The sequence below is a fragment of the Monodelphis domestica genome, chromosome 7, assembly GCF_027887165.1.
Source record: "Monodelphis domestica isolate mMonDom1 chromosome 7, mMonDom1.pri, whole genome shotgun sequence".
Lineage (NCBI taxonomy): Eukaryota > Metazoa > Chordata > Mammalia > Didelphimorphia > Didelphidae > Monodelphis > Monodelphis domestica.
Window position 1 is genome coordinate 273,482,776 of NC_077233.1, and position 870,000 is coordinate 274,352,775.

General features: G+C 37.0%; 3 protein-coding genes, 1 long non-coding RNA gene and 3 other non-coding genes across 11 annotated transcripts; 2 read left to right on the forward strand and 5 right to left on the reverse strand.

Annotated features, from left to right (window-relative positions):
* Window positions 1-1,506: 1,506 nt before the first annotated feature.
* LOC107649486 (endogenous retrovirus group K member 6 Env polyprotein-like) lies at window positions 1,507-3,258 on the reverse strand. Its single transcript, XM_016423654.2, has one exon. It carries the CDS (start codon window positions 3,256-3,258, stop codon window positions 1,507-1,509), a length of 1,752 nt encoding a protein of 583 aa, XP_016279140.2.
* A 27,665-nt stretch (window positions 3,259-30,923) lies between these two features.
* Window positions 30,924-254,686, forward strand: FANCC (FA complementation group C). Of its 2 annotated transcripts, XM_007497923.3 has the most exons (15): window positions 30,924-31,058; window positions 87,886-88,050; window positions 89,800-89,884; window positions 104,356-104,450; window positions 160,852-160,965; window positions 162,395-162,459; window positions 172,048-172,212; window positions 184,307-184,463; window positions 206,755-206,807; window positions 208,323-208,422; window positions 220,451-220,526; window positions 228,478-228,559; window positions 230,515-230,689; window positions 241,596-241,796; window positions 252,672-254,686. In XM_007497923.3, exons 2-15 carry the CDS (start codon window positions 87,886-87,888, stop codon window positions 252,828-252,830), a joined length of 1,692 nt encoding a protein of 563 aa, XP_007497985.1. In that variant the 5' UTR covers window positions 30,924-31,058; the 3' UTR covers window positions 252,831-254,686. The 2 variants fall into 2 exon arrangements, with proteins under 2 accessions (XP_007497985.1, XP_007497987.1); XM_007497925.2 differs by lacking the exons at window positions 30,924-31,058; window positions 87,886-88,050; window positions 89,800-89,884 and adding an exon at window positions 103,960-104,227.
* Window positions 254,687-280,786: 26,100 nt separating this feature from the next.
* AOPEP (aminopeptidase O (putative)) lies at window positions 280,787-805,012 on the reverse strand. Of its 3 annotated transcripts, XM_007497916.2 has the most exons (17): window positions 804,917-805,012; window positions 768,309-769,230; window positions 748,237-748,403; window positions 701,818-701,971; window positions 682,884-683,132; window positions 536,860-537,049; window positions 526,338-526,444; window positions 495,813-495,915; window positions 493,941-494,048; window positions 474,532-474,575; window positions 437,415-437,475; window positions 400,989-401,051; window positions 400,278-400,352; window positions 326,405-326,521; window positions 289,781-289,867; window positions 287,482-287,626; window positions 280,787-284,386 (listed from the first exon to the last, which is right to left on the reverse strand). In XM_007497916.2, the coding sequence occupies exons 2-16, from the start codon at window positions 769,103-769,105 to the stop codon at window positions 287,486-287,488; spliced, it is 2,463 nt and encodes an 820-aa protein (XP_007497978.1). In that variant the 5' UTR covers window positions 769,106-769,230; window positions 804,917-805,012; the 3' UTR covers window positions 280,787-284,386; window positions 287,482-287,485. The 3 variants fall into 3 exon arrangements, 2 of the variants coding, with proteins under 2 accessions (XP_007497978.1, XP_007497984.1); XR_008913378.1 differs by lacking the exons at window positions 280,787-284,386; window positions 287,482-287,626; window positions 289,781-289,867 and adding an exon at window positions 391,053-391,144 and having other exon boundaries at window positions 326,409-326,521; XM_007497922.2 differs by lacking the exons at window positions 280,787-284,386; window positions 287,482-287,626; window positions 289,781-289,867; ... (5 more) ...; window positions 493,941-494,048; window positions 495,813-495,915 and adding an exon at window positions 518,369-525,345.
* Window positions 284,998-285,054, reverse strand: MIR24-1 (microRNA mir-24-1). Its single transcript, NR_032243.1, has one exon. It is a non-coding gene; the product is annotated as a microRNA mir-24-1 (primary transcript).
* Window positions 285,376-285,472, reverse strand: MIR27B (microRNA mir-27b). The gene has a single exon (NR_032242.1). It is a non-coding gene; the product is annotated as a microRNA mir-27b (primary transcript).
* On the reverse strand, window positions 285,588-285,661 carry MIR23B (microRNA mir-23b). The gene has a single exon (NR_032241.1). It is a non-coding gene; the product is annotated as a microRNA mir-23b (primary transcript).
* On the forward strand, window positions 287,626-352,123 carry LOC103092322 (uncharacterized). Of its 2 annotated transcripts, XR_469730.2 has the most exons (4): window positions 287,626-294,611; window positions 296,618-296,783; window positions 350,034-350,111; window positions 351,174-352,123. It is a non-coding gene; the product is annotated as an uncharacterized LOC103092322 (long non-coding RNA). The 2 variants fall into 2 exon arrangements; XR_008913379.1 differs by lacking the exons at window positions 350,034-350,111; window positions 351,174-352,123 and adding an exon at window positions 314,998-315,732.
* Window positions 805,013-870,000: the final 64,988 nt, after the last annotated feature.

An 870,000-nucleotide genomic window follows, 5' to 3' on the forward strand; every position in this document is an offset into this window, starting at 1 on the left:
GCCTGGACTAATGACCAGGCCTTAGTAAGGCAGGCCTGGTCTAAGGACTAGGCCTTAGTAAGAAAGATAGAGAAGAGGGACAGGGGAGAAGTTGCTACTTGCCAGACCCAGGAATCCTGAACCAGTGGGCGGAGCTTAGAGGAGCTGGTTTATTTATAGTCATGCCAGCTCAATACATATTGAACAGTTATATGATACCTCAATACATATGGATGAGTTATCTGGGGTACCCCTATTGGATAATACAACCTATGACAAGGTGAAGGTGGGGTTTTACTCCTCAGGTGAGTGGGACACAGGAAAGCAAGGTTTCGCGCCTAAACTTCAGCCATGCTGGCAATAAAGTTCATTGCCATGCACATAATGGCCATGTGCTCACTCACATTCCTTGCTTCCCCACAACGTCTAGGGCTGGGCTGCTACATCTCCCCCTTTTTGTTTGACACACAAATGAATAGAGTAATATCAAAATGTAACTCAACACACGCTAAATATAAACACACTGGTGCACAATCATAACAATTCACAGTGAGAAAATCAAACCCGATTATAAAACTCAAATATAAAAATCAAGTGTGAACCTTTTTTCTATCTATGTGCTTAACAAAATAATTATATAAAATATAAAATGTCAAAGAGAAAAATAATTTCCATAACACTGATCCTGGTTTCATGAGGTAGAAGTTCTCTGTCTGACAAGATAGGTGCTTCAGTTAACTACGTCACTCTTCACCAGTCAGAACCATGAGAAGCTGTCAGATCTCATCATGATTAGCAAAACTGACCTCCTCTGGACCTGAAGGATAAATGCTTTCCTTCTCTTAAACTGATTCTGCATCTTTGGGATCTATTCGCTCTCACTGCCAGATGCCTGCCACCTAAGAAACTGGTTGGAAGGACGATGCCAGGACCTCCAGTGACTGAGGGCGTCAGTGCACTATGTCTCTGCATTCCCCAACCTCAAGCATCCATTTCACATGGAAAATGCATCACCGTGGCTTAGGCTGTCTGGTATTTATCATGATTCCCGTTGCATGCAATCAGACATCACTCTCCAGAATGGTCAACTGAAAATTAACAATTTCTGTCATGTTCTCATGCTTACTGACCGTAAGGTGACTGTAATTCTAGAAATCTTGGCACCTTCATAATTCTGGATCAGAGCATTAACAGTACCTTCCTTATGCTTAAAGTTCTGTCCTTAATAGTGCAAAAGAAAAAATCAAGGTTGATCAATCAAGAGTGACTTTAAAAAGTGTCCTCTAAAATATAAATACTGATCTTAGAGCAAAATACTGATCTCTGTAAGATTTCTTAGAAATACTGATCTCTATGAGATTCCTCTCCCTTTTCCTTTTGATTGTGTGGCGGGAGAGATTCCTTTAAAGAAAAAACATCCTCTCTGAACAATTCAGGAGGGACAGACGTGTGACATAGCAAACATGCCTTCACCTTCTCAGTATATATCAAAGATTGGAATGTAAAATATCATGATACTCTGGTCTTTCATAAACCGGTTGTGTTCAATTCAACATTTTCAGGCACCAATTGCCTAGTGTGATAAGACCGTGCCAATTCTGGCAGTATGCCTCGAATGTAGGCTCTGTTTTTACAGCTTCTGCTGCAAAGTATAATCAAACCAATAGCCAATAATATGAATAAAATGATAGTACCAATGCTGGTTAAATTAGCTCTACCAAACCAATTTTGGGGATCTAGGGAAGATAAAGTTGCTTCCCAATTTGCAGCTATATTTGCAGCTTCATTCTCATATACAATTTGGTCTAATTTGTTGATCTGCTGTTGCAACTTAATAATGTCCAAGGTGCTGTTATGACTTCCCCAAGCACCCTTGATGTGCTGAACGACCAGTTGCCATTCATATGACACATTATCATATGGCAACGGAGTAATACAATAACCCGTTTGATTGTAATGACAGGGATAAGTAATTCTTGTGTGTAAAGCTTCAACCTCTTTACCTAACCAAAACACAGCATCTTTTAAACTGTCCAGCTCATCTCTGTAAGCTAAGTCAATACTCTGCTGAGTGTGCCATAATTTGGAAGAGTTAGACACCACTTCCTGTATGAACTCATGGTTCTGGATAGAGGAAGTTAATGCCAATGTTGCCGTGGTTAGTGATGTGATCATGGCAATTACTGAGACTACGGCTCCTACAAGTGCAAAGACCATTCTCTTGGACCTATGTATAACCATGTTAAATGCCTTTTGAACAATGTGCACCGTAGGCGTAGATGCCCACGTCTCTGTCAAGTTGACAGGTACCCACATTAAAGGTGGATGATACATGATAGCAACATATGAATCTTGGTGTTTAGGACTAAGGCATTGATGTAGTCGACATTTTGTGCAGTTGATCTCATATAGACCTTGGTCATTTTTAAAAATTCTAAGGTTGTTACCTACTAGCATTACATAAGGAGCAAAAACACATGCTGTGACATTAACGTGACTGTCATACTCAAGATCAAGTCCTGAGTTCTTCACCTTGACCTTAAACTTGTATATCGGCTGCGTGGCAGCCACTATCTTCCACTGCGTGTTCTGTATAGGACCTGCTTCAATAGCAAGTCTAGAACCAGCCATGTCTACTTCTAGCAAGTCCTCAATTTTCTGAAAATTCTGACATGGCATGTGCCATTTCTCATAGTCAGTGTATTTGTCTAACCGTGTCAGTTGTTCAGAGCGACCACAACGTAACCTGGGTGCCCAATTGTAAATGTTAAAGTCTGTGGTTGCCGGCATCTTAACCTTTCTGGGAACTCGGACAGAACAATCTGTCCATGGCAACTCCTTTTGTACCGTACCTATCTGATTTGGACATAGGTACTTGTTAGCAGGGTGTTTAGGTTGGAACGTCTTACGTGCTAACTCATCTCCCATTCCTATCACACCCATGCCAACTCCTATATAACTGTTGTCAGTGGCGTTTTTGACAATCCACGCTTGCTGTCTGCGTGGTACACAGAAAGAATTACCAATAAACGAATTTCTAAAAGACATACAAAATGGAGGATACACAGTAGATCCTGAATAATTGTACAGAGCCCCTTCAGACTCTAGAGGAACACGTTTGGCTAGAATAGGGTGTGGTAGCCAGTCCGTGTTGTTAACATATACCAGAGGGGGCTTGTCCATCCAAGTTAACATTCTCAAAATAGGAGGTTTGGGCACGATGGACCAGTAGACTTCAGCATGACAGATGTTCAGCAAAGTCAAAATAGTGAATGCCATCAGAGTAAATGTAATGTCAGTGTTCAGAGTGCGTGCATTCACCAGTGTTGCCTTCGATCCCGGTGCCCTGCGCTTGACCATCAGGTAGCTGACTGGAGACAGCAGCGATGCTCGTCTGCTTCTCGTCCTGGTCTCGGGCAGCCGGTGCGGTGCTAGACTGGTGAGCCTGTTCCTCTGCTCCCCTTGCATCTGGAAGCGATCCCTTCCACGGTTTGAGATGCTTACTGGGAGTCCAGATCTCTCCATTATCTGTGGAAACACAAGCATAGCCTCGACCCATCGTTATTAGCCTGTTCGGACCTCTGTAATCTTTGTCTCCTGGCAATCTCCAAAAAACCCAGGGCTGCTGCACCGTGTCCATTGGATCATGACACTCAAAATGCGTCTGCATAGGTGTAGCATTCAGCCCTTCTGGGATGGAGAAATGATTGAGAGTTAAAAGTACTATCCTTAACAGTTTGTTAGGGATAATAGGTTTGGGTTTAGAGATATCACCTTCATAAATTGTCAGGTACTCTCCTTTTTGTTTTTGTATCTGGTTCTTGAGAGTCCTGTTAGCTCTCTCCACTATTGCTTGACCAGTGGAGTTACCTGGAATTCCAGTTTTGTGGTTTATATTCCACAGTTTGCAAAATTCTGCAAACCTTTTGCTGGTGTATGCAGTACCATTGTCAGTTTTTATCTGACTTGGAATGCCCAAATGCGCAAATGCTTCCAGCAAGTGTGCAATGACATGAGAAACTTTTTCTCCCGTTTGTGCCGTGGCCCATATGACCCTTGAGTATATGTCAATTATCACATGCACATACTTCCACCTTCCAAAAGGAGCATATTGAGTCACGTCCATCTGCCAAAGCTGGTTAGCTTTGAGTCCTCGTGGATTAGCTCCTGGGGGAAGAGGTGTAGAGGAGAACTGGGCACACGAGCTGCATTGCTGGATTATCTCCTGTGCCTGTCTTTTAGTAATGTCAAATTGGCATTTGAGAGATTTTGCATTTTGGTGCAATAAAGAATGTGATCTAACTGCATCTTGAAAAGCAGATGCCACTAAGGTATCCACCTTAGCGTTTCCCTCCGAGAGAGGACCAGGGAGGTTAGTATGTGAACGAATATGTGTTATAAAAAATTTGTTCTGCCTCTGCCATATCACCATCTGGGTGGTACGGAACAAGAGATATAACTCCTCATCAGGTACAGGTTTAATCTTTGCTGTTTCCAGCGAATTAACCAAATTAACTACATATAATGAATCACAGATTATATTACAAGCTTGTACTACATCCCTTAGCACACTGCGAACTGCAGCTAATTCAGCTTTTTGTGGAGAGCCATAAGTAGTGTCTAATAACATTGTACTATCCTGGACTACAGCTCCTGCTCTCCCATGTTTTGATGCATCTGTAAAAACGTTCACAGCATCTACAAGGGGATGCATGGATGTCATTCTTGGAAAAATAATAGGAGTCAATTTTACAAACTGCAGTATCTTATTAGCAGGAATGTGATTATCTATCTGTCCTGTATAATCTGCAAAAGCAATTTGCCATGGCAAAGACTGTGCAAATAAATTCTGAACTTGCTCTCTAGTTATAGGCACATGAATTGTACTAGGATCTATGCCCGTTAACTGTCTTGCCCTCTTTCTGATCTGAGTTATCAGCAAAATGATAAGTTCTAGATAGCTAGTGAGGGATTTAGTTCGTTGATTGGCTAAGTGAATCCATTCTATGATATGTTGATCCTGATGTAAAGCACCTGTGGGAGTATACCTGGTCTGTAGAACAGACGCTATTAAAGGTAATGATGGATCAATTCTATACACTCTGGCTTTTGATACCGCTTCTTCCACTACCTTTAACTCCTCCTCCGCTTTGGGAGACAGTGTTCTAGGGGATGTTAAAGCAGCATCTCCCTTTAAAGTGGCATACAGGTGTTCTAACTGTCCTGTAGAGATTTTTAGAAAAGGTCTGAGCCAATTAATATCACCTAATAACTTCTGGAAATCATTCAACGTATTCAGGGAATCTCTACGAATCTCAATTTTCTGTGGACGGATCTCTTGATCATACACTAGTGTTCCTAGGTACTTGTAAGGGGGCGTGGTTTGAATCTTTTCCTTAGAGATCACCAGATTCGCCGCCGTTAAAGCTTTGGTGGCGTCTGCGAGCAATATCTCCACTTCGCCACTAGATGGCGCTGCTAACAGAATATCATCTACATATTGAATTATATGGTAATTCACGTGTTCAAGTCTAACCTTTTCTAATGCATGTGCTACATATTTCTGACATAAACAGCTGCTTACACGCATGCCTTGTGGAAGGCACAGCCATTCGAATCTTTTGAAAGGAGTACCATAATTTATTGAGGGTACAGAAAATGCAAATCTGTGACAATCTTGTGGGGACAGGCGGATATTGAAAAAACAATCCTTCAAATCTATAACTATCAGCTTCCAGTTTATAGGAATCGGCCCCGGGGAAGGTAATCCCGGTTGCCTTGTCCCCATGTCCATTAGCTGTTCATTGATCTTCCTAAGATCATGGACTAGCCTCCACTTCCCTGCCTTCTTTGGCACCAGAAAAATCGGGGTGTTCCAGGGACTGTTTGATTCTCGTATGTGACCTAATCTCAATTGTTCCTGTATTATGGCCTCTAAATGTACTAATTTCTCCTTAGATATAGGCCATTGGTTAATCCAAATGGGTTTGGAACTTAACCATGTGATAGGGTCAGCAAATAGTGGGGCGACGCTAGCCGCACCCACAAATTCCGTGTGCAGTCTGTCCGATGTGGTCAATGTTATGTTCATTGCGGACATCACCTCTCTGCCCCACAGAGATTGGGCAATATCTAGTACATAAGGTTTAAATGTACCTCTATGTCCTTCACTATCAGACCACGATAAAGAATTCGCTGAGTGGAGAATGTGCTCAGGAGTGCCTATGCCTACTAACTTCTGGTGAGGTTCAATGACTTCCCATGACTCTGGCCAATCCGTGGCAGAGATCACCGAGATGTCTGCTCCAGAGTCCAGGATGCCTGATATAACCCTGTCTTCTACAAACAAAGACATTACCATCCTATCCTGAGTCACTTTTTGAGACCAAAACAATCCATGGGCTGTGGAGTCAAGGCTGCTTTTTTGAAGCTTGCTCTTTAGAGAGAAATCAGCCTCAGGGAATATGGTCAGATAGGCTAGATTATTGTCCTTTGAAATGCAAAATGCTGGCTTTGCAGCAGCCAGGATGTGGAGCCCATTGGTCTCCTTATCCTGAAACAATGTGGGAAAGATTTCTAAACCCTTTGCAATGAGGTCAGGGTCGCCTAGTATTAACCCTTTAGCACCTTGAGGTACTGGGAAACGAAAGCTAGCTGGAATCCAAGTAGGTTCTGAGTTCTCTTTCAATACTATGCTTTCGGTTGCTATAATAGGGAAACGAAAAGAACACCTCATGGTCCTGCCCTGATTTGCTCCTGGGCTCAAGGCTGGCCCGAAGTCTAGTTTAACTGGGTGTTAGACCCTGTGTTGGGAAGACTTCGCTTATTGCTAGCTCTGCACGTGGAAGCCCAGTGTCTGCCCTTTCTGCATTTGGGGCAGATACCTGGAGTCTTTCCTGGTCTTCTATTGGGACATGCTTTACGATAGTGACCTTTCCTGCCGCATGCATGGCAATGCCCTGTGAGCATTCCCTGCTGCTCACTCACTGTTAAAACAGTTCGTGTCTCACCCATGCCTATGTCTTGGCAAGCTCTTAAAAAATCTGTCAGGGTCCCTGTAGCTTTAATGGGAGCTAAAGCTGTCCTGGCCTGTTCATTAGCATTTAAAAAAGCAAGGTCCCGAATGAGAACCTTGGCTGCATCGTCGTGAGGGATATGTCTGCGGACTTCTGTACTGAGCCTATCCACAAAGTCAGCAAAAGATTCGTTCTGCTTTTGGATAATCTCTGTATACAAGCTCTCTGAATCCTTCCCGGGTAGGGCTCTCCATGCCTTAGTAGCCGCGCTGGCTATCTGGTTAAAAATCTGCTCTGTGGCTGCGATTTGCCTAGCAATTGGTTCGAATTCTCCTTGCCCTACCAATTGTTCAAAGGGCACGTTGATTCCTGCCTGCCTGTTCTCGGAGGCCTGCAGGGAACATAGATCATGGAATTTCAGTTTCCAGGTCAGATAGTCACCTCCGCTGAGGGCGGACTCGGCTGCCAGGTACCAGTCAGCCGGCGTGAGTGTCTGTTGAGCCAGGTTACTGAGGAGCGCTAGTGTGAATGGCGCGGTTGCCCCGTTTTTCACTACGCTGCTTCTGAGCATTTTCAAGACCTTACAGTCTATGGGCTTATGCTGGGCAATGCGTCTGTTGGCATCCTCAGGGTCCTCTACATACCTGACTGGGAAAGCAGAAATGCCTTCCTTGCCTATTTGAGCAGGCGAGATCGGCTCATTCCTGGGTGAATAAAGCTTAGAAACTTCAGGTGAGCAAGGTGGGGGTGGGGAGGCCACGAGGGAGACTCGTGAAGCCAACCCGTAGTCTGGTGGAGGAGTGGGAGGGGGAGGGGTCAGAGTGTCTAAGGAAGGATACAGCTTTGGAGTTGCAAATGACCCTTTTGTTTTACTCCTCTTCCAGCTATAGCCTGGGGCCTCTGGCGGATCCCTAGACCACTCTGAACACTCTCCTTCCCTTCCCCCATCAGTCTCCTCAGGAGCAGTGCTTTTGAAATCCTGCTTTTTTAATTCCTGAGTCTGTGGAAATTCCTTCTCCCCTGCAGTATAGGTACTAGTAGCTAAATCCTCTAGGATGGTTCTGATAATTGACCAGGTGTTAAATACCGTCTTCCTGACTCTGTTACCTTCCTTTTGATAGTCCTTTAAAGACTGTCCGATTAGGTCCCATTGCGCAACTTCTAGCGTCCCCTTGGCTGGGAAGGCTGGGAAAGCCTTTTGAATCACCTGTAGCAAGGCTTTGATCTGCGCTTTGGAGACCTTCCTACCTCCCTGTTCCACTAACGACATGAGGAGTCGTATATAGCCTGCGTGGGAGGAAATATTCAAACCCATCTCTGAGACCAACTCACCTTCCTTTTTCCAGACCTGAAGGGAGTCGTCTTTTGGCTTCGTTCACGCGTGCCTGAAGAATTCCTTCACGTGTTGGGGCGCGCCCTCCCAAACCGCTGTGAGAAATAAAGGTAGAATGCCACGAGAAAATGCCAGGGGCAGGGCCTAGGCACGTCTGGGCGCCAGAATGCAACCTCCCGGCCTGCAAGAGGCTGCAATGGGGGGAAGAATTGAGAGGATAGAGATAGAGAAGAGATTTTTACCCGCGAAGGGCGTGAACGGGCCGACTTTAGAGATGTGAGTAACCGAGTCAGTAGGCGAATATTATTTGTATGAGCCACAGCTAAGCTCCGACCACTGGGTGTGAATATTCAGGCTGAAACCACCCAATGATCCTCTTTTAACACCGTACCGGTCAGAGGATAAAGCTAGTGCAGATGGAAAGGAGACTAGGAACTACAAGAGGTAGATAATGCTAGATAGCATTAGGAGAAAGAGAGGAAGTAAGGCAGGCCTGGACTAATGACCAGGCCTTAGTAAGGCAGGCCTGGTCTAAGGACTAGGCCTTAGTAAGAAAGATAGAGAAGAGGGACAGGGGAGAAGTTGCTACTTGCCAGACCCAGGAATCCTGAACCAGTGGGCGGAGCTTAGAGGAGCTGGTTTATTTATAGTCATGCCAGCTCAATACATATTGAACAGTTATATGATACCTCAATACATATGGATGAGTTATCTGGGGTACCCCTATTGGATAATACAACCTATGACAAGGTGAAGGTGGGGTTTTACTCCTCAGGTGAGTGGGACACAGGAAAGCAAGGTTTCGCGCCTAAACTTCAGCCATGCTGGCAATAAAGTTCATTGCCATGCACATAATGGCCATGTGCTCACTCACATTCCTTGCTTCCCCACAACGTCTAGGGCTGGGCTGCTACACTGCACAATATCACCCTTATAAATAGGTAAGTAGCAGGGCCAGGAGAAACAGAGTGCTTAGTTCTCCGCTTCCATCGTCATCATTTGCTCCAGTAGACAATGGGAAGACGCAGCATAGTTTAAAGCAAATTCATAAGTAAGAAAAAATATTTTGACAACAGTATTCGTTTTGATGGATTAGTAGGAGTGGCTAAAGTACAAGACAAGAGGGGAAGATTTACTACAACAGTCTAGATGGCTGGTCCGTGCCTGAAACATTGACAGGTTAAGTGAGAGACTCCCTTTACTTTACACACCTCTGGGAAAGAGATACTATTATAATCCCTGTTTTGTAGTTGAGAAAGCTGAGGCATGCACGGGTTAAATGACATCTCCAAAGTTACAGAGCAAGTAAATGTCTGAGGCTAGATTTGAATTCAGATCCTCTTGACCCTAGCCTCTGTTTTCTACCCATCTAGTTGCCTCCAATAAGGATAGCTAGCATCTATATGATAAATATCCCTTCCACACTGCAACTTTCCCCACCTCAGTTTTGATATATGGCTGTGGGCATAAGAAATTAAATGGGAATTGCAGGGGGAGGGAGGGAGAGAGTTTTTTGCTGAAGTGGCAGACAACACACAAAGGCTTCAGATAACACGTGAATTCAGGCCAGCAGATGACCTAGGAAAAGTTTAAAAATTAGAAATGCATAAAGCATGTGTATATAGTATTGTACAATTTCAACATATTTTATCTTTTAATGCCACAAATAGGCACTATTTCTTTTTTGGAATTAAAATAAATAAAAAGGTAAAATTTGCAAAAAGAATGCAAAAGGCACAGGTGACATATCTTAACATTGACCTAACCAAATTTTTTACAAAAAGAAAAAGAAATAAATTCACATTTCTTCTTTATTATGAAGGAAGTGTCTTTATGTGGATTTTCCAGATCACAGCGTTCCATTCCCTTAACCCCTAGAATGTCAGGGATACCTGTAATAATAATAACTACTATTTATATAGTGCTTACTATATGCCACACTTTATAGATATTATCGCATTTGATCCTTACAACCCTGGGAGGTAGGTGCTTTTATTACCCGTATTTTATAGATGAGGAAATTGAGGAAAACAGGTTAAGTGACTTGCCCAGGGTCACACTGCTAGTAAGTATCTGAGGTTGAATTTGAACTCAAGTTTTTCTAACTCCAGGCCTGATGTTCTATGCTTTATGGCACCTTAGAGGCAAACTTCAGCATTACTCTCCATGTAATTTATTAACAGTGACAAATAATAAAGTATATAGATAAATGTTTATACAATGCATTGGTCATGGGGAAAGTCACAGAGTCATCTCTCCTCCAAAACCCTGGAACTACAGCCCCATAATTCATTTCTCCCAGGGCTGACAGCTAAAGACTCTTTATAGCATGAGTTAAAACCCATCTCAAAGTCAGTCCATCAACAAGCATTTATGCAGTAATTATTACCATTGTACTAAGCATTGCAGATACCAAAAAAGAGGGTCCCTGCACTTAACAAGCTCACATTGTAATAGTAGAAAAATATGTAAATAATTAGTTCTGTATAAGATATAAACAGTGGAAGAGGAAGGTAATCACAGAGGGAAGGCACCAGCAGTAGAGAAGGAAGAAAGAACTCTTGAAAAAGATGTTTCTGGGACAGCGAGGTGGTTCAGTGGATAGAAAGCTAGACCTAGAGATGGGGAGGATCTGGGCTTAAATCTGACCTCAGACACTTCCTAGCTGTATGATCCTGGACAAATCACTTAACCCCAATTGCCCAGTCCTTACTGTTCTTCTGCCTTGGAACAGAATTCTAGTATCCATTCTTAAGACAGAAGGTAAGGGTTTAAAAAAGGAAAATATGTTTTTTATATGTGAATTCCATATTGTGTGGTACCCATGTGTTCTGCATATGTGGATGTTCATGCATAGTTATTATTTATTACCAAAGGATTGTTCTGAGCTTTTCTGAGTCTGAGCTGACTTTGGAAGAAAGCTGGGGACACCATAAGATGGAAGTAAGCAGGGAGAGCATTCTAGACATGGAGGACAGATGATGAAAAGGCACAAAGTTGAAAGAGTGTTAAAGAGAACAAAAAGGTCAATGTCATTGGATACTAAAGTAAAAGGAGGGAAGTGGAGATTAAGAAGGATGAAAATTTCATAAGGAACTAGGTTGATAAGGGCTTTAAAAGTCAAAGAATGGGTGAATGACTTGAATATAAAGAAGGAAACTATAAGTAAATTAGGTAAACACAGAATAGTATACATGTCAGATCTTTGGGGAAGGAAAGATTTTAAAACCAAGCAAGACTTAGAAAGAGTCACAAAATGTAAAATAAATAATTTTGATTACATCAAATTAAAAAGGTTTTATACAAACAAAACCAATGCATGCAAAATTAGAAGGGAAGCAACAAATTGGGAAACAATCTTCATAACAAAAACCTCTGACACAGGTCTAATTACTCACATTTATAAAGAGCTAAATCAATAGTACAAAAAATCAAGCCATTCTCCAATTGATAAATGGGCAAGGGACATGAATAGGCATTTTTTTAGTTAAAGAAATCAAAACTATTAATAAGCACATGGAAAAGTGCTCTAAATCTCTGATAATCAGAGAGATGCAAATCAAAACAACTCTGAGATATCACCTCACACCTAGCAGATTGGCTAACATGACAGCAAAGGAAAATAATGAATGCTGGAGGGGATGTGGCAAAGTCAGGACATTAATTCATTGCTGGTGGAGTTGTGAATGGATCCAACCATTCTGGAGGGCAATTTGGAACTATACCCAAAAGGCGATAAAAGACTGTCTTCTCTTTGATCCAGCCATAGCACTGCTGGGTTTGTACCCCAAAGAGATAATAAGGAAAAAGACTTGTACAAAAATACTCATAGCTGAGCTCTTTGTGGTGGCCAAAAATTGGAAAATGAGGGGATGCCCTTCAATTGGGGAATGGCTGAACAAATTGTGGTATATGTTGCTGATGGAATACTATTGTGCTCAAAGGAACAATGAACTGGAGGAATTCCATGGTAACTGGAACAACCTCCAGGAAGTGATGCAGAGAGAAAGGAGCAGAACCAGGAGAACATTGTACACAGAGACAAACACACTGTGGTACAATCGAAGGTAATGAACTTCTCCATTAGTGGCAATGCAGTGATCCTGAACAACCCAGAGGGATCTATGAGAAAGAACACTATCTACATTCCGAGGAAAAACTGTGGGAGTAAAAACACTGAATAAAAACAACTGCTTGAATACCTGGGTCAAGGGGATATGGTTGGGGATGGAGACTCTAAATGAACATCCTAATGCAAACACCAACATGGAAATAGGTTCTGGTCAAGGACACATGTAATACTCAGTGGAATTGTGCATTGGCTATGGGAGGGGTGGAGGTAGGGGAGGGAGGAAAAGAATATGATTCTTGTAACCAAGGAATAATGTTCTAAATTGACTAAATAAACTAATTCAAATGGGAAAAAAGGAAATAGTAGAAGAAAGATTTCTCCCAATAGTTCTTCAGATTCTCTCAAAGTTAACAGAAAACCCTCCATGTCCCACATACATTTATTCCCTTACTACAGAAACTATAATTACTCAGAGATTCTTTCTCGATGACAATTAACTCTTCATAATCTTCTCAGGAAAGAATTGTCTTAGTCCTCTCTCAACGTCTCAGCACAGACTCCTCTAGCTACATTAGCTGAAGATTGTTTGGGGGTTTTTTTGGGGGGTGACTATCTAAACTAAGATGATACATATACAGTTGCATAATTTATTTTCTCCTATTAACAAGTCTGAAAGATTTGTGTTCCAGAGGTAATTGGAACAAGCCTGAGGTGGTATTGCCAACTCTCCTAGACTACCTTAAAATACATGATTTACAATAGTAGCCAGATTCAGAAGAACATGACTTCACATTCACGGTACACCTTACTTATAATAGTTGCAAAACTAGATGAATAAATTCTACACTCTGATTTTTGGAAAGAGTATGACGATGAATGGGATTTTTTGTGGTAGGATCAGTCACCTGAGGAAGAATAAGAAATAAAGTTGAAGGAAAGATCTGTTTCCTAGTGTAACCTGGTTTTTCTATCTTCTTGGGGATGAATATAAATAAGTATGATCTCATGAAGCATAGAAGGGAGCAGTGATGCCTTCAAGCTTCAAAATTCCTATTCATGTCTATACTTCTACCTCCTTCTCCTGTAGGGTCAGATGGCAGTTGGATATGAAAGACAAGGGTAGGAATTCCTTCTAAGCTGACAGTGCTGTGAAATAGGACACAGTGATTCTAAGACTCAGTTGAACCTCTGGGTGCCCCATCTGACAAATGATTCCTTTCAGGAAACATTATTTGTATCTTCTGCCCCCATGATCTTGTTTATGAACTGATCTCTTGATCTTCCTTAAGCTAGAACCACAGCACCTGATTTGAACTTTAACTTGCCCCAAACCTCCTTTCCAGGACCCTTTAGACAGTTGCCATTCTTTGTTTATTTTCAAGGTTTTCATAATCTAGTTGAAAGGCAAGACCTACACAATTTTAACAGCTATAAAGTATCTCTAAGACAAGAAAAAACAGATTAAAGAGACAAGAAACATGGTGTTACTTTCACTAGTCTACAGCAAAACCAGTTCTGTGATTTGCAGGTGTGGTAGATATGTGGAAAGTATTTCAACCAATTTGTCTTGGTGGATTAAGTAGCATTGACTAAAAACAATGAGGACTTCTCAGAATGGTTTTTGAGGGTTAACCTTGATCATTAAGCAGGTGACAGTGATTTGAGCAAAAGGTCAAGTAAACATCTGTTCTTAGAAATAGGAGCATCTGGAAATATTAGGGAAATCCATCATTGAAGCATATAAGGAGAATCTTTAAAAGAAGAGATCATACAGCCCACCCTGGGAAATCTTGACAGCCACAGTCAACAAATTCAACTCAAAAATGCATATGAGTGCTAAAAGCTTCATTTGCAAATTCCTCTGCTGGGCCCTGGGGAAACAACAGAATCTCTGTTTCCAAGAAGCCTATAAAGTAATTTGGGGAAAAGACAGGCATACAAATAAATATGATTTAGAATGAACAGTGATCATGGGAGAGGAAGGGTCTAGATAAAATATTATAAGAAATATGAAGAGGGAGAGATCACTCACTTGGAATTAGTTGGAGAATTGGGAACTCTTTATGGAAGAAGTAGCACCTTAATTAGTCATTAAAGAATGTCATATGAGTGTAAATATGGAGGGAATGTATTCCTAGCATGAATGATGATGAATAAGACAACTGCACATCAGTGGAAGAAGACAAGATGAGAGGGAAATAGCTAGCAGTCCAATGTGAATAGGTACTATTAGTTTGAAATATTTAAAAAAAGGGGTAGTTGGGTGGTATAGTAGATAGAGTGGTGGGCTTGGAGTCAGAAAGATCTGAGTTCAGATTTGACTTCTGACACTTCCTAGCTATGTAACCCTCAGGAAGTCATTTAACTCTGTTTGCCTCAATTTCCTCAGTTATAAAATTAGCTGGAAAAATGGAAATTGAAGACCATTCCAGTATCTTTGCCAAGAAAATCCCCAAAAGAGTCACAAATAGTTGAAAATGACTGAATAGTAAAGTATGAAATAAGTCTAGAAAGTTAGATTTTACTCAGATTTTCCAGGATAAGGAAGTGTTTTTTTTTTCTTTAAATTTTGTACAATAGGCAGTAGTGAGCCATTGAAAAGTCTTGAGCAGGGAAGAAACGAGAGCAGATTTGTGTGTGAAGGACAGATTGGGGTTAGAGGCACAGAAATCAGTACAGAGAATATTATAATAGTTCAAGAAAGAAAAAGTAAAGCCCTGATCTAAGGTGGTGAAAACATCAGTGGACGGAATCATAGAATCATAATATCACAGATTCACAGAGCTGGAAGGAACCTTAGAGGACATAAGTGAAAATATTTTACTGATTAGGAAATTGAGGTTTGAGAGATTTAATGACTCATCCAAGATCACACAGGTAATAAGTGGCAGAGACATAATATGAATCAATATCCAATGTGACTTCAGATCCAGTATATTAATGACCTGGTTATACCACATTGCTTCTCTGAGAGATATTGTAGGAGGTAAGATCAACAGAATTTGACAACTGGATATACAGAATGAAGAAGAAGAGTCAGTGATGAATCTAAGGTTTCAAGACTATGTGCCTGGCAAAAACCATTTTCCATTAGAGAAGTAGCCAAAGCTATTGACAACTGTGTGGAACAATTCTTCAAATCACTACTAATAAGAAAAATATAAACCAGAACAACTCTGAATTGAAAGGAACTAATTTTTAGGCAAAGAGAGCTTTGCTTACTCCCAGCATCCTCTGCTCCCAACAGTCATTGCTGTCAATCATCCTTTTGTCACTGTTCCATCTTTACTCCATTTGCAACCTGCCCTTTCAACTTGTTTGATGAATGGTTAGATTTGCTGAAATGGGTTTTTTTTTCCTTCATTTAATTTGTTGGCATAAGAGATATCTGGGAGAGGAAGGCAGATACACTGGGAAATATAGCTAATGTAAAAAAAACCCAAATAGTAATGAAATGTATTTTTTTTTATTCTAGCTGACTGGATCATTGATAGTCTCAATAAATAAATTACAACTATATTGCAAAGCAATAACAATTTAAAATTATTTAGTAAGTATTGGTTAAAAAATAGAACTGGTGGAAGAGATTAGTTCCACAAAACCCAGAAGCAGAGGAACATTAATAGATTAGTGTTTGATAAGGTCAAGGCTATAAGTAATAGGGTAAGAACCAATTTTTCTGCAAAAGATATCTGGGAAAACTGGAAAGCATTCTAAAGGAAATTAAATCAAGAACAACGTCTCATAACATACACCATGAAAAACTCCAAATGGAAACATGATCTCGATGGAAAGGATTATATCATGCACACATTAGAGGAGTGATTTTTCACAACTTTGTGAAGAAGACTCCTATGGGGAAGAAGGGGATCTTTCTCCCATTGGCCATCGTGTCCAACTGCAATGTTCCTAAAGGTTGATAACTGTAGTAGATACGGCTATTAGGGGAATTATGGTGATAGGAAATGCTAGAGCCTTAACACCAGGAAGCAACTGGATGTTGGGCTCCTCCCCCTACACTACTTTCTGTTCCCCTTCAACTGTCTTGAATATTCTTCTCAAAAATGGTACCTTTGACGGTTTCCTCTAATAACTAACTCCCACAATCAAATCTTTCAACTAAGAGGTCTTTTATTCTTTTAAATAGAGGAGGTAAAGTGAGGGGAAGAGGTGAGAGGAAAATAGGTCTCCCTAATTTTATAAGTTATCCCCTTTGATTGATGATTCTAAGATGTATTCAAATTAAGGAAATAATGTTATCTTCCCTAAAGGGAGATGTTGACCCCAAAAGCTGATGGGTTTCTTCTGAGCTAAACCCAAAAGTCTTTTCAACACTCAGTCTTATAGATAATCATCGACCAAAGAGAGAGTTTGTCTTCCACCAGCCAGAGAAGGAAGTGAAGTTCAAGCAGCTGGGCTTTCCTAACTGCTCCCTTCAACATTCCATTGGAACTCTGTCTCCATCTCAGTTGATTTCTGTTTGACCAAATTCTAAGCTTCTTGCTTTTTCTGCAGATCCATTTTGTCACTTCTCAAAATCTTCGTTTCCATAACCCATCTCAAAGTTCAAGATTTGGATTCAAGGGGGTTTGAGGCACAACTTGGTGGATCAGAGAAACATACTTCCAAACAGAAATTGATGTGGAAAGGCACACTCTAGGGAAGAAGCATACTTTGAGGAGGAACAGAGAACAGGCTGTGGGGAAAGGCAGACCTTGGGAATACAAAGGAGCAACCCACTCAGAAGAAACTTTGGCCCCAATGGGGAGAGAGAGTGGGCAAGGCTAGAGGGGGAGAGAGAACTGCAGGATTCAGGTATCCTACATATGGGCCTCACTATCATTGTAAGTTTGAGCCTACCCTTCATACAGATGTCGTCTGCATTTAGGGAGAGTGTTCCCAGGTTTATAGGTGCAATTTTTAAAAAATAGATATTATATTGGCAAAGGATATTAGCAAATTCACAATCGGAGGGTCATTTTTGCTCCAAAATTGAAAATGAAAACTTCACATGCTGATTCCATCCCCCTTTTTTAACGATACCTGTTTATCAACTTGTTCAAATGTAAATGTTCCCCAATGCTTTTGGAATAAATTCATTTCATAATTTAAAAAATAAAATAAAATCTGCTAAGAGCTAATTGTGACTTCTAGCTGATTTTTTTTTCAACCCTTTCCTTCCATCTTGGAGTCAATGTATTGGCTCCAAGGCAGAAGAGTGGTAAGGGCTAGGCAATGGGGGTCAAGTGACTTGCCCAGGGTCACACAGCTGGGACGTGTTTGAGGCCAGTTTGAACCTAGGACCTCCCATCTCTAGGCCTGACTCTCAATCCACTGAGCTACCCAGCTGTCCCCTTCTAGCTGATTTTTGATGGGAAGCACATGAGGAGCTTGAGTCATCATGTTAGGAATAACCACCTACAGGATAGTCTCTATAACTAAAGCTGGCTACCCCTCTGGAAACCCAACCCCTGAATTATCCCAGGGTCTGCTCCACTTACAAAGAAAAAGGAAGGTGGAAAATGAAAAGAAATGGAACCAAGATTAGTGATCTATAATCAAAATGGTCTAATCCTACTCCATTCATCCAGCCCAGATCCCAATCACTAATTTCTATGCTTTCTTTTCCTTCTTCAAATCATGGTTATGATTCAGGCCCTGAAGCTGTTGTTCTTAGGATTACTCCTTCCTTGACTCTACCCTTTTTTATAACTCTCTTTGCCTTCTAATAATAATAAGCAGTTCTTATTTGTACTTAAGTGATTTGTGGGTGTTGTAAGTATTTTTTCTTTAACCAAGTTGCCTGGGTCAGAGCTGTTTCTTTCTCTTTCTGAAGAAACCTATTGAAAGCTAGCTTTGCCACTTGTAGAGGTCTGGGCCTAGATCCTGTTGGTTTTAGTCTCACCTAGCATGTTCCTACTCAGAGTATGTGTATGTTTCTGTTTTTCTTCTTGTAGAGACCTGAACTAGATGAAATTTACGGCTTCCTTTTACCAAAAAAAGAAGCCTTCCTTTAATTTTACTGATCATTGTTCCATCTAATGCCATTTTGGGTATTTGCTAGATTTTTGTAAGAGAAGTTGGGCTCAACTAGAACCTTTCACATTTCCACTTTAACTGGAAGTTTCCAATATATTTTTCACTATCCTCTTCTTTACCAACTTTTCCATTGAAAATGTTAATTTGGAGAATCTTCTTGAGTTCTTTGTAGGATTTACCTATCTCTTCATCATCTGCAATAGCTATTGGCACCTAAGTTGAAATTATTTTCACAGTGGTCCTTTAAAAATGCTTATGGGAGGTTTGCCATGGAAGAAACAGTTTTGATTACTTTTTTAATACAACCACATAAGATGAATTATTTACAAAAGTGAGGTTCAATCACTGGTTGACGTGCAAAACAAGTATAAATTATGAGATTTAAAAAATTTAACCATATAGTATAAAGTAAATTACATACTGATGTTAAAATATGTCATCTAAGAAATGCATGATCAAAAAAGATTAGCTAGGGGAAAGCTGGGTGGCTCAGTGGATTGAGAGTCAGGCCCAGAGATGGGAGGTCCTAGGTTCAAATCTGGCCCCAGACATTGCCTAGCTGTGTGACCCTGGGCAAGTCACTTAACTCCCATTGCCTAGGCTTTACTGCTCTTCTGCCTCAGAACCAATACCCAGTATTGATTATAAGATAGGAGGTAAGGGTTTAAAAAAATGATTAAATAGTCATACAACAAATTCAGGCCAAGAGAATGCCATCTCCTATCTCTGAGCCTTTGTATTGGCTATCACTCCCACTTAGGATGCTGTTGTTCCTCATTACCACCTGTGAGAATTTCTCTGACTCCCTTTAAAACTCGGCTTAGAAAAAACTTCTGCAAGAGGCCTTTCCTAGTTCTCCCTTTCCTCCCTGACCTCTTACCATTTAAGGCCACGTTCTTTCTCTCTCCTCTGTATTTATCTTATATGTTCTTATTTATGCCTGTGTTGTCTCCTCCATTAGGATATATGGTCCTTGGCCTAAGAATTCCACAGCCAGTTAAAAGCTTCTATCCAAGTGGAATGAAGCACTTATTTTTATAATAAGGGGTGAGGTTAGGTCAAATCAAAGGCAATTGTCCTACTCACATCCACGAGTAAATTTACGGAACTCATTATCTAAGAAAAGATACAGGCTAGACATAAAGTGATTCAAAAGATACCTAAATAAATTACAAGATGAAAAAGAATGCTACATTCTCTATTTTTGCTTTTTTCCTGGTACACTCAGGCCTTTTGCATAATGTCCAATACAAAGTAAGTTCTTAATAAATGCTTGTTGATTAGTTGATTACAGATTAGTTGATTACAGATTCGATGGAATGTTGGAGTAAGGTATTGCTATGTTATGTCCTAGTTTTTTCTTCAAAATACTATAAAATAGAAAAATAAGAATATAAATTTTTATGTTTAGTAGTTAAAAAATTTAAACCTTATGACCATATCTTCCATGTCTTTAAAAGTTCATCTTATAAAATTAATAAGCAAGAAAAAATTGTGGTTAACTAATCTCATTAAGAAGTGACAGTCATTTAAAGGATCAATTTAAAACAGACACAGGGAGAGGATGAACAATTTTTGCTCTTCTGCTATCTTATGGTTGCCAAAAATTTTCAAATAACAAATGCAGATGATTACTTTTTAATTAAAAAAACTGAAGATGCTTATTCTTAGAAGTTCTTTAAAATGAATTTCACACTAAAGTGATTCATTATGAATTACTTATGAGGAAAATTATTTTGAAGCTATGTGCTCACTTAAAAACCTAATTTATTACTTTGAGGGGGCAAAAGAATGTGCTATATTAGTTCTCACATGTCATATTTGATGAGACCATTCTTTAAATAAAAAAGCAGCTTTTACTGAATAAAGAAATGATTAGATAAGTATTTGCAGGATTTTTAACAAATCTATATTCACTTGAAATTGAGTTCACCATTCATTGATCAATGACCAATGGAACAGTTTGTTTGAAAAATTCTCAAATAACAAAGGTTATGCAATGATACAATCCTCCTTTCTCAATTGCATTTGATATAAGGAAGTATCCTTCCTTGAACTCTTCAGTTTGGTTTATAGTTTCCCATTTTTTAATGACACTAATGTAGCTGAAAATATAGTTATTGCACTATCAATTTCATGTTTGTTGTGAGGATCAAATGGGGTAATGTTTATAAAATAGCATTAAAAAGCAGTAAGTGCTAGACAGCTTTGAAGTGCTTTTAGTATTAATATGGTTTAATATATTTTAAATCCTTGAGAAAAAAAATTTGTAGTTGAAAAGCATTTGTGCTAGATGACTTCTAGTTGAATAAGTATAAGGGGTATTCCTTTCATGAAGAGTTGGCATAGATGGCTGCTGAAGTCCATTCCAATTCTCAAATTCTATGATTCTGTGAAATATGAAAGGATTACATTATTCATGGCATGAGACTTTTTAGGGACATTAGGGTTCCAAAGTTGTGCCAAAATATTTTGCTGAATTTTTTAAAATTCTAAGTTAAAACACATGCAGAAACTTCTTTCCCTGTGAACAAATGAGGGAAGCATTATTCATCATAATATTTAGTGGCTTAATTCACTATATAAATTTTGTAGTATATCATCAAGCTTTAGCTATTGGTATACCTGTTCACGATAGGGTATTTTTTTCCTGGATAAGGACTTAAAGCTTGAAATCACTTAAATAAAGCAACTTAAAATTCTGTACATAGTGTAGATTTACGACATGTGCTTATTTCTGTTCCTTTCCTGTGCTTCCAATGATTCTGAATGACTGAATGGCAGCTGAACATGGACCTTCTGAGACCTTTGACTGTGTTTACTTGAAATTTATCATGCAACTCTTGCCTAGGTCACAAATGGTAGTTATATGGTTTGGAAATTTTTCTTTCTGATTTTAATTCCGTGAAACTTGAATTAAAAAAAAAACAACAAAAATTCTAGAATAATAAGATGAACTTCCCCCTTTTGCAATTAAATACTTTACAAAATTAAAAGATAATTTTATTATAAGTTTAAAGAAATCATAAGTAGAACCCTTAAAAATAAACAGAACCTTTTAATGAGCACTCCTTTCCTAAAGATAAACAGACACATACAAATATGTATATAAATGTCCAGTCACTCACCTCCTTTAACATAGTCTCGTTTCCCTCTATCTGCTGCTTTCAGCAACCATTTTCCCCTCTAACTGTGCCTTAACTCTCTATCCTGGAATAGCCCTTCCAGGTCACTAAACCTCCCTTGGCATAACTCTCCTTCCACCCTAGCTGCTGCATCTTTTTTCTCAGTACTTGAAGGACACTCAGGGAGACAAGGTAGATGCCAGGAGATTAAAGAGGTAGCGGTGACACAAGACAATTTCCAAAGGGCTTTGAAATCAGCATTATGAATTATAATTTTATTTGTATTGTTTCCCCCCTCAGATTAAATCAGCATATATTCCATATACTTTCCCCCAAAAAAGCCAAATATTGCTTTCTAGCAGATCCTTTTAGCTACCGGGAGGTAATGTTAAATTTTGTTCTCTGCACCACTCCTCTTGCAATTCCCACCAGGTGATGTCAAGCGCCTCATCTGTAGTTCCCTGAAATAGGAGTGCAGATGTGCCTAGTGTGACAGTTTTTCAGCTGTTTCACTGTTTTCTTGGCAAGCAAAATAACATTCCTCTGCTGACCACAAAATGGAACAAAGAAAAAAAACTTTCTCCATCATTGCACATAGTCTTTACCACCATGGAAGGGAAGATCTCCAGAGTTTTCTTTACTTTGCAGATGAAGTTTTTGAAGCTGGAGGGCAACAAGAAGTTGATTTTTAGACAAAGTTTTATGGGACTAGAGGTTGAAAAGAGTGGAAACCAAGAGGGATAGCTTCAGTGAGAGGAAGTGCTGGTCTTTAATTGCATCACTGCTAGAAATGTGATGGAAGGTGAACCATCTTAGTCTCGAAAAGGATTGGCAACACGGATGTGACTCTACATGAATTGTTGGAGGGAATATGAATGAGATCAGGGATACATTGGCATATTGGCTTTTAGTGGCACCTAGTAAATTTTAAAGATTACAAATTAGAATAGTTGGGTTTGATGTTCTCTTTTTACATTTGATACCTAGATATGTTTTAACAAATGTGGGTAATTCCCATTAGAATGTAGGTCAAAGTATCATAAATCTAGATTTAACTACCACTATACTACCATATGTAGCATACATTATAAACCTTATCTGTTCCACTAATTGACTTCTCTATTTTAAAAGTAGTACAAGATTGTTTGATTAATGCTTCTTAATATAGTTGAATAGGCAACTCTAACTAGGCTCTTTTCTTGTCATATTTTTCATTATTTTCCTTGAGATTCTTAACCTTTTGTTCCTCCAGAAAATTTATTTTTTTCTAACCCCAAAAAATAATCCTTGGGAAGCATGATTGGTCTGGCGTCATTAAATAAATTTAGAGAGTAATGCCATTTTATGTGGCATATATAAAGCATGACATGGCATACTCACAAGTGATCAATATACCTTCAAATGATTAATTATGTATTTATGTAAATGATACCTTATAGTTATATTCATATAGTTTCTGAGTATATCTTGGTAGGTAGACTCCCAACTATTTCCGATAGTTATTTTGAATGAAATTTATCTCTCTCTTGCTGCCAGGTTTTATTTCCTTATATACCAAAAATGTGATGAAATATGTGTATTCATCTTAATCTTCTCATTTTGTTTATGATTATTTTAATTAGTTGATTTTTAGGTTCTCTGGATAGACCATCATTCAATCTGCAGAAAGTATGTTTTGTTCATCTATATTTATTCCCTCAATTTTTTTTCTTCTCATATTGCTGTATTTAGCATTCTTAGAACTGTATAGAAAATGGTGGAGGCAGTAGACATCCTTGCTTTATCACTGATCTTACTGGAAATGCCTCTAGTCTTTCTCTATTATATATCATTTTGGCTCTTGACTTAAAATAGATATTGCTTATCATATTAAGGAAAGGTCCATTTATTCCTTTTGTTAGAATTAAAATTATGAGACTGGTCTTAAATTTAATAAAGCTTATTAGAATTACTTGGATAAAACTTCTTTACTGAATTAGAAAAAACCATAACAAAGTTCATTTGGAAGAACAAAAGATCAAAGATATTAGGGAAATCATGAAAAAAAATGCAAAGGAAGGAGGACTTGCAGTCCCAGATCTCAAACTTTTTATAAAGCGGTGGTTATCAAAACAATTTGGTACTGGCTAAGAGACAGAAAGGAGGATCAGTGGAATAGACTTGGTGTAAATGATCTCAGCAAGACAGTTTATGACAAACCCAAAGACCCCAGCTTTTGGGACAAAAATCCATTATTTGATAAAAACTGCTGGGAAAACTGGAAGACAGTGTGGGAGAGATTAGGTTTGGATCAACACCTCACACCCTACACCAAGATAAATTCAGAATGGGTGAATGACTTGAACATAAAGAAGGAAACTATAAGTAAATTAGGTGAACACAGAATAGTATACATGTCAGACCTTTGGGAAGGGAAAGATTTTAAAACCAAGCAAGTCTTAGAAAGAGTCACAAAATGTAAAATAAATAATTTTGACTACATCAAATTAAAAAGTTTTTGTACAAACAAAACCAATATAACTAAAATCAGAAGGGAAGCAACAAATTGGGAAACAATCTTCATAAAAACCTCTGACAAAGGTTTAATTACTCAAATTTACAAAGAGCTAAATCAATTGTACAAAAAATCAAGCCATTCTCCAATTGATAAATGGGCAAGGGACATGGATAGGCAGTTTTCAGCCAAAGAAATCAAAACTATTAACAAGCACATGGAAAAGTGCTCTACATCTCTTATAATCAGAGAGATGCAAATCAAAACACCTCTGAGGTATCACCTCACACCTAGCAGATTGGCTAACATGACAGCAAAGAAAAGTAATGAATGCTAGAGGGGATGTGGCAAAGTGGGGACACTAATGCATTGCTGGTGGAGTTGTGAATTGATCCAACCATTCTGGAGGGCAATTTGGAACTATGCCCAAAGGGCACTAAAAGACTGTCTGCCCTTTGATCCAGCCATAGCACTGCTGGGTTTGTACCCCAAAGAGATAATAAGGAAAAAGACTTGTATAAGAATATTCATAGCAGCACTCTTTGTGGTGGCCAAAAATTGGAAAATGAGGGGATGCCCTTCAATTGGGGAATGGCTGAACAAACTGTGGTATATGTTGGTGATGGAATACTATTGTGCTCAAAGGAATAATAAAGTGGAGGAATTCCATGGAGACTGGAACAACCTCCAGGAAGTGATGCAGAGCAAAAGGAGCAGAACCAGGAAAACATTGTACACAGAGACTGATACATTGTGGTATAATCGAATGTAATGGACTTCTCCATTAGTGGCAGTGTAATGTCCCTGAACAATCTGCAGGGATCTAGGAGAAAAAACACTATCCACAAGCAGAGGATAAACTGTGGGAGTAAAAACACTGATTAAAAGCAACTGCTTGCCTACAGGTGTGGAGGGGATACGACTGAGGTGAGACTCTAAATGAACACTCTAATGCAAATACCAACAATATGGAAATTGGTTTTAATCAAGAACACATGTGATACCCAGTGGAATTACGGGTGGGCTATGGGAGAGGTGCTGGGAGGAGGGGAGGGAAGAAGAGAAAATGATCTTTGTTTCTAATGAATGTTTGGAAATGACCAAATAAAAATTAAAAAAAAAATTACTTGGATAGGTAAAAGATGAGAAATAGGTAGAAAATTAAAGAGATTTATAGCCTATTCTTATCACCCTGTGATTGATCCCAGTGGTCAGCTCTAGCAGCAAGCATCTTGGCCCAACACCAGAGACAGAATAAACACTTCCTCGATCCTCTTTTTTAACCTCTCCTTTCATATCTGGTTAAAATTCAGTCATGCCCAGGTCAGGTTCAGCCATGTAACCCATGATAGATTATATAATTAGGTGATCAGCCTAGGTGATTTAAGTGACATGGCTCCAGGAACACAGGGACACAGGCAGGACCCCATACATAATCCTAGGAAAGGATTCCCTTCACACATTTTGTTTCAAGTGTTTGTTTTTTTAACAGAAACATGTTGATATTTTTAAAAAACTTTTTTTAGTATCCATTGCTACAATCATGAAATTATTATTAATTTTTTGGTATTGGTATGGACCATTTTGTTTGTAGTTTTCTTTATATTGAATTAGCCTTGCATTCCTCCTAATATGTCTGACCTGGCCATAATGTCTTGTATCTTTAAAATGATACTGTAGACCTTTTGCTAATATATTAGGTACTATTTTTTATTTAAAATTCATTGGAGACACTATTTTATAGTTTCCTCCTCCTCTTTAATTTCTCCCTAGGTTGTATTAAGATCATATTTATATTAGAGAGTTTCAAAGGATCTCTTCTTTTTTCTATTTTTGCAAAGTTCGCATAATATTGGAATTTTTTTTGTCTTTGATAGAATTCACTTGTAAGTCCATTTAATACTGCATTTTTGTTTGGTGTTCATTCATGGATTGTTCAATATTGTTTTTCTAAGACTGAAATATAGTTAAATAATCTGTTTCTCATTCTGCTCACCTAAGCATTTTTATGTTTTTCAAAAAATTCATATATTTTATCCAAGTTATCAATTTTGTTAGCATATAATTGGGCAACACTTTCTGACAGCTCTCTTTTAGTCTTCAATCAATGTGAATACTTGTTTTTCATTTTTGCTACAATTGGCTTTCTACTCTTTTAAAAATTAGGTTACCTATTTTGTTCTTTTTTTAAAAGTTTAGTTTCAAAAATCAGTTTTCCCCAAAATTATATTAATCTCTTCCTTAGTTTTTAGAATTTGATGTTTAGTTGGGTTTTTAAATGCTACTTCTATGATTTTTTTAGTTCTTTCTTTTGTTGAAACAAATGTTTACACTAAAATTTTCCTTTAAAGACTGACTTAATTGTATCCTAAAAGTTTCTAGTATATTGTCTGATTCATCATTTTCTGTGCTGAGAATTTCTATGGTTTCAATGATTTGTTCTTTGGGATTAAACTGTTCTAGTTTATAATTATTAATCATCTTCAAAGGCCCTTTACTGAATATATATGTTATTGTATTATGGAAAGTGGGGATTGTATTTACTATCTCTTCTTTACGAAGCTTTTACTCACAAAAAATACAGGGTAAATTTTTGTAAATGTGCCATGCCCCACTGAAAAACATAAAAATCCTTTCTGGTCCATTTAGTAACTGCCAGAGTTCTATCATTTTCTAAGGTTCTATTAAGGTTCTTAATTTCTTTCTTATTTCTTTTTTATTATATTTGTCTAGGTCTATCAAGGTCTCCCATTATTATAATTTTATTTTCTCTCCCTGTAGTTCAATTAACTTTTCCTTTAAATATTTATATATGATGTGCTCTGGCACATATATATTGATCAGTAATATTGTTAGCTATGGTAACTTTAACAAAATCCATGGGTGTTTTTTTTTTACCCCTCTAAGCCTTTAATACCCTCTCCTCAGTTCAGATGTATTAAGAATGAACTACTCTATGTTCTCAAAATTGCGTCGTCTCTATTTCCATCTTTATTCCTATTTTCTTATGTAGCACATTAGGGACTATATATTAGAATCCAAATGTGGTGCATTCTCTATTATTCATGGAGAAAAAGTGCTGGCAGGTTTTTCTTTTTTGCATATGTTATCCTCTTTCCAGTTTCATCATTAAATTTTCTCATCTGGCTTAATGGGATTTTTTACAAGTTCCCTATAAACTTATTTATTTCTCTACCATTTCTCCATATGAGTTTACAAATCAGCTATATTTTATACCTTGTATTTCTTCACTTGATAAGGAGACAAGTTCTTTCCTCCCTAGGGCAATATCTAACATCTCATTTAGGATTTATGTCTATTAAATTTGCTTAGGGGGTCTTTGTGCCTGTAGTTTTATCCATTTCAAATTTTTTCAGCAATTATATATGATTTAAGTTAGGTCAAGTTGAAGATTTTTTCATGGCACTTTGTATTTTCTCATTTTTATTCATTTTGGCTTTAAAGTTGTAAGAGAAGAATTTGCAAAGGAGAGGAAGATGCAAAAGAAGGAAATCTGATCCAGTGAAGAAGCAGCCCACATGGGGGAGGGGAAGAAAGGAAGAGACCCAGGATTCCAGGATGAGAACAGAGGCTGAGTAGAACTCAAAACTGCCACTTGAACTCTGACTCCCTCAGCTGAGAGCCTGACAAGAGGATCTCTGAGGCTGGAGATCTCTCTCTGGACACCAACTGTTTCCTAGTGATCCCTGGAAGTCTTTTGCTCATCTCAAACATTGTAGATTGGACTATGAAAGAAGCCATCTACTGAGAAAATCCTCTCTATCCCCAATTTGTCCTGAACTCCAGGAATTTAATCAAATTAGCTCAAGAGTAGGAACAACTGGCAGACTGACCCCAATCCACTTGTCAGGCTCTCAGCTGAGGGAGTCAGAGTTGAAATAGCAGTTTTGAGTTCTACTCAGCCTCTGTTCTCACTCTGGAATCTTGGGTCTCTTCCTTTCTGTCCATCCCCCATGTGGGCTGCTTCTTGATTCACTGGATCAGATTTCCTTCTTTTGCATCTTCCTCTCATTTACAAATTCTTCTCTTACATACCTTTGCTATAAAATTGATGGTGTGCCTTTGCACAGATAATTGATTTAGGAAAACCTCCAACTAAATAAACAATTTTCCCAGGCTTGTGAAGGCCTTGAATGGTGGACTTAGCATCACATTCATATGCTCTGTCCTTAGCTCTTCCCAGAAGGGCAAGCATAGGTATATCACATCTAACCAATTATAAATTCCCTTTGGTCTAAATTATAATAAACTATAAATAAACTAATTCAGGATTGACCAAAACTACCAATTAGAGTAAGAGGATTTACCAACAAATCACTGGCTGATTGAAGACAAAAGGAACAATCTCCCCCTATTCTAGGTTCTACTTGAACCACCCAATGTAGAAGGCAGCTAATATGAAGCTAATATTGAATCCTTTTTAACATTTAAAGACTCCTTGGTGCCTTGACCTCCAAAATACTTTGGCAGAGCAGTCATTGCTTCAATTGGATGCATATTAAATCTGAAATGATAACATTAATGCCTTGGACTGTGATTGCATATTATAGGAACACTCCATCTATGTTCCTGTTGAATAAGACTAACAGAGAGAGCACAAAGACCATCCTAACTCTAAAGGAACTTAAATCCTAATAAAGACAATATACCTAGATGAGTAGAACCACAGGAATATGACCATGGCACAAATGATATGTTCATGGCTCTAAAACTGGAAGAGCAAGAGGAAAAAGTACTCCTAGAACCAACATAGTAAATTGGAAAGGTTGTAGAAAGGCTAGGCAAAGAGTAGAGAATGAACTGAAACATGGTGGCTGGGTTTCTTAAAAAGTGATGGGGATAGTCACCCATCAGGACATGAGGGTCCCGGCACAGAGATTTCTTCCAGATAGAGATGGCAAGAAATTTGGGAGCAAAGTACTATGCTGGGTTTATAAGTGGTAAGTGTTCCTTCAGGAGGATATCATGGTAGTATCAGTAGTTTTCCATGTTTAATACTTCACAATTCTCTTAAAGTATTCATGCTATGTAAGTATGAAGCATCATTACAGTATAAATCATATGTTGTAATATATTTCTTGTTTTTTTCCTCCTAGGGCTAACTTTTGCACTAAAGTTACTGAGTAGAAAAAACATGTTAAGGGTTTAAATTATCTGAAGAATTTTTTTGCCTGTAAATCCTCTGCACTTGGTTGCATATGCAGTTACATATTTAGCAGTTCTCTTTAGGTCTTAATTTAAAAAAATCTTTGTGTTTTCCTATCATTTTCATTTCCCAATATATTCTCTATTTCCTTTACCCTAATAGACATCTTATAACAATGGAGAAAAAATAAAGGGAAAAAAATGAAATAAATATGATGTCATATGAAATGGTCATGGTAGTCTTTTTACAAATGCTCATGATCACTAAGAGATGACCTTACTAGAGGCAGCTGGTAGTTCAATGGAACTAGAGCCTAGAGCCAGGAACATGGGAGTTCAAGTCTGATCTCAGATATTCATTAGCTGTAAGTCTTTCAACATATCAGTTAACTGCTGTCTATCTTGGTCTCCTCATCTATAAAATGAGGTTAATAATATTATCTCCCTCCCAGAGCTGTTGTGAAGATGAAGTGAGATATTTGTAAAATATTTTGCAAACCATAAAGCATTATATAAATACTATTACTATTGCTTTTCAAAAATATAGTAAATTCCAGTAGCATGTAAAAGCTAAACATTTATCAGTTGTAATGAAGTGGTTTATTTCTAAATGAAACCTATGTAACACCTAGGATCCATGGAAATGAGCACAAGCAAAAAGGGCTGCAAAGAGCTTGAGTCCTTTTTGCAGTTTTCTCTATTTCAGGGGCTACCAGTTGGCACTGAACCTGAGTTTAAGAGGTGGTTTTCTGAAAGTACACATGATGTCACATTGAATCCATTCTAGCGAAGTATAAAAGTGCCAGTTTATGTTCTTCTGTCAGCCTCAGGTAATCTCAGGTCTCTTTCACACCAAAATGTGGCATTCTTACAATTTTTCTGTAATCTCTCTAAACGTAACCCTTTAGAAACCACAAAGGATATAACAAGCCAATGTCAAACAGAAACGTATAGAAATACCGTTTCCCATTTATTTAAATGGTTTAAATACAACCGCGAATGGATTTGAACTTGAATATAGCACTATATGGAACAGATTTGAGGGCACAAATGTTTAAATGGACAAAGATGTGGGGCTGACTGGTTTCGCCATACTCAGACAATAACCAGGAGTATTCTTTCTTTTCTTTTTACCACGATTTTAAAGGATGAACTCCATCATGCCCTTATTCCGCTTACATTTTGAATATCCTACTCCAAAGGGGGAACAAAACAGGTACTCTCAAAATCTCCAATGATTCTTTCCTTTCTAATCTTTCCTACCATTTTCTTCCTTATTTCGCTTGCTCCTTGTAACTTAAAACGGACCTCCAAGACTGCTACATTCTCAGTTACAGGCTTTAACAAGTGTGTGGAGGGTGGTCGGTGAGTTTGGCGGCACTCTGGTTTTGAGCAGTCTCACGAGGTAAACTGAGACAGGAAATATCCTGTGTCCTATTCCTTTCCCAAGAGTGAGTGATTGCGAGCTCCTACTGGTTTAGGATGCCTTAGCGGCTTCTTGGTCACCCCTCATCCCGGCTCTCGAATACCCGGACGCGATCGTGAGTCGTTTCCCTCCTTCCTCCGCAACCCTTTTGGGGAGTACAGAGAAACGCCACCAAATTTGGTTACGTCACTTTCCCGCCATCACCGCTGCTACAGCCGTCCGGGTGCAAGCGCCGTGCGCGTACACGCAGCCTACTGGCCGATTCCCCCAGAATCCCCCGCGAGGGCACGAGAATGCGCACGTTAGCGCGGCGGGAAAATTCTAAAGTTAAGGAGGAGGCTCTAGGTGTCGGCTTCCTTTTGATCCCTTCCCCCAAACATCCGGAGCCTCCAGGTAGACGACCACCCGGTAAGCAAGGGAAAGAGGAGGGAAGAACCGGTCTAAAGAAGTGCTATTCTTCTTTCTATCTTCCCTTCCCCCACCACTGACCTTTGGGGAGGCGGGAAGGAAAGAGGTCACGCTCCCAACTTCGCATCCCTACCCTCACACTCCCAGCTACTTGTCCTTGGGAGGGAGAGAAACTAAGAGCCAACAGGAAACTCGCGTTTGGGGCGGGACCAGCCTGAAGAGGGCGTGACTGGCAGGGGAGGGAAGCACTCTCCGTTTTCTCATTGGATCCCAGGGGTGTGAAGGTGGAGCCTTCGTGGCTTTTCCTCTCTGTGGCTTGGACTTCTGTAAAGTGATCTATTTTTCTTTTTCTTGGGTCTTTTAAAAACCCTTCACCTTACAACTATGGCTTCATCCTGTCACCATTAATAACACAACAGTCATATCTCTAGGCTACTGGGGAAAAGATTCCTCCATAGAGCTACACATTAAACAATTATAAATTTAAAATTATTAACTACGTGCAATATTATGTAAATGCCAGTTAAGTGTATATTGTGAAAACCCAAAGGAATTGAAGACTTGAACCTAAGGATTGGCCTAGGAAATATAATTCTATTAAAACAAGCTTATTGAGTGCATGTTCTCCAGGGGTACAAAGATATTTGAAAGACGAAATTGGAACTCATTACTGCAGGGCACCAGCAGGAAGTTCTTTCTCCCTCACCCTCCAGAAAGAGCAGAATTAAGGGGAGTCTGCGGAAATTCACCAGTGATGATTCATCTCTCCAGGTCTCTGCCACAGCAAAATTCCTTGCCAGAACCCACACTGCTGCTGGAGAGCTTCACTAAAATCTTTCATGGTTTTAGCTTGACCTGTGTTAGATTTTAATCCATCTTAATTGTTGTGGCTTGCGGGCAATTTTTTTTGGCCACCCAGCTGCAGCTGATTTTAGTCTTCTAGTGATGTTTCTTTCTTTGAAAACTTTCTTAAAGAAGAAGGAAAGGAGGAGGGTCTAATAGAATATCTGATGTGTTGGGCTCAATTTTATAACTTTGTATGGAAAAATGTACCTTAAGACTATTCATGTAACCTAAACCAAATTGATGTTTCAAAGCATTGTCTCATAAACCTGAGAGGTGTTTATATATACCATAAAGGAAGGAAAGGAGGTCACAAATGTCCCATCTGAAAAATCTAAGCAAGCACTTGAGAACAGTTTTATAATTTGCACTTTTCACATTTGTTTCTCCAAGTTACTGTTAAGATAATTTCCTTGAAAGAAAATGCTGCCTATGTAGTATCTCCTTTGACAAATAAGGGGTCGATATTTTTTAGAGTTAATTATACTTAAATATTTTAAAATATTATGCACAATAGAATTTTCTGTTGCACATTATCGTACCCTACCTACTACCTTGAAAAATACCTTGGCTGTTGAAAAAATGGACCTGATGTTTTTTCCCTGCACTAATAAGTGTTAAACTTGATTCACTGATGGGACTTGTTGCTGTGTAGAACTACGCATACATGTTTTTGAAGAAAAGGAATTCTTAAGCAATTTCAAATTTCAACAAATTGTTCTCATGGGGGCAGCTGGGTACCTCAGTGGAACGAGAGCCAGGCCTAGAGATGAGAGGTCCTGGTTCAAATCTGGCCTCAGACACTTCCCAGCTGTGTGACTCTGGGCAAGTCACTTAACCCCCATTGCCTAGCCCTTACCACTCTTCTGCCTTGGAACCAATACACAGTATTGACTCCAAGATGGAAGGTAAGGGTTTAAAAAGAACAAAAACAAATAGTTCCCAGTACTGATTATACAAATTTAATATTTATGAAAACCAGCTACATGAAAGCAGCCTCGACTAGTACACAACTAGATAATGTAGGTTTCAAAAGGAGCTAGAAAAATATCTTGCATAAAATAGTTACAAATTAAAAGGGGTAAACTCAAGTTAGATTAGGAATCAGCAGAAAATACTCTTGTTAAGTGATTTTTTAGGCTACTATATGTGGATTCTGTATGCTTAGGGAAACTAAATTAATGACTTAGAATAAAGACAAGATAGGTAATTTTCAGTATTTATTGAAGACACTAAGTTGAGAAGAAAAGGTTTTTTTAACTGAGAAAGTTTAAATTAATATAACTGATTCATGAACAGTTTATTAAACATTTATAATTTTTTTATACTCCACAAAAAATTTTATTACTGTCATATCTTGGAAGTGTTCCTGAATTTCTGAAGTTTTTGCTAGTGGACCATAAAAATCTGAAAGTTCCTACCATACTAAAAAGCTTTGTATATAGGCCTGGTAAGTGACTGTCATTTCAGGACCAGCATAGCTAAGTTCATAGAACTCATTATTACAAGATTAGCCACAGTGATTCATGAAACTAGTAGTGGTTATAATATGTAATTTTTGTTAGTAGTTAGAATATTTGTACTGTTGAAATCATAGATATTTATAATTATTAATTTTTTTTACATGGATAAGGTGCAACACAAGCTACTTATCAGTAATTTTACTTTTTTGTTTGTGCCCTCACCGAGGATTTCCTCTGGGAACATCAGAATTTGACTCATGTTCAGTTCTCTACAATAACAAATGAGGACCTTTAATTCTCAGCAGTTACTGAAGCTGCTAACAAGATACTGAAGATAAGACAGACTTTATTTCAGCTGATAAAAACTGAAGAGATCTCAGAGCTAAACTGTCACAGTTAAGGCAACTTTCCTTTCTAACCTAAAGAGTTCCACTTTTCAGGAATTCATAAGCCTAGAAAATTTTCAAACTTCCCTTGAATCCCATTGTCTAGACTAGCAAGGGAAAAACCGTCAAAAATAGGTATTTTTTACTAAATGCCTGTTTTGTGCTTGGCACTGTGCTAAGTGATGGGGATGCAGAGATAAAAGTGAAATAGCTCCTGCTCTCAAGGAGAAAACATTTTAACAGGGGAACAAACGAGATACAGATCCATATTAAAAAAAAATACAAGATAGCATTAGAAGGAAGAGCATTAGTAGCTGTGTGTGGGCGGGATGGAAGAACCCACAAAGGATCTTGTATAAGGTAGTACAGTACTTAATAAGTTGAGGCTTAAAGGAAGTGAGGATTCCAAGAGACTGGAATGAGGAAAGAGTGCATCCCAATGTGAGGTACAGCCCATGCAAAGGTATGTGTAAGAACAGTAAAGACTAAAAAGGTGGGAAGGGACCAGGTTATGACAAGCTTTAATTGTCAAATAGAGTAGTTTATTTTTGGCTCAAGGGTTAATAGAGAGCCATTAGAATTTATTGAGTAGTGAGGTAACATGGTCAGACCTGTATTTTAAGAAAATCACTTTGGCAGCTGAGTGGACCTTAGAGTAGGGAGAGACTTGAGGTTGGGAAACCAAACAGGTTGTTATAGTAGCATGGGGGAAAAGGCTCTTAAGCTAGAATAGTGATGATGTCTATGAATGGAGAAATCACTGGGGAGAGATGTTAGAGACATGGAAATGACAGGATTTGGCCATTGATCGGATATGTGGTGTGACAAAGCACGAGAAGTTCAGAATGACAGGAAGATTTTGAAAAGCACTTAGGATCATTAGAGAGTCAAGTAACAACTCGCAGAGATCTATAAATTCTTCATAATAATACTATTATTCTGGGAATTACTCCCATCCCAGTGGAAAGCACTTGTGGTGCTAACTAGAGAGTTAGCCCCTTTCTCTTGACCCACAGAGTCCATACATGTCACAGTACTAGTGAAGGGCTAGATTGTCTCCTTAAAATCATGTGATTCTTTAAAAAAATGTTTTTCTTATCAATTACATGTAATAATAAATTTCCACATAAGTTTTCTTGAAGTTATATGATCTAAATTGGCTCCCTTCCCCCTCTCCTCCCAAAGCTGGCCAGCAATTCAGTCTGGGTTATATACATGAATTACGAACTTTTTTTCCATATTCATTTTTGTAAGTGAATAATCTTATAAAACTCAAACTCCCAAGCAACAACCCAAGTAAACAAGTGAAAAAGCGTAATCTTTCTCCTGCATTTCTATTCCAACAATTCTTTCTTTAGAGGCAGATAGCATTCTTTGCCATAAGTTCCTTAGAATTGTCCTGGATCGTTGTATTGCTGAGAATAGCTAAGTTTATTACAGTTGACCATTCCACAATACTGCTATTACTATATATAATGTTCTCCTGGTTCTGCTTATTTCACTCAAATTGTGTGATTCTTTTGCTCCTTGACTCTGACTCCTGCTTAGTCCAGGTATTCTTACACTGTTTCCAGGAGTCCATTCCCCATAGTCTTCCTCTGAATCAGGAAGTGCAGGAATTCAGAGCCAAAGAACAATTTGAGAGTTGGAAGGGATCTTATCAACAACTTATACTTACAAGTGGTCATCTAGACTCTTGCTTGAAGATTTTCAAGGAGTGGAAATATGTCACCTCTTGAGGGCAGCCTATTTAAATTTTTTTTGCAGCTAGGTGGTATTGTGCAGTGTCAGACTGGAATTAGGAAGACATCTTCACAAGTTCAGTTGTGTCTTATTTGCTTATTAGCTTATTTTCTGAGTGGCCCATGGCAAATCACTTAACCCTGTTTGCCTCGGTTTATTTATCTGTAAAATAAACTGGAAAAGGAAATGGCAAACCATTCTAGTATCTTTGCCAAGAAAATCCCAAATGGGGTCACTAAGAGTCAGACATGACTGAAAAATAACTGAACAAAACAAAAATTTCATTTTTGGACCTCTCTTTTGTTAATTTTTTTTCTTATGTCAGGCCTATATTTCCCCCTATTCAATTCTAATTGTTGTTCCTAGTACTGGCAAGCTGAACATGGATATTCCCTCTTCCATGTGATAACCCTTTACATTCTCAAATACAGTTTTATTTTCCCTGAGAAATCTTTTCTTCAGGCTTAATAGCCTCAGTTTTGTTAACCAATTCTTCTCTTTCACAGCCCCCCTCCCCCCCCCCCCAAACCAATTATATGATAGTGCACTCAGAATCCTTCATTATCTTGTTTGCCTTCCTCTGGACATTGTCCAATTTGCCATTGTTCTTCTCAACTATGGTGTCCAGATTTGAACATAATACTACAGATGAGCTCTGGTGAGGGAGTCCAAGATCAACTCACCTTTTTTTTTCTTTTTCCTTTTGATCTGCTACATCATATTGCTGATTTATTGTGACCTTGCAATCCACTAAAATCTCTATTTCCTTTTGCAAAATGCTGTGTCCAAACATGTCTTTTCCTTCATTTTAACTTTTGAAGATGACTTTTTTTGTATACCTATATGAATAGGTCCTTAGGGTTTTCCTTATTAAATTTCATTTAATTCGATTTCTAAACCCAGTGCTCTAGTTTGTCAAGATCCTTTTGGATACCACACTTTGTCATTCATTGGCTTAGTTATTTGTCTCCACTTTGTATCAGTTGCAAACTTTTTGGATGTTCCATGTTTATGCCTTTATTTAAATATTTGATAAAAGTTAAATATCTCTGAGCCAAACAGATTCCTGACTCACTGCATTGGAAACTTGCCATGTAGTCATCGAACCATTAAAGACTAGGTCATCTAACTAATATTGAATTGTTCTCATTGTGGCCCACAGCTATTCAACTTCTCCACAAGAATAATGGCATAATTTATGAAAAACTTTTGCAAAATCTGGGTTAACTATAACAGTAATGTTAAACTCATAGAAATGGATCCCTATTGCATATTGACTTAGAAAACCACAAATTAACATTATTTTAAAAAATATATTTACTTTGTTGAACATTTCCCATTTACATTTTAATCTGGTTTGAGCCATACTTGGGTTTGAGGTATCACCTCTGTGATCTATGTCTCTTCATTTGCTAGTTTAGTAAATAGGGTAATCTGCCATAAACTTCCTATTTTGGTAATGATTGCTTTTCTTTCTGGATTTTAGTTGTCTCTAAGGATCTCTTCTGGAATTTTTTACAAGAATTGAAGTCAGGCTCGTTGGCCACTAGTTTGTAGACTTTTTTCTTAAAAAATTGTGCCATTTTCCCCTTCTCTAGGCTTGTCATGCTTTGACTTCTATGAACTTTTAAGAATTCCTGACAGCTGTTCTGCAGCCCCTTATCAATTCTTTCATTGTCCAAGGATGTAGCTCATCTGGATCAGATGACTTACATTCATGAAGAGCAACTAGGTGCCACTTAAGGTGGACATTAACTTCCTCTTAGTCAGCCTTTTTTTTAAAAAAAAAAATCATGTCTAGTTATTTATTCTAGCATTGGCTATTTTCTTTGTCAGAGAAAACAAACCAAATAAGAATGGAGCAGCTGTACCTTCCCTATTCCCAGGTGTCATCACCCTGTTTGCCCCAGGCAGAGGATCTGTCCCTTCTGTGAGTCACCTTTTTTTCCTAGTAGTAATTTTTAAAAACCTGGTTGTCCTTAGTTTCCTTTACCAACCCTCAGCTTTTTCTGAATTTTTGTGGTTCTGATACTATTATTTTAGGACTTTCTCTTATATTCATTCTTTGTTTCCTAACTTTACCAGCAGGTTCTTTTTTTACTCCCTTTTTATACTCTATTTTGTATCTGTTTTGTCCCTATCTTTTGCCCCATGGACAGATCGTATATAACTCTTGTCTTGTGTCCCATGTTTCTCAGATTGGTGAGTCCCTCTCATGGTCCACCGAATGTGGTCTGGCAGCAGCTAAGCTTCACTCTACAATTTAGTCATCTTGTTACCATTACTTTTTGCTGCTCTGCGCCCCAGTTATTCCTACTTCTTGCCTCCTTTCCATCTCTGGAACCCTAATCAAATCAATACTGCTATTGCTGTTAGAATGAGTGTCAGTATACTTTCATATAGCCATTTGCCATCTCTGTGACTTTTCTAAACAAAGACTTCCATCCCTAGACACCACTCCCTTATATATGTTTTCTCCCCTCAATAGAATATCAACATACAGAAGGAAGAGACTATTTCATTTTTATATTTGTATCCTTCCTAAAATCTAAGTAGATTAATGAGTTCTTTGTATACCTAATTTTACTCTTGCAAATCCCATTTTTTTCCTCATTGGAATTGTTAACACTCTAATGTTTTTGTCATTGATCTCATTACTTCCCTATGTTCCCTTTGAACTCCTTGAAATCCACTTCTCTAAAATCTGTGTTGCATTTCATACGGTGCTTAGATTTCTCTGTTAAAATTCTAGGAAGGAGTGGTCACTTACTCCAGGATTTCTATCTTTCTACCTCAGTAACTAGTTCTTCCCTGTTAATGACATCAGATTCCTAATAGAATTTCCCCTTGCTGGGGAAAAGGCTTTCTCTCCCTTTAATGAATGAAATTGTCATTTAAGGCAATCGATCAATCAGTCAATAATCACTTGTTAAGTGCCTAGTAGATGGCAGACTCTTTGCTAAGAAATGAGGCAAAAAGAGGCTAAGGACAATTCCTGCCCCTAAGGAGTTTATAATCTAATGGGTCATCATTATTAGCTGGGACAAGGAGGTTTGATCCAGGAGCTCTACTGCTTAGATCTATTCATCTGCCATTTTTTCCTTGAATACAAACAAGGTTACTTGCTGTTCATAATGCCCTGGTGCAAATTGTTCCTGGGAAGAACTTTCTTCCTTCTAGGGAATAAGCTTCTGTGTGTTCCCGTATTCCAGAATGCTACCTTCTCCACTGTTCCTCCCGCCTTGCTTCCCTCTTTTCCTCTTCTCAGTTTCCTGTCTTTAGCCAAGCCTCAAGTATATAGCTGAGTTTGAATAAGTCATGAATCATCATGGGGTAATAAATTTTCATGTCCCCAAAGAGTTAACTTTATCTAGGGAATTTCACTTTATTAAGGCGATAATCTCAATTCTAGAACAAAGGCTTCATGATGAGGACAGTGAAAACTATACCTTATGTATGGAGACATCACTGGTGACTGAATAAAGGACTCCTGGGGCCCAGGACAACGTATAGTCAAACACCCTCTACATTTTGAGGTAACTTTTTTATAAAGTCATAGGTCTGGAAGGCCATTTCAAAGAATTTTAAACCAGTTGGAAAGGACCTGAACAAAACTTCCTTTCTATTTTCTATATTTAACAAGTTTTTTATCTAGCCTTTGCTTGAAAATCTAAGATAGCCTGTTCCATTTTTGGATAACTCTCATTTCTAGGAATTTTTTCCCCCTGGTCTAAATTTGTCTCATTGAAATTTATACTCTTCCTTTCCAGTTATATTATCTTGGGCCAAGTAGATCAAGTATAATCTCTGTTCAGCATGTGAGTCTTTTACATAGTTGAAGACATCTGGTCTTCCAAGTTTTCTCTGAGCTCATTTTCCCCAGTTGTTTCAGAAGATACTTATTCAGCTGATTCATATGATCTTGAGGCTTAAAAAGAAAAACAAAAAAAATTAGTTATTTTTCTTTGGACAACTGATAAGGTTTCCAATATGTCATCATCTTTCCTAAAATGTGAACAAAATTGAACATGTGTGTGGCTTTGATTAGGGCAGAGCATAGCAGTAGTATCAACTCTGTAATCCTAGGTATTTTGTCCATTCTCCTAGCTACAAACAAGTTACATGTAAAACTATTATATGCCAATGCATATGTATTGCATACAACACATACTAAAGTATTATTTGAGTTAGTAATCAATTTTAAGAATTCTTGGGCAGTCGAACTTCTTGTCCTTTCTTTATAGTACATTATAAGTAGCTTTATTATTGAAATCAGAAAATCAGTGTTTGAGTCCTTGTGCTGATGATTCCTAGCCATGTAACCTTAAGCAAGCCATTCAGTTTCCCTACACTTTGATTTTTTCATTAGTAAACTTGGGAGAATAGTTTCACTGCCTACCTCATAGTCTTTGAAATCGAAGTATCTTGTAAAACTTAAAATACTTTAATAGTTCACATTTAAGTGTGAGGTTTTTAATTAAAAGAAGCTAAAGTTCACACAGAATTTGTTTTTAAAATTTAGCATATTGTTCTTCAATATGTCATACGCATTTTCTATTTCCTTTAATGACTTTCATTTTGGTATATTTCTTTTTTAACATTCAATTTTATTTTCAGTTCCAAATTCCTATCCATTCCCCAACCCATTGAGAAGGCAGGAAATACAAAATCATTATACATATGAAGTCATGCAAACATTTTTGTGTTGACCATGTTCTGGGGGAAAAAGAAAGAAAAATACGCTCCACTCTGCATTATGAGTCCATCAGTTTTCTCTGTGGAAGTGGATATAATTTTATATTATGAAAGCTTTGGAGTAATGGTAGGGCATTATATTGATCAGAGTTAAGTTTTTCTCAGTTGATTGATCATCTTTATAATAGTGGTGTTACTATGTAGGTTATTTTCCTAGTTTTCATCACTTAACTTTGATCTTTCTGAAACCATCTTCTTCATCATTTCTTGTAGCATAGTTTTGTCCCATCACTTGTTCAGCCATTCCCCAATTGATGGACATCCCCTAATTTCAATTCTTTGCCACCACAAAAGAAGCTACTGTAAATATTTTTGTACATAATTGGCCCTTTTCCTCTTTCTTTGATCTCAGGGTCTACATTTCATAGCGATATGTCTGGTCAAAGTGTATACCCAGTTTTATAGCCCTTTTGGTTCTCCAAAATGTTCTCCGGAGTGCTTGAATTAGTTCATAGGTTCACCAATAGGGCATTAGTGTACATATTTTCCACATCCTCTCAAGTATTTTTCATTTCCCTTTTCTGTCATGTTATATTAAAATAGCATTAGTGTTATAATTAGGATTCTCTGGAGACAAGATAGTAATTTTATAGTTGTTAAATAGCAAAAGGCAGGACAGAGAAAGAGAAGCATGAGCCTCAGGCCAGTCACCTTTTCTGTGGGCAGACTGAATCAACCCCAAGCCAGATCTCGTACCCTCCTGAGCCCTGGGTTCCAGGGAACTTCTCATCTTCTCCTTTAATTTATGCTCTTCTTGATGTCCCTTTTCTGAAATTCCCTGATTGAAGGACTTAGACCACAATCGGGATAAGAGGTGGGTATTCTGGATGCCAGGAATAACCACATGGTGTTTAGAATGGCCACATAGTGCCCATGTGGTGTTTCTCTACATGGCTCTGCCTCAATCATTTAATTACTTTACCACTCGAGACTTTTTTATAGATAAACAAAGAACTTGTCTCCACCTGCCTTAGCCTGGGGGCGGGGCAGGGGAAACCAATTCATAGCATCATGTTTTAAGTTCCAAGTTTATTTGCTTTAAAATTAAAAGATTGTTTTTGGGGCCAAGAAGGGATAACAAATTAAGATGAACTGTCTACATTCCCCCTTCTGATTCATTGGGACACATATTAGTTTCCTTAATGATTCATTCTATATATGATATCTAGGTAGTACACATTTCACAGAGGGTCTATGCATGAATATTGCTTAACATATAGACACATTGACAAGGAGATATTTGGGTCATTTCCCTTTTTGGCACAGAGTTATAAAATCAAAATAAAATAGGAGCACATAGGAATGCCTGAAGGGGATGGGTAACCCAACCCCCACCGTTCAGTTCCTTGCACCCACTTAAAGTCTCCTAATGTAGTATCTGATTTCTGGAGACATCTTCTATTGCTGGCATCTTCTTAGGCTGTCTAGAATATGATTGTCCTTACAGCATTTTCAGCATATCTGCTTTTCTGGTCCAGGTCAATGGGAGGATCTTTCCCTAAAATTACTTTAAAAATAGATCTTAATGCAAGGAATGTTCTACCAATGGGGGGTGGGAGGGGGAACACCAGGAAAATCCTATCAATCGTTGCCAAACAGTTGCTTTCCTAACCTTTCCTTGAGACAGCTCTCCTCACCTTATCACTGACATATGTTACTGTCATGACGGCTGTTGGCATCCATGATCATCAGTTTATTAGTATTCCCTTATTATAGCTAGAATCAGACTCAAGCAGCATCAGTTATAGTCACATGAGGTTTAATCACAAACGGCAGGTTTAAGAGTCTAAACTTTGGGGTATACAGTGTTATCAAGGGCTCTTAAATATTGTAAGCTGATCCTTTAATACCAACTAGCAAATATAATTCTAAGAACTCAAATCAGAAAAATCATTCTTGAAACTAACAAAAGAAAAGAATTTTAAATAATTTCCCAAACTCTATTTAACAGTGTAACAGTCAAACATATTTCAGAGAAACAATGATTCCTGAAAAGTGAAATCTACTAGATATCTTTACATGGCCATGATTCTCAGTGCACATATACACATTTTTTTTCTCCAAGTAAAAGCTTGACATAGACTTTAGTACAACTAAAGCAAAATCTGAAAAGGATAGTGATCCCTAAAATTAAAAAGACCCAATTTGGCCATAGTTATTAACCAAGTGGTACCTTGTAGTCAAGAAAGATTCTACCATGCTCTATCAGATGTCACATGGGTCTCTTGTGATTTGCTAATTGTCATTCATAATTCTTTGGAACTCATGGACGTTTGTAACACTTTCTCCATATTAAAGAACAACCAAATGGATTAATAAGAACACAGGCATCTCCTGAAGCACCTATAAACATGTCCAGAGCTAAATGGTTTTATTGTTTTTACAAGGAGTCAGTCTTCAATAGCTTTAGAAATTTGGGAAATTACTTGGACCATATCCTGAAGCCAATTTCTCAACCCTACAGAGGTATTCTTAATAGAATGTAATACTGACATTATCCCAAAAGTGTATATAGCAGTTGAGAAAAATCTCTACTACAGAGAAGTAACCACTGATTTAGTCCTAGATCTCTTTCTCTGTGCATGACATCAAATACCCAGATTCCTAGCTGTTGACTTTTTCACCAGGCCAATAAAATAATAATTTATTGGCACTGGTAAGATAACATAGCCTAAACTACAAATCTCATACCACCCTCGGGGAAGGAAGAGTATGCTGAGTAGTTTCAGGCATAGAATTCTCCTATGGTCATCAAATCCAATGGGAAGTCTGCCCTTTTCTGTGATGAAGCAGTAACTGGTGTGAAGAATAAGTTTTTATACAACTCATTCTTTATCCTATTAAGGCACATTTTAATTAGAGATAAAAAAGGAATAGAATAGTCAAAGGTAGATAAATGGTTAGTGGGAGAGGGGAAATCCAATATCTGAAAATTACTTTGGAGAATATGTTAAAATCAACTGAGATTTGAGAGTCTCTGTGAGTCTCTCAGAGATAATGATAGCAGTTGTGATCAGGTAGATGGACTGCACCTATCACGACTGATGTGGAAGCAAAAGAGGCAAATGGCTTATTTGAGAATATATGACCCTCATAAGGTGAAAGTCATGGCAAAGTCTCATTCATATGTACTGAAATTATTGCCCATGATAAAACTGAGCTCCGATGGAGCTGGTGACAGACACAGCATCCTTGAGGCTCAATGGCCTTGCTTTGGTGTAAAATATAACCTATTTGGCTATTGGCCGTAATTATAGTATTATCCTTAGTTCAATCATTAGAGGAGGGAACAAAAGAGGAAAATATAGTATGGAATAATGCTGAGGAAAAAATAGCATCAATTAAAGCAGCATTTAAACTGAAAACTGAAATTAGGTTACCTATAAATCCCTAATCACAAAAGGATATGAATGAAAATAAAAATGCAACCTCCAAAATTTATGAGAATTTTAAGATAATACTGTGGTCGTTGACTTAAAAATATTATAGCTCAAGCCAAATGACTTTTAGTAATTTTACTTTTAGTAGTTTTATTTACTAAAAAGGTAGGAGTAAAAGTAGAGAAATATAAAAGAGGGTAGAGAAGATGTCTAGCATATCACCTTAAATGTTGTTCCGGTCCCCGGGTCAGCCCAGGGGGACTTGTTAATCCTCAGCTGGCGAACCCAGTGGTGAAATAAACAGGGGTTCCATTCACATGGCCTCCTCCAAGAGGGGTAGGCCTCTCTGGAACTAATCTCTCCAGAAGCCAGGAAAGGAGGGTCAGCTTTTCACTCACCTAAGCCAAAGTTCCAAAGGAGAAGATCCAGGAGTAGTCTTACCAGAAGCAGTCTAAGAGCCAGAGTCTCAGATTTAAGTTATAGCTCCAAGCCACAGTCGAGTCCAAGATCCTCCAATCCAAAAATTAAGGAAGAAGACCTCTTGAACAGGAAGCTCATTACCTTTTTAGTCCTTTTTTACGTCCCTTCCTGTCACTTCCTCCATTTTATGGGGACCAATTGCAGTCTTTAAATTTGTTTAGCACTGCCCAGGGGGTGGTTTCTGAGTTGACACCCACTTTAGCAAGTGGCTTACAAACCTTCCCTAAGTTAAGTAGGGATGTCTATGCTTTTGGTTGATTAAATTTAAAAGTAGGCAAAAGGAGAGTCAATCCCATCTTCACACCATGGTTCTAAGCATTGAACCTCTCAGAACTCAGTCTCCTGGGTCTATGTAGGAACCAGATAATTCAACACCATCCTAATCTCTTTGGACTTGAGGAGGCACAATTTCCATGAAAAAGGCCTAGCCTCTTGAGACATTACACCTGTGCTAGAAAATGACACAGTACTTTATAACTGGCATCTTGAATACCTCCAACCCCTTGTCACCCCAACTTCATCCAGTAATTCCTTTCTTTATGATCTCATACCAGATATATTCCCCTAAGAGCCCACTGCAGTGAAGATCCCCTTGTCTGCCCCTTGCAATTCCATGTACCTACTGCATGTGAGCAACACCTACTATCTATAGGTCTTGTACTATTAGTGTGTCCATCTCTCCTAGCCTTATCTATTAATTATACTGTAATGGGTGAAATTATGGTTGAGACTGAAAACATCTAAATTTAAATGGTCACCAAGGGAAATCCCAAATAATAAAATACCCAAGTCAGCTGCCAAATTTTTATGGTGATTTAATTACAACAGGAGGAAGAAAATATTAGAGGGAGAGAGAGAGAGAGGGAGAGAAGGAAAGGAGTTTAACTCAGAACCACTCTGGCTCAGGCTGAGCCAAAGCGGGCGTTAAGGCCTTGGAGAGCCAAGGCAGAGAAGGGAGTCAGTCCTTATCACTCATGTGACCAATCTGAAGAGAAGCTGTCTGCAGGGCTCCTCCAAACTCGAGCTCCAGGATAGGACTGAACTCTAGCCCTCTCCACAGGAAGTCATGAGAACTCCAGAGGCTGTTCTCTACCTCACTTCCTGCGTTTCACATGTGCCAATGGTGGCTCAAGCTTGACTTAGGACAGTCCAGAGGTCTGTCCTTTTTTTGCACATGTCTGTTGAAGGCCATTTTCGCAGATAATTAAATCTTGAGTTTGATGCAGACCTTCCTAATCTTGTTAAACTAAGAAGGGAGGAGAACTGTAATTTCCAAGACCTGATTCTGTTATTCCAAGTATCTCTATTGTTATTGATAGGGAAATAGCTAAATCAGATCTTCTAAAGAATGGTCTGATTAGGGTGGAATTGTTTTGAAATTCACAATACCAACTATATCACCTGAAATAGCTCTCATAGGGGAGACCACATGGAGGAAGTAACAAGGTACTTTAGAGAGAATCACTATTGAGAATGTGATGCCTGGTGGATTGTTTATGATTATTATATCATAATGCATTTGGGACCAGTTCAACTCCTCTTTGACATTTGCACATTTTCTGAATTCTGACACTCACTGACTCACATAAGTACTTTGTTTTGCTAAACTCATGTACACTGAACTTCATCCTATTTATAGTCCCAATAGCCTAATATCATTCATTCATTCATTCATTCAGTTGTGTCTGACTCTTTGTAACCCTTGGTCCATTTTTCTTGGCAAAGATACTGGAGTGGTTTGCCATTTTCTTCTCCAGTGAGTTAAGGCAAACAGAGGTAAAGTAGACTTGCTTAGGCTCATGCAGATAATTAGTGTCTGAGGCCCAATTTGAACTCAGGACTTCTTGACTCCAGACCCACTGGTTTATTGACTGAGCCATCTAGCTGCCTTTTAGCCTAATGAATCCAATTTTTTGTACATAGAGAGCAGAGATTTACATCATTCCCACTAGCTTCGTATAGGTCCTGTGAGATTGCCTACCTAATGCCCCCAGTTTTCATTTTCAATAACTGATGACTCACTAGACCATTCCTCAGTTTAGAATTTGGGTAGCTGCTGGCATTACCATAAGAATAACACTGTGTAAAAAAGCTTAGTCTAGGTAGAATTGCTTTTCAAAGTTGGACCAGTGAACAATCCATAAAAAACTTGTGGAGTTTGAAAAACTGTCCATTGCCAACTCCTTTGCCATCTCTAGCCTCCAAATTGAGTTTGGTCCCCTAGTACAGAGTATTCAACAAAATTGCATGGTACTAGACCTCATCATGGCCTCTGAGGGAGATCCATGTGCTATGATGAATAAATCTTCCTACTAAGTCCAGAGAAATACAAACTGCCCTATACACCTTATAGCAAGTAATTGAGGAATCCTACGTTAGCAACCAATGTTCCTCCCAACAGGATGCCACATCCTTATTGTCATGGTTACAATTAAGAGGTGTCAGGTAGAGTATTTTTGAGTTTTGCTTCTTTTGCTTGTGTTCTTTGTATGTGTGTAACTTGTTGCTTATACTTCTGATCAGATAGTTCTCTCACCCCACTCCTTTAATGCCTCTTAAAGTAGACTACCATTTTGTCCAGAAATCCCTAATAGATAAAGCTTTTAACTAACTGATCCTAGAATTTGACAACCTTAGGATCAAAGGGGAATAAGATCAGTAACTCCATTTTGCCCGTATCCACCATTTTGTGAAGTTCAGTTAAAGTTTTTTATAAGTCACCTGGTTTCAGGAAAATCATAAGACTTCTCCCACCTCCCAACTTGAAAAGTCCTGATCTTCTCCACCAATAAAAAAGGTAGACTGTATAATAACTTTAGAAACCAATATTTAGGATCTTCGTGCTGTCCTTGAGCCTTGGGACCCAATTTGTTTTTGTAGTTGCATGCCTTACTTAATAAATTGTTGTCTGGATTAGTTTTGGAAACTTTATTTCTCTGTAACACACATTAAGCTATTCTGATGGTTGTAAGGTTACTTTAATTCACATTTCTCTAATTATTAGCAAGTTAGCATATTTTGTCATTGACTTGATAGTGGGTTTTTTCTGAAAACTGCCTATTCATGTTCTTTGACTATTGCCTCAGTTCCCTATTTATTTAACCCATGAGACTTTATCAGAGAAATTTGCTGTAAAAACATTTTCCCAATTTCCTGTTTTTCTTAGCTGCCATTGATTTTTATTTTACAAAAACATTTTAATTTTATGTAATCAAAATGATTCATTTTACCTCCCGTGAACCTCTCTGTTCTTGTTTGGTCATGAACTATTCCCCTGTCCTGATAGGTAATTGCTTCCATGTTCCACTAATTTGCTTATTATATTAACTTGTCCAATTCATGTACCCATTTTGAACTTCTCTCAGTATATGGTATGACATGTTGGTCAGTGCTTAGTTTTTGCAAGACTATTTTCCTATTTTCCCAGAAATTTTTGTCAGATACTGTAAAAATGGTGGTTCCTGAGGTGAAAATAAAGGTTCTCCCCCTGATTATGATGATGTATCAGTGGAGTTTAGAGAGGGTTTCTGGAGCAGGATCAGTATAGGAGAGAGCCTGTATAGGAGAGAGAGAGCCCAAGCTTGCCTGGAGCTAGCTTCTGTCTTCCTTTCTCTTCCCTGAGGGAGGCAGTTGTCAGTTGCAGCACTGGATTCCCTGAGGAAATGGCTGTTGGGGAATTGAAGACAGGCTTCCCCTGTCAACTAAACCTAAGGATGTCCTCAGTTTTTCTCCCATAGAGAGAATCTAGAGGCAAACACCAGCAGGGGTGTTGCCTCACAGGGGGTTGGCTCAGATGAATATTGTTTTGAAGCATATACCTTTTCAAAATTATATCAAGAGACTTAGCAAAATCTGACTGCTTTATAAGGGTTTTAATGAAGGATCTTAGGTAAACTGGGTGAAGGAAGGTAGGGGTTGGTTACCCTAATATTTTCTACACGGTCCCTCACCTGGGGAGTGAGGATTTCATGACCTGTCCCATTCCCCAATTAAATAACCCCACTATTATTTTATGTAGTTATCTGGCCTAAGAAACTACAAAGAGATAGGTGCAAGAAGGCAAGAGAAGGCGAGGGAGCTGGACTCTCCTTTCCATGAGTTCCCTTTGGGGTTTTTGTTTGAGGTATTTTCTCAGTTAAGAGGTAGATGGAGATATCAGACGGATGGCAGATTTGTAGAAGAGTTTGAATGCTGGAACAAGATATTCTCTGGTGGCTTTGGTGAAATCCTCAACCCAGGAAAAGGTCTTGCCAGGTCAAAGACAGCTGAAAAGGCCAAGAAGACTCAATAGAACTTTCCCAGGTCAGTTTCCTTTCCCAGAATCCTCATCTCTCCAACCAATGCTGACTCTTCCTTAGCCCCGATGCCAAGGTTCCAAAAATCCCTTATGCACCCATCCTTACAATAGGAAGTTTTGCCCCATTAGCTGGGATCTTGGGGTTTATTAAAGTCTAGGTTATTGTGATCATTTGCTTCTGTATGTTGTAAACCTACTCTGTGTTTGGTCTTCTTTCTGTGTCAATTCATATAAGTCCTTCCTATTTAATACTTACTTCATCTTGTTGACATTTCTTTAAAAGATAACAAAATGTTATTTGGATTTAGCAAGTTCTTATTATTAAGCTTTAAGAAGGTAAAGGCTATGAGCTTGAATCCAAAGGATAAATTGAATCAGTAGATGATTGTGATAATTATAATACATTGGACATTTCTTCATTAACATGAGGCCATCAAGGAGAAAACTGAGACTATATGTTGAAAGTCTGACTGGCATCCTAAAGTCATAGCTTAATGGCAAGAACACATTTAGTGTTGATGTGAGAGGCAGTGTAGTATAGCTGATAGAGAGCCTCTTTATTATCTAGGAAGACTTGGGTTCAAGTTTGCCTCTACCACAAACTGGCCAAGTGACTAGTCAAGACACTTAACCTCTCAGGCAATTCCCTGAGAGTATAAGTTGCATCTGGTTTCTATTGATGGAAGGGATGAAATTTTCTTCCTCGTTGCTAGGGAAACCTGACAATTGTATCCATCAGCTTCCTTGCAAGGTCAGCTAAGGATACAGAGGTAATAGGTTTCTTTTCATTAATGTGATTTATAAGGAAACTGAACTTTTAAACAGAGAGGAAGACTTAATTTCTGAACTTATGGACTTTAGAACCTAACTCAGATAAGCATGACTTTAGGAGTTATATTAAATGTCTGTGGTTGGCATAGAATTGAATCATTTATGAAATATAATCAATTTGATTTTCTTTATTCTCCCCTTTGCTTAATGGGAAATAGGTGTCCCATAGATCACTTATATGTAAGCAAATTCTATTAAGATTTTTAGCACAATATTATCATTATCATCAGTGTTTAGTACCATAAGCTTTTCTTGGACTAGTCCAGAATAAGGCTTTAACACTAGAAAGTAAGGCAAAGTCTTAGTGCATTTACCAAGGATAGATAACAGACCATTTTCTTGTAGCCAAGTGAACCACAAGGAAGGATTTTTCCTGTGGAAAGCTGTGTTTCTTCTCTTAACTCATCAGAGCTTATGTAGGCTTGTCACAATTTCTCTTGACTTGTTAATGTAAGAACAAGATTGATTAATCATATCACATGTCCTTCCCTGAGTTTCAATATCTAAAACCATTTTTATCTAAGCTGAGCTACAGAATCTACCTCAGTCTAGAGGGAAGAGATGAGCCAACTTCTCAGTTTCAAGTGAAAGATCAAAATACTTAGAGAATTCAACAAGGTCATATTTGGAAGGAGAGATTTGCATGTCATCAAGGTTACCAAGAAAAGGCATCGAACAAACACCATGAAACAAAAAAAACAAAGTAATACAATAATGATCACCAATATTAACTAAGATCAATTTTCCTTGTATCCTAGTAACCCATTTTCAACAACAAACTTACTGATTTATGAACTTAGAGACAAAGTAACATGACTTAAGCAGTTATACAAAATGTCAGTGGTTGGTAAAGAGTGGAATCAATTATAAAAGGAGATCAATTTGATTTTCTCAGATCCAAGAGTTGAATAAAAAAGTGTTCCATAGGCAACAGTGATACGAACTTAATCAAGAGCATGTTGATAAAGAAACATTGAACAAATGATTCAGGCTTATGAATTTGTTTATCGAAATGTGTGAGTTCATGATAATAATTCAAGATCAGGCCGTCAAGAATGAAGATTATTCTTTTAAAATCTGGACTTTTTTGATCAATATAGAATGTGCAACGAAGTAGAACAAACTAATATATTTTTGTGGGTTACAAAGATCTGTTAGATACCAAAAAGAACTGATCGAGTTCCTAAAATTATATATTTTTCCCTTAATAAACTAACATGGCAAATCCTTGTGCTACAAATAAAATCTAAAAACATCCTAAATTGTAATTAAGAGCTTCCTTACCAACATACATGTTTACCCACAACTGCCCAGCTTTAACACTGATCCACAAAGTTTTAAGAGCAATGTAATCTCTAAACTACCCGGAATAAGAAACTTTCCAAATATAGAGACCTAGAAGAAGAAATTAAAACCATATGGGAACAGGATCCCGGTCATATTGTCTACTACTAGAATTATCTGGAAGATGCTTTCACTGGATGTCAATGGCAAAAGTAGGAATTTTATCCAATTACATAGTAATTCTTAAAGTATTTCATCATTTTTATTCAGCTTTATTTTATATTCAGTCCCACATTTCTCTCTTTTCTCCTTCCCCAAGCCATTGAAAAGGCAATAAATAAAATTCTGTTACAAATATGAAATCTTGAAAATCAAATTTCAACCAGCAATGTTCTTGGGGTGTAACATTTAAATTAGTTTCTTTGCTAAAAGTATTATATTTTATGAGGTTTATTAAGATTATTAGAAATCAAGGAAATAAGAAAATACAAAATAAGAAAAGCATGTGCCTAGGGCTGAATAGCCCATTCACAGCCACTTACTCTACATCTTGCATGCCAGGAAGAGAGCTGCGTGGGTTTAGAAGCGGAAGAAGAGAGGCTCTTGGGAGGCAGCCCTTTAAATAAAAATTGTGTTCTCGCACTCAGGTGAGATTATAGGGAATTCTGGGAAGTACCAAGGACTTCTGGGGATTGAAGTCTGGGGTTCAAATCTCCATTTTTACGGGGGGAAGGAGGGAATGGTGGTGGGAGGAAACAAGAAAAAAAGTACTTCAATCAGCACTATCCATAATTTCTCTATCTGGAGGTTTTTTCATCTTGAGTCCTTTAGAATTATGATTTGTTATTTTGCTGATTAGTGTTATTCAATCTTTCACAGTTGATTTTCTTTACACTATTGCTATCCCTGTGTATATTTTTCTTCTGGTTCTTCTCATTGTACTTTGTATCAGTTCATGCAAGTCTTCCAAGTTTTTTCTGAAACCATTTCCTTCATCATTTCTTACTGTACAATAGGGTGCCATCACATTCATATGTCATAACTTATTCAGTCATTCCAATGGATGCCCCCTTAGTTTCTAATTCTTTGCCATCAAAAAAGGAGTTGCTATAAATATTTTTGTATATATGTGGCCTTTCCCTCTTTGTTTGATCTCTTTGTGGTATAGACCTATTAGTGTTATTTGGGTATGCACAATTTAACAGCTTTTTGAAAATAATTCTAAATTGTTTTCCAGAACTTTTTTTTATTACAACTATTAACAGAGCAATACTGTACATATTGTACCACATCTCTAGCATTTATCATTTATCCTTTTCTGTCATGTTAGCAAATCTGATTGTTGTGAAATTCAGAGTTGTTTTTCCTCCCCATCCTCCCATTTACCTTGCCCCCTAGCATCATCTGATCTCATGTTATTTCCAAAAATGACTAAGTAAACAGGTTTCTAAAATTTAGTCTCTGAAAAAGTGTTAAACTTCAGGTTTCTAATCAAGACAAATGAATTTATTTGATTTAAGAACTTAATATATGTAAGGCACTGTACCAAATACACCCCTGCCTTCAAGGAACTTATATTCTTTTTTGGTTTTATTTTCATTTTTTACATGTCAATATAATGTTTAATAAATATTTTCTGACATTTCATCATTTGTGCTTTTTCCTTCCCATACCTCCCCAAGATAGTAGGTAATACAATATATGTTTTCCATATATTATCATACAGTACATATTTCCATGTTCACCATGTTGTGAAAGAAGACACCAGTTACTTAACACTAGAGAAAAATTCATGGAGGAAATGGAGTAAAGAATAGTATGTTTCAGTCTGTATTCAGATGCTGTTAGTTCATTCTATGGCAGTGGATAGCCTTTTTCTTCCTGAGTCCCTTGAGGTTGTCCTAGATCCTTGCATTGCTGATAATAGTTAATTCATTCACAATTATCATTCATCATTCATTCCTGTGCTTACCATGTACAATGTTCTCCTGGTTCTGCTTCACTTTGCAGCATTTCATATAAATCCAGGTGTTTTTGTGATTTCCTTGATCATCAGGAGCTTACATTCTAATGGCAGTAGCAATATGCAAATAAGGATAAATTAGATATAATCTCTGTGAGAAGGCTTTAGCTTGGGATGGGAGTAGGGACTTGAAATGACTTTTCTTAGAAGGTAGGAAGGAAACAAGAAAATGTTAATTCAGTGCCTGATTTCCATCAGGCACTGTGCTAAGTATTTTATAAATATTATTTCATTTAATTCTCACAAAAACCCTATGAGGTAGGTCCTGTTATTCTCATTTTACTATTGAATAAACTGAGTAATGATTACAGAGCTAGTCTGACTACCGCACTATCTACCAACCAAGGTAAGATGCAAGCTTATTCTTGAAGAGAAGGATGACAAGAACCGGAGACGAGAACAGAGAACGTCCTAAGCATGAGTGACAGTTGGTGAAAATTCATGAAGTTGGGAGATGGAGTGTCTTGTGCAAGGAACAAGCAAGAAAGTCTGTTACCAGATCACAGAGTACTGGAGAAAAGTAAGATGTAAGAAAATAGAAAGTGAGTGGAACCATTTATGAAGGCCTCCAAAACCAAAAGGAGGATTTCACTTTTTTGATCCTGTGAGTAGAAGGAATTATTGGAGCTTACTGAGAAAGGGAGTTAGAGCTACACTTTAGGAAGATCACATTGACAATTGAGTACAGTGAACTGCAAAGGGGAGAAACTTGTGGCAGGAAGACCAATCAGAAGGCTGTTGTAGTCCAGGGTTTTGTATGAGATGTTAATAAAGTAGATTGTTAGGGATTAAGAAGAGACAAGAAGATAACAAATGACATCATCTAAATAGTAAGTAGACTTTTTCAATTAAGAGGCTTCAGAGGGGTTGTTTATAAGGTTTGGATTAGGTGGAGGTGAGAGACATTTCCATATCATAAAAACCACTGCAGACAAAGTTGAATTGCCTCAGCCTAGTTACAAGTTGTGAAATGTTAAGACATTGATCACCATGTGAGTGACCTGTGGACTAGATCTCACCTACTCAGATCTATCTTTAGATGTCATGGATGTTAGACTCCAGATTTTGTGCTTGATTTTCTTATGTTCCCACTATATTCATCTATGAATCAAATTATAATTCATCTTGGTTTCATTATCATTGATCATTTTGCTTACTTTAAAGTACTTTTTCAGGAATCTTGATCCATTGTGAGAGACTGGTAGCATAATATAATAGAAAAAGCCTGAATTCAGAGGATCTTGGTTTACATCTGACACTTAATATCATCATGACTTTGTATAAATCCCTTGACTTTTCTGTGCCTCAGTTACTATCTTTATTAAAGGAGGAAGTTGGCCTCTATGGCTCCTTTTTGCTCCATATGCTCCAATTCCTGTTTTTTTTTTCCTCCAAGTACTTAAATCCTTCTTAAAATTTGATTTATTTTTAACCTTTCCTTTTCTTTTTTTCCCCCTAGCATGATTAATATTTAATTAAATATTTATTTTCCATTTAGGTCATTCTATGAATCTTAATCCCCCTGAAACTCTCATTATTGCTGTTTAGTGAAGTTTAATGTTTTAAAATATTTCTTAGTAAGGATATAAAGTTTCTTTATTCTTTATAAAAACCTTGTTAAAAATTCAATGAAACTTTTTAAAAGCCTTAAAATGAAGTAATTGAGGGGGCATGTGATATAAAGGAGCAGCATAAGTAAATTCTGTGCGTTTTCATCTGATCATTTTTCACCCATATTCACATAGACAAATGTGTTTTTGTCATCTGTAATATATTACATTTGTGGCATTAGGTCTTGATCTTTTCCATCCTTTAAATTACTGCTTTCTTGTTATTTTCCAGGTCACAGAGCCTCCTAATACATTAAGTCAGTGTGCCTAATTATGTCCCACAAATTAATCTAAATGACAGTGAGGTTTAAAAGACATAATTACTTAAATTTTATAAAACAATTTTGTTTCACTACATAAAGCCTCCTAACTAAACTAATCTAATGTGCTTTAAAGGATATATATATATATATTTTTTTTTTTTTAACTTTTAAACATTATTTTTATTTGGTCAATTTCAAACATTATTCATTGGATACAAAAATCATTTTCTTTTCCTCCCTCCCCTCCTGCCACACGTCCCATAGCTGACGCGTGATTCCACTGGCTATCACATGTGTCCTTGATTTGAACCCATTTCCATGTTGTTGGTAATTGCACTAGGTTGTTCATTTAGAGTCTATGTCCCCAACCATATCCCCTTGGCCCCTGTTGTCAAATAGTTGCTTTTCCTCAGTGTTTTTACTCCCACAGTTTGGCCTGTGCTTTTGGGTAGTGTTCTTTCTCAAAGATCCCCACCGGTTGTTCAAGATCACTGCACTGACACTAATGGAGAAGTCCATTACGTTTGATTGTACCACAGTGTATCAGTATCTGTTTATAATGTTTTCCTGGTTCTTCTCCTTTCGCTCTGCATCACTTCCTGGAGGTTGTTCCAGTCTCCATGGAATTCCTCCACTTTATTATTCCTTTTAGCACAATAGTATTCCATCACCAACATATACCACAATTGGTTCAGCCATTCCCCAAATGGGGAATGGCTCATTTTCCCCTCATTTTCCAATTTTTTGCCACCACAAAGAGTGCAGCTATGAATATTTTTGTATATGTCTTTTTCCTTATTAACTCTTTGGGGTACAAGCCCAGCAGTACTATGGCTGGATCAAAGGGCAGAGTCTTTTATCGCCCTTTGGGCATAGTTCCAAATTGCCCTCCAGAATGATTGGATCAATTCACAACTCCACCAGCAATGAATTAATATCCCATCTTTGCCACATCCCCTCCAGCATTCATTACTTTCCTTTGCTGTCATGTTAGCCAATCTGCTAGATGTGAGGTGATACCTTAGAGTTGTTTTGATTTGCATTTCTCTGATTATCAGAGATTTAGAACACTTTTTCCATGTGTTTATTAATGGTTTTGATTTCTTTGACTGAAAACTGCCTATTCTTGTCCCTTGTCCGTTTATCAATTGGAGAATGGCTTGATTTTTTGTATAATTGATTTAGCTCTTTGTAAATTTGAGTAATTAAACCTTTGTCAGAGGTTTTTAGGAAGATTGTTTCCCAATTTGTTGCTTCCCTTCTGATTTTAGTTATATTGGTTTTGTTTGTACAAAAACTTTTTAATTTGATGTAGTCAGAATTATTTATTTTACATTTTGTGACTCTTTCTAAGTCTTGCTTGGTTTTAAAATCTTTTCCTTCCCAAAGGTCTGACATGTATACTATTCCGTGTTCACATAATTTACTTATTCTTTCCTCCTTTATGTTCAAGTTGTTCATCCATTCTGAGTTTATCTTGGTGTAGGGTGTGAGGTGTTGATCCAAACCTAATCTCTCCCACACTGTCTTCCAATTTTCCCAGCAGTTTTTATCAAATAGTGGATGTTTGTCCCAAAAGCTGGGGTCTTTGGGTTTGTCATAGACTGTCTTGCTGAGGTCACTTACCCCAAGTCTATTCCACTGATCCTCCTTTCTGTCTCTTAGCCAGTACCAAATTGTTTTGATGACTATTGCTTTATAATATAGTTTGAGATCTGGGATTGCAAGGCCACCTTCCTTTGTATTTTTTTCATGATTTCCCTGGATATCCTTGATCTTTTGTTCTTCCAAATGAACTTTGTTATGGTTTTTTCTAATTCAGTAAAAAAGTTTTTTGGAAGTTCAATGGGTATGGCACTAAATAGATAGATAAGTTTGGGTAGGATGGTAATTTTTATTATATTAGCTCATCCTACCCATGAGCAGTTCATGTTTTTCCAGTTGCTCAAATCTAGTTTTAGTTGTGTGGAAAGTGTTTTGTATTTGTGCTCATATAGTTCCTGTGCTTATCTCGGCAGATAGATTCCCAAGTATTTTATATTGTCTAGGGTGATTTTGAATGGAATTTCTCTTTCTAATTCCTGCTGCTGAGATGTTTTGGAGATATATAGAAATGCTGATGACTTATGTGGGTTTATTTTTGTGTCCTGCAACTTTGTTAAAGTTTTTGATTATTTCCACTAGCTTTTTTGTTGATTCTCTCAGATTCTTTAAGTAGACCATCATGTCATCCACAAAGAGTGATAGCTTGGTCTCCTCATTGCCAATTTTAATACCCTCAATTTCTTTTTCTTCTCTAATTGCTACTGCCAGTGTTTCTAATACAATGTTGAATAATACAGGAGATAATGGGCATCCTTGTTTCACTCATGATCTTATTGGGAATGCATCTAGTTTATCCCCAGTGGAGATGATGTTGGCTGATGATTTTAGATAAATACTGTTTATTATTTTTAGGAAAGGCCCTTCTATTCCTATACTTTCTAGTGTTTTCAGTAGGAATGGGTGTTGTATTTTGTCAAAGGCTGTGTCTATTGATATATCATGTGATTTTTGTTGGTTTGCTTCTTGATATGGTCAGTTATGTGAATGGTTTTCCTGATATTGAACTATCCTTGCATTCCTGGTATAAACTCCACCTGATCATAGTGAATAACCCTCGTGATGACTTGCTAGAGTCTTTATGCTAGTATCCTGTTTAAGATTTTTGCATCTATGTTCATTAAGGAGATTGGTCTGCAGTTTTCTTTCTCCATTTTTGGCCTGCCTGGCTTTGGGATAAGTACCATATTTGTGTCGTAAAATGAATTTGGTAGAACTCCCTCTTTGCTTATTATGTCCAACAGTTTGTATAGCATTGGCATTAGCTGCTCTTTGAATGTTTGATAGAATTCACTTGTGAATCCATCAGGTGCTGGGGATTTTTTCTTGGGGAGTTCTTTGATGGTCTGTTCAGTTTCTTTTTCTGATATGGGATTATTTAAGAATTCTATTTCTTCTGTTAATCTAGGCAATTTATATTTTTGTAAATATTCATCCATATCACCTAGATTGGCATATTTATTGCCATATAATTGGGCAAAATAGTTCTTAATGATTGCCATAATTTCTTCTTCATTGGAGGTTAGTTCTCCCTTTCCATCCCTGATACTGTTAATTTGATTTTCTTCTTTCCTCTTTTTTATTAGATTGACCAATATTTTGTCTATTTTGTTTGTTTTTTCAAAATACAAGCTTCTAGTCTTTATTTATTAGTTCAATAGTTCTATCACTTTTAATTTTATTAATTTCTCCCTTAATTTTTAGGATCTCTAATTTGGTGTTCTTCTGGGGATTTTTAATTTGTTCGCTTTCAAGGTTTTTGATTTGCATGTCCAATTCATTGACCCCTGCCCTCCCTAACTTGTTAATATATGAACTCAAGGTTATAAATTTTCCCCTGAATACTGCTTTGGTTGCATCCCATAGAGTTTGAAAGGATGTCTCATCAATGTAATTTTCTTCAATGAAATTATTAATTGTTTCTATGATTTGTTCTCTGACTAGTCTATTTTGGAGAATCATATTATTTAATTTCCAGTTAATTTTTGATTTGGCTCTCCATGTCCCCTGACTGATCATTATTTTTATTGCCTTATGATCTGAAAAGTTTGCATTTATTATTTCTGCTTTTCTTCAGTTGTATGCCATGTTTTTATGACCTAGTATATAGTCAGTCTTTGTGAATGTATCATGTGCTGCTGAAAAGAAGGTCTATTCCTTTTTGTCCCTATTTATTTTTCTCCATATACCTACTAACTCTAATTTTTTCAAGATTTCATTCACCTCTTTTACCTCGTTCTTATTTATTTTTTATTTGATTTATCTAAATTTGATAGTGGTAGGTTCAGGTCTCCCACTAGTATAGTTTTATTATCTATTTCCTCCTTCAATTCTACCAGTTTTTCCATTAGAAATTTGGGTGCTATGCCATTTGGTGCATACATGTTGATTAGTGATATTTCCTCATTATCTAAACTCATTTTTATCAGGATGTATTTACCTTTCCTATCCCTTTTAATCAAGTCTATTTTTACTTTGGCTTTGTCAGATATTATGATTGCAACTCCTGCCTTCTTTCTGTCAGTTGAGTCCCAATAAGTCTTGCTCCATCCTTTAATTCTGACCTTGTGAGTATCTACTCGCCTCGTTTGTGTTTCTTTTAGATAGCATGTGGTAGGATTCTGGATTCTAATCCACTCTCCTATTCATCTACATTTTATGGGTGAGTTCATCCCATTCACATTCAAAGTTATGATTGTCACTTTTGAATTCCCTAGCATTTTGATATCCTCTCCTAGTTCTGACCTTTTTTCTTTTGCTATATCCTTTTAAACCAGTGGCTTACTTTTAGTCAATCCCCCTATTCCCTTCCCTTGATATGCTTCCTTTTCTTGCCCCTCCCTTTTTGTTCCCTTTTTTTTTAGGGTCTGTTAAGTTCCCTCCCCCCTCTCCTTCCCTCCCTTTTTTTGAACTTCCTCCCCCCATCCCCTTAGTTTTCCCTTCTTCCTTGCCCTGTAGGATAAGATAGACTTCAAGATCCCAATGGATCTAGATGCTCTTCCCTCTCAGAATTGATTTCTCTGAGAGTAATATTCTAGTATTATCTATTAGTACTCTCTTTCTCTCCCTCTTATAAGAGTATTCTTTTCCTCCCCTTTCCATGTGTATCTTTGTTTGACAAAGATTATTCTATTTATTTTATTTCTTCAAGTATCTCTTAGTACCATCATTGATTCCCTCACCCCTTTTTTTGCTTATCATTTTATAGCCTTTAATGCCCCAATCTTTTCCTGTGAATGATTCTTCTATTTACTATAATAATGAAAACATTTTTGAGAGTTACAAATAATATTTTCTCCATATATTAATATACATAATTTGATCTAATTGTAGAGTTTGAATAAAAAAATTTTTTTCTTCTTTTCCCTCTCTTTCATATTTGCCTTTTCATGTTTCTATTGCTCTTTGTGTTTGAATATTAAACTTTCTATTTAGTTCTGGTCTTTTCCTTACAAATACTTGGAAATCTTCTATTTTGTTGAATGCCCATAGTTTCCCCTTGAAGTATATAGTCAGTTTTGATGGAGAGGTGATTCTTGGTTGAAGACCCAGTTCTCTTGCCTTTCTGAATATCATGTTCCAGGCCTTGTGGTCCTTTAGTGTGGAAACTGCCAGGTCTTGTGTGATCCTGATTGGTGCTCCTTTGTATCTGAATTGTTTCTTTTTGGCTTCTTGTAGGATTTTCTCCTTAGCTTGAAAGCTCTGGAATTTGGTAATTACATTTCTGGGAGTTGTTTTTTTTTTGGTTTAGTGTAGAGGGTGTTCTATGAACTCTTTCAACGTCTATTTTGCCCTTTTGTTCAAGAACTTCAGGGCAGTTTTCTTGGATGATCTCTTATAGTATGTTATCAAGGTTTCTGTTTATTTCTGGCTTTTCAGGTAGACCAATGGTTTTCAAATTGTCTCTCCTTCCTCTGTTTTCCTGATCTGTCACCTTGTCAGTGAGATATTTTATGTTTTCTTCTATTTTGTCATTCTTTTGACTTTGCTTTATTAATTTTTGCTGTTTTGCAACACCACTGGTTTCCAATTGCTCAATTCTGGTCCTTAAGACCTGGTTTTCTGTTATAATCTTTTGGTTTTCTGCTTTAACCTTTTGGTATTCACCTATGATTTCTTCATTTTTTTCCCCAACCATTTCACACTTCTCTTTCCAGAAGGCTTCCATCTTTTTGGTAAGCTCCAATTGAGATTCTTCCAGGGCTTGTAGACAAATTCCTTTGTTTTTTTTTTTGTTTTGCCTTTGTTTGAGTTTCGTCCAGTATTTCCTCTGTAGCCTGGGTTTTTCCTCCGTAAAAATTTTCGAGGGTTGCAGCCTTCCTTTTTTTTTTTTGGAAGGATTTTGAGGGTCCTGTTTAGAATTAGACATTTTCCTAGATGTTTTCCCTTCCCTCTTTAGTCAGAAATCTGACTCAGCTCGGCAGGTTCTCTGTGTATGGAGCTAAGGAGCAAGGATTTTGCCTGAGGGAAGCTCTCAAATCTCCACAGTCCTTTGTAGCTCTTCTCAGTGCTACCTTCCCAGGGACGCTCATGGTCTGTACTCTCCTGGTCACCTGGGTTTCTGGTCCAGCTGCTTTCAGGGGTAGCTCTCCGATGGTCCTTGTCAGCTTCCAAGGACCCAGAAGTGCCCCCTTGTTCGTTCTAGAAATACTCCTCTGCAACTCCCTGATTCTGGCGGGTGCGCAGGCTCCAGGTACCCAAAGTCTGCACTCTCTCGTATGCTGGGGTTTCCCGCCTAGCTGTTCTCAGGGTTGGGTCCCCTGAGGTCCTAGTCTTCTCCCAAGGACCCAGAGGTGCCCCTTGCTCGCTCATCTTGGCATTCGCTGGCTCTGGCTCTTGCTCTGTAGGTGGGTTTATGGGAGGGTGGATTAGCTCGCAATTGGGTAGAAGCCCTTTCTCCCTCTTATAGACTGGAAAAGCCCCAATCCCATGCACCTTCAATGTTTCGTTCTACTGTACATCTCCTCCGCTCCTCTGAAAATGATTCTTAAGGTCTTTTGGGGTAGTCCTTTTCGGTGTGTGCTGGGGAGAGGAAGTGACCAGTGTTTAGACTGCTGCCATGCTTACCTGGAAGACCAAAGCATATATTTTTTAACAATGGATGTACATTGTACAATGAATGAAGAGCATTTATTTATACAGTGTACTAGCCTGTTCCTTCTTCTTTTCTCTGTACTCTGTCTTCATGGCCTAGTTAGCTGTCATGGGCTTCCTAATAATTTCTGTGTAGTTGTTTTCAAGATCTACATATCTAATCCCATTTGTTCTCTTTTGGTTCTTTATCACCACATCCCTGTTTGGAATTTTGAACTTACTGTCCGAAAGAAAACACATTAATTTTACTCACTGCTTCCACCTCTTTTCTAATCTTTTTATTGATTTCGTCACTATCATCATTCACTTCTTTTTATTCAGATAGCCTCTCAGGTTTAAGTCCTTCCTCTTGCTTGGACCATTTAATTAGCTTACTAATTGTCCTCCCTGCCTCAAATTATTCCTCTTTCTAGTGTAGCCACCACACTACAGCTGAATTGATATTATTAAAGCACAGGTTTGTGTATGCTATTTCTCTTTTGAGTATATTCCAGTGACTTTCTTTTTTCCTCTAAGATCAAATATAAATGCTTCTGGCCACAATTGGCTCCATCAAAACCTTTTACTTTTACTGTTTTTAGTCCTTTTCCTATACTTCTGGTTTAAATTAGCCACCTTGATGGAAGTCTCTCTGATTCCCATCTCTATGTTTTTTTTTCTTTCTCTGCTCTTGTAGTAGCTGTTTCCATCCCTGAAATGGCCTCTTTCCTTCCCCTATAGAATCCCTTTCTTCCTTTAAGATCGAGATCATGTCCCATATTTTGCTTAAGAAACATTTACCTGATGCCTCCTAGTCACTATTTTAATATTTCCCCTCCTCATTTATCTTCTTTTTTATTTTGTATATCTTTTGAATATATTTATTTATGTACATGTCAACTTCTGGAACAGAATATAAGCTCCCTAAGGGCAGGGATTGTTTCATTTTTGTTTTTATCCCCAGTGGCTATCTCAGAGCCCAGCACAAAGTAGGCACATAAGAAGTACTTATTCAGTGATCGATACCAAATTCACACAAACACAAAAAGATACAGAGCAAGATGGAGGCTGAATTATGGCAATGAAATATGTAGAGGCAGAAACATTGTCACTCAGCCTAGGCTTATCCCTAAAATGGAGAGCCACAAAAGGAATTCATCAGTGGGAGAAGGGAGCAAATTATACAAGGTGATAACATATAAACTATTGAAGAGAGAATTTAAAATAGTTACTGAAGAAACTTTAATTCCATAAATACAGAGACTAAAGAAGACATAAATAAGCATAAGGACCATAAATCAAACGATAAAAGTCTAGAAGAGAAGAAGAGGAAAGAGAATTAATGAGAAAAATGAGAGAAAGATATTCTTTTTATGAAAAAAAACAGCACAATGTTTTTTTAAAAATCAAGAGAAATTGAGGGGAATTAGAGGATAGTGGATTTTACTTAATTCCGTAACTGAGATAAAAAAGGAAAGAAAACAAATAAGATAAATAACACTTCAAGACTAGAAAAAGGAATAGTAGTGACAGTTTTTAATGACCATCTCTGTTTTGGGTCAATCTAACAGACAGCACAAAAGTGAAAACCATTTTGAACAGATTATTGGGGAAATTAGAGCTATAAGATATAGTGTCCTCCAAATATTGGCCATATAGGGTGGCATTATTGAAAACAAATGTAGTAATTTCAGGGAACACAAAAAATAAATCCCCAAAAGGAGACTTGACAGTATTATCCCCAGTAATGTGTGGATTAAACAACCAGTCACAGAAACAATAATTATATGGAGAAAAGTGATAATAATGAAATATGAAAATTATTAGAATACAAGTAAAGTAGTCTTATGAAAATCATATTCCTACAAAAACAGGTTAACAAAATAGAAAAGGAAAAGATTAGTGAGTTGAACATACATTGAAAAGAATTAGAAAGTCAAGAAATAAACTATAAAATACACATATAAACCTAATAATAAAATAAACTTAAAATTAATCTTTAAAAATAGAGGGATATAATGAAAACTGGAAGAAAAATAGGTAAATTAGAACCCCTGCACATCCTTATAAATTAAGAACTAAAAGCTGATTTTTTTAAAAGGCTAATGATATTGATAAGCTTTTAGCCAGTTTGATTTAAGAAAGCAGTGACAGCAATATTGTGGAATGATCAACTGTTAAAGATTTTCAGCAATCCAGTAATCCAGGACAGTTATGAGGGACTTTTGACAAGGAATGCTATCCATCTCCAGAGAAAAAATTATTAGAGTTGGAATACATATCAATGCATATGATTTTTCACTTTATTTGGGTTTTTATCTTATAAGATTATTTTTTACAATATGTAAATGTGTTTTGCATGATAATACACATTACCCAGATTAATTGCATGCTAGCTCCAAGACAGAGGAGGAATGAGAAGGAGACAATTTGGGTCATATAACTTTGGAAAACTTATGTGGAAATTTATTACATGTAATTGATAAAATATTAGCACAAAAGAACTATAAACCAGTGTCAGTAATAAATATTAATTAAAAATATTTAGAGAAAGTCCTATCAAACATACTATAACAATTCATCTAAGAAGTTATTAATTATAACCAAGTTAGATTTATATAAGAATGTAAGGATGCCTTGACTTAGGAAAATAACCATTATTGCTGATAATATTTTAAATAGAAGTATTAACCACAAGATCAACTCATTAGATAAAGAAAAAACCTTTGACAAAGTACACTGATTTATGCTAAAACACTATAAAATATAAAGTTTTTAAATTGTTCATTAAAAATATATATCTAAACCCATCAGAATAGAATCAACTCATACAGATTAACTGAGTATGTTTTTCATATTTAACTCCCTCAATATTCTTAAGAGAAATTAAAGTTATGAAAGAAACTTGTTTCTTCTCATACTATAGTGATATTACATACAATTTCCAGTTACTTAAGATAAATTTATCTGCTTAGCTCTTGTTGTTGTTTTTTGTTTTTGTTTTTTTTTTTTTTTTTTTTTGGCTTGGGTTTTCTTTTTCAACATGGCTAATATTGAATTTCAGGCAAATTGCTTGCCTTCTTGTAGACAATATCCGGTAGGATTTTGGTTTCTAATCCACTCTATTTGCTTTCGTTTTATGGGTGAGTTCATCCCATTCACTTTCAAAGTTATTGCCACTTGTGTATTCCCCAGCATTTTGAAACCCTCTCTTAGTTCTGCCCTTTCTTCTTTTGCTATATCCTTTTAAACCAGTGATTTGCTTTTAACCAGTTCCCCTAATCCCCACCCTTTTTATACTTCCCTTTCTGCCCCCTCCCTTTTTGTTCCCTTCTTTTTAAAAAAAATTTTTTAAAGGTCTGTTAAGTTCCCTCCCCACTCCCTTTCCCTCCCTTTTTGTACTCCCTGCCCCACTCCCCCACTTACTTTTTCCCTTCTCACTTTCCCTGTAGGGTAAGATAGAATTTGATACCCCAAGGGATTTAGATGCTCTTCCCTCTGAGAAAATAGTTATCTTCACCTCCCCCTCCTATGCATCTCTTTGTGTGATATAGATTGTCCTATTTATTTTATTCCTTCAAGTTTCTCTTGGTGCCATCTTCTATTACCCCCCCTTTTTTTTACATATCATCTTAGACAACTTTTTACCCCAATCTCTACCTATTGATGATTCTTCTAATTACTATAATAGTGAATATAATTTTTCAGAGTTACAAATAACATTTTTCCATATATTAATATAAGCAATTTGATCTTATTGAAGCCCTTAAAAAAGATAATTTAAATTAAAACAAAAAAGATTTTTTTCTTTCTCCCTCTTTGTTATTTACCTTTTCAAGTTTCTCTTGATTTTTGTGTTTGGATATCAAACTTATCACTTAGTTCTGGTTTTTTCTTTACAAATACTTGGAAATCTTCTATTTTGTTGAATGCCTATAATTTCTACTGGAAGTATATAGACAGTTTTGAAGGGTAGGCGATCCTTGGTTGAAGACCCAATTCTTTTGCCTTTCTAAATATCATATTCCAAACCTTGCAGTCCTTTAGTGTGGAAGCTGCCAGATCTTGTGTAATCCTGATCAGTGCTCCTTGATATCTGAATTGTCTCTTTTTGGCTTCTTATAAAATTTTCTCCTTAGCTTGGAAACTCTTAAATTTGGCAATTACATTCCTGGGGGTTGTCTTTTGAGGATTTAGTGTAGAGGGTATTCTATGAACTCTTTCAATGTTTATTTTGCCCTCTTGTTCAAGAACATCAGGGCAGCCTTCTTGGATAATTTCTTGTAGTATGATGTCAAGATTTCTGTTTATTTCTGGGTTTTCGGGTAGACCAATGATTCTCAAATTGTCTCTTCTAAATTGGTTTTCATGATCAGTCGTCTTCTCAGTGAGATAGTTCATGTTTCCTTCCATTTTTTCAGTCTTTTGACTTTGCTTTATTAATTCTTGCTATTTTGTGAGATCAATTGCCCAATTCTGGTCTTTAAAGACTGGCTTTTCCACTATAATCTTTTCATTTTCCTTTTTGGTTTGGTTTATCTTGCTTTTCATGGCTTCCAGCTGTTTAATTGTGTTCTCTAGTTTATTTATCATTTCATTTGATTTCTGGGCTTCTTTCTCCAATTGGGAGTTCCTGTATTTTAGAATGTTATTTTCTTTTGAACTATTTCCAACTGTTCTTGCCAAAACTCCTCCATTTTCCTCAAAATCTCAGATTTAAATTCTTCAAGAGTTTGGCCAATTTCTGTTTTTGTTTTTGTTTTGGAAGGTTTGAATACATTTAATTGTTTGTTGTCCTCTGCTGTCTGTATTTTTTTCTCCATAAAATTTATCCAGGGTCATATCCTTTTTCTTGATCTTCTTGGTGGTTGAAAATTGTATTTTCTGGACATTGTTTGCCATTGCTAAGCTGGTTTTCCCTTCCCTTTCCAGTGAGGAGTCTGAGTGAGGAGGGCAAGCTCTCTGTGTATGGAGCTAAAGAGAGTGTTTTTTGCCTGAGGCCACCTCTTATGTCTACATGGCTTCTACTAATGTGCTGTCTCTCTCTGGGCTATTTCTGTGCCCAAGTTCCAAGCTCTTCAGCTTGCTGGGGTCTTAGGTCTAGCTGCTTTCAAGGATAGGTTCCAGGTGATCTTAAGTCAGCTGCCAAGGATCTAGAGGTACTGTTTGCTTGCTCGCTGATTCTATCGCTCTGACTGTGGCTCCTTAGGTGGGGTGGGGGAGGGTTGATCAGCTCACATTTTGGTGGAAGCTATTTCTTTAGCATCCTTGTGCCTGGCCCTGAAGGGAAGTTCACATTTGAGCTTCACTTCATCACTGAAGATACTTTTGATGACCTCTATCAAAAGTATCCGAACAGTTTTGAACCTGTATTGAATAGTTTTTCCATCTAAATATTTTATTTTTATAACTCACCATTTATTTTTTACAGTTTGCACAAAGAACTTAATAATCTGATTTTTTTTTTGAAAATTTTATTTAGTCAATTTAGAACATTTTTCTTGGTTAAAAGAATCATATTCTTTCCTTCCCTCTCCTCCCCTCACCCCTTCCTGTAGCCGATGCACAATTCCACTGGGTTTTATATGTGTCCTTGATCAGAACCTATTTCCATCTAACAATCTGATTTTAAGGGTCCAACTGTCAACTTAGGAAGTTGGAGCCGTTGTCTCAGCAAGTGTGTGTGGGTCTGTGGAATCAGCTACAGCTGACAGTTTCACTCTGAGCTGTGGTAACAGTGAGCTGAACTCTAGGTGGCTACAAAATCCATCTCCCAGTCAACTTGATACAAAGAATCTGTACTCTCAGAAAATCTGGTGAATTAGGGATTTTCTCTATTAGATATGACTTCTCATTTTCAGTATTGTGCCAAAATATACAAAATGTATACAAAACGTACTTGCCTATTACTTTCTAATGCCTTTACTCTCATTGACAGTCCTACAAATAATCTCTTATGTCCCTGTGCAACTATTATTGTTTATCATGCGCCTTTACACGATGATCAAAACTTTGGCAGTTTTGTTTAAGCATTTAAAAGCAAGCATCAAGCAAGCTACTGCAAAGAGTGATCTAATGTTAAAAGTGAACTGTCTAGAGACTAAACTAGATAGAATGCAAACTCAATATGATGAATTACTCAATGCTAAAGGGACAATGGCAGAAACTTAAGAATATGATGCAACTAAATTATAGGGTACAACTAAATCAGATAATCTAACTAAATTAGAAATGGAAACTGAAGCTAATGAAAGCAAACCAGCTTATATGTTCCCTGTTAGGGTGGTACCCAAAGTGTCCTCAGAGCATAGTATAGTGAATCTCATGTGCCGCAAAAAGTTTACAAAGCTGATATAGACAGTTTTAAGAAAAATACTCCATCATATGAAGAACCCATGTTGTAAAGCAGTTTAAATATTTAGTTAAGCTTTACAATCCTTCTTATTCCTGTTTGAGAGGGGCTCCTATCTGCATCTATTACATCTCTTAGCTGTAATGGAAACCTTGACTAATGTTGAATTAGAGTGTGTACAAATATGACTGGAAATAAACACATTCCTTTTTCTGTAAGACTCATCTCTCATGAATATAGTGCCCTCACCAAACTAATAAAACATAACAAAGCTAAATGCCTCATCAGCATTAGGATTATGTGAATTGTTTAAGGGTGGATGTTTATGTCAGGATTTTTAGAATTGTTGATGTGAGGTATATAAGTAATATTAAAAGTCTGCAGAAATAACTATCATTTCATTCTATTAATTTATCTTTAAAGAGGCATATTAAAATGTGTATCAGAAACAAGCAGAAATATAAAAGCATAATGCTAGAAGATTATATCCAATACTTTTTTTTTGTGAAGAAATGGGGTGGTAAGTAGGAAAATTTCATTTGTATAGGAAAAACCTAGTGAGGAAACTTTTTGATATTCACATTAATTTTTAAATCAGAATTTATTGGAAAGAATCAACTTTATCTCAGCTATGGTTTCCCCATCACATTTTCTTCTTAATCATTTTCTGAAAGTCGATCAAGATGATAGGATTACAGACTTAGAGCTTGAGAAAGAAGGCTAAAATTTTTTTAAGGTAAATATAGGCTATAGACAGAATAAATAAATTGTGTCAGGGAATCCTCTTGAAAGAGGTGGCACTTGAGTAGAGCCCTGAAGGGAAATAAGAATTCTGAAGGATCTAAATAGCCTGAATGGATGATAACACATTTACATTGCTGGCCCTTTTTTTTTTCCCTTTTGGCAGTCTCATGAAGCCTATGGTCCTCTTTTCAGAATAAAGTTTTAATTAAAATATACAAAAAATTTCATAAAATTATATTATCAGTTGCATTGAAATGCATTAATTAAAATATTTTAAAACTGCAAGAAAACAAGGTCATAGACTTAAGAATTCTGAGGAAGATATGTCATTGATTTAGGCTTAAGTCCTATGAATAAATTTAATCTTGAGAATAATTTTATTGCTTTTTAGAGAAAAACTAACCTCCATTGCTAACTAGATAGTACTTCTATTATACCAGGTTAATGTTGGTCTTTTAATTGCCCAATAACCCCTATCTTTTTTTAGTTCTTATTCTTCTTGACCCCTCTTTACCTTTCAGCACTCTTATCAGCCTTTCTTCTTGAATTCTTTCTCCTTAATTGACTTCTATGACATTGTTTTCAGAAGCATCAGCAGTATGGTGTACCCAAATCCTCAGTCTCTTTTGCTGGTTTATCATCCTTCTTCCACTCCTTAAGTATGAGTATATCCCCTTCTCCCCCCTACCCTCTGCCCTGGGCTCTCTCTTCTTCTTTCCCTTAGTGATTATAGCAGTTCTTATTCATTTGCTTTCTCTACAGAGATGACCTTTTACTCCAGTCCTTTGTCATATCCTTTATGTGAGGCTTTGTTTCTTTTTTAAAATTTATTTAAAAAATTTCCCCCATGGCCACATGATTCATGTTCTTTCCCTCCCCTCCTCTCAACCCCCCTCCCATAACCAATGAGAGCAATTCCACTGGGTTTTACATATATCATTGCTCAAAACCTATTTTCATATCATTAATATTTGCAATAGGGTGATCATTAAAGTCAACATCCACAATCATATACCCATCAAATCATGTGATCAATCACATGTTTTTCTTCTGAGTTTCTACTCCCACAGTTCTTTCTCTGGATGTGGATAGTGTTTTTTCTCATATGTTTCTTGGTGTTGTCTTGGGTTATTGCATTGCTTCTAGTAGAGAAGTCCATTAAATTCTATTGTGTCACAGTGTATCAGTCTCTGTGTAGTTTCCTCCTGGATCTCCTCCTCTCACTCTGCATCAATTCCTGGAGGTCATTCCAGTTCACATGGAATTCCTCCAGTTCATTATTCCTTTTATCACAATAGTATTCCATCACCAACATATACCACAATTTGTTCAGCCATTCCTCAATTGATGGACAGCCCCTCATTTTCCAGTTTTTTTGCCACCTCAAAGAGCACATCCATAAATATTTTTGTACACGTATTTTTCCCTATTATCTCGTTAGGGTACAAGCCCAGCAGTGGTATGACTGGATCAAACATCAGGCATTCTTTTAAAGCCCTTTGGACATAATTCCAAATTGTGAGACTTTCTTTGTTTCTTGATATTCCCTTGGCATCTCAATCTCTACCTGTTTAAAATTGAACTGAACATCTATCCTCCTTAACTTTCTTCTTCCAAATTTCCTTTTTTTTCTGCTGGGCCTATTTTCATGTTTCTAATCATTTAGGTTCATAATCTTAGATTCATCATTGACTGTTTTTTGTCCCTTATCTCTCATATCTGAGCAGTTACCAGATTTGTTCTTTTTCACTTTTCATATCTCATTATTTGCCTTTACTAACATGTTGATCACCTTTTCCCAATAAGGAATTTGAGGGAAGTGACTATTTGTCTTCTTTCTATTCCCATTACTTAGCACAGTGCCTTACATACTAGGTGCATAAGTGTTTGTTGGAGTAAATTGAATAAGGAAGCACCAAATGCTTTTATTCATAATACAAATGTTTTGCTTTAGTGCTACACATAGGGCACTTTCCTTTCATCACACTGGACTCTTCATCACCTTTTTTGATCTCTACCTCTATTTGCCAGAATCCCTTCACGTATATTACATAGCTTTGTATATGTATTTCTTTTATATGATTCCACTCATCTCCAGTTTTAGTTCTTTGAAAGCAAAAACTATTATCTTTGTATCCTACCACCTAGCACAGTGCCAGGTACATAGCAGGCACTTAAATGATTATGGATTGATTAACTCTAGTTCTGCTTTGTTAAAGTATTTATAAATGTACTAAAATTCTTCAGTTATATAAGCATTCATCTGTTAGCTGCAGTGAAGAAATTACAACTCTGAGTAAAATGTAGTGATTGTTTTTTCAGACAGAATAGCTTATTCTTTTATGTTCCAGTCTGTGTCAGGAACTACATCTTGGGAGAGAGAAATGGAAACTTCTGTTTTTATGTTTGGGAGTATGCATTGCGAACACTTTCCTAAATATAAAGGGCATTAACTGAGAGGAGTAATTAATTATCCTCATATCTAGTTGCTGTATGTGCTAAATTTATTCCCCTTAATTCATTTGGGCTGTTTATAGACTATATATGCTTTTCTTTTGGATTGAAGTTCTGTGCTAGTAATGCCACAGATGTACAGATTTTATTTACTTTTGAAGTTTGTTTGAAATTATCTTCAGATTCTACTTCAATGTTTTTGATTAGACTGTTTCAGAAACAATTCACAGTTTTCTGACTATACAGAAGAAAAGCCAGCTCCTCCTAGTGGAACTTTTCATAAAGCCTCATATGGACTAAAAGGAAAGCAGTTGATTTTGGAGGAAGAAAATACAAGTTGCATGTATTTTTTCTTAACCACTTCACTTAAATAAGAAAAAGGAAATCTGCATAATTCAGAAACATTTTATCCAAGACCTAAAAATACATAAGTAAAAATATTTCTAAGTCACCTTTCAGTAGTTTAAGAATGTTCACTAAAAAGATTTTAGAGGGAGAGAGGGATACTTTCAAACTCATAGGTAGTTTAAACATGCAAGAATTTGCTTTTGCCTAGAAAATACTCCTTTTCAGCTCTAAATCAATGCCCTTTATTAAGGAGACCTGGCATTTTTTGTCTTACATGTGACTAGTTGATTAAATTGATTTTAAGGATAGGTAAGTATTTAGTTCTGACTATTTTTTAGTCTTCTCTTATTAGTGTATTTTGTAGTTTTTTTTGTCCATAAATCTGCACTTGGCTCTTTATTCTATGACCTAGCATGGGGTGAAGTGGTGGACTGGCTTGAATTGATTTATACCAAAGGAGAAGAGGGGGACACAGAAAAATTCTCTTTGCAAGATTGCTACTTCAAATGGATGAATGAACCATATTTGGTATGTCTAGGCTCAATTCTTGTGTTGTCTGACTTGGATATGTCAGAGACAAAAGGAAAGCAAACTTCAAATACAGTGTACCTGGCAGACTTCCAAATATGATTTATACTGGTATTTAAGGGAGATTGTAGTCTGCAGTTAATCTGTTGTGAAATGGTGACAGTCTTTAGACAGCCTTAAAAGTTCATACCTATGATGAGTTCATTTAGTGTTTCCAAATTTCTATGTCTCCTTTTCCATGGTTTGCCCTGACATTTAATATAATTATCTTGTTTTCATTATCTTATTGACCTTAGAAGTTTGAAGAATGGAAAGGACAATAGGCTTGGAGTCAGGAGAGACTTGTTTGAATCCTTCTTCTTAAACTTGTTAGCCATAAACAATGCTAGACAAATGACTACCTCTTTTTTTTTTTTGGAGTTTATGGTGGTTTAATCACAATGGGAGTAAGAAATGGGGAGAGGGAGAGAATGAGAGAGGAGAAAGGGGGAAGGGGTTAACTCAACCTTCTGGCCGAGCCGGAGGGAGATTAGAGGGAGATTAGGCCCAAAGGGCCAAGGTAGAGAAGAAAAATCAGTCCTTGACTCTCGTGGGTGATCTGAAGGGAAGCTGTCTGTGGGCCTCCTCCCTCCTCAAGCTCCTAGCACGAACTGGCGCCTCGCTCTCTCCACAGGAAGAGAGTGAATTCCAGAGGCTGTTCCCTACCTCACTTCCTGTACCTCACAAATGCCAGTGGTGGCTCAAGCTTGGTTTAGGACAGCCCAGGTGGGTAGTTAGTAAATTATGATTTGTCATTGACTAGCACATGCCCATGTAGTGTGGGTGTGCACAATTTTGGCTGCTAAATTTAAAAGTCTGTCTCAATTCTCAAGTCTCTCCAGGTTTTTCTGAATTATTCCTTCTCCTCATTAATGATAAAATAATAGGATTCCATTACAATCATATACCACCATTTGCTCAGCCATTTGCCAATGGATGAGTTTCCTCTTAATTTCCAATACCTTTCTCACCCCCAAATGAGCACCTTTAGGTGTTTTATATTTTTTTCTATATATAGGACTTTTTCCTTTTTGTTTTTAATGCCTTTTGGACACAGTTCCAAATTGCCTTCTCCAGAATGGTTGCATTAGTTCACAACAACCCCAAAAGTTTTCCTTTTTCAATCTTCTCATATCTAATCCTATTTTTCTCACTTTCTTTTTCTGTCATAATAACCAATCTAATAAATGTGGGCTGGTCCCTCAGACTTGTTATCATTTGCATTTCTTTAAATAAGAGTGATCACCCTCCTCCTGAGGAAAACACATCAACTTGAGTACAGTCATTAGGTTTTGTTGCACTATGAAACCTCTGACATGAAGTAAGCGATGATCTCTGGCTGAAAGTCTTCCTACAGGGATTCCATCTGGAAATGATCTGTTCAGAAGACATTTTCTCCTACTGAAAAAGCTCTGGATCCTCCATTTTCAGTGTCTCTCTTCATTCATGATTGGAATAAGATTTCTATCCAAAAGGAATTCTCGCTTGGGCATAAGAGATGATAGTTGCTTGAAGGCCTTACCGCATTGATCATATTCCTAAAGTTTCTCTCTAGTATGGATCCTCTTCCGTTAAAAAAGCTAAGAGTGGCAACTATAAGCTGAACCTCACTTATGAGGTTTCTCTCCAGGGGGGATTTTCTGACATGAAGCAACTGTGGCACATTAAGAGAAAGGCTATCTGAATTTATTACATTTATAAGGTTTCTCTCTAGTGTGGATTCTCTGATGTCTAACAAGATGACCCCTCTGTGTGAAAGCCTTTCCACATTGTTTACATTCATAAGGTTTCTCTCCAGTGTGGATTCTCTGATGCTTAGCAAGATCACTTCTCCCTGTGAATCCCTTTCCACACTGTGTACATTCATAAGGTTTCTCTCCAGGGTGGATTCTCTTATGTGCAGCAAGCTTGCCCCTCTCTGTGAATGCCTTTCCACACTGAGTACATTTATAAGGTTTCTCTTCAGTGTGGATTATTTGATAGGAACCAAACTCAGAGTTCTGACTGAAAGGTCTCCCACCTTTATTACTCACAGGAAGCATCTCTACATGATTTTGGACGTCTTGTGAGGTCTAAACTTGAGCCATAGGCTATTCTCCCTAGGATATCTTGATACACGGGCATTTCAGGAGGCCTCATATGTGACTGATTAAATCCTACTTTTTCAGGAAAGCATTTGGTGTTCTCACTATCCAGACAATAGTAATTTCCTGAAGTCAATTTCGTATATTGATTTAGGACTGAATGTTGGCTGAATTTCTCTGCAACTTTATCAAATTCACAGTCATTCTTTGGATTTTTATTTACCTTGATTTTAGAGTCACATATTTCTCTCAAAATGAAGTCACAGATACCCTTATTTATGCCTCTTGGAGTGTCAGATCCTTCCACAAAAAGGCTCATCTTTGTAGACATCTCTTTGACTTCAAAATTAGTCTCTGCCTCCATGAAGAGTAGATTCTGAACATTCTCCAACATGACCTCTTTGTACAGCTCTTTCTGAGAATGGTCCAACAGGCACCACTCCTCCTGGGTGAAGTCCACAGCCACATCCTTGAATGTTATTGACCCCTGGGAAGGGGGCCTCTGGCTCCAGGGTCTTTGCTTGGCCCAGACTGTGGTCCCTCAGGGGGTGGCAGCCCCAAGGTGGGGAGACTTCCTCTTGTGCACCATGGCTCCTGGGTCCAGACAGAGCCACCCTTGCCAGACACTTCTGTTTTTAACTGGTCTGCCTGGGTCTTCTCACTCAGAAAGTCTCCTCTGCCAAGAGGGAAGCCCAGGCTGTGACTTTTGCATTGACTCCCTCTCCCCCACCCCCCAACCCCCCAGGAGGAAAGACCCAAAAGGGACAAAAGTGAACACTCCAGGAGCCCAAATGACTACCTCTTAAATTGTAATAAACTCTTCAATGTGAATTTAAAAAATTCTTATCTTTAGTACTTCAATTTTAAATGTTGCAATCACTATATTAGGCAATGTGGAAGACAAAATTAGGAATAAGGTACAGCCCAGTTTCATGGGATCGTAGAGTTAGAGCTGGAAGGGACCTTGGAGGTCCTCAATTTTAATTCCTTCATTTTACAGATGAGGAAACTGAAGCCCAGAAAGGTATGTGATTTACCCCAGGATCACAAAGCTGGAAGTAGGATTCCAACTTAAATCTTCCCTATTCATGGTTCAGTGTTGTACCCACTACCCTTTGCTGCTTCTTAATAATGAAGATAAGACATATGAAAAGGTGAAAGAGAGGGTTCACCCTACCACAGTTAAACTTAGAAATCCAGACTTCTTATTTATTAATTAATCAATCAAAGATGTAAAGGTATTCAGTCATTTAGCCTTTATTAAGCAAGCAGCATTTATTAATCATCCACTTTGTGCCTAATACTGTGTTAAATACTGGGAATGCATAGGCAAAAGATAGTCCACTCCCTTTAGGACTTCACAATCTACTGGGAGAGACAGCATGCAAACTACCATGTACAAACAAGCTATATACAATATAAATAGGAAATAATCAGGGAAGGTAAGGTGCCAGAATTAAGAGAGATTTGGGAGGACTTCCTGTAGAAGGTGGGATTTTAACTGGGAAACAAAAAGGTAGAGATGAAGAGAGAACGTTCTAGGCAAGGGGGATAGCCAGTGAAAATTCCCAAAGTTGGAAGATACAGCATATTTTGTTCTAGGAATATCCAAAGAGTTTAGTGTCATTGGGTTGAAGAATACTATGGGGAAGGGAAAGGGATGAGGTAAAATGTAGGAAGAGTCAAAATGTATGTGTGTGGGGAAATAGGCTATGAAGGGCTTTGAACACCAAGCAGAATTTATATTTGTTTCTGGAGGTAATAGTGAGCCACTGGCTATTGAGTTGAAGAAGATTATAGTAAGACCTGCATTTTAGGAAAATCACTTTGATGGCTGAATGGAGGATGGACTTTGAATGGGGAGAGACCTGTGGCAGCCATACCAGCTAGAAGGCTACTGCAATAATCAGGTGTAAAGGGATGAGGGTGCTGCACAGGGTGGTAACAGTATCAGAAGGGAGAAGACTTATACTAGAGATCCTACAAAGCTAAAACCAACAGACCTTGACAACATAACATATAAGATATGGGGGTGGGGGGAGAGAGAGGAGTGAAGAATGACACCTAGGTTGCCAGTCTGAGGAACTGAGAGTGTGATGGTACCATCAGCAATAATATGAAAATTAGGAAGAAAGGAGTTGTTGGGAGAAATATAATGAGTTAAGTTTCAGACATGTTGAGTTCAAGATATTTATGAGATGGCCATTTCAAGATATCCAAAAAGCAGTTGTAGAGGTGAGCCTGGAGGGAAGTAGAAAGGTTGGAGCCGGATGCATAAAATTGAGAACATCTGCATTTGGGATGACAATTGAATCCAGCTCATAAGTTCATTAAGTGAAATCATATAGAGGTCAAGAGAAGAGCATCCAGAAAACCTAGAAAGAAGAGAGTAACAAGAAGGAAAATGTGATTGACAGTATTCAGGACTCCTGAGATCGAGGAAAATAAGGAAAGAGAAATGATCATTGGATTTTGAGAATTAAGAGATCATTTGGAGAGAGCAGTTTTGGTGGAATGGTAAGATCAGAGGCCATATTATAGAAAAGAGTGATAGGGGGGAAAGTGGAGACATATTATAGATTTTTTTTCAAGGTTAGCCACAAAGAGAGACAAAGAACAATAATTAGCTCGGATAGAAGAATCAGGTATTTTCAAAATAGGGGAGGCATGGGCATGTTTAAGCATTAGGGAAACAGACAGTAGACAGGAAGAGATTGAAGATAAGTGAAAAAGTGGGGATGACAGATGGGGCAATCTGTTGGAGGAGATGGGATGGAATGTATTCATTTGTGCAGACTTTGCTTGGTAAGGAGAATGATCATGTGGAACAGTGGTAAAGAAGGAGATAGTGGCAGAGGGCATTTTGGATAAGGAAGGGAGAAGAGAGACTTTTTGGTCTATGACATCAGTTTTCAGTAAAATAGGAGGCAAGGTTCTGGGAATTATGGGAAGTTTGAGAAAGGATGTTAAAAGGTTTGGAAAAGCCACCGTGATGAGTATAGGATAGTGAGTTAATTTGGGAGGTGTAGGATTGCCTGACAGCATTGAGGGGCCAATTGATGTTCACTCAGTCAGAATGTTTGCATGATTTTCTCCACTCCATTCAGGGGCACATGTGGAAGAGTTATCCAAAGCTAAGGCTTAGCATGGCACAATTGGCTATATGATAATGTGCCAAGGGTTTTGAGAAGAGATCAGTATATTGTTGAACTGGTTTACCAGGGGTCAGAGTGTGGAAAGGAGGGAATGTGGCTAGTGTAGGGGTGGCCTGAGAGAGAATCAAGAGATTTAGGGTCTGGAGGTTATGGAGTAAATAAAGGGGTAGGGTTTCATAAGGGAAGCTAGACAGAAAACTAATAGATTGTGATCAGCTAAGGTAATTTGAATTCATGGACATGGAGGTGGTAAATTTGTGGATAATTATCTGATGAAAAAGTATAGTTATTTTTGCATGTGGCTGAGATGGCATGGAGCAGTCAGTAGTTTAGAGCAAATAAATAGGTTGAGGAACTCTGAAGTTAGTGCATTTGAGGGAGAATCAGTATTCATGTTGAAATCCTCTAGTAAGAAATCAGAAATTGGAGCAAAGATAGAAAGATTGTGAACCAGATACCGAATGAACACTTTTAGGAGTTCTTCAAGAATCCTTGAGTCAGTCAATAAATATTTATTGGCTATTATGTGCCAGGAATGGCATTAAGTGTTGAAGATACAAAAAGAAGCAAAAGACAGCTCACCGTAGCTACCAGGAAATTAACTGGACAGTAGGCTTGGACTGCATGGATCTCAAAAATGGAGAGGTTACTGAGTGAAAGTGGGTAGAAGAGAAGTGATAGAATGAGGATAGCAGATATTCATTCAGGAGAGAACCTGGAAATTCTAGTAGAGAGCAAGGAAACAAGATGGGAGTAGAGAAGTAAAAGGTTAGATTGAAAGGAATGTGAATTAGAAATAATTGGGTTAGTGGGGGATGGGAAGTGGGGTTTGGGTGATGACCTGCCAAGAATTCAGAATCATTGTGATGTGAAGGGTATAATCAGGAGGAATATATTCATCATGAAGTGAAAATTTACAGAGATTTTCGAAGTATTTTAACTTAAAGGTAAAAATTCTCTCAGAGCCTTGAGCAGTTCAGGTACAATAAGGCAACTATGTGACAAGACAACTATGTTGGAAAAGACTTATCTTCCCATAGAAGATTGGAGATCAGGCAAGAGATCTCTTGAGTATAAAGAAGTCCTTCTGACCTTATTCCATTGACGTTGCTCTCTGCGACATTACTAGTAATCTCTTAGTTGCCAGATTCAGTGGTTTTTTCTCAATCTTCATTTCCCTTGGTACTTCTGCTGTCTTTTACACTGCTGACCATCCTCTCCTTGATAATCTTTTGGTTTTGTGTATGGGTTTTTGTGATACCACTTACTCCTGGTTCTCTGCCTGCTTATATGATTGCTCCTTCTCAGTCTCCTTTGCTGGATCTTTATTCATTCAGATCATGCCCTAAATGCCTTCCAGGGTTCTATTTTGGACCATCTCTTCTCCTTTTAAACTACAGTAGGGCCTTATCTGTGGTGGATACTTTCCAAGACCCATTTAGCTGCGTTCAGATATATAAACAAATACTTGCTGACTTCATATTTCAGATCTATAAACAAATACTTGCTGACTTCATATGTACGTATACACACACACACACACACACACACACACATGTTCCCACTCCTGTTCCTTGGCTTGGTGCTCAACAACTCCTCATCACCCCCTCAATAAAACACCTTTGAAAAGCAAAAGTAGAAGAGAATACCAGTGCTGCTGGATATCCAAGGCTGACCTATGAAAATGAATCTCCAGAAAGTGAAACCAGGGATGAGGGAACTCCACTGTACTTCATTTAGTAATCTCATTAGCACCCATGGATTTAATTACCATCTATTTATCTGCATTCTCAAATCTTCCTATTCTTCCCCAAATCTCTGCTGATCTTCAGTCTTACATCTCCTACTGCCTTTTCAGGCCTCTTAAACTGAATGTCCAGTAAACATTTTAAACCAAACATGTCCAAAACAACTCATCTTTCTCCCTAGATTTCCCTCTTTCCTTCTTTCCTTCTCACTAGAAAGAATAACAGCATCCTCCCTCAGCCTGGGAATCCAGGAATCTCCCTCAATGATCTTTCCCCTCTATATCTGTTGCTAAGACAACATCTCTTGAATAACTGTCACCACTCTGGAGCAAGCCCTTACCACCTCATGCCTGAACTATTGAAATACCTACTGGTAGGTCTTGAGCCACCTTGAATCTCTCCCCACTCAATCTTATCATTCTCCATTCAACCATTAAAGTGATTGTCCTAAAGTACAGTTCCAATCATGTCATCACCCTACTCAGTAAATTTCAGTGACTCTTATCACCTCCAAGATCATATATAAAATCTTTTGTTGCTTAAAGTCTTTCATGTCAGGGCTTTAAGGGGTCACCCTTACTACCTTTGCAGCTTTTGGATATCTGAATCCCTGCCAGGGACTCTAATCTAGTGACAATGCAGTGTTAGACAGTTTGCTAAGTACTGAGGATAAAAAGAAAATTAAAAAAAAACCATAAAAACAGGATGCACCTTTCTTTAGAAGCTTACATAATAATGGAAGAGAAAACTATGTAAATAAATCCATAAAAATACATACATTGTAGAAGGAAGGTAACTTTAAGGGGAAGAGAATGTTAAAGAAAATTTGAGGAGACACGGGATGATTTGAAACAGGACATGGTAATAGATTAGAGAAGTTCTCGGTCTATGACCTGAGGACCAAATCAGTCCTGCCACCTGTTTTTGTACATCCCACAACCAAAGAATAATTCCTACATTTAAAAATAGTGCACATTTTAAAATGTAAAAAAACATTTTTAGCTCTTAGGCTGCATAAAAGCAGAGCAGGAGAACCAAATTTGACACATGGGCCATAGCTTTCAAACCCTGAATAGAGAATCAATTTTGGAGGTATAAAAGGATTATTTGGATGTAGTGGGGACCCAGTTAGGATTACATAAGTTTCTCAGGGAACTAGTTAGCACAGTTTTGTGATTTTTCTCCATTCCTGTTCAGTGGTACTTGAATAGGGTACAAATTATTCCAAATCCAAATTCCAAATAGGGTACTGTAACCTTAAAATTTCTTAGACTTATGAATGTTGGAAATTTCCCCATTGGGAAATTTCATACTTGAAAAATTTCCTACTGATAGTAAGAACTCTATTGGAATGTAAAACCCTTGGCATGGGAGGGTCCTTCTCCTCCCTACTTAAGACTACTTTAGGACAGAAACCTTTTGCTAAACAATGGAAAGGGCTTTGACCTATGCTTAAGCATAGAACAGGAAGTCCTTTGAGTCATGATTGATTTTAGAATTGATACAATAGAGATACTTGGAATGACAAAACCAGGTCTTGGAACTTACAATCTCCACCCTACTCAGTCTAACAGGATTTAGGAAGGGCTGCAGCAAAGATCAAGATTTAATTATTTGAGAATATGACCTTCAACAGACATTTGCAAAGGAAATAAACCTCTGGGCGGGGTTAAGCTAGAGCCACCATTGGCACAGGGGAGACATTGACAGTGATTGGTAGATGTGAGAACTGAGGGGAGGGGACTTAGATGGTGTCCTTAAAGATAGCGGGGTCTGAGGAGGAGAGGAGGTTTGGGACTTCCGGTTAAGATGGCGGCTTAGAGAAAGCTGAAGCTCAGATCTCCGGAAAACCCTTCCCGACCGATCTCAAACTAGAAGCTCCTAAGGCGAAATTCAAAACGATCAACAGCACAGACCCTGGGAACCCTCCTCCTGGACCTGGACCCGGTTCAAAAGGTACGGCTCCCCTTAAAAGCCAGAACCCGAGATCCCTCGGACCTCAGGGGTAGGAGCGCAGAGTCCAAGGCTCCCGGAAGCGGCAGCCGCAGGGCTCAGAGAGCAGGGTCTGAGGAACAACAACCCTCAGGGTCTTCTACCCAAGTCCCAGTCCGGGTGAAAGTTACTGCCTGGGGCTTCCGCTGCAGAGAGCTGGTCGGTCCGGGGGAAAGTTACTGCCTGGGGCCTCCGCTGCAGAGAGCTGGTCAAAACAACAGCAACCCTCAGGGCGGGCAAGACAGCCTCACGGGCTGGATCCTGCTATCCAAGTCTCAGTGAAAGTCTGTGCTCTCGGAGCTTGGGGAAGCGGCAGCCCATCCCCCCGCAGGCCGACGAAACAGACTCACGGCCAGCGATTCTGAAGGCAACTTCCGGAAATCGAGCCAGGGGGAGAGTGTGGCCTCGTGGTCCGACCCTTCCATTCCAGTTCCAGTGAGGCATATTCAGTTTAACCCAGGGAACGCTCGTAGAACCAACATCTGCCCAGGACTAAAGCCTCGGATCACCAGACAAAGACAAGAAAAGCCAATCCTCCACGTTCAGAGATGACAAACTCCACAGAAGCACCGAAGCCCCAAAATACCAAGAAAAATAAGAAGAAAGGGGCGACTCTGGACACATTCTATGGAGCCAAAATACAAAATACAGAGCAGATAGAAGAAGATATACAAGAAAATTCTCCAAAATCCTCCAAAGGAAATAGAAACTCTCCACAAACCCATGAAGAATTTGAATCAGAAAGGACCAAAAAGATGGAAGCCCTCTGGGAGGAAAAGTGGGAAATGATGCAAAAGAAATTCACGCATCTACAAAACCAGTTTGACCAAACTGTAAAAGAAAACCAGGCTTTAAAGCAAGAACTAATAAAGCAAAGCCAAAACACCAAGAAATTAGAAGAGAACATAAAATATCTCACCGACAAGGTGATAGATCTGGAAAACAGGGGGAGAAGAGAAAATTTAAGAATAATTGGACTCCCAGAAAAGCCAGAAATAAACACCAAACTGGACATGGTGATACAAGATATAATCAAAGAAAATTGCCCAGAGATTCTAGAACAAGGAGAGGAGGTTTGGCTAGAAGGAGGTTTTTCTCTGGGAGGTTTTTCTCTGAGAGGTTTTTCTCTGAGAGGTTTTGCTCTGAAGGAGTCTGAGAGGAGAGAGGTCCTGGAGGGAGAGCTCCTGGAGAGGTCTGAGAGGAGGGCTTGCTCTGAAGGAGGCTGGAGGTGGAGCCCCCTGAGACTGTTTCTCCATTTTGGTCATGTGAGTGATAGGGACTGATCTCTTTTCTTTGCCTCAGCTATCTAAGGGCTTGGGCCTTTGGCCCAGCCTAAACAGAGGGTCTCTCCTCTCTCTCCCTCTCTCTCTCCCTCTCTCTCTCTCTCTCTCTCTCTCTCTCTCTCTCTCTCTCTCTCTCTCTCTCTCTCTCTCTCTCTCTCTCTCTCTCTCTCTCTCTCTCTCTCTCTCTCTCTCTCTCTCTCTCTCTCTCTCTCTCTCTCTCCCCCCCTCTCCCTCCCTCCCCCCCCCCCCCCGCCTGCCTCCCTCCCTCCTTTCTTCCTCCTGTTTGTAATTAAAAACTCCATAAAAGGATGACTGCTGACTTGAGTTTTCATTTAGGAATTACATAGCTGAATTCCTTGGCGACCTTAAATTAATATATATCAGTCTTTTAAAGTGATTTCCATATCACAGTACAAATATGGCAGCATAAGGGGAGAAAGAACATGTATGTAGTTGAACTATTTTCCTAATGGGGTCAAGACAGGGAAGGAAGGACAGTATAGACAGAGGTAATACCTTGGGAAAGAACTGAGTGGAAGAGGGATTAGAGTTCCTGTTAAGTATGCAAAACAGAGTTTAGGGTTGGAAGATCCAGATAAGTAGAGAACAAGAAGTATTATGATTAAGTAATGGCATTTAAAAATTCATAACCATGGAGATAGAACATTTATTGATGACCATTTCAAGTATATGACTATCTCAGGGTATCTGAGGTAGTTGATGATGAAAACTGATATATTAATGTAATGGGACGTTATACTCTTAAAAATAATGAATATTGAGAGAAACCTGGAAAGACTTAAGAAGTAATATATTATGAAGTAAGTAGAACCAAGAGAATATCTTATTTGTTGTCCAGTATGTATTTCCCTCATGACATTTGAAAACTTGCATCAAAATATAATCAACCATTCTGGAGGGCAAGGGCTTTAAATTGTGCATAACCTTTTATCTGTTAATACCACTCCTGGGTCTGTTTCCCAAAGAGAGACTAAAAAAAGAGGAAAGGACCTGCTTGTACAAAAATATTTATAGCAGCTCTTTTTGTGGTGGCAAAAAATTGGAAATTGAGGGGATACCCATCAATTAGGGAATGACTGAACATGTTGGTGATGGAATACTATTGTACGATAAGAAATGATAAGCAAGATGATTTTTTAAAAAAGCTGGAAAGATCTGTGGGAACTGATGCAGAGTGAAATAAGCAGAACCAGGAAAACATTGTACACAATAGCAGCAATATTGGAAGATACTTATCTGTGAAAACTTGGGTACTCTCAGCAATGCAATGGTCTGGGACAATCCTGAAGAACTTCTGACAAGGAATACTATACACCTCCAGAGAAAGAGCTATTGGAATTGTCTTTCACATGAGAGTATTTATGGCTTTCATTTGGGGTTTTGGTTATATATGAGTGTGCTCTTAAAACAATGGAAGTGTGTTTTGCATGATAATAAAATGGTACAAAATTATAATGAAACAATTTGTATAAGATAATGTTAATTATTTCCATTTCAGTAGTATTGATTCACCATAAGTATCATTTGACATTTCTTTAAAATGACAGGCTAAAGCAAATTAAATTACTATATCTAGAAAACACTTCTCTGTGGCCATAACCAAAAATTTGAAAATGCAAGTTGAACAGCTATGCTATTATACCTGTTTTGATTGACTTAAAACATGAATTTATTTTCAAGTTAAATGCATATAATTATTCATTGACACTATGTAGACCACTGTGAAATCCCACTTTAAATTTAGAATCTTTTTTTTAGGTGAGGGTGGGTTGGGTATGAGGAGGAGGTGAGGGTAAGCTAAGATTGGATTAATTCTTTCCAAAAACTTATTTATTTTTCTTACTTTTTCTTATTTTGATTTGAGAGCAAAGATTAGTATGGTAAAAGAAGGAAACCAGAATGTTAAAGGAAATAGTGATTTTGTCTTGGAGAAGAAAGGAATTTGGGAGGGATGAGATAATGGCTTCCAATATTAAAAAAGGCTGTCATGTGGAAGAAGGATTCAATTTTTGTGCTTGTTCCTCGAGGGAAGAAGTAAATTTGTAGAATTTCAAGATAGGCAGCTATAGACTTTTTTAGGTAAATATTTTCTAACTATTAGAGCTATCAGAAAACAGAATAGGAGATAATGGGTTATTATTTAATAGAAATATTTCAAACAGATGATTGGATAGAAGGATGAAGGTCTTCAAGTGAAGAAGGGATTTGATTAGACTTGACTAGACTAGACTTGATGATCTCTGAGGAGCTTCATTGAATTAAAAGCTATTTTGTACTACCCTAACTTTTTTAGTGAAGAACCAGCTCCCCAAAACTGTATACCCCTTCCCTGTTCCCTTTGCCCCTAGAGCCCCTGCAGGCAAGTTACAACACCCTGAAGTTACCATACCCTGAAATGATCCAGGAGCCCATAACGACCCCAACTGCAGAAGTTTCTGTTCACTCCAGTGTATAAAAGACTTTTGAGCTCCAGAGTTGGGGCTTGAGCCATTTTAGAGTGCCAAGCCCAAGCTGCAGTTTGTTTAATAAACTCCCTTTTGTGCTTTACATTGTTGGTCTTCGCCTCATCCTTGGGATCAATTCACCGGGCACTTCAGTAGTAGGGTTAACTTCAGTTCTACCTAAGACAGGAGAAGTCTTAATTTGCATTTCCATTACTAAGGGACTTTACTTTTTTTTTATTTTGGAAATTTTGGGCACTCTGTCAACAAGTAATCTTTTAAATTATTGCTTGGTGTTAACATCTCCCAACCTCTCTGTAATAAGGAAAGATAGTCTTAGCAGCTAGTTGGCTCAGTAGATAGAGCCCTGGGCCAGGAGACAGGAAGATCTAAATTCAAATTTGGTTTTAAACACTAGCAATGTGTCCTTGGGTAAATCACTTAATCTCTGTTTGCCTTAATCCATTGGAGAAGGAAATAGCAAACTACTTTGCCAGTATCTTTCCCAAGAAAACCCCACTGATAAAATCAAATATAGTGGACTTCTCTCCTACTACTAATTCAATGATCCAGAACTATTTGAAGGGACATATGAGAAAAAAAAACGCTATCCATATCCAGAGGAAGAACTGTGGGAAAAGAAACACAGAAGAAAAACAACTGCTTGATCACATGGGTCGTTGGAGGCTATGACTGGGAAAGTAGAGTCTAAAAGATCACCCTAGTGCAACTATTAATAATATGGAAATGGGTCTTGATCAATGACACATGTTAAACCCAGGTGGGGGGAAGGGAGGGAAAGAACATGAGTCTTATAACCATGGAAATATGTTCTAAATCATCTAATTAAATAAAATTAAAAAAAAAAGAAAAATGAACAAACAACAACAAAAAGAATGTTACTGTAAAAAGTTACTATAGTTACAGGAAAGATCAAGACAAACTCAGAAGAAAACTACAATGTCAAAACAGCTAAAAACAAAGCCTCAAATAAAAATGCAAATTTGACATAAGCCCAGCCTGGAAGAGCTAAAAAATTATTTAAAAAAAAAACAATCACTGTACAGGAAAAATTGGGAAAAGAAAAGCAAGAAAATTATGAAAAGACAATTAATAGCTTGGTAAAGGAGGCACAACAAAGAAAACAGCACCTTAAAAAATGGGAATTAGCCAAATTTTGGGGGGGGGCAGGGAAGGGATACAAAAACTCATTGAAGAAAATAATTCCTTGAAAATTAGAATTGGATAATTTAATGACTCCATGAGGCATGAAGAAATAGTGAAACATATTTGGACATATGATTGGGGTTTTGTTTTCATAAAATCATTCATTTACAAAAATGAGTATTATGGAAATACATTTTGCATGATAATACAAGTACAACCCAGGTTGAATTGTTTGTCAATTCTAGGAGGGAGAAGGGAAGAAAGGAGGAAGACAACATGAATCATAAAACTCTCGAAAACTTATGTGTAAATTTATAATTAAAAAAATAAAATAAAACTAGAACTAAAAAAAAAAGAAAACTCCATTGACAGCATTGGCGTGCTGTGGTTTCTAGGTCATGATTGAAGGTTTGAACAATAATAGTTTTAATTTTGGATGTTCTATTTCCAGGCTTAAATGGTTTCAGAGAGTTAGGGCAAATTTTAGGAGTTTTCATCATAGATATTTATTATTTTGTTTGAAATGAATAAACAAATATCAGTTGTGTTTAAATGGTTATGTAAATTCAGATTTCAAGGCCAAACAAATAAGAATTGTGTTACAATGAAAAGAGCATGGTTTCTTGAATCAAAGGATCTAGATTCAAATCCTACCTACCTCTCACCTAACTTATTACCACAACCTTAGATTGTTCTCCCTGCCTCAAATTTCTTTCCGTTCTAATCCACCCTACAAAGTGCTGCTGAAGTACTATTCTGTTTAGCACAGCTGTATCCATATGAGACGATTGCTTAACTGACTAATGGCATCCTATAAAATGTAAACTCTGTTTAGTATTTGTGGGTCCCAGGCTACATTTTCAGCCCCAGGGGACATTGCTTTCCTTCCCATAATCTTTAGTCCAGCCAAATTGACTTTATCTCCATGCCTTTGTACTTGCCCCTCTTTTCCTTTAAGATGCAGCTCAGGCACCATTAGTAGCTAGAAATCATAACATCACAGGCACACTTCACGTAAATACAACTGGAGTCCACAGGAAGAGAAGAGTACACATGGACTAAATATACGTTAGTGTTGAGGCCCACATTTAGGAGGCACGTGTGGCTAATGCCACTCCTGACTCCAGAACGCCAGGGTCTCAAATGGCTTCCCTTTTCAGAGGTGTCTCGCCAAACTCACCACACCTGGCTGTGTCTCCCCTCAACTTGCTCCTCCGAGGAGACAGTGTTTTTGCTGAATGGCCAGTTTGCCCATCTTTTACGTGAGACTTATGCTGATCCCCCCAGCTTCCCTCTTCCTCCTAAATTACCTTTATTTAACTCATCTGTATTAACTTTATTTTTACATTGTATATATATATATTTTTTTTAAGTGTACTTGTCTCCCCCATTAGAATATACCCTCATTATGAGTAGGGATTGTTTCATTCTTTGTACTTTTCCCCGTTAGTACATAGTAGATGCTACTTAAATACTTGTCCATTAATTTTGTCATTTTGGCAAAGTCACTTAACCTCAGTGGGCCTCAGTTCCATCATCTGTAAAATGAGGGGATTGGATGGCATCCCTTCTATTCCTATCTCTATGATTCTCTTTCTCTCTCATTTATTATTACTTATTGAAAATCCCTAAAGGTACTGGGGGTTTTCAGTAATTTTAGATGTATCGAACTTAGAACTCTATTAGAAGCCTTTGCTTCCTTCAAGCCATACACATAATTTATCTGACTTTATTTTCCCCAATTGTGTCCTATTCCAATGTAGATTAAGACTCTAAGGTGTAGGATATTTAACTTAATGAGGTAGATAGATATGAGATAAAACCTTTTTGTTATATCTTTCATGTCATATTAAGGAAAAAAGGGAAATAAAGAAATTCATCATATAATGATTAGTAAAGGAGTCCATTTTAAAATGCCTCCAAACCTCTAATGGTAGACATAAAAAACTCCAGAAAATATGGGTTTTTTTCCTTGTAGACTGTTTTAAGCTGCCATAATGAAAGTGAACACGATTGTGTTTTTTACTCATTTTTAAATTTAGACTACTTAAGAGTAAATAGCTCAGTTTTTAAATTAATGTATAAATATCAGCTATTACACTGGGGCATATTGCTTTATTGTTCTTACGATAGTATTGATGAAAACTTTGGATGGTAAAAATCAGATCTCTAGTTGGGAATCATATTCTGAAGCAATTTATTCATTAATACACCGCTCCCCCCCCTTTTTTTTTTACAAGCACAAAAAGGTTTAGTTTCTTATAATTTTGCCATTAGCCACACTGTGGTGTATGTACAAGGCAGGGAAGCAGAAGCATATTTTTGATGTGTTCTTGTCTTGCAAAGTAGACATTAGTCAATTGTCATTTTTTTCCTCCTGAATTGTAGGCAGAATGACGTGACTATTTGAAATTTTGCTTCCTTTTCTTCCACTTAAGATGGCTCAAGATAGACTAGACCTTCCTTTGAACTTTGAGTTTTGGCTGAATAAGGCTGTTGCGTGGGGCCAGACCACCACTTTGGAATCCCAGCAAGATGTCTGCCTTCACCTGCCTCAATTACAGAAGTTCCTGCAGCAGATTTATGAAACCTTGAAACATATGGTAAGTAGCTTACTGGAAGAATGAAATGTTTTGAAGACAGCTTCAGAAACAATCTGTACCCCAGATTTCAGCAAGTCAGAAAGCTAATGGTAGCAAAGAGGCTTGTGGTATTGACCTAATGTATTACTGGATCAGAGAGTCAAATTGGGGAAACAGCCACAGGTAATGCAAACAAGAATGTGTTTCCTGAGTTCTTGATTTATTGGTAAAGAAGTCTTTTTTTTTCTTGATTGGTTATATTGTCACATGAAACTTCCTGACCAATCAAGTAGGCTTAAAAAAACCTCCTCTCTTTAAAGTAAACAAGAATTTGATCCTAGTTGTAAGGTCATAAATTGGGTTATTTAAAGGTATTTCTATATTATATTGTAACTGATCCCCTAAATCTTGAAGAGCTTGCTGACATGCAAACTTTGTACTATAGTAACTTTAAGCAGAAAATCATCATGCTCAGATTACTGAGAAGTATTCTAATCATTGTTAAAGTGTTTATTATTATTTTCTTAGGTTAGTGCAAATTTTGAATTTTTACTTTTGATATGAAGTTTTTTTACTTGTGAAAATTATTTCATTATAAAATTATTTCACATAAATAAGGTATTTTTACATAAAGTATTTTTTACATCACACTAAGCAATGACACAATCTATTATGTCAGTAGAAATAGATTTTTCTAGTACACTTTCTAGCACTATGACTTAAATATCACAGAAACAATGTAATTTATATGTCTGCCTTTAAAGTTAAATTTTATAACCATAACTGAAAGCTTTAAATGTGAAATATTCTTGTAGGTTTATAAAAAACAGGCAAGTTAGATATTTTAATGTCTTAATTATGATAAGATGCATTTATATAGGTTTTAGAACTCACAATAAGGTATATTCTGCATGATTATATAATACATTCTGATTGTTTCATATCATTTTGGTATATCAAAGACATGAAACTTGGCCCAAATTGGACCTTTGTGCACAGACCCCAGAAGCCTTTTGGTCATCCTTGAATGTGAGACAAATGTTAGGAATTTATTGCAGCAGGAAATAATTATTGTTTCAGTTACTTGTATGTTATCTTAATTCTGGCCCATCTTAAAATTTCTCTATTTATATAACAGTAAACATATGGAAACGGGGAAACAGACCAATTACACAACAACTTATAGGACTTATTCTATTTTATTTAAAAAAAACCCCCAACAACTTTCTATTTCTATTTTCCCTCTCCTCTTTCTCTCCCTCTCTTCCTCAAGCTTAAGATTGTAGTTATAATGTAATTTGGCATGATATGAGCACAAGTAGTAATAGATTGGAATACTTATCTTGATGCCCTTGGGTGCTATTAGATCTTTCACAAATTCCAGGATAGTGGTTTACATTTCAGTAAAAAACCAAGGTATAGGATTATCTAATTATAAATCACCAAATATATTCTAGTATGTTACTGTTATGAAATTTTTGTTATCTTCAAATCATGTAACTTCTCATGATTTCTAAGAGTGAAGAAAATGAAATTAAAAATTTAACATTATTCAAGTATTACCTTAAGGAAATATGTGTCTTGGTTTAGATTATGTACAAAAAGGATCAAGTTAGAATAGTTGCCTGAAAACCTTGATTCAATTAACTACCCAAAGGACCTCAATTATTATTTTCTATTTTTCCAAAAGATATAAGTAAGGCTTAAAACTTAAAATGATTTCAACCTATCCAAAATGTGTCTTCTTATGAACCTATTTTCTTTTTACAGGATTTTTCTATGGCTATTGACAGATTTCCCTTAATTGGTCAGTTGCTAGGAAGGCTTTGCTGGAATCCTTTTGTCATAGGATATGGTAAGACTAGAATCATTCTTCTGGAACAAATTTCTGATGATTTATTTCTACCAAATAACACATTTCTGGAAATAATTTTGAATTTTTATATTATTAATCAAAATTCATTCAATCAAAATTCATTCAATCAAAATTCAGTGGCATTTCCCTTATTAAGTTACTTCATCTTTTTCAAAGTAGTGTGAGTTGTTCTGGCATAAGAATTTTCCATTATTGTTGTAATGTATTTTTTGGGAAGGGAAACAAAAACTTTTTCCTTGAGTGAGAAAGGTAAAATATATACTAGTCTAATTTGAGTGTCCAGTTTAAAGGTAAAGCATTGTTATTTCAAATGCTTCAGTCAATATTGACTAATATTACAATAGTGACTAATGATTGTACAGTTTTTTAAAACTTCTTTCTATTTTCTTTAGGGTCATGTAATCTTAGGTTTAGGTTTAGAAGAGAATACAGGAGAACTTGGCCAAGGTCCTCATTTTACAGAAAAGGAAACCATATCCCAAGACCTGAGTTGCAAGGTTCACATCCAGATTTGAATCTAGGTTTTCTGACTCTAAATCCAGTACTCATTCCATTCTACTTCATGTTTCATTAAATCATTATGTTTAAATTCTGAAATTCTTGCATACCATAGCATATAAACACTAGGTACCTCTTCTCCATTCTTGTTATAAAATAAACTACAGATATAGTAAGAGCTAGATTAAAATCCTGCCTCAGAAATTTTCTACCTGCATGACCCTGGTCCAGTCACTTAATCAGACCCTTAGTTTCCCTCATTTTCAAAATGATTATGATAATTTGCATCTATCTCACTTGATTTTTATGAAGATGAAATTATGTATATTATCCGGTATATGTATTATGTGATATTAGATTGTGAGCTCCGTGAAGACAGAGACAATCTTTTTACATTTTTTTTGTATCCCTACTGCTTAGTATAATGCCTAGTACATGATAGGCACTTAATCAGTATTTATTGATTCATTTCAAGTGCTTTACAAGCCAATTAAACATTATATGTCACTTATGTTATCGTTAGTTATTAGTTGTATCTAAAATAAAAAGGAATACTATTAAATGTAAATGTAACAAAACTATGTCAAGATTTTCCCCAAACTGATTCAGCGAGAAAATATGAATTTATTTGTAAAGGTTTTGGTAAATTTATGGACAGTAACTACATGATGAGATAGATTTCTCCTTATGAAATATACATTTCTTGATTCCTGTTGTTTTTAAATGGCAATCAGTTCTAGGGAAACCCTCACCTCTCTTGTGACAAAGTAAAATAAGTAAAAACATAACATGAATGATGATATTCTTGACAGTAATAGGAAAGTTAGGGAGAAGGGATAGGTTAGGGGCGATAAAATAATGAGTGGACCCATTGGATTTAAGAACTTTAGAGTTAAGACTTTAGACTTTTAGTTCAGTATGTCCAATGAGAGGCTGGAGATGAAGAGAGAGATTAGAGATAAGTAGACCTAAGAATTGAATAGAAATAATAATTGAATCTGTGGGAGCTGATGAGATCACCAAGGCTACCAGTATCGATGAAGAAAAGAAGAAAAGCCAGGAAAAGACCTTGGGAAAACCCATAGTGGTTGGATGTGATTTGGATGAAGATTGTGCAAAGGGCAACAGACAGGTAGGAGGAGAGCTAGGAGAAATTAGTGTCATGAAAAACCAGAAAGAGGAAAACATCAGAAGGTGATCAACTGTGCTCCAGGCTATAGAGAGGTCATGGGAGATAAGTTCTAGAAAAGGGCTATTAGATTTATTGATTAAGAGATCATTGTTATCTATGGAGAGAACAATTTCAATTGGATGATGCGGTCATATGCCAGATGCAGAGAGTTAAGAGGGTGAGAGAAAAGGAAATGCAGGCATCAGTTATAGAATGCCTTCTCAAAGAGTTCAGTCATATAAAAGAGATACAGGATGATGACACATAGGATAGGGGATCACAAGAGGGTTTTATGAGGATGGGGAAGACATTGAAATGCTTGTAGGCAGTGGAGAGGCAGCTATCACAGGAGGTATGATTGAAGATTACTGAGCAAGTAGGAATGACAGAAGGGGCAATCTGCCTGAGAAGTGATCCTTTATGTATAGAGAAGAGTTTGCTTTAGAGGGGAAACTACTACTTATTCATATCAGACAAGGGGAAAGAAGACAGTCTGAGTGATGTGAAATAAGGAGAGGAGCAAGAAGGAGCTCTCAGCAAATGGTTCCTTTTTTTTTTTTAATGAAATAGAGAAAGTTGTCAACTGAGAGTTGGAGGAAAGGGAATAGAAGGGGGAAAAAAGGAAAAAAGTTTGAAGAGGGATGAAGAAATTTAGAGAAAACCTGAGCTAAGTAGAATAGTAATTTGATTCCAGATATGTAAAATAATGATTTTGCACAATGAGACCCCAGTTGAGATTATGGAACATAAAAATTTGTAGTGGACTCTGTCAGTACTATTTAATGATTTTTCTTCAGTTTCAGTACCATCTGTATAGGAATAAAGGCAGTGGATAGTAGGCTTAATCCATAGCCAAGGCTCCTCAGGGCAAGATTAAAGCTAAGATAAGAGGGGAAAGGATCTCTATAAAAGAGGTCATTTTAGACCCCTGATTCTGAGTTGGTACTCCAATTGGTCTAGATAAGGAAGAGTAAAAAGTACCACTAATACAGAGATGATGACCTCTTAACTAATCACAATCATTCTCACTTTCCCTCTGTTTTGAACCCTGAAACTTCTTTGTCTTCACCAAGACTTTCAATCTCCCTACTCCCAGATGAATACAGAGATAATAGACAGCCCCTTTAGAGGGAAAGGCATGTCCTGTCATTGACTTTGATTTGCCCTTTTTTTCTTCTCTTTTGTCAAATTTTTCTTCACCTCACCTTCACCTTTTGTATTCTAAATTTGTTATTTTCTTCCTTGTTCTCTATGGAGATTTTCTGTAATCAGTTCTCTAATCTACTGTTCTTGTTTTTCATTCTATATTGAGATCAAAATTTTAATATAAGGTAATTTTAAATTCTTTTATAAACTATTTTTTAGGTACTTTTGGAATTTCTTGTTTTCCTATGTTCTCTCAGTGTTCGTAGTATTCTGTCAGCCAATACAGGTTCATTTTTCATCATATTATAATAATTATTTAATGCATTTTGGTTTCTTTTTGAACTATTATTTGTTTTTATTAGTATCCTCTCATTATTTGGTACTCAGTATTCAGTCCTATCGTTTTTACTTCTGGACTGCTACATAGATTCCCATGGCTATAGGCTGCCTCAACTTCCTGACTTTTGGTGAAATGGAGATTGCCTGTTTAAACTCCTTTCCTGAGTAACATAGAGGGAAAACTGGCTCCAGCTTTTCTAGTACCTTTTATTATAATATATGGATTCACAAACTTTCAGTGATCCTAACGAGATCTAATCCTGGGTGATGTCTTTGAATTTCTCTCCTATTCAGATTTTTCAAGTTATTGATCTGAATTTGTGTTTGAGTAATACAGCTATAGCCTTGCTTGTAGCTCTAATAGACTGCTAATAGATTCAGTCTCTCATCAGTCAGTTGGAAAGCTCTGCAGGATTTCATCTGGGTTCCATGCCCTTCTTATTCCACTATATGCTTCAGATTGCTGGATCTGAGACCCTACTTAGTTCGACTTTACCATTGCTACTTCCCACCACTTTGCTCCTCGCCTTTAATACCCAGAAGAGTGCGCATGATGACTCTTTGATTTAGGCACAGGTCCCTGTGACTGCTCTTTGCTATGATTCTCCCTGGATATAGTTCTCTTTTTTGTACACTATAGATCTGTGACCTAATTCGAGATTGTGGGAAATAATTGGGACCACTTCTTCCCTTGGTGCTCGGGACAAAATCAGACCCTACTCTGTTATTCTTTCTCAGTATCCATAAACCTAAAGTATGGCTATTCTGTACTTACTTGGATTGGGAAAATGATTCACTGATTTTTTTTCTTAGATTTTCCAATCAGGACTCAATCTATTGCATTTTCAAGATTTTTGAGTAGTAGTTTTGAGGGGAACTGGGTTGTACTATCCATCCTATTCCTATATAGTGGCTGCTTCCAATAATGTGTTGTTTTTAAGAAATATACTGAAAACTATGGATTCAGATAGAGTTATGATTCAGAGATTCAGAGGGTGAAACAGAATTTGTTATGCTTTAGCTAAATTTTTAAAAGCTGATGAATAGCAATCATGATTTCAAATAACCTTCCTGAAAAATTGACATGGTTAAAAGAGATTTTAGAGAAATTACCTTCTGCTTCAAGGAACTGTTGGTAATGAAATAATATCAATATCTAATATATATGAACCAACTGTCATAGCATCTAGATATTTAAAAAATTAATTGAGGGTCTGCTAGGTGACTCAGTGGGTAGAGTGCCAGACCTGGAGTTGGAAGGCCCTGGGTTCAAATATGGCCTCAGACACTTCCTAGCTATGTGACCCGAGGCAAATGACTTAACCCCAGCTGTCTAGCCCTTACCAAACTCTTCTGCCTTGGAATTTATACTCAGTGTGTATTCCAAAACAAATGGTACGGATCTTTAAAAAAAAAAGTAAATTGAATTATGAATAGAGATGGATAGCCTAATTATAATGGCTAAGGAACTTCAATGTGCCACTTTTACACCTGTAGGTATTTTGCACACAAAACAAAACAAGAAAGACATGAACTAGTTGAATGCTATTTTACAGAAGTTAGGTAACATAGCTCTCTGGTGATTACTGAATATAAGTAGAAGGAATATTTTTTAAAAGGAGTTAATTAGGAAATCTTAGCAGTTTTGTCCTTGTTAAAAGCAAGAAAAGTTGATAAATGAAATAGAACAAGATTGGACATAATTTTCTTTTCTTTTTTCTTTTTTTGTGATCTTCTGAGCACATCCATTTATTATTATTTATTTATTTATTTTTTGCTTTTAAACATTATTTTCATTTGGTCAGTTTCAAATATTATTCATTGGATACAAAAATCATTTTCTTTTCCACCCTCCCCTCATGACAACCCTCCCATAGCCAACCTGTGATTCCACTGGGTATCACATATGTCCTTGATCCGAACCCATTTCCATGTTGTTGGTATTTGCGCTAGGATGATCATTTAGAGTCTAAATCCCCAATCATATCCCCTCGGGCCACTGTTGTCAAGCAGTTGCCTTTCCTCGGTGTTTTTACTCCCACAGTTTGGCCTGTGCTTGTGGATAGTGTTTTTTCCCATAGATCTCTGTGAATTGTTCAGGATCACTGCATTGCCCCTAATGGAGAAGTCCATTACATTCGGTGTACCACAGTGTATCAGTCTCTGTGTACAATGTTTTCCTGGTTCTGCTCCTTTCTATCTGCATCGATTCCTGGAGGTCATTCCAGTCTCTGTAGAATTCCTCCACTTTATTATTCCTTTTAGCATAATAGTATTCCATCACCAGCATATACCACAATTTATTCAGCCATTCCCCAACTGAAGTCCATCCCCTCATTTTCCAGTTTTTTGCCACCACAAAGAGTGAAGCTATGAATATTCTTGTACAAGTCTTTTTCCTTATTATCTCTTTGGGGTACAAGCCCAGCAATGCTATGGCTGGGTCAAAAGGTAGGCAGTCTTTTAGCACCCTTTGGGAATAATTCCAAATTGCCCTCCAAAATGGTTGGATCAATCCACAACTCCACCAGCAAAGGATTAATATCCTGAATTTGCCATATCTCCTCCAGCATTTATTACTTTCCATAGCTGTGATGTTAGCCAGTCTGCTAGGTGTGAGGTGATACCTCAGAGTTGTTTTGATTTTCATCTCTCTGATTATAAGAGATTTAGAACACTTTTTCATGTGCTTGCTAATAGTTTTGATTTCTTTAACTGAAAATTGCCTATTCATGTCCCTTGCCCATTTATCAATTGGAGAATGGCTTGATTTTTTGTACAATTGATTTAGCTCTTTGTAAATTTGAGTAATTAAACCTTTGTCAGAAGTTTTTGTTATGAAGATTGTTTCCTAATTTGTTGCTTCCTTTCTGATTTTAGTTACATTGGTTTTTTTGGTATAAAAAATTATTAATTTGATGTAATCAAAATTATTTATTTTACAGTTTGTGACTCTTTCTAAGTCTTTCTTGGTTTTAAAATCTTTCCCTTCCCAAAGGTCTGACATGTATACTATTCTGTACACATAACTTACTTATTCTTTCCTCCTTTATGTTCAAGTTGTTCTTCCATTCTGAGTTTATCTTGGTGTAGGGTATGAGGTGTTGATCCAAACCTTATCTCTCCCACACTGTCTTCCAATTTTCCCAGCAGTTTTTATCAAATAGTGGATGTTTGTCCCAAAAGCTGGGGTCTTTGGGTTTGTCATAGACTGTCTTGCTCAGGTCACTTACCCCAAGTCTATTCCACTGAACCTCCTTTCTGTCTCTTAGCCAGTACCAAATTGTTTTGATGACCACTGCTTTATAATATAGTGTGAGATCTGGGACTGCAAGTCCTCCTTCCTTTGTATTTTTTTTCTCATAATTTCCCTGAATATCCTTGATTGTTTGTCCTTCCAAATGAACTTTGTTATATATTTTTTTCTAATTCAGTAAAAAAGTTTTTTGGAAGTTCAATGGGTATGGCACTAAATAGATAGATAAGTTTGGGTAGGATGATAATTTTTATTATATTAGCTCGTCCTACCCATGAGCAGTTAATGTTTTTCCAATTGCTCAAATCCAGTTTTAGTTGTGTGGAAAGTGTTTAGTAGTTGTGTTCATATAGTTCCTGTGCTTGTCTCGGCAGATAGATTCCTAAATATTATAAAGTCTAAGGTGATTTTGAATGGAATTTCTCCTTATAATTCCTGCTGCTGAGATGTTTTGGAGATATATAGAAATGCTGATGACTTATGTGGGCTTATTTTGTATCCTGCAACTTTGTTAAAGTTTTTGATTATTTCCACTAGCTTTTTTGTTGATTCTCTCAGATTCTTTAAGTAGACCATCATGTCATCCACAAAGAGTGATAGCTTGGTCTCCTCATTGCCAATTTTAATACCCTCAATTTCTTTTTCTTCTCTAATTGCTACTGCTAGTGTTTCTAGTACAATGTTAAATAATAAAGGTGATAATGGGCATCCTTGTTTCACTCATGATCTTATTGGGAATGCATCTAGTTTATCCCCAGTATGGATGATGTTGGTTGATGGTTTTAGATAGTTACTGTTTATTATTTTTAGGAAAGGCCCTTCTATTCCTATACTTTCTAATGTTTTCAATAGGAATGGGTGTTGTATTTTGTCAAAGTCTTTTTCTGCATCTATTGAGATAATCATGTGATTTTTTTGTTGGTTTGCTTGTTGATATGGTCAATTATGTGAATGGTTTTCCTGATATTGAACTATCCTTGCATTCCTGGTATAAACTCCACCTGATCATATTGAATAACCCTTGTGATGACTTGCTAGAGTCTTTATGCTAGTATCCTGTTTAAGATTTTTGCATCTATGTTCATTAAGGAGATTGGTCTGTAGTTTTCTTTTGCTGTTTTTGGCCTGCCTGGCTTTGGGATCAGGACCATATTTATGTCGTAAAATGAATTTGGTAGAACTCCCTCTTTGCTTATTATGTCCAATAGTTTGTATAGTATTGGGATTAGCTGTTCTTTGAATGTTTGAAAAGAATAGAATAGAATAGAAATTTGATAGAATTCATTTGTGAATCCATCAGGCCCTAGGGATTTTTTCTTGGGGAGTTCTTTGATGGCCTGTTCAATTTCTTTTTCTGATATGGGAATATTTAAGAATTCTATTTCTTCTGTTAATCTAGGCAATTTATATTTTTGTAAATATTCATCCATATCACCTAGATTGGCATATTTATTGCCATATAATTGGGCAAAATAGTTTTAAATGATTGCCTTAATTTCCTCATCATTGGAGATGAGTTCTCTCTTTCCATCCCTGATACTGTTAATTTGATTTTCTTCTTTCCTCTTTTTCATTAGATTGACCAATATTTTGTCTATTTTGTTTGTTTTTTCAAAATACCGGCTTCTAGTCTTATTTATTAGTTCAATAGTTCTATTACTTTCAATTTTATTAATTTCTCCCTTAATTTTTAGGATCTCTAATTTGGTTTTCTTCTGGGAATTTTTATTTTGTTTGCTTTCAAGTTTTTTGATTTGCATGTCCAATTCATTGAACACTGCCCTCCCTCATTTGTTAATATATGAACTCAAGGATATAAATTTTCCCCTGAGTACTGCTTTGGTTGCATCCCACAGAGTTTGAAAGGATGTCTCATCATTGTCATTTTCTTCAATGAAATTATTGTTTCTACGATTTGTTCTCTGACTAGTCTATTTTGGAGAATCATATTATTTAATTTCCAATTAATTTTTGATTTGGCTCTCCATGTCCCCTTACTGATAATTATTTTTATTGCCTTATGATCTGAAGAGTTTGCATTTATTATTTCTGCTTTTCTTCAGTTGTATGCCATGTTTTTATGACCTAGTATATGATCAATCTTTGTGAATCTACTATGTGCTGCTGCAAAGAAGGTCTATTCCTTTTTGTCCCTATTTATTTTTCTCCATATACCTACTAACTCTAATTTTTCTAAGATTTCATTCACCTCTTTTACCTCTTTCTTATTTATTTCTTGATTTGATTTATCTAAATTTGATAGTGGTAGGTTCAGGTCTCCCACTAGTATAGTTTTATTATCTATTTCCTCCTTCAATTCTACTAGTTTCTCCATTAGAAATTTGGGTGCTATGCCATTTGATGCATACATGTTGATTAGTGATATTTCCTCATTATTTATACTCCCTTTTATCAGGATGTATTTACCTTCCCTATCCCTTTTAATCAGGTCTATTTTTACTTTGGCTTTGTCAGATATAATGACTGCAACTCCTGCCTTCTTTCTGTCAGTTGAGTCCCAATAAGTCTTGCTCCTCCCTTTAATTCTGACCTTGTAGTGAGCATCTATCTGCCTCATGTGTATTTCTTGTAGACAACATATGGTAGGATTCTGGATTCCAATCCACTCTCTTATTTGTCTACATTTTATGGGTGAGTTCATTCCATTCACGTTCAAAGATATGATTGTCACTTTTGAATTTCCTAGCATTTTGATATCCTCTCCTAGTTCTGACCTTTCTTCTTTTGCTATATCCTTTTACAACAGTGGTTTACTTTTAGACAATCCCCCATTCCTCTCCTTTAATATGCTTCCCTTTGTGGCCCCTCCCTTTTTTCTCCTTATTGTTTTTTTAGGGTCTGTTAAGTTCCCTCCCCCCTCTCCTTCCCTCCCTTTTTTTTGAACTCCCTCCCCACTCCCGCTCCTTAGTTTTCCCTTTTTCCTTACCCTGTAGGATAAGATAGACTTCAAGATTCCAGTGGATCTAGATGCTCTTCCCTCTCAGAATTGATTTCACTGAGAGTAATATTCAAGTATTACCTATTAGCACTCTCTTCCTCTCCCTGTTATGAGTATTATTCCCCTCCCCTTCCCATGTGTATCTTTGTGTGACAAAGATTATTCTATTTATTTTATTTCTTCAAGTATCTCTTACTACCATCATCGATTCCCCCATCCCTTTTTTTGCATATAATTTTATAGCCTTTAATGCCCCAATCTTTTCCTATGAATGATTCTTCTATTTACTGTAAAAATCCCCAGGTCAAAATAGATTCACAAATGAATTGTATCAAACATTCAAAGAAAAATTAACCCCAATATTATTCAAACTATTTAACAGAAAAAGCAAAGAAGGAGTTTTACCAAATTTCTTTCATGACACAAATATGGTAATGATTGCAAAGCCAAGCAGGTCAAAAGCAGAGAAAGAAAACTATAGGCCAATCTCGTTAATGAATACAGATGCAAAAATCTGAAATAGAATATTAGCAAAAAGACTCTAGTAAGTGATCATTAGGGTTATTCACTATGACCAGGTAGGATTCATACCAAGAATGCAAGGATGATTCAATATTAGGAAAACCATCCACATAATTGACCAAATCTCTTATAATTAGAGAAATGCAAATCAAAATAACTGAGATATCACCTCACACCTAGCAGATTGGCTGAAATGATAGCAATGGGAAGTAATGAATGCTGGAGGGGATGTGGCAAAGTTGGGACAGTAATTAACCGTTAGGGTCAAAATTAACTGTGTCCCTTCTAAAGCTGCTAGCTTCTGTGTTGCATCTGCTTGTTCATTTCCTCTGGAAACAGGGTCAGTATTACCTGTGTGAGGAGGGTAGTAAACAACAGTTATGACTTCGGGGAGCTGGAGGGCAGAAAGAAGGTCAGTAATGAGGTCTGCATTGACAATACATTTTCCAGCTGATGTTAAGAATCTCCTCTGATGCCATTGCATGCCAACAGTGTGACGTATGCCAAATGTGTAAGAGGAGTCCATGTAAATTGTAACTCTTATCTTTGGCAATGGCATGTGTGTTTTAGAGCTATTAGTTCTGCACCTTGTGCACTTATATTTGAGGGTATGGAAGCTGATCAGAGATTGGCAAATTCGGTAACTATTGCTTCTTCTGTATAGAGAAAGCCATCCTTCATAAATGAAGAACCATCTGTAAATAATATTAATTCTGAATTATTCAAAGGAGTGTCCAATAATTCATTATGAGGTTTATCAGAAATGGACACTAAAGATGTACAATCATGTAATGGTTCTCTGGAAGTCGGTAAATCAGGGAGGAAGGTCGCACAATTAAGAACTCCACAGTGTTTTAAGAGGGTTTGTTTGTTATTCAATAGGATTATTTCCTATCTCATGATTCTTTGATCAGTGAATGCTTGTGTCCTATGTCTTAATAATCATGCCTTGAGTTTGTGCGGGCACATTATTGGTAGAGGACATCCTAATACTAAATTAGCAGATTTGGTTACTAATAGAGCTGTGGCATCTACTCCCCTAAGGCATAATGGTGCTCCTAAAGGTACTGGGTCCATTGTGGCAGAATAATAGGCTACCAGGCATTGAGCCGGTCCTAAAAGTTCAATTAGAACACCTGAAGCTTCTCCTCTCTGTTTATGGACATATAAGGTGAATGAGTTGTTGTAATTTGGGAATGCTTAGATCATGGGCAGATAGGATAGACTGTTTTAGATTTGAAAGATCTGTCTGATGTTCCTTTTCCAATATAAGTTGTTCAGGGACCGAATTATTTTTGGGAATGATACAAGGGAATTAGTGATTTCCCCATAGGAAGGGATTCACTGCCCATAACATTCCATTGCTCCAAGAATTGCCCTCAATTGCTTTTTAATGGTAGGAGCACTTAATTTTTGTATACTTTCAATATGTTTAGGAGAAATAATACAGGACCCAGAAGTTAAAATAAAACCTAAATATTGTAATTTGGGGCCACACCACTGAACTTTGTCATTAGAGATTTTGTGGCCTCTCTTATGTAGTCTAAAAGGAGGTGTTTTCTGTCCTCTTGGCATGTTTCAGCATTAGGTAAATCTTCCATATACTGTATTAAACAGCTGTATTTCAATTAATGGCATCAGTAAAGAATTGTGTAAACGTAGGGGTGTCCATGATACTTTGGGGTAAATGGGTCCAGGTTTATTTGGAACTGTTCCATGTGAAAGCAAAGACATGCCTGGAATTTTCATGTATTTGTATAGAAAAAAGTGGAGCACAAGTCTACTACTATAGTAAAATATGTAGCTGTGCTAGGAATAGAAGAAATAATAGTGTTTATTTGGAAACTTCAGGGAGTCTCTTTATAATGTGATTGTTAATCACTCTCAAATCCTGGACAAATCAATAGAGATGCTTGCCCTCCGTCCCCAATTTTGGTAGGGAGGATGGGAATATTGTATTCAAATTTACAGGGAATTATGCTGCCTTGGTTAAGTAAACTATTTATTACCAGTATAATGCCCTCAATTGCCTCCTTTGAGAGAGGGTACTGAGGAATAAGTAGGCTAACATCAGAAAATTTTGTGGCCCTGAGAGACTCAGGTTTATCATTTGGAATTTGAAAAGTAAGAGGTTCCTGTATGTCCTGAGTGTCTGAACGAAGGACTAGGAGCAAAGTTAAGGTTTCCTCTGGCAACTCTAATGAGATAGATCCATTAGGAGAGCAATTTATTGTTGCTCTCAGTTTACATAGTAAATCTGTCCCCAGAAGGTTTACAGGGGAGCCAGGTATCAAGAGAAAAAATGCTCCACTGACAATGGTCCCACAATCACTATCATAGGGGAAAGCTTTGGAACCTTTAGGGGTGTACCCAATACCCCCAGTACATTTATTGAGCTGATGGAATTTTAATCTGAAGCAGCTTAGGTTTGTCAGGGTCAGACATGTTTTTGGTGGTGTCAGTATTCACCAATTGATCCTGTAAGAAGCATTTTGAATTATCCAATTGGTTTTCCATGTTTTCCTGCATTTTAACTTCAAATTTTTTTAAGGTAGCATTTCTCATCACAGTATTTAGGAGTATAAAAATTAAATTACCTAATAACATAAGAAATTGGAGATATTCTGGAATCTTTAATGTCCCTAATTGTTCAAAAACCATACAAATGTCGTAGAACGTAGTATTCATTTATATATATATATATATATTTTTTTTTTCTAAATCATTTAAACTTTTGGTTTTAATCAGTTGACTAGGGGTTAAAATCAGGGAGTGAAAACAAAAGATATGGGTGTAGTGGCCTTTTTTTTAAGGAGCCTTTTAATCCAATCATATCCCTTGTACCACATGGAGACAGAAAAAAACAAAGCCTTTTGCCTGAGGCAAAGGCTGAGTTTTTGTTTGATTTGGGAGGAGTCACAAGCCTCCTATACTTCACATTCTGGGTAAAATAATTTCTTTCTTTGAGTAACACCAAGGCTTTTCCTATCGGGCCTCACAGATTTTTTTTTTTTACTCCTCACTTAACTTTAAAACTAGAGACGTGGGGAGCAGGACAAGGCCAAAACTTCCAGGTCCTTCTCACTGCTAGTTAAGAGTGATCTAGGCAGTATTGTCAGTGAGGATTGGCTAATTGGGTTGTTTGTTCCCTAAGGGAAAGGTTATTCATAAATATCTTCCCCAGCTAAGGCCACTTAAAGTCCTATAGCTTATAGGTTTAAAACAACAACAACAACAACAAAAGGCTGGGTTCAATTCAAATTAAGGAGAAAAGAGCAGAAAAAAATGTTTTATACTGACCTGTTCTTGCAGCTGTGTTTTGAACTGTTGAGTTAGATGCTTAAAACACTGACTTGAAGAGGTAATAGAGAGAGAAAGGAAAGAGGTTTCTCAGAAATTTGAGGGTCATGGTCACAATCCTTGTGGATTAATCAGACTGTAAGTTGTAAATTTAGGGGTTTTTGGCTAATACATTATCCTTATGGTTGCCAGGGATTAATACAAATCCCAATAAAAATACTCCAGTCAGTTTAGGAAATTTATGGTGGTTTAATTAATATAAAGGAAAGGAATTAAGAAGAGAGAAGGAAAGGTGTATAAGGTTTCTCTACCCTAGGCTGTGCCTGGGGGAGTTGAAAGACCTCTTCTAGGAGGCCTCCTCAGAAGATTAGGGGCTTCCTAGGAGGATAGTGTTTTGGGAAGGTAAAGGAAAAAGGAATCAGTCTACACTACTCACCTAGCATGCCCACACCAAGGCCCAAGACCCTAAACCCCACCCCCACCTCCTCCCCCAATTCCTGTTGCCAACAGAGAGCAATGTCTCCACTAGCAAGAGACAGAGTGAGAGCCATGTCTTGCCAAAGAACCAGAGCCACGTCTCCAAGACAGTGGATTGAGAGCCAAGCCTAGAGATGGGAGGTCCTGTGTTCAAATCTAGCCTCAGACACTTCCCAACTCTGTGACCCCGGGCAAGTCCATTTAACTCCCATTGCCTAGCTGTTACCATTCTTCTGCCTTGGAACCAATGCATGGTATTGATTCTAAGACGGAAGGTAGGGGTTTAAAGAAAAAATTAAACATTATTACTAACAATACACTGTTTATCATGGTCTCCCTCTAAACTCCATCTTCTGGCTCAGTTCTTATACAGTTTTAAATTGAATAGACCAGCTTACTTCTCCAGAGCTCTTTTTATATATTTACTATGGATTATTTAGAACTAGTCTTTTCTGACATATTTCATGGTATTATCTTAAGTCAGAATAATGGTTTACAAAACAATCATTAATATTTGTCAGATTAAACATTTAAATTGGAAATAGTGGTGAGGATGCATTTAGAATATTGATTATGATAGAAAGAGAAATAACTACCTAAAATCTCATAAGCATATGTACCATAGGAAAGAACAAAAATCAAGTCAAATGTTAGGTGTGATCTTGAATCTTCTTTTAATTTAGAATAAGTTGATTTTTCTTCTGTTAATTAAAAACAATTTAGCTCTAACTACTGTGAATGTACTTGTATGATAAAACCCACCTTTGTTTTTCTTTCTGCAGATGAAAACCAGAAAATTCTAATGTGGTGCTTATGTTGTCTCTACTGCAGTGAACCACAGAACTCTATAGAGGTGGAAGCCAACATCTGGATAAGGGTGAGAGAATGAATCCTTTTCTGAACCACTTTAAATTAAACTGGTCTTTTAAAGATTCTTGATTATATCATTACAGAAACTGCTCTAAACCCAGTTTATGCTAATGTCAGCTTTAAAAAATTAACTTCAATTTTTGCATAATGTGGAATTAATTCATAAAACTTTTGTCTATAATATTAAATGTTTCTGTATTACTCATAATCCAAAATTTAAGTACCTGTAAAAACTAATTACAGAATAACCTCTCATATTAATACAAGATAATGAATTTCTACTTTATTCCTGATAGGAAATAAACCATCTTTCCTTTCAGAGAAGGTGCTGGTTTCTCCCTTATCATAAATACTTCAGTACGAAAAAAAATTTTTTTAATATTGCACAGTGATAAGCAGTATCTTCTTCTTTTTTTTTTTTAAATTTAAACCCTTACCTTCCGTCTTGGAGTCAATACTGTGTATTGGCTCCAAGGCAGAAGAGTGGTAAGGGCTAGGCAATGGGGGTCAAGTGACTTGCCCAGGGTCACACAGCTAGGAAGTGTCTGAGGCCACATTTGAACCTAGGACCTCCTATCTCTAGGCCTGGCTCTCCATCCACTGAGCTACCCAGCTGCCCCCCAGCAGTATCTTCTTTACGAGTTAAAATTACTCCATTAACCATACAGACTTGTACCTAATTGTTGCTTAGCAACTATTATCTATACAATCGAGGAAGTATTATTCTTTCCCGAATGTTTTACCAACATCATAGACTCACTAATTGTCATCTTCACATATTTGGCATCCTATAAGTCTTCTACTTCTTCCCTTGATGGAAAGTCATACATTTGCAAAGGTACTGAAGACTGAGCTGAGGCTTCAACTGTCTTAGCAAATTGTCTTTTTTATCTGTTTTGGTCCATTTAGGTAGCATATTAGATAGAGCACTGGACCTGGATTAGAGAGACCCGAGTTAAATTGAGCCTCAGATACCTACTTACTAGCTATGTAAACTTGAGCAAGTCACTTAATCTCTGACTGTTTCAGTTTCCTTTTCTATAAAATGTGATAATAGCACTTACATCCTACGGTCATTGAGATCAAATGAGAAAGCATGTAATATGTTTAAAATAGTGCCTGGTACATAGTAGACATAAATGTAAATTAGATGCACAATTATTATTACTATTACTATGGCAAAGATGACAGTGGTGATTACTATTACTGTTGCTGCTACTATTACTTGTAAAGATTAAAATTTAGGGGAAGCTGAGGCAGGTAGAAATTAGTTTCTCTCTGCAAGAAGTATTATTTTTATGAGGTTTATTGAAGATTAAGGATTAAAGAAAATGCAATCAAGAGAAGCATGTACTAGGTGGGCTATAAGGCCCACCCAAATTTCACTCACATCATGAGACGCGTCTGTTTGCCAGCAGAGCCAAGAAGAGAAGAGTGCCGGCCGGGCGGAGACCCTTTAAATCATAACCTGCTGTAGGCCCAGGTGTGAGAATTTAGCGAGATTACAAAGCATTCTGGGGAAGTGGAGCAAGGAATTCTGGGGATTGAAGTCCTGGATTTGAGTCCATGTTTACATTCTGATCTACATAGTGTTCTTGTGTTTATCATATTTCAGTCAGGAGGTGGGTAGCAGGCTTCATTTTAGTCTGGAGACTTGTTTGGTCATTACATTAATAAAATTCTTAAGTCTTTCAAAGTTGTTTTTTGTTCTGTTGTTTCTTCCTCATAAATTATTTTTCTAGTTCTGTTGACTTCACTTTTTATCAGTTCATATTACTAAGGATTTTCCAAAATAGCTCTTCCATTTGTTACTGTGTAATAATAGTCCATTCAGTCAGTTTTCAATTTTCTGGGATGCAATCTAAGGCATCCCTTTAGATTCCAGTTATTTTGTCACAGCTGCTTTTATTCTCCCCTTCAGCATCATAGCGTTTGTTTTGCTTGAGACTTTTCCCTGCCTTGCATTTTCCACTTTCTTAATTCTTCACCACCACCCCTATTTTTTCCTTGTTGAACTTGATATATTTCTGGACCAAACTCTTTATGTATATAGTTGTAGTAAACCTCCTTTCTCCATTTCAGAAGTCAGATTCCTCCAATGCTCACTTTCCCTCACCCCTTCCTCCGTGTTTCTCACTTCTCTTTACTCTCTTCAAAATCTCAAAACAGAACTAATCCTCCTCCAGGTTCTCTATTTTTCCTGTGTAACTCTCTCAATATGCTTTGAAGATATTAAAGTTTGAAGGGATGCTTATTTCTTCTCCTATTAGAATGTTAGTACTGCATCATTATACAACTCCTTCCAGTTGCTCAGGTACCCTGTATTTGTATTTCAAAGTTCCTACTTATCTCTGATCTTTTTACCAGAAATATTTGAATGTTTCCTCTTCCATCAAAGATTCATTTTCCCCCCGTAGAATTATACTTGGTTTTAAATTGTTCTTAAAAGTTATTATTGGTTGTCAGTTTTATCCTTTGCTTTTTGGAACATTGTATTTTTTCTAAGATTTCTTTGTGTTTATAGGAGAAGCTGCCAGGGCTTCTTGGATCCTGATTATAGTCTTTGGTACTTGAATTGCTTCTTTCTTTATTCATGTAGTACTTTTTTCTTTTATATTGGAACTCTAGATTTTTACTGTCAAATTCCTAGAACTTTTTCTCTTGGGGTTTAGTCTTTCTATCTTTGCCTTCTGGTTCTAATTGTCTTAGACAGCTTTCATTTGTTATTTCTTGAAATATAATATCTACGCTTAAGAAAAAAATCAGTTTCCCAAGAGACCAATGCTTTTCAAATGTTCTCTTGGACTTATTTTCCAGGTCACTTAGTTGTTTTTATTCCTAACCTTTATCTTCTATCTTAGAATCCATACTATATATTTGACCTCAAGACAGAAGATTGGTACCAGCTAGGTAATGGTGTTAAGTGACTGGCCCAGGGTCATCATTTAGTTTTCATTCGAAATTATCTTACTTTTTCTTGTTTTTAGTCTGTGGGCTTTGTTCTATTATTTTTTGTGATCTGATGGAGTAATTGATTTCTAATTGGTCTATGCTAGTTTGGGGGGAGTCCTTTTCTTGAATAAGATTTACCATTTTCCTTCCATTTTTTATCCTTAAATGCTTTTGTTTCATTTTTTACCGTTTCATCAAGCTATTTTTGTAGTCCATGAAGAAAGTACATTTTTTACTTTTAAGTCCGTTATGGAGTTCCTCTTTTCTGGGAATTTTTAGACTTGAAATTTTCATATAAATTTTTTTTATTTACATATCTTTCCAACTTTAATTAGGACCCTTTGCCTAGGCCAGTCTTATTTCTCTTTCCTCTTTACACTTTTGGAAAAAGTGTTTGACCCTACTTAATTTTACCCTGAGTCTTCTGTCTACTTGCACAGATCTCTGCCTCTTTGAATTAGGCTCATCCTGGATTTTTGACAATCAGAGTGGCTTTTGAGTCGCTGGGCTAGGGTGTTCTAGTCTCAGTGCTGGTTCTTTTGCTCCTCAGAAGTGCTGTCAAATTCCCCTCTGCTAATTTCTCATCATTCTGGGAGCCAGCCAACAGATTTGCTGATGGGCCCCCATTCTATTGTTTGCTAGCTTCTGATTATTGTTTTTGGTGAAGTTTTGGTGCTCAAAAAAGGCACTTAGTAGTTCTTCTAATTGGATTTCTTTTTAAAAATGAATTTTACTGATATCTTTTGCTTTTATAGCTTGTTTCTTCTTTATCCCTCCCTATCCTTCCCAAAAGAGAGCCAAATCCACATAGCAAAAGAAAAATGTTTCAAAGACAAATCCAGTGAAGTTTCTCAATTCATTGAAAAAACCTGAAATATTTGCATTGTTGTATACTACCAGACCCACTCACCACTGCAAAGGAGTGGAAAATGAGGTATCTCCTCATATCTCTTCTTTAGGTTCAAGCATGTTCTTTATATTTTTCCAAGATTTATTTTTCCACCTTCAACAATTTGTTGAGTGTAATGTGAAACCTGAGTGGCTTTGATTTGCACTTCTTTTATTATTAGTGATTTCAAGTATTATTGCATATTTTTGTCAATATTTTACAATTCTTTTGAGGTTCTCTTCATATCCATTGACCTCTTTTCTAGTGAGGAATGGCTTTAGATATTTTTACTTGTCTACATATTTGGATAACTAACTTTTAAAAGAAAAATTTGATACAATTTTCTCTATTCAACGGCTTCATTTCCTATCCTAGATGTATTAGTTTTGTTTTTGTTTTTTTGTGCAGCAGCTCTAAAATTTCATGTAATTAAAAGGATTTTATTTCTTGTAAGTATTTCTGTATATTTTTTGAACTCACTAACCCATTGTTTACTAAATAAAATTACTTGCGAAAAAAATCCTTCTTTGATAAAACCCACTAAGAAAACTGGAAAATTCTGACAGAAGTTAGGTTTAGTCCAATATCTCATATTCCACAATAAATTAAATATTCATTCAGCTATTTAAGTTGTTCTTTATTTTGTTAAGGAGCACTTCATATCTGAACCTACTCAAGAATTTTGTTTGTATTAGTAGGTTAATTACCAAATACTTTCTCCATTTTGTAGTCATTTTGAGTGAGATTTCCTTTTGTATGATTGCCACTTGGATTTTGTTGTTCATATGTAGAAGTGCTGTTGATTTTGTGGTTCTGTTTTGTAAATTGCAACATCCCTAAAGCCATTATCTCGATTACTATTGCTTCTGATTTCTTAAGATCTAAAATAACTATCATGTTACCAGCAAAAAAGGATAGTTCTGTTTGCTTTCCCTGTCTTTAAACCTCTAAGGTTTTTTTCTTATTGTCATTGCTAGCTTTTCCTTTTCTACACCTATGTAATATAATAATAGAGGAGTAATCTTTTTTTTTACTCTTTTGTTAGGAGGGCAGCTGGTCTCATAAATGCTTAGAGTGCATTCTTTTTGAATTTTTGAGAATTATTTGTGTAATACTGTCACTAATTATCTTTTTTTTAAAATTTTTGTTAGATTTCATTTTGTAACCAGGAATTGTTTCCTCTGGTATTTCCTTTAAAGATATTTTTTGTTCCCTTGGATTAATTAAGACTTTTTTTGGGCAGTAGATTAAGATCTCTATTTGGTCTTCTGTTAGATTTTGTATTTAAAAATTTTCAAAAAAATTATTTTGTATTTCCAGTTTTGTTAGCACATAACTGCACAGTGGGATCTAATATTTATTTTTATTTTTTTCAGGTTTAGTTATTATTTTTCTTTGTTTGCTTGTTATTCTGTTAAGTTGATTTTTTGTCCTCTTTCTAATCAAGTTGGCTAAAGATTCATCAATTTTTAAAATATCAACATTTAATTTTACCTTTTTTATGTATATAAAGTATTGATCAAATCTAATATCTGCCAGGATGCTTTCTAGGTTTCTCAACATGTTTCTTGTGTAATTTGTTTTCTATTTTATCAAATACAAGTTATTGAGTTCGTTTTTTCTGATTTTATTTTTTAAATTAATTCCAGATGGTTTTCATGACTGCTGCTTTATTTTGAAGTTTGAGGTCTAGAACTGTGCATTCTACTATTATTCTCTTTTAATCATTTTCCATGATGTTCCAGAGCTTTTTCCCAAATGAATTATTTTATTATTTTATATAATAATATTTCATTTGTAATTTGGTTGGTAGGAGGCAGCTTTTGGAGGCAGGAAGACCTGAGTTCATATCTGGCCTCAGAGACTTAAAAGCTAAGTGACTCTAGGCAAGCCCTTTACCTCTGTATTCTTCAGTTTCCTGCACCTAACTCATGCAATGTTGTTGTGAGGATCAAAATGAGATAAGTTTCAAAAGGCTTAGTGCAGTGCCTGATACATAAGAGGCAATATATAGATTCTTATTTCTCTGGTATAGTATCAACTGTGTAAATTAACATTGATCATATTGTCAATTTTATTTTATTGAAAAATGACCATTGAATATTCCTCTAGCTATTTAAGTTATTTCCTTAAGGAGAACTTTATAATTGAATTGATAGTATTGTTTTCTGTGCTTTGGTAGTTGTATTCCCAAATATTTTGTGCATTTTTTACTTATTTAAAATGGGGTTTCCCTTTCTTTTTTGCTTTGTTATTTAGAAATTATATTCGTGCAGTGTTATTGAAGCTACTTTCTCAGTATATTTGCTGATTTATGGAGATTTTCTAGATATTATATCAGCAAAAAAAGTTTAACTCGTTACTTATTTTTATGCCTTTAATTTATTTATCTTGTCTTATTGTTTCTACCATTTCTATATAAAATAATAGTGGAGAGAGTGAGCATCTTTATTTTAATCCTATATTAATTAGAAAGCATCCTAGTATATTCCTGTTACATACAATGCTCACTTTTGGTCTTAAAATTCTTTTTACGGTATCATAGAAACAGTATGGCTATATTTTGTAGGGTTTTTTAATGTAACATGTTGCTATCTTTTTTTAAAGGCATTTTTTGTATCTTATTGAGATGAAAAAATATTTTTGAGTGTTTGGATTTTTGTTATTATCAATTATATTAACCATCTTCACATCCCACAAATTCAATAAATTCCACTTCTGCATAAAGAATGGTTTCTTAGATAAATTGCTATAGTCTGAGAGGATTTTGTTTAAAATTCTTGAGTCAATATTCATTAATTTAATGAATTATATTTTTCCCTCTCTGTTTTATCTTTCCTTAGTTTAGGTATCAGGACTATGTTTTTCTTATAAAAGAATTCTGGCCAGGTGTTTTATTTCTCAATTTTTGTATATAGTTCCTGAAGTATGCATACTAATTGTTCTTTAAAAGTTTGTTAGAATTCTCCACCAGGAGTATGATTTTTGATGTCTTTTGTAACTTCTTTATAGCTGGATCTATTTCCCTTTCTGAGGTTGGATTATTTAATAAGAGCTATATTTTTGAAGATATTCTCTATATCTTTTCTGTTCCAAGTTTTGTTATTCCGTAACCCTTTTTAACTTATTCTGATTATTATTTTTATTTTTGGTTTTGTTGTAATTTCACCTCATTCATTTGCTGTTTCATAGATCTGATTTTCTTCCCTTTTCTTCTTAAAAAGACTATTGATATTTATCAATTACCCATTTCAGAGATTCAGTTTTTAGTTTTATTTATTTCTATATTTCTCTGCTTCCAGTTTATCTATTTCTCCTCTAATTTTTAATATCTCATTTTAGCCTTATTTTTATTGGCTTTTTTAAAGGTTTATTTGTTGGTTTTCTCATTTTAAAAGATAAATATCAATTTAATTAATCTCTTTTTCTATTTCATTGGTGTATTTTTATAACAATACTGCACACTGCTTCAGCTTCATCCCAGAAATTTTGATATGTTGTTTCATCATTACAACTTCCTTTTGTGTAATTATTTATTGTTTCTATAATTTGTTCTTTGATTCATTATTTAGGATTTCATTTTAAAGTTTCCATTTGAGTATAGGTCTTTTGTTTTGTGGGACCTGAATCCATTACTGTTTTTTATTGTATTATGGCCCCAATTCTAATTTTAAGGAGTAATTTTTCCTCCTTGATCTTTTGTTTCCTTTTCCATTTCTACTTTTTAAGGAGTTTTTTTCTATAGTTTTTTTTGTCTCCTTTTCCATTTGTCTTATTCTATTCTTTAGAGACTGCTCTCTTCAGTATTTTTTGCCTCTTTTTCTATTTTGCCCATTGTAGTCTTTAGTTTTTTATTTTTTGCTCCCCATTTTCATTTGGCCCATTCTGGTTTTTAGGCAGATTTTTTGGTTTATTTGTTTGTTTTTAATTCAAGCTTGCAGTGTAACTTTCTCTAGTGCTTGTGTTAGGTCTTGTCTTTGTATGCAGTAGTGTCTATTTTGAGGTAGTGACTCAATTGACTTTTTGTAAGGAGTTTGTCCCTCTGGATTCTTCTCTCTGTCCTTCTGGTTCTCTTTTTTTGCTTTTTTTTTTTTAATTCAGAGCATGTTTTATTGAAATGTTATTACTTTTCTCTTTTTTTTTCTTTTTCTTCTCTTGACCTTCACTTTTGAATGCTTACTTTCCCAATCAGTGGTACTTTCATGTTGTTTTTTTAAGACTTGCCATCTCAATTATGGTTTTTTAAAAATTCTATTACTTATTTTTTCTGTATAATCTTTAAGTTCTGCTCTTGTAATTCTCATTTATCTTTTAATACACCCAGAAACAACATGTGGTTCTATAGTCTCCTTACATTTCACAGTTTTCTGCCTTGCCCAGTGTTGTAATTTTCCTTTATTTTGCAGTATTTATTCATAAATGCCTGAATTAGTTTACTAGATATGGAAGCCATGTTTCTTCGTATTTTTAAGGTCTTTTCATTTTTTTTCCTGCCTTGCTAAGATCTTCAGTAATGTTAGGGTCCCCCTTCTTTCTCCCTTAATTTCACCTATTGCTCCCTTTCTGTCTCCCTCCCTTGATATGTTGTTTTCCTTGGGGCCTGGATCTATAGACTTCACAGTCTTCTCTCACACTGAGCAATTCAGAGTTCACCAGCCTAGTCCCAAGTGCCTTTTGTAGAGGATAACCTGGCCACTGCTCTGGAATGTTACATAACCTGTTACAGCTTCTCACACATGCCCTCTGTTCTCTTACCCAGCTACATAGACTATTGCTACATTATTGTTATTGAAGCTGGAATGATTTCTCTGTTTTGAAGTTTGGATCTCCATGCTTCTTGGGGTGGGAGAAAGTCTAGGGGTGCAGTTGAGCTAGTTTTAAGCTTAAGTATATGTCCTGCCCCTTCTATTCCTTCACTCTCCTGCAGAAATCTTTTACAGCACAGAGTACTACAGGTACTGGCCACTGAGGCCCTGCATCCTTTCACAGCCTGCAGCCAGGATCTCCAGGAAACAGAGAGGGACCATCAGGGTGTAACCTTGTGTTTTATTGAAAACAGATGGGTGGCTATTGCACATTCCCTGCTGTGAATATGGTGGGCAGGGGAGAAGGGTTATGTTGAATGAGCTCAAGGTAGGGGTTACTGTGTGTGTGTGTGTGTGTGTGTGTGTGTGTGTGTGTGTGTGTGTGTGTGTGTGTGTGTGTGTGAAGTTTCATTTGGGTTCCTAGTGTCTCTAGACCATGGAGACAGCCGATGGGGATAATTTCTCTTTTGGAGAGTTTTCAGTTGTTGTGGGGATCAGACCTAGTCCTCCATATTATTAATCACGTGATACACAAAAACATCCAGTACTTTTCCATTCCTTTTTTGGCACATTGCTTCAGGCATTCTGGGGCAGAAAAAAATAGTAACAATTATAGAAGCTGAAGTGATTTTAGAGATTCCCTAATCCACTGGTCTCCAAAGTTGCATCGTGGCCAAACCTCAAATTGTCTTTGACTAACCAGAGAGTTCAGGGATGGACTGTAATCCATTATCTAGAGCTTGCCTCCAGTATGCATTCTTACTTCTTCTTATTCCCCTATTATCTTCCCATTTCTTCAGGTGTGGAAGCTCCCAACCCTCTCACTTCAAAACTAGATGTTGACCCCTAATGCAGTTATAACTCACCTACTAGTTGGAGATCTATGGCAGCAGTTATTTTGATGTTAGTGTGATGATATCCTTCCTCTCCAGTTTATGCCCTACTGCCTCCGAGACCAACATTATTATAGTTGTTGGAGTAATCACACAGATCTCATTTTGTTTTCTTTTTCCCAAAACCTTCCTGTCTTCCGAACTTTTTTATTATTATTCAGGGCTCTATTACTATTTTTCTAGTCATTCATTGTTCATCATCTCAGAATAATCTTTACTCTTTGATCTTCCTTCTCTCCTATAATCTAATTAATTTTCTCATCTTATTTGTTATTTCTCCACAATATCTCTGGAATCCTCTTCCGTTTTCTCATATGACTTAAGGTCCCTCATCTCCTTTTTTTCCTGAACTATCTTGATAATCTCCTATTTGTCTCACTGATTTAAGTCTCTTCCTTCTTTAATTTGCCCTTCATACTGTGAAGATGGGATTAACTCTACCCTGCCTATTTTTTAGATGTTAGCCACCATTTAATCCTTAAGTGAGGGGTGGGGGGGCTATGACCCATATGTGCTAATGAGTAACAAATCAAAAATGACTGACTGCCTCCTGGGCAGTCTGAAGCAAAGCAAAAGTTGCAATTGGTCTATGTAAAAGTGTAAGGAAGGCACAGGAAGTGACACAAAGCGGAACTGTCTTTTAAAATGGTGGTAACTTCCTTTGAGGTTTTTTTTCTCCTTTGAACTTGGCCTTGGAGGAGCTCTGGCTTGGGATTTCAGACTGCTCTTGGATCTTCCCTTAGAACTGCAATGTGGGTGAGTAAAAAGGCTGACTACCTTTCTTGGCTTTTGGGGGGCACTAGCCTCCAGAAAGGTCCCTTGTCTTAGAGGAGGCCTCATGGCTAGAACCCTTATTTAATTTATCTCTGGGCCCTCCTTTACTGGGGCCTCTGAAGCCCTGCCTGATGTGGACCAGACCAGAGTAATTCTCTCTCTCTCTCTTTTTCCCTACTTTCACTCTTTCTATTTTGTAAATAAAAAGTCATTCTGATTTAAGTTCTAATTTTGGCGACCACACTCTTATAAATTTAGTCCAACTGTTTAATTTTTAATCTTTACAATAAAACTGCAAAACTATTTTCCTAAAGTATAAGTAAGATCATGTGAATACACTCAATAAACTTGGGGGGCTTTATTGCCTCTTGGAGCAAATGCTATTTTACTTGATTTCATATTTTTTCAGAAGTTATTTCCGTGCAATTTTCATGGTAAGTATAATTATTAATGTAGTAGCATATATGTAGGGAGAAGAATAGGGACTTTGATTTCATTTTTAAAAGAGAACTCCTTTGCTAGTGTATGTCATGACATTTTCTGTAAATTATAAAGTTAGAATATTTAGAGCAATGTATCAAACTGATATGGAAACAGATCCCATGTGGGCCTAAATGAGTTTGATACCTCTGGTCTAGAGCACTGAGAAGATGTAACTTGTCCAGAGTCATAGAGACTGTATATGTTAGAGGAAGTACTTAAACCCAGGTTATTCTGGCTTTATCTCCACTATGTCAGCAGTTTTCAAGTGTGTTCTGGGGATCCTCAGAAGAGGCTCATCGAGGCTCTTTCAGTGTCAAACCATTTTCATAGGACTACAAGTATGTTTTAATTTCTACTACAGAAACTATAACCCATATAAAAAAAGCTCTTTGGTATCTTCAGTAATTTTTAAGAATGTAAAGTGCTCTTAAGACCAAAAAGTTTGAGAATCATTGTCTCTAATGTTCCACCTAATAATATATTCAGGGTTGTGGCAGGCCATTCTGGGGCAGAGACTTCCAGCCTAGGAGTTTCCTTAAATTATTTAAGTTACTAAGAGCTGCTCGAGGCAGAAAGAATTGATTCACTTCCCCCTTGCTATCCCTCCCACTCAATCTTATGTGACTGAGAAGAACCAATATCCATTTCTTGTTTCAAAGGATCTGCAGGAGAAGGGTATGGGTAGAATATGCACAGCAGATGCTTTGCTGCATAAGGGGAATTGGGTGTGTTCCAAACCATCATGAGTTGGTTTATTCCCTGCCCCACTAGAGCTTGGTTGCTAATAGAAGGTTGCTAAGTGAGAGTGATATATTAGCATTCTCCACTGTTCATTCATAAGGCTATTGTCTTGTTGGATTTTTTTGTCTTCTTTCTCCTATGAATACAGCTATAATTATTCTACTTTTGGAATATAATTCCTCCCCTAGCTCCCCTTTCATGGTTGGTGTTGATAGGAGAAAATGTCCAGTTCTTATAACCCATGATCATATTAGTGTCCTTAAATTTCTTTTTAATATATTTGTATTTGAAACCTGAACTTGAGTAAATGGGTCCAAGGTCATGGGTTCTAATCACATTCAAACTGCTTTAGCATGCTCTGTTTTAACATCACAGATTTAATTTCTGTCTTTGGCCACCTGCTTTGCAAATTCATGTGGAAAAAGGTCACAAAGGAAAACAAGGAACAGAATTTATGTTAGGAGTAATCCATTATTTTTGGAAAAATAATTGAAAATATCTTTTCTACTGTAATAAGTTTGTGTCACAAAAATATCATGTAGTTTCCTGGAAAACCCTGAAATAGTTTGGAATCCAGCCCCTATTCCACCCCAGCTTGTGCCCTCTTTGTATTAAAAACTTCCCAGAGAATGCTCTATCCGTCCTAGATCCATGTTCTTGGCTGTTATCTGTCACTCCAAGGACTTCCCAGTGACCCAGGTTTAGGGCCCTTTTGTGAAGCCTCTGTATAAATCCCAGGGTTATCTCTAGTGTGCTTCAGAAGCTGAATTGCCAGCTCGGACTCTCCCAGGCTGCTGTAAGATTGCTCTCCTAGGCCCCATAGCACTCAACATTTTTACTTGCTTAATGGTTACATACTAAGAAGAGTCTTGAACAGTCTGATCACTTGCTTTCCTTAACAGATCTTTCACTGGCCATTCATTAACTACTTATTTTTATTCTTCATTGGTTAGCAAAGTATTGCCTCCTCAGTATTCTCATCTCAGTGATTCTGAATCCTTGATTGTAATTTTATAAAGCCTATTTCTGATTCCCCAAATGTTCCCCCTTATTTTCATCTCCCTCAAACATTCCAACAAGATGTGCTGCTCCAGATCTTGCCACCCTTTCTTGCTATTTATTTTTCAACTTCCTGTTGTACAAAAGTTGTGGTTTGTTGTTTGTTTTGCAAAACCATACATCTTAATTCTTATACTAACATTTATAAATATTTATAAATTTATTCCTTCCTTAAAATTAGAATAAATTGGGGGGGGGGGCAACTGGGTGGCTCAGTGGTTTGAGGGCCAGGCCTAGAGAGGGGAGGTCCTATGTTCAAATCTGGCCTCAGACACTTTCTAGCTGTGTGACCCTGGGCAAGTCACTTAATCCCTATTGCCTAGCCCTTACTGCTTTTCTGCCTTAGAACCAATACACAGTATTGATTTTAAGATGGAAGGTAAGGGTTAAAAAAAATTAGGATAAATGTACTTTTCTGTATTCTTCTTTTTTTTTAAATTTTATTTTAAAATATTTTTCCATGGTTATATGATTCATTTTCTCTCCCTCCCCTCTTCTTTCCCTGCTCCTGGAGCTGACAAGCAATTCTACTAGTTTATACATGTTTTATCACTTCATACCAATTTCCATATTATTCATTTTTGTAATAGAGTATATCTTTTAAAAACCAAAACCCCAAATGCTATACCCTTATAAACAAGTGATAAATTATATGTTTTTCTTTTGCGTTTCTGTGTAAGGGAGAAAAGAGGTTCTTTTTTGAAGGGTTGGGCTAGATTGCTTAAGAGTGGTCGCCAGGAATTTAATTAATTTCAAAGAGATTTATTTACAATTTATTCACAAAATGTAGAAAGAGTGAAGTAAGAAATCAGAGAGAGAATAAGGTAAGATATCTAGCCTAAGCACTAAGTAATTTATCTCTGGTCCCCTGGCTCAACCCAGGCAGGGGAGTTTAGTTCTCAATTGGATAGGCCTTGGCCCTTGTAGCCCAGGACCTGGCGAAGTCTCTTCAGAAAAATCCAGCAATTAAGAGTCAGCTTTTCACTCCTCAGTCTAAGGAATAGGGTCTCAGGTCCAGTCAGCAGATTCTTCTGCCCTTCTTCACCAGCCTCAACTCGAAAGCATGAAGAATTTCAATTTCTTTTGGAAGTTGACACCCCCTTTTAAAGACATTTTCTCTTGTGTCACTTCCTGTGTCTTCCCCTCATTTTATGTCTACCAATCACAGTTGATGCTCTGCTCTAGGACTGCCCCAGAAGGCAGTCAGTCCATTCTGATTCATCACCCACAATCGCACACATGAGTCACAGACCTCCCACTCAATGATTAAGTGGTATGTTTACACTTTTGGTGATTAGATCTAAAAATGGGCATATCTTACCACTCAGCTTTAAGTAGGGTGTTCTGAAAATTGACGGGGGTTACAATTTAAATCTTTACAATCAAAGAGTGTTAATTATTTTCATTTTCACAATGGGGATATTTAAATTTAATCTTCACACCTGGAAAGAAGCTGTCGATTGTAATTTCTTTTTTCTTTTTCTGTTGTTTACTCATATTTCCCCCTTCTTGAACCCCTGTAGTTGCTTGTAGTCTTGTTCCTCTCATTTTGTGCTGGATCTGTGAATTTGGGCTGTTCTGTCCTGACAGGGCTTCTTCTCTGTTCTGCTGTTTGATCAGATCAGGTTAGTCAGATCTTTCCTAGCTGACATCAGAAGCTGAGAAGGAGCTGGGTTTCCTGCCCTGTGGTCAAGGTTGTTGCCTGTAGTTGATTGCAGCCTTGGCCCCTTGGAGCTCAGTCCTCAGGCTCTCAAATCACTTTGTGGGGGAGGGGTGTTGGAGCTTGAGCTTCTCTGCCCTCTGAAGGCTTCTTATCTGCCCTTATTGATGAAATTGAGCTAAGGAGGAGTTGATCTGCAAAGCTGGCTGTGCCCTAAGACCAAAATCTCCAGAAGGAGTTGGGGGGGGGGGGAAGATGGAGCATTTTGGCTGTGACTGGGCTGCCTGCTCTGGACTTCTAGCTGCCTGTGTTCTCAGCCCTGAACCTGGCACAGCTTTACCAGCAAGGTTCTCTCTCTGGACTAGCTCCCTTATGGGCTCAAAGGTTCCAGCCACTGCTGGAGGCTCAGAGCTGTAGGTGGGGGAGGGATCCTTGGACCTTCCTTCTTCCTTCCATTTAAACCCTCATGTTCTAGAGTTCAGGCGTTTTTGGGGGGCGTACATTTTAAGTTGGGTCCAGGAGGAGGGTTCCCTAGCTCTGCCCTGTTGTTAGATTTAGTTTTCAGTTCCCAGGAAGCGTTGTGTTTTTGATCAGTGAGGAAGGGTTTACAGAGGTCTGAATTTTTGCTGCCTCTAAGGCACCATCTTGACCAGATTGGCAAGAGTAGGAACTGGATCAAAGGACCAAAAGGTATGAAAGGGAAGGAGTAGGTTTAGTGTGCATTATAGTGGAAGAGGTAGAATACTCAGTAGGTCACTCACTGTAGGAGAGAAGTTCAAAGTTCCAGATCTTGGAAGTGGTACAATTCTAAGATGTAATAGAGACTGTGTCATTGGATGATTAAAGTGGGATGAAAAAGCTTATCATTGGAGCAGAAGCAGCATGGAATTTAAAGAAAACTGAATTTGGAATCAGAGAACCTGAATTTGAGCTCTAATTCTGTTAGTTATATTTTCATTGTCAGGTACTTACCATAACTGAGCTTCAGTTTCTTTGTCTCTAAAATGGATATAATAATTCAATTACCAAAAAAATTCAAAAAATTTAAAAAATTACATGGCTACTAAATACAAATATACTATGTACTAAGTGGAGGTAGAAAACTTAGGCTCCCTACCTCCCTAAAAACAACCCCCCCAAAACAATTCTTGCTCCCAAGAAGATAACATTTTATTTTTAAACCCTTACCTTCCATCTTGGAATCAATACTGTGCATTGGCTCCAAGGCAGAAGAGTGATAAGGTCTAGGCAATGGAGGTCAAGTGACTTGCCCAGGGTCACACAGCTAGGAAGCGTCTGAGGCCAGATTTGAACCTAGGACCTCCCATCTTTAGGCCTGACTCTCCATCCACTGAGCCACCCAGCTGCCCTCAAGAAGATAACATTTGTATGGGAAATAAAAGACATCTTTTTAAATTGTACTACCTTCAAATTCTGGAATTGTGAACTTACACTTTCTGACCGTAACTTCTTATTATCCCTTCATCTTTAAAAATCTCCACCATACTAGCTTCCTTGAACTGTAAACTGATTCTTTCACAGCTAAACTCATAGAAAAACTTGTTTATTCTAGTTGCTTCCATCTCTTCTCTTCATTCGTGCCTCTGCCCATTGTAGTAAAGCTTTTGACTTCATCCCTCACCCCCTCGCCTGAAATTAACTCTCAGTAAAATTATCATTGATCCCCTTAACTGGAAAATATGGTAGTGTTTTTCATTTCTCATTTTTTACCATTCTAAAAGCACTGAATACTTGTTGACTTCCTAGATATCATTTCCCTCATAGGTTTCCAATATACTGCTTTCTTGATTCTCCTCATTGTCTCACTATTTCTTCTTGTTTTCCTTTGCTAATTCTTTTTTCTTTCTTGAACTCTAACCCCACATTACCAAGTTCTTATCTTTCTAGTGAATCTTTCAGAATGTACATCCTCTACAGAAATCATGTCCTTTCCCTCCAAGGCTTACTCCTCTCTTTTGAAATCCCCTATTTTGTTAAGGGTACTACTGTCCTTCTAGGTATCCAACCATGAAGTCATACAGATCTCCTTACTTTCCCTCTCCCCATAAGCCTATGTCTTTTTGAATACACCTTCACAACATTTCTTACATCCATCTCTTTCTACTCAGATGATCATGACTCTAGTTTTAGGTTGTTTTGACTTCTTCCCTGGACCGTTGTAATAATGTCTCAGTTCATCTTCCTCCCTAAGGTTTCTCCAATCTATTCTCTATATATTGCAAAACTGATTTTTCTAAAGTACAAGTACCATGTTATTTTCTGTTCAATAGCCCTGTTAGCTTCCTATGTCCTGTAAGAATAAATGTAAACTAGTTTGTTCAGTATTTTTATTTTATTAATTTAATTTAACTTTTTTAATGAACGAAAAATCTATTTTCTTTCCCACCTACTTCTCCCAGCAATGGCAAAAAGAAAAAAAACAACCACAGAACTGTTGTTAGGCATATGCATAGTCAAACACAAAATTTCTCTTATTGAACATGTCCAAGAATGTTTCTTATTTTGTATCCTTAGTGTACCACCTCTGTTTTTTGGTAGTCAGAATGCTCCATCATTAATACTCGGGTATTGTGGTTAGTCTTTGTAATGTTTATTTTTATAACTGGCATTATTATAGAAACTGTTCTCTTGGTTCTACTCTCTTCACTCTAAATCAATTTGTACATGTCTTCCTAGGTTTCTTTTAAATCATGCTTTTTGTTATTTCTTAGAGCAAAACAATTTTTTATTATGTTAATATGCCATTATTTGTTCAGCCATTCCCCAGTTGATTGGAAAATTATAAATGTCCTATACTTATAACATTATAAAAAGAGCTGCTATAAATGTTTTTGTAAGCGTCCTTTTTCTCTTTCCTGGTCTCTTTGGGACATAAGCCTAGTAGTGATACTACTGAATTAAAGGGACAATTTAGTGACTTTTGGGGGATATTACCAAATTTCTTTCCAGAATGGCTGTCAGTTCACAGAGTCACTTATTGTGCATTAATGTCCCTATTTTCCCATAGTTCCTCCAATTTTAAAAATCAATTTTTCTAATATGTGGGTCTGAGGTGAAACTTTAGAGTTGTTTTAATTTGTCTTCTTTGTGATTTAGAGAATTTTTTCATATGGCTATTGATAATTTGGATTTCCTCCTTAGAAAATTGACTTCATATGCTTTGGTTATTTGTCATTTGGGCAATGTTTTTTTCTTATAAATTTAAATACATTTTTTATGTAATTTGGAAATTGAGATCTTTACCAGAGAAAAGCTCCAAATTATTATTATTTTTTTGTGGTTAACTACTTTTCTAATTTTAGCTGCATTGGTTTTACTTGTGCAAAAACCCCTTTAAATTGTATATAATCAAAACTGTCCTTTTTATTGTCTGTAAAATTGCATGAGATTTACAATAAATGATTTAGTTGTTTAGATGTAAGATAAGAGTAACATATTAATGATGTGTGTTGGTAACATATGTGTCCATTAAAACTCTTAAGAAATCCCAGAGATCACTGAAAGAATTGAATGCTTCCCTACTCCAGTCTGGACATTTGTTTAAAAAATAAAAGAGCTAAACAAAAACTCTAGGGTCAAAAACTTTGAGTTCTGTTCTTATAAATTTAAACTGTTATGTGTTAGTAAAAAAAAATTAAAACCAATATCATAAAGAGAGCTCTTAAAAATCTTAGAAAGTTTGATTAGAGCATATAACTTTGTGGTTTTACTTTTTTTTCCCCCCGTTCTTCCATGTGTTGGGAGCAAGTTGGCTTAAGTTAAATTTATGAACATAAATTGCTTTCTAGCCATGAGATAAGTCCAAACTGCTTTATATGACTCTTATCTTTGTATTATTTTCCCTCAGATTTGGGTACATGGATGAGAGACAGACAGACAGACAGACAGACAGACAGACAGACAGACAGAGAGACAGAGAAAGAGAGAGAGACAGAGACAGAGAGAGAGACAGAGAGACAGAGACAGAGACAGAGAGACAGAGACAGAGACAGAGAGAGAGAGAGAGAGAGAGAGAAAAACTGGGAAAAGAAAAGAGAAAAACATGGAGTTAGTTCCCCTTTCCCTGCTTCTTCATCACTCAGAAATAATGAAAACAATCAGGATTTTCCTGGGGATATACTTCCAAGAGCGAAATGGAAAATGTTGTCTCCTAAAGGCCAATGTTGTTCAAATTTGGTTATTCACTTTCTGAGACTTAGATTTGTGGTTTTAGTGATTTTTATGGGGAAGGTTTTGGTATGTTTGGGAACAAGTAGTTCTCTTTCTCCTATTAACCTATGCAAAAAAATCTTCAAGGACTTTAATTATTGTGATAAGATTATATATGGATGATTATTCTCTAGATGAAAGAACTTTCTTGCAAAATAGAAATATAAATGTATAATTCTTTTTGTTATTGTTGCTTTGGTTATATCTAAGCTAGAAAGTTGTGTTTGTTTGTTTGTTTTTTAACTCTTTGGTAGTTTTGTTTTCCTCTTTTTCTTCTTGATACTAGGAGTCCTAGGCAACTATGTTTAAGATCATTAACTCCAAATCAGCCTCAGGTCCCCACCTCTCTTAAAGTATTTCTTGAGATTTGACTTGGGCTGGATAGGAGATTGCACCTAAAATCTACCCATTCCTTTATGCTTTGCCTTCTTGTTCGTATCTGTGAAAACTTCACATCATCTGTACTAAGTATGAAAAGTAGTATTCCTGAGAAGAAAGCTAATTTGACCTGATATATTTGGAACATTCTCTTTTGTTCCACAAATGTCCAATAGTTCAGAAAATATTCTTTACCATTTTTTAACTCCATGCATTTTAAGTTCTACCAATTCAAACATATATAAAAGCAAAGTGACACTCTTAAAAGATGTGTCCACCTTTGTGAGCAAATTGAGATTTCCAGTTGAAGTCAAAAATCTTGACAGAAAACAACAGAGCGTAAAAAATTCCCTTCGAATTTATAAAACAGTTGTGTTCCTGGTATTTTTGTATTTAATTGCTGGAAATGTATTGGTTGATATTTGTGGTTCTCTTGTTGCATATTTTACATATCGTTAAGCTTCAGCAATTTATTAAGATTGAAGTTAGAATAGGTATGTGTGTGAGTGTTTTTGTACATTCACATATATAATTTTTAAGAGCATTGAAAGAAAATTTTGGGTGGCATAGCTTTTCATTGAAGTGTTGGCTATACTCTTAAGTTAAACCAGTTTTTAAAAAGTTGAAAGCACAATATTAAATGTATCCAGTTTTCTAGTTATTTGTGCAAGTTAAAAATAACTTGCTGTTCAGTGGTTTTCTTGTTAGACAATGTAGGGGACTTGCCACAACACATGCAACAGATTATAAAAAGACTGCAAATATAATAATTACAACATGGAGCAGACTGTGCTGGCAGATACAAGAATACAGAACTCTCTTTAATCATAGTGCTTCCCATAGTGTGGGTGGTCACAGGCTATACTGTAGACATTTCTGTCAATCTGTTCCCCATGCAGAAGTGATTGTAAAACAGAGCTCAAGTAAACAGCATTCCATAGGCTTTTCAGGATTTTTATTTTGAGAAAGTATAGCTATTCTTTTAAGTTGTTTTTACTTCTCTTTTTCCACCTACCCACAGTTCTTCCTGCCTTGGTTCTGCAGCCAGCATCAAAAGACCTCTCACCTGTGCTGTGTCTCGTGTCTCAAGCATAATGCTTGTCACTCTCTTACTTGTTGGGGGGGAGATGAAACATATCATATTTTTAAACTACTTTCTAATTTTTACCTCCAAAGTTGTACAAAATAATTTTAAATAATACATGAAAATTACTCTAAAACATTTTTAAATGAAGTGCTTTTTCGACATTGCTGTCACTTCTTAGTGGCCCCTGCTCCACAAGATTGCTTTTGATAATTAAGAATTCATTATTAATACTATGCCATTATTTAAATAAATGTTACTAATCTGCTTACTTTTTTTGCTGACCCTCATTAATTTCTCTTGGTGTTTAATCCTCATAACATCTATGAATAATTAATTATTCTTATCAAAACTATTTTCTAGTTCATTCAAAATATATTTGGTATGAGCAATAGTCTAATTCTTTGCCCCTTGCAGGGTAGGCCAGTTTTTCTTTAAAAGCCATTGAGACCATACTTGAATCTTGGTTGGCCCAGGGGACTAAAGGCTCAGATTGTTAATACCACTTCCTAGTGGCTTGAATACAAAACAACCACAAGGAGCTCCAGGCTGACTCTGATGCTTGGCTGGTGGTTCACAATGGGTAACTCGGGCTAAACCCACTCGAGGTATACTCAGTGCCTATCCTTGTTAAATACCTTTCTTGCTATGGCTAAGTAAACTTTTTGATTAACTGTTCAAAGTCTTATGAATGTCTCCTTTTGTTCCAGTATTGAACCCAAACTCTCAGCAGATTGGCCTGGGTCAACTCTATCTCAGAACACTGGATAGCTAGCTCTATGTGTTAACAATCTATTCTTTTAATTACAGATCCTTACTTTACCTAAATTTTCAGAACTATTTATGAATATTTAAACAAAAATAAGTACCAGTAATAAGTATTCAGTTCTGCTCTGGTAGACAGTTTTGATGATTTCAACAGCTCTCATTGGTTTAATTATAATTTCTGTGTATATTACTCTCTCTCTTAAGTTTCATTACTTCCCAGAGATTACCAGAACATAATTTACTACCTTTACTTAAAAGCCTGAACTTGGCTTTTTCTGTCCACCATTCTTCCTGTCTCCCAGGTTCATGATCTCAGCATTATTTTCATTTTCTCGCCTTATATATTGTAATCAGTTTTCAGATCTTTCCATTTTTATCTCAACAGCATCTCTTGTATGAAACTACTCTCAACCCTCATAGCCACCATCTTAGTTCAGGCCCTCGTTATCCCTTGCCTAGGCTGTAATCAATCTTCCTACCTTAAGTCTGTTTCCTAAAGATCTTTACAATCTGACCCAGCCCATCTTTTCAATTTCTTTCTGCATTACTTCCTTTCTCACATTCTACAGTAGAAATGTCAGACTTTCAGTCAGACCTCAACTGCCCCAGACCAGATTAAAATGTAATTGGGATATATTCAACAAAATAAATAAAATTACAATGCAACTTGGATAATGTCAATTCTCAGGTTTCTAAGTTAATATGCTGCCATAGGGATACATTTCTATTTAAGTTTGACCCTTCTGTTCTATTGTAAATCCCAAACTGATCTTCTTTCCATTCTTCTCTGGTTTTTGTCTTTATACTAGCCAACTCTTCCCCTTGCATCGAAATCACCCCACTTTTTTCATAGAGTGCCTTTCTTTCTCCAAGGTGTCACTAAGCACTACTCCTGTCTCCATGAAGCCTTTCCTTATACTTTCACCTGTTTGTGTCCTTTAATATCTTCTTGTTGTTTGTATTTATTTTCATTATGCCAGTTTTGTACATCCTTACAGGTGTACTTGATTCCATCAGTAGAATTTAGACTCCTTGAAAGGGAATTATTTCATTCTTTATATCCCTAACCTCTAGTATGGTGCCTCAATAGACTTTTAATAAATGATTGTTGTGTTCATTTTTTCAGTATATTTTTATTTATGTCATTAAATATTTTCCAATTACATGAAAATATTTTAACATTCACTTGAAAAAAACTATAAGCTCCACATCCTCTCCCTCAAACTCACTCTTCCCCCCTCCTTGAGAAGGCAAACAACTTTAAATCGGTTCTACATGTGAAGTCGTGCAAAACGTTTCCATATTAGCTATGTTGCAAAACAACACGCAGATAAAACAAGAAAACTAATGATAAAAAAATATGTGTTCATTTGGCACTCAGGTGTCATCACTTCTCTCTCAGGAAGTGGATAGCATTTTTCATCATCATGGGTTCTCTGAAATTTTCTTGGTCAGAATAGCTGTCTTTCACAATTGATCTTCCTTATAATAGTGCTATTGTATTTATTCTGATAACAATATTGGAATTAATTGAAGAACTCATTCATTTATTCTAGAAAGTATCATGTAACTGATAAAGTATCATAGGATCATACATTTAAAGCTGGAAGGGATATGAGAGGCCATTAATTCCGACCCCTCACATTTTATAGATGAATTTGAGAGAGGTCAAGTTACTTGTCCAGGGTCCTAAAGGTAATGTCTAAGTCAAAATTTGAACTCAAAGTTTTCCTGACTTCAAGTTTTGTTCTTTACTGTGCCACTTAGCTGGAAATTTACCTGTTTGGAACTTTTAAAAGAGTTCAAATGTATTATTGTCTTACTGCTGAGTGTAGTATGTAAGTTCCTTAAGAGCAAGAGACTTAAAAATTAACAGCATATCATTTGTCATTTAATTAAAATTGACATTTAGATCATAATGGTACCATTTTGCCTTTTTAGTGTAGATTGAGAAAAGGAGAATGAATGATCAAATTTTTTAATTGAAATAATAGTGCCAATAGCACATCCCTATAGAAAAGATTGAATGATTATGAATCTGTTCTGTTTTCCTCAGGGATTTAAAATCACTTTCACTTAAAATCACACTTGTATGAAACCTAAACCTACATTCACAATTTTTGAGAGTATTGTTGCCCTTGCTGAAGTAATTTAAAATGCTTATGTCCTTTTTTAATCATGGGAAAACATTAATCTAATTCTTTATTTAGCTACTACTTGCCAAGCTTCAGATCACAACCTAATTTAAGAGGGAGGGAATAGGGGGAGAGTGGTGGGGTGAGGGGACTGCAGACTAATCTCCTTTGGTATTTTGAAAGTATTTGAGGCACTCTTTAGTCTACAAAATGTTACAGTCTGTAGGAAACCACACAGAATGTTTGATGTGGGACTCCCTGACAGAATATTTGAAACTCAGAACTTGAGTGCAATACTGGGACAAGTTAAGGAGACTGAATCCAACCATCTTTCAAAACTGTCTTTCATCTATAAATTGAAGGACTGCTCGTAGTTTTATATGTAGCAGGCATAGATAAAAAGTGATTTAGTTTTAGAGGGGGGAGCATTTAAAGTAGTTCAGTGATCATATCAAAAGCAGAGATGTTGGCATGTGTAAATTTAACATTATTATTATTATTATTATTAATGCAGTTAAAAAAGCTAAGTAATTAGAATCTTTATTTCACTTTCTTTGTGGATTTTGCCTTAAGACACCAGGGTCAACTCTTGGGTTTAAAATATGTACTTTAGAGTTCTTAATGCTCCATTTTAGATTCATTTAAAGATTGCTGCCAAATAAACTATGAAATCCTTTGGTGATTCAGCTGATTTATATTTTCAGTGACTATTGTGAGAGAGAAAGACTTTGCAAAAGAAACAGCAATGCAAAGGTTTGCAAAGAGGGAACTTGCCACATGCGCAAAATTTTTTATGGACTCTATTCTAGAGCTTGGGGAAGGGATAAAACCAGACACAAGGAGACAGTTGGAGAGACTTTCCTTGTTCCTGTCTTTCAAGGGAATCAGAGAGGTTACTTCCTGTGGCTTGTTTTTTTTTTTTAAACCCTCACCTTTTGTCTTGGAATCAATACTGTGTATTGGCTCCAAGGCAGAAGAGTGGTAAGGGCTAGGAAATGGGGGTTAAGTGACTTGCCCAGGGTCACACAGCTGGGAAGTGTCTGAGGCTAGATTTGAACCTAGGACCTCCTGTCTCTAGGCCTGGCTCTCCATCCACTGAGCTACCCAGCTGCCCAATGTGGCTTGATTTTATCTGAGCCTAGTGGGAGTTTGCCTACCTGTCCCCTGAAGCTTCCAGTGTTCCTGCTTTCCTGTTTTCCTTGTTATCCTGAGATCCAGTCAACCTTTCATCTACCCGAATTCCTGTGAGATCCTGTGTCCTGAGGTTTTCCTGACTGCTGAAAGAGAACTACCAATACCTAGTAAAGTCTGTCTGTGTGTCAGGCCAGTAGCCATCTTGGGCTCAGGCCTAGGAGGGTGAACTCACCAAGAGTTCAAAGCTATCATAATTTTGATGAACTACACACTTGTCTACCCCTAATTTGGAGGACCAGTTAGGTCAGAAAGCTCGATAGTGTTGGGGTTATAGATAGAGAGAATAGTGAAAGGCAGCTGGGAGATCTTTGAAGATGATTTCTTGTGAAACCCATAGAGAGGGGGTAGAGTATCCAGAGTTTAGAACTAGGGACTCCTTGGTTCCTGGTCCTCCCTTCCTCTTCTATGGGAATATCAATGAAGTCTCATCTTTCATGTTTTTACCAGTTTTCATTTAGTCGGATAGCGTTTTGGCCTACACAGACCCTCTCGGGCCTACCCTCTGAGTGGTGTATTCAAACTTGATGCATCGCTTACACAAACCTTTACGTACATATTACCCTCCTATTTCACTCTATGTGTTTCTCTTAAGAGAAAACATGTCTCTTGAAGCTACTAAACCAAAAAGAAGTACTTGTTATGTTTTAATATAGGCTGCAACATGTTTGCCTTCCCTTGTATCCTCCAGAGTCTCTCTTCTCCTTCTATACCATTTCACTTATCTCTTCAGTTCCACCGGATTCAGTTATCATCTCTGGGCTGCTTATTCTTAGATCTACTTGCTTTTTGATTAGGTCCCCAACACCAAGTCTTTCTCCATTTCTGTCTATCCTACACTTGCCTGTCCAAGCTGATCTTCTTAAAGCCAGGTTTGAACCATGTCTTGCCCCATTCAGTAAACTCCAGGGGTTCCCTATCACCTTTGGGATCAAATATACCATCTCTTTGATACTCAGAGCCTTTCATCGCCTGACCCCCTACTCCTTTTGCAGGTTTCTTTTACCTCACATTTTCTACGCCATACTCTGCATTCCTTGAACAAGACATTCCATCTCCCAATTCCATGCATGTTGACTCGTGTCCCTTATGCCTGGGATTATCTTCTTGCTTCCGTTACTTCTTTTTGGTCCCAGCTAAAATTTCCTCTTTTGCAAATCTTTCCCTACCCCTTCGTCTAGTGCCCTCCCTCTGATGATTTTCTTGTTTGTGCATAGGTGTTTGTGTGTTTTCTTCATTAGACTGTGAGCTTCTGGAGATGAGGTTTCATATTATACCTTTCTTTGTATCCCACCCTATGAAATAGCGTCTGGCACACAAAGCACAATTAATAGATACATCTACCCTGATGTGGCTTAGCCGTGTGTCTTGCATATAGGCAGCACTTCATACACACACATTGACTTGACTTAATATTCAGTAATTTAATAGAATATTCTCTCCTTAGTTATGTGAGCGATATAAGGACGTCTTCCAAGTGATAGCCCTGAAGGCTCCATGTTCTAAAAACTGCTCAAGTAGTGAATATATTTTAGGATGAACTTAGATCCATTACCTGAGCAGTTTACTCTTCAATTGTTCTTCAAATTGAATATGACGCTAGCCTAGATTTTTCCTGTTTGCTATTTTCCCCTCTCACTAAGCTATTTATGTTATAGCTGTTTGATGTGTTGCTGTCTTTTACTCAGACCAAATGTTCATTTACTTCCTTGGGAGTTTTTGCCCATGTAAACACCGTAGAATGTGCAGTCAAATTTAACTCACAAGAACATGATATCAAATCTTTCTTCAGCTGCTTTTTATTTGCAGGAGCTTCTTCATGGTGCTCCCCTTTATTTACGAAGTGAAGTTGCTAATGCCCTCTTGTGAATTAAGGAGGAAAGCCATATGTTTTCATAGATGTATTCTCTCTATTCATATGCCATATGCTTCTCTGTAGATTGAAATGACCTAGACCCATTTGCTTTTTAGTATGGATAATTTATTCACCCGCATGGCTATTGATATAAATATAGTAGAACTGTATATCTCACATGAGTGCTTCTGATTAGCATCTCATTTGTTCCTTAATTTTTATAAGCATAGAATAAGATGTTTGAATTTGGTGGTTTTCCACTTCATTTGTCTAATTTAATTTTTTACTTAAATTACATGTATTCTCATAGCTAATTTCAGACCATTATCTTATCAAGAAAATGTATTTATAATGGAATAATTAAATTATATTTGCCTCAAATGTGGTTTAAATTTTTCTAATTGCAAATCTTCCTATAGCTAATTCCCAGCATCAAATCAATCGATAAGTGTTTAAGTACCTACTATGTGCTGATAAAGCAATATATATGCTCAAGAAACAAAGAAAAAAATGAAATAATCCCTACCTTTATATTCCATCAGTACAACATTTACACACACTAGTAAATACAGAATACATAAAAGTACATTACATAACTTAAATTTTTCTAGGAAGCCATTCCTGATTAAACTCATTTAAGTTAGAACTATTCTTCATCTGTCCTATAGACATTTATGTATAGTTTATTCTGCAGGTGTACTTTACACAATAAGTACACAGAGTTCCTGAAAAGTTTTGTGTGAGTCATATTTTTGATCTTCAATTAACAAGAACTACTAGGACCATTAGGCTTAGTTTTCTTATTGCCTTAACTTCTTCAGCTAATGATAGCTTGCGAATAATTTTTAAGGAATTCTCATGGCCTAAATGAACACTAAAACCTTTTATTTTCTATTGTGAATACCCACAACATAATGAATCTATTTTTGAAATTTGGATTTTTATTTATTAGGTTTTTATGAAATAAGTATTCGTGTATGTGTGTTGTGTGTGTTCTCTCCATTTATAATGTAAATAATTCAAGGATAAGGATGGGGCTGTTTTTAATTTTTTTATCTCCTATAGCACATTTAGTGGAGAGTTCAATAAATGTCAAAATCTTATCATTATCAGTGTTTGAGAAAGCATGTAGTAAATTATTAAACTATGTTCTACTGTCCTAATGCAGTCTTTTCACATGTTGATCATATGATTATAATTATATTTTCCTAGAGTAAAAACACAGAACCACTCCAGGGCCTAGAGGCGCTCCTTCTCAAGAGGCCTTAGCTCTGTACTGGCCTTGGCAAACCAGTATCAGCCCTGGAAAAATCTGACCTCTAAACAGAGAAATCAGGTCCTTTTTTTTAACTCTTTGTCTCTCTAACCTCCATAGTAGAACTCCGTTGAGAATCACTTAAAAGTTTACATTTGACTCATATCTAGAGTATCCTCTCTTTTCCTTGACGTTTTTTTCTCTTTAGATTTTCATAGCATTGCACTTTATTATTTCTCCTCCTACTTACATGATCTCATTTTCCTTTGCTGGATCTTCATCTAGAGTGCCCACTAACTATGGGTGACTTCAGGGCTCTGTCCTGAACTCTTTTCTTCCTCTATATTATTATCCTTGATGATTTCATTAACTTCCATGAATTTAATTATATCTCTGTACAGATGATTCTCATATCTATTTGTCTAGCTTTCATTCTTATATCTCTGAAACTGCCTGTTGGAAATTTTATGCTGGATGTCCCATAGATATCTTAAATGTGGCATGCCTAAAAATGGAACTCATTGTCTTTTCCCTCAACCTCTCCTTCCTAACTTCCTGAGTACTGGCAAGGACACCACCATTTGCCCAGTCATCCAGTCCTGCAACCTAAGCAATATTCTTGACTTTTTATTATTATGTACCTTATTCAATCTGTTGCCAAATCCTCTTGATTCTGTCTTCTTAACATCTCTTCTATAAGCACTTCTCTCTTCTGACACTGCCACTACCCTGGTTTAGACTCTCGTCACCCCACTCCTGTCTCAGAATCAACTTTCTGATTAATCTACATACTTAAAGTCTTTTCCTACTTTAGTTCATGCTACATTCAGCTATCAAATTGACCTTCCTAAAAAGAAAGTCTCACTATGTCATCCCCCTATTCAGTAAACCTTAGTGGCTCCCTATCATCTCAGGGATCAGACATAAAATCCTTTACTTGATTTTTAAGGCCCTTAACGTCATCTGGACCATCCTAGCTTTGAGTTTTTCCATTTTCTTCTCACTACCTCTTTGCCATTCCTCAAACAAAATACCCTGTCTCCTAACTTTATATATTTTCATTTGCTGACTCCATGCCTGCAATCCTCTTTTCCTTCATCTGTATCTCTTGGTTGCCTTGACTTCTGTCAGGTCTCAACTAAACTCCCACCTTTGGCAAACATCCTTTCCCAAACCTCTTTAAGCATAGTGTCTCCTTGTTGATTCTCTCCATTTTCACCTGCCTCTCCTCTCTGTTCATAGTTGTTTATATGTTGTCTCCACCTTTTGATTGTGAGCTCCTCAAGACTGTTTTGGTTTGTCTTCATTATTTCCAATGTTCAGGATAGTACTCAACCCATAATAAATGCTTAATAAATGCCTATTTACTCAGTTTGTTCATTTGTTACTTAGTGAGGCTGCCACCTAAACCTCAGCCCTGAAGGATCAAAATACTTCCCTCAAGTTTGCTGATTTTTTCCCACATTCAGGCACAAGGATTCTTTTAGCTAAGTGGCCAGTGATTCCACTCCTCTTCTGTTGGTGTTCATTTTCTCTTCTAAGAAGCAGTGTAGTAGCTGGAAGGAGGCACTTCTAGTGTATCAGCATAACTGAGGGAATCCAGGGTCTATCTCTCATGATCTCTGCTTAGTGTAACCTATTCTCAGAAACAGGAGAGGCATTCAAAGGCCCAGAGATCAGGCCCAGGAGCTGCCATATGTGAGCAGTTGCCATTTTTCTAGGAGAAAGGAAGAAGAGAAATGTTTCTTCCTCTCCCTTCTGCCAGGCTACAGAGAAAGAATATGTTCTATGCCACAAGTTCGTAGTAGAGGAAGAGAGAGTGACAAAAGCGTACCAGAGGATGAAGTCACTCCTTTTAAGGTCTACTGAATGGACAGTAATTCCTAGCTAAGAGACTATTTTTCATATAGCTTTGATACTGCTCCTTAATCCTTGTAGTAGGTAGAGGGACGGCAAAGGGGGCACAGGGAACTGTTGCAAAAATCTCTGTACAATTCTTTTGTTCATTTCAAAGTGTCCACTAGAAAGGTCCAGGGCAAATATGTTACCAGGAGGGGCCCAGGCATGCTCCACAATTTGAGAGCCATCCAGGGTTTATTTTCACTCCATTACACTTGTATTTTATATACTTTCTCACAAGGAGAGCTATTAACAAAGAGTAATAATAACTGGCAATAATAGTAATTAAGGTATAAGATTTGCCATGTTTTAAGCCTCTGAACCATAAATGTTTAACAGATGAAGTAATATCATGGTTTTTTTCTGCCCTGGAGCATTACAGAATCATAGAATCTTAAACTCGAAGACAGTTTCAGTTCTTGAGCTTTCAATACAAATCATTTCTTCATTCCAAGTAACATGATGTAGTGGATAATCTTAGAATCATGGAGTTACCATTTAGAGTTGTCCTGGACCTCACAGATCATTTCTTCTCTTTTTTTAATGTTTATTTTTTTTACATGTAGATACAATTTTTAATAATTTTTTTTGGCTTTTTGCTTTCCTTGTTGTCTTCCTTCTTCCCTCCCCTCTTTCCTCCATGAGATGGCAGGTAGTATGATATAAGTTCTACTTGCATTATGCAATACATATTTCCATGTTGGTCATGTTTTGAATGAAGGCACGTGTTGCTTTTACAAGATAAAAATTCAATGAAGGAAATAAAATGGTATGCTTCAATATGTATTCAGACTCCATCAATTCCTTCTTGGTTGGAGGCGATAGCTTTTTTTGACCCTTGGACTTGTCTTGAATCCTTGCATTGCTATAATAGAGTCATTAACAGTTGATCAAATAATATTGCTGTTACTGTATACATTTTCTTGTGTTAAGGGCAAATTTTAGGTGTGAGACTGAATATATTATTTAATGGCCACCAGGGATTTAAATTCGAAATCCCAATGAAATACTCAAGTCAGAATAGCATTGATGGTGGTTTATTTACAATAGAAGGAAGAAATTATGAATGAGGGAGAAAGAGGGAAAAGGGTAGAAGATCTACTCTGACCTGGCCTCAGCCAGTGGGAATTCAGAGGCCTCAGCCAAAAGGCTCCCTCCAAGATGAGGGGCCTCCTTGGAGGCTGCTGCCTTCAGAAAGCCAGGGAAAGAGGATTCAGCCTTAACACTCACCATGTGGTCACCTAAGGGAAGCAGTCTCAGGGCTCCATGCTCTAGCTCTCTAAGTCAAGAACCTCAGCCAAAAGTCCCTCTCATAGGAAGTCATACGAAATATAAAGGCAGTTCTTTACATCATTTCCTGCGTCTCACATGTACCAATAGTGGCTTAAACTTGGTTTAGGACAACTCAGGGGGTCAGTCAGTTGTTTCTAATTTGTCACTTGCTAGCACACAAGAGTAACTGACTATCCTCCCTCACACTTAATCCTTATGTGGGGGGTGTATACATTCCTGGTTGCTAAGCAAGGTAGAATAAATCTGAAATTCACAATCTCCCCCTGATGATAATTGGGAGACTGGTCTCCCCAGTTGATCAATAAACATAATCATCTTGTACCTCTAAATCTTCTAACTTCTGGTGCATGCAAAATTTCACCTTCTAAGAGGAAACTACAATAGTTAGAGATAAGAGGGGAACAGAAGAGAGGGACAGCAAAACCAATGTTTTGCTGGGCGCATTGACAAAAACCGATTAGGGAGCAGTCCCCTTTTGGCATAAGAGTGTACATTCAAATAAATGTTCAATCAACCACACCCAAAGTTCATTCTGGATCTTCTTGATGTAGTGTAGGTTTTTCAGCCATCTTTCTGCAAACAGTTCATTGTCTGGGTTTTAGGAGTCAGCAAGTTTCTTTCCTTGAAGATCTTTCTCAAAACAAAAAAAAATTTAAATCTTGGATTTTATGAAAATACAATCCTCCCCTGAAATGGGTGTTGAGAAACACCCAGTTCAGCTCAGGATTCATGGTTGAGTTATGGGGGTGTATGAGCCAATTATCAAAAGAAGAGAAAAAAAAACATAAAGCAAAAAATGGAAGAAAGTTAACTTTTGGGAGAAAGAAAAACATTCAAAATAAGAATCAAAATATCAAAATCTATGTATATAAAAATTTTGAGTAAACAAGAATGAATTCATAATAGGCCCTTGTATTACGGTCCAATTAAAGTAATTTCTATCCGACAAGTCTGTAGGACAGAATACAGCAATATTTCATGTACCCACTTGCAGCCAAGACTATAGGAAGTTGCCATACTATAAGGGAGAAAAAGGACTAGATTTTTGTGTGTGTGATAGGGAACTGTCATTCCCTGGTCTGATTTTTCATCATACTCAGGGATAGGGGGAGCCAGGATGATAGCCAAACTTTGGTACTTTTTTTGAGTATTTCACAAAAAGTGTGGCTACAAGGAAGTCCTAAGTCTTAACATATGTCAAGTGTCACAACCTCAAGTCTCACACTAGCTTTCACATTGGCTTAGAAGTTCATCAATCCTACCTGAATTGGTTTCTTCCTTTTGACCTGTGTGCCCTTTTTGGCACTATTCAGGTTAAGTCTGTGCTTCTATGGCACTGTATAGATGAAGTCTGAGCTCCGTTTTTGATCCCATTTCCTAGAATCAGACGCAAACATTAATCACAGTCCCATAACATTTATCAATAAATGGCCGGTTCCTACAGTTTAAAGCTATTGGGTATGCATTAATATTATAGCAAATATATAAATATATGTATATATATACATATATATATATAAACTTATATTATTGTAGAATAAAATTAATATTGATTGTATGTACCTTAAGTACAAGAAATGAGAAAAGGGAAAATTCAGATATTCTAATCAAAATAAAAGAAAAGCAATAATAAAAATGAGGAAAAAACAGGAATTCAGTGCCTTCCCAAAAAATAGTATCCATTTGTCTATGGATTATTATCTCCAATGCATGTGATAGGATACAGTCAATCAGTCTCAATAGAAGATGCTCTCTTTACATGTGAGCAATGAATCCAAGCGGCCTTCTCTCCAATTTTTATAGATGTTGGAGTAGTTAGCAATATTTGGAACAGCCCTTCCCAGGAAGGCTGAGTCTCTGGATGTTTTTTATATACACCTTGTCTCCTGGGTTCAGGTCATGAAGTGTGTTGAGTGAGAAAAAACACAGAATTATTAAATAGTCAAAATCACTCTTTAATCAAGGGCAAAAGTGGTTCAACACTAGTAGGCCTTGACACAGAGCTATGCACTACACAGGACTGCACAGAGTTCGAGGATTGAATTCTGACCGCTCTGGTCACTGACCCCTGGGAATGCCAAACGTAAGAGAATGACAATTCCAAAGAGCCATTAAAATTGGGGAGCTTAAATACCTTTCTAGGTAAAACATGGGGGCTGAGGATGAGAGGGACAGTTGATTGAATTTTAAATGATAAGAAAGGAGTTCCAGGCAGAAATAACAGTGAGGGGGCTGATGCTTTACAATGAGCACAAAAGGGAAAGACCCAGCCCAGGACTGGACCACCTTGCTAAAGGACTTTAACCTAGGGGGAGAAACCATCAGGACAAGAGATACTTAACGTCTGATGGGATTAACTATTTCCACCCAAACTACCAGGATGTCTATTGTTAACCTGAGACCAGTGAAGTAGGACCTTCCCTCAGGGAGAAAACTCTCCTGTGACAAGGTCAAAACCTGGCATTTCTACCTTCAAACTAAATAAACTAGGGACTTCTAGATTCCACATTGACAAGTGAAAAGTCTATTGGTCCTGCTTGTACTGCAGCTCCGGATTCATGGATTTCATGTAGTTTGTGCTGTAATTCCTGTATATAGGAAGCAGTAAAATTATCTTCACTCTAATAGTGATGTATATGTAGGGGAGAAAGACTTAGTCTGTATAGGTGGATGCCCAAAAAGCATCTCGAATGGTGAGATGTGTAGGTCTCCTCTAAGCCTGTTTCTAAGATAAAATAGGGCCAGAGGGAGAATTTCAGGCCATTTTAAATGTGTCTCAGTGCATAATTTTCCAATCATAGTTTTAAGTTCTTTGTTCATTCTTTCAACTTGACCTGAGCTCTGGGGATGATATGGTACATGGAATTTGGGAGTTATCCCCAAGCAAGAATATATCTATCTGATTTAGAACAGAATCAGTAAAATGACTTCCCCTATCTGTATCAATATGTGCTGGCAGGCCAAAGCAAGGAGTAATATCTTTTAAAAGCACCTTAGATCTATGAGAAAGAACACTATCCACATTCAGAGGAAAAACAATGGGAGTAGAAACACAGAAGAAAAACAACTGCTTGAATACATGGGTCGAGGGGATATGATTGGGGATGTAGACTCTAAATCAGCATCCTAATGCAAACACCAACAACATGGAAATGGGTTCTGATCAAGGACACGTGTAATACCCAGTGGAATTGTGTGTCTGCTATATGAGGGGTGGGAGGAGGGGAAGGAGGAATAGAATATGATTTTTATAACCAAGGAATGTTTGAAATTGACCAAATAAAAATTTTAAAAAATTAAAAAATTAAAGCACCTTAGCAACAAAAGCCACTGGCTGCTGTAGGATTGCTTCCAGCCATCTTGTCATTTGATCTACTATGACCAGACAAAATTGATATTTTATTATTAATTAATTAATGATTTAATTAATTAATCAATTAGCATTATTAATATATAATATATATTATATCCAGTCTTTGGCATTGTTCTGAAATCTATTTGTAGGTGCTCGAAAGTTGTGTAAGCCAGAGGACACCCACCAAAGGATTTTCCACAAAAGTCATGTTGGTTATATGTTTGGCAGGTAGAGCAGCCCTACACACTTTAGTAGTACTATAGTAGTTATACCAGGGGCTATCCATACTCCCTTAACAGAGTCCACGATGCTCTGGGTACCAAAGTGAACATTCTTATGAACAGATTGGCAAATTTGGTGATAGAAACTAGGGAGCAGGGGTTTCCCTCAGATGACACCCATACTCCATTAATCTGTTTTGCTTTAAATTTTTGCTTCCATTTTTCCACTTCCTTTTTTTTTTTAAACCCTTACCTTCTGTCTTGGAGTCAATACTGTGTATTGGCTCCAAGGCAGAAGAGTGGTAAGGGCTAGGCAATGGGGGTCAAGTGACTTGCCCAGGGTCACACAGCTGGGAAGTGTCTGAGGCTGGATTTGAACCTAGGACCTCCCATCTCTAGGCCTGGCTCTCAATCCACTTGAGGCGTGAGGGACTGGCCAGCAGCCCTCACACTAAAGGAAAGATAGATAGAGGTTTATCTCTGGGGGAACCAGGATCTAAAGCTGGGAGGGATGGCAAGAGAGAGACCAGACATTGAATCATATATAAATCGAGCTCCACAGACTTAAGCTCCGGCCTTCCACTTCATAGATACATGAAACAGTGAGAAGACCACAACATAACATCATGGGCATCAGAAATGAGCTTAGAGATCAGGAGAGACAAAGCCCAGTCCTCAAAGCCGAGCTTTGATCATGGACTGTTATGGCCTAATGATACGGGCTAGAGCAGTAGAGGTAAAGGAGTGAACATGTCCAAAGGCCTGCTCCCTGATAGAAAGAGAGAGATAGTAGTCAGGAAGAAAGATGAGTGGGTAAAGCTGGGCTGGGCCTGTGGGCTTCTCTATTTATTGATTATCATATGCAAAGATACATAATGCATAGTAATTAAAGACATAGGGGATTATCATTGGTAGAAAGGTAAATTGTCATAAGATAAGGGAGGATCCTTCTTCAGCCTGGGGAAAACAAAGAAACCTACTTTCGCACCCAAACTAGTTGGGATCAAAGTTCATTGACTTACTGGCCATGTGCAAGACAGAGAATGCGCTCTTCTCAGGCCTAACTTTATGGCTTAATTATCTGTCTTGAGTAAACACAGCTGTGGACTGCTACGCCACTAAACCACCCAGCTGCCCCCATCCACTTCCTTTTCATTGTAGGAAAGTGATAAATTTAAGTCATCAGTGGTTGTCAATGTTAAAATTAATTCAGGCCCTTCTATGGCTGCTAGCTTTGCAGCAGTATCTGCCCGGTCATTTCCCCTAGAGACAGGGTCAATGACACTTGTAAGGGCAGAGCAATGAACTATATCTAGGGCTTCAGACAGCTGGAGAGCAGAAAAAATGTCACTAATAATTTCTGCATTAGCTATAGATTTTCCAGCTGAAGTTAAAAGTCCTCTCTGGAGCCATAGCATCCTGACTGAGTGACAAATGCCAAAAGCATATACAGGCATGTTTTAGCACTATGAGTTCTGCACCTTGAGCACTAATATTTGAGGGCAGTGAAGCTTACCACTCAGTGGCAAATTCTGTGACTACAGCAGCTCCAATATAGCATATGCCATCCCTCATAAAAGGAGAACCATCCGTAAATAAGGCTAGATCTGGGTTGTCTAAGGGAGTGTCCAAGAGGCTTTTCTGCCATGGACACTAGTGTTTCACACCTGTGTAATGGTTCCCCTGAAGTTGGTAAATCTGGAAGCAAGGTGGCAGGATTAAGAATTGTACAGCATTTTAGAGTAATATTTTCATTTTTTAACAGGGTTATTTCATACCTTATAATTTGCTGAACAGAAAATGCCTGTGTTCTATGCCTTAGCAACAATGCTTCTACCTCATGTGGGCACATAATTGTTAATGGGCATCCCAATACAAGATCAACAGTTTTGTCTGTAGTAAAGCTATAGCAGTTACTCCTCTAAGACATGGTGGTGCTCCTGAAAGCTACTGGGTCCAGTTGGGCTGAATAATGAACAATTGTGTGCTGAGAAGGGCCCAAGTTTGAATTAAAACACCTGGCTACCCCTCTTCACTCATGTACATACAAAGTAAATGGCTTGTTGTAATCAGGGATGTGTAGAGTGGGGACAGACAGGATAGTCTGTTTTAGATTTGACAGTTGACAGAACCCCTAATTTAAGGGGTTCAGGAACTGAATCCCTTGTTAGTGCTATAAAGGGCTTAGTAATTTCCCCATAGCAAGGAATCCATTGTCTACAAAACCCTGTTGCTCCTAAAAATTGATCTTAACTGTATTTTAGTGGTAGGAGAGCTCAATTTTTGAATATTTTTAAGTTGCTTGGGAGAAATAGAATGGGCACCAGCAGTCAGGATGAGCCCCAGATATTCTACTTTGGGGAGACACCACTGAACCTTATCCTTCAAGGTCTTATGCCCTCTTTTGTGAAATTCCAAAAGAAGATGTTTACTATTTTCCTGACATGCTTCTGTGTCTGTTGAAGCCAAGAGTAGATCATTTACGTATTTGATTAATTTGCTGTTTCTAAATTTTATATTATCTGTGTCTTGGCTCAAAATTTGTGAGAATAAACTTGGGCTTTCCATGAACCCCTGGGAATCTACATATACTGAGAGCCCTTCCAGGTGAAAGTAAAGATATGCCTGGAATCCTCATGTATGGGTATGGAAAAGAAGACTATGCACAAGTCCACTACTGTAAAGTATGTAGCTGTGCTAGGAATAGAAGAAATAATAATATTTATGTTGGAAACCACAGAGTGTCTCTTTACAACGTGATTGTTCACAGCTCTCAAATCTTGTAAGAATCTATAGAGGTACTTGCTATTGGACCCCAATTTTGGTTTTTTAATAGACAGTGTGAACCTTAAAAATTCCCAGACCCTACTTCATAAGATTGGATTAAGACTATTCTCCATTTGGGCAGTGAACTCTACTTAGATCAGGAATGTGAGAACTCGACTTCACCTACTTAAGTCTGCCGTAGGGGAAGGTAAAGTTGTAAACTCTTTTCTGAACAATGAAAAGTACTTAAACCCATACTTATAATAAGGCAAAAAGTTCTTAAGATAACTACCTATAAAGGTCAAGCAACTTGTGAATTTATAAGGAACAAAGAGCTGAGAAACTTACTCAGAGCTTTCCTGGTGTGAATTACTAAAAAATTTACACCTTCTTAGGTGTGAACTAAGAATGGTCTGTCCTTTCAAAAACGTCTACTGTGATTGGTAGAGATAAGAGCTTAGGGGAGGTGGCATAGGAGAAAATGCCCTTTAAATAGGAGCTCAGATTCATTCAGAGACATTCAGATTGAGGATTGAGCTGGTGAAGTCAGCTAGCCTGGTGTCACTAGAATCCTTGCTTGGACAGTTCTTGTGGTGAGTGATTAAGGACTGACTGATCTTTTCTCTTAGGGCTAAGGCCTGGGTTGGCCAGGACTGGCCAGGGCCGGCTTATCCATTTCTCATTATTCCCTCTTTTTCTCTCTTTGTCTCTTTCTTTAATTCCTCATTTGTATTAATTAAAATCTCTATAAAACCCAGTTGACGGGTATATTTCATAATTGGGAATATTTCCCTGGTGACCACCTTATATCTACTACAATTTAAGTCTTCCACTATTTTAATCACTACAGTATATATGGCCTTCAACCATTTTAATTATTACAGTTTATGACTGACCACGAGGTTGGTGAGAAAACCCTCAAAAAGTTTCTGTGAAATCTCTTTCCTTTCTCTCTTTATTACTTGCTCTATCAGTCAGTTTTGTTTAAAAAAAAAAGTTGCTAATTTGGCTTAAAAAATTACAGCTGTAAGAACGGGTGAATAAAAAACCTTTTTGATTCTCCTTAAATCAAGCTGTTTTAGATCTTATCAACAGGGCCCTAAGGTCCTGGCTAGCAACTGCCTAAATTAGGACTAGAAAAACCTGGGAAAGCTTTTGACCTTGTTCTGCTTCCCACGTGTTTACTTTAGAAATAATGGAGTTACAGACAGTTCAGAACTTAGTTAACAACTGGCTTTTCAGTAAATACTTTGTTCCTTTCTTAGTACAAGCATTGGTCTACAACTTACTTAACAGCTGGCTCATCAGCTCCATGACCAATCTTATAAATACAGAATTCCTTGTCTCTCTGAAAGGCCTCATCCCATGGAACTTATGGCAAAATCTAATTGACCTACTACTTTCCCCTGAGTTTTTGATTATTGTAATTATAATATTGGATCTCCTTGAAGAACTCATTTCTCAGTCAAAACAACCAATTGTTCCTTCTGCTAGGAATAGAAGAAATAATAATATTTATGTTGGAAACCACAGAGTGTCTCTTTATAACGTGATTGTTCACAGCTCTCAAATCTTGTAAGAATCCATAGAGGTGCTTGCCATTGGGCCCCAATTTTGTTTTTTTAATAGACAGGATGGGCATATTGTATTCAGATTTACAGGAAATTATGATGCCCTGATCGATTAATGAGTTTATTATTGGGGTAATGCCCTCTATTACCTCCTTTGAGAGAGGGTACTGAGGGTATTACCTCGGTAATGTGTACATCACTTCATATATCTTTCTAGGTCTTTTTGTGATCCACCTGTTCATCAATTATTATGGCATAATAGCGTCTTGTTGCAGTCATATTCCACAACTTGTTTAGCCATTCCCTAATAGAGATATGCACCCAGCATCTGCCTCTGCAGGAGCTCCAGCTTCTCATCGATAGCCACTGAAGACCCAGAAAAATGATGTCAAATCACAACTCTTTCAAATAGTTCAATAGAAAAAGTCCATATGGTTCAATTAGTGGAAATAGCATTAAAGAAGATGTACTGTCATCTGCATGTAGTTGCACCCTGATGACCATTGAGCCACTTGTAAGCCATTTATCTTGGAACTGACATCTCTTGTGTGTGCTGTCTCCTCTTATTGAATGTGATTTCTGTGAAAGCAGAGGCCGCCTCTCCCCCTGTTCCCCCCCCACACCCGTAGCACTTAGTATAGTGACTTATACAGAATAAATATCCAATAATGTTAGGAAGGTTGGTGGCTTTTTTTTTGGATTTAGCATTAGAAAGAGATACCTGATGTAGCTGAATAGTTCAGTGGATAGAGCTCTGAGCCTGGAAGAAGATGAGAATTCAGACTGGGCCTCAGACTCTTAGCAGTTGTGTGACCCTGAGCAAGTCACAGAATCAATCTCACAGGGTTGTTGTGACCATTAAAAGGGATAATATTTATAAAGCACTTAGCACAGTGCCTGACACATAGTAGCCACTTAATAAATACTTATTCCCTTCTCTTTTCCATCTGAGTTAGATTTCTATACTAAATCCTTTGACTTTGCAAATCATGATACCTAAACCTCTCTCTACCTCAGTTTCCTATCTGTAAAATGGAGATAATAGTAGCCAGTACCTCACAGAATTGTGAGGATCAAATGAGATGATATACATAAAAGACTTTTAAACTTTAAACCACTAGATCAGTGCTATCTATTAATGCTATTGCTAGCCATTATTTTTATTTGTATATAGGATTGATATAAACTTTGATTTATTCACCCCTGATCTACAACTTAGGCTGGTTCTATACCTGGAGTCACAGAACTTAATGAGTTAGCTTCCTCAGGGTTTGCCTTTCTGTGATGGAGAGCAAGCAGAATATTTGGAAGTCTAAAGGACCTCTGCTCCTGGCCATGAGGGAAAGGGGCATGGCAGAGCTAATGGTAAGAGAGTAGAGAGACCTACCTAAGTCAATAGAACTGCTTGTCTACCTACCTACTTACCTACCTACTTACCTATCTATCTATCTATCTATCTATCTATCTATCTATCTATCTATCTATCTATCTACCTACCTACCTACCTACCTACCTACCTACCTGTCTGTCTGTCTGTCTGTCTGTCTGTCTGTCTGTCTGTCTGTCTGTCTCATTCTCTTACAGATTGGCTATTTACCCCATTTTGCTTATTACCATTTTTTTTCTATGATCAACACTGCCTCTAATATTATAACCTATTCTTCCGAACTCCCTATGATATCCAGAAGCATCTCTCAGCTTATCAGGTCTTGTAGGTATATAGATAGGGAATAAGCTTTTCTTCTTTTCAAAGAAATTCTGAACAAAATTAGTTCAAATTTTGATATATGAAATTTGCATGAAATTATGCTAATCATAGTTTGCTAAGGCTTGTCAAATTCCTAATAAATTATTTCAATCATATTCCCAGCTGTTTGCAGTTTAAAAAAAAACAAAACAAAACAAAACCTGGCCTTCCATTAATGGAATATGAGAGAAATTGTAAACTTACTGAGGGCAGGAACTTTCTTTTTGTCTTTTTCTTCTGGCTGCCTACGGTAATATATAAGTAAGCAATTGATATTTGTTGAATTAAATTGAACAAATATAAATTATTATAGTGTTTGCATAATGTGAGATCATCTTTTTTAATTGAAAATAATGAAATGTATCATTAATCTGAATTTTGCAATATAATGGAAGTTGATTGATATTTGCATATATTTTTATACTTAATAACTTTTTATTCTAGCTCAAAAAATGTAGACGAAACCATTTAAAAATATTCTCCTTCCTTCTTTATGTAGCTATTTTGGTGTGTAGTATTTGTTTCTTACTCAAAAACATTTAAATCACTGGGTACTAAACTAACACCTTTCAGAATTAACTAATTAAAAACTATTTAAATTCTGTTATAGATTAGCATAAATGTTTTTCTTTTAATTAAGAGAGACTGTCCTCCTTCATCTCCCTAACCTTCACTTTTCTTTTCTTTTTTCACTTAAAGAGAAATAGCAGTTTTGTTTATAGAACTCCTTTAAAGAAAATGAGCAAACTAGACTTGACTTGGGATTACTTTTCATGATTGTGGATAAGTATAGACTTCAAGGCTTGCCAGTTGCTGAGTTCTTTGGCTTTTTTTCTTAATGTTTCCAAAGGCTTTGTTAGTGTCTTGCAAATAAATGGAACTTCAAGCTTTGGAATTGGTCCATTAAAAAGCTGTGTGGTCTTAGCCACAGTAGCAGCACAGTATATTTTTCCGGTGCTAGTTGCACAAAGGTTAACTCATTTGGAATTCTGAGAAATCTGCCACATTGAGATGCATTTATGTTTTTATATTTGGGGTTTGTGTTTCTTTCTGGTTTTTTAAATTGATTTCTTCTTTACCTGGGGTTAAAGTATTTTTGTTGTTGGAATGTTCTTATGTTGATCATTCCTAAACTCTTAATTTAGGAAAGTTAGGTTATACTACATATTCTCCTTTTGGGGAATATTTTACAGATTATAGATATCTTACCATCATTTTACTATGCTGCTTTAAAATTACCCATTTTAATTATCTACATATGAAAGAAGTCTTTTGAATATATACCATGAACTGTTCCTAATCCAAACAGGGTGGTTACTGATGAAAATAAATAACTTGAAGTAAAAATAGATGCATATTATACATGGATTATTGTATTACTTTAAAGCAAACAGCATGAAGATCAGCTATTTGTATATGCTGAGCTCCTAATGAATTGCTACAATAGGATAGTGAAGAACTTTGAATCCATGTCATGAGGCTTTTTAGCCTGGATAAAAAGAAATTGAGGGGAAGGGGATTGGATATGGAGTGTGTCCTAATAACTATATTCAAGTATTTAAAGGGCTGTCATATGAAAGAGGGATTACATTTGTTCTGTTTGGTCCCAGAGGGCAGAACCAGGAGCAGTGGATGGAAACTATAGAGGCAAATTTCTGGTTGATGTCAGTAAAATCATCCTAAGAATTACAGCTGTTTGAATGAGTGAAACAAGGAAATAGATGTTATATGATAATATATGTATAGCCTATATCAAATTGCCTGCCTTCTTTGGGGGTGGAGGGAAAAATGAGATTTAGATTTTTGGACAAAGCTAATGTATTTGTTTCTCTTGGATAAACATATTTATTATAATTCATTACATATTTATGACACATCATATGTATTATATTATTGTTATGTTACATATGTTATAAATTTAAAAAATAATAATGGTAACTCACTAAAAAAAAGAATTAATGGGATATATGGGGAAGTAGTGGGCCCCCTTTACTGGAGGTCGTCAAGCAGTCTATGTGAACATTTGTCAGGAATAGTAAAGTCGTGATCCTTTTTTACCACATTGGCCTAGATTGGCCGCTGAGATCTTTCAGCCCCAGAATTCAATCATTCTGAGAATAAAAACTTTTGTGGTTGATTCCTTGTGTGGTGCTGTGCTCGATCTAGAATCCAGAATATATGGATTTAAATCTGGTCCTAAACTTACTGTGTGACCAAATGTTTTTTATGTTGATTATGATATTAAAGAAGAAAATAGTGCTTAATTAGTCACTGGATGGTTTCCTGGGAGAGAAAAGCACGTCCCTATCTGGGAAACAGGGAAAAGACATAGAAAGCCATTGAGCAAACTCTTGAAAGAAGCCAGAAATTTTAAGATTGAATTGGGAAAAGGAAAAAAAAAATCCAGGAATGGGAGGAAGCTACTAGTACAAAGGCTCTAGATGGGAGATGAAGAGCCATGTGTGAGCAGTGGTAAGGAAGTACAAGATTTGTCCAGATAGAATTTTTTTTTTAAATTTAAAACCTTTACCTTCTGCCTTAGAATTGTTGATTCTAAGGCAAAAGTGTGGTAAGATCTACGTAATGGGGGTTAAGTGACTTGTCCAGGGTCACACAGCTAGGAAGTGTCTGAGGCCAGATTTGAACCCAGATTTGAACTCCCTTCTCTAAGCCTGGCTCTCAATCCACTGCCCCCCAGATAGGATCTGTTGTAGAATATAAGACCTACTTAATGTTTTCCCGACATCAAGTCAAAATTTGAGTCTTTGTAATTTCCAGTCATTGTTCTTGGTTGTGGCCTCTACAGCTAAGCAGAATAAGTCTAATTTCTCTTGCATATGACAGACAACCCCAGCTTGAAGATGGCTATAATGTCTTCCTTAGGATCTTTTTTTACTCTGGGATTCCCCCAACCCTTCTCAGGGATTATGATAGATGAGTGAAGTATCTTCACCAGTTGGATACTTTTCTTTAAAATGCTGTCTACTTTACCATGTGATCCTCCTGACTATTCTCCCCCACCTGGCTGTCTTTGCTGATAAACCCAAGCACCTGGTATTTGCCTAGTCCTTTAGCTAGCAAACTCTATTTCCTGTTTCTGAATCTCTTTGATCCTGACTCCTGAGGTAAAAACCCCCTTAAACATTTATTAAACAGCCAATTAAAGGTAAATCTTTGTACTACAAGCTGGGGTAATGTGCCAAATGTCCTCCACAGTTCAAAGATCTCTAAAAGTAGAAGACAGAAGCAGCTGCTCTTCCTGGTGGAGATAATCTACACACAGACAGACAGAGAGAGAGAATCTTGTTTGAGGAAAATGAATTTTTTTCTTTTTATATTTCATGCTACAAGTTTGTTTTACAGAGTTATAGAAAACTATTTGTGCATTGCTTTAAGATAATTTTCTCAGAACCATAGTTCTGCAAGAGAACTAAAAAACTGTTTAATCCATAGATGATTAAATAAGCTGAGAAGATCATACTTTTTAATTTTATTATACTTATAATAAAAATCAGAAAATGTGATTCATTTGTTTTCTGTGAAGCACACTTATCGGTTTCCAGAATAGCTCTTTTGCATATCAGTACACATTATATAGTGTTAATTTTTATCATTATTTAGGATGTGATGCATGAACAGTAAAATTAAATTAAAAACCCTTATTAAGCACCTATTATATACAAGGCAGTGTGCTATGTACTGGAAACAAAGATATTTTTAAAATGATGTCTCCATCCTCAAATCACATGCAGACTTCAAGATTCTTCGATGTATATACAAAAGGCAGACGGATCAGTAGACAGAGCTTTATTTGGGAAGTCAGAAAATCTGAGTTCAAATCACAACTGTATTACTTATAACAATACCTAACATGTAGGGCTTTGAAATGTGCTTTACATATGTTTCTCATTTAAGCCTCAGAACAGCCCCCAGGGATTTACTGGTTATTATGTGATATGCACACGTGGAATTTGAGGGTCACAAAGATTAAGTGATTTCCCCACAGTCATGCTAGTAAGTACCAGCAGTAGGATTTGAACCCAGATCTCCCTGACTCCACATCTAGCACCCTCTCCACTTTTGGCAGACAAGTTACTTAACTTCTCTGGACGCCAGTTTCTATCTCTAAAATGCATAAGTTAAATTTAGTGTATGATATATTAAATTTTGATATTTATGATCCTGTGATAAATATTATAAAAAGTGGAATGTGAGAAGGGTACAGGGAAGAACCAGAAAAGAGCTCTAGGAAAAACTTCAGAAGATATCTCTACAAATGTCTTATGGTTCATTTTACTGTTTAGTTTATAGTCTTATTTTCTAAAGCCTTTTTATGTAGGTATGTCCAAAACCATCTATTATGTTTACGAGAGAGAAATATATAAAGTATAAATGTATTTTTTCTAGAACTGAGTGAGCCAGCCAGCAAGCAAGAGATCTTGTAAGCAAAATTAGAAATTGCAGGCTCTGTTATGATTGGACTAGAGTGTGGAAACTCTGTGAATTGTGTTATGTCAGCATCCTGCTCCAGAATAGGCTGTGTAAACAATGAAAGTTGGTACATTCTCTGAATGAGCAGCCTTCCTTCTCACTTACAGACCTAACCGCTGCAATTCTCCAGATTTCTGAGTGTTTATTTCATAGTAAAAAAAAAAAGAGACTAGAATACTATGTCAGTTAGGTTTTTATTATAGATCATTTCACTTACACTGGCATGGGACATATAAATAAAAAGAAGAAGAAAAAACCACTGCAGTCAGGATTTTAGAGGAAAAACTACTGAAATTCGTGTGTAATAATTTACTTTGGATAAGGATTTTGAAAGTCATAAAGGATACCTCATCTTTTAATTTTTAAAAGTTGTTACAATTAATTGTTAAAGAACCAGTAGGCTTGCACTTATATTCCGTGCTATCCCAAGGAAATTTATCTGTGGTAAGTTTTACATTCATAGAGACTCTCTAATTCAAATTAAAAATAAAAAAAAATTTAAAGCTGAGTTGAAGTTTCATTTCAAAATCAGTTTAGTTTAAAAGGTAGCATTAGTTTTTCTTTGAGTTCTCACTTATTCAGAATAATAATATAAGGAGTGTGGAGAGACTAGACCTATCATTGCAATAGGGATCTTCCTCCAACACTGCTGAGCAGTAACTGTTCCATAACTTGTAGCTGGGGTTACTGGGAGCTTACACGAGATACCACTGCCTACAACTTGGGGATATTCACCTTAGCAAGCATTTATTAAACACCTTCTAGATGCCAGGCACTGTGCTAAGGACCAAGGATAGTCCACACTTCCAAAAAGCTCACAGTCTAATGGAGCAGACAACATGCAAACAATGTACCAACACAGTAAAGAAAGGATTAGTTGGACATAATCACCCAGGTATTAAAGGGGATCAGACTTCTTAGAGAAGATGGGATTTTAGCTGGAACCTGAAGGAAGCCAAGAGGCGGAGATGAAGAAAGCACTCTGGACAACCAGTGGAAAGTTCCTGGAATAGGGATATGGAGTAGCCTATGCAAGGAACATCTAATGGGGGAGCCAACATACAAACAGCTATGCACAAACAAAATCGGAGATCACCTTAGAAAAAGCACAAGCATGAAGGGGTACCAAGAAAAGCTTCTTCTACAAAGCAGGATTTTAGCTGAAACTGGAAGAAATCTAAGGAAGCTAAGAAGCAGAGAACAAGCCAGTGAAAACATCAAAGTTATTACTATAAATTTATGTTACATAGTCTCAACTTGGGCCCTCACTGCTGCTAGGCAGTTTTTCTCTGCTTCCCCCCCTTCACTCCTGTCTCACCTGATAGTGGTCTTGTCCTTTAGTGTTAACTCTGCTTCTTAAAGCAATCCCATTCCATCCTATCTCCCTCAACAGATTGCCCCCTCTGTCATCTTACTCCATCATTTTTCTTCAGTCCCTCCCTGTCTACTGGTTTCTTCCTGACTGCCTATGAACATGCCTGTCTCCCCCATTCTCAGTAAACCATCCATCCCTGTTAACTGTTATTATTCATCTCTTCTTCCCTTTGTAACTAAACTCTTCAAAAAAGCATCTGCAGTAGGTGCCTCTGCTTTCCTTCTCTCTTCTTAATCCTTTACTCTCTGAAATTTTAACATTCGTTGTGGCTCAATAATATTCTAATACATTCATACCGTAGTTTCTTCAACCATTCCCAAATAATTCTAATAAAGAAATAATAAATAATCCCTTATTTTTTCCAATTTTTGGCTACCACAGAAAAAGCTGTTATAAATGTTTTTGTACATATAGATACTTTTCTTCTTTTGAACTCTTTGGGCTACAGATCTAGAAGTAATGTGACAGGTGCAGTATCCTAACCTTCTTCCCCCAATTCAGATTAGGCTAGGCACCTTCTTCCCCACCCCCAACCAACTTAATTGATTTATTGGCTAAGGCTATTAATATGATTTTCCTGTTGCCTGGATAAAAAGCAGGCAAAGAAAAACTAGAAACTCCCAAGTACTCAACTGGTGAATTGTAGTGGGACCTTTGCTCAGTTCAAGGATGGTCAACTTAAGGGATTTCTCAGTGCCTGTCCTTGTTTAATATCCTCCTGATATGGGTTTTCTGCTGAATGACTTTTTGTTCCAATTTTGACCTAACCTACCAGGGGATTGGTCTGAGTCAGGCCTAGCCCACAATAAATGGCATAGTTGAATCAAAGAGTATGCATAGTCTAGTGACTTTTTAGTCATAATTTCAAATTGTTTTCCGAAATGGCTGGAACAATTCATAGCTCCACCAATAGTGCACCAGTGTGCCTGCTTTCTCATTGCCCCTACAATGTGTTATTTTCCTCTTTTTGTCATATACATTTACCAGCATGTACATAATATAGACAACATAAATATTTTGGATGGGATTGCACTAGTGTTTAGGAAGATCAAGAACAACTTTTTGTATAAAGATCTGAAAGAGGCCTCCCATTTTTGAGGGTACTGGTGTACTCCACTACATCAATGGCAGGATGTAGACTGGGCCCCTGTGGCGGAGGATCTAAATCAGATGGTCATCCATATGAAAGAGAAGGACTGGGAAATGAACCTGAAGTCATTGTGCTCTGAGTTTTTCAAATATTACCATATTTGATCCTTATAACAGCCCTATAAAGTAGGTGTTAATATCATCCTCATTTTATATTTGAAAAACTGAAACAAGTAGAAGTTAAATAACTTACCCAAGGTCACGTAGCTATTAAGTTTTTGGTTCTGGAATTGACCTCAAGTCTTCCTGACTCCAGGTCTAGAGCTCTATCCACTGGGACAGCTAGCTGGCTATTATAGAGCCTGGCTTTAGATGGAACTTAAGCATTGTTTTCTTCATGGAGCTTTTCCTGATTCCCTCCCTTATTAGTTCTCTCCCTACTTAGAATATGTTTATATTTATTAACCTTGTTTGTATGCTATATTAATGCAGGTCATTATATATATTTTTGTCTCTCATGTAAGACTCTTTGTATTATTTCCAGTGTCTGGCACAGGCCTGATACATAGTAGGCACTTAATAAATATTTGTTGATTGGTTGAATTAATCCAAAGAAATAAGATTTAAACTACCGATTTAGCTTTCCCTATGACTTATGTAAAAGAAAAATATTGGAAAACAATCTGCTGAGTAAACTGACATTATGAAAGCTAAAAGGCACACATTTAGGATCTAGACATGCCCAGCACAGACTAAGACTCCGAACCCAGTTGCTGTTTTTTTCTTTTACTTTTTTACTTAAAAATTATATATATATATATATATATATATATGTGTGTGTGTGTGTGTGTGTGTGTGTGTGTGTGTGTGTGTGTGTGTGTGTGTGTGTGTGTATATACATATATACACACACACACACCCCCCAAAAGGTAGAATTGGTCATCTGAATATTTCTTTTCAAGGAGGCAACCAGAATTTCATCTTCTAGAAGGTCATTTTCAAGAAGGATGGATTTTTTTCCTTGTTATCTTATGGGGGCATATTATATAGCTACCCGTTCCATATATAGTATTATAAAAACAGCCAAGGTCATTCTTTAGCTGAGATGTCATAAATCCTCAGCATTAGGCATGTCTGGACACATTCCAGAATGGGAAAGACATACACAAACTCCCCTTGGCAAGAGTATTGTGCAAGGCACTGAAGGGGATTTTCCTTATTATTTTATTATTATTGATTATTGAATCTAAATTACATTTATTCAATCAATTAATACTTTGGATTATTTCTTAACATTTATCACTAAAATACTGGTTATCTAATAGGATTATATGCAGAAGATATACATCTATGAGGAAACATTAAACAATGAATATAAACTGGTTACTTAGTCAAATTATCCTTTACACTCAGTTCCCATATGACCTTTGACATGAAGTGTTTCTTGATCCCTAACTGGTTTTTCCCTTCCTTAAATATTAAATGTATTTATTTTATGTTTGTTCTTTATACTTTTTTGTGCATGCAGCCTTCTCTCAAAGAATATAAAACAATTTCATACAGAGAAGTAGGTCTTTGCCATTTATATTCTTTGATTTCATTTTGGCTTCTTATGTTCTTCAAACCCATGTTCTGAACTTTTTTATTAGTCTGGATATTTACTTTATATAAAAGGAAATATTATCATACCAAAATATTTGCTGTGTCTTGCTCCCTTAATTATGTAATTGGGCAAAGTGATGCTTTTTTTTTAAAGGCAAGGTTTCCCTTGGATAGTAAGCTTAGACGGCTTAAAGTGGAAGAAGGTATTATTAAGAGGAAGAGGGGAATAAGCTAATTAAATAATAGTAAAAAGAAGAGAAATTATAATCATTACATGTTCATTCCTTTTCCTTTGTTAAAGCTCTTAAGATGTGAGACAAGTTAATAGTCAATCTGAATCTCAAAATGTTTATTTTTCATTGTTTTATTTGTAATCTGTTATGTTTGAAAGAAGTGATGGGTAAGCCTTAAATTTAGTCTATTAATGCTCTTGACAAGCTCTGTTTTGTTTTCATCCTTCTATGCATAGTATTTAAAGTCTTTTTCTTCTATTGAAATTTGTCCACATTTTAGGCCTCATTACAATTATATCACAGTTATTTTTATTAGACCTTCTTGTACAGAAATACATTGTACCTGAGAATATTTAAGTACAAATTTTCAAATAGAATGATTTGAAAGCAAATCTCAGTTTCACTGTAATTTATATATTTTCTACTGTGTTACAGTTCATTTCATTCCAGAGTCATATACTGGCTATGAATATATCATATCTAGAACCTAAACTGCTTTTTTTCTTTTTAGGACTCTTTGTAATTAAAGTATTCTTTAATCTTCTTTTCATCATGTCTTTGATAATATGTCCAGAGCAATTAATTTATCTCACTACATGAAAGCAGATTCTGCTTTAAGTAGTAAACATATTGTAAGAATATAAAATTTAGGTTTTTATGCTAATATGAAAGTTCTAAAGTAATATTGTGGCTGCTGATTTTAAAATATTATAGCTTAAGTCAAAATGACTTTTAGTAGCTTATTAACAAAGAGGTGGGAAGAGTGAAAGTGGAAAAATGTAAGAAGAGGGTAGAGAAATGTCTAGCCTGCTACCCTAAGTGTTGCTCCAGTGTCCAGCTCAGCTCCAGCAGGGCTTTGTAAACTTCAACCAGAGGACCCAGTGGTGTCTTCAGCAAGGGTTCCACCAACACAGCCTCCTCCAGGAAAGGAAGGCCTCTCAAGAAGCCAGGAAAAGTAGACCAGCTACTCATCCAGCTCACCTACACAGAGTCTAAGAAGATGAATTCCCAAAAGGCGAAGTCCTCCAAAGAAGCAGTCCAAAGGAGAAGGTCCTTGGACAGGAAGTTCAAGACTTTTTATAGTTCTTATTCCATCTCTCACTTCCTGTCCCTTCCTCCACTTTATGGGAACCAATTGCAGACTTTCAATTTGCCTAGCTGAAGGGGGGGTGGTAGTGGCTGCCTTTGGAGATGTGAGCTTACTCTAGTAAGTGACTCGTGAATTTTCTTGCTTAGTATTAAGTAAGGGTGTTTAAGTTTTTGATTGATTAATTTAAAAGTTGCTGATTGTTAGAGAAAAAAGTTTGATTCACTCTTCACAATCACCCCCCATGAGTCTTTGGGAGACTAGTCTCTCCAGTGAATCATTTAAAATAGCCAGCTTATACCTCTAAAGATCTTCTAGCTACAGGTTCATACAGTATTGCACTTTTAAAAGAGGAAACTATAATAGTTGGAGACAAGAGGGAAATAAAATATAGAGAGAACAAAATCAGTATTTGCTAGGTGCATTGACAAAAAGCCAATTAGGTGGTAGTTCCCTTTTGGCATGAGTTTACATTCAGAATAAATGTGTTCAACCCCCTTCTGTTCAATCAATTACATCCCAAAATGTATTCTGGATCTTCTGATGCAGTGTAGGTTTCTTTATGGCACTTTCTCCAAACAGTTAACTTTCTTGATTCGAGGAGTTAGCAAGCTTCTTTTCCTGAAATTTCTCTCAAAAATTTTTTAAATCTTATATTTTGTGAAAATTATACAATATTATTATAATCTCAGGAGTTGTCATTGGAACTGGAAGACTTCAGTTTAATTGAAGAGAGAGAGACTAAATTATAAGTATAATAACTTCATCCTTCTCAGTTACTTTGCTGCTGTGTTTAACACCATTAAACACCTTTTCTTCATGGATACTCTCCTGTTACTAGATTTTTCTGACACTTCTGTCTCTGCCACCTTTGTTGCTTTGCCATTCATATCAGACTGTTCCATACGTAAGTCTTCCTTAAGGCTCAAAGCTTTATCTTAAGTAGGAAGGGGAACGAGGGAATAGATTGATAGTAATTGTCATAATAGCTAACATTTATGAAGTGCCTCCTATGTGCCAGGCACTGCTAAACACTTTTATAAATATAATCTCATTTGATACAACATTCTTGTGAAGCAGACTATTATTATTTTATTTTACATATACTTTATTTTATATTTTATATCATATAAAATATATATATATATAAATATATTATATTTTATGTTACATAAAATACTTTATTTTATAGTTAAGGAAAATGAGGCAAATAGAGGTTAGATAACTTCTCTGGGTTACACAGCTAGTATGTATCTGAAACTGGTTTTGAACTCAAATCTTCCTGACTTTGGGTCTAAAGCCTTATTCATTGTGCCATCAATTGCTTCTGGTGCTACTTATTTTTCTCCATATATACTCTCTCATTGTCTTCATCATGTCTCATTGGTTTATTTGTTTTCAACATTCCAATTATTTTCTTTTAGCATTTTTTCTTTTTAAATTTTGGATTCCAAATTCTCTTCTCTCTAGCCACCCCCCATATCCACTATGATAGGACAGCAATATTATATCAATGATACATGTGAAATCATGCAAAACTTTTTCCCATTAGCCATATTTTTTAAAGGGAAGAAAAAGTAAGGAAAATGAGAAAATTATACTTCAGTTTGCACTCAAGAGTTTGTCAGTTCTCTCTGGAGGTGCATAGCATTTTTTCATCATGAGTCCTTTGTGTTGATCAAAGTAACCTAGTCTTTCATAGTTGATCATCATTATAACATTGCTGTTATTACACATAATGATCTGGTTCTTCTCACTTCACTTTGCATCAGTTCATATACGTCTTGCCATTGTCTTTTTTTAAACACCATTTCTGTTTCTAATAGCACAGTAGTACACTACAATTAAATGCCATTTCTTGTTCAGTCAATTCTCAGTTGATGAGGATCCTCTCTATTTCCAATTCTTTGCTACCACAAAAAGACCTGCTATAAATATTTTTTTTTACATACAGATCTTTTTCCTTTTTTTAATCCCTTTGGGATACAAATCTAGTAGTGAATTGCTAGGGCATCTAGGTGACATAGTGGATAGAATACTAAGCAAGGAATCTAGAAGACTCATCTTCCCTAAGTCATATCTGGTCTCCGACAAGTATTGGCTGTGTGACCCTGGGCAAGCCACTTAACCATGTTTGCTTCAGTTTTCTCTCATCTGTAAAATGAGATCATGCTATTTGCTTCTGTTTTGTGGATGACCTCATCCCATTTACATTCACAGTGAAATTTTGAATAACTCACTTATACATAGCTTAATTTGAAAAATTTAAATAAGATGCTGTGTGGCATAGTATATAAATAAAAAGCTGGTCTCAGGAGCCAATTCAGTAATTCAGTTTCTCAGTGATGTTGGTATCTTTCCAAAACCATGGGGTGTGGAGAAGAGAACTCTGTGATAAAGAGAGTTTTCTCATTCAGGAGTTCCCCACACCAGTGAAACCACAGGTCTAATTTCAGTATTAATTTGACAAAGTAATATGCCCTAAGGAACCATACCATGGAAGAAGAGAATTATATTTCTAAAAATAACTTGATTAGTGTTCAAACCGTCTTCCTGTTCCTAGATTACAGAATGAATAGATGTTATATACAATAAAATAGTAACGTGGGTGTAAGAAAGCAAATATAAATAAACAATGCTTCAACCAAAGGGAAAAATGTTTTTGAGAAAGAATGATTGGAAAAAAGTGTATTTATAGTCTCTAAACTATTCCACTTTAACTAGCAAACAAGTCTATCTCATTTTGTTTGGGTTGTAAGATTTGTTAAAGTAAAGAAAAATATAGTTGTGCAGTCCAATTTCATTTAAGCATCCCCCAAAATATACTTTTTTTTTGGTGTAAAGATCCCTTGCAGCTGTTTCTCATACCCCCTTCTGGTTGCTTGAACAGTCTCTACTAAGACCTAACCTCAATGTAAATCCTTTGGATAATAAGTTAGACGATGGCTTGCAATTATTTTTCTCCAAGATCTGTTAGACAGAAATACCCAAACCTCAAATTCCTTTCAACACGTGAGTGTTGTTTTGTGGATTTATAAAGTTAGCAAAGAAAAATGTGAGAAATAACTTATTTTACCTGTGTGATTTTGGTTGTCATTTTGCCTTGGCCCGAGTCTTATTTGGTTCCAATAAAATGAAGGGGTTGGGCTAGATGGCCTCAGAAGTCCCTTCTAGCTCCATGTTATAGTAGAATGATTGGACCAAAGGGGCTTTCTTGTTGGAAGCCTTTCTTGATTTTCCCAGCCACTAGTTATCTGCCCCCATTTTTTCCTTTTATTTCAGCACATGCATATTACCAGGTACAGAGTAGGTGGTTAATACATGTTTATTGATTGATCCATTTGGGCAATATAATTTAAGAAGCATGTTTAGATTCTCAAGTTGGAACTTTTATTTCTGTATTCACTACTTTTTATGTCATTGTTAACTCTTCCATTTAATCATTTATTCTTATCAAAGATCCTGTCTCCAAAAAGACCTTCCATGTTTTCCAAATTCCACTAGGTGGCAGTAGAAAAATTACTATGGACAAGCTGAAGAATGATCCAGTGGGAAGGCAGCCCAGAAGGCAAGGAGCCTTCAGTGTATGTGATAGGAAGAGTATTTTGGATATGGTGGCTGTTTTCAGTAGTTGAAGGGCTGTCATCTGGGATTAGACTTGGGTTATTGGGCTCCAAAGAGCCAGATTTAAGATTGAAGTGATCACCACCTTATCATAAATAGAACTATCTAAAAGTAAAACAGGCCGCCTTGGCACGTGCCACATATTGTAGCAGAGTCCTTCTGGGTAGCAGTTGAACTAGCTTGCTTTGGTAGGCCCTCTCAGCCCCAAATTCCGGGGTATTGCAGAGCCTTCGACTTGTGAAAAGTTACCTTCACGCCATTAGCATTTTAAGTTCTCCTTCACAAAACAGAATTTCCTTAGTAAAATAGCTTTGAAATAATAGATCGATAAAAGTCATTGTAGAAAATGCGGCCCTCAGAGAGAATGGAGCAGCTGCTGTTTTTGCTATAATAGTTTAGTCGTGCCGTACACAAACGATTTTGGATGACTCGCTGTCCAGTGTCCAGACTCTGAGAAGCTTTACCAGGATTCATCCCTCTTTGTAGATCCTGGAGACGCCGTCTCTCCGTTTAACCACTTCTTCCCCAAGGGCCCTGACCCCCAACACCTTCTCTTCTCCATGTTTTTGGGCTCTGTGCCAGTCGGTGGCAGTAGAAAAGTCATTCTTGCTATGAATGGCTGAGGCGTGGGAATCTGAAAAGTGGATGCGTTGTTATAGATGTAAAGTGAGAACCCTAAAGGAGGAAACACAAAGCTGCGTGTGGGGTGCTGTTATTTGGTGATGAATGCCTAGGTGTCATCAAGGTGGACCTTGTGAAGGCACTAAGGAAAAGCCAGGCATTGCCTAGGGGCCTGGCCATGTAGCCCAGCCCCTTCAATTCATCGATGAGGCCGCTGAGGCCTAGGGAGCTTACGTGACTTTCCAGAGAGGCCACTTCAGAGCCAGGCTTCCAATCCAGGCCTGACTTCAGAGTGAGCGCTCATGCCAGGATCGCTCCCGTGTGTTAGCATCTTTGGAAAAGTTCAGTTTTATACCTTATAACTTTGGAAACCCAGATATTATTTGCCTTTGTGGTAGAGAGAAGAGAGGAAGAAATCTCGTTGTTTAATATTCAATTGAGTTATGAATCCCACAATTAATCCTGCTGGTGCTTAGAGCCCATTAAAGGAGGCCAGCCTTTCTGATGCCTATCCTAATTCTGGGATTTACCTGTATTGTGTGTGTGTGTGTGTGTGTGTGTGTGTGTGTGTGTGTGTGTGTGTTTAATTTCACTTTCCTCATCTCTAAAACAACAGCGGGGAAGATACTAACCAGATGATTTCTAAGGAAGGTCCCTTCTAGTTCTAGGTCTATGATTGTATGATCTGTAACCTCATGCCTGCTTTTTAGTCATCATTTCCTGACTCTACTTCTTTCCTCTTCATTTCTCTCCTCCAATCTGGTCTGCATGCTATCGCCACATTAATCTGCCTTAGGTACCATTTTCATCTTGATAGTCCTATCTTCAGATATTTAGAGAGACGCCTCATTCCATAAGCAACTCAAACTTCCTCTTTGTGTTTTCTTTTTTCATTTGTCCAGCCTTATTTCCCAAGTTTATTTCCTAACATAGAACTTGCATTCTAGTTAGTACAGCTACATTCTAGTTAGTAGTCTCACAGTCCTCTGAATTACACTTTGTAGGCTCAATTCTCTGTTAGCCTCTACTTTCTCCATGCCTTCCTATCTCCTCTTTACTGATCTAAATGATCATTTTCCATCTTTCATGAACTCTTCTACATTTATTCCAAACATACAGATTTTTCCCCCAAAACCCTTTTCTTGTTCTTAAAAGTACATATACTTTAGCAGCTAATTATTCTCTGATTTTTTTTATGTGTGTTAAGTTAGTTTTCTCTCCTTGGCTGCTTCATAATATTCCCTCCCAACCCAGGTGGACCACTTGCAGTTCTTTCTGTGTGCTCACTGCTTTTTAAGCCTCCATGCTTTCTGTTCATGCCATTGCCTGTGCTAGGGATGCCATCTCTTTTCCAGCTGCCCCTTTCCCAATCTCTGCCTTTTAAAATCCCACCCTCCCTTTCAAGGAATCTCATGGAATTAATGTGCTCTGGATATAGATTTGTATTTGTAATATCTGCTTTCCCAGAATTTACCCTTTAACAGTATAAGGGAATAACATTTTAAAGTAAGCAAAATGATTTCTCCTTGGCTATCCAGTGAGTTCTAGGTTCCAGTTTATGATTGAGAGAATAAAAGTTTACCCATAGGAACTAAAATCTGACATAAAAAAAGGAATTCCAGGAAGGAGGCAGGAAGGTCATAGACACATATACGTATATAATAATTTTCACCTGAACAAGCCAATTTGCAAATGACTTAGTTTTTTTCTGTGTTGGTAAATAGAATCTATGTGAATGTAATGAACAGATTAATGTAGTTTTAAAAAATATCTAAAATTAATGTTTTTAAATTTCCTGACTTTAAAAACAAAGCTAATAAAAATCTTGCCTCTAAATCAGCAGAGACTTATATTGTTTTAAATTATTGTTAAATCACACATTTTTTAAAAGTATAATTTTGTCAACTGAAAAAAATTTATTTAACACCATTATACAGGTTTGAATTATGACGTTTTCTGCTTGTAACTAGGTATCTACTAGATAGATTATATCAGACTTGTCAAACATGGGGCCCATAATACTCCCAAGTGTAACGTAAGCTAGACTAAAATATAATTGGGCAATATTTAACAAAATTAATAAAATATGATGAGACCTAGATAATGTTAATAGTAGTTTTCGAGGTCATTATGTAGCCCATAGAGCTCCTTATATACCATTTGGTGGCCCCTATTTCTATTTGCATTTGATACCACTGGACTAGACCAGATTCTATATATAAATTATAAAAAAACACATACTTTTTAAAGATCATTCTTTCTCTTTCCAATAATTCTTTTAGAGTTTATTATGCCATCTGCTTTCATCATCCAAACTTGGACTTAATGAAGTTGGAAGTGTTATTCAAGCTCTCGGGTATACATCTCCAGATTATTATCCTGAATTACTAAAAAACGTGAGTACTTTATTAGTATTAAAATTTCCATTGTCAAACACAGAATCAGTAGAAAGGTAAATGGAAATATTTCACTATTCCAGGAAGGATGTTTATCTGTGCTCAGTTTATATCTTCTTACCTTGAACATACATATCACCATTTAAGGAAGAAATTTGAAAGAGGTGTTTATGAAAAAGGAGAAGGATCTTTGGAAAGGTTATACTAAATCTTAAGTTTTTAAAAATTTAAACATAGTCCATTTGTTCATCCAAATGTTTTAGTACAAGCTTCCTTGACTCACATAAACAGTGCCTGGTACTATTAGACAAATCCTACATTTAGAATTCCTTTTTTTTTTTTTTTAAGATTTCATGTTATAGTAGAGAGTAAATAATAGTATAGATAGAATCATAGCACATCTTAGTGGTAGAGCTATGTTCTGTGCTCTTCCAGATTTCAATCATATTTTTAAATGGTCATTAAATAATTCCTAGCCCATGATTTTAAAAAGTACTGTAAGAATTCTTATTTGATGTAGTTCTAGAAATGCTAACAATAGAAATAACACAAGAAGTCTAAATTGAGAAAATAAGCATAGGACAAGAAGAAATAAAATTATAACTATTACAGATGGAATGACAGCTTACTTCAAAAGTGCAAAATAGCTCTTAAAAGTGATTTAAAACATTAATTGAAGCAATAACTTTTAGTAAAGTAGTTAGATATAAAATAAACATAAAATCATTAACTAGTGTTGGCACTCACTTTAAATTTAATATACACTTAATATTATATATAATCATGGAGTTATAGTTTCTTAAAAAAGCTTCTTTCTAGTAATACCCAGTGGAATTGCGCATTGGCAACGGGAAGGGCAGGGGGAGGGGAGGGAAGAATAGAATATGATTTTTGTAACCAAGGAATAATGTTTGAAATTGACCAAATTTTTTTTTTTCAAAAAGCTTCTTTTTAGTCTTTGTCTATGGAAGCTTAATTGTATTTGCTGATTTTATAAAATTCATAATAAAAGAAAATTTGAAAAATAAAAAAAAACTAAGTTGATTTTAATGTAATTGTTCATTAAACTAGTCCTCCTAAAGCTTAAAGCATTAAATAGTTAACAGATTTAATTTTTTTTTATTCTACCCATAGCATTACCCCCAAAGCCCACACTTGTCCTAGAGAATAATGTCTTGCTAGTTAGGAAAGCCAATCGAACTTTTGTTCATATGCCTAAACAGAAATATGATACCATGGACATTAAACAAAATCACAGTTAACCAAGTATGTCTTGGTGCAGTTTTCATATGGCTCTGATAAAATAAAACAAATGTAGAGGTTTGGGGGAGTGAAACCTCGCCGGAAATGTCACTCACACCAAGCAAAATAGAATTGATCTCATCCTGTTTGCAATGTGTATTAACCTGTCATTGATTTTGTTTTACAGATGGTCTTATCATTAGTGACTGAACTCCGAGTGAATCATCTTAATGGATTTAGCATTCAAAAAATGTGGGTATCTCCCAAGTTTTAGAATGAAACAATTATATTTTGAAATACATGTTTTAAAATTCTAGGAAAAAATAGAATTGTTTTCACTTGATGAATATGTGACAAGATTTCATTAGGCAATCTGCTAGAGAGTATTGGGGTAGGAGGATAGAAATGAGATCAAGGCAGAGAGGATTGACTTTGGCAAGACCATCTCATCATCTAAGACCTGAGTAATAAAAGAGATAGTGGGGGGTATTAAGAAAAGGGTCAATAGGTAGTAGATACACTGGATTTGGACACTCCTTAGCTTCCTGCCACCCCACTTCACAACCACTATAAAATTTCTATATATGTTGCTAATTATATGTTTATTTAACACTAGAATCTCCTTTTATCAAAAGTGAAGGCTTTGGAACCCTTCTTAATCTTTACCATTCCACTCACTTTTAACGTTTTTCTCTTTATCCAGAACACCTTCTAGATCATTTAGTGATTTGGTCAATAATAATAATAATAGCACTTATATAGTGCTTTGGGGTTTTGCAAAGCACTTTAAAAATGTTATTTCATTTTCTCTTCACAACAACTCTGGGGAGGAAGTGCTGTTATTTTCCTCACTTTACAAAGGAAGAGACTGAGACAGACAAATGGTTAAGTGACTTTCCCACATAACTAGTATCTTCTTTGACTGAAGCCAACTTTGAATTCAGGTCTTCCTGACTCTATACCCAGTGTTCCATCTACAGCATTATCAGCTATCTAGGTGATACTCTATATGAAGGTGCTTGCATTTCCCAGAATCTAGAATTTCAGAGTTGGAGGGGGCCTCAAAGACTGTCTAGTTTAAATTGATACTGAAGAATAATTCCTCTACAGCCTACCCACCCAGTGACCTAATTTAGCTTTTGCTTGAAGACTTTTTTGTGAAAAGGAAAATCACTGCCTCCTGGGGCAGCCCATTTCTCTTGGAAATAGTTCTAGTTCCTGCGTAATTTAATTTACAAAAAATATGTCAGTTCCCTTCTCACTTCTTCATCCAGGATGTCCTGGACGCACACGTAAATTATTCTGATAAAGATTTCGTTTAGAGATGGGAAAGTACTCCTTTGAGCTGCAAGTGATTGTCATTTTCTCAATTGCCTTTTTAGGAAAGGAATCCAAACATTTTAAAGAGCATTTGGTCTCTTTTCTTCTGTCAGATAACTAGAAATTGTCAGTATTTATTTCAATATTCAGAAAACTGTGTTGCCTCCAATTTGATTTCATATTTCTTTGTTACCATTCCATACTCCAGTAACACGAATAGCTGCTTTTTACCTAGCACCACATGGCCTGTAGAATGCTAACTAAAAATGCCTCACTTTATTCTCAAAACAGGCCTAATAAAAGAAGTACTACAAGTATCTTCTTTTTTTCAAAGGAGAAAACTCAGCCTGAGAGAGGTTTAGTGACTTGACCAAAGTCACATGCAAATAATTTATTATTTAAGGGAGCTCATGCCCTGATATAAGAGCATTGAGCCTGGGGGTCAAGAGAACCTGAGGTTAAATCCTGCCTCACACACTTAAGAACTAGGAAATCCTGGGCAAGTCTCTTTCATCCGGCTCAGGCTTTTTCAATGTCAAATGTAAATAACAAAAACAACTACTTTATGGAAGGTTGTTATGAGATAATAACAGGATTGTACTGAGCACAATGCCTGTAATATAGTAGGTGCTCTATAAATGCTTATTCCCTTTTCCTTGCCCCTTAATTTAGTAAGTGCTTCCTTTGTGCAAGATATTATTCCTATGACATTATTGACAAATACTGAGCTTGTGTGACACTAAAACTTCCATAACCTTTATTTTATTTTATTTTTATTCTGATGCAAAATACGCTTCTGTATTTGTCATTGATGTTTAGAACACACTCATACATGACAAAAACCTCAAAATAAAACCATACATACTCTGATGTGAAAGATGACTCCAACAGTTCTTTCTTTGGAGGTGGATTTAGCATTCCCTGACATAGGTCTTTCAGGATTGTCTCAGATCATTATGTTGCTGAGAGTAGTCAAATTTTCACAGATAATCATCATCTAGTATTGCTGTTATTGTGTACAATGTTCTCCCAGTTCTGCTTATTTTGCCCTGCATCAGTTCCCACAAATCTTTCTGGCTTTTTCTGAAATCATCTTGCTTACCATTTTTTATACAAGAGTATATCAAAATTACCAACATGTACTACAGTTTGTTGAGCCATTCCCTAATTGATGGCTATCTCCTCAATTTCCAGTTCTTTGCCTCCCAAAGAATACAGTTGTTATTCCCTCTCTGAGCCAGTTATTTTTTTTTAATTTTATTTAATTAGATAATTTAGAATATTTTTCCATGTTTACAAGACTCATGTTCTTTCCTTCCCCTCCTCCCACCCTCTCCTGTATCTGACACACAATTTCACTGGGTATAACATGTGTCATTGATCAAGACCTATTTCCACATTATTAATATTTGCATTAGGGTGATCATTTAGGGTCTATATCCCCAATCATATCCCCTTTAACCCATGTGATCAAGCAGTTGTTTTTCTTCTGTGTTTCTTTTTCCACGGTTCTTCCTCTGGATGTGGATAGCATTCTTTCTCATAAGTCCTTCCAAATAGTTCTGGATCATTGCACTGCTACTAGTAAAGAAGTCCATCACATTTGATTATACCACACTGTATCAGTCTCTGTGTACAATGTTCTCTTGTTTCTGCTCCTCTCACTCTGCATCATTTCCTGGAGGTCATTCCAGTTGACATAGAATTCTTCCACTTAATTATTTCTTTGAGCACAATAGTATTCCATCACCAGCATATGCCACAATTTGTTCAGCCATTCCCCAAATGGAGGGCATCCCCCCTTTTTCCTTATTTTCTCTTTGGGGTACAAACCCAGCAGTGGTATGGCTGGATCAAAGGGCAGACAGTCTTTTGGTGCCCTTTGGGCAGAGTTCTAAATTGCCCTCCAGAATGGTTGGATCAATTCATAACTCCACCAGCAATGCATTAATGTCCCAGTTTTGCCACATCGTCTCCAGCATTCAGTACTTTCCTTTGCTGTCATGTTAGCCAATCTGCTAGGTGTGAGGTGGTACCTCAGAGTTGTTTTGATTTGCATTTCTCTGATTATAAGAGATTTAGAACATTTTTTCATGTACTTATTAATAGTTTTGATTTCTTTATCTGAAAATTGCCTATTCATGTCCCTTGCCCATTTATCAATTGGAGAATGGCTTGAGTTTTTTGTACAATTGATTTAGCTCCTCATAAATTTGAGTGATTAGACCTTTGTCAGAGGTTTTTATTATAAAGATTGTTTCTCAATTTGTTACTTCCCTTCTAATTTTGTTTGCATTGGCTTTGTTTGTACAAAACCTTTTTAATTTAATATAATCAAAATTATTTATTTTGCATTTTTGTAATTTTTTTCTAATTCTTGCTTGGTCTTAAAATCTTTCCTAATTTACTTATAATTTCCTTCTTTATGTTCAAGTTGTTCACCCATTCTGAGTTTATCTTGGTGTAGGGTGTGAGATGTTGATCTAAACCTAATCTCTCCCATGCTGTCTTCCAATTGTCTGAGCAATTTTTCTCAAATAGTGTATTTTTGTCCACAAAGCTGAGATCTTTGGGTTTATCATAGACTGTCTTGCTGGGGTCCTCTGAGCTACTTATGATGAAAGTAAGGTTTAAGCATTGCCTGTCACTACTCTTCTCCTCCCCTCCACTGTAGTAGTTTTTTGTGTCTCTTTAGGTCAGATAATTTATCCCATTTCATCTTTCCCTTTCCTTTTCTCTAAGTGAAATCCTCTTTTTCACTCCCCAAAATATCATGTTATCCTAATTAGCTTTATTCCACATGTTCTGTCTCTATATATTTCTTTTAACTGCTCTATTACTGATAAAACATTTTAGAATTACAAATATCCTCTTTCCATGTAGGAATACATACAGTTTTACCTTATTGAGTCCCTTAAATTTTCTTTCTTGTTTACCTTTTTAGACTTCTCTTGGGTCTTTTGTTTGGACATCACATTTTTTGTTTAGGTCTGGCCTTTTTATCAGGAATTCTTAGAAATCTTCTATTTGGGGGGCAGCTGGGTAGCTCAGTGGATTAGGAGGCATGCCTAGAGACAGAAGGTCTTAGGTTCAAATGTGGCCTCAGACACTTCCTAGCTGTGTGACCCTGGGCAAGTTACTTAACCTCCATTGCCTAGCTGCCTTGGAACCAATATACAGTATTGATTCCAAGATGGAAGGTAAAGGTTTAAAAAAAAAAGAAATCTTCTGTTTTATTGAATGACCATTCCCCCCCCCCCCCCCCCCCACCACCAAAAGAATATACTCAGTTTTTCTGGATAGATGATTCTGGTTTGTAAACCTGGATCTTTTACCTTCCGAAATATCACATTCCATGCCTTCTTATCCTTTAATGTGGAGGCTTCTAAGTCCTATGTAATCCTGACTGTAGCTCCATGGTTTTTGAATTGTTTCTTTCTGTCTGTTTGCAGTATTTTCTCCATGGCTTAGGAGCTTTTGAATTTAGCTTTGATATGTCTGAGAGTTGTCATTTGGGGATTTCTTTCTGGAGGTGATCTGTGGATTCTTTCAATTTCTATTTTACTCTCTTGTTCAAGAATGGCAGGGAAGTTTTCTTTGATAATTTCTTGTATTATAATGTTCGGAATTTTTTTTTTCATCATGGCTTTCAGATATGCCAATAATTCTCAAATTGTCTCTACTGGATCTATTTTCCAGGTCAATTTTTTTCCATGAGATATTTCATGTTTTCTTCTATTTTTTTTCATTCTTTTGATTTTGTTTTATTATGTCTTGATGTCTCATGAAGTCATTAGCTTTTAGTTGCCCAGTTGTAATTTTTAAGAAATGAAAATTTTATTTAATTAGTCAATTTAGAACATTATTCCTTTGTTACAAGAATCATATTCTTTCCCTCCCCTTTCCCCACTCCTTCCTGTAGCCGACATGCAATTCCACTGGGTTTTACATGTGTCTTTGATCAAAACCTATTTCCATGTTGTTGATGTTTTCACTAGGATGATCATTTAGTGTCTATATCCCTAGTCATATCCTCCTTGACCCATGTAATCAAGCATTTGTATTTCTTCTGTGTTTCTACTCCTACAGTTTTTCCTCTGAATGTGGATAGTGTTCTTTCTTGTAAATCCCTCCGACTTGTTCAGGATCACTGTATTGCCACTAATGGATAAGTGCATTAAATTTCTTGTACCACAGTGTATCAGTCTCTGTGTATAATGTTTTCCTGTTTCTGCTCCTCTCATTCTGTATCAATTCCTGGAGGTCATTCCAGTTCACATGGAATTCCTCCAGTTCATTAAAGAATTACTTTTTTCCAAGAGCTTTTGAGCTTCTTTTTTCATTTGGTCCATTTCTTCTTGCATTGCTTTCATTTTTCTTCTCCATTTTTCCTCTCTCTCTCTCTCTCTTAATTTTTGAAATCCTTTTTGAAATTTTCCAGAATCAGAGTCCAGTTTATATTTTTCTTTAAAGTTTTGCAAGTATTTGCTTTCACTGTCCCCTTCTGTTGTCTGTGCCTAAATAAAATTTTTCTATAGTTAGGCTTGTTTGTTTGTTTGAATGTTTGCTCATTTCCCCAGCTTTTTCTTGACTTTCACTTTTATTTTAAAGATAGGCTCTGTTCTCAAGGAGGACAGAGCAGGCTCTTAAATTTTAGTTCTTCCTCGATGTTACCCTTAGCCTTATTTCTGGGTTTCTGCAAGTTTCAGTTCTTCCAAGGTGATATGATGGCCTGTGGGCAGGAACCTCTGAGAGCCACCTCCCACTGCTGATTTAATCATCACCACCCCCTACTCTGCTAGCCTGCTAATTGCTCAAATTCTAGCCTTGCCTTTGGGCAGAGGCTTTTGATCTCACTCTATGCTTGATCAGGTCAGGCAGGTTGTAGACTGTCTTGCCCTTGGGCTCTGCCTTAAGCTTTGGTAAGGGGTTCCCTGGGGATCTGGGGGTTTAACATGGGTTTACCCTGCAGCATAGACAGCCTCAAACTGGGATTCAGGTCCTCACTACAAGCTTGGGCTGGGGCTCATGGCCTCACTCTGGACTTATAGATCAGGTGTGTGCAGCACAGACTTCTCTGACTGGAGTTCTGGACCTCACTCTCTGTTTGCTTGGAACTGTACGGGGGTGTGTGTTGGGTTGCACCATTGTTGGCTTAGGCTAAGGGTCTGTATACCAGGTTAGGTTCAAGTTTAGATCTAGAATAGTAGATATGAGGTGGGGGGTGGCTGCTTCCTCCTAGTTGTAGCCTCCTGCTGTCTGTGCTCCTCTCTTACCCCAGTGACCCAGGCACTGTCTGCCTCCCTTTCAAGTTGTTTTCTACATGAAAGGGGCTTCATTCCATCTCTTTGTTGGTTCTTTCCTTCCCATATTCGTTTTGTGGTGCTATTTTAAGATTGGTTGGAGAGGGTTCTTAGGGTGGTTTCAAGCTTCTCCTGCCTCTACTCTTTCCATCTTGGCTCTGCCTCCATAACCTTTTAAAATATCTGGTTGTGTCTCTCTTTACTTATACAGGACAGTTTTTTTTTTTTGGTAGGATCTAAGATTTTACACTTATCCCTATTAAATCTCATAATATAATATTTGACCTAGCTTTTAGCATTTCAGGATTATTTGGGTTTCTTACTATACTTTTTCTCTTTCCTGTCTAGCAGTATTAGCAGTTCCTTCAAGCATCCTCTATAGAATTGATACAACATTTATTAATACAGAATTAATAATCATGCCACCTTTTGTCTAGGTCACTGATAAAAAAATGTCAAACTTAAGCATGAGGCCTGTCACCAATTCCTATACATTAGAGAATCATTAATGATTCCTTTATTTTGGTCCTGTGATTCAGCTGTTTTACATTTGTGAGTAGCTGCGTAGCACAGTAGATAGAGGAACAGTCCTGGAGTTAGAAAAACCCGAGTTCAAATATTTATTAACTTTGTGATCATGGACAAGTTATTTAATCTGCGCCTAAGTTACATCAAGGGTAAAATGGAGATAATAATAGCACTTACCTCGTAGGGTTGTTACAAGGATCAAATCAGGTAATATTTGTAAAGTGCTTTGCAAACCTTAAAGTGTAACATAAATACTCTCTTTTTAAAAAAATAATTTTATTCAAAGATATCTTATTTTCCCAATTACATGTAGCAACAGTCTTCAATATGTGTTTTCCAATATTTTAAGATCCAAACTGTCTCCATTCCGCCTTTCCCTTCCCCAGGCTGGTAATCAATTTGATCTGGGTAATACATGTATTATCATGCAAAAAAATACTTCATTTAACCATATTCTTGCCTAGCTCTTGTCTATCTTTTCCACAAGAAAAATCATATTAAAGATTAATGCAATCAATTAAAATTAAATTAAATTTTATACCTGGTTATCATTTAATAAATGAAATACTTCCTCTAAAATATCATAACTATTTCATTCTCTGTAAATCTTTTTGTCTTTTTAAATGTTTTATTGCTATTCTTTTTTGTATCTGTCACTTCTCACTGATTTACCACATCCCCTCCCTGACTCCCCTACCCCTTCTGACAAATTTGTCATCAAAGAATAAACATATACTCATTGTCTGTAAAAACCCGTGCCTTTTTCTAAACTTCTTGTCCATCCACTGTGTCTCTGCTGAGAGCCAGGAAATATGCTGCACCGTCATTCTTTTGAAACTGGTCATGATCAGTGCGAAGCTACGTTTCTTTGTAATCAGCATCATCTTAATCATTCATTAAATAATACGGTCTGGAATTTTGACAGACATCCATGCTCACTGCCCTGGTCTGTGGTTGGTAGATTCTGTTCTCTCCCATCTTTTTAAATAAGAGCAACACTTGCCCCTTTCCACTTCTTTGATCCCCTTCTGTTTTCTATGGATCACTGACAGTGAGTGACACAGCCCCCCACAAGCCACTCTGGTAAGCTCAGCAAGGGCAGCGCAGCATCCTCTTCCCCATGGATAAGGAAGGAGGGACCTGAGACCCTTTTCTCTAGCATTTCCAGTGCTTACTTCCTCTCTTTGGCAGAGAAAACCGATGCAGAGTAAGTGTTGAGTATCTCTGCCTTCTTTCCCTCCACTGGGGAATCAGGGATCACGGTCTCATTCACTCTCTTTGATCAGTTTATTTCCCCGACTGTTACTTTAAAATTCCCTGTTATTTGTAGCTTCTTTTACCCAGCTCAGCTCACACTGAACTTTATGACTGTGCACAGTTTTGGCAGACCTATGTGATGTTTTAGCTTTTACCCTCCAATTGTCTGCTCCTACTTGAATCTTCTATACAGATATTTTAAAATTTTAAGTTCGCCAACAAGTTTCCTGTGAATTCACATTAATCTTTAAAGAAATTCCTCCTTGTTCTTCAGAGATAGCAACATTGTTTGGTGGATAGAGTGCTAGGCCTGGAGATCCAAGTTCAAATCTAACCCTAGACATTTAGTAGCTGTATGTATGTAGGACAAGTAACAATATTGTCTGCCTGTTTCCTCAGCTGTGAAATGGGTATAATAATAGCACTTGCCATCCAGAGTTGTCATAAAGATAAAGAAGGTAATATTTATAGAACACTTTTAGTACAGTTCTTGGCACATAGCCAGTGCTTAAGAATTGCCTTTTCTCTTCATCAGAATTATTTTTTTAATAGATTCAAAACAGTTAAATTCTGCTAATATTTCATGCCCTGGCACAAATATTTTCTCCTTCTTGAAACAGTGTTTGATTCTCCAGCCAGATAGAAGTTTTTTCTCTGCTTATTCTCATAGCAATTTGGTTAATATTTCTGTTACAAATCCTGTCATTTCAACAGTGTATTATAAATATTTATGTACATATGGAATGATAGATTGGGTGTTGGACTTCAGTAGGGAAAATCCGAGTTCAGATTTTGCTTCGGATACTTCGTCTGTGATCACAGATACAATTACTTCTCTTTCAGCCTTAGTTTCCTCTTCTCTAAAATCATTTTTGCAGTTCAGTGAGATAATTTTAAAGATTTTGCAAAACTTTATGTGCATATTAAATAAATGCCAGCTCTTATCTCTTTTTTTCACTTTTTACTAAATTATAAGCTCCCCCAAGCAAGAAACTTTCTTAGTCATCTTTACATCCTCATCAGAACTGTTCCTCTCTTACATAGTAGGCATTCAATAAAAGTTTGTTTAATGAATTTTATGTCAAAAAGTTTTCTGCTGTCTCTCATATATTAGAAAATATATGTTTGAGAATAATGATGTTATTTATCTAATCATTATTATTTTTCCTATGAGGCTAAAACAAGGTAAAGATTGGACTCAGGACAATATTTTAAAAAATTGCAGTTATGAGAGTAATGGTTATGAAAGAAGGCTGTATATTTTCTTTTAAAAAGTAAGAAAGATTATCACAGTCTAGGGGTTATCCTACTTGAAGTTGGGAAAATGAAATAGATATCTTATCATAGTTTCTTTTAGTCTAAATATTTTATATTTCTTAGAGAATAGTCTTAAGGAATGGACATTTATTTATTATCTTATTTCTCTATTCAGAATTCCAGAGAGGCAAATAAAGGCCATATCCCTGCTTTGTGTCCCGCTTCTCACTCTGCCAGATATCTTACCTTTGCTGGAGGCTCTGCTCACCTACCATGGAGGTGAACCCAAGGAAATCCTCAGTTCTGAGTTTTTAGAAGGTGTAAATGAAGCCTTTTTGCAGTAAGTCACATAAAATGCATTTTCCCCACCCCCATTCAGTTAATTTTTCCGGTGGTTTTGTCTTTTTTATGGGCAAATATACAGAAATATGGAGCTATATTACCAAATTTACAGCACTTTTCTTTAGAGTATTTTGGAATATTGTTTTCTTTCTTCAAGATAAATACATACTGTTTTAGTAAGTACATATTTTACTCAGTCTCAGATGAGATTGAAAAAACTTCAGAATTTTTATAAAAGATGTCTATATGCTAATAATTACAATAACAAAATTTTCATGATTTAATAATGCTTTAAATTAGAATTTAGGGTTTCTTTACCTCCTTTAATTCTGAGTTACTTAAGTACTTTAGAGTCTTTGGAGGGAATTTATAGACATGCAAAGTTCCCCACAAAAAGTATTTCTTTTAAAATTAAAAATACTTCAGAAGTCATTACTTTCAATAACAAACCCAGAAAAATGATTAATTTGGAGGGGGGCAGATTTTTACATAATTCTTAAAAATCACAGAAATGTTTTCTTGGAAATAGCAATTTAGCCTCATTCTACCTGAAAGATTATGGGTCTGTATATTATTAAAACAGACTTATAACAAATCAATCCTTATTATATACCAGAAGTGACACTTAATTTAATGCTCAGAAATGGAATTTTTTTTTCTCTCCCAACAGCCTGAAATCTCTGTGAAAATTACTTATTAAATCTACATTTTCATTGATGTCTGTTTGGCTGTCTCTCTTTTTAACATGTCTCTTAAGTAGTAACTGAATCCAGGTAGTTGTTTAAGTCTGCTTTATGTACATCAATCAACAGAGTAAATAATTTGTATTGTCTCTTGTCTGCCTCCCTTTATCTATTTGTTGAAAAATTTCCAAAGGACTATTTCATTTAAATAAATTGCTCCCCTGTTTTTACCTTAGCCTCTATTTGTTGTTCTGTATTTTACTAAAGTACAGATCTGACTCCTCAATTTTCATCTCAGCAACTTTTCTTTTCCCTCATTTGCCAAACCCCTGAAATCGTACCAACCTCAAATCAGAGGAGAGTGCCGCTTCAGCATTCTTTGGGAAACCTAACAAAATTCTTTCAGGCTCGAGTGTAGGAAAGGAGCACTTTACCTACCAATGAACATAGGGAAAATTGAAAACATTGCCTCTACAAAGTAGCCACTAACCTCATTCCTTCTTATTTTTATATAGTATAGCAGGTTCTCCACCAACAGTGAACACAATTTATTTGGTTTGGAAAATTATCTCTACAAATACATAAGGAACAGACTGTTCAGAAATGCTGGGTGGTCTTTCACTTGTCCAATTCCTGTGGCTTCAGCTCAGCAAGTTCCACAAGCAGTGGTGTAAGATTCTGGAGGCTTTCCATGGATAACTGCCCTTAGAGCATCTGAACTGCGTGTTGATTCTCTGCTGCTGATTCAGTCACTCATTACAAGCCTTTTTTTCTCCATCTCCTACCATTGCTTTGAATGCTCTATGTGGTCATTTACAAACCACTCAATTTCTCTGATTCACGATTTGGCTTTATAGCCATTTGTTTACCATAATAAACGCGTGAATTTATTGTGTTAAAATGGACTGGCTTTCTTTGGTCTTGGTTTCCAAAGAACAGTCTCATTCTTCGTGTGACCAGAGTTAGACTGTCTTTTTTCATCAGGAGATACTTATTTTCCCACTGAGGTTTCGATAACTGTGAGGACCTTTTCAGTTCTCTAACCAGTCATTTCTGTGCTTGTGTTCATAGAGGTGTCTTTGTCCAAACTCTTAAAGTATCACTCCATCCTTTCTGGGTTTGGTACTGAGAGCTCTCCCTACATCTGTTGGAAGTGTTAGAAGCATCATGGTCTATCCTTTGATATATTTAAAACAAAACAAACATTTTAGTTTTTTGCAATCCTGGGGTAATATTTTTAAAAATAAAATTCAACTTGGCCTCAAATAGTTCTCACACCTTTTTGTCTTTTTCAGTACTTAGCTTTCAAATTCTTCTAAGTCACTTCAGTAGCTTCCTTCTGGAGACGTAGACAGATTTGGAATTCAGACCAACAAATATTTATCTAGCACTTGTTCTATGCAAGGGATTACTGTTTGAGCTGCTGGGAATACGGAAATAGCACTTTTCTCAGAGAGCTTATATTCTTGTTTTCCGGGATTGTCATGGAGAATGAAGGAAACTCTTAACACTGGAGCAGATTCAAGAGTTGAAGGGTCTTTCATAGAAAACTAAGTTGCTGTGAACACCAGAAAAGGGAAAGTATATGAGAGGAAGACATCTAAGAAGATGGAGAGTTGGGTTTTTTAAAAAATACCAATTGCAAGATTATTTTTTTAACAGGAAAGGTAAAGGCAAAGTTCAACAGGAAAGGGCAAAGTGGAAGTGAATGGTATCTTAAGAGGACAGCAGGGCAAAGTAGGGTTAAGGGTGGTAAAGAGCTGAGCATTTAAGTAAAAAACACCAAGAACCTGGAACCCCTTCCAAAGCAAGGAAACGAAAATGATTAAGGCACACCAAACCATGGCTCAGGAAGATAATCTAAGGGAAGTGGGGTACTGATTTTAGAGTAAAAACTTAGGGTGGGCATGTGTGACAAGGAAATCACTTTAAAAGACTGATATATATTAATTTAAGGTCACCAAGGAATCAGCTATGTAATTCCTAAATGAAAACTTAAGTCAGCAGTCAATCTTTTATGGAGTTTAATTACAATAGGAGGAAGTAATTAGAGAGAGAGAGAGAGAGAGAAAAGGGAGAGAAGGAAATAGGGCTTAAATACCCCTTCTGTTTAGGCTGGGCCAAAAGGCCCAAGCCCTTAGATAGCTGGGGCAAAGAAAAGAGATCAGTCCCTATTACTCACGTGACCAAAATGGAGAAACAGTCTCAGAGGCCCCCACTTTCAGCTTCCTTCAGAGCAAGCTCCTCAGAGCACACACCAACCACACCGACCAACTTCTCAACCCCCCTCCTCGAGTCTTCAGACTCCCCTATCTTTAAGGAAACCATCCAAGTTGCCTCCCCTCAGTCCTCACATCTACCAATCACCTGTCCATCAATTTCCCTGTGCCAATGGAGGTTCTAGCTTAAACCCAGGACCGCCCAGAGGTCTCTGGCTTTTGCACATGTCTGTTGAAGGTCATATTATCAAATAATTAAATCTTTGATCCTTTGCTACAGCCCTTTCTAAATCCTGTTAACCTGAGTAGGGTAGAGATTGGAATAATTAAATTTTGATCTAGGCTGCAGCCCTTACTCAATCCTGTTAGGACTGAATAGGGTGGAGATTGATTCCAAGTATCTCCATTGTATCAATTCTAAAATCAATCATGACTCAAAGAAATTCCTGTTCTATGCTTAAGCATAGGTCAAAGTCCTTTCCATTGTTCAGCAAAAGGTTTCTGTCCTAAAGTAATCTTAAGATGGGAGGAGGAGGAACCTCCCATGCCAATGGGGTTCACATTCCAATAGTCAAGACCCACTATCAATAGGAAATTTTTCAAGTATGAAATTTCCCAATGGTGAAATTTCCAACATTTATAAGTCTAAGACATGTCAGCCTCGAATATCAAATAAGACAAATATGGAAGAAGAATTTAGTGTGCTCTGCTCCCCAGGGGCAGAAGTTGGACCATTAAGTAAAAGTTATAGGGAGACAGAGTTCAGCTTAATCTAAATGAAAAGTAGAGGCACTGCTACACAATAGAGAGACAACTGGCCTCTGAGTAAGGAAGACCTAGGTTCCAGTCCCATTTCTGATATGTGCTAGCTATATGATAATTGACAAGTCATTTAAGTTCTTGATGCCTTAAGCAACTCTTTAAAACTACCAAGTGCTATATAATTCGTAAATGAGTTTATTTTTATCACCAGGAATTCCTTACCCAATGATATTACAGGTTTAGATATAAATTAATAGATAATAAATGAAAATGATATAAAAATTTTTAGTGACATTTACATAACTTCCTGTAACTTTAGCACTGAAAAAGATCTCAGAAGTCAAAAAGTCCAATCTACCCCAACAAACACACAAAATAATACGTTTCTGACAAAGAATGAAGAACCTAGTGAAGAATGTATTTTTCATATTATTATTTATTTTGTTAAATATTTCCCCAGTACATGTAAACAATTTTTTTACCTTTATTTTTAGAAATTCTGAGTTCCAAATTCTCTCCCTAACTCCCACCCTCTCCTTTCCTTAAGAAGGCAAGCAATGTGATATTGATTATACTTTAGGAAGCCACACAAAACATTTCCATATTAGCCATGTTGCAAAAGAAAACAAACAACAAAAAAGGAGTAAAAGAAAGTTTAAAAGGTATGCTTCAGTCTGCATTCAGACTTCATCACTTCTATCTCTGGAGTTGGATAGCATTTTTCATCATGAGTTCCTTGGAATTGTCTTAGATCATTGTCTTGAGTTAGAGTAGCAAAGTCCTTTTGCAGTTGGTCATCCTTACAATATTGCTTTTACTATATACAAAGTTTTCCTGCTTCTGCTCACCTCACTTTGCATGAATTTATTTAAGTATTCCAGAGTTTTTCAGAGAGCATCCTTGTCATTTCTTATAGCACAATAGTATTTCATTCTAACATAATCATATTCCATGATTTGTTAAGCTATTCCCAATTGATGAGCACTCCTTTAATTTCCAATTCTTTTCCACCACAAAAAGAGCTGCTTTAAATATTTTTGTTCATATTAGTCCTTTTCCTTTGATGTCTTTGGGGTACAGATCTAGTAGTGTTATTGCTTGGATAAAAGTATGCACAGTTTTATAGCCCTTTGGGCCTAGTTTCAAGCTGTTCTCCAGAATGGAGAACACTAACAACGAATGCATCTATTTCCCCCTTCAGCATTTGTTATTTTTCTTTTCTCTCCTGTTTGCCAATCTGATGAATGTGAGATGGTAATTCAGAATTGTCTTAATTTCTATTTTCCTATTTTTTAGTTAATAGAATATTTTTTCCACATAACTATTGACAACTTTGATTTCTTCCTGTGAAGACTGCTTGTTCATATCTTTTGATCGTTTATAAGTTGAAGAATGGCTCTTATTTTTATTCCTTTTATTGTTATCTATATAGTTGAGAAATTAGACTTTTATCAATGAAACTTGCTATAAATTTCCCCCTTGTTTCCCATGTTCTTGATAGTTTGGGCCGTGTTGGCTTTGTTTTTCCCAAAGCCTTAAATTTAGTTTAATCATAATTACTCATTTAATCTCCTATGATCTATTTAATCTCTTGTTTGGTCATGAATTCTTCCCTTATTTGATCAGACAATTTTTTTTCTGTTTTGTCTTAATTTGCTTATGATTATCCTGAATGTAGGATTTCTGAATCGTACAGCTTATGCATAAATCATTTGAGCTTATCTTAGTAGGTCCCTTAGTTTCTATTGTCCCCTCATCTTGGATAAAATTAGTTTTTTCTTTTTCTTATTCTACTTCTCTACCTTTCCCTGGGCTGGTTCCCAATTTTGTATTAAAACTAGGCTTGTTGGCAGTGCCTTTCCAACTTCTGATCACTTCCGTATTCCCAGACTGCCTGGTTGTACTTTGAGTAAGTAGTCTCACTCACACAGGAAGGAAGGAAAAAAAGAAAGGAAGACAGCTTGTTTATGAATCATATGTACTTTTTCCCTAAGATTATTAATTTACTTTTCCCTCCTTTATATCCTATTCACTATTGTCCATTTGGAACTCTGTAGTCTTGGAGAAATTCTTGGTCATAGTTTCTTAATTTGCCTTCTCTCCCATTTGTCTTACTGAATTTTTTTTTTATACTTCTGATTTCCATCTTGATTTCAGCCCTACTCCCTCTTACATCTTTGAACTTCATTTTTTTCTTTGCCTTTCAGTTAATATAAGATTTGAAATAACAATAATAACCTTTGCAGTTCTAGAATTATGAGATTATTGATTTAATTTTAAACTTTTTTCATACCTTGGACTTAGGTTTCATACATTTGAAGTGTTTGTATATCATCAGTTCCAATCTCCTTTTTTTGGAGACAACATATTCAAATACCGTCTTTTTTTTATTCATATACAAATAATAGTGTAGAGCTATTTGAACTGATTTTCCTAGATAACTAAAGAGCTTATTTTGTTTGTTTGCAATATTTGTTGTTGGACATTGAAATTCTGAAGTTTAAACATTTTATTTCTTTGGTTGAAGTTTGGGATTTCTTTCTTTTGGTAATCTGTGGGTTCTATCAATACCATATTGTCTTTTTAATGCTTTTAGGCAATTTTCTTGCATTATTTCTATCAATACTATCTTGTCAATTTTTAATGTTTCTAGGCAATTTTCTTGCATTATTTCCTATAACATAGTATTTAGGTTTTTTACTAAGGTCTTTTTCTGAGAGATTAATGATTAATGATTCTCAAGATTGGTCTTCTAAATTGTATTCAGATGATTTTTTTTCACTGCTTTAATTCTTTGAGTATTTGACTAGTTTTCTTTCCAGATCTGTATTTTTGAGTTCCACATTTGACATTCTCTTTCTCAGAGCCTCTTGGTATAGTTTCTTACTTGCCTTCTTTCTCATTTGTCTTGTTGAATTTTTCTTTGATGGTTTTATGCCATCCTAATTACAGTTCTATTTTTGTCTTTTCTCTTTTAATTTTCCTAATTCACATTCTATAAATTGCTGTTTATCTCTTATTTCTAGTGAACTCTCAAAATTTATCTTGCTTTCTTTTTTGCTAGAGATTTTTTCTCCTTCATTCTCTATTATAATTTTCTGTTACATGTGCCTTTCCCTATGCCCACCTCCACTTCTACTTATTTTTCCTTCTTTTTCTAGGAATCTCCTTCTCTGCTACTTTTTCCTATTTGGGAGTTTGGCTTATCCCCTAGGACTCTTTCATGTTCCTTTTGCTTTTTGCACCTTGCTTGCCTTCTCTTTTTCCAGGTAAAGTTGTGTTGAATCAGGCAGGCTTCTGCTCTGTCTTATCTCTTTTAAAATAGCTGAGAGCTCTGTGTTTTCCCATGGTTTCTGTTTCTCCTTCCCTTATCTTTACATAGAGTGTGTTATATCACCCCTTGACAAAAAAACGGATTCCCATTTTTCTTGTCTACACCACTAGGCTTAGATGATTTGGGGCCCTCTCCAAGTTTAGTGCTTGGCTGGCTGCCGGTCTCAAGAAAACTCCATGTGGTGGGCTGCTGCTATTGGGTGTATATTCTCCTCCACCTCTTCCTCACCTTTTGCCTTGGACAGATCTGTTCAGCACTCCTGGATCTCGTCTCCCTCTCTGTTGTTCACTCTCTCTAATAGGGCACTGCTCTCCCTTCCCCCATTAAGTGGCAGGCAAGACAGGACAGGGTGATTTGCTGCCAGGAGTACATGCTCCAACCAAGGATTAAAATCCACTTAAGTTCCCCAAGGAAGACCAGTGAGGTTGCTATATATGGAATGCAAGATGCAATAAGGTAGGGGACAGTTGATATCATAGATTTTTTTCTTTTCTTTTTTTTTTAATCCTTACCTCCCATCTAGTTTTGGTTCTGTGTATTGGTTCCAAGCTGGAAGAGTGGTAAGGACTAGGCATTGGAGGGTTGAGTGACTTGCCCAGGGTCACCCAGCTAGGATGTTTCTGAGTCCAGATTTGAACCCAGGACCTCCTCTCTTTGAGCCTGGCTCTCCATTCACTGAGCTTCCTAGTTGTCCAGAGATAGATTCTTAATTTAATTCCATTTTCTTAGTTCTATACACAGGTGGTATCATGGATAAAATGAGGGCCTTTCATTCAGCAAGATGTTGTTCAGTTGTTTCCATTGTGTCTACCCTTCATGACCCCATTTGGGATTTTCTTGGCAAAAGAATTGCCATTTCTTTCTTTCATTTTATATGTGAGAAAACGAAGGCAAAGAGGATTGAGTGACTTGGCCAGTTAAACAGCTAATAAGTGTCTGAGGCCAGACTTGAACTCTGGAAGATAAGCCTTCTTTATTATAGGCTTCTGCTTTGTCCACTGTAGATCTTGACTCAGACATGGACTAGCTGTGTGACCCATGGCAAGTCACTTAACCTCTCTGGGTCTAAGTTTCCTCATCTGTAAAATGAGGATAATAGGAGGACTAAGGATGACGGTCATTGTGAGGTTCAAATGAGTTAATATTTGGAAAAAGCTTTGCAAACTTAAAGCCTTATGATAAATGATAGGATAATAATGATGATGATAACAATGGTGGCATTATTTTAGATCAGAAGGTTTTACTAAAGGTATTTTTCTTTATATCTTACTGTAATTTTAGTAACCATTTATCTGGTGCATTACTTATTAATTTTAGGTACCATATTTGGGGAGTTATGCTGAGACCCTTGTAGTTATCTGCTGTTCTTTTCCTTTTTTTCCATTTTTGAGAGATTTGCTAAACTGATATTTCAGGGGAATCCTGTAGGCATACTTTACCTGGATTTTAGCACATTTATTTTTACAAAGTATCTCATATTATACATCAAATAAAGTGGGATATAGGTTAGATGATGGTATAACTAGATGTATTTTGAATTCATCGAAAGCCTGAATACAAAGAGTGGTTGTTAATCATTTGATTAGTTTGAAGGAGGTCTTTAATTGAGACCCTAGGAATCTTTGTTGTGTCTTGTACTATTTAACAGTTTTAATTAATGATTTGGATAAAGATGTAGATGACTTCCTTTTCAAATTTTCAGGTGACATTAATCTGGGAATGATAAATAATGCCATGGATGACAGGATCAGGATATAAAATTATCTTAACAATCTAGAAAATTGGGCCAGATTGTAAGGATAATTTTAGTGTTTTGACTTAAATCTAAATAATTGGTCACCAGGGATGATTCCCAAATAATAAAATACCCAAGTCAGCTGGGAATTATGGAGATTTTTAATTCATATAGAGAGAAGGAATTGAAAGGAGAGAGAGAATGGGAGAGAGGGAGAGAGAGAGGGAGAGGGAGAGAATTAATTTAAACTGCTCTGGCTCAGGCTGAGCCAGGCAGTAGTTAAAGGCCTTGGCCAAAGTGGCCTCCCTGAGCCTAAGGGAAAGGGGGTCAGTCTTATCCGTCTCCAAGCTGGGTTCCAGTCCTCCACTGAACTCAATCTCCTAAATTGAGTTCAGAATCCAATTCCACTCCGAACTGAATTTCCTGAACTGACTTTTTTACCCCTCCTTTTAAAGAACTTTTCTCTTATGTCACCTCCCCTAAATTTTCACACCTACCATCCAATCACAGTAGATGCTTTTTTCTAGGATTGCCCATTCTTAGTTCTCACCACTCTTTAGTTTTCACCTTTTCTGGTTAGATTATATCTTCTGAGGTACTTCACACTTCCTTGTTAAGCTTACCTTTTGTGAGTTACTTGACCTTTTTGTGATTAATTTAACCTTTACAGGTACTTAACACCTTTTTGTATTAGATCTAAAAATAGACTTAGCTTATAGTTCTAGCTTCACTATAAGGTATGTTAAGTACCTTAATTGTTCAATCAGGAGTTTACAACTTTATCTTCCCCTAAAGTATGTCTAAGTATGGGTGGAGTAATGTAAAGTTCCTAATGCATTCCTGATTCTGTTAGACCAAGTATCTCCATTGTTACAATAAGGAAATAGCTAAATCAAATCTTCTAAAGTAGAGTCTGAGTAGTTTTTAAGATTCACAAGATATACTAAAGAGAACTTTTATAGGGATTAAATAAAGTCTCAAATTTGGTTCCAGAAATCATGATTGCAAGTATAAAGAGGAAGAGATGAAGCTAAACAGAAGTTTGTGTCAAAAGATTATGGATTTTAGTGGACAGCAAGTTCAATCTGATAATATTGTTTGATAAGAAAGTGTGGTGATAATTGATATCACACTATGTTCTTGGCTATATTAAAAGAATTATTATTGCTTCTTGGAATAAAGAGTCTCAATGTACTCTGCCCTGGTCAGACTTTGATTTTGATTATTATATTGGACTCCAGACAACATATTTTATTTAGGGAATGAGGGCAGGATACAACATCCCAAAAAGAGCAGCCAAAAAAATTAAAGTCCTCATGTAGGTGCCATTGGAAGATCAGCTGATCCTATAAGTATGTGCCAAACCTGACCTCTTACCCCAGAAGTTCACTCTCTATGTCACTCTTCCTCAGATTGGTTGTTCTTCCCAGAACTTCTAATTTTAAGGGAAGCACCCAAGCCAACCATGGCCTTCTGGGCTCTATTCCTGGCTCTGGAGTTTCTCTTCCCATGCTTCTCCATTCCTCCCCCTGCCTCCTACTTTTCAGCTTCCTTGAGTTTTCTCATCCCCAATGAATACAAACTCCTTGAGAGAAAGAATTTTTTTTTCTGCTTATTCCCCCCCCCCCGCCCCCCCCCTTACTTATCCAGTTCCTTGGCACATAGTAAGTTTAATAAAAATTTGTTGACTGAAGAATATAGTGATGACTTAGGTGAGAAATGAAGGGGAGGCATATGTATACAGGATTATTATACAAAAGAGGGATAACATTTTTTTTTCTTTTTAAACCCAGAGGGAAGAGCTAAGAACAACAGACAGAAGTTGCAAAGAGGTAGATTTAAACTTAGCTTTACATAAAGAAAAAAACCGGTATCTTCTCTATCCCAAAGTCAAGCCATTGCCTCAGAAAGTAATGTATTCATCCTTATTGAAAGTCTTGGAACAAAAGGTGAATGATCACTTGTCCCATGTATTATAAAGTAGAATCCCTTTCTGGTATATGGCGATTGAATAAAGTCTTTCCAACTCTGAAAAATCCTAGTAATATCATAATTAAGTTCCTGAGTTTTCCTGTCAAAGAAAAATACTTCAAATGTACAGAAAAAAAGCAGTTCAAGTACCAAAGAATCCCAGTTTGGCAACTGTTAAAAATCATTCATGACATGGTAGTAGCTATAGTAAACAAAGGAGATTTTGGAATAAAGTATGCCAAAGTGCAAGAGATATAGATTTACAACCAAGAATAGCATCTTGCAAATGATCCTTCAAATGAAAAAAAAAAAGACCTGTAGTGAGTTTAAAGTATTTCCTTTGAAAAGACCTTGAATAGAAATTTGGGGGTTCACATACAAGAGTCAAGAGGAACATAGACAGTTCAATTTATTTAAACGCTTAGAAGGCACTGTATGATGATCTCATGCGAATATTCTAGTAATTAGAGGAGAAAAATTGTCTCTTTGGATCTTTAGTATTTTTTTTTGAGTATTTTATTTGTTTGTTTGTTGGTGTACATTAAAATTGCCAGATATCTGCCTTCCTCCTCCCCATCCCTCCACTAGAGAATGCATCATTTAACAAAAACAAAATGTATATATAAACTATGTCTTTCACATTTCTTGTTATCAGTTCTTTCTCTAGAGGTGGACATTGATAAGTTATTCTTCAAACATGAATTCTGTACCTATGTAGGTCTTTCCATGCTTTAAAAAATAATCTCATCATTTCTTATAGCCCAATAGTATTCCACCATAATCATATTCCAAAACTTGTTCAGCCATTTCCCAATTGATGGTTAACCCCTCAGTTTCCAGTTCTAGAACATTAATGTTGTCAAAGACTATTCAGGGAGTTTCAAAAGAAAAAATTAAAGTCCTAGATGTGGATTAATTCCGTTTTGAGGATTTGAAGAATTCGCTCCTGTAGAAAGGATGGAATTTATTATCATAATTGGGGTGTGTTGGAAGAAGAGCATGCAGATGTGGAGGAAGGGATTGGGAGAGTGGGTATCAAATGAACCTCTTGTTTGAGCTTCCCTTGATATTTGGAGGCATCAGTACATTTGCATTCCAAACTATTCTAGATCTGAGCACCAATGCAGATCCTGTCCTTTCATAAAGGCACATAAGTTTTGAATCAAGGTTGTCTGCCTACCTTAACAGCATATGTTTTTGCATGATGAACACTCATTTAATTAATGATAATTTTAAAATTCATTAGTGAGTAGAAAAATGTTTATTATTATAAATTATTGTATTTTTGAAAGTTTATCAACTTTTTTTGGACTCCATTTCTTTTAAAGCATACAAATATGCATAAAACAATGTGTATGTATAAATAAACATTTTTTTCTTCATTAAAGGAAGAAGATTGTCCTTTCTGAATCAGCTGTATTCTCCCTCTGGCTTCGTCACCTTCCCAGCCTGGAAAAAGCAACACTGCATCTTTTTGAAAAGTTAACCTCTAGGTACATAAATATTCCAGAGGAGTTAGAAGGCGTTATAAAAGACTCATTACTGGTATGTGCAGTCTTTTGACAATGACAGAATTTTAAAAATAGTATGCTTAATGTAATTTGCCTTAACTAAAGGGAAAAAAAACCACAAGCAAAAATTGTTGGAACCTTTTAAATTAATGTTATGCTTTCTGCTGTATACCCAATTTGAGCATCCTTAGTAGAGATTTGAGATACAATTTGTTCTATGGAATAACATAAACATTTATCCAACATCTATCTTTTAAAAATAATTGTATTGATATCTTATTTTAATATCCCCTGCCATTTCCCAATATATCCCTCCTTCCATCCTTTCCAGAATATCTGTCCTTTACAACAGAGTTTTTGTTACAAGAAAAGCTATCAAAAAATCTGACATTATTTACATCATTCCATAATCATCATCCCCTACTTTTTCAGAACAGATTTGGTCATTTTAATTTAATAGTGTTCAGTATCAGTTATTTTAAATTGTTTCCTTTTACATTGTGCCATCATCAGGTATAATGTTTTCCTGGTTCTGCTTACTTCAATTTGATCTGTTCATTCGTGTCTTTTCGTAGTTGAGTCTGTCTTACAATAATATTCCATTACATTCATGTACCTGTTTGTTGATTTTCTAATTCATTGGCTTATTTTTCTATGTCCAGTTCTTTTCTGCTGCTCTATTTTTGAGTATATGGGGCCTGTTCATCATGCTGTAGATATCTAATAATGGAATCTCTGGAACGTTTGCCCTTTAAGAATTTAATTCTAGCTTTAGTTTTTCACTAAATCCTCTGTGACGCTTCTCATGCACAAGTCTTAGTTGGTAATACATTGCCGCATTCTTGTTCCCAAAGTGTTTCTGGATTGCCATTTGAGTGATTTCTAACTGTAATCTTTCACAAGTTGGGGTATCTGATGACTCAAAGCTTTGCAGGTCACCTGAAAAACTTAGAGATATTGCTTTGATCAGGGTGTGGCTGAGAGTCAGTCAAGCACTGACCAAATTGCCAAAGATAGTTCAGTCTGATCTCCTTTTTTGTATTCAATTTTGACTTGAGCTTTCTGCTTATCGGCTGTCCAAAAACAGAACAGTGCAAAAACAAAAAAACCTGTTTCATGGGATATTTGGTCATCTCATACAATGTTCTCATGAGAAAAGCGTTTGCAAGAAGATTATGAAGAAGATAAATGACAACTTATCCACTAACATCTACTGCAGAAGATGAGAAAGCAAGGAAAGCCTATGAAGAACTCCATTTGAATAAATATATGCTTTCATTCTCATTGTGTAAAGGTATACTTAAGGTAGAGAAATGAAAATTCTATTGGAAAACATGGATCAGGAACATAAAATGAGAGATGCCAGAGATTTGCAGAACTAAACAAAATCCTTACCCTTTCAAGAAGAGAGAAAGATGTTCTGTGTAGATAAGACCAAGAAAGCCTAGGAACTATTTCACCTAGTCAACATTTGCTCTGTGCTAAGTGGAGAGAAGTATGTGGCTGAGGATAGCCTTTTTTTTTCATGGAATATTATGGTGGGAGATTATCAGTAATGCCACCTCAAAAACCAGTGAAAACCCATTTTAATTAGCAAGAGGCCCAGTGAAACCAGATCATTCTGAAGGGCAAATAAAGATGAATCTGGAAAGGAAGACAATAAAGTGATATAAGATGGAAAAAATCCAGAAAGATTTCTGTAGCTAATTATTTTCCTAATAACCGTAGAGCTATCATATTTAAACTCTAATATCAAGTGTAATACAATGCATGAGAGATAGGAATTGCACTGAATCAAATAACAGGAAGCACAGTTGCAATAAAGCAAGTATACAGCAAAGGGGACCATGCTGAAACAACACATTATAAGGACATTGAAGGATTTTCAACATATCTGATAAAGAAAAGGATGCCAAGCACTGTGGTGAAAATAATGTGCCTTATTACTACCCCCCACAACCCCCCCCCCAAAAAAAAAACCCAACCCACAACTTATCAAGCAAATTTCCCATCTATACAAAATCTTTACAAAACCATTTATTAAGGGCATTGATACTGAACATGTGAGAAGGGGATAGACACATTTTCACAAACTATGAGACCTCAAGACCTTTCTGAACTTGGTTTACTTTATAAAAAAATTTTACTTGATAGAATCAATTCAGCTTTAAAGATTCTCCTTCAACTAGGTATGCTCCATGTGTGGGTCACAAGATGTAACACAACTTTCTTCAGTAACTTTCTTATTATGAATAGAAAAACAACCAAAAAAAAATCTCAGAATCAACTTCTTTCTGCAATAAAGCTATTATTTATAAAGATTCTCCTTTCCCCTGTACCATGGGTTAAGCTAGTTTTTCTTTCAAAGAATCCAGGGCTGTGCTTGGGATTTAATTGGCTCAGGGGCCAAGGCACCTACCTGGAGCAGCTTCCTGGTAGTTTCTGGCTGCTTTGACTTGCCTTCTTAGTTGCTGGAGGACATGAAAAGGCTCACCCACTTGGAGTCAGGGCCCTTAAAACTTGGTGACTGTTCCAAGATCATACCCTTCCCTGCAGACCAGACTCCTGTAGGAGATGGGGGGAGTGTGGGAGAAAATGTCTTCCTAATTTAAGTATTGAGATACTTTTGTTTAATATCCTTTATCTGCTATGTCAAAGCAAAACTTGTTTTTTTAATTGTTTAATGACATATCAGTTTTCAATTTCATTCCATCCTCAATCCTGTAATAACAGGGTATCATCCTGAGTCAAGCCTACCTAGCCAAAAAAAGTTTGTTACTGTTATGGAAGATTTCTACCCCAGGGCTAAATGGAAGAGATATTCTCCACATTTGTTGAGGTTTTCCAGATTTGCACCTGTTGGCAGGCAGTATTGTGCTAATGGTATCAACACTTGGGATTTGGATATTGTTTTGTCTGTTTCGGTCACGTCTGGGTCTTCATGACACTGTTTGGAGTTTTCTTGGCAATGTGAATTTCAAAACTATTCCACCTTAATCAGACCATTCCTTAGAAGATCTGATTTAGCTATTTCCTGATCAATAACAATAGAGATACTTGGAATAACAGAATCAGGTCTTAGAAACTACATTTTTCCTCCCTTCTTAGTTTAACAAGATTAGGAAGGTCTGCATCAAACTCAAGATTTAATTATCTGAGAAAAATCACCATAAAATGTGGCAGCTGACTTGGGTATTTTATTATTTGGGATTTCCCTTGGCAACCACTTAAATTTAGATTTTTTTTAGTCTCAACCATAATTTCACCCTTTACAGCAAAGATACCAGAGTGGTTTGCTATTTCTTTCTCCAGCTCATTTTATGGATGAGGAAACTGAGGCAAACAGAGTTCAATGCCTTTCTCAGAGTTACTTAGCTAGTAAGTGTCTGAATCTGGATTTGAGCCTTCTTGACTCCAGGCCTATCTTTTTATCCACTGGACCACCTAGCCTCCTGTCAGCACTCAGAATGTCACCTCCTCAGTGACATCTGTAATCACCGAAAAGAGTTTCGTCTAACCATTCTCATAGGAAAAATTCAACTGAACAAATGATGACTATTGTTAAAGTTTTAGTATTGTGAGATTTAAAATGGTTGAGGTCTTAAACTGTAGTGATAAAAATAGTGGAAGATATAAATTGTGATAGATATAAGAGAGGGTGAGTTAATTTGACCGCAGAAATATGTTTCACTACAGTGTCTTGGGTTTAAAGTCAAATATAAGGTGGTCGCCAGGGAAATATTCCCAATTATTCAAATACCCAAGTCAATTGGGTTTTATAGAGATTTTTAATGAACAATACAATGAGTAATCAAAGAAAGAGAGAGAGGGAGTAAGAAAGGAATAAGTATGAAGGGCCTCAAGCCAATATGGCCTAGCCCTGAGTCTTAAAAAGAGAAATCAGTCCGTTTTTTAACACTCACCACAAGATCTAAGTAAGGATTTCTAATGACACCAGGCCAGCAGCATCTCAGCTGCTTTCACCAGCTCCCTCCTCCATCTGAATGTTTCAGAATCAGTCTCCTCAGAATGAGTCTCTCCAATCTGAATGTTTCAGAATGACTTCCCACTCTTCCCTGAGCTCTTATTTTTAAGGGCAAAATCTTCTCTGTCACCTCCCCAAGTCCTTACATCTACCAATCACTGTAGATGTTTCTAAAGGACCGCCCATTTTGAATTCACAGCTGAGTAGTTTTAATCTCTTTAGTAAGTCAGGAAAAAAATGCTGCTGTGTTGACAAATTTCATTAGAAAAAACCTCTGAATAAGTTATCACCCTTTTAGGTTTAAGTAATTTACAAGTTGTCCCACCTTTATCGGTACTTAGTATCCTATTGTATCAATTCTAAAACAGTCATGACTCAAAGAACTTCCTGTCCCTTCCATAAGCATGGGTCAAAGTACTTTTCATTGTTCTCAAGGAGCTCTCTGTCCTAAAGCAGTCCTAAGTAGGGTGGAGTAGGGATATTCCCAAGGCAAGGAGCCCCCACACTCAAGTAGAATTCTCACCATCTGCTAGGGAATTTTTTAAAGTAGAAGATTCCCCAATGGGGGAAACCCCTAACATTCATAAGTCTGAGAAATTTTGAGGTATCCACTTGGATGGATAGACAATACAAAGCTGGTCATTATTATATGTATGGTATTGGATAATGCCAGTGGGTAATGAGCTGGGCTCAGAATTAAATAGGAGAAGAACTGAATAACTGCACAGTGCTTTTAAAGAACCTCAGGCTTCTCCTTAAGCAAAGGCCTTCTTGAAAAAATCATCAATATTCTCTTGGACAGTAGTCTAAACTCTTCAGAGGTCACCTAAAGGTCCGTGAAAAGGTATATGTTGGACATGAGTAGGATAGACTATATGGCCAAGAATTGTTCAAGGGAAGCAGCAGCATCAGGGAGATGATAGTTTTGGTTTTTTGGGTTTTTTTTGCTGGAAAAGATAAGTTTTATTGGGGTCACTTACATATATGGAATGTTATGATTAAAATTATCTCAAAAGATTGATTTGGGGGTAAGAACCTTGTTGATAACATTCATTTATTGGTTGGGCCAACATCCTAACTGATGAGGTAACTTAGAGGTCAGTGGCCCTCTCAAATGACCGGTCCTGGTAAGGTAGCTTAATAAAGAGTTTGGGGAGCTCATTACCCAGCCTTAGGGAGACAATATTCTTGAAATAGGTGAGCCAGTGATGTAGCAAGAGCAAGGAATGAAAAAAGATAGGCCATACAAGGACTTCCCTGATCCTAACAAAATGTGAAGAGATCTAAAGGAAGGGCCCTAGCATATTGTGTGGGACTCCCCCCCTCAAACCTCCCCCCCCCCAAAAAAAGATTTCCAAAAATAGAAAACAGTTTTACATGATGTGAGGGATGGAAATTAGGTGCGGAGAAGACCTACTTTGAAAGTATGAATTTGAGGCAATTGATCAATTGGGACCTCGTTATCTGTCGAATTATAGAAAGTGCACTTTGTCTTATTGATGATGGGAACTCCAGACTGCCTGATAAAATGCTCTCCTTTAGACCCTTAACCATTACTTGTTGCCCCCTCTCAATTCTGAGCAACACATTTCATTATTTTGTTTATAAATAAAGCAAACAGAGCAGTTAGGTGTCTCAGAGGATAGAGTGCCAGGCTTGGAGTCAGGAGGACCTACTTTCAAATCTGGCCTCAGACACTTCCTAGCTCCATGACCCTGCACAAGTCACTTAATCCCAGTTTTCTAGCCCTTACTGCTTTTCTACCTTGAACTGACACTTTGTATCGCTTCTAAGAGAAAGGAGGGGTTTAAATGAATGGAGAAATAAAGTGAATATCTGTCCCCCTTTCGCACCTCTCAGCAAAGAAAAATGAAATCCCCACTCATGAGCAATTACTAGTTTCCAGTTGTTTAAATCTGACTTTACTTATATGAAAAGTATTTTGAAGTTCTGTTCACAGAGTTCTTGGACTTCTCTTAGCAGGTCAACTCCCAAGTATTTCATATTATCCATAGTTATTTTAAATGGAATTTCTCTTTCTGTCTCTTGATGCTGGACTTTGTTGGCAATATATAGAAATGTTGATGACTTATGTGGGTTATATTATATCCTGCAACTTTGCTGAAGTTGTAAATTATTTCAACAGCTTTTTAGTTGATTCCCTAGGATTTTCTCAGTATACTATTATATCAGCAACAGAGTTGCTTCATTGCCAATTTGAATTCCTTCAAGTTTTTTTTTTTGGAGTACAATATTGAATAATAGTGGTGATAATAAGCATCCCTGCTTTATCACTGATCTTACTGGGGAGGCTTTTAGCTTAATGCCATTAGAGATGATCCTTGCTTTTGGTTTTAGGTAGATTATTATTGTTTTAAGAAAGGTCTTGTTTATTTCTTTGCTTTCTGCTGCTTTTTTCATAGGAATGGGTATTATATTTTATCACAATGTTTTTCTGCATCTATTGATATAATTTTTGTTGTTACTTTATTGATATGGTCAATTATACTTATAGTTTTCCTAATATCAATCAACCCTGCATTCCTAGTTAAAATCTCAATTGATTTTAGAGTATAACCATTGTGATTTCTTGTTAGTATTTTAGAAAACTTTTTGAATCAATATTCATTAAGAAAAGTGGCCTACAGTTTTCTTTCCTCATTTTTCCCCTTCCTGATTTAGGTATCAAAACCATATTAATGTCACAGAAGGAATTTGATAGAACTTCTTTACCTTTTTTTTTTTCAAATAGTTTATATAGTATTGGAATTAATTGTTCTTTAAATGTTGGTGTAATTCCCTTGTGAATTCATCTTATCCTGGGAAATTTTTCTTGAGCTCACTTATGATTTGTTTAATTAATTTTCTATCAATTCTATTATAATATAATTCTATTAATAAAAATACTCTATTTCCTCTTCTGTTAACCTCTACATTTCTGCATTTGTTTATGCTCCATTTTCTATTTCCAGTTTTCTCTAGAGGATTATTATATCTAACTTTTATAAAACTTTATTCATTTCCTTAAGTATTTTATAATTAGATTTATTTAGTTCTATGACAGAGATTTGAGGTTCTCCACTTTCACTCTCTTTCTTCCCATAACTCTTTTTTTCCTTCAAGAATTTGGATGCTCTACTATTTGGTGCATATATATATATTATTGATATTACTTCATTATCTATGGTACCTTTTAGCAAGACTGAGTTTCCCCTATTATCTTTTAAAATTAGGTCTGCTTTTGCTTTTGCTTTGTCTCAGATCATGATTTCTACCCCTGTTTTATTTCAGCGAGTCATAATCAGTTCTGTTCCAGTTTTTTAATTTTAACTCTGAGTTTCTTTGTGTTTAAATTTGTTTCTTAGAGAGAACATCATTGGATTCTTATTTCTAATTTATTCTACTATCTGCTTCCCTTTTATAGATGAGTTCATCCCATTCATAGTGATGATTAACCTTTTATTTCCTTCCATCCTATTTTCTTCCATTTTTTCTCTCTCTTTCACTCCTTCTCCCTCTTCCTCCTCTCCTGTAAAAGTCTTTTTTGCTTCCTATCACTGCCTCCCATAATCTGCTCTCCCTCTTATCAGCCCCTTCCCTTTCTCTTAGCCGCTTTCTATTTTTCCCATTGGGTAAGATGGATTTCTTTCCCCAACTGAGTATGTGTGTATATGTACATTTAAAAAATATATATTATTATATGTGTATTTTGACAAAAGTATTAATATTAATATATAATTAATATAATATATAATATGTGTAAGTATATATTTACCTCTTTGAACCATTTTAGATGTGAATGAAGTTTATATTTTGCCCCCATCATTTTTTTCTTCACTATAAAAACACTTCCTTCTGTGCTTTTTTGAGGGTAAGATAATTTTTCCTTTTCTTCTCTCATCCTCCTTCTCCCAATGCATCCCTCTTTCTAACCCTTCCATTATTTCTTTGATATTATCCCAACATAATCATCTTACACTCATGCCTTCTGTCCATGTTGAGTCCTTCTAAGTGTCCTAATTATGATAAAATTCTTAGGAGTTCATGTAGCATCTTTCCCTATAGGAATGTAAATAGTTTTATCTTTTGGCATCCCTTATAATGTATTTCTCTTTTAGGTTTACCTTTTTTATGCTTTTCTTAAGTCTTGTGTTTGAATGTCATATTCTCTGTTCAACTCTGATTCTTTTCATCAAAATGCTTGAAAATCCTATCTTTCGTTAAATATCCTTTTTTTCTCCTGAAAGATTATACTCAGTTTTCATGGGTAGTTTATTCTTGGTTGAAATTCTAGCTCCTCTGCCTTCCTAAAAATGTCATTTTTCAAGTCCTTTGCTCCTTTAACATGGTAGCTGCCAGATGTTGTGTGATCTTGTCCTTGTTTCCATGGTATTTGAATGGTTTCTTTCTGGCTGCTTGAAGAATTTACTTTACTTGAGAGCTCTTGAATTTGTCTATACTATTCCTAGGAGTTTTCATTTTAGAATCTCACTAGGAAGTGACCAGTGAATTCTTTCAATTTCGATTTTACCCTCAGGATCTAATAAATTAAGGCAGTTTTCCTTAATAATTTCTTGAAATGTGATGTCCAGGCTCTTTTTGTTGGTCATTGCTTTCAGGTAGTGCAATACTTTTAAAATAATCTCTGCTGGATCTATCTTTTCTAGTTGTTATTTTTTCCCATATTTCACATTTTCTTCTATTTTTGAATTCTCTTGACTTTGTTTTATTGTTTCTTTTCTCCTGGAGTCATTAACTTCAACTTGCCCAATTCTAATTTTATGAAAATCATTTTCTTCAGTGAAATTTTATACCTCTTTTTCCATTTGGCCAATTCTGTTTTGTTTTTTTAAACCGGTACCTCTGTCTTGGAGTCAATACTGTGTATTGGCAAATACTGTGTATTTGAACCTAGGACCTCCTGTCTCTAGGCCCAACTCAATCCACTGAGCCTCCCAGCTGCTCCCCCCCCCTCCATTCTGTTTTTTAAGATATTATTTTCATCAGTATTTTTGTGCCTCTTTTTCCCAAGCTGTTAATTGTTTTTGTTTTTCATAATTTTCCTGAAGTGTTCTCATTTCTTTTCTCAATTTTTCATCTATCACTCCCATTTGATTGTGAAAATTCTCATTAAGGAGAGAGGAATTCTTATTAGATTTGTGTGCAATCTGTTTTTTTTTTTTTTTTGAGGTTTTGCTTAGAGTTGTTTTCAGCTTGGTATCTTCTGAGGTTGTCTTGAGCTTCTGTCACCAAAATACTTTTTATGCTCAAATTCTTTTTTATTGTTGTTAGTGACTCATTTTTCCAGGATTTAAAAAATGTTTAATTCTTTGGGCAGCAGAGTGGCTCAGTGGATTGAGAGTTGGGCCTAGAAATGGGAGATCCTAGGTTCAAATGAGATCTCGGACACTTCCTAGCTGTGCGACCCTGGGCAAGTCACTTAATCCCCACTGGTTAGCCCTTACTGCTCTTCTGCCTTGGAACTAATACACAGTATTGATTCTAAGATGAAAGGTAAGGGTTTAAATTTTTTTTTGAATCCTGTTGGAATTCAAGTTGGATTCTGCTCACCTCTGGGCGAGGAAGGTATTGGAGTAGGTCACTCTCCCAAGCTTCAAGGTTTTTCGCCCTGCTGTTTTCATAGTTAGTTCTATGATTCTGTAAGTTTTCAGTGCTTCCAAGGCAGTGTAGGCTGGGGAGAGGTATAGTTCCTGCTTTACTGGTTGGGGAAAAGTTCTGTGCTCCCTTGGGACCGCAAGTATTAACCCTTTCTGCCCTGGAAGTACTTCTAGTAACTAGAAACCTGCTCCCATGTTCCCACAAGTGCTCCCCGAGACCCTGGAACTGCACAATGGAGTTTCCAAACAGTCTCCAGGCCTGTACCCAGGGCCCTCACAGAGGTCCCCTATAATCCCTTTCTGACCAAGTATGCCAATCCCTTGTCTTCTCTGGGGCATAGGGGGTGGGGGAATGGGCTGAGAGCTTCTGGCACTGCTGTTGGTATTGCTGTCACTGCTGCTGCCTCCAAGGCCCATCGCCGATATTGCCACCACATTGTCCTCTAGGCCAGCTTCCATCCCAGGCTCACAGAGATCTCTTTCCTGGGCTAGAAAGATGACCAGCATAGTTATAGTGGGGAGCCTAGATGTACTATTTCTTCCAATTTTACCACCCTGTCTAGTCCCTCCTTATCATGACTTGCTCAGTAACTAATAGATATCTTTTTCTTTTGGGAATCAGAGTTGCCCTTTTTAGGAACTGTGTTAAAAATATATGTATGGACTGTGGGAAAAAATTTCAGAAGAATATGGCATATCTATGCTATATATTTCATTGGTGTTTAAGTATTTTCTCATTAAGTTTCATAACCAGAAGAAATTGCAGATACCAAAGACTGTTTAAAGTATTTTTTTTTTAATTTGGCAAATGAAGTATAGAGAAGAGCTTCATTTTTTCACATTTAAGTATTATTAACCAATGGGGAACCAGGTAGACTACATAGATTTCCATTTCCTCTTTAAGATTTAGGATATAGATTATGCTAACTTTTTCACATGGAATGTTCTGAGGTTTGCTGATATATAAATGGGACTGAATATTTCCCCAAAATCCCCTCTTATTTTGAATCTAGGCACTGGTTTTCTGATAGGTCATTCATTCTCTCCCACATTTGTCTTTCCTTTACATTATTTTTGGTAACTTATTTGTATCATGTCTCTATTTAAAACAATATTTTCTTTCATTTATCTTATTGCATATATAATTTCTACCATAATATTCTGTGCCTTATCCCTCATCCTGTATATCATTTCAGGATTAGAATTCTTAAATTAACTGAGATAAATTTGCAATAATTTCTTATTTTTCCTGCATTAGTCTATAGGTAGATCAAATTAGATCTAGTTTATTTGAGAGTTTGCCAGATGATCTGGCTTTGATGACAGTGCAAAAAAATGAAAGATTTTTAACTTTAATTTTTTAAAAGCCTTATTAAAAAATCTACTTCCATCTTCTGACAGCATTGTCATAGCAGAGAAGAATACATCTTGTGTTTTTAAACATGTCTTAAATGAAGGTTTAAGAACCTTTGATTTTGTGAACCCATTTGAGGCCATGACCTTGATAATATTTGTCAAAAACACCAGGTTTCGTAGTATATATGTTTAAAAGGCCTTCTTTTTTTAGAGGAAGGGGGCGATATTTGATTTGCTGTATTGTACAGTTGTCAGGATGTGGCTTTAGAGGTATAGTTCCTGCTTTACTGGTTGGTGATGGCTCAAGAAGGGAATTACAATACAGAAGGATGAGCCCAAAGCCCTGACTGATTTGGAAGGTTCTCGTTAGGACATTTTAAAGCTATAGTGCCAATAAACCAACTAGAAAAGGAGTGAGCTAGTGCTATAACTAAGTGATTATGAAGATAAGTTGAATAATCGGCTTCATAGCTGCATCATCTGACACACTTATCACAGTAATATCGGGGAATGGTGACATGGCTATGTAGAAATATCAGAGAGATCTGGGAGACCCAAAATAGCAGGCCGCCACGCATGTTTCTTCTTACAGGAGAAACCTGATAGCCATGACATTCTATTTGAATTCTGAGAATAATTAAAGTGTGATGGTCTAAGGAACTTGCATTTTATATAGCATATTGGTAGTTAAGTTTTTATCCCTTGGGAAAATGTAGATTAGACGAGAAATCCTACAGTTACCAAGACATAATGACGACAAAAGAGAAGAGTGTTAGACAGGTTGCACGTTGGGAAATGGCCTTCCTAAATGTTCTCTGGCCCCTCAGGACCTTGCAGGCCCTGCGTTTTCCTTGAAACTACAAAAAATAAAGAGAATTCCGTGACAAGCACCAGCCTTCTTAAATGGAGATAATTTTTCAGGAACCTCCTTTCCCTCTCGGCTCAGCTTGTGGCTTTCTCTCTCACAACGACGTGCCTACCCACAATATTTGGTTGCCCCTTAGTGAATAAGTGTTAACCCTAGTTTGTCATTTACTGTGTAAATGGTGTTAGAAACTCTTCAGAAGCAGATGTCCTTGTGTTTCGGTGACAGCCGGGGTGCAGGAAGACTGTAATCCGCAGATTCAGATTCTGACCTTAAAAACTGATGTCACCTCCAGCTCTGAAAGCCATTCACTAATTATGCAGCTTTCTTGGCACCGTCTGCTTTCCCAAGGCTGGCTCAGAATCAGAAGTATGTTATGTTTTCCAGTTAAGATGCAGGCTTGGGAGCCCAGAATGCTATTGTCTGGATTCGACAGGAGAGTGGAAAGTGCTGGGTGGGTGGCATGGCGACACTACGTTGTGCTACCATCCAGCACACCAGGCTTTAGGATTTTGCTCTGGTTCCCATGCCCTTCCATTACCCCACTCCTGTGGCCAGTCCACACTGCTGGCATTCCTGCTAGGTCCAGAAGAACTGCTTACTTACCTTTCACAACTAGATTTATTCATGAAAAAGAGGTAGGGAATATTGGAGAGAACTATACAAGTAAATGATGCAAATACATTAGTATTATTTTGCACATATCTTATTTTGAAATCACATTTTCCCTATTATTTCCCAGCTAAGAGTCTGCTGAGCTGAACTAATATTTTTAGAAAAAGTGTTCAAACCGGTGTTTTCCTTATTTGCCTATATAAGGGATAGGACAAATTAGGTGCTTTTTATGCTCTCAGTGAGACCTTAAAATGCCTTAAATGAAAATTCCTTATTTGCAGAGTTTTGAATCCATTATTTTATTTTCTAATAGCTGAAAAAATATTGTAAAAAATGAAGAGTTTCTTCTGTCTTGGAGAAAAAACTTCATTTGTTTGTGGTTGAATGACCTTTCAGTAATGCATTGGTTGTGAATAACTGTTATGTCTTCTCATTTATTAAGCCTTTAATCGATAGCTTATAACTTAACAATACAAAATAGATTTCTTTCACAACAACAAGGAAACATTTTGTCCTAACAACTTGTTGACAGACAGCAAGAATCCAAACTTGCCAAAATGGTTACACTAACCACTGTGAGCCTCTGGGGGGCACCAGATCCTTTGACACCATCTTTAAAAAAAAAAGTGTGTTTTATTGAGGCCTTTTGCCTTTACACAGTCATTTCAATTCCCATCCATCGCAGATGGAACCTACCTTAATAACAAAAACAATGAAGCAGAATTATCCTAGGAATATGGCTCTTGATCTGAAAGGAGATCACTGACCGCATCTGACAACGTCTACCATGCTGTGCTAGTAGTTCCTGCCTTTTCTGCCACGAGCAGGAGGGTCTGTTACATTACCTGTCCTGTCACTTTGGCTGTTTTTTCAGTTATTCCAAAGCTAGTGATCTTTTCATCTTCATTGTTATATTCATAGTGTAGATTGTTGCTTTGGTTTTTTCTTTTGTTCTTTACCATGTTATTTTTAAAGTCTTTCCATGTTGCCCTGAATTCTTCATATTTATTATTTCTTCCTACACATTAATAATCCATTAATTATAAATTTGAATTTTTTCAGCCATTCTCCATTTGACTGGCACCTACTTTGTTTTTTAATTTTTTTGCTCTTACATAAGATACCACCATGAATATTTTGGAATAAAATATATTGGACCTTAATTTTCCATCTTTTTTTACTTCCTTGAAGTATTTGTCCAGTCGTGTGACAGCTGGGTCAAAAATTACTGAGAGTTGCATTCCCTTTCCTGCATAATTTCAAATTGATATGCAGCAGAATGAGACAAATTCTCAGCTCTACCCACAACGTAGTAGTATGGCTGGCCCCATCCTTTTGCAAGGTAGGGAACATAATTTTGAAGTTTCTGTTTTTCTATTAAAGTTAGAGAATTGGAGTCTAATCAGAGAAGTTAAAGGAACTAGAGCAATGGTAGAACTGAGCACCTTTAGAAGTCAAGGACTAATATTTAAGGCAGCAGAATGTTGAGGCTCCTTTACTCAGACTAGTCTGCCAAACTCATCTGGATGTAAGAAATTGAATTTAAATTCTGGTAAGAGGAATGCTGCTTTGTTCAGACTTTTATTTAACAATCAAAACAAGACATACCTGTAATAATTGTCACTTTGTCTTCCTGAATTTTTCTCCCCAGTTTTTACCCCATAATATTAGAATAAACTTCTATGCTTAAAAAGCGTACGTACATTTGGTATTTGTTAAGTTAAACACAAAAGTACCAGAGTGACAGATTTATCATTAATTAAACAGTAATTGCATGTGCTGGGGAAAAAAATCTTCCGGTATAAACAACATCTGGTAGGGATTAAAAGAATATTTTTTCCAAACTAAAACTTGTTGAAAGCAGTTTGTATATTTTGAAACAAATAGATCCTGTAATGTAAAATGGATGTTTACATTCTTCTTATTTAGTGTTTTTTAGCACTGGCAGAAATAAAAGGATAATGGCACAAGGAGAAAAAATATATTTCTAGATATACCTCCCTTTAATGGTAGAGGCTCAACTTTGGCAAAATGAATCATTTTCATAAATTTTTTTCAATGAAGTCAAGCGAAGGACTTCATTATTATAAGAACCTGGTGTAGAATCTATGTTTAAATGTTAGCGTGTATTCCCAATATTTAAAAAGTAGAATCTTTATTCAAAATCCCTCCTATGATACAGTAAGTTTGGATTTTTTTAAAAAAAAGGTATTCCTAATTCAGAAAAATTATAATTTTAGATTGGAGAGAAGAGGTGAGCCAAGTACATGTGGCAGCCTGTGCTGTAAATTAATGGCGTCTGGATTTGTCTGATCAGTTCTTACACTGTTGCTTCTAAAGCCCTCAGAATCTGGCTTTCAACTCGACTACTTGACTAAAATTGAAATGTTACCATTTCTTAATTGCAAAATCTAATTGTCTCCTTTTCCTCTTCAATTTTTGACACTACTGAAAACCCCTCCTGCAAATGTCGCTGCTCTCTTCTGAATCTTTATCCGGGTCTCATCCCTAAGATCCTCTTTTCTTTTGTTCCCTGCAATCCCTCCCTTGTTACCTCATCAGCACCTTGAGTTCGGTTCTCCCAAGGCTGCATGGCGAGCCTTTAGCCTCTCTCTCCTGCCAGTCCTCCATCACTCACTGCCTGTTGGACGTCTCCACCTGAAGAGACGTCTCAAATCCAGCATGTCTAGGACGGAACTCACTGTTTGCCTCCCCAGTCCCTGACCCATCTCTCTTCCAACCTCTCACCTCGGCTCAACACTTTGTGGCCACTGAGTCTAGAATCAAGAAGACCTGAATTCAAATTCAGCTTCATACTGATGGTATGGTCTTATTCAAGTCACTTCAGCTCTGAACCTTAGTTTCCTTATCATTATAAAGTGGGGATAATAGTACCACCTACCTGCCAGGGTTGTAGTATTTCTGAACCCAGTGCTTGAGCCTTCGTAGGCACTTAGCAAATGCTTTTCTTGGTCCCCTCCCTCAGTCCTTCCTTGCCCCAGTATGGCTGTGGCTTGTTAATTCCACTTCCACAAAGCCTCCTCTCCTTCCCCTTAGCTCTGTCTGCCGGGGCCTCTTTGCTTTTGTCTACACCGGAGCGCCTCCTCTTGGCCCTTTGGCTTTACATTTCTCCTGTTCCGGAGGAACCTCGGCGCCGACCCCAGCACAGCCTCGTCAGGCACCGGCCTCGAGTTGTCATGCTCCGGACACAAATCTCACGTGACGCGCCGACTGCTCCTCTTGCCCATCAGCCCTGCCGTGAAGGCCCCGAGCCGTCTTTCTCCTCTTCCACCCCGTGGCGTGACTGTCCGGAGCCTGGCCTCCTTCCTGCCACACTGACCGTTCCTTGTGGCCAAAGCGCTCTGGAGTACTCCCCAGTGGCCGCAGAGCACCCTCTTCCTCTGCCTTTTGTTTTCTTATCTGTCTTCTGTCCCCCAGGAGAAGAGAACGTCCTGGAGGGAAGGGCTTCTTCCCTTGTTGTCCTCCGCACTCCAGTGCAGACTAACGATGCGCAGAGCTTGTGGGGTGGGCGCATTCTCGGGGACTTAGGTTAAAGGGTTGACTAGAGCCCTTAGAAACTAATGGACATCAGGACAGCTCGGTAGCCCAGTGGATTGGCCCGGACACAGGAGGACCTTGGACACTTCCTAGCTGTGTGACCCTAGGCAAGTCACTTCACCTCAGTCGCCTAACCCTTGTTGCTCTTCTGCTACAATCTGTACTTAGTCTCAAAAAGGAAGGTGGGGTTTTTTTTTAAGAAGTTAATTGACTTGCTCAGAGTCAAACAGTAATAAATATTTGTCAAAGGCAGAATTTGGTAGAAGATTGTTCGTCACATTATTAAAAATGATAGAAAAGATAGAAGTATTTTTCCTTAGATTTTGCCACTTCATCTACTGTTCTTTCCATCTGACCTAAGTTAATGGTTAGAGATGAACTACCCAAACTGAAAAGAGATGAAAAGTACCCAACTAAACAATTATAGTCTCCAAAGAGTACAAATCACTGTTACTGAAATACGAAAGAAATAACTGGCCCTCCTCCTCCACCTGTACACATAAAGGTGCAAATATAACATTATTACTCAGCACTGGGTAGAAGGTAGGTCATCCTTTTATATTCAATTTAACTCAGATGGGGATAGGCTATCTTTTTTTTCTTTTTATGAAGAAAAGGAAAAAAAAAACATAATCCTAAGAATGGAGAGAGTAAAGAATAATAAGACGATGGAAAGGAACTATACCAAGGAGAGGATCTAGGCTAATAAGTAGATATCCCAGCATATGAACTGAAAAGAAACTATTGAATGTCATTTGCAAAGTCAGTGATGTGTACTGGGGACAGAAGCCCTATTTCCGTATGTGTTGAGTGAATCAGTATTCTCTGTGCCTAGCAAATAAATATTAAATGTGCTCAATTGCCAGCTTTCTACATTTTTTCAGATACATGGTTATGAAGTAGGAAATGAAAATCAAGTCAACTTCTTTATTACATCCCTAGATGGATTTGAAATAGCTCACAAATGAAAATAGTTAAGCCATATGGAGAAGATAATATCAGCAGATTTTGTTGGGATGGAGAAAAACAGACTTGGACAGGAAACGAAGGGCTACTTTTTCTCTTCTTGTTTTTATAGGAAAGAGAATGGCCTAATTCTTAGAAATTCAGAATAGAATAGAGAAGATCTGTATGATTTGATAATCCTGAGAAAATATCTATTTATGTTTCCTTCTTTGAAAGTTTTTTTTTAATATAGAAAGGCTATATCTTCCATATATTTCTTAATGCTATTGTGAAAGATCCTGAGCGAATTTTGATAAATTAGCTTTGATCTCCACATAAAAACTACCCTTGTTTCAATGATGGTTTTAAGCAATTCTGCTGATATGAAAAGTATCCAGAATTTTGCTTTTGTGATTTGATGTCACTAAATTACTTCCCTGGCCCTGATGCATTTGAATGTTAATGAGGAGATTCATCTGATCATTAAATGATGTGCTTGAGGAATGTGAAGAGTTTCACTTTCAAAATGATCAATAAAGGTTGCAAATAAGTTCAAAGCTTCAAGGTGGCAGAAAGGAAGCTGTTTTTAAAATTTAAACTTCTACAATGACTATTTAAGTAAGTTTTCCCTGCCTCCTGGTGGCTTAACTATTTTAAAAAACTAACAGATCAACAGCGAAAAGTCAGAGGTTTCAGATAGAAGAACCTTTATTCCAGTTTTGTTTTGGTGAATTAAATGAATCATTTGAACATTATTTTTTATTTCCCTAATTATTGTAATTAATCCTTATTCTATACATTTGATAAACTTTATTTCTTCTATTTGGAAATTATAATAATATTCAATGAATTCCTTGCTGACACTCTCTATGTGGCTTTCTTAACATTGAAGGAGAAACCGGGATAACTAAAAGGGCAATTAGATTTGTCATCACTCTGTTCTTTTAGTTGTATCTGACTTTACAAATGTGGGAGCTCAGACCCAGACAGAGATAACCTGAGTCATACAGCAGGTTAGTGACAGAGGCTGCTTTGCTGTAACCAAGACTCTTGATCCTTAGTTGAATATTAAACTACATATTTTAATTTTAAGAAAAAAATTTGTAGTACTTATTTCCTCCCTAAATCTTCCCCATTCCCTACCTTCCTTATTACTCTAGAGGGCAACACTGGACTTGCAGGCTAAGATGACTTCCCAGTCAAAGGCATTTCGCAACTCTTCCTTCTCTCTCCCCTGATCACAACAAAGCATCTCAAAAGGACAAAAATCAAAATCAGACGAGGGAAGGGATTCTGCCAAGGGACATAGCCTTGAAGGTAGGCAGAGTTTGGGCATTTCCATGCTATAAGGGAGTAAAATTACACCCACCAAAGCACTAGCTGATCTCTCTCTCTCTCTCTCTCTCTCTCTCTCTCTCTCTCTCTCTCTCTCTCTCTCTCTCTCTCTCTCACACACACACACACACACACACACACACACCACCTACCTTACCAGAGTCTAAATTCTCGGGGGCTAGCTGAGGGCACCACAGTTTTGCCCCTGAGGACAGTGCAAGGCCTTGGCAGCCAGACTTGGGACCCAAAGCTGAGGAGCTTGGATTATGGGAGCAGAGATAACACAGAGATGGGTTGCCCACAGCAGACACTGCAGAAACTGTAAAAATAGTCTTAGGGCAAAAATCACTCTGTAGCTCGCTACACTGAGAACTGCCTGCCCTCCTCATTCAGACTTCTGGCTGAGAATGGAAGACAAAACTAACACAACAATGGCCACCAACACCTAGGAATTACAATCCATGAGTACCAAAAGAATAAGATACAACAGAGAAAGCCTCTGACACCAGATAACTTTTATGGAGAAAAGGAGCAGAGTGCAGAGATGACAGCAAAGAGTAACAAGCAAGCAAACACATCCAAACTTTCAAAAAAAAATGGAAATTGATCACAAGCTCTCAAGGTACTCAAATTGGGGTTCAAGAACCAAGTAAGAAAGATAGAAGAAAAATGGCAAGAAAAGTGGGAAAAAGAAATGCAAGTAATTCAAAAAGAAAAATAACCATTTAAAAAACAGAGTCTCTCACTTAGAAAAAGAAGCACAGAAGCCACATAAAGTAATAAAAACAAGCAAATTGGGGACCAGAATTGACCTGCTGGAAGCCATGAAAAGTGGGATAGACCAAACTGAAAAGGAAAATCAAAAGATCATAGCTGAAAACCAGTCTTTAAAGACTAGAATTGGTCAAGTAGAAGCTAATAATCTCACAAGACAGCAAGAATTAATAAAGCAAAATCAAAAGAATGAAAAAATAGAAGGAAACATGAAATATCTCATTGAAAAGACAACTGGCCTGGAAAACAGGTCCAGTAGAGACAATTTAAGAATTATTAGTCTACCTGAAAATCTACAAAAATACAGAATCCAGGACATCATATTACAAGAAATTATCCAAGAAAACTGCCCATATATTCTTGAACAAGAGGGCAAAATAGACATCAAAAGAGTCCATAGATCATCCTCTATATTAAATCCTCAAAAGACAACCCCCAGGAATCGAATAGAGGGCAACACCATATTCCTATATCTCAAACTCACAACCTGACTTGATCACTCTCTCATCCCCCATATCTAATCTGTTGCCAAAGCCCCTCTATTTCACCATTGTATCATCTTTCAAATATGTCATCTTCACTGCCACCGTGGCTGCCACTGTTCTAGCCCTCCCTGACTTCACACCTGGATTACTGAAATAGCCTGCAGGTGGGTCTGCCTGCTTCACCCTCTCCCTGTTAGCTCCACCCTCTGTTCAACCACTAACATGATTTTCTCCTAACATGCACATCTGAGCATGTCACTCCCCTACTTGATAAACTCCAGCAGCTTCCTGTTGGCTCCACGAACAGAAACAAATGCTGTCTGGCACTTGAAGCCCATTGTAATCTAGCCTCCTCCTGCCTTTCCAGCCTTCTTACACTTCACTGCCCAACATGCACTCTTCCAGTGACACTATTGTCCTGGCTGGCCCCTGTGCCTAGAATGCTTTCCCTTCTCCACTCTGAATGCTGACCTTCCCACCTTCCTGTAGGTCCCTGCTACAATCTTGCCTTCTCCAGGAAGCCTTCCCCAATCCCTCTTAACCCCACTGCCTTCCCTCTGTCAATTATTTCCTATTTACTCTGTATGTAGTTTGTTTGTATATATCTGTTCGCATGTTATCTTCCCCACTAGAGTGTAAGCAACTTGAGACAAATCATTTCTGTAGGAATATTTTGTCTGTAAACAGATCTCTGGAAAAACTTAGTAATCATACATGAAACTCGATATATGTTTTTTTCTATTCATGTTTGCTTTTCTGTATTGCATATATGTTCTTCGTTAAACTCCTGTACCAGAACTCAACATGGCATGGTGGTAACTCCGGGTTTTTGAAGGTTATACAACAATGAAAATCAAGCCATTTCAGGTCCTACCAAGGCGGGGAAGATTTTTAGTACAGGCCTGTCAACTGACAATGTCAACTGTCCAAGAACTAGCCTATATGAAATTCAGAAACATCATGGTGGCCAACATGGGATGACTCCTCGTGATCGTCAATGCAATAATCAATGCTTTAAATATTGGAATGAATATACTGTTAATATATTTCTTCAATTTTATTTTTATAGTCTTAGCATTTCTAGTTTAAACTATCCTGAGAAACTCTTCTGGCATTTTTCTGCAAAATATGTATTAAGGATTCAGTATTCTCAGAACACTTCATACGTATCAGTTAATGGCTGGAATCTCTGTTATTAAATATCAGGAAACTGAAAAGACAGCTAAATTACCTGCCTAAAGTTAGAGGAGAAAATAATCTGGTTCTCCTCATATTTCATAGACCTAACCTTTCTGCCAGGCTTTCCTTAAGTAGATAATTTAATTCTGAACATTGTAGTTATTTTGGATGTGGATGCCAAGTTCCATGGGGGTTAGAAAAAAGGAAAAAGATGACAAAAAAGTTTAATTTAGATGTTTTCACTTTAAAGTGGAGGATTATAACTTGAAGGTCACAAGGCCCTATCCTTAAAACAATCAAAGCTAAATCTTTTGCCAACACATCAATTCTGTTTCCTTTTTATTAATGATTACTTGGAGACTTCTGTTACTGAAAGCACTTTGCTTTATGCCTGGGCAGCCAGCTGTGAATACTCATGAACACTAGATGGCATACATTCAATGCAGCAAGTAAAAACATAATTTTATGACTGAATATAATGAGTTGGAAAGCTCATGGAAGTGAGGTGCATTCCTTTTTTAGAGTCTGGCCAAAAAATAAAAATAAAAACTTGAGAAACAATGTCTTAGTTTCTGGGAATTGAGGAAAAAATTTTTGTTTGTTTTTATTAGTTGGGTGTTTTTGTTGTTGTTGTTTTTTTAATATTGTTGAGTTGGGTTTTTTTAGCCACTTTAGAATACAGCTTCCTAGAGTCAGAAATGTAATTTACAACTCATTGGGACTTAAAAATATTTCTATCCTATATACCAGATACCAATAAAGTTTATGTCATGATGATTCATATAAACCTTCCAAAATTTGTCTTTTTAATGATGCAAATAGTCATTTCTTTTCAGAATCATCATGATGCTGCAATAAACTTAAGACTTGTTTTTATTCCCGCTTACAACAGAAATTACTTAGGAAAATTACTTTAACCCTTTAAGTGTCCGGTTCTTCATTTCTAGTCATCATATCACTAGTCAAGACCCTATTAGGGTAGATGTTACCCTCTAAAAGAACTTTGATCGTTTAGAAAGGGATCGTGCTAATCTAAGACTTTATACCATTATTATCAGGATCGGTTTATCAACAAGCATTAGGTGCTTACTATGTGTCAGGTATTATTATCCTGGGTTCGGGTGCTCTCAAAAGTGAAACAAGTCTGATGGAGGTGACAACATGCATAAAATATATTAATTAATATAAAGAATAAATACAAATAAGTAGGACTTTCATAATAAATTACTTTCATAGGAAGAATCACAGTTTTTATTACTAACATGATTGGTTGTTTCACTTCCACTGTGAGAAAATGTTTATAGAGCACATGCAATATGTGGAGAAGTCTTTGTGAGGCTTTTTTGATGCATCCAAAGAAATAGAGCACAGTCTGTGACTTTAAGGAGCTCCTTGTAGTCTATTTTTCAAGTGCCAGTAAGTGCTTCTTTCTTTATGAGTCACTGAATAATTAATTTACGCTTTTTTAGCCTAGGAAAGAATATGATTTTTGTCCTTTCTAGTCCAAAAGGCTATTCTTCTTACACTGGGAATAATAGTTTAATAATCCACATTCTTGGTAAAGTCTAACTGTTGATGTCATTTACACTCTCTTTTTTTTTCTCTCATAGCCTCAAGCAGCCTGTCATCCCAGCATATTCCGAATTGTTGATGAAATTTTTAGGCAAGTATCATTTAATGGTTTGGGGGCAGTTAATCTAATGCCGTCGGTTTTAAAACTAAATTTGAATGACAGACAAAAATATCTTTAGACTACTGACAATTAGAGTTTAAGTCAGTTGCAGATTTTTCTGTGCTACCTTTTTTCCTTCATCCAGGGAAGATATAGGAAATAATCAGATTCAGACAGATCATTTGAATTTAGTACTGTAAACTTAAGGCTCATGTAAGATATCTGCCTTATTTATTATTTGCCTTTTGTGATTCTGCTGATAATGTTAAAACAATGTTGGATTAATTCACTCTGGGAATTTTTCAACTCAGAATACTGGGAAGCAGCAATGTGTTCGGTTCACCACATGAGGGCCAACCATTCATTAGGAGCTGATTTAGTCTTAAGAGAAGCCTTTAGACCATAATTGTGCTGATTTTGTTACAGCATTCTTCTGAAAGCAAAACAAGCCAAGTGTATAACCTTAGAATCCATGAGCCGTATTTCTTCAGAATATCCTGCCACTGGGAAAATTAGTTTTAGTTGTCTTAGCTCTTTGGAAAATGAATTAGGTCTCCCAGTATAAACTGCAGAGCTCACTGGCATGGCTGGGTTATTACTGGCTATTTGTAGGGAGCCCTTAACATGACATTTTGAGACGGAACTGAAAATAGGAGCTTCCGATTATCTTTGGACATTTATAGACAATCCTTTGTGGATGGGCTGATTTTCTAGGATAAAATTAAGAAGTGAAATATTGCTTCTAAAGATTCTTCCTCCCCAACAAAGGAACTGTTACATCTGATGGTAATAAGACCCTATTTATAAAAATTAGATATTCTAAATTGGAAATTTTAAATAAGAAAGGAAAAAAACCTTTTTGAATATGATTGAGAATCAGATTGGTATTTTAGATAAAAACATGTAGAAATAATAATAATAAAATAATGTTTTTATTAATTAAAGGTAAACAGCTTACTTTGATTACAGATGTTTATGGAGGGATTTTTTTGTTTGTTTGTTTTTACAATGATTCATTTTTAAAGGAATTTTTAAAAGAAGAGTTGTATCAGACAGGGGAAAATAACTTGGCAATTCTAGACCTATTTGCTTCTCCTAGATCTTTTATTTACTTGTCTGTTGGTCACTTTGGCTATTTGGGTTTTGTTTCTTAGTTTACAAAGTTGGGGTGATTTACAGTTGCTTGTCTTTTTATCATTGTTCATTGAATGAAGGTTCCTGAAAAACCTGCCATGAAGCTTAGCCTGAATTACAGAAAAGCACGTAAAATTTTTGCTTACGGAATTTTTAGACAGTTTTTAGGAAATGTGATTAGTTGAGGGAATTCAAAGCCATAACATAAAAAGAATATTTTCACTATTTTTTCCTCCTAATGAATGTCAGTGGGACTTACATTTATTAATATCATTAATATTAATATCAATAATCTTGTTTAATCTTGTTGATATTATTAATTTTATTTTATTAATAATGAAAACTTTCATAATTTGATATTACAACGTTTAGGAATGCACTACTGGAAACCAATGGAACGTCAGAAGTATTGACTATTATACAAGTGTTTACGCAGTGCTTTGTTCAAGCCTTCCAGAAAGATAGCAAACAGGTGTGTGATATTTTATTGTTTTCCTACTTATCACAAAAGTCTTCTCTTTAGTGACCCTGGTAGACTGACGCATCGTAGAGTAGGCTCGTCAATGAGTGCAGTCAGTTAAAGCAAAGCCATTTGAATGAAGAGGCTTTTTGCTGATGCTGTACCTTCATGGCTAGAGACGCTTCTCCAAAATGGTGACAGAGCGGCGCGTTACAGAAGCTCTCACTTAAACAGGGGACGCGGTTTCCTGCCATGTCCGCTGTCTGCTGATCCGGAACGTGTTCCTGAAAGGTCCATCGGGACTCCCCTTCTCCAGGATTAGGCATTCGTTGATCTACCTGGGAGCTGTGACAGGAGAAGGTGCCACCTCTATGAGAATCGGCTCCTGGAAACTCGCCATTTGCTTGTGTGTCAGGATTCCGTGTGCATCCAAACCGACGTCAAGCCCGAGGGAGAGGTGGACGTGTAGAGCGGGAGGCCACCAGCACAAGTGAGCTTCACAGAGTCCCTGAGCCCCTCACATCACACTCGGAGAAGTAAAGGAGGCCAGACAGCATGAACCGCCTTCAGGGAGAATCCCCCCGAGACCCAAGGGAGACGGAACCCTAAAAAGCAGCGCGCTTCCCTACTGATGTGGGCTTTCCCGGAGTAGAACACTCATCCGGACGTGTGCACAAACGGAGATGCAGGCCCATGTGCGCAGCATGCCAAGAACTGTGGGGCTCTTTGCGGTGTTAAAAGGGGAAATGGATAGCGTGACGGGTGCGGCCTGCGTCCAGACCTGTGCTGCGTCTCCAGCTGGAGTGCGCAGCCGCCTCTCCCCAGAGTGCCGGCTCCCAGGCTCCATGTCGCACGTGGCATTTTCAGCGTTCTCTGGTCGCTGCCACGGTCTCTGGCGACCTCCGGTCATCCCCTGCTTCAGATCTCTTGATTTTGCCTAGGGAGGACCGGACAGCGCGTCAGCCCGGTTCAGCTCTGCCAGAAACACGAGCTCCTCTACCTGCAGAGACGTCTTCTGAGACTTTAGGAGGTTTTCCTCAGTGATTGGCGCTGTCCTATCTCACCTTACCTTCAGGTAGGAATGCTTAGCCGTGTCTGTGCGCACTGCAGCAGTCGGGTAAAACCTGTGGACTCGGTCGGAATAATATTTTTTGTTTTGTTTTTTAAAAACCTTCCATTTTAGAGTCAATAGTGCGTCTTGGTACTAAGACAGAGAGCATGAAGGGCCAGGGACTTTAGGAGTTAAGTAGCTTGCCCAGGGCCACACAGCTAGGAAGTGTCTGAAGTCGTATTTCAACGTAGGACCCCCTTCCTCCAGGCAGGACCTTAGGCCTGGCTCTCAATCCACTGAGCCACCAAACTGCTCCCCCCCATGCCCTCAGAATAATGTTTTTAAATGCGTAAAATGAAACCCATGTAATTTAAAAGGAAATCATTTGTCTTTTTTAAAAATAAAATGTATTAATAAACACTGGTTAAGAACCCCAGTTAAGAACTGGATTAGAGAAGAAGGTAACTAGTAGCAAAGTGTCCTCATTCTTAAAAAAATCAGAATTTAGGAGGGATCAAATGCCCCCCCCCCCTTTTTTTAAACCTTTACCTTCCATCTTGGAATCGATACTAAGTATTGGTTCCAATGCAAAAGAGCAGTAAGGACTAGGCAATGGGGGTTAAATGACTTGCAAAGGCCATACAGGCAGAGAGTGTCAGAAGCCAAATTTGAACCCAGGTCCTCCCATTTCTAGACCTGGGTCTCCATCTAATGAGCCACCCAGCTGTCTCTATTACACTTACTTTTAAGGAACTCTCTAACTTATTTTCATCTTTCCTTGTATATACTTTAAATTCTTTATTTAGGAAACAGTCCAGAAAATCTCTCCCTTTTGAGTTTTCTATAACAGCGAATGTATTAAGTACTAACCTTTTACATAGCATCATTTTAGACTTTGGAGAGACAAAAATGAAATAGGCCATGCCCATTTATTTAAATTATCTGGAAAGAGAGGCAACAATATATACATTGTTGAGTAAGTAACAGGTGATTTGAGTAAAAAAAAAAAAGTGGATTTAAAATCTTTCCTTTCCCAAAGATCTGACAAGTATACTATTCTATTTTCGCCTGATTTGCTTATAGTTTCCTTCTTTATATTCAGGTCATTCACCTATTCTGAGTTTATCTTGGTGTCAGGTGTGAGATGTTGATTCAAACCTAATCTCTCCCACACTGTCTTCCAGTTTTCCCAGCAGTTTTTATCAAATGTAGAATTTTGGTGCCAAAAGCTGGGATCTTTGGGCTTATCATAGACTATCTTGCTGAGGTCATTTACCCCAAGTCTGTTCCACTGATCCTCCTTTCTGTCTCTTAGCCAGTACCAAATTGTTTTGATGACCACTGCTTTATAATAGAGTTTGAGATCTGGGACTACAAGGCCACCTTCCTTTGTATTTTTTTCATGATTTCCCTGGATATCTTTGATCCTTTGTTCTTCCAAATAAATTGTTATGGTTTTTTCTAATTCAGTAAAAAAAAATTTTGGAAGTTCAATGGGTATGGCATTTGAATTACATTTTGAGTTCTTCCAAAGCCTGTGTCCAATTCGCTGGGTTTTCTGTTTTATTACTTGCCTCTTCCTGTATATTGTTTGTTCTTGGTTCGTTGCCTGTGCAGAAGCTGAATTGTAATTTCTTTCTTCTTTTTCTGTTGTTTACTCATATTTACCCCTTCTTTGCTCCCCGTAGTTGTCTGCGCTCTTGCTCCTCTCATTTTTTTGGTTTTGGGGTTTTCTGTCAGTCTCCCCTGTTGGAGTTTTAACAGAAGATCTCTTGGTGCAGTCTCTGGGGGAGGAGTGTTGGAGTTTGCCCTTCCCTGACCTCTGGAGGCTTTTGATTGGATTAAATTCCAGCAGTTAGCGAGGGAGGGGTTTTGCAGCCTAGGCTTCCCTAGGTTCTGAAGACTTTTAATGGGATTAAGTTCAACTGTGTTGGGCTAGGTGTGCTCGGAGGCCAAAAACCTCCTGGAAGGCTGGAGCAGTATGGAAGATCTCCCCTGCTCTGACCAGGTTGCCAGCTACTCTCCACCTCCTTCCCCCCCATCTGTGCTCGACGCTCAGAGCTTGGCTCTGCCCTGTCCACAAGGTACACCCTCCAGACCATCACCCAGAGGTTCCCACTGCTGCTGGAGTCTCAGTGCTCTAGGTTGGCAGGGGGAGGGGTCCTAGGACCTTCCCCTTAAACCCAAGTGTTCTTGGATTCTGGCTTTTGCAGGGGTGTACCTTTTGGATTGAGTCCAGCAGGAGGGTTCCTTGGCTCTGTCTTGTTGTTAAGTTTGATTTTCAGTCCCCTAGGAGCTTTCAGTTTGTGATCAGTAAGGAAGGGTATTCAGAGGTATGAACTTCTGCTCCTTCTATGTGGCCATCTTGACTCCGCCTCCTCTTCCTGAAATTCTTAAGCTATCAGTGGAGTACTCTGACTTTTTATCTGTCATTCCTTTCCCTCATCCTCAATTTCAATATACTCATGAGACCACATATTTTCTGTCATTCTTATAATTCTTTGGTGACATCTTTTATTCTTGTTCTTATGTTTGGCATTGGTTAGAAGTCGTATCCTAGGCACCACAAACATGATTCTTTTACCCCTCATGTGATATTAATTTTTAATCCCATGAAGATTATTATGTTCCACAAACATATAGTAGTATCAGCAGAATATTGGTTTTAAAAATTATGGACCTTTGCTTTTTCTCATGAAATGTTTGGGTCTATTAAAACCCCATGTATGTTCATATAGGCAGGCCAAGCCATTCTCCTACCTCTTCCTCCTTTCAATCTATTAGTCCAACTTAACAGTCCATCTGTATTGCCTGTACTCTGAGTGTGTGTACATGTACACATGCATGTGCTCTTTATAAATTATCCATCTTATAATCTGGCCAATAGACATTCTTCATCTACTTATTCTTTCCTATGTGGAAAAATATGCCAGATTCCGTTGAATTATTATAGATTTCTTCCAAGAGACTCTACCAAGTTTTGGGTGTTGGCACAAACAGCACAATATCATCAGAAAACCAGAGAACATATAGGGCCTTATCATCCATAGTAAACACTTCATCTCCTGGGACTCTGCATTGGACCTCCTCCATCCCTTTGCTGAATCCGTTTGGCTAGAATGCAGCTCTCTCTCTTATCCCTTCCTTAGTATTTATGATCAGAAGGCTGTTAAACAGAGTTATATCATCTTTCAAGGAATAGGAGACACCTTATTGTAAAAAGATTCTGTGACAATATTTTATTCTACCTCATTAAATGCTTTTAAAGCACGATGGAATTTTGTATTCGCTGTATCTTTTAGTTAATTGTGAAGTAGAATATGCGGTCCAGTGTTGGCTATCCTTTCTGAAAGGTTGCTTGTTCTTTACTAATTCCCTTATCAGATATGCCTTTCTCATAAAAATGATTCTTGTTGTTTTTGCATAGGCATGAAAGTAGTCATATAGGTTGGTAGTAATTTATATTTTCTTGGTTACCTTTATTTTTTTAAATTGGGCCTGAGACTTTTTACCCCATGTTTTGGTATCTTCCTCCTCCTTCAACCATGTGTGAGATTTTAAATGGCTGAGGTCTTAAACTGTAGTGATTAAAATAGTGGTAGATATAAATTGTGATAGATATAATAAGAGAGGCTGAGTAAATTTGACTGCAGAAATATGTTTCACTGCAGTGTCTTGGGTGTTAAAATCAAATATAAGGTGGTCGCCAGGGAAATATTCCCAATTATTCAAATATCCAAGTCAATTGGGTTTTATAGAGATTTTTAATTAACAATACAATGAGTAATCAAAGGAAGAGAGAGTAAGAAAGGAATAAGTATGAAGGGCCTCAAGCCAATATGGCCTAGACCTGAGTCTTAAAAGAGAAATCAGTCAGTTTTTTAACACTCACCACAAGATCTGATTAAACAAGGATACTAGTGACACCAGGCCAGCGTCCTTCCTCAAAGAGTCTTCCAGCCAGAGATTGTTTCAAAGGGCCTCTCTCAAGAGCCTCCAGAGCTCCTACCCCAGAGGGACAGAGCCCCTCAGAGGAGCTCCTCAAGGAGCTCTCCTTCAGAATGAGTCAGAAATCCAGATCCTGAATGAGATCCAAGCTCTTATTTTTAAGGGCAAAATTTCCTCTGTCACCTCCCCTAAGTCCTTACATCTACCACTCACTGTAGATGTTTCTAAAGGACCGCCCATTTTGAATTCACAGCTGAGTAGTTTTAATCTCTTTAGTAAGTCAGGAAAAAAGTGCTGCTGTGTCGACAAATTTCATTAAGAAAAAACCTGAATAAGTTATCACCCTTTTAGGTTTAAGTAGTTTACAAGTTGCCCCACCTATATGGGTACCTAGCATCCCATTGTATCAATTTTAAAAACAGGCATGACTCAAAGAACTTCCTGTCCTTTTCATAAGCATGGGTCAAAGCACTTTCATTGTTAAGCAAGGAGCCCTCTGTCCCAAAGCAGTCTTAAGTAGGGTGGAGTAGGGATACTCCCAAGGCAAGGAGCCTTCACATTTCAAGTAGAATTCTCACTATCTGCTAGGGAATTCTTCCAAGTAGAAGATTCCCCAATGGGGAAATTTCCAACATTCATAAGTCTGAGAAATTTTAAGGTTTACACATGTTAATTATGTCATCGTTAGCACAGTCTCCTTAACATATTCATGGTTCATTCAGGCTACTTTCATCATCTTTGATTTTGTTGGTGGCATTTCTGTCTCTCCTATTCACCTGTCCAAGGCTGTGGAATTAGGTTACATTAGTGACATTTGGGTGATGTTGGTCGTGGTGAAGAAAGTAGACTCCTTTTCCATAATGATCTTCTCTTGTCCATGATGGCTAAGGGACCTGGCCTGGAAACAGGACCAGGATTCCAGAGGGAACTACTGTTCCCAAGGCTCTCATATTCAGTTCTCAAATGTATCTGGGTCTCAAAAGAGGTAGTACAGGAGATAGTGTTGATGGGAATTTCCACAAATCTTCCATAGTTTCACCCAGCAGGCTAAGCGCCTTCCTTAGATTTCCTGACACTGCATGGATATGAATACCAGCATAGCCTTTCCATTAACTCTCTTAGTTTTCTCCACCAAGTAGCCTATCTTATTTTCCAGTTATACACATTTCTGATAACCCCTGCCATGCTGCTTCTCCTGCATTGTTTTTTTTTTACTGTAATTTGTATGGCCTACGATGAGGTTCTCCTCTGTTTTTTGGGTAACCCTCGAAGTTAAATCTTCAAAAACAGGTATTCTAGGACTCAGTCATGTTATATCGCTATAAAAATACAAGTATTCTAATAGATAAGCAGCCCATTCTGATCCTATTTAATTCTGGATACAGATCCTTGTGCTTTTGCAGTGCGTATCCAAATTTTAGGAAATTAAGAACAGCTCTTTAGTGGTTCGTCTATATTCTGAACAATTAGCATTTATCAGGAAATAGCTAGGCATTGCTGTGAATAGAGCACAAGGTCTGGACCTGGAAAGACCTGAGTTCAAATCTTACCCCAGGTACTCACTAGCTATGTGACTCTGAGCAAGTCATTTCACCTCTGCCTCAGTTACTGTCCTGCAAAGTGGGGATAATAATAGTTCCTATATCATTTGGTTTTTGTGAGGCTCAAATAAGCTAATATTTGTAAAGTGCTTAGCTACTGGCACAGAGTTGGTACTCAATACATATTTTCCTTCTCTTTCTTTCTTCTCCCTCCTTTCTAACTCCTCCTTTCACTTCTATCCTTCCTTCTTTCCTCTCATTCTCCCTCCCTCCCTCTACTTGATTTTTCCTGTAGGAATCATTGCATCTAATTCTTAAATAATTTTAGATATCATTTAGGAGGTTCTGCAACATTCCATGTCTTGATGCCATCAGCATCACCTTCCACAAACTGGACGTCATCACAAGTGTTTCATCTTCGTAGTTTAAAACACTGACATTCTTTTATCTTCTTATCATTCTATTTCTCTGCTTCGTCCTTTCTAAAGGCATTCTTTATCTTGATGGATTTCTTTTGCCCCATCACCATTCAGTACTTTCTCAGGGCATTAATATTCTGATTTTACTTCCCTCCCTTTTTAATCTTAACCCTATGAACCAGTTCAATTTTCTCATCTTACAATCAAGCCCTTTACTTCCCTGTATATTCCCTCACCCACAAAAGTTTTTCCAAACCTCGTTTCTCCCTCATTTCTCCAATACTTTTCCCATCTCTCTTAGCTGATGACTTTGCCTCTTATTTATTGGGGAGAGTGAGGCCTTCTGATATGAGCTTCCCCTCCTCCCACTCTCTTTATCTCTCCCCCTTCCAGTCCATCACCCATTCTTTTGCCAAAGTGATCCTCCTTTAAAGCAAACTTTACCCCAAACTGCCACGGATGTCTATATCAAATATACAGTCCTCTCCTTAGCTATTTAAACTTATATTTACTTATTTATCCACTCATTCATTCATTTTTCTTTGTTTATATTTATTCTTTATGTCCTTATTGTCTCCCCTATTAAAACAGAACTTCTTTCCAAGTAGAGATTGTTTCTGTAAAACTTGCACAGGGCTTGACATATAATATACATTTAATAAATATATGTTGATTCATTAATCTATAGAATCATTTCCCACAACAATGGCAGAATCTGTTGGCAAACAAGCATACATTATCTTATGCTGTCTTATAATTGATGAGAAACAGTTATCTGTGTTGTATCTTTTAATGAATTTTATTTAATTTTGGCATACACATGTTGGGAAGAAGCTTTGAAGGGAACATTTTGCTCTGCCACATCAAATGATTTTGTAGAGTCAACACAAAGTGGGATCTTGTTTTATCTTTTAGTCATTTGTTTAACTATAATTATGTGGTCACTGAGTATCATTTGTAAAAGCTGATTCCAGACTTGGGGCAAAAAGGCCGACCATGAGCAAGCAGGGATCTGGCAGTGCCTGAACCAGATCCTCCCAATTCTGTAACAGCCAAACTGGCCCTCTACTGTCTTCCCCTCACACCCTTACTATTCAAAGCATTTATGATTTCATGAAATTAAGATCCTCATCTAAAAACAGGAGATATGCATCCTAACTACAGAAGGCAGAGAGCTGTGGGAGTGGAAGGTTGTTGCTTTTGAATCAGCTGTGATAGAACACATCCAATACATGGAGTGGGATGGGGCCAGTTGCCTCAGCTGTTCTTTGGCCCTCCCTACTCTGAGTATATTTGCCAAGTTTGGGGGTTCAGATTTCTCTAAAGCCACACCTGCTCCTGACAGTCTGTCCTTATTTACCTTGTCCCATCAGTTTCCTACTGCTATTCTTCATCTAGCTCCTAGCTTAAGTCCATCATACTATTCTTATATCAGATTGCCAGCTTTGGCCATTCCCCTAGGTTTTTATTGGGATCCTCCACATGTTGAAAAGGAGAATGATTTGCCAAATTTCTAGCTTAAATTTATATCATCACAATTCATTTCATAGTAACTAACATATACATGCCATGTAAAATTTTATCTTTATTATTTTTTAACTCTAACTTCCCATCTCAAAATAAATACTTGTATTGGTTTGAAGGCTGAAGAGCAATAATGGCTAGTCAGTGGGGTGACTTGCCCATGGTCACATAGCTAGGAAGTGTCTGAGGCCATATTCAAACCCAGGATCTCCCATCTCTAGACCTAGTTCTCAATGCACTAAGCTACCTACCTGCCTCCAAGTTTTATCATTATTATTAATAATAATATTCCAAGTACATGGTCAATCTTTGTATATGTGCCATGTGCTGCTGAAAAGAAGGTGTATTCCTTTGTATGTATAACATGTATATAATAGTATATTAAAAATATTCCTTTTTTAAATATACCTTTTTTTCAACAGCACATGGCACATATACAAAGATTGACCATATACTAAGGCATGAAAACATGGCCAACAACTGTAGGAAAGCAGAAATAATAAATGCAATTTTTTCAGATCATGATGCAGTAAAAGTCATTATCAACAAAATTAGGAGCTGGTATTTTGATAAAAAAAAAACAAATAAAATATATAAAGTACTGGTTAATCTAATAAAAAATGAAAGAAGAAAATCAAATTAATAGTATCAAAGATGAAAAGGGCAACCTCCCCTCTAATGAAGAGGAAATTAAGGTAATTATTAAGAATTATTTTGCTCAATTTTATGGCAATAAATATGACGATCTAGGTGAAATGGGTGAATATTTTCAAAAATATAAATTGCCTAGATTAACAAAAGAGGAAATAGAATACTTAAACAATCCCATCTCAGAAAAAGAAATTGAACCAACCCATCAAGGAACTCCCTAAGAGAAAATCCCCAATGAATCCTATCAAACATTTAAAGAATAACTAATCCAAATACTTTACAAACTATTTGACAAAATAAGCAAAGAAGGAGTTTTACCAACTTCCTTTGATGACATATTGATTGATTTCAAAGACAGGAAGACCAAAACAGAGAAAGAAAACTATAGACCAATCTCCTTAATGAACATAGATGCAAAAATCTTAAATAGAATACTAGCAAAAAGACTCCAGCAAGTGATCACGAGGGTTATTCATTATGATTGGGTGGGATTTATACCAGGAATATGGCACAATTGAGTGTAACTAACAGCAATGTAATGATCTAGGACAATCCAGAAGAACTTATGAGAGAGAACGCTATCCACATCCAGAGAAAGAACTGTGGGAAAAGAAATGCAGAAGAAAAACATATAATTAATGACATAGTTTGATGGGGATGTGATTGTGGATGTTGACTTTAAATGATCATTCTATTGCAAATAATAATATGGAAATAGGTTTTGACCAATGATACGTTTAAAACCCAGTGGAATTGCTCATCAGCTCAGGGAGAGGGTTGGAAGTAAAGCAGGGAAAGAACATGAATCATGTAACCATGGAAAAATATTCTAAATAAATAAATTAATAGAAAAATTAAAAAATTAAAAACAATAATATTCCATTATTTCAACTTCATCATATGTTCATACAAAGGTACTGTTTCTATCAGTGTAAATCCTCCTTTTGACCTTACCAGTCATCTGAAACTGCTTTTTTCGAAGTTATGAATGGTCTTTTAATTGCTAAATCAGATATGTTTTTCAGTACTAATCCTTCTCTACTATCTGCTCCCTTTGACACATTCATTCCCCCATTTGGAACTATTATTTTCTACCATATTTTTCATTCTTCTGATGTATGCTATTGTTGAATTGAAGTCCCTGAATAACAAAGTACATATTGATTTAATATGGAGAATCTCATTCTTTACCTCTTCACCCTCTGAAACAGATGTTGACATCTGTGCTGCAATTAATTTAATGGTTATCTTTTGACAAATACTTATCATGAGCACTGCAATACTAAGTACTGAATTCCCCATGAAATGATGTTTCTTATTGTCTTTAGAGGCAGATAAAAATATCAACTCTGCTAATTATTTGTTTTACATATATATGTATATACACATTTATCTTTACTACATATTTTGTGTACTTGTTTAAGCATATGTTTGTCTTTCCTTATTGAAGGTAAGCTCCTTGAGGTCATGGACTTTCATTTTGTTTTTGTGTCCCCAGTACCTGGCATCTTGTAGTTGGCGTTTAATTAATACTCACTTACCTGATTGCCATATTTCCCCTAAGAAGCCACACTTCTGTTTAGTTGCATCTTCCTTTCTTTTTTTTAGCAACAATATAAAGAATGATTCAGTTTAGTATTTCCAGTAGTATGTGCAGTCATTGGACATTCTCACAGCTAAGTTAATATTTGTAAACAATCTTAAAAATATATACTTCAAGTAACTTCTGCCACTACATATTGGGAAAGGGCCACAAAAAGACTAAGGTTATTTTGTACTTTTCTTTATTTCATTGTTTGCAGTGGCTAAAGAATGTATCATCAAGTGGCCAACTTGGAAAATGGACATGGTCCAAATTAAAGCAATTCAGAGATTCTGTCTCATACCCATCAGATTTGCAAAGATGGCAGAAGAAAAGGAAATGAAAAATGTTGGAGAAGTTGTAGGAAAACAGGCCCATTAATGCATGAGTGTTGGAACTGTGAATAGGTATAGATGTTTTGGAAAGCATTTTGAGATTATATACAAAAAGCTTAACAGTGATCCAACAAAAAGACGGAGGAAAAAACCCTTTATATACAAAAAATATTTATTGCAGCTCTTTTTTGTGGTGGGAAAAAAAAAAGACTGGAAACTTAACAGGATGTTGATCAGTTGAGGAATGGCTGAATAAGTTGTGGTCAATCAATTCACTATTGTGCCTTAAATGATGAAATAAATAATTTCCCAAACATAGAAAGGTTTATATGAACTGATGCTGTATAAAGTAAGCAGAGTCAGAAAAACAATTTTTACTAACACCAATATTTGAAGAATAAATAATTTTGAGGACTTTGAAAATAAACAAATGAAGCTTAAAATGAACAGAACAGAGAAAATAGTTTATACCTTAACAACACTTTAAAAACAAACTTTGAAAGCGTAAGAACTCTGATCAATGCAGTGACCATTTATGATCCCAGAGAACTGACAATTAAATATGCCAACCATGAGAGGGGTGATATACTCAGGGGGAACCTAACATTCTGGACTATAAAGATCTTTTTGTATCCTGACTCTTCTACCCACTATGTTAGCTATCTCTCCTTGCTTAGTATTCTTTGCAGATCTAATAAGCTACTGTCTATATGCCTTTACCCTTGTTATTAGTAAATATGGTGAAAAACAGAGCAACTAGACTTCTCTACAACAGACCTTATTACAAGTTGATATTCAAATATTAGTGATCCTTTTTTGGTGTTGTCCACTTAACCAGTTTTTAGCCCATATTTCTTAAGTTAAAATGGAGGGAAATGTTTATCTTCTGTTTCCTAGTTGCTTTCCTCCTACTAGAATTCCCTAATTCCCTAATCTAGCTGACTTTAATATCTCTTTCAGCTTTAAAATGATATTTTTTTCTCTTGCAGCTGAAGTTTCCATTGAAGTCCTACTTCCCTTATGCCTCTCCATCTCTTGTCATGATATTACTCCAAGACCCAGAAGGTAAGTTGAACTAGATTTTAGAGTAATGAAATTACCTCTGGGAACATTGATATATGTTTTCTTAGCAGATTTGCCTATAAAGTGGAAAAAAGAAAAAAGAAAGCTGTCTAGTATTTGAAACACTCTCACAGATGGCTCCTATAAGATTTTACAAAATTTATCACCTGAACATAGAATATTTTTATATTCAGGATAGCTAGTAGAGGAGCAGAAGTGGGATTAGTACCTAAAGTCTTTCCCTCATAATGCCAAGTATTTATTTCACTATATTGTGCAGCCTCACTTTGAACATAGATTTTCCAGATTTAATTTTTGCCCTCTTTTGGACAATAAATATTTGATATGTGCTTAAACATGGCATTGTGAGACAAAGCTTTAAAAAGTGGGGAAGCATTGTTCTTCATCATCAAAAAGCTTGAAATCTAAAGAAAAGATAGTATTAACACAATTAGAAAGGGGTGTGCATTTTATCTGAACCTAGAAGAAAGGGAAAATTGAAAAAATTAACAAAACATTTTCCCTTCAAAAAAATTAATTTTACATTAAAAATGCTGTTGTGAAATAATTTCCCAAAGACTGGAAAGGTTTATATGAATTGATGCTGAATGAAATAAGCAGAACCAGAACAACAATTTTTACTGACACCAATATTTTAAAAATAAAAGATTTTGAGGACTTTAAAAATAAATAAATGAAGAATTAACGCAATTGTAGAAAACAGATCATTCTAAGCAACACAACATTTACTTAATTCTCTTTCTGCTAGATATGACCAGGAGTTGGAAGAATTCAGTAGATATAGATAGTAGATAGCTCTATTAGATTTGTTTGATTGGCTTGGGGAGTACCTTTGGATTCCCTGTGATGCTCCCATAATAACATGTTGCGAAAGCAATGGAAAAAGGAAAGGTTGGCTTTCCTTGGGTGTGACTGCCTGACAGAAGGATAGATCTATTTGCATATGTATTGGTTCATCTCATGCCAGCTAAGTCAAAATGATTATGTATTGGATACAAAATAATCTCTGAAGAAAGTGTTCCTGTAAGATCTGGTAGCTACAAACAAGGCAGCATGGATGTGTTAGTATTTTTAAGAAGCATCAGTTTCCTATATCACAAAATAAATGAGGAGAAAGGAAGTTGATGGGTATCAAAATTATTTTTAGTTCCCTTCAAATAATTAGCTAGGCTTATCAGAATTTTAAAGATTGTTGAAACAACTCTCAAATTCTCTTAGTCTCAGAATCTAATGTGTCTTTCTAGAGGATAGTAGGGATCGGTGACAGGTATTGGTCGTAATTTGCAGAAAACAGATTCATTGAGAAGTGTTGTCTAGTGATTGTTTTTTTAAGAAGTAACTTAAGAGAGGCTGAGTCAAGATGGTGGCATAGAGGCAGCGAAAGTTCAGACCCCTGAAAACCCTTCCTTAAAGATTACAAACTAAATTCCCCTAGGGGACTGAAAAGCAAACCTAACAAGACAGAGCCAAGGAACCCTCCTGCAGGACTCAACATAAAAGGTACACCCCCCAAAAGCCTGAATTTGAAAACACTCAAGTTTAAGGGGAAGGAAGGCCCTAGGGCCTCACCCCCCCCCCCCAAAGCACTAAGCCTTCAGGGCAGCTTGAACCTCTGGGCGGGCAAGTGTACTGGTCTGGAGGGAGTACCTTGTGGGCAAAGCTGTGCCAGGTTCAGAAGGTCGAGCACAGGCAGTGGGGAAGCAGTTGGAAAAGAAACCCAGAGTGCAGAGCAGGCAGGCAGCCTAGTTGTAGCAGCTCAGACACTCCATAATCCCCCATAACACCCCCTCCCCACCCCCCCAGGTTTTAGAATCAACCCAGTTGGACTTAATCCCATTAAAGCCTTCAGAGGGCAGGAAAGCTCAAGCTCCAACACCCCTCCCCCACAGACCAGGCAGAGATTGGCTACAGGCTTTGGAAGAACTCAAAATACAATTCAAAACACAATTAAGAGAGGCCGAAGACAGCTTTAAAAGATAAGTCATCTGGAAACAGAAAACTGTCTTGAAAGCCAAAATTAATCAGCTTGAAAATGAGGAAAAGGAGATGAAAGAGGAGACAAAGAAGATGAAAGATGACCTCCAAAGAAAAATCAGACCAGAAGGAGAAGGATAACCAAAAAGCCAGTGATGAAATCCAGTCTTTAAGAACCAGAATACAACATTTAGAAGCAAGTGACTTCACAACATAGCAGGACACTATAAAAACAAAATCAAAAGAATGAAAAAATTGAGGAAAATATGAAGCACCTTGTTCACAAAACAGAAGATTTAGAAATCATTCCATGAGAGACAACTTAAGAATCATTGGTCTACTGGAAGACCATGACAAAAGAAAAAGCCTGGGAGTCATACTACAGGAAATTATCCAAGAAAACTGCCCTGATATTCTAGAACAAGAGGGGAAAGTAGAAATTGAAAGAATCCACAGATCACCTCTTGTACTCAATCCCCAACTGACAACACCCAGGAATGCTATAGCCAAATTCAAGAACAAGATAAAAATATTACAAGCTGCTAAGAAGAAGTCATTCAGATACCATGGAACCACAGTGAGGATGACACAGGATCTGGCTGCATCTACACTGAAGGACCAAAAGGCAAGGGATATGATACTCTGGAAAGCAAGGGAACTAGGTCTAGAACCAAGAGTCAACTACCCAGCAAAACTTATTATATTCTTACAAGGGAAAGTATGGTGATTTAACAAAATAGAAGAATTCCAAGCATTTGTAAAGAAATGACCAGATCTGAACAGAAAATTTGATGTCCAAGCACAGAACTCAAGAGAATCATCAAAAGATAATTAAGAAAGAGTGGAAAAAACAAAACAAAAAACAAAACTTTTTTTTAAGAGCCCCAATAAGTTAAAATGTTATGTATCCATATAAGAAAAGAGGTCATTGATAACTCTTAAAAATTGTTATTATTACCTGGGCAGCTAGAAGAATTACACTTATAGGAAACAGTGACAAATTGTATAGGATAAAATGCCAAGACATAAATATATATATATATATATATATATGTGTGTGTGTGTGTGTATATATACACACACAACTAGAGATAAAAAAGAGGTTAATACTAAAAGAAATGGGAAAAGAAACAAAAGGAGGTTAGTTTATATGTCACAAAGAAACTCATGGTGGGGGGAGAACATCAATACACTGGAAGGCTAAAGAGGTTGGAGATGGGAAATACTCAACCATTATGTGCGTTGAAATTGACTAAAAGAGGGAAGAACAATCCAATCCATTGGGGCAGAGAAATGATTTGCGCCCTATAGGGAAGTAGAAGGATAACAAATGGATTGGTGGGGAGGGAAGCATTACAAGGGATGGTAGTTTAAAAAGATTGTAAGAAAATAAGGGGGGAATAAGAAGGGAGGGGGTAGAAAGGGAAGCAAAATAAGGTGGGAATTAGGGGGACTGATTAAACATTCGTGTAGAAGGAAATAGTGAAAGAAGAAAAGGCAGGACTAGGAGTAGACATCAAAATGCTGGGAAATACAGAGTTGGTAATCATAACTCTGTCTGTGAATGGAATAAACTCACCAATAAAATGCAAGCAAATTGCAGAGTGGATTAGAAACCAAAACCCTACCATATGCTGTCTACAAGAAACATACATGTGGAAGGCAGCTATGCATAGGGTGAAAGTAAGAAAATGGAGCCAAATCTATTGGGCATCAACTGATAATAAGGTGGCAGGAGTCGCAATCATATCTGACAAAGCCAAAGTAAAAATAGATCTAGTTAAAAGAGATAGAGTAGGTAATTACATCCTGATAAAAGGCAGTTAGACAATGAGAAAATATCCATACTCAACATGTATGCACCAAATGGCATAGCATCCAAATTTCTAAAGGAGAAATTAGTGGAGCTCAAGGATGAAATAGAGAGAAAAACTATACTAGTGGGAGACCTGAACCTTCCTCTATCAGAACTAGATAAATCAAACCAAAAAATGAATAAGAAAGAAGTGAATGAAATCTTAGAAAAATTAAAGTTAGTAGATATGTGGAGAAAAATAAATAGGGACAAAAAGGAATACACCTTCTTTTCAGCAGCACATGGTACATTCACAAAGACTGGCCATGTACTAGGGCATAAAAACATTGCAAACAAGTGCAAAAGAGCAGAAATAATAAACGCAACCTTCTCAGATCACAATGCAATGAAAATAATTAGTAAGGGTACATCAAAAATTAATTGCAAATTAAACAATACGATTCTCCAGAATCAGTTAAAGAACAAATCATAGAAACAATTAATAATTTCATTGAAGAAAATGACGATGAGACATCCTTTCAAAATGTATGGGATGCAGGCAAAGCAGTACTCAAGGTGAAATTCATATCCTTGAGTACATATATTAACAAATTAGAGAGGGCCATCAAAGAACTACCTAAGAATAAATTCCCAGGTCCATCTATTCTATCAAACATTCAAAGAACAAATAATCGCAAAACTATTTTACAGAATAAGCAAAGAAGGAGTTTTACCAGATTCCTTTTAAGACACAAATATGGTATTGATTCCAATGCCATGCAGGTCAAAAACAGAGAAAGAAAACTACAGACTAATCTCCTTAATGAATACAGATGCAAAAATCTTAAATATGATACTAGCAAAAAGACTCCAGGAAGTGGTCACAAGGGTTATTCAATATGACCTGGTAGGATTCATACCAGGAATGCAACCCATCCACATAATTGACCAAATTAACAAGCAAACTGACAAAAATCACATGATTATCTCAATAGATGCAGAAAAAACCTCTGATAAAATACACCTATTCCTATTGAAAACACTAGAAAGCATAGGACAAGGGCCTTTTCTAAAAATAATAAACAGTATATATTTAAAATCATCAGCAAACATCATCTGCAATGGGGATAAACTAGAAGCCTTCCCAATAAGATCAGGAGTGAAACAAGGATGCCCATTATTACCTCTATTATTTAACATTGTACTAGAAATACTAGCTATAGCAGTTAGAGAAGAAAAAGGAATTGAAGGTATTAAAAAAGCCAATAAGGAGACGAAGCCTGCAGATGATATGATGGCCTACTTAAAGGGTCCTAGAGAATCAACCAGAAAGCTAGTTGAAATAATCAATTTTAGCAAAGTTTCAGTATAAAAAATAAACCCACATGTCATCAGCATTTCTATATATCTCAAACACTTCTTAGCAGCAAGAATTAGAAAGAGAAATTCCATTTAAAAATCACCCTAAACAATATAAAATACTTAGGAATCTATCTGCCGAGACAAACACAGGAAGTATATGAACACAACTACAAAACACTCTCCACACAATTAAAACTAGATCTAAACAATTGGAAAAACATCAACTGTTCATGGGTAGGATGAGCTAACATAATAAAAATGACAATCCTACCCAAATTAATTTACTTATTAGTAGTGCAATACCCATTGAACTACCAAAAAAACTTTTTTACTGAATTAGAAAAACCATAACAAAGTTCATTTGGAAGAGCAAAAGATCAAGGATATCCAGGGAAATCATGAAAAAAAAAATGCCAAGGAAGGAGGACTTGCAATCCCAGAACTCAAACTATACTATAAGCAGTGGTCATCAAAACAATTTGGTACTGGCTAAGAGACAGAAAGGAGGATCAGTGGAATAGACTTGGGGTAAGTGACCTAAGCAAGACAATTTATTATAAGCCCAAAGATGACAACTCTTGGGACCAAAATCCACTTTTTGATATAAATTTCTGGGAAAATTGGAAGACAGTGTGGGAGAGATTAGGTTTAGATCAACATCTCACACCCTACACCTAGATAAACTCAGAATGGGTGAATGACTTGAATATAAAAGAAGGAAACTATAAGCAAATTATGCGAACACAGAATAGTATACATGTCAGATCTTTGGGAAAGGAAAGTCTTTAAAACCAAGCAAGGGCTAGAAAAAATCACAAATGTAAAATAAATAATTTTGTTTACATCAAATTAAAAAGTTTTTGTACAAACAAAACCAAAGCAACCAAAATTAGAAGGGAAGCAACAAATTGGGAAACAATCTTCATAAAAACAACTTCTGACAAAGGTCTAATTACTCAAATTTACAAAGTGTTAAATCAATTTTACAAAAAATCAAGCCATTCTTCAATTGATAAATGGGGAAGGGACATGAGCAGGCAATTTTCAGTCAAAGAAACCAAAAGTATTAACAAGCACATTAAAATGTGTTCTAAATCTCTTATAAATCAGAGAAATGCAAATCAAAACAATTCTGAGATATCACCTCACACCTAGCAGATTGGCTAACATGACAGCAAAGGAAAGTACTGAATGCTGGAGACGATGTGGCAAAGTCTGGACACTAATTCATTCCTGGTGGAGTTGTGAATTGATCCAACCATTTTGGAGGGCAATTTGGAACTATGTACAAAGGGCACTAAAAGACTGTCTGCCCTTTGATCCAGCCATAGCACTGCTGGGTTTGTACCCCAAAGAGATAATAAGGAAAAAGACTTGTACAAGAATATTCATAGCTGCACTCTTTGTGGTGGCCAAAAATTGGAAAATGAGGGGATGCCCTTCAATTGGAGAATGGCTGAACAAATAGTGGTATATGTTGGTGATGGAATACTATTGTGCTAAAAGGAGTAATAAAGTAGAGGAATTCCATGGGGACTGGAACAACCTCCAGGAAGTGATGCAGATCGAAAGGAGCAGAACCAGGAGAACATTGTACACAGAGACTGATACACTGTGGTACAATTGAATGTAATGGATTTCTCCATTAGTGGCAATGCAGTGACCCTGAACAAACTGCAGGTATCTACGAAAAAAAACCACTATCCACATCCAGTGGAAAAATTGTGGGAGTAAAAACACCAAAGAAAAACAACTGCTTGATCACATGGGTCGAGGGGGACATGGCTGGGGATGTAAACTCTAAATGATCATCCCAGTGCAAACACCAACAGCATGGAAATAGGTTCTGATCAAGGACACAAGTAATACCTAGTAAAATTGCTTGTCACCTATGGGAAGGGGGGAGGGGATGGAGGGAAATATTATGTTTCTTGTAACCAAGGAATAATGTTCTAAATTGACTCAGTAAATAAAGTTTTTAAAAAATTAAAAAGAAAAGTAGAAAAAGCAACTTAAATAAAGGTCCAACACCTTTAATTTCCTAAGTTGTAACATAATATAATGTTAATGATTTCAGTTTTGGGTTTTTGTTTATATTGTTCCTCTCATCTCTGTGATATATGCTAATAACTAAGAAATAATGATAAAACATATTTCATGCATTTGGCTCTATGCTTTATATAAATTTGAGGGATATTGCTTTGGGACTTTATGAAAATGCCTGAACTTTTTTTCGTATGTGATTTTAAACTGCAGGCATTCGAGTATTTGTACATGTGCAAAATCATAGCATAGTCATGAATGAATAAATGTAAACTTCAGAGAAGGAGGTTGTTTTTATATCAGTCTACCCATATACTGAGGTATTGTAGACTGAGTTAGATCATAATTATAAAAGAGTTAATTGGATAATTTGTTTCTTATCCCCAATTGAATGTTTTGGAAAGTCACCACATATTTTGATATAATTGGTCTTTTATGATCAGAGGAGGCGTAGAACTGGGAAAACAGGGACACAGTAACTCTGAATTCCAGGAAGCTTATATGATCTCTGCCCACACAGTGCCTGATTTGAAGAATCCTTTGAACTCAAGCCCTCTGTAATACAGATGAAACTTTGTTCCATGGGCTATATAATACGGATACATAATAGATATGAATGGGGCAAAAAAGTGTATGGATTTGAGGTGGGTTCCACAACTGAAAAATAGCATAAAGCTTACTATAGATAAGATCTCTAGATTTTAATTAGAGCATTTACCCACCAAATATTTTATTCCTCCTTTTTATTTTTCCTCCTAGATTTACCACGTGGACTTTGGTGTCAGCACTTGAATCACATTTCAAAAACACTCAAAAACATAGTTGAAGATCAAAGTACTCAGTGAGCCATCATACCTTTTGTTTTCTTTTAGGTTTTGCTTCTTTTGTGTTTTTATATTTTCCCTATATTTTTGGAAGTGGAGCTGGGGGTGGGGTTGTAGGAGCTAAGCACTTGGTGGTCATCATGAAGGATTTAGGAGTTTTATTCTTTGTATTATTCTTAGTATTATTAGAAGTTAGAAAATCAATAAGGGCATCAGGAAAATAGGAAAATAATCAATTAAGGTTGTGTTCATGGTGACTCTGAGGAAATCCAGGTAGAGGGAGATAGCAGAGACTAAAGTTGCCAGTGCAAATTTGGAAGGAAGGATGAGGTCAGGGTTAGAGGTAAAGAGTTTGGATTAGTCATACTCATTGTGATGATGGTTGAAACTGTAGGCCTGGACGAGATCACCAAGAGATTGAAATAGGGGGGAGGATCAGGAAGAGGACATGCATTTAGTGTAAGTGGAGCTAGAAGAACCAGCAAAGGAGGCAAATAAGGAATAAGCAGAATTAAAAAGGATTATCAGGGGAGTCTATGTCATAAAAGCCAAGGAAAGAGCATGAAAGGAAGGGCTGGCATTCAGCAGTGTCAGACTTGTCAGAAATGTCAAGGATCAGGAAATGCTTTTGCATTTATTGTTTAGTCAGGTATTCAAGTGTCACCTTTGACAGAAGTTTCAATATAGTGGTAGTGGTGGACTCCAGAGTACGAGTTGAAGAATGAATGTGTGCTGGGGCAGCTGGGTAGCTCTGGATTCAGAGCCAGGCCTAGAGATGAGAGGTCCTGGGTTCAAATCTGGTCTCAGACACTTCCCAGCTGTGTGACCCTGGGCAAGTCACTTAAACCCCATTACCTAGCCCTGACTGCTCTTCTGCCTTGGAACCAATATGTAGTATTGATTCTAAGACAGAAGGTAAGGGTTGAAAAAAAAAAAGAATGATTGTGTGTTAATAAAAATTAATTTCTGCTTTTCTTTTGAGAACTGTGGCAATGAAGAGGAGAGGACTTCATGATAGAGTATGCAAACCCTGTTTTAGACAGAAACAAAGTGAGGAGGGAAAGAAAGCCTAAAGAGAACATTGGTGCAGCAAGATTGTGGAGGAATTGTGAATATAAATGAAGGTGCTTAGATTTGAAAAAAGGGAAGAGCCATTTCCTCTTAGGAAGGATGAGAGATTTTTGAGGCAAAGGGGAGAAGATGAGGAGGCGGAAACTGGACCATGTCAGTCTTCATTGAGTAAGTTGTATTAAGAGGAAGAAGGACATGGTGTTATTGAGCAGAGTAGAAAAGGTTTGAACTGAGCTTTGTGAGGTTATAGGGAAAAAAATCTTCCTGGTAAGGAAGATAAGAGGCTTTCAGAGAAACTGATTTTTCTACCCCAGTTACAACATCAGTGTTGTCCTACCATGGCAGCTGTGCCTCCAGAACATTTGCCATTGTCACTGAGCGAGCAGGGCAGCCATTTTTCTAGACTCTATCCCGATTGTATGAAGCCTCTTTCTTATTTGTTAGCTGTTTAGCCAGCTGAAAGGCATGCATGTACCTCCAGTGAGGCCCATTCCCATCCGGTTGAACAGTTATATGGCCCGGAGGTGCTATCTACAGATTTAATTTTACAGCATTTCTGTTCATCATGACAAGAAAATTGTTTTTCAAAGTCTATGTACAATCAATCACAGAAGTCTCTGACGATTGGAAATTGGAAAATACTTAGTGGAAATCGTGTGTGGAGTTCCCAAGAAGAGAACTATCCTTCCAAATGCCTTTGGTTGGGAACAAGCTGGCGCTGTTAGTTGTTTACCCAAGACTAAGCTGGTATGCCCCTTGAGTGAGGCTCCTAAGTACTGCAGTGAGTGAGGAACATAAAGGACTTCCACAAATATTAAGTTAATTTTAAGAACTGGGGGGGGCGGGGGGGGAGTGAATTAGTGAATTTGCCAACCTACCATTTATCTTATTTCTGTTCCAGATCCTGTGGAAGTCCCTTTGAGCAGTGGTTTTTATTCATTCATTTTGGAGAATGGGCTGATATTGCTGCTGAGGAATTACTGATGTGGAGAGCCGAATCCCCTGAGGCCTTGCTGTGGCTCTTGGCTTTCTACTATAACCCACATGATCAAAATCAAGAGTGGATTCAGACAATGGTGGGTGGCAGAATTGCCTTAGTAGTATTCAGAAACCATCAGGGCAGTGATGGCGAACCCTTTAGAGCACACGGTGCTGGGTGCCATGCCCCACCCTGCTAACCCAGGCAGGGGAAGAAGAAAGCCTGGGGCATGGCCTGAGTGCTCTGTCCAGGGGAGGGAGTAAGGCAGAGGGGCGGGGAGTAAGGCAGAGGGGCGGGGAGGGGAAGGGGAGAGGGGGAGGAGAGTGGCTCCATCAGGGGACAGCACGCATACCCACGTCTCTACATGGTGTCTTTGACCATCATGGCATTAGGGCGTGGGAGGGTGGGAGGATGTTCTGTAGGAAGGAGCCAAAAGATGAGTGTTTACCTGAATGTCATGGTTTCATCCAAGGTCTGCCTAGGTTCTTGCTCTGGCCATTTTGGTGATATTTAGTATTGTGCCATTGATTTCTACCTATGTCTACCTTTTGTTTTATCCATAAAATTGGCGCAAGAAAGTAAGATTTCCTTAAAAGACAGTAGAGAAGACTTCCGGTTAAGATGGCGGCTTAGAGAAAGCTAAAGTTCAGATCTCCGGAAAACCCTTCCCGACCGATCTCAAACTATAAGTTCCTAAGGCGCCGAAATTCAAAACGATCAACAGCATAGACCCTGGGAACCCTCCTCCTGGACCTGGACCCGGATCAAAAGGTAAGGCCCCACTCAAAAGCCAGAACCCGAGATCACTCGGACCTAAGGGGTAGGAGCTCAGAGTCCAAGGCTCCGGGAAGCCGCAGCCCGGCCCGGCTCAGAGAGCAGGCTTGTCTGAACAACAACCCTCAGGGCCTTCTATCCAAGTCCCAGTGAAAGTCACTGCCCTCGGAGCTCCCCCCGCAGAGAGCAGGGTCCTCGGAACAACAACCCTCAGGGCCTTCTATCCGAGTCCCAGTGAAAGTCACTGCCCTCGGAGCTCCCCCGGCAGAGAGCAGGGTCGAAACAACAGCAACCCTCTGGGCGGGCAAGACAGCCTCACGGGCTGGATCCTGCTATCCAAGTCTCAGTGAAAGTCCCTGCCATCGGAGCTCCGGGAAGCCGCAGCCCATCCCCCCACAGGCCGACAAAACAGCCTCACGGCCAGCTATTCTGAAGGCAACTTCCGGAAAGCAACCCGACCCAGAGAGCCGGGGGAGAGTGTGGCCTCGTGGTCCGACCCTTCCATTCCAGTTCCAGTGAGGCATATTCAGTTTAACCCAGGGAAAGCTCATAGAACCGACAATCTGCCCAGGACTAAAGCCTCTGAACACCAGACAGAGATAAGAAAAGCTAATCCTCCACATTCAGAGATGGCAAACTCCACAGAAGCCCCAAAATACCAAGAAAAATAAGAAGAAAGGGGCGACTTTGGACACATTCTATGGAGCCAAAATACAAAATACAGAGCAGATAGAAGATAATATACAAGAAAATACTCCAAAACCTTCCAAAGGAAATGGAAACTCTCCACAAACCTATGAAGAATTTGAATCAGAAATGACCAAAAAGATGGAAGCCTTCTGGGAGGAAAAGTTGGAAATAATGCAAAAGAAATTCACGCATCTACAAAACCGGTATGATGAAACTGAAAAGGAAAACCAGGCTTTAAAGGCCAGAATCAGGCAGCTGGAAGACAACGATCGTGTAAAAGAGCAAGAATTAATAAAGCAAAGCTAAAATACCAAGAAATTAGAAGAGAACATAAAATATCTCACCGACAAGATGACAGATCTGGAAAATAGAGGGAGAAGAGATAATTTAAGAATAATTGGACTCCCAGAAAAGCCAGAAATAAACACCAAACTGGACATGGTGATACAAGAGATAATCAAAGAAAATTGCCCAGAGATTCTAGAACAAGGGGGCAATACAGCCACTGACAGAGCTCACAGAACACCTTCTACACTAAACCCCCAAAAGACAACTCCCAGGAATGTAATTGCCAAATTCCAAAGCTATCAAACAAAAGAAAAAATCCTACAGGAAGCCAGAAAAAGACAATTTAGATATAAAGGAATGCCAATCAGGGTCACCCAAGACCTTGCAAGTTCTACTCTGAATGATCGTAAGGCATGGAACATGATCTTCAGAAAGGCAAGAGAGCTGGGTCTCCAACCAAGAATCAGCTACCCAGCAAAACTGACTATATACTTCCAAGGGAAAGTATGGGCATTCAACAAAATAGAAGACTTCCAACTTTTTGCAAAGAAAAGACCAGAGCTCTGTGGAAAGTTTGATACCGAAAATCAAAGAGCAAGGAATACCTGAAAAGGTAAATATTAAGGAAAGGGGAAAATGTTATCTTCTTCTTTTACTCAAACTCTCTTCTATAAGGACTACATTTATATCAATCTATGTATACTAACATGTGGGGAAAATGTAATGTATAAATAGGGGGTAAAGAAAGACCAAATAGAATAATCATTCTCACACAAAGATTCACATGGGAAGGGGAGGGGAAGAAAACTCCTATAAGAAGGAGAGGAAGAGAGGGTTTTTTTTTTTTTTACTTAAACCTCAATCTCAGGGAAATCAACTCTGAGAGGGAAAAACATCCAGATCCATTGGGATCTTGAATTCTATCTTACCCAACAAGGGTAGGGAGAAGGGAAAACCAAGGGGGGAGGGGGAGAGGGAGAACAAAAAGGGAGGGAAAGAGAGGGGGGAGGGGACAAGGGGGACTGATTCAAAGTAAATCACTGGACTAAAAGGTAGAGCCGAAGAAGAAAAGGTTAGAATTAGGGAAGGCTACCAAAATGCCAGGGAGTCCACAAATGACAATCATAACTTTGAACGTGAATGGGATGAACTCACCCATAAAACGTAGACGAATAGCAGAATGAATTAGAATCCAAAACCCTACCATATGTTGTCTTCAAGAAACACACATGAGGCGGGTTGACACCCACAAGGTCAGAATTAAAGGATGGAGTAAGAGCTTCTGGGCCTCAACTGATAGAAGGCAGGAGTGGTAATCATGATATCTGATAAAGCCAATGCAAAAATAGACCTGATCAAAAGGGATAGGGAAGGTAATTATATTTTGTTAAAAGGGACTCTAGACAATGAGGAAATATCATTAATCAACATGTATGCACCAAATAATATAGCACCCAAATTTCTAATGGAGAAACTAGGAGAATTGAAGGAAGAAATAGACAATAAAACCATACTAATGGGAGACTTAAACCAACCATTATCAAATTTAGATAAATCAAATCAAAAAATAAATAAGAAAGAGGTAAAAGAAGTGAATGAAATCTTAGAAAAATTAGAATTAATAGACATATGGAGAAAAATAAATAGGGATAAAAAGGAATACACCTTCTTCTCAGCACCACATGGCACATTCACAAAAATTGTCCATACATTAGGTCACAGAAACATAGCACACAAATGCAGAAAAGCAGAAATAATGAATGCAGCCTTCTCAGATCACAAGGCAATAAAAATAATGATTAGTAATGGTACATGGAAAACCAAATCTAAAACCAATTGGAAATTAAACAATATGATACTCCAAAACCGTTTAATTAAAGAAGAAATCATAGAAACAATAATTTCATCGAGGAAAATGACAATGGCGAAACATCCTTTCAAACCTTTTGGGATGCAGCCAAAGCGGTAATCAGAGGTAAATTCATATCCCTGAATGCTTATATTAACAAACAAGGGAGAGCAGAGATCAATCAATTGGAAATGCAAATGAAAAAACTCGAAAGCGATCAAATTAAAACCCCCCAGCAGAAAACCAAACTAGAAATCCTAAAAATTAAGGGAGAAATTAATAAAATCGAAAGTGATAGAACTATTGATTTAATAAATAAGACAAGAAGCTGGTACTTTGAAAAAACAAACAAAATAGACAAAGTACTGGTCAATCTAATTAAAAAAAGGAAGGAAGAAAAGCAAATTCACAGCATTAAAGATGAAAAGGGGGACAGCACCTCCGATGAAGATGAAATTAAGGCAATCATTAGAAATTACTTTGCCCAATTATATGGCAATAAATACACCAATTTAGGAGAAATGGATGTATATATACAAAAATACAAACTGCCTAGCCTAACAGAAGAGGAAATAGAATTCTTAAATAATCCCATATCAGAAATTGAAATCCAACAAGCCATCAAAGAACTTCCTAAGAAAAAATCCCCAGGGCCTGATGGATTCACCTGTGAATTCTATCAAACATTCAGAGAACAGTTAATCCCAATACTATACAAAACTATTTGACATAATAAGCAAAGAGGGAGTTCTACCAAACTCCTTTTACGACACAAACATGGTACTGATTCCAAAACCAGGCAGGTCAAAAACAGAGAAAGAAAACTATAGGCCAATCTCCCTAATGAATATAGATGCAAAAATCTTAAATAGGATACTAGCAAAAAGACTCCAGCAAGTGATCAGAAGGATCATTCACCATGATCAAGTAGGATTCATACCAGGGATGCAGGGCTGGTTCAACATTAGGAAAACCATCCACATAATTGACCACATCAACAAGCAAACTAGCAAGAACCACATGATTATCTCAATAGACGCAGAAAAAGCCTTTGATAAAATACAACACCCATTCTTATTAAAAACACTAGAAAGCATAGGAATAGAAGGGTCATTCCTAAAAATAATAAACAGTATATATCTAAAACCAACAGCTAATATCATCTGCAATGGGGATAAACTAGATGCATTCCCAATAAGATCAGGTATGAAACAAGGATGCCCATTATCACCTCTACTATTTGACATTGTACTAGAAACACTAGCAATAGCAATTAGAGAAGATAAAGGAATTGAAGGCATCAAAATAGGCAAGGAGGAGACCAAGTTATCACTCTTTGCAGATGACATGATGGTCTACTTAAAGAATCCTAGAGATTCAAACAAAAAGCTAATTGAAATAATCAACAACTTTAGCAAAGTTGCAGGATACAAAATAAACCCACATAAATCATCAGCTTTTCTATATATCTCCAACACAGCTCAGCAGCAAGAACTAGAAAGAGAAATCCCATTCAAAATCACCGTAGACAAAATAAAATACCTAGGAATCTACCTCCCAAGACAAACACAGGAACTATATGAACACAACTACAAAACACTCGCCACACAACTAAAACTAGACTTGAGCAAATGGAAAAACATTAACTGCTCATGGATAGGACGAGCCAATATAATAAAAATGACCATCCTACCCAAACTTATTTATCTATTTAGTGCCATACCCATTGAACTACCAAAATACTTCTTCACTGATTTAGAAAAAACCATAACAAAGTTCATTTGGAAGAACAAAAGATCAAGGATATCCAGGGAAATAATGAAAAAAAACACATATGATGGGGGCCTTGCAGTCCCTGCCCTAAAACTATATTACAAAGCAGCAGTCATCAAAACAATTTGGTACTGGCTAAGAAACAGAAAGGAAGATCAGTGGAATAGACTGGGGGAAAGCGACCTCAGCAAGACAGTATACGATAAACCCAAAGATCCCAGCTTTTGGGACAAAAATCCACTATTCGATAAAAACTGTTGGGAAAATTGGAAGACAGTGTGGGAGAGACTAGGAATAGATCAACACCTCACACCCTACACCAAGATAAATTCAAAATGGGCGAGTGACTTAAACATAAAGAAGGAAACCATAAGTAAATTGGGTAAACACAGAATAGTATACATGTCAGACCTTTGGGAGGGGAAAGGCTTTAAAACCAAGCAAGATATAGAAAGAATCACAAAATGTAAAATAAATAATTTTGACTACATCAAACTAAAAAGCTTTTGTACAAACAAAACCAATGTAACTAAAATCAGAAGGGAAACAACAAATTGGGAAAAAATCTTCATAGAAACCTCTGACAAAGATTTAATTACTCATATTTATAATGAGCTAAATCAATTGTACAAAAAATCAAGGCATTCTCCAATTGATAAATGGGCAAGGGAAATGGATAGGCAGTTCTCAGATAAAGAAATCAAAACTATTAACAAGCACATGAAGAAGTGTTCTAAATCTCTTATAATCAGAGAGATGCAAATCAAAAACAACTCTGAGCTATCACCTCACACCTAGCAGATTGGCTAACATAACAGCAAAGGAAAGTAATGAATGCTGGAGGGGATGTGGCAAAGTGGGGAAATTAATGAACTTCTGGTGGAGTTGTGAATTGATCCAACCATTCTGGAGGGCAATTTGGAACTATTTCCAAAGGGCACTAAAAGACTGTCTGCCCTTTGATCCAGCCATAGCACTGCTGGGTTTGTACCCCAAAGAGATAATGGACAAAAAGACTTGTACAAAAATATTCATAGCTGCGCTCTTTGTGGTGGCCCAAAACTGGAAAACGAGGGGATGCCCATCAATTGGGGAATGGCTGAGCAAACTGTGGTGTCTGTTGGTGATGGAATACTATTGTGCTCAAAGGAATAATAAAGTGGAGGAATTCCATGTGAACTTAAACAACCTCCAGGAAGTGATGCAGAGCGAGAGGAGCAGAACCAGGAGAACATTGTACACAGAGACTAATACACTGTGGTATAATCGAACGTAATGGACTTCTCCATTAGTGGCGGTGTAATGTCCCTGAACAACTTGCAGGGATCCAGGAGAAAAAAACACTATTCATAAGCAAAGGATAAACTATGGGAGTGGAAACACCGAGGAAAAGCAACTGCCTGAATACAGAGGTTGAGGGGACATGACAGAGGATAGACTCTAAATGAACACTCTAATGCAAATACTATCAACAAAGCAATGGGTTCAAATCAAGAAAACATCTAATGCCCAGTGGACTTACGCGTCGGCTATGGGGGGTGGGGGGGTGGGAGGAAAAGAAAATGATCTATGTCTTTAACGAATAATGCTTGGAAATGATCAAATAAAATATATTTAAAAAAACAGTAGAAATTACTCAGGAACATCATGAAGATGAAGTATTATCTTTATGCCCTTATATATGCCTTTTAAAAATTTATCTTGATTACCTCATATTTATCATAACAATTTTCCTTCTTTTTGATGTTTAGTCAGAGTATTGGGGGGAGGGGAAAGGAGAGGGAGGGAGGGAGAGAGAGAGAGAGAGATTTTTTTTTTGACGAGCTTATACTTACTGTGGGCAGCAAGGTATTTCAATGGATTGAGAGCCTGACCCAGGTTCAGATTCAGCCAGGAGGTCCTGGGCTCAAATCTGGCCTCAGATTCTTCCCAGCTGTGTGACCCTGGGCAAGTCACTTAACCCCCATTTCCTAGCCCTCACCACTCTTCTGCCTTGGAACCAATACACAGAATTGATTCTAAGACAGAAGGTAAGGGTTTAAAAAAACCAACTTCTTATTTGCCAGGACTGTGCTAGGGTGCACTGGGAATGCAAAGGCAGCCCTAGCCCTGAATTAGTAAACAATGTCTCAAAAAAGAGGAATTGATTCCCTAAAGGTCACAGACTAACCTTAGTGGCAGAGCAAGGTCTGCAACCCAAGTCCTCCAGGTATGGCATCAGTCACCTTATGGCAGTACTTTCCATTCAGCCAGTGGTGCTCCTTCTCATTTGATGTTACTTTATAACGGGACACCCTAGTGCCAAAGCTTTGGCTTGAGGCTCTTCCACTCAGAATCCTTCCCAGATGGACTCAATATTCACTTTGATAGCTCAAGGGTGCCTGCAGAGATAGAAAGAAGGGGCCGCAAACAGATGCCAATCCCCAAATGCGTCTGAATTATGTCCATTTCTTCCTATGGCAATCATGATTCTTAAAACAATGTTCATTATTTTTAAAAAGAGATAAATTGGTGCCATATTTTCACTTTTTCTAAGTTAAAATTCTCCCAGAGAAACAAAAAAGACTCACAAATATTTACCTATATTGGTGTTGCCTTTTTTCAAGCAACAGAAAAACCAGAGCAAGCACATCCTTTGCCGAGCACTCAAGAAAAGTTTCTTCATTCTCTTAAAATTTGAATATGAAAAAGCATCTGCAGAAGAAAATTCTGACAGTTTCAGTTCGTTTTATAGCCCTGTCAATGCCTTTAATCAAAGCTTTTGTAGTCCAGGATGATATGAAGTAGCTTCGTATCTTTAGCACAGTTAATCAGTATTGTGCTTACTAATACATTGGGAAATAGCAGAGTTCCTTTTCAGAAACAAAGTCTTAGCTATCAGGTGATTATTTTCTAGTTCTAAAAAGGGTTTCTAAGCTGAGGATGGAAAAAGCCAATCCAGACCTGAAACAGAAACAGGCTGCTTGTTAGAGAGAAAAGGCAGGTGGGTGGCACTGCCCTTTATGCTAGACCTGACTAGAATTACAGGATCCCAAGTTTAGAGCTGGAAAGGACATTAGAGTTCATTTAATCCAGCTGCACCTTTTCATTTTAAAAAGTTGCCAACTTCACAAATATCCATAAATACAAATATTTCCTTATATAAACAAGAACTGAATAAAAAGAGCGTATGATATGGAATTTCTTTTATAGTTTGGAATTTTTAAAGGAAATATTCAATTTTAACATTATTAATTCCTTCACTGCCTTGCTTGCCTTTATGTGTCTCCTCAACTTCCTTCTGCTCTCTTCTGTTTAGTTTTTAAATATTTCATTGATGCTTTTTCTTCTTCACTCTGAGTAGCCTCCTTCTCGCTTGTAACTCTCCCTTCCCTCCCTGAAAAGATCTCCTTTGTAACAAATAAATATAATCTGGAAAAGAAATCCCCACAAATTGATCATGTCTGAAAGCATATCCATTATTCTGCACTTCTAGTCTATCTCTTCTTTCAGGAAGTAGAAATCCTGGTTCATTTGTTATCATTCTTTTGCAGTCATGATCAGCCATTGCACTGTTCTCATTAATTTCATAGTTGTTTTCCCTTGAGATGTTGTAGACCTTCTATAAGTTGCTTTTGTTCTCTCTTCATTCAACTTTAGCGCATACAAATCCTCCCAGGTTTTTCTAAATCCATCTCTTTCACCATTTCTCATGGTATAACAATATTTCATTATGTTCCAATGCTATTCTTGTTCAGTCATTCCTTCAGTTGATGGGCATCCTCTTTGGATCCCATCTTTTTACAGGAGATAAAGCTGAGGTAGAGGGAAATTAAGTGACACCCAAGATCACATAGGTGGCAAGTAGCAAAAACAGGCCAAGAATCTCTGGTTATATATTCAATAATCTTTCTATCTCTTTGAACTGCATATTTACCAATGAGAAAAAAATAGAAGATATGATAGCAATAAGGAAGTTTACTTAGTTTGTAATAGAAACATCTTTTTTTTTTTTAATCCAAGTGCTTAGCTTAAAAGTAAGGATCTTATGGGCATTTTCAAACTGTAAATCCTAAAGCTCTCGTGTTGTCTTTGTCAAGATGTGTTTCAGAGAGTTAAGGTCGAGAATCAGAGGAATTTGACATTCTTGGCACACTCATGGCATGATCTGTCCTCACCACCATTCCTTCCTGCAAAATCCCTTCTGCACCAGCTTTCCTCGTGGAAAGGTTCCCTCATTAAAACAGTAGCTCCCATTGGTGATTGTGAATCTAAGAAGAATCTTTAATTTCCACCTTTAACTGATTCATTCTCTTCTCTAGAAAAATGCAGTGTACAGCAATGCGGTGTGTTGAGGGCCAGGGGGCTGTGGGAATAGTGCCCAGGTAAGCTGCCAGGCATGGTAGTGAGCAAGCGGGTAGAGGGAATCCATCTGGGAGGGAAATGAAATTGTAGCAGGAGTCAGTAACAAAGTGGGATAAGAAAACAGACAATTTTTAAACTATGAAGTTGCCACAGATACTTTAGAGAGCCCAGAAAGTCTCTGGGTGCAAAAGTGAGATTTACAACAGGAAAGTTATGATAGAGAAAAGGCAGTGAGAATACAAGCAACGTGAGCTAATCGAAATCTTCTCTGCTTCTCTTGGGTCAGTGGAAGAAGGTTTCCCAGTTTCTCACAGTTTGGTGTGGTGTCAGGAGGGTTTCAGACAGCACCCCGAGTGTACTGGTGTTTGTGAAGGTCCTCATTGGGGGAAGTCTGTCTTTCAACAACAGTAGCGAAAATGGACTCTCAAATGACGTAAAATCAGTCACTGGAATTCTCGGCACAGAATGAAGTATTCTTTAGAACACAGGTTGAAGATAGTTCTCCCAGGATCCCTGTGGCATTTCCGAAACATGTTTTAAAATTTGTGTCTTGTTTTCTATCCACAACTTGATATGCTTTTTTAGCTGCAAGCATATATCCAAGCATGAAATTTGTATTTCCCTCCCTCTTGCAGTAACTGCTTGCAGTCTTGTAACAGTTTCCCATTATCATGCTGACTCTTGAGGCCCTTTTTGACCTCTTTTTATGCTGTAAAACATGGATGTACTTCAAAACCTACGTATTAGCTATTACAAAGTATGAACTAAAACTTCTGCATAGGGTCTAAACAAGCTGGAAAAATACAAAAAAAGAAAAAAGGAAAACTTGCCCTGTTACCAGAGTGTTTGCTCAGGAAAGGAGGAGGCAGATCACACAAGGCTTTAATTGACTTGCAGTTGTGATCCTGAAGGGAGCCCCCCGTTCTTTTTCCCACAATGTAAAAATCTTACTGCATTCTGCTTATGGACTTTCTTTGTTTCCTTTCATTACCAAAAAAAGGTCAAATCTTGGCACAATGCCCGACTGCTTAGCGTGCAAGACCAAAGAAGTCAAGAAATTTCCATTGCACCAATTTAGGGTTGTGTGGGGGAAGTAGCGTGTAAACGCAGACGTGCATTGCTTCCTCCTCTTGTCCTCCATATACTTTAGCTCTTTTGATTTTACAGTGAGGGGCTCTTCACATAACATTGGTGGTCTAGTACTGAACCGATCCCAGAAACAGAATTCTGGTGTGCTTGTCTTTGCATTCTCTAACCAGCTGCCCTTTGTTATTGCTCCCCCCAGGTAGACGTGAGAGCGGTACATGGGCACATCATGAAACTTTTCGACAGAACTCCCCTCTCAGTGAAGGATCTGCAGGCCGTGGCTGGCGAGAGCAGTGAGGATGGCACAAGACAGCCTTCTACTCAACGATTCATCAGGCACCTCCTTCTCAATTTCCTGCTGTTCTCTTCTGAAGGACATACGATTGCCCAAGAATTCATCGTAAGTGTTTACCTTGTTGTCTGGTGGTTCTTGTCAATCCAGGGAACAGCTCCATGGATTCAGAGACCAAACAAAAAGGCCACCATCCTGCGGGAAGAGGGGCACCAAACTGAAGACTGCTGTCCAAATGGCATCTCCAAGAAAGAGGGCTTTTACAGGGGCATTTATTTACAAAGCATTCATCTTGTCGTTTATTTCTTTGTGGTAACCAAGGGCTGGACCAGTACAATAATGTCTGAAACCTGGAATACAGCGATGGCAGCACCATGTAACTACAGGGTGACTGCAAAGAGCCCCAGACATTGAGGAAGCACATGCTTTCTTTCTGTCCTTATGTCCCACCTTTGTCATCTCTCTCTCGTTCCAGGCCTAGAGTGTCTATAGGAAGGCTTGTAGGAAACCCAAGAGCAGAAGTCACTTGTTTTCCTTCCTTCTGTAGCATTTCCTCCTGCTTCTGCCAAAACTGGGTTTCTGGAATCTATGAATCTCGAGGATGAGTCATTGGCTTCCAGAGTAATTAAAAGCAGGAGGACTCTTTTAGGTCAGAGTACAAACTATATAAAAAACCCGGCAGCTCTAACTATCTTACTAGCTGACGGCGAGTCCTAACCATTGCTCGAGACAGCGGGTGTCGCTGTCAGGTGTGGGCCTCTATCCGCACGCATATTCCTAACCATGCTGCTGGCAGCTGGGAAGACGGCCGGGCAGCAGCTAGCTGAGGAGGTAGAAGACTGGAAAGAGGAGAATGAGGGACGCTACGGGAAGAGGAAGAGCAGCAATGGAAGATGATGCTCCAGTGAGGGCTTTATACGGTTAGGAAACTCTCCAGAAAAGAAGAGGATGCTAAAATGCCAACAACAACCCTCTTTTTGGAATAGTCACTGTTGTTGAATTTGTTTAGCTGTTAAATGTCTGTTTCCAGTGGTCATCTACAGCTCTTTCAGCCATGAACCAAGTCAGCTGCTATTCCATTTGGGCACGTCTAGGTCTCTAGCCCTTGTCTCTGTTCTTGAGCTCTCACACTGCCTGTTGGCTTTGTCCAGCTGCGTCCCACGTGTACCTCATCCCAGTTTGTGAAAAATGGCGCTCATTCTCTTTCCCCCGAGGCCCAGCCTTGCTCCTAAACCTTGATGTTCTGTCTGGCCAGGCCGCACCGCCATTTCTCTCCCTCACCCTACATCCCCCTGACCTTGGGCTCTGGCCCCCTTTCACTTGGATATCGGAGTCCTTGGCTCATGGGCTTCCTCAATCCACTCCCTTCTGTCGGCTCAACAGACTCCCGAAGCTCCGATGTGGCCATCTTCACGAAGCTCCCCTAGGCTCGGGGTCGCCGCATCCTTCACCCCCTTCCACCTCTCCCAGCTCCGCGGCGCACTAGGTTCCCTTACCCGAGCTGCCCTGGGCCTCCTGGAGCCGGCGGGCCACTCCTCCCCTGGACGGGCTCCTGCTTCCTGCTTCTTCCCATTCTTATTCCCCGCTCCACGGCCTTGTCTCTAGCTCTGTGTCCTCCACGCACGTTCCTGCCGTAACATGCCTGCGGCTTCGCTGAGGCGGCGGCCTGCCTTCTGGTTTAAGTAGGACGTCCTTGACGGTAGGAGAAAGCTGTTTTCTGGTCACTCGCAGGGTCCGGCGCTGGCTGCCGCGGCCTCGCCCCGCGGGGCTTCAGGGGAGCGAGAGCGTCTGTGGGTGCTGCCGTACACGAGGCGCTCGACATAGAGCCGGGGAAGGCGGGGAGGGGCCTGCTGGCAGGCCGCCTCCTGTCCGGCTTTTAATCAGTTGGTTTAAATCCGATGAAGCAAAGCACGGTGAGCAGTTCTCAGTGTTGCCGTGCGGCGCCTCCCCCTCTGCCTAGCAACAGCTCTGCTACGCCTTGTCTAAGGGTGAGGACCAAGGCGTCCAGAGGCCGAGGACGCGGCACCACCTGAGGGACGAAACTGGGCCGGAGGGGCGGCTCTTCTGCGCCTGCCAGGCAGCCGGCTTCCTTCTTCCTGGGCCGTGGGAGGGGGGAAGCAGGAGGAGCAGGCGTTCCCCTTTCCCGCATGCCGAGGAACCCCCAGTCTGGGCACTCCCGCCTTCCCCAGGGGCAGGGCGCCCCTGCAGCACTCCAGGCAGGAACCTCCATCCCCCCCCAAGCCCAGCTCGTGTTCGTGTTCGCGCTCTCTAGGCTGTCCTTCCGGCCTCCCTCAGAGAGCTTCCCTTTCCCATCTGCTACATCCCCAGCCATTTAAATGGCATAAGAGGACATTGACATCTGCTGATCCCAGACCCTCGTGGGCTGCCTGGCTTTCAGTGACCCGCAGGCCTTCGGTGCAGATTCATGGCTGCTGCTTTTCATGGCTTCTTTCCCTTTTCTCATCAACAAAATCCATCCAGGTCATTTTTTTAGTAAATCAGCAACGAAGCACACGAGACGCCTTTGTCAGCATCTTCATTGTTTGCTCCTCTGACGTCCTTTTCCACGCCTGTCGGCATCTGTTAGAAGCAGCCTTGTTGCGTATGGAGAGAACATCAGCACAGGCACTTCCTCCCTTCTGCTCTGGCTGCCCCGCTCAGTCCTCCAGGGAATCGCACCTCCTGCACGCTGCTGCTTTGCCCTGCCCCCCTGGGAGAGGGAGAGCAGGGCACCGGGTGGCCGCAGTCTTCCTGCGGGCCAGCGAGAACTTGGGAGCTTTAGTGCCCGGATTGGGCGATCCCCTGGCCATGCACTGCTGTGGTAACCCTCAGTATGGGGTAGAGAGAGCAGACAGGAAAAATGCGCAGGAACTCTGCTTCAGTTACGTCCATCGTATTTATGCTGAGTGACGGGGGGGGGGGGGGGGGGGCGCTTTCTGGAAGTCTCCATGGCAAATTCAGCTTCCTTGGAAGTTCTTGTCAGAAAGTACCGCGAAGGGGGAGGCCTCCACTTTACTTACCGTCTCAGGTGGGCTACTTTCAATAAGCCGCTCATTCCCACAGCAGAGACTTCAGCTCTGGCTATAAAGCCCCGCTGCTAAGCTAACCCTGAGACTGATGGAAAGCAGTACCTCAACGGAAAATCCCAGTGTAGCCTCATCCAATTGAACGAATCAAGTCAGCGGGAGAGAATATATTCACGGAAGATAGTTGAGAAGTTCATTAAATGATAAAAAGCCAATATTTCTCCTCATGCCCCGGCTTCTGAAACCGACACCACAAATATGCACCCTCGACAGCTGGGCACCAGCTGGGCATCTTGTTGCTCATCGCAGGAGAGCGTGCCTTCTGGATACCCTCCATACAGATGTTCTAAAAGCCAACTTTACTGTTATCGGTATTTGAAATTAGGGGCCTTTGCATCAGGGTTAAACCTGCATTCAGATGCCCCTGAGTGATGCGACTAACTGTCATTGGCAGAGGACTTTCTAGAGACCCATTTCTGACGTCCCTGGGACCAGGCTTCCTGGTGACATTCTGAGGCATCAGGGGCTCTTCTTTTGCAAGGAGCTGCATTACTCTACAGGCAAGGCTAGGTTCTTGTGTGTGTGTCAGCCAGGGCTAAGACATCCTAAGATAGGCGAGGCAAGAACTTCGTGTTAGAGCTCTTTTACTAGGATTTCAATGTGAATCTGGGGCCATTCTGACAAGACTGAATGCTGTTCCTGTCCAATCCAGCCCTAACTTTGGGATTTAAATGAATGTGCAATCTTGGGGAATGTGGAAGGGAAGTGGGCACGAGGGACATGATTTGTGTGAGAAGAGCAGCCAGCAGGAGATCAAATACCTCCTTGTAGAACAGCCAGAAGTGGTTTTGGATCTCTCTATTTTGTCCTAATTCAGTTCCTTCCTCAGTTAGAACCCTGAAAAATCAACCATCTGAGCCTTCTTTTAGAGCTGGGGTCAGTAACAGGTCTACAGAATACCCCGATCTTGTAGGTAAATAATGACCTCTTCATGGATCCTTCTGTCTACTCTGTACAATCTTTACCATGTTTTAGAATTTAGTAAACCTTAAACAACTTGCCTCGGTTTTTTCTCTCTTCTGTACAAACTGCCAGCTCTCTCAGCCTCTTTCATATAGCTTTACTAGTTCAGTCAATCCAGGATTATATTATCCTTGCCCTAGTCTTTTTTAGTTCACCTTAAATTTGCCTTGCAGAGCTCCTTTCTCTTTTTCACCCTTACCTTCACTATCTCTGACTTTTCTCTCTCTCCTCTCACATCTTCTCCCCTCTTGGCTCTCTGGCTCTTTTGCCACAGCCTTGTCCTTTTTTATGTTCTATTATTTCTGCTTTCTGCCAGATGCTGGAGATAAAAGGAAAGGCAAAAGAGAGTTTCTGCTTTTAAGGATCTTATGGTCTAATGGGGGAGTGAACATGCAAACAATTAAGTACCAAGAAGCTATCTGCAAGATAAATAGGAAATAATTAACAGAGGGAAGGTACTAGAATTAAGGGCAATCAGGAAGGGCTTCCTGGAAGAGATCATTTTAGCTGGGAATTTAAGGAAACCTGGAGTAGAATTGAGAAGAGAGAATATTCCAGGCATGTGGGAAACCCAGAGAAAATGCCTGGAATTAGGAGATGAAGTGTCTTTTTCAAGGAACAGCAAAGAGGCTAGTGTCATTGGATTATAGGGAGTATGGGAGGGGTGAGGTATAAAATGACTCAGAAGGCAGGAAGAAACCAGCACATCTTATATTTGATTCTGGAAGTAAGAAGGAGCCCCTGGAGCTTGGTTTGTGGTGAATGGGCATATCTGAAACCATCAGCCAACATCATCTGCAATGGGGATAAACTAAAAACCTTCCCAATAAGATCAGGAGTGAAACAAGGATGCCATTATCACCTCTACTATTTGACATTGTACTAGAAACACTAGCTGTAGCGATTAGAGAAGAAAAAGAAATTGAAGGTATTAAAATTGGCAATGAGGAGACCAAGCTATCACTCTTTTCTGATGATATGATGGTCTACTTAAAGAATCCTGGAGAATCAACCAAAAAGCTAGTTGAAACAATCAATGACTTTAGCAAAGTTGCAGAATACAAAATATCTCCAACACATCTCAGCAGCAGGAATTAGAAAGAGAAATTCCAGTCAAAATCACTTCAGACAAAATAAAATATTTAGGAATCTATCTCCTGAGACAAACACAGGAACTATATGAACACAACTACAAAACACTCTCCACACAACTAAAACTAGACTTGAACAATTGGAAAAACATTAACTGCTCATGGGTAGGATGAGCATCCTGGGCGACTGAGCAGCCCTCTCTAGGACAGCACTGCTCACCCTAATCAAGGGAGGGGACTAGAAAAGGTGTCCCAAACATTGCCTGCCCTACAAACACCCAGTCAGCACACCGCAGCTGGCAGGTCATCCCTTTAAGCGGTCGAAATCAAAGAAAACAAAATACAAAGAAACTCCTACTAGGAGCATGGAACATTACTTGATAGAGAGAACACCCCAGGACCTGAGAGAAGAACAGCTTTAATCGGTAAAGAACTGGCGTGATATAACATCGACATCGCAGCCCTAAGTGAAACAGGCTTACCAGAAGAGGGATCACTCAGCGAACCCACCACTGGATACACCTTCTTCTGGAAAGATAGAGCCATAAGTGAAGAGAGAATCCATGGTGTTGGCCTGGCCATCAAAACCAAATTGCTCAAACAGCTGTCAGACTTGCCTGTGGGCATCAGCGAGAGGCTCATGAAGATCCATTTACCTCTCAGCAAAGACCAGTATGCCACAATCATCAGCACATATGCCCCAACACTGACCAGCACAGAGGAAACCATTGAGCAGTTCTACTCTGACCTGAGTGCTGTCCTGCACTCAGTGCCCACCAATGACAAGCTGATACTACTGGGAGACTTCAATGCCCGCATTGGCCAGGACCATGAAAGATGGAAAGGAGTGCTCGGCAAACACGGCGTGGGCAAAATGAACAATGGCGTACTGCTACTCAGCAAATGCTCAGAGTTCGAACTCACCATTATGAACACTGTGTTCAGAATGGCGAACAAATACAAAACAACGTGGATGCACCCACGATCAAAACAGTGGCATCTCATTGACTACATCATTGTACGCCAGCGAGACATCCAGGATGTACAGATTACCAGAGCCATGAGAGGAGCTGAATGCTGGACAGACCACCGATTGGTTAGAGCGACTCTTCAAATGAGCATTGCGCCATACCATCCAAAACACGCCCAGACAGTTCGCGCATCTTGAAATGTGAGTCGTCTCAGAGATCCATTTTATCTGCAAATATTCCAGTCCTGTCTGAACGACAAGCTGTCTGCCAAGGGACCACTCACTGGAAGCCCAACCGAGAAATGGAACCAGTTCAGAGACGCAGTGAAGGAAACCTCAAAGGCAGTCCTAGGCCCCAAACAACACAACCACCAGGACTGGTTCGACGAGAACAACACTGCTATTGAACAAAAAGAACAAAGCCTTTATGGAGTGGCAAAATAACCCAAACTCTGCTCCTAAAATGGACAGATTCAAGTCTCTCCAAGCCACGGCACAGTGTGAGATCAGGAAAATGCAAGACTGATGGTGGGGAAAAAAAGGCAGAAGAAATCCAGCGCTTTGCTGACACGAAAAACTATAAACAATTTTTCAATGCCCTCAAGACTGTCTATGGGCCATTAAAATCTGCCACTGCCCCCTTGCTATCCTCTGATGGTGACACTCTCATAAAAGACAAAAAAGGCATCAGCAACAGGTGGAAAGAACACTTCAGCCAGCTCTTCAACCGACCCTCCTCAGTCGACCAAAGGGCCCTTGACCCCCAAAACCGCACCATTGAACAACATGACGTCCCTCCTTCAATAGAGGAAGTCCAAAAAGCCATTAAACAAATGAGTGCAGGCAAGGCACCCGGTAAAGACGGGATCCCAACTGAGGTGTACAAGGTCTTAAATGGAAAGGCACTCTAGGCATTCCACATAGTGCTGACCAGCATATGGGAAGAGGAAGACATGCCCTCAGAACTCAGAGATGCCTCTATCATAGTCCTATACAAGAACAAAGACACACGAGCAGCCTGTGACAACTACAGAGGCATCTCACTACTCTCCACTGCTGGAAAGATCCTCACCCGTGTTATACTCAACAGACTCCTGTCATCTGTCTCAGAGCAGAACCTGACTGAATCACAATGCGGCTTCCGATCAGATCGCAGCACCATCGACATGGTCTTCATGGTGAGGCAAATGCAGGAAAAATGCTTTGAGCATAACCTGAGTCTACATTCTTCATAGACCTGACAAAGGCGTTTGACACAGTGAACAGGGACGCATTGTGGGTGATCCTCAGCAAGCTCGGTTGCCCAGCAAAATTCGTCAAACTGATCCAGCTCTTCCAATATCGACATGACAGGGGAAGTCCTATCTGGTGGAGAGACTTCCGATCGCTTCAACATCTCCAATGGCATGAAACAAGGCTGCGTCCTCATTCCGGTACTATTCAACCTATTTTTCACCCAAGTATTACGACATACTGTGATGAATCTAAATACTGACTGGATGGATCACTATTCGACCTTCGCCGCCTGACTGCAAAAACAGACTACAGAGAGACTCATCCTGGAAGCTCTCTTTGCAGATGACTTTGCTCTCATGGCCCACCAAGAAAATCATCTCCAAACCATTGTGGACAGGTTCTCCACCACAACAAAACTGTTTGGCCTGACTATCAGCCTCAGCAAAACAGAGGTGCTGTTCCAACCTGCACCAGGGAGGCCAATGAACCAGCCGTGCATTACAATCGACGGCACGCAGCTTTCTAACATCAACACTTTCAAGTACCTGGGCAGCACCATCACCAATGACGGGTCCCTAGACCATGAGATCAATGCCAGGATCCAAAAGGCCAGCCAGGCACTCGGGAGGCTGCACTCCAAAGTCCTCCAACACAGAGGTGTAAGCACTGCGACGAAGCTCAAAGTGTATAATGCAGTGGTTCTCAGCTCGCTCCTGTACAGTTGTGAGACATGGACACTGTACCAGAAGCACATGAAACAGCTAGAGCAATTCCACCAACGCTCCCTCCGGTCAATCATGAGGATCCGATGGCAGGACCGAATCACCAACCAGGAAGTCCTCGACAGACCCAACCACACTAGCATCGAAGTCCTGGTCCTCAAAACTCAGCTACGATGGTCTGGACACGTCATCCGCATGGACCCACTGCGAATACCAAGACAGGTATTCTATGGTGAACTGTCAGCTGGACTCAGGAAACAAGGCTGACCAAAGAAAAGATTCAAGGATCAGCTAAAGTCCAACTTGAAGTGGGCTGGCATGACACCAAAGCAACTAGAACTCACTGCCTCTGACAGAAGCAGCTGACGAACCCACATTAACCAGGCCACCACCACCTTTGAAGATGAGCGACATCTTGCTGCTGCGCGTGAACACCGACAGCAGGCCACAAACGCACCTCCCATAACAACTGGCGTCCCAGGCCCCATGTGCCACAAACTGTGCGCCTCAGCCTTTGGACTCCAAAGCCACATGAGGGTACATCAGTAGATGATAAGGCACAAAGACAATTGTCATTCTCAGCTCCCGAGAGACTACTACTACTGGTTTTATATCAATATTCTCTCACAGAAATGACCAATATGGAAACATGTTTTGCATGATCATACACATATAAGCCAGATTAAATTGCTTACCATCTCCAATTTGGATCTCATAATTTTGGAAAATACATGTTGAAATTTGTTATTACATGTAATTGGGAAAATAAAATATTTTTTAAAAGAAAGGTTAGGGCCAGATCCGTAGATATGAAAATATATAGATTATAATGGAATCCATGGAAGCTGATGAGATTTTATTTTCAGTTCCAAATTCTCGACCCCCTTCCTCGCCCCATTCTTGAAAAAATAAAGAAACACGATACTCTTCATACATATGAAGTCATGCAAAATGTATTTCCCCGTTAGCCTTTTTTTTTTTAAGGAAAGAAAAATAAGGAAAGGAAAAATATACTGCACTCTGAGTCTGTTGGTTTCCTTTCTGGACGTAGAAAACATTTTTCTCCTGACTCTGCCTCTTCACATGGCATCAATTCCTATAAGTCTAACTAGGTTGTTTTTTTCTGAATTCATCCCTTTCATCATTTCTTACAGCATAACAGATTCCATCATATTCATACACCATAGTTTGTTCAACTCAATGATGGACACTTCTCTGAGTTCCTGATTCTTTGCCATTACCAAAGGGGCTGCTATTGATGTTTTCTTAATTCTTCTTCCTTCTATATTAGTTCATCTAAATCGTCCCCTGTTTCTCTGGCCCTTCATATTCACCATTTTTTATGCTACAGTCATATTCCATTCATGTATCATGATTTATTCAGCCATTCTCCAATCAATGGGTACTTGCTTAGTTTCTAGTTCCTTCCTTTCTTCCATAAAGAGCTGGGCAGTGAATATGTTGGGCTGTGCAGGACGTTTCTTTGCATCTTCAGTCTCCTTGGGATACCTTGCCTAGGAGATGAATAGAAGTTCTCTGGAGCTCCGTCCTATACTGAACTGGGGCCCACGCTCTCAGAGGCAAAGCTAGTTCCAATCCAGCCCCCCCTTTTCCCTCGCAGTCAGACTGACAAGTGCAGAAGCTCCATTTCGGGACATAAACTTCTAGAGATTGGAGAACGTGTGGCGAGGACAGTGCCCTGAGAGGAGGCTGTGTGAGGTGATGAAGACCGTCTAATAGCATTGCCACATGCGCATGCACATAAGAAGACTGCGAGGTTCCAGATTCACTGGGAAATTGCTCTCTTCTAGTGCAACTTTACATTTAAGGATCCAGCTCATAGATTGAGAGCTGAAAAGATCACAGGTAGAGCTCGTGAGGACAGCAAGGGGCATCAAGGTCGGCTCTCATTTAAAAGATAAAACTGAATCCAAGAGATGCTAAGCGACTAGCCTGAAATCTCACAGGTGACAGAGATGGGATTTGAACTCAAGGCCTCTGACTGTAGATCCCAGGGTTATTTTCAACTGTCCTGTGCTTTTTCACATGAACTCACACCAGCAGAGGTGTTGCTTGCCGTGGACGCTTATTGTTGAAGGGCCAGAGGAAGGGGCAGCCCTGAGACCCAGAGTTGTGATAAGGATGTTACTGTCCCAGATTTCTGTGATTGAGAATTTAATTGCACAAAACATCACATACAGAAATCAGTCTTTTCCAAACCCAGGACTTCCTATTTTATTTCTGTGTCTGGAGATCATGTCCTCCCATTAATCTCCCCCACAGCTGAATTTAGATTTTCTTTCTTTTTTTTTATGTTTTTTTCCTCCCACTAATTGACATAGGAAAATGCTTTCAGGCACAAACAGAACCAGTTAGTCCTCTGGGCTCTATTATATAGAATAAACATGTCTGAGTTTCTTGCTTCCCAGATGGTTAGCGTGTTAGAAATCTTGGACATGTCCTAAGCCATGACCACAGGTGAGTCATTAGCCTAAAAATATCCTGTTTAAGGCTTGCATGGAAATAGGCAGAATTTTTCCTTCTACTTTCAACATCTTCCCCATCTCATCTAGGTTTGAACTTTCTGCAAGGTAAGAAGCCATTCCTCTGGCTTTCCAATGGCAGATAATCCGAAATGCCCACAAACGTTTTTCTCTCATTTGTATGTAGCCTTTTGTGAGTCCATCCCAGTCCAAAGCGACAGCTTTCCACAGGAGAGGGTGATGGTCAGAGAATGACTTGGCCGGTTTTGTACTGTTCCTGGGAGTCTTCATTTTAAAAACAAAATACGGAACAAGATCCTTTGCCATGTTGCTCTTTTTCAGAGATAGAAACAAATACTGCAACTAGTTAAAAGGCAGCTAGTTTGTCTAGGAAGTTTTTACATTTGGCTTTCTGTTTTGCTTCTATTTCAGATCACTCAAACTGATGAAATAATCGATGAGTTTCTGAATCTCATTGCCCGCGCTAAATCCAGATGGGAGCGTCTTGGCATGGAAACCCCCAGGACAGGAAAGCTGGCAAGAGACCTCCTGCAGGAACTGCAGTGTTACAGAACAAAGCACGTATTGTGATGATCGTTTGGGTAGGAAGGGGTTGCCTCCGAGTTTGTAGCCACAGTAAAATTAGTTAAACTTCACAGCTCGTGGTGACAAGACGAGAGAATCCGTCACTGCTGTGTGCCAGGCTGAGGAGCTGAGACTCTAAGGGGGAGACAGCAAGTACGTAGATGAATAAATATGTAACACAGACATGAAGGGAATAAATACAAATCTGCACAAAGTCGTTTGGGAGGGCAGACCCCAGAAGTTTGAGATTAGGGAAGGCTTCCTGTAGGAGGTGTGAACCCTGGCTTAAAGGAGGAGCAGGTGAGGTACTGGGGGGAGAGGTGGCCCAGGACAGAGACCGAGGGACAGAGAAGACCAGGCTGGCTAGAACACACAGTGCTGGGGGCCCACTGAGCCCAGAAATCTGGGTTCCAGCCAGCTTAGCAGGATCCTGAGAGACGATGCTGCAGAAGGAAAGATGATGAGATGAGAGATGCCACAATGTGGCATGAGGGAGAGAGAAGAGTCAGAGTCGGTGGTGGGAAATATGGTGGGGAGAGAACGCATCTGAGGCAGGGAGCCTGGGAGACCAAAGTCATCTGCCCAGAGGCCACAGGTAGGTCTGTGGGCACTGTGGAAGTTACGGAGAAAAAAAAGATTCCAGAGAAAGAAAAGACTATTTAGGAGAAAAGCTGAGAGAGGCCCGTTTGGGGAGGGAGCATGTAGCAACCCCCCTGAGGGGAGCCGAGAAAGGTACAGCATGAAGGGAGACTCCCAGACGTGGCCATCAGACCTCAGAAAAATACTTTGAAAAAAAATAAGAAGAGGAAGAGCTCCCGACCCGCTCCTTCCTTCCGGGATTCACATACAGCCCTGGTAGCTACGTTGGGGAGATCCAGAACAGAGAGAGCAACATCCCTGCACGTGTCGGGCCTGTACTTAGTGCCGGGATGCCCAGAGAGCGCACATCCCAAAGAGTGTCCGCTCAGAGCCATTTCTGCTGCACTGCATAGTCAGAGGACCACTATAGAACTAGGAAAAACAAGGATGCGAGTCATCAGGAGAGGCATCTCCAAGGAAGTGAGAAACAGGAAGTAAACAAGAAGGAGCCTCAGCCGTCTGCCAGCCAGACACCGAAAGGTCTCACAAGCCATCATCACACAGGCGAAGGCAGATACTTGGCTCCTCCCGACACACCCCACCTTCCACAGGAAGCTCCCCATAGCTTAGTAGGAGCCAATCAAGGTCCCTTTCAGACTTGTGGATGTCGGTGCTGTTCATACCCGAACGAGGGATGGGCGAGAGAGAAGAAAATAGACAGTTTTGACTACATAGAATTAAAGGACTTCTTTTCAAACCACCCCAAAATGGGTATAACTAAGACTAGTCAATAGAGTCACAGTCCCTGTGCCTCAAGAGCTTCAGAGCTACGGGAGCAAGCAGGACCATCCCAGTGAATCCCTCCCTCCGCCCTCCATTCTGAAGGCAATTTCTCGATTTCTCTAAATTCCAGTAACTTCCCTTTTTTGATTACTTGTTTGTCCTGCCTAAATTATTTGCGCACAGTTGTTTCCCCTTTGCTATCTTTTTGCCTTTCTTGCAATCCCTAGTGCTGAGTGCCTGGCCCCTGGGAGCTCTTTATAAAGCAGTGCTCATTGACCCACATGCAAAAATGTTTGTAGCAACTGTTCTTGTTAACCCATTAATTTGTTAGAATATGTGATTATAATGGAATATGATTGTGCCACAAGATTTTATGCTAATCTAATTCGTTAAATTACAAGCTCTTTGAGGACAAGGACTGTTTTCCTTTTTTTTGTATTTGTATCTCTAGTACGTAAATGTCTTGACTTATAATAAATTATTTTGATCAACTGACCATAAGACATGACAAAAGGGATCATTTCAGAGAAGTCTATGAAGCTCCACTTGATATAGCATAAAATGAAAAAAAGCCGGAAGAGCAATTTAACACGATGAAGACAAGCAATGCTCCGTCTGACCACAATGACAGAGGGATGATGAGACGGGACTTACCTCAGTGTGTGTGTGTGATTTTTATTTGCTTCACTGACTGCACGGTTTGGCTAAAGTTTCCTTTTTCTTTGCTCTCCAGTGGAGTTGGGGAGAGGTAGATGGGAAAGAAAATAGATTTTTAATCATTGAAAAAATATTTTCATTAAAAAATAATGCTGCTACATCTGAGGGAAGGAAAGTCACCGAAATCAATGAAGGGACCAGTTACAGAGCAGGTCAGTGGTTTCAGATAAAGAAATATCAGTCCTAAGGAATATGAACATCGTCAGTTGGCTTAATTCCAATTCAAAGCATGGCCAGAATACCTTAGAGGTCATCAATTCCAAATATTTCATTTTGTAATAAGTAGACTAATACATAGGAAGGTTAAGTACTGTCTGCTGGTAGACAGTGGCAGAGCCGGAATAGGATCTAGTGGTCTTTTTTGTAGGAAATTAAAAGCGTTAAAAAAACAACTGATGTCACTACTTAGTTATAATGTCATTCAGTAGTACTTTTTTCCCTCTTGGAAAGATGTAAGAAGAAATCTTTCACCAAACCCAGCCCATATCGCCTTCTCATTCTGATGGGAGCTCACAGGCTCATGTTTTCTTCCACTCTCGGACCTCCACCCATTTCTTAGAGTTGTGAAACATGGTGGACTGCCTACTCTGTCTTCCTGAGCATCCCCACAGCTGCCTGCTAACCTCAGCAAATCCTAGGTTGGACCAAGTCTGATTTTACTGCAGCCAAACAGCTTCAATGGGCTTTCAGAATACTCAGTCTGCCTCCGGATGGAGGCCACCGGGGGCCTCTCTGCACTCTTTCAAGCACATGGCAAAATGGACGCGGCGGTCGTCAGTGTCTACCAAAACCAGCTCGCCCTGACCTATGTCCCTCAGCTGGCTGCTCATTAGCAGCTCTGTTTCGGGGCCCCATTTTCTGAGAAAAGAAGATCTATCTGTTGCAGGGGAGCATGTTGGTCCTACCGTAGGCATTTGGGCAAGTGATAAAGCGCATTTTCTGTTGAAGAAGGGGGCCGTGAAAGGAGGCCGCCCCTGCTCATTACACTTGAGACAGGAGAAAAAAATCAAGCAGAAAAGACTGTGCTGTCCCCGCGTTACCCAGAGGGGGAGGAAAAACCCTGAAGAATTTGTCCAGTGGGAACAAATGTGAGGAATGTTCTTCCTCATGGAATCAGGAATCTCAAATGATTTTGCCTTCCAAGGGAAAAAAAAAAAGTTTTAGTAGCTTTACCCCAGCCTCCCTCGCTGGTTCTCTTCATGAAACTTTTCCTCTGACAATATTTTAGTGTTTATAAATTTAAGAAAAAAAGTTTCCTAATGGCATTAATCACTGAGTGCTGAGGCCTGCAGAGGTCAGAAAGATACAATTAGGGATAGAGAGCAGAGCTATAATGGCTTTGGTTTGGGTAGGGAAACTCCCTGCACCAGCTCAGCTTCTTCTCTGCCCCCAGGACAAAGCATCCAGGGCACAGCTAGGAGTCTGAGGTGGGATCTGAATGCGGGTCTTCCTGGCCCTCCACGTTCCCGTCGTTTTTCAAAACGATGATGACGAGATAAAAGAATACAGGCTCGACCAAGCGCTGTTATAAAGTGCTACTCCACAACCTTACTTCTGCCTTGGGTCAAAAACCTATGACTATGGATTGTATAACATACAGTCCATCCCTCTAACCGAAATGTATGTGGCTATTTTCCTTGGCCCTGATACTGGCGTGCTGGTGTTCCTGTTGTGTGAGATTTCCATTCATCATGGCCCCTCTGCAAGAGCCTCACTCAAACACGGGCAGTCAAATGGACCTTCTTTTGGACCCAGCCCTAAAGCAGGAGGGGGCCAGAAGACGAGAGAGAAGTTGCTTTTTAGACTCCTTTTTGTTGGCCCCTAAAGGAAACCGACTCACTTGCCTGTTCCAAAATAGGGTTACTGTGAAGAGATACTTTAAAGGAAACTCGGCCCTGAGTGCCATCTGTAACTTTAAAAGGAGACATCTGTGCTCACATTCCTTGAACTTGAGTCAGCGCCGTCCTTCTAAGTCTTGGGTGTTTTTATGGCTCATTCACGCTGCTCGTCTTATTACTAGCTTTAGAAATCAAGGTTTTCTCAGAAATGTTTCTGGCTGCAGTTAGATCCAGGTATCTCAAAGGACGGAGGGGGAGGGTGTCCGTGGTGGCTGGGCCACAAGAGTAAAGAGCTGTGACTCCACTTTTCCCTAACCTAAATTTGAAGCTTAGGGAGATTTCTGGGTTCATCCACCACCTGAGACAGTGATCTAGTCATCATGATCCCTTCCCTTCTCTGTCTAGCAACCTGCTCTCTAGGACCTAGTGGGGGGAAAAAGGATCTTGAGATTTCTTAAAAATCTTTCCCCAACTTGTTACCCTTTATTGCCAAATCCAAGCTTTTTCAACTAACCCAAACAACCGATTTTTCTCCCTTAAATTAGCATTTATCTTTTTTACATGGAAATCCCAGGTGCCGTCTGGTCCACCCAATCAGTTTTACTTATTCCAACTTATTTTTTAAAGTAAAAGGAAAATCTCGCAACGCTTCAACTTTTGAAGGTTAAAAAGACCTTAGAGGAGTTTGGGGTATAAAGAGTCCACGTGAGGCTCACAGAGTAAGGGGCCATTTTAGAGATGAGGATTTTATTGATTGATGAGCCCCAGAAGGACTTGCCCACAGGCAGGACATGGCAGAGCTGGGAATTCCACCCAGGTCTTCCTCACTCCAAATCTTGTCCGCTGTACCAACTGCCTTGTTGCTGAATCTAATCAAAATAGCCCTGGTTGGAGCTGCCAGGATTTTAACTGGAAATGGAACTCAATTGCCCTTTGCTTCAAAAATCATTCTCAAACCTCCGCTCACTTTCCTCTGCCTTCTGCCTCAAAGGCAAGAAGAGACTCGTGAATGTGAGAGAAAGAGCTCTCCGGAGCTCCGGCTGCGCTTGATGGGCTGGGTGGCCCAAGGATGATTATCGGACACATTCCACGTTTGCCCTCCTCTATCAAATTAAAACAACAGGAACAACAACCCTCCTCAATCCGCATTTTTAATGTGGCTGGAGAGTGTCTGAGTGGGCAGGAGGGCAGCGAAGACCCCATCTGTGCGAAACCAGGCAACTGTCAAAACCGCAAATATTGCCCTTTCCGTCATGCTGCTATGAAAACAGTCCATAGCTCATCCTTGGGCAGACTCTGGCCCTAAATACTCTCATACTCGGGTGATGATAAGGGCGCTCAGTCCCATGAAAATGCTGGGTGAGGGGGCGCCCTGCTCACCCCCTGACTGGCTTCACTGGGCAGTGAGGCGGCAGGTGAGTTAGGGAGACCCCTTTGAATGTGGCCTCAGATGCTTATCAGCTGTGTGGCCCTGGGCAAGTCTCTTGGCCCCGTTTGTTTCCGTTTCCTCATCTCTCCATAAGCTAGAGAAGGAAAAGGCAAACCACTGCAGTATCTTTGCCAGGAAAGTCCCAAATGGGCTCACGGAGTCCCCCGGGCCACTCGGGCGTCCTTGCGCTGAGCGTTCTGCTGCCCCTGCAGAGTCGCCAAAGTCGGGCTCTTCAGCATCTACTTCCATGTCTGCGTCTCCTGAAGCTGCATGACCTGAGCCCCCAGTCCCAGTGTATCCGCACATGGGCGGCTGCTCTTGGGTCACCCTTGTGTCCTCTGTTCCTTTGGCCCAAGGGAAGAGGTTGTCCATCCTTCAACAGCTGTGTTTTGTGCCCCCAAACCTGGGCCGTTTATGGGCTCTGCCGGTTTGCCTCTGTGGCCCGAACACGAGAAGATGTATTGAAAGTCAAAACTGAGTTGTTCTTAGCTGTGTTACTTGCTGTACCTTCAATTCGTGGTTCAAAAACTTTTCATTTTCCCAGCAATTGCCTAAACATCAAGAGTTAATGTTTCTTATTACAACCTTCGTTAAATAATTGTTTAGCTCAAGCCATCCTGACAGCCATCTGCCCAGCTGAGTCCTTCTCTGTCTTCTCTGGAACGGTCTCATTCCTCCTCCTAAATATCTCCATCTCAGGCAGTCCCACTTGCGGCAGACATTGGAGGGCGATTCGCTGCCGCATGATACTTGCAGAACTTCGAGAATGCCAGGTCAGCATGAAGGCCAGCCCGTAGAGCTCATCTCCATTTTGGCAAGCATCATGACGGGCGATTTCCATTTCTTCTGCCCTCACAGACTACACAAAGTTGAAAATAGGTCCTCGAATACTTTACAACAAACTATGCATTTTATCTACCTCAGATGTCTTCTAGCTTTTTAGCCGCTATTCTATGCCCAGTCCAAATCTTTACCCATTACACGGGTCTATCATTGAACCATCTGATCACTTCAAACAAAAATGGATCTGGATATCTTATGTCTCTAGATCTCTTAGAACTAGATGCCAACGTGAAGGTAGGAGAATCTATACGCCTTTTCTCAAAAGAAACCTAAAATGAAAAAATCTAGAAACATAATAGCCCAAATCCAGAATTTTCAGGTCAAAGAAGATATACTATGAGCCAGAAAGAATGAATTCAAGTACCAAAGAGCAGCAGATATAAAGGATGCAGAGAAGTTAGAAGACAGTATTCCCGAAGGCAATGGATATGTGTTTATAGTCAAGAATAAATTACCCAGCAAAATTGAGTATACTACTACAGGAGAAAAATAGGTTTCTAAAGAAATAGAAGGTTGCTAAATATTCATAATCAGATCAGAGCTATAGAAAAATTGTGAAATATAAATCCCAAAGCAAAAAGAAACAAAATGATGAACATGAATAAACACTGATAATGGATAAGGATAAAGTGCTTCAATAATGGGAAGATGATACATGTGTCCTTTCTGAGCCTTCTCATCAGAAAAGGTTGTAGAGGAAGTCTAACTTGACAAAGCTTAGGAGCAGTTCTGTTATCTCTCGATCTTGAGAAAAGAATGGAGAGAAAAGGAAAGAGGAATACACTGTGGAGAGGGAAAATGGAAGAAGTTAAGAGAAATTAATCAAGACAGGTTGGGATTAGACATATGTTTCACTCAACAGGAAAAGGAGAGTTGGGAGGAGGGTAGATGATGGGGGGGGATCAGCCCTAATCAAAATAAACTCAAAGTATGTACAAAAACTTTTATAGCTTTTTTTGACATGACAAAGAGTGGGAATCCGCCACATATTGGAGAATGGCTGGCTAAACAGGTTATGATGCATAAATATGATGATACTCTTGTCCTCCAACAAACATTTATTAATACTCTGTGCCAGGCACTGAACTGAATTTTGAGAAGATAAAAAGAAGCAAAACACAGCCACCACCCTTGCGTTCACAGTGTCACAGGGGAGGCAACAAGCAAACAAGTATGTACAAACAACCTTTATGCAAAATAAATAGTAAATTAAGAGAAGGAAGACACTAGACAGGGGATTGGGAAAGACTTCCAGTAGAAGATGAAAATTTTCATCGAGACTTAAAGGAAGTCAAGAAGATGGAGAAAAGGAAGGAGAATAAGCCAGACACTGAAGACAGACAGAAAGTGCTGCAGCTTGTTTGCGGGACAGTCACAGAGGGCTGGTGTCAGCAGATCGGGGCATGTGCCGGGGAGTAAGATGCAAGAAGGCTGGAAAGGTCAAAAAGGAGGAGGGTATGAAGGGCTTTGAAGGTCAGAGGATTCCATATCTGATCCTTGAGTCCGAGGAGGAGTGGCATGCTGGAATCTGTACTTCAGGAAAATTACTTTGGTGGCTGGATGGAGTGTAGAGCAGGGGGAGACTTCAGGCAAGCAGACCTACCAGCAGGCTATTATGGCAGTCCAGACTTGGGGTTGATGGGGGCTTGTACCAGGGTGGAGGCCATTTCAGAGGAGAGAAAGGGGCACATTTGAGAGATGTTGTAAAGGGTGACGCCGATTAATTTCTTTACATGAGAACTGCCTATTCATACCCTTTGACCTGCTGTCTAATCAATCAACCCCATATAATCATGCTCAATTTTATTTAAAAAGTTATTCTTTATTGTAAACCCACATTCTTTACCTTTTGGGAATACTGTATTCTAAGCTTTTTTCCTCTTTTGCAGTGGAGGCTGGTTCCTTATTCCAACAGGCAGTTCTCATATAAAGAAATTAAACCATCCATAGTTATATAAAAATGCTTCAGATCACTACTGATTAGAGAAATGCAAATTAAAACCATTCTGAGATACTTCCTCACATTCACCAAATTGACTAATAGGACCAAAAAAAATGTTGGGCAGGATGTTGAAAAATTGGGACACATACAGTGTTGGTGCAGCTGTGAGCTGATACAACCACTCGAGAACAATGTGGAGCCATGTTCAAAGGCACATACAAGTGTACATACCCTTTGGCCAGCCGTACCCCGACTAGTCTGTATCCCAAAGGTGTCAAAGAAATGGGCAAAGGACCTGTCTGTGCCAGAGTGTACAGCAGCCTCTCTTGTGGTGGCAAAGAAATGGAAACTGGGAGGATGTCCGTCAGCTGAGAAGGGCTGAACAAGCTGTGGTGTATGATTGTCGCTGTGGCAAATGGCAAACAGGACAATTTCAGAAAAACCAGGAAAACGGTGGGAAAAGAAACACAAGGAAAAAAACTGCTTGATCACATGGGTCGGTGGGGCTACGACTGGGAAAGTGGACTCTAAAAGATCACCCACACGAAATCTATTGGCTGGGGAGGAGAAAGGGAGAGGAAGGATAGGGGAAATCAGATCACCTAATCAGGGTGTATAATGCAAATGCTCATAATGAAATGGGTCTTGATTGATGGCACATGTTCAACCCAGTAATATTGCACATGAGATACAGGAGGGGGTCAGGGGAGGGAAGGGAAGGAACATGAATCTTGTAACCATGAAAAATTATTCTAAATCATCTAATTAAATAAAAATTTAAAAAGAAAAACCTGGAAAGACATATGAACTGGTGCAAAATGAAGCGAGCAGAGCCAGGAGAATATTGTACACAGTAACAACAATTTTGTATAATGATCAACTGAATGACTTAACGTTTATCAGCAATGCAAGGATCTAAGACCGCTCCAAGGGACCCATGATGCTTATCTTTTTATGTTTCTCTTCATTCCTACTTTTTTTTTTTTGCTCTCCATCACCATAGAAGGAACCAGTGGAGTCTGAATGCAGGGAAAAAAATAACAAACCATTTTCACTTTTATTTCCTTTATGAGCTTTTTCTTGTATATGCAACATGTGTTTTCCACAACATGACAAATATGTAAATATGTATTGTATGGATAACACTATATCAGATTATCTGCTGTCACGGGGAGGGAGGGAAAGGATGGAGGGAGAAACGAAGAGAATTTGGATCACAGAATATAAAAAAAAAATTGTTAAAAATTTTTTTCATGTAATTGGGGAAAAGTACAATAAAAAATTACTAGGGGGAAAATAAGCAATAATCATGGGGTGATAGACATGAGCCTTGAATGAAAAAGGACTTCCGAAAATTCCTTATAAAAAGTCCAGAGCTAAGTAGGAATTCTGAAATGCAAAAGTAGGAATAAAGAGAAACATAAAAAGGTAAACACAAATGAACAATAACAAGGAATTGCACAAGGATAAACTGCTTATATTGTAATATGGGGATATGATATTTGCTCCCTCTAAAATCTATTATCTTTGGGATAATAAAAGGAGTATAATTAGAAAACTAGTTATGTTCTGTTATGTCTTGATGACTGTAAAAGAAGAATGGAAGAGGAGGAAATATATTGGCTGGGGAGGAGAAAGGGAGAGGAAGGATAAGGGAAATTATATCACCTAATCAGGGTGTGTAAGTATTAGTCTACAAAAAAGTAGGAAGGGGTGGAAGCAATAGCTGACATTTGACTCTTGCTTACATAAACTAATCAAAGCACAGAGTAGGGCCACAGGAATACATTTCACTTAATTTCTCATTAAATGTTATTAAATAAGAGGGAAATTTGAGAAGGGAGAAAGGAGGCAGGGATTATAGAGATGCAATACTTAAGGGATGGATTTGTTCAAAATCAAAACTAATTAAGGATGCACAAACATATTTATAGCTCTTTTTATGGGAGCAAAGAATAGGAACCTGAAGATGCCCACTAGTCATGGAATGATTGAACAAGTTAATGATGAGAATACTGATGAAATACTATTGTGCTATTAAAAAAAAAAGTTCCAGGGAAATAACAATTGCATGAACTGATGAATGAAGTGAACTAGGAAATCAATTGATAGAAAACTACTGTAAAGTCAAACAATTTTCAAAGACTTACAAGCCAGTATTCCAGGGGACTAATGCTACCCATTTCCTGGTAGAGAGGTGAAATACTCACAGGGCTCATGAGACTTTTCATTTCTGAGATGGTCAATGCAGAAATGCTTGATTTTTCATATTTCTAACAGGGGTTTTGCTTTTCTTTCTCAAAGAAAGGGAAAGGATGTGTGTGTAAGAGAAGACTGGTTTTTAGTGAGTTAAAAATTTTTGAAGGGGGGCAGCTGGGTAGCTCAGTGGATTGAAAACCAGGCCTAGAGACGGGAGGTCCTAGGTTCAAATCTGACCTTACCCACTTCCTAGCTGTGTGACCCTGGGCAAGTCACTTAACCCCCATTGCCTAGCCCTTACCACTCTTCTGCCTTGGAGCCAATACACAGTATTGACTCCAAGATGGAAGGCAAGGGTTTTAATAAAAAAAAAAAAATTTTTTTGAAGAAAGAAAAGCTCAAAAAAAAAACTTTCCTAGAAAATAGCTCAAAAAGAGATAATTTAAGAATTGCTGGATTCTGTGGAAAACAAACAAACAAACAAACCTGGACACTACATTTCAAAAAGGTATAAATGAAAATTTTGTAGAAAGAGCAAAGTGAGAGTGAAAGAATCTAACATCAGCTCATGAAAATTATCCTATAAGGAAAAGTTCCAGGAATGTCAAAGACAAAATCTAAAATTATTTTTACCAAATTAACAAATAAATAAGAAAGATACTGCAAGTATTCAGAAAGATGTTCAAGTAGCAACTAACTAGCTCACACAAGACTTTGCAGTTTCTTATATAAATCAGAAAATATCTAGGAATACAATATTTCAAAAAAGCAGAAGCTATAGGCTTTCAAGTCAACTGAATAAGTATCTACTATATTTTAGGCATTGTGCCAAGCAAGAATAACTTCTTGAAAAGCTAAGTATAATCCCAGAAGAAAAAGATGAATGTTTAATGAAACAGAGCACTTTTAAGCATTCTTGAAGAAAACACCAGAACTGAATAAGAGCTTGGAAAGGCAAACACAAGAGTTAAGAGAATCCTATAATGGAAAATTCATTTGAGTAATTGAAAGGAGCTGTCTGATAATATGGTGTTAATACTCTAATAGGGAGGGAAGAAATTCCTCTCAGAAAATCAATCTAATAAATAAATAAAGGACCTAGAGGTGGGTTGGTCCTGTTCTGAAGGTTTCAAGAGGAAAAACAAAATGAGGAAGGGCAAAAGGGGGGAAACAGGATAGAAAGGAAGAAGAAAGGTGGGATGTGGTATTTGTTATATTTCAGGTGAATGGGAAGAAGAGATTTCAAATGAACTCACTTTTATCTGAAATGGACAAGGGAGAATTGAACACATACAAATAGTTTGGTGTAGAAATACATAAAATTAAACAGAAACAAATAGGGAGGGGAGGCTGCTAAGAATGGAAAGGGAAAAGGTAAAATTGTCAAGTTATGGTATAGGCATGTAATGAAATATTAGTGTTAGCAGAGATGAGAAAAATTATTTTAGAGAATCATGATAATATGAACTGATAAAAATTGAAATGAACATAATTAAGATTACAAATTATATAACAACATCTTGACAATGAACAATTTTGAAAGATTTAATTTTGATCAGTGCAATGACCAACTAGGTCATCATTCCAGAGAAATGATAAGACATGCTACTCACTTCCTGATGGCCAGGTGATGGGCGCAGGGTACAGAAAGAGATACACATTTTTTGGACATGGCCACTTTGTGAATTTCTTTTAATTGGCTATGCTTATGTGTTCAAAGGTGTTTTTTTTTTTCCCTATTGGGAGGCAGGCTTAGGGAGAATAGAGTAATAATAACCTGAAAAGAAAGAGACATGAAAAAAATGTTTACAGAAGAGAATAGAAAGAAGTCCAAAGAGAAACCGAGAAGCAGGACAGTTTGGAAGATTATAAAGTATTTAAAGAAAAGATTGAAGCTTAGGTTGAATATTTTAAAATAAAATTAAATAATAAGAAAGTTGATGAAAGTGTTCATTAATTAACTAAAAATAGCTGGTCCAAAATGGTCAATTGACCAGTGCCAGTTTTGTAGAGCTCCTGTCAAGTGTTTGGTCATATAAGTTTTCAACAAGATAAATGAACATCTAACTGGCCACATCTTTGGAGGTCACAATCACAAACTTGGTGAGAATATGTTATGGTTTCTAATCCACTTAATTATCTCACGCATGTATATGGTACTGGAGAGAACACAAGAAGGAAAAGGACAAGAAAGGCAAATTGCTCTAACCCCAATGAAGTCACTTGGATGTTCCTGGCTAGAAAATGTGAAAAACTTTCACAGGCTTCATCAGTTGCTTCATACATGCATCCCAGAAAGCCTTTTGTACTGCATACTGAGGGTTTTGGAGAAGTCTTGAGCCAAAAGAGTCACCATAAACCTAATGCACTAGCTAGCTGGCATGGAGACTCTCTCTCTCATTCATTGGGGAAGTTCCTGGCTTTGAAGAGAGCCATCACTGAAAAGTTCAAAGAGGATATGTAAGCATCTCAATTTCATGTATGGTAAACAGATATCAATACTCTGATTTATCTTGGGAAGTGCCAGGTTAGATGCTATTTGCTAAAGATAAATGTGCAATATTAGCTACCTATTGTAATGGGAGGGTTAAAAGAAAGGGTTAAACAAGCTATATATGTAAAATAAAAGTTTAACTAAAAAGAGAAGGGAAGGGAATCAGGGACTACCTTACTTTGAACCCCACCACAGATATTAAAATCCTAAACTTTCTAAAATTAACCTAAATTAACTAATTAAAAGAGTAATTAAGGTTAAAGAGGGATTTGTAGGGGCAAAGACAACAGGGCCCCAAAGAAATCTCACAACCAAGAGTCCTTTGCTCCAGACAGCAGTCCCAGAGAGATGTCGCCAGCACCAGCAGAAATCTACTTTCTCTGTAGCATCAGCAGTAGGAACAGGAAGAAATATCAAGACAGCCAAAGGAAAGGAACTACTGGTTTTCTGGGTCCACCCCAGAAATACCAGACAGTTATCCTCTGGTTTATCCTGACAACGGAGCTTCTCCCTCCTATGGAGTTTACCAACTGTCAACAACTGCCTCAGTCTCCAGTTCCAGCTCCTGGGAGTTCTGAGTAGAATGTTGGCTCTGTCACTGCCCCGTGGGTTCTCTTTGCTTCTTGCTTTTTTGCAAAGCTCATCCTTTACAACACTATAAACTTATTATCTATTATATGTCAGAGAAGACTCATGAGAACACGGATGCTCTATCCCTGAGGCCACCTGACAGCGAAACAGTGATGATGCCCGAGGAAGGAATAAAGGCTCTCAGTGATACTCGGGGGGTTGGGCTTCCGTCTCAAAGAAGCACAGCTGAGAATTTGGTACTTTCACGAGAGCATACTATCAGGGTATATACACCTTGTTTCATTAAACAAATTTTCTTTGCCTCAATTGTTTGTGGCTGCTAATGGGGAAGAGCAGGTGGCAAACGGAAGACTCAGGAAGTAATTTTTGTTCTGTTTTTCAGTTCAATTGTGTCTGACTTGCTAACCCCACAGGTCATAGCTATCTTGTGGGGTTTTCTAGATAAGGATACTGGAGTGGTTTGCCATTTTCTTTTCCAATGGAAGTAATGCAAGTAAAAAATAAAATAAAATAAAACAAAGAAGTATTGCTAAGACTCAGCTTCCATTCCCTAGAAGACAGCTTATTATTGAGACAATAGCAGAAATTGAAACTGTAATTGCGTACCAGATTGGACTGTAACTGATCCCAAACATGGTACCAGGAAACACTGGGTATTGCCAGTGCATAGTACTCTATAGTCATGAAAGGTCTATATATAGTCATCAGACTTTGGCCAGATGAGTTGAGAGTGCACTCAAGAGCCAGTAAGAACCACATTTTATTAGTCAAAGGCAGCAGAAATGATTATGAGTCACATGATGTGTCTAAAAATGTTATCGATTCATGCTTAATATATTGAAAATATCTTACTATCAGACCTTTAGAACTTGCCTGCATTGGCCTTCATCTCTGAATAAAAAAAAGGTAGTAAAAGCGTAAGACATGCCATCGTGGAGAATGACCATTGCTTTAGAAATGGCACGTTAAAAGGCTCAGCTGAAGCCAAATTCTTCCACAGCTGCCAAAGGGCATTTCGTAGTTCTGTATTTCTGAGTACTTGAAAGGATTCTTTCTGAACAAGATACTAACTTTGAGAGCAAGTTACTCAGATGTTGGATCTGGCAAGGACCAAGAAGTCAAAACTAGACATGATCCATTCCCAGGGAAGCCTGAGCGTTTCAGTCACACATCAGGTACAGACACTTGAACAAAGATCTCCGTGGAGCCAACGTGGCATTGATAGTAATATTCACACAGTAACTCTGCCTGGGATGATGTCTTGACACTGAACTCCTTTGTGAAGTTTGGGTGGAAGACGTCATCGGCATCTTTACATTCACACGGAGAAGATACAACGAGCAAACATCTCAGCAAAGAGAGACTGAAGGAAGTCTTACAGATAGTTATAATTTCAGTTCAAAAAAACTGAGATAGGAACGAACAGGTAGGGTGACGCCCAAGTCTATTAACAAGAATTGCAGCAAGGTGACAGCTTTACTGATGAACTTTCATGTTTGGGGAACAAAGGAGCTGGCCGATTTCTGAAGCATGAATTCATATCGAGGCTTTAGAGACGGCAACTTACACACTTTATAAGTTTATAAAGTAAGGAGAGAATAATGGGGTTTCTATAAAGACAGTCCATCATTTTATTGAATAGAAGGGAATAAATGCTGCACAGTTCAGCAGTCTCTAAGGAGAAGCCACTACCAACAAGGAGCAGAAAGACTGAATTAGATAAAAGGACTGAAAGAGATTCCATTTCAGATGAAGGCAGCAGCCAAGGACTGAACCCAGGGGCATTTTTTTTTTGGCATTAAATCCCAGCTATAGGGACTTCTGGTGTGCAGAAACAATCTATAGAGCTTTAAAATAGTGATAGTCCATAGCCACATGAAAAAATTCCCCAAAACACAGAAATGAAAGCAATTCAGAGGTTATCCCTTACACCCATCAGACTGGGGAAATGAAAAATATTGGAGGGATTGTAGGAAAACAAGTACTGTTGGTTGGACTGTGTAGTCCAGCCATTTATAACAATACCCTCAAATGATCCAAGGAAAGAAAGCGTATCTAGAAAAAATGTATCCCTGCTTTATTCGCAGTGGCAAAGAAGTGGAAACTAAGGGCCTGCCCATTCACTGGATAACGGTGAACAAAGTGTGGCATATAAATATTATTGTGTCCCAAGAAAGACAAAAACTTGTAAAGACTTACGAACTCCGATCATTGCAATGACCAACTATGATTGCAGAGGAATCATGATGAGGAATCGTATCCATCTCCTAAAAGAGCGGTGAGGAGACAAGATACAGAATGAGACGTACATATTTAGACACAGCCAAGGGGAAATTCGTTTTGTTTGACTTCATACTTTTTACATGGCTTTCCTTTTTTCTTTTTCATTGGAGGAGGGGAAAGAGGGAGAAGGAAAAAAATGCTGATTTCAAATAAAATGTTAAATAAATATGATTCTAGTCCACGGGGTTCCTCAAAAATGTAGGGCTTGAATTGCAGAATCCTAGAATAAAATTTTGTTAGCCTGCCCCATAGACCAGGTCAGGTATAGACATATTGGTCAACAGGTTATCCAAAAAAAAAAAAAAAAAACCTCAAAAAATTCTGACCAAAATTCTGACCACGCTAACTTATGATGCTGCAGGAAAAAACACGAGAAATGATCACTAATTTCATCTATGAATTGCACATGATGGCATGTTACTATAACCACATCTGCCTTAAAATGCATCTTTGTAGTTTACTTTTATAGACACTCAATATGTATGTGTTGTTGCTACATAGGCCAATCAATATTGCCATTATAAGGTTATTGTTTTTTTTACTATTTGTGATTATTTGCTTGTGTGCTGGGAATACACAACCAGCAAATATATGGTCCCTCCCCTCAAAGAATTTAGATTCTAGTGAAGGAGACAACATGAAAATATTGATGAACATATGAATGGAAGGTAAGCTCACAGAGACTATCCCTGCTGTGATGGGGAAGAAGAAAGAACTCCGGGGATCTACCAAGGAATTGTAGAAAAGGGAGGTAACCCCCCCCCCCACCCCGGGTCCTCTCTGAAATGCTTTGCTTCTGTTTCTGTTCATCCATTCCTTCCTATTTCCAGGTAAGGAGGAAGGAGATGGGAAATGGCTGATATTGGGAGTGAGCCTCCAGGAGGTCTGGGAGTGGAATAACTCCTGCAAGGTTTTGTGTTCAGACCGTCTAGCATCCAGTCTCAGTTTCCAGAGGGCTGTTGTGTTTTTGTCTTTGTATCATCAGTGCCTTGTGTAAAATTGTCTATGGAAAGGAACTTAAAGGCAAAAAGCCTCCTGGGGAAATATGAACATGAACTAGATTTAGTTTCAACTAATTGCAAAATCGGTCCTTTTAGGAGCAGGCAAATCATATGCAAGGACAACAGGTCACCTTTCTTTACGAGAATCTGGGGTGGGGGAGGTTTGGCCAATTGTCCACTTAAAATATTACTTGATGCTCAATAGACACACTTGGAAAATTGATCTCTCAGTTCAAATGAGTATCTCTTATGGTATCTTCAAATGAGAAACTTTTTCGTCTCTAGGTAAAGCAGGATGGAGTAAAATTAATTCTGCATTTTGCACATGCGTACTCCAGCTTCACTCTTCCAGAGCTTCAAGGCTAGCTCCATGTTCCCTACAGGGTTCTAGATGTCCCCTTGAGGAGCCAAAGTGGCTTTCTCCAATGCTATCTCCAGCATAGGTCCCTTCTGCCATTAACTGTCAGACGGGATGACAAATTCTCTGCCAACACAAGGCGATTAACTCAGAAACTATAGCAAGAACAGAAATACAAAGATTTTCCTGCAATGCCTCTGGGTTACCCACTTCCATATACCACCATGGAACCATGGAAAGTAGGCTCGGACTCACTGTTCTTAGATGGGGAGAGCATGAGACTTTCCCCTCGTACAACACGAGTCCCACCTCATCCCACCTGAATTGATTCAGCTATGAAGGAGATAGACCAAGCAAGGGGAGAGGCTCAGGATACCTAACATTTCATAGTCAAAGAAGCAACTCATCCTCTCTGCTTCAGACCAGAATCCAATGATGCCTCCTTTGCTGTTAAGTCTTGTCCTACTCTTTTGTGATCCCGTTTAGGGTTTTTTTGGCAGACACACTGGAGTGGTTTGCCATTTCCTTCTCAGGAAACTGAGGCTGTTTCAGTAACTTGCCCAGGGTCACACAGCTAGTATCTCAGGCTGGATTTGAACTCAGGTCCTCTTGACCCCAGGACCAGAGCTCTATCCACTGCATGTGCTCTAAAGTTTGTGTGTGAAGCATTTTGAGCATGTGTATAAGTGTCGAGATTAATGTTATATGTACACATTTAAAATCTTTCTTTTAAAATCTAATGAAGAGTTCCTTGATAAACAGAATTGACCCAGTGGAAAAAGAGGCAAAAAAAAAAAATCCAATGAAGAAAAGAGTGCCAGGAAAAGTAGAATGGACCAAAGGGGGAAAGAGAATCAAAAAGTCATGAAAGAAATTCAGTCTTTAAAATCTTTCTTTTTCTAGGTTTTTTAAAGGCAAGATTTAGTTCTTAAACGTAGATTATTCTTAATTCCTACATTTGCTTATATAGAAATATTATATATGCATGTGTGTATGTATGTATGTATATGTGCGTATGTATATATATGATCTTTCCAAGGTGCATCTTTTGGTCTTTTGACTTTTTTACTTCCATGAATTTTCTGCAAAAACAAATACTTTCAATCCTTTAATCCTTAAAATAGCGGTCGAGTCAAAGTAGAGAACTGAGGGACTCTGGTCTCCTTGGTTCCCTCATGGGTCCCACCCATTTCCTGCCCTTTTCTTTCTGTGAGTCATTCCAGCACTTCTCTTTCCTTTGCTGGATCCCAAACAAAGCCTGGGTGGTGACTGAGGGTCACGCCAGGGATGCAGGAAGGAAAGGATTTCCGGGCAATGGACACTGGGGGCAGTTCTGGTCATCTTCCCTCCACACGCTCTTCCTCAGACACCCGTGTTCCCCGCAGCATCTCATTTCTCTGGAAGATTTCTTGTTCCAAGAATTGAAATGAGAAACAAGTGAATAAGTTTTAAGCAGCGTGTGGGTGTAGACAGGCGCTGTCTCCCCCAGAACTCCTGGCTGTTTCTCCATTTCAGGTTGGCCCGAGCAGTAAGTTCTTCTGTGATGATTAATGGGGAGGTCAGTGGCAAAGAAAGTGTGGGGGAATGAGTCCCACTTCTACTTCCTTGCAAGCATGTGGGAGAACAGTCGGCCCAAGAATGTGCACATGATGCCTTAATAAAGTCAAGAATTACTGCAGTTTCCTTTTCCTCTTGCCTAACAAGTTGGCCTGTTTCATGCTTGTGGCCATGAATTCTGAGGAACAGGGTGATAACATGTGAATAGTAAATATCATTATATTCTTCAGCACCAGGAAGAAAAACTAAAACCATTTCCATAAATGTTGCTTAATTCTCTTTGCTGCTGAACTGGCTTAGTTTCCCAGGTAGTGAAGGACGAAGAATTTTACTTACAACACTAGTTAATTTTCAATTAACTCATGGAGCTGGGGGAAATGGATAATTTGTACTATTTTCTAACCATTTTCCCTGCCAAAACTCGGAACAGACACCTAAAAATGGGGCAGTGAAGAAGAAAAAGAGCTAGAAACAGAGAAACAAGAAGAGCCTAAAATATAGAAATATTGGCTCCAGGATGAGGGGATCAAGGTAGCACCATAGAAAGATATGCAGGGCTTGGACTCAGGAAAACTCATCTTTGTGAGTTCACATCTGGCTTCAGGCACTTACTAGCTATATGGCTTTGGACGAGGCACTTAATTCTGTTTGCCTCAATTTCCCCATCTGAAAAGTGAGCTGGAGAATGAAATGGCAAACCACTCTAGTATTTTTGACAAGAAAACCCCAAATGGGATCACAAATAGTAAAATAGGTTTGGACCATCATGTAAACCTAATAAGCAAGGATTTAAATTGAAGTAAATTGTGGAAAGGGTTGGGAAAGGAAATTACCCACGTGTATCTATCAAGTTGACGTACCTCAGAGAGTAGCTCTAATGTAAGGAGGAGAAATGCATAGAAATTTACAGGAAACAGAATCCAAGAAAGTAGCCAACAATTAAAACTGGCATCTCCGGGTAACAAATAAATTGAAATAGATTTTAAAGAAAGAAGCCAAAAATTGATTTATCATTAAGACTTGGTAGAATGATATCCATATCTGAAAAACAGAATATAATCAGAATATGCCTGTTTCAAAAGGAACAGCATTTGTAAAGGAAGATGGGAGAGTGTTTCAAAGTAGAAATGCAAGTAAAAATATATACTCATTTGAGTAAAGCTGGGAACCAACTGAAGGAGCCATACTGGGCACCATCTTGTGAGCAGCAATAGAAGCAGAAATAGGAGACTTTATGAAAGCAAAGAGATTGGTCCATTTTTTTTTACTCTTCTTAACGATAATTTCACTGTTCAAAAGGTAGAAGTAATAAAGGAAAATCCAGTTCTGGATCTGATTTTTTTTATAAATCCAAAGAAACTGGGCTGGAAATAATGAGACCACTCAGCCTGTGTATAATCTAACACGCAAGTCTTGATTCAAAGAGTCAAGAGGAAAGCTAGGTATGATCCCATGATCTAAAGTTCTTTAGGAGAAACATAGAGAATCACAGGATATGAAAGGTGGAAGAGATCTCAGTGCCGATCTAGAATAACTTCTACCCCAAAATAAAATTTCATTACAACATCCTAGTGGCCATGCATCATTTGCTCAAAAACCTGAAAGAAGGGCCTCTTGAACCAGCCCATTCCACTTTGGGGCAATGCTTGTTAGGAAAATTTTCCTGACATCAAGCCTGTATTTACTTCTGCAAATTCTTCCTGTGCTCCTGGTTTTGGTCTTTGAGGTCCAAGAGATTATATATAGTCCAGCATCCCCATGCATTTCAAATACTCAAACACTGACATCATGTGCCACTTTAGTCTTATCTTCTCCAGATTAAGCTTCCAACATGTCTTGACCTACTTATCTAACCTATAGACTTGTCATCTATTCAGATGCTGGAAACTGAGTTCTTCTGGGAATTTCCATCTGCATAGAACTGAATGTTCTTGTCTAAATCATCTCTCCCTACTAGAATGGGAGCTTCTTGAGAACTGCCTTACTTTTTTCTATTGGTTTCCCTAGTGGTTATGATTAGAGCTTGGCACATAAGAAGAATTAAATGATTTTTCATTCATAAATTTCACCTCTTTTGTCAAAGAATGTTCATTGCCTTCTATAATCTTTCCATCTCCTGGTCAGTAAATCAGTCCTCATCTGAAGTGATCTCAACCAATAAATTAACAAGTTTCTTTTTTAATCTCCCAATTATACTCAATAACAAATTTTAACATACATTTTCCAATATTTTGAGATAGAAATTCTCTCCCTCCCTACTCCCTGAGATGGTAAGCAGTTTGATCTAGGTCATATATGTCTGAACATGCAAAATACATTGCCACTTTGGACAAGCTGTGAAAGAAGACTCATAACACTGCCCCCCACTCCCATGAAAAAAGAGTATACTTCTTTTGGCATCCAGAATCCGTCATTTCTTTCTCTGGAGGTGAAGAACATTCCATCACAAGTCCTTAAAACTGTCTTAAGATCATTGTATGGCTGAGAATCGTCAACTCATTTAGTTGATCATTGTTCAATATTGCTGTTATGTACAATGCTGTTCTGATTCTTTTTATTTCATTCTGCCTCAGGTTCATCCTCAGGTGTTCCAGATTTTTCTGAAATCATCCTGCTAGTTACTTCCTATAACACATTCATTACAATTGTATACCCCAGCTAGTTCGGCCAATCCTCAACTGATGGACATCCCCTCAAGTTCCAATTCTTTGTCACCACAAAAAGAGCTGCTCCAAGTATTTTGGTGCAAATATATCCTTTCCCCCTTTTTTTAAAATCAATACATTTTGATGAAACATCCACTCTGTGCCAGGCACTTCACTAGACACTAGGAATTCAGCAAGACAAAAATAAATAGCCCCTGTCCTTAAGGAGCCTACTTTCTACCAGGAGAGAACACACCGTACGTTATCATGATGAGTGTAAACAGTTATGCTTCCGCACCCCCCACCCCGATCGCCTTGTGATTTGCAGGACTTTGGTTTGTGTTTTGGTTTAGCACTGAAATACCTAGCTCTTTGAGGTGAAAAGGAAACCCAGAGTGGTCTTTTGGTCTTCTCTCTATTCCCTCCACTCCTATGACAGCTTTAGTGAGTAGATATTGTCACTTCAAAAAGAGAAGAAACCTCTCCTTAATCTATGTTTATCTTTGGTATTTTAAGTATTTTTTTTCCTAAAGAAAAAAGTAAAGACCTGTCCTAGATCTTAGTGGTGTCCAATTCTTCATGATCCCTTTTGGGGTTTTCTTGGCAGAGAGATATTGGAATGGTTTGCCATTTACTTCTTGTGCTCATTTTCCAGATGAAGAAACTGAGACAAATAGGGTTAAATGACTTACCCAGGATCACATAGCTAGTGTCTAAGGCCAGTTTTGAACTTGTTTTCCTGACTGGCGCTCTATCCATTGTGCCACCTAGTTGCCCTTTTGAATCTTTGTTTTTCAGTTGTTTCAGTCATGTCCAACCCTTTGTGATCCCACTTGGGAATTTCTTGGCAAAGATACTGGAGTAATTTGCCATTTCCTTCTCCAGTTCAATTTCTAGAGAGGAAACTAATTAATAAGTGACTTGCTCAGGATCAGTGCTTGAGGTCATATTTGAACACAGCACTCTACTCACTGCATCATATTAAAATTTAATAGTGTGTATTCAAGGGTATGCTAGACACAACTCATATTGGCTACCAAGAACCAATTGTTAAATGTCATTGTGACTATTTACACCTTGGAAATCAGAATATTCTACAAGCCCCTTAGCTTATTATTTCATTGGCTATTTAGTGACGGAGAAATAATGCTCATGCCATGCACATAGCTTCTTTTTTCCCCATCAGAAAGCTAGTTGCCAAAAATTTACTAGTACCCTGCTATATCTAATCCATATCTCTCCATCTTTTTGAAAAGAATACCTTATCAAAAGTCCTGTTGAATATAGGTATAAGTGAAAAGATTTTAGTACTGTTTCTGGCACATCACAGGCACTGAATAAGCATGTGCTCTCTTCACTTCTCCCTGTAAGCCACATCTAAATTATTCCCCCCATCTAGCAGGTTAGGTAGTTTGTGACAACTACCTTAAAGGGGGGGGGGGGAGGAAATGAGGTTAGATCGGGATGACTTATTCTTGATAAAGCCATGCTGTTCTTTGCAATCACAACTTTCCAATCAAGATATTTACCAACCATCACCCTCTTTTATGAATCTTTCTAAAAATTCCCTAAGAATTATGGTCAATATCACTGGTCTATAATTATCAGTCTTTAAAAAAATGTCAGGACATTTTCTTTTTTACAATCTCGGGGCACCCTCTTTATTTCTACCCTTCAAATATTACAGTGGTTTGGCAATCATATCTGTCGGGTCTTCATCTAGTCGAAGTGTTCTTCCTTATCCCCAGTATCTCTTCCCTATTATCCATTTTTGTCAAAACCTGAAAAAAAGGTCATTCTTTTTTGGCAGAGAAAACAGAAGCAAAATAAAAATTGGGCAGTTGCACCTTCTATTGTTAGTTTATTGTACATCTACTATAACCTATCCCTTTCTTATCGTTTCCTTTCATTAAAAAAAAATGGTTTCTCTCTTTCTCCTTAGCTTCCCTTGCCAGCTTCAGCTCATTCCGAATTTTAGCACTCAGAACTTTTTTTAGAACTGAGCCATGATTCATTCTCTATTATTGGGCCTTACTTTCATCTTCTCAACATTTCTCTATTAAAATTGATTATCGAATTCTCTGTGCATTCACTGACCTTTTTCCAATTCCAATTTTTACTTCTAGTTTGAATTATTTCACTTTCTGTCATCAGTTTTATTCATTCTTCTCTCCCTTTCTGAAGGGCTGCCTTCCCACATAGTCTAGTCCATGAGACCCTATTATTCTTTTGAAATCTGCTTTCCCAAAACCTAGGATGCAAGACTTGGATTTCCTCTGCTCTATTATAGTCCTAGGAGGAAGAAGTCACGCCTCAGGTTTCCCATCATTTCTACCCCACAACAATTCCCCCCTTTTAGTGAGAATAAGATCCAGAGGAGAATTTTCTTTTGTTGATTTCTTCATGTTTTGAAGGATAAAATTATCATTAAGGCAAGTAAAAGAGTTATTAGCTATTCTGATTTTGGCAGAGAACTTCAGCAGATGTCTGGATAATTAAAATCCCCCATCACTACTATATCATGCTTTGGTGCCAGACTTGCGAATTGTTTCCTAAACTCATTTCCTTTTTCAATTAACCAACAAGAATTTATTAAGTATCTGCTCAGGGCTAGGCACTGTATTAGGTGGCAGGTGGTCTGTGGTATACTCCAGTGATAAAACTGCTTGTTTTTATCTCCATTAACCTTTCCCCATATGCCTTCCACACTTCATTCCTCTCATTGTGGCTGAATTTTCTTACATGAAATACCTTAATATACAATAGAACCTCTGCTTCTTCCCTCTCACCCATCTCCAACTTTGATCATTCCGAGTCTCAGAAATAGCTACAAAGTCCAGTCAAACTTTTCTGGATTAACTAGGATCTGTAGTTCCTCTTCTTTGTCTTTTTGTTTTTACCTAACCTTTAAGCATTTGATAGACATACAGAAATTGAAGTTTTTTTAAAAGAAATTTTTCTAGTGCCTTTTTTCAGGTTTTGTTTTCTATGAATTTGAGTCTTTCAACTTCTATTCTGTCATCATAGCTACTCTGTGAGACAACTGGCTTAGAGGTTTATAGACAGCCAATTTAAAGCACTGTTGATTAGAATAGTACTAGGAAAATATATTCCCATCAGCCTTTGTCAGTTAGGTCCACTTCATCTTTGGCCAGGAATCTGTCATCTCTCCCTATATTTTAAGCTCTGGTTCAGAAGCCAAAATCCTATCCTATTCTTAGGTACCACCTCCTTGACCAACTGTTCACTACCCAAACTAATCTCTTCATGCAATCTACATTCCGGCCACACTGACCTACGTGATGTTTCTTCTCCATGTTCTCTCCTCCATCTTAATGCCTTTGAACATGCATCCACCATGCCCAGAATGGCACCAACATGAACCACTGCTCTTGGACTCCTTGGCTCCCTTTAAGGGTTGGCTCAAATCCCCTTTCATCAAAATGGCCTTTTTGCTGACCCATCCCAGTTGTTAGTGGGCAGCTAGGAGTGGGAGCAGCTCACGTGCTGGGTCTGGAGTCAGGAGGACCTGAGCTGTAATCAGGAATCACACACATACTTGCATGGTGAACTTGAGTGACTCACTCAAGACCCTTTTGCCTCAGCACTCCCCATATGTAAGACAGGGATAATAAAAGCACCCACCTTCCAGGGTTGTCATGAGGAATGAATGTGGGAATTGTCAAGTGCCTAGCCTGGCACCAAGGATGCACTCTATAAACATTATAGATCATAATTAGTGCCCATCTCCCCAAGAATATTTTGTACCTTCTATTTACTTACTGTGTACATATTTACTCCTACTGGAATATAAGCTCCTTGAGGGCAGGGGTTGCCATTTGTTATCTCTTATTGTTTGTTGAATGGAATTTAAAGGGAGAAAAGTTTCCTGACAAAATAACTGACAATTCAATTTCCTGTTCAGAAGTGGAGAAGTAGAATAAAATGATTGGATTCCCCATTCATGAGAGGTCTTCAAGCAAAGGTTGGGAAAGGAGGGGGGTAAGGGAATGAGTCTTTATATAGCTCATTTTTATATTTGTGCCAGGCACTGCACTAGTACAAATTTGTACAACTAGTACAAATATTCTCATTTGATCCTCACAAGATCCCTGCACAGTAAGTGATGTTATCATCCTCATTTTACATTGAAAAAAATGGAGGGAAAGAGAAGTAAGTTGACTTTCCTAGGGTGGACACATTTAGAAAGTATCTAAGGCTACATTTGAACCTAGGTCCTCCTGACTCCTGGCCTGGTGCTCTACCCACTGGGCTCCCTCACTGCCCCTCTGCCATTTTAAATTTAAGACATACAGTCTCACAAGTGTCATCTTTCTTCTTCACCCATCATCCTTAAGGGACACGTCAGATCAAAGGCATAAGTCTCAAATGATAACAGGGAATAAATAATCTGTGGAATTGTCACCACCCGATAGAAACTGGTTATTAATGTTTCATTTATACCTCAGAGTTAGATAATATCTGGCATTTTACAGAGTACTTTTGTACATTGTTTCAAGTTATGTCCTCTAGCTTCCAGATCCGAATTTTTCAGTTACTTTATTCAGTACCTGAGGATAAGGGACCAAAATGGTCCCTGACCCTTCCTTGCCTCCTCCTCCAATTCTCTATTTTCCTAGTAAAAAATATTTCTCAAAGTCTGAATTGGAAACCATCTTATACAAATGTATTGCACATATTGGTAAGCATACTGTGGTTATAGCTAGTCAACCGTGCACTTTTGTCTTACTCTGCTTCCAAATATTATGCTTTCTGACATGTTTTTGTTTTTATGTATATTTTAAAATGGAAATAATTACTTGTAATTATTATCAGATTTCATGACTTCAAATTAATAACATACATGTAAGGAATTAGTCCCTATCCACGTGGACACTCACACTAAAGATAAACAGTTGAAAACAATTTTTCTTTTACTCCTTTTTGCACGTTTAAGAGGATAGAAATCTATACATGTCTACCTTCTACTGCACAGGAACTGTAACATTACTACATAACACAAGGCATTACCTCAATGATAACAGTAATTTATTATTTCATTTTTATCCTTTTCTTGGAATTTTTTCCCTCAGACTAGAGGTGGTCAGTATCTTCATACCTAGTTAGAACACTTTGCCCAAACTCTGAATGGAATGGTGGGAAAATGAGGTCAAAGTATATGGATATTTGTCCTTTCCTCCTTTGAGGGGAAGAGCCACATGATCAAAGTCTATGTGTGATCTATTTTTGTATCTCCATTACTTAAACACACCTTTTCGTGTTGTAGACATTTAACACACATTCAAAGAATTAAATAAAACATATAAAACTTACCATTTTTATCCCTGATGGGTCTTCTCTACATACCTATAATTATTAGCTAGTTATCTTTCTACTTTTAAATCATTCACCTCTTATTCCCTCCTTTCTCCAAACATAAACTAGTCTGAGCATCCTATAAACACTCTTTGTAAAGGCATGCTTTTTATGGCATCAACTCCTCTGAATGTGAATGGCTCCCTTCAAAGAACAATGTTTTTAAATGCATAAAAAGAAATACAAAAGATTCTAAAGGAACCCCAAAGTTAGTAAAAAATAAAAATGTCATTTTCCTCCAACCAAATTGAGACCCTCTGACCCCCTGCAAAAACCTATCCAAAGAGCCTTTGCTCTAAAACTAATTAGGTTGATCTGAACACTACCCTTTGTTTAGAGAGGTTAAAATAGTAAGTGAACTATACGTTATCCAACTTTAGCCTTCTATGACTCTTTGATCTGTTATTTGATCGAAGAACATGCAACAGAAATATTATTTTCTTTGGCAAATTTTAAATCTCAACTTGCATCCCACCTGCTGGCTTGGCTTCGATTCTCAAAATGTCACTGCCTTCTGGCAAGTGTCTGTTTCAGTCTTCTTTCTCTCCTCCAATTAAACACTCCTCCCTTTAGAAATTATTAACAGTCTTATTATCCACCACTCTGCCAAACCCTCATTTTGCCCTATTATCTTTTCTTCAAGGATTCCTTGACCAGCCCATACAACATTTTTTTTTCCCCGATTGGATGGAATGCAGTGGTTTGATGGATATATGACAGGGGTTCTGGCTTTCGAAGAACACTATTGAAAATATGAATAATATGGAAATAGCTTTTGAACAATGATACATGTATAACCTAGTGGAATTGCTTGTCAGCTCTGGGAGGAGGGAGGAAAGAGGAGAGCGAAAAACATGAATCTTGTAACCATGGAAAAATATTCTAAATAAAATAAAATGATGACATCCTCAAAGAGATAAAAAAGTAGGGAAAGAACCTAGTTGTACAAAAATCTTTATAGCTGCTCTTTTTGTAGTGGCAAAAAATTGGAAATTGAGGGGATGCCCCTCAATTGGGGAAAGGCTGAACAAACAGTGGTATAGGATGCTGATGGAATACTATTGTGCTATAAGATATGATGAACAGGCTGATTTCAGAATGAGCTGGGAAGACCTACGTGAACTGATGCAGAATGAAATAAGCAGAACCAGGAAAACATTATGCACAGTCACAGCAATATTATGGAATGATCAACTGTGAAAGACAGCTACTAGCAGCAATAATATGATCCAGGACAATTCTGAGGGACTTACAACAAAGAATGCTCTCTCTTTAGATAAGGAACTGTTGGGAGTCAGAATGCAGACCAAAGCATACAACTTGTCACTTTAGTTTATTTGGGTTTTTTATTTTGGAGTTTTGGTTTTATGCACATATTCTCTTGCAACAATGAGCAATATGGAAATATTTCACAAGATAATACATGTATAACTCAGATCAAATTGCTTACCATCTCCAGAAGGGTGGAGGGAAGGGAGGAAAGGAGACAATTTAGATCTTATAACTCCAGAAAATATATGTGGAAAATTGTTGTTACATGTAATTGGGAAAATAAAATACCATTAATAAAGACTCCCTGCTAGCCCAATCAACCAGTCTGTAATTTTCAATCATAATCTATTTATTCCAAAGAAAATTACCAGTGGTTTTTCATTGGATGATTTATTTCTAAGGGGAAGATGCCAGTATTATGTTTTCGTAAAAGTTATCCATCTCCTCAAGAGATTCCAGGTTGTTTCCTGGAAGGCTGTGGCAAGGTGTCTATTTGCACGCTGCTGCCTTTGCTACTTGACAGAAGAAAGTGGTTGAGTTGTGCCGGGAAGCAACTTACCTACTCCTCTCTTGTTCTGAAGAGTATTTATGTCAGGCTGTACCATTTCTGGTCTATCCAATGTAGAACACTGGTTTTTTATGACAGTAATGTGTAGTGGTTTTGTATTTGTGTGCAATATCCCCTCTTCCACTGAAGATATTTGATGTAAAAGAAACAAATTATGTTCCACAATATAATACAAATGTGGTAAAAAGGGGGAAAAAAAGGGAAAGCTATCCCAGATTGATACACAAAACAACTGAGAACTCCTAGACTAAATGATAACCCAAGTTCTTTTCTAACTGTGATAAATGGACCTGGAATGATTCCGATTACATTAATGCCTGCTATGAGAAACTCCTATTTATCAACATGGTTTAGAACTAAGCTGTAGACTTATAATGAAGTCATCTTTGAGCCATGCTATTTTCCATAATTTTTAAAGTATTCTTTGGGTGCTGGCCCCTTTATTGTAATTATTGCCAAATAATTTTAAACAATGACAGATATAACTTTTATTGGCAATAAAAGTTTAAAAACAATTTTTTAAGTAAAATAAAAAATTACTAGCCCCAAAGGCAAGGAAGTGGTCCCACCCTACTGGATACAATTTGAAAGTGATTTTTTTTAAGTCCTGTCTTCTTTTTTGCCTCTAAGAAAGTCCTTAGTATATCAAGGTGGCCATAGATGTGCAACTATTGGAATCTCTGTGAATCCTCTCTTAGTATTTAGAACTGGAAGCTTTTCTAAGTTTTTTTTTTCTATTTACACAAAGAAAAAGTAGCAAAAGCTGTACTGCCCGTAACCTCTGTGAAAACAAGTGAAATGGAGCATAAAACTCTAATGAATAGCAGTCTGTAAGTCCATTCGATGGTACAACTGCTCTGGTAACCAGTGCAGGAGCTGGCTCAGCAGGGCAGGGAACTATCTCCTAATCCTTACTGGGGCTGAAAGACTGAACTTTCAAGTTGCTGACTGGCCATAACCCAGGTAATTAAAAGCAAGTTTGGGGACTTTGGTGAGGCATGGCATAAAAGAGAATCAAGATTTAAAAAGACCCCCGGGCACAATCCTATTGAATGGCCAGCAGGACTCTGCCTTAATGATTGGGGCATAAAGAAAGTTTTGGCTTTGATTTCTGGAAAGGAAACCCTGGGCTGTTTAAGTTTCTACCATTCCATTTGAGGTAAGTGCCGATCTGGGTTCAATACACTGTGGAAAAACTGCCAAAGAAATGTGATGTTAAAAGTTATCTTTGCTTCATACATGCACAGCCATTGTATCTCCTTCCTTATTTCACATCAGAGTCAACCAGACACGCAATACTGCAGGGGGAAAAAACGGTTTATTCTGTTGTCATCTTGGAAAAAGTTGATTTTCTTTATTAAAAAAAAAAGGCATAAAAACCTAATTTATACACTTTCCCCATTATTGTGGCATAAGATATTTAAAGACATTTTCACAAGGTAAAAACACACATAGGTATTTGTAAAGCTCAATAGGGCCAATTTTTGAAGGAAAGTCTTCTTTTGGAGAATATGGGAAAATTTGCTACTAAAACAATTATTTGCCAGGACACCATATGACTGGATGATAGACCCGGAAGTAAGGGGCCTCTAACAACTTCTAGACTCTTAGAACAAGTACCTGATTTCCTCCTTTTGAGGTTCAGCTTTCCATTTCTGCTCTGGGGTTCAAGATATCCCACAGCATATTCAAAGCACCAACAGTCTATTCAATAGTCCCAGGTCAAGTACTGTTGGCTTGTCCTTCCCCAGGCAAGAGAGGGAAACAGCTCTTTTTGCATTAAGGTCTGAAATCACTCCTTTCTCTCTTCCCACAGAAATGTGCTACTGGCTCATTGGAATCCTTATGAAATGAAAAGAAACTCTTTCCCTTCCCATACAGCTATTTTAAATAATCCACTAAGTCTTTTTATTTGAAAGGTTTCTGAGAACATTAATATCTAATGAGAGTTAGGTAGTAATAGTTCAAAGAAACATCTTAAGAGTGAGATATTTTAGGTTTTTTTTTTTAAAACAGCAGCCTAATGAGTGAACAAACATACTATATGTATGCACCCATCATCCATCCATCCATCCATCCATCCATCCATCCATCCATCCATCCATCATCCGGCTGTCTATCCATCATCCATCCATCCATCCATCCATCCATCCATCCATCATCTGGCCATCTATCCATCATCCATCCATCATCCATCTATCTATCTATCCATCATCCATCCATCCATCCATTCATCATCATCCATCCATCCGTCCGTCCATCCATCCATCAATCCATCCATCATCCATCCATCTATCTATTCATCCATCTGTCCGTCCATCCATCATCCATCTGTCTGTCCATCCATCCATCCATCCATCCATCCATCCATCCATCCATCCATCCATCCATCATCCGGCTGTCTATCCATCATCCATCCATCATCCATCCATCATCCATCCATCCATCCATCCATCCATCCATCCATCCATCCATCCATCCATCCATCATCCGGCTGTCTGTCCATCATCCATCCATCCGTTTGTCCATCCATCATCATCCATCCATCCATCATCCATCCATCCATCCATCATCATCCATCCATCCATCTATCCATCCATCCATCTGTCCGTCCATCCATCATCCATCCATCTGTCCATCCATCCATATTATCTGGAGTTCACTTAAGTCTTGTTCTGTGTATCTGGGTGGCCCCTTTAAAAAATACCATGAAAAATTTAGAACAAAATTTTATAGAAAACAAAATTCAGGAATGGTTGGCTGAAAGGTCATGAAGGAAGAATAGCAAATGCATCTGCCTACTGGCTGGCCCCACTCGATAGAAACCATGATAGAAACCACGTGCTTTCTGGAAATTCCAGACTAGATCTATTCAGTCCCATATGTTGAAGGAACCAGTGCTTTTCGGCAGGTTGCACCAGATGCTTGGAGGGCTGCATAGGGGCTGTCAGGGCAGACGGCACGCAATACTCTGGAGTGGGCATGTGGTGTGGAGTAAGCTGGGGCGCTCACAAGGAGGTCCTGTGTGTAAGCTTATATGTACACGTGTGTGGAGTTTCTCTTCCTATATGTTCAGCTGAAACAAACCTACGGAAGAGATAAGCAAAAAGAAATAAGAGTCTGTCAGAGGACTGCTTTGGCCTTCCCGTCATGCAATGCTCCCTTTGCTGTCCAGGTCAGTGAAATTCTAGCACGAGCAGGATTTGGGAGCTGCTCTGCCAGAAGAATCTGCCATCTTTCCCGCACAGGAAGCCGCCGTAAACTTGACGGCTCGGCCCTCCCGAAGGAATTCTTGTAAAGGGTCTCCAGAGCTCCGCCACTGGACGGGGGTTCCCTGGAAGGGAAGGTCTAGAGCTCAGGATGAGAGGCTGCCCGGCCTGGGCTGCTGGAGGAGGAAAAGCGATCACAGCCTTTGGCAGAAGCACGATAGATAGAACTACGGCGGTGACCCCGATCTAGAGCAACAGGGGAGCCACTGAGCCAGAAAGACGGCCTTAAAGGAGCCCCGAGCTCCCTCCCCGCTCTGGGAGCCTGCAACAACGCGCACACACGGCTCTCACAGCAGCCAGGAGCCCGTCTTGCCCTTCCACCGGAGCCGGCGCCGGGGGTCTCTGCCCCGGCTGCTTTTCCTCCAGTCCGGATCGGCCCTTCACGGGAGGGTCAGGCTTGTCCTTCTCGCTCTCGGGCTCGACTCCTGTTCCTGCTGAACTGAGCCAGTGTGTAAAATCAGAACTGTTATCAGCTCAGTAGGCACCGGAGGGCGGGTCCAACGGACAGCTCAGACCCAGCGCCTGCTCCTACCAGCAGGAAGCTCCGCGTCGAGGCTACAAACACAAAGGACATCCTGCCAAAGCAGGAGAGCAGCAGAGGAGCGGCGGCGAGAAGAGCCCGCGGGCGCCCCTACCGTTCGGTTCGCGCATTTACATGCGGAAGGTCCCTGCGGAGCCCAGCACGCCGGCAGCTTCCGGGCTCCTCCCTGTCTCCTTCCGGCACACGTGGGGGCTTCACGCCGGCACGTCTCTTGGAGCCAGGAGGGCCGGTCGGGATCGCGGCGGCGCCCCACAGACGTCCCATCTCCCCTTCTCTTCAGGTGCAGAACTTAGCCACTGTGAACAAAGAGGAAATCAGTGACTGTTCACCAATCGGCTAAGCTCTGCACCTTGTCAGAGAGGTCGTCCTCCGAGCACTGGCAAAGGGCCGAGGGAGCTTCCAGGGTGGCTTCTTCGGGTCCGAGTTCGGGGCACCTCGGGGCGCCATCCACGGATTCTGGGGGAGCAGCCACGGTCATGGCTGCGTGGTAATCCCTGGCAATGTGATTTTCATCTTAAGTCACAAATCAGCATGCCAGGAACCCAAGCAGCCAGAGCACTCGACAAAGCCGGCGCGTCCTCACCAGCTCACGTGCCCCGCGGCTTGCACGCTTGTTCCTTTACCGAATGGCTGAAGGGTTCGGACTTGGCCCGTTTCGCTGGTGTTTAGTCCGCGCTTATGGAGATCTTGAAATGGCATTTCTAAAAAGAAGAGTCTGTTACAAAGTGCATCACGTGACCGGCACAGAAAAAACCCTCCTGGACAGTCATCACAGCCAGACACAGGCCCGGCTTTGGCCCTTGACATTGGGTTAGTTTCTCAAACAAGTATTTCCAAGGCAGTTGAGTAGCCCACGTGGCACTCTGCTAGGCTGGGAGGAAATTATCTTTATCATTGGAAATGGAGACAGATCAAGCGGAGAAGAAAACCCTTCACCCAACCCGTCCTCCACCCGTTCCTAATATTATCGGTTATCAACCCTTAGTCATTGAGAAGAAAAAATGGGCACCAAGGGCCAGCTCAGAGCCTGTATCAGGCAGGTCAGGAGGCAGGGAAAGTAGGCGAGCGAGGACCAAACAAAGCTTCTGAAGAAGGCAGCAGGAGCAACAAGGAAGGCTCCCACAGCAGTCTTCAGAGCCAAACCCCGAGAAGCCCCTGGACACTGGAAGGATTCAGGAAGATTTCTGGCTACAAAAGCCCGGCTGAGAAACAAAGCAATGAATGGGCTCCATGTTTCTGCTTTCACATCACTCAAAGAACATGAAGAAATATTAATTCTGGGTATAATTAAAAAATGGACAATGTGATTTATACTAATGCCGCTAAAGTAAAAACAAGGGGCTTGTGCAACTGAGAATTTTTCAACTGCTCTCTGTTAAAATACACATTTGGCTCGCTGAGCTGGTAAGTACACTTCATTCTTATCTTTTAAGATACTGTCCCTAATGCACCAAGCAAAGCATCATAATTATCAGCCTACTATCAATGAGCTCCTGTCTCCATGCTAAAAGAACAGTCATTCATAATTAACTTATATTCTTGGTATTATAGCTCTTTGATCTGAATATTCTGTTTAAAGCAATCCACAGAAATCCCAATGACCTGAGTATGACTAAAAGGGAAAATAAATTAAAAGGTTTAGGGTTCTTCTTAAAAACAAGCCACACTAGACACTTGATAAAGTAAGAAGCCTGAATTCTGATCCCACAAATTGAAGCTGAAAAAAAGAAAAAGAAAAATACCACCCCAAAAATTCCCCAACAAGAGGAGCAGACAGTCAAAATGTGTTCTATCATTAAGCAAAAATGTGAACTATGTTGGGCTAGCAAGGCCTCTCATTCCAAACCTAATCAGTTCTATGCTGAGCATGCTGGTGCAAAGGTACTCTCTCACAACTTAAAAGGGAAAACATTTTTTCTATAAAAAATCCCAAGATTCCAGGGTGTGAGGAAGTAATGTGCATTTCTGAGAGAGAAAAATCTTAGTTACTTTGTGGTAGGATTTTTTTGCATTTAGATTCTAGTAGTCTCTCTTTAAAATGACCCCTTTATTGCTTTTCTCTGGTTTAGGTCTAAATATAGTTAGACGTAAACTTGCCTGAAGCTTGAAATATAAAAGCATTTCATTGGAAGGCCTGATTCTTGGCTTTACCAAATTACCGAAGGCTCAAAGACATGTTGCTAAAAATTGCTTGAAGATATCCTTTGCTCTCCCCACCTCCTGTCCATTCTACCAATTTCACAAGAAGGCAAAACACAAATGTTAGTGGTTCGGGGGACAGGCCTCACCCACCTCTTGGCTCACTACATACAAGCTGGGTGGCTGTTTTACGTCTGCATCAAACAAAGAGAGGAGGAGGGAAAAAGAATTACCTCTTTAAAATAACATCTCTGCCACCACCTTGGCTGATGCTGTATCCATGTGTTCCTTGGTCATCTCAAAGCACTTGTGAGCAAGCTGTTGTTGCCTGGCATTCTCACTCACCATCAACTCTCCATAAAGATATACACCCATCGCCTACGAAGGAAAACACACAGCACAATAATGTGGACCCGGAGGACATTATGATACATGTACACATGCATATATGGGTGGACAAGAGACAGTGTTTTAGAGGCCCAAGTCCCCTAAATGCAAAAATTGTGCCAGTGCTAAAGATGAAGAACAGGTTCCTCTGTCTGTCTTAGTTTACTATTAGAACCCTGTTTTTAGTGCTTTTCTCCCCCTTCCTTGTCACCGGGTGGGGGGGGGGGAGGATGAAATAATCTAGGGTTTCTTTCAGTCATTGGAATTGGGGATGTAATCAACTGTTGGGTACTTGTTTCTAGAGGGATACTTTTTTTTTTTGGTTAAGAGATAGGACCTTAGAGATGATCAGAGCCTGATTTACTCACCTTACAGATGAGAAAAATGAGCCACAGACAACTGAAGCCACTTGTCCTAAGTCACATAAATGCTAATGAGAATATAACACAGGCTCCTTCTGAACAGAAGATATCCAAGTTCTTGCTTTTATTGACTTGGATGAATGCCTCAGTTGACAGAAACATACATGCACATACCCGTGTGATTTAGGTTTCCTTTTTCGAGAAGACTCTCTGTTGGTCTTAATGACTCATGGTGGAGACCCAAAATTTCAGATACATTTCAGCCAGTTCACACACAAGATATAACATACTAGAGAAATGACAAATTTCCCAACAAACGCACAGTGATGACATCATGTGGCAACCAGGGCCAGGAAGAATAATCAAGATGCAATTAGGAAAGATGCATTTTGATTCCTTACAGCTTGATAGCTTTCCATATAAGTGTCCAAAACAGGGCTGCAAACACTGACTTTTCTGTTTCAACAAACATGCTGAAAACAGTCACATTTGCATTTTTCCCAGACTTTTAAAATAGCCAAGTCAATTATGATCTGGACAAGCTAAGAACCACTTTAATTTCACATGCAATCTTAGTCCAAAGCTCATTTATGCCACAGATTGTACTCTGCTGGAGCAAATTAAAAAGATCTAAAAGATAGTAGGATAAAAACTGTAGTTATAGTTTCCAAAAATTCTTTTCCTAAAAAAGGAAGCTTAAAACTGTTCATCTTATTTGGAAAAAAAATATTATTCTAAATATTGAATAGTTAAACTGAAATTTTTTTAGTATAGAGCTTAAGGAAAGAGCTGCTTTTGAATTTTATTCTCCTTGTTTTCCTACTGTACTCCCAACCATCTCTTTCTTACTCCAGTGGGGCACATGTGACATTTCATAATGGCTAGAAGTTGTATGTACTCTTTGTGGGAATAATTGGCCTTTGTTTATTGCTTGTCCCCAAACACTAGGAACGCTATCAAAAGTCTTCTGTTTTATTCTTCACTTTTAAAATGGCTACATTCTGTCTAAGTCCTTAATGCTTGCCATCTCATTCAAAAGCCACATTCCAAGAGAGCCCTGATGCACATAGAGAAGCAAAGTTTACATCGCTGAAAACAACCATGTTGATTGTAGCAAAACCAGAAGCGCTCAACTGTTAGGACCAGACTGGATGGTCGGCAGAGAAACCACTTCAAAAGGCTTTTACCATAAAAGTCCTAGCAAGGAAGGGAGCGAGTGGTGGTCACGAGCCGTTTGAAACCCAGAAAGGGATAGGAGTGTGTTTATGGGAAGATGAGAGAGCTGCAACCTTTGGAAGACGAGGGACACATGCCCGTGTGCAAGTACATTCCCAGCCCCACGCGTGTATTTTCTGAGGTTCCTGGAGAAGGACAACAGACCGAATGGTAAAAGGTTGTTCTGTAGACAGGAAGGCATGATAACCACAAGGCATCTATCCTGGTGTCGTGTGTCTGAAGGCCATTAAATAACATTGTTACGTATAATAGTATTAACATCCCAGGCAGCACTCACTTCAAATCTTCTTAAAAGTAGATTGAACTGACTGAGATTTGCTTATTAGCAATAATGAAGGGCAGAGAGGAAAACCTTCAATGACCATCATATGGTCACACATCTTAATAAGCACAGTGGACAAAGAGACAGATAAAAATCTGTCCCCCAATCCAACAGCCATATAAAAGACTGTAAGCCGCGTGCTTCGTCGTGGGGAGCTTCTAGATACGAAAGGAGACCCCGCAAGCCTAAAATAGCAGTTCTTCATCCCTGTCAAATGTCACTTGCCTGATCCTCCTGAAGAAATCTCTCAACATCTTCATATGCTTTAGTGTATTTGTGTTTGATGACAAGTTCACACCAACGATGTCGAACCTAAACAGGACAAAATGGAGAAACTCTTAGGAAGCAATGCACTTTTTGGCCAAGCAAGATAAGTGTTTTTAGTATTCATGTTTTTCAAAAGGACTAGAATGAGATTCGTCACCCAATGAGAAATGAATCACATTTCTATTTTACAAAAAAAATATGGAAAGAAGAAAAGTAAGTTAGTAATACTTTCAGTCTGCTGTTTATTACTTTAAAATATTACTGCAAAACAAAGTCAGAGCAAAGTGATAATTCCTCAACTGAACTGACTACCTTCTTTAAACACTGAGGACACTGATGCAAATTTGTTTTTCTTCAAACCTGAAACTGATTTGTTATTATTCTGTATCACAATTTAATCTGGTTCCACGTTACTGACTTTAAGAACAAACAATGTCACAAAGAGGAAGTTATACCATACATATTCCCAAGCAAAGGCACATTACAATACTATAATTTCCCATTGTTTTGTTTCTAAGGAGAAAGCAAATAAAAGCAGAAATATTTAAGTAAAACAGCTCTCTTTAAAAAAGAATACAGTTGTAATGTACCAAAAGGAGCTAAAACTTACATTTTAAAACTTTTTTCCCTCCCCAAAAGACATTCTTCAGTTTTGCAAGGTTAGGTTTGCAAAAAGAAAAATCTAAAATCTAACTGACAATACAGAAAAGCTTATTTGCTGCGGAGCCGACTTCCTAAGGATAAAATGGGAAAGTAGTTTTGAGCAGTCAAATATAAAACAAAAGTTTATTCCTTATCATCTGATAGTATTGCTGGTTAAACAGCTAATCTGAACTGTGCAGGACCTAACTAGTGATTCTATTTACATGTTTTGAGCTACTAGAATTTAAAAAGAAAAAAAAAATCTAGTGCTGTTGCTTTAAGTGTCATTTCCCAGTGCATCAAAGCTTCCTCAATTATAGTCAATGAGCAGTCTAACGTTTTATATTCCATTATTGGTTCAACATCAGTCCTAAAGGGAAGTAGTTAAGTGCATTAAAAAACCTACTTACATTACAGCCTGCTTTTACAGCCTTTGAGAGTGGGAGGCACTTTATAATAATCAGCTTTTTGTGGTAACAGTGAAATGTAAGCGGTTTCAATATTTTCTGGCAGTGCAACTCCAAATTGTATTATTATCCACTACCTTAGCAAGATCTCTTCTTAAAGACAAATGTATGCACAAACAATTAAAAAGGAAGGCAAGACGATTTTTCAGAGTCTTCATTTTCCTCTGGATGTCCCAGCACAGTCCATTTCTTAAACAAGGATGCTATAACATGGGAATTCTGTTGTTCTGCACACCAATAAAGGAGGCAAATACTTTGAATTTTAAGGAAAGGGATACTATCCTCAGGATCTACATTGATGGAGAAATTTCAGAAGGTCATGTGAATAAACAGAGTCTCATTATAATCACTTAACAAGGGAAGAATGGTTTGGGGAAGCAAGGAATGTGAGTGAGATCTTTATGTCTTTAACAAATGGTCCCCTTCAATAGAACTAATGGAAAACAGCTCTGGCATACAAAGAGAACAAAGATCCAACTCCGAAAATAGTTTGAATACAACTTCCCAATGAGCAGCCTGGACAAAAAGGTACAGCAGTAGGTCTAATTCAAGGGTAGTGTGAACGTCCACCTACTCTACTCACCTCCTATTCAAAAATCAAGTACTATCAGTGGGAAAAAAACCCCAAAACACCTCTTCCCACTGATTGTCTACATAACTACATAGAGATATGTAGCAGACACAGATCAACTAAATAGAAAAAGCTTAATGTCTATTGATGGACTGACTTGTTATTTTGGCCTACAGCTATTTGAAAAAGAGAAGAAAAGGATCTACGTCTCTACTTGGCTTGAACACGAAAGGAATGAAGGCTTTTTATTCGCTCTCATTGTCATTAAGATCTTGAGCCTCTTCCTCTGGAGTGGCAAGATTCTAAGGTGCCAACCTTGGTGGTACAAATGTGGCATGTATCTATCCCACTGTTAAGATCTTGTTCAATGCCATCTCACTTAGAGAAAGCTCTAGAAGCTCATCTAGAAGGATACAGAGAAGCTTTCTGTAGCAAATTTGGAATCATTTCCTCTTCTCAGACTACAAAAATGATTTTGATTGTGCTTAATAAGAAGCTGAATTTATTTTTAGGAATTCTGTGTAGCATCTGGAAAAAATATACCCTCCTCCCTCTTAGATCAGAACTAAGGAACAGGAAAGCTAAAAGGAACAACAGAAAAATTAAAAACAAGATCCCTTCACAGGGCTAGTAGTGTTAACTCTGGACAGGATGTTTAAAAATAAGTCACAAGGATGAGATATGAACAGCCAAGTGCCTACTAGATGTTTCCTGTTTAGATACTTGGTATTTTACTTTCACAAATATCTGAGGTGAAACCTTGGGGAAAATCCAGCAAAAATCTGGATGGGTCATTGTCCACCCACCTGAAATTTGCATTATAAATCAGATGATGATATACAAAATGATCAAGAATGAAATACTTGGCAAACCACAGCTGTCTCCCCCAGTTTCATTGATAAAATTAGAGATGTTTTCATCTCAAAAAACAAACAAAACAACAACTTTAGTGAAGATTAGTGTATGTGGAAAAGGGAACAAACATTTATTAAGTGCCTGCTATGTGTCAAACATTTTGTAAATATTACCTCATTTGAGGTAATGTTTGACCTAGCAGAGAGGAAAAAAACAAAACCTGAACAACAATGTGGTGGTAGTAGCAGGAGCAGCAACAATCAACTAAACAATAGAGTAAGATACAGACCCACAGTGTCTGTTCTTGAATTCCTCCTCCATCTACTTGCATTTTTTCATCTCTGTATTTCCCTGGTAACTAATTCAAAACACAAAATCCCTTTTAGAGCAAAGTTAACATAACTCACTCCTTTTCTCAAGTTACAAAGTCAATAAAAAGTTAAATATTGGGCTGTCACATAAGGGAGGGCACCTATTTATTAATCTACCCCAAATGTATCCTTTTTCTGTGCTTGTTCTTATTTTCCAGGATGAGAATAGGCTCTCCTTTAGGATAAGGAGTCTATCTTCTCTTCCTTTAACGTTTCATAACACATAAGAGAGTGCTTTTCACAGAGTGGTTATTAAAGTAAATGATCCCCCCTGTTCCTCTTATGGATTTTTCAATTCTAAAGAGCTGGTGACCCACAAAAGCAGGTAAAGTACACATGAAGATGGCACTGCTCCCCTCCCCCAAATGGTCTTCAGTAATGTTGCTTTACCCCTCTCATCTGTGATGAGGGAAGTACCATAAAAGCCAAACCTAAACACAGAGTAATTAATGGGACAGCTTCACTCTGTGCTGCTGGAAAAGTAACTTACTGCATCAGAGCCTTCAGTTCCACCCATAATATTCAGTGACTCCCCTAAGAGAGGCACAGGCACATAGGATGTGCCGCCTCCCCACCCCCGGGTATTTATATGCCCTGCCTGTGACAGAAAAGTACATGACAAGGAGGGGAAGTGAGAATGCAAGTTTTTATTTGTCCTTTGAATTATACCACCATCAACTTAGATGTCTACAATAAATGCTGCCCAGCTGGAGGGGAAAAGCCATCATCCTCACCCCCTTCCCAATACAGTTTTCCCTTTCAAACACAACTACATTAGAAATTTGTTGATTACGAAATCTGGTAAACATGTTATGAATTAAGAGGCATTCTTAAAAAAAGAACCTACCAACAGAATTTTTGAAGTTATCCACTAAATTTATACTTGAACGTTTAATGAGAAAATAGGCACAAGAATAATAGGAAAGAAAGGGAGATTTTAGGAGAAGAGAACAAAGTAGAACAATGGAAGAAGAATGAGAGAAATGAGAAAAAATAATAGTGTTAGAGAAAAGGAGGCCAAGCATCTGAGAGGTTTAGTTGACTTACTAACTTTCCTGCAGCTAATTTGTGGGAGAAAAGAGAAAGCTACTACAGCCTCTCTTGATGCTCAGCATAGTATGTTTTCTTCTATCATACAGTAATTATCTTATATTTAGGATAATACTGCCCAAGATTAAGATACTATTTGAAATCAGTCTACTTCTGGCAATACTCAAAATACACTTTATTCTTTAGGAATATTATGGGGGAACTTAAGGGAGGTGGCCAATATGGAAAACATTCTGTAGAAAAGATTTCAACACTTTTTAAGTGATCACTGAAGTTACCAAGTCATTTCTGATCCTATATATGTTGTAGAAATACAACATTTTGGACTTATTACTTAAATTAAAAAAAATCATGGCCTCTAATTTTCTTATGCAGTTATTATGACTGTTAGTAGCACTAGTTTGTTTCTAAGTCAAATCTTGGCATAAAACACTTAAGTTCAGTCTTGAATGATGGGGTGGGATTGAACCTCTGTGTACTTATTGTTCAGTCCAAGAAAAATAAATTTGCTTTTCAAAGCTTTCTATTCATAAATTATGGGAATCTGTAAAGTGGAGTCATTAGTACACAGGTGGTATTTTTAATATATAAATTCTATTTCCATGGATGGAAATTTATTTGAATAAGATTTTCCAGGTTGCTGAATCATTTAAGAACAAAGCATTGGTGATAATGAGGGCACAAATGCTCTGATGGAATATTGGCTCAGCATTGTGACCTATTCTTACTGTTCCAAATCCCATTAAAAGTAAATGGAAAAACAAACAAGACACAATGGGGAACAGAATCACTATTCAACAAAAACTGGGAAAACGAGATGGCTCTTTTTTAAAGTAAGTTTTACTCTATACTTCATACATGCAACACAGTTAACTAAATGGATTAGCAATTAACATTTTTAATTATTAAGAAAGTGTAAGAAAAGGAAAATTTTTTCAACTATGGAAAGAACTAAAAAAAAAATAGAACAAATGAACCAAAAACAACAAATCTGGAAACAATAAGAGTGATAACTGGAACCAGGAAGAATTAGTCCAAATCCTATCTCCAGATTCACTTACTAAATGTATGATTATGAAAAAGGTATTTAACTTCTTTCAGCGTCAGTGTCCTCATATGTAAAAAGAAGATAACAGCATATATCAGTTGTTCTGAAAATCAAATAAGGGAAACATATGTATAATACTTTACAAACCTTCAAGTGCTATATTAACAGTAGTCGTAGCAGCATATAAAGATAAAATGATTCTGTACAACAAAAAAGTCTATAAAATTAAACAGGTTGAGGAAAATTATTTGAAGGATTAGATAACCTCTGTATGTGAGACTAAGGTCAAAGGGCATGAATGAAATTTATAAAGATGGAACTATGGAATGCTAATGACCACTTGAAAAGAGTAATTTAGTTCAAATGTAATTGTTAAATATATCACCGTGTTAATGTATTATATTTAAAACACTGATATATGCTGGGGACACCAAGACAAAAACCAGAACCCTTCCTGTTCTTCAGAGGTGACACCATCTATACCAGTAAGTCAATACAAAGTAAGTTAAGAGAGATCCGATTCTGAAAGTGGCAGTGGTGGGAGTGGGGGGTTGAGAACTGGGAAAAACCTCATCTGAGAGATGGCAAGTGAGCTGAGCCTTGTTGGAAGATTGTGAGGCTGGAGGTGAACAGAGAACGTATATTCCACATGTGGATGCAAAGAAACAGTGGGAGAAAGAATGTCACGTATATAGACAACAGCTAACAGGACGGTTGGACAGAGCATAAAGAAGTGTGTGAAGGGGAGGATACATCAAATAAGATTTTAATAATATACGAGATATTGTAGATAGCTTTAAAAAGCCAGACTGAGATTTGAATTTTATTCCGGAGGTGAAGGAAGCCAGTGAATATTGGGGGTGGGGGTGGGGAGAGGGACAGGGAGAGAGGAGAGGAGCGAGGCAGAGACAGACAGACAGAGACAGACAAGAGCTGTTTTAGGATTGAAAAACAGTCCAGCAGGAGAATGACCATTTAGCTACTACTGTGGGCTAAGCGGTAGGTGATGGGGCTGAATAAATAAATGATTGATTCTATGTAGCGTAGGGGTAAATAAGATTTGGAAATTACCTCGATAGACAAGAAGAGACCCGGTTATCAAGTAAGGGCCAGTTCTTGAGCTTGGAGAGTATAGAGGGGCTGATTTCTGTCTTTTTGCTTGGCAGATGGTAGACCTCAAAGCTGAGACTTCTGCTAGTCCTAAAGTGCAGGCTCTGGGGTCTTTCCAAAAGCATTTAGTTGTGCCCTGGGCCAGGATGACAGCTGAGCCCACGGCTAGAGGCTGTAGTGGCTACAGTCAGGAAATGAGGCAGCGTCCAACAGAACAACACAGAGCAATGACCAGTTGAGTCTAGTGGAAATTGCAAGGCCAAGATCAATGGAGCAGTTAAGAGGGCATCGGGGACCTGGTAGCCTTGCACGGTCAAAAGCATGAGCTGCCCTGGGCCCCGAAGCATCTAGCAGGGCCCAGTGAAGCAGCATCTGGCAAAGATTATGAGAAAAAGGTCAGTGGGAGTAGCACAGGGGGTCCCTCATGTCTCCGTGTCTTCTTGCTGCTTCTGGTAACCTTGCTCTACTCCCGGGCTCTTGCCTGGCTCAGCTTGCCCAGAAGTGCTACCATCTCTCCAGCTCTGGCTTACTGACATCCTGGCCTAGGGGGCTGCTAGGCCCAAGTGGAAAGAGCAGGAGTCCCACTCCCTGTGACCAGCAGGCGTCTTGGCTCCAGAGCCTCCCATTCCCTGGCCTAGATCTTAGCTATAAGCCCTGAATACTAATTTCTTGACTTTGCAGCTATAGTCTTCTCCCCCTTGATGTTGCTACGCACTTGGTGACAAGGCACTCCTGCCTGTCGAGAAGGGAGTTGAAAGGAAAATTCCTCCTGCACCCCACTGCTGTTTCAATGAAGGACCAAGGAAAAAATGGAGAGCAGGCTCTTGAGAGCTACTTCAAGTGTCAGGTATGTCTTCGATGAATGGCTCTCTTCTTGCCTATGGCAGAATTTAACCAGCTATTTTTAAAAATCTAAGCTAATCTCAGCCAATTATTAGTTGCCTTTATCCACTGGTCAATGCTTACTTAATACTAGCTAACATTGATTAAATACCTACTATGTGCCAGGCACCGTGTCAACCACTTTACAAATATTACCTCATCTGATCTTACAATGAACCTCGATAGCAGTTGTTATCCCCATTTTACAGTAGAGGAAAATGAGGCAGGCAGAGGTTAAGTGACTTGATCAGGATTGAACCACGACTAAGTGTCCAAGGTTGGATTTGAATTCAGATCTTCCTGAAATCCAGGCCACCAGCTGTTCCTAGTACAGGGTATAAAGGGTCTGCTCGGAGTCTGAAAGTAGCACAGCCTTACATCTCATTATCTCTGTAACCTGTTCCTTCCTTCCTCTGTAATTCTGCCAAGTGAATGGGGAGAAGGGGTTAATTTTTTTCTTTCAGGTATCATATTGGCTACAATTGTCCTGTCTTAAAGCCTAGGAGTTTGGTTAATGATTTGTACTTCTGTTTATTTGAATTACTTTTTGTTGATAGTCATTAGGTTTACAATATATTTAAAGCGAAAAAAGCAAATTAACATGGTTCTCATTTCTTTAATGGAATGTTTCATATACAAAGACAACAGGTATGAAGAAGTTAAAAAAATCATTCCAAAGTGCACCCTCCCTTTCCCCAATTAAGAATCAAATGCTATAAACACGATCGGATTACCTCTGTACAGTCAATGCCTGGTGATCCATGCAAATGGAAGGGAATGGAAAACCTCGAATAATCCAGGCAGCTGCTTTAGGACTGCGGTTTCATTTCCCACAGCCACAATGACCTTCTGAGCCAGCCAGGATGAGTAGCAAAAAATTCAGCCCAGAGGACGCCCCCCACCCCCCGGAAGCAGCACGCCGGCACAGGGACTCACTAGACTGGCTGTAACAGCACACCCCAGTTACCGACCCCGAGACCCCAACGCTCAAGGCAGACTGGCTCCGCGTCATGGATGCTCAGCCATCACACGGCGGGGAGCCGCCAGCACTTAGGCCAGGCTGTCCTATCCTGAGCTAGACGTCCTCTGAAAGTCAACTTGCTTGGTCTGGTTGGGTTCCCCTCTACGCCCTGTGCATTTAACAAGGATGCTACAAAGTGTCCAATGGGCTGCATTTAACAAGGATGCTACAAAGTGTCCAAAGGGCTGCATTTAACAAGGATGCTACAAAGTGTCCAATTGGCTGCATTTAACAAGGATGCTACAAAGTGTCCAAAGGGCTGCATTTAACAAGGATGCTACAAAGTGTCCAAAGGGCTGCATTTAACAAGGATGCTACAAAGTGTCCAAAGGGCTGCATTTAACAAGGATGCTACAAAGTGTCCAAAGGGCTGCAATGCTACAAAGCGTCCAAAGGGGTGCTCTGTGCCACAAGATATAGACGAAATCTCTAAGGCATGGACGGTCACTATAGCAGCACTGCCAGTGCGCCGCGCTGAGCTCCAGGCCGCACAGGGCACGTTAAAGCTCACAGCTCAAGGATGGCACACGCCTGAGGCGATTATCCAAAGGTGTATCTTTAGGCCAATGGGGACAAGCTTTAAGATGGCACCAGAAATAAGCGGATGATTTGCCTTTCCAAGCCTATACACAAGTGTTCACAGATTGGGCACGCGAAGAATGCACGAGTGAGTTCATGGAGATGGCACGGCGGTAAGCAGAAGCCACACTGGAGGGTGAGGCTGGAAAGGAGCTGAAGAGAGGCCCTGATCAGCCTGACATCACCAGAGTGAGCAGGAGGCACATGTGCCATGTGACGTGGAGTCACCAACCTCAGGCTCACAAACCCGACACCGATCTGGAGTAAGGAGGGGCGCGGCCTACTTGGTTGTTGTTCAGTCAAGCCTCACTCTCCACCTGAGGTTTTCTTGGCAAAGTCACTAGACTGCGTTGCCATTTCCATTTTACAGATGAGGAAATGGAGGCAAATAGGGCAAAGTGCCTTGCCCAAGACCATACAGAAAATGTGCGTCTGAGGGCAGATGTGAACTCGAGTATTCCTGACTCTAGGCCTGGAGCCTACTCAGAGTCAGAGACCTGGAAACCTCGAAGATACCTTAATTAGCAGAAACTCTAGTTGAAGTTTTTTATTTTATAGATGACAACGCCGAGGCGCTGAAGACAGCACAATGAGTGTGAGCACAGAGTCCCCTTACCAGGGCGCTCTCTGTTCCCCTTCTGATGGGATTGTTAGCACTCGCCTACCACAATTCCCTGAAGCCGGTATTCCTAGAAGCTGGGGTTCTCTGAGGCAATGGGGTTTCCAGCAGCGCAACAGTTCAGACAGACAGAAGGCAGCACGGTCTCAAGAGGGTGGGTGGTTTCTTGCAATTGTAAATAGCCAGTGATGGCAAAGAAAAAGGACACAGAGTACTTGGGTGCCAGTTAAGGAATTTCATAGAAAAATGGGAGGTTAGGAGAGACTCCTATGGCAAAGAACTGGAGAGAAAAGTTTTTCATTAACATTAGCAAAGACCTGTAATAATGGCTCAACAGGAACCAGCTGTTCCACTGATGGCCCACCATTACGATGAGAAAAGGTGACGATGTTTGATGAAGTAGGGGGTGAACATCGTAGCGTAGAAGAAAAGCAGAAAACAGACAGCGATCAGGCAATATGGAGAAGTCTGATAAAGTCTTGGAATGAAGATTAATCAATTAGACATCTCTGTAGATGGTCAAAGAACCAAGGTGAAGCGAAAAAAATTTAACGATGAACTAATGTATAGCAAATTGATTTCCCCAACAAAACAAGGGGATCAGGGCTGGGCCTCAGGGATGCCAGAGGACGTAAGAATGCTCTCGGAAAAAGCTATGCCAGGATTCATGATCTGGCAGAGGATTACGGAGTGCTTGAAGTGACCCAAAGATTCCAGTGCTAGGGCTATCTCAAGAAAGGAGGGAGGGAGGGAAGGAAGGAGGAGAGATATCACCCCCCCCAAAAGTATATGGTAAACCAACTATATATCAAAAGAATATAGCAGAACTTTTCATAGTATCAAAGAACAAGAAAGAATGTTGATAATCATCAAATGGAGAACCACAAAACAAGCTATACATGAACGTAATTACAAATATTGCCATGCTCTAAGAAACAATATGATAAAGCACAGGAAGCCTTATTTTGACTGGTATAAAAACAAGTAAGCAGAATCAAGAAAAGAGCACAACAATGTAATTGGAAAGCCCAACAACAAAATGAATACAATGAAATTTTTATGATCCAAATTTGAGTCTAAAAACAAAAAGTGAGGAGGCCCCCAATATTTGCACGTCCCCGGACAAGAATGAATCCCTGCCCTTATTCCTATTCATTCTATCCCTTTCCCTAATCCCAGCAATATCCCATTCCAGATCTGCCTATCCATTCCACTGTGCTCTCTGGAATGCCTGCTCCATAATGAATGAACTCCCTTCCATTTTAAGCTCTTTTCTTTCTTACTTCTTCCACCTTTTGGCATTGAGCTCTGCCTCTTTCCTGAGGACGTTGCTTCCTTGGTTAAACCTTCCTGGACTAGCGAAGTCCTCCTGATTTAGTGGTCAGGGTGGAAGAGTGAGAATATTCCTTCCTCTCCACTGCCACTTCCAGCTTTTTCTCTGACCACCATCATTCAGCATCCTCTCTAAGATTCCCTTTATCCAAACTAGTCTCTCCATCCAGACCCTGGTAGCCATTCTCTAACATTTACCCCAAGGACATTCTCCTTCTTCCATAATGAGTTCATTATCTAGTCCTTTCTCTCTTCCCTAACTCTTGCCCTCAGATTAGGGGAGACCAGTCTAGTGACACCAGCCTCCACCTTCCTTGTACAAAACACTCCATCTCCTGACTCTATGGCATGTGGGATACTAGCTGTCCTATAAGCACAGAACGCCTGGCCTGTTGTTGTCTCCACTTCCTAGCTTTCTTTAAGCCTTAGCTAAAATCCCACTTTACGCAAGTTCCTTTCTATGATCATCATCCTTTATTCAGCTGGCAGGTGATGCAGTAGGCCTAAAAGCAAGAAGGCTCATCTAGCAGAGTTCAAATCTGGCCTTAGACATTCACTATCGGAATGACCCGAGGGAAGTCACTTCACCCTGTTTGCCTCAGTTCCTCTTCTGTAAAATGAACTGCAGGAGGAAATGGCCAACCGCTCCAGTATTTCTGCCAAGAAAACTCCAAATGAGGTCATGAAGATGCCTTAAGTATAGAAGATTAGTGGGTCCCTCTGACATTTGAGTTTGATACCACGACTCTAGGCAACTCCCTAAAACTCAGCAACCTGCACTAGTCAAGTCTCTCTAATTCCTATATTAAATTGAACAAAGCAAAAACAAAACTGCCCTGCGTGTCTGTGTCCTTTCCTAACTTTTCTTCACTCCACTCACAAATAAAAGCCTTCGCTTAGAACAAAACAGTAGTAATAGGAATAATAATAGCTAACCGTGTATGAAAAGTGCTTTACAAACATGATCTCATTTTGTCCTCACAACAACACTAGGAAACAGGTATAATTTGTATCCCTGAAAAGTATGGTCAAGTAAAACAAATGCAAACATTGGCTGTCACTGAAGATGTCTGCCCCATTCTACACCTCTGGTCCATCACACCTCATGCGTTAGCATTTTCTGAGAGGCAATGGCCAGTCATGACTTCAGTTGTTTCCTTGTGGCTAGTTTCTCCTACCTTTTCATTTTTACCTTTGTGTGATATAGTTGTTGACGAACATATTGTTTCCCCCAGTCGTGCAAATTGCTTGTGGGCAAAAATTTTATTTTTGTCTTTGTATCCCCACAAAACAGGGCCTTAAAAAATATGTATTATATATTGATTGATTTGAACTATTGGAGGGAGTTCCCTATATTAATTAAAAACTAAATTAAAATTAATTAAAAAATTAAATTAAAAATGCAAAGTTGAATATCTGCAAAAAAGAAGATGTATATTATAAAATCAGCTGCAGAATAGGATGAAATGACCTTTTAAAAAAAGTCTGCTTATTTTGTCAAATATTTCCCAATTATATTTTAAAAATTGAGTTGTTTTTTAAAAAGAACTTTGAGTGCTAAACACTTTCCTTCTCCCCTGTCTCTTTCCTTCCCCCTTCATAAGGCAAGCAATATGGCATGGATTACACATGCAAAGTCATGAAAAGCACAGTTCATCATCATGTATACTGCAAAAGAAAAGAAAAGAAAAAACTCAAGAAAACTAAAGAAAGTTTAAAAAAAGCAGGCTTTTATCTGCACCTAGGGTTCATCATCATCTGCATAATTGTTTGGAATTGTCCATCTTTAGATATATATCACTCAAATACACAGTAAATGTGATAATAAAGATGACTTGCCCTGATTAATGGGTTTTAAACAATCTGGCTAGAATTCTGGAATCATAGTGCTCTCCAGAAAAAGAAATTAACACATTAGTCCAAAGTTCTTCAAATCCATTGTCATCTATTCTGCTAGAGTTCTCTATGAATTTAGAAATGGGATAATAGTCTTCTCAATTTAAAGTGCTTCACACAGCTGCTTAGTTTATCTTCAAAACTCTTCTTTTCCCCAATGTTGAGTCAATCTCTTCTAACTAAAACAGGAAGAATGTCACAGGTACTAAAGTTCTTTAATCCCTAATAGAAGGTCACTCTAATGGCTTTGTATAAAAACTGAGCTGAAATAGGGGGAGACAAAGGAAAAAGAGGGGTAGAAAGGCAGTAGGTATTATCTGAAATCCTGAATCTATGAATCAGGCAGATTTCCATATTTCTATTTTGTAAATGATGAAATTCTCATTTTGCCTGGATCGGCCGCCTCTCTGGTTTGTGAACCATTTCACGATACTTCACTCTGAACTACTTGCATTCTTTCCACAGTTTAGGAAATTATATTGCATAATGAATTGGTAAAGTTTTCTGAAGAAAGTGAGATACCCTATTCTACTTGTTTGCAAGTTTTGTTTTTTTAACTTTTGATTTTTAAATGTAATGAAGAAAAGAAAACTGTAAACCGAGGGAATTGAGTCCCATTTAAAATACATCTCAAGTTGAAAATTAAAGCTTAGGGCTTATGGAAATAAGTAACTCCACCATCACAATGAGCAAACCTACTTTTTAAATGTGTATAACCTGATCAGATTTAATTTTGCTTTAAGGTTAATTTACTGCAGTTCAAAGGGACCTGCATTAAAGCCCTAGGTCATTTGCAAAGTAGGTACAAAGCAAACAGGATTCCCTAGTTAAGTACCTAGGGTTCAGGACTATAATTATGTACAGATTGCTTGTAATAACAAGTCAACAGTGCTCAACAGTGTGGATGCAGTGCTATGATTCCTAATGTACTAAGAATACAAATTTAATAATTTATTTAATTTCATAAGACTGCTCTTTCCTGCCAGATCTCTTCTCAAAAGGCTATATGACATATTAAGAGATTAAAGAGAATTAACATTAATTTTGTTTTGACCACTTCAGGTCAAAAAAGGGACACTTTTAAAGATAAGAGTAAACATCCTGCTTTCTTCTCCAATGTGTTTATCAACTGTAAATTTATCAAGTCATATTACATATTCCCAATTAAGAGTCTGTATTATGAAGGTAAGCATCATGGGCTTTGAATCCAGCAAGCCAAATTCAGATCCTGTAGCAGCTAAACTTTCTTTAAATACGAGAAAATGAATTTACTTAGAATCTTTCAACTCTAATTAAAAGGGCTTTTAGCTGAACAGAAATGGGCAGGGAGAGAGAAAGCTGTCTCTACATATCCACTAAGTTAGATCATCCACAAAGAAGTTACAGGGTAAAGATGGGCACACCCATTAAGCTTCCTAAAGACAATATCCAAGAAAGAAGCTAGCAAATACAATGCATTGCCTCAGCTGCCCATGCACAAATATACAATGTTAAAGCAAGATGAAACTAAAGAACAGATTCCAAGAGGAGGCAGATCTGACCTGAAAGGTATCACGGAGACTTGAGAGTTGGCAGGTGGAAAATTTTGACTCCTCTCCACCTCTCTAAACAAAGATGAGTCTGGGAAACAGATCTTAAGACTAGAGAACAGAGGCACGAACCTAACTTATCCAGACACTGCTACTAAAAGTAGGACAGCTAATAATTTCTTGATTTGCTTAAACGCTAATTTCATCTCTCAAAAAATAAAGGGAAAGAAATTTCTATTATAGGTCTGATGATCTAAAAAAAAGATGGAAATGGTTGCTGAGGTACAAATTATTAGAACTTGTATGAGTGTGCACTAACTACTACTTCTTAGAATTTGTGAGAGGGAAATGGAAGAGAGCTTTCCATAGCCCAACCTGGACCCTAAATTTAGAGAGAGTTGATTTCAAAGGGTTCAGGGAAAGGAGGTATAGGATCCCATGGAATGAAATTCTACACAAGAAATAAGTCCAGGTGGGAGAGGAAGATATGATGAACAATATCATAAAGACCCAAAGAGAAACAATTCTATTGAGGGAAGAGGGGGGGGGGACTACTGCACATAAATAAGGGATTCATCAACAATCTTAGATTTTTAAAAGTCAAGTATATACTGATTGGCTCAATTAAAAACTATAGACAGCAAAACCAGTCAGCTCCTTAGATGATCAACAGGAGGAAAGACTGAAATTATAAACCAAACAATCTTTTCATGAACTTCACATATTGCCCTCCTATTATTATTATTATGCCTATTCCCCTTCCCTTTAGGCATAAGAAAACATTTAAATACCCCTTAATATACTGGAGAGTACAAATCCTTTAAATTTAAAGGTGTTTTGGGAGAGAGGAAGGGAGGGAGAGGGAGAAAGAGAGAGTGTAGATATACATCTCTGTGTTTAAATTTACAATGGTTAGGCTTCATTTTTTTCTTTAGTCTATGATTTCAGGTAAAAAGTGAAAAACATTGACTCTGTATTTAGTCATTTTATGCATGTAAATGTTATCACAGATTTAGATAGGATAAGAAAAGTTAACTATGATGAAGAAATAAGACATTTAGGGGTTAGAACCAAGAAGAAGTACCAGAAATGGAGAAGCAAAAACCATGACATGGTCCTGTTGGGCAGAATAGTGTCAGGATTGCTAAATCTGAGATGGTTCTGAGACAGGCAGGAAAAACAGTCAAGACTGCTAAGTCTCAGAATGCCCTGAGACAAATAAGGAAAGCTCACAAACAAAAAGGGTTGTTTGTTTTAAAACCATATGGGGGGATCAAAGAAAGAGATAGAATCACTGCCCTGGGTGGCTGGAAATGATAAGAAAAGGAGGAGAGGAAATTCAGCTCCTCAGTTCTTATGCTGCGTTTGTTTTTGACAAGAAGAATGATTTTTGGCCCCGTTTTAAATTCAATATACAATTTAAAAAAGCAAACTGTATATAACAGAAATTTAGTTTTGTGAAGAATCCTTCTGAAAAAACTACAAGTGTTTACATAAGATATTTATCTAGCTAATAATAAAAAAGAAATGTTAAAAAAATAATAATAAAGTGTCTTTTAGAGTCATTTCCTATGATTTTTGTTTAAACCCTTACCTTCTGTCTTAGAATCAATACTGTGTATTGGTTCTGTTGTGTAATTTCAAACCACAGGAACACAATTTAGAGAAACTGAGTCTCCAAGCCAAAAAGAAAAATAGGTTTATTATGAGAGGACCAAGTCCCACAATAAAGCCAGACTTCAGATCAAGACCAAAAGACTCCCAAGCACTGTGGGAGACCTTCCTACATACCCCAAAGAATATCATAATTTGTATACCAAGTTAAAAATACCATGTTAAAAAAAAGATCAAGACGTACTTCTCATTGGTAGAAGAAGTCACTTGATGATGACTTAGAAGTCACTTGATGGAAAAGCAGGGGAACAGTGGAGCCTGGACTAGTGATGCAAAGGAAAAGTGGATTGTGTTGGGTGGGACCAGGCTTTGAACCCTGGGTCAGTCCTATTTTAAGATCATGATTATTGCTGAGGGTACATGATATATCAACTTTGAAGGGTGGTCCTGACACTACAGGTCTATGCTAAAGCAGTTATTTACTTAATTCAAAACCTTAATATTTATCCTAGAATAATCACAAAAAGCCTACTAAAACCATGACCTGCTAACTATCTTAGAATTACAATTATGATTATGTCAAGACTATTGCTAACATTAAAATCTAATCCTTGTATAAGGGGTTAGGGGATTTTTCACCCACAGTTCCAAGACAGAAGAGTGGTAAGGGCCAGGCAATTGGGGTTAAGTGACTTGCCCAGGGTCACACAGCTAGGACGTGTCTGAAGCTAGATTTGAACCTAGGTAATTTCCTATGATTAAAAATAACTAACTGAATGTTCATTCTAAAAACTCAGTAACAAGATTTATGGCTCTAAACACAAAGTATACATGTTGAACTAAATTCATATGTTCATCTCCTTGATTTGGTAGTGTTCCAATAAATGTTATAAGTTTGTAATTTAAAATCATTAGAACTGAATTGGCTGATAGACTATCTACTATTCCTTTGCCTAATGCTACATTCTTTTTTGATCAGGAGCATGTAACAGTAGAAAGAACATGGTACCTGGAGCTAAAGTTGGACATATCTATTTATAATCTTCATTGTAAATGTAAAAAAGGCAAATTGTTTTTTATTGCTATCGTTAGCTGTTGTTGAGCAAATCACCCCCAAACCTTTTATTTAGAATCTACTTACTTCCTGACATTTGGGGCATGTGTCGTGAATTTACCAACCCGACATGGTTGACATGGTTAGTGCAAAAGTAATATGGGGAGACCAGTATCTGAGCTGTTAGAGTCATTCTGATAATTCCATGAGGTCACATGCTACTTGTGTGACTGTAGGCAAATCTCTTAACCAACCCGGGCCTCCGTTTCCTCATTTGTAAAATGGTGACCTTTCAAGGTTTCTTCCTGCTTTACATCTTTGATCCCATGAGAGTGGATAAAATTCAATTTTTAAATAGAAAGCTCATTTTTGGTTTGGAATTCACATGTTTGGAATTCGGTAAAGATTTATGTGAAAACACATGCATACAGTCCCACTGTAAAACTGAAAGCTAAGGCACAATACTCATGAATAAACAATGCTAAGTGGAAAATACTGATGGGAGGGATGCTAAAATCAAATTTACTTAATCAGACTTATATGAACTAGAGGAAGACTCACATCACCAGGAAAAAAGAAATGAACTTTTCTGTACAATATCTTTCTAAAAGGGAGAAAAATAACAAGCTTCCCTTCTCTAAATTCTTACTGTCAAAAGAAGCAGCCCCTCCTATGATTATATGAACCCAAGGCATGCATTTTGATTTAATACTTTCATCCCTGGATAGCACGTGTTAAATGCTTTCTGAACATAATACAAGCCTAATCTGTTTTAGCCATAGTCAGCACCATCAAATCATCACCCGATATTAAGAACACTCTTTAACGTTAGTATCAATCATCCATAGCAAAGAGTAATCAATGAGCCATATGACCGGATCTGGCTGTCTGGATTTGGTGAGGACTATCTCCATTTTGGAACGGCCATCTTCTTGGGAAAGGGGTGCATCCCCAAAATGGAGCGGCTGAGATTTTCATACGACTTCAAAACTTGCAAAACACTTTGCCTCATCTCATTTGAGTTTGATTCCCATTTTACAAATAAGGGTCGGAGACTCAGAAAGATGGCCTATTCATGGTCGCGGAGTTGGTGTTAGCATCAGGATTTGAATCTGACTCCAAGTCCAGGGTCCTACACTCCATCATCAAAGCTTGGGATACAGAAGTCACTATTTTATCAGTAGCTCTTAATGGAATGAGAAGAAGGTTGGGGGAAGAGCTGGCTAGAAACACATTAGTGCACTGGGAGGAGGCTGAAAGCTCAAAGCACATTCAGGATATCGTGCCTGGTTCCAATCCACGGGGAGGCTTGATGAGCCTGCTTCCAGGAATGAGTAAGGAGGGGTTCCGACATCACATTAGAGCAATCACACAGATCACTGTTTCCCGGTCAGTCGGGTCTGACTCTTCATGGCCCCGCTGGAGGATTTTTTCTTGGCAAACATGCCAGAGTGGTTCGCCCTTTCTTCCTCCTACTCATTTGACAGATGAGGCAAAGAGGGTGAAGTGACTTGCCCAAGGCCACCCAGACAGTGGGTGCTGGAGGCCAGATGTGACCAAAAGCATTCTGACTGGCTATTAACCTAGAAATGAAGAACCATGTGAAAACTTCCAAGTACACCATTGTCTTGACCAGTAATGTTTAAGTAAGGACAATCGGTGGGAGCTGCCAGGTGTGGGAAGCTACCTTCCTGCCTTGAGATGGAAGTACCATCCCAGAGGTCTCCCTGGAGCAGCCAAGCCACGGGGGTGACTTAGCCCATCACGGTTAGCAGCTGAGCAAGGGCAGAAGTCAGACACTCGTTACGCCATGCTCTGAAGTGAACTCTGCACAGGGGGGAAGGACTCCCTTTGGTTTCACGTGTTCCCTTTGCAGGTATTAGTTAATGAAGTATCATTGGAGTTGTAGTGCAAGGACCAGTGCTGAGCCTTAGGCACTTGCCCGAGACTGGCAGGCTGGGGGCAAGGTCAGTGGGATGCAGGACAGGAAGAGGGCATGACAGATCCATCTCTCTTTTCCAAGGAAAGTTATGGCCATTTTGTGGAGTGACATTCCACTCGATCACACTACTCTATTTACCAAATGCTAAAAAGAGATTAGAGTAGCTGAAAATTGGGGGAAAATAAATCCTGAATGCTTTTTCTCAAGCACTATTCATAACTGTATACCTAACCTCAGCTGAAAGGCCAAGATCTAAACAGGGTTAATGGAGCCTGAACCTCTCTCATACTTAGAGGTTAAGCCCTCTGCAAACTCTCCGGGGGAAATGATGACCATGCTAGAAATTTAATGCAAAAACAACACTGATCAATGGATAGAGTACCAGATGTTCCTTTTCCTTTTCCTCACTTCAACATGTTTCCTCGCTACACAAATGGTTCACCTAACCGTCTACCTTTAGGAGCTAAAGAATCAAAAACTTTTCATAATACTCAAAGGTATCAAAATTTAGATTATTGAGATTAAAAGATCATTTGTTCTAATCAATGTATCACTCAGAAGATGAATAGTGATATTGTAACTAAAGTAACATAGAAAGGATTAGCTAGGGCTGGTGGATTCTAGCCAATTTGTTCACTGTGGTGCCTACAGAGATTACTGTGCTCAGAGAGGGTATCATGTTTGACCAGCATGTGGGTAAAGCTAGTTGGATCAGGAAAAAGCAGATCTTTGCAGTTTAAAACTTAGTGGAATAAAATGCAGACCAAGCAGTTCATAATAGCTTTGAAAATGTATTTTTAGTGGGTCTCTATAAAGAAATGTTTTTCTTCATAATTATATTAAAATGGTTGTACCTACCAACACAAACATCAGCAAGGTCTCAAAGCTGTAGTTATCAGAAAAAATTGCTCCAGGTTGCCGAGGGTTTCTTCTTAATGTGTTTCAAATTTTACATTCCCCTGATGTGCTCACAGCTATGCAAATACACACACACATATATAAAAATGTATACACACACACGCACACACAGATGGTGAGGGCTTTATAGATGTTTTTATAAAACCAAAGCCAAGGTTTTTATAGCAATGCATTTTTCTTCCCTTTCCCTGCCCTCAGGTAGCAAGCAGTAGAAACACTGAAGTTGAAGAAAAATACTTTGTCCAGAAAATAATCTGGGTTCTACAAACCACCTCAAACTTTCGTGGGCCAGACCACAAAAGCAGAAATGAGTGCCAATGATTTTTGGCTCTTGTGGATGTTCTGAGCAAATAACCAGTCTATTTTTAGTTCCCATTCTTAGTGGTACTTTTTTTTGTCCTTTAACATAACCTCCCCAAATCCCAGTGTGCCATGAAATGACAAAACAATATATAAAGCACAGGCCTAAGAGGCAGAAAACAACTTTGAAATAAATGGCTACCTAGGAAACAGGAAGAAATGTTTTATTGACCAAAGTGAGGTATCCCTTTCAAACTCAGAAACTAAGGATTGTCCTTTTGTTGCCTTGTCTAAGATAGACTTTTACAGTTGTTAACCACAAAAAAAGGGAATACATTTTTAAAAGTTAAGACTGGGGGAAAGAAGAGACTCAAAGAAGGGACAGCACCTTTACTAGGGTGAAGATGATGAGAACCAATCAATGGGGGAAAGCAGAAATAACTTTTAACTCTTTTTGCTTCACTTTTCTCTGCCAATAAATAAAAACTGTTACCTGAAAAGACCCAACAAAAATGTTTAATGGGGAGTTGAGAAAGTAAGAAAACACCTAGTTGTCCCAAATGAATTTGCATCACCAGGTCCTGATAATTACACCCCAGCACTCTGAAAAACATGACGGATGCCATTTACTGAGAAAGGATCTTAGAGAATGGGAATGATACCATAGGACTGGAGAAAGGCAAATTTTACCATGATTTGCCAAAAAAGGGAAGAAAAAAATAGCTCTTTAGCAGATCTTTATATAGCAATAGGGTTGACTGCAATTCCTTGCATAATTTTAGAATGTATCATTAAAGAGATGGTTAGCTAACAACTTGAAAGGGAAGCAGTGACCACCAAGAGCCATCCATGGCTCTTTCAAGAACCTAAGTCAGACAGAATTATACTAATTTCCTTTTTTGACAGGAATACTAGAATGGTAGATCAGGAAATTTTTTAGATATATTTAGCTCAGATATTGGCAAAACATGTGAAGATGATCTTATATGTTCTTCTTATGGACAAGACAAACAGGACATATGGCTAAACAAGTAATAAAGACTCAATATATCAACTGTGTGACATGGCGATGAACAGAAAAGAAAATGTGATAGATCTTAGGTTAAATAAAGAGAGGCATACTGTGGAGGCCTAGAGCTAGAATACTGCTGTCCTCTGTCCCAGCTAGTCTGAGCATTGTGGTTAGTGTTAGGAAGGACATTGATAAACTTAAAAAACGACCGGGATGGTGAAGACGTTTACTATAATGCCATGGGAAAATGGACTGATGTTTGGCATGAACATGATTAAGTTCACTCCATCTAAAGCATTTATTAAAGGTTTACCACTTGCTGTGCTAGGAACTGGGGAACAGAGAGACTAAGCAAAACCATCCTAATCCTCAAGAAGTTTACATTTTATTCTGGAAAACAATATGTATGCAGAAGAACATATACAAAGTCATTCTTGTCGGAAAGGATTTGTCTCTGGGAAAATCGGAATAGTCCTTATGTAGGGAATGGCTCTTAAGCTGCCTTAAAGGGAAGAGTGGGATCTTACTTAGGTAGAAGTGAAGAGCAAGCTCATTCTAGGAATGGGGGGGGGGGCGCAAATACAAAGTTTTAGAGACGAGGAATGAAATCTCAGGTAAAATGTCAGATATGGGAAACAAATTGGACAGTTTGGCTGGCACATCAATGGCATACAACAGAGTAACATTTAATAACCCAGAAAAAGGAGTCTGCAGCCAAACTGTGAAGGGCTTTCAATGCCCAGGAGAACATCGTGTTCTTATTGTATCTGAAAGACAAGCATCGTGTCAAAGAGCAGTGAGTAGCTTTGGAGTTAGAGGACCCATATTTGCTGACTTATTCTACTCTTTACTACTTGTCTGATCTTGGGTGAATTACTTAGCCTCGTGGCTCTCCTTCCTTCATCTGTAAGATGAAGGTGGTCAAACCTGATGAACTTAAAGGGCCTTCCAGCGCTATGATCCCGAGCTTTGTAAGGAGGAAAGAAGAAAAGGCCAGTGCTTCAGACACACCAGTTTGGGAGTAAAGGAGAGCCTGAGGGCAGGGTGACACTTAAGGAGCTAACCTCAAATAGTGGAAGGGCCCACAAGCAGAATGGAATGAACCTTGTTCTCATTGGCCCAGAAGGGCAGTCAGGAACATTGGTTGAAAGGGGCAGGAGCATCTGTTCTGACTTGATCTAGGAAAACAAGTCCTAAAAAGCAGAGCTTTACACAAATAGAACTGACTATGTAGAAAAGTAATGGAGGGGATTCTTGCTCAGATATGGACTGTACCCATTGGATCCTGAAGACTTTAACAACTCTGTAATTTTAGGATTATGATTACATTACGGCAGTCTACCAATGGGCATTAAAGACAGACCTTAAATTTGATTTGTAGTTCAGTCTGCTATTTTGAAAGAAATGAGTTACTACTTGCCCCCACCCCCAAACATTTTTTTCAAACTTGCATCTCTTCTTCATATCCATAAAATGGTGAAATTTCTTATAGAAAGTGACAGAACAAACTGAAATTCATGTAAGCACAAATGAAATCACAATTTATTCCCCTCAAGAAATTTTAAAATATTTTTAGGTTGATAGAGAGTAGATTAGCTTAATACGAAAATTAAGGCAATGCCTTTCCCCATCCCTTAAAACACTTTCCTAGGAAAATATTTTATGTGGGCTAGGAAGAAGCAGTAGCATTAATCCCTGAAAACAAGGGCCATGCTATTTTCTGAAATCTGTGAAATACATTGAGGCATTGATTATAGTAAATAAAACCAGAGTTGGAAACTTATACAGTACTGGAAAACTATAATACTTTTTGATCAATGTTTACCTAGAAATCAATATGTAAATTTAAAATACTGTTTCCCCTCTACCCCCCTCTAAGTGGTAAGTATTCTGGAGCTAACTACAGCCCCATTTAGGTTATTTTCTCCTTTCTGAATCTTCTAATTGCTTATTAATACCTCCACCAGAGGGCAGGAAAGGGTCAAGAAAAGGAGATGAAACTACAACTAATGTTATCTTGGAATTTTGACCTCTAGGTGTGGAAAGGCAAGAGCAGCCTAAAAAATGCTACAGCCATATGCAATGTGTCTAAGTGGAGGGGCTAATTCAATGTTCCTGGGCAAAACCTGGGGCAAAACTCAGGTTCAGGGCAAAATTGAGTATGTTAAAAAAGAATTTATATAACTTTTTTTTTCATATAAAAGTTACAAATGTGGGAGAGGCAGGGAGAGTGAGAGGTAAACACTATTGGCTAAGTTTTTGGTTAAATGAGTATAATTCACATTTATATGGCACTTTAAGGTAAACAAAATGTTTTCTTCTTGGGTGGATTAGACAAATAATGTTATTCCCATTTTACAGAGGAGGAAACAAAAACTCAGAAATCTAATTCACTTGCCCATGTACATAACTAGTAGGTTACATGATTCATGTTCTTTCCCTCCTCTCCTTCCACCCCCTCTCATAGCCAACGTATTATTCCACTGGGTTTTACATTTGCCATTGATCAAGACCCGTTTCCATATTATTAATATATGGACTAGAGTGACCATTTAGAGTCTGCATCCCCAGTCATAGCCCCATCAACCCATGTGATCAAGTGGTTGTTTTTCTTCTGTGTTTATGCTCCCACAGTTCTTCCTCTGAATGTGGATAGCATTCTTTCTCATAAGCTGGACTTTAGCCTCAATTTCTTCATCTGTAAAATGGGGATAACGCTTTTACTAACAAATGCTTTTGTTAACTGTATATACATAATCCACATATAAAAATATGAGTTATTCTTATTAGCAAGACTTTCATCCTCTCAATGTCAAGACATATTTTTAAAAGGATGACATTCCTGAGTAAAATGAGACTAATCTTTTCCTTTTCCTCTCCAATATATTTTCTGCTCCAAAGCTCTGAAAGAAAAATTATAGAATATAATAGTTTTACTACCATGAACTCACTTTAACTTAAGACACTAAGTTATGATATTTACTAGAGGCAGACTTAAGAGTCAGATTTATATAGATACTTCTTGGATCACTTGAGAGAGATGTTCGTGAGAGACAGCCTGGTATAGTGGACAGGTCCTAAAGCCAGGAGGACCGTCCTTGGCAAGTCCCTTAAATTCTCAAAGCCAGCTCTCTAAGACTATAAACCATAAGAAAGTGTCAAACTGCTTTAGCAGGGAAATTCCTTGCCTGGCAATTCACAAGTCTAGTCCCTACCCCTATCTAACCTTTGAAACAAGTTAACTTGAAGGAGCACCAGTGCTTCATACCTGTGATCTCTTTCAAGAGACATCACATTGCCAATTCCCATATTTTATTTTCATCTTGGAAATAAATCATTAGTTGCTTGCTTTATATTCAAAGGCTGGCTGCACAGTTTTTATCCTCAAAGGCCTCCCTTGGCAGATAAAATTTTACACTACCTTATGTAGAGACCTATGTTCCTTCAAAGGTCTTCCTTTAGGTATGAATGTTTGGTAACAATTTGCCAAAAAAAAAAAGCATAAAAATGTACTTTCACTGGCATAAACAAAAAATTGTTCTCCTTTAGTTCTAGTAGTTGACCTATCAGTATATTTGCTGCTTTGTGGTTTATTAAAAATTTCTGGCACAGAGCTGACTCTAGTCATAGTTCTACCTATTTTTAGGACTCTACTGAATAATTTCCATGAGTACAAACGTGTCTCTATGGAGAATCTAAGGTGCCACTACTTAATAGCCACAGTTTCAAAGGCTAAATTATATGAATTAAACCACTGTTGGAAAAACTGGTTTTGATAAGAACATAAGTTTGTCAATAGACAAATATTTTCTTAAGGGACAGTATCTAGATTTCAGTACAAAGTATCAAAAGATGAAAAACTTTCTATTTACTTGAAGTTCAGTTATATGTTGAAAAAAGAGGGGGGAGACCAAGTCTCCCTCCCTAGATTAAGTTTGGAAGTACAATAGCCCCATATGGGCCTGATACCAGAGATTGGCTTTACTTAAGTTCTGATCTGCTTAATTTCTGATCTGGGCCTGTTTGCTCCGACTTAGGTAACATGGTACCAGGGGTTCACTATACTGGTGCAGGACTTGGTGTGTACACCTAAAAGTTTTTAGTTCTACTACAGCTCACAACTCCTGAACTCAAGCAATCCACCAGCCTCCTCCTTAGTAACAGGGATGGATAAGTAGGCAATACCATCACACCTCATAATACAATATGTTTCAACAAATTTGAAATATTCTATATAGAGAGAGGAGGGAGGCAGTTGCACTCTCCCTTAAACATTAATAATGGTGCTGATTTGACTGATTGAAAGACTTACACTTTATTTCCTATAAGAAAACTAATGGATTATTTGGGGCTTATTTTTCAGGAAGATTACCAAAAATTATTGAGGATCCAAAGGTAGAAAAGAGAAGAAAGGGAAGATAGAAAATCAGCAAAGTGAAAAAGAAGGAAAAAATCTCAGCAAAATGAAGAAATTGATGGCATAAATCTAGTAGGGTGTTGGGTTTTACACTTCTGAATCCTCCACAATTAAGAAAGAAATCCAGAACCTAAAGAAATAGGTCCAGAATTACATGACAACCTCTATATGCAGAATAGTTTTGAAGTTCTGAGACAGAATAGTTAAAAGGATAGAAAGATATAAATGTTTAATAAATAATATTACTTCTTGTTTATAATATTACTTAAGACTTAGAAAAAAAAATTTAAAAGCTTGTCATTCAGACCATAATCCAAGTCATATTCAGACTAAGTTAAATTCAGAAAAAGATGCTATAAAAGTTATTCCTTTCCTGAAATAGCATGCACATAGTCTTTGGGCTCTAAATATTCTAATTTTTATTGGTGTGGAATTTTTCCTTCCAAAAAACCATAAACCTATGGTTCCTATTGATACAAAAAGGTCTGAGATGCATTTTTCACTGACTCATAGGTCGAAGTCAAATCCAATAAGAAGCAAACTGATATACCTCAGAGTTCAGACTTCTCTTTTGAAGGAACTTCAAGGGTTGACTTTTTGACTTTGTAAGCAAGAAAACATATTGATGGGGTTAAATATGTATAAAATGTACTTTTCAACAGTAAAATAGTCTTTTCCTTACTTGCTAATGGTTTCTCTTGATTTACTTGCTATTATAGCTTGCAATCTCCACCCCCCTCATAAAGCAGGCTAATCACATGAAAGATATTTGTTTTCATGTCTTCCAAGGTTATAGCCTTCTCTCTCTTTTACACTGGAAGGAGCACTGAAAGAGCCAGGTTTGTCTCTACAGGTGGCCAACCAACTTTTTGGTTACATGCCTATGGCTCTGTAACTGAGGGACAGGGGCTTAATTAGCAGGAATAGGGTTATTTGTGAATTGGCTACCAACAGGCTGACTACTTTATAGCTGTTCCTCAAAAAAGTCAGAGGGAAAAAAGGTTCCATTAGTAGTTGACTAGTTTAGGACTAAATAACGATGGAAGATGTTTAAAGATTGACCATTCAATACTTGGCACATTCCTTCAGAGGAAATCTCTTCCCAACAAGTCCATAGACAATGAGGTTCAAAGATACTACATGCAAAATTAAAGGAGACAAAGAGTTGTTTGTTTTATAAAAACAGTCAAATATCACTGATTTGAACTAATGAGGCAAGGGGAAAAGATGGCTTCAAGTGGTGTTGTTATATTTATTGAGGAAGATGGGGAATTAGAAAAACGGAGTCCCATTCCAAATGAAAGCAAAGGTTTTTTTGGCTTTCCTTTGCAATTAGAATGCTAAAACAAGTACTACACAGATCAACAACAGTATAATATCTAGAGTTACTTGGAATTTCTGAAATTATTTTAGATGGGCTTGGAATGACTGCATGCAACTTTTTCACAAAGTTATTTATTGCTTTTAAATCTTGGACCAGTCTCCATTGAACTTTCCCTTCAGAGTCACATTTCATTTTCTTTATTGGTATTATTGGTGTATTATATTCTGAAATTGTTAGGATTAAAATTTTCTGATCCAACAAGCTTTGGATAATTGGGTTGATTCCATCTATGGCTTCTTTACTTAGTTTGTATTGAGATATCCTTGGTGGTGTTCCTTCTTTTAACTTCTACTTTTACTGGTGTTGCTGACTTTAGAATCCCTACATCTGTAGAATGTGTAGCCCAACGTCCTTCTGGTATATCACTTGGTATTTCAAATATTGTACCTTCATTCTGAACTTATTTATCATCCACACTTGCCCCATGAACAGCAATGGATAATGTTTTAAAGAGTCTTTGGGTAGATGTAGAAAGATTTTCTCTGATTTATCACATTGAATAGTTGCTCCAATTTTACACAAAAGTCTCGGTTGATTGGGAATTCTGGGATTAACAAGAATGTGTGTTCTGTTGTTAGGGGTCCTAGAGTTAGCATTTTTTATTTTAGTTTTGGTACTCTCTGTTTTTTCCCTGTAGCCCCCATTATTTGTATGTAACTTGTGATTTGGCTGTCTTCAGGAGATGTTTTGAAAACTGATTTAGTTGCCCCCATATCGATAGGAGCTGGGTAGATCTCATTACCTACTTTTATCATGACCCTTGGTTCTGTGTTCTTATTTTGTTGGCATACTTGGACCATAGGTGCCTGTATTTCTATTTTGTTCAAATCCCTGTTTTGTTCTTCAGCTACAGACCTTTTTTGTTGCTCTGAACATTCATTTTGCAATCCATCATCAGTTTGCAATGGAATTGCATTATCATGGGGACTTAAGGATGGCATAATAATGTTTGTGTTTGCTTTTTCTTGTGCAGTTACTATTGGTTGGATTTCTTTTGCATAAGGATTTAAGGTTGACTTTTCTATTATGTCATTGGTATTTTCTTTTGTAATATTATCCCTGTTTTCCCTGTCATTGTCTCCAGGAGGTCTGCTAATTTGAATGCTTTTCTATTATTGCATTTTCCTCCCCATTGGACCCTTCTGTTGTTTGCTCATGTGCTTCAATTAATTCATTTGCAGTTTGTGTATTACAGACTGTTGCCAGTTCCATTCCTTCCTCTTTCTTTGTAGCTTGTTCCACCACTCCAAAAATTTTCTCTTTAATCTCTGTTACATCATTATCTAATTGGATTTCTTCTTCTATATGTTCTTTAGTTTTATTTTGTGCTTTCGGAACCCCAAATTCTATTTCCATGCAGTCTCCTGCCTTTTCATTTTCCCATTTCCTTTCCCATTTTCCCTTTTTGATGTTACCCCATGGACCTGGTTTCATAATTGACTTTGTTTGGCAGCACCTGAGACTACTTGTGAATAAAGTGGTTTGGCTCCTTGTTGGGTGTGTCTCTCCATGGTTTCTAAATTTGGTGCTTGCAATGAACTGTTGCAATTACAATTAGAACATTTTATATTTGTCTGTGTATTATTGCAGCTATACTTTACGTTGCTTTTCTAGGACCTCTGTTTGTTATTAGTTTGGACTAATTGCCTTTAAATAACAGTCTTGAACCATGTGACCCATTTTTCCACAGAGGAAACATTTGGGTAAATTTCTCCTTTGATTGCTTTGTGTGTAGGCAGGTTTGTATGATTGCAGAGTGGCTAGATTTTTTATTTCTTCAATTTCTTTATGTTTATTTGTGCAATTTGCCTCCTTGAGCTTGGCTTTAAGCTTTTATTATTGCACCCTTTTCCTCTAGGATTTCTTTTTGACCTGTGAATATGTAAGTTGCAGTTTTTCTTAAATCTTTCAGACTTAGTGTTTCCCAGTCTGGGCACTGACGTTTAAAATACGATCTAATAGGTGTGTTACTGCCTCTCACAAATTGTCTCCTTATGTGTTGGAAATTTTGTTCAGTTAAATTTTCAAATCCAAGCACATCCTCTGCTACTTCAATCACTCTATCAAGGAACTTTGATGGATGTTCCCCACTTTCCTGTCTCAATTTCTCAAATTGTACTCAAGTATCTGGTCTTTTTGAAAAACTTTTCATTGCCGCTAATAGATCTTCCTTGGCCTTTCTTAGGTAACATAAGAGTTTCATTATTAGATACCTCTAAGTCTGTTCCTTCCTCTGGCCATGATGTTAAATTTGGATTGTTTCTAGTTTCATCAATGAATTGTTATTTTTCTCATTTTGAAAATAATTCTGAGAGAAGAATTTCAGTGTCTTGGAAATCTGGATCATAAAATCTAATTGCTCTTTTAAATTCTTTCAAACATCTCATTGGTTCTGAAAACCAGGAAGGCATCTGTTTTTTCAGACTTTCAAGGTCAGCTGTTGTAAATGGTTTATGTGTTTTAATATGAATTATGCCGCTATCTGGTTGTAGGCTTGTTTGATCTCTTAGTGGTAATATTGGTATTCCACCTTCAGGACCATCTGTATTTTTTTGCTTAACTACATTGTTATTTTTAGGTATGTCATGTTGTGTGTTAATACATTTGCCACATTGTTTCTCCTTAGTCAGTTGCTTAATAATTTGCTTTAGTTGTGTCATCTTCTCTCTCATGGCTAAAATCATCACAGCCATTTCATTGTCTTTTGCTTTTTTTCCCATAAATTAGATGCACCCCTTTTTTCAGGACATAGTATAATTAGATTAAGAAGAATAATGCTCCAACATATGTGGGAATGAATGAAATCAAGCAATATATACTTATATTCAGCCACTGCAAACTTTCATAGATCCTAAGCAGAAAATAAATATAATCTGGAATCTTGACACAAAAATAAGTTGTAAAATATATAAGAGAAATGTCCAATCCAGGCTAGATAGATACCACATGGCAAGCAATAGTTTCTTTGCCATATTGTATTTTGAAAAGCCTTTTGCAACAGAAAAAATGTTTTTAAGTTTGGCCCTTTAAGAGTCACTTCCTCCCTTCAGGAGGAGTGGTTTCTTTTGGTTGTGGTGTTATTAGGCAGATTAGCTGCACTCAACACTGCTCTCAAAATGGTTACTTTCCACAGTCAAACAGGTTTTTGAAATGTATGTAGGCCCAACTTCTCTGACACCTCCAACTGACTTCTTTTTCCCAAATTCTTGACAAAATAGGTTGGAAAACCTAGCTGGCTCTGCCAAAAACTGTAATATTTATTGAGGAAGATGGGGAATTAGAAAAACGGGGATCTGGAAGGTTTGTAGCAGGGTATGGAGGAGTTGAGGGGAGAGAGGAAATATTGCTTGGTGAGTCAAAGGAGAGAGATGCCCCCTGCCAAGAGGAAGCAGCAGGGGTCCATCAGGGGTCCGATAAGGACTGTTTGTTGTTGAATGACTGAACTGATGTTCAGCTTCCTCTATGCCCCAGAAAAGATAATCTGCTTATCTGACTGCGAATTCAAATAAGATAAAGTTTAATAACCAGTTTAGATTTTAGAGGTATCAGGAAAGAGGGGCAAGGGATGTCCCTAAATAAGGTTGGAGGCTTCCTCAGGTTTGGAGCTAAGGACAGGCCTCACAGGCTGGTGGAGGGTTTCTCCCACTCCTGTCCTCTGTACTAGTTTTGTCAATTTCAAAATCTTAGCAGTAGACAGAAAGCAACCAAGGAAAGTTCTAACTTTCAGAGCTGATTGGGCCTGTGTTTTCAGACTGAACCTAGAAGGAAGCACTCTGAATCCAGACTGGGAAGCCAACATTCCTGACACATCTAACACCAGGAAGGAGGAGCAACCGGCAGGAAGGAAGTGCTAATCACAAGACTCAACTTCCACTCCCAGTTGCCCCTTCCCCCACCAACTTTCAGTCTTGACAATTTCTTCTCTCTTGATATTCCCACTGCTGTTTGTTCCAACATAGTGGCAGAAAGTTCAGAACTTGTTCTTGTTTCTTTTCCACAGTGTTTGTGTGTATATATATATAATTGTTTCTATTATAATTTTATTGTTTTCAAGTACATCATAAAATAAATTATATTAACAAAATACTGCCAGGATGTTGTTAATTAGAAGTCCTTCTAAGATAGTCTAATAAGCAGATGGAGCAGAATCCTAAAATTTTAGAGTTAAAATCTCAGGCATCATATAATACCACACTCTCCCATTTTATAGATAAGGAGAATGAGGTTGGTTGATTTCTCCTGTAATTAGATAGTGACTGAGCTTTAATTGGAACACAGCTTCCAGCCTAATCTTCTATTAGGTGTGAAAGTATAATTTGATCTTTATAGTTCATTATATATAAATTGCACATTTTCAAAGTTCATTAAAAATATTTGTTCTTTTTTTTTATTTTCTTGTTGAGGTATAGGTTGAACTTGCTGGCCTCTGAGGGCCTAACAAACACTGAAGTTCTACGATTATGTGAAATAAGCTAAACATTCCCAGCCATGTATGTTTTTAAATGTGCTCAGCAATTTTTTCTCTTTCTGTATTACCAAACTACATTTTAGCCTATTTTTAAAATTATGAATTATTCCAAATAAATGGAATCCAAATAGATGAGATTTTTCTGTGCTGGAAATATATTAAATGGAAAAACTATCACATAGGCTATTACTAAATGACCTTGGTTCCTTCACTAAATGATTAAGAGAGTTCAGTCATTTGAGGACTATGGAGGTTCTTTTTTCCCCTCCCAGTAAATTTATATATGCCTGCCCTAATGATTCTTAAGTTCACATTTACATTTGATTGGAACTAAGAGAAACAATATTCCAAAAATGAAAATGCCATGTTAAAAATTAGTAATAATAATGACCAGAGCTTTACTATTTTTCTTGTCAGCTTGTTTCTATGGCCAAGCAATGATTACTGGGAGTGAACATAGGCCAAATACTGCAGCTGCCAATACCAAATTTGTGTGCTGGTTCTCTGATTTCTAGCTGCTTTAATTTACTTCAAAAGAGTGATAGATTTAAATTTCCTTATCCTGTAGTGAGGAATATCAGTTCTCAAAATAGGGCAGCACAGTTAAGTGTCAAACAGAATAGAAGGCATCACAAAGGTTATGTTGGGTAAAGCAGAGTAATTTGATGTAGACACTCCTCTCATTTCCAAAACATCCCTGAAATAAGGAACTCTAAATCGAAACATTCTCATTTGTAGAGAAGGAAGAATAATAATAATGATAGTAACTTAAACTTTAGCAACTAATACGCATTCTTTCTCTGGAAAATTTCTTTTTTTTATCACCATAAGTATTTGCTTTTAACATAAAATCACTTTATTAATATATTTTCTATACAAAAAATGTCAAGTTCTTCCCCATAATACATTCTGAATTGAAGGAGTTAAAGTAAGAGTCTGATACTGCCTGATGCTGAGTCAAGTTATCAGTACCTGCCTGGAGATACTTAGCCAGTTCTGGGAATCTTGAACTAAAAAAGGCTATTATTAGATCCCAGACTTAATTTCATCCAAGTCCGAGGCCCAGTTAACTTTTTCACAGTTTATAAGAGGGAAAGAATTATTATTTTGGTAAAAGAAGATCTTGAAAAATCTTTTGTGACAAGGAATAAATGTGTAATGGCTCTTAAATCTTTATCATCCTCACCTGTAGCTGTTGCTTGAAAAATTCTCTTATTGAAAGGATTTTTTCCTATTGTCTTGCTGCTCCATTTGGACAAGATGGGACACCTATAAGCTCACATTATTATTTGATTCACTAAGTAAAAGTAGTTTTTTCCCAGTAGTTCAACAATCTACTAAAATAGGTCAGAGTCCAAGTAACACTCTACCCGGTTACATTCTGTTTGTGAAAAGGAGTTATTTAGTTACCTATGAAATGGCCTGGGATGTGTGAATTATCACATTTTGCTCAATTTGTTTTCATTCTCTCTCTCTTTGAAATGTGAAATACAGTACTATTCTACCAAAAAGCCAACTATATGCTCTTAAAATGCAGTAAAGTTGACTCTACAACAGTTCTTCCAAAAAACATGGAATGTTAGGATTTGCATATGCCAGAAGAAATGACCAACTGACTTGGGATGGAACAGTATTCCAATGGCCAGTAAATACTTGACAAGTCAATGCTATAATAATAATGTGATTTGATGATGATTCCAGGAGAGGGCCATAACTACGTACTCAAAACTCCTAAGCAACAGATGTTATATCCTGCTATTAGACAAACTAAAAAAGTCAGCAAAACTTACTGACCAAGCTCTCCTCTTCATTACAAACATCACAAACACCTAAATCCCCACTCCATTCCCCTCCAAAACAAGAATAACAACAACAAAAAAAGACCACTTCTATGGTATACATGCCAAAACATCTGGGGAAATAGACACTGAGTGAGAATAAACATCCAGGAAAGGAGGAGTAATTGCTGCTGCATGTCCACCCCTCTGACAGACTACCTTGCATTTGTCTCAACAGCTGTTAACTACCACTGTTACTCCTGGCACAACTCTCCATCTGCCTTGGGCTCCCCAGTCTAGAAAACCTCTTCCTCCAAGAGTATGAGACCAGGCTTGGAGTCTTAAAGAAGGGTCTTCATTAAAAGGGAAAATGGAAACAATGCAAAATATAGAACTAATGACTTTATAGAGTATGCAATCTGTCCTACAGTAAATATAAGACTGTGTTGCAGGCACAGTTTTGATGGGTACCCAGTCCCATTCCTATTTCTTACCTCAGGCCTTTATTCACTGGTCTTAGGATAGCATCTGAGCTTAGATGATCAATTTGTTTATTTGGCTATTGAGGGATGTCACAAATACTACCTTTGAGTCAGTTATGTACCTGGACACCAGCTATTAGGCCCAAGAAAAATCTATGATGTTTGAACTATACTGGGCCAGAGATAAGGACAATGATGGGAAAAGGTATTGGAAGGGAATATCAAGAGCAGCCACCAAAAATCCAGCTCTGATATCCAGAGCTGAGGAATGGGAAGAGTATACGGTGGATATCTTGAACCCCTGGAAGGTAAGCTGGGGGTGGGGGGGGGAGGGAGGGTTTCAAAGCACAGAAAGTTTCAGGTATTTTGAACTGGCATTCAATGATCAGGGAAGTTTCGAATACAGTAAAAGGTGGAAGTCCTAGACCAAAGAAAAGCTTTCCCAAAAGGTTAAAAGGAACTATGATTCTGGGAAACTGAATGGAACCAGTGAGGCCCAAAACACAGAGATGGATCTTTCAATACCAATAAGAAAAGTAAAAGAAAACTTGCTAAAAGAGTAACTTCCTTTCAGCTTGGCCTTATTTCTTTCTATCATGGTGGTCATCTTTAACAATACGTGATTTCATATCTATTAATTGAACATCTTAGAGAAGTGGGAAATTATTCAATGTTAATTCATTATTAGTAATTCTAGACTCAAGAAGCCATATCACCACGTAGACTGATATCCTGATAATGGGTTACTGAAATGTACTGAGCTGGCAGGAACTATACTGATATAGCAAACCCAAGACTAGACTATATACAGCGATAATGAATGATAAATTTTTCATAAATATCAGTCAAAAGAATCTTTCAGCTAATAAAAATGCTTTCAAAAACAGAGAAATGAAATCAAAAGAATTGATAATCAAAGCTCTTTTGTAAATTTTGTAAAGTTAGCCAGACGTCACAGATAGCTAGTGAGAATTAGGGCTATGTAAACACACATACAAAAGCTTTTGCCCTACACTAAAGTTCAAAAATGGGAAGTGTATGTGTGTGTGTGTGTGTGGGGGAGCTGGGGGGTGTTGCCTTTTTATTCCACAGTTTCACTTGAATGCCATCACTTGATCTGTTCAGTGTAAGCAGAGAAAGATTTTCATTCATTTTAAAATACTCCTTCAATTGAAGCTCATCCTCATCATCCTTTGTTATTTCCTACAATCTGCATGGAAGGTAGAAACAATGTATTTTTGTGACCAGGAAACATGTATATCTACTGGGAAACGGGCATCAAAGATCAGTGAACCACAGTGACACAACTGAAATAAAGTCATAGTACTAATGACTTTTAAACCAATGACAAATAGGCTCAGGCTTTTTGCCAGAAATTTTAACACATATAACTTCAGAGGGAAGGGACAACACAATTCAATGCCAGCAGATTTCAGAAGACTACATTTAACCAACAAAGTTTTGGGTAAATAACTCAGTTGGCTAAAATCCTATTATTCTTCCAGGCCTGTATTCCTGGGAAATATCAATGGGGCACTCATTTTGAAATATGTAAAAATCTTTTGCTCAGGTATGTGATTGTTTCAGTGAACATTCCCTTAAAAGGAAATTGTGTGGTCATGAACTAATGTCTGACAAAAGCTTATTCTAAGTAATGTACTAATTAAAGGTTTGCTCAGAACTTAGTTTCACCTTGAGAAATAAAAGTTGGAGATTATTGTTGTGATTTTGGACATCTCAATTTTATTTTTGGGACTCAAAAACTTTGTAGCAGATCTTCAAAATTTCAAAGTTTGTGAATAACAAATCCACTTTAACAGGCAATTATGGAAAGACCAGGAACCATTTTACATCATTAGACCTGCCATCTCACAACTCCCTGGCATCAAATGGCAACTCTACAGTGACAGCTTTGATCCTACCTCCCTAATTTGTCCACTGCCCATTATAGAATCCTGACATTTCACTGGTATTTAGCTATGACTAAAATATAGCCTAACTGCTATAAATAGAAATGTCTGTTTGAACACTAATTAAAAATAACAGTCTGGCATTTGTAAAGTCATATAAACAAAATTTTAAAAGCCGAAATAAATAGCAACAGTTAAGATGTTGGCCTGTGTTTACTGGGAAAAAAGCTATATCCTTGTGCCCTGAAGTTTTTCAATTAACATTTGAATATATGGATGTTCTAAGAGGAACTACAATGTCTACCTCATTGTTTTAATCTAACAGTTATGAGTCACTTTTCTAAATATCTTTCAATTTTAATCATTGTCAATTCCAATTATAATTTGATAAACTGGACACGGCGACTTTCTGCAGTATTCAGAGCAGTTTTTAATTAGACATAATTCAAACTCAGTTAATTTTTGAAGATTTATTCACTGATCCAGGAAATTTAGATCCTTTGAAATGGTGTGGTACTTAATAAGCACACTTTTCTAATAGCTACAGGGAGTTCCATCTTAAATCGGTTTCACATGTGATTTCCTCTTTTACTGTCTTCATTTTCTTCCTAAGATAGTTAAACAGCTGCAACATTTACTGAAATATATTAAACTATCACAAACTGTATTCACCTAAGGGCTTACACTGCATTCTCCATTTCCCACTCCTATATCATCATATACTAAACAAAGAATAATTTTCAGGATATCTAGTTTTCCCACAAATGTCCAGTTTTACTTTTCAAACATAGCTTTGCTAGCTTTACTTTCATTTCCTTTGCATATGGTCCCCTTCCTGTCCTAACTAAATGCAAACAAGTTCTAACAAATTCTGTCCAAGATTCATTAATGTGTAACAGCATCTCACTTTTGCCAACCTGCGAGATTACACCCCACCCTAACTTTATCATTTATACCTATGTAACAGACATCCTCCCATTTCTGTCTCTGCCAGCTTACTATCCCCCGAGGACATGCATGTGAGTGCTCATTATTTAAGTTATGAAAACGGCTGGGGACCTCAAAAAGGCCAAATAAGTGAAATCACCATGAAGTGGAATGCCATAGTGTATAGGCAACATGATGGAGGTTAATAGTGCGCACAGACGAGCACAACCAGAAAACAGATTAAGCAAGGCACATATTACTTGTCCTTCACAAATAAAGCAGTTACAGCTTTTGCTAATGGAAAAAAGTAGCTTGAATAGCTCAGGGTTCTAATGGAATGCCAACCTTCCTAGCCAATATCTCAGACACTGTTTAATATCTCAGTGGGGCTTTTAATGAATTACCTCTGCATCCTGCTCCCGGAGGTGGTACTTTTTCTCCAGGCTCTGCAGAATTCTGGGACATAATGTCTTCTCCTCTAGCAGAGACTCCAGAAGTAAGACCAGCTGGTCTGGAAGAAGCTAAAAGTAAAATAAAATGTATTATGAGAAAAGAACTTAGTTTACTGAGTAACTAAATGAAAACATACCACAGACAACAAGTCTAGGGTAACCTGCATAATTATAGTATGGGTCTAAAATTTGGGAAACTTAGAATTGACTTTTGTAAAACCTCTAAATTTATATTGTCTGTATTCTGAAAGACTCCATTCTTAATTAAGCCTCATTTTCCATGGCTTTTCATTTCGTTTCTATTTTTAGAAATTATAAAAACCATGTTCATTTTAATGAAACATTATCAGTTTATTAGGTTCCTTCATTTATGGAATGCCTAGGTTAAATAATAACATTTTACTGGGAAGGACAAAGAAACAGAAAAAAATACGTTTTAGTATATTATTTCAAGAGCCCACCCAATTTTTGGCACAGCAGAAGGGAAAAGCTTGTCAATTCACTTTTTTCTAAAAATGAGACCCTGAGAAATGCAAATAAATAGGCAATATGTTAGCCCACAAGCACTATTCCTCAGGACTTTTCTAATGCATATAGATTTGATTCTGACCTTAAACTAAATTTGACAGTTCAAGAAAATAAAGGCCAATGGAAACAACAACATAAGGAACATAATAGAGAGTAAGTGCTGAAATAAATGCTTCCTTTAACAGTAATGTTGTACAAACAAATAAATTATTCATAGATAAGCCCATTTAAAATATACTCAAGAGTTAGAAAACATCCATTGTCTATGACATGCAGTTGGATAGCTAATCCATAGAGCTTGTCCATTGATGTGCGTGTGAGCAAGGTAGTGTGTGTATGGTTACAGACATTACAAATAGACACATTTTTTAGCTAAGCTAAAAAATGAACAGCGGAAAGAATGGGCTGAATAGCCTTTGGGAAATTTTAATGTTCTTTTAATACCTTCGAACTTCTTGAAACAAAGGCCCATCTTTTTGATGCCTATATTCTTTTGATAATGGCTTATGGGGTTGAGTCATGTAATATTATAATCTCTTAAGAACTGAAATTAGGGATCTCCTGAAGGGCACAGTAAGAATGAAGAGGCTATCCATTACAAATTAGGAATTAGGAAGGAGAAGCATGTTATTAGAGAAATAAATTTGAAAGGAGAATATTGGTAGGCTACATAATTGAGAACAAGTGATAATGGAAGGGTCAGTTTGCATGCTCTTCTGACATCACTTAGGAGAACATCAAGAGAACTTGAGGAGAGCCGCTAGCTTGTTGGGTGGATTTTCTATGGCAAATTTATGAAAAAACACAGACAAGAGCCAAGCATAGGCTGGCACGGATGGGTTACAACCTGTATTAGAAGCATATCACACCAGTAAGATCACAAATCCATTGGAATCCTGGAATATCCCACAAAGATTTGGCTCCAAAAGTAACAAGTCTATTGCAGGCCATAATGCTTCTGGCTGGAACAGAAGGAGCCGAATTCTTAGAACCCCCACAACTCACAGAATCACTAGCACTTCCCTTTTTACTTTTTAGAAGTTACACATATTTGATGTTCATGAAATGCCTGGTAAATACAAAAGTTTAACATAACTACTGTTAATTTTAAGGTGACAGGAAACACAAAGTTTATGAGATCTTAAAAAAGTAAACAATTTGAGGTGTTAAATATAAGATGGAGACTCCTGGGGCTACTTTTTCTTTATCCCTTTACTTTCTTTCTTTAAAAAAATAAATATACATGGATTAGACTACTGCATGCAAGGGCCCTGGGCTAGGTACTGTAGGTGATATAAAGATGTGCTTCAGATATTTCCTTGCCATTCAATTTCCATATCTACAAATTACTGATAATATCTATAGTGCCCTTACAAGGTTATTATGAAGGTCCAATAAAAATCTATGTAAAACATTTTGTCAACCATAAGGTATTATATAAATGTTAGCTACGATTATTATTACAGTGGCAGAAAATGCACATCGTGTTTGGGGGTTGGAGAGTGGTGTGATTTGGTTGGTACCCAGAGGAGATCTGTCTGGAAGAGTAGTCTGAGGCAGGGCTTAAAAGCTACAAAAATCCTCTTACAAAATACAAGTTGTGTGTGCATGCAGGGATTCTGGAAAATCAGCAATATGGAGATAGGAAAATTGCTTAGCTGTCATTCACAACATCTATAAAGCTACAGAATATTAACTATAGGGAATCCTTCTCTTATTTGATAAACAGAAATAGAAGAGCAAAAAGAAAAGGCACTACCTTCAACCTAACTTTCCCTGAGAAGCCCCAACAAAAGAGTTATTGTTGTTACAAATCAAGTTTGGGAAATTATTTAGAACAATATGATTCAATTCAATTTGTAAAAGTCAAAGGAACCCTGAGTTAGCTGGTTAGTTCAACAAAACCTCAATTAATATGAATTTACATGAATTTCTATGCCAAACTAATTTTAAAACTTTTCCATCTTTTTCAAACTTGGTTATATTTAAGAAAAGTCAAAGAACCTGAATCTCAATTCCTGTTCAGTCACTTACTGAATATGTTTTAGAAGGTACTTAACCTCTCTGGCCTCAGTTTCCTTTACTGTAAAATGAAGTTAGACTAGATGCTTTCTGAGGTCCCTTCTCACTCTAAAAACCTATATTCTTGGGTCTGCTGGACTAACACAAGTTTTACACATCATATAAATATGAATGTAGTATTATATCTAAAACTCTTACTCAAAGTTTTCACAATAAATTTCACTCAAAGAAACTATTTAAGATCAAGTCATGCACTTTTGAGGAGGAGATTGAAAGTCTGGGGGTGGGACAGGTGGGGAGGAAACCAGCAGATCTTTAATTACAAATGTCTTGGTAGGCATAAACTTCAAACTTTGTCCTTAACTAAAAAGCCAAAAGGCACATACATTCACATATAAGCACATTCCTTCAACTCAATTCCCCATTTTGGCAACAGGGAACAGGTCTGCTGGATGCAAGATCCAGCTTGTTCAAAGATGGGCAAAATTCAATGTGGGATCTTTATAAATACAATGAATACATTCCATACTAATGTTTGCAGATTTCTTCTCTCCAGTTCTTTTGAGAAGAACTGTACGAATTACCCTACATGAGAAATAAATTGTAGCCATCTGTCCTTTAATTGTTCAAAAGTTTGTGTCTTCCTCCCCTCTGTGGCCCCTCCCTCTTTTCAATTTAGAGAGAAACATGTTTTTCTAAACAAATGGTACAGTAGAACACAGAATTAGGATTCTCTAATGAATGCTTCAAATTAATCCCTTTTTTTACATTTAAAATATGCTAATTTCAATGTCTTCCTGATATTCTAAATTGGATTTCAGACTTTCTAAAAGTGTTTCAAAGCAAAATGTCACATAAATAACTCTTTGTGTAAAGGTACCACATAACTAAAAGAAATATGGCAAAAATAAAAATGTTTAAAAACAATCAAAAGATTTTTTATACTATTAAATATGTTCAGAATACAATATTGTATTGTGATGGGAATCTCCCTCTGGCAGCTGGTGTGATGGTAATGGGAGACATTCTGTAGACTATTCTACTCCTACCCATGTAAAAATTAAATTAACTTCACATGACTTTTAGGGCAATTGTGTTTTGTTCCCAAAGCCGGGACTGATATGGCCTTAATTTTGATACCAAATGATCAAGAAAAAAAAATTTAAAGCATTCTGAGTAGTATCTTCCATTGCCTTAAATGTAACTAATATCACTTTCCTTTTCCTTATGGTTCACAACGATATCTAAACAGAGACAGGAATAGAAATCTGTTTTTCTTTACTTGACAAACAAGGATTTTTTTTTTTGCACTGGTTTTTTTCCATGTGAAGACCAGGCCAGTACTTTTAAAATTCATCTGACTCAAAACCTCAACCAAAATAAGTCTGTGGAACACCAACACTGCGTGTGTACTTGAAAGACAGAGTCTCATAAAACCATAAAACTTGTTCAGACAAAAACAGAAAAATATAATGCTTAGTTCCATCAGCCAACTACAAATGCCATTTATTGGCACTTCAAAGCTTTCTACTCTTGCTCTAAATTTGGAGAATGCCACAGTTTCTAATTAATGAGAAAGGAGGGAAAAAGTCTGTCTTGTATTTTTCTCATCAGCCAACTTAGTGGTAAAGCAAAACCACAAGTCTCTGAATGGCTTGGAGGAGTTTCTGCACAGGCCCTTGGAAAGAAAATAAGAATTTTCCAAACCCATCTCAACCTGTAAGAAGCACAAAGAAAACAAACTCCGAAACTTCAAAAACTCCTCGTGATGTTACGAGGTCATCAAACCTGGCTCCCAGAAGACCACCCACACAAATGAGGTTTGCTGTTATTTCTTGCATGCGCAGAATGCAGTAAATGCCAGGATCCTCTCTTTCCCCAGAAAATGTCGCTCAAAATATAGGATTACTGACCTTTCACAGGCATGAAACATGACATGGCACTATGGGCCTGAACATCCCCAGCCGCCTGCCACGGCTTGCCCTGTACCCCAAAGTCAGGGCAGAACCCAGTAAAGGAATACAGCTGGTCTGCTGAATATCTTATCTGCTCCAGCCTGCCCTTGAATGAAGTCATTGAAAGCCTCCTCAGAGGGGAAATGTGCCTCGTACTAATGCAGCAGCCGATTGACAGTGGAGTGATTTCTATTATTACTCCATTATCACACTGGGATCTGTGCCTAAATGAGGCAGACTTCCTCCCTGATGCCGTTTCCTTTTATCCTGGCTGGAGACTAAAAGGAGATCAATGGGAGCAATACATATGATGTCACTTCAATTTACAGCTATTGCCTCCCTCTCCATTGTTCTCTGTCTCACATACATAGAGATCAATTCTTCCCAAAAATGGTTAAAAAATGCTTGGAGAGATGTCTTCTCCCAGAAAAGGGTTCTCTGCTATATTTGTCTATGTTACTAGGGCAGGAACTGTTTACACTGAGCAAAAACAGAAGAAACGGGGAGGGGGGGCATCTCAAATTCTCTTGTATACTGAAGATTTGCTGGCTGAAATTCAACACAAACAAGGCCCAAACCAGAATTAAAGCAATATGACCTTTGAAAACCATACACAGAAGAGCTTTTAGTTGCAGTGACACAATAGAATCCAGTAGTTTTCCTTTTCCCCTTGGATTAAGGAGGTAATCACGACGACAGAAAATGCTTTTTTCATTTCAATTTTACGAGTTCCTTCAAAGTCTAAAAATGTGTTCTCCACCCTTGTCAGAAAACAAGGTTCCCCTACTTCTACCCATCCCACTCACTGACCCCTGTAGCTATGAGAATGAGTCTAAGTCAGAGATTTTTCACATCGATGGAGATAAGAAAGCCTAGGTATTGGCACACTAGGGAGAACGGAGAGGGGTGGGGGGGAGACACAGAGACAGAGAGAGACAGAGATAGCAAGCAACAGAGAGAGAGAAAGAGACAGACAGACAGACAGACAGAGATAGACAGCAGGCAGCAGAGAGAGAGAGAGAGAGAGAGAGAGAGAGAGAGAGAGAGAGAGAGAGAGAGAGAAAGAGAGAGAGAGAGACAGAGGAGAGAGAGAGAGAGAGAGAGAGAGAGAGAGAGAGAGAGAGGGAGAGAGAGAGAGAGAGAAAGAGAGAGAGAGAGACAGAGGGAGAGAGAGAGAGAGAAAGAGAGAGAGAGAGACAGAGGGAGAGAGAGAGAGAGAGGGAGAGAGAAACGGGGGGGGGGAACAGGCAGACAGACAGAGACAGAAACAGCAGGCAACAGAGAGAGACAGAGACAGAGAGAGAGACAGAGATAGCAAGTGATAGAGAGACAGACAGACAGACAGAGAGTGAGTGAGCAACAGAGAGAGAAAAGGAAGAAAGAATTAGAAGAAAAAGCCTCTGCATGGATATTTTGCCTTCCAGGTTGTTTTTTTGATGGATATAATTTGATGTAGTGATCTTAAAACAAAAAAAAAGTGTGTCTAAGACAAGACAACATATCTTATAATTAACAACCATCCATTCCTTTACCCTCACTTCCACCTAACAGAACACTAGAAAGGCCTTTCCAAGTATTACCTAAAAAATTGTTTATAAATGCTGTCCACTTTCATCTCTATTGTCAGGCTTTTTACATGAAAGAAAAGCTTTATCCCCTTTAGTGTTGTCAAATAACATGCACAAAGAGTCCACACAAACAGCTGATGCTAACTAGGATATTATAATAGGACATTTTAAATTCAGAGTCTCAAGATTTAATCTGAACCAATATTAAGGGCAGAAAAAACAAAACCTGTGTGACATGCTACTAAAATAAAAATTCTTTAAGTTGAAATAATAAAAAAAAAGGTTTTAAAATTTGGTTAAAGCCCAAGTTTTTTTTTTTTTTGGTTTTATTATCTAAATTGATGCCCTACTACACTGAAAATTCTATGAAGGCAGAAACCCCACTTAATCTAAACTTTCTATGTCATTCAGCACCTAGTGTAAAAGTTGCACAAATCGGGGAATTAGTAAATGACTATTGACACTGAAATAAATGAACAACTAAAGTGGATAGAACTGTACTACAGTCTCCAAAATTAAAAAAGAAAATCAATTAGGAAAACATTAGATACTAAGTATCCATTATCTACTAAGTTGTTAATGATTTAATTATTACTAAACATTGACATTTTGTATGTTTGTCATTGATTTCTGAAGACAATCTTAAGTGATTTTTTAAAAGCATCAATAAACTATTTAAAAGAAAAGATAAGCTTAACTCTTTGGATGGTAAACTACATATAGAAAATAATGAAGCACACTGAATTATTTTAACATCAGAATTCAAGTGCAAATAGGCTACTAAAAACAGTGGGTCAAAATCATATAGTAAATACCATTTCCAGAAGTAACAATGGTATTTACTTTTAGTAATTAAGTTGCCATTAAAGTATAGGATGATGATAATTGCTAGCATTTATATACTATTTATCTTTTCTCATTTGAAATAATTTTTCAACACAAAAAGCACATAATAGCCATTTAAAACTTATTTACATTTTGGGATACTACAGAAAAAAAGCTATTTAAATACTAAAACTATTAAATAACAAAACCACAAAGAACTATTCATTCTTTGCATATTCCTACATCAGTAGTCTTTAATTTATTTTCTTTAATTTGTTTTTTCTTCAATCTCCCAAAGCATTGTTTTTAATTCACTTTTAAATTTCATAAATATATCAAAATGTATTTTATTCTTAATTATGATCATGCTAAATTAGCCAACTGATAACTTTGTTGAATAAATATTTTAAAAACTTTTTTAAAAATCACTTCCTAATTTTTAGACAATGTGATATTCCCCAAAATAATACTGATAGTGCCCCAAAGGTTCCAGAAGGTATTAATAAACCTTAATCAAAAGAGAGCTATATATAAGGTATGGATTTAGCTTACTAAAAATTTTACTCTAAGTTCTCTTACTAGCTATCTTGCATTGGCAGTTTGGATTACCTTTTTTAATTTTTATTTCTAAAGGACAGCTGACACCACCAATTAATAAGATGAAATATGTTTTATTAAACCCAGTTGCAAAATATTTTCCAATAATCTACTTAATGGACAGAAGATTCACTTAAGAAAAAATTCAACATCTGCAATCTAATCTAAGTGCACTGAAACATCATAAATGATTAAACCTATATGCTTTAACAGAGTGCTGAGCCAGCAAAATGGACACCAGGTGGCTCCTAATGCAGGTTTGGTCAGGTTCTATGGCATTTTGGCCTACCCCCAGTGTTCACAAAGAAACGTTTCATCATAACTTTACCCTTGAGCATAACTGCATTTCAAAAATATAGTATATAATTTTAAAAGTTTTAACTTCAAAAGTCTATTCATACAAGTATGCTGATAGTATTAATAAAAAACATAAGAGATGAACAAACTTTACACATCAGGAAAGAAATACTGCGCATGTTGCATTTTTGTTCCAACGAGATGAAATGTTGAGAATATATGATGGATACTTAAAGAAAAGCACGGGTTAAGAACTGCGTTTTTAAAAAAAACTTTGGTACTGAAACTGAACAGAGGACTACTAATATTTTTACACCTTGAAAAATAGAAAAAAAAGTAGCTCTAAAAAACAGCAACACACATTGAAACACAAATCACATCAAAGACCTTAAACTATTACATAAATGTGAGTCATTCTCATTATCCTATATCTTAAGTACTGTTAGTGAAAAACTGTTCGTTGGGAGGAAAAAGGAGGGGGGCAGAATAATTCAGTTTTATTTCTTACCTAGCCTTCATATTGAACTATATTCCTATGGTGGAAATACACCGTCCTCCACCTTGTCCCACTCAACACCTCTAAATTAATATGTCCATGTGGAAAAAATCTTTGGACAAATATACCACCTCTAAGACTACTCAGTCCCTAAAGAGAATATTTCATTAAGCAAGTATATGTAAAGGGATTTTTTTCCTTATGGACATTACAAGCTTAGGTACCACGTGTTTAAAAATTAACCCTTTTTCTCCTCTGTTTTTAAAGGAAAGAGTTCTTGTCTTACATGAAACTACTTTTTAACTTGGATGCCTAAAAAACATGCATGCTTTCAACACCTGGTTTACTCAATAGTAAATGTGATTAGTTGGTGCTGCTGTAGTTGTTCCTTATGTCATTGGCTAGAATATCCAGGGAGCTGCCATTCTGTGATTTTATTATTTATTTATCCATTAAAAAAGTTAATTTATATTCTTAAACACTTAAATTCAATCCCAGAAAAAATTCTCATTTCTTCTGGATTTGGATAACACATGTATCAATTATGTCTGCAAATATATATTTCAAAAGGCCAGGGTATAGAATTATCACCTATCACTTTAAAGGAAATAGATACTTTTTTTTTTCAGTTTTGACCAAGACAATTGTTTCTCAAGGGTGTTTGAAAGCAAATTAAAATGGACACTCTGATCAACATAGCTATTACAATGGGTTCATGAATGCCAATACAAAAACTCTTAATTGCTACTACTGTCAACCTTATTAAAAGTTGATGATTTTAGCATTTTATTTTTGCAGCTGTCAGGTATATAAACAAAATAAAAATATGGCATATTTCAGAAAAAAATGTTCTAATGGTAATACAAGATTAGAAGGGATTTGAAGAAGGAAAGAATGGAAACAGACTGTTAAAGAGAAATGAATTACTCTAATCTAGGTACAGGATAGATCTAGGAATAAACATTAATATTTCTATGTAGGTAGTCAGCTGATATAATTTCTTTAAGAAGTTTTCCTTGGGGGCTTTTTTTTTGTAGCATTCTGAAACTTTCTTCTAACTCCTAATTGTCATCCTGTCTTCTAATCTTTCTAAAACCCCAAAGATACAGTCTAAATAGCAATGGAATTCTGGCTCCTAGTATTATTTATACAGTTTTCCTACCAACCCCCCCAAATCAAATCCTGCATACATGCCTTTCATTTGCAAGGTAGTTTTTATCCAATAGAATTTCACAAAAACAATTCAAATACTTAAATGTTTAATTGTGCTTGGTTACAAGGAAGTAGTACATTTGATAGAGTGAAGGATAAAAGAAAAATAATTCTTATTTAAGAAAGGAGAAAATAATTTTATTTATTCCAAATTTTACTGTTTTGTATAATGTATCCACTTAGTCTCTCTTCTCTTTTATATGATCAATATATCTAAAGATCAGAAAAAACAATTAACTCAAATTATCAGCACCTTTAGGTTCCATTCCAGATGTTTTATACGCCCCACCCTGGTTTAATTTAGAAATGTTTCACATGACACTGATTGCTACCCTAACTGGGGGTACCTTTAAACTTATAGAAATTCATATTGCTGAAAGATATTTTCAAAATGAACATTTGGTGGAAAAATATCAAGAAGGAAATCCACTGACTTATGAGAACTTATGAGGATTCATAGGGAGGCTTTTAATGTCTTCCTATCTATCTTCTCTTTCCAATTTCAATAGCTTACCTGGTAGGAAAAAAAAAAACTATTTGCCTAGCATTTAGTATGGAAGAAAAATGAGTGCACCTTGGATGCATATATTATAGATAGGTGCTTACACACACAAATAAGAAAGAGAATGTTGAAAGTCCTATAGACGATACAAAGAAACTAAGTTGGGATTGCACAGTATTGAGTGGTCTATTTGATTGAAAAATTAAAAAAAAAAATTAAACATTGCAATTAGCAAGTTATTTACCAGTAGAGAAAGCTGAATGAAACTGTGCTTTAACACAAGTTAGAAAAAAATGTTGAAAAGGACAAAGCACAAAATTTAATGCTTCAAGAGAATTCAAACAATATAATCTTACATCTAATTTACACAATCACTTGTAAACAAGTTCAGCTTAAACTCATTACATTGTGAAGGAGCCAGAAGCTTATGTAGTACCAGGAAATTTGAAATACTGCCTTACTTGCTGCTCTAGAAATATACTCCAAGTCAAGTTCTCAAAATGTATTCAATGGATTAAAGTCTAAAAAATGTAGAAAGGATCATTACTAATAGTAGCTAATTATGGACTTAACTGTTATAAATAAGATACTCTTTTCTTGGTGTTTGTAACAGGGTGGTTAAAATTGAGCTGTGTTTTCCATTGTAAGCCATAATTCTTGGTTATTTACAATCTTAGCTGTAAATATAGTTCTAAAATATTATTTATAATTAGCATTCTGAAATTGATTAGTCTTTAAACTTATTAGTTAATAATACATGTGTAAAAATAAAGTTTTATTTGGTATAGCAATGGCTTTTAATAGCACAAAACAGTTTTAATCCCAGAAAAAAGCTACCCAATGAGTGATTTTTCTAGTTGTCTAAATTTTTTTTCACTTAAAATTTCCAAACTAAAAGTATCAGAAATATAATTCTCCATGTCCCTCTCCACCTAACTCACCCCTCCAATCTTCTAATATGTATATTTAACTTGGAGTTTTTCTTAAAGTTATGTATAGAATATGTTATTTTTCTGAAATTGTTAATTAGGAAATTTCTATGAATAATTTGAATGGCAAAAAGATTGTCAAAAAAAGTAGCTCATGCAGTTATTTCCACATTTAAATTCATTTCTACCTCTCCATTTTAGTACATCAAAGCTAGTGAGACCAATCACAACCTATATAAACTTTTCTTAAAAGTGAAACTTTATTAAATTATGCAAATCAAAACCATATGTTTGACATTTGATTAGAATTCATAATAATAAAAACTGTATACTATTTTGTGGCAGGAATTAAAATGGAAAACATTTTGTGGATGCCACATTGGGTTCTTTTAATTCCTACCATATACAGAAATACATATGAGCACAATCAGAAATCTGGATGCTCAACTAATTTGATGGTATAGGTGTTCACTTTGGAATTTTATAATAATTGAAAAACAGCACTTACCATTATTGAATCATTTATAATTATTTTATATTAAAAAAGAATATCAATCTTTTCAAGGTGATACAAACTTTTCCTTATATTAAAAATGAAGCATGTAACGAAATATCAAAGTGTTTACATAGACAATAAAGAAAGTTTTCTTCTGGAAATCACAGGCTCACAATTCAAAAAGTAAAAGGAATCTAAGAGGCTGATCTAGTCCAATCCCACAATTTTAGAAATGAAGAAACAAGAAACTAAAATCCAGAGTTTTAAGTCATCCGTCCCAGGTCTTATGGGTGGCTAAGTAACAAAACTGGAATTCAAACTCAAGTCCAACTTTAGGATCTGTACAATAAGTTTGCTAAGTATCGAAGTTATGTATATTTCTGGGTAGACAGGTATTCATCTGGATTATAGGGTTAATAAGGCAATTTCAAGAAAATAATTCTAGATGTTTACAGATTAGTTACATAAAAATCTAATTTGCAGGAATAAGTTTATGCTATTCTCATAATTTTTATTCTTCAAATGAAATTTTACTTGAATCAAATTATTTTAAAATAACTTCTGAATAGGTTACCTGTTTATCCAAAAAGCCCACTATCCATAACACACTTTAGAGACCCAATAATGGCATCTATATACTTGATAGCTTTAAAAAAATGTATTCACAAGTGCTCTAATTCTACTGAAGGAAACTGATATCCATCCCACATCTCATGTGAATTTTGGAACCAAGCAGAAATACTATTCGTAGCTGAATGGACTATAGGAAGTATAATGCCCATAATTTTTAGCTTTAGTGAAGGTAGCCTTTTAGAAGAATGAACAAAGATGAAGTAAAATGTATTTTCTGAAGAGTGGGAAAGTGGATAGGAAGGGCTAATAAAATGAGAGAATCTCAAAGTACCCAAACCTTTTCTCATTCAACAAAGAAATGAAAGCTCTCACTTAAATATTTGAGAGCTACAATCGTTAGGATGGTGGGTACCCATGTGGCTGTCACATTTACGTAAAGAAAACAAGTAAATAAATCTTACTTACTAATGTTTATTTCAGGCAGCAGGCTGGTGCCTAGAGTCTTTCCACCTTATTAGTATTTGGGTGCTCTGGTCATCTTTCACAAAGCTGAAGTATGGGCTCCCTTCTCTCCTTTTCTTAACCAATCCCAGAAGAGACCCAGTATTGCTCCGCCCTACAAGTTGCACATTTTGGACTGGTGGTGATCAAGTTCCACCATTTACTTCTCCTCCTTCTCACCACCCTATTCTCCATTTGTGAAAGCAGTCTCTCTCTTCCTCTTCTCTCTGGACTGTCATCTCTTACCCAGTAATTATCCTAATTAGAAGGTTTAATCTCAGCATTTAAACAACATAAAAACTAGTTCCAACATAGCCTGCAATTCAAATGATGACGAGAACAAAGGCATTAAGAGGTGTAGCAATTTTATTCCTAATTCATGGAATGTGAGGATCTCTTCTCATTGCTCATCACATTAAAAAAACCACCAGTGCCTTTTCACAAGAGAGGTCTCATTAGCATTTGTGTGGAAAATACCACAATCATGCCAGCTACAAGGGAAAAATATTATTCACTAATACTACGTTTCAAAGTTTGGTAAGCAATTAAAAGAAATGAAAGCTTCTGAGGCACCACCAGGTGGAAAATTGTAAGACCCACGGTAATAGGTCAACAGGGGAAGGTTTGCAAGAAATGTTTTCATGCTGCATGCAGCTTGGATTAGGTCATGCAAAGAAAAACATAGCAGGTTTCTATTAAAAATGTATAATTTTTAACTGGAGTCAGCAGAAATAATTAATTGCTCACAACGGCACTGATGTTCACATAAGCATGAATCTACCTGGCATTGTAATAGTGTATGATGTCAGAAATTTCATTTTTCACAGCCACAAGAAAAGTTTCATTGACCTATATGGGGGGAGGGCACTGACCCAGTCAAGTTATTATTGCCCAAAGGGCATCAGAACAGTCCTGTTTTCAGGATTGCAATTTTATGGCAATTCTATCAGACAAAATACAAAAGGAACATAATTTTAAAGAGCAAAATTCTCTAAGGCTTTGGGGACTTATAGAAGAAACAACATTGAATGTTCAAGGGAGTTACTCCTATCTTGAAGGAATTACAAAAAAAAGTGGAAAAAGAGTTAAAGTCATACAACATCCGGAATCTAATTCATAGATGCAGGTAAATAGTTTTGTTTTCTTTAGGGAATTTTAATAATCCTTACCCTATTCTACATACTGAACTTTTCTCATTTCAGTCCTTGATAGAGGGTGGAATTCACACGACGATAGCATCACAGTTTTCCTCTCCAGAAAATAAGTCTTTAAACACATAACAGTTACTGAGCAGGTGTATCTCTAGGAGCTTACCAAATATTCATGACCCTTTTATGTTGTTAGTAAACTATAAATGTGTTTACATACTGGATTCTGATTAAATAAATTGTGATGTGGATATAATGGAACATATTGGGCTAAAAATCAGTGATAATGAAGAATTTAGAAGTCACTGTATAAAGTGATGGAGAATAGAAAAAAGCAGAAGTCATCAACATACACAAAGACTACAACAATGCAAATAAAAACACTACAAAAATTGAACTCGGATGAACTGTAATGAACAATATTGATCACAAAAGATGGAACACTTTGGTTGGGAGAGGTGTCAGAAAGGCTAGGGTATGGGAGCTGGGAAGGAGACGTCCAATGTCATAGACTTAGTTGTATTTTAGTTGTTTTCTAAGGAGAGGGGGGAAGGGAATGGGAGGAGGAAGCTGTATACCAGAAAATGAGAGTGCTATAAAGAACAAAGAGCATCAATAAAACTTTTTTTTTAAAAGAAAGATATTCCAGTCCATAAAATAGGCACTTATTTTTATTTGCTAGAACTTGTCTGATCTTGAAAGCAGTCCCTATATACTTAGAAAAGCTACCTAATTATTTGGAAGTTAAAGTCATCTTATTTTTTAACAAATCAACTGAAATAGTCTTTCCATAAAATTCTCCCTTTTTTGGTATTTTTTTTACAAGTAAAGATTTTTTAAAAACCAACACCAAATAAATGTAATTTTCATTTACATGGTATTTTTGTATCTACATTTACTAGAACATATTATAAACTTTTCAATCAAGCAAAATGTTGATATAAGTATTCATGAGAAAATTTTAGTGTCTTAATTTTGCACATTATTTTGACTTACATTAAAAATTTCCTGTCTGTATTTTAATTTGGCAAACACTTTAAAAGAATGTACCAAATAGGTAGGTTTGGATGTTCTGAAAGTTTCAATAAAATTCAAGCTAAAACAATTGGAAAACTGAGAAAACCAAATTTCAACAGTTCCAAATGTTAATATAAATCTACCTAGCCAGAAATATTAATGCAAAATAAATAGATAGTATTCGTTTACTCTATTCAGTCTATAAATTGGCAAAATCAGATACCCCAGGAATAAAAATAAAGAATGTGCTTTTAGCATTGCGTTACAAGTGAAACAAAGATGGTAAAACATTTTATTTTAATTCAAATACTTGAATATAAATGGTGTGATTTATTATATGGACAGGGATAGGAATGTTTTAGCCAGCCACAGCTCAAACTTTACTTACAGGAATGGGAGTAGTATCTAATTTAAAGGGCACCAAATTTACACTTCCCTATGAGTTCAGTTATCTTTTGTGACCTTACTATAATCCTCAATCACAAAACTTCAGAGTGCAATGAAAATATTTCTGCCAAAGAATAGGATTCCTTTACAAAGAAACAGGTTTTTTATTAAGTCTAAAAAAAAAAGGAAATTGGAGATGGGTAGGATTCCATTTTAGCAAATATAGTGAGATACCACTCTACATATACCAAGGCTATTTCCATGCTTTAGAAATGCATAAGAACATCGTGGTTAAGCATTTTAGAACAGAATAAGGATGTTCCCTTGAAGCACAGAAACAATCTGACTAAAGTTTTCAAATAGTTTAAGCTCCCAATCCCGACTTTTTAAAAAATTCCCACCTGAGTAAAAATAGAGGCATGAATCTGATATCTCCAGAGTTTTTCCATGAGTCAGAGCTTAATTTTAAATGCTGAAGAAATTAGTCATATATTTTTCTACATGCATATGAAGCCTATTAAAGTCATTAAAAAGCATCATGTGCTTAAAAAATCTAAGTATCTATCAGTATGAGAAATTGAGGATAGCTATTTTTCCAAAATGGTTAGCATAAATATTATATGATAGACTGAGGATGAACAAACACTACAGAAATATGCCAAAATGCTAAGACCCAAAATTTCAACAACTACATTACAGAAACTTTTTGTAGAACCCTCCATTGACTGAGCCAAACTATGATAATCCCATTATATCCATTTTTTCCTCAATATTCACATTAGTAGCTGCTAGAGGCATCATGCTGTGAAAAATCTTGGGAGTCAGTTCCCCACTTACTATGTGATCTCTGACATCCATTTTCCTTAACTATAGAAAGAAGTTCTCTAATTCACCTACCTCTTAGGATCGTGAAATGAGAAAATAGATTGTGAATTGTAACACTAAACAAACTTTTGGGTCATCTGATAAATATCCCGCCACTAACCCAAGAGCATCGTCTGCGGCCAACATCCTTAGAGGAAGACAACTATTCACAAACCAGTATTTAAGCACCCTGCCAAGCAGTCCAACCCTATTCTTAATATTCAGACCATCAGTACAGCAAGACAATGGAGGCAATATCCACATGAGTGTTTAACTCCTTTCTCAAACTCTTCTCCACTGTGTGCTTTGATTTTATAGGCTAGTGGTACATTAGATAAATATCATTAGTGGGAAGCTAAGAACAACCCAAAGCCAACTCAATTTGTACAATGGCTAAGGAAAATAGCTAATGCCAAAGAAGGCTGAAATTATAAAGTAATCCTTTTAGACATAATTTCTTGCCTGTTGGATGAGTGAGCCATGGAAGGGCCTGGGTAAGATTCTTGAAGATTACGGTCTCTACAATTTTCACAGAGTATGTTCTCAAAACGTCAGGCTAGCGACATCAAAGCTACAGGCAAGAATCTACGGAACACGTTACAGGGCTTTCTATACTTAAAGTCACCTGAGTACAAAATGGATAAAAAGGATGCAGTAGTATGTAGGTGGACACACCATTCTAGAGACACCTAAAACCGTAATTACCTGTTGGTATGTAGGTATGGTTCACATAAGTGTTCCAAAGAAAGCACTGCTGCCCCAAAGGGCTATGAAGTTTGCTGTGTGCACATCTCCCAATCATAAATGCCAGGAAAGTCAATAAAGGCTGACTATCAGGAGCATGGAGGTGATTGAAGAAAAGTGACCATTTAGGTTAGAGCATGCTCCTTGAGGAATGGCCTTTTGCCCCTCTGTGTATCCCCAGTTCTTAGCACAGAGCCAGACATAGTTAGCACTTAATAAAATTTTAAGTACCAAGAGAGGAAGAGGCAAAACTTTTGCAAGTGGCCAATGGATTAGTGAAGGCTTGTTACAGAAGAAACAGTGATAAGAATTATGCTAGAAAGCTGAAGAAAGCCTAACGGTTTAAAAATGAGAGAGAGACAGAGAGAAGCTGATCAGCAGATAAAAGAGTGAGAAGAGTGAGCAAAGATGAGCTTACAGAAAAAGTGAGCAACGGGATAGGAATCCTGACGTTAGAAGAGTCAGCAAGACAAGCGAGAGAAAGAAGGCGTATTAGCAGGAAAACCCTCAATCACAAGCAAATGCAGTTACGAGGCTACTATAACGGGAAGAACCTGGTTTTGGAGTCGGAGGACTAGCAAAGAGCAGTTTGGTCCCTTACGCCCCTGTGACTTTGGGAAAGGTATTGCCTTTCTCTCGATGGCGGTATCTCTTATGCACCATGAAAGAGGTTACCCCAGAGAATCCTCAACGGATCTAAACGTGCTTCGTTCTCAATTCTCTGTTCCTGTAAGAAGCCGACGTTCTTCCTCGCTGCCCAGCACTGCCCCGTGGTGCTTAGGGCACCATCGGCTTTATGGTGATGACTCACAGGGAGCCACTCTGTGTTAACTTCTTTAGTGGTCATTCCTTTACAATGATCCAACAGCATTTACCCCTTAAGAATAACGGCATAAAGGAAAGTGATTCAAGTGTCCCCATCTCTTGCTCTAGCCATCCACTCTCACTCCTGGCTATGTATCCTAAGAATGTCAGACAGAAGCCAAGGCCAAAAAACACCTTAGACTCTGGTTTTAGAGCCAGAAGGGCCCTTCAAGGTCATCTTAATCCTATCTCCTCATTTTACAGTAAAGGAAACTGAGCCCCAGAAAAAGAAAATGACTTGCCCAAGGTAACCTGGGGATAGTGCATGGCAAAGCCAGGATCTAACTTCATAACCTCTGACTCTACATCCTGTACTAATTTCATTGTACCTGGCAGAATACTGCTATGCATATTTTAGTAAGAGAGGTAGCAAATAAGGTGGAAATAAGGTGAACACCCTGTGATTGGGGAAAGGCTGAAATTAAGTACCTAAGATTTGTTAATGTAATGTATTGTTATTGTGCTGGAAAAATGACAAATATAAGAAATTTGGAAGACACAAGAAGATCTGTATGAATTGATGCTGAACAAAAAATAAGGACCAATAAAACTATATGAACAATGACTATGCTAATGTAAATGAAAACAGCACTAAAAGTTGAATTCAGTAATGGAAAAAATCATTGGAAGTCCCGGAGAAGAAAGATAAAGAAAAACAGCTCCTCTTATAAAGGCGAGGTTAGGGCCTACAAGGGCAGAATAAGAGATACACTGTCAGAAAAGGTTTCTGTATCAGGGTTTTGGTTATTGTTTTCTGCCACAAAGAAGATTTTAATAAATAACTGATATAAAAACCAAAAAAAGCTTTTCTCAAAATTTTTTCTTTTAAAAACAAGGTGTTTATTTGCAAAATGGATTGCAAAATAGGATTGAGGATATAACCAAAGCACAAGATGGAGGCAACTGATGTATAAGGAATGAAATTTATGCAACTCATCTTATTAGCACTGATTAGAACCAACTAAATTAACTATTTTAAAATTATTTTTTAAAAGACTTAGACAGAAGTTTCAGAGAGTATTATTTAAAAATAGTGCAAACAATTTCACAGGCTAAGGAAATTATCAATAAGGAATTTCATATCTATTCCAGGAAAATAACAAGTAATGTGAAGAATAATTGTGATAAAGTAAAAGGAAATGTGAACCAGAAACTTAGTATGTTTGTATTTTCTCCCAAGTAATGCCATTATCCAATCATATTTAATGGAAACTAAGTCATGATCTATTCCTTAATAGATGTAACTATTTTAAAAACAGAAATAATAATAATAATGATAACAGAAGAATATGATATTGAAGGATTTCATGAATCTTTACCAATAGGTAGTTATATGTTTTAAACTGTTGAAAAGTTTACAGTATTACAAATAACTTATCCAACAGAAGTGTGGGATATGACATCCATATTTATATAGATTTTCTTCAAAATAAACTCAAAAATCTTTGTGCATTTAATATATCATTTGGGTTCACAATAATATTATTGGTTGGAGCTACTATTATTTAGGTTTATATGAGATGTAAAATGGAGTAATAGACAGAGAAGTTAGGTCACGCATTCAAATTCATACTTCAGGATGCTCCCTCTTGGTTTCTGCTAGTCACTAAGCTCTGGTAAAATATACTCTACGTATTCAATATCCACTCCATTATCTGAGGTAATAATTGAAAGGATGGGAGTAAGTTCATTTTTCTGTGTCTTACAATATTTCTTCTGTTATCCCTTCTTCTGTTATTAAAGTTACAGAATACCATAAAAACTTAACTATAGAAAATGAATATTTTTTTTAAAAATGTAAAACATACTACTACGTAGGCATTACTTAAAATAAGAAAACATGAATAACTGTTCCTACCTTACTTTGTGGCACTTGGATGCAAAATTTCCCAGCAGCAGCCATAGGAAACCAACATCATTACAAAGACATTGAGTCAACCAAATGAGATCACTACAACAAAACCCACCATTGAGACTGCACCTTCCTTTTGCCAGTTTACCACTCTTTAAATGATTGATGTTCTCTGGGTTTTAAATCATTGTCCCTATATTTTAACTTGTTTGGTCCCACACATAATGGAACAAATGACCTTTCAACTTTCAATTTTTGAAGCTCTCAGGATTTTTTCTGTCTCATTCTGACTGAAAGGTTCTCCCTACAATATCTTTATTTTCAGGACTAGGTCCACCGAGCTGGTAGGAACTTTGCAATATTTTGTGCAATGGAGAAAAAAAAAAGATGGGTAGCCAGATTTGGTAAAGCCCCCTTTCAGGAATCCAGCCCACCATGTTCTTTTGCAGTGGAACTGTAAAGCTCATGAAAGCAAAAACGCACAAACAAAACAAACCACATACAGAAAATGAAATGCCACAGGCAATAACGTCTTGGTCAAATCTAAAGGAGATTCAAGTTAATATGTAACATAACTCCACCACCTTTTTCATGGCTTTAATTATTACAGACAGTAAAAAAAAAAATTCCGTCCATCCCTGTTTAGTAATGTTTTATTTACCCCTAAAGGCTAAAGCTTTCATTAAATGCAGAAAAGTTGCACTCAATTCAACACATATGGCCAGATCTCTGTGTGGCTTTTTGTATTTTGGTGTCATGCTTTCTTGAGAACCCTGCATACACTATGAAGCTGCCACTACAATGTGCCTAGGTCAGAACTTCTGCGTCTATCCAGTTAATAAGTAGCAATTTAAAAAAAGTTCCTCCTTTCCTAGTTTCCTACTATGAACTGATCTCTTCAAAACAATGTTTTCCATTAAAAAAAAAAGGTGACATTCACATGACACTTAAAGGTTTATCATTTCTTAAAACAATCCTGTGAAGTACATGCTTTGGATTTATGATGATCCTCATTATACAGATGACAAATCCAGGCAGCAAAAAGTTTAAATGATTGGCCCTCAAACTATACAGTTAGTTAGCCCTGGAGGAGAGATTCAAACTCAGTACTGAAACAAAACAATATCTTTTAAAAAAGTGAAACAACTCTAGTACTAACAGATTTATCTTATATATGTATATGAACATTGAAAATTTTATATTCCAGCAAATCACTGACACAAAAGATGACAAAAATGACTATGATATAAAGACAAAAAGCATTTCTCAACAAAATAATTTTATACACCCCTTTAGCAAGAGGGAAAAAAACAAAGCGGAACAAGTCCTGTCAAGCAAATAAACGACTCACTAGTTTAAGTGCACTGGGACGTACATTAACTCTTCCAAGTCATTAAGATGCTTTTTACTACATTCAAAAAGGAATTTAGTTGCTTTACTATTCTTTGGCCTTTAAGTACATGTAGGTATTAATCTGTTTATACAGCTACCATATGAAATACGTGTTTAAAGCAGTACAGTAGAGGGAAAATAAGTTCAGAATTCTTTTGGTCTCCATAGTTCTTGTATTCGATACTTCTATAATCCTATGAACTCAGGCCCCACAAGGATATATGCTTACGCCATTAAGCAATGCAACTTGCTGTGGCTGTTTGTCTCAAAAGATATTTAGAACTAGAAGGGAAGATTAACATGGGGACAGATTTTAGAGATGGAATTTTTACAGCACACAAGCAGCTGGGGACAGTCTTAAATGAAATGCACCTTTGAGAGTCCTTGCTTTTATCCCTCACTCTTCCACCTCAACCCCCTTTCTTATACAAAGTAATTACAATGAAGCTTTCCAAAGACTAATGCTGGAAACTAAATTTGGGTTTGCGTTCAATTACCCTACTTTATTAGCAGAACTTGCACACCAGGACACAGAAGATCACATGGTGTTCATTTGCCTTTGGTTCTCTCAAAACCTTCAATAATGGCAATATAAATCCAAATGTGGAAAATGAGAAGCAGAGTGAAAAGGTAAGGCTTTAAGATTAAAAAAGAAAGTATTCTGGCTTTAACTTGTTTTTAAGGAACCACTCACATGGGCATCAGAACATACAAAACTTTTCTATTCCTTTCCAAACCTCAACCCTGGATTACTCCCACTGCCTTCCTTCTCTGCCCCACCATCATGCCACTGAATAGCTGAGGAAGAAGTCACACGGACCTGGTAACTGTACCTGCTATAAATGCCATTTAATCTCAACAAGCTCTTGCTTTTCTGATTCTTTTACTTTTTTTTTTGATGGTTTATTTTCTTAACCTTCTTTCCCAGCACTGTTCTAGAGCTTTCAAGCCATCATTCCCATTCTTCTAAGTAAAGGGTTTCAATTCAAAACTTCTTCAGTCCTAGAAGAAGCTGTCTACAACTATCTTTACGTTCTCATCACCTACTGACTTCCCAATCCTTTGCAAATGGGTTTCTGACCTTGTGATCTCTCTCTAGGACCAAGTCTGATGGTCTCACAATTTTAATATCCTTCTTAGTTGAACCTCAGTTTCTGCCACTGATAGTCCTTCTCTTCCAATTCATTGTCTCCTTCTTGGAGAAGCTTTCTTCTGACTCTGCTCTATATGGGCATTCCTCCTGCATCTTCTTCACTACTTCATCTGCATCTTACACCCTCTATCCATGTATGGATTACTTTATAGTCCTGTTCTGTGACTCTTTCCCTTCTCTTTTTTGGACATCTCATTAGTTGTTATGGTTTCACAACTACCATCTCTAGGCAGATAACTCCCAGATCAAAGAAGCAGCCAGATGGGACGGTGGATTGGGATTCAAGATTCAAACTTCACCTCAGTCACTTTACTGCCTATTTGACCCTGAGCAAGTTACTTAACCTCTAGTTATCAGTTTTCTCATTTATAAAATGGGAATGATGATAATAGCATTTGCCTCATGGGGTCACTGAGAAGACAAAACAAAATAATACTTTGTATTACTATACAAAGACAATGATTATTACTCTCCATCCCAAATTCCTCTTAGACATCTGCAACAGGAAATTGTCAAGTGGTCTTAAACATGTCTAATCAAGAAGTTGCCCTCCAAAATTTTCCATCTAAATCTTTTCTTCTTCCTAATTTAAAAAAATAGTAAGAATAAGAATTTATGCAGCACTTAGAGGTTAGCAGAGTGTTTCACGTTAATTCATTTGATCCTCACAACAGCCTTGTGAGATGGATGCTTTATTAATCCCCATTTTACAAATGAGGGAACTGAGACACAGAGTAGTTCCCTATATCACTGAAATACACCCAGTGCCTATTATTAGTCTTATGATAATTCACAAAACAATTACAAAATCTTAAAAAGGCTCATAAATTTTGCTTGTTGACCAAATGAAATAAAAATTCACCCTTCCAGACTAGTCACCTGGCCCAATATTTACTTATCTCTGATTACTTACTGAGTATCCTGAAGGAGAGATGAGAGATTCGATGGCATGTGCCAGATGAATGAAACCACCACCACCGCTATGATTGCTCCCTCCCCTCCGACCTCAATGGATACCAAGAGTCCTGGACATAAAAGTGATCTTTATACGATGGCTATGCTTCTAGCCTAGACACTGCAGTCATCATTGGGCTAAGCAATCCCTCTGGGAAAAGGAGCAGCCACAGGGCAGGCAAAGCATCCTGAGAAAGAAACAGGAGGCAACAGGCACCAGTCAAATCAAACCACTGCCACCTCTTGACCACCGCCTGCCCACAGAATCTGGTGTGAGCCCAGAGAATAGATGCATCTCCCAGACCACTTTTCTTCTAGCCCAGCCCTTACAGCCATCATTTAGAGAAACTCTTCCTTATGGAGTTACTACTTAGCAACTGCTTCTCCAGGTGCTGTAATCCCCGTTGCCACAATAGGCAAAGCCAGTGAAAATCTGGAAAACAAAGTGCGCGGCGGCACTGTCAAATACATATGGTTTTGCTAGTAGAGATAACTTTAAAGAAGACACATTACTAACTGCGTTGCTGTTGCACCCTTCCATCTGACTGGCAGCTGAAATCTCTTCTACGTATTGTCCTTCCTATATGAACTCTAGAGTGGGAATTGCCTTGCCATTTCTATTTATATCCCCAGCACTTAGCACAATGCTTTGTACACAGTAAGTGCTTAATAATCATGCTTCCATTCATTACTCTGCTTCTTCAGGTGTACAGGATGTGGATTTCTGGGTTTATGGCATGGAACAGATGATGTACACCAGCTCCTGCTTAGGTCATATTTCAGGTAAGTGTGGGACCAAACGACTCAGGGGTCAGAACAAGAAGGGATCTTGGAAGCTACCTAATCCAATCCCTCATTTATTTTACAGATCTGGGAAATAGAGGGTCTATGAAGGTTGAGTGATTTGTTGTAGTCATGGTAATAAGAGTAGCAAAGTGGAATTCAAACTGAGATCTTTGAAGGTGATTAATAAAAACAGTAGAGAATACAAAAATATGGCAATGCGCCATTTTAGAAAAAGCTGAATGAACTGGGATGCTTAAGCTAGAAAAGTGAAAATTTAGACTTAACTTAGAAATTTCAAATATTTAAAGATTAGAGCCTGTATTTAGTCCAATCACAGGACTAAGATGAAATAGTTAAGTTGGCAGGAGGCAGCTTTTCACTTAATATAAGAAAGACGTTTTAACATTTAGGGAAGCCTCAAAATGGATTAGAATGCAGAATTATGTTTCTCGAAGTGTTCAAACAGAGGCTGGTCAAGGCAACATTTAAGGTTTATCCAAACTCTAAAATTATGAAGCCATGTTGGGATTTTATAAGTCTTGGATTCAACACCAGGGATTCAGGTTTAATATATGTTTTCATCGAATATAACCCAATAAGTAAATATCTAATGCATACATATGCAAGGCACTGTGCTAGGAGCTCAGAGATAAAAAGATAAAATGAAAAGTAGTCCTTGCCCTCAAAGTGGGCATTTTACTAGGAACATTTTACTAGGACATTTTACTAGGAACAGGAATAGAAATACATGCAAAGAAAAAAGCACAAACAAGAATATTTGTATAGGAAGATAACACTAACAATTAGAGGAATCAGGAAAGGCAAGAGAAAAAGTAGGAAGTGGCAGATAAATTAATCTCTGAAGGAAACTACAGACTCTAATTGGAGGAGGTAAGGATAGACTCCATGGAATACCAAGCTCAGAGAACAGAAAACAGCCAAGCTGTCAGTAACAAAAGTGCATGTGTGAAAATAATAGGAAATAAACCAAAAAAGTATGTTGAAGCCTGAGTTTAAAGGGTCTTAAAATTGTATTTTATTCTGGGCCCCCCCAAAAAGGAATCTGAAGATTTCTTGGCTGGAGGAAGTATAGGAATGCTTAGGAAGATCATTCTGACATGTGTGGAAGATGGACTGGAAAAGGGAGAGACCCAAAGCTGACAATCCATTTGAAGGATGGTGAGAGTTGACAACGACCTCATGGTGGTAGCTCTCTCCACAGGAGCAGAGAGAGAAGGCAACTGATGAGCAACATACTGTGGAGGTAGCATCAACACAAGCTTACAGCTTGGATTAAGGAACAAGTTTGTACTTAGTTTAGACAGCAGTATAAAAGTACAAATGCATTTACACTCTCCTGTTTTTTTCAAGTTGAGTCCAGAGCATGCTTATTATTTAAGAAATAAAAGATTGTCTTGTCTATACCTTACCTTTTCTTTCTCCAAAATCTTTTCTTTTCTGTGAGTGTTAAAAATAACCCTGATAATTTTCCAAAGTTCATAGGGACATTGTGCAGTATATAATTCATGCCCTGTTCTATAGATGAGATGAGGAAGCTGAGCTTTAGGAAAGAAAAATGACATGTGCAAGATAACAGAATGTGATAAAGCCTGGACTAGAACCCTCATTTCTAGCCAAAACTTTTCCATTACACAATGTTAATAACTCAAATACTTTAAATGAGCGCCACCCTTCATTTTCTATAATCAACAAAATTCATTTCTTTAAAAGCATTTTTTCATGTTTTCTAAGCCTTTGGCTCTCCTTTGTCTTTCCCTTTGTCCAATGTCTTTCCCTCTCTGTAGATGGAATCCAAAAATGGCAAAAATAATATAAAAAGTCAAAATAATGACCTAATACCAAACATGGAGAAAAATTACTTTGTGATTTTATCTCCTGTCACAATCCTGTTAATGTAGAACAATGTTATGTTAAATGGTTTTAAGTTTGTTTTTAATTAGAGCATTTGCACATTCTTGCTTTCCTACATAATAAACTGAGTTTCTGGCTCTGTTGTGTGCCATTTCTTTTTCTTTCTTAAATGTACATAGTTAAGTCTTTAATTTGAACCTACTATCATATTCAGCTTTTGGTGAGTCACTTCTTTGTTTCTTTCTTTAATTAACCTTCAGTCTTAGATTGGATACTAAGTATTGGTTCTAAGGCAGAAGGGCGAGAGACAATTGGGATCAAGTGACTTGCTTAGGATTTGGTGACCTGACAGCTAGGAAATGTCTGAGGCCAAAGTTGAACCCAGGACTTGCTAATTCCAGGCCTGGTTCTCTATCAACTGAATTATGTGAGCTGCTCCCCACTGACTTTTTAAAAACGCTTTCCTTAATAGAATACGATTTTTGTAACCAAGGAATAATGTTGGAAATTGACCAAATAAAATAAAAAATAAATAAAAACCCTTTCCTTCTGTCTTAAGAATCAATACTGAGTATCGGTGCTGAGTCACAAGAGCTGGTGAGCCATTTCTCTAGTTGATAAAGGTCACTTTGAAGTCTGTTTTCCAAGGAGTTAACTACTATCCAATTTAGCTTCATCAGCAAATCCAACAAGCAACACACATTGTACCAACCAGGTCACTAACAAAGTTTTAAATAATTCAGTTCCTGGGCTTTAATTCCATCCAATTGGTCCCAGTTAACATGAAATCATGGACCCTCCAAATCTGTTCCTTTCAAATTGGGCTAACTTTAGGGACTAGGAATAATTTCTGTAGAAAAGACAGTGTTGAATAAATAACCAGCTGCTCCTCTCTGGTCTGGATGGAGGTACTTTCTGTGTTATCTGGTTCTGTGGCTTCTAAGAATCTCTGGTCTTAATTAGTTTGGGTTGTTTTTTTTTTTTAAGTTAAGATATTCCCTTTGTTGCTATTAAAAGAAACAAAAAAACTTGAGCATCTTCTTAATGATATTCCTCTAAATATGAACAGTCATGATGCTGCTGCACTCTGGGACCTGAAATTAAATTAACCACTTTGAAACGACATATGAAAAATGAAGTACTTATTAGTAGCTCCTGATTTCGGCCCCCAGATTCAATGACTCGATTCTCTGTAGAGCCAGCCCAGGTGTATACTGAGCATTTGTTTGCTTTAGCTACATTACATAGAGGGGTATATTATAGAGCTATTATCCATTATATTCTGTTTTAAAATTTACACAGATTGCTTAGAAACCGAAGTACAGAAGAACTCAGATTTTTATGCATTCGAAGTTGCCCGCTGCCAGAAAATACTTGGCGCGCTCCCCACACTACAGTCTGGGCTGAGCTTATTGCTTATGTGTCCCGACATTCAAGTTAGAAGATATCCAGTTTTCCAAGGGGTTTAGTTATGCCAGCACTTTTAATGTGACTGGAAAAAATTCAAAAAGTGTCTTCAATATCCTGTTTGAGTGTGCTTTGTACTTCAGGAAACTGCTGTATTGCCTCCCCTGTGTCAGACACTGAAGCTTTTGATCTGGGAAACACAGGGGGAAGTGGTAAAGCACTCCCTTTGTGCTGGGCAAAAACCCCAACCCTCTCATAGGTGTGACAACACAGAAGGGGGAGCAGAACTGCATGCACTGAGCAATTCGGATCCTGCAGCCTCCAAGTACTTTATAAATACAAAGCTTCAGCACGTCTGAAGCATAAGAAACTTGGACGAGAGTGTATTACAGTACTTATTTTTGCAAAAAATGGGCGACAAGTCAGGAAGCTGGGCAAAAAGCACTGGGGAGGCAGAGCCAAGAGCAGAATAGAGGGAGCATTCTAGTGGAACCCTCCCAACGTGAATCAGTTACAAAAGCAAAAGGAGAGGGTGGAGGAAGTCGACTTGCTCTGACAGGTAATAATCACAGTAATCATGACAATAATTATGGCTTAAATACATATGCTACTTTTTCCCCAAAGAGCTCAAGGTATTTCAACATATCCCATTTACCTCTTCCATATCCTTGCGAGGTAGGTTAGGAGTGATTAAGACCACATTTATTTGCAAAATACATGCACTATCAAGAAGTTACGTCACGCTTCATAATACTCAGAGCAAACACATTTTTGAGGGAGAATCCCCTGAATTCAGCAAATATTTGTAAACTATGTACTATGTGTCAGGTACTGTACATCGCAGCAAAAGGAAGATGGAAAAAGTTATATAGATAATTACCCACAATACTGTTTGTACTGCCTAGAATCCAATTTCTACTCTGCCAATCTCTAAGCAAGTAAGTGTAGTATACAAAGATTAAGCATTTTCCCTTTAAACTTGACCAAACTGTCTTTTCACTTGAATATTCTTACCAAGCTCTTCGGCAGCCTACAAGGGAAGCAAAGGAACAAAGTCCAGGGAAATCACCTTACCCATCATAATTCAACACCCTAATTTGAGGGAAAGGAGGAAAAAAGAACAATCCTAAAAAGAAAGCAAACAAGTAACAATTATTGATTATGTTAGAGAAAATGGCTTGTTCAGTTAACTCCTTAAATCTATAGCAAGACCCATCTGCTTCAGTCTTCTAGTCGTTTTTAATACAAATAAATAAACATCTAAACTCCACTAATTTTGAAACACCAGGAGTTGGCTTCATAATCTTCCTTTAAGATAAATTTGCCAGTACTACTAACTTAAGAATGTTATTTTCAAGATTGTTGGTAGTTCCCATTGATTTATTTTCTGGAATTAGTGTCTCCAAAGTGCTTTTAGAAGCAAAAGAAAAGTTTTGAAAATATACTGTAAGGATAAAGAGTATATATAAGAAAAAGAATGTTTAAAAATAGCAAAACCCTAAAATTGCATACAAAAGTAGATTAAAACTATTACAATATATAAAATTTCTGAACATTTACTAAAAAGTAATAGAGGAAATTAATATCAAATTAATGCTGAAGCCTTCATATGAAACTGTAAGGTTTTCCCAGAGTTCTGTATCTATCTATGAGCACCAAAAAAATGTATTGAACTTAAAAAATATGCTCAGCAAAATAAATCATGCCTACTACCGAAATGAAGGCTTGCCATAATTTCTATGAAGAGACAGTTTATGTTTTATGACATAAGCTAAAAAAAAAAACCCAAAGACTTCCCTAAAATGACATAGTAGTCCTTAAAGTCAATTTTAAACAAACTGTGTGCATTCAGAATTCATAATCTGCTTATCACAGTGTGTGATTTACTTCATGACCATCACATCATCAAGAGGATAATGCATGTGGCAATGACTGTAAATGCAATGTTTGTGGCCAAGCTAAGAGACAGACAGGATCAAAGGGGGTTATAAAAAGGCATAGTCTCACCAGGGTGACATTACACACTGTGTCTATGAAACCAGACTTTGCTTTCATGACTACAGCTTTCCCTCAATCTCCAAGTTGTGCCATGCTTGGCAACACTTGGAACAAACAATTCTCCTCTTAGGGGGAAAAAAGAAAAGAAAACCAGTCCCAAAGATTCAAACATCTGCTGAAGAAATCAATGCTACACTTTTGGGTTTCAAAAGAATATATAGCTTTCTTTTGTGCTGAAATCTAATAAAATTAAGTTACACCCCCTCTTTAAAAAACCCTTTAAAAAGGATTGACCAGATGACTGCCCCCTTTTCTGATTATATGATCCTTACAGAACTTTAAAAATTATTGCTCTCAGAAATATATGGACAATTCAGATGTGACATACCACATGCAAATATTAAAAGTAATAGATCAAAAGAAAAAATTCTGTCCTCAAATTGTAAATTTAAAAAATCTATATATTGTTTTTATATTGCCAAATTACCATGAGATATTTAAAAGGAAAACCTAATACAAATCAAAAAATTAAAATGTGATGCTTTCCAATTGCCTTTAAAGAAATGAGAAGTCAAGTTCAGGTTTAAAAAATGCACATACATATAAACATATACACATACATCTCTTAAAAGAATCACTTAAAATACAACAAAAAGAGCTTAAGTAATATCAATAGTACCTAGCACCAATGATCTTCCCCCCCCCCCAAACTCTAAACATTTTGAAAAAAAATTTTAAGCATTTTATGATTTTTCTATGTAGTTCAAAAGCAGTTGGACACAGTTATTCATTACAAAGTTCCCTTAGATTGATGGTAAATGTTTTATATACCTCCATTTTATAGATAAAGGGAATTTAAGCACCCCAGAAGGAGAGGGGAACAAAGACTCCTGGATTGGTGATTTAGAAAACCCTGCTTTCAACAGCAAAACTGATGATACAAAAAATAATTATAAAGAGTATGACTTAGTGTAAAGGAGATTCATGATATAAAACAAAGTGTCCAATACAAATGTGTATTTTATCAGAGATTTCAAAGAATTGACTCATCTGTTAGGCAATTGTATTTAAATCTTCAAAAATATTTCCAGTCATCCTAAAATATACTCTTAATTCTAGTCATATGGCCTCTAGACAGATCTCGCAAAAGAGCAATCATGAAATTTTGCTTTTAACAGAAAAATGAGAAATTAATTTTAAGAGGTATTGCCTAATTCAACTCAATAAACCACCTTATCTTCAAAAGAAAATTCACAACTCTAACTTCACCTCTTTCAAGTTAAACATAAATACCCAACTATATTGTTAAGAATATTACTAATTAATATCTGTATTCTACCTTGTATAGCTCAGATATTCACTATTCAAAAACATATGCTTCATCTCCTAGACAACACTGAATTATGTAGTTTTATTGGATGATTATTAGTTGACAATTACATAATTAATCACTGCTGAGATTATGTATATCCTGATGTCTTTCAAAATAACAAATGCATATACTTTTTTAGAGAACAGTTTTACTGAATTTGAAAGTTATTAGCTCATTAGAAGACTTGCAGAATTTTGGTTTAAGTAGAAAAAAGCAGTTCAATAATTAACTGGGGGTGGGGTAGAGAAAAGGAGATTTCCATTTAAGAACTGGGCATCTCAAAATGATCCAATGTTCCAGTGTAGTTCTATCCCTACTGCGAAATGTTCCCCTAAACCAAATTCAAAACCATTTGTAGTTACACATTTTTGGTAAATCATTACCATTGTTTTCTGTCAACATCAAAGTATCTTACTATTTCTGTGTAGTATAGCAGAATCATCAAAAAAGTCATTATGAATTAAAATTTTTAAGTGGCAATATTACTTCTTAACATTGGGTGAAGTACATGACTATACTTGTTCCTGTTAAACTTGATAGTCAAAACTCCTTCAAAAGTCCTTGTTATGGATATAGTAATAAGTGATTCAGAACTACAAAAAAGCTAAACTTTGGGCTGACTAGGTAACAGCCTGAAATTCTGATGTGTGTGCATGCTTACACAAGTACACACATATACACATAAACATAACTTGTGAAAAGTATCAGATAAGAAAGAGAATACTTATAAAACTCCATAAGAGGGGGCAGGTAGGTGGCTCAGTGAATGGAGAGCTAGGCCTAGAGATGGGAGGTCCCAGGTTCAAATCTGGCCTCAGACACTTCCCAGCTGTATGACCCTGGGCAAGTCACTTAACCCCCATTGCCTAGCTCTTACCACTCTTCTGCCTTGGAACCAATGCATGGTATTGATTCTAAGACGGAAGGTAAGGGGTTAAAATAAACAGCTCCAGAAGAACTCAAGAATTCTGGTCCTCATAGGAACTATAAAGACTGTCAACATTCTATTACCACAACACTCTATTATCTGTGATCTTTCATATTTACAAGTTTTTTTTTTCTGTTAGACTGTCATAGAAATGATCTGTAAGGGGATTAAGAAGAGGTAGATCTTATCTGCTTGTTTATGATAGTGAAAAATGGAGAAGGAATAGTAGATTCAGGGAACATATATTTAAATCCCTACTGAGTAAAACAAGACACATTGTGGTACAGATCTAGTCCTAGAATCAATTCGAATACTTCTTGTGACAGACAATGGCTTTGTAACCAAGTTCCTCAACTCCCCTGTTCCTTATGAGACTACTTTAAAATTAAAATTGCAGATCTGCATCGGTGAAAGGAGCTTTCCTACTGAGATTTGTCCCAGTTATATGATGTCACACATTTTGAACTGAAAAACTGAGTAAAACAAGTGATTTAAAGTACTTAATTTGTATGTGTATATATATATATATATATATATATATTAAATTTTAAGATACATAATTTAATTGTTTCTGTGAATCTTAAAACTGCTCAGACTCTGTCTTGGAACATTTGGTTAAGGCTATTCCCCATTTAAACAATGGAGGTACTTGATCAGGAATGTATTGGGAATTTTAACATTACTCCACACATACTTAGGCATACTTTAGGGGAAGATAAAGTTGTAAAACTCCTTACTGAACAATGAAAAAGTCCCTAACTCATATTTATAGTGAGGCTAAAACCTTAAGCTAGGTCTATTTTTAGATCTAATACAAAAGGGTGCTAAGTACCTATGAAGGTTAAATTAATCACTAAAAGGTCAAGTGACTTACAAAGGGCAAGCTTAGCAAGAAGTGTGAAGTTTCAGTCTACTCAGGGAAGGTGATTAACAAAAGATGTGAATTAAGAATGGTCAGTCCTGTGGAAAACGTCTACTGTGATTGGTAGATGTGAAAATTTGGGGGAGGTGACATGAGAGAAATTTCTCTTTAAAATGAGCTGGCTCTCTCAACTTAGGGGGAGTTCGAACTAGTGGTAGTTGGATCTCGGACTAGTTGGAGTAACTGGTCCTCTGAACTTAGTTGGAGTTTTGCTTGGGACAAAATCTTGTGGTGAGTAGATAAAAGACTGACTTAGTTTTCTCTCTTAAAGAGAAAGGCCTAGGCCCTAGCCTTTTCCTACTATTTCCTCTTACTCTGTCTCTCTCCCTTCCCTTAATTCCTTCATTTGTATTAATTAAAATCTCCATAAAACCCAGCTGACTTGGGTATTTCGTATTTGGAAATTTTCCCCATGGCGACCACTTATTTTTTATTTAAAATCAAGACACTAAAAATTATCTTTACAGTTTTGGCAATTTAAGTCTTGAAACTCACATTTTCATGGTCACACTTAAGAAATTTCAAATTCCTGAGTGAACACAACACCTATGACAACTATATCCAAAAAGAAGAGACAAATATAAATAAAATAGTGTTATGGTTCAAAAAATCTTCTGTCAAGGGGGAAGCTGGGTAGCTCAGTGGATTGAGAGCCAGGTCTAGAGACAGAAGGTCCTAGGTTCAAATTTGGCCTCAGACACTTCCTAGATGTGTGACCCTGGGCAAGTCACTTAACCCCCATTGCCTAGCCCGTACCACTCTTCTGCCTTGGAACCAATACATAGTATTGATTCTAAGACAGAAGGCAAGGGTTTAAAAAAATCTGTCAACCGTACTCTGGTATTTTATTATTTATTTGTTAACAGTTTGAGTTCCAAGTCGTCACTTTCTCTTCCTCCCAACCCCACCACAGAGAAGGCCAACATCGGGTATACATATATATGGAAGCATAAAATACATACTTCCATATTTCTGTTCTTTCTCTGGAAGTGGATAGCATTTTCCTTCCTAATTCCATTCTACTTAATCTGAATGATCATATTACTCAAAATAGTTTTATGGTGGTTGTTCAGTCCCACAGCTAGTTAAGTGTATGAGGCTAGATTTGAACCCCGGAAGATGAGCATTCCTGACTCCAAGTCTGGCATTCTATCCACTGTGCCATCTAGCTGCCATCAAAATAACAAGTCCTTCACAATTACTCTTTGAACAATATTATTGTTCCTGATTGCTTGTTTCACCCTGCATTATTTCATGCAAGCCAGTAACAAGAATATTGTTCAAAGAGTAATTGTGAAGGACTTGTTATTTTGATGGCAGCTAGATGGCCATTTCTTATTCCACCATACTATTCCATCACGATCACATACCACAACTTATTCAGCCATTCCCCAAGAGAGCAGCTAAACATATTTAAGAACGTATTTAGATTCCTTCCCTTTTTTCTCTGATTACTTTGGAAAACAGACCTAATCGTGGTATTGCTGGGTCAAATGGTATACACAATTTTATAACTCTTTGGACAGAATTCCAAATTGCTCCTTTGGTACTCATGTCCTTGACTGCTGACAAAAAAAAGTACTTAAAAATATAATAACATAATATTTAAGTAGTAGCATGTTGAGATTTGCAAAGCAATTGAAATATGCTGTCTTGTTTAATCTTCACAGGTATTACTACTTATGCCTATTTTTAGAGATGAAGAAATATGATCCTGAGGGAAGTTAAGTGACTTGCCCAAGTGTTCACTCAGGAATTTCATATTTCTTAAGCAATTAAATTATGTATATTAAAAAATCAAATGTCTGAATTTAGCAAGATTTGAACTTGGGTCTTTCTCTTGATGCTAATTTTTTCACAAGATGAAACCTTGAATTAGAGCATTATGACTTTAAGGGGCTTTTCAAGGCTGCTATGAAGCTATATATTGTGTGAATTAAAATATGGAATAACTCAAGTATTATATTTATAAGATTTACTAAAATAGAAACTAGAGTTAAAAGGGAGCTAACTCACTCAAGCCAAGAGAAAGAAAGAGGAAGAGGGAAGAGCCACAGAAAGTTATATAAATGTGACCTAGCAATGTGGTGGAGAGAGGAGAGGAATTCTGGGAAAGACTGAAGGACTTCTGGGGGATGAAGTCCAAGGGTTCAAAATTTTAATTAATATAATATGGGGACTCTTTCCAAATATGCAAATTGCAACCTATTAATGCCTACCTATTGTGTGCAATTCCTATTTTTGTCTTCCTATAAATCCTGTTCATGAGGCTCAACCAACATTCTGGGGAGGTCTTTCTTAAATTGCATAAATGTCGAATGTAGGCTGTCCATTATCCTTCACTCTATTTTTTTTTTCATTTGAGTCAGTTTATTTAGTCAATTTAGAACATCATTCCTTGGTGACAATAATCACATTATTTCCCTCCCTCCCCTCCACCCACTCTACACGCAAGTTCATTGGATATTACTTGGGTCCTTGATCAGAACCCATTTCCATGTTGTTGTTTGCACTAGGATGTTCACGTCCTATCCTTCACTCTTACTGCTTGGCCAAATGATCTTTTTGGTCACACCATTTTCTGATGACATCCTTTCTGCTCACTCACCTGCATAATGATTCATTTGTAATGTTTTCCAGTCTACATGAACCAATCTTATTGCCCTTAACTTGATTCTTTAAAAATTGTAGAATTCCTAGACATATAGCCATAAACATGAAAAGAACATTAGTTCTTTAAAAAAAAGTTAAGTTTATTTTTAAGCTTCATTTTAAATAAGAAGCTTAATAAGATTTTATAAATGGTCTAAATTTCTAGAAGCAATCTAGCTTGTTCTGACTGCATCAGTTTGTGATGCAGTGGATAGACCGCTGGGCTTGGAATCTGGAAGATTTGAATTTAAATACAGTCTCATATACCTACTAACTGGGTGATCCTGGGCAAGTCATTTACCCTAACCTCTGTCTGCTTTAGTTTCCTCAATTGTAAAACGAGGATAATAAAAGCACCTACACCCCAGGGTTGTTGTGAGGATCAAAAAATATTTGCAAAGTACTTAGCGCAGGGGCTGCTACATAGTAGATATACCACAGTAATGCTTCCCCTCTCCTGTTCTAAAGCTCCTTCCATTCTGGGCCCAGTCCAGAGACTGATCCGCTCTAAAGGACTGTCCATTCAATGATAGGTCAGTCGGGCAATGCAATTAGAATGAGAAGAGAAACAATTAAACTGGAAAAAAAATCTTTGTAACAAATTTCTCTAATGAAGGTCTGAGGTCTTATAATACAGGAAAGTTATACAAATATGAGCCATTCCCCAATAGTTACATGGTGAAACGTATGACAAAGATGTTTTCAATGAATGAAAAAGAATGTGTAACTCAAAATATAAAAAGTGCTCCAAGTAACTCATAACGAATACATAAAAAGCATCAATGAAGCGTTGGCCAGGTGCAAAGTCCTGGGCTCAAGGCTGGCCATACCAATGGAAAGGCACTAGAGGTGCAATAGAGGAGAGACCGCCCCTGGGGACGGCTTCCGCTGTAAGTCACACGGGAAGGGCTCCTGGTCCACAGGGAATCTGTAAGAAAAGATGGCAAGGCCGCTTCTTGAATGCTATTTCCACGGACAATCAGTTCCTGATCCTGAGCCACTGGCTGGGACCAAGTGTGGGGACAAGAACGCTCTGCGATGGCTTTTACAGGCGCTGCTCCCGCCTGTGTGTCCTCGGGGGCTGCCTCCGAGAATGAAGGAGGGCACTGGCGGGAGGGCTCCGGGTCCTGGGCCGTCTCCACCAGGATAGGAGGGAAGATGGTGGCCTGATCGGAGGTGCTCCGTAAGGTCTCCTCAGCGCGCCCCGCCACTCGAGCCCAGCTGGCCCGCTGGCCCTGTCTCCAACAGCCACCCTTTCCCAGACGGGAAGGCTGACGTGGAGGCAGGAGCAGGGATGGAGGAGGGCTCCGGGCCTGTCTGACTGCGGTGAGTAGTAGTAGGTTTGCTGGTGCTGCTGCTCCTCGATGATGAAGAGGAGCCTCCATTCTACAGCGACTTTGCCCCTAAAAAGATGGGCCGAGCTGGTGGATGGAAGCAGGTCTGGTGGTTTGGGGGCCCCCATTCCAACGTTTAACCTCTGGGTCCTGAGCTGCCCCATCCACGTCTGCGTGGACATGGTGGTCACGGTGCTGCGGGTGGTGGTGGGAGTGGGACTCGCCTAGCCACTTGGGCCTTCTGCCTCTTTGTCTAGGATACCTTGCTGCTTCCGCTAGCCTGCCTTGCCTTTTTAGGCATGCCACAGCTGGTAAGGGCGGCCAAGCCTTCCTTTAAAGGATTTACTTCCCAGGATGATGGCTGTGAGAACTGTGTTGGAAACAGGACCAGGGACAATAAGAGGAAATGCAAAAGGAAACAACTCTGGGGTTCCACCCCAAATCCATCGGATTGGGAAATATTTTAAAAGAGGAAGATGGTAATTTTTGGATAGAATGCTCTGAGATCCAACTACCCTGGAAAGCAACTTGGAAGTATACCCCCAAAGTGACTAAACTGAATATCCTTCCACCCAGCAATTCTCCAAAGATAAACCCTCACCTTCCATCTTGGAATTAAGACTGTGTCTTGATTCCAAGGCAGAAGAGTGGTAAGGGCAAGGCAAGGGGGGGGGGGGGGTGAAGTGACTTGCCCAGGGTCACATAGCTGGGAAGTGTCTGAGGTCAGATTTGAACCTAGGACCTCCCATCTCTAGGCCTGGCTCTCCATCCACTGAGCTACCCTGCTGCCCCCCCCCCAACAATATATTTTTAAAAATTAGTTAGAAGACAATAGATTAGAAGTTTAAGAAGGGAACACCAACAAGCATGGAGGTTGTTACTATCATTTTAAATTTAAACTTTATAAAAACAAACTCTAATAGAAGTTCAGTGTTTAGTAAGTAAGGCTCTTTTCCTGCTGTTATAGTGAAATGTTTGTGGTTGTTAAGTACAAAATAAAAAAAAAGAATTTAAAATACACATTTTTCATTTGCTTGGTTTTTCCTATGGGGAGGTGGGCCAAGTTATTTCATTTTGTAGGCTCTGAAATATGTTCCAAGGCTTGATGCCATCAACACAATGTCATTCATAACCAAGAAAATCTAGAGAATTTCACCATTTATAGGAAATTCTTCTCCATTTTGGATTATATATTGGATGTCCTCTAGACAGAAGCAAACACCTTTGGTAAACATGTCTCCTAGGTAAATGTCTCACTTGAATTTAACAATAAGGCCAAAGTCATCCCTGTTGCTATCAAGGAAATATTTTTTTGGGGGGAAAATGGAGTAAAACAACTCGCTTAGGTTATCACATAGGAATATATGAATTTATCACATAAGCTACCAGATAAAGCATATCAGAGAACATAAAGCAGAGTCCTGGGAGAACAGAACACAGATAAATTAACAAGCACTTATTAAGCACAAGTACATAGATAGTATCAACATGAGAAGAATGAATACGAGTGCATACAACATTGTGAGGAAGGGGGTACACGAATAGCGGGGAGGATCAGGAAATAATGCAAATGTCATGTGTATGAGAATCAGAAAAAAAGACTATTAGAGCAAGATCACAGAGAGTGAGAAGTAACGTACAATGAGTCTAAGAGGCTGAAGACCAATTTGTCCAAAACTTTTACAAGCTAAACAGCAGGTTTGTGTGCAGAAAGCCCCCTTGAAGTTTCCTTTCACTGAACCAGGTCTGGAGTATTTCATGACTTCTTCCAGCAGCACAGAGAGGCTTAGAAGAAGAAACAGAAAAAGCAAAGGGGGATTTTTTTTTTCATGGTTGGGAATTAGCAATATAGAAATAAGGAAAAGACAAAGAATTAAAGAATGCAGGAAAGGGAACTACTGAAATGGCTGACCAGAGGGGTTAAGGCTGAAGGAGCAGTAAATCCTGCAGAAGAAGGACTGAGTAGTCTTGAGCAATTATAGAAATCTAAATGAAATAGAAGAGCAGATTTGGAAGTTATAAGGATGAGCATAGGAATAGACAGTTTGAAATATCTCATGAGAGAGACTAAAGCTAGATATACGGATTTGGGAATCATCGGAATAATTTATTGGGTTACTTTAGTCTTTCTGAAAATATTTTGTATCACATTTTAAATCAATATTTATTTAATCTATAGTTTTATTTCTCTATTTTATCTCTCCCTGGTTTAAGTATCAAAAACATATTTATACCTTAAAAGGAATTTAGTAGGATCCTTTCTATTTAAATAAAAAATGAAGCTTGTGTTTGTAGAATTGTTTTTATATAAATATTTTAAAAATACATAAATTCATTTATTTCTGAAGTTTTTGGGTTTTTTTCCCCACTGAGAGTTCATTTGTGACTGGTTTAATTATTTTTCTTGAGATTGAGTTATTTGAATTCTTTATTTCTTGTTATGTTATTCTTTGTATTGTATATTTTTGTAAATATTTTTCAATTTCATTTAAGGTATTCAAGAACATAGAATAGTGTAATACTGAACTGGTTCACTAAGAGGTAATGATTGTAAAGAGAGTATAACCAGAGCAAAAATGATGATCTGGGAAAGAATTAAAGTATGGAAGGATTGGCATAGAGATTTCTGATCCTCTCCAGTTGGCATCCACAAATTGACATATAAATGGGCTAATTCCGTATCTAATCACACCTAGATCGACAGAGTGAATCTGAGGAACATACTTCTTATAAGCAGTGGGGCTAAAGTAAAACTGGAAATCTTAAGAGAATCATGGAAATTTTGAGACTAAGATTATTTTGGCTACTTAAAATGCCTCTTTCACGAGACAAATCAGTATATTTTTAGGGTTCAGTCTTCTGTCAGTTAAGTCACCACTGCCTGAAAGAAAAGTCAAGTAGAAAAAAAAAAGGTTTAAAACCCAACTCCTCTCAGAGAAAGCAATATTAGCATAGTTCAATTCAATTTTAGTGAATAAAAGCTTTGGGCTATAGAAAATTAACCCACAGGTGCCTATAAAGCATTAAGATGAGGTTTTCTTCTATATTGTCTTTGTATCAAAGAGAGTTAACAAATGATTTGTCTTCTATGACAAATGTTATTCTATATCAGTAGTTCAAGAAAGGTTTGGTCCAACTTTTCACATATTACTGGTGAATATTTATCCTTTTTGGTCAGCCCATAATAATGCGATTAAACTGTCTCTTGATTCCAAATGTTTAAAAAGACATAAAATCAAAATGTACTGAATGGAGGAATATATTTAATAAAAAATAGGATCTGTATTCTCTTCCAAAGAATAAACATAATGCAAGTCGCTAGAGATTTGCTTTGAGTTTCTCCAACAAGCCAAATCATTAAAGTCTTAGAGGGTCTTCTGAACTGAAAGCAACACAGATGATCACCTAAGGGAATGGCTCTTTTGAACTTATAGGATAGCCATTTGGCACAGGTGCTCTCTTACATAGGAACCACAGTTATGGCACATGCCCAGAAAAGGAAAGACACTAGCAGGAGCTAGCATGGCTGGCCTCCCACTCAAGTTAAATGGAGGCTTCCTTCTCAAATGACACAAAGGTTATTCCTGGACATGTATATCATCACCAATGACTCCTAGATCTATACATAGATGGACTATCTATGGCATAGAGCTTCTGAACATATGCCCTTCCATGTGACAGTTAACATAATACTAAGAGAAAATACATAGACAAAAAGAAGCTGAACAAATTATTTATGACTCCTGTAAACTCTGGAAAAATATATATTGTTATTAGAAACATATGTAATCAAAGAGAGTCCTAAAGATCTGGAACAAAGCTCTTAAGTTGTGGCATATTTCTTAATAGTCCACAATGTTAAAAAGTCCTTGAGCTCCCCAACATGAGACAAAGTATCAGAAGGAAAACAATCTCCATATGAGGGAAGTATTTCCCCAAATGATATAAATATGTGATCCAGACCCCGTTTTAAAAATTGTTTTTTATCCTCCTAAGAAGTCAGATGGAGGAAGATCAAAATCACACCTTACTATACAACCAGAATGTCATTTGGAACACTTGTGAATTAGAATACTGGCAAGTCTGTCCTTGGGTTTCTACAAACACAGCCAGAATATTGATTATATGTTTAAAGGGGCAATCAGGGAATAAACCCACCCCTACTGTATAGAACTATACTAATGTTATCGGTATTGATGAAATTTCCATGAAAAAAATCAACTGCTCCAAGGATTGTGCAACCTGATTTTATCTCTGAATTGTGAATAGTGAGTTAAGCAGGTAAAGAAATTGCATGCCAGCTTGCTTATGTATATACCTCCAGAGAAGACAGTTTGCTACTAGATGTTAAAAGGAGAAGGAAGTCCTTTTTCTGGCTTCCTGACTTTTTCTTTTAAAAATAATTTAAAATTGGGGGAGGGCTAAGGTTAGGGTGCTCAGTGGATTGAGAGCCAAGGCCTAGAGATGGGAGGCCCTGGATTGAAATATGTATGACCTTGGCAAGCCCCTTAATCCCCATTCTCTAGCCCTTACCACTATTCGGTCTCGGAACCAGTACGTAATATATTGATTTTAGAATGGAAGGTAAGGGTTTAAAAAAATAAAAAAAACAAAATGGCGGAAAAGAAAGAACAAGAAATGTATTGGCTCAATTTGATAAAGTCAACACTGAAAGAAGGGAAAGAAAAAGTTGCCCCCAAAAGATAAAAAGTGCTCTATTTGTTTTGTTTTAAAAAATTTGCCAAGAAAGAGGCTTATACTAACAGGACACATGTCCACTGACGTAACATCCACCAAGAGGGTTTAAACGAACACTAAGTTTTTAGATTATAAAACAGGTTAGTATAGCTAGCCTATTGGGGAGAGGTTTTTGGCGACTTAAAAGCACAAGATAGTCTGAAATGCCAACCAGAGCAGATAATAAAATTAAAATGCCACAGACGAGGGAAAGCATCCTATTTATAAACTTTTTCAAAATTCGATTAGACCCTTCTTTGAAGTGAAAACTATTCACATCTTAATAAAAGCCAGAAAACAGGAGACGGGTTGGGTAACACAGCAAATTCCTTAGAAATAAGTTGGGGTTTCAGTTTCAATGCAACATCTAATGTAGAGCAGAAGTAACTAAAAACTTATTGAACAGGGCACTGGCTCTCCTAATATTCACATTATGACCTCCAACAAAATATATCAATAATAAAGTGAGGGATAAAGAAGAAAAAGAACATTGAGTGGGTGGTCCAAAGGCCTGGATTCTAGTTCTATATCTGCTGTCATGTAGCCACTTTGACTTTCTCTCTCGGGATGTCAATTTGCACAATGTGTATGGAAGAAGTGGGGGACTCCATGAAGTCTGAGATTTCTTTCAGCTTTAAAATTCTATCTCTTTAAGACTGACCTAGAGTTGCGCTCATATAATTGTGAAATAGATTTCAGGATGAATCAGGCTCAAAGAAGTGGGAAGAATTCAGGTGTGATTATTTCCATTTTATAGATCAATAGGCACAAAGTAAAAGCTGGAAACAGGATTAATCTTCAAATCCTCACTCTTGGTCCTGTGCTCAATCTAGGAGATCAGGTTGACTCTCTTGCCTCTATAAAAGTTCATCTGGATGGGAAGGAGGTGGTGATGGGGTTAGTTTTCAAATTGATTTAACCCAAGTTGAATATATGTCAATGACAAGACCTGGAATATAATCCTAGAGTTCTAAATTCCAATCCTTTTCACTTAATCACATTAACTATCCTTTCATGAAAGGTAAAGCATAAATCCTTTATGAGGGCAGTATTTCAAAACAACTGAATCAATTAATTTAAAGTTAAGGGGTAGAAACCTGAATGAACCACTTTTGAACTCCTAAAATAGTCATGACAAATATGACAATAAAAACATGAAATCCAACTCCTTTCTCCTCTTCCAGTAATCATTTTACTTAAGTGAAACTGAAAAGGTAGAAAGAACCTTATTGCTGATCAAGTACAAGGTATAATAACCCCTTTACTTTACAGTTGAGGAACTTGAATGAGAGTGACCCCGCCCCCCCAGGCCATATCAGTGGAAAAGCCATTTATTTAAAAACAGTGTGAAAATGCTGAAATGAACATTATAGTAAAACAAGTAAATCATTTAATGTAGCTGCAAACATGCTACCAATTCAACACATAATAATAATATACACATAGAATGCTTTACAAGTTACAAACTTCTTTGTATATAAGACATTTGATCCTTATCAAATCAGCCCTGTGGGGAAAATCACCCTGGTATTTTTCCAATTGAACGAGAAAGCTGAGATTCAAACTCATGTCATCTGATTCCAAATCCAGGATTCTTTCCATTATAATAGCCTGCCCAAGTTTAGTTTTCTCAGTTCTCCAATCTAGGTTTTAATTCATTGAGCTGAGAAGTTCTCTAAAGTCTTCTGACATGGATCTTGAACTTAACTCTGAAGACAAGCAGGTGTTAGAAAAGGTACAATGAGACATGAAGACATTATCCCAATGAAGTCAAAAGGCAGATGACTTAGTATTCATTATATGGTAACAGAAGATCTCAGGCAACATAAATACAGGCCTACAATTAGTCCCAAATTAAGTTCAACCTCTCTCCTTCAACAAGTCTTTATGACATAAACCACCAGAGAGGAAGCAAATTGACTGCTGGCACCCTCCTTCTTTGTGTCCCTGGTGATATGCTTAAAAAACAGTAACATAACCAAAGCAAGGGTTTTGAGAAAAAAGAGAGGAACAATTCAGACATATCATTAAGCTATAAAACTGCTTAAAGTCCCAGATCTCAAACTATACTATAAAGCAGTGGTCATCAAAACAATTTGGTACTGGCTAAGAGATAGAAAGGAGGATCAGTGGAATAGACTTTGGGTAAATGACCTCAGCAAGACAGTTTATGATAAACCCAAAGACCCCAGCTTTTGGGACCAAAACCCACTCTTTGATAAAAACTGCTGGGAAAATTGGAAGACAGTATGGGATAAATTAGGTTTGGATCAACATCTCACACCCTACACCAAGATAAACTCAGAATGGGTGAATGACCTGAATATAAAGAAGGAAACTATAAGCAAAATAGGTGAACACAGAATAGTATACTTGTCAAATCTTTGGGAAAGGAAAGACTTTAAAACCAAGAAAGCTAGAAAAAAATCACAAGATGTAAAATCAATAATTTTGATTACATCAAATTAAAAAGCTTTTGTACAAACAAAACTAATACATCCAAAATTAGAAGGGAAGCAACAAATTGGGAAACAATCTTCATTACAAAAACCTCTGACAAAGGTTTAATTACTCAAATTTACAAAGAGCTAAATCAATTGTACAAACAGTCAAGCCATTCTCCAATTGATAAATGGGCAAGGGACATGAATAGACAATTTTCAGTTAAAGAAATAAAAACTATTAATAAGCACATGAAAAAGTGTTCTAAATCTCTTATAATCAGAGAGATGCAAATCAAAACAACTCTGAGGTATCACCTTACACGTAGCAGATTGGCTAACATGACAGCAAAGGAAAGTAATGAATGCTGGAGGGGATGTGGCAAAGTCAGGACATTAATTCATTGCTGGTGGAGTTGTGAATTGATCCAACCATTCTGGAGGGCAATTTGGAACTATGCCCAAAGGGCACTAAAAGACTGTCTGCCCTTTGATCCAGCCATAGCACTGCTGGGTTTGTATCCCAAGGAGATAATAAGGAAAAAGACTTGTACAAGAATATTCATAGCTGCGCTCTTTGTGGTGGCAAAAAACTGGAAAATGAGGGGATGCCCTTCAGTTGGGGAATGGCTGAACAAAGTGTGGTATATGTTGGTGATGGAATACTATTGTGCTCAAAGGAATAATAAAGTGTAGGAATTCCATGTGAACTGGAAGTGATGCAGAGCAAAAGGAGCAGAACCAGGAAAACATTGTACACAGAGACTGATACACTGTGGTACAATCGAATGTAATGGACTTCTCCATTAGTGGCAATGCAATGTCCCTGAACAATCTGCAGTGATCTAGAAGAAAAAACACTATCCACAAGCAAAGGACAAACTGTGGGAGGAAAAACACAGAGGAAAAGCAACTGCTTGACTACAGGGGATATGACTGAGAGACTCTAAATGAACACTCTAATGCAAATACCGACAACATGGAAAAGGGTTCGAATCAAGATCACATGTGATACTCAGTGGAATCGGTCGGCTATGGGAGAGGTGGGGGGGGGGGGAAGAAAATGATCTTTGTCTCCAATGAATAATGTTTGGAAATGACCAAATAAAATAATGTTAAAAAAAAAAAAGACCGCTTAAAGCTGTCCTCTAATCAGTTCTGTGGCTTAATTAATGGTACAGTTCTGTCCACATTCCCCTCCCTATTCAATAAACTTCAGTGACTCCTTATTACCTTCAAGATCAAATATAAAATCCTCTGTCATTCAAAGCCCTTCACAATCTGGATCCTTTCTAGCCTTACTACACCATATACGTCATCCTCTCCACTGATCCCTTCCAGTAGCACTGACCTCCCTGCTGTTCCTCACCCAAGACAATTCATCTCCAGGTTCTGGGCATTTTCATTGGCTGTTCCCTTTGCTTCATCTCTACCTCCTGGCCTTCCTGCTTTCCCTCAAGTTTCAGTTGAAATTCCATCTTCTACAGTAACAAACCTTTCCTGATTTAATGCTAGTGCCTTCATTCTATTGATAAGTTCCCAATTAATCCTATCTATCTATCTATCTATCTATCTGGAAAGAGAGGGCTGGCTTGCACATAGCTTTTTTCATATTGTTTTCCCCATTAAACTATGGACTTTTCCCTTATATCCCTAGTACTTAGCAATATGCCTGGCACATTAAAGGCATTTAATAAATCCTGACTGGCTGGCATTAGGTGTCTAAAAATCACGATGAATAGGTAGCCCAAAAAAATGAACTGTGGTGTACAACTCTAGGGACCCAAGCAACTTTATAGTGCTAAGAAAACAGAAGCTTTGGAAAGGAACTCGTCACTACTATCATATAGAAAGAGCAAAGGTCAAAGAAAAAAAGATTAAACAATAAGGCAATTTTGATGTCTATCATACAAGTAGTATGTAATATAAAATATACACATGCAGCAAGCACCAGATCACTGCAGATTAAACCTATTAAATGTAACTGACTCAACTATGCAACAAAAAGAAAAATAGTAAAGAAGTCTTATCATCTGGACATTAATACTTTTATCTTGGTCAGACATAAAAATTAACAAGAAGCTGGTCCCAAAAAAGAATAGGAGAGGAGCATACTGCCTAGATCACTTCTGAGAACCTGCACGGTTCATTCAGTGTTTCCAAACATCTCCCTGAAGCAAAGAGCAATATTTTTCCCCAGAAGGATTGGAATTTAAGTATGTTCTGAAGGACCAAGCTGGGGTAATTGACAAAGTGCAATTTTTTAAAACCACCAGACAAAGAAAGTAGAGACAGGATAAAGTAGAGAAAGAAGTTTTTACTTCAAAGTAAAAGTATAATAAACTTTTTGAACCAATTGACTTGTCTGGTCCTTGTAGTGCTGAATACCAAGATTCTTCCTGTGATACTGTATGGCTGAAAAATAATCTTCAAAGAAGTGATATCTTTAGAGAAATGTATGATTAGAAAGGATACAGGTTAGTCAGAGATAAAGCTAGAACAAGAGATAGCTAACAGACAGTTTGCATGGTCTACTAGTGTCCACACAAAGTCAAGGGAATCACAAGGAAGGCATCCCATGCATTCATTAAGTAGACTCCCTCAAGGCAAATTTACAGGAAAATATGGACAAAAATAGTATAAGGGATGAATAGATATGAATGGATTAAGATTTACATTGTTTGTACAGTGTACAATTTACATTGCGCCCATTCAAATGAAATAAAAATTCCAGTGACGTATAGGAATATATACAATATAAATAAATGTAAACTCATAAGCCAAGAATATCCTGATCCTTATGTAATTTTCTGAGTTAGATATTATAATAGGTAACATTATTCCAGTTTTACAGATGAGAAACTGAGGTTCAGAGAGGTCAAGTGGCACAGCCATGGTCATGTTATTTCCTTTAAAAGTCTCTAGGAGACAAGCCTTGCAAACACTGCGTAAAGTGAATCAAAGTATGGAGACATGAAAAAAAAAAGTCCATCTGTGAAACTACCCTAAATTTGGAGAGAAAAACCTCAACCACCAAATGATGTTTACTATAATATCTTTTTGCCATCAAAAGTCAGTTCAAAATGAGATCATAATTGTCTTTCCCCTCTTTTGTTGGTTGCCTTTATCAGAAAATACATACTGGATGTGGCATCACAGAACCTGGGCTCTGGTTTCAACTCTGTGACACCTTAGGCAAATGATGTAATCTCTCTGGTCCTTATCCAATGTATAAAATGAAACAAGGCTATTATTACATGATCTCTACAACTAACTCTATATCCAAATCATAACTCAACATTACTCATAAATGTGCTATTCTCCACCTTTTTGGTTTTGATATGCTTGATGTTGATCTGAAATTCATCATCTTCCCTACAAGTGAAAAAATTAATCACAAATAGGTGTAAGTCCCCAAAGTATACAGCCTTCAATAAACACTTGTTAAGTTGTTTGTGACTTAGAGAGATAAAAGTCACAAAAATTCCTGTCCCTAATGGATTTTGTTCTATAGTAGAGGAATTAGACATACTGAGGAACATTACAAGGCCATTAGTAGCTAAATAAAATGTCATCTTAGGTCTCAAGAAGGCCATTATCAACCATGAAGACCGAGGACAGCATTGGAGAAGAGGTGGCATTTGAGTTAGGTTTTAAATAATGAGTACTTTCAATAGGCATTCCAGGCATAGTAGTTAATGTAAGAGAAGGCAAAGTGACAGAGTACATCTTCAGGGAGCAAAGAATAATCTATTTGAGTTGGAGTATTGATTATATAGAGGAGGACAATATGAGATAATGGTGAAAAGCCAGAAGGAAGCCACATTGTAGGGGGCTTGGAAAGTCTGGCAAAGAATTAAAACTTAGGATATGGCCAGAACTATGAGTAAAAAGGATGATTTTGGCAGCAAGTATATATTGGAGTGGTGAAAGAACCCCTGTTCTTTAGTAAATGATTGTAAACGTTCAGGTGAATGGTAATGACTGTTCAAGAGTGGTCACCTTGGCAACAGAGAGGAGGGAGAAAGAATAATTAAAGATAAGCTCTGGGGTTACAAACAAAGTAAACCATCATGCCAGAAGAAATAGTTAAGTCCAAGAGAGGAATTGAGTTGAGGGACACAGATAATGTGTTTGATTCTAGACATGGCCAGTCTGAATTGCAGTGGATTATCCAAATAATAATAAGAATACACTATCAATAATTAGAGATAACAAGTATCTCAAATGAAAGGATGGAAGAAGAGATCCAGATGTGAAATTCTAGTATACAGATATATGTAAGTGAAGTCATGGAAGCAAATGAGATTAGGTGAGTGGAAAGGCCAAGAAGACCTATCTGAATATGGATCTATAAGATAAGGAGCCAATAAAGGAGATTGGGAAAGACAGGAAAGAGCAAGTGTCTACTAGGAGTGTCAAAAGCAGCAGAGAAGGGAGTCATGGAGTAAGAATTAATAGCTTTTTTCCCTTTGGGTGGGTCAAGGTGGTCTGGACATGTGATGTCACTGAACATGGAAACTCCCACAAAAGATACAAATGAAGTTCCCAATTGTCCTGAAATGTGCATAACTTTGGGGTGTAAGGGAAAAGGAAGATGTTAAATGACTATCCATGTCACAGAGTTAGGATAAATAATAGGTAGGAATTGAATGCGGGTCTGACTCCAATACTAGCCCTTATCTTCATGATATCCCAAATTTATATTTAAGAATAAGTTTTCTCTGTTTAAAAAAATGCTTTTACAAAAGAAACTGATGAAAACTACTGTTAGTCATATTCTTTAAAGAGAGAAAATTTTAAAGTTGTCTTATGAACAATGACTCTGAAGCAACTAAAATATGACTCTACATAAGACAGATGGATGAAAACAATAATTGCATTCATGCTCTTTGGGTAGAGAAACACATATAGAACAAGCTATAAAACATTAAAAGTGGAAAATCTTTAAGCCAAATAATACTGATAATTTATTTACTTATCATTTAGTGAATATAAAGAGAATGAAAATACTTGTTCCTAAGAAGAAATGGCATAAAAAAGTATCAAAATGTCATAGATACAGATTCTAATCAGAGGATAACAGAATTCGCTACTGAAAAGAACCTTAATCCAACCTTCTACACTCATATGTGGGAGAAGACATTATTGGTCAATAACATGTATTGAGCACCATATTAAAACATCAAACTATTTCCACATTTCTTTATGTTTTTACAAGTTAAAATCAGGGGTTAAGTCTAGTCCTTAAGGCAATAACAAAAAGGCTGCTTGATTTGTAATAGTGAAAAGTGAGAAACAAGATTTTAGGTTCCAACATTTGAAGAATTACTGATTATAATACATCAATATAATACAATATGACTGATCTCCAAAATAACAAATAAAGACACTAAGAAAAAGGGAAAGATCCATATAAAGTGAAACATAGTGCATAAAACAGAACTAGAACATACATAGTAACTGCCTTAAAATGGCAGCAACAAAGCTTTATAAATACAGATGGAAAAGAGAAAAAAATTCTTTTAAAAATGCATATCTTACTTTAAGTAAAACATAAATAGTTGTGGCAGTAGTGCGGATATTATTTCTTATTTTGCTTGTTTTTATTTGTAAAGATTGTTATAATTTATAATTTAAAAAACATGAAATTTACTGATTTGCCTATAGAACTGTGTAAGATAATCCCAAAGGGTTACATTTATATTTTAATTTTAACTCTAAATTTCCTGACATCAGACCATTAGCATTATGTGAATGCAGAATTTTGCTATTTAATTTCCTCCATAAAGATCATAAAACAAACCAAGGGAGAAAACAAACAATTCTGCCATTTACTTATTATGGAGTTCAAACCAGGTCAATGGCCCTATTAGAGTGTAACTGAGTTCAGCTTACTTATTAATATATGCTGACAGCACAATCTGTAACTATGCCTGTGAATGAGGGAAGATGCAAGCAGTGGAGATTAGCAGTAGCCTTCATAATACAGATCTCTCTATCTAGAAGAACAGGCTATGTTAACAGACAGTGAAATTTTCATCTACATTGTGGGGAATAGGAAATAAAAAATTGGAAATCTCCAAGTGTCTTATTCATCTTTAAGCATTTAAAAACTTACACAAAACTCACTGATACTAATGGAAAGATTGCAGGTGAGGCATTACTTGTTAAAACGTATTTGAACGCTCTCATTTTTTACAGCTGATCAATAGTGTCAGCCTTTTATCCAGAAAGGGCTAAACAAATTCTTGTACAGGATGACCTAACCTTGGCCCCTTTGACCTGATTTCACCACATTATAATTACTTCTCTTTATCAGCAGAGGATCCAGGTGAGGTACAATGGAAGGACTTCTGAACTCATTCATATGACCTGGGTTCAAAATCACAACTCAGCCCCTTGAGCAGAAATCACAGTACTCTTCTTCCCCAGGCTAGCGTTTCTTTAACTGTAAACTTTCAGAGGAAGGAGAAGGTGCAGGACTAAAGGATTCTTATGGTCCTTCCAGCTCTAAATCAGAGACACACTTTCTCTCTTCTCCTCCCTACCCCCATAGCTGAGAAGGAGCAGCATTATATTAAGAAGAGAACTGAATGGATAAGATATCCAGCTACCTGTGTATCTATGAATTTTGTTTCTGCATAATTGTTCAGTCTTGTTCATTAGATTATGAAAGTCTTGAAGGCAGGGACTGTTTTCACATTCCTTTGCATCCCTGGTACACAGTAAACTCTTCATAGCTTGAGGATTTGACTGATCAGCATGACATCAAGGTTTCTATTGTTCAGTTACAATCAGAAGTTTCACCATGGAAAAATATCATCTATGTTATGCTCTAGAAAAGAGGGTGCTTTAAGATAAATGTATGATCTCTATGGTCTTCTAAGTGTCAATCTGACAAATAGTTTGTAATTACTTTTGAGATTAAACCACTAGGTAAATTCCACAGTTTTGGATGAATATTATGGAAGAATGTGGTTTAAAATTTTTTAATGTTTTATTCCTTCCTTTTCTTAAATATTTCTTCCTCTGACCCAACCTTCCTTTTTGGAAAGTAATCAAGGTAGGTAGACATATATAAGTCATTCTTCAAACGTTTCTGTTGCTGTATAAAACATTCTCTTGGTTCTGCTCATTTCATTCTTCATAATTTCATGTATGTCTTTCTATGATTTTTTAAAATTAATCTGCTCAACATTTTTTAAGGCACAGGAGTATTCCATCACAATCATTATGTCACAACTTGTTTAGCCATTCGCCAACTGATAGGTATTTCTTCAATTTCTAGTTTTTTGCCAACACAAAGAGAGTTGCTAAAAGTATTTTAGAACAAACATATAGTTTCTTTTCCATTTTCTTTGATCCCCTTAGGAAATAAATATAATGGTGGTGTTCTGGGTCTAAGGTTACACATAGTTTTATACCTCTCTGGACATAATTCCAAATTGCTCTTTAAAATGGTTGGATCTTTTCAGAGTTCTGTGAAAAGTGTATTAGTGTCCTCATTTTCTACATGCCCTCCAACATTTATCACTTCACCCTTTTATTATTCTAGTCAATCTGATAGGTGTGGGATGTTTCAAAATTGCTTTGATTTGCATTTCTCTAATCAATAATGATTTACAGCATTTTTGTACATAATATCATTTAGCTCTGATTCCTTCATTCAATAATTCTTCATATCTTTTTACCATTTATCAATTGGGAAATGGCTCAGATTCTTATATATTTGACAAATTCTCTCCATTTATTTTAGATATGAGACCTCTAGTCTAAAAACTATCAAAATTCCCCAAATACTGCTTCCTTCTATTTTTGGCAACATTAGTTTTTATTTTTATTAAATTTTTTCTATATCCCAAATTATCCATTTTACATCTCATAATGCTTTCTATCTTGTTTATTCATAAATTCCCCATTCACAAATCAGATGGGTAATATGTTCCTGTTGTTCTAATTTGTTTGTATCATCTCCCTTTATGCCTAGGTCTTGTATCCATTTTGATCTTATCTTTGTAAATGGTATAAGATACTGGTCTGAATGTAGTTTCTGCCAGACTATTTTTCCAGTTTTCCCAACAAATTTTACCAAACATTGAATTCTTATTCTCAAAACTTGGATCTTTATTTTTTTGTCAAACACAACGTTAGTATAATCCCCTCTTCCCCCCTTAGACCCCGAGCTTCTGCCTGAGAATCAATACTGTTGTATTGATTCCTAACAGTAAGGCCTAGGCAAGAGGGGTTAAGTGACTTGTCCAGTCAGTCCCACAGCAAGAAAGTATCTGAAGCTAGATTTGAACCCAGGACCTCCTGTCTCCAGGCCTGGCACTCTATTCGCTGAACCAACTAGCTGCCATCAACATCATCTTTTAAAGCTGTTTGTTGAATATCTGTAGTGTTCCCCTGATCTACTTTTCTATTTCTTAGTCAGTATGAGATAGTTTTGATATTTACTGCTTTATACTGCAGTTCAAAATCTGGTATTACAAGACTATCTTATTTTACTTTGATATTCTTGACCAAATCTTGTTTTTCCAAATGAATTGTTTTCCTAATTCAATAAGATAATTTTTTGGTAATTTAATTGGAATGACACTGAGTAACTAGATTAGGTGGGATTATCTTTTTAATTAAGTGACTCTGCTGACCCATAAATAATTAATATTTTCCCAATTATTTAAATAAGACTTTATTTGTATAAAAAGTATTAGGTAACTACATTCATACAGTTTCTGGGTTTGTTTTGGTGGATATATTCCTAGATATTTTATTTCACTTGTGGTTTTAATTTAAATGGGATATCTCTTACTACTTATTCTTGTAGGGCATTGTTGGTGATATGTAGAAATTTTATGTGGGTCTATTTTATATCCTGATAGTCTTAAAATTACTGATAGCGTCAACTAATTTTTAGTTGAATCTATAGGAATATATATTTATCTGCAAAAAGAGCTTTATTCCATCTTTGTCCATTCTGACTTTTCCTTCTCTTATTGCTCTTGTTAGCATTTCTAATACATTAAACAATATTCGTGATAATGGGTATCCTTGTTTCACTTCTGTACTTAAAGGGAAGACTGCTAACTTACTCACACACCAGATGTTTACTGATAATTGTAAATCTATATTCAACATATATTCTATTATTCTAAGGAAAAATCCATTTGTACCTATGTTTTCAAGTGTTTTTAATAAGAGTGAATGCTGTATTTTGTTAGCAGCTGTTTCTGCATCTGTTGATATAATTATAGGATTTTTACAATTTTTTATGGATGTAATCAATTAAATATAATAATAGTTCTTAAATTACACCATCCCTGCATACATAGTATAAATCCTATTTGGTAGTGATGTATATAATTTTTGTGATATGTTGTTGTAGTCTAGATGCTAATATTTTATTTGGGATTTTTGCATTTATTCATTAATGAAATTGTCCTATAATTTTCTTTCTCTGTTTTTGCTCTTTCTGGTTTATACATATTAGCACTGTACCAGGACTCCTCCTTGACCAATTATTCTAAATAATTTATTTAATATTGGAATTAAATCATCTTTAACTGTTTGGCAAAATTCACTTGTAAATGCATCTACTCCTGATGCTTTTTTCTTAGGAAGTTCATTTATTGCCTGTTCAATGTCTTTTTCTAAAGTGGGTTTATTTAGATATACTATTTCCTCCTCTCTTAGTCTAGGCAATTTATATTTTTGTAATATTAATCCATTTTACTTCAATGGCTAGATTTGTCTGACATATAATTGAGTAAAATAACTCCTAATAATTGCTTTGATTTCATCTTCATTAATGGTAAATTCACCCTTTTCATTTTTAATTCTAGTAATTTGGCTTTCTTCTGTTTAAAACTCATATTAACCAATAGTTCATTTTATTGTGTTTTTTTTTGTAAAATCAACTCAGTTTTATTCCTTCAATGGTTTTCTTACATATAATTTTGTTACTCCAACCTTTAATTTTTAGGTTTTCCAAGTGGCATTTAATTGGGGGCTTTTAATTTTTAATCCTCCTTTTTTGAAATCCACTATAGCAACTTTTTGAAACCTGCCACAATTGTCCACAAATGGAGCTTTCTGGTATAAAAATTAAATTTATATATCTAATAATGAAAATATTATAGTTTAGGAGATTTATTAAGGATCATTAGAAATCAAGGAATAAAGAGGATACAAAATAAAAACCCCGTGCCCATGGCTGATGAGACCATTTAAAATTCCCGTGCTTAACTTACCACCATACTTGCTGCATCATGTAAGAAGCGAGCACGTGGGAGGGATTACTGCCAGTTAACTACCAAAAGCATGATCTTGCCAATGTGGAGACGCAGGAGAGATTATAGGGAATTCTGGGACATAGCAAGGACTTCTGGGGAATGAAGTCTGAGGTTCAAAATCTCCATTTACACATTGGTACACTTTTGGTTGTACATACAACCCTCTAAGACCTCTCTTTTCCTGATATTCTGACGAATCTGCATAGCTACAGAATGGCAAATATTGCACATTATTATAATCACAAAGAGGCAATTTTTATGTAGTGAATAAAGCTGTCCTCAAGCCAGGAAGAGCTAGATTCAAATCTAATCTCTGATACCTTCCTAGGTAAATCACTTAAGCTGTTGGTGCCCTTAGAAAACACTCTAAGATTATCAATCAGCAGAACATATGCTGCTCTACAATGATGGAAGGAATATCTTCACCAGGAGATCCCTACACAGCTGAAATGATAGATTTATACTTCCTTCAACTCACTTCCTTCTTAAAAAGAATTGTAATATTTACAATGAAAGAATTTAAGAAATGTAATTTGTTTCTCCCTGCAGTCCTTTAAGAAATCCTTTAATAAAATAAAGCCATTTCCCTACTAGAGGTAGAGTAGTACAGGAAAGAGCACTTTATTGATTGAAATAAGGAAGAAATGTTTGAAATTTTGATTTTAATGAGCAGTGTCAATGCCAGTGACAGTAAACTCTTTTTGATTAAGTAGTTATTTTTTTGGTAAATAGTTATAATAATAGTTAGGGACTAACAAAAACCATTTACATTTATATACAGATTTCCTGTTTATAATACATGTAAAGTCAGTCCCAAAGCCCATAACAATGAATAATTCAAGTATATGGACTGAGATCAGTCACTGAGGGGGAACTAGGCCTGTAAGAATGAAGTCACCGGGTGAAGTTATGATTAACCTGAAAATACACTTATACACATCTCTAGCTCACATATACTTTCCTAGGTGAGGGAAATATTATATGTATCTGCTCCATTTTAGAGATTAAAAAACAGAGATTCAGAGAGTGATTGGGACCATCTTTCCTGAATCAAAACCCCCTTCCATTACACCACCCAGCCTCTCCAAAAGGAAATGTCATAAGACCAATGAAAGTTGCCAGTGGTGGGCCCAGGGCCAACAGCACAATCTCCTCCTTTGTTTCAGCTTTCCCTCCTCCTTTCTCCCTGCCCCCTGCCTTAGAGTTAAATATCAGGGGAAAAGAGTGGGCCCTGCGAAAAAAAATGAGAAATCTGAACAAATGCTAGAGCTAGGAGAAGAACAAAACCTTCGAAGTGACAATTAACCTACTTATAAATCATAATGATTCCTTTATTTAAGAAAAGAACAGCAACATGCTCAAAAGTTGACCAATCATTGCTGAGCGATAATTCTCAGAAATAAGTTAATTTGAATCCGTGTCATTCCCAATGCTTCACTCTGTGATCTCTGTGTATCTCAACACGATACCCCCTCTAGTTGAGAATAATGTCCTAGCGGGTAAGCATAGCTCCTCCTCGGCCAACAAGTTGGGAGTAGATGCTAGAAATGGATGCCTGGAGGTCAGGACAGCCTCCCTCCTCCATGCCCTAAAACAGAGGGTATCCTGCAATGTCTTTGAAAGTGACACGAGCAAGCCTGTGGAAGGGTGGGGGGCAGGAGCACTCCCAAAAGGAAGAAAAGAGAGAAGAAAGACAGGAAAGAGACGGACAGAAAGGGGCGGCTTCAGTCATCAAAGCAGGAGGAGAGGGAAGACCGCAGGACTCCCATATCAAGCCTGTGTCTGAAGTGGCATGCAGAGACTCATATCTGATGTGCTCTGGAGATAGAACCTGGTGAATTCTATACTTTCAGTTTCTGTCTCTTCTTTCTCTCCCGTTCTCTTGTCAAGAAAAGGTGAATCTGTTATTTATCAATCATTTTTATTTAAAAGCCTCTTTTGCTTTTGTGCCATTTTTCTTAAAAGAAATCATTAAAAAAAAAACCCAAATGGTTGGTATTACAGGATTTATGCATATGTGCATCCTTGGAGGTTGGACTGTCACAAGAGGGTTGGGGGTTGGTGTCCTCAGGAAGAGACTTTCATAACTTCTGGGAACATTCCTAGCATTGGGGCTTGGAGCTAAATAGAAAGGAGATTTTACTGATTCATGTTTTGTAACTCTCAAAATCAAAGCAAGACCAAGTGAATCCAGACCAAAAGAAAACTAGGCACAACTAAGTCACTGAGTCTCTGTGTCTCTGTGTGTGTGTCTCTCTCTCCCTCTCTCTCTGTCTCTCTCTCTTCCTTTCTCTCTCTCTGTCTCTCTCTCTTCCTTTCTCTCTCTCTGTCTCTCTCTCTTTCTCTCTGTCTCTCTCTCTTCCTTTCTCTCTCTCTCTGTCTCTCTCTTTCTTCCTTTCTCTCTCTGTCTCTCTCTGTCTCTCTCTGTCTCTCTCTGTCTCTGTCTCTCTCTCTCTCTCTCTCTCTCTGTCTCTCTCTGTCTCTCTCTCTCTCTCTCTCTCTCTCTCTCTCTCTCTCTCTCTCTCTCTCTCTCTCTCTCTCTCTCTCTCTCTCTCTCTCTCTCTCTCTCTCTCTCTCTCTCTCTCTCTCGAGTCATTTTCTTCAGGCACCTCCTGTTCTCTGGCCTTCCCACACAGGGCTTTTTTTTTTGACCCCTTAGCTTTGGGAGGGTACAGTATACAGGGCAGACCAAAGAGACAGTTACTCCTACAGGGAGAGCTGGGAAATGGGTGCTGCCCACATGAGTAAGTGGCCAAGAGGGAGTAAGTAGTCGTCCTGTTTGACAACCATGCATCCCTTCAAAGCAATTGCACCCACTTTCTGGAAAGCATTAGATATGTATTCAGGATTTTTCTACCAAAATTAATCCTGGATGATAAAAATATTTGAATATGCTGATGGAACCCTAAGAAGTCTTTTTAATAATTTATAACAGATTACTCAGAGTAGATACAAATACCTGGCAAATCTATCCTCAGTGCCTAAGTGACTGGTAGTAAGTCAAGTGCTTACAAAAGGCTCATGAACTCTTTTAGTCCAAAATGAGGCCATTAATAACCGGAAGAAGGAAAAACAGTTCATGTGCACCAAGCCCTGAGTTGAGCCTGGAAAACTGAAGGTTTCTAAAAGTGTGTTGTATAGAGAGTGGACAGAGCAGAGTAGCAAAAAGTGAGGAAGATTCACTTCTGATACTGAGGGCTGCGGAACAGCACAATGAAAAGGCCACTGGCTGTGGGATCAGGATCTGAATTCAAAATATGTTTCTGACATCGCCTATATAGGCGAGTTGGAGCAACACACCACCTCCATGGGTGGGTTTCAATTTCCTGACCTGTAAATGAGGAAGTTAGACCTAGCTGGCCTCTGAATTCTCTTTTAGCTCTGGCATTAGGGTCCTACTTACTTGCTAAGTGACCACTAAAGTCATTTGATATCTCTGGGGCTCAGCACAGTCTCCTCATATGGGAGTAAAAACATCTCTAAATATCCATCATACAGGGTTGTAGTAAGGTTCTAAGGAGATAATTTACACAAAGCATTTGGCAAACTTAAAAGTGCTAAATCAATGCCAGTTATGATGATGCAAGGTCCATTTTGTTGATGATTAATATTAAAAGAGCTACAGAATTTACAAACAACTTTGGGAAAGAACTCTTTCATCTGATTTTTGAAGGCTTACTGGAATCCTACAAAGCCAGGGACATCAGCAGGCATTTTGCCACTGCCTACTGAGATCTTCTGCAAATTGGGTTAACGTTAATTAACAAAGGAGGAGAATACCCAAATCAAAGATACAGGTCGATGATTTCAGCTAAATCCCTTTGGCATAGACCTACTGGAATGGTACAATTAAATAAATACAGCATGTATTTGCATGTGGCAATGCAGGGCATCCCACACCCACTGGCTTCCCGGAGTCAGTCTGACTGCCTGGGAGACAATCGTACCATAGGGAGTGGGCCGAGAACACAACATGCAGAAATAACAATGCTGCCTGGGCCTGACTTAATGCTAAGGCCTCTCAGCTTGTCTGCAGGCTCAAAGGCAACGTTAAAACCACATGCCTCCACGTAGAGAAACAACTGTATCACCCCCCAACCATGAGGCACTCCATGGCTCCTATTCCTGGGAAGCCTTTCTTCCTTTTGGGGAAAGGGGAGGGAAGATGCTGGCCAAAGGAGCCATTAGGATTGAAAAGAGAGTCATAAAAGCTTTCTACCAAGAAGACTTTAGTTCATATTTAACGCCATTTTGGAGTGGGCAAAAGTATGGGCCTTTAATATTCTTAGTCTAATTTTAAGATGGACTTCTCTAATAAGTTGATGGGATAAGTAGTTGCCGGTGCTTATAAGAGTAATAAGTAATTGATAATAAGTAGTTAATGGGACACTTGGGTGGGGTAGGAGAAAGAAAAAACAAACAAACAACAGAATATAAAAGAATTGTGTAATTGCCTTTGGTACATAAACATAGGTTCTATTAGCAAAATGCTTAATAGAAACTTGGTTGGGATGCAAAATGACCTCTGTATCTGAATATTTTCTACTATGCTGAAACAAAAACTATTCTCCTTGTTCAATTATTCCTAACCTCTTATTATTAGCCATCAGAGTATTGAAAAAAAGTTGGTACCTCCAGACATGTCCTTTAGTTGTTCATTAAGCCATTATTTGTTCAATTCTCTTTACATTTAGCCTTAAATAGAAATTCATTAATTTGTTCCTAATAATCTTCAATCAGGCAGGGTATTAGATGAAATATGAATAGCTATTTTGAAATTCGTAGATATTCATTCTCTACTTTTTCCTATTCCCATATTTTTGTTATTCCAAATAGGACAGAAACAAAATGTCTAGATAACTAGAACTACATGTTCAAAATCTGAAATCACTGATTTTTTTTCTTTAACTCCCTTTAAAGAATTTACACACAAAAATGAACAATCTTGTTGAAACAATTTAAGATTTCCTCCCTGTCATTATCTCAAATTTAAATCAAGGTTATAGCAATGTCATTCAAAGGCTTGATCTTATAAGAATGAACCTAAATTTAAGCAAAATTAAACAAAACTTTAAAAATATTAAGTTATTCTTCTTTGCCATATCATTCTAACTTCATAGACCCAGTTTTTCTACTGGTACCAGTGCTAGGATGGCCCATGGTGACAATATCTTAGCATATATTTATATATGTATATATAAATAAATATATATATATATATATATATCAGTTTTTTCTAGGCAAAGGCATTAGAAAGAATGAGTCACTATGATGCAAACAGCACTAGTTTGATTGAATTGAAGCCTCAGACCAAGGGCAATCTTTGACACACTGATTTCTCATTTGTCTTCTGACAAATGCTTTCAGGTAACAACATAAAGGCTACATACATAAAATATGCATGATGGAATATATACACACATTTGCACATCAGTAGTTAGATACTTCTATCACCACTACAATCAATGGATTTCATTGAATAGCAATTTTGGGGGACTAATTTATAAGCATGACACAGCTAATGTTTCCCCAGGCTACAGAGGAAAGAATCCTAGACTTGGACACAGAGTGACCTGGGTTCAAATACCAGCTATTTTTTAGGCAAGTCTCTTAATCCCTGACCCTCAGTTTCTTTACCCCTAACAAAGGGAGAATTCTATTTTTACTACCTTGCTCATAGGCCCCACTGCTCCTACTCTCTCTCCCAATGTATTCTGAAGACATACAGTGTCAGTTGTGGGACAGACAAAGTATAAAAAGGCTTGCCCTACACTATTCTCTGGCACCTCACTTACTCTCCTCTCATAACAGGTGGTGGGGATTCAGGAACTTGGAAATTTTTTTTTCTTTTTTAACACATCAACAAGGGCTCATTCAGCCTCTGTTTGAAGACCCGCAATGGGGGCAATCCAATACCTCCCAAAGCAGCCCATTCTACCTTTGGATTGCTCTAGTAGTAGGAAGTCATTTTGATCCCTACACCCCAACTCTAAGCCCTTGTGCCGGCCATTACCATCCACCGCTCCTGGTTCTGAGTTCTTGGGGCCAAAGAGAAAAAGTTTAATGCTCCTCCATGTGAGAGCCTTTCAAAGACTTCCTATAGTAATACTTTACCATATGTTTTGATATACAGACAGGGTTTTCATTAAAAAAAAAAATCTGAAGGATAGTCTTATTTCCCTAAGCCAGTCTTCCTCCTCCTTCTTGACTATATTTTAAGATAAATATAGACCTGCATCACTAAATCTTTCACGAGACAAGGTAGCATCATTAGTTATATAAATATGGCATTCAGAAGGGCAATGGAAAAAAAGGTCATAAGGAGAGGAAATTACAACTTCAGAAAGGCAAACACTTCCAAAATTCAAACATATCAAAATATGTACATATGTGATGAGAAAAAGAAAAACAGGGTGGTGGGGGAGGGATGAAATTTATAAAAAAAGTTAAAGAGGGAGAAAGGAATAAGCACTTCTATAGCACCTACTATATAGATCAGGAACTAAGCTAACAAGCTCTTTAGAAATAGCATCCTATTTAAAGTGGGTGATATTATTATTCTTTTTTTACTATTGAGGAAACTGAGGCAAAAGGTTAAGTAATTTGTCGAGGGTCACCAGTTAGTAAATGTCTGAGGCTGGATTTAAACTCAGAACTTCCTGACTAGCCCCAGCACCTCTATCCACTGTGCCATCTAGCCCCCTTTAAAAAACACACTTGTTTTCCTTTAAAAATACAAAGAAAAATTTTCTTTGAAAGCCCTCTTAATTCTTCCAAAAATAAGATGCCTGGTAATCTGGTCACATTTATTGCTTAACAAGGAAAATATAATGAGAATGTTTTCCCATCACAGTTGGTTTTGAGTGTGACTTGCTTCACAAAAACTTCATGCCTTTTAACTTGGGGCACTAACTTAATATGAAAGCCAGAATTTTAGCTTCCACCCTCAGAGGTATCCATGCAGTGGCTTTTCTCTTCTATCTTTGCCAATTTTTCATAGTCAGCAGAATAAAAACTCCCTTTAGTCCACTCCCTCCCTCCCCAAGAGCCAGCTAAGTCAAGATGTTTGTAATAAACTCCATAGACTGGGGAAAAGTGACTTTTGCAGTCCTAATGCCTAGAGTATCTATATTCTCTAGTTCTCCTCCTTCCTTTAATCTATCTTAGCACAAAACACAATAAACCCCTTAAAACATTTCCTCCTACCTGTAACTGAACGTTGGCTCCTCCCTGGGTTCTTATTTTGGAAGACCACTTAAGAGTAGGACAAACCTAACTTTGGTGGGTAGGAAAAAAGCTGACCAGGAGTCAGGGAACTCACTAGCTGTTTGGGTCATCCTCACCCACACCCTTCCCCACCCATTCAGTAAATTCCAGTGGCTCCCCACTGCCTCCAAAATCAAATCTAAAATCATCTGTTTGGCTTTTGAAGTCCCTTCTTACCTTTCCAGTCTTCTTATACTCTACTCCCCTGCCAGGTATAACCCAGCCACACAGGCTTCCTTGGTGCTTCTCCCACAACACCCTCCCCATCTCGAGGTTCCCCCAAGCTTGACGTGTTCTCCTTCCTCCTCTGTGCCTCTGGGTTTCCCTCAAGTATCAGCTAAAATCCCACCTTCTGCAGGGCTTTCCTAATATACCCTGAATCCTAGTGCCTTCTCTTTGTGGTTATCTCCAATCTAGCCTATATCTTACTTGTACATAGTTGTTTGCCTTGTCTCTCCTATTAGACTGTGATTTCTTTGAAATCAGCAACTGTTTTTGCCTTCTTTTATCTCCTGCAGATACAAAACACAGTGTCTGGCATGGCGGAGACCCTTAATAAATGCTTGTTGACTTGACATGTGACTGCTTGGGATATGGGACCGCCTGGAAAATGTTCAGTTCTTTTAAGTAGCCATTTATCTACTGCCCAGTTTATATTTTACATACAACTGACCAAAACGTATTCTCTAAAACTTCCATGACTTCTATGTTTACCTGAGATTTGATTATTTACAATAAAGCTGCTGCTCCGTGATAGTAAGATCAGATTTCCACACATTCAAAACGTTAGAGTCATCTAAGACTTACGCTCAATTGGTTCACATAATGGCCATTTTAAGGAAAACAATTATTGCACAGTAAACTGCCTGTGCTAGAATCTGCTTTGTGTCACAAAAGCCACATACAGTATGACCCCATATGACAAAAGAGGTTTTTTGGAGATCTGTGGAATCTTTGCTTGATTCAATGTGGCAGAATCCAAGTACAATTACAATAGGGGATACACTGCGCTATTCTAAAAGCAAACTTTAAACAGAAACGATGTGGGCAAAAGGAACAAGAGAAATAATCTAATTAAGTGCAACAAATGAAAAAGGATTGAGCATGCTGGAGAAGGCGGCAATGTCCTTGGGACTAAAACTAGAACACAGTTTCTATACTTCAAATTGAAGACTAGAAAGATGGCAAACACTTTTTTAAAAATAGCTGTTAAGTACTGAAACAAACAGAAAACCTAAAAGATGAAAAGTATACAATCAGAACACTCATAAAACTAATACAAATACATTGATGACTAGCCAAAGAATTGTAGTGTGAGAAAAGCGAAGTTTACTCCAATCTAAAAAAAAAAGTGAAAACAAAGGAGAATATTTTATTGTACCTAAACATCTATATTATCAGAATCACACCACCTTCTTTAAAACAAAACCTCACTCTTTAAGCAGATTACAATGTAGAATTTTTATATTTCATGACTCTTCAAACAGATTACAGTACAAAACTTTTACCTAAGATGGGGGCTGAAGAATAGTTTCAGAAATGCAATCAGAAAAATGATTTGTTTTTAGTACCATCTGTCTGTTTAATACTAGCATTAAAAAAAAAGAACTAGGTTTCACAATGCAAAATGCTAGAGGGAGTTATAATGGACAGCTCAAAATAAATTTTTTTTAAAAGCATCCCTAAAAAATAAAATGAAGTAAAATTGCCAGACTGGGAAAAAAAAGCATCCCTAGAAATTCAAAAATAATGCCACAATGACATAAAAACTTCTTAGTAAATGAAAAATTAAGAGACAAAGCAACGTCTGGTTGCTAAAGCCTTAAACAGGGTGTGGAAATTCCAGTGACTCACTCATGTATCTTGGGCAAAGTCATTTGGATATTCTGCTTCCTGGGCTTCTGTTTCCTGACTACAAAATAGTAACAAAGGAGGATACTGGCTTTAACTGATCGAAGACACTTGGAGATCCTCTCAAGAAATAAGAGCTAGGAGTATGGTAGGTTTAGGTAGAAGGATTCAATATTAAATGAAGAGTATGACAACATATGGAAGGACACCAGATCCCACCTTTTAGATCTCTTAGAGCTACTGGGAATAACAAGTTTTATGGTCAACTTCAGTGCAACTTCACAATGTATAAGGCACTGCTTGGCAAAGACAAAAATGAACAGGCAGAGATTCAAGATTCTGAAGCAGAAATGTGACATCATCAGATCTGTCCTATAGAATGATTATTTTGGGAGAAGAGTTGAAGAAGAGAGAAACTAGACATGTCCAGGTGAGAAATTGAATAGTCTTTCAACTCTCAATATCAAAGTAAAGCATGTGGATCTCAGGACCAAAATGGAAAATGAACTTAATATGGAATTATAAATATTACCCAACATGCTCACTCCCTTCTTCAAGGTCTGTCTTCTATTCCCTAATCTTGTTCTTCTCTACTTTGGGAGTCATTACGCTAATAATGAACAAATAATATAGGAAATTAACATCTGTAATTGTATCACTTCCAAATACAAAGAGAAACATGCAAAATGACTTCAAATTCCTAGACTACCTTCTGCAAAAAGTTTAGACATTTACAAAGAAAAAATGTTTATTCAGTAGTTATAGAAATGTCATGCTATACAAATTTGGATATCATAATAAAGGAATACTATCTTCTCATTAAAAAAAAAAAACAACTATCGTTCCAGACTAGCTGTATTCTGAAGTCAGCTTTTCTTGACTAATGTGAAATAAAATAGATACACAGTTATGTAGTGCCTAATTGGCAAGGAAAGCACATGTTTGGTTTCACAGAAGTAACAAGGAAAAACTGAAGCAAAAGATAGTTCTGAGAAAAGCTACAAGTGCTAAGGAGTAAGAAGACATAACTCTAGAACTGCTACCTAATACCATAAATGACGTGCTATATGAAATAAATATGTGGTATAGAGAAACTACTAAAGGCTGTGAGGTTAAAATCCACATGATTCTAGAATGGACGATGGGAACTCAGGGGTCTGAGTTAAATTCCCAATTCTCTTACTATTTGCCTTTGGGGAAATCACAACCTCTGAGACTTATGCTGTTCATCTGTAAATGGAAAAGGGAATGAAGATGAAAAGCTAAATTGTATGGCCTCTCAGAATCAGAAGTTAGAAATGGAAAGGACCTCAGAAGTCATCTATAAGTCTCATTAGGCAGGTGAGGAAACTGAGGCCAAAAGGATACCTATCCAAAGTCACACAAGAAATAAGCATCAGAAGCAGAATTTGGGCCCACATTTCATCATGAGGGCTCCCTTTTAAGTTCCCTTTAACTCTGAGAATCTATTACTCTGATATAATATTTCTTGATTAATTCCAAATCCAAATCTTTTCCCCTTTCTTCTTATTTTAAATTCAAACACTGGAAGGAAAAGGAAAACCCACCAGGGCAAAAACAGATAAATAAAAAAAAAGTCTTTCACTTTTTATGGTAAGCAAGACACATACTAAACTTGCTGAGATTAGCACAGTATGTGGCTTAATAAATGCTTATTGACTTGCTGTATTTATGGTTTTTTTTTTGAAATTATACTAGAATTTGCAATTGATTCCAATGGTATTGCATTTTACACTACACTGTTAGAGAGAACTTTATCACAGAACACAAATATTGCCACAACTCTGATGACAAAAATGGTGGCTTTCTCAAATTTGATAAAATGATGGTACTCAACAACACCTGACAGGCAACTGTCCACAAAGTACAGGAGTTTAATTTCATGCCTTCCTTTGGCAAATATGGATACGGGAACAGGACATCTCTCATAGATGCTGAAACATAAAAAGAAAATTAAAAGCTAATAATATATGGTATCGAGCAGCCTATGGAATCCCGCATTTCTAAAAATGGGTGCAACTTTAGCTCATGCTCATCTTAGATCGTTAGCATAAACAGAACTTCTAAGCTGCATTTCCAACCTCATGTACTCAGTGTTTTCAAACATGTTGATAAAGGCTGTATCTGTGCTTATAAATGACATTAAAGTCTGCAAATAGATTCAGATAATTAAATTTATTAGTTTTCTTGGCTAATTTCTAGTCTACGTGTGTAAATGAGTGCTTTATGAAAATAAGGGCTGTAATGGAAACAGGAGACTAGTGTAGTCTAATGGGTAAGAATACTAAATTCTCAAACTCTCCTTTTGCTACACTCATTTGTACTTGGACATGACCTCAGAAAGTAAATACACATACACATGAGGGAGCTGGGGAGAAGTAGGGGGAGGGGGAAAAGGGAGGGCGAGGGAAAGAGAAGGAAAAAGAAGGGAGGAAGAGAGAGCGAGAACACTTTTTCTCTCAATTAGATCACAAATTTTTGAATAGCAGAAATGGTTGCTTCTATGCCTCTGGTAATCTCCCTATAAGTTTCAAACCCAGGATTCTCACTACATAAAATTGACTGATTAAAAGCTGGTGTTGCAGAGATATGGGTTAGACACATTACTAGTTACATCAGATAATTTATTTTAACTTTTCTGGGTCTAGATTTCAGAAGCACCAAAGTCTATCATTTAGCTGTACACATTTATTTCTCAGAAAGCAAGGGGACAGAGCTTTCTGGGCAAGTAAGTTACCACTGGAGCCTTCCGACAACGCAGGACCCTTAAGTACTAGCTTATTACTAAATGAGTACTTCCATGATTCAGAAAATCTATTTAGCCTAAGTGGCTAACATGCTTTGAGAGGCAGTATTCCCCTAGCGGGATCTTGCTCAAAGTTCTTAAAGTGAACCAACTCCTTAATTCTAACAGAAAATAAACCAGCATAAGTAAGTCTCCTCATTTACAGAACAAAGGGTTTGTACTGAATCACGCTGAGGCCCTTCCAGTGCCAACATTCTGTGACTTTAACTATGTTTTTCTGGACAAAACAAAAAATCCTTAATGTAACATCAAGACAATAGGCTCTAACAAACCAGTAAGTTATTTAGGACCCTAATAATATGCCACAATAGTATAGAGTGGTTACATTCAATAAAAAGTTGGAGAGTGAAATCAGATACCCCAATTGCTATGTCTGAGTTCTAAACTCAATGTTATATGTAGAACACACATCTTCAGCAAAGCACATTTCTGTGAGTTTTTATCCTTAGTAACTTAAAATATGTTAAAGTGACAAAATTCTCTAGGTCAAAGGACTAAAAGAATTACAATTTAAAATTAGGCATTCAAATATTTTTCTCATATAAACACAAACAGAAATGTGATGCATGCCACTGGGCCTAACAATAACTTCCCAATGTCTATTTCCTAAAATGGGAGATAAATGGAAAACAGTGAGACTCTAAACTATTTTGTCATTAAAAGGGTATTACTAAATAAGGCATCTTATTAGTGCCATCTGATAACAAGCACCAAATATCTGTTCATGAAAATTCCTCAGATGGAAATTATTGCCAAATAAAGCCTTTTGCCACGGTAGCATAACTAATACTTCCTAAAAGTAACTAAAAACCTCTGGTCTCCCTTCAACTCCTTTTCCTGCAGAACTCTTGTGTTTTATATTTAAAATGGCTTTAATCTTTCATTGCATAAAAGAATAGAAGGCAGCGGGCATCAAATCTGTTATCATTAACTGTGATATAAACTATCTGCACTCTTTCAATTATTTTCAAGCATTCCTAATTTTAAAATGAATGCTTTATACTAATGGTTCATTAAAGGGATAAGAGAAAAAAAAACCTTCATATTTCTAGGTATTCTTGTTACAAACTAGAAAAGACACAAAAATCTCATTTCTCCCTAATTCTTAAGAGTTGTCCTATAACTATTTAGAAGCACTCATGACAATATTTAATGGTCAGCCAACATTTCTATACAAAGAATTTTATATAAATATATTTTATTTATATCTACTGTTGGTTTTCCTCAAAGCAGATTTTGGTGTTTGTGTGTTTCCTATTGCTAATGGCATATGTTTTTAAAATTGTGTTCCATCTGGAGTTTTAAGAGTATAATAAAGGATATTAGACCCACTCCCATACTACTATGAATATATTTCATAGCAATTCTCCCCAGACCCTGCTAAAAAAGGACAATGGAGCAAAGGTCATGTGAAATCTGATCTCACTAAAGCCCTGGTAAAAGATAATTTCTTATGTGTAAACTTACCCATTTTCTGTGCAGAAAAAGCAATCACGAAAATTAAGTGGTTATTAAAAATAAAGTAAAATATCTTTTTTTTTGGGGGGGAACTACCAGATAAAAGATACTCAAATAAAATCAGGTAGCAGGAAAGCATAACCCAAAAATTACAAATTGCATGTGATAATTATATAATTATTTCTATGTGGTTTAATTTCTCTTTATAAAATGCTGCTTTTCCAAATTTTCAGCAGAAACAGGACAGAAAAGAGCAAGCACTATTGAGTGAATAAAACATTATTGGTAACTAGAGTTTTGCTTTTTTTTCCATCAGCTTCCATAAAGCATTTCTATGAAAATCTGGTATTAATAAAACTATTATAAGGTAGTATATTACATACACATATAGTAGATAGGGATTTTCACTAAGTAGTAACATTCACAAAGAGAAACTACCACACCCAACCCGACAAAGCTTACACTTATGTTATAATATCAGCAAAAAACATTAAGATCTTTGGTAATTCTACTGTTTAGTACCACAGTGAAACTAGGAAATTAATCCTAATTGATGACATTTGGTCAAACAGTAGACGAAGCCCATCCTCAGAGTTCTTGCTCTGCTTTTTGGCTGATGGCTCTGGAGTTTCAGCCATAACTCATGGTTGCTGATTGATTTATTGATTGTTGATAGTTTCTTGCTATTATGGGTTTAAGATAGATACTTCATCTTACTAAACCAGTTTTCAGGAAGGAAATATACAGTAGAGTGGCTTTTATTAGTGTTGAAAACTGGTCTTTGGAAATCATGAACTGAACATAAAATGGGTCTTGCCAACCAGCAAACCACAGAAGACAAATAGTAGTAATGTTAAGTACAATGTTAATTTACTTTAAAATCTCATATAAATAGCATTATAAATTTTTTAAAGTTTTAGGATAGATTTTATAATTATTAAAGTTAAAAAAATTCTTTTTTGTAATGGCCAAAATCAGAAAAGCAATAATGGTTACCATAAAAGCTACTGTTATTTTTAATATTATAACGTTTCCCCCACAGTTTTAAAACTCTTAGACTTCATCTGACTAAGAGTCATTGCTGACTATAATTCAAAGAATACATAGAAAACAAAACTAAGAATAAATACAAGGTAAAATGTTGATGTGTTTTAGAATGCAAGAAGGACCAAATCCTCCAGGTAAATATTTTAAGAAAATAATTTAAAATTTTCATGATGACATTTCATCATTCAATCCAAATAAATAGTTAAAAGATGGGTAAATATCACAAAAAAAATGGACTAGATTATTTTTGTCACTGAACTGTCACTTGAATGTTTTTTATCCAAATAAATAGTTAAAAGATGGGTAAATATCACAAAAAAAACGGACTAGATTATTTTTGTCACTGAACTGTCACTTGAATGTTTTTTCTTCATCTATAAAATGAGGAGACTAGACAAGATGAATTCTAAATTCCCTTCTAGTTCTGAACCTATTACTTGCCAAACTTTTACAGTAGTCGCTCTTGGGATTCTCATTTTTGACTTTTGCTATTTTAAGGAAAATTCACTCCACATTTAAAATCTCAATTTTAATGTTTAAAAGTATTTTTCCAAAATTTAGTATTACTAAATAGCCACATTTCATTTTAAAGGGCTCTTGCTGGAAAACATATCTATATAGCATATTCTTTAACTTGTCTCATGATCTGTGGACATGAAGACAATAAAAATTCAAGTTCTGACTCAGACACTTACTGGTCAAGTCATTTAAAATATCTATAAAATGGGTAAAATAATGTATCTACAGGGTCATTGTGAGGATCAAATATCTGTGAAGTTTTCTGCAAACCATAAAGCACTATATAAATGAAAGTTTTATTACTAATCAACATATCATGCAAGAGGTTGATGCTAACATTAAGTAGTTAAACATGAGATTCCTAACTTTCCAATATCAATAGAACAATCAACAAAATAGAATATAAGCTTGCTGACAATAAACAACTGTATATATAGAAAAATAAAAGCAAAGTCATTTTCAGAGGAAAACAAGGGACTATTAGGACAAGTTTCTGGTGGGAGGCAGCACTTGAGCTAATATTTGAAGGAGACTAGAGAGATAAGGAGGGAAGATAATCAGGCAAAGGAGAAAGTCCATGCAAATCACAGAAATGAGAAATGTATGGAGAAGCCAAATTGGATGGGATGGAGTGTGTGAAACCAAACTAAGCTTAACAAAGTCAGCGGGGCTTGCATTTCAAGGTAGTGGGCAAAAGGGAATCACAGGACTTTTTTGAGCAAGGGAGTGACATAATTAGATTTGTGTACTGTATGGACACTACTTTGGCAGTTGCAATGGGAAATATATTAGAGAAGGGAGGAAAATAACTTGAGGCACAGAGATAAATTAGGAAACTATTTCAATAACACAAGAGTTTATGAGGGCCTGAATAAGGTTAAGGATGGGGTCTGTGAATGGAGAGAAGATGAATGAGAGATGTTGTAGAGATACAACTAATAAGACTTAGCAACTGATTGAATATAGGGGGGAGATGGAGAGAGAACATAATTGTATTCCATTTGGGAACTGGAATGATTAGAAAAACAGTGATGCCCTCAATAAAACAGGGAAGCTAGGAGGAAAGAGGGGAAGATTTGTGTGCGTATGTGTGTGGGGTGGGATGATGCGTTCTATTTCAGACATAATGAATTTGAGATGCCTACTAGATATCGAGTTAGAAATGCTTAATAAGCAGCTGGTGATGATGGCGTGGACCTCAGGGGAGAGATGAGGTCTGTGAGTCACTTATCTAGAGGATAACTGAACGAGGCCATGAATGCTACAGGCAGTAACTTGCTGCCTAGTTTTCGTTTTAAGAATTTCTATTCCTTCTCAGAAAGAACTACATGAGTTTTAAGGAAATTACAAGCTTAAGCAAAATAAAGGTTATTGAGTCAGAAAACTGAATGTCCCATATCCCAAGGGAATAAATGGATTTGCATTGCATTCCAAGAACGCCTTGGTTTATTCTTACTAATTTTGCATCAGTATTCTGGACAAATCACCCTTTTCATGGGTAAAACCACCTTATTGCAATTATTTTGTTTCAACCTTTGATTATAATGAAGAAATTTGTCTTAACACTAATGGTATAAAAAAAGAAACAAACGAAAAGGAGAGTTTTAATTATAAAGAACGGGAGCCTCCTGTTTATTTTCAAAGCCTATTTACTGAAAACTACTTAATGAATAAAATATATATAAAACATGGCTTTAACTGCCATCATTTAACATTCCATTTGTATAACTTAGGTATTAACCTCATTATAATTCCTAAATTCCTCCCCACCCCATAATCTCTAGAGCAAATATTATTCAAATTAAAAGAAGAGTTCCTTAAGCAAGTATGGAGGAAGAGTATTGGAAAGAAATAATGGCTGACATAAGAAATCTAGGAGAGATAGGGTTAAAAACAATCAGAAGTACAAAATATGATTTCACCTTATATGGTGAAAGAGAAGAAAAACTACAAACAGAAAGAGGATAAAAATGAAAAATAAATGAGAGGATTGTATACATCATCAGGAAAAATATGAAAATCAGTGAATGGAAGAAAAAATATAATATAATATAATAAATATACTCTATTCATCCACACACATACATAGATCTATCTGAATATAAGGTAGATGGGCAAATAAAAAGGATACCAAAAGAAAATAATTTTTAATTCTTTGTACCAGCCTTAGGAACTCCATTTTATAACTTTAGTCCTCTAGGTTCTCCCCCTTTGCATTTCACGTGAAGAACTTGCTAAGTACAAATGCTATAAGTCAGGGTAGCCAATGTAGACCATTTGTCATCCTTGAGCTTATTTTTTTTTAAGTTTATACTCTTTTTAATATAATTCCTTGCCTAAAATTTATGATCACATTATTCTCCCATTTGTGTATTATTAAAACAACTAAAAATCACAAACATACACACATAGCCTAAGATCCCTTTCTTGAATTTTTTCCCCCAATCATATATAGCAGTTGTTTCTTGTGACATACAAATTAGTAACAGTAGAATCCTCCTTTGGGAGAGAAAATGTGACTCAATAAAGTAAAATCACAAGGTGTGGATTTGATCTGAATCTTCACTGGAAACTGAAGATAACAGGCAGGCACTTGGAAGGGGAAGTAAAGTAAGAAAGGGAAGTGATTAAACAAATGGATGCAGAGACCAGATATAAAATATCTATCAAAAACAATATCTTTAGTTTCTTACTTTATTGTAGTAAACAAAAGTAGTTAATATTACATTTTAACATGTATGAAAGATTATTTTAATTGTTTCTTAAAAGAATAAATTGGATTTAGTTGTGACAAAAAATATCTATTTAGAGGCCACTTATTGAACTAAATGTAGTGTTTTATGTCACTAGCTATAATAGATTCAAAACCTACATCAAAGCCAACACAGTTCTTTATTTGGGTACAGATTACTCTATTTACTATGTAAGACCATATTTCAGAAGAGATTCTAAAATCAGACTAAATGGATCACTGACTGGAATCAGTGGACCTGGATTAAAATCCCATTTCTAATACCACTTGTATGATTTTTGACAAGTCTTTAAACACCATGGGCCTCAGTTTCCACATCTGTAAAATAAGGGGGTTGAACTAGATAGCTTCTAACGTACCTTCAAGTCTTTGATCTAAGATTCCATAAACCCTCTGAAACACTAGGTGGTCTTTTGCCATTTTTTTGAAAATTCATGAATTTATTAAAACAACAACAACAACAACAAATTCTCACCACTTTACCTTTCCTTGGAAAGGCATCAACTGGCTAAATAGCTTTTGTCCATAGCCTTTGGCCAAACTGCAGAGACAAAATGGCATACAAATGCTTGGAGATTACTTAAGAAGAAAGGCTCAGTACAATATATTTTATTATAACTGTTATTATGTACTTGTGCATGTAGGACCCTCAAAAGTACTTGAGCCTGTTTCTTCCAAAGAAAGCTCTGTATGTCACTTCCCTCCACACACTACTTTCAGAGTTCCTTTATTAAGAATGCTGGCCACATTTTACTAAGAGAATTTTTTAAAAATCTTTAAATCCACAATAATCTAAACTATAAAGAATTGGGGGGGGGGGGAACCAAAACTCCAAAACCCTTTCACATTCACTGGAAGGAAAAAAAAAACTCAAGTTATTCTTACTCATGCAATTCTCCAGAGACTACAATCAGACAGCATGTTATAGATTTGCTTAATTCTATTAGATTTTGTATTGCAAAAAAATCAAATGCATTCCTTTCCTTTACAGCTTATTTTATGGATTTGGGTAGATTCCATCTTGTTATGTAAAGTATCCTGGACACTTTTTGGGGAGGAGTGGAGTTTCAGATGAATAGTCTCACATCATACAGAAAAACACAAAGCAATTGTTGGAAACCACCATTCTGTTTGCTTCTTATCTTCTATTTTACACACTTCATCTATCACATTAAAAAATCTAACTGCAAAAGTTTTTATAAAAACAACTATCTTGGCATACAAAAAGTAGACAAAATTAATTCTTGAAGCATATATAAAGGTTTCTTTGTGTGTGTGGCTTTTTCTTCTATTTCTGGTTACTGAAAGAACTTTTCTGAAACATCAAAGACTAACCTAAGTCTCCTCAGCCCTGAAAAAAACAAGGGTACCACTTTTCACACCTTGTATTGTGGCTACAGAGTACTAGATGTTTAAGCCAAGGATCCCAATGCATTTCAAAACTGCCAGGTTGAAGCTTAAGTAGCTTGGAATTTTCAGTATCACATTCAGAACAATGTGCTTTGTGGACATTCAAGAATAGCACAATGCCCATACTAAGGCACGACATCATAGAAGTTGGCAGCCATGTTATCAGCAAGAATTTGGCCACAGAATCGGCAATGATTCATCATACATTCTAGAAGCAGCAAAACAACATACAGTACTATTTTAATCCCTTGATTTTATCAGGGGATCAAAAACAATAAAAATGTTAAAAATGCAAAATATATACTTCTGAATTTCTGAGTAATATTTTCAACTTCATATAAGTTATCATGCAAGCTTTTAGATCCTGAGTGTTTCTTAAAAAAAAAAACAACCCTAGTATATTACTTACCTTCTTCTATTATATAATTTAAGATACCATCAATTGTCCTAAAATTTATTGGACATTTCCCCAGGAAAATAGAGAGCCCAAATGTCTGCACTCCAAAGTGTTCTAATTTGTTTTAAGCAAGCCAATTTCTCACTTACTTTATAGTAAGAAAAATTTCCTCAAGTGCTTCCAAAGTTTATAAAATGATTTAACTTTTTCCTGAATTCACTCCTGGAAGGATTCTCGAAAATATACATTAGAAGTCAGTGCTTTAACCTTGTCAACAATGCCTTCAGAGCTCTTAGAGCCACACTCTAGGGGTGACCTATCACAATAAACTTCACTACTTCTTAAGTATGTTCTTCGGGATCTTTTTGTTCCAAATTTATTTTGACATTTTAAGATCCAGGGTGAGCCGTGGAAAACTGGTGAAGTGCCAGCGCAGTCTCCCGAAGAGGGCTACATCCCCCTGCCCCTGCCCCTTCCCTCCCCACAAATTCAGGGCGCTCAAGGAAAAACAGGAAATTAATGATTATCAGGACTCCCAGGCAGCACTTCCCGGAGAAGCAGCCTCGCAAATGAAGTATTCTAAGTTTTTTGGACAAGGGCTTGTGCCCAGCCTCGGGGGAAGCCAAGGGCAGCTCCCATGGCTGCTTACTTCACGGCAGGCGTGAGAGCAGAGCCTACCTTTTCACAAACTTCTTCCTTCTCCCTCCTCCTTCTCTTCCTGGCTCTCACATTGGCCCGGATCCATTTGGTGACCTGAAGTTCAAACACCACAGAGAGCGCTTTTTAAAAAGGGCAATGCGGGACCCCGGGGCCACGGCTCGGCAGGAGTAAGGAAGTGTAAACAGACTCGGAGCCCCGTTTTTCCATGGCTTCACCCGCCGGGAAGGACGCGCACGGCTCCAGCCTGGAGAAGGCACTCCTTAGAAGAAGTCACTTGACTTCTGGGTCTGTCCCCTTCCTCCCCCCCCTCCTCCCAGGTCAAAGAATGGAAAGTCGGCCCTCGGCGCTCACTTAGCCCCCGGAAAGCTTCAGGACACTCGGCCGAAGCGGTGGTCGGGGGAGGAGGGCCCCGCGGCTCGCGGACTTCTAACCCGAGCCTCAGATTTGTGCATCTGTTCACTTGCTCTTGCGCAATTAAGTCCTCCTCACCCAAGAACAGCAGCCTCTCAAAGACGGCCGACCTTCCTCACGCTAACCCAAGAACACTGTAAGAGGCAGCCCCGGGGGAGTGTTTGTACTGGGGGTCGGGGTGGTGTATCCATTTTGGGGGCCGCCCCCGCCGCCCCCGAAAGGCGGGATGGGACAAGAGAACCCGCCAGGGAGGAGGGCAAAAGGATGCCCGTGGGAAGCCGGCTTGACGCCGCGCACGAACGCAGCTTTTCCTCTCACCTCATCATTTACTTGCTGAACGAGCCGACTCTCCGCCCAAGTCTGAGTTTCTTCTAGCAATGGCTAATGGGAAGAAGGAAAAAAAAAGTAAAATAAAGTGCAAGTTATTGGGGTCGCGGTAGCCACGCCGGCCGAAGGCTGGGGGTGTCCTCACAGCCCCTCACCCCCTCCCTCAAAGCCCCGCTGCCTGCCTGCCTCTCGGACTCTCTCCTTCCACCGCGTATACCCTCCCCCAGCCCAAGGAAGGAGGCTGCAGCCCCCTGAATTTAGGGCTCCCCAGCGTCTCCCCCGCGTCCCCAGCCGCGCCCCGCTGTTCCCGGGCCCCGCGCGCGTCGGGCCCCTTACCCCGCAGCTGCCGGAGCGCAGCCAGTGCCCCTCGCGCTGCCCATTGCGCACGCGGTTCGGGTTGTTGTGGGTTGGATATTTTCTTTCTTTCTTTTTCTTTTTTTGGGGGTGGGGGGGCTGGTGGTGCTGGATGGAGGCGGGGAGAAGAGTTTGGCATCGGCTCGCCCGGTCTCTGCCCCCTCCCCTCGGATCTATCGTCTCGGGGGCGGGGACGGAGCGGCGCCGGCCGAACCCCCTCTCGGCAGGCACAGAGCTGCAGCGGGGTCTCCTTCGGAAATGAAACACCTAAAGGGGCTGTGGCGGGGGCGAGGATGGGGGGGGCCGGTGCTAGAAGATGGGGAGGAGGCAAGGGAGGAGCCTGCCTTAAAGGTATAGAGGCTGCCGCGGTGGGGTGTCCCCACCCCTGTCTCTTCTCTTTCTCTCTCTTAGCCCCTCCCACCACCTCCGAGCACAGGTTTCCTTCAGCCCACGGACCTGAGGCACGGCCGCCTCTCCATCCTTTCCGTGTTCTCCCCCTCCGCCCTCCTGGCCCCGGACCTTTCACAGGCGGAGGAAACCTGACCGTCTGCCCCACGTCCCGGCGTTTACGGACTAGCCCCCGCCCGCCCCCAAACACCTCGCAGTCTGCTAACCTGAGGTCAAAAGCTGCTTTGCTAACTTCGGTCGCAGAAAGTACGAGGCTCGCTAATGTTCTCCGCGAATGGGCTGGAACGCGGAGCCCATTGCAGACGGTTTCCAGTAGCCCCTTGACCTGGGGATCTAGAATAATGGCAGGTGAGTTCCCAGGGGGACGAGAAGTGCCTTTGGAAGGCCGAGGAGCCAGCTTGCCTTCTGCTTACCACCTGGGTAGCTCACACTAGTTATTGCATCGCGGAAACCTGCCCTAATGAACTCCAGACGCGGCTTAAGTCCAGGTTGAACAGGATGGGCCGGGCTTCATTTGAGCCCTAAAGTGACCCGGCTTTCTAGCTGGTTCTGCACCTTCGGATGGATCTTCATTTACTAAATAACAGCATCAACAAGGCCTCCCCCTCCCCAGAGTGTAGCTGATAAAAGAGATGGTCAATACAGACTTTTTTCCTACTTAGGAAAAGTTTTCACTGGCATATAAAACTTTTCCATATGCTAGTTGTTTTCTATATGAAATACTTCTGCTTCGTTGCTTGCATGAGTTTTGCTACGTGGGTGCTACGGTGCTGTGTCTATGAAACACAACCCCGACATCCCTAGGAGTGACATTCTTGGGGGCGGGAAGAGGTCAGTTAAATTTGCACTGGCTAATCTTGACAGCGTCCCTTTAACTTTATCACATCTCTCTAAAGAAAATCTTTTAACCCCGCCCCCCCCTTTTATTACTACAACATCTTTCTTTGGAGATCAAAAGCCTTAGATCAAAGCCAAGATCAAACTCTCTGCTTTAAATAGAAGCAACTTTGCCATGAAGTAGTTTACACAAAGAACTTCTTAATGGAGACATCACAGTAGAAAACCTTATTTCATCCCTTTAGTTCATATTCACGACAGGACTACTTAAAAGTACATTCATGGTGCATTTCTATCATGAAAATATACAACAGGCCTGCCCAGAGGGTAGCCTTTTACTTAGTGTTTGTTTCCAAGAAGGAAAAAAAAATCCTAAATGCTCCTGGAATGATACAAAGTAGTTTTTAAGTAACTTCATATAACTGTACGTGGCTAGGAATATTACTATTTCAATCATATTGCTAGTAATAGGAAAGGATCACGTAATTATTAAGTGTCTCTACCAGGCATTATGCTAAATGCTCTCACAAATATGATTTCATCCTCACAACAACTCTACCAGTTAGGTGCTTATTAATATTCCCATTTTAAAATTGAGGAAACTGAGGCAGAGATTAAGTGACTTGCCCAGAGTCACAAGGATAGTGTGTGACCCTTGCCAGAGACAAAGATTAGAACTCAGGTAGTGCTGACTCTAGGCCTAGCTCAGCCCAGGCTTACACTCCAACAGTTTAAAAAGATCACAGCTTTATTAATGGTTAACTTTGAGTCACAATTTTAGAGCTGGTAGACATCTTAGAAGAGTGAAGCAGAGAAAAATTAAGTGGCTTGCTCAGTGTCCCACAGGCTACTTGCTACCACCACTTACTTAAGTGCTTAGAATGAGTGAGTCATGGTATTTAGAGAAATAAAAAGGGCAAAAATATAGTTTCTGCCCTCAAAGAACTGCCCTGATGAACCATATAGATTATTCTGTCCACTAGGAGAAAAGAATGAAAAATAATTACCTTGCAAAAATATAAGCATTTTCAATACATACACATTGGCCAGTAAAACATTACAAACAAAAAGGAACATATTTGTATAAGTGGAAAGCTACTTAATTTTAAATGAAGAGAGAACTCTGAAGCACTCAGGCTTCTAAGACTACTTATGACAGTTTGGGATCGATAGAAATCTATTATTGGCAGACATTTCCCTTTACCCACTTGAGTTTCTTCTCTGTCTTCAACTAGCCTTAGAAATTCAAATGTTGAATGATTCATTATTGATAAACTAAGATGTTTCCAAACTAACACATCCATTGTCCACTTAAAAGTCCTGTTATTTTGACCTGTCAACATTTTTAAACAGAATGAAAAACATGTATGTAACAAGGCAAAAATAATTACTGAAAATTAATCTTATATTTGGTTCTAAAAATAATTAGTGAATGTGGATAGTTATTTATTGCTGGCTTTTCTTTGGCAGGTTATTTGTTCTAAATCTAGCTTTGACCTTAAACTATAATACTCAAATTCATACAGGCAAAGCTAGTTTCAGTATTTAACAAAGAGTAATGGTGAAGTTAGTAGAGACTAAGAACACTGGAATTTGAAATCTAGGTTCTTTTACCTTATTGTTACACTGTTCACCCTCTATTCCAATGTTATCAAAAATATTTTGATTGTATACGCCATCAGTAAAAAATTTTGACCACTTATTTCCCCAGTGCTTTTGTACTAATATATACATTGGAAAACATGCAACAGTGGAAAATTAAAGATGAACCAAAGAAAAAATAATAATTCTAAAAATAGTTTTCATATAAAACCCTTTTTTTCTCACTCAAATAATAATATGTGTACAAAATGAATAAATAACAATGATAGTTAATATTGTTAATACTTGAATGAGTGAAATAATAAAAATGCTTTGTTATTTTTGAAAAATCACAGTGAATGCCCTATGGACAAATAATTGCTAGCAATTAAAGCAGGGCTGACAGCATCTACCTTAAAGGCTGTTGTACCAAATGAAACAATATGTGTAAAGTGCTTTATAAAACTTAAGTACTACATAAATTTTATTATTATAGGATGAGCTAAACAAACAGGCAAATTTGCTTGTCTGTTTCCGCTAAGAGATACACAGTACAATTTCTTTGAGATCTATAGTTTTTCTTGAAAGATACACAATACAACAATCAAATAATATGTTATAAGTCGATGAACATAGCAGGTTTTTCAGCAGTAGTGTCTGTATGTAGATATTCACCACACATAATACAAAAACATGCATAAATGAATTGTCTGTGATTCCAGCTCAGCAAAAGGTTTTCAATAGAAATCCATTCCTTGCTCTTTATAGATAGAATCATATCTTAATTTCTTATTCCTGTTTGGATCATTTAGCCACGTTTTTGTATGAGTGAGAGGATCAGCAATGAGGCAAGTTTGGACCACAGTTCAGGAAGGGTATGAGGTATAATAAGGTTAAAAGGCTTTAAGTGCCAAATGGAATTTAGATTTGATCCTAGAATCAATAGAAAACAACTGGAGTTTATTTTGAGTAGGAGGTGACATGGTCAGAACTGCACTTTGGCAGGTGTGAGGAAAGAGAATTTAGGGAAGGAGATCAGTTAGCAGTTACTGCAATAGAACAGGCAAGAGAGGATTTTTGGCTTGATTGGGTCTGTATGAGTGGGAAAAAAGAAAACAGAAGAAGAATTCTGTGGAGACAGAAATGACAAGTAACTGCTTATTTATGTTGCATATGTGTCAACAAGGAGACAAGGATTAACACAGGTTGTGGATTTGGTCAACTAGAAGGATGGTTATATCCTGAAAAGAAAAAGGGAATTTCAAAATTGGGATGGGTTTGAGGGGAAAGTTAATGCAATGAGATTTTCAATGGAGATGGCAACCCATTCCTGAATTCTCATCTTGTACAACTTCTTTGTCCCACCCAAAACATAAAGGCAGGGGATGGCTGGATGGGGACTTCTATAGATCACTGTTCCTGAGTGCAGACCCTGTAGTGGGGTGCCTGTTCTAGCCAGGAGATGAGCTATGAAGAATGGAGGAGGATTTTCCCAGTAGTACCTGCACAGCTGCTATTGTGCCCCCTTAAGGGCTAATACCAGTGGCAGAAGATGGGGAAACTGCAAATTTAAGAAGAAAGTGGAGAGGAGAAATGGTGGGTGATAATTAGTGAAAGCTAAGTATGATTAGGTTGGGCACAAAGCTGTTATGGGAAGGACAGGCTGCATCCTATTTTCCAACCGTTTTGTCATACAACCTTTTGGGGGTCACACCACAGACGCTTGAGGGACAAGGCTCCCCACTTTGGAGGTCATGCTCATTTCACCAACCTTGAGAACCTGATTATTCTTAAAATGAATAAAACAAAGGAAAGAGGCCACAGCCACTCTACTGTTCTGTAAAATGAGGGAGTTGTATAATACTTTGATTCCATTCTAGCATTTTTGAGTCTGGCGAGTGTTAAGAGTGGTTATATGAGACTTCATTGTGGTTCTGAGATGGAAATATCATAAATTCACAGCTCTAACTATATTTTGGGGGTACTTTTTAAAACTAAGTATTATGAGAAAACCAAAAGTACTTAGAAGGTGCTCACGCAATTTAATTTGCATCTATTGAAGTACAGGCAGATACAAAGACTAATGGCTTGACAGTCAATAAGTGTTTATTGTGCTAAGTGATAGATACAAAAGAGAGGCAAAAGTCAGTTCTTGCTCTCAAGGAGCTCACAATCTAATGGGAGAGCCAATATGCAAATATCTATCTATGTGCAAGCAAGTGGTATACAGAATAAATTGAGAATAATCAATATAGAGAGTAGGCACTAGAATTAAGAAGAAATAGGAAGACTTTCTGTAGAAGGTGGGATTTTAGCTGGCACTTGAAGTTAGCCAGGGAAGCCAAGCGATGAAGATGAAGGGGGAGAACATTCCAGATTTGGATGAAGATGGGGTGTCTTGTTCAAGAAACAGCAAGAAAAAGCCAATCACAATACTGAGGAATAGGTGGGAGGGAATAAGATGCAAAAAGACTAGAAAGGGGTGGGGAGGAGTTATGAAGGGCTTTGAACACTCGAGGATTTTATAATAGTTATATGGGGGAGGGAGGGGGGATAAGGAGGGGAAGGAAGGGAGAAAGAAGTGAAAGAGAGAGAGACAGGGAGAGGGAGAAGAAAAGGGAGAGATGGAGAGAGGGAAGGAGGGGGAGAGGGAGAGGGAGAGAGAGAAATAAGACCAGAGTCCAAATTCTGGGCATGTCATTTTACCTCTTATTTCCTCCTCTATACAATGGTGAAAATGCCTGGTTTGCCAACCTTGCAGGATGATATGAAAATAATGCTTTCAAAGTCTTAAGCACTATAGAAATAGGGACTATTGCTTCTATCTTTTGACCAAAGTTTTTGAAAAACATTACAGTATTATTCCCATATCCATTCTTGGCAGGTTTTTAGATAGGCAGATAAAAAGTTTGGAGCAAAGTAGGATTTAGAGCTGGAAAAGATATTAAACATCAACTAATCCAACCCCATCATTTTTAAATGAAGAAACTGAGAAACAGAGAGGGTAAGCAGTTTACCCTGGGTCACACAGGTAGGGAGTATCTGGTAGGATTGGAATACCCTGATCCCTCAAAAGAGGGGAAAGAAAACTAAAAGGTCTTATTTTTCCATCCATCAAGTATTTAACTGGCTTTACAAATAAGGAATTTAAATATGTGTGTATGCATACAGCTTTTTAAAAAAGTTTACTACTCTCACTAGAAATAAAGCACATGAAGTCACCATTGCCTCCACATGGTTTCAAATAACTACTAAGAAAATAGAGTGAAGTAACCATTTATAAGGCTGAAATAAGTTATCCTGTTTCTTGAAATGGTGTAGTTGGCCACCAAAATATCAATAATGCATTCCCTAGTGCACTATCAAGGAAGAGATTTAATTTTCATTAATATACAAATAGCATATTTAACCTCCAAACTTATTTTTAGCTACTTTTCCCACTATATATAAAGAAAAGAATCAGCCCTTTATACCTCTTAATTGTTTAAACTGGAATAATCCACCCCAACCTACCCCAGCAATATAATTAGCTAGTTTTAATATGTCACTTTTCTATTGAGTGCATTTTTTGTGGGCATGGAAGAGGTAGTTTTTTTTAATTAATAAAATTTATATATAAGTGTCCCAGCCCCTCCCCACCTCCCTGCATCACAGAAGGAATCATCTGGGACAGAGGCATATTCACAGAAATTATATCTTTCATTTTCTACCTTTTAGATCTCTCTTTGAAAGTAGCATTCACAATTTATTCATTAAGTATTAAGTCTATAGTTGTGTATGATGTTTTCTTTGTTCTATTCATTTTGCTGTTTATTATCCTATGTTGTTCCTTCCAAGTTTTTTTTTAATTAGCCTGCTCATTGTTTCTTATGTCCCAGTAGTATTCCATCACAATCATATACTACAATTTGTTTAGCCATTTTTCAATTGATAGGCATCCCCTTAATTTCCAGTTTTTTGCCACCACAAAGAGAGCTGCTATAAATATTTTGGAACACATAGGTTCTTTTCATTTTCCCCTATCTCCCTGCATCTAGGATTATATAGAGACAGTTTTATAACTTTCTGGATCTAATTCCAAATAGCTCTCTAAAATGGTTGGATCAGTTCACAGCTCCACCAACAGTGTATTAGGTCCTCATTTTCCCACATCTCTTCGTACATTAGCCATTTTAACCAACCTGATGGGTGTGAGATTGTTAACATGCAATCTAGAAGTCCCCAAACTCGTAGCTTGGAGGGATTTGGTGATCCCCAATTTATTTCGTTTGGAGGCAGAAAGCCCAGGTTTGACCTTGTCACATGAGAGTTCCTCCCTGAGGGAAAGTCCTACTTCACTGATCTCAGACTAACAATAGACGTTAAGATTTGGGGCTCTAGGTAGCTCACAAGCTGAAGGTCCCCAGTTCCATCCTTGGTGTGATATACTGAGAGAGGCTTCAGGAGACAAGGAGAGTCATTTGACATGGTAAAGTCTATTGTTTGTTTGATATCAGTGAAGTAGGACTTTCCCTCAGGGAGGAACTCTCATGTGACAAGGTCAGACCTGGGGTTTCTGCCTCCCAACGAAATAAACTGGGGATCACCAAATCCCTCCAAGCTACAAATTTGGGGACCTCTAGATTCCATGTTGACAAGATGAAATCTCAAAATTGTTTTGGCTTCCATTTCTCTAATTAGTTGTGATTTGGAGCATTTTTAAAAATATACCTCTACGTGGCTTTGATTTCTTCATCCAAATATTGTCTGTTCATATTTTTTGCCCATTTATCAATTGGGGATGTCTTTTATTATTATAAATTTGTCAAAGTTCTCTGTATATTTCAGATATGAGAACTCTATCCAAATGAATGCATTCTTAAATAACTGTCACAAGTGTCTAGGATGTAAATGTTACACTGAGATAGTATTAAAAGTTGTCACTGGTACAATTAATAGGAGTAGGATACACAAAAGCTGGAAAAGAATCTTCCCACTAAGTTTAATATTAGACAAGAATCTGTTTTACTTTGTCCATTAAATATCAAAAAGTTATTCATTGTGACTAACTTAAGTCCTTTCTTATACCATTTAAATCCATTTATTCTAGTACTTTCTTCAACTATTTTCAAATAGGAGGAAGTAACAAATGATATGTATTCTATTTAAATTACTGTTTTAAATTCTTATTCTGGTAAAAATATAAGTTATATAGAAACTAGGTCCAAGGAACTCTCTTGCTCAAGCAGTCCCTATATAGTCAAGGCAATTTGTAAAACAAAACAAAACAAAATAAAAACTTTAGGTTGCTAGGAGCAACTGCAAATGTTAAGAAAGGAGTGAGTGAATTCAAATTTTAAGCAACACTTTGTAATAGCTAGCAGCCAGAGACTGCAGCTGAGGGAAAAGAAGTGGGAGGAGAGATGTTCCTTTTTTAAAAATAGAGCATAAAATTATTCTTTTCTGATTGGAAAAAAAAGTCATTTAGGTTTCCCTATGTTGGAAGAGAATGATGTTATGTACTTTGTTCTCTTTTTTTCTACTTCTAAAACATGGACAGGAGAAAATTCAGGGAAGTTAGAAGAAAGGGCAGAAATTTCTATATGGTAAAGATCCCAGAAGGGCAGGATAAGGTCATTCTTTAATTAACTTGAACAGCCTAAGCAGGTAAAAAGATCTTCTATGGCTCAGACAGAGAAAGGCTGACAGCTGTGAGAAGCTCAAAGGATGCTTTTATTCTAAGCTGGTCTGGGGTCCCAGAAGCACTTATCATCCCCAGGAGGGATCTGATTCCAAGATGACAATATTATATAGTGCTTTGCAGTTTACAAAGCAGTTTTCTCACAATAAACTTATGAGTTGGGTAGGATATGCATGTATCAACATTCCCATTTTAGATATTTGAAGACTGAGGCTTTGGGAGTTAAAATGAGTGCACAAATTCACAAGCTGGGCTTTGAACTTGGGGCCTTAGATTCCAAGTCCAGTGTTTTTTGCATTGCTAGTATTGCCCCTGATTTAGGGTAAGGTTGAAGAGAATTTTCTAAAAATTTAATTAATTAAATATATTTTTTCATGATCACATGATTCATGTTCTTTCCTTCCCCTCCTCACTCCCCCCTCCTGTAGCCAAGGAGCAATTTGACTGGGTTTTACATGTACCATTGATCAAGACCTATTTCCATATTGTTGATACTTGCAATAGAGTGATCCTTCTACATCCCCAGTCATATCACCATCGAACCATGTGATCAAGCAAATGTTTTTTGAAGAGAATTTTTTAATCAACAGTACAGATAAGGCCAGAGTTATAAGGGGCACAGGGATAGAAAGCCAGGCCTGTGAGGTCTTGGATTCAAATGCTCCCTTAGATACTTCCTGAGTAAGTCACTTAACCCCCATTGCCTAGCCCTTACTACTCTTCTGCCTTATAACCAATACTTAGTTTTGATTCTTAGACAGAAGATAAGGACTTAAAAAACATTTAATAGTTAAGGATGAGGGAGAAAGACATCACATTCTATTCAGTTGCTTATTTTTTGAATACTGCTTTCTCTTGTCACTTTGAAAATAGTATTCCTTAAAAATGTTGTATTATAGTGTTTTAACAAAGATATCTACATCTTCTCTCCCCCTACTTCCCCCCAAAAGAGAGAAGTATACAAAAATCAGTTCTCAGATCATATGTTCAAGACCCCTACCACCACCTGGTGGTAGTGTACCTTAATTATATATATGGTATCTTGGAGGAGAAAATAAATTACCAAAGTTAAATGTGTAAACATTCTCCCTTAAAATGATGACAACCAGCACCACAATGGATTATTTCCATAAAAGCATTAATTGGGTAATTCATTTTCATGGAGGTCAAATGAAAGGAAATGGACTTAAACAACTACAAAAGATAAGTACGACAAAAGTTTAGGTACTGGAATATGGATTTCTAAATGAAATCTAGAACACATAGGCATCTATAGAATCTCTAGAATAACACAGAGGCTTTTCTAGAAGCTTGAAGTATCTTTGAAACAAAGATAATAGTAGTACACATTTCAGAGGATGTTAGAATTGGGAATGATCACAGAGACTGTCTAATCTAGGCCACTTATTATCAGATACTTATTAAACATATTACATATATTCTGATATTCCAGGTTATATAACCATATCCCCCAAATCTAAGTAACTTTGATATAAAATCCTGGCTCTGATCAGGACAATATGATTTTTGACAAGTTATTAACTTCCTCTGTTTGCTCTTCTGAACAATGAGAGGGTTGATTTTGATGACTTTGAAGGTCTCTTCCCATTCTTGGCCCTATGGTCCTACAACTAACTCAACATGAGATGGGAATGAATTTTGTCTTCCCCAACTCCAAGACTTAATGACTTCTGTTATATTATTTCTATACTACATATAGAAATAGATGATTATACTAAGAAGTTGCATATCTGGATCATATCATTTGATTCAAAGGCATCTAGGAAGTACAGTGGATAGAGGGCTGAGCTTGGAGTCAGGAAGACCTGAATTCAAAGCAGTGTGACCCTAGGCAAGTCACTTAACTCTTTGCCTCAATTTCTTCATCTGTAAAATGAGCTGGAGAAGGAAATGACAAACTACTCTAGTATCTTTGCAAGAAAACCCTAAAAAGGAAGTCATGAAGAATAGGACACAACTGAAGAATAATTAAATAACAATTTTGTTCAAAACGGATCTTATTACTTTAATGAAAGACAGATCCACAACAAATCAGGAGAAATTTCTAAACTTTTGAAATTATTATTATGGTGAGGCACAGACATTTTCTGACAACATCCCCCTTCTTTTGTTGCTGTCAAAGACTGATTACTGGTGTGATAGAAGTGACTATTTAAATTACCAAATGTAATTTTTTATGTCTAAATAATGGGAGAAATATTTCAACAGTATCAGTTAATAAACAGAAGATTAAACTATAAAACAGTGGAATCTCCATTTTTGGAGATCTTTAAAGGCAGAAAGCCAGCAAACACTCTATTCTGTTAATAATTTGTTATTGGATAGTTAAAGCTCGGTTTTTCAGAAGATGTTTGGTAATAGATGACTTCTTAAAGGCCTTTCTAATGCCATCAAATAAAATGCAATTACATATATTTGTCATTATAACAGTAAAAGGTTAAAATTTCTACAATATAGTTGTTTTCAGCTCTTGCTTCTTTCTCTTCCTAACATGGTGCTGATCTTTCTCAGCAGGAACAATTCCAGATCAGCTTTCTCCAGAGCATCATCATTCCACAACTAGTTGAATATATCTAATAAGTATGTGGTGGTAATTCAGCATGATCATCTGGGGGTACAATTTTATACTGACAGGACCCCATAAATGGCTGATCTGGCCCCATTCCCAGTGGGGATGATACTACTCCTTTCTGGTTCTATCCCTGCCTAAAGGGAATGAATGTGTGCATGTAGCGTACTGATATAGCAGTTACCATCATTAGGTTATTTGACTGTTGTCATAGTATCAGATTTAGAATGGGAAGGGACCACTGATGTCATCTGGTCTATCCACTTAATTTTACAGATAAGGGAACCAAAATCTAGAGAAGGCAAGTGACTTGTCCAAGACACATGGGACTTGCAAGACACTTGCCCAAGACACAATGCAAACTTAGCACTCCTCAAGGAAAAAAAGTGGCTTATCCAAGATGACATGGCCAAGTGTATAGGCATGGAATTTAAATGAAGTCTTTGGATTCCAGTATGTTTTTGTTTGTTTGTTTTTAAACCTTTGCCTTCTGTTTTAGACTGATTAGCCAAGGCTAGGTAATTGGGGTTAAGTGATTTGCCCAGGATCACACTGCTAGGAACCATCTGAGGTCAGATTTGAACCCAGGACCTCCTGACTTCAGGTATTGTTCTGTATCACTGTGCTATCTCACAGCCCCTTCTAGTATATTTTCTACTAGTCTAGGTTGTCTCTCAAAAGATAGTTCTAACATAGGCAATATATAGTTCTAGGCACTTACCAAATGGAAATAAGTCTTTATTTTCATTGAGTTAAATGTTTTAATAAAAATTAAATAAAAACTGCCTAAGCTGACAATTGAACCCTTAAAATCAGACAGTTAGGTTCTATGTCCTATTTGACTCGCCAAGCTGAAAAAAGAAGTTGGCAAGTTAAAAAAACAAAATATTTATATTGAAAAACTGTTCCAATATAGGTTCAAAACTGTTTAACTCACCAATCAGGTTCAAACTGTTCAGATACTTTTGATAGAGGCAATCAAAACTATCCTCTGATGAAGTGAAGCTCAAATGTGAACTTCCCTTCAGGACCAGTTGCAAGGATGCTAAAGAGACTCTTATTATAAAATATTTATTGAAATATATAAGGATAAATAAAGGATTTCTAATTCTAAGAGATTCTAAATCCACCCAAATAAACTCCCAGGTTCCACAAGGAATTGCTTCTCCTGTGTTTCACAGACTACACTACTCCTCCCTGATCTGACTAACCCAAATTTATACTATCTAAATAAAAACTACAGCTATTATCATTATAAATCTTAACTTCACCTTCAAATTATAAAATAGCAAAGGCTAGCTTAGCTGGCTGAGTCTCAACAAGAATCCAGTTAGGACTCTGAGTCTCAGAGTCCAAACCAAAGACCAGATCTTTCTTTGGTCTTCTCAGATATAAACCAATCTATAAAAACCACAATAGATAGTCACTAGTGTTTCCCATGTCGGGAAACGAAAACACTAAACTCCTTCAGATCTTCCCCTCAGACAGAGAGAGGCAAAGATGTTACCTCCTCCAGCCCTGAGAGAGTCTCTGAGTGTGTGCCTCTGCCAACTGCCAGAGACCAACTCTCTATTGCCAGAGAGAGTAATTGACATAGAAAAATGGTTATAACTGTCAACAGTTGAAATTAACACACTCTCTCAGCTCTGCTTCAAACTCCAGTTCTTTTCTCAAGCAGCCACTTTACTTCTTATCTCTAAACTAATAAAACAATACTTATTTTCTAATATCATCCTTACAATATAAACATAATATACTCTTCTTCTTAATTACCCCCTCACACACACACACATATATATACACATACATATGTATATGCGAATGTATATCTATATATCTACCGATTTATTGTCAACATAATGAAAACTGCCTTTTCCTGTCTGTTTATAGGTTGTACCAAGCTATTCATCCACCAATCCACAGTCTTTTATAGTGGACTATTTGTGATTTAAAGCATGCATTTGGAAGGTAGTTGGCTAGAATTAAGGAAGAATCCATATCTTCAGGAAAAAATCATTTTTTCCCCAAGTGCAAAGTCAACTGATGCAAGTAGGGGTTAAATATGGAACTTTGTCAGCTTACTAACCAGCCCAGATGATACACATGTACTTAGATTCCAACATCTAGCAAAATACCTCCCAGAAGGTATTAATGTTGGCTGTTTCATACACACATACATATTATATATGTATATGTGTGTGTGTAAAAAAAATATATATTCATATTAACATTTAAGTAGGCTTTTTTAAAAGCATTCATCTCCAGCTATAGTTAGGAAACTTTCCCAAATTTCCAAGAAAAACCTGTGTGTTCTTAGAGAAGGTAGGGTGTGTGAGAAAGTTAACATATGCACGTAATTCCATGTGCCTTTTAAAGTCCTGGAATCTTTTCCTAAAAACTTTGAAACTTGGGCTGGGGTGCTATTTAGTTTCACAAATGTCCCTTTTACAGTCACTCTTCTGCAATGCAAAAGGAATGGGCCTTTGCTTCCTGAAACAACACTTGGCTTTTTTATGGAAGGAAAAAAATCAAAAGGGCCTGAAATCAATCATAGTATATGATATATAAAATTTTATATGCATACATGTGTGTGTCTATATGTATAAACACATATATATGCATGCATATATATATATATATATGTATTTGTTTTCCAAAAACTTTATTCACAAAACATTTAACTCTGTATATTCAGTTGGCCAAAGAAAACAAAGGGTAGGGCAAGAATTAATTGGCTGCAAATCTCTTTCCTCTTTGTAGGGTGTTTTCTCAAGCAGTGGATTAAATCAATGTTTAATGCTATGCAAGCCCAGCTGTGTCCATATTAGGAGAGTCTGATCTCACATCTCTCTGCAGAAAAAAAGGACCAGGATGTCCTCCCTCTCTTTGCTATGCTTTCACCCCCCACATATGTAGGTGGGAGAGTGGGAGCTTGGGAATGTGAACTTGATCCAGCATTGATCAACCAAGCAGCAAACTCTTATTGTTCTTTAGATACCAAACATTAACTCCTTTCTACAAGGATAAGCCCAGCTATTTTGGATATAAAATAACTTTTGTACTCAGCAGTATGATTAAGGAGGAAAAGAACCACAAGGCTGTATTTGACTTGTCATAAACAACATACTCCGATGTGCAGATATCAGAGACACTTAAAACAAATTTATGCTTTTGGAAAAATTCATAGAGCTAATAGTGATTCATTTTAACAGTAAAAAAAAAACTAAAGATATGTTTATCTAGCATTTCTTATTTCTACTGTATTTCTTGTTTTTACTTACCTTTATGGGGTGGGGGGGTCCAAAATCACTGGAAATTGTAGTAATATTTCACTGGCCAAAGTTGTCAAAACCATTTAAAATTATATTCTCACTGTTTAAGCACAGACTTAGTAGGGATTGAAATTGTTTTAGTCAGTTCCAGCTTAGGTGCTATGGACGTAAGTAAACTTTAAAAGATCATCAAATAATTGAGGCTATAACTTCACACTAAAACACTTCACTTACCAATGACACAAAATCCCTAGTGTGGGATAAACCAATGGCAGACAGTATGCACCTGCAGCTTTTCAAATAAATATATGGATATGGGCACTCTCCCAACAATGACTGCATGGCAGAATAAAGCTGATTCTTTTGGTTGGTTGGTTTACAAAGAAGGACACTTCGTTGCCGGCACCATCTCAAAATGTCACATCTCCTCTGTTACCAAAAGACTAGAAATTGCAATTTGATACTTTCTACGCCATTCCATTATGTGCCTTCATTTCCAGGTGTCAGTAGCAGCAAGGACCAGAACCATAACAAAAGGAAAATGTATTTGAAAAGTTTTTCATTAAGGTTTATATATCCCATAGGTTGAAGGAGAGAACAAGAAATCCAGAAACATAATCTAATAGATTGTTGTACCACCTGTGTACTCTTCTTTTGAGAGATTAGCAGTTTATTTGACTGGGATCCAATGTATAAAACACAGGTAAATGTTTTCTAGTTATAAAATAAATGAAGATGAACAAGAATGGAAGTTTGAAGAAACTAGACTCACTGAAAATATAGAAAAGATTGAATTTATGGAGAAAATTCCTAGAGGAAAGTGTAACTTTTACTCATCAGTGCATGCTATTAATCAAGTAAATGATGATGGAAGATAGCTAGAATTTATAAAAGTGCTTTAAAGTTTACAAGACAGTTTATATATGGAAACTCATTTGATCTTTACAACTCTGTGAAATAGGTGCTATTATCATTCCCATTTTAAAGATGAGGAAACTGAAAAGCACAGCGACATTCTGTGAATTGCCCAGGGTCATACAGCTAGTGCGAGGTTTATGGAAAACATTTTTTTTAAAGAAACAAGAAAAAATAGATTTCAAAAAAAGTGCTTCAAAACTTGGGCTGGGGTGCTATTTAATCTCCCAAATGTCCTCATTTGGGAAACTAGCTCTATAAAAAACCAAGAAGACATAGAGAAAACATAGCTTTGCATACATAGTGACTTCCCATCCTGTCAGAAGTGAGATGATAACGGTAAAGGAGGACGCCGACCACAGAATCTCAGGATTACCTATGATCCTCAAACACTAGACCCAAAGCCTTTATATGCTTTCTGTGGCAACTTTTCTATACCTTTTCATGTCTATAAATGTTACTGAAATTGAAGTTGAAATTAGTTGTAAACCTTTGGAGCATTTTAAATAATGAGTTAAGAACAGCTTTAAGTTAAGAACTTTTAAATTACTTAACATAATTTAGTATATGTACTAAACAGTGTGTTTGGAAACTATTTTAGCATATATTTTAAAATACATATATAAATGCCTTGAACATATAATTTTAGATAAGTATCTTATTATACTTGAATGACAAATACAGGGTGACCTAAAAGTCTTAACATAGTTTTCCAAAAGTTGTAACACAGTTTTAAGCTTTAGAAGCATAAACACTACACCATCCTTGTTATATTTTCCAAAACATTGAGAATTTTATAGTATTTTGCTAAATTTAACATTAACCATGTTGGTATGGTAAAGAATGCCAGGCCTGGAGTCATGAAAACTCCTCTTTCTGAGTTCAAATGTGGCCCTGGATGCTTACTAGCTATGTGACCTTGGTAAAGTTACTTCCCCTTATTTGCCTCAGTTTCCACATTTGTAAAATGAGTTGGAAAAGGAAATGGCAAACCACTCAAGTATCTTTGCCAAAAAAACCCAAACAAAACCCAAATGGGGCCACAGAGTCAGACACAACTAAAAAACAACTGAACAACATGACAATGTTAATCAAAGCAAGTGGGATGAAATTTTCTGTGGGACTGTCTTAAAATTTTATTTTCTGTTTTCTGATTGTCTAAAGCAGTAATGATCTTATTACTTTGATTATAAAGTAGACCTTTTAAAATGTGGTATTACCATTTGACTACTTAGTTCTTCTATCTTTAATAAATCTAATAAAGAATTTAAAAAAAATAATTTAGTTCCCCTGCAAGATTCCATAAAAAATCTTTCTACAGAGTTAGCCATGGAAGTGAAAGGAAACATACTTTCAACAATGCCAATAATTTACTATTACACTACTAATTTTTTTTATTTCTCAAGTTTTGCTCTAGACATCAGAACCTGCTAACTTATTTGTTGATCTTTAAAGACATTAAAAGACTTTGGAAGTTCTTTTTCCCCCATCTCTTGCTTGTCAGACAAGTTAATGTTCAGGAAATAATGGATTTTTATTGTGGGAAATGTTTATTCTTAAGCGATCTTTCAGCATAAATGCTTTTACAAATAAATCGCTAATCAGGATTTCTCCAATCTCCTAAGTATCAACTTTTGGGAGCTCTACAGTGTGAGAAACAAATAAATAGGTAAATGTACTTGTTTTGACAAAGCAAAATATGGTTTGAGACAACCATACAATAAGCTTAGTATTCTCAAAACTTAATAATCACCTTTAAATCTGAGTGAAATTTGAAAAGTACAGAGAGAGGAAGAAGAAGAAAGTGTAAAACAGAACAATCACCTTTCTCAAATTACAGAATTCTATCCAGGACAGACAGGAAATAGAACTCTTTATTCTAGAAGGAAGAGATTCAGATACCTGCTTTCATATATTGCCTCCATTTCATTTGCAGAGAAAATTCTTACAGTAATACTGGATTGGGAGCAGACAGAAATACCGTATGTGCTGTGCCTGAGCCAAAGTACCGACCCAGAAGGACTCAGTCCTTTCTCACACCTAGATAAATCACTGATAACCATCACACTCAGGTGTAAGAAGAACATTCTCCTTTCTGACACGTTCGGATATGGTCAGTCTGCTAGTCACTAGCCATATCCAGTAGCATGTGGTATTCGGTCTAAGAGCTGTCTGGGCTCCTTCATCACGTTCTCCCTTTGTGGTGACATAAGCAACATTATACTAACATAGACAAGAAATTAAAAGCCAGGTACTATATGGACTAATTTCTTTCTGAAAGCAAATAGGAAGGCTTTGAAAACATCTCAAGAGTGTGTTAGAAGGTTCGCAAACATGCTTTTTGTGTGACCATTTATTTGCCTCTTGATGGCTTGGAATGGCTATTCCTACAGACTGAATTATCTATTTTAGTTTACAGATCAAGAAAAATACAGCTATATCCTTCCAAACTCAAATAAAATGAGCAAAAATAGGCCCCCTTTCCATCCAGCCTTCAACAAGTAAACCCCACAAGAGCTATTTCCTATATACTTCAAGGACTTAAATTGGTATTTCTTATGTAAAATATTCAGCACAGATGGGGGGGGGGGGATCTGTGCATATAATCCCCATCGGTGGATATAATTTGCAAGTCAGAAAAGGGAAGCTTTTGTATGGCATGCTAATTTCAAACATTTGAAAGCTCCTAATGTGTGCAGACTACTGAGCTAGGTGTTGGACATGTAGAATATCATAGATAATAAATATAGTATAAAAAGACATAAGTACATACTAGCACTATATGAAGTCTGAGGGAAGAGAAAGGTCACTTCCAAATGTGCGTGGGAGACACGCAAGCAGAAAGACTTTCTAGTGGAGGTGGCATTTGTTTTGAACTATAAAAAATAGGCAGGAGTTCAACAGCTAGAGGTTGTACACAAGGGAGGGCATTCTAGGCACAATAATACTTGTGAACAGCATTAGAATGTCAGCTTCTATTACCACTAGTACACATAAAGAACTTGAAAAAGGATTTTCAGGAAAACCAACCTAAGGATCTTGGGCCAATATAATAGTCTCTATTCTTAGCTTAAAAACAATAATGCAGATATAACTAAAGAATGCATTTGAATGTCATGTGACAAAAGAGAAAGCTACTTTTTGTAGCCAAATAGCGGAGGAAACCCTTATTTACATATTTCTATGGGGCCAAGACTTCCTTAATATGTATACTTCTTCCAGGGGTACAGACTACAATCCAGCCTTACTTTCTAAGCCTATGAAGTTTTGGCCATATTCATCTGTATAAAGTTCCCCGAGTCGCGGAGGTCTCCTGCTTCTACATTTTATGAAACCGGGGCAATATTTGCTCTCCAGCGGTCATCACTTGCTCTTAATGCATGACTAGCCCATATCCCTTCTAGTTCTATAAGGCCTTGACTGTCTTTTATGATCTGGGGGGGCTACAGTCCTCCTGTGTCTCCATTATACTTTGGTCACTTGCTTAGGTGACATTACTCAAAATCTCCTCTCATCTTACTCTGTAATAGTTTGCAATGAGCTTGTTTGTTTAATTAGTTTAGCTTCTGGCTGGCATTTCTCTCTGTTGAGGACACTGAGTGGGCTTTGAGGCCTTTCGGTCTTCTCCATGCGGTGACTACTTCTTATAAAGCAAAGTTCCAGAGGTGGTATTACCTAGTGGCTGGAGAGCTCGCCTTGGAGCAAGGACGATCTGGGCACAAGCCTTTCTTTGGCATTTACCAGGCCGTGTAACTTGGGCGATTCTCTTAGCTGGTTACTGACAAGTCACTAACACAATTCTAGGTAATTCTTTACAAATATAAGTGACATAGCCGTGAACCAGAGAAGGAAATGCAAACCACTCCAGTATCTCTGCCCAGAAAACCCAAATGGGGGGGGGGGGTCAATAAAGAGTCAGACCTGACTAAAAAGTGATTGAACAACAGCAAAAATGTAAGTTGGGGATGGAGGGGGGTGGTGGGACCCCAAGACAAAAACAAAAAGTACATTTCCTCAAGGAGGGCTTGTTTTATTCAGATGACAAGGAAGTCTGAAAGGCTGACGCATTGGGGGATCGCTTGGGTGAATTGTTGGATGTAGAAAGTGGCCTGTAGAGTTCAGGAAATGACTCATCTACCAGTATGTTCCGAATGCAGAATGCATGAAGGAGACGACTGGAAATAAGGCTGGGAAAGTAGATCAGAGCCACCTTTGAGAATGTTGAAAGGGCCAGGATAAGGAAGCTATAGGCAAGAGAGAGTGAGCTTGTAAAATCAGGGTGACATAGAGTTAGGCCTGTACCTAAAGGTAGCTGTGTGAAGGATGAATTATAGAGTGAAGGAACTCAAGTCAGGAAGATCCATTAAGTGGCCATTACCGTGGCCCTCCTAAGTGGCAGCTGGATTCAAATTCAGGCTCAGCCTCTTACTAGCTAGGGGATTCTGGCAAATCACTTAATCTATTTGCTTCCATTTCCTCAATGGTAACATGTACATAACAGTAGCACCTCTTTCTCAGGGTTATTGTGAATATATTCTCAACCAAGAGAATATCTGTGAAATAAAAGCACTTAGCAGAGTGCCTGGCACATAGTAGGCACTTCTATAAAGGCTTATTCTCTTTCCTTCCCTGGTGATAGTTGTGGCAGTGTGAACAGAGAGGAAGAGATGATCGTGGGAGATGTTGTGGAGGCAGGATTGACTCAGCATCTAATTTGATATTGTTAGATGAGGGAGAGGCAAAGATGAATCAGAGTTATGAACTAAGGATCATGAACTGGGAGAATGGCAGTGGTCCCCACAAAAACAGGGAGGTTTAGAGAGGAACTGATGTAAGGATGGAGATAATGATATCCAATGTATACCATTAGTATTCAATGACTATATGCTATGCAATGTGTAGGCACTACATAAATGAAAATGGAAAAATATTTGATTTCAAAGAGTTTATATCATATTGAGGGAATTAATATGTACATATATAAGTTATTTCATAATGAAGGAGGGGAAGAGAGATGGAAGTGCCAACAATTACACACATCCTTCTTTAAAGGATCAGGAAAGACCAGGTGTAGGAGGTGATATGGAGATGAATTGATGCCCTGAGGCCATATTGAGACGATGACTTGAGATGGGTCTAGAATGGAGATGAGGATTTTCCAGGTTTGGGAGTTCATCAGTTCAAAAGCACAGGAGATACAGTGTGATGGGTACTGGGGAAGTCAAATTTACAGAGAACAATCAAAATTACAATTTTGGGACAATTTTGGCTCCCAAAAGAAAAGATGAGAGAGTGACCTATTCCTTTGCAAGACTTGGGGGTAGTATATGAATACTGCAGATAGTGTCAGATTTTCAAAGTTTTGATCAGCTTTGCTAATTTAAAAAAAATCAAGACCTTTAAGAAATGACACTTTGGGAGGAGGGAGAAGTAATTGGGGGGGGGGGAACTAGGTCATTTAAAAACAAAAGATAATACTTTGTTTAAAAAAAAAGCAGATGAGGGGGAAGCTGGGTGGCTCAGTGGATTGAGAGCCAGGCCTAGAGATCCCGAGAGGTCCTGGGTTCAAATCTGAACTCAGACACTTCCCAGCTGTGTGACTCCAGGCAAATCACTTAACCCCCACTGCCTAGCCCCTACTACTTTTCTGCCTTAGAATCAAATCAATACATAGTATTGATTCTAAAATAGAAGGTAAGAATTAAATATATATATTTGTATAATATATATATAAAATAGATGAGTTCTTTTGATACCACTTAAAAGGTTCATAGAGTTAGAGCTGGAAAGAACCTATCAACTTTACAGATGAGGAAACTGAGGCCCAGGGAAGAGATGAAACTTGTCCAAGGCCACCCAAACAGGGCTGGGATTCCAACCCAGAGTATCTATCCTGTTCTGTTAAGCCAGATTCTCTTTCCTTTGTACCTTCACTGCCTTTCCTCCATTGGCTGTAGATACTGTTTGTAAATGATCCTTAGTGATATTTTGTTCCATTTGCTGATCTAACACAGGTCTTGGAAAAGCTGTTAATATACTGAGTTGAGTTACATAAGGAGCTGGAAAACATCCCTGAAGGTTGTCAATGATTGATCTAATAATCTAATAATAAACAGCAGACTCAAGGATGCCATCAGAGGCTTAACTTCACTGATACAATCCCATCATGTTTAAGAAAAATTCACTCTGTCTGCCATCAGTGTGTTTGTGTGTATGTATGTGTAAATCAGTGGTATTGATCTCAAATGGAAACACAAGCACCTATTGACGTAGACAAGCACAACGAGCATTCTCCATGCTGTAGAGTATTTTTGCTTATTCAATTCTATATTGGAGAGTTTTGCCAGAGATTCAACGTTGACACCTCTGGTATCACTTCCCTCACTGCCATGGTGCATATTTTGTCCTGTCAATACTGGGCAGCACAATATGAATTTGAGCTGGCTTGATTCTTCAATATAAAAAAATATATTCACTTTACTACAAGAAGCCCATTTTTTTAGTCAAATGTTTCCTACTAAGACAGGTTCATATTCTGAAGCTAATAGAGTTTTCATAATACTTACATAGCTCTTTTCTTCTGAGAAGCTATTTTTATGAAATAAAGGGCAGTTACATCACCCCATTAAAATGTGCTCTACTGTACCACCGATTCAATTTTACTCAAATTTATATTCCCTTCTTCAGAAAGCAATGTTACTTCAACTCTATCACATAAAAGGTTGACATCGTGAGTATTATTCTTAATCTCACTGTTGCTATTTATTATCTGTGTGGCTAGGGAAAATCACTCACATGTGGGGCCTTGCATCCCTCATCTGAAAAAATGAGATTTTGTCTACACTGTTTCTAAAGTCTCTTCCAGGTAATCCCATCAGCAGCAGTGCTAGGATTTCTCTATTATAACATAATTCTCCATTACTGTGTGGTTTACAGAAGACACAACTTAATAAGTAATTACTGAACAAGATCTGAAAACGCTGGCGAAGAAGATCACAAGTGGTCTAAATCAGTGGCTCTCAAAGTGTGGTCCTGGGAACTGGTGCCTCTGAGACCCTTTCAGGGGTAAGGTCAAAACCATTTTCATAATAGTGCCATGACATTTTAAACTCGAATACAATAAATATAGATAGCTACAATCCAAATATGTGGAAGCTCTTTGGTGTCTTCAACAACTTAGATGAGTATAGAGGTCTTGAGACCAAAAAGTTTGCGAACCCATGCTCTAGATCAGAAGTATCAAACACAGGGCCTGTGACCCACAATACTCCCAAGTGTGGCCCAAACCAAATTAAAATGCAATTGTATGATATTTGGCAAAATAAATAAAAATGCAACAAGACACATGTGTGGATTAGTGACCCTGTTTTTATTTGAGTTTGACATGATTCTCAATAACGTATTTTATACAAAAATTGCCTTCAGTTGTTATTTACACTGAACCTTTGAGAAAAATCTATTAATTGCAATTCGAAGGCAAGTTAGCAAGCTCACCTTCTCTCTCAAGAAATGATGAAAGGCTGCAATAAATGATACCTAAAATAAATAAGGAGCCCCCAGTGGGTGGAGCAAGGAAGGGCAAAAGGCAGTTTGTAAAGAAAACCAAGACTGATGGGCCTCATTTCTAGAAGAAAGGAAAAAGGGAGACGAGAGACAAGAGGAAATGTTGTCATGATATCCATAATTGGACAATGTCTTGCCTTTCTGAGATTGCTAAAAAATACCCACAATGTTGAAGCAGTGTTTAGCTACATCCTCATCCTAGAAGAGAATTTTCTAGAAGAGTTTTTCAGAAAAATGAGGCTGTTCCTTTTAAAAACTAATAAAGGGCTCGAAGACACAAAAAAGAAAGAACGATCCAAAGATAGAGAAGGAAATCCTGACCTATACCAGGAAGTTGAAGAGTGTAAGAATGTGAAGAACGGAGGAAGAGGAGAAGGAGGACTCCTGAACACCTGAAACTGCATAAGAGACGGAAAGTTCTTCCTGTAGAAGGAGAAAATTATACCCAAAGGGGAGAGAGAGCAGCTGTTTGCCCTGCAAGGAATAATGATGTGCCTCATTAAAATGGAAATTCCTTGGGCCTATGGATTGATTTATTCTTTGTATTTGTATCTCTAACACATATTCCAATGTCTGACATACGGCAGTCATTTAATAAATACTTACTGATTGCTGATGTGAATTCTTGGTAACTGTCAAGAGAGAGACTATTTAGTAAGGGTTGGAAGAAGAAGAAATAACAGTGATGGTTCAGGACACCCTGTTGATAGGTAGTGATGCAGCTATTTGTTGATGGGGCATTAACAACAGAGAAAGCTTCTATCTTTTTCCTGGAACATGAATTGTGATATGGCAGAGATGTTCCTAAGATTGTCAAACCTAAAGATATTAGCTTTGAATATGAATCTGGTCATTCATAGAGGTCAAGAAAGATAATACCAGAAGAAATCTAGAAAATGTTGTTAAAATCTTGAAAGAGATAATGAATATCACTGTTTCCTACTGAAGAATGCATAGACTTCAGAAGAGAAAGGTAGTTTTTAGAAGTGAACAGTTACTTTAAAAAATGGTATAGGAGAAGAGGATTTGGATTTCTGAATCATGACTTAAATTACTGAAATGATTAAGTCTTAGTCAGGCACAGAATATACAAAAATAAATTTGCCTGAATTTTGTAAATCTAATTAAAAGGGCTTTATAATGAAAAAGGAAAGGGAAAGGACAAAATTGCCTACATACATCTACAAATCTTAATGTCTTAAAGCAACTGTCATTAACCTTTTTGCGTGTGTTCATGGACTCAATAGGCAGTCTGCTTAGACTAAAGACTCAAAATAATGTTTCTGAATGTATAAGATGACAAAGGAAATCAATTATTTTGAGATACATTTATGCAGGTCAAATTTACCATCCCAAATGAAGAACCCTTTTTTAGAGAATAGTTACCTTTCAAAGAAGGACAAAAACAAGAGATATTTGTAATAACTCACAGGAGACAAAATGCAGGAAAGAACCTTTTTCTTTTAAAAAAAAGTGGTCTTAGATGTCTATACCATTCAACCTAAAATTCTTCCCCAAAGTAAGTTGAACAAATTCCCACAATGCTAGATAGAATGCCAGACATGTTTCATATAGACCAAGTGATTTTATGTTTCTTTTACTTGAGAGTATGTTGACAATCAATTCACTTTGATTACATCCAGGGTCATTTGGGCCCCCAAAGTAGTCAAAACAACTCTGTCCAGTGTTTCTAATAATTTCTTTGACAAACCTCTGCATATCCTCTGTTGTCACTTGAGAAAATAATCTTCAAATAACTTTATCCATTCATTCTTTGTCATTATTATTCAGTTGTTTCAGGTTCTTTATGACTTATTTGAGGTTTTTCTTGGCAAAGATCCAGAATTGTTTGCCATTTCCTTCTCCAGCTCATTTTACAGATGTGAAAACTGAAGCAAGTAGGATTCAGTGAATTGCCCAAGATCACACATCTAGTAAGTGTCTGAGGCCACATTTGAACTCAGGCCTCCCTGCCTCTCTGCCTAGCAGCCAGGTGGGGAGTGCTTCCTCCCCATCTCCTGTGTGGGGTAAGGGAGGGGAAGGGGAAAAGGGAAGTATATATAATTCATGTTTATGCCCTCAGGGTTCTTATGGCTTATATCTCCCTAAGTTGGGACATAATAAATAGTTGTAAAATCAATGAATGTAGTTAGACGAGGCTCTAAGCAATCTCCTTTTCTACTTTCAATCATTCCCACCTATTCTATGATTCCTGAAATTCCACTGTTAAGAGTTTTTCAGTTCTTTAGCTTAATTTAAGTTTTTGATCCCTGTTAGAATGCAAATTCTCTCCAGAAGGTGAATATTGTAAGTACCATTAATTATTCACATTTTTAGGAGGAATGAGTTTCTAATTCTTGAGAACATGTTGGTATAGGGTAGGGATAGAAGACACTGAGAACCCGATATAATACACTAAAGGAGAATGGGATAAAAAAATTGGGTCTCTACAAATCAGTTTTTCCTATGATCCAATTGTGTATAAGGCTGACATTAGCTGGATTATGCTTTGTAGAGGTAGACAACCATCAAACCAGATATCTCCATCAATATTCTAAACTGTACTTCAAACAAGAATTAATATTCAAACTGTAACTATTATTGAAAATAGCTTCAGAGAATTACATTATCTCAAATGTGATCACTTGGCACTACTTTTTTTTTAAACCAATGGATCAATAAGCTTATTAAGTGTCCAGCATGTGCGAGTGGTGGGCCTGGAGTTAGGAAGATCTAAGTTCAGATCCAGGCTTAGTCCTTTATTTGGATAAATCCCTTAACCTATATCTACCTTAGTTCCCTCAACTGTAAAATGGTAATAATAATAGCCAACCTTATGGAATTGTTGAGAGGATCAAATGAAATATTATTTCTAATAAATATCTGTTCCCTTACCCTTTGATCTTATTTATGAAGTATCTACAATATATACTGCGTTGTGCTAGGGGCTGAGGTAACAAGTTCAAAGAATGAAACAGTCTCTACTTACAAGAAACTTATATTCTAATGAGCAAGATAACAAATACATGTCTGACTATATCCAGAATAAATATAATAAATACAAAGTGAATTATAAGGAAGCTGGAAAGGAAAGACACTAGTACTTGAGATGGAGGGGAGCAGTCAGGAAAGGATTTGAGTAGAAGGTCTAGGATTGCTTATTTAAGGGAAAAAAGGGGATTCTGTGAAGCAGTGATAAGAAAGGCATACATTCCAGTTAGGGCAGTAGTAGTAGTAGTAGTAGTAGTCTCTCGGTAACTGAAGATGACGATTGTCTTTGTGCGTTTTTGTGCACAAAGACACTTGTGCATGAAGATTTAAGTGGAAAAGTCATTGCACAGAGACAGTCCCACTCTCTCGTCATTGGAAGCCTGGGTCCATTGGAACGAAAAATTGTTACGACTGGAGACTTCCTCAGCTGACAAGAGACAGAGAGTTGTGAGTTAAGAGACTACTTTGGCTGTACTGCAGAGTTTGAGAGTGGCTAGAAAGATAGATTGAGGTTAAGTGTAAAAAGCTTTAAAAACTAATCAAAGGAGTTTATATTGTATCCTAGAGGGAGCCCCAGGAGTTGAATGAGTAGAGGAATAGCATGGCCAGATCTACACTTAAGGAAAATCTCTTTGCCAGTAGTATTTAGGATGAATATTATGAAAGCAAAGTTTTCATTCAAAGAAATAAAGAATGCTCATTTTCACCTGGAAAAGTATGTGCTATGTTTGATGTGAGTCAACTTAATAGCTACAATGAATGAGAATCAGATATGAAAGAAAGAATCAATAGCTGAAATATCAACTCAAAACATAAAAGTAAGGAATACCTTGTTTCATAGAGTCTTGGTGTCTCAGTATGATTACATTGATAAATAAGGGAAGAAGGAGCTGATTTTTTGTGGTTTATCATATCTTTAAGAGAATTAGTTGTTTTTTGTTTTTTGTTTTTTTAAGAACTTGTATACAAGGCAAAGCTAGATTCCATTAAAAACACTGCTATGGATCTTTTGAAAAACATTAGTCTCTTAGAAGTGTGATAAAATATGACAAACTAATTCTGATTGAACAATTACACAAAAAAATGAAATCATTAGGAATTAAAAACTGTTCCACATTAGGTTTGTTTTTGGTATTTATTGATTAAACTGCCCCCTCAAAGATCTTATTTATATATTTATTTGAAAGAATAATTTCTCTGACATTTCCAAAATCCATCATCTCAAATTTCTCACGTTAATGTGAAATTTGAATTTCTCAAAGACATTATTGCTAGGGTATCTAAACTAGTATAAAAATGACTTCCTGATGAAGCTATGTTCTCTGTTGGAAGGCTGTCAAGAATATTGTGCAATAATTTCTGAAATGAACCAAGTGGCTTTCTCTAAGTCAAAGACATGGTGTCCCTTCTATCATGTAAAGTATCTTGCACTGTGCTTCACATCTTTTCAAGTTCTTTGAGTTTAGCAATTGTAGCCACCTGAGACATAATGGTTTCTATCATCTAATAACATAACAACTCATGGTGGACTGGAAAGGAGGTTGCTGGGATGGATGTTTTAACAAGATAAAACATTATCATGTTCTCTCAGTTTTGGAAATCAACATAAATGAACTAGTCAACTCTTGATTATTCCAAGAATGTATATTCTATATGTGCATATTCTATATTGTGAAAAGGAATTTTTTAATCTTAACTTAATCAATACTTGGAGTGCTCCACCCTTTTAACTTAGTCAGGAACTTGAGAATCCTTTTGATAAAAGTTCACACCCTCAGAGGACAGGAGGTAGATCCCACAGGCACTACCCAGAGGCAAATTAAGAAACTTTGATTGGTTCCTGAGATTTAATAGACCAGCCCACAGTGAAAGGAAGGAGAAACCAGAGAGACAGGAAGTGATGTGGAGAAAACTGCCTATAAAAAAGCCAGCCATGGGAATTCTGATTCATTCTGTTGATTTGGTGTGGCTCTTGCTGAGGGAAGACTTCTGCACTGGTGTCTCTGCATTGGATTTCTGCTGCCTTGGTGGCTCTTGCTGAAAGAGGGATTCTTCTATGTAGCACTTCTGCGTTAGAGGACTTCTGTGTTGGTGGCTCGAGGAGTTTGGCTTCGGTAACTTGCTTGGGTTGAGGAGACACTGGCCTTTCCACTCTTCTCCTGTCTTTGGTGGGACACTCTCTTTGGTGAGACACTCAGATCTGGACTTAGTTACTTTAGCTAGGCAATGTTTTCTACCTCCTTACTACATTTCCCTCTTTACTATCCCTACTTTGCTATAATAAAGCTACTAAAGCTCCTAACATTCTTGTGACTTAAGATTAATTTTATAAATGGTGACCACAACAATTCTTTTTAACCATTATTACATTTGGCCACCCAATTTTAATTATTACAATATGTATATTTTCCATCTTACTTTTCCTCCTTACTTCCTTTTCATTTATTTAAACAATTGGCCATAAGTCCCTGATCAAGATGACAATCAAATCACTTATTTTGGTTCTGTCAGTAGTTCAGGAAATAGCCTTATAGAAGGTTTAAATTAATAGCTGAAGTGAGGTTAACTAGCTACTTTGCCTTTTAAATAGGTGAGAACACAATCTGATAAACATTCTTATGTAGAAGAGCTTAATCTTCTTGGCACTACAAGGTAGAACCAAGATCAATAAATAAAAATTATTGAACAGATTTTAAGTTCATAAGAACAATAAGCATTAAAAATAAAATTAGATGCCTTGTGAGGTAGTGAATGCCCCGTCACTTGAGAAATCTTCACATAGTACCAATCAGAAATGATGTATAAGAAGATCACAATAGGTTGCAATTGAACTAGATAATTTCTAAATTCCTTTTACTCTCAAGTTCTATGATCCAATGAAAATTATTGAACATATATTTGGAAGATAATTTGGAATTTTAAACTTTTGTAGTTATTTATGGGTTTTAATTATCCGTCATATCACATAAATCACAGGGATCATAGATTTAGGGTCATCTGTTGGAAGTCATCTGTTCCAAGCCCCTCATTTTACAGATGAGAAAACAATGACTCAGAGAGGTTAATTGCCTTATCCAGGAACACATAGCTTTTAAGTGTCTGTGATGAGATTGAAACCAGAGACCATCTGACTCCCAAGTATAGCATCTAATCCACTGTGTTACATGTTCCCCATCTCTTAAGATCATAAAAAATGGAAGGCTGCCTGAAAACTATCTGTTTCTGAACTTCAGCGAACACTTCGGTGCTCTGGCAAATATACGAGTGAGGTGAATTCTACAGATAAATACAGTCACTTTAATACAGATCCATTTATAAATTTATTTTTATCTCCTGGGGAAATTGAGATCATTCAATGCCCTCCTGATTTCTAGCTGGAGGTAGCTATGTGGAACAATGGATAAAGTGCAGGGCTTGTAGTCACAAAGATCTCAGATCTTCCCAACAACTCAAGGAAGCCAGTAGAGCACTCAAGCTACCCACCAGTTATCCATCTTTAACTCTTGCCATATAATCAGATGATCTTCTTCCCTGATATATTTCCATGATGAAATCTTTTATCATACTTCTTCAGACCACTACTTGTTTTATGTTGCAGATTACTTATGTCCACCATGTGCTACTTCATTAGTTTCTGTATGGGTCTCATTGTTAATTCCTGAGAGACTATGGTGTTCTGCAACATGCAATCATACACCACTGGTAGAATATTAATATGAAAATGGTGAGCTTTGGGTTTTTTATTTAAATCCGAGATCATTGAAAAAGTTTTGCAATTTCCTGAGAGCCATATAATTTGTTTTCCTCTTCCTATCTCATTCTTTTATACTGTCTTTCCCACATTTCTACATATTTCAGTCAATGTTGTGATGGTAAATATGTGTACTATGAAATACTGTGAAAGTTTGTCCATCCCTTCCCCACCAACACCCTCACAAAGGATAGCCTTGAAGCATGTGTAGATGAATCTCATAAAAATTTTATATAGATGGGAAAGTATGCATAGAGGTCAGTAGTTGTTGATGTTTTCTCAGCTGCATTTTTCAGTACTAGTAAAGTTCCAGACTTTTTTCCATGCCTTTGGTAGAACTGATCCCCTGACACTCTTACTTGTCCACATACTAGTCTAACTAACCTGTGTCTAATCCAGCTATTCTCTCCCAATTTGTTCTCTTTTGTAAGCATATTTAATAATGTAATCAGTGTCTAAATTCAGAGGCTCTATTATATTGAATGATGAAAAAAACTCAGTAAGAAAATCTTTTCATTAGTCCCCAAATTCTACTACTTGGCATTAAATTGGGGCTTTTCCCTACAATGGTTTAGAATGAAGGCTCCTTAAACTCAAATAGTTTAAAAATTAGGAAGGGATTTGATCAGTTGCTATTACCCATTTCAGATCCTTCCCCTGGCAACCATTTTCTCTCAGAATGAGAAATTCTGTGACAAACCAATTGTTCATCCTAGGGAAGAGAAATGAAAATCCATGCACAAAGTTTGCCCAAAGGAGATTTACTGAAGGATATTCTTTACAGATGTCTGGAGAAAGTACTTGGTACTGTGGGCCTCCAAATCTGCATCTAGCTTAGGGTGATGGTAGCTCTAGAGAGAGCTTCCCAGCTTTCATTTTTCTTCCTGGGACAAGCCCCTTTCCAGATGTCCACTCTCAAAGACTGAAGAGTTGCCTTTCACGTCTCTATCTCCCTGACTCTTCACACATCTAAATGGTTGCAAACTTTTGTTGATTCGACAACATTTCTCAAGTTCATTGCTTCTTTTGGAAGGTGGTCTGTAGGAGTTGCTGTGGTAAGATGAAATCCATTACCTAATGACCTACTTTTGGTTTTAAATTTTTAAAATAGGCTAGTCTTTTGAATAAAAAAAAAAATTAAGTTCGGGGGCAGTTGGGTGGCTTAGTGGATTGAGAGCCAGGCCTAGAGAGGGGAGGTCCAAGGTTCAAATGTGGCCTCAGACACTTCCTAGCTGTGTGACCGTGGGCAAGTCACTTAACCTCCAATGCCTAGCCCTTACCACTCTTCTGCCTTAGAACCAATACACATTATTGATTCCAAGATGGAAGATAAAGGTTTTTATAAAAAAAATAAATAAGTAAAAAGAAAGTTTATTGTTAGACTTCTACTCACAATATTTCTAGATTGTTAAGACATACAATTTCTCTAGTTCAGACCTTCATCTCTTCTCACCTAAACTTTTGAAAAACCCTTGTAGTGTTCCTGACTACAATTTATTCTCTTTCTAATCCTTCAGATAACTCATCAGAAAGTAATACCCTTATCATATCCTTGTGCTACATTTCATTGCCTTTCCATGACTGACTAAATAAAGCATACACAGTGCACAGAGCTGAGAGTACAAATACAAAAAAAATCCTCAGTTCTTGCCACAAGGCACTTACACTTTATGGGGGGGAAAAAAGAATGTATGCACAGATAAGGTAATTTGAGGAAGCAGAGATCATGGAAAACTGGACAAGGTTTCCCTATGAAGATGCCATTTGTTTTGAACCTTGAAGAATGACAAGGATAAGACAAGGAAGGAATATCTCAGGCATAGGAAAAATATCATACAAATGTGTAAAATTCTATACTTTATACTCTTTCTAAATCTTTATTCCTTGTTTTCATTTTCTCTTGCTCCTGTCTGGGATCACTTTCTACCCTTCTCTCCTTCTTTCCTCAATCGTCACCAATTGAATTTCCTCCTTTCTGCCAATGCTTAGCTCATGCTACTTTTCCCATAAAGCTTTCCTGACCTTTCTTCCCCTACTACTACACAAATGTACACTTCAAAACGAAGTATTTCTCCTCAAATTTCTCACAATTACTTTGCTTACATTTCTTCTTTGTACTTACTGTGCTTTCCTTATCTGTATATGTGTATCCTGTACCTCTAACCCCATTGTAAATTCTTTCTGGCCTTTAGGCTTTCCGTTCTGTCTCTCTTTGTATCCTCAACATCAGCCCCTTAATAAATGCTGAATTATTAGTTCAGCTCTATTTAATCCATTAAACTTTAGGAAAGGCTCCGTTTATTTCTTCTACATGTGGAAATGGGTATGTAAAAAGGGTAGTGAGGATTCCTGCATTTCATGTATATCAGAAAATTAAAGTTTCTCTGCAGAATATCATTATTAAAAGTCACATTTTACGAAGAATCGTTTCGAATGTTGATGGTGCAACTAGCTTCAGCTTTGTTTCTATGGACCAGTGCTCTACACAGCACTGCCACTCAAAGATTGGGGCCTGCTTGTCTTTGCTGCTTGAGGGCTCATACTTATTTCTCTACTGCTGTGCTGGCTAATTCCAGACTTTTTTATGATTTCCATTTAGTGAGGCTGATGAGGCTAACCCAAGTCAACCACAGCAGTTGCCATTTTGGCAGAGCACAAAAACGGCTCTTTGGATGAAAACTTCACCAGTATAATGTGAACGTCCTGTCATGAATGACTTCAATTGCCGGCCACAAAAATTACAAGGCAGAACAAAGGGCTTCTGAGCAACTTTGGGAGCTCTGGTAATGTTAGGACTGACCTGGCATATTAGTAACTTTATATTATAATGAATTGAACAATGAACAAGGTATCCCATTCACTGAGCGGCTCCCATAACTGGGGGTTCCCTGATCCCAAGCTTCTTTCACTGAAGTGGAAACCTGCTCTCGGAGAGCAGCAGTGCTGAAAGCAGGTAAATCATCATCAAAAAATATAAATAATCAGAGGAAATGGGTGGAAAAGATTAAAAGGAGCAGTCTGACCATTCTCCAAGGAAAGGAAGAGCACTAAATCACCATCCTTTCTGCCGAATCCTGTTGTTTTTACAGAATAGTTAAACACCCAAGGAAATACCGGCTTGGTCTACAAGACAATTTATAGCTGGGTCAGCCCCACTGCATCTGGATATGTTTTTATAGCGGGCTCCATTAGTTGATAGCATAGAGTTTTGTCTACATTAGTAGCTATTAACCAGTGCTACTTAAATTTTAGGGAAAATACACTCTACAGAACTCAATTTTCCTCTAAAATTTTTAAATTTTTCTTGGTCAAGTTACACAGTTAGTGGTAGACAAACCCTTTCAAAGATAAATAACAGATACCCACTTGCAAGGACTCAGTCAGTGAAAAAGCATTTAATAAATGCTTACTCTATGTCAGGCATTGTGCTAAGTGCTGGGGACACAAAGACCACCCTTCTGAGAATGGATTAAAGCGAAGGTCAATCTCAATGCTCTCAGTCTGATGCTGGGTGTCCCTGCTTACAGGAACAAAATTAAGGACCCTTTCTTTGCTCTCCCCTCAGGGTCAAATGCTCCAAATAGCAACTCAGTTGTTCACAAGGCTAAAATATGGAAATCAGCTTTCCGGGCTTCCTGCTATCCCCAGCCCCCTCCAAACCCTCAAAGTCCCTGGGAGCCTTTTAAAACTGCCAGTTGTGGAACTTGCTGTTAGAGGATTTGCCGCAAATGCCCCCTTTGAGAATGTAAAAACTCAGCTATTCAGAACCCAACATACTAAGTTTATAAACGAATGAATGAAATCTGACTTTCACATAAAAAAACAACCCCAACATATAAGCTTATTGCACTGGGGAAAAGAGGATCATGGTTCAGATTCTGGTTCTGTGACATCAGGCAAGTCAGTGTCACCGTGGTGGACGGTGCTCCCATCTGTGAAATGAGCTCCAAGAACCTGTCCAGGTCCAAATCCTGCTATCGGTTGCGGGTGGTTTTCAAGGTTATTGAATCGTAACAGCAGAGATTTGGAGTTGAAGGGGACATCCAGGTCATCTAATCCAACACTCTATTTTATATATAACACCCTCACTGGGTACTTGGCCAATCTGCCCTCACATTCACAGGTGGAGGACTCAGATTCTGGGGGAACTCTGTGGATCTTCAGTTCAAACACGGTACCTCAAAAGCCTCCTCTAGTGTGCTTCCCATTAAGAACTGGCCAATAGAGGGCAGCTAGGGGAGGTAGTAGACAGAGAGTCAGGCCCAGAGACAGAAAGTCCTGGGTTCAAATGTGGCCTCAGACACTTCCTAGTTGTGTGACCCTGGGCAAGTCACTTAACCCCCATTGCCTAGCCCTTACCGCTCTTCTGCCTTGGAGCCAATGCCCAATCTTGCCTCTAAGATTGAAGGTAAAAAATACAAAGAATCAAGCAATAGGTGCTATTAGTTTTTTTCTTCCTTTTTATCCAAGGCATTTCACTCTGGATTGCACAGCACACCCAGTAGTCCTGGCACACACTCTCCCACTACCGCAGCATCCATGGGAAGTGTGAGCTTAAACTTAGAGTAAAATATCAGTAAGGGATACACGGACAAGGCCAGGACAACTCACAGCTCCTGCTACAAGTCCCTTTTCTCTTCTAGAATCCTCACACTTAGTTTCCAGGCTTTGCTCTTTCCCACCATCTAATTCTCAACTGCTAGTGGTTGTAATAATCCTTGAAGTGACTTCCTCTCTCTGGTGCCTATCTCTAAACGATACCTAGATAACTAAAATGACCTGCAGTGTATCTCTTTTCCCCACTGGATATATATTCAGCAGGACCCCCTATGGGTCCAGGAGCTCCCCTTCAAAACAACAAAAATTTGGGGGGATAGGAAGGAAAAATCCCATTTTTTACTTCTTAAGCTTTGACTGCTATACTGCCTAGAGCTCTTCAGGACTCTGCTTAAGTCCAAAAGGAAGTAGCTAATGCTTTTTTCTTCAGGCTGCCTGTTTCCTCTTGATTTAAAGGGCATTTTTCCCTTATAAAAGGGCCGGCCTAATGCATTTCTATAACCTCCCTAACCCCTCAATTAACAATGTCATTATACCTGGGCCTTCAGTGACTATGTTAACTAAGGAAGGCAGGATGGGGCCATCTTATCCCTCCTCAATTACACATGGAAGAGAAGCCCACAGGCACAAAGGTAATCTGAGGCAAAGCTGAGATTCTAAACCAGGCCCTCTAACTCCAATTCCAGCACTTTTCCCACCATACCAAACTGCCTCCGCTTAGAGAACAGCTTCATGAAAAACCATCCCATGATATGAAAGTAGTTACTCAAGGTTTTGCTACACTTAGTAAAGTATCCGCTGTTCTTCTGCCCATTAGGACTAAACTAAACCAACACATTTTATCATACCAACCAGGCTCATGCATCATGTTCCACAGATACTGTGAATACTCTTTCAAGAATCTAAATTAATATCATTATTAGAGAAAATTTCATAACAGTAGTGGATCCGACCTCTAAGAGAGGGATGGAAGGATAGCAGAGAACAGCTCCTTCTTTCTGATCCTTAATTTTTCGCCTTACTGACATCCTGAGGCACTCAGGTCTTTCTTAGGGTAAATTAATAAAACTGGACCATATTTCAGTAGCTTGTCAATAAGGAACTAGTGGCTCCTTATAATAATTGTGCAAAGAATTACGGTAAGCTGGAGATAAAATGATAATTATGACTCAGACACAGATCTCAAGGAGTTCACTATCTACTCAAGAGGGGGGGGGAAAAGTATATATATATATTTATAAATATATAGATATACTTTTCCCCCCCCCTCTTGAGTATATATATATATATATATATATATATATATATATATCTTTGATAAAAAGAGGACGTGGAAAATCCAAGGTAATCCAAACTCATACAGTGGTATGAAAAATATAAAGTATAGATCATTTTAAACTAAGAACATGGAGTATCCGAAAAAGCTTCATGGAGGAAGTGCTACCCAAACTGGGACCTGAAGAAAAGGTTCCAGCAGCTGGCTTTAGGCATAAAGATAATATGAACAAAGGAATGAAAATAGAAATCTCTAGTATATGAGGAAAGGAAGTAGGACATAGGACTGGAAAGGAAAGATTTTGAGTCTGGATTACTTGGGAGTTTGGTGGTAAAAATCAGAAACAGAATATAGGAGGAGGGAAAGAAAGGCTTTGCTGGCCAGACTGAATTCTAGCACAATGGACTTGATAAATAGTTCTCTAGAAATGTTAAATGCCCCTACACAAAAGATAACACAGCACCACATGCCACTTTATGTGATGCACAATTCATATTGTACCATCTCATTTAAAGCACATGGTCATTTAGATAGTTGGTTAGTAATATTCCCCAAATTGACATACTGAAATTAAATTTATTGCCATCATAACACTAGTAGTACACTAAGTAGAAATCTGCAAATATACACGTAGGGGGTTACCTTTGGTATTCCAGAAGTATCAAGCCAGTTCTGAAAGATATCTTCCACAGATAGCCCGAGCCTTTAAAAAAATCAAAGGATTAAAAATAATTACATTTTGCTTTTTCATAAAATAGTTCCTTCTGCAAAGCAACAAACTGAGAAAAAAATTTTATGATAAGTTTCTCTGACAAGGGTCTCACTTCTCAACTATATAAAGAACGAGGTCAAATTTGTAAGAATTCAAGTCATTCCTCAATTCATAAATAGTCAAAGGCTATGAGTAGGCAGTTTTCAGATGAAGAAATCAAAGCTATTAATAATTGTATGAAAAAATTATCTAAATCACTCTTGATTAGAGAAATGCAAATTAAAACAACTCTGAGGTACCACCTCACACCTCTCAGATTGGCCAATATGACAGTAAAGGAAAATGTTAAATGTTGTAGAGGATGTGGCAAAATTAGGACACTAATGCATTGCTGGTGGAGTTGTGAATTGATCCAACCATTCTGGAGAGCAATTTGGAATTATACCCAAAGGACTATAAAAGAATGATCCAATATTGGATCCCTTTGATCCAATAATAGCATTGGTAGGTCTGTATTGCAAAGAGACAAAAAAAATGGGAAAGGGTCTGCTTGTACAAAAATATTTATAGCTATTCTTTTTGTGGTAGCAAAGAATTAGAAACTAAAGGGATGTCCCTCAATTAGGGAAATGGCTGAACACATTGTGGTCTATGAGGGTGATGGAATACTATTGTTTTATAAGGAATGATCAGGATGATTTCAGAAAGAGCTGGAAAGGCCTACATGAACTGATGCAGAGTGAAATAAACAGAACCAGGAGATCATTATACACAGTAACTGAAATATTGTGGGAGGATCAAATGTGACTGATTTTGCTACTAAAAGCAATACAATGATCCAGGACAATTCTGAGGGATTTATGAGAAAGAATACTCTCCACCTCCAGAGAAAGAACTATTGAAGTAAGAAGGCAGTTGGAAGCATCTGATTTATCACTTCTTTATTTGGGAATACTTTTTAAGGTTTTGATTTTATAAGATTATTCATTACAAAAATGAATATTATGGGAACCTGTTTTGCACGATAATACATGTATAACCCAGTTTGAATTGCTTGTCAGCTCTGGAAGGGGGAGGGAAGAAGGGAGGGAGACAATTTGGATCATATAACTTTGGAAAACTTATGTGGAAATTTGCTATTAAAATAAAAAGAATGTTTTAAATAGTTCCCTCTCACCTAGTCAAGTACATGGACAACAGAAAATTTCCAGAGAAATATATATATATATATATATTAGTTTAATCTGCATTATTATTATTTTTCTATTAAATTTTTTATTTAAAATATTTTTCATGTTTACATGATTCATGTTTTCTCCCTCCTTTCATCCTTTCCCCCTCCTGGAGTTGACAAGCAATTCCATTGGGTTTTATATATATATATATATAAAATCAATCAAACATATTCCCATATTATTGATTTTTTAAAAAGAGTAATCCTTTAAAAACAAAACCCCAAATCATATACCCATATGAACCAATGATAAATCATATGTTTTCTTCTGGAAGAAAGTAGATATTCTTGGCAAAAAAGACCATAATTCTATGGATTAACCAGTATTTTGTAATGTACTTTCATTAAAACCATGCTCTTTTTAGTTTATCTTCAAAGATGAGATAGAATTTAAAATTTAAAGGCATATTCTATTTGTTCCTTTAAATAAATCTCATGCTTGGGAAAGAAAAAGTAAGGGGAGTAGCAAAGGAATATATATATATATATATACACACATATATATGTATATGAATGGCATAAAAGTTAAGAACAGGTGTTCCCAAGTGGAATTTTTGTCAAAAGAATTTGCTGGCTGGCATTTTATTTTTGAAAGATTCAAAAGCATTACATTTTAAAAAGTAATACTTTTATTGATCAACCTTTTGCTTTTATATTGCCTAGATTTCCCCATGTTCTCTCTCACCATCTCAAAGGGCTATCTCTTATAAAAAGAGATTATTTTTTTAAACCCCTACCTTTGGTCTTATAATCTATATTGTATATTGGTTCCAAAGCAGAAGAGCAGTAAGGGCTAGGTAATGGGGGTTAAGTGACTTGCTCAGGGTGACACAGCTAGGAACTGTCTGAAGCCAAATTTGAACTCAGGATCTCCTATATTTATGAAAGATTGTGTTTTTAAAAAAATGAGAAAAAGCAGCTAGGCAGCTCAGTGAATAGAGAGTCAGGCATGGATATGGGAGATCCTCAGTTCGAATTTGGCCTTAGATACTTTCAAGCTATGTGACCCCCCTGGTTAAATCCATTACTGCTCTTCTGCCTTGAACTGATATTTAGTATGAATTCTGAGAGAGAGAGAGAGAGAAAGAGAGAGAGAGAGAGAGAGAGAGAGAGAGAGAGAGAGAGAGAGAGAGAGAGAGAGAGAGAGAGAGAGACTGAGAAAGAGAGAGCAAGCAGCAAAATTCATTGATATGTCAAAAGAAATCTGTTACATGCAACATGTGAGTGAGCAGAGGTATCTTCTCATGTCTATTTTTTGGGTCAAGCTTGTTATTTATAATTTTGCAAATTTATTTGCAGTTGTTTTGGGGGTGTTTGTCTTTATACTTATATTGTTGTTATTGTGTATGTTATTTTCATCAGTTCATGACACTCTGTATTCATCATATTCACCTTTTCATATAGCACATTACATTTTATTTGTCCTAGGCTGGATCAAGGAAGTTCATGCCCTTTCAATTCTTACAAGGCTATGAACCCATTCTCAGAATGATGTCTCTAACTGAATAAAGGGGCACCTAGATGGCACAGTAGATAGAGTGCCAAGCCTGAAATCAGGAGGCTGGATTCAAGTCTAGCATCATACTCTCCCTAGCTGTGTGACTCCACTGGGCAATCATTTAACCTCAGTTGCCTAACCCTTGCCCCTCTTCACTCTTAGAATTGATGTTAAGACAGAACGTGAGGGTATTTTGAAAAAATGAATAGATAAGGATTAGAAAAGAAACTAAAGTACAAAGAAATAGTTATAAATATACATGTATATTTTAATTCCCCCCAATAATAGGTGTTTACTTTGTTTTGAGTGTTTTGATCCTACAAAAAGTGTCAGGGGAGCTATGGTACAGTAGAGGGAACACAGGACCCAGGACGTGAAGTTGAGCCTCAAGCACTTATCAGGTGTGTGGAACCTGGGCAAATCATTTAACTTCCCTCAGGCGCAGTTTCCTCATCTGGAAAATGAGGATAATAATAGTACCTACCTCCCAAGGTTTTTGTGAGGATAAAAAGAGATATTTGTAAAGTGCTTTACATGTATATGTTAATGTATATGAATGCTCTATAGAGAGAGCCTTTCTTTTTGTCAATAACCTCCCTGGGGTATGGTCCAACAGTAGAATCTGTGAGTTCAAGGTATGGAAATTTTAGACATTTGATTTGCATAATTCTGAATTGCTTCCCCAAATGGTTAACTAATCCACAACCCTATCAACAATGCATTAGTGTACCAACTTTCCATAACTTCCCTAACTATTCCAATTAAAAAGCAGTTAAATTCGTGAAAGACACTTTAAAAAATCACTGAAGGTACTGGAAGAATGAAAAGCTAGATGCTGGCTTAGTAAGCTCTAGAATTAATTCTGAATGTTCTTATATGTATAACTTGAAAAAGCCCATAGAATAAAGCAAGTAAAACGAATAAAAATGTTACTTGAGGTCCAGTTCAGACTTGAGAACTACTAAATAGATCCTGTTTCCCTTGACTGTTTCTAACATTAGTAGTATCTGTTTTTAGAATCATTTAATTCTAAAGGTGGGAGTAACCATACAGTTCATTTTGTCAACATGACTCATTTGGACTGCTTTGACTCTGAATCAGGCAGAAACATTTCTACTTGTTATATCTTAATCTCCTAACATGTAAAATTTCTTTGCTCTCATGAAGTGCTAAATTGAATAATCCTTAAAATTAATTAGTATACAATGTATTCAGGGGTAAAATTGCTCCATTGTTTCTTCCTTCGATAAAATTTAGCTTGCAGAATCCCAGGAAGATGATAAAGTGAGGGGTCTTTTAAGGGCAATTCTTAGGGCCTCCAATACCAAAAATATAAGTAAAGACTCCTAAATGCAGATGATTCGACAATAATGTGCAAACTAAAAATGGAAAAAAGAAAATATTAAAAAAAAGTAATTCTTGCAGAAAAAAATAACTTTAGACTGACTCATCAACCTGGTATTCCTGATTAACTCCTCCCCCTGCTTCTTCCCTCTCTTGCTCAATTCACACCCAGTCTGAGGGGGCTGTGCTGCAATTTTAGGAACCTGCTTTCTTTTGGAAGTTAATATCTTAACAGGGATCTATGGGGAACCTCCCTTCCAAAGGCCAGGTGAAGGTCCCATTGCTCGGGGCACTAAAACTTTCCACCACCCAGTTCAGTTAATCTGTTAGCAGTATTAGGGACCTAACTTCCAGGGTGATTTGAGGTCAGTGAATCCAGCCATAGTAGAGGCTAGAGAAGCAGGAAGGGGTTGTGGAACTGAAGAGGTATATGAAGTTTGGAAGAGATGGATGGGGAGAAAACAGAAAAACACCAATGAAGGACTGGTTACAGTTCTTCTTTTTTTTTATACAGATCACTAGGTAACAAACAAGCAGTCACATAGGATGAAAGAAAAATAAATAAACTCCAAAAGTTTAGGTGTTTCAGAACAATTCTCTTAACCTTGTTGGAGGGAGGTTGTTTTCCCAGCCTTTTCAAGATTAGTCTCCAAGGTGAAGCCTAGAGAATACATAAAATCAGTTGTATAGTGATGATGGAGCCAAACAGACTCAACAACAGTGGTCTGTAGGATACTCTATGAGTCCATCTACTCCCCTTTAACCATTGAAAGACACAGATTTCCTCCAACCATTGTGATCTGAGAAAAAAATATAATAAAAAAATGTCTGTACACTCCAAAATACTTACTGCAGCAATTTTTAAACAATAAAGAAGCAGAAATAAAATGCCTGTCCATTGACTAGAGAATGGCTAAAGAAGTTCTGGTATATTGGCAAACTAAAACAAAATGAACCAAGAATTATAGGACTATGAAAATTATGATTTTTTAAAAGCCTAGATATATTTTAATAAATTATACATGAAAACTACTCAGATCACTTGGAACCAGAGGGCAAAATGACAATAGAAATTATATGCCATAGGAGTTGGGAACAGAGCCAATTTAGCAGGGTAAAGGCAAGGCCTTGCCAGAGCTCTCCCAAATTGCCCTTCAAACAACATTAAAATAATACTTCAAAATATATTTCAGAGGGGCAGAACCAACAAAAGGAGAGAATGAAACAATTTTCCAGGCCCCCAAAACTTAGAAGTTTGGTAGAAAAGGTCTTTGGGATGACAGGGTAGTGAAGACCAGAGCTGGTAGCCAAAAAGAAACAATTCAAATATGAATTGTTGTGAAGCCACAGTCAGGATAACATAAGATTTAGCAGCTTCTAATTTAAAGGATCAGAAGGCTTGAAATAAGATATTCCAGAAGACAAAGGAGCTAGGATTACAAACAAGAATCACCTACCCAGCAAAACAGTACAATCCTCTTCAAGGGGAAAAAATTTAATGAAATTGAGGATGTTTAAACATTCCAGAAATGAGTAGAAAAATCAGACTTCCAAATATAAATCTCAAGAGAAACAAAAAAATGGTAAACAGGAAAGAGAAATCATAAGAGACTCAATAATATTAAATTGCTTACATTTTTATATGGGAAGATGATATTTGTAATTTGTAAGAACCTAATCACTGTTAGGTCAGTTGGGAGTATACATAGTGTGCACAGGTGTGAACTGATTATGATGGGATAATATCCACCTCCCAAAAACTTAATGGATGAGAAAGATGGATGTACTGGGAAAAGGGAAGGGAGAGGTAGAATAGGGGTAAATTGTCTCACATAAAAGAGACATGAAAGAGTTTTTAGATTGAAGGAGATTGGGTGGGAGGATGACAGGCAATGCTTGAATCTAATTCTCATCATAATTGGTTCAAGAAGAAATAATAAACACACTCAGGAGTATAGAAGTCTACTTTGTCCTACAGGAAAATGGTGGGAAGGGTAATAAGACAAGGTGGATCTGACAGAAGGGAAAGCAAATTGAGGGAGGCAGTGATCAAAAGTAAAACACTTTTGAGGAGAGACAGAGTGAAAGAAGAAAGAGAGAAAGATAAACAGAAAAAAAAAGCAGGATGGAGGGAAATACAGAGTTCATCATAATTGTGAATGTGAATAGGATGAGTTCACCCATAAAACAGAAGTAAAGAGTAGAGTGGATTAAAAACCAGAATCCTACAATACATTGTTCACAAGAAACACACTTGACGTAGAGACACACATAGAGTAAAGTTAAGTGGCTGGATAAGAGTCTATTATGCTTCAGCTAAAGTAAAAAGAAATCAGGGGTAGCAATTCTGTGCCAATAAATCTAACAATCTAAGTGAAATGGATAAGTATTTACATAAATATAAATCGTCCATATCAAAAGAAAAGGAAATAGAAAATTTAAACAACCTCATCTCAGAAAAAAGAAATTGAACAAGTCATCAATGAGTCCCTAAGAAAAAATCCCCAGGATAATATGGATACACAATGATTTCTACCAAACATTTAAAGGACAATTAATTATAATACAATATAAACTATTTGGGAAAATAGACATAGGAGTTCTACCAAATCCATTTTACAACACAAATATGGCACTGATATCTCAAAAAAGAAGAGCAAAGATAGAGAAAGAAAACTATAGAACAATGTCCCTAACAAAAACTGATGAAAAAAATGTTAAATATAAGATACTTGCAAAGAGATTATAGCAATATGCCAAAAAGATCAAACACTATTAGCAGGTAGGATTTATGCTAAGAAATTTGGTTGGTTTAATATTAGGAAAACTATCAGCATAACTGATTATATCAATAACAAAACCAACAAAAATCATATGACTATCTCAATAGCTACACAAAATATTTCTGACAAAATACAGCACTCATTCTTTTAAAAACACAATAAAGCATTGGAATAAATAGAGCTTTCCTTAAAATTAAAAGTAACAACTATTTAAATCCATCAGGAAGCATTATCTGTAAAGGTGTTGACCTAGAAGTCTTCCCAATAAAATCAGGGCTCAAGCAAGAATGCCCATTATCACCACTATTGTTAAATATTGTGCTGGAAATGCTAGCTATAGATTAAATGAAAAAGAGAAAGGAATTAGAATAGGCAATGAGGAAACAAAATTACCACTCTTAGCAGATGATTTGATGTGTAGATTTCTAAAGAATCAATTAAAAACTAGTTGAAACAATTAACAACTTAAGCAAAGTTGCAGGATGTAAAATAAACCCACAAAAATCATCAGCATTTCTATATATTACCAACAAAGTCCAGCAGCAAGAGGTAGAAAGAGAAATTCCATAACTGCAGACAGTATAAAATATTTGTGAGTCGACCAGTCAAGACAAACCCAGAAAGGACATGAACACAATTATGAAACAATTTTTACACAAAGTCAGTGCTAAGCAACTAGAAAAATATTAATTGCTCATGCATAGGCTAAGCCAGTATAATACAACTAATGTACTTATCCCGTGCCTTATCAACATTACCAAAAATATTTTATAGCACTAGGAAAAATAACAAAAATTCATCTAGAAGAACAAGAAATCAAGAGTATTAAGAGAACCAATGGAAAAAAAAGTGAAGGTAGCCTAGTCATACCAGATCTCAAACTGTTATACAAAGCAGTAATCATCAAAACAATCTGGTCCTGGGTAAGAAATAGAGTAGTATAGATTACACAATCGGTACACAATAAATAGTAGTAAAGGACCATCATGTTTTAGTTTTTTGATCAACTCAGAGATCTCAGCTTTTGGAGCAAGAACTCACAACTTATAAAAACTGCTGGGAAAACTGGAAAGCTGTTTGGCAGCTAAATATTGACTAATATTTAGCTAAATATAGAAACTAAATATTGACTAATCTCATACTGTATACCAAGATAAGGTCAAAATTATTTCATCATAAAGGGTGATACTATAAGCAAATTAAGAGAACATATAAAAGTCTAACTTTTGGATTTATGGATAAGGGAAAAATTTATGTCCAAATAATAGAAAGCATTACAGGATGTAAAATGGATAAATTCGATTATATTACAATAAAAGGTTTTTGCACAAACAAAGCTAATGTGGCCAAGATTAAAAGGAAAACAGAACACTGTGGAGTGGGGGGGATTTTACAGCAAGTTTCTATGATAAAGACCTAATTTCTCAAACAAAGAGAAATGAATCAATTTTATAAGACTATGGGTCATTACCCAATTGATAAATGGTCAAAGAATACGAATATTTTAGACAAATAAATAAAAATTATCTATATTCATATAAAAATGCTCAAAGTCACTACTGATTAGAGAAATGGAAATTAAAACAACTCTGAAGTTATCATCTATTAGATTAGCTAATAGACAAAAAAGGATAATGACAAATGTTGGAGGGGATGTGGGAAAACTGGGGCACTAATGCACTACCAGCAGAGTTGTGAACTGATCCAACCATTCTGGAGAATGATTTGGAACTGCTCCCAACGGATTATAAAACGATGCATACTCTTTGACCCAGCAAAACTCTATTAGGTCTGTATCCAAAAGAGATTTAAAAAAAAAAAGGAAAAGCGCATATACGTACAAAGTATTTTTAGCAGCTTTTTTGTGGTGGATTAGAAATTGTGGGGATGTCCATCAACTTAGGGAGTAGCTGAACACGTTGTGGCATATATTGTGATGGAATACTATTGAGCTCTAATAAATGAGGAGGATTCTTTCAGGAAAAAATGTGAACCAACTTCTGAGAAGTGATGCAAAGTGAAGTCAGCAGAACAAAGAGGACAATTGTTTACAATAACAATATTGTAACAATGATCAATTGTGAATAACATCAATATAATAATCTAAGATAGTTCTGAAGGACTTATTTTTTAAACTTCATTTATTTAATTAATTAATTTAGAATATTTTCCATAGTTACATGATTCATGTTCTTTCCCTCCCTCTACCCCCTCCCCTCCCCTAGCCTATGAGCAGTTCCACTGGGTTTTACATTTATCATTAATCAAAACCTATTTCCATATTATTGAGGTTTGCAATAGGGTGATTGTTTAGAGCCTTCATTCCCAATCATATCCCCAATGAACCATGTCACCAAGCAAATGTTTTTTCTTTCTGAAGAACTTATGATGAAAAATGGCATCCATATCCAGAGAAGGAATTAATTGAAGCATACTTTTTCTGAGGGACAATGGGAGAAAATTTAGAACTCAAATTGTAAAAAATGAAAATTATAATTGTTTTTACATGTAACTGGAAATAGAACAAACCAGTAACCGCCTAAAGAAATCCCAAAATGATAATTCCCAGAAAAGTCATAACCCAAATCCAGAACTTCCAGTTCACAGAATAAAATATTACATACAACCAAAAAGAAAAAGGTCAAGCACCAAGAAGTCATAGTTCATATAGATCATAAAATTACTGAAATGCTAATGATTTTGGTTTTCAATTCCCTTTATGTTTTGTATATATATATAAAAGGATCCAAAGGAAGACTACTTGAAAGTTTGCCAGTTTTATTGATGCTTTATGAAAGTACATTCTGTTTAGACAGTTTTAGCTCAGTTTAACTAGCAAAAACCCCAGAGGTTTGATTCTATTTGGAAGTTCACACTTGACTATGTGTTCCTTTTGTGGCTACTTTACTTGAGAAAATTTGAACAAAAAAAAAAACAATTAAATTGTGCCAAATTAAAAAAAAAGACAAACCTTGCCAACTTTCATTATGAAGGTAAGAAGAGCCTGGAATACAGTATTCTAAAAGGATGGATATAAAAATAATGATATCCTATCCTATTGCCTTACAGGAGGAAAACATGGATCTTTAATGAAAGAGACTATTTCTAAGTATTCCTGATTAAAAGGGCCAGACCTGGATAAACATTTAAAAAAGGAAATTGAAGAGCCAAATAAAACATAAAAAGTGCAAACATTTGTTCAAATGGAAGAGAATTCATGTAGAAGAACTGTTTACATGCTAAGAAGGGGACAAGCAACAAATACTTTCTCATCATCCTTAAACATCACAGAAAAAAGGTAAAAATGACAGACCCCCATGGGTGGTTTTGTTCTGTTTTGAACATCTCAGAAGACAGAAAAGAGAGAAACAACAGACAATACAGTACTAGAGAAGAGAAAGGTATGAAAAATAATTATCAGATAACAGAGTTTCTAAAGACGAGTATTTAAATGTAGAAGGAGTGGAGGAAATGGGTCCTCCTTGAAAATCATTTTCATCGGAACCAGATGAAGGAAGATTGAACACAATTACAAATATCCCCACTCATTAACAGACACAGATTATCTAAAGATTATCTATGAAAACATGGCTCCTCTCAGCAATGCATTGATCTGGGACAAAACTGAAAGACTTGGGATGGGGAATGCTCTCCACCTTCAGAGAAAGAACTGTTGGAGTCATCTTTCATATCAGTGTATCTTTGTATTTATTTTGGGGATTTGGTAATAGATGACTTTTGAAAGAGGGAAAAGACAGGTAAGGTCTTTTGCAGAAGTCAAATGCACGGCTTTGCAAACCAAGAACAGAACTAAGCAGAAGAGATTCTACAGTGTCAGGAATGGATATAAGGGGACTCACAGAGTGAGTTGGAGTTAGTTCCTGTCTCTGGAGAGCTGGGAGAGATCACTTCCTACTGGGGTTTGCCAGAATTTCTGTGGGAAGCCATTTGCCCTGATCCTGTGATTCTTCTATCAACCATCCTGTCTCTGAGATAGAGATTCTATCCACCTGGATTTCTCCTGTTCCCATCAATGTTGTTCCTGTGTTCCAGTAGCTTAATAGATTTCATCTTTACTGAGAAGAAGCCAACCAGAGTCCAGAGATTGGTCTGTCTGGGAGTGAAGCCATAGCCATATTGGTTGGCCCCACTAAGGTGACTTTGCTACCCCCTTCACCTTATCTATTCCAACCAAACTATAAACTTGTCCACCAACTTTAATTGGAAGGCCAGTGAGTCAGGAAGCCATATAGGGTTTTGAGGTTCAAGGCAGACAGTGTAGGAAAGGGAGCATCAAGACCAGAAGAGGATTTCATGAGAAATTCATCGTTGGGAGGGAGAATTAGAGAATTGGGGAATCCTATTCCCTGGCTCTCCCTCCTTCATTTCCCTTGTTGAAATATACAATAAACCCATGTACCTTTTTATAAAAAGAAACAGTAGTCAGATTGCGTTTTATCAGCCAGTCAGGTGGTGAGGCCTACCAAATTGGCTCACAGTCTGTTACAGACAGAGCAAAGTACTTGATCAGATTACCATCAGTTTAGTAAATTATTTCACTTTGCTCTTACAACATGACCAATATGGAAATATGTTTTGTATGAAAATAAAAAATAAATAATTATGATCTTCTTAGGCTGCCAAGAACCCCAAAAACCTGAAACTCTGCTAGAACTAGGAGTTATTATTATCATATTAAACTTGGCAAAAATATATAGATCAGAGACCTAATCCCAGGAGATGGAGGTTGGCACAAGAACCCAAGGGATACAGGCAGGATCAGGCAGGGCTGACTACCTCACCAATTAGCACAAGAGGAGGTGGAGCCTGGCACCAACAAAAAGCCCCATTCAGAAACAGAATCTAGAGACATAAATAAATCAAAGAAAACATTAACCAATATAGAATATTACTGCAAATCTAGAGCTCCCCTAAAAGATGGAGAAGATAATTTCTTAGTAACTGCAAGAAGAAACTAAAAGGAAAAAGTGGTTTTTCCACAAGTACTACCTGAATACTTAGAAGAAATGAAACAAAAGATTTACAAAAAAAAGAAAGAACAAACTATAGATGAAAGAATTGGAAGATAATTAAATAGGTTAGACTGTTGGTAGAACTGTTAACTGGTCCAATTTTTCTTAAAAGTCTGTAATTATATAAAAGTGATTGCTGATACATATTGACTTATTGAGCCTACTGACAGGCATATATTCCCAAAGAGTCAAAGACAAAAGGTCCTGGATAAGCCAAAATATTCAAGGCAGAATTTGGGGGCAGCAAATAACTAGAAACAGAGTAGGTATCCACCAATTGGGAAAAAGCTGACCAACTGTAGTGGATGTAATGGAATGTCATTGTGCTGAAAGAAATGACAAATATGAGGAATCTAGAGTAACATGGGAAAATGTCTAAGTGGCACAGAGTGAAATTAAGGAAAGCAGAAGAACAGACAAGATCCTAAAAAGTTCATCTTGGTCTTAGAGAACAGATCATGAAGCATATCTCTCTCCTTTTGGCAGTAACAAGAAAATGTAAGGGCAGGAATGTTGCCTTGTTTATGAGATGTGGTCACTATATTAGTTATTTTTGCTTATCTGTCTTTTTTATAAGGGGAGATTCAATTCATAGAATGGAGATGAGGGAAGAGTCTACATCCAGAAATGACTATGATGTAAAAATAAAATTTAATCATTAAAAAATATTGAAATCTCTCTGTTCTGCTTGCCTTGGATCCTCAATAGCTCATACATTTGATCAACTTACTTGCTTTAGGTCAAAGACCAGGTGTTACTTAAAACGCAACTTTTTTGTGAAAGCTTTCTTCTTTTCATTTTCTATAATCAATCTGAGTTTAAATAACTAGAGTTTCCCCACTAGAAGCTGCACGAGTACTTCCATCTGGTAGAGGGTAGAATGGTTGAGAAATCTCATAGTCCCTCAAATCCAGACCTGTTCTTCATTTGGATTCTGTTGACTTGTTGGATGCAAAGGAGAGGGGTCTCAATTGTCCTAGGGTAGTCTAGGTGTTCTGGGAGATGGTAGTAGTGTAATTACACAGATCAAATTATAAAGAAGTAATAAAGGAGAAAGTGGAAAGAAGAAAATGAATACTTTGCTCAGGAATAGGTTGCTTGTGTCCTCCTTTTTAGTAGCACTGAAGGGGATTAATTGTTTGGGGCTAGAATCTACGGAATGTACTTTCTTTTCTTTTTTTTTTCCCTGCTTTTCCAGCTACATCCACATTGATGTCTCCTCAGAACACTTCAGCCCTCTGAATAGCTTTCTTCCCATTTCTATTATAATCTCATCTGGCAGTAAGAAAGTTGAGTTTTTCCTTCTGAAATTTGTTTCTTCCATTCATCACCTGCTGAGGGAATCTATAGTATGGAAAGTCCTAAGGTAAACAGCAAATCTTGATATGGTTTCAAATAGGAGCAGATTACATACACTGATGTTAGAAACACCATTTATGGCACCTAGAAACTATGAATCCTCTTTTGATTTTTTTTCTCAACAAGTTCTTTCTAGTATATTATGGTTTGCCCTCTGCATCTTAAGATAAAGAACAAGAAGAGGGCTTAGAAGAGAACCACAGAGATGATTTAAAAATAAATACATGAGATACAATAAAGAGAAGTCAAAAGGACTGGGATTATTATTTCTGAAGGAGAAGCAGAGGCTGAGACTCAATAGTGGTCTTTAAGAGCTACTTTACAAAAAATAATGGTGAACAGCTGTTGTTCATCTCGGTTTAGGAGTGAACAAGAGGAAATGGGCATAAATTTCCCCAGGAGGGCTTTAGGTTAAATACAAAAAAGAACAACCTGATATTAAGTGCTGTTGAGTACCTTACTGGGTTATTGAGTGAGGTCAAGAGATCTTTGTCACTAAAGAAAATAAGGACAGGCAGACACCCTTCTATTTCAGAGTTATTTAGGTGAGCCCTACTCAGGAGTTCAGAGATAGGATTCAGATATTCTTGGAGAGTCCATTCTAATCTTATTTTTCTGATCCAATGAAAATGAGAACTGAATGTAGTCATATAGAGATTTAGATAAGTAGATATGTATATGTATTTAGCTAAAAGATCCAATAATCTACATGTAGATGATTATTATTATATAAATTCCAGGACTTGAGTTGTAAGTTTCTTATTTACAATTCTTTTTTCACTTGGGTAGTATTTAATCAAAATGGTTTTCTTTAGTTAACATTCATATAAAAATTCCCTGGGATTATAAAGCAGGCTCACTAAATAAAAAGCCTCCTCTCTCTATTGCCACTGAGGCAGAGACAATAACGAGAGAGTAGCAATGATTGTCCTGTTTGCTAGTATAGGCTAATGAGGAAGTAAGAGAACAGGGCATTTGATACCTGACTGCTCTGTCCTCACATCTCATCAGATGTGGGTGATGTTTCCCAGGAAGAGATATGTATCTGCCCATAGTCAGATTGTGTCAGTAGTGCTGATGACTTGAAATGAATGCTAACTTTACTTTCTTGTGGAAATCCTGCTGAAGAGTAGCTCTGGTGGGATGGATCTGTTTTGATCTTCTTTTAGGTTTAGTTTTGTGTGTAATGGATTAAGGGGAAGAATGAAGACTGATCAGGATGGCAGTGTCTGTAGAGAAGGTTCCTTTCTGATTTATCTAGGCATGTACCTAGCTAATATCCTTCTGTGCACAAGGGGAGAGTAAAGAGAACATGTGTTTTAAATCACTTTCCTATGGGAAAGTTCAAAGCATCTTATAACTATTATCACATCATACCTCATAACATCCTTGTGAAGTGGGTGTCAATTTTTTTGTGGCTTTTTACAGATGGGGAAATTGCAGGATAGGCAATTTAACAAAGGAAATCTACCAAACCAAGAGAGAGGTTGAGTGGAAGACCCCATATATTTATTAACTACTAATACACAAGGCATAAAACTACATTGTGTTTTCTGAGGTTCTGTTATTGTGGGATAAAAGTGAGAGTGGACTTTGCTAGGCATGAAAAAAAAAGAATATTCCCATACCTTGGCTAAAACGATAAAAGGGCAAATGTTTGATGGGAATGTGGAGAAATGGGGACACTAATACATAGTTGGCAGAACTGTGAACTGATCCAACCATTTTGGAGAGCAACCTGGAATTATGCTCAAAGAGTTATAAAACTGTGTATACCTTTTGACCCAGCAATAACCACTATTGGGTTTGTTTCCTAAGGTGATCAAGACAAATGAAAAAGAAATTATATGCTTTAAAATACTTATAGCAGTTCTATTTATGGTAACAAAGAACTGGAAATTGAAGAGATGCCTATCAATTGGGGAATGGCTAAACAAGTTGTGGAATATGATTGTAATAGACTACGACTGTGCCGTAAAAAATGATAAACGAGTTAATTCTTGGAAACATGGAAAAACCTAAACAAAATTATGAAGAGTGAAATGAGCAAAACCAAGAGAACATTATTTTACAGCAACAGAAACCTTCAAAGAATGACTTGAGTATATCCCCCTCCAAAGAAAGAAATAAGTAAGACATAGTTTTATATATGCATAAATCTTTTTGTCAAATGATACCTTCTCTAATGGGTCTCTAATGAGGGGAAGTAGGGAAGGTGTTAACTGGGTATTTAAAGGTAACAAAAGTTTTAAAAAGAATACTAGCAATTGCTCTTACTTCTCAGGTATGTTTTAAGAGGCATGTCAAACTTAAATAGACAAGCATCTCTGTAGGTTGCATATCAACTCAAAAAATTACAAATTAACATTATCAAAGTTGTATTATATTTTTATTTATTTTGTTGTATATTTCCCAATTATATATATTTTTTTAATATATTTTATTTGATCATTTCCAAGCATTATTCGTTAAAGACATAGATCATTTTCTTTTCCTCCCCCCCCACCCCCCATAGCCGACGCGTAAGTCCACTGGGCATTAGATGTTTTCTTGATTTGAACCCATTGCTTTGTTGATAGTATTTGCATTAGAGTGTTCATTTAGAGTCTATCCTCTGTCATGTCCCCTCAACCTCTGTATTCAGGCAGTTGCTTTTTCTCGGTGTTTCCACTCCCATAGTTTATCCTTTGCTTATGAATGGTGTTTTTTTTCTCCTGGATCCCTGCAAGTTGTTCAGGGACATTACACCGCCACTAATGGAGAAGTCCATTACGTTCGATTATACCACAGTGTATCAGTCTCTGTGTACAATGTTCTCCTGGTTCTGCTCCTCTCGCTCTGCATCACTTCCTGGAGGTCGTTCCAGTCTCCATGGAATTCCTCCACTTTATTATTCCTTTTAGCACAATAGTACTCCATCAGAAACATATACCACAGTTTGTTCAGCCATTCCCCAATTGATGGGCATCCCCTCATTTTCCAGTTTTGGGCCACCACAAAGAGCGCAGCTATGAATATTTTTGTACAAGTCTTTGTGTCCATTATCTCTTTGGGGTACAGACCCAGCAGTGCTATGGCTGGGTCAAAGGGTAGATATTCTTTTAGCACCCTTTGGGCATAGTTCCAAATTGCCCTCCAGAATGGTTGGATCAGTTCACAGCTCCACCAGCAATGAATTAATGTCCCTATTTTGCCACATCCCCTCCAGCATTCATTACTTTCCTTTGCTGTTATGTTAGCCAATCTGCTAGGTGTGAGGTGGTACCTCAGAGTTGTTTTGATTTGCATCTCTCTGATTATAAGAGATGTAGAACACTTCTTCATGTGCTTGTTAATAGTTTTGATTTCTTTATCTGAGAACTGCCTATCCATTTCCCTTGCCCATTTATCAATTGGAGAATGGCTTGATTTTTTGTACAATTGATTTAGCTCATTATAAATATGAGTAATTAAACCTTTGTCAGAGGTTTCTATGAAGATTTTTTCCCAATTTGTTGTTTCCCTTCTGATTTTAGTTATATTGGTTTTGTTTGTACAAAAGCTTTTTAGTTTGATGTAGTCAAAATTATTTATTTTACATTTTGCGATTCTTTCTATATCTTGCTTGGTTTTAAAGCCTTTCCCCTCCCAAAGGTCTGACATGTATACTATTCTGTGTTTACCCAATTTACTTATGGTTTCCTTCTTTATGTTTAAGTCACTCACCCATTTTGAATTTATCTTGGTGTAGGGTGTGAGGTGTTGATCTATTCCTAGTCTCTCCCACACTGTCTTCCAATTTTCCCAGCAGTTTTTATCGAATAGTGGATTTTTGTCCCAAAAGCTGGGATCTTTGGGTTTATCGTATACTGCCAATTATATTTTAATCTGATCTGCTCAGGGGATTTTGCAGGAGATTTAGAGAGAGTTTGACATCTCTATTGTAAGAGATAATTAATGAGCAGAATGTAGTTTATAATGAAACAATGTGCAATGTCCTTTGGGAGAAAAAGGCATATATAGAAGCAAGATTAAAAAATTATCATTGGAATTGTGATAACAATCAGGGTGGATACATCCTTGTATACTACACTATTTAACTAAGCTAAAAGCTGACTTTTTAAAAGCAAGACATTTTTGCTCATAATCTAAGCCAAAAGTAGATTTCTTTCTTTTCAGATCATGTGGCTTAAAATAATCACAACAGACAGGCAGAAGCATTTCCACTTAGCCAGGGTTCTGGACTTACAGGAAATGACCCTTCTGCATGTCTGATCACTATGGAAATTGATTTTATACAGATAGCTAAAAGTACACAGAACCATGACAGCACACCCTCCATGTTTGTACAATCTAGTGCTGTTCTTTCTGGGTCATTACTGAAATCCAAACTTGATCAGTTTTCAGAGGCCTTCAGTTATGGATGCAAGACCTTCCTGTTCAGGACATTTAGTGGCTCTGTCTTCAGGTTGGGGAGTTTTCTTTCGGTGACTCTTCACTCCTATAACTTGATTTCAGATGCTAGAGAGCAGCATTAAAGTTGGTCAGGCTAAGTTGGACTCTAAGTGTTATGGGATTATATATCTCAGGCTAGGTTGCAGGAACACTAGTAATATGGGAGACATTCTTAGGACGTTGCTGGTTAGGAAAAACCAGCTTAAAATAGAGAAAGTTGCTGATCAATTTCCCCCTGTAATTAAAAAAATTTTTAACCATCCAGAATCTCAGAGGTAAGTGGGTATTGTAGGGAAACAGAAATGCAATGTTTTGTTGTTTAGAACCAAGAGTCCTTTAGAGGTATCTGGCCACTTGTGCTCATCAAACTGATGCTTTAAAAAAAGGGAAATGGATGTGTTGACCTACCCAGTCTCATTTGTGATTCTTGTATTCAGCAGCATTTTCGTCTCTAACTAAAATCAAAAGTTTCTGCACTCCTCACACAAATGAACTGATAAAACCTTGGAAAGACAAGCAGTAGGCAGGTCAGTGCTCTAGATGGGTCACAGGGTGGCCTCTGAATGAAAATATTCTTTTCATAATGGAATTTGTATTTTAAAAATATATCTGGCCATTGACTTATATAGTGACTATCACAAAGTAAGTTTTACAAATAACTCTTTGTGAAAAGCAGGTTATTTCCTTAGAATGGGTATCTTTTGGAGAAGGCTGATATAACACCTGTTTATCATCCAAGTCCCCAAAATGTTGGTGGGAGTAGAAGAATGGTTGGTATGAAATTAAACAAATACAAACCAACAAATGATAGTCTCATAATTTCTTAGTAGTTGTTGGTAAACTTGTTATTGCATGGAAGCATTTAGGTGAATGTGTGATTCTATTCCTTCATTTAAATATAAGGATACCAAAGCATAAAGGAAAGAAAAGACCTTGCCTTAAATAATACAGTAATAGCAAGGACTAGGATTATATTTACCAGTTTTTCTGCATTTTCATTTAGCCCCCCTAGCCACTGACTTCAAAACTGAGTAGTGCTTCACCAATCCATATTAAAAAAAATTTCCCTTCATATTAGCAGCTTTTTTGGGTCTTGTGAAACAATAAATAACCTGAAAAGAATAGTTGAATAATATAAAGGAAGACTGGAGAGTTTATCCCAAACCCCATGACAGATCTGGAGCTGATCAGTTTCAAGGTTGAAAAATCCTTCCCAAATTTGCATGATTCACATGCCTAACAGATGTGCTCAGGGATCAGTTTGCAGCAGGGGCCAAAGATTAGAGGCCCTGGGGGAGGGGGGGGGTGAGTATAGGGCCTTTGGGGATTTAGATAAAAATTAGTACAATATGTTGCACAGGTAAGAGGCTAAACACTTCTTAATGACTCCAATAGATTTTGAGATTAACCATCAGGAAAGATGTCCCTTGACTTTAAAAAGATATGGTACATGTTTACCACAAACTGATGGAGTGGGCAGGGGAATGGGAAATGACATTAACTTCCAGGATCAATTTCAACAGTACACTGAAGGCAACTAATACAAATAAAGTACTTTTAATATCTAGATCTATTCTGTGACAAGTAGTTTTCCTTGCCAAAGGCCATGACTAAAATAAAGAAACTGGAATCCTAAAGGAAGGGGATTTAGATGTTCTGTGAAGACCTAGATGGCTCAATATTTCAATGGATTTGTGATCCATTAGTGTGGGTATTTCTTTCACTGATTCCAATTAAAGTTCTTTACTCTGTCTCCTCATGATTCTTATCCACAGCTTTTTATCAGTCTTCCACAGAGGTTCAAGCTAATGTGATAATGTGCCTTTTTCTGTTTAAAAAAATATATTTATATATCCATATATAAATATATATTGGGGGAAGGGTAATACTGGAGCACTTGGTTCATCTGTCACACTCATACTCTCACCACATGATTTTCCAACTTCACGTTATAGTAATACATGCCTAATAATGAATTTTATTCCTGTTTTTTCTCACAATGCACTTTTTCATTTTAAAATTTAAATTTATTTATTTGCTTGTTACATTAAAATGCCCATTAACTCCCTCCCTTTCATCCCCTCATTGGAAAAGGAATCATTTGACAAGAAGATACATGTATATACAAAACTCTGTCATTTTTTACCTTTTGGAAGACATCTTTCCCAGCCTTCTAATACTAACCCCTTCTTTAGACTCTAAAAGACTGGTTTGGGGGTTTCTTTGTATCCTTTTCCCCTTTTCTTTCTATCCCTAGTCCTTAGCACAGTGCCTAGCATATAGGAGGTGCTTAATAATTGCTAGTTGAGAAATTTACATGAAACTATAAAACACAATTAAATACATCTTGTTTTTTAAGTATTTATTATTATTTATTTATTAAGAGCTTTAGATCTAAGGCAACCCTGTTCCCTCTGTCAGAAGATAGGTAGTATGCTTCATTATCAGTCCTCTGGAGCCCTGGGTAGTCACTGCATTGATCAGAGTTTGGAAGTCTATCGAAGTTCTTTTCCTTTACAATATTATAGACTCATTTCTTTTTTTCTGTTTTGAGTTTATAGAAGTCTTTCTACATTAAAAAATTTAATTTTAATGAATCCATTCCTTTTATCATTTCTTAATAAATAATAATATCCATTATTTTCACAAGCCATAATGGTTTTAACTATTCCTTAACTGATGGGTGCCCCATTTTATTCAAGTTGTTACAACATTAAGTATTGCTAAGAATATTTGTGTACTTCAGGGTCCTTTCCTTCTGTCTTTGGTCTTCTTGAGGCACACGCCAACTAAAGATATCACTAGTTCAAACAGGTATGCATAGTTTAGTAAATACTGGGGTGTAGTTGCTTTCTAGAATGGCTAGATCAATTCACAACACCACCAACTTATAAATATGAAGTGGAACCTCAGAGCTATAACTTGTGTTTCTCTTAATATTAGAGAAATGTAACATTTTTTTTCCTTCTGGCTATTGATAGCTTATCTTTCTCCATTCTGAGAGGTGTCAGTTCCTATCTTTTGATCATTTATTGGGAAATAGATTTTTTTCTAAAACAGCTGAATCAATTCCCTATGTATCTTAGTTAGCAGATCTTTGTCAGAGAAACCTGCTATATTATTCTTCCCTTATTGATTGCTGCTGATTCCAGGATCAATGTCAATGGTCAAAGTGCTTTGGGTTTTGTAAGAATTAAAATTGGGTTTGACTCAATATGAGAGTTATAAAAGTGAAATTGTGGTAACCATTTATAAAATGTTAGCACTTAAGTAAAAAATGACTGTTAGCTTTTATTTTACAGCAAGGTAAAGATATCGGAAGTGGGAAATGTAGGAAGGAGACAGAGTCTTGTCTAACCTAAGTGCTGCTCTGGTGAAGTCCGGCTCAGCCCCCAACAAGGGCTCCCTCAAGTCCCAATCTCTGCTTGGAAGTCCTGGTGGCATCTTCAGCCAGAAATCCAATGCAAGCCTCTTCCTTCAGGTCTCATCACTCACCCAGCAAGCCTCTCCAGTGTTAGAAAGCTCCAGTCAAGGATGAGTCTAGGACATGACTGATTCCAAGAGTCTTCCTACGGTGACACAGAATGAATCCAAGAAGAATCTCCCTTCAGCTTGGCCCATGGAGGCAGAGAGAATGAATGCCCGGGCTGACTTTTTTAAAGCTGTTCTCTCAGTGTCACTTCCTGTTACTCCCCCACTTCACAGGAACCAATCATAGCCTCCCAATTTGCCTAGCACTGCCCAGGAAAGGACAGTGGCTTTTGGAGATGTGAGCTTTCTCCAGTAAGTGACTTGTGAACTCTTACTTAATGGCTAGCTAGGTGCTAAACAGGGGTACTTTAAGTTCTTGATTTGATTAAAGTTTGCTGATTTATTACAAAAATAAACTAAGAGAGCTTAATTCTTTCTTCACAGTTTCTGACCAGACAAGGAGCTTCCTTTTCTGACCACTAAAGTCTTTCTGTCCTTGGGGTACAAAGTAAAGCAGGCTTTCAGGTATATGTTTCATAATCAGGTGGGGGGGAGAGAAGGGGAGGAATGTGTGCAAAAAGTATCTCTTGTGAGCCTGTTTGAGCTAGATCCAGCCTACTCCTGTTCTAGAGAATCACTTGTTTACATTAAGAGACTTTTGGATGGTTTACCTGTGCCAGTGTTCAGTTTTCTGTTGGGGTATTTTTCTTCTGGATTTTTTTTTATACAGTCCTGGCCTGAACAAATGTTCTTTTCTTGTTGGATTTCTTAATCACTGGTGAATTTGGTGCTCTCATTTTAGATCTTTGCTAGAGTACATGTGTGAGAACTGTGGTGCTCTGCCACTCTTCAAGCAGCCAATCTGGGATCTCTGGCTGTTTGAAGTCTGTAGTCACTGATGATTCCTTCTTAATTCTTCTTTCTTGGGGAAAGACAGAGTCTTGAAAAGCCAGAACAACTTACTAGCAGGAAGTCCCACAAATAACTAAGGGCAGAAAGCTTCACAGAATATATTTTGATCCCAAAGCTCCTCTTTGTGTCCCCCAAAAGAGCATTTCAGTCTAGGTTTAGAGTTAGGACTACTGGTATAGGGCTATCCTTTGGCCTCCATAATGTTTTATACTCATTTATAGAAAACAACAGCTCCAAAAAAAATCAGCTATATTTATAATGATTTGTTTCTTCTTATAAAGACAGCAAATGAGCAAAGATATTTTTCAATATTTTATTTGTTCCCAATTTCATGTAAAAATAAATTTTAAAATTAAAAAAAATTTGAGCTCCAAATCCTCTCTTTCCTTCCCTCCTTGAGATAGTAAGCAATTTGATATAGGTTTTATATGTGTTGTCATAAGACCTATTTCTATATTAGTCATGTTGTAGAAGAATACATATTAAAAAACCCCACATAGATAACAAAGTGAAAAATAGTATGCTTTGATCTATATTGGAACTCCATCTGGAAGTGGATAGAATATTTCATCATGAGTCCTTTAGAATTGTCTTGGATCAATGTATTGCTGAAAATAATTGCTACTTCCAATTAATTATCCTACAATATTGTTGTTACTGTGTACAATATTCTCCTGGTTCAGCTCATTTCACTTTGCAATAGTTCATATAAGTCTTACCAGATTTTTCTGAAATCATTCTACTCACCATTTCTTATAGCACAATAATATTCCATTTTAATCAGAGGTATATGGTGTGTGCAGGGAGGACTAGCATCTCTGTTATGAGGACTTACTGGGACATTTTTCAGGATTTTCCTTTGTGTGAAAGAGAATTCTTTACTCTATTGTCTATCCGGAGCCAGTTCCCCTACTTAGTACCTCACTAGACTGAAGAAGGATTAATTTCCCCTTGTCTACTTTTGAATTGAATCAACAAAAGATTAAACACCCTACTTAGTACTAGGTAAGAAGCTAGCAAGATACTTAGAGAATTCACACCCTTAGAAATTCAATCAGCCAAGAATCTGTGAATCTTTTTGATGAGAATGTAACCTTCAGAAGATGAGAAGTCAATCCTACAGACAATTTGGAAACTGTGATTGGCCCCTGTCAAGAGGGAAAGAGACAAGAAGTCACCACAAAAAGCAAGACTTGAACTCCTCTGGGGGCAGATTGTCTTTAAGAAGATAGTCTGAAGAGACTGTCTTCTGGAGACAGTCTTAAATAGTCTTCAGGGAGCTTTGTTGGAGACTACGGCTTGGATCCTGGGTTTGGAGCTTGGCTTCTACTTGAACTCTGACTCTTGTATTACTTTGTTGGGTGAGTAAAGACTGACCCCTGTCCTAGCTTCTGGAGAGACGAGCTTCCATCTTGGAGGAGGTCGTGTGGTTACTCACTACCAGAATTCCTGGTTGAGAGCTAATTAATCGCTGCCTGGATTAAGCAGACTTGGAGCAAAACATTTAGGTTGATAGGACAGATAATTCTCTATTCCCTTCACATTTCCCTTCTTTATTGTTTTCTCTCTATTTGTAAATAAATTTCTGACTCAAGATATAATAAATACTGGCGACCACATAATTTCATATAATCATCGTCCAACAATTAATTTTAACCTTTATAGTTTATATTTACCATTCACCTAACTCTCACCTGTGGCTCCAAGAAGCTGGAGCTGTACCACACTGACAGGCCTCAAACTTGTCAGTGACTTGGGGAGATGTCTATTCCAAATATATAAAGATTCCCCTAATGGAATGAACAGATGAAAACAATTTGTTCAATAGCCATGAAGATAGCTGAAGAGCAATGAAGAACACCTATATCTTGGTCAGAAAACAAAGACAACAAGGTCATTTACTATATCCAGAGACATCACCAGTTGTCCTGACTTTTGTCTTACCAGAAGAAAGTGAGACTCATGACTTTGTACAACTCTGCCTCACTTAAATCCAATTAAAGCATAAATCAAGGCGTCATCCACCCTGTGATGTAATTGGCCTTCTTTAAGAATTAAGAACAAACAACATTCCAAAGAATTCAGATACCACAACTAGGTCAGCCATTCCCCAATTAATGGGCATTCCCTCAAGTTCCAATTTGTTGCCACCCAAAAAAGAGCTGCTTTAAATATTTTTGTATATAAAGGACCTTCTCTCTCTCTCTCTCTCTCTCTCTCTCTCTCTCTCTCTCTCTCTCTCTCTCTCTCTCTCTCTCTCTCTCATATTTTGGGAATACAGGCCCGGAAGAGGTATTGCTGGGTCAAAGAATATGCAGTTTTAAAGACTTCTGGGAATGATTCTAAATTGTTCTCCAGAGTGATTGTATCAATTCACAGCTCCACCAACAGTGTAAAAAGTATCCCAATTTTCCCATATCCCCTTCAACATTTATCATTTTTTTGGGTTATATTAGCCAATATGATAGGTGTGAGGTGGTGCCTCAGAACTGTTATAATTTGCAGTTTTATAATTAATAAGGATTTAAAGCACTTATTTTTCATTATAACTAAAGATAGTTTTCATTTGGTCCTTTGGGAATAATTCCAAATCAATCTCCACAATGGTTGGATGAGTTCACAACTCTAACAACAGTGCCTTAGTGTCCCAATTTTCCTACATCCCCTCCAACATTTTCCTTTTCTATCATGTTAGCCAATCTGGTGAGTGTGAGGTGGTACCTCAGAGTTGTTTTAATTGCATTTCTCCCATTAATAGTGATTTAAAGCAGTTTTTCATATGACTAGATAGCTTTGATTTTTTTCATCTGAAAACTGCCTATTCATATCCTTTGAAAATCGATCAATTGAGAAATGAGTTGTATTATTAATTTGATTCAGTTTTCTATATACTTAAGAAATGAAGGGGGCAGCTGGGTAGCTCAGTGGATAGCTAAGCCTAGACAGGAGGTCCTAGGTTCAAATCTGGCCTCAGACACTTCTTAGCTTGACCCTGGGCAAATCACGTAACACCCATTGCCAGCCCTTACCACTCTTCTGCCTTGGAACCAATATCTAGTATTAATTCTAAGGTGGAAGGTAACAATTTCAGGGGAAAAAAAAAAGAAAAGAAATGAGGCCTTTATCTAAGATAATTATTATAAATCCCCCCTAACTTTCTGAAATAAGCAATATTTTAAAGAGAGAAGGAAACTACTGAGGATAAAGGATTCCATTCTGCCAAGTAGCTATGAGGCAGAGGGGAAAGGAGGGTCAAGGGGATGAATTTATTAATCTACTGGTCCCAATGCCACAGCAAATTCTGTCAAGGTAGATCACTCAGTAAGTTCAAACTGCTCATGATTATATTTAGTCCTGGGCAATTGCACTCTTTACTTGCAATCAGGGAGTCACTGGCCCCCTTAGGTCCAAAGTTCCACCATTATCCTTAAATCCTTTCCTCTAGCTGTGGAAAAACTACACTTCCTATACACATCTTTGTCAATAAGGGACTACAGGTTAAGAATGAAAAAGAAAACCAGCCCAAACTGAAAAGAAACTTAGTTATCTAAGTAGAAATTGTTGTATTTAGGTCGTTAAAGTCTGACAGTTTTTTCTTGGAAAAAACAATAACTTTCACTTACATAGTGCTTTAAGGCTTATAAAGTCTTTTATTCATACTAACTCTATTTGGTGCACGAATTTAGTCCTATTATGCAAATGCAATGAGTGGGTCTCAGGAAAGTCAACTGACTTGATTAGCCCATATTGGCACTGTTTGACCAGGGGTTCAAACTCAAGTCTTCTGCTCAAGTCCTATGTCCTGCTGCCTCCTAAATTAACAATCATAATAGAAAAATAGAATTGGGTGCCCCTGGAGGAATAAAACATGCCCACTTTGTACTTTTTTGGCAACAGTTTATGGGGCGCAATGGACCTCTCCTATTATTGGTTTAAGAATCAGATCTCGGAGAGGGATGAAATAAAAAACAAACTCTCACTGGTAAAGTGTTGTTCTTTGTCTCACTCCAGTTCATCACACCGGATATGAGTTTGGCATTAGGCAAACAAGTAAACCACACACCAACTTGGAAAACCCACCATTATAAATCTGACATCCTGCTCTTGGGCATTCCAGAAGAGTGAAAGAGCCCAGAGAAAGCTGTCTTTTTAAAAGCGGTCTCCTGAAAAGGCGAGGACATAACCAAAGTCCATATGAGTCTTCTCATGAAATGTAATTTCCTTCAACAATAAGAGGGAAATGGAAAACTAGAAACCAAACAACTTATCTGAAAAAGCCAGGGAGATGAACTAGCCTTTCTTGTTTTAATATTCTTTTTGCCACCTGCATTAAGAAAACTACTTGTTATTACTGAAACTAGAATTCCATTGGAGATTTTTTTAAGTAAAAAGGATTAGAATTAAGCTCAATATACAGAAAAAAACACCTGCCATCATTTAACTCTTATGTGATTATTACATCTTCTCATTCATCTCCTTCCTATCTACTGCAGCATAACTCTAATATTCTTATCTATTATGGCATAACTCTAATAATTCAACCAAACTACTTATTAACCTCTGACTATGAACAAAGCATTAATGATACATGGTTATTGAATTACAATGTGCAAAATGGCACAACCCTTGCCCTCTGTAAGCTTACAATGGAATTTGTTTTTGTTCAGTCAGTCTTTTTTCAGACTCTGTGATCACATTTGGGGTTTTCTTGGCAGAGATACTGAACTGGTTTGCCATTTCCTTCTCCAGCTCATTTTACAGATGAGGAAACAAAAGCAAGCAGAGTTAAGTGACTTGACCAGGGTCACACAGCTAGTAAATATCTGGGGCCAGATTTGAATTTGGGAAGATGGGATCTTCCTGAATCCAGGCCTAGCACTCTATCCACTGCACCACTTAGCTGCTCCTACAAAAGAATGGGTGAATATAATTTATAAGTATATCATATAGGATATTATAGGGGCAAAACAGGCTCTGAGAATGACTTTAGGAAAATTTGAGGAAAGAAATAATCCATTAGGGATTGGAATGAGGAAAGGGGGGGATGTTTAGTGAGGGTTGCAAGAACAATGTAACACAAACCTCCCTCTAAGAAGCCAAATTTGGATTACCTGTGATTGAAACAGTTACTGAAAAAACTCAGTTAACAGTTTGTATGTTGACTTTATCTGCTACACAAAGAATGCTTTTATGTATTTGGCAATCCAAAACACATTAAAAAATAAAAGACAGATTCAATTTTGGATTAAGAGGAAGAAAGGTAAGCTCTTAATATGTTAAAGTTTTCTCCTTTTAACATTTAGAAACCAAAAGTTTTGCTACTAGCCATTTGGCTCCAGACTGAGGGAGGTTACAGTGCTTCTATGTCCTGACTGGATCAGACTTTAATTAAAGAGATGTAATCCAGCTCTGGATTCAACATTTTAGGGTCATTAACAAATGAGAGTTTATCCACAGGAAGATGGAAGAAGATGCAATATTTAGATAAAGTAGTCTGCAAATCATGCCACATATGAGGTTAGGAATGTTTATCTTGTGAAGGAAAGAAATGAGCATTTATTAAGCACCTACTATATGCCAAGCAATGTGCTAAGTACTTCACACATATTATCTTATTTGGCCCTTACAACAATCCTAGGAAATATTTTAAGGTGCTTTTATTATAACTATTTTATACTGAAGAAACTGAGGTAACAAGAGGATAAATAATCTGCCCCAGTTACACAGCTTTATGGATGTGAGATCACGTTTGAACTCAGGTCTTCCAGACTCAAGTGTGCCATCTAGCTGCCTGTAACACAACAGTTATCCTCAAACTTAGGAAGGTCCATGCGGAGAATCATTCTTGTTCTGCTTGGCCTTTGAGGTCACAAGTAGGAACAGTGTGTAGAAGGTACAAGAAGGGAAGATTCCAGTGCTATACTTGGAAAACTTTCTAACAATTAGAACTGTGCAAAAGAGCTCTGAGAAATAAAGAGGTATCTGCTCTCACTCCTTAGGCAAAAAGGAGCTAACGTGGATGAGCAAAATATAATCCCAACATCATTCAACTATTCTGACACTTCCTCCCCCTCTTTGCTATATTACAAGGAGTTATTTTTTTAAGTTTATTTATTTAATTAATTAAGAGTATTTTTCCGTGGTTACATGATTCGTGTTCTTTCCTTCTCCTCCTCCCATCCCCCTCTTGTAGCCATTGAGCAGTTCCGCTGGGTTTTACGTGTCATTGATCAAGATCCATTTACGCATTATTAGCATTTGCACTAGGGTGATCGTGTAGACTCTACATCCCCAATCATATCCCCATCAAACCATTACAAGTATTTATTAACAGTGAAAAATGTGTTTACTTCATCAGGGGTTCTTAATTGTGTGTGTGAGCATGTGCACATGCACATGCATATGTGTGTACGTGTGTGTATACCTGTTTGAGTGATGGACCTCTATGGCAGCTTGGCTTGGTGAAGTCCATGGATACGTCAGCATCATGTTTTTAAATGCATAAAATAAAACAGATAGGAAACCAGTTCTATTTAAAGGTAATTAACAAAAACTAAGTTCATGGTCTTCACGTTAAGAATCCCTGTCCAGGAGTTTGTACTTTTGGAGTACATAAACCCTTTTTTTTTTCTTTAGATAGGCATCATTTCTGAGATTTTCATTGACTTTTTGTTTCCAAATAATAGAGGAGGCTGGCCTCAAAGCAATACGATTTGGCTTAGAGCTTTAAGTTATCTCAGGAGCAGATTTAAATGACCTGTTGTTTGAAATGCAGTGCTGATTTTGATTGGGGAAATGAGATATCTCACTTAATAAATAACACCTTCTCACCGAGAGCACTTAAACTAGGTGGTAGGCATTCATGGCAATAATTTTGTAGTTTGCAAGAGTGCACTTTATTCTTAAAAAGCTCTTTAGTAGGAAAAAAATATGGTATAGAGAAAAGCACCCTTCTTTCTACTTAATGATCCTTATAGTTCAAGAATTGTGGTGGTTTCTTGTAAGCAGTTTTCATTCCTATCCAGTCAGCTCCAAGAAAACCAAAAGTTTCACTTCAACTAGTACCCAGAATAACAACTGTCTAGGCATTATCTTTTCCCTAAGAAGTTTATTAAATACTGAATATCTTGATTTCTATGTCTAATATAATTTCACTTGGACACAGGAAAACTTGAGTTTTTCCTTCAGAAATGTGAAAACAGATGTTTGTAGTATTTTCATCCTTGAGTTGGAGTGCAAAGGGGAGGTAAATGTAATAACAACTGGATTTTTATCACTGTACAGGGAGGGAAGTATGCAGTGTAAGTGGCCCCCTAAACTCTTTGACTCTCACTTTTTAAATTATTCATTATTATTGCTTAATTTTTTTGCATAAAAGTCATCTTATTTGAGGGTCAGCTTACAAGGAAACTACCATATGAGACAAAGCAACTTCTCTGAAAAGATAGCTTTAGTACTGGTTAAAAAATGAGTAATCTAGTGTTTGATAAAAGAAAATGCACAATTTCTCTCTGGAAACAGGGAATGCAAAAACAAGAAAATATTTCAACAGTATTTAGGGAGAATAAGAGAGAGAGTTTCTACAAATATAGGAAGGAAGGAAGAAGGAAGGAGTCATTGTGCTGAGTGCTTTGTAAAAATTATCTCATTCAATGCTCACAACTACCCTGGGAGACAGGTGATATCATCTTTCATTTTACAGTTAAGGAAACTGAGGCATGCAGTGGTTAGGTGACTTGCCCGAGGTCATAAAGCTATTAAGAGTCTGAGGCTAAACTTGAACTCTGGTCTTCTGGACTCCAGAATCTGGTGAGGGAACTGTTCCAACTCCTTGACTTTACTCATGTGCAAAATAATAAATAATTCCTTCCTTATGAAACAAATGAATTAGATTATAAAACACCAAAGGAGTATTGCCCTACTAATTTTTTCTTTTAAATTTTATTTAATTAAGAAAAATTTTCCATGGCTACATGATTCAAGTTCTTTCCCTCCCCTCCTCCAACCTCCCTCCTCTAGCTACCACTGGGTTTTATTATTGATATTTGCACTAGGGTGATTATTTAGAGTCTACATCCCCAATTATATTCCCATCAACTCATGTGATCAAACAGTTGTTTTCCTTCTCTGTTTCTACTCCCATAGTTCTTCCTCTGGATGTGGATAGTGTTCTGTCTCATGAGTCCCTCAGAATTGTCCTGGATCATTGCATTGCTGCTAGTAGAGAAGTCCATTACATTTGATTGCACCACAGTGTATCAGTCTCTGTGTACAATGTTCTCCTGGTTCTGCTCCTTTCACTATTGCATCAATTGCTGAAGGTCATTCCAGTTCGCATGGAATTCCTCCAGTTCCTTATTCCTTTTAGCACAATAGTATTCCATAACCAACATATACCACAATTTGTTTAGCTATTCCCCGATCAAAGGGCATCCCCTCATTTTCCAATTTTTTGCCACCACAAACAGTGTAGCTATAAATATTTTTATACAAGTCTTTTTACTTTATCTCTTTGGGGTATAAACCCAGCAGTGGTATGGCTGGATCAAAGGGAAGGCAATCTTTTAAAATCCTTTGGGCATACTTCCAAATTGCCATCCAGAATGGTTGAATCAATTCACAATTCCACCAGCAATGCATTGAAGTCCTTATTTTGCCACATCTCCTCCAACATTTATCTTCCTTTGTTGTCATATTAGCCAATCTACTAGGTGTGAAGTGGTACCTCAGAGTTGTTTTGATTGGCATTTCTCTAAATTATAAGACATTTAGATCATTTTTACAGTGCTTATTGATAGTTTTGATTTCTTTATCTGAAAACTGCCTATTCATGTCCCTTGCCAATTTATCAATTGGGGAATGGCTTGATTTTTTTGTAGATTGATTTAACTTCTTATATATTTGAGTAATTAGACCTCTGTCAGAGGTTTTGTTATAAAGATTTTTTCCCAATTTGTTGCTTCCCTTCTAATTTTGGTTGCATTGGGTTTGTTTGTACAAAACCTTTTTAATTTAATGTAATCAAAATTATTTATTTTATATTTTTTAATTTTTTCTAACTCTTTCTTGGTCTTGAAAGCTTTCCTTTCCCAGAGATCTGACAGGTATACAAATGTTCACCTAATTTATAGTTTCCTTGTTTATATTCAATTAACTTACACATTCTGAATTTATCTTGGTGTAGGGTATAAGATGCTGACCTAAATCTAATCTCTCCCATACTGTTTTCCAATTTTCCCAGCAGTTTTTGTCAAATAGTGGGTCTTCATCCCCAAAGTTGGGGTCTTGGGTTTATCATACACTGTCTTGTTGAGGCCATTTACCCCAAGTCTATTCCGATGATCTTCCTTTCTGTCTCTTAACCAGTATCATATTGTTTTGATGGCCACTGCCTTAGAGTATAGTTTGAGATCTGGGACTGCAAGGCCACCTTCCTTCACATTTTTTTTCATTATTTCTCTGCATATCCTTGATCTTTTGTTCATACAAATGAACTCTGTTATAATTTTTTTGTAATTCAATAAAAAAGTTTCTTGGTAGTTTGATAGGTATGGCACTAAATAGGTAAATTAGTTTGGGTAGGATTATCATTTTTATTATGTTAGCTCATCCTACCCATGAGCAATTAATGTTTTTTCAATTGTTTTGATCTAGTTTTAATCGTGTGGAAAGTGTTTTGTAGTTGTGTTCATATAGTTTCTGTGTTTATCTCGGCAAATAGATTCTGAAGTATTTTATATTGTCTAGGGTGATTTTAAATGGAATTTCTCTTTTTAACTCTTGCTGCATAGATGTGTTAGAAATGCTGATGATTTATGTGGGTTTATTTTGTATCCTGCAACTTTGCTAAAGTTGTTGATTATTTCCACTAGCTTTTTAGTTGATTTTCTAGGATTCCTTAAGTAGACCATCATATCATCTACAAAGAGTGATAGCTTGATCTCTTCATTGCCCATTTTAATACATTCAATTTCGTTTCCTTCTTTAATTGCTACTGCAAGTGTTTCTAGTACAATTTTAAATAATAGAGGTCATGATGGGCATCCTTGCTTCACTCCTGATCTTATTGGGAAGGCTTCTAGTTTATTCCCATTGCAGATGTTGCTTGCTGATGGTTTTAAATATATACTGTTTACTATTTTTAGGAGAGGTTCTTCTATTTCTATATTTTATAGTGTTTTAAATAAGAATGAGTATTTTATTTTGTCAAAGGCTTTTTCTGCATCTATTGAAATAATCAGGTGATTTTTGTTGGTTTGCTGTTAATTAGTTAATTATGTGGATGGTTTTCCTAATATTGAACCATCCTTGCATTCCTGGTATAAATCCTACCTGATCATAATGAATAATTCTCGTGATCACTTGCTGGAGTCTTTTTGCTAGTATCTTATTTAAGATTTTTGCATCTATATTCATTAAGGAGATTGATCTGTAGTTTTTTTCTCTGTTTTTGATCTGTCTGGCTTTGTAATCAGTAGCATATTTGTGTCATAAAAAGAATTTAGTAGGACTCCTTCTTTGGAAATTATGTCAAATAGTTTGTATAGTATTGGGATTATCTGTTCTTTGAAAGTTTGATAGAATTCACTTGTGAATCCATCAGGCCCTGGGGATTTTTCCTAAGGGAGTTCTGTGATGGCTTGTTCAGTTTCTTTTTCTGATATGGGATTGTTTAAGTATTCTATTTCTTCTTCTGTTAATCTAAGCAATTTATATTTTTGTAAATATTCATCCACATCATCTAGATTGCTGTATTTATTGCCATATAATTGGGAAAAATAGTTTTTTAATGATTGCTTAATTTTCTCTTCATTAGAGGTGAGGTCTCCCTTTTCATCTTTGATACTGTTAATTCGGTTTTCTTCTTCCCTTTTTTGTTATTAGATTAACCATTACTTTGTCTATTTTATTTGTTTTTTTTTCCAAAGTACCAGATTCTAGTCTTATTTATTAATTCAATAGTTCTTTCACTTTCAATTTTATTCATTTCTCCTTTAATTTTTTGGATTTCTAATTTATTTTTCATCTGGGGATTTTTAATTTGTTTTTTTTTTCTTGTTTTTTAATTTGCATGCCCAATTCATTGACCTCTGCCCTCCATGATTTGTTAATATATGCCCTCAAGAATATAAATTTCCCCCTGAGTATTTTGGCTGAATCCCATAACTTTTGATAGGATATCTCATCATTGTCATTCTCTTTGATGAAATTATTAACCATTTCTATGATTTGTTCTTTAACTAGTTTTGGAGAATTGTATTATTTAATTTCCAATTAATTTTTGATTTGCCTCTCCATGTTCCCTTACTAATTATGACTTATTGCATTATGATCTGAAAAGGTTACATTTATTATTTCTGCACTTTTGCACTTGTTTGTCATGTTTTTATACCCTAGAACATGGTCAATCTTTGTGAATTCACCTTGTGCTGCTGAAAAGAAGGTACTTTTTGTCCCTATTTATTTTTCACCACATGTCTATTAACTCTAATTTTTCTAAGATTTCTTTCACATCTTTTACCTCTTCTTATTAATTTTTTTAGTTCGACTTATCTAGGTCTGGTAGAGGAAGGTTCAGGTCTCCCACTAGTATTTTTTACTATCTATTTCCTCCTTAATCACCAGTAGTTTCTTCTTAAAAAATCTGGATGTTAGACTGTATGGTGCATACATGCTGAGTACTAATATTTCCTCATTGTCTACACTGCCTTTTATCAGGATGTAATTACCTTATCTATCTCTTTTAATCAGATCTATTTTTACTTTGGCTTTGTCAGATATCATGATTATGACTCCTGCCTTCGTTTTCTGAGTTGATGTCCAATAGATTTTGCTCCAGCCTTGTACCTTTACCCTATGTCTGTCTACCTGGCTTAAGTGTGTTTCTTGTAGACAACATATGGTAAAATTTTGGTTTCTACTGCACTCTGTTATTTGCTTCCATTTTATGGGTGAGTTCATCCCATTCACATTCAGACTTAGGGTCTATTATTTTCCCTCCCCCTCTCATTCCCTCCCTTTTTGTACTCCCTGCCCACTTCCCTCCTTGATTTTTCCTTTTTAAACTACCCCCTCACACTCTCACTCCCTTGTATTGCTTCCCTCCCCACCAGTCCGTTTGCTACACTTCTACTTCTCTATAGGGCATGATACAACTCTCTGCCCCTATGGATCTGAGTGTTCTTCCCTCTCTGAATCAATTTCAATGCCTGTAAGATTGATGCCTATCAATGCCTGTCTCCAATCTCTTTCACCCTTCCATTGTATTGGTCTTCTTTCCCCCTTCCTCCATGCACTTCTTTATGAAATAGAAATGAACCCCATTTCATGTCTTTTCTCATTTCTTAGTATTATCTTCTTTTTAACCCCTAGTTTATGTATATATACATTTCATCCTATACAGTTTGTCACTGTTCCCTCTAAGTATACTTCTTCTAGCTACCCTGATGACAATTTTTAAGAGTAACCAATATCATCTTTTCTTATAGAAGTACAAATCATTTGAACTCATTGGGTCCCTTAAAAAGTTTTTTCCCCCTTTCTTAATTACCTTTTGGTGATTCTTTTGAGTTCTGTTGTTTGGGCATCAAATTTTCTGTTTAAGTTTGGTCTTTTCTTTACGAATTCTTGTAAGTCTTCTATTTTATTAAATGACCATACTTTCCCCTACAAGAATATAGTCAGTTTTGCTGGGTAGTTGATTCTTGGGTGTAGACCGAGTTCCCTTGCTTTCTGGAATATCACATTCCATGCCTTCTGGTCCTTCAGTGTAGATGCAGCCAGGTCCTGTGTTATCTTAATTGTGGTTCCATGATATTTGAATGACTTCTTAGCATCTTATAATATTTTTTCCTTGTTCTGATAGTTATTGAATTTGGTTGTCACATTCCTGGGTGTTGTCAGTTGGGAATTAAGTGCAGGAGGTGATCTGTGGATTCTTTCACTCTCTACTTTTCCTTCTTGTTGGAGAATGTCAGGGCAGTTTTCTTATATAATTTCCTGTAGAATGATGTCCAGACCTTTTCTTTTGTCATTATCTTCTGGATGTCCAATATTTCTTCGATTTTCTCTTCTGGATCTATTTTCTAGGTCTGTAGTTTTTGTCAATGAGGTGTTTCATATTTTCCTCAATTTTTTCATTCTTTTGATTTTGTTTTATAGACTCTTTTTTTAAAATAGACTTTTTATAGACTGCCTTGTGAAGTCATTTGCTTCTAGTTGTTGGTTTCTAATTTTTAAAGAATGAATATCATCCCTGGCTTTTTGGTCATCTTTCTCCTGGTCCGATTTTCTTTGTAGGTCATCTTTCACCTTCTTTGCCTCATTTTCAAGCTGGCCAATTCTGACTTTCAAGACACTATTTTCTTGTTTTAGTTCATGTGCTTCCATTTCTAGATGACTTATTTTGCTTTTTAATTTCTTTTCCCAATTGTCTTCAGCCTCTCTTAATTGTTTTTTGAATTCTGTTTTGAGTTCTTCCAAAGCTGTGTCTAATTCACTGGAGTTTCTGTGGTTTTGCTTGGTGTTCCTTGGTCCTCCTCTGTTCCATTTGCTCTTTTTTCATTACCTTGATAGAAGCTGATGATTGTAATTTCTTTTTTTCTTTTTCTGTTGTTTACTCATATTTTCTTCTTCTTTCCCCCCTGTCATTAGCAGTAATCTTGTTCCTCTGATTATTTTCTGGTTCTGTGGGTTTGGGCTCTTCTGTTCTGAAGGGGCTTCTTCTTTGCCCTGCTGATAGACTAGGTTAGGCTGATGGTATTAATGAGCCCTGAGGTCAGATCTTCCCCAGCTAGCAGCAGAATTTGAAAGTGTAGGTGAAGGTGTGGAAGCTGAAGAGCTGGGGTTCCCATCCTGTTATCAAGGTATTCTGTAGTGGTTGCAGCCTTCACCCTCAGAGCTTAGTCAGCAAGACTCTCAATGGAGTCAATGGGAAAGGGGTGTTGTAGATTGAGCTTCCTTGGCCTCTGAAGGCTTCTTACCTGCACTATTGATAAGATTAACCCAGGGCAGAGTTGATCTGAGGAGCTGGATGTGCCCTGTGGCCAAAACCTCGAGAAAAGGAGGCAGGGCAAGATGAAGCATTTTGGTTGTGACTATGCTGCCCTCTCTGTGTTTCTCCTCCAGCTGCCTTCATGCCACCTATGTTCAATGCCCTGAACCTGACACAGCTGTGTCAGCAAGGCACTCTCTCCAGATTCAAGCCCTTGCCTGCCCAGAAATTCTAGCCACCACTGGAGGCTCAGCACTGTAGGTGGGAGAGGAGTCCTGGGACCTTCCTTCTTCCTTTCCCTTCAACCTGACAGTTCAAGAATTCAGGCTTTTTTTGATATACCTTTTAAGTTGAATCCAGTAGGAGGGTTCCCCAGTTCTATCCTATTATTAAATTTGGTTTTCTGTCCCCACAAAGCACTTTGCTTTTGTTTGGTGTGGAGGGTTTTCAGGGAGGTCTGGACTTTTGCTGTGTCTAAGCCACCATCTTGACTCTGCCTCCTGTTTGTTTCTTACCTTAATAATTCTTCCACTTTTTTGCTCTGTGTGATTCTTGTTCACTAAACCTTCATACATGCTCTAAACAACATAGTTGATATCTTCTTGTTCTTTTTCATATCTCAGAGGTATCAACATATGTGGTTATCTAGCTTTTATCTCTCATTTTAACTAAATTACTGTCCTACCTCCTTTTCCAGTCATAATGATCTTTAATGATATTTTTTATGCAGTCTCTAGCACTTAAGTCATTCTTAGTAAGTGATTTCAGCCCATCTTTGTATAGCCCATTATGCTACTTATCATTTTAATTATTCTAAAAGTGTGCTGTTATGAATTTATAGCTATATAATACTGTTCAGTGTTTTTGCTACATCTGGTCATAAGTCAAAGGATGGAAGATGAGTGATTTGGCTGATATGCTTAAAAAGAATTTCTGTTAAAAAGTAAATTCTAGCTGCTCCCATCCCCACTTTCATTTCCACTCACCGTTCTTCTTCTGAGATATCTTCTAGCAGCATATGAAGAAAATCCTGCAGAACAAACAAAGCAGACCTGTCTATCAATAAATTATCCTGAGGCTACATTCATTTTTGATAAAGCTTGACTAGCAACTATAAATAACTGATAAGAAGCCCCTGTTAAACCACACAATCACTTATTCAGTGTTCCAACTCAACCAGTTAAAGGAAGCAATTTTGTAAGAACCACTTCAAATAAAAATTTTAAGGTGTTTCATTATTTACTTTAGCCCAAAAACCTATTTCATTCACAATATAATCATTATCATCTTCAGTTTATGGAGAGGAATATAATTTTAAAAAATGTAATCAGATAATATTTAAAGGCACTTTTTGCAAAAAACAAACCAAAACCCCAATAATTTTTCACTCATTAGCCTTAAAGAGATCAACAATAAACTCCTAATTTTTTTAGTAAAACAAAGATGGATAAAGCTAACTGATGAATTTTTTTTTAAATCATTCTAAATCAGAAAGCAGTAATCTAAGTCCTTGACTTCCTCCATTGAGTTTTTCTTATCTACTCTAGGCTACACTAATCTCTGCCTTCTTTGAAATCATATTGTATTTATAATTAATAATACATAACCTTTAACATTTTATTGTTGACAAATTATTGTATATCTTAATCATCTCACTAATTAGACTATAAATTCCTTGAGAGCAGGAACTAGTCATACTTCTTTTATATTTCTCACAATGCCAAGCATAGAACTGTACACAGCAGATTGATAACTACCTAAGAGAAATTGTTTTTGTTTTTTAACATTTAATTTTTATTTTATTATTTCTCAATTACATTTAAACAAAAATTTTTAAGATTTAAAAAGTTTGAGCGCCATATTTTCTCCCTCCCTCCTTCTACTTCCCTCTCTTTGAGAAGACAAAAAATTTGATATAGATTGTACATATGTTGTTGTTCTGTCCTGTTGATTCAGTGTGACTCCATTTGTCCATGGAGTTTTCTTGATAAAGATATTGGAGTGGTTTGCCATTTCAATCTCTAGGAGATAAAGGCAAACAGAGAGTAAGTAACTTGCCCAGGGTTACACATATAGTAAGTATCTGAGGTTGGATTTGAATTTAGGTCTTCCTGACTCTAATTCCAGTGATTTATCTACTGAGCTACATTTCCTCCTAGGCAAACAGATATAGTTATGCAAAACATATTCCATAAATATAGGGGTAAGAGGTATCCATGTTGCAAAAGAAAGTACAAACCAAAATAAACAAGAATTTTAAAGAAAAGTTTAAAAAGTATGTTTCAATCTTCATTTAGACAGCATCAGTTATTTCTCTACAAGTAAATAGGATTTGCATTTTTCATCATAAGTTCTTTGGAAATATCTTGGATCAATGTATGACTAATAATAAGTAAGTCATCCATAGCTGATCATCCTTGAAATATTGCTGTTACTGTGTACAATGTTCTCCTGGTTCTTCCTATAAGACTTATCATTTCTTTGATCACAATAGTATTCCATCATAATCATATACCACTTGTTCAGCCAGTCCCCAAATGATGGATATCCTCTTAATTTCCAATTCTTTGCAACCACAAATAGAACTGCTATAAATATTTTTGTACAAATAAATCCTTTTCCTATCTCACCCCACTCCCTTTAAAAAAGTCTTTTTGATATACAGACCTCATAGGGGTATTCCTGGCTAAAAGGGTACATACACACAGTTTTAGAGACTTTTCGGCATTGTTCCAAATTTTTCTCCAGACTGGTTAAATCAGATTACAACTCCACCAAGATTGCACTAGTGTCCCTTCAATATTTGTCATTTTCCTTTTCTGTCATATTTGCCAATCTAATAGTTGTGAGGTGGGACTTCAGAGTTGTTTTTATTTGTATTTCTCTAATCAAGGATGATTTTGAGCATTTTTATATGACTGTAGGCAGCTTTGATTTGTCAGAAAATTGCTTGTTCATGTCCTTTGACCATTATCAACTGGAGAGTGACTTATAGTCTTACAAAGTTGATACCATTTTCTATATATTTGAGAACTAAGGCCTTTATCAGAGAAATTTGATGTAAACCCCCCCCCTCCCATTTATTTCCTACTTTCCTTCTAATCTTGGCTGCATTGTCTTTGGTAGGTGTGTGGGATGAAATTTGTGCATTGTACATTGTATTAGTATTAGTAATCATAGATTGGCAACTTCCTTTAGAAAAATAGTGGTTAGGTGCCCTCCACTAGGAGATATCAATCTCTTCTTTTGAAGAGTTATTAGTATAGGTCTTTGATATTCTTCTCAAATGTGGGCTAGATTCCCCCCTTTTCTATTCCTTGGGAAGCAGTTTAGGGGTGACCTAATTCCTATGAGAGAAATCTCAAAACTTACAAGTTACAATCTTGACTACATGTCCCAAGAAATGTTTTAGCCTGAATGCTATAGCCCAGTGTTGCGATGCTATAGCCCGAGAGATATTTCAAAGAGGGTTTCAGCTGGAATTGTTACAATCTGATAAATCCTTGGACAGGCCTAAAAGCCTGGCTCAGCTAAAAAATGCCAACCTGAGGAATATTCCCATGTGTTTGGAAATGTTAGAAAATAAAGAAAAGAAACTCAGAAGCATTGGAAAGGATTAAAGAGGATAGAAGAAGGATAAGAATAAGAAACAGATGATGGGAAAGTGGAGATAGCATTGTGATGGATCCCTATAAAATCTGAATAAACCTTAGCATCTATGCCCACTTCTGAGACCCCAGACTGTGGAGTATCTCTGTCTCTCTCTCCCCCACCTCCGTGAAAATTCTAGGTAGTATTGCCTCACCCTTGCCACTCCCCCCCACCACTTGTGAGGATGCCCTGTAGGCTCAGACAGTATTCTTCACCCTATGCCCCCCCCCCATGCCACTGAATAAAGCCACATGAACTCTCCCAGCATCAAGGCTCCTGTCTGCTCATTAGAGTGATCCTGGGGGTACAAGCTCCCCCTCCCCCGAATTTTACTCCATGCAGTGGGCAAAACTTTTAAAATTTCATATGACCCAAATTATCCATTTTACAACTTATAATGCTATTTATTTCATATTTGTTCATAATTTCTTCCCATATCTATAAATCTGACAGGTAAAATATTCCATGTTCCTTTTATTTGTGGTACCACCCCTTCATGTCAAAAATTAGGTATCTATTTTTACCTTATCTAGGTGTACCACTGGAGATGTTTGCCTAGATCTAGTTTCTGCCAAACTGCTTTACAGTTTTCTCACATTTTTGTTCTTTGAGAGAAAAATGTTCATTGTCACTCAGTGCCTACCACATTACCTTTAACATAGGTGCTTAATTAATGTTTGCAAGCGGAAATGAATCACCCAAAGGAAGGTAAATCATGTAGCATGAGTTCATATCTTAATGAGCCCTTATCTAATAATTAAAATAAAATAAAAACCACTTTGGCACCATTTTCATCAGAGGATGAAATAAAAGGATTTGGCCATAAATATGAATATTAAGGCACTGAAATAACAACTAAATTGAAAAAGTATATCCAAAAAAAAAGTATCTTTTTGGGATTGGGGGTACAGATCCTTTTTGAAATCTCTGAGGCTCTATGCTTCGGTTAATACTGCAGGGTCTTTTCACTGCTTCTTTCCTCCTTCTTTCATTCCCTTTCCCTATTCTTCTTTCTTCCATTTTTGTTAAGCCCTTCTCCTCTCTATCTTTCTGAACTGTTTCTCCAGATGTAGGAACTGACAGGTAATCAATTGATCTTTTTATCTTTGCTTTGTTTTCTTTTATTATTTTATTCTGAACTTAACAGATGAAAGAAAAGATAAGCATTTCCATATACAAAGAAGAGAAAGACATTATATATGTAATAGCAAACCTGCACCTTTTGGAGCTTGCCTTTCAAATATACAATAAAATCATCATGTTATTTTTAAAAGCTAACTTCAATGTCTGGTTCCTACTGATTTTTCTTCTGCTTTTTATATTTGGATGACCATCTTTTAATATTTTATTTGTTTTTTTTGGGGGGGGGGGGAGAAGTTGGTTTTTAATTTTGTTAATTCCATTGTTGGCTTCCCTTCCCTATCCTGCCCTCTACAGCTTCCCAAACTGAAAGAAAAACTTTGTATTGGGAGTTAGATAACATATTGTATCTCTGGGTTTTACAGAATCAGAGTTCATGAGTAGTATGGCACTGAAAATAGCTTTGGTAATATTGTCATTTTTATTAAACTGACACAAACTATTAGCAACTTAGTTGCTCTCTACAATCTCTTAGTAGACCATTATAGGTCTTGCAAAAAAATCAATAATTTTGTTTCTTATATTTTTTTCTATGAGCATAGGAAAAAAAGGCTTATTCCTTCAGTTACTATTACAGTAGATAATACTTTTATTCCTATATCATGTAAGAGTGGTAATAGTGGATTTTTTTTTTTATTCCTGATCTTAATGGAAAGTATTCCAGTGCTTCTCTGTTATAGATAATTCTAGTTCTTGGTTTCACATAGTTACTATTTACTATATCGAGCAAAAGGCCATTTATTACTATGCTTGTTAATGTGTAAACAAACAAACAAAACAGAAATGAGCTCTATTTTATCCAAAGAATTTTCTATAAATAATTGTGATTTTTGTCTTTACTATAAATATGATCTATCTTTTCAGTTTTTCTAATATTAAATGAACCTTGTATTCCAGTATGAATCAAACTTGTTCATAGGATGTGATCTTTTTGATATATCACTGTGGCTCCTTATTTATATTGGTGTATAATTTTCTTTCTTTTATCTCTCCCTGTTTTGAATATCAAGACTATATTTGTTTCAGTGAAGGAATCTTTAGGATATCTTTTCTTGTTTTTGTTAGCAATTTATATTATTTAGGAATCAATTGTTCTCTAAATATCCTTTAAATTTTACTTATAAATCCTTTTGGTTATCTGAGTTATTTTTCCCTTTGAGAGTTCATTTATGCCTAATTTAATTTCTGTTTCTGAGGATGAATTATTTCTATTTCTTGTTCTGTTCATCTGAATGTTGTATGTATTTTAAAAAATTAACCTATTTTATTTATATATAATTGATCAAAATAGTTAATAATCTTCCCCTTTGTTTTCTTCTCATTTTTAGTGAATTTTTTTGGCAAATTTTTCATACTGCCAATTTGATTCACCTTGGTTAATTTCTTATAGTTATGTCTTATTTTTAAAAGCTCATAGTTTTAATTACTCCATTTCTTGTTTGCGATATTGTTAATTTCTTCTTGATTTTCAGAATTTTTAATTTGGTGCTTAGTTTTAAAATTTTGTTGCTATTTTAGATTTTTTAGTTTCATAACTAATTCAATGATGTGTTCTTTTTTGTTTTTGATCTATAAAAAGAAGGCAAGCTAGTCTAGATAAAGTAGTATGTGCCAGGGAAAACAAATCACCAGCACTACCTTGACTAAAACTTCACTACAGCTCTGATGGAGACAGACCATTCCTATGTCCATCCCAGTCCCTATAGCCATTATTAAAGGGAAAAGTCACTGTTGAAAACAGGCCAATATTCCTCATCACCACCACCACCAAATTCTGTCCAAGTACCACAAATAGGCACAAGAGCTACATTTTCTTTCTGACACTTGCCATGTGACCAAACTATGTCCTCTTTTTATTATGCATTCCTTCATGTGATCCTTTGCTTTTGTTCTTCTTTTGAGTTTCTTGTTTCTTATATGCTACTACTTGCATCTACCATAGTCTTCTCTATTGTCTTCCGTAGTTCTTTGGTGACAATTGCATATCATATAGCAAAAATAGAAAAAGTTAAGAATAAAAAGATGGACTTTTTCTTTCCAAGAAAACTTTGGTCATTAAAACAATGACATAATTTCACAAAATTGAAAACAATTATTTCCTTCTCCTATTCAACTCTGAGTTCTCTTTGCTGTTCATTTAGTTAGGGAGATGTCTACCTTAAGCATGTGAAGACTTCTCTTGGAAGAATGGGTAGATGGGAACAGTTTGATCGAAGGGCCATGAAGGCAACTGACAGCAGGCACTGTGGAGTACTTCAATTTTGGCCAGACATCAAAGATGCCAAGGTTATCTTCTATACCAGGGCCATTGCCCCGCAGCCATGCCTGCCTATGCGGGCTTTTGTCTTGCCTCTGGACTTTGATGACTTTGAAAAAGAGAGAGTGAAGCTAATGACTTTATACAACTCTGCCTCAGTTAAATCCAATTTATACACAAGTCAAAAAAGCCCTTTTTGATGTCATTGGTCCTCTTTAAAAATGATGAAGCAACAATAACAGAAATAAGGACAGTTAGACAAGCTCTGTAAGGTATCCATACAAATGTAATTGAGTAATAGACAGTCTTCATCCATTTGGTCTTTCCTCTGAAGATATAAAAGTCAAACTCCTTTGAGTTATTATAGATCTCTTCCAAGAGGATTTACTACCTTCTAGTTCTTGATGCAGTCAGCATATCAGTCTTTAAACTGAAGGACCTCATGATGTACAGAATCATCCCTTTTCAACCTGAACTCCATGCTAAATATCCAAATCACAGTTGCAAGTATCTTTGTAGAATATATAAGTCCCAGTTTTATGCCTCACCTAATGTTTATTATTAGGCCATTACAGAGGCATACGTATTGTTCTATCTTCCATGGGCTAATGAATGAGATTGATACATGTATGGGAGATATCTTACTGTAAAAGAGCCTTTAAGGTAATGTTTCTTTCTTTCAAAAACTTTTTTTTATCAAATAAAATGCTTTTTCGTAACCAACAAATGATATATACAATGAGATCTTGTATTCACTATATATCAGTTAGAGTGAAATGATAAAGATGTCTTTCATAGGATCATAGCTCTACAGCTAGAAGGAACCCTTGCAGCCCTCTAATCCAATCTCTCATTTTCCAGATGAGGAATATGAGGCTTAGGGAAACTAATTACCTGTCATTTTATGGGCTAGACTATAAGCCTGAACTCTTGAAAACTGAGAGTAGATGTACAGATTACAAAACAGATAAAATTACAGAAAAAAGATAAATCTTTATTGTCTAAAGTGTCCTCTTTACATTTATACACTAAAATAGATCTAATGTATGATTGAAATCTGTAAGCTCATTTCTACTTGTGATTTTATATTCTATTTGTTACAGAAATTTCACTGAAAAGTACACTAAATTAATTCTATTAGAAAGAATAATTAAGTTTCCTTTTGTAGAAACCCTTGTTCTATGCTTGAAACTCCACTTTGTTGCTATTTCAAATAAAATCAACAAAAATCTAATATTAGAAACATATAGGTCATATAATCAAAATGGTGGAGGGAGGATCCCAAAATTGATTAATGCCTCACATCTGAAGTCATTTCCTTGCACCTGCAGTGAATATCATGAGAAAAAACAACAACAAAATGGAAACAAAACTAGCTTCCAGAATGAGAACAATTATTTTCATTTAGTTTTTTCTCCTCCTCAAAATAGTTGTCTTTACAATTGTTTCACAAAAGAGTAGTTTTTAGAAATTCATTATTCATAATCTCAATACTAACACATCAATATATTTGCTCTAAAAAATCTGATTAGTCTAATGGCAGCTACTAAGCTCATGAAAATGTCAAATATAGTAATTATAACTTCATACTAATTTTACTTCATTACAGTCCTATATTCCATATCAATTTATCCCATATTTCCCCCATAATTTATGCTCAATTATGCTGGGTAAAAATTACATTAGCAATGGCAAAAGGAAAAATGTAATTGCATAAGAGGCAGGAAACCAGAGTTAACCTTAATTCTGTCCCCTTACATTTTTCCATTAGAACAGGGTATTTCTTTGCATGATTACAGAATCAGTACTAAAATCATATGTAAATTCATAGAAAATGCACCAAGTCCTCAAATAGTTCTTCAATTAAAAAAAAAAGTAATCAAATAGCTTTCTAACAGGTCATCATCATCATTCTAGCTGCTTCTGTTTCTTACTGTTTTAGAGCTATGACTTAAGTGGGAGAATTTTTTGTTGTTGTTATATCATTTCAATCGTGTCCAACTCTTTATGACCTCTTTTGGGGTTTTCTTGGTGAAAATATTGGCTTGCTGTTTCTTTCTCTGTTTTTTTTTTTCACAGAAGAGGAACAGGTAAACAGAGTTAAGTGACTTTTCCAGGGTCACACAGCTAGTAAATGTCTGAGACCATATTTAAATTCAGGAATATAAACCTTTCTGACTCCACTTCTCATACTCAGTCCACTGTACCACTTAGCTGTGCCCAGCAAGAGAAATGCCAACCAGCTATAGTCTACCAAACTATTCTATCGAGTAGGATGATGGGATAAGAAACATACAAGTCTGTCTGTAGTAATAGCTGACTTTACCAGGATAACAGGGCATGGGCTATGTAGAAATGTGGCACCATTTGAGAAACCTGGTAACAGTAGAGTTTATGAATCTTTGTGCTAATGGCAAAGGTAATTAAAAAAAGTTAGATTCAAACTTTTATTCAGACTAAGGGGTTATATTATTTAGGTATTCTATTTGGATTCATACTCATCAGTGGAATTGTTTAATTGAAATTGTCTTGTTCCTTTCATGGATTCTACTTTAAATCACCAACAGAGAAGTTTCTATGATTTTTTACATCTGCAAATACCCAGTGTATAGCCAAATAAGTAGTAGATAATTTTTCCCTCATATGATGACATGAAAGATGGTTATTCCTTCTCTCTCAACCTCTTTTTAACCTTTTTATTTTGCCTTCACATTGCTCACAGCTTTTATGAAAAAAAAATTTGGAACTCACAACTGGCAGCAAAGGATTTCCTTTGACTCTAGAGCCATTTGAGAAGTCGATGATCAGTAAAATACCAGACCCAAAGCCTACAATTACTCCAGTGTCTTGAAATCATTCAAAACCAAAGGCACTAGGAAAACAAATTCATACTTTGGTCATCTTAACAATAGACTAAAGTGAATGATTTTGTTGGATTGAAATTTCATCCAAATTCTTTTGCTTGGTAAGCTAATATAAGTAGAATTATATAGGCATAGGCTAATGAATATAACTAAAGTTCCCATTGCAGACACAGAAAACTGGATCACATATTGGTGTTTATTTTCCACTCCTCTAAGAACGTAATATCAATAAGATCATTATTTGGAGACCATTTTGATTAATATCAAATAGGGATAAGCAGAGCTTAGACTGGTTGCTCCTCAGAGCAGGGGCTTGAGTCCTCATTAAAAATCTTGGGAGTCATCATCTTCACAGCCCTGAGTCTTTGACTGGGGTCAGTATTCTCAGCAAGAGCTTTGAAATGACTCGGTACAGAGCAGAGGAAGTTGGAGCAGTGAGTCAGAGGACAGCTGGAGTCAGTAAGTCTACAGTGAAGCTGCTTTGAGGAAGACATTTGGTTTGGAGACTGACTGTGGGTGTTGATGCAGCTGAAGCTTTCCCTGTTTGCCACTCTGACTATTGGAGGAATCATATAAAGGAGTGTGGCTGAACTTTTTCTTACTGAAAAGCTGTTTTAATTGGTGACATGTTTCAACTCTCCCTTTCCTCTATATTTTTATTTTTTTAAATCTTCCTGACTAAAATTGGCAAGAATTTTACTCTAGGTTATTTAATTTTGTCATAACTTTGGATTATGTGTTTGCCTTTGAAAGTATTTTCCATTTACATAAAAAGCCATGAACAATTGTGATAGATATGTATTGGAACCCAGTTTCCATCTGAAAAAATATACAGAAATATAAATAGGACAGAGATCTAAATCACTATTCAAATGTTAAGAATTTTCCTAACTGGGGGTTCTGAGTTGTATGGTTTTTATAATTTTTTATGTTATACAAACTTTTAAACCTAAGAGTGATTCAAACTGGTTAGGAGCCAATTTACCTAAAGAACCTAAATTTACCTAGAGTAAAAAACTCTAGCTTCCAAAGGGAAGAGGAAGGGTTGGAGTAAAGAAGGTGAAAAAAAAGAAAAACTATACCCCTGAAAGGCCTGCTGAGAAAAGAAAGGCATGGCTGGGAAGGATCTAGTTCCTTCCCTTTTTCCTATTGTGAAAAAGAGTGAAAAAAGTAATAACTAAGCAGTTTTGTTCCATAGTACACCTAATGGTTACATAAGCATAATTTTTAATGTCATGAATTTCAGCACAAGATCAGATCCTTGGTGATGAATTCTTGGCCATGGCAAATAACAATGCAAACCATCCTACCTCCTAAGAAGTACCCTTTAACTTACACAGGTATGGTAGCAAAATGTTAGAAGGGATGCAGGAAGCCTAGGAATCACACAGAACTTAGATCATAAGAATCAACTTAACAATTGGTACTCTGAATGTGAGATCCATATCTTTTAGCCCCAAAAGTAATATAATATAAATCATATCTACTTTTGTACTCCTGAAGCAAATTAAACCAAAAGAGAAAAGAAAGTCACAGCAAAATGAAAGGAATCCTCACAGGTTTTCCTTGGAGAGGAAATAAAGGAATTGGTTTTATAGTGCAAAGGAAACAAGGAACATTATTTCATGGGACACGGTAATATTCCGGTGTATGCAAAAGCTAACTAAAATCAGCTCACAAGACACAATTCTTAAATTTTCAAAGTAAGCCTTTATACCTCAGGAATAGGCAGAAATACTATACATAAGAACTTGATTTATTAGTTTGTTGATTTCCAGACCTTAAGAAAATGATGGAGAAAATGCTAATAATGCACATTAAACTTAAAAGTGTATTGTGCATATATTTTTCCTTGGTGAGTTGGTTGGTAAACATTTACCAGCATACCACTGGTCATATCATATTACAATGTTCATAATAAGAAAGGCCATTATGAAGATAACCATTGTTTATGCACAAACATTTAGTGCAAAGGACAAAGAGACAGGAAAATCCTAAGGATAATTTCATAAGATTCCTCTGAATTAAATTAAAAATGACCTTGATATTCTGTTGCTTCAGTACAAAAGTAAGCACAAATTAAGATGGCTCAGGAGTAAGAAATAAGGGTCTAGAAGCCTATAAAGAAGATTCAAGTCTCTATAATGAATAATATTCTCTTTAAGAAGAGAGTGAATATGTGGTAGATTTAGGCAGCACCAAATAATATTATAAAAAATGAAACAATGTTTTAATAGAGAGGAATCCACAAGTTTACTGATGTGAGTCATTTCTAAATAAATTGTCTATGAACAGACCATTGACTAATGAAGATAAAACTAGTATCAAATTAAAAGAAAGTATAATAATGAAAATATATATATGACTTACTAACTTGAAAAAATTAAGTCGGTCTATTTAAATAAGCTGTTGATTCAAAAAAAGGTAAGATAAAAGAATAGACATGAACTAAAACTAAACTATAACCATTTTCTAGGGAAGTAGATCATCATAAGAAGGAAAACAAAAAGACTAGAAATTATGTTGTTTATGGCAACTATAAATAACAAAGGCTCAAGTACAACCTTCTTCATAAAATTTTATGAAGGAAAATAATGGAAGCTTTGTAACTTAAAAAAGAATTAAGAACTGGGAGAGTAGAAAACAGGTTTATTGTAAATTTGGGGGATAATCCAATTAAAACAAATGATCCTAAAGGGATTTCAAGTCAAAAGTTAAGAGAAGAGCAGAGATATTAGAAAAAGAAAATATTTTGATATTTTTCTATAACATATTTTTAGCAAATGCCAATGGAGCCATAATATGTGAACTCTAATACCACAAACCCCAACATGCTGTATAAGGAAGGAGAAATGGTAAGAAAGAAACTAAAAATTAAAAAAAAAACAGTTAAATTAGACCAATATACAAAAGAGAGGTGAATACCGGAAGTGACACTATTTTGACAGAGTTAAGAAATCAAGTCATTTTAAAAAGGTGAGACTAACTTTTTAAAAATGTCATAGTGTTACCAAAAAAAAGGCAACAGAGAAAATATTAAAGACTACATATATGAAAAACACAATTTCTCCATATTTAAGGAAAAAATTGCTTTGATAATCGAAAGCAAAGGTATTCTTTCTGATTCTTTGAGAGGGGAATAGGCAGGCATTTGCATCAGACCCCATCTTTCCAGTGACAAAACTGACTGAATTATACAGGTAGTACAAGGCTCCATATACTTGTTTGCTGACTATAAAAATGGTATTTAATTGAAAATACAAACTAATGCCTTCTAATGCCTTAAAGCACTGTCTTCCAATGGGGAATTGCCTATGTGTCAAAATCATACAGGAATCTTTGAAAAATTCTAACAATAAAGAGAACCTTGTCTCACATTAAATGAGTCAGGATGATGTGCTATTTAAAGCAATTTGTCACCATCATGGAAGATACTTAGGATAGAGTCCAAATAGAAAAGAGACCCCTGGTGAGGTCTTCCAGATGCTCCAATTTTCAGTTTCCATAATGTTGACTGTACTTGGTCCCAGAACACTGTTAAGTCTTATAAAAGAGATCCATTATCACTCAAAAGAATTCAACTTGAATACCCATGTAGGGAAAACCACTGGATGCAAAATACCTCTTATCTAGACTACGACATGTTTTTGAATGGGCAGCCCATAGAACTGTTGTGCCAGAACACCTATCTTAGGCAGGCACTGCAAATGCACTCCAGAATTGCAATAGAAAGAAGAAGGTCAGCTGGATTGCCTTTGGGAAACTTCACAGTGTTTTAGGGATTCTAAACTTCCCAATACAATGGCCCACCTTTTTAGCATCGACACTTTGCAAAGCATGACTGCTAAAGCCTCTGAAAAAGTTAAACTGCTGGTCACCCAAGGGGCAATGGAAATTTCAGTCCATGATGAGAGTGGAAAGGCTGCATCATATTACTTATGAAAAACTCTGTTGGAGAAGTATTACGAATATGTCATCAGAGAACTGAATGACTGGAAAAGGAGGCGGGCCTGTTCGGTAGCAAGAATAAAGGGTAACAGATGCATTTTCCTCATGTGATGTCAAGAGATCTGGAAGTGTACTGCATCCTGAAAGACCCTTTCAAGAGGCCTAAAGGGGGGACACATAAATAAGGGTAAAAAGGTATAATCAAATTTCTATCGGTACCTTGGGAGATAGTACTGACATTGATAAGACCACAGATTCACTTAGTATAGCAAGCAGTCCACAACAGTCAGAGAAACATTATTTTATCATTTCCACTCCTCTAATGATCTATATGCTAATCAGACCAGTATTAAGACACCCTTGTTTTGATTAACACTCATCAACACTAGATTAAGCATAAAGATATTTTAAAACCTCATTGAGTACAACTTCAGTGTAATTCTGTAATTATTTATCAATCTTAACATAAGTATTCAATAAAGAGCAGGTGCATAAGGATTTAATTGAATCAAATGGAAGAAAGGGTGGTGAGGTGGCTCAGTGGATAGAGCACTGGGCCTAGAGTTAAAGATACCTAAGTTCATATTTGGTTCAGAACTTAATACCTGTGTGACCCTCCCACCCCGAGCAAGTCACTTCCCCCTGTTTGCCTTAATTTCCTCATTTGCAAAATGACCTGGAAAAGGAAATAGCAAACCATTCCAGTATCTCTGCCAAAAAAAAAAATCCCAATAGGGCCACAAAGAATAAGACACAACTGAAATGACTGAACAACAACAAAAAAGTGCAAGGACCTCTCTTGTCCAGCTAGCTCCATGTGCTTCCTTTGGGTAGGACATTTTATTAACAATTACTCTGTGCTGGCGGAGAGATAGAAGAAGGTAAATAGGAAAACTGTTAGAAACGAGAGTAGGGGAGAGGCAAAGGAGACCTGGAAAAAACTGTCTGTTGGTTTGCTCAGGAGGAGATTATAAGGAGGGAATAATAATTTACAGTATTATACTTTTGCCAGATGACTGGGCAAAGTGAGGGACGAGACACAGAGAAGTGTGGGATGGAAAGTGTCCAAGTTAAAGTACAACTTGAAGGACTACATTTGGGTGGCACCATCCAATCATTTAGTCATAGAGCCTAATGAGAATGTAACAACTGGAAAGAGTGACTAATTCACATTTCTATAGTATATGCAGGTTTACTTTGCACCCAGAAATCTGATGAGGAAGCAGTATTATATCTCTCTTCAACAGCTAAGGAATCAGAGGTTCAGAGAGGTGGGACAAATTCCTGCTAGTTGCACATCTAGCAAAAGCTCAAGCAAGGAAGGCACGTAACTTAGTCATCTTTGGAAATCATCTAGCGTCGAGTAAAAATGCCTTGAAACAGCAAGTGCTCCTAAAAATGGAGAATGGGTAAGTTGGAAGGATCTTAGACATTATCTAACCCAATTCCCTAAGTTTAGAGATGAGAAAACGTATGCCTCAAAGGGGAAAGCAACTTGCTTAAAGTTACGTGGCTGGTCTAATTTCACATCTAGTTCTCATGGTTCTAAATCATATTATTTCTCAAATGTTTGTAGAACTGTAGGATTTCAAAGTTGGAAGAGACTTCATAAAACAATCATATTCACTCATACATGAAAAAGAGCACTCTAAAATACACCTGACAAATAATCATTAAGCCTTTGCTTAAAAACAGTGTCCCACTGTATCCTAGCTGAAGTAGCCCATTACCCTGTTACTTAAAACTTTTCCCTTAAGGGAGCAATTGGGTAGCTCAGTGGATGGAGAGCCAGGCCTAGAGATGGGAGGTTCAAATCTGGCCTCAGACACTTCCCAGCTGTGGGACCCTGGGCAAGTCACTTAACCCTCATTGCCTAGCCTTTACCATTCTTCTGCCTTGGAACCAATAAACAGTATAAAGAAAGTATTTAATGTGCTGAATTTGCCTTTTCATATAAATATGTGTGTATATGCTTGAGAAAAACTACAGAGATGAATAATAATAGTAATAGCCAACCCCACATTTATAGTGCCTTTAAAGCTTACAAAGGTGCTTCTATATGCTACATTCATAATAAATCTACATATGTAAAAGGCATGCTTTCATTTTATTTACTTCTGAAGGATAATTTTTAAACAATTAAATTTGATGATGCTTGGGAAAAAAGAATAACAGGTAATTGTTTATCCTTTCCACTCTGAATGCATATCCACCATCAATTAGGCAGCAGTTCTGACCTCTGTTTGCTGAGTCTCGCGAAGCCTGTAGCTGTGCCCTTTTACCTACGTGACAGGCTGACAGGTGATGTTGCTCACTCCTTTCTGAGAAGTGCATACTCAGAGGCAGACTACTTCTATCTTTGCCACATCTCTGCTGCTTACTTCATTCACAGTTGTTCTATTGACTGTTTGCTGGGCAACACTTTGCTTTTATGGAGTGCCAGTTGTTAATAGAAGGATGATTCAGAGAATTCCAAAGAGCATAAATTACATTATATCAAGAGGGAATATTACATTATTCAGGGGGAAAATAGCCTCATCTCATTGGATATAAACTGTCATCTGCTAAAACACAATTTGACAATGGAAAGACTGAATGAACTCCATTAGTATGTATTCAAAGAACTGAGGGGAAAAAGGATTTGGAATGAACAGATTTTAGATTATCTGATTTTTCGCTTTCCATCCCTCATCCTTAACCCCCTGAAAAAACATCTCAATAGCAAACCTAATGCATGTGGGAATAGCAGTACAATAAGCATAATTTCCCATAAGCTGATGTTGGGTTGAAAAACTTTATAACTGCCTACATAAACAGCTCAGCAGTCAAAGTATAAATAAGTGTACCGCGATGTCTCAAGCCACTTCATTAGAATATATATCACCACCCAAAACTGCCTCTACTCTGTCTCCTACTTAGCAGAATTTTATTGTCTTTCTGATTATTTGATTTGGTGAGTTGGACTGTGCTTCACAAGACAGGTTTAGGATCCCTAGAACAGTGGAAGATTTAGATTGATGTCAAAGGTTACAAGCTAGGACTGAACCCATTCTAAAGATGGGAAAGAACTCTGAGATCAAATTGAGGAATTCTAGGAAATTCTGAATTAGTCCTAGAGTCCTAGGGAATATTACTTGTCACTCATATCTCCATGGTCAATCTGATTTCAAAGAGGATATTCCTTATGGATTCCCCCTTCATATTTTTATTATTATTGTTGTTGGTGATGGTAGTAGGAGTAGTAGTATATAATTGACATTTATAGGGTCTTTCAAGGTTTTTAAAGTACTTAAATAATTTTTCTTATTTGATCATCACAACAACCATAGGAGGTACTTGTAAATACCATGGACATATTTTGTATTTTTAGAGCCACTTTGGTTTCTATTCAAACCCTTGGATTTACCTCCCAGATCCCCAAATTATAAAGCTATCTTACATTTCAGCCTGTTGACTAAAGGTCCTGCTGCCTTATATAGCTGAATGGAGAAATAAGATCATGTACCCTCTTCCTGTCGATTTTTCTCTCCAAAATGTCATATTTGTCTCTTTTTATTTCCTTCCTCCAACCACGACTCTAGTCCAAGGACCTATACAAGGATAACAACAATATCCTACTGGCTGATTTCTCTAGTTTTTCCTCCTTCAATCCACCAGCTAGCAAATTAATGTTCCTTAAATAGTGATCTCAACATATGTGGCTAATCAAGAGATTTTTAACAGCTTCTTCTTTCTTACCATATGAAGCCTAAACATAGAAGTTTATGGTCACTTTAAGGTCCACAGTAGGTCTCATTCTATCTGCTCAGCATAATTTTTAAAAAAGTATTTTTGTTATAAATTTAATAATCACCCACAAACTAAAAAGAAGAGGAGATATGATGGTATAAGAAACTATGAACTTCTCTTAGAATATATATGTGTACGTATACATACATATGTGTATATATATCTACATATGAAGTTTAAAAAAGTAAAATCACTGTATACATGTCCTCTTCTACATTTCTTTTTAAACATTTTGAAAATTTCTGTTTTTTATCTTTTTTTAAAACATCAAGCTTTATCTAATAACCCACCTTTTCAATCCTATTCTGGGTCAAAGACCTCCCTTGTCACAAATATGTATCATTAAGCAAAACAAATCAACACATTGGCCATGTCTGAGAATGTTCTGTGTAGTTTCCTACAATTTTCTATTCCACCCACTCAATTCTAGTCAGACTAGTCTCTTATGTCTCACAAAAATGCTTTGTTCATTCCTGTCTCTTTGTCTTGGCTCAAATTCTTCCCCCACCCAAAATACCTTCCTTTTCCTCTCTTCTTATTTAAATCCAAATCATCTTTCAAGGCCAGCCCCAAGTTCTGTTTCTTTTGTGATGAACTGCTTATGCCTTATTCCAGGTCTCATCTATCTATTTTTATGGAAATTCCTTAGCATTTAGAGTCCATTCAATTCAATCAATTAATCAAAAAGCACTCATTAAATACCTACCATGTATCAGACACAAAATTAGGAGACTGAAGACATAAATTCAAGCATTTATTAAGTACTTATTGTGGGTCAGACATTGTGTGAGGTGCCAAGAATACAACGACACAAATCAAATAGTTCCTGGCCTTGAGGAGCTTACACTCTTCAGTGGGGTGGTCATTACCATGTGCTTTAGGACAAGGCAGTATCCTACATCATTTACTACGGTCTCATTTGTGTCCATCTTGTTTCCTCAGCTACTGGAGAAAAGGGACCATGTTTTTTATTGCTTTGATATGTCCTATAGTCCATCCCTCAAACAGTGTTGAGCAGATAGTAACTGATATTTATTGATTGATAGATTAAACTTCCTAAGTACTAAATTGAACCTGCTAGTAGAAATGGTGGCAGAGTATACTGATTTGTACTTCAGAAAATCTCTTTCCTGAATTGGAAACTAAAGGGATGTCCCTCAACTGGGGACTATGATAGTGATAGAATATTATTGTGCTATAAGGAGTGATGAACAGGATGATTTCAGAAAGAACTGCAAAGCCTTTTGTGAGCAGATTCAGAGTGAAATAAGCAGAACCAGGAGAACATTGGACACAGTAACTGCAATATTGTGGGATGATCAAATGATAAGACTTTGCTACTAACAGCAATACAATGATCCAGGACAATTCTGAGGAACTTATGAAAACGAATGCTCTCCACCTCTAGAGAAAGAACTGTCAGAGGAGGAATGCAGATGAAAATAAGATTTGACACTTATTTGTTTGATTATATGATTTGGGATTTTGGTTTTATAAAATTATTCACTTATAAAAATGAATAATATGTTTTGTTTGAGAATACATATATAAACCAGAAAAAAAAATTTCATTATTAAAAAAAAGAAAAGAAATTCCCTTTCCTCATGAGATAGGACTTAGTATCTCTTTTCTTGGGCAAAGTAGAATGTCAGGGGCACATAGGTGACTCATTGGATAAAGAGTCAAGCCTGGAGATGGGAGGACATGGGTTTAAATCTGGTTTCAGACACCTCCTAGCTGTGTGAACTTGGCCAAGTCACTTAGCCCTAATTTCCGAGTCCTCTTCTATTTTTTAATCAATAAGACAGAAGGTAAAGTTTAAAAGAAAAAAGTAGAATGTCAGCAAATTGTTTAATTATCAAAGAAGATGAAACTTTCATTGCCAAAGTATCTAGTGTTCTTATTTCAATCCTTATCCTTGACTTCTGTTATCTTCTGATACTATACACCATCCTTTACCCTTTGCTATAGTCCTCAGGGATTTTGTGACCCTGTTCACTCCTTCTACTTGTTTAGTTATCCTCTTCCGCATCATCATCCATATTAACTTTATTTGCACCCCAAGGCTCTCTCTTAGGACTTTTCCTCCTCTACAGTCATTCTCTTGGTGACTTCATTGGCTTCTATGGATTGAATAATCACTTCTATGCAGATAACACACAAATCTATGTATATAATTCTAATCTCTTTCCAGAGTTTCAGTCTCATGTTACCAACTTCATATTAGATCTTTTGAGATTTTTCTCAAATTCAACATGTTCCAAACCTACTACTTTTCCAAGTTTCCTTATTTATTTCAAGAGCATCAAAACTTTTTGGTGACTAGAACTATGCTTGGCACAGAATAGGCACTTACTAAATGTGTAATGAGAACAGGTAGGTAGCACGGTGGATTGAGCTCCAGGCTTAGAATTGGGAGGACCTCAGATCAAATTTGGACTCATGTGCTTCCTGGCTGCGTGACCTTGTCAAACAGCCATTTAATGTTTATTGCCTAGTCGATAACATTCTTCTGCCAGAATTAATACTAAGACAGAAGGTAAAGATTTTTAAAAAATTTGTATCTGACTGAAGAATCTTCTGTTTCTATAACAAGAGCAATTATATTGGGATTTAAATTTTGTACTATTTTCCAAACTGAGCTCATCCCTTTAAAATATTGAGATTTCAAGCATTTCAACAATCAAATAAAAAAAATACTTTCCACATTTTAGAGATAGAAAAAATAAGAATTACAATAGCTTACCTGAGAAAGAATTAATTGTCCATGAAATCTGTGTACAAATTTTCTTAAAAATGAGAAATAAGTTTCTTCTCCAAGCCTACTGGCTAGAAACCGCAGAAGAAAATAGCCCTATGAGAAATAAATACTAAAAATTAAAAAAAAAGATGTCAATGATTATCACAACAGAAAAATATTTATAAAGTGGGCTCTAATCTATCTGAAAGTTAATTATAAACATTTGAGGTTATCCATATCAAATCTTTCAACAAAGGCCATGCTAACAAAGTTCTTTACATACTCATTTGTTCCTCATAACAAAATGGCACCCAGTAAAAATGCTATTATTCCCATTTCACAGATGGAAAAAATTGAGGCTCAAAGCTCATGTTCGTAAAGTTATTCAGTGGTGTGAAGACTAGATTTAGCTTTCCCCTGATTATGACAATGAAGGCACTTAGCTCTTCCTTTATTGTGAAGATTAAATTGTAATCCCCTGTCTATTTTTAGATTTAAATACCCCAAAGTGTAAACCCAGTACTTAAAGTAGATCTACCCATTTTAACCACAAAAAGGTATGAACTAAACACAAAAAGGTATGAACTAACCAAAAAAAGTATGAACACCCATTTCATACATTGAGTGGGAGGTCTGTGACCCATGTATGAAAGAGTGGGCAGTCCTGGAAAGGAGCATCTGCTGTGATTGGTAGACATAAAAATCAGGGGAGGTGACACAAGGGAAAAAGGTCTTTAAATAGTGGAGACACATGAGGAATTCTAATCAGTCACTTGGGCTTGGAATGAAGATCATGATCAATCACTCAGAGTTGGACTTGGAGTGAAGAAGAGTCACTTGGAGCTGGAGGAAAGACAGACATTGAGGAGAGGCTGGAAGACAGACACTCAGTCTTGGAGTAAAGATACTTGGCTGTGGAATTGGACCCCTGGAGGAGCTCGTGCAGGAGACCTCAAACTGCTTTCCTTTTAGACAGTCACCATGGTGAGTGAAAAGGCTGACTTCTTTCCTTGCACATTCTGGAGGTATGAACCTCCAGAAAGGTCCATTGATTTGGGCCTCTTTTCCCCTGATTGGTGCTTTAGAATTTCTAAATGGTTTAGAGGAAGTTGGAGCTTTCTTACTCTCACTCTCCCCTTTTCTCTCTTTCTTAATATCTTTCTCTATTGTAAAAATAAACAACCATAAATTTCATTTACTTGAGTAATTCATTTTGGGATTTAGAAACCAATTACAATCTAACCACATAAAATTAAGAGTGGCAAAGCTAGGACTAAAACCCAGATGTTCTATCTCCAAGTTTAGTCATCTATCAGCTTATAACACTTGACTCTGAAGGTTTCACCAATATGGATGGGGCAAGACATTAGGAAATGGCTTCTGTACCTCCTACTTATTTATTAACAATACAAGGCTGCTTTTTTTTTTCCTCTATGTAGCCTCATAGTTTGGTATGCTTTCAAAGGAAAAGGACATTTAAAGACCTCTCCCCAAATACTTATTTAGTTGCCTAGTTAAATCCCCAAAATTATTCCTATCACCAAACTGATGCTTTATAATATTTTGAAGGGATAATGGTCAAACCTCACAAGAATAAAAATCAGGAAGGAACAAAATAAAGGGTTAGAAGAAGTTGGATGAGTTTTCAGTTTTTTCTGAGACCGGCTTTCATAATAGAGCTTTATTTTCTATTATAAAGTGTTTCAATCCCTGTAATATCAGATACATCCTTATTCAAAATGTAAATACAAAGAGGAATCCAAATAGAAATGATTTTTGGATTATTAACATAGTGGCTTCCTTTATCATGACATAATCTAAAATAGTTTGTACTGATAATATAATGATTTTGGTATTATGAAACTTGAACACTTTTACCTTCAGATAATGAACTTGCATGAAGATCTTTTCTGGCTTAAGTCCATATTTGACCACCGAAGCTCCAGACTCACTCACTTGTCCTGTTTCATCTTTATTTGGTCTAATATTGAAAGGTGAGGAAAGCACTTTATTATTTTCCCTGCACAAATATTGTCTTATCTCTTGAAAGCCTTGCTTAACTAGATTCTTAATCTATTTGGCACTACATTTTTTTCAACATTTAAAGTACATTGATAGATAGAACCCCCAAAAAATTATTTGCACTGCAATCTGGTGACTATTTCTTTGACATAATTATCAAAGTTTTATAGATAAGATCTCACAGGAAGCTCAGGTTCTGTCTCTTTTGTTTTAGAATCTTTACCATTTTAGTGTCTGCACAAAGTTTGATTCTGAAAGTTCACCTATCATAGCGGTAAGTAACCCTGGGCTTTCAAATATATATCTTAAGGAGACTATAAGTTTGGACACTCCTCATCATGACAGAATGTCTTCTAAGGATCAAGCATGGAAAACATCATTATCAGTACATTGATAACTTGATATTGAATTCTTTACCTATGCCAAGCACAACAAAATAAAGAAAAATACAAGACAGCCCTCAGTCCTGCATAATTTTCTGATACTACAATAAGGGGAGGAGTTTGATAGGAAAAGGATAAAAAAATTGAAGCTGGAAAGGACAATGGAAGACATGAATCTAAATTCCTTGATATTGTGGATGAAGAAACTGAAGAGAGGTTAAATGACTTGACTGAAGACATTTAATAGCCTAGACTCTAAATTTGTCTACTATACCACAACAGAGGGTACTAAAGATTGCATATTTTTTAATGGATTAGAAATTTTAATGTTTCTATTTGTGCTCTTTATACTTCCCTTGTCCAATAAACAGTGAAGAAAAGATAGACTACAGGAGAAACTAGCTTGTATCATTCTTAACCATTTTACCATCCACAAAACTAGAAAAAAAAGGAAATTGCAACTAAATGGAAGAATGGCCAATAGGGTTTCCATGGAGAGGCAAATAGAGAATTTGCCATCCATTCTTTAAAGAGCTCGAAAGCAGTAAGAACCATCATTTTTTATGGGACATATGGGACTTGTATTGCATGTCACGTAAGTATTTTCCAAAGCAGAAGTATCACACACTGAGTAAAGTTGGGTAAAATATAATTATGAAATATTGAACAAAATACATAAAAATGCAATAGAATATGGAAAGTGTTAATATATGGTTTTCTAAGTCAATATGTAGCCTGGAGGGTGCTTTATATATGATTAAGTAGCTCATTTCTATTTGACTTTGATACAACTGTTCTTAAGTACTACCATTAAAATAATTTCAGTTTATACACTGGTGTTCATTGCAGAGAATGAAGAATTAGAGAAATTTTATGAAAAATTGACATATACAATGGAGTTCATTGTCTTGAATAGGTAAGGGAAATACACTGGAAAACATGGAATTATAATGAGAGAGGCCAGAAGGCTCACAGATTATATACAAGCTAATATGTCTATAATACCATTAATATTTTCCTTTAGAAAAGAATTGGGGGGCAGCTAGATGTCTCAGTGGATTGAGAATCAGGCTTAGAAATGGTAGGTCCTGGCTTCGAATCTGATCTCTGACACTTCCTACTTGTGTGACCCTGGACAAGTCACTTAACTCCCATTACACAACCCTTATTGCTCTTCTGCCTTGAAACTGCCTTGATTCTAAAACTAGGTTAGGGTTTAAAAAGAAAAAAAATTAGTAAGCATTAAATATAATGAACAAAAAATGAAATTGTTAAATATGACAGGAAATGAATTATTGCTCATGTGAGAATTAGCTGTCTATGTACAATCAGATCAATTGACTTATTAAAACTGATTAAAATAGGTATAAAGCTAGGAAACTAAAAATGAAGTAAAGATAAGGCAGACTATTAAAATAAGTCACTTCTAATATATTCAAATAAGTTTTTGATGGCAAAAAATGGATAGTGAGCAGAATAAAGGGCAGACATATATTATAATATTGTCACTCAAAAGTTTAACCATTGTGAATCATAGTTTAACCACATGTAAATTTTCAAAATAAGGTCACCAAAAGAACCTAAAAATCACCTTAGTTGGAAAGTCAACTAATTACCTGCTAAGAGGAAAGAGATAGTAGCAAAAATCTATACCAGTTTCGAGTGTAAGCTAACTTAAAATATCGTATGGAAGATAAAATTATAGTCATTGTCAGTGTCATTTCCCAATTAACTCTAGTCTCAATTACTTGTGCAGATAATTTAGGATTAAAACATTTTAACGATTCCACTTTTTAATTATTATTTCTTCTTGATATTCTTCTCATTCAAATAATTCTCTAGTGACTGAATAACATACATCAATAACAATTATTTTCCTTTCTCTCAAAAAAAACTTATTTTGTCCTTCCTGGTATTATTTGGTATTCACCGAATTCAACCAATGTTCTTTTCTAAAAAAATGCTCATGGCATAGAATTTGAGGCTTTTGTATAATCAACAAGTCTTTGGATCCTCTCATTCCTTCCTAAATTGTACTTTCATATATTTCTTCTCATTCTTGCCTTTTCCTACCTTTGCACTGAAGTTATCAAGCTCTATAAATATGTTGATTTAATCTGGAGAATCTTAGCAAGATCTAATATAATAATAGCAATCTATTTTTCATAGATTTCTCTACCAATAATGCCCAGCAACTAATGTTAGCACAAAAGCAACAGTCATTCATTTTCTTTCTTCCTCTTTTCAAACCTTAACTTTCTCTCTTAGAATCTACATTAAGTATTGGTTCCCAGGTGCAATAGCAATAAGAAGTAGGCAATTAGGGTTAATTGCCTTGCCCAGGGTCACACAGCTAGGAAGTGTCTGAGGCCATATTTGAACCCAGAGCTTCCTGACTGTAGGCCTGGCTCTCTATCCAGTTTGCTTATATTTATTATTGGTACTACATTAAGTGATGAATAAATATCCTATGACATAGTATTTCTTATTGCCTCTGGGTATATGATAAAACCCAATCTTCTGATTCTTTGCTTCTTCAAGGGCTATCTGTGACTTGTCTTTCCATTTAGCTGCAGCTTTCTTCTTTTTCCTGTTTCTTTTATAGCAATAATGTCAATATTGATAGGATTCAACTTCTTTAGCAACAAGATAGCTGTCAAAGCCAATGCCAGGCAAGAAGATAAACTCATTTCTAAAATTTTATGAAGGGGGGGAGGGGGAGCATCTGGGTAGCTCAGTGGATTGAGAACCAGGCCTAGAGATGGGAAGTCCTGGGTTCAAATTTGACCTCAGACACTTCCCAGCTGTGTGACCCTGGGCAAGTCACTTCACCCCCATTGCCTAGCCCTTACCACTCTTCTGCCTTGGAATCAATACACAGTATTGACTCCAAGACAGAAGGTAAGGGTTTAAATAAAAAAATAAAATAAAATAAATTTTATGAAGGATGAGGTCATTACAAGCAATATTGTCTCATAACATAGAAAGAAACAATATAAAATTAGTTTTTTTATTATATTATATATTTTTTAAATCAGCAAAAATCTACCTTCTTTCTCTCCCATCCCTTACTCAACCAAATATGGAAGTAAAATGAAAATCTCAATTACAAATATATATAGCCAAGCTAAACACACTTTCCCTCTGGTAATGTTCCTCCCCTCCCCTATCCTGCATTTTGCATTTTGAGCCTTTCACCTCTCTATCAGGACACAGGTGGCCTGTTTGATCATTAGTCCTCAGTCATGATAGTGATTATTCCCATCAGAGTTTCTAAGTCTTTCAGAGTTGTTTGTTTTGCAGTATTGTAGTCACTGTTCAAATTGTCCTGGTTCTGCTCACTTTACTCTGCATCAGTTCATACAAATTGTTTAAGATCTCTGAAATAAATCCCTTAATCATTTCCTATAGCACAATAGTATTTCATCACATTATATAGCTCAGGGGTCCCCAAACTTTTTACACAGGGGGCCACTTCACTGTCCCTCAGACCGCTGGAGGGCCAGACCTAACCTTAACCTTAACCCTAACCCTAAATTCGTGCAGCAGACACAGTGTGGAATCCCCTCCCCCCAGATCGCCGCTCACCATGCTGACGTCTTCCATTGTGCAGTCACATAATCCTCTGCACGGCACCCCATTCTCTAACAAGGCGCCCCCACGCAAAGGATGATGTCACCGGAAGTGGTACTGCACGTAAGGGATGCGGCGCTTTGTGGCCTCCACATACTGTGCTCCTCTCACTGACCACCAGTGAAAGAGGTGCCCCTTCCGGAAGTGTGGTGGGGGCCGGATACATGGCCTCAGGGGGCCACATGTGGCCTGCAGGCCAGTTTGGGGACCCCTGATATAGCACAACTTGTTTAGTCATTCCCCGAATGATGGGCACCTCCTCAGATTCCAGTTTTCTGTTACTTCAAAAAGATACAAGTTATTTTGATACTCTGTCCTTAGAATTTATTTTCCTTAAAACTAAAACTTCCCTTATTCTACCATTCCACTCCCTACACTCGTCTCTGCTTTTACTGTTGAATAGAAAGGCCTCTTCTTCTCTCCTTTAACCAGTTCAGATGAGAATGAGATTCAAGTTCCAGTTACCTCCCTTCCTCATTGTTTATGAATGGACGTCCAGGTCCACATCTGCATTATTTGAGATGAGATTATTTTGTCCAACCTTCCTTTCTCTTCCCCTCCAGTGTATGCCATTCCTCCATCTCTTTTCTATTATTCTTTTAAGATTATCAAGACTCCCTGGCTTTCTGTCTAACTAGACTAGCTCTATGACCACTGAAGATGACAGGGTTCAAAAGGGAACATGGGTCATCTCCCAGTATTGGAACGTAAGCAGCTTATCCCTTGTCTAGTTCATTATGTGTATCTATACATATTTAACTTTTTATGTTTCTCTTAACTCTTGTGCTTGAATTTAAAGGTTTCTATAGAACTCTGGTCTTCTCAGGAATGCTTGAAAATCTTCTATCTCATTAAAAATCCATTCTTCCTCTTGAAGCATTAGACTCATATTTTCCTGGGTATGTTACTCTTGACTGTTTGGTCACATCCTTTGCTTTCTGGATAATCATATTCTGAGTGCTCTCCCTCCTTCACAGTGCTAGCTGCTACTGGTGTCTTATTCTCACCGAAGCTCCTCACTACTTGTATTCTTTTTAGCCGCTTGAAGTTTGCTCTTGGGCCTGGAAGATCGAGGTTTTGGCTATAATGTTCAATGTTTTCACTTTGCCCTCTGGTTTTAAGAGTCGTGGGTAGTTTTGTTTTATGATTTTTTGAACTATAATGTCTAGGCTCCTTTTTTAGCAATGGTTTTCAGGTAATTTAGTGTTTTACACATACATATATACATATAACAATATATGTATACACAAGGGCACATGTATGTGTGCATGTGTATATAAGTATGTGTGTACACACACACACACACACACACACACACACACACACACACACACACAGAGTATTATCCTTGATTTTTTTTCTAGGCCAGTTGTTTTTGCTAATGGATGCCAGTACATGACACATTATTCTGTGACACCCACTGCAGGATGGAAGTATTTTACTTCACCCACTAATAACAAAGAATTATATGCTCAATATGCAGAATCAGATATATTCATTTTGGACGTGGCCAAGGTGGAAATTTATTTTACTTGATTATATATATTTGTTATGGTTTTGTTTTTCTTTCTTTTTCTCTCCCAAGGGCAAAGGAAAGGGAGAATAAAAGGAAAATAAATGCTTGTTAATTGAAATGATAAAATGTAATTTTAAGAGCACTTACTAAATTTTACTATAAGCACATTCATCCCAAAGGCTTTCAAGGATGAGAAAAAAAGGATTTCTAACAAAAGAAGAAAAAGAGGGAGGAAATTTCAGAAGTCATTTTAACAAACTTTCTCCATCAAGCATAGTGGAATCATCATACTTGTAATCCAATATCATAGTCCCAGATATGCTGATGGAGGAGATAGAAAAGGCACTAAAAAGAACAAATACTGGAAAGAAAACTGGATTATATTACATATATGTACAAGTGTGAATATATACACACATTTACATTTTTAGAGTAAGTATTTGCATATGATATGACCCATGCTGAAGATAAAAAATTATGAAGTCATTGAGGGATCAATATAATGTAGCTGAAAGAGGAGAAGATGCCAAAAGTATGGATAAAATCTTCCTTCCAGAGTGACCAAGAGCATATCAGTAACTACTGACCAACCGTCTTATCTATATAAAGAAGTTAACAAGTCCTTTATACAGGAAAGGAGGACATCCTCAGTGAGACCATTAGTAGGGTAAAAGCAGAGTTTTGGAAAGGATATTAAACAGTGGATCAAATCTTTGTCATTTCACAATCATTTGAAAGATACAGAGAATGTATAATCCTATTGTTGATTACAAAAAAGTACTGAATCAAAGAACAACAACAACAAAGAAAGCCAATATGTTAACCCTTTTATTTGCACCTTTGAACCATAAATAAAAAAATTATTCAAAATTCCTTGAAAAAATTAAAAACCAGAAATAACATTGTTCAATAATCCTCTGATAATAAATATCAATTAAGGCATAAAATAGGAAGATAGATGCTTGCCAGAAGAATTTGCCACTATGAAGGAAATTTGATAGAGGAATTCCCTATGGATGATGAAGATGTTCCTTACAGATTGTATTAATTGCATCAAGCCACAGAACATTACAGAGACTCCTGGAAGAAATCTGTAATCACTCAAAAGAGTATTACCTTTCCATGTACATAGAAAATATCAAGTGGATAAATAATGTCTATTGTCCAAATTTCAACATTCATGTGGGTCTATGCCCTATTATAGTTTCTCCAACAGCTTATATGAGCAACTACAGATAAGTACCAGGACTCCTGAACTTCAGGAGAAGAGTGGGATGGGTTGCCTTTGAGAAATCACAAAATATTCACTAATGTGAAGCCTCTCATGAAAGCAAAGTACTATCTTTTTAATACAAACATTTTAATAGACGGTGCTTATGAAGAACTAAAGATAAGTAGGGGCAGCTCACATTGTAGGAGTGAATGATAGTAATTAAACAGTTTTTCTCCTTTAGTACCTTAAAGATGCTGGGAAAAGTAAGGAAAGTATAAAGTCTGTTGTATGGATCCTCTGCAAAGAATTTTAAAACTTTTCTTCCCTGTCAAGTACAGTAGAACCACCACATGTAACATTAGTTTCAGATATTCTTGTAGAGAAAGTAGCAATGGCATTAAAGAGAACAAAGAAAGGAAAATCAGATGGATTATGCCAAATGTATATAAAAGAGAATCAGACTTATCTAATTTGTTTTGGGAGAAAACACCACCTTAAAGACTCTCCAACAAGATATCTAAAATGATAGGATGATACATTTGGAGCAAGAATATATCAAAAGCCAGCTACCCCATTTTTCAGTTGAGGAAACTGAGGCATAGAAAAATTAAGTTACTTGTCCAGGGTCACACAGTGAGGAAGTGTCTGTGAAGATAGAATTATCTCTCTCTGTTATTTCTAATTTAACAATCAGCAACCTTTAGTTTAATCAATCAAAAACTGAAAACACCCCTACTTAACACTTGACCAGTTACTAGGTGGAAGAGCTCACAAGTCAAAAACTCTCATCTCCAAAGGGGACTGCCCAGTCCTGGGAGGGGCTAAGCAATTTGGAAGCTTTGATTGGTTCCTGTAAAGAGGGGAAGAGACAGGAAATGATGTAGAAAAAGGACTATAAAAAGGTCCTGGCTTTCTGGATGCGATACTTCTCTCTTCGGATCTTCTGGCTTGGAGTCATTCCTACCTTGGTGCTTGAAGAGGTGCTTCCCTTGGATCCTGCAATGATGAGTAGTGATTCCTTCCTTGGTTCTTTGGCAAGGAGACCTTCTCTGTTCATTGGTGCTTTGGTTGGACACTCTCTTCAGCATGAGTTATGGTGAGATTCTTGGTGGTCTTAGCCTCATGTGCACTGAAGGTTCTCAGCAGATTCTTCAGCGTCTCTTACCTCTTCAGATTTCGTCTTCCTAATTAGGATTTTTGATTCTGGTGAGATTCGCTTTTGGATTCCCATTTGCAGTCTAGAGACATTAGGATTAAACTTAGGGTATTTGTAGCTAGGCAGTACTTTCTGTCTCTTCCTACATTTCCCACTTTCACTCTTTCCTAACTCTTTGTAAAATAAAGCTACTAAAAGCCATTTTGACTTAAGCTATAATATATTTAAATTGGGGACCACAATATTACTTTATAACTTTCATATTAGCATAAAACCCTAAATTTAAATCTTTTTTTCAGTTGAGGAAACTGAAGCATAGAAAAATTAAGTGACTTGCCCTGGGTCTCACAGTGAGGAAGTGTCTAAGAAAAGATCTTCCCTTAGAATTTCATCATCTCCATTTCTAGCAATCATCAACTATGCTGTCTAGCTGCCATAGCCAGTATGATTCAAGACTCTCTGAAGGGTATAAAACAAAATTATCTCTTATTGAATCATAAAAATCAAGTGAAACATACAAACAGGAACATGTATGTTGACCAAAAATGTTCAACAATATCATGGAGTAAATCCAGTACAGAGTCCGAATTTAAGAGATTTCCTTTGGTTGATGAAGAGCTCACTATTTGCAGATGACCTTTTATGGGTTGTATCAAGCCTTGGAAAACTGTAGTGATGTCTGTAAGAACACTTGTAACCACTAAAAAGTTTGAAAGAACCATCCATATAGGAAAAAAGATTATGAAAAAAGCCTATTGCTAAGATTATAAAATTCAATTCAATGGGCCAACTATATATATATTACTTTTAGATTAGTGTCACACACACACACACACACACACACACACACACACACACACACACACACCTACACATGCAGAAATGGATGAGTTGGGTCCAGAATGAAACATGAGGAAAAAGAACCAAATTGCTTTCAGGAAATTGAACAGCTCTTTTCATGACCTCAAATTTCTCCTGGAAACAAAGGTACCATCATTTCAATATTAATATTTCATCAATGTTGTTGCATAGCTGTGAGTCATGGAACATTACCGTCTCTAAGGAATGAAAAATGAATTTTACACATAGGGCAATGAAAAGGTGCAGGGTAAATGTCAGCAAGCTACAATATAGAATAAATTAAAAACTTTGAAGAAAAAATGGAGTGAAGGATGTTAAGAGTATAAAACTAAAAATGAAAATGAACTTGAACTGCTCATGTGGCAAGAGTGAAGGATAATAGGTGGAGAGCCCAAGGGCTTTATTGCCATCTTTGTGATACCAGTAAGTAAATAAGGCCCCCAATACACCAGGTAGAACCACTGTGGTAAATTTATGAGAGGATATGAAAAAAGTGATATGGGATGGACAGACATGGATTTGAGATCAGCAACACTGGAGGGAACATCTAAATAGATGAAAGCAAATATTCATTTGGGTATTTTAGTATTATTTTTTATGAGAACTAGGGCCCAGGAAAAAGGAATAGGGAAAGCAATTTCCTTTGGAATGGCAGAAGAAAAAAAAATTTGTGCAGAAAAAAAAAGAAAGAAAAGTGGGCAGCTCGGTGGCTCAGTGGATTGAGAGCCAGGCCTAGAGATGGGATGTCTTGGGATAAAATCTAGCCATAAACACTTTCTAGTTATGTGACCCTGGGCGAGTCACTTAATCCCCACTACCTAGCCCTCATCCCTCTTCTGCTTTGGAATGAATACACAGTATTGATTCTAAAATGGAAGGTAAGGGTTTTAAAAGGAAAAAAGTCTCATTTTATCAATCCCGCCATGTGAAGATCAGTTGAAGGAACTGAGCATGGACATTACTTAGTCTAGAGAGGAGAAGACTTGGGGAAGGCATAATAACTGTGGTCAAATAACTGAAGGACTATCATGAAGAGGGATTATATTGTTCTGTTTGGCACCAAAGGGTTAAACCCAAAGCAAATGGTGGAAGTTGTAAACATACAAATTAAATTTGATAGGAAAAATTTCATAATAATTAGAGCTATTCAAAAGCAAAATAGACTATCCCAAAAGGTGTTGTGTTCTTCCTACTTTAAAAAATTCTTCAAGGAAAGGCTGGATTGCTACTTATCAATATGCTGATTCTTTTGACCATCCCAGTTCTCTGTGATCCATTTCTGCAGCTTCTTATTGTTTCAAGAATCTTTTGTTAATTCTTTGTATTTGTAATCTCTTGTGCCAGCTCAGTCCAACTTCTGCCAGGTTCTAGTAGTCTCCTTACCCCAATGGCTGGCATACAGCAAGTGCTTAATCAATGTTTGCTGACTGTCTGGACAGGCTTTGAATAAGTGATGAATTGTGGGTCTATTGTTTGAGAACAGGCTAGCTAAGCACAAAGAGGCTTTTCAATAGAAGGCTGGCAAATGGGTGATGAATTATTCGAACTCATGAAATGGCACTGAGTTTTGATATGCACTGATGGAAGCAAAAGGCATGCTGATGAAATAATAAATACCTGTATGTATTGAAGAAGTTTATAATTCATTCTTTCTGAAGTCATGATTTGTGCCCAGGGTCACAAGAAGCCATGTAAATTATGAAAATATAGACTCATAGAATGTTAGAGCCAGAAAGAACTCTTCCTAAGAATTCTGAGCCACATGGTTTAAATGCATATATTTTATATTTATTTATCTGTATACATGTTGCCCACAATAGAAGGTATGTGTTTTTGAGGACAGGAACTATTTCATGTTTTTCTCTGAAGTCTCCCCTCCCCACATCCAGAAGAGTGCTGGTTCAAAATAAGTGCTTCTTGAATTGAATCAAATTAAGTTTAGCTGCAAGATATGAAATGATCTGCCCAATGTAATATAAGACAGAAAGAAAGGCAAGGTTCAAACAGCAGATGCAGGATTCGAACCCAGTGGTCTTTCCACTGCTTCAGACTCTATTCCAAATAGTTCCTAGATGTTTCTAAATAGAACTTTACATTAAAGCTCTATTAATTCATTAATTGCTCCCTATCACCAAGACAGCTAGAGCTTCCACAAGTACTCTCTTCCTGTTTGCAACCGACTGGTGACTTTCTCCATCTCTTTTTGTCAGATATATCAGAAAAGTCTTCCTTTCTTCATTCTTTAACTCTAAAATCTATTGTAGGTTTTGCTTGTGCCCCCCTTGGAACACTGACAGTGATAGGTATAGACAGTTCTATCCACACATCCATCCCTATACCCATGCTATTGACATACATTTATTATAAACTTTGGTGGAGTTAAATATTTAGTCGGTGGTCATGCATAGAGCAGAACAGTTCTAAGATGACAAAAACTGGCATTTGTTCTTATTGGTCGTGATCACTAACCAAGTGGGCGAAATAGACACTGATAATGTTTCAGTACAACCTTCCAGCATATCACCATAACAAAGGCGAAGCAGAGCTGGTTGGGGTGGAAAGCCCCTGTATTTCACTGCGTTTGATTAGATAGTGTCATTTTTTCCATCTGAGTTCTGACTTACCAATCCTACATGACCACACTTGTCAGAATGAGAATCCCTGTTCCTCTTCATTTTATGTGCTGTTGAAAAATGTAAGCTCTAGTTTATCACTGGGGCTAAGTTTTTTTGGTTCTGGTTGGGGCCTTTTTGTTTTCACATTTAAGTAATGATAAGTAACGAAAGAGGAAAAGCCCACCACACGCATTCTTGGAAGTAGGGAGGGTTCTTAGAACTAGCATGAATTCAAGCCAGGTTTCCTAGCCACAGCAGAGGAGACAGTGTTGTTTTTTACGTTATCCATGCCTTAGAAGCTGCTGTGCAGAACTCAAGGTGGAGAGTCATCAAGAAGATGATGTAAATCCTTTCCCCCCACAGGCATTATTCCATGTCTTGAGTCACTAATGAAACCTGTCATTTTTTCCCTTGCTGGGAACTTTCCTTCCAGAATGTACCATTCTTTTTACCCTGCTCTGCCACCCTTTACACATTAAAGGAGACTAAAGGAAATTATACTGATGGAATCCAGAGTATATTTCATGCTCCTGGGAGGCAATGTTTAAAGCCAATTTAGAGTTGGCAAAAATAGCTTCCTGAAAGGCATAACTAACTATCAAAGGGGTTAATTTTTATACCGGAGTACTGAAAATGCAAGTTTCCCTTTTCATACCACTCCGAATCCCCTGGTCAGCCAACAACTTGACATAGAGCACTGACCAGGTACAGTACTTGATGGAGTATAAAAAGGAACACCTTAAGGGAAGGAGAAAATTCTTGTTTTGATGTTCTTTGCCATAAAAGTGCTGAGAAGTAAAGGAGAGAAATTGGGAAAATACACTCCTGGGATACATAAATATATGTGACAGAAACACCTACTACATTGTTATGTGTATTGTAATAGTTAAGTACTTGGGGAGGTAGGAGAGGTATGAATGGGGAGCTGGGTGAAATCTTTCTAGAAAGACTTAGCAGAAAAGAGAATGACAGCGTTTTAAAGGAAGAAAGAAAGGCATGGCTTAGCAGGTAGGAAGAAGAGGTCATGGCATGTTAATGGCCCAAGTAATGATTCATAGGTAAGTGAGGTCAAGTATGAGTGAGGAATAACAAGTAGTTGTGCTTTACTAGGGCAGAGGGCACAAGAGAAGACATAATGCAAAATTCATTTGGATCAAAATAATCTGGGCATCCTCTGTAACTCACTTGCTTTCCATCTGTAGCTCTGCTTGATTTCAACTCCAGGGAACAATATGCTCCCCCTAGAATAATATATTGATTCCAAATCTCATCACTATGCTGTTAACAGCCTTTAAACCTCAAAATAGTAACCAACTCATGCCCTCCTCTCCTGTAGCCTCCTTTTCCCTCTGATTAGAGAAACACTCAACTCCTCCCCAAGCTTTCTTTTCTAGAGGGCAGAATTCGGATCTTTCAGCTTACTCTGCCTTGTCCCTGCAGATACACTCCAATGTGTATGTCCTCCCCCCTCCAGCTTCCTTTTCTGCATTGTTTTCCCCCATTAGATTGGGAGCTCCCCAAGGGCAGAGACATTTCTTTTTTTTTTTAATCTGTATCCCCAGCACCTAGTACAGTGCCTGGCATATAGTAGGTTCTTAATGAATATTTATTAAATTGAATTAAATTGTAACTTCTATTAAAGATACTACATATGGTTAGCTGATCAACTTTCCCTTCTTGACTTTTCCTTCTCACACAAAGCATGAAGCTGGAAAGAATCAGATGCCAATGATGAATTGATTTTTGAATCATGTTTCCTTAAAGAATAAACAGAAGTACCACAAAAGGCATTGTTTTCTGAAAATTTCACGGAGGAAAGTATTCTCATGTTATTGATTCTATTTTTCTCCCTTCTCACTTTGACTTACAGTTTGCCAGTTAATCTACTCTCAAATCCTTTGTCCCCTTTTTCTTATTATCACTCACGTCTTGCCAAACATCCATCCTAGATTATTCCCACCATCTGCCTACTCTCTTCCACTCATATGCTGTTGAATGGCCCTAGAGGAAGTCACAGTATTGTACCAATATCAACAACAAATTTATGTCCTTGAATCTGAATTTGGCTTTGCAGGGAGGCTATACTTTTCCTCCTCCTTAATTGATTTTTCCTCCTAATTTAGAGACATCATGGAGTAATAGTAGATAGACAGGTGGTTCATACCTTGCCTCTGACACATACTAGTTGTGTGACCCTGGACCAATAACTTAATCTCCCAGTGAAAACTCTCTGGAATTTTTAAGTTGTAGAGAAGGTATTGATCTGCACTGGCTCTCCATCAGGAATCTCTGATACCACTGACATTACAAGTCTAATAAAGAAAAAGACTAAACTCCCAATAGCAGCTATTCTAAACCTTGCCTCTTAAGCCTCCCACACCACCTCCTCAACATATTATCAAGAAATTAAAGGCCATTTGCCATGAGATCTTCCTAACAGACTTGAAATCTCTTTATATCAGACCCCCAAGCTGTCTTCTTTTCTCCAGTCTCTGATGAAGGGATGGCCCTTCTCACTAAGGTCAACTCCTCTACCTTTGATAACATCTCCTTCCATTTGATGATCACCACCTCAATTGTGTGCTATTTTTCACTGTCTTTCCTCATATAAGCTCCAAATCTGCTGTCCACAAACATACTCAGATCTTCCCCATTCTTAAAAACCATCCCTCACTTGGGTCCGTTATCCCCTCAAACCATCATCCTGTAACTATCTCCACCTGTCTTTCACACCCAAACTCTTAGGAAAAACCCCCCAAACTATCTACAAACAACCTCATTTCTACTCTCTTTCTAGATGGCTTGATTTCTAGCCTCATCACTAAACTTACAGAGTTCTCTAAAAAGTTACTGATCATCAAGGGAAGCTAGGTAGCATAGTGGCTAGAGAGCTAGGCCTAGAGTTAGGAGGAGCTGGGTTCAAATCTGATCTTAGACAACTTCATAGTTGTGTGACCCTGGGAAAGTCACTTAATCTTGATTTCCTAGCCCTTACTGCTCTTCTTAGAATTGATACTAAGATAGAAGATAAGGGTTATTAAGAAAGAGATTATTAATGATCTCTTAACTGACAAATTCTATGGCCTTTTATGAATTGTAGCATTTCTTGAAAATTTTTACAGCATTTAGCATTATTGAATGCTCATTCTTCCTGAATATTTTTTCCCTCTGGATTTTGGTGACACAGTTCTCATCTATCTATGACTCTACAACTAACACTTCTCAGTCTCCTTTGCTGGATCATCACTGAAGCAGTCATCAAGCACTTATTAAGTGCCTACTATGTGCCAAGCTGTACCAGATGGTGTGGATATAAAGAAAAGGGAACTAGCTATGTGACTCTGGGCAAGTCATTTAATCCCCATTGACTAGCTCTTACTGCTCTTCTGCCTTGGAACTGTTACACAGTATTGAGTCTAAGATGGAAGCTCAGGATTTTTTTAGAAGTGGAACTGTGCATACTCTTATGGTGCATAAATTCTATTGAAAGATATGATGTGTACATGTATAATTACATATGAGTCCATAAAAATGAAAACAAGATAATAGAGCATAGTAGCAGCTGGGGGGGGTGTGTGGTGGATCAGGAACATTTTCATAGAGGAAATGGCTTCGAAACAAGGCTTGAACAGACCTAGGAATCATAAGAGGTGAAGGTGAGGAAGAAGAGTATTATAGGCATGGAGGATGGACAGCCTGTGCAAAATGACAGAGACGGGAGATGGAGCAAGAGGGCCACTTAACTGGACCATATATAGAAGAGTAATATAGAATTAGCCTGGAAAGATAGACTGTGAAAACCATTAAATGCAAAAGAAAGGAGTTTGTGACTGATTCTAAAGGTAGTGGGGAACCCCCAGAGTTTCCTGGGAAGGAGAATAATATGTTCAACATTGTGCTTTAGGAATATCATTTTGGTAGCTGTAGAGAGGCTGCATTGGCTCAAGGAAAGACCACGAGAAAAGCAGTGGACATAGAATAAGAAAGTTTAGGTTTGCCGATTACGACCTTGGACAGATCAGTTCTCTCGATCCTCATCTATTAAAAGTGGAGATTGGATTAGATGACCTCTGAGGACCCACATAGCTCTAAAGCTATGGACTATGACCACTGAAGAACTGATTCCAATAGTCTAGCCATGAGGTGATGAGGCTTGAACTAGGATGGTGGCACACTGTGTGTACAGAAAAGTAGGAAATGCCGGTAAAAGCGACCAGAGGAGATAATCTAATGGATGGGTAGGGTGAGGGAGTGAGCTGTTGAGGATGGCTGGAAAGCTGGTGGTACCCTTAATATAAATAGGGAAAATGTGAACATTGCTGGGTTTGGGGAGGGGGAAGAGTTCTGTTTTGAACATGTTGAGTTTGAGATGCCTGTTTTGTTGTTGTTTAGTCATGACTGACAATTTCCAACTCCATTTTGATTTACTTGGCAAAGATACGAGCGGTTTTCCTTTCCCTTCTCCAGATTTTTTTACAGATGAGGAACTTGAGGCAAACAGGGTTAAGTGATTTGGCCAGGGTCACGCTGCTAGTAAGTTTCTGTGGCCAGGTTTGAATTTAGGTCTCCCAACTCTAGATCTGGTACTCTATCCGCTGAGTTACCTAGTTGCCCACATAAATTCAAGGATGAGAGATTGGTTGTTATTCAGTTGTTTTTCAGTTATGTTTGACTCTTAGAGACCCCATTTGGGGTTTTCTTGGCAAGATAATGAACTGGTTTGCAATTTCCTTTTCCAGGTCATTTTAAAGATGAGGAAACTGAGGCAAACAGGGTTAAGTGACTCACCCAGGGTTGCATAGCTAGTGAGTGTCTTTAGGCCAGATTTGAACTCCACAAGAGAAGTTTTTCTAGGCTCAGCACTCTAACCTTTGGGCCATCTTTGTTTCTCCAGTATCTAGCATACTTGCCTGGAATTTGGTAGGCACTTAATAAATTCTTGTTGATTGATTAGTGTCTTCTTAGCCTGAATTCCTATTGTTTTGTAATACTCACAGCCAGTGCAGACAATCAGTAATCTGATTCCTAAGCAGGAAAACAAAAGCCAGGAAAGATTTTATTTTATAGAGAAAGGTTCCTCATAAACTTGCCAGATGCATTTCATAAAGGGCTCGGGAGTGAATGAATTAATACTCCAGTATCACATTCTGTGTCCAATCTATCAGAAGAGCATAATGTACACAGATGGACCGAAAGTGGCTGCTTGACTTTTTGGCTAATTTTCTATTAATAATGGAGGTAGCAATAGAGTTTTGTGCCTGTATGAAAATACTTATGTTTGATAATCAACTTTTTAAAAATAATCGTCACCTCATCTCTGACCAAACAAAAACAAAAATGAAAATAACAAATTTCTACGTTGCTAAATTCTAATGAGCTGGGGCAGGGTGTATATAGATATACGCGCGCACACACACACACACACACACACACACACACACACACACACACATCTTTATCTATGTAGAAACATAGATCTATAAAACTTATATATCCCCAACTATCCATAAAGGAATTATGAAAATTTAGTAGGTCATGTCCTAACACAGGGAGGCAAAATTGATGAAATGTAAGGCTGGGTGATTTCCACCCCAACTTTGAGTCCTCATGCCTTCTAATACCAGCTACTTTGTTTTTAACATATCTATTTATCAATTTTAAAATTCGGGATAATGACCACTGGCCACCTAACCTGCTTACCAGCAAAACTGTAGAAATAAACTGGATAAAGCTATCCTAAATCATATCAGAAGATAATATTTTGTGTTTCTTATTGAAAGGCTTAGTATTTTAACAAATAACGAAAAATTTTCAGGTTCTCCATGCTTTTAGAAATAGACTTAACAGGCATCCAGGGTGAGAGGTTTTTTTTTTTCCATCAAATGCCATTATCCTGTAATGAGTTTATTTCTAACTAACAAAATTATTTCAGAAAAGTATGAGACATCACTTCATGGATGCCTGAGAAGATTTGTTCATTTTCCCTGATGGTGAAAAGGAAACAATGATTAATTATCTACAAAAGGAAGAAGAATTGTGCTGTCAGTTGGTGAGACTGCCAATAAAAGGAAATACTTGGGAGTTAGCAAAGCAATGGAAAAATATGACAAACAGCAGGTGGTAGCTAGTGAAAAATTGGATAACAAAATGGAATATAAAAACTGGATAAGCATTAGATAATACATATCAACAAAGATTGTCTAAGTTTTTCCCATATGCTGAAAGTATATGAATTTGGAAAATCTTTTCTGATTAAAAAAAAAAGAAAAAGAAGAGGATAAGGTGTTCTAAGCAGCTGATAGAGGAATCCAAAATGTCAAACAGGCAATTTGGAGGCATTTTAGGAGTGAAACAGAAAATATTTAAATAATCTATAGAACTAAAACAGCCTTTCATTGAATTCATAAGATTCAATTTGCTCATCTTTCTTTGAGTAAGCATGAAATGATAAGGAGCAAAAAATCACCAAAAAGTACAAAAAAGACAAAGGAAACCAGAGTAGGTCTTAACTTTGCTATATCATCTCAAAGATCACTTAAATTCATAATGGATAAAGATATCAGAGAGATCATAACTTAATTGCATTGATATACTTATAGTGGGTTGGTTGTTGTCCTTGGTACTTAGATGACCAAAATGACATCAAGGGTGATGTCTTTTGACATGCACATAAATTGGATTTAAATGAGACAGAGTTGCACAAAATCATCAGCTTCCCTCTCTATTTCAGAATCAATGAAGTTCAGTAGCGGTGGAACATGAACCTTCGCTTTGGCCAGATACTCCTTTGCCCCCTAGAATGCTGACTTCCAGCCTGCCTTTTGAATCCATGGTGCTTTTTCCAGTTGGTAAGAATTCCATTCCATCCTGCCTTTCAAATTTAACTGAAATGTCACCTCCACCACTTTGAATATGATAATCTTTGTGTTCAAAAGCAATGTCAGCTTCATTATCAGTTAGTTTTTTCTTATCTATAACACTCAATTGCTGGATGGAAGGTACTAGCTTCTGGATTCAAACTAGATGTCATTTCTAAGGGTACTTCTGCCATAAAGCTCTTGGGAGAATTAACTAAGTTAGGTGGGACTTCATCTGTGAATGTTTTTATAGCCTTGTCATCTTTATCAACAGTAACCTTTAGAGAATTGAAATTATGTGTCTCTGTATCAGTCACAAACTTTTTCTTGAGTTCTTGTGACTCTTTCTTTTTCTTTTACATAATTCAATCCCATTATCCACTACACTGGAAAAAGTTTTCTAGGAATGATTGGATTTCCTTTACAGACTTTTCCTGTGTGGTTACTATGCAGGTCTTATCAAAGTCTCTCATCTCATTTGCAGTTTGAGATGTTATTTCATTAATTTCTGCCTCAACAACTTTAATCTGTCTCAGCCTTTCTCTTGCTGAATTGCAATGGCTATCATTCACAGAATCACTTTCTTCCACCAATTTCCCAAGTTTTTTCTATTATTTACAACTGCAGCCTCATTGTTATCTCCAAGTGTCACACTATGGGCCTGGCTTCATAACTGTTTACTAACCATATCAGAATATTTAGGCTTAGCTCCAGTTTCTATTGCCTTTTGCATTCCCTTCAAGTCTGGAGCTTGCTGTGAGGACTTTAACTTGCAGTGTGAATAGCAAGTAGATTTCTTGTACCTAGTTTCTGCATTATGTTTGTCTCTGTTATTACTCTCATGTTTCTTCTTCAAAAAGCAGTTTCTAATCAAGTGTCCTCTCTGGTGACAAAAGAAACACTCCCTAGTTTCCTTTTGCACTGGTGTTGGTGGTGTAACTAGGTTTCTGGTAACTAGGTTTTGTATAAGTCCTAATTGTGTTCAAATTTTTATTTTCTTTGATTTCCTTTTGTTTTAAATCCTTTTCAGTCCTCTCTAACTTTTCTTTCAGATCTTGGACTTCCTTACTCTGATCTGAATTTTTTTCAAATAGGTAACCTGCAGCCTCTCTCAATTCAATTAGGGAAACTGAGTCATATTTAGGAAAATAGCTCTTGAAAAATATTCTCAAATTGGGTGTGCATCCCCTAAGAAATTATCTACGAACGTGGCCAGCTGTCTCGTCAGTGTCGGCTTCTAGCCCTAAGATTGACCCTGTCATTTCTGACAGATGGTCTATGTATGTGGCAGGGTGCTCCCCTTTATCCTGCCTGATCTTGTCAAATTTGGCCCATGCATTTGGCTTAGAACAGCATTGCTTAATGGCTTGCATCATATCCTCCCTGCACCTTTTTAGGTAGGACATGCTAGTTGGATTTGCAGAGTCCATATCCCCTCTTTGGTCTACAGTTGGCCAACTAGTCAAATTGTTCTCAGACCTAGTTTTCTCCAAAAACTTCCTTTGTTCATGGGGGCTGAACAGTTCTGATAACAGGAATTCGACATCCTCGAAGTCTGGATCAAAGATCCTGAATGCCCGTTTAAGCTCCTGTGGGATTTAAAAGGATTTAAAAGGGTTGTCCACAAATTTTGGGAAACATCATTTAATGGACTCCAGTTCCTGAGGAGTAAATTGTCTATGGGCTTTTGAGTGAATCACACCAGCATTAGTGGTTAGCTTGGTGACCTCTTTCAACGGACAGATTTTCTCAGGATCACAATGCTTGTTTTCATTGCTACCTTCAGTTTCCTGAGGTGCATTCTCTGCTTGTCCATCGTCCTTGCCCATAACTATATCTAGACCTTTTTCCTTAATCAGTTGTTCAAATACTGCCTTAATAATCTTGTCTAAGTTGTTGTCAATGGCCATAATCTTCTCTGCCTTAAGGGGAACCATGAATCTAAATACTTTTTTCACTTGGGTTAGAGTATGCAACACAGCCATAAAGATTACATATACTTGTGCCAGGACTTGCCAGAGGACCAATTCACATCGAAATGGCAATTGTAAAACAGTCAGTGTGATGTTACTAACATAATCCACAGTTTCCACCCCCATTTGGGTTATCCTGCTATCTAGAATATGATATACCCAAAAGCAAGCAATTGCTGCCAAGACCACCACACCAAAAACCACTTGTTTGAACATAGTTACTTTCTTTCCTGCCTTAAAAGGATGGGGTTCAAGTCAAACTAGAGGTGCCAATTGAAACAGAAATGTTAATCTGTGTAAACTAATTCTTGTTGCAATGGTACTCTGACAGACTAGAGAGAGCTGCTACTAAGTATGGGGACACACCTGCCTATTTGCAATGGTGGTGGAGGTACTTACAGAGATAGAGAGATATAGAGCCACAGGGGATACTGCTAAAGGGGAATGCTCTGGGGTTTGTCTACTGATCTCTTTTGATAGCTAGTGGATCAAATCTATTTCCTAACCACCTCCTCCCTTTCACTCCTTCCCTTCTCCAACCCTCTCCTTCCTGTCTCCCTCACCTCCCAGTTCTTGAAGCCTTTGGCTTCTTCACTCCCCCCTGAGTGAACTATAAAGATACTCTGTTTTTTTCCTTTTCAAATCAGGAGGTTTACTGGGATAACAGGATGGGAAACTGAGGTAAGAGGGATGAGGATGTCCCTAATCTAAAATGAGGGTGAATTGAGAGTTTGAGAAAGTAGTCCAGTCACAACTGTGACTCTAAGACAGTTAGAGAGATGGAGGATAACTGTTTAAAATCTTCTTTCTTCTTCACAAAGCTAGCAAGGTCTCTCAGCTTAACCCCAGTGAGAAACAAAGTTCAAAATCTCTCCTTCGGTCTGGTTTTCCTCCAACTGTTGGTCAGTCAAATCTCAGAGAGAGACAGAATCAGATCCTCCTTTGGTCAAATAACTCAAAGTCAAGCCAAGCCCCCCAAGGGTCTTTTTAGCCAGCTTCAACTCCCCAAGAGAGGGAAACAAAGTCCAAAGTTTCTCCCCTGGTCAGCTTCAACTGCCCAAAGCCAGAGAGCCAGAGACAAAGTCACAAGTTTCTCCCCCTGGCCAGCTCAACTGCCTCTTCTCCTGGGAATATTCCATTTGGAACCTTCTTCTTGATTGACAGACAGGTCCCCAGCCTTGACTCTTGCATCTTGGCTTGTCCTGCAAAACCTCTCTCTCTTCATGTCTCTATCACAGTATCCTTGACGTCTGGCCCAGGTCTAAGCACTCCACAGCTCCTATTTCAGCTGTCTTCATGGTCATGGGAACAAACCATTCTCATTCATCCCTTCCACTGGGATAGTCTTTATATGCTTGTGGTGGACCCCCACTAACTTACTGACAGATCTGAGGTCTGTCAGTTACCTTCAACCTGGTTTAAGACAATCTTATTAGGCTGTGACTACTGTGTATACTCTAGATTCTTGGAGTCTTGCCCTCTTGAGCTCACATTCTAATGGGAAATCAACTTGTAATAGGTACTAGGTACATAGAAGAAACATGCAAAGTACATGGAAAGTATTCTCAGAAGGGAAGGAACCAGGAGAAGAGGGAACTAGGGTCCAGGAAAAACTTCCTACAGAAGATGTGATTTGAACTGAATCTTTAAGGAATTAAAAGTAAAAGAGAGGGAGGGGCAAAGATGTCAAGGGGGACATAGCTGGGACAAAGCCATGGAGAAGGGAAATGGATGAAGTACTGTATTTGAGGAACACCATCTGTGATTTGGGGTATAGACATAGATATACTGCAATGCCATTAATGTTTTTTTAATTAGTGGCCAAAAACTTCACCCCTGGAATGGCAAACCATTTCTCCACCAAAGAGTGGACCCAACTTTAACAAATGGCTACTGATGATAACTTTCATGACTTAAGCAGGCCAGAGGGGGGGGGATAGGTCAGGGACTAGGCTAGGACTTCAAGGGAGACCAGAACAATAGAGATTTCCAGAGAGGGACCCAGGAGCTGACTTTAAGGTCAGTGAACGAATATTCAGGAGCTTGATAGAAAAGTGACTCCTTTAGTCAAAGGGCCAGAAACCATTGTGACACCTTCCGGGACCAGGGTGACTAAAAAGTGCATGTACAGTTCCATCTGGGCTAAGGACACCTAGGTGTGTGTGTGTGGGGGGGGGGGGGGGCGGTGTTAATGCCTATAGAAAAGTCTAGGCGTTTCTTTGAAGGAATTGAAGATTCATTAGTCCTGGTTGTGGTGCCAAATATCTTTATTTAGTATCCAAGAAGTTTATGTGTCCATTCTTCCTTGCTTGGAATTTAATCTCCCTAGAGAAATACTGTACCAGTGTTATAAGAGGGCTCCACAAAACCAGGTGAGCTAAAACTGACTGTGGGGGGCAATTACTATTATAGAAAGTAATAGCGGGTGGAAGGACATTGTTTAAATCATAATGCAAAACAATTGTAGTAGATTTCGGTTTATATTAAGGTAGTGTGGTATATTAGATAGAGTTGAACTCAAAACAAGGAAGACGAATTCAAGTGCTGTCTTGGACACTTATTGTGTGATATTCAAGCTGACCACTCAGCACTCTAGGCAATTCTTGAAAGACTCTAAGTTATAAAAAAAAAATACCAATCTACATGGGTAGAGGGAGTTTCCTCTTTTCCCCCTCTTTGGGGGATTCTCTATAGTAATGAATTCATAGGTCATAACCCTGTCCTTATCCAATTATACCTTAATGATACTGTACACCTTGATAGATAGATCCTCTCCTTCAGTCAGGCTAGATAAATGAGATAATAAAATAAATAAAAATAATAAATATAAGATAAGATGCAGATAATATTAGCACTTACCCCCAAGGTTCTTATAAGAATCAAATGAAATAGTAATTGTAAAGAAGTTACCACAGTGCTTGACATATGGTAAGTAATATATTTCAGCTACTATTATTATTAACTAAAATTTACATAGAAGCATCTTAGGCTTTGCAAAGTACTTTTAAATATATTAACTATTTAAATATGTTATTATAAGAAATAATAATATATGTGTATTATTATAAATATATAATATTTCATTTTGTCATCAAAACAACCCTGGGAAGTTGGTACTATTATTATTCACATTTTATAAATGAGGAAACTGAGGAAGACAGTGTGCCAGTGACTTGTCTAGGGTTATTCAGCTATTAAGTGTCAGACTGGCTTTGAACTTAAGTCTTTCTGATGACTTCAGGCTTTGTGCTCTATCCACTGTGCCACCTAGCTGCCTCTCCAAAGGTTACTACCTATGCAGAGGTATATTCTCCCACGTGGGAGGAAAAAATAAAGATAGATTAAAATTTGAGTTGGGTAGGATGCTGACACAGATCTATAAAGTTATAAATGAAATCTATGAAAAAATATTTAAAGGATAAAAACTTTTTGTGTAAGAGGAGGACTTGCACAGAGAGCTTTCAGAACAATTATTCTTAATATTTTTCTAAAACTTATAAAATGTTAAAGTCATTCATCTATATATAATTTTTCTTCTTTGAATATGTATTATAGTTATGCTAAAGGGCAAAGTTAAATAATTAGCTTTTCTTCCCCTGTTATTAGCCGACGTATATGTGGCCAGTACATGAAGCATTCTCTTAGAAGATAGGGAAAGATACATTTATAAAGAATTAGATGAAGCTTGCCAGCAGCTATCTAAGAGGGAAAGCATATGTCAGATATTATACTTGCCTTGTAAGTGTCTCTTTAGCATGATATATTTTAAAGCTCTTCTCAGCATGAATTTCTCTTGAACAAAGAACGTAGAATGAAAAGGGAAAGGATAATAGGGCATAAACAATAAAATCAATGGAGAGCTACTTTAGACCATATAATAAGCAGCAGTAAGCTCTTAGATCCTGCTGAGACTGCCAGAATAGACTTCAGAGAGAAGTTAAAAAGGAGACACAGAAGTAAAAGAGAAAAAAAAATCTGGACAAGCACTAGTGAATGAGGGCGGGAGGAGTCGTGGTGCTTCCTCTGAGATGCCTATTAGTCAAATCTTTTGTGGAGAGAAGAACTGGCTGAGAGTTTCAAAGAAACACCAGCTGGAACACTGGCAAAAAACTAAACAATGCAGAAGAAAGAACGTAAGCATAGTTTGACTTGTAATGAGTAGGTAACCCCCTACTTGTGTAGCTGAGGGATTGCTTCTCCATTCCCCCATCCATCAATTTGCCACAACATCTGAAATTCCCAGCACTGGTCTCTCCTTTGCAGTGAGGTTGGAAATGTCAATTAAAAGACATATGTGGGTGCCAAGGAGAAAAAGAAGACTGAGAAGCCATGTAAGAACAGCAGACAGAGAGATGGTCTCTGAGACTGGAAGGCCTGGATTCAAATCTTGCCTCCGACACAGAATGATCTGTGACCCTGAGCAAGGCAAGCAAAGACTCAGCACTCCTGGCAACACTGGTAATGATGGAGAAGGGGCCTACCCAGCCACGGTAGAGGGACTTTCTGAATCTAATTGAGAAAGGGTAGGATTATTAAGAGTTGCCAGTAAATTCGGCCCTTGGGCTTTAGGGAAGGAAGGAAGAGGGTTAGAGACAGAGGAATTTAACAGCTAGATTTGGAAAGCTGAATCCAGAAACGAGGTCTTTCCATGAAGATAGATCAACTCTCTTTCCCAATACTGTGTCCCCTAGGAAGGGTAAATCATTAAGCCCTTAATAGCCACTGGATCTTCATGAAGTAGTTTGTTGAATAAACTGGCAGGACAGGGCCCTGAAGGGATCAAATACAGAAGGTAATTCTTATTAGACTTAGTATTCAAGAAGGGGAGTCAGACAAGGCACACTTTGATTTCTTGACCGTTTTGCTCTGAGTTTGTCCTGGCAGCAAGAGTGGATGAGGAAAGTCTAAAGAGAACACCCAGGTTGAGGTGTGGGGAAAAGACATCTTTAATAATTAAGAAGTAAATGTTCCCTCTGATGTTTTTAAGCTGTTGAGTAGGCGGTCATGCTAGAGGATCTATGAAAACTGAGCACGCATTTATAAGGATCCTGCCTAAATGAAAACGGAAAACAAATTTAAGCTAACATATATTTAATGATATGCACAATCATGCTACGTGGCAATAGGCATAAAAATAGGCAGTTTCATTTTAATTATTATAATTAGTATTACTTTAAAATAGCCAAATAAGAGTTTTCATTTTTCTCTTTTTATTTTGCTGTTTCTCTACTGATTAACAGTACAATGTTGACTGCTTTCTCTAATTTCCTTACCTTAACTGTCATCATACAAAAAAACCTAACTTCTCACCTCGAGCCTTTCAACTAGACTTTCTTTGCCCCCACTCTCCCAGTTCCTTAAAGATCCAGGATGAAAATGTTTGCAGTAGGTCCTTGTGCTTCCATAATCCCATCTGTCCTTTCTCTGAGAGAATCCTAAAGTAGCACTCCGGCGAATAATCTCTATTCCCTGCCCCATCCTGCTTTTCCTGTGATTCTTTTGATTATCTACCTGAAGAAAAGGGGAACCCCCAGACAAAAATCTTTTAATAAGTCTTTCATTCTGTATTAGGAGATTAAAGGTTTAAAAAAGAATGACATGACTGGCAAAGTAACACACAGTCATGGGAAAGAGCTTACAGTAAAAACATAAATGATATTATCTGATCCTTTCTAGTTTTGATAGAAGGAGGGGATTAGAAACTATGGAATGAGGTGGGAGGAAAACTGAAAGGGGGAACAAGAACAAACTTCAACGATTTTGTAATTTTGCCTATTGCTTTCCCTGTTTATGTTCATTTGTGGTCAAAATTATTTCATATTCTGAATGGCCACCCATAGCACCTGAAAACACAGAATAAGAGAAAAAGCACTGGATTTTGCTTCAGACCCAGGGCTTTTACATTTATTTATTATTTGTGTAGCCTCTAGAAAGTCATGAAAACAGTTCAGGGCTTCTCTTCAGTTTCTTCATCTGTAAAAAGGGATAAAAATGCCCAAACAATATATCTCAGAGAAGGCAATTGTGAGGAAAGGGCTTTACAAAGTACCATATAAGTATTCTGTTCAGTCATTTCACTCTTTGTGAACCCCATTTGGGGTTTTCTTGGCAGATACTGGAGCGGTTTGCCATTTCCTTCTCCAGTTCATTTTATAGATGTGAAACTGAAGCAAACAGGGTTAAATGACTTGCCCAACTAGCATAGGAGAGCAAGTATCTGAGGCAAAATTTGAACTTAGGTCCTCTTGATTCCAGGGCTGGAACTATCTCCACTTTTCCACCTCCCTGCCTCCTCCCAGGCCCCAAATACAATTTAATGTAGTTCAGAAAACATTCATTAAGGTCCTCACCCATAGTAGGCTCTTAATAAATGCTTTCTGAATTGCATTAATTTGAAATGGGAGAGCAATAGGGTGATTAAGTCTTCCAAATTGATTCTATTTTTACATCTGCTTTTGCCTAAAAGAAACATCAATCTCTATAAATGCCACAAAAAAATTTAATTAGTTTTTTTTTTCCCTATAGCTTAAAACCTTCGTTCTGTCTTGAAAAGGTAGTATCCTTGATCAAGGTGTTATCTCTCAAGGGGATTCCTTCCTAGGGATTAAAACATATGTGTGACTATTTCTGCATCTGTACCTAAGGAAGACCGTGACCTAGGTAGTCAAAACTACAGGAATGCAGAGCAAAGATCTGTGGAACCCTTAAGCACAGCTAACTGCCTCTTTAAGGCTGGTTCAAGTTAGAGGGTCATTTGCATAACCCTGGCAAATCTGAGGTAATTTATGTGACTGGCTAGGAGCCAGATAGGAGTTGAAAGGAATTTCCTTACCCCAATCTAAATATCAAAAGATCCCTCAGGAATTCTCTGAAGGGATATTGAGGGTTGGGGGGGAAGAAGGGAGAGAGATAAAGTGGGTAGTGGGGGAAAAGGTCCTGATCTCAGGGACTCTAGACTAAAGCCTGACTAACCAAAGAGATGAAACATGGTGATTATCCCTAGGCATGTTTGAGGCTGGCAAACTCACAAAAGAGCAATAACATTCCCTTTAAGGAAGAAGCTACCAAACCAAAGATAGTTCTGGCTAAGGGTTTCATCTCCGTAGAAGCAGCCAAGAATCAAATAACAGCAGTAATAATTCTGGAAAAAAAAAGCCACAAGTGGTTGCTTTGGAGGTAGAGATGGAGCAGTTATAGAGATGGAATGGAACAGGAGGCAGAGCCATGTCCCGGCATATGGAGAAGTATTCCAGCCAGGAAAAATTGTAAATCATGAATTGTCCAAGGCCTGTTCTCTTGCCCAGTTGTACCACAGGGATCTACAGAAGACTGTGCCCCTTTATGTTAAGGGTGAGAGATTTCCCTTGTTATTCTGTTGCAATTAAACTTTGAAACTTGATTTATAGTTCCTGGCCTATTAGTGAAGAATGTACTGAATGGGGGCTCAAGTTGTATTTGTACAAATGCGATGGTCCAAAACTCTATAGCACTTAGCAAGGACTGTTTTGTTTCCATGCAATTTATACATATATATGTGTACACACACAAATTTATGCTCTTTTGACTTTTATTCCTGGAAATTTCCTGATTCTTTGTAGAGTGGCCCTCTCAGGGAGCTGGGACAGTTAGTTGGATTGAACTAATGGCAAACCTTAAGACTCATGATGATCTTGGGCCCATTCCCAACTAAACATAATGCACCTCACAAATGTGCTTTTTACGATGCTTGTGGTGAAAATTTATCACATCAATACAGTCTCCAAGCTATTATTAGATCTATTGAGAGGTGGCCAGCCTCACAATAAAGCCGGACTCTGTTCGATGCCAAGACCAAAGACCCTGAGCCTTAGGAGATAGCCTTTTTCATGCAAAGAAATCTTATGACATGGTGACCAAGTACTACAGTCAAAATTAAAGTCGAATGGATATATAAATCTTTCACCTAGGCAGATCCTAACCAATGATACAAGTGCTGAATAAGCTGGAAAGTACACAAGTAATCACTATGGGTGGTCCCCTATTCTATGATTATGGTTGACCTTTCCAAGGCTTCTGTAATAAGGGGTTGGGGTCTAATTGTTTTCTGACTAGGAGTCAGAAGTTGGATGACTGATACTTGCACCCAAGAGTAGCCTTCTGCCTCCGTTCTGACTGCCTTGAGCTTACACCCCAAAGCAGCCCTCCACCTCCTGACCAACTGTCTTGAGTGTACACCCCAAAGCAGAGTGTGGTGTGCTTGGTAGAAACTTTTGGCTTAAGGTCAAAGCGCCTATCAGCAAGATTTAAAACCACCCTAAGCTATATATTTTCTTGGCAAACTATATTATTTGACTTAACTAAAAAACGAATAGTGTTACAAAAATCATCATAAAGTAAGGGGGTAGGGGGTTTCCACTCACATGCTATGTATCAAACCTTTCAAAGAACACTCATGACCTGATTAGCAGGTGATGGCTCAACAGAGAGGCTCTGTGTAAGCCTCCACCATTTCCTAACTATGTGACCCTAGGCAAGTCACTTAACTTCTTGATTGCCTGACAAAAGGATCCACTGGAGAAGGAAATAGCAAACCACTCCAGTATCTTTGCTGAGAAACTCCCGTGGACAACTAAGGCCCAAGGGACAGTGAAGAGTCAGACATGTCTGAATAACAAAATAATTACCACAAAGTCATATAAAAGTTATTCCTGAACACTAGAACAACAAATGTCCAGATATGCTTGGATCTACATTTCTACTTTATATACTGACCTTCAAAATGAATAGGGAAAAATAATGACACTTATATAGTTATATGCTTTTGTAAGGCACCTTACCTGTATTATTTAATTTGACATTTACAAAAATCCTGTGAGATAGGTACTATAGAAATTATTATCTCCATTTTACAGATGAAGAAACAGACTCAGAGTCTAAGGGACTTTGCTGAAGGTCAGGGGTCCAAGATAAGTCAGATCTTGGTCTCAAACTCAGATCTGGGTCCAGAGTTCCTTTTCCTGCACCACTCTAAATAAGGAATGAAAAGAACCAGGAGGGTCTGAATTTTCTAGCAAATTCGGTATGAATTCCCATTCACTGAGCTTGGACTCACCAGAGCCTATATGAAAATTCAATGGTTGATCCTTTCATTAGATCCCAGAAGTCTGAGTGGGATGAGACATGGGGCTCTCGTGCTTTCGTTTCTAGAGTACAAAGCAACAAATTGAGTGATAGAAATGAGAATAGATTTGTCGAAAAAGGGTTGCAGTGATTTCTGTGTGTTTTGGGAGCGGGGAAGGGAAAGGATCTTTAATCAATTTGTTTTTGCAGAATGCCAGTAAGAATATATTAGGACAGGGAAGAGTTTAAATTAAATCGCCTAGTCCTGTCCACTTTCTACAAATCCTGATAGCTGAGTTTAGCCTAGACAGCCTTGGACCAGGAAAGCTGGGTCAGCTGTTCTTGCTGTCTGGGCAACCACAGCCAACTTAGAGGAAGAGTAAGAAAAGTCTCAGGCCACCTCTTGGCACTTCCAGCCAAAGACACAGGCTCTCATATAACTACCTATCTGTCCCACATCTAATTCTACTGAAGGAAATGAAAACTCAGAGAAGATAGGAAAAGAGAGGAGAGGTGATCCTTATCTGAGCAAAGAAGCCAGGGCAACCTAGAACAAGAAAATGTGAAATCTTGTCGGTCAGAACTAAACAGGAGGTGAGCAGAAGCCTGAACTCTAGTTTCTGCTGGGAGCCAGCCAAAACAAAATGACCCTCTGAAGCTAACATCTGTTCTTACTAACCATATTTCTGAATCAATATTTTTCCTAAAGATTTTTTCTTTTAGTTGCAAAGCTTTACTGTCTGCCAGTCCCCCATAACCTATTCTTTCACATTCTGTAGCTACCACATAGAGTGACTATTAGAACATCAAACAAGGATCATTGGTCAGGAAGCGGCCTCTCACCATTTCCTGAACAGAGGCACCAGGAAAATGTCAAAAGGCATTTTATACCAAACCCCTACACTGTAAGTCTTAAAAAAAAAAAATCACATTATAAAGAGGATGAGTAACCCAGTTCAACTTAATTTCAAAAGGAAAGAGCAGATTTAATCAGATGTCTTGGAGATATCCTTTGGGGAAGGAAAGGAGGGAAGAGGAAAAAAAATTAAAAGTTACACAATGACTTTTTTTTTACCTTAACACTTGCATCTCTTCTGTGGAGTTCTGTACTTCATCTTGGAGTCTCCGCCAGCGGAGCAAAGCCTTCAATTCTAGCTGTTCTTTAGCCTCATCACGTGACAACTGTTTTACCCAAAAAAAAAAAAATCATTCTTTGTTGTTCCTCCCCCCACCCCCCATCTTGGTCAGTAATTTTTTGACAGCACATCTTGCTTTGTTTCAAACCAGTGCAGGAAAACTAAGGGTGACAAAGGCAGCATCTGCCTGTTTGTTTTCCACTCTGTAAATTATCGTTAAGGTAAACTAGCATAAGCCAGGCCTGAAGAGGCAACCATCAACTACTGTGCCTGGGGCCCAAGATAGGAATGCTTTATTACCCTCTGAGCTGAAAGCATGGCACAGGTAACCGAATTCCACTGCTGAGCTCTCTGTGGCTCCATTACCCACACCAAGAGGTCATTGGTGGGCTGACTCTACCATCCCTTTCCTGGCTTTGCCTCCCGCATTGAGTGGAGAAGGGCCCTTCCACTTCCTTGCCTCTTTCCCAAATCTCATTTGGTAAAGAACTGTTTACAGTGGAGCTGGCTAATGAAACCCAGACTATTTTGTTTGCATATAAACCAGAGAACTTTTACTGCTGGCATTCATTAAGGGAAAAAGGCTGTCTGCTCTATCACCCTGCCCCATTACTTCAACCTCTGCTGCAGTCATAATGATGTACTATGTTATACACTTATAATCTTGCTAATGGATGGTAATAGAATTGTCTATCGGTAGGAAAGAATCCGAACATTTAGAAGAAAAGATTTTCTCATTGTTTTATAAGCCTTTGGAAATGAAAGCTGTCCCCCCCCCCACCCCCCAACTGGCATTTGTTACCCATTAACTCTGATACAATGTTATCTGAGCTCTACCCTGCTTTGGCCAAATCTGGCCCTTTCATTCAAGTAGAGTACAGAGAAAAGATGGCCAAAGGACAGTGGAATTAAAAGGGATTATTAATAAGGGGTAAGTATAAAGACAGAAGTGACAGAGAGACAAAGACAGAGACATCGAGAGAGATGGACGGAGAAGGCATCTTCCCTCCTCCTAAGAGGGGTATTAATCCATATGTAATGATAATTACTTGAAATATGTTTTAAGACTGCATTCAATTGTCAGTAAGAGCCCATAGGCAGGCGACTAAATTCCCAATAAGTAGGATTATTTAATTTATTGTATTTGCACCCCAGCATCTTGAACAAGATGTGCCTGATATTTACTAAATGCTTAATAATTGCTTGATGACTGATTCATATGAATAGGCAAGAGATGGGTTAGGCAGTCCCCATCTTTTCACTGAAAGGTCATCTCAATTTCCTTCCAGAGCAACATAAGGATCCAAACAATATTTAAAGTTCATTTCCTTTTATCTTTGGGCTTAAGTAGTTTCATTTTATTTTACTGTGACTGAAAATCTACTCATCTCATCTCTAGGTCAGAGGTGAAGCTAGTCAAGGGCTCTGATTAAGGGGGGAAACTGCCAACTACAGAGAGAGTGGAATGTTTTTTGCAAATATCACTTAGGCCAAAGTTGTCCTTTAGTTCTGGTGTCAGTCAGGTAGGTATAGACAGTCCTATCCCATCTGGAGTGGGATCCAGGTGTGATTCGAGTAGGTCACGTTACATGGTGCCACTCTAGGGGCTATTCATCACATCCTGTTTGTCTCCCTCTCACCTGCTCCACAGATATATCGAGTAGAGCTCAAAGAAGAATTGTGGTAGTTGCTGGGAAACATGGCACCCCTTGGTGTGGCAGAGTAGAAAGAGTGTTGGATTTGGAGTCTGAGGACCTGGGTTCATATTCTGATTCTGCTTTTATTACCTGTTTACCTTGAGTAGGTCACCAGCTCTTGAGGGGCCTTGGTTTCCACATTTGTAAGAGGATGGGGTGGGTCTTGATAATCTCTTGTTACTCTAAATTTAATCCAAGTGGCCTGACAAAAAAATCCCTTAAGCATTTGGGAGATATTTCCTTACTTGCCTCCATACAGGATCATTAGCTCTTACTCCTATCTGAGAGAGAGAGAATGGTTTCCTTTTCTCTCTTTTCTAAAACAAGATCAGGCAATATGTCTCCTCACATTTTCCTGCTGTAGTTTTCCTGAGTCTAGCAGCAAACCACACTCCTTGTTAGTAACTCCCAATTTCAAGATATATTACCATGTAAATGTCCTCTGATCAATCCCAAGAATGCCTCCAAAAACAAATGGTAAGGAGTAGAATGATTCCTTTGCTGACATTTTTTACTTCCTGTAAAAACCCACCTTCCTAGATTCTGGGATTCATCAACTCTAACTGATACCTGAGAAAGAATCCCTACATCAACCCTTCTGAAAAATGACCAAACAACTTTTGCTAGAGCATCTCTAGTGAGGTAGAAACCACTACCTTTCAAAGGCAGTCAGAAGTGTTCCCCTGTTGCTCTTAGTTTTGCTATCAGGGATCAGACAAAACAAATCTAATCCCTCTTTCCATATCAGAATCAAATACTTGAAGAATATCATATCTGTGTAATTGAAAATCTGTTACTCTAAAAAAGAACTACATTTCCCGGGAGCCCACTGACTTCCTGTAATTACTTCCTTCCTATAGACAGGGAATAAATTGAGTGGGCGGGCATCTTCACTCTTTTGGCTTCCTGTGAGCATGGTGAAGGTGGTGAGTGGGGATTTTGAAATGGTCTAATCAGTCATGGGCTCATGGTCTTTATTTTGTATCCCTCTTATTCCTTTATTTCTAATGATCCTTTAATAAATCTCCTAAAATATAATATTTTAATATTTGAGATTTAATTTTAATTTTTACATTGATGTCAACCACTAGTCAGAAAAGAAATCAATTTTTTTAAGATAGCCTAGATAAAATTTTAAGTCATGTTTCACCTGCCATGGCTTTTTGCCCACCCCACCCACACACCCTCGCAAACTGCAAGAGAACTCTGAACTCTCTTTGGAGCTGCTGCCCTTATCTTTCCCTACTTTTTGCCCCGTTGCTCTCCCTACCATCTGGGATATTTTTAGCTGGGGAACTCTTGGTGAAGAGGAGATAAACTGTTTCTCTCTTCTCTCATCTGCTTGAGCCCATGTTCCTTAGTTCCTCGCTGCTGCCTCTGGCATGGCTGCTGCTGATGATACAGCCTGCTCCTGCTCCTACTCCTACTCCTGAGTCCTCCTGATCTCTGGCCCCAACCCTAACTGCTTTTGTTGGTCCTGCTGGGCTGCTGGTAGCTGCCAATGTGTCTTTGGAACTCACAAATTTGAAGCAGATCTCCAGGCAACTGGTAAAAATTGGGGTGTATTTTCCTTAGGCAACGATTAGCCTCCTAACTCCCTCTCCATGTGCCTGGGGAAACTAGTGATTTATCTCAGTGGGGAAGGGAAGAAGGAAGTTAACTCTTCCAAACAGGAAGTAAATTCCAATCATGGTGTACTCTTTGGAAGAGCAGTACCTTGCCTATTTCAAACAGCTTCTACCATTCATAAGTGCACTGATCTTTTCACTTATCTTGCCTGAGATTCAGGGGAGAAATTCATCTCCCTATAATCCTTTGCCACTTGGGCCTGCCCAGTCTCTAAGATTCATCCACTTTGAGATTCCTCAAACCCATGTTCTCCCTCGCTATGGGAAATCCCACAGTTCTGACAAAAGAAATCTGAATGGATAGAGAAAGGAACTTTAAAGAGACTGGAGGTGAAAATTTTAAGTCTTTTCATATTTCACTGTTTTATGAAAGTCTCTGTATTTTATTATATTTTGCTGATTGTCTGCTTAAAGATTTAATTTTATTGTTTTAAGTTCATATATTAATCTGATCAATACTATTCTGTTACACTGAATCATTTTGATCTACTGTGTTTTAACTATTATATATGTTCTGTTACTTTTCCCCTATAACTATACTAAACAAAATATTGTAAAGCCCATAAACAGGTTTTGCTTCCATTTTGCATTTGTTAAGTGTCACATAGATGATGGATGAACTTAACCTGGCTAAAAACCTTTGAAGAATTTAATGAGCTAAATATCTCAAATTGGTTTTAAGGGGTCTTCAGACATGGTTTTTAGATTTTTTTTTCAGCAACTGTGAATGATCATTTTGCCTGCCTCTGAGTTATTTGTAACCAGAGGTAAAGAGTCTATTTTAGTAGCTGAAGTGAAGCACTATTATAATCCCCACCTCTTCATTTATAAAAATGTGAATTGATGAGACATAACAGTCTCATACCAAAGAAGCTGGGAAGTTGGTCCCAGGGCATGGTACCCCTGGATGGCTCCCAAGAGAGAGCATCTCTCATTTGTAACTCTTCTGCTTATTCTATCCTTCCACTAGAATGATCTAGATTTTTTAGATCCAACATCAACAGTACAGAGGGTTGGTTTTTTCCTAGATTCCTCTGCCACAATTTTGTAATGATGACAGTAATAGATTAAAAAAAAAATCTCAGCCAAGTTTGAAACATTGCTACACCTGAAAAACCTGTGACAAGTATCCATTAGCTTCTAAGGTTTTGTTTTTTTTAATGCCATACAGCAGACTCATGTGAATCCTAATGACAGTGGGTTTGTTTGCTATTGCCATTATATGGGCTTCTATAACTTTGGGGATTCTGATACTTCTTGAATATGCATTACTTGTTGTACTATTGTTCTTTATAAAAACTGTTACTTTGTAAACGATGGATCATGGCCAAGTTTGAAAAGGAAATGAATCTCATTTTTTGGATGAAAAACCTTTGTATTTTACCTTTTCTTAACTGACATAGTATGTCAATTATGGTAAACTATATATTTTTGATTTTTAAAACTTTTAATATTGTTTTGCTTGCATGTGCAATATGCTATTTCAGTTTTATTTTTTTCTCTCCTTTTGGTATTTGAAGCATATCACCAATATTGAGAAGATTTTCTTTAACTTTCTTGATTTTCCAGCAATATAAGTTTAAAATACATTTGCCCTAATGTCAATGCATACCCAAAAAAGCTTTAGACTATAAAAAATGATGCCATTGATTGTTTAAAAAAAATTATGGGACTTTGCTTAATGATTCTGTCTGATTCCAGGACAAGAGAATACAAAAAGAGTCACTGCATAGTGCCAAAGAAGCACAAAGCTAAATTACCTAGTGCTAATCAAGCACAAGGTCAAAGAAACCAACCAATGCCAATGGGATGGATTAAATTCTGAGCCAAGGCAAAAGGACTTGAATTTGTTTGGTGACTGAGGTTGCAGCTGTTTTGACATATGTCAAAGGCAGGTCTTCCTTGTCCCACATTGTACCAAGTATCTCAAATTGGACTCCTACTTGGCTCCTATAATCTAGTCCCTATTCTGTCTTTCATAGTGTGACAATCTTTCTGTAGTCCTGGCTACCAATTGCGTAAGTGCAAAATTGCTTAAATCACTTTAATTGGGGTTTATTTTTCCTTTACTTAAAATTTTTTCACATAAGACTTTGATAGTCTATACTTCATCCAGAAGTTATCTTTTTGCTTTCATTTGGATTTTTTTATGTTTTTTATCTTTCTTGACCAATTGATTCATATGCCTTATAACTCAGCCTTATAACTCATCCCTAAGTGGTCCTTGTGTTTTTCAACACCCTCTTCAGATGGGAGTGTATTTTTATTCTAAAATGCAAAGTTTAAATTCTTTTGAGAGTAATTTTTGGATAAGAAACATGCTACCTCTCCAAATCCAGAAAGTGAACTGTTTGGAGAAGGCACCATGAAGATGATTCCACAGACCACACACCACACCACAAGATCTAGAGTGAACTTTGGGATGTGGTGATTTGAACTGTGTGGGGTTTAATGCACTTGTTATGCTGAAGGGGACTGCCTCCTAACTGGCTTTTTGTCAAAGTCTAGTAATTCATTGGTTTTGTTCTCTTTTCCTCTTATCCTCAAATTATTGTAATTTCAAAGTTGGTTATGTTTACAAGATCCATTGGAGAGACTAGTCTTCCAGGGATCTCAGGAGGGAAAGTATAATTGAAAATATGTTATAAAAGAACTACATTTCCTGGGAGCCCATCAACTTCCTGTCATTATGTACTTCCTATAGACAGGGACTCATCCTCGATCTTTTGGCTTCCTGTCAGCATGGTGACAGTGGTGAGTGGGGATTTTGAAATAGGCTAATCAGCCCTGGGCATGTGGTCTTAAGTATCCCACTTATTTCTTTATTTCTAATGATCCTTTAATAAATCTCCTAAAATATAATATTTTATTGAGATTTAATTTTAATTTTTACATATCCACCTTAAGTCTTCACTTGTCCATGTTAACTAGAACATAGCATCATCTTTTAATCTTTCACCAACCATCTCAGCTGCCCTTCTCTGGAAACTCTTCAGCTAATCAGTGTTTTTCTTAAAATCCAAAGTCCAAAAATGTATACATATTTCATGACCAATGTAGGGTAGAGGAGGGCCACCAGCTACCAAAGAAAGAGTTGCCTTTCTTGGCTACCACAGGTATCCTGAGTCTGTGGACCAAAAACCCTCCAGATCTTTTTTCAGAAGTGCTGTCTACTCTCTGTTTGGCATTTAAAGTCTCTCATAACCTAGCCTCCTCCTACCTTAGTCTTTTAATTCCTGGTCAAGTATTCTTCTGACTAGTGGCATGGATCTTCTGGGGTTTCCCAAATAAGAAACTCCATGTCTAGGTTCAGGGTAGTTTCTCTGGTTGTATCCCATGTCTGGAATGTTCTTCCCTCCTCAGCTCTGCCTATTGACTTCCCTGGCTGCCTTTAAATCCCTCAGCTCTTTCCCTCTATTAATTATTTTCTAGTTATCCTGTACACTGCATTTTTTGTTCATAATTGTTTGTTTGTCTTCATCCTCAGAATGTGAGCTCCTTGACAGCAGGGACTATCCTTAGACCTTCTCCTCTTTGTATCCCTAGCACTTAGCATTGTGCCGGTCACATAGTAAGCAATTAATAAATGTTTAATGACTGACTAATCACTCCCTCAGAAGACTCCCATAATTTCCAATTCTTCTTTATTCTTAGAAGTCAAATCCAGAATATTATTTACTCTTGTAAGTTCTACCTACTGAAGGATCTTTAAGACAAATCAAGAAATTATTAGCTGCTCTGCTTTTGGCAGAGGGATGACTCCAGCAGATGTCTGGAAAATGGAACTCCCATCACTTTTTTTTTAAACTCCTACCTTCTGTCTTAGAATTGATGCTGTATATTGGTTCTAAGGTAGAAGAGAGGTAAGGTCTAGGCAGTGGGAGTTAAGTGACTTGTCCAGGATCACACAGCTGGGAAGTGTCTGAGGCCAGACTTGAACCTAGGACCTCCCATCTCTGGGCCTGGCTATCAATTCACTGAGCCACAAAGCTGTCCTCATCACTTTCCTTTTATGGTTCTCTGACAGACTTGCAAACTGTTCCTTAAACTTAATCATTGATATTCTCCTTCTGCTCAGGTGGCCTATAACATACTCTGACAACTTTATTACTTTTGTTTCAGCCCCTGCTGAGCTTCAACCAAACACTATACACCATGTTTCTTCCCTCTGGTTCCTAGATTTGCTCACACAAGTATATCTTTTTTAATAGGCAGTGCTACTTTATACACTCCCCACCCCTGTCACACATCTCTTTTAGAGAAGATATACACTTGTAGAACTGTAGTTCCAGTAAGAATCTTATCTCATTCAGTCTTAGTGATACCCAGGAGATCAAATCTTACTTATTAACCAAAAATACTTTGTGAATGTATTAGGAGACAGCAAAAGTTTTGGCTTTTGCTGAATGAGGTCCTATCTTTCTAGATATTCAGTAAGTACTAAATGTTTGTAACCTACAATAATGAGTTGCATAATCCATATTGATTACTAATTCTAAGCTCTGAAAAAAAATAAAATACTCGGTTGAAGTTGTCTGGTCTACATCATAAATCCTTCCATTTCTATAATAAATCCACTTGGTTCACATTTCTTTGATGTTTATTTGTTAACATGTTGGTGCAGTTGTTATTAATGTTATCTCACTCTTCTCTTTTTTGATGTTTCAGATTTCTGTCTGAATAGAAATGGCCTTAGGCAGGTTGTTATTCTGCAATTATTCTTTTATATTTAATGTTCTGTGGATTGGTGTAAAAGTGAATAAAATGATTATTTTTCCATAACTGAATAAAAGTATTAGATGCAAGCTCATCCTCCATAGGCTCACTGAAAGCTTCTTTGGGACAATTCCATTAGAAGACAGAATGACAAGGAAGATATATAAACCTAATCTTTTTCCCACATGATTTTGATTTCTTCTGCTGGGTCTCTATATTATAAAAACTTTTGTTTCATATAGCTTGGAAATAACGAGTATATGATTGTTATTAGCTCCTTTCTTAGATACTATTTCCTGTAAATCTCTTAGCATCTTAATTGCTAAATAGCCTCCCTATGTTGTAGCTAGCTAGTTTCTTTGATATCCAGCTTAGTATGTAGCTTATATGGAGGAAGGTGCCTCCTTGTCAAACCCCACTCCTATCCTTGTTTAAACTCCATTTGATTAGATTTGTAAGACTCAAGGCAAATCAGGCACATTCTGTCTCTAGTCAGAGACCTACAGTTGTAATTCTTACAGTTTAGGCTGTGGTCTAAAACCCAATCTCATTCTCAAACACCATCTTCTTAACCAGCTCTTCTCTCTCCAAATTTGTCTTTCTCCTCTAAAATCCTTATTTTTGACTGACAATAATATGACAACACAACCTGTACCTCCTAATACTTTGAATATGTTAATAACAAGACATAATATTTGGCAATTCTCTTTTCACTTCCTCCTGGAAATTTCATTTTTTTACCCATATGAATCACCAGAAATAGTGAAGCAGATACTATAAGTGTAAGAATTAAAATTATGAGACTGACCTTAAATTACTAAAGTTTATTAGAATCGCTTGGATAGGTAAAAGATGAGAAATAGGTAGAAAGATAAGAATAAAATAGCTCCCACATGGGTGGTCTTCAACCTGACCTCCAGCAGCAGCTTTCTTGGTCAGTTACCAGAGAAATAGTGGGCAAACCCTTCCTTCTTCATCCCTTTTATCCTCTCTCTCACTTCCATGTCAAATTCAGTCATGTCCGAATCAAGTTCATAGGTCGCAATCCCATGACCTATGCTAGGTGATGTAGGTGATGCAAACTCACACAAATTCATGTAGACTCAAGTGGCATAATTTACCCAATGATTTCCTTCACACAATCCTGGCTTCTGGATCAAATGGTTGGCAGGAGATGAAGTCAAGTGTGTGACCCCAAAAAGAGTAAATTTCCTTCACATATAAGTATAATTATTCCCATTTTATAGATGAAGAAACTGAGACTCAAAGGGGTTAAAGTGACCTACCCATGGGGTATGCAACTAGTTCTAAGTGGAACACGAACCCAGGTCTGTTTCACACCATGTTACGTGTCTTTGCATTGGTCCATGCTGGTACCCTTTCAAGGAAAGGTACCATGACCTCCTATAACTTCTTCCTCTGACTCTTACTGCATTATTTCTCCTTCTGATTTTTGCTGGATTATCTCTCACCTGAAAGTAACTGAGGAGCTATATTATCATTCCACAGAGTATGAATAGCTGATTCTTCTTTAGCAAATTTAGTTCTCTACTCTTTAATAAAATTCTAGATTTTAGTTTCTTTCTTTTTTTTTTTAGCATTCAAAATTTTTTATTATTAATTTATTTTTTTTATTTGAGCATTTCCAAACATTATTCACTGGAGACAAAGATCATTTTCTTTTCCTCCCCCCCCCCCCAACCTCTCCCATAGCTGACCCATGATTCCACTGGGTATCACATGTTCTTGATTCGATTTCAGTTTCTTAGCTCCAAGTGTCTGTGGTTTCTTTCTTCCCTTTGGTTATTTCTTCTACCTTTCAATCTCCTGACACAGGTCAGAATTTCCCTTTGTCCATAGGGTCTCTTGGTCCCATATAGAGAACATATACAACCCCTTATACTGCATGGGCATGTACTAATTAGTACTCAATTGGAATTATTAAGTATACAGGGCATCCCTTAAAACATTGGGACTGTAAATATTTTTTTAAATGAGAAAGGCTCTTAGGAGAATATTCTTTTTTTTTCAAACCCCCTTAAATTCAGTCTTGAAATCAAACCTAAGTATTGGTTCCAAGGCAGAAGAGTGGTAAGGGCTAGGCGGTTGCTCTAGGGTCATACAGTTAGGCCATGTGAGGCCACATCTGAACACAGGACCTCCCATTCCTAGGACTCTGGGTGTAGGTCTGGCTCTCAATATACTGAGCACTTTGCTTCCCAAAGAATTTTTTTTAAGGACTTACTTTACTAGCTGTCCCATCATAGAAATCACAAATGTTATCACTAGGACCAACCAGCCTTTACTGGGTTACTATGATGTGCCATGCCCAGTGACAAACGGAGAACTGACTGTGTGCACAATAAGGCTGGACTCAGGATAAAAGAAATAAGTTATGGAGGGTATCACACAACACGCACCTTTTGGGCTTCGATCCAAAATACGTCTTCCAAATGCGTGGCAAACCCTTCACTTAACCATTCTTCAGTCCAGTCTCGAGCCCCAATGGCTAAACCAAACCAGGCATGAGCAATTTCATGGCAAAGGCGTGTTCCACAGAGCTGGCTCCCTCCAGGTAAGACACTCTGAGACAGGAAGATGATGTGTGGGCTGTGTATAACGAAGAACAAAATATATGACCGTCCTGTTAGAACCTGCAACTCGTGGATATATTAAATATGTATGCTTTATTAGCCTTGTCAACCTATTATTACTACATGCATGTTAGATCATGACAGATAGTTTGTAGCTCAGATTTTTTAGAAAGAAGGCTCCAGTTTACTGCTTGGCAGTGATTCAGGCCAACATTTGTGCCAAGCAGTGGTTTTAGTCATCAAACAACTATTACCTATAATAAGTAACTTAAACCAAAGTTTTACATTTTAAAACATTATAAGGCTGATTTAGTTTTTCATCCACTGAAATCTGGACAGTAAAAAGAAAAGCAGGTGTGGATATGCAGCTATCAAATGAACAATCAAAGATCCTGAAGCCAAAAAAAAATGGTTATTTGTATTTTTCTTTCAAAGAGAGAAGTCTTACAGAAGAAAAGGGAAAAAAAGAAAATAATAAAGAAAGTTTCCATTTTACACTGGAGATGGTTATCAACCTGACACACTAACAGGTGCTCCAGAATATCTGAACTTTCCAAAAGCACACATCAAGACCAGCTCAATATAGGGAAGCATTTCCAAGTGAATTGTACCATTTGGCCAAGAACCACATAATAGAAAAAGGATAAGACAGGCGCGGCTATGAGTCATATGAAGTATAGAAGAGAGACCCCAACACCTTTTGTTGTATCCTTTCTAAGTAAAAGCCCATCTGTAATATCTTGAGTGTCCTGGTTAAGGGCAAAAAGGTAGAGGAGCTAGGAGAGAATGACGAGAAGAGGTGCAGCCCTTTTGGCTTCAATGGTTGAACTTCATTTTCATTCACACATGACTCTTTCACAACCTCCTAGGAAGCATGTGGTCTGAACTATCTCCCCTCAATAGGCAGAACGAACCAGTTAGATACATTCCCATGTTAAGAAATTAAGTCCACATCTGTGTGCACTGGCTATTTCCTTCAAAAGACATGTGTTTGCTATCATGTAGACCCTGCCCAAGTCAACACTGGCAGTTTCTCTCTCTCTCTCTCTCCTTTGTTTATGATTAAGGAAAACCCCACCTCTATTTCCTTTGCAACATGTCCAACCATTCAGATCTGAGAGCGCAATGGAAAATATAGCTGGGTGTGCCAAAATAGGTGAGCTCTGATGTAAAACAATAACAGCGAATGCATGCAAATGAAGCGCAATTAACTAGGATCACAGGAGATTGCACCAGAAATGACTGAAAGCCGGGGAGGAGAGTCAAGGACAAAGGGAAAAGAATAAACAGCACCTCCTCAAATCCTTCCAAGAGCAAGGCACAGTGTACAGGGAGAACAAAGTTAAAAGGAAAAAAAAACAGAGAGAGAGGCAGAAAAGCAACCTACCTTTTTTACTGAAAAAAACTTGTGTTCAGAAGCCCAACTGCAGCTTGGGTATGCCATTTTGGTCATTTTAAGTGAATGACCCCTAGCTCTAAAAGGGAAAACCACAGAAATCCACCAAGTAAATAACATTCCAGACATACTGCTGGCAGTATTTTGTCCTTTTGGCTAAACAAAACACGAGCAACTTCATGCCTTATAAACAGACTTACAAAAGAGCCTGAATTGTTAAGTGTCAACTAGACATATAGATATACAGTCCTAACATATACAAAGATATAACATATCTATGTTACTTCTTTCAACACAAGATTATTATACATAGTAATTACTAAGAAATCTCTGTAATCTTTTTATATTAAAAAAAAAAACCCTTCCTGTCCAAGGATGACCTTGATGATTTCTTTTTCCCTCTCAGTGTTTAAAAAAAAACAAAGATATGAAAATCAAATTGGAGATGTGTGTGTGTAATTTCATTTTCCAACCCTTTAAACTTTTTAAAAGTAGAAATCAGTTTATACAAGTCATTAGATTTGCAAGGGATTTCAGAGATAATTTAGCAATTCCCTCCATTGGCTCTCCTCATTTTACAGAAGAAGAAATTAAGGCTCTGAGAGGTTATTATCTCATAAGAAACCTTGGTTGTCCCTATTAGACTTTCTCTTCATCATTAAACCTCTTAGTAACAATATACAAGAATTTTGGTTTGATTCAGAACCATGGAATTCACAGACCCTGAATTGGAAGGGACCTCAGTAATTATCTAGCCCAATTCCCTCAATAATATACCTAATTAATTGTCAGTTGTTGAATTCCCAGTGCAGATAAATTGATCTTTTTTTTTTCTTTTACACTCCCCTCCTCTTTTTTCATCATTAGAATTTAAACAAAAAACCCCACTGTTCCAGAATTCGATTTTTGAGAGCTTCTTAATCCTTCCTGGGCTGCATTGTCCTATAGAATTTTAGTCCATGAGAGTTTATTTATCCTTTACTTAAAATATTCCCTCTTGAAATCTAGGCTTTCGGATCAAACTCTGACTAGTTTAATTCTCCTTTGCTATCATGAAATTCTAAGCTGGAGTAATTAGTTCTCCCCAAGATTATCATCATTTAGACCCAGACAACTAGTACATTTAAGTGTTTGAGAATTAGGTACAAAATGGCCAAATTCATTGATTCATTCACTTTTTGAAGGATGAAATTATTGGAAATTAGGGACAATGTTTTGGCAGAGAGAGAACTTCAACAAATGCATGGACAATTGAAAACTCCCTTTAGTACTTATATCATGCCACCAATCTAAAAATTTCTAATTTTGTGTTTTCCCTTCCCAACCTATTCTGGTCTTGAAATAAATATATTTCCTATTGAATTGGGGAAATATTGTAATTTCCCATTCATTTTAGGTTTACATAAAGTGATTTTTCCAAACACAGATGAAAGTGTATTTTGTATAGTAGAAAGAGTTGGATCGACAGTTTCATTCATTCCTCCAGCAAGCACTTATTAAGCACTGATGTGTCCAGTACTGTGCTGAGTGTGGATTTACACAGAAAAAATAAAATACTTCTTGTCCTCAAGAAGCTCTTGTAGATCAACAACCTGTAAATAAAAAGTTGTGAATTGTGTCACTCTAAGGAATGAAGTCACAGTTGTGTTTGAAACAGATCTTTTGAAAATGGCTATTTTGTTGTAGTCTATATGGTTCTTTGAAAACTGAACACACAGAGGAAAGGAATAGCACTCAAACCTTATAGGGAAAGATGCAGTGTTTGGAATACTAATAGATAAAAATTAAAACTTTGTGCACCATTCATACCAAGGATGTAACACATGAATGAATGAGTTCAATAGTAACTAAGTCAGGAGATGTACTACCAAAAACACCCATAAATACTTAAAAAACATCCACAGACACCCAAACACCACAATGGGAAAAAACTAGGGTTCAAACCATCTGCTGCTGTACCATATCATGCCTAATTAACTGTTTTGTTTTTTTTTCTCCTGAACACACTGATCCTGAATTTGCCCACTATCAGTTTTGTCGCCTTGGGTAAATCATCTCACTTTTCTGGGCCTTCTGAGTTTTCTCTTCTGTGAAATGAGAGGTATATATTACATGCTTTCTAAGTTTGTGTGTATTTCTGTCAATAGAGTTTAGGACTCGTGGACTCTTTTGGAATGAGAATTTTCTAGAGGAAAAGCCATGCCCCAAATCCTCCAGTTCCCATCATTTTCTTCCAACGTTAGACATAATATATGAGATAAAGTAGTGATAACATTTCTCCTGGCAGAAGGCATTTTTCTTAACATACCAACTAAAAGATCAAATGAGATTTTGAAAAACTGATGCTGACCCTTGTTTTTCATGGATGATATCTAAATCCTGTGCTTTACACAGAGGTTCTTCACAATTTCTGAGATGCTAAAATAAAATGAGTCACCATTCTTACTTCAAAAAACCTTCTAACCCCAAGAATCAATAGAAGAGCTAGATTTGGGGTCAGAGAACCTTTGTTCAGAATCTAGCTCTGTTTCTTAACTAAATGTGAGACCTTAGCCAAATCACTTAACTTTGTAGAAGAGGTCTCAAACTAGCCTTCTACAAAATTAAAAAGTTACACTAAGTGATCTCCGTGATTGAGCTCTAAATCCTAAGAAAACTTGAGAAAAAGTCACTCATGTTTATTGTTTCAACAAATGGACAGTTCTGATAGATTCAGTAAAATTCTTAGAAATTAAGCCATTGCCTGTTATATACTACCCTACACCAACAATCTCCAAAGTGAAGAGAATGGCCTCAGGGGGGCTATCACATGATCCCAGCGGGTCCTGGTGTAAAATATTCATGATCAATCATTTGAAAGTTGTATCGATTGAGGGGATGCCATCCAATGCTCCCCTGGGACTTTTTTCCAGTGTATCAATACCTACAATTCACTCATAACACTCCAAGCCTCCCTTACTCCATTATATCCTGTTGCTCTACAAACTTCCAATTTTCCTTTTTCAATAGGCTGCAGCCATTCAGAGCAGTTATAACCTAACCTTGACTTTGGAACTCCACTGCAGCACATGCATAGATGCCATTTGAGAAATTCCTTCAATCCATTATACCCCAATCTAGTATCCCCACATAACTTCAGGACTAGAGTGGGGTCCCCAATAAAAGACAGGCTCTATATTCGAAGGAAGTAAGGGTAAGAACTTTTTGTTTGGGGTGGGACATGGTGTATTTCAAAAGATAAGTAAGCATGGGATAGGATGAAAGCTTCAACAATGATTTTGTTATGTTTCCTCCCAAATCTTTGGAACTTTCCTATTTCTGTCAAGGATACCACTATCTTTCCCTTCACTAGGATTGTCAGCTTGATCTTGAAGTCATCTTGAACTAATTTTCACTTAATTACACATTCCCAAGATGTTGCAAAGTATTGTTTCCATTTTCTCAACAACTCTCTCTCTCCACTAACACAATCATCCCACTAGTTTAGGTTCTTACCTGTACTACTGTAGTGGCCCTCCTAACTGTTCTTATTCATTTTTCCCCTTACCCCCAAATCATCCTCCACATATATGCCAGGGCCTTTTCCTAAAATAAATAAAATAATTATGATAATATTATAATATATGTGATAAAATAAATAATATTTTTTTCTGAATCAGATTTTAGTGACTCCTTCTACCTCTCTTTTTGGCTTTAAAAGTCCTTCATATACTGGTGCCAAATGACCTTTCCAGCCTTTTTTATATATTACTCCTCTTCCTGTACTCTAAGGTCCAGGCAAACTGGCTTTCTTCCTGTTCCTCACATACATAGAAAAACACAATTAAAATATTCAAAAATGGATAAGAAATTAGGGTATAAGACCATCACTAAGTAGAATTATGTAAAGAAAAACAAATTTATATTAAAGGTTTCCTATTGAGTTAAAATGAGATAATTCACTTGTGCTTGGTTTAGTATTATGCATGGCAAATATCTATACACAAATGATTCATGTTAAAAAGTAAGATGTACATTTTGTATATTTATATAGATATTTTGTACATTAAATTTTTACAAGCAGAAAACATAAAAATTATTCTTAGTTTGTAGGCCCTGTATGAAAACAAGCAGTGGGCTGGAATTGGGCTGTAGGCTGTAGCTTGCCAATCCCTGCCTAGACAATCACTGTTCACACTAACAGTGTCCGTTTCAGAGGTTTCTTTGCCTGCTAGAGGGATCTGTGCCATGGATCTCTCCAAATGCCAAATTGTTTATTCATCATCCCTACCATGGATGGAAGCATAATCATTTTAATGAAACTTTTAGACTACGTTTATTCTCTGTACTGCCTCAACATTTTCCAAAATAAGAGTCAGAAGATACATTCATATTCTTTAATAGCCAGATAGATTATATTCATACTGCTCTCTTAATCACAATTTTCTTCCTTTCTTCATTTCTGGAATTCTTTCTCCTTGCCTTTTACCTTCACCAACCTTCCCTTCCTTCTTTGCTTGCTTGCTTCCTTTCTTCCTTCCTTCCTTCCCTCCCTCTCTTCTTCCTTTCCTCCCTCCCTCCCTCCCTCCCTCCCTCCTTCCTTCCTTCCTTCCTTCCTTCCTTCCTTCCTTCCTTCCTTCCTTCCTTCCTTCCTTCCTTCCTTCCTTCCTTCCTTCCTTCCTTCCTTCCTTCCTTCCTTCCTTCCTTCCTTCCTTCCTTCCTTCCTTCCTTCCTTTCCTCCCTCCCTCCTTCCTTCCTTCCTTCCAGTAAAAGGACAGGAGAAATGGAGGTAACCTGGGAAAACTGGGCAATGTGGGAATTTATACTATATGCATCCTCTTTGTTTTACTCTGAGACAAGCAACAGTGGAACTTTCAAAACAAAGGCCCCAACAAATGAAATTATGTTTTTTTCTTTTTACATTAAAAATTATGTATATCATTATTAACTGAAGAACTTTTTTATTTTAAGCTACTCTAGAAAACAGATCACCCACACAGCATAGTGTTGTATATATAAACTTAAAACAAGCCTCTAATACAGGAACACCTTGATTGTTGTCAGTATTAGTTATAATTCTTCAGGAGTAGTGCTGTTGGAGCAGAAATGGAGACTTTCATCAGATCCCAAACTGAAGCTAGTACTTGATTTATTTCTGCTTTTCCCTGGAGACCTGACCCCTTTTATTCATTAGGGAAAGACAAAATACTTATGGGCCCAACCTAGTTTTAACTTCTACAGCAAGTCAGAGCAGGTTGCATGGGTGGAGAAAAGAAGCTTGGAAATTACTTCTGATTAAGAACAAAAAGAACCCAAAGTCCCAGAAGAACCCCTCCCAGTATCCTGGAGTTGATCCCAATACCCTCTGTAAAGGAAAAAAACTTAATAACTCACCTTCAAGAACATATAGATACATGGCAAAAATGTTTGAAAAAGACCTTTATTTTCATCAGACTCTAACTTCTCCCAAATTAAAATTCTCTTGCAATTTGATCAACATGATCAGATGAATGCTATCTTACCACCATGGGAAGGAAAAAGAAAACCAGAAGAAGAAAGAAACTAAGTACCATTCAAAATTAAACTACACAGTTCAAAGACTTTCCAGATTAAATGAAAGCAACTTTTACTTATATGTACCACTTTTCCATTGATTTAATTTGGAAAATCAAAAAGCTAATACACTACCCAGAGGCATTCTAAATGGGAGGATAATTTCTCTTGGAAAGCTCCCTCCCTGACCCACCCTTTTACTATGTTAAAAAACCTTTTTCTTGAGAGGTGGAGTCAAAATGACAGTATAGAGGGAATGAAAGTTCAGACAGCTGTAAACTCTTCCTTACCGATTATAAACTAAATGCTCCTCCTGGACTGAAAAATCAAACCTAAAAACAAGACAGAGCCCAGGAACTCTCCTGCTGGACTCAACTTAAAAGGTATGCCACCCAAAGTCAGAATACGAGAACACTTGGGTTCAAGGGGAAGGAAGAAGGAAAATCCTGGGACCCCTCCCCCACCTAGAGCTCTAAGCCTCCAATGGCAATTGGAACATCTGGGTGGGCAAAGTTACAGTTATAGAGGGAGTACCTTGCGGGCAAAGCTGTGCCAGGCTCAGAGCAACCAACACATGCAGTGGGGAATCAGATGGAGGAGAGCTCAGAGCAGAAGGCATACTTGCAGCAGCAGAGACAGTCAATATTCCACCACCTCCCTTCCCAAGGTTTTAGCCTCAAGGCATATCCAGTAACCCAGCTGGCCTTAATCCCATCAAAGCCTTCAGAGGGCAGGGAAGCTCAAGCTCCAACACCCCTCCCCCACAGACTACACTGAGAGACTTACTGACAAAACTCCAAAGGTGAAGACAGAAAGAAAAGCTCAAAACCACACACACACAAAATGAGAGGAGCAATAGCTCAGGCAACTGCAGGGAGTAAAGAAGGCCTAAATATGAGCAAAAAACAGAAAAAGAAAAAAAAAGAAATTACAATCGACAGCTTCTATACAGACAATGAACAAAGAGCAAACAAAGCAGAGAAGAATGAGGGAACACCAAAAACAAACAAACAAACAAACAAAAAAAAACAAACAGAAAACCCAGCAAATTGGATACAGGCTCTAGAAGAACTCAAAATATAATTCAAAACACAATAAAGAGAGGCTGAATACAACTGGGAAAAGAAATTAAAAAACAAGATAAGTCATATGGAAACAGAAGGACTTGAACTAAAAACAAGAAAACAGCGTCATAAAAGCCAAAATCAAACAGCTTGAAAATGAGGCAAAGGAGATGAAAGATGAGGCAAAGAAGATGAAAGATGAGGGAAAGAGGATGAAAGATGACCTCCAAAGAAAATCAAACCAAAAGGAGAAGGATGACCAAAAAGCCAGGGATGAAATCCAGTCTTTAAAAACCAGAATACAACAATTGGAATTAAGTGACTTCACAAGGCAGCAGGACACTATAAAACAAAATCAAAAGAATGAAAAAACTGAGGAAAATATGAAGCACCTCATTCACAACATAGAAGGTTTAGAAAATCATTCCAGGAGAGAAAATTTAAGAATCATTGGTCTACTAAAAGACTCTGAAAAAAGAAAAAGGCTGGACATTATTTTACAGGAAATTATCCAAGAAAACTGCCCAATATTCTAGAACAAGAGGGAAAAGTGGAGATTGAAAGAATCCACAGATCACCTCCTGTTCTTAATGTCCAAATGACAACACACAGGAATGTTATAGCCAAATTCAAGAAATATCAGACCAAGGGAAAAATATTACAAGCTCCTAAGAAGAAGTCATTCAGATACCATGGAACCACAGTGAGGATAACACAGGATCTGGCTGCATCTACACTAAAGTACGAAAAGGCATGGAATATGGTATTATGGAAAGCAAGGGAACTAGGTCTACACCAAGAATCACCTACTTAGCAAAACTGACTATATTCTTACAGGGGAAAGTTTGGTCATTTAACAAAATAAAATAATGCCAAGCATTTGTAAAGAAAAGACCAGAACTGAACAAAAAATTTGATGCCCAAACACAGAACTCAAGAGAATCATCAAAAAGTAATTAAGAAAGAGGGAAAAAAGAAAAACAAAACAAAACAAAAACAAAAAAAATTTTAAGAGACACAATAAGTTAAAATGATATGTATCCCTAAAAGAAAAGAGGTCACTGGTAATGCTTAAAATTGTTATTATCACCGGGGTAGCTAGAAAAATTAAACTTATAGGGAACAGTGACAAACTATATAGGATGAAATGCCAAAACATAAATATGTATATAGATACATGTAAGCATAAATACATATATGTGTATATATATATACACACACACACACACACACACACACACACACACACACACACACACACACATATACAACCAGCTAAAAAAAAGACGTTAATACTAAAAGAAATGGGAAAAGAAACAAAAGGGGGTGAATGTATATATCACAAAGAAGTTCATGGTGGGAGGGGAGAGAACATCAATACAGTGGAAGGGTAAAGAGGTTGGAGACAGGAAATAATAAACTCTTATGTGCACTGAAATTGACTCAAAGAGGGAAAAACAAACCAATTCATTGGAGCAGAGAATTGATTTGTGCCCTATTGGGAAGTAGAAGGGTAACAAATGGAGGGAAGCTATTCAAGGGAGGGAGAGGGTGGTAGGGTAGCTTAAAAAGACTGTAAAGAAAATAAGGGGATAATAAGAATGGAGGGGGTAGAAAGGGAAGTAAAATAAGGGTAGGAATTAGAGGGACTGATTAAAAATAAAACTGGTGTAGAAGGAAATAGTGAAAGAAGAAAAGGCAGGACTAGGAGTAGAAATAAAAATGCTGGGAAATGCACAGCTGTCAATCATAACTCAGAATGTGAATGGAATGAACTCACCCATAAAAAGGAAGCAAATAGCAGAGTGGAATAGAATCCAAAACCGTACCATATGCTGTCTACAAAAAGCACACATGAAGAAGATAGATACGCATTGGGTGAAAATAAGAGGATGGAGCCAAATATATCAGGCATCAACTGACAAAAAGAAGGCAGGAGTCACAATCATGATATCTGACAAAGTCAAAGTAAAAATAGATCTAGTTAAAAGTGATAGGGAAGTTAATTACATCCTGATAAAAGGCAGTATACACAATGAGGAAATATCAGTACTCAACATGTATGTACCAAATGGCATAGCATCCAAATTTCTAAAGGAGAAACTAGTGGAGCTTAAGGATGAAATGGATAGAAAAACTATACTAGTGGAGACCTGAACCTTCCTCTATCTGAACTAGATAAATCAAACCAAAAAATGAATATGAAAGAGGTAAGAGAAGTGAATGAAATCTTAGAAAAATTAGAGTTAATAGATATATGGAGAAAAATAAATAGGGACAAAAAAGAATACACCTTTTTTTCAGCAGCACATAGTACATTCACAAAGATTGACCATGTATTAGGGCATAAAAACATTGCAAACAAGTGCAAAAGAACAGAAATAATAAATGCAACCTTATCAGATCACAATGCAATGAAAATAATAATTAGTAAGGGTACATGGAGAGACAAATCAAAAATTAATTGAAATTAAACAAAATGATTCTCCAAAATTGGTTAAAGAACAAATAATAGAAACAATTAATAACTTCATTGAAGAAAATGACAATAATGAGAAATTCTTGCAAAATCTATGGAATGCAGCCAAAGCACTACTCAGGGGGAAATTCATATCCTTGAGTTCATATATTAACAAATTGAAGAGGGCAGAGGTCAATGAATTGGGCATGCAAATTTAAAAAGTAGAAAGTGAACTAATTAAAAATCCTCAGATGAAGACTAAATTAGACATCCTAAAAATCAAAGGAGAAATTAATAAAATTGAAAGTCAATGAATTATTGATTTAATAAATAAGACTAGAAGCAGGTACTTTGAAAAAAACAAATAAAATAGACAAAGTACTGGTCAATCTAATTTAAAAATGGAAAGAAGGAAAATAAATTGATAGTATCCAAGATGAAAAGGGAGATCTCACCTCAAATGAAAAGGAAATTAAGGCAATCATTTAAAAATTATGCCCAATTATATGGCAAAAGTATGGTAAACTAGGTGATATGGATGAATATTTACAAAAATATAAATTGCTTAGACTAACCGAGGAAGAAATAGATTACCTAAACAACTCCATATGAGAAAAAGAAACTGAACAAGCCATCAAAAACTCACAAGAAAAAAATCACCAGGTCCAGATGGATTCACAAATGAATTCTATCAAACAGTCAAAGAACATCTAATCCCAATATTATACAAACAATTTAACAGAATAAACAAAGAAGGAGTTCTACCAAATCCCTTTTATGACACAAATATGGTACTGATTCCAAAGCCAGGCAGGTCAAAAACAGAGAAAGAAAACTATAGACCAATCTCCTTAATGAATATAGATGAAAAAATCTTAAATAGGATACTAACAAAAAGACTCCAGCAAGTGATCATGAGGGTTATTCACCATAACCAGGTAGGATTCATACCAGGAATGCAAGGATGGTTCAATATTATGAAAATCATCCACATAATTGACCATATTAACAAGCAAACTGACAAAAATCACCTGATTATCTCAATAGATGCAGAAAAAGCCTTTGACAAAATACAACACGCATTCCTATTGAAAACACTAGAAAGTATAGGAATAGAAGGGCCTTTCCTAAAAATAATAAACATTATATATCTAAAACCATCAGCAAACATCATCTGCAATGGGGATGAACTAGAAGCCTTCCCAAAAAGATCAGGAGTTAAACAAGGATGCCCATTATCACCTCTATTATTTAACATTGTACTAGAAACACTAGCAGTAGCAATGAGAGAAGAAAAAGAAATTGAAGGTATTAAAACTGGAAATGAGGAGACCAAGCTATCACTCTTTGCAGATGATATGATGGTCTACTTAAATAATCCTAGAGAATCAACTAAAAAGCTAGTGGAAATAATCAACAACTTTAGCAAAGTCACAGGATAAAAAATAAACCCACATAAGTCATCAGCATTTTTCTATATTTCCAACACATCTCAGCAGCAAGAATTAGAAAGAGAAATTCCATTTAAAATCACACTAGACAATATAAGATACTTAGAAATCTATCTGCCAAGACAAACACAGGAACTATATGAACATAACTAGAAAATACTCTCCACACAATTAAAACTAGATATAAACAACTCTAAAAACATTGATTGCTCATGGGCAGGATGAGCTAACATAAAAAAAATGACAATTCTACCCAAATTAATTTACTTGTTTAGTGTCATACCCATTGAACTACGAAAAAACTTTTTTACTGAATTATAAAAAACCATAACAAAGTTCATTTGGAAGAACAAAAGATCAGGGATATATCCAGGGAAATCATGAAAAGAAAATGCAAAGGAAGGAGGACTTGTAGACCCAGATCTCAAACTATACTATAAAGCAGTCAGCATCAAAACAATTTGGTACTGACTAAGAGACAGAAAGGAGGATCAGTGGCATACACTAGGGACAAATGACCTCAGCAAGACATTCCATGATAAGCCCAAAGATCCCAGTTTTGGGGACCAAAACCTACTATTTGATAAAAACTGCTGGGAAAATTAGAAGACAATATGGGAGAGATTAGGTTTGGATCAATATCTCACACCCTACACCAAGATAAACTCAGAATGGGTGAATGACTTAAATATAAAGAAGGAAACTATAAATAAACTGGGTGAACACAGAATAGTATACCTGTCAGATCTTTGGGAAAGGAAAGATTTTAAAACCAAGCAAGAGTAAAATAAAATTCACAAAATGTAAAATAAATAGTTTTGATTACATCAAATTAGAAAGTTTTTGTACAAGCAAAACCAATGCATGCAAAATTAGAAGGGAAGCAACAAATTGGGAAATAATCTTCATTACAAAAACCTCTGACAAAGGCCTAATTGCTAAAATTTATAAATACCTAAACCAATTGTACAAAAAATCAAGCCATTCTCCAATTGATAAATGGGCAAGGGACATAGATAGAGAATTTTCAGTTAAAGAAATCAAAACTATTAATAAGCACATGAAAAAGTGTTATAAATCTCTTATAATCAGAGAGATGCAAATCAAAACAACTCAGGTATCACCTCACACTAGGGATACACTAGGGATACAAAAAAAAAAGACCAAAGCAACCCCATCTCATAGTTTAATGGAGGAGACAACATGCAAATAGTTCTGAAAATGGAGATAACCTCAGAGGTAAGGCACTAATTAAGGACTGAAAAAGATTTCTAATAAATGATAGGACTTTTGTTAAATTTTGAAGGAAGCCAGGGAAGGTAACAGGTAGCAATGAGGAGGCAGAGAATACCCAACATAGAGAATGCCTAGTGAAAATGCATGTAATCAGAAAATGACATGTCATTTGTAAGAACCTCACTGGAGAGGAGAGTATATGTGATAGAAGGAGAAAGTAAGTTGGAAAATTCCTATAAAGGAGGGGGAGGGATAGGTTGTTGAGGGATTTAACAGCCAAACAAAAGATTTCATAGTTTATCCTATAGACATCATGAAAACACTGAATTTTATTGAGTGGAATTAATATGGCCAGACTTACACTTCAGAAAGACCACTTTTAACAGTGAAGATGAACTCAAGTAGACAGAGACTTGCATCAAGGAAAACCAGAAGGCTATTTCAATAACCGAGGCATAAGATGATATGGTCCTGAACCAGGACGGAGGCAGTGTCAGAGGAAAGACAGAGGTGTATAGGAGAGATACTAGAAAGGTAGACTCTATGAGACTTGGCAATTAACAGGATATGTGAATAGGATGAGAAAGAGTAAAGAAATAAGAATAACATCTAGGTAGAAATTCTGGGTCATTGGGAGGATGATAGTACCCTCTCTAGAAACAGAAAGGTTAAGAGCAGTAGAGAGTTGTGGGGTAGGAAGGTGGCATAGATAATGAGTTCGGTGTGTTGCAGGGTGAGATATCCAATAAACAATTGGAAATCAAAGACTGATAGTCATGGAAGAAGTTAGAGTTAAGAAAAAATATGTGAGAATTAGCTACAGAGAGATGAGAGTTGATTGCATAAGAGTTGGTGAAATTATCAAGACATATAGAAGAAGACTGAGAGGTTCAAGGGCAGAGTCCTGTAGAACAATCATGGTTAGTAATGTGAACTTGATTAAGATCAAGCAAAGGAAATTGAGGAGTATTCATACAGGCAGGAGGAAAACCAGGAGAGCACTATAATGAAAGGATAGAGGAGAAAAAATAGCCTAGAGAAGAGTATCAAGAAGAGGGTGATGGATAATGTCAAAGGTTGCAGAGAGGTCAAGAAGGATGAAGATGAAAAAAGACCATTAGATTTGGCAATCATAAGTTCTATGGCAACCTTGGAGAGAGTTTTAATTAAATGATGAAGTTGGAAGCTAGATTGTAGAGAGTTAAAAGAATGAGAGGAAATGAAGTGGACGTGTTGATTATTGATAACCTTCTCAAGGAGTTTAGCCAAAAAAGGGAGAAGAGATATAGGATGAAAGCTAAGAGATGGGTGGATCAAGGGGGTGCTTTTGTTTGTTTTTCTGTTTTTTTCTTTTTTCTTTTTTTTAATTTTCTTTTTTTTTTTTTTGGTTACAATAATCACTTTGTTTCCCTTCTTCCACTCCACCCACTCTTCCCACAGCCAACATGCAATTTCATTGAGTATTACTTCTGTCCTTGATCAGAACCTATTTCCATGTTGTTGTTTGAACTAGGATGTTCATTTAGAGTCTACATCCCCAACCATATCCCTTCAACCCAGGCATTCAAGCAGTTGTTTTTCTTCAGTATTTTTACTCCCACAGTGTTTCCTCTGAATTTGGAAAGTGGTTTTTCTCGTAGATTCCTCCAAGTTGTTCAGGATCACTGCATTGCCAATAATGGAGAAGTCTATTACATTCAATTGTACCATAGTGTATCAGTCTCTGTGTACAATGTTGTTGTTTTTTTTCCTGGTTCTGCTCCTCTTACTCTGCATCAATTCCTGGAGGTTGTTCCAGTTACAATGGAATTTCCCCACTTTATTATTCCTTTGAGCACAATAGCATTCCATCACCAACAGATACCACAATTTATTCAGGCATTACCCAACTGAAGGGCATCTCCTCATTTTCAAATTTTTAGCCACCACAAAGAGCGCAGCTTTGAATATTTTTGTACATGTCTTTTTCCTTATTATCTCTTTGAGGTACAAACCCAGCAGTGCTATGGCTGGATCAAAGGATCAGTCATTTAGCACCCTTTGGGCATGGTTCCAAATTGCCCTCCAGAATGGTTGGATCAATTCACAACTTTACCAGCAATGCATTAATGTCCCAACTTTGGCACACACCCCTCCAGCATTCATAACTTTCTGTTGCTGTCATGTTAGCCAATCTGCTAGGTGTAAGGTGATACCTCAGAGTTGTTTTGATTGGCATTTCTCTGATTATAAGAGATTTAGAACACTTTTTCACGTTCCTATTGATAGTTTTGATTTCTTTAACTGAAAATTGCCTATTCATGTCCCTTGCCCATTTATCAATTGGAGAATGGCTTGATTTTTTATATGATTGGTTTAGCTCTTTATAAATTTGAGTAATTAGACCTTTGTCAGAGGTTTTTATAATGAAGATTGTTTCCCAATTTGTTGCTTCCCTTCTAATTTTGCATGCATTGGTTTTGTTTGTACAAAAACTTTTTAATTTGATGTAATCAAAATTATTGATTTTAAATTTTGTGAAATTTTTCTAGCTCTTGCTTGGTTTTAAAGTCTTTCCTTTCCCAAAGATCCAACAAGTATACTATTCTGTGTTCATGTAATTTGCTTATAGTTTCCTTCTTTATATTCAGGTCATTCACCCATTCTGAGTTTATCTTGGTGTAGGGCATGAGATGTTGATCCAAACCTAATCTCTCCCATATTGTCTTCTAATTTTCCCAGCAGTTTTTCATCATTTTATAGTGGGTTTTGGTCCCCCAAACTAGGATCTTTGGGCTTATCATGGAATGTCTTGCTGAGGTCATTTGTCCCTAGTGTATTCCACTGATCCTCCTTTCTGTCTCTTAGTCAGTACCAAATTGCTTTGATGCTGACTGCTTTATAGTATAGTTTGAGATCTGGGTCTGCAAATCCTCCTTCCTTTGCATTTTCTTTTCATGATTTCCCTGGATATATCCCTGATCTTTTGTTCTTCCAAATGAACTTTGTTATGGTTTTTTCTAATTCAGTAAAAACCTTTTTTCATAGTTCAATGGGTATGACACTAAACAAGTAAATTAATTTGGGGAGGACTGTCATTTTTATTATGTTAGCTTGTCCTACCCATGAGCAATCAATGTTTTTCCAATTGTTTTGATCTAATTTTAATTGTGTGGAGAGTGTTTTGTAGTCGTGTTCATATAGTTCCTGTAGGGGGTGCTTTTTTAAAATATGCAGAACACATAGGCATATTTATAGGCAGTAGACAGAAGAAGATGAAAAGTTAGTGAGAAATGGGGACGACAGAGGAAGAAATGTGCTAGAGAAGATATTATGGAATGGGATCCCTTGTGCATGTAGAAAGGTTTGCTTAGGCAAGAAGGGCAATTTCTTCATATGAGACAATAGTGAAAGATACTGTGGTTGAAGGCATATGGAAGATGTGAATTGAGAAGAAAAAAGGAAAATCTTAAATGGCCTTGGTTTTTTTCAGTGCAACATGAAGAAAGGTTTTTAGCTGAAAAAATAGAGAGAGGGGGAGATAAGGGAGTCTAAAGGGAAGATGGAAAAGTTTGGAAAAGCTGCAGTGTTAAGTGGTAAATGAATTAGGGATTGCCTTGCTCATTGAGGACCCAGTTGAAAGAAAATAACAAAATGTATTTTTCTAAATTTTCTTTTTCTTGTTAAAATAGTAAATAAGACATAGGACATGAGTGATTGACAGGGAATGGGATTAGAATTTTCCCTGGAGCTGGTGGAATCAATCCCAGAGAAACAGTTAAGCAACTGATAATCTCTTTCAGCCTGGATGAAAGAGGTAGAGTATTTTCCTTGTATAAATGGAGATTTTGAACCTAGACTTTATACCCCAGAAGTCCTTGGTATTTCCCAGAATTCCCTACAATCTCACGTGAGTTTCCAGTTGTCAAGAAAACAATTGGTATTTAACTGGCAGTAACACCTTCTACGTGCTCTTCCTTTGCAAATGATGCAGCAAGTATATTGGTAAACCAAATGTAAAATGGAGATTTTAAACCCTAGACTTCATTCCCCAGAAGTCGTTGGTATTTCACAGAATTCCCTGTAATCTCTACTGAGTCTCCACATTGGCGAGATCACAATTGGCATTTAACTGGTAGTAATGCCTCCCACAGTCTCTTCCTTTGCAAATGATGCAGCAAATATAGTGGTAAGCTAAGAGTGGGAATTTTAAATGGGCTAATCAGCCAAGGGCATGTGGTTTTTATTTTGTGTCCTTTTTATTCCTTGATTTCTAATAAACCTCATTAAAATATAATATTTTTATTATTAGAGATATAATTTAATTTCTACAGTTTTGGCAACTACATGTCAAACTAGAACTTCTCAATTTCTTTAAGATAGCCTAGATAATTTTTTTTAAGCCATGTTTCTCCTGCCAAGGCTTTTCACCCACCCTCGCAAAGCTGCTTCTCCTGATTCAGCTTACTCCTGCTGCCTACTCCTGCCTCCAGCCATCCATTCCTAACTTTCTTGACCCAGATCGTTCATCCAACCCTAGGCCCAGCCCCAAGACCCAGGCTGCTGGTAGCTGCTACTGTGTCTTTGGAATCACAAACCAGCTGGTAAAAACTGGGATGTTCTTTCCTTAGGCAACAATTAGCCTCCACATGGCAGGGGACCTCAGCAGGGGGCTGCAAGGACAAGGAAGAGACTCTTCCAAAGAGGAAGTTGATTACAAGCATGGCATATTCTATGAGGGAGCAGTGCATTGCCTATTTCAAAGGATGTTCTTTGAGTGCACTGATCCTTTTACTTATCTTACCTGAGATTCAGGGGAGAAATTCATCTCCCTGAAACACTTTGTCACTTGGGCCTGCCCAGTTTGGGATTCCTAAAACCCATGTTCTCCCTTGCTATGAGAAATTCCACAGTACTGACAAAATGAATCTCAACAGATAAAAACAAACAAACAAACAAACAAAAATGAACTTTAGGGAGACTGGAGGTTATATTTTTAAGGCTTTTCAGGCTCTAATGTTTTATAAAAATCTCTGTATTTTATCGCATTTTGCTGATTGTTTTGTTTAAGATTTAATTTTGTGGGTTTAAGTTCATATATTAATGTATTCAATAATATTCTGGTACACTGAATCATTTTAATGTACTGGGTTTTAACTGCTGTTATATTCTGTTGCTTTTCTCCTATACTGAACAAATGTCATTGAGTAAGTCCATATTTAAAAAAAAAAAACCAGCCTTTTTTCTATTTTGTCTTTGTAAATTGTCACATAGAGGATGGATAGACTTCATCAAAACTGGTTACAATTGTATAACAACCTTTGTAAAATTTAATGAGCTAAATATCTCAAGTTGATTTGAAGGGGATTTTAGATATGATAGGTCCATTTTAGTAGCTGAAGTGAAATACAATCATAATCCCCACCTCCCACATTTATAAAAATGTGAATTGATGGGACATCACAGTCTCATACCAAAGGAGCTGGGAAGTTAATCCCAGGGAATGGTACCCCTGGATGGCTCCCCAAAAGGGAGCATTTCTCATTTATAACTCTTCAGCTCACTTTACCCTTTCACCAGAATGATATCTAGATTTCTTGATGATGTTCTAGACCCAAATAAGTTTTAATTGTTTAAAAATCTATTTGCCAAGGTTTAAATATTGCTACACCTGAAAAACTTGTGGCAAGTATCCATTTTCTTTAAATGTCATACAGCAGACTCATGTTAAATATGATAGTGGGTTTGTATGCTATTGTCACTAAATGGGCTATTATAACTGGGGATGTTGATACCTTTTTAATGTGCATTACATGTTGAACTACTGTTATTTATAAAAAACAGTTCCTTTGTAAAAATCATTTGCTTGTACTCACAGTGGATCACGGCCAGGTATAAAGAGGAAATGAATCTCATTTCTGGAGAGAAACCTTTGTATTCTACATTTCCTTAGCTAACAGTGCTAACAGTGTGTCAATGATTATAAGCTATATTTTTTAAACTCTTTTATTATTATATTTTTGCTTGCATGTGCAATATACTATTTCAGTTTTATTTTTTCTCTCCTTTTTGTATTTGAAGCACATGTCACCAGTATTAAGATTTATCTTTAACTTTTTTTGATTTTGCAGTAATATAAGTTTAAAATATATTCGCTATAATGTCAATGCATACCCAAAAAGCTTTAGACTATAAAATGATACCCTTTATTATTTAAAACAATTAATGGGACTTTGCTTAATGATTCTGTCTGATTCCAGGACAAGAGAACACAAAAAGAGCCATTGCACAGTGCCAAAGAAGCACAAAGCTAAACTGCATAGTGCCAATTGAGCACAAGGTCAAAGAGACCAACCATTCCCTATGGAGTTGATGAAAATTTTGAGCCATGACAAGAGGACTTGAATGTGTTTGGGGTTCGAGGTTGCAGCTGTTTAACATGTGTTAAAGGCAGGTTTTCATTGTTCTACATTCTACCAAGTATCTCAAATTTGGCTCCTACCTGGCTCCTAAAATCTAGTCTCTATTCTGTCTTTCATAATCTGGCAACTTTCTGTAGTCTTGGCTACTGGTTGAGTAAATGCTTAATTGCTTATATAATTTTAATTGGGCCCTGAATCAAGGACCTGTTATAGATTTATTTTTCCTTTACTTAGAATTTTTACACATAAGACTTTGATAGTCTATATTTCATCCAGAAATTATCTTTTTTTAATTTGGATTTTTTTTTAATGTTTTTGATTTCTCTTGCCAGTTGATTCACATTCCTCATAACTCAGACATGCATCCCTAAATTATCCCTGTGTTTTTCAATCAACCTCTTCAGGGGGGAAATGTATAATTATTATTATTTTAAATTGCAAAGTTTAAATTCCTTTTGAGAGTAATTTTAGGATAAGAAACATGCTACCTCTCCAAATCCAGAAAATGAACTGTTTGGAGAAAGCACCATGAAGATGCCTCCACAGACCACAAGCTGCACCAGAAGATCCAGAGTGAACTTGTGGGATATGGTGATTTGAACTGTGTAGGGTTGAATGCATTTGTTTTGTATGTATACTCATGCCAAAAGGGACTACCCCCGAACTGGCTTTTTTGTCAATGCGCCTAGCAATTATCAGTTTTGTTCTCTTTTCCTCTTATCCTCAAATTAATGTAATTTCAAAGTTGGTATGTTACAAGACTCGTCGGAGAAACTAGTCTTCTTTGGCTCTCAAGGGGAAATGTATAAATGGAAATTTTGAACCCTAGACTTCATTCCCCAGAAGTCCTTGGTATTTTCCAGAATTCCCTATAAGTTCTCGTAAGTCTCCACATTGGCGAGATCACAATTTGTATTTAACTGGCAGTAATGCCTCCCACAGTCTCTTCCTTTGCAAATGATGCAGCAAGTATAGTGATAAGCTAAGTGTGGGGAATTTAAATGAGCTAATCAGCCATGGGCACGTGGTTTTTATTTTGTATCCTCTTTATTCCTTGATTTCTAATAAACCTCATAAAATATAATATTTTTATTATTAGAGATATAATTTAATTTTTACATCCTGGATCAGCTTGAGAAACCATCATTCAAATTACAAGCCTAGGAATATATTTGGCTGTGAAAAAGAAGGCAGTCTTCATTCTTCTGCTGGACAGATAGAACAGATCACCTTTGGATATTTCTCTTGGGATTTTTGGAATCCCTAAAGATGCCTTTAATGTACTTAGAAATAAGATAGTTATAGTCAGGTAGCTTTTAATTTAGAGGGTAAAATAATTAAGTTCTCTCCCTTTTCCCTTCTTTCCCTTTTTACCTTCCCCTTCCTTGTTTAATAAAATCAAAATATTTATATGTTCCTTCTATGTGTCTTCCCTAAAACCCCTTCAATCATACTGTAATATTTCATTCTAAAGAGCTGCTATTGAGAATTCTCAAGATATAATTTTATCCATATTTGTTTAGCATCACCTGAGTAGGAAGAAGGAAGCAGATGGTAGGAATAATCTAAGGCTGGAATTTGGCAGGGCAAGATCTCATATATGTGTATATATATATATATATATATATATATATATGTATATATATATATATATATATATATATAAAATCAGATATATACCTCTGATAGATAAAGGAAGAAGGGACTTGAGAGAGTAAGATCCTGTAAAATTGAACTGGTTCACCAAGGGGTCACTGTGAAGAGGGGAGAAGTGTGGTCAGGGCAGGGATGATGGCCTGGGAAACAAGTGAGGGGAGAGGTTAGTGGTTGCAGTGAAGACAAATAAGAAGTTTTGGAGTTGAAATACTGAGGCAAGGAATCCATATGCAATTGAATAAATGTTGTATCTCCCTTTACATGCTATGGACAATTAAAGTACCTTGTGTTAATTGTTAAATGATCTACAATTTTCTTATTTCATTTCAGTACCACACCTGAACCACTGAATCAGGTCTGACTTATAAGAATAGAGGAGATCTCACTAATGGCGTGATAGTTAAGCTAAATAATTGTTGGCAGCTGAGGTGGTGGCAAATAGCTGTAGACAGTAATATACAGCAATATAGTAGAAACTATGGGAGCTGTAGCAACAGCTAGACAAGATTGTATAAACTATATTTACCTGGGACCTGGTGATTACTGTACACTCAGGCTTCTCCTCCTCCCTACTATAAATTTTGAGAGACAACTGTTCTGGGGAAAGGAGGCTAAAAAATAGTACTGGTGGCTGATTATTGATTCTTATTATATTCATTGAAAGACATAGGTTGCTAGACCTGATATGTCTTATAAATAACAACAAGAATGACAGCATTTATAGCACTTTATACTGGCAATGTACTTTACAAATATGATCTCATTTTATCTTCACAACAACACTGGGAGACAGGTGCTATTTTTATCCTCGTTTTATAGAGGAGGAAAGAAGCAGAGAGTTTGATGACTTTGCTAGGATCACACAGACAGTAAGCACCAGAAGCAATATTTTGAATTCAGGTCTTCCTGACTCAAAGTAATACTGTTATGTTCAAAAACGGGAAAACTGTGGGTTATCTGCAGGAATGAAGTACAGCATCCCTAGGAGTGTGATAAAATAAACCAGCTAATGATAACTTTTCCGAGAGATTCATGAGCCAGAGGGAAGAGCTGTTATTGAGAATCCCCAAGATAGAACCTGGTCCATCTGCCAAGAGTAAAGAGGTTTAGAAGTCTCACCTGATACTCAGTTATATAACTATAGTGTCAAATTGCAATTCTCAGCTTTCCGCCCTAGCACTACCCCTATCTCCCACAAACACTTTGATATAGTAGCAATGACAATGATTTGGAGGTAGGACCTCCATACTCTGGTAGCTTTGCTTAGAAAAAAGATTGAGTGCTAGTCGATAATGGATACCTATCTGAAGAGTTGCCTTAAGTCTGAAGTTATGGTATTTAAAAATAAAAAAAAAACTCCAAATGGAAATGCAATAGTATATAAGCTCCTGGAGAGTAGGAATAGTCTTTTTAATATGCAGCCCCAGTTCCTGGATTAGTGCATAGCAAGTAGTAGAAACTTAATAAATGGTTACTAAATGAATGGTCTATTGTTGAATCTCCTGGGAGGGAGATAAGAGACTTGATAACTACTTTTCCCCTTTGCATCATAAACCATATACTCCCGGATTCTCATTGACAAATATAAAAGAAGTTCGTGTTTAAAAATAACAAAGTTATATGTTTGTGTGGTAGCAAAGAACTAAAAACAAAGGTCCGTGGCCTGGGAAATCACTAAACAAACTATAGTACATGAATGTAATGTAATATTACTATGGTGCAGGGAAAAAACACAATGAATATGATACAAGGAAATATGGAAAGAGTCAAATGAACTGATGCAAAGTGAGATAAACAGAACCAGAAAATAATATGCATGATGTCAAAGGACCACTGTCTGACTCATTCTCTACTCTACTCCTTATGTTAGGCCAGAATGGACCAGAGGTATAAGGCTCAAATTGCATCTCCTCTTGGGAGCAGCCTCTGGCTATAACGACTTGGTTTTCTGGTTACATGAGGACATTAAAATGCCATCCATATAGAAGGAGTTCTTAGTCTTGGTAGACGCCCCAAGTCTGTGGAAGTTGCTACACTCTGCTCTAACCAGTCTTGTTTACACATGGAGATGAGGAGGACCCCATCTACCCAACCTAAGAACTGAAGTAACCTAGTTGAATATCTTTTTCTATGCCATGGCTAAATAAATGTCCTTTTGTTAATACTGAACCTGAACTAACAAGGTACCAGCTTGAGTTAAGCAGTCTCTTACCACAACAATGGAAATGGAGTAACAGCAACAATAAAAAAAAATGCTGTGAAACTGGGACCAGGCTTGGTTCCTAAGAAAAGATGTGAGTGGTGTGAAAGAGAGGAATTGGGAAAGCATGCAAAAGGAAGAAGTAGTGGCTGAATGGTGACCTGCCAGTCAAACAAAGATTCTGATGTGGAATGTTACCGGGAAAGGCAGTTTGGAGCCAGACCAACTGTGGACTGGGTTTTTCTGCTGGTTGTCTCATAGCAGGGAAGGAAGGAGCTGATCTCTCTCTTGGACTTGGATAATCAAACTGAAGGTGGCCTGGTGACTTTGAAGGCAGAAGAAAAAGAAGGACAATAGTCCAAATATCTCACTGACTTACTCTGTTAATGATAGTGACTGAAATCCCACCTACCCAGGAGTTAGATTCCCTGAAGAAATGGGTCCCAAAATTTATCGACCAGCCCTATAAGACTCAGAAGGAACTCAAATGCGCTTTCCAAATTTTTGAACCAGATTTCTAAGATGTAGAATTTCTTTTGTCAGAACATTTTAGCCCCCATGAAGCATCGCCAATTCATTGAAAAGACTAGGTCAGAAAACAACCTGACTAGTTGGCCCACAGAGGAGCAAAGGGAAGACCTTGATTTTGCTAATCCCACCAGCATGACCTACTTAAGGAAAGCCATTAAGCTGCGTTGTTCAAAGCCTAATGCTTGGACAAGATTTGACAAATTGGTACAGAATAAAGGGGAATATACAGCTTCCTTTATTGATCATCTATCTGAAATGGCTAAATCCATAATGGGTTTAGAGGCTAACACAGAGGAATCTACATTGAATGTTAGGAGACAGTTTTTGAAAGGTTGCACTCAACACTTAAAGAACTTTTTCAGACATTATTTTCCAAAATATGACACAGTGAGTTTAATTGAATTACAAGATACAGCAACTCATATTCATGACAATCATTTAGAGGAAAATAAGTAGAAGCAGGATTTAAAGGAAAAATTAAAGGAATCACAAAAAAAATTTAAGGGAAAAGGAGATTGAAGAAATAAAAAGTGTGAATACTGTTAGGACATATACATACAGCCAAGAACAATGCAGAGAGAGACTAGGTGATGTTTTTTCTGCCATAAGACAGGGACACCTGATCAAAGACTATTTTCTAAAAAAGAAACACGAAGTTAGTAACAACAAAAGAACACAAGCTAAATACAAAAAGCAAAACCCCACTTGTTGTTAGCATTGTACACTGAAATCCACACAACAGGCAACAGATCTACAGGAAATGAGAAATGCTATTAAATCAGGAGCTAAACCAAAATATTCAGACATGGTTAGAAGAGAATTATGAAGCCAGGCCTATAATGTATGTAGTTTGGTTCATGGAGATAGAAGAAATAGTGAAAAGGGACTGATACTAAAATTAAGAGGACACAGTTAAGAAACAATGAAAGCAAATCTGTGAGTGATGGCAAATGCAAAAGATCAGATGACAGGCAGAGACAAGTAAAACAGCTTGATGCAGAAGTTAAAAACATCATTTCTCAAATAGCAACAGAGATAAGAGACTTAGAAAAAGGCTGTATAGTAACCCCACAGGAAAAAAGGACAAATCAAATCAAAACATCCTTAGAGAACTTTTTTTCAGTGCAGATTGGGCACAGGGGTTGAATTATATGCAAGAAAAAGTCAGAAAAAGTTAGATACAGAGAAACAAAATTTCAATTACCTACAGCAAAATGATTGTAACAGAAAATCAAAGCACAAATTTACTGTTACTGATGAGGTTACTATTAATACAGATGTATATGATTTGGAAACATTCACCGATTTATATAACAAAATCCCACAAAAATCAGCTAATTTTTCAAATAGCTATATGGCACAGATCCCCTTAGGAAAAAAAAAATCTGAATCCTGAAGCTGAAACTTTCCATCCTGCAATGACTGATTTAGACAACACAAAATTTACTGAAAATGACACTGACATTACATTTGAAATCAATAATCCTATTCAAAGTAATGGAGGTGAAATGACAGTTAAATCTGAAAAGAGGAATGGAATGGAAGACTTAGTAACCAACAGAACAACCAAAGATTCAAATGGTAGACTTGAAGCCAACATTCTAAATGGCAGAGGGGAGTCTTGCCAAATAAACTGATATGAGATAAACAATAGCTATAATTTAAATTCATGTTCCACTGTAGTAGAGGATATAGTACAATCAACCTCAAATGAAGACTTCATAGAAAATGATTTAAATCAAGAAGATTTAGCTGATTTAAACATACAGCTAGGAGAAGGTAGCAAAGAAATGAACAGTGACTCAGTAGCAATATACACCTTGGCTACATAGCCAGAAGCATATGTATGGAGTAATGTGGGAAAGAATGAAGGCACATATCCTAATGATTCAGGGGAAAATGCAGATGTACCACACTTATTCCCAGAACAAAACATCATAGAAGGAAAGATTTCTATCTCTACACAGTCAAAAGAGAGGGAAGATGAATAAAACCTTCAGGCTGATGATAGAGTAGAATCTATAAATCTTAGTAACAGCATTGCATATCTGCAAGAAGAAACCAATCCCATACCATCAAAGATAACACCTTAAAACAAAAATTTAAAGTTTAGCAATGAGACACAACCAGAAACAGATTTAGGAAATATAAAAGCTGGTGACATAGGATTAGATCAATATCTGAAGCCAGAGTTAACAACATCTGACACAAGTTTACATGGCACTGAACAAAATCCAATAAATAACATAAGGATTACAGAATTCAGTGATTCAGAATCAGAAACTGAGTCAGAAGGAATACCAGATGGTGTAATAATAATGGACCAAGACAATTTAGAACAGATGCCTTACCAATTTTATAAGCTTTATGAGCTGGACGAAGAAGGGGATGTGTGGGACACGAGTGAAAAAATTGAATACATGAAACCAGTACAATCAAAATTTTATCAATATGATGAAGATGAGATGATCTTTGGGCACAGAATGAGTTGTATACCATTGGAGGAACTTTATGCTAGATTAGGAGTTGATAATGAAGATGACTTTATAGAGAAATTGAATTACATGACTTATTCAGATGACGATTTTGAATGAGAAGGAGGGTATCAAGGAACCTATTAAAGAACTGGAGGAGGAGAGATAGATATATAACTTCACATTTATTCTCTAACTTCAAAAACATGACAAATACCATTCATGCAGTAAGAATGAAACCAAGATTAGTTGGAGTTCCATAGGGTAACATACAACACAAAACCTTATGAAGATGAAGACTAGTCTTAGGTAGAAAAAGAAAATATTCCAGCAAAAGAACAACTAAGTAATTCAATAACAACAAGAAAAACTCCTAAACTTTTAGCAGAAAACTCCAACTTCATGACTATGACAAATACAAACACCTAGAATTCTATTAAAGCATAGATTCACATTGAATGAATTTGTTATCAAAGACTTTAACATCAAGTCCTAGATGAGAACTAAAACAGGTTATCCATATCTCTCAACCTTCATCCTAAACAATCTCTACCAAGGGAAGGGAGAGAGGGAGGGTAATCCATGAAGATATTGCATTATAGTTTCAGATACCTCACAAGAAACAACAATGTGATCATGTCATCAATGAAGATACATGCAAATGATAAAAAAAAGAAACCCTAGTCATAAGCAGCAGCATGAATAGCCCTAGCAATAATCAACAATCAATAATAGTCCTGGTGAATGAAAGCCTATGAATGGAAAACAAAGGAACGCATCCAAGACTACGAATCAACAGAAATTACAGACAAAAGAGCATTGCACATGTTAAAATGATAGCCTATGAATGGAAACTATGACAGGAAAGCACTGCAAAAGCCAGTAAAACAGCTCCAGAAAGAAATACAGTCACTAAAACAGAGAAAAAGAAATATGCATTTAAAAGATTAGCTCCAAGGAAAAGTCTCTACATATTCTATACAAAGTCTCTGTCAACCATAGTAATTCCTAAGAAAGTAACAAAGTTATTTCAAAATGAAAACATGACCAAATGAATTATATTATATCCAAATAATATCTCTAAGACATGTCTAAAAGACAGCATGCAATAAATTCTTTTGTGAAAAATTCAAACAAAAAGATAAGAAAACTTCAAATTCCTATTCTTAACATAAATCTAAAACCATTATATATTATGCATACACACACTCATGAAGATGATCATAAGTAATGCTTACTTCCACACATGAAGAATAATAAATTCTGACAAGCACTCATGAAGAATTCATAGCTTATTTCCATGTATAATGAAAAATTTCAATCTTACATACATGCACATGTAAAAACCTCACACACATGCATGTTGCTGATTGTTCCAGTATGTTCCTGAATTAAAGAACACAGGACTATAATCAAGACCGACAGCAGACAAGTGGCATGCTGACCACACTAAGAGAGACCAAGACACACCGAGTTTCTACAATCAACATCAGGAGACATGGAAAGGCATTGAAAGTTTGGACTTGTGATCATGAGGTTATGTAAGAATGTGACATACATGTTAATATCACATGAATACATACACATGCTACACAGAAATACCATGTAGAAGAAAATCTCACAGAATGGGTCAGTATACAATATATGCATAGTTGCAAAACACAAAATTCACACTGATATATAAATTTCTTTGGAAAATTCAAACGGACAAAGAAATTTCTTATCTGTATGAGTTTGCACAGAAATCAAGAACATTGTATTATAGATGTACATATGTAAATCTATATAGATACAACCTATGTACACATGTAAATACTAATGTACTAACTATATTAGAATAATTTATTAATATTCTAATAACTAAACTATAGGGATAGTTTAGAAAAATTTTTCAAAGTCTTAGGGAAGTAGGGACAGACATAAAAACTACTTAACTATAGAATTTAGAATACATTATTGTTTTAGGTTAGCAATTGTTAGTAATAGAAATTTTTACTTAGTTTGAATTTATAGACATTAGGAGATAAGACAGTTACAGATTCAAAATGCTATTGAAATTGTTTGAAATTGTTCCATGATTTGTTATTATGTTCAAAAACCCATGTTCATGCAAAATCCCCATTACCTAAATCATTTTCCTATACCCAAACTTAGCATAGAATTAGATAGACAGAATAGCTAAAATAAGATTAGGATTTGTTATTTTGGGAGGGTAAAGGAATATTTAATAATACAAGATTAAGAATAGATAGTTAGAAATATAACAAAATATATCCAAATGGTAAGTATCATTTTTAAAAATGCAGGTTGCATTTTTTTTTTAACACGAAAAGGGAGGATTGTGAAAGAGAGGAATTGGGAAAGCATGCAAAAGGAAGAAGTAGTGGCTGAATGGTGACCTGTCAGTCAAACAAAGATTCTGATGTGGAATGTTACTGGGAAAGGCAGTTTGGAGCCAGACCAACTGTGGACTGGGTTTTTCTGCTGGTTGTCTCATAGCAGGGAAGGAAGGAGCTGATCTCTCTCTTGGACTTGGATAATCAAATTGAAGGTGGCCTGGTGACTTTGAAGGCAGAAGAAAAAGGACAATAGTCCAAATATCTCACTGACTTACTCTGTTAATGATAGTGACTGAAATCCAGACCTATCAGACATTTCTCTCAATATCTTCCAAACTAAGGCTAATTGTAGAATTAGGGAAATCCCCAAACCTCTTACCTCCATTCTCTATCTTTCCTGTCTTCTCCAAATAAACCCTTACTTAAGATAAAGAAAAGTTGTTTTCATTTGAGACACCAACAACTCACCCTGAGTAATTTAGTAGGAAGAAGAAGAAAAGGGGGAGGGAATTGAAGAGACTGAAGAGGGAGGCTGGGAGAGAGGGAGGAAAAGGGAGGAAAGGAGGTATTGTGGGAGGAGGGAAAACAGAGAAGAAAGAGATATCTACCTGATCTATTAGCTATCAATTAAACATCAAATATACTCCCTTATTATTATCTATTACAGAGGCATTTCCATCAAGCTTTTTTGCAAAAGTGAAGATTCATGGATATGAAACACCACTTAAAAGTCAACCTTTTTTAATGTTAGTTTTGCTGTATGTTCTCCCTCTTCCCTTAAAAAAACAACCCTTATTATAAGAGATAAGAGAGAGATATACAGAGGAAAGTGTTGGTGCCATAAAGTAAGAGATCAATCAAATTGATCAATAAAAATTATATTTAAGAACAATTCTTTAATCTTAAAGATTTGTAGATTTGTTCTACTTCCAAATTACTTAATGCATTGGATTTTGCTATTGGAAGAGACCTCAGAGATCATTCAACTCCCTCTTTTTATAGATGAAGAAACTGATATACAAACATCTGCCCATTTTCTGCAGGAGATGATGGGCTTAGGAACCTTCTGACTAGTAATTATAAATTAAGACATATTGTCAGTAATTTCTTGAGCATGTTAAATGACATGTGATTTAAAAAAAATATTCCAGTGCTGCAGTTTGTGTCCACAAAAGGGCTAATATTATTAGTCTCCACTGAGATACAGAACCAGTCTTATTTGATAAAAGAATACATTTGCTTTATTCCCAGAAGAGAAATAAAATGACACAGCAGTGAAACTCTTAACAGCTCCTCTGGCTGCTTCTGACTAAATGCAACTGTACAACCACAATCATGTCTTGTTTCCAAAGTTTTTTAAAAATTCCCCACACACACATTATTATTGGGAATCATATTACTTTACTGATTCTGCTTTCATTCTGCATTTCTTTATGCAAGTCTTTTTATATTTTTTCTAAATCCATAATATTTATTGTTCTTATGAACAAAATTCCAATATAGTCATATGTCATATTTGTTTAGCCATTTCCCTAGCCCTACTTTTGGAGGTTTAAAAATACTATAGAAAAGAATAACTCTTTAATTAGTTAACTTTGAAATATTGTGCCAATGAACACAAATCCAAGTCATCCTATCGATTTTCTTCCCTTGAAAAAGCTGTCAGAACTTTCAAAAACTTTAAAAGAGGCACAGAAGTATAATAATAAAAATAGTTCTTATTTATATATTTTACAGTTGTCAAAGTATATATACAAATGTCTTTATACAAAGTATATATATAAATACATATACATATATGTGTATATTGTATTTGTAAATGATAAGGTTTATTTGGCCTTCAAAGCTTGCACTGAAAGTGCCTTTTATGGGAACGTAGAAGAGACTAATGTTTGACACTGATCAAACTTTTCCAACCATTTTCATATACATGGAGAATCACTGTCAAAATGGTTGTGTGTGAGGCTAAGGAGATGTCTGTTATTAGGGCAGGTTTTAAGAAGGGGTCATTTTATTCTGAGCACTATTAAGCCAGTAAAAAAATTGATGGTCACATTCAAAAAAGCAACCCAATCTAGAAAATTATAAAATGTTCATCATAGATACTTTTTTAAAAGTGCAAGGAACATAAAACATTGTCAATAAGCACAACCATTATGCTAAAAATATACTTTGTTTCTTTATCTTAGCCATATTTGGGAGAATGGGAGAAGGCAAAGAGAGAGAAAAAAAGAATCAGATTGAGGGAAATGCAACAAAAAACTGAGATACAAAAACAGACAAGAGACACATGAAGGAAGAGTAAAAGTAAAAGGTTGGAAAAAAGACTGAGAAAGAAAAACATACTGAGAAGAAAAGAAGAGGGACAATGAGCAAGAGTCTGTGTGTGTATATCATGAATGCTTTTGGCATTTGGTGAAGGCTATGGACTAAAGTCCCTTCCAGCTCTAAATCCTATGCTCCTATAAGAAAAAGGTCAAGTATTTTATTTGGCCTCCTCCAGTCACTAGATAATAAGAGGTCTGCATCATTTTAATTTTTGTATTTCTGGCCCCTAGGCTCAATGTTTTGCACATAGTATATGCTCAATAAATGTTTGCTGAATTGATGCTTGTTAGTTACTTTAGGTGATGCCTTAAACTCTGGAATTAACCTGTATAAATCTTACTTTATGTACTGGAGTCTCTAAATATGAAATTCACACAGAAATTAAAATTTCACTAATTCAGAGTAATGGAGAATAACAGATAGGATAAGTGAAAAATCCCTGAAGAAATCTGGCCTCAACATAGTGAGTGGTTTCACTGCCAGTCTATTCCAGAGACTAAAAGGCTAAGTCAGTTCTGAGATCAATCTAGTACCATCTTGGAAACAGGAGGTAGGATGCAGAAACTGGAGTGCAGACAATAACTACTTATTGGGCGGTACCAGATAGAACTGGATATTATCTACTGCTCTGGGCTCTCTGCCTGCTTATCGAATTCACACTAGCCACTCATCAGATTTTAGGGATGGCGTCACAGCAGGAGTAAGTATGGCCTGAAAAAAGTTCCATATCTGATACAGGGCAGGAATTTCAGCTATCCTTGATCCAAGCAAAGAGATCCAGTTAAAGAATCAGCTGATCAGATGCCAATCTTACCATATAGATTCTGAAATCTTTTAGCAGAATTACTATTTTTCATCTTAAATTTGAACTGTTCATTCAGCATTCACTCATTCATTCAACAGAACTTTATTAACTCTTTATTGTTAATGAGCCATTTGCCCATTGGGATCCCAGTGGGGTCTGTAGGTCAAAAGATGTGGACATTTTAGTTGCTTTTTTTTTCACATAATACAAAATTACTTAACAGAGAGTTTGGATCAATTTAAAACTCCAACAGTAAGTGTGCCTGTTTTTCAGCAGCCTTTCCTTTCAACAGTCAATGATACTTTAGTGTGAGTTAGTTTATGTACTTCTCCTCACAGGAATATTTGTGTTGTAGAAGAGGACAGAGAGGAATCCAAAGAAGTGAACTTTTAATGGTAGTATTATAAGATAAAAGAGATGTTTAATGAATATGTAGCCTTCCTGGTGTCCCTCAAAAATCGCATTATATAGGTCACAAACTATAATACTTGACTTATGAAGCCAACCTTGTCAACTACTTGAAAAGTCTGATTCATTAATTAGGGCAGGAGCTGTGTCTAGGCGAAACTTTCCATTTCCTCCACCACCTAGCATCTAACCCAAGTAGATCTAACAAATATTTGTTAACTTCCATTTAAAGGAATGGAAATAATTCCTTTGGGTCTCAGATACTTATAAATAATTGTATAGCACCTATAGTTTAACAGCTACTTAATTGCTTAAAAGATTAATGGTTTCATCCATGTTGTTATTCCATACACTAATGCAGTCTGTAACTGTGGTCATACCTTAATAGATTGTTTCATGAATGTCTATGTTCTACCCCTCACCCTACCACCCCCACCCCCAAAAAAGGTAACACCTGTTGTCCAACTTCCTGGTGATTTGCCTTGATAATCATAACCTGACATTCTTTTATCTTTCCATTCTTCTTAGACCTTACACTCCACCCCCACCTCCAGTTCTCTTAAATCTAGTGTCACTGGCTTCCTTTATTAAAGTTGTGTTCCTTGCACAAGACATTCCATCTGTCTACTCCAAGCATTTTCACTGGCTGTCTCCAAGCCTAGAACTTAATTCTTCCTCACCTCCATGTTCTGACTTTCCTGATTTCCTTCAAGTCCCAGCTAAAATTCCCCCTTCTACAGGAAATCTTTCCCAATCCTATACTTTCTGTCTTAGAATCAATGGTGTGTATTGATTCCAAGGCAGAAGAGTGGTAAGGGCTAGGCCAGTGTTGGTGAAGGTTTTCAAGTTTTCATGCCCAGACTGCAATTTCAAGCTGCCTGTGAACCTCTCTCCACATTACCCCAGAGAGTGAGAGGAAGGAAGAGCTCCCATTGGACAGCTGGACAGAGGGCTGGGAAGAGGAGAAGGAGCAGCTACTGAGTGATGGCTCTGCATAAGTGCCAGTACTTTGCTAATGCTGGTCTAGGCAGGCAATGAGAGTTAAGTGACTTGCCCTGGATTATACAGCTGGAAAGTATCTCAGCCCAATCCCTTTTAATTCTTGTGCTTTCCCTTTGTTAATTATGACCTCTTCATCCTATATACATCTGTATGTAGTTATTTGCATGTTGTCTCTTCCATTAGGTTGTGAGCACCTTGAGAAGAGGAACAGTCTTTCATTTTTTTTTTTGGTATACTCAACACTTAGCATGCTTGTGGACCAATACTCAACAAATGTTTATTAACTGACTGACTGAATAAATTTAGCTCATTTTGTTTTCAGATAAGACAGTTTGGTAATTCTTAATTAAGGTTTATGTTTTAATCTCATTACCTTTAAGAAATGTGACCTTCCCAAGGTCAATAATAAGCCTTTGACTGGATGGAAGTAATGTGAATTTGCATCTTAAAATTTAGATTGTAATAAAATAGATATACCTTAATGTTAAAAGAAGTATAGTACATATTTCTAATGGAAAATTTAATGGAATTTAAGGAATATAAATCTTTTTAAGTACTTTCATTTCATATTCTTTTGCTTTCTGGGAAGAGTTCCTTGTCTTTTTTTTTTAAAGAGAAAGACTACTTCTAGTTTGGGGTTTCATATATAATCAATCGTACTTAGAGCAAGCCAAATCTTCTTACCCCTAACTTCCTTCTTTATCTCTTTGGCTTTCACTGGATCATAGATTATAGTATTTGGAATAGAAAGGACCCTGACAATCTTTGTCCAATACTTACATTTCTTAGATGGAGAAACTGTGGCTCAGAGATTAAGTGACAAGGAATAGAATTTTTAATTGGAGTTAAGAGGTCTAAGTTTGAATCCGGAAAACCCCAATATTAACTAGCTCTTTGGCTTTGGTCAAGTAATTAAAAATCCTTGAATTTCAGTTCCCTCATCTATAAATATAGGGACAATCATACCTGCCCTACCAACCTTACAAAGCTAAGAGTGGTATGTTTTTTAAAGCTTTAAGTACTATGTAAGTGTGAAATTAGAATTACCTAAATTTATATAGTCATTAAGTAGAAGAGCTGATGTTTGACCTCAGTCCTTCATCTCCAAATATGGGGTTCATTCTGACATAGTATATTGCCTAGTATAATTCAGAAAATTCTCACTTTACATAATTTCACATTATGTAAATTCACTTTTTATAAAGAATTATGAAAGAAATATGCATTCTCCAAAACCCCCATCTTGATTTCAGAAAGAGCTGGAAAGACCTTCATGGACTAATACAGAATGAAATAAGCAGAACCAGGAAAACACTGTACACAGTAACTGCAATATTGGGGAATGATCAACTGTGATAGACCTAGCTATTAATGACAATACAATGATCCAGGACAATTCTGAGGTATTTCTGACAAGGATATTCACCTCCAAAGAAAGAACTGTTGAAGTCAGAATGCAGATGAAAGCATATGATTTTTTCTATTTTTATTTGGGCTTATGTTTAGAGTTTTGGTTTTATAGCATAAAATGAGCAATACAGAAATATGTTTTACATGATAATACATGTATATCCCAGACAGAATCACCTGCCAGAACTGTGAGGGAAGAAGATAAGTTAAATCACATAACTTAGGAAAACTTGTGTGGAAATTTATTACATGTAATTGGTAAAAAATTATATATAAACCACCTATTTTGCTCTTTCTGTACAGTACTCTGCTCTCTCTCTCTCTCCATCTCAGCCCCGGTTTGACTCTGGGCAGCCTTCTATTCCTCCTCTAAAACAAATAAAAAAACCCAACCACAAACCCTCTAAATGAAAGTAGAAGTTGCCACTTGATTTGGGGGCTTGACTTGAGATCTCTAGTACTGAAAGAGGAGGCTTTTGTCTCTCTGCCCACCTACCCAACTGTTTGGCCTCCAATATCTGTCTTCCATCCTTTGCTAATCAGGTATCCCATCTAGCCCCAGACTTAGTCAGTTGCCCATCCTTAACAATCTCTGTCTATGCCTGTGTCCCTGTGTCTGCCCCCACTGTCCTCTCTGTTCTTACCAGAATCTAACACTGCTATCCCAGAGCCATATGTTCCTCCTCCTGCTCTCACTTTCTGTCCCTGGCCCCTACATGCCTTGAGCCCTTCTTGCCTCCTCCCTCCACAGAGCCTTCCTTTCTCTCTCCCTGGGCAAATTCACATTACATAAAAATCACTTTACCCAGAGGTCCACCTACAAAAAGTGAGAATGGATACCTTGCAAAGCCATGTCATCACACCCCACCACATTGCTTTCTATGCCCAGCTACTCTAGATTCTGTATGGTAAACCAAGAACTGGAAAGTATGCTGTAGCAACTTGACCTAGAAATCAAGAATATCACAGTTGCTTCCACTGTTTAAAAAACATTACTTGTAATTAATGCATCTATGAAATGAGCAAGTGGAAAGTAAACCTATTTTCATGTTACCCATGGAGAAATTGAGGCATAAAGTGAGTTGTGGCACAAAATCAGTCCATAGTGAATCCTGGAACTGAACACAGGTATCCTTATTTTTAATTCCATTAGCCTTGGGACTAAATGCTGTTTTCCTAGTATTCATTATACATTAGAAAAATCTCTTATGAATGACAGAATTTTTATATCACTTTAGTCACAGGGCTACATTTATGTTACTGGTCAAAGGTGTATTGTATCCTTCAGACACACCTGTAAAAATAAACCAATACTGTCATCTGGTCAGATCTGTTTCACTTCTTTTTAGACATAATGAAAAGTATGCCACAATAATAAACCTCTTCTCCCTCTCTAGCAGCTGGAAAATTACATTATGATTAAGATGACATCATTCAGCTACTCAAAGCAAGTTGCCTCTCTGAGAAATCATGGGGAAGCAATGACAGCATTGATAGAAACACCACTTTGCAATGAAAACCCACTATTTTTATTTGGCAAAATGGCTTTTTTATTGCCACAAATTTTTTAAAAATGAAAATATGACAGAGCACATTGTCTGAGGCCGTTGATCACTCAGCATCTCTATCTTGTAAATAAATAGTCTCTGCTAACAATTTCTTGCTTCAAAACAAGAACAAAGATAAGAAAGAAGTAAAAGAGAAAGCCAATTTTAAACATTTTAGTTCCAGGATTGAACTATCTTTATTTAAGAAACCAGGCAAATTCTCTGATGTTAGGTCATTAAATAGAACTTCTAGAGAAAGAAGGTCTCAGCTATCCTCTCCATCCTGAGGAAAATAATATTTTTAAAAAGTAATTTATTATTATTATTATTATTTGTATTTACAGGCTATCATTACAATCATCCTTTGAAAAGAATGAATATCAAGAGTTTCCTCAAGAAACACGAAGTTATTGTTAGGTTATACACCCATTTATCTGGTTGCTTAATGTAAAACTGTGCTCCTTGAAAAGTGAAGACATAGTGAATAGAGAATGGACTTTGGTGTCAGGAAGATCTGGGTTCAAGTTCTGTATCTGATGCGAATTAGTTGTGCAATAATAAGTAAATAAACCACTTAATATCTCAGGCCTGGAGCCACATCTCTGAATGCTTGTGAGCATTAATGTGAGCAGCATGTGAGCTGCTACTCTGCATCAGTAGAGTGAGTATTCACATGAGAAGTTATTCACCCTGAGGATCCCAAACCTGGAGCTAAAAAAAGAAATATTAAAAGTACTGTGCTGGGCTCTATGGGAAAATGTAAATCTAATTAAGATATAGACCCTCTCCTCACAGAATTCCCAATATACAGTAATTGTGCAATATAGAAAATCTCATCTTCTAAAGATGTTCTTTGATGGTGTTAACTACAGGATCCTGAAGCCTTTTTCCTATTGCCATATTTATAATCAGTTCTTAAAATGCTTTGTAAATGCGATGTTTAAATGGTTCCATGGTAACTTTCCATTCTTAAGTTTTGTACTTTTTGTTATTTCTTCAATTCAAAATGACTCAGAAGTTAGGGCTACACATATGGAAAACTCTGACTTCTTATAGTTTCTTCATTTTGAGAGTCCTTTTTTTTTTTTAATGTGGAGGGAAAACCAACTTTGATGAAAAAGAAAAAATGCCCAAATCTCAAATTACTTTTCAAAGTCTCACATTGTGTTATTAAAATAGTTTAGGCTGTTTTACATACATACATATATATATATATATATTGCCCCATATATGTATAACTATATATTAAAGGTGCCCTCCCCTAATTAAGCATTGGGTTGAGAGACCATATGTGGAAAAATTCAGCTCAGAAAGATTTTTGGCAAGTTTTGCATAAGGGAAAACGGGTTTATAATGGAGCCATAAAACCATGTAACCTTAACTACAGTGTGTTTGCTATTGTAAACATACTAATATCTAAAATAAAATATTAACAGGCATTACCTCAGTCCTTATAAGAACAGATCTGAGTCACAGTTTTCACGTGCTTTGATGTCCATACATGCATTTTCCTGTGAACGCTACTCACATTGCCAGCCCAATGGAAGCTTCAAAGTGAGTGAGATCTTGAACCAACTATGATTTTCCCCCATAGAATCACAGAGAAGATGTATTTACTTTGGCAGCTAATCTTAGGTCTTCTGGATTTCCCATCTATGAAATGTCACAAGCCCAACATCTAAAAAATACTGAAAAGGAGCAGCTAAATTATTGTTAACTTAAGGAGGAAGCTCTTTGAATATGGTTAGCATATTTGCAATTGCTTAAGCAGAACTATGGTATTCAAAAGCATCAATGAGAAAGCATTTTTACTAAATGCATTTTACTTACACACACTTCTCCCAAGGTAAACAAAAACAATTTGCTTTTGGATTTCTTATGAAGCATAATGTCTATATTAGTGAGGAGGAATATAGGCTTATAGATTGAATCAGAAAGGATTATGGAGACCATCTAGTATAATATTCTAATATTATCTCTTTTATTTAATTAACACATTTAATTAATTAACACATCTCTAAAATGTGGATGCCAGGTCCACTGAGGTTAGGGGATTTGTTCAGGGTCATACAAGTAGTGACAGAATTAAGATCTGAATTTGTTTTACTGATTCCTCATTCTCATTATTAATTGACCTCCTTTCTTTTCATTTTCCTAGATAAGCTTTTAATTGCTCAAAGTTAAAAATCAAATTGACAGGCTTCAAAAAAAAAAAGGAAATCCAGAAGACCTAAGATTAATTGTGATTTCTCAGTTAGACTGTATATTTTTCTTTGCAAAGTACTTTTATAGCATTTGAAAGCTATTCTTCCAAAATTCCTGTGAGGTGACTTACCATGAAGATTCCCAAGTTATAAAAGGACAAATTGGGATAGAATCAAATTAAAACTACAATTCAGGTTTCTCTTTTGATGCTTAGTTGGAAGAGCTACTCGGTTAAATTTATGTGCTAGGCCAAGACACAGACATAGTTGAGTGTGCCACATTAAAATTTTTTTTAATTTATGTAATAAATTCTACTGGAGAGGATGGAGCAATGAACCCACCTGCTCCCACCCACTAAGTTAGTGATGCTAAAAAAACAACAACAACAAAAACCCCTCACTATGTTTCTGTGTTCTCAAGAAGCTCACTCTATACCAGACAACTTGAGAAGGAAGCCAACTTTCCATCAAGTAGCCACTCTGTTGGTATGTATACATAGTTTGATGTTCTGTATTTCTCTACCCACAAGTAGTGAGAAAAACAATCTGACATTGGTTGAAAAAGCAGAAACTTTGAATTTGAAAGAGCATAGCATTTCAGAGATGGAAGGGACTAAAGATAATATGGCCCAAGTTCTTATACACATGGAAAAATAAAACCCACAAAGGGCAAATGACTTTTCCAAGTGCACATAATTAATTAGAGACAGGTCTTAGACTAGAATAGTAAAATCCTGGAAAAGGAAAGGTCTCCAGAGCATATGACAAGGGAACATGGCATGGTAGAGAAAGCAGTGGACTGAAAAGCATATCTAGGTTCTTGTCTCTGAATAATTAGAAATCTGTTACTCTAAAAACTACATTTCTTGGGAGTCCACTGACTTCCTGTCATTATGTACTTCCTGTAGACAGGGGATATTACGCAGTGGGGTTGCTGGTCCCACTCTCTTGGCTTCCTGGGTGGCGACTGTGGTGGTAAGCAGGGATTTTGAACAGCTTGATTAGCCATGGGGCACATGGTTTTTATTTTGTTACCTTTTTATTCTTTTACTTCTAATGATCATTAATAAATCTCTTAATATGTAATTTTTAAAGTATTGTACATTAATTTTAATTTTTACACATCTTTGAAACTAACTGTGATGAACTGAGACCAGCAAGGTACTTGTAGGGGGTCTCCATTTCTTTTCTTTTTTGTTTTAAATCCCTACCTTCTGTCTTAAAATTATCATTAAGTAATAGTTCCAAGGCAAAAAGAACAGTAAGAGCTAGGCAATTGAGGTCAAGGGACTTGCTCAGGGTCACATATATAGCCATGCCCACCTCCAAGCATGACTCTCTATGCACTAAGCCACTTCACTGTCCCAAAGTTTCTATTTCTTCATCTATAAAAAAAGGTGTTCACTCATATTTACTTAGCAGAATAAATATTTCTTTCTGACTTCCCATAGATATAGAAAGAAGGGAAACTTCCTGGCTCTAAGGACATAGTGATATTCCAGTTAACTTGGGAGAAATTGGCTTTAGAGAGGTTGAGGAGGTGCTTATTGTAGAACAGTGAAATTTTGGGTTAGTCAGATTGGGAAGGATCAGTGTACCCTGTGGAAACAGGAGAAGTGGTTCCTTGTGGAACCAGAGAATTTTATTTGGGTGGAGTTAGAAATCCTTTTTTTTAATACTTACATACTTGATAAATAGTTATTTTTACAGTTTTGGCAAGTTAAATGGGAAAAGGACCAGAAAATCTTATTTTAAGGGACCAACTGTCAACTTGGGCAATTGGAACCATTATCATAGCAGGGGGTCCAGTTGAAGCACTAGCTTGAGCTGACAGTTTCACTGTGAGCTGTAATAACAGTGAGCTGAACTGTAGGTGGCTCCAAAACCCATTTCCCAGTCAACTTGACTCAAAGGCTCTGTGCTCTCAGAAAAGCTAGTGAATTAGCTATATAAAATAACCATGGGTTTTTTTTTCTGTTAGATATGGCTCTTCTGCCAAATCTCTTTTTCTCTATTATGCCAGAATATAGACAAAATTCACTTGCCTATGACTTTCTAATGCCATTACTCTCATTGACACTACTGGAACTAATCTCTTGTGTCCCTGTGTTAATATTGTTTTTCTTGTACATGATGATCAAACCTTTGGCAGTTTTAAACATTCAAAAGCAAACATCAAGCAAGGTACTGCAAAGAATGATCTAATGTTAAAAGTGAACTATCTAGAGACTAAACTAGATAGAATGGAAACTCAATTTGAGGAATTACTCAAAGCTAACGGGATAATGGCAGAAAGTAACGAACATGAAGCAACTAAATTAGAGGGTCCAACTAAATCAGATAAACCAACTAAATTAGAAATGGAAACTGAAGCATTAGAAAGCACACCAGCTCATATGTTTCCTTTAAGGGAGGTACCCATAGTATCCCCAGAGCATGGTGTACTGAATATCATATGCCACAAAACATTTATACAAGCTGATATAGATGGTTTTAAGAAAAATACTCAAAAATATGAAGAAGAACCAATGGGAGTCATAAAGCAATTCAAGGGCTAAATTAAGTTTTACAGTCCTTCTTATTTGGACTTTGACATCCTTATGAATTATTGACAAAGACGGAGAAATAGCAGATTACAGAAGACACTAATAATAACCCCCAAATTGCCGATTGGCCAACTGATGATCCAGGATGGGAAGTTAACTTGGTTGTGTTAACTATAGCCAGGGAAGGAATAATTGAAATTATGAGACAAAATTCCAGATGCTCAGGAACCTGGTCTAAATTTGAACACCTAAAGCAGGAAGTGAGAGAGACTCCCACCACTTTCCTTGATAGAATTATTGACTATGCTGAAAAATGAATTGGGTTGGATATTTTAACAGATAATATAAATCACATTCATAGGCAGTTTGTGAAAAATGAATGGCCTGTGATCCAAAATAATTTTCAGAGTAAATGTCCAAATTGGTTTGATATTGACCTTGACAAAATTCAGAGAATTGCTAATTATGTTTTCCAAGATGAAAAAGATAAGCAATCAGAAGAGAAAAACAATATAATTGAAAACTTAATCAAAGAAATCAGATAACTTAAACAAAAACTGAAATCCAATGAAGTGCAGGAAAAAACAGTAGCTGCACTAAGAATGTATAGACAACTCAGAAATAACTACTACCCCAGACAATACAGACAAACCCCAAGATGTTATTTTTGTGACAGATCTGATCATCTCATGAAAGAGTGCAGATTTAGGGGGAAATTCTTTGGACAAAACTTCAAGGGTAACTGAGATAATAGATTTAATCACTTTAATGGATTCAGGTAAAAAGGATATGGAAATTATGGGTTTAACAACAGATTCAATAATGGGTTTAATAATGCATTCCAGTATGGGACACCAAACTACCCAAATTATTTTAATACTGGATGCTACCATAATTTACAACAAGCCCCAGTCCTGAATTCCATATAAGACTATATCAAAGCAGGCACTCATCCAAAATATTCCCAAGTAGCTGGTGGGAATCCCAAAAAACTCGATATGCAAGAAGGTACAACTTCATTATGAAGGTATGCCAAGGACTGTGTAGGTAAAGATCTAGTATATGGAGGAAATGGACTAGTAAATATGGGCTGTGAAATAAGAACTAATGAAAATTACAGAGATTTTAAAAACATGGCAAATTAGTACAGGAGAAATCAATTAAGAATTAGAAATTGAGGAACAGGAACAAGTGTTGGGTTTTTCTGATCCTAAGTGTGTTAGCTCCTCTAATATCTGTCCATTCTCCAGAAAAAAAGCACAGAACCTCATGTAACCCTAAAAATAGGAACCCAAGTTTATGACTATCTCTTGGACACAGGTGCTGCCAGATCTGTATTGCAGAAATCCCCTGAACACTGTAAAACAGTGGGTTCAATGGAAGTTGTGAGTGTTATGGGAAAACCACAAAGAATAAAGAAATTATAACCAAGAATGGTTTCACTTGGACCTTTAAGAATAGAACACTCTTTTCTCTTAATGCCAAATTCCTCAATGAATCTAGTGGGTAGGGATCTTCTTTGTAAATTGAGAGCAACCATAGTATGTACACCAACCAGAGATATTTATTTGAAACTTCCAGAAGAATCCCTGAACCTTTTTCCCTGTATTATTCCTGGATATAGTAGAGGTAGAGGGGGAAGGAAATAACATCTATCAGATACCCGATGATATTCCAGAAGGCTTATGAGCTACAGACTCTACAGATATAGGTTTATTAAAATCAGCAACTCCTGTTAAAGTAATGACTTAAGGAGGTCTGCCACCATGCATTCCACAGTACCAATTTAGTAAAGAGGGCATTGATGGGATCACCCCAATAATAAACTCATTATTGCATCAAGGCATGATAATATTATGCATCTCTGAATATAACACTCTCAATTTTACCAGTTAAAAAACCCTAGCTAGATGCTGAAGGACAAAGTCTATTGATTCATACAAGATATAAGAATTATTAAGAATCATGTAGTAAAATCTTACCCAGTTGTGCCAAGTCCTGCTACCATCATTTCATCTATCCCAAGTCATGCAAAATATTTTACTGTAGCTGATTTATGTTCTGCTATTTTCTCAATATCAATACACAAAGAGTCACAGAATATATTTGCATTCATATGGCAGGGAAATCCATATTCATGGTCCCATTTGCCACAGGGATTCTATGAAACTCCTTCATTGTTTTCCCAAATCTTAAACAAAGATTTGAAAAAATCCAGTTCAAGGAAAGTAAGCTCATTCACTTTGTACATGATCTAGTTCTAGCATCACCATCTGCAAAAGTGTGCCAATGTGAAAGTAAATGTCTTCTGTGTGAGCTCTACAAGATGGGACACAAAATGTAAAAAACTGAACTTTAATGTTGTCTTCCTTGTGTAGAGTATTTAGGATTTGTACTGTCTGAGGGGTCCAAAAATATTTCTCAAAAGAGAGTAGTAGACATACAAAATTTGAGTGCTCCTTAGACCAAATAGTAACTCAGAGCTATCTTAGGAACCACAGGTTTTTGCAGACAATGGATACCTAATTCTGGTGAACTTACAAAACCACTGATTGCTTTAACAAAGGACACTGAGAAAGACCCACTGAAGCTAAAACCAAAGTATTTGCAAACAATTGCAAAGTTAAAGGAAGCAATATTAACAACTCCTGTTCTTGGTATCCCTAATTATTCAAAACCATTCCCTCTTTATGTCCATGAGTGAAAGGGAATAACTTGAGGAGTTTTGACACAGAGTTTAGGACCAAACCAATTTCCTATTGCATATTATTCTGTTCAACTAGATCCCATATCCGCAGGAATAGCTCCACGCTTAAGAGGGGTGGCAGCAATTGCATTACTTGTTACCAAATCTGCAGAATTTAGTGTTAGGCTACCCACTGACAGTTTATTGTTCACATGAAGTTGAGGCACTTCTGCGAAAGTTCAGAACACAGGCATTTTCTGATCAATGCCTGGCTAAATATGACATAGTAGTTTTGGGGAATGAACATAAAGAGATGCAACACCTTAAATCCAGCTACATTATTACCTAACTTACTGACACAAGATGAACCATTGCACAATTGTGAAACTAGTGCAATTAATAGAAAGATCTTGAGAAAATCTGTCAGATATACCCCTTGACAAACCTGACCTGATCTTATTCACAGATGGATCATCATATATGCAGAATGGAATAAGATTTACAGGTGCTGTGGCAGTATGTGAATTTGATACCCTATGGTTTGCTCTACTACCTAGGAACCTAAGTGCTCAGGGAGCAGAATTAATAGCTCTAAAACATGCATGCAAGCTTCCAAAAGACAAACATGCAAATATTTTCACAGATTACAAGTATGCATTTGGAATTTGCCATAATGTCAGTTCTCTCTGGCATCAGAAAGGATTTTTAACATCTAGTGGGAAAAGAATCGTTCATGCAGAAATAATTCAAGAATTACTGTTATCTCTCCAATTACCAAAGGAGTTGGCAGTGATTCACTGCAAAGGGCATTCTTTAGAATAAGTCTTAATTGCCAGAGGAAATCGTAAGGTGGATATGGCTGCACAATATGCAGCACAAAATACTCCAGCTTGTCTTATGAATCTCTCTGTTATAGATACCACAGATTTTGAAAAAGCATACAATGACAAAGAGGTTCAAAAGTGGAAGCAAAATTTTGGAGCTAGAAAAGAAAATGGGATTTGGATAGCATCAGTGGGAAAACCAATTCTTCCAAAAGCATTTTACTCTTACATCTGCCAACCAATACAGAAAAAGGGTAATTTTGGGACATAAGTATTAATTGATACTGTTAAAAGAATTTGTATAGCTATGGAAATTAGCACTGTGGACAATAAAATCTGCTCAGCTTGCTCTTTGTGTGCACAATTCAATCAAAGCATATTTCAGCAAAAAGTTTTTGGTGGTCATCCATTAGCTCATACACTATTTGAGCATTTGCAAATAGGACAATTTAAATTTTGTCTAGAAATTGTGGACTATCTAACTAGCTTTTCCATCCAGCAAAAACACATCAAGCTTTGTAGCCAAAATCTTGTTGAAAGAGATTATTCCAAGATTTGGAATACCACTGAGAGTAGGTTCTGACAAAGGGAGCCATTGTACAGATTTGGTTCTAAAACAAGTTTATGAGAATCTGGGTATCATGCCAAAATTTCAGGTCCCATATCACCCACAATGTTCTTGTCAGGTGGAGAGACTAAACAGAAATCAAAAGTATGGTTGGGAAATTATGCACAGAAAGTCATTTGAAGTGGCCAAAGATTTTGCCTCTAGCACTATTCTATCTGCCCACTAGACCAAGAGAAGATATGCAAATCTCACCATACAAAATGTCATTTGGATATTCACTATTGCAAGCAAAAAGTTTTAAGACAGCATATGTATCTATGCTTGGAGATCTTGAACTTGCTGAATACATCACAGAGTTACAAACCAGGGTTAGAGAATTACAAGAAATGGGAATTTTAACTCAAGGGGGTCCGTTAGATTATGTACTCCATACGATAAAACCTGAAGATTCAGTTTAAATGAAAAACTTTAATAGAATTAGCACAATACAACCATCATGGGTAGGGCCTTCCCATATTATTTTGACAACACCTTCAACTGTTTGTGTATTAGAAAAAGAATCGTGGCTGCATTGCTCGCATGTGAAAAAAGCAACAGCAACGGAAGAGATTACATCAGACAACATGGCTGCAGACAAAAAGATGTCAGAAGAAGAAATTATTCAAGAAGAAGAAGAAGAAAATGGAGACAGTGATCAAGATCGAGACAAAGGAGAAGACAAGATAGAAAAAACAGAGACTGATTATGGACATGAACTGTAAGATTTTTCCGCCATTCTAACATTACACACTTTCACTATAATTGCAAACAAACACTACATAGTAACAACACAAAGACAGAAGACAGTAGCAGAGGAGGTGACTTTAAAGATTTGGTAAGTATTCACTACAAAATAACATCAACATATAGGACATATTTCTCACAAACTCTGCCACGTCATAATCAGGTAATGAGTATTCCTGGAAATAAATGAATGCAGATAAATCACCGTAGGAAGATAATTATGATTTTACACATTAAATTAGTAAGATCTTATCTTACATAAATATTTTATATGTCCTAGGAGATAACATCAGGAAAACATACATATCTTTCTAAAGAAAATCTTTAAGATTTTTTGAGACTATCTTAAGGGGCAAGTTTCTTTTCCTCTTGCAACATGTAAATAGTGTGTACATAACATATACATATGTGTAGAAACTGTACAGATCTGTATATTTATATAAATGTGTATATAATTAAATTGTTACACAGTTTTGATTTTATTAGTATACCAAATTAATTTTAAGTTTTAATGTAGTTTTGGCTTTCTGTATTAGTAATATGATATGGTCTTAGCATAGTAAAATCTTTCATTTGAATTGTTCAAATAGATTTATGAAATATAGTTTGCTTGAGTTTTGCATAGTTATTATTTTAGATAGACTTTAGTTTTTTGTAAAACATAAGTTAAATTGATTTTTGTAACTATATTTTATTATTTCAAAAGTTTGCATTTTGAATTTTGTATTCTGAATTTCTGTAATTGTATATTTTGCACTTGCATTTGTACAAGTATGTTTTCATTGATTATTTGTTTTCATTGAAATTTTCTTTTCTTTGATTTATATCCCTAGTGCAGGTTAGCATAGATAAGGTGTATCAATAAGAACAGAAGATAAGCGTAAGATTAAGACTATTTGGATTTTTTATCTCTCCATATGCTTGAAGGGGGGAAGATTATAAGGATGATATTAGAAACTAAGTCTTGTTATATTAGTTTAGAGATAAAAAGTGAAGAAGTTGACTTGAGAAAGAAATGGAGGTTGAAACAGAGTTGAGATAGAGTGTCAGTTTCAAATGTTGACAGTGTGTCAGGGAGGGGTACCAATTTTTCTGTGGCAGTTGGTCTCTGGACCAACTTTCTCTCTTGGAGTTTTGGGAGCAGTTGGTATCATCTTTTCTCTCTCTCTTCACTGTCTGAGGAAAAAAAAAGAAAGAAGGGAAAAATCTGATTTTCCTTTTCCAACTTGAGAAACACCAGTGATTGTCTATTGCTGTTTCACAAATTGTTTTTATATCTGAGAAGACCAAAGAAAGACCTGTTCTTTAGTTTGGACTCCGAGTCTGCTAAGGGTCAGAGTCCTAACTTGGTTATTGCTGAGGCTCAGCCAGCTAGCCTTGGTTAGTTTTTATAACTGGGAGACAAAGTGAAGAATTATATACTTCATATAAGGATAATAGTGTTTAGTTTATTGTAGAATAGTGAAAATTTAGGTTAGTCAGATGAGGAAGGATCAGTGTAGCCTGTGGAAACAGGAGAAGTGGTTCCTTTCAGAACCAAGGAGTTTTATTTGGGTGGAGTTAGAATTCCTTAGAGTTAGAAATCCTTTTTATTATCCTTATATTTCTAAATAAAGTTTATTTTTATACAACAAGAGTCTCCTTAGTGTCCTTGTGCCTGGCCCTGAAGAGAAAGTTCACTTATGAGCTTTACTTCTGTAAAATTGAGATTTGAACTCAGGACTACAATCCCCACAAGCCTTTGCTCCACTTTCCCAAAATGCTTTGTAATCTCACGCAATTCTGAGCTGGGCCGAGATCGAGGAAGGATTTAAGCTGGTGGAAAAGGTTTTTGGGGGCTCTTTGGACTTCCATTTTGGAGCAGACCTGTCTCTTCCGTGATGTGAGGTTATCTTGCCTAGGCCTCTGGCCTAGGCATGTGTTTTTTCTTACGTGTATATTCTTAAATTCTCAACCTTTAATAAACCTCATAAAATATAATACTCCTTGCAGAGAGAAACTAATTTCTACCTGCCTCAGTCTCCCCTAAATTTTAACTGTTACACTTCACTGATATAAACTGAAGATACTTTATGAGCACAATAAGCAAAAGAAAGAAGGGAAAAATCTGAAGGAACTAAGAGATTTTCCTTTTCCAACTTGGGAAACACTAGAAATGACCTTAATATAAAGAAAGAAATTATAAGTAAATTAGGAAAACATAGAATAGTATACCTATCAGATCTATGGGAAAGGGAAGAATTTAAAATCAAGCAAGACATAGAGAACATTATAAGAGCAAATTGAATAATTTCAATTATATTAAATTAAAAAGGGTTTTATACAAACAAAACCAATGCAACCAAAATTAAAAGGGAAGCAACAAACTTAGAAAAAAAATTTTATAACAAAATTCTCTGATAAAGGTCTAATTTCTCAAATATATAAGGAACTAAGTCAAATGTACAAGAAATTAAGCCATTCCCCAACTGCCAAGTGTTCAAGAGAGATGCATATGCATTTTTTCAGATGAAGTCAAAACTATCAATAATCACATGAAAAAGTATTCTAAATTCCTCCTGATTAGAGAAATGCCAATCAAAACAACTCTAAGTACCACCTATACAATATAACTACTACCATACTACCACAATACCAAAGAGATTTAAAAAAGTTTGTACAAAAATATTTATAGCCACACTCTTTGTGGTGGCAAAAAATTAGAAAATGAGGGGGTGTCCCCTAATTGAGGAATGGCTGAACAAAGTGTAGCATATGATGGTGGTGTAATGCTATTGTGCTATAAGGAATGATTACTATAAAACTGCTTGATTTCTATAAAAGCTGCGAAGATCTCCATGAATTAATCTGTAGTTGAAATGAGTAGAACCAGGAGAACAACATTGCACATAGTAACTGAAACATGAGTCGATCAAATGTAATAGATTTTGCTACTAATAGCAATGCAATGAGCCAGGACAATCCTGAGGGACTTGTGAGAAAGAATGCTATCCACATATAGAAAAAGAACTATGGAGTAGAAACACAGAAGTAAAACATATGATCTATCACTTGTTTATATGCATATAGGATTTGGTGTTTTGATTTTAAAAGACTATTACAAAAATGAATAATTTGGAAATAGGTAATTGAGTGACGATATATGTATAACCCCATAGAATTGCTTGTCAGCTTCAGGAGGGGGAAGGGAAGATGGGAGGGAGAGAACATGAATCATGTAACCATGTAAAAATACTTTAAAATAAATGAATGAACAAACAAATAAATAAATAAAACACCCTGAAAGAAGAACATGTAATGGCTTCAGATGGAGGCCAATGGGGAGTTGTTCCTGGGCCACACTGCCATGACACTTGAGTTGCAAAACAGCAACGCCAAGATATGGAGGAAGAAACACCGGTATTGTGAGTTAAATGGACTCTATAGCCCTAATCAATTTTCTAGCAACCCCTAATGCCTTTCCCTTGGAGAGAGGGGCTCAATATCATGTTAATAAAAATCCAGAGAAGTCTCTGTTCCCTGGTGGGAGGCAAATACTAAGTAGAAAAGGAAATTTAGACTTGTCCTATGTTCAGTGACTTATTTTCTCTGTTGCTCAAATAAACAACAATCCAAAAAATATCTCTTGGAAAACAATAAAACTAAAAATGCAATTATTCTCTACATTAAATGAAGAATAGAGTCCAGGAACAGGGAGGTGATAATTCTCCAATTTTCCTGCTCTGATCAACATATCTGGAGTACCATGTTCAATTTTGGGCACCACCATTTAGAAGGACCCTGATAAACTGGAGAGCTGAGGAATCTGGGTAATGAGGGAACTTGAGTTCATAGCACATGAAGGCAATATGAAGGATTTTGAAGTGTTTAGCCTGGGGAAGACAAGTGTTAGGTGGGAAGAAAGATTGCTGTCATTAAGTATTTAAATGACTATCATGTGGGAAAGGGAAAAAATTTTTATCACATTAGCCCCAAAGGGCAGAATGAAAAACTTACAATTAGAATTGCCAAAACAGAATATGCTGCCAAGAGAAGGGGTGAATTACTGCTCACTGGAGGTCTTCAAGCAAAAGTTGTATGAGTACTTTCAAATTATTTCATAGAAGGGATTCTTTATTCAAGTATGACTTGGAAGAGAAAGCCTCTGAGAAACCTTCCAACAATGAGATTTTTAAAGTCTGTGTGCTTGCACAAGTACCTGAGGGTCTTTTACCTTTTTTTGCAGAAAAACAAACATAAGCCAGATTTTAATGTTTCCTGACTGGAAATGCAAACCAAAGGCATATTTGTGTGAGACTAAGCCCAATCCACGTAAACCCAGAGCTTAGGTTGTAGGCCACAGTTTCCAAAAGCTTAGAAAATCTACTGAAAAACATTTGTATTTTTAAAAAAAGAGCCAGCACCCAGAAAATTCTTAATCATACACAAAAAGAGAAATTCAAGGATTAAGTAGAATGCTTTCTCAGCAAGTTCATCTCACAGCTGCAAGACTCACCAGAATTTCTTCCCTATTTGGTTAAGAAGCCGACTATGTCCATTTCCAGAAGAACCCTTGAACATGAGTCATAAAAGGTACTTTCCCTAGATTGCATTCTTGCCCTCTTTTCAACCACAAAAAAAAAGAATTACTTCTCCAAACAAAGTGAATCAACAAACTAGAGTGAACAGTGATTGTACCATGACAAACCAGCATTCCTTCATTAAAGCAACAGGGAAGAATACATTGTACCAGAGGTGGGCACAATACAAAGTCATAGCCTAGTATTCTTTGTTATAAAATCTATTATTTTCAAAGTAAAAAATTTGGATTCATGCTTTCAGAGAGAAATGTGGGAACATACTTCCACTCTTTCTTTTCTTGACTGCATGGTGCAAAACTATACTGGGCTAGACGTAGACTACACCCTTGCCCATTCACAGTCTTATTGGTCCAAAGAAGAGTGATCTTTATTCTCTGTTAAAATGGCAGAGATAGACTATGGGGTTTTAGATTTGGAGTTGAAAAAGAGACATTAGAGGTCATCTAGTTCAACAATTTCATTTCATAAAAAAGGACACAAATTAATAGAGGTTAAATGACTTGTCCAAAGTCAACTAAGGGAGAGGAAATATCTGAACCCAGATCTTTTGGGCTCCAAACCACTCTTCCTCCTATAACATAAAATGATAAATGATTCAGAACCAAAGAATTAAAGAATTTGGGAGTTGGAAATGATCTCAATGGTTATCTATCTAACACACGTATGAAAGGAATACCCATTTGAAGTTGCTTAAAGACCTCCAAGAAAAGGGAAATTACTAGCTCATAAGGCAGCACATTCCACTTTGGGATAGCTAATAATTACTAACACCTGGTATTGAGACAGTGCATTCAGGTTTGCAAAGCACTTTTTATATGTTCATTTGATCTTCACAGTAACCCTGGAAGGCAGGAGCTGTTATTGTCACTCCCATTTTACAGAAGAAGAAACTGAGGCAGTGACTTTGTTAGTCACACAGCTAGTAAGTATCTATGAACTCAGATCCTCCTGACTCCAGAGACAGGTGTTTCATCCTTCCTCTATTGTTCCACTTAGCTGCCTAGGTTCTAGCTCTAATTGTCAGGAAGTTTTTCCCATTATCAAACCTACATTTCCTCTTTGCTAATTCCCAATCATTGCTTGAGTTTGCCTTCTAAAGTGGAAAAAAACAACAACACACAACCAAAGACAAGTCAAATCACTCTTTCATATGAGCCCTTCAAAGATTTGAACACAATTATTATGATCCCACTGAATCTTCTCTTTTCTAGGTTAAACATGCCCACTTCCTTTATCTTATCCTCAAAATGTCCTTATGATCCTTGGTTATCCTGATTGCCCTCAGGTCAAAGACATTGATAAATCTTTCTTGAACTGCAGGGCATAGTTTAATACATTCGGGGATCAGACAAAGGCAAAGTACAGTGAGACTGTAACTTCTCTATTCCTGAAAGTTAATGTAGCCTAATATAATTTTTTGGCTGCCATACCACATTGCTGATTTGTACAGAGTTTGCAGTCTACTGAAATTCCTAGATCCCTTTTTCCATAACAAATGCAGTCTAACTACGCTCTCCCATATTTGTGAAGTTGATTTTTTGGTACCCAAATGTAAGACTTACATTTATCCATATGAAATTTTATCTTATTAAGTTCAGTCAGTTCCTCCAACCCATCAAGATTGTTTTGGATCATCCAGAGTTGTTATCTTACTATGGATGGACTCCATTATTCATATATAGCTTTCCATCATGACTCTTACTGACAGCTATAGGTATCATTGGGTCCCAGAGTGGCCTTCAGATGCCAATGAGGGTAAAGGTAAGAGTGTGACAATGAAGAACTTGGCAACAAAGAGCCCATTTAGTTGAATAGGAAAGTTTCAAAGCAGTTAGAAAAGTTGTCTAGCACCTCTAAAAAGTAATGAGCAAAAAGAAATCAGAGAGACGTGTGCTTTATGATATCTGCTGAGGACTGGGTTAGGCGTTGTTACAGGGAACCTTCTCTACCAATGCATGTCAACATCTCTGCTCCTCTCTCTTAAAGAGCTGACTAGTTTAGAGGCTATAAGTGTTTTGCACAGGGTCTCACAGCCAATAAGGGCAGCTAGGTGGATAGAGTAACAGAAGTATGGAGTGCCAGGCCTGGAGTCAGGAAGATTCCTCTTCTGGAGTTCAAATCTGGCCTATCTGGCCTCAGACACTAGCTATATGACTCTGGGGGAAACACTTAATTCTGTTTGCCTCAGTTGTAAGAAGAAAATGGAAAACCATTCCAGTATCTTTGCAAGAAAATTCTAAATGGTGTCAAACACAACTGTAAATGACTAGACAACAACACACCCAGTATGTATCAAAAAGTAGGCCTATCTATCCATTAATGTCATGGTATCTGGAAATGAAAACAAAAGTTTGCTTTGTATCAATTCAATTAGGCATCAAAATAATTTTGTATCAATTTTATATGCTATTTTTTTCAATAGTATCCTTCCCCTCCTCTATCACCTTTCTATGTATTCAATTCTAGTTTCTACATCTTCAGTACCCTTTATCTTAAATCTCTATCACCTGAAAATCTGGGAATAGCAATTCAATTTAGCCACCATCTGCTTCTGTCATTTTGTTCATCTTAGGGGAACAAAGAAAGGAGAAGAGAATAAGCATTAATTAATTAATTAATTAATTAATTACCTAAAAGGTGCCTTGCACTGTGCTAAGGGCTTTACAAATATTATTTCATTAAATCTTCACAACAAACTGGGAAGTAGGTGCTATTATTATCTTAATTCTACAAAAGAGGAATCTATGGCAGACAGTGGTTAAGGGACTTGCCCAGAGCCATCCAGCTAGTGTCTGAGACTGTATTTGAACTCAATTCTTCATGACTCCAGACCCAGTGCTCTGTCTACTAAGTACCACCTAGCTGCTTCATTCATTTTTACAAACAACATGTAAGGGTAGTACAATGAAACAAACACCTTTAATTCACCAAAAGAGCATCAAATATTGTTATTGTAATTAATGAAATACATAATTCTTTAATCAGGAAAAAGGTGTGTGTTTGGAAGTGTAAGAGTTGAGAATAATAGGAAAGAAGCCATTACTTAGTGGCTCCAAAATTATTTTCTTAGCTTTTGTGCTGCAGCTACACAAGCTGTCCCTTTTTGTGTGTGTCATTCAATAAGATATCTGTTATGCTTTTGTACCAAGAACAAAGATGCCTTTATCAATTCTCAAAAGTCTGTAGGACAAACCATTCATGCTGTCAAACCCCCTAAAAACCTTTCAGCAAATAGAGAAACCCATCAGCGACAAATGTCAACATACTAATTTGTTCAAAGCAAAACAAAGCAACATTCAGAGGAAGTGCCTCCTTTGGTGTTATGTCAGCCCTCCAATTTGTAAGAAGTTTATGGCAGCCCATAGATAATGTAATATTAAACAGAGCTGTATTATAATAGCTAACACTGAAACAATACCCTTTTCCTTAGCAAGCATGGATAGCAGCTCAAGCAAAAGATATGGAAAGAGTATCAATACACCAAACCTATTCTAAACTACAGAAGCTATTGTAAAAATGCCTATTTTTATAAAAAGAAAAAACCTGACATCTCTATCATATCACTGAAAACGAAGTTTGTTTTAGCTGTCTAGAAGAGGAGAGAGAGAGAACTGAAGTCAGAAATAGCTGGGTCCAAAACTGCTTCAGACATGATCCTTATGACACTGAACATTGTCACTTAACCTCTTTTAGATTCCCTTTTCTCATCTTTAAAGGGGCTAAGCATCTATCTTACAGGTCTGGAGTGAGACTCAAAGGAGATAATATGTGTAAAGCATTTTTGCAAATCTTAAAATACTATATAAATGTGAAGTATTATTATTATTGATAAATGTGCTTGAAGGGGGATTAAATGAAAACAAGATCAATAAGAGCAAAGCAGAATTCTTATACTATAAACTAGAGCATTCTGGAATCATTCCCATCATTGTAAAGGTCCATTAAACTTAAAAAGTGTCACAAGTGATCACAAATTAGGTCCAGTTGAATGTAAACTCCTAGAGGACAGGGAATCTTTCATTTTTGTTGTTATACCCCGAACACTTAATACAGTGCCTGGTACCTAATGAGTGCTTTTAATCAGTGCTTGCTGAATGGAATGCAAGGCAAGAAGAAATGATGCTGGGAAGATCAAGGCAAGAAAGCTTCATTTTCTACATCTGTTGTAGTGCTCAGTACATGGTGCCTGAGCTTCAAGTAATTAGGACCTTCATTCCTTGGACACTGGCTAAGAGAGAATGAGAATGTTTCTGTCTGGTTGTATCAAGACTGTCCTGGCTATGAAGTCAAAGGAAAGAGATTGCTCCTGACCCTGTAGGATAGAAGCGCATATCTTTTCCCAAAAGCAAGGGCCTGGTACCTCTCTAGTTGTCTCAGCTTAGATGACACAGGCTTGTATAAAGCCAGGTGACAACTCAACCTAGTGATATTCTCATTGTTTTCTCTTTGGACCCACTTTTTTCTTATCTTATCCTAGTTGTCTTTCAGTCTCTAATTCTATTCACATTAACAAATTAAATACACATTTCCAAGACAAACAAGAAATATTCTGACTCCTGATCTGTATTGGCACTCGGGGAATGAGTGATCTGAGGTCCTCTAATATATTCTTATACTTGACAGCTATTTCTATAAGATCCTAGGGTCCTATGGAGACATAAGGCATGGAAAGGTAATTTCACTACCAGATAAGGAAACTCTCCCAACTAATGCAGGTTGGCTCACTTCTCAGTAACTTAACAGTCTTAGAGGATTTCACAGGCTACTGTGAGGTCAACTGACTTGTTGAAGAGCTCATAAACCAGTATTAGTGAGAGGTGATATTTGAATCTGGACCTTTCTTCCTAGATTTCAGGGATGCCTCTCTATTCACTTATGCCATAAGGTCTCTCAGGTTATGTGATCATTCCACTTTTATTTTTCAGATTACCTGTTTACCTACCACATGCCTTGAGAAGGCTGGGCAAGGTGATGATAATGTTATCTCAAGCACAAGTTTTTGTCAGCTTTGTAGGGAGAAGGGGGACCTAAAGCAGAAAAGCACAAGGTGGTTACTACATAAAGCACAAGAGAGAACACTGTAGGATATTGTCCAAAGGCTGAGGGAAAGAACTGAATCAAAGAGTCACTGATTACATAAGCATTTCCAATAAAGTATTTAGGGAATCCAGGTAGCAGGAAGGGCTGTGGTGTGTGTTGGTTTGAACTGGCTTATTCTGTATTCAGTGGTTAAAAAAGAGAGTGAGAGAGATGGAAGTGAGAAAAGAGGAAAAGTAGGGTGAGGTTGATATTACTACCCTTCCATGTTTGAGGGCAGCTAGGTAACACAGCCTGGAGTTGTAAGGACTTGGGTTCAAATCTGGTCTCAGACACTGCCTAGCTGTGTGACCCTAGGCAAGTTACTTAACCCCAATTACCTACCTAGCCTTTGATTACCAGCTCTTATTACTCTTCTGTCTTAGACCTGATACTAAGACAAAAGGTAGGGTTTAAAAAAACAACCTTCCAGGTTTGATCCAGGGACTTTCTCTCCTTCTACTGTTGTGCTGAATAGTGATGTTTGTATAATTGAAAATCTGTTACCCTAAAAAAAGAAATACATTTCCCAGGAGCCCATTGACTTCCTGTCATTATGTACTTCCTGGAGATAGGGGATATTAATCAGGGATATGGAAGGTCCCTGCTCTTTACTTCTGATCTGGAGCTTGGTGGTGGTAAGGTGAGTGTTTGAACTGGCTGATCATCCATGGGCATGTGGTTTTTATTTTGTGCCCTCTTTATTCCTTGATGTCTGATGATCATTTAATAAATCCCTTAAAATATAATATTTTTATTATTGAGATTTAACTTCAACATTTACACCTTTTATATGGCTGTTAATAATTCACAATTATTATTTTGGGAATCATTTGTTTATATTCTTTGCCCTCTTTTCTATTGGAGAATAACTTTTGGCCTCATGTTTTTCTGCTAGTGATACCTTTTATCCCTGGGGCAAGTCAGTTAACTCTGTTTGCCTCAGTTTTCTAATCTGTAAAATGAGCTGATGTAGGAAATCACAACTACTCCAGTATCTTTACCAAGAAAACTCCAAATGGAGTCACAGAGTCAAACTGGCAATGACCAAATAACAAACAACAATGTTTCCTTTATTCAGTTTATTTATCCTAATAACCACAATTCTTGAAGTTACATTAATAAGTCTTCCATAGCTTGTCATCAGCTCCTATCACTTAAATTTTCCTCTCTGTACAGATGATTTCTGGATTCATCTAGTTCTAGTCTCTCCCCTGAGGTCTCGCCCTATTTCACCAATTACCTATTGGATAACTGGAACTGGTAGTTCTACCATGAATCTCAAACTCAACATAACTTTACCCAAATGTACCCTTCTTCCAAACTTCACGGTTACTTTCAAGTATACTAACATTCTTCTAGTCACCCAAGTTCTTGATCTAGATGTCCTTCTCACCTTCACTTTTCCATTCACCCCATTTAGTTTGTCGGTTGCCAAATCTTGTAATTCCTTTCTCTTCAACAATCTTGTATAAGAGGCACTTAAAAATGTTTGTTGATCTATCCATTCTATAGACAAAGACACCAGAGCAAAGGAATCACTTTTTGAAAAGTATGGAAAGAGAATGCTAAAAACTCTACAAAGTAAAGACCTTTTTTTAAAATAGTACCATAAAAAAGTGTCATATATGATGGGGATACACTAAAACCTGTCCCAATAAATCTGGGAGTGAAGCAAGGATGCCCACACTCCCCATTATATTATTCTGGAAATGTTAGTAACAGCAATAAAACAAGAGAAACAAATAAAAGGCATAAAGATAGGTAAAGAGGAGATAAAACTATCCTTGTTTGCTGACAATATGATGTTTTACTTGGGAAATCCCAAGCCTCAGCAAAGATACTGAGACAATTAACACCTTTAGCAAAGTTGTAGGCTACAAAGTAAACTCTCAAAAATCAACAGCATTTTAAATAAAACTCCAAGAAGGAATAATAGAAAGGCAAAATCCATTCCAAACAGCTTAAAAAAAGGCCCTACCAAAGCATACAGAAAACTTGGTGGATTCAATTACAAAGTTTCCCTTAAAGAAATAAAGGGCAACTCAAATAGCTAAAGGAATATTCAGTGCCCACAGAGAGGAGTGCCAAAATAATAAAAATAAAAATGACAATACTTCCAAAGTAAATGTATGTTTTTAGTGTAACACCAATAAGATGACCAAGAGGATGCTGTAAAGAACTTGCTAAAATAATAACAAAATTTGGAAGAACAAAACATATAGAATATAGAGAGAAATGATGAAAGGAAATAGAGATGAAGTAAGAATAGTATTTCTAATCCTCAAACTAACCTAAAAGCAGCAATCATCAAAATCACCTGGTACTGTTAAAAAATAGAGGGAGAGAAGAAGAGAGAGAGGTCAATAGAATAAACTACACAAGAGAAAATTCAAAGCAATGGAACTCAATAGGCCAGTGTTTGATGAAGTGGAAAACACTCCTTATTTAATAATATGTAATAATAAAAACTGCTAGAAATACTGGATGGTAGTATGGCAAAATTAAGCTTAGAACCAAAATTTTATGCCATATTCCTAAATACATTCTAAATAGACATATAATCTAAATTATTTACTGATCAAACCATTAAAAAATTAGAAGAGAAGCAGATCATATTTGTCTCACAGATATGAGTAGGATTTGTATTAATAAAGATAATCACAAAAGATAAAATACATAACTGCTATATACATAACATTCAATAATATGAAACTGAAAAAGCTTCTGTATAGACATAGCATATGAAGGGAAGTGGTTTAATGAGAAAAAAATTTTCATATCCTATATCTCTGACAAGGGTTTGATGTCCAAGATATGATACTAATAGTCACTCCTAAATAGATAATTAGTCAAAGGATATGAACACAGCATTCTCCAAAGAATTGCCAAGTATTAAAAAAAATGAAAGAATGCTCCAAGTCGCTAATAATGAGAAAAAACAAAACACAATGATTTGGAGGTTTCATCTGATAGACTGAAAATTGGCAAAGATGACAAAAAAGGGCAATACTAAAAGTTTGGAGGAATTGTGGAATGACAGATATACTAATGTTATTGGTGGAGTTGTAATATGGGTACAACTGTTTTGGAAAAAGTTTTGGAATTATGCAAATAAAGTGACTAGGATGTTCATAACCTGTGACTCCATTTCTGAGTTTATACTCCAAGGAAGCTATTCAATAAGAAGGAAGTCCCCATATATGACAAAACATTTATAGCAGTAGTTTTTGTGATAGACATCCTATCAACTGGGGAATGACTGGACAAATTGTGACACAAATATAATGGAATATTAATGTGCTATAAGAAATTATGTATATGATGAATTCAGAGAAGCATGAAAAGATTTACAAGAACTGATGCAAAGTGAAATAAGTAGAGTCAAGAAAACAATGAACACAGTAACTATAACAATTGGAATGGAAAGAACAACTAAAAGGAACACACGAAAAAAATCAAAATTATAAAGATCCAGAAGGTTTCAAATGAATAGATATGAGAAGATATCCCCAAAATCACCCTTTCATGAAGGAGAAAATTTCAAAGATATTAAGCAATGCAAATGTTTTTGTTCTTTTACAATGTATTTATAAGTTCTCCTGACTACTTTTTCCTCATTAAAAAAATACTATTTGTCATATGAGATAGCTATCTGAGAGGTGTATGTGGAGGAAGATGGGAATAACTGATAATGTAAGAAATAGAAGATATCTATAAAAACTTGTTTCAGAAAGATAAAAAGAAGAGGCTATTTTCTATGAAAAACAGTTTCTAAGCCCATGGTTTAGAAAAAATCACCTTAAAAATCATCCAACAATCTAATCCAACAAGCATGAGTTAGGCATTAGAGATTCAAGGTCAAACTCCAAAAAATGGTCTTTCTTGCAAGAAACTCATATTCTGAGGGGGAAATAACCTATAAATAAATGTGATTATATTCAGAGAGAGAGGGAGAAAGAGAGGGAGGGAAGGAGAGAAACAAGTAAGGAAATCAGAAAAGATTTTGTATAGAAGGGTCCACATGAATTGATCTTTGAAGGAAATGTGGGATTCTAGGGACTAGAGATGTGAAGGTAAAGCACTTTATTCACAAAAGACTTCCTAAACCAAGGCTTAGTGGTAGGAAATGGAATACAGGCCAGTTTGGTTAAAATGTAGATTGTGAGAAATGGAGTAATGCTCAGTAAGCCTGGAAGAATACACGATCTGGACTGTGAAGGGCTTTACATAATGGTGGAGATTGTATTTTCATGGGTCACAGAATGAGAGTTGGTAAGAACTTCAATGACCATCTTGTCCAGCCTACATTCAAAAGAAACCATGACTGCCATGTACCTGACAACTGGTCATATATCCTCTGCATGAAGATCTCTAAGGAGGGGAAATGTAGCTCATTTCACTCATTAGGGAGTTTATACTGACCCGAAGACTAATTTTATCTTTTTGCAATTTCCTCCCATTGTTCCGAGTTGTATACTTTGGAGCCAAACAGAACAAAATCTAATTTCTCCACCACATAACACCCCTTTATATTAGAGGGAAAAGGTTGGTACTAAAGATTCTTAAGCAGATGAGTGACACTGTCATACTTGTGAAAATTATTTCATTAGTTTTGTAGAGAATGGATTGGACAGGTGAGAGATCCTCCTGGGATTACTACAGAATACCCTAGAGTGGGAGGTAAGAGGTCTAGATTCTAATCCCAGCCTTTTGCCAATAATTAGATATGTGACACTTCTTTGCACAAGACATTTAGCTTTCTTGTGCTTAAGTTTCTTCATCTGTAAAATGAGGTTTTTTAACTAATGACCTTCAATGGCTTCTTACAACTGTAAATTATGGTTTTATGACACATGGAAAGAAACTTGTTAGCCACTAAAGTACTGGAAAAAATGAGTTATTTTTAAGAAAGCTTTTTTGGGTGTTGCCAAGGATAAGCCATCTAAAATTGCTTATAATACAGGCCATAGCCTGACAGGCATATGGTATCTCACCTTTGCTCACATGCCAGGGATATCTTTCCATCAAATTCAACACAATTATAGAATAGGTGTATATCAGTATTTTTGTGATAAAGTGCCTAGAATTGCTGAAATTCTCTACAATAAATTCTAGTTGTTTCTTTTTTCTTTTTAAATCCTTACCTTCCATCTTGGAATCAATACTGGGTATTGGTTCCAAGGCAGAAGAATGGGAAGGGCTGGGCAATGGGGGTCAAGTGACTTGCCCAGGGCCACACAGCTAGGAAGTGCCTGAGACCAGATTTGAACCTAGGACCTCCCATCTCTAGGCCTGGCTCTCAATCCACTGAGTCACCCAGCTGCCCCCTCTAGGTGCTTATTCCTAACAATTAACTTACTGTAAGGGTTAAATTAGAAGTTTTGACAAAAATAAGAGAGCAGCTTTTAATAATTTAAGTTTTAATAAGAATATAATAGAGTTGTAAATTTATATTATCCCTTTAAGCCAGAGAAAACTTCTAGCAGCTTTTAACAATTAACAATTTAGTTTAATTAAAATACAGATAGTAAAATAATATAGTAAAATGAATATAGTAGAGAAATATAGGAAAGAGGTAGAGAAAGAAAATTTCCTACCGTCTATACTTAAAACTGCCTATATATATGTATAACTGCCTATAACTATTGCTAATAACAACTACCCCACAAAGTTCCAACCCAATCAATGTTTTTTATCCAACCTCAATTAGGTCTGTCAATGAAGACCAGCCACCTTACAAAAAGTTCAAGGAAGGGAAAAAAATCTAACTGCTGAAACCCAAAGCCCAAACCCCAAGGCATAAAGCCCTCTAAAGGCTAAAGTCAAAAGCCCTCTCAGTAAGTTCAGCCCCACCTTTATATTCCAGCAACTAAACACCAACCACCAGCAGCCAAACCCCAATGACCAACTCACACCTAGCTGCCAACTTCCCACAACTGCTAGCCCTAACTATCAGCAACTGCCAGGCTGACCAATACACACTCAGCCCCTTTTATAACTTTCTCCTACCTCACTTCCTGTCTCTATAGCTTCTCCTTCCTGTCTCTATGGTTTCTACTTCCTGTCACTGTGGGCTGGGGGCCCTACACATCTCTATGGTAAGAGGACCTCCAGGTCCCCCGTTAAATTAAAGAATTCCTTTTAACACTTACATAGGGATAAATATCAAAGCACTGCTCCAGATTGAACATAATTTTATTTTGCTACAGTTTTGTTTCTAAAAATGTCTACTGCCTTTTTTGGAGGAACTATTTATTCTGAACTTCTCGTTAAATTATAGCAAGTTCAATACAATAGAAATGATTTACTAGACAGAAAAAAATCAATTCTGATTTAAAAAAGATAGTCATATGCTCTGGTATAGTCATTAATAGTAAGAATTAATTAAATATTAAGTTTGCACTTCATGTCCTGGGAAGGCTAAGTAAAAAAAACAAAAACCTAAAGTCACACTGGTTAGGTGGTCCACTTTCTTCCTTTGTTCCTGGACTACATCAACTGGATTGGTTCACCAAGGTGATAATATAAGTGGTGTAATATAAGCTTTTGCTACATTATTAATAACTCTTATAAAGTATCATGGTGTTGTGGCAAGAATACTTGACAGAGTTTACCATCAGAGGCCCTAGGATTAAGTCCCTGCTCCGCAACTTACTGTCTGTTTTGAAGCAAGTCACTTCTCTCTAGGCTCAGTTCTTTCATCTATAAAAAGAGAATATTGGTATTAAACTAGATGGTTTCTAAGATTCCTTCCAGCTGTAACATTTTATGAACTCAGGAAACAACTTTAAAATTTTCCACACAAAATATACCATACAATAATATTATCTGTAATAATATATAAAATTCCATATGAAAGGTTAATCATTATTTTATATAAAGCATTATGTTACCTCAACTCTTAAAGTAAGCTCCAAAATCTAAAATTTTAATACTAACTAGCAGTAGTAAATAAAGGGTGGAACCTCCCATAAAGTATTTGGATTTCCCAACATCATCCTTATAAAGGAAAAATAGTTTTTTTCCTGCCAGCATTTCCATAATAAAAAGGAATCAGTAAATTCAGGGTTTTTTGAAGTTTACTAATACCTTTTAGTGTAACATCACCTATATTTCCCAATACAGGCCGTCCCCTCCCAGAGAGTTGTTCTTTATGAGAAAAAGTGAAAAAGAGGACTGACGGGTCAGAAAAATGAATATAGAAAAAGTCTAAAATATCATGCAATATTTTGCATCTATAGTCCCTTCTGTTTGTAAATAATGGGGAGATGCCTTCTTATGTCTCTTCTTTGGGGCCAAACTTATTCAATATGGTTTCATAGCATTCTGTTTCAATTTTTTTTAATTGTTTCCATTTATAGTGTTGGGATCATTGTGTATATTTCCCCTTGTTCTGCTTACTTCACTCTATCAATTTATGTCTTCCTATGTTTGTCTATATTTATCATATTCTTCATTTCTTTAAAATAGTGAAATTCCTTTGGAAACAATTTATTTTAGCCATTTTCCATTTAATTAGCATTTACCTTGTTTCCAGTTCTTTGCTACTACAAAAAAGGATGCTAAAAATATATTAGCCCAAATATGGGACCTTTCTTTTTATCACTGACCTCCCTAGCAATTTAGCAACTGTGACCCAGTGGGTGCTGGGGTGTGCATTCTTAGGCAATGTTTCAGCATGCTTAAAAACTACTTTCCAGTCACCAACAGGCTTGCAAAATAACAAATCTCTGCTGAGTTTCAGCAATGTATCATACATATGGGGCTGAAAAGGCCTCTTTACACTATCTGTTGCTTCATTCATGTGAAATAGATATTAATTTCTCAATTAACTGATCACAAAGTTTTTCAGATATATAAGTAATTTTCCTTCCTCTTACATCATTTGCAATTGGAAGCACTTCATGTTGTTTTAGATGATAACCTAAGCATCACTTTTGACAATATCAATAGCTTTAAGTAGCACCAATGTTTTTCCTACAGTGTGGGTCTTCTTATACATAGTAAATCTGAAAGCAATATTATACAGTATAAAAATTTTTTTGATCTGTCATAGAAATGGTTTTTTAAAAAGTCCAATTTTGCCAGAAGTCACTCTCTACTCTAATCTAATTGTCATTCTCAGGTCATGGAGAAACTACCACAATACTATACTCTAATCTAGCTTCCTTTCAACTGTCAAATGGATTTTCCTAAAGATCATATCTGATCAAATCATGCCTCTCCTCATTCTTTTGTTCTTTCTAAATTCTTACCTTTTGTCTTGGAATCAGTACTTAAGTACTGCCTCCAAGGCAGAGGAATGGGAAGGGCTAGGCAATGGGAGAAATGACTTGCCCAGGGTCACACAGCTAGGAAGTATCTGAGGTCAGATTTGAATCCAGGTTTTCCCAACTCCAGACCTGGTGCTCTGTGCATTGTGTTACCTAGCTGCCTCACCACCAGCTCATTCCCCAACCCTACTCCCCCAGCCTGCCACTTCCCCTTTTAGTAAACTCCATTGATTTGTTATTACTTCCAGGTTCAAATATAAAATCCTCTGTCTGCTTTCAAAGTCCTTCATAACTTAGTCGTTTCCTCTTTTTCTAGGCTTCTCACAACTTACCCCCTTCCACATACTGTACTCTGTAATCCACTGACACTGACCTCCTTGCTGTTCCTTGCATGTGGCATTCCACCTTCTCATTCTAAGCATTTTCCCTGGTTGTCCCCCAAACCTAACATGCTCTCCCAGTCCTCATTTCCACCTCTCAGCTAGACAGCCTTCTGCAAAAACAGCAACAACAAAAACCTTTCCAGGTACTTTTTAAACTTAGTGTCTGGGCTGTGACATTATTCTCAATTTTTATATATTGTTTGTATGTAGTTGTTGGGCTGCTGTTTCCTCCTTAAACTATGGATTCCTTGAGAGCGGGGCCTACTTTTTACCTTTCTTTGTATACACAGCATTTAGCACAGTTCTTGGCCCATAATAAGTGCTTAATAAATGTTACTTAATAGGGTGATTGCTTATTAATAGCATTTGATATTCTCTGAAAAAAATGGTTTTTTTGTCCTAATACATTCTACACGTAAAGTTTCAAGATGTTATTTCAGTTTATTAGATTCTATGCTTTCTATAGTTAAAACATCAATAGAAAACAAATGTGTGGTCTCTCTTGTCCATCAATTATGAATTCAATAATAATATAATGAGTTGTGTGGGGGTTTTTTTGATTTGCACTTCTTGGTGTTTCTATGTCTGCTACTTACCAATTGTTTCTATTGTTTTTGTTTTTATTTATTATAATCCTTTCTTTGAAATTTTAACTTAAAGTTGGCTAAGTACCCATCTGGAAAAGGATATTATTTTACTTTTTAAAATATTAGGGTAATAAAAATAAAGACATTTAATTTTTGAAATTAATGAAATTTTTAAAATTTGAATTAATGAAATTTTTCTTTCTACCTCTTTCTTGAGTCATTTCAATTTTTTCAAAAATTATAATTTTTTGAAATCATATTACTATGTTGTGTTTAAGAAAATGGATGACATTAAAATATAATAAATATTACAGGTACTTTAAAATCCCACATAGAGATGGTTTAACTTTGAGTTTATATACTTCACATTCAAGTACAGCAAGCAGCATCATGACATAATTCCTCTGCGTCATCATTGACAATGTTCTCAATTCAACATCCACTGAATTAAATGTCACTGCGCATAATGTATTAAAATAAATGTTTGCTGTACCTACTATTAGTTAAAGTGTCTTTGTTTAGCTTTTGTAGATACTGAGTTGAACATTGATTTCATCAAAAAAGGGGAAACATTTGTGAAGAAGTTGAAGTAAAAAATATTCAATTATTTTGGCCACTGTTCTTGTACTGCTTGCAGCTGCCTGTTCTTATAATGCTTGCTGACTGACTGTTCTCCAACTCCAGAGGGTTTATGTTTCACACTTTAGAAAACTATGCCTCAGTTTAATCCAGTGCTGTGGCCAAAAGAACCCATCCCTTGATGGTCAGCCCTGTGGTAAGAATTCTTTCTGAAATTTACTAGTGTGGTGCTCTACCCAGAAGCCTATAGTTCACTGTCAGATCCATATTAAAAGAGGTAAAGCCTACGAGAGTTCCTATTGTTGGCATACCCTTTGAGGACACAGAGTTCTCTTTACAGCATGATAAGATATGGGAGTTGAACTTTAGTGAGGGTAAGTTTTTACTCTTTGATCATCTATGTAAGTTAAACTAGCCTAAATATTTGATTATCAAGAACTTTTCAAATTAAGTAACAGATAATTCAGATGTATCTTTTATCTTAGTCTTGGTTTGAAAAACTATTCTGATTTAATACTACTTATCTTGTCTATGGAAAACCAAAAGCATGTGCTCAAAGACTAAAAGTTCATTAGTATCTGACTACACAAAAACAGTGTGATGAATGTGCCCAGGCCCTGGCACAATTAAATGAACAAAAACCTAAAGGCTCACCAACCTTCTAATTAAAGGCAATGGATTTTTACAGCTTAGACCCAGGAACTATTTACAAGGTCATTCTAACCTGTTTCAGAAGCTTCTCATGCCAAGAATTCAGCCCAAGAATCTTCTTCCCCACACAGGTAAAAAGAATAAATGTACATTTGACTATTATTATTACATAGTAACACAGTTAATTATATAATTACCCCGTGAAAAAATAAATATGAAAATACTCATTAAAATGTAAATTCAGCACAGCAAGTCTGACTTTTGTATCTTGGAATAATTTAGGACTCAACAACTTTTGAATGCCTTTCTAGTTCTTGAAAAAATATGCTAAGACTTCTGTCTCTGGTTTCTAAGTCTTAGCATGTGTTATATGGAATCTGAAGAGCTTTTCCATGGCTCCTTCATCATATTTAGTTCCTGGTGGGCTGGGCCCAAGCCATATTTCCTCTGGCCTTTCTAACAAAAAAGAAAAGAAATAAGGAAAAAAGTACACATGTCTTAGGGCACAGGGAGCTCTTTGAAACCAAGTGAAAGCAGAATTACTGTCCAATCTTTTAAGACTGTCATGAATTGATGAGTTGGTGTTTGAAAAGTGCTTAGAAGTTCTCAGATGAAAGACCACAGATCTGTATAAAGTATTAACTTACTTTCCCTTTGTGGTTTTTTTTTTTTAAAGGAATGTTGTGTTTTGTTTTGTTTTGTTTTTGGTTGCTGTTTATGCCCAATTCCTTGCCTTAAAAAAAATTTAAAAACACCAAAAATGGGACGCTCTTGTAAATGAATATTAAATCTTTAGTGTTTTCCCTTAAATCTTCAGTGTTTTTGTTGGGTTAAAAAAAAAAGGAGGAAAATTATTTGAACCTCCTTAGACCATTGCATACTACAGAGGGCAATTTGAACATACAATTCTGAAAGCATTTAAATTGAATTTCATGATCACAAACAGGAAGATTTCTATTCAATTATGGAAAGAAAATCTATACTTCTCTATGACTACAGTATCAAATATAATTCATCCTGATGGATTTCATATATTTCCAATGATTGCCTCTCTTTTAAGCAAGGCAGGATTTCCCCTCTTAGAGTATACACAGGAAAGAATGCATTCAATCAACTGCTAATAATAGGGTACTAAAAGAAGATATATTAATATATACACATAATTTTATCCTTCCTATATGTGTATTGCATTGGATTATTGTTAAAATACAACATATGATACATAGAATCTTTCACAGAATCATTGTTAAAGTCTAAATAAAACACGGTTGTTTAAGAACAGTTTTACAAAAAAATTTTAAAGGAAATTTTCTCACTGCAATAAAGACAATGCCACTCCTATGAAAATGAACTATCTCTAACTACAGTGTATATAAAGGTGGAACAAAATAGCTAACTTCCTACTTGGACAAATAATTGCTCATATTTTACGAGTTAGCAAATTACTCTTATGGAATTTACCAGATTTGGGGAATGGAGAAAGACTTCCCTTCCTTCTTTTCTCATCCTCTTCATGTGAAATAAATGCCTACTTCAATCCCAAAGAGTTCGTTTACCCACTGGTCTTGCAGTAGTAATTTTTAAAGGATATTATGGTATGAAATAATTAACCCTGTCCCTAAAATGTCAAGATGATAAATTTCCTTTTAAAAACCAAAAGTTGGGTCTTCAGTTCTTGGTTTGGGCATAGAATGTTTATACCCTTTTATAGTCTTTCAAGTAAGAGAACTAGGAGCAGAGGTTTGGGAAAAGCATTAAAATATTTTGGTAGGGAGGATTCTTCTTCTAAGTTTCCTTTGGCTACCAAACCAATGTATCTTGACAGATAACTGGATTAGAATTAGTGCCCCTGGAAACCATTGACCATATAATTCCCCTACCTTAAATTAAGTCATTCATTTCTCCCCATTTTTCCTTTTTCCACCCACTTCAATGTTTTCCTTATGGCCCTCTATCCTCTGGTATCACCCTTGATTTATGTTCTTGTTATTACTCACTTACCAAGCGAATTCCTTAGATCATGAGTTCCTCTGCTACCTTTCTTCCTCTCTGACTGTGTGGTCTCCTATATTTCCTTGCCACCTTCCATACTATGTCTCCCCTTTCAAAGCCCAAGTCCAATTTTGCCTTCTCTTATAAAACCCGACATAATTAAAAAAAAACATTACTCTCATCTTTTCTAACTCCTATACCACTTAGCCTGAAACACACTTTCGAAATTAAAATATGGTAGAATAACACATATTCAGCAAACAGTATAATTTTCTGTTATTTCATCTGTGTGAATCTTGTCTGCCCAATTACACTATAAGTTCCTTGAAGCTAAGGATCCACTTTTACACTTCTTTGTATTCCACAATTCCTAGCACAGTGCTTTGCATATAGAGGGTGACATCTTTTTTGAGTGATTGACTTACTGAAAAGGATCCATATACAGACATTTATGGTTTTAGAAATCAAGAGAGAATATTTCATAAAAATTATATGTATCTTGATTCTAGATAATGGGATTTGGAATAAATGAATCTGAGATATTTGAACTCTAAGTCATAATTGTTTAGGGGGTTAAGTTATAAGAACTCAAACACTATCAGGTTAGTGATCAAATATAATCTGATCAAACAGCACCAGAAGGGACTTCTGTGGAATAGAGGTTTCAGCTTTCTTCCTATGCTATTCTAGAGTAATTAATCTAGCACCTTCAACAAGCACTAATCTCAAACAACTTTGTTCATTGCTGCTTTATTGTTTACAAAGAAAAGGTGCTTTTTTACATATAACACGACTGTGAGGTGAGCAGGCCAGGGATTATTATACCCACTTTACAGAAGGGGAAATTGAGGTTGAATTGGGAGGTTCTTGAACCACAGGCAGTAAGGGGCAGTGCTGAAATTGAACCTTCATCTCTTGGGCTCTAAGCCTAGTGCTTTTTTCACTAATCCATGCTGCAGTTAAGAAAGGTCAGGACTAATTTTGGGTCTCTGCAAGAGAACATAATGTCCCAATCTCTAACTAAGTTCCCAAACTCACTACTAAATACGACCTACTTTAAATATGTTTTCTCATGTACATACACAGTTCAGGGTATCATTTGCCAGAATGTGAAGCAACATGAGCTCATCAGAAGAAAATGATGATGGACACTCCTGGTATTCATTTCAGTGTCATCAGAACCTTTATATTCCTACAGATGTCTTATTTGATCCCTGAAGTGCCTGTTAGAGTCAATTTTTAATCTTACCCCATTCTTTATCAGTTTTCATTAAGTACAAGAGGGTAAATACATTAATTAGCCTTTAATACAATATACTACACAGCTAGGTGACACATAAAATAGAGTGCCAAGCCTGGAGTCAGGAAGACTCATCTTCCTAAATTCAAATCTGGTCTGAGATATTTATTAGTTGTGTAACCCTGAGCAACTTACTTAACTATGTGCCTCAGTTTCCTCATTTGTAAAAAGAGCTGGAGGAGGAATGGCAAACCATTCCGCTATCTTTACCAAGAAAACCCCAAATGGAGTCACAGTGGAACATGACTGCAAAATATGAAAAAGCAAGTGCAGAACAGGTAAATTGTCTTAGGCATTTGCACTGTAGTCTACAGGGATTTGAGAGATAAAAAGTTCTTTAAAAAAAAAACCCAACAACAAGCTTTTATTGACTTCTTTGGTTTTTACATCACCTACATTTCTCAACATAAGCTTTTCCCAAAGTCTTAAGTCTAGTTTTAGCTTTCAGAAACCAAAAACCAAATTAAGACTTCGGGGATGCCCTCTATATCCCTCCCACTTCCAGGAGGCCAACTCTTACAACAAAGAATAAGATGGGATAGAGGAGGAACACATCCACAAAATTAACCAATATATAAACCAAATACAGAATCTCACACACACACACACACACACACACACACACACACACACACGCACACACACACACTCCTTTGCCCATAATTCTCCACCTTGGGCTAATAAGAAGCTGAAATGCAAGTTTGTTGGAATGCCTGTATGATACCCCAAAGTTAGTAATGGCAATAGAAGTACTCAGGAGATGCCCTTAAATCAGGTGATCTTTGTATAAAGCATAAAGGGATTAAAATATCAAGGACATGTCATTTGCTTCAGGTATGTGCTGGATTTATTGACACTTTGAAGATTAAGACATCCACCACTAAAAATGCTGTGAATGCATTGTATGCAGACGTCTGGAGATCTGAAAATTATGTGATCAACCTCAAGCAGTTTTGAGGTGGATGATAAATAAAGGAAAAGATTAAAAGAGAAAGGAACTAGGACAAAGAACTATAGATCAAGTGGTCACCATACTCGTAGCATTACCTCTGGCTGTGGTTAAGATACATGTGCAAAGATGAACCAAGGTCAACTATACCTGCCATAATAACATTTCACTGACACTAGAAAAGTGGTATCAAGGTAGAGCACTCCCTGTCTATTCTCTGAGTAAAATGTAAATATAAAAGGTGATATAGGAATATTTTCAGAGAAGTGGATTGCCACTTAGGCACGGAGACTGCATTGTATCACTGAGGAACTTAGGGAGGAAGAGAAGGGAAATGAATAGAGCACAGGTTCATATCCTTCCAATTCAAAAGAATATGCTGATATCCCCTTCATTGAACAGTTATTTATTTGAGTTAATTATTTGAGTTAGTTATTATTAGGTTAGTTATTTGAGTTAACTCAGCCTGAATACGGAGAGACTGGTTTTGTGTTGATAACCTCTCCAGGGAGCTTGTCATTAACCAGGGCAATGGAAACCCAAGTTACTAAGCCTTTGTTTTTATGGGGGTTTTTTTCCTTTCTTAAGAAACTCTACAACCACCAGTATCCTTCATTTTCTCTTTTTTCCTAACCCCTCTTTTATTTATATAATGAACATTGCTTTTAAAAATCTAATATGCTTTAGAACAATATAAACAAAATTTCAAACTCTGTTTGGGTTACTGCTAGGCTATTCTTAGAAAACCTGTGTGGTGGGTGAAGTTTGTTTTCAGGGTGCCCAGCTTCCCTGTTCTGTATGATTTTTGAAGTGCTTTCTTGAGGGCTTTTTTCTTAGGTGTTTTTTTTTCCTTTTCTCTCTCCGTTCCTCTTCCCATCTTCAAAATGCTGACCCACATCTCATTTTACCAGAGATATACCAATAGTTATTTGCACCAGACTGTTAGAGATGTTAGCTGACTTGAGGGATCTTTAAGATTTTAATGACACACATAGAGAAAACACAATGCTTAACATAAAGAAATGAATCAAAAAAATCTCATATTGGAATGAATCTCAGAGGTCTAACTCATCCTCAAGAGAAGTGCTCATCTCCAATATTCCAATGCATGACCAACATTTCTGCTTGAAAACTTTCTACTATCTCCTAGAATAGCTCTTTCCATTCTGAGCATTTCTTATTAGGTAATTTTTCCTTAAATCCAGCTTAAACTTGTTTCTTACTCACTGTTCCTAATTCTGCCCTTTGGGGTCCAAGGAAATGAATCATAATCCTTTGTTCACAAGATAGCATTTCAAATTCTTGAAGACAACTATTTTTTTAGAAATTAATTTTTCCAATTGCATGTAAAAGTTTTCATTCTTTTTCAAAACCTTGAGTTTCAAATTCTCTACCTTCCTACCTTCCATCTCAAGACAGGTATTAATGCGATAGTTTATATCCCTCATGGGTTAATGAACCTTTTTATTGTTTATGGCATAGTTTCCAGCCCCAATCATCATTCTAGTTAATCTACTCTGGATGATCTCTTATCACTGATCCCCAAAATACAGTTCTATGATGTGAACACAGTATTCCAATTTGTAGTTTAGCCAGGCAGAGTAAAAGAGACTGTCAACTACTTCTAGCCACTATGCTTCCACTAATGCAGCTCAAGATTGAGATAGTGATTTTGGCTATTAATTCATACTTAACAAGAGTTCCCTAAGACTTCTAGATCTTTTCATTTTTTAAAAAACACTATATCCTCTAACCAGGCCATCTTCATCCTGTACAACTGTTTTTTTTTTTTTTAATCCAAGTTCTTTAGATTTACCCCCATTAATTCTATCTTATTAAAAATCAGCCTATTCTTCTAGCCTGTCGGAATGTGTTTCTATTCTATCATCCAATATATTTGATATCTTAACCTCTCTCCCATTTTGTGTCCCTTACAATATATCCACTACAAATTTGACTTTTGCCATCTTTGCTTTTGATGAAGTCACTGATAAAAATGAATAGGGGGGAAAACAGACCTTTGGATTGATTTCAATTCAATTGAACATTTTTTTAAAGCACCCACTAATTGTAAGACACTGGGTCAAGTCCTTGGGGATACAAATCTAGTGTCCTTCTAGGAAGGTAGAGAAATTGCTCTCATCTAAATCGAGGTTCTATATTTGCTGAATATACTTCCCATGCTAGGGGTAAATAAACCATCTGTTAACTGTTAGATGTTCTATGAGTATCTCATTTCATTTCAGTTCCAAAAGGGAAGCATCAAAGTGGCCCTAATCAGAACTGGGCTATAACACCAGTGAAAACAGGAAGATCTTGGTTCTTTCTCAACCACTGGCGCTCCCTATGACTTCTCAATCTGTATAATAGGCTCCCTCCGGGGTTTAGTTATTTAAAATCCCACAAAAGCACGGCCATTTTTAATTTGTTCAGTGACTTTCTCTCTTCTGATTCAGGAGGTGTTTCCAAAATTTGCAAAGAGATCACTGGGCATTATCAATCACATCTTCCCTTACCCCTAAAGAATAAAAATAAATAAATAGTCTCTACCTTTACAGAATTTAAATTCTACTAGCATATAACATATATACACAGATATGAATATTAGAAGATAATCTGAGGGGGTATCAGCATTAGCAAGTAGGAGAATCAAAGAGGATTCACATAGAAAGTGGCGCCAGAGAGAAAATAAGGGGCTTGAAAGGTCAAAATAAAGAGGAAGTGGATTCTAGGCCTAAAAAACAGCTTGTATGAAAAAGCTAGAAGACAGAATCTTGGTTAGAAGGAGCAGTTGTTAGTTCAATTTAGTGGGAGTGCAAAGTGTATGAATTTAACTCATGTGAAAAAAATACTGGAAAAATAAAGTAGAAACAAATTACTGAGGACCTAAATGTTGGGCTCAGAAATCTGAATTTAATCCTGGTGGTATAGAGAAGCAGTGGAGACATGTGAAGAGTGGAGAGGCATGGTCAGGTCTTTGACTTAGGAAGATTATTTGGGCAGCTGTATGAAGGATAGACTGTAGTGAAGTGAGACAGGTAGTCACTGGAACAATCAAGTTTTTATAATAATGGAGGCAAGATTGTTTTTGATGAAGTAGCTATCACTACTGATAGTATTTCAGATGTCAGACGAAATAGCAGCTATTATAATAAACACAGAGATAAATAAAAAATTCCCCTTTCTCTATTTGACCAGACATGCTAGTGATAACAAGACAAGAGAAATTAAAAGCATAAACATTGGCAAAGAAAGGAGATGATAGAAAATAATATTTTATTCAAAATAACTACAAAATACTTAAAATATTTAACAATCTACTCAGACACACTCAAGACTTATATAAATAGAATTACAAAACATGTTTCAAAGAAGTAAAGTATAATACACCCAACCCTCAAGATATATCCCCAATTGGCTCTCACAATCACATGCTGGGTCCCCAGGTAGCTGTTACACCCATATTTTGTGAGGGCCCTCTGTGGATACACTCCTAATACTATATATAACTTACGAGTCATGGCCAGAATTCTAGATTTAAAAGGTCTAGATAGATCTGATAGATAGGTTGCCTCCCTCTGGGCATGTTGTTGCTAGACTGTCTGACAATGAAGCAAGAGGAGAGAGAAATTCCCTCTGCATTCCCTGAAAAGGTCTTTTCCACAACTCTGACAGCTTGTTCTTCCAGCTTGCAACTACTTCCAGGGCTTAGCTATTTAAAGCCCTGCAAAGATATGTCCAACTTATGTCAGAGGCTCCAATTTTATCAGAGAAAGAAGTTAATATTTCATAAAGGAATAACTGGGAAGCAAAGAAATGTGGGCAGGATGTGATGGTTCCCACACCTTAGACATCCATCCACCATGTTGGAAAAGCTCCACCTTGAAATGGGAGGACCTCTTCATGCCCTTAGGCAAACAAGAAGGAATACCAATATGGCGTATGGCCACCAAAAAGTTGCATCAACAGCAACTCAGTTTGAGCCTTAGCCTCCTGGGATTTTTTAATTTTTAGGAAAGATTTCTTGGCTTTTTGGAAAACTAGCCTAACTTACATAGCAGAAAGAAAGAACCCTGACCTAGCACAAATAATAATATATAACTTTATACAAAGTAAAAATGGGCTAATTTAAAAAACATAAAACTGTACATAAAAAAAAAATCCACTGAAAGTAGCTTTGTGAAATTTTTCCTGTTACCAGAAGGTGTTCAGTTGTTTTCTGTTTTTTGTTTTTTAACCAGCGAACAATACATTTACCTGCATTTGCAAATAGTACAGTAAAATTCTTGCCATTGCTTAATTTAGGTCTGGAAAAATAGTTTTAATGAATCAACAGAAGGCCTATTCTGGTCAAACCAATAAGAGAGAAGGAACAGCTTCTCAAATCTTATTTTTATTTTGTTTTCTCTGTCCCAGAAGATGATGTTTTGACTAATAAAGGACAAAGGGGAAATGGCTAATAGAGAGTTGATATATGAGATAAAAAGATAGTACCTCACTAAGATGAAATCAAATCACCAGGCCCAGATAAATTGCACTCTCAGGTAATGAAGGGACTGTTATATGGGATTGTGGAGCCACTATCAAAATGCCCTTTGAAATTTCATAGAAAATGAGAGGTAGTGTATGATTGGAATAGGGTAAATATCCTGATTTTTTTTTTAATTCTAGGATGTGTAATTTTAAAAATTCTTAGTGAACATTTGGAAAATAAAGCCAAGATCTTGAGCCTATATTGCTTTATCAAGAACAGGTCTTCTCAAAGTAAACCCATTCTTCCTGCCCCCTCCCCACTTTTTTTGTCAAGGTTACCATAGAACATAGTAATGTTGTGGATAGAATCTGCCTGATCTTGCCTAGCATTTGACAAGATTTCTCGTGCTATTCTTGCGGTCAAGATAGACAAATCTGTTTATGGGCATATTCAAAGAGTAGTCATCAATGGTTTGATGTCAACTTGAAATGAGACTTGCAAGGGGCAGTTGGGTGGCTCAGTGGATTGAGAGCCAGGCCTAGAGACGGGAGGTCCTGGGTTCATTTTTGGCCTTAGATATTTTCCCAACTGTGTGACCCTGGACAAGTCACTTAACCCCCATTGCCTAGCCCTTACCACTCTTCTGCCTTGGAGTCAATGACAGAAGGTAAGGGTTTAAAAAAAAATGAAATGAGATTTGCATTAACAGATACGATCTTGGTCCTGTGTCCTTTAATTTTGCTAAATGGCACAACTTTCTAAAAATTAGATACTTATATATTAGGTATGTTATAATTGTATACCCAAGGTAGAATGGGCTATCTTGAGATATAACAGTTTCCCTCTCAATGGAAGGACCCAATAAACCACATAACTTCTATTCTCATCTGTCCATATTTGATGACATATTTTCTTTATACTTTATACTTTACATTTAAACCAGAACCAAGAAATATATCTAGAGAGGGGCAAAGAAGGGATGGGAATAATTACTGTCATCCAATGAAATGAAATATTTTTCACCCTCTGTATTATCAGTTCATAGTATCATAGGTAACATGTAAATACATAAGCATTCTTTTCACTTAAAAAAAAAAAGAAAAATAAGGCAAGTCTTGTCAACTGATCAATAATCTTTGACCCTGATGGATACCCCAAAATAAGTCCAAAGAGTTCTATAAGGAATGAAGGGAAAAGTCCTTTGTTTCCTAAGGTCATTTTTCCTGAGGTAGAGGTTTTTCTACTTTAGATCAAGGAAAAGAATATTCAGGGGCAGCATTGCATAGTGGAAAGAAAAAGGAGTGAATTTGGAATCAGAACACCAGAACACTTTAAGGCCAGCTCTACCACTTAAGACATGTTTGACCTTGGGCAAGCCATCAACTTGTCCAGGCCATAGGTGATACTTCTGTAAAATGAGAGGGTTATACTAAATGATTTCTAAATTCCTTTTCAGGTCGAAATCTTATGATCATGTGAATTACTGGCCAGTAAAAACAGCTTCTATCCCTTTTTCCTGTGGTGATATCTTTAAAAAATTATGATATAATGTCAGAACAAGATCTTAGTGACCATTAAAATGGTAGCAGAGTAGGCATGAGGAAAATTATTCCATTCTTGTTCAAGGGGCCCAGTTATGCTCTTAATCTCATGTGAACACATGAAAGGTTCCCCCTCAAAGATTTAATCTACTTTTGACTTATTGTTAGGAGAACTTATTTTTTCTTTGATTACATTCAGTCCTTTTGTCTACAGAACTTTACAAATGTTTTATTTCAATTTGATTATTCTAAAACGAATATTTCAAGTCCTTAAGAAATGTATATGATCGTAACCAATACAAAAACAAGTTAAAAAGCTAACTCATTGCTTTAGAAGTTCAGAAAACAGCATCCTCAAGGTCAGGTATTTGTTGGGAAAACTACCCAGATATTCTTATTTCCACCTCTTAACAATAGTGAGTCACTGAATCTCTGCCACAACAAAAGATGAAGTCATGGATAACCTGTTTCACTTGGAATGTGTGACACACAGTCTTACTCTTTAGAGATGTTCTAGTAAGGGCTAATGTGAACCAAGGGGCTGCTGCATTTGGTCAAATTTTTCACCCACTGCTAAGTTTATTTACTGCTTTGGAATTTTCCTTAATAAAATAGTCATACTTAAAAAAAATCCTTAAATTGGGGGCCAGCATCTGTAAGCAAACCTCTAGAGTATTTTCATTTGACTGTCAGGATGGAAAAATGCCAGAAGACCAAGGGTTGAGAAAACAGGAAGGATTTATATTATAAACACATTACTGTTCAGCCTCTCTCACTTCCCTGGCTGCTGTGATGTTATATATATTTTTTTCAGCACTTTGACGTGGTTGAAATGAAAGGTAAACTGGCTCAAATTACTCAGTAACAGAAAGAGAATGTATTAGTACTGAAGAGACTTGGGGACACGCTTCCTTATTTGCCCTGAGTTGGAGTAGAAAGTATCACATTTGGGATGATGCTTGAGTTCTATGGTAAGCAACACCCACCACTATAGCAGCATCCCCTGCTGGATAAGTATCAGACATTCTATGACTGAGGTTGTTGACATATGAGGCCTTTAGATATGCTGACTAAAATATGCAGAAGCTGATAGATGGGGAAATATAGTACAAAATCCAGTCTTAACAATGAGAGGTAAACTTTATGGCTATTTGAAATCACTCAAAGAACTGAAGCTAAAGGAAAAAAAAAGATAGATTAAACGTGATAAGGTGCTTTCTTTCAACTTCGAAAATAGGAAAATTATGTAACTGACTCATATGTGGCCTAAGGAGGATAACATTGAAGTGACTTGCAAAAGCAAACATCCCAGTGAAATTATAACACAAACCTAAATGACTAGTCTTTACAGACCAAAATGACCAGCTACTAAAAGCAGACTTTTCATGAAAAGTTTCCAGTCTTTGGGATTGTATCTATATAGATTTTAGATTAAAGTTTGAATAAAATTTTGGAAGGAGCTGAAATTTCTAATTAATTTGGAGAATCAAATAAAAGTTCCATATTTAGATATATTGAAAAAGGGAAAATTTACTTTTATCATATCAGAACTTCACTGACCAAATTTAATCACCAGTAGAAGAGGAAAGGTGACATTATTTTCTTCAAGGATAGATGATGGGATACAGACTAATGTGCCACAGCTTATAATCACTATAATAAGATTACAATTCAACAGAATTATAAATAAAATCTTGGTCATTTCTGTTTGGTAAGGTTTAAATTCAAAAGTCAGAGGGAAACTGTATATTGCTGTTCACTAAAGTACTGATTTGTTTCAGAAATTGTTTCCTGTTTCAAAAAATTTAAAAGTCTATGAACTGATTTATTAAATCATTTCTTCTCAGACTTTCAGCTAACCTGAAAAATTCACTTTCAAAGTATTAACACTGATTTTTATTCTTTAGGCATAAAATTAAGTGTCTATAGGGTAGATTCATGCTTCAGGAAAAAGTTGCATTAAATTACTTTTAGTTCTTTCCAATTCTATGATTCTATTGTTTGTTCAAAATAGGATACAGGGCTTGGGAGAAAATCACAGAGAAGGACTGTATTCTCCTTGTTTATCAAAATTAATTGGATTAAACCTTGAAGAATGGAATAAAACCCTCAGCTGACAAATTTCTCCAACTGGTTAAGGAAAATATCAAATTTCAGTGTTCACATTTCAAAATGGCCATACCCTTTAACACTCTACTAAAAAGTGAAATTGACTAATGAATTTATTAAAACAGTCCCTTATGAGTAGAAACACAGAAGAAAAACAACTGCTTGATCACATGGGTTGATGGGGATATGACTGGGGATGTAGACTCTAAATTATCACTCTAGTGCAAATATCAATAATATGGAAATAGGTCTAGATCAATGACACATGTAAAACTCAGTGGAATTGTGCGTCGGCTATGGGAGGGAGGTGGGGGAAAGGGAAGTAAAGAACATAATTCTTGTAACCATGGAAAAATATTCTAAATTAACTAATTAAATACAATTTTCCAAAAAAAAAAAAAACCAGTTCTTTATAACTGAATTTCCTAGGAAATATAAAAGTGAATGTTTTTGTAGTTCCTCTTGGACAAATGATTTTAAATTTTTCTACATTGTAATAATTTCTGCATTTCTATCAACAAAAGTTATGATTGTAGTTAAACAGAAAAGAATGAGTCAATTTTTGTGCCTGCTGAATTTGCATAATGAGATTTACACATGAAATTAATAATCTATAAATGTAGTAAATCTAAACTAAAATACCAAAGACCTGATATCTTCTTCTGAATCATGTAATAGAACTGGGAGTTTGCGTCTTTCTGCTATCAAGGTGGTTATTATCAGGCACAATTTGTGGTTTGAAATGTTTGGCATTCCTGTCTAGCAGTAGCCCAGACTGTTTAGAATAGATCTTTACATAGGAGTTCAAACATCTGTTCATTTTAGGTCAGATTTCTGTGAGATCCTATGATTAGAGTCTATAAACATATGCAGCTGTCTCAGATTAAATGAGAATGTCTCTTGCATACGGTGACAGCAAAAGATCATGTTTAAAATAAAAAATATAATAATGAAGCTACAAATTGTAAGCAGAATGCAACTCCTTGACAAAATACTAAGTGATATAGTATCAGTTAAGAATGCTGCTGTTCAATTTGTTTAAGTACTATCATAAAGAAATACATATTAATTAGAATTTAAAATACTAATCAACCGAGAAGTAGGGTTAAGTTATGTTATAAGCTACCTTAACTAGAAATTTCCTTTATTATGGGACACCAAACTTTTGAAACCTAAAGGGCTTATTAAATGAATAGTGTACATGAAAGTACAAAGCAATAGAATGTCAAATGCTGGAAAGGAAATTTTTGAAAATGAAAACAAGCTGGAATGATTTTGACAAAGACATGCAAAATCTTCTAATAGGAACAGTTATTTGGTCAGATTTCTTATTTCATTTTGTCCCCACTCCCCAGCCCCCATCCCAAGTTCTGGTTTATTTTAAAAAGTAGTTTCTGTAACACTCAATTAAAATTTTAAAGTATACAGTCTAAAATTATTTTCCAGTATACCCAGTAGATGAAGGTCTAAAAAAAAATGGATGCAATTTTTAAATGTCTTCTACAGATGGTGGAACTCACCGTATTTAAGAAATGATAAGCCCTGGAACAAGACAATTGAGAATTAACAATAGAAATTGGAAATTTATTCAAGTAAGGGTTAATGAAGCATTCAAAAAACATCTCCTTAAATGTAAGTAATTCAAGTGCTGGATGCCAGAATTTGACCAGGAAAGCAAATCAAATCAAATCCATAAAGAATGGCTTATTTTGCTGTTGGGTTTTTTTTTTAAAGAAACGCTGTAAAAAGTAAAACTCTTCTATCCAAGATTTGTTGCTAAAATAAGCTACTTATAAAAGTTAAATAACTCAATTTTTTACCTGTCTGTACAAAGCTTAGCGAAATAAAAAATTCCTTCCCTGGGGGAAAAAGTTTATAAAACATTAACATATTCTAAGGGTTTTATAAATTATGCTGCTTTATAAAACATAAACTATTAGTACATAACATTTCTCTTAATGGCTTTAATATGCTTAAATGCCTCCAAAAATGTGCATTTACATTATATAAATAAAATACATGCTTGAGAGAAATACCTTAATATAAACATACTCAAATATAAACTTTTAAAGAAAATCAGGTTAAAACTTTCCAATCTAAATGAAATCTCTATGTGAATGTATATAAGCAAAGCCAATTTTGTAACAAATTCTGTTGCACAGTAATGAAATAAAGCAGTAACAACATGTAAACACAAAGTTCTGGCTTCTCAGCTAACAATATTTTTAAAAATTCATATAGATTTTTGTGCAACCAAAAGTAAAAATCAAAATATGATAATATAAAAGTAATTATTTATGTAATCTATAGACTGAGAAATAAAACGGTTGAGAAATATCTTTGGATGGTTGGATAATAGAGTAAGGAGCAATCTAGAGGATAAACACCTTATAGGAAAAGAAACTAGAGATCAGAAAGGGTACTCAATTTGTCCAGGTAATGCATCTTTGTTCCTCTGGATGTTTTTTTCTGTATGATACAACCAACTGTCCTCCATTTAGACTGCCTATTTGGAACCTCTGTCCCTCCCACATGCTGATGGTGCCCTGCAGACCAAACCACTGGCTTGACATCAAGCTGTCCTGTGAAATAAAACAGCATAACTGTCTCAAAAAAAAAAAAAGGCTTTGCATAGATCATCTCATTTGAGTAATGTCTATGGAAGATGGGTCAGATCAGAAGACCAAATTCCAATTTTCCTAAATCCATCAAAGCTGTTTCACTGTGGCCAGACTCACTCTCTGTGAGACTGCTGAAAAAAGGTCCTTCAAACCAAAATTAAAAGGCTTCTAATACTAGCCTGGATGATTGTGCCTATAAAGACTTGGCCAGTTATGTAATAAAAAGAAGGTCTTATAAGCTAGGCAGAGAAAAGGAAAAAAAAAGTACAAGGTAAATAAGAGAAAACAAGGCAATATAAAATTAGATGCTAAATGATCCAGTGCAAAGTAGAGTAGTCCAAGGAAGGGAGAGATCAGGAAATACTTCCTGAGGGGGCAGCTGGGTAGCTCAGTGGATTGAGAGCCAGGCCTAGAGACGGGAGGTCCTAGGTTCAAATCTGTCCTCAGACACTTCCCAGATGTGTGACCCTGGGCAAGTCACTTAACCCCCATTGTCTAGCCTTTACCACTCTTCTGCCTTGGAACCAATACACAGATTGATTCTAAGACAGAAGATGAGGGTTTAAAAAAAAAAATACTTCCTGAGGTCTAAAGCTGAGCCTTGAAGGATGAATAGGATTTTAGTGTCAGACAAATGAGGTAAAAGTAATCGAGTCAAGTAGAATAACAACAGCAAAGGCATATATACACACATGTATATATGGGTCAGTGAGGAAAGTAACCACTTTTTACAATAAATAGGTCTATGATTGTATTTTAAACAGTTTTCTCACCCTCTCCCCAAAAGCAGAATGCCAACCTAGTAGAGAATCACACACATGGATGGCTTCTAATTAAGTTATAATCTTTGTTGCAGATTCTGTTTTGGGTTTTACTCATTCCTGGCTGGGTTCATACTTCCATTAAGCCTGCGCTAGCATGAAGTTTCCATTTTATATCATCATAAGAACATAGCTTTCAAGCCAGCAAGGAATTCAATATCTGATCTATACCAAACTGTTTTATAACTTGTCTAAGGAGCGCACACGATGATCTCATTTGCTCCTATGACTAGGTTCAATGATCATCTCTATGCGGACTGACTGACAATTCTATTCTATTTTTAGCCTAATCCGTCTGCTATGCTCCAATCCTATAATACCGTTTGCTTATTTTCCACTGTGTCCCACGGGCATCTTAAACTCAATATTTCCAAACCAGAACTTAAAGATCATGATCCCCCCCCCCAATCCATTCCTCTTCCGAACTTCTCTATTTTTGCCAAAAGTATCACAATCCTTCCAGTCACCCAGGGCACTCCTACATCCTCCCCACTATGTGTAAGTAAGTGCCCTTTTAGAGTTTGATTGGTATTCCTGATTCTACTTCCACAAATTAGTTTAATTCTATTGGTGCCCCATTTCTGTCAGGAAGTTCATCATGGCTCCTAACACACAAGCACACACATGTAGACAGCACACATGCTACAACCCACTTCTTAAATCTGCCTATAAAAATTTAGATTTATATGTATACAAAAATGTAGAGCAGCCCTGGAGACAAATGTATGTCCCTGTTGATTGAAGAATAGCCAAACACATTATATGAATTTATAGAAATAATAGATATGTAGAATTATAAGTAACATGGAAAGACATATGAACTGATACAGAGTGAAGTAAGCAGAACCATGAAGACACTATACAAGATGACAACCACAACTCAAATGAAAGTATAATCAAAAGAAAATGAGAGTTGTATAATTATGATGTGCTTAGACAGAGTAGAATTGAGGGAATGGTCCTCTTCCTTTCATTGCAGGAGTAAAGGAATACGATGTGGAATATTGCATATACTTATCAAAAATGATTGATCTGTTTGTTCTTTTTTCTGAGGTACTTTTTTCTTCTCTTTCTTTTCTTCCTTTTTTAAAAAAATCTTATCTTCTCCCTTACAATTGATACTAAGAATCACTTCCAAAGCAGAAGAGCAGTAAAGGCTAGGGAATTAGAGTTAAGTGATTTGCTCTCATACAGCTAGGAAGTCTCTTGAGACTACATTTGAACTCAAGACCTCCTGTCTTTAGGCCTGGCTCTCTGTCCACAGAGCCACCTTGCTGCCCCTTCTCACTTTCTTTTTGAAAAAAGAAAAGAAATATTTTAAACAAGAGAAAGCTACTGAGTAAGGGAACAACAGATGGATATGTTCAGAAATTAATGTGTTATAAAAACAAAAGACATCAATAAAATTTTTTAAAAAACTAAACTTAGTCTTGATTTTAAACTGGCATAAGTACTAAAATAGGTAGGATCATTGAAAAAAGGTGCAATGTGCCTAATTATTTCCATTAGCTGACTTTCTCCACTTCATTATCACCATTACCCCTCCTGTGTCCTAGACCTGTCAAAAGAATTAATAAATTAGCAAATGATGAATTTAAGTGTAATCTCTTTGGAATCCTGATAGAACTTCTTTGAAGACAGCAGCATCTGCTGTTCTCCCCAAACCACATCCTTTTCCTTCATCATACACTCTCCCTAGCTACAATTTACCTTGGCTGTGGCTTCATCTGCGTCAACTCCCACCAAAAACTGTCATATATATACACAGCTCTATTTTGCCAGTAAAGGGGAATTTTCTCTCTCTCTGAAGCTAGTCCATCTGGCCAAAGTGCATCCAAAATAACCAAGAATCATACAACATTTCAGAGTATCAGAATTTTAGGCCTGGCTAGGGTCTCAGAAATAATGTAATCCAGTGCCTTAAAGATAGAAAATTTAACTCATGGGGGTTTGGTGTGTAAGGAATTAAAATTAAGGATTTAGCTAAATATATGAGAATTTTAAGATAATACTGTGGTCATTGATCTAAAAATATTATAGCTCAAGCCAAAATGACTTTTAGTAGTTTTATTTGCAAAAAAAAGGTAGAAGGAGTGAAAGTAGAGAAATATAAAAAAAAGTGGGTAGAGAAGATGTCGAGCATATCTTAATATATAACTTTAATGTTCCGGTCCCTGGGTCAACCCAGGGGGACTTGTTAATCCTCAGCTGGAGGACCTAGTGGTGAAATAAACAGGGGTTCCACTCACATGGCCTCCTCCAAGAGTAGAAGGCCTCTCCAGAACTAATCTCTCCAGAAGCCAGGAAAGACGGGTCATCTTCTCACTCACCAAGCCAAAGCTCCAAAGAAGAAGATCTAGTAACAGTCTTACCAGAAGCAATCCAGGAGCCAGAGACCCAGGTCGAAGTCCTATGTTGTAGCTCTAAGTCCCAGTCCTAGTCCAAGATCTTCAAAGCCTAAGATTCAGGCCAAAGACCCCTTGGACAGGAAGTTCAGAACGTTTATAGTCCTTTTTTCCATGTCACTTCTTGTCCCTTCCTCTACTTTATGGGAGCTGATTACAGTCTTTAAATTTGCTTAGCACTGCCCAAGGGGTGGCCAGTCACTTCTGGAGTTGTCACACACTTTATTAAGTGGCTTGCAAACCTCCCCTGCTTAGTGGTAAGCAGGAGTGCTTTCAGTTTTTGTTGATTAATTTAAAAATAGGCAAGGGGAGAGTTAATCCTGTCTTCACAAGTGACTTGCTCAAGATCACACACTTTGTGACTATAAAAAGCTTAGAATCTGTTTTCTCCTAGTCTGTTCCAAAGTAGTTATTCTTGTTATATCCTTTGAAATTTTACAGTTACTACTCACTGATTACTTTCAAGTGACATACATAAGAGATGTGAGGCAATGAGTCTTGATCCTTAAGTAATCTGGAAACATGACAGGTTTTCTTAACTTCTTAAAATTCACAACATAACTGAAAACTTGATGACACATACTAGGTCTCAAGATAGAAGTCTTATTCTTGTTCCTCCTTTCTACATCAACACAATTCTAGTAAAAAGTAGAGAGAGATTATTGAATCAATGACACATCCAAAACCACACCCAAAGCTCCCCCTACTCCTTATGTACACATCCTCTATGCAAACACATACAAATACAAACATTTGGATAAGTACTAGTGACAATTTCTTCTTTCTCTTCCCTATTATTATCACAAAATGATAACAATCAGTGCCCCCAATAAAAAACCAGCAAGTAGAAATGAAATTCAAAACATTGGATCACAACAAAGACATCTTTGCAATGTGGCAAAAAATTCTAGCATTGATAAATAATATGATAACTTACTACCACTAAAGGAAAAAATGGAAGGAAAAAAACAGAAAACAAAAAAGAACTGCACACTCTACCTAGAGTTCAAATCTCAGCCTCTGCCTGAAAACCAAATGAAAAATGTCTTTTATTTTATATTACAAACATACTTTAGTCCCACACAGACTTATTATCAATTTTACTGTAGTGGATTAACTATATTGGCTATGCAATAAATTGAAAAGTAACTGAAAATGTTGAGCAAAGGAAAAATATTGGTACCAAAAATGTCCTTCTCTAGCTAAAGATAAAAGCAGTCTTAATTGTTTTTTGATTCTTTAGCTGAGTACAGACAGTGCCAAAAAGACTGGCAACTAGTTTACACAAGAATGTAAATAGGTCAGGGACTAACACTGTCCTAGAGATCAAACTGATTATGATCTTGTGACTCCAAGTTTTGTGGTTTTATTAATAGCCTATGTTCTTCTAAACTCTCTAAAACAGCCAAGAAAGGAAATTACATAGGTCAGAGAGCTAGTTTGTCTCTAGGCAAAAGCAAGCTCATTGTTGTAACAAGGTGTGGCTGCTCAAGGAAAATCCATTATCTTGGATCATAAAGAGGATGGTACAAGAAGGGAAATGTAGTGAACAAAGGAGAGCTTGTACCTAGCCAATGCTCCAAGGGAAGGCACAGGATGGGCTAGGAGAAATCAGACCTGTCCCTTTTCTGTTAGGATGGGGAAAAGTCTTCCTCAGCCATACCTGTTGCTTAGATCTTTATATACTGTGGTTTAGTTGTTTTCCAATTATGCCTCTGATTTTGGAACCCCTTTTGGAGTTTTCTTGACAAGTAGTTTGTCATTTCTTTCTCCCAAACATTTGACAGATGAGGAAACTAAGGCAAATAGGATTAAGTGACTTGCCCAGAGTTACATATACCTAGTGTTTCAGGTCAAATTTGAAGACAGGAAGAAGAGTCTTCCTGACACCAAGCCCAGTACTCAATCCACTACATGACCTAGCTACCCATTTAGATTCTTAATAATTCTCTACTCTATTAGTTGGTAAATCATTTCCACATAATTATGGAGATTATGTAACAATATTTTAAAACAAATTTTAACAAATAACTTCCCCTTAATATTTTACCTCCATAGAAATTTAATTACATTGAGTCACAATCTTGGTTCACCATTAATTTGCTAAGTGAGCATGATCAGTTGCTAAACTCACTGATCTCTGCTGCATCTTAAAAATAAAAGGAGTAATTTCCTCAAGGTGTCTATGCATATTAAGGATGAATGTAGTTATGTGAACACCTACATGGCTGAAGTTTTCTCTCATTCTGGCATCACACATGTTCAAGTCCCATAAAAGAAACCCATTGGGTAACCCTAGACATGTGACTTAACTTACCTCAGGTTCAGTTTCCTCACTTATAAATTTCTGAGTCAAAAGGTATGAACATTTTAAATGCATAATTCCAAATTTATGAAATTATTGAGCAAATTTATAGCTCTAGCAACATCGTATTAATTTACATGTCTTCCTATAGGCCTTCCAATATTGACTTTAATCAACTCTGTCAATTTCCTGGATGAGGACTGTTTTAATATGCACTTTTCTTATTAGTGATTTGTGGCATTCTTTAATATGGTTGTTAATAGACTACAATTCTTCTTTTGAGAACTGTTTGTTTATATCATTTGATCATGTATCTATTTTTTTAAACCCTTACTTTCCATCTTAGAATCAATACTGTGTATTGGTTCCAAGGCAAAAGAGTAGTAAGGGCTGGGTAGCTGGGATTAAGTGACTTACCCAGGGTCACACAGCTGGAAAGTGGTCAGTCTGAACCTAGGACCTCCTGTTTCCAGGCGTCTAAAAGATAATTCATTATCTTTCCCATAAACTCAAATTCAACCTGGCCAAAAGAAAATTAAGTTCCCCACAAACTTTTCAAGTTATTTGTTCCGCTAAAGAATATACTATCATCTTAACAAGTTACTCAGATTGACAACCTTAGCGTTGTTCTCAGTCTCTTACTCTCTCACATATATCTCTAATTAGTTGCCAAACCTTGTTGATTTCATCCTAAAATCCCTAACACCCTTCCCTTTTTCTCTACCCACACGGCTACTGCTCTAGATCAGGTCAACATTATCTATCGTCTGGACCATCAATACTGTCTCCATACCTTAAATTTGAAGGGCTTTCATGTGGAAGAGAGATAAGATTTCTTTTGCTTGACCCTAGAAATTAGAACTATAACAAATAAATGGAAATAACAAACAGGAAAAATTAAGATCCATAAAATTAGGAACTTTCCATAAATTATAGTTCCAAAATAGAACAGGCTACCTCAAGTAGCAAACTGGTTGGGGGGGGGGGGTGGGGGGGGAGGAGGAGAGGGGGGCTTTGACTAGAATTCCAATGACCACTTGTCAGGGATATTGTTGAGAGGATTCATGTTTCAGTTTAGAATTGGACTAGATGGCATTTGAGGTCCCTTCCAGCTCTGGAATTCTATGAAGGGAAAGGAAAGAAATAGGCATTTATATTTATATAATCCCAGCAGAGCTTCCTAAATCCATTCTTGTGATATATTATTTGTTTCCACACAAATTATCAGAAGCAGATAGTGGTCAGCAAGTCTGACAAATGTCAGAAGGATTCTGTCCTATCCTAGATATATGACCTGGGAAGTCTTCTTTACTCCTCCTATGTCAGTAATCCCAATTAAAGTTCCAGCATTTTATATTCGCTAATAATTTATCAATAAAAGCTATTATCATCTTACCAAGGAGGTTAGGACATCAATGGTGGCAGTAGACAGTTGAATATGAGTTTTCCAAAGAAGAGTTATTTTACTATAAGTTATAAAAGCAATATTTATTTTCCTAAAAGATAGTTCAAAAGCCACTTTAATCATTGTATACATTTGTGAAAGCCAAAAAAAAAAGGGTGCAAAATGAGAAGATTTTCATGAAGACTACTGAAATGCCTATTATTATTCTTTGAAACCATTTATTGGAATGCCTATTATAATTATTTGTTGCTTTTCATTTTTGTCCTAAATGTCCTATTTGCATTATATTCAAGCTATAGTTCGTTGTTTACTGTGAATGTACAATAAATGTTTTTTTCATTCATTCCTGAACTTCCTTTTCTTCCTCTATTTCTAACCGACTGATCAAGACATCTTAACCTGACCAATCAGAGATGTCTTGTGATACTGAGAAGAGTGAATGAATGGTGAGCTCACAAGTATTATATAAATCTGTACCTATAGAGGAAAGGTCTCTTTTTTCACCCTACTGGGTGGTGGAGCCAACTGACCAGTTTAAAATGTCACAACCAGTTGACTAAGAAATAATTTTAAAATTAAGAAATACGTCTTGAGAATTTCAATTGTTACAATACCAAGTCTTCGCGAGGCAGATGGGGAGAGGGAACTTCAAAATATCATATCATAATAAAAATTCACTATCTATATTTTTCCATATTTGAAACATGTCTGTCACACATTTCTTAAATTACCTGGCAATCACATTTCACTTGGGAAAAGAACAAAAAAAGGGAGAAATCAGAAGAAACACAACCAAATGCATACAGTAGAGATAATAATTTGGAGGCGGGGGAGCTATTGTCATTATATCTACTTTGTGAAACAACTTTGCAGGGAAAGAAAACTCACAAAAAGATAAAGGTATTAGTAAATAACTAATGCACCAATCAGTTTTTCTAAGATCTAATAAACCCAGCTTCTGAAGTAAAAAATGGGAATAACAATAAAGTGATATCACAAATTCCTTCCTTTGGGAATTTTATACAAACATCTGAAATTGCCACAAAAATATCAAAACTGACAAAAATTCAAGCACATTCTTACATGTTTAACATTTAATTCTTAAGTCATACAGTGGTAATTCAAAGATCATACAAAAGGACAAAGCATAAACATTATACTTTCTATTCATCACCATTTAACATAACCAAGTGAGACTCACTGCTTCTCCATACAGATATTTATACTTCTTAATAAAGTCACCGAGAACTAGAGGAATAGAATGTACCTAAGGAATTCAGTATGCCTAGGCCTATTATTTCAGAGATAACCATTAAGAGATTGCCTGACAACCAGATAAGTCATTCAACACAACAGAAGAGTTCCAAGCATTCATAAATAAAAGACCAGACCTGAACAGAAAATTTGAAATCCAACCACAGAACTCAAGAGAATCATCAAAAGGTAATTAAAAAAGAGGGAAAAAAAGCAAATAAAACAACAACAAAAAATTTTATAAGAGACTCAATAAGTTAAAATGATATGTATCCCTATAAGAAAAGAGGTCATTGGTAACTCTTAAAAACTGTTGCTATCACCCGAGCAGCTAGAATTACACTCAGAGGGAACAGTGACAAACTGTATAGGATGAAAGGACAAGACATAAATAGGTATATAGATATATGCATACACAAACACATATACATGTGTGTGTGTGTACATATATATATATATATATACATGACTAGAGCTAAAAAAAAAAGGTTATGACTAAAAGAAATGGGAAAAGAAACAAATGGGGGTAAATTTATTTGTCACAAAGAAGCTCATGGTGGGAGGGGGGAGAACATCGATACACTGGAAGGGTAAAGAGGTTGGAGATAGGAAATACTCAACCCTTACGTACTTTGAAACTGACCCAAAGAGGGAAGAACAATCCAATCCATTGGGGCAGAGAACAAGGTGGCAAGTCATTTAACCTCTAAGAGTCTCAGGCTTCTCATCTATAAATGGGGGTTAATAATTACCTAATAATATAATTCTATTTTGTCAGAGGATTTTAATTTTATTTGTGTCTTCCCCCACCTTAAACAAGAGTTATATTAAGTATTTTATAATTTCTACAACATTACGTAAATGTCAGCTATTCTCATTTTGCATGATGGAGTTCAGATAGAAAAAATGCTTATAATGATAGCTCTGTAGCAATTATTCTTTTCTATTTAAGGTTCTGTAGACTATTGTGCAGAACAGCTAGGTGGCACAATGGATAAAGTGCTGGGTCTGGAGTCAGGAAGACCCCTCTTACTGAGTTCTAGTCTGGTGCCAGCCATTTACTAGCTATGTGACCCTAAGCAAGTTACTTAATCCTGTTTGCCTCAATTTCCTCATTGATAAAATTTGCTCAAAAAGTAAATGGCAAAGAATTCCACTATCCTTGCCAAGAAAACTCCAAATGGAATCATGAAGAGTTGGACAGCACTGAAACAACTCAGGCTATCAAACAAAACAGACTATTGCACAGAAAGATAAAATGATTGCTTTTTTTATTTGAATAGAAGTATTGGGATATATGCTTATCTTTTGGAGGCTTCTTGAAAGCATCTTCAGGACAACTTTAGTAGCAAAGAGAAGGATGAGAATGATACTATTTCAACCTATTTCCACATGGATTAGATTTCTTCCACTAGGTCTCTCTAATTTGAAAGATTTTCATTGACTTTTACTTGCATATTATCATTATTTTATATAGCAACATCTATTATAAATGCTGTTCATATGCAGAGAAATGTGACCACTTTGGGGGCTATGATGATGCTCCAGTATTATTCACTTGTTGAATTCTCAAGGCTATTTTAAGGTTTGTATATGTAACACAGCAAATCATCATCTATTAAGTTTATGAAGGATAATGAATTTCTGATGTATAATTTTAGCCATCGAGTTGTAAGATTCCAGGTATTTGGGAACTAATGATTTTTTCATTAGAATTTGTAGCAGTAGGGTGGCAAAGCATGATTGGCAGGTCCTCAAGACAGAATCTTCAGAGCTGGCAGTGGAAGGTTCCAAACTGTTGGTGAAAGAGTTTGGCCCAACTGGAGTTTGAGCTGACAAGGCAATCTGACGGTGGCACATCTTACCTCTTGTATGGACTCCATTGGACCTTAGACAAGCAGACCTTCACATAAGAGAGAGCAGGAGTTTTCCCCAATACTCTCAGGTGGACTAAGGGAAGACTGTGGAAGACTTCAGCCATTCTCTGGACCTCTGAGGAACTTCATCTGGAGATCAGTATCTACCTGCTAAGGACTCTATATATGTGAGATCTATGAGGTTTTATTGGACTGGCCTTTAGGATTTTAGTGTACGAAGATAGGCTTATTAGCTAGGGGGGTTAAGCAGTCTGATCTCCCTTTTCCTCCTTTCTCCCTTTCCCCTCTCTGTTAAAATAAAATCAGATTATTTATATGTATTCCCTCTGTGTTTCCCTAAAACCTTTCCAATCTAATTGTAACATTTCAGATTGTGATAATTTTTCATTGTTCCTTGTATCTAATTATTTCATTTGCATGTCATTGGCCCTCCAAAGAAGTTGCATTCAATTGAGTAAACATGATGTCCTCAGCAAATATTCTTGCTGAATATCCTTTCCCTGCTCAGGCTAAGTAAATTTCCTTTTGTTAACTGTTAGATGAACTATTAGTATCTTATTTCATTCCATTATTAAACCTAAACTACCAGGGGCTTCACCTGAAATCAGACCTTTCCTATGGAAACTCACCCCCTCCCCCATTTAAAAATTTAGACTAAGTGCCTGATGATATTCAATGTTCTAGCTCACTTAGAACAATTCTGAAAACAAATACTCGGTCTGCGTATCAAAGTCCCAAAGACACTCCTCAAAAAAGGACCATCATATGCCTATTTACAATATTATTGCATTAGGCTAAAATCATGAATGTAACTGCTTAACTGCAAAACTGGACCAAAAAGTACACCATGCTAAGGGAATAAATAAGGTTGGGCAAGATATCAAGGCATTTTGAAATTCTGTTGCTTTTCCTCTTGGTGCCATGAAACTGGTATAAAATAGACAGGCAATTAATAAACATTTATTAAGTACCTACCATGTGCCAGGCATTTTGCTGAATGTTAGGGGTACAAACAAAAGCAAGACGGTCTAGTCCCTGCCCTTAAAAAACTCACAATCTAATGAGGGAAGACATTTAAAGAAACTGAAACAGTGCTCTGTCATTTCTATCACTCCTTCTATGGGTGAAAAGGGGTTGGAGTAAGGGGAAAAATACTCTACTTCAGAGTATGATGAAGGGGGAAAAAATGAAGAGATGAACCTCTTAAATGGAGGTTCTAGGAGGAAAGCTGGGAATATTTAAATTCTTTCAGCAGAATCGTTTCCAAAATGAAAATTTGGCATTTGGCTAGTTGTTTATATCATATCTGTTGTTTTAAAACAATGGCATAGAAAAGGACTTTTCCTTTTTCATTTTGGAAAAAGAATCAATTACGTTCCAAAATTACTCTTAAGGAAACAGAGTAATTAAAACCACTAGATTTTCAAAGAGTCTAGAACTAAAACTCCAAATCTCCATCTTTGCCACTGGAAAAATTTTCAATGACTATTAATCATTACCTCTTTTCAATTCATTTTCCATACAGTTACCAAATTGATATTCCTAAACTGCAAGTTTCACTGTGCCATTTTCCTGAACAAGAAGCTTTGATGGCTCCTAATTGCTCATACTAGAATTTAAATCCCTTGAAGGTAGAGATTATCTCGAATTTGTATTTTTACTTCTAGCATCCAGCACAAAATCTAACATAGTTCTCAATGTCTTCACATCTAACTATTTCAATGAACTATCCAATCCATTTGGGGCCAGTATAACATATTTTGTCAGTCTATGCAAAACTTGAAGCAGCTAGATGGCTTAGTGGATAGGTACTGAGCCCAGAGTCAGGAAGACCCAAGTTAAAATATTGCCTCAGAAACTGACTAGCTGTGTGACCCTGGGCAAGTCCTTTAACCCTGTTTACCTTAAGAAAACCTATAAGGGGTCATGAAGAGTCAGACATGAGTGAACAACAACATGCAAAACTTGCCACTGCAACCCCTCAGTGGTAGTTACAAGAATTGTATTCACTCCCTCGTCCCCATCTTTTTTCTCCCTCCCCAATACTGATTCATGACTTCAATATTCTGAACCTGTATGCCCCCACTATGATATCCCTTGAAAAGACAAGGTAAAAATTGTTGATAATTGGAAGAAATACTATCAAATGAAAAAAGTTTTTAGGATTGAAAGTCTTTGGATTGAAAGATGTGGAAAACATCCAAATTAAGTCAAGACCAGTTTCTGCTGTGCTATATATAGCTTCTCAGGAGACCTTGCCCTCTTTCACATTTTCTTTCACTTTTCCTCTTTATTGTTCCCTTCTACTTCTCTTCTTTGTAAGCAAAGAAAATTCAGAAGGTAAGATATTTATAGGAAGTATAAACTCTATACTCATTTTTATTAAAGAGATTACATTTTAAAGGTTCATGAAAGAATGTAGATAATGGTTGAGTGGCCTAGACATTAGAGAATCCAGAGTTTACAGATCAGCCACTTTGGGTACTCATACCATCAATAATATCTGTGTAAGAGGCACACAAAGTAGGCTTTTGATTCTGAAAGCCTAGAGGTCCCATTAGAGTGTAAGGTAAATATTTATCTCCATTTGCTTATTTCTGTTCAGGACCAATTTCTGGCTTGTCCAATGTCCTATCTGGCCAAAGGCCAGCCAGGTCAGGAAAGGATCACTTCAGAGTTCTAGGCTTAAAATAATGAAGGAGTAGTCTTAAAACATTTCCCACATGATTTTAAGGAGGGTCATATGAGTACACTAACAGTGTAAGGAAATATGTAGGGTCTAAGAGAATTTTTTGCCCTCATGCTGATTTAGGAAAAACAAACAAAAATAGCCACATAATCTTATGAATTCCTGCCCCAACCCAATGAAAAAGAAGGGAGGAATATGATGGAATGCTATAAAAAGGTCAGCAAAGTTAACAAGAAGAATTATCCTAGGAGAAGTATTGTACACTGTAGAATAAGAAATCCAAACCTTGGTCTTGGAGGCACAAGACTTGGGTTCTAGTTCTTATTTCTGTCATTAACTACCTACGTGATTTTAGATCATTCATTCATTCATTCAGCAAATGAGCATTAATTCAATGATTCTTATTGCCAACAACTATGCTAAGCATTTGAGATATAAAAGCAAAAATGAATCAGTCCAAGATCTTTAGGAACTTAGATTCTACTGAATAGGAAAAGGAAGAGGGTAGGAACAACATTCATGAACACATATGAGTAACACATATGTCCTAAAAGTTCCATTTTTAAGTTATTAAAAATTAAAGCTACTTCAGGGTAAACATGGTGGCATTCTTGATGCAAGATTCTTCCTCCCCTCAGCACCCACCAATACAGACTACTTCAAAAGACCAAAAAAAAAAAAAAACCAAATTCATTAGAATGAAGGGACTCTACAGTAGGGTGCAGCATTGAAGATATATGGGATTTGGGCATTTCCACACTATAAGGGGGTGAAAAAGCTCCCACCCAAATGTGAGCTGATCTATGCTCCCAGACCCCACCTAAGGAGCCAGTCGGAGCCAGCGCATGCCAGAATCAGTGAGTGAGCAAGGGGCACCTCTAGAGTGAGTAAGTGGGCACTTCTAGGTCCTTGGAAGCTGACTAAGACCACCAAAGACCTCCCTCTGAGAGCAGCTACACCTGAAACCCCAGCAGGCTGAAGAGTACAGACCGTGGGCACTCTTGGGAATATTGCACAGAGAAGGGCAGCAAACAGCAGAAGTTGTGGAGATTCGAGAGCTTGCCTCAGGCAAAATTCTTGCTCCTAACCTCCATACACAGAGAGCCTGCCCATCTCACTCAGATTTCTGACTAAAAAGGGAAGGAAAAACCTCCACAGTGATGGCAAATTGTGCCCAGGAGCTACAACCTCCCACCACCAAAAGAAAAAAAAAAGGCATTGATGCTGGGAACTTTTTATGCACAAAAAACCCAGGCTACAGAGGAAATAGAAGAGGAAATTCAAATAAAGCCAAAAGCTTCCCCCCAAAATGGGAATTGTTCACAAGCTCCTGAAGAATTTAAATTGGATCTTATCAAAAAGATGGAAGCCTTCTGGCAAGAAAAGTGGGAAATACTTCAAAGAAAAAATAACATTTTAAAGGATAAGAACTCCCAATTGGAGACATAGCTAGAAGCCACGAAAAGCAGGATAGACCAAACTGAAAAGGAAAACCAGTCTTTAAAGACCAGAATTAGGCAACTAGAAGACAATGATCTTGCAAAACAGAAAGAATTAATGAAATCAAAAGACAGACAAAATAGAAAAAAACATAAAATAACTCACTGAGAAGATGACAGATCAGGAAAACAGAGCACGAAGACACAATTTGAGAATCATTGGTCTACCTGAAAAGCCAGAAATGAACAGAAATCTTGACATCATACTAAAAGAAATCATCCAAGAAAACTACCCTGATGTTTTTAAACAAGGGGGCAAAATAGACATTGAAAAAGTACATAGAACACCCTCTACACTAAATCCTCAAAAGACAACTCCCAGGAATGTAATTGTCAAATTACATTCCAAAAATGAAGCCAAAAAGAGACAATTCAGATACCAAGGAACACCAATCAGGATCACACAAAACCTGGCAGCTTCCACACTAATGGACCCCAATGCCTGGAACATGATATTCAGAAAGGCAAGAGAATTGAGTCTTCAACCAAGGATCACTTATCCATCAAAACTGACTATATACTTCCAGGGGAAAGTATGGGCATTCAACAAAATAGAAGATTTCCAAGTACTTGTAAAGAAAAAGACCAGAACTAAGTGGAAAGTTTGATGTCCAAAATGTGAATTTTAAAACTATTCCACCTTAATGAGACCATTCTTTAGAAGATTTGATTTAGCTATTTCCTGATCAGTAATAATTGAGATACTTGGAATGACAGAATCAGGTCTTGAAAACTCTACATTTCTCCTCCCTTGTTAGTTTAACAAGATTTGGAAGGTCTGCATCAAACTCAAGATTTAATTATCTTAGGAAATGGCCTTCAACAGACATGTGCAGAAAAAAGGGCAGACCCCTGGGCTGATCCTAGGTCAAGATAAGCCATCATTGGTATAGATGAGACGCAGGAAAATGATATAAAACTGTCTATACAAGGCACGTCACTTCCTCTCTCCTCCTCTTTCCTTGGAAAGGCAACTCTGGCTGAGAGTGTGTTTTGCGTTTCAAAATCTTGGAGTGTTGGTGGTGAGTTTTGCCCTTGAACTGATTCAGATTCGGGCATTTTACCTGAGCCCATTTGGAGGTTGGGCTAATTCTTTCCTCATTCACACTCAAAACCTTACTTTCTAGATCTCCTAATCTCCCACCCAATATTAGCCCCTTCCTTCTTCTTAATCTCCTAATCTTCTTAATCAGTAAGGGTTGTAAACCTTAAAATTTCTTAGACTTATATATGTTGGAAATTTCACCATTGGGAAATTTCATACTTGAAAAATTTCCTATTGAGAGTGGGAACTCTATTGGAATGTGAACCCCATTGGCATGGGAGGTTCCTCCTCCTCCCTTCTTAAGATTACTTTAGGACAGAAACCTTTTGCTGAACAATGGAAAGGGCTTTGACCTATGCTTAAGCATAGAACAGGAATTTCTTTGAGTCATGATTGATTTTAGAATTGATACAATGGAGATACTTGGAATGACAGAACCAGGTCTTGGAAATTGCAATCTCCACCCTACTCAGTCCTAACAGGATTTAGAAAGGGCTGCAGCATAGATCAAAATTTAATTATTCCAATCTCTACCCTACTCAGGGTAACAGGATTTAGGAAGGGCTGTAGCAAAAGATCAAGATTTAATTATTTGAGAATATGACCTTCAACATACATGTGCAAAGCCACAGATCTCTGGGCAGTCCTGGGTTAAGCTAGAGCCACCATTGGCACAGGGAAGACATGGACAGTGATTGGTAGATGTGAGAACTGAGGGGAGGGAACTTGGATGGTTTCCTTAAAGATAGAGGGGTCTGAGGACTGAGGAGGGGTTGGAGAGTTTTGGCTCTGAGTGGTTGGAGAGGTGCTCTGAGAAGCTTGCTCTGAAGGAAGCTGGAGGTGGAGGCCCCTGAGACTGTTTCTCCATTTTGGTCACGTGAGTAATAGGAACTGATCTCCTTTCTTTGCCCCAGCTATCTAAGGGCTTGGGCCTTTTGGCCCAGCCTAAACAGAAGGGGTATTTAAGCCCTATTCCCTTCTCTCCCCTTTCTCTCTCCCTCCCTCTCTCTATCTCTAATTCCTTTCTTCCTCCTGTTTGTAATTAAACTCTATAAAAGGTTGACGGCTGACTTGAGTTTTCATTTAGGAATTACATAGCTGAATTCCTTGGCGACCTTAAATTAATATATATCAGTCTTTTAAAGTGATTTCCTTGTCACAGGGTACAGGGAGAGCCAAATCAAAAATTAATTGGAAATTAAGTAATCTGATTCTCCAAAATCAGCTAGAGAACAAATCATAGAAACAATAACTTCATTGAAGAAAATGACAATGATGAGACATTCTTTCAAAATCTATGGGATACAGCCAAAGCAGTACTCAGGAGAAAATTTATATCCTTGAGTTCATATATTAACAAATTAGGGAGGGCAAGGGTCAATGAATTGGACATGCAAATCAAAAAACTTGAAAGTGAACAAATTAAAAATCCTCATAAGAAAACTAAACTAGAGATCCTAAAAATTCGGGGAGAAATTAATAAAATTGAAAGTGAATGAACTATTGAACTAATAAATAAGACTAGAAACTAATATTTTGAAAAAAACAAACAAAATAGACAAAGTACTGGTCAAACTAATTTTAAAAAAAGGAAAGAAGAAAACCAAATTAACAGTATCATAGATGAAAAGGGAGACCTCACCTCCAATGAAGAGGAAGTGAAGGCAATCATTAAAAACTATTTTGCCCAATTACATGGCAATAAATATGGTAATCTAGGTGATATGGATGAATATTTATAAAAATATAAATTGCCTAGATTAATAAAAGAAGAAATAAAATTCTTAAATAGTCCCATATCAGAAAAAGAAATTGAACAAGCCATCAAAGAACTCCCTAAGAAAAAATCCCCATGGCCTGATGGATTCACAAGTGAATTCTATCAAACATTCACAGAACAGCTAATCCCAATACTATACAAACTATTTGACATAATAAGCAAAGAGAGAGTTCTACCAAATTCCTTTTATGACAAAAATATGGTAATGAATCCAAGTCAGGCAGGTCAAAAACATAAAAAGAAAACTATAGACCAAACTCCTTAATGAACATAGATGCAAAAATCTTAAATAGGATACTAGCAAAAAGATTCCAGCAAGTCATCACGAGGGTTATTCACTATGATCAGGTGGAATTTATACCAAGAATGCAAGGATGGTTCAATATTAGGAAAACCAGCCAAATAATTGACCATATTAACAAGCAAACCAAAAAAAAATCACAGGATTATCTCAATAGATGCAGAAAAAGCCTTTGACAAAATACAGCACTCATTCCTATTGAAAACATCAGAAAGTATAGGAAGAGAAGGGTCTTTCCTAAAAATAATGAACGGTGTTTTTCTCAAACCATCAGCCAACATCATCTGCAATGGGGATAAACTAGATGCATTCCCAAAAAGATCAGGAGTGAAACAAGGATGTCCATTATCACTGCTATTATTTAACATTGTACTAGAAACACTAACAGTATCAATTAGAGAAGAAAAAGAAATTGAAGGTATTAAAATGGGCAATAAAGAGACAAAGCTATCATTCTTTGTGGATGGTATGATGGTCTACTTAAAGAATCCTAGAGAATCAACTAAACAACTTTAGCAAAGTTGCAGGATACAAAATAAACCCACATAAGTCATCAGCATTTCTATATATCTCCAACACATCTCAGTAGCAAGAATTAGAAAGATAAATTCCATTTAAAATCACCCTAGACAATATAAAATACTTGGGAATCTATCTGCTTAGATAAACACAGGAACTATATGAACACAACTACAAAACACTCTCCACACAATTAAAACTAGATTTGAGCACCTGGAAAAACATTAATTGCTCATGGGTAGGACGAGCCAATATAATAAAAATGACCATCCTACACAAACTTATCTAGTTAGTGCCATACCCATTGAACTACCAAAAAACTTTTGTACTAAACGAGGAAAAAATCATAACAAAGTTCATTTGGAAGAACAAAAGATCAAGGATATCCAGGGATATCATGAAAAAAAAATGAAAAGGAAGGTAGCCTTGCAGTTCCAGATATCAAACTATTCTATAAAGCAGTGGTCATCAAAACAATATGGTACTGGCTAAGAGACAGAAAGGAGGATCAGTGGAATAGACTTGGGATAAGTAACATAAGCAAGACAGTCTATGATAAGCCCAAAGATCCCAGTTTTGGGGACCAAAATCCACTATTTGATAAAAACTGCTGGGTTTAGATCAACACCTCATACCCTACACCAAGATAAACTCAGAATGGGTGAGTGACTTGAACAGAACGAAGGAAACTATAAGTAAATTATGTGAACACAGAATAGTATACATGTCAGACCTTTGGGAAAGGACAGATTTTAAAACCAAGCAAGACTTAGAGTCACAAAATGTAAAATAAACAATTTTAATTATTGAATTTGAATGAATGAATGAATGAAATTAAAAAGGTTTTGTACAAACAAAGCCAACATAACCAAAATTAGAAAGGAAGTAACAAATTGGGAAATAATCTTCATAACAAAAATCTCTGACAAAGGTCTAATTACTCAAATTTACAAAGAGCTAAATGAATTGTACAAAAAAATCAACCATTCTCCAAATGGGCTAGGGACATGAATAGGCAATTTTCAGTTAAAGAAATCAAAACCATTAATAAGCACATAAAAAAGTGTTCTAAATCTCTTATAATCAGAGAGATGCAAATCAAAACAACTCTGAGGTACCACCTCACACCTAGCAGATTGGCTAACATGACAGCAATGGAAAGTGATGAATGTTGGAGGGGATGTGGCAAAGTCAGGACATTAATTCATTGCTGGTGGAGTTGTGAATTGATCCAACCATTCTGATAGGCAATTTGGAACTATGCACTTTGCCCTTTGATCCAGCCATAGCACTGCTGGGTTTGTATCCCAAAGAGATAAATAAGGAAAAAGACATGTACAAGAATATTCATAGCTGTGCTCTTTCTGGTGGCCAAAAATTGGAAAATGAGGGGATGCCCTTCAATTGCGGAATGGCTGAACAAATTGTGGCATATGTTGGTGATGGAATACTATTGTGCTAAAAGGAATAATAAAGTGGAGGAATTCCATGTGACCTGGAACAACCTCCAAGAAGTGATGCAGAGTGAAAGGAGCAGAACCAGGAGAACATTGTACACAGAGGCTGATACACTGTGGTACAATTGAATATAATGGACTTCTCCATTAGTGGCAATGCAGTGATCCTGAACAACTTGGAGGAATCTATGAGAAAACACTATCCACATTCAGAGGAAAAACTGTGGGAGTAGAAACACAGAAGAAAAACAACTGCTTGAATACATGGGTCGAGGGGATATGATTGGGGATGTAGACTGTAAATGAACATACTCGGGCAAACACCAACATCATGGAAATAGGTTCTGATCAAGGACACATGTAATATCCAATGAAATTGCACATTGGCTGTGAGAAGAGTCGGGGTAGGGGAGGGAGGGAAATAATGTGATTCTTGTAAGCAAGGAATAATATTCTAAATTGACTAAATAAATTAATTTTAAAAATAAAAGAGGAAGTAGAAACTAAAAAAATAAAAATAAAAAAATAATCAAAGTTACACCAAGACTTTTGGAAGATCCTGCACATACTAAGTTAATAAAATGCAATTTAGTGATGGGCACTGGAGGTATAGAGGAGTCAGGTTCCTTATCTGTAAAAAGAAAGAATAAGATTAGATCAGGGTTTCTTAACCTGGGTCACAATAAATTTCAAGGAGTATGTGAACTTATGGGGGGAAATACATCTTTATTAATTTCTTATGGGAATTTAGCACTTCCTTCAACCATTTAAATCTATTCCTCTAAGAAGGTGTCTATCAATATCACACATATGCACGTGTACACACACACACACACACACACACACACACACACACACACACACGGAAAGGAAAAGCCAAGAGGTTAGTAAGTTTGGGGTTAGGAGACAGATAGAAATCAGGGGACAGGAACATGAAGTAGGGGCAGGAGTCTACTCTTGTAAAACATTTAATAGCTTTGAAACCAACAAGTATTCACTAAATGCTTAGTATTTGAAAAGCACGATTCTCAAGGAGCTTTTGTTCTAGTAGAGGAGGAGGGAACACTGCTTGTAAAAAGTAAGTAAATGAAAAATAATTTGAAGGAAGATCGAGATGGAGAAATGTTTCCTGTCAAAGGTCTGACTTTCACTATTATAGAAAAGGAGGAGAATCAAGAGTGAAACTATCAACCCAACTCCAGGCCAGTGTGACTGTGGGCTAGGATGGAATACAGGAGCATGTTTTTGAAAGCCTTGAGGAGTTATCCCTGGTACCTAGTGACAGCTCTGATATTTTTCTCCTGATCTTGGGTCTAGGGGAAAAAAGAATCCAAACCTTCCTGAACAGAGAGTGGTTGGCTCATAGTAGCAGCAGGACTAGTTAGAGGTTTTGCACTTTTGTATAAAATTAGATTCTGGGAAACCCTTGGAGAGTTCTGGGGAAGGGCCAGAAGAGCAGGTTTTCAGAGAGCAGTTTGGCTAGAACCCAAGAAGTACTACAACTCCAGGATTTCCCAACTCCTCCACTCCTCCAAACCCTTCTTCTATGCTCAGAGATCCAGTTCAGATCCTAGGATCACAGATTTAGAGCTTGTAGGAATGTTGGAGGACATTGCATCCAAAAACTTCACTTTATAGATGAGGAAATTTGAGGCTAGATGTCATTCCTAATTGTCTCATTTTGGGGTAGGAGGTATGAAGAATATTGGAGATAAGGTGGCACTTGGGAAGAAATGGCTTCAACTTTCTCAATTTCTGGTTGAGTGCAGCCTATAGTTTTGTCAATCCGTTCCCTTTTCCATGATATTCCTTATGGTAGGTCCTCTTGCCCTCCTCCTCCACAGTCCCCACACTCTTCTAAGGCCAGTTTAGTGTCATCTAAATTCAACCACATTTTGAACAGAGCTCCACTTCATCTACTAAAATTCCTTAAAACCCAAGCTCCAATATCTCAAGCTATAAGTGCGAAAGTACTACAAAAGAGCAAAGCTACAAAATATACCTACTTGAGTCCCCAAACACCACCCATACTTTCAATGAGTTAAAAAAAAAAAGCATTGAGGAATCCTAGATAATTCATTCAAAGTTGGGCTTGCCACAAAATTCACATTTGAGCAATTCTGAGCAATTTTATTAACTTTACCAATGAAACAAACTCAACATAAAATGGCAGGACTGGCCAATGAGGTTCTGGAAGGCAGCCAGTACTTGGTCTCGCTGGCCAGGCTGGTGTGCTGGTGGTAGGTGCTGGCTCCCCTCAGGTAACTTTATTGCTTTCAAGCTAAACTAAGGTGGGGCTACTTCACTGTGAACAACTTGGACTCTGAGGATGAACTTCTTCACTGTTCTTTTACTGTGCTCCAGTAAAATTTGGGAAAGAACAACAAAAAGAGTGCCCAATGTGGCATAAAACAATCGACAGAGTGCTTTTGTTTGAGCAGCTTGGACTCTGAATCATCAGGGAAGACAATGCCACATACATAGCCAGGCCTGTATAAATGCAATCCTAGGAGAGAGGCACTGCTTGCAGAAGGGGATGAATTTGTTAGGAACACAATAAGTTAAATGCTCTCCTTCCCTCATGGAGTGGAGGAGAAAACATGGGGTTACTGTTCTGGATCTTATACCCAGGAAGAGTACTGTGGGTAATTTATTCCCTCCCAAGGTCCCCAGAGGTGTGGCTGGACTCCGCAGGACCCAGGGCTAGCCACTTCACAGGCCTGGAAATTCTCCTCTTTGCAAAAACAAATAAAAACACCACAAAAAAGCAACAGTTGCAGTCTCTGACAAGCACTTTGTTACAACTAGAAGCAGGATTCAGAGAAGTGATTGAGAAAAGGCATTTATATCTATGCTCCTTGTTTCCCCATTTTGTTATTTTTCAACATACATATGCCTAAAAAACAGCAGATTACAACTATATTTTGAAGAAAGAAATTTCTTTTTTTATCTCTTAGTTTCCCTAGACTTAAAGGATACAAAGAGCTGAAGAGAATTTTTTTCATTATCCTTTAAACATATTTTAATATATAGGTTATTCCTGACTGAACTTGGCTATGCCAAGTCTCTAACTAGGAGTAAATTTTTACTAGCCAAGTTATAAACTCCTGAAATATGAGTTTATGCTGGAAAAGTTGAGACAGCCTTAACTCTTAACCATGCCAATGGGCGCCACTTTAATTATAATCCCAGAACTGAATAAAATGCAGTCACTCTTCTACAGTAGCATCACAAAGAACTCTATTAACTATCCAATTACTAAATTAAGAAATAACAATCTCTCAAACTCATGCCAAGAGAAAAAGAATGCTTCACATCCCAACTGAAATCCTCTCTTCAAAGTTACAGGACATATTAGGATGCTCATCACTTGCAATGTTGTGTTTACTACATGTATTCTAAAGAAATGAGTTTTCTGTGCTACACACAGCATAAGACTATTTGCTAGATAACGATGTGTATTTCCTAGAGTATTTATAATTGTAATTTGAGAGCCCAATTCTCTGGCAATCATAGCCACTGATTCCTCTGGCAAGATGTCTTCTAACGAATTGGGTGTCCTGCACTGAAGAGGCAGAATTGTGGTGTCCATAAAATTAAATTCTGTTTGCAAAAAAATTAAGAGACAGATGGTTTCTCTCCCCCCAATACATTGATCAAACTTTCAACAGAAAATATAAATAGAGGTCAAAAATATATACAGTAGGATTTGTAAACTGAGCTCTATAGTAGGCAGGCAAAATTTGAAAAACAGGACCTTTTTGTGAGACCCATTAAGTTGTTGTTTTTTTTTTCTTTTAAATGCTCCCTCTGCTGTCTGCAACAGCAGTTAAAGAGAACTATTTTCAGTCACACTAATATTGTTGGAGACGCCAGGGCAAAACCAAGGATTCTTTGGCAAGATGTGTGATGTAAAACTTGAAATTGTTCCTGTTAAATAAAAACAGCCATGTTAATTTTGGTGCCATCAAAAACACAGAGAAACACATGTGCCAAATAAAAAGGGGTGGAACATGGGAGGGGGATGTTTACTAAATGGAAAGCAGTTGTATTTTCAATATTTGAGAAGGGCAATTACCATTATTAAGGAGTAAAACTAAAAGAAAAAACCATCAAACTATCTATATTTCTAAAATCACTTTTCTCACCGTGGTAAAAACAAACTTACATACAGGAGACAACTGAATTCTGGTGTTAGAAATTTCATTCTTTTACTCCACAATTAACTAAATAATTTTTTGCTAGTCATATGAGATAATTGCTCCAAGCTCCACCCTATTACAACTGTTCTCAGGAATAGATTCTCACGATTTAAAGATTAACTTAGCTGCTAAACAACCTAGTTGGTTTTGTTTTTTTAAGTAGGCTTTGCCTTGCTGTACTCAGAATCTTGTTTTGATCTTAAATTGACAACTGGGTGGAGAAGGTTAATTGCAGAGATAGCAAATTTCTTTTCTAACTACAGTCAGCATTAGGGAATATTCCCAGCAGCAGCTAAGAAACATTAAATTAATAAACAGAGGGCACATAAATTCATAATTACAGTTATAATTCTGAAGGATTCATTTGAAAAAATCCTTGGCTGGTTTCAAGCCCTCTGTATATCCAAGTGGAACAAGGCCATGATGGTAGTGAGGAAAGAAAAAGTTAGAATAGAAATAAGAAGAGGAAAAAAAAGGAGAGATGGGGACATTATTTATTTGGTAGTTTGAGAAAGAACTGGGGGAATCTGTGTCTTCTGGACCAAGCCTGAAAAGTTGGTTAGATTCCAGAATAGAACTAAATTAGACATCACCATATAACATTTAACAAAAGTTCACCCAAAAGTAACCTGGGGATGATATTAAGCAAAAACATAGCATTAGTTTGGTCCGGCACAGTTCCTCTGACTGCCACACTTGCCAACGGGGCCTGCCAAGACAAAAGAGGATGTTAATTCCCATGGAACTGGGAAGTTCATCAAATTTGAGGAGTTCCAACTACTTATGCTTTAGGTAAGAAGGAAGCTATATCAATAATTTGAGCTTTGGTCCTGTGGAACAATCAAATTTCAAAGACAGTTTCATTGATTTTATGGGGATAAATCATCATGTTGGCAAGGACCTTTCAGTCTCACTGTCATGGTTCCCAAATAGATATTGCTCTTACCCCATCCCATCCCTTTAAAAGAAGGTCCTATAGGTCTTCTGTAGGATCTTTTATCATTTAAGTGGCTTTAAGGTCATTAATCACCAGTATTGAACATCCTGAGACAAAGGGATGCTAGAAGCCTGATATGGAGAGTATTGGAAAAGGAGACACTAAAAACTATAGAACAATCTCCTAAAGAAGCAAAGGCAGAAATCCCAGGTTTTCCTTCTTCTCCCTCACACAGATCATATCATAGATCACAGTTTAATCCACACTAGGTGGAAGTAGCAATTAGTTCATGGTAGATCTCCCAAAGTAAAGCAATGATAATGAATGGGAGAAATTCCAGAAACATGAGGGTCTCAGCCCAAATGATGATATTCCCAGAACAGTAACAGGTTATCTGTACTAAGGTAGCTAACAGGTTAATTCTGACATTCACGTTATACAGCCATTCACTCAGTATTCCCTGATCTAGTAGTATTCCCCCTCCCTGAGAGCCTCATCAGGGAGACACATAATAAGCACTTAACAGATGTGTATTAATTGATCACCTCTTTAAGGGTCTCTACGGCGGTACTGCATGTCTCTTCTATAAGGGATGGGGGAAAAGTTCTCCCAAATCTTTATCCAGAGCCTCAGGATTGCTACCAAGTCAGCTAAGGGATTCTTCATACTTCCAGGTAAATAGTGCCATCCCCTCTCTCTACCTCCGCCACTCTGCCTCCTGGATTCCCTCCTTAACAGCTCGCTGTCGACAGGAAAGGTTTCCTACTCTGCCCCATCCTCATCAGCTACTAGTGCCTTCCCTCCCAGATTATCATGCATTTACAATGTAAATGTATGTCAATAATTATTTGCATGTTGTCTACCTCAGAAGAATGTGAGCTACTGAGGATAGACTGTGTTTTTGCTTTAATTTGTAACCTCAGCACTTAGCACAATGCCCAGTATGTAGTAAGAATTTAATAAATACCTTCTAAACCTTAGTTTCCTCATCTGCCAAATGAGGGAGGAGTGGTTTGATATTCCCTTCCATCTCTAAGATTTGCTAAGAACTTTACAAATATGATCTCATTTTATTCTCCAAATAACCTAGGCAGCTAACTTCTGAGGCCATATTTGAATTCAGGTCCTTCAGACTCTGGGGCCAGTGCTCCATCCACTCTATTATCAATTTGCCTAATTAAGTAGGATGACAGGTAGTATAGAGAATGCCTGCCTGGAGTCAGGAAGACTCATCTTCAAATCTGGCCTCAGACATTTATTTGTTTTGGAACTCTAGGCAAGTCACTTAACCCTATTCACCTCAGTTTCCTAATCTGTAAATTGATCTGGAGAAAAAAATGGCAAATCACTCCAGTATCTTTGGTAAGGAAACCCCAAATTGGGTAATGAAGAATTAGACATGACTGAAAAATGACAACAAAAACAAATTAATAGGATAATAATCAAGATTTTAGTCTAATCCAAAATATTCAGAGAAAATGGGCTATTTCTTCTTTCTCCAACTTCTTCCATAATATACACCTTGCATTTACTCAAATGGGGACTATGAGATATGGAATTTATTTTGGAATTTGTGTGAAGGTGCCATGCTTTATTGACCTGTAGTCTTGGGGGAGTTCCACATTGGATGCACTACTCTTTACTGCTCAAAAATGAAAACAAGCTGAAATAGGAACACTAGCTAGCACCTGGAAGGGGTGAATTAGAATACATTATAACTGGGGCAAGTAGATTAGGTAAATGTGGCTCAGTGGTTAAGAGCACTGGGCCTCAAGTCAGGAAGACCTGAGAGTTCAAATCCAGCCTCAAATATTTCTTAGCCATGTGACCTTGGGCAACTCACTTAAGCTCTGATTGCGTGACAAAGAGAAACACTAGAGAAGGAAATGTCAAAGCACTCTGATATCCTTGCCAAGAAAACCCCATAGATAGCTATGTTCTATGGAGTCATGAAGAATTAACTGAATAACATAAAGCAAGTAGGAGAATGAGTCAGACTTAAATTGAAATATATTCAACAGGTACAGATACAGGTTACTCAGAGAAAGGGAATGACTAGTTACCTGTAAATTCAACACCTACATCTCAGAGTCTAAGCAGCCTATGAGCAAGCTGGGACAAGTTATCTGACTAGGGTGCAAAGGCTGGAAGAGACTGATCAGAAAACCCCTCATCAGTTGAGTCCCCAAGGCAGCTGAGAGAATATGGTACTATGTTTCCATCCTTTTCATAGTTTGAGTGCTTGCAATTACAGTATGTAAAGAAAATGAAATCCTAAATTGGTCATACCATTAAGTCTATAGTCTGTCCCTACCACTAAAAAGGGTCTGAAACTGGGAGTTTATTCCTTCACAGTTTGTAAAGGAAGTGTAGGAATAAGAATTTATACTTTTTTGATCCTTTAGAAGGTATGAAGAGGACCCTCAATTAAACTTGACAATTATAAGATGGCTAACCATTGGATCAGCCATATTCTTGGTGACTTTGAAAAACTAAGCTAGGTGGTTCTACAGACAGTAAAAACAAAAATAGATCTGTCATTTAATAAAGAAATAGCCCTAGTAATAAGGAATTGACCTGACAAGAGGATCCAACCCAGCAGAGATACTCTGCCTAGAAGAAGAGGCCAAAGAAAACCAATAGAATAGTAAGGACATTAGGGTGAATCAGTGTCAGCACTTTGATTTTTACAGCCAAAGAGCTTCCTAGTATGTACCTTTGTAATAACATCCTTCATGTTTGTGCCCATTGTTCCCACAAATACTGCCTATATTTGTGGAAGAGTGAACTCCAGGTTTCTGGGAAATCAGGAAAGGTATTCTGAGACTACTATTAAGTACATTTCATTTCAAATAAATGTCTTTCCTTTGGGCTAGCTGTTTCAACTGGCTGACTATTAAAAGTGAATGCATTGATGAGGGTTCATGAATTAGTTTTACATATGTAGGTCCACAGAATACCTTAAATATAAAGTAGTAGTTATTATCTTTCCCTGGGGATTCAAGTTCTGAGTAGGACTCAAAGAAGATACTACATATACCTAACATGAAATGTTAGGAAACTAGAAAAACTTTCTTTCCCCTACTCCCTCCATAAATGACAAAGAGAAATTTCTATGAGACCTATTTTCTTTCATTGTTGTGAACCCACTAATGTGTGTTACCATCTAATAAAGACTTTAAGTTTTCTATAACACATCTACCTTGACATCACAAAACACTCACTTATGGGTCAGGGACAGCAAAATTTTCTGGCACAAAAATACACACATTTATGTAAAGTAATTAAAATCTTCCCTGAGGAATTCTGTCCCTCAGAAGAATATGACATTTAAAAATGTGAAAAATTTAATGCCCAATTTTTAAAAATGTTGTTGACATACATACAAATGAGCATATATGCCACCTTACCTACTTCTGATGCTGGCTCTGCCTAAACTGACTCTGAGTTCAACAATATGTAATAATAGTATTGACAAAAATTAGCAAAATATAGTGTATTGGTGTATTCACGGAAATTTTAGAACTATAATATGTATGACAAGCATTATGTTACTCTCCCATTAAATTTAGTAGTGTCTACACTTTTACTAGTTTTCTATTATTATAGACTTCCCAAGTATATGAGCAAAGACAGAAAATGGGAGATGACACAGGATATTACAGAGAAGATTTTGGAAAATGGATCACAGAGAGCAGTATAAGGAACTGGGATTCTTCAGTCTGGAGAAGGGAAAGCTAAAAGGTGACCCTAGAATCATTTTTAATCAAATAAAATAATTGTAGAAAAGAGAAGATTTCTAGCTGCACTGTTGCTGCATTGAGAACAAAATAACCATGAGTGGATGAAGGAGCAAAAACAAACTGAATGAACAGGAAACCTAAGCCTTAATCAAACCTAACAATAAAACAGAGCCAAGGTACCCTCCTGCTGGATTCAACTTAAAAGGTACGCCACCCCCCACCCCCCCAGAAAGCCAGAATTCAAGAACACACCGGTTTAAGGGGAAGGAAGAAGGAAACACCAAGTGCTAAGCCTCCAGTGAAAACTGGAACCTCTAGGTGTGAAAAGGTGCTAATCTGGACGGAGCACCTTGCGGGCAAAGCTGTGCCAGGCTCAGAGTATCCAACACAGGCCATGGATAAGCAGTTAGAGAAGAAACGCAGAGCCCAAAGCGGGCAGCAGTTGCAGCAGAGGAGACACTCCATATAGCACCCCGCCCCTTCCCGAGGTTTTGACCTCAGTGCACATCCAGCAAACCAGATGGAATTAATCCCATCAAAGCCTCCAGAGACCAGGGAAGCTCAACCTCCAAAACCTCTCCCCCAGACTATCCTGAGAGATTTACTGACAAAACTCCAAAGGTGAAGGCGGAAAGAAAAGCCCAAAACCACACCCAAAAAAAATTAAAAAAGGAGAGGAACAAGAGCTCAGGCAACTGCATGGAGTAAATAAGGGGTAAATATAAGCAAACAACAGAAAAAGAAAAAAGAAATGATAATCAACAGCTTCTATACAGGCAATGAACAAAGAGCAAACAGAACAGAGAAGGATGAGGGAACACCAAGCAAAAAAAACAGAAAACAAATGAATTAAATACAGGGTCTGGAAGAACTCAAAATACAATTCAAAACACAATTAAGAGAGGCTGAAGACAACTGGGAAAAGAACTTAAAAACCAAGATAAGTCACCAAGAAACAGAGGTATTTGAACTAAAACAAGAAAATAGTGTCTTGAAAGCCAAAATGAACCAGCTTGAAAATGAGGCAAAGAAGATGAAAGATGAGGCAAAGGAGATGAGATATGAGGTAAAGAGAATGAAAAATGACCTCCAAAGAAAATCAGACCAGAAGGAGAAGGATGACCAAAAAGCCAGGGATGAAATACAGTCTTTAAGAACCAGAATACAACAACTAGAAACAAGAGACATCACAAGGCAGCAGGACACTATAAAACAAAATCAAAAGAATGAAAAATTTGAAGAAAATATGAAGCACCTCATTCACAAAACAGAAGATTTGGAAAATCATTCAAATAGCAAAGGAAAGTAATGAATGCTGGAGGGGATGTGGCTAAGTCAGGACATTAATACATTGCTGGTGGAATTGTGAATTGATCCAAACATTCTGAACAACAATTTAGAACTATGCCCAAAGGGTGCTAAAAGACTGTTTGCCCTTTGATCTAGCCATAGCACTGCTGGGTTTGTACCCCAAAGAGATCATAAGGGAAAAGACCTGTACAAGAATATTCATAGCTGTGCTCTTTCTGGTGGCCAAAAATTGGAAAATGAGGGGATGCCCTTCAATTGGGGAATGACTGAACAAATTGTGGCATATGTTGGTGATGGAATACTATTGTGCTCAAAGGAATAATGAACTGGAGGGATTCCATGTGAACTGGGACGAGCTCCAGGAAGTGATGCAGAGCGAGAGGTGCAGAACCAGGAGAACATTGTACACAGAGACTGATACATTATAGCACAATTGAATGTAATGGACTTCTCCATGAGTGGCAATGCATGATCTGAACAACTTGGAGGAATCTACGAGAAAAACCACTATCCACATTTAGAGGAAAAACTGTGGGAGTAGAAACACAGAAGAAAAACAACTGCTTGAATACAGGGGTCGAGGGGTTATGGCTGGGGGTGTAGACTCTAAATGAAGATCCCAGTGCAAACATCAACAACATGGAAATAGGTTCTGATGAAGAACACATGTAATACCCAATGAAATTGCATGCTGGCTATGGAAGGGTGGGAGAAGGGGAGGAAGGGAAATAATGTGATTCTTGTAAGCAAGGAATAATATTTTAAATTGACTAAATAAATTAATTTTTTAAAAAAGAAGGGTTAGAGATTAGCCATACAAAAAATTTTCTTTTTATTCTTTCTAGCACTTAAGTTACATAATATGGTCTAAATCAGTCAACTACATACATTTTCCATCCAATCAAAGACTAGTTAAGAAAATTAGTTTCTTGCTTATTCTCCATCTTTTTTACATTCACATTTTTGATAAGATCATGTGGTCATGCATAAGGTCTTAGGAGCTACAGTGGTTCATCGTCCTAATTCAACTGTAACCTCCTTGAGGACAGAAATTGTTTTTACATTCATAGCATTTATCACATTGCCTGGAAGACAGAAAGCACTTAGTCAATACTTGACTGATTAATTAATTACTGATACTGCATTTATATCAATGCTGTCTGTTATAATTTTCCCTTTTATTCTATCCACCTCTATCCTTGCTCACTCTGCCCTAAAATAAAGGGAAGTAACTAAGAGAATTTAAAAGTATAACTGGAAGCAAGGACCATTTAGATGTGAATTCTGGTACAAAGGGAAATATCATTCAATCAACAAAATTTATTATTTATACCATGCTAGGTGTTAAGATTATGATTAAGGGACTTGCTTAGGATAACACAGCTAGTAAGTGTCTAAAGCCACATTTGAACCAAGGTTTTCACAGCTCTAAGCCTGGTGCTCTATGTGCCACCTAATTTCCCTATCTCAGAGTTTCTGTGAGGATCAAATGACATATCTGTAAAGTGTATAGCACAGTACTTGGCACATAGTAGGTACAATATAAATACTAGCGAATATCACTGTATTTACTATATGTGTAGACTAAATATATGTAGCATAAATACTAAACCAATGTAAGATAGTTAAAAACAAAGTAATTAATTTAGTAGGAGGGTACTAGCTAGCAATTGGGAGGACCAAGAAGAGCATCATGAGGGAAATGGTGCTTGCTGCATCATGAAAGAAGTAAGGGATTCTATGAAGTAGAATTATAGGTTGGATGAATTATTGTAGTGAGAAGTTTAAGACAGGGAGAAAAATTAGAAGGTCACTGGAATAGTCCAGATGAGTAATGACAAGAGCATGGATTGATGTAATGTTTGTGAAGCATAAGGGCCAAGATTTAAGAAATATTTTAGTATAAATTGTTAGTACGGTGACAATAGAAGTTAAATAAGTATAATTATGTGCCTTCACTATTAATAAGGCTGGAGATCCTGTACATTTCCCCCAACAACTAAAAGTTTCATAGTTTATAGATTTTTGTGTGTTATTTAGATTTTATTTGGACCTAACAGATACTTCCCAATACCCCAAAATGGTACCTCCTGCCCCAAAAAGGATATTTTCCCAAAACTATTGAGAAAAACCACTTGGTGAACCAGTTGCAATCATATCCAAATATTTTTTAATATTTTTGTATTTTTTCATAATATTGTCATTTACTGATTTTTAACAGAAAGGTTCAGTTTTCTCAGTTATAACATAAGGAGCCCTAAAAGATCTGTTCCAGTTTTAATTCTAGGACACTATGTATTATAACAATTTTGTGCCTTTTTTGGTTATTTTACCTCACTTTTAAAGCTTTTTTATCTTTTTGCTTATATGATTATATATGCTATAGTCAAAACATATTGTTATGTATGTCTTATTGTGTATATTGAATTTATGGCTCTGATAGCTTTATTCTGTATCTTTATGTATGCCATGATAAAGGGTGAAAAGCCCAGATGGCAGCTTAGTAGCAGTGAAAGCTGAAACCCCTCTGACAGTCCTTCCCAACCAATCTTTAAAAAGCACCTTAAAATAACAGGGTTAAAAACCAACAGCAAGATGGAGTGAGGGGGCTCTCTACTGAACACAACTTGAAAGGTAGCAGAGAGAGAGTAACTGTTCATAGGATAAGGGGAGATTAGAAGCAAAACTGCACACAATAAGATGCTGGCCAACCACCACCCTATCTCTGTGTGAGGTACTATGACTAGGCAATAGGCCAACACTGGGATCCCAGGATCTCGGCTATAGCAACAACAAAGCATCCCAGACTCGCCCCTTGAATTCCCAGGCCCTGGCACCAGCCAACCATGAGATCCATTAGTCCATAGCACTGGACCCTTTCAAACATGCATTGCTGAGGTGAAGACCTAGCAAATAGCTCACAATGCTGAACCCTGTAAGCCAGCAGTAGATGAGAAAGAACCAATAGTCTTCAGAATTCCCAGTCCTCAGGGAAAAAAGGGGGGGGGGCTGGGAAACCTGTCAGCATTGCTGTCAATATCTCCCCTTAGGAAAAGATAAATTTGTTTCCTGAATTTCAATATATCTTGAAATCTTCAATCAACAGGATAACTTATAAAATTTAGGGAAACCTAATTTCCTCTCACCCCTATCCTCTCTTTACCTCCTTTACCAAAAAGAATAAAAGCCCTCTTAGTTGAAAGATTTGATTTTGGGATTTGGTTGTTAATGGAAATCTTCAAGCTTACCACCTCTGAGAAGAATATTTTAAGACAGTTGGAAGGGAACAGGAATTAGTGCAGGGGGAGGGGCTCAAGATCCAGACTTTCTCTGGCTTGCTTCCTGGTGTTACCTCTCTGACATTTCTCCATTACCATAATTCCCCTAGTATCAATATCTACTACATTGCTTCACTTTGTAAATGCCACAAATTGTTCTATCACTGTATTGTTATGTCTCATGACTGCCTTTTTCTTTTTCAGTGTCCAATGCTTTGCAGTTTCTGAAACATTTATTCTAAAGAATTGTTTCTCTATTTGTATTCTTAAGAGCTCTAATTTAATTCTTTAAATCTTTCACATAAATTCTTAAAATTATTTTGTTATCATTTCTGAGAGGTCTAATTGTTCTTTCATTATGATTCCTCTACCTGGAAATTTCTCACCTTATTTTATTTGATAGCATTTATTAAGTTCATCATGCTCTTTTATTTTTTTTTTTGTTCACTTCATTCAGTTTTGTGGGGTTTTTTTTTATTTTCCTTTCTTATTGCTGTTCTTTTGCTTTATCTGCCACATTTATTATTTTTCAAGGTGACACAGAGGATCTGGGCTTATGCATAGCCAGACACTTGGCCACCATGCTGGACGTCCACCTTGAACATTCATTCAGATTATCAATATTAAAAAATAATTTTCAATGTTTTTCTACAAATATTTTTAATTTTTTTCTTTAGTGTGACATGTAGGATAGGATATCCTTACATTAAGCAAATAACATCTATTGCTTCCCTGCAATTTTTGTTGAAGAATGAAACTGGATTAGTCTAATTAGCACTTCTTTGACACAAAACCCTGATAGAAAACTATCCTGTTCTCTAATGGCATAAAATGAACTCTTAATTGAGATCTGTTTTAAGACATTTTTTAAGGTTATGAAATTTAAACCAAATCCTTAAAATGAATTTGTGGCTTTGCAATAACATTAGCCAATTCTTTATGGATCCTCAAGATATGAACATATCGGGATCTGGGTTTTTTGAAGCATTCATTTTGTTTATATTATCCACTACTAATTCTTTCTACTTGGCTTTCTATCATCTTATTCTTGTTCTGGTTTTTGGTTAACAGAATCATAGATTTAGAGCTGAAAGGGACCTTAGAACTCTAGTCCAATTCCAATCACTTTAGAAATGAGGAAACTAAGAATCATGACTTGGCTTGCCAAAATGACTTGCTAGGTGGCTTGTCAAAAGTCATACAGGTAATAATAATAATAATAATCAGAGTTTTAAAATGTCTGTCCTTAATTCAAAAATATACATCACAGCAAAGAATGAAGAAAAAATTTCAAAAACCCATAAGTATTCATCTTCTCAGAATCATTTGTTGTAAAGTTTTTTCCTACACTTTTTAAAAAATAAAAAAGCATTACATTTTGTCATGCTTTTGGTAATCTATTTCAAGAACTTTTTTCCTCTGTATGTTTCTTTTAAGTCACAGGTGCTTATTTTTATTATTTCATCAGTGTTTATTTGTACTCCTCCTTGACAGCCTAGCCTAATTTCTGCTTACTGTGGTATCAAGCTGACCTCTGGGTGTTCAAGGCCATCACTTATGAGTAAAGACACAGATCTACCCCAGCTACCATTTTAGCTCTACCTTCTTTATTGTAAAAATATTAACTAATCCTAATCTACTTGAACTCATTCAAAACTGGTTTTAAAAGAAGAAAACCTCTATCAATTCTAATGATACAAAATTATTCTGAACTCTAATTCTGAAGGTAGCCAGCCTTTCAAGCTACAAAACAAACTCATAACATCTAAATACCAATATCCCTACAAAAACTACTTTTTAAAAGGTACCTGACTTTTCTTTTAAACATTATTAAATGAAGAGGAGGTCTAAATGAGCCATATTTCCACTTTCCAGAAAAATGCACACTATATTGTACTCTGGGGTTATAATAGCGTCCACTAGAAGGATGTGCACTTTTGTCACAGGGTTTCCTGAAGACTAAATTTACCCAAGACAACAGAGTGAAACGTCAAAAAATTATAGAAGCCCTTCTTATAAGAGGAAGCAAAATAAGAATCATTCATGGTAGTTACCCAGGAGTTTGCCTGGCTTTACTTTTCCCATTCAAGGTTTTGTTCTTTTAACCTGCCCATCTTTATATTTTTTAACATCTCAACAAAAGCCAACAACTGGCCACATCCCACTTCCCATTAGTAGATTGGGCTAATAAGATGCATATTGCCTGTCCAAGACTATCAGCAACTTCTGAAATGTTCCATTACTAAATGGCAAAATACTTAACTGAACAAAAGAAAACCTATTTCTGCTAGGCAGGTCCAAGGTCATGGAAGGGAAGAGAGATATAGTCTTATTACAGAGGCCAGCAATAGCAGATAAGAGGCATAGTCGGTAAGTGCTAAACTTGAAAAAATGGAGACCTAAGTTCAAATCACTCTTCAGGTGATTGGAATTAGACTAGAGTTCTAAGGTCCCCTTTACGGGTTGTGTGATCTTGGGAAAGTCAGCCTCAGTTTCCTCATTTGTAAAAATGAGGATAATTAGTATCACCTACTGAGATAACATATAGTGTTTTGCAAACTTTAAAACCCTACTTATTTATTATTCAATAGCTAGCTATGATCATCATTATTATTATTTATTATAGACTTCAGCATCAGAATAATGCACCTCAGATATGAGCTATCCTGTATATATCTGTGATAGGGATTTTGGGGTCATTTAAGGATTATGTTTTGAACATTATATTACTTTTAACTCCAAGTTCTACAGAATGGAAGGAGAGCAGAAAAATTTAGGACCAATAACACACACCTACTACCAAATCAATACACATATAATGGGTAAAATTGGGGTTCACTTTTGTCCCTTTTTCCTTCCCAGCACCATTCATATTTGTGTGTGTGTGTGTGTGTGTGTGTGTGTGTGTGTGTGTGTGTGTGTAGAGGGAGATAGTTGTTCACTAATTAACTGATACACCATCAAGATAATGCCCTCATAGAAAACAAGGGGCAGATAACAAAGGTAATTATTGATACGTTAGTGAAATTCAAAGACAAGTTGCTAGTCTTTTATCCTTTTACTAAGGATGAACAATTTTTCCTTGATTTAATTTGAATGAATAACACTATTTGCTAGACAAACACAGGCCATTCTCCTAATAGCCATGGGGAAAAAACAGAGCTCATTAGCTCAGGAAGTAAGTTCATGTAAGAATTAGAAAGTCCAGGAAAATCCTGGGAGAATAACTTTTCGGAATCCGGAAAAGATTTCTTTCTCCTTCATCCTAGTCAGCCATAGCACTTTGAAGCAGAGCTACTTGACTGTAGAAGAAGTCACCATCAGAAGAAGACGTTCAGCAGGGAGCAGTCAACAGAAAGATACAGACAAAATAGCATCTTGAGGCAGGAAACTAGGACCTCTACTAGCCAAGAAGGGAGTGAACTATAAACTAGAATGGAGCAAAAAAAAGAAGTCTGTTCCAGTGAGACAAGAAATTCTAGAACAATGTCAAAAGACTGAAAAATTAAAACACATGAAGTACCTTTTACCAAGTCAACTGATTTAGAAAACAAGTAACTAGGAGATACTGTTAAGAATCATGAGACTTTAAATACTGTGAGCAACTTGGATACATTTTTTCTAAGAAATTATAAGAAGAAAGCTTCTCTGAACTATTATAACTAGAAAGTAATTTTAAAATAGAAAAAATTCTCTTAAAAATGACAAATTTAAAAAAGCCTCAAGAATATCATAGCCAAAATATAAAGCTTCCAAATCAAAGAAAAATACTACAATCAACCAGAAAGTTAAACTATCAAGGAACCACAGTCAGGATAATTCAAGACTCTACAACTGAAATAAAGGTTAGAAAATAATGTAATGTGTCACACTGAAAGGAAGGGCAAACGAAAAAGGACTATAACAAAGAACAACTTAGTCCACAAAACTGAGTATAATTCAAAAGGGAGAAAATGGATATTCAACAGAATAGAGCTTTTCAAGCATTTTCAAAGAGGTACTAATAGTAGAAATATCCTAAGATATTAACCAATACAAGTCACAATAGTTTTTCATTATAAAATATTGAAATTGCATTCAAAATTTAATTGGCTCACAAAACTAAGTTGTGGGTTGTTGTCATAAACAAATGTAGAAAAACAGAGATATTAAAGATATCCTTTATTAAAGATAATACAATAAAAGCTATAATCAATACAACAAAGTTAAAGTGCTTAAATAGAAATGAAGACTAAATTATATAACTTTAACAAATTTGAGGGGGATGGTCCTCAGTGGGTAGCAAGCCAAGTCTAGAGACTTGAGGTCTTAAGTTTAAATCTTGTCTAAGATACTTTCTAGCTATTTGACTCTGGCCAAGTCAACCCCAATTGCCTAACCCTCACCAAGCAATGTGAGATTTACCAAAAGTAGTTACAGGGGGAAAATGTAGATCTCTAAATACTTTCATCAATAAAAGAGAGTAAGAATAATAGATGAGAGAAATGGGCATGCATCTAAAATAAAAATTTTAAACTAGAAAATCAAAAAACCTCTATTAAATGCAAAGAAATCCTATAAGTATAAAGAAAAAAATTAAACTGAAAAATATTCAATTAAGAAAAAACCAGTAGCTCTAGCTTTGAATTAACAAAATTGATAAAATATGAACTATTTTCATCCCCAAAGAAAGGAAAGCTGCATGAAAAACAATGAAAATCAAGAATTCACAACAGATGATTATATGAAGGGAATCCGAAAATATTTTGCTCAATTAGATGCTAACAAAACTGACAAGCGAATTGAATAAATATTTACAGAAATATAAAACACCCATATTAACTGAGGAAAGAGAATTTAAATGACTGAATCTCCAAATGTAAAATTGAATAAGCCATAACTAAACTCCCAAGGAAAAAATACCCCAATTCCAGATGGATTCATAGCTAATTCCATCAAATTTTTAAAGAACATTTAACTCCACTGTTATATAAATTGTTTGCAAACATAGGGGGGAAAAAGCATCCTACCAAACTTTTCCTAGGAGACAAATATAGTCTTGTTATCTAACTAGAGAGAGTTAAAGCAGAGAAACAAAGTTGTAGACCACTATATCTAAAGTATAGGACTGCAAAAATACTGAATAAAGTATGATTAAAAAGGCAACAGAAACATATTAAAGAGATTATAGGGGGCAGCTGGGTAGCTCAATGGATTGAGAATCAGGCCTTGAGACGGGAAGTCCTAGATTCAAAACTGGCCTCAGACACTTCCCAGCTGTGTGATCCTGGGCAAGTCATTTAACCCCCATTGTCTAGCCCTTACCATTCTTCTGCCTTGGAATCAATATATAGTATTGATTCCAAGACAGAAGGTAAGAGTTTTAAAAAAAAGGAGAGATCATATACTATAATCTGGTTGGAATTAAATGAAACATGTTGGGCTGGTAAACATTAAGAAAATGATAAAATATATTAATAAAAAATAATAAAATCAATATATCAATACTTCAAAGCTTCTGAAAGAAATGCAATCATATCAAAACATTAAAAATCAGAAGAATAAACTAATATTTCTTTGACACAATAAACAGTATTTTTTTAAAAATATCTAACATAACCTATTAAGGAGAAATGAAAGGATTCTTTCCAGTAAGTTCAGACTTAAAGCAAGGAAGTTCATTGTCATTATTATTTGATATATTTCTGAAAATATTAGCTATAGTAATAAGGCAAGAAATACATAGTAAAAAGTTATATGATAATCTACTTGTGTAACTATGGATATCTGACTAAAATGAGCTGAAATAATTAATAACTTCAGTAAAGTAAAAGGTGAAAAAATATCTCCCAAATCATTAGTCTTTCTATATGTTACCAATGAAACCCACAAGGAAGAAAGGGAAAAAAAATTCCATTAAAAAATAACAAACTGTATAATTGTACCTTTTAAGGTACATATGAATGATATGAATACAAATACAAAAGAAATAAAAGAAGACAGTAACTAAATATTAATTGTTCGTGTATGGGTTTCATCTAAACAATAAAAAATAAAAATATTAAGTGAATTAATTTACAGGTTCAATGTTATAACAATCAAACTATCAAGTAAAAATAATAAAAGTACTAATCTGTGAGAAAAAAGGGGAAAAAAATCAAGAGAAATAATGAAAATTAGAAGGAAAAGAGTAGTATCAGACCTCAGACTGTAGTACAAATCAGTAAATCACTACAACAATCTCATAATGATTAAAAATAAAAAAGTCAACCAATGGGACAAATTGGCACACAAGACTTAGAAATAATAGAACATGTAGTAACAGTATAGTATACTATAAACTCAAGGATAATAACTATTAGCATAAAGATTTATTGACAAAAAACAGATAGGAAAACTGGAAAACAGTATGATAACAATTAAATTAATATCAAATATCACATTAAATACAAGCTCTAAATGGCTACATAGCCTAAATATGTAAAGTTACACAATAAACAGAGGAAAAGGGAAGAATATATCTCATATCTAGGGAAAGGGAAACAGTTGTTGGCCAAATGTGGGCTAGATCATCACTGAAGGTAAAATGGGGAATTTTGATTACATAAAATTGAAAAGCTTTTGCACCAACAAAATCAATGCAGTTTAGAATTAAAAGGATTAACTGGGGAAAATATTTGTAGTAAAATTCTCTGACAAAGATCTGATATCCAAAATATATAGATAATTGATATAAATACTGAAGAACATAAACCATTTCCAAATGGCTATAGATCAAAAGATATAAACAGTTAAGTTTCCAAAAGAAGAAATTCAAGTTACCAACAGCCAAATGAAAAAGTGCTTCAAATCACTACTCATGAGAAAAATGCAAATTAAAACAAGTCTGAGATTATACCTCATATCTATCCTTTTGACAAAGATGACAAAAATGGGAAATAGGAGTTGTTAGAGAAGCTATGCTATTGGTGCAGTTTTGTAGTCTATCCATTCTGTAAAATTATTAGGGAGGACTTTACTCTCCCAAAACACTAAATTAATTTTTTACCCTTTGATTCAAAGATACCATTATTTGGCATTCCTAGTAGTGGTATCCTTGAAATTGTAAACAAAGAGAATCTGGGAGGAAAGTGGGTACTAAGCAAAAAAGTATGCTATATAAGTGTAAGTGAATATTATTGCTTTATAAGAAATGAAAAAGAAACAGATTCAGACAACCCCAAAAAAGATCTATATGAACTGATACACAATAAAGTGAATATAATTAGAACTATATCACTATGATATTATAAAGAAAACAAATCTGAAAGACTTCTGAAAGATCAATGTAATGACCAACCAACTGTGACTCTCTGAAACAGGCAGAGAGGTAATAAAGAAGAATAATTTATATCATGATTATACTGATGGAAAGAAAAACAAGTTTGAAAGATTTAAGAATTCTGATCATTGTAATGATCAGTAATGAATTCAGATAACTGATTAGGAAGAATCCTTTATACATTTTGACAGAACAAAGAATGAGAAAGACAATATAGGAATTTCTCAGAGTAATTATAATCATGTTATATTTGAGGGTTCCTATAGAGTGGAGGGGGAATGAGACAAGAAAAGAAAAAAATTAAACATTTAAAAATTGTAAACAAAATAGGAATGGAACAAAGAAAGCATACTGGCATGATCAATTTAGCATGTACTAGGTGTCCCAAAAGTCTGAGGGCAATTCTAAGCTATTAAAATTTAATGTTTATTGATATAGCAATAGTTATCCATGCTATTAATCATTAAAACTGCACTAAGACTTTGGGGACACTTTGAGTTTTTCAGACAGATCATCAACATTATTGCATTTAGATAGCAATTAAAGATTTATAAAAAGCTTTACATATTGATTCTTATTGGATCTTCACATCAATCCTGTGAGGCAGGTTCTATTGTCTCCATTTTATAGGCAACTATGTTTTCCTATAAAGAGGAAAGGGAGGTTAAGCAACTTGTCCAAGGTCATACAGTTAAGTGGTAAAGCAGGATCTAAACTCAGATTTTCGTGAATCCAAGCCCAACATCTTATCCACTGGGTCACCTACCTTCCTAAGAGTTTGGTTTCTGATCTTTGTATGTTGAAATGTTTATGTTTGTCAGGGTCATAACAAAAATATTTTTTAAAGAAATTTAGCAGTGAAGAGGAAGACAGAAAACGGATGTTAACATATGGTTAGTCGAGAAAGGTCAAAGGCAGATTTTTTTTTTTCCCTTTGGAAAGAACTAAGTATGTGTAGAGGTAGATATGAAGGAACTAATGGCAAGGAAGTTAATAAAGATTTCTCTACTCATTAATCAATTATATAATTATGTATACATGTATATAAATAAATAAATTACAAAGAGGGACAAGATGATGGCTGAAGTAAGGTCCTACAGGTGGCTGGAGGGGATAGTGTAAGGGTTAAAATTAAGGGGGTTTGACTAAAATATATGATTCAAAGTATTATTGCTCTAAGTCAAGTAACCTTTAATAGCTGTTATTTACAAAAGAGGTAGAAAGAGTGAAAGTAAAGAAATACAAAAGAGTAGAGAAGACATTAATCTATCTAACTAGTGTTCCAGTGCTTGGCTCAGCCAGTACTTATTAACCTTCAACCAGTATTAAACTCGCCAGAAGACAGGAAGAGAAAACCAACCATCCACTCACCTAAGTTCCCTCCAAGAGGCAGGTCAAGACAATGACTGGAGCTGAAGGTAACTCCTGAGGCCAACTATTTCCCTTAAGCAGACCTTCTTCCTTAAGCTGACTTCCTTCTTGAAGTCCAACTCCTTCTTGAAGCCAACTTCCTTCTTAGAGTCTTAGCCTCAGAAATTCAGGGTCTTTTATAGTGGCTTCTTGTCTCCTCCTCTCTTCACAGGGGCCAATCACAGCTTCTAAACTGTCTAGCACTGCCCAGAGGGCAGTGTTTGTGGGAAATAGTTCCCATCTTTTGGAGGGCTGAATACTCATCAAAAGAGTTCATAGTTTCTGAGAGTGTGAACTCTTAAAAGAATTCACAAGTTTCTGACTAAGTTGGAAAAAAAGAGTGAAGTTCTCCAAGTATCTTGCTGGCTTCTCACCTAGCACTAGGTAGGGTGTGAATTCACTAAGTGGTTTATGAGCTCCTCCACCTAGTTCAAGCTTGTGTTGATTCAATCAAAAGGTAGACAAAGGAGAGTTAATCCTGTCTTCACAATCTAGTTAGGTATTTAAGTTAGTGTTAACTCAGGATAGATAATAGAGTAAAGACTTTTCTTTCTAGGATTAAGGATGGAAGCACAGGCTCTCTGAACCTTATGGTATACTGGGAATATTTATTTTGTGACCAGAGAGGAGAAAGATTGATAATGAGAAGATCTGAAGAATAAAGGACAAGAGGTGAGAGGGAAGGGAGGATTTCAGTCTTCTCAGTGAAGTAGGAAACATGGTCATTTACTTTAAGGGAGGGAATGAGGGATGTGTTTTTGAAAGAGAGGAAAGAATGCTTTGGAAGATCCACTGTCCAGGATGAGATAGGATTAGGAGAAGGAAGTGGGCAGATTGTTCAGCAAAAAAACATTGCTGTTATATGGTGGCTACTGCTTACTCTATCAACACCTCCACTGGTTATGATATTCAATGGTCAGAATTCTGACATGTTAAAGCAATGTCCAGGAGAGGCATCCACACAGGAAATAGAAGGAAATATGGATTGTGGCGTTTGAGTCTTTTCATCTGTAAAATGAGGGGTTTGGATTATTTTACCTCTAAGGCAATCACCAGTTCTGAATTTGATGACTCTAACATCTTCCAAAAATGATCTTTAGGCTTCTGCTTCGAGATTTCTAGTAATTCACTCACCATTTTGGTAGTCCTCCCCTTGACTTATTTCAGTTTATTAATGTACTACCTAAAATGTGGAACTGAAGGCAAAACCTATGAGAGGTAACTTAATGGATAGAACACTGTACTTGGAGTCATAAAGATATAAGTTGAAACTCTACCTTTGACACTAGCTACCCTCTCTAAGCCCCGGTTTCTTAATATAAAGTAGGAATGAGAATAGCTATCTCACTGTGTTGGTACAAGGATCAAAGGAAAGATTATATACAAAGCATGTTACAAACATTAAAATATGATGTAAATATTAGCAATTATTATTCTGTTGTTAGTATTACTATTACTATTTGAAGTATAGTTAATCCAGTGTGGCATATAGCAGGGTTATTATATAACTCTGGATATTCCATCTAAATGTAGAACAGAAAAACTGACTTTTTCCTCTAGTTGCCTAACTTAAAGAGATATTTTGGAGGGGCTTGAGTGTTAAATTATTTGGCAAATAGAAGAAGGTAAACATTGAAAAAGTATATTAAATTATTTGGCAAAAGGAAGAAGTTAGTAATTGAAAAGGGAAGCAAGGTATTGTAATGGATAGAGTGCTAGGTATGAAATCAGGAAGACTCATCTTCCAGATTTGTAATCTACTCCCAGATACTTACTATCTGTATAGCCCTGGACAGGTCACTTCACTCTGCTTGCCTCAGTTTCCTCATTTGTAACATGTGCTAGAGAAGGAAAATGGCAGACTACTCCAATATTTTGCCAAGAAAACTCCAAATGTCTGCAAAAAATAACAAGAAGAGTTAGGAAGAGTTGAACACAACTAAAAACAACTGAATACAGTAATTGAAAAAACACGTTAATTTATTTCACAAAAGGAAGAAAGTAATAATTGAAAAAAAAAGTATATTAAAAGCAGATAGTGGACTAGCAGCAAGCTACAGTGAGACATTTTTTTAAAAGTCCAGGTCAATATAGGGAAACATATTGTCTATGAACAGTAGAACAAGGTCTAACCAGGAACACACTATTCCAGCAAAGGAAGTGGCTATGTAGAAAGACAAGATGAGGTCCCATAACCAGCATAGCGGGGCTTAATTTGTGAATGGTTCAATAACAGGTGCCAACTCTGACACTCCTGGCCTGACACTCAGGTCCTCCTGGACCTAGAGCCAGGGTGGACAAGGAGAAAGTCTGAGCTCAAGAATGGGAATGAGGAATGCATTGTGGGAAAGTGGAAAACTAGGGTGTGATGTTTCTTCAATATGCTAATACGCACCATTAACAACCAAAAATAACTTAACAAAATCAATGCAAAAAGTGAAAAAAACAGACCGGAGTCAGGAGTCAAGCTGAATAGTCAGAGACAACTAAGGAGGAAAGTTTCTGACTTCCCTGGCCTCAGTCCCAATGCCTTAGACCCTGGAGGCAGAAACTGAGCAAATAGAGTTAGAATCAACAAAGTAGCCCCTGGGGGCAGGATAGACTTTGTTTTCTGAGCCTCAGAGCTTGGATCCCAGCCATACCACTGGAATCAGCAAGCAGAGAGCCATGGGAGTAGCTGTGTCTATTGTAGTCTTGCTCAGAGAACCCTAATGGTCCACAGCTGGGGGCTGAAAAAGTAGACACCATAGAGTCTATGGGTACCAGGACTTAAGAGCAGGAACTCAAGGCTCATAGCTAACAAACAAGGGACTTTGGAGGTCTAAGGAATGCAGACTGGGTACCTGCTCTATCCCAGGATGCAGCAATAGGAGAAGAGGAGTGAGAAAGGATCACATACTGGTGAGTATGGCTGATGATGAGCTAGGGCCCTGTGGCTGTGATCACTCCCAGGAGAGTAGAGTCCCTGGATGCTACCACAGAGAAAAGTAGACTGTCTGCTTGCAGTAGCAGTGACAGAACTTTGATTGGAGCACTTAAGGCCAATCACATACTGGGGATTGAGCAGGGGATTTGGTATTACATTAGATCCTAGCTTATAAAAACTGAAGTAACTAAATAGGACCCCAGGAAAACAAACAAATAAACAAAACATCCTCAAATCTAAGATAACATACCCCATCACCCTAGGAACCCTGGTACTCCAACAAAAAGCCAATAATTAATTCTATTAGCCTGACTGCTATAATTAAAAAAAATTTTTTTAAATAAGCAAGCAAAGTAGAAAGAACCCAAATAGCTATTATGGGGACAAGGAAGACCCCAGTTCAAACACAGAATATAATGAAGTAAAAATACCTACTTTCAAAATAGCAAAGAAATAAAAAGACCTCAAAAATCAAATGAAGGAGATTGATGGAAAGGAAGGGGGGGAAGAGCAAAGCATAAAAATTATGGGGGGCAAAAATCACCAAATTGGAAAAATAGATCTAGAAACTCACAGAAGAAAATAATTTATTAAGAACTAGATTTAGGGAAAGCTAACAATTTCCTTAGACAATAAGAAATAATAAAAGAAAATCAAAAGACTAAAATAATATAATATGAAACATCTTGTCACAAATAACAAATAACCTGGAAAATAGACCAAGGAGCAACAATAAAAGAATAACTGGACTCCCAGAAAGTTAAGACAGAAAAAAAGAGTATTGATACTATACTCCAAGATATCATGAAGAAAAACTATCCAAAATTTCTAGAATCAGAGGGTAAAATAGAATCTACCAAACATCACTTCAAAGAGACACAAATATGAAAATGCACAGGAATATCATTGCTAAATTCTTTAGCTCCCAGATTAAGGAGAAAATACTACAAACAATAAAAAAAAATTAAAAACTGGAGCTACAGTTAGAATAACATAAGACTTAGCAACCACAACATTAAAGGAATGCAAGGCATGGTACACAGTATTTTGTAGAGGAAAAGAATTGGGCTTACAACCAAGAATAACATATCCAACAAAGTTAATCATAATTACAAATGGTAAAAAATGAATATTTAATGAACTAAAGGTGTTTCAACTATTCCTTGGGGAAAACTGGGAGCATCTAAAAGAAGGAAGGGTGGGTTAAGAGAAAAGAGGACAAAGGGATAAGAAAAGAGATGGATACTTAGAGGGGAGAACATATCAGAAAGTAGGGAAATAATATGAGGGGATAAGGGAGGACCTTTTTGGAAGAGATAGGAGAAAGAATTTCAAAAGTGAATTCATATCAAGAAGTAGGAAAACACATTTAAAGGGATGAGGAAGGGACTTTTGGAAAGGTGGATAGAATAAGAATTAAAAGGTATGGGAGAAGGGACAAGGGAGGGACCTTAGGAAAGGTGGGCCAATTTAAAACTAAAAGAGGAAGGTCAGAAGATATGGGAGTATTTGGGAGAAGGGATATGAATTTAAGAGGTACTGGTCAAAGGAAACTGAACATCTGAGGAGGGATACAGCAGAAAAAGAGGAAGAGGGGACAAATAGTGAAGAGAAATGATGTGAATAGAAATACAAAGCTAGTAAATAAAACAATGAGTGTGATTGTAATTAATTCCCCCATGGGAAGAAAATGGATAGCAGAGAGATAAAAAAAAACCAGGATCCAACAATATCTTATTTACAATAAACACACTGAAAATGAGAGACACACATAAAAAAAGATGAGGGGCTGGAGTGAAATATATCATGACTCAGCTGATCCAGGGAAGTATGAATTTTAAAACTATTCCACCCTAATCAGACCATTCTGTAGAAGATCTGATTTAGCTATTTCCTGATCAATAACAATGGAGATACTTGGAATAACAGAATCAGGTCTTGGAAACTCTACATTCTCGACCCTTCTTAGTTTAACAAGATTAGGAAGGTCTGCATCAAACTCAAAGATTTAATTATCTGAGGAAATGGCCTTCAACAGACATGTGAAAAAAAGAAAGGGCAGACCTCTGGGCTCTCCTAAGTCAAGTCATCATTGGTACAGATGAAACGCAGGAAAGTGATGTAAAACTGTCTGTATAAGGCACATCACTTCCTATCTCTTCCTCTTTCCCCAGAGAGACGACTCTGGCTGGCAGCGCGCTAAGCATTCTGACATCTTGGCGTGGTGGCAGCTATTGTCTCGGTTTGGTGGTGAGTTTTGCCCTGGAGCTGATTTCAGGTTCAGGCATCTTAGCTGAGCCCCTTTGGAGGTCAGGCTGATTCTTTCCTCCTTCATACTCCAAAACCTTATCTCCTAATCTCCCCATTTGGTACCAGCCAGGCAGGGGTAGGGGTGGGGGAGAAAACCTACTCCTTACCTTCTTCCTTCTCCTTAATCTCCTTCACTGTCAATTAAAACAACATAAAATTTCCAGCTGACTTGGTTTTTTCATTAGGATTTTATAAATTAAATCCTTGGTGACAAAAATAATTATTACATTCAGTCTCAGCCATAATTTTACCCGTTACAGAAGGCAGGGGGTATCAGTCATGATTTCTGAAAGAGTTGGTGCTAAAATAGATATAATCAGATGGGATGAACAGTAACTATATTAAGTTGGGGGGGGGGGTTGGGGGGTTATCAACATAGGACCTGTGTGCACCAAGTGTAATAGAATCCAGATTTTAAAGGAAAAACTAAATGAGATATAGATGAAAATGGATAACAAAATTATTATACTGGGAGAAGTCAATTGTCCCCTCTCAAAATGAGATAAATCTAACCAAAAAAAAAATTATAGAGAAGTTAAGGAGATGAGCAGAATCTTAAATGTTAAATATGATAGATATCTGGAGATTCCCCATATAACTGTCTTGGGCTAGCAATAGATATAAGCCTGAGCCTACACATAATCCAAACATAATTCTAGTGGAACAACAAAGATTTAGAGAGCATAAATATTCTGCAAAAAGTATTACTTTAATGTTCTTCATATTTTGGAGATAATCTTACGTTCCTAAGGGATTCTGGCATTGGAACAAAAGTTCCACTGGGCATTCAAACTGGAAAGACTTGGTTTTGGAAAAAATATGGTCCTTACAACAGACTGTATCTACTGTCCAAAGTTGATTCTAGCTAAAATATGGTCCTGGCAATATATATTACTTGAGAACCAGACAGGTTAAAATGATCAAATTAAATGCAGATAGGAACATAGAGAAACAGGCCTAATATTACATTGCTAAAGTAGCTGTGAATTGTCTTCTAGAAGACAAGAAGGAAATATACATTAAGAGTTGTAAAACTGTTCCTGTGGATTCCCTTAACTAGGATTAGGCCCTAAAGACAATATTGAGAGGATAGTAAGCTGTGTACGTATGAAAATATTCATGGAAGCTTTGTTTGAAATGACAAAATAATTGGAAATAACACAAATGGAATGATTAGAGGAAATGGCTGAATAGATTGTGATACCTGAATGTAATGGATTGTACTGTGTTATTAGAAATGGCAAATATAAAGGAAATAAAATGAATGAAAAGAGAATGAGAATGAGAATAGGAATGAAAAGAGAATAGGAATAATACATAGAATGATTACATTTAAAATATATCAGCCACAAAATCAAGAGAAAGAAGTATCAAAGTAAAACAAAAGGAAACTCAAAAGCAAAGGATGTTTTACTATTAGCACATATATGTAATTCCCAAATTTTTAAACAAATTGTGGAGTTTAAACAATGTGGAGTTTGTTGTCCTGTACATATTCTTAATTGGAATGAACAGGGCAAAGAATCCCTGCCCAAAGGAAAGCTTGTGGAGCTTATCAAATGTTGACTAGTGGCTGAGTCTAGCAACAATCTACTGAAACTATAAAATGGTGTGAGCCCACAATTCTATTGCTTAGACCCAGGAACCTGCAGTGCTGAAAACAAGGGGGCAGTGATCAGAATTTGTCCTGAATCAGTCCTCTTTAGGAGAACTGAAAATGTGCAGGTCCTGACCATGAATTGTTTCAGAAACCTGAGATAATACAACACTTAATACGTTATTAAGAAAGTTTCAGCTGGACTAGCCCAAAAATTCTCTCCAGAAGTGTGCAGAGCCTGGCCCTATCATCAGATCTGAAGTGAGGAAGTACACTGAAAGAATGAAATGAGCAAACTCATTTTTAAAATCCCACTCTAAAAGGTTATTATGGTGGGAAAAAAATAAACTCAAAAGAGAAACACCACTAAAGAATATCTACAAGCAAAGTCTTAAAGAAAAACACACCGTGAGCACAAATTCAACTATAATTCTTGGACAAAATTATGAGTTTTTTAAAAAGAATTAAAACTTTTTATCAATGAAATGAGAGTATTAGAGGAATATTTTTTAAAAAGAAATGAGAGCTATGGAAGAAATAACTGAAAAGTGAATTAACAGGCTGGAACAAAAGTTACAGAACTTTGACAAAGTAATAAGTTCCTTGGAAATTAAAATTAAAATGGGGGCTAATAGTTCCATGACAAAACAAGAATTATTGAAACAAACTTTAAAGTCTAGAAAAAATAGAAGAACATATAAAATATCCCATAACAAAAATAACTGATAAAGAAAACAGATCAAGGATAAAAAGTTTAAAAATCACTAGACTACCTGAATTCAATCACAAAAAAAAAAAGAATCTAGCTATCAATCTTTCAAGAAATCTTAAAAGAAAATTGTCCTGATCTCTTAAACCAAAGACTTAAGAAGAAATAAAAAGAATTCACTGGTCATTTCTTGAAAGAAATAAAAACCTTTTGAGAATGTTAAAGCTAAAATCTGGATCTCTTAGTTCAAATTAAAAATATTGCTGGTGGTCAAAAAAAAAAAAGAATTCAAATATCAAAGATGGATTACACCAAAGATTTAGTACCTACTGCCATAAAAAAGTACATAGCTTGGAATAAAATATTCCAGAAGGTAAAGGATACAGAATTTCAATCAAGAATAGCAAACACAGAGAAACTAGATATAATCTTTTTTTTTTTTTAACCCTTACCTTCTGTCTTAGAATCAATACTGTGTATTGGTTGTAAGGCAGAAGGGTGGTATGTGTAACAGTTAAAATTTAGGGGAGACTGAGGCAGGTAGAAATTAGTTTCTCTCTACAAGGAGTATTATATTTTTAGAGGTTTATTAAAAGTTAAGGATTAAAAGAAAATACAGGATAAGGAAAACGTGCCTAGGCCAGGGAGGCCTAGACAAGACCTCACCTACATTATGGAAAGAGCCATGTCTGCCCCAAAATGGAAGTCCAAAAGAGAGCCAAAAACCTTTGCCACCAGCTTAAATCCCTTTTCGATCTCGGCCCACCTGAGAATTTCTGTGAGATTACAAAGCATTTTGGGGAAGTGGAGCAAAGGCTTGTGGGGATTGTAGTCCTGTATTCGAGTCTATTTTTTACATTTGGGCTAAGCAATGGGGGTTAAGTGACTTGCCCAGGGTCACACAGCCAGGAAATGTTTGAGGCTAGATTTGAAGCCAGGACCTCCTATCTCTGGGCCTGGCTCTCAATTTACTGAGACATGCAGCTGCCCCCTGAATATAATCTTCAGAGTGGAAAAAAAATGGACCTTGTGAAATAAATGAATTCTAAGCATTATTGATCAAAAAAAGCCCAGAACTACATAGAAACTTTGAAGTGAAATCACAGGAGTCAAGAGAACATTAAAAAGTAAACAAGAATGATCAATAATAAGGAACTAAACAAAGATAAACTGTTTACATGCTAATATGAGGAGATGATAAATATGTCATTCTTGAACTTTATCATTATTAGGGAGTAAGAGTCTAATTAGATAGAAGGCCTGGGAAGGATTCTGTTATGCCCTGATAGTTCCAGAAGAAAAATAGAACGGAATAAACTTAGAAGAAAGAGGAGAGAGGAAAGTTAGAGAAAATAGTCTCATATTACCAAAGTTTCTAAATAAAGTCCATATGAACAAAGGAGGAAAGGGGGTTGAAATGGATGACAATTGAACCTCATTCTCATCTGAGCTGATGGAAGAAAATAAGAATATATACACAGAGAGTTGCATATGGAAATACATTTCATAAAACAGGGAAACAAGAGAAAGAGAAGAAGGAAGAAGGGAGAATAAAAGAGAGTAAATTAAAGGGGATGGGCGGAATAGTCTTAAGCAAAACAAACTCTAAGGGTGTACAAAAATAAATATTTATAGTTCTTTTTGAAGTGGCAAAGAATTGGAAACTAGTTGGGTTCCTATCAATTAAGGAATAAATAATAATACTAATAATAAATGTGCTGCAAAAAATAATAATGAGGTGAGTGTTGAAGAAACCTAGACAGACTGGTATGAACTGGTGAATAATGAAGTAAGCAGAACCAGGAGAACAAGTTATTCAACAACAATACTGTGAGGACAAATAACCTTAAAAGACTTTGGAATTCTGATGAATATGATGACTAAACATGATTCCAGAGGACTTGTGATAAAGCATGCTACCTATTTCCTGAAAGAAAAGTAAAGGACTCAAGAATGCAGATTAAGGCTTTTTGGGGGGGGGGGGGTGAAGGGGGTGGACATAGTCAATGAAGAAATTTGTCTTGGTTGACATATCTGTAACAGTGATTTTGTTTTTCTTTCTTTCTCAGTTAGAAGAGGGAAGGGGGAAGGAAAGACTGTAAATTTTTGCTGAGATATAGCATATTCCCTTTGCAGTATTCCACAATATTGCCATTTCTCTTATGGAGAAATGGCAGTAAATGCTCTAAAGAGATAGAAAATTGTTGAAAGGGCATCTCCTTCCCTTTCCCTTCCCTCATTGCCTTTGCAAGTTGCTTATGCTTTCATTGAAGAAAACATCACACAAACAAAAGGGGCGAGTTTGTATCCACAAATATTTAAGCATATTCATGTATCTCTATTTAGCTAAGCTCCTCCCTCTTGCATATCCCCTTTCCTCATCCTTCAAGAGATTCTCTCACAAATATTCCTTTGATTAGAGGAAAGATAGCTCCAGTAAGAACTTTCATACCCAGCCAGCCATCTCTTTATTTCACCTTCAGTTGCATTTCCTGGGACTTCTCCATCATGCCCTCCAAGGGAACTCCCCATCTCCTTTTCACCTTCCTTTTATCTGTAGTCTTCCCCCATTTGGGCTACTCTCTTGGGATTTTTAGCTCCTTTAGGGCTTTTTCAAATTTTATCCCCAGCACTTGGCATAGTGCCTAGCACATAGTAGGTACTTAATAAATGTTTATAGACTGACTGACTCACACACACTTCTTTTATTAGTATCACTTTCAAATAATTTCCAGGAGCTACCCTTAGACTAGACAAGAAAGGCGACACCAATAAAAATATGAACCAATAGACTTCACCTCTTCCAAAAGTGGCCTGGGATAATGCAAGAAAACCTCTATGCCCTGTCTTCTGTCAAAACATGAAAAGTGTTCCCACTGAGAAAATGTTACTTGATCCTATAAATACGGGGGTATATGTTTATGTTGGTAAGAGTGAGCTGAAGTGGTAAGAGAAACTGAGTGTTCAAATGTTCCCAAAAATAGCTTGCATGGGCCCCCATCAGGCAATAAGCAGTATACTGCTCTGGGTGTTATACTGTTTTCATTGTTTATGACCTTGCACAAAGAAAATGAGGAAATAAAAAAGGTTTGAAGCCAAACAAGGCAAAAAGGAGGGAGGAGCAACAAGAGAAAGAAACAGAAGGGTAGCATTATAAGGTGAAGATGTAGCAAAGAGAGTAGAGAAGATAAATAAGCTGAAAGGAAAACAGATTTTTAGCTAGGTAGCTCTGAGCAATGTGTCTCCATTTATGTACCAGCTCTCCACCAAGGAAAAGAAAATCCAAGGACACAATGTCAGCTGAGGCATAAACCCCTTGGGAGACGTGATCTCTTCCAGGTAGGTGTACCCAACAGCACACAAAGGCACTTGACAAGTCCTTTACAACTGCCTATCAGGGCCAAAACAACAGTGTGTGCAGCAACAACTAAAATGTGTTCATCCCCACCCCCCGCCGCCCTGGCTCTGTTATTGTGGGTTTTTTTTTTTTTTGTTAACTACCAAACAGTTTAAATGGCAGATGTGCCTGCCAACCATGTAGGTGCAACTTATTAGCTTGAAAATAGAAATAACTCACTCAAGACTAAAATAGGAGGGATGGGGCTAAAGCCACATTTTTAGAGTGAGAGGAAGGGGTTTGAGTGTTAAATTACTTGGCCAAAGAAAGAAGATGGTCATTAAAAAAGCATACTACCAATATGGTATGTGGCAGTAGCTGCTAATTCCTATAGATAGAGAATCAGAAAGGAATGCTCTAGGTGGCTGGATGATTGTTATGAAAGGAATTCCCTTCCCCAACCTACCACAGTCTCTAAGATTTGTTTATTCTTGTCTTTAACAGCAGGTAGGGTTAAGGCTGGTAGATGTCAGGCAGACATTGGATCCTGAACTCTGCAGTGAGCTATGCTGATCTGGAATGGTGAGTAAGAGGAGAAAGGCCACCAAGTTACATGAGGAGAGTTTTCAGGAAAAGAATGGGAAGGGGCAGCTGGGTGGCTCAGTGGATTGAGAGTCAGGCTAGAGACTGGAGGACCTAGGATAAAAACTGGCCTCAGATACTTCCTAGCTGTGTGACCCTGGACAAGTCACTTAACCCCCATTGCCTGACCCTTACCACTCTTCTGCTTTAGAATCAATACAAAGTATTGATTCTAAGACAGAAGGTAAGGGTTTAAAAACAAAAAGAAAGAAAGAAAAGAAGAGAAGAGAAGAGAAGAGAAGAGAAGAGAAGAGAAGAGAAGAGAAGAGAAGAGAAGAGAAGAGAAGAGAAGAGAAGAGAAGAGAAGAGAAGAGAAGAGAAGAGAAGAGAAGAGAAGAGAAGAGAAGAGAAGAGAAGAGAAGAGAAGAGAAGAGAAGAGAAGAGAAAAGAGAAGAGAAAGAGATCTGGTTTATGAGTAGCCCCTGTACTTCCAGACTGGGTGAAACTGAAAGAGACCAAGTCTTTAAAAAAAAAAAAAAGTAGACAATTTTTTTTTTTACCACCAAACAGTTATTTTTTGTTGTTGTTGGGAAAGGACTGTTATAAGTTTATATATGTGTGTAGAAAATAGAGTTAGATTGAGTTAAAATCAATTAATATTTGTTAAGCACTATAGATATAGAAAAGAGGCAAGACAGTTCCTGTCCTCAAGGAGCTTACAATCTAATAGGGGAGATATGTAAACAAATATATAGAAAACAAGACAAAAGATGAATAAGAAATCATTAACAAAGTGAAGACGTTAAAATTAAAAGAGGATAGGGAAGGCTTCTAGTAAAAGAATGGATTTTAGGAGGACTGAAAGGAAGACAGAAAGGTCAGCAGTTGGAATTGAAGGAGAGAATTCTAGACATGGAGACAACCAGAGAAAATGCCAGGAAACAGAGTGTCTTGTTTGAGGAACATTTAAGAGGCCAGTGTCGATGGATAGATGAGCACCTGGCAGTGGGAAGACTATAAAGGTAGGAAGGCCTAGGTTACAGAAGACTCTGCATACTAAAGCATTTTGAATTTGGTCCCAGAAGTAATAGGGAGCCACTGGAGTTTATTGAGGGGGTGATTGTGACATGTTTTGACTTGCAGTTTCATTAAACCACTTAGAAGTTGAATGAGGGAAAGAATTGAAGTGGGGAGAGACTTGCAGCAAGCAGAGTCCCACTACAGGCCATTGCAAAAATCTAGGCATGAAGTGATAAGGACCAACACAAGTGGTGGCAATGAGAAGGGAGAGACGTTGTCAAGGATGTTGCCTTGGTGAAACAGACAGGCCTTGGTAGCAGCTTGGATGGAGAGGGGAGAGATAGTGAGGAATTCAGCATGACTCTCAGCCTTAGGGATTGGGAGGAAGGTGTTGCTCTCTATAATAATAGGGAGTGTGTGGGGCACGCAGGGTATTCATAGGAGAAGGGGGAATGATTAAAGGGGGTAATAAATTCCATTTCAGACATGTTGAGTTTAAAATGTCTACTAGACATCTAGTTGTAGGTGCATGAAAGGCAATTGAAGATACAAGTAGGGAGGTCAGCAGAGAATTTCAGGTAGATATAAGTCATCAACATAGAGATGGTACTTAAATCTATGGAGTTGATGAGATCACTAAGTGAAGTAGTATAGAAGGATAAGAAAGGAGGGTCCAGGGCAGAATCCTGAGGTACATCTTCAGTTATGGGGGGGGGGGGGGTGATCTGGAAGAAGGTCCAGCAAGGAAGGAGAAAGGGCAGTCAGATAGATAGGACAATAAGAAGAGAGTAGTGTCCCAAAAAATAGAGAGAATAGCACATCAGGAAGAAGTGTGTGATCAACAATGTCAAAGAATGCTTCTCTGCAAATCAAAGAAGATGAGAGAAGCGAAAAGCCATATCCAGGAATTTAATACCAAACTGGTTTTTCTCTCAGAAATAAAAACTCTAAGTTCATTGATTATAATAGAGGAAAATTGAGCACCTATATTTAAAACAAAGGTTGAAGTCGAACTAAAATCCAATAATCATAAAATTTTAAAGCTAGAAGACTAGTTAGTTCAACTGAGTTGAATATTATTGATGCCCACAGAAATTTAAGTGACTTGCCTATTGTTAGTGAACTTCAGACAAGTCACTTAATTTTTTAGTACTTTGGTTCCCTCTTTTCTAAAACAAAGGACAAGGAAGGAGGAGAAGGATTTTTAATTTCTGAACTCAAGAAAGAAGGACAGGGAAGCTTTTTAGAGAAGATGACACAATGGGCAGGACCCAAGCCAGAGAATTATATGAACAAAAGACCTTCAGGAAATATTCAAGGAGAGGGAATATTAACAGTTGGAAGGATTGGGAAAGTATACATGAGGAAGGAGGGATTTAAAATTCTTTTTTTTTTCTTCAATACCCAGTTCAAGTGCCACTTCCCCAAGCTTCACAAAGCTGCTTCTGACCCTACATCAGACCAAGTCATCCCCCTAATCAAAAACCTTCAATGGCTATCCATTGTAGTTAAGAATCTCTAGAAAATAATTCCTAGATACATTTCACTCCTTATATAAGACTTCTTTTTATGAACTCTATTTTCTAGGCTATTTGGACTAGCTGTTCCCTAAACTCAATACTCCAGTTCCTACCAAAATACACAGGCCATCTCCAATGGCTGAAATATATTCTCTCCTAATTTCTGACTCACAAAATCCATGTTTTTCTTTAAGGTTCAGCTCAGTTGCCACTCATGTGAAGCTTCCCAGATGCCTCTAGTGTCTTAATAGTACTAACAGTACAAGTATTCAATAAATGTGAGTATAACATTGATTCCCCTCTATCTTAAACATGACATCTCTCCTTGAATTTTTTATAACTCTTTCTCTACTACTCTCCACATTAACGCATTCAATATTAAATCATAATTATGTATATATAAAGGTATGTCTTATCAGGCATGTCATTAGAATGTAAGCAGTTCAAAATGAGGGAATCTGATTAAGTAATCTCTATGATCTAGTTCTATAGTTCTTTGAGGTCAGGTCTGTTTTGTTTCATCTTTATAAATTCTCATCATCTGTTGCCTAAATTGCCACAATAACTTCTTAATTGCTGTCCTCTCACTTATACTTTCTTTCCTTTCTGATCCATTAATATGCCATAATTATCATTATTCTAAACCTTTAGTGTTTCCTCTTGCCACTAGGATAAAATAAAAACTCCTCATCCTTACATTAAAAAACCTCCATAATATAGCTCCCACCTACCTTTCCAAATTTATTTCCCATTATTCTCCTTTATGTATTCTATATCCTTGTTAAACTAACCCATGAGCTGTTGCCAAAAACTGTCATTATATTTCCTACTTTATGTTCTGCAGAGCCTCATACTTCTTCAGCTTTCTCTTTCAAATTCTTAGCTATCTATGAAATCCAATTTCCAATTTCTAAAACCCCTAGAACATAGTGCTAATTCCTTCTTTAAAATGCCTTATATTTTCTCATTTGTGAACACATGGCCTCCTCTCCAAGGAGAGAAAGGCCTATCTAATTTTTGTTTTTGTCTCCCTAGCAGTGGCAATAGTGCCTTACACATTGTAGACATTTGGTAAATGCTTGCTGAATGGAAAATTTGACCTGTTCCAGTGTGGGGGCAGTGTCAGAGGAGAGAAGGTGCTATATTTGAAAGATGTTGAGAAGGTGGAATTCCCAGGCCTTGGCAACATATTGGATTTTGGGAGAGATGAGAGGCAATGAGGAGCCAAAGCTTCAAACCTGAAAAGATATCCTAAAAATGCCACAAACTCAATATGTCCCAAACTGAATTCGGTAACTTTGTCCATCAAACCCTCTCTTCTTCCAGACTTCCTAATTTCTGTCAAAGGAATATCAGTCTTCCATATTGGCAACCTTGGAATTATCTTTTCTTCTCTTTCCCTCACACCATACATCTAACCATTTGGATCTTGCCATTTCTAAATCCAAAACATCTCCTTAAGTCTCCAAATGGTCACAACTATACCTCCCTCTCCCTCTCCCTCCTTTTCCTCCAGCTTTTCAGTCTCTGTGTTCATTGGATTCTATAGGACACTAGTAACTTAACACTCAGAATCTCTTGAAACTGTATCAGAAATTCTTATAAAATTATGTCTTTCCATTTCATGGTGTTTGAAGAATACAGAGGAAGAGAAGTTGTTTTCCAGTACAAAGTGTAGAAAGGTAGAAGGAGCAACCTATATGTTATTAACTATGGAACAGATATCAATGTGGAGCTGAGGCCCAGAAATGTTCAGGATCATGTCTAGTATTTTCTGGTGTGTGCGTGCATGTGTGTATGTGTGTGTGTACAGGTAGTGGGGGTTGGGAACAATTGGGAGCAAAATTCATAAATAATAGAAATTATTTCAGGGGAGAGATGGAATCATAGGAAAGAAAAGAACTAGAGTATATCTCAAAAGGGAAAAGTTTTCTATGTATAATTCAAAGGCACTGAGCTGGGCAATTAAAAAAAGAGAACATGAAGTTACAAAGGACTTTAATAACTTAATTGAATTATAATCATTATTATATTTTACAGAAAATAACCAGAATAACTTTGAAGAAAAATCCCAGCTGTAAAGAAAAAGGATAAATTATGAAGCAAACAACAACAAAAACCCCACCTTCTCCCACTCCCAATTTAAGTAATAACAACCAGCAACAACAACACCTAACAATTCACACCACAGTCCAAATATAAGGATTTATAAAAATAAATTCCCAAATTTTACAAACAAGCAGGGAAGAATATAGTAGAACTGGCAGAGATCAAAAGAAAAACATTACAATTAAGTCAATTAATTTCATTATTGTGTTCCTCTAGGAAAGAACTAACATAATTTCATCTTGCACTGAATGTGGGGCATCTTTTTCAAGTTTAAAAAACAAAAGGAAGTGAAAAGAGGGGGGGAAGAGTTGGGAACTAAAAACTCTAATAAGAGTAATCTTAAAAAGAATGAACACACACAAAAATCTAAAAGCTGTGAAGCCTTGATACTTAAGATAATAAGTGAAATTTATGGCTGCTTCCTTTCCCAGCAGACAGGAGTACAATTAGAAGGCTAAAAACAACAGACTCTTTGTACCAACATGCAATGATTTGCTTATTCTGTTACAGATAGGCTGGGAGATAAGGGTAAACAGTAAAACGCCCTGGTTAACCCCAGGAGAAAGAGGGTAAGGAGCTGGTTAAGTTTGTCCTTGGGCATGTGCCTGCACACATTTTATCCTCAAATTGAAGTACTTTAGAAAATTGTACTGGCAATAGACAGGAACTAGCCAGGAGTCCACTACAGCATTTAGAAGCCACTGGTTATGCAATCAGGTCAAAGAAAAACAAGCAATTTATCAAGGGCTGACATGGTTTTCCTCTATTGTGGGCCTTTAAGTAAGTGATAATGATTTTTAAAGCTCTCTGTTTACTCATTTTATTATGTAGCTGTAGCTTTCTGAATGAATTATTAAAGAAAAAGACCTGAAAAAGACCTCTCTTTCCCTCCAACTCTCTCTCTCTCTCTCTCTCTCTCTCTCTCTCTCTCTCTCTCTCTCTCTCTCTCTCTCTCCCCTCCCTTCCTCTCTGTCTCTCTCTCTCTCTCTCTTTCTCTCCCTTCCTCTCTGTCTCTCTCTGTCTCTCTCTGTCTCCCTCCAACTCACTCTCTCTCTGTCTCTCTCTCTCTGTCTCTCTCTCTCTCTCTCCCCCTTACTCTCTGTCTCTCTCTGTCTCTCTCTGTCTCCCTCCAACTCTCTCTCTCTTCCTCTCTCTCTCTCTCTCTCTCTCTCTCTCTCTCTCTCTCTCTCTCTCTCTCTCTCTCTCTCTCTCTCTCTCTCTCTCTCTCTCTCTTCCTGTCTCTCTCTCTGTCTCTCTCTGTCTCTCTCTCTGTCTCTGTCTCTCTCTGTCTCTCTCTCTTTCTCTCTCTCTCTGTCTGTCTCTCTCTCTTTCTCTATCTCCCTCTCCCTCTCTCTCCCTTTCATCTTTTGTTACACATTACACTCAGGTCTCAGGATGAGTCCACAGTCATTAGAAGAAATATAAACCAAAAAGTTTTCTCATCTTCATGTTGGGTTGGCTGAAAATAATGTGGGGCCCAGATTCCCTCAAAACTGCTGTATTAGAAGGTTGGCCCAGACTCTTCAGGACAGTTTCTCAGCAAACCGCTGGCAATTCGAAGAGACTCATTCAGGCAAGAGATAAATAATGGGGGCTGGAACAAGCCTTCATTCTTTTTTCAGGAATGAATGTGTTTGGCTGTGAGATAGTTTTTGAGCTATCTGGTATTTGTAGGCTAGAGTCTGTGGTCATCAGTTCCTAAAAAATGTTTATTATATGAAGAGTTCTGCAAAATCTCTCTATGAGAGGTTCTCTAGAACCTATAGTGCTTGGGATAGAGCTTCCTTGTACGTGAAGCCACTTTAAGGGAAAGGTGTGTCAGTCTACTAACTCCATTTATTGGCCTATTGAAGACATCTAGGGACAGGAGAGGAAACTGAGAACTAGCAGATATCTGTGTACATAATGGATTGTATATACACACATGTATTTAAATAAGTAGTTGTGCCTTAAAGCTTGCTTGTAGGGCTTGAAGGATTAGCAGATACCTTCTTGTCCCAGCGATTCCATGGAAGCCCTTGCCATCAGGAGGGAGTTCAGTTTAGAAGCTAACAACTCAGGAGTGCTATGGGAAACCCAAAGGTTAGCACTGAAAGACAAAGAGCAGAGCCCTTAGGTCCCCAGGAAGAACTAACTTGCAAGAGACTGAATCTTCACCACTGCTACCTTATCAACATCCTCTCAACTACCAATAAAGATCACAGGTAATAGCCTGAAATGGTCAAGTCCTGTGTGCATCTGAGCAGCACAATGGCGGAGCCTATAGTTCCTGATTCAGGGATCTTCACACAAGACCATGCTTGTAGCAAATCTGTCTTGGAGAGATGTTTAGGCTAGAAATGAAAAAGTAAAAGAACTTGTCCGGATGAATCCATAGCTAATTAGGCAGCTGCACAAACCTATTTATACAAGGTGGCAGATAAGAGCTGCTGAAAGACAAATAGTGAAGCAAGGCATTTATTATAAATAAGTGCAGAAGTAAGGTTGAGGTGTTAATTTTTAAGGCAATAATCATAAATCTAGTTCTAGCCTATTATTCCATTAAAATTATATTTATTTCCACATACAGTGTAAGACAGATGAATCCCTTTCAAGTATTTCTTTCAAAGTCTCAACCAGGGCAGATAGCCAGGAAGAACTGTCTGCAGGGGAGTCCTTCCCCTTTTCTTTCCCCACTCCACTAACTCAAGATATCCAGATCCCATTGGAACACAATTGGGAACAGCTACCAGCAGAGGCCCTTTTTTCCCCAACCTTCCTACCAATACCCCTTCTCCCCTTTTCCCTCCTGGTTGGACACTAGCCTTCCTAGCTCCATCTCTAAGGTCAGGAACCTAGAATCTCTGCTCCAGGTGGTCCCTGAGCCCATTTGTACTTCCTAATTGTGATAGTTAGGACCCTTCCAATCTCACAGTTCCACAGCCTGCTTACCTGGCACAGTTTGAATGAGCTGTAAGTCATCAATTATAATTCTTCCAGTACGATGGAGGACCATAATCTGTTCTGTCATTCTGTCCTCAGGTTCTCTGGGCCCTTCTTCCATCTACATGCCAGGGCATCCACAGGACCTGACTTTTACATCCATGCCACCACTGGATCTCAGATTTCTAGGTTCTTTCGTTGTGTAGCCTCTCCCTCAATTAGAGTGTAAATTCCTGGAGAACAGTGATTGTCTCACTTCTTCTATTTGTATCCTTGTCATTTAGAACAGTATTTGGAACATGTAAGTCCTTAATCCATGCCTTTTGTTCATCCATTTATTCAATCCAAGCTAAACTAGAAATTCCCTGCTCTTTCTACTGGAAAGCATTGTTCATAAAGTAAAAAGATCACTGGATTAGGAGTGGGAAGACTTGTATTCATAACCCAGGTCATCTATTTTCTACTTTTGTAATATTGAGCAAGGCACTTTGACTCTAGAGACCTCAGTTTTCATATCTACAAAATGAGAGGGTTAGACAAGAGATTCCCTGAGGTTCCTTCCAGCTCTAGTCAATAATCCCAAGTCATCTCAGGGCTTCAGTATAGTCATTTGTAAAAGGATTGGACTAGGTTTTCAAGGTCCCTTCCAGATCAAATATCCTGTCTTATATTTATATTTAATGAGTTATTATAGGTAAAGTACTTGGTAAACCTTAAAGTACTACAAAATGCTAGGTATTGTTTAGTACTTTCTGGTTAGAAAGTGTTTGAAATGCCTTATCACAGCAGATCCAGAAAACAATCTTGTGAAATAATGTGAAACTTGAATCACATTTGACAGAAAAGGAATTTGAAGCCCATAGAGGTTAAAATCATGAGGCTAGTAAGTGAGGAAGTTAGTACTAAAATCTAAATCTAACAATATTTCCATTGCATCTTACTGCTTTTCCTATTCAACGTAAGGATAAAATAGAATTGAACAAAGATAATCAGTCTATGAGATCAAATTGGTTCTAAGACAGAAGATAAGGGTTTAAAAAACAAAACAAGTGAGGATTTTGTAATATTAATGAAACTATACTGAATACAGTTGTCAAAATTCCAGAGACTGATTTATACATTTATTTCTCAAATGTATTTATTTCCTCATGTATAAATGGATCTAAGAAACTTTCATCCCATCAAGTTTAAATATGCCTGTTTTATGGTTTTTAAAAATCTGTTACCTAGTAAATAAGTATGTCTGAACCAAAGTAGAAATTCAGGCTCTAGAAGACTAAATTTTGCTTAGAATTGAGGCAGGGCAAAACAATCTCTTCCCTGGGACAGTGACTTAGAAAAGAAGAGTGACTCAACAGGTGGGTGACCAATATTCTGGCTAAATACAAAAAGCAACATTTTAAATATTGTAATGGATACAAATGTTTTTGCTATCAATGTTTTAAAAGCTCAAAAACTTCACAGGACTGTTAATGACAATATTTACTGTCTTATTAACTGATGTTGATACTGTTTCTCATTTAGATTATAGATGAAAAGCTTTTCCCCCCACTATAAAATCAATACCAAGTCAAGAAGTTACTCATTAAGTTTCAACTTAAAACAAACTATGATATTTAGATTTTAAATATAGAGAAATCATTGAGGACAATATCCAAAAAAAGCAAAACCCTTGAAAGAATATTAATAATTTGCCCTCTTAATTCATATGGAAATGTTCATTTAGCTTACCAAAAAGGAGTTTCAAAATCGCATTTACTCTAAATAAGGCCTAGCAACAAAAGAAATACAGAAGCAAAGAATTTATAATATTACATACATGTTTACATATAACAGATACTCTGGGACAAGTTGTTTCATGTGCCAAAAAAATTCTTTGATGCCTCAGGAGTATTACAATAAACAGTTGAGCCAGAAGTTCAAGGGAACATCCTACAATCTTTGTGGAAAGATATTCTTACATCTGGAGTTTGCTATTTTACTTTTATAACTGGTCAAGGCTCTTTTAGTCTACCTTCCCTATACTGTAACATCTTTCATGACAAACAGAAAAAGTAGTTGGCCCCTAGAAGCAAGGTCAGTCACAATTCCCTTCGGTTTCCTGTGGACTAAGGTACATACGTCCTAAAATATCCAAGACAAACAAGAGGAACTAATTCCAGAAGCCAGAAGTCAGAGAAATCAAGTGTTCCCTATAACTGCCAACAGAAAGCACCACAATTACAGCTATCTGACTCAAATAGAGTGACTATCAAACAAATCCAAGAAAATATCAAAATGAGAATGAAGTTAATTTCCACAGTCTAGAATGAAAAACAAGACAGGACATTTGGGGATCTACCACAAATTCTTAAAATTGTTTCCTTTTTTAGTTTTTACAAGGCTGCTTTTATCCAAAGTTATTATCATCACATTTTTGGCATTTGTAACCCATGCCATCTGCCCTCAGGACACACAGGCACACTTTAAAAATACACAGTTCAGCATTAAATTACTGAAAAAAATCCTTTTAAAAAAGGAGCTGCAAACACATGCCTGTTTGAGCAAATTAACCTGAAGAAGGAAACTTTGCACTTTCCTGAAGGTCAACAAATTTTGTCTTTGACAGATTCAGCAAGAAGGAGATATAGAGAACAAGACAATCTGCATTTTTTTTAATATTCTGTCTTCAATTTTCTGAAGTATGAATTTAGAAGCTATTAGTAGGTGTGCTGAGAATCATTATAACTATCATGAGTGTCAAAAAAGATAAAATAGGCAGAGAAAGTCGTCTCCAAAATAGACATATTTAATCAAGAGATTTATGTCTTCAATATTTTCAAATATCAAAGATTGCAGAAGGAGTTGGTGAGAATAGTAATCAATGAACATTTCTTTAAAATTAAGTCAAATCACTAATATGGTTATGTAGGTCAATTGTGAAATGTATATAATTAAAGTATATTATTGCAGTTTATGTATTAATTAAGGGATAAAAATCAACACACTCACTTTCTTAAATTTTTCAAAGGCAAAGAACTTTGAGCCAGGGTTAAAAAAGCGTATGTATCTAATAAATCTCTAAGATAAATGCTCTGGATAATTCTCTAACTCTCATGGTTATTGCTAAGAATCTATGTAATTTTCAGGCAAAATATAGCAAATGACAGATGAACAGGGGCATGGAAATTAATTGGCATCAAGAAGGAACCCTTCCTTTGAGTAATGGAGAAAAATATAAAGTCACATGTTTTGATGAGCTTACTTTTCCCAGCGTTAATAAAGCATATGCCCCATTAATGACTAAGATCTGCAAACAGATGCCTAACCACATAAAATAAAAACCCTTGCTAAAATACCAATTTGCTGAGTGTCATGCAACCGACAACCACTGAATGGAAACTGGTGTTACTAAATGGAGTTAAGTGTAAACAATTCAGTTGAAGTTTAGTTGGTATTACTTGGTTTTCTCTGTCATAATACCGTCTTTCATATACAAAGACGATGTTATTAAATTACCATTAGCAAGGCATATTTTTTGAGCTGTTTTCTCAGTAGTGGTGGTAAATTTAGATTAATCTATCTATAGTCTCTCAAAAATAGAGTGTTCTATCCTAATGCAAATACCAACAACATGGAAATAGGTGTTGATCAAGGACACATGTAATACCCAATGAAATTGCGTGTCGGCTGCGGGAAGGATGGGGGAGGGGAGGGGAGGGAAATAATATAATTCTTGTAACTAAGGAATAATGTTCTAAATTTACTAAATAAACTTAAATTTAAAAAAATAAAAATAAAGAGATCAAAGACAAAAATTTAAAAATAGAGTGTTCTTAAATAGTTGTCCTTATGAACAATGGCATGAATTTAAGAGACAGCTGGCCAAGATTAGGAGTATGGTCATAGAACCAAGTAAAGCTAAGTATTATGCATAGAGCTTGGAGCCATGGCCTTGGTCTTATTAGCATCATGCTCAAACCCCCAAACTAACCTTAACATAGACGTGGTATAGTCCAGAACAAATTTCATTCTGACACTATGTATTCTAAAATCTTAGCAGCTGTGTGGGCTTTTTTGCTTTTAAGGAAGTCCAGTCTGAGTCTCCCATCACCCAACCATTGATCCTTTCCAGAGCCTAAAAATACAAGAGCAGTTGGCAACTGAGACTACTTGAACAGCATCCCTAAGGTGACAGTGATGCCAAAGCCAATTGGGTACCTAATTCCATCATCTAAAAAGGAGTCTGGTGACTGTGGAAAATATAGAAAATGGAAGAATTACATGGAACATAGATGTACAAACCAGATTTTCCAAAAAAAGAAAGTTACCTGGCCATCCCCAGACTTGCAAAATTGGCAGGAACAATTAGCACGTCAAGCCTGGTGAAAGGGTGCGTTCCCAAGGTTGAATGGGCGGATGAGAGGCACTGAGGAATCAGCTGAAGTAGATTCTCTTCACAGCGGTGTTGGAGACACTCTGGGGCAAACACTCGATAAGGAATAATTGCTTGAGAAGCAGTGTTAGGATTCTGAAAGCGGCAGGGGTATTCCATGTGACCACATATCCCACTGGCACACCTGAGTGGGACATAAAATAAATAAATTTTGTGGAAAATTTGATAATGATATTAGTATTTGTGTTGGAAAGAGGCAATAGTATATAGATGGGCTTCCAGAGAAGACATCTCATTAGTATTCTTGCCTTTTTTATACTAAGACAATGGTTTAAAAAAATGCAGAGCATCAACATTATTGATGCACTTGAGTGGAATTGATTTAGTTACTTCAACCCAAGCTAAGTGAAAAATTGTAATACCTTGTTGATAATAACAGGAGTAGAGGAGGAAGAGATCTTAAGGCTTGAAATGAATTCAACGGAAAAAAATAAAAAGGTAGGAACAAATTAACAAATTCTATCTTCACTTATGTACTTTTAACTCCTTTTATGGAAGAATTTTCTCAGAATTAGTGGACATTATGTAGCCTAAAAGAAAAGTAAAAGAGATGATAGAGCAAACTAAAGGTCCTGTTCTGAAATTTTTCAGAATAAAAGACTTAGAATTCACTTGCACAATTAACAAAATTAATGTATGTATGGTTCTTTTCAAACAAACACAAGCCCTTTTATTGAAAAGAAACCTGCATGCTCTTTGCAAAAGACACTAAATATTATTTCTATTAAAAAAGGAACATGAGAGCCACTTCTGACAGTCATTTTCAATCCACTCACAATAAAAGTTTGACAATGCAAACACTTTAAGGAAACAGATCAGGGCTCAACCTGTACCATCAGACCACCACCAGTTGTTTTCAGCTAAGCTACAATGAGCCTTGCATTTATGAAATGCCTTTTATCCACCCAAGACCAGCCCTCAGGAGATCCACAGATCAGCTATATAAATAAGCCTCACCCATCACTGAAATCAAGTGGTAAAAGACAATTGGCTTCCTACACTAGTCACATTATACTCTTAGAAAACAAAGAGTGGTTGGTGGTGCATAAAACTTTCATCTGGGATGAGAGCAAGGGAGAATGAAAGTATAAATACTGACATCTAGCTCAAGCACAAGGACTAAATAGAAGTTATTCTTGAGGAAATTTAATGTGAAGGGTGATATGGACATACACTTTCTCTCAAGTTATATTTTTTCTTTATATACTTCTTTATTCTCTCTCTGTCTCTGTCTCTCTGTCTGTCTTTTTAGCCCTAATGCTCGGTGCAAGGCCTGGCACATAGTAAAGCTTTAATAAATGCTTGATGATTGAATGTGATATAAAAACAAAAGGCAACAACAAAACAATTTTAAAGGTGATGAGGTCCTGAACTAGGGTGTGGAAGTGGAAAGGGAGGGATGGGTGTGAAAGATATAGATGTGAATTTCCCAGGAATTAGCCATTGATAGATCTAGGGAGCTGGCAGGAGGAAAAGAAAGGGAAACTTCATGAGGTTTCAAGCTTTGCATGACTGAGAAAATGACAATGGCAGGGGAAGCAAGAGATGTAAGAGGCAGCCTAGTGCAGTGAAGAGATGCCTAGCTGAGGAGATGGAAAGACATAAAATCCCATTTCTGATATGAATTGCTTGTTTGACCCAAGGAAAGCCACTTACTTACTTCTTTGTGCTCTGAGGCTCAGTCTATAAATTTCTATGAAGATGCTGACCCCAGGGGGAACTGAATGGCTCAGTGGATAGAGAACCAGGCTTAGAAATGGGAAATCCTAGGTTCAAATCTGACCTCATACTTTTCTTTGCTATGTGCCCCTGGGCAAGTCACTTAATCCCAAAGTTCTAGCCCTTACTACTCTTATGCCTTGAGGGTTTAAAAAAACATGTTGACCTACACTGCTGTAAGGAGTTCCTTCCTCTCAAGGTTCCTTTACTAGTAAAAATCAAAGTTGTCTAGTCTGTCCCTAGATTGTTTTATTGTTGTATTTGTATCCCCAGCATCCAATATAGTGCCAAGCACAGGGAATAACCTATGATAAATACTTGTTGACTGACTGATCACAATCACTAGGAAATACAGATTCTGAAATTTTATTGATTGATTTTTAATTTTTTTATAGATTCTAAAATTTTAAAAGGAAGATCCTTTAGACATTCTGAGTGTGAAATGCGGCCAGTAAATCCAGGTAGGAATATCTAGTAGGGATTATGAAAATTAGGACTAAAGTTCATGACTAAAAGTATAGCTTTGACAGTGTTCTACATGCAGGTGATAATAGAAAGCATATGAAATATCTAAAGCAGAGGTATCAAACACAAATAGAAATTTACCACCCAAATCCATAAATATCCCTGTGGCTACATATGAGAGAATTTAGGCAACTGCGTGAGTCCCACTATCTTGTGACTCAATTCTGGATCAAACTCAGTTTACTTTCTATTCAGTTATGGGTCTAGCTCAATTTTTGTCTTGTAAGGAAACTTTAATCATTGTGAGAAATTTTTGTTGCACTATTTAAAATTAGCCCTGAATGGCTAGAAAATTGGACCACCTCTATCTGCTAATTAGAGACCTGTATCTATTAGAGACCTGTAACTAAGAACCTAGATTATAGTGACCAGAAACCCAGACAGATCCAAAGATTGGTGCAAGTTTTCTCACAATTAAACATCACAAGCAATCCACATGTATTATCTGAAAATTGGCCTTGTTCTAGTCACTTATTTTTTTCTTGTTCCTTTTATTGCATACAGATACTTGATGGGAAGGAAACACCTCTTTTTCTGACTTCAGAGAATTGTTTCTGTTCACTCTCCCCTTTCCAACCTGCAAAGTCTCTAATATTTCCTCTAATTAGAAATCAAATTGCCTAAATTTTGCATCATGGTAAATTGTTTTCTTTTAATTAATTGTTCTTACTTGATTACTTATTTTTAATATGCAAAAATCTGTCTCCTCTTGTACTCGAGATACAATGCCAAAAGAGAGGAAAGCTAACTGGTCCCAATTTGTTGGGCAAACTGCCCGATACACAGCTTTAATAAATCAATATGCTCAGAAACACGAAATTTTGTTTCTTTAGTCATTTCATCTTTTATCCATCACACATACTGACTTAGAAAATGATATATAACATTATGTATGTTCTATAATATTTTTACTTACTGTAAACCTCAAATTTCCTTAGACTTATAAATGTTGGAAATTTCACCATTGGGATATTTCATACTTGGAAAATTTCTTACTGATAGTCTATTGGAATGGGAACCCCATTGGCATGGGAGGCTCCTTCTCTTCCCTTCTTAAGATTACTTTAGGACAGAAACCCTTTGCTGAACAATGGAAAGGACTTTGACCTATGCTTAAGCATAGAACAGGAATTTCTTTGAGTCTTGATTGATTTTAGAATTGATACAATGGAGATACTTGGAATAAATCTCCACCCTATTCAGTCCTAATAGGATTGAGTAAGGGCTGCAGCCTAGATCAAAATTTAATTATTCCAATCTCTACCATACTCAAGTTAACAGGATTTAGAAAGGGCTGTAGCAAAGGAGTAAAGATTTAATCATTTGAAAATATGACCTTCAACAGACATGTGCAAAAGCCAGAAACCTCTGGGCGGTCCTGGGTTAAGCTAGAGCCTCCATTGGCACAGGGAAATTGATGAAGAGTGATTGGTAGATGGGAGAACGGAGGGGAGGAACTTGGATGGTTTGCTAAAAGATAGGGGGTCGGAAGACTCCAGGTGGAGGTGGAGGTTTTTGGTCGGGAGTGATTGCGGTGGCTCTGAGAAGGCTTGCTCTGAAGGAAGCTGAAGGTGGGGGCCTCTGAGACTGTTTCTCCATTTTGGTCACGTGAGTGATAGGGACTGATCTCTTTTCTTTGCCCCAGCTATCTAAGGGCTTGGGCCTTTTGGCCCAGCCTAAACAGAAGGAGTATTTAAGCCCTATTCCCTTTTCTCCCTTTTTCTCTCTCTCTATCTCTAATTCCTTTCTTACTCCTATTGTAATTAAACTCCAAAAAAGGCTGACAGCTGACTTGAGTTTTCATTTAGGAATTACATAGCTGATTCCTTGGCGACCTTAAATTAATATATATCAGTCTTTTAAAGTGATTCCCTTGTTACATTACTTTGTTATGTTTTCCAATTACTTTAATCTGGTTAATCACACTAGGTAGTTTTGCCATGTTTGATACCTTTGCTATAAAGGAAAGAAGGGAGAGAAAAGAAAGGTGCAGGTAGAAAATTAGAGACATTTATACTGGAGAGAGTGGGAGACAAAGATGGAGAAGGACTAGCAAAGAAGACTGAAAAGGTAAATTAACTAATTAGGAAGGGAACCAAAAGATAGTAATGTCCAAAGAAAAAAGAATATAGGTATGAAATGAAAGTTCAAAACTGTAAGATATTGCAGAAATACTAGGATGAGGATTAGGTAAAGAGCCAAATCCAATCGTTTCAGGAAGTAATATGAAGGGCAGGTTTAGCAGAATAGAGGAGGAAGAAGCCAGACTGCCACAATGAAGGATACTTGGACATAGCTGTGCCTATGAATCCCAAAGTGTAAGGTATGAATTGTGAGGTAACTCAAGATACATAAAGTAAAATATCACATACACCTCCTGTCCCTGTGGCCTGCTTTACCATAGGCAAGGCACCTGTCCTGCTGAAAAGGTTCCCATATTTCCCATCTGCCCCTGCTCCTGTCTGCTGTGGGGCAGCCTTCCTATATCCTTATAGGATTTAACATCACCACCTACCATAAGGATGGATGTCATGGGAGGATCTCAAAGAGTCTAATCTCATGCGTTCCTCAGTGGACCTTTCTCTAATCTCTCTGCCTGGATTCCTTCTTCAATGGTTATTGCATTCTCATTCTCCTATTCTCTTCCTAACCCAGTAATTCTAAAACCCCGGCTGCTGATATACCAAATTCATTCCTTATCCTCAACTCCATATCATTCCCTTATTTCCATCCAAAGAGAAAAAAGCAGAAGTCCTAGATATTAAGTGAGAAGCAAGTTCAGAAGGAAGTTGGAGCTGTGTGTGGGGCCCAGAATGGTGCCCCAGATCCAGCCCTATCCAAGACCAAAGCGTCCAGCAGAATAACCAGAAAAAGAAGTCCAGATTAAAGAAGAACCTCAGGATCTGCCATTCTAAACCTGTAGAAACTTCCATGGAATGACACTGATTGAATCTAAGAGCTGTCTATTAGAGCACACAATTCTTTTGCTCAGATTCTGGTCCAAGTCATGAACTTGGAGAGCTCAGACCAAGAAGACAGAGCTAGGATTCTGTTGTGAATCATTCTATTTGGGGGTGGGAGGGTGGTGAGGGTAGCTAAGAAGAAGGGGAATAAAGAGGATGAAGGGATTGAAAACTTTCAGGTACCCAGCCAAACTGTTTCTGAGATCCTGGAATTATGAAAAAATTGGTGCCCTAAGAAAACAGTAATAACACCCAATAGGAGACAGAGCAGAACCAAATAAAACACAAACATTTCTTTTAGAAGTATGCAGAAGGGGTGGAGTCAAGACAGTGGCACAGAGGCAGCAAACATTCAGACCTCGGGAATGCTCCTAGGGGCCTGAAAATCAAACCTAACAAGACAGAGCCAAGGAACCCTGGACTCAACTTAAAAGGTATGCCCCCCCCCCAAGCCAGAATTCCACAACACTCCTGTTTAAGGGGAAGGAAGAAGGAAGGTCCAAGGACACCTCGTCCACCTAGAGCACTAAGCCTCCAGTGGCAGCTGGAACCTCTGGGCTGGCAAAGATGCTGGTCTGGAGGGAGTACCTTACAGACAAAGCTTTGCCAGGCTTAGAGCACCCAATGCAGGCTGTGGGTAAGCAGATAGAGAAGAAACGCAGAGCCCAGAGAGGGCAGCAATTGCAGCAACTGAGATAGTCCATATTGCCCTCCCCTCCCTTTCCTGAGGTTTTGGCCTCAGAACACATCAAGCAAACCAGCTGGAATTAATCCCATCAAAGCCTTCAGAGGGCAGGGAAGCTCAAGCTTCAACACCCCTCCCCCACAGACTGCACTGAAAGATTTACAGACAAAACTCCAAGGATGAAGGTGGAAAGAAAAGCCCAAAACCACAAAAAAATGAGAGGAGCAATAGCTCACACAACTGTAGGAAGTAAAAAAAAAAACAGAAAAAGAAAAAAATTACAATTGACAGCTTCTATACAGGCAATGAACAAAGAGCAAATACAACAGAGAAGGATGAGGCAACACCAAGCAAAAAAACAGAAAACCCAGTGAATTGGATACAGGCTCTGGAAGAACTCAAAATACAATTCAAAACACAATTAAGAGAGGCTGAAGACAACTGGGAAAAGAACTTAAAAACTAAGACAAGTCATCTGGAAACAGACACTTCAACTAAAACAAGAAAATAGTGTCTTGAAGGCCAAAATGAACCAGCTTGAAAATGAGGCAAAGAAGATGAAAGATGAGGCAAAGGAGATGAAAGATGAGGTAAAGAGGATGAAAGATGACCTCCAAAGAAAATGAGACCAGAAGGAAAAGGATGACCAAAAAAATAGGGAAGAAATCCAGTCTGTAAGAACCAGAATACAACAACTAGAATCAAGTGACTTCAAAAGGCAGGAGGACACTATAAACAAAATCAAAAGAATGAAAAATTTGAGGAAAATATGAAGCACCTCATTCACAAAACAGAAGATTTAAAAAATTGTTCCAAGAGAGACAACTTAAGAATCATTGGTCTACCGGAAGACCATGACAAAAGAAAAAGCCTGAACATCATGCTACAGGAAATTATCCAAGAAAACTGCCCTGATATTCTAGAAAAAGAGGGGAAAGTAGAGATTGAAAAATTTATAGATTACCTCCTGTACTTAAACCCCAACTGATAAAACCCAGGAACGTTATAGCCAAATTCAAGAACTATCAGACCAAAGAAAAAATATTACTAGCTGTTAAGAAGAAGATATTCAGATACCATGGGACCACAGTGAGGATAACACATGATCTGGCTGTATTTAAACTGAAGGACCGAAAAGCATGGAATATGATATTCCGGAAAGCAAGAGAACTAGGTCTACAACCAAAAATCAACTACCCAGCAAAACTGAGAATATTCTTATAGGGGAAAGTATGCTCATTTAACAAAATAGAAGAATACCAAGCATTTGTAAAGAAAAGACCAGACCTGAACAGAAAATTTGATGCCCAAGCACAGAAGTCAAGAGAATCATCAAAAGGTATTTTAAAAAAGAGGGAAAAAAGAAACACAAAACAAAAAAACAAACAAAACAAAAACATAAATCATAAAGAGGTAAGAGAAGTGAATGAAATCTTAGAAAAGGCAGTATATAGACAATGAGGAAATATCAGTACTCAACATGTATGCACCAAATGGCTTAGCATCCAGAGTTCTAAAGGAGAAACTAGTGGAGCTCAAGGATGAAATGGATAGAAAAACTATACTAGTGGAAGACCTGAACCTTTCTCTATCAGAACTAGATAAATCAAATTAAACGATAAATCATAAAGAGGTAAGAGAAGTGAATGAAATCTTAGAAAATTAGAGTTAGTAGTTATGTGGAGAAAAATAAATAGGGACAATAAGGAATACACCTTCTTTTCAGCAGCACATGGTACATTCACAAAAACTGACGATGTATTAGGGCATAAAAATATTGCAAACAAGTGCAAAAGAGCAGAAATAATAAATGCAACCTTTTCAGATCACAATGCAATGAAAATAATAATTAGTAAGGGTACATGGAGAGACAAATCAAAAATTAATTGAAATTAAACAAAATGATTCTCCAAAATCAGTTAAAGAACAAATCATAGAAACAATTAATAACTTCACTGAAGAAAATGACAATGATGAGACATCCTTTCAAAATCTAGGGGATGCAGCGAAAGCAGTACTCAGGGGGAAATACATATCCTTGAGTTCATATATTAACAAACTAAAGAGGACAGAAGTCAATGAATTGGGCATTTAAATTAAAAAACTAGAAAGCGAACAAATTAAAAATCCTCAGATGAAGACTAAATTAGAGATCCTAAAAATCAAAGGAGAAATCAGTAAAACTGAAAGTCAAAGAACTATTGATTTGATAAATAAGACTAGAAAGAAGCTGGTACTTTGAAAAAACAAATAAAATAAACAAAGTACTGGTCAATCTAATTTAAAAAAGGAAAGAAGATAATCAAATTGATAGTATACAAGATGAAAAGAGAGACCTCACCTCTATTGAAGAGGAAATTAAGGCAATCATTAAAAATTATTATGCCCAATTATATGGCAATAAATTTCACAATCTAGGTGATATGCATGAACATTTACAAAAATATAAAATGCCTAGACTAACAGAGGAAGAAATAGATTACCTAAAAAACCCATATCAGAAAAAGAAATTGAACAAGCCATCAAAGAACTCCCTAAGAAAAAATCCCCAGGTCCACATGGATTCACAAATGAATTCTATCAAACATTCAAAGAACAACTAATCCAGATATTATACAAATTATTTGACAGAATAAGCAAAGAATGAGTTCTACCAAATTCCTTTCATGACACAAATACAGCACTGATTCCAAAGCCAGGCAGGTCAAAAACAAAGAAAACTATAGACCAATCTCCATAATGAACACAGATGCAAAAATCTTAAATAGGATACTAGCAAAAAGACTCCAGCAAGTCATCAGGAGGGTTATTCACTATAACCTGGCAGAATTCATACCAGGAATGCAAGGATGGTTCAATATTAGGAAAACCATCCATATAATTGACCATATTAAAAGGCAAACCAACAAAAATTACCTGAATATATCAATAGATGCAGAAAAAGCCTTTGATAAAATACAACACTCATTCCTATTGAAAACACTAGAAAGCATAGGAAAGAAAGGACTTTCCTAAAAATAATAAGCAATATATATATAAAACCATCAGCCAACATCATCTGCAATGGGGATAAACTAGAAGCCTTCCCAATAAGATCAGGAGCGAAACAAGGATGTCCATTATCACCTCTATTATTTAACATTGTACTAGAAACACTAGCTGTAGCTATTAGAGAAGAAAAAGAAATTGAAGGTATTAAAATAGACAATGAGAAGACCAAGCTATCACCCTTTGCTATCACTCTTTGCAGATGAGATGATGGTCTATTTAAAGAACCCCAGAGAATCAACCAAAAAGCTAGTCAAAATAATCAACAACTTTAGCAAATTTGCAGGATACCAAATAAACCCACATAAGTCATCAGCATTTCTATATACCTCGAACACATCTCAGCAGTAAGAATTAGAAAGAGAAATTCCATTTTAAATCACCCTAGACAACATAAAACACTTAGGAATCTATCTGCCAAGATAAACACAGGAACTATATGAGCACAACTACAAAACACTCTCCACACAATTAAAACTAGATCTAAACAATTGGAAAAACATCGACTGCTCATAGGTAGGAAGAGCTAATATAATAAAAATGACCATCCTACACAAATTATTTTACTTATTTTAATGCCATACCCATTGAACTAGCAAAAAGCTTTTTTACTGAATTAGAAAAAACCATAACGAAGTTCATTTGGAAGAACAAAAGATCAAGGATATCCAGGGAAATCATTAAAAAAAATGCGAAGGAATGTGGCCTTGCAGTCCCAGATATCAAAATATTCTATAAAGCAGTAGTCATCAAAATTATATGGTACTGGCTAAGAGACAGAAAGGAGGATCAGTGGAATAGACTTGGGGTAAGCGACCTCAGCAAGACAGTCTATGTGGTAAGCCCAAAGATCCCAGCTTTGGGGACAAAAAATTCAGTATTTGATAAAAACTGCTGGGAAAATTGGAAGACAGTATGGGAGAGATTATATTTTGATCAACATCTCACACCCTACAGCAAGCTAAACTCAGAATGGGTGAATGACTTGAATATAAAGAAGGAAACTATAAGTAAATTAGGTGAACACAAAATAGTATACATGTAAGACCTGTGGGAAGGGAAAGATTTTAAAATCAAGCAAGACTTAGAAACAATCACAAAATGTAAAATCAATAATTTTGATTACATCAAATTAAATAGAGTTTGTACAAACAAAACCAATGCATCCAAAATTAGAAGGTAATTAACAAATTGGGAAATAATCTTCATAACAAAAACCTCTGACAAAGGTCTAATTACTCAAATTTATAAAGAGTTAAATTAATTGTACAAAAAATCAAGACATTCTCCAATTGATAAATGGGCAAGGGACATGAACAGGCAATTTTCAATCAAGGAAATCAAAACTATTAATAAGCACATGAAAAAGTGCTCTAAATCTCTTATAATCAGAGAGATGCAAATCAAAACAACTCTGAGGTACCACCTCACACCTAGCAGATTGGTTAACATGACAGCAACAGAAAGTAATGAATGCTGGAGGGGATGTGGCAAAGTCGGGACATTAATGCATTGCTGTGGAGTTGTGAATTGATCCAACCATTCTGGAGGGCAATTTGGAACTATGCCCAAAGGGCACTAAAAGACTGTCTGCCCTTTGATCCAACCATACCACTGCTGGGTCTGTATCCCAAAGAGATAATAAGGAAAATGACTTGTACAAGAATATTCATAGCTATGCTCTTTGTGGTGGCAAAAATTTGGAAAATGGGGGGATGCCCTTCAATTGGGGAATGGCTAAACACATTGTGGTACATGTTGGTGATGGAATACTTTTGTGCTCAAAGGAATAATAAAGTGGAGGAATTCCATGGAGACTGGAACAACCTCCAAGAAGTGATGCAGAGTGAGAGGAGCAGAACCAGGAGAACATTGTACACAGAGACTGATGCACTGTGGTACAATCGAAGGTAACGTACTTCTCCCTTAGTGGCAATGCAGTGATCTGAACAACTTGGAGGAATCTACGAGAAAAACCACTATCCACATTCAGAGGAAAAACTGTGGGAGTAGAAACACAGAAGGAAAACAACTGCTTCAATACATGGGGCAAGGGGATATGGTTGGGGATGTAGACTCTAAATGAACATCCTAATGCAAACACCAACATGGAAATAGGTGTTGATCAAGGACACAAGTAATACCCAATGAAATTGCACGTTGGCTTCAGGAAGGTGGGGGGAGGGAAGGGAGGGAAATAATGTGATTATTGTAACCAAGGCATAATGTTCTAAATTGACTAAATAAATTAACTTAAATTAAAAAAGAAACCAGAATCCAACATGTTGTTTACAAGAAATAAGCTTGAAATAGAAAGACCGACAGAGTTAAAAGAATGCATTAGAGCAAAATATATTATGCTTCAGCTAATGTAAAAAAAGGCAGAGGTATCAATCATGACCCCAGACAAGGTAACAGCAAAAAAAAAAAAGTAAAAAGAAAGGGACTTGTTTAAAAGAGAGAAGTTACATTTTGCTGAAAAGAAGAACTGGAGCAAAAGATGCCAGGCAACTGAAATGAGCCAATCTTGGGTGAAAAATGGTGCCAGGGATTGATCATATGGGGGAATTTATAGAGGAAACAAAACATGGTCAGATTGGTCCCCTCTTTTCCTGACCTTTAGAGGGTTAATTATGGCTGGGGCTTATAACTGAGTCAGTCTCACCAAGGCAGAAGTACTTTCTGATTTGATAGGAATCATTGGTTGATACAGTAGAGTAATAAATAAATACCAAGCTAGAATCCTAATATGCTAAAATTAGGGAAATCTAGTCCAAAAGTGAGTGGCTCAGGCCACTGTAACTACGACACAGGTAGGTACCTTAGGATAAGTAGGCCAAAAGTCCTTATAATCCCTCTGCTCATTCTCAGGAAATTCTCCCCTACAGTGGCTATTAAAAAAAGATATAACAAGGGGGAGACCCAGATTTGGATAGGGGTAGTTCCCACTTAGGGATCCCTCTGAATACCCAGGCGTGATCTCTGGGTGTTCTAACCTCCAGTTAATGAGAGTGAAACAAAATCATTTTCTCTCACTGGACCAGTTGCACAAATGCCTTGGAGACAAATGATACTGATAAAATCAGTATCTCTTTTATTATAAGAGGGGATACAAACTGAGATTCAGAGCAAGGAATCCCTAACTCTAAGGGATCTAGCTATTCACCCCACAACCCTCTATGTCCCTCACAAGAGGGAGCCTTTGGGTCTTCCGGCTACCTTACCAGCTCCCTATTTCTATCTAGGTGTTCCCCCAAAGCTGACTAAGCTACCTATCTATCACCCTCAGTAGTTGGTTTAATTTAGTTCAAAAGCTGTCCCCAAAACCCCTTTTGATTGCTCTCAAATGGCTAAGACCACCCCAGGGAGTCTGACCCCTGAGGTAAAACTTCAGAGCCGATCTGACAGGATTTTTAGATTAAACCCTTTTGGAAAGCACAGCAGGTATGGTCAGATCCTTTTCTAGATGTTCCCTAGGCAAACAGAAAACCTTCAAAGATGATTTAGGGGTTTCTCCTTCTCCACAGTCAGGCTGAGGTAGCCTTTCCTCTGCCCTTCAGAACAGGAAGTCACTCACTCTAGCAGTTGTCTGCCTGCTAAAATCCTTTCACTTGAGTTCCTAGTATATGCCATAAAGACAGTCTCCCACTTCTCTTAAAACTTATCCTATCTCTATCCTTTTCCCATTACACTACACTCTTCCATTTTCTGCCTCAACCCTTTGGTGAACTAAACTCCAATCCTGAATTACTGCAACTATCTCCCTCTTTTGCTCTTACTCATACGTTACTAAATGGAATTAGAGAAAATCATAAAGCTTCTGAAAACTGAATCTTCTAAAAATGTATGTTACATAATCTCACTGGGCCCCTCGTTGCAACAACAAAATTCTTCTACCCCTCCTTATCTCATTATCCATAGTAACTATTCCAATCCATACCATCCTTGCTCCAGTCTACCATATAGCTCCCCTTCTCTCCACATTCTTGGCTTGAAAAACTAAGGTTGTTCATCAAGATCTCTCCCTTCCCATCTCATCTCCTATCACTCAGATATTTTTCCTTTTTTTCCAATCCTATTTTTAACATTTTAATTAATTCTTTTTAAACAATATTTTATTTTCCCCCTTACATGTAAAAACAATTTTTAACATTCATTTTTTAAAGCTTTGAGTTCAAAATTATCTTCCATCTTCTGACCCTTCTTCCCTTCTTACTCGCCTTCCCTCCTCCCTGAAATGGTAAGCAATCTGTTATAGATTTAACATGTGTAATCATACAAAACATTTTTCTATGTTAGTCATTTTGTGGAAGAGATCGCAAATGAAAATAAAAATAAGAAAGAAAAAGAAATACAATATATTTCAGTCTGCATTCAGACTTCATCAGTTTTTTCTCAGAGGAAAGATGGTATTCTTCATGAGTCTTTGAGATTGCCTTGGATCACTGTATTACTGATAGTAACTAGATCATTCACAACTGTTAAGAAATATTGTTGTCACTGTGTACAACATTCTTCTGGTTCTGCTCACTTCACTCTGCATTAGTTCATATAAGTCTCTCAAGATTTTTCGGAAATCATCCTTGCCAAGTTAAAATCTCTCCACATAAACTCTTGATCCCATTTTATCTCCCATATTTTCCAGTGGGTTGTCCCATTATCACTTCTACTTTCTCTCTTATCTTCAATAACTCCCTATTTACTGACATCTTCTTTGCTGTAAACATGCTCAAGTCTTCTCCATCCCTAAAAAAGTAACCCATTGACCTACCAACCATGCTAACTATCCTTCCATATCTCTTCTTCATCTAGCTAAACTCCTTGAAAAAGTTCTTTATATTAGGTGCCTCCATTTCCTCTCCTAATCTCTTTTAAACCCTCTCCAAAGTTACCAATAATTTTAGTTGAGATATATCTGTATATATGTATGCATTATGCATATATACAATTTGCATATGTATGTGTATATGTATATACACACATGCATATACACACATACTTGTCTCTACCATTAAAATGCAAGCTTCTTGTGAGCAGAGTTTTGTACATTTTTTGTACTTATTGTTCTTTACTTGCCGTAAAGCAGGCATTAATAAATACTTACTGACTGATTGAATGATTGATGAATGTCAGTAAAAAACAGTAAAAGGTTGGACATGTGAGATGGAGGGATGAGGATCAGCGAGAAAGCCAATTTGGCTGGACTAAAGAATATGATGAAAGTCATAATAACTAATAAGGTTGGAAAGAAAGGTTGGGTAGGGTTTTATTTGAGGATAGCTATGTTTTTCCTACATTTTCTGTTTTCCATGCCAAAAGAATTCCTGGTTTCTTTAAATAATCTTATGTGGCAGAAATGCAAAGCCTCTTTACCATTTCAGTAGCTCTCCTCTGAACAGTCTCCAGTTTAACATCTTTTCTAAAAGACAGAATCCAGGACCATAATGCAGAATTCATTTACCCAGAATATAATATTCTAGACATAATCTGACCAGGACAGAGTATATAGTTAAGAGTATTACTTCATTATTTCTGGACATTCTTAATGCAAACTAAGATCAAAATAAGAATCATATTGTTCATTCACATTTAGCTTCCTGTTCACTAACCCTCAATATAATCTAAATGACTAACTCAACACCACTGATAACTTTATTATTTTGGGGCCTTTTTCATAATCCAGATTTCCCAATTTTCATCATTTTTGTTGCCTTTTGGAAATTTTATCTATGTCCATGCCCCTTTTTAGGCAACTGGGTTAACAAAAAAGAAAATATTTTCTAAAAATGTCACACTGTTGAAGAATTTCCTAGTGGTTAGTGAATATTATATTTCTGTTCACAAAGTCCAATAAAATTAAGAGAGTTTGGACCTTATCAGCCTAACAAATGATTTGTTTATTAAAATGTTCAGAGAAGAAATGTACTTTCTTTAATTTCATCCACATGAAGAGTGATCAAAAGTTCAGTGACCAATAAACACTATAGCCAAATTTCTGGACTCCAGATGAAAACTTTAGGCAAATGAAAACCTGTAGCATATTCAACTCCCTGTAAAAGTTACATTTATGTGAAATGATTTGGTGGTCTTAGGAAGGAGTGAAGTGGTGGGAGGAACAAGGCAAAGGAGACCAGATGTGAATATAATCAGAAACACCACTGCACTTGGCATTAAAGGATACCTTTGTTAGAAAGAGTAGCAAGAAAGCAAGGATTTAGTGAATAAAAATATGCAGACCCTGAAAAACATAATAGAAATACAATTTGAATGGGACTAAGCAAGTGTAAAGTAATAAAACCATAACAGTACATTTTTTATTGAACAGAAGAAGATCAATAAATTAAATGAAGTCAAGGTCATATAATCTTAGAATTAGAAAATATCCCTTAGGAATCACTTAGGCTTTAATGACCAGGAGAAACCAAAGTAAATCAAGATCCAAAAACGTAAGTGCTGAACTATTGCCTTTAGAAGATGCCTAAATGTCTCTGTAGTCCCTACATATTTTAAATTCTAGTTTAATATGGTAGCAATATTCTATCAAGTCCCCAAATGCTACGAAGCCTCCCCACTGAGATATACAATCATTAAAAAGAGGTAAATCTAACTGTCCAGATGGAAAAACAAAGTAGATGAAAAATGCAAGAAGGCCCCAAAATGAGTCCAATTTCAAATGACAGTGGGCCAGAATTAGGTATGGTTGGAGACTATACAGAATGTCTACTTTCTTGGCATAAATGCCAAGAGGAAATGGGCATTTTTTTCTTGAATCCCTGAACATTCCAAGGAAAGAGTACATTAAGGGAACAAGCCCCCAACCTTTAAATGATAACAACTTTAAATACTAACCAGGATGTTTAGGAAAACCAAGATGATTTTCTCTTTAATCATATATTTCCCTGTCTCCCTCCAACCAAATACACATTTTCCCATAAGGAAAAATTTCCAATTTCCATTCCAGTAAGCTTAAAAATAACTCGTCACTATAAAAAAGAAGGGCAGTTGGGAGGCACAGTGGATAGAGCACCAGGCCTGTAGTCAAAAAGACTCATCTTCCTGAGTTCAAATCTATCCTCAGATACTTCCTCCCTGTGTGACCCTGGGTGAATCATTTAACCCCATTTGCTTCAGTTTCCTCATCTGTAAAATAAACTGGAGACAGAAATGGTAAACCACACCAATATATTTGCAAAGAAAACCCCAAATGAGGTCACCAAGAAGGAACTGAGGTTAAGGAACTTGCATATGGGCACAATATGCAGGATCCTGTTTCCTGGCCTTTTCTTGCCTGTAGGGTAAGAGACACTAATTTACTGACTACACCTTCCTTCCTTCCCTATTTTTCCCTTTCATGGCTAAACTCTTTGAGAACGCTTTCTTGCAACTGGCACTTCCACTTCATTTCCTCTCACTTGCTTAACTCTCCAGCTGAGTATTCAATCTCATTATTCACCTCTCTCCAAAGTTACTTATGATCTCTTCAGTCCCAAATCTCAAGCCCCATCCTTCTGGATCACTCTACAGCATCTGACACTGTTAATCGTTCTCTTCTCTCTTGGTCTCTACGACACTGCTCCCTTCTGGCTCTCCCCCTTCCTATAGGACTACTCAATCTCCTTTGCTGGATCCTCAGAGGTCACATCCTCTAATGTCCTTTAGGGCTCTGTCTGGAGTCATCTTCTCTGTCTATATTTTCATTTAGTGATCTCATCAAATCCAACGGATTCAATTATCAACTCTATGCTGACAATTCTCCTATCTATATATCCAAGCTTTATGTTTCACCTAATCTCCAGTCTTGCATCGCAAGGTCCCTACTGTAAACCATACTTGTACTCAACATGTTAACTTGTTATCTTTACCCCTAACACTCTTCTCTCCCTAACTCATCAATTTGAGGGCACTTCCATGGTAGCAACATGGGTGTCATCCTTAATTCCTCACTCTCATCTTCCATATTCCATCTGTTGCCAATTCCTGCCAATTTTACTTTCATACTTTTCACATATACTCCCTTCTCTCCTCTGACATTACCACTGACTTGGTGAAGAAGCTCACACATGGACTATTACAATGTTATGCTTGTGGGTCTTCCTGCCACAAATCTCTTTCTCATCCAGTTCATCTTTCATTCAGCCATCCAATGGATGTTCCTAAAAACCATGTCTGACCATGCCCCACCAATCCCTCAATGGAAGCCCCATTGAACAAACTTCAGTGACTCCCCATCACTTTGAAGTTCAGCTATAAAATACTATTTGTCTTTCACCCCTCCTATCTTTTCAGTCTTGTTACACCTTACATTGCCTACAAACATACCCTTTGATCAGTAATACTGCCCTCTTTGCTTTCTCATCATACAATACACCCTAGGCAGTTAGGTTGAGCAGTAAATATAGTACTGAATCTGGTTTCAGGAAAAGCCTGAGTTCAAATCTAGTCTCAGATATTTTCTACCTGTGTGACTTGAGCGAGTTGTTTAACTTCTCTTTGCCTTAGTTTTCTCAACTATAAATGAAGATAGTAATAGAATCTCCTTCTTAGGGCTATTGTAAATATTAATTGTAAAGTGTTTAGCACAGCACCTGGCACATAATGAAGTAGTTAATAAATGGATGTTCCCTTTCTTTCCATTCTCCCCAGAACCACCTGATTCTGGGCATCTTCTCTGTCTATCCCCCAAGCCCAGAATTCTTTCCTTCCTCATTTCTGCCTCTTGGCTTCTCTTGCTTTCTTTAAGTTGCAATTAAAGTCCCAACACATACCCATAGCCTTGCACAATCCCCCTTAAAGCTCAGGCTTTCCTTTATAGTGATTATTTCCAATTTATCCTACATATTCCCTAAAGGAGCTTATCCTCTACTAGGAGAATACTGCATGTTCATAAGTAAATAATTTTATGATATATACAAAGTGACATTATGGAAAAGTAAGGATGGGGAATGGACCAACATTAACAAATTGAGGAATAAAGATAGGGTTCTCGAAGGAAGTGGTACTAAAGACTTGAATAGATCTATGGGTTCCAAAAGGGAGAAGAAGAAGGACATTTGAGGACAGAGAAGAGAATTTTGAAGGGCTCTAAATGTCAGAGAAGATTTTGTATTTGATCTTAAAGGCAAGACAGTCACTAAAATTGTCACTCTAGTGACCACCAATATATTTCAAGTTCAAAGGCATTTTGCAGCTAATTTATTTTGAAAAACACTTGCCTAGCTCCATAGATTATTTGCCCATTATTAGTCTAAACCTGTGATTTCACTGGTTTTGGGAATTCCTAGTGGGGGACCTCCCTTTACCAATGCAGATCAGCAAAAATCCAGCAACCTAAAGCCTTAGAGAGATGACTGGAGGACTATGAGACTGAGTGACTTTACAAGGTTCACATGATCACTGATGAAAGAGTGTGTCAGGCAAGACTAGAACTCAGGTCTTCCTGACTTTAAGGCTATCTACTACATGCTTCTGTCAGTTGGCTCTATACATGGCTACATGGAGATGTGTGTTATGTGTATGGGTGCATATATACATATGTGTATATGTAAATATACACACATATATAGATGAATGTATGTATGTTTGTACATACAAAATATCCTAAAAGCCTTAGTGTAGGTTTAAATTATAAAAACTTATGCAGAAATATATGAAAGTTGTCTACACACATATTTCTGCATAAGGAATAAATCCATTCTCCCCTGACTTCTAATTCTTTGTCTTTTTTAGTATCATCTTAATCCCATTCTTATTAAACCGACCTTAGATTGGGGTTTCTTGGCAATGATAACTCACATTCAAAACAGTTTGGAAAAAATAGATTATACTATTTTCTCAGGAGTGTATTATGCAGTACAAATCCAAGCACCAACCTGGAGTCTGCCTTGGAAGGTGGAAAAGATGTCACAGTTGACAGTTCATTCAATGAATAGGATTCTGGCTTTACTTCTTTCCAGGACCCAATTGCAATCGTGAAGGTAGATGCTGGCATTGGCATTGTTACATAGTAATTCCAACTCAAGCGCCCTATAACCAAGAAGTGAACACCAGGACATGTAAGTACAAATAGTGGTTCTGAGGCTGTATTTCTTTTCTATTAAACATAGTTGAAGATGTTAACATGACAAATCAATAGAAGCTCTTTGGAGGTCATTTCAACTACAAAGATGTTATCTTGGATTTGGAGTGCCTATGGCTTACCAAATTGATATCAGAAATATCTACTAAGCTCAGGCCTTTTCAAATTTTAGTTTAATTTTTGGATCAAGAAAAATTTATTTTCTCTCTCCTATCTCCTGTCACCTCTAGTGGGAATAAAACAGAAAAAAATAACTCTTTTACTAACTATGCACTACAATCAAAATTAATTCCCTCATTGAATATAGTCAAAAATATCCAATTCTTCATCATGAGTCCACCATTTCTCTGTCATAAGTTGGGAACCATGCTTCACCATACTTCCCTTAGTAACTCTTCCACACTCCATCCCAGACAGTTATCACTTATAACAAATAATATTTTAAAGATGCAAAAGAGAAAAAGAGGGAAAACATGCATTGCAGAGTAATACATAAAAAAACTTTGAAAATACATGCAATTAGCAACATGTGAGGACATCTCATCTCTGGAAAGGAGTTAGTTGGAAAATCTTCTAAGATCTCTTCTTTCACATCATGCTTATTTGTTACGATTTTGAAAATTCATTTTGGATTTTCTATATGTGACTGTACTTTCTGTTTACATTGTTATAGTTAACATGTATATTATTTTTTTGGCTCATTTTACTTTACTCTTCATCAGTTCAATTACTTCCTAGGAACATTAATTGTGTCTGTGCAAAAGCTTTTAAGTTTCGTGCTATGATAGATCAACCAATACAGATACTTATGTATTTTATAGTTATTGGAATGGGATTTCATTTTTGATTATTGTCTCTTGTGTTCTGTTACTGTTAGATGGAAATGCTGCTGATTTTTCAGGGTCTATTTTGTACCCTGGAAATTGTGGCATTTATTAATTTTCTTAATTAGTATCTCTACTGATTCTCTATTTTCCAAATATATTTTCCTATCATGAGCAAATAAAGACAATTTGATCTTTTCTCTACTTCTCTTTGTGCCTTTAATTTCTTTTTATTGTCTTAGTGCTAGGAATTTCTAGAATTATATAAAAAAAGGAAAAGAAGAAAGAGCTTGCTTTTCTCCCATTTTTTCCTGGAAAAAATTCTAGGATATCCTCAATGCACATGACGCTTTCTTTTGGTTTTAGATTTTTTTTATGATGTTAAAGAAAGGTCCCTCTATGCCTATTCTTTAAAGAGTTTTTTTTTTTTAAAGGATAAATGAGTATTATACTTTGTCAATGGCTTTTTCTGCACATATTGAGTTGACTGTGCGATTTAGGATGTTTTGCTTTTAATATTATTATCCTTGCATCCCTGTTATGAATTGGATTTGGTCATAATAAATTATTTCTTGGATAAACCACAGTCACCTATTTGACAAGCTTTTGTAGCAAAATTTTAATTACTACTTATTAGTGATATTAGACTGTAGGTCTGTATTTCATCCTTCACTGTTTTAGGTATTAGTACTATATTTGTCTTATAAAAATATTCCAATATGGTGTGTTCTTTTTCAATTTTTGAGAATAGTTTATGTAATACGTAGACTTTTAGAAAGTTTGACAGAATACTTCTGTGGGTACATAAGAATTATAAATTTAGTCTCCCTCTCCTTTGATGGTTCCATTACATCTAGGTCTATTTCCTTTTCTGTGATTGAATTAAGATATCTATTTGGCCTGTCATTTTAATTATTTTTATGGTATTCTTTATATCTTCTATAACTTAGTTTTGTTAGCAAACATTTAACAAGTTCTAATTTTTTTTTGCTTTTTCTTATATTGTTGTGATTTTACCTTGTTCATTTGCTATTTTGTAAATTTTATTTTCTGACCTCTTTTAAAAATTATATTGCCTAAAGGATTATCAAGTTTATCAGTCTTAAAATGACTGAACAAGAATAATCTGTTTACTCTTTAGCAATATACTCTTTAGCAATCCCATTTGGAAAGTGTCAAGTCTTTTAGCTTTAGTTTATCCAGCAACTTCTTCAGTACTACATTTTCCCCTTTATCTTTCTGTTAGGCTTATCTGAAGCTTTTTAAAGGAACACTAAAAGTACTTGTCATTCTGTTATTCTGTACTCTTGTAGCATAGTAAATGTTTCTTTTATGAATTTAGATACTAAGGAATTTGGAGCATATCGTTTAATACAGCTATTAGTCTGCTGACAGTTTCCTTTCAGCATAATTTAGTTTCCTTATTTAATCCCTGTTTATATTCTGAATATTTGTTTTTGCCTTGTCTCAACATGATTGCAACTTCTGATTTTTAAATTTATTTGATACATAGTAATTCTTTCTTGTCCCTTCATTTTTTATTCTGCATATTTTTTCTTTTTAAAATGTGTTTCTTATAAGCAATAAACTGTGAGCTTTTGTTTTCTTAACCAGTCTGTCACTCAATCTACTTTATTGGATTATTAAATCCATTCACATTAAAGTTATGAAAGTTATGTCTATACCTTTCTTCATTTATCTCCAATTTTTTTCGAGTGGTAGTTTTCCCTTCTTCCACTGTAAACACAGTACTTCATCTCTTTGGTTATTTAAACCTAATCTATTTTTTAAATTAAGTTTATTTAATTAATTAATTAATTTCAAATATTTACCTGGTTACACGATTCATTTCTTTCCCTCCCTACCACCCACCCCCCTCCCATAGCCAATGAGCAATTCCACTTGGTTTTACATGTGTCATTGATCAAGACCTATTTCCATATTGTTAATATTTGCTTTAGAGTGATCCTTTAGAGTCTACATCCCCAATTATATCCCCATCGACCCTTTTGATCAAGCAGTTGTTTTTCTTCTGTGTTTCCACTCCCACAGTTTTTTCTCTGGATGTGGAGAGCTTCTTTCTCATAAGTCCCTCAGAATTGTCCTGCATCATTGCATTGCTGCTAGTAGAGAAGTTCATTACATTCAATTTTGTCACAATGTATCAGTCTCTGTGTACAATGTTCTCCTGGTTCCGCTCCTTTCACTCTGCATCTTCCTAGAGGTTATTCCAGTTCACATGGAATTTCTCCAGTTCATTATTCCTTTCAGCACAATAATATTCCATCACCAACAGATACCACAATTTGTTCAGCCATTCCCCAATCGATGGATACCCCCTCATTTTCCAATTTTTGGCCACTGCAAAGAATGCGGCTATGAATAATTTTGTACAAGTATTTTCCTTATTATCCCATTGGGTAGCCTAATCTATTATTATGTCGCCCTATTCCTGCCAGTTCTCTTCACCTAAAACTTACAGCCTACCATTTACCCCTATCTGTTACCCCTTTCTCTGGTTCTGGAGCTTTGTTTAGTAGTTCCTTTTTCTTGCTTGCTTTTATCTGGTTATTTAATTTTTCCTCTCCCCCCCCCTCAGTTAAGTAGTTAATAGAATACCCCTTCTTTCCTCCTTTTCAACCTATTTTGTTCACTAGTTTTTAAATTTTCATTTTCTTTCTTTTTTCTAAAAAGGATTTCCCCCTCATTTAACCTTTCTATGTATTCTAAACTTTTTTGCTTTGATTCATGACCCATATATATATACATCAGGTGTGTGCACAGTTTTACATGTAGGGGAGATACTTGTGGGGAGGGGGAACTGATTCCTTCCTAATTCTCTGTATTACTCATGGAATTAAAACCTTTGAGATACCTATTTTGGGTTAACTGATTGTGAAAATCTTTATCTTTTCTCCCTCTTTTCTTCAAAATATCTTCCCTGGTTCCATGTTTCTCATTCTTCTGAGTGTCAGATGCTTCTTAGTGGTTCTGATTCCCCTTCTTCTGAGGCAGAATTAGTGCAGCAATGCCCTGAAGATAATATTCACTATCAGGTCTCTTTCTCCCTTGTTAGGCTATCTCTTTTCTTTCCTAGGAGCATTCAACAGTACCACCTCCTCATATCAATGAAACAACGTTTCTTTCTTTCTATCCTCCTTTTTTAACCCTGCTTTTGGACCCTTACATATTCTCTAATAGGCCCTCTTCTTCTTCAGGTCCACTTGCAAAAATGACCCAAAAAACTAATATCTGACAAAGATTTGATATATAGGCAGTTAAGAGAAATACATGTTTGCCTAAAAGCCATTTGTGGATAACAGGTCAAAGGATATGAACATACAGTTCTCAAAAGAAGAATTCTAAACTTTTTACAACCAAATCAGAGTGCTCCAATTTAATAATAAGAAAAATGAGGGAGGATAGCTAAATGGACAGAGTGCCAGGAGAACCTGGATTCAATCCCAACCTAAAATGCTCCCTAGCAATATGACCCTGAGCAAGTCACTTAATCCCAAATGCCTAGCCTTTGCCACTCTTCTTTCTTAAAATTGATACCAGAACAAAGATAAAAGTTTTGTTTTCTTTTTTCAAAATGAAAATTAAAACAACTCTAATGTTTTACCTCATGCTCCAGCAAATTACAAAGATGCCAAAAGATAGGAATAGTCCATTTTGGAATGATTATAGAAAAAGTGGCAGATTAAAAGTGATGGTACAGTGCTATGAACTGATGTAATCATTCTGGAAGACAATTTGGAATTCTGAAAAAAAAGTGGCTAAAAGATACCACCTGATCCAAAGATTCTTTTGTTAGACATATATTCAAGGAGGTCAATGATTAAAGAGGAATATTTATGGAAACATAATTAGAAAGAAAGTAGATGACCACTGACTGAAGAATGGCTAAACAAACTGTGGCACAAGAATATAACTGTGCTATAATAATTATGGACATAATAAAAACATAGAAAGTGTCAAATGAAATAATACAGAGTGAAGTTGGTAGAATTAGGAAATAAATATGCATGATAACAAGAATAAGATAAATAGAAAGAACAACAACAAAGCATCAAAAATGAATTTTATGAAACTATAATGATCAATTTTAGCTGTAGAGAAAAAAGATAACATCTTATGCTTCTTTGTAGTAATGGGCTATTTTTAATATCATGAAGTAAAACCTAAAATTATTTTCACTGAGGAAACACAAACATATCTTTATTCAACTATTATTTGGCATAGCTTTAGACATATAATACAAGAGAAAGTTTAGACCAAGATTTTATACCAGGTACCACACAGTAAGATCAAAACAAATATATGTCCAGACTATTGAAAAAAAAAATAACAAGAGAATGAGATTAGGTACCTTTAACTACTATAACTATGGAGAAAATGTTTAAACAAACACAGAATAAAGGAGATTATAAAAGATAAAAGAGAAAATTTTTCTTTCAATATTTTGAAAACTTTTTACACCCCCAAAAAAAAAAATCAGTGAATGTACAGAAGGGAAACTTTAGATTGGGGAGGTAGGGAATCTTTGCATCACATATATTTGATGAGAGTTTTATATCACAAGTCTTATGTATATCTATTGTAATGGTAGAAATTTTAGGCTTCTGGGAGAGGTTATGAGCAACTGTAATGGTTATAAATGTGGCTACAGGATTTATGTAATATTGAACAATGGCCGCCAAGGAATTTACTTGTGAAATTCCTAAAATGAAACACTCAAGTCAGAATGAAGTTTATGGAGGTTTAATCACACTGGGAGTAGGGAAAGGAGAGGGAGAGAAGGAGAGAAGAGAAAAGGGAAAGGGGCTACTCAACCTCTGACCAAGGCAGAGGGAGTTTTAGGCCCAAAAAGCCAAGGTGGAAAGAATCAGTCCTTAACTCACGTGAGTGATCTGAAGGAAAGCTGTCTGCGGGCGTCCTCCCTGTCCAAGCTCCTAACACCAACTCCCGTCTGGCTCTCTCCACAGGAAGTGAGCGAATTCCAGAGGCTGTTCCCTCCCTCACTTTCTGTGTCTCACAAATGCCAATGGTTGGCTCTAGCTTGGCTTAGGACAGCCCAGGTGGGCAGTTAGTTATTTCTGATTTGTCATTGACTAGCACATGCCCGTGTAGTGTGGGTGTGCACAATTTTTGGGTGCTAGACCAAGATGGAGACTTTTAAAATTCACAATATGTCTATATCTAAATATGTATGGAATTAAGACATAAATATGTATGAGCCATTTCCAGAGGACAAGTGGTCAAGGGGAACAGGATTAGTTTTTCAAATGAAATGTGCAAACTATTAACATTATATGAAAGAATATTCCAAGTTACTAATAAAATGATTGACGGAAATCAAAACAACTCCAAAGTTTCACTTCTCACTTAACAAACTGGTAAAGAAGATAAAAAATACAAAAACTATTTGGGATGGTTTTAGTAAGATAAGCATGCTGTTGCTAGAAGCGTAAACTAATCCAAACATTTTGGAAAAGAGTTTAGAAGTAACAAAGGCATCTATCTATACAATTTCATCCAGAGATACCATTACTAGGTATATATCTTTAAAAGGTCAAAGACAGAAAGATCAAATATTTATATTAGCATTTTAGTAGGAGCAAGTTTCTAGAGACAAAGTTAATGACTTTAGAGAATAATTTGTGGGGTACAACTAATATAAAGAATTCAGAGAAGCATGGAAGGACATATATATGAATTTATGTGAAGGAGAACCAGCAAAGCAGCGTGCCTAATGACTATAATGATGTAAAAAAAAGTGAAACTCAATGCTGCATAACAATTGTGAACAATGTAGGCTCCAGAGGAAAGAAGAGAACATACCTTTCCTAACTCTATTGAAGAGGATAAGGAAATATAAATGTGGCATATTTTATATGCTGTAAGATAGAGGTATCAAAACATGGTCCATGAGCCACAGATGAACCACCACACTCCTGAGTGCCTTCCAAACAATAATAAAATGTAATTAGGAAATACTAAACAAAATCAATAAAAATATAGTAAAATATAGGTAATACTAATATAGTTTTCTAAGTCAATATGTTACCCTCAGGGATCTTTTTCTATACTTTGGTGGTCTCTATTTCTACACAATTGCATAATAATAATAATAATAATAGATAACATTGATACAGAGCTTACTACATGCTGGCATCGGGCCAATTGTATTATCAATGATCTCACTGATCTTCACAACAACCCAACAAAGAGGTAGTTATTGTCCCTATTTCACAATTGAGAAAACTGAGGCAAGCAAAAGTTAAATGGTTTCCCTAGGGTCACACAGTTTATAAGGGCACATTTGAATTCAAGTCTTCTTGACTTTAGGTCAGGTGCTCTGTCTATTGCACTACCTACCTTCTTTATAAGATAGTCAATTACTTGGTTAGCTTTGTTGAACTACTTTCTTTTCATGCTTTTTCATTTTCTTTTAAAAACTTTATTACAAACACTGTCTCCCCTGTTAAAGAAGGAAGAGATATATTTAGAAAAGAATGTGATATAAAAACAAAAGAATATAAAAAATAAAGCTTTAAAAGGTTTACTGAATTTAATTAAATCCATACCACTGTTTTCCACTACAGATACAGAAAACTGAGCATTTTAATTTCCCTCACCTTTGATAAGAACTAACTTCCATCTTTTGCAATTAACCTCCTTGTTGCTTGCATTAACTTTCTAAAGGCAGATTCAAAGAATACAGAAGATATGGTTGCCACATGTATATTGAAGCCACTGACCTGGGTGGGCCCAAAAATAGCATTCTGAAGTTGTATAGCATTAATTCAATATAAAATGATCCACGTGAAATAGAATGACAAGATAGTTAGAACAATTTGCAGTGCCACCAGCAGTCTCACTGGTGGAACTGTAAATCGACGATAGAAACAAAATTTCATTTTAAACCAAAATTTCATAACATCTTTGTGGTAGCAAAGAATAAAAACAAAGTGGGTATTGATTTAAAAATGACTGAATGACTTTAGCAAAGTTGCAGGATACAAAATAAACCCATAGAAGTCATCAGCATTTCTATACATCTCCAACATCTCAGAAGCAAGAATTAGAAAGAGAAATTCCATTTAAAATCACCCTAGACAATATAAAATACTTAGGAATCTATCTGCCAAGACAAACACAGAAACTATATGAACACAACTACAAAACACAACTAAAACGAGATCTGAGCAATGGGAAAAACATTAACTGCTCATGGGTAGGATGAGCTAACATAATAAAAATTACCATCCTACCCAAAATTATTTATTTATTTAGTGCCATACCCACTGAACTTACAAAAACTTTTTTTACTTAATTAGAAAAAACCCATAACAAAGTTCATTTGGAAGAAGAAAAGATCAAGGATATCCAGGGAAATCATTTAAAAAAAAATACAAAGGAAGGACTTGCAGTCCCAAATATCAAACTATACTATAAAGCAGTGGTCATCAAAACAATGTGGTATTGGCAAAGAAACAGAAAGTAGGATCAGTGGAATAGACTTGGGGTAAGCGACCTCAGCAAGATAGTCTGATAAGCCCAAAGATCCCAGCTTTTGGGTCCAAAATCCACTATTTGATAAAAACTGCTGGGAAAACTGGAAGACAGTGTGGGAGAGATTAGGTTTGGATCAATACTTCACACCCTACACCAAGATAAAGTCAGAATGGGTGAATGACTTGAATATAAAGAAGGAAACTATAAGTAAATTAGGTGAACACAAAATAGTATACATGTCAGACCTGTGGGAAGGGAAAGATTTTAAAATCAAGCAAGACTTAGAAACAATCACAAAATGTAAAATCAATAATTTTGATTACATCAAATTAAAAAGGGTTTGTACAAACAAAACCAATGCATCCAAAATTAGAAGGGAAATAACAAATTCAGAGACAATCTTCATAACAAAAACCTCTGACAAAGGTCTAATTACTCAAATATGCAAAGCGCTAAATCAATTGTACAAAAAATCAAGCCATTCTCCAATTGATAAATGGGCAAGGGACATGGATAGGTAACTTTCAGTCAACGAAATCAAAACATGAAGAAGTGTTCTAAATCTCTTATAATCAGAGAGATGCAAATCAAAACAACTCTAAGGTATCACCTCACACCTAGCAGATTGGCTAACATGACAGCAAAGGAAAGTAATGAATGCTGGAGGGGATGTGGCACAGTTGGGACATTAATGCATTGCTGGTGGAATTGTGAATTGATCCAACCATTCTGGAGGGCAATTTGGAACTATGCCCAAAGGGCACTAAAAGACTGTCTGCGCTTTGATCCAGCCATAGCACTGCTGGGTTTGTACCCCAAAGAGATAATAAGGAAAAAGACTTGTACAAGAATATTCATAGCTGCGCTCTTTGTGGTGGCAAAAAATTGGAAAATGAGGGGATGCCCTTCAATTGGGGAATGGCTGAACAAATTGTGGTATATGTTAGTGATGGAATACTATTGCGCTCAAAGGAATAATAAAGTGGAAGAATTCCATGTGAACTAGAACAATCTCCAGGAAGTGATGCAGAGTGAGAGCAGCAGATATAGGAGAACATTATATACCGAGACTGATACACTGTGGTACAATCGAATGTAATGGACTTTTCCATTAGTGGCAATGCAGTGATCCTGAACAACCTGGAGGGATCTATGAGAAAGAACACTATCCACATTCATAGGAAAAACAATGGGAGTAGAAACACAGAAGAAAAACAACTGGTTGATCACATGGATTGAGGGGGATATGGTTGGGGATGTAGACTCTAAATGAACATCTTAATGCAAACACCAAGAACATGGAAATGTGTTCTGATCAAGGACACATATCATACCCAGTGGAATTGTGCATCTGCTATGGGAGGGGAAGGGAGGAACAGAATACGATTTTTGTAACCAAGGAATAATGTTTTAAATTGATCAAATAAAAATTTAAAAATGAAAAGAAAAAATAAACAAGAAAATGACTGAATGAAACTACCATGTATTAATAAAATGGAACATTAATGAGCAATAAGAAATGAAAATTATGGGTAACAGAAATCATAAGAAGATAAATTAATTGATTCAGGTTGAAATAAGCAGAAAAAAAAAGAAAAATACATATAATGACTCAAGTAATAGAAATGAAAATTACTAAAAGTGAATGAAATTCAGAGTAAATAAAAAACCATAGGTCCCAGAAAATTGATAATAAAATATAGCTCTTTTTTCAAGACAGAAGGGTGGCAAAGTACAAGGATAAAATATATTCCTTTTTAGATTTAGTCACTATGAGGGATATTTTTCTTGAATTGTTTTCATTGTACACAAAGGTGGACTTAATCTAAAATGGTATAGGGAGGTATGGTGGTAGAGTTCTTTCAAAATGATTGTGATGAATAGACTATACACACATAAATACACAGACATAAATATAAACACATTTTTTTTAAAATGAGGGGGTTACTATGAATGCTTTCATAGAGAATTGGTCATTTGGACTCTATTTAAATAAAATTAGCTTTAAAGAAGTCATTCTTAATGAAACTGAACAGTGTGTTTTTTCAATTTCTCCCTTCATTTGTCCTAGACCCTGGCCACACCACCTGTAAAATAGGAGAACACACTGTACTTAAAATAAACCTAGCATTTCCACTCTCTCAAAGCCAGTAGATCATCATCCCACTAAATCATTTTAGTTAGACCAAGGCTCATTAGCAAAACCAGCAGAGTGTTAGTGTGACATGGGAGAGGCCCAAAGGAAATGCCACCTCTAACTTGTCAAGTTTGGGCAGTCATCCAGCTTACTCTCTTTTCTAAGCCACCTACCTTGAAGTCCTTTCCCCTGACCTCCTTGAAAATAGATCATAATTTCTTAAAGCTTTTAAGTCATTTTCTCAAATTGAAATATTTTTACAAAAATAAAATGCTATCAGGCTTTAATTTTTATAACCATGAGAAAAAGATTACATCAGATGTTTGTCAGATCATCATAATAGTAGCTGTTACAAAATATTAATCAACATTTTAATCCCTGAAACAGGGGTGTAATTCACCTTGAAGAGGACTATTTTTTCTATAAACATAATTATTTGAAATAGGTATTAATTTGGGGGGGATTTCCGGGTAAACAGGGTGGCAGTATAGACACAGGATTCTTCCTCTCCTCAGCACCTACAAATATAGACTACCTCAAAAGACCAAAAAAACCAAATTCATATGAACGAAGGGACTCTACATTAAGGTTCAGCATTGAAGGTATGTGGTATTTGGGCATTTCTACACAATAAGGAGGTGAAAAATCTTCCACCAAAACACGAACTGATCTAATATACCCCATGGCACTTATGGAGCCAGAGACAGAGCCAGTATGCACTAGAATCAGTGAGTGAGTGAGGGGCACCTTTAGAGTGAATAAGGGGCACCTATAGGTTCTTGGTAGCTGACTAAGACCACCAAAAACCTACCCCTGAGAGCAGCTAGACTTGAAACCCTAGCAGGCTGAAGAGTGCAGACCGTGAGCAGCCGCAGGGAAATAGCACAGAGAAGGTCAGCAAACAGTAGAAGCTGCAGAGATTCGAAAGCTGGCCTGAAGGCAAAATCCTTGCTCCTTAGCTCCATACAGAGAGAGCCTGTCATTCTCACTCAGATTTCTGACTGGAAAGGGAAGGAAAAATCACCATAGTGATGGCAAACAGTGCACAGGATCAGCTTCCCAACACCAAGAAAAACAAAAAGAAGGGATTGAATCTGGATAATTTTTATGGAGGAAAAACAAAGGCTACAGAGTAAATACAAATAAATGCACCAAAACCTTCCAAAAAAGTGGAAACTGTTGACAAGATCTTGAAGAATTTAAATTGGAGCTCATCAAAAAGCTGGAATCCTTCTATAAAGAAAAGTGGGTAATAGTTCAAAAAGAAAATAACAGTTTAAAGGACAAGAACACCAAATTGGAGAAACAGCTGGAAGCCACAAAAAGTAGGATAGATTGAACCAAAAAGGAAAATCAAAAGATTATAGCAGAAAACCAGGCCTTATAGACCAGAATTGGGCAATTGGAAACCAATGATCTTGCAAAACAGCAAGAATTAATATAGCAAAGTCTAAAGACTGACAAAATAGAAGAAAACATAAAATATCTCACTGACAAGATGACAGATCAGGAAAACCAATCACAAAGAGACAATTTAAAAATCATTGGTCCATCTGAAAAACACAGAAATAAACAGAAATATTGATGACATACTGCAAGAAATTATTAAAAAAAAAAAACTGCCCTGATGTTCTTGAACAAGGTGGCAACATAGACATTGAAAGAGTTCATAGAACAACCTCTACACTAAATCCTCAAAAGAGAACTCCCAGTAATGTAATTGCCAAATTCAAGAGCTTTCAAGCTAAGGAGAAAATTTTACAAGAAGCCAAAAAGAGACAATTTAGATACCAAGGAGCACCAATCAGGATTGCACAACATCTGACAGCCTCCACACTAAAGAATCGCAAGGCTTAGAATATGATATTCAGAAAGGCAAGAGAATTGAGTCTTTAACCAAGGATCACTTATCCATCAAAACTGACTATATACTTCCAGGGGAAAATATGGGCATTCAACAAACTAGAAGATTTACAAGTATTTGTAAAGAAAAGACCAGAACTAAGTGGAAAGTTTGATATCCAAACACAAAAGATCAAGAGAAACATGAAAAGGAAAATAAGAAAGAGAAGGAAAGGGGGGAAATGTTTTTTATTCAAACTTTCTTCTTTAAGGGCTTCAATAAGATCAAATTGTTTATATAAATATATGGGGAAAATGTTATTTGTAACTGTCAAAAATTATATTCACTATTATAGTAATTAGAAGAATCATTCACAGAAAGAGATTGGGGTAAAAAGTGGTATAAGATGATATGCAAAAAAAGAAAAATGGAGGGGGGGAATTAACGATGGCACCAAGAGATACTTGAAGAAATAAGATAAGTAGGAAAATCTTTATCACACAAAGAAACACATGGGAAGGGGAAGGGAAGAATACTCTCATAAGAAGGAGAGAAAGAGAATGCTAAAAGGTAATACTTCAACCTTACTCTCAGTTAAATCAATTCTGAAAGGGAAGAGCATCTAGAGCCTCTGGGATATTGAATTCTATCTTAACCTACAGGGAAAGTGAGAAGGAAAAACTAAGGGGGGTAGGAAAGGTGAGGAGGACAAAAAGGGAAAGAAAGAGAGAGGGGAGGGAATTTAACAGACCCTAAAAAATAAGAAGGGAACAAAAAGGGAGGAGGCAGAAAGGGAAGCATATTAAGGGTGGTGATTAGGGGGGTTGATAAAAAGCAAATCACTGGTTTAAAAGGATAGAAGAAAGACAAAAGAAGAAAGGACAGAACTAGGATAGGATATCAAAATGTAGAGGAATACCCAAGTGACAATCAGAACTTTGAATGTGAATGGGAAGAACTCACCCATAAAACGAAAACAAATAGGAGAGTGGATTAGAAACCAAAATCCTACCACAATTTGTCAACAAGAACTACACATGAGTGTCATGAGGTTAGAATTAAAGACTGGAGCAAAACCTATTGGGCTTCAACTGATAGAAAGAAGGCAGAAATTGTAATCATACTATATGACAAAGCCAAAGTAAAAATAGATGTGATTAAAAGGGAAAGGGAAGGTAAATACATCCTAATAAAAGGCAGTATAGACAATGAGGAAATATCAGTAATCAATATGTATGAACTAAATAGTATAGCATCCAAATATCTAAAGGAGAAACTAGTGGAGTTAAAGGAGGAAATAGATAGTAAAATTATACTAGTGGGAGACCTGAACTTACCACTATAAAATTTAGATAAATCAAATCAAAAAGTAAATAAGAAAGAGGTAAGAGGTGTGAATGAAATCTTAGAAAAAATTAGAGTTGATAGATATATGGAGAAAAATAAATAGGGACAAAAAGGAATACACCTTCTTTTCAGAAGCACATGGTACATTCACAAAGATTGATCATCTACTAGGGCATAAAAACATGGCAAACAAATGCAGAAAAGCAGAAATAATAAATGCAACCTTTTCAGATCATAATGCAATAAAAATAATAATCAGTAAGGGTACATGGAAAGCCAAATCAAAAATTAATTGGAAATTAAATAACATGATTCGAAACAATATTTTCATTGAAGAAGATGACAATGATACGACATCCTTTCAAAATCTATGGGATGCAGCCAAAGCAGTACTCAGGGGGAAAATTCATATCCTTGAGTTCATATATTAACAAATTAGGGAGGGCAGAGGTCAATGATTTGGACATGCAAATCAAAAAACTTGAAAGCAAACAAACTAAAAATCCCCAGATGAAAACTAGAAATCCTAAAAATTAAGGGAGAAAATAATAAAATCGAAAGTGAAAGAACTATTGAATTAATAAATAAGACTAGAAGCTGGTATTTTGAAAAAACAACTAAAATAGACAAAGTACTGGTCAATCTAATAAAAAAGGAAAGAAGAAAACCAAAATTAACAGTATCATAGATGAAAAGTGTAAGAGTTAAAATTTTGGGGGAAAATGAGGCAAGTAGAAATTAGTTTCTCTCTGCAAGGAGTATTATATTTTTAGAGGTATATTTAAGATAAAGAATTTAGGAAAATACAAGTAAGAAAGGCATGTGCTAGGCCCAGAGAGCCTATTCACGATCACTCACATCTTGCCTGCTAGGTGGAGAGCTGCGTGTGTTCCGAAGCAGAAGCAGGAAAAAGACCCAGTAGCCTTTACAGCCAGGTTAAATAGAAATTTTTGACCTCACCCAGGTAGAAATCTCAGTGAGATTAGAAGGCATTCTGGGAGCTAGCAAGGACTCCTGGTAAATGGAGTCCCAGGTTCAAGTCTCCATTTTTACATTTCTCCGTGTGATCATTTGGAAAAAAAAATAATTTTTTCCCCAAAAGATCATGAAAACATAATCAACTTAATGATTACAATAATTTGAGGATAAGCGAGAAAAAAAAAGCAATAATTTCTGGAAGTATTGACAAAAAAACAGGTAGGGAGAAGCTCCCTTTGGCATGAAAGTGTAGATACAAATAAATGTTCAATCAACTACACCCAAAGTTCAATTTGGATTTTTTTTTGTGCAGCTTGTGATCAGGAGGCATCTTCATGGTGTCTTCTCCAACAGTTCAGTTTCTGGATTCGGAGAGGTAGCATCTTTCTTTACCTAAATTCTTCTTAAAAGGAATTTAAACTTTGCAATTTAAATAATAATATTTTTTTTTACATTTCCCCATCTTGTGGGTGATTGAAAAATACAGCATCACTTAGGGATGCATGGCTGAGTTATGAGGTATATGAATCAATTCGCAAGAGATATTAAAAAGACATCAGAAAAATCCAAATAAAAAAGACAATTTTCTGGATGAAAATATAGACTATCAAAGTTTTATGTGTAAAAATTCTAAGTAAAGGAAAAATAAATCTATAACAGGTCCTTGAATCAGGGACCAATTAAAATGATCTAAGCAATGATGCATTTACCCAGTCAATAGCCAGGACTACAGAAAGGTACCACACTATGAAAGACAGAAAAGGGACCAGATTATAGGAGCCAAGGTTTGGGGATACTCGTATGTGAGTATTTTCAGAGTTAGTGTGGACACAAGGAAAGCCTAAGTCTAATAATGTTAAACACAGTAACCTCGAGTCTTCACACTAGGTTCAAAACCTTTGCATTGGCCTAGAAGTGCATCAATCCATCCTGGATTGGGTTTTCTTTGGCCCTGTGCAATGGCTCTTTTGTGTATATCTTGTCCTGGAATCAGACAGAATTATTAAGTCCCATAATTTATTTAAAACAATTAGTGGCATCATTTTTATAGTCTCAAGTTTTGGGGACATGTATTAATATTATAGCAAATGTATTTTAAACTTATATTACTGCAAATCAAAAAAGTTAAAGAAAATCTTAATACTGGTGACATGTGCTTCAAATATAAAAAGGAGAGAAAAATAAAAACAACTGAAAAGGTATATTGCACATGCAAGAAAAATATAATAAAAGAGCTTTAAAAATAAAAATGTAGCTTATAATCATTGATACACTGTGTCAGCTAAGAAAATGTAGAATACAAGGCTTTCTCACCAAAAATGAGATCCATTCCTCTTCATATCTGGCCATGATCCACTGTGAGTATGAGCAAATGAATTGAGCAAGGTAACATTTTTCATTTTTAAAGAACAGTAGTACAAATATGTAGATATCAATATCCCCAAAATTCTCAATAGCCCAATTAATTACAATAGCAAACAAACACACTATCATATTTCACATAAGTTGTTGTATGGCATTTTAAAAAGCCTTTGAATTGATTGATATATGTCACAATTTTTTACAGACATAGCAAATCTTACAACCTTGGTAATTAAAAACAAATTTTTAAACAAAGTAAAACTCATTTTGGGTTTAGAACATCATCAAGAATTATAGATATCATTCTGGTGGAAGTAAAGTAGTGAGCTGAAGAGGATAAATGAGGGGTGCTCCTTTTTTGGAGATTTTTTAGGGGTACAAATGCCCTGAAATTAATTGCCCAACTTCTATTCACATATTTAGAAATGCGGGAAGGTTGGGGGTTATAAAATGTATTTCGCTTCAGCTACTAGAATGGGCCTTACCTCGTGGTAGGGGCAGGTAAAATAACCAGAGATTGTTAAAAAATATTTTTTTAATCATGTTTAGGGAAAAAAAAGTCCTTAAAATCAATTGAGATATTTAGCACATTGAATTTTCCAAAGGTTGTTATACAATTGTAACCAGTTCAGATGAAGTCCATCTATCCTCTATGTGACAATTTACAAAGTCAAAAATAGAAAAGCTGTTTTCATGTATAGGCTTAATTACAATGATATTTGTTCAATATAGTTATAGGGGAAAAGCAACAGAATATAACAGTATTTAAAACTCAGTACATTAAAATGATTCTGTGTAACAGAACTTAAAATCACAAAGTTAAATCCATAAAGAAAGCAAACAGTAAAATGCAATAGAAATACAGAGATTTTATAAACCATTGGAGTCTGAAATGCCTTAAAAATATAACCTCCAGTATCTCTAAAGTTGCTTGGGTTTTTATCCATTTAGATGCTTATTGTCGGAAGGTAGAGTGCTAAGGGCTAAGCAATGGGGACCAAGCGATCTGCTCAGGGCCACACCGCCATGAAGTGACTCAGGCCATATTCCAACCCAGGACCTCCTGTCTCTAGGCCTGGCTCTCAATCCACTGAGACACCCAGCTGCCTCCCCAAAGTTAGCTAAAAGGTTGTACAGAACTGAATTTTTTCCCTGACACACAGGTGAAGTCAATAAATGAATGAATGCAATTAAAAGATATCCTTGTAAAATAACCATGCTTTTAAGTTCCTGTTTTGAAAGAATCACTTTCTTCTTTCCCTCTACTTTCTCCCCTCCTACAATCCTCTGCCATTACCCCCATTTTTTACCAGCTAGTAGAAATGAGTCCTGAGTGATGAACAATCTGCTCCAAGGCTAGAGTTTGTTGGGCAGGCAGGTCACCAAGTGATCTCGACCTGGGTTACACAGGGACCAGGTGAGCGAGAGAGAGCAATGGGGTGGGCAGGGCAAGGAGCCGGAGCGGGCAGCTGGGGTGGGCAGGAAAGGCTCAAGAAAGTCCAAAGCAAATAGAGGCAGGCAGGCAGGAAAGGGCCAGGCCGGGAGCTGGTGAGCTATCTAATGACTGGAACGAGCAGCAGCTTTGCAAGGGTAAAAAACCTCGACCAGAGAAATGTGGATCAAAAAAAAATTCTAGGCACTAGCTATTAAAAGCTGAACTTAGTAGGGAAAAGAATCAGAAAAGAATCAGAAGATTGAGATATTTCATTTTCCCGAAGTAGTTACGCCAAACTGTAAGAGTTAAAATTTGGGGGGGAGGGTGAATGAGGCAGGTAGAAATTAGTTTCTCTCTGCAAGGAGTATTATATTTTTAGAGGTTTATTTAAGATAACGAATTTAGGAAAATACAAGTAAGAAAGGCACGTGCTAGGCCCAGAGAGCCTATTCACGATCACTCACATCTTGCCTGCTAGGTGGAGAGCTAAGCAGGAAAAAGACCCAGTAACCTTTACAGCCAGGTTAAATAGAAATTTTTGACCTCGCCCAGGTGGAAATCTCAGTGAGATTAGAGGGCATTCTGGGAACTAGCAAGGACTCCTGGAAAATGGAGTCCCAGGTTCAATTCTCCATTTTTACAAAAGGGAGACCTCACCTCTAATGAGGAGGAAATTACAGCAATCATTTAAAACTATTTTGCCCAATTATATAGCAACAAATATGGTACTCTAGGTGATATGGATGAATATTTACAAAAATATAAATTGCCTAGATTAATAAAAGAAGAAATAAAATTCTTAAATAATCCCATATCAGAAAAAGAAATTGAACAAGCCATCAAAGAACTCATAAGAAAAAATTCCCAGGGCCTCATGGATTCACAATTGAATTCTATCAAACATTCAAAGAACAACTAATCCGGATATTATACAAATTATTTTGACATAATAAAGAAAGAGGGAGTTCTACCAAATTCCTGTTATGACATAAATATGGTACTGATTGCAAAGCCAGGCAGGTCAAAAAACAGAGAAAGAAATCTATAGACCAATCTCCTTAATGAACATAAATGCAAAAATCGTAAATATAATACTAGCAAAAAGACTCCAGCAAGTGATCACTAGGGTTATTCATTATGATCAGATGGGATTCATACCAGGAATGCAAGGATGGTTCAATATTAAGAAAACCATCCACATAATTAACCATATCAACAAGCAAACCAACAAAAATCACATGATTATCTCAATATATATAGAAAAAGTCTTTGACAAAATACGACACTCATTCCTATTGAAATCACTAGAAAGTATAGTAATAGAAGGGTCTTTCCTAAAAATAATAAACAGTATATATCTAAAACCACCAAATAATATCATCTGCAATGGGGAAAAACTCAAAGCCTTCCTAACAAGATCAGGAGCGAAACAAGGATGTTCATTATCACCTCTATCATTTAACATTGTCCTAGAAACATTAGCTGTAGCAATTAGAGAGGAAAAAGAAATTGAACGTATTAAAATATGCAATGGGGAGACCAAGCTATCACTCTTTGTAGATGAGATGATGGTCTACTTAAAGAATCCTAGATAATCAACTAAAAAGGAAGTAATCAACAACTTTAGCAAAGTTGCAGGATACAAAATAAACCCACATAAATCATCAGAATTTCTATTTATCTCCAACACATCTCAGCAGCAGTAATTGTTCTAAGAGAAATTTCATTCAAAATCACCCTAGACAATATAAAATACTTAGGAATCTATCTGCCAAGACAAACACAGAAACTATATGAACACAACTACAAAACACTTTCCACACAGCTAAAACTAGATCTGAGCAATTGGAAAAACATTAACTGCTCATGGCTAGGATGAGCTAACATAATAAAAATTACCATCCTACCCAAAATTATTTATTTATTTAGTGCCATACCCATTGAACTATCAAAAAAACTTTTTACTGAATTAGAAAAAAAACATAACAAAGTTCATTTGGAAGAACAAAAGATCAAGGATATCCAGGGAAATCATTAAAAAAAAAATACATAGGAAGGTGGCCTTGCAGTCACAGATATCAAACTATTCTATAAAGCAGTGGTCATCAAAATAATATGGTACTGGCTAAGAGACAGAAAGGAGGATCAGTGGAATAGACTTGGGGTAAGCGACCTCAGCAAGACAGTCTATGGTAAGCCCAAAGATCCCAGCTTTGGGGACAAAAAATCCACTATTTGATAAAAACTGCTTGGAAAATTGGAAGACAGTATGGGAGAGATTATGTTTCAATCAACATCTCACACCCTACACCAAGATAAACTCAGAATGGGTGAATGACTTGAATATAAAGAAGGAAACTATAAGTAAATTAGGTGAACACCCAATAGTATACATGTCAGATCTTTGGGAAGGGAAAAATTTTAAAACCAAGCAAGACTTAGAAAGAGTCACAAAATGCAAAATAAATAATTTTGACTTCATCAAATTAAAAAGATTTTGTACAAACAAAACCAATGTAACCATAATCAGAAGGGAAATAACAAACTGGGAAACAATCTTCATAACAAAAACCTCTGACAAAGGTCTAATTACTCAAATTTACAAAGAGCTAAATCAATTGTACAAAAAATCAAGCCATTCTCCAATTGATAAATGGGCAAGGGACATGAATAGGCAATTTTCAGTCAAAGAAATCAAAACCATTAATATAAGCACATGAAAAAGTGTTCTTAATCTCTTATAATCAGAGAGATGCCAATCAAAACAACTCTGAGGTATCACCTCACACCTAGCAGATTGGCTAACGTGACAGCAAAGGAAAGTAATGAATGTTGGAGAGAATGTGGCAAAGTCGGGACATTAATTCATTGCTAGTGGAGTTGTGAATTGATCCAACCATTCTGGAGGGCAATTTGGAACTATGCCCAAAGGGCGCTAAAAGACTGTCTGCCCTTTGAAACAGCCATAGCACTGCTGGGTTTGTACCCCAAAGAGATCATAAGGAAAAAGACTTATACACAAATATTCATAGCTGCGCTCTTTGTGGTGGCAAAAAATTGGAAAATGAGGGGATGCCCTTCAATTGGGGAATGGCTGAACAAATTGTGGTATATGTTGGTGATGGAATACTATTGTGCTCCAAAGAATAATACAGTGGAAGAATTCCATGGAACTGGAACAACCTCCAGTAAGTGATGCAGAGTGAAAAGCGCAGAACCAGGAGAATATTGTACACAGAAACTGATACACTGTGGTACAATTGAATGTAATGGATTTCTCCATTATTGGCAATGCTTTGTTCCTTAACAACCCAGAGGGATATATGAGAAAGAACACTATCCACATTCAGAAGAAAAGCTGTGGGAGTAGAAACACCGAAGAAAAACAACTGCTTGACTACATGGGTCGAGGGGGATATATGATTGGGGATGTAGACTCTAAATGAACATCTTAGAGCAAATACCAACAATATTGAAATTGATTCTGATAAAGAACACATGTAATACCCAGTGGAATTGTGCTTCGGCTATGGGAGGGGAGTGGGGAGGCAAGGGAGGATTAGAAAATGATCTTTGTAACCAAGGAATAATGTTTGAAATTGACCAAATTTGAAAAAATAAATTAATTAATTTTAAAAATTGGAAAATGAGGGGATTCCCTTCAGTTGGGGAATGGCTAAACAAATTGTGGTATCTGTTAGTCATGGAATACTATTGTGCTCAAAGGAATAATAAAGTGGAGGACTTCCATGGAGACTGGAAAGACCTCCAGGAATGGATGCAGAGTGAGAGGAGCAGAACCAGGAGAACCTTATACACAGAGATTGATACACTGTGGTACAATTGAATGTAATAGATTTCTCCATTAGTAACAATGCAGTGATCCTGAGCAACCCAGAGTGATCTATGAGAAAGAACTCTATCTACATTCAGAGGAAAAACTGTGGAGGTAGAAACCCCAAAGAAAAACAACTGCTTGATTACATGGGTCGAGGGGGATATGATTGGGGCTGTAGACTTTTTTTTTTCAAGTAACATTTTTTAAATTTATTTTTCCCCATTTGAATAAGTTTATTTAGTCAATTTAGAACATTATTCCTTGGTTACAATAATCACATTATTGGCGATGTAGACTCTAAATAAATATCCGAGTGCAAACATCAACAACATGGAAATGGGTTCTGATCAAGGACACACGTAATACCCAGTGGAATTGCACGCCGGCTACAAGAAGGGTAGGGGAAGGGGAGGGAGGGAAAGAATATGATTCTTGTAACCAAGGAATAATGTTCTAACCTGACTAAATAAAATTTAAAAAAAGAAATAGGTAATAATTTTTAAATGGTAACAGACAACATTATTTTCTGTATTGTATATGTTCTATGTCTATAAGAGGCTATATGGAAAGTCATCTAAGTCACCTTAACATTTATTCATAAATAGTTTTAAACACTGACTTAGTAATAATTGAATGATTTTATCTTACATAGACATGAGGGGGGAAGTATCAAAAGAGGTGAAAAAGAGTACATACAAGTTCATATTAAGTACAGAAATTTCCATCCAAAAGTATAATATCTTTTCATATTTCATTTTTTAAACTCAGCATTTTGACTATATTGAAGTTACAACTCAAATGTTTAACTATTCATATAGGTCTATGCCATCTTCAATTTGGAATCGAAATTTTGGATATTGCTTCCAAAGGAGATCCCAACTAATCCATCACTACACATTCTAAGTGAATCATCCATTTCCATTCATAAATTAATCTCAGGTTGCCTACCCAGTACGGTATGTCCTTCCTTACCTTCTCACAAGGGCACTTGTTTTCCTCAGTTTTTACCAAATGACCAGCCTATCATTTTTAGGTACCCGTTTCTCTGATGACAGCCATCTTTAGTCTCCAGGCCTTAACAATAGCTGTCCTCCATACCTGGAATGCACTCCCTCAGCACCACCTCTCACAACCTCTAGTCTCCTTCAAGATTTTGATAAAATACTTTCTTCTATATGAACCCTTTTCTGATCTATCCAGATGCTAGTGCCTTCCCTCTGGAAAATAATTAACAACTCAATTTTTTATATATTTTATATATGTCTATGTCCATGTCTCCCTATTTACAATAGAAGCTTCTTGAGGGCAGGTTATGTTTCCTCTTTGTCTTTGTATCTCCAGTACCTATAGGTATTTAATAATTAATTGTTAATTGGCTGATTGAGCAATGTCATTATTTTCCCCAAATGTTTTCAAGTAGCTATTTTATTATTTGTTTCAACCAGCCCACACCAGCCACCCTCCATTCCATTGCCCTCTGTGTGATATACCTTTAAAATTAATCAAATATTATAATATTCTGTGACTCACAACTATACAGCACCATTAAAATATCAGGATCAGAAAGATAGGTCATAGCACAATAGATTTAGAGCTGAAAGTCATCTTAGAGGCCATTAAGTCCAAACCTATCATTTAACAGATAAAGAAATTGAAGCCCACGGAGATTAACTTGCTCAGGGTCACAATTCAGTACAAATAGTATTATTTCTGGGAAGAACTTGAGGACATAAAAAGAGCTTTAGAATTTCCTGAAGGCATCCAATCCACTCTCTTCCTGCTATTCATACTGGGCTCAAGTCACGGGGTAGCTGCATTGTTTATCCTAAACAGACTGACAAGTACTATAGATTGTCCATGTACTTGTAGGTTATAATCTGGGCGACATACTTCTAATTCATTTGGTTTTTCTTATGTTGACACTAAGAACAAACTTAAAAAACTTTAAAAATTTTTTATTTTTTTCAAATCCATATTAAAAATTTTGAGTTCCAAATTCTCTTCTTCCTTCCATCCCCCTTCACTAAGAAGGCAAGTAATTTGATATAGGTTAGAACTTTTATCATGTGCAGTCATACAAAATATATTTCCATATTATGTTGTGAAAGAAAACATAAACAAAAAAAGGCATGCACATTTACAAAAATTAAAGGAAAAAAATTGCGTGGTTCATTCTACATTCAGATTCCAGTTCTTTCTCTGGAGGTAGATAGCATGCACTGTACATCATAAATGCTTCAGAACTGTCTTAGATTTTTTTATTGCTGAGAATAGCTGAGTCATTCACAGTTGATCATTGTTCAATATTGCTATTACTGTAGATAATGTTCTCCTGGTTCTGTTTATTTCATGTTGCATCAGTTTTCATAAGCCTTTTCAGGTCTTTCTGACAATCCTGTTCATCATTTTTAATAGCACCATAGAAATGAGTATTATATCTTATCAAAAACTTTTTCTGCATTTATTGAAATAATTGAATGATTTCTGTTGGTTTTGTTTTGATTATGATCAACCATGCAGATAGTAGTTTTCCTAATACTGAACCAGTTCTACGTTCCTGGTATAAATCCCACCTGTTCATAGTATATGGTCTTTGTAATACATGGCTATAATTTCCTTGCTAGCATTTTATTTAAAATTTTTGCATCAATATTCATAGGGTAAACTCTTTTAAGTAGTTACAGATCTCTTCCAGGAGATCCCATTGTATCTTGGAAATTGACAAAGCCAGCACAGCATCATCTGCAAACAGGAGTACCTTAAGAGGAAATTAATATTTGCGCATAGGGATGGAGGTGAGGTAGAAGGGTGTGTGTGTGTGTGTGTGTGTGTGAGAGAGAGAGAGAGAGAGAGAGACAGAGAGAGACAGAGAGAGAGAGAGAGAAAGAGACAGAGAGAGAGACAGAGACAGAGAGAGACAGAGAGAGACAGAGAGAGACAGAGAGAGAGAGAGAGAGAGAAAGAGACAGAGAGAGAGAGACAGAGACAGAGAGAGACAGAGAGAGACAGAGAGAGACAGAGAGAGAGAGAGAGAGAGAGAGAGAGAGAGAGAGAGAGAGAGAAGGACAGAGAGAGAGAGAGAGGAAGGGAGAGAGAGAGGAGAGAGAGAGAGAGAGAGAGAGAGAGAGAGAGAGAGAGAGAGAGAGAGAGAGAGAGAGAGAGAGAGAGAGAGAGTCAGACAGAAATACAGACAAGCAAACAGACAGAAACGGAGACAGAGTAAGACATGGTGATTTCAGGGGGGAGCCATATAGGGAGATAAAAGTCTAACATAGGAAGTGTCACTCGAAATTAACTTTGAAGGAAGCTAGAGATGCTTAGAGTATTTCTGGCATAGGAAGAGAACCTGTACAAAAATAAAAATATGAGAGGTAATATGTGAAGAATAATAAGAAGGTCAGGATAGGTGTATTTGTGAAGGGTAGTAATATGTAATGGACATATATGTATATATATACATATGGAAATATACATATAGAAATATATAATGTCCTCTAGAGCCAGATTAGGATGGGTTCTATAAAACAGAAGAATTTGTATTATCTCCTAGAGGCAATAGGGAAATCCCAGACCTTCTTAAAGAAAGAAATAACAAGGTCAGACTTGTGTTTTAGTAATATCGCTTTGGCAGATATGTAGGGAAAAGATCAGGAAGACTAACTGAATATTGAAATTATTCAGGCAGCAAATGATAAAGGCCTGAATTAGAGAGATAGTCACGTAAATAGAGAGAAGGGGACCTATACAAGAGATGTTTTCATGATATAATCAATACAATTTGGCAACTGATCCAAATGGGAGATAAGGTTAAGAAGAGTAAGGCATCAAAGACAATTCCTAAGTCACAAACCTAGAAGGTGATGATGTCATCAATAGGAAGTACAAAGGAGGAATGGATTAAAGAACAATAACTTCTGATCTGAATGTGTTAAGTTTGAGTGCACCTCAGTTTCCTCATCTGCAAACTAAAGACATAAACAACATCTCTTGTGTATGTCCCCTTCTCTCTATTCATGTAGTTATTGCTCTAATTCAGGACCTCATTATCTGTTGCCTGGATAACTGCAATAGTCTCCTAGTGAATCTACCTAACTCAAGATCTTCCCCTAATCCTTTTTCTACATAACTTATTCCACATACCAAAGTGATGTTACTAAAACACAAGTCCAACCATGGCTTTTAAATTCCCTTTTAGTTCTGAAATTATATGTATGATTTTCATTCTTTGTAACTTTGTACTAATAGTGGTCTTTCCTCAAATAAGTGATCTAATTAAACATAGATAGTCAATTCAGGAATATCTCCCAAATAAGTAACAAGTCATTTTCCTGTACATAAACATAGAATGATTTTAATTTTTCACAATGCTATTTGGTTCTTGGGATGCCCAGAACATTTCAATTCTCTTCTCAAAGAAAATATTCCTGACATAAAGGAATGGTGCCTCTGTGTAGTCTACAATCTTCAGCTTGTCTAATTTCTTATTCTTGATCCACTCTTTCATATACATCTCATCCTCTTGACCTATTTCCATCTTTGTCCCAAAATCACTGAATATCAACATACATATTAATTGAATCTAGACATGATCAGTTCTTAAAAATGTCTCTACTTCTTCAACATGTGAAATACTTTGGTGCATAAGCTATAATTTTTTTTTCCTGGTGGCCTTTTTACAAATATTTGTCATGAGCACTGTATTATGCATGAACCAAACATCCCATGAAATTATGTTCCTTGTCTTTGGATACACAAAAACGAACTCTGAACTTCTTTTACTTTTCAGAGTGTACCTGTGAACCATTCTTTCATTTATCTATTACTCTTTTCTATTGGTTTCATTTATAGTGAGAATATGAAGAATGGTGCAGTTCAGTTCTCTAAATCACATATTCCTGGTCATCAGACAAGAATCTCACAATAAGGTAAATTTTCAAATGGATGTAATTCTTAGTATGCTCTGTTCCTGTTTTTATCATCTTGCCATCTGTAGATCCAGTTGGGGGCCTAACACAAAAGACAGTCATTTTGATTTTTTAATTTGTTACACAAAGAATTGTGGTCAGAGAATTCATTATCCTGCACCAAGTTTGACTGGTGATGAGACTCTCTGTATTCTGTATTGGACCATCCCTGAAGTTTTTCCAACATGGCGGAATCTGCCAGAACTGGAGTTGTGTTAGCATAAGCTTTGAGAACCCTAGTCTCTCTTCAATGCCAGGATGAAGCATTAAAGTAGGATTTTGCAGAGGGTAATTATAACTACCTATTGAAATTTCTGTACCAGGATTATTAATCTTATGGAAAGTGTCTTCATTCCAAAATTATACTTTTGGGGATAAATCTGATATTAAAATATAACCTAAAGATACATTCTCCCACATAAAGAATATCAGATTTTAGCTTTACAGAATTCAGTGTACTTCAGGACCTATATTTTTTCAAGATACAATGCTTTCACTAGGCATTTAAAATTTGCTTTTGTTTTTAATTTATATTAAAACAATCCCTTTAATTTCTTAAACTTTTCTGCTTTCAGAGATCAATATTATTTTTTTTAAACAGTGGATTGATCCATGTTTAATTTAACTTGTTCAAATTCTTTCTTTATCCTTCCTTGCTTTCTGATCATTCTTTTACTCTACTGTTATCAAGTAACTTCCCTTTTTCCTTAGCAACCTTCTGATATGACTCTAAAGCTCAGCCTTTTCCCTTGAATATAGTTATGGTTCATCATGGCATTTGCACCAAATTTTGCACTGGTGCATAACTCACTTTAAGTGTTTTATGATTTAAAATTCATGATCATTCAATCTAATCAATCCTCTCATTTTATAGATAGGAAAACTGAGGGTCAAAATTAGAAAGTAACTTTGGATAGAGCACCCCACCTGGAGTCAAAAAGACCTAAGTTCAAAGTATACTTCAGATACTTATTAGCTGTGTGAGGCTAGGTAAGTCATGTAACCTCTGTTTACCTCAGTTTCCTCATTTGTAAAATAGGGATAATAAAAGCACCATCCTCACAGGGTTGTTGTAAGGGATCAAATGAGATATCTGCAACAAGCTTAGTACAGTGCTTGACACATAGTAGGCATGACATAACTTTTAGCTATTATTATTAATACTAGTATTATTATTGTTAACTTACTCAAAGTTATGTAATAAATATCAGAGCCAAAAGGAATATCAGAGAGGGAAAGGATTCCAATATTGGTCATTCTTTCCTTCTCTATTTCTTCTTCTAGGTTTTATATCTTATGCTGATCCCAGTCTTTTTGTCTACTTAAAGTGTCAAGGACCACAGTTCCAAGCACAGAAGATGTGGCTGTTGCCATCCTCTTGAATACTCAATCTGACTATCTTTCCGAGGTTATTTTTGGCTGTTACTCAAGGGTTATATTGGAAGGAGAACAAAGGAAACAACAAGGCACTCAAAGACTGGGATGGATCCGAATACTGTAACAAATACAACATGCCAGCTTATGCCACCTCCTTTCACGTCCTGATGCTTGTCAAGTCCCTATTCAAAGGCTCTCATTTTTGTGCTGTGTGTTAGTTAGAGCAGAGAGTGCCAGGATAATGTGACCTTCACCATTCAATCAGGTGGAAGAGTGCCATCTATTGAACCAAGGACACTATTTTCTCCTTTTAGGCTCCTGAAGATTCCGGTTCATTGATTAATGATCTAACTCAGCTCTGTTCAGTTCAGGAGACATGGAAGAATAGAGTACTGAACTTAAAAAAAAATCTGTGGTAACTTTAGTCATTTGGAGTCAAAGCTCCAATTACTTTTTACTCACTAATTTGGTGAAATTATATACTAGGACCTGTGTGATATAGAAGACCAAGAGCTGAACTGAACTACCGAGTCTGTAATAAGAAATGAGTCAATGGGCTCCACAATAATTTAAACCAATTCAATTAAGTACTAGAGCATTGTAAAATAAAAAAATAATAATAAATGCCTGAGTTCAAATCCTGCCTCAGACATTTCCTAGTTGTGTGACCCTGGGCGTACCACATAAGCTCAATTTGCTTCCCTTTCCTCAACTGTAAAACAGGAATAGAAAGTCCCCAAGGTTGTTGTGAGAATCAAATGAGATAATATTTGTAAAACACTTAGTGCACAGTGCCTGGCACATAGTAAGCACTATATAAATACTCATTGTTTTCATTAGTTAGCATATGTGACCAAATTCATGGCCACCACAATACGTTATGAAAAAAGCTCTAGGTGGAGAGCCCTGAGTCTGAGTCCCAGCTCTTCAGCTTACTAGCTGGGTGATATTAGACAACTTCAACCTTTTCAAGCCTCAATTTCCTTGGCTATAAAACAGGGATAATAATGTATACCCTGCCTAACTCACAGGGCCCTTGTGAAATAAGCAAGAGCTGGGCCAGTGGGCATCTGGGATGCTGGAGAGGGGAGAGGTGTCAAAACAACATGACTACTCTCTGGGCATAGTTAACATCGCCGACAGATGGAGGCCATGGCAGTGGAAAGGTTGAGGAGCTTGGAAGCCCCGGGGTTCAAAGGAAACTGGGATGGGGGCAGAGAAGGCAACTCTGAGTCAAGCCCTGAACTTTGAGAGAATGACTGAAAGTGGCCTGGAGGTCCACAAGGATCTGTACGTGGCTTTAAAGAAGTATTGAATAATGTCAACAAGAGATATGGGCTTTTCAGGAGAAAGCTAGGTTTTGATGAGCATCAAAAGATGAAAGAAATGTGGGAAGAATATCAGGAAGAAGAGGAGAAAAGAAAGAAGGGGGTAACACCAGAGAATCCCTTTCGGTACAATGGACTAGGAGGGAAGAGGAGGGAAAGCACTGCAGAAGGCTGGTTCTGACTTTAGTATGGAGGAGTGAGAGTTGTAACACTCAGTACTGAGGACTCTCCCAAGGATCCCACCTAAGAGAGAGTGAAACTTGAGGAGCTGCAGCCAGGATAGTGACAATGACCCTCATTCTGATTTCTCTAGCCCACGGATCATAGTCATCGCAGATTTAAAGAAGGGACTCAAAAGGCATTTAGTACAATCCCCTCATAGGACAGATGAGGAAACTAAAGGCCAAAGTGGTTATGGGATCACAGAGGCAGAAAACGACAGATACAGATCCCACCGCAGTCTTCTAACTCCAAATGAGGGATTCTTTCTATTGAGACTGAAGTGGGGAGCCTGGTGGATGTTCTTGTGGGAGGGCAGAAGGGAAGCATGAGGTGGAAGCACACACCTAGGACACCAGTGACTGGGAGAAAACCTCCATTGCCCTGTGCTAATTCAAGCTTTGGTTGTGAAGATTAAATATATTAATTCAATCAATCAACAAACATTTATTAAACCCTACTAGGTGCCATGCACTGTAGATAAAAAAGTACAGCAGACTTCTATGAGTATTTAAGTCTTATATGTCTACAATAAGTACAGAATAAATGCAAATACATACTAGGTAGTTTAGGACAGTAAGAAATGAGCACTTGGGCCCAGGAAAGGCTTCATGTGGAAAGCAGGGTTAGAGTAGAATTATATGAAAGTTTGTCAACTTTAAGACATGCTATAAGTATGAATTATTATCATTAATCATGTCAATGTTAAGTCCAAATTTAAACTTAATGATTCAAATTTATTTATTTTACACAGGAAGATTATAGTATAACTACCTGAAAGCCTTCATCATGAACCTTACTGCCCTGTAGTTATACTAGGTGGGACCCAAAGATAACTAAGTAGAACTAGTTCTTGCTTTTTAGAAACTTAAAGTTTAGGAGAGACAAAATGATGTGAGCATCTGTGGTCAAGATGTTCAAGGAGCATTATTAGCTAAGAGAATTAGCTAATAATTCCCAAACAGTTTATTAAGGACCCAACTTTTAATGTGTCCAACTTTGTGGGAACATATAAAGGCTAACAATATAGAGTATTCATCCTAAATGAAACATGAGATATATATATATATATGTATATAAACTCAATGCTTATGGAAAACTTATATATCCATTTTCATATAATAATGCTTTCTTAGCTCAAGAAACAGTATTTGTCTGTCCACTAGTTATCACAAAAGCATCAAATTTCTACATACTTCTAAATACCTTCCACTTTACGATTTTACATGTGGATTTAGATAATTACTAAGAGCAAAGGCTAAAAGAATCTTAATCAATGATGCTAGTTTTAAACTATTAAGAGGGGAAGATCTGGCTTCCAGTTGCATATCAGGAATCATAACTCTGATTTTTTGTCCTCCCTCTGGAACTTCCCACAAAAAAGTAAAGCAAAAAGAATACCACACAGTTGATCTATCTGGGCACACCAGAATATAACATTTTGCTTAGAGTGAAGTAATGTCTACATCCCTATTTGCCATAGAGAAATGTAATAAAATCTCATGGAAAGGAACACCCAGCCATTTAACACCTTTTTTTTTCCCCTTTCCTTTCTCACATGCATTTTTCTCTACTTTGAAAAGAGCTAAAATTAGCTTCAATAATTCTATTTCTCGAATCTGTCCACCAAAAATGCTAGCAGTTTTTGTTTCCTATTCCAAAAGATTGAAATATATTTTATGTCTTTGGGAAAAGAAGCTAAAATTGCTTACAGTTCCCAGAGAAGAAAAAAAATTACCCTGCCAATTCAAAAATCGTTTTTCAATTCTTCATTGTGCTGGTAAAGACACAGCATGGATGACTAAGCTCCAATACGGTTGTTGCCAGGAACTCTGAACACTGATGTCACTTCTGACAGTATCAATAGCAATTTTAAATGCTTCTTCCATGGATATCATTTCCCCCAATATGATTATGTATAGTATAGAGTACAATTGAAGTCTGCATGAGTAAAGCTATATGAACAAAACAAGATGATAAATGATTCAAACAAGACAATTTGAAGCTAGTGGCAGAACTTAGCCCTTTGGGGGGGGGGAGTATGGTATCTATTAAATGATTAAATTTTTCTGGTGTTCTATTATAGAATGAGAATACTGCTGGCCAAGTCATTACAATCCTATTAAGCTGCTGAAACATTTTTAAAAATACTGACAAGAATGAATTCCTTCATTTATTTAGTCAAGATTCAGTGTTCATTCTTGTTCCTTTTTTCTTCAATGAGCTATTAAATTTATCATGCTGCTGTATGGTTTATTTAGTTCTAAAAACCTCTGGCTCAGTGCTTTGCTTCTTTATAGGCTAGAAACGAATTAATGAGCATGCCGGTGTGTGCATGTGGAATAAGTAGGCTTATTATGTGTCACCATAATGAAAACTAAGAGGTTTGCGTTTTCTTCTTACAATATCTCCAGGGTGGCTCCTCATACAACAGATATGCCACGTGAAAGCAGAGGTTGCGTAGAAATAGACAATATATCCACAAAATAGGTTCCTTGGAAATGTAATGACACTGTCATGTTGTACGTGCATACTGTTTTTCTCTAAGGAGTGCAAAGAGACTCGCAGACATGATCCCATCCTGTGAAAATTTTGGTAAGGCTGGCAAGGAAGCTAATATTATTATCTTGGCTGTCCGTCTGGTGAACACCTGCTGCTAGATGCAGAAAGAACAACATATTTGGCACAGAACACTTAATGACTGTTAAGTAATACTTGTCAAGCTCGATTTTCCCACATTTTGAAAGACACTTGTAAAGTTAGCTCTGTGAAACCATATAAGCCAAAGGTGGCGTAGACACAAGAAAATTCACACTCACTTCTGGCATAGTGGAACTTTGTTCCTTAGAACTCTATACATCTTAACCTCAGCCATTCCTTAGTATGACAAACCAGCAAGATTTACCAGAGGTCACTTATGTGTAGGGGTAGCTACGTGGCTCAGTGGATAGAGTATTGGACCTAGAGTCAGAAAAACTCGTCTTCTTGAGTTCAAATCTGGCCTCAGACACTTACTAGCTGTGTGATCTTGGGCAAGTCACTTAACTCTGCTTGCTTTATTTTCCTTATATGTCAAAGGAGCTTTAGAAGGAAATGGCAAACTGTTCTAGTATCTTTGCCAAGAAAACTCTAAATGGGATAATGAAGCCAGGCATGTCTGAAAAACAACTTAACTGATGTGTGAGTGTGTGTTGGGGGTGGAGGGTGAGGAAGGTGGTGTTTATACTGCTATCAGACAAGAGAGATGAACAGTGACTGACTTAGGGAATCAGTGGAAAGTATATCCAGATCTGCCAGGTGGGTATGGAAACAAAAGGCCTGCGGTCTCGAATCTCAGGTCATTGTGGGCAATCACTCCAGAACTTTGCCCGTCACTAAGACAGGGGACTTCTTCAACAATTTGTGTCACAGACTTCTTTGGCAGGCTGTTAAAGCCTATAGCCCCTTCTCAAAACAATGTTTTTAAGTTCATAAAAGAAAATATATAAGCTGACAAAAGAAACCAATTACTTTGAAGCATGGTTATCCAAATATTAAAGAAACAAGATCATAGACCCTGGATTAAGAACTCCTACTTGACTAAGACAAAACAGGTGGAATTATCTTCCCCAGTTCTACCCTCATCTCTTTCAGGTTGAACATTGCTCTCGTAACTTTTTCCCCTTCGAGGTTACCCTTGGCATGAATTGCAATTAAACTTCAAAAGTTAAAAACACTATGTAGACATGTGTCATAATTAAAGAGGATGAAGAAACACTGAGTGATTTCTTCTAGCCCTTTGAATCCTTCTGAGGAAGGCCCTTTGAAGCTCATCCTAGCATTTAAACATATTTAGATCATATAGGTAACATCTTAAAGAACAAACTCCTGAGGATCTAGAACTTATTTTGTTATAATAAAACTTTATTTTGCACTTTTTGAGTACTTCTGGAAATTACATGTATAGTACTCAGGTCAGCATAAAGGTCCTCTGAATACAGAGAGGGGTGTTTTATACACCCTGATCTCGACATTTTATTCAATTGAATACATGAGTTTTTATCTCTGGAGGTTGGTATATTTAAAGAAGAGAAAGATGGAATGAGTAGAATGACTAGTAGTTACTATAAGATCTACTTATTTTTTTCCTTTTTTTTTTGGCAGTTATAATTCCAATACCTGATAATCAAGATTTTCAGGTATATAGGCCAACTTTTGCTTGAACAGAAATCATCACAGAAAGTACTGATTATGTAGAGTTTTCAATGTAGGGAAATGATTATAACCAGGTCAACGAAGAATTGTTAATGTATATAATTAAACAGGTCCATAGATATGATTGGGAAAAGCAACCTACCTTACACAGGATTTTGTTAGAAGGAAAGGAGAACCCCTGGGATGATGGTTGAATGGTTGGTCTGAGTGTGTTGATGATCCAACCCCCCATAGATACTCCTTCCCTGTTCAGACAGGGCTGATGGCTTCCTTCTGTCCTTGATCTACCAGATGGAGGCACAGGTAAAGCAGAGGTCTATACCAGATTTGGGCACACCACAGGAATGAAGAATGATGGTGATTAGGAAGTTTTGTGAAACCTAATCCTCCTGGGAGATCCTCTGGTAGAAAGACCTTGCTGGATTTTCGGTCTAGGACTTTGCTTGTTGCCTGGACCTGATAGAGATCTTCCTCTGGCACTAAACCTCCACCCACCATCTTTCTTTCTTTCCCCTTTAAAGATCTGACAGCTACTGAAAAACAAATACTATTTATTTGGGACAAGATAATTATGATGGGGTTAGGGAAGAGGTCAAACAGGAGCTCCCTAATATTAAAACATAGATGGATGTTGGGTCCTTTTGGCTCAGGCAGCCAACTGAAAGCTTTCTCTGTCTTCTTGATTCTCCTATGCTGGCTATCCTATTCTAATGGTAAAGAACTAACAAAATGTCTTTAGGTATAGCTAACCTAGAGAGAGATATTTCTGTCTTCAGGACTGACTCAGCTCACACTCCAGGGTAAAACCCTCTCAGACAGTTGAATGTCCAGTCAGTCCACACAGGTCTTGAGATGACAGAGAAATAGGATCAATTCACAAACAATGTGGGCAAAGGATACGTTTGAGAAATCCTCAGTAGATAGAAAAGGGAGCTGCTTTCAGTCCAGGGTCCAGATATTATGAACCTCCTGTTCATTCATAATTTCCCAGCATCCCCTCCAACATTCCAATTTCCCTGTTTATCACTCTTGTTTTTCCATCATTTCATTTCAACTTTGTAAAATCCTTCTCTTTCAGTTTACATGAAGAAAGTTCTTTATAAATGACAAAAATCTGACAGAAAAACAAGAAAAAATTTTAAATGTGTTATTATCATCAAACATAATTATGGAATGCCCTAGACAAACCCACACAAAAGGGGTGCCTTGGGCACTCAGGTAGGTGGATTAGCAAAAGCAGGCAGACAAGTAAGGTTTGGGACAGGCACCAGAGTCCTAAACAAGATCACCTTCCAAAAGTCCCAAACCGAGGAGGAGTGAAGGAATGGGCTTCTTCATGCCACCCTCCATCACTCTAACCACATTAAGGCAACCACAACACCATACACGAAGCAACACCATTGCAACAACCTGTAGAAATTCTCCATGGGCCTGCAGCCATCCTATCACCAGAGCCAGGACAACTTTTGGGACCCCTGTCTCTACTAGCCAAAGAGGCAACAACAGGACCCCACTACAAAAGGGATTACTCCCATCCTTGCTGGAAGGACACTCCTCAGACTGACCAGGTGACAAAAATGTAATGGATTTTAAACGCATTAACCAATTCTTGCTATAAATTCACAATTTAAAAAATTATCCAAACTCTTATAATGACTAAACTCAGAGGTCATGGTCACAAGGTATTTTTTGAAAGTAAAGAATAAAAAAGGCAGGAGAGTTGTGGTGTAGAAAGTAATGATTTGGATTTGGAACCTGGGTTTAATCCCAAGTGTAAAATGAAGATATGGGGCAATGACAAATGGATCTGCAGAAAAAGCAAGGAGCTCAGAACTTTTGGAATGCCAATCATCAGAGGAGGGGAGAAGGTTCCGATAGAACCTTAAAGTTAGCAGTTAAGCAACTTCAGCTGGCTGAGAATTCATATTCCTCCTCTGGCTGTTTGACCAGAAGTTGGAAGACAGCCCTCTTCATCTCCTCTCTAGCCACTGCCTTCTACATAGACTGTGAGCAGCAGAGAAATTTTCTTTAGCCCAAAAGAGACTTGTCAGCAGCGCTGTGAATATATACCCTTAGGGGAAGACAAATTTGTGTCCTGAACTGACTATATTTCAAATCTTCAATCAACAAGATAACCTAGAAATTAGGGAGACCCTAATTTCCCTCTTCCCTTCCCCTAACCTCTTCTTATCCCTTCTCCCCCCAAAAAAGAAAATTCCCTTAAGTTAAAGGACTGGTTGTGGGATTTAGTCATTAAGGGAAAAATCTACAACTTACCATCGTGAGACCATTTCCCAGACAGTTGAAGGGAACAGGAAGTAGTGTAGGAGAGGGGCTCAAGATTCAGTCTTTTCTTTGGCTTGCTTCCTGGTGCAACTTCTATAAAATTCCCACCACTTTAATTCACCAAGTTTCAATATCTACTACACAGGGCTACTGTTTCCTGCCTGGGCCACTCTCAGAACTTGTTTTCTAATCTGTGAAATAATGGAACGGACTAGATATTCACTCTGGGATCCTTCCCAGATTACATCTATAAAAAAAGAGTAACAGCTATGAACCTCTCTACAAGGTATAATCTGACATATCATGACATTTATTTTTATGTCCCATACATTTCCCAATGTATCCCTTTTTCCTATTATTCATTAATAAAGAATACAAGAAGAGGTGGAAGGAAAAAATTCCACAAAATAAGCATATCAAAAAAGTCTGAATACATCTCATGATCTCTCTCATTTCTGCGACTGGTCTTAAATCTCTTTATGGGGTAAATCTTGTTTTTTATTATTTCAAAGCAATTCAGTTACATGTGTTGTAAACATCATTCAGATTTCTGTACTCATTATACATAGTTTTCTTGTATCTGCTTACTTCAGTTTGCATCAGTTCATATGTCTTCCTGTGCATCTTTATATATTCATTTTTTCTTCTTTTCTTATCCTGCCTGAATCCCAATGTGGCTTCCGACCAGATCGCAGCACCATCGACATGGTCTTCACGGTGAGGCAAAGGCAGGAAAAATGCCTTGAGCAGAACCTGAGTCTCTACATTGTCTTCATAGACCTGACGAAGGCGTTTGACACAGTGAACAGGGACGCATTGTGGGTGATCCTCAGCAAGCTCAATTGCCCGGCAAAATCTGTCAAACTGATCCAACTATTTCATGTTGACATGACAGGGGAAGTCCTATCTGGTGGAGAGACTTTCAATCGCTTCAACATCTCCAGTGGCGTGAAACAAGGCTGTGTCCTCGCTCTGGTACTATTCAACCTATACTTCACCCAAGTATTACGACATGCTGTGATGGATCTAGACCTGGGTGTCTACATCAAATACCGACTGGATGGCTAACTATTCGACCTTCGCTGCCTGACTGCAAAAACAAAGACAACAGAGAGACTCATCCTGGAAACTCTCTTTGCAGATGACTGTGCTCTCATGGCCCACCAAGAAAATCATCTCCAAACCATTGTGGACAGGTTCTCTACTGCAACAAAACTGTTTGGCCTGACTATCAGCCTCAGCAAAACAGAGGTGCTGTTCCAACCTGCACCAGGGAGGCCAACGAACCAGCCGTGCATTACAATCGACGGCATGCAGCTTTCTAATGCCAACACTTTCAAGTACCTGGGCAGCACCATCGCCAACGACGGGTCCCGAGACCACAAGATTAATGCCAGGATCCAAAAGGCCAGCCAGGCACTTGGGCGGCTGTGCTGCAAAGTCCTCCAACACAGCAGTGTAAGCACTGCAACGAAGCTCAAAGTGTACAACACAGTGGTCCTCAGCTCGCTCCTGTACGGTGGTGAGACATGAACACTGTACCGGAAGCACATGAAGCAGCTGGAGCAATTCCACCAACGCTCCCTCCGGTCAATCATGAGGATCCGATGGCAGGACCGAATCACCCACCAGGAAGTCCTTGACAGAGCCAACTCCACCAGCATCGAAGTGATGGTCCTCAAAACCCAGCTACGATGGTCTGGACACGTCATCCGCATGGACCCACCGCGAATACCAAGACAGGTCTATTCTATGGTGAACTGTCAGCTGGACTCAGGAAACAAGGCCGACCAAAGAAAAGATTCAAGGATCAGCTAACGTCCAACTTGAAGTGGGCTGGCATGACACCAAAGCCACTAGAACTCGCTGCCTCTGACAGAAGCAGCTGGCAAACCCCCATTCACCATGCCGCCACCACCTTTGAAGATGAGCGACGTCAACGTCTTGCCGCTGCGCGTGAACGCCGACACCGGGCCACAGCTGCACCTCCCGTAACAGCTGGCGTCCCATGCCCCATGTGCCACAAACTGTGCGCCTCAGTCTTTGGACTGCAAAGCCACATGAGGGTACACCATAGATGAAACTGCACAAAGACAATAGTCATACTCCATCATGAGAGACTACCACTACTACTATAGAATAATAATATTAAATTTCATTTCTGTATCACAATTTACTTAGCTACTTCCCAAATGATGGGCATATTTCTTTCTATTCTGTGTCACAGACCTCTTAGCAGTTTGTTAAAGCCTATGAATCCTTTCTAAGAATAATATTTTTAAGATCATAAAGAAAATATAAGCTTACAAAAGAAATCTGAAATTTATGTTGAAACTCACAGTCCCTGGATTAAGAATCCCTACATGACCAAGACAAAGCAGGTAGAATTATCTTCCCCAGTTCTATACATACCCCTTTTAGGTTGAATATTGCTTTCTTGTAACTTATTTTTCCCTTCAAGGGAAAATGACATTAATTGCTATTAAACCTTGCTATTAAACCTGCTATTAAACCTTGACATTAATTGCTATTAAACCACTAGTAAAAAACACTATGTAGATGTGTGTCATTATAATAGAGGATGCTATTACTAAGGTACTGCTATAAATATTTTGGATGCATATGGGATCTGCCTTTTTTGTCCCTGACATCTGCTGAATAGATAGATGTGTAACAGTGAAATCAGTAGGTTAAAGGTACGAAAAATTTTAGTCACTTTATTTACAAAATTCCAAACCGCTTTTTAGAATGGTTGTATCAAACTGCAATTCCATCAATAATGCATTATTGCGCTTACCTTGCAAGAATTCCACCAACATTTACTGCTTCTCATCTTTTACCACCTTTGCCAATTTGCTATAGGGTGAGGTAAAATCTAAGAGTTGATTTGATTTGTATTTCTCTTATGTAATATTTAGAGGGAAAGATGAGGGGATTGAAAAAACAGGGGATATGGAAGGTTTGTAAGCAGGGAATGGAGGAGTTGAAGGGAAAGAGGAAATATGGCTGCCGGTAAGGCAAAAAGAGAGAGATGCCCCCTGCCGAGAGGCTATTTTTCAACAAAATGGATGTCCGAGAAATGGGCCACTTATGATAGCCTGTGGGGATGTCTTCTCTATGGATTGATGCTGAAGATGCCCCAGAACAGGTAAACACGGACCCTCCTTAAGGACAAGCCTTTCCCCAGACTTTGGTCACCCAGCAGGGGTCCAATAAGATCCATTTGTAGTTGAATGACTGAACTGAGGTTCAGTTCCCTTTATGCCCCCTGAAAAGATAGTCCACTTATCTGACTGTGATATTCAAATAAGATAAATTTTTTTTAATAACCAGTTCAGATTGTAGAGGTATCAGGGAAAAGGGAAGAGGGATTTCCCTAGATAAGGTTTGAGTCTTTCTCAGCTTTGGAGCTGAGGCCAGGCCTCACAGGCTGGTGGAGGGTTTCTCTTGTTCCTGTCTATGCTATATCTGTGCTAGTTTTCTTACTTTCAAAATCTTAGCAGTAGACAGCAAACAACAAGAAAAGTTCTGACTTTCAGAGCTGGATGGGCCTGTCTCTTCAGGCTGAAGAAAATAGAGGCACTTCTATCCAGAAACTGGATACCCACTCCAACAACAGTAAGGAAGAGAAACTCACAAGACCAATTGCCACTCCCTGTTGCCCCTTCCCCCACCAACTGTCAGTCTTGTCAATTTCTTCTCTCTCTAATATTCCCTGTTGCTTTTTCCAACACGGTGGCAGAAAGTCCAGAACTTCTTTTAGTTTCCTTTCCACACTTACTAGAAGTTATTTGGAGCACTTTTATATAGTTATGAATACTTTGCAATTTTTCTTTTGAAATGTGTATGCCAACAGTCTTTTTTTTTACTATCTATTATGGAATATCCTTTGATTCTTATATATTTTCTGTTAGTTACCTATATATCTTAGATTTCAAACCTTTATCAAAGATATTTGAGACAGATTTTTTTTCTTAAAGTCAACAAAGTTCTTTCATATTGAGGTTGGATTGATTTTACTTGTGCAAAAGCTTTTTAATTCATGTAATCAAATTTATCTATTTTTTATACTTTCTCTCTATTCCATTTGGTTAATAATTTATCCCTTACTCATAGCTGTGAAAATATAAGGTGGATTTCACTTCTGGTTTTCTAATAATATGAACTTTCATTTTCATGTCTTATATCTATTTCAAATTGATTATAAAATATGATATAAGATATCAATACAAACCTAAATTTTCCCAGTAGTTTTTGTTAGATAGGAAGTTCTTGCCAAGAAAAGTTATGCTTTGGGGTTTATAAAACACTAGTTGAAACTAGTTATTTCAGAATTTTCTTTGTCTCATCTATTCCACTGACTGGTTTTTCTAGTTTTTAACCAGTAGAAAATGTTTTTATGCTTTGTAATATATTCTAAGGCCTGAAAAGGTTATTTCTCTTTCATTCCTACCTTTTAAAAGCAATTTCACTTCATTTTCTACATCTACTATTCTTCTAAATGAAATTCTGTAACATAGTTTGTCTAGCTCTGTAAAGTATGTCTTTGGTAGTTTGACTGCATACCATTTATCTTATAGAGTTTGGGGTTTTTTTTTGGTATTGCCACTTTTTATATTGGCATGATCCAGTCATATGCAGTGACTATTTCACCAGCTAACTTATTCTTTACTTCTTTAAGAAACATTTTATAACTGTAACTCTAAAGATATTTAATATGTGCTAGTAAGTTGATCCTAAAAAATATTATATGCATTTTGCAGTTACTTGAATGGAATTTCCCTTTCTAACATTGCCTTCTTGAATTTGTAGCTTAAAATTTAACTGTAGCTATTATTGGTCTTTTATAGTTCCATTCTGATTCCTTTAGATATTCTAATTAAACCAACCTATCTATAATCAGGATATAGGGATACTTTTGCTTCCTCTTTGTCTATCCTTCTCCTTTTATTTTCTTGCTACTGTTATTTCTTTGAGAATTGTGTCAAGTAATAGTGGATAAAGGGGAGACCTTTGCTTTACTCCTATATATACTGGGTAAGCTTCTAATCTTTCCCTATTTCATATAATGCTGCGTTAGATTGAATATTTTTGCTGTTTAAAAAGAATTCTCTGCTTCTACTTTGTAGGATTTTTATGAGTGTTTTAGGATGAGTGTTTTACCTTGTCAAAGTTTTTTTTTAACATCTGTTGATATAATCATGTTTAGACATCTTAATAAGATTAACTATGTTAATTTTTTCCTAAAGTTAAACCACCCTTCCATCTCTAATATAAAATGCAACTTGACCCTAGAAAAATTTTAATGATTAAAAAATTTTTGCTAGAATTTTATTTTAAATGTTTGAATCAAAATTCATTAATGATATTTCTCTATAATTCTCTTTCTGTGTTTTATACTTTCCTGGTTTAAATACTGACTACCTTTTGTTTCATAAGAAGATTTGGTAGAATGATTTCTTTCTCAATGTTTAAAATAATTTGAGTATTATAAATACTAAATTTCCTTAACAAGCGTGGTAGAGTTTTCCTATAAATCCAACTGGCCCAGATTTGGTTTTTTAGTAGTTCTCTTAAAACTAATTCAATTTGTTTTCTGAAAGCAGATCATTTAAGATAATTAATTTGGTTATTACATATTTTTATAAATAATCTGTTTTTATATTTTATATTTTTACCATTTTAAAACATCAATTAATGAAATGAAAAGTTTACCAATTGAAGCTCTTTTAAAAGAATCAGCTATTGATTATGTTTATCCATTCTATACTTTCTTATTTTTCTCCAATCTATTTCCTTCTCTAATTTTCATTATTTACTCTTTGGCGATTCCTTTTACTTGATTTGTTGATTTTTTTATTTTAAAAGTTAATATTCAGCTCATTAATTTGGTTTTTTTATTTGCTAATACATGCTTTTAGAGACATAATTTTTTACCTGAGAACTATATTAATTGTATCTTAAAAGTTTTAGTATGTTATCTCATGATTGTCATTGCATTTCATATAGCCATTAGTTGTTTCCATGATTTGTTCTTTATTTCATTATTTGAGATTTCATTATTATTTATCTAGGTTTATGTTTTTTGCTTCTGCTCCCTTCTTTGATCATTATTACCTCATAGTCTAAAATGAACATTTTTGGAATTTCTGCTTTTCAATATTTATTTTCAATTTCTCTGCTCCCTAATCAGTGATCTGATTTTTTAAGTGTCACAGGATGCTAATTCTGTATATTCTCTAGTGTTCCCATTAGGAAGAAGCAATACATTTTTAGCCTTATATTCTTCAAATTTGTTCAGTTTTATACTCTAATAATCTATCTTACTTCCTCCTTATTTTATGGATTCTGTTTCTTTATTAATACTGGCAACTTGGCTTTCTTCTTCTGATCAGACTTTTGGCTGATCCATTTTATTTGGTTTTCTCTGTGTATATGTGTGTGTGTTTAACCAAAAACTAAGTTACTCATTTTATCAATTTAATATTTTTATTTTTGCTTATCAGTTCTTTGATTTTTAATGATACTTATTTTTGTATTTGGTTGGAATTTCCAATCCTTTTCTCTTCCAATTTTTCAGTTACATACCTAATTCATTTTCTGTTGTTCTCTCCCCCGCCCCCTGCCCCGTTTTGTTGATAAGAGTATATAGAGACGTAAACTTCCCCATAATAACTTTTTTGGCTACATCCAAAAGTACTGGTATGTTGATCATAGATTTAGACCTGGAAGGGACCTTAAAGGCCATTAAGTCCACTGCCATTCCTTCATTTTAATGATGTTAATGATGAGGAAACTGAAGCTGACAGAGATTAAGTGATGCTTCAGGGTTACACAGTTAAGTGTCTGAGGTAGGATTTGAACTCAGGTCTTTTAATTCCAAGTCCAGTGTTTTATTGCCTATAATTCCTGTCAATGGTAATTTTCTTTGATCTATTATTTTTATTTTGATCTGCTATTTTGAGAGCATAATATTATACTATTAAATGCATACATGTTAATTACTGATATTATTTTATTATCCAAAGTGCTTTTGAGCATAATGTAGTTTCTATGCTTTTTTATTTTAACTATGTCTATTTTTACTGTGACCTTATCTGAAATCATGATGTCTACCCTGGCTTTTTTAAGTTCAATTGAGGCAAGACAAATTCTGATTTTGCTCTCATTTTAACTTTGTGTAAATTATTTTTTTAATTCTTACATTTCATCTTGGAATCCATACTAAGTATTGGTTTCAAGGAAGAAGAGTGGTATGGGTGAGGCAATTTGGCTTGTGACTTATAGAGGGTCACACAGATAGAAAGGATCTACAGCTAGATACGAACCCAGGACCTTCTGTGTCTAGCCTTGGCTCCCTCTCCACTAAGTCACTGGGCTGACTCTTGTACAAATCTTTACCTTTCAAGTCTTTTCCTTGTAAACAGTATATTATTGGATTCTGTGTTCTAATCTACTTTGTTACAATTTTCTGTTTTATAGGTAGATTGATTCCATTCACATTCAGAGATGATTGTACTTTCTCCTTTGGCCTGTCCTCTATCCCTTATTTACAAATTAATAGAAGGCAGTGAAAGAAGAGGAATGTGACCAACACAAGTAATATATAGAGTATCCCCAGAGTCTTATTTCAGGTTAAGCTGTTAATACTTAACTGTATAATTGAAGTCATCTGCTCCCAGTCAAATGGCCTTCTCTTCACTTTGACTAGACCATGATCATTGGTTTTTATATTTTATTTATATTTGTTTTCTATTCATAAAGACACCCTAAGAAACTTGTTTTTTCTTGAATCTCTTATATCATCACTACCCACTCTCTCAATAGCTTCTTTTCTCCCCTCCTAGTCCTCCACTTATTTGTCAATTGAATTTGAGTATTCTATATTCAGGATAAAGTGCTGGGCCTGAAGTCTGGAAACTCATCTTCCTCAGTTCAAATCTGGTCTCTGACACTACCTGTGTGACTATGGACTAGTTACTTAAACCTATTTGCCTCATTTTTTGACCATGGGCTAGTTACTTAAGTCTATTTGCCTCATCTATAAAATGAGCTGAGAAAGAAATGGCAAGGTATTCCAGTATCTCTGCCAAGAAAATCCCAAATGGGGTCACAAATTATTGAACATGACCAAAAAAAAATTTCTACATTAAACTTGTATGTGTCTGTGTCTGTTTGTGCGCACGCTCATGGGCACATGTGTCCATCTGTGTGTAGTTAAACCTTCTTTGGTCCAGTTAAAAAAAGTGAAGTTCATGAGATGTCTGTTAGTTTCACCTAGTCCTTTGTATTTGCATTCTCCTTTTCTTAGGAACTTTAATTAAGAGAAAGTTTCTTGAGGGGTCCCATAAAGTAGGGAATGGATAAATAAATTATGGTATATTCATATAATGGAATATTATTAGATCTAAATAATTACAAAAGATACTGTTTCAGAATAACCTTAAAAGATTTGGATGAATTGATGGAGATTTCAGTGAATGGAATCAGGAAAGAAAACATTGTAAAAAAGAAAACAACTTTGAAAGGCCTAAGAACTCTAATCAATATAATGACTGAGACTTTAAAATGATAAAAGCAAGCTACCCATATTCCTGACAGAGGAGTGAAGTACTCAATGTATAGAGTGAGACACACATTTTTGGACCTGGCAAATGTGTAAATTTGTTCTGATGGATTATGTTGGCTCATTATAAGAACTGTGTGGTATGTTTTCTACAATGGGGGTAGAGGTAAAGGGGTAGAGTTAGCAGAAGCAGTATTTTGAGAAAGAGAAGAAGGCGATTTAAGCATTTTTTTTAAATGCACTAAAGATAAAAAAAAGGAAATTCCAGAAAACAACAAAAGTAAGAGGGCATCAAAAGGAACATGTTGAACATATTACATGCTTATTTTCTTAAAAGCTGACAGAAAACAATACATTTTACTAGTTTTATCTATAATTTACTTTTTCTGTTCTATTCTGTATTTAGAAATGTTAAATTTCTCTTTCTTTTGGTGTTAAAATTTTGTTTTAATTGCTTTTATTTTTTCTGAGCTCCAAATAAAATTGGCATTTTGACATACATTATGGAACAGAATGGGAAGATGATACATGAAACAGAAATTACCTATTATGTACAGTTTAATTTCTTTCGCTATATGATCCAATTATATTTTATTATATAATTAGATTCAACTGAAATAAATTATACAGTTACAACAAATTCAAAAAGTAAACTTAGAAGCTCTCTTGTTTTTCTGGGATTCCTTTCAGACTTTTTCCTATTCATTTCTCTGTGTTAAAAAAATTCTTCAATGGCCCTCTGTTTATTTTTCTTTCTTTCTTTTTCTTCTTTTGGGTACCCTATCACTAGTTCAGCTCAGTCTTTTCACTGTCAGAAAATCTTGACAATATGAGAAACATAAAACAAAACAAATAAAATATGCCTAATTATACAAAACAAATGCCCATATTGCTTCATAGTTAGCCGACTTCATCACTTGTGCTCAAGAAGGATGGTTGGTCATGACACTGATCAAAAGAGTTTACATTTTTAAGTCTTTTGAAGCTATTTTTCTTTACCATGTTTTTTTTTTATAAACTTCTCATTCTTTTCCCTTCTCTTCTCTTCTGCAGCAGTTCATGTGTCTTCCCAGATATTCCTAAAACCATCTTTCATCATTTCTTATAGCTCAATAGTGTTCAATTTCATTAATGTACCAAAATTTGTTCAATTATTGCCCAATTCATTTTCTATGCAATTTTTTTTCTTTGTATATTCAAAAGTTTATTTGTAAATTGTTGCTAAATTCACGATAAAAAATAAAATTTAAAAGAAAAAACACTGGCTCTAACAAGAGAGGATGTGAATTCAGTATTTACTACTTATATAACCTTGGACAAATCACTTAATCTTCCAGCACCTCAGTTTCCTTATCTGTCAGTTCAGAGAATTAGACCAGATGGCCTCTGAGGTTTCTTCCAGTTTCAGTTCTATGATTCTATGCACTCAAAATCAATGTGCCCCCAGATAAAAAGGGAATGGGAATATCTCCAGACATTCCCTTCCATGGCCACCACTCCTATATATGTATTCTGACCCCTTCCTTGACTACAGGTTCCCAAGGGTAAGAACTGTTGTATTTGCATTCTCAGCACTAAGAATAGTACCTGGCACATAGTATGCCTTTAATAAATGCTTTCTCATTCATTTATTTGTGCACTTGTAGACTCATGGGGAAAAGCCAATTCAGCAAAAATAGCAACTCTCAGAAAAATAAACTTATTATAATGGTGTTCCTATCATGTGGTTGCTGGCCACTGTAGGCTGCCACATCAAACCAAAACCACCAAACTATTTCCCATAGAATCTGAAACATAAACCACTACTGACTTATATAAAATATGAACTGCTAACCCAGGGGTCCACCATCTCATTTTCACATAGCTTATCTAATAATGGATTTTAATTTAACTAATAAAAGGGCTATTTAAAGTTTAAAAATACATTCCTTATTGGGTTTCTGGGTCCAGTATTAATGCAATATATAAATAAGCAAAGAACACATGTACCGTACCTTCCTGAAGCTGGGTTGGCTTGGCAGAATTTTCCCCACTCATTAAAACAACAAAAGATGCAGCTGCTCGGACTGTAGCCTGCCATGTTGACATGGCAACTGGTGGCTCTTGGCATGGAAAAAGGGCCCTGTTGTTTATTGGGGATCCCATAGTATAAACACATGGCCTGAGGAAGAGAGAGAAAGAAAAGGTAGAATATTCAAAATGAAGCATCATATTCTTTACTGCTGCATTAGTGAAGGTTAAATTGAGCTTTGCAGGGGAGGGGGGACATGGTATAGGAAGGTAAGCAGGATGGATTATTATAAAGCTTTGTGTATTATACATTTCAAGGCATACAAGACTGAAAATGTCAATGGCATGCTTGGAAAGTCACATGGTAATCTTTTACTATATCAATTGCTTAAATATGTAAATGATTAGATAGATTTTTTTTTTGGTAGAGGAGGAGTGGTACATGTACGTTTGGTTGGAGGGAGAAAAAGCATTTTGAATGAAGTTTCAAATAGTTGTTTGCCAACTTCTAATTTACATTATTTTGTCCCCTTCAACTCTTATGTTTTAAAATAAAAAAAAAAAGACAGAGAGCTTAGAAATATTCTTTAAAACCTTCTGGAAAGTATTCTGGAAAAAATGTGTTTGGAGAGCACCGAGGTATTAAATGTTGGAAAAATAAGCTGGTGGTCTCAAGTCCTGTGCCTACAGAAGGACACCTCCATCACAGAAACCGCTATCCTAAATGGAACACTTGCATGCATTCCTTGCATTAGGGCCAAGAAATAAGATAGGAATATACATAGGATTATAGCCTATTACTGATTGGCATGTGGAACTGGAAATCCACGCTGTTAAAAATCAATGCAAGCCTAGAAAATCGATAGTAAGATGCTAGATTCATTCTGTTTCCATTTTAATAAGAACCAGAACACATAAGGAATTTGCATGTATCTAGGGTTAAAAGGAGGAATAGCCATTCTTCTCTTGAAAGATTAGTCATGGTTGGTTGATGGAAATGAAAATGTCATATAAGATTATGGAATACATTCTCTTAGTAAGAGAGAGTAAAAAACAAGGCTGAATTTTAGTGCAAATCATGTGGAAATGTTTCTACTACTTGGTTACCAGAAGCTACAAGAAAACATAATGTGAATTTAATACTTTTTCATATCTAGTGAGTAATAATGTATTCTTCTGTATGTAGGCAATATTATTTAATTCTCTTTTCATTCACTGTGATTATTCTTTAATATTATTTGCCCATAAAAATAATTCTTGGCACTTATTTAATACTTCATGGTTTACACATCCAAACACACATTCTTCATTTGATCCTCACAGGAACCCTATGAGACAGGAACTACAAGAGTACTATTGTCTTCATTTTATAAATGAGAAAACTGAGGCTCAGATTTGCCCAAAATTATGCAATTGACTTCAGAGCTGATTCTCTCCACAAAAATGAGGTTTTTTTTTTTTCCCTCAGTTTGTTCTGACCACCCAGCAATATCCTGATGTGAACTCAAGAGATCTGGTCTATTAGATAATCTAAAAGCAAATCCCTTGTGGCCCTTCAAAGTCTGCCCAGATATAACCATTTTATATGGTCTGAGACAGATCTTCTCTAATCAGAGGCTATACTTGAGCACAGAGACTAGGTACGACTATAGGTTAACTTTTCTACATAGTATAATCTTCATAAGTGATGTTTGAGCCTGTTTTTTCTGCTCCTTTGGGATGCTTTTTGGATTCCTTTTTCTTTTGCATGAATAGGACTTTTGCAAGAAGTAATTTTTGTGCCTATAGTTTTTCTTGCTTCTGTTTCCTTTGAAATGTCCTGTGCAACACAACCCACAATCCATAGACTTATATTCTTGTAGTATTCCATTGCCCTGTTTATCTTCTGATCTAGTTCTTTTCTTGAGAGGCCATATTCTTAATCGCACTGGTGAGGTAAATAGGGCACTGTACCACTGGAAGCTACAGCTGGATAACCATCTACTCTGGACCTCATCGCAATGAAACTTGACTTGATATTCCAATTATGTGTTTTCTGAAATGCCATTCCAGACATCAGTTTGTCCCAGTTTTAACTCTTAATTTTTTATTAACTCCAATTAAAATTTTTGACATTGAAGAAAATGTGTGGTTTTACCTTTTAATCCTCAAGGCACTTATTTGCTACAATGGAACAAAAGCTCTTTGAGATAAAAGGCTATTTTATCTTTGTATTAGTACCTCTTTCCGAAGTCTCTTTCTTTTTGCTTATATCTGCATTCCTAGCACAGCACAGTGCCTAGCATATAGTATATATATTTAATAAATGCTTCTTGATTGACTTTAATGGCTGGGGAATCAGGAATGGTTTCATGGAGCTGATGGCACTTGAGCTAAGTACTGAAGGCAGAGAGGAGGAAGGAGGTCACTTTAGTTATGAGGCCAGCCAGTCAAAGGCAGACAGATAGAACGTGGCATGCTATATATGAAAAAAAATAAGAATGCTAGTTTGACTGGACCATATGACATTGAAAGGGATTGTGCAATAAGAATGGAAAGGTAGGTTACAGACAGATTATAAAGGTCCTTAAATCCAAACAGAGGACTTTATATTTGATCCTATAGTTAATAAAAATCCATTAGCATTTACCGAGTTGGGGAATGGCGTGGTCAGATCTTCACTTCAGGTCGACTGGGTGGCCAGTAGATTAGAGAGGGGAGAGATTTGAGGCAGAGAGACTGATTAGGAAACCATAGCAATAGAACAAGTGGGAACTAATGGTGGCCTGAACAAAGGTGGCAAATATGTGAATGGAGGCGAGAAGGTGGTGGGTGCAGGAAATGAGGAAGTTAAAGAGACAAGATCTGGCAGCAGAGTAGATACGTGAGATATAGAGGAGTGAAGAATGAAGACTGTCAATAAGGATATTTCCCTTTAGAGAAATAGGAAAATCCCAAAGGATAGTTTTCGTTTTAGACAAGCTAAGTTTGAGGTATTAATTCAATATTAATTAGAAGGCAGGATGTGACAGGGGACTGGAGCTCAAGAGAGAGACAGGGTTTGGGAGAAGAGTATAAAGAGATAAGATAAGGGATCAGAATAAAGTCCTGAGGTATCCCAACCCTTGGTAAGAATGTCATGGATGATAATTCAGCAAAGAAAACTCAAAAGGAACAGCTAGAAAGACAGGAGGAGAACCAAGAGTTCATAACATCCAAAAGAAAGCGTATTCAAGAGAGAAGTGTAGCCAAGTATCAAGAGAATTCAAGAAAGATGAACTGAGAAAACTGTCAACTTTGGCAATTAAGAGATTGCTGGTGACCTTTGGAAAGGGTACTTTGGAGTTGAGTGATGAGATTAAAGGTCAGATTGAAGAGGATTTAAAAGAATAAGAAAGGCAGTGAAGAGTATAGACAGCTTTTTGAAGGAATTTGGCAGAGAAAAAAATGAGAGATATAGCATGATATATTACTGGGATGATTGGGTATAATGAAGGTCTTTTAAGGATGGGGGAAGACAAGCACATTTGTAGTCAACTGAGAATGAACAGTGGATCACGAGGGATTGAAAGTTAGCCAGAAAGAGGGGAATTATTGTGGGGGGCCATTTGCTAGGAAAAGACTGGCAATGCTACATTTCAAGGGCTTAACCTCAGTTAGGAAAAGGGCTGTTTTTCCATCAGACTGGAATAATTCTTGAAAATCTGCATACATACACTACTGTAGAAAATGAGGTCAAAGGAAGAAGATGGGAAAAAATAGTATCCTTGCAGTCTGAAAACCACCAATTCACACTAAGATGTAAATGATTGATAGGTTAAAGTCTTACCTTTTCCATGTAGGGTATTTCCATTTTAGTAGGGTTTGAGGCTTAAATAAAATGGATCAAGCTCTAATGATAGAACTTCCGATATAAGCTGACAGAAGAACAAAATAATTGGGACCTTATAGGCCCTAAAATTCCACCATCTAAATCTTGACTTTCTTGCATACAAATGAAGACAAGCCTGAAAATCCCTTTAAACCACCACTGAAAGAGGCCTTTTCCCCCCTTTCCTCTCATTGTTCCCTCCTCCCCATAATCTATGTGTATTTTTAAACAGTTATCTGAATGTTTAATCATGAAATACATATATGCAGCTGTGTTTACTTCTACATGCACAGCCCTGTATTCAGCCACATTGCTAAAATACTAATGGAATGTAGTAGGGTGTGTGGGCACCAGTCTGCAATTCTTTAATGCTTATAACTTCATTATTTCCAGACCAAATAATTCTTTCCAACACATTAAGGAAAACTTCTCATGATGGGTCATCTCACATACCCCAAAAGGAGGCTCATTCACACATGAAACTCTTTAGGGAGTTCATACTAGTTCTGTGTGTGGTGGGAAAATAAAAAGGAGGGGCATAGAGGAAAGGGGGGATGGAAAGAGAAATGAAAAAAGGAGCTTAGGGGTAGGCCCATGGCTTGCTGCCATCAAATTTAAGCACCATTTTAAATTAGGAAGAACTTGTCAGAACAACAATTACCTCAGATACTCATGAAATATTTATATATTCATGGAGTAGGGGTGGGAAGGAAGCTGACTAGTCCTAGTGAGGTGTCAGCTAACATGGAACAAACTGTTATTCTACTTTAGTGGAGAGTTCTGAAGAGAGAAAAAAAAAAACCACTGAGACTAAAAAACATTTTTCCCTTAATTGATTTTTTTTTGGGGGTGGGGGGGAGGAAAAGAAGCATTTTACCATTTCTTTTTGTGCTTTTAGCTTCTGAAGAAAAGTTTGAAGTTTTATCTCTTTCTTCAATATCATTATCATTTTTTTTTAATTTCATAGTTTTACATTTTCTTCAGGTGTTTTTTATTGTTTCAGAAAGAGCTTCCCCAGGGCAATAAGTAGGAATGTATTTGAGTGTGGTTATAGGATCAGTGGTATAGAGGTAGTCTTACCCAATTAAGATATTTTTGAACTTGATACTTTAGGTGAAGGGGTGGGGTGGGGTACTTTCTGTAGGTTCGAGAGTTGGGGTTTTCTTTTCTAAGTTTCCCAGGGATACAACAAATAAAACAAAGTATTTTCCTCCAATTCCCTTTGCTCCTCTTCTTATGAAGAAGTTCCTCTTTTTCTCCTCCAGAGTTTATCATGTCATAAGCAAATGAATGGAACATATGAGTCGCTCATTGATGTTGTTTTATGACCAGCCCATCTTTGTTTTCTGGTCATAAAATGACCTGATGACATTTTATAACACTTCTCAGCTCATTTCTGATGCATTACAGGCTCCTCACATTCACCATGAGCACTTCCATTACCTACAGGATAACTAGAATATTTAATTTTTCAGAGACCATAGCATATTCTACAGTTCATACCCAGAAATCACAAGAATACTGATGATAAAAGTGAAGACTTTGGATTCATCGGAAAGCTCAAGGTCCTTAAGAGAACCGTGTAATTTCCCAAAGACCTGCTTTCTTGTGTTAAATTCTGAGTGTAGAACTGCCTGATTGCAGTGTCTGTCCAAGATGTAAGGAGTGACAAATGAGCTCTATATGCCAGGCTGTACATTCAACAGATTGCAATTAGGAAAAAGACATTCTTTGTCCTTTTGTTTTTTTTGTGATCATAACAGAAGTACTTATGATTTCTGAAGGTTTATTTAATATTCTGCTGCTTTCCTGAATCTATGACCTCATTTTTTGGTCATTTAGCCAGGGTTCTCTAAGTAAAACAAAAACCGTACTAACCACAAGTAGGGAAAATTTGGCCTCCTCTTTGTCTATGCTTACTACCTAAATTTTTGTTTTCCTCTTTGGCTACCAGAGCTAGCCTTTTAAGGATGTCTAATAATAGCGCAGACAATGGGTATCTATCCTTGCTACACACTGATCTTATTAGAATCTAAGCTAGTTCTTAGTTTTAGATGTTGGATTATATTAACAAAAGGTCCTTTGATTCTGAGACTTTTTAAAAATGTTTTTAACAAATGATTGTTTCATTTTGTCAAAGGCTTTTTCTGCATTTGGCTCGTGTAATTTTTGTGGATTTTTATTGAAACGATTAATTATGCTAATAGTTTTCCTAGTTTCAAATGATCACTGCATTCCTAGTATAAATTCAACTTAATCAGAACGAATAATTTCTATATATTGTTACATATCTATATAACATGTTATATAAATATCAATCTTATATACCTTTGCTAATAATTATTTATTTTTTAGCAGCAATGTTCATTAGTTATACTGAACTCCAGCTCTCTTTTGATACTTTCTTCCTAGTTTGGCTATCAGGAATATATTCATAAAAGGGGTCTTAATATCTTTTCTGTAGCTATTTCTATTTCAATGTGGATATTGGTTTTTCTTTAAATATTTAAAAAGAAATCACGTGTAAATCCATTAGGCCTAGAGTTTTTTGTCAATTCACTTTTGAATTTCTCAAAAATTTCTTTTCTTTTGATTGGATGAACCATCGATGATTCATATTTATTTCTTTTTAATTGGGGCATTTTATATTTTAATAGTCATTTGTTCCCTTCCTTTGGATTCTTAGTTTGGCTGGTAGAGAAATACATGTAATGGTTTTAGATGATTATTTTTATTTCCTTGCTGCTTGCTTTGAATGCATCCTTCATTTTTTATTAAGTAATTTGATTTCCCCTCTGTTTCTTTTTAAATTAAATTTTACTTATTTATCAACCATTTGTCTTTTCTCCTTCCCAATAGGGGGAAAAAAGAAAACATTATAATAAATAGGCACGGACAAGAAAAACAAATTTTCATGGTGCATATTAGTACATGACCTCTATCAGAAGGTGGCTTGCATTCTTCATCACTGGTTCTAGGGAATTATTGTTGATCACTAAGATGATTAATAGTTCTCAGATCTTTCAAAATTATGGAATTATTCTTTAACAATGCCAATGTTAATAATACAAATATTTCTCCCATTTCTGCTTATTTCACTCTGTATCGATTCATATGAATCTTTCCAGGTTTCTCTGAAATCATCTTTCTTTCCTTCATACAACACAATATTATTCTACTATTTTCATATACCATGATTTTCTCAAACATTCCCAAATTGATGGGTACCTGTTTAGTTTTTTAACCAGTGCCAACAGGTTCCATAAACTTCAATGCACACCGGATCTTTTCTTTTTATCTTTTTAGGATATAGGCCATGGTATGATATTGCTGGATAAAAACGCTATATACAGTTTTGTAACACTTTGGGTATAGTTCCAAATTGATTTTCAAACTGGCTGCACAAATTTACAATCCCAACATGAGCATATCAATATTTCCCCATTCCTAAAGATCCATATAATTGTAGTTTTCCTTATTTATTAACTTTGCTAATCTAATAGGCATGAAGTGTGAACCTCATAGTTCCTTTTTTTTCTTTAAACCTTTACCTTCCATCTTAAAAACAATGCAGTATATTGGTTCCAAGGCAGAAGAGCAGTAAAAGCTAGGCAATAAGTTAAGTTACTTGTCCAGGGTCACACAGTTAGGAAGTAGCTGAAGAGACTTCAACCCAGAACCTTTCATTTCTAGGCCTGGCTCTCAATCTACTGCGTCATCTATCTGCCCCCAAAGAGTTGTTTTATATTTTTTTTCTAGTAATTAATGATTTGAAGCACTTTATCATATGGCTTTAGTTGGCTAGGATTTCTTTCCTTGGATCTACTTGTTTGTATCAATCATTCATCAATTCTGGAGAAGCTATTATTCTTATCAGATATAAAATGAATAATTTTGATTCTATAAAATTAAAAAGGTTTTATACAAGCAAAACCAATGAAACCAAGATTGGAAGGGAAGCAACAAACTAGGGGAAATTTTTGTAACAAATTTCTCTGATAAAGGCCTCATTTCTCAAATATGTAAAGAATTAAATCAAACTTCTAAAAATAAAAGCCATTCCTTAAATGACAAGTGGTCAAAGGATATGAATAGGCAATTTTCAAATGAAGAAATCAAAGCTATCAATAATCTTATGGAAAAAGTATTGTAAATTGCTCTTAATTAGAGAAATGCACATTTAAAAAACTCTCAATTATCACCTCATACCTATCAGATTGTAATGTTCTCTATCTCTTTTTTGGTCATAAATTCTTCCCTTCTCCATAGATCTCATAGGTAAACTATTCCATGTTGCCCTAATTTATTTATACTCTCACCCTTCATGTCTAAATCATATATCCATTTTGATCTTATCTTGATATAGGGTGTGAGATATTGGGGTATACCTAATTTTTTCCATACTGTTTTTCAATTTCCCCAGTAGTTTTTGTCAAATAAGGAGTTCTTATTCCCAAAGCTGAGATCTTTAGGTTTCTAGGTAGCTTTTTTAAAAAAATCATTAAAGGATATCTAGGCTCTTTTTCTTAGTAATTCCTTCACAATCATATACCACAATTTGTTCAGACATTCCTTAACTAATGGGATTCCTCTCAATGTCCAACTCTTCAAAAAGAACTACTCTAAATATTTTAGCACATATAGGTTCTTCCGTTGTTTTACTTTGTATTTCTCTAATCAATAGAGATTTAGAATATGTTTTCATATGACTAGAGAGAGGTTTGATTTCTTCTTTTGAAAACTTTGTTCATATCTTTTGATCACTTAGCAACTGGGAAATGCCTTTTATTTTTATAAATTTGACTCAGTTCCCTATATATTTGAGAAATGAGAACTTTGTCAGAGAAACCGGCTGTAAAATTTTATTTCCCAGTTTCCTACTTTCCTCCCAATCTTGGCTAAATTATTTTTGTTTGTGGGAAAACTTCAATTTCATGCAATCAAACCCATCCATTTTAATTCCAATGATCCACTTTATCACTATAGATTTAGCAGGAAAATTTTTCCATACTCCTTTAACTTGCTTATGATATCAACTTTATGTCTAAATCATTTGCTCATCTTGACCTTCCCTTGGTGTAGAAGCAAGGGTCCCCAAATTTCTTACACAGGGGGCCAGTTCACTGTCCCTCAGACCATTGGAGGGTCAGACTATGAACAAATCTGTATACCGCTGTCTGGGATAGCAGAGGCTGCAGCACTGGCTGTGATCACCACCATCACTATACTGGGCAGCAGTATACACAATGTGGAATCCTCTCCCCGAGATCACTGCTCACCATGCTGACCTCTTTCATTGTGTAGTCACATAATCCTTTGTGCAGCACCTCGTTCTCGTTCAGTTACTCTCAGAACAAAGCGCCACACAAAGGATGATGTCACTGGAAGTAGTACAGTACATGAGCACTGCTCACTTTCTGGGGCCTCCACATATTGTGCTCCTCTCACTGACCAAAAATGAAAGAGGTGCCCCTTCCGGAAGTACGGTGGAGGCTGGATAAATAGCCTCAGGGGGCTGCATGTGGCCTGCAGGCCATAGTTTGGGGACCCCTAGGGACCACTCTACACTGTAGAGTGAGATATGTCTATACCTAATTTCTGCCAAATTGCTTTCTATTTTTCCTAGAAATTTTTGTCAATGTTGAGTTCTTGCCTCAAAATCTTTGGGTTTTAGATCTTTTGGGTTTACTAAAAACTACATAACTATGGTCATTTACTACTATATACTAATGTATTGAATCTGTTTTGCTGATCCACCACTCTATTTCTTGGCCAATACCAGATTATTCTTCATGATTATTGGTTTGCAATATAGTTTGAAATCTAGTTAGGCTGACATTCTTTACATTTATTTCATTGGTTTCCTGGACAGTTTTTATCTTTTGCTCTTTCAGATGAATTTTATTATTATTTTCTCTAATACTAAAAAATAATACTTTGGTACTATAATTCACATGGTGCTGAATAAATTAATTTAGGTAGAACTGTCATTTTCATTATATTGGCTCAGCTTATCCATAAGCAATTAATACTTCTCTATTTGACCCAGCCATAGCACTGCTGGGTCTGTACCCCAAAGAGATAATGGACACAAAGACTTGTACAAAAATATTCATAGCTGCGCTCTTTGTGGTGGCCCAAAACTGGAAAACGAGGGGATGCCCATCAATTGGGGAATGGCTGAACAAACTGTGGTATATGTTGGTGATGGAATACTATTGTGCTAAAAGGAATAATAAAGTGGAGGAGTTCCATGGAGACTGGAACAACCTCCAGGAAGTGATGCAGAGCAAGAGGAGCAGAACTAGGAGAACATTGTACACAGAGACTAATACACTGTGGTATAATCGAACGTAATGGACTTCTCCATTAGTGGCGGTGTAATGTCCCTGAACAACTTGCAGGGATCCAGGAGAAAAAAAACACCATTCATAAGCAAAGGATAAACTATGGGAGTGGAAACACCGAGAAAAAGCAACTGCCTGACTATAGCGGTTGAGGGGACATGACAGAGGATAGACTCTAAATGAACACTCTAATGCAAATACTATCAACAAAGCAATGGGTTCAAATCAAGAAAACATCTAATGCCCAGTGGACTTACGCGTCGGCTATGGGGGGTGGGGGGGAGGAAAAAAAATGATCTATGTCTTTAACGAATAATGCTTGGAAATGATCAAATAAAATATATTAAATAAAAAAAATCACCCTTAGACAATTAAAAAAAAATACTTCTCTAGCTGTTTAGATTTGTCTTTATTTGTGCGAAAAGTTTTTTGTAATCAGGTTCATATAGGTTCTGGATTTCCTTAACAGACAGAATCTCAAGTACTTGATATTGTCTGCAGATACTTTAAATGGAAATTATCTTTTTGTCTCTTCCTGCTAGACTTTGGTGGTAATATATAGAAATAATGACTTATGTGGATTTATTTCATGTTGCAACTTTGTTAGAGTTGTTAACCATTTCAATAAGTTTTTTATTGGATCCTCTAGGATTTTCTAAGTATACCATCATATCATCTACAAAGAGTGATAGTTTTGCCTCTCCTGTGCCTATTCCAATTCCTTCAACTTCTTTTTCTCTTCTTATTGCTTAAGCTAGCATTTCTAGAATGATCTTAAATAATAGTGTGGATATAATAGTGGACATCCTTGCTTCATCTCTGGTGTTAGTGGGAAGGCTTCTAGCTTATCCAAATTATAGATTAAGCTTGCTGATGGCTTTAGTTAAATATTATTATTTTAAGAAAAGCTCCATTTATTCCTGTGTGTTTTAAATAGGAATGCATATTGCACTTTGTCAAAAGCTTTTTCTGCATCAGCCTCCTCTTGTTTTCTTCTTTTCCTGCTTCCTTATTGGGAAAGACAGATTTCTATACCCAAATGAGTATGCATGTTTCGACGTCTTTAAACTGATTCCAATGAGTGAGGTTCAAGTGTTATCCACTCTCAACCTCATATCCCACCCCCCCCCCCACTGTAAAAGTTCTTCCTTGCACCTTTTATTAATTTTCCCTACTATTCCTCTACCGTACCTTTTCTCCATTTTCTCTCTTTCTCACTCATTCATTTTTTTGAGATCATCCCAATATAATTGACTCATACCTGTACCCTCTGTCTAAGTAAACTCTTTTAAACTGCCCTAATAATGATAAAGTTCTTAGGAGTTACGTGTATCATATTTCCATATGGAAATATAAACAGTTTAATTCTATTTAGTCCCTTATTATTACCCTTTCATGTTTCTCTTTATGCTTTGCTTGAATGTTGTATTTGAAAGTCAAATTTTCTATTCAGCTCTAGTCTTTTCATCAGTAATGTTTTAAAATACTCTATTGTATTAAACATCTTTCTTCCCCCTGAAGCATTATAATTAAGTTTTTCTGGGTAGATTACTATTGGTTGTAATCCTAGCTCCTTTGTTTTCTAGAATGTCATAGTGTAAGCCCTTCACTCCTTTAAGATGCAGAAGTTGCTAAATATTTTGTGATCCTTCCTGCAGCTCCACAGTACTTGAATGGTTTCTTTCTAGTTGTTTGCAATATTTTCTCCTCAACTTGGGTGCTCAGATTTAGCTATAATATTCCTGAGAGTTTTCCTTTGGGGAATCTCCTTCAAGAGGTAATTAGTGGATTTTTTTCCATTTCTATTTTACTCTCTGGATCTAAGGTTATCAAGGAAGTTTTTCTTGATAATATCTTGAAATACAACACCTAAGCTCATTTTTATATCATGGATTTTAGATAGTTTAATAATTCTTAAATTAGCTCTCTTCAGTCCATTTTCTACAGCAGTTGTCTTTTTGATGAGCTATTTCTCATTTTCTTCTGTATTTTCATTCTTTTGACTTTGTTTTATTGTTTCTTAATGTCTCATGTAGTCATTAGCTTCCATTTGCCCAGTTCTAATTTTTAATGAATTATTTTCTTTGGTAACCTTCCATGTCTCTCTTTTCCAATTAGCCAATAATGCCTATTAAGTTCTTCTCTTCAGTGAAGTTTTGTTCCTCTTAGACATTTTGCCAGTTCTGTTTTTTAATGCGATATTTTCTTCAGTATTTTTTCTGCCTCTTTTACAAGGTTGTTAATTCTCCTTTCATAATTTTCTTGTATTACTCATTTCTTTTCCCAAATTTTTCTCTAATACTCCAATCTTAGCTCTTCCGGGAATTATTGCTATGCTTTTCTATAATTTGCAGTTTGCTGAAGCTTTGTTTGTGGCTTTTCTCATGTTATCTCCTTCTTGTCTTGGTCTTCTCTGTCATCATAGTAGCTTTTTATAATTAAGTAGATGATTTCTTTACTTTGAACTTTATGTTAAAGTTGAGCTCTGCTCACCAAGGGGTGAGGAGGTATTGTTCCAAGTTTCAGGGGTTTTCTATGCTACCATTTTCAGAGATAATTCTGAGATTTTATAAGTTTTTTTTTGGTGTTTCCAAAGTTGTATGATCAGGGTCTTGTTGTTGTTGCTATTCTCCAGGTCTATGCTGTGGTCTTTACCCAGGAATGGCCCCTGCACCCCTGTAGTCACACAAATTGCTCATGACCTGAGCGCATGATCTCATGACCCTGAAAATGTAACCAAAAATCCCTATTTTCTTCTTGACCTATACCCATTAATGCTAGTGCTCCTCTGTGCCTTGGATCTGTGGCCTGGGTCTCTTGCCTCCCTGTGACCAAAAGTATCAGTGATCCTCTCCACCCTGGAAATGCAACCCAGAAAGTATTATCAATGCAACAAGGTATTCAGGTTTGCATATTATCTAATATTTTATATAATTCAGTTATTTTTGAGACTGTATTTCCATTTTCCCTAAACTGTGTATAATCTTATTGTCCACTAATGTAAAATGTTGTTGACTACAGTATTTCTATGGGCTTTTAAAGTGTTTTTCATCCCTTCCATATTGGCTATTCTCTTCACTCTTTCTCTGATTCTATTTTTTCTAATCGCTTAATTTTCACTTAGTCTCCTCACCTGATTTTCTACTTTCTTTTTATATATTCTTTTGATTTTCTTTTCATTGCCAACTCATTTTCTTTGAATATGATATTTACCTATCTCAAAATAAATAAAGAAAAAATTACCTACATTCTTTTGCCTCTCTCTCTTGTTCCTGATATTTGAATGGAGTAGTTGTACAATATTTTTAAAGTTCGATCAGATATTTTAAAAATATGAAATAAATCACACATGTATTCTACTTGTTATTATTTTTATTAATATTTGTAATGTATTATCAAAGACATTTTCTTTTTCTTTGGTATTTCTATTTGCTGGAGGGAAGAATTTAGAAGAATGATGAGGGGATGGATTCTAAGTCTCTTTGATTCTACCATTTTGGCTCACTTTCTCTTATAATGCAAATTATATAATGCTAGTTATTAACTAGTATTAAGATATTAAAAATTGATAGAAAGAATTTTAATTAAAAATTTCACATAGAAAGCTATTAGAAATGTTAAACAAGATAGATGTCACAAGGTGATGGGTAAATACTTTCTTTTATAAAATAAAGATAAAATAACTGAAAGGAAAATGGGAAAGATGGGAGAAGAGACAAAAAAGGTTATATTTTGCAGGAAGTAGAAGATGAGAGAGCTCATGGATGTTAACCTCTATCACATCAATAAAGAAGTCATTTATTAGGATCATAAAGACTGAGGGTTGAGTTCTAAAACTTGAGAACTGAGAAGATTTGGAGGAACCATGGAAGTTCTGAGAAAGGACGAAAAGATTTGTAAGAGCCACCTTGGAAAGTGGGATTAGGAAGGTATAAAAGAACCACCCAATAGCAGCAAGGATCCAGTTGAGATTATATAAAATACATTTGTAGTAGATCAATTACATCAGTTGTATGATTTTCTCCACCTTCATTTGGTAGAAAATATATGGGAGTAAAGACTAAGGGTTGGCAGGGTACAATTGGTGATATGATCAGGGAATAAGGGTCTCAAAAGAAAAATGTCAGTGTAAAGGTAAACTGGTTCACTGAGAGGATTAAAATGGGTAAAAGAGGAGAGTGGTCAATGCAAAGTTGATGGCCTGGGAGAAAACAAGGAGATAACAAATTGAAGAGTATAGTATAAGAAGGTAGAGGGAGAAATGGAAAATCAAATCATTGTGATCAGATGAGGATATTGCATAGTGCATGAAAATAGATTTGGACTTAGTTCTTCCTGATTCCAAATCCAGCACTTTCTCCAATATGCCAGCTGCCAAACTACCACTAAAGACATCATATTGATACAAAAAAAAAACAAAAACAACAACAACAACAACAACAACATAGTACTTAAAGAAATACTCTCACCAAATACCTTTGAATTGCCAAGCCTAGATAAAAACTAAATTAAATATCAAGGGGGTAATGTTCACACATAATAAGAGGTTAAAACCTTTTTCTAAATGCTTCTTCAGAAAAGGGTAAGCTAGAGCTAGATATATCTTATCCACCAAATTAATAAAAATCAATCATCAAAATCTTATCTAGAATTATTAGATATTTAATTGTATCATAGTTACAAGTTTTCAGTGTGGCTGTGAATAAGTTCTCCAAGGATAACCCCTTTAAAGGCAGTTACAATTACACCTAACACTAGATAGAAACCCAGAGATTTAAATGACAGATCTGCTTTACAAATGTAATTTAATTTTGGCAAAAAGAATACCTTCTCAATCAATCATTGATTTCATAAAAAAAAAATACTGCCTTTCAAATATAATAGATGGAGTGAAGGTGACATACTGGGAAGATTGGCAAGAAAGGTAGTCAGTCAATATGCATTTAAATGTACATAATAGAAGCCAGGAACTAAAGAAAGTAATGGAGATATAAGCCAATATATAAGCCAAGTCCTACTTCTCATGGAGCTCCCATTCTAATATGGAAGACAACATAAAAATGACTAGGTACATACAAAATATCTACAAGGTGAATGGAGGGAAGGCATTAGAAGCCAGGGAGGCCAACAAAGGAATTCTGCAGAAGATGGACTGAATTGTGAAAGAAATCAGGGAACCCAAGAAGTAGAAATTAGAAAAGAGAGCATTCTAGGCACAGGGGAATAGACATCCAGTAAAAGGACACTGCCATAAGGGAAATTAAGTAGCTCAGTGGTTTGAGAGACAAGCCTACAGATGAGAGGTTCAAGATTCAATCTGACCCTCAACACTTCCTAGCTGTGTGAGCCTAGGCAAATCACTTAATAACCACTGCCCAGTGGGTAATTGGAAATATGTCACCCTAAAAAAAGACCATTTCCCGGGAGCCCACTGACTTCCTGTCATTATGTATTTCCTGTAGACACAGGATATTAGGCAGTGACATGGAAGGTCCCGGCCTCTTTGCTTCTGGTTGCAAGCATGGTGGTGGTAAGTGTAGGGTTTTGAACAGGCTAATTAGCCATAGGCACGTGGTTTCTATTTTGTATCCCTTTTATTCCTTTATTTCTAATGATCATTAATAAATCTCCTAAAAGGGGGCAGCTGGGTAGCTCAGTGAATTGAGAGCCAGGCCTAGAGACGGGAGGTCCTAGGTTCAAATCTGGCCTCAGACACTTCCCAGCTGTGTGACCCTGGGCAAGTCACTTAATCCCCATTGCCTAACCCTTACCACTCTTCTGCCTTGGAGCCAATACACAGTATTGACTCCAAGATGGAAGGTAAGGGTTTAAAAAAAAAATAAATCTCCTAAAATATAATATTTTTATTATTGTACATTAATTTTAATTTTTACACTAGTCCTTACTGTTTTTCTGCCTTGGAATCAATACTCAGTATTGATTCTAAGATGGAATGTAAGGGTCTAAAAAGGTGAACTTAGCAAAGAAATGTGAAGTAGCTCAAAAGATATAAACTAATCAAAGAACTAAAAGTATGGACAGTCCTGGAGAAAGATGTGAAAATTTAGATGTGGAGACACAAGGGTTAAAGGTCTATATATTTGGGATTTTTTCGTCTCTCAAAAACTCTTTCCCCGGAAAGTTGGATCTGGCTGGTCACTTCCTGTGAGCAGCCTGGGTACCAGTTCGATCCAGTTCGATCCTGGAACTCAGCCTGGAGGAGCTCACTCAGACAGCATTCTTGAGACGGTCTCGTGGTGAGTGATAAGACTGACTTCCTTTTCCCCTGGGCTCAGGGAGGCCCCTTTGGCCAATGCCTTTAATTACTTCCTGGCTCAGCCTAATCCAAAGCAGTTTAAATGAACTCTTTTTCCTCTCCCTCTCTCTTCTTAAATTCCTTCCCTCTATATTAATTAAATTACCATAAATTTCCAGACTGATTTGGGAATTTTATTTGGCGACCATTTAAATCTAGATTTAAAGTCACAACTCTAAATTCATCTTTACAATATGAAAGAGATGTTAAGTCAACTTAGCTAAATTGTAAAATGCATAAAGGTAAGTAAGAAGACTGAGAAGATTAAGGTGAAGAAATCAATGGTAATTAATGTGAATATAACATTGTTATTTGAATGAAAGTTACTTAAAACAAGTGATTGTTTCATTCTTTTTATTTCTATCTCCAATTCCTAGCACAATGGTTGGCAAATAGTAGACAATTTATGTTTTGTTGATAGTTAATTGAAAGACATTGTGAAAGGGAATTCTTTATTCTCTTTGTCTATTTTGAGTTAACACTTGGATAACACTCATTTAAATACCCCTACTTAGTACCTCACCAGACTGTGAAGTGTGAATCAGACTTTCTTTTAGTACCCCTACCAAGTACCTCACTAGAAACTTAAGTAAACGTGTTCACAAGTCATTTGTTAAAGTGGATAACAACTCAATCCATTAGGAAATTGTGAATCCTTTTCATAAGAGTTTACACCTCCAGAATATAAGAAGTGGATCACACAAGACAATGCCCACAATGGGCAGTGATAGACAATTTGAAAGCTGTGATTGACCCCTATAAAGAGGGGAAGGGAAGTCACTATAAAAGCCCTGAATTTCTGGGGCTAGAGGTTGGCTTCAGGAGTTGTCCTTGGCAGGCTGTTGTCTTCAGCTCGAACTGCCTCTTGGAGGGAACTTGAGTGAGTGAATATCTTGCTTTCCTTTCCTGACTTCTGGAGAGAGATTAATTCCAGTTACAGGCTAACAAGTCATACTGGGCTAAGTCAAGCACCAGAGCAATATTTAGTGTGATAGGTTAAATATCTTCTTTACCCTCTTTTTGTATTCCTCAACTTTCACTCTCTCCACCTATTTTGTAAATAAAAACTATTGAAAGTCATTTTGACTTGAGCTATAATATCTTAAATCAGTGACCACCATATTATTTATAATTTTTGTATATTTTAGTCAAACCCTAAATTTTAATTTTTTACAACATATTAAAAAATTTCACAATAAAAATTTTAATAGAATAATTTTGTATGATTCTTAAGTTATGGCGACCAAAGAATAAAAGTTACAAATGACCCAAAGGGGAACAAAAAGACAGTGAGCAGCTGTAGACTGCATATATTTAATAATGATTTATGCATAAAAAGTGACATATGCAACACTCTCTATGACATGTGTTATTAGAAAAGAAGATAAGTAATCATGTGGTAAGAGTAAAATTGCAAAAAATACAGGAATCAGGCCCAAAATGAAGGCATCTCCATCATGTTAGCTTAGGTTATGGAAGACCTAAAGAAGAACACAGACAGAGAAGATGAAAAAATGTGTCTATATAGTAATCTGCACCGGCAGAGATAATAGCCACATGATTAAGATCAGGGATTCATTGAAAAATTTAAATAATTTTGTATAATAATTTTAGCATTCCTTTATATTTTTCTCTCAAAGAATTTTCATTATAAGGATAGGGTCCAATATTTTGGTATTAACTACAGTCAGAGTAATAATAGGAGGGCCTATTCTCTTGATAGACAGGAGTTCATTTCCAAGTTCCATGTTCCTAGACTCATAAAGAAACCTTACCTTTTCCTCTCTGCTGCCTCAAAAAATAGTGGAAACTCAAGACAATTCAAAATTTATATTTAAGGTTGGGGGTCATTCTAGACAATTACTCCCACTTCACTTAAAGTAAATGTCAAGATGCTACCTTCTGATATTTGAACCAAGTGGAATACATCTCAAATTGTTCACCAGATGTGACTAAGACTTGGGAACTTTTGAATAAACTAATCAAAATAATCAAAAGCTTCAGCCTAAATGTAAAATGGTTTTGATCAATCAAATCATCACTGAATAAACCAGAGTGATATTCTAAAGGAAATTTGTTTAGATTTAATCATGCCTTATGGTGGCTTGTATAAAACCAGAAAATGCTAATGAAGAACAAGGAAAGCCACTTAGGAATCACATGAGGGAAAAGAGAATATCTCAATCATAGTTTCAGCCTCCTCCCTTTCTCTATGACCTGAGAAAGTCTTCTTTAATTTCTGAGGCCTAGAAGATTTGGCCTTTTTCATTAGTCATCCTTGCAGCATTCTCAGGACGGCAACAATAACTATATCAGGGTCCAGTACAGCAATCTTATCCACATCAGGAGCCCAGAATAGGCTGAGTACAATAGAAAAAAAATAGATTTTAATATTTTATAAGCAGAGAAGAAACAACATTATACTCAAGAGGAACACTGTAAGGACTTTTAAAAAAGAACTTCTAGGAACTGTGAGCGACCCCTTTGACACATAAACTCTAAGCACGAGTCTACTTTCCTCAAGACTCTGCATATACTAGTATATGTATATCACAGTCTTTTGGGGTATATGTTTTACACCAAATGTGTTTACTTTAATAAATACTTCCTTTTCAGGCAAGGTCTACCCTCTCCTCATAATGAAAACCAGGGAAACCAAATTCTAAAATATTATTACCAAAGAACTGTTTTACATTCCCTGCCTCAAAAAGCAAGATTTTTAATTTTTTTTTAAATATGTAAAGTCCAATATTATTAATAAGAAATTCACAAATGAGATTTCTTCAAAAGAAGTTTGCCTGGAATCATGTATAAAAATCTTTATTTCCATCTATATCATATCCCAATGTCCCTATTCATAAATGAATAAGGTTAACAGACCTGTTTTTTTTTTCATCTAGGCTTAAGGGATATAACAGTATTACGAATACAACCTACTTGAAAGTTGACCTGTTTCTCTATAGTATTAAAAAAGGACAGGAGGGGGAAACTGGGTGGCTAAGTGGATTGAGAGCCAGGCCTAGAGATGGGAGGTCCTAGGTTCAAATCTGGCCTCAAGACACTTCCTAGCTGTGTGACCCTAGGCAAGTCACTTGACCCCCATTGTCTAGCCCTTACCACTCTTCTGCCTTGAAACCAATACACAGTATTGATTCCAAGATGGAAGGTAAGGGTTTTTAAAAAGTTATAAAAAAAAATTTTTTTTAAGGACAGGAGTAGCTAGGTGGCTCAATAGTCAAGCTTAGAGAGGAGGTCCTGTGTTCAAACCTGGCCTCAGACACTTCTCAGCTTGTGACCCTGGGTAAGTCACTTGGTCCCAATTGCCTAGGCCTTACTGCTTTCCTACCTTGGAATCAATATTTAACATCAATTCTAGGACAGAAGATAAGGGTAAAAACAAAAAAAAAGAATGATGATACAGAATGAATAAAATGAATATGTTGGAATAGTCTCATGACTCAGAAGAGTCTTATTGTGAATGTCTGCTTCCCACTGTGGGTGATTAATGTGCATGGATAGCTGCACATCTCTTAGTTAACCTACCTGCTACTCTGGTCTGTGGTCCATGTAATTGATCTTCCCTCAGGCTTTGTTTTGTACCATATTCTTACGATGTGAGGAAAGTCAGTGGCTGTCTTAACCCCCATTTTCCTGATTTGTAAGCTCCAGGTGCTAGAGGTGAACAGGAGTTCTCCACAGCCAGGAGCCTGGCTACAACAAGCATAATAATATAACTGTTCTTTCCAACAATCTGCAGGTAGAGTCACAAGTTCATGCACAATCTGATTTCTGAGATCCCTGGAAACATTGGTGAGCTGGGCAGACCTTGTAAATCTTTCAATACCTGGCACAGCAGTAGCATCTACCTCCTCCACCTTTAACACAGACAAATCACAGCAGTCCAGTATAAGTAAAAAATCTTCAATTTCATGATTCTCTGGGTTGCAACAGTTCTCTGAACGAAAAATCCCATAAGTCTGTTCCATGCTGCCATGGTTGCCATTTTTATCAGAAGTGTCTTTTTCACTTGTATCACAGTCAACAATATCATTAGATCTCATTTTGGATGAGAAAGCACCTGGATTTGTCACAGGAATACGGCATGGTGCAGATGTTTCAGCTTTGCAAGATTCACTGGACTCTGACTGGCCGGATCCTTCATCTGCACCACTCAGGTTCCTGCATCTACTTCCAGGCTCAAGGAAGATGGTGATGGCACCTTCTATAACATGGTTCTCAAAATCCACATCCAAATCCAATGCATAGTGCTTTACGAGTATGTGGTTAGTATTGGCTGTGAGAGGAAGGTCATCTCTGGAAGGGTCTAACACTGTTTCCATTATCTTAGTTTGTCCAGGAGCAGCTCTGCTCTGATTGTAGCTTTCATATTTTTTAATCTTCCATAGAAATCCTTGTTTGTTAATAAATACTTGATGTAGAAATTGTAGCTCCTTAAATGTCAATCCTTTACCCAAGAAGAAAAACACAATTAGAAAACATTGTAAACACAAGAATCTGAGTCTTAGAATTTCTGCTTTTTTAAGAGCTGACTACGGTTTAAAAATAGTTCCTCTCCATATTTAGGGTTGTTTAACTAGGAGGCAGGCAAATCTATCTCATTAAAAAATAATAATAAAGTAGCCTAATGAACTTCTAAAAATATTTCCATTCACCAACTGAATGAAATGGTCCTCAATAAAGCCAAAAGATATTGCTTTTAGCTCTAACAACTCTTATTTTAGAAAAGATCTATTATGTAAAAGAAAACTTACCATATTATGCCATGTTATGTTTTTTAAATGTTAAGTGCATTATTCCTAATTTTATGCATCAAATGAGGTAATTGTTCTTCTCTTGTGATACTAAGTAACAAATCTGAATGAAGATTAAATGACTTCACATGTTTTATTCTTTGAAAATAATAATTTAATACATGTAACTCCAGAGATTAATGTACTTTTCACATTAAGGCTGAGCTTATATCAACAATTCTAGTATATTATAAGAAAATGAGGCAATTTACTAGGAGGGTATTCTAAGTATTCCTTTGAGATTGTTCATGGAGATTTTTCAAATTTATAGTTAAATGCTCAAGTATATCATTACATCTTAATAGCTGAAAATCCATTAACATTCTAGGATAATAGCTTTCTTATGGCAAACAAAAGGTCTTCTCTTTTGAAAAAAATATATGCAAATATCTATAATAGGAAAAAGAGAAATTAAAATACAGCAACAGCTGTTACAATAAAATGTGTAAGTTCACCATAAAAGTTTTGATTCAAAGTAGATTTTGTGTTTTTATAACAATGTAGCTAAAAAATTATTTGATAGTAGTTCAGTCTTTGTATATCTAATTTCTTTCAGCATATGTTGTTTCCTTTTCCTTATTAAAAAGAATAAGAAACCATAGAGAGAAAATTTGTACAATAATAAAAGAAGTAATATGAATAAAAAGCTGAAATGGTTGGAATATAAGCTATATCTAGAATGCTAGTTAATTCTCCTGAAATAAAAGAAATAGAGAACATAGGTACAAACTAAAAAAAAATAACACTGACTATAGTCTATAACCAGGTTTTATATTAGTCAAATTAGCAAAAATAATATGGCTTATATCTGAACCAGTATATTTAAATGATATACAATCAATAATCTTAATTTAATATTTGTATTTCCAAAATCAGCATGCATTTATTTTATTATCCAAAAATTATATTACTTCCTTGTTTTTAAAGAGCAAAGTCCCTGTTCGCTTCTGTTTAAAGTAATGTCTTCAATAGAAGAAAAAGAGCTTCATAAAGGTTTCATATTTGCCTATCTCATCACCATTGTTTAAAAATAAAGTCACCTGGTTCAGACATAAGAAAATGGGGTACCTGGTATCTTTTGTTAGCTTTGAGGTAACTCACAAAGCTATTAGTTTTTGGAAACATTTGTGCATTATTGTCTTAACTGCTCAAGAAAATAAGTATCCCAACAGTCTTAAGGTTGTTTTAAACAAAATTTTTAACAGTTTAAAACTTCCCTAAGACTTTTGAGGCATCCTATAGGTATTAATACATGGTATAATTCTAAAAGTCAAACACTATAAAGACAGTTAATTAGAGGAAGAGTGATTCTGATGGTGAAGAGTAGTGCATAAGCAACTCTATACCAGCAGGCAAAACATTAAAAAATTTTACCAGAACTATCAAAAAATTATCATATGCCACTGATTTTTTAAAACTGCTCCTTTTGCACTCCCTTTAATCAGTTAAGCTCCCTGAAGCATTTATTTAGAGTAATTACACTATGTGCCCAGAACCTTGCCTACTGCAATAGGAAGATGTAAAGAAATATAATATATGGAGTGTGCCCTGTAATGGGGTGGTGTTGGGGATGGAATAGGATGGATTATATTAGGTCAGTATCAAGATGTTACACTGTGGGTTGGAGACCACAGTTAACTCTGACCAGGGCAGAACCTGGTCTGAGATCAACACACAGACCACTCAATAATAGGGAAAGTATTTAATTTTAATAGGAAAAGGTTAAAGGGAATCAGGATAACCCTAATGCTAATCCCATTAACTAAACTCCCCCAGATCTAAATGTCTCCATGAGAAGAGTCTTCACAGATGTTGGACTACTCTAATCTATCCTCACTCACCTAAATTTCCCAATCCTTACACTAGCTAATTCTGCACTAAACCCCGTTTAGTTAGTATTAAAAGACTAATGGTCTGTGGTAAGCTTAGCAAGGTCCAAGGAAGGTCCCAGATCCAAAAGAACCTAGATCTGGTCTTATAATCACTGCAGACAGGTGGTTTAGGATCATCAAGTTCTGCTCCAAGGAAATACAGCACGTAAGACAGCAGTCAGGATAGGAATCTGTACTAAGCACTTGGGATAAGCAGCCACACTCCTCCAGAAAAAGAGACCACCAGACCCAACAGTCTCTGAGCTTAACCCTTCCTGCAGAATTCCAGAATCTTTTCCTTTTTGACCTCATGCCTCTGCCCTCTGCAAAACCTACCAAACTTATCTCCACCTTATAACAGTCCCCCCTTTGCACAAAGCCAAAATAGTGTTGAAAACAATATTTTCACATTTGTGCACCAACAAACTTAAATTCACACCAAAACTAAAATTCTTACCTCAAATAATAAACAGCCTACACTCACTTATCTTATCCTATCTACCACTACCTTACTCTAGAGATTAAAACAAAGGAAAAGAAAGGGGGGAAATTACACAATGAACAGTTACAAAGTTCAAAATACAATGCAAACATATGCAAAAGCAAAACAAGCAAAGAAAACATCAAAATATAAATATAAACACAAAACTTCATGTAAAACCATAAGGTCATAAAATACTATACGTATGAACTAATACATAAAAAATCCTATCAAAACTATTGCAATGCATAAAACAGAAAAAGTACAATAAACACAACATAGCATAAGTTTTTACAAAAAAGTCAAACCAATCCATCAAAACTAACTTATGTAAACTACAATCAAAAGTAGATGAAAATTCAAAACAATCTTATCCTTATAGCAGCCCTCAAGGAACTTAGTCTATTTGGGGAGAAAAGTCTAAACACCCATGAAACAATAAGAAGAAAACTGATCAACATTGTAGAACTCTCAAAAGTACAACAGATATTTGGAAATAGGAGAGAAAAGTATGTACTAAAAAATCAATACATTTCATGGAGGAAGTGGGGATTACAATGGGCCATAGGTGGTTATGGTGGTGGTAGTAGGAGTAATGGTAAAAATAATTTTAAAATGGCATTTATATAATGCTTGAAGATTTGCAAAGTGCTTTACAAATACAGTCAAAAGGTAAGAATGAAGGTATTCTACTATAACTTCAATATTCATGCCTTCCCCTAAATACTGTGCCAAATACCCCAAATACTGTATTATCACATAAAACATATTTCCATATTATTCATTTTTTAGGCAAATAATCTCATACCCCAAACATATAGCCAAATAAACAAGTGATAAACCACATGTTTTCATCTGCATTTCTACTCCAACAGTTCTTTCTCTGGAAGTGGATAGAATTCTTTTTCATAAATCCCTCAGAACTCTCCTGGAGCATTGTATTGCTGTTAGTAGCAAAATCTATCATATTTGATCATTCCATAATATTGTAGTTACAATGTTTTCCTGGTCCACGCTGCATCAATTCATATAGGTATTTCCAGCTCTTTCTGAAATCATCCTGTTCATCATTCCTTATAGCACAACAGTATTCCATCACTACCATATACCACAATTTGTTAGACATCCCTTTAGTTTCCAATTCTTTGCCACCACAAAAAAGAGCAGCTATAAATATTTTTGTACAAACAGGTTCTTTCCTAATTTTTTTATCTCTTTGGGATATAGACATAGTAGTGGTATTATTCAATCAAAAGGAATATATTCTTTTATAGCCCTTTAGGCATAATTTCAAATTGCCCTTCAGAATGTTTGGATCAGTTCACAGCTCCACCAGCAATGCATTAGTGTCCCAATTTTGCCACATTCCCTCCAACATTTATCATTTTCCTTTACTGTAATATTGGCCAAACTGATAGGTATGAGGTGGTAGCTCAGAATTGTTTTAATTTGCATTTCTCTAATCAAGAGGGATGTTGAACATTTTTTTCTAATGATTATTGATAGCTTTGATTTCTTCATCTGAAAACTAACTATTTATATCCTTTTAAAAAAAAGAAGAAAGGGGTTTTCCTACTTTTTTAAATGGAGAGGGGGTTGAAAGGTTTGTCTCACTAGAAAGATGTAAGCTCCAGTGAAACTGTTAAGGAGAAATGAGGTAAGGGAAATATGGATGCTGAGGTGTAAGTTGAAGGATGCCAAGATCTCTCCCTCCCTGGAGTTAGCTGACACCAGAGCTTGAGACAACCTTAGAGAGACACAAAGAAACTTTCTCTCTTTCCATAGGGTATTTTTATAAACTATATCCATGGAGTCCTAATGTGCGCGCAACTGCATGTAAAGATCTTTATACCCCAGACAGCTGTTTCAGAGCAAAGAATTTGTAGTCAAGCCCTCTTCTATAAGGGATTGTGGCAGACCAGGTCCAGTTTGCCATAGATGGGACAGGATTCACCCTTTGAATTCTGTCCCCTCTCACTCAACTCCCCCTTATCCTTGAAGATAAGCCAAACCCAGATCTGACTTAAACTGAGATTTCTTTGGGAAAGGGAAAGGAAGGTATTGATGGGAAAAGAGAAAAGGATTCCATGACAAGCTACCCCCCCCCCGCAACAGCTGGATCTATAGATTTGTGGCTGAGTCCTAAAGGACTCTGTCTCCTTTCCAGCTGTCAGTCTTCTTTATTTCTAATCTAATATCTCTAATCTCTAAATCTAAGTCAAATCCAAAGAAGGCTAAGGGAGACCCAAAAAGAAGTAGAAAGGCTGGCTCAGATGAGAGAGTCCAAACCAAACTCCTTCTGAGTCAAGGGTTCTTGTAGGCAGATGGAGGAAAAGTGGTAGAAAATTCCTTGATAAAAACAGGTTCACAGATGGGCAGAAAAATCTGGCTCTTCTCCCCTTCACGGCTTTGGATCCCCTCAGCCACCCAGGAAAAGTCCTCCCCACTTCCATTCCAGAGCTGGAAGTCCTTGGGCTGGCCAGAATTCTCCTCAGCTCACAGTTCTCTACCCACAATCCTTTGCTGTCTCTCAACTGCCACCAAGCTGCTTATCTATCAAACATGCAGGATTCTATCCAGGTCCCCTTGCCATTCTTACGCTTTGACCATTTATCAATTGGGTAATGACTTGTATTCTTATAAATTTGACTTCGTTCTTTACATATTTGAAAAAGGAGACCTTTACTAGAGAAATTTATTATAAAAAATTTTCCTAGTTTGTAGTTTCCCTCCTAATCTTGGTAGCATTGGTTTTCTTTGTATAAAAACTTTTTAATTGAATAGAATCAAAGTGATTCACTTTAGATCTTGTTGATCTCTATCTTATTTGGTCACAAATTCTTCCTTTATTCATAGATCTGACAGGTAAAGTATTCTATGATCCCCTAATTTACTTACAATGTTACTCTTTATGTTTAAATCATATACCCATGTTGACCTTATCTTGGGATATAGAGCTATAATTTCTAATTCCCAAATTAAGGAGGTATTGCTCCTTAATTTTTTCTTCCCAAAAAGTTTGTTAATCTTTTGGATAATATTCTTTGATTCTATAAGCTTCAATTTAACACTTTATCAGAGATACAATATGTACACATTTAGATATATAAAGCATATAAACAAAATAAATACCAGGTAATGAAGAAGAGAAATGGGAAGAGGAGATACTGGCAACTATGGAGATCAGGAAAGGTCTCAGAGAGTGTCTGAGCCAAGCTTTGAAGGAAATTAGTGCATTTCTGAACATTACAAAGTTATAGGACACTGTTAAAGAGGTACACTCCAAATAAATGCAAGTAAGTTCTCACTTCTTCTTAAGAATCCCTATACTCATTTCTTTTTGATTCATTAACAGCCAGATGTTATTCAAACTCCACACCCCTTTTCTCAAGTCCTTAGCTCACCACCTGTTTCATTACTTCCCTTTATCACAACCTTGCCTCCTGCTTTACCACACCTGATTCCATGTAACTATGTACTTGCTCATTTTCCCTCCTCTCTACCTCATATACCTTCCTTCACAAGCATTTTTTCTTGTTCTACTTGTTTCAAAAAAAGATGTGACCCTTTTCTTTTCCAAATGTAATACACCCTTTCACCTGCTGTTAATTCCACTCTTTTTAGGACTTTGCCCCCTCTGCCAAGGAACATGCACACTGAGAATAAGGCCTGAGAGACATGACAGAAATCTTTGGCTTGTTATGATCCACAGAGTAAAAAGGGACTATAATTTTAAATGTACACAATGGGACAAGAGTGAGTGGAGACCTTCAGTGCACAATTCAAAAAGCAAGTAAGAGATTATAGATTGGTATGGGGAGACTAAAAGAACATAAGGGCCTCCCCAAAATCTGTGTTGAACAGTCACCATATTTCTGTGCTATAGCTGCCCCTCCTCCCTCTGTGGACACCAGAAAAGAGGTTGAGGGGGCAGGCTGTTCTCATTGTTGCCATTACATAGGAGACCCATGTACCCAGGTCAGATCTGTTTGGTTTTTTTAACTTAAATGTTTATTTTGCTTTTCATTTTTCCACTGCAGGGGAAGAGTGTTTTTGTGTTTGGAGGAGTTTTTAGTGTGGAGACTTATCATTACTAAAATATCCATTTGGTAGAATGGATACTAGATGGAGGTTTGTTTGTCCCTCCCTCATCTACTTTCTCCCACGGACAAAATATTAAATCCAAAACTTCCCTGTTGATTTAAATTTTGTTTGCATTCCTTTCTTGGTATCCCCAGTGCTTAACACACAATATAACATATTCAATGTTTCTAAAACTGAAATCACTATCTTTTTACCCAAATCCTCCTTTCTTCCTAACATATCTATTACTGCCGAGGATACTACCATCTTCCCAGTCATCTAGGCTTACATACTAGGGGTTATACTTGATTCTTCACAATTTCTCAACCTATCCTGTCCAATCTGATGTTGATTCCACCTTCTTAATGATCCTTTCTATCTTCTAACAATACTAAGGGCCCATCTGCAATAGCCAGTTGGTTGATCTGCCTACCTCAATCCATTCTCCACCTCAAGTATCCTCCACCACCTAAATTGTCAAATTGATCTTCAAAAATACAGGTCTGATCATAATACACCTCTCTGCTCTCATCCAATAAGTTCAGGTAACAGTATTATCTCCAAGATCAAATATAAAGTCCTCAAGCTTTAAAAACCCTTGGTAATCTGGCTTCTTCCTACCTTTCCATTCTTACTCCTCACTCCTTTTCAAATACTTTGTGATACAGTGATATTAGCCTGTTTTACTGCTTCTTAGGCATTCTGCTCCATCTCCTGACTAAGAATTTTTATTGGCCTCTTTCCCATGCCTGGAACTTTCTCTTCTTCATCTCTGTGTCTAGGTTTCCTTGGTTTCCTCCAAATCCCAACTAAAGATCTACTTCTAGAAAGAGCCTTTCCTGGTCCTCCCCTTGGTCTTAGCACCTGCCTTCAGAGATTATCTCCAATTAGCCATATGTATATATATACATATATATATATATATATATATATATATATATTTCTTTTTTTTTTTTGCTCAAACAGCTGCCATGCCCCAACACTGACCAGCACAGAGGAGACCATCGAGCAGTTCTACTCTGACCTGAGTGCCATCCTGCACTCAGTGCCCACAAATGACAAGCTGATACTACTGGGAGACTTCAATGCCCGCTTTGGCCAGGACCATTGTAAAAAATAGACTCGAATACAGGACTACAATCCCCACGAGCCTTTGCTCCACTTCCCCAGAATGCCTTGTAATATCACCTGGGCCAAGATTGAGAAGGTATTTAAGCTGATTCAAAGGCTTTTGTCTGGCTCTTGGCTCTTTTTGGACTTCCGTTTTGGAGCAGGCAGTCTCTTGCGTGATGTGAGGTTATTTTGTCTAGGCCTCTGGCCTAGGCACATGTTTCTTACTTGTATATTCTTTAATCTTTATCCTTTAATAAACCTCTAAAAAATATAATACCCCTTGCAGAGAGAAACTAATTTCTACCTGCCTCAGTCTCCCCGTCTCCCCTAAATTTTAATCTTTACACCATGAAAGATGGAAAGGAGTGCTCGGCAAACACGGCGTGGGCAAAATGAACAACAACGGCCTACTGCTACTCAGCAAATGCTCAGAGTTCAAACTCACCATCACGAACACTGTGTTCAGAATGGCGAACAAATATAAAACACCGTGGATGCACCCAAGATCAAAACAGTGGCATCTCATTGACTACATCATTGTACGCCGGCAAGACATCCAGGATGTAAAGATCACCAGAGCCATGAGAGGAGCTGAATGCTGGACAGACCACCGATTAGTTAGAGAGACCCTTCAAATGGGCATTGCGCCTCGCCATCCAAAACACACCCAGACAGTTCGCGCATTTTACAACGTGAGTCATCTTAGAGATCCATCTTATTTGCAAACATTCCAGTCCTGCCTGGACAACAAGCTGTCTGCCAAGGGACCACTCACTGGAAGCTCAACTGAGAAATGGAACCAGTTCAGAGAAGTAATGAAGGAAACCTCAAAGGCAGTCCTAGGCCCCAAACAACGCAACCACCAGGACTGGTTCGACGAGAACAACACTGCTATTGAAGACAAGAAGAAAAAAGCCTTTATGGAGTGGCAAAATAACCCAAACTCTGCTCCTAAAAAGGACAGATTCAAGTCTCTCCAAGCCACGGTACAGCGTGAGATCAGGAAGATACAAGACCGACGGTGGGAAAAAAAGGCAGAAGAAATCCAGTGGTTTGCTGATATGAAAAACTACAAACAATTTTTCAGGGCCCTCAAGACTGTCTATGGGCCATTAAAACCCACCACCACTCCCTTGCTATCCTCTGAAGGTGACGCTCTCATAAAAGATTAAAAAAGGCATCAGCAACAGGTGGAAAGAACACTTCAGTCAGCTTCTCAACCAACCCTCTTCAGTCAACCAAAGCGCCCTTGACCAGATCCTCCAAAACCGCACCATTGAACAACTTGATGTCCCTCCTTCAATAGAGGAAGTCCAAAAAGCCATTAAACAAATGAGTGCAGGCAAGGCTCCCGGTAAAGATGGGATCCCAACCGAGGTGTACAAGGCCTTAAATGGAAAGGCACTCCAGGCATTCCACATAGTGCTGACCAGCATATGGGAAGAGGAAGACATGCCCCCAGAACTCAGAGATGCCTCCATCATAGCCCTATACAAGAACAAAGGCTCACGAGCAGCGAGGCATCTCACTACTCTCCACTGCCGGAAAGATCCTCGCCCGTGTTATACTCAACAGACTCCTGTCATCTGTTTCAGAGCAGAACCTGCCTGAATCACAATGTGGCTTCCGACCAGATCGCAGCACCATCGACATGGTCTTCACAGTGAGGCAAATGCAGGAAAAATGCCTTGAGCAGAACCTGAGTCTCTACATTGTCTTCATAGACCTGAACAGTGAACAGCCGCATTGTGGGTGATCCTCAGCAAGCTCAGTTGCCCAGCAAAATTCGTCAAACTGATCCAGCTCTTTCATGTCGACATGACAGGGGAAGTCCTATCTGGTGGAGAGACTTCCAATCGCTTCAACATCTCCAATGGCGTGAAACAAGGCTGTGTCCTCGCTCCGGAACTATTCGACCTATTTTCCACCCAAGTATTACGACATGCTGTGATGGATCTAGACCTGGGTGTCTACATCAAATACCGACTGGATGGCTCACTATTTGACCTTCGCCGCCTGACTGCAAAAACAAAGACAACAGAGAGACTCATCCTGGAAGCTCTCTTCACAGATGACTATGCTCTCATGGCCCACCAAGAAAATCATCTCCAAACCATTGTGGACAGGTTCTCCACCGCAACAAAACTGTTTGGCCTGACTATCAGCCTCAGCAAAACAGAGGTGCTGTTCCAACCTGCACCAGGGAGGCCAACAAACCAGCCGTGCATTACAATCGACAGCATGCAACTTTCTAATGTCAACACTTTCAAGTACCTGGGCAGCACCATCGCCAACGACGGGTCCCTAGACCACAAGATTAATGCCAGGATCCAAAAGGCCAGCCAGGCACTTGGGCGGCTGTGCTGCAAAGTCCTCCAACACAGAGGTGTAAGCACTGCGACGAAGCTCAAAGTGTACAACGCAGTGGTCCTCAGCTCGCTCCTGTGCAGTTGTGAGACATGGACACTGTACTGGAAGCACATGAAACAGCTGGAGCAATTCCACCAACGCTCCCTCCAGTCAATCATGAGGATCCGATGGCAGGACCGAATCACCCACCAGGAAGTCCTTGACAGAGCCAACTCCACCAGCATCGAAGTGATGGTCCTCAAAACCCAGCTACGATGGTCTGGACACGTCACCCGCATGGACCCACAGCGAATACCAAGACAGGTATTCTATGGTGAACTGTCAGCTGGACTCAGGAAACAAGGCCGACCAAAGAAAAGATTCAAGGATCAGCTAAAGTCCAACTTGAAGTGGGCTGGCATTCCACCAAAGCAACTAGAACTTGCTGCCTCTGACAGAAGCAGCTGGCGAACCCACATTCACCATGCCGCCACCACCTTTGAAGATGAGTGACATCAACGTCTTGCTGCTGCGTGTGAACGCCGACACCAGGCCACAACCGCACCTCCCATAACAACTGGAGTCCCATGCCCCATGTGCCACAAACTGTGCACCTCAGCCTTTGGACTCCAAAGCCACATGAGGGTACACCGTAGATGAAACTGCACAAAGACAATAGTCATTCTCCATCACCGAGAGACTACTACTACTACTATTTCATTTGGATATAATTGTTTACATGTTGCCTCCACCATTAGATTGTGAACTCATTAAAAGCATTTTTTAAACTTTTCTTTGTATTCCCAGTACTTAACAATAAATATTGAATAAATATTTCTTGACTTGACTTGAAAAAATGTTTGTTGACTGTCTATTTAAGTATTGAGTTCCAGCTTAAGATAAAGAACACTGCATTATAACAATTTCTGACTTGTGTGAGTTTCATTCCTAGGAACAAGTAATCAGAAATGACAATGATGATAGTTAACCAAGAGAGAATTAGCAAAGAAAAAATATAACTGTTGGAATCATCTCTGTGAGGGTTCTATAGCTAAATTAAAGAGAATATTATTGATTCTATAGTCAATTACTTCCCTAAGTGGAATATGAATTTCATGGATTCTCCAAGATACAGGTGAGTGTTAGCACAGTGTTAGGAATTTAAAAGTTCAGAATCATATAAAGCTAATTAATGATAAAAACTCATTACAAACAAAAAAAGGCATTCTTAAAAGCTACATTGGGGAGAAGAGCAGGATCTAGGAAGGGACAGAATTATTTCTTGGAGCAGAATGGATGATGTTAATTGACTACAGAGAGAGAAGGCAGAATTACTCAATTATAATTTTCTTTCTAGTTTCTCTTCTATGGAAAATGAACCCTGACTTGTAAATAACAAAAAACAAAATTTTCTCTCAGTAAGTTGTAAGAGGTAGTCAATAGCCATGATAAATTAGGAGTTAGAGAGCATGTAGCTACCCTTGAAAACATTTATCAAGCACCTGTAAGTGTCAAACACTGTGATAAGCAGTGAAAATACAAAGAAAGATTAAGGCAGTCCTTGTTATCAAGGGAATTCATTCTAACTGAGGAGAATCACACATATTGGAAATGATCAAAAGAAGAAAGGCAATAAAATTAAAGGAAGAGCTTCCTTGAGAAGGTAGGGTTTTAGCTAGGACTCAAAGGAAGTCACAGAAGTTAGGATAGGGAGAAGAGAAAGAGCAGTCCATGTATGAGGGACAACTAGTGAAAACTCCAGGAGTCAGGAGTAATGTCTTGTTTGAAGAATACCAATTCTGGATGAGAGAACTGAAAAAGCCTGCAGCAGAGCTGAAGAAGCAAGACCTGCAGAACTGTCAGTCAAGGAAAACATTCTAAATGGAATGGTGACCAGGAAGGATGGTTCAAGAAAGAACAGCTAAGCTGAAAGACAGGGTCTCTTGCTCTTGGGACAGGAAGGAATAAGCACTGAAAAGATCCTGCTTTCACTGGTTTCTCCCTACAAGACTCAAGTGACTAAAATCTTCAAACCTGCTAGTCATCCCAATTCTAGACTCTATTTCAGTATCCTTCAACATAGGAGTATTTTAGGATTAGGGAAATCCCAAACCCTCTCTCCCATCAACTTCCCTACCTTTCCCCTTCTCCTAAATAAAACCCCTTGTTTAAAGTTATCAAAGAGTGAGTTATCTGTCTGATATATCAAGATACTCACTCAGAGCTGATTTCCAGTTATACCATCAGAAGAACCAATTAATGGGGGGGAAGAGAGGAGGGAGAAAGAACAAGAAGGAGGGAGAGGGAAAAGCGAAGGAGAGGGAGTGTAAATTTCAAAACTATTCCACCCTAATCAGACCATTCTTTAGAAGATGTGATTTAGCCATTTCCTGATCAGTAACAATGGAGATACTTGGAATAACAGAATCAGGTCTTGGAAACTCTACATTCTCCACCCTACTTAGTTTAACAAGATTTTGAAGGTCTGCATCAAACTCAAGATTTAATTATCTGAGGAGATGGTCTTCAACAGACATGTGCAAAAAAAGGACAGACCTCTGGGCTGTCCTAAGTCAAGCTAAGTCCTCATTGGTACAGATGAGATGCAGAAAAATGATGTAAAAGCATCCATATAAGGCACAGCTCTTCCTGGCCCTTCCTCTTTCCCTGGAGAGATGACTCTGGCTGGCAGCGTGCTAAGCATTCCGACATCTTGGAGTATTGGGTGGTGAGTTTTGCCCTGGATCGGATTTCAGGTTCGGGCATCTTAGCTGAGCCCCACTGGAGGTCAGACTGATTCCTTCCTCCTTCATATTCCAAACCCTTACTCCCTTATCTCCTGATCTCCCCGCCCAATACTAATCAGGTGGGTGGGGGGAGGGAGAGAAAAAACCCTACTCCTTTTTCTTCTTCCTTCTCCTTAATCTTCTCCTCTATCAATTAAATTGCCATAAAATTTGGCAGCTGACTGGGTATTTTATTATTTGGTATTTCCCTTGGCGACCACTGAAATTTAGATATTTTCAGTCTCAACAATAATTTCACCCTTTACAGGAGAAGGTTGGTTGATCTGATCTTTCTATCAAGTTAATTTCCCTAATACACAATGATACCAGTGTCCCTGGATTAGAGTACTTGGGACCAGAGGGGGAATAGGAAGGTAAGGTATAAGTAGAAGGAAAAGTAAGGGAGGAGCCATATTATGGAGGTCTTGAATGCTAGAGAACTTTATATTGGATTCTGGAGGTAACATGGAGCCCCTGGAGTTTACTGAACTGTAGGAAGCTTAAGCTTTAGGAAAATCACTTTGACAGACTGATTGGAATTGGAAGACTTGTGGCAGGCAGATCCACCAGCAGAGTATTACAACCATCCAGGCATGGAGTGATATGAGCCTCCTATAGCAGAGTTATGACAGTGCCATATCACAAGATTGGAAAAGAGTAAAATTGGAAAAGAGTGATTTTCAAAAAAGGTAAGAGGAGAATATGTCAGATATATAGCCCAAGTTTGTTTTACTTCAATTCCTCTAAGAAAATTCTAGAACAGATCATAAAGAAATGGTTCATGGGCATATAGAAAGGAATATCATATTAAAGAGCTAGCATGATTTCATCAAGAAGTTTATACCAGACTTACTTATAGTTATTAAACTAGTAAGTACATCAGGGAAATACTATAAATATGGTATCTCAAAATTCCCTTGTAGCATTTGAACTTATGTTTGAGAGGGAAATATTGAAATCTATTATTACTGTGCTAATGTCATTTTTTAACTACACTAGATTTTCTTTTAGGAATTTATGTCACCATGAAATTTGGTACATTTGTATTCAATTTTTAAAAAGTTTTCTATAGTGTATTTCTTTGTATTTTCTTTCTTTTGTAGTGTTTTTTGGTTTTCTCTTGAAAACTGTTTGCTGTTGCCTTCCTTGAGATCATGATTGCAGCTCTTGATTTTTTTGTTGTCTAAAGCATAACAGGTTATTTCATCCCTTCATATTTATTCTATATTATATTCTATTAAAACATATTTTAAAGTATATTTCTTTTAGGTGGCAATGACTGAGTTTTGTTTGGTTACTATGCTTCTCCATTTTTGTTTTTATAGGTAATTAAATCTATTCACATTAAGGGTAATAACTATTAAGTTTTTGTCTTCTTCCATTATATTTTAACCCATGTTAAATCAGGCCTTAATGTCTTCTATAGTTTTAAGTTACCTACTAACACTGATCCAATCCTGATCTCCATACAAATTCCTCTTTCTAGCTACTATAACTAATCTCAGATTCTCTAAAAAATTTTTATTTTATTTCCCCCCTTCTTTTCCCTATCTTTTTTTTTATTTCCCCTCCTCTCTTCTTCTCCTTCTCCTTCTTGCTTTTTTCTTCCTCCTTTCCCTCTCTTACCTTCCTCTTTTCTTCTTCCTTCCTCAAAGGTCAAAGTGCTGTATATCATCATCTGTCCCTACCCCCACCACATCCATTTCTATGACATCATCTTATATTATCTCTTCTCAAAAAGCCTTGTTTTCATTCCATTCTCTTTCTAGTTTTCTCTTCTAAGATACCCACCAATCTATTTCCAGAAATAGCCCTTCTCCACAGAAACATTAGAGTACAAGGAAAAATGTTGTGTAACTCAAGTCCAGGGAGCCCATTCAATTCTTTTATCTCTTCCCTCCTAGTTCATCTTTTTTAATGTCATGACATTTTGCCCTTAAATCAATGGCCATATAATCAGCCCTAAGCCATATTTCAAGGACCCAACAACTTCTTCCATAGGGGAAATTAATGGTAAGATGTACACGGTATTCAAAACTCCACCTCTAGGAGAGTTCACTGCAAAATCTGCAGCAATGATATTTCTTCATGAAACCTTTCTTCCTCGTATTCAGTGCCTATTTCTTCCTTTGTGAGCTGTCCTATTCTGTCCTTTCTATACCACCACCCAAAAGACAAGAAAAAGAAAAGTTCCTTATCCAATTCTCCATTTCAGACCCAGATTCTTCTCTTGGGTTCCCCTATCCTACTCTCTCCCTTTCCCATACAAAAAGAGTTCTGTATTTACAAACAGTTCTGTTCCATTTACATATAATATTGACTTATTAATGAGGGAATATTTGCACCCCAAATAAAAATTTTCCCATTCATTCTCTTGATTTTTCAGATTGTATCTTTTCCTCCTAAAATTCTTTTGCCCATTTGATGCCCTTTTTACCTTCCAAATGACTCCCAATGTTTAAGATTTTGTTTCTTTTCTTTCCTTTAAAAAGTCCAACAACAGTTTGTCTCTCACTCTACTTTCAGGGTTTTGTATAGTACTAGCAACATGAAAACAAACATTTCATTTCATAGTCTTTCATTGACATAGGAAAGTATTTAACTTTTCTCTGATCAGAGAAAATCTGTTTGATTATATTGTTATTATACTATGCTAATTTCCTTGCTTATTGGAAGGAATGCTACAAATTCTTCTTTCTAATTGAACATCCAATTGTTTTATTCTTTTCTTGGACCCAACTTTGTGGAAAGTTAAGTTGAAGTCACAGGTGATTTTCTTTGCTTTTAGGAATATCATATTCTAATTTTTTCTTTGGTTTCTTGTAATCCTGTGCCATTCTTATCTGTTCCCTTTGAAATGCAAAAGTTTCTTTCCATGAAAAATATGTTATTTGATATTTTCATTTTAAAATTTGGCTATAATGTTTCTTGGGGAACAAAATGACAAGTTTCTTTCTGTTGATGCTTTTGAAGTATCTCTGAAGCTATACATTGCCATCTGCAATTAATACATGTTGATAATTTTTATTGTAAAATATTGTATTGAGATTTTCTTTTCTATGTTTACTATCTCTTCATATTCTATCTCCAAGTCCAGTATTCTTGTTTTGTATATCTATCATAACAAAGGAACAGCTTGTTTTTTCCTTTCAGGTATCACTTTTCTATGTTTTTTAAATTTTTATCTCAAGGTCTATTTTATGTTAGTAGATTATCTGTTTTTTTCCTGTTAAGTACCTAGAAGGGACAGATTCTTTATGTATGCTTTACAGAACATTCACCACATTATGAGCACTCTATAAATATTTAATTCTAGATATTATTTGTTAAGAGTTGAGAAAAAAACCTGTACTTGTCAGCCTTTTAGGAGACAAGGGCTGTTCCTATTAACAATTGGTTTGCATGCTAAATTATATTGCTTTTGTATATAATTCAAAAGATGCATTAATGAGTAGAGAAGAACATACATTTTTAATGTGAATTTCCATCCTTTTTTACATATTCCTGAGATTAAGTTTGCTAAATTATTCAAAATATAAGACTACTAAAGCATAAGATCCTTAACAAAAAGGCAGAGTTTATCATTTCTTTTAATTGGACTGAGTTCTAGAGCAGAATCTAAAGTAGAGCTAGTACTAGCTAAAACTGTAAGAGTCCAAATATTAATACATGTGTTATAAGGAATTTCATAATTTTATATTGTCTTGTTAGGAGCAGAAGCCTTATGTTAAGGAAAGTTTTTAATTTATATGCTGTCTCCTTAAGAGGCAGCAATAGACAGCTCTCACCCTCTGGCTCTTTAAGAGGCAGTATCAGACAGGTTGGAACTCTATCTCTTTAAGAGAAAACTATAAAAAAGAGAAAGTCAGTTAAGGGCTGGAGTTGGGAGAATCCAGGTTCAAATTTGACCTCAGGCAGTTTCTAGTTGTGTAACCCTGGGCAAGTCACTTAACCCAAATGCCTCGCCTTTACTGCTCTTCTACCTCAGATGATACTTGTATGGATTCTAAGACTATAGTAACTACATCAAGCAACAAACACTAAATCCTCACCCCTAAAGAGACAAGATAGACAAGAACAAATTAGAATATAATTTCCTCTTAAAGAATTAATAAATTAAAAGAACAAACTCTCACAAATTAATAATTTATTATTTATATACCAATATGAACCTACTAGAGGGCTTTTAAAGGATCATGATTATTTTTTGGTAGGATTTTATCTCATTCAATATTTTTATTTTACTTTTAACATTTTAATTTCTAGGTTTTTTAGGGTAAAGGTTACATATAATGTACCTTGAATTAAAACAATATTAAGTTATATAATTTTTAGTATTAGTAAATACCAAGAAATTCAAAGTCTAAATTCCCACTGGCACTAAAGTTCTAAATTCCTAAAATATATACACATTGTGTAATCAAACATGCTAGGGAACATCACAAATAATAATAAGTTGGGAAATAATATAACATAACATAATGAAAGAGGGATTTCTACTTCCCCCCCAAGATTCAAAATGAAAACAGGCTATTATGATAATTACTTGCAATTAATAGTAACTTAAATACCAATTTCAACTAACCTACAACTTAAACTTTGGACTATGACAAATATTAAATAGTAAAATAACAAATAATAAAAAGTTTAAATTAAATAGTATCTTAGTTGTAATTACATTGTTTAAAACAATCTGTGATCATGTAATACAAAACATTGTACATTTTTGTGTATTTATAGTATACTACTCTATACAGATTATATATTGTGTTGAGGTGATCTTATCCCCTCCCCCTCTTGAGTTGTGGACCCAGTTTATCAACATTCCTCACATACCAGAGGAATGTCCATGAAGGTCCTGAACATCAATAAAAGAAAGTAGGTGAAGCATACCTGGGTCTTTTGGCATGGACAGCTGGTTGGAAGAGAGGTGAAGGAGAGAGAAAAGATGCTGATAGAATAGAGACACGTCTAAGAACTTGGAGTAAGGATGAGATTTAAATCTATGCTTATCTACTTTTTCTATTAATAAACTTTATAAAAAATAATACCTGGTAGATATATTAATTTTAAATATAACAGATGGCAACCACTTCAGTTAATCCTTAATTTTATTCTGAGAGTGCTTAGGAGGGAGTCAGTGCTTAGGATAGCTTAGCTGGAATTTTAGCTGGACTGCTCACCTGCTTTGATATGTGATTCCTTTCAAGCCTATCACCCTGAATCGATGAACACCTCCCTCCCATGTGGCGATGCACCCCACCCATTCCTTTAGCTTAAACCAGGGTGGGGCAGTAGAGAAAGGGACCTGAGCCTTTTGCACACCAAGGGGCTTTAGGACCCAACAGGAACTACTGATCTTTCATTTTCCACAGCTCCAATACCATGGTGAAGCTGACAGGTCTTAGCTGCTTCGCTCTGCCTAGTGCAGTGCAGCATGGAGGAACCCCTTAAACTAATCCTGGAGATTCTTCCAGGCTGTAGGAAATTGGTGTGTGGAGACCCTAAGACCCAGCCACCCTGCAACTTTGGAACCTAATGATGAGGGTCTGGAGCAGAGTGCTTGAGGAGTTGAGAATGGTCCCGTGCCTTTAAATCCTGATTCCATCTAAGGGCAGCTGGGTGGCTCAGTGGATTGAGAGCCAGACCTGTAGACAGGAGATTCTGGGTTTAAAATGCCACTGGCAGATAGGAGCTCGCTCCCCAGTGCCCGCAACTTTGAAAACACGGGGACACTGACTAACCCCTGGGGGAGGGGAAAGGACTGAACTAAGAGGAAGTGGTGTTTTTTGTATTTTTGGGGGGGCGGTCTCTCCCTTGCCCTCTCAAACATTTGTTCATCTCACCTTGCCTTTTGAAGTAACGCTACCCTATAGTGTTCTGCCCTCTATATGTACTTGTAGCGCCACCCTGTGGCGAGAAGTAAAACTGCAGGAAATGTAAAAGAAAACTCCTTTGCTACTACTACTACTAGTAATCTAAAATAATGATAGTCAATTGAATACATTTAAATAAAAGACTAATAGTTAAATATTAATAATATTGAATTAAATTAAAACATTTATGAAATTGAACAAAGCCAAAATTAAATAAAATTAATTAAATGCAATGTTAAAGAATAATTTTAGAACACAATAGTATTAATAATAATATCGATAATAATTATTAATTCTAAATAACTATTATTAGTCACTTAAAACTATTAACTAATAATTATTCATTGGTACTTTATTTTTATTATTATTAATTATTAATAACAATAATTATTGTAATAAATACATATTCATTATTGATACTATTGCTGTGCAACAATTACTTCTGTATTGATTTAGAATCTTGAACCCTAGAGACATTTCCCACAATCCCCTTTTCCTTTTCCTGTTTGTGCATCTCCTTATGTAGGAGGAATTTTGAGTTTCTGTTTTCTACCCACAGGAACTCTCCAGATCCATGGTGGAGGAGGGAGGAGCGGCTCTTGGTTTTTTCCTAGCCTTACTTCCTTATACTTCAAGATAAATAATTAATAAGTGTTATTAAATATAATACTTGGAGTATTGGATATTAATTTTAATCTTTACTTTTTGGCTACCACAAAGAGACTTTAGAACTTGGCTTTTCTTTTTCCTGTTCTTTAAAGCCGGCAGCCTGATTTGAGCCAAGCAACCCAGCTATTTAAAACTACTACCTCCCCTGATCCTTCTTCTAAACCCCCATCCTCTCATGCCCTTTCTCCTACCTCACAACCAATCCCAACCCCAAAGAAATCTTGTTCTGCTACTATACCTGTTCTTATCCATGTTGCCTCGGCATTCCTATAGTCAACTTCTAAGGAATCACAGACATCAGATGACTATTATGAATTCCTTTTCCCCTTAAAGGAAGTGCCCAAAATAGAACACAATGGGAATGTGGTGATCATAAGACATCATATTCTTTTTATTCCCCAAGAAATTAGAGAACTGAAACATTATGTACCTTCATTTGAATGTGAACCTTTGGTTGTGACCAAGAAGATGGTTGATATTTTTTATCAATATGACCCATCCTATAAGGATGTTGAGAATTTGCTTAATGCTTTTCTAACAGAACGTGAGAAAAATAAAATCATCTTTCATGTTAACAAGGTTCAGGTGTGTAAAGCACACTGGGCAGCTCAGGATCTTGCATGAGATTATAATAGTACCTTGAACTAGTTGCAATCCCATTGTTGTAGGGATGCCATTATAACAGCTATGCAAGAATGCTCAAAGGACACAGAAGCATGGTCAGAATTTAAAAGGCTTAGACAATCAGATAATGAGACACCCTCACAATTCATGGATAAGCTCACTGAGCTTGGGGATTGATATCTAGACCTTGATATTTCAAAAGACAAAGATATTAAGCAAATAAAGAGACATTTTGTCAACAACTCTTGCAGGGTGGTCCAAGATGATTTTAAGACCCATTGCCCACAGTGGCCTCAGATGGACCTTGAAGAGTTGAGAAACACTGCTGTTTATATCTTTAAAGGACAAAAGGAAAAACAGGAAGAGGCTAATAATGTCATAGAAACCTTGAGAAAACAAATCAAATTTTTGGAGGATAAGATTGATAAGCAAAACAAAGGACATGATTATCAACCAATGATACTAACCCCTCTCCAAGAATCTATCAGTCCTTCCCTGTCAATTCTGTCATAAGAAGGGCCATATAATGGCGAACTATAGGAATTTTCCCCAAGTACTATACCAAGTGGAGAAATTCTTTGCAAAGACTAGATGGTGTTAATGAGGATTTTGAGAAGTGACAAAATGGATCTGCAAAAAAGCAAGAGACTTGGAACTTTGGGAACTGCCAGTCAACTGAGATGGAGTCACAGTTCCATGGAATCTTAAAGGAAGCAGTTGGACAGCTTGAGCTGTTTTGAACCTCACTTCTTCTCTGACTATCGGGAAGAAGGTAGAAGCCAGACTCTCTCTTGGTCAATGATTATTTATATGGCCAAGTACTGAGAAGACTTTTAGTGCTTAGCTCAAAAGAAACTGTTTGCTTTGCTGTCAACATCTCCCCTTAGAGAAAAATAACTTTATTTCCTGAACTGAACACATTGTGAAATCTCCAATAAACAGTAAAATATAGGAAGTTAGGGAAACCTATTTTCCTCTTTCCCCCTCCTCCCTCTCCTTACCTTCTCTATTTTAAAGAATAAAAGACCTCTCCCTCTCCCTCTCTCTCTCTCTCCACATGGTTTGATGTGGAAGATTTTCCCTAGGTCTTGTTAACAGAAAGGGAAAGGAATGAGATTCTTTCTCATGTCAGGTCAAGGGAAAGAGAACAACTCATTGGCCAACTGAAGATCCCAAATGGGACCCGAATTCAGAACAAGATTACTTACAACTATGCCAGGCTAGAAATACATTGCTAAAAGCTATGAGAGACTGTTCTGATAGGCCTGGTCATGGACTAAATTAGAAAATCTTAAGCAAGAAGACAATGAGAACCCATCTCAGGTTATGGATAGACTTATAGAGCTGGGAGGAAGGTATATAGAATTGGATCTTTATAGGGAAAGGGATGTTAGATAAATCAGAATACAATTTGTGAAAACAGTTATAACCTAGTTAGGAATTATTTTAAGACTAGCTGTCCAAACTGGCCTACTATGGACCATGAAGAATTGAAAAGAGTAGCAGTTTATGCTTTTGAGGGACATAAGTAAAAAGAGGAGAACACTGATTTAGTGGAAGCATTAAGGAAGGAAATAAAGGAATTAATTGCTAAACAGGGAGAGAAGGATAAAGAGAACACAACTTTAGTGGAAACATTAATGAAGGAAATAAAGTAATTGACCAAAACATTTGGAAAGGCAAAGCAAAAAGAAGTCATAACTCCATTACAAGAATCCACAAAACAACTATTAACACGTTATTTTTGTGGAAAGGTGAGTAATGTGATTATGAATTGTAAGAAGAGAAATCAGGAAAATAGAAATAGAAGCTTCAGTAATAATGATATTGATAGGAGGAATTGTAATTCAAATGAGGCAAACCAAAACTCACACCCAAACATCTGTACTCAGTGCAGAAACCTCCCCCCTCAGTATGGTGGACCCCAGGGCTGTATAAAAGGACTTTAGATGAACGATGGTGCTTGGGAGGGGAAGGAATCTCAAAGCTTCTGGAAGTGAACTTTAAGCCTTGTCAGACCTCATTGCCTTATTGATATTAACTGTTTCAGTTTGTTCCCCTCCCCAGAATGAAGAAGTCTCTGTAACACAATTCTAAATACAAGATGTATGTAATTGACTGTTAACAACTTCATAAGTTATCAAAATTGAAATATTTTGTTACATCATCTTTATTTGTACCTTCTCTATGATTGTGCTGAAACATATCATTGTAAAAGCCCATAAATAGCATTTTGTTCCTTTTTTGCCTTTGTTATCACACAGAGATAATGGATGAACTCCATCAAACTGGTTTCAACCTGTATGAAAGTTTTGGAAAATTTAATTATCCAATAATTTCAATTTATTTTAATGGGTTTTCAGAAGTAATTTTCAGATATCTGGGAGCATCCCTACCTCTAACTGATCATTTGCCTGCCTCTGAGTTGGTTGTAACAAGAGGTAAGTGTCCATTTGTAGCTGAAGCAAAGTGCAATAGCACTGTTGTATTTTCCCATCTCTGTATTTATTGAACATGTAATGGATGGCACACCTGAAGTCCTTGGCTCCACGTGAAAATGGTTGGGAGATATTGGAGACAGTTCTGTTACACTGTTACAGTCTCATACCATGAGGGAGGGAGGTGCCCAAGTGGCTTAGTTACCCTGTGATGTTATAATCTCATCTAGTAGGTGGGAATGATTTTTTTTTCCTGTGAAGTCTTGTAGCCTCAAAATGGATTATATTTGTACCTTTTCATCAACTGTTCAGAGGTTTTTCGGGTTTCTCTCCCACAAAATTTTGGAATGATGGTAATAGATTTTGTTAAAAATATCTCATCCAAGGTTGAAAGATTGGCTAAAGCTGTAGAACTTGTGGCAAGTATTCATGTGTTCAAAGGTTTTTTAAATGTCACACAGCAAGTCATGTGAATCCTAAAGATAATGGGTTTGTTTTCTAATGTTATTAATGGGCTTCTATACTTTTGGGTATTGTGAATTTTAAAAGTCTCCATCTTGGTATAGCACCCAAAAATTGTGCACACCCACACTACACGGGCATGTGCTAGTCAATGACAAATCAGAAATAACTAACTGCCCACCTGGGCTGTCCTAAGCCAAGCTAGAGCCAACCATTGGCACTTGTGAGACACAGGAAGTGAGGTAGGGAATAGCCTCTGGAATTCGCTCACTTCCTGTGGAGAGAGCTAGACGCCAGTTGCTGTTAGGAGCTTGGACAGGGAGGACGCCCGCAGACAGCTTTCCTTCAGATCGGTCACGTGAGTTAAGGACTGATACTTTCCACCTTGGCCCTTTGGGCCTAAAACTCCCTCTGCCTTGGTCAAAGGTTGAGTAGCCCCTTTCCCTTTTCTCCTCTCTCCTTCTCTCCTTTTCCTTTACCTACTCCCATTGTGATTAAACCTCCCTAAACTCCATTCTGACTTGAGTGTTTCATTTTTGGAATTTCATAAGTAAATTCCTTGGCGGCCATTGTTCAATATCAATCTTAAAAGGTGAAATTTCCACCATTACAGTATTTGGGTACTTCTTAGAATTTGTATTTGTTGTTGTACTACTGTTTTAAAAAGGTTTTTACCTGGTGAAAAAAATATGTACATTCACACTGTACATCTTGGCCAAGTTAAGAGGGATATAAATCTCATTTTTGAGTGATTGTGTTGTGCCTTTGCTTGGTTAACACATTGTCACATGGAATGTGAATGATGAAATTATGATATTTTTATTTTTTTCTCTTTATGTTTGCAATAGTATATTTGATTTTGATTTTTTATTAGCCCTAGTAATTATGCATATCTAAAGGCTTTCGACTATGGAAACCTGCCATACTTTGAAAAATGCTATGGGACTTTGTTTAATGATTGTGTCTGATTCCAGGAGAAGGGAACAAAAGAGCTATTATACAGTGCCATATAGCACAAGATCAGAACAGACCAAATCCAATCCAGGTAGGATTGTTGAACTTCTATGCCAATATGAAAGAATTTGAACCTAGTGTGAAAATCAAGGTTGAGGCACTTGACATATGTTAAGATGCAGGACTCCCTTGTACCACACTCCATGTGCAATATTCTGAGTCAAGTACCTCAGGTTGGCTATCATCTTGGCTCCCCCTATCTCTGATAGTAAAGGTAAAATCAGACCAGGGAATGATTTTTACCATTTTCTGCTGAAACATAGTCCCTTCTCTCTTATAGTTTGGCAATCTTCTGTAATTCTGGCTGAAAATGGGTAAAGTTCTATACTGCTGCTATTGTTCTACAGGCTTGTGGAACATAAGTCACTTTAATTGGACCTTGCCTGTGATTCAAGAATCTGTTACAGGTTTATTTTTTACTCAGAATTTTATACACATAAGATTGTTATTTTATCATTTTTATACTTATTATTTTTATACAGAATTTAACTTTTGCTTTTTTTCTTTGGGTTTTGGGGGAGGGGTTATTTTTCTTTTGACAAATGTTTCATATACCTCATAATTTAGCCATGTATCCCAGGGTGATTCTGATGTTTGTCAACACCCTTCTCAGGGGGGGGATTGTGTACTTATCAAAAAAATTCAAGATTTAAAAATTTTTTGAGAAATCTCAGGAAAAGAAACTTGCCAACATCCAGAATCAAGAAAGAGGAACCTTTTAAAGAATGTGCTGTAAAGATGCCTGAAGAAGCCACACTCTACATCAAAAGATCCAGAATAAACATTGGGATATAATGAATTGAACTGAAGGGGGTTGAACATACTTATTCTGAATGTAAACTCTTATGCCAAAGGGGACTGCCCCCTAATTAGCATTTTGTCAATGCATCTATCAATCAGTTTTTGTATTTTTCTTCTCATATTTCCCTCTCATCTCTGTTGTAACTCCCACTTAGAAAATGCAATATTGTACGTACTTTTAGCTAGAGAAGGTATTTAGAGGTTTAAAATAGTTGTGTTTAAATGATCTATCGGGGAGACTGGTCTCCCAAAGGATCACAGGGGTATGGTGTCGAGGGGATCTTATCCCCTTCCCCTGCTGAGTAGCCTGACCTGTCCAAAAACATTCCTCACAAAACAGTTACACCAGGTTTGCATCCATTATGAGCTGTATGTCAATAAAAAGGAAGGGGGCAGGTCTTTTCTGGGCTTTTGACTTTTTGGACAGACACGGGGCTGGAGAGACAGGTGAAGGGAGAGAAAGACAAATGGAGGTTAGGCACACGTGGTTTGAGATCTTAGAGTAAGGCAGTGAGATTTAACTTTAGTCTTATCTATGCCTTCTAATTAATAAATTTTATAAATATATATCTGGGTACAAATTTTAATTTAATTCTTACATTAGTTTTACTGTCTATTTCTCCCTATTTTTCTTCTAAGTACTTAGATATTATAACTTTCAGGATACATATTAATTACTGATATTATTTCATTAGCTATAGTAGTTTTAAGGATTATGTACTTTCTGTGCTTATCTCTTTTAACCATGCTTATTTTTATTGTTACATTGTTTGAGACCATAATTGTTACCCTTGATTTTTAAAATTTGAAGCATGAAAAATTCTGCTATAGTCTGCTTTGAATTTTGTGTTAAACTTTATTTTTCAAGATTTTTTCCCTAAATAACATTGGATGGGATTCTAACCAATTCTGTTACCCTCCTTATTCCAATGAGTTCATACTGATGGTTATGACTATTAATTTTGTATTTATTGCCATCAAATGCTTTTTACTTTTTCATTTTTCTCCTTTTCTCCTTTACCAAGAAAAAAAGTAGAGAAAGAAAAAAAATCTGAACAATGCTATTAATCAGTAACTGAAGTGGTCTATTCTTACCTCTACTGGCCTGCTACTTTCATTGAGTCCAGATCCTAATCTCTGATCCTTGTTCTTTACTTTTCTTAAAGTTGTTTTGCTTGTCACCATTCTTTCCCTAATTATACCATCCTTATGCACCCTGTCTCCCTCATTCCCACTGGTTTCTCTATTGAGTTCTGCAAAGTTTAAATTCTTTTGAGAGTAATTTTAGGATAAGAAACTTGCTATCTCCCCAAATCCAGAAAGTGAACTGCTTGGAGAAGGCACCATGAAGATTCCTACAGAAACCACAAACTACACCAAAAGATCCAGAATGAACTTTGGGATGTGGTGATTTGAACTGTGGGGTGTTGAACACATTTGTTTTGAATTTACACTCCTATTCCAAAGTGGACTACCCCCTAATTGTTTTTTTGTCAATGTTTTTTTAAATGTCTAAATTGTCAAACTATCCACTGTACTAACTAGACTTGTCCAAGATCACACATGCTAAAGTAGCAGAAATGAAATCAAACTCAGATACTGTTTGTAGTTTTTGACAATGTTGACCACATCTTCCCCTTGGATTTCTCTTAGTCTTTGTGGTTCTACTCTCTTATTTCTTCTCCCTATAAATAATCTTTTTGGTGCTCTCAAGAATTTCCATAGGTGGGGGCAGGTAGGTAGCACAATAGAGTGCCAGATATGGAGTCAGAAGGATCTGGGTTCAAATCTGACTTCAGACACTTCCTAGCTGTGACCCTGGGCAAGTCACTTAATACCTGTTTGCCTAACCCTCACCCTTCCATCTCAGAGCTGTTACTAAGACAGGAAGTAAGGATTAAAAAAAAAAAAAAAGGATTACCATGAGTATAACTGTCATCTCTATAAAGATGATTTTTCAGTAGGTGATATTATTGTTTTATTGGACAACAAACTCAATATAAGATACCAGTATAATGTGTCAGCCAAAAAAGTTAGTGCCATTGTGCTGCATTAAGAGAAATAAAGCTTCCAGGGATACGGAGGTGATAGTCCCACTGTACTCAGCCCTTGTCAGGCATCACCTGGAGTACTATGTTCAGCTTTTGGTGTCTCAGTGTAGGAGGGGTTTTGATAAATAGGAGAGTATTGTAAACCTTAAAATTTCACAGACTTATATGAATGTTAAAAATTTTACTCCACATTGAGGAATCCTCCAATTCCCTACTTGAAATAATTCCCTACCAGATAGGGAGAACTCTATTTGAATGTGAAAACTCCTTGCTATGGGAGTATCCCTACTCCACCCCTACTTAAGACTGCTTTAGGGCAGAAAACTCCTTGCTAAACAATGAAAATACTTGAAAACCATATTTATAAAGGAAAGGAGTTCTTTGAGCCAGGCCTGTTTTTGGAATTGATACAATGGGATGGTAGGTGCCTATAAAGGTGGGGCAACTTGTAAACTACTTAGACCTAAAAGGTGAAAACTTACTCAGAGGTTTTCTCTTAATAAAATTAGTCAACACAGCAGCATTTTTTTTCTGACTTACAAAAGAGATTAATCTACTCACCTGTGAATTCAAAATGGGCTGTCTTTTGGAAAACATCTACAGTGATTGGTAGATGGAAGAACTTAGGGGAGGTGACATAGGAGATTTTGCCCTTAAAAATAAGAGCTCAGAGAAGAGCTGGAGGTCATTCTGAAACATTCAGATTGAGGAGGACTCATTCTGAAACATTCAGATTGAGGAAGGACTGATTCTGAAACATTCAGATGGAGGAGGGAGCCAGTGAAAGCAGCTGAGATGATGCTGGCCTGGTGTCACTAGAATCCTTGCTTAGGCAGACCTTGTGGTGAGTGTTAAAAGACTGACTGACTGATCACTCTCTCTTAAGACTCAGGTCTAGGTCATGTTGGCTTAAGGCCCTTCATACTTATTTCCTTTTTCTCTCTTTCTCTCTTTTCTTTAATTCCACATTTGTATTAATTAAAATCTCTATAAAACCCAGTTGACTTGGGTATTTGAATAATTGGGGATATTTCCCTGGCGACCACCTTATATTTGATTTAAAAACCAAGACACTGTAGTGAAACATATTTTCTGTGGTCAAATTTACTCACCCTCTCTTATATCTATCACAATTTATATCTCCCACCATTTTAACTCACTACAGTTTATGGGCTTCACTATTTTAAATCTCACAGTATCCAAGGAGAGCTATCAGTATAGTAAAGGGCTGTGAGTCCATATGATATGAAGATCAGTAAAAGGACTAGGCACGTTTATCCTAAAGAAGAGAAGGCTCAAGGAAGACATGCTGGCTGTCTTCAATTCTTTGAAGTATGTCATGTGGAGGAATTTAAATTACCGTTTGTCCTCAGGTGGCAGAACCAAATGCAATATGAGGAAGTACTAAAAAGTAAATTTTCATTTTGCTATAAGGAAAAAAAAGACCTAATTGTCCAAAAGTAGAATGGTGTACTTTGCAGGGAGGAAAGTTTTTCCTCCTTGGAGGGCTTCAAGGCGAGAACGGCCAGCGTTTTGGCAGGAATAGATAGAATCCAAAAGAAAAAGTGGCCAACACTGTCAAAATCTAGAGAAGATATCTGGGTTTGTTAACACTGGGGATTCCTATTATGTATGGAAGGGACTAAGATGGCCTTTGAGGTCCCTTCCAACTCTCAAATTCTGGCTCAGTTTAAGGTCTACTTTGTATCTGAAGCCTTTCTCAATTACCTAATTGTTAGGGGGTCTTTTCCCCTTCAAGTTACTTTATATCTATTAATTTATACATATATTTAAGCTCTTTGATGGCTGGAATAATTTCTAGTTTTTCGCCTTTGTATTTCTAATACCTATCACAGCACCTTACCTATAGTAAGTGCTTAATAATATCTGTTACTGTTATCATTAATAAGAATAAAGAACCTGAATCTCTTTTAAAGAAATGTTTTGTAAATATGTATTACAACCAGACATTAGTTTCTACCTTCAGATACAGATGGTACTTTCTGCAAATGAAAATATTCACACTTCTAATTAGACAAAATGGTATGATTCTGCTTCTATAAAACTCTACCAGTTTCAAAGTTCAATACCTAAACCTTTACTATGGTAAGTGTCAAAGAAATTTAAAAGGGAAATAAAAGTTCAATAATATTAAAGAAGTTAATTACTGCATAAGAAATAATGTTAAGAATAAAATTCTAATAAATGAAAAATTGCAAAAATTTATTTCTGTCCAGATTTATTATTTCTTTCCAGTAGAAAAATTCAAGTGAGGAATTTCCTTCTGCCAATTAAGAATGACCATTGTTCTGCAAGTAAATCTTAAGAGTTGACTGGTATGGTAAAAAAAAAAAAAGTCTAACAGACCTCTTCTATATGGACTGGGTTAGTTCTCTTCCTTGAAAGGTACTGATAATTAAACCTTGATACTTAATTAGTTCAGGCAACTAAAGGCTTGAGCCACCGAATTATTTCCTGGTCCCCTAATTACAAAGAGCCACAAGAAACAGCAACTCCTCCCTGATTCTTGACCCAAAGACCACCCTGGAAGATCACCATCTGGACAACACAGAGACAGTTAATATAGCAAAATTAGCATTCTATCCTCTGTGAATATCTTTCCTCTCCTATGGCTAAGTAAGCCTCTTTGAAGGTAAAAACTGTCTTTCTTGTATTTGTATACCTAGCAATTAGAACAGTGCCTAGAACATAATAAGTACTTCATAAATGCTACTGTATAAATCCTCAGAATCTTAAAAAGTAAATTCCTATTATTACATCCTCTGCTCCTAAAAATTGCTGTTAGATGCTTTGTATTATTGCTGACATTGAATTAATCAAAATAAATGATACAAATATCATAGGAGACTTGGGAAATATGATGAGAGGTTTCAAACCCTAGAACTAGTTACTAGTACTAGACCTAGAACTAGTCTAGGAAATTGCTGGAGCCTCAGCCACAGCGGGGGAGGAGCTCCAGAGGATGTTCTGGAATCTTGGGAGAGCAAGAATTTTCTGTCAGAGAGAGGCAGTTAGCTCTCTCTCAATCCTGAGACAGCCTAAGGAAAGGGCTGGTCAAGACTTTGCTAATGAGTAAAGACTTACATCTTTCTCCTGGTGATTGGACACTCTTCCCCCCACGGATTCCCAACTGGAGTGGCCAACTGGAGAAGACACCAAGCAGCTGACTAGATCAACGGGCAGCTCCTGGTGCCCTGGGTCTGGACAGTGCCCATGGGGGAACAAGACCAGGGCCATCCAAGTCTGAATCTCTCAGGAGCCCAAGGCTGCCAAGGCCTGGGTTCCCCAACTTGATGAGGGAGGTAAGGATAGCTAGAATAGGGACACCTTTCCCTCTTTCCTCACAAAAACCCTTCCAGCAGCCATTTCCTTGTTATTCCCAAATTGATCAGTTAGACTAAAGTTTGTCATCTTTCCCCAACTGACTCTAGTGTGAGTGGAAACCAGTTCCAGCTTGAGGGGGGAGGATAACACTCTCTCTCTCTCTCTCTCTCTCTCTCTCTCTCTCTCTCTCTCTCTGAGGAAAGATTTTAGTAGTAGAGGGAAGTCAAGAGGCAGATTGAGGTTGAGCAGCCATAGCTGGGAGGAGGCTGAAGTGGGGAACCACTCACTCCCCCTCTCCTCTCCCTTAGTCAAGTTAAACAGCAGCTGTCTCCCCTGAACCCTGCCTTGAGAGGGGAGGTCTCCACTCTTTCTCCCTCTCTCTCTTTACCACCAGACTCACCCTCTATTACATAGAAAAACATGAAACTACAATACCATTTAAGCTCTGTCTACTATCAGTTCTACTGAATATACACATACACAAACACATAAGAACACTATTAGAAAATTCTTTCAGGCTTTCAGATTCTATCCTTTAGAATTTCATTAGCAAATAAAATTTAAAAGTATTTATTAGATACTTGATTCTATACACCAAGGCACTATATTAGTACCTTGCTAATATGCAGAGAAGTAAATATGCATAAAAATGAGGCCAAGGCCCTCAAAGTAATTGTGCAAATTATTAATTTAAAGGTAACTTCCATATCAATACCTGGCTGTTTAAAATGCATTTAGGAAGTAGGCAGCATATATATTCTAAATAAATTTTTAGCAAATACATCAATACCATTAGGCTTAAATGCAGGGGTAAATAAAAATATATATATTTCATTTTACAGCTTCAGACAATGAAATCTCCAATTATGAAGCTAAAATCAATAACAACAAAGTAGTTTTAAGAGACAATTTGGTGTAACATAAAATACTGGACTGTGAATTAGGATGCCTTGATTCAAGCAAGATACCTACTTGCTATGTGAACTTGTCTTCCTCATCTGTTAAATGAGGTGGTTGTACTAGATGATCCCTAAGGTCCCTTCCACCTCTCATTTTCTGGTATTCCATAATTATAATACAGCTTTCCCTTGCAGAAAAAGATGAAAACTTAAAATATTTATATGATGAAAATTGATAGGAAATAAATACAATTTCAAATGGTTTGTACACATAATTTTTTCTATAGACTCCCAGAGAGCAAGAACTATGTAGGTCATCATATGACTGATTCTTACTATGGACAGCCATTGCCATACAATACATAGTGATACATGGTTGCTATTTTAAAAATATGACACTAGTACACATAAAAATGTTTTCGTAACCATGGTTGAAAAAATATAGCTAAAGATAGTATTAAATATTATATACCATAAATACCTCCTTTACAATCATTTAATTATGTATTTATAGACCACTGGTTATTTTCTAGGCTTTAAATGTCATTTATTTCTATAAAATACCCAAATTCTAAGTAATCATAAAAATTTAATTATTTTTGTACATGTTTTAATGTATATTTCTAAAGTTCATTCCACATACTTTCCACAGTAAAATGTATTTCATTAGTTTCCATTGACTTCTGCAAAGCCAAAGTGTACTACAAAGGGTCCTACAATTCTGTAGACTAATATATCTCACAAATACTAATTTTTAATAAATTTGATCAAAATTGTTACTGAATTCATAGTTGCTTTTCTTTGGTTATTTTTCCTAATCAAGATATAGTAATAAAACTGCTATTCTATGAGGATCTGCCAACATTTTTTACACTAAGAGTTTTTTATATCTAAAAGAAAAAGGCATATAATAAGAATGGGATCCCTTTATGTTTTGCTATAAAATCTTTTATCCGAAATGGATGATGAATAAGATGTTCTATCAAATTAAATGTATTAGTAAGCTAAGATTTAGCATATTTGATATACATATATAGAGACTTTTTCAAAAGAATACAGAATACACCAAAATTCCACTGAAAATTTAATTTTTGATGATTCAGAAAATATTTCAAATAACCTTGAACTGCTTCAGAAGACTTATCACTGCACAGAACTGTTGGTAAAGAAGATGTAAGAGACATAAATAAATCTATACAAAATCTATGATATATATATATATATATATATCATAGATTTTGTATACACACACACACACACACACACACACACACACACACACACACACACACGGATCCAGAAAAGTCCTAGCTTGTTTCCCAAACACGAGAAAAGGGAAAAAATGTCTCTGAGTAATCAAGTCATGTCACAAACTCTATTAACTAAAGTTTGTGGTCATTATAGAATTTACTGTTAGAAGGAAATTTAGACTATTTAATCCAAATCTAGGTCCAAAGAGAAGTAAAATGTCCCCAAATTACACAGCCAGTAAGTAACAAAGTCAGGAATCAAACAATTCTCTGACTTTTAAGTATAGTGGTTATATTAAAATACCCTAGGGTCTCTAATCATTAGTCACTTTACTTAGTTACTACCCATTCTCTACTTACATATAATTCTACAGCTCTGACTATAGTACTTGATTTCCAAATCCATAACAGATTAAGAGCAGTAAATTAGAAGGTTGGAGAGTGGTTGTTAGAAGTGGGCAGAGTGGCAGGAAAGGGCAGCTAACAATCTGATAACAGATAACAACAATCTGATACGGAAAAAACCAACAATTTGGACACTAGGGTTACTTGGTATAGGGCAACTTTATGCAAGTAAATGGGCAGAGAAGGTATTGTATTGTAAAACAATATAAAATCTGATGTTCATAAAAATGACTTCTAGTCATCAAGAAAAGGTCAAACTATATTCCATGTTCCACCTAAAGAGGCAGTGAAGTATATAACCTATTTTTGAAATTTTTCTGTCCAAAATTATTTTTTAAAAAATTTTTAAACTTTCATGTTTAAAAACAAATACTAAGGTTGAAAAAAAAATTCAGTTAAGCAGTGATTGATTCTTAATGGAAACATTACAATTGTTTATAATGGGGATAATTTAACTATTTTTTTGTACTTGATTTGATTCTTAAAGGTTAAAGATAGCTGAAATGCATGGGACAGCTAGGCAGATGCAGAGCCTCTTCTAGAGAAGGGAGGTCCTGGTTCAAATGTGGTCTTAAGACACTTCCTAGCTGTGTGACCCTGGACAAATCACTCAATCCCTATTGCCTAGGCCTTACCTCTCTTGTGCTTTGGAACAGATATGTAGTATAGATTCTAAGACAGAAGCTAAGGGTTAAAAGAAAAAAAGATAGTTGAGATGCAAATTTGCTTGTTAGGATTCTTCCTCTCATAAAAATCAAATATAGTAGGAAAAAATTCAATTATTTGGACTTTCCAATTGTTTCGAGTCTATTTAAACAGTTTAAATTATAATTATCTTAGAAAAAAATAACATTTCTATGTTTGTCATATTCAACCTCTAGTTGACAAATCACAGAAAGCAAATATTAAGTTATATAAAATATATTAAGATAAACATGTCTTTTTAAAAAACCATTTCAGTTTTTGGTGTGCAATTATGATCAAATTACAACAAAAGTATTGGGTCTTTTTGCCAATTCTATTCTATCTTATCTCTGATCTATTGCCAGAATTAAATATTAACAATTTATAATTCCACCCCCCATGGTTTTAAAGGCTTCCTAAACTTATATTAAGTTCTATATCTAGTACACTGGAACTAGGAGAAATATGCCATATTTTGATGGATCATAGATCTTATGGATCATAGATCTTGTCATTTCCCCATAAAATTGCCAATGGGAATCCACTTCACATGTTGGGTGCTTTCCTCTAGATTTCTTAACATTACATAGATTATCAGGGGAATATCTGGACTGTACATGTTATTCCTTGTTTTCAGTACATGATCAGCTGACCTCCTTTTCCATGAATTTATCATGCTGATGATATCTTTTCCAAAATCCTTCCCTAAATATGAAGCTTCTGGATTACTGGATTATTAGTTTCTTATGGACCTCAAGTCAAAGATCTGTAATTTCATCAATATGTCTTCTTTCCCCCTATGCAGAACTCGTCTTCTATGAAAAAACTGGTCTCTGAGAGTTCCTTAAGGCAAAAATACTAATCACTTCAAGTTCTAAATCTAGCACCTATGTACTGGTTTGTTTTTTGTTGTTTTTTTTTTTTGGGGGGGGGAGGTTGATAGTGAAGATAAAGCCAATAGGAAAGCAAATAGATGCTATAGTTGCCACAGACACAAAATTCAATAAAAAGGGCATTTTAACTTCTTAAAGTTTTTTTTTTTAATTATTTTTATCTTGATTCCCAAGTGCCTCAGAACAGAAACCACTGCTTTTCAACTATAACATTATGCTACTAAGAACTAAGGCTGAGATTTTCGAACCAAAGAAACCAAGGTGCCTGCCACTGACCGAAATCCTTGTAGCTATACCCCCAAACCTAAGTAAGGCCTTTAGTACAGCCCATCTGGAGACAATGAACAGGCTCAGATAGGGTAGTGAAAAAATTAATAAATTGTTAAAGGCATTGGCAGCCCAGGTATCAATTACTTTCCCCAGCAAGAGAATTGGGAAGAAGGCTGGATAGGTTGATGATGGAGAAGGTGATTTGTGGAGTTAGGGTAAGTCTAAAGGGGAAGGTGGGTATGGGATGTGTGGATGCCAGGAAGGAAGAGTGAGATGATGGAGGTGGGAGGTGGCTTTCGCCGGGCAGAAGGGGAGGACATAAGCTGTGTAGTTGCAGGGGAGGTTAAGTAGGGTGGTTGAAAGTGAAAAATTGGGAGCAGACTGATAAGAGAAGTGGTTGCAACTACTGGAATGTTTAATTATTTAGCATGTTCATGTTTAAGGAAAACGGGATTTAACTAGAAAGCCAATTAGCAATAAATCTAAAAATAGAAGGGATCTAATGTAGTTGAAGTCTATCTAGTCCATCCCCATTATATGAAGAGGAATAAACAGAGGCCCAGGAAAGCGATGGAACTTGCCCAAGGTCAAACATAACTAAAGGGGGGGATTTGAATTCCCGCCCTAGGATGCAGGAGTGGGAGCTTCCAAAGTACCTCCCCCGCCCCGCCGCTGCCTTCCTTTGACTCTTTCGTCCTAACAGAAGACCACAATCCTCTCAAATCACATAACGAAATCTTGCCTAATAAGGACAGATGCGCCTCTAGGAGAGGGAAGACCTGGGGCCGGTGGAACCGGCTCTAAACACCCCGAGGGGCGGGATAAGGGGTGGGGGATCCCCATCCAGACTCGGAGAAAGGCGCTGCTGTGCTTCCTTCCACACATCACCAGTCCCGCCCCGAGTACGGAGAGGGTTACAGCAGGGGCCGGAGACCGCTGGGGGTCAACAGCAAAGGCGGTGACGGCGGCTGTTTACCTGCGCCCTAACAGGGCCCGGGGGCCGCAGTCTCCTCACGCGGTTCCCACAGGCTGCGTCGCTCTGACGTCATCCGAGAGCGCCTCCTGCCTCGTGCTGAAGCCACGCCTATTGCTTGCGCTCCTTTCTCTTTTCCCCGCCCCCTGGTTCATTCAGATATATTTGGTTCTTCTCGCCCTACGGGTGTGGGTGCTGCTCTATGCTAGAGAACCGCTGTTCCAGGACAAATCACTGAGAATAAAAATAACAGATAAATAAACAAGAAAGAGCATCTAGCATTTACATAAAGTTGATAAAGTGCTTTACGGATTTTATCTTATTTGGTCCTTAACAACAATCCTGGGAGATAATCCCAAACACCCCAAGAAAAAGCAAGGAAATTCGGAGGAGGGGTCAGTGGGATTCCCATCCAACCTCGGAAAATGGGGTGCTTCTGAACTTCCACACATCGCCAGTCCCAACTTGGTGGAAAATATTTATAGACAGCTTCATCGGATAAAGATGTCATAAAATGTCATAAAAAGATGTCTAAAAAATGTAGGAAACTTAATTTATTAGATAACTCTAATGCCTCTAAAATAAAACAAATTTATATCTGGTCTTCGCATATGACGACAACTTACTTTTTTTTATTTAGTGGATTGGTTCATATTAGAAACTACATTCAAAGGAAGGCACCAGGGCTAGTCATGTCTTCATTTTTCATCAGCTGCCTTCCTTACAACTTCTCCATTATATCCCCAGACTGAATACCTTATTTCCCACTCCACCTCTTTTCCAGCTTCATTTTATCTGTTGTCTTTTACCTATTAGAATATAAGCTCCTATATACAGCCAGAGATTGCCTTTCTTTTTACTTAATTTGTATTTCCTGTGTTTAGCACAGCTCTGGGCACATCGTAAATGCTTGTTAACTGATTGACCTAATATAGCTTCCATTCTCTTCATGTCAAATCCCTTGACATCAACTCTTAGTTTTCCCCATCTCTCCCAATGGAATAGTCCTCTTTGCCAAGGCCAGCTCTCTTCCTGTGTACTTTATCTCATTCCCTCCTGGCTTCTCTAGCAGATAGCAATTCCAACTCATATCTCTTCTCACCCCATCCTATATTAAACAAACACACACACACACACACACACACACACACACACACACCAGATACACACAAACCTATCTTTGACCTCTGCCATCAACTGCTTCCCTCCCTCCTGCTTTCCAATATGCCCAAGTCTCCTTTAAAAACCTTAAAATCCTTTTAAAAAAATCTTCACTAGACCCTACCATCCTCCCAAACTGTATTCTATATATCTCTCCCTCCCCTTTTCAGTCAAACCCCTTGAATTTTATTTATGATCCACATTCACTGCCTTCACTTTCTTTCCTGTAATTCATTATTCCATACTGTGCAATCTGGCTTCTGAATTCATCAACTAAAACTAAAGCTGCTTTTTCCAAAATTTCCAGTTACCTCTTAATTGCCAAATCTGATGGTCTTTTCTCAGTCCTAAACTTTTTCAAACTACCTAACAGCATTTGACATTGTTGACCACTTTCTTTTTTCTGTTTTTGTGACACTGTGAATTCAACTTACCTCCTATTTTTGTACAAATAAATTTTTTAAAAAGTCAGGAATAGAAGAAAAGCAGAAAATGGGGTGAGAAGGGGGTCTTATTGACAGTTTCATGGACTAGAGATCTCACATCTAAAATATACAGAGAACTTCGTCAAATTGGTAAGAATATGAGCCATTCCCCAAGTGATAAATGGTCCAAAGATGTGAACAGCTTTTAGGTAGAGAAATCAGAGCTACATACTGTAAAGGGTGAAACAGCATTTCAAGGTAATGTTTTTATTGTTTAGCAAGGTTATATCATATCTTGTAATTTGCTGATCAGAAAATGCCTATATTCTATGTCTTAGCAACAATGCTTCTACCTCAATTGGGGACATAATTGTTAATGGACATCCCAATACTAGATCAACAGTTTTTGTCACTAGTAAGGATGTAGCATCTACTCCTCTAAGACATGGTGGTGCTCCTGATGCTACTGGATCCAGTTGGGCAGAATAATAAGCAATTGGGTGCTGAGAAGGCCCCAAAGTCTGAGTTAAAACACCTGAAGCTACCCCTCTTCGCTCATGTACATACAAAGTAAATGGCTTGTTGTAATCTGGGATGCCTAGAGCAGGGGCAGACAGGATAGCCTGTTTTAGATCTGATAGAGCTGACAGGTGTTCTGGCTCTAATTTTAGGGGCTCAGGGACCGAATCCCTTGTTAGTGCTATAAGAGGCTTAGTAATTTCCCCACAGCAAAGAATCCATTGTCTACAAAACTCTGTTGCTCCCAAAATTGTTCTCAACTGTTTCTTAGTGGTAGGAGTGCTTAAATTTTGAATATTCTCAATTTGTTTGGGAGAAATAAAGCAGGCACCTGCAGTTAGGATGAACCCTAAATATTCTACTTTAGGGAGGCACCACTGAACCTTATCCTTCTAGATCTTATACCCTCTTTTGTGCAATTCCAAAAGAAGGTGTTTGCTATCTTCCTGACATGCTTCTGCATCTGTTGAAGCCAATGGTAGATCATCTACATATTTGATTAATTTGCTATTTTTAAATTTCATATTATCTGTATCTTGGCTCAAAATTTACGCAAATAACCTTGGGCTGTCTACAAAAACATGTGGCAGAAGACTCCAGGAGTACTGATGGCCCTGCCAGGTGAAAGCAAAAATATGCCTGGAGTTCTCATGTATGGGTATGGAAAAGAAGGCTGAGCACAAGTCTACTATTGTAAAGTATGTAGCTGTGCTAGGAATAGAAGAAATAATAGTATTGGTGTTGGAAATTACAGAGTGTCTCTTTATAACATGATTTTTCACATCCCTCAAATCCTGTTCGAATCTATAGAGGTGTTTGCCATCAGGCCCTCTTTTTGGTTTCTTAATGGGCAGGATGGGCGTGTTGTATTCAGATTTACAAGGGATTATTATTCCCCGTGCAATTAATGAGTTAATTACTGGGGTAATTCCCTCAATTGCCTCTTTTGAGAGGAGATACTGAGGAATGGAAGGAGGTGGGCTAGATTTAGTTTTTATCTGCACAGGAACAGCCAACTTAAGTAAGCCTACATCAGAAGAAGATGTGGCCCAAAGAGACTCCGGTATATCTTCAGGTATTACAAAAGTGGGAGGCTCTTTTGCCTCCTGGATCTCTGAGAGAATTACTGGGAGCAAATTTAAAGATTCCTCTAATATTTCCAATGATAAGGAACCATCTGGGGAGCAAGTTATTGTGGCTCTGAGTTCGCATAGAAGGTCCCTCCCCAGCAAATTTAGAGGGGAGTTAGGCATCAAAAGGTAGGAATGTTGTACCTACAGACACCATTCTAGGGGGAAGTTTTTTAACTCTTTGGGGTGATATTCCAATTACATTCTCTGAGCCAACAGAATAACATTGTAAATCAGGTGTTCTCTTTAATACAGACCAGGAAGCTCCAGTGTCTAAAAGACAATCATAATAGGTGTTACCCACCTTAAAGGTAACATGGGGTTCATTAGTATAGGGGGGACAGTGGATAGGGACAACGGGTAGTAAGACATCAGGGTCTGGGAAATCAAAGGTTGTATCCTCTGATTCCTGTGTCCCAACCCCCTTTTCCCCCCCCAGACACCTTCATTGTGTTTGGGAAGTTCCTTGGGTACCCCCCTGAAAGGCACCCCTGAGGGGCATTAGCAACCTGAGTATTTTTTGGATGAGCTCCACTTAAGTTATATTGTTGTGGAGTCATTTGGTTTGAATTATCATTTTCCCAATATCTATTCTTATAGTCATCATTCCTAAAGTTGTGGTTTCCATTGTCATAATTATAGTTATTTTTATAATTATCACTTCTGTAGTTGCTATTATACTGCGTATTCCTTCCAATAATCTTGAGAAAAGTTCTACACACTATCATTTTGTCGCCCTTCTTCTCACAGAAGTGGCAGGTACTGGATCGATAATTAGATTTCTGGAGAGGGGCAAGTGTCATTGGTTGATTATCATGTCCACTATCTATTTTTGCCATCTTATCTTTTAATCATCTCAATTCTTTCTTTATTTCCTCTATGACATCATTATTTTCTTCCTCCTTTTCTTTGTTTCCCTTTAAAACATATATAGCTGTTTTTCACAATTCTTCTAGGTCCATCTCTGGCCATCTTGGACAATGTGTTCTAAAATAATCCCTAATCACTTTGCAAGAGTTATTGACAAAGAGCCTTCCAACTTGTCTTAAGCTATTTTCTTGAGATAGGTCAAAATTCAGGTATCTGCCCCCAAACTCTGGTAGAGGACTGCATTTTCATCATAAGTTCAGTATTGTCTTGGATCTTTTGTATTACTAAGAATAACTAAGTCATTCACAATTGATCATTGTACACTATCGCTGTTAACTGTTGTACAATGTTTTCTAGTTCTCACTTTGCTTGTCTCAGTTCATCTAAGTTGGAAAGTTTTTCTAAAAGTATCCTGCTCATCATTTCTTTTGCACAATAGTATTCCATCACAATCATATACCACAACTTATTTAGCCATTCCCCAGTTGATGAGTCTCCCCTCAATTTCCAAGTCTTTGCCACAACCAAAAGGATTGGTATAAACGTTTTTATACACAGAAGTTCTTTTCCTTTTTAAAAAATTCTTTCAAATTCAGACCTAGTTGTGACATTGCTTAGGACAAAGGGAGATTCAGTTTTATGGCCCTTTAGGCATAATTCCAAATTGCTCTCCAGAATGATTGAATCAATTCACATCTTCACCAAAGAACATTAGTGTTTCCCTCTAATATTTGTCATTTTCCTTTTCTGTCATATTAGGCAATCTGATAGGTGTGAAGTTGTTCCTCAGAGTTCTTTCGATTTGCATTTTTCTAATCAATAGTGACAATAGAGTATTTTTTATATGAATATAGCTTTGATTTCCTCATCTGAAAACAGCATGTTTATATCTATAACTATTTATCGGTTGGGGAATGACTCATTATCTTAAAAATCTGACTTGGTTCTCTGTATATTTGAGAGATAAAGCCTTTATCAGAGAAATTTACTATACAACTTTGCCCCCAGTTTTCTGTTGTCCTTTTTTTGGGGCTATATTGATCTTGTTTGTGCAAAATCTTTTTTAATTTAATGCAATCAAAATTGTCTAGTTTATATCCCATAATTCTCTCTACCTCTTTTTGATAATAAAATCTTCCCTTATCCATAAACATGACAGGCAAATTCTTCTATATTCCCTTAATTTGCTTATGGAATCCCCCTTTATTCTAAATCATGTAGCCATTTTATCCTAATCTTAGTATCAGTTGTAAGGCATTGGAAGATTTCCTAAAATGGGATGTCTACACTCTCTTTTGGGTCATTATGTTCAGAAAATCTATTGGTTTTTTAATTTATTTTTTCCTTAATCTGTTTTGTAGGTCAGTTTTTGCTTTGCTATGAGATAGCTAACACTTTCTCTCATTTTTAAGTCTTTTTTGGGGGTTTGTTTTACATTTCTTGTAGCCTTATGGAAATGTTCTATTTAGGCCCATTTGATTTTTCAGGACTTCATTGCTTGGGAAAGATTTTGTACCTCTTATGCCAAGCTGTTCCTTCTTTTTCCAATTATTTTTTTCGTAGGTCTTATTTCTTTTCCATTTCCCCCATTCTATCTATTAAAAAAACATTTTGAATTCTTATTTCAACTCTTTCAAGAATTCTAGTTGAGTTTGTACCCAGCTTGTGTTTTTCTCTGAGGGATTGCTTTTAGATGTTTGGGAGTCCTTATCTTCTGCATTTGTTTCTCAATCATTCCTGCCACTATAATATCTTAATTATAGAGTGATTTTTTTTTTTTAGCCATTCTTCCAGTCTTTGAATTTGATGTTAGGTTTCTGCTCAATGGAACTACTGAAGAGAAGGTCTCTTCAGACAGCCCAAACCCTTATCATTACTTTTTCTCTCCTTTTCATCTCCCCTTTATGATCCACCTTCCTAAGCTGAAAAAGTCTTGCTTATGACTATTTCATAACCTATTCTACATTCCTGAATCCTTTTCCCCTATTCTTATTCCCACTTTAGTTTACTATATTTCTACAACAAAATCTGTGTGTGCGTGTTCAACCCTCCTTTGCCTAGTTTAGATAATAGTGAGGTTCATTGAGCCTTGTCCCTTAACTTTTCTTCTATGTCTGAATACTTTTTTTCTAGTACCTTCCAATTTTGAGAAATGATATTCCTCTTCCTTCTTCCTTATTTCTTATCCAAAACATTCCTTTCTTCATCCTTTTCTTTTCCTCTCTGAAAAAGAATAAAGCCATATACTGGCCTGAAGTATATAGTTGCTTCATTCTCATCTTAATATGAGAAGTATAGTTGAGAATGAAGCAACTATACTTCTCTGCTCATACATTTCTATTCATCCCAATTTCAGAATAATTAATATTGGCATCCAATTCAGAGAAAGTAGCATCAGTGATATTAACAACTGATAATATACACGCAAGAATGACATTGTCCCATTAATTTTAGCACAGTTAAATATGAATGTAATTTATTGCTTAGATTGTTTATCAAGTTATAAGTAAGTTTTGCCAAATATATAGCTATATTCATAAATAATTACAACATTTTTATTTCACTTCTTTAGACTAAAAGTCTTGTGATTGGCAGACTACTGTGAATCAACTTTAAGAACAACATAATTTATATTTTGTGCATTTAATCAAGTTCTTTGGAAAACTGTAAATTCTTTCTCTTTTTAGAAACAGTGAGGTGTAGTTTCAGTTATCTTTTCTTTTTTTTAACCCTTACCTTCTCTCTTAGAATTGATACAAGTGTTGGTTCAGTGAAGGCTAGGCATTTGGACTTAAGTGACTTGCTCAGGGTTATGACAGGTAGAAAATATATGAGGTCAAATTTGAACTCAGTTCCTCCTGACTCCCAACTGGCTCTCCATTCATTGAGTCATGTAGCTGCCTCATTTCAGCTATCTTTTTTAAGATAACTTCATACTTTTAAAGTTTTTTTTTAAGATAACTATACACTTTTAGTTTAAAACTTTAGGTCACCCTATACAAACTCCCTCCCCACTCACAGAGCCAACAAGCAATTCCACTGGGGTGCACAAATGTTATCACTTGATACCTATTTCCATATTTTTTATATAGCAATCTTTTAAAGCCAAAACCCCAAATCACATACTCATATATACATGTGATAAGTGATGTAATATGTTTTTCTTTTGCATTTCTACTCCCATAGTTCTTCCTCTCAGTGTGGTTACCATTCTTTCCCATACGTCTTTCAGGAATGTCCTGGCTTGTAGCATTGCTGCTAGTAGCAAATCCATTACATTGGATTATTCTACAATGTTTTACTTTCTGTATACAATGTTCTCCTGGTTCTGCTCATTTCACTCTGCATCAATTCATTGAGGTTCTCCCAGTTCATATAGAAATCATCCAGATTCCTTACATACTATTCCATCACCATTATATACCACAATTTGTTCAGCCATTCCCCAATTGAGGGACAACCCTTTTCCAATATTTTGATACCACAAAGAGTGTGACTATGAATATTTTTGTACAAGTATTTCCCCTTATTATCCCTCTAGGGTACAAACCTAGTAGTGATATTGCTGGATCAAAGGGTATACATTCTTTTAAAGCCCTTTGCACATAATTCCAAATTGCCTTCCAGAATGGCTGGATTCATTCACAACTCCACCAGCAATGCATTAGTGTCCCAATTTTGCCACAACCCCTCCAACATTTGTCATTTTCTTATACTGTCATATTGGCCAATCTGTTATAAAAATGTATTTTTTTTTATATTCTTGATCTTTTGTTCTTCCAGATAAACTTTGTATTAATTTTTTCTAATTCCATAAAAAAAGTTTTTTTGGGAGTTTGATAGGCATAGCACTGAATAAGTAAATTAATTAATGTAAGAATATCATTTTTATTATATTAGCTCGTGCACCCATGAGCATTGATGTTTCTCCAATTGTTTAGATCTAATTTTATTTATGTAAAGAGTGTTCTGTAGTTATGTTCATATAATTCCTGAATTTGTCTTGGCAAGTAGATTCCCAGGTATTTTATCTTGTCTAGAGTGATTTTAAATGGAGTTTCTCTTTCTAACTCTTGCTGCTGGGTTATGTTGGAAACATATAGGAATGCCAATGATTTGTGTGGGTTTATTTTGTACCCTGCAACTTTGCTAAAGTCGTTAATTATTTCTATTAGCTTTTTAGAAGATTTTCTCAGATTCTCTAGGTATATTATCATGCCATCTGCAAAGAGTGATAGTTTAGTTTCCTCATTGCTTACTCTGATCCCTTCAATTTCTTTTTCTTCTCTAATTGCTACTGCTAGCATTTCTAGTACAATATTAAATAGTAGTGGTAATAATAGACATCCCTGCTTCACTCCTGATCTTATTAGGAAGGCATCTAACTTATCCCCATTGCAGATGATACTTGCTGATGGTTTTAAATAAATACTGTTTCTTATTTTGAGGAAAGGTACTTTTCTTCCTATATTTTCTGGTGTTTTCAATAGGTTTGGATATTGTATTTTGTCAAAGGCTTTTTTTTTTTCATCTATTGAGATAATCATGTGATTTCCATTAGTTTGGTTGTTGATACAGTCAATTATGTGGATGATTTTCCTAATATTAAACCATCCTTGCATTCCCAGTATAAATCCCACATGGTCATAGTGAATAATCCTTGTGATAACTTTCTAGAGCCTTTTAGCTAGTATTTTATTTAATATTTTTGCATCTATGTTCATTAAGGATAATAGTCTATAATTTTTCTTCTCTGTTTTTCATCTTCCTGGATTGGGAATCGGTGCCATATTTGTATCATAAAAATAATTTGGTAAGACTCCTTCTTTATCTATTTTGTCAAATAGTTTGTAGAATATTGGGATTAATTGATTTTAAAATGTTTGATAGAATTCACTTATGAATCCATCTGACCCTGGTGATTTTTTCTTAGGGAGTTCATTGATGGCTTTTTCAATTTCTTCTTCTGATATGGGATTAAGTATTCTGTTTCCTCTTCTGTTAATCTAGGCAATTTATATTTTTGTAAATATTCATCCATTTTACCTAGACTGCCATCTTTATTATATAATTTATTATTATTTTATAATTAATTATAATTTAATTCATAATTAATTAATACATTTACTAATCACAAAATATGCTTTTCTCCAGGACTGCCCATTCTTTAGTTCTCACCTTCTCTGGTTAGATTATATCTATGGTGACCACCTGATTAATGTTCTAATGACTAAAAATAGGGACAACTTAGAAAATTTGTTCAAAGTCTTAGGGAATGTAGGGACAGACATAAAATTGAGTATAATAGTTAGATTACATTATAATTTTAGGTTTACAATTGTTAGTAATAGAAATTTTTATTTAGTAGAACTTATAGACATAAAGAGATAATACAGTTACATATTCAAAATACTGTTGAAAATGTTCAAATTGTTACATGGTTTGTTATTATGTTCAAAAACTATATGCATGTAAAATCCCTATTTACCTAAGCCATTTTCCTATACCCAAACCTAGCATAGAGTTAGGTAGACAGAATAGTTAAGACAGGTTAGGATTTATTGTTTTGGGAGGGTAAAGGAATATTTAACATAGTATAGGGTTAAGAATAGATAGTTAGAAAATTGACAAGATATATTTAAAAGGTTAGTAATGTCAATACAGGATGCAAGATGCATCCTGTCCAAAGACAAAATGGGGGAATGTAATGTTGTGGAGAAGAGAAAATGGGAAAAGTCTGCAGCAGAGCAGGAGAAGCCAAGACTGCAGAATCTGTCAATTAAGATGGACATTCTAAATAGAGTTGGGATCATGAAGGACTGTTGAAGAAAGAGAGCCAAATTGAAAAAAACTTGGTCTCTTGCCCTTGGGACAGAAAGGAGGAAGGACAGAAAGTCCTGCTCTCTGGTTTCTCCCTACTATACTACAGTAACTGTATCTTCAAACTGTTGACTATTTCCCCAAATCTGAACTCTATTCCACCATCCTCCAACTTAGGAATTGTTTTAGTATTAGGGAAATCCCAAACCCTCTCTCCCTTCAACTACAGTTACCTTTCCCTTTCTCCCAAATAAACCCCTTACTAAAACTTAGAAAAGAGAGAGTGCTTTGTTTGATATACCAAGATGCTCACTTTGAGCTGACTTCAGTGCTACCAACAGAAGAATCAACTGGGGGGGATGGGGAGGAGGAAAGAGGGAGATTGGCAGAACTGATCTTGAAATTTCCCTATCTTGAGGGTGGACTTCCAAAGAGTCAGAGAAATGATGAAAGAGTTTTAACCCTTTCTTTGAAGAGAAGGCTCCCCTCAGGTTTGACCTTAGCCTGTTTGCAAGGATCAGGAGGTGAGACAGATAGGCTCCTTGGTGGACAGGGAAGGAGCAAGTATCCTCAGTGAGTTTTTTAATTGCTATATTTGGCCAATATTGGCCAAATATCAGTCAGACATATGAGTTGTTTTTATAGTTAGTTGGGATGCAAAAGATACTAGGTTTCTTTTACACTACAGTTTCTTTTATAGGTTCCCATTTAGAACAAAACAATCTGACAATATTCCTTTTCCAATTAGTGAATATAATTGCTCTCATTTATTAGTTTAAATAAAACTATGATTTTCCCTGGATTTTTTTACTTTACTTAGAAATCTGAAAATGAATGAATATCTGACTTAATTAATGAAATTACTGAAATTAATGAAATTACTTCTTCCCTAACTAAGAGACACAGTGAAATTTTGCAAATAACATTTAATCTGTAAAGTTAGAAAAATATTTCTTTTGATCTAAATTTCTATACCAAATTATTTGCTCATATTCACATATTATATATAGAGGTTTGAATTTATTATAGCACTTTATAAAGCTTTATAGATTAATATAAAGACTTGAAGATTAGAAGGGCCCTTAGAGTTTATTTAGTCAAATTTGCTCACTTTAGAAATAAAGAACTAAGAGAAGTGAAGTAAGTTACTCACAATCAAACCGAACTAGACAGAACTGGAACCAGTACTTATATTTCAGACTCCTAAGTCATTGTTCTGTTTAGAATACCATGGTTCTATTTGCTACACAGGAAAGGACATCTAACTGGTCAATCATTGCATATTTGCCAGTTTGATTAACAAAGTTAGGGTAATTTTTATTATAATTTTGTCTATGTAGGTCCTATTAGATCTTTTATAGTGTGCGTTTTGGAATGGGAGACTACATCTCCCAGGGCTCTCTACTTCAAACCTCCTCAGACATCCTACTTCCTTTGTGGGAGGTATATGAGAAAGTATAAAAGAGGAGAGAAGCATGGGTTTTGGCACCTTTTTCTGAGATCAAATTTTCTCTAGCTTTCTCAAACCTTTCTTTTCCAGCCCAAATAAACTTATCTAACTATCCATAGAGTCTAGCTTGATTTAATTTAATTCCCTAGTATAGTTATAGTTAGAAAAAAAGCCTGGTCAATTTCCCTATTGGAGCAAGGGGAGACCAGGCCACCTTCCTTTCCCCTCCTTTCTCTACCTCTTCCTCCAATTTCCCTATCTTTTTCTTTTTTCCCAATCAGCAATAGTATAATAGTGTAGCTGCTAAAGATGGCTAGTTTATAGTAAACTGGCAGAAGTTAAAAGCAAATGGTAAATGACATAAACAATGACAAATTATAATTATATATTGCCAAATAATGTACATCTGGGAAGACAAACAAAACTTATTAGACAAACGACAAATAGCTAAGATAAATACCAAATATGTTAACCATTAAAAAAAAAAAAACAGAGCTGGATCTCATCAAATCACAGTCGAATGAAAACTTTAAAAACTATTTAAAATTACAATAGAAGGGGTCCCCAAATGGAAGATCTGGAATTGGTTTCATAGTGGGCATTGATTCATTCTTTAACATTGATTAAGTTACTTAACTTTGTGCTTGAATTTTCCTATCCATAAAAAGAGAACAATATATTTCTATGTAATGATATGTAAAAAACTACAATAATATAAATGAGAAGGAAAAAATGGTTAGAATGCAATGATTCAATTATAATTACCTAAGTCCCAGAGGAGAGTTACAAAAATGTTTCTTAAGAGGCAGTGAATAGAATGTCAGGCCTAAAGTTGGGAGGTCCTAGATTCAATTCTAGTCTCAGACACTTGCTAACTATGAGATTCTGGCCATGTCACTTAACCCCCATTGCCTAGTGCTTGCTTCTCTTCTGTCTTAGAAATGATATTAATACAAGGTAAGGATTTTGGGGGGGGAGAAAAAATGTACCTTATTTTTCTCTTAAAATGTGGGGAATTATGAGTATAAATATTATCTATCTATCTATCTATCTATCTATCTATCTATCTATCTATCTATATCTAGCTAGGTGTGATCAAGGTTCCACAATGTTCTCTACTCTGAGTTGTTCCTGAGATCTTGGAATAAACCAACACTAAATACCCTGAGAAAGCAATACTGAGGTCTAAAAAGATACAAATTCAGCCCAGTCATTCCCTCCAGAAGTTCATAGAATATGGTTCTAAAACAAAGAAAGTAGACTGGAAGAATGAGCAAATAAAAAAAAGAATCCCTCCATAGAGAACATTGTGGAGATAGGCACTCTGAAGATACAAACCCAGATGAGAATTATTCCAAAAAAAATTTACAAGCAAAGTTTCAAACAAAAACCAGCCAGCCTGGACAAAAGTTGAGTTAGAACTACTTAAAGGAGTAAAACAAAATTTTTAAACAAAAGTTTATATTTTTAAAAATCATTCAAATTCATATTGACTGGGACCCTGATATAGATAACATCTTATATGAAAACTAGGTATTTGGTAGTCTCTTCTGAATCAGACCTGGATGAAAGCCTGGTTGGGATTATTTTATGGTAGTTTGCTGGCTCCTGTTATACTACTGTGGGCCTGAGGAAGTAATGAAACACCATTAGGAAAATCAAGATTCAGATTCCAAGTTAAATGATTATGGAATTTTAGGGGAAAGTACCTCTCCAATTTTCCCAAACTCACATAAATCAAAGAATGTAATAGATACTTGAGTAAATCAATGGATTGTGGAAGAATTGCACATAGTTCAAAGGGGCAAGTCTAGGCGTAGGATCAAAAGGACAAATTCAAAATTGTGGGCAAATCACTTATCCTTTATCATAACAATTCTCCTTTTCTGTAAAATGAGGAAGATCACAACCCCCCTCCCCCTGCCCCAATAGCTTCTAAGGTTCCATCCAGAACTAAATCTATGATCCTTTAATTGCTACAAAATTAAGTAGGATGAATAACTCTCTCTTTATATTTCATTCATTCAGAAAAAGATCTATAGCTGTCAGAATAATGTGCTTACTTGGATTTTTAAAAACCCTTACCTTCTGTCTTAGACTCAACATTGATTCTAAGTCAGAGGAGCATGGTAAAGCTAGGCAATCAGGGTTAAATGACTAACTCAAGGCCACACAGCTAGGAAGTGTCTGAGACCAGAATTGAATCCAGGTCCTGTCAACTCCAGGCTTGGAGTTCTATCCCCTATGCTACCTAACTGCTCCTACTTGGATTTTTTTTTTTAATCTTCAAGATGTATTTTTTTCTCTATCATAAAATATTGAATAAAAGTGTGCCTAAGTCAGGAAAGCCCCAAGTTTAAGATTTGCATCTGATACATACTGGCTATGGGACCCTGGGCAAGTGACCTAACTTCTCAATGCTCTAAGCAACTCTCTAAAACTATTAGACTGAAGATCATCAAATGTAGACCTGCTTTGGTAGAGGAAGTTTTTTCTAACAAGAATTCCCTATACCCATGATGGTGAATCTATGGCACATATGCCAGAGATGCCACACCTAGACTTCTCTGTGGACATACATGTCAAGGACTCATTGTGCCCATCCCTGCAGCACAGAGTTCCTAACTAGAAAGCTGGAGGTAGGTGCAGCTGGGTTGCTTCCCTTCTTCTCTCCCCTGTAGATTTAGTAAGCAGTTCTCCTCAAGACAGCATCCCTGGCAGGACAAAATTGCCTCACCTCATTCAGAATGCAAAAAAAAAATGTTCAGAACTGTAGTCTAGTGATTTAGGAATAAGTTTTATGAACCAGAGGCTAAGCTAATAACCTCTTTGCTGTTTTGCAGCTCCCTTCCCCAGTTTCTTTCACAAACAACCTTTGGCTGCTTTAATTTGCATTCTTAGTCCCCTCACCTCTTACTAACCCAGCCTATTCAATTTTCTTTCAAAGGGATGCCTGCCTGAGGGAGAACAGGTGGGCTAGAAGCTCTGGGAAACACAATAGAGGCTTATCAGAGGTAACAATCTTCCAATTAGTCCTGCATCCATATTAAAACCTGACTTCAACCCTTGATCATTTGCTAAAAAGGTTAATTTGGGGGGGGGGGGTAGCTCAGTGGATTGAGAACCAGGCCTAGAGACAGGAGGTCCTAGGTTCAAATCTGGTCTCAGATACTTCCCAGCTGTGTGACCTTGGGCAAGTCACTTGACCCCCATTGCTTAGCCCTTAACACTCTTCTGCCTTGGAGCCAACAGAAGGTAAGGGTTTAAAAAAAAAAGGTTAATTTGGAGGATACCCTCTTCAGGAAGGCTGGAATGTAAAGGGGTGAATGTGTCAGGATGATGTCATTTAACCTAAGGGTTATATTTTCCTATAAATAAGGGGTTTTCCTGTAAGCTAGGGCTTTATTGCTTTTTTTTTCTGGCCAACCTTTTCTTTCTTTCTCTCTCTCTCAATAAAACATTGCATTTGAAATGGCTTCCAGTTCCTTGAAAGAGGGTGCACTTTGAAAATTTTAAGGTCCCCTTAATTTCCACTTCATGCAGGTTGGAGTGGAGCTAAGTTTGAGGGGAACATAGCTCACATAACTAGAGGGGAGCAGACTAGAGTGCTTGTGCCCCTTGCCTCTCCCTCGCCCTAAACCTGACTACCTCACTTGTCCCCTGCCCAGCAATCCAATGGGAGTGCTTCCTCCCTCCCCTGGGTGGAGTAATGGGGGGGGGGGGGGGAAGCAGTGGGGCAAGGCACTTGGTATGGGGAGTGGGGGGGAGTAATGGTGGGACCTGGTATTCCATCTCTAAAAGGTTCCCCATCACTGCCCTATACCATTGTTATCACTAGTACAATTCCTATCCTCATCTAAGAAGTCTCTGATTGAAAGTAGGAATTTTCTAACTTGGATTATAAAATATAATTTTATTCCCACTAAGGAATCTGGTCTGACAATACAGAATTTTTATTAATAAGTAGAAGTGTGTTTTGGTCTCTGATGTTTAATTTGATGATACCCCTAGCAACCATTAATAGACTAAATGGGAAAAAAATTACAAGCCCAAAATTCTATGTATTCATCAAAACCTCTACCCTTTGACACTGGAAAACAACTAGTGAGAAGAAACTTATTTCCTAGGGGAAATTGTGCTAATTTACTTGAAGCAAGGATTGAAAAATCAAAGGACAGAAAGGTTAGTTATCTTTTAAGAAGAAGAAGTGATTAAGATCCAATTCAATATGTACTATATCTACTGATGATCCTGTGAGATGATGATCCATAAAATATAGCTGATTTTCATATAAGACACATTTCTTCCATTATTTGGAAGGCAGCTAGTTGGCACAGCGCATAGATTGCCAGCTCTGGAGTCAGGAACACTCAGCTTCATGAGTTTCAATTCTGATCTCAGACACTTACTAACTGTGTGACCCTGGGCAAGTCACCTAATCCTGTTTGCCCACGTTTCCTCATCTGTCAAATAAACTGGAGAAGGAAATGGCACACTATTCAATATCTTGGCCAAGAAAATCCCAAATGGGGTCACTTAGAGTCAAACACAACTGAGCAGCAACAACAAACTATTGGAGAAGAAGAAATGAAGATCATTTTGGTAGCATCTAAAGAGGTCAGAAACAAATCAAATAAAAAAGCATTTATTAAGTGCTTTCTATATGCTAGGCACCACAAGTGTGTGAGATACAAAGAAAGACAAAATTATCCCCTGCTTTCTAGGAACTTATATTGTAGTGTAGAAGATGACATACACACTTCTATATGTAAAAAAGTAAAATATATTAGGTAAACTGGAGTTGTTCTAACAGGAAAAGTATTGCTATTAAGGGGAACCAGGGAAGGCTTATTGCAGAAAGTGAGATTTTAGATAAGACTTGAAGGAAGTCAGGAAAGACAGGAAGTGGAGATGAGGTGGAAGAGCATTCTAGACATGGAGAACAGACAGTCAGTGGAAATGCATGGTCAGGAGATGAATTGTTTTGTTTAAAGAAAAGCAAGGAGGTTAAATGTCACTGAATCAAGGATAACAAGGGGCTGGGGGGTGGGTGGGCAAGGTTTAAGAAGACTGGAAAGTTAGTACAGGGTCAGGTTATAAAAGACTTTGAACTCCAAACAAGAGTGTTGTATATTTTATCCTGGAAGTGATATGATCAGACATATGTTAGGAAGATAATTTTGTGTTATTTAAATCTGTTACCCTAAAAACTATGATCCCCAACAAAACTACTATCCCCAGCATAACTATAATTCCCAGCACCCTACTCTCTTCCTGTCATTATGTCCTGACATAGACAAGAGATAAATTTGGTGGAGTTCTGTCTCTTGGCCTTTTTTCCTTCCTGTCATGACTTTGGTGGAGGGGGCTTTTTGAGCAGGTAGAAAAAATTTAGTCATGTGGTTCTCTTTTATCAGATAGTAGTAGTAGTCTCTCGGTAACCAAGGAGGATGATTGTCTTTGTGCGTTTTCATCTATGGTGTATAGATGAGTGTGCACAAAGACACTTGTGCGTGAAGGAGATTTAAGTGGAAAAGTTGATGCACAGAGACAGTCCCACTCTCTCGGCATTGGAAGCCTGGGTCCAATAGCACGAAAAATCGTTACACTTGGAGACTTCCTCAGCTGCATTGGATGGCCGTGTTGTCCTTTGTGCTCCAACACGCCCTGAGCACTCCACAGTGCTTTGCTGCGTCGCCATCTCAGCCATTGAACCTTTTTATTGGTTTCTTCCATCTGTTCAGCCGAAGCAGTCTTCACATGCTGGGTGAACAAAGCCCTGGTTCACCAGGGGTCGATGACCCGAAGGCTACCCTCACAAGGTTTAGCCGGCCTGTTAAAGCCATTGCCTGGGGTGTGGCCGCTGCCGCATGCTAGCAGCTACTAGGAGCCACAAGTGAGAGCTTTATCATATAATAAACTTTATAAATATAATAATTCTAGTATCAGACATTAATTTAAATCCTATAATTTTGACAGCTGAATGGAGAAAGGACAGGAATGAGAAGAGGTTTGAGGTAGAGAAACCAACCAACTGGCTATTGCCACCAGGTATAAGGTGATGAGGGCTTACATCAGGGTGATGGCCAGGTTGAGAGGAGAAGGGGATGTATATAAGAAATATTAATGAAGGTAAAATTGACAGGATCTGGCAATAAACTGGATATGGGAAGTTAGAGAGAATAAGAATTTCAGGAAAACAATTCTGGTCAGCTTTTTCACTTCCTTATAGTAACTATTATAGGATCATCAAATTTAGAACTAGAAAAAGCCCTAGGGATCATCTGCCTAAAATCCTTCCTTTATATAGATAAGGAAATAAAGGCTTAAAAGAATTGACATAATCATGGTCTCACAGATAGGAAGGATCAGAATCAGTATTTTAACCAATATTCTCAAACACTATATAAAATATTCTTTCTACTATTAAAGGTAGAAAACATTAGTTTTTTAATGTGATCTATACATAAGTAGTTTTGGCTACTTGTTTCTCAACAATGAATAGTTTCTCAAATGAAAAAAAAAGTTTTATTTCTTTGTTTCTCTCTTTTCCATTTACAATGATACTAATCCCAAGCCAAATGATGTAATTTATTGTTTATGCCTACAAACATTAAACATTCTCCTTATGGTTAATGCAAAAAAAAAAAAGTTGAGAAAAACACTTGGGTTGTGAATCTGGGAGACTGGGAGGAGAGTGGTATCTTCCACTGGAAAAGGAAAGTAGGAAGAAAGAAGGGTTTTGTGAATTTTAGATTTACTCCACCCTGCTTAGTCTAACAAAACAGGAATGTCTACACCCCTACTTAAGGATTAAGTATTGAGAAGAATGGCCTATGACAGACATGTGCTAGTAAATGACAAATCAGAAACAACTGACAGACCCCTGAGCTGTCCTAAGTCAAACTTAAGCTACCATTGGTATATGTGAGACGCAGGAAAGTGATATAAAAACGGTCTATATATTTGGCATCACTTCCTCTCTCTGGCCTCTTTTTGCGGAGAGGTGTCTCTGGCGGCAGCATGCTGAGCGTCTTGGCATCTTGATGTGGCGGCAGCTATTATCTGCCTTTGGCAATGAGAGTTCTTGATACACTACTGGTGGAAGCTTAGTATCCAAGTTCAGGTGAGGTGTCTTCTCTGAGTTCTCTTGGAGTTTGGGCTGATTCTTTTCTCCTTTACCTTCCAAAACACTATCCTCTTAGGAAAGCCTCTAATCTTCTGAAAAGACCTTGTGGCGGAGGTCTCTGAACTCCCCCTGGCACAGGTCAGGCAGGAGAAATCCTATACCCTTTCCCTGTCTCTTTACCTTAATTCCTTCCCCCTATATTAATTAAACCACCATAAAAATTTCCAAACTGACTTGGGTATTTTATTTGGGATATACCCTGGTGACCAATTAAATTTAGATTAAGTCACAACCCTAAAATTTCCCTTAACAGTTTTGGGAAAAGATATAAGTTAAATTTTGGACATGTTGAATTTAAGGTGTCTACAAAGATCCAGTTTAATTTATCCATAGCCTAGAGGTCAGAGAGAATTGTGGTAGATAAATGGAGCGAAAATCAACTACAGATGATAATTGTATCCATAGGCTATGATGAAATCACCAAGTGAAAGAAGAAGAAAAGAGCTCAAGCTAGAGTCTTTGGGGATACTTGGGGTTAGCAAGGGTTACCTGGAAGAAAATTCAGCAAAGGAGACTGAAAAGAAATAATCAGGTATGTAGAAGGAGAAAAAAAGAGGAAGAGAAATGTCATGACCACCTAGAAAGAAAAAGTATCAAGAAGCGTGTGATCAACAAAGCTAAAGACTGCTGGAGAGAGCTGGAAAGATAAGGATTGAGAAAAAGCTGTTCAATTTGGCAGTAAGAGATCATTATAGTAACTCTGAAAAAGAGAAATTTCAGTTGAATAGTGAAATCAGAAACCAAATTAGATAAAAAAAAGTAGCCAGAAGTCAGAGTTAAGAGACTGAGGAAGAAATGGGTGCACCAACTGTAGATGGATTTTTCAAAGAATGTAGCCACAAAAGGGAAGAGAGATGTAGGATGGTAGCAATGATAGTAGAAATAAAAGAATCAAGTAGAGTTGTGGGTTTTTTTTGAGGATAGAGGAGATGGAGTATGTTTGTTGACAGAGGGGGAGCAACCAGTAGATAGAGGCTGAAGATTAGGAAGTAAGTGAAGATGATAGAGGAAACAAAATCTAGTGGAGAGATAGAATGGAAACGACTCACTTATGCACATAGAAGGGTTTTCCTCAACAAGATGCTAGTTTAAAGAGAGAAAATTAAACTTTCAGGAGGTAAACATAGTTTGCGAAGTCATAACTTGTTGCTGCTAAAATGTAAAAGTGTGATAAATGAAAAAGTACCTGAAGGAATGAAAAAAGAGGTAGAATTGTTTACAGCAAATGTTATAAACCAGTGATGGTGAACCTATGGCATAGGTGCCAACAATAGCATACAGAGTGCCCTCTGTGGGTATGCAGCTATCCTCCCATCTCAACCCCCCCCCCCCCAGAGTTTGTTACTAGAAAGGCAGGGGGACTCAGGTGGAGCTGTTTGCTTCCCTCTCTCCACAATGCCTGATGACATTTTTTCACATCCCCCACCTCTCTTCCCAGAAGTCTAATGGGAGCATACAGGGGGTAAGGTGGGCAACTCACAGGTGGCAGACCTAGAGGGAGTGGGGAGCTCAGACCATTCCCCTCCCCCTCTCTATACTCACTGAGTCATTTCTCACTTCACCTGCCCCTCCCCCAGCAGCCCAATAGGAGCACTTTCTTTCTCCCCTGTGTGGGGTAAGGGTAGGGGAAGGGTACACCCAGCACTATGTAGGAGGGAGGGGCATGGCACATGGTCTGAGAGGTGGGAGCAGGCCTGGCACTCTATCTCTAAAAGCTTCACCATCATTGTCTTAGATGATCCAAAGTTACAGTTATAGACTACAACTTGACTCAATCTACCTCAATCTGGGCCTATTAAGACCTGTTATGATCAGCTAAGGGTCAAGTAATTAATCTACCATATTCTGTTCTCTAAGAGTGGATCCTGAGTGGCCAGGAGTCATGTGGGCTCAAGGCAATATACCAAAAAACAGTCTGGATACTTAATCTTCTATTTCATGGGGAAGTGAGGAGCTGGTTTGGTTTGGTGCTTTTGATAATATTTTCTGTTCTAGCAGTTAAGAATTACTTGGATGAGCCTACAGGGTCTGAAACTATTCTCTTTCTAGAACTGTCTCCCCAGTCATGTATCATGGACCAAATTCGGTTGTAAGGAGTCTGTCTCTGGTGTGAGGCAAGTGCTCTTTTCTCATACCTATGTATCAGTCTTCTGGTTCTTCTCCTTTCACTCTGCAATAGTATGCCAAAAATAACTTTAATTATATAAAATTAGGTTATGGCAGACAAGTCTAAGGAGATCCCCAAAAGAATGAAAGTTAAAAAAAATATCCAGTGTATCAAGTACTCAATGAATTTGATATGGTAATTTATTCCTACACACACAAGAAAGGCTGAAAAAAAACTTACAAGTACTTATATTAAGAGAACAAAATTCAGTAACAATAGATAAATACTTAACTTAAAAAAAAATATTTAGAATATTTTTCCATGGTTACATGATTCATGATTTTTCCCACCCCTCTTCCCTCCCCACTCTCAGAGATGACAAGCAATTCCACTGGGTTATACATGTATCATTGTTCAAAACCTATCTCCATGTTATTCATATTTGCAGTAGAGTGACCTTTTTAACATCAAAACCCCAATCATATCCCCATTGAACCACATGTTCAATCTTATGTTTTCCTTCTGCATTTCTGTTCCTACAGTTCTTTCTCTGGATGTGGATAGCATCTTTCTCATAAGTTCCTCTGGATTGTCCTGGATCAGTGCATTTCTGTTAGTAGAGAAGTCCATTATATTCGATTGTGCCACAATGTATCAGTCTCTGTGTACATTGTTCTCCTGGTTCTGCTCCTCTCACTCTGCATCAGTTCCTGGAGGTTGTTCCAGTCCCCATGGAATTCCTCCAGTTCATTATTCCTTTCAGCACAATAGTATTCCATCACCAACAGCTACCACAATTTGTTCAGCCATTCCCCAATTAATGGACACCTCGTCACTTTCCAATTTTTTGCCATCACAAAGAGTGTAGCTATAAATATTTTTGTACAAGTCTTTTTCTTTATTATCCCTTTGGAATACAAACCCAACAATGGCATGGCTGGGTCAAAGGGCAGGCATTCTTTTAAAGCTCTTTGTGCATAATTCCAAATTGCCCTCCAGAATGGTTGGACCAATTCACAACTCCACCAGCAGTGTATTAGGGTCCCAATTTTGCCACATGCTTTCCAACATTTATCACTTTTCTTTGCTGCTATATTGGCCAGTCTGCTAGGTATAAGGAGGTACCTCAGAGTTGTTTTAATTTGCATTTCTCTAATCAGGAGGGATTTAGAACACCTTTGCATATGATTATTGATAGTTTTGATTTCTTCATGTGAAAACTGCTTACTCATGGCTCTTGATCATTTGTCAATTGGAGAATGATTTGATTTTTTGGTAAATTTGACTTAGTTTCTTATATATTTGGGAAATTAAACCTTTGTCAGAGAGTTTTGTTATAAAAATGTTTTCCCAGTTTGTTGCTTTCCTTCTAATTTTGGTTGCATTGGTTTTGTTTTGTAAAAATTAAATGTATCATAATAATAAAATATATTTTATTTTGGAGATTTATCAATGACCATTTGAAATCAAGGAATAAAGAGGATACAAAATAAAGCCCACGTGCCCATGGCTGATTAGTCAGTTCAAACCCTACTCACCACCACCACCATGCTTGCTGCCCACCAAAGAGAGAGGGCCAGCAGGCCTACCCACTCAATTTATTTCCTGTCTACAGGAAGTCAGTAGGCTCCTGGGAAATGTAGTTCTTTTTTAGGGTAACAAATTTTCAATTATACAATTTATACAAAACCTATTTAATTTGATATAATCAAATTCATTCATTTTACATTTTGTAATGTTCTCTATCTCTTGCTTTGCCTTCAATTCCTTCCTTTCCCACAGATCTGACAGGTATACTATTCTATGTTCACCTAATTTATTTATGATTTCACTCTTTACATTTAAATCATTTACCCATTTTGAATTTATCTTGGTATAGGGTGTAAGATGTTGGTCTAAACCTAATTTTTCCCATACTGTTTTCCAATTTTTCCAGCAATTTTTGTCAAATAGTGAGTTTTTGTCCCCAAATCTGGGATCTTTGGATTTATTGAATACTAGTTTTCTGATATCATTTACCCCTAGTCTCTTCTGTCTCTTAGCTAGTACCAGACTATTTTGATGACCTCTGCTTTATAGCACTGTTTAAGATCTGGTACTGCTAGGCCTCCATCCTTCACATTTTTTTTCATTATTTGCCTTGATATTCTTGATCTTTTTTTCTTTCAGATGAACTTCATTATAATTTTTTCTAATTCTATAAAAAAGTTTTTTGATAGTTTGATGGGCTTGGCATTGAATAAGTAGATTAATTTGGGTAAGATTGTCATTTTTATTGTATTAGCTCATCCTTTCCATGAGTAATTAACGTTTTTCCAGTTGTTTAGATCTAGTTTTAATTGTGTGGAGAGTGTTTTGTAGTTGTGTTCATATAATTCTTATGTTTGTCTTGGCAGATAGATTCCGAAATATTTTCTATTGTGTAGAGTGATTTTAAATGGAATTTCTCTTTCTAACTCTTGCTGTTGGAATATATTGGAAATATATAGAAATGCTGATGATTTATGTGAATTTATCTTGTATCCTGCAACTTTGCTAAAGTTAATTATTTCCACTAGCCTGTTATTTGATTTTCTAGTATTCTTTAAGTATACCATTTTATCATCTGCAAAGAGCGATAGTTTAGTTTCCTCATTGCCTACTTTAATCGCTTCAATTTCTTTTTCTTCTCTAATTGCTACTGTTAGCATTTCTAGTACAATATTAAATAATAGAGGTGATAATGAGCATCCTTGCTTCACTCCTGATCTTACTAGGAAGGCTTCTAACTTTTCCCATTGCAGGTGATACTTGCTCATAGTTTTAAATAAATGCTATTTATTATTTTGAGGAATGGCCCTTCTATTCCTATACTTTCTAATGTTTTCAATAGAATTGGGTGTTGTATTTTGTCAAAGGCTTTTTCTGCATCTGTTGAGATTTCTGTTGTGTGATGTGATTTCTGTTGGTTTGATTTTTTATGTGGATGTTTTTCCTAATACTAAACTATCTTTGCATTCCCAGTATAAATCCCACTTGGTCATAGAGAATAATCCTTGTAATAATTTTCTGTAGTCATTTTCCTAGTATTTTATTTAAGATTTTTCATCTATGTTCACTAAGAAGATCGATCTATAGTTTTCTTTCTCTGTTTTTGGTGAATTCATTTGGCCCTGGGGATTTTTTTGGGGAAGTTCCTTGATGGTTCATTCAATTTGTTTTTCTGAGATCAGATTATTCAAGTGTTCTATTTCCTCTTTTGTTAATCTAGGCAATTTATATTTTTGTAAATATTCACCCTTTTCTTCCAGGTAAACATGGCGGCAATCTAGATGTGAATAGCTTCCTCTCCCCAGCACCCAATGAAATAGACTACCTAAAAAGAACATAAAAATCATCTTTGGAAGAACGGAGGGACTCTACAGTAGGGCACCGCACTGAAGGTATGTGAGGTTTGAGCATTTCCACACTATAAGAAGGAGAAAAAGCTCGCACCTAAACGTGAGCTGAACTACCCTTCCCCACCTCACCTACGGAACCAGAGTCGGGACCAGTGAGCCCACCAGAGACAGTGAGTGAGCGAGGGATGTCTCTGTATTGAGTGGGGGGCACACCAGGGACCTTGGAAACTGACAAGGACTGCCAGGGATCTACCCCTGAGAGCAGCTGCACAGGAGACCCTATGCACTGGAGAGCACAGACCGTGAGCACTCTAGCAAACTGCGCAGGCTATGGAAACTCCGGAGCCTGCCTGAGGCAAAAGCCCCACCACGTAACTCCACAGAAAACCTGCTCATCTCACTCAGATATCTGACTAAAAAGGAAAGGGAAAACCACCAAAGGGATGGCTCATTGTGCCCAAGACCAACCCTCCAAGAAAAACAGGAAAAAAGTGACTCTTGAAAACTTTTACAGTGGGAAAACACAGGCTACAGAGGAAAAAGAGGATGAAATTCAAACAAAATCAAAACCTCCCTTCCCAAAATGGAAATTGTCCACAAGCTCTGGAAGAATTCAAATTGGAGCTTATCCAAAAGATGGAAGTCTTCTGGCAAGAAAAATGGGAAAAAATTCAAAGAGAGAACAACAGTCTGAGAGATAAGAACTCCCAATTGGAGAAACAGCTGGAAGCCAAAAAAAGCAGGGCAGACCAAACTGAAAAGGAAATCTAGTCTTTAAAGACCAGAATTAAGCAACTGGAAGACAATGATCTTGCAAAACAGCAAAAAGCAATAAAGTAAAGTCAAATATCCACCCTTTTCACCTAGATTGTTTTATTTATTGCCATATAATTAGGTAAAATAGTTCTTAATAATTACCTTAATTTCCTCCTCATTAGAGGTTAGACTACCATTTTCATCTTTGATACTGTTCCCATTTGATTCTCTTATTTTTTAATAGATTGATTAGTACTTTATTCATTTTACTTTTTTTCAAAGTACTAGCTCCTAGTCTTATTTATTAGTTCAATAGTTCTTTTACTTTTACTTTTATTAATTCTTCCTTTAATTTTTAGGATTTTCAATTTAGTTTTTATTTGGGGGCTTTTAATTTGTTCTTTTTCTAATTTTATAAGTTGCAAGCCTAATTCATTGACCTCCTCCCTCTCAATTTTGTTGCTATAGACATTCAGAGATATAAATTTTCCTTTGAATACTGCTTTGGCTCTACCTTATAGGTTTTGATATGATGTCTCCTCATTGCCATTCTCTTTAATGAAGTGTGTAATTGTTTCTATGATTTCTTTTTTGACCTACCAGTTTTGAAGAATTAGATTATTTAGTTTCCAATTTATTTTAAATTTCCCTTTCCATGGACCCTTGCTAAATATAAATGTTATCACATTGTGATCTGAAAAAAATTGCATTTATTATTTCTGCTTTTCGGTATTTGTTTGCAGTATTTCTATGCCCGAGTACATGGTCGATCTTTGTATATGTACCATGTACTGTTGAGAGGAAAGTATATTCCTTTTTATTCCTATTCAGTTTTCTCCATATATCTATTAACTCTAATTTTTCTAGCATTTTGTTCACTTCCCTTATTTCTTTCTGGCTTATTTTTTGTTTCAATTTATCTAGTTCTGAAAGGGGAAAATTGAGATCCCACACTAATATGGTCTTACCATATATTTCCTCATTGAGCTCCTTTAATTTTTCCTTTATAAATCTAGATGCTATGCCATTTGGTTCATAAATGTTTAATAATGACATTACTTCATTATTTATAGTACCCTTTAACAAAATGTAATTACTTTCCTTATCTCTTTTAATCAGATCAGTTTCTGCTTTAGCTTTGTCTGATATCATAATTACTACTCCTACTTTTTCTTTACTTTAAATGATACATAATAAATTCTGCTCCAGTCTTTTACCTTGAATTTGTGTGTGTCACCCTGCCTCACATGTGTTTCTTGTAAACAACATATAGTAAGATTCTGGTTTTTAATCCAATCTGCTATCCACTTCCATTTTATGGGTGAGTTCATCCCATTCTCATTCAACATTATGATTACTAACTGTGTATTGCCCTGCATCGTATTATCCCCTTTAGATCCTGCTCTATTACTCCTCCTTCTACATGCAACCATTTCTTCACCTGCTGCTTCAACAACAACTAACTACTCCATTCTTTTCCTCCTCACCAGTATTTTGCTTTTTGTCACCCCCCCACTTCCCCTTCCCTTCAATTACCTCCCCCTTTCCATGTCTTATTCCCCTTCTACTTCTCTGTAGGGGGTTGAATTCTAAACCCCACTGAGTATACTTGTTTTTCCCTCTCTGAGCCAGTTACAATGAGAGCAAAGTTTAAGCACTGCCCATCACCACCCTTATCGTCCCTTCTCTGTAATGGTTTTTCATGCCTCTTTATATTATATAATTTACCCCAACTTTCACTCCTGTATTCGTTTTGTGGCAATATTTTAATCTTGTTCAGAGAGGATACTTGTGGTGACATGTTGCTGCTTCTCTAGTTATTCCTCCATCTTGGCTCCACCCCAAGAAGTCTTAACTTTTAACTATTGTTAACAATCTTCCAGGAAGCCATTTAAGCCTCAGCATATACAAAGCAATTTTATAAGAATGCTAATCAGACATCTCACATATCATCTTAGTTCTACACTATTACTCTGCTTTTAATCAAACCTGCTCTATACTTCAAGACCAACTACTTCTACATGCAACCATTTCTTCACCTGCTGCTACAACAACAACCAACTACTCAAGTACATACTGCCTCTGCTCCATCACAGATGCTGCCACTGTAAACTGGGAGACCATGGGGTCTTTTGCTCTGAAAAAAATCAGCTTTTGACCACATTCATCTTGAAGTTGCTGCTCAATTACCTCTTCAGGAAAAGACACACACAACAAAGGCAGACCAAATCGCAACTTATTACATGTGCTCAGAGGGGCAAGGAGACTGGGTGGAAGATACAACAAAATGATTATTTTTCCATATAAATCTTGGCAAATGCTATTCATGAACTTTGAAGCAGGAAAGAAAGAAAAAGAGTAACAGAAATCTGAACTGATCCCTTTTGTATATCCACTGAGTCATTAGCTTCTCTAGCTCAGCAGCCAATTTGCAAACTTTATCATCTTACATTGTAAACCCCTCTACGGCTGGAAGCTAGTCCTAAACCTGCTACTAGCTCTACTAGATCCAGTAAGGGCAGTTTTACTAAGTGTTCTATGAATGTTCTTGCTACTCCATTAGTGTATTTAACTGATTTTATACTAATTTTCTATTTAAAGTAAATTATCCATTTTTCACCACCAACATAATCAAGTAACTAATATTTCAGCTTATCAAAGAGAAGAAATTCAGAGGGAATGGGGGTTCAGACCATAAATTAGAATAGATATGATCCCGAAATAGGTTGTGGGAACATGGATGCATCAGTGAGTTCTTTCAAATGCATCACAACCTCCTCACTGGTGCACATTCTCTTGTTTTAGTCATCCTTTCTAAATCCAGGGTTTGTTTACCCTTTTCACTTCAATTGGCCATCCATAATAACTTATTTCATGATATAAGATGTCATCCTCTGTAGATCATTTATTCATCAACTCCTGCATTCCATCACATCACACTCCAGAAAGACAAATTGACTACTATTAGAAAGACAAGGCGATAATTCCGTTGAACCTTTGGTTTAAACCTAAAATCAATTTCCATCACTCTAAGTGAGTAAACTGCCAGAGAAGAGTTATAATAAAGCCCTCTTGGTCTAGTTGACAGTCGAATACAAATAAACATAACCTGATGTGGAAAGAATGGGCTTTGCTATTTATTTTCCTTTCTGACTAAAAACTGCCTTCGCCTTCCCAGATGAGAGGTATTACAACACAGAGAACTAATATGAATTTAAACAGACTTTCCAACATAAGAGAGGCCTTCTCAGGGTTAGAGAATCTCCGTCATGCTCAAATGCACTTTGTAAATTACTTTTCACCCAAATTCAGTGAAATTGCCCCTTTCCTGATCAATTGTCTTCTCCCTGAGGTTTCATTCAGGAACTTATTCTTGTCCTCCCTATTTCCATCCTCCAACCTTCCACCTCTCCCCCCAAGTTCAGAGTTGGTTTGCAAAGGCAATGACTGGTGCAGGTGCAGAGGACTAGAGAGGGCAAGACCACCTAAGTGGGAAACCAGGTGTGGGGACAATCGTCACATTCTCCCACCCTCAGATCATTCAGGGCAATTGGGACACTAAATCTTTACAATTGTTTCTATGGCAGTGAACTGTGATACCACAGACAGCTGTGACTTCATTGAAGAAAACAAGCAACTGGCAGGAGGCCTGTCAGAGGTTTGCTAATTTGCCCACTGATATCTTTGTCATTCTCAATGGGCTCCGGCCAGCAAGGACTGAAATGGAACACACACAAACACACAAAAGCTTCTACTGAAGTCAGTGCTTTCCTCTTCCTCACTGAAGACAACAGGGAGCTCTGCTTTTGTGGGATCTCCAGACCAGAGTCTGACAGCTCAGAAAGGAATACAAGAAGCAGAGTTTTCATCAAGGGTCTTATCTCACTTCTCTCTCAAAAAGGCTACACATTGGTTTCCTTCTGTTTGGTAAATGTGCGTGGTGCAGATTCAAAATTCAAAGCTTCCCATTATTTCTTAGCTGTGACTAACAGCTTTTGTATGTAGTTTTCTCTCATTTTGAATAGGTTAGGATTTGTTTTTGTATTTGAAAAATCATTTCAGAAACCATATGGGAGCAAGAATAGGGCTTTTCTAAAGCTGTGTATAATCTAGAGGGCTGTGCCACACCAGCCCCTTAATTAATTATTATTAATTAGTAATCCTTATTAATCCTTATTATTATTGCTTATTAATCCTATGGCTTATTAATAAGTTAATTTATCTTATGGTTTATTGTCAATTAATCAACTTTGCTATATATATGCCAAGCTCTATGCTAGGAATAAAGATACAAAGACCAAATGAAATGAAACATTTTTGCTCTTCCTGAGCTTTTATTTATATCAGAGAGAATTATAGGGTCCGTCCCTCACTTGAATCATTCCCATAGTTAATCATATCATTCCAAGATCTAGAATAATCCAGGAAAATATTTAGGTCATTTCCTGTTAATACAAATGCGACCTCTTTTTTCATTATTTAATCAGTAGACTTAAGCACTCAACCTAGTCCATTAAATATTACCTATTTAATAAACTAGAATAACCTCCTTCCTCATAGAGTGACATTTTCAACTATAGCTTCAAACTGCCAGCCAAACTGTTCTCCCTCCCCTCCCAACATTTTATTTGGCTCTTAAAGGTACAAAAACAATCTTTGTAGTCTATGTAGAAGAACCTAGTGATACAGATTCTATGTAACTCTGTACAAAATATATATAAGTACAAGATTAAGGGACGAGTGGGGCAATCCTGTTATTAGAAAAAAGAGAGGACCTTATTAAGCACATGTCTTGCTCAACACATAACATTTTTTTCTTGTCTCTTCCCTGTCCAATAAACATCAATCCAACAAGTATGTATTAAATACTTACTATCTGCACAGCTCCATTCCTCCTCATTGTCTTTTGGATAAAATACTGACCCCTTAGCCTATCATTCAAAACTCTATAATCCGTATCCAACCTACATTTCTAGCTTCGTATTCTGGTGCTTGTCTACCTCACTTGCTCATTTTGGCCAGACTATTCTAATCTATGCTCTACAAACTTATTCCTTAGCTCTACACCTTGATACTTTCCATAATCCGCACCAGAAATTTACCACTTTTGCCTCCTTAATTATCCAAATCCTATCATCGTTGTTCAAAGTCCATCCCAAGTACAACCCTCCTTGTGAAACCTTCCCTGATCATCATAGTTCACAATGGTCTTTCCTTCTGAATGCCTATAGTACGTATTGTTATTCCTCTAGTTCTTATACATATAAAATATAATCAATGATAATAGTATTTCCATTCTTCAAAAGGAAGTATGATTTTTACAGTGTGGATAACCCTTTCTGAAGCAGATTGTAATACTTTTAAGACTTAGTTGCTGTGGCTAAAAAACAACTGATTACCTATCAGGACAATGACCTCTAAAGAGGTGGCAGGTGTTCTAGGTCCCATAAAATGATTCCAAGAGACTGTGTGATCAATTATTTGGAGGGGGAAAGATGAGTCACATGGTACCCTACCTGGGATAGCCAATTGTAATAATTCTCTCAAACACAAACATACCAGAAATTTCACCCATCACTGATCAGTACTTCCTTCTATCCTTTTTTACCACTAGCTTCTTGTGAACATAGGCATTTACTCCATAAGAGAGTAACAAATTATAACTTAACCTCAACTCAGAAACTCAGAACATAGCACTGCAAAGGCAAAATTCCCAGCCACTCCATAATTCCATACCCTCGGACTATCTAGTGACTGAAAGGTACTCCTTTAAGGGCAGGCTCTGAGCTCTATGGTAGTGGCTCATAAGTAAGAATCACATTTTTTGTTTTGGATGGGATAGAGTAGATCATAAGGGTGAACAGACATAAATGGGCAGTGATCTGCACAAAAGTTGCATTACTCTATTTTTCCCACCTCTTCCAAACTTCTCAATTGCCTTCAAGAGCACCATCATCCATTCAATCCTTTATGTTCAAAATCTCAGTGTCATCTGCTACTCATCAGACTCCCCACCCCAATATTCAATCAATTTCTAACTCCACAACATCCCTTGCTTTTGCTCTTTTCTATTTACTTAAATAGGCATCATCCTATCACTTCATGCCTGGACTTTTACAATAGTTTTCTAATTGGTCTTTTTGCCTCACATCTCTCCCCACTCCAATCCATCCTCTATATGACTGCCAAAGTGATTTTATTGAAGCACAGGTCTAACCAGATCATTCCCTTACTCAATAAACTCCAGTGGATTTCTTTTGATTCTGGTATCAAATATTGTTTAATATTGATTTCATTGCTTCACGTACATTTTGTGAACACAATACAATAACTTCAAAATCCAAATTTGTAAGTAAATATAAACATATTGGGGGACACAATGAAAAACTTTCTTTTGATAGGAATGCATGATCAAAAAAGTTTCACAACCATTATCATAGCTTACCAAAAATTTTGGTGTTAAGCCTCTCTGAACTTAGCCATATGGAGTCCAAGATAGCAGGAATTAAATCTTTTGGTGGACTCATGTTTGTAGCTTTTTTAGCTTGGTGTTAGCAGAGTAATAGGAGGAAAATGGTCAAATCTCTGAAAAAAGATTGAAGCAAAGCTGAGACAAGTTGAATGATTTTAAATTTTAAATTAAATTTAAATTCATTAAAAATGAACCATTTTACTTGGATGCAATTATTGTGGATATTTGAAAGGAAGGACTGCTTTTGGGGCCAGTGAATTTGATTAGGCTTGGCCAACCCTTTGTTATCTCTAGACAAATATAGTGTGAGGGCAAGCTCAGTTTAGCCTCTAGGAGCACAGAAAGTTCTTAGCTTCCTGGTCTGGGTTTTTTGAGAAGAAGTGATTATGTCTTTGTGTCTCATGCCTAGTATAAGTAACTAGCAAGGATAGTAGATGGAGTGCCATACATGGAGTAAAAAACATCTGGGCCCAAAATGGCCTCAGACACTAACTAACTCAGTAGCTGCAACGAAATCCTAAAGTACAGACCATGTCACCTCTCTCCCCTACTCAAAAAACTACAGTAACTCCCCATCACCCCAAGATCAAATATAAAATCCTCTGTCTGGTATTCAAAACCCCTCATAACCACTAACTTTCCAATCTTCTTACAACATATACATTCCTGTTTCTATTTTGATCCACTGACATTACTAGTCCTCAAAGGATAGGCTTTTTTTTCCTTAGAATTGAACATTTTTATTTAATTGATTTAGAATATTTTTCCATGGTTACATGATTCATGTTCTTTCCCTCCCTTCCCCTTCTCCCCCACCCCATAGCCAACAAGTAATTCCACTGGGTTTTACATGTGTCATTGATCAAGATCTATTTCCATATTATTGATATTTGCATTAGGGTGATTGTTTAGAGTCTCCATCCCCAGTCATATCCTTATCAACTCATGTGATCAAGTAGTTGCTTTTCTGTGTCAAAGGAGAGATTCTTAACTCTTGGCTCTGAGTATTCTCCCTGACCATCTTCTATGCCTGGAATGTTCTTCCTCCTCATTTCTGCCATATTGCTTTCCCAGTTTCCTTCAAAATCTTACCTAAAATCTCACATTATACAGAAAGCCTTTCCCAATCTGTCTTAATACCTTCTGGGGCAGCTAGGTGACTTAGTGGATAGAGAGCCAAGACTGGAGTTAGGAGCACCTGGGTTCAAATCTGGCCTCAGACATTACCCCCAATTGCCTACCCCTTACAACTCTCCTGCCTTGGAACCAATATTTAGTATCAGTTCTAAGACAGAAAGTAAGAGTTTTAAAAAATAATAACTAATGCCTTCCCTCTGTTGATTATTCCTATTTATCCTGCATAGAGCTTTTTACACATTGTCTCCCTAATGACATTTTGAGCTCCTCAAGCATAGGGACAGCCATTTGCCTTTTTTTAAAAATAAACCCAGAGCTTAGCACAGTACCTGGCCTAGAGTTCTTTAATACTTATTAAAAGCTTATTGACTAACTGACCCTAAGTGAGTCATTTTACTTTTCTGAACCTCACTTTCCTCATCTGCAGAGTGGGGATAATAATAGTATTTACCTCACAAGATTGTTGAGAGGATCAAATGAGATTATACATATATAAACATATAAAAACACATACATGCATATACATACATATATAGACACACAAGGCTAAATCTCTATATAAATTATAATTACTGTTATTATTACACTCAGTCCCAGGGAATTGTACGTACTCATGTGTTCCTTCTCTGGTGTCTGACATCTCTTGGCAACGCTTGGTATCATCCATGAAGAGCAAAAGGTCGATGTTCCAGTAAGGTCTGAGAATGTGATGAAAAGACCTTTCAGAGACTATTTCACCAGCATATTTAATATGACATCGGTTCTGAGACTGCTCTAATCACTATAAAACTACATGCTGATATCTCAGATGTAATATTTTTTCAAGAGCTGATCCTCTGGGAGAATAATTTTCAAGAAACCAGAGTTACCTTGGTGCCACAATGAGGCAATAAAATAATGATTTGGTGGAGAAATGAACAATTTCAGGCACCATATATGTCTTGTCTCCCAACCTGGATTGCATGCTCTATGTAAACAGATACACGTCTTATACTTATTTTGGCCCCCAACTGCAACTATCCCAAATGTCTGGGAAATTGCAGATTTCTGAGTGTTGATTGATAATAATAGTGATGCCTCATTAATCAATTGTGTTATGAATATATTTATATTCCTAAAAGAACTCAGAACAATGTTAGGACATACTAAAGCATAGAGGGTCTAAGAAAAAAAATTATTTCCTGGAGAATTCAGTAGAGTCACTCACTTCAAGGAAGCAAATGTACAAACAAAACCCAACTGATATGAGTTGCATTTGGTTAATGGATTGCAATGCAATATTTAATTTCTGAAAATCCATGTTGGGTCTAATGAGGAGCAATTGTCCTTTAATTAAAGGAGCAAAAGTCCTTTAATTTGTACAGGAAGGTCAACAAGATATCAATATAAAAAAGGGGGGTGTAGGGGCAGACAACTTACACCCCAAAATTATGCAGTGAATATTTAAGAAGGGAGTAATTTATAGACTATTGTGCGATGGCTAATCACAACTAAGATGGGTTTTGTTGTGTTATCTGATCTGATCTATTCAACTATTCTTCTTTCCCACTACATTCTAGTTGAGTTAAAGGGACCAGTTTACAAAATTGAAATACATCACCAGCTTATGTTTTGTCCTATTTTATCCTACCACCACTTTACTGTAAAAATGAATGCTGCATCCACAAAGGGCAATTTATTGGAGCTCTTTAAAATTTTATGATAGTCTGTATTGTCCTTATACATTCCCAGAAATATCCATAGTGTACTGGCAATGTGCTGTTTTTTATCATCTTGTAGTCTGACCTTTTAATGGCATCATTCCATAAAGCTAAACAAAAGCTATGAAAAAATCACGTTTTGACATGTTTTGACAAATAGTTGCCTTAATCATCTCTGATATTCAAGGCCATGAATTGTTTAAAATTTAAAGATCCAAAAACATTATAAGCATTCACTCATGCTATTTAACTATGGATTTTCTGCTCATAAAGTATATTGTTAGACTATCGATCTACTTTTTAGAACAAGAAAATGCATCACAGATGCTTTAAGTACAAGATCGGATGATATTGGGTCATATTGTCTTGTGCCTTTCACATAACATGTACTTATGACTGGTTGCATTGATTTTCTTCCTCTCCCTCCAGGATTACTGATACTCTTCTTGTTTTCTTGGAACATTGAGCCCGATCTGACACATTTTGGAATATTCTGGATACATTGTCTAACTGGGCAAGTCTGATATCTGCAGAAGAGTCATTAAGGGAGCAGGCAGTTTGAGACATCAGACATTGTATAGCCATATTGTAAGCTTTGTTTATGAAATTATGATTTATTGTTCTGAGCAAACAGATGCCCCAGAAGAAATCAAGTCTCCATTCAGAGGGTTTGGGTAGAATCTTATTAATTGTCCCAAAATATCAGTTCTTAGAATACCAAAAGGTGAATCAAGGATTTAAATATAGGGTGGCTCAATGGATTGAGAGCCAGGCTTAGAGATAGGAGGTCTTGGTTTCAAATCTTGCTTCAGACACACAGCTTCCTAGCTGTGTGATCCTGGGCAAGTCACTTAACTCTCGTGGACCACTCTTCTATCTTGGAAGTGTTATTTGGTATTGATTCTTTTTTAAAAAACCTTACCTTTCATCTGAGAGCCCAAGAGCAGTAAGGACTAGGCAATAAGGGTTTAAGTGACTTGCAGAGGGTTACACAACTAGAAAGTGTCTTCATCCAAATTTGAACTCAGGACCTCCTGTCTCTAAGTATGGTTCTCAATCCACTGAGCCACCTAGGGTTTAGAAAAAAGATATATTATAATTGAAACAGAATTGACTTGACCTAGGTTCAAGTCCACTGGATCCATCAATTTCTTACTATCTTGGACAAATTTAAATGATAAATTTTCTGATTTTCAGTTTTCTCATCTCTTACATGGGAATAATATTGCATGTTCTGATTACATTTTAGGCTTGCTGTGAGATATAAATGAGATAATATATATATTATGCTTTCGGACTAAATAATACTTGCTTCAGCTCTTGTTATATCTCATAATATTAAGATAGTTAATTTGTAAAATTCATGTTTTTCACATTGATAAATATATTTCCTGAACAATTCTTAAGAGGCAAGACTCAAATGATAAAAGGATATAAGCTGTCATCATTTCCATTCCCACAAATATAGTTCTTATTTGCTTTTCTTTTGACTCATATGAGAACTTAAGACTTTTTGTCTTGGAGACAAATATAAATAAAATCATTTCCTCAATGATAATACCTTGCCTCATATCTCTTTGTGCACTCCATCTCACCTAGCCCAGAGACTTATACAGAGAAGGCATACAATAAATTTTATTAAATGAACTAATATAATGAATTTACTATTTTGGGCCTTTTGGGAGAAATATTTATAGAATCATAGAATCGTGGAGCTGGAATAAATTAATCATCCATCAGCAGATCTACTGTGCTAGGAAGTAGAAATACTAAGGCAAAAATGAAATATTTCTTGACCTAAAGGACCTTATTTTCTTTTGGATTGGATTAATCCAATCCACATTTCTTATTTTGCCAAGTTGAAGTTACTTGCATTATAATGTATAGAGTTAGAGTGGCAATGTTTTATATTATGCCAACAAATATTCATTTGAATAATCATTTATTGAGCACCTAATATGGGTCAGGCACTACAACAACAAAAATGAAATAGTTCATATGTTCAAGAAGCTTGGATATAATCCTAATATTTTCAACTTCACTATCTGAAATGAAAATAACCATTATGATTTTAATTGTCATATCTATAAATACCTAAAAAGGGGAAGGGAATAACATAGTATTAATAGTAGTATCATGTGGTGGTGTCAGGATCAGGTGACAGACTATTTTTCTATCATCTGAAGATCAGTCTTGCTAAGTTTAGAGAAGCACATCATTAGGGTGGCCACAGAGTAATGAATTTTTCAGACACAGTTGACAGGTTTTTTTTTAACCCTTACCTTCGCTCTTAGAATTGTATTGTTTCTAATGTATTGGTTCTAAGGCAGAAGGGTGATAAGGATAGATAATTGGGGTAAAATGGATCACACAGCTGGGAAGTGTCTTAAGTCAAATTTGAACCCAGGACCTCCTGCCTCTAGGACTGACTCTCAATTCCCTGAGCCATCCAGCTATCCTCCCAATTAACTTTTCAAGACCATTTAGGCACAGCGAGACAGAGAGATCTGCACTGGTAAAATCAGGGATCACTGATGTGCTAAAATATTTGAAAAGTGTTTTTAAATTATAAACTAGTTATAATTCTAGCAATTAATCATATACTTATAAGTTGTCAGTTATAAACTTTTCACTTTTGAAGTAAATGGGACCTAAAGAACAGATGAGAGAGAGAAAAAAGTTCTTGACAGATAAATGCAATTAAGAAACCACTATTCCAAAAATATGGTACTCAACTTCTTTTTCTATCTCTTTCACTTGGGTAATTTTTACTTTGTCTTTCTCTTCTGATTTTTTTCACTTGAATCACATTCTTCCCTCCTCTTCAACCTTATCTTTCTATCATATTGAGTCTATCCTTTCAAGGATATATAAAATATATTAAAATATCTTTATGTATGACTAGTTTGTTTTTATATCTTTGGTTCTGTATTGTAATTTCCCAATTACTTTGTAAGCTCCTTAAGGGGAAAAGAAATTACTTCTGCTTCTGTATCACTTGATCTCTCAGTGCCTAGCACAGTGCCAAACACAAAAGTACTTGCTGATTTATTGATTGAAATTTGCAAGCTCATGGATGTGACTATCTTGTGCTATGAGACACCAAAATATCTGGTGTTCATCCAGTTTGCTGGAGAGATCAGTTAAGGAGGTGATGAGATCATCTTTAAACTTATTTAAACTGTAAGTCTGTCAAGGTGGGGACCTTATCTTGTCATTAATCTTCATAATGTTCTCCAGAGAGGCAGTGTAACACATCAGAGAGAAGACTGGCCTTCGAATCAGGACCACCCATGTTCAAGTTCCATTTTTTATACATTTGAGCTGTTTCATTCTGAGCAAATCACTTCATTTTTCAGTGCCCTGGGCCAGTTTCTAAGACTATTAATAGTAGAATCGTTGCTAATTTGCATTGGTAGGGGGATTTTTTTCTCATTGTGAGCTCCTTTTACCAAATGAAATCACAGATCCAGATAAAAAAAGTTTTCATTTTTGTGTTTATTGCATTACTTTGCACAGAGTTGACATTCACTAAGGCCTGCATTACAATAATAAAGAAGGAAAAGAGGGAAGGAATGGAAGATTATTCAAATTTATAGAGTTGCTTTCCAGATTTCTAAGAAGTGTGAAAAACATCCCTATAAACGCTGTACAGAAGAAAATTATGCAAAACCTATTAAGCAATTCCAATATATTGTAACCGGATGACAGTCAATGTTGTTGACAAACTAACTGAATTCTCTGTTGTGTCCACATGATGTCCCAGAATGGGCATTTCTAGAAGAAAAAAAAATGATTCCGTGGAGGCAAAACATGCTCAGCCTGTAGCTTTTGAGCATTTCTGACTTATTCAGCTAGGACTCTCTCTGCTGCATTTATCTCCTCTTTTCTGGCACTAACATTAATATTTAAAGGGATATAAATGCTTGCCATTAGTTCAAAATGAAGATATTATTGGTGAAAGAAAACTGCAGGTTAACATCTATCTCTCCCAATTCCAAAGTCATCCGTTTTGGCTCGTGGACAAGAAAAGACCATATTAGTGAAAGAAAAATTGGTCAGGTAGTCACAAAATGGCAGGAAGCCAGAAAAGCACTCAGTGGAGTCTCTCGTTGCACTGGGCATGTTTTGTTTGCAGAGTGCCTGTGCTTTCTGGCTTAAAGGGCCAGCCTATAAGGTCAAGAGGCTGATCTATAATTTTGATAAAGGCTTCCTTTAAAATTGTAGAGGGTGAAAAGGCAGAGCCTACAGAATTTCAAGTGAAATAACAGCCAGAAAAGCAGAACCACAAACGCCTACGATATATGTGACATTTGCCTTACAAAAAGACACCGAGACCTCGTCCTCCTTTGGGACGATAATCATATTACCGGGGCCCGTCCCGGCCCAACGGACCGGAGATCTCCTGGACTGGCATCAGCCTCGCACCTCTCCGGTACTCCAAAAGCAGGTCAAGGACTCATTCAAGGAGATGCTATTGGCGGCTCTTCACACGGGAGAGCCGGAGAGATGGAGTTTTCAGCTGAGTCACCCTTCCTAGGCATCTCATGACACATCGGCAGGCAGAGCCGTTCTCTGACGAGACTTGTGGAACACTCGAGCGTTCCCCGGTTCTGAGCCGCTCTCGTGCTTTCTCTCGGGCAGTAAGTCAGGGCGAGGGAAAAATAGTCAAGGACTCGGTAAATAGATACCATTGCTATTTTGGGGATTCCTGGCAGGGCACTCCTCTGGCTAAATGGGGATGTCTAGACACTTAATCACAGAATAAATGTGATCATTCTAATTATACAGCCTCATTAGCCCAGTTCCTTGGTAGAGCGGAGCCCTCTGTGTGAGGGAGCAGTCACGCTCCGACAGCAAGTGTTGAAAATTCCGTGCGGTGATGAAGTGTTCACAACATGCATTGGAGGGAGAGGGACAGACTGCAGTTTCTTCAAGGTTGAGCCTTTTAAGGAATAAAGAAATCGTTTGCTTTAGGAGGTTCAAATGATAGACCAGTTTCAGCAGCTTCGCAAGACCTCTTCACTTTCAGTAATTTCTCCATTTTATTCTTTCCTCTTGAATTAAATAAGAAGGAAAAGGATGGAGGCCGTTTATTTCCTCTTGGCTCCCCCAGAGACAATATGACAGCTCATTCGGGCCAGGTCTGGTTGTTATCCCAAAGATCTTTTGAACACCCCTAACGAGGGACCTTGAAATCGAGGTCCTTGAGTGGCAAATGTCTGTTTTATCAGGGTCTTCTCTGGAATGGTTGGATTGTGAAGAGGGAAGATGAGAAACAGATGAGTTCCCAACCTTCCACTCCTTCCCTGTGCCCTTAGCACCGAGGCCTCGGGGCCTCCCACCCAATATAATCTAAACGAGCATGAGAGCAGGGCACGTTGGAGTAGTCTAGGAAACAGTTTACTCCAACAATGTGGATATAATTTGAGAAAGGCTAGTTTATCTTGAGGGCCTCTCAATGCCAGTTAATTGATTTCTAACTGCTAGAATGAATTAGGGCCCAGCATGATGTAGAGAAAACATGTGGGGGCTGGGAGTCCTGTATCTGAGTTCTAGTCTTGTTTGTCTCACTAATTAGCTTTGTAACCTTGATGGAGTTTCAGAGACTCTTTGGGTCTGGGCTTCACGTGAAAGCACCAGCCTGGACTCTGATCTCAGAGATCAGCCTCTACGTCTCTTTCCAACTTCTACTGGAGAAGAGGGTGGCATTAATCTCTTTCTGTTGAACTTTTTCAGGTTTAAAGGCATCTCGGTGCCTTATTTTGGCATTTAGCCTCATGGCAAAGCAAAGGGAAATTGAGTCAGCTCTTACCATTTTTCTATGTACCAAATGGGGAAATTATAATTGTTTAGGGCAACATGGTACTAAAGATGACCAAATATCCCTCTTTCTGATCAAAACATAACCATAGACTTTAGAACCGGGATGGATCTTTGATAATCTAGACCAATATTCTCATTTTACAAATGTACCTGTGGCCCAGGGCCCTCAAAGACTCTTACACAGATTGGCTTTGATCTTCAGGGCTGATATCTCCCTCCCCACTCATCCACTTGCCCCCAGTCTTGATAAGAAAGGCCATTTTTCTCTCTGGGAACATCAACCCCACAATAAGTTACTCCAGGAAAATCTCCTAGAATATTCATGGCATTGCTCATGTCTGAGTTTCTTCAAAAATGGGTCTCCAACTTTGATATAATCACTTAATTTAGCATATGCCAATCAGGCATTTTATCCTACAGAAAGTGAAGAAAACACAAAGGACTTAGGAGCCGAAAAAGATTAAATAAAAAAATAATTTAAAATGGATAAGTGTAAGTAGAGAAAACATGCACTAGAACAGCCACTCAACTATGTTGTAGTGAGTCATTTCAGTCCCATCTGACTCTTTGTGACCTCATTTGGGGTTTTCTTGGAAAAGTTATTGGAATGGTTTGCCATTTCTGTTTCCATTTCATTTTACAGATGAGGAAACTGAGACAAACATGGTTAAAGTGATTTGCCCAGGGTCATATACTGGTAAACATCTGAGACTAGATTTGAACTCAGAAAGATAAGTCTTCTCACTCTAAGCCCAGAACTCTATCCACTATACAAACTAGATGCCCTGGAAGGAAACTACTCTTGAGGCTGTTATTGGGACAACACTCTGACACTGAGTCTATCTTTCTTACATAGTCTCCATAATACTCCTAATATTACCTTATTGTCTAGACTTCTGCTGGAAGGCAAATATACTCTCAGGCTGTAGAGCAAATAATCCTTTTCCAATAAAATTTGAATTTTCTGAGTAGTTTACTGGTCTTACTTTCTAAGTAGGAACTTCAGTATGTATTTAATCTTTCTCTTTCTCCATCTGCATCTGAAAAGCCCCTTCTCTCTTTAAAAGGTGTGATTCCTCATTTCTCAAATCTAGAATTACCTGTAAGACTGTCTTCAAATATGATACAGGTTAGGACCATGGTGGCAAACCTATGGCACATGTGCCAGAGGGAGCACTCAGAGTCTTCTCTGTGGGCACGTGTGCTGTCATTCCAACACAGAGTTTGCCAGAGTTTGTAACTAGAAAGCTAGAGGAACAGAGGGGTGGGCTGCTCCCCTTCCCCTCTCCACTGGTGACCGAGGACATTTCTGACATTACCTGCCCTCTAAAAGGTTTGCCATCACTGATCTAGGACATCTTTCTCATCTGGAGAAAAGGCTACATTCTGAGTATGCAATGCTTAAAGAATTCAAAATTTCTTCTTGACACAGCACATTGGAACTCAGAAACAAATGGAAAACTCACCAACTTGGTCAGGAACACCAACTTCTCCTGCCTCTCTCCCACCATATGGTTATAAAAACAGGTCTAAAATGGTAATGAAACATCTCAAGGTTATAGAGATAGGCTGTAGCAGAGCTGGGATTCAAACCGAATTCTTCTGATTCCAAATCCAGTGTTTTTCCTACTACACCAAAAACATATCATCTCCACTTTGTAGAACTTTGAGAAAAGGCCATTTGGAGTATTTTATATTAATCTAATTTGAAAGGAAACTTCCTACTATTTTTGTTTTAGAAATGTCATTCCCTGTACCCATGTGATCAAGAATCAGTAGTTTCTGTTCTTCTCAAGACAAAACACATCTAAATTAGCTCCTGTTGCTGTCTGTCATAAAGATGACTACAACTAATCTTTTCCAGTCATGGGGGATTAAAATTCATTGTGAAGGACTTGTTCTACTCAATTCTGAGGCAAAATCTGCAGTATACATTAGGCTTTAAAGTCTTTCTTGGATATACTCTGTGCTCTGGTTCATAAATAGTACAGAACCTGATCATAGACTACTTACTTTAAGCCACTCGGGTAGTTTGGGTTGAAAACTGAAATGAAATGAGATACTAATATATTATTGAAATCTAATAATAGGAGGTTTACTTCATCATAGCATAGAAAAGATATGTACAGGTAAACATGGTTCCCCTCATTTCCATATAGAATTAGTCAGACCAGCAGGCAACAGAGATTTGAAGGGCAATGATACATTCATCACTATTGAGGGGCATTGACTCTTCATGGGCTTCATGGTCTTTTTTGTGCCCTTAGATGACCAAGAAGTCACATGAATCACCCTAACCTTGGTCCCTAGGACCATTCAAGGCTCCAGAATGTCTTCTTGGACTTTTTAAAAAGAAAAAATATTAGCCTTGCCTACATGGTAGAAACCTTTATAGTTATTTCTCCTACCATACCACAGAAGACTTTCAGGGAAAAACAGATACATCACATAAGCCCCTGACTGACAGCTCTCCTGGGGGTTACAGAAAATTCAACACCAGGGAAGATAGGGGGGAGGGGGGAACCACAAACTCACACAAATGAGCCATTTCAAACTTCTTAGCTTACCTGATGCCTGTCTTCCTATTGAGCTGCTAGATGGTATAGTTGATAGAAGACTGGACTTCAATTCAAGAAGACTTGAGTTCAGAATTCTATCTTAGGCATTTATTTATTAAGCTCTGTCACTCTGGATAAGTCATTTACCTGAGTTCTACTTTCTTTACTTGTGAAATGGGGATAATAAAGGCATTACAAGGTTGGGGTTAGAATCAAATGAGATGACACATGTAAAATGCTTTACAAACCTTAATATACTATATTGTTGCTGTTTATTATTGTTTTGTCTTGTATGACACTTTGGAACTCACACAAATGTTTGGGTGGTTTGAACAGGATTTATCAATACTGAAAGCAGCTTAAACCTAGGTGAAATGCTTGTTCCTGATGGGGGTGGAGCCCTTGACACTTACTGTAAAGCATGTCAACAAGGATTTATTAAGCACCTCCTATATTCAAGACACTGTGCTAAGTCCTGGGGATACAAAGAAAGACAAAAGTAATCACTGCTCTCAAGGAACTCAGAGTCTAATAGAGGAGCCCACAAGTAGAGATAATCTTAGAGAGAAGGCACTAGTATTCAGGGAGACCAGGAAAGGCTTCTTTTACTAGGAGGGATTTTCTTCATCCTTCATTTTCAAAGAGGACCAATGATATCACAGGTGTTGTCTTGACTCCTGCCTGAATTGGATTTAAGCGAGGCAGAGTTGCACCAAAGGATAAGCTTCATTCACTCTTCTAGAGCCATCAAAAGTCAGGATGCCTGGCAATGGCCCTGGATGCAGTAGAGGACTTTGGAATCTTTAACATCTGACCAAGCTCTAAATGATCCATAATTCCTGCTTCTGCTGTCTTTTATGACCTTTGGAACAAATGGTTCTCATCCACCCATTCTACAAGGGGAAATCTTTGCATGCTTGAAGGAGACATCCCCTCACTCACTGATGGGTATGAGTCCTGCCAGTTACTCTAAGCCTGGTTTAGCCCATCTGCCAAGATAGTTTGACAAAGGAGTAGCCCCTACGCATGCTACAGCTTCCTGGTGCTACAGGTGAGAGTTGGGTAAAAGATAGACACCAAAACTGGATGAGCATCCCTGTAAAGGGCTCAGCAAGCCCTCGCCCCAGAAGTGCTGGTCTTCTCTGGGAAGCTAGGTGGTGCCATAATACACAGAACACTGGCGAGATCTCACACCAGAGGTTCTAGTCCTCCTTAAACAATCCATGTATACTTAAAGCAGTGTCACAGTGGATGGAGTGCTAGGTATAGGGTCAGGAAGATCTGACCTCAGACATTTACTGGCTCTGTGACCCTGAGCATGGCACTTTACCTTTGTTTGTCTCCATTTCCTTAACTAACAGCACCTACCTTGAAGGGTTGTTGTGAGAATCAAATTATATATATATATATATATATATATATATATATATATATATATATATATATATATATGCATATATATACATATAGGTATACTTGTAAAAAGGGCTCAGCATACTGCCTGGCACATAGTAGGTATTATGTAATTGCTTATTCTCCTTATTTCTTCTAACTATAGATGTATGATCCTATGATCTACCAAGCTAAATGATATAGAAAATAGCTATGATGTAGAAATAATAGATTATCCAGAAATTCAAGAGTCAAAAATCCCCAAAATGATCCAGCAAAAAAAAAAATACATGGCCTGAGATAGCTATCAATATGTAGTGTGAACTCTCTCTAGTCTTACTCTCACCAATTAAGACTGTTCATATCTCACCCTCAAAGTATTAGAGGTATCCTATTAATGTGTTTTCTCAAATACTCAAGCCCCAAACAAGAATCAGTGGGTATATTCCTGCCACTGTCAGTCACCAATGAGTGGCATCCTAATTCTATTTAACCAATTAATATTGATTCACTTCTTTCTCCTTTCCTAGCTTCTCTTCTTCTATACAACCTTATAAACCTACTGGGCTAGGTCTAAAAAGGTTATTCCTTGATCCTTGGAGTATCAATGCTAGACTGGCTCTAAAACCCAGCAAAGGTTTAATTCTCAGATTCCTGAACCTTGTTCTCCAGACTTTCCAAAACTCACAATGTTGTACACTTCAGATTTATTTCTTTCTTCTAAAATGAAAGAAGAAAAGCCAAGGCAAAGAATCAAGATCTATATTCAATGGCCCATGGATGGCAAAGGTCTAAAGCCCCTTCTTTAAAAATATAGTCTCTCTTCTTTCACCAAAACACTGATGACAGAATAGTCAGCCAGAACAGTCAGCCAAAGAGAAGAGTCTGGGTTTCTCATAGACTGGTGCTTTTTACATGCATTCCTCTTACCCCAATTCTAGCTCCACAATTGCAGCTACAAATAAAGAGGCTTCTATTAACTTCATTGTTAATATTAATCGACCAACCTGATACAAATTGCCTCTATATGTTACCTATTTCTCCAAGGCAGGTCCACTAAACATCAGCACAACTCTCCTGGAAGCTGGATCCCAAGAGTCTTTTATATGGGCAATTGCATAAGTGGTATTCTGGTCAAGAATGAGTCCTATTATCTATCCCCCATTATAAACAAATGAGATAAACTAGAGATTCTAATACATGGAAGCAAATTTGTCCACCACTGAGACTCTGACTAGAATGTGGTTTCCAAAGAATATACTTTATTTAAAACAAGTGAAATATGTAAAAAGGTTGTGGAGTAGCATCAGATGTTAAAAAGATTTCTACATGTGAAGAAATACAAAAACTTGAAAGGAGAAACCTAGTGAAGAATATTTGAGAAAAGAACAATAGAGGCAGAAACTAAAGAGGTATCATCATCAGAATATACTACAGACCACCTGGACAGAAAGAGGAAATAGATGATGAATTTGAAAAACATCACAAGCCTAGAATGGACTACAGTGTACAATGTACAAACTGTTATTTTGACACCTGCTGGATATTTTTATCTGCAAAAGGCAGAGCAGTTCATAATTTCTGGACTTGGCTGAATAATAATTTCAACCTTAAAAATCTGGAAGACCCAACAAGGGAAAATTTTATTCTGGATTGGACTTTTAGCAGCAATTAAAAACTGGTTACTAGAATATAAAGGAAAAATGTTGGGAATCTTGAAGAGAAGTTTCCACCCCATTTTAGAATATGTAATAGAAAAGGGGGGGAAATCTGGGTATAGTCAAAAAGATATCTGGGAGGCAGCTGGGTGGCTCAGTAGATTGAGAGTCAGGCCTAGAGGCAGGAGGTCCTAGGTTCAAATCTGGCCTCAGACACAAGTCACTTAACCTCCATTGCCTAGCCCTTACCACTCTTCCCACTTGGAGCCAATATACAGTATGAACTTCAAGATGGAAGGTAAGGGTTTTTAAAAAAAAGATATCCAAAATTTTAAAAGAACTAAATTTAAAGAGTTCAGAGATAGGATAGGTAGAATGCTTCAGAGGAAATCAACCTAGAAGAGAGGGTTCCTCCTACTTTTAGTCACCAATAATTAGCACTAAAATAAATATCAATTAACTTCTATTTCCTTCACTAACTTCACTAACTTTGAAGCTAACTTCAACCCCTCTATACAACTTCATAACCTTATGGACTGCATCCTGAAGGTTATTCCATGATCCTTTATCTGAAGAATTAAACTCTAAAGACACATAAAGAAACAAATTCTTCTGATGAAAGGAAGGGGATCAAGGAAATTTATATGAGTATATAAAGAACTTATCAATCAACCTAGATTTTTAAAACCCAGAGACAAATAATTTATTATGTATGCAAAAGTGTTGTTTTAGTCCTATAAAAACATTAGGAGTACTAAAGTTTAGAATTATCTGAAGTTGTTAGGGAGAGCTAAGGACAAAAAAAATTGTTTGCTTTTAAAATAATTTTGTGAAGAACAAAAGGCCAAGAATAGAATTAATAAAAAAAATATGAAGGAAGGAGGCCTGGCTGTATCAGATATCAACCTATACTATCAAGCAGTAATTATCAGAACAATCTAGTATTGGCTAAGAAAAAGGGTGGTGGATCAATGGAATAGATTATATAATAAACACATGGCAATTAACATCCATAGCGACTTGGTGTTTGATAAATTAAAAAATCCATTTGAGCTTTTGGGGAAAAAACTTACTATTTGACAAAAAGTGCTGGGAAATCTAGAAAGCAGTTTGGCAGAGATCAGGCATGGATCAACATCTCATACCATCCATCAAGATAAATGGATACTAGATCTAGAAGTAATGGGTGACACCATAAACAAATTAGAGAAACATGGAAAAGTTTAACTGTCAGACTTATGGATAAGGAAAGAATTTGTGACCAAATAAGACATAGAGGACATTACAAAAAGTGAAATAGATAATTTTGATTACATTAAATTTAAAAAGGTTTGAGCCAATGCAATCAAGATTAGAAGGGGAAACAATAAATTTTGGGGGGAAACTTATAGCAAGTATCTCTGGCAAAAGCAACATTTCTCAAATATATAGAGAACTGAGTCAAATGTATAATAATACAAAATATTCCCCAATTGAGAAATGGTCAAAGGTTATGAGCAGGCAATTCTCAGAGGAAGACACGAAAACTATCACTAGCCATATGAAAAAAATGCTCCAAATCACTATCACTTAGATAAATGAAAATTAAAACAACTCCTAGTTATCACCTCACCCCTACCAGATTGGCTAACAAAAACAAAATGGAAAATGACAAATGTTGGAGGGGATACAGGAAAACTGTGACTCTAATACATTGTTGGTGGAACTGTGAACCGATACAACCATTCTAGAAAGCAATATGGAATATGGCTCAAAGGGCCACAAAACTATGCATAGTCTTTCACCCAGCAATATCTCTAATAGCAGCTCTTTTTGCCATGGCAAAGAATTGGAAAATTAGGGGTTGTCTATCACTTGGGGATTGGATGAACAAGTAGTGGTATATGGTTTTCATCAAATACTATTGCACCATATGATATGATGCACAAGATGAATTCAGAAAATACTGGAAAGACTCTTTTGAACTGACACAAAGTGAAGTGAGCAGAGGCAAAAGAACACTATACAGTAACAAAAATATTATACAATGAATAATCAACTGTGAAGGACCAAACCATTATCAGCAAAGCAAGTTTCCAAGATAACTACAAGGGATTCATGATGAAAATGGTAGGAAGGAACTATTAGAATCTGAGGATCAAAGCATGTCATCTTCTAAGAAATATCCTTCATGAAATTGCCATTGTATGTGTGATGTGTGTCTTCCATCATGCGATGAGAAATATGAAAATATGTATTACATAAAAGTGCGAGATGAACCTATATCAAACTATCCACCCCCTTACAAATGGGCAGGAGGTTAGGGAGGTAGAAAATGTGAATTTTAAAATTCACATGTCCCTAATGTTACCCCCTTCACAGAAGGAATTAAGGTTTCCATTAATTGAAAATGACTAACATGGTTCCTAGGAAGAACCACTCCAGGAGATATCATTCAGTTTTCTGTTATTTGCACACATTCTAGGTACCTTTATATTCCATCTGTCTCTAAAATGAATCCTTAGTTTACCCACAGTTGAGAGAAGGCACATTTCTCTGATCTGTAGTCCCAACTGGCTAAGGTGCCACAATACAAATGAGTTGACATTTATATGGGAAATATATTCCTGCTGACAATATGAAAACATTGAAATTTCATCCAGGCACACAAAAACAATTAGATTTAGACTATGATCTCCTTGAGAACAGGTCTGCCTTTTATTTTTTCTTTGTATTTCCAGATTTAAGGATAATGAAGACACAAAGAATGTGCTGGGAAAAAGTGTTTACAGCCAAGCGTATCATTGAATAAATAAATAAAGATTAACTGGGTGTTGGCAAAGCCAAAGGCTCTATCTAGTATTTTCAGCATCTGAAAAAAGTGTGGATGTCATTCACACAATTCTCACAAGCTCCCCACAAATCCACTTTAGTCCAAATATAGGGTCTTTACGCTCTTCTATATCTCCATATCCTGTCCCAAAATATATTGTTATATTCAACAAGTAGTCTATTGCCCTCACTTTTAAGCATCAAGATCATAGTATCCATTTTTCTCCAAATATTACTGTAGAAAGAATCCTCGCAACAAACCTGGCTTTGTATGGAGGGAATGTTGAGAATTGTGGATATGAACTGAGAATAAGAATATTGGAGATGAGAAATAGAAGGAGGTGGAAAGGAGTTGAATGTACTTTGTGATACAATTAACTTTTTGCACTAATCTAATAAATCCTTGTATTCCTATTATAGATGCAGTTCTTGGTCTTTAATTGTAGCTAGAACTCTTAGGGGTATGCTGAGATGCCTCAGTAGTTTGGAAGATGAGGTTCAGGAAAATTTCATCAACCAGCGCGCCATTCAATAAAGGGATTCCTCTGCTGGTGACCCAATCACCACCCCTAAACACTAGGCTAGTAATGACTCTCAGAACTAGTTGTCCTCTACTGCCCTCTGCTTGCCAAGGGAAGGAAATGGTTTCTTACCCCAATAGTCCTCCTCCTGCTAAGATCATCCTTCCACAATCACCAGATTCGACTCCTGTCCTTTTCTTTTGGGGGGGACAGACCCTAATCCCAAGGCCAGCTATTCTTAACTTTGTGTATATGTATCATGGACTCTTTGAAGTCTGATGAAGTCTATAAACCCCTTCTCAGAATGAAGTTTTTAAGGAAATTCTAAATTTAGTGAATGTTAAGGTTAGTAAAAAAATAAAGATCTGGTTTTTTTCTTAACTAGATTCATGGACTCCTTGAAATCTATCCTCAGATCCCTTTCATGCTCTCGGCAATATAACTTTCTGATGGCTCAGAGTCTATCAGAAAGTAGCTGTTCCTAATTTTCTCCTTTCAAGATGACTAAAGTATTAACCCTGTGAGGGCAAGCATGGCAAGCGAGTTCTTCAGTTCCTCAAATTCTCCTCTTGATTCTTGGCCAGCTGCTATCTACAGAAGAAGTTTTCTGTCTCCTTACTACCTACTTTTACCTTTTGTATCCTTACATGACATGTCTGTAGTTCTGAGTGAGATGATTTGGTTCCCCACATCTAAAACAAGGTCAATCAATGCCTTTCTTGAAACATACTTTCCTTGGCAGGTAACTGGAACCTCTTTAGTCTCCTAGCTCTCAAATGCACTGCTCCTGGGCTGTCTTGCTTTTTCCCTGGTTGTTTTCAGGCAAAATTATGATCCTTTTCTCCATATCTCCAAGTAATCACTGAATTTCATGGTCAATGACACTTTTGCTACCTCAATGTTCTTCTGAAAGATCAAATGACAATTAAATTATGGATTTAGAGCTGGAAGGGACCTCAGAGATCATTAGGTCTGACTCCCTTGTTTTACTAATGAGGACGATGAAACCCAGAGAAGTTAAGTCCATGGCCTCATAGCTGGTAAGTGTCTCAGGAGGGATCATTTAGCTGGTTGCTCAACTCTTTCCTGAAAATTTCAATTAGCCACTCCCCATTCTATCCCATAGCTCAATATCTCCAAATGTATTTTTATATTCAATTAGCAATCCTTGGCTTTCCAGCATCAAGATCGTACCCATCTTTCTCCAAATATTACTGTAGAATAGTCTCCACAGTGAGCATTACCTTATGAGGAGGGGATGTTGAGAACTGTAGATATGAATTGGAGTGTTTTCTTAGGTAGTGGAGCACAAAAGACCACCATACTCATTCCAATCATTTCATAAGGTATTTGAAGAAAATATCTTTATGAGCTCCAGAAGGCCTTGGAAAATTGAATGGCAAAAACTACTCCTGTTTGGTATATAATGGTTGGGCCATTAAGGCAAAATGGATATTCTAATGTCATTGTGTCTACTAAATGTCAGTCTAATTAAAACCAATGCTAATTGATCCAAGTTATTGGCAAAATGTTGCAAACAACAAGCTAAGATCCAATTCCTCCATGCTTTGACCATTTATGTAGTTTATATATAATCCTACAAGAGGATAGAGAGGGTCAAGGAGTGACAATGAGCATCATAGAAGCCACTGGCTCTTCTCCAGAGGAATTTGACTTTGAGGATTCCTTTGAATCAAAAGAACAGAAGGAATAGCTAAAGGGAAAATTTAAATTGTGTTACAGGAACACAATCTAGATCTCTGACTCCCAACTGTTGCAGGAAAGATCTTAGAAAAATTTCTAGGTCTGTGATGGTTCTCAGGGACTATCTCAAAAATCTGCTGGTTTAGTAGAATCATCACAAAGTCCAACAGCTCAACTGGTGAATTGAATATGCTTCTATTTTTATTTTCTTCTTGTCTTGTTTGTTTTTGTATTAATACATGCATATATTATAGTTACATTAGTTTAACTTTACATAGTTTCTACTGTGAGCTAGTTATGTATATGTATATGTTGCCATTATTTTATATTTTTCATTATATAAGTCTACAATTATCATTGTTTTAGTTTTGCTTGTCATTCATATTTGCTTCAGTGCTATGGATATCGATATATTGCTATGTATATAGTAGATCCTGTATGTAATTTAGACCTATAATTGCTGAATCAGCCTCTCAAATGATATTTTGTGTTGGACTAGTATTGAATGTTATGCTATATTACATGTTTTACTGATGTATATTTATTTTGAATGTAACACTAAGGTGATTGATTACATAAGATCCTGGGTTAATCATTCTTTTTCTAGTACTGATTTTTTCTTTTGATGCTAATATTTAATAGGTCACAAGTACTATAGGTGAGATTACAAGGGACTGCAAAATTCTAAAATGTGGGGAGGAATATTACTGAACATTCAGATTGAATTGTCTTGTGGTAAGGTTCTGGGACCTGGTGGCATGAAAATTTTGGAATTGTAGGTCTGATGGACAGCATGAGTTGTCCTCCAGCTAATGGGGAAAGATCGGAAGACACTGAGGAGAACACAATGAGCCAAAATGCCCAAGTATGATATTCAGTTGGGACTTGAGAAAAGCAAGTGAAGTGATAGCAATGGGATAATTAGCTGTGGTCTGGCATTTGGGGATGATAGGGATGATTCCGTAGGAATTTTGAATGGACACTAAACTTAGGATGTCAATGTAATTGAACCTCTCTTTTGATGTGGCATACAATGATAAAACAGGAAGAGGTTCCAAACTACAAAATGTACCTCCACTTCACTGGGGACTGCATGAAATAAAAGAAAATCTTTAATCAAATCATAACTAAAATCAAAGAGTTGAACTATGTGATTAAGACCATTGTGCCTATATTGCCTATAAAATTCTGGCAACTACAGTTTATAATTTATAGTTGCTGATACAATCCTAGAAATGCTATTTTTCTGGTAGCTAGTTTCATATTTGACTCTATATTCTTTCTTGCCTTCCCATTTCCCATCAGTTCCCAAGGCATTCATTTTACCTCCTCAATATCTCTTATATCAGTTCTTTTTGACTCACATCACAGCTACCTGAGTCTAGGACCTCATCATCTTCCCATTGGACTGCTGCAAGTCTCCTAATTGGTCTCCCTTTCTCAACTCTCTGTACTCTCTGGTCCATTCTTCACACATAATACATTTCTCGTAATTCTGGACCTCTTTATCTCATGCCCCTTTGTTCTAAGTGAGACTTGCTGGCTCTTAGAAAACACTGGTCTCCTTCTCCAGCATCTTTATTCATTCCCCTTGAAACATTAGTCCTAGAGAGGCATTTGGAATACTCTTTGCTCTCCATTGCCACATCCACACTCACCCTTTATTATAATCCTTCAGTAACTTCTCCATTGAAGTTAATAGCATAAGTTTTTTCCACCCTATTCAAATCACATTGGCTATTGCCTCCCAATTTATTCTCCATCCTTTCTCAAGGAATTTAATTCCTGGATCACTATCTTCCTCTCCTCCTCAACTTCTGTGCTTGTGCCTGGGCACTTCAACATCCATGTTGTTACGCAATAAAATTCCCTAACCAATTCCTTCCTCAGTTTCTTCAAATTCTGCGACCTTCACTTCACTTCAGCCATACCTAGGGATAATACACCTTGGATAACATTATTATCCACAAGTGTTCCACTTAATGAAAAATTCTGACATTTCTCTATCTGATGATATAATCTCTTAGAATTCCATTCTTCTCTGTATCTCTGTCTTCCTGAACCCAATGAAATATGCTACCTGCTACTGAGGGAAACCAAACCATGGGGCTACTTACTCAAGGACAACTCACACTGGACAAGAAAATCCAGTTCTTTCTGGAAATTAAGGTAGAACACTATAGTAAACTCTGGGGAATGGTACTACCTGAAGGGGACATTGTTGATGTGCTATTCCCCTTTAATTCTTGTAACCAAATATTCCAACTGTGTCTGTTTAGTACTTGTGCTGTTCCCTCCAGGAAGCAGAAGGAAAACATCATTAATGCAGATGTATCTGTTACAAAAATGCCCACTGCCAGGAAATCTGGCAAATAATTGGTAGATTGAGTTTGGTCCAAAAGAATCAGACACATGGCTCAGAGGCTGGCCTACTCTTAGATAGATTCCAAGTTCTGGATCTTAAAATGTTCTAATCATGAACCAAAAAAGACCCTCAGAAAGATGTAACACAAACCTGTGTTTGACCAGGATATGATAGTACCAAAAGCAGTGCAAAGCTGATTTAAAGACTTTCTCTTGTCTTCCTAGATATGGGCAGAATCTTTGATACTCATCTCTAATTACCAGTCCTAAATGAAATCCTCTCTCATGTTAGAAAGCTCCATAATCTAAATATTTGCTATATTTGCTCAGAGATGGCCTTCAACTTTTTCTTAGTGAAAGTAGATCTAGGAAAAAAAGCTAGCACACTCTAGGTAGCTATAGATTGTCCTAATTCACAGTTTCTTTGGGAGAAGAATGGAGTGGAAGAGTAGATTTTGTTATAAATAGTTCAAATATTTATATTTATCCTGGTTAAAATACCCTCACACTGCAACAAGTGGTAGATGTTGAGCCTGACCACCCAAGAGAAGGAAAGAAGGAAAAAGGAGGGAGTAAATTCTGGAAATTATCCCAGGCTGTACATGAAATAAGGTAAATTGACACCCAAGTGACACTAATCCTGTCCCTCCAGGGGCTACTCAGGGCGAAGACTAAGACCAGCAAATTCTAAAACCCATGACCTAAAGAGACTAAGACAGATTTGTAGCCCCGCCTTGGTGATCTACCTATCAGCAAAGGGAGAGGAGCCCGAAAGATAGTGATGAGGCTATAAATAAAAAAGTTTAAACACCAAAAGTATCAAGAGAAAAAAATTCTAGTGAAAAACTAGTTAAAAAAAAATCAATGGAGAACACAAACCCAGAAAGCATGAATACAACTTCAAAGCGAATATGAAACTCATTTTAACAAATATCGTGCTGTGAAGGAAAACGAACCAAAGCCTAATGAAGAGCAGAATACTTAAGACTGCTCTGAGAGCAAAGAAGAAATTCTAGAATAATTCATTATAATTCCACAAAAAATTCCACAATAATAATTTGAAGCATTCAACTGGGAATGAAAATTCACTCATATTACTTTAAAAATTTGAATCCATAATGAAAAATCTCTCTAAATGACTGTGAGAGTGAAACAAATATGGAATATGAAAGTACAGAAGGGAAGAAAATATGGTAGAAAAAAACAAAAAGCCACACATGATATGAATCCAGTATAAGCCAAAGTAATGGATTGAATTTGATGATATGATGATTAGGAAAAAATTTATTGATCATAGATCTCTCAGAGGAACATGAAAAAAATTTAAAAATCTGAATATATAATTTAGGAAAGAAAATTGATCAGAACATCTGCACACAAACAACAAAGCATTATTTTAAAAAATTCACAGGGGGGCAGCTGAGTAGCTCAGTGGATTGAGAGCCAGGCCTAGAGACAGGAGGTCCTAGGTTCAAATCTGGTCTCAGACACTTCCCAGCTGTGTGACCTTGGGTAAGTCACTTAACCCCCATTGCCTAGCCCTTACCACTCTTCTGCCTTGGAACCAATGTATTGGTTCCAGAAGGTAAGGGTTTTAGGAAAAAAAAAATAATAAAAAGAATTCACATATCACCAACAGAAAAAAAATGAAAAGAACACTTTATTCATCACACTCCAAGACTTAAAGTTGTTCAATTTAACAGTTCCATAATACGCAGCATATTTTGTAGGAGAAAGACTTTCAATATGAAGGAAAGAAAATTCTAATATAAGGCTGCAAGAGTAAATCACAGAAAAAAAAAGAAAGTATATTCCTCAAAGTAAAGAAGTTCAAAACTCCAAACATATCCTTCAAACTAGGATCTAAGCATCAATACAAAAAGTTGAGTTTTTTTTAACAGAAAAAAGAGGATTTGAGACATTCCCACAAAAAATATCTCCTTGGCCCCTTCATAGCCTTTGACACTTGTTCATGCTCTCTTCCTTGATATCTTCTTCTCTCTAGTTTTTTGAGGCATCATTCTCTCTTGGTACAACTCCCACTTATCTGCTCCTGTTGCCTTTGTTGGGTTCTCATCCAGATCACATCCTCTAATTGTAGGTCTCACAATGTCCCAACTCAGTTCTTTTCTCTCTATATACAATTTTTCCCTCTTGGTGATCTCATCAGCCTCCATGGATTTAATTACCATCTCTATGCAGATGATTCCCAAAATAACCTCTTTTGCTTTAACCTCTCTGTTGACTTCCATGCCATTCAGACATCTTGAATTTGTGCATCCATTAGACATCCTAAATTCAGTATGTTCCAAACCAAACTCATTATTCCCTCCACTAAAACCTCCTTACCTCCTACCTTCCTCTTTTCCTGAAGAAGGAAACACCATCTTCAGGCTCACAATCTAGGTGTCATCCTTGATTCCTTGTTACCTCTCACCATTAACCCCCCCCCCCATCCAATCTATTGCCAAAGCCTATTGATTTCACCTTTATATCATTGCTCAAATATTCTCCTTTCACTCTTCTGAACACTGCTATGACTCTAGTGCTAGCCCTCATCCAGGTTTGTGCCTAGACTATCGCAATAGCCCGCTGGTGGGTCTGCCTGCCACAAGTCTATCTCTAGTCCAGTCCATTCTCTATTCAACCACCAAAGTGATTTTCCTAGAGCACAGCTCCAACCATGTCACCCAACAACTCAATAAACACCAGTGGCTCCCTATGCCCCCCAGGATCAAAAACCTGTTTGCTATTCAAAGCCCTTCATAATTTAATTATCTCCAACCTTTCTAGGTTTCTTCTACCTTATTTCCTGCTATATACACTTTTATCCGGTGACACTGTTCCATGAACAAGACAATATTCCATCTCTTGAATGAGATTTTTTTTTTCTTGCTATCCCTCATACCTGGAATATTGTCTTTTCCTGGCTTCTCTGGCTTCTTTTAAGACTCAAGTAAAATCCTACATTCTACAGGAAGTCTTTCTCAATCCTTTTTAATTCTATTTCCTTCTCTCTGTTAATTATTTCCTATTTATCCTGTAAATAGCTTGTTTGTACATATTTCTTTCTTTGTGGTCTCCCCCCATTAGATTGTGAGCCCCTTGAGGGCAGAGACTGTCTTTTACCTCTTTTTGTTTCTCCAGAGCCTGGTACTTTTGGGGGCACATAAGTGCCTGATAAATGTTTATTGACTGACTTGGCTATTAATTATTAGGATGGAGTTTACTTCCTGGGTAAGACAATGAGAAAGAAACTCTCCAGAACAAATTAAGTAGCTATTGAACATAGAGGACAACCTACCAAATGTGAAGATTGGATTTGGCTCTCCCCTGATTGTAACAATGAAGGTATTTAGCTCTTCTTTGATTGTGAAGATTAAATTGTAATCCCCTATTTTTAGATATTAATCCCTGAAAGTGTAAAGCACAGTACTTAAAGTTCTACCCATTTTGGATTTTAACCACAAAAAGGTGTGAACACCCATTTCGTACATTGAGTGGGAAGTTTGTGACCCACGTGTGAAAGAGTGGGCAGTCCTGGAGTGGAGCATCAGCTGTGATTGGTAGACCTAAAATTTAGGGGAAGTGACACAAAAGAAAAAGGTCTTTAAAAGTGGAAACAGAGACACACTAGGACTTGGCTGTGGAACTTGACCCTGGAGGAGCTTGTGCGGGAGACCTCAGACTGCTTTCCTTTTAGATGGTCACAGTGGTGAGTGTAAATGCTGACTTCCTTGCCCTTTGTGGAGGCATGAACCTCTGGGAAAGGCCCATCATCTTGAGACTCCTTTCCCCTGGCTGGGGCCTATCTAGCTCAGAGGAAGCCAGAGTGTTCTCTCTCTCTCTCTCTCTCTCTCTCTCTCTCTCTCTCTCTCTCTCTCTCTCTCTCTCTCTCTCTCTCTCTCTCTCTCTCTCTTTCTCTCTCTCTCCCCCTTTTCTCTCTTCCTTAATATCTTCTCTCTATTGTAAATAAACTACCATAAATTCCATTTTACTTTAGAAATTCATTTTTGGTATTTAGAAATTAAATAATCCCTGGTGACCAATTAAATATTCAGTCCAACCATAAATTTAACACAAATTATTAGTTGTCTGGCAGTGTGGACACCATGTACTATAAAAGGACTCTGACAAGAAATGGCTTCTTAAGCAGGTAAGAAATGGGTCAATGGGCCTATAGTTTTTTTTGTTTGTTTTTAAATGTAAAATCCTTACCTTTTATCTTGGAATTAATATTGTCTCTTGGTTCTAAGGCAGAAGAGTGGTAAGGGCTAGACAATGGGGGTCAAGTGACTTGCACAGGGTCACACAGCTAGGAAGTATCTGAATCTAGATTTGAACCCAGGACCTCCGATCTCTGGGCCTGGCTCTCAATCCACTGAGCCACCCAGCTGCCCCTGGGGCCTATAGTTTTAAAATGAAAATAACCTATCTGATAACTCTAAAAATAACTTAAGGATCTAGCAGTAACAAAATCTCCTCTCTTCTATTCTGGAATACATATCATTAGAGGAAGTGTTGCCTACTGGATAGAGTATAAAACTTGAAGTTGGAAAGAGTTGTGTTACTAGATAATTCCTAGCTGTATTAATCCGGGAAGTCAGTTAAACTCTTTACATATCAGCTCCCTCAGCTGTAAAATGGGTGTAATTCTCAGAATTCTTAATGGGAGACTTGTGAACTTAAAAAAATTTAAAAATTGTATTGCTAATATTGGGCTCCTTGTCTAAATATTTTATTTTATGCTTTAAAAACATTCTTAGAGGGAGTACATAGGCTTCAACAGACTGCCAAAAAAATCTATGATATGAAAAAGTTTAGAAATTAATACTGTAGCATTTTCCGCAAAGTTGTAAGATTCAAATGAGATTTTTATATGCAGATCTATTTGTATATATGTATGTAAATATATATACATCTGTAAACATAATATGCTTTGCAAACCTTAAAGTACTATACAAATGTCTGCTATTATGCCATAGAATCTTATAATTTCAGAATTGAAAAGGCCCTTAGAGATCTTATTTTAATAATAATAATAATGGGAATTTTTTAGAATTTTAAGTGTATTAGTCCCTATTACATTCCTACCCTTTCTTCCAGTCATAAAAAAGTATATTATATTTTAAACCACCATTTTACACTTTACAAAGTACTTAATATGCTGGGTCTTTGATGCCCCCATTAAATCCTTAAATACATGAAGAATAGAAAAAGATAGGAAATGACAGATAGATAAATAACTAAAGCCTATTTGCATTCGTCCAACCAAAAAACCTAGAATTAGAGGGCCAAACTTCTATATTGAACAAGAATTGGGGATTACACAATAACATCAAAACGTGAAATAGGAAAATACGTACATGAACCACCATCTCTGTCTGAGTGGTAAATAAACTCCTGGTCCAAAATTCAGAGCCATAACTACTAGGGACTAGCCTCAAAGCATCCGAATTTGTAGGGTGGAGGTTTGTGAGCCATGTAACACTGCCACCTTCTGGGAACCTTTGTGTAGATAATCATAGAACACTCCTCATTCCAAATCGAAAAGGTAAACTATTGACCAGTGTAGTATTGATTTAGGAGGGCAGCTAGGTGGCTCAGTAGATAGAATAACAAAGTTGGAGTCAGGAAGACTCGTGATCCAGAGTTCAAATCTGGTCTTGGACATTTAATAGCTGTGTGAGCCTGGGCAAGTCACTTCACCCTGTTTGCCTCAGTTTCCTCATCTGTAAAATGAGCTGGAGAAGGAAGTGGCAAGCCACTCCAGTACCTCTGCCAAGAAAATTCCCCAAATGGGTCACAAAGAGTAATGCATGTCTGAAACAACTGAACAAGAACAATTGATTTATTAAAAAGATTAGATCAATAATTTGAGAATCAGGTTCTGGGTGGCAGAAGGAAGGAGATTGAATGTATCTAAATGTGAAAGTGGAGTCTGGGACCTAATGGCATCGATCAGGGCAAATTACAGGTACTTATGGCTGTTCTTTTTTTTAATGGAAAGACTCAGTGATTTTCTTAGGCTTTGGTGTGGACAGAGGAGGGGGCAGATATCTATGGGAAGAAGGAGGCAGGGATTAGAATGTTTCAAGTAGAGTTTCAGGTACCAGGAGTCAAGGAAGACCTGAACTCAATTCTGGTCTCAGGCACTTACTAACTCTATGACCCATTTTTCTCAGTTTCCTCATCTGTAAAATGGGGATAACAATAGCACCTATCTCCCAGGGTGGCTGTGAGGATAAAATGGAGTAATATTTGTAAAGTGCTTTGCAAATCTTAAAGCACTATATAAATGCTAGTTATTATTACATGGAAAAATGGGAGATGGGAAAAAATATATTTTCCCAGGAGAAATGAATTAGAAATGTTTTGAGAATGGGAATGGCCACTATAGAAAAAGAAGAAGCTTGAGTAAGGGAAAACTAAAATAGAAGGTAGGAAGTGGTGGTAAGGAGGGAGTTCTTATCAAAATGTGAGGGGGTGGGACTGAGCATGTGTACTTGACAACTTTGCCTAGGTGGCCCCTGGATCTGGAACTGATTAGTCATCTAAGCAAAAAAGAGTCAGATCTGTAAACACAATAGTATTTCAAGATGCCATAACCCTTCATGGTCTCTTTGAAAAAACAAGTCTTTTTGTCTTTTGGGTACGTGTGTTTATAGAATGTGTAAATAAATATGTTTTGATTATGAAACATACGAGTCTCTGTTTATAACATATTTAGTCATTTATGTTAATCAAATGACTTCCATCTGAGAAGCCAAAGAGGTATGACGGGCATTATCTCAGTCAGAATTAGGAGTTAGTCTGATTACCAGAGCTATAATTGTCATACATAGAGAAATTGAGCCATAAATAACCATTTTCAAGCTGTATCAGAACCAGGAAACATTGCCCAGGATCTCTTAATCTCATTATGGAGTTTTGTCTCCTTTGGTTGAAGGGGGACAATAAGGTATCAACAGATAAGACATATGTAATCTTAGCTCTCACTTGAAACTCTGTTTTCACTTTATTATAAGGGGTAATATTTGTAAAGTGATTTGCAAATCTTAAAGCACTATATAAATGCTAGTTATTATTACATGGAAAAATGGGAGATGGGAAAAAATATATTTTCCAAGGAGAAATGAATTAGAAAAGTTTTGAGAATGGCCACTATAGAAAAAAAGAGGAAACTTGGGTAAGGGAAAATGAAAATAGAAGGTATGAAGTCACGGTGGTAAGGTTAATTTTTTGTGAACCTTTAACAACTGATATTTATACAGTTCTCAACGTGTTCCTCATAACAACCCTGTAAAATAGGTACATCAGGAATTATTGTCTTATGCAGTTTGGAAAGAATACCAGCTTTTGCCATAGAAGACCTGGGTTCAAATCCCTGCCTTGGATAGCCTTGAATAATATACTTAGCCTCTTGTTCTCAATTTCCTTATCTTTAAGGAAAGTATTTATGTAAATAATGAACTATTTTAATCTCCATTTTATGAATGAGAAAACTGAGCCTCAGAAAGGTTAAGTGACTTGCTGATGTAGCAAATAGTAGGTTTAGGTCTTGAAACAAGGACTTCAGATGCCTAGTCATGTCTAGTCAAAACCAGGTTGTCTCCCAATAATGATTACATAAGTCTGTGACCTAAATGAGATCAAGAAAAATTCTCTTGCTTCTGCCTTTAATAATGGGTCTGGTATGAATTTATTGGCTCGAAAACTCTTACAGATACAGAAAATGAAACATAAAGGCTGGATACACAAAACCAGCTATTTTTTTTTTATGGAAATCTATGCAGGTCTGCAGTGTGATTGCACACACAGTCATAACAGAATATAAACAATTTCCTTGCTTCTTTTACATCCAGTGATGGAAAAGCAAGCAATTTCAAAGGGAATCTCATAGGTTAGCAGCTAAGTCAGAGTGTGCTGGAGCTAGCTCATATTGGTAAGGGCTGATTGTTAAATTTTCATTGTGAGCATTTATATCTCTGGTAAACATTACAAATAAGAACTTGATTTATTGTTTTCTTGATTATCTAGAACAGTGATGCGAACCTCTTAGAGGGGCAAGTAATGTCCATGGGTACCAGTGGAGAAGGGGAGGAGATCAGCAGTCCCACATCCTTCTTGCTTTCTAGTAACGAACTCTGGTGAACTCTGGGCTGGGGCCATGGAGCATGTGCCCAGAAAAAGCTCTGAGTGCCCCACTCTGGCATGTGTGTGATAGGTTCGCCACTACAGGTCTAGACTAAGAAAATTATGGAGAAAATGTTAAATAATTTAGATTAAACTTAAATGTTTATGTTTGCTTATGTGACCTACTTTTGTATGTATGTGTGTGTGTGTGTGTATCCCAATTGTTAACCATTTGCCAGTATACCTCTGCAATGTTGTATAGTTTTCAGGACCAATATTTGATTCAGTTCAACAAATATTTACCAAGAACCCTGGATCAAGTATAGTACTGAATTTAGTCAGAAATGCTTAGTTTCTTCTGATCATGACACTCCCTACTCAATTAATTTCAGGGGCTCCTTATCACTGACAGAATCAAATACAAAATGAAGTGCTTGGCATTTAAAACTCATAATGACAGCAATAGAAATATAGTGCTTATTATGCACTAGGCATTGTGCTAAGCATTTCACAATTATTATCTCATTTGACCTTCACAACAACTCTGGGAGATAGGTTCTGCTTTTTATTATTCCTATTTTATAAATAAGGAAATAGAAATAAACAGAGGTTAAGTGACTTGTTCAAGGTCACAAAGTTGAAGTTCAGATTTGAACTCAAGCCTTCCTGACTCTAGGTCCAACTATCTATGGATAGGCAGCAGTTCAGCTGCCTAGCCTCCTCCTACTTTGCTAGCCTTTTTGCACTTTTTTTCTGAGCTCCTACTTTTTGTTCCAATTATTTTGGCAACTGTGGGGAGAATACATTAGGAAGGGAAGAAACTGGAAGCAGAGAAATCAATTTGGAGGCTATTAGAACAGGATAGGCAAGATAAAAATGGAATCTAGGCAAAAGGTTTTAGGGGCCTAAATGAAGATGGTAGCTGTGTAGGAATAGAATTCATTTAGTCCTTCAATAGGCATTCATTAAATTATTATTGTATACCAGACATTGATTGGTGCTGGGGATTTGGAAAGAGAAACGAAATCATCTGTCCTCAATAAGTTTATATTGGGAAAACCAATATATGGTGAAAGTAAATAGTAAAATGGCTATGGCGGAGTATACCAGGGCAATTAGGGGGCACAATGGATAAAGTGTTGGATCTGGAGTCACAAAGACTCATCTTCTTGAGTTCAAATCTGGCCTCAAACACTTATTGACTGTGTGATCACTTCGCCCTGTTTGCCTAAGTTTCCTCATCTGTCAAATGAGCTGCTGAAGGAAATGACAAACCACTCCAGTATCTTTGCCAAGAAAGTGCCAAATGGGGACATAAAGAGTCAGACACAATCGAAAAACAACTGAATAACAATGACAGGCAGCAAAGAGTACATCCGTTTGCTGTTACCGAGGAGGCAGAAGCTGGTAGAATTTTTAGCTCAGAAGTTCTTAGCCACAATAGTCTAAAGTGATTGGGTGTCAGCACTAGGTACAGAACCACTTTGGTGAGCCGGAGGAGCAAGAGGCCACCGAGCTGATTAAGGAGAGGTGAAATGATTCAGTAATGAAAAAAAAAAAAGAGGTTAATGCTTCTGTGCCAGTCACCAATGGGATTGGGTCCATTGGTAGTCACTACACTTCCTGTCTCAGTGAGGTTGTAAGACCTTCTATTAAAGAAAAAAAAATGGAACAAGGCACTAGCACCCGAGGAGATGAAGAAAGATACATATAGGTACTGAAGGGAATTGAGTATGGTAAGAGAAAGAGGTGAGAAGACAGAGTGTTCTCGGTAACGGAGACAGACCACAGAGCCACAGAGAAAGGAGATAGAATGGCAAATGGAAGGAGGAAGAATTACAATTTGACTGGACCATAGTGTGTGTGGAGAGAAGAAATAAATAATTAGCCTGGGACAGCAGGCTGGAGCCAAATTATTAAGTGTTTTAAATGTCAAACAGAGGACTTTGTATTGATCTTAGAAATAGGGAATCAATGGAATTTTTTGGACAGGAGTGAGACAGGAACAGTGCTGAGCTCTAGAAACATCAATTTGGCAGGTGTGAAATTGAAAAGGAGAGACTGAGGCAGAGAGAGTAATTGGCCAACTGCCGTGGTAATGTAGGGGAGAGATGCTGAAGGCCAAAATTAATATAAGGGTTGTGTGAGTGGAGAGAAGTGGATAGTTGATAGAGCTTTTGAAAAACAAAGAAAACAAACAAGATTTGGCAATCCATTGACTAGAGAAGGAAAATAGGAAGGGATCGAGGAGTAGAGAATGAGTCTCCAGTGTTGAATGTAGGGAAATGAATGGAAAGATGGTGCCGCCTTTGACAGAAATAGGCAAGCTGAGAAGAGGGGTAGAGTTTGGGGAAAATACAATTAATTCTGTTTTGGCCATGTAGAGTTTGAAATAGATAATTGGCGATACAGGTCCAGAGTTTAGGAAAGATAAGAGGGCTGTACCTATATATAGGGTACATTTCTATAAAGTTCCTATGGGGTACCTTTGGGGTCATTCACAGAGAGGTGATTCTTGAAACAAAGTTTAAGACGTAGGTTGGGATTGGATTATGTAAGCCCTTGAATGCCTAGTTAGAGTTTATATTCTACTTCCTAGTATAATGATTAAAATTTTCTTGGAGCCTATATGTTGGTTTATGTATTTATTAGTAAAAGTTAGAGGGGGGAGGAAAGGAGAGGAAGAGAGAGAAATCACTAGGTCACCCTAGCTAAAAATAAACAAACTCACTTCCACACTTCCCCCAGATCCAGTACTCAGCTGAGGTTCAAGAGAGAGCTCTACAGAGAAAGAAAAGAGCTCCCCCTTGTTCAGGAAGAATTCTTTCCCCAAAAGAGCATGATTCTGCTCAGTCCCCTCTCTTTATAAAGCCAATGATGTCATTCCTACTGGGGCTCTCTGATTGGACAGTCTGCATCCTGCATCCTGCATCCTGACTTTCAGACCCATCACTGGCCATGCTGGGACTTCCTGCAGTCCCTTCTGAAAGTCAGGATTCCACGTGCCCATGCTGCCCCTTAATCACATGACTTGTTGGCATCCTGACTTCAGGTGCATGTGTGGGTAAGAGATTACATTTTTATACTAATTTCATACACTAGGTAATGAGAAATTACTACAGATTTTCTGTCAGCATAGAAGTTAAAAAGATAAAGAAGTGTTTGGGGACAATTAATCCATCTGTAGTGTGAAAGATGAGGAAGTAGGACACATAGGTGTCTCGGTGGAAAGAGAGTCAGGCCTGGAGATGAGAGGTCCTAGGTTAAAATCTGGCCTCAGACATTTCCTAGCTGTGTGACCTTGGGCAAGTCACAACCTCAGTTGCTTAGCTGTTACCATTCTTCAGCCTTGGAACTCATTATAAATATCAATTCTAAGAGAGAAGGTAAGAGGTTAAAAAAGAATTATGTTTTTCTGGCTCCTCTCTTCCTTCTGTTTCTCACTTTCACAAGTCTCTCCAGTCTCAAGATTAGGGCAAATCTCTGCAGAGAGTAAAGGATGAAGGCGTTTCTGCTAGACTCTCTGGTCATTCATTCATTTCCTTTATCCTGATTTCCTAGAGAATACCAATGAGAGGTAGAGCCAAGATAGTATTTCACTAAAAAAATATCATTCCCATTTTAAAGAGGAAGAAACAGTCTCTAAGAGACACTAAATGACATATTTGGCTATATAGAGTAGGAGTAAAAATAAATAAATAAATAAATACTCCTAGTATTGGAAAATCTATAGGAATTTCAATAATATATTAAAAGAATAAATAAATAAATAAAAATAAAAGAATAAAAAAAATAGAAACGAAAAAAAATGGTTCTTTCAGTCAAGTGAGCAGAGCAAAGAGAGACAGAGACACACACCTGCAGCACTTTACCAAAAGCTCCCAAAAAAGAGCCCTGCAGTGTGGGTCTCAGCCAAATTTATCTCCTAAGCTTCCTTACATAAAATGAGGACGTAACTTAAAAGGATGCTGGGAATGTAGCTTAGGTATTGCAAATTTTCC

Excerpts from the sequence above, each read along its gene's own strand:
- LOC107649486 (XM_016423654.2), bottom strand. The coding sequence starts at position 3,258 with ATGGCATTCACTATTTTGACTTTGCTGAACATCTGTCATGCTGAAGTC.
- FANCC (XM_007497923.3), top strand. The coding sequence starts at position 87,886 with ATGGCTCAAGATAGACTAGACCTTCCTTTGAACTTTGAGTTTTGGCTG. Across the intron at positions 172,213-184,306 it reads GTAAATGAAGCCTTTTTGCA|GAAGAAGATTGTCCTTTCTG; the intron begins GTAAGTCACATA and ends TCTTCATTAAAG. Across the intron at positions 230,690-241,595 it reads AAGAGTGGATTCAGACAATG|GTAGACGTGAGAGCGGTACA; the intron begins GTGGGTGGCAGA and ends TGCTCCCCCCAG.
- AOPEP (XM_007497916.2), bottom strand. The coding sequence starts at position 769,105 with ATGGAAACAGTGTTAGACCCTTCCAGAGATGACCTTCCTCTCACAGCC. Across the intron at positions 537,050-682,883 it reads GCAAGTCTGGGGATGGCCAG|CCCACACATCATCTTCCTGT; the intron begins GTAACTTTCTTT and ends CGTTATACACAG. Across the intron at positions 326,522-400,277 it reads AGGAAGAAGTTTGTGAAAAG|CTTCTTCCAGACCAGCTGGT; the intron begins GTAGGCTCTGCT and ends TTTTACTTTTAG.